The sequence below is a fragment of the Pleurodeles waltl genome, chromosome 11 (assembly GCF_031143425.1).
Source record: "Pleurodeles waltl isolate 20211129_DDA chromosome 11, aPleWal1.hap1.20221129, whole genome shotgun sequence".
NCBI lineage: Eukaryota > Metazoa > Chordata > Amphibia > Caudata > Salamandridae > Pleurodeles > Pleurodeles waltl.
Genome location: NC_090450.1, coordinates 1,002,001,750 through 1,003,155,182, shown reverse-complemented (window position 1 = coordinate 1,003,155,182; position 1,153,433 = coordinate 1,002,001,750). Strand labels below are relative to the sequence as shown.

At 47.2% G+C, this 1,153,433-nt stretch overlaps 2 protein-coding genes across 4 annotated transcripts; both read left to right on the top strand.

Moving 5' to 3' along the window:
• Positions 1-104,487: 104,487 nt before the first annotated feature.
• Positions 104,488-113,298, top strand: RAN (RAN, member RAS oncogene family). Of its 2 annotated transcripts, none has more exons than XM_069215355.1 (7): positions 104,488-104,617; positions 105,253-105,301; positions 105,384-105,468; positions 106,168-106,293; positions 106,541-106,728; positions 112,353-112,523; positions 112,906-113,298. In XM_069215355.1, the coding sequence occupies exons 2-7, from the start codon at positions 105,266-105,268 to the stop codon at positions 112,948-112,950; spliced, it is 651 nt and encodes a 216-aa protein (XP_069071456.1). In that variant the 5' UTR covers positions 104,488-104,617; positions 105,253-105,265; the 3' UTR covers positions 112,951-113,298. The 2 variants fall into 2 exon arrangements, with proteins under 2 accessions (XP_069071456.1, XP_069071457.1); XM_069215356.1 differs by having other exon boundaries at positions 104,616-104,798.
• A 256,774-nt stretch (positions 113,299-370,072) lies between these two features.
• Positions 370,073-1,004,682, top strand: ADGRD1 (adhesion G protein-coupled receptor D1). 2 transcript variants are annotated; one of them, XM_069215353.1, is made up of 26 exons: positions 370,073-370,923; positions 371,023-371,053; positions 413,442-413,528; positions 427,694-427,789; positions 439,592-439,705; positions 446,409-446,612; positions 450,234-450,488; positions 473,563-473,630; positions 478,419-478,574; positions 487,935-487,994; positions 498,526-498,646; positions 542,363-542,467; positions 553,376-553,451; positions 561,979-562,120; positions 793,920-793,993; positions 807,164-807,287; positions 857,896-857,999; positions 867,624-867,735; positions 880,037-880,190; positions 898,874-898,940; positions 916,817-916,883; positions 921,154-921,245; positions 979,922-980,048; positions 988,039-988,080; positions 990,479-990,571; positions 1,001,594-1,004,682. In XM_069215353.1, the coding sequence occupies exons 1-26, from the start codon at positions 370,870-370,872 to the stop codon at positions 1,001,687-1,001,689; spliced, it is 2,721 nt and encodes a 906-aa protein (XP_069071454.1). In that variant the 5' UTR covers positions 370,073-370,869; the 3' UTR covers positions 1,001,690-1,004,682. The 2 variants fall into 2 exon arrangements, with proteins under 2 accessions (XP_069071454.1, XP_069071455.1); XM_069215354.1 differs by lacking the exon at positions 427,694-427,789.
• The last annotated feature ends 148,751 nt before the right edge of the window (positions 1,004,683-1,153,433 follow it).

The window sequence follows — 1,153,433 nt, the reverse complement described above, 5'->3', positions numbered from 1 at the left end:
TCGCTGTTGGCTCTAGGAATGAGCACTTTATCACTGCTGACCAGTGCTAAAGTGCAGGTGCTCTCCCATCTAAAGTTGGTATGATTGGCTTATACCTAATTGGCATATTTAATTTACCTATAAGTCCCTTGTACAGTGGTATCTCTATACCCAGGGCCTGTAAATTAAATACTACTAGTGGGACTGCAGCGCTGCTTGCGCCACCCACTGAAGTAGACTTTCAAACCTGTCTCAGGCCTGCTAGCGCAGGGCCTGTGTGCGCAGTTTTCTGCCACAGGGACCTGGCATCTAAATGTACTTGCCAGGCCCAGAACTCCCCTTTTACTACATGTAAGTCCCCCCTAAGGTACGCCGTAGCTAGCCCTATGGGCAGGGTGCCATGTATGTAGAAAGGCAGGACATGTGCCATATCGCATGGCCTGTCCTAGTAGTGACAAACAGCCTAACTTGGTGTCTCACTTCTGTCAGTGCTGCCTTCTCATAGGATTGCATTAGAAATGCCCTGCCTTATATGTAAGGGGTATTATCTGATTTATGAGGGGTAGCATAGGCGTGTTTGGTATGGTTGTGATGCTGATAATAAATGCTGCTTACTGGTGTGGGTGTATTTTTTATTACTATCACAGAAATGCCACTTCTAGAAAGTGCGCATTTATCTGTGCTTATGACTCTGGTGTTTTGCAGCTTGACTCCAATCCACGTCTGGGCAGAGTGACAGTTGGGGCTTTGTGCATACTTTTCAGACAGCCTGTACACAGGGAGGGTGGAGGTGTCACAGAGGTGCATCTACATACTGAATAGTCTTCCTGGGCTGAGAGAAGGGAGAGGCGGGGCACACCTTCATTTGTAAAGACTGTGCCCTGGCCTCACACAATAGAACCCCCCACTGATGTTTGGAGCCTGTGCTGAAAGGAGAGAGGGGGCACTCCCAGAACCAGTTGTAACTGTCCGGAACCTCCTCTCCCTACCATTGTAAAACACTGTAAGAACTGACTATAAGTACAGTGGAATTTTCCCCACAATTTGGAGACTCTTGGAATCATCTTGGAACTGGACACCAAAGGCTGAAAGGACTCACCAGGAAACGCCATGGACTGCTGCTGCTGTGCTGACCTGTGACCTGCCTGGTCACTGTGAAGGACTTGCCACTTGCTGCCTTTCCCTTGTGCTGGCCTGTAGCTGGGCCCTCCACCTAAGGACCTTGTCTTAAGATTCTGCTCCCCAGGGGCAGGGTGCTGTGGCCCCTGACCCCTGCATCAATTTCTTCACGAGGGGTGCTTCTCCGTGGTTGCGGCTGCCATAGCGCTGATTGCAGCGCGCTTATGGAGCCTTGGGAGCTCGTAGGCTCCTTGCTGCATTGTGCCCCTTTAAATAAGATCACCGCAGCAGCCCGGGAAGCTGGAAGAACACTCGCGCACCGCATCGGGTGCAGGCGAGTGTCTGCTCGGGCCCCAGGAGGGGTCTGATCTTCTTGTGGCTTCACGGCAGGACCAGGGGAAGGCGCGGGAGTGCCCCCTTCCCCCTGGCCTCTGCGTTAGGAGCAGGACGCTTCTTTTCTGCTGTTAGGTAAAACGGGCATTATTGTGCCTCCCCCAGCTTGGTGGAAGGGCCAGTGGAGGCCCGGGGGGCCCCCCAAAGATCACAGGTCCCGTGAGGGGCCTGTCATTAAACAGGAGGGGTTGCGTGGTGCCTCCCTCCTGCCCTAAGTTGTTTTTGCTGGCCTTGGCCCCCCTCGTGAGGGCCGGTTGAGGCCCTGGGGGGCCCTCAGTAATCACGGTCCCCAGAGGGGCCTGTCTATAAAAGAGAGGAGGTGCATGTCGCCCTCCTCTGACCCCAGAGTGTAAGGGAGGCCCCCGTTTTGCGCATAGGAGCGCCGGGGGCCCCATTTTTCGCATTCTAGGCACTGGAGGTGCCTTCATCCAACCAGGTACTGTTTAAAGGACCAATATAGTTGCAATCCAAAGTTCTTTCTACAGACTTTTGTTTGATTCATATATTACCTACCTGCGTTTGATGTTTTTACATATGTGTATGCAAATGTTCCTTTTATGGACATGCTTGCTAATATGTTTTTCTAACTTGCCATATGTTTTCTAATGTTCCTACTATGGGCATTTTATGATATTCTTATGACAAGTGCTGTGATGTAATAACATGTTTTCCTGACTACTGCTTATGTTGCAGAATACTGAGTAACCTGTGTGTTATGTGTGACTACTGCTAGGTTGCAGAGTAACTAATGTGTAACGTTCTGACAACTGCTAAGGTAGCAGGATAGTACTGATATGTGATGTTTGGTCTGATAATTGCCTTGTGTACAATACAGTATATTTTCATATAATCTGGTGTTGTGTTTCCTTTGTGGTGGGGATATTGTGTCACGTGTGTTGTGTGTGTTGTGCAAACGCTTTACACATTGCCTCTGGTTTAAGCCTTACTGCTCGTGCCAAGCTACCAAGGGGGTGAGCAGGGGTTATGTTGGACGTGTAACTCCATTGCCCTGACTAGAGTGGGTAAGTTCTGCCTGGCTGAGGTGCATACCCTAGCCAACCAGAAACCCCATTTCTAACAGTGTTTTATATTGGATTGGGTGTGTGGGAGTGGTATGTGTATGTGTATCAGGTGTGTGTGTTTCGAATTGTCCAATGTGGATGTGTTTTGTAAATGTGTGTGTATTTTGAGGGCGGCGGTGTGTACCGCTAATGGATTACCACGGTTGAAAGACCGCCACGTGGATTCGTAGGTCGTGATAGTGTGGGTGGATTCCTGTTGGCATGACGGTGGAGGTTTTGTTATCGCCATTTTATCACTGACCTTTGGTGTGGCGGACTTGTCTGGTTGTCTGTATTGTGGCGGATTCCGAGCTGTGAGTCGTAATAGCTGTAGCGGAATTCCGCCACCGCAGCAGTGTGTTGAGGGTCTTCTGCACGGCGGTAAGCGGGATTTACCGCCAATGTTGTAATGGGGGCCTCAGTCTGGTTTCAGACCCAAGCACAGCATGGAAACTGCCCTCATCTCTGTTACGGATGACATCTGCATAACTCTGGGCAGAGGAGACACAGTGACCCTGTCCAAAGCATTTGACACAGTCTCCCACCCCATCCTCATCCAGGGCCTACATGATAGTAGAATCTAAAGACATGTACTCTGATGGATCTGCCCATTCCTGACTAGAAGGGCCCAACCAGTCAGCCTGGCACCATGCACCTCGTTCACCCATTTACTCATCTGAGGATTTCTCTAAGGATCCTTCCTGAGCCTCACGCTCTTCAACGTATACATGATCATTCCTTGTCACAACACCAACATCAACATCAACGTCCTCTCTTACGCCAATGAGATACAATACGTTCTCTCCGTCAAGGACAAGATGCCCAGTAACTGGATCAAGTTCAATGCTGCATGACTGAAATTGCCCACTGGATGAAGACCAACTGTTTAAAGCTGAACACCGGCAAGACTGAAATTGGGATCTTTGGGAAGAGCACATCACCATGGGACTCCACCTGGTGGCCAACAGAGCTATGGCTAACACACACTCCTACCAACCACGCCAAGAACCTTGGGATCATCATCAACAGCAACTCAACATGAACGTCAAAGTCAATGCTGAGGAATATTTTTACATGGTTCCCAATCAGCTCCTGCAAAGCTGTCATGCACGCTGTGGTCACAAACAAGTTGGACTACGAGAACACCCTCAATGCAAAATTCATGAGAAGGCTGCAGACCATTAAAAAATCAGTGTCAACCTCCAATGCTGCCCTCAGTCACACCACACCTCCATGAGCTCCACTGGTTCCCCATTCACATCCAAGCACAATTCAAACTCCTCACCTCCACTTTTATAGCACTACATAACACAGGCCCAGCATACCTCAACAATCACATCTACCTTCACAAATCTGACAGGCTCCTCCGCTCAGCCAACCTGCAACTTGCTCAAATCCCATGCTTATAAAAAACCAGATCTGGGGTCAAGCCGTCTCCTACATCACTCCTGAAGTGTGGCGCAAGACCTGCTGCTACACATAAGAGCCTCCACGTCACTTCTTGAATTCCACAAGATGATGAAGATGTGACTTTTCAAGTAGTTCCCATAGGTGTGGCTAGATTCATACCTGCTCAAAGCCAGGATACCCTCCCATGTGATAGTGTGCTCTAAAAACCCTCATAACAAAACATAACATAACATAACTGTAGGAAGCTGGCCTGGTGTGTGGTGAGCACCTATGGTGTTATCACCTTCTACCAGGTCCAGGTATCCCCTATCAGTGAGGTGTAGACAGTGTCTAGGAAGCCAGGGCTCTCTAGAGGTAGCTGTAGATGAGCAGCCAAGACTTATCTAGGAGACATGCAAAGCTTGTGCAAAACCACTACAGTCACACAGCAATCTCACACATGAAAAAACCACACAGTGTGACAAAAATAAAGGTACTTTATTATGGTAACACAATTACTAAAACACTATATAGACAATACTCCACTAGGAGGTGAGTAAACACACTATCATATACACATTAGAAGTCAGTGATTATCATAGAAAGCAATAGCAAACAGTAAAGCAATAGACAATAGTGAAGGCCTTAAGGGGAGATCAAACATATACTAAGTAGGTGGAATGTGAAAGGCAGTCCCCCACCTAAAGAAGTGGAATCTGTAGAGGGGAGCTTTACAGATGATAAAGTAAATGATGCTGATGAGTCTTGCTGGAATATTGCACATTGAATCTGAAGACCCACTCTGGAGGAAAACCCTAAATAGCCCTGAAAGGGGGATTGGTCACCTAGCAGGGTGACCACCTATCAGGAGGGGCTGTGATGTCACCTGCCTGACCTGGCTAATCAGATGCTCCCAGGGGCCTCTGCACACCTTGGATTCAAGATGACAGAATCAAGTGGCCACTTGGAGGAACTCTGGGCACCACCCCTTTCCATTTTCCAGTTTTGCGCCAGAGCAGGAACCAGGGGTCCCTTGACTGGTGCAAACCGGTTTATGCAAGGGAGGGCACCAAATGTGCCTTCAAAGCATACCAGTGTCTTGGGGAGGCTACCCCTCCCAAGCTATATAACACCTTTTTCCAAAGGCAGAGGGTATTGCCTCCCTCTCCCAAAGGAAATCCTTTGTTCTGCCTTCCTCTGCTTGAGCTGGTCAAGCAGAAGGAGAACAGAAACCACTCCTTCCTCTCCGGGAGGACTCAGAGGGTTAGACTCTCGCCCTACACATCCAGACCCACAGGAGTCAACTGCGGAGTCCCCCAAGGATCCTCACTCAGTCCTACACTGTTCAACGTATACATGGGCCCACTCACAGCCATCGTCAGAAGCCACTGTATGAACATCATGTCATATGCCGATGACACACAACTCATGATTTCCCTCACCAAGGACCCAGACAGAGCCAAAAGGAACTTCCACTCAGGAATGTAAGCCGTCGCCACCTGGATTAGAGAAAGCCGCCTCAAGCTCAACTATGACAAGACTGAGCTTTATCATCTTCGGAAATGCCACCTCAGCTTGGGATGACTCCTGGTGGCCCACATCAGCACCCCCCCCGCAACCGTCTGAGCATCATCCTTGACTTCTCCCTATCCATGACCCGCCAGGTAAACTCAGTCGCTTCCTCCTGCTGGCACACACTCCGCAAACTTTGCAAGATCTTGAGATGGATCCCAGCAGACTGCCGCAGGACAGTCATCCACGCTTTAATCACAAGTAAGCTCGACTACGGCAACGACCTCTACACCGGCACCTCAACTAGAAACATCCAAAAACTACAATCCATCCAGAACGCTGCCGCCAGACTCATCCTGGACCTCCCACACTGAGAACGTATCTCTCAACACCTGAGGACCCTCCACTGGCTCCCGATCAAGAAACGTATCACCTTTAAGCTACTCACCCACACGTACAAAGCCATACACAACGCAGGACCAGCCTACCTGAACCACCACGTCTCCTTCCACACCCCTGCCAGATACCTCCGCTCCTCCCAGCTGGCCCTGGCCATCATCCTTCTTATTCGTAAAACCACCGCCGGAGGACAATCTTTCACCTACACTGCAGCAAAGAGCTGGAATAACCACCCCCTGCACCTCAGACAAAGCCCATCACTCACTATCTTCGGGAAGAACCTCAAAACATGGCTCTTCGGATGAGGCCCCCCAACGCCTTGAGGCCTTCAACGGTGAGTAGCCGCGCTTTACAAAAATTGATTGATTGATCTGTGGGGTGGCAGCAGCGCGGGCTGCCCGGAAAGCCCCAGGAGACTGGCAGAAGCAATGCTGGGAGTCCCCTAAGGAGCACCCAGAGTGCATGGAATCATGCAACCAATACGGGCATCAGTATTGGGGTATGATTCTGACATGTTTGATACCAAACACGCCCAGGTTCAGAGTTACTATTATGTAGCTGGACATAGGTAGTGACCTATGGTAGAGGGGTAGAGCCCCCAGAGTGCATGAAATCATACAACCAATACTGCCAATGCTAGAGGCTGGGGCTACAAGGAGCCTGGAGATCCCTTGGAAGAAGAGCCAACAAGCCTTGGCAGCTGCAAGAGTCACAGAGCACAGGGGTTATCTTCCTGCAAGGAGAGGCAAAGACTTGTCACCTCCAAAGTTGGACAGTTGATAGAGGGAACCAAGGGGCCTAATTAAGATCACCAACTGTGTTGCAGGATCCATGCAGAGTTGCAGGAGAGAGGACCCACACAGCCGGTCATCGTTGCAGTTGGTGCCTGCGGATGCAAGGGAGTGACTCCTTCACTCAAAGGGAGATTCCGTCTTGCATCTTGGTGCAGACTGAAGACTTGCCGCCTCAGAGGATGCACAGCTGGGGAAATGTTGCAGTTGCTGAATGAAGCCAGAGAAACAATGTTGCAGAGCAAAGTCGTTGCTGGAGCTGCAGATTGTAGGTTTCTGTGAAGTCCAGTGGTTCCAGTGATCAGAAGTCAAAGTAAATATTGCAGGTGAGTCCTGATGGAGTCTTGCATGTTGAATCTGAGGACCTACCTAAGGAGACACCCTAAATAGCCCCAAAAGGGGGACTGGTCCCCTAGCAAGGTGACCACCTATCAGGAGGGGGCTGTGATGTCACCTGCCTGACCTGGCCTCAGATGTTCCAAACTGGTCGGAGCAAAGCTGGCGATTCTCTAAGGAGCTCCCAGAGTGCATGAAATCCTACAACCAATACTGGCAACAGTATTGGGGTATGATTCTGACATGTTTAATACCAAACATGCCTAGGTTCAGAGTTACTATTATGTAGCTGGACATAGGTAGTGACCTATGTACAGTATACAGCTAAAATGGCTATCCCACATTCTGGAATATGGAGCTGGAGTTCGTGGGGGGCACCTGCAGTGGTGCCCTCACACACAGGTACTTGCGCCCTGCCCTCTGGGCTAGGAGGGCCTGCCGAGGGGTGACACGGTACCTGGTGCAGTGACCTGTAGTAAAAAAAGTGCATGCACCCTTTCATGCAGGCTGCAATGGCAGGCCTGCAGACACACTTTATATGGGCTCCCATAGGTTACATAATACATGCTTCAGCCCAGATGGGACCCCTTGTGCCCCAATGCCTTTGGTACCATATACTAAGGACTTATATGGGGGCACCAGTATGGCAATTGTGGGGTATAAAAAGTTAGAGACAACCAAATCCAAAGGGAGAGAGCACAGTTACTGGGGTCCTGATTAGCAAGATCCCAGTAAACACAGTCAAAACACACTGACATCAGGCAAAAAGTAGGGGTAACCATGCCAAAAAGAGGGTACTTTCCTACACCCTGCTTACCCCATTGGTAGCTTGGCACAATCAGTCAGGCTTATCTCAGAAGCAATGTGTAAAGCATTTGCACCTAACACACAGTAATATAGTGAAAACACTACAAAAGACACCACACCAGTTTTAGAAAAATAGCCAATATTTATTTGTGTAAAACAAGACCAAAACGAGAAAAATCCAAAATATGGTAATAAAGATATGAATTGTGCAAGAACTAAATTAAAAATACAGTTCCTTAAAGCCGATAGCTCTATCTGGGGCTATCATGGTGTTGTGAACAACAAATCCAACAGTTCAGGCCGGCTGTGGCTTCACGGGCCAGCTATGTGTTGGAAAGACCCACAAACAGTACCTTGGAACTGTAGGGCGTCGTGATCTTCACGATGAGATCTGGAGCATGGCGTCGCTGACATCGGCATGCATTGGCGGGCGTCAGTTCTGGAGGTCGGTGCAGGAGTTGTTAGGGCTGTGAAGTCACACGCGTTGCAGTTTAAACTCGCGACTGATGACGAAGTCAGGATCGCTGGGGTTGATGGTGTCAGGGCTGCAGTGCAAAGCAGAACAATGCGACGTGTGGTGCCCACAGGTCAGGGTGCAGACAAGTTGGTGGGACCAGGGCTGCAGTGTGAGGTGGGGCAGTGAAACGTGCAGTATCTCCAGTTCACAGTGCAGGCAGCAGCATTGTCGGTGCTGAAGAGCTGTCGTTCGTAGGCCCAAGGAGGCGGTATGACACGAGGCGGCATCTGTGCGGTGCTCACTGGTCACGGTCCTGACAGGGGCATCTGTTGACGACACTGGAGTTGATGGGGCTGGGGTCGGTTGACCAGGGCTGCAGTGCGGGATGGGACGGTGCTTTGTGTTCCTCACGAGTGGTGTCCACAGGCCACAGTGCAGGCAGCGGTGCCAGTGTCAGCGTACTGCGTCGTCGTCGGGGATACCAAGGCTGAGGTATGAGCAAGGCGATGTGGTATGCGGGGCCACCAGGTCAAGGTGCAAGGGATGGCTTTGTGAGGGCATCAGGTGGCGGCATCGGTGAGACCACGGTTGCGGTGCAAAACAGGGTAGTGCGGCGTGCGGCGTCTCTAGGTCACGGTCCAGGCAGCGGCGTCGGTGATGGCGTTGTGATGGTTTTTCGTCTGTTGCAGCACAAGACACAGTTCCCAGTGCTGTAGGCAGATGAATCTGAAGTTTTTGGTGTCCCTGAGCCAGAAGGCTCTAGCCCAAGCCCTTGAAGAAACATCACAAGCAGGATACACAGCAAAGTCCAAAGGCCAACCCAGCAAACCACACACAGCAAATGGGCAGTACTCCTCCTCCAGCTCTTCTCCTTGGCAGAGGTTCCTATTGATCCAGAAGTGTTCTAAAAGTCTGGGGTTTTGGGTGCATACTGATTTCTGCCTTTGAAGTGGGAAAACTTCAAAGGAAAGTCTCTGTTGTTCACAAGATCCTGCCTTGGCCAGGCTTAGCCCCAGACGCACTCCAGGGGGGTTGGAGACTGCATTGTGTGAGGACATCCACAGCCCTTTCAGGAACTGGTGTCAGCTCCTCCTTCCCCATTCTAGCCCAGGAAGACTCATCAGGATATGCAGGACATTCCTCAGCTCCCTTTGTGTCACTGTCTAGAGGGAATTCACAACCAGATCAACTGTCAGTCTGACCCAGACGTGAATTCCACAGCCAGAGGCACAAAATGCTTAACCAAGAAAATGCCCACTTTCTAAAAGTGGCATTTTCAAACTGAAAATCTAAAAAACAACTCTACCAAACAATGTATTTTTAAATTGTGAGTTCAAAGACCCCAAACCCCACATCTCTATCTGCTCCCAATGGAAAACTGCACTTAAAAGATATTTAAATACAGTCCCCATGTTAACGTACGGGAGATATAGGCCTTACAATTGTGAAAAACGAATTTGGCAGTATTTCACTATCAGGACATGTAAAACATGCCAGTACATATATTACCTTTTAAATACACTGCACCCAGCCCGTGGGGCTACCTAGGTGCCCTAGGGGTGACTTACATGTAGTAAAAGGGAAGGTTTGGGCCTGGCAAGTGGGTACAGTTGCCAGGGAGAATTGGCAGTGCAAGACTGCACACACAGACACTGCAGCTGCAGGTCTGAGACATGTTTACAGTCTACTCATGGGGGTGGAACAATCAGTGCTACAGGACCACTAGTAGCATTTGATATACAGGCCCTGGGCACATCTGGTGCAATTTACTAGGGACTTCCCAGTAAATCAAATATGCCAATCAAGGGTAAACCAATCACCAATACAATTTATACAGGGAGCACTTGCACTTTAGCACTGATCTGCAGTTGTAGAGTTCACAGAGACAATAAACCAGCAATAACAGGTCTGAAAAAAATAGGAGGAAGAAGGCAAAACGTTTGGGGATAACCCTGCAAAAAGGGCCATTTCCAACAATATGCAATTTATTACTTGGAATATTGGTACATAAAGCTCCACCATTCCACACCGTCAATGTATGCTGTCATCATGTGACATTTGCAAAGACAGTGAGCACACCAAAGGCTTTATTCCCTGACACTCTATCTAATTAACCAGTGGTTTCCCCCCACCAACTTCAAACCTGGTCTCCAAGACTTGTTTAATTACACATAATTTGAGGAGCTACTCATTTAGTCAGCTAAGGTCCAGCATGCCACCTCTGCCAACATTCTGTGCAGGGATCGAAACAGACCAGTTGTGAACATGGACTGGCTAAGAGCAGGATTCAACATTCACCAACTAGCATGGAGTTTATAATCTTTCAAAGGGTGTCTCATCTGTCCACTGTCAAAGGCAAAGATGTCTTCATCTAGAGAGAAAGTGGGGTAAATCTTGTCTGCAGAGTGATAAGCAAATCTATAAAAACGCTTTAAGGGCAAATCAGAAAAAGACTCGCCAAGGCTGCTTATTTTACCAAGAAAATCTCAGAAACCAACGACTGTCCCAAGACACTCTGGCCCTCATTCTGACCCTGGCGGTCGGCGGTAATATGGTGGAAAGTACTGGCAGCAGGCTGGCGGTACTTTCCACCATATTATGACATTACCACATCGACCGCCACAGCGGTAACGGCCGCCGGGCTGGAGATATTAATCTCCAGCCCGGCGGCCGTCACTGTACTGCCTGCCGGATAATGGCCCAGCCTACCGCCATAGTTTTTTGTTGCTTAGTTACCGCCACAAAAACCATGGCAGTAGGCACTATCAGTGACAGAGAATCCCTTCCCTGTCACTGATAGAGGTCTTCCCAGCCCCCACCCCGTCCCCAGATTCCTCCCCAAACCCCCTTCCTCTTCAAACCCCCCTTTCATTCACGCCCCTCCCTTCACACACACACACCCATTCCCACATTCATCCACACATGCATACATCCATTCACACACACATCCGCACACAGTTTCATACATACACGCATACACGCAGACACGCATTCACAGAACACAACATACACGCACTCACACATCCATACATGCACACACATTCTACACGGAACACACACCCGCATACACGCACGCACAAACATTCACGCACACCCCCACTCACACACAACACCCCCGGCCCCCTCCCCTGTCGGAGCACCCACTTACCTATGTTTAGGGGGCCCTCCGGCAGGAGACGGGATGGGGCGCTGCTGCCACCACCAGCATCCACCAGGCCGTATTATTTCTCATAGTACAGCTGGCGGCGGTCTAATGGCGTGGTGCTGCTGCTGGCAGCAGTGCCACATTAACGCCATCCGCCGGCATGGCCACTGCTGGATTTCTGCCATCCTTCTAGCGGAAATCTGGCTGTGGTCATAATACGGCGGTTGGCTGGTAGCCCAAACGACAGTCTTTTGGTGGCCGTTGCCGCAGCGGTAGGTGGTTTTTACAACCAATTACATAATGAGGGCCTCTATATGGTAGTGAAGTCACTTGCAGATTCATCAAAACAAACCTCCAATATCTCCCTTTCCCAATCCGAATGCGAGGAAGTAGCTGACTTCTTTATCAATAAAGTTGAGACCATCAGAAACAACTTTTTATCTACCGGAAACACCTATGAACTCATGGATACCCCTCACCTTAATAGCCTAATAAATGTGAGCCTATAGAGCTATCTTATGCACGGCTTACACTATCAACCTTGAAATCTGGATCCCGTTAGATCCTTGCCCCCCTGATATCTTAGGCAAGCTTTCTCAATATAATCTAGAATCAATAGTTCATTTATTAAATCAGTCTCTACTGAAGGGGGAAGTTCCTAGTTGCTGGAAAACAGCCTTGGTCACCCCCTTGCGAAAAAGCCTAATGCCGATTCGCGGGTATGGTCCAGTTATAGGCCCATTTCCCTTCTATCTATATTTTCTAAATCATTAGAAAAACATGTGAGCCTACAATTAGCACAACTTATGGAGCAGCATGGTCTACTCCATCCCTTCTTAATCTGGTTTCAGAGCGGGATACAGCCCTGAATCAGCTTTGCTCAGGGCTCGGGGTCACTGAGTGTTTGAGCCATAAGCTAGATGACGGTGGGGCAGCTGCTTTCATGCTTTTGGACTTAAGTGCTGCCTTTGATACGGTTAACCATGATATCTTACTAAGGAGCCTAGATGGCTTAGGAATCCGACTCAAAGCGCTGGCCTGGATAGAATCTTTATTAAAAGGTCACTCCTTTCAAGTCCATTCAAACCAATCGAGATCAGAGTTGTGTGCTCTAACGTCTGGAGTACCACAATGCTCAATTTTGAGCCCTCTACTCTTCAACCTTTATGTGAGACCATTAGCTAATATATTTTAGAGTTTTGGTTTTACTATCTTTTCCTACGCGGATGATACTCAAATAGTGGTCTCTCTTTCATCTAACAACCAGTCAACTGTGCAGCACTTCCCCTCTGTCTTCAGCAGGTAGCAGACTGCATGTCAGCTAACTCCCCGAAACAGAAAGAGGATAAGACTGAACTACTATTGGTTGGTAAATCCCCTACATTATGGGGCGCACACCTATGGCCAACATCATTGGGTACTCCTCCTCTCCCGGCGGTAAAGAGTCAGGGAGTTTGGCTGCATAAGGAGCTGTCAATGAGGACACAGATAACTAAAGTAGCTGCCACTTGCTTTGGCATTTTGAAATGGCTAGGTAAAATTCTTTACTGTATTCCTTTGATAGCCCAATGCACAGTCGTCCAGGAATTGATTAAATTAAGATTGGACTATGGAACTGTCCTCTACCTCAGTGGGGCAAAAACCTTGTTAAATCATTTGCAAACAGTCAAGAACGCCACAGCTCGTCTCTTGCATCGCCATGTTCAGTTTTCTAGCTCGGCCACTCTACTGAATTCCCTACACTGGCTAGCTGTAGGAAGATGGGTGCATTTCAAAGCACTGTGCTTTATGTTTAAATGCCTCCACAATACTGCCCCCCTGTACTTATGTCCAGAAATCACTTACTATGCACCCCAACGTGCTCTTTGATCTAGTCAACAGAACATAGCTGTCGTCCCAGAGTGGAGAGGGCCTCCCAGGGGGGCTGCTCCTTTCAGGTTCTTGGACATAAGTTATGGAATGATCTTCCGATACGTCTGAAAGAGTGCAAAACTTTTTGGGAATTTCGTAAGCTGCTAAAACCTTGGCTGTTCCCAACGTTATCATCTGGGCAGTTGGTTATATATGTCTGTCATTCTGGGTGAGCGCTGGGAAACCCTATGGGTAGCAATGCACATTATAAATTATGGAATTAGTCAATAATCAATCAATTAATCAATGTTCGAGAGCTGCTTCTGTGGGAGCACAAGAGGTAATTTTCTGAATATACAGTCAATATGTGGGGCTACAATCATTTTGATTAGCTACACTCTACCCCATTAGGATGTTTCAGCATTCATTTCTGTTGTTCATGTACCTCTATGTTTTGTGTCATTTTAGCTTTCAGCTCAATTAAAAGAATGAGTGATTGAGTTTCTTTTGCTCATCATGGTACAAGACAAAACTATGGAATTATAAAACCATGGCCAACCAAAGATGCTCCAGGTTTGGTAAGAATGCTTTACTGTGGTGCAGCAATGACGAAGCAGTTTGAAGACTGTAGCGACAAAAAGATGGAAGATAGAGGAGTGGCCTAGCCAAATGTAGACCATATATTGATTCACTTAGAAATGTAGGTGCTGGTCTAAACTCCTTCAATGATCATTTGCAGCTATGAGTGTCAGTGTAGGATGTCCATGCATAATATTAGCCCTCATATCTTCCCATGTTACTGTAAAACCTACATTAGCATTCTCATAGGTTCTGTCATCTATGGTGTACAATGTTTATTAAACTATATATTATTTTCCTTGCATAGAAAATATATAAACTGGAACTGCGTTGTATTGAAATACATATACAATCATAGGAACATTTTTTATCTTTCTCCCAACAAAGTGAGTTGCGAAGCTTCACATAAGGGCGCATTCACTATTGTACATCCAGAAGTATGCATTAAACAAGTCGGACATAAAACACCCACGGCTAATCTTGGCTTTAATGTTTTCCTTAAGCCAATAGAAATAAAATCTTGACCAAGGCCAGCTCTCTCTCTAGTGTTCTGAACAGATATCCCAACTCAACACGGTTGAAGTCCTTCTGAACGACAAGCGATTGGACTACTTGAGAGATGTGCCACTGCCCAGACTTAGGCACACAGGCAACGGCATGAGATACTGCTGCTTCTGGCTGTGGGCCTGCCTCCATACTCCGCTTGACTCACTCAGAGGGCCCAGATTGCGCGGCCTGCGGGCCCACACATGCCTGTGCACCGAACCTGGATCTGGGCTACTGAATCTGCGGGGGCAGGTCATTCCTGGAGGCCCCTACTCACACCTGCATATTTTGCTTACTTGCATACTGCACCCACAGTTAAAACCCCTGCTTCAACACAGATATAACACCCCTGTGGGTCCTGGAGCTGATTAGGGGGGTCTCCGGAGGGGGAACCTGGCTGTGCATTACACTAGCAACTCTCTGTCAAACCCACCTAGCTGCTGCACTAATGCTGGTAACCTCCCATCTGCCTGTGTCTCTGGACAGTACATCAACCCAAAGACTACAACTGTTCACCCCTCTGCCTGGGGCACAGGAGAGACTCTGTACTGCCTAGCCTAGGTGCCGTTTGAGTAGGTCCACTCTGTTGGTGCTGCTGTTGGGCGTGGCCTTCTCGTGGTCCCCGCTGGTCGTAGCATCCCCAGGGTGTGGCAGGGGTCTGTGAACTCATCCATCAGCCCACTGCTGGGGGACATCAGTAGCTAGCCTTCCTGCTTTTCTGCAATTACATCTTACAAACTTCCATTCCATGCTGTGCAAACTCTTCTCGCTGGGGCCCTGATCTTTCAGCTCCAACCATGGTAAAACACAAGGCACATCATGTCAAGTTGAGCTTCTGGAACAAATATCTAGCCCATCAAATGTACCACAGCTTACCACCGAGACTTCCATTCCCACCCCGGGAGCCTACTGAAGGTGACACACTACAAGATACAGACCTCAAGGAACTACTAATCGAAGTGAAATCCAGCCTCAAGTCAATCGATGTGAAAATAGACATTCTAACCAATAGACTCGACCAGGTCAAGGAACGTGTCGACAAACATGAGGTTTGTTTGTACCTCCTTGAAAACCGTGTTTCTGATGTAGATAATGCCCAAACCGAATCCACAGAACATCTCCTGCAAATGGATAGAATTCTGAACCTCATCAAAATAAAAAATGAAGACTTAAAAGCGAGGTCCAGACAAAAAAATCTTAGGATAGTGGGGGTTCTGGAATCCACGCAGGTAACAAAAATGGAAGATTTTGTGGAAACACTCCTACAAGACCTATTCGGAAAAGACCTATCCCCAGTAATTATGGAGGAGTGTGTTCACCGTTTCCTCGGCACACGGCCCTCACCCAGTGCCCCGGTGTAGGAAAGTACCATCTTGCCTGGCATGTTACCCCCATATTTCACTGTATATATGTTGTTTTAGTGTATGTGTCACTGGGACCCTGCCAGCCAGGGCCCCAGTGCTCATAAGTGTGCCTGACTGTGTTACCTGTGTTATGACTAACTGTCTCACTGAGGCTCTGCTAACCAGAACCTCAGTGGTTATGCTCTCTCTGCTTTCCAAATTGTCACTAACAGGCTAGTGACCAATTTCACCAATTCATATTGGCATACTGGAACACCCTTATAATTCCCTAGTATATGGTACTGAGGTACCCAGGGTATTGGGGTTCCAGGAGATCCCTATGGGCTGCAGCATTTCTTTTGCCACCCATAGGGAGCTCTGACAATTCTTACACAGGCCTGCCACTGCAGCCTGAGTGAAATAACGTCCACGTTATTTCACAGCCATTTTACACTGCACTTAAGTAACTTATAAGTCACCTATATGTCTAACCTTTACCTGGTAAAGGTTAGGTGCAAAGTTACTTAGTGTGTGGGTACCCTGGCACTAGCCAAGGTGCCCCCACATTGTTCAGGGAAAATTCCCCGGACTGTGAGTGCGGGGACACCATTACACGCGTGCACTGTACATAGGTCACTACCTATGTACAGCGTCACAATGGTAACTCCAAACATGGCCATGTAACATGTCTAAGATCATGGAATTGTCACCCCAATGCCATTCTGGCATTGGGGAGACAATTCCATGATCCCCTGAGTCTCTAGCACAAACCTGGGTACTGCCAAACTGCCTTTCCCGGGGTTTCACTGCAGCTGCTGCTGCTGCCAACCCCTCAGACAGGTTTCTGCCCTCCTGAGGTCCAGCCAGGCTTGGCCCAGGAAGGCAGAACAAAGGACTTCCTCAGAGAGAGGGTGTTACACCCTCTCCCTTTGGAAAAAGGTGTCAGGGCTGGGAAGGAGTAGCCTCCCCCAGCCTCTGGAAATGGTTTGATGGGCACAGATGATGCCCATCCCTGCATAAGCCAGTCTACACCGGTTCAGGGATCCCCCAACCCTTCTCTGGTCCTTCAACGTAGGACAAAGGAAAGGGGAGTGACCACTCCCCTGACCTACACCTCCCAGGGGAGGTGCCCAGAGCTCCTCTAGTGTGCTCCAGACCTCTGCCATCTTGGAAACAGAGGTGCTGCTGGCACACTGGACTGCTCTGAGTGGCCAGTGCCAGCAGGTGACGTCAGAGACTCCTTCTGATAGGTTTTTACCTGTGTCGCTAGCCTATCCTCCTTCCTAGGTAGCCAAACCTCCTTTTCTGGCTATTTAGTGTCTCTGCTTTGGGGAATTCTTTAGATAACGAATGAAAGTGCTCATCAGAGTTCCTCTGCATCTCTCTCTTCACCTTCTGCCAAAGGATCGACCGTTGACTGCTCAGGACGCCTGCAAAACCGCAACAAAGTAGCAAAGACGACTACTGCAACCTTGTATCGCAGATCCTGCCGCCTTCTCGACTGTTTTCCTGGTGGTGCATGCTCTGGGGGTAGCCTGCCTCCTCTCTGCACTAGGAGCTCTGAAGAAATCTCCCGTGGGTCTATGGAATCTTCCCCCTGCAACCGCAGGCAACAAAAGACTGCATCACTGGTCCTCTGGGTCCCCTCTCAGCACGACGAGCGCGGTCCCTGGAACTCAGCAACTCTGTCCAAGTGACTCCCACAGTCCAGTGACTCTTCAGTCCAAGTTTGGTGGAGGTAAGTCCTTGCCTTCCCACGCTAGACTGCATTGCTGGGTACTGCGTGATTTGCAGCTGCTCCGGCTCCTGTGCACTCTTCCAGGATTTCCTTTGTGCACAGCCAAGCCTGGGTCCCTGACACTCTAACTTGCAGTGCACAACCTCCTGAGTTGTCCTCTGGCGTCGTGGGACTCCCTTTTGTGTCTTCGGGTGAGCTCCGGTTCACTCCTCTTCCAAGTGCCTGTTCTGGCACTTTTGCGGGTGCTGCCTGCTTCTGTGAGGGCTCCCTGACTTGCTGGGCGCCCCCTCTGTCTTCTCATCCAAATGGCGACATCCTGGTCCCTCCTGGGCCACAGCAGCATCCAAAAACCCTAACCACAACCCTTGCAGCTAGCAAGGCTTGTTTGCGGTCTTTCTGCGTGGGAACACCTCTGCAAGCTTCTTCACGACGTGGGACATCCATCCTCCAAAGGGGAAGTTTCTAGCCCTCTTCGTTCTTGCAGAATCCACAGCTTCTACCATCCAGTGGCAGCTTCTTTGCACCCTCAGCTGGCATTTCCTGGGCATCTGCCCCCTCTCGACTTTGTCGCGACTCTTGGACTTGGTCCCCTTGTTCCACAGGTACTCTTGTCCGGAAATCCACTTTGGTTGCATTGCTGGTGTTGGTCTTCCTTGCAGAATTCCCTTATCACAACTTTGGTGCTCTCTGGGGAATATAGGTGCACTTTACACCTACTTTTCCGGGTCTTCGGGTGGGCTATTTTTCTAACCCTCACTGTTTTCTTACAGTCCCAGCGACCCTCTACAAGCTCACATAGGTTTGGGGTCCATTCGTGGTTCGCATTCCACTTTTGGAGTATATGGTTTGTGTTGCCCCTATACCTATGTGTTCCTATTGCAATCTACTGTAACTTTACATTGCTTGCATTACTTACTTTTGCTATTACTGCATATTTTTGGTATTGTGTACATATATCTTGTGTATATTTGCTATCCTCATACTGAGGGTACTCACTGAGATACTTTGGCATATTGTCATAAAAATAAAGTACCTTTATTTTTAGTATATCTGTGTATTGTGTTTTCTTATGATATTGTGCATATGACACCAGTGGTATAGTAGGAGCTTTGCATGTCTCCTAGTTCAGCCTAAGCTGCTCTGCTATAGCTACCTTCTATCAGCCTAAGCTGCTAGAAACACCTCTTCTACACTAATAAGGGATAACTGGACCTGGTACAGAGTGTAAGTACCCCTTGGTACCCACTACAAGCCAGGCCAGCCTCTTACATTGGTTGTGCAGCGGTGGGATAAGTACTTGCAACTACTTACCACTTTGTCATTTTGTACTTTTCATAAGAGAATAATATACAAAACAAGTTCAGTGTATGTACACCTAACCAAAAGGTTTTGCTGTTCTTCTCTTACACTATCTGCTAAGTGCTGAAAAGTACTCCTAAACTTTCAAAACGTTTCTAAAAAGTTGAAAAAGTTATTTTTCTGTTTCCTTAAAAAGTCCTGAAACTTTTTCTTTCTTTTATCTGTCCCTAAACCTTTTTCTATCATGTCTGATGTAGGAACGTCTCTTAATCTGGTCAGCTCAGCTTATGACCACCTTAACTGGAAGGGTTTAAGGAGTCTTTGCATTGATAGAGGTTTAGGAGTGGGAAAGAATCCCTCTAGAGAATTGTTATCTAACATGCTTATTGAGAATGATAAGGCCTTAGCTGGCACATCCATTGAGAAGTTAGGAGATGGTTCACACTCTGACTCAGGGGCACCCCCAGTAAGAGTGTTCGATGGTGACCTTCCCAACCTGCCCCTTAGCAGACCACCTAGCATAGCTGGTACTAATGTGAGCTCACATCACAGTAGGGATGTTATTCCTGCAGGCCAGGTTGTTAGGGTGCCAGCTGTTAGGGACAGGTCTCCCTCTGTTCATTCACATCATTCTTCTGTGTCAAAGCATGCCCAACCCACCCACCCTGATGACAGATTGTTAGAAAGGGAACTCAATAGATTGAGAGTGGAAGAGTCCAGGCTGAAGCTTAAACAGCAACAGCTGGCTCTAGACAGGGAATATTTAGACTTAGAAAAAGAAAGACAGAGGTTGGGGTTAGGACCCCATGGTGGCAGCAGCAGTATTCCAGATAGTAATCCTGTGAAAGAGCATGATTCTAGGAATCTGCATAAGATAATTCCCCCTTACAAGGAGGGGGATGACATTAACAAGTGGTTTGCTGCACTTGAGAGGGCCTGTGTTGTACAGGGGGTCCCTCAAAGGCAGTGGGCTGCTATCCTATGGCTATCTTTCAGTGGAAAGGGTAGGGATAGGCTCCATACTGTGAAGGAAAGTGATGCCAATAATTTTACAGTTTTGAAGAATGCACTCTTGGATGGATTTGGCTTAACCACTGAACAATACAGGATTGAGTTCAGAGAAACCAGAAAAGAGTCCTCACAAGACTGGGTAGATTTTGTTGACTATTCAGTGAAGGCATTGGAGGGGTGGTTACATGGCAGTAAAGTTTCTGACTATGAAAGCCTGTACAATCTAATCTTGAGAGAGCATATTCTGAATAACTGTGTGTCTGATTTGTTACACCAATATCTAGTGGACTCAGATCTGACCTCTCCCCAAGAATTGGGAAAGAAGGCAGACAAATGGGTTAGAACAAGAGTGAACAGAAAAGTTAATACATGGGGTAACAAGGATGGCAAGAAGAAGGATGGTAAGTCTTCAGACAAGGGTGGGGACAAATCTAAAAATGAGTCTTCATCAGGCCCACAAAAACACTCTGGTGGGGGTGGTGGGTCAAAATCCTCTTCTAATCAAGTAAAGAAACCATGGTGCTATTTATGTAAAGTAAAAGGCCATTGGACAACTGATGCCAGTTGTCCAAAGAAAAGCACCAAGCCTCCCACTACCACAACCCCTACTGCTACACCTAGTGCCCCTAGTAATAGCAGTGGTGGTGGGAGCAAACCTACTAATAGCCAATCCAAGGGAGTAGCTGGGCTCACTTTTGGTAATTTAGTTGGGGTTGGTCTTGTTAGGGAGACCACAGAGGCTGTGCTAGTCTCTGAGGGTGCCATTGATTTGGCCACCTTGGTTGCTTGTCCCCTTAATATGGATAAGTACAAGCAACTTCCCCTAATAAAGGGTGTTGAGGTTCAGGCCTACAGGGACACAGGTGCCAGTATTACCATGGTAATAGAGAAACTGGTACACCCTGAACAACACCTACTTGGTCACCGGTACCAAGTGACAGACGCTCATAACAACACTCTTAGCCACCCCATGGCTGTAGTGAATCTCAACTGGGGGGGGGGGGGGGGTTACTGGTCCAAAGAAAGTTGTGGTTGCCTCAGATTTAACTGTAGACTGTCTACTAGGGAATGATTTAGAGACATCAGCTTGGGCAGAAGTGGAGTTGGAGGCTCATGCAGCAATGCTGGGCATTCCTGGGCATATTTTTGCTTTGACAAGGGCTCAGGCCAAAAAACAAAAAGGACAGGGTGACTTGGATCTTGGAACAATGGACCAAGTGCTCCCTAAAGCTAGGGTTAGTAAGGGTAAATCCCTACCCACTATCCCTCCCTCTACAGATGATTCCACTTCTGAGGAAGAAGAATTTCCCCCCTTTGCCGAACCTTCACCAGAGGAGCTGGAAGCAGACACTGCTGAGCTTTTGGGTGGAGGGGGGCCTGCCAGGGAGGAGCTGAGTGTGGCACAGCAAACCTGTCCCACATTAGAGGGTCTAAGACAGCAAGCTGTCAAACAGCAGAATGGGGATGTCAGTGACTCACATAGAGTATACTGGGAGGACAACCTCTTGTATACAGAGGCAAGGGACCCAAAACCTGGAGCAGCCAGGAGATTGGTCATTCCTCTGCAATACAGAGAGTTCCTCCTAACTCTGGCACACGACATTCCCTTGGCTGGACATTTAGGGCAAATTAAAACATGGGAAAGGCTTGTCCCCCTGTTTCATTGGCCTAGGATGTCAGAGGACACAAAAGACTTTTGTAAGTCCTGTGTGACCTGCCAAGCCAGTGGCAAGACTGGTGGCACACCAAAGGCTCCCCTTATTCCACTGCCTGTGTTTGGGGTTCCCTTTGAAAGGGTAGGGGTCGACATAGTTGGCCCCCTTGGCCCTCCTACTGCTTCAGGCAATAGGTTTATCTTGGTGGTAGTGGACCATGCCACAAGATATCCTGAAGCAATTCCTCTAAGGACCACTACAGCACCTGCAGTGGCAAAAGCCCTCCTGGGAATCTTTTCCAGGGTGGGTTTCCCAAAAGAGGTGGTATCAGACAGGGATAGCAACTTTATGTCTGCATACTTGAAGGCCATGTGGAAGGAATGTGGTGTAACATACAAATTCACCACACCTTATCATCCACAAACAAATGGACTGGTAGAGAGGTTTAATAAAACTCTCAAAGGAATGATAATGGGACTCCCTGAAAAACTCAGGAGGAGATGGGATGTCCTGTTACCTTGCCTCCTTTTTTTACAGGGAGGTACCCCAGAAAGGAGTGGGCTTCAGCCCCTTTGAACTCCTATTTGGGCACCCTGTAAGAGGTCCTCTAACACTTGTAAAGGAGGGTTGGGAACAACCTTTAAAAGCTCCTAAGCAAGACATAGTGGACTATGTACTCGGCGTAAGATCCAGAATGGCTGAGTACATGAAAAAGGCCAGTAAAAACCTTCAGGCCAGCCAAGAGCTCCAAAAGCAATGGCATGACCAGAAGGCTGTTCTGATTCAGTACCAACCAGGACAGAAAGTGTGGGTCTTGGAGCCTGTGGCCCCAAGAGCACTCCAAGACAAATGGAGTGGACCCCACATCATTGTTGAAAAGAAGGGAGAAGTCACCTACTTGGTTGACTTGGGCACTGCCAGGAGTCCCCTTAGGGTGCTCCATGTCAATCGCCTAAAACCCTACTATGACAGGGCTGATCTCACCCTGCTCATGGCAACAGATGAAGGACAGGAAGAAGAGAGTGACCCTCTCCCTGATCTTATCTCTACCACAGAACAAGATGCTCTGGTGGAAGGTGTAGTTTTGGCAGACTGTCTTACTGCTGAGCAGAATGACCACTGCATACATCTCCTGGGTCAGTTTTCTGAACTCTTTTCTACAGTGCCAGGCACCACTTCTTGGTGTGAGCACACTATAGATACTGGAGACAGCATGCCTCTCAAAAGTAAGATCTATAGGCAGCCTGACCATGTCAGAGACTGCATAAAACAAGAGGTTCAGAAAATGCTTGAACTGGGAGTGGTGGAACACTCTGAAAGCCCATGGGCCTCTCCTGTGGCGCTTGTACCTAAACCTCACTCAAAAGATGGGAAAAGAGAGATGAGGTTTTGTGTAGATTACAGAGGTCTCAACCAGGTAACTAAAACTGATGCTCACCCTATACCCAGGGCAGATGAGCTAATAGATACACTGGCATCTGCCAAGTATCTAAGCACCTTTGATTTGACTGCAGGATATTGGCAGATCAAATTATCAGAGGATGCTAAAGCAAAAACTGCATTTTCGACTATTGGAGGGCACTACCAATTCACAGTAATGCCCTTTGGTTTGAAAAATGCACCTGCCACTTTTCAGAGGTTGGTGAATACAGTCCTGCAAGGGTTGGAGGCTTTTAGTGCAGCATATCTAGATGATATAGCTGTCTTTAGCTCCACCTGGGATGATCACCTGGTCCACCTATGGAAAGTTTTGGAGGCCCTGCAAAAGGCAGGCCTCACTATCAAGGCTTCAAAGTGCCAGATAGGGCAGGGGAAAGTGGTTTATCTGGGACACCTTGTAGGGGGAGAACAGATTGCACCACTTCAGGGGAAAATCCAAACTATCATAGATTGGGTTCCCCCTACAACTCAGACCCAGGTGAGAGCCTTCCTAGGCCTCACTGGGTATTACAGGAGGTTCATAAAGAACTATGGCTCCATAGCAGCCCCTCTTAATGACCACACTTCAAAGAAAATGCCTAAAAAGGTATTGTGGACAGCTAGCTGTCAGAAAGCTTTTGAGGAGCTGAAACAGGCCATGTGCACTGCACCTGTCCTAAAAAGCCCATGCTACTCCAAGAAATTAATTGTTCAAACTGATGCATCTGAATTAGGGGTAGGGGCAGTCTTATCACAACTCAATTCTGAGGGCCAGGATCAACCTGTTGCTTTTATCAGCAGGAGTTTGACCCCTAGAGAAAAGCATTGGTCTGCCATAGAGAGGGAGGCCTTTGCTGTGGTCTGGGCACTGGAGAAGTTGAGGCCATACCTGTTTGGCACTCACTTCATTGTTCAGACAGACCACAAACCTCTACTTTGGCTAAAACAAATGAAAGGTGAAAACCCTAAATTGTTGAGGTGGTCCATATCTCTACAGGGAATGGACTATACAGTGGAACATAGACCTGGGAGTAGCCACTCCAATGCAGATGGACTCTCCAGATATTTCCACTTAGACAATGAAGACTCATCAGGTCATGGCTAGTCTTATTGTCCTTCGTTTGGGGGGGGGGGGGGTTGTGTAGAAAAGTACCATCTTGCCTGGCATGTTACCCCCATATTTCACGGTATATATGTTGTTTTAGTGTATGTGTCACTGGAACCCTGCCAGCCAGGACCCCAGTGCTCATAAGTGTGCCCTGTCTGTGTTCCCTGTGTGAGGACTAACTGTCTCACTGAGGCTCTGCTAACCAGAACCTCAGTGGTTATGCTCTCTCTGCTTTCCAAATTGTCACTAACAGGCTAGTGACCAATTTCACCAATTCATAATGGCAAACTGGAACACCCTTATAATTACCTAGTATATGGTATTGAGGTACCCAGGGTATTGGGGTTCCAGGAGATCCCTATGGGCTGCAGCATTTCTTTTGCCACCCATAGGGAGCTCTGACAATTCTTACACAGGCCTGCCACTGCAGCCTGAGTGAAATAACGTCCACGTTATTTCACAGCCATTTACCACTGCACTTAAGTAACTTATAAGTCACCTATATGTCTAACCTTTACCTGGTAAAGGTTGGGTGCTAAGTTACTTAGTGTGTGGGCACCCTGGCAGAAGCCAAGGTGCCCCCACATCGTTCAGGGCAAATTCCCCGGACTTTGTGAGTGCGGGGACACCATTACACGCGTGCACTGTACATAGGTCACTACCTATGTACAGCGTCACAATGGTAACTCCGAACATGGCCATGTAACATGTCTAAGATCATGGAATTCTCACCCCAATGCCATTCTGGCATTGGGGAGACAATTCCATGATCCCCCGAGTCTCTAGCACAGACCCGGGTACTGCCAAACTGCCTTTCCCGGGGTTTCACTGCAGCTGCTGCTGCTGCCAACCCCTCAGACAGGTTTCTGCCCTCCTGGGGTCCAGCCAGGCTTGGCCCAGGAAGGCAGAACAAAGGACTTCCTCAGAGAGAGGGTGTTACACCCTCTCCCTTTGGAAAAAGGTGTCAGGGCTGGGGAGGAGTATCCTCCCCCAGCCTCTGGAAATGCTTTGATGGGCACAGATGATGCCCATCTCTGCATAAGCCAGTTTACACTGGTTCAGGGATCCCCCAGCCCTGCTCTGGCGCAAAACTGGACAAAGGAAAGGGGAGTGACCACTCCCCTGACCTACACCTCCCAGTGGAGGTGCCCAGAGCTCCTCTAGTGTGCTCCAGACCTTTGCCATCTTGGAAACAGAGGTGCTGCTGGCACACTGGACTGCTCTGAGTGGCCAGTGCCAGCAGGTGACGTCAGAGACTCCTTCTGATAGGTTCTTACCTGTGTTGCTAGCCTATCCTCCTTCCTAGGTAGCCAAACCTCCTTTTCTGGCTATTTAGGGTCTCTGCTTTGGGGAATTCTTTAGATAACGAATGCAAGTGCTCATCAGAGTTCCTCTGCATCTCTCTCTTCACCTTCTGCCAAAGGATCGACCGCTGACTGCTCAGGATGCCTGCAAAACCACAACAAAGTAGCAAAGACGACTACTGCAACCTTGTATCGCTGATCCTGCCGCCTTCTCGACTGTTTTCCTGGTGGTGCATGCTCTGGGGGTAGCCTGCCTCCTCTCTGCACTAGGAGCTCTGAAGAAATCTCCCGTGGGTCGACGGAATCTTCCTTCTGCAACCGCAGGCAACAAAAGACTGCATCACCGGTCCTCTGGGTCCCCTCTCAGCACGACGAGCGCGGTCCCTGGAACTCAGCAACTCTGTTCAAGTGACTCCCACAGTCCAGTGACTCTTCAGTCCAAGTTTGGTGGAGGTAAGTCCTTGCCTCCCCACGCTAGACTGCATTGCTGGGTACCACGTGATTTGCAGCTGCTCCGGCTCCTGTGCACTCTTCCAGGATTTCCTTTGTGCACAGCCAAGCCTGGGTCCCTGACACTCTAACCTGCAGTGCACAACCTCCTGAGTTGTCCTCCGGCGTTGTGGGACTCCCTTTTGTGTCTTCGGGTGAGCTCCAGTTCACTCCTCTTCCAAGTGCCTGTTCCGGTACTTCTGCGGGTGCTGCCTGCTTCTGTGAGGGCTCCCTGACTTGCTGGGTGCCCCCTCTGTCTCCTCATCCAAGTGGCGACATCCTGGTCCCTCCTGGGCCACAGCAGCATCCAGAAACCCTAACCGTGACCCTTGCAGTTAGCAAGGCTTGTTTGCGATCTTTCTGCGTGGGAACACCTCTGCAAGCTTCTTCACGACGTGGGACATCCATCCTCCAAAGGGGAAGTTTCTAGCCCTCTTCGTTCTTGCAGAATCCACAGCTTCTACCATCCGGTGGCAGCTTCTTTGCACCCTCAGCTGGCATTTCCTGTGCATCTGCCCCCTCTCGACTTTGTCGCGACTCTTGGACTTGGTCCCCTTGTTCCAAAGGTACTCTTGTCCGGAAATCCACTTTGGTTGCATTGCTGGTTTTGGTCTTCCTTGCAGAATTCCCCTATCACGACTTCGGTGCTCTCTGGGGAATATAGGTGCACTTTACACCTACTTTTCAGGGTCTTGGGGTGGGCTATTTTTCTAACCCTCACTGTTTTCTTACAGTCCCAGTGACCCTCTACAAGCTCACATAGGTTTGGGGTCCATTCGTTGTTCGCATTTCACTTTTGGAGTATATGGTTTGTGTTGCCCCCTATACCTATGTGTTCCTATTGCAATCTACTGTAACTTTACATAACTTGCATTACTTACTTTTGCTATTACTTCATATTTTTGGTATTTTGTACATATATCTTGTGTATATTTGGGATCCTCATACTGAGGGTACTCATTGAGATACTTTTGGCATATTGTCATAAAAATAAAGTACCTTTATTTTTAGTATATCTGTGTATTGTGTTTTCTTATGATATTGTGCATATGACACCAGTGGTATAGTAGGAGCTTTGCATGTCTCCTAGTTCAGCCTAAGCTGCTCTGCTATAGCTACCTTCTATCAGCCTAAGCTGCTAGAAACACCTCTTCTACACTAATAAGGGATAACTGGACCTGGTACAGAGTGTAAGTACCCCTTGGTACCCACTACAAGCCAGGCCAGCCTCTTACACCCGGCCCGCCCCATAATTGCACACCTATTAAATTACCAGGACCACAACACCATTTTACAACTTGCCTGAGATAGGAAACATATTTAACATATTTAACACCAGGGCAATACCCTATCCTTCTACCCTGGCTTCAACATGTCAGTACAGGCCGCTCGTGGCGAATTTCAACCCGCAATGCAAATTCAACAGGAGGAGAAAGTCTTGTATGCAATGTTGAACCTGGCTAAACTAACTGTATCATTTAATGACAAGCTCTACTTCTTCACAGATGCCAAATCTGCTCTCAAATTCACCAAACACATTATTAAGCGCAAGCGCTCACAAACAATGGCCCCATGTGTCACCGGGACTGATCCATTAAGCGACATTGACTAACATTCTCACAACTGGCGGCCTATCTGGCCACAATGCCCCTTAGCAGACAATTCGGGCCACCTGGGTCCTCAATCCCATAAAACTTCTCTCTGTACCATGTTTGTCATACAGTGCCTGCCCGGACTTAGTTCTACAGCTATGTGCACTCAATCAGGGTTCTACCCCTTCGGCCACCTAGCCTAGAAGGACTGGAATGTTTGCACAACCCTCCTTCTGCCTTCAGGGATGAGTCCCAATGTGCTTTTGTTGTTAATGTTTTACGTTTACACGTTTTACGTTTTACGTTTATGTTTTACGTTTACGTTTTTTACATTTTTTTGTTTAATGTGGGGAGGGTGGGGAGGATGTGGGATATTTTGATCTCAACCACATTCTTGGGTTGGTGTGGGTGGTGGGCAGGTTGGGGTTGTTTTCCTACCTGTTTGTAAATGTTATTAGCTTTTTCACCCCCGTAGCTTTTATGGCACCATGCCTGACTTCTTAAGCCGAGTCCCAAGATGGCTGACAACACTTCAACAGATTCTGTTGTTGAAATGTTATCAGCCAATTAGATCTCAGTAGAAGATGAGAATCCTTCGCATCCCTCGATATACAAATTTGTTTTCCCCTTAATTTCTCAGAAACTACTGAACAGAATTACATAAAAACAAAAAAGCACTCTTTCTGGACCAGGACCTACCTCCCTGCCAAATTTGGTATCATTCCATCCAGTAGTTTTTGCGCTATCACTGTTAAAAAATGAAAGTGGAAAACATGTTTTGGGACCCCCCTTTTTTCTTAGCGCCACCATGAACGGATCACTCTGAAACTTTACAGGCAGCAGCTGAGAGTACTGCCAATTTTATTGAGAAAGTTTTTTGAAGATTTGTCAAACGCTGCCAAAGATATAGGCAAGTAAAACACTTTTTGTGTAGAAACGTGGTCCTACCTATAATTACATAGTGGCAACTGCCACTAGGTAATATATATACATAAAAATATATACTAGAAGATGAAGGATCACAAGAAAACAACAGCCAGCCAGGGCAAAAATCTAGATTCCAAAGGATACAATGAGTCACAAGCAAATGAAATATCCAAGAAAGAAGTGACTCAAACAGATGGTCTCACCAAAAAACAAAAATATATTTCCACTATGTTTCGGCTTCCGCCATCTTCAGGTAGTACAAGCTGGTTTGCTCAGTGGCTGCCCATCTGACACTGCTGGATTTTCAAAAAGCATCATGAGTGAAGATTCCAATTGGAATGTGGAATCAGTGCAGTCCTGAGAACTCTTCAGATATGCAGAAATCAAGTGGTATTGTCAGTGATGTTCAGTCCATCTGGATGCAGTGATGTTAAACGGTACATCAAGAAGTTTTCCCTGATGTCCAGTAGTTCTTCCTTTAAGACATGTTCCACAGAGAAAATCTTCAAATATGATGGTAAATGGTCCACAATGTAAGAATGATAGGCTACAAGCTGGTCAAGTTTCTTGTTAATTATTGGTGATTTGTGGTTCCTGAATCGTGTACGGAGGTCATTCACTGTTTGGCAACTTTCTGGTCATGATGGTGATTATACCTTTATGAGGCTTTTGCTTGAGGATGTGTCTGTAGGTATATGATGATAAACAACTACTGTGCAGTATTTTGTTGACCAAACCTCACTTCCATTTAACTGACTCCAATGGCACTCGGTAAATCTCATGAAAGAGGCCTATGTGGACAGATCTGGAGGACCGATATTTTAACATCTTCTTCCTCTGTGTAAAGTAGGAAAGGCTATTAACATTCAAGTATAAGACTGTGAGGAGGCCATCCTATGCCTGCATGTAAGACATGACAAGAAATCCATTTAAAGAAAATATGAGATCACCTTCAAATAGGGTTGAAGGAAGCACCGTCTGTAGCATATATGTCAATCAATCAAATATTTGCAGAGCGCGACTTATCACCCAGGGAGGTCGGTCTCAAGGTGATGAAGGGGGACGCAGGTCAGTCGAAGAGCCAGGTCTTGGAGTCCTTCCTGAACTAAGCCAGCGAGGGGAACTGCCTGAGGTGGAGCGGCAGCGTGTTCCAGGTCTGCGCCGAGAGGTAAGAGAAGGATTTTCCTCCAGCCGTGTTCTTCTGGGTCCTAGGAATGGTGGCACGGGCCAGTTGAGCAGAGTGGAGTTGCTGGGGGGGTGCGTAGAAAGAGAGGCGGTGGTTGAGGTAGGCAGGTCAGATGTTGTGAAGGGCCTTGTGAGCGTGTGTCAGGAGTTTGAAAGTGATGCATTTGTTGATGGGGAGCCAGTGTAAGTCTCTCAGGTGGGCGGAGATGTGGATGTGGCAGGGGATGTCCAGGATGAGTCTGGCCGAGGTGTTCTATATTCTCTGGAGTCTTGCTTGTAGTTTCTTGTTGATGCCGGTATAGAGTGCCCCGGCCGTAGTCGAGTTTGCTGCTGACAAGTGCATGGGTGACTGTTCTCGCGTCGATGGGGATCCACTTGAAAATCTTCTGGCACAGACACGGTGTGCGGAAGCATGAGGATGAGACAGCATTGACTTGGTGGGCCATGGAGAGCCAGGAGTCGAGAATGATGCTGAGGTTGAGTGCATTGTCAGTGGGAGATGGGGCAGTTCCGAGTGCAGTGGGCCACCAGGAGTCATCCCAGGCGGTGGTGCCCAGGATGAGGATCTCCATCTTATATGAGTTGAGCTTGAGGCAGCTGTCTTTCATCCAGTCGGTGACTGCCTTCATTGCATTGTGAAAGTTGCTTTTGGGTGTGTGTCCTCAGCATACAAGACAATGTTGAGCCCATGGTGTCTGACAATCTTGGCGAGCGGGGTCATGTAGACATTGAGGAGGGTGGGACTCAGATGGGAGCCCATGAGTATTCCGCAGTTGGTTTCCATTGGTTTAGAGGTGAAAGGTGGGAGCCTGACTTTCTGGGCCCTGCGGGTGAGGAAGAAGCAGATCCACTTCAGGCCTTAGCCGTGGATGCTGGCTTCATGTAGTCTGGTGCACAAGGTGGTGTGGGAGATGGTGTCAAAAGTGGTGGAGAGGTCGAGGAGGATGGCGGCTGCTGTTTCTCCGTGGTCCAATATGACGCAGATGTCATCATTGGCTGCTAGTAGTGTGGTTTCAGTGCTGTGGTTGCTCCTAAATCCAGATTGAGAGGGATCTAGGATGTGGTTTGTCTTGATGAACTTGGTGAGCTGTGTGCTGAATGCTCTTTAATATTACCTTGGCTGGAAAAGGGAGCAGTGAGATCGGTCTGTAGTTCTTTAGCTCCGTTGGGTCTGTGGAGGGCTTCTTCGGTAGTGGGTTTATCGCTGCGTGTCTCCATTCATCTGGAAGGTGGTAGTCTTTATGGAGCAGCTAACAGTACAGCATAGTTCGGATGTGTTGGGAATGGTCTCTCTGAAGGGTCACCCCAAAACTTTTTTGCCTTCCTCCTTTTATTTTTCCGACCTTATTTTTGCTGGCTTTAGGACTCTGGACACTTCACTGCCAACCAGTGCTAAAGTGCATGTGCTCTCTCCCTAAAGAAATGGTAACATTGGCTCATACCTAATTGGCATATTTGATTTACTAGTAAGTCCCTAGTAAAGTGCACTGGAGGTGCCCGGGGCCTGTAGATTAAATGCTACTAGTGGGACTGCAGCACTGATTGTGCCACTCACATAAGTAGCCCTGTAAACATGTCTCAGGCCTGCCATTGCAAGGCCTGTGTGTGCACTTTCACTGCCACTTCGACTTGGCATTTAAAAGTACTTGCTAAGCCTTAAACTCCCCTTTTTTACATATGTCACCCTAAGGTAAGCCCTAGGTAACCCCTAGGGCAGGGTGCTATGTAGGTAAAAGGAAGGACATGTACATATGTGTTTTATACTGTATATATCCTGGTAGTGGAAAATATCTAAAATTGTTTTCCACTACTGTGAGGCCTGCTCCTTTATTAGGCTGGCACAAGGACTGCCCTCATACACTGTGTAAGTGGTAGATTCTGATCAGAGAGGGGTAAACAGGTCATATTTAGTATGGCCAGAATGGTAATACAAAATCCTGCTGATTGGTGGGGTTGGATTTTATATTACTATTTAGAAATGCCACTTTTAGAAAGTGAGCATTTCTCTGCACTTAAAATCCATCTGTGCTTCACAGCCTGTCTCCAATCGACATCTGGTCTAGGCTGGTTGACAGCTTCCTTGTGCATTTCACTCAGACAACCACAAACACAGGATACTCAGTCACACCTGCACACATCTACATACTGAATGGGTCTTTCTGGGCTGGAAGGGTTGAAGGCCTGACACTTACATTTCAAAGGCTAGTGGCCTGTGGGACTGGGACCCTGGCAGACAGACCTGTACTGAAAGGGGAACTTCTGCACTTCAAAACCACTCTTTCAAGTCTCCCACACTTCAAAGGCATTTTTGGGTATATAAACTGGGTCTCTGGCCCCAGCAAATCAGACACTTCTGGACTGGAACCTGCAACCTGTCAAGAGGAACTACCTGGCTGCCCAAAGGACTCATCTGGACTACTTTGCTGAGAAGGACTGCTGCCCTGCTGTTGCCCTGCTGCCCTTTGACTTTACTGAGAAGTGCTCTCCAAGGGCTTGGATTGAGATTGCCTCCTGTTTTCTGAAGTCTCAGGGCCAAAAAGACTTAGGACCTCATTACAACATTGGTGGTAAAAGCCGCTTACCGCCGTGCAGAAGACCGCCAACACACCGCCGCGGAATACCGCCACAGCCATTATGACCCACAGCTTGGAATCCGCCAAAATCTAGACACCCACACAAGTCCGCCACACCAAAGGTCGGTGATAAACTGGCGATAACAAAACCGACACCGTCACGCCAACAGGAATACGCCCACACTATCACGACCCATGAATCCACGCGGCGGTCTTACAACCACGGTATTCCATTGGCGGTACACACCGCCGCGCTCAAAATACACACACATTTACAAAACACTACCACATTGGACAATTCAAAATACACACACCTGATACACATACACACACCACTCCCACACACCCAATACAATATAAAACACACACCCACATCACCCACAAATCCCAACGACAACAATTGCGACAGAAGGCCAGAGAGAGACACCACCAGAAAGAACAATAGCATCCACAGACACTCAACACCATCACTCACACAACATCCACGCACCTCACACAACACACCTCTAAATATCACCCCATACATCACAACACACACCACCCCACACATCACCCACACCACCCCATGGCACCGCAAAGACACCCCAGGTTCTCTGAGGAGGAGCTCAGGGTCATGGTGGAGGAAATCATCCAGGTAGAGCCACAGCTACTCGGATCACAGGTGCAGCACACCACCATAGCTAGGAAGATGGAGCTATGGTGAAGAATCGTTTACAGGGTCAAAGCAGTGGGACAGCACCCAAGAACTAGGGATGACATCAGGAAGAGGTGGAACGGCCTACGGGGGAAGGTGCGTTCCGTGGTCTCAAGACACCAGATTGCGGTTCAGAGGACTGGCGGCGGACCCCCACCTCCTCCCCCAGAACTCACAACATGGGAGAAGCAGGTCTTGGCTATACTGCATCCTGAGGGCCTCGCAGGAGTAGCTGGAGGAAAGGACTCTGGTAAGTCAAACCTTTAACTACTTCATCCCCCACCCACCTGCATGCTATCACATACCCCCACCCTCGCCCTCACCCCCATCACTCCAACTCCTCACACATGCCCCACTATCACAAACCACACATCCCAAACCCAAGCCCTGCATGTAACACCAAAGCATGGACACCCATCACCAAAGCATGTCCACACCACATACCCATACACCCCCCAAACCATTATCACAGAAGGTCCCACAAGAATGGAAGCACTGGGGTACAGGGTGACCCACCCATTGCACACTATGGCACACACAGATGCAATAATTATGTCTGCACCCCTGCAGGACCCCTACCCAACGTCACTGGACAGGAGGGCCCAGACATGTCCACTCCACCACAGAAGAGGCCCACAGTGATGACAGCAGCTCTGTCCAACTGGATCTAGATGACCAGCCCAGCCCATCTGGGACCTCAGGACAGTCGGTTCCCCTCACACTGGCACAGGCCACTACAGAGCTTCCCCCCTCTGGAAACACCAGCACAGCACCCCTCCAGTGGGCCCATACCTCTGTCCCCAGGACACGTCAAGAAGCAGTGTGTCCACCACTATAGGGAACCCAGGCTAACCCACCACCCCAACAACACCAGGGACCTGGGGTCAGTGGTAGTGGGCACACGGTTCAGGGGACAGAGGCACAGGGAAACAGGGGAACTGGGAGGGCTGCTGTGCGACAGGGGGAGGACAGGCCCAGGGAACCCACTCTCCGCGAGGCCCTCTCCAACATCATGGGAGCCTACCACCATTCCCAGGAGACGATGGCAACGGTACTGGCCAAGTTTCAGGAGACCCAGTGGCTGCTGGAGGAACAGTATTTGGGGTTCAGGGAGGAACTCAAATCCATCAATTCCACCCTGGGCACCATTGTAGGGGTGCTGAAGGAACTCGTCAACACCAGGAGGGACACTGTGGCACAACAAGGGGCCCCTGACACTAGCCTGGACGATGAACTGCCCACCACCTCAGCCGGCGCTAGTGCACACAAGGCACCGCCACAGGACCACGACACCAGCACCCCACCCCCTGCAGATGGAGAACCACCCTGGTCCCTGAGATCCAGGACAAAGACAGAGAACAATGCCAAGACCCCCGCCAAGAAATGAGACCACCCTGATTGTCATCCTTCTGTCCCACTTTGTCACCCTGTCCATACTTAAACTGCCCTACCTACACTCCCTATGCCCCTTTGGACAATACACCTGTGAGACCAATAGACTGGACTCTGCCATAGACATTCCTCCACCATCACCCCTGACCATTTTACAAGCACCTCCACTATTTAGCACTTAAATAAACACCCTTAAATCACAAAACAATCTGGAGTCAGTCTGTGCTTTTGAAAATGTGTATTAGCAATAACTGTGGCAAAATGCTATATCCAATGTAATGTCAACATACCTATGTCACACAGCTCTAGTCCATGCGGAAACAAAGCAGAGGTCACACAGTGGGACCCACATCTGTGAATTTGAAAGGGAAAGTGACAACTGACTGTCTATACACTGGGTGAAAATGACAGACAGATGAGAGGTAGAAGAATTAAATCAGATGTAGCAGGCAGTGTTGTCTTCTTACCTGTGTCTCACTGGAAGTATTGCTGGATCACCGTGTTCCTGTTGTCTATGTCCTCTTCTTCTGCTTCCTTTTCTTCACTGTCCACAGGCTCCACAGCTGCCACAATACCTCCATCTGGACCATCCTCCTGCAGAAAAGGCACCTGTCATCGCAAAGTCAAGTTGTGAAGCATACAGCAGGCCACAATGATCTGGCACACCTTCTTTGGTGAGTAGAATAGGGAACCACCTGTCATATGGAGGCACCGGAACCTGGCATTCAGGAGGCCGAAGGTCCTCTCTATAATCCTCCAAGTCCGCACATGGGCCTCATTGTAGCGTTCCTCTGCCCTTGTCCTGGGATTCCTCACTGGGGTCAGTAGCCATGACAGGTTGGGGTAACCAGACTCACCTGCAAATGGCGAGGGACAACTGTTAGACACACACAAACTCTTAGAGACATCCCCATACCCAGACACCTAGTCACACTGTATTGGGTCCATGTCCTCACCTAATAGCCACACACGGTGCCTCTGGAGTTGCCCCATCACATAAGGGATGCTGCTATTCCGCAGAATGTAAGCGTCATGCACTGAGCCAGGAAATTTGGCATTTACATGGGAGATGTACTGGTCGGCCAAACACACCATCTGCACATTCATCGAATGGTAGCTCTTCCGGTGTCTGTACACCTGTTCACTCCTGCATGGGGGTATCAAGGCCACATGTGTCCCATCAATGGCACCAATGTATTCGGGATATGTCCCAGGGCATAGAAGTCACCTTTCAATGTAGGCAAATCCTCCATCTGAGTGAAACCATGTAGCTGCGCATGTGTTTCAGCAGGGCAGACAACACTCTGGACAACACGTTGGAGGCTGGGACATCCCTGATGCTATGGCCACTGTTTTTTTTAAAAGACCCACTTGGTAGGAAATGGAGTACTGACAGCACCTGCACTAGAGGGGGGATTCCTGTTGGATGGCGGATAGCTGACATCAGGTCTGGCTCCAACTGGGCACAAAGTTCCAGGATTGTGGTATGATCAAGTCTGTAGGTGATAATTACATGTCGCTCCTCCATTGTCGACAGGTACACCAGTGGTCTGTACACCGGAGGATGCTGCCATCTCCTCACCTGCCCCAGCGGACGTCCTCTATGGAGGAGAATAGCGAGCAGAGAGTCAACTAACACTGAGGTAGGTAAACACAACTTTATTGTAAAATGTTTGAAAATCAACATATGGCTGTATTAGTGTTTAAGCAAGGCCTAGATATGTGTGACGCAGTCAAAATTAATGCCATGTGGCCCCCTGAAATGGCAGCTGCCTGACCTGTAATGTGGGACAAGGGGATATGAGGTAACTGCGCTGGTGTTGTACACCGTCGCGGTTGGCGGTCGAAGACCGCGGCGCAATCCTGCATTGGTTAACATTGGACCCTATGGGTCCCAGGAGCCAATGACGATGTACGCCGGCGGTGATGGTACGCACCGCCGCGGACGTCACCGCCATTTTCTCTCTGTTCAATCACTTGATACCTGATCTTCGACAGGAGAGGACCTACACTGCAAGTGCTGCTGTGACCTCAGTCTGGAAGAGACAATGGCTCGTGCGTCTGGGGAAAGGTCCCCTGCCTTCAGCACAGAGGAGTTGGAGAAACTCGTGGATGGGGTCCTCCCCCAGTACACGTTACTCTACAGTCCTCCAGACAAACAGGTGAGTACACTGTGAGCACGCTGTATGGGCAATGCCTGTGTGGAGTGGTGTGGATGGGAGATAGGGGGGGAGAATAAGGCGTGCATGAAACGACGGTGAGTGCATGTGCGTCATGGCAAGGGTAGGGATGCGGGCCAATGACTGTGATGGTGCGGATGGTTATATCTTCTCCTTTTCCCCAGTACTATTCCTGTAGGTTAGCGCCCACCAGAAGAAGGATATTTGGCATGCCATCACCAAGGAAGTCCGGACCCTGGGGGTCCACCACAGACGGAGCACCCACTGCTGGAAAAGATGCGTGGACATTCGCCGCTGGAGCAAGAAGAAGGCGGAGGCCCAGCTGGGGATAGCCTCCCAACGTGGGAGGGGTGCCCGTCGCACCATGACCCCCCTGATGTTCCGGATCCTGGCGGTGGCATATTCGGAGTTGGATGGGTGCTTGAGGGCATCACAGCAGCCACAAAGGGGGGGGGGTACACTCTCATTCTGCTGATTCAGCGCGCATTGTAGGTTTCTGGGTGGGGGAGGTGGGCTGTGGGTTTCCCTAGGCCAGGGCGAGTTTAGTAGGCTAGATCCCTTCTTAAGGCTGGCCCTGTGGCACCCCAACCCCACCTGGGTTCAGAGCCAACTACACCTAGTCAAGCTCCTGTGACTTCCATGTGTGCAGCAATCGAGCATAGACCTTGTAACCCATGTCCCTGTGATTAATTAGGGAACTCTAAGTGCACGGCGTAGTGCAGGGGGCTTCTGTGTCTGTAGTGTCCGCCAACGGTAGCGGTATTGGATGCACTCAACATGTCTTTCTTCTGTCTTTCCCCCCTTTTTTGTGGTCTCCCTGTTCTTGTGTGCATTAGCATCATCAGGCGGAGGAGCTGTGCCACCGGAGCAGGAGGGAGCTGCATCCCACATGGCCCTGGAGGGCGACACTACAGAGTCTGAATTCACCAGTGGGACGGAGGGCGAGGGGAGCTCCACGGCGGGGGCAGGAGCAGAGACCAGCGTCACCGACTCTGATGGGAGCTCCTTTGTGGTGGCGGGCCCCTCTGTGCCCACCGCATCTACAGTTACAGCCGCCACCCCCCCTACCAGCACCACCCTCCCAGCAGCCCCTCAGCGTGTGCCCCGTGGCCGCTCACCTAGGAGGGTGGGCATCTCCTCCGCCCCAGGCACCTCAGCCCCTGCCCCAGTCAGCCCTGCTGCCCTCAGTGAGGAGGCCATTGACCTCCTCAGGTCCTTCACTGTTGGGCAGTCTAACATTTTGAATGCCATCCAGGGTGTAGAGAGGCAGTTGCAACAGACCAATGCATACCTGGAGGGCATTCATTCTGGTGAGGCGACCCTTCAGCGGGCTTTTCAGACTCTGGCCTCAGCACTGATGGCAGCCATTGTCCCTGTCTCTAGCCTCCCCCTCCAACTTCCTCCACCCAGACCCAAACACCTGTACCTCAGACTATCCCAAGCACACCATCAGACCAGCATGCACACACGTCAACACACAAGGGAAGCTCAGGCAAACATAAGCACCACACATCCCACAGGCACTCACGCAAGCATCATACCCATGCAGACATACCAACAGCCACCTCCTCCACTGTGTCCCCTCCTCCTCGTCTCCCTCCTCTCTCCCAGTCTTGTCTCCACTCACACCTGCATGCACTACATCGTCAGCCACTACCTCCATCACCAGCACACCCACCACCACACCCCGCTCACGTGCACTCACCACCCCCACTACCATTCACACATCCCCTGTGTCCTCTCCCAGTGTGTCTGTGAGCCCACCTCCCAAGGTACACAAACGCAGCCACACACCCACCCAACAGCCATCCACCTCACGACAGCCTCCAGCCCATACACCTTCACCCAAAGTCACCAAACGTACACCTCCGACAACCACTACATCTTCCTCCACTCCCAAACCCCCTCCATCTACCCGTCCCAGTGTGTCCCAAAAACTTTTCCTGTCCAACCTTGACCTCTTACCCTCACCTCCCCCACCCCTTCAGTCTCCTAGGGCCCGCCTTTCCAGGTCCCAACCCAGCGCCTCACCCGCAACATCTGCAGGAACAGTGGTGCCAGTAGTAACCGGCTTATGGAGTGCACCAGGCAGCAGGGCAGCCAGTGTGCCAAGGAGCCAGACCACGGACAGTCCCCCACCTCAAAAGCACAAAAAGTTGTCCAGTGCCCGGCGGGAGAGAGGCAAAACATCTTCCACCAAAGCCTCTCCCAGGGGTACAGTTGGGAGTGTGAAGACAGCTGTGCCACCATCCAAGGTGGGGAAGGGGCACAGAAAAACAGGCAAGTCTGCGAAAACCTGCACGGCGGACAAGACCGCAACAAGCACCGCTGCCAAGGACACCGCCGCCACCAGCACCGCTGAACAGGACACCGCCGCCACCAGCACCGCTGAACAGGACACCGCCGCCACAAGCACCGCTGAACAGGACACCGCCGCCACAAGCACCGCTGCCAAGGACACCGCCGCCACAAGCCCCGCTGAACAGGACACTGCCGCCAGCAGCACCGCAGGCCAGTGAGCGCCAAAGCTTCCGACGCTACTGAGGCCGCCACGAGCAGGATGAAGCACTCTGGGCACAAAGCCCCCTCCAGAACCAGTGGAGATTTACATCCACTACCTCTGTCCTTGGCAGGATGAAGCACTCTGGGCACAAAGCCCCCTCCAGAAGCAGTGGAGACTGTTATCCACTTGAGAGACTGTGGCTTTGCACTCCCCAGGATAAAGCAGTGGGCAAACCACCCACTGGAAAGACTTGAGAGACTGTGGCTTTGTACTCCCCAGGATACATCAATGGGCATGGAGCCCCCTCGTGGATCTGGCGTCGTGCACTCAACCAGCTGAGGTGCCCCCCCTTCCCTTCCCCCTGAGGCGCCTGTTGTATTTCTATCTGATGCCCCTGCAGTGTTCTCTCAGTTTTGATCGGGTATTGAGTGTGGGCCTCGCCCATGCATTTTGGGCCCAGTCCACGGACTATGATGGTGGAATACCTTGGACTTGTATTATTGGTGTATATATTTGTTTCTAGTGTAAATATATATATATGTATATATTTTTGATTACTCTATTTGAATAGATTACAAATGTTCGACTCATTTACTTTTGTCCTTGCATTCTTCCAGGGGAGGTTGGGGGTTGTTAATGTAATGTATCAACATGTACTTGTGTGTGTGTTGTAGTGGGTGAGGGTGGGGGTGGGAGTGTTGCGTGTTGCGTGTGTGTGTCACTCTTTTTTCCCTCCCCCCTCCCCTGTGTCATAGGTGCAGTACTCACCATGGTGTTCGCCGCCGTCTTTGTTGTTCCTGGTAGAGAAGCAGGAAGATAAAGGCTGGGAGTATCTGGAGCTCGGGTTCCATGGCGTCCTGATTCCTCGTGGGGTGTGTAGAGGTGAGCGTTTTCCCTTCCAAGTCCTGTTTCCGCCGTGTTTTTGTTCGCGGTGAATCCACCCCGGAAAAGGTGACGGATTGGCCTGTTGTAATACAGTGGGCGGAACATTGTCTTCCGCCTGTCTGTTGGCGGTTACCGCCGCGGTGTTTGTTTTTACCGCCTTGGCGGTCGGAGTATGAAAGTCGCTGTCTATGTTGGCGGTTTCCGCCACGGTCGTGATTCCAATTTTTTTAGCGCCGGACTGTTGGCGGTTTTACCACCGCTTTAACACCGACTGCCAGGGTTGTAATGACCACCTTAATCTCTTCAGGAAACTCATTGTGCGCAAAAAATCGATGCACAGCCTGCAGGAAACTACACATAGCCTGCCTTGCTATGAGAAATTTACGCAAACCAGTCACTTTGTGTACTGAAGAGACAACTGTTGATTTCTAAGATTTAAGACTCTTTTTAAACTTGCAAAAGTAATATATCAACATGTGCTTATTGTATCCTTATCATTTGGACCTTATTTTATCAGCTAAATATCAACAATTTTTCAAAACCTGTGTGGTGTATGTTTGTGGTGTGTATTTTTGTGGTGTTTTCACTGTGTTACTGTATGAGTTATGGCACAAATACTTTACACATTGCCTTCTAAGTTAAGCCTAACTGCTCTGTGCCAAGCTACCAGAGGGTGGGCACATGATAATTTGGATTGTGTTGTGACTTACCTTGACTAGGATAGTGGTCCCTACTTGGACAAAGGTGTATACCTCTGCCAACTAGAGACCCAATGTCTAACAGGATGTGATGGTGGTGCTGGCTCAGTTGAAGATGTGGTGGGGGCATAGGTCCGAGGGTGCCCCGGAGTGGATAGAACTCATGAGCTTCAGGATGTCTTCCAGGGTGAGGACGATCCAGTGGTTCTGGGTCGGCATGCCAGCCCTGGCTGGGCGCTCCAGCCAATCCGAATGCTGCTGTCATGCTGCCAGCAGCATGAACGCAGGGTTCGGATTGGCTGGAGGGCAGGCTGGGAGCCTGGACCTGCAACTGCAGCAGAGGAGCGGTGCGGTGATGGCAGCAATAATGGTAAGTGCTTTTTTTTGTAATTAATTCCCCCACGCACGTGCCGCCCCACCCCTACAAGGCGCCACAAGCCATTCCTGAGCAGCAACAGGTGGTGCTGCGTGGGGGGAGCGATGCAAACAGAGGTTAGTGAAGTCACCCCATCACCGCGCAGCAGCCGCCATTAAGAAGGGGAGGGAGGTGGGAGGGGCCGCTCAGCTGGGATGCGGGAGGGTGGGAAGGAAGTTGCTATGAGGGGGCAGGGCCGATGGGGCACCAACAGCAGGGGTAAACGCAGGAAAAGTGTGAGAAAATGAAAGGAAGGTGGCAAAAAAGGGAAGGAAGTGAAAAAGCAAAAAGGCAGGTAAAGGGAACAAAAAGACAGAAAGGCAGCAGAGAGAAAGACAGAAGGGCCACCACTGGCCACCAGGGAAAAGGCGCAAGCAGGTGCCTGCGGGTGGAAGAGGACCTCGAACACAGTGTGCCAGGCAGGCTCATAGGACGCAGGGCATCTGCAGCAATAGGTGGTGCTTCACAGGGGGAGCGATGCAAACGCTGATGTGAGATATACCAGAAAAGGCAAAGTGTGGCCATCATAAGTGTGAGAGGAGGCCTCTTTTTTAGCCCCCACTTTTTGCCTGATGTTGATGTGTCCTAGAACCTAGAAATTGTAGTGCCCAGGATGCAATCTTAAATATGACTATAAGGCCCTAGTAAATGGGTACCCCGGTACCCAGGGCATGAAATATCAAGAGTAGACCCCTGAGGGCAGCAGCACTGATAGTGCCACCCTCTAGGGCCCTGCACCCAGGTGCACCCAGCTCTGCTATTGCAGGCTGAGTGTACTGGACAAACCTAAAAAGACAAACTCTACATGGCACACTCCCTGTGTGCCCTGTCCACATTACACTGCATATATTATGGTTAAGTCACCCCTCTAGCAGGCCTTCCAGCCCTAAGGCAGGGTGCACCATACTATATGTGAGGACATAATTGCATGAGCAATATGCCCAACTGTGTCCTTGCTAAACCTGGGACATGATGAGTGAACAGAGCAGCCATCTTAAGGACATGTACTGGACACTGGTCAAACACGGGTTCCCCAGCTACATGACGGCCACTCCGTATCCTGGGTTGTTTGGTATCAAACAACTCAGAATATTAAATCCAAACAGGTACCAGTGTTGGATTTAACCCTAAATGACCCAGGGGGCACCTTAGAGGTGCCCCCTGCAAAAGCTAACCCTAACTGGCATAGTTGCTGACTGGTTCCATCCAGCCTGCCACTCTAGATGGCCAATATACAAACCTGGGGGAGAGCCATGGCTCTCTGGTGTGTAAGACAATGCCTTCCTGGGTGGAGGAGCTAACTCCCCCTCCCTCAGGTACATGCAACACCCTGGCGGTGAGCTTCAAAGGGCTACAGCCACTGAAACTCAAGCCTCCAGGCCTGCTGCTAGCAGCAGAGGACTTCCCCCCTTGCAAACCCCCTCTTTTGGCGGGAACAAGGGCAAACCAGACAAAGGGTAGAAGGAGTGGCCTCACTGAGCATGCACCACCCCTGGGGGCTTGCAGGTGAAGTGGACCGTCCATCTAATTTTCCTCCATGTTTGATGGCAGGAAAATATCTAATAGGGTTTAGGTAAGTACCCCTTCCTACAGGAAATAGTCACTGTATTTGGTGTAGCCACCCAAGGGTAAGAGTCCCATTGGACACTACCAGGTTCCCCTAAAACGCCCACTAAATTCAGTATTTACTGGGCTCCCCTAGACCAAGAAATTAGATTCATCTGGAAGAAAAGAAGACAGCTTTAAAGAACCCGACAGGACGAGAACAGAGGACCTGCTGCTCTAGAAGAGCCTTCAAGACTCCTGCTTGCTGCACCAGTGTCCCGACAATCATCGCTGCGGAGGAGATGACCACTGGACTGACCTCAAAAGACTCTGAGGACCTCCAGGCTTTGCAAGTAGCCCGAGAACTCCCTCCTGAGTGGAGGCACCACTCAGGAAACTACAGGAATCTGCAAGGAACCTGCAAAACGGTGAGGTACACTTCACTGACCAGATGATATCTCCTCAACCAGAAATGGCAGCCGGACCCGACGACACACCAATGACAGCCAGGATGTGACCTGCATCTGTGCCCGGTTTGGTGGCACAGCGCCCTCCCGTGGCCGAGTTGTGGCAATACCACAGGTACTGACCAGTGCACGTTGGACATCACCAACAACAGCTCTCCCAGAGCTGCAACTGGACAAGGAGGAAGCCCCAATTGAGGGACTTCAGTGACACCCCGGACCTCCCACCAGAGCACCCGCAACATCATGTGAGACCCCTGGAAGAAGACTCACCTCCAGCTCCAAAGTGTCCCTTTGCACACAGCATCCAAGACCTCCAAAGACGCCCTGCACCTGGCCTCCCTGAGCCTTGTATTGCAGGATTTGCTCTGTGTCCCGGGTCCCCAACCCTTTGCGGCCTCAGATGCCCAAGGGGACCTCCAAGCACCCACCTTAAACTTGCAAACCAGCTCCTTTTCCAAGTAGCCCCTCCAGTTGGCTCTGTGCCTGGGCCAAGAGGTTTTCCAACGCTGCTCCCACCGGAACCAGGAGCCACCCGAAGCCCTCCAGCTCACACACTGTGCCCACCAACCCCTGCCACCTGCAAGAGAAGAGACTAGTAACCCAACTGTGTGATTTTTAATGCTTTTTTAAAGGTGGCTGTGGATTGATTCCAATGGTGCATAATTACGCACAGAAAGACTAACTTTATTAAAACGTCTAAAAGTCAAAACTTAATAAGTACTTAACGTATTCTAAAGATCTTGGTCTTAAAATGTATATAAAAGTCTGAAGCATTTTTATAAAATCTGGCCTTGAGTTATTCGTTAAGTGTGTGTGGTGCATGATTGGATTTGTGAGTACAGCAAATACTTAGCACATCTCCTGGATTAGCGTAACTGCTCTACCAGCTACCTTAAAAATTGGAGCATTAGGTGGTCTAATTTTTACCTCTGGAAACCAATGTGTGGTTGCCCAGACCCTCTGCATAGTGTGCTCAGTTATGCACACTACATAGAGTGCCAGCCTCCTACAATAAGTGAAAAGGAGGACAAAGGGGTGTGGGGAGGGAGAAAGAGGCCAAGAGTGGCAGAAGGCATAATATTAAGTACGGAAATTAATGGTACCATAGTGTAGGTCACATCTTATATATCACACACATTATTTGTGAAGAAGATTAGCAGCTCACACTGTCCCAACTGAAAATTACTGTGATGAACATTGCGGTTACTTATTCAGCAGGTGCTGCTTCTAGGGTAAGCTCAGTGGCAATTCAAGTATTGTTGTCGATAGACATGGTTGGTCAGGTGTGTATAGGTCCAGCTCTAGACATCTCTCTGTCTCTTGCGAGAGTTTCTACAACTTGATTCAGAACTTCTATGCCCAAGCATATATGACAGGGCCTAAAACAGTGTTTGCTGAAAGTATGTTGCTTTCTGATCCAGTTGGATTGTCCTTCTGTTGTTTATGCTGACTTGTGGAGCCTTCCTATCTGTGGATTCCAGGGTGTCTAGGTGTTTCAGATCTTCAAGTTAAGTGTATTCTTGAGAGCTGCTGTTGAGTAACATTGTGGCTGGTTCCATTGGTCCATACTTGATTTACCATTTCTTCAGCCTTGGGTGGAGTCCCGGGAGGGCTTTTCATTATAGGTTGTTGAAAGGGGAACTCCGAAGAGATGAGTATTGTTTAACCTTCAAAGGAAAAAGGCCCATTTCCAATTTGTATTGCCTATTTGTTTAATGGTGTCTGACATAGCAAGCTATTTGTCGGTATAGATTGATGTAGCCTCTGGGCTACACTCAATATGCCCTCAGGAATTCAAGGGTTGCTGAAAAGTCAATACGGATCAACTTTGGCAGGGTGAGAATTCCTTCACTAACCTCTTCCTGCATTTTCTCTGTGGTTCTGTAGATTCTGATGTTGTCACTTCTGGAGGAGTCTTCCAAGTTGGTGATCTATTTATGTAGGTATCAGATATTTTGTCCCCTGTAAGGAGCTGTGTTCATGGGCTCTTCCAGGTCATCCAATCTCTTTTCTGATTTATCTGGCTATTGATGGAAAACCGCAATGCCTGATGTAACGATTTGACCTCAGAAGTCAGTTCCATGAACTTACTTTCCTTAGTCTTTACAAAGGTGCAGCTAGTTGATATTTGCATCATAATTGTATCTAGAATAGTGTCCGATTAGAAGCTGCCTGATTTGCACTGTTGAGAGGCTCAGATAACAGTAGTTATCTAGTTAAGTGCATGGAGGATATTTTCAAAATTGTATTAGATTCATTTCTATGATTGTTTTGCATTGCCACTGGGAGAAGAGATTTGGCTGGTCGTGTCGTGCACAGGTGTGTGCAGGGATGTCTGTATTATCCTAGTGGTTTAAATATTAGTGGTGTAGATAGTTAGGCCTCACAGCCCCAGTAAGGAATGGGAATCGGAAAGGGTAATATGTCCCTTGGAAGTAACTGCTTGATATAGTATTCTTGTGCACTGTGAATCCTCCACTGCCCAAAATACCTAGACCGTTGTTAAAATGCCACTTAAACACAAACAGTGAGGCTATGCAGTGTTTGTAACCGCTGCTATGATGTAAACAAGGTATCTGGGTTGACATTCTGGTGAATAATAGATGACATAGCCAGTTTAAAGCCTCCTCAGATATACCAAGCAATTTGAGAGTGTGTAGCTTTGGAGAGAAGACAACACAGTCCACCCGAGCAACCACCATCTAACCAAAGAACGACAGAGCCACAAGGAGGTTGCAGAACTTTGTGCTGGAGCCATAGTCTTCTGAGTGAATGAAGCACAGTCACTAAATCATGGGAAGCAGAGGTTTTAGTCATAGCGCACCTGTCTAGGACCCATACTCTACGAGGAGGAGAGCCCCACAAAGTTGTGGTAGTGTTCAGCAGTGGAGGTGCAGTCTGTGTCAGCCAGCAAGACATGTCCACTCCTCAGAGTTGTTACCAGCCTCCCCTTGTTCACTCACTTCTTTTGCACGGTTGTGCTTGGTGGGGACTGTGGTCCGTAGAAGGCTGTTTGTCAGGTAAGTTCTCGGGTGCCACTAATTCAGTGGGCGTCCATCAGTAACAGATTGCGGGTCCGTTCGTCTTCACAACATCATGTCAGGCAGGTGTAACTTTTCTGATGTTTCTAGAAGTGGTATCCTCCATGCGATCTTACCAGCCCAGCTTTTCCAAGTCAGAGAAGCGATGCTGAAGTGCTGCCACATGGCTCCAGAGGCCCTGCAGTCATGAGAGAAGGGGATATCACTCCAAAAGTCTGCATTTGCCTCCATCAATATTTGCGGCACTTGGATGCTCCACAGGGTTTGCCAGTCCCAAGCGGGATTGAAAAAACCCAGGTTTGCCATTCTGGTGAAGATGGTGCTTTTCAGCCGTCAGCTTCACAGAACTTCTCTCAAGATGGCCATCTTCTTTGTGACCAGGCAGTTACTGCACTTTTGGGACTTCCATGGCTCAAGTTTTTTCCCCGGACCGCAATGCACCATTACAGAGGCACACAAGTGGGTCCTGGCATTTGATTTGAGGGAAATAAGTTATGTCTGAACTCTGCAACTGTGCACAAGGCCTGCAAGCAACCTGAAAAGTCTCACTGTCACCCCAGCTGAGATATTAAGATAGACACAAACAGTAGATAGATGAGTCTTGTGCATCATACCAGTAGCTACTAAAGTTGCCCTGGGAGTCTCTCCCTTACAGAGAAAGAATTGAAAGCTAAGAAATACAGAGTAACATCAATTGCCTGCTCAGAGCAGACAGGGAAGGTGGTCATACATCTACCCCATCATAATGTAGATTTTTCTGCCACAATATTATTTATTCTCCCCCGTATATCTAATGTTCATGTGACTGCAGATCCATTCATACCCTAACCAAATATAACCTGATAGGACCAGAGTCCACCTGCAGTTTGTAACAAAGAAAAAGTATATCTATACCTTTTAACAGCCCACTGCATGCCAATTCTTGGAAAGGGCCAGATCCTTTGCTCCTGGCTCTCGGTCTTACTACCCGGCAAAGTCTAGGGAAGGAATGTCATTTCTAATGACAAAACTCAGGGCCGCTGGATGAGTACCAGGGTCCATAAGAAGTTGTATGCCAAGGGTGGGCAGGGTCCCCAGCACAAGAACAAGAGGGAGACAAAGATAAAAGTAAGGAGTTCTCAAAAGGGCCCCCAAACTGGTTCCCAGGGTAAGGAAAGCCTGGAGGGAAGTGACACCTAAAGTGTTTCGTCTGTAATCAGGAAGAGCATTTCAGGGGGAGTTCCAAGTGTCCCAAGCAGGCACAGTCCCCCTCCGGTGGGCAGACAGTAGGGGTGGCAATTATAGTGCTTGGGGAGGAGTTGGCCCAAGTTAAATTAACCCCAGCCTCCCTGATTGACGATGAGGTGGTCCTCATGCCTAACAAAACTAAAAAGTACAGGCAGTGGATGACCATCAATGGGAGGTGGATGGAGTTTCTGAGACACACAGGAGCCAGTATGACAATCGATTGCTGTTATCTGGTGTCTGAGGAGCAGGCAATCCTTTATGTGGTCTACCAGGTTGTATCAGTAGACAACAGTGAGTGCCAATGTTGGGCACTCACTGGGGAGGGGGTCTCAGATTGTTTGAGGGTAGATGTGAGCCCATCCATGCTTGTTGACAGTCTGATAGGAAATGACCTGGAGCATACCGCCTGGAACGAGGAGAAGCTCAGTTGCACTTGGTGATGTTAGAATTGCCAGGTCGGGTGTGCATGACCACACGGTCCATTCCCGCCAGAGAGGGTGATCAGAAGGAACTGGAGCCTGAAACAGTGGCCTAGGTGCCTGCCAGGAGGAGAAAGGGCAAGCGGTGCAGGAAACCCACAACGGTCCTGGAGGAGGCTGAGACTGAGGGGAATGCCCCAGAACCTACAGGGGAAAAAGTGGCCAAACTGGGGGACACCTCAGCTGATCCATTGACAGTAGGAAGGAGGCCCCACCAGGGAGGAGTTCTGCGCAGCGCAAAAAACATGCCCCACTGTTGAGTCCGGGGCAGCCCGTATGCTGGTGGTACCTCAGTGTTTCAGAGCCTTTCTACTGGGTCTGGCTCTTGATGTGCCACTGGCAGGTCACTTGGGGCAGGACAGGACCCTTGATAGGCTTGTCACCCACTTTTATTGGCCCCAAATGAGGAAAAACTCAGATGTGTTATGCAAGACTTGTCAAACATGCCAGATGAGTGACAAATCTGGGAAGAGGTGCAAGGCTCCTCTGTAACCATTTCCTGTCGTGAGCACCCCTTTTGAGGGGGGCATTGACAGTGTGGGGCCTCTGGATCCTAAGACAGTCATGGGCATCAGGTTTATCCTGGTCTTGGTGGACCATGCCATCCGGTATCCGAAGGCTATCCCTCTGAGGACAGCGACTGTGCCCACCATGGCCAGGGCACTTATGGGGATCTTTACCCTTGTGGGTTTCCCAAGGAGGTGTTATCTGACCGGGGTACCAATTTCATGCCGTTGTACATGAAAGCCATATGGAAGGCGTGTGGTGTTACTTACAAGTTCACCATGCCCTACCACCCCCAAAGCTAATGGGTTGATTGAAAGGTTCAATTGTAATCTGAAGGGCATGATTATGGGTCTGTCAGAACTCATGAGGCATAAGTGGGGCGTTCTGTTACTGTGCCTGTTGTTTGCCTACAGGAAGGTACCGCAGAAGGGGGTTGGCTTCAGCCCTTTTAAACTTCTGTATGGGCACCCTGTTAGAGATCCTCTCAGTTTGGTGAAAGAGAGCTGGGAGCAATCTCCCAAGAACCCACCCCAGGATGTACTCAGTTACATGCTGGCCTTCAGGAACCAGACACCCAGGTTCCAGAAACTTGCTCAGGAGAATCTGGAAGCTATCCAGGAGGAGATGAAACACTGGAATGACCAGACTACCACTCTTGTTGAGTTTCAGCCTGGCCAGAAAGTGTAGGTGTAGAAGGCTGGCCTGGTTTGTAGTGGGTACCTATGGTACTTACACCTTATACCAGGTCCAGTTATCCCTTATTAGTGAAATGTAGTCAGTGTCTAGAAGCCAGGCTGTCTAGGGGTAGCTGTAACTGAGCACCCAAGGCTTATCTGGGAGACATGCAAAGCTCTTGCAATACCACCCTAGTCACACAGTACTCACACACATGAAAGAAAATACTCAGTGTTAGAAAAATAAAGGTACTTTATTTTTTGTGACACAATGTCAAAAATACCTTACAGACTATACTCCCTTAGGAGGTAAATCCTGTACACTGTATATACACTAGAATGCATAAGTAGCTGTAAAAACAGTTAGAAAACAGTGCAAATAGTGAAAATCACAATAGGTTGCAATGGGTTTAGGGGGAACACAAACCATATACTGTAATAGTGGAAGGCGAACGTCGGTTTCCCACCTAGGCAAGGGTAGTGTGTAGAGGGGTGCTGGGGGTCTAAGAAAACACCAAAGGTAAGTAATAGAACCTACCCCAGAGACCAGGAAAACAGGAGCAAATCACAATAAGTTTCCCAGAACACACAAGAAGTCATGATAGGAGATTATGCAAGATCCAGAAGAGACTGCAAGACACCAACAATGGATTCCTGGACCTGAAGACCTGTGGAAGAAGGGGGCCAAGTCCAAGAAGCACTGAAAAGTCCAGAGAGAACGCTGCTAACCCGGATGAAGGTGCAAAAGAAGAACCACTGGTGAAGAAGAACAGTCAGTACTGCACCCAAGAAGACAGATGCAGGTTCCTGGTTGGTGCAGATGATGTCCCACACCGGAAGAAAGACTGCAGTTTGCGTCACTGGATTCCGCCAACAAGCCTTGGCACATGCAAAGCTCGTGGTTAGCGGAAAATAGCACTGCCCGGGACCAGGAGGGACCTGTGGCCTCTACCCAGGAGGGGGAGGCCGAGGGGGCTCTTAGCAACTTAGAGAGCCCTCAGAAGACCAGGCAGCGTGCACAGGGGTCCCACAGCACGGGGACAATGAAGGTGCAAATGGAGGCCCACATAGCACGACACAAAAGGATCCCACGCCACCGGAGAACCACTCAGGAAGGAGTGCTGGGGGCTGGAGCTGTGCTGTGCATGAAGAACTTCGTGGAAGGTCGCACACAAGCCTTGGCTACTGCAAACAATGCAGTGCATAGGAGTACTGTCTTGTGTGGCGAGGCAAGCTCTTACCTCCACCAAAGTTGGATAGCTGGACCTTAGAACCGTCGGGACAACTTCAGTCTACTACCCGTGTTGCTGGATCCACGCACTTCGTTAGGAGAAGGGACCCACGCCTCCAGTCATCGCTGCAGAGGGGTGCCTGCTGAAGCAGGGAAGTGACTCCTTCACTTCAAGGGAGATTCCTTCAATCTTCTGGTGCAGGCTGAAGACAGGCAGTTCTTGGAGGATGCACGACCTGGAAACAGTTGCTGGCAGAAGCTGAAGATATAGGCCCTCATTCATATGGCCGCTCTGCGGTTAAAAGACCGCTGGGGCCATTTCAACTTTCCTGTTTGGCCGGCGGGCGCTAGCCAAGTTAGCGCCCGCCGGCCCAGCGGGAAAGGGGCCTGCAACACTGAAGCCGGCTCCGAATGGAGCCGGCGGTGTTGCAGGTGTGCGACGGGTGCAGTAGCACCCATCGCGCTTTTCACTGTCTGCTAGGCAGACAGGGAAAAGCAGGCTGGGGCCCTGTTGGGGGGCCCCAGGACACCCGTTCCCGCCATCCTGTTCCTGGCGGCAAAAACCGCCAGAAACAGGGTGGCGGGAAGGGGGTCAGAATCCCCATGGCGGCGCTGCTTGAAGCGCCGCCATGGCGGATTTGGGCAACCGGGGGAAATCCGGCGGGAAACCGCCGGACCCGGTTTTCTGACCGCGGCTTTACCGCCGCGGTCAGAATGGCCCAGGAAGCACCGCCAGCCTGTTGGCAGTGCTTCCGTCACCCGCGGCCCTGGCGGTCTAGGGTCGGAATGAGGGCCATAATGTTGCAGAAGTCGTCATTGCTTCTTTGTTGTTGTTTGTAGAGTTCCTGGAGGGCCCAGATGCAGTTTTGTTGTTAGAAGGTGAAGTAAAGGATGCAGAGGATTCCTGCTGGAGTCTTGCTATCCGAATCAGAGGAGAGACCCTAAATAGCTCTGAAAGGGGGATTGGTCAGCTACACAGGTAAGCACCTATCAGGGGAGAGCTCTGACGTCACCTGCTGGCACTGGCCACTCAGATGCTCCCAGAGTGCCCCACCACCTTGGAATCCAAGATGGCAAAACCCAGGGACACTCTGGAGGAGCTCTGGGCACCACCCTGGGGTGGTGATGGACAAGGGAGTAGTCACTCCCCTTTCCTTTGTCCAGTTATTTCCAAAGGGAGAGGATGTAACACCCCTCTCCTAAAGGAAATGCTTTGTTCCTCCTTCCTGGGATTGAGCTGCTCAAGCAACAGGAGGGCACAAACCTGTCTGTGAGGTGTCAGCAGCTAGGGCTGCCTGGAAAACCTCAGAAGACTGGTATGGCAGTACGGGGGGTCCAATGTGGAGCCCCCAGAGTGCATGGAATTATGCAACCAATACTAGAATTAGTATTGGGGTACAATTCCTAGTTGTGAGACACCTTACATGGCCATATTCGGAGTTACCATTGTGAAGCTGGACATAGGTGTTGACCCATGTCCATTGCACACGTAAAATGGCATCGCCGCTCTCACGAGGGGTGGGAAATGGTCCTGGATGACGTGGGGGCACCTCTGCTAGTGCAGGGGTGACCTCACACACAGGTACTTTGCACCCAGCCTTCAGGGTTGGAAGGCCTGACATATAGGTGACTTATGAGTGACCTAGTGCAGTGAAAATGTCTGTGAAAGGGTGCATGCACCATTTCACACAGGCTGCAATGGCATTCCTGCAGAAGCCTTTGCATGGGTTCCCTATGGGTGGCAAAAGTAATGATGCAGCCCATAGGGATCCCCTGGAACCCCAATGTCCTGGGTACCTAAGTACCAAATACTAGGGACTTATAAGGGGGCACCAGTATGCTAATTTGGGATTAAATACTGGGTTACCAGTATGTAGTGACAAATTTGGGAAAAGAGAGAGCATAAGCACCAGGGTCCTGGTTAGCAGGATCCCAGTGACACAGTTAAACACAGTGATAAAACAGGCCAAAAACCATGAGCACTGGGGTCCTGGCAAGCAGGATCCCAGTGACACAGTCAAACACACTGACAAACAGGCCAAAAATGGGGGTAACCATGCTAGAAAGAGGTTACTTTCTCAAAGTAGGTGATGGCCTGGGTAGAAACCCAAGCTTTCCGAGACCATTGGTCTCGGCCATTTGAGGTCAAGGAGAGTAAGAGTAATGTCACCTACCTGGTGGACATGCAGACTCCTTAGAACCCTTTGAGGAACTGGCATGTGAACCACCTCGAGCCGCACTTCGAGAGGTCTGAGTTGATGCTCTTTGTCATGGATTATGGGGTGGAAGAGGAGTGTGAACCTCTCCCCGGCCACCTGTCTTCCAAAGAGCAGGATGGGTCAGTGGAGGGTGTTAACCTCTCCCCTACTCTGACTCTAGAACACCAGAGGGACTGTCGCCAGTTACTGAGAATGTTTACCTCTATGTTCTCACTCATCCCTGGAATCACCCACTGGTGTACCCATGATATCGACAAAGCGGACAGCCTGCCTGTTAAGCACAAGTCTTACAGGCTGACTGATAGAGTGAGGTACAGCATCAAACAGGAAGTCTCTTAGATGCTGGAGGTAGGGGTTGTTGAGCGCTCCAATAGTCCTTGATTCAGCCCAGTGGTTCTGGCCCTTAAGGCTGCTCTACCCAGTGTCACACCTGAACTGAGGTTCTGTGTTGACTATCGAGGGCTCAATGCCGTCACTCATTGAACAGTTACTAGGTGCCAAGTTCCTCAGCAACTTAGATCTAACACCTGTGTACTGGCAGATTGCCTTGACCGAGGGGGCCAAGGAGAGGTCGGCGTTCTCAATGCCAGAGGGGCATTATCATTTCTGTGTTATGCATTTTGGGTTGAAGAATGCCCCTGCCACATTCCAGAGGATGGTCAACTAGGTTCTAGCTGGGTTGGAGAACTTCTATGCTGTCTACTTAGACGACATTGCTGTCTTCAGCTCCAGCTCAGGGGACCACTTGTACCAACTCCAGGACGTGTTGAGGGCTCTGCAGAGTACAGGCATCACTAGCAAGGCCAGTAGGTGCCAGATAGGGCAGGGGTCTGTGGTGTACTTGGGACACCAGGTATGGAGTGGCTAGGTAGTGCCCCTACAAGCCAAGATTGACACCATTCTGGCTTGGGCACCCACCAAGACCCAGACAGAGGTGAGAGCCTTTTTAGGTCTCACCGGGTACTACAGGAGTTTCATCAAAGGGTATGGCAACACTGTTGCCCCCTTGCCAGAGCTGACTTCCAGGAGGCAGCCCCATCAGGTGATCTGGACAGAGGCATGCCAGACCACTGTTTACACCCTGAAGGAGGCCATGTGCATAGCACCCATGCTCAAGACTCCTAACTGATCAAGGAATTTGTGGTGCAAACAGATGCCTCAGAGCTTGGTGTGGGAACTGTGCTTTCACAGCTAAACAAAGAGGGCCTAGATCAACCTGTAGTCTTCATTAGTAGGAGGTTACTGCCCAGGGAATAGAGGTGGAGCAGAATATAGAAAGGGAAGCTTTTGCTGTGGTCTGGGCAATGAAGAAGCTGAGACCCCACTTGTTTGGGACTCACTTCTGGGTTCAGACAGACCACTGGCCCCTCTGTTGGTTAATACAGATGAGGGGTGAGAATCCTAAACTGTTGATGTGGTCCATTCCCTGTAGGGAGATGGACTTTACGGTGAAACACTACCCTGGAACAGAACACACCAATGCTGATGGTCTTTCCAGGTTCTTCTGCCTTAGTGATGAGAACTCCCAAGAGGTTGGGTAATTCTCCCCACTGTCAGCTGGAGGGTCGGGGTGGGCATGTTAGACCTGTCAGCTTCTGGCTAGGGGTGGGAGGTGAGCTCCGCTCCGCTGGCAGAAATAACAGAGTTTTTGGCACTCCGTGCTCTGCTTGGTGCACGGAGTTCACCCAAAAACTCAACTAGTTTTTAACTCAGTTCACTGAGTTTTTAATCAGCTCCGCGGAGTAGAACTCCATGAACTCTGCACAGGCCTACTTATGGTGTGGTTTCCCCTGTCTTTTTGCTTCTGACCTACTGTTTTGGATCCTGTGGTGAAAGTGCAAGTGCTCTCTGTCTAAACTGTATTGCTATTGGTTTATCTATGACTGGCATATTTGATTTCCTAGTAGGTCCTGAGTATAGTGCCCCATGTGTGCCCAGGGCCTGTAATTCAAATGCTACTAGTGGGCCTGCAGCACTGATTGTGCCACCCACATGAGTAGCCCTGGAAACATGTCTCACACCTACCACTGCAGTGTCTATGTGTGCAGTTTTAAATTGCCATTTCAACCTGGCAAGTGCACCCACTTGCCAGGCCCAAAGAAGCCCCATGAGCAGGGTGCAGTGTATTTAAAAGGTAGGACATAGTGAAACACTGCTAAATTTGTTTTCACTATTGCGATGACTATCTCTCCCATAGGGTAGCATGGGGATTGCCTTGAAATATCTTTTAAGTGTAATTTCCCATTGAGAGCAGATAGAGATATGGAGTTTGCGGTCTCTGAACTCACAATTTAAAAATACAACTTTTGGTGAAGTTGGTTTTTAGATTATAAGTTTGAAAATGCCACTTTTACAAAGTGGGCATTTTGTTGCTTAACCATACTGTGCCTCTGCATGTCTGTGGAATATACGTCTGGGTCAGGATGACAGTTGGGCTGTTTGTGAATTCACTCTAGACAGTCACACAAAGGAAGCTGAGGTGTGCCCTGCATATCCTGGTGGGTCTTCCTGAGCTAGAGTGGGGGGAGGAGCTGACACTTGAACCTGAATAGTTCTGTGCCTGTCCTTCCACAAAGCAGTCGCCAACCTCCTGGAGTATGTCTGGGGCCAGGGCAGGAAAAGCAGGGTCTTGTGCACTACAAAAACTTCTCTTTGAAGTTTGCCTACTTCAAAGGTAGAAATGGATATAAGTACTGGACCTCTGACCCCACATAGAACACTTCTGCACTGAGGACATTCTGCCAGGAAGAACAGCTGGATGCTGTAGAGGGGACTGTCACTCTGCATGTTGTTTTGTTGTGCTGGCCTGCTGCCTGCTGCTTCTGTCCTGGAAGTGAAAGGACTGGACTTTGCTTTTTACTTCCTGCTTTTCAAGGTTCTCCAAGGGCTTGAGTTGAGCTTACCTCCTGTTATTAAGTCTTAGGGACATCATAGACTTAATCTGCCAGCACCTGGGCTCCTCTGCTGAGAGCCCTATCCTGTCAAGTGGTGCCAAATCCAGTTCTGGGCCATTGAAGGAGGTTTTTAGTGTTACAAGAAGAAAATCCATACATCGACTCATTGTGCCATTTTAAACTGATGCATGTGAGAAGGTAGCCTCTTTCTAGCCTTGTTACCCCCACTTTTGGCCTGTTTGTGAGTGTATGCCAGAGTGTTTGTCACTGTTTTCACTGTCTCACTGGGATCCTGATAGCCAGGCCTCAGTGCTCATAGTGAAAACACTATGTTTTCAGTATGTTTGTTATGTGTCACTGGGATCCTGCTGGTCAGGACCCCAGTGCTCATAGGTTTGTGGCCTATATGTATGTGTCACTGGGACCCTGTCACACAGGGCCCCAGTGCTCATAGGTGTGCATGTATATGTTCCCTGTGTGGTGCCTAACTGTCTCACTGAGGCTCTGCTAATCAGAACCTCAGTGGTTATGCTCTCTCATTTCTTTCCAAATTGTCACTAACAGGCTAGTGACCATTTTTACCAATTTACATTGGCTTACTGGAACACCCTTATAATTCCCTAGTATATGGTACTGAGGTACCCAGGGTATTGGGGTTCCAGGAGATCCCTATGGGCTGCAGCATTTCTTTTGCCACCCATAGGGAGCTCTGACAATTCTTACACAGGCCTGCCACTGCAGCCTGAGTGAAATAACGTCCACGTTATTTCACAGCCATTTTACACTGCACTTAAGTAACTTATAAGTCACCTATATGTCTAACCTTTACCTGGTAAAGGTTAGGTGCAAAGTTACTTAGTGTGAGGGCACCCTGGCACTAGCCAAGGTGCCCCCACATTGTTCAGATCCAATTCCCTGAACTTTGTGAGTGCGGGGACACCATTACACGCGTGCACTACATATAGGTCACTACCTATATGTAGCTTCACAATGGTAACTCCGAATATGGCCATGTAACATGTCTATGATCATGGAATTGCCCCCTCTATGCCCTCCTGGCATAGTTGGCACAATCCCATGATCCCAGTGGTCTGTAGCACAGACCCTGGTACTGCCAAACTGCCCTTCCTGGGGTTTCACTGCAGCTGCTGCTGCTGCCAACCCCTCAGACAGGCATCTGCCCTCCTGGGGTCCAGCCAGGCCTGGCCCAGGATGGCAGAACAAAGAACTTCCTCTGAGAGAGGGTGTGACACCCTCTCCCTTTGGAAAATGGTGTGAAGGCAGGGGAGGAGTAGCCTCCCCCAGCCTCTGGAAATGCTTTCTTGGGCACAGATGTGCCCAATTCTGCATAAGCCAGTCTACACCGGTTCAGGGACCCCTTAGCCCCTGCTCTGGCGCAAAACTGGACAAAGGAAAGGGGAGTGACCACTCCCCTGACCTGCACCTCCCCTGGGAGGTGTCCAGAGCTCCTCCAGTGTGCTCCAGACCTCTGCCATCTTGGAAACAGAGGTGCTGCTGGCACACTGGACTGCTCTGAGTGGCCAGTGCCACCAGGTGACGTCAGAGACTCCTGCTGATAGGCTCCTTCAGGTGTTAGTAGCCTTTCCTCTCTCCTAGGTAGCCAAACCCTCTTTTCTGGCTATTTAGGGTCTCTGTCTCTGGGGAAACTTTAGATAACGAATGCATGAGCTCAGCCGAGTTCCTCTGCATCTCCCTCTTCACCTTCTGATAAGGAATCGACCGCTGACCGCGCTGGAAGCCTGCAAACCTGCAACCTAGTAGCAAAGACGACTACTGCAACTCTGTAACGCTGATCCTGCCGCCTTCTCGACTGTTTTCCTGCTTGTGCATGCTGTGGGGGTAGTCTGCCTCCTCTCTGCACCAGAAGCTCCGAAGAAATCTCCCGTGGGTCGACGGAATCTTCCCCCTGCAACCGCAAGCACCAAAAAGCTGCATTACCGATCCCTTGGGTCTCCTCTCAGCACGACGAGCGAGGTCCCTCGAATCCAGCGACACTGTCCAAGTGACCCCCCACAGTCCAGTGACTCTTCAGCCCAAGTTTGGTGGAGGTAAGTCCTTGCCTCACCTCGCTGGGCTGCATTGCTGGGAACCGCGACTTTGCAGCTACTCCGGCCCCTGTGCACTTCCGGCGGAAATCCTTTGTGCACAGCCAAGCCTGGGTCCACGGCACTCTAACCTGCATTGCACGACTTTCTAAGTTGGTCTCCGGCGACGTGGGACTCCTTTGTGCAACTTCGGCAAGCACCGTTTCACGCATCCTCGTAGTGCCTCTTTCTGGCACTTCTCCGGGTGCTACCTGCTTCAGTCAGGGCTCTTTGTCTTGCTCGACGTCCCTTCTCTCTGCAGGTCCAATTTGCGACCTCCTGGTCCCTCCTGGGCCCCAGCAGCATCCAAAAACGCCAAACGCACGATTTGCGTGTAGCAAGGCTTGTTGGCGCCCTTCCGGCGGGAAAACACTTCTGCACGACTCTCCAAGGCGAGAGGGATACGTCCACCAAAGGGGAAGTCTCTAGCCCTTTTCGTTCCTGCAGAAACCTCAGCTTCTTCTGTCCAGTCGAAGCTTCTTTGCACCCGCAGCTGGCATTTCCTGGGCATCTGCCCATCTCCGACTTGCTTGTGACTTTTGGACTTGGTCCCCTTGTTCCACAGGTACCCTAGATTGGAAATCCACAGTTGTTGCATTGCTGGTTTGTGTCTTTCCTGCATTATTCCTCTAACACGACTACTTTGTCCTTAGGGGAACTTTAGTGCACTTTGCACTCACTTTTCAGGGTCTTGGGGAGGGTTATTTTTCTAACTCTCACTATTTTCTAATAGTCCCAGCGACCCTCTACAAGGTCACATAGGTTTGGGGTCCATTCGTGGTTCGCATTCCACTTTTGGAGTATATGGTTTGTGTTGCCCCTATCCCTATGTTTCTCCATTGCATCCTATTGTAACTATACATTGTTTGCACTGTTTTCTAAGACTATACTGCATATTTTTGCTATTGTGTATATATATATCTTGTGTATATTTCCTATCCTCTCCCTGAGGGTACACTCTAAGATACTTTGGCATATTGTCATAAAAATAAAGTACCTTTATTTTTAGTATAACTGTGTATTGTGTTTTCTTATGATATTGTGCATATGACACTAAGTGGTACTGTAGTAGCTTCACACGTCTCCTAGTTCAGCCTAAGCTGCTCTGCTAAGCTACCATTATCTATCAGCCTAAGCTGCTAGACACCCTATACACTAATAAGGGATAACTGGGCCTGGTGCAAGGTGCAAGTACCCCTTGGTACTCACTACAAGCCAGTCCAGCCTCCTACATTGGTTGTGCAGTGGTGGGATAAGTGCTTGAGACTACTTACCACTCTTGTCATTGTACTTTTCATGAGAGAAAAATATACAAAACAAGGTCAGTGTATATACACATAGCCAAAAAGTTTTGCATTTCCTCTTTTCACTCTTTTCTAAGTGCTGAAAAGTACTTCTAAACTTTCAAAAAGTTCTTAAAAGTTTAAAAAGTTTTTTTCTGTCTTTCCAAAAAGTTCTGAAAACTTTTGTCTCTTTCTCTATCACTTTAACTCTCTCTAAAAAATGTCTGGCACAGGCCAAAGTGTTGATCTGTCCAAACTTGCATATGACAACCTTAGCTGGAAAAGAGCAAGGAGTCTCTGTATAGAGAGAGGTTTGAGTGTAGGGAAGAATCCTGCCTTGGAACTGTTAATTAACATGCTTAGAGAACAGGATAAGGCCAGAGGTGGCCCATCTGTTGAAAAAGTACCTAATAGTTCCCAATCTGATTCAGGGACTCCCCCAGGAAAAGATTCAGGAAAGAAACTTCCTAGCCTGCCCATTACTAGACAATCTAGCATAGATGGTAATGATGATGAGCCACACCAAAGAAATAGTGTTGTCTCACATCATAGCAAAAGCATTTATTCTCACCATACTGGTAGTAATGTTTCTGTAAACCAAGCTGTTAAGTTGGCTTCTGTAAGGGACAGGTCTCCTTCTGTTCATTCCCATCATAGCTCTGTTTCTAGAAATGTCCCTCCCACCAACCCTGATGACAGAATGTTAGAGAGGCAACTCAATAAGTTGAGGGTGGAACAAACCAGACTGAAGCTTAAAAAGCAACAGCTGGATTTGGATAGACAGTCTTTTGAATTAGAGAAGGAAAGACAGAAGTTGGGTTTAGATACCCATGGTGGCAGCAGCAGTATTCCCCATAGTCATCCTGCAAAAGAGCATGATTCCAGGAATCTGCACAAGATAGTTCCCCCTTATAAGGAGGGGGATGACATTAACAAGTGGTTTGCTGCACTTGAGAGGGCCTGTGTTGTACAGGATGTCCCTCAAAGGCAGTGGGCTGCTATCCTATGGCTATCATTTAGTGGAAAAGGTAGGGATAGGCTCCTTACTGTGAAAGAAAATGATGCCAATAATTTCCAAGTTCTTAAGAATGCACTCCTGGATGGTTATGGCTTAACCACTGAACAGTACAGGATAAAGTTCAGAGAGACCAAAAAGGAGTCTTCACAAGACTGGGTTGATTTCATTGACCATTCAGTGAAGGCCTTGGAGGGGTGGTTACATGGCAGTAAAGTTACTGATTATGAAAGCCTGTATAACACAATCCTGAGAGAGCATATACTTAATAATTGTGTGTCTGATTTGTTGCACCAGTACCTGGTAGACTCTGATCTGACCTCTCCCCAAGAATTGGGAAAGAAGGCAGACAAATGGGTCAGAACAAGGGTGAACAGAAAAGTTCATACAGGGGGTGACAAAGATGGCAATAAGAAGAAAGATGGTGAAAAATCTCAAGATAAGCATGGGGATAAGGGTAAAACCAAAGATCCCACTTCAAATCTTAAACACTCTTCAGAGGGTGGGGATAAAACAAATTCTTCCTCTTCTTCCCAACCTGCACACATTAAAAAGCCTTGGTGCTTTGTGTGTAAAAATAGAGGCCATAGGCCAGGGGATAAGTCCTGTCCAGGTAAACCCCCTGAGCCTACCACCACTAATACATCAAGCTCTAGTGCCCCTAGCAGTAGTGGTACTAGTGGTGGGACTGCTGGCAACAGTCAAGCAAAGGGTGTAGTTGGGTTCACTTATGGGTCCATAGTGGAAACTGATGTCATCAGTCCCAAGACAGTTTCTGTCACACCTAGTGGCATTGGCCTTGCCACACTGGCTGCTTGTCCCCTTACAATGGATAAGTACAGGCAGACAGTTTCAATAAATGGTGTTGAGGCCTTGGCCTACAGGGACACAGGTGCCAGTTTCACTTTGGTGACTGAAAACCTAGTGCCTCCTGAACAACACATCATTGGACAACAGTATAAGATTATTGATGTCCATAACTCCACTAAGTTTCTTCCCTTAGCTATAATTCAGTTTAGTTGGGGTGGAGTTACTGGCCCTAAGCAGGTGGTGGTATCACCTAGCTTACCTGTAGACTGTCTCTTAGGTAATGACCTAGAGGCCTCAGGTTGGGCTGATGTAGAGTTTTATGCCCATGCAGCCATGCTGGGCATCCCTGAGGAATTGTTCCCTCTCATTTCAAGTGAAATGAAAAAGCAAAGGAGAGAAGGCCTGAAAACTCAGGATCCCTCTCCATCAACAGGTAAAAAGGGTATCACAGTATCCCCTAACCACCCTACCATTCAGGATACTATTCCTGTGGTGGGAGAAACCTCTCCTGGGGTGGCACCTGTTCCAAGGGAATCATCAGCTGCCAAAGCTGAACTCCCTGAGGTGGAAGTACCTCTCTGTGGGATAACTAACATTGGTGAGAAAAACAGCACCATTTTAGTTAACATGGAGCATCCCTCCAACCCTCCCAGAGAAACTTTAGTGCAGAAACCCTGCACTACCTCACAACACTTAGGACAGCATCCCTGCCCTAGTGTGGAACTCATAGGACAGCATCCCTGCCCTGCTCCAACTCAAGAGAAACAGCATCCCTGTTCTCTCTTCCAGCCAGATGGACAAAGTTTTTGCCCAGCTATGGCTTTTCTGAGACTGCATCCCTGTCTGGCATTTCCATCACTACAAATAGGTTCAGTGGACAATTCCCACTGCTCTAAACTAAAACTTACTGATAGAAACTCTGAAAATACATCTTCACATTGTTGCTTAGCTAAAAAACTTCAAACAGGGTGGTTTACATCCCCACCGGGAAGTAACCATATAGTGGATGATAAAGGGAGTAACCAGTCTATTGCAGAGCTACTCTCTACTTATCACCACTTAGACAATAAAGTCTCAACTGGCCAAGGTTAGCCTTATTGTCCTTCGTTTGGGGGGGGTTGTGTGAGAAGGTAGCCTCTTTCTAGCCTTGTTACCCCCACTTTTGGCCTGTTTGTGAGTGTATGCCAGGGTGTTTGTCACTGTTTTCACTGTCTCACTGGGATCCTGATAGCCAGGCCTCAGTGCTCATAGTGAAAACACTATGTTTTCAGTATGTTTGTTATGTGTCACTGGGATCCTGCTGGTCAGGACCCCAGTGCTCATAGGTTTGTGGCCTATATGTATGTGTCACTGGGACCCTGTCACACAGGGCCCCAGTGCTCATAGGTGTGCATGTATATGTTCCCTGTGTGGTGCCTAACTGTCTCACTGAGGCTCTGCTAATCAGAACCTCAGTGGTTATGCTCTCTCATTTCTTTCCAAATTGTCACTAACAGGCTAGTGACCATTTTTACCAATTTACATTGGCTTACTGGAACACCCTTATAATTCCCTAGTATATGGTACTGAGGTACCCAGGGTATTGGGGTTCCAGGAGATCCCTATGGGCTGCAGCATTTCTTTTGCCACCCATAGGGAGCTCTGACAATTCTTACACAGGCCTGCCACTGCAGCCTGAGTGAAATAACGTCCACGTTATTTCACAGCCATTTTACACTGCACTTAAGTAACTTATAAGTCACCTATATGTCTAACCTTTACCTGGTAAAGGTTAGGTGCAAAGTTACTTAGTGTGAGGGCACCCTGGCACTAGCCAAGGTGCCCCCACATTGTTCAGATCCAATTCCCTGAACTTTGTGAGTGCGCGGACACCATTACACGCGTGCACTACATATAGGTCACTACCTATATGTAGCTTCACAATGGTAACTCCGAATATGGCCATGTAACATGTCTATGATCATGGAATTGCGCCCTCTATGCCATCCTGGCATAGTTGGCACAATCCCATGATCCCAGTGGTCTGTAGCACAGACCCTGGTACTGCCAAACTGCCCTTCCTGGGGTTTCACTGCAGCTGCTGCTGCTGCCAACCCCTCAGACAGGCATCTGCCCTCCTGGGGTCCAGCCAGGCCTGGCCCAGGATGGCAGAACAAAGAACTTCCTCTGAGAGAGGGTGTGACACCCTCTCCCTTTGGAAAATGGTGTGAAGGCAGGGGAGGAGTAGCCTCCCCCAGCCTCTGGAAATGCTTTCTTGGGCACAGATGTGCCCAATTCTGCATAAGCCAGTCTACACCGGTTCAGGGACCCCTTAGCCCCTGCTCTGGCGCGAAACTGGACAAAGGAAAGGGGAGTGACCACTCCCCTGACCTGCACCTCCCCTGGGAGGTGTCCAGAGCTCCTCCAGTGTGCTCCAGACCTCTGCCATCTTGGAAACAGAGTGTAGGAAGTTGGCTCTGTATGTGCTATTTCAAAGTAAGGAATAGCATGCACAGAGTCCAAGGGTTCCCCTTAGAGGTAAAATAGTGGTAAAAATAGATAATACTAATGCTCTATTTTGTGGTAGTGTGGTCGAGCAGTAGGCTTATCCAAGGAGTAGTGTTAAGCATTTGTTGGACATACACATAGACAATAAATGAGGTACACACACTCAGAGACAAATCCAGCCAATAGGTTTTTGTATAGAAAAATATATTTTCTTAGTTTATTTTAAGAACCACAGGTTCAAATTCTACTTGTAATATCTCATTCGAAAGGTATTGCAGGTAAGTACTTTAGGAACTTCAAATCATAAAAATTGCATGTATACTTTTCAAGTTATTGACAAATAGCTGTTTTAAAAGTGGGCACTTAGTGCAATTTTCACAGTTCCTAGGGGAGGTAAGTATTTGTTAGTTTTACCAGGTAAGTAAGACACTTACAGGGTTCAGTTCTTGGTCCAAGGTAGCCCACCGTTGGGGGTTCAGAGCAACCCCAAAGTTATCACACCAGCAGCTCAGGGCCGGTCAGGTGCAGAGTTCAAAGTGGTGCCCAAAACACATAGGCTAGAATGGAGAGAAGGGGGTGCCCCGGTTCCGGTCTGCTTGCAGGTAAGTACCCACGTCTTCGGAGGGCAGACCAGGGGGGTTTTGTAGGGCACCGGGGGGGACACAAGCCCACACAGAAATTTCACCCTCAGCAGCGCGGGGGCGGCCGGGTGCAGTGTAGAAACAGGCGTCGGGTTCGCAATGTTAGTCTATGAGAGATCTCGGGATCTCTTCAGCGCTGCAGGCAGGCAAGGGGGGGATTCCTCGGGGAAACCTCCACTTGGGCGAGGGAGAGGGACTCCTGGGGGTCACTTCTCCAGTGAAAGTCCGGTCCTTCAGGTCCTGGGGGCTGCGGGTGCAGGGTCTCTCCCAGGCGTCGGGACTTTAGGTTCAAAGAGTCGCGGTCAGGGGAAGCCTCGGGATTCCCTCTGCAGGCGGCGCTGTGGGGGCTCAGGGGGGACAGGTTTTTGTACTCACAGTCTTAGAGTAGTCCTGGGGTCCCTCCTGAGATGTTGGATCTCCACCAGCCGAGTCGGGGTCGCCGGGTGCAGTGTTGCAAGTCTCACGCTTCTTGCGGGGAGCTTGCAGGGTTCTTTAAAGCTGCTGGAAACAAAGTTGCAGCTTTTCTTGGAGCAGGTCCGCTGTCCTCGGGAGTTTCTTGTCTTTTCGAAGCAGGGGCAGTCCTCAGAGGATGTCGAGGTCGCTGGTCCCTTTGGAAGGCGTCGCTGGAGCAGGATCTTTGGAAGGCAGGAGACAGGCCGGTGAGTTTCTGGAGCCAAGGCAGTAGTCGTCTTCTGGTCTTCCTCTGCAGGGGTTTTCAGCTAGGCAGTCCTTCTTCTTGTAGTTGCAGGAATCTAATTTTCTAGGGTTCAGGGTAGCCCTTTGTAAGGAAATGCCTCCTTGGCATGGTTGCCCCCTGACTTTTTGCCTTTGCTGATGCTATGTTTACAATTGAAAGTGTGCTGAGGCCTGCTAACCAGGCCCCAGCACCAGTGTTCTTTCCCTAACCTGTACTTTTGTATCCACAATTGGCAGACCCTGGCATCCAGATAAGTCCCTTGTAACTGGTACTTCTAGTACCAAGGGCCCTGATGCCAAGGAAGGTCTCTAAGGGCTGCAGCATGTCTTATGCCACCCTGGAGACCCCTCACTCAGCACAGACACACTGCTTGCCAGCTTGTGTGTGCTAGTGAGGACAAAACGAGTAAGTCGGCATGGCACTCCCCTCAGGGTGCCATGCCAGCCTCTCACTGCCTATGCAGTATAGGTAAGCCACCCCTCTAGCAGGCCTTACAGCCCTAAGGCAGGGTGCACTATACCATAGGTGAGGGTACCAGTGCATGAGCATGGTACCCCTACAGTGTCTAAACAAAACCTTAGACATTGTAAGTGCAGGGTAGCCATAAGAGTATATGGTCTGGGAGTCTGTCAAGCACGAACTCCACAGCACCATAATGGCTACACTGAAAACTGGGAAGTTTGGTATCAAACTTCTCAGCACAATAAATGCACACTGATGCCAGTGTACATTTTATTGTAAAATACACCCCAGAGGGCACCTTAGAGGTGCCCCCTGAAACTTAACCGACTATCTGTGTAGGCTGACTAGTTTTAGCAGCCTGCCACAAACCGAGACATGTTGCTGGCCCCATGGGGAGAGTGCCTTTGTCACTCTGAGGCCAGTAACAAAGCCTGCACTGGGTGGAGATACTAACACCTCCCCCAGGCAGGAATTGTCACACCTGGCGGTGAGCCTCAAAGGCTCACCTCCTTTGTGCCAACCCAGCAGGACACTCCAGCTAGTGGAGTTGCCCGCCCCCTCCGGCCAGGCCCCACTTTTGGCGGCAAGGCCGGAGAAAATAATGAGAAAAACAAGGAGGAGTCACTGGCCAGTCAGGACAGCCCCTAAGGTGTCCTGAGCTGAAGTGACTCTAACTTTTAGAAATCCTCCATCTTGCAGATGGAGGATTCCCCCAATAGGGTTAGGATTGTGACCCCCTCCCCTTGGGAGGAGGCACAAAGAGGGTGTACCCACCCTCAGGGCTAGTAGCCATTGGCTACTAACCCCCCAGACCTAAACACGCCCTTAAATTTAGTATTTAAGGGCTACCCTGAACCCTAGAAAATCAGATTCCTGCAACTACAAGAAGAAGGACTGCCTAGCTGAAAACCCCTGCAGAGGAAGACCAGAAGACGACAACTGCCTTGGCTCCAGAAACTCACCGGCCTGTCTCCTGCCTTCCAAAGATCCTGCTCCAGCGACGCCTTCCGAAGGGACCAGCGACCTCGACATCCTCTGAGGACTGCCCCTGCTTCGAAAAGACAAGAAACTCCCGAGGACAGCGGACCTGCTCCAAGAAAAGCTGCAACTTTGTTTCCAGCAGCTTTAAAGAACCCTGCAAGCTCCCCGCAAGAAGCGTGAGACTTGCAACACTGCACCCGGCGACCCCGACTCGGCTGGTGGAGATCCGACACCTCAGGAGGGACCCCAGGACTACTCTGATACTGTGAGTACCAAAACCTGTCCCCCCTGAGCCCCCACAGCGCCGCCTGCAGAGGGAATCCCGAGGCTTCCCCTGACCGCGACTCTTTGCACCTAAAGTCCCGACGCCTGGGAGAGACCCTGCACCCGCAGCCCCCAGGACCTGAAGGACCGGACTTTCACTGGAGAAGTGACCCCCAGGAGTCCCTCTCCCTTGCCCAAGTGGAGGTTTCCCCGAGGAACCCCCCCCTTGCCTGCCTGCAGCGCTGAAGAGATCCCGAGATCTCTCATAGACTAACATTGCAAACCCGACGCTTGTTTCGACACTGCACCCGGCCGCCCCCGCGCTGCTGAGGGTGAAATTTCTGTGTGGACTTGTGTCCCCCCCGGTGCCCTACAAAACCCCCCTGGTCTGCCCTCCGAAGACGCGGGTACTTACCTGCAAGCAGACCGGAACCGGGGCACCCCCTTCTCTCCATTCTAGCCTATGTGTTTTGGGCACCACTTTGAACTCTGCACCTGACCGGCCCTGAGCTGCTGGTGTGGTGACTTTGGGGTGGCTCTGAACCCCCAACGGTGGGCTACCTTGGACCAAGAACTGAACCCTGTAAGTGTCTTACTTACCTGGTAAAACTAACAAAAACTTACCTCCCCTAGGAACTGTGAAAATTGCACTAAGTGTCCACTTTTAAAACAGCTATTTGTGAATAACTTGAAAAGTATACATGCAATTTTGATGATTTGAAGTTCCTAAAGTACTTACCTGCAATACCTTTCGAATGAGATATTACATGTAGAATTTGAACCTGTGGTTCTTAAAATAAACTAAGAAAAGATATTTTTCTATATAAAAACCTATTGGCTGGATTTGTCTCTGAGTGTGTGTACCTCATTTATTGTCTATGTGTATGTACAACAAATGCTTAACACTACTCCTTGGATAAGCCTACTGCTCGACCACACTACCACAAAATAGAGCATTAGTATTATCTATTTTTACCACTATTCTACCTCTAAGGGGAACCCTTGGACTCTGTGCATGCTATTCCTTACTTTGAAATAGCACATACAGAGCCAACTTCCTACATTGGTGGATCAGCGGTGGGGTACAAGACTTTGCATTTGCTGGACTACTCAGCCAATACCTGATCACACGACAAATTCCAAAATTGTCATTAGAAATTCATTTTTGCAATTTGAAATTTTTCTAAATTCTTAAAAGTCCTGCTAGGGCCTTGTGTGTTAAGTCCCTGTTTAGCATTGTCTTTTAGAGTTTAAAAGTTTGTTAAAAGTTTGAAATTAGATTCTAGAAACAGTTTTAGATTCTTTAAAAAGTCTTCCAACTTTTAGCAAAATAATGTCTGATACAGAGATGAATGTGGTGGAACTCGACACCACACCTTACCTCCATCTTAAGATGAGGGAGCTAAGGTCTCTCTGTAATATCAAAAAAATAACCATTGGCTCCAGACCTACCAAAATTCAGCTCCAGGAGCTGTTGGCAGAGTTTGAAAAAGCCAACCCCTCTGATGATGACATCACAGAGGAAGAAATTAGTGACTTGGAGGCCAATGTCCCTCCTCCAGTCCTAAATAGGGAGAACAGGACCCCTCAAGTCCTGTCTCCAACTGTGTTAGTCAGAAATAGTGAGTCCCTCACAGGAGGGTCCCACATTTCTGAAATCACTGAGGATGCTCTCAGTGAAGATGACCTCCTGTTAGCCAGGATGGCCAAAAGATTGGCTTTAGAGAGACAGCTCCTAGCCATAGAAAGGGAAAGACAAGAGATGGGCCTAGGACCCATCAATGGTGGCAGCAATATAAATAGGGTCAGAGATTCTCCTGACATGTTAAAAATCCCCAAAGGGATTGTGACAAAATATGAAGATGGTGATGACATCACCAAATGGTTCACAGCTTTTGAGAGGGCTTGTGTAACCAGAAAAGTGAACAGATCTCACTGGGGTGCTCTCCTTTGGGAAATGTTCACTGGAAAGTGTAGGGATAGACTCCTCACACTCTCTGGAAAAGATGCAGAATCTTATGACCTCATGAAGGGTACCCTGATTGAGGGCTTTGGATTCTCCACTGAGGAGTATAGGATTAGATTCAGGGGGGCTCAAAAATCCTCGAGCCAGACCTGGGTTGACTTTGTAGACTACTCAGTGAAAACACTAGATGGTTGGATTCAAGGCAGTGGTGTAAGTAATTATGATGGGCTGTACAATTTATTTGTGAAAGAACACCTGTTAAGTAATTGTTTCAATGATAAACTGCATCAGCATCTGGTAGACCTAGGACCAATTTCTCCCCAAGAATTGGGAAAGAAGGCGGACCATTGGGTCAAGACAAGGGTGTCCAAGACTTCAACAGGGGGTGACCAAAAGAAAGGGGTCACAAAGACTCCCCAGGGGAAGGGTGATGAGACAACCAAAACTAAAAATAGTAAAGAGTCTTCTACAGGCCCCCAAAAACCTGCACAGGAGGGTGGGCCCAGAGCCTCTTCACAAAACAATGGGTACAAGGGTAAAAACTTTGATCCCAAAAAGGCCTGGTGTCATAGCTGTAAACAGCATGGACACCAAACTGGAGACAAGGCCTGTCCCAAGAAAGGTTCCACTCCAAACTCCCATCCAGGTAACACTGGTATGGCTAGTCTCCAAGTGGGATCAACAGTGTGCCCAGAGCAAATCAGGGTCCACACTGAAGCTACTCTAGTTTCTGAGGGTGGGGTGGATTTAGCCACACTAGCTGTCTGGCCGCCTAACATGCAAAAATACAGACAGCAACTCTTAATTAATGGGACTAGAATAGAGGGCCTGAGGGATACAGGTGCCAGTGTCACCATGGTGACAGAGAAACTGGTTTCCCCTGGCCAATACCTGACTGGAAAAACTTACACAGTCACCAACGCTGACAATCAGAGAAAAGTACATCCCATGGCAATGGTTACTTTAGAATGGGGAGGGGTCAATGGCCTGAAACAGGTGGTGGTCTCCTCAAATATCCCAGTGGACTGTCTGCTTGGAAATGACCTGGAGTCCTCAGCATGGGCTGAGGTAGAACTAAAAACCCATGCAGCAATGCTGGGTATCCCTGAACTGGTGTGTGTGAAAACAAGAGCACAATGCAAGGCACAGGGTGAAAAAGTAGAGCTGGAGTCTGGAAAAATGGCCCAGCCTACCAAGAGAACAGGAAAGTCAGTTGGGAAACCAACTGCAACACAGCAAAAGAAAGGGAACCTCTCTTCTCAGGAAGAAGTTCTGCCCTCTGAGGGAACTGAGCCTTTGGAGCTTGAACCTTACCAGGTTGAGCTCTTGGGCCCAGGGGGACCCTCAAGGGAGGAGCTGTGTAAGGGACAAGAAACCTGTCCCTCTCTTGAAGGCCTTAGGCAGCAAGCTGCTGAAGAGTCCAAAGGCAAGAAAAATGGAACACATAGGGTCTATTGGGAAGATGGACTCCTGTACACTGAGGCCAGAGACCCCAAACCTGGTGCCACTAGGAGAGTGGTAGTGCCTCAGCTGTTCAGAGAGTTCATCCTAACATTGGCCCATGACATTCCCCTTGCTGGACATTTGGGACAAACCAAGACGTGGGAGAGGTTAGTCAACCACTTCTACTGGCCCAATATGTCCAACATGGTTAAAGGAGTTTTGCCTCTCCTGCCCCACCTGTCAAGCCAGTGGTAAGACAGGTGGGCATCCAAAGGCCCCCCTCATTCCACTTCCAGTGGTGGGGGTGCCCTTTGAAAGAGTGGGTGTGGACATAGTTGGTCCACTAGAACCTCCCACAGCCTCAGGAAATATGTATATCCTGGTAGTAGTGGATCATGCTACCAGGTATCCTGAAGCTATTCCCCTTAGGTCGACTACTGCCCCTGCAGTAGCCAAGGCCCTCATTGGTATCTTTACCAGAGTGGGTTTCCCTAAGGAGGTGGTGTCTGACAGAGGTACCAACTTCATGTCAGCATACCTAAAGCACATGTGGAATGAGTGTGGAGTGACTTATAAATTCACTACACCTTACCATCCACAAACTAATGGCTTAGTTGAGAGATTCAACAAGACATTAAAGGGCATGATCATGGGGCTCCCAGAAAAACTCAAAAGGAGATGGGATGTCCTCCTGCCATGTCTGCTTTTCGCTTACAGGGAGGTACCACAGAAGGGAGTAGGGTTCTCACCCTTTGAACTTCTGTTTGGTCATCCTGTAAGGGGACCACTTGCCCTTGTTAAAGAAGGCTGGGAGAGACCTCTCCATGAGCCTAAACAGGACATAGTGGACTATGTACTTGGCCTTCGCTCCAGAATGGCAGAGTACATGGAAAAGGCAACCAAAAACCTTGAGGCCAGCCAACAACTCCAGAAGTTTTGGTATGACCAAAAGGCTGCACTGGTTGAGTTCCAACCAGGGCAGAAAGTCTGGGTTCTGGAGCCTGTGGCTCCCAGGGCACTCCAGGACAAATGGAGTGGCCCTTACCCAGTACTAGAAAGGAAGAGTCAGGTCACCTACCTGGTGGACCTGGGCACAAGCAGGAGCCCCAAGAGGGTGATCCATGTAAACCGCCTTAAGCTCTTCCACGACAGGGCTGATGTCAATCTGTTGATGGTAACAGATGAGGATCAGGAGGCAGAGAGTGAACCTCTCCCTGATCTTCTGTCATCAGACCCAAAAGATGGCACAGTAGATGGAGTGATCTACTCAGACACCCTCTCTGGCCAACAGCAAGCTGATTGTAGGAGAGTCCTGCAACAGTTTCCTGAACTCTTCTCCTTAACCCCTGGTCAGACACACCTGTGTACCCATGATGTGGACACAGGAGACAGCATGCCTGTCAAGAACAAAATCTTTAGACAATCTGACCATGTTAAGGAAAGCATCCAGGTGGAAGTCCACAAGATGCTGGAATTGGGAGTAATTGAGCGCTCTGACAGCCCCTGGGCTAGCCCAGTAGTCTTAGTCCCCAAACCTCACACCAAAGATGGAAAGAAAGAGATGAGGTTTTGTGTGGACTACAGAGGGCTCAATTCTGTCACCAAGACAGATGCCCATCCAATTCCAAGAGCTGATGAGCTCATTGATAAATTAGGTGCTGCCAAATTTCTAAGTACCTTTGACTTGACAGCAGGGTACTGGCAAATAAAAATGGCACCTGGAGCAAAAGAAAAGACAGCATGCTCCACACCTGATGGGCATTATCAGTTTACTGTTATGCCCTTTGGTTTAAAGAATGCCCCTGCCACCTTCCAAAGGTTGGTGAATCAAGTCCTTGCTGGCTTGGAGTCCTTTAGCACAGCTTATCTTGATGATATTGCTGTCTTTAGCTCCACCTGGCAGGATCACCTGGTCCACCTGAGGAAGGTTTTGAAGACTCTGCAATCTGCAGGCCTCTCTATCAAGGCATCCAAATGCCAGATAGGGCAGGGAACTGTGGTTTACTTGGGCCACCTTGTAGGTGGAGGCCAAGTTCAGCCACTCCAACCCAAGATCCAGACTATTCTGGACTGGGTAGCTCCAAAAACCCAGACTCAAGTCAGGGCATTCCTTGGCTTGACTGGGTATTACAGGAGGTTTGTGAAGGGATATGGATCCATTGTGACAGCCCTCACTGAACTAACCTCCAAGCGAATGCCCAAAAAAGTGAACTGGACTGTGGAATGCCAACAGGCCTTTGACACCCTGAAACAGGCAATGTGCTCAGCACCAGTTCTCAAAGCTCCAGATTATTCTAAGCAGTTCATTGTGCAGACTGATGCCTCTGAACATGGGATAGGGGCAGTTTTGTCCCAAACAAATGATGATGGCCTTGACCAGCCTGTTGCTTTCATTAGCAGGAGGTTACTCCCCAGGGAGCAGCGTTGGAGTGCCATTGAGAGGGAGGCCTTTGCTGTGGTTTGGTCCCTGAAGAAGCTGAGACCATACCTCTTTGGGACTCACTTCCTAGTTCAAACTGACCACAGACCTCTCAAATGGCTGATGCAAATGAAAGGTGAAAATCCTAAACTGTTGAGGTGGTCCATCTCCCTACAGGGAATGGACTTTATAGTGGAACACAGACCTGGGACTGCCCATGCCAATGCAGATGGCCTTTCCAGGTTCTTCCACTTAGAAAATGAAGACTCTCTTGGGAAAGGTTAGTCTCATCCTCTTTCGTTTGGGGGGGGGGTTGTGTAAGGAAATGCCTCCTTGGCATGGTTGCCCCCTGACTTTTTGCCTTTGCTGATGCTATGTTTACAATTGAAAGTGTGCTGAGGCCTGCTAACCAGGCCCCAGCACCAGTGTTCTTTCCCTAACCTGTACTTTTGTATCCACAATTGGCAGACCCTGGCATCCAGATAAGTCCCTTGTAACTGGTACTTCTAGTACCAAGGGCCCTGATGCCAAGGAAGGTCTCTAAGGGCTGCAGCATGTCTTATGCCACCCTGGAGACCCCTCACTCAGCACAGACACACTGCTTGCCAGCTTGTGTGTGCTAGTGAGGACAAAACGAGTAAGTCGGCATGGCACTCCCCTCAGGGTGCCATGCCAGCCTCTCACTGCCTATGCAGTATAGGTAAGCCACCCCTCTAGCAGGCCTTACAGCCCTAAGGCAGGGTGCACTATACCATAGGTGAGGGTACCAGTGCATGAGCATGGTACCCCTACAGTGTCTAAACAAAACCTTAGACATTGTAAGTGCAGGGTAGCCATAAGAGTATATGGTCTGGGAGTCTGTCAAGCACGAACTCCACAGCACCATAATGGCTACACTGAAAACTGGGAAGTTTGGTATCAAACTTCTCAGCACAATAAATGCACACTGATGCCAGTGTACATTTTATTGTAAAATACACCCCAGAGGGCACCTTAGAGGTGCCCCCTGAAACTTAACCGACTATCTGTGTAGGCTGACTAGTTTTAGCAGCCTGCCACAAACCGAGACATGTTGCTGGCCCCATGGGGAGAGTGCCTTTGTCACTCTGAGGCCAGTAACAAAGCCTGCACTGGGTGGAGATACTAACACCTCCCCCAGGCAGGAATTGTCACACCTGGCGGTGAGCCTCAAAGGCTCACCTCCTTTGTGCCAACCCAGCAGGACACTCCAGCTAGTGGAGTTGCCCGCCCCCTCCGGCCAGGCCCCACTTTTGGCGGCAAGGCCGGAGAAAATAATGAGAAAAACAAGGAGGAGTCACTGGCCAGTCAGGACAGCCCCTAAGGTGTCCTGAGCTGAAGTGACTCTAACTTTTAGAAATCCTCCATCTTGCAGATGGAGGATTCCCCCAATAGGGTTAGGATTGTGACCCCCTCCCCTTGGGAGGAGGCACAAAGAGGGTGTACCCACCCTCAGGGCTAGTAGCCATTGGCTACTAACCCCCCAGACCTAAACACGCCCTTAAATTTAGTATTTAAGGGCTACCCTGAACCCTAGAAAATCAGATTCCTGCAACTACAAGAAGAAGGACTGCCTAGCTGAAAACCCCTGCAGAGGAAGACCAGAAGACGACAACTGCCTTGGCTCCAGAAACTCACCGGCCTGTCTCCTGCCTTCCAAAGATCCTGCTCCAGCGACGCCTTCCGAAGGGACCAGCGACCTCGACATCCTCTGAGGACTGCCCCTGCTTCGAAAAGACAAGAAACTCCCGAGGACAGCGGACCTGCTCCAAGAAAAGCTGCAACTTTGTTTCCAGCAGCTTTAAAGAACCCTGCAAGCTCCCCGCAAGAAGCGTGAGACTTGCAACACTGCACCCGGCGACCCCGACTCGGCTGGTGGAGATCCGACACCTCAGGAGGGACCCCAGGACTACTCTGATACTGTGAGTACCAAAACCTGTCCCCCCTGAGCCCCCACAGCGCCGCCTGCAGAGGGAATCCCGAGGCTTCCCCTGACCGCGACTCTTTGCACCTAAAGTCCCGACGCCTGGGAGAGACCCTGCACCCGCAGCCCCCAGGACCTGAAGGACCGGACTTTCACTGGAGAAGTGACCCCCAGGAGTCCCTCTCCCTTGCCCAAGTGGAGGTTTCCCCGAGGAACCCCCCCCTTGCCTGCCTGCAGCGCTGAAGAGATCCCGAGATCTCTCATAGACTAACATTGCAAACCCGACGCTTGTTTCGACACTGCACCCGGCCGCCCCCGCGCTGCTGAGGGTGAAATTTCTGTGTGGACTTGTGTCCCCCCCGGTGCCCTACAAAACCCCCCTGGTCTGCCCTCCGAAGACGCGGGTACTTACCTGCAAGCAGACCGGAACCGGGGCACCCCCTTCTCTCCATTCTAGCCTATGTGTTTTGGGCACCACTTTGAACTCTGCACCTGACCGGCCCTGAGCTGCTGGTGTGGTGACTTTGGGGTGGCTCTGAACCCCCAACGGTGGGCTACCTTGGACCAAGAACTGAACCCTGTAAGTGTCTTACTTACCTGGTAAAACTAACAAAAACTTACCTCCCCTAGGAACTGTGAAAATTGCACTAAGTGTCCACTTTTAAAACAGCTATTTGTGAATAACTTGAAAAGTATACATGCAATTTTGATGATTTGAAGTTCCTAAAGTACTTACCTGCAATACCTTTCGAATGAGATATTACATGTAGAATTTGAACCTGTGGTTCTTAAAATAAACTAAGAAAAGATATTTTTCTATATAAAAACCTATTGGCTGGATTTGTCTCTGAGTGTGTGTACCTCATTTATTGTCTATGTGTATGTACAACAAATGCTTAACACTACTCCTTGGATAAGCCTACTGCTCGACCACACTACCACAAAATAGAGCATTAGTATTATCTATTTTTACCACTATTCTACCTCTAAGGGGAACCCTTGGACTCTGTGCATGCTATTCCTTACTTTGAAATAGCACATACAGAGCCAACTTCCTACACCCTTAAATACTAAATTTAAGGGCGTGTTTAGGTCTGGGGGGTTAGTAGCCAATGGCTACTAGCCCTGAGGGTGGGTACACCCTCTTTGTGCCTCCTCCCAAGGGGAGGGGGTCACAATCCTAACCCTATTGGGGGAATCCTCCATCTGCAAGATGGAGGATTTCTAAAAGTCAGAGTCACCTCAGCTCAGGACACCTTAGGGGCTGTCCTGACTGGCCAGTGACTCCTCCTTGTTGCTTTCTTTGTTCCCTCCAGCCTTGCCGCCAAAAGTGGGGGCCGTGGCCGGAGGGGGCGGGCAACTCCACTAAGCTGGAGTGCCCTGCTGGGCTGTGACAAAGGGGTGAGCCTTTGAGGCTCACCGCCAGGTGTCACAGCTCCTGCCTGGGGGAGGTGTTAGCATCTCCACCCAGTGCAGGCTTTGTTACTGGCCTCAGAGTGACAAAGGCACTCTCCCCATGGGGCCAGCAACATGTCTCTAGTGTGGCAGGCTGCTGGAACTAGTCAGCCTACACAGATAGTCGGTTAAGTTTTAGGGGGCACCTCTAAGGTGCCCTCTGTGGTGTATTTTACAATAAAATGTACACTGGCATCAGTGTGCATTTATTGTGCTGAGAAGTTTGATACCAAACTTCCCAGTTTTCAGTGTAGCCATTATGGTGCTGTGGAGTTCGTGTAAAACAGACTCCCAGACCATATACTCTTATGGCTACCCTGCACTTACAATGTCTAAGGTTTTGTTTAGACACTGTAGGGGCACAGTGCTCATGCACTGGTACCCTCACCTATGGTATAGTGCACCCTGCCTTAGGGCTGTAAGGCCTGCTAGAGGGGTGTCTTACCTATACTGCATAGGCAGTGAGAGGCTGGCATGGCACCCTGAGGGGAGTGCCATGTCGACTTACTCATTTTGTTCTCACTAGCACACACAGGCTTGTAAGCAGTGTGTCTGTGCTGAGTGAGGGGTCTCTAGGGTGGCATAAGACATGCTGCAGCCCTTAGAGACCTTTCCTTGGCATCAGGGCCCTTGGTACTAGAAGTACCAGTTTACAAGGGACTTATCTGAATGCCAGGGTGTGCCAATTGTGGATACAATGGTACATTTTAGGTGAAGGAACACTGGTGCTGGGGCCTGGTTAGCAGGGTCCCAGCACACTTCTTAGTCAAGTCAGCATCAGTATCAGGCAAAAGGTGGGGGGGTAACTGCAACAGGGAGCCATTTCTTTACACAAGCCCCCCCCAGCCCACAGGCCAGGAGACTCAGCCCAAGCTGGGAGAGTCTTCCTAGTCTGTCAGGCGAGGAAGAGTAGGAGAAATAGGCTGGTTAGTTGCAGGGCCTACTCTGCCTTACATCCTTCTGTTCAGGTCATTCCCTTTGGGGAACTGACCCACTTCCACAGTGATAGGACCTAGTCTGAATTGCCTCTTGTCTGCCTCTTCAATGTCTCCACCCATTCTTTCTATTTTGGTCTTAGAGGTGTCCACCTCTGCTAACCTTATCTTGGCCAGGGTCACCCCTAGCTTACCCAGAGAGGTTACCCAGAGCTGGAGTAACCCCACCATGACCAATAGGGTCAGGGGGCCTAACTTGCTATTTGGCATGGGGTCAGACCACCATGCTAAGGATAGTGCAGCCATAAAGGCTAACACCCAGCAGAGGCCACTGACAGCTGTCAGTGCCCAGAACCACACCTTTAGCTCTTCACCTAAAAGGGAAGGGGCTAAGTTACAGGCTTCTTTGGGTTCAGGTTGCCTGTCTGCTGTATTGGAGTGGGGGGTTACCACATCTTGTAGTAAACACCCTTCTTCCACTCTTTCTTCTGTTAGCTGAGGAGCCACCCACTCAGGTTTAACAGTTGCCTGACTAGCCAGGACTTCTTGTGGGTCAGGTTGGACTTTATCAGGGCCATTTTTGGAGTTCTCCCCTACTGGAGCAGAATCTCCTTGGCTTGCTGTAACCTTGGCTAAAGGTTGTCCACCCTTCCTACTCTGTTTTCTTTTCTTCTTCTTCTGGGGCCTGCTTGCATTTACTGCAGAGGCAGGACTTCCAGAATCCTTGGGAGAGGACTGGCACTGGACCAGTTCCTCTCTTGGGCTCTGACTAACCTCTGGGTAGTCATTTCCAAGGAGACAATCAAGGGGGAGGTCTGTACTGACTACTACCCTTCTCCAGCTAAGAGTGCCACCCACTTCTATGGGTACTAAAGCCACAGGCCTCTTAGTGACCCTGTCTAGGCTAACTCTTACCCTGGCAGTCTCACCTGGGATGTACTGGTTTGAGAGCACCAGCCTGTCATGCACAATAGTGTGACTGGCACAAGTGTCTCTAAGGGCAGTGGTTGGGATTCCATTCACCAGTAGGTGGTGGAAGTGTCTACTTCCCTCTGGAATCTCCAACTCACCTGTTGGGCCCTGTTTCCAGTTGAAGGCTAGGAAGACCTCCTCATCTGAGGAGTCATCTCCCATGGCTACACTGGTTACCCCTGGAATTTTGTTCTGGGGTTTGTTTTTGGGACAAGAAGTGTCCTTGGTGTGGTGCCCAGACTGTTTACAGTTGTGGCACCATGCCTTAGTGGCATCCCAGTTCTTACCCTGGTACCCACCTTTGTTTTGGGTTGTGTCTTGGGGCCCACCCACCTGTTCTGGTTTTTGGGGGCCTACAGAGGACTCTGTTTCTTTGTTTCTAGTGTCACCCACTTTCTCCTGGGGAGTTTTTGTAACCCCTTTCTTTTGGTCACCCCCAGTGGAAGTTTTGGTTACCCTAGTCTTGACCCAGTGGTCTGCCTTCTTTCCCAATTCTTGGGGAGAAATTGGACCTAGGTCTACCAGATACTGATGCAACTTTTCATTGAAGCAGTTACTTAAAATGTGTTCTTTCATAAACAAATTATAAAGCCCAACATAGTCACACACTTCATTTCCAGTTAACCAACCATCTAGTGTTTTTACTGAGTAGTCTACAAAATCAACCCAGGTCTGGCTCGAGGATTTTTGAGCCCCCCTGAATCTAATTCTATACTCCTCAGTGGAGAATCCAAAGCCCTCAATCAGGGTACCCTTCATGAGGTCATAAGATTCTGCATCTTTTCCAGAGAGTGTGAGGAGTCTATCCCTACACTTTCCAGTGAACATTTCCCAAAGGAGAGCACCCCAGTGAGATCTGTTCACTTTTCTGGTTACACAAGCCCTCTCAAAAGCTGTGAACCATTTGGTGATGTCATCACCATCTTCATATTTTGTTACAATCCCTTTGGGGATTTTTAGGATGTCAGGAGAATCTCTGACCCTATTTAAGTTGCTGCCACCATTGATGGGACCTAGGCCCATCTCTTTTCTTTCCCTTTCTATGGCTAGGAGCTGCTTTTCCAAAGCCAATCTTTTGACCATCCTGGCTAACAGGGGGTCATCTTCACTGAGAGCATCCTCAGTGATTTCAGAAATGCTGGACCCTCCTGTGAGGGAAGCAACATTTCTGACTATCATTTTTGGAGACAGGGCTTGAGAGGCCCTGGTCTCCCTATTTAGGACTGGAAGGGGGGAATTGCCCTCCAAGTCACTAATTTCTTCCTCTGTGAAGTCATCCTCAGAGGGGTTGGCTTTTTCAAACTCTGCCAACAGCTCCTGGAGCTGAATTTTGGTAGGTCTGGAGCCAATGGTTATTTTTTTGATATTACAGAGAGACCTTAGCTCCCTCATCTTAAGATGGAGGTAAGGTGTGGTGTCGAGTTCCACCACATTCATCTCTGTATCAGACATTATTTTGCTAAAAGTTGGAAGACTTTTTAAAGAATCTAAAACTGTTCCTAGAATCTAATTTCAAACTTTTAACAACCTTTTAAACTCTAAAAGACAATGCTAAACAGGGACTTAACACACAAGGCCCTAGCAGGACTTTTAAGAATTTAGAAAAATTTCAAATTGCAAAATTGAATTTCTAATGACAATTTTGGAATTTGTCGTGTGATCAGGTATTGGCTGAGTAGTCCAGCAAATGCAAAGTCTTGTACCCCACCGCTGATCCACCAATGTAGGAAGTTGGCTCTGTATGTGCTATTTCAAAGTAAGGAATAGCATGCACAGAGTCCAAGGGTTCCCCTTAGAGGTAAAATAGTGGTAAAAATAGATAATACTAATGCTCTATTTTGTGGTAGTGTGGTCGAGCAGTAGGCTTATCCAAGGAGTAGTGTTAAGCATTTGTTGGACATACACATAGACAATAAATGAGGTACACACACTCAGAGACAAATCCAGCCAATAGGTTTTTGTATAGAAAAATATATTTTCTTAGTTTATTTTAAGAACCACAGGTTCAAATTCTACTTGTAATATCTCATTCGAAAGGTATTGCAGGTAAGTACTTTAGGAACTTCAAATCATAAAAATTGCATGTATACTTTTCAAGTTATTGACAAATAGCTGTTTTAAAAGTGGGCACTTAGTGCAATTTTCACAGTTCCTAGGGGAGGTAAGTATTTGTTAGTTTTACCAGGTAAGTAAGACACTTACAGGGTTCAGTTCTTGGTCCAAGGTAGCCCACCGTTGGGGGTTCAGAGCAACCCCAAAGTTATCACACCAGCAGCTCAGGGCCAGTCAGGTGCAGAGTTCAAAGTGGTGCCCAAAACACATAGGCTAGAATGGAGAGAAGGGGGTGCCCCGGTTCCGGTCTGCTTGCAGGTAAGTACCCACGTCTTCGGAGGGCAGACCAGGGGGGTTTTGTAGGGCACCGGGGGGGACACAAGCCCACACAGAAATTTCACCCTCAGCAGCGCGGGGGCGGCCGGGTGCAGTGTAGAAACAGGCGTCGGGTTCGCAATGTTAGTCTATGAGAGATCTCGGGATCTCTTCAGCGCTGCAGGCAGGCAAGGGGGGGATTCCTCGGGGAAACCTCCACTTGGGCGAGGGAGAGGGACTCCTGGGGGTCACTTCTCCAGTGAAAGTCCGGTCCTTCAGGTCCTGGGGGCTGCGGGTGCAGGGTCTCTCCCAGGCGTCGGGACTTTAGGTTCAAAGAGTCGCGGTCAGGGGAAGCCTCGGGATTCCCTCTGCAGGCGGCGCTGTGGGGGCTCAGGGGGGACAGGTTTTTGTACTCACAGTCTTAGAGTAGTCCTGGGGTCCCTCCTGAGATGTTGGATCTCCACCAGCCGAGTCGGGGTCGCCGGGTGCAGTGTTGCAAGTCTCACGCTTCTTGCGGGGAGCTTGCAGGGTTCTTTAAAGCTGCTGGAAACAAAGTTGCAGCTTTTCTTGGAGCAGGTCCGCTGTCCTCGGGAGTTTCTTGTCTTTTCGAAGCAGGGGCAGTCCTCAGAGGATGTCGAGGTCGCTGGTCCCTTTGGAAGGCGTCGCTGGAGCAGGATCTTTGGAAGGCAGGAGACAGGCCGGTGAGTTTCTGGAGCCAAGGCAGTAGTCGTCTTCTGGTCTTCCTCTGCAGGGGTTTTCAGCTAGGCAGTCCTTCTTCTTGTAGTTGCAGGAATCTAATTTTCTAGGGTTCAGGGTAGCCCTTAAATACTAAATTTAAGGGCGTGTTTAGGTCTGGGGGGTTAGTAGCCAATGGCTACTAGCCCTGAGGGTGGGTACACCCTCTTTGTGCCTCCTCCCAAGGGGAGGGGGTCACAATCCTAACCCTATTGGGGGAATCCTCCATCTGCAAGATGGAGGATTTCTAAAAGTCAGAGTCACCTCAGCTCAGGACACCTTAGGGGCTGTCCTGACTGGCCAGTGACTCCTCCTTGTTGCTTTCTTTGTTCCCTCCAGCCTTGCCGCCAAAAGTGGGGGCCGTGGCCGGAGGGGGCGGGCAACTCCACTAAGCTGGAGTGCCCTGCTGGGCTGTGACAAAGGGGTGAGCCTTTGAGGCTCACCGCCAGGTGTCACAGCTCCTGCCTGGGGGAGGTGTTAGCATCTCCACCCAGTGCAGGCTTTGTTACTGGCCTCAGAGTGACAAAGGCACTCTCCCCATGGGGCCAGCAACATGTCTCTAGTGTGGCAGGCTGCTGGAACTAGTCAGCCTACACAGATAGTCGGTTAAGTTTTAGGGGGCACCTCTAAGGTGCCCTCTGTGGTGTATTTTACAATAAAATGTACACTGGCATCAGTGTGCATTTATTGTGCTGAGAAGTTTGATACCAAACTTCCCAGTTTTCAGTGTAGCCATTATGGTGCTGTGGAGTTCGTGTAAAACAGACTCCCAGACCATATACTCTTATGGCTACCCTGCACTTACAATGTCTAAGGTTTTGTTTAGACACTGTAGGGGCACAGTGCTCATGCACTGGTACCCTCACCTATGGTATAGTGCACCCTGCCTTAGGGCTGTAAGGCCTGCTAGAGGGGTGTCTTACCTATACTGCATAGGCAGTGAGAGGCTGGCATGGCACCCTGAGGGGAGTGCCATGTCGACTTACTCATTTTGTTCTCACTAGCACACACAGGCTTGTAAGCAGTGTGTCTGTGCTGAGTGAGGGGTCTCTAGGGTGGCATAAGACATGCTGCAGCCCTTAGAGACCTTTCCTTGGCATCAGGGCCCTTGGTACTAGAAGTACCAGTTTACAAGGGACTTATCTGAATGCCAGGGTGTGCCAATTGTGGATACAATGGTACATTTTAGGTGAAGGAACACTGGTGCTGGGGCCTGGTTAGCAGGGTCCCAGCACACTTCTTAGTCAAGTCAGCATCAGTATCAGGCAAAAAGTGGGGGGGTAACTGCAACAGGGAGCCATTTCTTTACACAGAGGTGCTGCTGGCACACTGGACTGCTCTGAGTGGCCAGTGCCACCAGGTGACGTCAGAGACTCCTGCTGATAGGCTCCTTCAGGTGTTAGTAGCCTTTCCTCTCTCCTAGGTAGCCAAACCCTCTTTTCTGGCTATTTAGGGTCTCTGTCTCTGGGGAAACTTTAGATAACGAATGCATGAGCTCAGCCGAGTTCCTCTGCATCTCCCTCTTCACCTTCTGATAAGGAATCGACCGCTGACCGCGCTGGAAGCCTGCAAACCTGCAACATAGTAGCAAAGACGACTACTGCAACTCTGTAACGCTGATCCTGCCGCCTTCTCGACTGTTTTCCTGCTTGTGCATGCTGTGGAGGTAGTCTGCCTCCTCTCTGCACCAGAAGCTCCGAAGAAATCTCCCGTGGGTCGACGGAATCTTCCCCCTGCAACCGCAGGCACCAAAAAGCTGCATTACCGGTCCCTTGGGTCTCCTCTCAGCACGACGAGCGAGGTCCCTCGAATCCAGCGACGCTGTCCAAGTGACCCCCACAGTCCAGTGACTCTTCAGCCCAAGTTTGGTGGAGGTAAGTCCTTGCCTCACCTCGCTGGGCTGCATTGCTGGGAACCGCGACTTTGCAGCTACTCCGGCCCCTGTGCACTTCCGGCGGAAATCCTTTGTGCACAGCCAAGCCTGGGTCCACGGCACTCTAACCTGCATTGCACGACTTTCTAAGTTGGTCTCCGGCGACGTGGGACTCCTTTGTGCAACTTCGGCGAGCACCGTTTCACGCATCCTCGTAGTGCCTGTTTCTGGCACTTCTCCGGGTGCTACCTGCTTCAGTGAGGGCTCTTTGTCTTGCTCGACGTCCCCTCTCTCTGCAGGTCCAATTTGCGACCTGCTGGTCCCTCCTGGGCCCCAGCAGCGTCCAAAAACGCTAAACGCACGATTTGCGTGTAGCAAGGCTTGTTGGCGTCCTTCCGGCGGGAAAACACTTCTGCACGACTCTCCAAGGCGAGAGGGATCCGTCCACCAAAAGGGAAGTCTCTAGCCCTTTTCGTTCCTGCAGAAACCTCAGCTTCTTCTGTCCAGTCGAAGCTTCTTTGCACCCGCAGCTGGCATTTCCTGGGCATCTGCCCATCTCCGACTTGCTTGTGACTTTTGGACTTGGTCCCCTTGTTCCACAGGTACCCTAGATTGGAAATCCACAGTTGTTGCATTGCTGGTTTGTGTCTTTCCTGCATTATTCCTCTAACACGACTACTTTGTCCTTAGGGGAACTTTAGTGCACTTTGCACTCACTTTTCAGGGTCTTGGGGAGGGTTATTTTTCTAACTCTCACTATTTTCTAATAGTCCCAGCGACCCTCTACAAGGTCACATAGGTTTGGGGTCCATTCGTGGTTCGCATTCCACTTTTGGAGTATATGGTTTGTGTTGCCCCTATCCCTATGTTTCTCCATTGCATCCTATTGTAACTATACATTGTTTGCACTGTTTTCTAAGACTATACTGCATATTTTTGCTATTGTGTATATATATCTTGTGTATATTTCCTATCCTCTCCCTGAGGGTACACTCTAAGATACTTTGGCATATTGTCATAAAAATAAAGTACCTTTATTTTTAGTATAACTGTGTATTGTGTTTTCTTATGATATTGTGCATATGACACTAAGTGGTACTGTAGTAGCTTCACACGTCTCCTAGTTCAGCCTAAGCTGCTCTGCTAAGCTACCATTATCTATCAGCCTAAGCTGCTAGACACCCTATACACTAATAAGGGATAACTGGGCCTGGTGCAAGGTGCAAGTACCCCTTGGTACTCACTACAAGCCAGTCCAGCCTCCTACAATGCATCGCTGGAAGGATTAGACGCACACCGGAGCATGGTCCCAGCTTGACTTAATGGCCATGAATTTCAACGCAGGTTCCAGCTTTCCATTGCAGCGCATCAGAAGGACCACCACTGCATGAGTTTAGAGCACCACATCACTGAAGTACGTGACGCACCTCCCTGACTCTGATGCAGCGCCTGCTTCAACACTGTGAGATCAACGCATCACAGCTTGACTTCTGAGGTATCACCGACTCATCATCCCAGGGTGCCATTTTCTTTATTGACACCGCACTGCAGTAAGGAACGGATGCGTCATGCCGCAAACAACGCATCACCTCCCCTGTGGCAGTAAGGAACCAACGCATCACCTCCCCTGCCTAGCAGGAAGGAACCGACGCATCACATCCCCTGCAACAGTCCGGAACCATCTGTGGCTCTTTCGACGCATCACCTCCCCTGCACCCCGCATCGTCTTAGTTTTTGACGCATCTCAAGTACTTTGCCTCAGTCAAGTGCATCATTGATTTCAAGGAACCACAATTGTATTTAATCTTTTTAAAGTGATATCTTTGCTTGTGTATGTTGGATTTTTTATGTTTTGGTCTATTTTACATAGATAAATATTGGCTATTTTTCTAAACTGCTGTGGTGTACTTTTGTGGTGTTTTCACTGTCACTGTATTACTGCCTGTGTGTACAACTACCTTACTCATTGCTTCTCAGATAAGCCTGGCTGCTCGTGCCAACCTACTAAGGGTATGAACAGGGGTTGTTTTAGCTGAGTGGCTCACCTACCCGTACTCGATCGAGAGCCCCTCCTTGGACAGGGTGCAAACCACTGCCAACTAAAGACCCCACTTCTAACAATGAAAGATATTGTGCAGTGCAGTGTGTGTATACTAGATGCATGCACTGGGTATTTGTGTGCCTGTATATGGTACAATACATGAAGGATAACGTGCTGTGCAGTGTGTGAATGGTGAACGTATGTGCTGGATGTATGTGTGCCTGAGAGTGTTACATTTTCTTTTTGTATTTTATACATTTCCTTCCCTTGTTTTCTCCCTGGATCTACCACCCTTCCCCTCAGTCAAGGGGACACCTGCTTTGTCTCGGAGAAGGCGACCAATTAATTTTGCACCCCAAGAAAGCCAAAGAAGCCCCTGGTTTTGACGCCTGGAAAGTCCGAAGGTTCCCCCATTTTGAGGGTGATATAATCGAGGGGTGCCACTGAGAGGGAACCCCTTACCCACTCCAACGCCGTGACCGACCATGAGTCTTGCGCGCGCCCTCACAGCTGTGCTGCTTCTGCTCCATTAAGGTGAGGAAAACGGACAGACCTGGGGACCTGGGCCAGGCTGTGCACAAAGGAATTTTGCAAATAGTGCACAGAGGCCTCAGGAGGTGAAGAAGACGCAGTAAACAGGGGTATCGTTGCTCTCAGGGAAGGCAATGTCTTACCTCCTCCAAATTGCGTCAGCAGGACCTCAGGACAGTCTATGTCGATGGGGTCCCCCTCTGTGTCCTTAGGAGCACGCTCGTCGCTGTGAGAGGAGTCCAAGGGTACCGGTCATCCTCTTAGGAGGTGCTTGCGTGAGCAGGGGAGTGAGATTTCTTCAGTCCTTCTGGTGCAGGTGAAAGACAGGGAGTCCTCAGAGCGTGCACACTGTGGAAACTGTTGCAGTTACTGGCTGGAGCTGAAGTTGCAGAGGAAAAGTATCCCTTGTGGACACTTTGTAGCTGTTACAGCGGTTCCTGGAGCAGGCTGTGGTTGATCCGAGGTCAGAGGATGAAGTAGTTGTTGCAGCGGATCCCTGAAGGAAACTTGCAAGTAGAATCTGAAGAGAACACACAGGAGAGACCCTAAATAGCCCTGAGAGGGAGATTGGCTACCTTATCAGGTATGGCCCTCTCAGGAGAGGTTTCTGACATCACCTGCTGGCACTGGCCACTCAGAGCCCTCCAGAGTGTCGCCACACATTGGAAAGCAAGTTGGCTAAAGTCTTGGACACACTGGAGGAGCTCTGGGCACCACCCCTAGGGTGGTAATGGACTGGGGAGGGGTCACTCCCCTTTCCTTTGTCCAGTTTTGTGCCAGAGCAGGGGACAAGTGGTCCCTGAACAGATGTAGACTGGCTTATGCAAGGAGGGCACCATCTGTGCTATTCAAAGCATTTCCAGAGGCTGGGGGAGGCTACCCCTCCCCCGCGTGTAACACCAATTTCCAAAGGGAGAGGGTGTAACACCCTGCTCTCAGAGGAAATGCTTTGTTCTGCCTTCCTGGGACTGAGTTGCTCAGACCCAAGGAGAGCAGAACCCTGCCTGTGAGGTGGCAGCAGCTGTAGCTGCAGTGCAAGCCTGAGCGAGCTGGTTTGGTAGTACTGGTGGTCCATAGTGGAGCCCCCAGGATGCATGGAATTGGCGCCCCAATACCAAATTTGGAACGGGGGGACAATTCCATGATCTTAGACATGTTACATGACCATATTCTGATTTACCATTGTGAAGCTCTATATAGGTATTGACCTATATGTAGTGCACGTTTGTAATGGCATCCCCGCACTCACAAAGTCCCGGGAGATGGCCCTGAACTATGTGGGGGCACCTTTGCTAGTGCAAGGGTGCCCTCACACTTGGGGCCAGATGTAGGTAGATTCCAATTTGCGACTTGCAAATTGTGAGTCAGAGTGACTCACAATTTGCGAGTCGCAAATTGGAATGTAGGATGGTGTCCCTGACAGCATCTGCGACTCGCAAGGAAGTCGCAAAGGCCCACCTCATTAATATTAATGAGGTGGGTCGCAATTTGCGACCCCCTTGCGAGTGGCGGCATTCACAGGGATGGTGGACTGCTGCGGACAGCAGACCACCATGTCTGTGACTGCTTTTTAATAAAGCAGGGTTTTTTTTTGTAATGCAGCCCGTTTTCCTTACAAAAACGAAAAATGAAACGTTTTCGTTTCATTTTTTCAGAGCAGGCAGTGGTCCATAGGACCAATGCCTGCTCTGAAAAAATGTTTGCATTTCCATTCATAAAGGGGAAGGGGTCCCGTGGGGACCCCTTCCCTTTTGCGAATGGGTTACCACCCATTTCAAATGGGTGCAAACTGCAATTGGTTTGCGACCGCGTTCGCGGTCACAAAGCAATCTGGCATTGCACTGCGACTCGCAGTTAGGAAGGGGAACAGGTTACCGATTCGCATATCGGGTTTTGTGCATTGCAAAGTGCAGTTTACACGTCGCAAACAGCAAAATTAGCTGTTTGCGACGTGCAAACTGTTTCCTACATATGGCCCTTAGTAACTTTGCACCTAGCCTTCAATAAATGAAGGTTAGACATAGAGGTGACTTATAAATTACTTAAGTGCAATAAAAGTGGTTGTGAAAGAGTGTGTGCACTATTCCACACAGGCAGCAATGGCAGTCCTTTGTAAGGGTTTGTCTGAGCTCCCTATGGGTGGCAAAAGAAATGCTGCAGCCCATAAGGATCTCTTGGAACCCCAATGTCCTGGGTACCTAGGTACCATATACTAGGGACTTATAAGGGGGGTCAAGTGTGCCAATTGAGATTGGTAAATGAAGTCGCTGGCCTACAGTGACACATTTAAAAGCAGAGAGAGCATAAGCACTGAGGTTATGATTAGCAGAGCCTCAGTGACACAGTGAAGCAGTATACAGACATACATATTCAGCCATAAACTATGAGCACTGTGGTCCTGCCCAGCAGGATTCCAGTGAGACAGGCAAAAACATACTGACATACAAGTAAAAATGGGGGTAACATGCCAAGGAAGATGGTACTTTCCTACGCATGGTGAACGCATGTACTGGGTGTATGTGTGTCTGTGAGTGCTACAATACATGAAGGATAAAGTGATGTGCAGTGTGTGCATGGTGAACGCATGTGCTTGGTGTGTGTGTGCCTGTGAGTGCTACAGTATATGAAGGATAAAGTGCTGTGCAGTGTGTGCATGGTGAACGCATGTCCTGGGTGGGTGTGTGCCTGTGAGTGCTACAATACATGAAGGATAAAGTGCTGTGCAGTGTGTGCATGGTGAACGCAAGTACTGCCTGTGAGTGCTACAATACATGAAGGATAAAGTGCTGTGCAGTGTGTGCATGGTGAACGCATGTGCTGGGGGTATGTGTGCCTGTGAGTGGTACAATACATGAAGGATGAAGTGTTGTGCAGTGTGTGCATGGTGAACACATGTGCTGGGTGTATGTATGCCTGTGAGTGCTACAATACATGGGAGATGTAGTGCTGTGCAGTGTGTGCATGGTGAACGCATGCGCTGGGTGTATGTGTGCCTGTGAGTGGTACAGTACATGAAGGATAAAGTGTTGTGCAGTGTGTGCATGGTGAACGCCTGTACTGGGTGTATTGGTGCCTGTGAGTGCTACAGTACATGAAGGATAAAGTGCTGTGCAGTGTGTGCATGGTGAACGCATGTACTGCCTGTGAGTGCTACAATACATGAAGGATACAGTGCTGTGCAGTGTGTGCATGGTGAACGCATGTGCTGGGGGTATGTGTGCCTGTGAGTGGTACAATACATGAAGGATAAAGTGTTGTGCAGTGTGTGCATGGTGAACGCATGTGCTGGGTGTATGTATGCCTGTGAGTGCTACAATACATGGGAGATGTAGTGCTGTGCAGTGTGTGCATGATGAACGCATGTGCTGGGTGTATGTGTGCCTGTGAGTGGTACAGTACATGAAGGATAAAGGGGGTCATTCTGACCCTGGCGGCCGGTGGCCGCCAGGGCCACCGACCACGGGAGCACCGCCAACAGGCTGGCGGTGCTCCAGAGGGCATTCTGACCGCGGCGGTTCAGCCGCGGTCAGAAAGGGTAAACCGGCGGTCTCCCGCCGGTTTACCACTGCCCGTTGGAATCCTCCAAGGCGGCGTAGCTTGCTGCGCCGCCGAGGGGATTCTGACACCCCCTACCGCCATCCTGTTCCTGGCGGTTCGCCCGCCAGGAACAGGATGGCGGTAGGGGGTGTCGCGGGGCCCCTGGGGGCCCCTGCAGTGCCCATGCCAATGGCATGGGCACTGCAGGGGCCCCTGTAAGAGGGCCCCGCTTGTATTTCACTGTCTGCTTAGCAGACAGTGAAATATGCGACGGGTGCAGTAGCACCCGTCGCACCTTCCCACTCCGCCGGCTCGATTACGAGCCGGCTTCATCGTGGGAAGGACGTTTTCCCCTGGGCTGGCGGGCGGCCTTTTGGAGGCCGCCCGCCAGCCCAGGGAAAACCTCAAAATACCCACTGCGGTCTTCCGACCGCGGTACGGTATTTTGGCGGCTCCCGCCGGGCGCGCGGTGACCGCGCCCGGCGGGAGTCAGAATGACCCCCAAAGTGTTGTGCAGTGTGTGCATGCTGAACGCCTGTTCTGGGTGTATGTGTGCCTGTGGGTGCTACAGTACAAGAAGGATAAAGTGCTGTGCAGTGTGTGAATGGTGAACGCATGTGCTGGATGTATGTGTGCCTGTGAGTGCTACAATACATGAAGGATAAAGTGTTGCGCAGTGTGTGCATGGTGAACGCATGTGCTGGGTGTGTGTGTGTGCCTGTGAGTGCTACAGTACATGAAGGATAAAGTGTTGTGCAGTGTATGCATGGTGAACGCATGTGCTGGATGTATGTGTGCCTGTGAGTGCTACAATACATGGGAGAAGTAGTGATGTGCAGTGTGTGCATGGTGAACGCATGTACTGGGTGTATGTGTGCCTGGGAGTGCTACAATACATGAAGGATAAAGTGCTGTGCAGTGTGTGCATGGTGCACACCTGTGCTGGATGTATGTGTGCCTGTGAGTGGCACAGTAGATGAAGGATAAAGTGCTGTGCAGTGTGTGCATGGTGAACGCATGTACTGGGTGTATGTGTGCCTGTGAGTGGTACAATACATGGGAGATGCAGTGCTGTGCAGTGTGTGCATGGTGAACGCATGTGCTGGGTGTATGTGTGCCTGTGAGTGCTACAGTACATGAAGGATAAAGTGGTGTGCAGTGTGTGCATGGTGAATGCATGTACTGGGTGTGTGTGTGCGCCTGTCAGTGTTACAGTACATGAAGGATAAAGTGCTGTGCAGTGTGTGCATGGTGAACGCATGTACTGGGTGTGTGTGTGCCTGTGAGTGCTACAATACATGTGTGTGTGCCTGTGAGTGTTACAGTACATGAAGGATAAAGTGCTGAGCAGTGTGTGCATGTGAACGCATGTGCATGGAGAACGCATGTGCTGGATGTGTGTGTGCCTGTGTGTGTGGTACAGTACATGAAGGATAAAGTGCTGTGCAGTGTGTGCATGGTGAATGCATGTGCTGGGTGTGTGTGTGCCTGTGAGTGCTACAATACATGAAGGATAAAGTGCTGTGCAGTGTGTGCATGGTGAACGCATGTGCTGGGGGTATGTGTGCCTGTGACTGGTACAATACATGAAGGATAAAGTGCTGTGCAGTGTGTGCATGGGGTATGTGTGCCTGTGAGTGGTACAATACATGAAGGATAAATTGTTGTGCAGTGTGTGCTTGGTGAACGCATGTACTGCCTGTGAGTGCTACAATACATGAAGGATAAAGTGCTGTGCAGTGTGTGCATGGTGAACGCAAGTACTGCCTGTGAGTGCTACAATACATGAAGGATAAAGTGCTGTGCAGTATGTGCATGGTGAATGCATGTGCTGGGGGTATGTGTATCTGTGAGTGGTACAATACATGAAGGATGAAGTGTTGTGCAGTGTGTGCATGGTGAACACATGTGCTGGGTGTATGTATGCCTGTGAGTGCTACAATACATGGGAGAAGTAGTGCTGTGCAGTGTGTGCATGGTGAATGCATGTACTGGGTGTGTGTGCCTGTGAGTGGTACAGTACATGAAGGATAAAGTGTTGTGCAGTGTGTGCATGGTGAACGCCTGTACTGGGTGTATGTGTGCCTGTGAGTGCTACAGTACATGAAGATAAAGTGCTGTGCAGTGTGTGCACGGTGAACGCATGTACTGCCTGTGAGTGCTACAATACATGAAGGATAAAGTGCTGTGCAGTGTGTGCATGGTGAACGTATGTGCTGGGGGTATGTGTGCCTGTGAGTGGTACAATACATGAAGGATAAAGTGTTGTACAGTGTGTGCATGGTGAACGCATGTGCTGGGTTTATGTATGCCTGTGAGTGCTACAATACATGGGAGATGTAGTGCTGTGCAGTGTGTGCATGGTGAACGTATGTGCTGGGTGTATGTGTGCCTGTGAGTGGTACAGTACATGAAGGATAAAGTGTTGTGCAGTGTGTGCATGGTGAACGCCTGTACTGGGTGTATGTGTGCCTGTGAGTGGTACAGTACAAGAAGGATAAAGTGTTGCGCAGTGTGTGCATGGTGAACGCATGTGCTGGGTGTATGTGTGCCTGTGAGTGCTACAGTACATGAAGGATAAAGTGTTGTGCAGTGTGTGCATGGTGAACGCATGTGCTCGATGTATGTGTGCCTGTGAGTGCTACAATACATGGGAGATGTAGTGCTGTGCAGTGTGTGCATGGTGAACGCATGTACTGGGTGTATGTGTGCCTGTGAGTGCTACAATACATGAAGGATAAAGTGCTGTGCAGTGTGTGCATGGTGCACACCTGTGCTGGATGTATGTGTGTCTGTGAGTGGCACAGTAGATGAAGGATAAAGTGCTGTGCAGTGTGTGCATGGTGAACGCATGTACTGGGTGTATGTGTGCCTGTGAGTGATACAATACATGGGAGATGTAGTGCTGTGCAGTGTGTGCATGGTCAACACATGTGCTGGGTGTATGTGTGCCTGTGAGTGCTACAGTACATGAAGGATAAAGTGCTGTGCAGTGTGTGCATGGTGAACGCATGTACTGGGTGTGTGTGTGCTTGTCAGTGTTACAGTACATGAAGGATAAAGTGCTGTGCAGTGTGTGCATGGTGAACCCATGTACTGGGTGTGTGTGTGCCTGTGAGTGCTACAATACATATGTGTGTGCCTGTGAGTGTTACAGAACATGAAGGATAAAGTGCTGTGCAGTGTGTGCATGGTGAATGCATGTGCATGATGAACGCATGTGCTGGATGTGTGTGTGCCTGTGAGTGGTACAGTACATGAAGGATAAAGTGCTGTGCAGTGTGTGCATGGTGAATGCATGTGCTGGGTGTGTGTGTGCCTGTGAGTGCTACAGTACATGAAGGATAAAGTGCTGTGCAGTTTGTGCATGGTGAACGCATGTACTGGGTGTGTGTGCCTGTTACAGTACATGAAGGATAAAGTGCTGTGCAGTGTGTGCATGGTGAACGCATGTCCGGGGTGTGTGTGTGTGCCTGTGAGTGCTACAATACATGTGTGTGTGCCTGTGAGTGTTACAGTACATGAAGGATAAAGTGCTGTGCAGTGTGTGCACGGTGAACGCATGTACTGGGTGTGTGTGTGCCTGAGTGCTAGATTACATGAAGGATAAAGTGCTGTGCAGTGTGTGCATGGTGAACGCATGTACTGGGTGTATGTGTGCCTGTGAGTGCTACAGTACATGAAGGATAAAGTGCTGTGCAGTGTGTGCATGGTGAACGCCTGTGCTGGATATATGTGTGCCTGTGAGTGGTACAATACATGGGAGATGTAGTGCTGTGAAGTGTGTGCATGGTGAACGCCTGTACTGTGTGTGTGCCTGTGAGTGGTACAGTACATGAAGGATAAAGTGCTGTACAGTGTGTGCATGGTGAACGCATGTGCTGGGTGTATGTGTGCCTGTGAGTGCTACAATGCATGAAGGATAAAGTGCTGTGCAGTGTGTGCATGGTGAACGCATGTGCTGGATGTATGTGTGCCTGTGAGTGGTACAGTACATGGGAGATGTAGTGCTGTGCAGAGTGTGCATGGTGAACGCCTGTACTGCGTGTGTGTGTGCCTGTGAGTGTTACAGTACATGAAGGATAAAGTGCTGTGCAGTGTGTGCATGGTGAACGCCTGTACTGGGTGTGTGTGTGCCTGTGAGTGCTAGAATACATGAAGGATAAAGTGCTGTGCAGTGTGTGCATGGTGAACGCCTGTACTGGGTGTGTGTGTGCCTGTAAGTGGTACAACACATGAAGGATAAAGTGCTGTGCAGTGTGTGCATGATGAACGCATGTACTGGGTGTGTGTGCCTGTAAGTGGTACAACACATGAAGGATAAAGTGCTGTGCAGTGTGTGCATGGTGAACGCCTGTACTGGGTGTATGTGTGCCTGTGAGTGCTACAATACATGAAGGATAAAGTGTTGTGCAGTGTGTGCATGGTGAACGCATGTACTGGGTGTATGTGTGCCTGTGAGTGGTACAATAGATGGGAGATGTAGTGCTGTGCAGTGTGTGCATGGTGAACGCCTGTACTGGGTGTATGTGTGCCTGTGAGTGCTAGAGTACAAGAAGGATAAAGCGCTGTGCAGTGTGTGCATGGTGAACGCATGTGCTGGATGTATGTGTGCCTGTGAGTGGTACAATAGATGGGAGATGTAGTGCTGTGCAGTGTGTGCATGGTGAACGCCTGTACTGGGTGTATGTGTGCCTGTGAGTGGTACAATACATGAAGGATAAAGTGCTGTACAGTGTGTGCATGGTGAACGCATGTGCTGGGTGTATGTGTGCCTGTGAGTGCTACAATGCATGAAGGATAAAGTGCTGTGCAGTGTGTGCATGGTGAACGCATGTGCTGGGTGTATGTGTGCCTGTAAGTGGTACAACACATGAGGGATAAAGTGCTGTGCAGTGTGTGCATGGTGAACGCATGTGCTGGGTGTATGTGTGCCTGTAAGTGGTACAACAAATGAAGGATAAAGTGCTGTGTAGTGTGTGCATGGTGAACGCATGTGCTGGGTGTATGTGTGCCTGTGAGTGCTACAGTACAAGAAGGATAAAGCGCTGTGCAGTGTGTGCATGGTGAACGCATGTACTGGGTGTGTGTGCCTGTTACAGTACATGAAGGATAAAGTGCTGTGCAGTGTGTGCATGGTGAACCCATGTACTGGGTGTGTGTGTGCCTGTGAGTGCTACAATACATATGTGTGTGCCTGTGAGTGTTACAGAACATGAATGATAAAGTGCTGTGCAGTGTGTGCATGGTGAATGCATGTGCATGATGAACGCATGTGCTGGATGTGTGTGTGCCTGTGAGTGGTACAGTACATGAAGGATAAAGTGCTGTGCACTGTGTGCATGGTGAATGCATGTGCTGGGTGTGTGTGTGCCTGTGAGTGCTACAGTACATGAAGGATAAAGTGCTGTGCAGTTTGTGCATGGTGAACGCATGTACTGGGTGTGTGTGCCTGTTACAGTACATGAAGGATAAAGTGCTGTGCAGTGTGTGCATGGTGAACGCATGTCCGGGGTGTGTGTGTGTGCCTGTGAGTGCTACAATACATGTGTGTGTGCCTGTGAGTGTTACAGTACATGAAGGATAAAGTGCTGTGCAGTGTGTGCATGGTGAACGCATGTACTGGGTGTGTGTGTGCCTGAGTGCTAGATTACATGAAGGATAAAGTGCTGTGCAGTGTGTGCATGGTGAACGCATGTACTGGGTGTATGTGTGCCTGTGAGTGCTACAGTACATGAAGGATAAAGTGCTGTGCAGTGTGTGCATGGTGAACGCCTGTGCTGGATATATGTGTGCCTGTGAGTGGTACAATACATGGGAGATGTAGTGCTGTGAAGTGTGTGCATGGTGAACGCCTGTACTGTGTGTGTGTGTGTGCCTGTGAGTGGTACAGTACATGAAGGATAAAGTGCTGTACAGTGTGTGCATGGTGAACGCATGTGCTGGGTGTATGTGTGCCTGTGAGTGCTACAATGCATGAAGGATAAAGTGCTGTGCAGTGTGTGCATGGTGAACGCATGTGCTGGATGTATGTGTGCCTGTGAGTGGTACAGTACATGGGAGATGTAGTGCTGTGCAGAGTGTGCATGGTGAACGCCTGTACTGCGTGTGTGTGTGCCTGTGAGTGTTACAGTACATGAAGGATAAAGTGCTGTGCAGTGTGTGCATGGTGAACGCCTGTACTGGGTGTGTGTGTGCCTGTGAGTGCTAGAATACATGAAGGATGAAGTGCTGTGCAGTGTGTGCATGGTGAACGCCTGTACTGGGTGTGTGTGTGCCTGTAAGTGGTACAACACATGAAGGATAAAGTGCTGTGCAGTGTGTGCATGATGAACGCATGTACTGGGTGTGTGTGCCTGTAAGTGGTACAACACATGAAGGATAAAGTGCTGTGCAGTGTGTGCATGGTGAACGCCTGTACTGGGTGTATGTGTGCCTGTGAGTGCTACAATACATGAAGGATAAAGTGTTGTGCAGTGTGTGCATGGTGAACGCATGTACTGGGTGTATGTGTGCCTGTGAGTGGTACAATAGATGGGAGATGTAGTGCTGTGCAGTGTGTGCATGGTGAACGCCTGTACTGGGTGTATGTGTGCCTGTGAGTGCTAGAGTACAAGAAGGATAAAGCGCTGTGCAGTGTGTGCATGGTGAACGCATGTGCTGGATGTATGTGTGCCTGTGAGTGGTACAATAGATGGGAGATGTAGTGCTGTGCAGTGTGTGCATGGTGAACGCCTGTACTGGGTGTATGTGTGCCTGTGAGTGGTACAATACATGAAGGATAAAGTGCTGTACAGTGTGTGCATGGTGAACGCATGTGCTGGGTGTATGTGTGCCTGTGAGTGCTACAATGCATGAAGGATAAAGTGCTGTGCAGTGTGTGCATGGTGAACGCATGTGCTGGGTGTATGTGTGCCTGTAAGTGGTACAACACATGAGGGATAAAGTGCTGTGCAGTGTGTGCATGGTGAACGCATGTGCTGGGTGTATGTGTGCCTGTAAGTGGTACAACAAATGAAGGATAAAGTGCTGTGTAGTGTGTGCATGGTGAACGCATGTGCTGGGTGTATGTGTGCCTGTGAGTGCTACAGTACAAGAAGGATAAAGCGCTGTGCAGTGTGTGCATGGTGAACGCATGTACTGGGTGTGTGTGCCTGTTACAGTACATGAAGGATAAAGTGCTGTGCAGTGTGTGCATGGTGAACCCATGTACTGGGTGTGTGTGTGCCTGTGAGTGCTACAATACATATGTGTGTGCCTGTGAGTGTTACAGAACATGAATGATAAAGTGCTGTGCAGTGTGTGCATGGTGAATGCATGTGCATGATGAACGCATGTGCTGGATGTGTGTGTGCCTGTGAGTGGTACAGTACATGAAGGATAAAGTGCTGTGCACTGTGTGCATGGTGAATGCATGTGCTGGGTGTGTGTGTGCCTGTGAGTGCTACAGTACATGAAGGATAAAGTGCTGTGCAGTTTGTGCATGGTGAACGCATGTACTGGGTGTGTGTGCCTGTTACAGTACATGAAGGATAAAGTGCTGTGCAGTGTGTGCATGGTGAACGCATGTCCGGGGTGTGTGTGTGTGCCTGTGAGTGCTACAATACATGTGTGTGTGCCTGTGAGTGTTACAGTACATGAAGGATAAAGTGCTGTGCAGTGTGTGCATGGTGAACGCATGTACTGGGTGTGTGTGTGCCTGAGTGCTAGATTACATGAAGGATAAAGTGCTGTGCAGTGTGTGCATGGTGAACGCATGTACTGGGTGTATGTGTGCCTGTGAGTGCTACAGTACATGAAGGATAAAGTGCTGTGCAGTGTGTGCATGGTGAACGCCTGTGCTGGATATATGTGTGCCTGTGAGTGGTACAATACATGGGAGATGTAGTGCTGTGAAGTGTGTGCATGGTGAACGCCTGTACTGTGTGTGTGTGTGTGCCTGTGAGTGGTATAGTACATGAAGGATAAAGTGCTGTACAGTGTGTGCATGGTGAACGCATGTGCTGGGTGTATGTGTGCCTGTGAGTGCTACAATGCATGAAGGATAAAGTGCTGTGCAGTGTGTGCATGGTGAACGCATGTGCTGGATGTATGTGTGCCTGTGAGTGGTACAGTACATGGGAGATGTAGTGCTGTGCAGAGTGTGCATGGTGAACGCCTGTACTGCGTGTGTGTGTGCCTGTGAGTGTTACAGTACATGAAGGATAAAGTGCTGTGCAGTGTGTGCATGGTGAACGCCTGTACTGGGTGTGTGTGTGCCTGTGAGTGCTAGAATACATGAAGGATAAAGTGCTGTGCAGTGTGTGCATGGTGAACGCCTGTACTGGGTGTGTGTGTGCCTGTAAGTGGTACAACACATGAAGGATAAAGTGCTGTGCAGTGTGTGCATGATGAACGCATGTACTGGGTGTGTGTGCCTGTAAGTGGTACAACACATGAAGGATAAAGTGCTGTGCAGTGTGTGCATGGTGAACGCCTGTACTGGGTGTATGTGTGCCTGTGAGTGCTACAATACATGAAGGATAAAGTGTTGTGCAGTGTGTGCATGGTGAACGCATGTACTGGGTGTATGTGTGCCTGTGAGTGGTACAATAGATGGGAGATGTAGTGCTGTGCAGTGTGTGCATGGTGAACGCCTGTACTGGGTGTATGTGTGCCTGTGAGTGCTAGAGTACAAGAAGGATAAAGCGCTGTGCAGTGTGTGCATGGTGAACGCATGTGCTGGGTGTATGTGTGCCTGTGAGTGCTACAATGCATGAAGGATAAAGTGCTGTGCAGTGTGTGCATGGTGAACGCATGTGCTGGGTGTATGTGTGCCTGTAAGTGGTACAACACATGAGGGATAAAGTGCTGTGCAGTGTGTGCATGGTGAACGCATGTGCTGGGTGTATGTGTGCCTGTAAGTGGTACAACACATGAGGGATAAAGTGCTGTGCAGTGTGTGCATGGTGAACGCATGTGCTGGGTGTATGTGTGCCTGTGAGTGCTACAGTATAAGAAGGATAAAGCGCTGTGCAGTGTGTGCATGGTGAACGCATGTACTGGGTGTGTGTGTGCCTGTGAGTGCTACAATACATGTGTGTGTGCCTGTGAGTGTTACAGTACATGAAGGATAAAGTGCTGTGCAGTGTGTGCATGCTTAACGCATGTGCTGGATGTATGTGTGCCAGTGAGTGTTACAGTACATGAAGGATAAAGTGCTGTGCAGTGTGTGCATGGTTAACGCATGTGCTGGATGTATGTGTGCCTGTGAGTGGTACAATACATGAAGGATAAAGTGCTGTACAGTGTGTGCATGGTGAACGCATGTGTGGGTGTATGTGTGCCTGTGAGTGCTACAATGCATGAAGGATAAAGTGCTGTGCAGTGTGTGCATGGTGAACGCATGTGCTGGGTGTATGTGTGCCTGTAAGTGGTACAACACATGAGGGATAAAGTGCTGTGCAGTGTGTGCATGGTGAACGCATGTGCTGGGTGTATGTGTGCCTGTGAGTGCTACAGTATAAGAAGGATAAAGCGCTGTGCAGTGTGTGCATGGTGAACGCATGTACTGGGTGTGTGTGTGCCTATGAGTGCTACAATACATGTGTGTGTGCCTGTGAGTGTTACAGTACATGAAGGATAAAGTGCTGTGCAGTGTGTGCATGGTTAACGCATGTGCTGGATGTATGTGTGCCAGTGAGTGTTACAGTACATGAAGGATAAAGTGCTGTGCAGTGTGTGCATGGTTAACGCATGTGCTGGATGTATGTGTGCCAGTGAGTGTTACAGTACATGAAGGATAAAGTGCTGTGCAGTGTGTGCATGGTGAATGCATGTGCTGGGTGTGTGTGTGCCTGTGAGTGGTACAGTACAAGAAGGATAAAGTGCTGTGCAGTGTGTGCATGGTGAACGCATGTGCTGGATGTATGTGTGCCTGTGAGTGGTACAGTACATGAAGGATAAAGTGCTGTGCAGTGTGTGCATGGTGAACGCCTGTACTGGGTGTATGTGTGCCTGTGAGTGCTACAGTACAAGAAGGATAAAGTGCTGTGCAGTGTGTGCATGGTGAACGCATGTGCTGGATGTATGTGTGCCTGTGAGTGGTACAGTACATGGCAGTACAGAGTGTATGAAATCCAATAGGTTTTTGTACAAAAGACATTCTGAACACACATATTTGAAAGTGCTTTCATACGCTATAAAGATGGAAAACAAGTTTTGGTGAAATAAAATATTTGCCTAAGATCACACAATTTAAAAGGTGAAGTCGCAATTTATCCACGTTTCCTGGTTTCACTTTGTTCCAAACAGCCACCAAATGGTTAGCTATTTGTTTTTCCTTGTGGTAAGGGTTACTTTTCCCTCTGTGCGTGTTTCTGCAGTTTCTATTTAGCGAGAACAGGACCCACAGGTAGTTGGGAAGTTTCTATTACATTACAGAAGACCAGAGGGTCGGCTTTAGCGCCGGTGGCACCCGGTGTGACAATACTTTTTGGTCCCCCTAACACCCATTACCTCCCCCTTATTTTCCCTCACTACCACCAGGCAAAAGAGCCCTTCATCTCCATAGCAGCCCTCTCACATACATTTAGCTTGGTTTAAAGCACTGGTAAAGGCTGGACAATGCTTAATTTGTAAATAAAGAGGTGCTGGTGCTCAAAGCCCTTCTCTTAATCACGAGGCTGCTGTAATTAAATCCACCAGCACTGATTACTGAAGCAGCGTAATCCTGAAGCCATCTCGGGCCTCTTCAATCCATTTACGGCCATTCCCTGCTCCTTCAGCTCACTCTTGCAACTTTCTACTTTCTCCCTTTATGACGCTTTTTAGTTTTCCCTTCCTTCCTCTTTCCCATATGTGTCTTTTGCTCGCAGCAAATGCTTTAGGCATATGAATAAGCCCCGGCCCTCACAAATGGGTGCTCAGCACCGGAAACAAGCACAAATTAAGCACTGAGGCTGGATTTCCTAATAAGGATGTATCTACCCAAACAAACCCTTTACAGCAACATTATAAATGGCTCATAAAAGAATGGGGGGGAAAACATAACGTCCTAACCTAGTTTGCATGCAGCTCTTTGACGACAGTTCTTAATAGTCACTCTTCATAAATGTGGGTTGTATTTTATAGAACTTCGTTACCAAAAGGATCTCTGTGACACACGCAGTAATCCACTGAGCTATCCACATCAAATACAGACCTGTGATCTGCACGGTACGCGGTCTTTGCAGGAGGTATATTACCCCTCTGCGCTACTTTATTGGGATTCAAAACGGCCACCAGACAAAACTCCAAACTTTCTCTCTAGCAGGAACATAATCACAACAGGTATATTTAAATTTGTATTGCTGCCTGAAAACCGGACTCACAAGAAACTCTGCTGCAAATGTTTTTAAATCGTAAGTTGTTATTAAACACAGCACCACGCCTGAGGATAGCGCCCCCCCCCCTCCCGGTCAGCGCCTAGTGCGGCCGCACCAGCCGCCTGCAAGGCCACCATGCACTGTTTTAGCGATGGCCAGGGTAAGTGATTTACCCAAAATCACACGATGTTGATCCGACACCGAGACTCGAACCTAGGGCCAGATGTAGCAAGATATGCTTTTGCGACTCAGAAATTGCGAGTTGGTGCGACTCGCAATTTCCGAGTCGCAAAAGCATATGCAGAATGGTGTCTCAGACACCTTCTGTGAATCGCAAGGGGGTCGTAAAGACCCACCTCATTAACATTAATGAGGTGGGTCGCAATTTGCGACCCCCTTGCTATTCCCTGCACTCACAGGTATGGTGGCCTGCTGGAGACAACAGACATCCATGTCTGTGACTGCTTTTTCAAAAAAGCTGTTTATTTTTTTTGTAATGCAGCCCGTTTTCCTTAAAGGAAAACGAGTTGCATTACAAAAGAAAAAATGAAACCATTTGGTTTCGTTTTTTCAGAGTAGGCAATGGTCCATTGGACCACTGCCTGCTCTGAAAAAATATTTTGGGCGACATTCACAAGGGGAAAGCGGCCCCTTGGGGACCCCTTCACTTTTGCAAATGAGTTAGCACCCACTTGACATGGGTGCTAACTGAAAATTGCTTTGCGACCACGTTCGCGGTCACAAAGCAATTCTGCATTGCGGTGCGAATCGCAAATAGGAAGGGAACACCCCTTCCTATTTGCGAGTCGCATTCCCATTTTGCTAGTCGGTACCGACTCGCAAAATGGGAATGTGTATCGCGATGGCCGTTTTGCATGGCACAAACTGCGAATTTCGCAGTTTGCGCCATGCAAAACGGTTTGTACATCTGGCCCCTAGTTACTCAGTTCTGCAGTCTGCAGCTCTGGCCATAATGCAACACCCAGGCACAGGGAGGAAGGTAGGTACAATGCAAATGAAAGCTCGGCTCATCGTATGGGCTCGAAGTTCCAACAGGACCTCGAGCTGAGCCAGGGCCAGGCTTCAGACTCGAGCCTGCCTCGAGCTTTCAGTAACTCGCCCATCTCTAGTTAGAGGTTAAGGGTACAGTGCACATGGTTAAGGGTACAGAGCATTTCGGTAACTGATTGAGACTTTAAGCTAAAGGGGTTAAGGTTTAAGGGCTTGTGGTTAAACTCCAACAATTGCATTTGTTTAGTATCACAGTTGCAATTCTGTTTACTTTAAGGGGGTGGTACGTGTTTCGGTTATTTTTACCCTTTCTATATGTGAAAATAGTCACAGTAACACAGTAATACTGCGTGTAAATAATTTCAATGAAACAGACTTCAGTTTCAAAGTTAAAAAACAAATTAATCCAATTTCTGAACAAATAAATGTAATTAACAATGTACAACCTATTTGAAACTTAACTAATATAGCTAACCAAGAACAGAAGGAATAGAACAGTGTTTCCTGCCCCTTGTAACCAGCAAAGCATCTCCAGGAGAGGCTGATAATAAAAGATTTTGGGGTGAGCATGGGGGCTCTTCCAAAAAGGCACTTTCTTCATTACCTTGAGAAGCAGAAGATTGCACTGCCACCTGGAAAGTTGGGGAGTGGTGGATGATGCAATGAATGCCCACAAGAAGCTTGCAATTCATCAGGTTCTCCAGAGATGTGATGCAGAGAGGAGAGAGAACTTCTAAAGATTGTGACCCTGGTACAAGAGCAGGAGAGGGGCTCCTTAAAGCCAAGCAGACAGACTCAACCTGAGCTTCACAGGAAGGACAGAATGATGGGAGTTCATTCTTGCAGAGGTTGAGCTTCAGATGGAAAGAAGACCCGTCCAGTGTACTAGTCACCCCAAGGCTCCACGTTAGAGGAGAACCAATTCTGTCACATGGCACTGTGGATGTTCAGTGTGGTGGTAAGAAATGCCCTCAAAGTCAACACTTCTCCCTGGGGCTCTATGTAGATGATATCCACAGCAGAATTCACAACCAAAACCTCCAACTCTCCATAGGTACAGGCTTCTAGTCAGAAGATTCAGGCCCAAGAATGAGCGAAGGTCTCTAGCCCAAAAACAGCTCTAATGACAAGCCGCAGCAAGCAGTCTGACTGTTGTTGATTTTCCTAATTTTAAAAATGTCAGGCACAATTTTAGGAGAGTGAGGAAGAGAGCCTGTGGGCAGAGGACTCATGGGTCTTTGAAGGGCAGAGAAGCCACCGGTGAAGCTGCAGGAGATGCACATCAACAGGTCACTTTTGAGTTCTGTAGAACACAAGCGAACACGCGAGCCCGATGTGCGATGGACTGGTATTCCAGGAACTGGGTGGGAAGCCTGAAAAGGTTTGCTTCCTTCTTACTTCTTGCCCACGCTTACACTTTGGACTTCAAGCAAAGGAAGTATTGGCTTATGGGGCTGGGGAGGCTTCTCGGTCTGCAAAGACCCATGGCTGGTTGAGACAGTCCATGTATGCTTCATTTGTGTTGGTGGTTACAGTGAAGGGGAATCAATCCTCATTTTTACGACTCAGACTTTCACCCAGAGCAAGAGAGAAAAAAACGTACAAAATGAAGAAAGCAAAAGGGAGGCAAAGATAGTAAGACAGCGACGAACAGAGAAAGCAGGGGATGAAAATGCAGATGAAAGATAACACGACAGGAGGTGTAGGGAGGCATGAGGTGGAGTCAAGGCACTCTTGATATTCAGCAATCAAAGATCTGGTTGCCAGCAGTGGTGGGCTGGCAAAAAAACATATGGGCACCTGCACTTATTTTACAAACTATCCACTGGCAAAGTTCTTCAGTACTTTGATGAGGCGGGCTGTGGCATGAAGGACGCCCCTCAGTGTGGCCACCCCTGGCTCAGAGGCACGTGAGGACCTGGGCTCTACTTTCAGCTGTCAGATGAGTGCCAGCTGAGAACATGCAGCCTGGGTCTTCTTCATGTCTTGAAACAGAGGTGGGGATGAGGACTTGATGATGCTTTTTTTGACTCCACCCTCTTCCCTCCTGATTTGGATTTGTCTGTTGTAGTTTGTGATGAGGATGAATTATGTCATTCTTGACACATGATTTATTTGGGGTTAATTTTAATAGGTTTTTAAAGAAACTGTCATTGTCTGACCACGTGTATTACTAGCAGGCGACACTGAGTGAATTAAGATCAAGGTTTTCAATGGAAAGAAGAAAAGGGGGTTGAAAATGTATGCAAAACTAGTTCAGTTTGTACCACACAGCATTTTTGTACTTGGGCAATTTAGAGCTGGGTGAGAATTCAGCAGCAAACATAGCAGCGGGTTGACTGCTGGTAGAAATTATGTGATTGAGTCAGCAGGACGAATCAAAAAAATAATGTAGAATGTAGAAGGAGCCAGAGAAAAGAATGTGGAAAGGAGTAACTGGTTTATATAGAGACTAGAAAGAATGTGTTGAACATTTATAACCAAATTAAATGTCACAAGCACATCTTAGCAGAAAGCTCTAACAGGGAGACTATCACCAGGCTGTGGTTTTCCACTGTGCAGTGTCTCTTTAAGTGGGTTATGTGAGATGATGAGACAGTTCCTGCCTGTGCACAGGTACTGATACTGTATACTTCTGCAATATGAGTTAGTGAGTGCCTGCAGGGTGTGAGCTGTGTATCTACTGTGTGATAATGATAGTGAGTGCCTGTAGTGTGAGAGGTGTGCCTGTACTGTGTGATGATAGTGACTGTAGTGTGAGAGATGTGCCTGTAGGGTGTGAGCTGTGCATGTACTGTGTGAGAATGATAATGAATGCCTGTACTGTGTGAGAATGATAGTGAATGTCTGTACTGTGTGTGATATGTGCCTGTACTGTGTGATAATGATAGTGAGTGCCTGTAGTGTGCTATGTACCTGTACTGTGTGTGATATGTACCTGTACCGAGTGATAATGATAGTGAATGCCTGTAGTGTGCTATGTGCCTGTACTGTGTGTGATATGTACCTGTACTGTGTGATAATGATAGTGAATGCCTGTAGTGTGCTATGTGCCTGTACTGTGTGTGATATGTACCTGTACCGTGTGATAATGATAGTGAGTGCCTGTAGTGTGCTATGTGCCTGTATTGTGTGATAATGATAGTGAATGTCTGTAGTGTTATGTGTGCTTGCACTCTTTAAAGGGGTGATAGTGAGTACCTGGACTGTCTGGACTTCTCAGACTGTGTCTGTGTGGGTTATGTGAGATGATGAGACAGTTCCTGCCTGTGCACATGTACTGATACTGTATACTTCCGCACTGTGAGTGCCTGTAGGGTGTGAACTGTGTATGTACTGTGTGAGAATGATAGTGAATGCCTGTACTGTGTGTGATATGTGCCTGTACTGTGTGATAATGATAGTGAGTGCCTGCAGGGTGTGAGATGTACCTGTACCGTGTGATAATTATAGTGAGTGCCTGTAGTGAGATGTGCCTGTACTGTGTGAGAATGATAGTGAATGCCTGTAGTGTGCTATGTGCCTGTACTGTGTGCGATATGTACCTGTATCGTGTGATAATGATAGTGAATGCCTGTAGTGTGCTATGTGCCTGTACTGTGTGATAATGATAGTGAGTGCCTGTAGTGTGCTATGTGCCTGTACTGTGTGATAATGATAGTGAGTGCCTGTAGTGTGATGATTGCTTGCACTCTTTAAAGGGGTGCTAGTGAGTGGCTGTACTGTATGGACTGCTCAGACTGTGTCTGTGTGGGTTATGTGAGATGATGAGACAGTTCCTCCCTGTGCACAGGTGCTGATACTGTATACTTCCGCACTGTGAGTGCCTGTAGGGTGTGAGATGTGCTGTGTGCCTGTAAGTGAATGTGCCTGCAGTGCGGCAGGGGGGCCTCAAGGCGCTATAGCTGAGCTTGGGCCTGTGACTGCTGAGGCCGCGCCTGTGTGCCTGAGCTTGTGCCACGTCACGTGACCGCACTCTGTGACGACAGACCCCACAGTGACGTCGCTGTCTCTGACTCTGCGCGCGGTAAACTCGTTCGGACTCGCTGGGTCATCCCAGCGGCGCGCATGCGCACTGGCCGCCTCTGTTCCCGCGTCGTGCTTTTATTCTCCCATTCAAAACGCAGCTCCCATTCCGCGCCGGTTGGCGCAGTGACGCACGAGGTCACGTGGGCGCCTGCGCAGTTGGGGTATTTGAACCGCGCTTCCGCCATTTTGCAGCTGCTCAGACTCTTCTGGAAGGTGAGTGCGGGAATCCGCCGCGCATCGGTGCCATCCAACCCCGCGCCCAGCCCCCGGCGCCCGCCCCACGACCCGCAGGTCCCGTGCCACCCACAGGCCCCCTAAGTTCGGCGGGACACGGCTCCCGCGGCCTCGGTTCAGGCCCGTAGACTTGGCGCGCTTTTTGCCCGCCACCCCTGAGGTAACTGCTGTGGTGGGAGTGGACTCGGCCGCTCCCTGAGGTAGGGCCCCGCGAGGCTGGGGGTGGAGGAGGGCCCCCTCGGAGAGGCGAGGGCTCGTCTGTAGCCTACCGGGCTCGCGAGGGAGGTAACCCGGCCTATGAGGAGGGCGCTGCCGGCGGAGCTGCCCGGGCGCTTCCCGTGTCCCAAGGGCGGGGGGTACGTGTTAGTGCTGCGGCCTGTCGGTACCGGAGTATTCCCGACCGTTGGCTTCTCCAGCGGCTCTCGGGAGGCCCTTGGGCCGGTGTGGGCGGTGCTCGTGGGGGGTGGCGGGAAGCCGGGGGTCCTGTTCCCCGGGCGGGAGGGCGCGGCCCGCGAGGCCCCTTCACCGCCCCCCGGGTCCTGTCCCCGGATGGGCGCGATGCTGGTCCGGGGGCGCCTCCTTCCGCACTAACCCCCTCTCTCCTCTCCCCGCAGATCCCCGCACACCATGGCTTCCCAGGGAGACCCGCAGGTCCAGTTCAAGGTAAGAGGCCGCCTGGAGCCCGGTGACTCCCTCCTCCTCCCCGCGGCCGGCCCCGCACTCACTCCCGCCTCTTCTCTTACAGCTCGTCCTGGTCGGCGACGGCGGCACCGGCAAGACCACCTTCGTCAAGCGCCACTTGACCGGCGAGTTCGAGAAGAAATATGTCGGTGGGTGACGGTGTGACTTTGTTTACTTCTAGCACGGCGGCCTCGCTGCCTGGTTGACATAGGGGCCCAGGCTCTGTAGCATCTATGTCTGGAGTTACTGGTGGGTGTGCTTTGTGTGCCTGATGTTGTAACTTGTGCCATTGGTGGGTACATTCCCTATTCTCCCCTGGTAGCTATATGCTGGGTTTGTAGGTACCAATTATATGCCTAACTTTTTATTCTACCATTGGTGTGTGCATTTCCCGCTCTCCAGTAGTATATACTCAATTATAGCTGTGAATGTTTCCTTTGTGTAACTTCACACCCAACCGTTGGTGGGTCCGTTTCCTGTCCTCCAATAGTACCTCTAGTATAGACTTGAATGTTTCTTTTAAATGCCTCACTTTTCTCTGCAGTTTGTGGGTCAATGTCCCTTTCTCCACTAGCGCCAATAATCCTGTATTATGGGTGTGTTGAATGTTTCCTTTGCTTTTAAGTCCAAATAATTACTACTTAGGTCTGGTGCTTTGTCCACAGTACCCTCTCAGATCACCCACAGGAGTAAGTGATGGTGCCACGTGTTAACGCTAGACAAAGATGCGTGAAACCTGCTGTATCCAACCATTCACTATTAAAGGGACTTGCTGGGTTGAACTCTTACCAGGGTTCTCTGCACCTGCTAGCCTAGGCGGTAATGATTGTAATCCTGTTTTATTACAGCAACACTTGGCGTTGAAGTCCACCCTCTGGTTTTCCACACAAACCGAGGACCCATCAAATTCAACGTTTGGGACACCGCCGGGCAGGAGAAATTTGGCGGTCTTCGTGATGGTTATTACATTCAAGGTATTGTGGTTCATTTCTTGAACTTGCCGTTCCTTTTGGTTGAGCTTTAGAGGGTGCCCGCCCGGCATTGCCTGTCCAAGAGCTATTATGTGTACGCTGATCAGACCAGATATTCATTTATATTTTTTTTACGTTACATTTTGCTTTTTGTTTGCACGCGTTTATATAGGCCGGCCATACTATGGCTTATCTCCTGGGGACAGGATGTGTAAATCTGGACTGTAACGCTGTTCTGTTTCCATTTCAGCCCAGTGTGCCATTATCATGTTTGACGTCACATCAAGAGTCACATACAAAAATGTGCCTAATTGGCATCGAGACTTGGTGCGAGTGTGCGAAAATATCCCAATTGTGTTGTGTGGCAACAAAGTGGATATTAAAGACAGGAAAGTGAAGGCAAAGTCTATAGTCTTCCACAGGAAGAAGAACCTCCAGGTATGTTTCTTTATCATTGTACATGGAATCTAAACCAGCCCACATACTTCATGAGCATGTCTAAATTATTTAATTTGGCTGCTGTCCTGCTACGGCGCCCACACTGTAGAACATTATAACATCTGCCCCGTCTACAGGAGACTGGAATCTCAAAGCTGCTTTTTAGGAGCAAATTGCGCATGTCCCTTTTAGTCCTCCTGAATTGATAAGGTGAAGTGTTAATTTCTAATGGCCTCTTGTGTTACGGCTTTCTTCCCCAGAACATCTAGATAAAGTGACAAACGTGAAGCAGTGGATGCTGGCTTTTGCCCCCCTCCCCAAACTAACCTGTATGGAATATTGAATACCTCTTGTTTCACTACACAATTCAGACATGTCAAAGCAAGGGCTTGAGTAACACATTCCCGGAGGGGGTGATCCAGAGGGTGGCCTTGTAAGAACCACTGCATTATGCCCAAAGAGGGACATCGCACAATTATCAGTTCTGTACGTTACATTGGGTGGGGCTGCTCTGCATCCACTGACTTGGTTGAACCAAACTACAGTGTAGCCCAGGAATGTGGTAAAGTGGCCATATACGTGTATGTATAGATAGATATCTATCACATACTACCCTTGATGTCACATCACTTCAGTGAGTGTAAAGTCCCTGGGGTACTAAAGGAAGGCCCTGGGGCTGCAGCGCACATTGCCCCAACCCCAAGGCCCCTCTCACCTAAGTGCACTGAAAGCTGCCTTTGCAGGCTTGATGTCTTGGTGCAGACCCAAACTGAAAACATGATATGGCACACAGCGTGTGTGCTATGTCCCTTTACAATACACTTAATATATGTAAGCCACCCCTCTGGCAGGTCTTCAACCCTAAGGAACAGGGTACTTTTATATTGCATGTAGGGGCATACCTGCAGGAGCAGATATACCCCTGCTATGTCCGTCGATTCCAACACATGGCATTTAAACAATGAAGGCATTTAAACAATGAACATTAGTGTAATAACTCGCAACCAATAGAAGTAGTTGACAAGTTTATTGAACGTACTCCTTGCAAAACACCTCCTCACTTGACAGCTTCTTTTCTCCAACAGCACTCTTCTCACCAACATTCTACGGTGCGCTCCAGGCCGTACCATTAGCTAACATTCTACAGGAGAGCATAGGAGCGCACCATTACACTAGTACAAATGAAATATAAACATAATTGTAAGGATTTTGTCATGTAGGATTTAAGTTAGTTAACTACGTAAACAGTGTTTATATAATAGGTTAATATGCTAAAATACATTGTTTTCTTCTAGTACCATATTTGTTGTTATACCACTCCTGATACTTTGACTCTTCTCTACTCTCGCCAGCACTTCCTCACGCTGAACCAAAACAGGTTCCCCCCCCCCCCAAACAATTGGGGTTTAATTTGGTTCCCGGTTGCCTACCCTTAAGAGACACAAAGGGAGATACTCCTGTGACCAAATTAGGGGTGGTGTGGTATGACCACAACATTTGCTCAATCGCACTCTCTCCCCTGGTTCTCGCGACATGCTAGCTAACTGCAAACACTCTTTGACCATCCTGTTAACCCTCTCCACAAGACCATTAGCCCTCGGGATCTACAGTGCTGACCTGAAATGTTGGATCCCACTGTTTCTTAAAAACTCCGCCATGGCTCCAGAAGTGAACTGCACCCCATTATCTGTCACAATAGTGCTAGGAAAACCTTCTCTGGTAAAGGCTTCTTTCAGAAATGCTATTGCCTCTTGTGGTGTTACATTATGAACAGCTTTTGTCATCACCCAGTGTGTATGATGATCAACTAAAACAAACATGAACCTTGCTCTTGATCCCAAACATGTGAGGGGTCCCAGGATGTCCAACCCTAACTTGTCCCAAGGTTTGGTGGGAACCTCGACGGGAGACAAAGGGGACCTGTGCGTACCCTTAGTTTTATCACTCATTGCGCAAAGGACACACTCGCAAACAGTACTTTCCACCAACCTGTCCATGGTGGGAAACCAGTATGAAGCTTGAAGTTTATTTTTGGTTAAAGAGCTATACGTTTTTCCCACAACACTTTGGGAGGAACGATTCGTTCACCTCTCATAACTAAGTCATTGGCTAATATGTAACTCATCACGCACCTCCCAATACCCCTTGAGTTCCTCATCGATCGGTTGTAGTCTCTCAGGCCACCCACTCGTTGTTTTACTTTTCAAGGCTTGTATAACCTGAGCCTCATTAGTGGCTGTAACCCATTCTTCCTTAGTAATGCCTGATAGCTCTACATAGAGCACTGGTTCAAGGGCTCCTCAGTTTCGTTTTGCCTCTCCTCTCTGGGTAGCCTAGACAGACAATCTGCTATAATATTCCTTTTTCCTGGAACATATTGCATATCAAAATTGAAGGCTTCTAGCCCCATGATCCATTTTGCAATATGTGGTGTGGCATGGTCTTTACCTTTAATGGTGAACAAAAAATGGGTTTGTGGTCCGTCCTAACCAAGAAAGGCAAACCCCACAGAAAAAAACTTGAAGTGGTTAATGGCCCACAAGCATGCCGGCGCGTCTCTCTCAATCGTAGAGTAGTTGAGTTCTGCCTCTCTTAATGACTTGGATGCAAACGCCACGATCCTTTCCTGCCCATCAACACACTGAGATGGTGACACCAAGACCTTTCCCACTAGCATCCATGGTAAGCCATGTTTTCCTAGTGGGATCAAAGTTTCCTAAAGTAGGGCAATGGACTATGGCGTCCTTGACTTGTACGAATGCAACCTGACACATCACTCCACTCAAAAGGTTCATTCTTCTTTAATAATGCTCTCAAGGGGGCCGTGACCGCCTCAAAATTGTGAACAAATTTAGACATAAACTCAGCTAACCCTAAGAACGATCTCAATTCCTCTATGTCCCTTTACAATACACTTACTATATGTAAGCCACCCCTCTGGCAGGTCTTCAACCCTAAGGAACAGGGTACTTTTATATTGCATGTAGGGGCATACCTGCAGGAGCAGATATACCCCGGCTATGTCCGTCGATTCCAACACATGGCATTTAAACAATGAAGGCATTTAAACAATGAACATTAGTGTAACAACTCGCAACCAATAGAAGTAGTTGACAAGTTTATTGAACGTACTCCTTGCAAAACACCTCCTCACATGACAGCTTCTTTTCTCCAACAGCACTCTTCTCACCAACATTCTACGGTGCACTCCAGGCCGTACCATTAGCTAACATTCTACAGGAGAGCATAGGAGCACACCATTACACTAGTACAAATGAAATATAAACATAATTGTAAGGATTTTGTCATGTAGGATTTAGGTTAGTTAACTATATAAAACAGTGTTTATATAATAGGTTAATATGCTAAAATACATAGGTATTCATCATTACAAGAATTAGGTACCACCCTCTACTTTGGAAACGTTTGAGTTTTATGTATTTACTCATGAAACTGCATCATTCTTTCCCTCTGTAGGTTAACAGAGTACTCTTTGGAGTGGGGGTGGGGGCAAGAGAAATCACTTATTTTCTTCAACAGCACAGTATCTTTAATTAGAGAATTGCTTAACTTCACTGTTTTTGTTCAAAGCATACATAAAAGCAACTGGTATTCTAAATTGGCCCCACTTATTCTTTGAGCATGTGTCGTTGATTACCTCTGTTTATAAGTGCCTAACAACTCCTTGATAGCTACTCGTCTGCACTACAACAAATTGTTCTAGAGCTCTTACTGCACATCTTTGAGGGTCCACTGCTCTGCACTGTGATTTTTCTATACAATTCCTACAGATTATGGGTGAATTGGTATAGGGAAACTAGTTTAGTATTATATGGAGGTAAGAGTTAATTTGAGCAGAGGGCGAGTGTTAATTGAATAATGGAGGGGTAGAGGGAAGAATCCAGAGTGGTGATTTGAAACTCAGATGGTTTGGGATGAGTAAAGAGGGGGAAGAGTCTGTAGAAAGAAGTTGGGCAGTTCATGGTAAAATGAGGGTAGGGATGAGTCCTTGGAGAGATGCATTTAGTGGGGCAGTTTGGGAGATCATAGTGAACCGAAGTTCAGGGTGGGGACACTGGAGCTAAGTTTAGGAAAGGTTATTTTGGAGATGATAGTGAAATTAGGCTTGGGGTGAGTGATCAGTAGTTATAGGGAGGGGACAGTAATGCTCTATAGAGTTTCTTAAACATGTTTACCTTTTCCCCACTTATACAGTAGGGCTTGTCCGCAAGGATCACGTGGTATAATCTTGTTTACAAATAAGGCGCAGACAAGGAAAATGAGCTACCCCAGTGAAGTGCTTTCAGGTGAAACTGGCTGCTGTAAAGCTGCTCCGTGATTTACTTAGCAGGCAGTCACCTGCCTGCACTTAAGGGGTGGTACTATGGACCCTCCCCTTTACTCAGTCCACAGCTTCCTCCATTTTGGGGTGCTCGTTATGGTCTCCAGACAATATTGTGAGCGTCACTAGAGGGGTTTTAGGCACTCACCACATGTGAAGAGGCAGGGTTATGTTTTGATAGGCAGAAGTTGTTTCCCCAAAACTGCTTTCCTTAACTAACGTGTTTTTTTTGTGTTTTTTTTTTTTTTGGCTATCTGGCTGAATTTGAACTTTCAAGGGCGTGCACACATGCCATTGAAACTACATAACTTGTTTTTTTCCTGACAGCAACACAGAAGGGTAGAAGCAGTCATTAACCTTAATGGGTGTTTATGTCCCGCTTGATAGTTAACTGGCACTTTACCTTTCAACCTACACCAGTATTTTACAGCTCCCAAAACCTAGTGGCATTACGAGTGCTTGATTTATCTTGAAGCCTTTATTCATTTTTATGTTGAATGGAGGGTTTCTAGTTGCTGATACACACAAGATAAAGTGCTGAAATTTTTCACTCTCCCCAATCACATCTGGGTTAAATCCATCGTTTTGCTGAATGCTACCAGAGTTTGGACCCAGTAATGTATAGATCAGTCTTGAATCTTCTCCCCATGGGGGGCAGTCCAGCCTGAACTGCCAGGTCCTCCTTGGTTCGGGAGCGAGTATCCTGGGACCAGTTTCGGGGGGTCACCCCGAATCGGCCCAGACTAGCTTAAATCCAGTGGTATGGGGAGTAAGGGACCAATGTCTTGGGTATACATGGTCGTCAGAAGCACGATTGGGCGGTGTCTGGGGATCAGTGTTTGAAAAGTTCCACCTTTTTGTGTTGCGAAAATCGCCCTGTGTGGCCAGGGTATTTATACTTAGCCGTGGATCCGTTGCTTGCCTTCCCGCTGTTTTGTTGAAAAGTGCTTTTAATTTAAAGCGCAGCAGAGGTGGAGACTCCTGCTCCAATGTGATTAAATCAACGAGTTGATATATGCTTAAAGTTAACTTCCGAGACCGCATATTAAGAATAAAAGTGTTTTTTCCATCGTGGGGTGCTCGCTAGACCTCTAAGTATATGAAGGATGCTTTAACTGCGGTGCTATGGAGGGCTGTGGCTTGTAGTGATTGCACATCTTGCTACTTGAGCTCTGTAGACTTAGAGGCCGCTATACACGGGGTAAAAGTATCCTAAGTAACACCTAGCGCTGTGACTGCTGTGTTAGATCTACTCTTACTAACTGAATTTCTCCTTTTTCAGTACTACGATATTTCTGCAAAGAGTAATTACAACTTTGAGAAGCCCTTCCTCTGGCTTGCAAGAAAGCTCATCGGCGATCCGAACCTGGAGTTTGTAGCCATGCCCGCTCTTGCGCCCCCTGAAGTCGTCATGGACCCGGCACTGGCAGCACAGTATGAGCAGGATTTACAGGTGAGCGAGTAGAGCCTAGTCTAGGCAGTGGGCGCTATCTTTGGCGGTATAAGTGAGGCTCGAGTCGGGATCCGGCTTTGCACCGACCTGTACCTCTAGCTTAGCTAAACTAAGGCGCCGTTTGATAGCCGGATTGGTGCGCACACCTTAGTAAGTGCTAGGCGTGGATGGCTGGTTGCTGCTGGAGACGAGTGTGGGGGTCCGAAGGCCTCCCTTACGGAGGTATGAGGGGTTCACAGCACGCGCAGCCGTAGTGAAGGTACCAGGGCCTGCGCTTCGGAGCTCTTGACACTGCCTATTATTGGGTACACTTTAGGCTCTTAAATATTTTGTCAATGTACTGAACTGCAATTTCGGTGCGTAATCTATTTCTCTTTCCCAGATCGCCCAGACCACTGCATTACCAGACGAGGATGATGATCTGTGAGCGAGGCTGGAGCCCGGCGTCAGAAGTCTAGTTTTATAGGCAACTGTCCTGTGATGTCGACGGTGCAGCGTGTTTGCCACTTTACTATCTAGCTGAGCAGAACATGTGCTTTCATCTTTGGGATGCGGAAGGAGGTGAATGGGCTTCGGAGTGAATGTGGCAGTAAAAATTAATTCCTTCATATTTTGGACCTGCGTATTTAGCTGTTTTGGACTGCAATTACTTTATCCCTCACGTTTCAAATCTAATTTAAAGACTGCTACAGTCACATCACATTGAGTGGTGAACCCTGTTACTGTCGTTCCCGTTCCTTTTCGTTTAGACCATAATAAAGTTGTATTTCAAATACCCAAGCAAGTCAACTTTTATACCCGGTTGTAACGTGTCACTTTTTTAAGAGACACGCATCGTCAGATCTGTTGCTAGGCACCTTTTTTCATTAAGTCAGTTTGCTATTGTGCCAGCTCAAAGCTACTGAAGCATCAAGAGTGTACATTAGATACTTGAAAACCTTGTGAGAAGCGAAGATGGGTGAGTTTATGAAACTTTAGCCAATTGAATTGCGCTCGTTTTGTTTTTATCACTTGTATGTGGCCGTTTAGACATTACAATTTCGTTTTAAAAGTAGATTGCTGTTCGTCAGTCGTAATGACCAATATGACACTTAATGCACTGGCTCAGCTGACGGCTCTTGGTCCAATATCCTAATTTATTATAAACAGGAATGACGTACTTGAGCCTACAGATGAAGTAGACACTGCAGCTGGTGCTTTACTTTCCCAAACTAAAACGGCACAGTTGCTTATTGACCCTGGTTTATGCTGACGAGCATTCAGATTCTGGAGGTGGCTTGTAAAGCATTAAACCACCAGACAAGTTCTACTCCTGGCACACCCGATGTGCTGGCTTGCTTATTTTGATTGACAAAATGGCTGGTTTCAGTATTGTAAAAGTTGAACATGCAGCAAAAGAATTATTGCGTTATGAATGGCTTACTAACCTGAGGCTTTGCAATGTTGAACGGAATGGACCACACTAAAATTGGTTAATAAAATGTTGGAAAGACAAGTGTATCATTATGTAATTCGAAGCAATACTTTGATGGTTACATCAAGTGATGTCGGGACTCATTTCTGATAACATTGTGCCTTGCACAGAGGCAGGAGCCTCCCTTAACGTGTTTGGTTCAGTATTGGTTTGTGGGGAAGATGTTAACTTCAAATCCGTATCACGGTGGTAACTTGGGGTCAAGTCACCCCTTTGACACCGGCCTTCATGTTTATTTGGGAAGTTTTATCTATCGCGAACATGACCCGCCCGGGTATCAGAGCTATACGCATAAAAAAACTTGTTAAATAAGCAGGGACTCCACAGGCCAAGTACAACTGAACTGTCACGTGGTCTGAGGGGCTGCACAAACCAGGGGGGGTTCAATGCTACTCGCTTCCCAAGTACGTTTTTGTAACCAGTGACGCTTCTCATGCTCAGCTGGTCACGGAAGACGTTGCGCGATAATGCATTCTTCTAACCCAGGTGCATCGTGTAGCAAGCCTTGCAGTTACCAGTCATGCAACTGCCAAAATGGAAAGATGGCTGTGGGAGCGGCGAAAATATTCGCTTATTGGGAATATCTGCAGCATTTGATGCGATTCCGTAGTTCCTACTGGGAACGCGTGTATATTTGGCAACGTCGGATTCTCATGGTTTACGGATAGGTCACTCGACTGGAAATTATTTTTAGGTAGTGGCTTGTGCTAATCAATGGAGGGCGTAGTACTTCCGGTCCTTCGATACACGGTGTTAACGCTGAAAATCTTTTCTGGGTTTACATGCTGTACATTATCTTAACAGAAACCAACGAGAATGTCTGGGAGGCTGATTTATATACTGGCTGACTTGTGCAACTGTCGGGTAAAATCTGACGTGATGAGTCATTGCTGTTTCTCTAGATTTTATGCAAACTCTTGAATCAAGTTCCAAACAAGCAAATGCCTGGTTCAGGGTCTTCTATTTTGCTTCCCACGGAACTTTCTTCCTGATATTTGAATGCTTTCTTTACTAGTATTTTTGCGCGCTTACTCTTGAGGAAAGCTCAAGGAACCTAGGAAGGTTTTTTTTTTTAATATATACACTCCTTGGTGTGGTAATGCACATGCACTTTAGCATTGATTGACAGTGGCAAAGTGCCCAAAGTCCTAAAGGAGGGTTTAAAAAAAAAAAGACTGAGCAAGGCAAGTTTGAGGATATCCCTGCAGAAAGGGCCATTTCCAACACCTATTTGTTTTCCAGACTCCATATGGCTTTTCATAGTCTAGTAGTACACAGGTATCAGATTATTGAACACATTGATTTCTCTGCAGCATCAATACAATTTCCCACCCATTTCTCCTTTAACAGACTACTTACTGTGCTATCTCAGTATAGGCCTGCAGGTAGACTATTTCCTTTTTGAAGCAAATAGCCTAACATGATGCAACAGCCAGATAACCTATCAAGCAGTTAAGATTTGGAGTACCTTGGGGCTCCACTCAGCCCCACATTATTTCACATCTATATGGCACCCTTTGCCACGCTTACTAAATACTTTAGGGATGATTACTCTCAATGTGATGGCACCCAGATACTGTCCCCACCACCCATTCATGCCTGGCAAATGCATTGAGTGGGCTGCTGTAGACATTTGCAATGCTGATAAAACTGATTCTCTTCTGTCTTGTGAAAGTAGTGGGTGTATTTGAATGAAGTTTCTGCTTATTTCAGTAGTGAAAAATCTGTCAGGATTGACCAGCTTCGTTTGGGTTTGTGAAAACCAAAATGTGCATCACGCCTGATTGTGGGCATCGTAGACTGGATCCACTTAATAGACCTCTTTACATAATACACTGACTCTCTAGCATAAGGATCATCCTCAAGTCTGACTCTTATGCATCGTGCCTTCTGTAAACGAGGCCCTCAATATTTTATAGATAGGATACATCAGTACCATTCTTTCGGTCCTCCTTCACCACTGGTGCTCCAAGTTGGAGTGTCTCGCTTCCAGAATGTCAGATGCGGTTGACATTGTTTCCAAGTACTGGCTTGCAAAGAATGGAATGATCTGCATCTTACCTTGAGCATCTCCCAAGAAACCCACTTTAAGAAGGCCTTCATGACTGTTTGCTCTGGTATAAGTGTCATAGCAGTTGTGACCTATATTGGCTTTTGCGCCGCAACACTGTTGGAGTAGCAGACTGATTTATAAATTCCTTTATTCGTGATGGATTCTTATAGCCCACTTGTTAAGAGATGAATTTAATGCTTTGGAAAATTCTGAAGTGGATGCATCACGTCAGCATAATTGCAATGAAAACGGCTGCGATTATTGAGGTTCAAAAGTTGAACAGGGGCAGCACCTAAAGGTCGCACTTAGATTGATCCCTGTTGTCTTCCTTGGAGTGGAAAATTTGTATGTTTTTTTTTTTCTATTTTTTTTTATGGCTCCTATTCAGCCCGATCGGTAATTATTTTGTAAACTCTTAAGCTTCTTTAGGGGGTCAGGTGATTCCTTATAAACTGAATAATAACAAACCTATTCTTGATCAAGAGAATTTAAGTAATTGCTCTTTCCTAATAAGGCACAGACTTGAGGTATGCTAAATGTAAGACTTCGTTTTAAAAGAGCCGTTTATGAAGAAAGTGAGTGTGGGGTGGGTTTTAGCTTGGTCCTCAAGTGAGATTGACCATTAATACGGGAATGATGACTCCTGTTATGATTGATACCACCTTAAGATCGCGCCCTAATATTACCACTTAATCATTACTCTGCTTTCAGACAGCAGATTGAGTTTTTGAGGATGTAAAATCAATTTCTTGCTTCAGCGTCCCAAAGTTACTGAACGAACAAGTGTTTTGAAGCTATTTAATTGGTGGAATTTAAGGATTCTTTAACGTCTGTAGGAAATGTCAAAGAGAATGGCATCCCAATTGAGGTCTGTTAAAGTGTTTTCTCTGTATTAAGATTTTACTGCAAAGCTCTTTAATGACCATTGTAGGTACTTTGATTCCTGCTTCTCTTACAGAATCAATTGTTTTGTTTCCTTAAAATAGACCATTGACTAATCCTAATTCATATAGACCAATCAGTTTATTGACTGCAGATTACAAAACGCATTAGCTAAGAGTCTGATTCAGGACATCTATTTTGCAGCAGTTAAGATCAAAGCGGCTATTATAATGGTAGATGCTGAAAGTGTTTGACCTAGCGAATTGGTAAGCCCTTTACCAGATTCAGAGGACTTCTGGTTTTCTGGTACAGGTTAATGAATTTATATTTAAGGGCAGTAGCTAGAATTTAGTAATGCAACGCAAACCAAATTACGTGCCAAGGTTTCCCTCTATCGCCAGTTTTATTCACTTTTTTAATCGAGCCACTGGCTAACTTTATAGTGAGTTTCAGTTTTCCCTCTTCCAGGTGCTTCTAAGCTAAAACTATTCATGTACAATACTGTTTTATATTTAGCAGCAACGGAAGTGAATATCCAGAGAGCTTTGGACAGTCTTATTATGTTTACTTTAATAGATGGGGACAAGATGAACCATAATAATTATACTTAATGCTACAAAGTTTGATTTTTCTCAAATTAGCCAGTTCTTGAATGGGAAAGTTGGCCTCCATGGACAAAATAGTTGAAAAGAAAAAAAAAAAGACCAGAGGGTTGACTTCACTAGTTCCGCAGATTCTCGCTTGTCTCTACAATACATAAGAATTATTTTTGATTCACTTCACATGTTTTAGCAATACTATCGGGCTTATCGTAAGGGTCTGGGCTACTAAAGGCATTAAACGTACATTTAAGGTAATGGCATCCATTGTATTTTGTTAGCTCCATCAGTAAGACCGTTCTTTGTGAACTAATGCTTAATCGAGCCCAAAGCGCAAGCCTTTGGAGCTAGGGGCGCGATGCAAGGGTAGCTGGTATAGGGCCCCAAACCTAATTTCTTGTGGGCCTCTTAAACTGGGATACTCTGAGGCAAGGACAAATGATTAACAACGGTCTTAACTTGTAGAGGTGAAGTACACTGTGCCCCAGATATCACTTCCATATGATACAGCTGAAATACATTTGAACTGGTAGATTTTGAGCATGACTTTCAGTGGCTTATTACCCAATCATTTGGCATAATAAACTATTGCTGAGATGTTTCTTGGTGGTTATTAAAGGGGACCAGGTTCCTCTGTCATCAAAATGGTCCCCCAGTTAGGGAAACAGCAAATCCCTCCATATTTAAGCATTTTACCTACTAACTCTTTCGTTTATTTGATTTGGGCCCAAAATCCATTATATTGTATTTTTAAGAGTGATAGATGGATTTAGGAATCCCTAAGAGCAACAAATGAACACTAAGTTTGTGAAGCCCATCACTGATCTCTTTTGAGCTGAATTACATGGCAACATTAAGTTAGGTAACAGAGGGATTTTTTTTTTTTTATCCTTGTAAATTATGGGAAGGGTTTCATTAAGGAAAATGTTGATCTAACTTAATTTTTATCAGCTAATTTACTGACTAAGGTAAATAAGAGCTATTTTAACGAGACAAATGTTCTAAAAGTGATAAAGGGTCGGCTTCAACTTAAAAAAACGATAACTTGGATTTGCCCTAGAAATAAGATTAAATATTTAGAAAAATTAAATTGGGTTAGAGTATAGGTTGTCAGATTGACAAGTTTTCTCACTTGCAGATCTGTAGCACTTTTGGGTCACATGAGGACAACTGATTGAGCAGTGGAAGAGATGCTTCTTTAATGCAATATGGATTTTGGTATAAATAATACATTGAAGACCTAGGACAAGAGAGCTCGACAAGGGAGTGAGAACAAGTCCACACTGCCTTAGTTTTGCACAAATTACAAGATTTCTGAGGAGCTATGCTCCAACCTTAAGATGATTTTACCTTCCAACTTTTGAATTGAACTTATTTATATGTGAAATTATCCGTCTATGGGTTTGTGTAGTACTACATAATGAAATGAAAATATAAAAAAGGTAAGGAATCTGCAGTTATAAATGTCTGTCAAAAGAACAAGATACATACTTCTTTCGGTGCATAATCTAACTGCTGAGTCTTCACTGGAATATTCACAAGATGAAGAATCTGAAGTTACAGCACTGTTACTGTTGGTAAGTAGCATGCTTGTTTGGCCCTTTATACTTGTGGCCACTGGAAATATGCGATTGTGCAGCTGGAACTTTTCTCACATAATTATGGATTTGCACATAATCCATCATCTGCTGCATAATCTACAGATTTTAACAAAAAATATTTCTAGCTCAAACAGTTCAAAAGTTGATAACTCAGCAGCATGTGTAGTCGTCCAGTGAAAGGCCCTTTACAGAAGTTGATTGGTCATCTTTCTGGCTTTTGCTGGATTTGGATGCTAAACTGGTACTAAAAAGGTTTAACCTTTACCCAGAAAGTGTTAATTAAAAAAAAAAAAAAAACTCGAAATTTGGTGCATATTTTGCATTTTCATGCCACATTTAGTCAGCAGTGCTCCATAGTCTGGTCCTCACCTGCTGTGCGATACCTTTGCCCTGCTTCTCCCGTATTGAATCTTTCATAGATTCACCTGCTTGATTCTGCCCCTATCTTCATGATGGAGTAATGTGCAAATGATTACAAGTAATCCCTGGAGAATCTTCAAAAGCAATAATAAAATTAAGGGAAATTGTTAACCAATTCATATTGTTTAGTAAGAATCAAAGTTCAGCCAAATGTAATGCAGCTCCCTGAGCAGTCTACCCCTGCAGGGCCACCATAGCTCCGATTTCTAACTGCATGTCGTGTGAGGGAGTCTAAATGAGCTCTGCTCAGTTCTTCAGTGCATCCAGTCAACTTTTGATCTTAATGATTCATATTGGTATATTAAAAAAAAAAAAGGCCATGTAAATCTTGTGGAAAACCAGGATTATTTTCAGGAGATCCACATAAAGAATGACTACTGTTTATAGATAAGCCAAAACAATGTAAACCTTGCTGGACGTTTTCAGCAAAAACCTTAAAAGAGGCAATATTACTTATGACCTCAAAATAAATGAGCAGCAGGAGATCCTCCATCTGATTGTAGGAAGCTGGCTCTTTATATTGAATGTCAATACAGTGTAAAGGGTCCAGGGGTTTCCCCAAAGTGCTCTAGTTTGGAAGTAGTGTGGTCTAGCAGCCTTAACTTAAGAGAGGAGTGCAAGACATCCACAAATACAAACAATAGTCAATAAATGAAACAACTCAAAAAAGGAAATCACACAAATTTATTAAAAATAGCAAGTCTCTATTTGTATAGGCATCAGAGAAACTTAATTCAGTTAAGTAAATGTTTAAATGGGAATTCTTGTCCACTTTAAAAAGTGGACACCGTGCCATTTCTGAGTTCTGTTATGTCCTATGGGAGGAAAACGCATTCTGCAAACAGGTAACTTACAAGACCAATGTCCAGGAGTTAAGGTGAGTAGTGGGAAAGGTCCAAGGCAGCACCAGCAGTACACCACTAGCAGCACAGAGGAGGCTGTGTGCAAAACAGTGTCTGGTGCCCAATGTTTTCAATGAAGATCGGTCACTGAGAAAAGAGGCTGCAGAATGGCCAGGAAGCCAGTCAGACTAAACTAACAGGGCTCAGGCCTCACGATGCATGGGCACAGGTAGGCACCGTTGATCCTTCTGTCCACGACTCGGAGGGGAGGGGGCAGAGCAGATATGGCCTCATATGTAATATAATGCACCTTGCCGTAGCGTTGAGGTACATAAATTGCATGCAGTGTTGGGGGACATGACACACAGGGATGTTACATGTTGAGTTTTCACTTTTATCTGCACCAAGACACGCAGCCTACGATGTCGTGTTCTTGGTGAGGGGGTCACTTAGAGTGGCACAATTAACCATGTCAATAAGAGGCACTTTCCTACACTGAAGATGTAGGCCAGAGTCTATCTTCCCCCACCAGAAAACCCAAGCATGAAGGGGATACCTTATGTGGAGAAACGTTTAGCATGCTTATACATCATTAAAAAAAAAAAGCTGATGCTGAAAAATCAGTGAAATAAGAGGGATTCGATCTCCCTTTAAAAAAAAAAAAAAAAAAATACTGGTACATCTAAACCAGCTTCTCCCTTCAAAGAGTCGTCGTCTTAGAAAACATTGTTGATGACGAACTCACTGTTGAAATTGAGGATAGTGGCAACAATGACCACTTTAATGGCTTTGGACATTCCCATAGCAAAAAAAGGTGCTGTCAATGTTCTTGTCAAAGACAGCGACCACGTCTACTTTGCTGACAAGGCATTCCTGTTGATGAGCATTTTACTGTTGATGCTGAAAATGGCTTTATTCCAGACCTATGAAGTCAACTTCGTTGATGGCAGAGGAATCCTAAATTTTAGTTACACATGACGGTATCCCTATGACCATTGAACAGCATCACACATCCCCAATTAAGATGTCACTGCGCCCACCTTATATATATATCTCTCTACTGGGAGTAGATGATTAAGAGGAAGATAATTAATCTTTGGTCCAGTCCCACAGTTACATGTGAAGTGCCTGGAGAAGGATGATTAAAATAAGGAATCATCCTCTTACTAGGCAGTGGATTTTTTTCTTTTTGAGGTAGACAAGGCTATATGTCTTGTCAATATGAATCTTAGGAATATTATGCTTATGGGGCAGCATATGAGGAACATCCTCCATATCAAAGGGATACAATCAGAGTGCCAATCACAGTTATAACCTCTACATCATATGCCTTTTGACTATTCTAAAAGACTCCCTGAAACAAATGGGCTTGCAGTGACAACTCAACATGCTACCCTGGTATGTCCTGAGACTCTTGGTGCCTCCAGATTGCAACAACTACAATGACAAACCCAGACAAGTCATCCGCCTCAATGAGAGCCTCTGGTATTACCACTGATCATGATTATGTGGAAAGTAATGGAATGGCCCAACTCTAAGATCCCTCAACATCAATCTGTCAGGGCAACACCACCACCCCTACCTACTAGTTACATTCCGGAGGATACCGCAAGATTTCACAAACTTTTAGAGAACTTTTTTTTTTATTAATTATAGGAAAGTGCCCCTTTTGGTATGGTTACCCTTCCACTTTTTGCCTGATATTGATGCTGACTTGACTGAGAGTGTGCTGGGATCCTGCTAACCAGGCCCCAGCACCAGTGTTCTTTCCCAAAAATTGTACTGTTGTTCCCACAATTGGAAGACCCCTGGCACACAATTAAGTCCCTTGTAAAATGTACCCATGGTCGCCCCTCTAGCAGGCCTTACAGCCCTAAGACCGGGTGCAGTATACCACAGGTGAGGGCATAGTTGCATGAGCAATATGCGCCTACAATGTCTAAGCCCATTCTTAGACATTGTATGTGTAGTGTGGCCATACTGAGTATATGGGCTGGGAGTTTGTCATTACAAACTCTACAACTCCATAATGGCTTCACTGAAGTCTGGGAAGTTTGGTATCAAACTTCTCAGCACAATAAACTCACACTGATGCCAGCATTGGATTTATTGAAAAATGCACCCAGAGGGCATCTTAGAGATGCCCCATGTATTTAAGCCAAACTTCTAGTGCAAGACTGATCGGTCTGTCCCAGCCTGCCACTTCCAGACAAGTTCTGACCACAGGGGGTGAGAGCCGTTGTGCTCTCTGTGGCAAGAAACAAAGCCTGCACTCGGTGGAGGTGCTTCACACCTCCACCAAGCCGGAACTGTAACACCTGGCGGTTGGCCTCAAAGGCTCGGGCCTCTTGTTACAGTGCTCCAGGGCACTCCACCTAGTGGAGATGCCTGCTCCCTGACACAGCCCCACATTTGGCAGCATGTCCGGTGTGAAAATTAGGGAAAATAAGGAGGTTGACCACCCCTAAGTTGTCCAGAGCTGAAGTGATCCCCTCCTTGCAAAATCCCCGATCTTGCTTTGGAGGACAGGGACCAGTAGGGTTAGGTCTATGTCCCCTTCCCCAAAGGGAGTGAGCACCAGAAGGGAGTAGTCCCTGAAGTACCCATTGGCTACTGACCCCTGTAACACCCCTAAATCCAGGATTTAAGGGCTCCCCTGAACCTAGCTCGTCAGATTCCTGGCGACCAAAAGAAGGACTGCTAAGCCAACCCCCAGCAGAGAAGACTGAAGACACCAACTGACTTGGGGCCAGCCCTACAGGCCTGTCTCCAGCTACTGAAGCCCTGCAACCAAAAGGTGACGCATGCTGCAGGACCAGCAACCTCTTAAAAGCCTCTAGAGGACTGCCTGTACCCCAGAGGACCAAGATCTCCCGATGACAGCGGCCCTGTCCGGAAGGAAACGCCAGCAAATGACTCCAGAACTGCTCCAGATCTGAGAGTCCTGCCCACTCTGCACCTGAGGCCCACAGCCCGTGTCCAGGTGGCCCAACCGAGTAGAGCTGGTCCCCAAGCGATTCTGATCAAGTGTCTACCCTGGGTTGACTCCTCCTGTCCAGCATGACGACGCCTGCAGCCTAAATCGAGAGGACCCCCTTGACTGCAACAGAACCGGACTAAGATTTACGACGCCAAAAGGTACCCCTGCACGAGCAGCCCCCTAGCCTTAGGGAATCAGACCTTCAGTCCAGCAGGCGGCCCTCCTTGTCCAGCATTTGGTTTCCCGGAACCGACCCCCTGGACTTCACCTGCAGCATCTTTGTGTCCCTCGGGATCCCCATGTAGGAAAGCATTGGGAGCCTGATTCTGTGTTTGCACTCTGCACCTGGCTGCCGCTGAGGGAGTGTGGTGCTCACCTATGCTCCCCCCAACCCCCCAGTGCTCCTCTAAACCCCCCAGGCCTGCCCTCCGCAGATGTGGGTACTTGCCTGCAAGCAGACCTGATTCTGAGTGCCCCCAGTCTCCATAGGAGCACATGTTAAATCAACCTCAACCTCAACTTTGACTTCTGCACCCGGCAGGCCCCGTGTTGCTCCCCAACCTGTAGGCATCCTAACCCCTGGAAACTGGAACTGTGAGTCTTGTACTTCCTTCAAACTGTGCTAACTTTTCTTCCCCCCCAGAACTGTTTCTGAAAATTGCAGTGTCAACTTTTAAAACAGATATTTGCCATTTTCTTGAAAACCATTTAACTTGCCAAATTGAACCAAAGTGTAATTGATACATATGTTGGATATTTACTTGCAAATATACTTACCTGCAAACTGAATCTTGTGGTTCTATAAATAAAGTAACACAATGTATTGCTATATAAAAACAATTGGACTGGAGTTAGTCATGGAGTGTGTGTTTCATTCATTGCCTGTGTGTGTACAACAAATGCTTTGCACTACCCTCTGATAAACCTAATTGCTTGACCACACTTCCACAAAAGAGAGCATTAGTATTATCTACTTTAGCCTCTGGGGAACTCCTGGATGGTGTACACACTATGGCCCTCATTATGACCCTGGCGGTCTTCTGACCATCAGCACACCACCAGGTTGTAATACGGCTGGTGGAGTCCTTCTGGTGGGGCGGGGCCAGTGGTGGAACCGCCCATGTGCCTCTGCCTTCCAGCACGACTACTGCTGGATTGCCACCCAAAATGTGGTGAAAATCCAACAGTACTCGTAATATGGTGGTTGGAACATCGCCAGCACTGGCGGTCTTCTGGTGCCCACGGCTTTGCTGGTCTTTGAAAAAGACCGTCAAAATGAGGGCCTATATCTCATTTTGATATAGTATATACAGGTCCAGCTTCCTACAACTTAAACTACCTTGACCTTCCTATACCGGATTGTTTTTCTGTATGATATTAAGGCCTCAGCCAGGAAGTCCGATAAATCCATTCCCATAGTAGGTCACTTTTGGTAAGAAGGTCTGAAATTTATAAACTCCAGCATCCGTGCCGGCAGTCATTCCTTGCCTTGCCAAAAAGTATATAGTTCTCGAAAATTCCTCTTCATCACTGAGTGAACGTCCTTGTCCAAACTCAGTGGTTATGCAGCCATCACAGAGACAATCTAGAAATCCTTCAACTCCCAGTTCAGCCCTTCTGTTTCAGGAAGGAAGATGCTTAGACAATGTGGGTTAACTGTGCTCAACAATCGCAGCCACAACCATAATAGCAGCTAAAGTGCTAGCCTTTTTTGGGGTAACTACAGATGTGGTCTGATATGGCAGCCTTGCTTGAGTTCTTGCCCAAGGATAAAAAAAATAAAAAATACAGAAATATTGCTGGAAGCTAAAAAGACGTCCTCAGAGATTGTTACTGCAATGGATGTTGCTTCTATAGCCTTTCTAGAAGTGGCTGGTGCAACAGTTCTACGCCAACAGCTGGATGAAGCCAACTTCTTTTCATCCAAAAGTTCAGGCCAAGATTCTCAACTTGACTTTTAATGGTGAAAATCTTCTTGACAAGCATGTGGATGACGGCCTGCAGTCTATAAAAGCTGACACTGACACCGTATGTTCGCTGGGATCGTTATATCACTGCCACTTTCAAAGTTTTCGAGGCAATCGAGAATGAGGTCAGTTTTCCTCCAGAGTTCTTTATCAGCCTTACCGTCCAGCGTAGCAGGGATTTCTGCAACAGTATACACAATGATATAGAGCACCACCAGCTGCATTATTTACAAGAAAACTAGCTCTTAGAAGACGGTCAGGAGGAGTCAAGATGTCCGTGTCAATTTGCAGGCACCAGTCCCCTCTCCACCACCTACAAACACATTGCATCTCTGACTTGAACTCTTCAATACTGGAGACAAAACAAGTTACTTTCCTGTACACTGTGGTTCTCCAGTATTGCTATCTTTCTTAGATACACATGCAACCCTCCCTCTTACCTAGGAAAGCTCACCATCTTTAACTATTTCTATAAAACTGTAATAACACTTATGTTAGAAATTCTGGCAATGGGTGGCCGTGCAGAGGAAGAGTGGTCTGGGGGCTGTGTTCTGGTTGGCTGAACTTTGGTTGTGTGAATTGCCTATTAGTGTCACCTGATTTTACTATTAGTTTCAATTATTCTCTGTGAATCCCTTGTAATAATTACCGTGAGACTCACACTATGACGACAAGGAAGATTTAAGCATGTGAATCTATGAAAGCTATCAATACGGGGAAACCACAGTGTACTGGTAAGTAATTTGTTTTTTCTTCCTTTTTCATACTTGCAACTCGGGGAGTCTCTTCACTCGCCTGGGATATTTATTGAGGGGCAGATACTTAAAGGAGTAGGAAGCAAATCCCACAAAATAGAAAAGTTCCAAAAATTAACATGTTAACTGCAGAGAAAATGAATGGCTCAATCACATGGGCTGTACAGTGACACCTGAACCACTTGGGCATTTGTTGTGGAGTTCAAAGAGTTATCTGATTTTGTAAACCACCTCCAGTCTGCTGCCTTCCAAGTGTTAGATGTGAATGATTTTCAAAACCCTCTTGAAATGTTCTGGGTTTTCCTGATTGAGACTTTATTCACCTTTATGAAATCATAGACCTGTTATAAAATTATTTCAAGAGAATTAAATAATTTCAGTTCTTTATTTGACAAAAGTAAACAACAAAGAATATTCTAAAAATAATTTAGTTTATATCAAATAGGAATTAAAAGCCAATAATATAAATTTATAATAGAGATCAGAGCAGCATATTTATATAAACCATATCTAGACCACAACACAAATCAGGATGGATGGAAACAAAAACTGCTGGATATATCAGACACCTCCTACAATATGGTACATTAGGTATTCAGTCTTAAATCAAACCGTCATTTCAGTCCCGCAATAGCAATTTAGTACATATAAACAACGCATACATTATGTAAATAATAGGAAACGTAAAAATCCCAAAACTTTTAATTATGAATCAGTGATTTATGTAAATAAGCTGCTTTGATATCTTTATGTGTAAAAGTTGTGATTTGAGTATTGGGTGGTTATTTGATGTTTTACTATGTAATCCCTACTCCTAGAGGTATATAGGGTGACCCTGTATAATGAGATATGTCTGTAGTGTGGAGACAATTTGGTTAAATGAGAAATATTTAGCCCCTGAGAAATCCTTATTACAGAAGGTGCGGATCAAGGGGATGTCGCCCTCTGTAATACCAGAGTGCCTGGTAACAGAGGCTGATTTTACTGTATGTTGCCTGTGTTTCAGTTGTGGATGGGTTAATTAAGAATTGTGATTTATCCATGGTTTTGCTTCTTTTAAAGTAGGTCTAATGCCATTACTGGTGTTGTTTAGATGTATTATAATCTGGGTCTGGTTGGAATAGAGGTAGTTTATGACATTGTAGTTCTTTAGCAGCAAAGCAAGCGTCAGTATGCAAATATTAAATTTAGGAGTGGGGCAACAGAGCCATGTGTTACTCCCCAAAGCCTGGTGGGGGGCTGCTTATATATGTAAGGGCAAAGTTGGGCTTGTCAGGATCTGATTGAGATAAAATAATTTAACCATTCTCTTAACTAACTTTAATGTTAGCGTTCAGAATTTCTCAGTTTTCATTCATTGGTTTGTGGTATTGTATTGAATTCCTACTTTTTTTGTTAAACAAAAACATCAAATAGAAGATTCTGTTCTAGTGACCTGCTTCTTTTGATCATATTTGCTGCCACTAAATTGGTTGCCATAAGCGTAAGTAATTTTGCTGTTTCTGGTGTAAGGAAGCCCTGGGATCAAACGTGGAGGTCTGGCTGGAACTTGGACTGGAGAATTTAAAAAAATGGCTATGGTATTGTTTTGAAGAGCACCATTAAACTGTTGTATTTGTCTGCACCAAGGTGTAATGAAAGCTGGTATTCTTGTGCAAGCAATACTCGATGGAGTATTTGTTGTTTAGGCATTAGTGCCGATAGCACAGCATCAATGTGCACTACACTGTTCTTGGTACAAGGCTCTCTTTAATGTACACTCTTCTAGGGGTGCTGACTCTTCTTAGAGTTTTGGTGTTTTTGGGCGATCTACGACTAGCAGGTAGGGACCTTGAAAGAGGCAATGCTGGAGCTCTTCCAGATGATGACAGGTTGCCCTGCTGTGACTTTGGTGGACTTAGAGTAGATCTTGGTCAATGTATAGTCTGACATCACTAACACACCAGTTAGGGTCTCCGGCAGGGCCTCAGTGCAAAATCTTTCAGCACCTACAGGAAAATCATGAGGGCTCTTATGGTAAGGATGACGAAGGGGCTGTTCCCTTTTCTTTATACTGATGATGAACCTTATGAAAACCTCCAGAATGCAAGTGGCCTTCAAACCTGGGCTGAAACAGAGCTGGACTCTACTAGAGCCCACATTGAGGATTGGTCCTCTTTCGCTGTGGCGGGACATAAGGCTGTTGATGTTGTGGGAAATACAACTGCAAACTGTAGAAACTAAGGCTAATCTTCTAACTATAATATTATAACCATGCCCTTCATCCTTTTACTGTCCTTCAGGGAAGCCCTGACAGGCACTCTTAACAGCGGCGTGGAAAAAGTTGTGTTCAGCGCTACTGTTAAGTTATCCCATAGCTAAGCGCCACAGGCTCTCTAGGTAACCCGACTTTTGTAACTCCATATACATTTTACAGGAAAGCCTTATAGTACAGCTTGTGGCCAGAAAAATGAAGCTGAATGCCTTTCCACTGCTCCACTTGATGGAGAATTTCAATGCATTGATATGCTTGGCAATAGAATATTTTTCTCCTCCAGATTCGCTTTATGGTATTTGAATATAGTTCTCCTTTTAGGGAGATACACCCATGGGGCTGAGAAGTTTAAAAATGATTTATGCCAGACAGTCCATGAAGGACAGGATGCAGAAAAGTACATCTTGTATGCCATCCTGTGTGTACTAGAATGGCTGTTTGTCATTATGCTTGGGTGCATGCCACAGCTTTCTCTGGGGGACACGCAGATAGAGAGGTAAAGTAGCGGAGCAGCGGCAGCTCCTTAATGGAGGAGGAGTATCGCCCTCTTCCCCCCCGCTTAAAGCAGCAGATGAAAAATAAAATGATAATACTTTTTTTTAAATCATTTTATTCACTGACAGCCAACATGAGTCTAGAGCAGGGCCATCCTCTTGACAGCGGAGGGAGGAGAAGCTGTGGGCACTTGTAAGTGCGCATGTCAGTTTGGCCAGCTGTCTTAGGCCGGCCAAACAGATATGCTCACTTATATTTCTCTGGGTGGAGAAAAGGCATGTGCTTCCTGTCCCAGAGCGAGCGTCAAACCAGCCCGCTCAGGCCAATCCCGACGCTTCTCTTAAGCTTGTTATTAGCATGAGAGCAGCGTCTGGATTGGGGGGGGGGGGGTGACTCTGAGTGCCTGTGCTGTGTGGCCCATGGACGGCCGGGAGCAGAGGCACACTGAGGTGACCGGCGGCATCAGCGGCAGGTAAGTCCTTTTTCTAATATTATCGCCCCACCACTTTTTTTTTTTTTTGCAGTAGGCGCCACTGTATCATAGACATAGTGAAGGATATGTTAGTTAAATTTAGAGATGTGGGGCCAGATGTATCATCAAGGCCATTTGCGATTCGGAAATAGCGATTTTTAAGAAATCGCTATTTCCGACTCGCAAAGTGCCATGTATCACTTTTGCGAATCGGTAATATCAATTTCTGAAAAATCGCAAATGCTATTACCGATTCGCAAATTGCGATACCGGCCCCATTCGCACCTATGGGCCTGTTGGCCCATATACGCACATTTTTTGCATTTCCAAAATTGCGATTTCTGAAACAGAAATTGCAGTTTTGGAAATGCAAAACCCCAGGGTGCTGGGGGCCTAAGGCCCCCTCTGCTGAACCCCAATTTTTTTTGGGGGGACATGTAAGATGCACACATGCCAAAAGGGCATGTGCGCTTTACATGTACAATTTAAAAATGCATTTTTAAATTTTGCACATGGTTACCACCAAGTTCAACTTGGTGGTAATTAGCGATTCCTAAATGCCAAAATCGCATTTAGGAATTACTTCATACATGTGCTAAGGAATCGCAAATAAGGAATTCTTATTTGCGATTTCTAATTTAGAGAGTCGCAATTTTAAGGAATCGCTATTTTAGCAATTCCTTAAAATTGCGTTCAGAATGTATTTCATACATTCTGAAATGGCATTTTGCATTCACAAACGGGCATTCGCACCATTTGCGAATGCAAAATGCTTTCATACATCTGGCCCGTGGTTCTAATCCTCTCCAGGTTTTCAAGGAGACTTAGTGAGTTCCATCTCAGACTCCACAAACTCATCGTAGGCTTTGAAATGCTTGAAGTGGTACTGGACAGCAAAGCCAGGAATTCGACCTGCTGCTGCAAGGGTCAGGTGCAAGTGGCAGTTTCACTGTAACAGGTATTGCAGATACTATCCCTTTCTGCTACCAGCTATGTTAAAAGATCTGTGAAAAAAACACGAAATGGTTCAGCTCCCCAAAAGGCTTCTGGAATAAATCCCTGTTAGGGATGGGGTCTTTGGTTGGCAGTCAGGTTACCCCCTGTCCAAGCAAGGACCCTCACTCTAGTCAGGATAAGTCACACACAATCAAATTATCCTGTGCCTACCCTCTGGTAGCTTGGCACTGAGCAGTCCGGCTTAATTTAGAAGGCAATGTATAAAGTATTTGTGCAATAAATCATACAATAATACAATATAGCACCACAAAAATACACCACACAGTGTTTAGAAAAATATATAATATTTATCTTGATAAATGCAGATCAAAACGATTAAAATGCAATAAGTATATGTTGAGATATCACTGAAAAGTGATATAAAGTGTCTTAAGTCTTTTAAAAGCAAAGCCTCTTTCAAGCACAAAGTACCTGGTTCGCATGAAAACTCTCCGCAAAAAACTGCAGAGGAGGAGAAGCGTGGAAACAAAGGGGTGTGCGTTGATTTCCTGGGACGCACACAGCGATAGCATGGATTTCTGGCTCTGTCAGGATAAAGTCACAGGGACTGTGTCGATCCGGTGGGCGTTGCAGCGACTTTTCTACCGCACGGCAGGCGCTGCATCGATTCCTCTCTTAAAGTCGGGTTCCCGCTCGGCGGTGCGTCGAATTTTCGGTTGCTACGCTGGCGCTGCGTTGAACTTCTCGTTCTGGTTTGCGTGTGATGAAATTTTCACTCTGGTACAGACTGTGCGTTGTTTCTGGCAGGCTGTGCATCGAATTTCGCCGCACAAGGAGTCCCTCTTGTAGAGATGAAGTCTTTTTGGTCCTGAGACTTCAGGGAACAGGAGGCAAGCTCTATCCAAGCCCTTGGAGAGCACTTCTTCACCACAGCCAGAGAGCATCAAGGCCGTAGGGCAACAGCAAGGCAGCAGTCCTTCACAGAAAGCCGATAGGTGTGAGTCCTTTGAGCAGCCAGGCAGGTCTTCTTGGCAGGCTGCAGGTTCTGGTTCAGGTTCTCTTCTCCAGGAAGTGTCTGAGTTGGTAGGGGCAGAGGCCCTGTTTAAATACCCAAATGTGCCTTTGAAGCAGGGGAGACTTTAAAGAGTGGCTTAGAAGTGCACAAGTCCCCTTTCAGTTCAATCCTGTCTGCCAGGGTCCCAATAGGGGGTGTGCCAGTCCTTTCTGTGAGGGCAGGCTGCTGTCCTTTGACATGCATGTGTCGGGCCCTCCACCCTCCCAGCCCAGGAAGACCCATTCAAAATGCAGATGTATGCAAGTGAGGCTGAGTATCCTCTGTTTCGGAGGTGTCTTGAGTGAATGCACAAGGGAGCTGTCAACTAAACCCAGCCAGACGTGGATTGTAAGGCACAGAAGGATTTAAGTGCAGAGAAATGCTCACTTTCTAAAAGTGGTTTTTCTAAAATAGTATAATTAAATCCTACTTCACCAGTCAGCAGGATTTTGGATCACCATTCTGCCATACTAAATATGACCTTCCTACTCCTTTGAGATCAGCAGTTACCACTCAAACAATGTATGAGGGCAACCCCAATGTTAGCCTATGAAGGGAGCAGGCCTCATAGCAGTGTAAAAACGAATTTAGGAGTGTTACACTACCAGGACATGTAAACTACACAGGTACATGTCCTGCCTTTTGTCTATACAGCACCCTTCCCTATGGGTTACCTAGGGCATACCTTAGGGGTGACTTATATGTAGAAAAAGGGGAGTTTAAGGCTTGGCAAGTACTTTTAAATGTCAAGTCGAAGTGGCAGTGAAACTGCACACACAGGCCTTGCAATGGCAGGCCTGGAGCATGGTTAAGGGACTACTTTATGTGGGTGGCACAATCAGTGCTGCAGGCCCACTAGTAGCATTTAATCTACAGGCCCTGGCACATGTGCACTTTACTGGGGACTTACAAGTAGATTAAATAAACCAATTGGGTATGAGCCAATGTCACCATGTTTTAAGGGAGAGAGCATATGCACTTTAGCACTGGGTAGCAGTAGTAAAGTGTGCAGAGCCCTAAAACCAGAAAAAACAGTGCCAAAAAGTGGAGGGAGGCAGGCAAAAAGTTAGGGGTGACCCCCCTGAGGCTGTCAGGTCAAACAATCCCCAACTAAGTTCATGATGTGTGCCAAGCTGGTAAATACTGAATGTGTATATACATTTCTCAACACAGTGTTGCAGCATGTATGCAGAATTGTATTAAAGGAAAGGACATTCTGAATGCCAGTGTTGTAATCTGTGAGGACCCCTTGGTTGCATTGCGGAAGGAACACTGTCTGTGAGGTGGAGCTGAATTTGACGGCCATCCTGTAATGAGACCATTTCAAACAAAACATTCAGTTCACAGCATTCCCCAACTTCCGGTGTCTCATCAAATATGAAACTGTTCTTTCGATCATGCACATGCTTTTTAAATCATCCTTTCCTCCTAATTATCTTTCTGGGATATAATGTTCTTGAAGCTCATGAATTCTCTGTATTGGTCCATTATTGTGTACTCCTTTATGGAGTAATCTGCACGACACAGGGTGGTTGCTTTTGCCTAGCAGAATGTTCAGTGATGCACAGATGTTGACTCACTCACTTTTTATTTAATGGTTTGATACACTGGTAGTAGAACTCTTTGTGAAAGGGTAGTTCACAGTCATCTGACGAGCATGTTTTGGGGAACACTGAGGGGTGCAGCATGTGTGGGATCACTCATGAGATGTATGCTTCCAAATATGGTAGACGTTACATTGCATAAAGAAAAAAACACCACTGTACCACCTGCATGCATCATGCTGCTGTATTTTTTTTTGCCCCGTTAGCTGCTGTTCTATGGGTGAGCAGATGTAATTGATTGTTGATCTTCCCAGGCTGCATGACTTTCCACATCTTGCCTTCGGTGTGGTGCCTGGTTACTCCCTTAGACACCTAGACCTCTTCAGTGAGGTGGTGCACTTCTCAGATCCCTTGCTTAAAGTTTGGGTCCGCTGTGGACGTGTGGTGCACTACCACTTGATCGGCCTGAAAATATATTGAGCGCTACTTCATATGCTCCAAAGAAAAACTGTTACTGCAAAGGGAGAAAAAAGCTTAGTACAAATGTTTTAACAGAAGTGCAATTTCAAAAACACACAAAAGTCTGTCTAAAGCACTTAAGTGGGAAAAAAAACACAAATTGACTTGAAAAACAATAGAAATGGAAAATAGAAGTCTTTTTAAATGGAACTGAGCAAATATAGGGGGTGATTCTAAGTCTGGCGGGTGGCGGAGGCCGCCGCCAGACTTCCCCCTCCAAAATACCGCTCCGCGGTCGGAAGACCGCTGAGGGTATTCTGGGTTTTGCACTGGGCTGGCGGGCGACCGCCAAAAGGCCGCCCGCCAGCCCAGTGCAATACTACCTTCCCACGAGGACGCCGGCTCCGAATGGAGCCGGCGGAGTGGGAAGGTGCGACGGGTGCAGTGGCACCCGTAGCGAATTTCACTGTCTGCAATGCAGACAGTGAAATTCTTTGTGGGGCCCTCTTATGGGGGCCCCTGCAGTGCCCATGCCATTGGCATGGGCACTGCAGGGGCCCCCAGGGGCCCCACGACAACCCATACCGCCATCCTGTTCCTGGCGGGCGAACCGCCAGGAACAGGATGGCGGTATGGGCTGTCAGAATCCCCATGGCGACGCAGTGAGCTGCGCCGCCATGGAGGATTCAAATGGGCAGCGGAAAACCGGCGGGAGACCGCCGGTTTTCCACTTCTGACTGCGGTCAAACCGCCGCGGTCAGAATGCCCAGCGGGGCACCGCCAGCCTGTTGGCGGTGCCCCCGTCATTTTAGCCCTGGCGGTCTTGGACCGCCAGGGTTAGAATGACCCCCATAGTCTTAAACAGAAGTCAAGCAAAAAAAAACTAACACTTGTTAGATTCCTCTAGGCAAGTTAGAGTCTTCTGTTCACATGTGATGCACTGTCACTGGACTGTCATGCAAATAAAATGTATAATTTCACTCACTCCAAAGAGGAAAGAAGTCACTGTAATCAAAGGGAAAAAAACAGGATTCCAATTTTGAAGACAAATGTGTTTTCAGAAGACCCACAAGTGTGCCTAAAGTACTTTTCAGAATCCCTTTCAGAGGGCCACGGGGACCCATCCATGTTAGTTGAGACCTTTTACTCCTGATGTCCCGGGCCCCGGCTTACTATGGATCCTGAGCAACTAGGCCAAGGACTTCTCCTTTACTTGACTCTCAGTGGTATCATCTGTGGTCAAGCAGTCAAGGCTCCCTCGGAAGGGGAGTTCGGGCTGGAGTGGTAGATACTGTTCAGTGAACACGACTCATAACTCAAAGTACAAACAGTATGAACAATAAATCAATGTCCAGTCAAATACTTCCTTTTATAAGAAAAAGCAGTATTTTATTTGCAACTCTACACATGCAAAAGAATGCAATATTCAGAAGCAACAACACAATCCTCTTTGAGGTCAGCCTCCAGTAGTTATCAGACATACCCTTGTCCCACCTGTCTTCATTGAACGTGTTCGGGGTTTATTACCCATTTAATGGTGGCCACATCCCGTGAATGTTCACTGTTAGGCTGTACTGAAGAGTTTCCCTTTGACTCTTCAGGTGACTCTTCAGGTTTTAGTCAAAAGTGTCTGTGGTCCGCAGTTCTGTTACCAACAAGTCATTTGGGGGACCAACCGGGTAAGTTCATGTCTTAGCTGCTGTCACAGCATGGGAGAATTAATCAATGCAGGGGGTGTCCTCAGCGGAAGCACCTGCTGTGTTTAGAGAAGTCAGGCTGCCGCAGTGCACATAGCAGAACCGAGCTGCGCCACCAGACTTCTCTCAGTTGTCGCAGCAGCTCCCAGTTTGCAAAGACGTGGTAAGTTAAGTTTGCCCTGCAGGGGAGAGAGAAGGTCTGATCCTTTTTCCAACTGGACCCAGGGAGCGTGCATCTTCATCCACAGTGTTCTCTGCAGTCCTCAGTGGTGAGTTGGGGGCAGTTCCCTCACAGTGTGTCCAACCCATCGAATGTAGCCTCAGTCTCTTCTTCAGGCATCGGCCTGGATCTTTTGTCAATGGTGGTACCCACAGTCCCTTCTGACATACGGGGTCACCGGAGTGCGGTGATACAGGCTTAGCAAGACCCACACATCACTCAACACATGGCTCATTCCACAGCAACCCATTCCTGGTATACGGGGGACACTGATCTAACATTACCACGGGCAATGACCCGAATGGTGCACAACCAATGCCTCACAACTCGTACTCTGAATCCTCACGATAAGGCTCCCCACTGGACGTCTTCCCTCCAATGCTCTCCTCTTCCCCACAGAGCGCACTGGTCTTGTCAGGCAGATAGGAGCTGGTGCCGCAGGCTTCAAGGGACATGGTCTTGGTTTCCCTGGGTGATGTCCCCCACCCAACAGGGAGCCTAGCAGGCCTTTGCTCCCAGTATTGGTCACAGGCAGAGGTCTTGCTAAGCATTATCTGGCTGCTTGGCAGAGAACAAAGTTTGGGGTCAACCTTCCCTCCTTATAGTCAGTTTCCAAACATCAAAATGTTATTAAAAGTCTGAGCCTTTGTTTATGTTCGGGTTCTCCTTCTTTTGAAGTGGGCACTTTTCTTTTTCTTATTTCCTCATAAAAGGCTGTCTGCCATAACAGCTGATTGTCCCTCAACCCAATTCATGGGAGTTCACACCTGGATTTTAGCAACAGCGATATGTGCATCAAAAGGGTAATACCACACTTCCAGCCCTATCATTATGATTCCCCTATCAGCCCCATCTCCTTTCCTGACGTGTCCAGACCCCTTCCTTGCATTGAATCAAAGACCAGCCTGTTAAAGTGTAAAGGGAGTCTCTTTCTTTTTCCCTTCAATGTGTGCGTACCACCCACCTCACAGGAATGCAGTAATACACAAATGTGGGAGGGGGACTCCACTGCTCTGTATGTCTACACTAGGCAGGCCTGAGCTCCCCAGAATGGAACCCAGGATCCTCCATGTAATGTACCATTGCAGGCACACTTAGGCCCTCATTAAGACCCCAGCGGTCTTTTGATCGCCAGAGTTAATGTGGCGGTATCACCGCTAACAGGCTGGGGGTGTATACTGCGACATTATGAGTCCAACCCGCCACACCTCCACCCAAACTGCCATGTCGGTATGAACCGCTGGGCCGTAGATGTACATCTCTGATCCGGCGGTCACAGCAGACCGCCGGCACATTATGAGCCGGCTTACTGCCACGGTTTGCGCAGCAGTAGCTCTGCCACGAAAACCATGGTGGTAGATGGCTCCCCTCACCCTCCCTTACACACATAGTGCCCCTACCCCCCCCCCGCATACATGCACACACATACCCACATGCACCACGCATACACCCATTCACTTCCACTTTCAGACATGCATTCACTCGCACTCATCCATACATGAATTCACTCACACTCATCCATACATGCATTCACTCACACTCATCCATACACACATTCACTCACACGCATTCAGGCACGCATTCACTCACGTTCTGACACGCATTCAGGCATGTATCCACACAAACATACTCACATGCATACTCACAGCCATAGAACCACACATACACCACAACACTCACAGATGCATTCACACACGCACACACACATTCATACACACAGACAGACACCACACACAACACCCCCACAACCCCTCCCCTGTCGGACTCCCGACTTACCATGTCCTGCCAGGAGGTCGTCCGGCAGGGAACAGGAAGGGGCACTGCTACTGCAGGCAGAACCCTGCCAGCAGGACACCGCCAGGCTGTATTAATGGTCTTAATACGGCTGGTGGTGTCCTTCTCAAGGGGTGGTTCAGGTGGTAGTACCGCCCAGGCACCTCCGACCGCCAGCATGGATACTGCTGGATTTCCGCCCACAGTGTGGCGGAAAGCTGGCAGGCTTCAGCAGTCTTAAGAAAAAACCGTCAAAGTCATAATGAGGGCCTAAATCTACATTCACAGCACACTTACGGTCCAGCACTGTTACCTCCATGCACCTTATCATTGGTTATGCTTTGTTGATTTGTATAGCACACTAATCCCCGAGAAGGTATCCAGGTGCTTGGGCGGGTGTGTGGTCCCTAAGGTGCTTATAAGAAGAGCCAGGTCTTCAGCTTCTTGTGGAACTCAAACAGTGAGGAAGAGGCTCTGATGTGTTGAGAGAGGTTGTTTCATATCATGGATGCAGTGTAGGAGGATGAGCGGCTTCCAGTTTTGTCTTTGCGTCTGTGGGGAGTGTGTGCGAGTGAGGCTGAGGGTAGGTGTCTAGTGAAAGTGTATGTGGCTGTTCAGGGATTCTGGTCCTGTGTTGTATGGGGCTTTGTATGGGTGTGTGAGACATTTGAATTGGCTGCGCTTGTGAATTGGGAACCAGTGAAGCTTCCTGTGGTGTGGGGTGTATGATTCTTGCAGTGGTGTTCTGGATGGCCTGGAGTCGGTGTAGAGTTGTTTGGAGGTTCAAGGGTAGAGAGTGTTGCTGTAGCCCAGCCTACTGGTGTTGAGTGCTTGTGTTATGGTCCGTCTGGTGTTCTGAGGCAACCATTTGAAAATCTTTCACAGCTTGGGTAGGATGTGGAAGCAGGAGGTGCACACCGCGTTGACTTGGGCAGCCATGTTGAGCTAGTTGTCTAGGATGATCTCAAGTACTGAAGCTTTTCCATACTGTACCGTGATGTGCTATTCACAAGCACTTACTGCCAGCACACATGCTAAGGTGCGCACTGCACAACACTTCACTGTTCAGGTATTCTACTTCATGGAAGCACACATACCCCCAGCACATGCTTTTATTGTGCACGCACTTCAACAGCATAACATATCTCATGGAAAGCATTTCTCACAGGAAGATAAACACCCATTACATGCACTAAGCACACGTGCACTGCACAATACTGCTTTATCCCTGCACTGTACCCTTCCCAGTCACACATACATCTTGTGCAGTCACTTCTCCTGTTTTGTACAGCACTCCACACCTACCTGATGTAGGCCACGGGATGAGTTGAGCACACAGCAGAGGAACTTTTAAAAAGGTGAGTGGGTGTGAAGGCCTTACTCCAGTGACAGGGTAAAAAGGTCCTGTTCACTGCTACTGAACACTACATGCTACCACCACTCTGCTTGTGCTGCCTAATTCCCGGTGAATGCAGCAACCTTTTACCACTACGAGGATTGTACTTTGGGCACGTCCCCCAGTACAAGACAGCAATCCATGACAGGCCTATGTCATGGCACACATTCATTATCCGTGCTTGCCAATGACAAAAGATCAGCACTCTGGAGCCAGACAACAGTACAACAGTACAGATGGGCATTCAGGGCAGGGATGCACATCTCTTACCATGCAGAGGACATTTCCATCCCAACAACTTGCAAATAATTTAAAAAAAAACACAAAACTACTTGAAACTAAATTTCAATGGAAAATATGTCTTTTTAATGGAATTGAGTAAATGTAAACTGAAGTCAACAGCCAAAACGGGAAAACCTGAAACCTTTTGAAATTAAATTGTGATCACAAAGTTTAAATACAAGTCTGGTCCCTTTATGGAAGTTCAAGTCCTCTGGGGAATTGTGCTGCACTGTGACAGAATTCATCTGCAAATATATTGAGTTCTCTTGCTCCAAAAGATTAAAAAATCCATCAGGAAAATATTTTTTGAAAATGCATCAGTCACCTCTAAAGTTCCTGCAACTAAAACAAAATTGATGATACAGTATCAAACAAAAGCATAATAGAAAATAAAATCTTTTCAGGTGGGTGTTGCAAACACAGTTTAGAAACAGACCGGTAAGCTGCAAAGACAAAAACCTGAAACCTTCTGAAACAAAGCGTAATGAGCAAAGTTTAAATACAGGAACCCAAACACAACTCCTTTGCAGTGGACCATTGTCAGATCCTTCAAGGTTAGTTAGGGGCATATTTATACTCTGTTTGCGCCGAAATTGCGTCGTTTTTTTTGACGCAATTTCGACGCAAAACTAACTCCATATTTATACTTTGGCGTTAGACGCGTCTAGCGCCAAAGTCCATGGAGTTAGCGTCATTTTTTAGCGTGGACACTTACTTTGCGTTAATTATATGCAAGGTAGGCGTTCCCGTCTAAAAAATCGACTCCGAGGCATGTGCGTCGGATTTATACTCCCGGGCAAAAATCACTCCCGGGAGTGGGCGGGTCAAAAAAAACCCGCATTAGTGCCGGATTTTAGCACCTGGGTAAGGGCAGGCGTTAAGGGACCTGTGGGCTCAGAATGAGCCCAGAGGTGCCCTCCCCTGCCCCCAGGGACACCCCCTGTCACCCTTGCCCACCCCAGGAGGACACCCAAGGATGGAGGGACCCACCCCAGGGACATTAAGGTAAGTTCAGGTAAGTATTTTTTTTGAATTTTTTTTGTGGCATAGTGGGGCCTGATTTGTGCCCCCCTACATGCCACTATGCCCAATGACCATGCCCAGGGGACAGAAGTCCCCTGGGCATGGCCATTGGGCACGGGGGCATGACTCCTGTCTTTGCTAAGACAGGAGTCATTTAAATGGGGGTTGGGCGTCGTAAAAAAATGGCGCAAATCGGGTTGAGGCGATTTTTTTGCCTCAGCCTGACTTGCACCATTTGTGGACGCCCATACGCCATTTTCCCCCTACGCCGGCGCTGCCTGGTGTACGTCGTTTTTTTTAACGCACACCAGACGGCGCCGGCGGCTAACGCCAGCTAACGTCATTCAATAAATACGGCGCCCGCATGGCACTTCAGAATGGCGTTAGCCGGCGCAAATTTTTTTGGCGCAAAACTGCTCACACGGGCTCCCGCCAGTGTACCGCCGCCCCATTGAATCCTCCGAGGGGATTCCGACCCCCCCTACCGCCATCCAGATCCCGGCGGTCCGACCGCCGGGATCCGGATGGCGGTAGGGGGGGTCGCGGGGCCCCTGGGGGCCCCTGCAGTGCCCATGCCACTGGCATGGGCATTGCAGGGGCCCCCGTAAGAGGGCCCCTAAATGTATTTCACTGTCTGCTGCGCAGACAGTGAAATACGCGACGGGTGCAACTGCACCCGTCGCACAGCTTCCACTCCGCCGGCTCGATTCCGAGCCGGCTTCATCGTGGAAGCCCCTTTCCCGCTGGGCTGGCGGGCGGCCTGAAGGCGACCGCCCGCCAGCCCAGCGGGAAAGTCAGAATTACCGCCGCGGTCTTTCGACCGCGGAACGGTAACCTGACGGCGGGACTTTGGCGGGCGGCCCCCGCCGCCCGCCAAGGTCAGAATGAGGGCCTGAATCTCTTCATTAAATCAGACCACTTCCACATGGTAATACTTCAGGACATGGTTCCCTTATTAAAAAAGGAGGACTACATGTCAACATTGGATCTCAGGGATGCGTATTTCCACATACCCATCCATCCTTCTCACAGAAAATACTTAAGGTTTGTAATGCATGGCGTACACTATCAATTCAAAGTGCTACCGTTTGGAATAACAACAGCCCCAAGGGTATTCACAAAATGCCTAGCAGTAGTAGCCGCTCACATAAGGAGACAGCACATGCACGTATTCCCATATTTAGATGACTGGCTAATAAAAACCAACACTCAACAACAGTGTCTTCTCCACACGCAATACTTTATAGAAACTCTACACAAACTAGGGTTCTCTATAAATTACCAGAAATCACATCTGCAACCATCCCAAATACAACAATATTTGGGAGCAACACTCAACACACAAAGGGCAATTGCCACTCCAAGTCCACAAAGGGTCCAAGCGTTCCAAAATGTAAGATCAAGCATACAGTCAAACCAACACTACCCAGTAAGGTTTGTAATGAAACTTCTAGGCATGATGTCTTCATGCATACCCATTGTCCCAAATGCAAGATTACACATGCGGCCCTTACAACAGTGCCTAGCAAAACAATGGACACAAGCACAGGGTCAACTTCAAGATCTAGTGTTGATAGACCGCCAAACACACTCCTCGCTTCAATGGTGGAACCCTATAAATTTAAACAAAGGGCGGCCATTCCAAGACCCAGTGCCTCAAGCTGTTATCACAACAGATGCTTCCATGATGGGGTGGAGAGCACACCTCAACAAGCACAGCATACAGGGTCAATGGGACAATCAACAAAAACAACTTCACATAAATCATTTGGAACTGCTAGCGGTGTTTCTAGCATTAAAAGCATTTCAACCACTGGTAGCCCACAAACCCATCCTTGTCAAAACCGACAACATGACAACAATGTATTATCTCAACAAACAAGGGGGGACACACTCGTCACAACTGTGTCTCTTAGCACAAAAGATTTGGCATTGGGCAATTCACAATCACATTCGTCTAATAGCACAATACATACCAGGCATTCAGAATCAGTTAGCCGACAATCTCAGTCGAGATCACCAGCAAACTCACGAATGGGAAATTCACCCCCATATCCTACAGGATCACTTCCTCCGCTGGGGAACACCAAACATAGACCTATTTGCAACAAAAGAAAACGCAAAATGCCAAAACTTCGCGTCCAGGTACCCACAACCTCAATCCAAGGGCAATGCACTATGGATCAGTTGGTCAGGGATCTTTGCTTACGCTTTTCCCCCTCTCCCACTCATTCCTTATCTGGTCAACAAACTAAGTCAAAACAAACTCAAACTAATACTCATAGCACCAACCTGGGCTCGCCAACCATGGTACACAACACTGTTGGACTTATCAGTAGTACCCCACATCAAATTACCAAACATACCAGATCTGTTAACACAACACAAACAACAGATCAGACACCCGAATCCAGCATCGCTCAATCTAGCAATCTGGCTCCTGAAGTCTTGGAATTCGGACATTTAAATCTTACACAAGAGTGTATGGAGGTCATTAAACAAGCAAGAAAACCTACAACTAGACATTGTTACGCAAACAAATGGAAAAGATTTGTTTGCTACTGCCACACTAATCAGATTCAACCACTACATGCCTCCACAAAGGACATTGTAAGCTACTTATTACACTTACAAAAGTCTAAGATAGCATTCTCTTCCATTAAAATCCATCTCACTGCAATATCTGCCTATCTGCAGATTACACATACAACATCACTTTTTAGAATCCCAGTCATTAAAGCATTTATGGAGGGACTAAAAAGAATCATACCCCCAAGGACACCACCATTACCTTCGTGGAACCTTAATATTATATTAACATGACTCATGGGCCCACCATTCGAACCCATGTATTCTTGTGAAATGCAATATCTAACTTGGAAAGTAGCCTTTCTAATAGCTATCACATCACTTAGAAGAGTAAGTGAGATACAAGCATTTACTATTCAAGAACCCTTTATACAAATACATAAACATAAAGTGGTTCTCCGTACAAATCCAGAATTCTTACCAAAGGTCATATCACCGTTCCACCTAAACCAAACAGTGGAACTCCCAGTCTTCTTTCCACAACCAGACTCAGTAGCTGAAAGAGCCTTGCATACATTAGACATAAAAAGAGCACTAATGTATTACATTGACAATTGTTTGTAGCCTTCCAAAAACCTCATGCAGGTAATCCTATATCCAAACAAGGCATCGCCAAATGGGTAGTTAAATGTATTCAAACTTGCTATATTAAAGCAAAAAGAGAATTACCTATTACACCAAGAGCACATTCCACTAGGAAAAAAGGCACCACAATGGCTTTTCTTGGGAATATACCTATGACAGAAATTTGTAAGACAGCCACCTGGTCTACGCCTCATACATTTACTAAGCATTACTGTGTAGATGTGTTAGCAACGCAACAAGCCACAGTAGGACAGGCTGCATTAAGAACATTATTTCAGACAACTTCAACTCCTACAGGCTGAACCGCCGCTTTTTGGGGAGATTACTGCTTGGTAGTCTATGCACAGCATGTGTAACTGCAGCTACACATGCCACCGAACGGAAAATGTCACTTACCCAGTGTACATCTGTTCGTGGCATGAGATGCTGCAGATTCACACAGGCAACTATAACTGCAGAATGTCTACGATTTTGTACGAGTAAATTCAGAACCTAACTATAACGTCCATGTAACCTTTGATTTTTTTTTCAGTGAATTTCTAAGGTTTTTTAATACTATTTCCTAACTATAACGTCCTTGTAACATTTGGCTTTTTCAGTGAATTTCTAAGGTTTTAAAAAAAATTGTATTTGCTAACTATAACGTCCCTGTAACCTTTGTTTTTTTCCATGAATTTCTACGTTTTTTTTAACGTATAGTAATTTTAATTACTATGCGTTAATCCAACCCCCCTATAAGCACCCAACCTTGAACCGTGCACTGCCTTCTCCCATGCACTGTAGGGGCTGCCTCAAGGGCTGTCCTGCAGCCAGTGCCTGCGGCCAACCCCCCTAACCACCTAACCCGAAGTTGTGCACAGCCTTTTGCACATGCGCGGCGTAAGTTAGCCGCGGCCTCTGTGGGTTGCGGGGTGGCCATGAGCCCCCCCCTTATTTATTAAATTGAAAGCCCTGGGGAGGTGATGACCCCTGGGGCAGTGGGGGAGGGCACAGGCCCTCCGCATAGATAAAAACTGTAGCCCTGGGGAGGTGGGGTCCCCAGGGCAGTGGGGGGGCAGCGGCCCACCGCACAAAGAAAGTAAAGCTCCAGGAAAGTGGTGGTCCCCGGAGGTGGTGGGAAGGTCGGGAGACTCCCCACAGTAAATTTGTAATGCCCCCGGGACCTGGCCCACCCAGGGGGCTATAAAAAAAACAAACGCGGAGCCTGCACTTTTTTTCTTTTTCTTTTTGCTGCGAATCCGCAAATCTTGCTGCAAAAAAAATAATTAAAACATTTGTTCTTGCTCTGGGGAGGTCCCTCTGGGAACCCCCCCACCAGCGCTAAGGGGTCAGTTTGAAGTGTTGCAGCCAATCAGAGCTGTGCATTTCCCTGAACAGGCTCGTCTTTATTTGCGAATACTTCGCAGCCAGAGATATGTAAATTTGAATTTCCCTAAATTTCTCAAAAACTACTGAATGGATTTACTCCAAATAACCAAAAGCGTGATCTGCGTAACAACAGCTAACTTTCTGCCAAATTTGGTGTAGTTCCATCCAGTGGTTCGGGCTGTAGTCATGTCTAAAAAAGCCTATGGAAACTAACATTGCAAACGCAACCTTTTGTCAGTCCCTTTTTTCTCGGCCCCCACTTGACAGATCATCACAAAACTTTCCATGTGCACCAAGAATAACTGTGATACTTTACTGGGAAAATTTAGTTAAGATTTGTCAAACGGTGCCAAAGATATAGGCAAGTCAAAAAATGTTTTTCCTATGGTTCTGTGCAATTGTTAGCCATCCTAATATGCCGGTATATGGAATGTGTATCATCTAGAGTCAGCAAATGTGAGTAAATATAGATGAAGGCATCAACTAAGGAAACAGTACTGTGTCCGTACGCGGTAAGACCTCCTTCTTCCGCTTCAACCCCCACACACCCGACCTTCCTGTGTAGTAAGTGTCCAATGAAACGCCAGGTAGAGTAGCGATGGTATACCGCCATAATAGCAACTCTAGTGTGTGATAGAACTAATATGAGGTGATGGCATTGTCAGTGGTGGGCCTCTTAATGTTGGATTCTTGAGATCTATTGTGAAACAGGAGTGCCGGGGTGCACTCAGTCTGAGGAGTCATCAGAGTCGTCAATGGTATTCCCTTGAAAATCATCGAGAACCGTGTCCCAGGCCCTTGTGTGTTCTAGGGGACATCTTCCCTGGTGGGCCTCAGGGAGCATAGCCTGTCCTATGCAGCCCATTACAGCAGATCATCTTGCCAACCCTCAATCCAAGGACTTTCAGTGCTTGTCCACATCAGAGTGAGCCTGCGGTTAGCCAACACCAGGGCCAGGTCGATGAAGCGGTTGGAGATCTTATACGTGGCAGGGCAGCGGAAAACACCCAAGAGACAGAATCGGGGGAAGGAGGGAGGGTTTGGTCAGAGTTGTCAGTCAATAACTGTACCACTGTGGTACAGTAGTGGGCAAGGTGGGGGCAGCCCCTTAACATTTGTAGGGTGTCCCCAGGGATGACGTTGTAGCGCGGGCATTCAGGAGTAGTCGGGGGGGAGGGAGTATACACTAAGTTTCAGGGGGGTAAGATATGCTCTGTGTAGAACATAATAATGGATGAATTTAAAACAAGAATAACAGGACATTTTGGGGGACATCATCCATATTAACGTCCAGTCAACGTCAGAGATAGGCGTCCCTAAGCCTTCTTCCCATCTGTCTTGGAATACCACTAGGAGGGGCACATGCATCGTCTCAGCGCTATATAGAGGCCCGAGATCAGGAGATTAGTAATGGACCTGTTGCAGAGATAGCGGCAACTAGGGAGCGATTTGAGTTACATGCCACAGCCGCCCCAGACCTTCTGACTGGCGGTCGTCATGGTGTAGTGTGGTCAGTTTTACGTATTCGTTGCGCTTTAGCTTCAGGCTTTAGGCCTTTGTGCACTTTGCCCTGAATATATTTTATTCATTTGCTGACAGCTTAGAGCCTCTGTGCACTTTGCTCTACATGCTTTTTATTAGGCTTCGTACTGTTATTTTTCGAATAGCCAGTTCTACGGTGTTGTTTTGTTATTCATATCACACTGTTTTGCCTACTTCAGCACTGGAGTTCTCCATAACATATTTACTCTGTGCTTCAGTCAAGGATACAGTCTGGTACATTGCCGATAGACGTGGTAGGAGTTTAGACTTGGCATTTCTGCGTAGGGACATTTTGTGATCACGATGACATGTTAGTTATAAAATCACTTCCTTGTCCCAATATACGCAAGAGGGAGATTCCGACCAGGGAACCACAACTAGACGCTGACTGCCTCGTTGCAGATGCTGAACCAAGATCACAGGTCTTTGCTCAGGTATGAGGGCTGATGTCTCCACAGTGATTCTGACAGGCAAGCTAGAAGCTTAACATGCTGTGCTCTAAATAGAACAAGCAGAGGGAGAGTAGAAACTGTTAGACAATATGATAGCTTTGTTCTTATGTTTTACTCTCCTGGTGACTATTTCAATCCTACTGTGTTGTATCGTTCTGGTTATTGCGGCTCACGCCTTAATATCTAAAATACAGTTGTTTTATTAAAATATTATATAAAACTTATACTGTCTTTGTCATTTGTATATGAGATCATATTGGAAATAAGAGAGTTGGTTTGGATCTGAGTGACCACGACTTCCCTGAGAAGTTCCAAAGATGTCATGCGCTCGGCTGCCAAATCATTCCTTCCTCATGGGAGAAATGAGGCACTGCTAGTTAGCCGGAGCAAAAACCGGATTTAGGGTGACAGAGTTCTTTACACGTGGGTCATACTCAGTCCCTCACACCGTTATCGATTCTGCCGCCTAGAAATCCAGTAGTCTCATTTAGAATAATGAGAGCCCACGCGACATGGCGCCGCCAACGTTTGGTCTGGCTCTGATGTTTAGGTCCGACTGACTCTCTTGGTCTCATATATATTTTGACTCCTCGGTTCCTTATACGGAGACATCCGTGGGGCTGAGGCTTTCCGCCGCCACGGGATAGGTGCTTCCTATTGCTTAGTGGTTGGTTGTTCAAGCTTGAACTTTGAAAGGAAAACCCCGATATTGGTGTGCCTTCTCTGACCTGGAGCTATTTTTTATAAATGGCGAATCCTAATGTAGTGAATATAGCAATCAATATGCGTCAACCGCTCACAGGACATCTGTTGGCACATGGACTGTCGTTCCAGGGGAGTCCAGTCACTTTTGTGGTGGACGCCCATGCAGCATATAGAACGGAACTTTTTTATTCTTGGGTCGGATTTCCAGCAGTGGATGGGGGTACAAATACTTTTCACGAATACACTGTTGCGAATGTCCCTGGACAATACAGGGCTTACGCTTACTTAGAAATACCTCGTTCTTATCAAGAACACCATAATTGGCTTGATGGCGCCCTCCCACACATTCGGGACCTCAGGATAAACATAGAATTTTGACAATGTGTTTGCCGTATGGGATGGTTCCTCCGGTGGACCTTTGTAATACCTGGGGCACAGTGTTTGCCGCGCTCTACACTACGGCACACGGTACACCGACATTAGCTAATTTACCGGACGTGCTTAAACAAATTCAAGATGAATATGGGGCTGCCCCTGCCTTAGATTTGGGCATGCAATTGCTGGGCAATTTTGCCACAGTTTCTTCTATTATTTTGAGTAATCTCAAAGGAGAGGCAGGAGCACTAGCGGTGCGAATGCGTCTTCGGGATGTTCCGCTGCTTAATCAGGAGCGGGAACTTCCGAGAATAATAGCGGAAACATATTCTAGTATTGGTCGAGATAGCCTAGGTGCTAGACCACAGAAACCCCAGTTACAGGGTAAAAATAATAAAGATAATGCTAAACAGCAACAACCTGAGGGTTCAAAAAAGCGCTGGGAAAAGAAACAGCAAACACCTAAAAAAGATGGTGGGCAGTCTCCGCAACCGGAGACCCCCAGAATAAGTATAATCTCCGGAATAGGGATACTTTGAAGACGCCTGATAGATATCAATATACTGATACACGCCAATCTCGTTCCTTTCAGGACTCCTCGGAAAAGAGAAGTGAGAGAGGTGGGCGGTCAGAGCGGAGAACGGAGTACGTGAAACCGAGACAGGATTCACAACGCTTGGCGGAGGTTTCTATTAAACAAGAAGAGAAACCGCTGCAACAAAAACAGCAATTTAAAAAGAAGAAAGTGGCAGCAGTCTCAGTTAGACATGCCGCTCAAGAAGAGAGTTCTCTTGACGAACAAGACATGGGCGTTAGCACTGTTAGACAGCGCGGCAGAGGTCACAATAGTTCGCCGGAGTCTTCTAGAGCATCTGGAGGTGAAAGCAACTGATGACTTCATACAAGTCGAGACGGCGGATATGCGAGTCTCTGATCCTGATAGAGTATATGAAGTGATAAAATCATATGATGTTCTGCTGGCCGAACAGGATTGGCCACCTGACTTTTTTCGCGACTGTCCGGTTGGGGAGGAGGTTATTACACCTTCCTTCTCACCACTTGTTCCGAGAGAACTAACGGAGTCCTATAGTAAATCATGGGCTCTAGCACAGGCTCCTGCCTTGTATAGAAATAACGTGGGGTGGGACAGACAATCACCTTATCACGTAATTCCGATAAAGGGCGAACCTCAGCCACAACCGCAGTATCCTATTAAATTTGAAGCAAGGGCATCGGTTAGGAAAATTCTTACACAATTGGAGTACCAGGGTGTAATTGAGCCCTGTGTCTCGCCGATGAATAATCCCTTATTTCCGGTTGCTAAACCGGACCATTCATATAGGATAGTGGTGGATTATAGACATTTGAATAGTCATACACGCACATATGCAATACAGAATTCACATAGCGCAGCGCTTATGAATAATATAGTGCGTAAAAAATACAAAACTACATTAGATATCTCGAATGGATTTTTCTTCCAGAATATAGCGCCTGAAAGTCGGGACTATACCAGTTTCAGTGCGTTTGGCTCTCAGAAATTTTTTTGTCGTTTGCCTCAGGGGTATAAGAATAGCCCAGGACTGTTTTCGGCTCGTGTAACTGAAATGCTGCACGAGTTCGACCCTGAAGCGTTATCATATGTTGATGACATATATCTGACAGACGATGAGATTCTGCAACATCTAAGGCATGTATCGCGCATTGTTGTGGGGTTTGCTGATATTGGCTATAAGTTTAATTTTAAGAAATCAAAGATTGCCTTCCTCAGCGTAATTTTCCTGGGATATGAGTTGTCGAGTGAGGGCAAGAGCTTAGCGCCACATTTTTTGGAGAAATGTGCTTTATTGCAGCCTCCTAATACGGTTCGGAAGCTCCAGTCATTGTTGGGGTTTCTGAATTTTAGCAGAACTTACATTCCTGATTATGCTACGCGTATAAAACCCTTATACGAATTGATTCGCCCAAATTTTTCGAGTAAATTTTGGACGATTGAGCATACACACATACTACGAGAGTTACAGACTGATCTCTTAGCAGTTAAACACTTACACACACGGGACAATAAGACACATTTAGTCATCAGGGTGATACCTGGGGCTGTTGGGTTTACGGATGTCACCTTTAATGAGGGTGAGACAGTCCCGATTGCATACAAATCCCACTTGTATTCTGCTGCAGAACAACGATTTGCAGAGACTGAGAAAATACTCACTGCAGTACAGATGGCTGTGATTAAAGAAAGACCGCTTGCCCAGGGCCAACGCATTATTGTCGTTTCCCCGATTCCGGACATAGAGGCTGTTACAAAAGCGAGTGTTCCTAATTCGAAAGCTTTACACCCGCGATGGATACAATGGGCTACGTCTTTGACAGCCACTGATGTAGATTATGTATTTGACCCTAAACTGCAGACTCAAGAATTTCTTCAATATGAGATGGAATACCCTGTTCCTGCTGGTACGTTGCCTATTGACCAATATCAAGTGGTCATGTATACCGATGGCTCTGCGCAACCAGCAGTTGGGACTAAACAACAGTATTCTGCTGCATGTGCGGTGGTGAGCGGCACTATGGAGGGGGAAGTGTTCTGCCCCCGACATACTTATACTAAAACCTTGGGAGATTGCACGGCACAGCTGGCTGAGCTCAAAGCTCTATTGTTAGCGTTGGAGCACGCGGATCCGGCGATTTTAACCTTGCTGGTCTGTGACTCCTACTACTGTGTACAGTCTTTTAATAATTATTTACACTATTGGAAGATGAATGGGTTCAGAGATTCTAAAGGCAACACCATTAAACATAAAATGTTGTGGGGTAAGGTTGCGGATCTGAAGGAAACGCTTCCTAACGTCCATGTTGTGCATACACTTGGACACCAGCGCGTTGGAATACACGTTGCTGGGAATACTTTGGCTGATGAAGCCGCGAAATCGGCAGTGGCTGTCGCCACTGTGGCCGCAGTGCCTCGTTCGAGTTTCAAACCAGACACAGAAATTTCCGCTGCCATAAAGGCTACGGCTGATGGTACGCCCTTTCCTAAAGGATTTCCTTCTAAATATAGTTACCGCTTGAATGGTGCGCTGAATGCTACTGTTACAATTCCAGGCATTGGTGTACGTGAAATTCCCAATAAAATTGAGAGACCTCGATTAATTTCTGCAGCACATGAGGGGGTGGCTTCTGCACATGCTGGGGTGGCTGCCACGATTTCACTTTTACAGGCTCGTTACTGGTGGCCTGGTCTCTATAAACAGACGAAGCAATATGTCCTTTGTTGTGACGTTTGTCAACAAATTAAAGCGTCGTCGGCTAGACGCCCGCAGCAGACGCCCCTTCTGATTTCAAATAAACCTTTACAGTGTGTGTACTTGGATGATTGTGGTCCGCTGACACCAGATAGTGCATACAAATATATATTGGTTGCTGTAGATTCGTGCTCCAGATTTGTGTGGGTGTGGCCACAACGCTCGGCTGACGCTCGAACTGTTATTAAAGATTTGCGCATCTTTGTCGATACATTTGCAGTTGCGGCTTTTCATTCGGACCAGGGCCCTGCTTTTGCCTCTAAGGCATTCAGGGACACCATGGCTTCGTTGGGGGTCCAACTCCAATTCTCGTCTCCATTTCATCCCGAGGGAAATTCTGTCGTGGAGCGTTTCAATCGTGAATTAAAACAATCCTTAACGGCCAGGGTTATAGGTACCGGTTGTGGTTGGCTAGCCCACCTATATGGAGTACAGAGAGCACTTAATAACTTGCCTAGTAGGTCACTGGGGGGTCGTACTTCATATGAGTGCCTGTTTGGAACACAAATGTATGTTCCTGATCTAGATGGTCCTGGTGTGGAGGTGGCAGATACGCCCTTTGACATAAATGATCATGTCACTGTTTTGCAGGATTTACAACAATTCCGTGAAGATAACTCTTCTGCCAGTGCTGCCTCCTCAGGAATTAAGGATGAGCCAGTAACACCTACTGGTTGGATACCCAGGATTGGGGATCTAGTGCGTGAAAAGGTCGCAGTTAAAAAAGAATTTGGTCCTTCTTATCGAGCACCTGTCCCTGTGTTGGGGGTAAGCGGCACGAGAACTGTGATTTTACCGCCGCTGCGAGGGGCCAAAGGAAATCGCTTTGTTTCCATTGATAATGTCAAGTTACAACATTTGGCCGATTCTGCACAGCATACCAAGAGGGACACCCAGTAGTTCCGGAATCCCTCTCACTACTGGGGAAGAAGTCCCGCTGCAGGTGATTTTCACCGACACTGTTTCCTCTCCGAGCTTGGGGAGGGTGGATGATGATCTTGCGATTGTTCCACCGACGACGATTAATATGGAATCTTTTGATCAACTTGCTGTACGTTCTACTGATGTTTCTGAACATGTGGTTTATAGCGTGCCAAGGCGAGAGCCTCCATCTGCTTCTTTGTTCACAGTTGCACCTTTTGCTAGAACTGCCTCTGGCTGCTTCAACAACGCTGATACTGATGTGTCCGGCTCCTCGTCCTCGATGTCTTCTGTCCACAGTCCACGTCGGATGCTGGATAGGCTTAAACGCACATATTTTGTTTTTCCTTGGAACTATTTGTGGCTGTTTTTGGCCGTGATGACTTTTTTATTATGGTTGGGATTTGTGGTTACTTTTTTTTCTGATAATACATGGTCATTTTCTTCCTGATCGATCTGACATTGAGCACGTGGAGACTGTGTTAAAACCGCATTTTTCGTCTCATATGGTTCGAAGAGACTTGTCCACAGTAAACATTTCTGCTATACCAATTCCGGATGGGATTGTGTGGGATAAAGTAATGTTTGAGATATATGGTCCCACTGAATTGATTCAAATACCGTATGTCCTCAAATTATCAATGAATGTATTGTTATACCTGGCATTGTTTCTGATGATTGGGATGTGAAGACAGTAGATTCTATGCTAACGGATTTGCAATATTATACTGTCTATGACGATGAAGATGCTTACCAATTTAGAGATAATCATGGTGACATGTTTTGCTACAACTATTATGGACACCACTTTATTCATAAAGCTAGTAGCCCTAAGTCCATATTTAATTATGTGCAATGGGAACATTGCTCGACTCCTCCACAAGGGAGTTCGAAAACGTATTATGATAAATTTGCATATTTTTCTGGGCATGATCAACGAAATGCTAAGTCTTACTATTTTAAAGTTGCACCGTATTCCAATAAGCAAATGTTATTGACCGATACTAAATTACTGTATTCAAATTTGTTTGTATCTAAACTTTCGGTCGAGGGGTATGAATACTGGTTTAAAACTGTTGATTTGAAAAGTGTTTGGGGTTCAAAAAATTGGCAAATTCGAGGCAGGGACACGTTATTTAGAGCATGTATTATCCCTGTGCAGATGATTTTCCTCAATGACACAGTACAACAGACTAGCTGTTTGGGCTTAGCGACAATTAGGGAGTTGACTTTGCCTAGTATACCTGTCCCTTCTAAATTGAAAGATTGGCAGCATTATGTGAATGCTACCTTTAGTGAATTTACACATTGGGTCCAGAATGGTACGCTTAACATTTCATCGTTACATCCAGGCGGGTGGTTAATATGGCCTGTAGACACTAATGTGTGTCATCAACGTTTTGTCACCTCTTCAGGGGGGTTCAGGACTAGTAGGGCAGACCCTCTTTACGTTTCACCAGAACATGCTGATATTATAACTACATACAGTGTGGGGAAGCTTTGTCAGCAATGGTTGAAGTCATCCATGCTGGATGCAGTTAAGTCACATCTCACGTTACTGTCTAATGATACTGATTTACAAGATTTTTTGTCGGGTCCCATAGTACCACGGAAGAAAAGGTTCTTATACGAAGTTTATAATGAGATTTGGAAGCTTTCACAACAAGAGGCTGCAGCCCGGTTGAGGCAGATTGATCAGGAAAACCTGATGCAGACTTTGGGCCTCATTATGACCCTGGCGGGCGGCGGAGGCCGCCCGCCAGGATCCCGCCCTCCAAATTACCGCGCCGCGGTCAAAAGACCGCGGCGGGTATTACGAGTTTTCCCCTGGGCTGGCGGGCGGTTCCAGTTAAACCGCCCGCCAGCCCAGGGGAAAACGACCTTCCCACGAGGATGCCGGCTCGTAATCGAGCCGGCGGAGTGGGAAGGTGCGACGGGTGCTACTGCACCCGTCGCGTATTTCACTGTCTGCCTTGCAGACAGTGAAATACATTTTGGGGCCCTCTTACGGGGGCCCCTGCCGTGCCCATGCCATTGGCATGGGCACGGCAGGGGCCCCCAGGGGCCCCGCGACCCCCCCCTACCGCCATCCTGTTCATGGCGGCTTTCCCGCCATGAACTGGATGGCGGTAGGGGGGGTCAGAATCCTCATGGCTGCGGAGCGCGCTCCGCAGCCATGGAGGATTCCAATGAGCAGCGGAAAGTCAGCGGGAGACCGCTGACTTTCCGCTTCTGACCGCGGCTGAACCGCCGCGGTCAGAATGCTCATTGGAGCACCGCCAGCCTGTCGGCGGTGCTCCCGTGGTCGGTGGCCCTGGCGGCCACCGGCCGCCAGGGTCAGAATGACCCTCTTTGTCTGTTGTTGATAATGGCATGCATACCCTTTCTGACCGTGTTTACACGATTGACAGCATTGTTTCCTCTGCCATTGACATTATTAAATCAGACATGTCTTCTTTATATCATGGGCAGAGTCAGACGCGGTCCATCATGCAGCTGGGTTGGACTCTTCAGACCTTGAAGGCGGGTCGCATTCCATTCCAGCACGTTCGTGCCAGAGAGATCTTTATCTCTTTTAATTTGACTCGTCAGCAACTGATGGCTAAAAAGGAAGCAACATATGTTATGTTGAATATTGAGAAATTAGAGAAACTGCCTTTCACTGTAGCTGAGATTCCGTGAGCTGAGTGGTTGATTCATGGGGTTATTAATTTGCCTATCTCCACTTTGCAATTTACTTCGTGTTTGAAGCACATTCCGGTGGGTAGATATGAACTATTGGGAGACAGTTACATACACGAGGTGTGGGAGCTTCCCTTTCAGTACAGATGTGTTAATGGTTTGAGGGAGGTTTTTCTTAGCGGCAGCGAATGCGAAGCTTCTGTCAGCCATTCAATGGTTTGTAAACAGCTGTCCTTGCACGGGGCGTGTAACGCTTCGATTGCTAACTTAGCTTGTTATCTGAAGGGAGTTCCAGTCCCAGTTATTAAAAACACTTTCCAGGTGCTTTCTAACGGCAGTTACGTTGTTCTTAACAGCGAACGTTGCTGTGGCATGTGTGCCGGAATAGTTTACATCGTCGTTGTCAACAAGGCCGTTACGTGCTGCGGGAATGTGTTGTTTCCCCCCACTCAAATTAGGGAGGTAGCAGACATCTGGCCTCATATTGCTACTTCCAAGGTTGATTTCGACAAGTTGAGTCAGCTAAAAGCTTTATTGTTTAAAAAGCATGTGGCCCTTACATCTGCTAGTGAGACCTACGCACTTCAAGTGGCAAGGTCATCGGCGGAGATACAGTCCCTTTTGAATACTACCTTTCCAAGTCACTTCGGTGAACTTGTGGGACGTATATTTAATGCATCCAGCACTGCTGGTATTGCACATTTTTTAAAAGCCGTTGGTGTTGGTTTTACTCACACCTTCTCTTCCATATTCGGTTTGATACCTTCGGCTATACATTCTATTTTAGGAAGCATTTTTGGGGGTTTCCCGACTACTTTGGCTTTATTGGCTGGAGTTTTGCTGTTGTTGCTATTTTTTCGCAATGGCTGTCCCGTCACGACGAGATCCTGTATTACTACTCCCGTCAGCGCAGCTGTGTCGTGAACGCATGATGCAGCATTTTGGAGCAACACTCCTGGGACATTTGGAGTGTGACTGGTCTCTGTCATTTAGACCAGTTTTGGATTGTGTGCAACCCGTGTTTCGATGCCTTTGTTGCTCGTTTGAACATGCACTGGCTCTCTGCTACCGACAAGGGGAGGGTGTAGTGTGGTCAGTTTTACGTATTCGTTGCGCTTTAGCTTCAGGCTTTAGGCCTTTGTGCACTTTGCCCTGAATATATTTTATTCATTTGCTGACAGCTTAGAGCCTCTGCACTTTGCTCTACATGCTTTTTATTAGGCTTCGTACTGTTATTTTTCGAATAGCCAGTTCTACGGTGTTGTTTTGTTATTCATATCACACTGTTTTGCCTACTTCAGCACTGGAGTTCTCCATAACATATTTACTCTGTGCTTCAGTCAAGGATACAGTCTGGTACATTGCCGATAGACGTGGTAGGAGTTTAGACTTGGCATTCCTGCGTAGGGACATTTTGTGATCACGATGACATGTTAGTTATAAAATCACTTCCTTGTCCCAATACACGCAAGAGGGAGATTCCGACCAGGGAACCACAACTAGACGCTGACTGCCTCGTTGCAGATGCTGAACCAAGATCACAGGTTTTTGCTCAGGTATAAGGGCTGATGTCTCCACAGTGATTCTGACAGGCAAGCTAGAAGCTTAACATGCTGTGCTCTAAATAGAACAAGCAGAGGGAGAGTAGAAACTGTTAGACAATATGATAGCTTTGTTCTTATGTTTTACTCTCCTGGTGACTATTTCAATCCTACTGTGTTGTATCGTTCTGGTTATTGCGGCTCACGCCTTAATATCTAAAATACAGTTGTTTTATTAAAATATTATATAAAACTTATACTGTCTTTGTCATTTGTATATGAGATCATATTGGAAATAAGAGAGTTGGTTTGGATCTGAGTGACCACGACTTCCCTGAGAAGTTCCAAAGATGTCATGCGCTCGGCTGCCAAATCATTCCTTCCTCATGGGAGAAATGAGGCACTGCTAGTTAGCCGGAGCAAAAACCGGATTTAGGGTGACAGAGTTCTTTACACGTGGGTCAGACTCAATCCCTCACACCGTTATCGATCCTGCCGCCTAGAAATCCAGTAGTCTCATTTAGAATAATGAGAGCCCACGCGACAATGGTACCATATAGTAGTAATTGCCCAGTGAAATTATCATAACCTGCGCATAGGTCTTCAAATGGTCGCAGCTCCCCATCTTTATATATCAGGCCTATAGTATTCACTCCTGCTGCCTCCCATTCTAATAGTCGATCCTCTTCCATCCCTTGTACCTGGGTAAGTAACGCCCATAATGATGGTGTTGGTGAATACGGCGACTTTGTGTGTGCCTGTAGTGCTTTCCTCTTATCTAGTTTTTAAGCACTAACATAACACAACAGAAATGCACTTCTGAGGTCAAAGAAGACTTTTATTGTTGTTAATTCTTCCCCAACCACAATATTTATGAATGACGAATTAGTAGCTTTCAAGCCCGCGTTAATCAAACAAAATATATCAGTTTGCAATATACACAGCAGGTTATATTTATAAGATATTGAATGCAAAGCAAAACAAATACTTCACCGTGTGGGAAACTATTTACAGCTTCATCTTTCTAAGGTCTGCAAGCTGATGACCCCCTGTCAGCCGCGAGAAAGAGATTCATCTACCCACACGGGATTGCTGGCAGCTGGCGCCAAGCTCCAGCACGAGGTCCGGCAGATTCGAATCTGAATCTCTGCAGCCTGTTACATTCGTTACAAAGGTGTGCCCCCTCCTCTCAGACCTGGGAAACTGAGCAAGCCTTTTGGAGACTGGCCAGGTCTCCAAGACTACTCCTGTTCCCAAGCTCAAGCGAAGAAAAACAACACCCATGTACTCTCTCTTATCATGTCTAGTCTACTGTGAGAAAAACATCTTGGTTCTCTTGTGCAAAAACACAGCTTGGAAAAATACAGCTTGGATTCTCAACTGCAATGTCTAACTCCACGTTAAAGGCAATAGGCAGTTAACCTAAATATCAAATGCAATGTCATGTTAAAGGCAATAGGCAGCTAACCTAAATATCAAATGCAATGTCTAGTGTCATGTCAAAGCCAATAGGCAGCTGAGCTGAATACAAAATGCAATATATAATATCATGTCAAAGCCAATAGGCAGTTAAGCTGAATATAAAATACAATGTATAATATCATGTCAAAGCCAATAGGCAGCTGAGCTGATCATGTCAAAGCCAATAGGCAGTTAAGCTGAATACAAAATGCAATATATAATATCATGTCAAAGCCCATAGGCAGAATATCTAATAGCATGTCAAAGTCAATAGGCAGCTAAATTGAATACATCATGTCAAAGCCAATAGGAATGCAATGTCAAAGCCAATAGGCGGCTAGACTGGATACAGCATGTCAAAGCCAATAGGCAGAATACAGAATGTAATGACTAATGCAATGTCAAAGCCCATAGGCGGCTAAACTGAATACAGAAAGCAATGGCTAATGCCATGTCAAAGCCCATAGGCTGCTAAACTGAACAAAACATACCATGTGCTACTGGTGAACATTGAGCAGCTAATATGCGCAGTGGTGAAACACAAAGTCATTGGTCAAAACAAACTCCATCAAATGGCAGTACATTCCGCCCTTTGACCAATGAATTTTTGTTTCACATATCTCCTGTTTCAAACAAAAAAAAAAAAAAAACATCAGCACAAAAAAAAAACATTATCAGCAAGTCACATTTGAATGATCAAAACAATCCCTGTAAAGCAATAGAAGTGAATTAACACATTGATTTCATAACCTTTCACATCAGATACATCTAAACAGGAAAGACTGGGCAATTTTTACTCTGTAGCAATTTGATGTGGCATGAGTTCTACTCATGTAAAGATGCACGGTCCACCTGAAAGGTTTGCTGGAAGGTAAGCAAAAGTCAGAGTTCCATACGAGAAGGGAAAAAAAAAAAAAAAAAAAAACACAGCTTAGTTCCAGTGGAAGAATGCAATCAAACAAGTTGAACTTGAACTGAAGGCGCAGTTTGCGCAAAATGGATCCATGGTGCTGGCACTTTACTCAGCCAGGTTCAGGTTGGGGATTCGGTCCCTTCCCCGACCCCACACGCACACACCGGAAGGGGGACCACACAGCACACTCAGGGACAGTGGCGAAACGTGGTAGGATCTGCAAAAGAAACAAGTATGACTTTTCTTGCAAATAACATTTTTCATTTAAACTGCACCCTTTCTCTTTCTTTCCCTGTTTTATAATCAGCAGGACGTTTTTGGGGCCCTTTGTTACATTCGCTGCAGGTTCTGGAGGATCACTTGGGGCTTCAGCCCACACATCAGTACTGAGGTTTTTATCTGCTGCGCCACAGCTTCCCTTTTCTTGCACTGTCAGAAGGGCTGGGGCAGACTCATTCTTTACCAAACCTCCATTCACTGCACTTTTGTCAATTTGGGCCATTCTGTCTCCAATTTGTATGAATGAATCAGATTCTTTTCTAGGTATCAGCATAATTTCGATTTTTCCTTGGTAATTTGCAGCAATCACTCTCCCTAAAACCTGATCAATTTGCCATTTCTGTTCTGGTAACTTTCCTCTCCCCAACTGCTCTGTGACTGCTTGCATGACAGATTGCTTTTGTGCGTGCTGCACAGTTTTTATCAAAACTAGGGGAATGTGCATCTCTCTCATCTCTGCCCACCTGTAAGTGGCTTTTTCTCTCAGCTGTTCACATTTCTGGGGCACCCACTTAGCCATCCCCACTAAGGCAGAATTCTGGGTGAACACTTCTCTCTCTGAATTTTTCTCATTAACATCTGCAAGGTAATTGAACCAGTTAGGTGCTAAAACATTAGCAATGAACCAAAAATCAGCGTAAAAATGACACATCTCACGTAGCTCTTGCTTTAAAATCTGACACACATTATACAACTCCATTCCTTCTCCTGTGCCAGAAAACAACATTTCATTCAATGAATCATTAGTAAAACAAACATGCTTTTTATCTTCAGTAGACACGAATTCAAATGGTGCACACAATTTCATTGGTAACTCCTTTACCTGTGGTACTCTAGCCCTGTCTTGCAAGTACCAGATCCATTGTATGATTCTAGCTAGGGGCACTATTTTCTTTCCTTGTTCTTGAGTTACATGTACATAAGTATTTCCTTCTTGCACTGCGCAGAAACCTAAAGTCTGCATTATTTCATTTGCCAAATCACAAGCGCGCAGCTGCATATAATTTTTCACAGTGACCATATACAAAAGTGTTAGGATTTCACTCAAATGAGGGCTATTCTTTTTCCAAAAATCAAACAAGCTAATGAAACTCGGGGTGTCTTGCTCTAAAATCCTTCGTTTTACTTGTGCATTTTGCAACGGTAACTCGTAAATCACATGCGCTTTCACTGCCAAAAACCCTGGCTCACACGGCTCAAAGCAGCTTGGAGCTGTCTTAACCCCCTCATTACTGGAATGGGAAAAGAAAGATTCTTCTACAACAGCAGTTTTATAACTTTCAGCATTATTTAGAATTATTGTATCCTGGCTAATTTGCTCACGTAAATTCCTATTTTCATGTTCCAACTTCCTACATTTCTCCTGCATTTCTCTGTAAGCAGATAAAGGTATCCAGACCTTTCTGTCATCATTACTTCCAAAAGACACTTTTTCTACATATGTACAACAGAAATTATTTCTCAAAGCAATATCAGGCATTTTAGCTACACATGCATTTTCAAACATGGTCTTCTCAGACATGGTCTGCCGTGCTTCTGTGATTCTCCAAACAGAAAACAATTTCTGTAATTCTCCAAACAAGAAAAACAATTACACTTTTAAAGTGTGCACTTAGAAATCTACCAACTCGTCAACACCCTCTTAATCACCTCTTAATGACCGACCCCACTTCTGGTACCAAGACTACTCCTGTTCCCAAGCTCAAGCGAAGAAAAACAACACCCATGTACTCTCTCTTATCATGTCTAGTCTACTGTGAGAAAAACATCTTGGTTCTCTTGTGCAAAAACACAGCTTGGAAAAATGCAGCTTGGATTCTCAACTGCAATGTCTAACTCCACGTTAAAGGCAATAGGCAGTTAACCTAAATATCAAATGCAATGTCATGTTAAAGGCAATAGGCAGCTAACCTAAATATCAAATGCAATGTCTAGTGTCATGTCAAAGCCAATAGGCAGCTGAGCTGAATACAAAATGCAATATATAATATCATGTCAAAGCCAATAGGCAGTTAAGCTGAATATAAAATACAATGTATAATATCATGTCAAAGCCAATAGGCAGCTGAGCTGATCATGTCAAAGCCAATAGGCAGTTAAGCTGAATACAAAATGCAATATATAATATCATGTCAAAGCCCATAGGCAGAATATCTAATAGCATGTCAAAGTCAATAGGCAGCTAAATTGAATACATTATGTCAAAGCCAATAGGAATGCAATGTCAAAGCCAATAGGCGGCTAGACTGGATACAGCATGTCAAAGCCAATAGGCAGAATACAGAATGTAATGACTAATGTAATGTCAAAGCCCATAGGCGGCTAAACTGAATACAGAAAGCAATGGCTAATGCCATGTCAAAGCCCATAGGCGGCTAAACTGAACAAAACATACCATGTGCTACTGGTGAACATTGAGCAACTAATATGCGCAGTGGTGAAACACAAAGTCATTGGTCAAAACAAACTCCATCAAATGGCAGTACAGTGCCCTACCAAGACCCCGCATCCAGGATGTGCTTATAATATTGAAGTAATAGCTGCCTCCATGTGTGGCCCATCTCATGGCGAGTAAAAGGGTCCAGAGGTCTGTGGGCCAGGAGGTCCAGGCAGTCTGAACAACCCCAGTGCCTCCCTTTCTGGAATCCAACCCATAGACCACTGTAGTTGGGCTGCTAAATAGTACAGGCAAAGTTAGGTGCATTTATCCCGCTATTCATCGTAGTGCGTTGCAGTTTAGTTAAGGCTTTATGGCAGTGACCCTTGAGTCTACTTCGCAGAATGTTTCATGTGGGATCACCAAGGAAAGTACCGCAAACAAATATAGGATGCAGGGTAATGCCACCATCTTAGCCACCGCTATGCGGCCTACAACAGAGAATGGAAGGGTCTTCCAGAATTTCACACTGTGTCGCAGGTCCTAGTGTTTCCTTCCAGTAAGTCAGGGTGAGATCTATAAATCCGCACTCCTAGGTAATGCTCCACCACTGGCTCCCACCTCATGTCGTCCAGGTTCGGAGATCTCTCCGTATTATCACCCATCGGGAGCAAATTTGTTTTAAGCCAGTTTACTTTAAGGCAAGAAGCTTCCCTAAAGGATGATAGGAGATGAGTTGCTTTTGTCATTTCTGAATGAGATCATGAAGGAAGATCGCCATGTCATCAGCATAGAGGGAAATATAATGGATCTCTCCCCGGGCACGTACCCCGGCAAAGGCCAAGCCGCTGCACGCTTTGCATGCCAATGGCTCAACAGCAGTGACAAACAGTAACGGGCAGCCCTGCCTGGTGCCTCTGCCCACCTTACATTGGTAAGAAATTGTGCCTCCATTGTGGCTACAGGTTCAGACTATAACAGTAATGTCGATGCCACAAATCTCTTACCAAGCCCTAGATGACGCATAACTGCTTGAAGAAAACCCCAGTCCAAGCTATCAAAGGCTTTCTCTATATCAACAAACATGCATCCCACCTGTGTTGGGAGTTCCACTCTCTCTCTGAGAAGTGCCCATTGTTGCCGCATATTAAGGGCCATGCAGCGGGCAGGTAGGAAACTAGATAGGTCAGGGTGGACCAGTCTGGTCATATAGGGAAGCAGGCGTTCTGTGAGTATTCCGCTTAGAATTTTATAATCCACAATGAGCATGGATAAGGGCCGTTATGCAATTAGAATTTTATAATTCACTGAGCATGGATGAGAGCCAAAATGCAATTATGTCTGTAGAAGGTTTCCCTGGTTTAAGTAGGGAAACAATGAGGTCTTCACATAGTGTAGGTGAGAGTGCCCCGGCAGCGAGTGCTGTCTTGTATAAGTTTGTTAAGTGGGGGGCATGAAGGTCCGGGTGGTGGAGTAGAACTCCACCAGTATGCCATCCGTCCCTGGGACCTTACTTCGGGCCATGCGGCGGATTTCAGCTAGAAACTCCTCCTCAGTGATATTCCTCCCCAATTACTTCACATCCTCCCATGTTAATCTACCCTGGGGGAGAGTGCTAAGCCATTCTTTTATTCTGTCAGCTGGCGGGGTGGTCGTGCTGCATAGAGCTGGGAGTAGAAATCTGCAAAGGAGATGCCCACGCTGAGGGGCTGCTGGGAGGGCGGTGCTGGTACGGGGGTGGCGGCTGTACTTGTAGCTGGGGTGGTCACAGAGGTGACCGCCACCACCAGGGAGCTTCCATAGGAGGAGGTATCCGAGTCTGTATTGTCCCCTCCAGTCTCCGCCGTAGTGCTCCCTTCGCCCTCCGTCCCACTGGTGCCCTCAGCATCGGTGGACTCTGCCTCCTGGGTCCTGTGGGATGCAGCTCCCTCCGTCGCCTGTGCCTCTGCTCCTCCGCCAGATGATGCTAATGCACAAAACTAGAAAGGGAAGAGAGAGACAAAGGATACACTGGGTCAGTGTCTGCACCAACACCACCGTTGGCGTACACAGCACCCTCACACACAGGAGACAGGCCTACGCACTATGCATTGCACTACCATTGCTATTGCTAGCCACCAAGGCATGAGGAGGAGCACACACCGCCAACTGCAGCACACCTGGGACCCAGACAGCCCTGACCAGTGGTGGATGCTAACAAGCTAGGTAGGCAGTATTTCCCCTTCAGACCCTTAGCCACCAGTGGACCTACACCCTACGCTGCTATGTCTGTCCTGACCTAGGGGCACCCACTGACACCCAACCACCACACAGATACCACCCTTCCAGCCGAAAGCTTCATTTATGGCCACTGTACTCACCCCCTTGTGGCTGCTGTGATGCCCTCAAGCGCCAACCCAGCTCGGGATAGGCCACCACCAGTATGCGGGCCATCAGGGGGGTCAGGGTTTGATGGGCACTCCTTCCTCATTGGGAGGCTAGCCCCAGCTGGGCATCCGCGGTCTTCTGTGCCCAGCATCTCAGGTCCACCCACCATTTCCGACAGTGGTTGCTCCGCCTGCCATAGAGCCCCAGGGTCCGCAGCTCCTTGACGATGGCACGCCATATACCCTTCTTTTGATGGGCGCTGACCTGCAGAGGCAATACAGACAGAGGAACACCATTAGACAAACAGTCCAGCCAGTTAAACAAATGGCCCACCATACCCATTTCCAGCATGTAGGAAAGTCCTCCTTTTTGCCCTGGTCACCCCCACACTTTTTGGACAGGTACTGGTGGTTACTGACGCTTGGCTGTGCCCTGGGTACTGCTTACCAGTCCCAGGGCCAGTGCTCTGTGTAATATGGATATGCAAATTAGGCTAATTATAATTGGCTACGTTAACCTACCTATAAGTCCCTAGTATATGGTAGGGCATGTAGGTTTAGGGACCACAGCACAGGGAGTGCACCCATAGGTGCACTGCTGAGGTGCCCAGTGTCATTTTAAAGTCAGGCCTGCCTTGCTGGCTGCTTTTAAATTAAAGTTATATGCAAATTCGACTTTGGAATTAAAAGTAGTTCCAAAGTCTCAAACTGCCTTATTTTTACATATAAGTCACCCCTAAGATGTGCCCTATGTGCCCCTAGGGCTGGGTGCCATGTAACTATAAGCAGGGACTGGTGAGGTAAAAACAGCCAAATTAGTTTTTCCCTCATTGTAGTAAATGGCCTTTATAGGCTAGAATGGGGAGACTTTATTTTAATTTTTAAAGTCTCCTTAAATGATGCATACCAAGAATTTGGTATCAAATTAATTGTTGTAATAAATCCCACAACTTCCAGTTGGTGGATTTAATATAACTTGTTCAGGTAAAGAGTTTTAAACTTTACCTGAAAAGTTGCCCATTTCAGCCCTGCATTGTTTTTGCTGCTGTGCTCTGATTGGCCAGCTCTAGTAGCTTGGCCAAGCTGCCTTGATGAGGTGTGAAGTGGCCTGGCTTCACACAAAGGAATGTGCCTGTGGGAGGGAATCTCCCCTCAGCAGATGGTGAGGCAGGAAGGGGGAGGGCTGCCAAACTGGTCTTCGAAGGCAGAGAAGGACATTTGGAGCAACCAGCAACAACCCCACATCCTGCAACCCCAGACAACTAGGTGCCCCCTTGATTAGATTAGGAGAGGGCAGGAGAGGGGTGTGTTTATGATTTTTAGCCACACCAGTGGGTGGGCTCAGCCAGATGTAACCTCCAAAAATCAGATTCAGCCATGATGGATTTTTAGAGAATGTTGCCTCCTGGGATTGATTTTTGCCACACTTCCCAGGAAGTGGTCATCACAGGGGGAATGACCCTGCACCTGATTGGAGAACCAGGACCCCCCTGCTTTTCACCCAGGAGCAAGGATAAAACTGGCAGACCTGCACCCACACCTCAGATCCCCATCAGATTCCAACAAGGAAGAACCAAAGGAGAAGAAGGACTGCCCTGCTGGACCCCTGGCCTGCACCTGGAACCTGCACTCAGAAGGACTGCACCAGCTGCACACTTGGGCTTCACCACAAGAAGGACTTTGCCTGGCTTCAACTGGTTCAAGGAGGGACTCCCTGTTTGCTACAGGTGAAAAATTGCTATCCAGAGTCCCCTGCACCAACTCCTGAAGAAAGCGACCAGCTGACCACTGTCCAGTGGCCAAAAAGGAGTTTGCGCCAGGTGCATTCTGGGAGTTGTAGTCCGCACCCCCCAAGGACCATCTCAGAACTTCTGGACCCTTGGGGTGAGCTGTGGCCCCCAAAAGAACCTTAAAAGGACATCTGGGAGAAGCCCCAGAAGTTTGGAGAAGTTTGGACAACTTTTGAAAAAAAGCTCCATAGAGGGACCGACTCGCCACGGCAACTCTAGCCGGCTTGCCTCAACCGCGACCCGGCCTGATTTGCTGGTTCGTCCCGGTAAAGAAAAATCTCCGAAAAAGAGACTAAGGGGGTCATTCTGACCTCGGCGGTAAAAGGCGCTTACCGCCAGTCAGAAGCCCGCCATAACACCGCCGCGGTAAACCGCCACGGTCATTCTGACCCGCAACTTGAAAACCTCCAAAAACCTGACATCCACAAAAGTCCGCCACACCAAAGGTCAGCGAAAAAATGGCGATGACCAAACCTCCACCGTCACGCCAACAGAAATACGCCCATGCCATTACGACCCACGAATCCACGCGGCGGTCTTTCAACCGCGGTATTCTATTGGCGGTACACACACCTCTATAAAAACATCCCCACATTGGTCAATTTGAAACACACACACCTGAGATACATATACACACCACTCCCACACACCCAATACAAAATAAAACACACCCCCACATCACCCACAAACCCCTACGACAACAATTGCGAATCAAGGACAGAGAGAGACAGCACTGCTTAGAGTAGACCATCACACCGAGGCAAATCACAACATCACCCACACAATTACCACGCACAAAACACCATACACCACCACACACATTACACTCCACAACACATACACCACCCCTCACCTCATCCACACCACCCCATGGCACCCCAAAGACACCCCAGGTTCTCTGACGCAGAACTCAGGGTCATGGTGGAGGAAATAGTCCGTGTAGAGCCCCAGCTATTCGGGGCACAGGTGCAGCACACCACAATAGCTAGGTAGATGGAGCTCTGGCAAAGGATAGTGGACAGGGTCAACGCGGTGGGACAGCATCCACGCAATCGGGATGACATCAGGAAGCGATGGAACGACCTACGGGGGAAGGTGCGTTCCATGGTATCAAGGCACAACATTGCGGTGCAGAAGACTGGCGGCGGACCCCCAGATACTCCCCCAGAATTTACAGCATGGGAGGAGGAAGTCTTGCACATCCTGCATCCTGAGGGCCTCGCAGGAGTATCTGGAGGAATGGACTCTGGTAAGTCAAATCTTAACTACTACTTCCCACCCCCACCCCACTTGCATGCCAGCACATACCCCCACCCTCACCCCCACCCCCATCACACCAACTCCTTGCAAAAGGCTCACCATCACAACCCACCCATCCAAACACCAAGCCCTGCATGCGACCACAAAGCATGGACACCCATCACCAAAGCATGGACACCCATCACCAAAGCATGCCCACTGCACACACACATCACCCCCACAAGCCACCCTCACAAAAGCCCCCACAAGGGAATGCCTGCACTTGGGTACACGGACACCCACCCATCACACGAAATGCAACACACAGAAGCTATAACCATACCTTAATACCCCTGCAGGACCCGAACGCCACCACACCGCCACGGAGGGTCCAGAGATGTCCATCCCACCCCCAGATGAGGCCCCCAGCGATGACAGCAGCTCTGTCTCCCTGGAGCCAGACGACCAGCCCGGCCCATCGGGGACCTCTGGACAGTCGGTTCCCCACAGACAGCCACAGGCTACACCAGACCCAACCCCCTCTGGGAACACCAGCACAGCTCCCACCCAGCGGGCCCATGCCTCTGTCTCCAGAACACGTCAATCAGCGGTGTGTCCGCCACTACAGGACACCCAGGTTGACCCACCACCCCAACAACCACAGGGACCTGGGGGCAGTGGTAGTGGGCACACCGTCCAGGGGACAGAGGCCCAGGGAAACAGGGGAACTGGGAGGGCTGCTGTGCGACAGGGGGGGGACAGGCCCAGGGAACCCACTCTCCAAGAGGCCCTCTCCTCCATCATGGGAGCATACCACCACTCCCAGGAGACGATGGCGACGGTACTGGCCAGGTTCCAGGACATCCAGGCACAGCAGGAGGAACGGTACATGGGGTTCAGAGAGGAACTGAGGAACATCGGTTCCGCAATGGGGACCATCGTCCTGGCCCTTAACCAGATAGTCACCACATTGCGGGACCATGTGGCACCACAAAGGGCCCCTGTCACTAGCCAGGACCAGGAACAGGCTACAACATCCGCCGGCGGTAGTGGACAGGAGGCCCCCACACAACGACAGTCCACCAGAACCCCACCTCCTGCTGAAAAAGAACCACCCCGCAAGCGGAACCTGAGATTTCACAAGAAGACAGAGTAGGGTTGCAAGACCCCCGCCAGCATATGATACCCCCTGATGTCATCCCACTGTCCCACATTGTCACCCTGTCCAACCTTGAATTGCCCCTGCTCCATCCTTCCACAGGCATATGGACAATGCACCTGTGCGACTGAGAACTGGACTCTGCCATGGACATTACTCCACCCCCACCCATCCCCGCTTCCCAATCATTTACCTATATGTAGCACTTGAAATAAATCACTCATTGCACTTAAAATAACAGGAGTCTGCTTGTATTTTTCACAAATGTATTACACATAACGGTGCAATTATGTTCAGTAACATTGTGATGACAACATACCAATGTCAATAAGCTTTAGTCCATGGGCAAACAAAGCAGTAGTCACGCAGTCGGTCATACAGCTCTGAAAAGGGAAGGGAAAGTCACAATTAACTTAAAAGGAACTGGGGGGAAACACAGACAGTAGAGACGCAGGGGGCCTTAAGTAAATGTAAATTGGGGTGGCTGTTTCTTACCTGTGTGCTACTGAAAGTATTGTTGTATGACTGTATCTCTGTTGTCCGTGTCGTCCCCGTCGTCTTCCACCTCTTCACTCTCCACAGGCTCCACAGCTGCAACAACACCACCATCTGGACCATCCTCCTGCACAAAAGGCACCTGGCGTCGCAAAGCAAGATTGTGAAGCATACAGCAGGCCACGATGATATGGCACACCTTCTTTGGTGACTACATTAGGGATCCACCAGTCATATGTAGGCACCTAAACCTGGCTTTCAGGAGGCCGAAGGTCCTTTCTATGATCCTCCTAGTCCGCCCATGGGCCTCATTGTACCGTTCCTCTGCCCTGGTCCGGGGATTCCTCACTGGGGTCAATAGCCAGGAGAGGTTGGGGTAACCAGAGTCACCCAATAACCACACACGGTGTCTCTGTAGCTGTTCCATCACGTAAGGGATGCTGCTATTTCTCATAACATATGCGTCATGCACTGACCCAGGGAACTTGGCATTTACATGGGAGATGTACTGGTCTGCCAAACAGACCACCTGGACATTCATCGAATGATAACTTTTTCTGTTTCTGTACACCTGCTCACTTCCACTGGGGGGAACCAAAGCCACATGGGTCCCATCAATGGCACCAATGATGTTGGGGATATGTCCAAGGGCATAGAAATCACCCTTCACTGTAGCCAAATCATCTTCCTCAGGGAAAACAATGTAGCTCCGCATGTATTTCATCAGGGCAGACAACACTCTGGACAAAACCTTAGAAAACATAGGCTGAGACATCCCTGATGACATGGCCACTGTTGTCTGAAAAGACCCACTTGCCAAAAAATGGAGTACTGACAGAACCTGCACCAGAGGGGGAATCCCTGTGGGTTGGCGGATGGGGGACATCAGGTCTGGCTCCAGCTGGGCACACAGTTCATGTATAGTGGCTCTGTCAAGTCGGTATCTAAGTATAACATGTCGTTCTTCCATTGTCGACAGGTCCACCAGCGGTCGGTACACAGGAGGATTTATCCTTCTCCTCGCAAGTCCCAGCGGACGGTGCCTAGGAAGGACAACATGGAGCAGAAAGTCAAGCAAACCACAGGTTCGTTCACACAGCTTGCACAGTAAAAGAATCGCAATGCATTGAAAGGCTTGTTTGAGTGGCAATGCACGGCCTAGGCCTGTGTGACGCAGTTGAAATTATGCCATGTGGGCCCTGGAAATGGCGGCTGCCTGACCTGTGAAGTGTGACAGTGGGATGTGAGGTCAATGCGCTGGCGTGGCACACCGTGGCGGTGGGCGGTCGAAGCCGCATTGGTTAACATTGCACCCTATGGGTTTCATGAGCCAATGACGATGTGCGCCGGTGGTCGTGATACGCACCGCCGCGGTACGCACCGCCGCGGGCGTGGCCGCCATTTTCTATCTGATTAATCACTCGAGACCTGATCATCCACAGGAGAGGACCTATACTGCAAGTGCTGCTGTGACCTCGGTCTGGGAGATACAATGGCTGCTGCGACTGGGGAAAGGGCCCCTGCCTTCACATCTGAGGAATTGGAGAAACTTGTTGATGGGGTCCTCCCCCAGTATGCGCTACTCTACGGTCCTCCAGACCAACAGGTTAGTACACAGGGTGCACGCTGAATGGGCTATGCCTGTGTTGAGTGGGGTGGATGTAAGATGGTGGGGAGGGGAGCGAATGGGGAGTGCAACGCACGACAGATGGGAACATGTGCCACATGGCAAGGTTGGGGAGGGGGGGCCACTCACATCGACCATGCAGAAAAGTGATGATATTTCCTTTCCCACCCTGTACATGTCAAATAGGTCAGCGCCCATCAGAAGATCGACATTTGGCGTGCCATCGCCAAGGACGTCCGGGCCCTGGGGGTCCACAACAGACAGGGCACCCACTGCCGAAAGAGGTGGGAGGACATCCGCCGCGGGACCAGAAAGACCGCCGAGTCTCTGCTGGGGATGGCCTCCCAACGTAGGAGGGGTGCCAGCCGCCAATTGACCCCCCTGATGTCCCGGATCCTGGCGGTGGCCTACCCCGATTTGGATGGGCGCGTGAGGACCTCACAGCAGACACAAGGGGGTGAGTATCAGCACATTCTGCTATCTTTGCGCGCAGTTGAGGTGTCTGGGTTGGGGAGGAGGGCTGTGGGTAACTCAAGGCCAGGGCGCTTTCTGTAGGCTAGTCCCCTCCGTTAGGCATGGCCCTGTGCCCCCGCCCCCGCTCCTCTGTAGGGGGCCAAGTACAGCTATCCATGGGCCTGCATCACCCATGTGTGCATTTGTCGTCCATAGACCTGTAGGCCTAGTCACAAGAACTGAGTAGTGTACCCCGATTGCGCAGCGTAGTGCAGGGGGCTTCTGTGTCTGTCCTCTCCGCCAACGGTGTTGCCAATGCATGCACTCAACCTGTCTTCATTTCTCCCCCCCACCCATTTTCTTTTTCTTCCTGTGCATGTGTGCATTAGCATCATCAGGCGGAGGAGAAGTGGCATCGGCGCACAAGGGAGCTGCATCTCACATGGCCCCGGAGGGCCATGCAACCGACTCCGAGTTCACCAGTGAGACGGAGGGCGAGGGGAGCTCCACAACGGGGATCCGTGGAGACGTCAGCGACACCGACACGTCCTCGGAAGGGAGCTCCCTTGCGGTGGCGGCAACATCCGTGCCCACCGCCACAACAGGTACAGCCGCCACCCAGCGCACCAGCCCCGCCCTCCCAGCAGCCACTCAGCCTTCGCTCCGTGCCTGCTCACCCAGGAAGGTGCGCATCTCCTTCGCCCCAGGCACCTCAGGCCCTGCCCCAGTTACCCCTGCTGCCCTCAGTGAGGAGGTCATTGACCTCCTCCAGACCATCATTGTTGGGCAGTCTACCCTTTTGAATGCCATCCAGGGTGTAGAAAGGGAGGTGCATCGGAGCAATGCATACCTGGAGGGCATTCATTCGGGTCAGGCTGCCCATCAGCGATCGTTCAACGCTCTGGCCTCAGCACTGACGGCAGCCATTGTCCCTGTCTCCAGCCTCCCTCTTCTAACTCCCTCCACCCAGTCCCAGTCTCCTGTTCCTCAGCCTATCCCATCCACACCATCAGACCAGCCTGCACACACCTCAACACCCAAGGGCAGCTCATCCAGACATAAGCACCACAGATCCCACAAGCATTCACACAAGCAACATCCAGATGCAGACATGCCAACAGTCACTACCACCTCTGTGTCCCCCTCCTCCTTGTCTCCCTCCTCCCTCCCTGTGACGTCTCCACTCACACCTGCATGCACACCACCATCAGCCAGTACTTCCATCACCAGCACACCCTCCATTACAGTCAGCACACGTGCAGTCACCACCCCCACTGCCATTTACACGTCCCCTGTGTCCTCTCCCACTGTGTCTGTCACCCCCTCTTCCAAACCACACAAACGCAGGCAGCCACCCACCCAACAGCCATCCACCTCACGACAGCCTCCAGCCCAAGCACCTGCACCCAAAGACAGCACACTTGACTCTCCTACAACCACATCCTCTTCCTCCACTCCCATACCCACTGCACCTACCCTTCCCATTGCTCCTAAAAAACTTTTCCTCTCCAAAATTAACCTCTTTGCATCACCTGACCCACCCCCTCCATCTGGTAAGAGTCCAAAGAGCAACTCAGCCACCACCAGCCCTGCATCTAGTATCACCATAGTGCAGGGCTATTGGAATCCACCAGCTCCTAGGGAAGGAACATTTGCCAGCAGCAAGGGGACAGCCAGCCCACCCCCTGGGAAGAGGACACGAAAAATTAAGGGCCGGCGCGAAAAGACTGAGACGGCTGCCACCAAGGAGAGTGGCCTTGCCCCGTCACCTGCCACATCATCTAAGGGAGGCAAGGGCCAGAGAGCTGCAGCGAAGGAGGGCAAGGGCAGCAGGGCGGAGAAGACATGCAGCAGGCGAGCACACCAGGAGGGCCCCACCAGCCACATACCGGGTGTGACGGACGACACCCACAGGCCCAAGACTCCATCACAGGAGGGCCCCGCTACCGTAAGGTCGGAGGGCGACTAAGCGGGGAGACTTGGCCAGGTCTGGCTCCCTTGAAAGACAGGACAAGCACCGCTGAACAGGGCCCCGCCAAGACAGGCACCGCTGAACAGGGCCCCGCCGTGAAGAGCACCGCTGAACAGGGCCCCGCCAAGACAGGCACCGCTGAACAGGGCCCCGCCGTGAAGAGCACCGCTCCGCTGGGCCCTTCCTGTCAAGCACCGCTCCGCTGGGCCCTTCATCTCAAGCACCGCTCCGCTGGGCACCGCCGTCTCAAGCACCGCTCTGCTGGGCCCTTCATCTCAAGCACCGCTCCGCTGGGCCCTTCCTGTCAAGCACCGCTCCGCTGGGCCCTTCATCTCAAGCACCGCTCCGCTGGGCCCTTCCTGTCAAGCACCGCTCCGCTGGGCACCGCCGTCTCAAGCACCGCTCCGCTGGGCCCTTCATCTCAAGCACCGCTCCGCTGGGCCCTTCCTGTCAAGCACCGCTCCGCTGGGCACCGCCGTCTCAAGCACCGCTCCGCTGGGCCCTTCCTGTCAAGCACCGCTCCGCTGGGCCCTTCCTGTCAAGCACCGCTCCGCTGGGCCCTTCATCTCAAGCACTGCTCCGCTGGGCCCTTCATCTCATGCACCGCTCCGCTGGGCCCTTCATCTCAAGCACCGCTCCGCTGGGCCCTTCCTGTCAAGCACCGCTCCGCTGGGCACCGCCGTCTCAAGCACCGCTGGTCCATTGACAGTGCCGGTTCTGTGTCGAGCAGGTGTTCACGAAGCACTCTGGGCACCATGCCTCCTCCAATACCAGTGGAGTCGGTTATCCATCTGATGGACTGTGGCTTTGCACTCCCCAGGATGGCACAGTGGGCATGGTGGCCCCTTCTTGGATCTGGCGTCGTGGACTCATGTGGCTGTGGTGCCCCCCCTTCCCTTCCCCCTGAGGTGCCTGTAGTTTTATCATCTGATGCCCCTGCAGTGTTCTCTCCAATGGTGTCCGGTCTCCTGTGTGGGCTTTGCCCATGTGTTTGTACACATTGGCCCACGGACTATGGATATTTAACGGACTGTGCAGGACTTATTGACTATGTTTATACTTTGCACTATGTTCATTATTTCTTTTGTATATTTCATATTGCATTTTACCATGACTTCAATGAACCTATTTTATATATAAATTTGAAACTTCATTTTAATTATGTCTTTGCATTATTCCGGGGGGTTTGGGGGGTGTCACTCTGACTTGTTGCTCTGCATTGGTGTGTAGGTATTGGGGGGGTGGGTTGGGGGGGTGGGTGTATCGCGTATGTGTGTGCACGTAACCTTTCCTCCTCCCCCCTCCCCTGTGTCGTAGGTGCAGTACTCACCGTTGTCGTCTGCACCGGTGTTCGTACTCGTGGTAGATGAGCAGGTAGACAAGGGCTGGTAGGATGTTTAATTCGGGTTCCATGCTGTCCAGATTCCTCGTGGAGTGTGTGGAGGTGAGCGTTTTCCCGTTCGTAGTCTGTTTCCGCCGTGTTTTTATCGGCGGGGCTCCCGCCCCGGAAAAGGTGGCGGATTGGTGAGTTGTGATAGGGTGGGCGGTACATTGTCTGCCGCCTGCCTGTTGGCGGTGACCACTGCGCTGTTTGTCGGTCCCGCGGTGGCGGTCGGAGTGTTAAAGTGGCGGTCTGTGTTGGCGGTTCCCGCCAGGGTCAGAATTGCATTTTTTGGACCGCCTGCCTGTTGGCGGGTTGGCCGCCGCTTTATCACCGACCGCCAGGGTTGTAATCACCCCCATAGTCCGAAGGTAAAAAGTTGACCGGGACCTCCCAGCCAGCGTATCCGAGAAGGGCTCCATGGACGTCGGATCAAGATCCAGGTTTACCCCAGTCGAAGGATTTTCACCTCGAAAAAACGACTAAGTCCGAAGGTAAAAATCTCCACCGAGGATTGCAGCATCGCGTATCCGGAGAAGGGCTCCAGGAGGTCGGATTGGACTGGCAGGTTCGTCCGGCTGAAGAAAATCTTCTAAAAAAAGACTAAGGGCCTCATTCTGACCCTGGCGGTCTATGACCGCCAGGGTGGAGGCCGGCTGAAGCACCGCCAACAGGCTGGCGGTGCTTCATTTTGTATTCCGACAGTGGCTGTGAAGCCGCGGTCGCCCAGCCGGGTCCGGCGGTTTCCCACCGGATTTCCCCCGGCTGGGGGAATCCTCCATGGCGGCGCTGCTTGCAGCGCCGCCATGGGGATTCCGACCCCCTTCCCGCCAGCCTGTTTCTGGCGATTTTCACCGCCAGAAACAGGATGGCGGGAACGGGTGTCGTGGGGCCCCTGGGGGCCCCTGCACTGCCCATGCCATTGACATGGGCAGTGCAGGGGCCCCCTAACAGGGCCCCATAAAGATTTTCACTGTCTGCTTAGCGGACAGTGAAAATCGCGACGGGTGCAACTGCGCCCGTCGCACCCCTGCAACTCCGCTGGCTCCATTCAGAGCCGGCTTCATTGTTGCAGGGCCTTTCCCGCTGGGCCGGCAGGCGCCCGCCGGCCCAGCGGGAAAGCCAGAATGGCCTCAGACCGCGGAGCGGCCAAGTGGCGGTTCCCGCCCGGCGGGCGGTGCCCGCCGCCCGCCGAAGTTAGAATGAGGGGCTAAGTGTGAAGGTAACATTTTAACCGAGGCCTCCCGCGGCCTATATCAGGGCAAGGCTCCATCGCGGTCGGCCTGAAACTTTGACTTTGCCCCGGTCGAGGTGCAACCAGATGACCCGACTGGCGCTTTTTGTTTCTAGGCGCTAAAAAAAAAAAAATTTTAAAAAAATTCATATCTCCGGTTCCCCTTATCCGATTTTATTCGTTTTGGTGTCATTTTAAAGATAAAAATATAATCTATTTTTATAAATTGGTTTTGGATTTTTAAACTGTTTCCTGTGTTTTATTTAATTACTGTTTTGTGATATTTGAATGCTTTACACTCTGTCTCCTAAGTTAAGCCTTGACGCTCGTTGCCAAGCTACCAAGGGTGAGCTGGGTTTAATTTACTGACACCTAACTGGACCTTAGTGGAGGTTAGTGGCCTATTGCTAAGTGTAGGTACCTACCTGCCCTTACAAATAACCCATTTTCCAACACAGCACTATTGGCACACACATAGCCCAGCACTCAATGTGTACCCAGCCAGGAGGACATCCCACCCCCTTTACATGATGCCTTCACAAACACCTCCATACATTCATGCCATATGAATCGTGCCCACAGTGTACTCACCTGTTGGTCTGGAGACCTATACAGCAGTCAGTACTGGGGTAGGACCCCATCCACCAGTCTCTCCAACTCCTCCGAAGTGAAGGCTGGGGCCCTTTCCCCAGTCACACGGGCCATGGTAGGTTCCATACACAGGTCACAGCAGCACATGCAGTGTAGGTGTTCTCCTATGGAAGGTCAGGAAACAAGTGAGGAATCAGATAGAAAATGGCGGTCACGTCTGCGGCGGTGCATACCGTCACCACCGGCGTAGATCACCATTGGCCACTGTACCTCATAGGGCCCAATTATAACCAAAGAGGAGTTGCGGCATTACCTCACGTCCACCTGTCCCTCCACACAGGACAGGCGGATGCCATTTCAGGGGAGGGGGGGCAGGCCAATGGATTACTCCTGTGTCACAGGAGAAATAGGCACATACTGGACAAATCACACTGACCCATTACATGTCTACAGATTGCAGACTACTGTTGTGGCTCCATTGTTCAGTTTGCGACAGCCTCCTCACTCTTGTGTCCCAAAGATTCCTACCGCTGAGGATGAATAGGAGTTGGAGTCGTACCCCCGTTTACAGACCCCTTGTGGACCTGGCTACACTGGAGGACAGGCACATATTACTGACCTATAGACTAGACAGGGCCACAATCACAGAGCTGTGTGCCCAATTGGAGCCTGACCTGATATCTGCTCTCCGTCATCCCACTCTTGTGCAAGTTCTATCAGTGCTCCATTTCCTGGCAAGTGGTTCTTTCCAAGTGACCGCGGGCTTGGCAGCAGCAATGTCACAGTCAATGTTCTCAATAGTGCTGACAAGAGTGTTGTCAGCCTTGATAAAACACATGTTCAGCTACATTGCTTTACCCCAGGTGGATGCTTTGGTCACTGTGAAGGCCGAGTTTTATGCAAAAGGACATATCCCCAACATAATTGGGGCAATTGATGGAACACATATTGCATTTGCCCCCCGTCAAAATGTACAGGTGTTAAGGAATTGTAAGAGTTGCCACTCTATGAATGTGCAGATAGTGTGCTTGGCGGACAAGTATATCTCCCACGTCAATGCTAAGTATCCTTAGTCGGTACATGATGCCTTTGTCCTGAGGAATAGCAGCATCCCAAATGTGATGGCCCAACTACAGAGGCACAGGGTGTGGCTAATTGGTGAGCCCTGGTTCCCATTCAGTATATGTTGGTGTATGCCTATGCTGTTGGCCATATAGGATAGTGTGGGGCTAAATGTTGTCCCTCAATATTCGCAGGTGACTCTGGTTACCCAAACCTATCATGGCTGCTGACCCCTTTGAGGAATGCCAGGACAAGGGCAGAAGAACGTTATAATGAGGCACATGGGTGAACCAGAAGGATAATTGAGAGAACCTTTGGCCTCCTGAAGGTCAGGTTCCGGTGCCTCCATCTAACAGTTGGATCCCTGTGCTACTCACCAGAGAAGGTCTGCCAGATAGTGGTGGCATGCTGCATGTTGCACAACCTGGCCCTCAGACGCCATGTACCTTTTCTGCAGGAGTAGGACTCTAGAGATGCCCCTGTGGCAGCAGTGGACCCTGTGAACCCTGTGGACAGTGAAGATGAGGAGGCAGAGGATGAGGACAACAGAACCACTGCAATCCATCAGTACTTCCAATGAGACACAGGTGAGACAGTGTAACTTTACATTTCAATGACTTTGGTCGTATTCTGCGTGGCATTGGCATGCTGGTATTTCCCACTTCTGTGCCCACTTACTGTTCCCTCTGGCTATTCATTTTGCAGATGTTGGTGATTTGACAAATACTCCTATCACAACAGCCAGCTAAAGGTCATTAATTCTATGCTCATTCTATGTACAGTTCATTTGCAATGTTTGTACCTGTTTCAATGAATACAAATTTGAAATACATGACATACTCAAAATGTGTTTATTGAAGTGCTAATATCTAGAGGGGAATGTGCAATGGGATGGGGTGATGATGGGGGAAAGTCCAGGGTATTGTTCTAGTCTGTTTGTAGCACGGGTGCAGTGTCCATGGGAACACAGGAAGGGGAGCAATGGCAGTTCATGGTGGACAGGGTGACAGAGTGGGACACAAGGGGAACAATCAGTATAGTCTCATTTCCTGGTGGGGGTCTTGGCAAGTGTCTCTGGCTTCTGTCTGGGTCGCAGGGAACGTTTACGGGGTGGTTCACCTTCTGCAGGGGGAGGGGTGCTGGTGGCCTGTGAGTCCTGTGGCAAGGCCTCCTGGCCACTAGCGGCAGCAGAAGTGAAAGGCTGTTCAGATGATTGGCTAGTGGCAGGGGCCCGCTGGTGTGCTACTGCCTCCCTCATGATGTTAGCCATGTCTGCTAGCACCCCTGGATGGCGATCAGGCTGTTGTTGATGGCCTGCAAGTCCTCCCTGATCCCCTGGTACTGTCCCTCCTGCAGCCGCCTGTTCTCCTGAACGCTGTCTAGGATCCGGCCCATCGTGTCCTGGGAATGTTGATAGGTTCCCAGTATCTCTGAGAGTGCCTCCTGGGAAGTCGGTTCCCTTGTCATGTCCTCCCCCTGGTGCACAGCAGTCCTCCCAGGGTCCCTGTTGGCCTGTGCCTGTGTCCCCTGAACAGTGTGCCCACTGACACTGACCTCAGGTCCCTGATTGTTTTGGGAGCATGATGTAGCCTGGGGTCCCTGTAGAGGTGGGCACACTGCTGATTGACGTGTCCTGGGGACAGAGGTTTGGTACACTGGGTGGGTGCTGTGGTGGTGTTTCCTGATGGGGGAGGCTGTGTGGTGGTCTGTGAATGGGCCTGTGTGTCCGGCTGTCCAGTGTTCCCTGATGAGCCAGGTAGATTGTCCAGATCCTGAAGTCCCGAGTTACTGTCATCACTGTGGGCCTCTTCTATTGGGGGACTGGACAGTGGTGGCACCTCCTCTCTGGTGACATTGGCTGGGGTACCTATGGGGATGTAAGTGATGTTTTATGCTTCATGTCTGTTAGATTTGTACATCCCTGGCTTCCCCTCTGTGGTTGTTGTTGCCCTGCCACCTTTTACTTGTGTATGTTGGTGTATGGTTGGATTGTTAGTTCTCTATGCTGTGCAGGCTTTAGTGATGAGTGTCCATGCAAGGCTGTGAGGGGTTTCCATGCATTGGTATGGCATGCAGGGCTTGGCATTGGGATTGGTGAGATGTGATGGTGGGGTGTGTGGTATATAGTGGAATGATGGGAGTGAGGGTGATGGTATGTGCTGACATGCAGTTAGGGGGGTGATAATAGTAGAGAGTTGACTTGCCAGAGTCCAGTCCTCCTCCGACTCCGGCCAGGCCCTCAGGATGAATTAATGCCAAGACTTGCTCCTCCCCTGCTGTGAGTTGTGGGGAAGAGGTGGGGGTCCACCGCCAGTCCTCTGTATGGCGAGCTGGTGTCTTGCTGCAATGGAGCATACCTTCCCCTGCAGGTCGTTCTACCTCTTCCTGATGTTGTCCCTTGTTCTGGGGTGCTGTCCCACAGCGTTGACCTTGTCCACAATTCTCTGCCATAGCTCCATCTTCCTGGCTATTGATAGCACCCGTTCTCCAAATAGCTGTGGCTCTACCCGAACAGTTTCCTCCACCATGACCCTTAACTCCTCCTCAGTGAAACGGGGGTGCCTTTGTGGTGCCATGGGTGTTATGTGATGTTTGTTGGTGAGGGTGTGTTGGGTAATGTGTTGGGGTGTGTGAAGTGGGGTGCGTGAGGGATGTATGGGTGTAAGTGGTGTGTGTATGTAGTTGTGTCAGTGGTCTTGGTGTCAGTATATTGGTGCTTATTGGTATTCGTAAAGGGTTGTGGGTGCTGTGGGTGTGTTATAGTGGTGTGGGTGTGGTGTGTGTATGGATGTCAGGTGTGTGTTGGTTGAATTGTCCAATGTGGTGTTGTTTTGTCTGTGGGTGTCCATTGTGAGTGCGGCGGTATGTACCGCCAATGGTTTACCGCCGTTGAATGTCCGCCGTGGTGATTCGTGGGTCATAATGTGGTGGGCGTTGTTCTGTTGGCGTAACGGTGTGAGTTTTGATACCGCCAGTTTATCACTGACCTTTGGTCTGGCAGATTTGTGTCTGTATTCTGTCAGATTTGTGTGTGTGTGTGTCATAATATGATGAATGGATATCCGCCGCCATGGCGGTACGTTGGCGGCCGTCAGCGTGGTGGTAAGCGGGATTTACTGCCAATGTCATAATGAGGTCCAGTGTGTCCAAGAAAAGAGCCTGGGCTGTGTTGGGGGCATAGACATTGACCAGGGAGATATCATTGCCATCTAAACGGCCTGTCAGTACTGAATATCTCCCATCTATATCTACCAGACTATTGGTAAGTTTGAAGGGGACCCCATGTTTCACCCATATTACTGTCCCTCGTTCAAAGGCTGAATAGATGGTGTAAACACCTAAGCCTCGCCACCTCCGGCAGAGTGTGGCGCCCTCTACAGCGTTTGAGTGTTTTTTTGTAGCAAGGCGATATGGATCCCCCTGCGTTTGAGGTATGGCAACACTTTGTATCGCTTGTGCATAATGTGTAGGCCCCTGACATTCCATGTGAGAATTTTATAAGTGTTACGATCACCCACCATTAAGAAGCTGTGAAAGTCCAACCAGCCCAGGGGGGAGAGTGCCACCCTGCAGGAGTCTCTGAGTTGGGCCCGGAAGGGTCGGGGAGAGGAAGGACCAGCCGCAGTGAACAAAACAACTTCAAGAACAATTCAAACTTCCCAACATCCCTTCCCCAGGGCAGTAAGGCAACATCCCCCCATCCAAACTATGGAACTATCACTTAACTGAGTACATAAGCCAGGTTACACCTTTGTGTTAATCGTGGAGTGATGGGAGTGAGATATGAACCCTCCAATAGGGAGTGAGAGCCCCGGTGGTGCACCCCATGCAAGACTCTAATTGGATGTGATAATAACACCTCCCTGGTGTCGAAGACGACTAAACTGTAATAAATCACCTCCACCGCTCCTCCTTGTTTGAAAATAGCACCCGTTCAACAGGTAAAGCATAATGCCAGGGGACTTAGGTAGAAAGGGCCAGGAATAGAGACAAAGCATGGAAAAATACAATCAAGGAGATAAAGGTAGAGGGCCGGGGCTCCAGATTATCAAGTGAGAAGTTTTGCCATCTGTGGGTGACCTCTGGCATTGTCCAGCTGTGTTGCGAGTGTAGAGTGGCATCAGAATCTAAGTCTGCACAAGTTCACCAGATGAGGTCTGTTCCTCAGGTGTGGGACAGTCTGGGCTATGCACTGTGAGTTTAGCAGCCATTTTCACGGCACTCCGATGGTCTTCATGAATTTGTTCAAAGGAAGGGACAGCAGTCTTCCACTGCTTATTCCGTGTTTGTTTCTGGGTTTGCGGGGTCGACCCCGCAGTTCAGGGGACCAATCAAGCCAGGTCCACACTGCTTCTGGTTCCTGGAAGAACTTCATGCCCCGGTCGGTAATGACTCATAGCCTGGCAGGGTAGAGCATGGCTTACTGAATGTTAAGTTCTCAAAGCTTTCGTTTAGCCTCCAAAAATGAGGCTCCTTGTTTTTGGACAGCCACAGTGAAGTCAGGAAATAGCCTTATCTGGCTGTTGTCATTCATGAACTCCACAATGCTCCTGGCACAGTGTCAGATATGATCCCTATCTTTAAAGTGGAGAGGCCACTATGGGCCGGGCGGAGTGCAAGGTGGCAGTGCGCGGGCCACTACTCTGTGTGCCCGCTCAAGTGCAAAACAGGGTGATAAGCCTTCAGGTGCCACTTTTTCCCACAGCCAAGTTTCCTGGAAGTTCACCATATCTCCACCTTCTGCCCGCTTGGACATGCCCACCCGTATATTGTTCCTGCGGGAACGGCCCTCAGCATCTTTGGCTCGGGATTCGAAGACCCGTATGTGACCCAAGACATTGTGCATCTATGTGGAAAGGGCTGCAGTTACAGGTGTCAGTTCTTGCAATGTTTGTTCAGTTGTGGTAATATGTTCCCCTAGTTTGCGGTGATCTGCACAGAGTAGGCCCAGGTCCACCACCACAGTATCAATCTTATGTTCAAAGGAGTCTCTGGTATCCTTAATGGCCATAAGGACAGAATTCAGTTTGTCTTGTGCGGCCAGTGCAGGGTCAGCATGACTTCGGGCACCGTCTATGGATGTAGTAGGTGCTCCCTGGTTCTGAGTCTGGACATCCTTCCCCCAGGCAGTGCGAGGCATGATGAGGAGGTGTGTGAAGCAATAGGAGAGACCAATGTTGCAGTATAGGATGCATTGTTGTTGTGCCCGTTGTAGGGTGGGCTCACCTCCGGGTCTCAAGGGCTTGTCAATGTCACAGTGGGGGTCACTTTTTAGGAGGTGGAGGTGGCGCAACTGGGGGCACAGATAAAGCTGCCATGCACCCACACAATCTACAATACACCTCAGGGGTACCTGGTGTCCGCAAACCCTCATAAGCGCACTGTAGGAAAGTACCATCTTTCTTGGCATTTTACCCCCATTTTTACATGTATGTCAGTATGTTTTTGCTTGTCTCACTGGGATCCTGCTGGTCAGGACCCCAGTGCTCATAGTTTATAGCCTATTGTGTGTGTCTGTATAGTGCTTAACTGTGTCACTAAGGGTCTGCTAATCAGAACCTCAGTGCTTATGCTCTCTCTGCTTTTAAATTAGTCACTATAGGCTAGTAACTTCATTTACCAATTTCAATTGGCACACTGGGACCCCTTATAAGTCGCTAGTATATGGTACCTAGGTACCCAGGGCATTGGGGTTCCAGGAGATCCTTATGGGCTGCAGCATTTCTTTTGCCACCATAAGGAGCTCAGACAAACCCTTTCACAGGACTGCAACCTGCATGAAATAACTCACACGTTATTTCACAACCATTTTCACTGCACTTAAGTAACGTATAAGTCACCTATATGTCTAACCTTCACTTGCTGAAGGTTAGGTGCAAAGTTACTAAGTGTGAGGGCACCCTTGCACGAGCAAAGGTGGCCCCACATAATTCAGGGCCATTTCCCGGGACTTTGTGAGTTCGGGGACGCCATTACATGCATGCACTACATATAGGTCAATACCTATATATAGCTTCACAATGCTAACTCCGAATATGGCAATGTAAGGTGTCTAAGATCATGGAATTGTCCCCTCATTTCAAATCTGGTATTGGGGAGCCAATTCCATGCATCCTGGGGGCTCCACTATGAACCTCCAGTACTGCCAAACCAGCTCTCTGAGACTTGCACTGCAGCTACAGCTGCTGCCACCTCACAGACAGGGTTCTGCCCTCCTGGGGTCTGAGCAGTTCAGTCCCAGGAAGGCAGAACAAAGCATTTCCTTTGGGAGCAGGGTGTTACACCCTCTCCCTTTGGAAATAGGTGTTACAGGCTGGCGAGGGGTAGCCTCCCCAGCCTCTGGAAATGCTTTGAAGGGCATAGATGGTGTCCTCCTTGCGTAAGCCAGTCTACACCGGTTCAGGGACCCCTTGTCCCCTGCTCTGGCACGAAGCTGGACAAAGGAAAGGGGAGTTACCACTCCCCTGTCCATCACCACCCTAGGGGTGGTGCCCAGAGCTCCTCCAGTGTGTCCCAGACTTCAGCCATAATGCTTTGCAAAGTGTGGGAACACTCTGGTGGCCTCTGAGTGGCCAGTGCCAACAGGTGACGTCAGAGACCCCTCCTGAGCCAAACCTGATAAGGTAGCCAATCCCACTCTCAGAGCTATTTAGGGTCTCTCCTGTGGGTTCTCTTCAGATTCTACTTGCAAGTTTCCAGCAGGAATCCTCTGCAACTACTTCATCCTCTGACCTCGGATCAACCGCATCCTGCTCCAGGAACCGCTGTAACAGCAACAATGTATCCACAAGGGATACTTTTCTTCTGCAACTTCAGCTCTAGCCAGCAACTGCAACAGTTTCCATGGTGTGCATGCTCTGAAGACTCTGGCGGTCATTCCTACTTTGGCGGGCGGCGGTCGCCGCCCGCCTGGCGGGAACCGCCAGAAGACCGTACTGCGGTCAAAAGACCGCGGTGGTCATTCTGTCTTTCCCGCTGGGCTGGCGGGCGACCGCCAAAAGGCCGCCCGCCCGCCCGCCCACCCAGCGGGAAAGCACCAGCAACGAGGAAGCCGGCTCCGAATGGAGCCGGCGGAGTTGCTGGTGTGCGACGGGTGCAGTTGCACCCGTCGCGATTTTCAGTGTCTGCCAAGCAGACACTGACAATCAATGTGGGGCCCTGTTAGGGGGCCCCACGACACCCGTTCCCGCCAGCCAGGTTCTGGCGGTGAAAACCGCCAGAACCAGGCTGGCGGGAAGGGGGTCGGAATCCCCATGGCGGCGCTGCTTGCAGCGCCGCCGTGGAGGATTCACAGGGGCAGCGGGAAGCCGGCGGTTCCCTTTTCTGACCGCGGCTTTACCGCCGCGGTCAGAATAGCCCCAGAAGCACCGCCAGCCTGTTGGCGGTGCTTCCTCCGTCCCCTACCCTGGCGGTCTCGGACCGCCAGGGTAGGAATTACCCCCTCTGTGTCTTCACCCTGCGCCAAAACTCGCCTGCATCCAACTTCACGATGTGGGACATCCTTTGCATCACACAGGAACCAGGTGGCATCTTCCTAGGGTGCATTTCTGCAGTCTTTGTCCAACCGGGGTCTCTTCTTTTGCAACCTCTTCTGGGTTGGTAGGGGGTCCTGTCCTTCCTGGAACTTCTTTCGACTTCTGGACTTTGTCTCCTTCTTTTGCAGGTCTTCAGGTCCAGGAACCCACTGTTTGTTGTTTGCAGACTTGGTTGGTTCTTGCAATAAATCCAATCACGAGGTGTAGTGTGTCCTAAGGAAACTTGCAGTACTTTACTCCTGCTTTTCTGGGCTATGGGGTGGGGTAATTCACTTACCTTTACTGTATTCTTACTCTCCCAGCAATTCTGCACACACTACACTTGTCTAGGGGGGAATTCGTGATTCGCATTCCACTTTCTTAATATATGCTTTGTGTTTCCCCTAGACCTATTTTCTCCCATTGCATTCTATAGCATTTCCTATTGTTTGCACTATTCTATGTCTAATTACTTGCCTTATTTTTGTGTCTAGTGTATATATTGTGTATAATACTTACCTCCAGAAGGACTATTGCCTCTAAGATATTTTTGGTACTGTGTCACCCAAATAAACTACCTTTATTTTTGGTAACACTGAGTATTGTCTTTACTTGTGTATAAGTACTGTGTAACTATAAGTGGTATTGCAGGAGCTTTGCATGTCTCCTAGTTCAGCCTAAGCTGCTCTGCTATAGCTACCTCTATCAGCCTACGCTGCTAGAACACTACTACATTTCACTAATAAGGGATAACTGGATCTGGTATAAGGTGTAAGTACCTAAGGTACCCACTACAAACCAGGCCAGCCTCCTACACGCACTGAGCAGCATAGGGGGCTAGGGCCAGGGCAGCCTTGCTCCAGAGCAGGGTGTCTGTGGGCGTGGGTGCATAGTTCAGGGAATAGGTGTCAGAATTCCAGGTAAGGGGCAACTGCCCTTGACTTTCCCCCAGTTTGCTTCAGTGAGGCGTGTGTCTCCCCTCAGCTCTCCCCAAGCCACTCACAGGTGCGCTGATCACAGTCACAGGGGTCTAGGGCCATTGTCGCACACAGGGGCCTTTCATTTGTGTGTCCAGGTGGAGGAGAGCCGCATCAGGGTATGGGCCAGGCTCCGGGCATATCCCACCACAACGGCGAGCACAAGGCACCTCCGCCACCACTCCGAAGTGTTCAGGCCCGCCCATGCTGGAGGCCTATAACTCGGGCCCGATGAGCCAGCACCTTCGGTTGGGTCCGCCGGCGCAAGAACACTCCGATCTGGCCTTCAGGAGGTCTCACCAGGCCCTTAGTGCTCCTGGGGCCAGCCTTTCTCACAGTTGTGTGCAGTCAGGTCCACACTGACGGGTGGACAGTGGCGGCGGCAGGTCGAATCCGGTCAAGTGCGGGCACTTGGGGGGGGGTGGGGAGGTCCTCAGTTAATGCGAGCCAGGATCAGGGATCTCTGACCTTTGGGGGTACACAATGTTGTCAGGATTCAGTCAAGCACAATGGTCCCACCTGGAACTCCAGAGAATGTTTCTCACTCCATCGGCTATGGGCCACGCCCCCCCCAAGCACAAAATATATCTATGGTGGTAAGTAAATACCCTTGCAAGAGTTTGTTCTGCTTTAAATAATTTTATATTAATTTGTCCTGTGCAAACCCTTAGTTCATCTGGTCCTTAGTTTGTGATAATCATGCTAGGCATTCAAATGAGAAAAATAAATTATTCTTATGAGGTACATTGTTAATGCAAGAATTTTTACTCTCCCCCTCACTGTACCAGAGCCCCCCTTGGAATGGAGTGATTGCTCACATTGCCCGTGCTTTAAAATAGCTGCCTGCCGGCCCAGGCATCAGGCCTGATCTCCACTCTTAACAGCCACAATAATCTTTGTACAGCAAATCTTTTTGCATCATCCATTTGCTCAGGGAGTGACATCACTGATTCCCTACCAAAACCGTCTTTATAAGAAGCCTATTCAAGAGGGCTTGGTTTTCCATCATCATCCAGAAAATAACAGTTTCTTTTCTTAGAATTCTAGAACTTGGGGTCCTGGTTTTATACTGGGTTAAATAAGACTACAGATCCCAGAATTCTAAAAAAAAGAAACAGGATTGCCTTGTATGCATCTGGCAAATCTATTTAAACACTTGCATATCTTTTGCACAACACATAGAGCCACATTTATACACTTCCACTAATTTCCACACACTCTCAAACTACAGCAGACTTATTTAAACTCATTCTCATTAACACTTCTCTGCAGGTCTTCAATCATCAGACATCACAGACCTCCTCACCTATCACAAGCTTGACACCTTCTTCATCCTAGAAAGATGGTTCTACTTCACATACTAGAAGTCTTTCTTTCTGCAGGCTAAAGCATCCATTGTGTGGACAATGCACAGTAGAAGGGAGGATGCCTTGCTGTCATTCGTAAGTCCTCCTAGTCCTACACCGAGGCAAGCAATTAATATTCAATCCATGGAGCTGCTGACATGTCATTTCAGTCTTGGGTGACTTAAACCTTCTCAGCCAACACAAGTTAAAAATAAAACAAGACACACCCTCCTCGGCCTCATCGACACAGTCAACGTGGTGCCACATGTCACAACCCACACACTTCAAAAACCACATCCTTGACCTTGTCTTCTCAACAGCACCAAAAATCCAATACAAACCACCCCTACTCCTAGACAGGAAGGACCACTTCACCATTCTTATCTCCCTGCCAAGCATTTTAACAACAAACGAAGGATGACCCAAAAGAGAAGACCAAACCTTATGATCCTTCAAAGATGTCTCCATACACAATCTAATGCTTTAACTCAAAACTCATCCTGTCATCTACATGCTCTTCTACACAACTTCAACAGTTTTCTGCAGAACCATGTGAACCCATGCTCCAATTAAAACTCGCAAATGCAAGTCAAACCCTTCAGCACCCTAATCTAAATGCCTTGCTGGTAATAAACAATCCATCTACAAAAAGGAAAGAAAATGTAATATAAAAAGAACTTGGGCCCATATTTATACTTTTAAATATGGGCCCTGATGTCCTCATAATGAGGTTTCTCCACGCAACACACAAGTAGCTCATCACATCAGCCAAACAAAGTGATATACCAACACCATCAGACCTTCACTGAAGCCCCAACAGAAGCAGATTACTTTTCAAGACAATCAAGAGCTATATCTACCTCCCAGCCCCCGCTGTACCCACCTAGTCCTCCTCCACAGAAAAGTGCAAAGCCATCAACGTCTGACAGCTCATCAACAGCACCAAGCATGCCTCGTCTCCTATGCCCACCCTTTCGTGTAGAATCCCACAATTGTCATCCTTCAAAGCCTTATCTCTTGCAGATCTCGTTGACATACTCAACTCCCTCAAAGCCATTTATGAAGATGTTTTACCACTGTCCCTAATCAAGTCTGGGGATGTTCTCTCCCCCTTACTCACCATTTGCAATGCCTCTATCAATTAAGACATCTTTCCTGAAGCTCTCAAGACAAGCCAGAGCCTCCCACTTCTAAAGAAGTTTACAGTAGACCCTGATCACCTTGCTAGTCACTGGCCCTTGTCTCACCTGCCATTTATCGGCTAGATAATTGATAAAGGAGTCCATGTTCAGCTCCAAAAGCACATTAATGTTAACCATCTTCTGCACAGCTATCAGGCTGGCTTCAGATCATGTTATAGCACAACAGCTGCTATCTTACACATCATAGACAATAGCCTTGTTGACCACAGATGAATGTTACCTCTGTCTTGGGATATGGCTGTACCTCTCACCTGCCTTCGACACAGTCGACCATCCTACCTTCATACACACCCTGGAGTCTTGAATGGGATTCATTGGCAATGTCCTTCACTGGGTCACCTCCTACCTTGCCTAATTACACCTGTTTAAAAAAAAAAAAAGAAAGATATGGATAGTGCACCACTGCACAAAGTCAGTAAAGTCCAGTAACACAACGTTGTCTTTTATCCGTCTTCATTTTTCTTATTACTTTTTCTTGAATAAAAGAGCAATCAGCCAACACGTTTCGTCCTAAACAAAAAGACTTCTTCAGGGCTGAAATGTAACAAAAAAGAATGTATATATCACACCAGGACGGGTAAAACACAGTGAGTACAAACAATTTTAACATATAAAATATGTACAGGACATACAAACACATACAGAAAATCACCTCTAATGCACATACTTATGATCATAAAGAACTCATAATCATAAGAGACAAGGTACACATACTACCAGGAATATTATATATACATATAATCAATAAAGACATATATATTAATATATCACATAACACATACTGCTAATATTTACAAAGACTAAATACAAAAAAACCAAAATACAAAAACCAATTTTTTAAAAAAAAGGATATTATCTACTTAGTTCTAAAGATTTTTATAATATCGCCATCATTCTGTAATTTTTAACAATATATTTATTAAAAAGAAAAAAGAAATACATTTTTTATATATACATAAAAAAGTAAATATGATGTCAGACACGTCATATCTTATATTTGCATGGTCTTTGAATTGATTGTCTTTCCATATTGTTGGAATTAAATGTCCAACCTATTATTACTGAAAAGAATGACAACACTATGTGATATCCCACGGATTGAAAAACAAGTAACATCCAAAGTTATAGACTACCAACACATAAATTTAATATTTTCAGAATTTTCAAAAGATGAAGAATTTAAAAAGAGGTCAACAAACTCCATAGACAAATAGCCCTAAACAAATGGCCAACAAAGCCACCAAAAGGACCCAGGATACCATTTCAAAACAACACCAATGAGAAATTACGCTCTAACAATAATAACCAAAGCTTTATATAAATCAATATGTGAATAAATATATAAATATGGCTATTTCTATTTTACAAAAGACCACAACTCATGGACCATAACCCCGCAAGCCTACAAGTGCTTAAACAAAAAACATATATTTATAAATTTTAACACCACACATATACTAATATGCTATAAATTCGTATTATCACTACAAAACAATCACAATGGGAGAGAAAATTTATAAACATAATACCAAACAGCTTTCAACAGGATGACATTTACAACGATAAGGCATTTGCAGTATATTTAAGTTTAAATGCCTAGTCATCGATAATACTGCCTGAAAGGTCCGTGAGACACGTAAAATTACAATCAAATAGTAGCCGCTTACCCCATAGAGAAAGGGATCAGCCATGTCCGTCCCAGTCGGCAAAGGAAGTAAACCGAGCCCAGTTTGGCATCCACTTTTAAACCCTAGCAATCTTGATAACGAGATTATTTGACACAGGTGGCATACTCATTGCTAAGACGACCATTCTGTAATAAGAATAGTCGCCATCTTAGGTAATTGGATCGGCCATTTTAGAATGGTGTCATCCATTCTATAAACAGATGTATAGGATCCATATAACATTATACGGGCTTAACAAGAATTTTGATAAGGCCCTAAACAATAAAAGAAACTGATAATCTATACTAAACCAGACCCTTGAGGCATTTAAATTACTATATTGACTATTATACGATAAAATAAAGCTACATATCGCATAAATGCGTCGGCCATTTTAAACTGGTGTCATTTATACTGGGAACCATAGAAGCCTAAGGCATTCTTAAAATAAAGCCTTAGGGGGTCATTATGACCCTGGCGGAAGGCGGAGAAGCGGCGGTAAGACCGCCAACAGGCTGGCGGTCTTTTTTTTGGTATTATGACCATGGCGGTTACCGCCATGGTCATCCGCCGGTTCTCCGTTCCGCCCGCCGGGCCGGAGACTTGGGTTTCCAGCCCGGCGGCCGTCACTATACCGCCGGCGGTATTTGGACCCGGCTGACCGCCATGGATTTCATGCGGTTTGAAACCGCCATGAAATCCTTGGCGGTAAGCACTATCAGTGCCAGGGAATTCCTTCACACCTTCGACACCACACCGCCAACAGAACACCGCCACGCCGAATCACAGGACGTGATTCGGTGGGCGGTGTTCTGTTGGCGTGGAGGTGGAGGTGGAGAAACCTCCACTTCCCCGCCGCCCGCCAGTATGGCTGTTGGCGGCTCTCCGTCCGAAAAAGGACGGAGAGCTGCCAACAGTCATAATACGCCGAGTGGAAAACCGCCACCACTGACGGTCTTTAGCACGGCGGTCCCTCAGCGGTCTTTTCAAAAGACCGCCGAGGTCATAATGACCCCCTTAAAGTGTAAAACGTACACGCTATGCCATGTTGTATTAACATGACATAGGAAGAGCCACGAGAAACTGATCATTTTGAAATGGAATGTCAACCATCTTAAAAAGATGTAATCAATAACGTAGATGGTGACAAAACAAGGAAGAATATTGAAAAAACATTATTTGGGCTCGAAGAGGATTTTGATAAAGCCCTACAAGACAAAAAGAGAAAAATAATCTATGATGAAAAGAACACAGGAAACAAAACCATCACTATAGCAACCATAGTGTCATTGCAAGGAGAAAGGCGTCGGCCATTTTAAACCGGTGTCAGGTATACTAAATATATATAAGTTATATGACAATTATGGCCCACCATCAATTAGGGGTGAGTGTCCAATTCAAAAACTCTAAAATTATGAAATTCTAAATAGAATTTAGCCAAAAAGGGGAAAAGATAACAAAGACCTGACTATCGATGCCTATCTAAAGTAGAATAATGGAATTCTTCATCTGTATTGTGGCCCATACTAACGGCGCGTAAGCGGCATATCTATGCTGCCTCTCTGCGCCGCAGGGTCAATTCTCTGTCACCCCCTCTTATATTTGATGGTACCTGTTAGACTTTTCATCCTTGGCGTGGTCTCCTTTAACATTTTGCCTCTGTTCCCCAGGTTGTTGATGTGTGCTGGACTCTGATTTTACTGTTTTTGTTTCTCTGTGCACTTTACCATTGCTAACCAGTGCTAAAGTGCAAGTGCTCCTTTACAAAATGTGTATGTGATTGGTGTATCCATGATTGGCATATTTGATTTACTAGTAAGTCCCTAGTAAAGTGCACTATAGGTGCCAGGGCCTGTAAATCAAATGCTACTAGTGGGCCTGCAGCACTGGTTGTGCCACCCACATAAGTAGCTCTGTAATCATGACTCAGACGTGCCATTGCAGTGTCTGTGTGTGCAGGTTTATCTGTAAATTCGACTTGGCAAGTGTACCCACTTGCCAGGCCTAAACCTTCCCTTTTCTTACATGTAAGACACCCCTAAGGTAGGCCCTAGGTAGCCCCAAGGGCAGGGTGCAGTGTATGGTTAAGGTAGGACATATAGTAATGTGTTTTATATGTCCTGACAGTGAAATATTGCTAAATTCGTTTTTCATTGTTGCAAGGCCTGTCCCTCTCATAGGTTAACATGGGGGCTACCTTTAAATCTGATTAAAGTGTAGATTCCCTTTGGGAGCGGATGGACATGTGGAGTTTGGGGTCTCTGAGCTCACAATTTAAAAATACATCTTTTAGTAAAGTTGATTTTAAGATTGTGTGTTTGAAAATGCCACTTTTAGAAAGTGAGCATTTTCTTGCTTATACCATTTCTGTGACTCTGCCTGTTTGTGGATTCCATGTCTGGGTCAGTTTGACAGTTGGGCTGGTTGCACCTCACACTAGACAGTGACACAAAGGGAGCTGGGGTGTAGCCTGCATATCCTGATGAGCCATCTGTGCTAGGAGGGAGGGGAGGAGTGGTCATTTACACCTGAAAGGGCTGTGCCTGCCCTCACACAATGCAGTCTCCAACCCCCTGGTGAGTGTCTGGGGCCTGGCCTGGGCAAGGCAGGATTTCACAATCCAAAGAGACTTTACTTTGAAGTAGGCCTACTTCAAAGGATAAATTGGGTATAAGAAGGGCACCCAAAACCACAGACTTTAGAAACACTTCTGGAACCAAGAGGAACCTCTGCCTGGAGAAGAGCTGAATAGCTGAGGAAGAAGTGCTGCCCTGCCTGTGACTCTGCTTTGTGGAGCTTTCCTGCAGTGCTGCTTCTGCCAGAGTAAGAGGGCAAAGACTGGACTTTGTGTGCCTTCCATCTTGTGAAGAAATCTCCAAGGGCTTGATTTAGAGCTTGCCTCCTGTTGTTGGAAGTCTCAGGGACAGCAAAGACTTCTCTCTGCCAGCACCTGGAGTCTCTGGAGAGACTCCTGCTCTGACAAGTGGTGCTTATCCAGTCCCTGGGCCCTTGAAAGGAAAGCTGGTGGAAATCCAAGGAAATCGACTTCGGACGACTTCGGACCGACACCGCTGCTGAATCCGGTGACGCCGCCTGCACCCGACGCCGTGGCCTTCGCTGGAACGCAATGCTTTTCGCAGGCCCGACGGCGCTGCAGCCTCGCTGAAGTCCGCAACTCCGTGGAAGTCGCCGCACCACGTCGTGACCGACGCCGCTCGCAGTGCGCGGATTAAACGTTTCGCACAGACGCCACGATCCCCGACTTCGCGCATCGGCTTGTTTTCACTCTTCACCAAAGGTACTGTTCTTGGGGGTCTATGCGACTCCGTGTCCGGCGCCGCTGGTGTCGGCTTGTTGGGAACGACTCCATCACGATGCCGTGTTAACACCTCATCGAAGCATTTTTATTTCTAAGCGCTATTTTTTAGTTTAATCTTTAAAAATTCATAACTTGACTTGTGTATGTTGGATTTTTGTCGTTTTGGTCTTAACCTGACTGTCAACCAAAGACCCCATTTCTAACAGTACCGCATCGATCCCATGGAACCAGATCTTATTGTCATCTGTATATTGTTCCAACATACGCAGTGACAGAGGGTATCTAATGTCTTTATTCTTAATTGCACGGACATGTTCTTGTATACGGAGTTTGAGAGGTCTTATGATGTTGCCAATATACATTTTACCACATCCACATCCTACAATGTAAACAGCATATCTCGTTTTACAGTTGATGAACTGTTTGATTTCATAACTTTTACGAGAATTGTAACAGAACTTTTTGATCTTATCAATACCCAAACTACAGATGTTACACTCATGACATACAAAGAAACCTAGTGGGCCCGTAGGTAGCCATGTAGATGGTTTATTCGTAGCAATATAACTAGGGCACAAATAATCCCTAAGGGTTCTACCCCTTCGATAGATTATCTGAGGTTTTTTGGAGATACAATTATGAATATTAGGTATTTCCAATAGTAAATGCCAATGCTTCCTAATGATCTTATGTATGTCATTGCTTGATGTGGAAAATTGGGTAACAAATCTCACAAAGGTCTGCTCATTTCTTCTTTTATCACTATTGCTATTATTCATTACAAGCGTATTGCTTCTCATTAGTTGTCCTACTCGCTTTTCCGCTTTTGTCAGGATATGTTCTCCATAGCATCGATTTCTGAATCTTTGTTTGACTTTGTCGACATGTGTAGTGAATGTCTTATTGGTGCTACAATTACGTCTTATGCAGACCATTTTTCCAAAGGGGATATTGTTGATCACAGACTTGGGATGGGCACTGCTGGCATGTAGAACACTGTTACATGAGGTAGGCTTTCTAAAGAGAGTGCTCTGTATCTTATTCCCTTGAACATAGAATGTAATGTCAAGAAAGTCAATCTGTTCCTTGCTGTATTGTAGACTGAGTTTGACATTAAAGGGGTTATCATTAAGAAACATGTGATACATCAAAAGTTGCTCAACAGAGCCTTTCCATATAAGTATAATATCAGCTATGTATCTACCCCAAAAAAACAATAGATCAGTCCATTGGGAAGCGTGCTTGCCCCAGGCATGCTCCCTCTCATACATTCATGCACACACCCCCCACACACACACAACACCCTCCACCCACCTCCCACCTCCCCTGTTGGAAACCCGACTTACCTGCATCCAGTGGTTCTTCCGGCAGGGGATGGGACGGGGTGCTGCTACCGCCAGCAGCGCCCGCCAGCAGAACACCGCCAGACCATATTATTTGACATAATAGGGCTGGCGGCGGTCAACTGGCATGGCGCTGCTGGTGGTAGCAGCGCCACCTTAACACCGTCCGCCAGTATGGCCACAGCCGGATTTCTGCCCTTCTTGTGGCGGGAATCCGGCTGTGGGCATATTTTGGCTGACGGATGTTAGCTGCGGCAACGGTCTTTTGGCAGACGTCGCCACGGTGGTAGGCGGCACTTACCACCAATGTTATAATGTGCCCCATAGTCTTTTTCTGCATAATTTCACACCATAGGAATCAATAGAGGATCACATTTAAAAGTTCATATAAAATCATACAGTTGGGTTACCAAGTTCTTCTTTTGCAGGTTGGTCGAGGTCATCAATGGGCATGCTGGGCCAGCAGGAGAAGTTCAGGCGGCTCCCAGTTCTGGCAGGAGCAGCAGGGAAAAGTCTTTGGAGCTGGTGCAGGGCCACTACGGGGGACCACTTGGAAAAGCACTTCACAGGTAAGGTTAAAGGTGAATCTTGAGGGTCCCCTTGGAGTGTCGAGGTTGCAAGGGGTGGGGTACTCTGAGAACACAGCTGGATCTTCGATGCAGGGCACAGGGTGGCTGGGTGCAGAATGAGTTGGTGAGCCAGAAGCTGTGTGCAGGGATGCTCTCAGAAGCAGGAGGTAGGCAAGTTTGAGGGTTGATTGCAGGACAACGGGGGCACTCTGGTGGGAGGTCTGGATTGTTTCTGAAGTCCCTTAACTAGGGCTTTGTTAGAAATGGGGTCTTTGGTTGGCAGTCGGGTTACCCCCTGTCCAAGCAAGGACCCTCATTCTAGTCAGGGTAAGTCACGCACAATCCACATTATCCTGTGCCCACCCTCTGGTAGCTTGACACTGTGCAGTTAGGCTTAACTTAGAAGGCAATGTGTAAAGTATTTGTGCAATAAATCATGCAATAACACAGTAGAACACCACAAAAATACACCACACAGTGTTTAGAAAAACATATAATATTTATCTGATAAGATGCAGGTCAAAACGATTAAGATGCAATAAGTATATGTTGAAATATCACTGTAAGAATGATATAAAGTGTCTTTAGTCTCTTAAAAGCAACAAATGTCTGTTGCAAGCACAAAGTACCTGGTTTGCGTTCAAATTCTCCGCAAGGGACCGCAGAGGAGGAGGTGCGTGGAAAACAGGGCGGTGTGCGTCAATTTTTCCGGCGCACACAGGCGATGCGTCGTTGAGTTTTCATGCAGGGCAGGCTTTGCGTCGATTTCCGTCGCGTAGACTGGGATCCTTTTCGGGTTGCGGGGTTTTCGGACGCCCCGGGGACCATGCGCTGAAATCCAGCTCTTGCAGGACAAAGTCACAGGGGCTGCGTCGATCCTGTGGGCATTGCGTGGAGATTTCTACCGCACGCCAGGTGCTGCATCGATTCCTCTCAGGAAGTCAGGCTGTGTCGTTCAGGTTTGGCTTTGCGTCGATCCAGTGGGCCGTGCGCCAAATTTCCGGTCGCTGTGCTGGCGCTGCGTCAATCTTCTCCTTGCAAAGTCGGGCTGCATCGTTCCGGTTCGGCATGCAGTGATTTTCTCACTGCGATGCAGGCTGTGCATTGTTTCTTGCAGGCTGTGCGTCAATTTTCGCCACACAGGGAGTTCTTCTTGCAGGAATGAACTGTTTTTGGTCCTGAGACTTCAGGGAACAGGAGGCAAGCTCTATCCAAGCCCTGGGAGAGCACTTCTCAGCACAGCCAGAGAGCAGCAAGGCAGCAGGGAAACAGCAAGGCAGCAGTCCTTCTCAGAAAGCCGTTAGGTAAGTCCATTGGGCAGCCAGGCAGTTCTTCTTGGCAGGTTGCAGGTTCTGGTTCAAGGTTTCTTCTCCAGGAAGTGTCTGAGTTAGTAGGGTCAGAGACCCTGCTTAAATACCCAAATGTGCCTTTGAAGTGCACAAGGTCCCTTTTCAGTTCTATCCTGTCTGCCAGGGTCCCAGAAGGGGTAGTGGCAGTCCTTTGTGTGAGGGCAGGCTACTGTCCTTCGACATGTAAGTGTCAGGCCCTCCACCCTCCCAGCCCAGGAAGACCCATTCAATGCAGATGTATGCAAGTGTGTCTGAGCATCCTGTGTTTGGGGTTTGTCTGAGTGAATGCCCAAGGGAGCTGCCAAATGAACCTAGCCAAACGTGGGTTGTAAGGCACAGAAGGATTTAAGTGCAGAGAAATGCTCACTTTCTAAAAGTGGCATTTCTAAAATAGTAATATTAAATCCAACTTCACCAGTCAGTAGGATTTTGTTTTACCATTCTGGCCATACTAAATATGATCTTGTTACTCCTTTCAGATCAGGAGCTACCACTCAAACAGTGTATGAGGATAGCCCTAATGTTAGCCTATGAAAGGAGCAGGCTGCACAGCAGTGTAAAACAAATTTAGGAGTTTTACACTACCAGGACATGTAAACTACACAGGTACATGTCCTGCCTTTTGTCTACACAGCACCCTTCCCTATGGGCTACCTAGGGCATACCTTAGGGGAGAATTATATGTAGAAAAGGGGGCGTTTTAGGCTTGGCAAGTACTTTCAAATGCCAAGTTGAATTGGCAGTGAAACTGCACACACAGGCCTTGCAATGGCAGGCCTGAGACATGGTTAAGGGGCTACTTAAGTGGGTGGCACAATCAGTGCTGCAGGCCCACTAGTAGCATTTAATCTACAGGCCCTGGGCACATATAGTGCACTTTACTAGGGACTTATAAGTAAATTAAATAAGCCAATTGGGTATGATCCAATGTCATGATGTTTTAAAGGAGAGAGCATATGCACTTTAGCACTGGTTAGCAGTGGTAAAGTGCGCAGAGTCTTAAAACAGTGTCCAAAAAGTGGAGGGAGGCAGGCAAGAAGTTAGGGGTGACCACCCTAAGGCTGTCAGGTCTAACATGTGTCCCCCCCAGCTGAAAGTAGGGAGAGCTACCCAACCTCCTGGGAGCTCTCATCGCTAAGGTGGAAGTATCTGGAGAGACCATCAGCGTTGGCGTGGTCAATCCCCGGGCGATCCGCCACCATAAAGTCTATCCCCTGTAGGGAAATGGACCACCTCAAGAGTTTAGGATTCTCGCCCCTCATCTGCATGAGCCATCTGAGGGGCCTTTGGTCTGTCTGAACCCGGAAGTGAGTCCCAAGCAGGTATGGTCTCAGCTTCTTCAGTGCCCAGACCACAGCAAATACTTCTCTCTCAATAGCACTCCACCTCTGTTCCCGTGGTAATAGTCTTCTGCTAATAAAGACTACTGATTGGTCTAGGCCCGCCTCATTTAGCTGTGCTAGAACAGCCCCTATGCCATGCTCTGAAGCATCTGTCTGCACAATACATTTCTGGGAGTAGTCAGGGGCATTGAGCACAGGGGCCGTACACATGGCTTCCTTCAGGAAGTCAAAGGCTTTCTGAGAAGCCTCTGTCCAATTCACCAGCCTAGGTTGCTTTTTGGAAGTACATTCTGTCAAGGGTGACACAATGGTTCCATAGCCCTTGAGAAATCTACGGTAATATCCTGTGAGGCCTAAGAAGGCTCTCACCTCTGTTTGTGTTCTAGGTGGTTGCCAGGCCTTGATAGTTTCAATCTTGGCCTGGAGTGGCTGCACCTTGCCACCATCTACTAGGTGTTCCAAGTACACCATGGAACCCTGTCCAATCAGGCACTTACTGGCCTTGATGGTCAGGCCTGCCTGTTGCAGAGCCTGAAGCACCTCCTTGAGGTGGAGCAGGTGCTCCTCCCAGCTGGAACTATAGACGGCTATGTCGTCTAGGTAGGCTGCGCAGAAAGCATCCTTGCCAGCTAAGAGCCCGTTAACCAACCGTTGGAAGGTAGCGGGCATTTTTCAATTCCAAAGGGCATTACTTTGAACTGGTAATGTCCCTCAGGAGTGGAGAAAGCAGATCTCTCTTGAGCCATTTTTGTCAAGGCGATCTGCCAGTACCCTGACGTGAGGTCAAAGGTACTAAGGAACTTGGCAGCGCCGAGCCTGTCCACAAGCTCATCAGCTCAGTTGAGACCCCCGGTAGTCCACGCAGAACCTAAGTTCTGGCTTGGCACCGGGAGCAGCAGCCTTGGGAACCAACACCACTGGGCTGGAATAGGTACTGCTGGACTTCTCTATCATCCCAAGAGCCAGCATCTTGGAAACCTCATCCTTGATACTGGACCTCACTTTGTCTGACACCCTGTAAATTGTATTCTTCACAGGTGGACTGTCTCCTGTGCCAGTGTCATGGACACACAAGTGTGTGAGTCCAGGAGTGAGGGAGAACAGGGAAGAGAACTGCTCCAACAACTCGTAGCAGTCTCCTCTCTGATCTAGAGTCAGGGAGTCAGAGAGATTGACACTCTCCACTGACCCATTACCTTCTTTGGCAGAGAGGAGGTCTGGGAGAGGGTCACTCTCCTCTTCCATGCCCTCATCTGTCACCCAGGAGCATACTGACCTCAGACCTCTCAAAATGAGGCTTTAGTCAGTTGTGGTGGAGAACCCTCAGGGGGTGTCTAGGGGTCTGGAGGTCCACTAGGTAAGTGGCCTCCCCCTTCCGCTCCTTGATCTCAAATGGACCAGTCCAGCAGTCCTGGAGAGCTCTAGGCTCTACTGGCTCCATCACCCAAACTTTGTCACCAGGTGAGAACTCAACCAGTGGCCTTCCAGTCATACCCCTCCTTCATCACCTCTTGACTGGCCTCGAGGTTACTCTTGGCCTGCTTCCAGAAGCGCTGTGTCTGGTTGTGGAGGCCCAGCATGTAACTGACCACACACTGGGGAGGTTTCTTGGGACCTTTCTCCCATCTCTCTTTCACTATGCTTAGTGGCCCCCTGACAGGGTGACCATAGAGAAGTTCAAAGGGGCTGAACCCCACCCCTTTCTGGGGCACCTCCTATAAGCAAAGAGAAGGCATGGCAAGATGACATCCCACTTACACTCCATGGCCTCAGGTAGGCCAGTGATCATGCCTTTTAGGGTCTTATTGAATCTCTCAACAAGCCCACTGAATTGAGGATAGTAAGGGGTGGTAAACCGGTAGTTTACCCCACACTCATCCCACATGGACTTCATGTACGCTGACATGAAGTTTGTGCCTCTGTCAGACACAACCTCCTTTGGGAACCCCACATGGGTAAATACTCCCATCAGAGCTCTGGTCAACACCAGTGCAGTCACTGTCCTCAGAGGGATTGCCTCTGGGTAGCGGGTGGCATGGCCCACCAAAACCAGGATAAACCTGTTGCCTAAGGCGGTTTTGGTGTCCAGGGCAACAATGACGTAGATGCCCACCCTTTCAAAGGGGGTGCCAACGACGTGGAGTGGGATCAGGGGGGCCTTAAGCCTTTTCCCTGTCTTCCCACTAGCCTGGCAGGTGGGGCAGGCCCTGCAGAAATTATCTGAGGCTACCCGCATTCTAGGCCAATGGAAGTAGGTGACCAGCCTGGCAAAGGTCTTGTCTTGGCCCAAATGTACTGCCAGAGGGGTGTCATGAGCCAGGCACAGTAGGAAGGCCCTGTAACACTGGGGGACCACCAGCACAAGTGCTGCCCCAATGGCTGTAGCCTTAGGCTCACTGTAGAGGAGATAATTCTCCCAGTATATATGGTGATCGCCAGAGGCTTCACCTGCTGCTTGGGCTGAGGCCTGTTGCCTCAGACCCTCAAGAGTGGGGCACTCCTTCTGCACCTTGCAGAATTCCTCCCTGGTTGGCCCACCCTCTACTTGCCAGCCAGCAAGTTCAGGCAGGTTACCCAGGTCGGCAATATCCTCTCCAGTTGGCTCAGGGGCCTCCTCCTCTGGGACCCTGTACACCACTGTGGGAAAATCTGAGGTGGGTGCCCCGTGCCCCATGTCCTTCCTCTGTGCAGCTGTCTGGACCATCGTTCCAGGCTCCAGATGCCCTTGACTCCCTTCCCGGGCACCCATGGACCTTGTGGTCATGCAGACCCACTCAGGCAAACCTAACATCTCCAGGTGGGATCTGAGCTTTACCTCTTTTCAGGCAGTATGCTTAAGATCATTGCTTAACAGACAATCTACAGGCATGGCAGGACTCACAGCTACTTTTAGAGTACTAGAGACCCCCCCCCACTCAAAGGGAACCAGAGCCACCGGTAGGTGACTCGCGATTGTCAGAGACTATGACCTGGTGGAATGTATTAGGGATGATTTGCTCTGCTGACACCAGCTGACCCTTGACAGTAGTCATACTGGCTCCTGTGTCACGCAGAGCCTCCACCCTTTGCCCATCAATGGTGACCCACTGCCTATACTTGGAAGTATTGGCAGGCATGTGGGCTTTTGGCACCATTTCCTTATCTCCCAGGGAGACTAATGACACCTCTATCTACTCCCCAAAGCTAATTGGGACTGTCTCCCCACCAAGCGCTACACTAGCCAACCCAGGTGTCTGCCCTCCAGTGGGCGGCTGTGCCCTCTTGGGACACTGGGAGTCGCCCTTAGAGTGTCCATGCTTGAAGCACTCTAAGCATTTGGGGATACATTTCCCTTGCTTTTTATCAAATGCAGGTTGGGACTGGGTACCACCACCCCCCTGGGAATTGTTTTGGGGACCTTTGGAGAACTCCTTATGTTTAAGATCCCCCCCCTCTTTCTTCTGTTGGGAACCCTGACCACCTTTGTGGGTGTGTCCCCCAGGTACCTTTCTGGACACTCTGTTGCTAACCCAGAGGTCTGCCTCCTCAGCAAGCTTTCTGGGATCAGTTAGCTTACAGTCTACTAAGTGCTGGCACAACTCTGTAAAACAAATACTGAGCATATGTTCTCTCAAAATCAAATCATATAGGCCCTCATTACAAGATTGGCGGTATTGACCGCCTACCGCCACGGCAATGGCCGCCATCATACCGCCGCCGTGGCTACCAGCCGGCAACGCGTATTATGACCGTTGGCGGTATTCCCCCAGAAATCTGGTAGAACACCGCCGACGGTCATGGCGGCGGACGGCTGTAAGGCGGCGCTGCTGACAGCAGCACTGCCACGCCAGCAAAACACCGCCGACCGTATCATGAGCAATGATACGACCTGGTGGTGTTTTGCTGGCGGACGCTGCTGCTGCCAGAAGCGCCGCGGACCGTCTCCAGCCGGAGGACCCCCTGCAAGCAGGTAAGTCGGGTTCTCTGACCGGAGAGGTGGGTGGGGGGTGCTGTGTGTATGTGGTGGGGGGGGTGTATGTTTTGGGATGCATGCATGCGGGTGTGAGTCGCGTTGGATGCATGCTTCAATGAGTGATTGTGAGTGTTGTGTGTTGTTGATGCATGTGTGTGCCAAGCGATGTTGGTGTATGTTGTGGTGTGTTGGTATGTATGTGTGCATGCGTGGGTGGAGGTGGGTATGCGTGTGTGCATGTGTGTATATGGGTGCGTGTGTGGGTGTGTATATGAGCGGGTCGAGGAGGGTGGGGGAGGACTCTGGGGAGGGGGTGGTGGGCGGGGGAGACCCCTATCAGTGCCAGGGAAGGGATTCCCTGGCACTGATAGTGCCTACCGCCTTGGTTTTCGTGGCAGTACAGAAACCACGAAAACCATGGCAGTCGGCCGGGTCGTAATCCCGAGGGTGGGAATGTGACAGCCACCAGGCTGGAGATCGAAGTCTCCAGCCCAGCGGCCGTTACCACCCTGGCGGTCGGTGTGTTAAAGTGGCGGTGTTGAATGGCGGTAACCGCGAGGGTCCAAATTCAATTCTTTTACCGCCGGCCTGTTGGTGGTATTACCGCCGCTTTAACACCGACCGCCAGGGTTGTAATGAGGGCCATAATCCTTGCTGCCCCGCACCCATCCATTCAGTGCCTTATTGGAGAAATCAAAACAGTCTATCCAAGTTTGTGCGGAGAGTTTGGTGCTGTCCCTGAACCTCTGACGGTATTTCTCAGGAGTCAGCCCAGAATTGGCAAGTAAAGCGGCTTTCATGGGTGCATATACATTTTGATCTTGTGTAAGAAGTGTGTCTCTCTCCACTACTGGTACATAAAAACACAAGGCCACCCCCTATTGCTCCTCAGAGACCCCATGAGCCCTTAGTGCATCTTCATAAGCAGCCAACCACTTATCAATGTCATCTCCCACCACATAACTTGGCACTACACTTTTGGGTATACAAACCTTTTTTTACCCAATGGGTCATGCATGTATGCTAGCACCATCACTGCTGGTCTCAGACTGTCTTGCCTTGATATCCAGCTCCTTGAGACTCAGTTCATGAGCCAACAAAAGTTTCTTTTCAGTCAAGGCTCTCTCAGCTGCTGCCTCCGCTCTGTCAGCTTCAATTTTTAACTTTGCCATTTGTAATTGGAACTCTCTCTCCTCCCTCCTTTCCTCTGCGGTCAGGCAATGGACAGAGACACTGCTCCCTAGTTTGGCAGGGGGCACAATCACAGTGGTAACATCCTTCACTAATGGCAAGAAATCCTCTGAGGGGCCATCCTCTGGACCCTCCTCCTCAACCTCCTCCTCTGATTGGGCTTCTGCCCAGGCCCTCAGCACCATTTGGAATTCCTTCTTCCTGGAGGCACCTTGGGTGGGTACTCCCATATCCTTGCAGAACCGTTTCAGTTGTTTAATAGTAAGGGTCTCCAGCATGTCTATGTTAAAATCTTCATCTCCAGCTTGAGACCCAGCCAGAGACATGTTGAGTGAGGATTTAGTTACAAATGTCAGGTAGAAAACGAAATTGCAGAAAAAGATAAAAAATCAAGTTGACCTTCCACTGTGGGTAGGTAGCGAACACTTAGCTATTGTATTTCACTGCACAAATACAAGTCCTATCCTCACCACTGATCACCAATGTTAGTAGTGGGGCCTTTGGTTGGCAGTCAGGTTACCCCCCTGTCCAAGCAAGGACCCTCACTCTAGTCAGGGTAAGTCACACACAATCCAAATTATCCTGTGCCCACCCTCTGGTAGCTTGGCACTGAGCAGTCAGGCTTAACTTAGAAGGCAATGTGTAAAGTATTTGTGCAATAAATCATGCAATAACACAGTAGAACACCACAAAAATACACCACACAGTGTTTAGAAAAATATATAGGCCCTCATTACGACCCTGGCGTTCAGTGATAAAGTGGCGGTAATACCCCCAACAGGCTGGCGGTAACTACTGCCAAATTATGACCATGGCAGAAAGATCTCCGAAGGAAAGCCAATGTATCACACTTACCGCTAGGGCGGAAACAACAGGCACCACGGTGATAGCCACCTACAGCCAGACGGAAGTCAATATTCCACCCACCATATTAAGACCCTGCAACCCGCCACCTTTTCCGGGGTGGTACCAATGACATCAAAAGCCTGGCAGAAGCAGAGCTCAGAAGTGAAAGGACTCACCATTGGAGACACATGGAAGAACCACGCCGCCATGGAACCAGAACTGCATGTTTTTCCAATGATATTCTACGTTCTGCTCCACCACGAACACCAACGCCGGTGAAGACGACGACGGTGAGTACAGCCGCCTAGCACACAAGGGGGGGGGGAAAGAGAGTGACATACACACGTACAACACACACTCCACACACACACACACCATACACACAACCAGATACACTACAAAAACAATTTGAACCCGTAACTCGGCTGAATAATGCAAGGACAAAACGATTTAGCCAAAGTGGTTGTAATAAGATCAACACAGTAGAAATAATAAGTCAGGCAAGATAATAGCTATACACATATTTACAGAAAAAGGGACACAGCCCAGTCCTCAATTTGCGTGGGCCACATGGCCACAGGCTAAAGTCCAAGGCCACGCATGTCACCTGCTTTAACACAGAGAGAAGACTGCAGGGGCATCAGTTGGTAAATAGGCAGGCATCTCAGGGGGACGGGGATGGGGGGGGGCACCTCAGCCGGGAGATGAAACAAGACCACTGGTTCTGGAGGGGGCAACATGCCCTGTGCTTGATCCTGGGGAGTGATGGGCCACAGTCTCTCATGTGGGTGTCTTGCCCACTGGTTCTGGAGGGGGCAACATGCCCTGTGCTCTTTGTCCTGGGGAGTGATGGGCCACAGTCTCTCATGTGGGTGTCTTGCCCACTGGTTCTGGATGGGGCAACATGCCCTGTGCTTGATCCTGGGGAGTGATGGGCCACAGTCTCTCAGGTGGGTGTCTTACCCACTGGTTCTGGAGGGGGCAGCCTGCTCTGTGCTTGATCTTGGGGAGTGATGGGCCACAGTCTCTCAGGTGGGTGTCTTGCCCACTGGTTCTGGAGGGGGCAACATGCCCTGTGCTTGATCCTGGGGAGTGATGGGCCGCAGTCTCTCATGTGGGTGTCTTGCCCACTGGTTATGGAGGGGGCAACATGCCCTGTGCTTGATCCTGGGGAGTGATGGGCCAGAGTCTCTCAGGTGGGTGACTTACCCACTGGTTCTGGAGGGGGCAGGCCGCACAGCAGCCCATGTAGGCAGGATTACATAGGCCCTCATTACAACCCTGGCGGTAAATCCCGCTTACTGACACGCAGAAGACTGCCAACACAGCGCCGTGGCCGCGGAATTTCCGCTACAGCCATTATGACCCACAGCTCGGAATCCACCATAATCCAGACACCCACACAAGTCCGCCACACCAAAGGTCAGTGATAAACTGGTGATAGCAACACCGACACCGTCACGCCAACAAGAATACGCCCACACCATCACGACCCACGAATCAACACGGCTGTCTTTCAACCACAGTAATCCATTGGTGCTACACACCACCGCGCTCAAAATACTCACACATTTAGAAAACACAACCACATTGGACAATTCGAAATACACACACCTGACACACAGACACACACCACTCCCACACACCCAATCCAATATAAAACACACACCCACATCACCCACAAACCCTTACTACCAACATTTCGAAAGAAGGCCAAACCGAGACACCACCAGAAACAACACTAGTATCCACAGACACACAACATCATCACACACACAACATCCACGCACCTCAGACAACAGACAAGAACACATCCCCTCACACATCACAACACACACCACCTCACACATCACCCACACCACATCATGGCACCTCAACGACACCCCAGGTTCTCTGACGAGGAGCTCAGGGTCATGGTGGAGGAAATCGTCCGGGTAGAGCCACAGCTATTCGGAGCACAGGTGCAGAACACCTCCATTGCTAGGAAGATGGAGCTATGGCACAGAATCGTCGACAGGGTCAACGCAGTGGGACAGCATCCAAGAACTAGGGATGACATCAGGAAGAGGTGGAATGACCTACGGGGGAAGGTGCGTTCCGTGGTCTCCAGACACCAGATTGCAGTACAGAGGACTGGCGGTGGACCCCCACCTCTTCCCCAGATCTCACAACATGGGAGGAGCAAGTCTTGGCAATACTGCATCCCGAGGGCCTCGCAGGAGTAGCAGGAGGAATGGACTCTGGTAAGTCAAATCTTAACTATTATTTCCCCCATCCTACCTGCATGCCATCACATACCCCCACCCTCACCCTCACCCCCATCACTCCAACACCTCATATATGTCCCACTATCACAACCCACCCATCCCAACACCAAGCCCTACATGCAACGCCAAAGCATGGACACCCATCACCAAAGCATGTCCACTACAGATACCCACACAGACCCCAAACCAAATATCACACAAGGACCTAGACAAGAATGCAAGTACTGGAGTACAGGGTCACTCACCTGCTGCACACAATGGCACACACAGATGCAATAATCATGCATTCACACCCCTGCAGGACCCCTACTTAACGTCACCGGACAGGAGGTTCCAGATGTATCCAGTCCCTACCACAGAAGAGGCCCACAGTGATGACAGCAGCTCTACTGGATCGAGATGACCAGCCCGGCCCATTAGGGACCTCAGGACAGTCAGTTCCCCTGACACAGTCACAAGCCACCACAGAGCCTCCCCCCTCAGGAATCACCCACCCAGCGGGCCCATCCCTCTGTCCCCAGGACACATCAAGCAGCAGTGTGTCCACCACTACAGGGAACCCAGGCAAATCCACCACCCGAAGAAAATCAGGGACCTGGGTGCAGTGGCAGTGGGCACACAGTTTAGGGGACAGAGGAACAGGAAAACAGGGGAACTGGGAGGACTGCTGTGCGACAGGGGGAGGACAGGCCCAGGGAACCCACTCTCCACGAGGCACTCTCCAGCATCATGGGAGCCTACCATCATTCCCAGGAGACAATGGCAACGGTACTGGCCAAGTTTCAGGAGACCCAGCGGCTGCAGGTGGAATGCTATCTGGGGATCAGGGAGGAACTGAAGTCCATTAACACCACCCTGGTCACCATTGCAGGGGTGCTGCAGGACCTTGTCAACACCAGGAGGGACACTGTGGCACAACAAGGGGCCCCGACACTAGCCTGGATGATGAACAGCCCTCCACCTCCGCCAGCACTAGTGGACAGGAGGCACCACCACAGGACCACGACACCAGCACCCCACCCCCTGCAGATGGAGAGCCACCCCGCAAACGGTCCCTGAGATTCAGGAACAAGACAGAGAATATTGCCAAGAACCCCACCAGGAAATGAGACCCCCCTGAGTGTCATCCTTCTGTCCCACTTTGTCACCCTGTCCATCCTTCAACTGCCATTGCTCCACTTCCTATGCCCCTTTGGACAATGCACCTGTGAAACAAATAGACTGGACTCTGCCATGGACATTCCTCCACCATCACCCCTGCCCATTTTATAACCCACTCCACTTATTTGCGCAGAAATACACACATATCAATCACAAAACAATCTGGAGTCAGTCTGTGCTTTCACAAATGTGTAATTGCAATAACTATGAAATATAGCAATGTCAATTTAATTGTCCACATACCGATGAAACACAGCTGTAGGGCTGGAGGAAATATAGCAGAGGTCACAAAGTGGGACTCACATCTGTTAAGTGGAAAGGCAAAGTGACAAGTCAGGGTCCATACACTGAGTGAAAATGACAGACTTATGATAGGTCAAACAATAGTATGAGATGTGTGAGGCAGGGACATCTTCTTACCTGTGTCTCACTGGAAGTATTGCTGGATAACGTTGTTTCTGTTGTCGATATCCTCTTCTTCTGCCTCCTCTTCTTCACTGTCCACAGGCTCCACAGCTGCCACAAGACCTCCAGTTGGACCATCCTCCTGCAGAAAAGGCACCTGTCATCGCAAAGCCAGGTTGTGCAGCATACAGCAGGCCACGTTGATCTGGCACACCTTCTTTGGTGAGTAGTAGAGAGAACCACCTGTCATATGGAGACACCAGAACCTGGCCTTTAGGAGGCCGAAGGTCAGTTCGATCACCCTCCTAGTTCGCCCATGTGCCTCACTGTAGCGTTCCTCTGCCCTTGTTCTGGGATTTCTCACTGGGGTCAGTAGCCATGACAGGTTGGGGTACCCAGAGTCACCTGCAAATATCAAGGGACAACTGTTAGACATCCTCCAAACATTAGGGAATCTCCCCTACCCAGACAACTATTCACACTGTATAGGGTCCTTGTCCTCACCTATTAGCCATACACGGTGCCTCTGGAGTTGCCCCATCACATAAGGGATGCTGCTATTCCTCAGAATGTAAGCGTCATGCACTGAGCCAGGAAATTTGGCATTCACATTGGAGATGTACTGGTCAGCCAAACACACCATCTGCACATTCATAGAATGATAGCTCTTCCGGTTTCTGTACACCTGTTCACTCCTGTGGGGGGGTACCAAGGCCACATGTGTCCCATCAATGGCACCTATGATGTTGGGGATATGTCCCAGGGCATAGAAGTCACCTTTCACTGTAGGCAAATCCTCCACCTGAGGGAAAACGATGTAGCTGCGCATGTGTTTCAGCAGGGCAGACAGCACTCTGGACAGCACGTTAGAGAACATTGGCTGGGACATCCCTGATGCAATGGCCACTGTTGTTTGAAAAGACCCACTTGACAGGAAATGGAGTACTGACAGGACCTGCACTAGAGGGGGTATCCCTGTGGGATGGCGGATAGCTGACATCAGGTCTGGCTCCAACTGGGCACACAGTTCATGGATTGTTGCACGATCAAGTCTGTAGGTGACTATTACGTGTCTCTCTTCCATTGTCGACAGGTCCACCAGCGGTCTGTACACTGGAGGATGCCGCCATCTCAACACCTGCCCCAGCGGACGTGCCCTAGGGATGAGAACAGCGAGCAGAGAGTCACCCAACACTGAGGTATCACAAAATGTCATTTGCACACATTTATTAATCCGCAATATGCCTGTTACTGTGTGTATGCAAGGCCTAGATAGGTGTGACGCACTTATTATTAATGCCATGTGGCCCCCTGAAATGGCGGCTGCCTGACCTGTAAGGTGGGAAAAGGGTATATGAGGTAACTGCGCTGGTGTTCTACACCGTCGCGGAGGGCGGTCGAAGACCGCGGCGCTCTTCTGCATTGGTTAACATTGGGCCCTATGGGTCCCAGGAGCCAATGACGATGTACGCCGGCGGTGACGGTACGCACTGCTGCGGGCGTGACCGCCATTTTCTGTCTGTTCACTCACTTGATACCTGACCTTCAACAGGAGAGGACCTACACTGCAAGTGCTGCTGTGACCTGTGTCTGTAAGCGACGATGGCTTGAGTGTCTGGGGAAAGGGCCCCTGCCTTCACTTCGGAGGAGTTGGAGAAACTAGTGGATGGGGTCCTCCCCCAGTACACACAACTGTACGGTCCTCCAGACAAACAGGTGAGCACACTGTGAGAATGCTGCATGGGCAATGCCTGTTTGGAGTGGTGTGGATGGAAGATACATGGGGGCGGGGGGGACTGAGGCCTGCATGAGCGGACGGTGAGTGTATGTGCGTCAGGGCAAGGGTGGGAACGTGGGCCAATGAGTATGACGGTCCGAACGGGTAAAGATTGTCCTTTTCCCTTGTACTAGTCCTCTAGGTCAGCGCCCACTAGAAGAAGGATATTTGGCGTGCCATCGCCAAGGACGTCCGGACCCTGGGGGTCCACCACAGGCGGAGCACCCACTGCCGGAAACGATGGGAGGACCTTCGCCGCCAGAGCAAGAAGACGGCGGAGGCCCAGCTGGGGATGGCCTCCCAACGTGGGAGGGGTGCCCGTCGCACCATGACCCCCCTGATGTTCCGGATCCTGGCGGTGGCGTATCTGGAGTTGGATGGGTGCTTGAGGGCATCACAGCAGCCACAAGTTACATTCATCTGACTCTGCGTGCATTACGAGGTGTCTGGGTGGGGGAGGTGGGCAGTGGGTTCCCCTAGGCCAGGGCGAGCTAGGTAGGCAAGGTCCCTTGTGAGGCAGTTTCAGTGGAACCCCAACTCCACTAGTGGTTAGTGTCATCTACACCTAGTCAGGCTCCTGTGATTTCCATGTGTGCAGCAATTGGACTTAGGCCTTGTACCCCATGGGCATGTGAATAAACTAGGAACTATAAGTGCATGGCATAGTGCTGAGGGCTGCTGTGTCTGTAGTGTCCGCCAACGGTAGTGATGTTGCATGCACTGAACATGTCTTTCTTCTGTCTTTCCCCCCCTTTTTGTTTTGTCACCCTGTCCTTGTGTGCAATAGCATCATCAGGTGGAGGAGCAGTGGCACTGGAGCAGGAGGGAGCTGCATCCCACTTGACCCTGGAGGGCAAAACAACAGAGTCTGAAGCCACCAGTGGGACGGAGGGCGAGGGGAGCTCCACGGCGGGGACAGGAGGTGACAGCAGTGACAGAGACTCCTCCTCTGATGGGAGCTCCCTTGCGGTGGCGGGCCCCTCTGTGCCCCCGCATCAACAGGTACAGCCGTCACCCCCCCTACCAGCGCCGCCCTCCCAGCAGCCCCTCAGCGTGTGTCCCGTGCCCGCTCACCCAAGAGGTTGGGCATCTCCTTCGCCCCAGGCACCTCAGGCCCTGCCCCAGTCAGCCCTGCTGCCCTCAGTGAGGAGGCTATTGACCTCCTGAGATCCCTCACTGTTGGGCAGTCTACCATTGTGAATGCCATCCAGGGTGTTGAGAGGCATTTGCAACAAACAAATGCATACCTGGAGGGCATTCATTCTGGCCAGGCAGCCCAACAGAGAGCATTTCAGGCTCTGGCCCCAGCACTGATAGCAGCCATTGTCCCTGTGTCCAGCTTCCCCCCTCCAACCTCCTCCACCCAAACACAATCCCCTGTACCTCAGCCTATCCCAAGCACACCATCAGACCAGCATGCACACCCCTCAACACACAAGAGTGTCTCAGGCAAACATAAGCACCACACATCCCACAGGCACTCACACAAGCATCATACCCATGCAGACATACCAACATCCACTGCCTCCACTGTGTTCCCCTCCTCCACGTCTCCCTCCTCCATCCCAGTCTCATCTCCACTCACACCTGCATGCACTACATCTTCAGCCACTACCTCCATCACCAGCACGCCCATCACCACACACCCCTCACGTGCACTTACCACCCCCACTACCATTCACACATCCCCTGTGTCCTCTCCAAGTGTGTCAGTGAGCCCTCCTCCCAAAGTACACAAACGCAGGCACCCACCCACCCAACAGCCATCCACCTCACACAGCAGCCTCCAACCCATGCACCTTCACCCAAATTCAGCAGACGTACACCTCCTACAACCACTACCTCTTCCTCCACTCCCAAACCCCCTACATCTACCCATTCCAGTGTGTCTAAAAAACTTTTCCTGGCTAATGTTGACCTCTTCCCTACACTTCCCTTCCCGTCCGTCCCCTAGGGCCAGGCTTTCCAGGTCCCAACCCAGCACCTCAGCCACCACAACACCAGCCACAGTGGTGCCAGCAACTGCGGGCTATTCGAGTGTGCCAACCATCAGGGCTGCCAGTGTGCCACGGAGCGAGGGCAAGGACATTCCGCCACCTGCCAAGCTAAACAATTTGCCCACATCCCGGAAGGAGAAGCAGAAAACACCTGCCACCAAGGGGTCAGGGAACACGAAAGGCGATAGTGGCAAGATAGCTGCGCCACCAACAAAGGTGGGGAAGGGCCAGAAACTGAAGGGCAGGTCAGGAGAGGGCATGGTGGCACCGACTGAGGGACCAGTGTCACATCTTCTGTCCACGTCGACGCCAAACTGTATGGCAGAGAAGACCGCCACCTGCACTGCCAGAAAACCCGCCGCAAGCACGGCTGCTACAGAGCCTGCAACCAGCACCGCCGCCACAGACCCCGCAACCAGCACCGCTGCCACAGAGCCCAAAACCAGCACCTCTGCCACAGACCCCGCCACCAGCACCGCTGCCACAGAGCCCGCAACCAGCACTGTTGCCACAGAGCCCTCCACCAGCACTGCTGCCACAGAGCCCGCCACCAGCACCGCTGCCACAGACCCCGCCACCAGCACCGCTGCCACAGAGCCTGCAACCAGCACTGCTGCCACAGAGACCGCCACCAGCACCGCTGCCACGGAGCCCGCCACCAGCACTGCTGCCACAGACCCTGCCACCAGCACTGCTGCCACAGAACCCGCCACCAGCACCGCTGCCACAGAGCCCGCAACCAGCAATGCTTGCACAGAGGCTGCTGCAAGCACCGCTGCCAAAAAAGCCCGCCACAAGCACCGCCGCGACTGACACCTCTGCAAGCACCACCACCGGACCCCGCGACATCCTGAGCCAGTGGCACACCGCAAACATGGCTGCCATCCCCAGTGGTCAGTCGTCCGAGGCTGGTGGTGAGTTCCAGGAGCTTGGGCAGCTTCCATGAAGCATCACTTTCAGTGGAGAAAGGCATCCACTACCTCAGTCCTTGGCAGGATGAAGCACTCTGGGCACCATGCCCCCTCCAGAACTACTGGAGTATCACATCCACTACCTCAGTCCTTGGCAGGATGAAGCACTCTGGGCACCATGCCCCCTCCAGAACCAGTGGAGAAAGGCATCCACTACCTCAGTCCTTGGCAGGATGAAGCACTCTGGGCACAAAGCCCCCTCCAGAACCAGTGGAGAAAGGCATCCACTACCTCAGTCCTTGGCAGGATGAAGCACTCTGGGCACCATGCCCCCTCCAGAACCAGTAGAGAAAAGCATCCACTACTTCAGTCCTTGGCAGGATGAAGCGCTCTGGGCACCATGCCCCCTCCAGAGCCTGTGGAGACTATTATCCACTTGAGAGACTGTGGCGTTGCACTCCCCAGGATGAAGCAGTGGGCAAACCACCCACTGTAAAGACTTGAGAGACTGTGGCTTTGCACTCCCCAGGATGGTACAGTGTGCAAACCACCCACTGTAGAGACTTGAGAGACTGTGGCTTTGCACTCCCCAGGATATAGCAGTGGGCAAACCACCCACTGTAAAGACTTGAGAGACTGTGGCTTTGCACTCCCCAGGATACATCAATGGGCATGGAGCCCCCTCGTGGAGCAGTGGCGTCGTGCGTTCATCTGGCTGAGGTGCCCCCCCTCTCCCTCCCTGTGAGGTGCCTGTGTATTTTCGATCTGATGCCCCTGCAGTGTTCCCTCCGTTTCGATCGGGTATCTTGTGTGGGCCTCGCCCATGCATTTTGGGCCCAGTGGTCCACGGACAATGATTGGTGCACTATCCGGACTTGTGTAGTTGGTGTACATAATTGTATATACTGGATTTTGATTTTTGAAAATGATATTTCCCATCATTACATTCGTTCAAATCATTTGCTTTTGTCCTTGAGTTCTTCTAGGGGGTGGGGGTGGGTGTATATGTAATGTTGCTGCATGTATTTGTGTGTATGGTGTTGTTGGTGAGGGTGAGGGTGGGGGTGTTGCGTGTATGTGTCACTCTCTTTTCCCTCCCCCCTCCCCTGTATTGTAGGTGCAGTACTCACCGTGGTCGTCGCCGCCGTCTTTGGAGCGCCTGATAGAGGAGCAGGAAGTCCATCGCCGGCAGGATCTGCAGTTCTGGCTCCATCACGTCCTGGTTCCTCGTGGGGTGTGGAGAGGTGAGTGTTTTCCCTTCTGTGTACTGTTTCTGCCGTGCTTTTGTTCGCGTTAGTTCCGCCCCGGAAAAGGTGGCGGATAGGCTTCTCGAAATACTGTGGGCGGTACATTGTGTCCCGCCTGTCTGTTGGCGGTTACCGCCGCGGTGTTTGTTGCTACCGCCGTGGCGGTCGGAGTGTTAAAGTGGCTGTCAAAGTTGGCGGTTTCCGCCATGGTCGTATTCCATTTTTTTTTTCTGTTGGCCTGTTGGCAGTATTACCGCCGCTTTAACACCAACCACCAGGGTTGTTATGAGGGCCATAGTGTCCGCCGGAGGTGACGGCTGCACAGTGTTGGTGCTGCTGGTGGGGGGAGGCTCCTGCACATCCCCTGCACCCTCGGACGGATGCACAACCATGGTTGGTGGTGGGGGCTCCGTCACAGTTCCTGGTCCGGGCTCCTTGCCCTTCCTGCCTGCTGGTGCAGGCTCCTTGTTGTTCCTGCCTGCTGTTGCAGGCTTCTTGCTCTTCCTGCCTGCTGGTGCAGGCTCCTTGGCCTTTCGGTTGGCAGGTGCAGGCTCCTTGGCCTTTCGGGTGGCAGGTGCAGGCTCCTTGCCCTTCTTGCCTGCTGGGGCAGGCTCCTTCCCCTTTAGCCTGGCTGGTGCAGGCTCCTTCACCTTCAGTACATGTGGCCTGGATCCCTTTCCACCACGAGTGGGTGCGGTTAGGACTGGGTCCGTGGACTGTGTGGCTGAGGTACTTGGCTGGGTTTGTGATACCCTGGCCATACGTGCAGGACGGGGAGGAGGGGTAGGGAAGAGGTCATTGGTGGATAGGAACAGTTTTTTAGGGACATTGGGGCGGGAAGAGGGAGAAGGAATGGGGAGTAGAGGATGAGGGAGTGGTTGTTGGAGGTGCCTGTCTGCTGCTTTTGGGTGCAGGTGCATGGGCTGTATGCTGTTGTGAGGTGGATGGCTGTTGGGTGTCTGAGTGCTTGCGTTTGTGTACTTTAGGAGGAGGGGGACAGATGTAGTGGGAGAGGACACAGGGGACGTGTGCATGGCTGTTGTGGAGGTGTCTGCCAGTGAGGTGTGTGCTCTGCTTGGTGTGGTGATGATGCTGGTAGTGGATGATGATGTAGTGCATGCAGGTGTGAGTGTAGAGGTGTCTGGGAGGGAGGTGGTGGAGGGGGAGGTGGGGGAGACAGTGGAAATAGTGGATGTTGTTGTGTCTGCAACTTGATGGTGTTTGTGTGAGTGCCTGTGGGATGAAGTGTGGTGCTTGTGTTTGCCTGTGACACTCTTGGGTGTTGTCTTGTGTGCATGCTCGTCTGTATGGGTGCCTGGGATAGGTTGGGGTTGAGGGGAATGGTACTGGGCAGTGGAAGTTGGAGGGGGGACGGTAGAAACAGGGACAATGGCTGCCATCAGAGAGGAGGCCAGAGCCTGAATTGATCTCTGTTGGGCCGCCAATCCAGTGTGAATGCCCTCCGGAATACATTAGATTGTTGCATCTGGGCTGCCAGCCCCTGGATGACATTCACAATGGTTGACTGCCCTACAGAGATGGATCTCGGGAGGTCAGTAGCCTCCTCACTCAGAGCAGCAGGGCTAACTGGGGCAGGGCCTGAGGCGCCTGGGGCGAAGGAGATGCCCACCCTCCTGGGTGAGCGGGCACGGGCAACTCGATAAGGGGCTGCTAGGAGGGCGGTGCTGGTATGGGGGTGGCGGCTGTACCTGTAGCTGGGGTGGTCACAGAAGTGTCCGCCACCACCAGGGAGCTTCCATCGGAGGAGGTATCTGTGTCTGAACCGTCCCCTCCAGTCTCCGCCGTGGTGCTCCCCTCTCCCTCCGTTCCACTGGCGCCCCCACCGTCGGTGGACTCTGCCTCCTGGTTCCTGTAGGATGCAGCTCCCTCCGTCGCCGGTGCTTCTGCTCCTCCGCCAGATGATGCTAATGCACATAAGGACAGGATGACAAAACAAAACAAGGGGGAAAAGAGACAAAGGGTCAATGGCTGCACCAACACCACCGTTGGTGTACACAGCACCCTCACACACAGGGAACAGGCCTACGCAATATGCATTGCACTACCAGAGAAATAGCTTGCCACCAAGGCATGGGGAGGGGCACAGACCGCCAAATGCAGCACACCTGGGACCCACAGAGCCCTGAGCAGTAGTGGATGCCTACGAGCTAGGTAGCAAGATTATCCCCTCAGAACCCTAGCCACCAGGGAACCTACGCTGCGATGTCAGGCCTGGCAATGTCATAATGAGGGCCATAATGAGGGCCATAATATTTATCTGATAAGATGCAGGTTAAAACGATTAAGATGCAGTAAGTATATGTTGAAATATCACTGTAAAAATGATATAAAGGCCCTCATTACAACTTCGGTGGTCTTTTAAAAAGACCGCCGAAGCTGCGGGTGTCCCAATACCGCCAGTGCTGGCGGTATATCTATCTCCCTATTATGACTTTTCCGCTGGGCCAGCGGACGGAAACAGCGTTTCCATCCGCTGGCCCAGCGGAAAAGTCACATCAACATTGCAACCGGGTCATAATAGAGCCGGCGGCAATGTTGATATGCAGCAGGTGCAGCAGCACCCGTCGCACATTTCACTGCCCGAAATTCGGGCACTGAAATGCGCGATGGGGCTGGGGCATCGCAGTGCTGGGCAGTGCTGGGGCCCCCAGGGGCACCCCGAGTCCCCCTTAGCGCCAGCCTTTCCATGGCGGTGTTTACCGCCGTGGACAGGCTGGCGGTTGGGGACTCATAATCCCCAGGGCAGCGGTGCTTGCACCGCTGCCCTGGGGATTATGACTACCAGGCGGCAGCCTGGCGGTATGTTGGAGGGGCAGGTGGTATGGCGGGGCTAATGCGCCACAGTCATAATATGCTGGCGGTACACCAAGGTCGTAATGAGGCCCAAAGTGTGTTTAGTCTCTTAAAAGCAACAAATGTCTCTTGCAAGCACAAAGTTTACCTGGTTTACGTTCAAATTCTCCACAAGGGACCGCAGAGGAGGAGGTGCGTGGAAAACGGGCAGGTGATGCGTTGATGAGTTTTCATGCAGGGCAGGCTTTGCATCAATTTCCGGCGCGTAGACTGGGATCCTTTTCGGGTTCCGGTGTTTTCGGACCCCCCGGGGATGATGCGTTGAAATCCGGCGCTTGCAGGACGAAGTCACAGGTCTGCGTCGATTCCTCTCAGGAAGTCCGGCTGCACCGTTCCGGCTCGGCTTTGCGTCTATCCAGTGGGCTGTGCGTCGAATTTCCAGTCGCTACGCTGGCGCTGCGTCGAGCTTCTCCTTGCGAAGTTGGGCTGCATTGTTCCGGTTCGGCGTGTGGTGATGTTCTCACCGCGATACAGGCTGTGCGTTGTTTCTTGCAGGCTGTGCGTCGATTTTCGCCGCACAGGGAGTTCTTCTGGCAGGAATGAAGTCTTTTTGGTCCTGAGACTTCAGGGAACAGGAGCCAAGCTCTATCCAAGCACTTGGAGAGCACTTATCAGCACAGCCAGAGAGCAGCAGGCTACTGTCCTTTGACATGTAAGTGTCAGGCCCTCCACCCTCCCAGCCCAGGAAGACCCATTCAATATGCAGATGTATGCAAGTGTGGCTGAGCATCCTGTGTTTGGGGTTTGTCTGAGTGAATGCACAAGGGAGCTGTCAACTGAACCTAGCCGGACATGGATTGTAAGGCACAGAAGGATTTAAGTGCAGAGAAATGCTCACTTTCTAAAAGTGGCATTTCTAAAATAGTAATATTAAATCCAACTTCACCAGTCAGTAGGATTTTGTATTACCATTCTGGCCATACTAAATATGACCTTGTTACTCCTTTCAGATCAGGAGCTACCACTCAAACAGCACATGAGGATAGCCCTAATGTTAGCCTATGAAAGGAGCAGGCCTCACAGCTATGTAAAACGAATTTAGGAGTTTTACACTACCAAGACATGTAAACTACACAGGTACATGTCCTGCCTTTGTCTACACCTAGGACCTACCTTAGGGGTGTCTTATATGTAGAAAAGGGGGAGTTTTAGGCTTGGCAAGTACTTTTAAATGCCAAGTCGAATTGGCAGTGAAACTGCACACACAGGCCTTGCAATGGCAGGCCTGAGACATGGTTAAGGGGCTACTTAAGTGGGTTGCACAATCGGTGCTGCAGGCCCACTAGTAGCATTTAATCTACAGGCCCTGGGCACATATAGTGCACTTTACCAGGGACTTATAAGTAAATTAAATAAGACAATTGGGTATGATCCAATGTCATCATGTTTTAAGGGAGAGCGCATATGCACTTTAGCACTAGTTAGCAGTGGTAAAGTGCGTAGAGTCCTAAAACCAGCAAAAACAGTGTCCAAAAAGTGGAGGGAGGCAGGCAAAAAGTTAGGGGTGACCACCCTAAGGCTGTCAGGTCTAACAGGCTTCCTCCTGGTCCATTTACAGTCCCTCGCAGACTGTTTTTTTTGGTGTCTGAAGTTAGGTGACTTATACCCAGGGTATTGTTATGGTTCAGCCGTTAGAGAGTGCAGTGCCACCAAACTTGCACACTGGCAGAGTTTGTCCCCACAGTCTTTGATGTGGAGTTTGGTCTGGCTGCGGCATCCGGTTCTGGAGTTAGTGTCCAGTCATTGAAGTGGACCTCACTGGCTTGCTGGTTCTTTGTGGATTTAGAGTGATACCTTCACTCTGGAGGGAGTTCTCTGGCAATTTGTGAAGTATGGAGGTCCTCTGGGGTTTCTTAGCATGTTTCCAGTTGTCCAGCAGATCCTGAGCGACGAATGGGTGCAGCAGGCAGGGTTTGGCACCTTTTCTTTGATGCAGCAGGCCCACAGTTCTCGTGCCTTGGATCTTCTTGGTGCTGATCTTCTTCTGTCCATTGAATCTGAGTTCTTGGTTTAGGTATGCTCACTAAATACTGTATCGGGTGGGCATTTTATGGGGGAACCTTGTAGAGACCAATGGGTCATCTACCTTAGTGTGGCTACACCCACTTCCTGTGGGCAGGGGTCACTTCCCTACACCTGATTGGCTATTTCCTTCCATCCAAGATGGAGGAAAATGCAATGGAGGTTCCACCCAGCAGGCAGCACTTTAGGGGTGGTGTATGCCAGGTGGGTCCCCTCCTCCTGTCCTTTGTTTGAATGTCCCCGCCGTTCTGGGTTACATCATACACCAGGCAAAAAGTGGGGTCTAACCATGTCAAAAAGAGGCCTTTTCTCACATCCATGGGTAAATTAAAGTCTCCACTGAGGTTAATATTGGCTTCAGGAGGTGGTAGTGCTCCTTTGGAGTTTAATAATGAGCAGAATTCAGGTACATCAACCATTAGGAACATATATATTTATGATATATAATTCTATCTCAGCACAGTCAAGTCTGTAATCAACCATTTACCTTAGTTATCCTGTTCTGAGGCAATTATGGATAAACTCAAATTTGTTTTAAATTAGGGTTATGACTATGATAATGCAAAAGAGCATGTTAGATTGTTGACCTAGCCGCTATGTATTGTTAAGTCTTCTTTTTATCCTATTTTGCTTTCTTCAAGGAATACCAAGTTGCCTTTAAGATTATTGCTATATGCAGATGCTTTCTTTCTTTTCACAGGGTGGTTGAGGCCTTTGATGTTAAGGGAGATTGCTTCAAAATAGTCATATTGTAGCTAAAAACAGACATGATAATCAACCTGGTGCAGGATATTGCTTAACAGCCCTTTTAACCCTTTCGCTGGTAGGCTTCCCCCCAGTGCTGAGCCCTTATTTGGCTATTTGGGGTAGTTCGCCCTTAGGCCTCCATAAGTTTTTGTCCTCATAAGCTATCCACACTAAATTTGCATCCTTTTTTTTAAACATCCTGGGGATTCTAAACATGCCCAGGGTTTGTAGATTCCTCTGGAGAGGGCCAAGAAAATAGGCAAAATATTGAAAACTTTTGAGATTTTTAGAAAAATATTGGGAAAAAGTGCTCTAGATAAATGTGTCTTTTTCCCTAAGAATGGAATCCATGAATGGTTTGCTGTACTAAAGTCATCATCTTCCCAGTTTTCATGAACATGCAGAGCTGAATGAAAAAACGTAATTTAGTACCACAGTTTTGGCAGTTTTCTAAGAGGTAGGCTATTTTCCGTATTTTTGTGCTCTCAACCTACTTCCAGTTTGTGGTGAAAACCAATGTGAAAGCCATGGGTGGTCCAAAAATGCTATAGATTTCTGAAAAGTAGACACAATTCCAAATTCAGCAAGGATTCATATGTGTAGATCCTTCAAGATTTTCCCAAGGAAAATAACTTGAAATAAAGAAAATGTGAAAATCAGTAGGAACTTGCAGTTCCTACATTTTATACGAAATGTTTTTATGTTATATTCAATTGCCATTCCGTGAAAGCATCATTATCAATAATGTATGTATTGAATTGTCATCATGACCCTCTGCTTCACAGAATATGAACATCAGGCATTTTTGTTATGGTGTTGATGACCCAAGTTTGCGCACGCAATCTAAAGCTTAGATACATACCCACATCGGGATGTCTCACGAACAATAACATGAGCCTTATATAAACACTGTGTGAGACCAAGGTCATTAGAGGGGGGTCCACCCAGGATCTTCCAACTATACTGCGCGTCATTTTGCAGCAGACCACAGCCTTTGCTTCTTTAACATCGCTAGATTTGAGGACTAAAGGACGACCTTGTTCCAAGGTAACGGGGGCGCTTCTTATGGACATGGTTTGGGAAGGTTAGGTTAATCATACCTTGCTCTTTTTAGGGTAGACAATACGCTTTTAGGGAGAAGCCTGTGTATTCATGTTTTGTGCAAAATATAAGAATTGTTCATATTCACATCGCTTATTTTCACAATACTGATTTTGCCTGTTGTTATTATCCTAATCATTGCAGCTCATGTATTTTACGGTAGATTGGAGTCTTTTCAATACATATATTGAAAACTTTCCTGCATCTTCTTCTTCACCTGTGTGTGTATAAGAGACTCATTTGTAATGAGAGAAAAGGGTAAGACTTTTTGCACTTCAAATCCCTGAAGGGATTTCAGAGTCCATGCGTCAGGCTGCCAGAAATCACCTTTACTGTTCATGTTTTCGGTGAGGTGCGGCTAGAGAGCCGGGAGGGTTGGACCGACAGTTGCCAACTGTTGTGGGAGTGACTCAGTCGCCTACAATCAGAGGTGCTGCTCCTAATCCAGCAGTCTTGTAGAGATACAAGGGGCCTTATGACATGGCACCACAAACAATGGTGTAGACACTGATTTACGAGTCTCCTGAGTATCTCTGTCTCACACACACTAAAGGTAACCTAAGTACCATTATACTGAGACATCGGTGGCCTTAGGGATGCTCCTCCTCAGCTGATTAGGGAGCACCTATCTAGGCTGTGGGTTGTTCAGGCTTGAATGTCAAAAGGAGTTTTTCTCCGTTGGTGTTCCCTACACTGATACCTCCTTAACGTGGCAAAGGCCATAAACATTCCAGAGAACTGCAGACAAGCACTTACGCTGTTTCTTCTAGCCAAGGGCTTAACAGATGAGTGTGGGGAAGTCAGAGTTGTTGTGTAAGCTCATGAAGCATACCAAATAGATACATTTTACTCTTGAGTCAACTTTTCTGAACTGAATGACAGCTCATCCACATTTCACACTTACAGAATAGCAAATGTACTGCAGCAGTACCGAGCTTATCAACACTTAGAAATACTGTTCTCTTATCAAGAACATCAAAACTGGTTCATTGGTGCCCTTCCACATGTAATACAACCCGTGAGATTGGGTCCTTTAAGCAATGATGGACCAACGTGGCCCACATTTGCCATGTACACATCTCATCCTGATGTGCAGGCTGTGCAGGTAACAGAAATACGCACAGTTTAGAATGAGCTAGTAGCAATATATAGACAATTAATACGGTTTGTAATGCGGACTTTTAACACTGCACCAGCGATGGCTGCTCCAGCTATGCATCAATTGGCAGGTACAGGAATTAATCTTCAAACAGTACATTCAATAGTGGGCAAAGTACCCATGGAGTGGGAACAGATTCTGTTCTGGATAGCACAAAAAACAAATCAGCTGGAATCAGTGTTTCCCCATACGGGACCCCAAGATAAGCATACAATTCTCATTATGTGCGTGCCATTCAGAATGGTTCCCTCAGTAAAGGACTACGCCATTTGGGGTACAGTCTTTCCAAAACCACACATGGTACCCTGACACTTGGCAACTTGCCAGAAGTCTTTAAACAAATTCAAAATGAACTTGGGGCAGCCTCGGACTTGGGGATGAAACTGATGCTTAACTTTGACACAGTCGCCTCAATTATTATAAGCAATATTAAAGGGGAAGCAGCGGCATTGGCCATTCGCCAAGGGCTCCGAGAGGTTCCTCAACAGAACTGTGAGCTGCCAAAGATTATCTCCGAAACCTATACTAGTATAGGTCGGGATACTCTGGGGGCCAGACCAAGTAAACCGCAAATTCAGAGTAACACCCCTGAGGAAGATACTAAAAAAGCACAAGAAGGTCCTAAAAAATGCTGGGATAAACAAAAACAAAACAAAGACAAAAGAAGTGAGAGAGCAGATTCTCTGCACCCGGAGGCTTCTGAACAGAGATATAATCTATAAAATAGGGAAACTTTAACAACACCTGACAGATATGAATATACTGATACACGTCCCTCTTGTTCCTTTAAGGATGCGCTGGAGAAATTAAGTGAGAGAGTGGGCCGGTCTGAACACTGCACGGACTAAACGAAACAGAAAATGGACTCACAAGGCTCCGCAGAAACATATTAAAAAAGAGGATACATCTACCCAACAGAATTTAAATCCCCAATTTAAAAAGAAAAAGGTGGCAGCAATTTCCATTAATCATGACAACAATCTTGAGAACATTGCTGTAGAACAGGACGTGAGCAGTGACTCTGCTGGACAGCAGAGCAGAAGTCACAATCTGTCGCCAGAGTCTTATAGATCATCTGTATGTGACAGCAACTAACAACTTTCTCGTCATAGAGACAGCGGACAGGTGCGTTTCCCCACCTGACAGGGTTTATGAGATAAAAATTCAAATAAAAGGGGACATAGAACACACTATTGAAGTCATCTTCTGGGAAGCACTTAACTGTGATATGTTATTGGCAGAAAGAGACAGGCTACCTGATTTTGTCTGCAAGCTCCCACATGGGGAAGATGTCATTTTGCCTTCTTTCTCAGTCCTAGTTCCAGACGAGGTAAAAGAAGCCTATGCAGCTGACTGGGCTTTAGCTCAGGCTCCCATGCTGTACCGCAACCACGAGGGATGGATAAGGAATCTCCCAACCATGTAATACCACTTAGGTCCACACCACAGCCTCAATCACAGTATCCCATTAAGATTAGGCTAAAGCTCCAGTGAGAGAGATTCTCACACAATTCGAGTACCAGGGTGTAATCGAACCCTGCGTCTCTGCAATGAATAACCTGTTATTCCCTATTGCAAAACCTGACCATTCATATAGAATAGTCTGATTATAGACATTTGAACAGTCAACACGAACAAATGCAATCCAAAATGCACAGAGCAAAGCAATGATTAGCAACATAGGGGGTCATTCCGACTCCCGCCGGCGGCGGTAACCGCACGCCCGGCGGGAGCCGCCGAATGACCGCACCGCGGTCAAATGACCGCGGCGGCCATTCTGGCTTTCCCTCTGGGCTGGCGGGCGACCGCCAGAAGGCCGCCCGCCGGCCCAGCGGGAAAGCGCCTTCAACGAGGAAGCCGGCTCCGAATGGAGCCGGCGAAGTTGAAGGCGTGCGACGGGTGCAGTGGCACCCGTCGCGATTTTCAGTGTCTGCTTGGCAGACACTGAAAATCAATGTGGGGCCCTGTTAGGGGGCCGCTGCAGTGCCCATGCCATTGGCATGGGCACTGCAGGGGCCCCCAGGGGCCCCACGACACCCGTTACCGCCATCTTGTTCCTGGCGGTGAAAGCCGCCAGGAACAGGATGGCGGTAAGGGGGTTGGAATCCCCATGGCGGCGCTGCTTGCAGCGCCGCCGTGGAGAATTCCCTGGGGCAGCGGGAAACCGGCGGGACACCGCCGGTTTCCCGTTTCTGACCGCGGCTGTACCGCCGCGGTCAGAATGCCCATGGAAGCACCGCCAGCCTGTTGCCGGTGCTTCCGCGGTCGTTGGCCCTGGCGGTCGGTGACTGCCAGGGTCAGAATGACCCCCATAGTGCGTAAAAAAATATGAAACAACCTTGGACATTTCCAATGTTTTTTTCTGCCAAAATCTAGCACCTAAAAGTCGGGATCTTAGCACCTTCAGCGCATTAGGCTTGCAGCAGCAATTTTGTCATTTGCCTCAGGGGTATAAGAACAGCTTAGGGTTGTTTTCAGCCAGTATAACATCAATATTACATGATATTGACCCCAAGGCATTGTCCTATGTGGATGATATTTATCTCACAGATGACAACCTCAACATTCATCTTGCCAGCGTTGATCGGATCATTGTTGGATTCGCCACCCAGGGCTATAAATTCAATTTTAAGAAAACAAAAATTGCCTTTCTCAGTGTCCTATTCCTAGGATACGAGTTATCAGATGCAGGCAAGAGCCTAGCCCCGCATTTTCTAGAAAAATGCGCACAACTTCAACCACCAAATAGCATCTAGAAATTACAGTCACTGCTGGGTTTCTTTACCTTTGGCAAAAAATACATACCCAATTATGCACAACGCATAAAACCTCTTTATGACTTAATTTCTCCAGAATTTTCAAACATTGGAAACTTGAACATACACAAGACCTTCAGTAGGACATGCTTGAAGCAAAACATAACACACACGTAACAATAAAACAAACTTGGTCATCAGAATAATCGATGGTGCCACCTGGTTCACCTATGTCACTTTCAATGAGGGTGACACGGTACCCATAGCATACAAATCCCATTTGTATTCAAATGCAGAACAACGTTTTGCACCCACAGAAAAGATACTGACAGCTGTACAGATGGCTGTCATTATAGAGGGGCCACTAGCCCAAAGAAAACGCATTATTGTTGTTACCCTGGTGCCAGCCTTAGAGGCTGTTACCAAGGCAAACATCCCTAATGCTAAAGCATTACATCCACGCTGGACACAATGGGCAACTTCTCTAACTGCAACTGATTTTGATTACATTTTTTACCCAAAATTGCAAACACAAGAATTTCTCCAATATGAGCAGGAGTACCCCGCACCTACCAATATACTACCACTTGATCAATACCAAACTATTATTTACACTGGTTTTTCAGCACAACCAGCAATATACACTAAATATCAATATTCAGCCGCCTGTGCAGCCGTAAGTGGTGTGACAAGGGATGACGTATTTCACCCTCAGAATACCTACCTGCAGACCCTAGGGGACTTCACTGCACAGCTGGCTGAACTTAAGGCTCTAATCTTGGCACTGGAACATACGGATCCAGCAAATCCTACACTAATTGTGTGTGATTCGCATTACTGTGTCCAGTCCTACAATGATTATTTCAATCATTTGCATTTGAACAGGTTCAGGGTTTCCAAAGGGAACACCATTAAACACAGAATGTTGAGGGGGAGGGTAGCGGATCTTAAGGACAGGCTACCAGATGGTCATGTAGTACATACATTGGGCCACCAATGCGTGGGGGTACACGTTGTAGAGAATATTCTGCCTGATGAAGCCACCATATCTGCAGTAGCTACGGCTTCTGTTGCCGCAATGACTCTTTCTCATATGAGGTTGGATAATGAGACACTGGCTGCCGTGAAAGCTTTGGCTCATGGCCAGCCTTTGCCAAAAGCATACCCTGTGAAATACACATGTTCTCCAACCAAGATCAGAGACTAGATCTTATCAAAGAAGCGCATGAGGGCGTTGCTTCTGCTCATGCAGGGGTGACGGCCACCAATTCTCTTCCACAGGAATGCTTTTGGTGGCCAGGTCTATACAAACAGACCAAGCAATATGTCCTTTGTTGTGACATTTGCCAACAAATAAATGGTTCCAACATTAAGTGCCCACCAGAAACATCCCTCTTACTGTCAAACAGACCACTACAGTATGTGTACCTGGGCCATTGTGGTCCTTTATAGCCTGATAGAGCATACAAATACATCTTCGTTGCTGTTGATTCCTGTTCTAGATTCCTGTGGGTATGGCCACAGTGTTCGGCTGACACTCGAACTGTTATTAAAGATTTGCAGGTCTTTATCGGTACATATGCGGTTGCAGCATTCCACTCGGACCAGGGCACTGCTTTTGCCTCTAGGGCATTCAGGGACACCATAAGGATGTGACCACTGGAGGAGGAATCCGAGGATGTTGATATAGATCTGGTCTACCCCGTGGTACTCCCCTTGCCCTCCGGGCCACTGGGTCCCTCTGTGTCAGTGGTGTCTTGACCCCAGGTCCTGTGGCCAAATGCTTCCCCACTCGGCTTGGCCCCATCTCCTTCACCTGCTGTGCTGATGCTGCAAAAGAAAGAGGAATAGGGTCACAACATGGACATGAAAACACTTCAATCACAACTCTGAGAGACAAACCATACGATCATGTCAAGTAGCCCCCGCAAAAAGTGCCAACTAAGTTACACAATCATGTGCCAATACAAACCCATGCATGCCATCTGGAATTACAAAGGTAACACATGAGAAAATCAGTCTCTCAGACAACTGCAATGGCATGAATGAAGTCTAGCAACCACACTAACCATACGACGACTAAGTGACCACTCCACCTTCAAACCTGTGCCACATGCAGCAGACCTCAGTGTATCAGTAGCCAACAAATGGATTCCGTTATGAGGTACTGTACCAATTACACAGACACAGCCTAAGTAAATATCTAATTTGCACTGATATAATACACCGACAATAACAGATGTTGCTAAGGAAACGCAGACTAAACTGGTACAAATGTGCTATACCTGGAGTAGCTGACATGAAAATATCCTTTTCACCATGGACACGTCACAACATTGTACAGCTCCACAAGTAACACCTGCCCAAAAAGAGTCAAGGAGGTAGAAGCAAGGTCTCTTAGACATGCCCCACATGTGGCATTGCAAGGAACAACAATGAAGTCAGGCCCCAAATCTCATGGAGAGATCTCTCCACAATACACACAACAATGAATCTGTAAGGCCCAGGATCGCCCCCACCAATGTCTGACGCCCATCAGAATGACATCATCTGAGTGTGTTCGTAGTAGACAACTGTACCGTGCCGGGAGGAGAGACACAGACCTTGCAATCACTTACAGAAGGACCCCAATTTCTTGTGTGATGAGAAGCGGCATCATTACCTGCATCTCAGGTGTGGCAAGAATGCATCTGTCTGCAGATGAATTCCTGACCTCAAACACATGTGATGCAAACATCACTGCAAGTCAATCCATGATGCATCCCAACAGTCAGGGCACAATGCCCAATCATTACATAGGTGCAGTGCACCTACAAATATGATTCCACATCAAGGGTACATAGGACCTTGAAGTGGATCCACACTCTGGCCCTTCTTGTCATCTTCCTCGTGGCTAATGCAGTTGTACATGACTAATGACATACTATGAGGCATGAATGTATCTGTCAGATGACATATGTTTGTGACACATTCCTGTCTGTAGCACCACAAGAAAAGGACAACCTTTGTAGATGTACCCTTACAACAACAGTATTCCATGCACATATATGTGAGAGACTCCAGACATGATACCATCCACATGGCTAGCACATGCCTAACACAAGTACATAGATCCGTATTGTAAGGGGAATGGAGCACATTCAGAAATGTAGGCACAAGGAATGATGGCCACAGTGATGTCACATCACTCATGACAATGTACAATCCCCACTTACCAAGGAAAAAATAGTTTACTACAGCTGCCAGCAATTAGCCATTTAAGTCATGTCACATGTATGATGGACACCTATGAATCACAGTCTGCAGTAAGGCACCAGCACCCATCATACACATGAGGAAACTTGCTCCTGCATGGCAGATGTCAACCTACACACATCCCCAGACACATGGCTGAGTACAGTGACCCACATCCTACTTTGGCCTGTAACATTTGGGAGTAGTGATCTGTTTGTGAAAACTAACACCCACCAGAGGCGATAATATAGAATATTTGCACATTAAACACAGCCATATGTGCTCCCTGCTGAACTAATGGACTGTGCATTCACCATAGTTCTGACCTAGGTCCCAGGTCCAAAAGGCAGAGCACACCAGTTGGAAACACATGGCCTGTCTACACAAATTAGCTCTCAAATGATCTGTGACACATCCCTCACTGTCAGGGAAAGCAGTCAGACCCTCATTCAATCTCCTGACAAAGGGTCAAGCAGGACTCTGCCTTGTACTCACCCCTTGTGGCTGCTGTGCTGCCCTCAAACGCCCATCCAACTCCGGGTAGGCCACTGCCAAATGCAGGCCTTTGGAGTGGGGGAGGTCATTGTCCAAAGGGCACCCTGTCCACGTTAGGAGGACACCCTCAGCTGGGCCGCAATCTTCTGGGCCCAGCGTCTCAGGACCTCCCCTCTCTTCCGACAGTGGGCGCTCCACCAGCTGTGGAGTCCCAGGGTTCGCACCTTCTTGGTGATGGCTCTCCATATCACCTTCTTCTGATGGGCATTGACCTGCATGAATGCAAAAGACAAGACAGGAAATTATGTCCACATGTCCCATACAAAATGGCTGAGTCACATACATGTCTGTGTGCCAAGCTAAGAACATCCTGTCTTGACCATCCTGCCCACCTGTGGCACATAGCAGTCATTGGACACAAGGACATGGCAACAGACACTCCCCAATAGGCTGCCCTACACACCACCCAGCTCTGGCCCTGCAGTGACTAGGTAGGCCAACTGTAACTTTGTGGGACATGAGTTTGCAACGTGACATTGATGAGAAGCATATATGGAACACATCACACAAAGTGGCAACTGACAGGTAAACCCCTCAGCCAAGAATGCACACAAACCTCCACTACCTCTGAATATCACCCACTGCATACAGTCCCTGCAGGCCACAGCCAGCCTACAAACTGCCCCATCACACTTGGCTCACAATGAAGGGAGTAACATGTTGGGCACACAAAGAATCAAGCCACACATGTGCAGAGGCTGATGCAGGCACATGCTACTCCAGGGGGCAGGGGTCTGTGTGTCTCATCAACATTACAAAACACACTTCCACACGTGTGTCCCCTAAACATAAAATACCTTCTGAAAAACATGGGCATGCATTGTATATGTCCCACTATATGCCCAAACAACAGAGTCAGATATCATGGCTCTTCTGTGAACAACACACTGTTTGCACTAATGCAATGACCAAAATGCAAGGACCTTGCAGAGGACACATCTGAGCTGGATGAAAGAGACAGCAAGGCTGTGGGATCAAGGGAGCTGTAAAGGCTATGTAACACACATTTTCAAAGGTGATAAGAGCACATCGGTCACAGATCACCAGCCTGCCCCAACACCATTTCCAGTCAAGTCAGTGGACAGAGGCTCAAGAAGCTGCATATTGACACTCAGGCATGATGTATCATAACATGCTGTGCAGGGATACAGGGTGTGGGCACAGTGTCACACTTGCATAGCACAAGGTAATCCATACCAGCTCAGTTTTTGACTGCTAGTGTGAGAAACAATACACAGGCCCGGTCTCTGCAGACTGAGAAGACAGACCTACATGAAACGCCACATCCGACACTTAGAGGCATAACAGTGCATCATGTAGCCTACAGCCAACTGCCATGTGGTGTCTATGTGCAGAGCTGAGGGGCATAGTGAGTCATTACCTGGCTTCTTAACAGCAGTTCAACAAGGCCAGATGTGGCCTGAGATTACCGTGCCAACATAGACAGAGGGCAACTTACAAACAACCGACACATACAACATGCATTCCCTCCACCTGCTGTCATGCAATCACATGTGAACACTCATTGATAACATCTTCTGGCTAGAGTTGCCTTGGGATGGCTATTATGACACCTCACCTACTCATGTGCATTGAACACAGGTTGGGTCACGGACCACTCAATACACCCTCACCATATTGTCTCAGGAATCAATACCTGTCACTTGACACAGAAACATGCCCATTGACGCACACTGACAGCACCTACAGGGATTTGACTCCACAATCTGCCAAACCAGGCCAAAATCTAGGCTATCTAAAGGAAATATATGTTGAAGTACTGAGCAAAGGGTGCACATGGGGCACTTACCTGCTCCTCTGGTGCACCATAGAGCTGTTCATACAGGGGTAGGACCACCTCCACGAGCTTCACCAGCTCCTCGGGTGAGAATGCAGGGTGCAGAATGCAGCCCTATCACCTGCTGGATGTGACATGATTGCTCCCAGAGGCGGTACACAGCAGCTCAGGTAGTGGAGGTCTTGCTGGCAACAGTGTCAGGAGTCAAGTGAGGGATTCAGCAGAAGATGTTCATAAATGACATGTATTATGTATTTTGCAAGGGACACATTGAATGACGGCTATACTCTCCTTTTGTCCCACATAGTTACCCTGGGAGGGGAAGGATCAGACAGCCTCCTGTGTACCCTCCACTGGCAGATCTTCAGGTCAGGCCATGGAGGCCAGACATATCATCCCAATCTATCACCTGGATAGGCAGACAATCGTGGATCTTTGTCGTCGGTTGGAGCCAGACCTTATGGCAGCCATCAGCCATCCAAATAGCACACCACCCATCACTCAGGTCATGGCAGTGTTGCACTTCCTGGCAATACATTGGCCCTATCTTCTGGGATGTTACAGCCCATGTTCAGTCTGGTCTTGCAGTATGTATTCTCAGCAGTGTTGAAACACCTGAACAGCTACATCCGGTTTCCTCAACATGAGGATTTGGCCCATGTGAAGGCTGACTTCTATGGAATGACACACATCCCACATGTTGATGATACACATGTAGCCTTGGTTCCACCTCATGGCAATGAACAAGTCTATTGAAACAGGAAGAACTTCCACTCCATCAATGTCCAAGTTGTTTGTTTGGCGGACCTCTACATTTTCCAGGTCTGTGCTCGTTATCTGGGTTCAGCCCATGATGCCTTCATCAAGCGGAACAGTGCTGTTCCACAGCTGATGACACAACTGTACCCAGAGAGGGCCTGGCTGGTTGGTAAGTCACATATGTCATGTGTGTTTGTATGCTACGTCTGCTGCTACTGAAATTATGCTTGGGACTCATGGTTGCACAGATGTCGCATTCCAATACAGGGGACTCTGCATATCCAAGCAGTCCATGGTTGTTGACACCGGTGAGGAACTCAACTACGCCAGGGGAAGTCGTCTTCAATGAGGCTCATGGAAGGACATGGCGTGTCGTGGAGTGGGCTTTGGGGCTCCTGAAAGCCAGATTTCATAGCATTGACAAGACAGGCAGAGCCCTCCTCTACTCACCTGGAATATTGCGTAAGACCATTGTGGCCTGCTGCATGCTCCACAACATTGCCCTGAGGGGAAATATCCCATATATCCCTGATGAGGTGGAGCTGGCAGTGCCACCGGGTGAGCCTCTGGAAATGCCAAGTTGATGATGACAGTGATGAGGATGAAGGTGGAGACTTGTAGCCAGATCTCATCAATCACTGCTTTACTTGAGTGTAAGTATGTGATGCTATGTGATTATCGTGACTGTATGGGGAACTGTATGGGACAGGATGTGTTGAGAAGGGGATCACTGTTTTCAAGAGACAGGGCATCTCATGCTATGCATCATACAGCCAAGATTTGCTGGCTAAGTCAGACTTGAAAATGTGAATCTCTTGTTGATTTTCTTTGTCTGTTTGAGTCACATTGCACTGTCATTGGATCAGCTGAAGGTTCAAATGAGGTTTGGGTCTTATGTATGCCTTTACCTGCCTAACCTCCTATTGAATCATTCTTTGTTCCAGCTGCCCTCACCATGCCATCCTCATGTGGGCTTTTCAGAGTTGTGTGATGGGCAGGTAGCTGATGATGGTCTTACATGTGAAGTGAGCATGGATGCAATGTTGGTCGCAGAGTTTGGGTGTATGAGTCCTATGCCCACTCTGCCTGGACTGTGGGCGGGCAGGAATCTGAGATACACAATAGACTTGTAAGCTGTGGCGTGTTGGTCCAGTGGTCTCGTGTGATCATGTGGCCTTGTATCATGTCATCCTGTGCAATCCATGCCTTCTACCTTCACATTGTGTTGACATCGATCCTGGATGATCTGCAAGTGGCTGACAATGTGTTTCCTCATTGCAGGCTAGTGTGACTGTGCCACACCACTGATATAGGTTTGTGACATTCCACCAGATGCTTGCTCATTGTAATGGGTTCTTGGGTATGGCTGTCCAGTTATTTTTAACAGCCTATGTGCAACAGAGTACAATAAAACGTTTGCTGTCACCATACACTTGTGAGATTGTGTTGCTGGTCATCCTCAGCATGACACTACCTGAGACATCAACCTCTACCCATTACCTTCTTATGTCTTGCTCAAGTGCTTCACATGTGATTAGCATTCAACATTTCCAGCAGTTAAAAAAGAAAGGTCGTAGGCAGTGTTTTACTGACGGGTGTGTTTATTTACATTACTACAGAAATCTATAGTGATACTGGAATAAAACAAAAAGAAGTAAGGTGAAGGTATCAGTCATGGTAGATGCAATCAATAGAGTAGAGGCCGCAACATTTGAAGTCCAAAGTCTAGTGTCCAACTAGCACGGACAATGGGAAAAGTGGTTAAGGAATAGTCAACTGAGTGAATCTGTGGCACCCAAAGGAGTGACGTCAGGAAGTGGTCACTTGCTGGCAGTGGTTAGTGTCTTGTCGTCTGCACCTCCTGGATGCTTGGCTGGACATCACCGCTTGTTGGAGGGTTCAGTAACTACAGAGGCAGGGGTGTTTGAGGCAGGTGCTTCCCCTGGCAGGGCCTCCCTTCCAGTGGCTGGCACTGATGAAAGGCCTGGTGTAGATGCTCCAAAGGAAGGAGTGGGATGTTGTTGTCGATCCCGGCTCACGGTAGTGTTGATGTCCCTCAGCACCCTTGTTAGGGACGCCATGTTGGTATTATGGGCCTCCCACTGTTCACTCATTTCCCGATGGAAATCCCTCTGCAGTTGCTTGATTTCCCTGAGTTCGATAAAGTACTTGGCCCATCACGCCTTGGGAATGTTGATAGGCTCCCAAGACCTGGCTGATAGTATCCTGGCCAGGTGCATCACCAGCAACCTCTTGCCGCTGTGCCACGCTATCCCTCCCACATACCCCACCCCCACATGTCTGCGCCCTTGGTGCAGTCTGCCTCTTTTCACTGGTTCCAGGTCCTTCATTGTCGGAGTTGGCTGGCTGTGACTCAGGAACCTGCATTGGGGGGGGCACGATGTTGGTGACTGTCCTCGGGACACAGGTTTGGGGGCAACTGGCTGCCTGTGATGTACAGGCCACAGGGCTGGGAGAGTTGTGTGGTCAGGCTGAGGCTTACCGGTGTTGTCTGACCAGGTTGCCCAGATGGGCCAGAAATGTCCTCAACGTCCAGCGGTCCAGGAGTGGTGTCCTCACTGAGGGCTTCGTCCATGGGGGTAGTTGAGGTCTCCTCAGTTGTGTCGGTAGTTGCAGTGGCAGTTCGACCTGTTGATGTGAGAGAGACAAGGTTAGTGGTTGTATAGTGACATCTACCTCTAATAGTTGACAGTGACATTGGGCTAAGGCCATGTTCACATTGGATCTGCTGATTTCCCTTATGTGAGAGCTATGCATGACATTGGAGTCACATACCATTTCCAGTTCAGTCACCTAGTCTCAGATTGTTTGGAATTATTAGCTGTTGGAGGGATGGTAATGGACTCATATCTTGCCAGCAGTACATTCAGAACGGAGGCTAGGCAGGATGTTGTTTGAGCCATCTTGAAACCTAGTTGTCTGTGATGCAGGCATTGGCAGTACCTTGGATAAAAAAGTGATAGTTGTCATCCTGTGGTCAGTTTTGTGGATGTGACTAGGGCCAATGCCATACAGATGACACATCTTGGGGCCTCAGATCTGTCTTAGATGATTTTCCAGACATTTTGAGCTGTCCTTTCTGTCTACACTATTTTCATCTTGGCAAAGCATCTCAAGATGGATCTGGGTATGTGGCCACATCAAAGGGTGTACCATGACTTGTATCCTTGTCTCTCCCAGGTTCATTAGTGGGTTGACGGACAGTGGCACAATGTCATATGGACACTGGCCTGGTGTTTGGGGTTGCATGGTCTGGCCCTCCTGGGAGTTATAGTGACGTTACTCACAACACAACTCACAGTTCACATTGTCTGTCCTCTGAGGTGAGTAGACTCCATAGCAAGCATACCAACAAGGATATTTGAACATATGCATAGTGGTCTGGGTCACTGGATTGGGTAGACAGAGTCTTCTGGCCTTAGAAGTAATGTGACCGTCTGTACTACAGGCAGTTGTTCAATGTGACTAATCCAGGTGTGTGCACCTAATGTGTGTATTTCCAGGAAAAGGTATTTTGGCAGGTATACTGTGGACTGCTGGTTGGGTAGACAGTAAGGGATGCGCCTTTGAGTTCTAGCCATTTCTGTCCCTGTATCACACACACTGTAGAGTTGTCATCCTGTCAGGTGAGTACAGTTCAATGAGTGAGCAGAGGGAGAAGGGTGTTTTGTATCAGGTACACTGTGTTGGCCGGTGGTGGGGGTGACACTAGTATTGCCCCCTGGCCTTGGCATTCCTGGCAGTGCCTGACCTACTCCCAGACACTGCAGAGTTGTCCTCCTGTCAGGTGAGTACAATTAAATGGGTGAGCAGAGGGAGAAGGGTGTTTTGTATCCGGGTACACTGTGTTGGCTAGGGAGGAGGGTGACACTAGTATTGACCCCTGGCCTTGGCCTTTCTGTCAGTGCCTGACCTACTCCTCGACACCTTAGAGTTGTCCTCCTGTCAGGTGAGTACAATTAAATGGGTGAGCAGAGGGAGAAGGGTGTTTTGTATCAGGTACACTGTGTTGGCTGGGGAGGAGGGTGACACTAGTATTGACCCCTGGCCTTGGCCTTTCTGTCAGTGCCTGACCTACTCCTAGACACCTTAGAGTTGTCCTCCTGTCAGGTGAGTACAGTTTACGAAGAAATTGTAGAACAAGGTGCTTTTGAGTGTGGTACAATGTTCTGGTTTTTGTTATAGTAGAACAGTGCCTGCTGAGAATTGTGTAGCTGTCATTCCCTGTGCTACACACATTTTACAAAGATGTGGTTCCCCCAGGTAAGTCTAGTTCCGATGTGAGATGGCAGACAGTGGTCTTTGGACAGGAGTGACTGGGCTGGTGAATGGGTTGACAGTGAAGGTGGGCAAAGGTGAGCATTGAGCAGGCATGACAATACATTTGTGTGGCATTTTTATTGTTGTGACTCCACTCCACCAGGTATTCCTGTCAAGCCCTCAGAATGCAGATGGCCAAGACCTTCTCCTCCTAGGATGTGAGTTGTAAGGGAGGAGGGGGGGCACCACCGCCAGTCTTCAGGACTGCAAGCTGGTGCCTGGATGCCATGGAACGGACCCCCCCTGAGGTCATTCCACCTCTTCCTGATGTCGTCCCTTGTGCGCGAGGAGATGCCTACAGAATTCACCCTGTCAATGATCCTTTGCCACAGTTCCATTTTCCTTCCTGTAGTAGTTTGCTGGACATGGGCTCCAAATAATTGTGGCTCTACTCTAATGATTTCATCCACCATGACTCTTAACTCGTCATCAGTAAAACGGAGATTTTTCTGGGGTGACGGTGGTGATGGAAAACAAAACGGGGGGGAATGCTGGGTGCTAAACAGGTGACGGGGAGTAATTAGAGTGGGGAGGTGCAACTTAATATGATGGGTGTGTGTTGAGGATGTGGGATATGTGGTTGTGATAGCTGGAGGGGTACCTAATCTATGATTCAGAATATCTCTTTTTTGTTCTCTCTTGTTGGTTCTTGCTGTGGGAATTGCAAAGGATTGTGGTGTGAAAAGGGGTGTGCTTTATAGTGTGGTTTGCAGGTGTGTTGGGTGTGTGGATGTGTGTCAGCTGTGTTCTTTTCAAATGCATCCAAGGTGGTATAAGTTATCACTGTGGTGACCGTGAACCTCGGCGGTTCGGACTGCTATTGGAAGACCTCCATGGCAGGACCACCATTGAGATTTTTGACTTGTAATACGGTCAGAGGTTGGTTGATGGGCTGGAGGTGCCGGTGGTCGGACCGCCTATTTCCCGCCCGCCAGAGTCCTGGTTGGGTCCGTTTTTTGGCAGGGTTTTGGCAGTCCTGCTTGTGTAACTCATAATACGGCAGTCCATGTGACTGCCAACATGGCGGTCTTTTGGCCTCTGCCAATATGGTGGTCTGGTGGTCCGACCGTCAAACTCGTAATGAGGCCCTAAATCAGGCCCATTGTTAGGGAACTAGGCTTCAGTCACTGTGATGCACAGTCTTTGGGAGGAGAGGGTAAGTGTAACTCTGGAACTAGTAAGAATCAGGAAACAGCCTTTATCAACTAGCCTTTTCCACGCATGCCTTTACCACACATCATTCCCATGCAGGTGCCTTTACCACATATGCCATCACCACGCATAGTATGTATAGGTAACGTATAAATATATATATATGTTTACTGAAAAAAACAAAGGTTACAGGGACGTTATAGTTAGGAAATATAATTTTTTTTTAAACATAGGAGTTCACTTAAAAAACCAAAGGTTACAGGGACCTTATAGTTAGGCTCACATTTTAAACGTACAAAAATCATAGAAACTTCACCAGTTATAGTTTAGAGTAACTATAACTCTTGCCCTAAGGTAACTATAACTCGCGCCCTCGCCATGCACAGATTTTTCAGTACATATATATATATTTACTGAAAAAAACAAAGGTTACAGGAACGTTATAGTTAGGAAATTGAATTTTTTTTAAAACATAGGAGTTCACTTAAAAAACCAGAGGTTACAGGGATGTTATAGTTAGGCTCACATTTTAAACGTACAAAAATCATAGAAATTTCACCAGTTATAGTTGGAGTAACTATAACTCGTGCCCTAAGGTAACTATAACTTGTGCCCTCGCCATGCAGTTTTTTCATCAAAAGTGTTACTGCAAATATTACAGTGATATTATCAATGATGTCATGAGGGCCTTAATTTGTGGGGTAGTTAGCAGTGCATGGCAAGGGCAATATTAAAAGCAAGCATACCTATAACACCAAAAGAATGTTAAAAATACTCTACATAATGTAATCTTTACATTTCATAGGCAATGACTTAGAGCACACAGGTTTTTGTTCTCATGTTTGTTCTCACAGTTCTGATTACACTCTGGCACGTCTTCCGTATTCAAGCTTTTCTTTGCTTGATCAGACTTGGAATCTGGAACTACGATTATTCTGTTCTTATTCCAGACTTTAACAGCCTCCAACACCACCACATGGTCTCTTACTTCTTTTACCCAAACCGGTACATGAAAATCTTGAAGAATCCTTTTATCACATTGTAGGAGTCTGGCCCTCTATGTAGTGTGCAAAACATTATACACTGTGCGGAGGGTCTGGGCAACCACAAGTTGGTCTACAGAGGTAAAAACTAGATCATCTAATGCTCTAATTGTTATGGTAGCTTGCTTGAGCAGTTAGGCTAATCTTGGAGAAGTGCAAAGCATTTGTTGTACTCACAGTATCAATAAATGAGGTCACACACTCAAAAGAATATTTCAAGACCAATTTACAAAAAATACTTCAGATTTTTATAAAAATGTGCACGCCAAGATCATCAAAATTGGGTAAGTACCTTTTAAGTAGGAATTTTCAAATTTTAGAAAATGTTTCAGTCCTGTGTGTAATTACACACCATAGGAATCAATGGAGAAATACTTTAAAATGCATATAAAATCAAGCAATGTGTTTAGCAATGTCTTCTCTTGGTTGTAGGTCGAGGTCAGTGGTGGGCCCTGTGGACCAGCTGGAGAAGTTCGGGTGGCTCGTGGTTTTGGCGGGAGCAGCTGCAGAAAAGTTTTTGGAGCTGGTGCAAGGCCACTGCGTGGGACCTCCTGGAAAAGCACTGCACAGGTGGACTTCAAGGTGAGTCCAGTGGGCCCCTTATGAGTTTTGAGGTTGCAAGGGATGGGGGACCCTTAGGGCAGAGCTGGATCTTCAGTGCAGGGCACAGAGTGGCCGGGTGCAGACCTAATCGGTGAACCAGGAGCTGTGCACAAAGGTGCACTTGGAAGCAGGAGGTGAGCCACTTTGAGGGTCGCTTGCAGGTCAGCAGGGGCACTCTGGTGGAAGGTCTTGGTGTTTCTGAAGTCCCTTGACTTGGGCTTCCTCCTGGTCCTTTTTCAGCCTGGATTGGACTGTCCTTCTAGGTGTCCAATGTTGAGTGAACAGTACCTGTGGCTATTGCACGGTTCAGCCATTGGAGACTGCAGTGCCACTAAACTTGGCCCACTGTTAGGTGTTTTCCTCATGGTCCATCGAATGAAATTTGGTCAATCGGTGGCATCCAGTTCCTTAGTCAGCAGCTGGTCAGTGAACTGGTCTTTTAGTCTTTGTTGCAGGAGAGTTATGCCTTCACTCTGAAGGGAGATCTTCAGCAATTTTCAGAAGAGTCAGAAAAGTGGAGGTCCTCTAGAGTCTGTCTGATGTCCGAACAACCCCTCAGCGGGGATTGTTGGGTCCTGGGTGCAACAGGCAGGATTTGGCACCTTTTTCTTTGTGCAGCAGGAATGCAGTTCTCAAGTCTTCTTTGTTGCTGGTCTTCTTGTGTCCTTGGAATCCGAATCTCTGGTCTAGGGGTGCTCACTAAATACTGTATTTAGTGGGCATTTAGGCGAGTACCTAGTAGTGACCAATGGGTAATCTACCTTAGGGTGGCTACACCTACTAAGTAAGCACTTCCTGTGAGCAGAGGTCACTTCCCTACACCTGATTGGCTGTTTACCTTCCATGCAAGATGAAGGAAAATGAAATGGAGGGGTCATCTTGCATGCAACACCTTAGGGGCGATGCAAGCTGGAGCTGACCACTCCTCCTGTCCTTTGTGTGTTTTGCTGCCTTAGCTCCCACCAAAAGTGGGGTTTGCAACAGGGGCGGTGTTAGACTTGACAGCCTTAGGGTGGTCATCCCCCATCTTTTTGCCTACCTCTCTCCATTTTTCTGACACTGGTTTGGCTGGTTTTAGGACCAATGCTAAAGTGCATGTGCTCTCTTACCTTAAAGATGGTAATATTGGTTCCTACCCAATTGCCATATTTAATTTACCTGTAAGTCCCTAGTAAAGTGCACTACATGTGCTCAGGGCCTATAATTTAAATGCTACTAGTGTGCCTGCAGCACTGGTTGTGCCACCCACATAAGTAGCCCCTTAACCATGTCTCAGGCCTGCTATTGCAAAGTCTGTGTGTGCAGTTTCACTGCCACTTTGATTTGGCATTTAAAACTACTTGCCAAGCCTAGAACTCCCCTTTTTATTCATATAATTCACCCCTAAGGTAGGCCATAGGTAACCCATAGGGCAGGTTTGTGTGTGAGCAAAAGGCAGGATATGTACTTATGTATTTTACATGTCCTGGTAGTGGAAAACTACATAAGGCACGGTGCCATGTGAGTAAAAGGCAGGACATGTACTCATGTGTTTTACGTGTCCTGTTACTGGAAAACTCACAAATTTGTTTACCACTACCGTGAGGCCTGCTCCTCTCATAGTTTAGCATTAGGACTGCCCTCATATACTTTTAAGTGGTAGATTCTGATCTGGAAGGAGTAGCCCTTTCATGTTTAGTATGACCAGAATGGTAATAGAAAATCCTGCTTATTGGTGAAGTTGGATTTAATATTACTATTTTAGAAATGCCACTTTTAGAAAATTGTCATTTCTATACACTTACTGCCATCTGTGCCTTACAGTCCCCAATCCACATCTGGTCTGTCATAATTGGCAGCTCCCCTTGTGCATTCTACCCAGAGAGCTATAAACACAAGAAACTCAGTCACATCTGCATTCATCTGCATGCTCAATCGGTCTCCTGGGATCCTGGCAGACAGGATTGGGCTGAAAGGGGAACTTGTGCACTTCAAAACCACTCTTTGAAGTTTCCTTCACTTCAAAGGCATTTTGAGTATATAGACTAGTCTCTGACCCCCCCAAATCAGATACTTCTGGATCTACACCTTAACTGTCAGAGGGACTGCCTGACTGCCCAAATAACTCATCTGGACTGCTTTGCTGAGAATGACTGCTGACCTGCTTGTTGCCCTCCTGCCTGCTGGCCTCTGACTGTGCTGCAAGGGCTCTGCCCTTTCCAAAAGTTCTCTCCGAAAGGCTTGGATAGAGCTTGTCTCCTGTTCTGAAGTCTCACAGCCAACAAAGGCTTCACCTACTAGCTTCTAGCTAGTTCATCAACTTCAGTGACGCCAAGAACGACTTCAGTACCAGGGTCAAGGCCTGCTCTGGCTCTGTGGTCCTCGCTACATGCAACGACCATGGCCTGCAAGGCAAGTCTGACGTTGCCACAATGCCGCTCATGTCCCGCAGTATTATTGCAACACTGTGAAGTCGAAACATCACCTCTTGACTGACTAGATCCATTGACCCCGCTGGGTCACCCAGAATTGATGCCTCACCACCGATGCCGCATCAGCTCCTCCTGCAACCAAACGGAACCGATGCCTCGCCTCCCCTGTCTCGCAGTACGGAACCAATGCCTCACCTCCCTGGACACCGTAAGGGACTGACGCCGCACCGGCCCCAGCGACGCCTCACCTCCACGACTCCGTGCGACATCTCTGGTTTTTATGTTTCAAAGATACTGTATCTGGGGGTCAGTGTGACTTTGTGACCAGCGCTTGCAGCATTGGACTATTGGAAATGACTCCGTCAAGAATGCCATGATAGCCCAAGTTGAAGCTATTGTATTTCTAAGCGCTCTAGTGGGATTTAGGGGGCCATTATGACCCTGGCGGTAAAAACCGCCTACCGCCACGGCGACGGCCACCAAAAGACCGTCGCCGCGGCTACTAGCTGTCTGCTTGATTATGACCACAGCTGGATTTCCGCCAGAAGGATGGCGGAAATCCGGCTGCGGCCATGCCGGCGGATGGCGGTGAGGTGGCACTGCTACCAGCAGCAGCGCCACGCCAGTAGGCCGCCGTCGGCCGTATTATGAAAATAATACAGCCTGGCGGTGTTCTGCTGGTGGATGCTGCTGCTGGCAGCAGCGCCCCATCCTGTCTCCTGTCGGAGGACCCCCTGACTACAGGTAAATCGGGAGCTCCGACAGGGGAGGGTTTTTTTTTGTGTGTGTGTGTGAGTGTCTGTGTGTATGTCTGTGCACGTGTGTATGGGATTCCCTGACACTGATAGTGCCTACTACTATGGTTTTCGTGGCGGTAAGGATGCCACGAAAACCATGTTGGTAGGCGGGGTCATAATCCTGCAGGCAGGCAAGTGACGGCCGCTGGGCTGGAGAGTGAAGTCTCCAGCCCGGCGGTCGTTACCGCCGTGACGATCAGTGTTGTACATTGGCAGTTTGGATATGGAGAAAAGTACTGCCAGCCTGACCCCCTTAATCTTTAAAAAATCATAACTTTGCTTGTGTACATTGGATTTTCATTGTTCCAACCTTAGTTTATTCAGATAAATATTCTCTATTTTTCTAAATCTGTGTGGTGTGTTTTTGTAGTGATTTGACTGTGTTAGGGTACGAGTTATTACACAAATACTTTTCACATTGCCTCCTAAGTTAAGCCTGCCTGCTCGGTGCCAAGCTACCAGAGGGCGAGCGCAGGATAATTTGGATTGTGTTGTGACTTGCCTTGACTAGGATTGTGGTCCCTACTTGGACAAGGGTGTATACCTCTGCCAACTAGAGACCCAATATCTAACAGGTAGCCATATGCTGCTAGCAGCTTGCTTGGGGTTCGAGTTTCTTCCTGCCTTAGGGCTAGAAGGCCTGCCAGAGGGGTGACTTTCCTATATTGCATGCAGTGTGTAGTGGACAGGGCACACAGGCTGTGCGCCATGTCGAGTTTGCATTTTAGGATTGCACCAGGACACTCATCCTGCAATGGCAGTGCTGGGTGCATCTGAATTCATGGCCCTTGAGGGTGGCACAATCTGTGTTGCTACCCTCAGGGACCTACCTTTAGTACCCCATGCCCTGGGAAACCTAATTACCATTAACTAGGGACCTATAGTGGCAGCTAAAGGGGTTGCCAATTGTGCCAATGCATCACAACAGTTTTGGGAAAGAGATCTGGCCCAGGGAGCCTGGTTAGCTGGGGCCCTGGGCACTAATAACTTTCATACCTCATCAAATACCAGGCAAAAAGTGGGGGCCAACCACGAAAAAGAGGCCTTTTCTAACACACATGTTGGTTTTATTTATTCTCATTTAGTCACCAACCTTGACTGGAATTACTGTACATGATTTACTCACAGTGTTGTACTTCCATTGACCTACAACTCTCACATCCATTACTTGCTCAATTTTGGTAGGCTTTCCTACCCATCCATTCTTTATTCAGCCTCAAACCTTCCCCCCCTTCCTGTTAATATTGAGGGTGGAGACACTCTTGTTCTAATGTGAGGTGTAGTTCCCACAGCCCATAGCATGTTCCACATGGCCACCTTCCAAAGTAAACCATTTAATAATGCCAACTATAATTGATCCTAAATGGTGCCATTAAACCCTTGCAATCCATTAATTCAGGATGATATATAGAAGTTTAGATGTGTTTAATTCATGAAAACTCCAAAAATGTACACATCTCTCTTGATACCAACTGGGTTTAATTATCTGTCACTAATTGGTCTGCATACCCTTCCCGCGGAAATACAGCTTGTAAAAATTATTTAACCACAGTGGCATTTGCACTGTCAGCAAACCTTAGCTGAGGCCACTTAGACATGTAGTCCACAAGAACTAACATGCACTTAGGACTACTACCTAGTTACCCAATGGCCCAGAAATGTCAAATGGCAATTTATTCCATGGCACACTGGGAGACTGAACTGGGGTAATAGGAGCAGGAACAGTTACCTGCGTTTTATCACTCAAAATGCATGCATAACATTCCTTCACACAATATTCAACATCTTTCTCTATCCCTGACCACCAAATATTTTCTCTCACCCTCTGCTTCATAGCACATACGGCAAAATGACCTTTATGGGCAAGGTCTAACACCTTGTTCCTCAAACTCCAAGAAATCAGAAGAAGTTCACACTTGTGCAACAACTCATTCATAATGGAAAACACTTCCAAAACCCTCCAAAAGGGAGCAAAACTAGCATGCATGTCCTTATATGATGTCCAGTGCCCACTTAAATATTTCATGACATCCTGCATTATGGTATTATTCTTCATAGCTTCTGTCTACTCATCTTCTGACAAAGCATTACTCATCATAATATTTATAGAATACAAAAATTCCACTTCATCTTCACAATGATGCTTCTCATCACGTGAGTCTGAAAAAGGAAAACTTGAGAAACAATCTGCAGTGAAACTATGCACTCCTGCAACATATTGTAACTTGTACTGGAACTCCTGTAATCAATAGTGTCATTTGGCAATATGTGGCGTTGCTCTACCCCTATTGCTAGTTCTGAATAAATCTACCAAATGTTTATGTTCTGCATGCAACACATGTTCATTACATGCTATGCTCTGTAGGAGGACCAGGGCCCCCCTGTGCTACTTTATGATGCTTCAAATATGTCACCAAGCAACAGCACATATCTCTTCCGGAAAGTGTATTAACCAGCAGAGCTATCTTACTGGTATACCCTGAAAAGTGCTGGATGCACCTTAATCTATGCTGTACGTGGCTTAACCGCAGTGCATTTATTGGACAGAAGTCCAGGGTAGCCAGGAAAAGAAATGCCAGCTATGAAGACCCAGACCAGTATCACCAGTACCAAAGTGACCCGCAGTGGAAGGACCAACATAGGGATGGTTAGGAGTAAGAGGGCCAGAAACAGCAAGAAAAGCAGAGACAGAACTTGTCCTAGCAGGGCGAGGGCAGGACCAGGGCCATGAACTCCGAGAATAGGAGCAGGGCCTGGAGTAGGAGAGTTTAAATTTTATACCATATCAACACTATTGTTGCCCTTTTAGTTCATTGCAGATAAATTATGATGTCAAAAATATAATGTGTATTATTATCACAGATAAGAATATTGTTTATTAAATATTTTTAATATTATTTATGATTTCATTATGTTTAATATTGTTATAATATGTATCATTGTTTTGTGTCTATTTAGTATATTCTTTGTTTATAAATATTTCTGCTTTTAGTATATTTTATATTATGTACATAGTTTAAGGAGAAGAATGCAGAGAAATATGATGTAAACTATATTTTAAGTACTGTTTTTCTTATGTTTGAAAGTTTTGTATATTTATGATGATGTGAATTTATTTCTAACATTTTAAATGAAATGTATAATACATTAAAGAATAAATTATTTTCATTTATTTATGTATTTAACATATTGAATTATTTTTTGATATTTTGTTAAATTTTTTAAGTTCTTTGTTAAGTTATTTTTTAATACAATGATTGTGTAAATTATATTTTTTGTGTTTTAACTTCCATTTTTGGGTAATTGTGTGAGTGTTTATACTTGATTTAGTAATTTATTTATATTTAATTTGGAATATTGTTTTAATTAATATGTAAAACTTATTTACATGAGAAATGTGAGACATGACAAATTATTATACCTTCATATTTTAATATTCAGAATATATTTGTTATTTTTATATTTTTTTAAATGATAGTTATTTGTCAAATTAACCTTTTTGTTATGAGTAATTATTAAAATTTATGTTATGTTTTCAAATTGCTTACAATTATTTTATAATTATTAGTTTTTTAATTCTTCTCAATTTTAAATGTTCTTTCAAATGAGTGAAAGAGAATTTTGCTTTACACTTTGATTTGTTTTTAAAATGTATGTTTTTTTTTTTTAGTGAATATAATAACTAAAATTAATTTTGTTCATTTTGATTTGCAATATTGAAAAATGTTATTTGCAATGTGTAATTTTAGGAAACATTGTTAACTTTGGAGTTAGTGCTGTAAATGTTAGTTCTTTAACCTGTAATAATTTCCCAATGTAGCTTAGTTTGGAGTGGGAATAGTAAATCTGACGTTCACAAAATTCAACACTTTCCCCATTGTGGTTAGGTTTCGAATGGAAATAATAAATCTTACTTGCCTCCTCTCCAACATTCCCTACTGTGACTAAGTTTTGAAAGGGACTAATAAATATGACTTTCTCAAAGTCCAACACTTTACTCGGACTGGCAGGAACAGTGCTATGAGATAGCACCTGGATCCCTTAAAGGAGCCGAGTGCTATCTCGCAGCACAAATGGGGCTGACCAGCAGCCTCAGAATGCGCACTGTATGCAAAGCAGACAGTGCCCATTCCGATGGTGCTGGGCAGGGGGGCCCTACACTGCCCAAACCATGGGCATGGGCAGTGCTGGGACCCCCCTGTGGCCCTCAGCACACCCTCACCGCCAGAGTTTCCATGTCGGTAAAACCACCATGGAATGGCTGGTGGTGAGGGGAGTTGTGGTCAGCCAGGCAGCGCCGAGTCCAGCACCGCCCGGAGTGAGTGCAACTCTGACCACAGTCATGCCGTCAGGAACCATGTTCCCAGCGGGGACGGCGGTCCCCAGGTGGATCCGCCCACCAGGGTTGTAATTGGGCAGTCGGAGCACCTGGAATGCAGCGATCCGACCATCAATGCGAGTGTGATGGTCCTCAGACCGCCACACACATACTGAGGCTGTTCTTGTTTTGGACTGTGTGGTCACAGTCGACCATTCCTAATCTTTGGTGCAGTAAGATGAATGTGTAATTATTTTCTAGCATTTAGGGCCTCATTATGACTTTGGCAGTCTGCAAGACCACTGCGGTGGCCTCCAAAAGACCGCCATGTTGGCGGACATACAGACCACCGTATTATGAGTTACACAGCCAGGATCGACAAAACCCAGCCAAAATAACAACATCGCCAGGACTCTGGAGGGCGGGAAAGAGATGGTTCCACCACCAGCACCGCCAGCCCGTCACAAATCCCCCAAACCTATTATGACCCACAGATCACAATAGCGGTTCTTCCATGGCAGAAAACCAATGGGGGGTGGAATGCGGCAGTCGGCTGTCACCATAGTAATAAACCACATCACATTGGATAGTTTGAATCCCACACACCTGACACACATCCACACACCCAACACACCTACAAACTGCACTATAAAACACACCCCTTCACACACCATAAACCTTTGCAACCAGAAAACCACACACAGCTAGATAGAGCTCGCACATAAATCTTACAAGCCATAGATTAGGCACCCCTCCACACTTCAAATATCACTCATCCCACACCTGCACAAATTAGTACCCTACATATCAGACACCAACTGTTATCCCCTCACAACACAGCACCCACACCTCATCATTAGTTTTTCAAAACAATTCCTTGTCGTCCTCCATCAACATGTCCCCACAAAAACATCCCCGTTTCACAGATGATGAGTTGAGGGTCATGGTGAACGAAATCATCAGAGTAGAGCCACACCTATTTGGAGCCCAAGCCCAGCAAACTGCTATTGCCAGTTTTTTGTTTGCTTTGGTCAGCCAGTGTTGTTTTTGTATTCATATCATTTGGTTTTTCTTATGATTTACGTAACTTTAGCATTGTTAATGCAGGGAAATAAATGTTTGAACTTTACTAAATTGGTGTGGTGGTTCATGGCCACATTGGTCATGGTGTGTAAATAATTAATGTCTCCATATTCAAATGGTATTTACTTAAATTTGGCTTTGGTTGTTTAATTTTGTTTAGGACGTTATCACACTCCTATCTGAGTCCAAAGATTCACGTCGACCTCTAAGGGTAATTTATGATTACCCTACACGTGTCACCTTATAAAATAAATATATAAAAATATATAAGGCTGGACATGCCCACACCTCCCATCACCTATTGAAATATACTCACCTTGGGGGAACACACACATATGCAGTGTACTGTACTTAGTGTAACCTCACTCATATGGGTAGGTGGAATTGTTAATCCTAATTTGATGGACAGGTCGGTATCCAATTTACACTGTGCAGCTGTCTGGTGACTCAACACTGAACTACAACTAACTGGGACGTAACATGAAAATTAGAAAGCTACACAGCAGACAAGATATGAGTCTATGACCAGACATCCAACTGCCTAGATACTCAAACATTCTGTAGCAAGGTGTATGAGATAGGAATTCCCTGTATCCCATATAGCTGTCCCATAGAATTGAAAGCAGGTGTCAATGTCATATGAGGGGATCAGGCAAAGCCTTTCTGTACATGGCCCAATGCATATCAGCCTGTAACCACATGTTGCATTACAATATGTAACTGTTCCTCTTCTTCAACAGGTCTACTTGACTTTGGGACCATGCTACGAGTGGGCCTGCAGCACTTATTGTGCCACCCACATGAGTAAACCTGTAAACATGACTCAGACCTGCCACTGCAGAGTGTGTGTGCAGTTTTAAACTGCAAATTCTACCTGCCAAGTGTACCCACTTGCCAAGCCCAAACCATCCCTTTTTGTATATTTAAGACACCCCTAAGGTAGAACCTACGTTGCCCCATGGGCCGGGTGCAGTATATGTGAAAGGTGGGATATGTACTGATGTGTTGTACATGTCCTGACAGTGACCGACAAATTCGTTTTTCGGTGTTGCAAGGTCTATCTCTTGCATAGGTTACAATGGGGACTGCCTTTAAATATCTTTTAAGTGCAGTTTCCCATTGGGAGCAGATAGAGATAGGGAATTCATGGTCTCTGAACTCACAATTTGGAAATACATCTTTTGGTAGAGTTGGTTTTTAGATTATCAGTTTGAAAATTCCACTTTCGCCTTTGAGAGCATGAAGACTGGACTTTGCTGTGTTTTCCTGCTTGTGAAGTGTTTCCAAGGGCTTGGACTGAGCTTGCCCCCTCTTCTGAAGTCTCAGGGCAGTCAAAGACTTCCTCTGCCAGCACCCGTTCTCTCTTGCTGAGACTCCTACTCTGTCAAGTGGTGCCTAGTCCAGTCCCTGGGCCTTGAAAGGAGAAGCTGGTGGAACCAAAACTGAAACCCATGCACAGGAGCCATGCAGGAAAAAAATCGATGCAGCATCTGCTTTGCGGCTAAAAAATGCATTCACCACCTACACTGCAGCTGGGAAATTGACACAACACCCGTGTGCGGCTGCCAAAATCGATGCATCATCCACACAGCACAGCTCTTCACCCCTGTGCACCGGAATTTCACACGCATCAGCGCTGGGTGTTAAAATCATTGTGAACCTGCGCGGACCTGAAGTTGCCCATCTGGAAATCAATGCATCACTCTTTTGCAGGTGAGAAAAACTACACATCGCCTACCCGACCAAAGAAGAAATGACGCACAGCCTCATTGGTGAGTAAGGTATCAACGCATCGCTGACTTTTCCAATGCACGCTCGCCCGTGCTGCTTTATCTTTGACGCAAACCAGGTACTTTCTGTAAAGACAACACATCCATTGATTTCTATGGATTAAGACTCTTTTTACTTTAACAATTCACAACTTTGCTTGTGTATCTTGAATTTTTGTAATTTTGGTCTTGTTTGATTTAGATAAATATTGGCTATTTTCTAAACTGGTGTTGTGTCCATTTTGTAGTATTTTCACTTTGTTATTGTGTGTGTTGGTACAAATAATTTACACATTGCCTCTGAGATAAGCCTGACTGCTTATGCCAGGCTACCGAGGGGGCGAGCAGGGGTTGTCCCTTACGCTGACTAGAGTGAGGGTCCCTGCTTGGGCAGAGTGCATACTTCCTTCCAACCAGAGACCCAATTTCTAACAATTATCAAAACAATGAGAAGGTTGAGGGAATGGATTGCACAGGAAGACATGCATTATAGACACAAGACTCCACACACGGCACCATTGGACCCACATACCATGGCAAACAGGTCTATTGTATTAGACAGAACACTGCCTTCCCACTGTCCTGACAGCTTGGGCATGGCACTCAGACACCACCAATAGAATTTCATACAGTACCTGGATTAATTCATGCCCCCTTAACATGTCAGACCTGCTAAACCCACCTGCCACTGACACAAATCAGAAATCTCCACGTGAGGATGACTTGTGAAGAAACTTGGAAAGTAAACATGTAGAACAAAAATCTTAGGCAGGTAATGGTAAACATGACATAGAGATACATGTCTCAAATACAATGGTAACTCTGATTGTGCATTGTGACAAACACTAACAAAGGAAATCACTGTGTTTGTCACACCTCCATTCGCTATTATGCTAGCAATGTACTGCTAAGCAACTAACAACATGTCTGATGGTCATAAAAAGACCCTTCTCAAACATCCCTAACCCCCCAGTACCCTACTGAGTCTATCACTTTACAGAACAACACATACCTTCTGTTTGCTGAAATACCGATTGATGAGATCTGCCCGGATGTATATACCTTCATCCTCATCACTGCCATCCTCTCTTTGCGTTTCTGCATTCTCACCCGGTGGAACTGCTTGGCCCCCCTCATCTGGGATGCATGGGATCTGGCGTCGCAGGGCGAGGTTGTGGAGCTTGCAGCAGGCCACAATGATTTGGCACACTTTGTTGGGCGAGTAGAGGAGGGCTCCACCAGACTTATCAACACTACGGAATCCTGCCTACAGGAGCCCAAAAGTGGCTTCACGACAGGCTGTGTCCTTCCTTGGGCCTTTTTGAAGTGGACTTCCCCTGGCGTGGTTGGGTACCTCACTGGTGTCAACAACCAGGGACAATTTTGGTAGCCAGAATCCTAAATCTTGGACATCTTTACATTTGGCAGCAGACATAGGATACTGAAAAAGAATAGATGTCAGAGCACTCATGCTATCTTAATTAAGAGTTACTAATGTATCAAGTCTTCTTAGTCAATTGATCACAGACTCATGTTCATCTCAGAGTCCAGTTTTATTCACAGTGTTCAAATATCTTCTATAAGTACAGCCAAGTACAGCCAACACGTGTTTCATCCTATGAGAAGTTACTCTCCTAAGGACTTCATCAGGGCTCTCGGAAAAGACTATCAGAGTATAAGAAGGGAATCAATCGCGGAGTCAAATACACCCCGCAACGTCCCAGTTGCAATGTGCAGCATAATGGATACTGATACACATGACATATATGACTTACCGACCAGCCAGGCCCTCTCTGTGTGCTGTCGTGTCATCAGCTGTGGGATAGTGCTTTTCCACATGATGAAGACATCATGGACTGAACCCGGGTACCGTGCACATACTTGGGAAAGGTAGAGGTCCGCCAAACAGGCTACTTGGACATTTATGGAGTGGAAGTTCTTCCTTTTCCAATTCACCTTTTCATTGCCATGTGGGGGAACTAAGGCTACACAGGTCCCATCTATGGCTCACATTACATGTGGGATGTATGACAATCCATAAAAATCAGCCTTCACATAGGCCGAATCCTCACATTGTGGAAATGTGATGTGGCTGTCCAGGTGTTTCAACAGTGCAGACAGTACAGCCTTCAAGACCAGACTGAACATAGTCTGGGACATACCTGTGGTTAGGGCCACTGTGTTTTGGAAGGAGCCTGTGGCCAGGAAGGGCAGCACTGACATGACTTGTACAATGGGTGGTATGCTATTTGGATGACGATCAACATGTAAATGTAAATGCATACCTCAGCTTGTCTCTGTGATATAGACATCTGACCATGTTTTTCAATCAAATGCCACAAAAACTGTATATCTAATTGCCAAGAGAGTGCTGATCGTGCCACTAACTATACTTTACTTTTATTTTGCCAACATGACAACATGTCTCTTCAATCTGACAATTCATACATGTTTGTGTACTGCCAGCACTAAAGACTATGCTGTAGATATGTTTCCCACCTGGTGACATATCAGTAAATTAACTTTTCCTACCAGCTACGGGACTTAAAATGGTGACTGCCTGACCTACTGTACTGGACAATAGGAAACAACCTGTGACCGCTGGCGGAAGTCGTCATGGCGGTAAGCAGATGCTACAGCGGTGGACATTACTATTAGAACATATTGCTGCTTTTGGCGGTCTAGGGCCAATGGTGATGTCCGCGGCTGTGACTGTGTCTTTCGTGGCGGACGTGACAACCATCTCATACTGCATCTCTCACTTGACTCCTGACACTGCTGCCAGCAAGACCTCCATGACCTGAGCTGCTGTGTACCGCCTCTGGGAGCAATCATGCCACGTCCTGCAGGTGATGGGGCCCCTGCCTTCTCACCCAAGGAGCTGGGGAAGCTGATGGAGGAGGTCCTACCCCTGTATGAACAGCTCTATGGTGCACCGGAGGAGAAGGTAAGTGCACCACGTGCACATATGTCTCATTAGCTTTTCTTTTCTTTGATAATCTAAGCAAAGGGTGATGGGCAATGCTCCTGATTCTGTCCTTGAAGTCTTTTGGGTGCTAACGTTGTGCTAGAATGGATGACTTCCTGGGCATTTACTTATGTTTGGTGAGAGAGTTAGCTTCCTGAGCCACTGTGGAGAGTGTGTCATGTATGTTCCCTGACCCACCTTGTGACTGAAGCACATGGCTACTGGAGGTTTAATACCGTACTCTTCCTGAAAATCCCATTTTCATATCAGTATGATGTCTGGTCATGTGTGATTACATGACTGCTGGTGTTATAAATGTATGCTGTCTGCCTGTTTGGAGGACACCTATGTGCTCACTGTATCACTGGAATGGACGTATAAGACAGTCTGTGTTTAGCTTGCTGTACTAAGTTGTATATAACTCTGCCTGTTTTAGTGGGGTACATGTGGACATGACATTCTTTATTGTCTATGTCATCCATGCAGGCCAACGCCCATCAAAAGAAGGGGATTTGATGTGCCATCACCAAGAAAGTGCGGACCCTGGGGGTCCACAACTGGCAGAGCGCCCACTGTCAGAAGAGGTGGGAGGACTTGAGGCGCTGGGCCTGGAAGACCGCAGAGACCCAGCTGTGGATGTCCTCCCAATCGAGGACAGGATGCCTGTCGGAGCCTGACCCCCCCCCAAATGGCTTGTATTTTAACTGCGGTCTACCCTGAATTGAATGGGTGTTTGAAGGCTCCACAGCAGCCTTAAGGGGGTAAATACAGAGATACCACGTTAGCCATTATAGCAGATGATTGAGTGAGGTTATAGAATGTTAGCTCCGTCAAGATGGTAAGTTCAAAGTGTCACAGCTCTCCTATGAACACATCGATGTACAGTAGCCAGGTGTGCACATACAAATGTATTTTGAGACATGTTACTCTATTATATTGTCGCTGTAGTACAATGGCGCATAATGGTGGACATATGACTGTGTCACGTGTGTACCACTATAGAGCTTCTTCTACCCTGGTGATTGTTACTTTCCGCCAACAAGTAAATCCTCCCAATGTCACAATGCTAAGGTGTGCAGGGCCTTGCTCCCTGTCCTCTGCAGTGTCTCAAGATTCATGTCTATGTGCAGTCATAGTTTTCTCGGGTTTGTGAGAAGTCACAGCATCATGTGAGGCTGTGATGTCTGTCTGACATGTCACATGACATACAAGGTTAACATCTTCACACCTGTTGCAAGGTTATCCCTCTTGGCAAGTGAGGGATATATACAGACATTTGTGATGCCTCATCAGAGCAGACAATATGCATGTTGGATACCATTGACGTGTTGCAAATTTTCTATTGACACACATATATAGGTATCAGAGGTAGGAATGTGAGTTCCATGCTAATGTTCTGATAGTAGAAAGTGGCCACACAGCTTTGTCCATAGGCATGCTGTTGTACGTATGATATATAGGCAGACAATGGTAGCCTTTTCACAGTTAGGGCCTGGACAGTTATTTGTCAACATCATGTGTCAATGGAAAGTTTCAGTCATGAATCAACATTGTTATTTGTAATGTGTACCTGCTGTTGCTATGAAGTATATGTCAAATGAGTTCAGCTGTATTGGAACCTCATATTTGCATTGACATCTCCTTGGTGCAGTGTGTCCAGGCTTGCATCATGCTTAGTGTATCAGTCATGTTAGCATCATATATGCTCAGGCTCTAGGATTCCTCCAAAGACAGATGGATGTCAGGCTTGCCATGTTGAATGTGCGGGTAGTGATGTTGTCACTCAGTAAATGGCCTACTGATGGATTAATTACTTAGTTACCTGGGCCTGGTTCTCCCCTCCCTGCACAGTACATACTTCATTTGTTACATACACTTTATTGACAACTTGTGATTGTGTGTGTGACATTGGTCTGAGCTTACTTGACTGAAAATGTTTGTTTTCTGGAGACCAATGTCCTAGATGCCTTGGTCCACATTGTATTATCACTCTTGGTACATCACAATTGATCCATGTGTGTGTGACATATGTTCTGACTCCGAGACCTAAATTTGACATGTGTGACAATTTGAGGTGTTACATGTTGGCATATGTCCATAGTGTATGGTAGTAACTATGTGACATGAAGAGTGTATGGCTTGCTTACACAAGGCTTGCTTGCCTTTACTTTACAACATATGTCATTGGCTGGTACATAACATCAGGGTAAAGTGTTTGTGTGTTAATTATATGTATTGGAATTGTGTAAAAAGCTATATCACATTTCTGAACTTTTGCTTGATTGGTGCCTGACTATGTTGTGCTGAATAGAGAACCTGTATCTCAAGGCACAGTCACGTTGTCATGGTACGGTCCGTGTGATTGGTCACCTTAAATCATGGTATTGTAGGTGTCTGTCAGATAGCTTTGCTGGTGTGTCACAATGTAGATTTTAAGGGACATACATCATATTTTGTTGTGACATGAAGTTGGTGCTATACTGGCACTTCCTGAGGCTGTTAGTAAACAGGATGTTATGGGACTTATGTGTAATCTATGCTGGAAGTATTATCTTGTGAATGTAATGACCCTTCTTCACTATCCATTTTCAGCATCAGCACCAGCAGGCAGAGGAGACGGGGCACAGCCGAGTGGGGAATCTTCTGGCCATAGGCCCGCCAATCATGACACCACCGCCACCGAGGGACCCAGTGGCCCAGAGGGTGGGGGGAGTGCTAAGGGGAAGACCAGATCCACAACATCTTCTTTGGAATCCTCCTCCAGTGGCCACTCCCTAGTGGTGGCGGACCCATCTGGGACCACCCCAGTACCATCTCTGTCCACCACCTCTTGACTCCTGACACTTCTTCTTTGCCACAGACACCTCTGCCTCAACCCCTGTAAGCCCTGCTGCTCTCAGTGAGGAGGCTATTGATCTCCTGAGGTCTCTCTCTGTGGGTCAGATGGCCATTGTGAATGCCATCCAGGGACTGGCAATCCAGATCTGACAGAACAATGCGTTCCTGGAGGGCATTCACCATGGAATCTCTGGCCTACAGAGATCATTTCAGGCTCTGGTCTCCACGCTGACGGCAACCAGTCACCCCGTGTCTATTCTCCCCCCTCCACCTTCCTCTTCCCAGTCCAAATCCCCCTTTATCCCGACCCAGACAAAGCACACAAACTGACAGGCATGCATCCACCTCAACATCCAAGGGTAGTGCAGACAAACATAAGCACCGCAAGACACACCACCGGCATGTACACAGACAACATCCACCTGCAGACACAGCAATAGTCACAACCTGACCTGACACACCCACCACCCTGAGCTTCACAGACATGACACCTGACACACCTGCAGACACCACACCAACATTCAGTGATCCAGCCACCACACCTATCCTACCTGCAGACAGCATCCCAGCAGACCCTCAGACATCCACCCCAGTCACCACACACACAGACACCACAACCATTGAGATGCCTACATGCAGCACATCCACCATACCTGCAGTCACCACTCCAACAGACAGCCACCCACCTACCATGGCATCACCCAGAACCTCCATCCCCCCTCAGCTCAAGACACATAAATACCCTCACTCACCCACCCAACAGACACCCAGCACCCACAAGCACACTTCCCACAAACATGAACCCAAGACATCCACACCAAAAAGGTCAAACAACCAGTCCCTCACCCTCCACACCCAAACTCCCTTCTGATGACCATCCCTGCGTGTCAAAAATGTTTTCCTTTCTGAGTTTAACCTGTTCCCTACTCTCCCCCACCGTGACACCACCAAAAGGTTTCCTTCCCCAAGGCCATCCCTTCTACCTCCAAGGCCTCCCCTACCTGCTAGCACCCATGCCCCTCCCCTACCAAAAAGAAGTCCACCCCTCCCAAAAAGGTCCTACCCCTTCCTAAACCAAAGCCTAAAGACCCCCCAAGCACAACCCACACCCCTAACACCCCCAAGAATCCCTGAGGTGCCTGCCCGGCCCCTTGATGCCCCTGCATGTGGAGGGCACATGGCAGTCATGAGTCAAGTAAGGGCACCATTATGTGCCTTTGGTGCCATTATGTTGAACTATGGACTGGCCTATGGCCTTGGACATTCCTATTAACAGTCATGTTTTAAAATTAAAGTCAACCAAGTTTTGGTCTTTTGGTTATATATTTGTCCTGCATTTCCTTTTCTAGGTTTGAGTTGTTCCTGGCTGTCATTGGTAGTGTGCCTGTATGTGTGTGTGTGTGTGTGTGTGCTGCTTGTACTTCATATATTGTTAGAAGAGTATGTGAGATGGTATGCAGTGCTTTCGTCCCCCAGGGATAGGGCGTGTGTTGTGTGATATATGTTGTTGTCATGCTATTGTGTTGTTTGTTGTGCTGTGTGGCTTTGTGAGTTTTGACTGTTTGGGCCTGTCTGTATTGTGATTGGCTTTATGGTTTCGATGCACTCTGTGTGTGTGTGATATATGTGTTGATTGCTAGGTTGTATGATGGTGTAATTGTGTGTGTTCCATCACAAATATTTGTTCATTGTGTGTGTGTCGAGTCCCTGGCCAGTGTTGGTTGTGAGCGTGTGACATGTGTTTCTATTTGTGAGGTCGGGGTGTTGTTGTGATGTGTTGGTATGTTGTATGGGAATGTGGGAGGTTGGGCCTGTGCCGTGTTGCCGCCCATCACTGTGTGTTATTGATGTGTGGCGTGTGTGTGTTGGCTGCAGTGGGCGTGCTGTGTCTGTGTGGGTGTCTTTGATGCAGTATGTGAGTGTGTGTGTCACTGTTCTGTTACCTGTGAGTGCAGCCCTCACACACCCCCTATGGTATGTTATGTGACTGTACAGATTTTGACAAATTTCAAATGTAACAGGTGAGTGTGTGTACTTAGAGTTGTTGTCATCCTCCTTGATGATGATTCCATAATCTTTCTGCGAGTAGGAGCAGCCGGGTGACATCTAGTTGTGGCTCCATGGCGGCTACGGATGTGTATGGCTTCCTGGAGGTGAGTGTCTCCTTTTATGCTGTTCGTTTCTGCCTGGTGTTCCCTGGTTTTTAGACTGCAGCGGTTATGTTGGTGGTGTGCAACCTCGTAGTGGCTCTGGCAGAAACAAGGTCTCCACCGGACAGTTTAGGCCTCCGTTCAACCGTTTGGTGGTGGTGTGTATGCACCGCCGCCAAACTCATAATTTGGCGATCTTCTCTGCTAGCCTGTTGATGGTCGGACTGCCACCACCAACAAGGCAGTAACAGGAGCGCCAAAGTCATAATGAGGCCCTTAGTATTTGAGGGTGGTGTTAAGACTTACCTAAATTTACTTTTGTTAGGTGATGTAATTTATGTATGCCATTGAATGTTGGAATTTGTATGACTTATGAGTGTTTTGTAGAACTAATAGTTTTTTATATTTAGTGTTTGTATTTTGTATGCATTTTTGTTCAACGTATAAGTGTTTCTAAGGATTTACACAGTTGTACTTTGTTTGTTATTTGGGTTGTGAATATTTTAGTTGGGTTTACATGTATTTAACTTGGATATTGAAGATTATTTTTCTACCTGCACTGGATAAGCGTATTTTTCCTTGTTTTTTATTTGATTGGATAATTTAACAATTTTTCTTTTATCAGGTTTTGGATAGGTTCCCTGGAATCTCCTTGTCAGATTGGGTCTTTCATTTTTGTATGGGTTATATTTATATTTTATGGGATATTTTTAAAGGCCCTTTTTAAGAAATAGTTTTTTTTCGGTCAGTTCATTTTTTTCAAGGACTTCAGTCATGGAATTGTGAGACAAATTTTTGGTTTTCTGTTCTGATACTTTTGTGTGGGAAATGTTCAGTTTTCATGTTATATTATTATGTTGGTCCAATATGTTAGAGTATGTGTGTATGTAACAGAAAAACATATGTGATTTTAAAGATGTGTTTAATTGTTATTGCAAAATTATAATTCCTAATAATGGTGTGTTGTGTATTTATTTACATTTTCAGATTGATACTTAAATAGTGTTTTATTATTATGTATATATATATATATATATATATATATATATATATATATATATATATATATATATATATATATATATATTAGAATGATTTGTATGTTATTTGGGAGGGTTTCATTTATATTGTTGTTTTGTGTGGTGCTTTTAAACTAGGGCACTTGCTATTGAATGTCGAGATGTTAGGCCGTAGTTGTTAGCAAACAATAATACTATGGCCCTTATTATGACCCTGGCGGTGAGTGATAAAGTGGCGGTAATACCGCCAATAGGCTGGTGGTAACTATCACCAAATTATGACCATGGTGGTGATAACTCCCATAGACAGCCAATGTACCACACCAACCGCCAGGGCGGAAACAACACTCACCACAGTGGTAGCTGCCAACAGCCAGGTGGAAGACAAAGTACCACCCACCATATAATGACATAGTAAACACAGTAAACCGCCACCTTTTCCAGGGCGATACCAGTGCCATCAAAAGACTGGCAAAAACACATCACTGAAGAGAACTGATTCACCATCGGAGACACAGGGAAGAAAAATACCGCCATGGAACCCGAACTGCAAGTTTTCCTGATGATCTTCTACGTTATGCTCCACCACGAACACCAACGCCGGCGAAGACGACGACAGTGAGGACAGCTGCCTAGCACACAAGGAAGGGAGGGAGGAAAAAGAGAGTGACACACACATGCACAACACACACCCTACGCACACACACACACCATACACACAACCCGCTGCACCCGAAAAACTATTTGCACCCGATACACAGCAGAATAATGCAAGGACAACAGGAATGCACGAAAGTGAATGTATTAATATCAACAGCAAATAAATGTCCGAATTGTCCATGAAACAGATATATACACATGTACACAAAGGGACACTGCTCAGTCCAATGTTCAAAGGGCCCACATGGCACAGACTAAGGCCCAACTCGAATCCTGACTTCATCCGGATAGAACTCCGCAGGGGCATCAGTTTGCAAGTGGACAGGCACCTCAGGGGGAGGTGGGGCACCTCAGCTTGAGTCGGGAACAAGCCCACTGGTTCTGGAGGGGGCTCCATGGCCACTGCACTGTCCTGGGGAGTGCAAGGCCACAGTCTCTAAGGTGTGTGACTTGCCCACTGGTTCTGGATTGGGCAATTTGCCCATTGCTCTGTCCTGGGGAGTGCAAGGCCACAGTCTCTCAGGTGGGTGACTTGCCCACTGGTTCTGGATGGGCCAACTTGCCCATTGCTCTGTCCTGGGGAGTTCAATGCCACAGTCTCTCAGGTGGGTGACTTTCCCACTGGTTCTGGAGGGGGCAATTTGCCCATTGCTCTGTCCTGGGGAGTGCAAGGCCACAGTCTCTCAGGTGGGTGAGTTGCCCACTGGTTCTGGATGGGGCAACTTGCCCATTGCTCTCTCCTGGGGAGTGCAAGGCCACAGTCTCTCAGGTGGGTGACTTGCCCACTGGTTCTGGAGGGGGCAACTTGCCCATTCCTCTGTCCTTGGGAGTGCAAGGCCACAGTCTCTCAGGTAGGTGAGCTGCCTGCTGGTTCTGGAGGGGGCCCCATGTACTGCAGCTCCTGGAGGGTGGCCTACATGGCATCCACTGGTGGTGATGGCTGCATGTTGGTGGCAGATGGAGGTGCCTCCTGAGCAGCATCTGCAAGTGGTGATGGCCGCAGTGTGGTGGCAGATGGAGGTGCCTCCTGGGCAGCCTCTGGAGGTGGTGATGGCTGCAGTGTGGTGGCAGATGGAGGTGCCTCCTGGGCAGCCTCTGCAGGTGGTGATGGCTGTACTTCCTCAACTGGCGGTGGGGGCCCGTGACCTCTGGTAGTGGTGGAGGTGTCACCCTGACAGCCTCCACTGGATTAGAGGGCTTCATCCCCTCCATGACATGGGGTGTGGCTTCCTTACCTGGCAGGGGTTGATGGCTCCTTTCCCTTCTTGGATGGAGGTGCAGGCTCCTTCCCCTTCTTGCCTGGAGGTACAGGCTCCTTCCCCTTCTTGGATGGAGGTGCAGGCTCCTTCCCCTTCTTTCTTGAAGGTGTGGTGTCCTTCCCACCACGAGTAAGTGGTACCACCACTGTCCCCGTGGACTGTTTGGCTGAGGTGCTGGGCTGAGTCTTTGGGACTCTGCTCTGATGGGCAGGAGGGGGGAGAAGGGGGGAAGAAGTCAATTTGGGCAAGGAAAAGCTTCTTAGGGACGGTGGGACAGAAGGAGGGAGGAGGGATGGGGGTGGAGGTTGAGGGAGTGGCTGTAGGAGGTGTATGTCTGCTAGATTTGGGTGCTGGTGCATGGGCAGTGTGCTGATGTGAGGTGGATGGCTGTGTGAGTGCTTGCGTTTGTGTACTTTAGGAGGGGGAACAGACAGACATGACTGGGAGGGAGGAGGAGGAGGGGGAGACAGTGGAGGCAGTGGATGTTGTGGTGTCTGCAACTGTATGGTGTTTGCACGTGTGCTTGTGGGATGAAGTGTGGTACTTGTGTTTGCCTGTGCCACTCTTGGGTGTTGTCTTGTGTGCATGCCTATCTGTATGTGTTCATGGGATGGGTTGGGGTTGGGGAAAATGGGACTGGGAAGTGGTAGTTGGAGAGGGGACGGTAGAAACAGGGACAACGGCTGCCATCAGAGAGGAGGCCAGAGCCTGAATCGATCTCTGTTGGGCCACCAATCCACTGTGAATGCCCTCCAGGAATGCACTGCATTGCTGCATCTGGGATGCCAGCCCCTGGATCGCATTCACTATGGTTGATTGCCCTACAGAGATAGATCTCAGGAGGTCAATAGCCTCCTCACTCAGGGCAGCAGGGCTCACTGGGGCAGGGCCTGAGGTGCCTGGGGTGAAGGCGATGCCCACCCTCCTGGATGAGCGGGCACTGGCAACCCGCTGAGGGGCTACTGGGAGGGCGGTGCTGGTACGGGGGTGGGGGCTGTACCTGCAGCTGGTGTGGTCACAGAGGTGTCCGTCACCACCAGGGAGCTTCCATCGGAGGAGGTATCTGAGTCTGTGTTGTCACCTCCTGTCTTTGCCGTGGTGCTCCCCTCGCCCTCTGTCCCACTGGTCCCCTTGTCGTCGGTGGACTCTGCCTCCTGGGTCCTGTGGGATGCTAATGCATACAAGGACAGGATGACAGAACAAAAAAGGAAGGGAGAGAAACAAAGGAAACACTGGGTCAATGACTGCACCAACTCCACAGTTGGCATACACAGCACCGTCACACACAGGGAACAGGCTTAAGCACTATGCATTACACTGACAGTGATATGGCTAGATGCTAAGGCAAGATGAGGGCCACACACCGCCAACTGTACCCCTCCTGGGACCCACGATGCTCTGCCTGTAATGGACTGCTAACAAGCTAGGTTACCTATATTTGCTATACACCCATTACTCTAGAGATGACCCATGCTGCAATGTCTGGCCTGGCCCTAGGGGCACCCACTAACTCGCATCCACCACCCGATGCCAAAATCTGTAATGATATCCACTGTACTCACCCCCTTGCGGCTGCTGTGATTCCCTCAAGCACCCATGCAGATGCAGGATGATGGATGATTATATGGACCAGGATGGGAGGAGGACCAGATGCAGGATGATGATGTGGACCAGGATGGGAGGAGGACCAGATGCAGGACCAGGATGGAAGGAGGACCAGATGCAGGATGATGATGTGGGCCATGATGGGAGGAGGACCAGATGCAGGAGGATGATGTGGACCAGGATGGAGAGGAGGACCAGATGCAGGATGATGATGTGGACCATGATGGGAGGAGGACCAGATGCAGGAGGATGATGTGGACCACGATGGAGAGGAGGACCAGATGCAGGATGATGATATGGAGGAGGACCAGATGCAGGATGATGATATGGTCCAGGATGGGAGGAGGACCAGATGCAGGATGATGATGTGGACCGGGATGGAGAGGAGGATGACCAGGAGGAAGAGGGGGCCAGTGTGTTTTGAGGCTTCATGTAAGCCCTTAGTTAGAGAGTCAACGTCTCTTACAAGTGATTATTACTAACTATTCTTCTGCCACACAACAATTAGAGGGCCCCTATTTATTCCAATCCCTTTAAAGGACTATTTAGCCCCCTTAAAATGTTGCCTGTCTGCAACCAATTAAGTAAAGTTCTACAGTTTTATGATCACATTCTCATTGTTGCCATTTTCCTTGGGTTTGTCAAAAACAATGCACAGTCTGACTGCCACTCGCTCTCCGTGTTTCTACCAATTTATGAGATCCCAGAGGTCACTTTCGACTGGGTCTGGTGGCTCAGTGGACTAATGCATCCCCTGGAGAGGCCTGTATTTGACCTCATGGTCACAGGTTCAAATCCCAGCAGGTCTACTCAGCCATTTATCCTTCTGAGGTCGATAACACAAGTACCCTCTGTTATGCAGCACCTTGACACCATTGGGTGATATGTGTGCTTTACAAATACACGTTATGTTTTTCCATTTCCAGCTCTGAGTTGTCTCAGTATGTAAATGACCTTTGCAGAACATTTCAGAGACTTTAGGGAAACATTGGGGCTCCAGGACTGACCCAGCATGTGAAGGATGCCTGAGGAACAGTGCACATTTGTTGGATTGGGAAGCAACAGTTATGACACATCGTACATACTTTGGTGATCAGCATGTTCGTGGCATGTGAGAAATGGTTGTATGTAAAGATATCATATGCAGACACATGGCCTGACATGAATATCATCATGCCTTAAATGTCATTTACAAAAGTATGGTCAAGTTGTTGGTCTAATTTTTATTATAAAATACATTGTGATTACATTTTTGTACACAATATTATGACAAACTTTATTTTGTTATTTTGAAAAATGACATTCTGATGTCAGACCACGGAGAACATATTGGAACACCTTGCACTTGCTTGGTGTTAGAATTACTCCTGTTTGTCTGCGGCCATTGTGGCTGCCATGCACGTTTGCATTCAGGATTGACCCTGCGTTTGAACAGCACCTAAGGGCAGAATACACAGTTTAGGTCCGGCTTAACCATGCATACTAGTAACATATGTGACCATGTCAGTGGCAATGATATTTGCCAGCAGGCAGAACATTAGAAAATATTGTAGCATTATTGTGGTATTTAAGGTTGTATCTGCAACAATATCCCCAGCCCCTTCTCTCCCTAGGCTGACCAAGCTAAACTTAGCAGCGAATAGGGGCCTACTTGAGTTTCATAGATGGTCTGCTCCTCCACACCTCTCCTGAACGATGAAGCAGCGTTCAATGATGGAACAGCAGCAAGTCCTCTTGCCTCTGCATCTTGGCAGCTATGCTGTCCTCGAGCTGGCAGATGAGCTGGTAGAAGGACTCAATGTACCTCCTCCATAGCTCTCCATCTACTAATGGTTCTTTCCTGTTTATATACTCTGGCTGGACTTTGTGCAACACCTTCACAATAAAGAATAATGAAGGCCATTTAGCCTTTCACCTGAGTATATTATTTGAAAAATTGCTTGCTGTTTAAAAACAATAAATAGAAAAGCAATTCAAGTCATGCTACAATGATGCATGAATATATTTGAGCAAGCGGAATTATCAAATTGCAATGAAACAAATACCTTAACAACACTGACATGTTATGCATTTTGGATTTAAGACATTTAGCTAAATAAAATTATGGGTATAATCCGAAAAGGGACTCCTAAAATGATTGCAGGATTGTCCTTTGTCCAACAGATGAACTTAAAAGCACATTTTCAGATGTGCTGAAGTAAAGCATTCTGTATTTTTTCATACCAATCCCAAGGATGTGTAATGTTGACAGTCATAGAAATGAAAAGCAGTGACTGGCAAGGGGATTACTCCATTAAGTAACAATATAAGATACAGCTCTTCTGCTGCAGAAAAAGGAGTTCTCTGGATTTGTTCTATCGATAGAAGAATGTATGGCGCCTCCTTCTTGGATATTGTTATCTGTTGTGAGATGCAATTGTGCAATCAATCAATCAATCAGGGAATTTGTAAAGCGCACTGCTCACCCGTGCGGGTCTCAAGGCACTGAGGGAGGGTGGGAGTTGGCTACTGCTCGAACAGCCAAGTCTTGAGAAGTTTCCTGAAGGTAAGGAGGTCCTTGGTCTGATGCAGGTGGGTAGGAAGAGTGTTCCACGTCTTGGCGGCGAGATGCAAGAATGATCTGCTGCCGGTGGTTGTTCTGTGGATGCGTGGGACGGTGGCGAGGGAAGGTTGGCGGAGCGAAGCTGTCGGGTTGTCGAAGGAAGCCTCAGCAAGGCCTACTAGTGCAAGGAGTTTGCCCTTCTCTGCACAAAGTCCTCAGACAATATAGGAAGAAGTTGGCACAGAAACTGAAATAAAAGACAAAGGGTTCATTACAACCCTGGCGGTACAAGACCGCCAGAGCTGTTATGACGGAAGCACCGCCAACAGGCTGGCGGTGCTTCCCAGGTCATTACGACTGCGGCGTAAGCGCCGCGGTCGCACCGCAGGGGCCGGCGGTTTCCCGCCACAATGGCCCCGGCGGTAGTAATCCGCCAGGGCAGCGCTGCTAGCAGCGCTGCCCAGGGGATTACGAGTCCCCCTACCACCAGCCTTTTCCTGGCGGTTTGAACCGTCAGGAAAAGGCTGGCGTTAAGGGGAGTTGCGGGGCCCCCTGACAGGACCCTGTGCAGCTTTTCAATGTCTGCATAACAGACAGTGAAAAGCGCAATGGGTGCAACTGCACCTGTCGCACGACCGCAACACCGCCGGCTCCATTTGGAGCTGGCTCCTGTGTTGCGCCCGAGATACCCGCCGGCCCAGCGGGGATCTCCAAATGGCTGCGCCGGGGGTGCGGCTGCATTGGCGGCCGCCCGGCGGTCTGATAGCCACCCGCCAAGGTCGTAATGAGGGCCAAAGTTTATTAAACCTCATGAGGTGGTACTACAGTTCAAACAGCACCCTTCGGTAATGTTTGAAGTAGCACACTGAACTAACAGAGCATGGTCCTTTTATACCCACGCAGGGGCTAAAAGAAGGTGGTACAATTATAGAAGCAAGACTTACATATATATAAGGTCATATGGAAATGCACAGTCGACAGGAAGGAGGGGCTAACAGTTTTCAAATACTAGTTGACACATTACTGTCTGTTACTGATTACTAACAGCTGCAGATCTTACTGGGCATGTGCGAAAGTGTGAGATGCTAAATATAACTTGTCACTAGACAGATTTTCAAGAGTAGTTAACAGAAAGGTAGGACAGAGCACATGGCAAGCACATGGCAGAGAAAATGGCTACCATGAATACAAAATGGATTTCGCGAAATGTTCACAATAGTTGCTAAATACAAGATGTCTTCTGCTAATGCTTAATCTAATTGCTACTGACTTACAACAGGGTCGGGGTGTAGAAGGAGAGCCGTCTGTTGAGGTATTCTGGTCCGGTGTTGTTCAGTGCCTTGTGAGCATGGGTGAGGAGTTTGAAGGTGATTCTCTTGTTGACGGGGAGCCAATGCAGGTCTCTCAGGTGGGCTGTGATGTGGCAGTGGGGGGGATGTCCAGGATGAGGCGTGCATAGTAGTTGTGGATGTGTTGCAGTCTTTTCTGGAGCTTGGCCATGGTTCCTGCGTAGAGGGCATTGCCGTAGTCCAGTTTTCTGCTTACGAGGGCTTGGGTGACTGTTCTTCTGGTTTCAGTGGGGATCCATTTGTAGATCTTCTGAAGCATGCGCAGGATGTGGAAGAAGGTGGAGATGGCGTTGACTTGCTGGGTCATAGATAGTGTGGGCTCAAGATTTTTTTAAATTCAGCTCAGAAGGAATTTTCCTTAACTCAGTGGGTAACCTAGGCTGAACTTTGGTAGTCAGAAACCAAAAGGAAAGTCTAGCTCTATGCACCTTAGGGATCTGCAATAAACCAAATGTTTCAGAGTGAACATGCTTTTCCACTGCCAGCCAATGCCGTTTTTTAAGGTGAGAGATGGATTGCGTTTGAGGAACATTCATAATTAATCTTGCAGTTGCGTTTTGAACCAGCGACAACTTTCAAGCCCCAGATATAGGGAATTAGATCATTCATTCTGAAGTGGTTAGTGAGTGCACGTTCGTCCTCTGGGTTTGATGAGGAACCAACTTTACAGTTTTCTTCATCTATCTCAATAAACCTAAGGAAGTGGCAGAAGGAAAGCTCGGTGTTGAATTTGATCCCTAAATTTCTGCCAGTGTTGGACAGAACTGGGGGCTGCTCCAGGCCCGGTGGCCACCAACGGTGATGAGATGTGATATTGCCAAAGAACAATATTTCAGATTTTTCTGATTAGAGCTAGAAGCATTTCGTTTTCTTCCAGTCTCTGAGGCACTCCCTTAAAGTCTCTAAAATCCCTCCATTGATCTTTGGGAGGAAAGTATCAAGTGGGTGTTGTACTCAAGTGAGACCACTTTGAGACCCCAGGACTCGACGATCTTAGCCAGGGGCGCCATGTACACGCTAAACAGCACAGGGCTCAAAGCTGAAAGATGGATGAAAGCGTTAAAGGGAAGGAGGACGAGTGAATGAAGGGATATATAGATGATCAGATCTCTTTATGCATGTATGCATTGGCATTTATATAGCACGGACCTAGCTGGGAAGTAACTGAGCACTTTCCATTATACAGTATAAGTGTTGGGAAACAGTCTACAAAATTGTGCACATAGAGTGAGGTATAGGGAAATACATGTCACACGTTACATTTTTATTACTTTAGGCAGAGAGATTAGGGGCCAGATTATGACATTGGTGGTCCAAGGACCGCCAATTCTGTGATGGCTGTCAGACCACTGCGGTTGCGGCGGCCTGATTGCCACATTATGAGGTTGTCGGGCAGACCTGACAACTTACCACCGTCCCCACCAGGATCCTAGATCCCAACGGGCACCCCTTCTCAGCACCCTGGAAATGCGCGCTATCTGCTGTGCAGACTGTACGCATTTCGAGAGTGCTGGTGCCCCCTGCGTGCGGCAGCATTGCCGCCAGCTCTATTACGAGCCGTTAACAGTGCTGCCGCTACTTTCCCGCTTGGCTGACTGGCGGAAACCTTTGTATCCACCTGTCAAACCCATTGGAAAGTCCTCTGGGGCCAGCGAGGAGGTCACCAGAATGGCGGCGACCACCCTGTCAAGAGTTTGGCAGATGAGTGTTCCCATCCCCCAAACTCATAATCGGGCCTTAGTTTTTTTTGCCCAGAATCACATGATGATGAGCCAAGCGGAGATGTCGGAATTCAAACCCGAGTTCCTAGTTTCTAAGGTCCGCAGCTCTAGCCACTGAGCCGTATTCACTCCGAAGATGTGTTGTGCTTTGCTCGGGCATTGCCATTAGAGGTGTGGCTCAAAGTGGAGGGTGTTTTTATTTTCTGGATATCCCCTTACTCCCACCCCCCCCACCCGGAGCACATACACCTAAGGATGCAGAGGAAGAAATGGATTTCAAGCATTCACGAAGAAGCTGAATTCATCCCAAAATCACTTATGAGTTTTACAGCTCTAAGGCCCTGATTATGTTTTGTGTGGAATATCAGGTGCGGAAAAATCACACCTGATTTTCACTTTACCAGAGAAGAAATCATCCATGGGCCTGGAAAAATCACTTGATTGGAGTATTTCCGGGTCCCACAGAAACAATTTTACTGGGTGCGATTTACTGCGCCTTATCTTCCTGGGTGAGATTTTACTGCACTTTATCTTCCTGGGTGAGATTTACTGCACTTTCTCTCCCTGGGTGTGATTTTACTGCACTTTATCTTCCTGGGTGCGATTTACAGCACCTTATCTTCCTGGGTGCGATTTTACTGCGCTTTAACTTGCTGGGTGTGATTTAACTGCGCTTTATCTTCCTGGGTGAGATTTTACTGCACTTTATCTTCCTGGGTGCGATTTACTGCACTTTAACTTTCTGGGTGAGATTTTACTGCACTTTATCTTCCTGGGTGAGATTTTACTGCACTTTATCTTCCTGGGTGCGATTTACTGCACTTTAACTTCCTGGGTGAGATTTTACTGCTCTTAATCTTCCTGGGTGAGATTTTACTGCACTTTACCTTCCTGGGTGCGATTTTACCGCGCTTTATCTTCCTGGGTGCGATTTACTGAACCTTATCTTCCTGGGTGAGATTTTACTGCGCTTTATCTTCCTGGGTGCGATTTACTGCACTTTAACTTCCTAGGTGAGATTTTACTGCACTTTTTGTTCCTGGGTGAGATTTTTCTGCACTTAATCTTCCTGGGTGCGATTTACTGCACTTTAACGTCCTGGGTGAGATTTTACTGCACTTTATCTTCCTGGGTGCGATTTACTGCACTTTATTTTACTGGGTGAGATTTACTGCACTTTAACTTCCTGGGTGCGATTTTACTGTGCTTTTTCTTCCTGGGTGAGATTTTTCTGCACTTTATCTTCCTGGGTGCGATTTACTGCACTTTAACTTCCTGGGTGAGATTTTACTGCACTTTATCTTCCTGGATGCGATTTACTGCACTTTGGGGGTTATTCTAACTTTGGAGGAGTGTTAATCCGTCCCAAAAGTGACGGTAAAGTGACGGATATACCACCAGCCGTATTACGAGTTCCATAGGATATAATGGACTCGTAATACGGCTGGTGGTAAATCCGTCACTTTTCCGTCACTTTTGGGACGGATTAACACCTCCTCCAAAGTTAGAATAACCCCCTTTATCTTCTTGGGTGAGATTTTACTGCACTTTATCTTCCTGGGTGTGATTTACTGCACTTTAACTTCGTGGGTGAGATTTTACTGTGCTTTGTCCTCCTGGGTGAGATTTTTCTGCACTTTATCTTCCTGGGTGCGATTTACTGCACTTTAACTTCCTGGGTGAGATTTTACTGCACTTTATCTTCCTGGGTGCGATTTACTGCACTTTAGCTTCTTGGGTGAGATTTTACTGCACTTTATCTTCCTGGGTGCGATTTACTGCACTTTAACTTCCTGGGTGCGATTTTACTGCACTTTCACTTCGTGGGTGCAATTTTACTGCACTTTATCTTCCTGGGTGAGATTTTACTGCACTTTATCTTCCTGGGTTCAATTTTACTGCATGTGATTTTTCTGGCAGGTAAAATCACTGTAAATCTGCACGTGCTCAGAACCAGGACGTCAACAGGAAATGGCATATTTATGAACTATGCCATTTCCTGTTTCATATCTCACTGCCAATAAAGAAGAGGATGCTTTGTTGGAGGATTACTAACAGCCCTTTGGTCCCGAAAGCCATCTTCCATTCTTTAACCTCTGGCAGTCATCTTGTGAATTTTTAACCCATTTTAATCCGCAGTTTAATAAAGTCACCAATTTCTCTGATCCCACCATGGAGAACAGCTGCTAAGAGGATCAGAAAGTACAAATTCAACGAGGCAGAACGAAGTGCTTGAGCAGGAGGTCGGAAAAAGGGGGCACGACTAATGGGGCAATTGTTGCCCAAAAGAAGTGCCAAACTGGGTCTAACTTGAGGTACATGTGTCTCAGGTAAAGTCAATGCTGTGTCTGCACAACCCTGGACTTTGCAGGACTGCAAAACATGCTTTCAAGACCTCAAGTATCAGATTGGGTTCCTGCTTTCTAAAGACAGATGGGAGAGCCTGGCCACTGGTGGTGGACCTGCTGCTGAAATAAGTCCAACTCTGGGAGGAGGAGGTGTGCAGTATTATAAACAAACACAATATCATGTATGAGCATCACCTTAAGGCAAAGGGCTGTTAACCAAAGGCCTTCACATCCTGTTGAACTGTAAGTATTGGTAGTTGCAGGCCTTATGCATATTTCAGAATGGATCTTATTAACCAATAAATAGAATAATTATAATTCTGATTTTTTAACTCTTTATTCAGGGAGGCATAACTAATTTCTGAAGTACAAATCCCTTTCTCAGTGAACATTGATTGATCTGCTCCTCAAATTACACTTAACATAAATACATTTCCGGATACAAAAGGCCATTAACAACTACTTCAGGGGCAGGGGCTGCTGGAAGCATCCCAGCCTGTCCTACACCAAACACCAAGAGCATTCTTGAAGGAGCATATAAAGCTACCCCCTTTGTAATATGTGCCCTCAACTCATGACTCAGCCCCCCAACTCAGCCTCCAACCCCCCACATTTAAGGTGAGAAGTCTACATAGTGAGTTTTTTCAATAGATAAGTTAAACTATGTAAATAACACTTTATTGCTGCTTCAAGGCAGCTATTTTACCTTGCACACAATAATTGTGTTGTGTTACATGTGATACATTGAGCTAGATTAATAGATTCAGAGAGGATAATATCTCTACATCAAAAGCATGGGCATTCCTGTTGTAAAAATATCTGCATTATTTTTTAAAGTTTGTCTTGAAGCCTAACTTAAATAATGTTAACTATGCCCCTGCAGAACACACATCTGAGGAAATCACAGAGCAACGCTCTACAAGTAATGCCCCCCTAGCCCCCTTTGCAAAGGGACCCTAAATAAGACCTTGAAAAGCAGCAAGTGGCAGTATTGCTACAGCTCCTCAAACATTGGCAATTCAGCAGCCCACAAAAACTCAATGTTAGCTCACAACCATTCTGCCTACGATGATCAGAAGCAAAATTACACCAAGACGCGCCGGCCCCAGCGGCAGTGGCCACCACAAAAACTCCATCTTGTAGAGGAGTGCATCAGCCACAGTGTCCATTACACAACCACTGTTGTTAGGTCCCCTTCCCCAGAGGGTTGTGGATGAACCCATGGTGAGGGGGCAGAGGAAGGTGAAGATGAGCCAGTCAGAGAAACATATGAAGGGGAGCCATGGAGTGGAGCCCATCCGGTGTGGCAAGAACAGCCCATTTCTGGAAACATTCCAACTCCTGAGACCGCAGCCTCAGTTGGAGATGCTTTAGGCCAGAAATCCAGAGAGCTTCAACGCGGATAAAGCACATTTTGTGTTACAGAAAAAATCACAGGAATCCTCAAAGGCCATCATTGTGATGAGCAATAGGGTGGAGCATATGTGTGGCAAGATGAGTCAAGTGATCAGACTGCGGTGACAACAAAAGAGATTACTGGCATTTTATTGGATAGAGTTGATGTGACGTGAGACTTGTTCAAAGACAATGATTGGTGAACTTTGAAGAACAATGGGCTAATTGATGGGCCATGTGAATCATGACGTTTTTACTGATTTTTACAGATAAATACAGAAAGAAAACAATGTATTTCTTGTCTTTATCTATTTTTATAAGTGGAAAAAAATTGAAAATTGTGTTTTTTGTGAAAAGCTGTCCATGCTGTCTTTCATGAATTCCAGGCAAAAGCTGAGCAGATACACAGGTAGGGAGTTACAAAGCAGGGTGAGATTTCCATAAATGCAGGCATATGTTAACATGTATTTCTAGTATAAAGCTAATATGCACCTATGGGTGTAGTGCTTTGTTATATGTGGCTGCTTAATTTGCTAAAACACCACAGGCTACCGTGTATGGCTGCATGTCTAAGAGTTAAATAAATATGTAAACATAGCATTTTATGACTCCTTTTATTCTCAATTCACAAAATAAATATGGATAAATACCAATCAGATGGCCCAAAAATAAATATGGATAAATATAGACAGAAATATTAAAAAATAGACACCATAAAACTGGGAGCCCTAGTCATGACATGCAGTTAGACAATTCACAAGCATATCGGCACAAGGACCTGCTCAACCATTGTAGTTGGGCAACAAAATCGTATAGTTCAAAATGTGAAGCCACCAGTCCGCTCGCCTCTACAGGGAGGTGGAGTTTGGTGAGTGCCACCGTCCGTCACCCGTAAGCCAGATGAGTTCCCCTAGTAGCTTATCCAGGACTCAAAAATGTTGAAGACAAAGCTAGTGGCAAGTTTGAGTGATAAGTAAAGTGCTTTGTTCACTAGATGCATATACTCGTGCTCTTCAGGAAGGGGCATTGAGACGATTGCCAGGTAGGCAAATCCACCACCCACCACAAGCTCAAGCAGGCACTCACCACCACTACCAACCTCTTCAACACCACCTGAACAGGTGTCCCCTGTCAGGCCTTGTAGAAGGTCTGCCCACATGGCAAAATGGAAGACTCACCTCCTACCAAAAACAGTTCACCCTAGGTTTCCCTACTAAGAGGAATGCCTACATTTTTGAGTCTGGTATTGTGGTACATATATATTGGGTATTAAGATTTTTATTGTTTCCCTTGATTAGGAGTATAGTGTGAAAACACCTTACATTATATATACATATATATATATATATATATATATTTATATATATATATATATATATATATATATAATATTTATATTATAGATAGATAGATAGATAGATAGATAGATAGATACCTTTTAGGATGGAAAAAGAAGCTTCAGACAACTTAATTATTTGTACATTTATTTTATGAAATGTTAACTTCTCAGATATCTAAAATGAACTATTTTCGTTTCGCTTATTGTGTAGGTTTATTTATTAACTTAAAAAATACTTTAAATGTAAACCATGTCAAAGAATTCTCTAATTTAATATTGGTGAAAAAAGTTAAAGATAAATTGTGTTTCCTATTTACATTAAAAAAAATCATACACTAATGTACAAAACACTAGTTTAAAGTTGTTTTTATTGTTAGAAATCTTACTGCAGCTATGATTCGTGTTTACCACTTGCTTTGGGTAGGTGGTAAATTTAAGAGCTATTTCCTCATTAGGGACAGTTATGGATCTGCAGGTTCTAGCAGGATGTCACTCGTCTTTTCCTGACAGTTTTAAGGTTGTTTGTTAACTCACAGGTTGAGTCATGCTCTATAAGCACCTCTCAGTGCTGCTCCGATTGAAAAGTTTCTTCCACAAACTGTGCGAGTCAGCCCACACATTGCTCAAGATGCCACAAACGCCTTGGCTGTGATGTCAGTTATTTATTATGCTACATATGTTCATTTTGTGAGACCCATAAAGATATACTTAGAAAATAAAAACGTCTTCGAGAGGAAAAGGATTCCTTACAACTGGTAATAGCAGTTTGTCTTTTCCACATACAATTTTACCGCACTGAAAAATTGCATACAGGTCTTTCCTATTATTTTTTTTCCATATTTTTTTTATTGCACGTAAAATCACTTGCAAAAAACACATATGGAAAATACCTAATCAGACGGAGCAAATTTAATGCATAAGACCATGTGGTACGTTTACTGCGCCTAACTTGCAATCAGGGTTCAGTGTTGTTTCATTTTTCTTTATTGCGTTATAGATGTGAAATAACACTATACAAAATTATGAACGAAACTGCCAGCATGCAACACCCCCCAAAACTTGAATTGACCAAATGTGGAGGATGATAATGAAATGTGATTAATTAAACCCCTCTGCTGAGGTCTAAATCAGGCCCAAAGATTTTGAGATTTTCACATGGGGATCTCGTTTAGCTTTGTTTGCCTTCAAGATGTGTTATTTGTCTCTTAACCTCTTAGCTGCTGGGCTCCCCCCCCCAGTGCTGAGCCCTTTTTGGCTATTTGGGGTAGTTGGCGCTTAGGCCTTCATAACTTTTTGTCCACATAAGCTATCCATGCCAAATTTACGACCTTTTTTTCCAATATCCTGGGGATTCTAAAGGTACCCAGAGTTTCTGGGTTCCCCTGGAGGAGACCAAGAAATTAGGCAAAATACAACTAAGATTTCGTTTCGAAGAAGGCTTGTGGTTTTTCCCTGAAAATGGCACCAACAAAGGGTTTGCGGTGCTAAAATCACCATCTTCCCGGCTTTCAGGAACAGGCAGCGTTGAATCAGAAACCCACATTTTTCAACACAATTTTGGCATTTTACTGGGACATACTTCATTTTTACTATTTTTGGTGCTTTCATCCTCCTTCCAGTTAGTGACAGGAATGGGTGTGAAACCAACACTGGATCCCGGAAACCTAAGTATTTCTGAAAAGTAGACAAAATTCTGAATTCAACAAGGGGTCATATGTGTAGATCCTACAAGATTTTCCTACAGAAAATAAAAGCTGAAATAAAAAAATATTGAAATTTTTTAAAGCAATATACCGTTACGTATGCTGGACTCTTCTGGTTGCGGGGATATATAGGGCTTGTGGGTTCATCAAGATCCCCAGGTACCCAGAGCCAATAAATGAGCTGCACCTTGCAATGGGTTTTCATTCTATACCGGGTATACAGCAATTCATTTGCTGAAATATAAAGAGTGATAAAGAGTGAAAAATAGGTATCAAGAAAACCTTTGTATTTCCAAAATGGGCATAAGATAAGGTATTGAGAATCAGTGGTTATTTTCCCATCTCTGAATTCCGAGGTGCCCATACTAGCATGTGAATTACAGGCCATTTCTCAAATAGATGTCTTTTTTACACACTGTCTTACATTTGGAAGGGCAAAATGTAGAGAAAGACAAGGGGCAATAACACTTGTTGCGCTATTCTGTGTTCCCCCAAGTCTCCCGATAAAAATGGTACCTCACTTGCGTGGGTAGGCCTATTGCTCGCGACAGGAAAGGCAACATGGACACATCACATTTTTACATTGAAATCTGACGTGGTTTTTGCAAAGTGCCTAGCTGTAGATTTTGGCCTCTAGCTCAGCCGGCACCTAGGGAAGCCTACCAAACCTGTGCATTTTTTAAAACTAGACACCTAGGGGAATCCAGGATGGGCTGACTTGTGGGGCTCTGATCAGGTTCTGTTACCCAGATTCCTTTGCAAACCTCAAAATGGGGCCAAAAAACATTTTTTCCTCACATTTTGGTGACAGACAGTTCTGGAATCTGAGAGGAGCCACAAATTTCCTTCCACCCAGAGTTTCCCTAAGTCTCTCGATAAAAATGATACCTCACTTGTGGGGGTAGGCCTAGTGCCCGCGACAGGAAATGCCCCAAAACACAACGTGGACACATCACATTTTCATAAAGAAAACAGAGCTGTTTTTTGCAAAGTGCCTAGCTGTGGATTTTGGCCTCTAGCTCAGCCGGCACCAAGGGAAACCTAGCACACCTGTGCATTTTTTAAAACTAGACACCTAGGGGAATCCAAGATGGGGTGACTTGTGGGGCTCTGATCAGGTTCTGTTACCCAGAATCCTTTGCAAACCTCAAAATGTGGCCAAAAAACACTTTTTCCTCACATTTCGGTGACAGAAAGTTCTGGAATCTGAGAGGAGCCACGAATTTCCTTCCATACAGCGTTCCCCCAAGTCTCCCAATAAAAATGATACCTCACTTGTGGGGGTAGGCCTAGTGACCGCGACAGGAAATGCCCCAAAACACAACGTGGACACATCACATTTTCACAAAGAAAACAGAGCTGTTTTTTGCAAAGTGCCTAGCTGTGGATTTTGGTCTCTAGCTCAGCCGGCACCTAGGGAAACCTAGCACACCTGTGCATTTCTGAAAACTAGACACCTAGGGGAATCCAAGATGGGGTGACTCGTGGGGCTCTCACCAGGTTCTGTTACCCAGAATCCTTTGCAAACCTCAAAATATGGCCAAAACAACACTTTTTCCTCACATTTCGGTGACAGAAAGTTCTGGAATATGAGAGGAGCCACAAATTTCCTTCCACCCAGCGTTCCCCCAAGTCTCCTGATAAAAATGGTACCTCACTTGTGTGGGTAGCCCTAGTGCCTGCGACAGGAATAGATCACACAACGGTCAATGTTGGTACTTACATGAGGCAACTGTTGACCCTGGGGTGATCCATTCCTTATGCAGGCACTAGGTATAGGCACTCAAGTGGGGTAGTGTTTTTATCAGGACAGGTGAGGAATCACTGGGTGGTAGGAATTTTGTGGATCGCAGCATATTCCTGTAGTTTGTGTGACAGAAATGCAAGAAAAATTGAGTTTTTATTCAACATTTCAGCTTTGCAGGGTATTCTGGGTAAGAAAACTTTGGGGAATCCACACAAGTCACACATCTGTGGACTCCCCCGGATGTCTAGTTTCCAGAAATGTTTGGGTTTAGTATGTTTCCCTATATGGCCGCCGAACCCAGGACCAAAAACACAGGTGCCTGCCTTACAAAACCAGTTTGTTTTGTGATAGATAATTTTGATGTCTCCACAATACAATTTGGGCAGTGGAATTTGGGGCTGAACTAAATTGGGGAGCTCCCAAGAGAGCACCCTCTCTCTGCTTGCCGCCGCATTCACCTGCTCTCTGGGTTGGGCTAACCCACTATTGCCCCGTTGCACAGACTGTGCTTGCGAAGGGACAACAGGACTGCCCTCATTACCTCCCTCACAATTTACTGGGAGGAGTTATCCAATGGGACTCCCCCAACTGAAAAATCACTTCCAGAGTCTGCGCCATTGTCCTATCCCTCAGATGCTGTCTCAGTATCTGATGTCTCAGTCGCTGCTCCTATGTCAGAGCTGTCCTCGATAGCCCGAGTGACGGCATCAGCAGAAGTCATCCATCAAGATGCCATCTCTGCTATTGGCTCAAACTGTTGCTCTAAAACACTAGCCTACGTAGACAGTCACAAAATTGCTGGTGTGTGTGTGTGATATGTGCAATAGTAGAGGCCACCTTACCTGCACTTCATCCCTCAATCAGCACGTTCATTCAAGACACTCAAACACCTTGTCACATACCATTCGTCACAGTCTTTAGCACCTCCTGCGCCCAGTCCAACAATAATTATTGGTGCTCCCACTCCCATGTCCTCCTCCTCGTATTCCCTCATTACCACCCAGCAAAGCGCTCTTCATCTCTCCATAGCCACCCCCCACCCCGCACATACATTTCATTTGTATTATAGCGCAGGAAATGGCTCACTTTACTAATGTACTCAGCTATTTACATAAAATACAGATTTGCTCTTTGCAGTAGGCATATAAACCTTCTGCGCTTCTTTATGGCACTAAAACTGCCACTAGACAAAAGTCTGATCCTTTTGTAGCAGAAACATAATCACAAGACTTACTTGACTTTTTTATTGCTGCCTAAAAGCTACAGTTGAAATGCGTCAGTTGAAGTATGTGCACTGCTTTGAAGACGCAAGCTGCAACTTCAAGACAACTGGTGGCAAATATATATATATGACACATGCGTTGACAAAAGTGATCTCTCTCTCTCTCTCTCTCTCTCTCTCTCTAGATATATATATATATATATATATATATATATATATATATATATATCTATATAGATATATCTATCTACATGGATATATCTATAGATAGATCTCTCTCTCTCTCTCTCTCTCTCTCTCTATATATATATATATATAAATACATATATAGATCTATCTATAGATATATCCATGTAGATAGATATATCTATATATATATATATATATATATATATATATATATATATCTATATATTTTTTGGTAATTGTAGGGTTTCCTTGGGGGCCAAAATGGCCCCCAGGGAAACCCTACAACTACTAAAAAAAGGTATTGCCCCCACAGGGGGTCTCCCTGCCCACGGGTGACCCCCTGTCAATTTCTTTCTTTAAAAAAAAAAAACAATTAGAACCCTGGGGGTGGCGCGATCGCGCACGATCGCGCCCCCCCCCTCAGGGGGCACAAACCTTCAAATAAAAAAATATGGCCGGGGCAGCCTGTTTTCCGAGGGGGGACGACCCCCCCAAGTGAAATCCCTGGTGTCTAGTGCCGTTTCCTGACCATCGAGGGCCAGGAAACGCGTTCAGGAAGGCCCCGTATGAAAGGGGAGAGTCTCCCCTTTCATACGAGGCCTTCCCAAACGTCGGGAAGGCAGTTCGGGGCCGTTTTCCCCATCGGAGCAGGAAGTGACAGTACGGCCTCTTCCTGCTCCGATGGGGAAAACAACAATCTGACATCAGTGCGCCTCGCGTCCTGCTGACGTAACAAAGGAGCGGGTTGGGGGAGACACGGAAGAGCTTCCGTGTCTCCCAGGGGTTTAAAAAATAATAAAAAAATCCTCGGGTGCAATGCACCAGAGGATTTTCTAACCCCCCTCCCTGGTGTCGGTCACTGGTCGTGACCCGCACCAGGGAGGTAGTGTGGGCGTCGGCCAGTGGCCGACGCCCGCACTAAAGGGTTTAAGTACATAACATTGAATGTTAGCATTGGCCCATAGCCTTCAATTTCAACATGTGCTCAATTTGAGCTGTGCTAACTTTGATGCTGGAGTCAAGTTGCACCTGACCGAAGAGTCTCAACTAGGGCAAAACCAGACTTGGGTTACCTGTATTCTGGTTTAGAGAGGACCTAGCTTGGCTGTTTGAGCTGGACTGTTCCTATTGGAGCAGGATCAAGGCTAATGTGCATATGGCTGAGTCTAATCTGAGGTGATATGAGGGGCTCTGAAGAATTGGGTTGTTGGTTGACTGGGGTGTGAGACCTGGTCAAGCAGCAAACACAATCTCTTGCAGGGTGAACCACAAAAAGTCACTAATTTAACCTGTGCTTAACCCTGGGTGGCTAGGCACAAAAAGCAGTGAGGCTAAACTTGGAGGCAATGGGCCTCATTATGACCCTGGCGGTAGAGAACCGCCAGGGCCAACGGGGGCGGGAGCACCGCCGACAGGCCGGCGGTGCTCCCTTGGGCATTCTGACCGCGGCGCTTTGGCCGCGGTCAGAACGGGAAAACCGGCGGTCTCCTGCCGGTTTTCCACTGCCCCTAAGAATCCTCCAAGGCGGCGCAGCTCGCTGCGCCGCCGAGGGGATTCTGACAATCCTTACCGCCATCCTGTTCCTGGCGGCTCGCCCGCCAGGAACAGGATGGCGGTAAGGATTGTCGTGGGGCCCCTGGGGGCCCCTGCAGTGCCCATGCCAATGGCATGGGCACTGCAGGGGCCCCCGTAAGAGGGCCCGCTAGTATTTCACTGTCTGCGTAGCAGACAGTGAAATACGCGACGGGTGCAGTAGCACCCGTCGCACCTTCCCACTCCGCTGGCTCGATTACGAGCCGGCATCCTCGTGGGAAGGGAGTTTTTCCCTGGGCTGGCGGGCGGTCTTTTGGAGACCGCCCGCCAGCCCAGGGAAAAACTCATAATACCCTCCGCGGTCTTCTGACCGCGGAGCGGTATTATGGAGGGCGGCATCCTGGCGGGCGGCATCCTGGCGGGCGGCCTCCGCCGCCCGCCAGGGTCCTAATGAGGCCCAATGTGTTAAGTATTTATGTAGTACATGAAGAGCAACACAGTGACAACACAACACAATAAAGTTCCCAAACAAAGTTAAAAAAATTGAGTATATTTTAATAACTTATTTGACACCAAAACCATCAAAATACAATTAGTAGAAACAGAGTTATGATTTTTAAAATTTAAATAGAAAGAAGAAAAGGTCTATTTTTAGACCCTAGTGTCCTGCTTCTAGAAGTTGAGAGAAGTTTCCAGAAGGGTTATCTGAAGTTCCAGGAGTTTCCTGCCTCCCCTGCCCTGGCTCCTAGCTGTCTGCACTGACAATACAGGGTTGTTAAGCCTATTGTGTGGTAGCGAGCCCAGCCTATTCATGGGTAAGTGGGGCTGTGTTTAGCCCCCCCATCAAGTCAGTTAACTGCCCATTCAGGCCCTTCTAATCCCAGTATTGTCTGACTGTCTGGAGTGAATTCACAAAGTCTCAACTGTCAGTAACACCAAGTCATGTGACCTAAAGCAGGCTGCAGGCACAGAGGGCTAAGGGCAGGAAAATGCCAACTTTCTAAAAGTAGCATTTTCAAACTTGTAATGATAAATACAATTTTACCATTAAAGAGGGTTTATCATTACAAGTTCAGAGATACCAAACATGGCATACCTACCTGTGAAGATGTCTTGTGAACCTGGGCGGTGGTGTAGAATGTGATGGGTTCTGTGAGGTCATAGGTAGAATGTGGGAGGACTTTGTGGAAAAGAAAAGGGAGCTGAAGGAAAGGAGCTCTGCTGGAGATGTCATGTACATAAAATCTGAATAAAGTAAAGAAGTTAAGAAGTTCTGCGTCCTCATCTTTATATTGGCGATGAGGGACCTATCTGCGCAGGGGGCAGATTGATTATAAGGGACATCTCTACCCCTGGAGACATCGTTCTTCAATAATTGCAACAAACGGCATAACAGAAGGCAAGTTCATTTAATTAATATGACTTATCGTGTGACACTGGAAGTATTTGAACCTGAACTATTGGAAGATTAATTCTGGAGCGTCACTTCTGTGAACGCTTGTTTTGAAAGGCGTTAATTTGTTATTGTAACGCGCAGTAAGTGTTTTTGGAGTTATACCCTCTGGAAATACAGATACAGACAATTTCTGGATTAGCAGCGATACTCCTCTGAGCGTTTATTTTACAGACGGAAATACAGATACAGACAATTTCTGGATTAGCAGCGTTACTCCTCTGAACGTTTGTTGGCTTTTGAATCGCGCAGTGAGGTGCGCGAGTGCAGCACAACGTTGTGTGAGAGGCAACAGTGTTAGTCAACACAAGGTTGCCGCACGGTGAAGCGCAGCTTGTAATTTTTAACCACGCGAGGTTGCCGAGTGGTGAAGCACACCTCAACACTTCATAACGCGCATTGTGCGCGAAGCAACTATTTTAAGACAGCGCAACATTGTCATGCGCTGAAATACGAAGTGTAAGCTAGCTGGCAGGGCTTGATAAGTTTGTGGATTATATTTGAATGACATTAAGAGTCACAGTACCTGGAGCAGTGCTGGTTTTCGACGCTGTTCAGCTTCATTACGAAGTACCAGGAACCAGGAAATAGAAATAGAAAGAAGACTGACAGCAATGAATAGGAAGAAAATAACAATAAAAAGAGGACTAGCAGCTTCAAGAGGAAAAAGAAGAAGTTTGTTATGTTAGTTAGTTTTTAAAGCTTGTTTTTATAGCTTATTATATTAATTTATTATTTTATTTCATTATGTTAGTTTTTTGTGTTCAATGTATGTTATTTAGGTAAAAGAGACAATATATAAGAAGATAAATACAGTACAATGGGGGATCAAAGCATGGCATCACCACCCCCTTTTCTTTCAACAACAGGTGAACCTCCTATACCATGGAAACAGTGGAAAAAGATTTTTCTGACCTATATCCTGGCAATTGGGGATAATCGATATAGTCCAGTTAGAAAACAAACTATTCTTTTGCATCATCTGGGGGTTGAAGGGAGGAAAATTTATGAAGGTTTGCCCGAGGTATCTTTAGGGATGGGAGATGGTCAACCTATGAATGTGTTCGATATGTCTATACAAATGTTGGACATTCAATTTTGATATTGGAACGCCACAATTTTTTCTCGAGAATGCAAAGGGATGATGAGGACGTTGCATCATTTGTGGCGGCACTAATGGGGCTGGCACTATCTTGTAGTTTTGAACAATTAACTGACTCATTAATAAGGGATCAAATCGTGAGATGTTCCTATGATAAGAAAATAAAAGAAAAATTGTTGATGAAGGATCCCTCCTTGGAAGAAGCTGTACAGATTGCCAAAAGAATGGAACACGCGGCTGTGTGGTTGCAGGAATTTGATAAGCCGCCTCAAGAAATTAAATACAGTGCCATTGAAGAGATTAAAAATAAGTCCGAGTTAAACAAGACTGTAAGGGATAAAAGGAATATAACAAGTGTAGAGGGAGGAAAAATGAAAAGTGACGAAGCTGGGGGCCAGAGAAAATTTGATTGGAGAGAGAGTAAATGTGATCGGTGTGGAGCCCCGGGACACATTGCATCCAGTAAAATGTGTGCAGCAAGGAATGCCTTATGTAGAAGTTGTGGAAAGAGAGGACATTTTGCAAAAGTGTGCAGGCTCAAGTCTGAGATGGGGTAATAAGAAAATTCAAGAAGTCGATCAAGAAATTCACGATGTGTGTGAGAATGTTCGTGAGTTAATCCTAATGGTAGAAGGAGAATCTGAGGGCTTGGTGTCTGATGTTCAATGTCCAGCTGGTTTAATAATTGGTGAATCGTAAATAAGAGTCGAGAGTACTGATGAGTTGAAAAAACCCACATGCCCAACTGGTGTCTGTCAATGTGCTGATAGACTCAGGGAGCTTGTTCATACTTTTTTCTAAAAAAACGTATGAATCGAAATTGCCGTGTGCACAAAGTTCTCAACTTGATGACCCAGACATAAAGGCGGTGGGTTATGCAGTAAAAGAATAGAAATCCTGGGAATGAAATGGATGACGGTTGCTTTCAAAAATAGGGCTGTTTATGGAAGGGTGTATATTACTGATTATGGGCCGGACTTACTAGGGTGGCATCATCAAAAGGACCTAGGCATAATCTAAAATCCTAATGCAAAGGAACCAGTGATGTTGACTAAAGCGTTCGAAGTAGAAGAAGTTAATGTGGAATTCCAACATGATTTGTTTGAAAAGTATCCTAAGGTATTCTCTACTAAGTTAGGTTTATTGAAAGGCTTTTCGCATAACATTATATTAAAAAAGAATGCTAAACCAGTGGTTCACAAGGTTCGCAACATTCCTTATATGATGAGAGATCCGCTAAAACAAGAGCTAGACAAACTATTGGAAGAGGGTATCATTGAACCTATTGAAGCTTCGGAGTGGTTAGCAGCAATTGTAGTTGCACCAAAGGATGGAGGAAAAATTCGCTTATGCATAGACCATAGGGAATTAAATAAGAACATATGGGTTGATAGACAACCACTTCCTAATATTTTTGAAATGTTAACAATGGAAGGGAAAGGTGAGGTGTTTACTGTCCTGGACATGTCATCTGCATATTATCAAGTTGAGTTACATGAGCAATCTAGACACTTAACATCTTTTGTTACGCCGTTGGGGGTGTTCCGTTACACAAGGATGCCTTTTGGACTAGCCTCGGCATCCTCTGCTTTCCAAAGAGTGATAACGAATATTTTTGGGGATATGAAGCGTGTGCTGTGCTTTCAAGATGATATAATGATTGTAGAAAGGAATGAGGTGGAGCATGACTTATTGTTTGAAGAAGTGATGAGTAGATTGGAGAAGCATGGCTTGACTATAAAAATGGAGAAGTGTTAAATTAGACACCGTGAAGTAACGTATTTGGGCCATGTTGTGAGTGGTAATGGGATTAAACCAAAAAAAAGTATAGTAACTGCAGTAGAGAATGCTCCCGTGCCTTGTAATAAGGAAGAACTGAAATTGTTTTTCAGTCTTGCAGAATATTGCTCAAAGTTTGTAAAGAATTTTTCTGATGTAGTGGAGCCTTTGAGGAGATAATGGAGAAAAATGGAGAATATGGGTGGGATGAACATTGTGAGTGTGCTTTTGGCAACATAAAAAAATGTATTGCGCAGGCACCCACATTAGGACCTTTTGATGTGATAGCGACAACTTATATTACTTCTGATGCTATTAAGGTAGGCATTGGTGCGATGTTTACACAGGTTAAAGACGAGGAGGAGTAGGTAGTAGGATTTGCTTCTAGAAGGTTGCAAGGTGCAGAAATGTCAAATTCAGTCATAGAAAGAGAGGTCTTGGCATGTTGCTGGGGAATCACTCATTTTAAGTTCTATGTGTGGGGTATACCTTTTAAGTTAAGGACAGATCACAAGCCCTTGATGTATATTTTTAAAGATGGAAGGGGTTTGGAAAGAAGTTTTACACCATGTATTTCGAGGTGGTTGTTAACAGTAATGGATTACAATTTTCAGATTGAGTTCTTACGGGGTAAAAAGAATGTGGTGGCGGATTGTTTGTCAAGGATGCCAGTAGAAATAGATGAGGTGGAGGAAATACATTAGTACAAGAGATTGGAGGTGTTTTGGAAAGTGTTGCGATTAGTGTGAAGGAGTGGGAACTTGCTAGAAGAGAAGATTTAATCATGGAGGAGGTTGAGAGGAAAGTTGTGTGTGGATTGAAGGATGAAGATAGATTGAGTGATGGGTTGTCTAATTATTTTAGAGTTAGAGATCAGTTGAGTCTACAAGGTGGCAAGTTGATGAGGAGTGAACAGTTAATTCTGCCAGTTCGTGTTCGTAAGCACATAATTAGCATTGTTCACGTATCCCATTTGGGTAGAGGGAAGATGAAGAGGAAAGTGAGACAATTTTTTTGGTGGCCAGGTATGGATCGAGAGGTAGAGGAGATTGTAAATAATTGTATGGCATGTGCAAATAGTGATAAAACCAAAGTTGTACTGCAACCTCCTTTGAGGATGGTGCAGTTTCCTAGAAAACCTTGGGAGAAATTGGCTATAGATTTCATTGGTCCACTTTCTAGACTTGGTGTGAGGAATAAGTATATAGTAGTATTGGTAGATTATCACTCTAAGTGGTTTATGATCAAAGTAGGAGAGCAAGTGAGTACATTGAATGTTATTGAGTTTTTCAAAGAGGCCTTTGTAGAGGAAGGTATTCCTATGACAATTTTGTCGGATAATGGGGTACAATTTGTTTCTAAAGAAATAACTAGCTACTTAGCTTGGATGGGAATAACTCATGAAAGGGTTGGTTTGTTTCGTTAGCAGACTAATGGCTTAGTGGAGAGAGTGAATCATACTGTGATGGAAAATATTCAATTATCGTTAGCCAATCATCTCCCGTGGATGAGAGAGTTAAAAAGGATGATGTGGGTGCACAGGACGACTCCTCATTCTGTAACAGGGGTGTCACCGTTTGTGTCTCTGAAAGGAAGAGAGCCTGGAGTGAAAGAATGTCCCATTTGGTTGAGGGAAAAAGGAAGGGTGACAGTGGATCGTGAACTTGTAATGGAGAGGGTTGAAAAGAAGCAAACGGGAGCTACTCTGTATTATAATAGGAGAATGGGTATCAAACAGTGCCACATACGTGCAGGTGATTGGGTCGTTATAAAGAAAGGAGGTATTGTTCAAAAAGGAGATAGCAAGTACTCAATACCACTTAGGGTAAAAGAAACCAAGCATAATGTGGTGGTTCTAGAAAATGGGTCGATGTGGAGTTTGGGAAATGTATGTAAGATTAATCGTTAATGCAATGAGCATCCTGTGGTCTGTGTGATGTAGACATTGTCTATGTCGTCTTGTTCGATATTATGAAGTATATGTGTAAAGGAAAATGTATTATTTCATTCAACACTGCAAGGGGGAAGATGTGTGAAGATGTCTTGTGAACCTGGGCGGTGATGTAGAATGTTATGGGTTCTGTGAGGTCATAGGTAGAATGTGGGAGGACTGTGTGGGAAAGAAAAGAAAGGGAGCTGAAGGAAAGGAGCTGTGCTGGAGATGTTATGTACATAAAATCTTAATAAAATAAAGAAGTTAAGAAGTTCTGCGTCCTCATCTTTATACCACCTCTGGTTTAGGAATTACATCTTATTAAATAAAATAAGGAATCCCCAATATTATTATATGGGAGGGGTAGGCCTCACAGTAGTAAAAAAAACTAATTTGGGAGTTTTTCACTACTAGGACATTTAAAACTAAAATGCGCATGTCCTACCTTTTAATTACACACCACCCTGCACGTTGGGCCTCCTAGGGCCTACCTTAGGGATGATGTATATCTAATAAAAAGGGAGTTAAAGGCTCAGAAAGGGGTTTTAAATGCAAGGTCGACATGGCAGTGGGACACTGCCTTCAGTTTGCAGTGGCAGGCCTGGGACAGGTTTTACAGTGCTACTTAAGTGGATCACACAATCAGTGCTGCAGGCCCACTGGTAGCATTTAATTTACAGAACTCTACAAGGGACTTTCATGCACAATAAATATGCCAATCAGGTAAAAATGATGAACTGGGATGAGGTCCCAAGTAATTACCAGTGGCCGAGCTAAATTCAAGCATTCCATCCATCCCGTTTTTGTTTACTTCAATTTGACCATATGGCACTTATCCAGGTAAATAATGACTTTTTCTATATCAAACAACGGCACATTCTTAATCCAGTTATCCAAATAAAGAGGTTTGGATTGTCAGCATCTCTAACTTACACTTCTTCTGGGAGCCTTAGAGACCCTAATATGTTCTAACCTATTTTATTCTTCTTGATTAATGCCCTGCATGCAGGACATTATTTCTTTGCATCAGTACCAGTATTTTCTTTCTCCTACCAGGAGTAGGCTCTCTCATGTATGTTAGTTGGCATCTTCCTCCACGCTGCTCTCATAATTATCTATCTTGTTTTCCAGATTTGTGATTCTTTCCTTCAGCCTATCAACTTCTCTTTCCAGTCTGGAAATCAATTTTTCAATCCTTCCTACAGCCACTGGCCTGGGTGCATTGTGCTAGATTTGACAGTCAGAGGTGACTAATACTTTGCTTTAAATTTCCTCTTCCTCTCATGGGGAACCATATTTTGCTTCTTCCCACGGCCCCCTTCTCCTCCTCCCAAGTGTTACATTCCAAGTATTAACACTGTTTGTGTGGGGATATCGCAGAGGCTGTTTCAGAGTTTAGTTAGATGTGCCTGACTCTAAGATGGCTGCATAGAGGGGTCATCCTATTTTACTTTCCATTACCGGCTACTGCACCAACCCATAATGGCTAACCTGATAGTAAGAGGTGGCTTGGTGTTGTTATGAGTGGCATATGATGCAGGAATGCATGCTGACACTTTGTAAGTTGACAAGACACTTTAGTCAGATTCAGACTGGATGTACAAATAGAAGCATATATAGAGGGGCCCCACCAGGAGCAGATATTAATAGGAGCTTATCGTAGGTCTAACTACCTAGTGGCGGATGACAACTCCGAGACTGGTGGGGCAGGCAAAAGGGTGGTGGGTAGGTGAATGCATGCGCCCTACATCCAAGGCGCTATGAAATAAAACATTAAGCCACTTACCTTGAATGCTGCATGACAACATGACCTCCTCACTCTGGTCCACTTCTCTTGGCCAGGCTCCACCATAGGCCCCAGCCAACTCCCTTAACCACTCCTGTGCCGCTTTCATGCTGTTAACCTGCATGAGAGAAGCACCAGGGTTAGAGGAAGAGACCTCTCAGAACTCCCGAGGGCACTGGAGACCTGTGCTTGCTGTCAACCCAGCTGTCTAACACAGCTGGGTTGGAAGATTTAAAGTGTGCATGTCTGGCTGGCCGTCGCAAGACAGATGGTGAAAGATACATGAGCACTTTAAACTTAAGTGTACAGGCAGCCCACCCCTCCTCCCTGCTGCTGTCACTCAGCAGGCCCTGCCCTGTCTGTCCCTTGGTTCAGGGCAGGTTGATGAAAAATAAAATGGTAATAAATTGACTTTATTGCATTTTTATTTTTCATCTCTGGGTGCATTCTAGTTAGTGGGGGGATGCTCCTTGGCTCTAATGGAGAAGCAGCCCCAGTAAATACCTAGTGGCGGATCCCACAGAACGCCTCTCTCAGTGTTCCATGACCTCATGGGAGAGCATCACCGCAAGTAACCACTCCTATCCTAAATGTGCTGTCTGTCCCTGGTTACCTGGTCTTCCCAGGCCTCCTCCTCACATTCTTGTCACATTCCCTCTCCCTCCCACCGAGTGCTTCTTCTTCTACTTGTGCACACCTTTGCAGCTTTAATCTAAGGCTCATATTTACAAGCAGGCCAGCCATGCTGCTGGTGCATCACTGGCACAGGCTGCTGACCCGTATCTACAAGGTCCCCAGAGCCACTGTGCAAGGCTTTCATTGCCTCATAGATATGGAGTAAGGCAAGGCAGTGCAAGTTGCTGTGTTGCCTTATTTTGCATCAGGAAGGTGTTTCCATGGGCATTGCAGTGGGTGTTCCCATGCAACTTCCATGTTTTTTATGCATTCCCAGATTTGCAAAGTTTTGTAAACCTGGGAATCTGTTAAAAGCCTACGCCACTTCAGGGATGGCATAAGAGTGATGCAACCGGGGGAAATATTTGTATTTCTCTCCGTTTTTTCCTCTTAGTGTGCATTCTGCAGCACACATACAAAGAGGAAATTGTCTCCATTGTTTTTGTGCTGGAAGGTGCCCCTTCCTGCACAAAAACAATCATCCCACAATGCAGGCACCCATGCACCCTGGTGCAAGGGTGCCTATGTTGGCACTTGACAGCAATTTGCATCCTAGCATGGGGGAGGACAGAAATGCGCAATATCTTGTAGGTACTTCACATTTCTGCCCCTTCCTGATGGCTCAGGGTGGTGCAGCAAGGGACTAGCTGCGCTGCCCTGCACCACGGGCCTTGTAAATGTAGCCCAATGTGTTTTTTATTTAAGGAGATGACTCTAAGGTCTGTGATCTGCATCCCTCCTGGTACCCACGGGCCTTGTAAATGTGGCCCAATGTGTTTTACATTCCAGGAGATGACTCCAAGGTCTGTGATCTGCATCCCTCCTGGTACCCATGGGTTTGTGATCGGCATCTCTCCAGGTACTCTTGGGCCTTGTAAATGTGGCCCAATGTGTTTTCCATTCCAGAAGGTGACTCTAAGGTCTGTGATCTGCATCTCTCCTGGTAACAATGGACCTTGTAAATGTGGCCCAATGTGCTTTCCATTCCAGAAGGTGACTCTAAGGTCTGTGATCTGCATCTCACCTGGTTTCCACAGGCCTTGTAAATGTGGCCCAATGTGCTTTCCATTCCAGAAGGTGACTCTAAGGTCTGTGATCTGCATCTCTCCTGGTAACAATGGACCTTGTAAATGTTGCCCAATGTGTTTTCCATTGCAGGAGGTGACTCTAAGGTCTGTGATCTTCATCTCCCCTGGTGCCCATGGACCTTGTAAATGTGGCCCAATGTGTTTTCCATTCCAGAAGGTGACTCTAAGGTCTGTGATCTGCATCTCTCCTGGTAACAATGGACCTTGTAAATGTGGCCCAATGTGCTTTCCATTCCAGAAGGTGACTCTAAGGTCTGTGATATGCATCTCTCTTGGTAACAATGGGCCTTGTATGTGTGGCCCAATGTTTTTTCTATTCCAGGAGGTGACTCTAAGGTCTGTGATCTTCCTCTCCCCTGGTGCCCATGGACCTTGTAAATGTGGCCCAATGTGTTTTCCATCCCTAAGGTCTGTGATCTGCATCTCTCCTGGTACCCATGGGCCTTGTAAATGTGGCCCAATCTGTTTTCCATCCCTAAGGTCTGTGATCTGCATCTCTCCTGGTGCCCACGGGCCTTGTAAATGTGGCCCAATCTGTTTTCCATCCCTAAGGTCTGTGATCTGCATCTCTCCTGGTACCCACGGGCCTTGTAAATGTGGCACAATGTGTTTTTTATTCCAGAAGGTGACTGTAAGGCCTGTGATCTGCATTTCCCCTGGAACCCATGTACTCTTTGAGGATGTCTCCGACCCTGCGTTGCTGTCACCACTGCTCCGCCCCACCGGTTACTTCCTTCCTTTTTGCTGGTTGAAGGCTCTTCTCTGAAGTGCATCCTTAAGTCAAGGCGGTCGAGCTCACGTTCACCACGGCTCCATCCACTCTCCCATAAGGTTCATTCAGGTGCTCACATTGAGCAGGTAACACTTCTTTGTAATTGTATTTGTAAAGCGCTTACTACCTCTGATGAGGCGTCAAAGCGCTTTTTGGCAAGTAGAACGCTACTGCACAACCCAAAAAGGATTAGTGGTGGATTAGTATAGGGAAATACGAGTGCTATGCGATGTTTCTTTTTTGCAGACTGCGGGTACCACTAATTGGCGAAAAAAACAATTGCTGGTCTGACCCATCAAAGCCCCTCACTTAACTGATCTCAAAACTGCAAGGGTATCTCGGTGGGTGTCTTGTCACACCGCCCTCCAATTCTGATTTTCTGGCAGTAAAGAGATAAATGAAGAATTGCAATGATTTATCCACTATCTTTCTAAATTCAGCTTCTTCGGTGGAAGTAAATAATTTGGGGTAATATCGGGGAAATTAAAAATAAACACCGGACCACCAGACCATAAAAGAGGCCAAGAAACAGCCAAGAGACGGTCCACACACTGACCTGCCAGATCAGCACTTTGGGCGCTGCCAAATTGTCCTCCAGGCCAGTCCGACCCTAGTTTCACTCTGCGCCTGTCCTCTGCCTGACTGCGAGCTGCACCTCTCCGAGCAGCGGCATCACCTGCGCTGTCTTACCACCAGTGACCACATGATGGCGCCAATGCTCCACGTAGTCAGATGTCCACTAACCACTAATTATCCACTAATAAGTAGTCACACCCTGGCAGGTCTGGCCCCACTGAAATACGATATTTAACAAAAGGGACGGAGGTTGTAATAACAACCGAGGCGACCCTCTCGGTTTATAACACGGACATGTGAGGGGAATGAGATAACATCAGCGGCCGAGGCTTTTACAGCAACCAGCACTTACGTTTGTGGACTAGATGCGCAGCATTTCAATAGCTGATGTCCAGTGCTTAATTTGTGGAACGATAAGTGCTGGGGCTCTTGTAAGGAGGCCACTGCAGTCCGCACCATGCATTGCCCCCGCCACCACTGCCAAAGTAAGAAGGGATCCAGCTAGTAAGCATTGCACTCCTCCTAGTGTGACCATGCAGACTATTCCAGGCCCACAGGTATTAATTAGCTGCCTGAAGGTATATTTAATTAATAAACAACTGCTGTTGAGCTAGTTGCTAATGTAGACAAACAGCGCCACCATGTGGCAGACTGTCATAGGTGCCGGTGTTGAAAATTGAGTGCAGGTGCCAGCACCGGAATCCACTGCCTCAAATTAAGCACTGCGCTGATGTTTCATCAGGAAAATGTGACCGGTGTAATTGTTTCTTGTAGTCAACAGCGCCCCCTGTTGTCTGCAGCTCAGCGGGTGCTGATAAACAACTTGTTCGATACAGCACAAGGAGGCCTAGTGAACAGTGTCCCATCCCGCAGCCCAGCTTTTGTTGTTGTTCTCTGCTATTGATTTACAGACGCTTTCTCTGCAGAGCTGAAAAACAGTGAAATAATACTTTATTTAGGATTACGTGCTATCGTTATAATCCAGTCACACTGTGCAGTTTTTGTCCTGCTCTATGCAGCTGAAGTGGAGCCCTGTGGGTGGTTGTTTGTCAGTCTTTTCAAAGGACACAGATGCATCAGTGTGGTCATTTGTGCTGCTTGCAAGAACAGAAGTCCCTTTTCAGACAGAAATCTGCTTGAAAAAGGTAAGAAAAAATGTGTTGGATGGTTACGTAAAACCATTCCAAAAACATGCGCCGCGTTCCCAAAAATAAGTCATGAAATACACCATAAAATGACTTCAAACACGCATAAGGTCCTGCGTCCCTTCATTCATTGTTGTTTCCAATCTACTGGCACCCCACTTTCTTATCACATCTGAGAATAATGTTTCTACTGGAAGTAAAACACTTGTCACAACCCAATTTAAACACAAACGAGTTGCACATTTACTATGTGCGGGGATTTACAAACATTTTGCACTGGGTTAGCGTCACAAAAATGACACTAACCAGCGCAAAATGTTTTTTCCCAATTTACTTTCAAGCGCAAAACTTGTTTTGTGCTGGAAAGTACCTTAAAAGTAACACAAAGGAGCGCAAAGCACTGCTTTGCGTTACTTAGCGCCAAGGGGGTGTTACATGGCTAGTACGTGAGTGTTTTCATACATCCACCCATGCCTTTTGATACAAAACTGTATCTACAATAAATAGTAGACAGGGTTTAGCACCATAAGTTAACACTATTTGAAAGCAGGCATTTAAAAGAGAAATGTATTTTCCGAGTTTGCCTGCATGCTGTACTGTGCAGCACGCATACGGGGTACCCTTCCAGTATAAAACCTATGCTGGGCTCACGCACACACCCTTGCACTATGGCTTAAAGGTGTGTGCTTCGCAGACTGCAGCTGAAATCATCACTGGCGCTAGAGAGAGGGGAGGCGAGTGCCAGATCCACAAAGATGTGCCACTCTCCTGCCCCCTCTCTGCCATATTGCTGTGCTGGGTGACAGTTTTGCAAATCTGCTCCCAGGATTTATAAGTCTAGGACACAGCCAAAACCTTCTTTCATAGTTCAGTGACTAACAGAGACATAGGCATCAAAGACTCTGTGACATAAGGGAAATGGCATTTTTCGAGACCATAGAAGGTGCCCGTCCGTCCTGAAAGTCAACCGAGGGGACGCTCTGGGCTCCCCTGGTGAAGAACTGACCACCTCATCTCGAGATCACTGCCTGCCTGGGGGGATCTCTCTGCCCTGAAGGAAGCCACTGCAGTGTGCGCACCATCATTTAGCGCTGGGAGGCCTCCGGATAGCCATGCGCTCTATAAATTTTCATAACATAACATAACAGCTATAGAAGTTACAATTGCAGAGTGCGCACATGTTTAAAGCACCTGCTTTGCAATTTTTTTATTTAGAAAAAACAAGCTCCCAGAGTAGAATTTTGTTTTCTCTGAACAAAAAGTAAATTAATGTCTCTGAAGCCCAGGGAGCTATTTCCATGCAGGTGGGTGCCATTTAATATTTTCACGGTCGTTTCCTCCAGGCCTTACTGACAGGCACAGACAGGGAGAATGAAAGGTGGCAGTTGTGCCCACCAATGTCAGGAGGGCTGTTACTGTGAGCCAGAGGTCCAGTGGCAGATGGACTGCTAAGCCAGGGGTTTCCACTGGTAGAGCCAAAAGAGGCTCTACCAGAGGTATATTCAGGGCCACTGGAATTATGCGGCAGGTGAGAGCTAAATTATGCAGCAGGGTTGAATAAATTATGCTACAAAAAAAGTTATGCAGCATAATGTGGCACATTTTGTTATTGTATTACTTCTTTATTTTGTCATTTTTAAACTTGGTAACACTATCTGGGCATTGGTTGCATCTCATTGAGTACCCGTATAACACCCAAATATAGCAAGAAGCAACAGAAAGGTGACCAGTCCAGGTTTGTAAAGGGCCTTCCACTGTGTGGCAACATGTGTTGCTGCATTTTTTGTAACTTTTGCACTATCTGAGCTAGAAACAACGCTTTTTTATTAAAATCTGTTGTTTATGCAGCAAATGTTGGATTATGTGGCAAATGCAGAAAATCTATAATTATGCAAAAATCGCAGCAGCCGTGCAATCGCATAATTCCAGTGGCCCTGGGTATATTCCATTGGTCCCCTCCACTCTGAATTGAGCCGGGAGCCACAGGTTTAGTGGTTTACATCAGTTTAAATTTTCTTCTCTTTTTGCCAAACCCTAAATAAGGTCCAAAGTGTACATGACCCCTAAACATCTGTTACTGGTAACGTGAGAATTAATGGAAATCAGGGTGTCGCAGGCCAGTAAGGGGCCACCAACAGACCCCGAGCCTTCTCCTGCGTAACTTTCCTCAGCCTCTGGAGAGTAAGGGGATTGGAGGAAAAGCACAAATCAGGGCTTTCGGCCACAGGAGTGAAGGAGTAGCCTGAGCCCAAGTCTTCTTAGATTGGGTGAGAGAGCAGATTTGTTGTAAACATATCTCGCCAGCAAGGGTATAGGCAGAAAATCATAATACCCCCCACTTCGACCAAAGCCTTGATGGCACCAAGCATGTGATGTCACTGCGCCTGAACCTCCCTAGACCGCCTTTGCACTTCCATCCAAGCATCTATCCACACATCCAGTATCTATGCATGCGTCCATCCATACATCTGCCCACCCATGCAGCCATCATTTGACTTACCCACCAACCAATAAAGACTTTCAGCCATCAATTGTTCCTTTTGTCCATTCATTCATTCATTCATTCATCCATCCTTTCAGATTTCCATTTACTATGCCATCCTTTCAACCACCCACCCATCCATCCATTCTTTCAGATTCCCGTTTACTGACATTCTTTCCTCCACACATTCATCCTTTCAGATTTTGATTTACTTTGTCATCCATCCATCCTCTCACATTTCCATTTACTCTGTCACCCTTATATTCACCTACCTACACATCTTTTCACCCACTCATCCATCCATTCTTTCGCTCACTCAACCATCCTTTCCAACCGCCCATTCATCCTTTTGCGCACTCATCCATTCATAATTTCACCCACCCATTCTTCCTTTTACCCACCCATCCAACCTCCTTTCACCCACCCATCCATATTTCACCCACTCACGCATTAATCATTTCATCCACCTATACTTTCACCCACTCACCCATTCATCATTTCATCCACCCATACTTTCACCCACCCATCCATCCATCCTTTTACCTACTCATCCATACTTTCATCCACTCATGCCTCGACTCTCCCATCCTTCTCTCCCTTTGATAGCAACACACCTATCTGTTTTCGTTTAAGTACATTATGCTCTCTTATCAGTCAAGTTGCAGATAGGAGGCCCATAAAAAATCCATTCCCGCTGTAGCTGCTAAAGTGGGGGGTTCACTACGCCCCTGTTATCCTCTGGAGGATCTGGTGGAATATCATGGGAGCGTCAATCATTGATGCTGAGGGTGGAAATATCCTGCTGAATTGGAGCACAGGCCCATTCTACCCTTGCCCCACCCAGAATATGAACTGCTTCCAGAGAGAGGAGATTGGACTCCACCCAGATACCATATCTCTTGTCTCACCCTGATGATTCACATCAGCCTTGGACACCTGGCTGGATTTTTCCAACCAATCGTCTCCTCTTTGAGTCCCTCGTCCTACAGACTCTTCCCTGTTACAACCCAAACAGGGGGGGGGGGGTTAAAGAAATTGAAAGGAGGAGATTGATTGATTTGGGATATTCAGATGAAGTTACCTGCTCAATAGAACAGCCTATGAGACCTTCAACATGAAAGGATTAATCTAGAAAGTGGAAGAAGTTTGAGTAATGGTGTGTGTGAGAAATTGGGAGGTTGGTTGATGGAGGTGAAACCTTACTCAAGCAACAGCCACAATCCTTGTCACTTGAGCCACAAAAAGTCACCAAATAAACCTGTGCTTATCGCTCTGATAGTTTGGCACAAAAGCTGTCAGGCTTAACCTAAAGGTGATGTATATTTATACAACATGGAAACAGCAATAAAGTGAAAACACAGCACAAGACAAATCCCACACATCAAATTAGAAAAACAGAGTACATTTTAATAAACTATTTGAGACCAAGATGACAACAATACAATTAGTAGGACCACAGGTATGCAAGTTTAATGATTTGGAAGAAAAGTAGTGCTTAGAAGCAGAGAAGCACCAATTGCGGTTTTCTGGCCATGCAGGACTGGGTTCAAGTCACAAGTTCAGGCTGACAGCAATGGAGCTGTGGCTGGATACAGGACTGAGTTTAGTCCACTGTCAAAAGTACCTTCGTATCCTGTGGCATCAAGATGTGAAGTTTTGCGTTGGCGTCGAGGAGCTGTCACACAGTGTTAGAAATGGGGTTCCTGTTTGGCTAAGGTAGGTATCGCAGCCAGACAGAGACGACCACTCTAGTCAGGGCAAGTGAGCTACACACCTAAGATAACCCCTGCTCCCCCTCTTGGTAGCTTGGCACGATCAGTCAGGCTTCTCCCTGAGGCAATGTGTAAAGCATTTGCACAACACACACAACATACGTGACACCATAAATACACCACAAAGGGAACTCCACAACAAGTTATATAAAAATAAACTGAATTGCACATAACTCATTAGACCATACACAACACATATCTGTAATACCCGGCTACACAAGCAGTTGTCAGAACATCACACAGGTTACTAGTACTCTGCGAAAGCAAGCAGCAGTCAGGTAAACATAAAGGTTACTAATATTCTGCAACATAAGCAGTAGTCAGGCATCATTATCACCAAAATTGCACGTCATAATAAACACATTATCATGAATGCGAACACATCATCATGCATACACATGGAATGGAACATTCCCTAACTGGCAAGTCACCCTTATCACCAACATAAATGCCCATAGCATGAAAACATTTCCTTAGGGCATATGTCATATATAAGCATTACCTTCCCAACACAGATCAGACAGGCCCTGAAAATATGTCCCATTTTTATTATATCTAGTGCCTCCTTTGTAATGAGAGAAACTTTTGGATGCTTCCACTCACAGAAATGCCTGGAATTTTCTGCCTCCCTGCCTTGGTTTCAGGCTGGCTACAGGTACAAAATGCTAGTGTGAAGTTCTTTGTGTGTGAGCAGGGCCCAACCTATTGAAGTGTAGTGGGGCTGTGAATATCTTTGCCCCCACATCCTGCCTGAGATGTCCAACCTAGTCTTTCTATTTTGTTGCTGTCTGCAAGTAATATATGAAGGGTAACTGCCACTCTCACCTAGTCATGTGACCCAGGAAGAAGCTGCACTGACCAAGAGGTTAGGACAAGAACATGCCAACTTTCTAAAAGTGGCATTTTCAAAATTGTGACTTAAACTCCGACTTTACCATTAAAGAGGAATCTAAATTACAATTCCTTGGACCCCAAACTTGACTGTCCTACTTGCTGCTAATCAAAAGTTAGCACTTATTAAATGTAATAAAGTAACCCAATGTTATCCTCTGGGAGAGGTAGGCTCCATATCAGTGATAAACACATTTGGGAGTTTTTCACTCCCAGGGCATGTAACCCTTAAAAGTACCAGTCCAACTTTTTAATTAAAATGCACCCTTCCCTATGGGCTGTTTAGGGCCTACTGTAGGGGGGACTTATATGTATTAAAAAGGAAGGCTTGGACTGACAAAAGGTTTATTTTGGCAGGTCAAAATGGCAGTATAAAACTGCACACAAAGGCTGTAATGGCAGGTTCGATACATGTTTAAAGGGCTACTTTAGTGGGTGGCACAATGAGTCCTGCATGCCCACTATTAACATTTAATTTACAGGCCCTGGGTACTAACAGTACCACTTTACAAAGGTCCTTGGAATTAAATTAAATGTGCCAATTGGTTGTAAGCCAATTTCACCATGTTTAAAGGAAAAAGCACAAACACTTTAGCACTGGTTAGAAGAAGTGACGTCCACAGAGTCATAAGGCCAACACAAGCAAATTCAACAAAAGTAGAAGGGGTGAAGGCAAAACGTTTGGGGATGACTCTGCAGAGAGGGTAAAGTCTAGCAGTGTGGGGTAACGGGGTTAAGTGTGTCCTCCTACCCCCTACATTAATATTAGACTTTCTAAGGGAATTTGTTTCTAGGCTTGGTTGTTTCCACTTAATGCAGGCAATTGGTTGCTTTTAACCGGTTCTGTGCCACGGACGTAATGGTTACGTCCTGCGGCACAGTGCTGCTGTGCCGAGGACGTAACCATTACGTCCTCGCCACACAGCCCAGAGGCAGTGCTCTCGCTCCCTCTGTGTGCTTCCCCCCACCACCCCAAAGGCAGGGATGGAAGGGGAAGCCGTTCCCCTTCCACCCCCGCCCCCCACCCCCCATAATGACATCAGCGCGCGATCGCGCGCTGACTTCATTACAGGGTGCCCGTCGCACAGGAAGCCATTTGCTTCCTGTTCAGTGAGGGTGGAAGAGGTGAGTTTCTCTTCCCGGTGGGTGGGGGGTTTGCAAAAAGAGGCACCGGGGGAAAGGAAAGGCTTTTCCTTTCCCCCAGTGTCTCTTTGAGCATTCCTGCTGCCCGATCGCATTGCGATCGGGCAGCAGGAATGCCCACTAGACGCCAGGGATTTTTGTTTTGTTTTCTAATGTTTGATTTTACTGTCGGGGAGCGGCCCCTTGGGCAAGGGTCGCTCCCCTTTTGGGGGCAAATAATAAACTGCCATTTCTGCCCCCGTTGGGGGCAGATTGGCCTACTATTTTAGGCTGATCTGCCCCCAAGGGGGGCAGAAACCACTGGAACGCCAGGGATGTTTTTATTTTTGTTTATTTTTGTGTGGGGGGTGCCCCCTTGGGCAAGGGGCGCCCCCCCAAGGGGGCATAGAACTGTTGGCCTTTTCTGCCCCCCTTGGGGGCAGATCGGCCTATTTTTTTTAGGTCCATCTGTCCCCAAGGGGGGCAGAAGCCACTTAGGCACCAGGGATTGTGTGTTTAGTGGATGGGGGGCGGCCCCTTGGGCAAGGGTCGCTCCCCTTTGGGGGGCATGTCTTTTAGGGCCATTTCAGCCCCCCTTGGGGGCAGATAAACCTATTATTTTTAGGCTGATCTGCCCCCAAGGGGGGCAGAAACCACTAGAACGCCAGGGATTTGTAATTTTTTTTAATTTTTGTGGGGGGGCGTCCCCTTGGGCACAGGGCGCCCCCCCCAAGGGGGGCATTGACCTGTTGTCCATTTCTGCCCCCCTTGGGGGGCAAAAGCCACTTAGACACCAGGGATAGTGTGTGTGTGTGTTAGTGGATGGGGGAAGGGACCCTTGGGCAAGGGACGCCCCCCCTTTGGGGGCACATGTACCAACGCCATTTCTGCACCCCTTGGAGACAGATCGGCCTATTATTTGTAGGCTGATCAAACCACTAGAACGCCAGGGATTTTTTTAAATTTGTTTATTTTTGTGTGGGGGCGTCCCCTTGGGCACGGGGCGTCCCCCCAAGGGGGGCATTGACCTGTTGGCCATTTCTGCCCCCCTTGGGGGCAGATGGGCCTATTTTTTTAGGCCCATCTGCCCCCAAGGGGGGCAGAAGCCACTTAGACACCAGGGATAGTGTGTGTGTGTTTGTGGATGGGGGGGCCCTTGGGCAAGGGTCGCCCCCCCTTTGGGGGCACATGTACCAAGGCCATTTCTGCCCCCTTGGGGGCAGATGGGCCTATTTTATTAGGCCTATCTGCCCCAAGGGGGGCAGAAGCCACTTAGGCACCAGGGATAGTGTTGTGTGTGTTTTTTTGTTTTTTTTTGTTTGGGGGCTGTCCCCTTGGGCAAGGGTCGCTCCCAATGGGGACACACTACTAAAGGTATTTTCTGCCCTCCTTGGGGCAGATAGGCCTATTTTTTTAGTAGGCCCATCTGTCCCTATGGCAGAATCCACATAGGCACCAATTTCTAAATGTTTGATGGTGGGGTGTTTGTCAACTGATGAAGTATTTGCATTTGTGATAAAAAATGTTTTTCTCCTTTTTGTTCTAGTTCAAAGCTTTTGCTTTATTTGCTGTGGCTCCTTGTGGTTTTGGTGGTGGTTGACCTGCGGTTTGCATAGTTGCATGTTTTAGGTAAGTAAAAACAATTTACTCCAAAGGAGTATTGTTGCCATGCATGAATGACATGTTTGTAGGGGGTGTACTAAATGCAGGATTGTGTGTGAAATTGTCCTTAGATTTGTGCACAATGATATTTGTTTTGTCTTATTTCTAATTTGCTTTTCTTTCTTTCTTTTTAGTGGGATATCATTGGTGATTGCTGTGTCTGTGCAGAGTAGTTGCTGGTGAATCAAGCTTTTTCAGGCAAGTGAGCGGTATAGTTTTTGAGTTTATAACTCTTACTAATAAAGCTACACTTTGTTACTTATCTTACACAGTGCTGGTTGTTGGTGGTGAATTTGTCCAGTTAATTTTAGTAGGAAAGATCATGACTAGCCGCAGGATGACCGCTCAGCAGGTGGTTGGTATGCTTTTTGAGTCATTGTCTGATCATGATTATGAGACGGACTCTGCATCTGAGGCAGAGGAGGAAGTGAGAGATTCTGGCAGTGATTTTTCTGTTGGAAGGGAATCTTCTGATGATGAAGCCACACTCTGTGCAGATGAAGGGCCTGTTTTAGAGGAGGACACGGATGTGCCATTAGTGCAGCAACCTGGGGCTGAAAGGTTTCCCGTTATAAGACCTGATCTCTGGGTTGCCCCAAACATGGAGCAGCCAGAGTTGCCTGCCTTTACTGGTCTCCCGGGGTGTAGCGCCAATACAGAGAACTTTTTGCCTGTCAATTTCTTTGAGTTATTCATGGATGATGTGTTTTTGGAAGAGATTGTTGAGCAGACTAATTTGTATGCGGAGCAGCATTTGAGGGACAACGCTGCTAGACTTAGGCCACACTCTAGAGCTGCCCAGTGGATTCCCACAAATTTGGTAAAAAAGTTTTTGGGTTTGACTTTTTTGATGGGGTTGATAAGGAAGCCGTCACTGGCTTCTTATTGGTCTACTAGTCCCTTGATGGCAACAGCTATATTTCCTGCGACCATGAGTCGTAATCGGTATTTGCTTCTTCTTAGGATGCTGCATTTTGTTGACAATGCATTAGCCTTGCCACAAGATCACCCAGATTCTGACCGTCTTTTTAAGATTAGGCCTGTCCTTGATCATTTTGTAGATCGGTTTTCGGAGGTCTATGTTCCAGGCAAAGAGATAAGTGTGGACGAGTCTTTGGTCCTCTTCAAGGGTCATTTGGTTTTTAGGCAGTACATTCCTAGCAAAAGGGCACGATGTGGAATTAAATTGTATATGCTGTCTGAAAGTAGTACAGGATATGTGTATAGTTTCCGTGTCTACACTGGTAGGGATTCCAATATTGACCCCCCTGGTTGTCCTCCCACTTTTGGAGCCACTGAGAAAATTGTGTGGGATCTTGGTAGACGACTGTTCAACAAAGGTCACCATTTGTATGGTGATAACTTCTACACTGCAGTGCAGTTGTTCAAGGAATTGATTAGAGTGGATACTGTTGCTTGTGGCACAATTTGTTGTAACCGGAAAGGCTATCCAAGGGAGCTTGTCTGTAAAAAACTTGAGAAGGGACAGTGCAGTGCCTTGCGGAATGATGAGCTGCTAGCTTTGAAATTTTCAGACAAGAGGGATGTCTACATGCTAAGTACCATCCATGATGAGAGTACTTCCCCCGTGACTGTTTGGGGCCAGGTTGCTGAAGTGCGCAGATCTGTGTGCATTTTAGATTATAATAAGCACATGGGAGGTGTAGATAGAGTTGATCAGAGATTGGAACCTTATACTGCTATTCGTAAGTCTTACGTTTGGTATAAGAAGTTAGCAATTCACCTCTTCCACTTAGCAACCTTTAATGCTTTTATTGTGTTTAGGGATAGGTCTCCAGAGTCAAAGATGACATTTGTGAAATTTCAGGAGTCAGTGATAGGGAGCCTTATTGTGGTGGAACAGGCCAGAGTTCCTAGAGAAGCAGTGGTGGAGGATGTGGCTAGATTGAAAGATCGCCACTTTGCTGAGCACATTCCTCCCACACCCAAAAAAGACTTCCCAGCTAAGAAATGTAGAGTGTGTTTTCGAAGAGGTATCCGGAGGGAGACTCGAATGTACTGCCCAGATTGTCCTTCAAAGTCTGGGCTGTGTGCGGGTGGTTGTTTTAAGAATTACCACACCCAGAAGAATTTCTGGGAACAACCATGAGTGTAAACTCATGTCTGTTTTGTATTTTCATGTGTTAAGTTTCATGGTTAGCATTTCTGTCATGTACTTAGTTAGAGCTTTTGTATTTGTAGTTTTGTAATTCTTTCTACTTAGGGGTTCCTCTGTTTAAAAAAAAAAAAATTATGCCTTTGTGTGTGGAGTGGGGCTTGGCTGAGGGTGTACATAGTGTACATATTGACTTGCTGTTGGCTACTGCAACACACTGCCAGCCAAACACCAGTCCACACACTCCCATCAGCTGGTGTGATTGTTGTATCAGGCATGTGGGCGTATGTAAGTGATGGGCCCTTGAGTGGCGCTGTCTGTCGTTGTGAGTGTTGTAATGTGCTGGGCCCGTGGCTGGCGGTGTGAATGGCCTTGTGTGTGTCTCATTTATGAAAGTTGTGTGAATGGACTGTAAAGCGGTTGGTGCCTTGTCGCGGCTTTACAGCTCACGAGCTGTGAGTCATTGGTTCAGTTTTTTGCCTTTCAGTTACTAACAGTGCATTTCATTTTTGTGAAATCTCTTGTTAATAAAATTTGATCCACTGAACCATCACTCACCCTCGTGCCAAATCCAACCAGTATGTGTGGTAAAAATGACAAAACCTGCTCCGCTGTAATCAGGCGTCGCAGCACACCTGTGACACGCTAGGTGCTCCGGGTGGGACCCCGATGATGAAGCATGCCACCAACTTGGTTGGTGGGTGAGGGGTCTTTTTCACATAACCTAAGTGCGTTTCTTTTCACAATTTTAGTGTTTGGCACATCACGGACGTATGTGGACACATCAAAACGATATATTACAAAACTACCTGTGTTTGGGGGGGAGGGGGCACCTATGTTTTGGTCCTTTGGTAGGTTTCAGGGAAACCTACCAAACCCAGATATTTATTTGAATTATGAATGAGGGCCACTGTGGTGATGCTGAAAATTGGATTATCTGCTGCCAAGCTGCGAGGGGCAGGCTCACTCTCAGGGCCGGCTTTAGGGCAGTGCAACCCCTGCGGCTGCACTGGGCGCTGACCAGGAGGGGGTGCTGTTCTGAGCACTAACATGCAAATTAAAACCACCTGCTGCAGAGTTCCTTGTGCGTCCAGCTTTCAGGCAGTAACAAAAAAGTCAAGATAACTCTTGTGATTAATGTTCTTGCTAGAGAGAGAAGGAGTTTTGTCAAGTGCCGTTTTGATGTCACATAACGTAGCACAGAGGGTTAATATGCCTGCTGCAAAGAACAGATCTGTATTTTATGTGGATAGCTGGGTGGATTAGTAATGCCAGCCTACACCAGTGCTATAAGACAAATGAAATGTATGTGAGAGAGGGGGTATGGAGAGATGAGCTGCACTTTTGCCGCGAGGTAGTGAGGGAATGCAAGGAGGAGGTCATGAGTGGGGGGCACCAAAAAAGATTGTCGGACCAGGTGCCACAAGCGCTAAAGCCGGACACCCTTACATTATCGTTACTACAGGATAAGGCATCTGCCTTGTTATTCCATTTCAAAAGCATCCCTTCCTACCAGATGCATACTGCCAGAACGCTGGCCCTGCTTATATTCTGGCATTAATTCAAGCACTTGAAAGGGCTCTGATGAATATTGGGTTTTCAAACCCCTGCCAGGTTCTATTCCACCGGGGCGCTCTCAGCTGCGCCCCAACGTGGGTTAAACACTTAAAAGGCTGCAGTTTTTTCATCTGTTATTGTAAATAAAGTTTTTATTCTGTTAATGGAACAGAGGCGCCTCGTTAAGCCAGCCCATGAGTTATGATAAAAGGGTCTTTTTGGCCAGATGAGATATGGTCCTGGGGGAGCCTCGGAAATGCAGAAAACAGCAGAGGGCCGCGGAGCAGAGATGATTAAATGCACAGAGATGGTAGGTAACTCTGCTTTCAGGCCATTTAAAGTGCAATTCCAGGTAATATGAAAACATTACAGAGTAGCGCTGGCCTGTGATTAGCAGCCATTAGCAGAAAGCGCCTCGTTGAGCGCCGCCGCCTGCTTCCCAGCAGCCTTCGTGTTATTAGCAAGTAGAAGCACGCTGCCCGAGCCTCACCGCGCTTGCCGCATATTTACTCTCAAAGAAGAACAGGCGCAAAGGAATTAAAAGGCGGAACGTGTTGCGAAATGTCCCATTCAAACCCGGGGTGGACCTTGGCCTCAAAACCCTGGCACTGCGGTGTTATTAATATTGTTCATGCTGGAAACTGGGGGGCTTATTTACAAGCCCCGTGCGCTGCTGGTGCGTCATTCTTTATGTGGCTCCGGTGGCGCGGAGTGCAGACCCATGTCTACAAGGCCACGTAAAGCAACTTTGAGTGGCTTTGAATGGCCTCACAGATATGGCGTAAGACCACGCAGTGCAAGTCATGCGCGGCATTACAGTGCGTCAGCGGGGCGATCCGTGGGCGTTGCAGTGGGTATTCCCACAAAATCACCAAAAATGCAGCAGAAGCTTTCACCCATTCTTAGGTCCCTCCTGATTCCTACTTATTACTATCTGTGTGTACCGTACTCTGGAGGGCCTCCCCTTTATGGACGCAAAAGGCTCACCCACTTAATAGAGGCATACGTCTTCATCTGGTAGTCCAACCCACCGGCTTGATACAGTACTAACCAGGGGGTCTCAACCGTAGTCCCAGGGGAGAACTTTCTTTTAACCCTAACCAGCATCATCCCTAACAAAGGAAAATCTTTGGATCAATGTAGAGATAGTTTTATCTTTTTAGCACACTGGTACCCCACTGACAGTAGACACTTTATATGGATCTCCCTGCCCCAGGAGGAGCCAGTTCTCGCCTGGGGCTACGGCTGAGACCCCCTGGTTAGTACTGTCTCAACCTGGCGGGTTGGACTAGGAGATGATGAAGCATGCCTCTATTAAGTGGGTGAGCCTTTTCCATCCATAAAGGGGAGGCCCTCCAGAGTAGGGTACGCACACATAGTAATACGTAGGAATCAGGAGGGACTTAAGAGTGGATGAAAGCTTCTGCCCCATTTTTGGTGATTTTGTGTAAGAGATTAGGAGTGAGTGGGGTCTGGTAAATTAGTTCTCCTACCTCTCATGCAACACCCATGGGTTTTGATGCATTCCCAGATTTACAAGGATCTGTAAACCAGGGAATGTGTCAGAACGGTAACGAGGGGAAATAGCTTTATTTCTCCTTCTTTTTCCATCCTTCTGTGGGCGCTGCATTCTGCAGCACCCATAGAAAGAGGAAATCGCATCTAGGGATTGTTTTTGAGCAGGAAGGTGTCCCTTCCTGCACCAAAACAATCCGGCCAACAACGTAGGCACCCTTGAACCATGGTGACATGGACAGAGATGCATCATATCCCGTAAATACAGTGCATTCCTGTCCTTTCGAACTGGCATAGGCCGGCACAGCAAAAATACCTCTGGCGCTGCCCTACGCCAATTTATTGTAAATATGCCCTTGAATTGTTTCTTTCGTGCTTGATTGCAGGTGATTTTTAGGACAGAGTGAAATTCAAATTACGCTGTGTAAATCACGTAATTCTGTACTACGCTTATTATGCAAAATTCCTAAAATTGCATCATTACACAACATCAGGTAACTATACTGTTGTTTGCTCTGAAATAACTGAGCTTGAGAGTCAGAAAAGCACAAACAATCAGTAATCAAGATGCTGCTGTTAGAAACAGTTGTGTTTTTCACTCTTATTTTTTAGCACAAAATGCTTCTCTCGTCAAACATTAACACAAGGTCGTATTTTTAGCTAAAATACAGCAGTAAATGACATTTCATGTAATTATGCATAATGTTTCCAAAATTTCACTTAATTGCCTTAAAGCAAATTACACAAACTTCACACACTCTTTGTTAATGTGCAGAGCAGAGAAACACAATTCATCAAGTTGAAAGGATGAGTGTTTTTGGGGGGGTATTTATACAGCACAAGCCTAGCCCAATGGCATTAGAACCCTTTACATGAGCACAAGAATATTAGCACATTTATTTTTTTAGGCACACGGAGATTAAGTGGTTTGCCCAGAATCACAAGCTGTTGAGCTGGGTCGAAGATTCAAACCTGGTTTCCCAATTCAAAGGTTGGCATCTCTAACAGCAAGGTCTCATCTCCTTAAGTCACATTTGTTAAGTTTGACATTTGTGGGCTAAACTGTACTAGGCATGGCCCAAGGGGGAGATGGGATTGCCTACCGGCTGATTGGCCACAGGCCCTGCCCTGCGACTAATTCCCCCAGTGCAATCTCTCTTAATCATATTCCCAATTTCACCCTGTTTTACTCACTCTCTCCCTGGCTGTTTCATTGTCATCTCTTCTCCTGTCCACAACTTTCACTCACTGTCGCGTGCTCTCAATGACACACAAAATAAACCACACGTATTGTTCTCTTTTTTTAAACCTTTGAAGTTGGCTCTAAAAACATTTTTTTTTGCTTGTCAGGTTTTATGTGTTTTTACTTTTTTAAGGAAAGCAAAACAAGAATGCTACTTCAACAGTAGGAAAGGAACCAGGTTCTGATATATATATATATATATATATATATATATATATATATATACATACATATTTTTGTCTCCTAGTGAAGAAGTGGTTGACTATCATGATGGAATCACTTATTGCATGGCCTTTCACATCACTGAAGACATCAGTGAATCTAAAAAAGGAAATTAAGGAACAGAAACAGAGAAAGAAGGAGATTGTTTTGGGCACAAGGTCTGGCAGACGCACACGTCACGTGGACAACCCCTGCTGCACATGGCTGAAAGACGTTCCCAGTGGTAGTTACCTGCCCGGTATGAATTGGGGGTGGGTCCCGGCCAACCCACACTGTGTGCAGCCAAAGGCGGTGCAGAGTGAGTGGAAGTCCACTTGCAGAGGGTTTTGCCAAGGGCCTGACTGCAGGCCTGGCCCAGTGAGCATGCTCGGCTGTGCAGGGCCAAAGGTCATGTGCACCTGAGGTTGGACCCCCGGCGTGGTCCATGACTGAAGACCAGACTATGTCGCTATGTCATGGTCTGCATGGCCGAAGACCATGTACAGTTGGGTATGGCTGCCTTCCGCAAGCTGGGCACCGGGCACAGGACACAGGCACAGGCCTCTCTCTGCGGACAGTCCCTGATGCTCATGGCCAATGGCCATGCACAGCAGTGGATGGCCACCCAGCAGGATTTGGGTTCAGAGTGTGGTCAGAAGCCATGGCCTGCAGCCAACCCATGCAGCACATGGAAACGGTGGGTTGTGCACAAGTCAGAAGGTTGTGCATAGAGATGGTTGGTTCTCTCAGCGATCTGGGTGTTGGGTCTGGCTGTAAGTGCATTTGGCAGGTGAATGAAGTGCTTCATGAAAGAAAATATATAAAAATTTCCTCAAAAAGCAGATTTAATTATGGTTCAGAGAATACAAACCTGTAAAAGCCCTGAAATTTGCCTGTTATGTATGGAACATGCGCCCTAACTCCCACCACACCTGGTTTTACTCTTGGCAGGCTTTTTCAGAGTCATTGCTAACGTGGTGTATTGCGCGTGGCTGGCGGCGTGAGTTTCGGCGTATGTCATGTGTGTTGCATTTCATAATGAACCTTTGACTGTATATTTCTCAGAATAAATCTATAATTATATAATGCATGTATGTATGATGAAATGCCTGCACACCGGACTGGCCAATAATGTGTCCCTTCTGGTGCGCAGCCCATTTACTGTATCTGCAGACGAGCTGTACAGCTCACAGCCCAACTGACAGCTCCAAAGTTTTTTTTTTATTCCCACATATTAAGCATTTTAAATCCACTCTAACTTTAAGTGACCAGAGAGTATTTATGGGGTATCAGCAGCCTTGTAATGAAACCCAACAGCTGTGCCGTGGAAGGCGTCTGGCAGGCGGCCCTCCCTCTAATGTTAAATATTTCAGTGATGAACTGTTTGGGCTTTAGAAATCTCCAACTCTTTCCGGCTCTTTATAGAAGGGAATAATTCCAACACAAATACTGTGGAAAGTATAACACAAATTCGTTGTCTTCAGTAATGTGAAATTAATAATGCAGAGGCCGCTAGGTAGCTTCTGCTTTGCAGTCGGTGAATGGCGGCTTTTATCAGCCGAGTGTGCGCGGGATGCGAGAGCTAAGTTCAGTTTGGCTCTCAGTGACCCTTGTTTGTTTTGCTACTCTCTTAATGGTTTTTGTCAGCTTCCTGTTGGACTCCTTCCAGCTTGGGTGTATGAAGCTGTCTCTTCATGTTGAGGGCACATTTTTCAACCTCCCTGGTTATTTGCTCAGCTCTGTTCATGGCACCCCATTTTCCAAGCGCGGGGTGTCCCCCGCATGCACTGCTTCATTTGCAAAATATTAAATTCCAGGGCCCGAGGTATTTCTCATGGATCCACTGCAGGTGCTGCAGTTAACATGTCACTATAAACTTCAGGTTTAAGGTTGAGTTTTATCATTTTTATAACATAAATGAAACAGTTTAGTTTTCCACCAATAAACTTTGCTTCAAAACTACACACACAGCGCCACCATGTGGTAGATTTTCACTATGAGTGCCGACGTTTACAAATAAGTGCTGGTACCGAGCACCGGAAAACACCGATACACAAATTAAGCACTGCCTGCATATGTCTGGTGTCACGTGCTGTGTTGTCCTCTGTTTTGTGTTGACCTGTTGATTTCCGAGGAGTTTCACAAACTTGCGAGTCAACTGAGGGTTATCCCATTAAATTACCACGAGACCCAGGCGCCTTGCCAAGGTCATGCAACATGCACCTCATTTAGGGATTGCCTACTGCCCTCTCTGTCCAGGCTACTAGAGTCGGACAGTGACGGCAGGGTAGCTTGATGTGAAGAAACTGGCCCTTTCCCTGCTCCCTCGGGGGCAGATACCCCTGGCCTCCTCCGAAATGAAGTGTCTTCTCACCAGGTCATTGACCTCCATCATCTGGAACACATATGGAGGCTCTGTGTGCACTTTTCTGCATCGTTGAATTGAGTGTGACGTCTGCTCGCATCTCTAGCTGGGGGCATGCTGGACCTCATGGGGCTCCACCTGTGTGTTTGGTGGCTGGCTGCCCATGAGCCATCTCGGACCATGGAGGCTGCACGGTCCCTTCCTATCCTACCTACTCCAAGACACTCCTTCTACTCGGCGGGGGAGGTTGTTCCTGAATTCTTCAACCAGAGTGCCAGGTCATTCCCAGCCAGTCCCATGCTTCCTGGTGGGACCTTCTTCACAAGAACATGACCCCACCTCTAGGCTGCTAGAATCCACATAGACCAACTCAACTTGGACCAGGAGAGACTGCAGTTTTCCATGGCCATCATGCCCTGATCCAGTACACAACAACACGGAAAAAACAGAATTTCTTTAAGGTAATCCAGAAGCATACATTCTCCTCCTGGCTTTAAATTTTAATTTTCTTTCTTTTTTTCATATGTTGATTTATGATTCTAGATTACCTTAAAGAAACATTGGTTTTCCTGAATTGTTTCTGTTACTGACAGGACTATTTTGTTGAATGCACCGAACGTTACCGAGGTCCTGGGGGTTCACTGGGGTACCCCATTAGATTGTAATGCCTGACCCTGTACTGGTCATGCCCCACAGGATCCCTTGCTGTGCTGCGTTGTGTGAAATAATAGTAAATATGCCCCCGCCCCAGGCATGAAGATTATCCACCTAGCTAGCCAATGAATGGTGCAAATTTGCTAATTATGTGTTCTTATAATGGAATAAGTGTACAATGATGTAATGGTTCAGTTTTAAGAACTAAAACTGATTTTTATGAACTCGATATACAAAAGATGTTCTATGAACTTCTATTTTGGGTATAAAAGAATTGTATAAAGAGTGATACTAAGAGCTGTGGAAGATGTTATATGTTGGGTAAAGTGGCTGAATTTGCACAGCATTGACGAGCTTCCAACAAAAACACCTGGTATCCTAGGTTAGTACTTCTGCCCATTGTTACCTCTTTTCAGGTCAGCACAGGGCATGGGTCGGGATAAGAGGGTATGTGCCTTCTTGTGGAGAAGTTACAGGCCTTGAAACACACTGTTGTACATCGCAGTTTGTGATTTCCTACAGTGGCATAACAAAGGTCCTCGCAGCCCCCCAGTTCCAGGGGGCCCCCTCAGCACAGAAACCTGGCCTGAGAGCTCCTGAGGGAATCCAGAGGAGGGGAGGGGGCTCTCCATGTATCTTGCAGGGGGCTCCCTCAAGTTTTGTTACGCTACTGATTTCCTAATAGCGAATCGCTAAAGTTCGCTATTAGGAAATCACAAACACGCAGTTTCGTACATCTGGCCCTTCATCCTTCAGGATGAGTGTCTGCCTGTGGTGAAGGAAAAGAAGCCAGTTGAAGTGAGAGTACTTGGGAAGCTGCCATTCGACCACGCCTGCTCTAAGGCATGGGGTCACATCATTAAAACTGTGAACATTGTTGAGAGTATGAGATTGAACATATCTTGCAAATATGTCATCCATGAGATTGCAAAGAGGTTGTTGCAGTTTCAATCAAACTGTGGAGATTACAAACATGGCATCAAGACTTCAAAATCTCAACTAAGATTGAAAGCATGTTGTTGGGCTAGCGAATAGATTGCAAACATGTATGTGAGTTTACAACTTTTCGATAAAACTGCAAGCACTTCATTGAGTTTGAGAACATACCATGTAGATTGTAAGTATATTCCTGAGGTTACAACATGCCAATAAATTTGCGAACATGATGTTGAGATTCTAAACATATCAGTCACATTGAGAACATGTCATCACTGAGATTGTAAACATGTAACAGAGATTGAGAACATGTTAAGGAGAGTGTGAACAACTTACTAAGATTGTGAGCATGTCAGTGAGATTGTGAAATCTACTGAGACTGTTAATTTATTCAAGGGAGTGTGACCAGGTGCATCATATTCAAAGCACACTGTTCCATCAATTAATACGTACACCTGTTAGTGGTTCATTTCTCAGAGGCAGTGGAGTGGACACTGATAGGCCATGACCTCTGTGTTGATCTTGCTGTGATGGGAACATTCCCTGGATGGTAAATTGGTGTGTATCCCTGGGGCGAGTGACTGACTGCACGTGAAAATTGGTATCCTGGCTTTTTTTGGGCCCTACGGATGCACTAATCAAGCATTTGTGTGGAGGTCTAGCCTGTCCATGGTGACTCTGAGGTCCAGAATCCATTCTTTGAAGTAGAGGTGTGCACCCAGTGCCCTGTATCCTCAGGTGGGACTACTGTCCATGTTCCCCATTGTAGGCATACAGAGGTCGGGACAGCATAACATGTTTGTGGATTATGGTACTGAACAGACCTTGTTCCTGGTTCAGGGGCAGTGCAGTGCCTACTGGCCTCACTCTTGTTAAGTTGCCTTTATTTGTGACACCCGGACTTTGGCACCACCATCCTGCGTGCATGGTTGTGTATGCCTGAAAGTAAGGCTCTGTGTTGTGGGAAGAGTATAGATGCTGGGCCCAGCGGGTACCATTTTGGATTGCCACTGGTTTGGCATGACACGCGATGAAGGCGGCGTACAATGTCCCCAGACAGCAGACATGCTATCTGCATTCCTGGAGCTGAAGGGTAGTGCCCAGACACAGAAGTGTTGGAGGCTACCATTAGAAATTCTATGAAGATCTGCTAGCAGGGAATTGCTGATGAGTCCTTCATGAGCACTGCCAATGGTTGATGATAGGGGAATGAGGGTGAGCCGGGGATTCTTTTATTAGAGGTAGGTTAATTCTAGACAAGACCTGCCCTTAGGTCTTTCCCAATGTACTCACTTTGGAAGACTGATGAATCCATTGTGCTCATGTTTTTGATATTCTTACTAGGAGCCAGCTTTGTCACTACCTGTTGTGTGGGTAATCACCTTGCACAGAGGATGTGTCCTCACTGCAGCCAGAAAAAGACATTTGAAAACAACACCCCCAAACCAGTCATTTGAGCTTTGACAGCCCTCATCGCATGCACGGATGACATCAGAACCAAAGTCGACAAGGGCGAGACTGTCGCACTCATCCTCCTGGACCTCTCCGCAGCCTTTGACACTGTCTGCCACCAAACACTCCGTACACGCATCCACAACTCTGGGATTCGACACAAAGCCCTAGACTGGCTCACCTCCTTCCTCACCGATAGAACCCAAAAAGTCCGCCTCCCACTCTTCCAATCCACTGCCACCAAAATCATCTGCGGAGTCCCCCAAGGATCCTCCCTCAGCCCCACCCTCTTCAACATTTACAAAACCCCCCTCACCAACATCCTCCAACCACACGGAATCACCATCCTCTCCTACGCAGACGACACCCAACTCATCTTCTCCCTCACCGCAACCCAACTACCGCCAAAACCAACCTCCACACTGCACTCCTTGACACCTCCGCCTGGATGACAGCTAACCACCTCAAGCTCAACTCCAACAAAACTGAGATCATCATTTTCGGGCCCAACAAAACCATATGGGACGACTCCTGGTGGCCCACAGCCCTAGGCCCCGCACCTACCCCTGCAAACCACGCATGCAACCTTGGCATCATCCTGGACCCATCCCACTCCATTACCCAGCAAATCAACGCCGTCACCTCCTCCTGTTTCAACACACTGCGCATGCTGCGAAAAACCTTCAAATGGATTCCCACAGAGACCAGGAAGACCGTCACTCATGCACTAATCAGCAGCAGGCTAGACTACGATAATGCCCTCTACGCCGGCACCACACTCAAGCGCAAACTCCAGAGAACCCAGAACACAGCCGCGCGCCTCATCATGGACCTCCTCACCATGAACACATCTCCTCACCCCTGAAATCCCTTCACTGGCTCCCCATAGACAAAAGGATCACCTTCAAAATCCTCATCCACGCACACAAATCCCTCCACAACACTGGCCCAACCTACCTCAGTAAATTTCCACACTCCCACCCGCCACCTCCGATCAGTCGACATCGCACTCGTCACAGTCCCCCACATCCAACGCACCACCACAGGAGGCAGATCCTTCTCCTACCTCGCCCCCCAGGCCTGGAACTCCCTCCCCACCAACCTCCGCAAGACCCAAGACCTCCTGTTCTTCAGAAAAAACCTCAAGACATGGCTATTCGAACATTGATCTTCCCCCCCCTTCCCCTCACTAGCGCCTTGAGACCCTCACGGGTGAGTAGCAAGCTATATACATTTTTTTGATTGATTGATTGACAGTGAACCAACATTCCCTGTCTGGAAAAGAAGCATAAAGGCGGGACCCAAGCCAGGCCACTTTGGTCTTGACTTTGTGACCAAGGAAGAGAGTACTTACAGAGTATTCAATGAGATACTGTCCTCCAGGGCTGGTATCTGTCTGACAGTCAGTGTCACCTGACTTCACCTGAAGTCTACACAACCTGCTGGAGGGCTGGAGGTCTGCACAGCACTTAGAATCCTGCTTGCTTGCTCATTGAGTGAAGGGGTGTACTTAGCTCTAAAGGAGGGGAGACTGTCCAAAAGTAGAAGCCTGCTGTGTTTCCAGAGCATGGAGCACCCAGAGCAGTGGACCTGTTACTAGGAATGTGCCAACTGGCACAACTCGAGCTGTGAGGGGCCACCTGGCCTCCCTGGGTGGTTCATGTGGAGAACTGCTTGACGTAGTGTTGTTCGGCTTCACAGCTATGTGACCAGAGGGACCTTTTCTGATGCTAGTCCAGAGATGCTGCAAGTCCTGCGAGTCCTGCAGCACGGCCATAGCGGTGGACGTCCACCTTACCTGGAGGCTGCATCTGCCAAAGACGAGGGTCCACTGCCTAGGCCTGCCATGCTGATCTTCCACAGCAACAAGATAGAAGCGGCAGTTTGACGGCTGAGGCGCTGACTGTATAACTGTGAATTGCGCACCACCAAACTTCAAACCAAAGACTGGGGCATATTTACAAGCCCCTGGCGCCACCTTGCACCACCCTAGTGTAATTTTTTCCTTTACGCTAAGGCGGCCTTTCTCCAGCACCGTATTTACAAACTGCCTCAATGCTTGCTTTGCACCACTTTGTAAACCCTTGAGCCACATTATGCCTGCTCCAGACATGACAGATGCAAGGGAAGTGTTCCGACGCAGGGAGGCCCGAAAAAATGGCCCGAAAAAATGGCCCGAAATGTACAACATTTCACTGTGCCTTTTTTGCCATTTTTAACGCCAGCTCAGAGCAGATGTTAAAATAACGCACCCATTTTAATCAATGGGCCTCCCTGTCCTTTGCTGCACTAGTGTAAACATTTATGACGCTAGTGCAGCAAAGCTCCACAATAATGTCAAAAATGTTGATGCTATTGCCCTAACAACTGCCATAGTGTGCTGTATTGTAAAGATGGCGCAACCATGGCGTCGTTAGGTGGGGCAGGGCTGCGCAAGAAAAGTGGCGCATTGGGACCGATGCGCCACTTTCATGTAAATATACCTCACTGTGTATCGGACTCAGAAACCCCATCATGCATGTAGGAAGAGTAAAGTTTACCAGGTTAAACTCTTTTTGCTCAAAATAAATAACATCTAAACTATTAGTTACAGAGCAGAACCGCTGCTCGTCCAAGTCTTATTGTGAGCTCACGCCTGTGCCTGATTCATGCTTGTGACTGTCTCATTGCTGCTAAATTCCCGTAGCTGCTGAGAGAACTGTAGACTGGGCTGGGACCCATGAGCTGCACACCGTACAGCCGATGGCTAACGCCCCAGTTCACTGTGCAATATTTTGTTTTTCTGTATTAGTAAAGTACTTCTCTTTTCAGGAAGACAAGCACTGGGCTGGACAGTGAGTTTTTGTGCCTTGTGGTTGACTATTCAGTTCTGAGGGGGTCATTACGACTCCGGCGGACGTCGGTAATTTGGGGAAAGGTACTGCCAACAGGCTGGCGGTACCTTTTCCCAAATTATGACATTGGCGGTTTGGCTCAAATCAAACCGCCAATGTACCGCTCCATCCGCCAGGGTGGTAACAGCCGCCGGCCTGGAGACTTCAGTCTCCAGCCCGGCAGCCGTCACAATTCCACCCTCGGGATTTTGACCCTGCCTACTGCATAGTTTTTGTGGCAATCTTACTGCCACGAAAACCATGGCGGTAGACACTATCAGTGCCAGGGGATTTCTTCCCTGGCACTGATAGGGGTCTCCCCCTCCTCAGAGTCCTCCCCCACCATCCCGTTTCTGACCCCCTCCTGACCCCCCCGTCATCCACACACCCACAAGCGCACACATACACACTCATACACACACGCATACCCACATCCACCCATGCGTGCACACATACATACCCACACACCGCAACACACACTAACATACATTGCCGCACACATGCATTCACAACAGACACGTACACTCACATTCAGTCATACACGCATGCTTTCCACGCGACTCACACCCGCATGCACGCATACAAAAACAGACACACACCCCCCACACATACACAACACCCCTACATGCACACAACGCCCCCCACCCCCCTCTCCTGTCGGAGAACCTGACTTACCTGCTTGCAGGGGGTCCTCCGGCAGGAGACGGGACGCGGCGCTGCTGCCAGCAGCAGCGTTCGCCAGCGGAACACCGCCAGGCCGTGTCATGGAACATGATACGGTCGGCGGTGTTTTGCTGGCGTGGCGTTGCTGCTGGCAGCAGCGCCATCTTACCGCCGCCGGCCGCCATGATCGTCGACGGAATTCCGCCAGCCTTCTGGCGGAATTCTGCCTGCGGTCATAATGCGGTTGGTGGCTGGTAGCCACAGCCACGGTATGTTGGCTGCTGTTGCCGTGGCGGTAGGCGGCATTTGCTGCCAATTTCATAATGAGGGCCTGAATCTCTATCCTCCCCAAGCCCTTGAGACACCTTTGACTTCTCGCCCTCGCTTGTCAAGTGCCGAAGATGTGTACTTTGTCCAGTTTACACAGACATAGCAGGGGGGGGCCCAGGGCCCAACTGTCCCAGCCACCACTGCCTTGGCCCAGTAGGCCCTGTCTGCCCTGTAAACCCTGAAGAGGGTCTTAGAGACGCCAAATCATTTCATGTGAAAACCAAATAAACTGCCCCTGTGGAGAGGGACAGAGGACATTCCATCATTAATAGTCAGGGGTAGATTCCACCATGGTAGGTCTTTTTACCAAGTGCCAACTTATGACTCACTCAGTTCTTCAGACAGCAAAGGAGCACATGCCTGCCACGTCCAGACTAACACTTCATTACACAGGCTAAATCTTGTAAAAGTCACCCCTTGTGTGTTAAGAGAGTTTCACAACGTTTCTCTATTTCGCAAGTATGAATTTCACATGCTGTTCTCCTTCTGGATAGTGCTCTGAGCAGAAAATGTATCGCAGACAGAGTAAAACTGAGGCTAAGAGACATTTCTTCCTCACAAAGACTCCTGTCAGTACGTTGAGTTACTCTTTTGTACATCTGTTTATTAATTGTGTACATAACATAGCGCAAAGGTACACAACTATACAATGTTGGCGCAAGAAATCAGGAGCCCTCCCACGCAGACACAGCGGTTTGCATCAAGCATTGCGATAAGCAGAGCCATGCACATCTCCACAAATGTGTTATGACCTTGATGGCTAGTAGGAATCAAGAGTCCGGCAGGTACCTCTGTCTCCTAGGGTCCCCCTAACCCTCCATTATTTCCAGCAAAGCAAGCAACTTTCAGGACCAAAGCAGTGGTGATATGCAAGACAGAGGCCAAAGCATCATGTGCCTTTTTTCAATACCTTTTTCTAATGGTGCAATCCCGTATGATGTGGTAAGAAGCCCCCCCAGGGTCGTCACTGTGCATATGCTGAGCAGTTGACCTTACCCATCTTCCAGAGTCTGTCTGGGCTGTCCTGGCTGCCATCTTAGCCTCCTGACATTTGTCGTCTTCTATTTTGCCCACATCCAATTCCCGAGCAGCCCTCACCCCAGACAGGAGATCAGGGGCATCAAACAGAAGGCACCTGAACAATCTGGGCATTGCCTTGCGGCCCAGAGGCTTCGTTATCGATTTGGATTCCGGTAAAAGGTATTTTCGGTTTATACCTAGTGCGTGGCGAAGTTGGAGGTACCTATAGAACTGAGAACTATGTCATTGGAACTTGTGAGGTAGCATCTCCAAAGACCTTATTGTGTTCTCGTATGTCACCCAGTCGAGAAATACAAATTAAGGGCCATATGTACGAACACATTTTCCCATTGACACAGAATGGGAAAAACCCTTTGCTACATCTGGCCCTAAGTCCCATGGATAGCTAGAAGGTAGACAGCACCACCACTCTCTGTACCAGGTATCGACCTCCAGGGGGTGTGGACAGTGAATCACACATCAACACAAGCGTGGGGGTCTTGTGATCTGCAGCAGTGAATATGGAGGCTGACCCCCATATAGCGGGCCTCGGGTCCTAGTTTCTCAGGGGCACCTATCGCTAGTCTCCAGGTAGAGTCGTGCCTGTCCGAATTGCCAGTCTCAGATGGTCCCACCTGGGACGCCCGGTAAGTTGCATTACTTCTGAATGCGGCTTATGCACTCACTGTCAGTTTTCATGCAGGATAATAGCCAGAAGCATTCCATGAAATACGTATACTTTTGTTTATGTGTAAAAATGTTATTTCACCCACCCCAAGAGCAGAGGCAATTAACTGACACTTTCTGAATAGTGTAACGCATGCCCCATTCTACAGTATAGTACTACGCGTATTCTTCACAGACTACATAAGACTCTCTGAACCCCCACATAGAAACAGCCATTATGAGGTGCAGAAGGCCGTTCAAAATCCCGGGCTCTGGTGCCACTGCACCTGCTGCATCATTGGAGGTAAACCCCTGTCTCCTTCCCCTCACCTCCCCACTGCAGCTCGCCTCAGACGTGAGCTAAGGTTGCCACCCATGTTTCCTTTTTACTGACAAGCCCGGAGCTCTGTCTCAGTAGAAAAAGAGGGAAGCTCACAGAAGGCTTTTTTCCTCCCCATCAGTACATGAGTAAAACAGCTAGTATTAAAACAATGCACTATAAAATGTACTCTAGAGATGTCCCACTGACTGATAATCAAAGTAAAGAAAAGTGAAACAAAAAATCCCATTTGCTGACATGCAGGAAGCACTTAACAGTTGCTTTCTCTGTGTCCCCTTTTGCTGTTACTGGGAGGGCAAAGGTCATGTTTGGGTGGGCATGGCCCCCCTGGCCTGAGGAAGGGCAGGGGTCCCCAGGATAAGGCAGGGCGGCAGGTGCACCCCCTCATTGTGGCTCTGGGTGGAAGGCTCCTGAGTTCACACGAGTAAACAAAGCAGCGCCTTGCAGAGAAGCCGCGGCTGAGTCACCCGGGGCTCGATCGAGGCGCTTCACAGGAGGGCACTAATGAACTGTCACTGGCGCGAGGTTATTCCAGGGTCTCTGTGGGGTGGGGAGGAATGTCTGTGTGCAAGGAGGGTGGGGAGAGGGCCTCGGAAACAACATTTATCTCTCTGTGTGAAGGAAACCAGGCTACATAATGGCCCGGTTGGAAAAGTTAATGCATGGAGACATATAACCAGTGGGGGCTGCATCAGCAGGGGCCCTGTCTTAAAATAACACAGGACTTGCAAAATGAAAGATGTAAGAACTACTGAAAATGTCACAATCCTGGGCCTTTTCCACGTCTTTGCATTTTATCTTCTCTTATATTGGTGAAGGGGCAGTGCTTAATTTGTGCTTGTTGTTTCCGGTGCTGAGCACCGGCACTTATGGGGCTTATTCTTCTACCTCAAGCATTTGCTGCGAGCAAAAGACACATATGGGAAAGACGGAGGAAGGGAAAAACGAAAAAGCTTCACAATGGGAGAAAGCTGCAAGAGTGAGCTGAAGGGGCAGGGAGTGGCTGTAAATGGATTGAGTAGCCCAGAGATGGCTCCAGGATTACGCTGCCTCAGTAGTCGGTGCTCACATATTTAAATACAGCAGCCGTGTGCTTCAGAGGAGGGCTTTGGGCTCCGGCACGTTGTTATTTACAAATTAAGCACTGTGAAGGGGGTCTGGACTATGACTCTCTCCTTCAATTTCTTTCAGTCCGAGATCCTAATCCTTTGTAGGTCTTGGACACACAGAGATTTAGCTGTCCACCGGACAGACCTACTGTTTCAATACACAATATAACATTTAGCCCTCATTTACGGGGATTTGGCGTAGGGCGGCGCAAAAGTGAAACGTCAGGAAGGCTCACTGTGGGTGATCTTGTAAGCATGCGGTCCAGCAGCATTGGAAGATGCCCCACTGTAGCTAGGAGTGACCAGGTCCAGCAGCATTGGAAGACGCAGGGGTGGCCACTTGTACACTGGTGCCCCACTGTAGCTAGGGGTGACCAGGTCCAGCAGCATTGGAAGACGCAGGGGTGGCCACTTGTACACTGGTGCCTCACTGTAGCTAGGGGTGACCCAGTCCAGCAGCATTGGAAGACGCAGGGTTAGCCACTTGGACACTGGTGCTCCCCGTAGCTAGGGGTGACCAGGTCCAGCAGCATTGGAAGAGGCAGGGGTGGCCACTTGTACACTGGTGCCTCACTGTAGCTAGGGGTGACCAGGTCCAGCAGCATTGGAAGAGGCAGGGGTGGCCACTTGTACACTGGTGCCCCACTGTAGCTAGGGGTGACCAGGTCCAGCAGCATTGGAAGACGCAGGGGTGGCCACTTGTACACTGGTGCCTCACTGTAGCTAGGGGTGACCCAGTCCAGCAGCATTGGAAGACGCAGGGGTAGCCACTTGGACACTGGTGCTCCCCGTAGCTAGGGGTGACCAGGTCCAGCAGCATTGGAAGATGCTGTGGTGGTCACTTGGACACTGGTGTCCCGCTGTAGCTGGGGGCACGTGGCCCAGCATCATTGGAAGACCCGGGGATGGCCACTTGTACACTGGTGCTCCCCGTAGCTAGGGGTGACCCGGTCCAGCAGTATTGGAAGACACAGGGGTGGCCACTTGTACACTGGTGCTCCCCGTAGCTAGGCGTGACCGGGTCCAGCAGCGCTGGAAGACACAGGGGTGGCCACTTGTACACTGGTGCCTCACTGTAGCTAGGGGGGACCCAGTCCAGCAGCATTGGAAGACGCAGGGGTGGCCACTTGTAAACTGGTGCCCCACTGTAGCTAGGGGGTGACCAGGTCCAGCAGTGCTGGAAGACGCAGGGGTGGCCACTTGTACACTGGTGCCTCACTGTAGCTAGGGGTGACCCAGTCCAGCAGCATTGGAAGACGCAGGGGTAGCCACTTGGACACTGGTGCTCCCCGTAGCTAGGGGTGACCAGGTCCAGCAGCATTGGAAGATGCTGTGGTGGTCACTTGGACACTGGTGTCCCCCTGTAGCTGGGGGCACGTGGCCCAGCATCATTGGAAGACCCGGGGATGGCCACTTGTACACTGGTGCTCCCCGTAGCTAGGGGTGACCCGGTCCAGCAGTATTGGAAGACACAGGGGTGGCCACTTGTACACTGGTGCTCCCCGTAGCTAGGGGTGACCGGTCCAGCAGCGCTGGAAGACACAGGGGTGGCCACTTGTACACTGGTGCCTCACCGTAGCTAGGGGGGACCCAGTCCAGCAGCATTGGAAGACGCAGGGGTGGCCACTTGTAAACTGGTGCCCCACTGTAGCTAGGGGGTGACCAGGTCCAGCAGTGCTGGAAGACGCAGGGGTGGCCACTTGTACACTGGTGCCTCACTGTAGCTAGGGGTGACCCAGTCCAGCAGCATTGGAAGACGCAGGGGTAGCCACTTGGACACTGGTGCTCCCCGTAGCTAGGGGTGACCAGGTCCAGCAGCATTGGAAGAGGCAGGGGTGGTCACTTGGACACTGGTGTCCCCCTGTAGCTGGGGGCACGTGGCCCAGCATCATTGGAAGACCCGGGGATGGCCACTTGTACACTGGTGCTCCCCGTAGCTAGGGGTGACCCGGTCCAGCAGTATTGGAAGACACAGGGGTGGCCACTTGTACACTGGTGCTCCCCGTAGCTAGGCGTGACCGGGTCCAGCAGCGCTGGAAGACACAGGGGTGGCCACTTGTACACTGGTGCCTCACTGTAGCTAGGGGGGACCCAGTCCAGCAGCATTGGAAGACGCAGGGGTGGCCACTTGTAAACTGGTGCCCCACTGTAGCTAGGGGGTGACCAGGTCCAGCAGTGCTGGAAGACGCAGGGGTGGCCACTTGTACACTGGTGCCTCACTGTAGCTAGGGGTGACCCAGTCCAGCAGCATTGGAAGACGCAGGGGTAGCCACTTGGACACTGGTGCTCCCCGTAGCTAGGGGTGACCAGGTCCAGCAGCATTGGAAGATGCTGTGGTGGTCACTTGGACACTGGTGTCCCCCTGTAGCTGGGGGCACGTGGCCCAGCATCATTGGAAGACCCGGGGATGGCCACTTGTATACTGGTGCTCCCCGTAGCTAGGGGTGACCCGGTCCAGCAGTATTGGAAGACACAGGGGTGGCCACTTGTACACTGGTGCTCCCCGTAGCTAGGGGTGACCGGGTCCAGCAGCGCTGGAAGACACAGGGGTGGCCACTTGTACACTGGTGCCTCACCGTAGCTAGGGGGGACCCAGTCCAGCAGCATTGGAAGACGCAGGGGTGGCCACTTGTAAACTGGTGCCCCACTGTAGCTAGGGGGTGACCAGGTCCAGCAGTGCTGGAAGACGCAGGGGTGGCCACTTGTACACTGGTGCCTCACTGTAGCTAGGGGTGACCCAGTCCAGCAGCATTGGAAGACGCAGGGGTAGCCACTTGGACACTGGTGCTCCCCGTAGCTAGGGGTGACCAGGTCCAGCAGCATTGGAAGATGCTGTGGTGGTCACTTGGACACTGGTGTCCCCCTGTAGCTGGGGGCACGTGGCCCAGCATCATTGGAAGACCCGGGGATGGCCACTTGTACACTGGTGCTCCCCGTAGCTAGGGGTGACCCGGTCCAGCAGTATTGGAAGACACAGGGGTGGCCACTTGTACACTGGTGCTCCCCGTAGCTAGGGGTGACCGGGTCCAGCAGCGCTGGAAGACACAGGGGTGGCCACTTGTACACTGGTGCCTCACCGTAGCTAGGGGGGACCCAGTCCAGCAGCATTGGAAGACGCAGGGGTGGCCACCTGTAAACTGGTGCCCCACTGTAGCTAGGGGGTGACCAGGTCCAGCAGTGCTGGAAGACGCAGGGGTGGCCACTTGTACACTGGTGCCTCACTGTAGCTAGGGGTGACCCAGTCCAGCAGCATTGGAAGACGCAGGGGTGCCCGCTTGTACACTGGTGCCTCACTGTTGCTAGGGGTGACCCGGTCCAGCAGCATTGGAAGACGCAGGGGTGGCCGCTTGTACACTGGTACCTCACTGTAGCTAGGGGTGACCCGGTCCAGCAGCGCTGGAAGACACAGGGGTGGCCACTTGTAAACTGGTGCCCCACTGTAGGTAGGGGGTGACCAGGTCCAGCAGCATTGGAAGACGCAGTGGTGGCCAATTGTACACTGGTGCCCCCTGTAGCTAGGGGTGACCCAGGGGCATGGCCAGCCAGAGCCAAAGATGGCTGCTCAGTTGATTGGCTGTCTGTCGAGTTCTCCTTTGCTGACCATCTCAGGGCCCATGGGCATCTGTGTGTCCAAGAGAGCAGTTCTCTTGTTGGGGGAAGATGTGGTGCTGCTTACAGAGCCACAATTGTGGAGTCTAAACCCCTCTCTCTGACAGTGACGCAGGGTACCCCGTTACCTGCTCTCCTGGCCAGCAGATGGTGGTCACCTTGGGCACATCTTCCAGTGGCCTTGGTGGTGGTAGCCAGGCTTGTGCCCCTTCCAGGGGCCATTACTGTCTTCTGTTGGTGGCAGAAGGAGCTGGAGGTGACTGGGGACTTGAGGGGCCCTTGACCCTGGTTATAGGATCCGCGACCAGGCTCCTCCGTGCGCGAGGTCCAGGAATGGTACCTGAAACTCCCATGTGGGTGACTCGTCTTGTTTAATCCGTAAGATTTACCATGTCTGAAAGGAGGAGCTGGAAGTGTCATTCATTGAACCCAAGGGTAGAACCCAGAGAAAGAACCACACAGAAGGGGTGGGGCGGTTCTCAGAGGAAGTCGGACTGACAGCAGGTGACAGCGGCTACTTACGGAGATGTCTATGATTGTGAGACATCTACTGCGGTCTAAGGGGGGGTAGGAACAGAACCAGTCAGGAAGGCCTTGAGAGGTCCCTCTATGTCCCCTAGAAAGTTCAGATCAGGGTGGCCATGATTCTAGGGGTACCGTTGTAGGGTGGAGAGAGACAACTTTGAGAGCAGCCTCGGCACTGCTAGAATATTCTTTTTTTCCTGATCTGATCCCTGACACGACGGCACTGAAGAAGAATTTGCTGGGAAGGAAGTGACAACTAAAGGGGTCACAGCATCCACGAGGCGCACAACTAGGCCCAGGCTGGAGCACCAAGTCACGTGCTTTATGTTCTCTCAGGTGACTCGGCTCAGTGGTTTCTGGGATGTACCAAAGAGCATTCTGGGTAATCACTAAGGATACTGGAGCATCTGCTCCAATCCCAGGCACTGTTGGGTTACTAGGTGCTGGAATGTCACACTTAGGGCAATATTTATGGCCGTGACGCAGCGCAGTGTCTCCTTGCTGTGCACAGGGAGAGGGCAGGAATGTGCCATATTCATCATCATTCGCCGCATGCCTACCTTCCCCCCTGTGCTGGCACCATTTTGGCAGCCTAGCGCCAACGCAGGAACCCTTGCACCATGGTGCAGCAAGAAGGGGCAGCTTTCTGCCAAAAACAATCCCCTGAGGCATATTCCTTTCTGTGTGTGCCACGCCTAGAAAGAGCAAGAAACGAAATAAAGATATGTCCCTCATTACGCCTCACCCGAGGAGGCGTAGCATTTTGGCGCATTCCCGGGTCTATCACGTCATAAATCTGGAAATGCATCAAAATCCATTGCAACTCCCGTGAAACACTTTCCTTGGGCAGAGTCACGCGATGCAGCAAATTGCGCTGCGTTCCTAAACTCCTGATTTATAAAGTCACTCAGGGCCAAGCGAGGGGGCCTTGCGAGGCTTCATAAATCGGACTTTGCGCTTGTGTCGCTCCTGCACCACGTTCCGTGCTCCAGGAGCGACACCTACAGGGCTCATAAATGTGCCCTCGGGCTCCCAAGTTGGTCGGCCCAGAAAGGGGACATTTCCCTCACCCAATGTATTCCCACCGCGGGGATTGAGATTCATCGGGTGCAATAAATAGCACCAGATTACGGCTGTTGCTGAAAAAGGGGCAGAACTAGCAGATGTTTGTGCAGTAAACGCCAAAATGTGCGCGCACATCACCTAGTGGGGTTTCCCATCAGGTTTTAGCACCTGGAGTTGGATACAATGGAGGGTCTGCAGTGCTTATCGCACACATCAGAACTGCAGAGGGGGTTTCATGAAACCTGCTCTCGTCTACCTTCTCATCTACCACGAGTACGAACACCGGCGCAGACGACAACGGTGAGTACTGCACATACGACACACGGGAGGGGGGAGGACGAAAGGTTACGGGCACACACATATGCGACCCCCAACCCCTCAAACTATGTACACACCAATGCAGAGCAACAATGCACAGTGACACCACCCAAACCCCCCTGAAAAATGCAAAGACATAATTAAATTGTGAAGAAAAATTTATATAAAAAATAGACTCTGATATGTATCGGTCAACTATGCAAAATATCCATAACAAAATAATACTATACACACTGCCATGGAGAACCGAGGCAATTAGTCCTCTACATCAAAGTTAAATAGAACAGTCCGTGGGCTACAGTGTAGCGACACAAGGGCAAAGCCCACACAGGAGACCTGAGTCCTTTGGAGAGAACACTGCAGGGGCATCTGATGAAAAAACTACAGGCACCTCAGGGGGAAGGGAAGGGGGGGGGCACCACAGCCACATGAGTCCACGACGCCAGATCCACGAAGGGGCCACCATGCCCACTGTGCCATCCTGGGGAGTGCAAAGCCACAGTCTCTCAAGTCTCTACAGTGGGTGGGTTGCCCACTGTGCCATCCTGGGGAGTGCAAAGCCACAGTCTCTCAAGTCTCTACAGTGGGTGGGTTGCCCACTCTGCCATCCTGGGGAGTGCAAAGCCACAGTCTCTCAAGTCACTACAGTGGGTGGGTTGCCCACTGTGCCATCCTGGGGAGTGCAAAGCCACAGTCCATCAGGTGGATGACAGTCTCCACTGGTCAAGGAGGAGGCATGGTGGGCACAGTGAACCATAAACAGTGCTTGACAGGAAGGGCCCAGCAGAGCGGTGCTTGAGACGGCGGGGCCCAGCGGAGCGGTGCTTGACAGGAAGGGCCCAGCGGAGTGGTGCTTGACAGGAAGGGCCCAGCGGAGCGGTGCTTGAGACGGCGGGGCCCAGCGGAGCGGTGCTTGACAGGAAGGGCCCAGCGGAGCGGTGCTTGAGACGGCGGGGCCCAACGGAGCGGTGCTTGAGACGGCGGGGCCCAGCGGAGCGGTGCTTGACAGGAAGGGCCCAGCGGAGCGGTGCTTGAGACGGCGGGGCCCAGCGGGGAGCGGTGCTTGACAGGAAGGGCCCAGCGGAGCGGTGCTTGAGACGGCGGGGCCCAGCGGAGCGGTGCTTGAGACGGCGGGGCCCAGCGGAGCGGTGCTTGACAGGAAGGGCCCAGCGGAGCGGTGCTTGACAGGAAGGGCCCAGCGGAGCAGTGCTTGAGACGGCGGGGCCCAGCGGAGCGGTGCTTGACAGGAAGGGCCCAGCGGAGCGGTGCTTGACAGGAAGGGCCCAGCGGAGCGGTGCTTGAGACGGCGGGGCCCAGCGGAGCGGTGCTTGACAGGAAGGGCCCAGCGGAGCGGTGCTTGACAGGAAGGGCCCAGCGAAGCGGTGCTTGACAGGAAGGGCCCAGCGGAGCGGTGCTTGAGACGGCGGGGCCCAGCGGAGCGGTGCTTGACAGGAAGGGCCCAGCGGAGAGGTGCTTGAGACGGCGGGGCCCAGCGGAGCGGTGCTTGAGACGGTGGGGCCCAGCGGAGCGGTGCTTGAGACGGCGGGGCCCAGCGGAGCGGTGCTTGACAGGAAGGGCCCAGCGGAGCGGTGCTTGACAGGAAGGGCCCAGCGGAGCGGTGCTTGAGACGGCGGGGCCCAGCGGAGCGGTGCTTGACAGGAAGGGCCCAGCGGAGCGGTGCTTGAGACGGCGGGGCCCAGCGGAGCGGTGCTTGAGACGGCGGGGCCCAGCGGAGCGGTGCTTGACAGGAAGGGCCCAGCGGAGCGGTGCTTGAGACGGCGGGGCCCAGCGATGCAGTGCTTGACAGGAAGGGCCCAGCGGAGCGGTGCTTGAGACGGCGGGGCCCAGCGGAGCGGTGCTTGACAGGAAGGGCCCAGCAGAGCGGTGCTCTTCTGCACGGCGGGCCCTGTTCAGCGGTGCCTATCTTCCTGGCGGGGCCCTGTTCAGCGGTGCTCTTCTGCACAGCGGGCCCTGTTCAGCGGTGCTCTTCTGCACGGCGGGCCCTGTTCAGCGGTGCTCTTCTGCATGGCAGGGCCCTGTTCAGCGGTGCCTATCTTCACGGCGGGCCCTGTTCAGCGGTGCTCTTCTGCACGGCGGGGCCCTGTTCAGCGGTGCCTATCTTCACGGCGGGCCCTGTTCAGCGGTGCTCTTCTGCACGGCGGGCCCTGTTCAGCGGTGCTCTTCTGCACGGCGGGCCCTGTTCAGCGGTGCCTATCTTCACGGCGGGGCCCTGTTCAGCGGTGCCTATCTTCACGGCGGGGCCCTGTTCAGCGGTGCCTATCTTCACGGCGGGCCCTGTTCAGCGGTGCTCTTCTGCACGGCGGGCCCTGTTCAGCGGTGCTCTTCTGCACGGCGGGCTCTGTTCAGCGGTGCTCTTCTGCACGGCGGGCCCTGTTCAGCGGTGCTCTTCTGCACGGCGGGGCCCTGTTCAGCGGTGCCTATCTTCACGGCGGGCCCTGTTCAGCGGTGCTCTTCTGCACGGCGGGCCCTGTTCAGCGGTGCTCTTCTGCACGGCGGGCCCTGTTCAGCGGTGCCTATCTTCACGGCGGGGCCCTGTTCAGCGGTGCCTATCTTCACGGCGGGGCCCTGTTCAGCAGTGCCTATCTTCACGGTGGGCCCTGTTCAGCGGTGCTCTTCTGCACGGCGGGCCCTGTTCAGCGGTGCTCTTCTGCACGGCGGGCCCTGTTCAGCGGTGCTCTTCTGCACGGCGGGGCCCTGTTCAGCGGTGCCTATCTTCACGGCGGGCCCTGTTCAGCGGTGCTCTTCTGCTCGGCGGGGCCCTGTTCAGCAGTGCCTATCTTCACGGCGGGCCCTGTTCAGCGGTGCCTATCTTCCCGGCGGGGCCCTGTTCAGCGGTGCTCTTCTGCACAGCGGGCCCTGTTCAGCGGTGCTCTTCTGCACGGCGGGCCCTGTTCAGCGGTGCTCTTCTGCACGGCAGGGCCCTGTTCAGCGGTGCTCTTGTGCATGGCGGGCCCTGTTCAGCGGTGCTCTTCTGCACGGCGGGGCCCTGTTCAGCGGTGCCTATCTTCACGGCGGGCCCTGTTCAGCAGTGCTCTTCTGCACGGCGGGCCCTGTTCAGCGGTGCCTATCTTCACGGCGGGGCCCTGTTCAGCGGTGCCTATCTTCACGGCGGGGCCCTGTTCAGCGGTGCCTATCTTCACGGCGGGCCCTGTTCAGCGGTGCTCTTCTGCACGGCGGGCCCTGTTCAGCGGTGCCTATCTTCACGGCGGGGCCCTGTTCAGCGGTGCCTATCTTCACGGCGGGGCCCTGTTCAGCGGTGCCTATCTTCACGGCGGGCCCTGTTCAGCGGTGCTCTTCTGCACGGCAGGCCCTGTTCAGCGGTGCTCTTCTGCACGGCGGGCCCTGTTCAGCGGTGCTCTTCTGCACGGCGGTCCCTGTTCAGCGGTGCTCTTCTGCACGGCGGGCCCTGTTCAGCGGTGCCTATCTTCACGGCGGGCCCTGTTCAGCGGTGTACATCCAGTAGGTTCAAGGGAGCCAGACCTGGGCTGGACTCCCTGCTCAGTCGCCCTCCGACCGTGATGTTTCTGGACCCTTCGGTGACGGAGTCCTGGGCCCTTTGGTGTCCTCCTTTACAGCTGGGATGTGGCATGTGGGGCCCACCTGCTCCGCGCTCCTGCTGGCTGACTTCTCCGCCCTGCTGCCCTTACGCTCCTTAGATGGGGCTCTCGGGCCCTTGCCTCCCCTAGATGTTGTGGCTGGTGAAGTGGGCGAACTCTGCTCCTTGGGGCAGCCGTGTCAGTCCTCGCACGGCGGCCCTTGTGTTTCCTGGTCCTCTTGCCGGGGGGGGGGGGCTGGATGTGTCCTTGCTGCTGATGGAGGTGTCACTGCTGGCAAAGGGTGGACTCCAGAACCCATGCACAACAGTGACACCCGAAGCTGGGCTGGTGGTGGCTGTGGTGCTCTTGGGACTCTTTGCAGATGGAGGGGGTAGGTCATCGGAGGGAAAGAGGTCAAGATTAGCCAGGAAAAGTTTTTTAGGGCCAAGGTAAAGGGTAGGAGAAGTGGTGATGGGAGTGGAGGAAGAGGATGTGGTTGTAGGAGAGTCAGGTGTGCTGTCATTGGGTGAAGGTGCAGGTGCTGTAGGCTGTCGTGAGGTGGATGTCTGTTGGGTGGGTGGCTGCCTGCGTTTGTGTGTCTTGGAAGAGGTGGTGACAGACACAGTGGGAGAGGACACAGGGGACGTGTAAATGGCAGTGGGGGTGGTGACTGCACGCGTGCGGACTGTACAGGAGGGTGTGGTGGTGATGGAAGCACTGGCTGATGTTGGTGTGCATGCAGGTGTGAGTGTAGACGTCACAGGGAGGGAGGAGGGAGACGAGGAGGAGGGGGACACAGGGGTGGTAGTGACTGTTGGAATGTCTGCATCTGGGTGTTGCTTGGGTGAGTGTTTGTGGGATCTGTGGTGCTTGTGTCTGGATGAGCTGCCCTTGGGTGTTGAGGTGTGTGCAGGCTGGTCTGATGGTGTGGATGGGATAGGCTGAGGGACAGGAGACAGAGAAAGGGTGAAGGCAGTTAGAAGAGGGAGGCTGGAGACAGGGACAATGGCTGCCGTCAGTGCTGAGGCCAGAGCAGTGAACGATCGTTGATGGGCAGCCTGACCCGAATGAATGCCCTCCAGGTAGGCATTGCTCCGATGCACCTCCCTTTCTACCCCCTGGATGGCATTCAAAAGGGTAGTCTGCCCAACAATGAGCGTCCTCACAAGGTCAATGAGCTCCGCACTGAGGGCAGCAGGGGTGACAGGGGCAGGGGCTGAGGTGCCTGGGGCGAAGGAGACGCCCGCCTTCCTGGGCGAGCGGGCACGGAGCGTAGGCTGAGGGGCTGCAGGGAGGGCGGGGCTGGTGCGCTGGGTGGCGGCTGTACCTGTAGAGGCGGGGGGCACGGATGTTGCCGCCACCGCTAGGGAGCACCCATCCGAGGACGTGTCTGTGTCGCTGCTCTCACCACCGGTCCCCGTTGTGGTGCTCCCCTCGCCCTCCGGCTCACTGGTGCCCTCGGTGTCTGTTCCTGGGCCCACCGGGGCCTTGTGGCTTGCAGCTCCCTCGTGCTCCGATGCCAAATCTCCTCCGCCTGATGATGCTAATGCACACATGCACAAGAAGATGAAGAAGAAGGGTGGGGGGAGAAAAAGAAGACCTGGTTGAGTGCATGCAATGTCAACACCGTTGGCGGAGAGGACAGACACAGGAGCCGCATGCACTAAGCCGCGCATTCGGGGTACACTACTCAGTACTTCTGACTCGGACAACAGGTCAAGAGACGACAAACGCGCACATGTGTGAGGCTGGACCATCAATAGCTGTACTTGTCACCCTACAGAGGTGGGGGCCGGGAGCACAGGGCCATGCCTAAGGGAGAGGACTACACTACAGAAAGCGCCGTGGCCTAATGTCACCCACAACCCTCCTCCCCCACCCAGACGCCTCCACTGCGCAGAAAGATAGCAGAATGTGCTGATACTCACCCCCTTGTGTCTGCTGTGATGCTCTCAAGCGCCCATCCAAATCAGGGTAGGCCACCACCAGGATCCGGGACATCAGGGGGGTCAGGGTACGACTGGCACCCCTCCTAGGTTGGGAGGCCATCCCCAGCAGTGACTCGGCGGTCTTCCTGGTTCCGCGGCGGATGTCCTCCCACCTCTTGCGGCAGTGGGTGCCCCGTCTGACGTGGACCCCCAGGGCCCGGACTTCCTTGGCGATGGCACGCCAAATCTCGACTTTCTGATGGGCGCTGACCTATGTGACATGTACAGGGTGGGAAGGAAACATTAATCAACTTACTGCATGTTAGATGTGATTGGCCCCCCCTCCCCAACCTTGCAATATAGCACATGCTCTCATCTGTCGTGCGTTGCACTCCTCATTCGCCCCCCACCCCACCAACTTACATCCACCCCACTCCACACAGGCATCGCCCATTCCATGTGCACCCGGTGTACTCACCTGTTGGTCTGGAGGACCGTAGAGTAACGCATACTGGGGGAGGACCCCATCCACGAGCTTCTCCAACTCTTCAGACGTGAAGGCAGGGGCCCTTTCCCCAGTCGCAGCAGCCATTGTCTCTTCCAGACCGAGTTCACAGCAGCACTTTCAGTATAGGTCCTTTCCTGTGGATGATCAGGTCTCGAGTGATTAAGCAGATATAAAATGGCGGTCACGCCCGCGGCGGTGCGTACCGCGGTGGTGCGTACCGCGACCGCCGGCGCACATCGTCATTGGCTCCTGAAACCCATAGGCTTCAATGTTATCCAATGCGGCTCCGTATAGCGGTCTTCGACCGCCTACCACCACGGTGTGCTCCGCCAGCGCAGTGACCTCACATCCCATTGTCCCACTTCACAGGTCAGGCAGCCGCCATTTCAAGGGCCCACATGGCATAATTTCTACTGCGACACACAGGCCTAGGCCTTGCATTGCCACACATACACGCCTTTCAATACATAGATAACCGTGTGCTATGCAAGCTGTGGTGAACGTACCAGTGATTAGCTTGACTCTGTGCTCCATGTTGTCCTTCCTAGGCACCGTCCGCTGGGACTTGCGAGGAGAAGGATGAATCCTCGCATGTACCGACCGCTGGTGGACCTGTCGACAATGGAAGAACGCCACATCATACTACGATACCGACTTGACCGTGCCACTATCCATGAACTGTGTGCCCAGCTGGAGCCAGCCCTGATGTCCCCCATCCGCCAACCCACAGGAATTCCCCCTCTGGTGCAGGTGCTGTCAGTCCTCCATTTTCTTGCAAGTGGCTCATTCCAGACAACAGTGGCCATGTCATCTGGAATGTCTCAGCCAATGTTTTCAAAAGTTTTGTCTAGAGTGTTGTCTGCCCTGACGAAACACATGCGGAGTTACATTATATTCACTGAGGAGGTTGATTTGCCCACTGTGAAGGGTGATTTTTATGCCCTTGGACATATTCCCAACATAATTGGTGCCATTGATGGGACCCATGTAGCCTTAGTCCCCCCAAAAGACGATGAGCAGGTGTACAGAAACAGGAAAAGTTACCATTCTATGAACGTCCAGGTGGTCTGTTTGGCTGACCAGTACATCTCCCATGTGAATGCCATGTTCCCTGGTTCAGTGCATGACGCGTATGTGATGCGTAATAGCAGCATCCCTTATGTGATGGAACAGCTACAGAGACAACGTGTGTGGCTAATAGGTGACTCTGGTTACCCCAACCTGCCTTGGCTATTGACCCCAGTGAGGAATCCCCGGACCAGGGCTGAGGAACGGTACAATGAGGCCCATGGGCGAACTAGGAGGATCATAGAAAGGACCTTTGGCCTCCTGAAGGCCAGGTTTAGGTGCCTGCATATGACAGGGGGATCCCTGATGTACTCACCAAAGAAGGTGTGCCAGATCATCGTGGCCTGCTGTATGCTTCACAATCTGGCATTGCGATGTCAGGTGCCTTTCCTGCAGGAGGATGGTCCAGATGGTGGTGTTGAAGCAGCTGTGGAGTCTGTGGAGAGTGAAGAGGAGGAAGACTCAGAGGACGACACAGACAACAGGGACAGAGTTATCCAACAGTATTTTCAGTAGCACACAGGTAAGAATCACACACGCCATTTTAATTTTCCTGAAAGCCTCCTGCATCTCTACTTTGCCTATGACCCCCCAGTTCTTTAAAACTGATGTTTGATTTTCCCTTCCCTTTTCAGTGCTGTATGACCCACTGCGTGACTTCTGCTTGGTTAGCCCACGGACTAATGCTTATTGGTCTCGGTATGTGTTCAGCACAAAGTTAACAGAACATAATTGATCGGTAATGTGTTATACATTTGTAAATAATACAGCCTGACTCCAGCATGATTTCAGTGCATTGAGTGATTTATTTTTGGTGCTAGATAATGGTACATGATATTAACACGGTGATGGGTGGGGGTGGAGTAATGTCCATGGCAGAGTCCAGTTCTCAGTCTCACAGGTGCATTGTCCATATGCCTGTGGAAGGATGGAGCAGGGGCAGTTCAAGGTTGGACAGGGTGGCAATGTGGGACAGTGGGATGACTTCAGGGGGTGTCTCATGCTGGCGGGGGTCTTGACATCCTACTCCGTCTTTTTTTTGGATCTCAGGCTCCTCTTGCGGGGTGGTTGTTCTTCAGCAGTAGGTGGGGTTCTGGTGGCCGGTCGTTGTGGTGGGGCCTCCTGTACACTAGCGCCGGCGGAGGTGGTAGGCTGTTCCTGGTCCGGGCTAGTGACAGGGGCCCTGTGTGGTGCCACATGGTCCCGCAACGTGTCTTCTATCCGGTTGAGGGCCTGGACTATGCTCCCCATAGCGGTAGAGATGTTGGTGAGATGATTGGTGAACCCCATGTAGCGTTCCTCCTGCTGTGCCTGGATCTCCTGGAACCTGGCCAGTACCGTCGCCATCGTCTCTTGGGAGTGGTGGTAGGCTGCCATGATGGTGGTGAGGGCCTCTTGGAGAGTCGGTTCCCTGGGCCTCTCCTCCCCCCCCTGTCGCACAGCAGCCCTCCGAGTTGCCCTGTTTCCCCCGGCCTCTGTCCCCTGGACGGTGTGCCCACTACCACTGCCCCCAGGTCCCTGTTGTTGTTGGGGTGGTGGGTTAGCCAGGGTGCCCTGTAGTGGCAGACACACCGCTGATTGACCTGTCCTAGAGACAGAGGCATGGGCCCGCTGGGTGGGAGCTGTGCTGTTGTTCCCAGAGGGGGTTGGGTCTGCTGTGGCCTGTGTGTGGGGAACCGACTGTCCAGAGGTCCCCGATGGTCCGGGCTGGTCATCAGGTTCCAGGTCGACAGAGCTGCTGTCATCACTGGGGGACTCTTCCGGGGGGGGGATGGACATTTCTGGACCCTCCTGGCCGGTGTGTTGGCGTTCGGGTCCTGCATGGGGTAAGAGAGTATGGTTATTGTTTCTGTGTGTGCTATTGTGTGCGATTTATGGGTGCCCTTGTCCCCCAGTGCTGTCATTCCCTTGGGGGAGGTGTTGTGGGGGTGTTTGGGAGGGGGGGTATGTGCAGTGGTCATGCTTAGGTGATGGGTGTCCATAGTTTGTGGTGGCATGCAGGGGTTGGTGTTGGGTGGGTTGTGCTGGAGAGACATTCTCAGGGAGGATGTGTGATGGGGGGTTGGGGGTGAGGGTGGTGGTGGGGGTTAGCATGCTGGGGGGGGGGGAAGTAGTTGAGATTGTACTTACCAGAGTCCATTCCTCCGTGTACTCCAGCGAGGCCATCAGGATGCAGGATGTTTAGTACCTCTTGCTCCCATGCTGTGAATTCGGGTGGAGTGGGTGGGGGTCCCCTGCCAGTCTTCTGCACTGCGATGTTGTGTCGCAAGACCATCGAGCGCACCTTTCCCCGTAAGTCGTTCCAGCGTTTGCGGATGTCGTCTCGATTTCTGGGATGCTGTCCCACCGCGTTTACCCTGTCCACGATCCGCTGCCATAGCTCCGCCTTCCTGGCTATAGTGGTGTGCTGCACCTGTGAGCCGAAGAACTGGGGTTCAACTCTTATGATTTCCTCCACCATGACCCGGAGTTCTTGGTCCGAAAAGCGTGGGTGCCTTTGGGGTGCCATGGGGTGGTGTGGATGAGGTGTGGGGTGGTGTATATGGTGAAGAGTGTGTTGGTGTGTGGTGCTTTGTGCTTCTATGTGGTGTGTGTGATGGTGTAGTGTGCCTCTGTGTGATGTAGCTCTCTATTCTGTGATGTGTCTCTCTCTCCTTCGTCTCTGATCTTCGGCCGTAGGGGTTTGTGGGTGATGTGGGTGTGTGTTTTATAGTTGATTGGATGTGTGGGAGTGTTGTTTGTATGTGTGTCAGGTGTGTGTATTTCAAATTGTCCAATGTGGCTGTGTTTTGGAGCTGTGTGTGTATTTTGACCGCGGCGGTGTGTACCGCCAATGGAATACCGCGGTTGAAAGACCGCCGCGTGGATTCGTGGGTCAGAATGGCATGGGCGTGTTTGTGTTGGCGTGGCGGTGGAGGTTTGGTCATCTCCAGTTTTCCGCGGCCCGCTGATGAGGCGGCCTTCCTTGGATGTCGGGTTTTTGGCGGATTCACAGTTGGTGGTCAGAATGACCGTGGCGGTTTACCGCGGCCGCGGCGGTAGTATGGCGGAGTTCTGACCGGCGGTAAGGGCCTTTTACCGCCGAGGTCAGAATGACCCCCTTTATGTCCATGGAGACACTTTACATGCATGGAGACACTTTACGTGCATGGACATACTTTACATGCGTGGAGACACTTTACGTGCATGGAGACACTTTACGTGCATGGAGACACTTTACATGCATGCATACACCTTGTGAGCATGAAGACACTTTACGCACATGGACATATTTTACATGCATGGAGACACTTTATGTGCATGGAGACACTTTACATGCATGAACATATTTTACATGCATGGAGACACTTTCTGTGCACGGAAACACTGTACATGCAAGGAGACACTTTATAAGAATGGAGACACTACATGCATGTACATTCTTTGGATACATGGAGACACTTTGTGAGCATGAAGACACTTTATGTGCATGGACATATTTTACATGCATAGACATACTTTACATGCGTGGAGACACTTTATGTGCATGGAGACACTTTACATGGATGGAGGCACTTTATGTGCGTGGAGACACCTCACGTACATGGACACACTTTACGTCCATGGAGACACTTTACATGCATGGACACACTTTATGTGCATGGACACACTTCACATGAGACACTTTACATGCATGGAGACACTTTACGTCCATGGAGACACTTTACATGCATGGAGACACTTTACGTGCATGGACATACTTTACATGCGTGGAGACACTTTACGTGCATGGAGACACTTGGAGACACTTTACATGCTTGGACACACTTTAAGTGCATTGAGACACTTTATGTGCATGGAGACACTTCACATGCATGGAGACACTTTACGTGCATGGACATACTTTACGTGCGTGGAGACACTTTATGAGCATGGAGGCACTCTACGTGCATTGAGACACTTTGCCTGCGTGGAAACACTTTGTGTGTATGGAGGCAACTTATGTGCATGGAGACATTTAGGGGGCATTTTTACAAACCCCATAGCACCAGTGGTGGTGCTGTGCATTACGCATATTTACGAGGCGGCGCAAAGCCACTTTTTGTGGCTTAACGCCACCATGTAAAAATGTCCCCTCAGAAGCAGTTTTCTGCTGCAAAGGGGCGTGCAATGGGTGTTGCTGTGGAGGTTCCACAGCATCACCCGTTGCTTTTGACACTGCCCCACATTTACAAGAATCTGTATATCTGTGGCATCGCCAATGCTTTAGCATGGCGCAACAAGGAGAAATGCTTTTAGTTCTCCTCGTTTCTGCTTTTTCTATGTGTGCTGCATTCTGGAGCACACATGGAAAGAGCAAAACCACCATGAAAGATTGTTCCTTCCTGCATAAAAACAATCATTCAAAAATGACATTTGGTACTTCTATGTGTGCTGCTTTCTGCAGATCATAGATTGTATATGTGCAGGAAGGGACACCTTCCTGCACATAAACAATCTATCCCTTCAACGAGACACCCTTTCACTATGGTGCAGGGATGCCTGGGTTGGCGCTAGGCAGCTAAATTAGGCACCGGCGCGGGGGGAAACGCAGGAGTGCACAATATTCCTGTAAATACGGTACATCCCTGCATTTCAATACGGACGCAGTGCGTTGCTGCTGATTTGGGCGCAGCACAGTGCTGCGCCAGTTCATTGTAAATCTGGCCCCTAATGTGTGTGGAGACACTTTACGTGATTAGAATCACTTTGTGTGGATGGAGACACTATGGGCCAGATTTACAAGGCCCTAGCGCCTTCTTGCGCCACACTAGCGTAATTTTTCTTTACGCTAATGTCGCTTAAGGAGGCAATTTTTGCTGTGCCATATTTACAAAGTGGCGCAATACCTGCACTGCATCACATTGCGACGCTTTGCTCCACATTATACCTGCACCAGGCATAATGTAAGCAAGGGAGGCGTTCCGGCATTAGGAGGCCCACACAAATGGCACGGCGAAATCTACAAGATTTCACTGTGCTGTTTTTGGCGTAATGTTTAACGCCTGCTCGAAGCAGGTGTTAAAGTGACACACTCATTTTAATCAATGGATCTCCTTGGACTTTGCTGCACTAGCGTCAAAATTATTGATGCTAGTTCAGCAAAGTGCCATAATAGCGTCAAAAATGTTGACGCTATTGGCCTAACATGTAATTTTACATGTAAGGCCTAATGTTGTAAAAACGGTGCACCCATGGTGTCATTAGGTGGGGCAGGGGCGACGCAAGAAAACTGGTGCATCAGCACTGATGCACCAGTTTCCTGTAAATATGCCCCTTTGGGCGCATGGAGACAACTTATGTGCATGCAGACACTTTATGTGTAGGACATTTTACGTATCTAGAATCACTTTAACTGCATGGAGACACATTACACACGTGGAGACACCTTACGCGCCAGGCGACACTTTAAGCGCATGGCAACACTTTACCTGCGTGGAGACACTTTACATGCATGGAGACACTTCACGTGCATGGAGACACTTCACGCGCATGGCAACACTTTACCTTTGTACATTACAGGTAATTTTACATACATGGAGACACTTTACATGCATGGAGACACTTTAAGTGCATGGAGACTCCTTACGTGCAAGGAGACACTTTACGTGAATGGAGACACCTTACGTGCATGGAGACACTGTACGTGTGTGGAGACACTTTATGTGCGTGGAGACACATTGCGTGACATGGAAACACTTTACCTGCATGGAGACACCTTACATGCATGAAGACAGTTTACATGCGTGGAAACACTTTGCATGCATGGAGACACCTCACGTGCATTGAGACACTTTCAGTGTATGGAGACACTTTGCCCGCATGGAGAACCTTTACGTCCATGGAAACATTTTACATGCATGGAGATACTTTGCCTGCATGGAAACACTTTATGTGCATGGAGACTCCTCCCCAAATGGAGACACTTATGTGCGTGGAGACACCTTACGTACATGGAGAAACTTTACGTGCAAGGGGACACTCTACGTGCATGGAGACACTTAATGTGCGTGGAGGCACTTCACGTACATGGACACTCTTTATGTGCGTGGAGACACTTTACATGCATGGAGACACTTTACGTGCATGGAGACACCTTACATGCATGGAGACACTTTACATGCGTGGAGACACTTTACATGCGTGGAGACACTTTACGTTTGTGGAGACACGTTTTGTGCATGGAGACACTTTACATGCATGGAGACACTTTACCTGAATGGAGACACGTCCCGTGCATGGAGACACCTTAAGTGCATGGAGACACTTTATGTGCATGGAGACACTTTACGTGCGTGAAGACACCTTACATGCATGGAGACACTTTGCCTGAATGGAGACACGTCACATGCATGGAGACACGTCACATGCATGGAGACACTTTATGTGCGTGGAGACACTTTACATGCATGGAGACACTTTACATGCATGGAGACACCTTACATGCATGGAGACAGTTTAAGTGTGTGAAGACACTTTATTTACATTGTGGTGCCGTAGCACCACTGGTGGCGCTGTGCATTACGCATATTTACGAGGCGGCGCGAAGCCACTTTTTGTGGCTTAACGCCGCCATGTAAATATGTCCCCTCAGAAGCAGTTTTCTGCTGCAAAGGGGCGTGCAATGGGTGTTGCTGTGGGAATTCCACAGCATCACCCGTTGCTTTTGACACTGCCCCATATTTACAAGAATCTGTATATCTGTGGCAGCGCCAATGCTTTAGCATGGTGCAACAAGGAGAAATGCTTTTATTTCTCCTGGTTTCTGCTTTTTCTATGTGTGCTGCATTCTGGAGCACACATAGAAAGAGCAAAACCACCATGAAAGATTATTCCTTCCTGCATATAAACAATCATTCAAAAATGACATTTGGTACTTCTATGTGTGCTGCTTTCTGCAGATTATAGATTGTATATGTGCAGGAAGGCACACCTTCCTGCACATAAACAATCTATCCCTTCAACGAGACACCCTTTCACTATGGTGCAGGGATGCCTGGGTTGGCGCTAGGCAGCTAAATTAGGCACTGGCGCGGGGGGAAACGCAGGAGTGCACAATATTCCTGTAAATACGGTACATCCCTGCATTTCAATACGGATGCAGTGCGTTGCTGCTGATTTTGGCGCAGCACAGTGCTGCGCCAGTTCATTGTAAATCTGGCCCCTAATGTGTGTGGAGACACTTTACGTGATTAGAATCACTTTGTGTGCATGGAGACACTATGGGCCAGATTTACAAGGCCCTAGCATCTTCTTGCGCCACACTAGCATAATTTTTCTTTTACGCTAATGTCGCTCAAGGAGGCAATTTTTGCTGTGCCATATTTACAAAGTTGCGCAATACCTGCACTGCATCACTTTGCGACGCTTTGCACCACATTATACCTGCACCAGGCATAATGTATGCAAGGGAGGCGTTCTGGCGTTAGGAGGCCCGCACAAATGGCACGGCGAAATCTACAAGAGTTCACTGTGCTGTTTTTGGCGTCATGTTTAAGGCCTGCTCGAAGCAGGTGTTAAAGTGACGCACTCATTTTAATCAATGGATCTCCTTGCACTTTGCTGCACTAGCGTCAAAATTATTGATGCTAGTGCAGCAAAGTGCCATAATAGCGTCAAAAATGTTGACACTATTGGCCTAACATGTAATTTTACATGTAAGGCCTAATATTGTAAAAACGGTGCACCCATGGTGTCATTAGGTGGGGCAGGGGCGACGCAAGAAAACTGGTGCATCAGCACTGATGCACCAGTTTCCTGTAAATATGCCCCTTTGGGCGCATGGAGACAACTTATGTGCATGGAGACACTTTGGGGGTCATTCTGACCCTGGCGGTAAAATCCGCCAGGGCCAACGACCGCGGGAGCACCGCCAACAGGCTGGCGGTGCTCCCATGGGCATTCTGACCGCGGCAGTACAGCCGCGGTCAGAAACGGAAAACCGGCGGTGTACCGCCGGTTTCCCGCTGCCCTGGGGAATCCTCCATGGCGGCACAGCTTGCTGTGCCGCCATGGGGATTCCGACCCCCATACCGCCATCCTGTTCCTGGCGGTTTTGGCCGCCGGGAACAGAATGGCGGTATGGGGTGCCGTGGGGCCCCTGGCCCCATGCCAATGGCATGGGCACTGCAGGGGCCCCTGTAACAGGGCCCCACAAAGATTTTCAGTGTCTGCCATGCAGACACTGAAAATCGCGACGGGTGGAACTGCACCCGTCGCACCCCTTCCACTCCGCCGGCTCCATTCGGAGCCGGCATCCTCATGATAGGGTGTTTCCCGCTGGGCTGGCGGGCGGCCTTCTGGCGGTCGCCCGCCAGCCCAGCAGGAAACCCAGAATACCCGCGGCGGTCTTTTGACCGTGCAGCGGTATTCTGGCGGTCCCAGCCAGGCCGGCGGCTTCCGCCTGGGGATTCCGACACCCCATACCGCCATCCTGTTCCTGGCGGTTCGCCGGGGTCAGAACAGGAAAACCGGCGGTCTCCCGCCGGTTTTCCGATGCCCTCAGGAATCTCATGGGGATTCCGACACCCCATACCGCCATCCTGTTCCTGGCGGTTCGCCCGCCAGGAACAGGATGGCGGTATGGGGTGTCGTGGGGCCCCTGGGAGCCCCTGCAGTGCCCATGCCAATGGCATGGGCACTGCAGGGGCACCCGTAAGAGGGCCCCACAAAGAATTTCAGTGTCTGCTCAGCAGACACTGAAATTCGCGACGGGTGCAACTGCACCCGTCGCACCTTCCCACTCCGCCGGCTCCATTCGGAGCCGGCTTCCTCGTGGGAAGGGGTTTCCCGCTGGGCTGGCGGGCGGCCTTCTGGCGGTCGCCCGCCAGCCCAGCGGGAAAGCCAGAATGGCCTCCGCGGTCTTTCGACCGCGGAGCGGCCATATGGCGGTTCCCTCCAGGCGGGCGGCTCCCACCGCCCGCCGGGGTCTGAATGACCCCCTTTATGTGCGTGGAGACACACTGCGTGACATGGAGACACTTTACCTGCATGGAGACACCTTACATGCATGAAGACACTTTACATGCGTGGAAACACTTTGCATGCATGGAGACACCTCACGTGTATGGAGACGCTTTCAGTGTATGGAGACACTTTGCCCGCATGGAGAACCTGTACGTCCATGGAAACATTTTACATGCATGGAGATACTTTGCCTGCATGGAAACACTTTATGTGCATGGAGACTCCTCCCCAAATGGAGACACTTATGTGCGTGGAGACACCTTACGTACATGGAGAAACTTTACGTGCAAGGGGACACTCTAAGTGCATGGAGACACTTAATGTGCGTGGAGGCACCTCACGTACATGGACACTCTTTATGTGCGTGGAGACACTTTACATGCATGGAGACACTTTACATGCATGGAGACACCTTACATGCATGGAGACACTTTACATGTGTGGAGACACTTTATATGCATGGAGACACTTTACGTTTGTGGAGACACGTTATGTGCATGGAGACACTTTGCCTGAATGGAGACACGTCACGTGCATGGAGACACTTTGGTGGTCATTCCAACCCTGGCGGTCCATAACCGCCGGGTTGGAGGACCGCGGGAGCACCGCCGACAGGCCGGCGGTGCTCCAATGGGCATTCCGACCGCGGCGGTAAAGCCGCGGTCGGACCGGCAACACTGGCGGGCTCCCGCCAGTGTACCACCGCCCATTGGAATCCTCCAAGGCGGCGCAGCTAGCTGCGCCGCCGAGGGGATTCCGACCCCCCCTACCGCCATCCAGTTCCCGGCGGTTCTCCCGCCGGGAACCGGATGGCGGTAGGGGGGGTCGCGGGGCCCCTGAAGGCGGCCGCCCGCCAGCCCAGCGGGAAAGTCAGAATTACCGCCGCGGTCTTTCGACCGCGGAACGGTAACCTGACGGCGGGACTTTGGCGGGCGGCCTCCGCCGCCCGCCAAGGTCCGAATGAGGGCCTTTATGTGCATGGAGACATTTTACGTGCGTGGAGACACCTTACATGCATGGAGACACTTTGCCTGAATGGAGACACGTCACATGCATGGAGACACCTTAAGTGCATGGAGACACTTTATGTGCGTGGAGACACTTTACATGCATGGAGACACCTTACATGCATGGAGACAGTTTAAGTGTGTGAAGACACTTTGGGGGTTATTCCAACTTTGGAGGAGGTGGTAATCCGTCCCAAATGTGACGGATTTACCACCAGCCGTATTACGAGTTCCATAGGATATAATGGACTCGTAATACGGCTGGTGGTATATCCGTCACTTTACCGTCACTTTTGGGACGGATTACCACTTCCTCCAAAGTTGGAATAACCCCCTTTATGTGTGTGGAGACACCTCACGTACATGGACACTCTTTACGTGCGTGGAGACACTTTACATGAATGGAGACACTTTACATTTATGGAGACACTTTATGTGCGTGGAGACACCTTACGTGCATGAGGACACCTTACGTGCATGAGGACATCTTACGTGCACGGGGACACATTACATGCATGGGGACACTTTACATGCATGGAGACACTTTACGTGCAGGGACATACTTTACATGCATGGAGACACTTTACGAGCATGGAGACACTTTACGTGCATCGAGACAGTTTACGTGCATGGAGACACTTTATGTGCATAGAGACACTTTATGTGCATGGAGACAGTTTACGTGCATGGCGACAGTTTACGTGCATGGAGACACTTTATGTGCATGGAGACAGTTTACGTGCATGGCGACAGTTTACGTGCATGGAGACACTTTGTCCGCATGGAGACACTTTATGTGCAGGGAAATACTTTACATGCATGCAGACTCTTTACATGCATGGAGACATTTTACGTGCATAGAGACACTTTGCCCGCATGGAGACACTCTACGTACATAAAGACACTTTACGTGCATGGAGACACTGTGCCCGCATGGAGACACTTTGGCCACATGGAGACACTCTACCTGCATGAAGATACTTGACATACACGGAGACACTTTACTCACATGGAGACACTTTAAGTACATGGAGACACTCTACGTGCATGGAGACACTTTGCCTGAATGGAGACACGTCACGTGAATGGAGACACCTCACGTACGTGGACACTCTTTACGTGCGTGGTGACACTTTACATGCATGGAGACACTTTACATGCGTGGAGACAGTTTACATTTGTGGAGACACTTTATGTGCGTGGAGACACACTTAACATGCACAAGGACACTTTACATGCATAGAGACACTTTACATGCATGGAGACACTTTACGTGCAGGGACATACTTTACATGTATGGATGCTTTATGTGCACCGAGACACTTAACGAGCATGGAGACACTTTACGAGCATGGAGACACTTTATGTGCATAGAGACAGTTTATGTGCGTGGAGACAGTTTACGTGCATGGAGACACTTTACGTGCATAGAGACACTTTATGTGCATGAAGACAGTTTACGTGCATGGCAACACTTTATCCGCATGGAGACACTTTATGTGCAGGGAAATACTTTACATGCCTGGAGACTCTTTACATGCATGGAGACACTTTACGTGCATGGAGACACTTTGCCCGCATGGAGACACTCTACGTACATAAAGACACTTTACGTGCATGGAGACACTGTGCCCTCATGGAGACACTTTGCCCACATGAGGACAATCTACGTGCATGAAGATACTTGACATGCACGGAGACACTTTGGGCGCATGGAGGCACTTTACTCACATGGAGACACTTTAAGTACATGTAGACACTCTACGTGCATGGAGACACTTTATGTGTGTGGAGACACTCTACGTGCATGGAAACACTCTATGTGTGGGGAGACGCTTTAAGTGCATGGAGACACTTTGCCTGAATGGAGACACTCTACTTGCATAGAGACACTCTACGTGCATGGAGACACTTTATGTGTGTGGAGACACTTTACGTGTATACAGACACTATACATGCATGGAGACATGAGACAATTTACGTGTGTTGAGACACTTTACATGCATGGAGACACATTACGTGCATGGAGACATGAGGCACTCTCAGTGTGTGGAGACACTTTACTTGCATAGAGACACTTTATGTGCATGGAGACACTTTATGTGCATAGAGACACTTTACGTGCATGGAGACATGAGGCACTCTAGGTGTGTGGAGACACTACATGCATAGAGACATTTTACGTGGAAGGAGACACTTTACATGCTTGGAGACACTCTACGTGCATGAAGACAATTTACATGCATGGAGACACTTTACGTGCATGGACACATGAGGCACTCTAGGTTCATGGAGACACTTTACATGCATGGAGACACTTTACGTGCATGAAGACACGTTCCTTGCATGGAGACACTTTACGTGCATGGAGACATGAGGCACTCTAGGTGTGTGGAGACACTTTACGTGCATGGAGACACTTTACTTGCATGGAGACACTTTACGTGCATGGAGACACTTTACGCGCAAGAAGACACTTTACATGCATGGAGACACTTTACGTGCATGGGGACATGAGGCACTCTAGGTGCATGGAGACACTTTAATTGCATGGAGACACTCTACGTACATAAAGACACTTTACGTGCAAGGAGACACTGTGCCCTCATGGAGACACTTTGCCCACATGAGGACAATCTACGTGCATGAAGATACTTGACATGCACGGAGACACTTTGGGCGCATGGAGTCACTTTACTCACATGGAGACACTTTAAGTACATGGAGACACTCTACGTGCATGGAGACACTTTATGTGTGTGGAGACACTCTACGTGCATGGAAACACTCTACGTGTGGGGAGACGCTTTAAGTGCATGGAGACACTTTGCCTGAATGGAGACACTCTATGTGCATAGAGACACTTTACGTGCATAGAGACACTTTACGTGCATAGAGACACTTTATGTGCATGGAGACATGAGTCACTCTAGGTGTGTGGAGACACTACATGCATAGAGACATTTTACACAGAAGGAGACACTTTACATGCATGGAGACACTTTACGTGCATGGAGACATGAGGCACTCTAGGTGCATGGAGACACTTTACATGCATGGAGACACTTTACGTGCATGAAGACACTTTACGTGCGTGAAGGCACTTTACGTGCATGGTGACATGAGGCACTCTAGGTGTGTGGAGACACTTTACGTGCATGGAGACACTTTACGTGCATGGAGACATGAGGCACTCTAGGTGCATGGAGACACTTTACTTGCATGGAGACAGTACATGCACAGAGACACTTTACGTGCATGGAGACATGAGGCACTCTAGGTGTGTGGAGACACTTTACGTGCATGGAGACACTTTACGTGCATGAAGACACTTTACGTGCATGGAGACATGAGGCACTCTAGGTGCATGGAGACACTTTACTTGCATGGAGACAGTACATGCACAGAGACACTTTACGTGCATGGAGACATGAAGCACTCTAGGTGTGTGGAGACAGTCCATGCATAGATACACTTTACGTGCATGGCGACGCTTGCCTCGCAGGGGTGCACTACACACAAGTGCGGCCTGGGGCAGAGAGTTGGCCGCACATATTGGAGGTTTCGTCCATGCGGGCTCTCTTTTATTACAGGCTTTAGTTTCTTTTAAAGATATCATTATGACTGGACATCGAGTTTATTGATGTTGATCGCAGTGTCATTCTGTATCTGCCCGATCTCGCGAGCCTCTTACACCAAAGATTGCCTGCTCGTGGCCACTGACAGCCCCACCCCCTCCACAACATGTGATGCAACAGTCATAGCCATGGATCTAGGAGACCTGACATCTACTCATGACTTTACCACGTCACCGACATCCTCTGGTAATAAGCACAGTGTTATAAATCTCAGCAGGGCCCCAGCTCGGTGCCATTCCACTATCAAGGGCAGTCCCCGGGCCTTGCCCTCAGAATGCCACTAGCCCTACTGTGGTCTAGTGGGCAAGTTGGAAAGTACAACTGTGGGGGCAGGGATTCCAATCCTGGCCCCCATATCACCCTGGGACACCCAGCACACAGCCTCACACTGTGGTTGTAAAGTCCCAAGCCTGGAGCAGCCGGCCCCGCATTGCAGTATCCCTCTCCAAGATCAAACTGTGTGCTCTTGGGTGACTCATCAACTCCCTGTGCCTTTGTTACCCATGTGCCGATGAGAGACAGCTTTGATAGAGGCACAATGCAGGAAGCAGGCCTCGTGTTCCATGATGGGCGCCCCCTCCCCCAGCACAGTAGTTATTCACACATGATGGTGGTTTTATGATATCTTCATTCCTGAATAGCTACAGTTCCCTGATAATGACAACTGTTCTCACCCCCACTGTACTCGATTCATGAAGCACCATGACATATTATTTAATTACTAATTCTGTCTCTGCTTTTAGGTCATAGAAAGATGTGTGTAAAGAAATGGCCCCCTGTTGCAGTTACCCCCCACTTTTTGCCTGATACTGATGCTGACTTGACTGAGAAGTGTGCTGGGACCCTGCTAACCAGGCCCCAGCACCAGTGTTCTTTCACCTAAAATGGACCATTGTTTCCACAATTGGCACACCCTGGCATCCAGATAAGTCCCTTGTAACTGGTACTTCTAGTACCAAGGGCCCTGATGCCAAGAAAGGTCTCTAAGGGCTGCAGCATGTCTTATGCCACCCTAGAGACCCCTCACTCAGCACAGCCACACTGCTTACCAGCTTGTGTGTGCTAGTGAGAACAAAATGAGTAAGTCGACATGGCACTCCCCTCAGGGTGCCATGCCAGCCTCTCACTGCCTATGCAGTATAGATAAGACACCCCTCTAGCAGGCCTTACAGCCCTAAGGCAGGGTGCACTATACCATAGGTGAGGGTACCAGTGCATGAGCACTGTACCCCTACAGTGTCTAAGCAAAACCTTAGACATTGTAAGTGCAGGGTAGCCATAAGAGTATATGGTCTGGGAGTCTGTTTTACACGAACTCCACAGCACCCTAATGGCTACACTGAAAACTGGGAAGTTTGGTATCAAACTTCTCAGCACAATAAATGCACACTGATGCCAGTGTACATTTTATTGTAAAATACCCCACAGAGGGCACCTTAGAGGTGCCCCCTGAAACTTAACCCACTATCTGTGTAGGCTGACTAGTTCCAGCAGCCTGCCACACTAGAGACATGTTGCTGGCCCCATGGGGAGAGTGCCTTTGTCACTCTGAGGCCAGTAACAAAGCCTGCACTGGGTGGAGATGCTAACACCTCCCCCAGGCAGGAGCTGTAACACCTGGCGGTGAGCCTCAAAGGCTCACCCCTTTGTCACAGCCCAGCAGGGCACTCCAGCTTAGTGGAGTTGCCCGCCCCCTCCGGCCACGGCCCCCACTTTTGGCGGCAAGGCTGGAGGGAACAAAGAAAGCAACAAGGAGGAGTCACTGGCCAGTCAGGACAGCCCCTAAGGTGTCCTGAGCTGAGGTGACTCTGACTTTTAGAAATCCTCCATCTTGCAGATGGAGGATTCCCCAAATAGGGATAGGAATGTGACCCCCTCCCCTTGGGAGGAGGCACAAAGAGGGTGTACCCAACCTCAGGGCTAGTAGCCATTGGCTACTAACCCCCCAGACCTAAACACGCCCTTAAATTTAGTATTTAAGGGCTTCCCTGAACCTAAAGATTTAGATTCCTGCAACAACAAGAAGAAGGACTGCCTAGCTGAAAACCCCTGCAGAGGAAGACCAGAAGACAACAACTGCCTTGGCTCCAGAAACTCACCGGCCTGTCTCCTGCCTTCCAAAGAACTCTGCTCCAGCGACGCCTTCCAAAGGGACCAGCGACCTCTGCATCCTCTGAGGACTGCCCTGCTTCGACGACGACAAGAAACTCCCGAGGACAGCGGACCTGCTCCAAAAAGACTGCAACTTTGTTTCAAGAAGCAGCTTTAAAGAACTCTGCAACTCCCCGCAAGAAGCGTGAGACTTGCAACACTGCACCCGGCGACCCCGACTCGGCTGGTGGAGAACCAACACCTCAGGGAGGACCCCCGGACTACTCTACGACTGTGAGTACCAAAACCTGTCCCCCCTGAGTCCCCACAGCGCCGCCTGCAGAGGGAATCCCGAGGCTTTCCCTGACCGCGACTCTCTGAAACCTAAGTCCCGACGCCTGGAAAAGACCCTGCACCCGCAGCCCCCAGGACCTGAAGGACCGGACTTTCACTGCAGAAGTGACCCCCAGGAGTCCCTCCCCGTTGCCCAAGTGGAGGTTTCCCCGAGGAAGCCCCCCCTTGCCTGCCTGCAGCGCTGAAGAGATCCCTTGATCTCTCATTGACTTACATTGCGAACCCGACGCTTGTTCTAACACTGCACCCGGCTGCCCCCGCGCCGCTGAGGGTGAAATTTCTGTGTGGGCTTGTGTCCCCCCCGGTGCCCTACAAAACCCCCCTGGTCTGCCCTCCGAAGACGCGGGTACTTACCTGCAAGCAGACCGGAACCGGGGCACCCCCTTCTCTCCATTATAGCCTATGCGTTTTGGGCACCACTTTGAACTCTGCACCTGACCGGCACTGAGCTGCTGGTGTGGTAACTTTGGGGTTGCTCTGAACCCCCAACGGTGGGCTACCTTGGACCAAGAACTGAACCCTGTAAGTGTCTTACTTACCTGGTAAAACTAACAAAAACTTACCTCCCCCAGGAACTGTGAAAATTGCACTGTGTCCACTTTTAAAATAGCTATTTGTGAATAACTTGAAAAGTATACATGCAATTGAAATGATTCAAAGTTCCTAATGTACTTACCTGCAATACCTTTCAAACAAGATATTACATGTTAAATTTGAACCTGTGGTTCTTAAAATAAACTAAGAAAAGATATTTTTCTATAACAAAACCTATTGGCTGGATTTGTCTCTGAGTGTGTGTACCTCATTTATTGTCTATGTGTATGTACAACAAATGCTTAACACTACTCCTTGGATAAGCCTACTGCTCGACCACACTACCACAAAATAGAGCATTAGTATTATCTATTTTTACCACTATTTTACCTCTAAGGGGAACCCTTGGACTCTGTGCATGCTATTCCTTACTTTGAAATAGCACATACAGAGCCAACTTCCTACATTGGTGGATCAGCGGTGGGGTACAAGACTTTGCATTTGCTGGACTACTCAGCCAATACCTGATCACACGACAAATTCCAAAATTGTCATTAGAAATTGATTTTTGCAATTTGAAAAGTTTTCTAAATTCTTAAAAGTCCTGCTAGGGCCTTGTGTTAGTCCCTGTTAGCATTTCTTTTAGAGTTTAAAAGTTTGTTAAAAGTTTGAATTAGATTCTAGAACCAGTTTTAGATTCTTAAAAAGTATTCCAACTTTTAGAAGCAAAATGTCTAGCACAGATGTGACTGTGGTGGAACTCGACACCACACCTTACCTCCATCTTAAGATGAGGGAGCTAAGGTCACTCTGTAAAATAAAGAAAATAACAATGGGCCCCAGACCTTCCAAACTACAGCTCCAGGAGCTGTTGGCAGAGTTTGCAAAGGCCAACCCCTCTGAGGATGGCAACACAGAGGATGAAGATAGTGACTTGGAGGACAATTCCCCCCTACCAGTCCTATTTAGGGAGAACAGGGTCTCTCAAACCCTGACTCCAAAAATAGTAGTCAGAAATGCTGGCTCCCTCACAGGAGGGTCCAGCCTCTCTGAAATCACTGAAGGTAACTCCAGTGAAGAGGACATCCAGTTAGCCAGGATGGCCAAAAGATTGGCTTTGGAAAGACAGATCCTAGCCATAGAAAGGGAAAGACAAGAGATGGGCCTAGGACCCATCAATGGTGGCAGCAACATAAATAGGGTCAGAGATTCTCCTGACATGTTGAAAATCCCCAAAGGGATTGTAACAAAATATGAAGATGGTGATGACATCACCAAATGGTTCACAGCTTTTGAGAGGGCTTGTGTAACCAGAAAAGTGAACAAATCTCACTGGGGTGCTCTCCTTTGGGAAATGTTCACAGGAAAGTGTAGGGATAGACTCCTCACACTCTCTAAAAAAGATGCAGAATCTTATGACCTCATGAAGGGTACCCTGATTGAGGGCTTTGGATTCTCCACTGAGGAGTATAGAATTAGATTCAGGGGGGCTCAAAAATCCTCGAGCCAGACCTGGGTTGATTATGTTGGCTACTCAGTGAAAACACTGGATGGTTGGGTAACTGGAAATGAAGTGTATGACTATGTTGGGCTTTATAATTTGTTTATGAAAGAACACATTTTAAGTAACTGCTTCAATGAAAAGTTGCATCAGTATCTGGTAGACCTAGGTCCAATTTCTCCCCAAGAATTGGGAAAGAAGGCAGACCACTGGGTCAAGACTAGGGTAACCAAAACTTCCACTGGGGGTGACCAAAAGAAAGGGGTTACAAAGCCTCCCCAGGAGCAAGTGGGTGACACTAGAAACAAAGAAAAAGAGTCCCCTGTAGGCCCCCAAAAACCAGACCAGGGGTGTGGGCCCAGAGACACAACCCAAAACAAAGGTGGGTACCAGGGTAAGAGCTGGGATGCCACTAAGGCATGGTGCCATAACTGTAAACAGACAGGGCACCACACCAAGGACACTTCTTGTCCCAAAAACAAACCCCCTAGCAAAATCCCAGGGGTGACCAGTGTAGCCATTGGGGATGACTCCTCAGATGAGGAGGTCTTCATAGCCTTCAACTGGAAAAAGGGCCCAACAGGTGAGTTGGAGATTCCAGAGGGAAGTAGACACTTCCACCACCTACAGGTGAATGGAATCCCAGCCACTGCCCTGAGAGACACTTGTGCCAGTCACACTATTGTGCATGACAGGCTGGTGCTCTCAAACCAGTACATCCCAGGTGAGATGGCCAGAGTAAGAGTTAGCCCAGACAGGGTCACTAATAGGCCTGTGGCTTTTGTGCCCATAGAAGTGGGTGGAACTTTTAGCTGGAGAAGGGTGGTAGTCAGTACAGACCTCCCCCTTGATTGTCTCCTTGGAAATGACTACCCAGAGGTTAGTCAGAGCCTAAGAGAAGAACTGGTCCAGGGCCAGTCCTCTCCCAAGGATTCTGGAGTGCCTACCTCTGCAGGAAATGCAAGTAGGCCCCAGAAGAAAAAGAAAAGGAAACAGAGTAGGAAAGGTGGACAACCTTTAGCCAAGGTTCCAGCAAGCCAAGGAGATTCTGCTCCAGTAGGGGAGAACTCCAAAAGTGGCTCTGATAAAGTCCAACCTGACCCACAAGAAGTCCTGACTAGTCAGGCAACTGTTAAGCCTGAGTGGGTGGCTCCTCAGCTAACAGAAGAAAGAGTGGAAGAAGGGTGTTTACTACAAGATGTGGTAACCCCCCACTCTAATGCAGCAGACAGGCACCCTGAACCCAAAGAAGCCTGTAACTTAGCCCCTTCCCTTGTAGGTGAAGAGCTAAAGGTGTGGTTCTGGGCACTGACAGCTGTCAGTGGCCTCTGCTGGGTGTTAGCCTTTATGGCTGCACTATCCTTGGCATGGTGGTCTGACCCCATGCCAAATAACAAGTTAGGCCCCCTGACCCTGTTGGTCATGGTGGGGTTACTCCAGCTCTGGGTAACCTCTTTGGGTAAGCTAGGGGTGACCCTGGCTAAGATAAGATTAGCAGAGGTGGATACGTCTGACCTCAAAATAGAGAGAATGGGTAAAGACATAAAAAGCACAGACAAGAGGCAGTTCAGACTAGGTCCTATCACTGTGGAAGTGGGTCAGTTCCCCAGAGGGAATGACCTGAACAGGAGGATGTAAGGCAGAGTAGGCCCTGCAACAAACCAGCCTATTTCCTCTACTCTTCCTCACCTGACAGACTAGGAAGACTCTCCCAGCTTTGGCTGAGTCTCCTGGCCTGTGGGCTGGGGGGGGCTTGTGTAAAGAAATGGCTCCCTGTTGCAGTTACCCCCCACTTTTTGCCTGATACTGATGCTGACTTGACTGAGAAGTGTGCTGGGACCCTGCTAACCAGGCCCCAGCACCAGTGTTCTTTCACCTAAAATGGACCATTGTTTCCACAATTGGCACACCCTGGCATCCAGATAAGTCCCTTGTAACTGGTACCTCTGGTACCAAGGGCCCTGATGCCAGGGAAGGTCTCTAAGGGCTGCAGCATGTATTATGCCACCCTAGAGACCCCTCACTCAGCACAGACCCACTGCTTACCAGCTTGTGTGTGCTAGTGAGAACAAAATGAGTAAGTCGACATGGCACTCCCCTCAGGGTGCCATGCCAGCCTCTCACTGCCTATGCAGTATAGATAAGACACCCCTCTAGCAGGCCTTACAGCCCTAAGGCAGGGTGCACTATACCATAGGTGAGGGTACCAGTGCATGAGCATGGTACCCCTACAGTGTCTAAACAAAACCTTAGACATTGTAAGTGCAGGGTAGCCATAAGAGTATATGGTCTGGGAGTTTGTCAAACACGAACTCCACAGCACCATAATGGCTACACTGAAAACTGGGAAGTTTGGTATCAAACTTCTCAGCACAATAAATGCACACTGATGCCAGTGTACATTTTATTGCAAAATACACCCCAGAGGGCACCTTAGAGGTGCCCCCTGAAACTTAACCGACTGTCTGTGTAGGCTGACTAGTTCCAGCAGCCTGCCACACTAGAGACATGTTGCTGGCCCCATGGGGAGAGTGCCTTTGTCACTCTGAGGCCAGTAACAAAGCCTGCACTGGGTGGAGATGCTAACACCTCCCCCAGGCAGGAGCTGTGACACCTGGCGGTGAGCCTCAAAGGCTCACCCCTTTGTCACAGCCCAGCAGGGCACTCCAGCTTAGTGGAGTTGCCCGCCCCCTCCGGCCACGGCCCCCACTTTTGGCGGCAAGGTTGGAGGGAACAAAGAAAGTAACAAGGAGGAGTCACTGGCCAGTCAGGACAGCCCCTAAGGTGTCCTGAGCTGAGGTGACTCTAACTTTTGGAAATCCTCCATCTTGCAGATGGAGGATTCCCCCAATAGGGTTAGGATTGTGACCCCCTCCCCTTGGGAGGAGGCACAAAGAGGGTGTACCCACCCTCAGGGCTAGTAGCCATTGGCTACTAACCCCCCAGACCTAAACACGCCCTTAAATTTAGTATTTAAGGGCTACCCTGAACCCTAGAAGATTAGATTCCTGCAACAACAAGAAGAAGGACTGCCCAGCTGAAAACCCCTGCAGAGGAAGACCAGAAGACAACAACTGCCTTGGCTCCAGAAACTCACCGGCCTGTCTCCTGCCTTCCAAAGAACTCTGCTCCAGCGACGCCTTCCAAAGGGACCAGCGACCTCTGAATCCTCTGAGGACTGCCCTGCTTCGACGACGACAAGAAACTCCCGAGGACAGCGGACCTGCTCCAAAAAGACTGCAACTTTGTTTCAAGAAGCAGCTTTAAAGAACTCTGCAACTCCCCGCAAGAAGCGTGAGACTTGCAACACTGCACCCGGCGACCCCGACTCGGCTGGTGGAGAACCAACACCTCAGGAAGGACCCCCGGACTACTCTACGACTGTGAGTACCAAAACCTGTCCCCCCTGAGTCCCCACAGCGCCGCCTGCAGAGGGAATCCCGAGGCTTTCCCTGACCGCGACTCTCTGAAACCTAAGTCCCGACGCCTGGAAAAGACCCTGCACCCGCAGCCCCCAGGACCTGAAGGACCGGACTTTCACTGCAGAAGTGACCCCCAGGAGTCCCTCCCCCTTGCCCAAGTGGAGGTTTCCCCGAGGAAGCCCCCCCTTGCCTGCCTGCAGCGCTGAAGAGATCCCTTGATCTCTCATTGACTTACATTGCGAACCCGCCGCTTGTTCTAACACTGCACCCGGCTGCCCCCGCGCCGCTGAGGGTGAAATTTCTGTGTGGGCTTGTGTGTCCCCCGGTGCCCTACAAAACCCCCCTGGTCTGCCCTCCGAAGACGCGGGTACTTACCTGCAAGCAGACCGGAACCGGGGCACCCCCTTCTCTCCATTATAGCCTATGCGTTTTGGGCACCACTTTGAACTCTGCACCTGACCGGCCCTGAGCTGCTGGAGTGGTAACTTTGGGGTTGCTCTGAACCCCCAACGGTGGGCTACCTTGGACCAAGAACTGAACCCTGTAAGTGTCTTACTTACCTGGTAAAACTAACAAAAACTTACCTCCCCCAGGAACTGTGAAAATTGCACTGTGTCCACTTTTAAAATAGCTATTTGTGAATAACTTGAAAAGTATACATGCAATTGAAATGATTCAAAGTTCCTAATGTACTTACCTGCAATACCTTTCAAACAAGATATTACATGTTAAATTTGAACCTGTGGTTCTTAAAATAAACTAAGAAAATATATTTTTCTATAACAAAACCTATTGGCTGGATTTGTCTCTGAGTGTGTGTACCTCATTTATTGTCTATGTGTATGTACAACAAATGCTTAACACTACTCCTTGGATAAGCCTACTGCTCGACCACACTACCACAAAATAGAGCATTAGTATTATCTATTTTTACCACTATTTTACCTCTAAGGGGAACCCTTGGACTCTGTGCATGCTATTCCTTACTTTGAAATAGCACATACAGAGCCAACTTCCTACAATGTGCCAAACTATAATAACATCTCAGGGAGGAGAAATCTCAGGCACCTCAGGCAGCAGAAATCCCTGAAGTCACAGAGTTACATTAAGCTTTTCGCCTGAATAATGAAATCATTGAAACTAATTACTCTGTTCCGGAGGGCGCCTCGGAGATGGGCTTGCCATTAGTTCAGTCTGGCTAATTAATTACTAGAGGCTGCATCAGAGATATTGAGGCCTATCCCAGGCTGGGCAGGATCTATCCGTGTCAGAGAGTGAAGAAGGCAGGTAGTTACCTTTTCCTCTCACTGAAAACCTTGGCCTTGGGTTCGAAAACTGGCTTTGACCACAAGGGATGTGCAAGGGGGCTCGCACTTTCTTTGTTGACACGTTACACTAGTTGTCTATAACTTTGGTCAAACACTTAGAGATGAGATCCATGTCCATTTCTAACGTCGAGTTCCTGTAACTATCGTATTTTGTGACATAGCTCAGTGGGTTAGCACGTCTGCTGAAGAGATCCGAGTTTAACCAGCAGCTAATTACCCTTCCTCTTTATGAAGCGGCAATATTCATCATCACATTCATCCATGGCTTTGGAAACATGCACTGGCTTTGGAAACATTTGGAAACATGCACTGGCTTTGGAAACATGCATTGGCTTTGGAAACATTTGGAAACATGCACTGGCTTTGGAAACATGCATTGGCTTTGGAAACAAGCACTGGCTTTGGAAACATGCATTGGCTTTGGAAACATTTGGAAACATGCACTGGCTTTGGAAACATTTGGAAACATGCACGGGCTTTGGAAACATGCACTGGCTTTGGAAACATGCACTGGCTTTGGAAACATGCACGGGCTTTGGAAACATCCACTGGCTTTGGAAACATGCGCTGGCTTTGGAAACATTTGGAAACATGCACTGGCTTTGGAAACATTTGGAAACATGCACTGGCTTTAGAAACATGCACTGGCTCTGGAAACATGCACTGGCTTTGGAAACATGCACTGGCTTTGGAAACATGCACTGGCTTTGGAAACATTTGGAAGCATGCACTGGCTTTGGAAACATTTGGAAACATGCACTGGCTTTGGAAACATCTGGAAACATGCACTGGCTTTGGAAACATTTGGAAACATGCACTGGCTTTGGAAACATGCACTGGCTTTGGAAACATTTGGAAGCATGCACTGGCTTTGGAAACATTTGGAAACATGCACTGGCTTTGGAAACATTTGGAAACATGCACTGGCTTTGGAAACATTTGTAAACATGCACTGGCTTTGGAAACATTTGGAAACATGCACTGGCTTTGGAAACATACACTGGCTCTGGAAACAAGCACTGGCTTTGGAAACATGCACTGGCTTTGGAAACATTTGGAAACATGCACTGGCTTTGGAAACATTTGGTAACATGCACTGGCTTTGGAAACATACACTGGCTCTGGAAACAAGCACTGGCTTTGGAAACATGCACGGGCTTTGGAAACATCCACTGGCTTTGGAAACATGCGCTGGCTTTGGAAACATTTGGTAACATGCACTGGCTTTGGAAACATACACTGGCTCTGGAAACAAGCACTGGCTTTGGAAACATGCACTGGCTTTGGAAACATTTGGAAACATGCACTGGCTTTGGAAACATTTGGAAACATGCACTGGCTTTGGAAACATGCACTGGCTTTGGAAACATTTGGAAACATGCACTGGCTTTGGAAACATTTGGTAACGTGCACTGGCTTTGGAAACATACACTGGCTCTGGAAACAAGCACTGGCTTTGGAAACATACACTGGCTCTGGAAACAAGCACTGGCTTTGGAAACATGCACTGGCTTTGGAAACATTTGGAAACATACACTGGCTCTGGAAACAAGCACTGGCTTTGGAAACATGCACTGGCTTTGGAAACATTTGGAAACATGCACTGGCTTTGGAAACATTTGGAAACATGCACTGGCTTTTGGAACCATTTGGAAACATGCACTGGCTTTGGAAACATTTGGAAACATGCACGGGCTTTGGAAACATTTGGAAACATGCACTGGCTTTGGAAACATGCACTGGCTTTGGAAACATTTGGAAGCATGCACTGGCTTTGGAAACATTTGGAAACATGCACTGGCTTTGGAAACATTTGGAAACATGCATTGGCTTTGGAAACATTTGTAAACATGCACTGGCTTTGGAAACATGCACTGGCTTTGGAAACATTTGGAAGCATGCACTGGCTTTGGAAACATTTGTAAACATGCACTGGCTTTGGAAACATTTGGAAACATGCATTGGCTTTGGAAACATTTGTAAACATGCACTGGCTTTGGAAACATTTGGAAACATGCACTGGCTTTGGAAACATACACTGGCTCTGGAAACAAGCACTGGCTTTGGAAACATGCACTGGCTTTGGAAACATTTGGAAACATGCACTGGCTTTGGAAACATTTGGTAACATGCACTGGCTTTGGAAACATACACTGGCTCTGGAAACAAGCACTGGCTTTGGAAACATGCACGGGCTTTGGAAACATCCACTGGCTTTGGAAACATGCGCTGGCTTTGGAAACATTTGGTAACATGCACTGGCTTTGGAAACATACACTGGCTCTGGAAACAAGCACTGGCTTTGGAAACATGCACTGGCTTTGGAAACATTTGGAAACATGCACTGGCTTTGGAAACATTTGGAAACATGCACTGGCTTTGGAAACATGCACTGGCTTTGGAAACATTTGGAAACATGCACTGGCTTTGGAAACATTTGGTAACGTGCACTGGCTTTGGAAACATACACTGGCTCTGGAAACAAGCACTGGCTTTGGAAACATTTGGAAACATACACTGGCTCTGGAAACAAGCACTGGCTTTGGAAACATGCACTGGCTTTGGAAACATTTGGAAACATGCACTGGCTTTGGAAACATTTGGAAACATGCACGGGCTTTGGAAACATTTGGAAACATGCACTGGCTCTGGAAACATTTGAGACTGTTGTTAAAATATCACAGAAGCAAGTGCAATGTAACTGGTGAAAAGGCTCTTCCCATATCCGTACTGTACTCTTTGCAAAGTTTCTGGCACTCTAAGGGTGAACATAGCTTTATAGATTGGGCCGATGGTGTTTTGCATTTGAAAATGTATGTTTGTTAGTAAGTATTATTTCCACAGCCCTAACCTAGCCAAAAGGCAGCGGAGCGCTGTATAGGGTCAAAGGCAAGGAACAGTCAGTGAGTAATTGGAGAGGGGCTGGTCATGGGACTGTTACTGCTTTGGTGTTGTATTGTCCTTTAAAGAGACCCGTCTCCATCTCTTTCTAAAATTGGGGCAGTCCCAACGCTATTCCGGATCCTTAGTTCCTAGATGGAAAGACCTGCTGCCTTTTTTCCTTCTTTCATACACTTCTTAGGCTGTAGGATGATGGGTCCGGGCTGCGGGTGTGCCAAGAGCCTCCAGAGATGGTAAGCGTGTCTGCAAAATAAGAGGGGTACTGGTCGTGGGGCCTGGAGGTGCCACCTTTAAATCGGGCACTAGCTAGCACATAGGAATGACTCCTGGACACTCCATAACGAAAGGGTTAAAAGTTTCAAACCGACCCTCCCTACACACTTTGGGCATGTCCCAGATAGCAAAGGACTTGGCCACATTAAATTTGGGGTCTAAGACCTCGGCATGCGTGGGTAATCCAGGTGCCTGTGGACATGTAACACTAAAATCCACTTTGAGACAGCCACTGTGCCCACAACAAACCAAGAGATGGAGATCTGGTTGAACAAAGGCAAGGCTCTTCAGTAACCAGACAGTGGACACATAAAAACTGACTTGGCATCCTGTTTCCTTCCGTTCAAGTGTGCCTCACGTGTTATATGTAAAAACCAGTCCGGTAAGACAAGAGCAGGGTTCTTCAGCAACCAGCTAGTAGATACAAAAGAATTGTCTTGGCATCCTGTTCTCTCCCTATCAAGTGTTAGATACAGCTCAGCAGTTGTGCCACGCAGGATTTGACACCGTGATGTCAAGAGGTGGCCTACATATTCTGACAAGCTTGGAGGAGTCACCGCTGGCCTTTTCGGCTGGCCCATTATTTGCTCCTGGGAGGCACTTCACACCTTTTCACAATTCAAAGGCTAATCATTGGCCACGATAGTGGGTGGCACAATAGGTGTTGCAGTCCACTAGTGGCATTTAACATCCAGGCCCTGGGTGCATTTTGTACCAAATACTAGGGATGTACAGGCAAGAGAAATATACCAGTTAGGAGTATGCCAAATGTCTGCCAAGTTAAAAGTGTTTACACAGGTACTTTACCACTGGTTAGCAGGGTTACAGTGCACAGATTTCTAAATTCAGCAAAAATATAGTGTCCAACGTAAAGTGGATATTCTGAGTGGACCACAGAGAGAAGGGAGTTTCCTACACTGTCATCCATGAGTAGAACCGCAGACGGCTGCAGGTAGAGTTTGAAGTCAACCGGACAATATGTGTCTCTGTTGGACAACGCAGGTGATAGAGGTCATTTCAGACATGGCGGTGCCCGTGTGAACAAATGTATGCCTTTAGGAAAGGCAAGATGACAAACACTGAAGGACACTGACACTGAATCCCATTCGCGACCCTAGGGTGTAGATGTGAGTGGGTCACTGACTGTGTCAAACGCAGCTGAGCAAAGCTGACAAAGGATTTGGAGGCTCTTGAGAGTAACACAAACTATTTATTGAGAGTTTATTGTCGCAAACCAAACATTGAAAGTCAGCACTCCATTTGTAATTTATCAGTTCAATAGCAATCAGTTTGTCTAACAATAAGTTAATCATCCAACTGACCATCTTTGGAAGCCCCACAGCCAATGTGGCTCGCCGCGTTGAGGGGTGGGTCATTCACGTTCTAGAATACGGCTATTATACAGTCAATCACAAGCAAAGCCAAAAACCCTGAAGCTTAAATAATGTGCATGTCCAAGCTGAAGGGTATCTTGGGGCTGAAAGAACAGATGTTATGTTAAAAGATGAAAGGCAGAGTTGACATGCCAGGATTCAAACCTGTGACCATGAGGTCCAAGCAGATCAAACTCTGACCATCATTTCTACATCTCCCTACGTCCCCTGTGGCATTCTGCATTGTCAGACATTGTGACCAGTTCTGTTTAACATCTCCCTGACACCTTTTACAAGGGCCCCAGTGATACAGGAGGGTCTTGTGTGCTGATGATGCACAGGTACATAGTAAACAGGAAGTCAACCATAGCAACTCCAAGAAAGCATCTCACTGTCTGTCTCAAACTCCCCAGTGGATGCAGGATGACTGGTTGTGATGTACTCTCATGGCTGCTGATGGCCCCTTGTCCTGTCCTGCTCTCTCATGGCCAGAGTCTCCGGGCGGTCCCCAACAAGCACTGGTAAAAGCCTACAGTTTGGTTGTTCTGTTCGTCCTTACAGCGGCATTTACTATCTGCTCTTTACCAGCTCGCTCGTCTCTCATAACCTCCTCAACCTCCCTTTCACACCTTTGTCTTTGTTTTCCTCTTGCGGTCTCTTTTTCCCTCTCTCTTTTCTCTCTTCTTATCTTACTTTTAACTCTATTCCTATCTCTCCGTCTCTCTTTTTCTTCCTAGTACACTCACTCTCTCTCTCTGTCTCTCACTTCCCCGAGCTCACTCTTTCCCTCTCTCTCTCTCTTTCTTTCATTCTCTCACTCTTTGTCTCTCTCTACCTTTCTCTCTCTCCTCTTTCCCTCTCTCGCTCTCTCTCTCAATACTCACTCTCCCATTTCACTCTTCATTCTCTCTCTCTCTCTCTCTCTCTCTCTCTCTCTCTCTCTCTCTATCTATCTATATATATATGTATATATATATATATATACACACATATATATAAATATCTACACACACACACACATATGTATACATACATGTCTATATACATATCTCCCCTGCTCTTGGGTCTGCCCCATCTAGGTGTCCCACTGATCTGAACCATATTAGTGCATACATTCGATTTAAAAAGTTATAAGGACTCACATTTTGAAATTAAAGTGTGGCCGATATTTGAAAACAAATCTTAAAAAAAGAATTCAGAGTAATAGTAATCAAAGAAATAGCTTTGGACGTCTAAGGTTTAGGGTTGTAAGGGTAATTTAGGCTTAGAAAATCGTTAGTGACACTTTCCAGGTAAAACAGCTTCTGGTAAGAGCTTGACAGTTACAAGGAAATCATCTGGAAACCCAAGGCACTTCCAAAAAACACATTTGAAAAAATATTTCTGAAAATTGGGAACCATTGCAAACAAACGTGTTTCTATCAATAGTATAAATCAAATCTACATTGAGCTCAGCCTCACATGCAGCACCATGGAGCACAACCACTGTCAGGGCCTATTTATGGGGCTCCAAATGGAAACTCTGACTTCAGGGCAGACTTTGTCATGTGAGTAATTACAAACAATACATCAGGTCATAAAAGATAAGCTGACATCACTTGACTAGTAACACTAACTAAAAAGACAGTTCAGCCGTAAAGTTTGAAACATGTAACATCCACTGGTCTGTGCTCCTTATTAGGTAAGACACACAGAAGGGAAGAACTGGAAGAATTGTACAAAGTAGCCAGGAGAGACTTCTGTACCAGAAGAGCATAGATGTCATGACACAATGAGTGTGACTCAAAAACTATTGTGCTGTTTCTCTCAGCTTGGGCAGCACAGCAGGGCAGCTGGTCTGTGGTGTCCTAAACGAAAGAATCCCTCAGATGCAAAGAGATTATACATAGAAGGTTTCCTTGCCAAACCCAGAAGCACAGCTCACATCTACACTCTGTGCCTGCCGATAAACTGTTATAAGTATCCACAGAGGGCAAATGTTTATTTATTTTGTGGACTTTTGAAAATTTGTATCTGGCAGCCACAGCTATTACTGTAGTCTAGTAGCCCAACATGGCGGCCATACCGGCCATTAAAGGCCCGCTCCAGCGTTAAAGGCATGAGCCGAAGGCGAGGGCCTTTAACAAGGGTACTGGCCTTTAAACGCCGGTATAGCCCGCTACTGCAGGTTATAAGGCTATTAGAACATTCTGGCCCTCATTCTGACCCTGGCGGATTGAATCCGCCAGGGCCGAGGGCAGCGAATGCACCGCCAACAGGCTGGCGGTGCATTCATGGGCATTCTGACCGCGGCGGTAACGCCGCGGTCAGAAACGGGAAACCAGCGGTCTCCCGCCGGTTTCCCGCTGCCCATGGGAATCCTCCATGGCGGCGCAGCAAGCTGCGCCGCCATGGGGATTCCGACCCCCTTCCCGCCAGCCTGGTTCTGGCGGTTTACACCGCCAGAACCTGGCTGGCGGGAACGGGTGTCGTGGGGCCCCTGGGGGCCCCTGCAGTGCCCATGCCAATGGCATGGGCACTGCAGGGGCCCCCTAACAGGGCCCCACATTGCTTTTCAGTGTCTGCTTAGCAGACACTGAAAAGCGCAACGGGTGCCACAGCACCCGTCGCACACCTTCCACTCCGCCGGCTCCATTCGGAGCCGGCATCCTCGTGGAAGGCGCTTTCCCGCTGGGCCGGCGGGCGATCTTTTCAGATCGCCCGCCGGCCCAGCGGGAAAGTTGAAATGCCCCCCGCGGTCTTCTGACCGCTGGGCGGTGTTTGGGCGGTTTCCACCAGGCGGGCGGCGTCCGCCGCCCGTCCGGGTCGGAATGAGGCCCTCTGTCTCTAGAGGGCAGAATGCTGTAATTAGTAAAACAAAGGCCTCAGCACCCGAGGGGGTTGAAATTCCCCCGGCCTCAGTGAGGCCTTTGTTCACAGCTGATACTGCGAAAGAAAAACATTGCAATGTTGGCGCTCCGCGCTTTTACGGGACATTAGAAGCCCCCAGCTACTGCATGGTTTCCACTGGAGCTCTCAACATTCCAATGTTCTAATAAAATATATTCAATATGGAAAAAAGACAAGTATGAGAGCAGGTCGCAGTCAATAATTAAAAAGTGAGTTTGTAACTCGTCCCCTATATAGATGTCCTTAACTTTACTGAAAAAAATCTGATCAATTTCTCAACAATAACTAAAAAAAAAAAAAAAGGGTAATCCACGTCAACTATACATCCCTGATATATCACATGTTTTATTTCATTCAGCATTCCATCAGAGCATTTGATTTCATGCAACATAGCACAGTGCATATTGTGGGTGTCTGGGAGAGTTCAGATTGTGGGTGGCTGTTTATCACCCACATGCCTGAAAGCTCTGGAGCTGAGGCTGAAGGCAGGGTGAATTTCTCACAGTTCATGTCAGCCGGGTCTAAGGGTGTTTAGAATACTTGCTCATCCATTCCTTGGACTCTGCAGAGCGCACAGAGCAATGGTCACGTGCTTTGTCATTCTGTGGGAAAGTGTTTGCTGAAGGTACCCTGCTGGCAGAATATTAACAGGGCGAAATTAAAACAAACTGCTGTGCTTACAGGAGAGTAGGGCATTGTTGGTGTGTGGGATTGATGGAGAAGTCAAGGAGATGCGAAAAAAAAGTATGAGCAGTAGGAGAGAGTGAAAAGAGGGTGCTGAACAGAAAAGAGATGAGGTGTGAGATATCCAAATAGAGGTTTTCAGAAAGATGTGGGGAGAAGAGGAGATTGAGGGCCTCATTTTGAGTTTGGAGGAGGCAGAGTCCGCCCGCCAAACTCTTTAGGACGAAAAACCACCACTCCGTTTTTCTGCCTGCTGACCCTATTATGAGTTTCCTACTGGGCCAGCTGACGGAAACAGTGTTTGTGCCTGCTGGCCCAGCGCGAAAAAGGCCGCAACATTGACGCCGGCTCGTAATCGAGCTGGCGGCAATGTTGCAGTGTGTTGGGTGCAACAGCACCCATTCCGCTTTTCACTGCCTGTAATTCAGGCAGTGATAAGTGCAACGGGGCTGTCCATGGGGCCCTGGCACCCTGTCTCTGCCAGTCTTTGCATGGGGGTGGAAACGCCATGCAAAAGCCGGCAGAGAGGGGACTCGTAATCCCCAGAGCAGTGCTGCCCTGGTGGATTAAGACTGCCGACACCGCCAGGCTTTCAACTGGCTGCAACCTGGCGGTGCCGGCAGTCAGACTGTGGTGGCTTCGCCACGGTTATAATGTGTAGGCTGGACCGCTGCTTTGGCGGTGGTCTGACCGCCACCGCGAGGCTGGTGGTCCCAGGACTGGTAGACTCATAATAAGGGCCCAAGTGTGCAACAGGGATACTGTGAAGGAGAGATGAGAGTGACTGAGACACTTATAAGCTCTTTATCCCTCCCACAGCTCTTACAAATGTTTAATTCACACACTCATATTTTTAGTTTTAGTTATTCACAACAAATCCATTATTGTTTCCTACTTTGTTGACACTGGGTGCTACGGCCGATTCCCAAAGGCATTTATGAGTACAAGAAGTGATCCACCTGTCGTACACTCTCATGGACTCCTACACACCTTTTAGAACTGGCCTCAAAACATCTAAAATGGAAATGAAATGAAAACATTGAGAAAATATTCATGTACAATTTGTATACATAGAAAGTACTACGGGCCTGATGTACAAAAATGCTATTTTGTATTTCTTAAATAGCGACTTCATAGAAATTGCTATTTAAAAAATGTAAAATGCAAAGTGGGAATCACTATTAGGAAATTTGTATTAAGAAATCCCATTGCATTTTAGTCAATGAGCTGGTTTTGAATTTCCTAAATAGCGATTTCTTATTAAGAAATCGCTATTTAGGAAATGCAAAACCAGAGATGATAAAGGGCAAAAGGCCCCCCTTAGTGTATCCTAAAAATAGGGGTGCACTTGTAGAGTGCACACATATGCCTAAGGGGCATGTGTGCGCCCTATTGCAATTCAAAAAAGCACCTTAAGGAGCTTTTTTTTTACATTGCACCTGGTTACCACAGACTTCAAGTCAGTGGTAATTGCATCTCCTCAATGCCCAAGTCGCATTTAGGAAATGGTTTGTGCATCAGAATAGGATTCACGAATAGGAAATTCCTATTTGTGAATTCTTAAAGGCCTTTGTACATAAGAAATGGCTGTTTTGCATTTCTTACCGGCCCGAAATACTGATTCAGACCGTTAAGAAATGCAAAAGGACTTTAAACATCTGGCCCAATGTCCATTTTGCACTTGTTCTAATAGGAAGTCTGGGTGATTTGGAGCTGGTTCACTCAGGTGTGTAAGAGTGCGCTAAGGAGTCCTCTGTAGTACCACTTCCCGTACTCATAAATGCTTCTGTGACTAGCCCCCGGTGAGCTTAAAGATGCATCTAGTGGAGTAGGACGAAATGTAGATGAAATCTTCAAGTGAAGCCCCGATGCTGCTCCAGTTTAGTAGAGAGTTAAAGACCCACCTCTTTAAAGAGCACTACACCACAACGCATTCAGCGTGCACAACCCAGCATCTTCTCCTAGTGCTCGATGACTTTATGCATGCCTTTGACCATGCGCAACGCTCCGGTGCCTTCTGGCTAGGTTTATATATATACTTAAAAACATCCATATATATACATGAAGCAGCTGGTCTTCAGCAGTACTTAATTTGTAAAAGAAAGTAGTACCAGGGCCTTTACCACATGGCGCCTGCAGCTTGCACCACCCATTGCCCCTGTCACAGCTGCAAAGGTTATTCCAGGCTACCCAAAGCTATAAGAATGTTGTGGGTGGCAGGCGTTGTTCATTTTTATTATATATTGAATTATTAAACACTGTTGTTGTGCCCATTTCAAAATTAGACAGACAGCGCCACCCTGTGGAGGACTATCTTTAGTGCTGGTGTTGAGAATTAACCGCTGGTGCTGACAACAGGAAACTGCCACCTCAAGTTAAGCACTGGTCTTCAGGTATTCAGGCCCCAATTCCAAGTATTGAATGGCTCTATCCATAACGCAAAGGGATGGTCCTTTTTTAAAATATTTGGAGCTCACAATTATCATGTGTACTCCCAGCACAGCAAAAGTGGAAATAACTTTCTTATAGGGAATAAATGACAATGATCATGTTCTCCAATGAGCATACCAATTTGAGAGCTGCAAAACAATAATTCTCAGACATGCTTGTGGTCTTCACATGCTTGTGTGTCTGCAAGAACTGAAACCTTGATAACATAATAAGAAGTGGTGTTACTAAGCCTTCCACATCAACCTAAATGGACTTCTATGCTGAATTGCATATGTGAGTTGCAAAACTAAACATTGTAATCATGTAGTATAGAGGAAATAGGAAGGTTAGGCCATTGTTCACCAGCCTTTGGAAGAGTGAAAATCCATTTGGCTGAACTTCATAGTTAACCAGTGTTATTTTTGTTTCAGCAGACTAGAGTTTACAGGGTAGAGGGGGAAATGGTGGAGACCAAGCAAGTTCCCCACCCTCAGATATATCACCACGTTTTCCTTAAACTACACATAGAGTGAATGTTGCCTCCACCCACAGGAGCATTACCCTCTCACTTCATACTTATTGGCTATTTAGGGCATCATTACACCCTCCAGGGATTGCTTCCATGGGAATGCAAGAGGGAGTAATTTACATCTGAAGATTGCACCTGCCATTCTGTGTGTCATGATTATTTATTTCCTATATGCATTCTCTACAGAAAGGGATCATTTGTTGCTGTTTTTCCCAGCACTGGCAAGGCCAGGAAAGCAGGCTTTAATATGATAAACAGCATTTGTTCATGCAACACATGTAAACAGCATTTGTAAATACCTATGTTTATATGTGTTGGCACTTTAAACCAGACCTTTTGCCTTTGTCAACACTTATTTGTACACCCTTCCAGAAACAAAGTACTGAATACAGAGGCTGGATTCAGCAAAGCCTGGGGCAAATTTACGAGCCCCATTGTGTCACATTGGCACCACACAACGTGCTATTGCGTGGTGCAAAAGTGACGCAAGCCCTAAGTCAAAGTTATGAAGCTACGCAAAGCCACATTGCGTGGCTTTGAGTGGCCTCATACATAATGAGTAACACAATGCAACACAAGTCACTGCCTTCTCCTTACTCTGTGCCAGGGGGCATTCCTTGGATGTTGTGGTGGGATTTTCCATGCATCAACGCATGGATTTTGACATTGCCCCTGATTTACTAAATGACATAAATCTGGGGAAGCACCAAAACCTTACGCCTCCCCAGGGGTAGCGTAATGAGGAGAAATGTTTTTACGTCTCCTTGTTTTTTCCTCTTCCCATGTCTAATGCATCCTGCAGCACACATAGAAAGAGGAGAACACCTCTCGGGATTTTTTTTTTTACAGGAAGGTGCACTTTCATGCACAAAAAAAATCCTGCATGCAATGCTGGCACCCTAACACCAAGGTGCACGAGTGGCTGCGTTGGCGCTAGGCACCAAATTGTGCACCGGCGCTGGGTGCAAGGACAGGAATGCACTGTATCTTGTAAATATGGTGCATTCCTGCCCCTTTCAAGCTGGTGTAGGGCAGCGTTGCAGAAAGACTTGCGGCACTGCCCTAGGACAGTTTTTCGTAAACGTGTCCCCCGTGTGTGATTGGCCAGTGATGCGAGCTCTCCTTGTAAAGCCCATCACCAGCGGCAACGTAAGGCGGGTGGAGGCCTAAGGTGGAAGAAGATGTTGCTGCCGTGCCAGGAGCTTCCAGAGGAAGAGCAGAAGAAGGTCATGACAGAAAGCCAATGCCACTGGATCACCAGGATTGGGAGGAATGCCAGCTGGACATGCCACAGTAGACTGTCCCCATAACAATGATGGCACCATCATTCTTAACAGGAAAACTGCAGATGAAAGCTGGTTCTTGGCCATGAAGGGGCATGAAAAAAGTGCCCTAAGGAAATCTCCTTTGGTGGTCCAAATGTATATTGTTTCACTACTCTCCCAGTTCTGATTTTTTTTAACAAATCTCCTAGTGTGAGATGTTTTACCCTGCTTGAAAGAATATTCAGAAAAAAAATAATAATAATGTATTGCTAAAAAACAAAAAAATAACAGCAATACTCAGACGCTTTTCTTCCTTTTTAGGGTCGAGCCTGCGTCGCATGCGCTTGTGCATGCGTTTCGCTTGCGAGGCGCTTTAGTAGATAGAAAAGGGCTTGAAGCCCCGTCCATGTTATGTGGGTGTCTTTCATTGGTTCGTGGGCTTGCCTTTCAAAACTGGCTTGCTTTCATTAGTGGAAGGCACGCATACGTCATGCCTTTTCTGGTGGTGGCCCTCTTCGAGCGCAGCAAACAAGTACTGAAAACATGCAAGGCTCGCTGTTTCCTGTCAGGTTGTGGACTACTTTTCATCTTTTTTTCTAACTGCATGCCGTCTTAAACTGTCCGTACGAGTGAACTGTAGCAGCATGATCATTCTGTTTTTTTTTCTCCATTTAATGTGTCAAGAAAAGTCCGGTTGGGAGTTTACAACTGCTAATAGCTGTAACTCAGAGAAATGCGAGACCCTATTGCATTGTAAATGCTTGTTTATTTTGTTATACTTTCTGACTTTAAGAATGAAGCTCTGCGGTGATGTGATCCCCCAACTTGCTGTGAATGTCCTTCAGCAGAATGCCATGTGCAATGTACTGTGATACCATGGGCGGAGGGTATGGCCAGAGGTCATGTCCTGTACTCAGAGCCCTCTGCTTAGTGCAGAAGGGCATACACCGTGCACTCAAGTGTTATAGGATCTGGTTGTAGAGTGTAGCCAGAGGTCACGTCCTGTACTCAGGCTTCACTGCTTAGTGCAGAAGGGTATACACTGTGCACTCAAGAGTTATAGAAACTGGTTGTAGAGTGTGGCCAGAGGCCATGTCCTGTACTCAGGCTTCACTGCTTAGTGCAGAAGGGCATACACTGCGGACTCAAGTGTTATAGAAACTGGTTGCAGAGTACGGCCAGAGGCCACGCCCTGCTGCAGGACCCCACGGTACATGGCTAAAAAGTATATACAACGGATTCTGGGAAGGGGTAGAATTGGTGGGCTCAGGGCATGACCAGAAGGCCTTGTGACCAAAGCCTGCTGCTATGGGCAAAAAGCCATGCACATGATGTTTTGATGGTTGTGCAATGGGCATGCCACCGAATGCCACGACACAGCCAAAAACATTGATCAGAGGCTTTTTGTTTTGGCTAAGGGCAAACATATATAGTTGTGAAATCCAAATTAATCCATGAAAGATCCATGTTAAATTGAAGTTATAGCTTTGGTCAGAAGAATAAATGGTGTTTTATTAAAAAAACACAAACTCCCCTAAAAAAACTGAGATTCTCCAGTTACGGTACGCACACTAAACATGATTCCCCCATCGTATCATTTGTGACATCACTGGTAAAAAAAATCACATTTTACATCACCACTGACATAATTGATGACGTTCCTAAAGCAACTCAAATGAATGATAACTTGCTGCCTGTTGGATTAAACTCAGATCAATCATTTGGTAGAACTGAGCATGTCTGGGGAAAAGAACTGGAACTCGGCCATTCCCTGCATTGATCGGAAAGGATGTTGGGGCCAGAGACTCTGTTGTAGTGCCTAGAAGTGTCAGGGGAACTCCTTGTAACACTGGTTCCATTGGACTTATTTAAGCAACTTTCACACTCAGTATTCCCCTGGTAAGAGCTAACCCTTATGTATATTTAGACACATTAACAATAAGGGATATGAGCCCAGCCACTCGTTACCAGTGACCCGGCCTTTTCGAATCCGATACTATGGGAAACAGGGGCGGTGAGTGTTACCTATTACAAGTTGTGCCCTTTAAAATGGGGAATAAGTTGTGCATTTGGGTGCCCAAGGTTTTGCTGCTTTGCACACCAAAATTCACACATACCCGCATTTCAGTGCTTAATTTGTGCTTGTTGTTTCCTGTGCTGAGCACCGGTACTTCTTTTTGAGGGCCGGCACTTATTCTTCGGCCTCAAGCATTTGCTGCGAGCAAAAGACACATATGGGAAAGATGGAGGAAGGGAAAAATGAAAAAGCGTCACAAAGGGAGAAAGTAGAAAGCTGCAAGGATGAGCATAAGGGGCAGGGAGAGGCTGTAAATGGATTGAAGAGACCCAAGATTGCTTCAGGATTACTCTGCCTCGGTATTCCATGTTCGCACATTTAATTGCAGCAGCTGCATGTTTATGAGGAGGGCTTTGGGCACCGGCACCTTTTTATTTACAAATTAAGCACTGCAGCATTTACCGGGCATTTAGTCTCCTGGTCATATTCAGCAGGTGTGAAACTTTTGAGGCCTTTAACAGCTCTCACAAACCTTGTAATTCTCCTTCTTGTACAAACAGTATTTTCCACAGGGATGGGAGAAGAATAGGTCACTCTGATGGATTTGGTGTATTTATAAATCAGAGCACTTCGTGTACAGCTGGTCATAGTGCAGCCGGCGTAGCACTAAAAAGTGAACATTTACGAAGCTAAACATATAGCACAGAGTTGCACAAATAGGCTGTCACATCATTAATAACCCATCAGTCCTCATCCTCGGCTCCACCCCCTCTGCGTGGGACGACTCCTGGTGGCCTGCCACACTGGGAACCGCACGACACCCACCGATCGCGCACACAACCTGGGGTTCATCCTGGACTCATCGCTATCAATGACCCAGCAAGTCTACGCTGTCTCTTCCTCCTGTTCCAACACCCTCCGCATGCTTCGGAAGATCTACAAATGGATCCCCACTGAAACCAGAAGGACGGTCACTCAAGCCCTCGTAAGCAGCAAACTGGACTATGGCAACGCCCTCTATGCAGGAACCACGGCCAAGCTCCAGAAAAGACTGCAACGCATACAGAACGCCTCCGGGCGCCTCATCCTGGACATCCCCCGCCACAGCCCCATCACAACCAACCTGAGAGACCTGCACTGGCTCCCCGTCAACAAGAGAATCACGTTCAAGCTCCTCACCCACGCTCACAAACCACTGCACAACACCGGACCAGAATACCTCAACAGACGGCTCTCCTTCTACAAGCCGGCCCAACAGCTTCGCTCAGCCGACCTTGCCCTCGCAACCGTCCCATGCATCCACAGAACAACCGCTGGTGGCAGATCGTTCTCCCACCTCGCCGCCAAGACGTGGAACACTCTTCTGATCCACCAGCGACAGACACAGGACCTACTTACCTTCAGGAGACACCTCAATACCTGGCTGTTCAATCAGTAGCAGCCCCCCATCAGCGCCTTGAGACCCTCATGGGTGAGTAGTGCACTTTACAAATGATTTGATTGATTGATTGATCACTGTCATTGTCAGGTTTCCATATTTGAACAAATCGAGTTGCAAACCAAGGTATGTTGTTGATGTTTCGACCCTATGTTCACTCAATAGGTCTTATCAGGACATGTGTCATCTACCTACAAACCTCCCATAGATGGAAACCTGGTAACGAGGATAATGATAATTGGGGAGAGGATGTGTGACATCTAGAGCTACCGACTTTGGAGCTGAGGAACCAAGTTCCAGCCTCAGCGTCGGCTCAACATTCTGTGATTTTGGGAAAATCACTTAATCTCCCGTGGATATTTAAGAAATTAATGTGTCCTTGTGTAATGTAACCGGTGCTCATGTCAAGCGCTCCAAGAGCTTTGGTTAGAGTTTGAGCTCTATTAAACTGGAAAAAATAGACTGATGGGGAGACTATGGCCTGATTTACAACTTGCCAGACGGGTTACCTGATTGCGGATATCCCGTACGCCGATCTAAATCCCATGGAATATAATGTGATTTATATTTCAGAAGACGGGATATCCGTCACCGTAGTGGCAGAGTAACCCGTCTGCGAGTTCCAAATCAGGCCCTAAATATTAAGTGCTCTGTTCCACTAGTACCATACATGTTTTAAGAGAGGCTTGTTGATGTCTTTAGATATATATGGATTAGCGCATGCCATGGGGAATACTGAGTGTGTAAACCTAGTTTAGACAAGCCCCCTGGGGCCATAGTTACAAGACATTCTGTTGATATACACTAGGCCCAAGTGGACATGTAGAGATGTTGGTGTTTGTTTACACAATCGAAGTGTCGGGTGCAGAGTCTGGCCTGCACTCTGACCCTAAACTGTGCAGGAAAGGAGGCTGCCATGCTCGTGGGTTCTAGGAGAAGGTGATGGCTTTCAGCCTGGCCCTTCACCCAACAGTCATACTTAGTAGGATGAAGGTGCAGGGTCTGGCCTTCACCCTAGCTCTGCATAAAGTGGGGAGGGACGCAGACCCCATAGCTTTCTTTAGCCCTGTTTAGTTTGTTCTTGGCTCAAGGTCTTGCCTTCAGGCCGGCCCTCCACTGTACAAAGCCTACTGAAGCCATGTTCAGAGGGCTCTGGGGGCTGGGGGCAATGGCTAGGCCCTGCATTCAAAGCCTTCACTCCAAAAGCTTATTGGCATAATCTTCGGACTTGACCTTACTCATGTCCCAGCCAACTGGTCACCTTGTCGCTCCTGTGCCCAGGACAGTGGGATGCTCTGAGACTCAGGGACATCTTAAGGATTTTGGGGGCCCTGGGCCAAACTATTTTAGGGGGCCCTGTTCGGAACAGCTTTGAATGTATGATCCAGTTTCGGCTCTTTCAAGCCTGTTTGGCCAGGTGATTGACAAATGGACAGAGACATTCGTCTGAATTCTAAATGTGTTTACAACTAATAATCAGGGACAGCGGTGAGTGTTTTCAATATTGTAACACAGCAGCATTTCACTCATATTATTGCAAATAATCTCTGTGACACCTCTCATGCCTCCTACCTGAGGCCCTGTTTTGATGTAAAAGAAACATTTTACGGATGTTGCATGAAACATAAAACAATTTGCTGCAAAATGTCTGTAATAGACTCTCACACATCACCCACATTAAAAATAAATTACAGGTAAACGGTATTTAAAACAATCTGTTTAAGAATCATTGAAGGTCTCCGGGGCAAGACTCTCATGAGAACAGAGCAGGCTCTATCAGGGCCCCCCTGAAAGGCTGGGGCCGGGGCCAGGGCCCTCTCTGCCCAGGGCCCACTCTGCCAGGCCTTCAAACCTCTCTTCTGAGACTGACCCCAGTGATGCCCTGAGTCTGCCACGTGAACCCCGGCAGCGGCTGCTTGGAGCGGATACCAAGCAGCCAGTGCTCCGTGCCCGGTGGCAGCAGCCGGCACAGTGGGCTAAAGCTGGAGTCAGCCCCGGTCCAGCGACCCTTTGCAGGTGGGAGAAGCTTGCTGACCAGGAGACCGCGGCAGGGAGGCTCGGAGAGGGATGGCCATCTGGGGAAGCCCTGGGTGTATTCTTAAGAGAGAATGGTTGGTGGGTGGCAATGTGCTGGTTTCCAGTTGGGTTTCTAACCGGTCAACGAGTAAAACTGCAAATGCAGGCCAGCCAATGGAGACTCTCATCTCATTAAGTGATGGGGTCACTGATGGGCATTTCTCCCAGCTATGGTCAGAGAGTGTGACAGACGTGGTGTGGCTGGGTTTGCCCTTCTGGAAATAGTAGACGGACTCTGCCCACAACTCCTGCCCCGCAGAACTGCCCTGGAACCAGCAGCCCCATGTATGTTTGGAAACATGTGGCTTCATCAGTTGTCGGCCACATTTTCAGTACAGGAAGCGTCTGGATACTCATAGCGCTTGCTTGAACCTCACAGCGCTAGCTTGATTGTTTGCTTGGCACAGCTCTGCCAAGTTTCCCAGGTCCGTGTGTGATGTGCTGCTCCAGTCCAGCTTTTCCCTTTGAATTCTGGGACTTGAAGTTTTATTTAATTCTATTATAAAACAAGATCACAAGTATCAGAATTCAAAAGAAAAGACGTGGATTGGAGGAGCACATCGCGTGTGCACTTGGGAAACCTGGCAGCTACACAAGCGCTGTTCTAAAGCAATTCCTAGGGCTGATTGGGGCGCCTAGAGGGTGCACTGTCACCAAGTTGTTTCATCCAAAAATCAACCAACCGAGAGAAGCTGGGGGTGGGCAGGATTTTCTTACAGAGGAATGGAGACTTATCAGCAAATCGCATAATAAGCCCATATTATATGGGGGGAGTTGGAGTCACCCGCCCTGCTGTAGCGCGCAGACCGCACAGGAGAAGGGGAAGTGTCCGCAGCGCTTTGGCGCAGGACACACCTCCGAGGGACGCCGGACTAAAGCCTCCACCCTGGGCGGCGGAGTTAGGACCCAGTCAGGGGCGGGATGTGAGGTGGGGAGGAGGGGACCAGTTTAGGGTGGGAGAGCTGGCTTCGTCCACCAGAGGTTCGGGGTGCACGTGAGGGAGAGGAGGAGAGCGCGTGGGGTGCCACGGAGGGGTCCAGGATCACCAGCAGTCTGCAAACTTCCAACTAACTTTGGAGTCCGTCCCATCACTGAGCGCAAACTGAGACCCCATGGGACGCGTCCGGGGGCGTCTCGGACAGCGGCAAGTTTAACAGTCTGGAGTTTGTGTCACTCTGTAGGACCCACCACTGGACACTAACGGAGCCCACCACAGGCCCACGAAACACCGAGGAGCGAAGAAAGGGAGTGAGAGCAATGACATGTTATAATCATTCACCGAGCACTGAAACCACACAGGGACGACCGGAGGTTAACTTTGGGGGGCTCAGTCCAATGGAGACCGCGTGTCCTGGAGTGTAACTGCTGGTTTTACGCATTTCTTTGATTTTAAATTTTTATTTACTTTTTAAGTAAGTTATTAGTGGACTCCTACTTCTGGATTAACCTGGAGTTTCCTGGTCCAGAGCTTGGCCAGTCCGTCTGGCGCTAAACACAGTCATTTAACACGGATTTTACGCGGAGGGACCCCCGTCCCAAGGGAGGACCCCAGAGTGGCCCTGTGATCCAGCTAAGGTGTCGGCTGGCGACTCGCAGGATGGACAAACTGTTATTTCTGCAGTGCTGTTTCTTCAGCCCGCTATTATATCAGGTAACCAAACTCAAGGCGCTTTTTTTCTATCGTGTGGCAGCATGAGTTTCCAAGCACATTTTTTCCCCATTCTCAACGCGTTTTCTCTTCTGTGCGCAGGTGCAGGGGATCACCGCCCGCGACCACCCAGGTGAGAGGGGTCTGTTTATTTCTAATCACTTCTGTATTGTTCCACTAATAGTTTCTATGCGTGTTCTGATACTGCATCAAGCGCCTCGAATGGTTAATATGTGGGAGTCACAGCGCTATAAACAGCAATTAAACGTAAATATAAACATGCTTAGGGTACTCGGTGCTAATTTGTAAAAGTGTAACTGCAAGGGCCCAAAGTTTTGTCTGCGCTTTTGAAAGTCAGGGACTCCGCATTACAAGAAAGTCCCCCGGAACCTGCGTCTTGGCGCTGCGTTCCCTGTTATTCCCTCGTGAATGGCCCAGGGTTTCTTGGTACAATGTGGACTGGGAAAACAACTGGGCGTGAAGTGTTTGCCACAAGTTGTGAACTTATCCGACTGACTGGGCCCCCTGTTAATTCTAGCGCCGACTGACAGGATCAAAATGTGACTCCGATCCGATGATCTGCACCTGGCAGGGCCGAGTCAGCCTGTCATGGTTTTGAAGTCGATAAGCCGAGCGCCCTTGGGTTGTAGCAGCAGCGATCACGCAGAACCCCAGGAGACAAATTGTTTTGATTTGCGCGTTTTATTTAATGCGACCAGAGGCGCTTAGAAGCTGATGTCTGCTCATGAGATCGGTGCTTTGTTGGTCCGGTTAGGATATGTCCCGGCCTTTTCTTGTGTTCTGCTGAAGGAGCTGGGCCTGTTGCATTCAGTTCGAGCTGATCTCGGCATTAGCATACAGGCTGATGGTCGCAAAATACCAGTTTTCTGAGCAGATCGATCTTTGTAACCTGTTGTGGGTGCTTCCTATCTTTGGTCCTGATGGACCCGCTGGCAATTAATTCACCCTTGGGGTCGAAACGTCAACAATATTTTATTGTGGACTGTACTTAAAAAAAAAAAAAAAAATTGTCAATTTAAGACATGCAAATAATGGACGCTGTATTACTGTGAGCACTGAATGAGTGACCAGCCACAGTTCAATGTGTCTATATTTGTAAATATTCACGGATGCACTTTTTCACTGCGCGAGGAGCACCTCAGTTTACGAATGTTGTATTTACCTTGGACAATATCCGTGGACTCAGTTCCTAATGTGTATTTTTGCTAATAAGAACATATATATATATATATATATATATATATATATATATATATTAACATATTTAAATAACTGGATTTATTTCAATTACTTTTTGAGGTATATTGAAATGTTTAAATAAGTAAGGAATTGAAGGGCACATGTATTTATACAGTAGTCTGGAGGTACTCTACTGTTTGGTGGGTGAATGTTTGACACGGAAGTCAAGGTTGACACATCCCCCGCAGGGGCTGTTTTGTTTCTAAATTATAGAAAACGAGGCACTACTTTTAAACTTGGCTTTGGCAGGTGAGTCTAAAAATCTGCGATTGTGGACAAATCACTTGCTTGCCATGTGCCTCAAATTGTAAATATAAAAAAAAAAAAAAAAAAAAAAAAAAAAAAACAGACAACTGTTGACTTTACTGTCGAGTACAGATTCAAGGGTTTATATCTTGTGGCCAAAATATCGGTGTACAATATCGTGTCTAGTACACTGTCAGTAGTACAGTGGTAAATACAGATTTACTATCCACACCTACGTCCCTTCATGGCATGGTGGCAACGGACATGATGGGTGAACATTTTTGTAGGTCATTTAATTCACAATCCAGCCATATAAAACACCGATCCCAAGGCATGTTCACATCTCCTGCCCATCACATCCGGGAGTCTGTAATTCAGTCTCCCCTGACAACCCGTGTTCTCCGCATGGCATGTTAAAAATGCTCACCTCAAAGCCCACCGCTTCTTCTGGGCGCTTGATCTGCGCCTTATAAAACATTGCTCATTTATGCGGCTTGTAGTTATGCGGCATGGACTGGAGTCGCCCGTTCTCTTTATAACTTTGTGTATGTGGTCCTGAGTGCCTTCTCTCACAGGCAGGGCCCTGGCTGCGGGTAGAAACACTTTGAAATCTTTTGATTTCGCACATTATTTTTTTTATAAAGAGCCCCCCTTTTCCATATCACCTGGCCGCACATCCGTCTCCGTGCACATAAGACCAGATCTGCCAGCCCAGCCTCCCCTGGCACCGACCCACTCACCACAGACCTCAGGGTGGCGACTGAAGGACAGACTAACCGCGCTCTCCCGTGCCCTGTACTTTTCTTCTAAAAACGGGCCTTCTTATAGGTTATAAATAGCGCCGCCACATCAAGGCGCTCTCCGGACGGAGTGGCCCATCCAGCATCTACTGGGAGATGTCACTTGCGAGGCTGCGGTCTCTCAAAGGCCAGTACTGACCCCGCAGCCCAGCTGGCGCTTAAGAGACACCGCGTGCCGTGAGACTGACTCTCACCAGCCCTGGCGGCCTCTCAGGAACAAGGTCTGACTTAGAGACGGGGGCAACTCAAAATCCTTCAAATCCAGGATGTCCTGCAGGGTGACTGTTTCTTGCAGAAATCGCAGATTGTTCTGTTATCACTCAGATGTAAGTGACCCTCTGCCTGACGTGAGACTGACTCCACCCCAGCCCTAACAGACTTGTTCTGTTATCACTCAGATGTAAGTGACCCTCTGTCTGACGTGAGACTGACTCCACCCCAGCCCTAACAGACTTGTTCTGTTATCACTCAGAAGTAAGTGACCCTCTGCCTGAATGAGACTGACTGCCCCAGGCCTCACAGACTTGTTCTGTTATCACTCACATGTAAGTGACCCTCTGCCTGACGAGAGACTGACTCCGCCCCAGGCCGAACAGACTTGTTCTGTTATCACTCAGATGTAAGTGACCCTCTGCCTGAATGAGACTGACTCTGCCCCAGGCCTAACAGACTTGTTCTGTTATCACTCAGATGTGAGTGACCCTTTGCCTGAATGAGACTGACTGCCCAGCCCTAACAGACTTGTTCTGTTATCACTCCGATGTAAGTGACCCTTTGCCTGAATGAGACTGACTCTGCCCCAGCCCTAACAGACTTGTTCTGTTATCACTCAGATGTAAGTGACACTCTGCCTGACGTGAGACTGACTCCGCCCCAGCCCTAACAGACTTGTTCTGTTATCACTCAGATGTGAGTGACCCTCTGCCTGAGTGAGACTGACTCTGCCCCGGGCCTCACAGACTTCAAGGCACTAGCCTGACAGGTGACAGACTCTGTCAGCCTCACGGTTGTTCAGAGCCTCTGAGTGACCCGCTCTGTCCCGACAGGATGAAACTTTATTAGTGTCAACTCCTATCCTGGTGGTTATCGATTGGTCTTCTAATCTATTGATCCATTAATGACTTTGTTTGCCCCCCCCCCCCCCCCAGGTGGACTGGAAGATCAGGGGCCTCCTGGAGGGTATAGTGCTGTGCAGGACTCAACAGCACATCAGTAAACAGACCGAGCAAGAACAACCTCTCTCTTCTTATAGCTCCTAAAATGAGCTGTATGGTTTCTAGGCACATCTAGCGCAGTTAAAGTGAGTGTATCTTCACCCAGAACTGAAGCAACCGACGTGAACATATGTTACTGCCCATTTACAAGATACTAAAACCCCCTTTTGGACGTGGGTGGAGTTGTTCTGAAAATTCTGCGGGTGTCCTGTTTCACCCCATTTCCACCTGGGGTAGTGACCTCTGGTGACGTGTTTGTTCCGGCGCTATCAGTGCTGTGGTGATCAGCAGTTAGTAGCGCTTCATGCCACAGCGCCTCTTAGTGGCGCTAAACCCCTGGGGCGCTATAATGATGGGCCAGTGCAGAGTCCCGGGCTCGTTTTTGTGCTCCTGCAGTGTGTAAAGTGAATTCATGTAACCCAGAGATCATCCTTTTAGGCAGCACAGCTCAGAAACTGAAAGAAGCAAATCCTGCTCACTGTTTGAAACCCTTTCCCATAGAAATATGGGATTAAATTAATGAATTTTGCACACTATGAATTCATAAAGCAGGTAAATTAGCTCTGCGCAGACCCTGCGCAACTCATCATGATAGGGCCCTGGGTGGGTATCCTAGGGCCTGATTCAGATCTCGGGGGATGGGTTACTGCGTCACAGATATCCCGTCTGCTGAAATCTAAATCATTAAGGAAATGATGGGATATATATTTTGCGCGCAAGATATTTATCATTGTTGTCCGAGTAACCCGTCTGCCAAAATCTAAATCAGGCCATACGTCTGGAATATCTCCAGTTTCTTCATAAAACTGCAAGTAGAAAATAGTAAATCTCCTCCCGTAATTTCTATGTTTACTTTTAGTAAATCTGAAAGAATCAGTGTAGTAAATCCGAAAACATATCCCAATGTGTAAAATTTACACATACAGAGGCGGATTTATCATGACTGCGTGCCGCTGCAAACTCACACGAAGTGATGCAAAGCCTTCCTTAAATTTTTATTTTTTTGTGCTTGAAAGTTGCCCTTAAATTAGCAGAAATAGGGCTTTGCGTACATATTTTTTAGTTTGTGTAATTAAATGGGTGTCTCTTGGGCTTTCCAACACTACGACCCGAGCTTTGTGACGCAAACTCGGATTTACAAAGATTGTCAGACCAGGCTCTGTAGGTGAATGGATAGTGGTTCCTAATCCAATAATCTCAACAAAAAATATTTGGAGCTGAGTGGCAATTTTAACTAAAATATACAGTAAAAACGAGAGACTGAGTGGGTGCCAGTCACAAACATCCTCTGTGCTCTCAAGTTTGATGAATGTGGTTACTGTGCATATCATTTTAAAACAGAACAGCAGGAACTGTTAAATTCTACAACACACTGTTATGGGTCCGCGTGCGAGTCTGCGCTTGGCTGATCCTGCCAGCAGCATATGCTTGTCTCATAGATTAAGCCGTGCACCTGTAAGTACACACGGCCGGTACAGTGAAACTGTGAATGGATCATTAAATCTGTTATGGTTCCTTCGATTACTCCAAGTTGCACATGTACCCATTGCAGTGTGTAATACAATTTAATGGGGCTTGATGTTCTTTGTTACATGATACGCACAAACACCACTTTCAGCACGTGTGTTACACTTAGAGTGCACAAGCACATTTTTCACTAACACCCATATTGTTGCTCATTTATACTGTATATTAAAATTGGCTCTCGGCTTCAATTAGAGTTTTTTGAGATTATTTGAGTAGGGACCTCTATTCATTTACTTACCCAAGGTCCTAATCTTTGTCAGGGATCCCTCATATGCTCGTAACAACCTGGCTTAGTGTAAAAAGTAACACATCTTTCTAATGTAAACCCATTAAAGTACTAGAAGTCCAGTCTAAAATGAATCTGCCAGTCATTTAGTCCAACTACATTAAAGTGTTAGCTATTTAGTCTAATATCGTTAAAGTGCTAGCAACCAGTTAAACCTATTTGAAGTTCCAGCAGTGCCGTCTAATGGCTTTAAAGTGCCAACAACCTCACTGCATTGCTAGAAGCTCAATCTAAGCTCAATGAAGTGCTAGCAGTTCAATCTAACTAAGTGCTAACTGCGGGAAGTAAAGTGCTGGCAGTTCCGCCTAATCTCATTAAAGTGCTAATACTTTACTTTAACTTTGTGAAAATACTACCCGTCAAGTTTACACTCAATAAAGTGCCAGCAGTTCAATCTAACCTCATTGAAGTGCTTGCAGTGCAGCCTACCCTCATTAATGTGCCAGCACTTCAGTCTAATCACATTAAGCTGATGGCAGCCAAGTGCAATCTCTTTAACCAATCACGTCCATCCTCATGAAAATAGTAGCAGCATCATTTAATCTCTTCGAAACACCAGCCGCCTAAGACCCTCTTATTAAAGTACCAATAGTTGATATCTAAGTTTATTTAGCCTTTAGCTTTCCAATATTTGCATATATTGAATCATGGAAAATGGAAAACATATGTTAGCATCAAACTGGAAACATGTCTTGTCTAGGATGATAATAAAATACCTAATAATAGTTCTGGGGAGCACTTGAAATAAATCACTGACCCAGTGTATAGTTGGACGTTACATCAAGATCCGACTGACGCACTTTCCTTGAGATCCAGTTTAGAAAGATTTTAAGTTAGTAAATGTCTGGGGAAAGCAGGTCACTTATCCTGGCCCAGGGAGAGGTTACTATGCTGTGCATCATTTAAGTTAGATTTAATATGGAAGAGAAGAAGAAGAGACTCGTGGAACGCAGATGGAGAGACAACATGCCCCGTGGGTCACACAGAATACAATGGGATGGATGGAATGCCTGTATTAGACTCAGCCACTGGCAATTAGTCAGCCATTAGCAAATCAGTCGTGCCTTGCTCCGATAGGAACAGCCCAGCCCGAACTGTCAGACCAGGTTTGAATAGTGGTGCCTAATCCAAATAGCTGAACCAAAAATATTTGGAGTCGAGTGGCAATTCTAAACAAAATATGCAGTAAAAATGAAAGACAAAGTGGGTGCTTGTCACCAACATCCTCGGTGTTGTGTTAAGTGTGATACACACGTGTGATGAACGCGATCACTGTGCGTATCATTTAACAAAGAACAGCTGAGTCTGTTCAATTTGAATACACAATGTTATGTGCCACGTGTGAGTCTGAATAATCAAAATTGACACCTGGTTGATCCTGCAGTAGCATATGTTGGCCTCCAAGATTAAGCAGTGCACCTGTAAGTACACACAGCCGGTACAGTGAAACTGTGAATGGCTCATTTATTCAGTTAGTATTTATACACGCTCCCACAAAAGTGTGTATTGGAATTTAACGGGCCTTGCTGTTCCTTGTTCTGTGAAAAGCACACAGATCACCTTCAGCACATGTATATCACACTTAAGAGATCACCAAGCATATCTTTCATTTTTCACCAACACTCACTTTGTCGCTTATTTTTATTGTAAATTAAAATTGCCAATCTGCTTCGAATAGAGTTTTTTGAGATTATGGGAGATTGGGGATTATTGTCCTCGGTGAACCGGGACACAAGCAACTCAGCACCGATTTGGCTTCTTCGGTCGGGTGCAGCTTGGTTCCAGTGGCACGGTGTGCATGGATCCCACATCTGGTCATATCTGTTGCACTAAGGGTGTTGCACTCAAGTAACAAATTAGTGATGGGTTAAATGGGTATATGAATCTCAGCCACTGGTATTTATTTAGGCAACACCCCAGTTAATTGTTTTTTGCGCACCATGCCGTATCAGTTGAGACCCAGCCGTATGCAAATCATCCTTGATTCTGGTTCAATGGGAACAGTCCACCACAAATTGATTATCCAAGGCCAGTAACTTCCCATCTGCTAATGACTCCCTTCTGTGCATTTGCCCTGAGGGTCAGTTTAACTAATCCTTTCAGGTAATGTTTTTTTACACCATGAGCCCGTCTCCACCTTACACCCTCAGTTTGAGACATTTCACACACATCACCATCTGTGGTTGGAGGAAAATGGATGTGTGATACTGCCAAAAGTAAAAACACCCTCATTTACTAGACCCATTTGGTCAGGTTTTGGGTTAGTGCGCATTTCTATAATATACTTTCTCCTCTTCACCTCCAGATGCTTTAACTCAGTGCTAAGTTTGTAAAAGATTAAGCGTTTGATTTAGAACTTGGCGGACGGTTTATTCCGTCACAACGGTGATGGATATCCTATCTGCCGAAATATAAATCCCATAGGACATAGTGGGATTTCGGCCGAATAGATATCTGTCACATTTGTGATAGAGTAACCTGTCCACGGAGTTCTAAATCGGGCCTTAAATGATTTTGCCCAAAGCTCTGCTCAGAAGCCTATGACTGATTGCAATAAAATGTCAGCAAACCCAATACTGGGCTGCATAGTTTTGAATCCACCTTGTGCCTCTTTAATCCACTACCAGACACTCCCTGCCCCTTCATCTCTCTCTTGCAGGTTTGTGCTTTCTCCCTTTATAACTTTTTTCTGACTTTTTCTTCCTCATTCTTTCTGATTTGTTTGTTTTTACCTTTCTTGCTCTCTGTAAATCTCTGATCTCTGAGCTGGTGGTTGGCCCCAATGGGAACCACCAGCTCAAATTAATCATTGTTCTATCTCATGAAAAAAGGTTGCAGTCTAGTCTAACTTTGTCGAAATACTAGCTGTCCAATTTCAAGTCAAGAAAGTGCTAGCACTTTATTCTTAGTGAACTTTAAAGTTCTAGCTTTTTGGGCAAACCCTAGTAAACAGCAGTAGAGTGGTGCCCCTTTAACATGCTAGCACTCCTGTGTAACTGATGAGTGTTTGCAGTACAGTCTGACCTCTTTAAAGTGCTTGAGCCCAAATTCTTCTCCTTGTCCCACACCATCTTTCTCAGTACATGTATGGAATTTAACCCTGCACAGTCATGAACAAGTGTGTAGTTATTCCATCAGAACCCTAGTTTACATACGTAGGCATCACTTACATGGCTGTTGTAGAACACGTATTTGTAGCCTGCCCATCACTAGTCAGGGTCCTGCAATCACACAAGGGCTTCACATGGTGCAAACAAGTGAGCCCATGTAAAACACAATTGCCAAAGCCAATAGGTCTGACATACTATGGGTCCCTTCTGTTAACAATGCTTTAATGAGTAAAAGACTTTAATGTGTGATGATTCAGTTTACGTTTGTGATGTAAAATAGACTCATGCGTTGCAATGAAGCTCTCCATAGGAGGCAGAATGATATACCAAAAATGCCATTTGCGTGATGGGAAAATTGAAATCGTGCTCCGGGTGGGTCCAAAGCCCATTCTTTGTATATTTTAAAGACTTGATAGCAGTAGGTGACCTTGGCAGCTAAGCTGTGAAGCTAGACCTAAACATTGCAGGAAAAGTGATACCTAAGGGTTGGGTCACAGTGCAAAGACCAACAGAGGTTAGATCATAGCCATATACTTAAAACTGGAGAAAAGAGCGAGGGACCGAGAATAATTTACTTACCTCCTGACAATGTTTTGAGACCCATCCAAAAGAGAAATTGAAAAGGTTTTCAAAAAGTAGGCTGGAAACCTGCAACAGTCACAGCTTCCCAGGTTACTTCTTTAAGCGGAATGCCTAAAAGTCTTTAAGTTACACACCTGTGATGGAGTAAACCTGAGGTGCAGATTTTATGGCTTTTTAAACACCTGGCGAAAGTAGTTTAAAAACAAGTCCCCATTCCCGCCACATGAACCCTTGATTCAGGTTCACACCTTAAAAACCCCACATTTGATTTAAAAAACAAATTCCAGCGCCCTTAAAATCAAGGTTTTATGAGCTTTACACAATACAATGATCCTGGACTGATGTGTTACGTGGGTGCACCAGAGGAATATTTGCTTTTTCAGAGTTGTTTTTGCTAAAGCTCATTTGTTCTAAAGACTTTAATTATATACTGACAATCTCTATAGACTGCGGTGCTCTCTACTGCAGCCTTTGTAGGTTGCACTTAACACAGCTTTATGGAAGACACATGGGTACTAATCCTTTAAAACAGACCTAGTGGACTTTGGCTCTTCTCGAAGAGGTACATCTCTGCCACCTCATGCTGGTGGGTCCTCGGTGTACCAGCCTAACTGTTATTCAGTCTTGCATTGCTATGCATGAGGGCTTCTTACATTCCGGAAGGGCGTTTCTGTTTTGGTTTTCCCTTCACTGGTCTTCTTTCAATGTTTTATTTGGGAATCAGAATGCTGGACAGACCTATAGGTTTCTCCTTTTCTTGTTTCCCTGCAGCTTTCTTGTACCTTGTCTTGTCTGTGTGGTCTCTTCCTCTTGGGGCATCATTTGCTGCTGTTTTTTGCGCGGGCTTTTTGACTTCAGGTACTTTTCGACGTAGCCTTGCTGTATGTCGACCTTTATTGAACTAATTTTCTATTCCAAGTCTTTTTTCAACACCGCCTTGTTCTGTATTATTTTTTCTACTTGGTGTTTTCTATTGCAGGTCTTTTTGCTGCAGTGTTTTCACGAGTTACACATTCATCATTATAATGAAAGCACAAGAAGAAAAAATGAGCTACGCCCTCCTCAGTTACAATTTGATTTTTTTTTAAGTAGCTTTGTGTATAGTGCTTAAGTGTTGCTTCTTTAGGCGCATTTGCTGGGTTGAGTTCTTAGTTCCTGTGGTTTTGTCAGTCAGCTCTTCTCACCTTTGGTGACTCAGGGTGATGGCTGGAATGTCTTGGGCCTGTCTTTGGTGATCCTACTTGGTGTTGTGTAATTGCCTTGTTCTTGAGTGCCTTCTCGCCATAGGAGATGTATGTTCTCACAGTTGGTAGTGTTGACGAGGACTAGCATGACTTCAAGTTGGTGGGCCTGCTTGATGTGGTATTTTCTTGTTCTTTGCTGCCTGCGCTTCCAACGGTCCGGTGTCCTCCGCTAGTAGGGTTGATGAGGGCTAGCATGTCTCCGGTCTGTCTTTGATGGTCCTGGTTGGTGCTGTTGTATTTCCTTATTTTTGGGTGACCTCCGGTTCCAATGGTCAGATGTCCTCAGCTGGTAGTGTTGACGAGGACTAGCATGTCTCCGGTTTGTCTTTGGTAGTCCTGCTTGGTGTTGTGTGGCATTTCCTTGTTCTTGTGTGCTCTCCAGTTCCAGTAGTCAGATGTCCTCATGGCTGGTAGTGATGATGAGCACAGAATATCTCTGGTCTGTGTTTTGTGGTCCTACTTGTTGTTGTGTGGTATTTCCTTGTCCTTGGGTGACCTCCAGTTGTAATGGTCGGATGTCCTCATGGCTGGTAGTGTTGATGAGCACTAGAATATATCTGGTCTGTGTTTTGTGTCCTATTTGGTGTTGTGTACTGTTGGACCTGGCTTTTTGACAGGGACATCCCCAAACGTTTTGCCTCCTTCCTCCTATTTTTTCTGACCTGTTGTTGTTGGCTTTTGACCTCTGGGCACTTTACCACTGCTAACCAGTGCTAAAGTGCATATGCTCTCTGTGTAAATTGTACTACTGATTGGTTTATCCATGATTGACTATTTAATTTACTTGTAAGTCCCTGGTAGAGTGCACTACATGTGCCTAGGGCAGGTAGATTAAATGCTACTAGTGGGCCTGCAGCACTGGTTGTGCCACCCACTTCAGTAGCCCCTTAACCCTGTCTCAGGCCTGCCATTGCAAGGCCTGTGTGTGCAGTTCACTGCCACTTCGACTTGGCATTTAAAAGTACTTGCCAAGCCTAGAACTCCCCTTTTACTACATATAAGTCATCCCTAATGTGTGCCCTAGGTAACCCCTAGAGCAGGGTGCTGTGTAGGTAAAAGGAAGGACATGTACCTGTGTAGTTATATGTCCTGGTAGTGTAAAACTCCTAAATTCGTTTTTACACTACTGTGAGGCCTGCTCCTTTCATAGGCTAACATTGGGGCTGCCCTCATACACTGTTGAAGTGGCAGCTGCTGATCTGAAAGGAGCAGGAAGGTCATATTTAGTATGGCCAGAATGGTAATACAAAATCCTGCTGACTGGTGAAGTCGGATTTAATATTACTATTCTAGAAATGCCACTTTTAGAAAGTGAGCATTTCTTTGCACTAAAATCTTGTTGTGCCCTTCAATCCACGTCTGGCTAGGTTTAGTTGACAGCTCCTTGTGCATTCACTCAGACACACCCCAAACACAGGGTACTCAGCCTCACTTACATACATCTGCATTTTGAATGGGTCTTCCTGGGCTGGGAGGGTGGAGGGCCTGCCCTCACACAAAGGACTGCCACACCCCCTACTGGGACTCTGGCAGACAGGATTGAGCTGAAAGGGGGCTTGGTGCATTTCTGAGACACTCTTTGAAGTCACCCCCACTTCAAAGGCACAACTTAGTATAAAACAGGGCCTCTGCCCTACCTCATCAGACACTTGCTGGAGAAGAAACCTGAACCAGAAACTACATCCTGCCAAGAAGAACTGCCTGGCTGCTCAAAGGACTCACCTGTCTGCTTTTCTACAAAGGACTGCTGCCTTGCTGTTGGCCTGCTGCCTTGCTGAACTCTTGTCTGGCTGTAAAAGTGCTCTCCAAGGGCTTGGATAGAGCTTGCCTCCTGTTCCATGAAGTCTCGGGACCAAAAAGACTTCTCTCTTCCTCTTGGACGCTCCGTGCGCCGAACTTTTCGACGCACAGCTTGTTCCGCGGCAAGAAAAACGCCGCACACCGACGCTGATCGACGCGACGTCTTCGGGACGACCGAAACTTTGACGCACGGCCTCGCAAGGACAACGCCGCCCGACTCCGCAGGAGAAATCGACGCAACGCCTGCTGTGAGATCAAAACTTTGACGCACGGCCTCGCAAGGACAACGCCGCCCGACTCCGCAGGAGAAATCGACGCGACGCCTGCCGTGAGATCGAAACTTTGACGCGCAGCCCCGCAGAACGACGCGCAGCGGGAAAACAAGCAGGAAAATCCACGCACAGACCCGGGACATCTGGTACTCCCCGCAAACCACAGTAAGACACTGTCCGCGCGCCGGAAAACGACGCCCGACTCCCCGCGTGGAAAATAACGACGCAAATCCGTGTGTGCTGAGGAGAAATCGACGCACACATCAGTTTTCCACGCACCTCTTCTCCTGTGGCCCTCTGAGGAGATTTTCCACCAGAAACCAGGTACTTTGTGTTTGAAAGAGACTTTGTTTACTTTCTAAAGACTTAAGACACTTTCTATCACTTTTCAGTGATATCTTTACAAATTCGTATTGCAACTTTGATCGTTTTGACCTGAAGATACCCAGATAAATATTATATATTTTTCTAAACACTGTGTGGTGTATTTTTGTGGTGTTATGCTATGGTGTTGTATGATTTATTGCACAAATGCTTTACACATTGCTTTCTAAGTTAAGCCTGACTGCTCGTGCCAAGCTACCGGAGGGTGAGCACAGGCTGATTTTGGATTGTGTGTGACTTACCCTGACTAGAGTGAGGGTTCTTGCTTGGACAGAGGGCAACCTGACTGCCAACCAAAAAAACCATTTCTAACATGTACTATTTCCATATTCTTGGGTGACCCCCAGTTCTAGTGTCATCGTGGTTGGTAGTGCTGACGAGCATTAGAATATCTCCGGTCTGTCTTTGGTGGTCCTGCTTGGTGTTGTGTGGCATTTCTTTGTTCTTGTGTTCTCTCCAGTTCCAGTGGTCGGATGTCCTCATGGCTGGTAGTGTTGATGAGCACTAGAATATATCTGGTCTGTGTTTTGTGGTCCTATTTGGTGTTGTGTGCTATTTCCATATTCTTGGGTGACCTCCGATTCCAGTGGTCAGATGTCATTGTGGTTGGTAGTGATGATGAGCACAGAATATCTCCGGTCTGTCTTTGGTAGTCCTACTTGGTGGTGTGTGGTATTTCCTTATTTTTGGGTGACCTCCGGTTCCAATGGTCCGATGACATCGTGGTTGGTAGTGTTGACGAGGGCTAGCATGTCTCCTGTCTGCCTTTGGTGGTCCTCCTTGGTGTTGTGTAGTATTTCCATATTCTTGGGTGACCTCCAGTTCCAGTGGTCAGATGTCATCGTGGTTGGTAGTGTTGACGAGGGCTAGCATGTCTCCTGTCTGTCTTTGGGGGTCCTGCTTGGTGTTGTGTGGTATTTCCATATTCTTGGGTGACCCCCGGTTCCAGTGGTCAGATGTCATCGTGGTTGGTAGTGTTGACTAGGGCTAGCATGTCTCTTGTCTGTCTTTGGTGGTCCTGCTTGGTGGTATTGTGTGGTTTTTCCTTATTTTTGGGTGACCTCCGGTTCCAGTGGTCAGATGTCCTCACAGTTGGTATTCTTGGGTAGGAGCCTCTGCTCTTTCTTCGGTGGCGCTGCTTACTAGTGTGGCGTCTAGAACTTATTTAGGTTGTACTGTACCCTCAAGGCACGTGGCATTATGATAGATGAGCTCAGTGTTTTATCCTACACAGATGCTACTACTAATAGTTGGCTTATCCTTATTGTTGGAGTTTTCTAAGTGCTTTGGATTGTAAGGGTCTGGGCCCTTCATCATCCGTGTTGAATTTACGTAGTCGGTATACAGCGTGGAGTTGCTACAACTCATGGCTTCATTTCATAAAGACTTGGGAAGATGAGGGATGGATGTGTAGTTTGGATGACTGCTATAAACCCCCCAAACACACTGCACTAGAGAAGATCTTACCCAAGGTGGGCAAGTGTGCATGGCCTACAGCTGACCCATGGTGGCTTGGACCAACGTGCTTCCAGTGGGCAGTCCAAGGGGCAGGCTCACAGAGGGAGGAGTCCTTAAGGCAGTGTGTTTACAATCTGCCCAATTTCCCAGGCATCTAGACTACTACACGGTGTGGTATAGGCCCCAGTACTTCTCTTCATAAGAAAGGTGCCTGGGCCCACATTTTTGTAACCCTCCTAGACAAGTCCCACCACCAGCAGCACGGCTCCTGTGATCTGCCCATTACACATACTTTTCGGTTCACTTTATCTCGAGATTCTATGTGTTTCTTCTACCTGTGTACTAAACTCAGAGACATTGTCATTATTTCATTCTATGGCTCTGGTGGTTTCCTCGCAATTATGGATTTGCCGCTTTTGCCATATAATCCATCATCGTCTGCATAATCTGCAGATTTTAACAAATAAAATTGTTTTAGCTCGAACTGATCAAAAGTTACTAAAAACGTGGAGACATGTTCCTGTCCAGTGGAAGGCCCTTCGTGCAGGATAACTGGTCATCTAGTGACTTACTGCTGTTAAACTAACACTAACAATGTGAAATCCTTGCCCAGTAAGTGTTATCATGTGTAAAAATTATAAAATAATGAATGCAATCACAAAATGTTCCGCATTACGCCACATAAGTTGCCTTTTCTTGCCACATAACTTAGTCAACCCTGCCGCATAATTCCAGTGCCCTGATTATACCGACCCAATAGAAAGCGTTTACTTCTGTTACATTTTTAATTGGCTGGTCTGTCCCACGGTCCTAGCGCTGCACTCTGGCCTTTTTTTTTTTTAGAGCTCATAGAAGCGAGTGGGCGCTATCCTGGCCACTTTCCGGCCGAGGCAGGACGTGAGTTATTCCTTTCACTCTGCGGCAACAGGACGGCTGTGTACTTCCTTTTCAGGAATCATTGACAGGAGATAAACTATCATTTTAAGGTCGGCATAACGGTGACGTTCTACTCTTGCATATTTAAAAACAATATTTAAATTGTGCTTTTAAAGTACATTTCCATTGATATTAGCTTCACAAAGATAAGTTTGAGGGGTAGAACAGACGTCAGCGCCTACCACAGGGCACGTGAAACACACGCACGTGGGCATCACCAGCACGGCTTGTCGTCTCAGGGACACGAACATTTCTGGGCCACCAGAGACACCATCCCCATCTGTAAATGTCGCAGCATAAACGCTGCCATTCAGGAACGATCTGCCAGGAGGAATAAAAACCATGATCATAAACCACGGTGCTGGATATTTCATACTCGTTAGGCTCTCAAGGTTTCTCACAATACAGGGTCTCCGCGTCCTTCAACCTACACTCTATGTAAGAACAAAGAACACATGGGCCGGCCGCACACTGCAGGTGTCTCTTAAATGATGTATTACATACTCGTTAGGTTCTGAAGGTTTCTCACAATACAAGGGTCTCTTAAATGATGCAATTACATACTCGTAGGCTCTCAAGGTTTCTCACAATACAGGGTCTCTCAGCGTCCTTCAACCTACACCACGTATAAGAAGACAAGCATGGGCCAGGCCGCACACTCCAAGTGTTTCTTAAATGATGTATTACATACTCGTTAGGTTCTCAGGGTTTCTCACAATACAAGGGTCTCTCTGCATCTTTGGGGAGAGGATGTCATGTAAAGACCAGAGCTGCCGACTTTGGAGCTGGGGAACCAGGTTAGAGTCTTGGCAACAACTTCATGTGATCCTGGGTAATCACTTAACCTCCCCAAGCCTAGCAAAAATTAAATGACTTGTGTAATGTAACTGGTGCTCATGTAAAGTAGTCCAGTACCTTCGGGTCGAGTTTGCACTATATAAAAACCGGAAAAAAAAGAAAACAACGTACATCATTTGTACTGAGATAAGATACATAGATTAGTCTGCACACTGCAGGTGTCTCTTGAATGCTCTATCCATTAACACAGCATCCACATCCCTGCAAAGGAAAGAAAAAACATTTATTCAAATGGAGAAGAAGGAAAAGAAGACCACATTTGACAACATTAGAACTCCAGCTTGCTTAGAAATAAAACATTCTGTGTCACAAAGAAGATGGAACTCGTTTTGGAAAACAGGCATCTTTGAGTATTATAAAACCTAAATATGAATAAACCTAATATCTCTCTACAATAGCATAAACGCGACTAGACAGACGTTAATGTCCTGGAAATGCAATAGATTTATTATCAAATCCTATCCTCTGGTGATTCTCGGAATCACCACAAATCACAATAAACGAATTGAATCCTTCCATTATGCGGATATATTATTATTTTTTTTGCAGCCTGTCTAGGCTCCTCCAACCCACTGAGTTTGCAGTCCATATTTTCTTGGACGCCCGGCATCTCAATGTCATCTCGCTCGCTCCTTCCCTCTCTCATTGTGGACAGATTCCCCCCCCCCCCCCCCCCTGCAGTCAGTTTGACCCACTCTTTGCGGAAATTATTTTGATCGAATATTTAAAAAAATAAAAAAAAAGCATATCACACATATCAAAAGAATTGGTATTGGTGTTAGTATGGTCCAAGGATTCCTTCTCCAAGGGTACCAAGCCACTCGCCAATTTATTGAAAATCCTCTCCCTGTTGTTCCACAAACTCCTTCATCCTCTGAATCCTTCACCTTGAGCGAGATTCGTCATCTCCATCATGAACCTATTAAGCTGGTTACTTGTATCGGGCACAAGAGTGCCATATTGCTGAAGATGAAACATGTAACCGGCTCTGTCGCTTTAGGTGACAAGAAGCCTAAAGAAAGCATATTTTGTGACACCTCAGCTTGTATGGCGTGAGCGCTCTGCTTCCTACTGTTAAAGCGCCAGCCATGTATGTAACTGAATGATCTACAACAGTAGACAGCTTTGTGATCTTTAAATCACTTAAAACCACAACTACAGAAGGCATTATAGCTCAAATTATATATCCTACCACTTGTAAGGCACTACAATGAGCTTTTTGAGGAATTTTTACACTCATCATTTATCTCATCTACATGATATAGCTTAGGAAACACTAAAGTTACCAACTCCCTACCCAATATGGCGGAACTTGACAACAGGCATTCTTTCTACACACATAATAAACTCCTCCAACCATTGGTTTCTTCCCCGACAGAGCTGCCTCACTGACGCTGAACCCTTGTGTACAATCGCTGTAACCGACCATCTCTGGCCTTTAAATCTGAACTTTGACTGGAGTTTTTAACTTTTGATTTTGTTTTTAAAATGAGCACCACAATGTAGCTCCAGAGAAACTGAGAGACCATACTGAGGGATCAGTTCCCTCAATAATAATTTTGCAGCGGAGAAACTGTCAGAGCGTCTGTTATGGTGTGCTTCAACCCAACAGAAAAGACAGAGTATTACCAGAGTGTAATGAAGTCTATTAAAATGCCCATCAGTAATAAAGTCCAAATTCATGTGATTAGATGGACTATCGGACTTCCCTATGTGAGTCATGGTCACAGCTGGTCTCCTACCTGCCACGCATTCACAGCAATGACACGACAATAAGGATTGCACCAATAATTTAGAAGGGGCAGTCATTGTGTCCCTGCCTGTGTGTGTTTGTGTAACCATGCAAGGGTCTGCCCACCAGGGAAAGCGTAACCTCAGGTGGAGCGGGTCTCCCATCCTTTGAATCCCAACTCTCACTCTGATCCTTTGCACATTCAGCCCTCACCCACTTTTCCTTCTCAATTCACTCCATTCTGGAACTCTCTCAATTCTTCAAGAGCGCACAACCTGGTTTTTCATCTGCATGGCAGTTTCCTGAAGTAACAAGATCACATCCACTCCTGTAGGCTGCAGATTTTATGACTGATATCTCTCTGGGCACTGACATGGCATCTAACAAATCCAAGAAATTCCCTCCATTCCTGATAGGAGAACTAAAGAAAGTTAGGACACTTGTCTGTGATCACAACTGTCCAAAGTCGTGGACCACACCAAAACCATAGTGACTAGAGGTTAGCTAATACGAGGCCTATATAAAGTCTATTTTGCAGTGCCATAGCTAAATGATGATGCTCAAATGATTGGAAACGCAGCATGCTCTAGTCAACGCAATTCAGCCACCTGTGTGGAACTTAGATTGGACGAATGGGAAGTTTCCACAACACCGTCTATGGTGCAAACAGCGCTTGCTGCTTTCAAAATTCCAGGTCTATCTTTTACACAAGAGCTGTCCACACACAAAGTAAGGTCAGGCTCTTCCAGTGGAACATCTCGAAAGCCAGGTCTTCTCTTGATGCACAACTCGTGAACATGAAGGCGGTCATGGTGAACATCATTACTTTCTGGAGCACTCTCTGAAAGGGGCAAGATCTCGACTGAATGTGACACCATCACAGGAAGTGGGTGCTCCATTACTACACCGTTGGATGTGAGCACCCACAGTGGTAACAGCTTTGAGACACCCGGAAAGCGCCCCTGCCACTGGAATGAGTTTGGCAGAGAAAAAAAGCCAGACAGTTTTGCTTCTCCATTGGTCTGAGTTATTTTTTCCTTCCAGATGTCAGCATTTCACTATCAACCATCTCCAGTGGTCTGACTGAACACAGATAGCGCACATCCTTCTCTCCATGGCATGATATTTTTCTAGCACTATATTTGGAACTCAGTCTTTTGGCGCTATACCCACCAGGCAGGAGTTTATCATAAAACACACACGGTATTCCCAGATCCCTGCATCACATGCTTTGGTCTTCTCTGTTTTGTGCTGAACATTTTGATATTGTCCAGAATAGAAACGAGTGGGCAAAAAATACCAGCTGGAGTTAGACCTCTTTGTTCAACTTAATGCCACTTTGCCCAATATGATGGCAACAGCATACATCATTTCTTTTAGCATTTGGGTGGACAAACATATCATAAGGTGCACGTTGAGCTGTGTGTGTTGGGGGGCTGTTGGGGGGCTGCAGAGCCACGCCTACCAAAAGAACAGACACCAACCTGATTGACCATGGTTTGGTGTCTGCGTGGAAGCATGCAGGGTATTATGAGGGGATCACAGTAAGCAAACAGAGGGCACACTGTGAGTCAGGGAGGGTGGAGGAGCCGAGATTCAAAGACACTCTCCCTGCTGGGGGAATTAAGGCATCACTGCACAAGCTAACTTCAGGATCCTGGGGAGGGGGTGCATGGCAAGCAGGGGGCACAGAGGAGCTGTGCACTGGCACCGTGGCACCCTGGTAAAATGCAAGAATCATTGGTGAGGCCAATGGGTAAGACCTCAAGACTTTTAACATGTATTTTTGACCATCTGATGGAAAAAAAAATATACACAATGCAAATAGATCAAATGAAGGGAGTGGCCAGCTCCCCAAGCACACCTGCCTTGGTGCTGAAGGGCACTCTATTTCAGGCAGCTGTGCACATGCAATGAGGGAGAAAGGCCATCTCTGACAGTGCAAGGCAGCCAGTTGACAAAGTGGGACACTCCTAGCCCCATGTAATGGGTGAAACCCAAATGTGAGTGACACTAGAAGGGAAGAATAAAGAGGGCTGACCCAAACCCCTGTAGATGTGTGTGTGTGTGTGTGTGTGTGTGTGTATATACTATTATTACTATGATTTATTTTGGAAAATACAAGACTGGTCAGATAACATTATTTATCTGTAGGTCCAGCCCCAAAAAATATACTTACCTAGTTAAGAAAAGTTTTTAAGTTTACCCCCCTGCAGTCATATTCTACCCTTGCTTGTTTCTTTGAAAGCGCTCCCAGTCAGCTCTACAGGGTAAAGAGGTACAGTGACGTACCGACCACTTACATGGTGGGAAAGCCGATGCATCACCTGCATGTAGTGCCTCGAAGGGAGTCTGAGCAGGAGTACTGAATGCAGGAGATGCGGCAGGCAGACAAGGTAGAGAACAGCAAGCGCAGCGCCTCCACCAGGTGGGACTACTTCTGCATCGTCACGTGACTCACTGATGGCAATAGATCCATGTGTCCTGAAGTATGTGCTGTGCCCCAGCGCCAGCAAACACCAGCACAAATCAAGCGCTGCCCACAACAATGCACCATCATCTTAATGTTTGCTTTACTGGAATAACACCCTGTTGGGTCAATAATACACAAACTGTGGAGCCTCAGAAGTCAGACACCACCACCAGCTTCGTCATTGTGAGGAGTCTCCTCGCCGGCCTTTGAATGTCTGAGGTGAGTGAGGGTGAGAAATCAAAGCTCACTCCTGGAGCGTGATGTACCTTTAAGAACATTGAAACAAATATCAGTTGAGTGCCTAGGCAGTGTTATGACAAAATATAAGGGGCGTTTACCTACAAATAGTATTATAAACGAGCATATTTTCAAGAAGGGGGGGTGTGACAGCCCCCAAATAAATGCATTCTTGGCTTAGTAGTTGGATCTGCGGCCCTGATTCGGGTCATTGCTGGTTTTTCCTGTTGTCCTAATTTCAGTAAGAGGTTTTAACTTGTTCATTTTTTTGCATCAGGAGCTTAATTATATATATAGCAACTGTTTTACCAAAAAAGTAGCGAATCCGCACCTATAGAAGTGCTCCTTGAGAGGATGGAAATGTACCACTTTCTGGACACATACTTTGGCAGCAGTGGGCTTGAAGCTGCGCCAGTCCCTGGTTTCCAGGCACACTACTGGCAATCACACACGCAAATGTTGATGGAAAAAATGCTTGGAAATGGTGTAATTGCTGGTGGTCACTCGGCATAGCGCTCCAAACCATCGTTTTTCACCCTCTGTGCCACTCTAAACAAAGGTCCTGATTTTAGGTGTGGTAGATAAAGATGGGCAGGATGGAGGAGAACTTTGTCTGTCAGCCTGCCTTTTCTTTGCCCAGCAAATTTAGAGGTGTACAGCAGCCATGTGGACATCTAATACATTGGCAGGAAGGGTAATCATTGCAGTTCCTTTCGGCGTATAAAAAGTTTGGTGGGCGGCTGGATGTCCGGCCATTGAACTTTTCCAAAGGTTTTTATTTTTGAAAAATAAACTCCTATAGCTGTAGTTTGTTTTTGAAAAATAAAAAAAGTAATGAGCCCCCACGCCAAGGGAGTGTTCTCCCATGGTGTGGTGGTAATTTTTCTTTTTTTGTTTTACCGCGTCTCACCACCAGGATATACCTGACAGGGACAGACAGTTAAGAAACAAAAACCCATCCAACCTTCCAGTCTAAATAAGGGGTGGGGGGTCTGATGGCTTGGGACTGCCTCTATGCTGTCTGGCTGTCGGAGATAGATTTACACTTGTGGCGTCAACACTGCAGTTACAATCAGGCCGGGGTCCTTGTGACCCAAAATTGGGCAGGTGGACCTTAAATTTGGTGCACAGAGCACTCCATCACCATTGTGTCTGAATATCCTGTCCACAAAGTTCTAAATCGGACCTAGAAACCCAGTTAATGCAGATTAGTGCTGACCCTGCTCCTCATAAGAACCAGCCCCCCCTTCCCTCCTCCAAACCTTGATCTTGTCACCCATTCACCCTGATGTCCACTTTTTTTTTAAGCTGGGAAATTAGAGATCCACGCCCCTTGAATCTGATTAAGTGACACTCCGGTAATAAAATACATTTATTTACGCAATCATTTACATTTCTAGCAAGTTTTGTACTCTGGGACAACCTGACTCTTCTGTGGTTGCAGCTTGATACATCTCTCACACTCAGTGCTTAATATGTAAATAAAAAGGTGCTGGTGCTCAAAGCCCTCCCCAAACACACGCTGCTGCAATTAAATGTGCGAACACAGAATACTCAGGAAGCGTAATCCTGAAGCCATCTCGGGCCTCCTCAATCCATGTACAGCCCATCCCTGCCACTTCAACTCACTCTTGCAGCTTTCTACTTTCTCCCTTTGTGACGCTTTTTTGTTTTTCTCTTCCTCAGTCTTTCCCATATGTGTCTTTTGCTCGCAGCAAAAGGTTGAGGCAGAAGGATAAGTGCCGGCCCTCAAGAATAAGTGCTCAGCACCGGAAAACTAGCACAAATTAAGCACTGCTCACACTGGTAAAGCAAGGAGAGCACGGTGTTCAGGCTGTTAGGCGCTTGATCTAGGCGCTGTGTGTAGTCTGAGTGCATCAGAAGGTTCAGGCTGGTATTTGACTTTGTGTTATGGTGCCAGATGCTTTTTCTGCATGTCCCGATTCTACACTGCAAGGATGTCTCTCACTGCCCGGGGACAGTGTGGATGTGTCTGACTGATGCGTCTCCCAACACTGGACACACGTGCCTCCTGTCCTCCGGGACATGGGGCACTCCGCGGATTGGAGTCACCAGAAAGAGGAGATGATAGCGATTAACAATGGTTTTTTAAAGCGCCAAATACCGGGGAGGAGGGTGTCTTGCACCAGCAGAGGAATGAAAGACTGAGGCTGACTAAAGGCCTCATTTGGAGTTTGGTGGATGGGTTACGGTGTCCCAAAGGTGACAGATATTCTGTCCGCCGTATTACAATCCCATTATATCCTATGGAAATCATAACACAGTGGACGGGATATCCCTCACGTTTGTGACAGAGTAACCCATCCGCCAAAGACCAAATCAGGCCCCCCATGTCTGAGGTAAGGGATGAGAGGAAAGATACTCAGTAGAGAGTAGAGGTGACTTGAGAACATTTCGAAATTTAGCAAGATTGTTTTCATGGCGGAGTTGAAGACTGAGTGCAATCAGGCTGACAGCAGAGGGAATGCTCGACCCCCAACCTCCCCCCATGCGGACCTTTCCAGTCATTGGGGTTTGAGGTGGGAGGAGGAGGGACCGGCTGGTGCACAGTGAGAGGGCAGCGAAGTGAGGTAGTTACTCCGAGTTGCACCACGAAGGGCTCTGTGGCGGAGATCAGATTGCCCAGATCTGCTCCTCTTCTGGAGGCCAAGGCCACGTTGGTGACGTCATTTCCTGGCAGCCCGCCAGTGTCCACTGGAAATCCAGGGTCCTGATAAATGGGGAACTGCAGCAGCGTAATGCAGATTGGGCCTACACAAAGGTTCCCTGGCTGTCCATGAAAGGAACGCCATGAGCCTTCTCATGGTTTTCAGGAAAATGAAACACGTTTCGGTGACTTTGTTTATGTGGCGCTCAAAAGTAAGTTTTTCGCTGACAATGATGCCCAAAGTGTGGGCAGCGGTCGCTAGTGAGGGGGTGTTATACCAAAGGCCTCTGGCAACCAAGTAGGAGACCAGATCAGAGAACTTCTAAAAATAGAAAATTTGAGTTTGTCTGCATTCAGCCAGGGAGAATTTAAATGTATCCATCTTGCTACTGCACACAAGTATTTTTCCTCCTGTTTTTGAAAGACAGACGGGTTAAAAAAAAAATCACGTGGTTCTCATTTGCAAACACATCCTCTGGACCAGCAATGCCTGACAAAACTTCCAAAAAAAGGCGAAGCAATGGCAGCTGCCCTGTGTCAGACTTTCATGACCTTCTCAGATACCTTCTAGGAAACCCTCTTCGGAAAGGAATGTCCTAATCTTGCTACAACTTCGATTCAGAACAGACTTCAGTTTAAAGGGGACACCTGGTAGACTTGACCCGCCAACAGAGCAGTGCTTAATTTGTGCTTGTTGTTTCCGGTGCGGAGCACCAGCATTTATTTTTGAGGGCCAGCACTTCTATTTCTGCCTCAAGCATTTACTGTGAGCAAAAGACATCTATGGCAAAGATGGAGGAAGAGAGAGTCACAAAGGGAGAAAGCAGAAAGCTGCAAGAGTGAGCTGAAAGGGCAGGGAATGGCTGTACATGGATTGAAGAGGCCCAAGACGGCTTCAGGATTCTCTCCCTCAGTATTCTGTGTTTGCACATTTAATTGCAGCAGCCGCCTGTTTAATAGGAATGCTTTGGGCAACCGGCAAGTTTTTATCTACAAATTAAGCACTGCCCCAGACTTACAATTCTACCCTATGTCAACTCATAATGACACTTGAAATGTATATGCTTGAACCGGCCAAATGTCCATGTACCAATTCTGGAGTGATTGCTTCCCAAGGAAAGATTTTTTTTTTTTTCATTGTCCTGAAGATTTTAGAGAACACTTCACAGCTGAATTTTGATTAAAAAAAATGAGCTCTACATTTGTGAATTACATGTATGTACAGGGCTGGCTTTAATGCTGGTGGCGCCTGGTACGACAATAGGATTCCCTCACTACCACCCTCCAACTGTGCCCCTCATCTCGCCATACCCCTCTCTCAAATGCATTTCATTTGTTTTATAATACTATTCATAGCAGTGTAGGGTTTCAGAGCACTTAACATGACGCACACATTATAAAGAGCCAACGAATCATACATGTGTAAATCAATCTATAGAACATGTTATATCAAACAGTGAGAATTACAAGGTGTAGGAGCCACATGTCACTAATGAAGCACAAACTCAGGATTTAAAAGATACCACAGTGGATGGCCTTACTAATAATGTAATTCGACCCAAATGAACCCTTTTTGCAATGTTAGGATAACGGAAGACTGGGGGAAAACATCTCTTTCTCAGCTATACCATGGAGTTTGCATGCAGCTCTCTGGTGACAGTTAGTTTGTCACTGTGCTATATTAGGATTGTAACTTATGAACTGCACAAAAGGATCTCCGTGACAAAAGCAGTAACCCACCAAGCTACCTACAGAAAATACAGTTCTGTGATCTGCATGGTAGACATTCTTTGCAGAATGTATATTAACCCACTAGACAAAACTTTGGTCTCTCTCCAGCAAGAATATTAATCCACTTTATCTTGACATTTTTATTGTTGTCTGAAACATTCTGGACACAAACGGAACTCTACAACAAGTGCTTTTTAAACCCCCTGTTATTCCTCAGACAGGCTCTCCCCAAGGTCAGCACCAGGTGCAGCTGCACCGGTCACACTGCCCCCCTAGAGCCAGCCCTGTGTATGTATGTGGTGTTTGTACAGCGTGAACCCAGCCAAAGACAGCGGAGCGCTGTACGGGGGCGAGGGCACAGACGCCATCGATGAGGGATAAAAGAGGTGGCTGAATTCTAAGGGCAGAGGGGGACTGTTCCTGCATCGTGTGTAGTGTTCTTTCCCAGCCTCCAGAAAAAGCAAGTACTTCCAGGAAGCCAGATTGCTGTGCATGTTAAGCACTCCCGCTGCATTTGAGGATTGCAGGACGGAGGGTTAGATGTAGATGCAATTACAACCCCGGACCACCGAGGCCACTGCAGCGCCCCTGAACTGCTCTAGCTGCCTGTGTCCATCGAGGGGACCAACAAAGCATTTGGTCAGACTGGGACACTGTTTGTTAAAACTGAAGGACATGCACACCTAGGGTGAATAACGGAGATTATAGTTCCGGACATCTTAGTTCGAAGCATGCTGACGGCTCATTACTTTCAGCCGGTTCTTTATGAACCACAAGGTTTGCGGTGATATTCATTGCACTGCAGATTAGAGCACTGGAATGTTGAGAGCTCCATTGAAGACAATAGATTGGAACATTGAAATGTTGAGAGCTCCATTGCATACAATGGAGTGGAACATTAGAATGTTGAGAGCTCCATTGAATACAATGGAGTGGAACATTGGAATGTTGAGAGCTCCATTGAAGACAATAGATTCGAATCCATTCATTCAAATACTTTATTCGGTTCAAAAGAACCATAAGAGAGACAATCAATTGCATACATAATTCTCATAAATACAATAAATAACAGTATAAAAAGCAGATTACAGAATTTAATAACAGTTTTGAATACGAAAAGCAGCATATATAAAATGTAACAGCGCCTGTATTATCCCTTCACTTCCCAGATTATGTAAATAAGGATAGGCAAAGTGGCTAGTCCTAATGCCTGTAGGCAAGACTACAGGACGTAAAAACCTTCTCCTGGGCACAATGTATAAATTACAGAAAAGGGCAAAGTGCAAAGTGCTTTGGGGCGATTTACGATCGCAATAGCATGGCGGAAGTTTCCTAAACCAGTGCCTTGAGTGGGAAATGCTAATAAATAGTGTATAGTCTTCTGACGTAGTCTAGTAAGTAAAAACGTATGCTGCTCAGAGGAAATAATGTTAAGATATAACTTGGGGCGTAATGGCTGTAGCAGCGGCCTCTCCAGATCCCCGGCTGTGTCGTTAACTAACTTCAAGTAGTAAATAGAATTGACATATTTCAGTCAAGGTATATCCATCGACCGAGTCAGTGACAGACAATCCATAATCACTGATCTACACAGATGGGCTTTGGGATTTAGCTAGACTTTTAGCCCAAGCAATACAGGTTGCAATCGTATATGGTCGGCTGTACCCCTCAGGCCTACTTCATCATGACAAAACACTGCCGGGGTAGATTGTGGGACTGCTAACAGCCTTCTTAAGAATTTGTTTTCAACTACCTGGAGACTCGTACAATCAGTGTAGCCCCACACCCCGGCTCCGAACAATGCAATAGAAAAACATTTGCTTTTAAAAAGTCAGCATTTCCTTCATTGGTTTATGCCCCAGCTTCTTTGAGAATCTAAAAAGAACATCTATGGGTCTTTGAAACTGCAAGACACAAACACTAATTAAAAATTTCCGATTAAAATCAACATCAGTTGGAACCCTAAAGTAAGTAAAATTAGGAACCTTAAGTATTTCTGCACCTTACAGAACACATTTTTTGCTTTTTGTTAACTCTGGGCCACTCTTCATCACAAATGACTTGGTTCTGTTAATTTTAAGACCAAGGTTTCCCATAAACAAATTGAAAGTATTTAATAAGGATTGAAGGTTGTTTGCTGTCCTTGAATTAAGGACAGCATCGTCCGCATAAAGCAGAACTGGGAGTTAATAAGTGGCAGGTCCTTCCCCATAATGCATAAACAAGTTTTCCAGGCCGTTTATATAAAGAAGGAAAAGAAAGGGGGCCAACACACATCCCTGTCTGACCCCCTTTAAGGAAGAGAATTATTCCGTAAGATCGCCCTCGTGACTGATGCGGACCTGTGCAGGAGTCCAGGCATAAAGCCTGCTGAGTAAGGAGATTTTGTCTTTGTCCATCCTATGTTTGACATAACAGTCCACAGTTTGGATCTGTCGACTGTGTCAAAGGCACAGGACAGATCCTTAAAGGTTAAGTGTACACAGCCTTTTTGTGGCCTGGTGTATTTTTGTACTATCGGAGTCAGGTTAAGAGTCTGCTCAACTGTGCCGAGCTCTGGTCGAAACCCATACTGTACCTTTGATAAACAATTGGTCTCCATGGCCCATTTTTCCAATTTACTTAATACCACTCGGCCTAAGATCTTAACCAAACTATCTAAAAGGGAGATGGGGCGATAACATTGTGGGTCACCCTGTCCCCCTTCTTAAAAATAGGCACGACAATCACCTCTCTCTGGGTATCTACTAATGGTCTCGTAGTAGCAGGTCTTGAAACGTTAGTAAGTAATGGTCCCCAGAATTCTGGCAGGGTTTTATGTACATCAGCTGGGATACTGTCCGAGCCAGGTGTTTTGTCAAAAGGGCAATGTTGGATAGCCTGTATTACGTTAGATACTTCCATTGAATTGCAAAAGGCTGTACCTAGAGAGACGTTTCTTCCCACCATGGGGCCATTCATTTTTTCCTGGGGGACTTTACTCTCTGTTTTAAAGATTTCAGAAAAGGGTTTCAACCCATACTTGAGCTGGGGCGCTGACTGTGTATCCATTACAGTTTTATCCCCCTCCTCCAGTGGGGCGGAGTTGACCACTTGCCAGAAAGCCTTCACATCTTTACTATTGCTTGTTTCAATAAGCTCAACCCAGGCATTCTCCCTTAATTCATTCTTCCTGGCAGCAAGAGTGGCCTTATATATCCTTCTTGCTACTTTAATAGTGTGATGATTGCGTGGGACAGAGCTAATTGTCTTCGTTAGGTCTTTGAGGGCGGACGTGCATGCATGGGTAAACCAGCGAGGGCCTCTGTCTGTATTAATACTTGGACGCTGAAGCTTGCCTGCCATATAACTTGTCAAGGCAGAAAATGCCTCAATAATTTTATTTGCGGGGGTGTGCTCCCCCCCCAATGCGATCATGACCTCTTTCTTCTTACTCGTCATCAAATCTCTATGAAAGCTGTATTTATAAAAAATGTTCCCACTTAATGGCCGGACCTTTCTGGTCATTAAGTTTCAACACTGGCTGCTGTACCTCCGCGCCAAAGCCCTCATCCAAACCCATTCTAGTTTCTAGAATTAGGGGGATGTGGTCACCCATGCAAGTTAACATCACCCTAAACTTCCCAACAAAGGGGATAAGGTCTTTAGAATAAGCAATAAAATCAATTGTAGAGTGAGCACCTCCCCCCCCCCATAAACTTAGCGACCCCCTTAGTCTCCGGAGTTGGAAAAAACAAAGAATAGGCCACCATCATTCGGCTGAGCCCGTTCCCATCAATGGAATGTTTGAAATGCTGCACAGGGCGATCGTATTCATCAGAGAACCCACAACAATCTAAAAATTCGGGTTCACACAGGTGGGCATTACAATCTCCAGCCCAGATTAGCATAAGGTCCTTCTTACTTCCATTCAATGCCTTATGCCCCTAGTCTCAAGACTGTCAATCACCCTAGTGTCTGACAAATCAAGACGTTATTCTAGTAGTTAATCAACAACACGTCATGCGGCTCAGTTAGTTTCAGAAGAAGAACCAAGTAATGTGGTGTTATATCGATGACACGTACATCTACCTCCTTTGTGAGTACAGATACAAATGTGACCAAGCCCCCCTTGGCCATTCCCAAGGGAGACTTAATTGCAGGAACACAATAGGTGGTAAAACCATTAATATGAGGGGGGTCTATGAGCCAAGTCTCTTGACAGCAAATATATGAATCTTGGCCCACAAGCTTTAGCCAGTCGGGATTGCCCAGTTTGGTCTTTAATCCCGCCACATTCCATGAAATAATCCCCGGAATTGCAACAGCAGATGCATTTGATGTTCCGGGGGACTGCAGGTTGAATAAATGTGGCTTATCTGTCTCCGGGTCTCCTCCGGGCACTTCCAGTGAGTGATGGTCAGTCTAATTGCTCCAAAAAATTCAAAGGCTCGAAGCTATTGGATAGAGGCAGAGGGCTATTAGGAAAATTGGATTTAGGGGGCCAACAAGGTGTCTGCTTATCTAGATTGGTAAAACAAGGTGGCTGAACCTGAGGGCAACTGCTATTAAAATATGTCAATCGTTGCACTCTGATAGATCCTAAATCCAGTGTTGGTGTTTAAAAAATGGTAGTGCAAAGCGCTGACTAGCTGCGAGTTCCTAAAATTAATAACAATGCAATCCCCTGCTTAAACCAATCCATGGTACCCTTCTCACAGTTAGAATTTCTCTGGAAAGATCTGATTTCCAGCCCGAAAGCTTCCCAACCCAATACATGACCTTGTTTAACAATGACGTGTGAGTCTCAGTGTGCGAAGAATCTAATCTAGGTACATTTTACAGAATTAAAATATATGGGGCACATGCCAGAGAAATCCTCAGGTATGAAGTTTGGGCATTTGGAGACACAGGGAAGATGGCCTGTGTAGGGCCCTTGCGGACCATGGGTCTTCCACCCTCTGCTGATAGGCAAATTCTTTTGTATGTCCTTTAATTACAGGACTCGGGGTTCTTGAGGTAGGTCCCTGCACATGATTTATCTTTGATCTATGGGGGACAGTTGAGGATGGAAAATATGTGAGCTTAATGGATTCAGGCTGGGATTTGTCCCCCAACAGAGGTAACAAGTCTCACGTTTTCCCTGCCACTAATAGGGCATTGACTTTCCCTTTTAACAATTCCACTTTTTTTTAAAACGAAAGAGCTCAATTGCCTTATGTCAGTAAAATAATTATCAAACTGGGTAAGTTGATTACCAGGGATAGTAGGTGGCTTCTTATTAACAACACGTTCATGAGTGGCCTTTTTAAATGTCTTTGATTGAGGCCTTCCCTTTCCACTCTATCTCTGTTAAATCCCTGCCAGGTAAAATTGTGGGCTTTAGGCAGGGCGAAACTAGGCCTGGAGGGGAGCTTATAATATTAGGGGGGCCTAGTTGCCTAGTCCTTTTCAAATGGGGACTATCAGTGACTGTAAGGGAAATAGGCTCAATCAATAACTCCTGGTCCAGAGCAACACAAGGATTCCTTGGTTTGGCCATAAAGGTCTTTGCAGGAGGGAATGCCTCTCCTTTCTCACTTTGGCCACTTCTCTAAAGTTGGTCCCAAGCTGGCTTCTACCCTCCCTATCTCAGATTCAATTGCACCCATCACAGAGGTTAGGTAACTAGTTATCAGTTTCGGCCCGGAATCCCCAGATCGCACGTCTGCCACCCCATGGGCGCCTTTGCGTTTCCCCATCATATCTTCTGTCAAACAGGTGGGACGTACTGCAAAATGAATATAGATTGAACAATATCAGCACATAACCTACCAAATGACCAAGGGAAGGCTCTTGGCCCGGTCTTCACCCAGGCGTGCGTCCCACGCAGCGGGGAAGAAGCCTGATTTAAGAAGCGATGGTGGCCTCCTGCTGCAAGTGGGCCTGGGAGTAGTAGTTCTGAGGCCCCCGGCCCTGCCGATATGAGTGTCCCACGCAGCGGGGAAGAAGTCTGATTAAATGTGCCACCAGGCGCGAAGGAAGAAGCGAGGGTGGCCTCCTGCCGCAAGTGGGCCTGGGAGTAGTAGTTCTGAGGCCCCCCGCCCTGCCGATATGAGTGTCCCACGCAGCGGGGAAGAAGTCTGATTAAATGTGCCACCAGGCGCGAAGGAAGAAGCGAGGGTGGCCTCCTGCCGCAAGTGGGCCTGGGAGTAGTAGTTCTGAGGCCCCCGGCCCTGCCGATATGAGTGTCCCACGCAGCGGGGAAGAAGTCTGATTAAATGTGCCACCAGGTGGGAAGGAAGAAGCGATGGTGGCCTCCTGCTGCAAGTGGGCCTGGGAGTTGTGGTTCTGAGGCCCCAGCACTTCTGAGTGTCCTGTGGGACTCATCGGTTCATCTTGGGGTGTTGTCTCATGGATCTCGACATCAAGTGGCTCGTTGAGTTGCACTTAGCAATTATCAAGCTGCTGATCTTCAGAAACATCACTGCCATGGATATCTGAGGCTTTGTCTCTCAGGAGTCATGGCCCTTCCTCACACACAACAGTGGTAATGATAACCAAATCACACTCTGGGCACTCGCATGGTTCCCGGGGCTGTAACATTAGTTCAAGCTGCCTGTCTCACCCAGTCCGTGGTTTGAACATTGGAATGTTTAGAGCTCCATTGAAGACAATGGATTAGAACATCAAAGACAATGGAGTGCTCCGGGCTTCTAATGACTGGTATAAGCCCGGAGCTCCAGCATTCCAATGTTTGACTTCCTGTTTCTTCCTTTTTAATTTAGAACATTTTACTCTCACTGTGTGGAATGTTCTAATAGTCTTATAGCCCTTCTGCCTTAAGCTATACTGCGTGTTAAAAGCCCTCACCCTCGTTAAAGGATCTAGCCTGTGGCTCAGGCCTATAACGTGTGTTCAGGGCCCTTTACAACTGGTATAGCCCTCCGCAGCGGGCCATAAGGCTATAGTATGTTTGTATATTTGTACTCTCCCGCTCCATCAGGGCCTGTGGTGCTATATACGTTCAATGCCCTTCAAAGGACAATTTATACTTTGTTTTTTCCTAAGAAAAGCAGTCGCCATTTATGGTTTTGCCAAAGTGTTTAAATTAAAAAAAAAAAAAACATTTTGTAGTTCATGAACGACTTGTCTTGTAAGGTGTTCTCCCAACATATCATAGAAAAAAACACACTTTGATACAAGAATATTGTGATGAAAATGTCGTCAAGTCAAAGATGTTGTGGGACAGAAAATAGAGGCCGAAATATCCTTTAAGTTTCTTCATTTAATGAATGAATAGTTATTTTAGTTATTTGTTTTTATTAATTGAACATTTTATTTATCAAATTTCTAAATCAATGTATGTATTGTTTTAATTGTTTTATTTAATGATTTAATTGTAATGCTTAATTTTTATGCTGTTTTGATTAATTTCTGATTGATGGTACGTGTTCTTTTGGGTAATAGCAAGGGAAGTGTATTACATTTTTTAATATTTTCTGTTTTATTTGTAAACATTTTTTTTATTTAATGTGTTTTTAATAAATATATATTTTTATTTTTCATATGTGGAATTGTTTAATTTTGATTTTCATTTAAATAGTTGCATAAAGTTTTGCACTTTCCCTGATTTTGCTTACGCTGAGGTGGATATAATAAATCGGACCATTACAAAGCCCAGTATTTTCCCAAATGTTATGCAGAAAGGAGTCGGAATAGTAATCCAGCCCCTCCAGAGTCCAACATTTTCCCTGCGGTTCCTCGCAATGAAGCTGGAAAAGTAAATTTGACTATTTTAAAGTCCAACCCTTTCAGTACTATTGTTTAGTTAGCTAGTTAGCACTGTTAATATTTATTTTTAATTGTTAGATTACTAATAAAAATCATACATTTTGTATCACTGTTTTGACTTGCTTTTGCTTTAATTTTATATTTTAATAACATTTGATGTTTTGTTTTTTTTGTTTTGTTTTTGACTATTAATCATTTTAATGCAATAGGTTTAAGTATTTGCATACTGCGTTCATTTTTTATGTTTGTGTGTGTGTGTGTGTATATGTATGTGTGTGTATATATATATATATATATATATATATATATATGGCAGGGAACTCTGGGTAGTTCCCATGTTTTGTTGGAGAGAAGCTCCTCTACAGAGCACACTACAATGCCACTGACTCTCTGAATCTGTTTGCCTCATATCTGTTTTACTAGCAGAGTTTTTAAGCATAGGATTAGCACAGAGCCATCCATGTCGAGCTAGAAAGTGGCTAAGTGTCTTGCCAATTTTACAGCGAAGTCTTTACGTATAGGATTAGCTAGGGTCATCCGTGCTGTGCTGAACACTTGCAGGAGTCTTTCACCATCTAGTCACAGTATTACAGCTTTGGCTCAGTAAAATACCATCTAAGCCAACCCGGAATGAATAGAAGTCACCCCTGGTGCATTTTTCACTCTTATTCGAACTCATCATAGAGGTATAGCTTTTTCCAGACACATGGGAGGATCGGGTTGAGCCAAAGCATTACCCTTTCCGGCTGAGAGTGCTGCATCATGCAGGAAAGGAGGCACTCTAATATGGCAGGTGAGTTTATATGGTTTTGTGTGAGTGAATTCAGAACCTTACTACAACGTCACTGTAACCTTTGTTTTTTCAGTGAATATATATATATATATATATATATATATGTGTGTGTATTTAGTTTAAATTTTAAAAATATTTCCATTTTTAAATTTAAACATTTCAGATACATTACATATGATGCTATATATCAGTGGTTCCCAACCTTTTGACTTCTGTGGACCCCCCCCACTGAGTCATTACTGAAAGCTAGAGATCTAATTTGTTAATATTTGTTAATATTTGTTAATGTTCTAAGCAGTCACGGACCCTCCCCCCCCCCCCCCCCGAGAAGGCTTCACAGACCCCCCGGGGTCCTCGGACCACAGGTTGGGAACCATTGCTATATATAATTATATTGAAATATCTTTATCTTTTTTTGTGACTATATTCTGGTTCTCAATAGGTTTTTTTCAATATTTTTGTGGTTTGCATACAAAGTATGCAAACTCAGTATTTTCGTTCTCGATATTTTTGATGTGATATTTGTGAATTGTGATATTTCTATCCCTGATATTTTGTCATACATCTGCCTTGTATATTTTGGCATGTTTTGATAGAATATATGGTATTGTATGGCAAAACTGTCTGGACCGATGTGGTCAGCGTTTGACAGTTTCGTGTGGTAGATTTTATCAGTAAGGAGTTTCTTACTTATGAACACTGTGAAAGCTTTAGATTCAATGTCCCATATTTTGAACTTCAACTTTAAGAAATATTTTCTAATTAATTTAATGTAATGAGCTGTTTTTTAAGTTGAAATATTAATACGATTGTTTGGTTCAACAATATAATGGTGCTAGAATTATGCTTCTACTAAAAAAAAATCTAATTCCTTCATAACAAGGTATATTTTTTTAAGTTTTAATAACTTTTTACTAAATTGTTTCTAGTTTTGTGTAGAGTTCCAACTATTGAGGGTTTCCATACATGAGGACGGCTGGTAGCTTAGTTGTGTGGCCAGAGTTGTGGTTTTAACTTGATGGCGATCAGAGAAATATTGTTTTTTCTGTCACATACTCCTTGTTTTCTTTTATTGAAACTTAATTACCTCTTCCCTCTTTTCTCTTTCCCTAAGTTCAAGCTAGCTCTTCTACCCCATCACACATGTACTCTGCCATATATCTTAGTACCTTTATCCTGATGTGGACGGTAGCGCCTCTTTTCCCACCCTGTAGCCTAGTATCGATACCCCAAACTGTACCCTAGTAGGTATTCCTCTGTCTGTAATCTTGTTCACACAGCCATCCCTCTAGCCCCACTTACATCAGTGTCTCTTACTTACCTTTCGCTTATTACCAACTCCATCCCACTCTATGCTCTTGTGTGACGTCTCGCCCTTCTACAGCGCTCCTGCCCCTTATTCTACTTTCTGGAGTATGTTTGCCTAATACCTTCACATTTTTCAAGGAAATGTTTTCCTTCATTTTGGAAATTCACCAAAATGCAGTTTCATCAGCCTGAGGTCATTTGGCTGGTGTTCTCCATTGAGTTTTTACTCTGTGATGAGGTCACTCTCTGACATGTGGTCCACTCACTGGGGTGCTTTGCCAAAGCAAACAGATGACAATTGGTAAGTGAGGCAAGAGGAGGCTTTCAAAGCAGCCCCTAAAGCACTTTATTTCCTAACACTTAGGACTGAGTCATAAATCAAGTATTTAGAAACACTCTGTCCAGTAAAGTATCATAGTGTGTACATAGGATCTAATTACTGGTAGATTACCACATCTTGCTAAAGTAACTTCGGAGGGACTGTTTGTAGTTTTATTTGGAATTTTATAAAACTCTAATTGTGACATCAAAAACCAATATATTCCAGAAGACTTTCCTAGGTGTATGTCAAATTTCATCAGATTGTGCTTCTACTTACTGCTCTATTTAATGGGCCATTCGCAGTTTCACAGCACCGGCCATGTGCACATACATGTGCATGGCTTTTTAAAAAAAAAACTAAAACTTTATCCATTTTATTTGCATGAAAAGAACAAAGAAGCGACAAGTCTTAAACATAAAACATTCAACACTCACAAAGCACATGGAGAAGTATAATGGGGGAAACAGCAAGGGGGTGGAAATGAAAAAAGAAGAAAACGAGAAAAAGGAGTCCACAATCCCAAAAGCAGACAGTGGATAGCAAGTGGTGTATCCCTCTCATTTCGAGGGACACAGACTGGACAATGAGAGAGCCTGTCCATGGGGCATGCTCAGTTGCACTAAGATGTTATTCCGCATCTTCACGTGCCGCTGCGTGTTCTGTTGTTAGCAGATAGTCTCTAAGCGGCTTCCAGATATCCTTGGGTGTGGAAGGTATCGGCTGCAGGGAAGCAGAGAGCTCAGAATTTGTATCGCAGTATGACACATCCCGTAGCCAAGCAGATATAGTAGGGAGCACATTTCCCCCTCAGTGGAGTGCCACTTGCCTTTTGGCTAAAAGCAGTGCAATGGCTGTGAAGCGTCTTAGTCCGGGAGATAACGGCTTGATGTGCCCTAATAAGGCCATCAGTGGATCCAGATCAAGTGTTTGCTCAAGCATAAGAGACAGTGTACCATAGATCCCCTCCAAGTATGATATGATCGTCACACAGTTCTAAGTTAGCAAAGTTTGCCTGCTCTGCTCTACACTTGGGGGCAATGATTGGGTCTAGTAGGGTCAAGTTTGGCTAGGACCTTGGGGGTTGTGTATGTTCTGTGTAAAAACTTAGTGTAAAAGCTTGTGATGGTGATTATTAGAAACAAGTTTGGTTTGAGTGCAACAATAATACAGGTCTTATCCAGGATCTCTCCACACCGACTGGTCGCATCTGTAGAGAAGTGCGAGGGAGCCTAGATAGAGGGTGGCAGCCATCTGGGGTAGCGATCGCTAATGTAAGTGGAGGGAAATCTGGAGGTTCCTCAGAGTATGCCGGTAAGGTGTTGCGGAGGGTACTATGTAAATAGTGGAATATAAACCCATCTATAGGAGTTGAGCGTCCCTCGCCTGTCATAGTGGAGCTGGGCTTGAGGGTGCCATTGACGAATAAGTCACCAACCCGTAGGTTACGAGCGGAAAGGGATCGTTGCACCAGATGTTCTTGAGTAAGATGAAGCCAAGGGTTGTTAATAAGGGGTATTTGTGGGGAGTATAGGATTTGTCCACGTAAATAGCTTAAACGTTTGGACCAGGCCCAGAAAGTGGAAGATAACCTCTGTATTTCAGCAGGGTTCTGAGGTAGAAAACGCTGCCGTAGAGAAGAAAGGGGAGAGTTTGGCACCTGAGCCCACTCAGGTTTGAGATACAGCAGTCTAGCATTCAGGTGGCACCAGTAATGTGCAAAATGCCATTGGGCCACTAAATAGTATAACTGTAGGTCAGGGACCCCAAAAACCCTACAGCCATAGGGGACTGTCACTGTGTCCCATCAAATTCGGGTTGGCCACCAGCACATATCAGCCGGGTGAGTAGCCCTCTCAATGTCTCAAAAAAACTATTGGTCAAGGTGATAGGTATATTTAAAAACAGATAAAGAAATCGTGGTGGAGCCACCATTTTAATGATGGCTATACATTGTTGGTGGCAACTTAATTTTGGCCGTGAGCTTGTCTTCAGCTGGGCCATCGTTATGCTGTATGACCTCCGTTCTGTCCCTCTGAATGTATATGCCCAGATATTTGGGAGAGTCCGCACATCATTGTCTCTGCGTGGTGTCATGGCCTCCGAAAGAGGAAATATCTCAGATTTATTCCAGTTAATAGTTAGACCAGAAAAGGTTCCAGAACTCATCACCTCTCAAGCGAGAGGGTGAAGATTAGTGTGTGGGGGGTTCGCACACAAACAGCAGCACATCATCTGCACACAGAGACACCAATAACATGCTGGAGGGGAATCCAAGGCCCCTCTCCAGGTGTCGTTCCTCTAGATGTCTGACCAGAGGGTCCATGGCACCGATTAATAGCAGGGGTGAGAGTGGGCAACCCTGCCTGGTGCCTCTCATTAAAGAAAAGGGTTCAGAGAGTGTGCCATTTACCTGAAGACAGGCAGGGTGGGGTCTTATAAATCAACATAATAAGTTTTCTGAAGCCATTTGGAGTTCCTGATTTGGTTAGCGAGGCAGGAAGGAAGGGCCATTCAAGAGAATCAAATGCTTTTTCAGCATCTTAAAGCTCACCTGCTGCAGGAATAGAGGAGGAGATCTGGTTAATGACCGAAAAATTAATTGAAGGTTAATTGAGGTGGAACAGTGTGGAATATACCCGGTTCCATCAACAGAGCGAGGCGTATAGTATGGCTGCACAGTCCCAGTATTGGTAGCAAACTATTAAATTATAGCATCTCGGACTTCCTTGCGGAAAACGTCATTAAGGAGGGCATTACCGGGAAAACGCCTGTATCGCAATAGAGTGGTGCAGGGTACAAGTAATGTGGTTGTGATGGGGTGTAATTGGAGAGCATGCGAGGTAAGTGGGTGACTTCAGCAAGCGACAACAGCGCTCCGTGGGAAACGTATCAATAAACAATACGGATCAAAACATCATGTGGGGCAGAGTGAAATATATAGTCTCTCTCCTTTGGGTGTCAAGAGCGCCACGCATCAGTGATCTGGAAGGTATCGGAGTTCTGCAGGGGCCCTATAGTGTGGCTTAGTTATTGAAGTGGAGCCGGTGGAGTCTACGCTAGGAGCACGTGACGTTAAAGTCTCCACCCATTAGTACATAATCAGCCGGGTGGCGATTAATCAGAGCGGAGAGTTCATAAACTCAGGGGTATCAGTGTTCGGTGCATACACATTCACTAGTAACATGGATTTACCAGCTAGCCTCCCCATTACCAGTAGGTAACGCCACTCGGGGTCCAAAACACACCCTTACAACAGAAACAGTACACTGTGTATTAGAATACTGACTACATGCGAATGTGAGCTGTAGTGAGAACAATAGTGCTTAGAGCCCCATTGAGAAGGACAAGTGCAGTCCGTGTGCCGTGATAAGTGTCTCTTCAGTAAATACGGCTACGCAGGGTTAAGTCTCAACCTGGGGATTTGGTGCAGCAACAGTAGCAGAACCAGAAGGTGATAATCGTCCTGGCGCGGCTCCACCAATTCCATGTTGCTTGCAAAAGCTGACCGCATCTGCTGGGGTACTAAACCCACAGGGTCTGATTTAGAGTATGCCAGAGGGGTTACTCCATCACAAACGTGACCGATATCCCGTCCGCTGTATTACCTACTCCATAGTCTATTATGGGATTGTAACATGGTAGATGGGGTATCCGTCGCGTTTGTGATGGAGTAACTCCCTCCACCAAACTCTAAATCAGACCCATAATGTCGACCATCCATTCTCCACTTGAAGACACACCGGGTAGAGCATACCATAATCGATGCCTCACTTCTGAACCGTGCTTTTAAATCGGTGAATTTATGCCGTGCATCCTGGACTAGTTGAGTGTAATTTACGAACAGTGACAGCATGGCGCCCTGATACAGCAGTGGACTCTTCTCCCGAGCAAGGTGAAGGGCTTTGTCCTGTTCTTTGGAAGTGAGAAGTCTGGTCATGATCAGCCATGGTGGTGCCCCAGGTATAGGTCATGGCCCAAGCGGTCCGTGTGCTTTCTCAACAACAAAGGTATCAGTGAAGAAGTCTCTGCCAAAAAGTTCTACCAAGAGTTTTAAAAAAAATAGCTCCATAAAACCAGTGTTGTTGGTCTCTGCTAGCTCAGTGATCCGCATATTACTGTGGCAGGACCTCGCTTCCAAATATTCATTTTTTTGCAGCAGTTGTTTTAACGATTCACTCAACTCTTTCAAGGTTTTTCAATACCTCTGCACTCCTGTCTTCAATCTCTGAGATCCTGTGTTCTACCCCATCAATTCTGGTAGTGTGGCCGTCGAGGCATCCATGCGATCCAGTTGGTTAGTCAATGCATCAAATCTTGTGTCTATGGCCTTGAAGCCAGCTCGCATTTCGGCCATATTTGCAGCAATGTCCTCAAGAGGGGGGATCATTGTCTGCCTCGCAAGGGGGTTCCCCAGCAGCAGAAGGAGAGGGCTGTTGTTGCATGGTCTGCACTGCATCAAAGGTGAGCTGTCTCTGCTTATGATCTCCTTGGCCTATTTTGACTGCACAGGCTTCATACGTCTAGGTGAGAGAGGGAGGCAGGCAATTTTTGTGGTGCAGATGAACCCTCATAGTGCCGCCTCATAAGCTGGTAAAGAAGGAATACAATGGGCACAAGGCGCAAAGTATGGTGTCAAACTTAGGAGCGAAACCACCGCAGAGGCACAATCAATGAGTCCGAGCCAAGTTGCAATACCTTATATTTCAGCTATATGTTCAATAGGTCCAGAAAGAGGCAAGGGTACCAGTCCATCAGTGTATGGGGAGACCATGAGGTCAGCTCAATCAATCCATGTAACCGGCACATAAGGAAATGTAGTCACTGCATCAGGCACAAAAGAAGGTGGAGCCGGGAGCGGCATGTAATACAGGGCCAGGGGATGACTAGTCCAGCCCGGGCTTCAGGCAGGAGGTGAAAATAATCAATGGAGGGAGCGGGTCTGGCCTCTCATCTGCCCCGGGCCCAAGCGGTGACTCACCACTCTTCAGCATCGGCACTGAAAGAGGCCACCAAGGACTCCAGCGCGGGTGGCCCTCCACAGTCTAAGCCACCACGAAGCAGTAAGTACCAAAAGCCAGGTGGCAGTAGTAAGTGTACTCGCAATTTGTAGAGACCCGATATTTCCCTACGAACACCATATCGTTATTGTGGATTTGGATATTGTCGGCACTGGATGTTTTGTTCGAGGATTACAGATATAACGCCGTTCGTTACTGGACTAGAGCCCTGAAGAAGTCATTTGGGGTGATTGCCCGGAGACGAAACACGTGTTGGCTGTGTGCCCATTAACCATATCAACGGAATACTGGAGGATTTGTTTATTCGATTACCTGTATGTGATGCATCCCACTGAGGAAATTTCATTACTTATTTGAACCTGGAGCATTCGAGAATAAATTCACAAGGACTGGATAATACCAAGGAACTATATATGTGCTTATTTATGGACTTTCAGCAACTTTACTTATGGGATTTTATATGCTGACGGTTATGTTTCTTACTTGTTCTTTATGAATCTAGTGACTTGTACAGCATGATGAGTGCCACACACTTGTTCTCACAGGTGGCAGCAAGGATCGCAGGCAGGTCCAGGATCAGAGGTGCTGAGCTGGTGGCACCTCTCCGAGTGCGACGCCAGGCCTCCGGTCAGGGGAGCTCTCCAGTACAGCGGGAGGCTGCACCACTGTCTCGGCTGTATCGGCGTTGCACCAGCACTGCGGCGGCGGTGCAGGCAACAGCAGTCAGTGTACCCAGCCTCTTTGCATAAGGGAGGCAGAATCAGGCACTGCTCTGGTTGAATAATGCGTAGCGGGAGATTGGGGAATCCCTGCTAGTAATATATGCCGGGGGCAGCAGGATGCGGACAGTGCTGTCCGGAGCTGTAGTGCCTGAACTGAGGGCCTGATTTAGATTTCAGCAGACTGGTTAGTCCGTCACTATAGTGATGGAGTGCCCCATCCGCCGAAATCAAAATCAGTCCCTGAATCTTGAGGGATGCGGTGAGCTTCAGGAAGTGGTGGACAACTAAGGTTTCAATCTGCACTAAACAGCAGATGGAAGCTCCTCTGTAACGATGAATGAGGTGGCATCAACTGCTTTGATGGACATCGGGGGCCTTGGTTTCAGGGGGGTCTAGTTGTGCCTACCTCAGGACGCAGAGCATTTTTAGGGCAGCTAAAGGGGTTCCTGAGGTTCTGAGACGAGTCAACAATCTGGAGGAACAGAATGACTGAGGAAGGGAATGAGTGTCAGAAGGTGTTGATGGAGGAGGAGGAAATGGTTTCGCACTGATACAAGCTAGGTGATATTTCATGCCATAAATTATCTGTCCCCAAAGTGCATCTAAATATTTTGCAATTTCCATGAATCTATAAACTATGGTGAGAAAAAAAAACCATGTAATTGACACCTGTGAACTCAATCCTTACAGAGGATTCCGTTCATCATCATCTAGTTCTGCAAAGGTGGCTGTTCAAGTCTGTTTGATCTCCTAAGTAGGTCTGCACACTGCTGTAAAGTGCAGGCCCAGGGCTGGCTCGAGGGATGCATTAAGACGTCTTCTGATAGGCAGGAATAGCTTAGAGCCTCAGCAGTAGTTGGTTTCCCTTAGCTCAGTTTATCAGGAGTCCATGCGCTTTCAAGGGGTCGCCTAAAAGTGACCACTGCATCCCCCCTTAGCCAGGTTTCTGCTCTGGAGGGGACCCCTCTCCTTTTTAGGACACTCCACACCCAGCAGCCATGTTCCTCAGCCCATGGACATGGCCTCCATGGACATAAAAGGCAGCAGAGACATTCAAGTCAATGGAAGTGGTTGTTTTGTGACTAATGTTGGCCTGAACACAGCATCACGTGATAGAAGGGCCATCAAAGGGGGTGGTCGGCCGGGGCATTATTTCCCATGGGCTGCATTCTTTTCAGGGCCACACACCTGCCCTGCAAGGCTGCCCTGTTCATTAATGATGAGGCTTAACAATGCATACCATCATCTGGCTTCACCTGCAGGGATAACGTTTATTTCAATTCTTTGACGATAGTTTTTTTTTAACTTAGAAACGGGTACTCATTGCATGTGGGGCCACACAAGAACTTTTTGACCAAGGCTCCGCAAAAACGCCAGACCTGCCTGCATATTAGTAAATCAGCTAAAGTGAAACGTCTACACCCTTAGGAAATCCTGAGATGTCTCAGCAGATCACACTAGACATTGAACCATAAAAACTAAATACCAATTTCAACTTTGCTATAAGATTCTCTAAACTATGTTAAATGTTTGTTTAATATGTATTCACTATATATAGATGTCCAACCTGTCTTAGATGGTCGCGGCCACGCTATTCCAAAGCGCTGGTCACCTCTATGTAGATCTATATGTGCAACCTGTGTTCAATGTATATCTCTCCTGTATATTAAATATCACCAGCCTGTGCTAGTGTTGATCTCTTCATTGTATTAGGTGTGTGTTTCCACCTTGTGTTACTATGTGAGTGCTGATGACATCTGGCTCACGGACCTCTGTCTCCCCCTCCAGGGTTCCAGGTTCTGGCGTCGGCTTCTCACTACTGGCCTCTGGAGCTGGTGGACGGCATCCAGGAGATCCCGGCCACGGAAAGAGCAGGTCAAGGCAATGGCAGTGATGGAAAGATGTGTGGCTGCGAGTGGTGGGGGCTTCAGGCCGGAGCCCCTAGGACCAGTGAACCTGGGCAAGGAAGGAAGGGACACTGATCTCCCAGAAAGGGGTTCAAGAGCTCTGTCGGGCCTGGCACTGGACCACTCCACTAGACGGGGACGCAAGGGGTCTGACAACCATGGGGCAGAAGATCCAGGCAGGGAAGCAAGGGGTCTGAGAGCCCTGGGACAGAGCATCCAGGCAAGAATCAAGGGACCTGACAGACCTGGCACTGCGTGCCTGGTCTGGGACGCAAGGGGTCTGACAACCTTGGCACTGGACGCCTAGAGGGGGAGGGAGGCAAGGGGTCTGCAGCCATATAGAAATAGGGGGGAAAAAGCAAGGGGCCTGACAGCCTAGACAGAGAATCAAGAGCTCAGACAGACCTGGCACAGAACATCCAGACCTGGCACTGGACACCTAGACAGGGAAGCAAGGGATCTGACATCCCTGACACAGAACATCCAGGCAGGGAATCAAGGGCTCTCATACACTTGGCACTAGACTGGACAGGAAAGCAAGGGGTTTGCCAAACCTGGCACAGAACATCCAGACAGGAATCAAGTGGCCTGACAGACCTGACACTGGATGCCTAGACAGGGAAGCAAAGGGCTTGATAGCCCTGGCACAGACCACTGTGAGAGAGAAACAAGACACCTGACAGCCTTTCCACTGTACGCCTAGGCACGGAAGCAAGGGGCCTAACAGCCTTGGCAGGGAAGCAAGGGGCCTGGCATCCCTGTCATAGAACAGGCAGGGAAACAAGAGCTCTGACAGACCTGGCACTGGACGCCTAGACGGGGAAGCAAAGGATCTGAAGGCTCTGTCATACTCTTTTTCTCTGCTCTGCTCAGTAGCACTGAAGCATCCTCCCTTGGCACCGGTGCAACTTCCTGTCTTTGCCACCCTTCTCTGGCACTGGTTCTGCCCCATCTCTGATAGCTCTCTCTAGAGCTGATGCCACCACCAAGCCCTGGCATCCCTCCCTAGCTCTGAAACTCCTGCACGCACACTGGTATCGCACCCTTTCTTTGGGACCCCCATGTAGCCCCTACACTTGAGATGGTTGGCACTACTCCCTTAATACCCCCCTCCCCCCAAGCTTGGTATACCACTCTTGGCCCTTACAACCGTCCTTGTCTCTGGAAGCCAGGGTACCATTGGCCCCGATGGAGGCTGGAAAGCTCCCCAGGCCCTGCACTGCCAGGCCACTACCAAGGAATGAGGTGTAGTGGGCCTCTCACCCTCTGAGCACTGGTGCCACTACACCTACTGCACACCTGATAGCTAGGCCTCTGGACACCCTCTGTACTACATGCGCCCCTCCTTCGCCCTGGCATCGCCCGTACCTTCGGTAGCCCTCCTTCGCCCTGGCATCACCCGTACCTTCGGTACCCCCCTTCGCCCTGGCATCACCCGTACCTTCGGTACCCCTCCTTCGCCCTGGCATCACCCGTACCTTCGGTACCCCTCCTTCGCCCTGGCACCACCCGTACCTTCGGTACCCCTCCTTTGCCCTGGCATCGCCCGTCCCTTCGGTACCCCTCCTTTGCCCTGGCATCGCCCATACATTCGGTGCCCCCCCTTCGCCCTGGCATCACCCGTACCTTTGGTACACCTCCTTTTCCCTGGCATCGCCCGTACCTTCGGTACCCCTCCTTTGCCCTGGCATCACCCGTACCTTTGGTACAACTCCTTCGCCCTGGCATCGCCCGTACCTTCGGTACCCCTCCTTCGCCCTGGCATTGCCCGTACCTTCGGTACCCCTCCTTCGCCCTGGCATCGCCCGTACCTTCGGTACCCCTCCTTCGTCCTGGCATCGCCCGTACCTTTGGTACCCCTCATTACCTCTAGCATCACCTGTACCTTCGGTACCCCTCCTTCGCTCTAGCATCGTCCGTACCTTCGGTACCCCTCGTTCCCCCTGGCATCGTCCGTACCTTCGGTACCCCTCGTTCGCCCTGGCATCGTCCGTACCTTCGGTACCCCTCGTTCGCCCTGGCATCGCCCGTACCTTTGGTACCCCTCCTTCGCCCTGGCATTGCCCGTACCTTCGGTACCCCTCCTTCGCCCTGGCATCGCCCGTACCTTCGGTACCCCTCCTTCGTCCTGGCATCGCCCGTACCTTTGGTACCCCTCATTACCTCTAGCATCACCTGTACCTTCGGTACCCCTCCTTCGCTCTAGCATCGTCCGTACCTTCGGTACCCCTCGTTCCCCCTGGCATCGTCCGTACCTTCGGTACCCCTCGTTCGCCCTGGCATCGTCCGTACCTTCGGTACCCCTCGTTCGCCCTGGCATCGCCCGTACCTTTGGTACCCCTCCTTCATTCTAGCATCGCCCGTACCTTCGGTACCCCTCCTTCACCCGTACCTTTGGTACCCCTCCTTCCCTCTAGCATCGCCCGTACCTTCGGCACCCCTCCTTACCTCTAGCATCACCTTTACCTTCTGTACCCCTCCTTAGCTCTAGCATCACCCATACCTTCAGTGCCCTAGCATCGCCTGTACCTTCGGTACCCTTCCTTCACCCTGGCATCGCCCGTACCTTCGGTACCCCTCCTTACCTCTAGCATCACCTGTACCTTCGTTACCCCTCTCCTTACCTCTAGCATCACCTGTACCTTCGGTACCCCTCCTTCACCCTGGCATCGCCCGTCCCTTCGGTAACCCTCCTTTGCCCTGGCATCGCCCGTCCCTTCGGTAACCCTCCTTTGCCCTGGCATCGCCCGTCCCTTCGGTAACCCTCCTTTGCCCTGGCATCGCCCGTCCCTTCGGTAACCCTCCTTTGCCCTGGCATCGCCCGTCCCTTCTGTAACCCTCCTTTGCCCTGGCATCGCCCGTCCCTTCTGTAACCCTCCTTTGCCCTGGCATCGCCCGTCCCTTCGGTAACCCTCCTTTGCCCTGGCATCGCCTGTACCTTCGGTGCCCCCCCTTTCTCCCTTGCATCCCCCGTACCTTCGGTACCCCTCCTTTGCCCTGGCATCACCTGTACCTTTGGTACCCCTCCTTTTGCCCTGGCATCACCCGTACCTTTGGTACCCCTCCTTCACCCTGGCATCGCCTGTACCTTCGGTACCCCTCCTTCGCCCTGGCATCGCCCGTACCTTCGGTACCCCTCCTTACCTCTAGCATCACCTGTACCTTCGGTACCCCTCCTTACCTCTAGCATCGCCCGTACCTTCGGTACCCCTCCTTCGCTCTAGCATCGCCCGTACCTTCTGTACCCCTCCTTCGTCCTGGCATCGCCCGTACCTTCTGTACCCCTCCTTCGTCCTGGCATCGCCCATACCTTCCGTACCCCTCCTTTGCCCTGGCACCACCCGTACCTTCGGCACACCTCGTTTGCCCTGGCATCGCCCGTCCCTTCGGTAACCTTCCTTTGCCCTGGCATCGCCCGTACCTTCGGTGCCCCCCCCTTCGCATCCCCCGTACCTTTGGTACCCCTCCTTTGCCCTGGCATCCCCCGTACCTTTGGTACCCCTCCTTTGCCCTGGCATCCCCTGTACCTTCGGTACCCCTCCTTTGCCCTGGCATCACCCGTACCTTCGGTAACACCTCCTTCGCCCTGGCATCGCCCGTACCTTCGGTAACACCTCCTTCGCCCTGACATCGCCTGTACCTTCGGTACCCCTCCTTCGCTCTAGCATCGCCTGTACCTTCGGTACCCCTCCTTCGCTCTGGCATCGCCTGTACCTTCGGTACCCCTCCTTCGCTCTAGCATCGCCCATACCTTCGGTACCCCCCCCTTTGCCCTGGCATTGTCCGTACCTTCGGTACCCCCCCTTTGCCCTGGCATCGCCCGTACCTTCGGTACCCCCCCTTTGCCCTGGCATCGCCCGTACCTTCGGTACCCCTCCTTAACTCTAGCATCACCTTTACCTTCCGTATCCCTCCTTACCTCTAGCATCACCTGTACCTTCGGTACCCCTCCTTAGCTCTAGCATCACCCATACCTTCAGTGCCCTAGCATCGCCTGTACCTTCGGTACCCCTCCTTTTCCCTGGCATCGCCCGTACCATCGGTACCCCTCCTTACCTCTAGCATCACCTGTACCTTCGGTACCCCTCCTTCACCCTGGCATCGCCCGTACCTTTGGTACCCCTCCTTTGCCCTGGCATCGCCTGTACCTTCGGTACCCCTCCTTACCTCTAGCATCACATGTACCTTCGGTACCCCTCCTTCGCCCTGGCATCGCCCCTACCTTCCGTACCCCTCCTTACCTCTAGCATCACCTGTACCTTTGGTACCCCTCCTTCGCCCTGGCATCGCTAGTACCTTCGGTACCCCTCCTTACCTCTAGCATCACCCGTACCTACGGTACCCCTCCTTACCTCTAGCATCACCTGTACCTTCGGTACTCCTCCTTCACCCTGGCATCCCCCGTACCTTCGGTACCCCTCCTTCGCCCTGGCATCACCTGTACCTTTGGTACCCCTCCTTACCTCTAGCATTGCCCGTACGTTCGGTACCCCTCCTTTGCCCTGGCATCGCCTGTACCTTCGGTACCCCTCCTTACCTCTAGCATCACCTGTACCTTCGGTACCCCTCCTTAGCTCTAGCATCACCCATACCTTCAGTGCCCTAGCATCGCCTGTACCTTCGGTACCCCTCCTTCGCCCTGGCATCGCCCGTACCTTTGGTACCTCTCCTTCGCTCTAGCATCGCCCGTACTTTCGGTACCCCTACTTACCTCTAGCATCACCTGTACCTTCGGTACCCCTCCTTACCTCTAGCATCACCCGTACCTTCGGTGCCCTACCATCCCCGTACCTTCGGTACCCCTCCTTCGCCCTGGCATCGCCCGTACCTTTGGTACCCCTCCTTACCTCTAGCATCACCTGTACCTTCGGTACCCCTCCTTGACCCTGGCATCGCCCGTACCTTCGGTACCCCTCCTTCGCCCTGGCATCACCTGTACCTTTGGTACCCCTCCTTACCTCTAGCATCACCTGTACCTTCGGTACCCTTCCTTCGCCCTGGCATTGTCCGTACCTTCGGTACCCCTCCTTCGCCCTGTCATTGTCCGTACCTTCGGTACCCCTCCTTCGCCCTGGCATCACCCGTACCTTTGGTACCCCTCCTTCGCCCTGGCATTTCCCGTACCTTTGGTACCCCTCCTTCGCCCTGGCATCACCTGTACCTTTGGTACCCCTCCTTACCTCTAGCATCACCTGTACCTTCGGTACCCCTCCTTCGCCCTGGCATTGTCCGTACCTTCGGTACCCCTCCTTCGCGCTGGCATCACCCGGACCTTCGGTACCCCTCCTTACCTCTGTTCTGCGCCACATTCCACCACCGCTCCCTGCCTCCAACGCCTCCTTTACCATTGGCCCCCCGAACTGTGGAACCACTCCTGTCTCCTGCGTTACTCCTTACATATGGCGCCACCTGCAACCTTTGGCCTCCACACCACCTCTGGCACCCCCCCACCTCTGGGACCCTCCCTACCTCTGGCACCCCTCCCTACCTCTGGCACCCCCCACCTCTGGGAAACGCCCTACCTCAGGCACCCTCTGTACCTCTGGCACCCCCTACCTCTGGCACCCCTCCCTACCTCTGGCACCCCCCCACCTCTGGGAAACGCCCTACCTCAGGCACCCTCTGTACCTCTGGCACCCCTACCTCTGGTACTACTCCCTACCTCTGGCACCCCTCCCTACCTCTGGCACCCCTCCCTACCTCTGGCACCCCTCCCTACCTCTGGCACCCCTCCCTACCTCTGGCACCCCTCCATTTCTCTGGCACCCCTCCATATCTCTGGCACCCTCCCTACCCCTGGCACCCTCCCTACCTCTGGCACCCTCTGTACGTCTGACACTGCTCCCTACCTCTGGCACCGCTCCTTACCTCTGGCACCGCTCCTTACCTCTGGCACCGCTCCTTACCTCTGGCACCGCTCCTTACCTCTGGCACCGCTCCTTACCTCTGGCACTGCTCCCTACCTCTGCCTGTCTCCCTACCTCTCCCTGCCTCTGCCTACCTCCCTACCTCTGCCTGCCTTCCCTCGCTACCCCTGCCTGCCTTCTCTCCCTACCTCTGCCTTCCCTTCCTCCCCATCTCTGGCTGCCTCCCTACCTCTGGCACCCCTCCCTACCTCTGCCTGCCCTGCCTCCATACCTTTCCCTCCCTCCCTCCCCATCTGTGGCTGCCTCCCTACCTCTGCCTTCTCTCCCTACCTCTGCCTTCCCTCCCTTCCGATCTCTGCCTCCCCTCTCTCCCTCCCCATCTCTGCCTGCCTCCCTACCTCTGGCACCCCTCCCTACCTCTGCCTGCCCTGCCTCCATACCTTTCCCTCCCTCCCTCCCCATCTGTGGCTGCCTCCCTACCTCTGCCTTCTCTCCCTACCTCTGCCTTCCCTCCCTTCCCATCTCTGCCTCCCCTCTCTCCCTCCCCATCTCTGCCTGCCTCCCTACCTCTGGCTGCTTCCCTACCTCTGCCTGCCTCCCTACCTCTGCCGTCCTTCCCTCCCTCCCCATCTCTGCCTTCCCTCCCTTCCTCTGCCTGCCTTCCCTCCCTTCCTCTGCCTGCCTTCCCTCCCTTCCTCTGCCTGCCTTCCCTCCCTTCCTCTGCCTGCCTTCCCTCCCTTCCTCTGCCTGCCTTCCCTCCCTACCTCTGCCTGCCTCCCTACCTCTGCCTTCCCTCCCTTCCCATCACTGCCTCCCCTCCCTCCCTACCTCTGGCACCCCTTCCTACCCATCACTGCCTCCCCTCCCTCCCTACCTCTGCCTGCCTCCCTACCTCTGCCTTCCCTCCCTTCCCATCACTGCCTCCCCTCCCTCCCTACCCATCACTGCCTACCCTCCCTCCCTACCTCTGGCACCCCTCCCTACCTCTGGCACCCCTCCTACCTCTGGCTGCTTCCCTGCCTCTGCCTGCCTCCCTACCTCTGCCGTCCTTCCCTCCCTTCCCATCTCTGCCTGCCTCCCTACCTCTGCCTCCCTACCTCTGCCTGCCTCCCTACCTCTGGACTCCCCGCGGTTCTGATTTTCACACCTGGGCAGCGAAGGACGTGTCTGCTGCTTCTCAGAACTCGGATAGCTTTGCATTTCAAAGCCCTTCTCTTCCCGGCAGGTTTTAAAACCAGACACAAGTCTCAGTGGCACGGGGACACTTTGCCCTCGTCCTTTTTTAGAAATAAGATGTCTAGTGTCTTTGATGGGCGGGGTGGGGGGGGGGGGGGGGGGGGGGGGGCAGCAGGCCCACAGGATGTCTGATGTTCAGATCCTCTGCAGATCTCTGCTCCCGAGTGCACTGAAGATGTGGGCGATGGAGACGACAGGACATTTGACGGAAGATTTGAGGAACGATATTTCATTTTTTGTGATTCTACAACATTCTTTCTTTGTCTTTCCTTTTTCGTTGCCTTCTTTTTCTCCCTGTCCATAGGTTGAATTCTTTTTTCCTCTTTTCATCCCGCTCTGTTTCGCTTTCTCTGTCTCCTTCCCAACCGTGTCCAAAACTTTACAAGTTCCCTGATGCTACGCTCTTGTTCTCCCCAGGAGTTTTGGGGCCTCTGAATGTATCACAGGCTTACAGGTACCTTTTCTGTGGTTCTTCTGGGGGGAGGGGTGGCGGGATACTGTGTCCACCCTGCAGGTTTGTGACGTCAGCACTCCGGTTCCTGTCCCTATAGATTGTCCATACTTGTGACCTCTCCCCATGGCTTGAGCTCCAGTTCTCATGGTGACATGTTCTGTGTAGTCCTTCTGTGATCTCTAACCTGTGACCTCTCACCCTGTCTGTACTTGGGGTTTTCACACTGAGCACATCTCCTGCTGCTCTGTTCTTCCTGGTTAGTACCAGATACTGTTCTGCTTTATTCTCTGCCTGTCTGTGGTCCCCAGTGGGTCTCATGTTTTCATTCGACAGATTCAAGTTCGCTGTTTCCAGCTTCTTATGTTTTTGGGGTTGGTCGTGTCTCTCTTCTGATTGCCAGGATTATTTTTCCAAGGTGGTTTGAAGGTCACCTTCTAAAGGTTGCAGCATTTCTTATGATAAACATTTTCTTCCATATCTCTGGAAGTGCATCAGAGATGTTAGTCTATTTTGTGACTATTGTGACCTCTCATCTCTGTTGTGCAGTCATTCCTGGGAGCTTTCCCCTCCACCTTGAGCGCCTTGTTGAACACCAAGTGCATGTTGGGTGGAATTCCCACTTGTTGTAATTTTTTGGTGTTAGTGGTCACATCAATTAGCGAGCACTTGCACGGGCTTCTTATTGTGGCCTTTCATGGCTCGGGTTTGTTGTCCAGTCTCCTGAAGTTCACCTTTCGACCTGAAATCTAAAGTTAGACACCAGGTCTACAGCTGGACTTCAGGTCTAAAGTTGGACTTGAGGCCTAGGTTTACCTTTGTGAATCAGGCCCTCTAGTCTTTTATTCCCGCAGCAGCTTGCTTGGATTGGCTCAGTAACTGTTCCTTTTGTCTTCCTGCCCGTACTCTCATGAAGCCTGTCCCTCTTTAGTCCCTGTTAAGGTCTTTCCATTCGTATTTCCTTTTGAGTTTTGTGTTGGATTCTTGATGCTTTGTGGCCTGCGTTATCTCTGTTCTATTTTACAGGGTGACTTGCTTGTGGACAGACTGATGGGTGAGTGGGTGATGGTGAAAGCCTTGACAGGAGGTGGGGGTAAGTTAGCGATTGACCAGACATTCCTGCTGTTGTGTACATGGCAGGAGTATGTCGCGTGTCCCAGCGAGTCCCCTCCATCATTAAGAGTGCGGAGTCCAAGTTTTTTGCATGTGTGTTTGTGGCTGTTTGTTTTGCGGTCTGGGGGTGTTGTTTCTTCGTTGGTAGTGTTAGGGCGGCTTGTAGTGTTCAACAGGATGCATTATTATCAGTTTGTGTGGATATAGGTAATTTTGTTGCCTTTTCCCGCGTTAAGGTCACCTGATATTAGTATGGTCCCTTCGGTTTGGAAGAAAAGTGTTATTTTCACAGTGGGATGCAAAAAGCGTAGACGTAAATATCTGCCTATTGAACTAGCACCACATTCGCAAATTTAATCCGTGTATGGCTGTTGTCTGTTTTTGCTGGCGTTAGTTGTCAGGCTGCCTCACTTTTGTACTAAATGTTTATGGATCCTAATTATATTGCTCATTTATATTTGTGGTTTTTTTCAGGGTTCTTTTATTTCTACCTTTGAGCCTTGCATTGACTCGCCAGTTTCTGTCACGTTGTTGCTGGAAGATCCAGACACTGTGGGTTGGTCCACATGCGGCTGTTGGTGGTGGTCCTTGGGTGACTGACTGTTGGTCCACATGCAGCTGTTGGTGGTGGTCCTTGGGTGACTGACTGACTGGTCCACATGCGGCTGTTGGTGGTGGTCCTTGGGTGAATGACTGTTGGTCCACATGCGGCTGTTGGTGGTGGTCCTTGGGTGACTGACTGTTGGTCCACATGCGGCTGTTGGTGGTGGTCCTTGCATGACTGACTGTTGGTCCACATGCGGCTGTTGGTGGTGGTCCTTGGGTGACTGACTGTTGGTCCACATGCGGCTGTTGGTGGTGGTCCTTGGGTGACTGACTGTTGGTCCACATGCGGCTGTTGGTGGTGGTCCTTGGGTGACTGACTGTTGGTCCACATGAGGCTGTTGGTCCTTGGGTGACTGACTGTTGGTCCACATGCGGCTGTTGGTGGTGGTCCTTGGATGACTGACTGTTGGTCCACATGCGGCTGTTGGTGGTGGTCCTTGGATTACTGACTGTTGGTCCACATGAGGCTGTTGGTGGTGGTCCTTGGGTGACTGACTGTTGGTCCACATGCAGTTGTTGGTGGTGGTCCTTGGGTGACTGACTGTTGGTCCACATGCAGCTGTTGGTGGTGGTCCTTGGGTGACTGACTGTTGGTCCACATGTGGCTGTTGGTGGTGGTCCTTGGATGACTGACTGTTGGTCCACATGAGGCTGTTGGTCCTTGGGTGACTGACTGTTGGACCACAAGCGGCTGTTGGTGGTGGTCCTTGGGTGACTGACTGTTGGTCCACATGCAGCTGTTGGTGGTGATCCTTGGGTGACTGACTGTTGGTCCACATGTGGCTGTTGGTCCTTGGGTGACTGACTGTTGGTCCACATGTGGCTGTTGGTGGTGGTCCTTGGATGACTGACTGTTGGTCCACATGCAGCTGTTGGTGGTGATCCTTGGGTGACTGACTGTTGGTCCACATGCGGCTGTTGGTGGTGGTCCTTGGGTGACTGACTGTTGGTCCACATGCGGCTGTTGGTGGTGGTCGTCCTTGGGTGACTGACTGTTGGTCCACATGCGGCTGTTGGTGGTGATCCTTGGGTGACTGACTGTTGGTCCACATGCAGCTGTTGGTCCTTGGGTGACTGACTGTTGGTCCACATGCGGCTGTTGGTGGTGGTCCTTGTGTGACTGACTGTTGGTCCACATGCGGCTGTTGGTCCTTGGGTGACTGACTGTCTCACTGAGTTTGTGTGACCTTGTTGTTGATTCTCTTGCGACCCCATTCATGTTTGCATCCCCCTGCCTGTGTGCTCGATCCTTCCATCGTGTCCAGCCATCGCCAGTTTGGTGTGAGGTTTTTATCTTTGTATTTCTGATCTAATGTTGTGTTTGGATTGCAGTATGTTTTTATTGCATATGTATTTTTGGGTCTGTAATGACGTGAAGTTGCAGGTCTCGCCTGGTTCTTCTCTGTATCTTCTTGGTGATATTTTGCTTTGGTTATGACCCTGCCTCAGTTCTCCTCTTAAACTGACACTTCTATGAATGAATGTGTGGTTTCTCGTTTCCTTAGTGGTGTTTCTTCGGTGCCTGTGTGCTGAAGGCGTTCTTGGGGTTTGGTAGCCTGTGACTATATCTTTGTTAGTATGATGGCTCTCGTCGGCTGTTTTTCCTCTGTGGCTTTTCAGTGTCCTCTTGGGTATGGTTAGTTCAGCATCCTTCGGGCGCTCCAAGGCCCATGTCACTCCGGCGGGCAGTGCCCAGTGCATCTCCCTGGAACCGAGATGCTTGTGGTATTCACCAGGCCTCCTGCGGCTTTGGTGATGCTGTTTTCATGCCTGGCTGATGACCTGTTTTGGCTTTGGAGGTGGCGTGCTTTGTGTTTCAGTGCTTCGACACAGCATACAAGAAACCCACTGTCCAGGCACTTCCAGATAAGATCTTTTAATGGTCCCATGTCCCACCCGCTCAACTTGTTTGCTGTTTCCATCCTGTTGGACAGACTCAGGTTTAGTGCTGCTGTCTGGGAGGTGCAGTTACTTGAAGCGCTACGTGGGAATAATTGTGGATGGTTGCAAGGCGCTTAAAACTGGAGACTGCAGGATAGCATGCAATGGACGAGTAGATCTATCTATCTATCTATCTATCTAGTCTCCCACTCACCCATGTCTCGCTCCATCATTATATTTCTCTCATATGCTCCGTCGCTCCCCTCTCTCCATCACTTTCTCTGCTCCCTGCGCCTCCCCCACCCTCTCTTTATCTTTCTTTCTCTCTCTCTCGCCCTCACTCCCTCTTTCTCACCCCCTTCCTTCTCTCACTTGATTTCCCTCTATGTAATTGTCTGTCTCATTTCTGTGGGAATTTCTCATTCTGTTTCTTAAATGTGGTAAATAGTTGTTTTTGGTTCTATTTACTGTTTCTGCATTGGCCAGACCATGTGTTTGTTTTCTTCATGTATTTCACTCCATTAGTCTCAGATGCCATGATTTTTTTGTCTGCATGCATCATTCATTGGTGGTTTGTTGCATTTGTGGCGCCATAATCCCTCGGCTGACGCTGCAGGCAGGGAAGCGAGGGGTCCTTGAGGACAGACTGACTGCTGGACCAGTGACACATGCCGGCCGTCCTTGGGGTGGGCTCTGAAGGTCACAGAGGACAATACCAGTGCTGTCCCTGCTCAGGGGTCTGGGGGGGGGGGGTGTTATGTCTCAGCCAAGCTCCCAAATGGCACCACAGGAGAGTCGAAGAAAGGGGTGGGGATGGAATTATCATACCACAGGAGCTCATTCATGTAGGACAGAGGTCTTCACACTTAGTAGTACTGCGCCCCCACCACTGGAAAAATATCATTGACCCCACCCTTACAAATTTTTCACAATTATTCTATTAAATTGGCAATGTTTAAATATGTCCACAGGTATTTAAACATTGCAGCAAAGTTCTGTTAATGTCTAAAAAATTGCAAACAAATACATGATGTCAAAGATACTATTCAGGTCAGGCAGGCCTTAAGTGTAAAAATATTCACAATGTGATTATTGGAAGGGGGGGGATTTTGAAGAGTATTTGGAGTCTCTTCCCTTTTGGCACATACTGCCAGCTTGGATATAAATGACTAAACATGTCAGTGATGGCCCTTTACAGAGCGGTTTACTGCTGTTCATTTTTTTCATCTTAAAACAAAGCCCTGTTATCTGCATAATCCTTCTTTTGGCCAGAGCCTGCCCCGTGCCCAACCCCCTGGGATCACTTGGGGTCCCCTAGGGAGGCCCGACCCCCAGTTTGAACGCTTCAGGCTCTCGGCTGTGAGCAGAACTGGAAACCAAACTCATCCCTGGCGAAAATCCTAAATAAGCCTCTCAGCGCCAGAGGGCGGGGCTCAAATGGTGGCCCGCCCCCGGGGGCTGTAGTTCACCTGCTCTGAAAGTGTCCCCTAGCCCGCAGGCTACTAGGAAAGAGCCAGACGTGCAGAATATCCAGCCCGGCCTAGGCTGGGAGAACTTCCTAGCTGGTGAATCATTCCAGACTTTTTAATGTGCAATGTATCCCCCCGCCCACTTCACCCCGCCCCCAAATGTTGAAGGTGGTCTCTGTGGCTTGAGAGTACTCTTGCAGTTCCCTTAGTTCAGTGTAGTCTCACACTATATTTGTCACAAGAACGGCCACTGTAGACAACGACCTTAAGGAGCCCCCGCAAGAGGCCACCATGGGGGGTGCCAGATTGCAACAAATTGCTTGGAAAACTTCTCGTTGCCAATCAGGGGGGGTGAACCCAAATGTGAATTATCTGCTGGGGGCCTGCAGCACAGCAGTAAATAAGCCATTACCTGCTGGGGGCCTGCAGCACAGCAGTAAATAAGCCATTACTTGCACCTGTGACAGACTCTACCTGTGTTAACATCACCTGATGAACACTTCATTCAGGTTTTTCAAAAGCATGAAATAAAAAGAAACCAAGCTTAAGCATTCATTCTTTCAACGATCAGCACCCCTGCTGTGAGCATCTAACCTTCACGTCTGAAGTGTACTGACGCCCCTGCTGGGCACCTGGTCTGCAAGGACGCCATAGCCCTGGCACGAAAAGCTCTGCCGAGGCCATCTCTACAAGGAATTACCTCCAGCTGACCCTTATAAAGGGCCCCTTCTAGTCAAGGTTGTGCTTCACCCCTGCCCCCCACTGGCCTCTTCAGTTGGTCAAGGCAGCAAGGCTTCTCCCACTATCCAGGGCCTCATCCCGGACCTTAAGGAGAACATCAACCAGCAAAGTGCTGGCTCTCGCAAACATCTCGCCCAAAAAGGGCGTGAAGGGTCTGCGTGATGTCCAGGTGAAGCCTCCATCCGAAGGTTGTGCAGTTCTCATATTAGCTAATAATGGAAGCAGGACATACCCAGCGAGGAGCTCTACACTGAAATGCGATAGTGACATGCCAACAGAATAAGGAGTTAAATATCTTGGATATGTTTGACATCAGTTGTGTGAACTGACCTGACTAAGAATATAAATATATGTGCAAGAAGCAAACCCAAGCATAAAATGGAACTAAATGCTGTTAATGGGGGATGGGCTGAGTTGAGACGCAACACACCCTTGTCCATAGGTCAATGAAAGTACATGTCTGAGAATTCGCAGGTCATCCCTCAGGCGTGAGGGTCAGTTCTGCTAGTAACCCCTCAAAACCTCCTATAGAAGGGCAGGAATCATTGCTGACCCTGCATATTGGGGTTTCTGGTGGTGGACAGGTGCCCAGCTCCTAGTTCTAGGGTTCCTCTACGGGGCACACCCCAAGTGATAAACGCATGTGTCATTGGTGAGAGTCCCTCTTCTGAAGCCCCGGCTTCTTTGACTACATCTTCTCGCTGGGAGATTTGGCCGCCCCCATGTCTTGTTTTGTGTTTGTTGATCATTCTCTTTTTGTTCCACTCAGCTCTCAGAATCCACAACTTCACTGTGCTCCCTTCCCATAACTCTTCTTCTCTGCACTCCAATGACTCTGCCTACTCTAACCTCTCTGCGACAGTAGGTGAGGAACCTTCCTGATGTGCCTAGACTGTGTCTTGGAAGCGCTGCCCGCGCGCGATTGGCTCTCATGGGAGGAGAAACTGTCAATGAGGGGGCGGGTGGAGGTTGGAAACATTTCTAGTTCTGATTCACAACATATGTAACATCTGTGACTGATTATTTATACATATATGCTGTTTATTTGCATTTTAAATGTTGATAATTGACAAACTTATAATTTACTCTCTGCCGTGCTTGCATCTAAGGGCCTGATTTAGATCTTGGCGGGATTGGAGCTGTCGCAGCGGTTTCAAGTACTCCGTCCAGCTGACGGAGTTCCGACCGCTGTATTTAGAGGTTCTCCGTCAAGGGGGCGGACCGCTATGCCGGCTGATAGTACTCCGTCGCTGTCAAGCTGGTGGGTTACAGCCAAACATATTTAGATGTCCCCAGTGCACTGGTGGCGTCACAGCGGCGGTTTACCAACAGAGGGGTGGGGGAGAGGGGTGTCCCATTGCATATGTGCGTTGATGTAGGTGTGTTTTATGTGATATATGAAACACTAATTCTACTTACATGTATGTTGGTGCAGGGGTCCCCAGTGATGGTGTACCCCTTTGTGTACATGTACCATGCTTTCCTCACCTTCCTGTCTGGCGACGACGGGTCAGGGTCCTTCAAGGTCAAGTAGCAGCAGCAACGACCGGACTCCTCAGTCGGGCTGTAGTCTAAAAGATGAGTGGAACAGGGTGAAAATGTGGGGTTTTGTCCCCTTTTCTGTCCAATCCCCCAGCTTTTGTTTGGGGGTATCCCTGCCACAGTCGGCTGAGCGGGAAGGCACATGAAAATTTTCCCACCAGTAACTGGTTGAGGTCCCGCTGCTGCTTCCTATTGAGCCGTTGATGCGGATTTAAAAAACTGACGTAGTAGGCAGGACTAAGGCGGTTTATTGTCCATGGTCCTCCCAACATCTGAATACAGCGAGCGGACCACCAAGCCCATGGCGGGAAATCCGACGAAAAAGCATCTGCAGGACCAGTACCGCCAAGATCTAAATCTGACCCTAAGTTAGGCCATGCCACTTCATGGAAAGTGAGTCTGAGATCCTTCCTGGATTGTAGAACCTGGAGGTTTATGAACATAGCTTGAGGTTCACGCAGCCCTGCTACTAGGGTCTAGGCGGGGGCAGATGCGTGTGAAGTGTTGGGTGTCAGTCAACCTCTCTGAGGCTTGAGCAGCCAATCAGAGGTTTCAGAATTGAGCCATATTCCGGCAAGTTTGAATGCAGTGAGCGAGGATTCACCACGTTGTGGACGTTCCTGGCATTTCCTGGATTCCGTACATTGTATTTCACTGAAAGGCAGTCAGAAAAGGTTAGTAGAGTTAATTAAACCTTAAATTTTTGCATCTGCTCTAAAGGGGTGTGTCCACAGCAGGATTGCTGAAATGAAAGATGGGTTTCTGGTTCTTCAACTTCTTGTGGTTAGCAAGTGACTCCTAATCCCGAAGACCACCCAATTTCACAAAGTATGTCACAAGAACAATAATTGTACATAAGAATTATAAGTATTAATACATAATAAATAAAATGATAGGTACCTTATAAGAATGGTGTAACCAGTCTCAGGTTGTATACAGAGTGAAATGCATCCATGCATACTCCTATGTGTTAACACTCTCTGGGCAGAGGTTTAATCCCACAAGTAGCAATTCATCCCTTAAAAGCAGTAACCGGCATAAACACGGTGACTGTCGCTGCATGGAAAAGTGTCCGCCACTGCACCGCAGCTTGTATAGCAGCGTCTCTAGTAACTATTAATCCGTGTGAATATTGTTTCCCATGTACAAGTCTACAAAGTATGGTGAAGAGGATGGGTTTTGGGGCAAGTGGGACAAATCTATATTGACGCTGGAAATGCACCGGTGGCAGAATTGCATAATTCCACTGACCCGGAGGTATCACTGATTCATGGCAGAGTAGTGGGCAGTGACATTGCCAGCCGATCGGCCCTTATGTAATGAATCTTGTTTGCCAAGAGCAGACCCAATCACCTGCCTGTCCCACATCCCAGCATCCCGTGCATCAGGAGCCACTATGCTCAGTATTTTGAGACCTGTGTATGTGTACAGCCTCAGGCATGCATAAGTTGCAATGAGCAGATAGGTAGACTGAATGCATAGCTTTGCAAGCGATAGTGCATGGATGCTTCCCTCCATGTGCAATGGTAGTTATTTCATGAGCACATAGTACTGCCGCAGAAGGGGTTGTGGGCAAGAGGGCAGAAAACGTAATTGTCTTGCAACAGCTTTCTAAAGGCAGGCTCTGGATTTGTAGAAACTAGTTTTTAGTAGCACTCAGTCCCTTTTCAGAGATCATGACTTATCAGTAGCCTATAAGTAGGGTAAATTCTACAAAACATCTTTATTCTAATCATTTCAGGCTTGACCAATCTGTTTAAAATACGCAGTGTGAGTTGATTTTCTCATTTTGGCTCAGTGAGAGGATTGGGATAGCTCTGCCCCCGCCATCCCCTAATCGCTGTGAAGTTTGACTCTGGCGCTCAGTGCTTCGTCTTGGCCCCGCCCCGGTGCCCCAGAACTTCCAGTCCTGTTGCACCTCTGGCAGTAAATAGCAAGTTAAACTCCTGGGAGCATATTTATGACCTGCTTAGCGTCGCTCTAGCGCCTTGCCACAAGGTGCAAGAGCAACGCAAACCGTAAGTCGGATTTTTGAAGCCACGCGGAGCCACTTTGTGTGGCTTTGAGCGCTTCACAAATCTGGAGTAAGGTAGTGCAAGTCACTGCGTTGTCTTACTCTGCACTAGGAGGGCCTTCCATGGGCAGTGCGTGGGTGATCCATGCATTCGGATGCATTTTTAGACGTACAAGAACTTGTAAACCCGGGGATGCAGCAAAACGTCACACCTCCCCAAGGGAGGCGTAACGCGGAGAAATATCTCTATTCTCCATGTTTCTTTGTCTTTCTGCGTGTGCTGCATTCCGCAGCACACATAGAGAGATGCGTGTGCCGCAGAGTATTGTTTTTGTGCAGGAATGTGTCCCTTCTTGCAGACAAACAGTCCTGCATGCCATGCAGGCATGCTTCACCACGGTGCGAGGGTGCCTGTGCTGGCACTAAGCTGCCCATTGTGCGCCAGCGCAGGGGGGGAAGGCAGGAATGCCCCGTATGCCTTAAACGGGGTGCAGTCCTGCCCTTTCCCTGTCATGCAGTGCAGTGCAGTGCATTGCAGCAAGGGGGCGTGCTGCACTGCAGACTTTCTGATAAATATGCCCCTTGGTCTTGGAAACCTGCTTCAGACAGGTCCCGGTGTTGGCCTTGATTACACAACTCATTCAGTGTTTGTTGTTTGTTTTACAGAAAAGGAAGTATCTTTTATTAGAGGGGACGGCGGAGGGAGGCTCAGGGACCATAAAAACAAATGTGTGGGTGAAATGCCATAAACCCGGACGTTGTGCGTCCCTGGGCGCGCGAGGAGCGTCGGCACGTGCACACACATGGTCCTGGTTTGTTGGCATCATGGCGCCCTCCACAAACGGTGCACAGTCAGGAAGGCAGATAGTGACTACCACTGTAACTCGCCTTTTCCGAAGGCACCACTTGAAATCAGGACCTGGCTTCCTTTTTACACCTTTTTGACTTTTAATGCGAATGAAACGTGATTTCCACATGACTAGCCCTATTGATAATCTACCCCGAACCTGACCTTCAGTCTCAAACAGCCCAGCTATTCATTCCTCTCGAACCTAAAGCCACCCCAAGTGATTCCATGTCGAACAGATCCGGTTTGCCCAGGGTTAGCTGTAACAACCAGTTCAACATCCTGTGATTCTGGGCAGATCACTTTATCTCAAATGTTTGCTCAAGTAAAGCGCTACAAAGCCCGGGGGCCAAGCTTGCGCTATGTCAAAACTGCAAACACAAAAAATTTAATGAAAACCATGTAATGCGTCAACTTCTTTTTTGTTGCATTGTAAGATTTGGGAAGGCATCCGACATGCATCTATAAATCCCACTCACAAAGGCATTTTGGAGTACGAAAGTCGTATTCGTGGGGTACTCTTTTACTGACATCCAGTGCTGAAATGTAGGGGGATCTCGCCAGATCCCAGTTATTGCAGCTATTTCTTGCTGGATCTCGGATCAGGACGAGCCAGCGAAACGTGCTGAATTTGTCCTGGTGTCATTTTCTGACACCAGGACACACATCAGCATCGCCCACAGGTTGTTTACATTCCCTTCGGAGCAGCAACCTGCAGCCAGTAAGGAGGCTTCCTTACCTACAGCGCCAGCGGGCCCCAAAACAAAGGCCTGACCATCCGCCATCTTCTTTCTTTGGTATAACACTGGATGTTAGCCGGGCGGTGACAGAGGCCCTTCCAGCCCCTGCGGTGTGAGGACCCCCAGGATTCCCCCATATTGGAGAAAGCCCCATCAGCCCCTAGTGATGTGAGTGTGGGGGGGCCCTTCAGCATTTCTTGCAGGGGTCCCTCCTCATGCTTGTTACGCACTGATGTTAGCTATCTGGAGCGGACCATCTAGATGCCAAGGAAACAAATGTCCCACAGCTTCTTCTCACTTCTCAAACATTAAGGAGAAACTAGAGTTGGTGATGGGTTTCTACCTTGGTTCAACTCCCCTTATAAGAGGTGTGCTTGTACTGTAAGAATGCAAGATTTATCTGTATGTAGGTTTAATTTCACAAATGTAAATGGCACCAACTTTTTTAAAATAATAATTCTATAGCGCCACTCATCCCAGTGTAGGGTGCCAGAGAGCTTTAAATCACACACAGGCACAGTATGTGTGTAAATCAACATACAGGAAATGTTACACAGGACAGTAAGGGTTAAGACTAATAATGTCTACAGGTATGGATGATATGTGATTCCTACACCTTATATACACCTTATATGTTAAGAGCGAATGGTCGGGGGAAACAGAAAGTCGGGATATAAAACCTAACACAGTGATTGTGTTTGACAGTATTATTAAGACTTTATTAATTCCCAGAGGAGCCCTTCTTTGCAATCTCAGAATAACAACAGATTGAGACAAAAAACAAGGGTCTAAACTCATGACTTACAGTTTGCTTGCAGCTCCTTGATGCCAGTAAATAGATCTCTGTCCTATATTAGAAGGCTTGCAACTTATGAACTGGAAGTAACAAAATAATCTTGGTGTCAAAAACAGTAGCCCGGGTACCTATATAAAAAAAAATAAAAAAAAAAGAATCTGTGATCTGCATTTTACACAATGTGGTTTGCAGCGGGCGCATTAACCCTCTATGCTACTTTGCATCAAAACTGACTGAACAAAACACAGAACTCTGCCAGAACTGTGTTAACCACTAGAGTTTTGTGACCACTATTATAATCCCCCTGAAACGTGCTGGGCATGCAAAGGTATCTGCAGCAGGTGCCTTAACCCTGTCAGAGATTTTAAAACGCACCCTCTTCGTGACCAATTAATGAATATAGAAAAGATTTACCGTCACAACAACCCTTGTTGCCAACGTCTATGTGGCAGATTTTTTTAAATATAAATGTATTTGTTGACTCTCCTTTTCAAGCTCCGCCCCTCGTGACTCCACCCACTTTCCTTTGCCACATATTGACCCCTAATTTACGGATTTCCAGGGTAAACTTTCCAGTTCCAGCACTGCTTACTTCCAGTCACAAAAACACATCTCCAATGGCGCTAACATTCATATGCAGTTAGTATGAACAGAAAGGACTCTGCTCGCCCTTTTACTAGCATGGATTTGGACACTCTCAAACGATTCACCCGCGCATGTCAGAGTATGTAAACGTATACTCCTGTAGCACTACTTCCTGTACTCATAAATGCTTTGTTCGATCCGCCCTTGCGTCTCCTTTAGTAAGGACAGCCTCTCAAGAGCACAAGATAAACACCACAGGATGCAGGTTCTGAGGTTGAGTGGAGGGATAGGATTGGTCTCTATTGAGGGTCTGTCGCATGTCACTTGCATGCCTGAGGCGTGACTCACTCGGCTTCCTGTCCTCGAAGTCTTTGAGAGAGGTGCCATGCACACTATTGAGTCTTCCACAGCTCCACTTGTCTTTGGGATCTGTGGAGGTGCGCGGGGAAACAGCACTTACAACGCAGTCGGAACTGCGCATGTCATTACAATGCAAGCTTAACCACACATTGGTGTTTACAACACATGTCTTTACCACGCAAACTTAACCACACATTGGTGTTTACAACTCATGTCTTTACCACGCATTTTTTAACCTCAAATTTGCCTTTAGCATACATGCCTTTACAACGAAAATGTAAGTATTCGCGCGCGCGCGCGTGTGTGTGTGTGTGTGTGTGTGTGTGTGTGTGTGTGTATGTATGTGTATATATATGTGTAATGGCAAGGGCGTTTTTAGAGTTTTAGGTGAGTAAAGGTTTTCGGGTGGCAAGTGTGTTTTTAGGGTGAATATGGGTTTTTGGGTGGCAAGGGTGTTTTTAGGATTTATGTATACATTTAGAGTTTATACCTACCTGTAAAACTTTTACCACGCACATGGCTTTACCATGCATGCCTTTATCATGAAAATCTGCATATTTACCGGTAAATATAAACCCTTTCTGTAATATATATAAATGTAATACTTACATTTTCGTGGTACAGGCATGCGTGGCTTAATTGTGGTAAAGATGCATGCATTGATTTGTAAAGGACGCGTTGTAAAGGCATGCATGCTAAATGCATGCGTGGTTTCATCATACAACCTGCGCGCGCCTCTGTCCACCATCATCGGAGCGCTCCGACACAACACCGTCTCCACGGAAATGTGGACCACTGGCTTATGTCTGTTCTTGGCAGAGACAAGACAACACTGTTGATAATGAACTGCATGTGACCTCATCACCTGTCATGTTCACTTATCTGGTTTATAAAACATTTGCTTAGTTCTTGCTGAGAACGATGGGTATATGAGACCTGGGATTACACCCGGTGACCGCTATGAAGACGAGGACTCCATAAAACAACGCAATGTGTCCTGTCAGACCACATCATTGTGGTGACGCGGCCCAGAGACGCGCTCTCATAGCCTCGCCCATAAAGTGAAGGACAGACCCATGTGTCCTGTTTCCAACTCACAAATATTAGCATTAAAATGTGTCGGCGCCTAGAAGCTAAGCCAGGTTTCTTGAAAGTGTGCGTCTAATTAATAATCACACAGGAGTGTTGCACGTTAGCACAAGCGCAATGATTACATTGCAGAACCTGGTATCTTGAAGAAGTTTGCACTTTTGGGCTGGTCGTTCACCTGCCCACGAAGTCCCACAGGGCTCCCCCTCCTCTGTCAACTCAAAGCTTCTGGCAAAGGGTCCCAGGGCTGGTACTCCTGACCATAGCTGGCGTCCCACATAGTAGGTATCTGCCTAGTGTTTTATAGCGCACGAAGACCCAGAGGGGTCCCTCTCCTCCGACATCTCAAAGCTTCTGGCCAAGGGTCCCAGGGCTGGTACTCCCCGCCGTAGCTGGCGTCCCACATAGTAGGTATCTGCCTAGCGTTTTATAGTGCACAAAGTCCCAGAGGGGCCTGCCTCCTCCATCTCAAAGCTTCTGGCAAAGGGTCCCAGGGCTGGTGGTACTCACCGTATCTGGCGTCCTGCGCAGTAGGTATCTGGCTAGCTTTTTATAGCGCACGAAGTCCCAGAGGGGCCTGCCTCCGCCATCTCAAAGCTTCTGGCCAAGGGTCCCAGGGCTGGTACTCCCCACTGTAGCTGGCGTCCCACATAGTAGGTATCTGCCTAGCGTTTTATAGTGCATGAAGTCCCAGAGGGGTCCCTCTCCTCCGTCATCTCAAAGCTTCTGGCAAAGGGTCCCAGGGCTGGTGGTCCTCACCGTAGCTGGCATCCCACATAGTAGGTATCTGCCTAGTGTTTTATAGCGCACGAAGACCCAGAGGGGTCCCTCTCCTCCGACATCTCAAAGCTTCTGGCCAAGAGTCCCAGGGCTGGTACTCCTCACCGTAGCTGGCGTCCCACATAGTAGGTATCTGCCTAGCGTTTTATAGCGCACGAAGTCCCAGAGGGGCCTGCCTCCTCCATCTCAAAGCTTCTGGCAAAGGGTCCCAGGGCTGGTGGTACTCACCGTAGCTGGCATCCCACATAGTAGGTATCTGCCTAGCGTTTTATAGCGCACGAAGTTCCAGAGGGGCCTGCCTCCTCCATCATCTCAAAGCTTCTGGCAAAGGGTCCCAGGGCTGGTGGTACTCACCGTAGCTGGTGCCCCACATAGTAGGTATCTGCCTAGCGTTTTATAGCGCACGAAGTCCCAGAGGGGCCTGCCTCCTCCATCTCAAAGCTTCTGGCAAAGGGTCCCAGGGCTGGTGGTACTCACCGTAGCTGGCATCCCACATAGTAGGTATCTGCCTAGCGTTTTATAGCGCACGAAGTCCCAGAGGGGCCTGCCTCCTCCATCATCTCAAAGCTTCTGGCAAAGGGTCCCAGGGCTGGTGGTACTCACCGTAGCTGGTGCCCCACATAGTAGGTATCTGCCTAGCGTTTTATAGCGCACAAAGTCCCAGAGGGGCCTGCCTCCTCCATCATCTCAAAGCTTCTGGCCAAGGGTCCCAGGGCTGGTACTCCCCGCCGTAGCTGGCGTCCCACATAGTAGGTATCTGCCTAGTGTTTTATAGCGCACGAAGACCCAGAGGGGTCCCTCTCCTCCGACATCTCAAAGCTTCTGGCCAAGGGTCCCAGGGCTGGTACTCCCCGCCGTAGCTGGCGTCCCACATAGTAGGTATCTGCCTAGTGTTTTATAGCGCACGAAGACCCAGAGGGGTCCCTCTCCTCCGACATCTCAAAGCTTCTGGCCAAGGGTCCCAGGGCTGGTACTCCCCGCCGTAGCTGGCGTCCCACATAGTAGGTATCTGCCTAGTGTTTTATAGCGCACGAAGACCCAGAGGGGTCCCTCTCCTCCGACATCTCAAAGCTTCTGGCCAAGGGTCCCAGGGCTGGTACTCCCCGCCGTAGCTGGCGTCCCACATAGTAGGTATCTGCCTAGTGTTTTATAGCGCACGAAGACCCAGAGGGGTCCCTCTCCTCCGACATCTCAAAGCTTCTGGCCAAGGGTCCCAGGGCTGGTACTCCCCGCCGTAGCTGGCGTCCCACATAGTAGGTATCTGCCTAGCGTTTTATAGCGCACGAAGTCCCAGAGGGGCCTGCCTCCTCCATCATCTCAAAGCTTCTGGCAAAGGGTCCCAGGGCTGGTGGTCCTCACCGTAGCTGGTGCCCCACATAGTAGGTATCTGCCTAGCGTTTTATAGTGCACGAAGTCCCAGAGGGGCCTGCCTCCTCCGTCATCTCAAAGCTTCTGGCAAAGGGTCCCAGGGCTGGTGGTCCTCACCGTAGCTGGTGCCCCACATAGTAGGTATCTGCCTAGCGTTTTATAGCGCACGAAGACCCAGAGGGGCCTGCCTCCTCCGTCATCTCAAAGCTTCTGGCAAAGGGTCCCAGGGCTGGTGGTCCTCACCGTAGCTGGTGCCCCACATAGTAGGTATCTGCCTAGCGTTTTATAGCGCACGAAGACCCAGAGGGGCCTGCCTCCTCCGTCATCTCAAAGCTTCTGGCAAAGGGTCCCAGGGCTGGTGGTCCTCACCGTAGCTGGTGCCCCACATAGTAGGTATCTGCCTAGCGTTTTATAGCGCACGAAGACCCAGAGGGGCCTGCCTCCTCCGTCATCTCAAAGCTTCTGGCAAAGGGTCCCAGGGCTGGTGGTACTCACCGTAGCTGGTGCCCCACATAGTAGGTATCTGCCTAGTGTTTTATAGCGCACGAAGACCCAGAGGGGTCCCTCTCCTCCGACATCTCAAAGCTTCTGGCCAAGGGTCCCAGGGCTGGTACGCCCCACCGTAGCTGGCGTCCCACATAGTAGGTATCTGCCTAGTGTTTTATAGCGCACGAAGACCCAGAGGGGTCCCTCTCCTCCGACATCTCAAAGCTTCTGGCCAAGGGTCCCAGGGCTGGTGGTACTCACCGTAGCTGGCGTCCCACATAGTAGGTATCTGCCTAGTGTTTTATAGCGCACGAAGACCCAGAGGGGTCCCTCTCCTCCGACATCTCAAAGCTTCTGGCCAAGGGTCCCAGGGCTGGTACGCCCCACTGTAGCTGGCGTCCCACATATTAGGTATCTGGCTAGCGTTTTATAGCGCACGAAGTCCCAGAGGGGCCTGCCTCCTCCATCATCTCAAAGCTTCTGGCAAAGGGTCCAAGGGCTCGAAGTCCCCACCGTGTAGCTGGCGTCCCACATGGAAGAATTAATCCTTATTATCCTTACTCGGTGTGCGTCCTGCGTGTCCCAAAGTCCATCCACACCCAATGTGCCATTCTTTATAGGGGAGCAGTGTCACCTAGTCACTATACTCTGTGGGCCAAGTGTTGTGGCCATACTCGCTGGGTGTGCTATAACCTCAATGAGGATACTCAGTATGTGCGTCCCGAAGCCTATGATCAATGTGGATGCAGTGGGTTCTGAAGTTCAACGTATGATCTCTTAGTGCCATGAAGAGGCCGTACTCGATACACGTGTAGTGTTGCCTGAAGGCCACACTCACGGCTAGTGTTAATACTCAACATGGAAGTGTTAATCCGCAGTACGTGTACTCATTCTGCCTGCAGTAATTGCCAAGTGTCCATGTTCTGCTTGGGGTCTGCCGGAATCTACACTCATTGTAGGTGTAATGTTGTTTTGACTGGTCACCGTACTCCAGGTGCGTGTTTTGTGTCCTGACATCTGCATGTGCTGTGTCTACCATAACCCCTAGTAAACCCACTGAAAGTATGCTAGTTTGTGTTTTTTCCCAAGTTGTGGCGGACAGCGCACACCTAGCGCCCTTGATTCACATGTGGCCAAGGTCCTACATTAGCGAGGTGTCGTTATTATTAAAGGGTTCATACAGCACAACAGCTACTCCAGGAGTCTCCCAGCGCTAACAGTAAACGTCTGGTCTCTATAAATATAGGTATCAAAAGACAAACACAAAGTGCAAAGTAAAATGTCCTCTGTGGCCCGTAGTTGTGGTGGGAGAGCCTTCCACTCCTTGGCATCCCAACAGGACAAAGAGATGCCCCCATGTTTCCCTTCCAAACCGAGGGATGACCAACAGAGAACTGGAAGACTGAGGTGATCTAACCGGGTGATGCGGAATAAACCTGTTGGATACGTAGATAGCTCAGCGAATAAGAAGTAAGCCTTTGAACCCGCCTTCTTCCGCCACAGGTGAGGAGTGAAGATGTCTGAAGGATGGATGAACGGGAGCTCACCTGGGAGGCGCAGCAGAAGTGGACCTCAAGCGTTCTGCACCAGCTGCAATCTCCTCAGGGGGAGTTGGCATGGTCCATCCTAGAAGTGATCACAGAAGGATTGGCCAATCAGTGTAGACCTGTTCAGGGTCGGCCATCTTGGAATGTCTGCTGCAGGCCCCGGCCCGGCTGCGCGCAAACAGCTCCAGGGCATTAATGGCAATAAGGGCCCGGGGGGCGTGCCCACCTGTGGGCTCAGGGATGTCCGGATGGGCCCTCCTGGCAGCATGTCCTAAGCTGCTTGGGATCACGCCGTGGATACCCGGAACACTGTTTTCATTCGGCAGCCTAAATGCTAAATGCTTTGTTATTCCATGTATTTGCAGCGCGTGCCTGAGGTTGTCACATGTTTGTAGTAAACAGCGCCTTGCTTGATGATATGAAACGAAGACATTACATTCTTCACAGCTGAAGTCTCTGTTTTATGTTTAACTCGTTAAATGATGCGCTTCTGACACTTTCTCTCGTCTCCAGACATCGTGGAGGGGATGGTCAGCCACGGCTTGTACCTCACAGTCAAGCCTTTCATTTACTTCGGAAGTTACAGGAACTCGTGCCTCACCAACCTGAGCGTGTGCGGGCCCGGAGGTCAGTATGTGCCCCCCGTCCCCTCCTCGTGTTCCTCGTCCAGATCTCCAGGTCCTCGTCCTCTCTCACGTCCTCCATCCTCTCTCTTTATATTCTCTCTCTCTCTCTCCTCGTGTTCCTCGTCTCTTCCAGATCTCCAGGTCCTCGTCCTCTCTCACGTCCTCCATCCTCTCTCTTTATATTCTCTCTCTCTCTCTCCTCGTGTTCCTCGTCTCTTCTAGATCTCCAGGTCCTCGTTCTCTCACATCCCCCATCCTGTCTCTTTATATTCTCTCTCTCTCTCTCCTCGTGTTCCTCGTCTCTTCCAGATCTCCAGGTCCTCGTCCTCTCTCACGTCCTCCATCCTCTCTCTTTATATTCTCTCTCTCTCTCTCCTCGTGTTCCTCGTCTCTTCTAGATCTCCAGGTCCTCGTCCTCTCTCACGTCCTCCATCCTGTCTCTTTATATTCTCTCTCTCTCTCTCCTCGTGTTCCTTGTCTCTTCCAGATCTCCAGGTCCTCGTCCTCTCTCACGTCCTCCATCCTCTCTCTTTATATTCTCTCTCTCTCTCTCCTCGTGTTCCTCGTCTCTTCCAGATCTCCAGGTCCTCGTCCTCTCTCACGTCCTCCATCCTCTCTCTTTATATTCTCTCTCTCTCTCTCCTCGTGTTCCTCGTCTCTTCTAGATCTCCAGGTCCTCGTTCTCTCACATCCCCCATCCTGTCTCTTTATATTCTCTCTCTCTCTCTCCTCGTGTTCCTCGTCTCTTCCAGATCTCCAGGTCCTCGTCCTCTCTCACGTCCTCCATCCTCTCTCTTTATATTCTCTCTCTCTCTCTCCTCGTGTTCCTCGTCTCTTCCAGATCTCCAGGTCCTCGTCCTCTCTCACGTCCTCCATCCTCTCTCTTTATATTCTCTCTCTCTCTCTCCTCGTGTTCCTCGTCTCTTCTAGATCTCCAGGTCCTCGTTCTCTCACATCCCCCATCCTGTCTCTTTATATTCTCTCTCTCTCTCTCCTCGTGTTCCTCGTCTCTTCCAGATCTCCAGGTCCTCGTCCTCTCTCACGTCCTCCATCCTCTCTCTTTATATTCTCTCTCTCTCTCTCCTCGTGTTCCTCGTCTCTTCCAGATCTCCAGGTCCTCGTCCTCTCTCACGTCCTCCATCCTCTCTCTTTATATTCTCTCTCTCTCTCTCCTCGTGTTCCTCGTCTCTTCCAGATCTCCAGGTCCTCGTTCTCTCACATCCCCCATCCTGTCTCTTTATATTCTCTCTCTCTCTCTCCTCGTGTTCCTTGTCTCTTTCAGTCTCCCTTCTCTCTCGCTTCCTTCCCTCTCTCTCACATCCCCCATCCTGTCTCTTTATATTCTCTCTCTCTCTCTCCTCGTGTTCCTTGTCTCTTCCAGATCTCCAGGTCCTCGTCCTCTCTCACGTCCTCCATCCTCTCTCTTTATATTCTCTCTCTCTCTCTCTCTCCTCGTGTTCCTCGTCTCTTCTAGATCTCCAGGTCCTCGTCCTCTCTCACGTCCTCCATCCTCTCTCTTTATATTCTCTCTCTCTCTCTCCTCGTGTTCCTCGTCTCTTCCAGATCTCCAGGTCCTCGTTCTCTCACATCCCCCATCCTGTCTCTTTATATTCTCTCTCTCTCTCTCCTCGTGTTCCTCGTCTCTTCTAGATCTCCAGGTCCTCGTTCTCTCACATCCCCCATCCTGTCTCTTTATATTCTCTCTCTCTCTCTCTCTCTCTCCTCGTGTTCCTCGTCTCTTCTAGATCTCCAGGTCCTCGTTCTCTCACATCCCCCATCCTGTCTCTTTATATTCTCTCTCTCCCTCTCCTCGCGTTCCTCGTCTCTTCCAGATCTCCAGGTCCTCGTCCTCTCTCACGTCCTCCATCCTGTCTCTTTATATTCCATCTCTCTCTCTCTCTCCTCGTGTTCCTCGTCTCTTCTAGATCTCCAGGTCCTCGTCCTCTCTCACGTCCTCCATTCTCTCTCTTTAGATTCTCTCTCTCCCTCTCCTCGTGTTCCTCGTCTCTTCCAGATCTCCAGGTCCTCGTCCTCTCTCACGTCCTCCATCCTCTCTCTTTATATTCTCTCTCTCTCTCTCTCCTCGTGTACCTCGTCTCTTCTAGATCTCCAGGTCCTCGTCCTCTCTCACGTCCTCCATCCTCTCTCTTTATATTCTCTCTCTCTCTCTCCTCGTGTTCCTCGTCTCTTATAGATCTCCAGGTCCTCGTCCTCTCTCACGTCCTCCATCCTCTCTCTTTATATTCTCTCTCTCTCTCTCCTCGTGTTCCTCGTCTCTTCCAGATCTCCAGGTCCTCGTCCTCTCTCACGTCCTCCATCCTCTCTCTTTATATTCTCTCTCTCCCTCTCCTCGTGTTCCTCGTCTCTTCCAGATCTCCAGGTCCTCGTCCTCTCTCACGTCCTCCATCCTCTCTCTTTATATTCTCTCTCTCTCTCTCCTCGTGTTCCTCGTCTCTTCCAGATCTCCAGGTCCTCGTCCTCTCTCACGTCCTCCATCCTCTCTCTTTATATTCTCTCTCTCTCTCTCCTCGTGTTCCTCGTCTCTTCTAGATCTCCAGGTCCTCGTCCTCTCACATCCCCCATCCTGTCTCTTTATATTCTCTCTCTCTCTCTCCTCGTGTTCCTCGTCTCTTCTAGATCTCCAGGTCCTCGTTCTCTCACATCCCCCATCCTGTCTCTTTATATTCTCTCTCTCTCTCTCCTCGTGTTCCTCGTCTCTTCTAGATCTCCAGGTCCTCGTTCTCTCACATCCCCCATCCTGTCTCTTTATATTCTCTCTCTCTCTCTCCTCGTGTTCCTCGTCTCTTCTAGATCTCCAGGTCCTCGTCCTCTCTCACGTCCCCCATCCTGTCTCTTTATATTCTCTCTCTCTCTCTCCTCGTGTTCCTCGTCTCTTCTAGATCTCCAGGTCCTCGTTCTCTCACATCCCCCATCCTGTCTCTTTATATTCCATCTCTCTCTCTCTCCTCGTGTTCCTCGTCTCTTCTAGATCTCCAGGTCCTCGTCCTCTCACATCCCCCATCCTGTCTCTTTATATTCCATCTCTCTCTCTCTCCTCGTGTTCCTCGTCTCTTCCAGATCTCCAGGTCCTCGTTCTCTCACATCCCCCATCCTGTCTCTTTATATTCCATCTCTCTCTCTCTCTCCTCGTGTTCCTCGTCTCTTCTAGATCTCCAGGTCCTCGTCCTCTCACATCCCCCATCCTGTCTCTTTATATTCCATCTCTCTCTCTCTCTCCTCGTGTTCCTCGTCTCTTCTAGATCTCCAGGTCCTCGTCCTCTCACATCCCCCATCCTGTCTCTTTATATTCTCTCTCTCTCTCTCCTCGTGTTCCTTGTCTCTTTCAGTCTCCCTTCTCTCTCTCGCTTCCTTCCCTCTCTCTCACATCCCCCTCCTCTCTCTTTATATTCCATCTCTCTCTCTCTCCACATTTCCTCGCTGTCCCCTCCCCGTGTTCCTTGTCTCCTTAGTTCTCCTAGTCTCCTTTCTCTATCGCTTCCTTCCCTCTCTCTCACACCCCCTCCTCTCTCTTTATCTCTCTCTCTCACACATTTCCTCGCTGTCGCCCCCTCACTTTTCCTCTCGTCTTTTTTTCTTCACAAGTTGGTGTTCCTTTCATCCCAGCTGAGTTTTGAAGTTTTGCCGCTTTGTGTCTGTGTTCAGAGTTGAGGAGAGGGGGCGGAAAGGGGCGTGGACGTGTCAGGGTTCAGGGGGAGGAAGAGGTTATTTTTTGAAATCAGACATGAAACCCCTCTTTCCGGATGGATGAAGCAGCATTGCTGTGGACCCCCCCTCCCCCACCCCCCCCCCGGTGTGTTGTGAAGGGCCGGTACATTATATAACTTTCAGGAGTAAAGATCCGTTGCAATGGCTGGACATTAAATATAAATGACACCCCACCACCAACTTCCTGGTGGTCGGACCTGCGCCATTTTAGCAATTGCTTAGCGTGGTCCGCCAAGGTCTATTTTCAAACAGTTTTGTGAAGAGGATAAAAAACATAAGGGGTGGATGATGTGTTTTCTCATTTTAGCTCCACAGGAAAGTTTGTTCACAGCAGAAGCACAAATTGCTGAGCAGATGAACCCCAAACTTGGCATCACATTGTTATGTGGGAAAAGCTTCTAGGCTGTCGGCAAACACATCTGATCCTTCCTGGGGTGCAAGGGCCATCACATCTTCTCTCCTGAGAAAGGCTTTGCCAAAAGTTTTTACCTAGAGTGTTCAATCCAACTCTGGGCCTGGTTTAGAGTTTAGCGGACGGGTTACCCGCCACAAATGTGACGGATTTCCCGTCCAGCGTATTGCTATCCCATTATATTCTACGGAAATCGTAATAAGGCAGACGGGATAACCGTCACGTTTGTGACAGAAGACAGGATTAATAGGCGTGGCCCGGCACACGCTGGCCTTCCGCCTAATCCCGTATTAAAACCTATGATTGACTTATTTTGGTTGCTGCTCTAAAACGCTCGTATGAGGGTAGGGCCAACTGCCCCTCTTATTTGGGATGACTATTAGATACGTTTGAGTGTGACCTCTAGGTTTTCATGTTGATCCTTATAGATATATATTTAATTATCATTCCATATAGTAATTTCAGACAATTCATTTAGGTTCCAAAACTAATTTGTAGCATAAACAGTTCATTGATGCAAGCAAGTGGTATCGCCACATGACATTACAAGGGTTGATGAATCCAATGCGAGAAAGTCATATTCCATCGTAACATAGCATAGCCAACGTGTGTTTCACCCTATCGTGGCCTGCAGGCCTAGGGTTTTCTTAAGGCTTTATATGCATGTATAAGTAAATGTGTATCACTCCAAATAGGTCAGTAGCAACATATACATTAAGAACAAAATCCCAGGCTTAAACTGTTATTGGAAATGGTGGCCCGCGGTCCCTGTTGATCCGGCACGCTCATGTTTGTGATGGAGTAACACACCTTTCAAACTCTAACTCAGGACCTACGTTTTTTTAAAATTGCTATTTAATTGCATAGGACAGTTGATGGACCAGGACTAAGGGTGTGATTTAAGGGATTAGCTAAGTACATATTTCAGGTGCCACCAGTCCATATCTGCAATCAAACTGGGGGCCTCATTTACAAGAATCTGACACATCTACATTGATGCGTCAGCTTTCTTGTACTTCCAGCACATCCCCTAACGACGCCATGAATGCCCAATCTTTGCAATACAGAGCTCCATGGTGCACTTTTTCACAGATGCGTCAAATTCTGACACATGTGTTGGTGCTAAACTCACACATTCCTGGAGTAGCGGCATAAAAATGACGCTACTCCATCAATGCGAGGAGGCTCCCGTTGGAAAAGACCTGCATCAATTTTACGCATGCTCTGAGCAGGCAGTAACATTCTGATGCAGTGAAGTCACAGTGAATTTTACATTTCACTGCATCACTCTGCGTCAGCTCTGTGTGGCTTTTTCCCATGGGAACGCCTACCTTCCACACATTTTAGCTGGCATAGGTATAATATGATGCAGGGATCAACAAACTGATGCATTGGGCCCAATGCGTCAGAACAGTATAGTGCACTGCTAGCGCCACCGCAACGGCACACAAAATGACGCAGCGTTGGCGCAGAGGGCTTGTAAATGAGGCCCTAAGTTGATTTATCCTGATGGTGTGCCGACATCTTTCTGGACACGGCTATAGAATGGTACTTGTGTAGGACGCAACGCCTGACAGAAGTCACGCACCTGGTATTGAAGGGGCAGAGCACCACTTAAACCAGTCTGGTGCTAGAAGTATATATGTTTATATAGACACACACATACATGAGTGCGTATGCATGCATGTGAGTATCTTTGTGAAAGTGTGTGTGCTTGTGCAGTAACTATATATATATATATATATATATATATATATATATATATATATATATTTTACTTGTGCATATTTATGTATGTATGCATGTGTTTGTGTGTACACATTTGTGTAGGCCTGTGAGTATTTGTAGGAGTACCTGTGTTTAGTATTATTCTTTTGTCAGTATTTTGGTCCTCTGTATTTACGCCATGACATTTTGGCACATCATACTCTGACACACAAGTGACGCAGCAGCAGTGCTACTGGAAGCAGATGCGTGAAGGAAAGGCCACACCTGTACATTGGGAATTACAGCAAATCAAACCTTTTCAGATGCAGAACAAGCCTAGAGCAGAGGACAGATAGATTAACACATTCTACTGAGTAATCAGGAGGATTCAAAGGTAGTTACTCGCTTAGTGTGGGTAGGTATTAGGGTTGGGTGCAGGACAACAGACAGCAGCTCATTGGCAGTACCACACAATGCAAGGACTTTGGGAATAATGCGGAACAATCAAAGGCGGTAATCCCAAAAGGCAATGCCAGGTAACGCTCCAAGGTCAGCTCAGGAACTCTAATGCAAACATAACCTACTTCGATTATGTCACAAATACATGTGTTTTTGTCATTAATCTCTTTGATTTATTTTTCTCAATTTTTCTTGAGACATTCCTGTTGCTCTTCTGACATTCTCTTGAAAGATTGGAGGTATTTTGAAGATACTGTGAATGCACAATTCCTCTAAACTCAGACTGCTGTTGGGAGAAACTTAAATACTCTGTGCTTCGAGTGTGCATACTGTTCCCAGGGCCTGGGTAGCTCGCACGCCTTCCTTGCCAGTAACTTCCCCCCTTGTTTCTTCTCGCCAGGTGTAACGTTCTCCTTCTTTTGGAAGATGGAGGAGAAGCCCCGCCAAGAACCCATGAAGCAGCCACAGTCGCGACACTCGCTGGCGTCCGGTGAGAAGCTGATGTCCAGCAGCTTCCAGGTATACTCGGATGAGCAGAAGGGCTACGTGGAAATGTACACCAGTGAGAACTCGCGGAGCTGGAAGGCGAGCATTAGCCCTCCAGGTGTGTCCTTCTTGTGCCAACATGTTGTGGTGATTCTCTCAATTTATTCAGCAGTCACCAAAGCCATAAGAGTTCTGGAATGGAGTTGGGAGATTACGCTTTAAAGGCAAAATCATTACATTTGCCAAAACAGGGAGCACAAGAAATGTGGTATCACCATTAAATCGACAGATCACCTCCTACGTAGAAATCAAGAGACTTAGCATTTTGTGGAAAAAAGAAAAAATGAACACACTCCAATTACCATGTTCCTTTCCAACAGAGCCAAGCACAAGAAAAGATGGGTTAACAGCATTAACACCAATATCTCCACCACAACAGAGTGGTCTTAAACCACTAACACCCCCTAATTATGGAGGTCACGCTCAGTAGATTTCCTAAGTCTCAACAGGAAAAACATTATTTTCCTAGAAAAGAAAAGCTGCCAGGTGTTTATCCCCCCTCACCACTGAGTTGTGCTCATGGACAGGAGTGTTAACAACCCAGCTCCCCCCCCCCCCCCACACACACACAACTACATGATTGTTTAATAAACACCCTTAGTCTGCACATTACATCAAAACGATTGATAATGGATCATATTTTATGACTGTCTCAGCACTAATATACACAGTGTGACAAAGATTAGATATGCTGCAATCATATTTCATCACACATCCCTAATCAATTAGTCTAATCACTACCTATATTATAAATAGTTGTCTAACAACCTAGGTGTATTAGTTTATTTGTACAGGAAAAGTTATGTAAAGCTTTCCCTCATACCTCTCATGCCATCAGACCGGAAGCTGGAACTCCACAAAGAAACATCCTTCTAGCAGTCAGTCTTTGTGTCTAGCCCCATCCCAAACACCTGCATCTTCCACACCTCACTTATTCAAGGGGCTCCATGGAACGGGAGGGGTCAGTTCACGCTCCGCTTCTGTTTTGCGGCACTGGACAGTGAAGGACACGAAGCGTACTCTTACCATATGTTGGTCCTTCCTTCTAAATGGAACTTGCAACATTGGTGATCCTTCTAGCCACATTTAGGCTTCAGTGATCATTAAAAAGCTTCTTTCCACGCCCTGTTAATATGAGCCTTACAGTGCAGGACATTCTTGCACATACTTAATTATGCACAGCTCCTAGTTTGCAGTATTTATATGGCTCTAATTAGAAAACAGGCAGGTCTTTTATTTACACCAGTGGTTCTTAACTTATGGTCCAGAGATCCCTGGGTGTAAGTGGTGCCTATGCGTAGGGTCCGTGACAACTTAAAAAATTAAGTAATATTAAAAGATTAGCAAACTATATATAAGTAAAGAAGTACAATATAACATTAAACGTTTTAAAACATTCTGTAAATGTAATGTAATTTGAAATTGGAGGCTAAAAATTAAGTTGGTATCCTCAGATTGGTTTGTGAGAGCAGTGCACGTGCATCACACAGAAAACAGCATGAATGATGGGTGTCCTCAACTGAATTAAGAAAAGCTCCAACCTACCAATTACATTTTTTTTTAAACATTTGTTTGTGAATCAGATAAAATATTTAATCATTTATGTAAATGTTCATCATTTATGTATGTTTTTGATGAGTGCTTGTTTCTGTATTTTGTTGAATTGTTTTGTGGTTCAAATCATTGAAATAGCTTAGGAGGCGGTCTCCGGCTCCCAATAAGGACATGGTGGGCATACCCGGATTCCAATAATGATTCAGTGGGGGTCCCCAGATTCCAGTATTAAGTGAGGGTCGTCAGAAGATTAAGAACCACTGATGTAGACCTTATACTTCCATCATGCACATCAATAAACGTACTGCACAAATAGCAACCATGCTACATACAGCAAGGCATGTGTTGTAAAACCTAAAAAGTCATGCCACAGCCACATGTCATACTCATGCAAAGAACATGACACTTGGCAATATAAAGATGTCATTGTGCTGATCTCCAACAGGGCTGCACAAAACTATAATGTTCAACTCGTACAGCAAGCAATACAGAAACCACAACCCACCAGACCAGCCTCTGCAAAGGAATGCAACAATACTGCCCTGTCAAGCAACTTACTAAAACCCCAAAAACCTACCTAAAACTCACATACCCAACAGACCATAGCAGACCAGTGTTTCCCAAACTGTAGATTGTAACAGAGTCGATTTTTGGTGGGTCTTGGAAGTCTGAGCAATAAATAAAGATGCCTTTAAATTCTGTGTTTATCTAGTCACATTTGTGGAGCTTTAATGACCGAGGTCAAATGTCAATCTGTCTTCTGAAAAGTTGCTGCTTATTCATTTAACAGTGGGATTGGTGTTTACTTTTCTTTCTCTGGCTGCAAATTGAGAGGAGTTTTTAAAGTGAATTACGTGACAATCTTAGGATGTCGTTTTGTTGCAACACACAGAATAATGTAAATATCTGTAAATGAACTAAATGCATTCAGCAGTAAGGAAAGCAAAAATGAAGCACATTTTTTGTAAATCTGTTGTGTGCTGGATATTGAGCTGTTTGTAGGATCAAAACAAGATCACTTTAATTGGTGATGCACCAATGATAAATAGTCACAGAAACCCCATTCCCACACATTATCATTTGAGTGCTGTACGCTATATAGTTTTATCAGTAAAACTCCGCGTCCGTGCAAGGTTATTGACCGTTTCAATGGAAATGCTGTCTGTAAATGACCATGCGAAGTTCAGTTACATTAAAAAATCACCTCTCCTCATGTCCACTAAAGGGAGGTGAGTTACGAACGTTTGCTCTAAAAAGTGGACCTTGGTTCTAAAAAGTTTGGGGACCACTGCATTAGCCCAGTCATCTCACACCCTGAAGCTCACGCAAGAGCACTGGGCGCTAGAAAGTTGGCAATGTGATGCTCGAACAATAAGACTGACACCGCAAACACACAGGGTTACCACAAGAAAGTATGGGGTTCACCAATAATGTAGAGCTCTGTACACAGGGACTATCCTTGACCTCGTTGGGTTCAGAGACTGCGTGGTGTGGGTGCTGTAACAGGAGTATGGGGGTGATTACCTTTACGGACTAGGTGGTCTCACACACTATATAGTACCATGCTTCATCATTTGACCACCTAGCCCCACCCAGGTAGGACAGTACCACCTGGGCGGACTCAACCTCACTGTTAAAGGAACGGGAGGGAGTGCGTAAATACATTTTATCTGGAGATAATGGGATCCAGCTAAGCTAGGGGGATATAAAAGCACCTAAGCAGTTGCCTGTGTGTAGTCTACACTTTAATAATGGCAAACGTAGTGGACATAAGATACACATTGCTGGGTTCTCAGGAATCTGCACCCATCAAGGAATTGCTTTAGAGACATGCAAAATATTTTACTTATGGAGAGAGTGAAATTCTTCAGGAAAGAGTGATGAGCTCGCCGGTCCAGAAACAACTGACCCTGCTGAGTGACTAACATCTGATCCAAAAGACAAAAACTTAAAATTGGAAAGCAGCAAAACTCTTAACCTTGAAAAGGCATAGCACAGAAAATACCAAAAAATGTTTGAACAAGGTACACCAGGCTTATATTTTATATTGACATCTGTATGGCATTTGCTGGAGGGAGCCAGAATGCTAGGCGGACTTACAGGGTTGATTTCCTCTCCTCCACAGGGACAGACTGGACCCATGTTCTCTTCACCTGGACCTTAGACAAGGGACTGAAGATTTATGTCAATGGCACCTTGAAGACCAGCGACCCAAGCGGCAAAGAGTCCCAGAGCTACGGGGACCCTAAGTCCAGCCTGGTGGTGGCCACCAGCGAGGACCAGGCTGGGCGCCATGTAAATGGGGCCTTCGATGAATTTATCATCTGGGAACGAGCTCTGACTCCTGAAGAGATACAACTGTATTTTACGGCTGCTACAGGTGAGATGAAATAAAGTACATGTAGAAGGTGTGTGTGACGCAACAACTTCACATGGTCGATTGCCTTTTATATGAACGATGTTTATTGATAATGTCAAATAGCCTATCCTTTGTTTAACATTTCACTAACATTTTCACCAGTAACTTGCTGAAAGAAAGACCCTCTTTTCCTTACAAGACTATCATCAAATGTATATCCCAGGTGGTCCCTCTGCCACCAGGATATGTTAACCTCATGGTACTCACCTGAGAGCAAAAACACAAATTAAAGGTCTCCAAAAGGAATGCTCAACCCTCCAGAATGTTCTCCTGATAAACTTGTGAGTTCTGACCATTTGACGGGTTGCACGGAAAAGGTAGGTTTGAGCAGTTGGCAGAAAGTCCCTAAAGATGAACAGTGTCTGAGGATAACTTTTTTTTTTTAATCAAGGTTTTGACAGGGAAGAATTGTGGGATAGTGTTTTAATTAAAATAAACTGTTTGTGTAATTGGGAATTAATTAGAATGATTGCTTTTTAGTGTATCGAATAATCTTCAAACTGGGTCTCGGTTTCAAACGTTACTTACCCTTATACAAGGTCATTTTTATACAAATATTTCGATCTGCCTTGCATTCTGAGTACCCAGACGCCAGGCCCGATGGCAACTGTTGCACAACAACCATTGAGCCGGCAGGTTCCTCAGTACTCTGGGCATATTTACAATCTTTTGGTGCAGTGCAGTGCCGCTAGCCTTCTTGCTGTGCTGCCCTGCGCCAAAAGAAAAGGGCAGGAATGCGCCATATCATCAGATACTTGGCTGTCCTCTTCCACAGTGCTGACATGCGCCAACGCAGGCATTGTGCAAGGGAATCTGCATTGTAGGGATGATTGTAATGCAGGAAGGGAGACCTTCCTGCACAAAAGCAATACACGGAGGTGATTTCCTCTCTCCTCTTATATGTGCTGCAGAATGCAGCACACACAGAAAGAGGAAAAACAAGGAGACATACTGTTATTTATCCTTGTTGCACCTCCCTTAGTCCCAGATTTACAAGATTTCATCAACCTGAAGATGTGTGAAAAGCCTACGCCTCCCCAGGAGAGGCGTAGGCTTTTCGCACGTCTTCTGGTTTATGAAATCTTGTAAATCTGGAACTGTGTCAAATGCCATGGATGTTACGTCGAAACACCCACCGTTAACGCCCATGGCAAATCTCCCTGAAGCAGGGTGAGGCAACGCAGCGACTTGCACTGTGCTGCCTAACAACACATCCATGTAGGGTGGCTTTATGTGGCCTTGTGGATATGGCTCTGCAGTGTGCCATTAAAAGTGATGCACCAGCAGCCCAGGGGGCTTGTTAACAAGCCCCTCCGTTCCGGGGACTGGAGAGGTCTGAAGGCCCGACATGAGGGCCATACACTCCTGGTGCAGGATTGTAGTGCCACGGGGCCACCAGTGGCATGGAGGCCTTACTCTGGTCTTGTCTCTTGACAATAGGATCTGGCGCTACATTAATGGTGGATTGGCTAACAGACAATTTCCTTCCAGGCTGCTGTTCCTAAAAGTTTCATAGGGATGGGGCAGATGAAAGTAATTTTTTTTTGGGAAAGTTCCTTGTTTCTTTTCTGCACACCTGTGTTTAACGTTTTTTCGCTCTAGCCTGTTGCCTAGCCCCATGCGCACACTGCTTTTTTAAAAGATACCCCTTTTCACCTTTACAAATGACCGTGCATGTTGTTCTTATAAGACCTTGTATAGGAAGCCATGTGTTGGCTGCATAGTCCTCTGTCTTTCTCGTTCAGGGGGTGGATTTGGAGAGACAAGGGTGGTGATGAGAGACAGGCGAGCTCTGTGCATGGCTGGGAGGCAGGGTCCCGCCATCTTACATTCTATCTGTATGGTCCTCGGAGATAGACGTCATCAAGGACATCTTAAGGATTTTTGGGGGGCCTGGGCCAAACATATTTTGGGGGCCACTGTTTGGAAAAGCTTAGAATCTGTGATCACATTTCAGCGTTTGTATGCCCACTAAGATCAGGTCGCTGGACAGGGCACTGGTCCAAATTCTAATTGGGCTTCCATCGAATATTCAGGGACAGTGATGTACTCTTTCAATATTGTAATATAGAAGCTGCTCAGTAATATTACTGAAAATAATCTGTGTGACCCACCTAGATTTGTGTATGGATGTTGTATGGTTTTGCAAAAACATGAACTGTCTGAAACAGACTCCCACAGGTTGGTTTACAGAAAAATGGTATTTAAAACAATCTATGTTTTAAATCGGTCAAGGTCATCCGAGCAGGGACTGTGTAAAGAACAGAGCAGGCTCCACGAGGGCCCCCCTCAAAGGCTGGGGCCCTGCTCATGCCTTAATACGTCTCTGGATGTGATGACAAACCATATAACCAGCGCAGGAAGTGCGTCACTCTGTCATAAATGTAAGCGTGGGAGACATGGGGTTTATTAAGATTGGTTTAGGTATCTCGTCCGATAATAAACTAGTTTATTGATGCTTGACCACCTGCCTGGAGAGAACCTCATTATCACTGAAGCAGAGACAAAGGCTTCTGGACATGCTTTAGAAAAGAGTTTGTGCCTTCCAGACACCTGTGGGCAGAGGTATCTCCTCTCTGAGCTGACCTTCTGCCTCCAGCCCTTGTCCCCAGGTCTGTGCGAAACTGCTTCCTTCCTTCTGGGTCCCACGTGACATTTAAAACTCATCATCTGAAAGGAGCCAGCCTGCCTGACGAGCCTGCTCCTAGAAGCCTGGGCTCTGAGGAGCTGAGAAGAGCCAACCTGCTGGGAGATGCTCCCCTGCTGGGAGATGCTCCCCTGCTGGGAGATGCTCCCCTGCTGGGAGATGCTGTCTTGCTGGAAGATGTTTCTCTGCTCGAAGGACCCGCTCCTAGAAGTCTGGACAGTGAGGAGCTGAGAAGAGCCCCCCTGCTGGGAGATCCCCCCCCCCCCCATGCAAGATGCCCCCCTGCTGGGAGATGCCCCCCTGCTGGGAGATCCCCTCCCCCCCTCCCCCCCCCCCCGACGGAAGATGCTCCCCTGCTGGGAGATGTCCCCCTGCTAGAAGGATCTTGCTCTGAGGAGCCTGGTCAGAGAGCTGGGTTCGGTGTGACAAGCCTCGAAGAAACCTGCAGAGGATAGAAGGAGTCACGACTGCAGCCAGGGCCGGGTGGTTCCTCTTGGGGTCCCCTGTCCCACATCACGCCAAGGAGGGGGCCCCTTTCACCCCACAGCCCTGCACACAGATCCCATCCCACAGCCTTGGTCAGGTATTCGGTCTCCGACAAACCAATATCTTGAAGCGCCCAGTAAGGCTGGAGCTGCGCATCTTAAGGATTTTGGGGCCCCTGGTCCAGTCGTGTTTTGGGGCCCCTGCTTTCATCAGCTTTGAATTTCTGATCCAGTATCCGCTCTTTCATGCGTCCTTTGGCCAGCTCACTGACCGCGCAAAGACACCCTGGTCAAAATTCAAAATATGTTTATAGCTAATATTCAGGGGTACTGAGGAGTTTTCAGTATTGTAACGCAGCAGCAGCTCAGTAACATTACTTAACATAATGTCTGTGAACGCCTCCCATTTATCATACGTAAGGTCCTGTTTTGATCTAAAAAACGTTTTGTTGGATGTTGCATAAAACATAAACACAACATTTCTCTGCAAAATGTCTGTAATCGACTCCCACAAATCACCCACATAACAAAATAAATTAAAGGAAAACGGTATTTAAAAGAAACTGTTTAAGAATTATTCAAGCTCAACATGGCTAGACTCTCTGCAGAAGAGAGCTGGCTCTATCAGGGGCCCCTGAAAGGCTGGGCCCTGGGCTGGAGCCCACATTGCCCAGGCCTTGAAACGCCTCTGGAGGCAGAGGCTGTCACCTGACACCCTTGGACTGGTCAGGGGCCCCTGAAAGGCCGGCGGGGCTGCCACGAGTCAGTCACACGCAGTGAAGCTGGTGTCTGAGTCGGGGTGCCTGACACCTGAAGGGGGGGCGCTTCTGCAGTATGTTTGAAAATTCTCCTTTTTCACTAGAAGCCACCGCACCTGTGGCCAACATCTGCACCTGTTGGGATATGTCTTCCTGGACCATCGGGGGGCGTAAAGCACTAATGTCCCGCCACGAGCAGCTTGAAATATTCCTTCATTTGGGCAGGCATTTGCAGGCGGGAGTTGGAGGGGAGGCGCCGATTAGAGACGCCAGAGATCATCGGGACCGCACGTTTCTCTGAATAACTCATTTACCAGTTGACCGATTACCTTCGTTATCTCAGCTCTGCACGGGATGAAATATTGCACGAGGAATGTAAATGTTTTTCCAGTCTGTTTTTGTAGCGCCGAAGTGCACAAGGCAACTATTGGCAAAAAAACGTCAGCTTGTTCCTTGACAACAGGCGGCTGATGGATGGAAAATAGACACCCCACAGTTTAAAGCTGTTTAACTCTCATTGGTATCGGCGACCTTCTTTAATGCAGTGACGTCAAACCCATATGTGACGTCAACGTGACAAGCAGCTCGAAGTGCGAGGCTTCTCGTGAACAGCGCCTCTTAGTGTGATGTTACTGCAGTGAGGGTGTCTCCTAGTGTGGTTTGACTACATTAAACTTGGCTTTTGTGTGACGTCACTGCACTAAGGCCAGCCCCTAGTGTGATGTGCAGTAAGGGCGGCTCCTAGTGTGATGTCACTGCAGTAGGGTGTCAAGTCACTGCAGTAAGGTCAGGCTGCTGTATGATGTCACTGCATTAAGGTCAGCCCCCTTGTGTGATGTAACTGCATTAAGGTCAGCCTCCTAGTGTGATGTCACTGCAGTAAGTTCAGCCCCTAGTGTGATGTCACTGCAGTAGGGTGTGATGTCACTGCAGTAAGGGTGTCTCCTAGCGTGATGTCACTGCAGTGAGGGTGTCTCCTATTGTGATGTCACTGCAGTGCAGGTGTCTCCTACCGTGATGTCACTGCAGTAAGGTCAACCCCTACCGTGATGTCACTGCAGTAAGCGTCGCTCCTAGTATGATGTCACTGCAGTAGGGTGTGATGTCACTGGAATAAGGCCATCCCCTAGTGTGATGCATTACAGTAAGTGTGGCTCCTAGTGTGATGTCACTGCAGTGAGGGTGCATCCTATTGTGATGTCACTGCAGTAAAGGAGCTCCTAGTGTGATGTCACTGCAGTAAGGTCAGCCCCTACTGTGAAGTCACTGCAGTAAGCGTCGCTCCTAGTATGATGTCACTGCAGTAGGGTGTGATGTCACTGGAGTAAGGCCATCCCCTAGTGTGATGCATTGCAGTAAGTGTGGCTCCTAGTGTGATGTCACTGCAGTAAAGGAGCTCCTAGTGTGATGTCACTGCAGTAAGTGTGGCTCCTAGTGTAATGTCACTACATTAAACTTAGCTCTTGTGTGATGTCACTACAGTAATGGCGGCTCCTTGTGTGATGTCACTACAGTAATGGCGGCTCCTTGTGTGATGTCACTGCAGTAAGGGCAGCTCCTAGTATGATGCCACTGCAGTAAGCGTGGCTCTTAGTGTGATGTCACTGCAGTAGGGTGTGATGTCACTGCAGTAAGGTTAGCGTGCAGTATGATGTCAGTGCAGTAAGGTAAGCCCCAAGTGTGATGTCACTGCAGTAGGGTGGGATGTCACTGCAGTAAGGTCAGCCCCTAGTGTGATGTCACTGCAGTAAGCGTGGTTCCTAGTGTGATGTCAGTGCAGTGATGTCAGCCTGCAGTGTGATGTCACTGCAGTAAGTGTGGCTCTTAGTGTGATGTCACTGCAGTAAGGTCAGCCTGCTGTGTGATGTCACTGCAGTAAGGTCAGCCTGCTGTGTGATGTCACTGCAGTAACGTCAGCCTGCTGTGTGATGTCAGTGCAGTAAGGTCACCCCGAGTGTGATGTCACTGCAGTAAGGTCAGCCCCCTTGTGTGATGTCACTGCATTAAGGTCAGCCCCCTAGTGTGATGTTATTGCAGTAAGGGTGGCCGCTAGTGACATGTCACTGCAGTAAGGTCAGCCCCATAGTGTGATGTCACTGTAGTAAGGTCAGCCCGTAGTTTGATGTCACTGCAGTAAAGGAGCTCCTAGTATGTCACTGCAGTCGGAGGTTCTCCTATTGTGATGTGACTGCATTAATCTTAGCACTGGTGTGATGTCACTACAGTAAGGGCGGCGCCTAGTGTGATGTCACTGCAGTAGGGTGTGATGTCACTGCAGTAAGGTCACTGTGCAGTATGTCAGTCCAGTAAGGTCAGCCCGAGTGTGATGTCACTGCAGTAAGCGTGGCTCTTAGTGTGATGTCACTGCAGTAGGGTGTGATGTCACTGCAGTAAGGTTAGCGTGCAGAATGATGTCAGTGCAGTAAAGTAAGCCCCGAGTGTGATGTCACTGCAGTAGGGTGGGATGTCACTGCAGTAAGGTCAGCCACTAGTGTGATGTCACTGCAGTAAGCGTGGTTCCTAGTGTGATGTCAGTGCAGTGATGTCAGCCTGCAGTGTGATGTCACTGCAGTAAGTGTGGCTCTTAGTGTGATGTCACTGCAGTAAGGTCAGCCTGCTGTGTGATGTCACTGCAGTAACATCAGCCTGCTGTGTGATGTCAGTGCAGTAAGGTCAGCCCCGAGTGTGATGTCACTGCATTAAGATCAGCCCCCTAGTGTGATGTCATTGCAGTAAGGGGGGCCCTTAGTGACATGTCACTGCAGTAAGGTCAGCCCCTAGTGTGATGTCACTGCATTAAGGTCAGCCCCCTAGTGTGATGTCATTGCAGTAAGGGTGGCCTCTAGTGACATGTCACTGCAGTAAGGTCAGCCCCCTAGTGTGATGTCACTGTAGTAAGGTCAGCCCGTAGTTTGATGTCACTGCAGTAAAGGAGCTCCTAGTATGTCACTGCAGTCAGATGTTCTCCTGTTGTGATGTGACTGCATTAATCTTAGCACTGGTGTGATGTCACTACAGTAAGGGCGGCGCCTAGTGTGATGTCACTGCAGTAAGGTCACCGTGCAGTATGTCAGTCCAGTAAGGTCAACCCGAGTGTGATGTCACTGCAGTAGGGTGTGATGTCACTGCAGTAAGGTCATCCCATAGTGTGATGTCAGTGCAGTAAGGTCATCCCCCAGAGTGATGTCAGTGCAGTAGGGTCAGTCCCCTAGTGTGATGTCACTGCATTAAGGTCAGCCCCCTAGTGTGATGTCATTGCAGTAAGGGTGGCCTCTAGTGACATGTCACTGCAGTAAGGTCAGCCCCTAGTGTGAGGTCACTGCAGTAAAGTCATCCCGTAGTGTGATGTCATTGCAGTAGTGTTTGATGTCACTGCAGTAACGTCAGCCCCCTAGTGTGATGTAATTGCAGTAAGCGTGGTCCCTAGTGTGATGTCAGAGCAGTAATGTCAGCCTGCAATGTGATGTCACTGCAGTAAGTGTGGCTCCTATTGTGATGTCACCACAGAAAGCGTGGCTCCTAGTATGATGTCAGGGCAGTAAATGAGCTCCTAGTGTGATGTCACTGCAGTGAGGGTGTCTAGTGTGATGTGACTCCATTAAACTTATCTCTTGTGTGATGTCACTACACAAAGGCCAGCCCCTAGTGTGATGTCACTGCATTAAGGCCACCCTGCGGTATGATGTCATTGTAGTAAGGCCAGCCTGCAGTGTGCTGTTAGTAGGGCTGTTTGGGAGACCATGGTAGTAGACTGAAGTTTGGGTGAGCTAGATGTGGAAGAGGAGGGAAGAGCTTAGGCAGGGTTATTTTGGAGATGAAAGTAGTAGAATGGCTTTGGGATGAGTCAGAGTAGGGATGGAGGATAGATTGATAGAGACATGACATATGGTGATGGGTAGGCAAGGTAAAGCTTACGAGAGAGTACATTTATATTGTTTTTTTTTTATTGGTAATTTTATTTTTATATGTATATACTTTTTTTGATCATTATTTTTCTTTTTCTTTTATTCATTATTGATATTTTTGTTTTACTTTAACTTATTTATCATTTGATTTTTTTTATAGGTTTTATTTTATTGTTATTACATTGTTTCTCTAGTACAGAAGGACTAGAGTGATAAATAGATATGTAAATACATAAAAAGGGAATATATGTTCAAGGAATATAATAATAATGGGTATAATGATATGAGAAGAAACGTAGTATTGTATAAACACAGACTTTCAAGATTTGTAATATTTGAGGTTAATTAATAAATGTACTTTCCCAACATTTAATTATCTTTCCTCAATTTTTGAATAGGGAAATGCTTATGATAATAAAACATTTTATCAGTGTGATATAAAAACAAGAGCAGGGATTCATAAGTATCTAATATAACAACTTATCTAGGAGCTATGCAATGACCTATGATCATGTTCAGCATTGAATAACACACACACATATGTGTATATACGCACTCACATATACATACACACATTCATACACACACACACTCATATATTTAACCGTGAGTAAATATACATTTGTTAAACAGGTTTAAAGAGTATATGTGTGATTTATTGTTATGACATAGTAGCGATACATATTTCCTAAAGAACTATCTATATCTCGAATATACACATAATCAGATTATAAATATTTATCAACATAGGCATATGCATTCCATTGCTGTTTGAATATGGTGGTTATGAAGGAAAGAGACAACTCTGGAGTATTCTTCTGAAGACAAGAGAGTTATCAGTGGCTCTTATAGTTGGGGGTAATGAATTCCATAGTTTGGCTGCTTGAACGGAGAAGGATGTACCACCTAATGTCTTTTTGTTGTGTGGTGGTGTTCTAAGGCGGGGTGCCAATCTTGAGCGGAGGTTTTTTTGTTGAATGTATTTGGTTATTTTGTTTCTGATTAAAAAGGGGTCCTGTTCCATGTCTAGCTTTGTGGGTGATACAAAGCAGCTTGAAGGTGCATCTTCTGGCAACAGGTAACCAGTGTAGTTCTCTCAAGGCAGGGGAGATGTGGGCTTGTGGCTTTACATGTAATAGTAGCCTGGCAGCGGAGGTCTGAATACGTTGTAGTTTTTTCATGGTAGGTAGAGATGATGCATGGTAGAGGCCATTGGCGTAATCTAGTGTATGCAGTACAAGAGAGATAGTAGCCTGGACCTTGTGTGGAAATCCGAGTTGGGGGAAGATGCGTCACAAAGTCTTTAAGGTGATGAAGCTTGATCGTGCTAATTTGTCCACTTGGGCATTCATTGTTAACTTGGGAGTCCATGGTAATTCCAAGGTTTTTAACTTCCTCGGATAATTGAGGAGGTGGTCCGAGATCGTCAGGCCAGGTGCACAGTGGGTAATAATTTTTCCAGCCACCACATGTGAGTTTACTGTTTTGGAAGCTTTTAGTTTGAGACGGCTCCAAGTCATCCACTGATCAATGGCTCTGAGGCAACTAAAAAAGAGTTTTCAATGTCTTTGGGGCTTTCCGATTTAGGTAGTATTTGTGTGTCATCTGCATAGTTGTAGCATGTGAGTTGAAAATCATTGATCAGTTCTGGTGAATGACATCATGTAGATGTTGACAAGCAAAGGTGAGATGATTGATCCTTGGGGGGGCTCCTGCTTTTGTGAGGTACGGTTTGGACGCGAAGGGGGGAGAATAGATAATGTTATGTTTTGAAGGTAGGATGTAATCCAGTCGAGAGCAGTCCCTTCTATGCCGGCTTCGTGGAGTCTGTGAATTAGGGTATCATGGTCAACCGTATCAAAGGCAGCCGAGAGGTCCAAGAGAAGTAGTGCAGCAACTCCATTGTGACCGACTGTGTTTTTAAGATCATCCCAGATTGCTATGAGTGCTAATTCATTGCCTCTTCCTGGGCAGAATCCAGTTTGGTAGTCTGAAAGTATGGAATTGTCTTCACTGAATTGTGACATCTGGGCGAATGCTGCTCTTTCTTTCAGTTTGCCCAGGAAATGTCAATTTGTGGTTGGTCTGTAGTAGTTTGGGTTCTGCGGGTCTAGGTTTGTTTTCTTTAATAATGGACATATGTATGCCTTTTTCAGGTCTTCAGGAAATGTTCCTGTAGTTAAAGAGCGTAGGAGGCTGGCCTGGTTTGTAGTGGGTACCCAAGGTACTTACACCTTATACCAGGTCCAGTTATCCCTTATTAGTGAAATGTAGCTGTAGACAGAGCAGCCAAAGCTGAACAAGGAGACATGCAAAGCTCTTGCAATTCCACTGTAGTCACACAGTACTCACACATAAGAAAGACAATACTCAGTGTTACCAAAATAAAGGTACTTTATTTTAGTGACACAGGCCAAAAATATCTTAGAGGCTATACTCCCTTAGGAGGTAAGTATTATACCCAAAATATACACTAGTAACCAAAATTAGGTAAGTAAACAGTTATAAAATAGTGCAAACAGTGAAAATCACCTTAGGCTATAATGTGCCTAGGGGCAACACAAACCACATACTAAAATAGTGGAATGCGAAAGTCGGTTTCCCACCTTGGCAAGAGTGGTGTGTAGAGGGGTGCTGGGAGTGTAAGAAAACACCAAAGGTAAGTAAAGTACCCACCCTAGAGCACAAAAAAAGGAGTAAAATACAGCAATTTTCCTCAGAACACACTAGGAGTCGCGGTAAAAAATTATGCAAAAACCAAGCAAGACACCAACAATGGATTCCTGGACCTGAAGACCTGTGGAGAGAGGAGACCAAGAACAGCTGAAGAGTCCAGGAGTAACAGGAGCCCCTGCTAACCCAGTTGAAGGTGCAAAAGTGGATTCTACGGCGGGGAGAAAAAGTCAGAAATGCACCAAAGAAGACAGCTGCAAGTTCCTGCTTGGTGCAAGAGATGTCCCACGTTGAGTTGTTGGATGCAGGTTGGTTTTTGTCGTTGGATTCCACCGACAAGCCTTGGCTCACGCAAATGTCACGGAAAAGGCACTACCTGGGCCCAGGAGGCACCTGGGGCCCTCAACTCAAACTAAGGAGACAGAGGAGGCTCTCAGCACTTCAGAGAGCCCTCAGAAGGCCAGGCAGCACCCACAGAAGTCCCAGGGCACCGGGACAAAGGAGTTACAATCACGGTCGTAGCAGCCCCACACAAAGGGATCCCATGCCACCGGAGAACAACTCAGGGAGCTGAGCATCGCAAGAAAGAGTGCTGGGTACCTGGGCTACGCTGTGCATGAAGGATTTCTGGAAGGAGAGCACAGAAGCCCTAGGAGCTGCAAAACACAGGGTGCACAGGGGGTACTGTCTGGCTCGGGGAGGCAAGCCCTTTCCTCCACCAAATTTGGACAGCTGGCCCTTTGGACAGTCAGGATCACTTCAGTCCACCACCTGTGTTCCAGGGCTCACGCTCGTCGACAGGAGAGGAGTCCCAGAGTACCGGGTGTTGCTGCAGAGAGATGTCTGCTGAAGCAGGGAAGTGACTCCGTCACTCCACTGGAGATTCCTTCGGTCCTTCTGGTGCAGGATGAAGACTGGCAGGCCTTAGAGCGTGCACAATCTGGAAACTGATGCAGTTGCTGGCAGGAGCTGAAGTACAGAGTTGCAGTAGCCTTCTTCGATACTTTGTTGCTGTTGTAGAGTTCCTAAAGCAGTTCTGTGGTTGATCCAATGATAGAAGGTGAAGCAGAGGTTGCAGAGGAGTCCTGTCCTGCTGGAGTCTTGTAAAACCGAATGTGAGGAAACACCCAGAGGAGAGACCCTAAATAGCCCTGAAAGGGGGATTGGTCACCTAACCAGGTAAGCACCTATCAGGAGGGGTCTCTGACATCACCTGCTGGCACTGGCCACTAAGATGCTCCCAGAGTTCCCTGACCATCCTGAAAACAAGACGGCAGAACCTAGGGACACTGGAGGAGCTCTGGGCACCACTCCTGGGGTGGTGATGGACAGGAGAGTGGTCACTCCCCCTTCCTTTGTCCAGTTTCACACCAGAGCAGGGACTGGGGGTCCCTGAACTGGTGTAGACTGGAGTATGCAATGAGGGCACCATTTGTGCCCTTCAAAGCATTTCCAGGGGCTCTGGGAGGATACCCCTCCCATGCCTGTAACACCTATTTCCAAAGGGAGAGGGTGTAACACCCAGCTCTCAGAGGAAATGCTTTGTTCTGCTTTCCTGGGATTGGGCTGGCCAAGCCCCAGGAAGGCAGAAGCCTGTCTGTGCGGTGGCAGCAGCTGTGGTTGCTGTGAAAACCTCAGAAGATTGGTGTGGCAATACTTGGGGGTCCATGGTGAAGCCCCCAGGGTGCATGGAATTGCCCCCCCCATACCAGAATCAGATTGGGGGTACAATTTCTCAATCCTAGACACCTCACATGGCCATATTCGGGGTTACCATTGTGAAGCTACATATATGTGTTGACCTATATGTAGTGCACACTTATTATGGTGTCGCCCCACTCATGAAGTCCAGGAAATTGGTCCTGGACAAACCGGGGGCACCTCTGCTAGTGCAAGGGTGCACTCACACACAGGTACTATGCACCTAGCCTTTAGGAACTGAAGGTTAGACAGATAGGTGACTTGTAAGTTACCTGGTGCAGTAAAAATGGCTGTGAAATAGTGCTTACACTATTTCACCCAGGCTGCAGTGGCAGTTCTGTGTAAGAATTGTCTGAGCTTCCTATGGGTGGCAAAAGAGATGCTGCAGCTCATAAGGATCTCCTGGAACCCAAATGCCCTGGGTACCCAGATACCATATACTAGAGACTTATAAGGGGGGTCCAATATGCCAATTTGAGTGGAGTACTGTGTTACCAGTATGTAAGTACAAATTTGGAACCAGAGAGAGCATAAGCACTGGAGTTCTGGTCAGCAGGACTCCAGTGACACAGTCAAGCATACTGACAAAACAGTAAAATATACTGACATATAGGCCACAGACTATGAGCACTGGGGTCCTGACTAGCCCGAACCCAGTGAAACAGTAAGAACACACTGACAAACAGGCCATAATTGGGGGTAACCATGCTAGAAGAAAGCCATCTTCCTACAAAGAGTTGCTGATGATTGTTCTTGAAGATGTGTGGTGGACAAGGGTCAGAGGGGCTACCGGAAGGCCTGCTTGCTTTGACCAATTCCATAAATTCACCTTGTGATATTTGTTTGAAGGAGTGCAGAGGCTGGGTTGGTTTATTCTTAGAGGGGATCTTAGGAAAGGGGTTGGTGCTGATGGTTTTCATCTGCCTTGGTTGTGTAATGGGTTGCCAGTTTGTTTGTGAAATCTTGAGTAGTGGGATGACTTCCTTCCATGCATTTAGGTTTTCGAAATTCATTGAGAATTTTATAAAATTCTTTAGATGCAAATTTAGCATTTAGAATTTTGTCTGAGTAGTACCTTTTTTTAGCTTTTTTAATTGATGATTTTTATATTCTGTTAAGTTTGTGTAGCTGCAGTTTGTCTTGAATGTTGTTTGTTTTGAGCCAGGTCCACTGCAACCTTCTGATTTGTTGCTTTATCTTTTTAACTTTTGTGTTTCTCCAAGGTGTTGGTTTTCTTTTGTCCTATTTAGTTTTTATAGGTGGTATTAGGATATCAAAAGCTTCCTGTAGCTACTCATAAAGTTTTACAACAGAATTAATTGTTTCTAGTTTTGTGATGGCTTCTAGTTGTGTTTCTAAGTCATCAAAACTGAGTTTGCCCCATGGTCGATAGGTGCATGTATGTAGTTGTGGGATGTGTTGATTTGTGGTGTTTTATGTCAGATAGTTATCAAATGGTGGTCTGACATGTGACTGGCGTGATTCTTTGAACAGTAGCTAGTTCAGGCTTAGCAAAAATGACATTTAGGAGGTATGCAGCAATGCGTGTGGGACTGTGTACAATCTGATGTAGGTTCAATGCGACTAGGCCAGTGGTGATAACTTTTGGATGGGGCATATTGTGTTTGTCAAACCAAATGTTTAGATCCCCAAGAATGCCTAGATTGGAGTATAGTGTAATAAGGTTTAAGACTGTATCTAGAAAAGTACAGGGAGTGCAGAATTATTAGGCAAGTAGTATTTTTGAGGATTAATTTTATTATTGAACAACAACCATGTTCTCAATGAACCCAAAAAACTCATTAATATCAAAGCTGAATATTTTTGGAAGTAGTTTGTAGTTTGTTTTTAGTTTTAGCTATGTTAGGGGGATATCTGTGTGTGCAGGTGACTATTACTGTGCATAATTATTAGGCAACTTAACAAAAATAAATATATACCCATTTCAATTATTTATTATTACCAGTGAAACCAATATAACATCTCAACATTCACAAATATACATTTCTGACATTCAAAAACAAAACAAAAACAAATCAGTGACCAATATAGCTACCTTTCTTTGCAAGGACACTCAAAAGCCTGCCATCCATGGATTCTGTCAGTGTTTTGATCTGTTCACCATCAACATTGCGTGCAGCAGCAACCACAGCCTCCCAGACACTGTTCAGAGAGGTGTACTGTTTTCCCTCCTTGTAAATCTCACATTTGATGATGGACCACAGGTTCTCAATGGGGTTCAGATCAGGTGAACAAGGAGGCCATGTCATTAGATTTCCTTCTTTTATACCCTTTCTTGCCAGCCACGCTGTGGAGTACTTGGACGCGTGTGATGGAGCATTGTCCTGCATGAAAATCATGTTTTTCTTGAAGGATGCAGACTTCTTCCTGTACCACTGCTTGAAGAAGGTGTCTTCCAGGAACTGGCAGTAGGACTGGGAGTTGAGCTTGACTCCATCCTCAACCCGAAAAGGCCCCACAAGCTCATCTTTGATGATACCAGCCCAAACCAGTACTCCACCTCCACCTTGCTGGCGTCTGAGTCGGACTGGAGCTCTCTGCCCTTTACCAATCCAGCCACGGGCCCATCCATCTGGCCCATCAAGACTCACTCTCATTTCATCAGTCCATAAAACCTTAGAAAAATCAGTCTTGAGATATTTCTTGGCCCAGTCTTGACGTTTCAGCTTGTGTGTCTTGTTCAGTGGTGGTCGTCTTTCAACCTTTCTTGGCCATGTCTCTGAGTATTGCACACCTTGTGCTTTTGGGCACTCCAGTGATGTTGCAGCTCTGAAATATGGCCAAACTGGTGGCAAGTGGCATCGTGGCAGCTGCACGCTTGACTTTTCTCAGTTCATGGGCAGTTATTTTGCGCCTTGGTTTTTCCACACGCTTCTTGCGACCCTGTTGACTATTTTGAATGAAACGCTTGATTGTTCGATGATCACGCTTCAGAAGCTTTGCAATTTTAAGAGTGCTGCATCCCTCTGCAAGATATCTCACTATTTTTGACTTTTCTGAGCCTGTCAAGTCCTTCTTTTGACCCATTTTGCCAAAGGAAAGGAAGTTGCCTAATAATTATGCACACCTGATATAGGGTGTTGATGTCATTAGACCACACCCCTTCTCATTACAGAGATGCACATCACCTAATATGCTTAATTGGTAGTAGGCTTACGAGCCTATACAGCTTGGAGTAAGACAACATGCATAAAGAGGATGATGTGGTCAAAATACTCATTTGCCTAATAATTCTGCACTCCCTGTATCTGGAAATTTCGAGTTGTTAGGTGGCGGTCTGTAAAGGAGGAGAAAGTTACAGGAGGAACTTGGAGTAGGGTGGCATCTGGTGAGGAGGGCTTCACAACCTTGTATGGAAATGTTGCCTGTTTTACTGAGATGTTGCTTGTTTGAATATAATAGGTAGTCCACCAGTAAGTTTGGCCTGCAGTGTGATGTCACTGCAGTAAGCTTGGCTCCTAGTATTATGTCAGGGCAGTAAAGGAGCTCCTAGTGTGATGTCACGGCAGTGAGGGTGTCTAGTTAGATGTGACTGCATTAAACTTGGCACTTGTGTGATGCCACAGTAAGGGCAGTGCCTAGTGTGATGTTACTGCAGTAAGATCAGCCTGCAGTGTGATGTCACTGCAGTAAGGTTACCCTTCAGGTCTGCCTGAGGTGTGATGTCCCTGCAGTAAGAGGGCTCCTACTGTGAAGTCACTAGCTCTTGTGTGATATCATTGCAGTAAGTTCAGCGCGAGGTGTGATGTCACTTCAGTAAGGAACTCCTACTGTGAAGTCACTTCAGTAAGGGCAGCTTCTAGATTGATTCACTACCTCTTGTGCGAGGTCACTGCAGTGACTCAGCTTCTAGTGTGATGTCCCTGCAGTAAGAGGGCTCCTACTGTGAAGTCACTTGTGTGATGTCATTGCAGTAGGTTCAGCCTGTAGTGTGACCTCGCTGCAGTGAGTCAGCTTCTACTGTGATGCCACTGCAGTAAGTGCAGCGCCTACTGTGAAGTCACTAGCTCTTGTACCATGTCAGTGCAGTAAGTTCAGCCCGAGGTGCGATGTCACTGCAGTACGATTAGCCTGTAATTTGACGTCACTGCAGTAAAGTCAGCCTGCAGTGTGATGTCAGTACAGTAAGTTCATCTTGCAGTGTGGTCAGTGCAGTATGCTCAGCTTGCAGTGTGATGTCAGTGTAGTACTGCAGCTCCTACTGTGAAGTCACTAGCTCTTGTACCATGTCAGTGCAGTAAATTCAGCCCGAGGTGCGATGTCACTGCAGTAAGGATGGCTCCTAGTGTTACATCACTGCAGTACATTCAGCCTGCAGTGTGATGTAACTGTGGTAAGGTAAGCCTGCAGTATGATGTCACTGCAGTAAGTGCAGCTCCTACTGTGAAGTCACTAGCACTTTTGCGATGTCACTGTTGTAAATTCGGCCTGTAATCTGACGTCACTGTTGTAAATTTAGCCTGTAATCTGACGTCACTTCAATAAATTCAGCTTGCAGTGTGGTCGGTGCAGTATGTTCAGCTTGCAGTGTGATGTCAGTGCAGTATGTTCAGCCTGTAGTGTGATGTCACTGCAGTACGTTTAGCCTGTAATTTGACGTCACTGCAGTAAGGTCAGCCTGCAGTGTGATCAGTGCAGTATGTTCAGCTTGCAGTGTGATGTCAGTGAAGTACTGCAGCTCCTACTGTGAAGTCACTATCTGTTGTGCATTGTCACTTCCGTAGGTTCAGCCCATAGTGTGATGTCACTGCAGTAAGGTCACCCTGCAGTGTCTGATGTCACTGCAGTTAGGGGGCTCCTACTGTGAAGACACTAGCTCATGTGCAATGTCACTGCAGTCAGTTCAGCCCGCAGTGCAATGTCTCTACAGAAAGGTCAGTCTCTAGTGTGATGTCACTGCAGTAAGGGCAGTGCCCCTTGTGTGATGTCACTGCAGTAAGGGACTCCTACTTTGAAGTCACTGCAGTACGTGCAGCTCCTACTGTGACGCCACTAGCTCTTGTGCAATGGCACTGCAGTCAGTTCAGCCCGGAATCTGTCGTTACTGCGGTGTGATGTCACTGCAGTGCGATCAGCCTACTCTGTGATGTCACTGCAGGAAGGTCAGCCCGTTGTGTGATGTCTCTGCAGAAAGGTCAGCCTGCATTTTGATGTTGCTGCAGTAAGTTCAGCCTGCAGTGTGATGTTACTGCAGAAAGGTCAGTCTCTAGTGTGATGTCACTGCAGTAAGGGCAGTGCCCCTTGTGAACTTAATGCATTAAAGATAGTTTTTGAGTGATGTCATTGCAGTTAAGGTGTCTCCTTTGTGAAGTCACTGTGTTAAACTTAGCTCTTGTGTGATGTCACTGCAGTAAGGGCAGCTCCTGTTATGAAGTCACTAGCTCTCTGCAATGTCAGTGCAGTAGGCTCAGTCTGATGTCACTGCAATGAGTGCAGCTCCTAATGTGATGTCACTGCAGTAACTGCAGCTACCCCAGTGAATATAATGCATTAAAGATTGCTCTTGCTCTGCAGTAAGAACAGCTTCTGGTGGGATGTCACTGCAATGTGTGCAGCTCTTAGAATATAATTCAAGTAAGGTCAACATTCAGTGTGATTTCACTGTACTGCATGCTTCTCTCATGCTGATATCATTCAGAGAAGGTCACCTTCCATGATGGTGTCACTGTAGTAATTGCAGGTCTCATTGTGATGTCACCCATCTGCCCCCCTTGTGTAAGAACTGGGCAAAGGTGTTGTTGCTGCCCAGCTGCATGAGACAATTGTAAGCAACCCCCTCCCAGAGCACCGGTCATGAGTCGGACCCCAGTGACTTACAGAGACAGTAAGCATCCAAGAGGCCTCAATGGTACTCTGATCTGTGACCTCCATCTTCTCATCCTACTGGGTCAGGCTGCATCCTTCTAGACTGCAGAAGACCGAATGGGCCTCACAGCTCAATAGGTCGATGTGGGGTCCTGTAGGTCTAAGCCCATCCTGCCTCCAGTGTATCGCCCAAGAATTCATCTTCTCACCAGTGATCTTCATACTCTACATGGAGCTCCTCTGAGTCCTCCTGAGTAACCAGGACATTACAATCCACCAGTACATGGAAGATACTTATCTCTAGCTGACCGGTCATGACACTGAGGACCTGCGGGACTGCTCATTTCAATCCACTCCTTTAAATCCAAGTCCTACCTCCGACTGAGTATCTGTTCATTCCTGTGAAAGCTCCATCAAACTGGCTCTTCATTACTAATCTTGATGACCTCATGCTGCATCCGTCGACAATGCTAGGTCTTTGTGCTACTGACGTACAACACAACCTTATTTTCATGACTAAAAACTTGCATGGGTGCATGTGACTCGCACCATATTACACGGGAACGCATAAAAAAATGTAAAAAACTATTAGCATTCACTAGCCATGCTCTGTAAAATTAAGTTCTTCCTAGTCAGTCAATCAATCAATTATCAGATTGTAAAGCGCTGCTTATCACCCTGGGTGGTATCTAGGTGAGGGTTGTTGCTATGAGTCAGTAGCTGCTCCTCAAAGAGCCTTGTCTTGAGCTTTCTCCTGAAGTCGAGGCGTGTGTCTGAGGTGCATAGGTGGGGGAGGAGGAAGTTCCAGATCTTGGCAGCAAAGTAGGAGAAGGAGCACCCTCCGCGGAGGCTGCGTCGAACTCTCAGGACATGGGCAAGAGTTGTTTAACTGAGTTCCCCGGTTGGCTGTTGGAAGGAGAGTATGTGGTTGATTAGATAAGTTCCGATGTTATGGAGGGCTTTCTATGTGATGGTGAAAACCTTGAATTTGCACTTCTTGCGCAGAGACAACCAGTGGAGACCTATGTGGTGGAGGGTGATGTGGGTCAGTCAGGGTGAGTCTCACTGCTGGGTTTTCTAGAGACGGTGGAGAAGCTATGCGGGGAGTCAGACCTAGGGGGCATTTCCATAGTCTAGTCTGCTGGTGATGATTGCTTGAGTGACTGTCTTTCTGGTTTCGATGGGGATACATCTGAAGATCGTCCCTAGCATGTGGAGGTTGTGGAAGATGGAGGAGGCCAGTGCGTTTATCTGCTGTTTGAAGGTGAGATTGCTGTCAATAATGATGCTGAGATTGCGGGCATGGTCAGTCTGGGTTGTCTGAGCGTGGGGGGTCACCAAGAGTCGTCCAAAGGTGAGGGGTTGCTTTCGTAGATGTTCACCTCAGTCTTGTCCGTGTTCAGTTTCAAGGAGTTGTATTTCATTCAATTGACGACGTGTCCTGGTGTTGCTGAAGTTGACACTGGGGGTGGCGTAGTCTTTGGATAAGGAGAGATTGAGTGGGTGTAGTCAACGTATGAGATGATGTTGAGTCCATGGGAATGAACAATCTTGGCCAACGGCATCACATAGATGTTGAAAGGGGGGCTGAGAGAGGATCCCTGGGGGATGCTGCATATATTGGTTTCAGTTCCAGAACTGGCTCCTCCCCTCTGCGCTGCGCCCTTAGCGCTTCCTCCTGCTTGGTCCTGCTCCTGCTCGGCCCTGTTGTTGTTTATCTAGTGGAAGCAGGTTTCCCATCTTTGAAGCACTCCTGCTGAACCCCAAGGCACTCTTCACCCTTAGAAGAGAGTCCTCTGTGTAATGCGGCCTAACTCATCAAAGGACGTCAGTCATGGGACAAAATCACACAAATCCTCAGAGATCTGAATCCTGCTGTTTGCACTGATATCCGACACCAGGTGCCTCTCCGACAAGACAGTCAAATTTGGCATCGAATTATACCTGGTGCCAAGATTAGGAGCTCCTGTGGTACACTCATGACATGCAGCATCGGCCTGACAAACCAAAAATAAAATCTCCATGGTAAGCATGTCATGCAGCAGTAGCATGACCTCAAAGAATACAACCTCTGATTGTATGCAGTGGTATGCATCAGCATAATCACCAAAAATAAGAGCTCGGGTGGCAACTGTATGCCACGGAGCGGCAGCATGACTACCAAAAATAAGAACTACGGTAGAATGCATATGGAACGCAGCATGACCACCAAGAACGAAGCCTTCAGTGATACGAGCATGATGTGCAGCAGCAGCATGACCACCAAGAATAAGACCTCCTATGCTACATGGATAACTTGGAGCATCAGAATCACAACTAAAAATAACACCTCTAGTGTTATGCAAATGACGAGCAGTAGCAGCATCATCACCAAACATATGACCTCCAGTGAAATGCGGAGGATGGACAGTGGCAGCATCACCACCAAGAATAAGACCTCCAGTGATATGCCGATGACATGCAGCATCAGCATCACCACCAAGAGTAAGACCTCCAGTGATATGCGGATGACCTACAGCATCAGCACCACCACCAAGAATAAGACCTCCAGTGATATGTAGATGACATGCAGCATCACCACCAAGAATAAGACCTACAATGATACGCGGATGACGAGCAGCAGCATCACCACCAAGAATAAGACCTCCAGTGATATGCCGATGACATGCAGCAGCAGCATCACCACCAAGAATAAGACTTCCAGTGATACGCAGATGACGAGCAGCAGCATCACCACCAAGAATAAGATTTCCAGTGATACATGGATGACGAGCAGCAGCATCACCACCAAGAATAAGATTTCCAGTGATATGCTGATGACATTTAGCATCAAGAATAAGACCTCCAGTGATACGTGGATGACATTCAGCATCAAGAATAAGACCTCCAGTGATATGCCGATGACAAATACAGCATCACCACCAAGAATAAGAGTTCCAGTGATACGCCGGTGACGAGCAGCAGCATCACCACCAAGAATAAGACCGCTAGTGATACGCGGATTACGAGCAGTAGCAGCATGACCAGCCTGAAGGCTGTGAAACATAGAGAGGAGAGGGTGAGGCACTAAGCACTGTTGTTTTGGGAACCTGGTTTGGTATACTGATGGTAATGGAAGAAGGACAATAGCAATAGACCGCACACATAACCTGTACCCTGGAAGCAACACGCTACATATATGCGTGCACTACTATGACAACCACCGAAGCAACCCATATACTTTGGGAGGATATTCACCAACACTGATACTGCAAATATTTGATTCTTAATACAATCTTAAACAAATGAATGTTGACAAAATTTGCAGACCTCTTTCCAGTACAAAAGTCCTTCATGTACCGAACCTATTAAAAATGTCAAAATCAGATACTGTACGGAAGGATCTACGATAAACAATGGCGCCCTGGGAAGTAAAGTGATCACCCGGTGAAAGTAGGTCCAGTGATAGAAGAAAATTGAAAGGTGATCATGAAGTGGGTAAGAGACAATAAGATGGTCCCTTGCAGGGCTAATACATTGAGGCCCATACTTATCAAGGTTTTGCTTCACCCTTGCGCCACTCAACGGTGAGCCAAGGTAACGCAAAACCTAATTCGCATTTATGAAGCCACTCAAGGCCACCTTGCGTGGTCCTTCTTGGCTTGATAGCTCTAGAGCAACGTAATGCAGCTCAAATTGTTGTCTTGTGTTAGTCTGCCCCATGGAGGTGTTCCTTGGGTGGAGGATGGGTGTTTTTATGCATCCACCCATGGATTTTGGCGCATTCCTAGACTTCTTGTTAGTGGTACACCTGGGACTGCATCAAAATCCTACGCCTACCGAGGTGAGACGCAGCGAGGAGAAATCTTTTTATTTCTTTTCGTTACTCCTTTCAATGTGCACTGCATTCAGCAGCACGCATAGAAAGAGGAAAGTGCCTCTAAGGATTGTTTGTGTGCAGGAAGGGTTCCCTCCTGCACAAAAACAATCCTGCTTGCAACAGAGGCACCCTTGCACCATGGTGCAAAGGGGCTGCATTGGCGGTAGGCTGCCAAAAGTGCGCCAGAACTAGGAAAGGACAGGAATGCGCATATGATGGTAAATATGGTGCATTCTTGCCCTTTCCCTTTTACGCAGCACTGCACGGTGGCGTGTTGCGCTGCGTGAACAATTGATAAAACTTCCCCAAGTGGTTAGGCATAACAGTGGAAAAATCCATCCACCTCCCGCTAGCTGCTGGTTGACCCCCTTCTTAGTAAATGGTCCTTTTACCCCGTAATGTAATTTACGCATGCAGATTAATGCTGTGCAGACACTGGAGACTTGATAGCAATTTATACTTGTATGACAAGGGATTCAACAGTAAGAAAGGATAAGGTCAGTAGGAAACCCTTGCTTATCATTGCCCTAATAATCTCAAAATAAATAGTTCAAGGGAACAACTACCAACATTGTGATCCATTCTCCTCTGGTTAGGAAATCACCCTGTGGTCACTGTGGGCTCGATTCACAAAGGCAAACTTAGACTTTTGGTCTAAGTTTAGGCCAACAGTCTAAGTTTATGGCTTTGGGAATTCACAAAGGGCGTTTACGCGCACTATCTTTGGCACTATCTTTAGATCTGTAGTCGGGGCGGATCTCCGCCCCGAGTGTGGACCTAAAGACACTACTCGTAAATGCCCTTTGTGAATTCCCAAAGTCGAAAACGTATATTTTTGGTCCAAGTTTAGAACAAAAGCCTAAGTTTACCTTTGTGAATCAGGCCCATTGTTCTATAGTGTTTAGTACACTGGGCGCCATGTCCCTAATGTGCCAACATGTTTTACTATAGAAAGACTGACTCTTCCCCAACCCTGTGGAGCCACGATGTGTGGAGAAAGACAGATCTACTAAAAGCAAACCCTTTCCTGAGTAAGAGTGGATGCCACACCAAGGAGGGAGCAGAGGCGGCTTGCATCTTACATCACACGACTCGACGGCTTTGTGTGGTTTCATTTTCTTCAGTGTTCATTTCCCAGGGACTCAGTTATAAGTGAATAACATAGCGCTTTGTCCTTGCAGGTGAAGCCGATGTCTCATCTACGGTGCCGCCCTCAGCCAACGTGATGAGCACTAGCAGAAGCCCCACGGTAAGATGTTGGATTTGGACAACCCCTGCTTGGGATGACCATGAGTGAAGCCCCTCCCCCTGCACACCCTCTGACCCCAGCACAGAAATGGGGTTTAAGCCCGGGCTAATGTCCAAGACTGCGAAATTAATGCCCAGCGCTGGGAAATTAACCTGACCGAGTTCATATATGTTGGCAGAATGACATTCTGAGATACTTTTCACATTCTGGACAAATGAGGGATTTTTCTGTAGCATCTTGAAGGTATGCGCACTAGAACCTGCGTGTTTCTGGGCGGATTCTAAACAGGAAGTACGTAATCGATGGGAGGCGTTAAGGTGTGGTAAACGGAAAGTATGATGTAACGCACAGTACGTTAGTGTATGCCGATGAATAAAGTAACGTTTGAACGCAGCTCCCATGTGGCGTCGTTCATGTGTATCCTCCAGGGATGGGGAAGCCGCTACAGTTTCCTTTTCGGATTTACCCACTTTTCATATTTAACACCTTTCAGATTTGTTATCAAATAATTTTATTAGTATCCAAATTGGAAAGACCGCAAAAGGTCTGTCACTTATGGCTAAATTTTTAAAAAATGATCTCAGGGCAAGGGAGTCAATCTATTAATTTAACTTCCCAGGTCTGATATCCCGGAAGTTACTGATAAGGCATAGTCGGGTGGATTTGCTGCTCACTATATCGGAGGCGTCCATAAGGGTGTAGACGTGAAGCAAAGTTCTGCAGAACTTGTACTTATATTTTAGGGATCTTGTGACATATATCAGCCTTTATTGACCTTGAGTCACTGAGTTAGGAACTGGTCTCTAGTGAGCCATAGGCATCACCACACTTAACAATTATAATTAATTTGTGTGTATGGTCACCTTACCATAGTGCGGGGTAAGTAGCCAGCCCACATTATCCATTGCCTGCCTTCACTGTGAGTAACTGCATTTCCACTTGTGTGTTTTCCCCTAAAAAGTACTCAATTTTAGTGCCAGAGCTGGTGGACCAATCATTACTTTAATCTCAAAGTTTTTTTTAAATGTATTTTTGTGGTAGGTCATCTTTCACTAAATTGTTTGCAAATATATGCATTCCCCATGCAGACGGCGGGATTCTCACTTCATTACTTCTAAATGTATAATGTATTTTGCATATGTTTTCAAAAATAAATCTAGAAACAAAAATGTCCAGTCTTGACGGCCAGAGCTACTGACTTTGTCAAAACCTGCTCGTGTTGTAGGGAAGAAAGCCCAGCGATGCTTGTTTAATGTACGTTTTTTAAATGGTGATCTAATTGAGTGTAGATATAAACTGAATTCTTCCATTTATATTGCAAATACAGGGAGTGCAGAATTATTAGGCAAGTTGTATTTTTGAGGATTAATTTTATTATTGAACAACAACCATGTTCTCAATGAACCCAAAAAACTCATTAATATCAAAACTGAATATTTTTGGAAGTAGTTTTTAGTTTGTTTTTAGTTTTAGCTATGTTAGGGGGATATCTGTGTGTGCAGGTGACTATCACTGTGCATAATTATTAGGCAACTTAACAAAAAAAAATATATACCCATTTCAATTATTTATCATTACCAGTGAAACCAATATAACATCTCAACATTCACAAATATACATTTCTGACATTCAAAAACAAAACAAAAACAAATCAGTGACCAATATAGCCACCTTTCTTTGCAAGGACACTCAAAAGCCTGCCATCCATGGATTCTGTCAGTGTTTTGATCTGTTCACCATCAACATTGCGTGCAGCAGCAACCACAGCCTCCCAGACACTGTTCAGAGAGGTGTACTGTTTTCCCTCCTTGTAAATCTCACATTTGATGATGGACCACAGGTTCTCAATGGGGTTCAGATCAGGTGAACAAGGAGGCCATGTCATTAGATTTCCTTCTTTTATACCCTTTCTTGCCAGCCACGCTGTGGAGTACTTGGACGCGTGTGATGGAGCATTGTCCTGCATGAAAATCATGTTTTTCTTGAAGGATGCAGACTTCTTCCTGTACCACTGCTTGAAGAAGGTGTCTTCCAGGAACTGGCAGTAGGACTGGGAGTTGAGCTTGACTCCATCCTCAACCCGAAAAGGCCCCACAAGCTCATCTTTGATGATACCAGCCCAAACCAGTACTCCACCTCCACCTTGCTGGCGTCTGAGTCGGACTGGAGCTCTCTGCCCTTTACCAATCCAGCCACGGGCCCATCCATCTGGCCCATCAAGACTCACTCTCATTTCATCAGTCCATAAAACCTTAGAAAAATCAGTCTTGAGATATTTCTTGGCCCAGTCTTGACGTTTCAGCTTGTGTGTCTTGTTCAGTGGTGGTCGTCTTTCAGCCTTTCTTACCTTGGCCATGTCTCTGAGTATTGCACACCTTGTGCTTTTGGGCACTCCAGTGATGTTGCAGCTCTGAAATATGGCCAAACTGGTGGCAAGTGGCATCGTGGCAGCTGCACGCTTGACTTTTCTCAGTTCATGGGCAGTTATTTTGCGCCTTGGTTTTTCCACACGCTTCTTGCGACCCTGTTGACTATTTTGAATGAAACGCTTGATTGTTCGATGATCACGCTTCAGAAGCTTTGCAATTTTAAGAGTGCTGCATCCCTCTGCAAGATATCTCACTATTTTTGACTTTTCTGAGCCTGTCAAGTCCTTCTTTTGACCCATTTTGCCAAAGGAAAGGAAGTTGCCTAATAATTATGCACACCTGATATAGGGTGTTGATGTCATTAGACCACACCCCTTCTCATTACAGAGATGCACATCACATAATATGCTTAATTGGTAGTAGGCTTTCGAGCCTATACAGCTTGGAGTAAGACAACATGCATAAAGAGGATGATGTGGTCAAAATACTCATTTGCCTAATAATTCTGCACTCCCTGTATGTATTTATCAGTATTTGAATTTTCAGTTAAAGATACAATGAAGATATTTAAACAGAAAAATAATACGTATGGCTTCAGAGGTCAGGGTGACGGAGCCCAGAGGTGTGAGAAATGTGTTAAAGTGACTTCTTTGCAACCTTTTTTTAAACTTCACTATACCAAATTAACGGAGTTTGAGTTGAAAAAATAGAGGGGCAAAGAAATCCAGCAAAATGTTGGTTTTGCAGGAGAAAAAAACTCAAATTTACATAGTTTCATGGTGAACCTCACAAAATTTTTATCTTGTGGAAATGATCGACCCCAAGAGTGTTGTGAAAGAAACTTTGCAACTTTGTGAAAGAGCGAAATTTGCTACCTACGTAAAAACTCACCAAGGGATTCAAATTTCACTTACACGTAATATACTGAACTGGGTTCATAGTTTACCTCGTGTTGTTTTGCTTTTTCAAATTTAAATAGCTGAAATAATGACAGCAATGGGAATTTTAGCAAATCAGTAAGAACTTAAATTTGCAAGGCACTGAACACTCAAGCACGTGGACTCCCCTTACTTAGAGAAACTATTTACCTACGTGCTTCGCATAGTGACCCCTCATCAGAGAATGGTGTCCAGTTAAGCAGCCTCATCTGTAGTATTGCGTCCTGTTTATAAGGTCTCAACTGGAATTTTGTGCTCAGCTCTTAGGAAATTATCTGGGACAGCGAGCAGACCTTCGGGGTTCTCGTTTATTCCGTCTATTCTTGAGGCTTCATCCGGAGTTTAGGGCCCAGATCTCCTCCACAGTGCCCAATTTTAGATGTCTCAATTGGTGTATTGTCTCCATTTCTGGAGGCCTCCAGAACCTTAAATCCTGAACTAAGTTTTGTGAGCGGTTCTGGAGACCTCACTATAGGGGTGTGTCCAGATTTCAGCTCCTCAGCTGAGTTTATTGTGTCTGTTTTTGGAGTCCAGTTCTCTGTCTCAAATTGAATATTGGGTCCACCCCTTAAATCCTATGGTGCAGTATTTTGCTGTTTCTCCAGGCCTCCCCGAGTATTGTTTCCAGGTCTCACCTGCATTATTGAATTAAGTCCTGTAATGTAATATTTCTGGGTTAGTGTACACAATTCTGGAAGCCACATCAGTGTGTCCTGTAGGTCATGTGTTTCAGTCCGGCAGGGTAATGGCTGTCTTTCATTCACCGGGAGGTAGGTAAATTGAGTATGAATTGGATAGTAATAAGGCTTCTTATTTACAGCGCTTAGAGCTGAGGTTCTAACTGCTATACCAAATGTAAATCATTTCCTTCAGGCGAAGACCCCCATCTGAAGCATTTTGTCCTCTTCTTGAGACCACTCCTGTAGTATTCACTCCAGTAATAGAGGCCACAATTAAAAATTAAATAGTTTGCAGACAGTGCAGAAGTTAGGGCCACAGTCTTGTAAGGTTCAAACTCCTGCTCGGAGATGCCCACACGTTCTGTACTCTCCCTCTGTCTTCTTTACTCCACTGTCAACTTTCTAGAAGGGGGTAAACTGAAAACAAGAGCCTCTGAGTTCAGTGAAAGAGACATATGGAGCGGGGGTAAGGACTGGACCATAGGGCAGGGGTGAAGCTGTGAGTGATGGTGGTGTTGGGCACATGGGGACAGGCTGGTACTGGTGAATATAGGAACGCATAAGGAGACATAAAGGAAGGGCAGTGAATGCACAGACCATTCCCCAGAAAGAGTGTTGGATGTAAAATGAAGTGAACACAAAGCGGCCTGAGGCAGACCATTGAGAGCAGCTCTGCAGGATAAACCTGAGTGAAGGAAAGTTGTGGACCGTATGATGGGTGAGGAGGCAGGGCGAGCGGGGGCAGGCGTGGTGGTCTTTGAAGTTCATGGCTGACATGTCTTTATGTGCTCCATCTCCTAGGTGGCCACCAATGCCTACCACCCCATCATCATCAACCTGACGGTGGAGCGAGGGGCCTTCCTGTACCCAGGGCCGATGCCGGGGTACCTGGGGAACATGTCGCTCAACTTACCCAAGATACCCCTGAGCGGACAGATTGCTGCCAACCTCACCACGGTACGTGTGTACACCCCCCTGAGTATCCGGGAGTGGTGGGGGGTGATGGCCCATGCATGGGTGAGGATAAGGTGGTCTGAGTGTACCAGAACCACAGTGGGAGGGCAGAGGCCTAGTGCCTGAAGTGCTTCATACTCCAGGGTTGGAATTTCATGGGCAGCAAAGGAGCAGGACCAGAGGCCATGGAAACACAAAACTTGAGCCCTGGCAGTGCCAGTCACTGAAGAGTTGTTCACAAGTCAGGCACAGTACAGGTAGCACAAATCAAGATGGTGTTAGAAATATCTGAGGCACAACCTTACATGGAGAGAAGAGGCTGTTGCCTTAATCATAAACTCAAATCTTGCACTAATGCTACACGTGTTGTACCAGTGCTGTCATGGTGGTGAAAAAAAGTCCTGTCCTGTAACTGTCCTCCGTGTTAGGGAAGCTTGCATCGCTGCTGCAGCATCTCTGTGCTTGTGATGGAGAGCACTCCTGCCTTCTGTCCTGTAACTGTCCTCAGTGTTAGGGAAGCTTGCATCGCTGCTGCAACATCTCTGTGCTTGTGATGGAGAGCACTCCTGCCTTCTGTCCTGTAACTGTCCTTAGTGTTAGTGAAGCTTGTCACCTGTCCTGTAACTGTCCTCAGTGTTAGGGAAGCTTGCATCGCTGCTGCACATGTAGTGCTTGATCTGTGCTTTTGATGGAGAACACTCCTGCCTCCTGTCCTGTAACTGTCCTTAGTGTTAGTGAAGCTTGTCACCTGTCCTGTAACTGTCCTCAGTGTTAGGGAAGCTTGCATCGCTGCTGCACATGTAGTGCATGATCTGTGCTTTTGATGGAGAGCACTCCTGCCTTCTGTCCTGTAACTGTCCTTAGTGTTAGTGAAGCTTGTCACCTGTCCTGTAACTGTCCTCAGTGTTAGGGAAGCTTGCATCGCTGCTGCAACATCTCTGTGCTTGTGAGGGAGAGCACTCCTGCCTTCTGTCCTGTAACTGTCTGTAGTGTTAGTGAAGCTTCTCACCTGTCCTGTAACTGTCGTTAGTGTTAGTGAAGCTTCTCACCTGTCCTGTAACTGTCCCCAGTGTTAGTGAAGCTTCTCACCTGTCCTGTAACTGTCCTCAGTGTTAGGGAAGCTTGCATTGCTGCTGCAGCATCTCTGTGCTTGTGAGGGAGAGCACTCCTGCCTTCTGTCCTGTAACTGTCCTTAGTGTTAGTGAAGCTTGTCACCTGTCCTGTAACTGTCCTCAGTGTTAGGGAAGCTTGCATCGCTGCTGCAGCATCTCTGTGCTTGTGAGGGAGAGCACTCCTGCCTTCTGTCCTGTAACTGTCTGTAGTGTTAGTGAAGCTTCTCACCTGTCCTGTAACTGTCGTTAGTGTTAGTGAAGCTTCTCACCTGTCCTGTAACTGTCCCCAGTGTTAGTGAAGCTTCTCACCTGTCCTGTAACTGTCCTCAGTGTTAGGGAAGCTTGCATTGCTGCTGCAGCATCTCTGTGCTTGTGATGGAGAGCACTCCTGCCTTCTGTCCTGTAACTGTCCTCAGTGTTAGGGAAGCTTGCATTGCTGCTGCAGCATCTCTGTGCTTGTGATGGAGAGCACTCCTGCCTTCTGTCCTGTAACTGTCCTCAGTGTTAGGGAAGCTTGCATCGCTGCTGCAGCATCTCTGTGCTTGTGATGGAGAGCAGTCCGGCCTTCTGTCCTGTAACTGTCCTCAGTGTTAGGGAAGCTTGCATCGCTGCTGCAACATCTCTGTGCTTGTGACGGAGAGCACTCCTGACTTCTGTCCTGTAACTGTCCTTAGTGTTAGTGAAGCTTGTCACCTGTCCTGTAACTGTCCTCAGTGTTAGGGAAGCTTGCATTGCTGCTGCAGCATCTCTGTGCTTGTGATGGAGAGCACTCCTGCCTTCTGTCCTGTAAATGTCCTTGGTGTTAGTGAAGCTTGCATCGCTGCTGCAGCATCTCTGTGCTTGTGATGGAGAGCACTCCTGCCTTCTGTCCTGTAACTGTCCTCCGTGTTAGGGAAGCTTGCATCGCTGCTGCAACATCTCTGTGCTTGTGACGGAGAGCACTCCTGCCTTCTGTCCTGTAACTGTCCTTAGTGTTAGTGAAGCTTGTCACCTGTCCTGTAACTGTCCTCAGTGTTAGGGAAGCTTGCATCGCTGCTGCAACATCTCTGTGCTTATGATGGAGAGCACTCCTGCCTTCTGTCCTGTAACTGTCTGTAGTGTTAGTGAAGCTTCTCACCTGTCCTGTAACTGTCCTTAGTGTTAGTGAAGCTTCTCACCTGTCCTGTAACTGTCCCCAGTGTTAGTGAAGCTTCTCACCTGTCCTGTAACTGTCCTCAGTGTAAGTGAAGCTTCTCACCTGTCCTTTAACTGTCCTTAGTGTTAGTGAAGCTTCTCACCTGTCCTGTAACTGTCCTCAGTGTTAGTGAAGCTTCTCACCTGTCCTGTAACTGTCCCCAGTGTTAGTGAAGCTTCTCACCTGTCCAGTAACTATCCTCAGTGATAGGGAAGCTTGCATCGCTGCTGCAGCATCTCTGTGCTTGCGATGGAGAGCACTCCTGCCTTCTGTCCTGTAACTGTCCTTAGTGTTAGTGAAGCTTGTCACCTGTCCTGTAACTGTCCTCCGTGTTAGGGAAGCTTGCATCGCTGCTGCACATGTAGGGCATGATCTGTGCTTTTGAAGGAAAATACTCCTGCCTCCTGTCCTGTAACTGTCCTTAGTGTTAGTGAAGCTTGTCACCTGTCCAGTTACTATCCTCAGTGATAGGGAAGCTTGCATCGCTGCTGCAGCATCTCTGTGCTTGTGATGGAGAGCACTCCTGCCTTCTGTCCTGTAACTGTCCTTAGTGTTAGTGAAGCTTGTCACCTGTCCTGTAACTGTCCTCAGTGTTAGGGAAGCTTGCATCGCTGCTGCACATGTAGTGCATGATCTGTGCTTTTGATGGAGAGCACTCCTGCCTTCTGTCCTGTAACTGTCCTTAGTGTTAGTGAAGCTTGTCACCTGTCCTGTAACTGTCCTCAGTGTTAGGGAAGCTTGCATCGCTGCTGCAACATCTCTGTGCTTGTGATGGAGAGCACTCCTGCCTTCTGTCCTGTAACTGTCCTCAGTGTTAGGGAAGCTTGCATCGCTGTTGCAGCATCTCTGTGCTTGTGAGGGAGAGCACTCCTGCCTTCTGTCCTGTAACTGTCCTTGGTGTTAGTGAAGTTTGTCACCCGTGCTGTAACTGTCCTTGGTGTTAGTGAAGCTTGTCACCTGTCCTGTAACTGTCCTCAGTGTTAGGGAAGCTTGCATCACTGCTGCAGCATCTCTGTGCTTGTGATGGAGAGCACTCCTGCATTCTGTCCTGTAAATGTCCTTGGTGTTAGTGAAGCTTGCATCGCTGCTGCAGCATCTCTGTGCTTGTGATGGCGAGCACTCCTGCCTTCTGTCCTGTAACTGCTCTCAGTGTTAGGGAAGCTTGCATCGCTGTTGCAGCATCTCTGTGCTTGTGAGAGAGAGCACTCCTGCCTTCTGTCCTGTAACTGTCCTTGGTGTTAGTGAAGCTTGCATCGCTGTTGCAGCATCTCTGTGCTTGTGATGGAGAGCACTCCTGCCTTCTGTCCTGTAACTGTCCTTAGTGTTAGTGAAGCTTGTCACCCGTGCTGTAACTGTCCTTGATGTTAGTGAAGCGTGTCACCTGTCCTGTAACTGTCCTCAGTGTTAGGGAAGCTTGCATCACTGCTGCAGCATCCCTGTGCTTGTGATGGAGAGCACTCCTGCCTTCTGTCCTGTAACTGTCCTCAGTGTTAGGGAAGCTTGCATCGCTGCTGCAGCATCTCTGTGCTTGTGATGGAGAGCACTTCTGCCTTCTGTCCTGTAACTGTCTGTAGTGTTAGTGAAGCTTCTCACCTGTCCTGTAACTGTCCTCAGTGTTAGGGAAGCTTGCATTGCTGCTGCAGCATCTCTGTGCTTGTGATGGAGAGCACTCCTGCCTTCTGTCCTGTAACTGTCCTCAGTGTTAGGGAAGCTTGCATCGCTGCTGCAGCATCTCTGTGCTTGTGATGGAGAGCAGTCCGGCCTTCTGTCCTGTAACTGCTCTCAGTGATAGGGAAGCTTGCATCGCTGCTGCAGCATCCCTGTGCTTGTGAGGGAGAGCACTCCTGCCTTCTGTCCTGTAACTGTCCTTAGTGTTAGTGAAGCTTGTCACCTGTCCTGTAACTGTCCTTAGTGTTAGTGAAGTTTGTCACCTGTCCTGTAACTGTCCTCAGTGTTAGGGAAGCTTGCATCGCTGTTGCAGCATCTCTGTGCTTGTGAGGGAGAGCACTCCTGCCTTCTGTCCTGTAACTGTCCTCAGTGTTAGGGAAGCTTGCATCGCTGCTGCAACATCTCTGTGCTTGTGATGGAGAGCACTCCTGCCTTCTGTCCTGTAACTGTCCTCAGTGTTAGGGAAGCTTGCATCGCTGTTGCAGCATCTCTGTGCTTGTGAGGGAGAGCACTCCTGCCTTCTGTCCTGTAACTGTCCTTGGTGTTAGTGAAGTTTGTCACCCGTGCTGTAACTGTCCTTGGTGTTAGTGAAGCTTGTCACCTGTCCTGTAACTGTCCTCAGTGTTAGGGAAGCTTGCATCACTGCTGCAGCATCTCTGTGCTTGTGATGGAGAGCACTCCTGCATTCTGTCCTGTAAATGTCCTTGGTGTTAGTGAAGCTTGCATCGCTGCTGCAGCATCTCTGTGCTTGTGATGGCGAGCACTCCTGCCTTCTGTCCTGTAACTGCTCTCAGTGTTAGGGAAGCTTGCATCGCTGTTGCAGCATCTCTGTGCTTGTGAGAGAGAGCACTCCTGCCTTCTGTCCTGTAACTGTCCTTGGTGTTAGTGAAGCTTGCATCGCTGTTGCAGCATCTCTGTGCTTGTGATGGAGAGCACTCCTGCCTTCTGTCCTGTAACTGTCCTTAGTGTTAGTGAAGCTTGTCACCCGTGCTGTAACTGTCCTTGATGTTAGTGAAGCGTGTCACCTGTCCTGTAACTGTCCTCAGTGTTAGGGAAGCTTGCATCACTGCTGCAGCATCCCTGTGCTTGTGATGGAGAGCACTCCTGCCTTCTGTCCTGTAACTGTCCTTGGTGTTAGTGAAGCTTGCATCGCTGCTGCAACATCTCTGTGCTTGTGAGGGAGAGAACTCCTGCCTTCTGTCCTGTAACTGTCCTTAGTGTTAGTGAAGCTTGTCACCTGTCCTGTAACTGTCCTCCGTGTTAGGGAAGCTTGCATCGCTGCTGCACATGTAGGGCATGATCTGTGCTTTTGATGGAGAATACTCCTGCCTCCTGTCCTGTAACTGTCCTTAGTGTTAGTGAAGCTTGCCACCTGTCCAGTTACTATCCTCAGTGATAGGGAAGCTTGCATTGCTGCTGCAGCATCTCTGTGCTTGTGATGGAGAGCACTTCTGCCTTCTGTCCTGTAACTGTCTGTAGTGTTAGTGAAGCTTCTCACCTGTCCTGTAACTGTCCTCAGTGTTAGGGAAGCTTGCATTGCTGCTGCAGCATCTCTGTGCTTGTGATGGAGAGCACTCCTGCCTTCTGTCCTGTAACTGTCCTCAGTGTTAGGGAAGCTTGCATCGCTGCTGCAGCATCTCTGTGCTTGTGATGGAGAGCACTCCTGCCTTCTGTCCTGTAACTGTCCTCAGTGTTAGGGAAGCTTGCATCGCTGCTGCAGCATCTCTGTGCTTGTGATGGAGAGCAGTCCGGCCTTCTGTCCTGTAACTGCTCTCAGTGATAGGGAAGCTTGCATCGCTGCTGCAGCATCCCTGTGCTTGTGAGGGAGAGCACTCCTGCCTTCTGTCCTGTAACTGTCCTTAGTGTTAGTGAAGCTTGTCACCTGTCCTGTAACTGTCCTTAGTGTTAGTGAAGTTTGTCACCTGTCCTGTAACTGTCCTCAGTGTTAGGGAAGCTTGCATCGCTGTTGCAGCATCTCTGTGCTTGTGAGGGAGAGCACTCCTGCCTTCTGTCCTGTAACTGTCCTCAGTGTTAGGGAAGCTTGCATCGCTGCTGCAACATCTCTGTGCTTGTGATGGAGAGCACTCCTGCCTTCTGTCCTGTAACTGTCCTCAGTGTTAGGGAAGCTTGCATCGCTGTTGCAGCATCTCTGTGCTTGTGAGGGAGAGCACTCCTGCCTTCTGTCCTGTAACTGTCCTTGGTGTTAGTGAAGTTTGTCACCCGTGCTGTAACTGTCCTTGGTGTTAGTGAAGCTTGTCACCTGTCCTGTAACTGTCCTCAGTGTTAGGGAAGCTTGCATCACTGCTGCAGCATCTCTGTGCTTGTGATGGAGAGCACTCCTGCATTCTGTCCTGTAAATGTCCTTGGTGTTAGTGAAGCTTGCATCGCTGCTGCAGCATCTCTGTGCTTGTGATGGCGAGCACTCCTGCCTTCTGTCCAGTAACTGCTCTCAGTGTTAGGGAAGCTTGCATCGCTGTTGCAGCATCTCTGTGCTTGTGAGAGAGAGCACTCCTGCCTTCTGTCCTGTAACTGTCCTTGGTGTTAGTGAAGCTTGCATCGCTGTTGCAGCATCTCTGTGCTTGTGATGGAGAGCACTCCTGCGTTCTGTCCTGTAACTGTCCTTAGTGTTAGTGAAGCTTGTCACCCATGCTGTAACTGTCCTTGATGTTAGTGAAGCGTGTCACCTGTCCTGTAACTGTCCTCAGTGTTAGGGAAGCTTGCATCACTGCTGCAGCATCCCTGTGCTTGTGATGGAGAGCACTCCTGCCTTCTGTCCTGTAACTGTCCTTGGTGTTAGTGAAGCTTGCATCGCTGCTGCAACATCTCTGTGCTTGTGATGGAGAGCACTCCTGCCTTCTGTCCTGTAACTGTCCTTGGTGTTAGTGAAGCTTGCATCGCTGTTGCAGCATCTCTGTGCTTGTGATGGAGAGCACTCCTGCCTTCTGTCCTGTAACTGTCCTCAGTGATAGGGAAGCTTGCATCGCTGCTGCAGCATCTCTGTGCTTGTGATGGAGAGCACTCCTGCCTTCTGTCCTGTAACTGTCCTCAGTGTTAGGGAAGCTTGCATCGCTGTTGCAGCATCTCTGTGCTTGTGATGGAGAGCACTCCTGCCTTCTGTCCTGTAACTGTCCTTAGTGTTAGTGAAGCTTGTCACCTGTCTTGTAACTGTCCTCAGTGTTAGGGAAGCTTGCATCACTTCTGCAGGATCCCTGTGCTTGTGATGGAGAGCACTCCTGCCTTCTGTCCTGTAACTGTCCTTGGTGTTAGTGAAGCTTGCATCGCTGCTGCAACATCTCTGTGCTTGTGATGGAGAGCACTCCTGCCTTCTGTCCTGTAACTGTCCTTGGTGTTAGTGAAGCTTGCATCGCTGTTGCAGCATCTCTGTGCTTGTGAGGGAGAGCACTCCTGCCATCTGTCCTGTAACTGTCCTTGGTGTTAGTGAAGCTTGCATCGCTGTTGCAGCATCTCTGTGCTTGTGAGGGAGAGCACTCCTGCCTTCTGTCCTGTAACTGTCCTCAGTGTTGGGGAAGCTTGCATTGCTGCTGCAACATCTCTGTGCTTGTGATGGAGAGCACTCCTGCCTTCTGTCCTGTAACTGTCCTTAGTGTTAGTGAAGCTTGTCACCTGTCCTGTAACTGTCCTTAGTGTTAGTGAAGTTTGTCACCTGTCCTGTAACTGTCCTCAGTGTTAGGGAAGCTTGCATCGCTGTTGCAGCATCTCTGTGCTTGTGAGGGAGAGCACTCCTGCCTTCTGTCCTGTAACTGTCCTCAGTGTTAGGGAAGCTTGCATCGCTGCTGCAGCATCCCTGTGCTTGTGAGGGAGAGCACTCCTGCCTTCTGTCCTGTAACTGTCCTTAGTGTTAGTGAAGCTTGTCACCCGTGCTGTAACTGTCCTCGGTGTTAGTGAACTTTGCATCGCTGCTGCAACATCTCTGTGCTTGTGAGGGAGAGCACTCCTGCTTTCTGTCCTGTAACTGTCCTTGGTGTTAGTGAAGCTTATCACCTGTCCTGTAACTGTCCTCAGTGTTAGGGAAGCTTGCATCGCTGCTGCAACATCTCTGTGCTTGTGATGGAGAGCACTCCTGCCTTCTGTCCTGTAACTGTCCTTGGTGTTAGTGAAGCTTGCATCGCTGTTGCAGCATCTCTGTGCTTGTGATAGAGAGCACTCCTGCCTTCTGTCCTGTAACTGTCCTTAGTGTTAGTGAAGCTTGTCACCTGTCCTGTAACTGTCCTCAGTGTTAGGGAAGCTTCTCACCTGTCCTGTAACTGTCCCCAGTGTTAGTGAAGCTTCTCACCTTTCCAGTAACTATCCTCAGTGATAGGGAAGCTTGCATCGCTGCTGCAGCATCTCTGTGCTTGTGATGGAGAGCACTCCTGCCTTCTGTCCTGTAACTGTCCTCAGTGTTAGGGAAGCTTACATCGCTGCTGCAACATCTCTGTGCTTGTGATGGAGAGTACTCCTGCCTTCTGTCCTGTAACTGTCCTTAGTGTTAGGGAAGCTTGTCACCTGTCCTGTAACTGTCCTTAGTGTTAGGGAAGCTTGTCACCTGTCCTGTAACTGTCCTTAGTGTTAGGGAAGCTTGTCACCTGTCCTGTAACTGTCCTTAGTGTTAGGGAAGCTTGTCACCTGTGCTGTAACTGCCCTCAGTGTTAGGGAAGCTTGTCACCTGTGCTGTAACTGTCCTCAGTGTTAGGGAAGCTTGTCACCTGTGCTGTAACTGTCCTCAGTGTTAGGGAAGCTTGTTACTTGTCCCATAACTGTCATTAGTGTTAGGGAAGCGTGTTACCTGTCCTGTAACTATCCTTAGTGCTAGAGGAAGCTTGTCACCTGTCCTGTAACTGTCCTTAGTTTTAGGGAAGCATGCCACCTGTCCTGTAACTATCCTTAGTGTTAGGGGAAGCTTGCCACCTGTGCTATAACTGTCATTAGTGTTAGGGAAGCTTGTCACCTGTCCTGTAACTATCCTTAGTGCTAGGGGAAGCTTGCCACCTGTGCTGTAACTGTCATTAGTGTTAGGGAAGCTTGTCACCTGTCCTGTAACTATCCTTAGTGCTAGGGGAAGCTTGTCACCTGTCCTGTAACTGTCCTTAGTGTTAGGGAAGCTTGTTACCTGTGCTGTAACTGTCCTCAGTGTTAGGGAAGCTTGTCACCTGTGCTGTAACTGTCCTTAGTGTTAGGGAAGCTTGTCACCTGTGCTGTAACTGACAATAGTTTTAGGGGAAGCTTGCAGCACTGGCGCTCGTGGAGTGAATGTTCTGTTTCTGTTGTTGTGATGAAGAACACTCCTGCTTTCTGCCCTGTGACTGCCCTAGGTGTCAGGGATGCTATCTGAGCGGTGCAGTCAGGGGGGAGCAGGGGATAAGCTAGAGCCTGAAAGGACTTCTTGGTGACGTTGTGCCTTGTGTCTAGGTGTTCCTCGAGACCGTGGGAGAGGTGCTCGGGATGGCGGACTGGGCCGACTTGTCACAGGTAAGATCAGGAGATAAACTTTTACCAAACTTTACCTTATGATGCCACAGTCAGCAGATGATGATGTAACCTGGCAGAAGGTGTAAACATTAATGCTGTGAACACTTATGGGCCAGAATGGGGCAGCGTGTCGCCTATGGTCAGTGTGGGGGTCCTAACTGATTCCTAAAATCATGTGAGATTTTAGAAAATTCTTTCTTTTTTTGGATACGATGGAGCTCTCTTCTGTTCTCCTAGAGGTTATATCATCATGAGGCCTTCATCTTTACTGCATTGAACATGTGCAGGTGGTTGGACAGGTGTTTTTGGTGCGTGCTCCAGCCCGGGTTCCTCGTCACTGGGGTTGCCCTTGTGAAGGTTTGCGCGGGTTGGGCCGCCAGCTGCCCCTTCACCTGTCCGGTGATCTGGATTTCGGTGCTTCATCTGGGGCTTTAAGCGCTATGTGAGATACAATTACAGTGTAAATCTGAAACCCGTCTTTAATGGAACTTCTGCCGAAAAAAAGGAATCTGCCCCCCCCTCTCTTCAAAGCACCAACTGTCCAAAGGCGCACTAAAGCCAGACTCTCCCTTCCAGACCCGCTCTCCACCATCACCGAGCGTCCTATTTCCTTTTGTTTTCCATTGTGAATCTCCTTCCTTCCCCTTCCTGTCTCCTCTGCCATTGCCCCCTCTCCAGCCGTCATCCTTGTCTTAACACCTACCCACGCCTGATCGTCTTCCCATTCTCCACTGTGCTCACTGAGGGAGCATAGTTATCAATAGTGCAGCAGGTGCAGTGGCACCGGGGCCCTCTGAACTCCAGTTATGGCTCTGTGAAACTACCCAGCTTGCTTGCACCGCAGCCTGGGGCACCCTTCTTTGGACCCTGGGAGGAACGACTAAGCAATGGTGGTAACTGGACAGGACCAGTGAGCAATGGGAGAGCCCCACTTAGCCCCTAAACATGCCATCCTGCTTTACCAATGTGGTCATGCCACCTCCAGGATCATGGTTTGAGGGTCATATGGGGCCAAGGCCAACATGGGGAAGTCCAAGAAACTGAAATGGAGTAAAACACAAAAATACCAAAATATTCCCTCAGTGGGGGCCTGATTTAGAACTCGGAGGACAGGTTAGTCCCTCACAAGGATGACATATGTCCATTAAGTCCTATGGGATTTAGATTATGGTGGACGGGGTATCCATCACCATTGTGTTGGAGTAACCCATCCGCTGAGTTCTAAATCAGGCCGTAAGCCTCATGAAACAGAACTAGGGCCCTCGACAACACTGCAGCAGGTGTAAACTAAATTTACAGTTTTGAGCTCAAACTGTGGAAGAGTCCAGTTGAACCGGGGCCCCTGCTGCCTTTAAACCTAACTGGTGGTGTTTTATTGATACAGTTGTGTTTTCTTGTTGATGTCACAGCAGTGACCACATCCTCAGTCCTTTAACAACTGCAAACAATCCAAGCCTTCTCCTCTGTCAGTGTGTTTAGGGGTTATGCTACAGTTTCCAGCCCCCTTCCCTCGCCCACGATCATTTCCCTTCCCCACCCCACCCCAGTATCAAATACTCTTTTTATGATCACATAACACACATGAGGACCTCAGCACATGGCAGCCAGATGACTGCTGAGCCCAGGAATGTCTACCATCAGGCGCCTGCTGCTGATCGACAGAGATTGTTTCTCAATAAAGACTATGGCTTCAAGATGGCGTTAAATATCAAAGGGGGCCCTAGCAGGTGGGTGTTTTAGAAGGTTAATAAAATGAGCTAAAAATAGAGAGTTCAAGCAAAGAATTCAGATGAACGTGATCACTGCAGCAGAAGGCCACGTGGTGTACGTGACAGCCCATCTATAGGGGCAGAAATGATGGGGTTTCTTGGTACCAGAGGAGGGAAAGAGACTACGGAAATTACATTAAAAGTTTCAGGAAACAACATATAACTTTGGCTTGGGGAAATCAGACTCTGTGCAGTCAATGCTGTTAGTTGAGTTAGGCCTTTTTCGACTCCCTTTTCCTTCCCTGAGGGGCTGCAAGTGACCATATGTTCCTGGGGCTGCCTTGGGCCTTTGCAGAAAGTAACAAGCATTGACAAAGCCAATTGTTTTGGCTTTTGTGTAGTGAACAGTTTTTAGTGTTGAGAGTGGCTTCTTCCCATAGCCACACTGACACCTCAGAACCAGACTTCTTGCACTGGGATGAAATGCTGGGACAGTTCCCTGATGATGAAACGTGGGGACAGGTGAACTATTCAAAAATATTTGTGGGAACAACATTTAGAGAGGAAGCAGTACTTTGTAAGGTACAGATGAGGATAAATGAGTAAGGTCTGTGAGTGAGGGACACCGCAGAGCTATGAGTGAAGTGTGGGTCAGTACTCCTAAGAGTGCCCCTTGAGGTGATGGTGCCTGTGCCCAGGAGGTACCAGTGAGTGGTACATAAACCTGGGAGGACTTTTGGCAGCATTTCCAGCAACCCCACAGACAAAGCTTCTCTCTGCTGATGAAGGGCTGAACCCAGAAACACGTGTCCAGAGATTTACAGCACTTGCTGCACCTACTAAGGTGAAAAACTAGAGTTTACTTTAAGGATATATAACAAACTTGTACTGCATTTACCATAATGCACTGGGGCTGACTGCATGCTGGAGTGTGAGGCAGGGTGCTCCCCTTTTCTATTTTGGCAATCTGACAAATATTGGGGAAAATGGAGGGTTCAGATTTACTATTCTAACTCCATTCTAACAAACATTAGAGAAAGTGTACACATTGAGACAGTCAGATTGAGTACATTCAGATGAGTGCCTGTTAAAAGTATCCATAATAAATTATATCAGACGTATACATAAAAACTTTAAAAAGTATTTTGTAATTAAAGATCTAAAAAATGGATAAAATCATCACTAAAAAATTTGAACTTTTTGCAAGTATATCAGAACTGTAAAGAATGTTCAGTTTTTCATATACATCATTGTAAGAATCCAAAGTATCCCTCAAACTCCCCTTATAACACACAAACATTTAAGAAAGGTAATAGAATTGGTCATGATAATGACAATTTTTTACCACAAAAATTATAATTTCTAATGTGTATATTAAATTAAATACAGTGTAGTATTATAAATGTGACTTAAAAACCCAAATATAATATAATTATTAAAAAGAAAAAGACCTTGAAAATGTCACAAAATTTTCCAATCCCACAAATTTTGCTGAAGTGACAAAAAAATTAGGCCAGATGCAGAAAGGACAAACTATATTTTGACTCTGGGTGTGCCGTCGAAGGGTTTTGGCACCAAGCATGGTGAGTGTGTGAGGGTAAGGAGATACGTGACAGTTGTAGGGTACATCCTAAGGGGTCCATGGTGCATGAATGTGTCTCTGAGCCTGAGGTGAAGGAATCAGGAGATGTGAGGGCAGAGGTGTGGGGTACAGCTGCAGTAGCGTTGAGGGTCTCTGGAGAGGTCGGGGAGAGATGAAGGGGGGTTGAGGAGCTCTGGGGAAAAATGTTACCAGCGAGGGTTACTTCTGGAGGCAGCGGAAGAGGTTAACTGGAAATCAGGACCCAGGCCTGGAAGCACCAGGCATTCTCCAGAGATGTTCTACAACTGTTAGGATGGCCAGCATTATCTGGTTTACTGTTTAGGTGAATGGGCTTGTTTTTGTATCACATGTCACCATTGCCTTAGGATGATTGAGGCCTGTAGGTGCACCCCAATGTAAGTACAGTGCAGTAGAGCAAGGGCTTCTGTACTGGGGTCAGAGACAGCAGGCAGAGACTTTCACTCTGCCTCAGAGCACCCTGGCTGGGTGCTCCGTCCAATACTTACGCTGCTTTCATGCTGCCAGCATGAAAGCAGGGTTGGGATTGGACGCAGGGCAGGCTGGGAACCTGTGTCTGCAGTCCAGTCGAGGAGTGGATCCAAGCGACGAGGCTCGGGATAAAAGGTAAGTTAAAAGAAATATATATATATATTATATAAAACAAAATTGTTGTGCCTCCCTGCGCGTCGCCCTGTCCCTTTTCTCTCCCGTGAGCCTCCACTGCATCCGCATGGATGTGGGTATGCATGCATCAGTGACATCAGCATGGAATGCTGTGTACATTGTGGGTATGCACGCAGGAATTATGTAATGATGGAATGCTATGTGACTTTAATGGGAATACACACGAGTGACAGCATGGAATGCTGGGTAACTTGTGGGTATGCACGAAGAAATGACATCAGCATGCAATGCTGTGTAACATGTACATGCACGCATGTATGACAGCATGGAAAGCTGGGTAACTTGTGTGTATGCCCGCATGTATGAAAGCATGGGTAACTTGTGGGTATGCACACAGGAATTACATCATCATGGTAAGCTGTTTAACTTGTGGCTATGAATGGCTCAATGACGTCAGCATAGAATGCTGTGTAAAAACATGCAGGAATTACATGCAGGAATTACATCATGATCGACTGCCATGTGACATTAATGGGAATACATGCATGAATGACCGCATGGAATGCTGTGTGACAGTGAAGATGCATGTAGGAGTGACGTCAGGATAGAATGCTGTGTAACTTATAGGTATGCACGCATGTATGACCGCATGGAATGCTCTATAACTTGTGGGTATGCACACAGGAATGACAGCATGGAATGCTGTATAACTTGGGGGTATGCATGCATCAGGGAAATCAGCATGGAATGCTGTGTAACTTATGGGAATGCAAGCATCAGTGACATCAGCATGGAATGCTGTGTAACTTGTGGGAATGCAAGCAGGAATTACATTGTGATGTAATGCTATGTGACATTAATGGGAATACACGCAAGAATGACGGCATGGAATGCTGTGTGACAGTGGAGATGCATGTAGGAGTGACGTCAGCATGGAATGCTGTGTAACATATTGGTATGCATGCATGCATGACAGCATGGAATGCTCTATAACTTGTGAGTATGCACACAGGAATGACAGCATGGAATGCTGTGTAACTTGGGGGTATGCATGCATCAGGGACATCAGCATGGAATGCTGTGTAACTTATGGGAATGCAAGCATCAGTGACATCAGCATGGAATGCTGTGTAACTTGTGGGAATGCAAGCAGGAATTACATTGTGATGTAATGCTATGTGACATTAATGGGAATACACGCATGAATGACGGCATGGAATGCTGTGTGACAGTGGAGATGCATGTAGGAGTGACGTCAGGATGGAATGCTGTGTAACATATTGGTATGCATGCATGACAGCATGGAATGCTCTAACTTGTGAGTATGCACACAGGAATGACAGCATGGAATGCTGTGTAACTTGGGGGTATGCATGCATCAGTGACATCAGCATGGAATGCTGTGTAACTTGTGGGAATGCAAGCAGGAATTACATTGTGATGTAATGCTATGTGACATTAATGGAAATACATGCATGAATGACGGCATGGAATGCTGTGTGACAGTGGGGATGAATGTAGGAGTGATGTCCGGATGGAATGCTGTGTAACAGTGGGAATGCACATAAAAGTGATGTCATGATTGAATGTTGTGGAACGGTGGGAATGCATGTACAAGTCAGCTCAGCATGGAATGCTGGGTGACATTAGTGGGAATGACTCACAAGTGACATCAGCATGGGATGCTGGGTGACCTTAGTGGAAATGTGTGCACGAGTGACATCAGCACAGAATGCTGGGTGACATTAGAATGCATGCACAAGTGACATCAGGGAGGAATACTGTGTGGCTATTGGGAATGCACGCAGGCATGACAGGGTGGAATGTTATGTGACATTGAAGGGAATACACGCATGAATGACAGCATGCAATGGTGCGTGACATTGGTAGGTTTGCATGCAGAGTGACATCAGCAAGGAATGTGCGAATGGCTATGATGTCACTGGAATGTGAAATGATGCTGACATCATACATGACTCTGCTCGCGAGCATCTCTAGGTGCAATGGGCCAAGGGGCAGCTGGGTGCTTTGGTGGCATGAGATATGTAGCGCTACAGATGCCCACTCATATCAGAGTTCATCAACCTGCTTTGATCTCGGAAGCAGAACGAGGTGTCCAGGTCACCCCCTTTTTAGGGGGTAGAGAGTTGCCACCCTTGCCCAATCTTTGCGGTATCCTCACAACGCTTGTCCTATAAAGACTCCTTCCTTTTATGACATTAAAATGTGTTACAGCTTTGGGATGCTTTTAAAGCAGCAGCGTGAGGATTCACAAGAAGATTTGTTTCACAAAATAAATAATCTGTGAAGGCTCGATCGAATCAATTACTCGATAAAATTAAAATACTTGAGTATAGTTACCATCACTCTAAAGACGAGATCTCCTTGAAGCATCTTATTGATGTTAAATTCACTTTTAATAGATTAACTTCAAATGCCGCCTATATTTATTAAAAAGCAGTGCTTGATGTTAGGGGGGCCAAAGTAAAACAAGAAAATTATTGGCAAACTACTTGAAAATCAAACAAGATAGAACCAGGATAGAAATTTAAAGGACCATTGGTGGAACTACTCTTTTTTTAAAGACATGGCTATTTAAGGTGAATTTGTTAATTTCTATACAAATCTTTACTCCCCAGAGTCACAACTCTGGCACTCAGATCGGGCCAGCTATTTTCAATCCCTTCCACCCTCTCAATCCAGACATATCGACTTTGGCTCCTAAGGTACAGATAGTTTATTATCAGAAATCGCCCGGGCAGTCTGTCATACAAAGAGGGATAGCCCCTGGATCTGATGGTTTTACTATCAAATTCTATAGTCACTTTGCAAAATTCCTTCTTCCCATACTTTCACTTTTGTTTAACTCCTTCATCAACAGTGGTATTTCTCAAAGCTCCTTCCAAGACGCCATGATTTGTTTAATTCTGAGAGATAATAAGGATCTCTTGCGGTGTAGAAACGATTGTCCCATTTCCAGAGTTAACAAAGACTACAACATTTTTGCAAAAATGTTATCACTGTGTATTGATCCTATATTATCTGATCTCATAGGTCCAGAACAATTTGGTTTTGTTAAAGGCAGACTGGTCTCTGACAGTAAGGCATCCACACTGGACCATTCTATAGCTGCTATTGCTTTGGGTGCAGAAAACGTTTTAGATAGGATCAGTTGGGATTTTATGTTTTGTGCACTAAAATGGATTGTTTTCCTCCCAAACGCATTGCTTTAATATCCTTGTTATGTACAGGTCCTGATGCTGCAATTTTTGTCAGTGGTGTCTGATTACGTTCCCTTGTTTAGAGGTGTACGCCAAAGATGCCCGTATCTCCTCATTTGTTTGTTATTGCGCTGAAATCCTTTTTAACCAAAGTTAGACACGACCCACACATCTTTGGATTAAAAACTGAGGCACAACAAATTAATCTCTCAGTTTATGCTGGTGACGTCCTTCTGTATTGCTTTAACCCTACCGACTCCTTTCCCGGACCTCGTCACTCCTTTCTCCCAAGCGTCAGGTTAACTGGCTCAATAATGATAACTCAGAAATTCTACCTCTAAATGTTGTATGTAATAAGCAACTTTTTGCTCATAATGGTTTTCTACCTCTAAATGTTGTATGTAATAAGCAACTTTTTGCTCATAATGGTTTTGCCTGGCAACCCACAAAAATTACATATTTAGGGCTATGGTTTTCACACACTATTAAATATGCTCTTAAATTCAACTTCGATTATATTACTAAGACCCTAAATGATAATATCACCCGATGGCACCTATTATATCTTTAGTGGTGGGGCAGGATCGATTCTATCAAAATGACGCTCACTCCTCTGATTTTATATATTATCTCTATGATTCCTATTCTTATTCCTGATTATTATTTTAAAAGAATAGATTCCCTTTTATCAAAATTTCATTGGGAAGGCAAATGACCTTGCATAGCTCTATCAATTTTAAAAAGAGACACATCTGAAGGAGGCCTCAAATTTCCCAACTTTAAGAAATATCATTTTGCTTTCTCTTTAAAGCAATCTGCTCGATGGCTTTCTCCGGACCACTCCTTGCATCCTCCTTTATGGATATTATTAGAAAAATCCCATTTCCCCTTTCGAATTCAAGGAAGTTTTCGCTTTCACTTTCACAACTAATCTCTCTCAAATACGTACTCTACTTGGTACCCATTCTAATAACATTTTTAAGCATCTTTTACCCTCTACCTATTCCTTGGTGGCCACTTTTTAACAACAATCTGTTTCGCACAATAAATCCCTCCAAATTAACAGCCTTTCTATATATTGGAAAAAATGGGGAGCTAAAAGGTTGTGCTGGATATCGCATTTTTTTTTTAAGGATGATAAGATCCTCTCCTTTTCTGATCTCCAATCTTAATTTTCTCTCCAATTCACTGCTTGAACACAATATGAACTTTTGTGTACCTCCCTCACTCATTAAATTTCCATACTACCTCATAAAGCCTCCATTCCCCAGCTATTCATTTCCCTTTATTAGGTACTAACCCTTCAGCTTCTAGTATTTGTAAGTCAATGCATGTAACTCATGATGGAGCCAAATCAAAGATTGAGTTATTTTTGGAGAAGGATTTCATGGAATGTTGGTCCGCTGCTCTATGGGATAAGCTATGGCTTAAACTTCATAAATCCACTTCAGCTGCAAATACTACACAGACCTCCTTTTTTGTTTACCACAGTTTATTATTGACTCCCATGACCCTGAAATCCTTTTCTCCAACTTCAAGCTCCTCCTTTTGGTCCTGTTCATGCTCAAATGCTGATTTGAAACATATGTTGTTCGAATGTTGTCTCATTTTCCAGTTTTGAAAACTGGTATGGCAGCACATTAATAACATTTTCAAGGTTAATATTCTGATTAAGTAATGTTTTCCTGGGCAGTCTAGCTCCTCAGTGGCCTCACATAACTCCAAGTTATAAGTTTATTAGAGTTATTATTAGCTGTTGCTTTCCATGTAATACCATCTAATTGGAAACAAGTTCATAATGTCCCTTTTTGATCTTGGTGGAAAGCTATATGTTTCCCCCACAGATTGTATCGTACCCATGGTCCTCATTTACAAGAATCTGACGCATCGCCATTGATGCGTCCGATTTCTTGCAGTTCCCGCACATCACCTAACAACATCATAGATGCTCTTTATTTACAATTCAGAGCTCCATGGCGCATGTTTTCCCAGATGTGTCCGAAATTCAAATGCACCTGTTGGGACAAAACACACGCATTGCTGAAGTAGCATTGTTAAAGTGATGCAACTCCAGCAATATGAGGAGTCTTCAATAGGAAAAAGCCCTGCGTCAATTTTAACGCCTGCTCCAAGCTGGTGGTAAAATATTGACGCAGTGAAGTCTGAGAATGATGCAGTAAAATGTTGTAAATTTCACTGCATGAGTTCTGCGTGGCTTTTCCCGTGGGAACGCCTACCCTGCATACATTTTACCTGGTGCAGGTATAATGTGATGCAGGGCTTTACAAACTGAGGCATTGGGCCCAAAGCATCAGTTTGTAAGTATGGAGCAGTGTAGTGCACTGCTAGTGTCACTGCAGCGTGAAAACATTATGCATCGGTGGTGCAGAGGGCTTTGTAAATGAGGCCCCATGTCTCTCCTATATCGTTGGCTATAAGGAGAGATCTGTTATGGCTTCCCATGGCTGTTTATTTATTCTGCCTCTAGTTCACGTGTAAATAATGCCATTACTGTGTCTGCTGAGGTAAGGAAGACTCCTTGAACTCATGTATCAGCCTAGTCATATTTATATTATTAAATTCTTATACAGTGTTACAAATGTGTATAAGAAATATGTACTTTTCTCTTTTACACAAGGACTATAGTTTCTTATTATTGATTTATTTTCAACTATGTTGCATAGTTGTATATATTCTTATTCCGTCACTTTCTACCCCCTTATGCACCTCATACATTTTATACAACTTTATACAGCATAACATGTATTTTTCTCATTTTTCCTATCTGTAGTTTAATAGGTTCTACTTGGTATGTATTTTATATTATACTTATTACATCTGCTTTATTTGGCTATCTTTGCTTATGTAAATTTGCTGTTCATTGTTCTAATTAAACTCAAACTAAAAAGAATTGTGTTAGGGCTAGTGTGCCACCATCTGCACCACTGACTGCCAGGGCACTGACACCTCAGAAGGGCGTTAGTCAAGCGGGTGGAAGGGGGAGGAGTGAGCCAAGGCTGTCTCTGTGGGATCTGAAGGTGCAGAACTGCCCATCACTTATGATCATCAAGTGGTTTATGACCCACATAGGGACTGATCTATGGGGCACTGACATTCAGTGGCAGGCCCTGGCTTCTACAAAGGTTATTGGGCTGGAATGTGACTGACTCAGTCCCAGCCCTACTGGAAATCGTTCAACTCCACATATGTCCACCCACCCGTGATATTCTTCCATGAAGGTATGTCCTGGCCATTGACTGGAGGGAGGGTCTCTTTCGCTGCCCACCGGGCACCCCGGGCTGGTTTTAAATGTCTTTTCATGCCAGTAGTGCCCTGCCATGTGCCTCATTCAACACCTACTCTTTTCTCACCAGACTCAGCCGATGGTCGGAGGAGTGATCGACACCGTCGACAAGGTCATGACCCACATGGTGAACAGCGTGAAGGACACCACAACATCCCTCGTGAAAATCGAGGGCACATCATCTGTGGCAGGTAGGATTCATCTTCTGGAAACATGGTATCTTTATTTGGAGTTGTTTAGTGCTTGGTCTGCCATTATCATTCAACCCGCTATATTACTCAGCAGAAATGCACACCGTGTTTATAACTCTGGTCTCGGGTCTGGGACATCTTGAGCATTTTGGGGGCTTGGGGCCGAAAGTATTTTGGGGGAGACCTGATCAGAACAGCTTTGAATTTATGATCCATTTTTCTCTCTTTCAAGCCCTCTTTGTTAAGTTACTGAGAGTGCACCGGGACAGTCCTCCAAATTCTAAATTTGTTACATCTATTAGTGATAGTGACGTGTGTTTTCAAGATTGTAACAGAGCAGAAGCTCACTAATAGTGCAAATAATCTGTGTTTCACCCTCCCATTTCTCATAGGTGAGGTCTTGTTTTGATCTAAAAAAAGATATATATATATATATATAAAAAACAGTGGCAGTCCCCGCTGTATAGTTATGACCTAGTTATCATATGAATAGCTTTTGTTTGGTTTGCTAATAACTTTGGTGCAGTTTGACAAATCTTCAAGAAACTTACCCAAAAAACAAAGGGCCTGATTTAGAGGTTGGCAGACGGGTTACTCCATCACCAATGTGACAGATATGCCGTCCGCTGTATTACGATGCTATTATATCCGATGGAAATCTTAATGTGATGAACAGGATAGCCGCCATGTTTGTGATGGAGTCATCCCTCCACCGACATCGAAATCAGGCCCCTGCATCTTAAATCTTGGACAGGGCAGCTTGAGGGATCCTGAGCACTGACCAGAGCATGGGGGACTTTCACCTTCAGGAGCTTTCAAGGTTAAAAACCGAGGGCTGTATTTAAATATAAAGCTGTCCATGGGGACCAGGTGTGCAGGGGCCCTCCCAGACTGCAGTCTGCTGCCTGTGTTGAGGGCTGATGGCTGCTATGACCCAGTGAGGGCAGCTGGACAAAAACATTTAATTTAGCTTAATTTTAGGGCCACCTAATTGGTAATTGTGAACCACGTCTCCATGTCTCTGAAGCTCGGTGGGGCTTCACTGGGCCCAGGATGCTCAAAAGGTCCAGTTCAAGGCGCTTTGTTGATGCACCCGGGCTTCCATGGGTGTTTTTTTTAAACTTTGGAATCCTTCCCCTTTCCCACTAGCAGCTTGCGCTCTGAACAGCACGAAGTATTAGCATTTTCCGTATTAAAAGCTGGAATGCTTTGGGGAAGGGCATACTCAGGACTTGTACCTCACCTTTGGAATCATTTACCGAGTTCCCTTCATCAGACCAAGAATCATGGAGCTTTTCTGAAAACATTAAAGACAGTTTCACTAATCTTTGTGACTTGCTGATGGCTCTCGCAGTGGTAGTGCCACGATGCCTTGGGTCAATGTGCACTTAAAAAGCGCTTGAGTCACTCACGCTAAAATAATTCCATTTTAGGAATACTGTGCACATAAAAATGCCCCATCCGCTTGTGAATACTGTGCACCTATCCACTCACAGCCCACTTGGGAATACTGTGCACGTAACCACGCCCCATCCATTTATGAAAACTGTGGACTAAGCTAAACACAGCTCACTTGGGAATACTGTGCACATCAAAACGCCCCGTCCGTTTGTGAAAACTGTGGACTAAGCTAAACACAGCTCACTTGGGAATACTGTGCACATAACCACGCCCCATCCGTTTGTGAAAACTGTGGACTAAGCTAAATACAGCTCACTTGTGAATACTGTGCACCTATCCACTCACAGCTCACTTGTGAATACTGTGCACATAACCAGGCCCCATCCATTTGTGAATACTGCGCACCTGTCCACTCATAGCCCACTTGTGAATACTGTGCTATCCACTCACAGCTCACTTGTGAATACTGTGCACATAACCACGCCCCATCCATTTGTGAATACTGCACACCTGTCCACTCATAGCCCACTTGTCAATACTGTGCACATAACCACGCCCCATCCATTTGTGAAAACTGTGCACTAAGCTAAACACAGCTCACTTGTGAATACTGTGCACATATCCACTTACAGCCCACTTGTGAATACTGTGCCCATGAACACAATCCATCCATTTGTGAATACTGTGCACCTATCCACTCACAGCTCACTTGTGAGTACTGTGAACATAACCATGCCCCATCCATTTGTGAATACTATGCACCTATCCACTCACAGCTCACTTGTGAATACTGTGCACATAACCACGCCCCATCCGTTTGTGAATACTGTGCACCTATCCACTCACAGCTCCTTTGTGAATACTGTGCACATAACCACACCCCCTCCATTTGTGAAAACTGTGCACTAAGCTAAACACAGCTCACTTGGGAATACTGTGCACCTATCCACTCACAGCCCACTTGTGAATACTGTGCCCATAAACATGATCCATCCATTTGTGAATACTGTGCACATATCCACTCACAGCCCACTTGTGAATACTGTGCCCATAAACACAATCCATCCATTTGTGAATACTGTGCACCTATCCACTCACAGCTCACTTGAGTACTGTGCACATAACCATGCCCCATCCATTTGTGAATACTATGCACCTATTCACTCACAGCTCCCTTGTGAATACTGTGCACATAACCACGCCCCATCCATTTGTGAAAACTGTGCACTAAGCTAAACACAGCTCACTTGGGAATACTGTGCACCTATCCACTCACAGTCCACTTGTGAATACTGTGCCCATAAACACGATCCATCCATTTGTGAATACTGTGCACCTATCCACTCACAGCTCACTTGTGAGTACTGTGCACATACCATGCCTCATCCATTTGTGAATACTGTGCACTAAGCTAAACACAGCTCACTTGTGAATACTGTGCACATAACCACTCACAGCCCACTTGTGAATACTGTGCCCATAAACACAATCCACCCATTTGTGAACACTGTGCACCTGTCCACTCACAGCTCCCTTGTGAATACTGTACACATAACTACGCCCCATCCATTTGTGAATACTGTGCACCTATCCACTCACAGCTCCCTTGTGAATACTGTGCACATAACCACGCCCCATCCATTTGTGAATATTGTGCACCTGTCCACTCACACCTCACTTGTGAATACTGTGCACATAACCACACCCCCATCCACTTGTGAATACTGTGCACCTATCCACTCACAGCTCACTTGTGAATACTGTGCACATAACCACACCCCATCCACTTGTGAATACTGTGCATCTATCCAATCACAGCTCACTTGTGAATACTGTGCACATAACCACGCCCCATCCATTTGTGAATACTGCACACCTGTCCACTCATAGCCCACTTGTGAATACCGTGCACAAAACCACGCCGCATCCGTTTGTGAATACTGTGCATCTATGCACTCACAGCTCACTTGTGAGTACTGTACACATAAACACGATCCATCCATTTGTGAAAACTGTGCACCTATCCACTCACAGCTCACTTGTGAGTACTGTGCACATAACCATGCCCCATCCATCTGTGAATACTATGCACCTATCCACTCACAGCTCACTTGTGAATACTGTGCACATATCCACTCACAGCCCACTTGTGAATACTGTGCCCATAAACACAATCCATCCATTTGTGAATACTGTGCACCTATCCACTCACAGCTCACTTGTGAGTACTGTGCACATAACCATGCCCCATCCAATTGTGAATACTATGCACCTATCCACTCACAGCTCACTTGTGAATACTGTGCACATAACCACGCCCCATCCGTTTGTGAATACTGTGCACCTATCCACTCACAGCTTCCTTGTGAATACTGTGCACATAACCACGCCCCATCCATTTGTGAAAACTGTGCACTAAGCTAAACACAGCTCACTTGGGAATACTGTGCACCTATCCACTCACAGCCCACTTGTGAATACTGTGCCCATAAACACGATCCATCCATTTGTGAATACTGTGCACCTATCCACTCACAGCTCACTTGTGAGTACTGTGCACATAACCATGCCCCATCCATTTGTGAATACTGTGCACCTATCCACTCACAGCTCACTTGTGAATACTGTGCACATAACCACACCCCCATCCACTTGTGAATACTGTGCACCTATCCACTCACTTGTGAATACTGTGCACATAAACACGATCCATCCATTTGTGAAAACTGTGCACCTATCCACTCACAGCTCACTTGTGAGTACTGTGACCATAACCACGCCCCATCCATTTGTGAATACTGTGCACCTATCCACTCACAGCTCAGTTGTGAATACTGTGCACATAACCACGCCCCATCCATTTGTGAAAACTGTGCACTAAGCTAAACACAGCCCACTTGTAAATACTGTGCACCTATCCACACACAGCTCAGTTGTGAATACTGTGCACACAACCACCCCCATCCATTTGTGAAAACTGTGCACCTATCCACTCACAGCTCACTTGTGAATACTGTGCACATAACCACGCCCCATCCATTTGTGAAAAATATGCACTAAGCTAAACACAGCTCACTTGGGAATACTGTGTACATAACCACGCCCCATCCATTTGTGAAAACTGTGCACTAAGCTAAACACAGCTCACTTGTGAATACTGTGCACATAAACACGATCCATCCGTTTGTGAATACTGTGCAGCTGTCCACACACAGCTCAGTTGTGAATACTGTGCACATAAACGCGATCCATCAGTTTGTGAATATTGTGCCTCTATCTACACACAACTCGTTTGTGAACACTGTACACATAAACATGCACGATCCATTTATGGATACTGTGGACATAAACATACCCCATCTATTTGTAAATACTGTGTACATATCCATACACAGCTCATTTGTGAATACCGTGCACTTATCCACACACAGCTCCTTTGTGAATACTGTACACATAAACACACCCCATACATTTGTGAATACTGTGCATCTATCTACACACAACTCAGTTGTGAATACTGTGCACATAACCACGTTCCATCCATTTGTGAAAACTGTGCACTAAGCTAAATACAGCTCACTTGTGAATACTGTGCACATAACCACGCCCCATCCATTTGTGAAAACTGTGCACTAAGCTAAACACTGCTCACTTGTGAATACTGTGCACATAAACACGATCCATCCGTTTGTGAATACTGTGCAGCTGTCCACACACAGCTCACTTGTGAATACGGTGCACATAAACACGATCCATCCGTTTGTGAATATAGTGCCTCTATCTACACACAACTCGTTTGTGAACAATGTACACATAAACATGCACGATCCATTTATGGATACTGTGGACATAAACATACCCCATCTATTTGTAAATACTGTGTACATATCCATACACAGCTCATTTGTGAATACCGTGCACTTATCCACACACACAGCTCCTTTGTGAATACTGTACACATAAACACACCTCATACATTTGTGAATACTGTGCATCTATCTACACACAACTCGCTTGTGAATACTGTGCACATAAACATTCACGATCCATTTATGGATACCGTGCACATACACACACCCTATTAATTTCTGAATATTGTGTGTGAACTCATCCACTAACCGCTCACTTGTGAATACTGAGCACATAAACGCCCCCATCCATTTATGGATACTGTGCACATAACCACACCCTAGCCATGCTTGGACTCTGTGCCCACTCACACCCGTGCTCAACTTACCAGTGCATTCTATAGGCTTATCCATACAGGCTTCATTAATGTGCACTGTGCCCGGAGCAATGCACACGAGGTACTGACTACGGTTCCGTTAACAACACCAATGCTTTGGAACTATCAGCGCTGGTATCACCCGCATCCTTTGTGTCAGTTTATTGAGGTGAGCGACATCTTGCGGCGTGGAGCAGAAATGGCACCTACAGGTCACAGTCTCTCGTGATTTAGCTAGTGAACCACGCGCAGCCCTGTGAAAACCCCATGGACCGCAGAATCTACCACTGTGTAAAGATTTGCAAAGCCTGAGGCCAACGTGATAGTTTACAATTTCCCCCACCCCCTCCCGGGGTAGCCAGTAGTCACATTTAAGGCCTATGAGTTGTAATGTGGCCGTCTAATATCACTTTAATATAGCGCCTTGAGTGTGCCTCGTGACCCCGGGGCGCTTTAAACTCTACGTCTTCGGACTCCTTCCTTCTCGACCTCAGAACAAAGCTCTGCTACCTCTTGTCGATGTCACCGGAGGGTGTTGGGGGGCCTCCTAGCAGGGGCTGACGCTGCTGACGGGGTCTACAATTCCCGGGAATACCTATTTTGGGGAGAAATATGACGCTCCTGAAATGAGATTTACGAGCCAGGCCCGGGCTGGGCGAACCTTGCAGGTTTTGCATAAACATCGGGAGACATAAATATTTAGTGCGAGTTACATTAAATTAATCCGAGAGGGAGCCGAGCATCCCGGCTGCATGCACAGCCGCCTCTTCCGAAGGTACCGCTGCACTGGTTGCCATGACGACCTCCTCAGCCTCCTCTCATCATCAGACGCGCAGGGGAAGCGCTGGGGATGTCAGAAGTGATAATGTGAGCTCTGCAGGCCGACGCATGAACAGGGGGCGCAACAAACCCTCAAAAATGTGCTCCGTACTTTATCCTTCCCAGCTCTATTTCGTTCATTATATTGGTTCCGAAGCTGTTTTCTTCCACTGTCTCGATTCTCGCTTTTTTTTTGTGGCTTTGGGATAGGAAACGTTTTCATCTTTGTGGTTTCAAATGTTTCCTGTTCATTAGAGCCACTAAAGAGTAACTGTGTGTGTGTGTGTGTGTGTGTGTGTGTGTAATGTGTGTGTGTGTATATATATATGTGTGTATATATATATATATGTGTATATATATATATATATATAAATATATATGTGTATATATATATATATATATATTATTTTATTTTATTTTTTCACTGTAAAAACAAAGATTACAGGGACTTTACAGCTAGGAAATAGAATTTATAAAAACCCCATAAAGTTAAAAAAAAAAAAAGGTTACTGGGACGTTATAGTTAGGCTCACATATTAAACGTACAAAACCATAGTAATTCACCTGTAATAGTTAGTTATCTTAAGTAACTATAACTCACATCCTAAGGTAACTAAAACTCACGCCCACACCAGGCACAGTTATTTTGTCAAAAAGTTTACCGCAAATATTACATTGATATTGTCAATGATGTTATCAATGATGTCGTAAGTGCTGTAATTTGTGGGGTAATTAGCAGTGCATTGCGAGGGCGCGAGTTAAAGTTGCCTTAGGGCAAGGGGAGGGCAATGCACGGGCTCCATCTCCCAAGCCTCAAATGGGGTGAAGACCCCGTTCCTCGGGCTGGTATTACAATAATGGGAAGGAGCTTCGCCCAGACCCCTCCCTGAGCTGTGGTTTCGCCCTGGGGATCTCTCACTGGGGCTGACTCCATCAGTCAGCATTGTCTCGGGGACACTGTGGTTTCCCTGCACGCAAGAGCGTGGGGAGGGAAGTCTAATGTACTCCCACACAGTGGGAGCAAAGGAAGAGCTGTTCCCACGCGATGGGAGCAATGCTGACTCCCCCTGCAGCCCGGATGGGTGCAAGCAGGGCATGGCGGTGCTGCTGAGGCCTTGAGATAACAGGTCTGCTTATATATGTTTGTATGCTGACCCCTTCATTAAGCCAACAGGCACCCCTTTTATGGCGTGGGCTTGACATTATGGATGGTAATAAAATATTCGTTTACATTAAAAAAAAAAAAACGTAAAATTAACTTAAAAAAACAATGATTGAAGTGACGTTATGGTTATGTTAATATCTTATTTTGCATTACAAAAACTTCAGAAATTAATTGAAGTAAACAGAGGTTAAAGGGATGTTATAGTTAGGTGAAAACATCAGTTAAAACATACCATTTTAAACTAACAAAACCACTGAAAATCACTACGTCTAGTTATCTCTAGTAACTATAACTCATTTCCTAAAGTAACTATACCTTCTATAACTTGTACCAATAATTATGACCCAGATTTCATCACTCATGACGTGTTCTATGACATCATTGATAACATCAATGCACCATCTGAAATTACATCATTGATGACAGCACTGTGCATGGCTGGGGCACATGATGGTAACGCGCTGTCCAAATAAAGTACTTTACATGTGTCAACAAGTGCCAGTAATTCCAATGGAAGTGTTGAATAACTTCTATGAAGTGCCAGGACTGTCTCCTGAGAGTACATACGGCCCTACTGAGGAGTGTCAGTACTGTCCAATGAAAGTATATACAGCTCTACTGAGGAATGCTAACACTGTCCATTGAAGGTATATACATCCCCACTGAGGAGTGCCAGTGATGTCCACTGAAAGTGTATACAGCCCACGGAGGAGTGCCAGTACTGTCCAATGAAAATATATACTGCCCTACTGAAGTGTGCCAGTACTGTCCAATGAAAGTATATACAGCCCTGCTGAGGAGTGCCAGTACTGTCCAATGAAAGTATATACAGCCCTACTGAGGAGTGCCAGTATTGTCCAATGAAAATATATACTGCCTTACTCAGAAGTGCCAGTACTGTCCAATGAAAGTATATACTGCTGTACTGAGGAATGCTAACACTGTCCATTGAAGGTATATACATCCCCACTGAGGAGTGCCAGTACTATCCAATGAAAGTATATACAGCCCACGGAGGAGTGCCAGTACTGTCAAATGAAAGTACATACAGCTGTACTGAGGAGGGCTAATACTGTCCAAATGAAGGTATATAATCCCCACTGAGGACTGCCAGTACTGTCCAATGAAAGTATATACAGCCCTACCAAGGAGTGCCGGTACTGTCCAATGAAAGTATATACGGCCCTACTGAGGAGTGCCAGTACTGTCCAATGAAAGTATATACAGCCCTACCAAGGAGTGCCGGTACTGTCCAATGAAAGTATATACGGCCCTACTGAGGAGTGCTAATACTGTCCAATGAAAGTATATACGGCCCTACTGAGGAGTGCCAGTACTGTCCAATGAAAGTATATACGGCCCTACTGAGGAGTGCCAGTACTGTCTCCTGAAAGTATATACACCATATTGAGGAGTACCAGTACTGTCCAATGAAAGTATATACGGCCCTACTGAGGAGTGCCAGTACTGTCTCCTGAAAGTATATACACCATATTGAGGAGTACCAGTACTGTCCAATGAAAGTATGTACAGTCCTACTGAGTAGTGCCAGGACTGTCCAATGAAAGCATAGACAGTCCCACTGATGAGTGCCAGAACTGTATGGTATAACCGGTTCATCAGTGAGGTGCAGCTTGGATACTACGGCACTGTAAGCAAAGGACGCAGAATCAGTCACACCTAAGACATCGCAATGAAATGACGAAAGGTGGTGGGTGGAGTGCTTGCAGAAGTCTCAGCCACTGACTATTACATTGACCACATTCCAGTTTATCGTTTTTTTGTCCACTTTGCTAGTCCCAATAAAGAGACGCCATATTTGGCTCCGTCTTGGTCCTGCTCCAATTGAAAAAGCCCACCCTGTCCTGCCAGGAACAGGGGGAAACCCCAGAATGGGGTTTTAGGTGGTAGCCAGGGGTAGTGAGGTCTGCCCCCAGGTGGTTTGGGGAAATGAGGTGCAGTCAGTTGGGACTGACCCTTCAAAGGATATCCTGGGTGTTTTGGGCTACATGGGAGCCCAAGGTAGCCAAGTTTGCATATATGTAGGCTATTGTTGGACTTCTATCCCACCATTTGGGGGATTGGTGTCCCGGTGGCTGACGACTCAATTAGTGTAGGTTTACATTTTTCCCTCCCTCCCACCCCTTAGTCCTATTTTGTTTGGGTTACATCATTCCTTATGGCAAGTACATACTGGTTGCCTGTTTTCTGTGGGACAGGTGCACATAGAGGGTTTCTTGCTGTATGTAGTTGTCGCTTGAGACAGGTGTGTAGCTGTGGCATGGAAAGTTTTTACGGAATGTTGCAGAACGTTATGTGAACTTTACATTGATAAACAAGCAATGGGGGGATAAACAAAAAAGTTTTGGTTAAGGGGTAGTTCATTAGAGGTTAGTTATTTAGAGCTAAGATTTATAGTTTGAGATTGAAAGAGTATGTAAAAAGTTGGACATCAGGATAGAACTATGAGCGGCCTAGTGGGGAGGGGTTTTTGTGGGTGGTAGGATAGTTGGGATTCAGGGGTAGGTTTTGGTAGTAAGTTAATTGTTAGTGAGGAGTTAGTTTTATAAGGCCATTGGCCCAGGTTTTTGATTGTTAATGTGTACCTCTTTCAATAAAAGAGGCCTTTTCCACGCTTCAAAAAGGGTCCGTTTTTGTCAGCACCCTATTTTGCAATGCGTTCAGCCTTGTTGCAGAGAGCAAACCCTTCGTAAGTAGAGATGCCACTCATGGGGCTTGAAGCACTGGTGAAAAGGAAAACTGGACTGTTTACTAGATTCAGACTATGGCCCTCATTATGAGTGCAGCGGTCTTTTCTGAAGATCGCTGTGGCTGCCGGAAGACCGCCAGTGCTGGCGGTCTTCGAACTGCCATGTTATGACTGCCAGTGGAAATCTGCACTGTCAGAAGTCAGATATCTAGCAGCATTCATCACGGTAGTCGACAACGCTTAGGCAGTTCCACTGCCGGCACTGCCATGCCAGAAAAAAGACCACCCACAGAATTACAATCAGTAATTCTGTGTGGCAGTCTTTTTGTGGCACGGTGGTGGGAGTGGCGGGTCCCGTATCCTCAATGGAGAAGCGCCTCGTCGGACGAGGTAAGTGTTGTCCGCAAGGACGTGTGTGTGTATGCGTGTCATGAATGTGGGGGGAGTGATTGTGTGTGTGCGTGTGTCTGTGTGTAAATGTGGGGATGTGTGTGTGTATGCATGTGGAAGAGGGTAGGGGTGTGTGCATGGGTGAATGAGTAAGGGGGTGTGAGTTAGTGCATGTGCAGGTGCGTGTATGTTAGAATGTGTATATGGTGTGTGTGTGTGTGTGTGTGTGTGTGTGTGAGAGTGAAAATGCTGGTGGTGTTCAGAGTCGAAATAACCTCGCCATTTATTCGACTCCTGCAAGGCTGGAGGTTGAAACCTCCAGCCCTGGTGGGCCGAGGTAAAGTGGCAGGACGGGCGGGGACGCAGCAGTTTGGCAGTGGCCAAACCGCTGCAGTCGTAATATGATGGTCTGCACCGCTGGTCCTGCGTCAGTGAGATCGCCGCCACGGCCTCCGGGGTCCTAATGAGGGCCTATATGTTGAAGACTGACAGCACATACTGCTGCTGCATCCGAGATTAATGGAGTGTTAAACTTCTTATCTACCTTAAAGCGCCCACTGCTAGCTGTCACTCATTCAATGAATTATTCAGTCAGAGGACACGGTTTATTGGTGGGAGCTGCATTCTCCGCACTTTGGCCTTATTTTCCGGGAAGCACTAGAATGAGTGATGAATTACCACACACCTTTTAAGATAGAGGAGCGAATGAGCTAGGATCACAAGTATCTTTTTATTACTCTCTGTTCTTTGATTTGTCACACTTTAACTTCCTGAATTTCCTGCCTATCAGGCCTAGTACTTTTCAGTGTTTCCCAGATATGAGTTCCCTGAGGGTCATGGAACATGTGGGTGTAAAGGAAACCAGTTTGTGATGTCCCTCTAGGATTGGATTCCTTGTGTGTGTTTGTATGCATGCACAGGATAGTGGTTTGTGTGTGTGATGTCTTTGTTCTGTTGGATTCGTTGTGTGTTTGTACGCATGCACAGGAGGGTGATTTGAGTGTATGTGATGTCTCTGGTTAATTGGATTCCCTGTGTACATTTGAGGGAGCAGGTTCTCGTTACCGCTTCTCTTGCGACAGTCCTCCTATCCAGCTTGCCCTGCAGTCCGATGCCCTGTGTTTGCAACCCCTGCTCGCTATCTGCTCCTTTCTCCACGTTCTTCTGCTTTTTCTGCTCCTTTTTCTTCAATTCTATTTCACCTTTTCCTTTTTTCTCTTCCTGCAGTTTCTCTATTCCCACCTTATCCCTCCTCCCACCATTTCCCTCCTCATACCACCCTTCATGGTGCCCTCCTCCCAGGACCTACTTAATGGAGGACATGCAGCGGGCACGCAACTGGTGCATCAAAGGCTACACTTGGACCACACTCAGCGCCAGGACCCCTACCCTCTCGCCAACCACCTCTACATCGTCAAGGAGCTTCTGGTCCTTGACCCCGGACACTGCAGCAACATCTGCTACACTTCCTCCCCGTGATCAACCAACGGACCTTTCACCTGCCGCTATTGGCACTTGTCCTGCAACACAGGGCTGCCAGCTTGTACTGGATCCCTCACCCTTCCTCCCAGAAGACCACAAACAACCCAGAACTGCTCCACTGCATCCTGCTCAATGCCAGATCTCTTTGCAAGCATGCCACGCAAATCTGGGACACCATCACCACCCTCTCCCCTGATGTTGCCTTTATCACTGAAACATGGCTCACCCCACCTCAAACCCCTTACATTGCCATTGAAATACCCAGTGGAAACAAGATGATGCACCACAACCCTACCAACAAACACAGTGGGAGAATCGCCATGATCTTTAAGGAAACCATTCAATGCATCGCCACCAATGATGACCCAACACCTCTTGTGGAACAGCTTAACTTCCAGCTACAGACCGACACGCCAAGACCATGATATGAGGTACCCTCGTATACATACCCTCTGGGACCCCAACCTGCTTTCTGCAACACCATTGCCAACCTCCTTGCTCCCCTAGCCATCGACTCTCACCACTATACCCTACTCGGCAACTTCAGTTTTCAGGTCAACGACCCAATGACGCCAACTCCACCTCTCACCTGGAAAACCTGAACAACATCTGCCTCAGCCAAAGGGTCATCGAACCCAGCACAAGGCCGGACACACACTTGACTCTATTTTCAGCTCCAGTGAAAGAATCTAATTCAACCACTTGACAGAACTCACCTGGACCGACCAACCAATCATTCACTTCACCATCTCTGATGTTCAGCACACCACTCCAAAGCATCATAGCTTCTCCCACCGCAGCTGGGGCAAGGTAACAGAGACACAGTAGACTCAGGCCCTCAGTGCCATCCAACCCAAAGCTTCATCCGACCTCAATCAGGCCAGACAAAACTTCTTCATATGTATCACCAAATGCACTGACGGAGTCTCCCAGATGAAACCAAAAACCAACAAGACCTCAAAACAAGTCAGCTGGTACACCCCAGAGCTCGGTATCAGCGAACACACCTGTTACCAACTCATGAAACAATGATGCCCCTCAAGGAACACCTCTTACAGAACCACTTACAAAGAAGCCCTCAGCAACTCTCACCAAGGAAGCCAAGAGAAAAGCCATCACAGTCTGCATCGACACAGCACCCAACCACATGATAGAACTCTTCATAATAGTCAATAAATTCTCCAACCCAGCAGCCATGGAGGACACCATCCACCCCTCTCAAGATCTCTGTGACACCCTCTCAGACTACTTCCACAACAAGATTGCCACCATCTACAACGACTTTGATCCCCAACCTGCAGCTCTCAACCTCAGCAACCTCACCCTAGCAGCACACCCCAGCTGAATGACTGCCACTTGGCCCCTGAACACCTCTCAGATCACCTCGGCCATCATGTCATCCATTAACTCCTGGGCACCCACCAACCCCTGCCCTCAACGTCTTATCAACCTCGGCACTGACTCTATCAGCATCATCCATACCGCCATCACCACAGCAACCTTCCCATGTAGCTGGAAACATGCAGAGGTCAGACCCCCACCTAAGGAAACCCTCCACTGACCCTAGTGAACTCAAAAACTATTGCCTGATCTCACTTCTCCCCTACCCGGCCAAAGTACTTGAGAAGGCCATCAACAAACAGCTGACTGAATACTTGGAAGAAAATCACTTACTTGATGCCACCCAATCAGGATTCCGTGCAAATAACAGCACTGATACTGCCCTGCTCACTGCCACAAACATCAGAACCCTCCTCGACTCCAGCGAGATGGTGGCCCTGATCGTCCTCGACCTCTGCTGCTTTCAACACTGTTTCCCAAAACACCCTCATCAACAGAATCTACAACATTAGCATTCAAAACACCCTCAAGTGGATTGCCTCCTTCCTGATATCTGGCAGCCTCCCTTGACCTCCAAACCCAAGCACATCTTATGCGGTGTACCCCAAGGATCATTCCTTAGCCCCACCTTGTTTAACACCTACATGACCCCCCTCGTAGATATCGTCCGATCCCATGTCTTCAATGTAATTTCTTATGCAGATGACATTAAACTCATACTGTTACTCACTGAAGAGCCCCCACCCCCAAACCAGAATCAACTTCTGCAAAGCCATGACCAACGTATCCAAATGGATGAGATGCAACTGCTTTAAACTCAACTCTGACAAGATAGAAGTTCTGATCTTCTGGAAGAACAGCTCCATAAGTGACCACAGCTGGTGGCCAGCAGAGCTCAGACAAACACCCACGGACGAAGCTCACAAACTAGGCACCATCCTCGACAATGAACTGACCATGGAATGACAAATCCATGCAGTCGCCTCCTTCTTCTTCTATACACTTCGTACGCTCCACAGAATCTTCAGATGGATCCCAGTTTACTCCAGAAAGACCATCACTCAGGCCCTTGTCACCAGCCGCCTTGACTATGGCAATGTTCTCTACGCCGGCATCTCCACCCAGATCCTCAAAAGACTCCAGACCATACAAAATGCAGCAGCCAGACTCTTCTTATACCTCCCCAAACGAACCCACATCATCCCCACCTCAGAAACCCCCGCTGGCTCCCCATGCAGAAAAGATGCCAGTTTAAGATCTTCACACAAGACTACAAAGCTCTGCATGATCAAGGCTCCGCCTACATCGATCATCGACTGAACTACCTACCCGTAAGAGACACATACTCCTCCTCATTAGCCCATGGACACAAGCCCCGCATTTCTCGCACCTGCAGCAGGGGTCACTATTTCTCCCACATTAGCACTAAGACCTGGAACAATCTACCCCTCCATCTTTGTACAGCACCCTCCTTGCCAGATTTCAGGAAGAAACTCAAGACCTGGCTCTTCGACACAGATGTTGCACCCACGGCGCCCAGATACTCCTAGGGGTGACAGTGATGCGCAATACAACTACAAATTGATTGATTGTATGTATGTGCAGAAGATTGGTTTATGTGTGTGCATGTGTGATGTCTTTGTTTGATTGTATACTTATGTATGTTTGTATGCTTGTGCAGGAGGGTGGTTTGTGTGATGTCTCTCTTCAAATGGATTCCTTGTATATGTACGCATGTGGAAGAAGGTAGTTTGTGTGTGTATGCATATGAAGTCTGTTTTCGATTGGACTGCTTGTGTGTTTGTATACATGGGAGGAGGTTTATATATGTGTGTGTGTGTGATGCTTAGTTTGATTGGATTCCTTGTGTATATTTGTATGCATGGGCAAATGGGTGGTTTGTGTGTGCATGTGTGATGGCTATGTTCGGTTGGATTACTTATGTATGTTTGTATGCATGTGCAGGAGAGTGGTTTGTGTGTGTGACATCTCCTTTCGATTGGATTCCTTGTTATGTTTGTACCCGTGCAGAAGAGGGTGGTTTATATATATGTGTATGTGTGTGTATGATGTCTGTTCATTTGAATCCCTTATGTATGGTTGTATACAAGAGCAGGTCGGTGGTTTGTGGGTGTGTGTGTATGATGTATGTTAATTTGCCTTCCTTGTGTATGTTTGTACCCATGCAGAGGAGGGTGGTTTTTGTGTGTGTGTATGTCTGTTCATTTGAATTCCTTATGTATGGTTATATACATGCGCAGGAGGGTGGTTTGTGGGTGTGTGTTTGATGTATGTTAATTTGCCTTCCTTGTGTATGTTTGTTCCCATGCAGAGGAGGGTGGGTTTTGTGTGTGTGTGTATGATGTCTGCTCATTTGAATTCCTTATGTATGGTTGGTTGTATACATGAGCAGGAGGGTGGTTTGTGTGTGTGTTTCATGTATGTTAATTTGCCTTCCTTGTGTATGTTTGTTCCCATGCAGAGGAGGGTGGGTTTTGTGTGTGTGTATGATGTCTGCTCATTTGAATTCCTTATGTATGGTTGGTTGTATACATGAGCAGGAGGGTGGTTTGTGTGTGTGTTTGATGTATGTTAATTTGCCTTCCTTGTGTATGTTTGTTCCCATGCAGAGGAGGGTGGGTTTTGTGTGTGTGTATGATGTCTGCTCATTTGAATTCCTTATGTATGGTTGTATACATGAGCAGGAGGGTGGTTTGTGTGTGTGTATGATGTATGTTCATTTGCCTTCCTTGTGTATGTTTGTTCCCATGCAGAGGAGGATGTTTTTTGTGTGTGTGTGTGTGTGTGTGTGTGTGTATGATGTCTGTTCATTTGAATTCCTTGTGTATGATTGTATACATGAGCAGGAGGGTGGTTTGTGGGTGTGTATGTGTATGATGTATGTTCATTTGCCTTCCTTGTGTATGTTTGTTCCCATGCAGAGGAGGATGGTTTTTGTGTGTGTGTATGATGTCTGCTTATTTGAATTCCTTATATATGGTTGTATACATGCACAGGCGGGTGGTTTGTGGGTGTGTGTGTGATGTCTCTGTTGAACTGGATTCCCTGTGTTTGTTTGCATGCGCAGGAGGGTGTGTGATATCCTGTCATTTGGTTTCTTCTGTATTACTTTGAAGCTGTATAGGATGATTTTCTTTAGGGGTCAGTCCTTTGAGAGACCTGGGTGTGGTTCTCTAGAAAGGGAGTAAACTGTTTAACTCAGATTGGAGAACCGACCCTTCCCACAGAAGACTCTCTGTAGATTTTAGCATAAAGGTATTTTGTCATTATTTACAGGGTGATTTGTATCCCCCTCCCCTCTCTCTCCCTACTTCTGCAGGTCTCTGTCCTTTTCTCTCTCATCACTTTCACAAGGCCCTTCCTTGACCTTATCGCACCTCCATCCTGCTACTGTAAACTTTTTACGAATTCCTTCCTGGAGTCTTCCACATGTTTTGCTATTTTTTACTGTTCTTTTACAGAAATTGTCTAGTTAAAGTTCTATTACAAAATGTGATCCAATGCAAATTAAAAAACGAAAATAACAGAAGGCGCTTTTTTTTTTTTTTTTTTTTTTTTTTTGTGTGTGTAGCTTTATTTATAAGGGCACTGGCCTCTCGTCTGTCTTTACATTTGAGAGTATGGTGGCATTTGAACTTTCATACTACCTATCACATTGGACTTTAAGCAAATTGCAATATTCATAATTAGCACGAACCCTCATGTTTAACACACCAGGCGGGAGGGTAGCTAGGATGATGCTAGTTTTCTTGTCTTTAATAAAATCACAATTCTCTTTTTACCGCTACCTTTCAGAATCGGCATTTTATGGTCAGACAAGAGACTAACTTTGTGCATTTTCAAAGTTTTTAAAAGCAAAGCCTGTCTTCTGCTCCACAGGTTTAGAATAACATGTATTAAATACCATAGCATTCGACCAATCCCCTGCCTTCATGGCATCTTCCAAACCACCCTCAGCACAGAAAACCTTATCAGCCATAGACCATATAATTGGATGAGCCCTAAACCTAAATTCTTTAGGAGAGTTTTAGTAACAAAAACCAAGACTCCAACAATCTCAAGACCTTCCTTATTAAACTTTGGGCTTTATCAAGAGTGGAAAACATTGCTACATATTTTCCAAGGGATCTACCATCCTTTCCCCAAACAAGAGACCACTTTCCTCCTCTCTGTACTTTTTCTTGGCCAAATTGACCAGTTTTGGACTTATCCTTCAAAGTACTGCCTTCCATCTCTCTGCATTAAGACCAGCATTGGTGTTACCTAAAAAACCTATCTCTTTCTGGCACCGCCTTCTTGGTAGTATCAGATGTAATTACTCTCCTTTGATATGTGACTGTTTACCAAGTCAAAGATACAGATGAGCAGGCCTCAAACATCTAAAAGTTTATCTTCCCATTGTTTCAGGAAACATTGCAATCCTTTTCTTTGATCTCTTGCTAGATAAAAAAAAAAGATTTATCACTAGCTCTGGATCCAATTTTGTAGTCATAGACTTCTTACCTTTAATCACAAAGCATGAACATTCTGCCTTCATCACACCTCCCTCTTCCTTTTCCAAAAGTCTTCTAATCCCTTAGTGGATAAATTCCGGAACTTGATCCCATGGCCACACTGCTAAACTGTGGTAATACCTTATATCGTTTGGATTAAGCAAAGACCGTCACAAAATGATCTTTTATAAATGTCAGCATCTATGACTTTACTACCTCAGTATAACCAAATTCATTCCAGAATTCTTCCGAGTTCAAATCTAAAACATATTCATCCACTTCTGAATTCAAAGCTCCCTGAGAAGTCTCATCTTGAGCATCGTTGTCCGGCCTTCTTTGTGTCGCTTTGGACATCCTTCTCAAGTGAGTTGTTAAAGACTGTGGGTCTGATTTTAGATCTCGGCAGATGAGTTACTACCTCACAACAGTGATGGATATCCCGTCCGCCGAAATATAAATCCCACTGTATCCTATTTTTTAGCAGACAGGATAGGGGTCACCTTTGTGATGGAGTAATTTGTCTGCCAAACTCTAAATCAGGCCCTGGCCGCTTTTCCCCTGAACCATCTCGATCATCCAGATCTTTCTTCTTTCTTGAGCACTTTCTCCCAGAAACCTTCTGTAACGCATCCTCGCTGCCTCATAAGGACCAGAACTCCTCACCTTCTGAATTAACCTCCTTTTTCACTTTCAAAAAGGGTCTTTAACACACCTTGTACTGATTCTTTCACCACTAATGGATTGATTCGTTCATTTCCTCCTGTACCCCTTTTCCAGAAATAAGACAACTGTCCTCCAACATGTTGGTACTTGCTCTTGAGACCACAGCTAACAAATAAATGAACAATGTCGATAATGTGGGTACGTACCATGAAAAACTGGCCAAGACAATATATCATAATATTTAAATATTACTGTGTAAACTCTTTCCTGCTCCCTTTAAACCCAAAAACTGTACCTCCTACGGGCACAGCTGACCACGATCAACTGTACATGATTACCTACTTTTAGGGGAAAAAATGATGCACCCGCGTATCTCTCCTAATCGAAATGGCGCCAGTGGCTTTCTTTGTGGTGCTCGCCCGACTCATAGCGACAAGTGTATTGCAGCGTATGGCCTTGCGCGCTCCCTACTCAAGAAGGGCCATGCACCACCAACCGCTATCCCGTAAAATCATATTTACATCTTCATCTTAAAGAACTACATGTTAAAATCCCACATAAACCTTTAATAAATTCAATCTACAACCGTTCCTGAATCTGCAGTCTTTTTACTGAAATGGTGTTTTGAAAACTTAATTAACTAGCCATAATGCAGCATAATGAAAACAACCACTTCAGTGGAGAGGTGTGGCACAATGGTTAGAGCAGCAAACCCTGATCCAGAGATCTAGCCCAGGACCAGGGTTCAATTCCCGTCTCGGCAGGTCTTGGGCTCAATTCCCTTGGACCAGATAATTCTCGCTTTCGTGCCTAATCTAATGGGTCCCACTCTGTAACTCTAGGCAATAGCTTGCTTAATCTCCACAACAGCCCTGACAGCGCTTGGATGCCTGGCCTCACCCTGGTGGTTACCCAGGAGTGGGTGCTTTACAGGGAAAGGCCAGGAGGGGTTCCCCAGCGGTATGCGTACAGCGCCTTGAGACCCTAACGGGTGAGTAGTGCCCTATACAAGTGCAAAGTTTTACCCTAGAATGTCTTAGAAACCCATTAAGTTGGCGTTTTACATAACATCCCAAAAAATATACAGTCTTTCAACATGAATCATTACCTTTAAATTGCTGCCGTGAAGTAAATAAAGGAAAGTATGCATAATGCTAGTCTCCTGTCTTGCCATAACATTTTAATTCCGCCCAACCCTAAATAGCTTAACACTGCCAACAAACTTCAGAATTATTTTCATGGAGAAATGATTCTCATTTAGGAATTTGCCAAGGACCGGACCCACTCCATATCTCTCAGGCTTCCAGGGCAGATGTGTGAAGGCTCCAGCCGGTACACTATCCGCATACTTGGGCAATACATTCCATGAGAGTGCATTATCAGACTGATAAGGCCTGCTTTGGGCATGGCTCTGAGTCAGACCACGAGGGCCACGTTCAGGGGCTTTCTGTTATAAATCCAGAAGAAAATCAATGGCACTCTGCATATTCAGAGGGGTGTTAATTACTTGTACTGCAAAAAGACGTCTGTTCGAATCAATAGTTAATCTAAAAAGAACTGAACACAACATTTTGAAATTGTTTTCAATTCATGAAAAGAACCTTTTTGTGTAAAACACATCTGCTAACTATTTTTTCCTATTGTAGAAAATGATTTAGGATGCGGAGTTTGGCCAAAGTGTTTTCTGTGGCCGTGTGTGGGTATGAGTACTAGCTCTGCATGCACGCACTGTGTGATCTTCAGAACGCCTGTGAGCAGTGCGTGAAATGGAGAAATAGAAGTGCAGGTACTCTGTAGCAGAGTACCTGCTTGCTTCTGAGAAGTGCCGGTACTCTCCAATTAAAAGTATTACGTTTTTCCCAAGAAGAGAAGGTACTCTCCCTCTCAAAATAAAAAACTGCTGGTACTCAGTACCGGACAGTACCGGCCCATTTAAAGCACTGCCTGTAAACTTTCCTCCAGCTCCTGTTGGCTGTAGGAGCACTTAGAAGCAATGGCGGTTCGCGGGAGGTAATTGGGGCGGCACAGCACGTGGCGGGAGGGTGGGCGTCGAAGGAAAACACAAAATATATCAATTAAAAAAAATACAAAACAAAAAATGCTGCTTACCTGTCTTTGCTGCGCCGTGTCGCTCCTCAGTCCTCGACTCCAGTGCACGCACAGGCTCCCAGCCTGCCCTTCGTCCAATCTGAACGCTGCTTTCAATGTTGCTGGCAGCATGAAAGCAGCATTAGGATTGGACAAAGGGTCCAGCCAGTGTGCTCCGAGGCAGAGTGAAAGTCTCTGCCTGCTGTCTCCACGTGCTTGTCACGGGAAACGTCTGGACTCCGTTGACAACGCAAGCGTAACCACACTTGCATGAACAACAACTCCCTTTTTCTCTGCCTTCACCACGCATGTTCTGAACAACGTATATGCATTGTTAAGGCAGAGAAAGAGAGTAGATCGGGAGAGGACGCAGACAATAAGTGGGTCTGGGGCACGGTTGGGTGATTGAAGTAATTTTGTTTTTAGGGGTGGTGGTAGAGGGGTCGGGGTAGTTTTGTTTTGGGGGTGGGGGTCGGGGTATTTTTGTTTTTAGAGGCAAGGTGAGGGGTCAGGATGGTTTTGTTTTTAGGGGTGGGGTTTGGTTGCGTGGCAGGGTACTTTGGTTTTTAGGGATGGCGGGGGATGGGGATAGTTTTGTTTTTAGGGGTGAGTGGTCGGGGTAGTTTTGTTTTTAGGGCAGGGCTTTGGGGTTATGGTAGTTTGGTTTTTAGGGTGGGGTGTGGGGGTCGGGGTAGTTTGGATTTTAAGGTGGGGTGGGGGGCAGGGTAGTTTGGTTTTTAGGGGCAGGGGTCAGGGTAATTTTGTTTGTAGGGGTGGGGTAGTTTTGTTTTTAGGGGCAGGGATGGGGGGTCAGGGTAGGTTTTAGGGCTTAGGGTGGGCAGGGGGTATCGGGTTAGTTTTCTTTTTTAGTGTCACGACTCACGTGCTGCTTGCGTCTGGAATTTGCAGATCTAGTGGCGTGGATCTTCGATGTTCGGCTTTGGCCCAAAAAGGGGCGACTCTTTCTGGTAGCCACGGTGCTGTAGGTGATGGAGACGCCAAGAACAGACCGTGGCCTTCAGAAAATAGCGCCAGAGGGAAAGAAACCCTTAGAACAAAAGGGGAAAAAACCTCTAAACAGGAGGACTCCTGAAAAACAAGAACAAAAAGCAGGAATCAAAAAGAGCAAAATTCAGGAAACACAGAGCGATGAAATCCAGAACCAAAAAGGCGAGGAAATCAGGAGCGAAGACACTATCTGAGCAGAAAGTGTTGCAGCGCAAGGAAATGAAGAAAACACAGCCCTTATATACCAAAAGACAGGAAGTGACCCACAGGAAGTAAAAGGACACCATATTAGACAGGGAGAGGTACATAGAACAAAACAGAATAGAAACCATAGAGAATAGGGAACAATGAATGCTGGGAAGAGAAAGGTATCCTGGGAAGGGAAGAAGACATAAAAAAAGTACAACAAAAAGACCCCAGAAAGAAGAAAAGAAAGAGGACAAGAAGGAAGAAAGAAGAACAGGTAAGGGGGTCAGGAGACCCCAGCAAGGCGGTGGAAAACGACAGAGCGAGGCCCCATGCAATGCCTGTGGCCTCAAAGTGCATGAAAGGCTGGGGGCGCGCTGTGTTTTAGAAACGCGCTGTGCGGCCCCAGCCGAACGCCCGGCTTGTGCCGAACATTCGGCTCGCGCCGCACCACGCACCGCGACAGTAGGTCCCCCTCCCGAAGGTCCAGGTTTGAGAGGAAATAAACGGTGAAAGCGTTGAATCAGGAGAGGAGCGTGAACAGAAGATGCATCTTCCCAAGAGCATTCACTGAGAGGATAACCCTTCCAATGAATCAGATATTGAAGCCGTCTGTGAAATAGACGAGAGTCACAGATTTCTTGTACCTCATATTCAGGAACATCGTTCACCAACACAGGAGGAGGACAAGGAAACTGACGAGAGAAAGGGTCAGGTACGTAAGGTTTGAGCTGGGAAACATGAAAGACGGGATGAATCTTCCAAGTATGAGGTAAGCGAAGACGGACAGTGACAGGATTGATCAGCTGAAGAATACGGAAAGGTCCGTAGTAACGAGGTGTGAACTTGTTCAGAGAAAGACGTGAGGGTAGGAATTTGGATGAGAGCCAGACTTTATCTTGCGGGTGATAGTCTGGAGTGGTTCCACGTTTCTTGTCTGCAGCCTTCTTCATATATCTTTTGGTTTGTAACAGATTGGATCGAATTAGTCTATGGATCTGTAAAAGTCGTTTGGAGAGGTGAGTAATAGCGGGCAAAGGAGAGGTGGATGGAGGAGAAGTAGGAAAGGAGGTAGGATGAAAACCATAAGAGCAGAAAAAAGGAGTGACCTTGGAAGCACTGTGGACAGTATTATTGTAGGAAAATTCAGCAATAGGGAGATAAGTGTTCCAGTTGCTTTGGGTTGAATTGCAAAAACAGCGAAGGTATTGCTCTAGTCCTTGGTTCAGACGCTCGGTCTGTCCATTGGTCTGTGGATGGAACCCCGATGACAGGGCTCTGTTGATATTGAGTGTCTTACAGAAATACCTCCAAAACCGGGAAATGTATTGGGGTCCTCTATCAGATATAATGGTATGTGGAAGTCCATGAAGGCGGAAGATATGATCAATAAATATCTGGCTTAGTTCTTGAGATGTAGGCAGCCTTTTTAGGGCAGTGAAATGAGCCATCTTAGTAAAGGAATCCACAGTGACCATGATAACCCGGTTTCCTGCTGAAGGTGGGAGCGAACACATGAAATCGGTAGAGATGGTGTGCCATGGAGCTGGCGGAACAGGCAAGGGCTGTAGCAATCCTGCAGGTCTGGTACGGGGAATCTTGACTTGAGCACAAATAGGACAAGCCTGAACATATCTTTCAACATCCTGCTTCCAGGTAGGCCACCAGAAAAACCGTGAGAGAAGTTCTTGTGTGGCCTTGATGCCTCTATGACCAGCCACCGGTGAATCATGGCACATTTGTAATGCTTTTTCTTTCACTCTGTCAGTAGGGAGGAATATCAAGTTCTGATAATAATGGAATCCTTGTCTCTTATTCAACAAAGTTCTTAGGTTCTCTACTTCGTGGTCCGATAGTTTGGTGTATTCCAGTTGTACTTCCTCCAGAAAAGATTGAGCCACTCCAATGATCTTACTAGGTTCCAGTAGATACTGAGATGGGGAAGGAGTACAATCTGGATAACGACGAGACAGAGCATCAGCCAGAATATTTTGAGATCCGGGAATATAGGTGACGTAAAAATCATACTGACTGAAGAAAAAGGCCCAACGAGCCTGGCGACTATTCTGGCACACAAAATTTCGTAAACATTGTAGGTTACGGTGGTCTGTTCTAACCTCAAAAGGCTCTTTGGAACCCATCAGAAACTGTCTCCACTCTAGGCAGGCTGTTTTCAAAGCCAATAATTCCCGTTCAAGTACAGAGTAATGTTGTTCTGCTGTAGAGAGGATATGAGACAAATAGAAAACAGGATGTTCAAGACCATCATCCTCTTGTTGTTGGAGTAAGACAGCTCCGATGGCTCTTTCAGAAGCGTCGGTGACAACAATAAATTGTTTGTTGGTATCTGGATGCCGTAAGATGGGAGCTTGTGTGAAAGCTTTCTTTAAACCTTGAAAGGCTGTTTCAGCCGCCTCAGTCCAGATAAACCCTTTCGTTAAATTCTCCTTCTTTAAGGTATGTGTTATGTGGCTAGTTTGTTTTGCAAAGTCCAATATAAACTGCCGATAAAAGTTTGCTAATCCTAAAAAACATTGTGCTTCTTTAATAGAAGAAGGAGAAGGCCAGTCTAGAATCGCTTGTACTTTTTCTTGGTCCATAGCTATGCCGGTGGAACTTAAATTATAACCCAGGTATTTTACCTCCGTCTTGTCGAACTCACATTTTTCTGGTTTGCAAAATAGTTGATGTGCCCGGAGTCTTTGAAGGACTTGTTTCACATGGGACGAATGGAGTTCAGGATCTCTGGAATAAATCAGAATATCATCTAGGTAAATGACCACTGTCTGGTTCAGAAGGTCAGAAAACACCGAATCTATAAATCTCTGGAAGATTGCGGGGGCATTAGTGAGACCAAACGGCATAACTCTGTATTCAAAGTGACCAAATGGGGTCCTGAAAGCTGTCTTCCACTCATCTCCTTCTTTTATGCGTAAAAGGTGATAGGCTCCTCGCAGATCAAGTTTAGTAAAACGTTGAGCCCCTCAAACTGCTTCTAGAATGTCCCTGATGAGAGGCAAAGGATAACGGTCTTTAATGGTTATCTTATTCAGACCTCTAAAGTCCAGGCAAGGACGAAGATCCTTTGTCTTCTTGGGTACAAAAAAGAGAGGAGCCCCGGCCGGAGAAGATGAGGGAACTATAAGACCACTCTGGACATTGTCATCCAGATATTCTTTTAGAACTTCTTTTTCAGGTTCCGTGAGGGAATACATCCTCCCAAAAGGAACGATTGTGCCAGGTTCTAAGGGAATAGCACAATCGTAGTCTCGATGTGGAGGTAACACAGGCTTGGATGGTTTTTGGAACACATCTTGAAACTCCAAATAGTGTTCAGGGACTCCTTGGACTGTATTAATGGAAGAACCAGTAATACTTTCAGTGACTATAGATCTTTTCGGTGACCAATACTTGTCGGAAGCAAAACAGTTTTCATGACAAAATTGCGAAGACAAGGAAACTGTCCGGGTTACCCAGTTCACATATGGATTATGTCTGATGAACCACGGAATTCCAAGAATAATGGTATGGTTGGGGGACGTGATAAGATCAAAAGAGATGTGTTCTTGATGGTTTCCGATCTGTAAACTTAACATCAGGGTAGTGGTGTCCACTGGACCAGAGGATAATAAGGATCCATCCACGGTGTGCACCTGTTCGGGAACTTCTTTAGATTGTGTAGGAACTTGGCGAGTAGCAGCCCACGTCTGGTCCATGTATATTCCACTAGCACCACAATCTAGTAATGCCATAGTCTCTTCTTGACGACCGTCAGGAAGTTGCAACAAGACAGGAAAAATGAACAAGGAGGTTGTATTGTCATTAAAGGAGCTGATGGAAGGTATAGCTGTAGATCCCGTCCCCTCCCTTCTTACAGAGGACGGGAAGTGGCGTTTCCCGATGGCCTGGGCGGACGTACAGGACAGTTTCGAATTATGTGACCAGCAGAACCACAGTACAGGCACAACCCTTTCTTGCTTCTGTCTTCTCGCTCGCTGGCGGAGAGCGGACCTCGGGTAGTATCTACCTGCATGGGTTCCCCTTCGACGTCTCTAGCAGGAGGGCGAGGTTCCTCAGAACGCTGCAGACCAGCTCGTGAGGTACTTGGCTGGGAGAACCCTCTACTCCTTCTCTTCTCCAATCTCCGTCCTGAAGACGATATTCGATGGACAGTGCTTGATCCATCAGGCCACGAAGATCTTCCACTCTGGTAGAATGTACTAGTTCATCCTTTATTTCTTCTTTGAGTCCTCTGCGAAATAACGTTACCAGAGTACGTTCCACCCAAGTGGTCTCTGCTGCTAGCTGACAAAAACGGGTTATATATTGCAGAACATCTTGTGAGCCTTGGTGAATGTCGCATAAGGCTTCTTCTGCAGAGGCTTCCAATCCAGGTCGACTGAACATTTGTTTGAAGCGACTCACAAAGGTGGAATAGTCCGACAAAACTGGGTCATTGGATGACACCATCGGGGTTGCCCAGGCCAAGGCTGGACCGGATAAGGCACTGATGAGATAACCCACCTTGGTCCTGTCGTGGGAGAATTGGGTTGGTCGGAAGGCGAAGTACACCGTTAATGCATCCAGGAACTCACGAAGCTTGGTTGGTTCGCCGGAGAAACGAGGGGTAGAAGCGGAGATAGTCGGAACATCACTAGTGAGGAGAGCCAAAGCCTGTCGTAACGCAGCATTTTCATTGCGTAGTTGTTGCAATTCCTGAGCTTGTTGCTGAATCGTGGTCAAAAGAGATTGATCAGAATCTGCAGCAGCCGCCACTGTATTATCCATGGTGTTTGAGGACGTCGGAATGGTTGGGCGCTGCAATCTGTCACGACTCACGTGCTGCTTGCGTCTGGAATTTGCAGATCTAGTGGCGTGGATCTTCGATGTTCGGCTTTGGCCCAAAAAGGGGCGACTCTTTCTGGTAGCCACGGTGCTGTAGGTGATGGAGACGCCAAGAACAGACCGTGGCCTTCAGAAAATAGCGCCAGAGGGAAAAAAAACCGTAGAACAAAAGGGGAAAAAAACCTCTAAACAGGAGGACTCCTGAAAAACAAGAACAAAAAGCAGGAATCAAAAAGAGCAAAATTCAGGAAACACAGAGCGATGAAATCCAGAACCAAAAAGGCGAGGAAATCAGGAGCGAAGACACTATCTGAGCAGAAAGTGTTGCAGCGCAAGGAAATGAAGAAAACACAGCCCTTATATACCAAAAGACAGGAAGTGACCCACAGGAAGTAAAAGGACACCATATTAGACAGGGAGAGGTACATAGAACAAAACAGAATAGAAACCATAGAGAATAGGGAACAATGAATGCTGGGAAGAGAAAGGTAACCTGGGAAGGGAAGAAGACATAAAAAAAGTACAACAAAAAGACCCCAGAAAGAAGAAAAGAAAGAGGACAAGAAGGAAGAAAGAAGAACAGGTAAGGGGGTCAGGAGACCCCAGCAAGGCGGTGGAAAACGACAGAGCGAGGCCCCATGCAATGCCTGGGGCCTCAAAGTGCATGAAAGGCTGGGGGCGCGCCGCTTTTTAGAAACGCGCTGTGCGGCCCCAGCCGAACGCCCGGCTTGTGCCGAACATTCGGTTCGCGCCGCACCACGCGGCGCGACATTTAGAGGCTGCGATGAGGGATCGGTGTAGTTTTGTTTTTAGGGGTGGGGGTTTGGGGTAGTTTTTTTTTTTTAAGACGGGCGGGAGTTTGGGGTAGTTTTGATTTTTAGGGCGGGTGGGGGAGTTTTTTTTTTTTTTTAGGATGGGGAAGGTTTTTGCTTTGGGGAAGGTTTTAAGGCTTGGGGTGGGTTGGGGTATTGGGGTAATTTTGTTTTTAGGGGCAGGGTTTGAGGGGTCCGGGTAGTACTGTTTTTACGGTGGGTGGGGGGTCGGCGTAGTTATGTTTTTTGGGGCGAGTAGGGGGTGGCATGCTAGAACCATGCATGCTGTTCCCACTCATGCCTTTACTATGCATGCTTTTACAACAAAAAATCGTTGTAAAGGCATTAGTGGTAACAACGCGGTCGTTGTTCCAACCGCGTTGTTCAGGCATGCGTGGTTCGTGCATTAGGTGTTCCATCATACAATCGATACAATCCTTGGCCCGCACCTTTTACAAGAAAACGATAATAAACACAGTTTAGTATTGCTTTGTTGTAAAAGTTTTTGCTGCTCAGCAGCTGCTGGTGGGGTGGGGGATGACGCTCCTCCACCGCCATAGCGGAATAGCTGCTCCTAACTAGCAGTTTAAAATATGAGATCACATGTGCTTCCTAGTGGCCTTGAATGCAGGACACTACTATTCGCAAAGTGCAGCTAAGTCCCCCTTTTTTCCTGAGCTCCCTAGTGCTAACAGTGGCTGAGCAGTCAAGCCTCATTCAGGCAGATGATTCGAAGGTGGCTGCTAGAGCGCAAGTCTAGTCTATATTCCTGAGGCTGGTCCTCTAAGGAGCATGTGATATCCCCTCAATTAGGCATCCAACAAGCAAATATATTTGACTCCGCAGAGTTCCACGGACTTACAAGAAAACTCTGCAGAGTTCTGCCAGCGGGTGGAAATAAACATGTTTCGCTGCTTGCACTGTGATTTAGCACCGGGAGAGTGTTCCGTATGGAAAAAACAGCACGAATAGCACCATGCAGTCAGTGGCGGCTCCTCCGTTTGGGCAAAGGAGCGTCGCCCCCCGCCGGCAGCAGCAGCTGCAAAACGTTTTAAAGAAAACAATAATAAACTATGTTTACTATTGTTTTCTTTGAAAGGGGTGGGGCCACGGGGGTGACGTGCACCGAGGGGGGGAGTGCTCACCCCCCCCTTCCCAGCAGATTTGTGTTTGGCCGCCATCTCAGGCCCACCAAACACACATGCGCAGTAGGCTCTCTCCAGCCCAGCAACATAGTTGTCGGGATGGAGAGAGCCTGCACAGGCTCCCAGTCTGCCTGGGAGCGCCCTGGGTGGGTGCTCCTAGCCAATCCTGACTGTAAGTGTTTTTTTTTTTTTATTACATTTAATGTTTATTCCCTCCTGCCTCCCCGACCCTTAAGTGAGCCGCTGCTGCATGCAGTACGCTAGAGGGCGCAGCGACTTGAGTTGAGTTTGCTGCAGCTTGAGTAGATTTTTTACTCCAGTGGCAGCCTTCTGACTGCGAACACTTGTGGCCACCCATGTGTGTTGTAAAATCTCACTACATGCCCTCCTAGCGACCAAAAATTACGCTAGGGGACACTAAAAGCTCGCCAATTTACCATTGTGGATTGCACACAAAAAAATATTCCGCCTTCGGCCATTGGCGTAATTTGGGTGGAACTCCTCATTTCAAGAGTAAGTCGCCAAAATTACGCCAATTCCACAGATGGAAAGGAATATTTCGCCCACCCAAAATTCTTACCACACATTCAGATGAAAGGCAGAGGTCTCTTAGTGATAACTTTATGGAGTTTGCACAAAGATTTAGCAGGCAATACCACGGGTAATCGACACAAAAAATGTTCTGTTAGACCAAACCAATCATGCAGTTCTCCAGCAGTGCTGGAAATGTGGTTGCTCCATTGTGGCCACTTTGGGTAACCCACTAGCTAGCCAGGGCTTACCCCTTGACAAATAAGCACTTAGAACTGGCACCTGGGCAATATGTTGGGGGAGAGGCCAACAGATGAAAAACAAACATGGGGATCTTTAAGAGAAAATAAAAAAAAAGTCAGGTTGGGCAGAAAAGACATTGGTCCTGCACGAGTGTTTTGTAAAGGATTACATGGGTACTTTATAGAGGAAATTACCAAAATCAAAGACAGCATTTCCAAAAGACGCAGCTACAATTTATCATTATGGGCAGACAGAAGTCTCGCTATCGTACACACATTGTCTCAAATTAAGGAAGATCTATTTCTCTTCCTGATCACCATTGGACCCATGCTGCCTGTGTATCCTAAAAATGAATGTTGCCTAAAATCTTAAGCCCCTGGTGTTCCTTACTGAATTAATCCTTTCTTAAGGGCATAGTCCTTAACTCATTGAAAGATGCAATCATTATTCCCCTGTTACACAATCCGGGTGAAGACCCCTCACTCATGTAGATTTACCACCCAATCTCCCTTTTGATATTTCCTTTTCAGCTTCTAGAAGCTCATGTAGCACCACAGCATGTCACCATCTACAAACAACCAACTTCCTTGATCCTCTTCAAGCTGACTTCTTCTGTCCAGCACATAGCACTGAATCTGTCCTACTTTCAGTAGTTGACCATATGTGCTGTGATGGGGCAAAGAACAAACCAGTATTGGTCCTGCTGGACTTATCTGCAGCTTTCCAATAGGCTGATCATGATTTACTGATCAGCAGTGTGGAAGGTGCTGGCCTACAAGCCCTGCTCCTGACTGGATTAAACATTCTTGGACAACCGTACTCTGACTGTCTGCAAGGGGCTCCTTTAGATCACTGCAGTACAAATGAATTGTGGGGTCCCACAGGGGTATTCATGGCTCTTTGGCCTCTCCTGAAACTTTTCAGAATATTATGTGCTATCTCTGGGAATGGATGAGAACAATTATCGTAAACTTAATGTGGAAAAAGTGATATTGAACAACAAAACTTGTCTCTGGATTCAGCTATATTGGCCTTACAATATGGACCTCTCAGCCATTCACAAAACAGAGGCTAAAAGTCTAGGAGTCAATATAGATGGAGAGTTATCAATAAAATCCCAAATCGGAGCAGTAATTTCTTCTTGAGTTTTAATGTTCTGGAAGATCAAGCAGGTTGCCATGGCTCTTACTAAGGAAGCTTTAAAGCCAGCAATCATGGCCTTAGTTTACCACAGAGTGGGATATGAAAATTCAACTTGCATTGGCCTTCTGAAGACTCTGCTCCCTAGACTACAGAGCATTCAAATTCAAGCAGCCAGAGAGATCTCCAGAAACTCCCACGTTACACCACTGTTCATGGCCTACATTGGTTGCCTTTACAAAAGAGAATAAGATTGTAAATTTGCTGCCTTTCCTTTAAGGCTCTCTCAGGCTTCTGCCCTCAGATCACAACTAAAAGAATTTAAAAGTACACTCCTACCAAGAGCTTCGCTTCTCATCATCTAATCTACTACACCCAGATTCAGGAAAAAAGGCAGGGGAAGGTACCATACAAACACCCTCTACCTGGAGCTCCCTGCTGTCATTTCTACAACTGCAACCTGACCTTAGATCTTTCACAATATACCTGAAGACGAATCAGAGCTCCTCAGCCCCTTTAGCAGTGCCAGTTTGATGTTTGTGTGATATTTGCCCCAAGTGCCAAGAAACCGCTGGTGAAAGTCTGATTCATAAAATGTATTAATATAACATTTCACACCCAACTGTGAATACTCTTCCTTATAATGTCAGTTTGTGTCTCCGCCATATTGTTGTTTTTTTTTAACAGGAGAACAGAAGATACTGTGCAATGGGCATTGATAAAAGTAAACTTTTTTTATTGGGAATATTTTCATAAATATGTCCTGATGAAGTCCCACTGAGATGTTGATTTCCAAGTCGAAACACCGCTTTGAGACATTTGAACAGTCTTAGAATGAAGCCTTAACAAACAATAAGCTGAAATAGTGCCAACATCAATGTCTAATGATTAATTCCACTGCTATGAGGTATACTCTCATGCGTTGAGTGAGACTGGAATGAGAGTGTAGTGTGTATTTGTTTATCTTTCGGTCCACTGGGATATGTGGTGAGATCATTATTTTTTAAAATGTAATTGTATTCCTCAATGTACTTTGGAAAGGTACGTTCAAGAAATAGAAATAATAAGTGATTGACACTTAAGCTGTGTCTTAAATATTAGTTGAAGATTCACAGACTGGTTGCATTCCATTTTGTTGTATGAGTGTTGTCAAAGTTGTGTTTCACTTTACTATCAGCGAGAGATAAAAATCTTGAAATATATGACTGAATGGTCCTCAGATTATTATAGAAATTCTCCTCTGGGTACTGAAGTAACCCATCAGGCCAAGTTACTATGAAAATTGTATTACACTTGCTTTTATTTATTTATTTTCTTGGTTGACAGTTTACAAAATTGACCATCTCATCTGCTGGACTTGTGGACTGGGGGTGAAACTGTGGCGGTGAAACTCCAAGACACCTTGGATTCCACTTATCTGCCAAAAAGTTAGGTTAATTTAGTGAGTGGGCAGTGGATCTCTTTGAGCTGGTCTGAGATAAGTACCGAAGAACTGTCATCACTCCTTACTCACTCGTCCACTCTGAGAATAAAACAACAGGAATTTACCCTGTGATAACTAGCCTTTCTTGGTCTCTCACTAACTGTTAAGATAGCTCAGCAGTTAAATGATCCTGCAGCAAGGCTCCTATAAATCCCATGTTTAATGTATGACAGGGCTAACACAGGCTCTCATACTTCCAAAGTTCACAGTATGATTATGACTCAGTTGGCAAACTAACACATATATTTGTGTATTGAAAACTGAGGGATGCTGTGGTAAGCTACATATAAAGAAACATTGCATATTTATGTAGCAAAGCCTGATAAGACTGTTGCTTTTTAGGCAATATTAAAGTCCCCAAGAATATATTCAGTGCAAGCAAAGTTCAAAGTTCTCAGATTATTGGCTAGTTGATGTTGATTAGAAGGTGATGCGTATTGCCCAGGCACCACTGAAGCACTGGGATATATCAACCTTATTGTGCCCACTTGTACAGATAATCACTGTTAGTTGTAAACTGAAAACAAGCAGAGACTGAGGGTCTTATTAGAGCTTGGTGGACGAGATGCTTTGTCACAAACATGGCGGATGCTCCACCTGCCGTATCACAACTGCATTATAGTTTATGGCCCTTGCAAAAATGCGGGTTGGATATCCTCCACGTTTTGACTGAGTATCCCATCCAACATTCTCTAGAAAAGGCCCTGAGAGGTTTTGTCCTGGCGCACCCTCTTTTAACCTGTGGCTAAGGAGTGATCTAAGCAAGTCCCACACCTTGCCATGAAGCGACCTTCCCTGCCTGTCCTCCCTCCCATGTGTCCTGTTGCATGATCTGAGAACTTGTCTGCCTGGATATGTCCACCGATGGGCAGATGACCACATCCGAACTAAATGCAAACTTACAAGAATTGGTCCATCACAATTATGATACTTCAAATCCCTCAGGGGTCTAAACATGTAATGCGGATCATGAGAAGGATGGGGTTCCGAGCTTGGAAGAAAAGGCACGTGGAGAGAACAAAAAAAGAGAGTGTGATTGAGAAACGGACTCAGGCACAAAGTTCTCAGAAGTGTTGCTTCCTCAGAAATATCCTTGGTGTTGGACAGTTCAGCAGCAGTGAGAGTTCAGAGATCCCCACACACCATACAAGGAGGAGGAATTGCAGGTGGTGGTGTGTGCGTTTCTCCAAACTATGAATGGGCCAACATTTGATCCCCTTAACATAGTTCCAAATATTTGGTATGACCTTGGTGAAGTTTATGGCTATGTTCAAACAGATCAGGCTTCTGCTTTGGTGGCAATGGCAGCTCACCCACTGGATTCTCTTGGAGAAGTTGAAGGGGGAAAGACAGCATGTTGTTACTTAGTGGACTTGATCTGGAGACCCTGTACAAGAGGGGTTGGCTCGGGCTTCATTCCGAAAGGAAGCCATAAATGTCAAGGTGTTTTGCACATTCGTAAAAAAGCTTGCTTCTTCTCCTTGACAGCCTCTCCTCCGTCAGGGTGAGACCCTCTCCATTCCCCCTTGAAGAGGCAGGCAGGCTTCTAGAGGCGAGACAGAAGCTCAACTCTAGCAAGTTGTGCAGCCTTCAGGTGTTGTTCTTTCACCTCATCATGCAGACACCAGTCCTGGTTACAAAGCAGTGCTTCGTCTGTTCTCCAGAGCACTCCCTGTTTGATGGCATGTGTTGCTGTAGCTACACATGCTCTGCATGCTTCCTCCATCTAGGGTTGGGTCCAGAAGGTTGCAAATAGTTTTTGTTTGAAAAGTCTTTCGAGTCACGAGGTAGAGTGACTTCTCCTCTTACTTGTGATGTGCATGGTCCTGGACTCCATCATCAGATTGTTTTCCTGCAGGTGGGTGTGAATGGAGTGTAGTGTAAAAATATGCAAGAAAAATTGACCATGCGTGCAAATGTATATTAAAACACTAAAATGACTACAGGTGTCCGGTTAGGTGGGTGAGCACATGTGAATCTACAGCCCTACATGCCACAATCAGATGCTTATCGGGTAAGTAATATTTACCGTTTGATGGCATGTGTGGCTGTAGATTCACACCCTCTGCATAGAATGTAAAGCAGTGTCACCCAAGAGGCGGTGGCTGACCTGTGGGTGTTACAATACTTTGAAAAGAGTACGTAGCACGGTCTGACCTACATCGGCTTGCTGCCATGTTGGAATGTCCACACAATCATGTTTAGTGAATGAGTGGGATGTTGACCATGTAGATGCCTTATAAATGTGACCTATGGGTATGTTACCAGAAATGTCATAGATGCACCTTTTTATCTCTTGAGTGTGCTCTAGAGGTAACAGCAAGTAACCTGTTGACTTTTGCATGGAAAGTTTGGATACATTTAACGATCCATCCTACTATACTTGATTTAGTAACAGGGTTACCTTTGAGGTGGAGAGAAAGCTCTACGTGCCACAAACAGATGCTTACTGGGTAAGTAACATTTTCCTTCAGGGTCATGAAGAACTTGGAACTGGAAACCGTGGGGTGGTTTGGTTCCCACTTTTATGCACATTTTCCACACAGGGGGTGTGTATCCAGTGTCTTAAGGTTTCAGCACTAGTTCGGGGAGGTTCTCTTTCAAATGTAATTTTCTGGCTGTTCCTCAGACACAGCGTTTGTGCAAGGTGATGGTTCTCGCAGAAGGTAGCAATGGGGATAGCACAGAGCAAGAGCAGCTAACGAGCGAATACACACTTGACACCCACATGGAATGTCAGTGCATGGTTCTGGGCCTCACACAACAGGGAAACTTCATATGAGTGTGGTGAGAGGACTCGCCTCTTCTTGACACTGAGCCAAAGTTCTGTTTAAACTACTGATTCGCAAAATCTCCATACATTGAAAGCACCCCTTTCACCCAGGGCATAGATAGAAGTCCAGCAGCCATTATGAAGGCATGATCTGTGTGTCCCTCCAGGTCACAGAGCAGGTTTTGGACCTTGCATTACCAGGGACAGGCTTACGCCTCTGCTCATATGGTAGATGTGCCTAATGCCAGGGCCAAAATGATCAGGATCCCAGTTTCACGTGTAGTTGGGCACTCCAGGTCAGGGGTAGGGTACACGCTCGTTTGCAATGAAGGGGACGTTCCGGGCTGACTAGAGATTCACCTTTGCTGTATTAGGAGTTTGGAAAGGAGACACATATTAGTGCATGCGTCACGCGGGTCCATGTGAAGCCGCCTGCTTGTTACAAGCTGTCTTATGATGTGTGTGAACTTTCTCAGGAGCCCTGGGGCAGTGCGAGGTTACTGGGCTCAAACTGTAACAAAGGGCGCCTTCTACCTGTGGTGTCCTGCGCTTATACTGCTCTTTCTCTGAAAACTGTGCACCGAGTACAAGTCTTTTGTTCTGGGCCCTCAAGGAAGTGAGGTTTTGCAGTCTGAGACTTACTCAGTCAATCAATCAATCACAAAAATGTGAAGAGGGCGCTACTCACCCGTGAGGGTCTCAAGGTGCTGAGAAGTAGGTGGTGAGGGGTAGAGAGTTAGACCTCAATCAACCCTGTAGCTGTTTCTTATTCAGCATCGCTTTTACCCAACAAGATAAAGCGATTTAATGACCAGTAAATATTACATATGGAAATGCAGAGGACAAAAAGTAGACAATTATCTGGGAGCCAAACAAACCACCTTCAGGCTGCCCCTGATGCCTACAAGGTAGTGTTACAAAAACATGTAAAACTATGAAAGCAGCACAAGACGTCTAGGGTACAATTTCCCCCAAAGCTACATGTACAACAATAATTTGGCCAAAGTGAGGTTGTCTTTAAGCTAGCTTTTTTTTTTTGTTTGTTAGCTATCCTGGTGTCCCCAAATAAAGAGGCCACCATATGGTGCATTGGGAGTGAAATAAGAGCCGCTGAATGTGTGTGATTTTTCTTTTTTTCTTTTCAGGGCCAAGAAGTTCCATCTGATTCTGGTCTCCATTCTCTTCCTATCAACTGGAGATCATTGTGCTCACATTGTGCATGTTGAGGTGGCTTTCTGTGGCGCATGCTACAGGGGACCAAGGTCACCAGGTCGTATCACAAAACTAAGCAGTTTAGGTCCTTCTCTTGGGTTGCAACATGCCAACCTCTGGTTTTACTGCACAGCTTCTCAAAGCCCTCTTCCTGTAGGAAGCCTTTATTTTGGACAAAGGTACCTCCAGAAGCACATTCACACCTCCAGCAATCAGTGGGCAACCCCCACTCCTCCAGCAATCAGTGGCCAACCCCCACTCCTCCAGCAATCAGTGGACACCCCCACTCCTCCAGCAATCAGTGGACACCCCCACTCCTCCAGCAATCAGTGGACACCCCGACTCCTCCAGCAATCAGTGGGATTTTTCCTCCAAGGTGGTTCAAGGGCACATTCCTCCAGCTGGTTGCAGAACTTCCAGGACTCCTTCCTCAAATGTGGCAAGGGTACTTATGTGTCAAAAGCCCCGACCCTGGAGCTCCACTGGTGAGGGACCCAAAGCACTGGTCGAGGAGAAATCCTGGCGCATTGACTGGGGGTGTTCTGCCTAGAATTATAATCAAGTGTCAGATATTGTGGGTTCCACTGGCAATTCCTGTTTTCTTATTTGTTTTCTCTGTGACTGCTCAAGAGACAGTATTTGTTCTGTGGTGGTGGAGGTCAGAGCTCCCTATCAGAGAGACCCAAAACAAAGGCACACCAGAGAGAGGGAGAGGCTTAATCACTCAGTAACCTGTTGGGGTAACACCTCTTAGAAAGAACGGCATAGAAATGGGGGGAAGGACGCCACTTCCACTTCCAACGGGCCCCCATGGCACCCTTCACGCACTGCAACCTGGTCCATTTCAAAGGACTTCAGAAATTCTTTGAAGCCCTTCAATTCACTAATTGCTGTCTGGAAGGCAACCTCCACCTTGTGTACCATGCACACATAGGAGATCAAAGCTGGATTCCAGGGTTGTAGCAGTCAAATACAGCACAGTTCCTTGCAGGTCCATCACTATGCACATAATTGTGTGAATCACACTGATGAAACAAAAGACCTTGGGCCGCATCATACAAAGTGCCCCGGAGGCGCAACGGGCATGTGTGCCTGCTTTGCGTACCCCCGGGGCACGTTGGTATTACAGAAAGGGCTGCAGATGCTATTGAAGCCCCTTCTGTAATACAGATAGCGCCGGCACACACATAGTGGCAGCACCATCACCAGAGGGGGCGTGGCCTCATGCAAATGAGGGAATCCCTTTGCCTCAGCGCCCGTGCCGTATTATAGACGCAGGTGCAGAGGCAAAGAAGCTGTCAGGAGGCGCACTGATAGTGCGTCCCCTGATAGCTGCCCTCTGGAGGGGGGGAAAGGGGTGCTATGGACCCCCCAGGCATCCCCTTGCAGGCGGGTGCAGTCACTCACTGCAAATGTCTGCAAGAGGATCTCTAATCCCCCTTAAAAGTGCAGGCGGGTTGCCATCTGCACAATGAAACACTGAGCGGCTGCTTCACTTGACTGTGTTTACCTGGGGGCAGCAAGGGTACGCAGCTGCCCTGGGTGCCATGCATTCAGTGTAAGAGGGTGCATTTTCGCTAATTATGCCCAGCGCACGTGTTTTAAGGCGGGAGGTCGCACAAACAGAGAAAGCGCTCCCTGTGTGTAATAGAGCCCCTGGTTGCTTTGGACCAACAGACCATTCGTAACAGGAGAGAGCAGTAAGTAACTCCCATGTGCAGGCACCTGTAGAGGGGCCTGTCCTGCAGCTATAATCAGTTACTGCCACCACTTATAACCCTCTACTAGGCAATGAGCTGACGACATTCACTCAAGGAGAGGTGTTTCCCAGAAAGGAAAATTCTGCCTCACATTCCATTTCTATGTAGCTCCTCGATTTATACTCATAAATGTTGTGTTTACTGAGGCCAAATAAATCAGAAATACTCAGAGACTTGCTACATGGGGAACTCAGGGCACGGGCACATACCCTTTAGAACCGTGCCAGGCCCCTTCCCGCTCCAGTATGTTTTGACACAGCCTTGGCATATTACCTAATATAAAGTGTCATCATGACATTTTTGCAGTCTGTCAATTGTTTTGTCCGTGTCATCTAAGGTGACGTCCTGGTAGACTTGGAGATCAGAAGGTCTAACAGGACATGATCTTAGAGCACAAAATTGTCTTGAGGGCTTCTCTGTGTGCCAATCAACAACTTACTGTCTACTACATGCACATAACAAGCATTGGCAAAGCCAATAGTTCTCACCTATGTGAGTGCTATTTGCTTTGCCAATGTCTTTTAGCCATGAGGTGCCGAAGTGTGGCTGCTGTGCAGCATGGCTAAACGTTAGTGGCGTAGAGTAGAGTAGAGTAGAGTAGAGTGGAATGGAATGGAGTAGACTAGACATGACTGGAGTGGTGTAGAATGGCATAGAGTAGAGGGGCATAGAGTGTTGTGGTGTCGTAGAGTGGCACTGTGTGGAGTGGTGTAAAGTGGAATGACACAGTGGCATGGCGTAGAGTAGAGGGAGTAGTGTAGAGTGGAATATCACAGGGAAGTAGAGTGGCGTGGCATAGGGTACAGTGATGTATAGTGGCATAGAGTGAGGCGACGTGAGGTACAATGGCATGGAGTTGTGGCGTAGAGTGGAATGGAGTGGCACAGAGTGGAGTAGTGAATAAAAAGTAGGGAGAAGCATGAAGCCGAAGGAACAAAGACGGGGAAGAACACTTACTTGGTCCATGCTCCAGAGAGGAGCTAACGCAAGAGAGGAAGGGAAGCCTACAGGAGCTTTGCAAATAAGAGTGACAACAATGAACACAGCTCCTGGTGTGCTGTGAGCGGATTGTAACCCCACTGAGTTGCAAACAAAATGTCTTGCAGCACAGCGCATGCTCTGTGCAGCTGAGACATAACAAGGGGGGTGTTCACCTATGCAAAGCCTGCACTGTTTGCATACCTCGCTCTCCCTTTTTACTAACAGTGTGTTACTAGGGTGCCAAAGCACAACTGATAACTGGGGAAAATCTCAAAAGCGTCAAGGTGTTTTCACTCAATTCACGTATTGATCTAAATGACTAACATATACTGTATCCTGGTGGAGTTTAGCATGGCATGGTGCACTGTAGCAATGGAAAGCATAGCATAGTGTACAGTAGCGTAGTGTACTATAGTGTTGGGTAGTATAGCATAATTCACTGTATTGCTGGTAAACATAGCATAGTGTACCGTTGTAGGAGGCTGGCCTGGCTTGTAGTGGGTACCAGAGGTACTTACACCTTACACCAGGTCCAGTTATCCCTTATTAGTGAAGTAGTAGTGTTCTAGCAGCTTAGGCTGATAGAGGCAGCTATAGCAGAGCAGCTTAGGCTGAACTAGGAGACATGCAAAGCTCCTACTATACCACTTATAGCTACACAGTACTTATACACGAGTAAAGACAATACTCAGTGTTACCAAAAATAAAGGTAGTTTATTTGGGTGACAGTACCAAAAATATCTTAGAGACAATACTCCTTCTGGAGGTAAGTATTATACACAATATATACACTAAACACCAAAATTAGACAAGTAAATAGTCCGAGAACAATGCAAACATTAGGAACTCTTATAGAATGCAATGGGAGTAAATAAGTCTAGGGGCAACACAAACCATATACTAAAAAAGTGTAATGTGAATCATGAAATCCCCCTAGACAAGATTAGTGTGAATCGCTGGGAGACTAAGAATACAGTAAAGGTAAGTAAATTACCCCACCCCAGAGCCCAGAAAAGCAGGAGTAAAGTACTGCAAGTTTCCTTAGGACACACTATGCCTCGTTTTTGGGATTTTGCAGCAGCCAACCAAGTCTGCAAAGAACAACTGCTGGATTATTGTACATGAAGACCTGCAAAGGAAGGGGACCAAGTCCAGAAGTTGAAAGAAGTTCCAGGAAGGACAGGAGCCCCTACCAACCCAGAAGAGGGTGCAAAAGAAGAGTCCCCAGTTAGTTGAAGACTGCAGAAATGCACCCTAGGAAGATGCCGGTGGGTTCCTGCATGATGAAAAAGATGTCCCATGACGTGAAGATCGTTGCAGTTGAGATTTTGTGTTGGAAGTCGCCAACAAGCCTTGGCTACGAGCAAAGTGCGTTTTGTGTCAAAATGGCACTGGATGGACCCAGGAGGGGACTCTCTGCACTTTAGAGAGCCCTCAGGATGCCAGCCAGCACACCCAGGAGTTGCAGGATCCAGGTTCAAAGGAGGTGCTAAACATGGTTGATGCAGCACAACAAAAGAAGGTCCCACGCCGCCGGAGAACAACTCAGTGAGTTGAGCGTCACAGGATGGAGTGCTGGGGACCTTGGCGCAGGCTGTGCATGAAGGAATTTTGCAAGGAGTGTTTAGAGGCCTGAGGAGGTGAGGAAGACACAGTACACAGAGGTACTATCGCTCTCGGGGAAGGCAAGGTCGTACCTCCTACAAATTGTGTCAGCAGGACCTCAGGATAGTCTATGTCGAAGATGTCCACCCTCTGTGTCTTTAGGAGCATGCTCGTTGCCGTGAGAGGAGTCCCAGGGTACCGGTCTCTTCCTTGGAAGGTGCCTGCTTGGAGCAGGGGAGTGACTCTGTCACTCCACGGGAGATTTCTTCTGTCCCTCTGGTGCAGGAGGAAGACAGGGAGTCCCCAGAGCGTGCACACTGTGGAAACTGTTGCAGTTGCTGACTTGGAGCTGAAGTTGCTGAAGAAAAGTGTCTCTTGTAGACACTTTGTTGCAGTTACAGCGTTTCTTGGAGCAGGCTGCGGTTGATCCAAGCTCAGAAGAGTCTGAAATTGTTGCAGAGGATTCCTGAAGGAAACTTACAAGCAGAATCTGAAGAGAACCCACAGGAGAAACTCTAAATAGCCCTGAGAGGGGGATTGGCTACCTTATCAGGTATGGACCTATCAGGAGGGGTGTCTAACGTCACCTGCTGGCACTGACCACTCAGAGCCCTCCAGAGTGCCCCACACCTTGCAAAGCAAGATGGATGAAGTCGGGGACACACTGGAAGAGCTCTGGGCACCACAGCTGGAGTGGTGATGGACAGGGGAGTGGTCACTCCCCTTTCCTTTGTCCAGTTTCCCACCAGAGCAGGGAAGAAGGGGTCCCTGAACCGGTCTAGGCTTGTTTATGCAAGGAAGGCACCATCTGTGCCCTTCAAAGTACTTCCAGAGGCTGGGGGAGGCTGCCCCTTCCTAGCCTGTTACACCTATTTCCAAAGGGAGAGGGTGTAACACCTGCTCTCAGAGGAAATGCTTTGTTCTGCCTTCCTGGGACTGGGCTGCCCAGACCCCAGGTGGGCAGAACCCTGTCTGAGAGGTGGCAGCAGTGGTAGCTGCAGTGCAAGCCTCAGAGAGCTGGTTTGGCAGTAGTTGGAGCGCATGGTGGATTCCCCAGGATGCATGGAATTGGCTCCCCAATACCAGATTTGGAATGGGGGGGGACAATTCCATGATCTTAGACATGTTGCATGGCCATATTTGGATATTTGGAGTTACCATTGTGAAGCTACGTATAGGTATTGACATATATGTAGTGCACGCGTGTAATGGTGTCCCCGCACTCACAAAGTCCGGGGAATTTGCCCTGAACAAGGTGGGGGCACCTTTACTAGTGCAAGGGTGCCCTCACACTTAGTAACTTTGCACCTAACCTTCAGCAAGTGAGGATTAGACATATAGGTGACTTATAAGTTACTTAAGTGCAGTGTAAAAGGGCTGTGAAATAATGTGTGTGTTATTTCACGCAGGCTGCAGTGGCAGTCCTATGTAAGAATTGTCTGAGCTGCCTATGGGTGGTAAAAAAAATGCTGCAGCCCATAGGGATCTCCTGGAACCCAAATACCCTAAGTACCTAGGTACCATATACTAGGGACGTATAAGGGGGTTCCAGTGTGCCATTTGAAATTGGTAACTGTAGTCACTGGCCTATAGTGACAAATGCAAAGGCAGAGAGAGCATGAGCACTGAGGTTCTGGTTAGCAGAGCCTCAGTGACACAGTTAGGCACTACACAGGCATACACATTAGGCCACAAACTATGAGCACTGGGGTCGTGGCTAGCAGGGTCCCAGTGAGACAGGCAAAACCCACTGACACATACTCACAAACAGGCCACAAGTGGGGGTAACCATGCAAGAAAGAGGCTACTTTCCTACACCCGTAGCATAGCATAGTGTACTGTAGCTTTCGGTATCGTAGCATAGTGCACTATAGCGTAGAGTAGCATAGTGAACTCTGGCGCTGCGCGGCATATCATGGTGTACTGTAGTATTGGGTAGTATAGCATAGGGTACTATAGAGCCGAGAACCATAGCATGGTGTACTGTAGTGCTGTGAAGTGTAGCATGGTGTCCTGTAATGCTGTGAAGTGTAGCATGTTGTACTGTAGTGTTGGGTAGTATAGCATGAGTACTATAGTGCTGATTAGCATAGTGAACTCTGGCGCTGCACAGCATATCCTGGTGTACTGTGGCATTGGTTAGCGTAGTGTACTATAGAGCCGAGAACCATAGCATGGTGTACTGTGGTGCTGTGAAGTGTAGCAGGTTGTACTGTAGTGTTGGGTAGTATAGCATAGAGTACTATAGTGTTGAGTAGCATAGTGAACTCTGGCACTGCGCAGCATATCATGTTGTACTGTAGCATTGGGTAGCTTAGCATAGTGTACTACAGAGCAGGTAACCATAGCATGTTGTACTGTAGTGCTGTGAAGCGTAGCACATTGTACTGTAGCACTGTGAAGCATAGCTTGTTGTACTGTAACGCTGTGAAGTGTAGCATGTTGCACTGTAGTATTGGGCAGCATAGCATATAGTACTATAGGGTTGGGTAGCATAGCACAGTGCGCTGCAGTACTGGGAAGTGCAGCATAGATAGTGCCCAGTAGTGCTGTGTATTACTGTAGATCTGGGTATCATGCTGTGGTGAGGCACTGTGTGGGGTATCGTGGAGTACTGTAGCATTGGTTAGAGTACCATGGTGTACTATAATTTTCAGTTTTTACTGATTACAGATAATACAGACAGAAAACAAGGTGTTTCCTGTCTGTATTTATTTGTAAAAGTGGAAAAATACTTAAAATTGTGCTTCTAATGAGTGACTCTCCATGCTATCTGTTGTGAGTTCCAAGATAACATATAAGCAGTTAGATAGCACGGGGAGTTAAAAAACAGATTACGATATCTCTAGATACAGGCATATGTTGAAGCACATTTGTAGTAAATTGCGAATATTCACCTGTAGTGTAGTGTTTTGCTATATTTGGCTGCTCAATTTGCTAAAACGCGACAGGCATCAAAGTATGAGAGCATGTTTATCAGTTAACTAAATGAGAAAATATACCATTTTTACTTCACTTATTCACAAACCACAAAAATATGAACAAATACTAATAAGATGGCCAAAAAATAAACATGGATAAGTACAGATGGAAATGATAAAAAAGGTATTTTTATTAATTCAGTGTTTACCCTGTTTGGCTCACTACAGAGTTATTAAACCTCTCCTTTCCTCTCTCTTGTCCCCACCTCACAGACTTCTCCATGGTGAAGGTGCCGCCCTCATACACTTTGTCCAACTACCGCTTTCCGTCCCTCGGCCGGAACTACATTTCTATTCCTGGAGAAGCCTTCCGCAAATGTAAGTCGAAACTTCGTTAAACAAAGGTATCAGTGCGCGAGTGTTTCTCCCCTAGCACTGTGTACCCTGTGGGGGGCCCAAAGAAGTCAGTCAGTGTGAAGTACAGGTTGTAAGGACCGAGATATGAAGGGACTCGTTGTAAAGTACAGGTTGTAAGGACTGAGATATGAAGGGACTCAGTGTAAAGTAGAGGTTGTAAGGAGTGAGATATGAATAGGAGTCAGTGTAAAGTACAGGTTGTAAGAGGTGGGATATGAAGGGAGTCAGTGTGAAGTACAGGTTATAAGGGGTGTGAAATGAAAGGAGTGAGTGTGAAGTACAGCTTGTAAGGAGTGTGATATGAAGGGAGTCAGTGTAAAGTACAGGTTGTAAGGGGTGTGATATGAAGGGAGTCAGTGTAAAGTGCAGGTTGTAAGGGGGTGTGATATGAAGGGAGTCGGTGTAAAGTGCAGGTTGTAAGGGGTGTGATATGAAGGGAGTCGGTGTAAAGTACAGGTTGTAAGGGGTGTGATATGAAGGGAGTCAGTGTAAAGTGCAGGTTGTAAGGGGGTGTGATATGAAGGGAGTCGGTGTAAAGTGCAGGTTGTAAGGGGTGTGAAATGAAGGGAGTCAGTGTAAAGTGCAGGTTGTAAGGGGTGTGAAATGAAGGGAGTCGGTGTAAAGTGCAGGTTGTAAGGGGTGTGAAATGAAGGGAGTCGGTGTAAAGTGCAGGTTGTAAGGGGTGTGATATGAAGGGAGTCGGTGTAAAGTGCAGGTTGTAAGGGGTGTGAAATGAAGGGAGTCGGTGTAAAGTGCAGGTTGTAGGGGGTGTGATATGAAGGGAGTCGGTGTAAAGTGCAGGTTGTAAGGGGTGTGAAATGAAGGGAGTCGGTGTAAAGTGCAGGTTGTAGGGGGTGTGATATGAAGGGAGTCGGTGTAAAGTGCAGGTTGTAAGGGGTGTGATATGAAGGGAGTCAGTGTAAAGTACAGGTTGTAAGGGGTGTGATATGAAGGGAGTCAGTGTAAAGTGCAGGTTGTAAGGGGTGTGATATGAAGGGAGTCAGTGTAAAGTACAGGTTGTAAGGGGTGTGATATGAAGGGAGTCAGTGTAAAGTGCAGGTTGTAGGGGGTGTGATATGAAGGGAGTCGGTGTAAAGTGCAGGTTGTAGGGGGTGTGAAATGAAGGGAGTCGGTGTAAAGTGCAGGTTGTAAGGGGTGTGATATGAAGGGAGTCGGTGTAAAGTGCAGGTTGTAAGGGGTGTGAAATGAAGGGAGTCAGTGTAAAGTGCAGGTTGTAAGGGGTGTGAAATATGAAGGGAGTCGGTGTAAAGTGCAGGTTGTAAGGGGTGTGATATGAAGGGAGTGAGTGTAAAGTACAGGTTGTAAGGGGTGTGAAATGAAGGGAGTGAGTGTAAAGTACAGGTTGTAAGGGGTGTGAAATGAAGGGAGTGAGTGTAAAGTACAGGTTGTAAGGGGTGTGAAATGAAGGGAGTGAGTGTAAAGTACAGGTTGTAAGGGGTGTGAAATGAAGGGAGTCAGTGTAAAGTGCAGGTTGTAAGGGGTGTGAAATGAAGGGAGTCGGTGTAAAGTGCAGGTTGTAAGGGGTGTGATATGAAGGGAGTGAGTGTAAAGTGCAGGTTGTAAGGGGTGTGAAATATGAAGGGAGTTAGTGTAAAGTACAGGTTGTAAGGGGTGTGAAATGAAGGGAGTCAGTGTAAAGTGCAGGTTGTAAGGGGTGTGAAATGAAAGGAGTGAGTGTGAAGTACAGCTTGTAAGGAGTGTGATATGAAGGGAGTCAGTGTAAAGTACAGGTTGTAAGGGGTGTGAAATATGAAGGGAGTCGGTGTAAAGTGCAGGTTGTAGGGGGTGTGATATGAAGGGAGTCAGTGTAAAGTGCAGGTTGTAGGGGGTGTGATATGAAGGGAGTCGGTGTAAAGTGCAGGTTGTAGGGGGTGTGATATGAAGGGAGTCGGTGTAAAGTGCAGGTTGTAAGGGGTGTGAAATGAAGGGAGTCGGTGTAAAGTACAGGTTGTAAGGGGTGTGAAATATGAAGGGAGTCGGTGTAAAGTACAGGTTGTAAGGGGTGTGAAATATGAAGGGAGTCGGTGTAAAGTACAGGTTGTAAGGGGTGTGAAATGAAGGGAGTCGGTGTAAAGTGCAGGTTGTAAGGGGTGTGATATGAAGGGAGTGAGTGTAAAGTGCAGGTTGTAAGGGGTGTGAAATATGAAGGGAGTGAGTGTAAAGTACAGGTTGTAAGGGGTGTGAAATGAAGGGAGTCAGTGTAAAGTACAGGTTGTAAGGGGGGTGAAATGAAGGGAGTCGGTGTAAAGTGCAGGTTGTAAGGGGTGTGAAATGAAGGGAGTCGGTGTAAAGTGCAGGTTGTAAGGGGTGTGAAATGAAGGGAGTGAGTGTAAAGTGCAGGTTGTAAGGGGTGTGAAATGAAGGGAGTCAGTGTAAAGTACAGGTTGTAAGGGGTGTGAAATATGAAGGGAGTGAGTGTAAAGTACAGGTTGTAAGGGGTGTGAAATGAAGGGAGTGAGTGTAAAGTACAGGTTGTAAGGGGTGTGAAATATGAAGGGAGTGAGTGTAAAGTACAGGTTGTAAGGGGTGTGAAATGAAGGGAGTGAGTGTAAAGTACAGGTTGTAAGGGGTGTGAAATGAAGGAAGTGAGTGTAATGAACAGGTTGTAAGGGGTGTGATATGAAGGGAGTCAGTGTAAAGTACAGGTTGTAAGGGGTGTGAAATGAAGGGAGTGAGTGTAAAGTGCAGGTTGTAAGGGGTGTGAAATGAAGGGAGTCAGTGTAAAGTACAGGTTGTAAGGGGTGTGAAATGAAGGGAGTCAGTGTAAAGTACAGGTTGTAAGGGGTGAGATATGAAGGGAGTTGAGTATACAATGTGAGGGGTGTGGTATGGAGCTGGCACATTAATTATTTTGCTCACCACGCCACCACAGTTTCGACCCAGCCATATGCAAATCAGTCCCCCATAGGAACAGTCCAGCCTCAACTGCCAGGTCATGTCCTCCCAGGACCGGAACCAAGCATGCTGGGACCGGTTTCGGGGTACGACCCCTCATGAGTCAGGCTAGCTTGAATCCAGTGGCATAGTGAGCTCGGGACCCACGTGGGAAGGGGATGCCCAGACGTGGCTCCAGATTCAAGCTAGCCTTGCTGATGAGGGGTGATACCCCAAAACCGGTCCCAGGATGCTTGTTTCATGTAAAAGGACTACCATCACGTCCGCAGAAGCACTATACATGGCAGTTCTCTACTACATGAGGTAGGAACTTGTAAACGGGGCAGGATGACTGCTGCTGGGCTGATGAGGGCTAGGGTGCAGCCTAGCTGCTGGGCCACCGGTCCACCCATCTCGTGGTGCGGCCTCAGCCGTGGCTGCTTGATCTGCGGATAAGTCACTCTAGTTCAACTGAAGTGACATTTCTCTGTGTATTGTTGGTTTCCTGGGTTTTATTCCTGTGACCATAGCTTGTGACAGGTTAGAGTACTGTCCAGTTTTACCAACTCACTGCATGTTGTTTCCTTGGTTTGGTTCCTTGTGACTGGTTAGAGTATCTTGTGTCTGATTCTGTGAACTCAAGGTATTTTGTTCTTTCCTTGGTTCTGTTTCCTTGAACTCATCTAGGGATGGACCACGGTATCTGGTTCTGTGAACTCATAGCCTGCTGTTCTTTCCTTGGTCCGGTTGCCTTGAACTCATCTTGCGACGGGTCATGGTATCTGCTTCCGGTTCTGTGAACTCATAGCCTGCTGTTCTTTCCTTGGTTCTGTTCCCTTGAGCTCATCTTGTGACGGGTCACGGTATCTGGTTCTGTGAACTCATAGCCTGCTGTTCTTTCCTTGGTTTGGTTCCCTTGAACTCATCTTGTGACAGGTCACGGTATCCGGTTCCGGTTCTGTGAACTCATAGCCTGCTGTTCTTCCCTTGGTTCGGTTCCCTTGAACTCATCTTGTGACAGGTCACGGTATCCGGTTCCGGTTCTGTGGACTCATAGCCTACTGTTCTTTCCTTGGTGGGGTTCCCTTGAACTCATCTTGTGATGGGTCACGGTATCTGGTTCTGTGAACTCATAGCCTGCTGATCTTTCCTTGGTCCGGTTGCCTTGAACTCATCTTGCGACGGGTCACGGTAACTGGTTCCGGGTCTGTGAACTCATAGCCTGCTGTTCTTTCCTTGGTTCGGTTCCCTTAAACTCATCTTGCGACGGGTCACGGTATCTGGTTCCGGCTCTGTGAACTCATAGCCTGCTGTTCTTTCCTTGGTTCGGTTCCCTTGAGCTCATCTTGTGATGGGTCACGGTCTCTGGTTCTGTGAACTCATAGCCTGCTGTTCTTTCCTTGGTTCGGTTCCCTTGAGCTCATCTTGTGATGGGTCAGGGTATCTGGTTCCGGCTCTGTGAACTCATAGCCTGCTGTTCTTTCCTTGGTTCGGTTCCCTTGAGCTCATCTTTTGAGGGGTCAGGGTATCTGGTTCCGGTTCTGTGAACTCATAGCCTGCTGTTCTTTCCTTGGTCCGGTTGCCTTGAACTCATCTTGCGACGGGTCACGGTAACTGGTTCCGGTTCTGTGAACTCATAGCCTGCTGTTCTTTCCTTGGGTCGGTTCCCTTGAACTCATCTTGTGATGGGTCACGGTATCCGGTTCCGGTTCTGTGAACTCATAGCCTGCTGTTCTTTCCTTGGTTTAGTTCCCTTGAACTCATCTTGGGATGGACCACGGTATCCGGTTCCGGTTCTGTGAACTCATAGCCTGCTGTTCTTTCCTTGGTTCGGTTCCCTTGAAGTCATCTTGTGACGGGTCAGGGTATCTGGTTCCGGTTCTGTTAACTCATAGCCTGCTGTTCTTCCCTTGGGTTGTTCCCTTGAACTCATCTTGTGATTGGTCACGGTATCTGGTTCTGGTTCTGGTTCTGTGAACCCATAGCCTGCTGTTCTTTCCTTGGTTTAGTTCCCTTGAACTCATCTTGGGATGGACCACGGTATCTGGTTCCGGTTCTGTGAACTCATAGCCTGCTGTTCTTTCCTTGGGTCGGTTCCCTTGAACTCATCTTGTGATGGGTCACGGTATCAGGTTCCGGTTCTGTGAACTCATAGCCTGCTTTTCTTCCCTTGGGTTGTTCCATTGAACTCATCTTGTGATGGGTCACAGTATCTGGTTCCGGTTCTGTGAACTCATAGCCTGCTGATCTTTCCTTGGTTCTGCTCCCTTGAGCTCATCTTGTGACGGGTCACGGTATCCGGTTCTGTGAACTCATAGCCTGCTGTTCTTTCCTTGGTTCGGTTCCCTTGAACTCATCTTGTGATGGGTCACGGTATCTGGTTCTGGTTCTGTGAACACATAGCCTGCTGTTCTTTCCTTGGTTCGGTTCCCTTGAACTCATCTTGTGATGGGTCACGGTATCTGGGTCCGGCTCTGTGAACTCATAGCCTGCTGTTCTTTCCTTGGTTCGGTTCCTTTGAACTTATCTTGTGATTGGTCACGGTATCTGGTTCTGGTTCTGTGAACTCATAGCCTGCTGTTCTTTCCTTGGTTTAGTTCCCTTGAACTCATCTTGTGATGGACCACGGTATCTGGTTCCGGTTCTGTGAACTCATAGCCTGCTGTTCTTTCCTTGGTTCGGTTCCCTTGAACTCATCTTGTGATGGACCACGGTATCTGGTTCCGGTTCTGTGAACTCATAGCGCGCTGTTCTTTCCTTGGTTCGGTTCCCTTGAACTCATCTTGTGATGGACCACGGTATCTGGTTCCGGTTCTGTGAACTCATAGCGCGCTGTTCTTTCCTTGGTTCGGTTCCCTTGAACTCATCTTGTGATGGACCACGGTATCTGGTTCCGGTTCTGTGAACTCATAGCGCGCTGTTCTTTCCTTGGTTCGGTTCCCTTGAACTTATCTTGTGATTGGTCACGGTGTCTGGTTCTGGTTCTGTGAACTCATAGCCTGCTGTTCTTTCCTTGGTTCGGTTCCCTTGAACTCATCTTGTGATGGACCACGGTATCTGGTTCCGGTTCTGTGAACTCATAGCCTGCTGTTCTTTCCTTGGTTCGGTTCCCTTGAACTTATCTTGTGATTGGTCACGGTATCCGGTTCCGGTTCTGTGAACTCATAGCGCGCTGTTCTTTCCTTGGTTCGGTTCCCTTGAACTCATCTTGTGATGGACCACGGTATCTGGTTCCGGTTCTGTGAACTCATAGCCTGCTTTTCTTCCCTTGGGTTGTTCCCTTGAACTCATCTTGTGATGGGTCACAGTATCTGGTTCCGGTTCTGTGAACTCATAGCCTGCTGATCTTTCCTTGGTTCTGCTCCCTTGAGCTCATCTTGTGACGGGTCACGGTATCCGGTTCTGTGAACTCATAGCCTACTGTTCTTTCCTTGGTCTGGTTGCCTTGAACTCATCTTGCGACGGGTCACGGTAACTGGTTCCGGTTCTGTGAACTCATAGCCTGCTGTTCTTTCCTTGGTGGGGTTCCCTTGAACTCATCTTGTGATGGGTCACGGTATCCGGTTCCGGTTCTGTGAACTCATAGCCTGCTGTTCTTTCCTTGGTTCGGTTCCCTTGAACTCATCTTGTGATGGGTCACGGTATCTGGTTCCGGCTCTGTGAACTCATAGCCTGCTGTTCTTTCCTTGGTTCGGTTCCCTTGAACTTATCTTGTGATTGGTCACGGTATCTGGTTCTGGTTCTGTGAACTCATAGCGCGCTGTTCTTTCCTTTGTTCGTTCCTTTGAACTCATCTTGTGACCGGCCATGGTGTCTGGTTCCGGTTCTGTGAACTCATAGCCTGCTGTTCATTCCTTGGTTCTGCTCCCTTGAGCTCATCTTGTGACAGGTCATGGTATCTGGGGGTCCAGTTCTGGGAACTCAGTGCTTTGCCCTTTTCTTACTTCGGTTCCCCTGAACTCACTTTGTGACCGGTTAGAGTATACCCTGACTCCCTAGGCCTGGTGTCACACAATTTTATTTTTTTAATTTTACATTTTTGCCACAAAATTGCAGAAGATCCGCAAATCCACCCTAAAAAAAAAAACAAAAAACGAGTACAGCTTTCCGTGCGCTGCTGCATCACTCTAGCTCCTGTCTTCTCCTTGCTTTACCCCCTTTTTGTGCTGCCTTCTTCTTGCTTTTCCCTTGTTCTCACTGCTTTCTCCTTGCTTTTTCCCCTATTTTCTTTATGTGCCCGCTCCATGCTGTTTCCCTTGTTTTCACTGCCTTCTCCTTGCTTTTTTCCCATTGTTTCAATGCTTTCTCTCTGATTTTCACTTGTTCTCACTGCCTTCTACTTTTAATTGTTTTTTGAGTGCTGCCTTTTTGTTTTCCCCTCATCTTCACTGCTTTCCCCTTGCTTTTTCCTCCACTTTTTGTGGGCCTTCCCCTTGATGTTCGCCATTTTCACGGCTTTCTCCGGGACCTGCAAGTGCCTGGATACCCTGCCGGTGATTAGCAGCACTTTACAAATTCTGCTTGATAGTTGTCTGGTTCTGTCACCTCGTGGTGTTTTGCTTGTTACTTGGTTCAGTCCCTGGTGACGGGTTACAGTATCTGGTGTCTGGTTCTGTGAATAGGTCGTGTTTTGCTCGTTCCTTGGTTCGGTTCATTGTGACGGGTTACAGTATCTGGTGTCTGGTTCTGTGTACTGGTGGTGCTTTGCTCCTTCCTTTGTTCGGTTCCTTGTGACAGGTTAGAGTATCTGGTGCCTGGTTCTCTGAACTCGTGGTGTTTGCTCTTTCCTTGGTTCGGTTCATTGTGACGGGTTACAGTATCCGGTGTCTGGTTCTGTGACCTTGTGGTGCTTTGCTCGTTCCTTTTTTCAGTTCCTTGTGACGGGTTACAGTATCCGGTGTCTGGTCTGTGAACTCACGGCCTGTTATTCATTTCTTGGGTCTGGTTCCCACCACCTCCCACCTAGTGATGTGTTTGTGTATCTGTTGTCCACATCCCTGCACCCACGGGTCCATTGTTGTGCAGGGTCCCTCCTCCCTGAACCTGGGCCTCGTGACGGGCTTGAGTACGTGGAGTCCGCTCATGGGACCCCTCGTGGCCCGAGACTGTGCCATGGCCCAGGGCGCGCGCCCTCTCAGCAGGTCTGAGGGTACGTGGTTCATGTGTGAGGTCAGCAGGGGTGACCCCACTCGTGAGCACCCCACGGTCTGGGGTCAAGGCCCAGACACTGTCTCTCTGCTCGTGGTCTGTGGGAACCTCACGTGCAATCCCAGACACTGACCCTTCATTCGTCAGAGGTACCCGGAAGGCGGATACAATAATATGTTGTATGTGGAGGAAAAGGCAGACCCGTGTGGCCAGAGTAACCTCTTCATTCTGACTCCTGGTGAAGAGCCCATGTCACACAGAGGTGTGTCCCGTCACACAGAGGTGTGTCCTGTCACACAGAGGTGTGTCCTGTCACACAGAGGTATGTTCCATCACACAGAGGTGTGTCCTGTCACACAGTAGTGTGTCCTGTCACATAGACGTGTGTACCATCACACAGAGGTGTGCCCCATCACACAGAGGTGTGTCCTGTCACACAGAGGTGTGTCCTGTCACGCAGAGGTGTGTCCAGTCACGCAGAGGTGTGTCCTATCACACGGAGGTGTGTGTTATCACACAGTGACATATGCTATCACACAGTGCTATGTTCTATCCCACAGTAGTGTGTCCTATCACACACACACACACGTCCTATCACACAGACGTATCTCCCATCACACAGAGTTGTGTCCAGTCACACAGAGGTATTTTCCATCACACAGAGGTGTGTCCTGTCACATAGACGTGTGTACCATCACACAGAGGTGTGTCCTGTTCCACAGTGGTGTCTCCTGTCACATAGACGATCCCATCACACAGAGGTGTGTCCTGTTACACAGTGGTGTGTCCTGTCACATTGACGTGTGTCCCATCACACAGACGTATGTTCCATCACACAGAGGTGTGCCCCATCACATAGACGCATGTTCCATTACACAGAGGTGTGTCCAGTCACGCAGAGGTGTGTCCAGTCACGCAGAGGTGTGTCCAGTCACGCAGAGGTGTGTCCTATCACAGGGAGGTGTGTATTATCACACAGTGACATATGCTATCACACAGTGGTGTGTTCCATCACACAGTGGTGTGTTCCATCACACAGTGGTGTGTTCCATCACACAGTGGTGTGTTCCATCACACAGTGGTGTGTTCCATCACACAGTGGTGTGTTCCATCACACAGTGGTGTGTTCCATCACACAGTGGTGTGTTCCATCACACAGTGGTAACTCACATTACAGAGTGCTCCAACAAACCAGGGTCACACACCGTGCGCTCTTAGACGCCCCTTCAGTGCGTGGAGTTTAGAGTTAAGTGTTGTACAAACATTTTTCCACTCATGAAAGTTTTCATGGTTTCTGATTTTCACTGTTGGCCTCTTTCGTGAGGTTTCACACTTTCCTTTGCGAGTGCAATGTTTTTTTTCAGTTGTTGTGTGTGCCCCCAAAGCTGTACCAGACGTTATCAGGTATTACATGTGATTCCATAAGAGTCCCCCAAGAAATGAGGAATTCCCAGACGAATTTGCTATTCTGGCGTTGATTCTACTGCTTGTTTCCTATTTCCTCCTGTATCTCATCCAAATACACTTCTGAGCCCTCCCCTCCCCCCCCCCCCGTTCCCCTCTCCCTTCCTCCTTATCTCCTCCGCGACATCCCTTTCCATTGCTGGTCCTTCTCCCTCCTGGGCCCCTGAGGTCCCGTCCCAATGCTGGTCCTTCTCCCTCCTGGGCCCCTGGCCCCCCCAGGGTCTCTTCTCACTGCTTGTGTCTTCTCCGTCCTGGGCCCTTGGTCCCTGAGGTCCCGTCCCAATGCTGGGCCTTCTCCCTCCTGGGCCCCTGGCCCCCCCAGGGTCTCTTCTCACTGCTTGTGTCTTCTCCGTCCTGGGCCCTTGGCCCCTGAGGTCCCATCCCAATGCTGGGCCTTCTCCCTCCTGGGCCCCTGGCCCCCCCAGGGTCTCTTCTCACTGCTTGTGTCTTCTCCGTCCTGGGCCCTTGGTCCCTGAGGTCCCGTCCCAATGCTGGGCCTTCTCCCTCCTGTGCCCCTGGCCCCCCCAGGGTCTCTTCTCACTGCTTGTGTCTTCTCCGTCCTGGGCCCTTGGTCCCTGAGGTCCCATCCCAATGCTGGGCCTTCTCCCTCCTGGGCCCCTGGCCCCCCCAGGGTCTCTTCTCACTGCTTGTGTCTTCTCCGTCCTGGGCCCTTGGCCCCTGAGGTCCCGTCCCAATGCTGGTCCTTCTCCCTCCTGGGCCCCTGGCCCCCCCAGGGTCTCTTCTCACTGCTTGTGTCTTCTCCGTCCTGGGCCCTTGGCCCCTGAGGTCCCGTCCCAATGCTGGGCCTTCTCCCTCCTGGGCCCCTGGCCCCCCCAGGGTCTCTTCTCACTGCTTGTGTCTTCTCCGTCCTGGGCCCTTGGCCCCTGAGGTCCCATCCCAATGCTGGGCCTTCTCCCTCCTGGGCCCCTGGCCCCCCCAGGGTCTCTTCTCACTGCTTGTGTCTTCTCCGTCCTGGGCCCTTGGTCCCTGAGGTCCCATCCCAATGCTGGGCCTTCTCCCTCCTGGGCCCTGGCCCCTAGGGTCCCTTCTCACTGCTTTTACCTTCTCCCTGCTGGTCCCTTGGCCCCTGAGGTCCCTTCTCACTACTGGTCCCTTCTAGAAACGTGGCCCCCTGAGGTCCCATCTCCCCACAAGACCCCTCTTCCCCCGCTGCTGGTGCTTCTCCCTCAAGGTCTCTCCTTCCCTCTATCCCCACCCCTCGAGGTCCCCTCCTCTCGCCTCTGAACCCTCCATCCCTCTTAGAGGGCAGGGGCCACATCTGGCCCGAGCCTGACACCTGAAGTGACTCGCCATGTGTGATCTTGGCACTGACCAGTAACCTCTCTGTTGATTCTTTCCCAGCTCGGACAACCATCGTGGGGCTCCTCTATCACAAAATGCACGAGTACTATCGCGACATCAATCCCAGCGACACCAGGTGAGTGTCACACAGGTTCTGTCTCTATGTCGGGGGCTGGGCCTTCATCCTTCCAAACAGACCAGAGCATCCTCCAAACCTTCGCATCACAAACTCCGAACCTTCCAAAGGAATCTCAAAACTTTACTCTTCTGAAGACATTGTTCAAAATAACCCTCCCCGCCAGGCTCCTGACCAGGCGCCCCCTCACATTTATTGTCCTAACCCTGTTACACGACTCCCTCTCTCGATATAACTCCGCAACTTAAGTTAAACTAATTTAAGTTATCTTGTTTTTAACTCTATAAATACTAGGGTCGATTCAAGAAGGTAAACTGAGACCAAGTTAGACTTATTCTGGTCTAAACTTAGATTTTTGGTCCAAGTTTACCTTTGTGAATCGGGCCCCATGTATTTATCTGTGTAACCTGAATCTCCTTAACTTCTCGAAATGCTTAACCTGTGATTAATAGGTAACTTGTAACTAAGTAACTATCGTCATGAGTAACTGTCTCCCCCTAGAGCGTTACTCTGAACCTCTCTTGTAACGCGCTTTGCTCAGCACTAGATGGGACTCCGCTCCATCTGACTCCGAGAGAGACGCTATTTCCATGCCGGTTTTCCCAGGGGCATGAACACTGGACACTTTTTTTTTTAGGCAGTAAGTTTGCCCAGAAAAATCACATGAAGTTTTCAGCAGCATTGTCGTCTTAAGGATTTCTGGGGCCTTGGGCCAGACATATTTTGGGGACCCATGTTTGTAACTATACTGCTCATGTTGTCTTTCCAGGGCCCCCCAAAACCCCTAGGATGCCACTGGGCAAAGAAAGACTCGGGGTAGAGAGGAGAGAGGCTGAGATATGGGAATAGACAGAGGTCAACCAGACAAACAGAAAGTCATAGCTGCCAAGTTTCCCAGGTTCATGCTTGATATGCTGCTTTTGTCCTGTCTTTTTTCTTTGAATTCTGGGACTTGTAGTCCTTTTTTATAGAGCAAAATAACACTACAAGTCACAAAATTCAAAAGAAAACTGGGACTGATGCAGCACATCATACATGGAACTGGAAAACTTGGCAAGGCTGAGGAAGTTCACCTTCTCGGGGGACCCGTTGGAAGGTGGGACCCTGCGCAATCGCCCACATTGACCATGTCCTAAAACGCCTCTGCGCTGCAGCCAAGTGTCACCCCCCCTTGGTTTTCATGCGTGGAGCGCACACAATGCCCCCCTGCCAGATCTTGCCTTTTGGTATCATTTCCTACCTACCACGACCCCCATATCATGGCTGCCAAGTTTCCTAGGTCCATGCGTGATGTGCTGCTATAGTCCAGTTTTTTTCCTTTGAACTCTGGGACTTGCAGTCCTCTTGTATAATGGAATAAATAAAACTACGAGTCCCAGAATTCAAAGGAAAAACCTGGACTGGAGCAGCACATCACACTTGGACCTGGGAAGCTTGGCAGGGCTGTTACCCCTCCACCACTCCTCCCTTCAGCAGCACACATTTACCATCTTCTAAGAGTAACTGGAATTGTAATTGCATTTGTATAGCAATTACTACTCCTGATGACGCTTTGAAGCACTTTAGGTGATAAATGTTTGAGGTTAAACTCCATGGAATGGGAATGCGCCCGTACCGAGCACCCATGATGAGGGCTTCCAGGCGCTATAGGTTGTGCCTGACATGGAGCAGGATCTGAAAGTGGTGCATCAAATTGATGTCTGCCACACTAGATTCACATACAGGCTTTCGTACTGGCCACCGTGTGGCTATCTAGTGGAGCACTACAGTAGACCAAGGGGGTTTAGGGTTGTTCAAGATCACACTGTGTGGCAATGGACAGCTAGGGCAGGAGGCCTGAAGAAGATATTTAAACTCCCTACCTGCGCCCCAAGGTGATTGTAGGCCCAGCAGGCAGTGGGGCTGGGCTGCTCCTTTGTTCATCTGAGGAATCCTGTTGTCCGTGTTCTCGAACCTTCATTTATACTTTAAATTAAAATCTAAGTAGTCATCACTGTGATGTGCCTGACCTTAATGACAGAAGCTTGCATACCTGGGACATACATAAGCTGCTGTCCCTGGGACATTCACTACCCCATCCCATGCTATTCTTGTACTGTATGTGTGGCAAGGTCATGTTTAGTCTGCCTGCACTGCACCTACTGTGTGAGGGAAGCTTGCATCCCTGGTGCCTGGCTGCCCCTGAGCCGTTCACTCCGCCATCCCATGCTATTCTTGTTCTATGTGTGAGGGAAGCTTCTGTTGCTTCTGCCTGTGCTGCACCTAGTGTGTGAGGGAAGCTTGCACCTGTGCTGCCCCTGAGACGTTCACTCCGCCATCCCATGCTATTTTTGTACCGTATGTGTGGCAAGGTCATGTTTAGTCTGCCTGCACTGCACCTACTGTGTGAGGGAAGCTTGCATCCCTGGTGCCGGTGCTGTTCCTAGGACGTTCACTCCGCCATCCCATGCTATTCTTGTACCGTATGTGTGGCAAGGTCATGTTTAGTCTGCCTGCACTGCACCTACTGTGTGAGGGAAGCTTGCATCCCTGGTGCCTGGCTGCCCCTGAGCCGTTCACTCCGCCATCCCATGCTATTCTTGTTCTGTGTGTGAGGGAAGCTTCTGTTGCATCTGCCTGCGCTGCACCAACTGTGTGAGGGAAGCTCGAACCCCTGCTGCCTGTGCCGCCCCTGGGACGTTCACTGCTCATGCTATTCTTGTTCTGTATGTGTGGGAAGGTCCTGTTGTGTCTTCCTGACCTGTACCTACTGTGTGAGGGAAGCTTGCATTCTTGCTGCCTGTGCTGTCTTTGAGATGTGCACTACTCCTGCCCATTCTATACTTGTTCTGTGTGTGAGGGAAGGTCCTGTTGTGCCTGCCTGTGCTGCACATGTTGTGTGAAAGAACCTTGCATCCCTGCTGCCTGTGCTGCACCTGTTGTGTGAGAGAAGCTCACACCCCTGTAACTTGTGCTTTCCCTGATAAGTACAGTACTCCATCCCATGCTATACTTGTTGCGTGTGTGAAGGAAGGCCCTGTTGCGTATGCCTGTGCTGCACCTGTTGTGTTAGAAAAGCTTGCACCCCTGCTGCTTGTGCTGCCCCTGGGACGTTCAATACTCCTGCCCGTGCTATTCTTGTTCTGTATGTGAGGCAAGGTCACATTGCATCTGCCTGTGCTGCACCTACTGTGTGAGGGAAGCTTGCACCTCTGCTGCCTATGCTGTTCACTACTCCACCCAATGCTATACTTGTTCTGTGTGTAAGGGAAGTTCCTATTGCATCTGCCTGTGCTGCACCTACTGTGTGAGAGAAGCTTGCACCCCTGTTACTTGTGCTGTCCCTGATACGTACACTACTCCATCCCATGCTATACTTGTTCTGTATGTGAAGAAAGGTTCTGTTGTGTCTGCCTGCGCAGCATCTGTTGTGTGAGGGAAGCTTGCACTTCAGTCGCTGTTCTGCACAAGTTTTATGTCTGGGGAAGTGTTCAATGCTCCTGCCTGCTGCACCTGCCCCGTGTGTGGTGACAACGGTCACCTCTACTATCTGTACTGTACATGACCCTCTCTGTGAGGATACCTTGCAATATGCGTGAGTGACAGGTACGCTGTTCATGCTCACTAGTTCTGTGTGGGCGAGAGTATTCATGGTGAGGGAACATTGGCCCACTGTTGTCTCTGCTATACCTGTGTCTGTGTGCAGCAAGCTTGCACTGCTTTTGCCTGTGAGGCGCTTGTTTTTGTGAGGGAGGGGTCCTTACCCTGCTGCTCTTGTACGTTCTATGTGTGAGAGAAGCTTGACCTGCTGCTCCCTGTGCTGTTCTTGTTCTGTTTGTGTGAGAAGCTTGTCCTGCTGCTCTCTGTGCTTGTTCTGTGCGTGAGGGATCCTATCCCAACTTCTCTCTTTGCAGTGCTTGTTCTGTTTGTGAGGGGTCCTTGCCCTGCTGCTCTCTGTGCTTGTTCTGTGTGAGAGAAGCTTGCCTTGCGGCTCTCTGTGCTTGTTCTGTGTGTGAGGGATCCTATCCCAACTTCTCTGCTTTGCTTGTTCTGCGTGTGAGGGATCCTTACCCTGCTGCTTTCTGTGCTGTGCTTGTTCTGTGTGTGAGAGAAGCTTGCCCTGCTGCTCTCTGTGCTGTGCTTGTTCTGCGTGTGAGGGATCCTTACCATGCTGCACAATGTGCTGTGCTTTTCTGTGTGTGAGGGATCCTTACCATGCTGCACAATGTGCTGTGCTTTTCTGTGTGTGAGGGATCCTTACCATGCTGCACAATGTGCTGTGCTTATTCGGTGTATGAGAGAAGCTTGCCCCACTGCTCTCTGTGATGTTTGTTCTGTGTGTGAGTGAAGCTTGCCCTGCTGCTCTATGTGTGAGGGCACCTTGCTTTGCTACTTCTAGTGTTGTGCTTGTGTGTATGAGAGAAGATTGTCCTGCTGCTCTCTGTGTTGTACTTGTGTGTGAGAGAGAAGCTTGCCCTCCTGCTCTATGTGCTGTGCTTGTTCTGTGTGCGAGAGAAGCTTGCCCTGTTGCTTTGTCCTGTGCCTATTCTGTGTGTGAGAAACTTGCCCTGCTGTTCCCTTTGCTTGTTCTGTGTGAGAGAAGCTTGCCCTTCTGCCCCTGTGCTGTGCTTATTTTGTGTGTGAGAGAAGCTTTCCATGCTGCTCTGTGCTGTGCTTGTTCTGTGTAAGAGAAGCTTGTCCTGCTGCTCTGTCCTGTGCTTGTTCTGTGTGTGTGTGTGTGACATATTGTAATACAATGTGCCATTTTCTGATTCACAGGATCTGCTATACAGACCCACCCCTCCACACAGACCCCTCCTTGCCCCCTGTGGGTGGTACCTCTCACCCCGGGGACACTGCTCCTGCTGCACAGACCCTTCACCTGCACAATCAGACCCTCTCCACCATGTGTCTGTGCTACCTCTCACACTGGGATCACTTCACCTGCACACACAGACCCCCTCCACCCTGCGTCTACCTCCCACCCTGGTGATAATTACTTCTGCTGTACGGACCCTTCTCCTGCACACACAGACCCCCTCCACCCTCTGTGTGGTACCTCTCACCCTGGGGATCCATGCTCCTGCTGTACAGACCCTCCACCTCCACCCACAACCACCATGTGTGTGTTCTACCTCTCACACTGAGGGCCACCGCTCCTGCTGTACAGACCCTTCCCCTGTACACACAGACGCCATCCACCCTGTGTGTGTGTGTGCTACCTCTCACCCTAGGTGTCCATGTTTCAGTTGTACAGACCTTTCTTCTGCACACACAGACCCCTCTACCCTGTGTGCGGTGCCTCTCACCCTGGGGGTCACTGCTCCTGCTGTACAGACCCTTCCCCTGCACACACAGACCCCCTCCACCCTGTGTGTGTGCTACCTCTCACCCTGGGGATCACTCCTCCGGTTGTACAGACCCTTCCCCGGTGATCACTGCACCCGCTGTACACACCCTTCTCTCACTTGTGTCACACACTGTCGAGGGTCGCACCCTGACACTGCTCCTGTGAACCCGATAAAGCCTACAGGACACTTTTATCTCATTTTACTCAGTGCCAACACAGTCGTTAGCTGCCACACCCTGCACGTCACACCCCCTTTAATTGTACGATGGGGTGCACAGTGGTGTGATCTCACTGGCGCTTTGAGCTGCGGGGCGGGGGGTTCCCCCACCGATCACGCAACCACCGTGTGGAGGAAACGGGAAAAGCGGAACCTCTGCGCGATATGGAATATTTATTGCTCTTATAAAATAGGCTGCGCGTGAGTGATGAGGCCTCGGGAATCTAGGAGGGGGGTTTATGGGGCCCGTGACGTCAGAGGCGGTGATAACTAACCTGCCGAGAGAGTCAGCTGAGCCTGGCTCTGGGGCCCGGTGTGGAAGTGACTCAGAGTCAAAGAGGTAGTGTTGGAGCGCCTAGAAGCCACCAGGACCCTAGGGCGCAGTGTTCTCTACCCGCGTCTGGCACCTGCTGCTGACACTGGTTGAACACCCACCTGGGCTGCTGGGTACCTGCTGAGCTTGAATAACCTGGAACCCCCCCATGGAGCATCTCTCCAAGGTCCTACCCAAGTGACGTCAAGAAATCCTGGCTGTAGGCAGGGGTGTTAGTGGTGCTGCCCCCCTCTAAATGTATGTTGTGATACATTGTTGAGTACAGATGCTTACACACACACACACACACAACCACCCACCACCATCCCATCCACCATCCCATCCACTATCACTAAATGATGTGTTTCCTCTAACTCTGCACCCCTACGAGTCCCCATTACTCTCTTTCCAGTGCCCCTTAAGCACCTGCTCATTGTATAATATATTTTAACATTATGGGGGATATTCACTGAGATTTTGTGCCATTTTTGCATCAGAGAATTGAGGCAAATAGACTCCATCTTTTTTCCCCAATTTACTTTTCAGCTCCGATCTCGTTTTGTGCTGGAAATTCGTTTGAAAGTATTGCAAAGAGGCACTGCTTTGCTGTACTTAGCGCCGAGGTAGCGTTCCCATGTGATCACGCATTTAAAAAAAATAATAATAATAATTTATCCAGAGTTTTGCATCAAAAAATAACACTCATTTCAAATAGGCACCAACAAGAAGAAATACTTTAATTTCTCCTTTCGTTTCTGAGTGTCTGTGTACTGCACCGTGCAGCACACATACAAAGTGTGAAAAGTTCTAAAGTTAGTCTAAGCGTTGTGTTTTGTAGTGGAAGGGTGCTAGGCTCACACAGGCACCCTAGCGCTATGGTGCAAAGGTTTGGGAGTGGCACAGCTACCTGAATGTGTGCTGGCAGGGGACCAAAGAGCCATATCTCTGTAAATATGGTGCTCTCCTGCTCTCTCCTTCTCATGCAGTGCAACATTTTTGCCAGCTCCGTGCAAATTTGGTTAAAAGTCCACTATGTGCCAGCATGATTGTTGGGAAAGTTGAAGCTCACACCCCTCAATTTTACAGATCAACCTACGCCCGTGGTTGTAGGATGTGTGCACTCCTCAGAATGGCAGTGATAGCTGCCATTCAGCCGTAGGACCTGGCCACGCCCCTCAATCTGCCATTGCCTGTGTCCCATCATAGCGCCTGGTTTCACCCAAATATGGAAACATAAGTCTGAAGAAGAACCCCTCCTGGCCCTTTTTATACCATGAAAACCAAACGAACATCTTTTCATGACCCACTGTTTCCATGGTTTCACTCATCTGGGGCTCTGGCACTTTCATCTATTAACTCAAATAATCAAATACAACTCGGTGTTACTGAGTGGGATTATAAAAAGGCCTGTGATTTACGCATAAAACCATGGTGACATCTGTGGCTGCAAGTGCTGCATAAAATGTGATGCCAACACCTGGTGGCCCACTGCCCTAGGCCCCGCACCCACCCCCGCAACCTATGCACGCAACCTCGGCATCATGCTCGGCCCCTCCCTCTCCATGACAAAGCAAATCAATGCTCTAACCTCCTCCTGCTTCCACACACTCCGCACTCTCAAAAAATCCTGCAAATGGATTCCCCCAGAGACCAGGAAGACAGTCACCCATGCACTCATCAGCAGCAGAATGGACTACGGTAACGCCCTCTATGCCGGCACCACACTCAAACTCAAACGCAAACTCCAGAGAATCCCGAACACAGCTGCATGCCTCGTCCTTGGCCTCCCCCACCACGAACGAATCTCACCACACCTCAAATCCCTTCACTGGCTCCCCATAGACAAGAGAATCACATTCAAGATCCTCATCCACGCACACAAATCCCTCCACAAAACCAGCTCAACCTACCTCAATGAAAGAGTTAACTTCCACACTCCCACACGCAACCTCCGATCAGCCGACCTCACCCTAGCCACAGTCCCCCGCATCCAGCACACCACCACAGGAGGCAGGTCTTTCTCCTACCTCGCCCCCAAAACCTGGAACTCCCTCCCCACGACCTTCGCAAAACCAAAAACCTACTGGTCTTCAGAAAGAACCTCAAGACATGGCTGTTCGATCAATGACCCTCCCTGCCCCCCAGTTCCCCCGCCCCCAGCACCTTGAGACCCTCACAGGTGAGTAGCGCGCTCTACAATTTTTTTTTATTGATTGATTGAACATACATTCTGAATATGGCCTGGCGCACGTATAAAATGATGCTTCTGCCCTTTATCCAAGAAGCCCATTCATGTGGAAGTTGTACCCTTATGAGGACTTAGAAAGTGTTTTCCTGTAGGATGCATTACCACCGTTTTCAGTCTGTTCCTATAATATGTATCTTGGTGACATGATTGTCTGTGCATGTAAGGCTGGGTGAGTGTTGGGCTTGCCTTTGAAAGGCTTGTAGTGCTGGGTCAAAGCCAGACACATGCTTTCATGACACAACTTACCCTTCCACTGCCCTATCAGCCAGTAAGGGCCAGCTCCCCCTCTCAAATCTCTTCGATTTTCCCATTGGACAGTTAGTTAGCCGCTCACTGGTGGCGATGTCTAACTCGCATTAACTGTATTTGACCGGTTCAGATGCACCCCCGTCACTCACTCCTCATATTGTCCCATTTCAGGATTGCGGGGGCTTGGGAATACAAGGACCACGCGATCATTGCCACCAGCCACCTCATCTCCTTGAAGGTGGACCCTCGGCCAACCCTGTCTCAGAACGTCTCGGGGACTCCGGTGGTCACCATACATCTGGCCCACGTCTTGGTAAGTACCGCGCGTACGCGTGAGAGCTAGTACCGTGCAGCTTGGTGTACAGACGTGTGACTATGATGTTTTACCTTTACCGGCCTCCCTGAGGCACAGGGCGCTTGGGTAATATTCACATTTCTCTATAAACCTACATGACTTCTTAGAAATGTTGAAAATCCGCTCCAGTGGCGGCCATTTTGTTTGGCTCCAGGCACTTCCTCTGTGGCTTTCTTCTTCAACCTGAGTGACTGCCAAATACTAATCCCAGCCTGACAGCTGTTTTACACACTGTGTCTATTTAATGCTGGCAGATGATGTATTATTGATCAGCAAGCAAACAGGAAGTGATACCAACAACAGGTTATTAATTTTTAACGCTGCCTCGATTGATCGCACACTGAGTATGTCAGACCGCTTGTGCATTTTTTTCGATTGTTGACTTTCTGATTCATTGTTTGCCATCTGTGAGGACACAAGCTGATGACTGGATAGGCTTTCAGTCTTGTTCATAGGGTGCTGCTGTAATGAGCTTTGCCTTATGTGCAACTGTGTGTGCAGTACATCCTTTGTCAGGGGAGTTCTGGGGGGGCGGGAGGGGCTCATGCAGGGAGGACACCAGGTATATCGTTGTTGAATCCTGTGTGATACAAAGTGCTGACATGGGGTTTTGGCTGTGATTTTTTTTTTCAAGTACTAAAAATTGTTTTAAACAAATTGCAGGCAAATGAGCACACTTCTGACCCTTGTAAACTCTGTCCCCTCGACAGATTTGTGTGAACTCAAAATTAATCTGAAAATGCTGTGTGTTTGCCAAGTGTTGTGCAGATCTGTGAAAGTACGCCAAAGTTATTAGCAAATCAATTCGTTTTTAGCCCCCCCTCCACACTTTTAATTTGCAGTGCACCTCATTTCTGTATATCAGTATATCCTGTGATTCCTGCTCTGGGATAACTTGTTCACAAATTACAACATTTTGTGCAGATTAATTGCACCTGAAAGTGCCCCTCCCCCCTTGTTGGGCCTGTACAGAACTCGTCACACCAGCAGAATAGCTGCCCATCATCTGTGACTGGTGTATACCACGGTACCAGGATCAATAGCTACTCATTGCTTCTGACTGATATCTACTGACATTTTACAGTTGAGGTCATGTTCATTTCTCATTGGTATCAATATATTATTTCTAATTGCTCTGTAATAACGAGCGCTGCTTATCTGCTGATAACTTCTGCCTTGTATGTACTGTTGCCTGATAGATTTCCACCAATCATGTTTATTACATTCTTCCCCTTAAAAGTTAATCTCATTAATATTTAACAGTCACCTCTGTGAGCTATCTGTTAATTCATTTGCGAGCCTGGGGCCACTGGCAATTGCTTTATTGTTTGTAAACGAACAGATGATATTAACAACAGATTCCGCGTTCCTATCTATGTCTGGAAAAGTGGTTATATTGGAGGGAAGATATTCAGATGCAGCTTTGAATGAATTAATGAGATAACGCGATCGACCAATGAACTGGTCTTTTTCAAACGGGACAATTTCTCAGCACCTTTCTCTTGATATTTGGGACCACGGGTTGAGGTTTTCTTTGTATCGTAGACTGATGTATAAAAAAAAGTTTGAATGGAATTTCATTAAATAAGAAAAGGGCCAATTGGTTTATAAAGGTCACCAGAACCCCAAGATGGCAATATAGAGGCATATTACACATTACTAGTTATGCATTTTTAGGGTTGAGCCTGCCTAGCATTCGCTTGCGCATGCATATCACTTGTGAGACGCTGTAGTAGTTAGAAAAGGGCTCGGAGCCCCGTTCATGTCACGTCAGTGTCTTTCATTGGTTCGTGGGCTTGCCTGTTAAAATCTGCTTGCTTTCATTAGTGAATTGCATGCATACGTCATGCCTTTTCCGGTGGCTAGCCCTCCTCGAGCGCATCGACCAAGTACTGAAAACATACGAGGCTGCTGTTTTCCGTCCAGTTTTGTGGACTACTTTTTATCTTTTGTTCGCAGCACGATCTCGCTTGGCAGAAGTTGAGCGCTTTCCACGACATCGACCCTGTTACATAGTTAATTGCACTTTTGCCGGTTACGTAGATAATTGAGCTTTTGCCAATAGGTTTAATTAAAAGTAAACTGTAGCTGCGCGATCGCGCTGTTTTTTCCCATTCAATGTGGCAAGAAAAGTCCGGTTGGGAGTTTACAACTGCTAATAGCTCTAACTCGGAGAAATGCGAGACCTGTTGCATTGCAAATGCTTGTTTCTCATGACATGATTTATAGATTGAGATCAGTACTCTATACGCAAATAAGGAGCATTTCAGAGTCATCCGATAATGGGCTACTATTTAAAATGTGTTTTATGCAACAACGTGTATGATAATGAGTCAAAGTTTATATGCAAAGTGAACTGTAAAGAAATTGAAAACGTGCTCTAAAATGTGCTTTTCTTTTGTGAAACATAGACACTAAAAATAATTTAACAAAACATAGCATGGAAATAAAGTGCAATGTGGGACAGGGTCCCTTTTTGCGAACAGGGTGCTGCGTTTACAAGATTTATTTTCACACATGTGGGGACTCGTTGATAGGTGCTTGCAGCAATGAGGGTCCTGCAAGGATGAACTTCAGAGATGTGCTGGTCATTGCTCTGAGAGAAGCACGGCCATTGGGAAAGCACTTTTTTATCGGCACCAAATAGAAGAAATCGCTTGTTGTGGTCCAGTTTGTGTGATGTATCTCAGTTGGTCCCGGTTGATACTTTTCATTCTTGTATTTGTTGGAATAAGAATTCACAAACCTGTATTATGTGTAAACCAACTAAGTCAACAATTCCGTAGTCTCACTGTATACTGGATGTCAAATATGATGGTAACTGGGGATCCATAATATTGTTATGAGCAAATTTATAGCGAGGCCCCTATGGCAGTCTTAGGCGCATAAACAGCTAACTCCACGGCTATAGCTGCTATGGTTCTCTGCTAGTATATAAGCCGCACTGCAGTATAATTAACAATGTATTTTTCCTTCTGTTTCATATCTTTTCATCAACCTTTTCTTACTTATTTCCTGTTATCCCACTTCTTCTTTACTCACTACGATCAGGAATGAATTGAACTATCTATAGCTATGAGTGAGTATCGAATTGAACTGATCTCAGACACAACGATTAATTTGGGGTGAAAGTGTTGTGTAGCCGTTAGGTGGGCAAGCAGGCGGTATGGTTTATTGTACTCAGATGAATTATCTTTCCCTCTACAATATGCTCCTTTTTGATTTAAAAATAAAAAAAAAATAAGATGAAATGCTGCGTTAACAATCCATTTAACTTTATTTGTTTATGGAAGTCACATATCCTGAAAATTAATTCATGACTGAATTTGGAGCAATAAGTCAAAGTTATCTTTTCTATAAAACACGGCTAAAAACTACTACAGATATTCAATAAGAAGTCTTCTCAACATAAATATATGTTTATATTCACTCAACAAGAGGCAAAGTACTGTTATGGTGATATGCTCACATGAGATAAGTACTAAGGTTTAGAAAATAAAAAAAATACTGATATACGCTAGAAAAATGCAAGTCATAGTTAAGTGAACTAACAATCACTTGCACCCTTCATGCACTGCTTATTATCTGACAAATTCTACCACTCAGAACATGTTAAATGACATCATTCATCATTTACTCCATAAACTCTTACATCATTTCAAAAAAAGAAAATTGTTACTAAACGCCTCTAGTCATACGCAGCACAGAGTCGTTATTTGTACATGTTTGTGCGTAGAGTAGAAGTAGTGTAATTTCTGGGGAGTTTTTAATGGAAGCTAAGATCTTTTTGCCATACGTAACTGTAACGTCACTTTAATCTTTGTTTTTATCACTCACTCTCTGTGTGTTTTTGATTATACTCAAAGTTGAGCGTACACCCAGTCCCAGTGGCGTAGCGTGGGTTGTCAGCACCCGGGGCAAGGCAAGTAATTTGCGCCCCCTAACCCGTGGATTTTAGCACTCGCGAGCGCGCCCCCCCCAGATGTTGCGCCCGGTGCGGCCGGCCCCCCCTGCACCCCCCACGCTACGCCACTGCCCAGCCCCCTTGTGCTGCCTGAAGCCAACCCCCCTGCTGACGAGTCATTGCCATTTGTGCAGCCAACATCTCTAAGTTTAGGATTAGCTAATGGCTTCCATGAGGAGCTGAAAAATTGCCAGAACCTCTTACCCATCTTTCCAGTGTCCTACTGCAGTTCATCACAGTCCTCTTATATACAATTAGAGCCCTAAAATTCTGCACTTGTGACAAAAGTGATGGGCACCTGAATGCCATCTTGATGGAATCAAAGCTATAAAACTGAAAGCATTTCCTTTAGAACTGAGCAAAATGAGGGGGTTTATTTTGTCTTAGAAATGATGGCTACTGGTCTAGAAAGTTAACATGAGGACACCTCAACCATGTCAATTAAACATTTTGAAATGCAGAGAGAAACGTACTTTCAACACCAGCAGCTGCTGTCACTAAAGTCCCTACGGATCAACTACAGCGTCACCATAGAATTCTAATGAACATCTAAAGCACTGACATTCATGTATTTATGACAAAAGTGTGGCACACATCAACCCCATCTTGTTGGATACAAAGCTGTAAAACTGAAAGGATTTTTTTTTTTTACAGAGGATACCTCAGTAATTGAACAGAATGGGAGGTTGCTTTTAGTCATAGAAATTATGGTTAGTGCTCTAGAAAGCTACAATGAGGCCATAATTTCCAGGAGTTATCACGTATTTTCCATCCTTTTCAATACATGCTGACATGCAGAGTGAAACCTGTACTTGCTGCACCAGCAGCCGTTCGTTAGTTAAGGCCCTAGGAACCAACTGCAGCGCCTCCACTGAGTCCTAATGAACAACTAGAGCGCTAACATTTTGTATTCAAGCAAAAGCGGGGTTCTACTAAACAGCAATTTCTTGGGCTAGGAGCTATTGAATTTAAAGCCTTTCGTGAAGAGAAAACTGAACTAAACGAGCTTTCAGATGTGAATGTGCACATGAAAGCAGCAGGGTAGAAATGTGAGTGGAAGTGTGGGGTTTTATTAATTTGGGACATTATATATATATATATTCTATATTCTTAAAAAAAAAATGGGGATCAAGGTGAATTGAAACCGCACCTTCTTCCTTTATTGTATATATGCAATTTATGGCACTTTTCGGTGCACGGGTCGTGAGGGCCAACCCCCTAGACCTCAAATAGCCATGGGCTCATAACATTGAAAAGGAGACCCAGCACAGCCATTGATATCCACAAAATTATCACATTTCTTCAAAAATCACATAATTCAATAGAGTTCTTATGAAAACTTTGTGTTCTTTATTTATCCACAATGACAATATCTAATCCATCATAGCCAACGCATTTCGTCCAAACGGACTTCTTCAGGGCTCACAATTGCAGTATGTAACGCGCTCCACGGCAGAACGCCCATGCACGACTCACATGGGATGGTATTCTGGTAAGCAGGTACTGACTAGGCTGAGTCTGTGTCACACCTAGGTGAAGTACTGAGGAGGATTCTCAGATTTGCGTGTCTGTGTGTGTGTGTGGTGGGGGGTTAGTAGGATAGGTCGTTTCAAGCTCCAGGAGAAAGAACAACCACTGGCTCTGGTTCTACTTGTGTGGGGGATATCGGTAAGTAGGCTGAGCGGATTTGTCTGATGGGTGTGTGAAAATTGATCTGATTGTTGAGGTCGGTAGGGCAGTGCTTTGTATGGGTGTGTAAGGAGTTTTAAGAGTGCATGTTTGTGGATGGGGAACCAGCAAAGATCTTTGAGGTGCGTGGTGATGTGAGCGCAGGGAGGCAGTCTCACTTTGGATGGCCTGAATTCTTCTGATCAGTTGGGGTTGATTATGACAAGAGAGTCCTGCTGTAGTCCAGTTTCCTGGGGGACAGGTCTGTCTATGTTGACCGGTAGCCACCTGAAGATTTATTTGTTTTTTTTGCAGGATATTTAAGCAGGAGTTGGTGACTGCATTCACTTGTTGGTCATGGTGAGCTGGTTGTCAAGTGCTATGCCGATGCCCTTAGCTTGGGTCGCTGAGTTCCGTAGACCATAAGACAGAGTTCCATAGTGATGTGTCTTCGCTGAAGAGTGCTGTTTACGTTTCCTCTGTGTTGAGTAATACATAGTTGTTTTTCATCAATCTGGTGACTTTCAACATTCCAGAAATGAAGCCGGTCCTGGAGCCAGGTGTGTTGTCAGAGAAGGAGAGGATGAGATCGGTGTCTTTTGCATAGGACATGACACTGATGTGATGGGAACCCATCATGCCGGCGAGAGGAGCCATGAAGGTGTGGAAGAGCGTAATCTTTGGGCATCTCTGCAGGTGAAGCTGGTGGTGCCTGATTGACTGGTTGTGGTCTCTTAGGAAGGAGCGGATGCAGCACAGGTCGTGACTGTATGCCAGCTTTGTGAAGGAGTTGAATGAGGACAGGGTGTGAAACTGTGTCAAATGAGGTGACTATGTCTAGTAAGATGACGGCAGCAGTGTCTTCCCTGTCCTTGATCAGGTGGATGCCATCTGTGGTGACAATGAGTGCCAGTGTTTTCATGTTAATAAAAACTGTGGGAAGCATGCATAAATACCACATAAAACCATTTTACCCTGCTTTAAAGTAATCAACATGGGGTCACTCACAATAGATCTTCAGCCTTTGTAGTCACACAAAAAATAAAACATGCTAATGACTTAAACACTATTGCAAAACACTTAGCTGTAGCCTGACCCAACCAAACAGAAAATCACTAAAAACTTGTGCAGATCCTTTTTAATTTTTACAGCAACTTCAAGTTAGGCTGAGCCAGTGGGCTGAGCCCTACATGGTCCAGGGGGGTCAGGGTGTCCCCATCCTGCCCCCTTTACCTTATTTTTATAGTCTCCATATCCTGAAATGGTGCCTGCAACATTTCTCTTTCTGTTGCGGCCACCCAATCCTGTGGAAGGTCACAGGAGCCTTTCACTCCCACGCATGCAAGGCAGCTGATGGTAAAAAAAAGTTCCCTCTGCCAATCAGATTGCATCATTATTTGAAGTTGCATGATTGCTGGACCCTTGCGAGCCTCCTGTAAACCCAACCATCCAGATTTACAATGTTTTTGAACATAAATTACTCAAAAGCATCTCGCATTTGCTCGAGTTAGAGCTATTAGCGTTGTAAACTCCTAACCAGACTTTTCTTGCCACACAAATAGAAAGAAAAAAAATTAGCACGATTGCGCTATGTAAAACGCAGAGCGATCGTGCTGAAATTGAAAACAAAAAACTGAGCGCGATCGTGCTATTCAAAACCCAGCGCAATCGTGCTGCGTGGAAAATAAAATGATAAAGTAGTACCGAAACCAGGCTGAAAAACATTGAGCCTCGTAAGTTTTCAGTAGTTGGCCGATGCGCTCGAGGAGGGCTAAACACCGGAAAAGGCATGACGTATGAATGCCTTTCACGAATGAAAACAAGCAGATTTTAAAAAGGCACGCCCACAAACCAATGGAAGTGACAGGAGTGACATGGGTGTGGTTACAACCCCAAAGGGAGATTACAACAGGGATGGAGCGCTTGTGGGCTCAACCCTAAAACACAATCTTTCTTGACATAGCTATCTGCCAAATTTGGTGTAATTCGGTTCAGCTGCTTTCGCAGTATCACTGTTCAATTTTTCAATGGAAAATTGGATGGGGAAATTGCGGTATGCCCCCCCCCCCCCCAAACCCCCCCAATTATCTTAGCTGCCACTTCACGGATTGCCCCAACACTTTCCATGAAGAAGTTGAGGTCGATGACTTTTTCTTTGGGAAGTTTTTTGAATATTTGTCAAACTGGGGTCGCAGGTGTGTCAGGCCTCAAACCTCCCCCCTGAAAGTGTAAAAGTGCAAAGTCCTGCGTGGGACTAGAAGACCAAAAAAATATATAAAAAGGAATAATGAATTAGCTTCACAAGCCGCTTACTTATTATTCACTACTCCAGCAAGGAGTGCCCCATAATGCACTGCAAGGGATTTTTAAATATATATTGTTTGATGATGGTGGTGCCCATACAAGGGGCAGTGGTACACCCAGGATTTAGTTTTAATGTTGTGGAGGCTGCAGGCCTTCCAGCAATTTTTTTTTTTAACTCGCAGTAAGTTTCCTGGGTCATTGAATCTATGACCCCGGGAGAGCTTACCATTAATTAACGGTCCGAATGGGAGTTGTATGCTCTTCTGCAGGGACCCTTGGTGGTTGGTTCTATGGATGCAATATGTGGAAGTATTACCTCACATGTTACATCACACATGAAATGGTCTATGATGTCATTGATTACATCACTGCAGCATCTAACATTACATCGTTATAGTTACTGGAGCCATAACTGGTGAATATCAGTGGTTTTAAAATGTTATATTTTACATGACATTTTCACAAAACTATAACATTCCTCTAGCATTTGTTTTTTCAGTGAATATAGATGGATAGATAGACAGATCGATGGATGGATAGATAGATAGATAGAAATCAATCAATAGGAACTTAAGGAAATCTAACAGTTGCCTCTGAGTTTTGATTAACCATGTCTGATGTCTATGAATTACGTGTCGTTGGTTTATATCAATCACTTCTTTTTTACATTTAGTAATCACTTCTCTGCCTTCATTATTTTGCGCAGGTTTTACTCTTATCACTAATCTTATTCTGCCCTTTGGTTGTCGCCATCATCATATAATTTTACACGAGTATGCGTTCTTCTCATTTCACCACTGGTGTAACTGAGCGATAGCGGGCACTCTCTTTTGGTGTAAAACTTACAGGTCTATGTTGTGTCTGCAAGTTAACTAGTGATATAAGCGCACATATGAAAATTAACAATTGGGACAGTTACCACCAAAGAGTAAGGGGAGAGGATGTGACATTATGGACAGAGCTGACAGCTTTGGAACTGGGGAACCTGGTTTGAGTTTCAGCAGCAGCTCGACATCCTGTGATCCTGGGCAAATCACTAAGGGCCTGATTTAGAGTTTGGCGGGTTACTCTGTCACGGCGGTGACGGATATCTGGTCTGCCGAAATTTGAATCTCATTTCATCCTATGGGACCTACATTTCAGCGGACAGGATATCCATCACTGTGGTTACAGAGAGTCCCGTCCGCTAAACTATCAATCAGCCCTTAATCTCCACGAGCCGTGAAAATGGGCGCGTCCTCGTGTAATGCAACTGGTGCTCATGTAAAGTGCTCCAGTACCTTTGGGTTGAGTTTGCGCTATATAAAACTGCCAAAAACTGAATAAACAGATGCTGCAGCACAGTTGGTAATGAGTCCCTCTAGAATCAGTCTTACTCACTCTAGAATCACTCTGAAACACTCTAGAATCACTCTTGAAGCCGAGAATCATAACATCACATCCTAGATGCTCTTATATATCACTTACAACTACCTCTGGGCCCATGGGCCCTGTTACCTCCAAGGGACCAGGGAACCATGTACACCTGAAGAGCCAATGACATGCAGGCTGTTGCCACACACAAAACCTGAGAGTATGTTGAACCCAGTGCACGTAGGAACACACAAACCATCTCCAGTGCCATGAGGCCATGCTAGGGACAGATGGGCGCTATATAAATGATGCATTGCTATGACAGCCCCCCGTTGATCTATATTAATCACACCTGCCTCCTCGCCAGATCACGTTTTGTGGGTACCGCTCACTGCATTCTGCGCCTTCATCCTGGCTGCGGTCTGGGCGGGGCCTGCGGGCCTGCGCTGACCTCAGTGGGTGGGGATGTTGGGGTTTGCCTCGGCCTGGAGTCTTTATCACAGGCCTACCGCTGAACAGGGCACCGTCAAATCAAGCACCGCTGAACAGGGCACCGCTAAATCAAGCACCGCTAGCCCATGAGCGGCAGGGGCACTGACGCAACTGGGACCGTCACGGGGTGAGTGATGCACTCTGGGCACCAGTCCCCCTCTAGAACCAGTGGAGACATGCATCCACTACCTCTGTCCTTCACTGGATGAAGCACTCTGGGCACCAGTCCCCCTCTAGAACCAGTGGAGACATGCATCCACTACCTCTGTCCTTCACAGGATGAAGCACTCTGGGCACCAGTCCCCCTCCAGAACCAGTGGAGACTGTTATCCACTTGAGAGACTGTGGCTTTGCACTCCCCAGGATAATGCAGTGGGCAAACCACCCACTTGAGAGACTTGAGAGACTATGGCTTTGCACTCCCCAGGATTGAACAGTGGGCAAACCACCCACTGTAGAGACTTGAGAGACTGTGGCTTTGCTCTCCCCAGGATTGAACAGTGGGCATTGAGCCCCCTCGTGGATCTGGCATCGTGCACTCATCCGGCTGAGGTGCCCCCCCTTCCCTTCCCCCTGAGGTGCCTGTTGTATTTCTGTCTGATGCCCCTGCAGTGTTCTCTCTGTTTTGATCTGGTATCGAGTGTGGGCCTCGCCCATGCATGCGCAGTTCAAAAATGAATTAAAAAAATAAAATAAAAACTTAGCTCGCTCCTCTCCTCCGTCTCACAACAGGCAGTCACAGGCTCCCAGCTTGCCCTGCGGCCAATCCTGATACTGCTCAGAGCAACATCAGGATTGGCTGGAAGTGCCCTGGCTTGGCGCTCCTAGGCAGACTGGGAGCATGTGCAGGCTCTCTCCAGCCCATCCCGAGACGGACGGCCAAACACACAGGCGCTCTGAGGGGAGTACACAGTGGACTCCCCTCAGTGCTCCTCACCCCCGTGGCCCCGCCCCTTCCACCACAAAGGGATATTAAACCTAGTTCATACCCTCTACTTGTGACCTGACTGTGTGTACATCTGGCCTCAAATTATTTTATGTCTCCTCATTTTCTGAGATATAAACTCTCCAATTGGTGCCACACTACCCCCCCCCCGATGAAAAAAACTTTACTGGTTACCAGTGGCCCAAAGAACAATCTTCAAGACAGACTGCATCACCCATAAAGTTCTCAACAACAAATGTCCGGCTTTCATTTCTTCACAAATTTAGAAATACACTCCTATCTGCGCTCTGTGCTCTTCACATTTAAACTTTGTGGGTCCCCAAATTTAACAAGAAGAGGACTGGGGGAGCCAGTATCTCAGTTTTTGCACCTAACGTGTGGAATTCCCTCCCCCAGGATCTTAGACTTGCCACCTGTTATCAAAAGTTCAAGAAATTGCTGAAAACCTGGTTATTCACTCTGACATCTAATTAAACGTTCAGCTTCAGCACCATCCTCACCGTTCCGTCCTCCGCACCATTAAACCGATTGGTGAACGAGCGCTTTACAAATCACGCTAACATAACAACACCACAACCTCCCCTTCCTCCTCCCCCCCACCCCAGATGGGCTGGGGACTAGACCTGAGGGGTGAGAGGTCCGAAAGCTCTGGAAGCCCCAAGGGCTGGGGGAGGAGTCTCTCCTACTTTAGGGGACTGTAGATGTTCCTGTATTAGCGCAGAGAGACCGAGAGTGGTGGTGGTGGAGGTGGTGGTGGTTGTTGCGGTGGTGGTTGCTGCACACATGCTCTGGGGTAGGAAGGAACGCTGGCGGCCCTCACCGGGCAGCACCTGCAGCCTATACTGCACTTGTTTTTACAGCAGTGGTCTTCAAACGTTCTAATGCTGCGCCCCGTGTGGAAAAACAAATATTGGGGCCATCCTCCAAATTTTTCAAAATTATTCTATTGTCAATGTTTAAATATGTCTACACTTATTTAAACATTGTAGATAGGTTCTGTTTTTTTTTTTAATGCAATCAAATACTTTTGCCAAACCTACAATCCAGGTGAGGCAGGTAAACATATTCACAGTGTGATTATTAGAAGTGGGGGTGGTGTGGGGGTTTTGAAAGAGTATCTGGAGTCCCTTCCCTTTTGACACACACTCCCAACTTGGATATAAATGACAAAACATGGGTGGTGGCCCATGACAGAGCGGTTCACTGCCTCTCATGTTTTTCAGCTTAAAACAAAGCCCTGTTATCAGCATAATGCTACTTTTGGCCAGAGCCTGGCGCCTTTCCCCCCTGCACTCCGCTTCGGGTTATTTGAGACCCCTAGCCCCCCCAAACCCAGTTTGAAGACCCCTGTTTCAGAGACGGTAGCCCAAGTTGGTTGCCTCTGGCTTGCAGGGCTCTCTCTCCATCTGGAAATCTATGGAGGAGCATCTGTGACTTGTGTTTGACAGTCGGATCTCAGAAACCTGGTCAGTATGGGGTGCAGTGCTTTGAAAAGTAAAGTGAGCTCTGAGACCAGGCTGCAGTGAGGTGATACACGAGGCTTTTATGATTGGGAATCTGGGAGACAGTTTACGCTTTTGGGAGCTGGTTTTGCTTGGTTCCTTTTTGTTTTTAAGCTCTTAGGTTGCTCAATGTTGGAATAAATGGGGCTATATAATGTGTTTTTAGGAGTCCAACTAGTTGGCCAGTAGAGTGGTGTCATTTGTCCCTGATCGGAGGGTGGACTGAGTATCCACCATGGCCTGCCTCGACGAGGGGTGGATTATTCTAAAGGAGGGTTGGTAGTGCACTCCCTTGACGAATTAATCCATCTGAGTTTGGAATCACCCATTGGCTAAGAAAGATGCAGGCTTGGCCGAGAGAGGATGGAAGGCCATGAGAACTGGACATAACTGAACACCTGGTCCTTGTAGTTACAGAACTTCTTCCAGGGAGGCCTTGATATCTCTCTCTCTCTCTCACATCCACTCTTGTTAAGTGAGAGGCATTTGGTGATGCTGGCTCTGTTCCCGAGCCCGCCTTCATTCTCTCAGGCATTTCGATGTCAATTGATCCTCAATTTGACCAATTTGTTGTCAATTTTGCCCAGCTAGTGCCTCTGTGCCTGCACTGCTACGTGCAGCGCTATATTGCTCCTGTGTTAGGTTTACACTTTTGAAATATGAAACCAATAACAAGTGTTCATTCACCTGTATTTCTCCAGATCTGTAATGAGGAAATGGTTGTAATAGTAGTATCAACATTTATATAGCTCTTCCTACCCACCTTGGGGTGCCGAAGCACATTTCTGGATGGGTAGCTCCCTACAACATGGCTGAGGTCTTTGGTTGGCAGGATATTAGCTGTATCCTATGTGGGAGGTGTTTTGGTGTGGTGCGTGACTGACCAGAGCGATGCTTTTACCTTGTCTTGGCATGTAGCGCCTAGTGATCTTATGGAGGGCGATATGTGAGCGTTAGATGTGGACGGGGTTATCCTTTAAATGGCCTTTTACTAGATGAACCGGACGTTCCCACGTTGCATCTCTAGCGATTATAGACCACATTTTTAGGTCGAGCTCGCAAGCGCTTTGATCTGTTACAAGTATTGTGGGCTTTTAACCATGTCGACCTCACGCCCAGTACTTTCATTCGTTCGTGGACTTGCCTTTCAAAAATCACTTGCTGTCATTGGTAATTGCTTTGCTTTTGTCATGCCTTGCAGACTGCCCTGTTACATGGATTATTGCACGATTGCCAATATACTTCAGAGTGGGTGAACAATTATTTTTTTTGGCTCTCCCCTTTGTCCTGCATGGTGGCCATGGCGCTCACAGCGTGAACAGGCACGACAGCATGAACTTGATCTGTGGTATTGGAGCGCTGGTAGAGTAATTTCTTGTGGCTCTCCCCTTAAAACACTTGAAATTGGTAAGTGTTTTACATAAAATAAAAATCCTCAAAGTGAAAGCAGCTCAAGGGAGAGTCAATACTACAATATTCACTGCACTCGGGAAAACTCAACCCATGATGCTTTGCAAGCATTCTTTTTCATAACATTTTTGCTCATAACTCAACCTGTGGTGGTTCTAGGACAATGGGACCACCACCAAAATGTCAACAACAATGTGCTCTTTTTGTCTACATCATCTTTGGGTCCCCACACTAGGTTATTGGGGGCCCCAAAATAACCCCCATCCTCCCCACCATTCAGTGCCTGTTTAACCTTTCACATGGCTGGGACTTTTGTTTTATAGCTGAGAGTAGTTTGTGTTTTAAGGGCATTGTTTGTAATATCATTGTTATAGGCCTGTTAGTCCTGAATATGTGTAATATACTATGCTCTCTAGAAGCTAAGTATATGGTTGCATTGCATTACTTTCTGTACATTTTTGTGTTGTTATGCTCTCAAGGAGCTAACTATACAGTTACATGACCATGTTTCTTGCAAATGCTAGTTTCATTGTGGGATCCTCTAGGGGCTGTTCTAAGCATTACAGTCATATCAACATATTTAAATATTTGTGGCAGGGAAACTCAGCCTGTGGTGGTCCTAGGACAATGGGACCTCCTTCAAAACATCAGCCACAGTGTGCTTGTTCTGTCTACATTATCGCTTGGTCCCCACACTGTTAGTGGGGACTACAAAATATTAACCCTATCACCATTCATTATCTTTTTAAGCTCTCTCATGGCTGGAAATTTACTTTTACAGCTGAGAAAAGTTATGTTTTATTGGCCTTGATTGTAATATCATTGCAATAGTCCTGCTAGCCTTGAAAATGTGTAGTTCACTATGTCCTCTAGGGGCTAAAGATACAGTCACATTGCATTGCTTTCTCCTATTCTTTTTTTACGTAGTTATGCGCTCTAAGGGCTGACTGTATTGTTACATGACCATGTTTCTTCTAAATGCTATTTTTAGTGTGGTGTCCTCTAGGGGCTGTTCTGAGCATTGCAGTCAACATTCTATAATATTTGCTGGCACAAAAACTCACCTCATAATGCTTGCAGGGCATTACTTTTACAAAACATTTTTGCTCATAACTCTGCTTGTGGTGATCCTAGGACAATGGCACCACCTTCAAAACGCTCTTTCTGTCTACATCATCTCTGGGTCCCCACACATGCTTAGTTGGGACCCCAAAATAATAACCACTCCCACCATTCAGTGTCTTTTAAGCTTTCTTATGGCTACAACTTTTGTTTTGAAGCTGACAGAAATTTTCTTTTAAAGGCATTGTTTTTAATATGTCTGCATTAGGCCTGCTGGCCCTAAAATGCGCTCTTGTGGCTAAGTATATGGTTACACGGCAATATTTCTCCTGTATTTTTTCATGCACTTGTCCCCTCTTGATGCTAACATTATGGTTACATGACCATGTTTCTTACAAATTATATTTTTGTTACAGTGCCCTCTAGGTGCTGTTTTGAGCATTACAGTCTAATGCCAAAAGTTTGTGATAAAGTTTTATATGATAATTGTATATGTTTTAATAATCTCTCCTTATTACAATTATGACCATAATTCAGGCCAATTTAACATCCGTATTACACTATGACTGTTTGAACACTCATGATATGTTTAGGTGACCCTTCTAGTTTATTTTTCTCGTTACACCTCTGTGGCTGTCTTGTGTCTTTTTGGGGGGAATTGTGTTAGCCCAGGGTTCTGCAAAGTCGGTCCTGGAGAGCCGGGTCCATGCCAGATTTTTAGCATATCCACATTTAGAAAAATGTAGATTTCTGAAACTTATTTTTTCTAAATGTGGATATGCTAAAAATCTGACATGGACCAGGCTCTCCAGGACTGACTTTGCAGAACCCTGTGTTAGCCAACCAGCAACTCTGATGGTGAAAGTGGTATTCTTTTGGAATGAGCAGGGCAGATTTAAATTAGGGTGCTAAATGGCAACATTTTCCATTTTTGCTGCAGACATAGGAAGCAGGTAAATGGAAGTGTTTTAGTTAGATGCAGGGCCACTAGGATTACATGGCAGGAAAAGATGAAAGAATGAGGAAGGGTTGACCAATTTATGTGGCAAGAAAAGTCCAGCTATTAATTTACAATGCCATTCGCTCTAACTCTAGCAAATGTGAGACCTATTGCATTACAAATGCTTATTTAATTCTGTTTTTTTCACGATGCATTAGGACTGTGCAGAAATAAATGGAACAGATGGTGTTACCCAGTATGGAAACATGAACAAACTGGAGAAAAGGACGAGGCAGGGGTAACCCTGATAAAGGGAACTCCTGGATCCCAGTGTTTTCCTAATCTGTGTTGGCCACGGTGTATTCAGCTGTCTGGCTTTCTTCTGTCAGGGTGCGTGAGGGTAAAGTCAGAGGTATTGGAGCCAAGATTTTATGGCCATCATTACAAGGTTTCCACCCCTCTCTCAGCGTCTGAACCGTAATTGGCCGTGATGCAGTGGAGTTGTTAGTTTCAAGCTGCTGTTAGGGTTTTCTGTTAACTCTTGCTCAGTTTTGTGACTGGCTAAGGACCTGATTTAGAGTTTTGTGGATGGGGTCACTCCATCACAAACGTGACTGATATGTCATTCACCATATTACGAGCCCATTATATCCTATGGAAATCGTAATACAGCGGACGGGATATCTGTCACGTTTGTGATGGAGTAACCCGTCCACCAAACTCCAAATCAGGCACTAAGTCTTTGATGTCTGGATTGTGCATATTGGAAGGGGTTTGACATTGTCTACATTTTGTGTCTGCTTTACGCAGGTTGGTTATGCGTCTGTCACAGTCTCCATCTTTGTAGTCTGAAATGGGAAGGCCAGAAACAGACCTGTAATTTTTTTGCTTTTGCCTCGGACAGGTTGGATCGGATGACTGGTTGGTACCTGCATTAGACAGGTTAGGCGTTGGTCTGTAATTTGCAAAGTTTTTGGGTTCTGTATCGGGCACACTGATATAGGGCTGCTGTTCTAGCCTTTCAGTTTTGCATTGGCAGGTTGGATGTGGGTTTAAAAGTGGCTGTATCTTTGGTGTGTCCATTGGGTAGTATAGATACAGGCTTGTAGTGACTTTGTCTTTGGGGTCTGCATTGATCAGATTTATGTCTGTAATTGGTTGAGTGATTGGTTTGCATGAATTTGTAATTGGCTACGTGTTTGGTTTCTGCATCGGGCAGTATTGATCGAATCCCGTAGTTGTTGAGGCTTTGATGTCTGCATGGAAGAGGTTAGATGTAGGTATGTTGTTCCACTGAAAAAAGTGCATAATTTACTTTTTGGTAAAGTTTATTCCCAATACAGTAGGTCAGAGTTGGTTATGGTGATCAAATCAGTTGGTTCTCTGGGATAATTCACTCCAAATGCATTAGGTCTGGTACTTTCATTGTAAAAAGTTACAACAATGGAAGCAGGCTTGACGTGTTTATTTTTCCTGAGAAAAGATATTGAGGGGCATATTTATACTCCGGTTGCGCCGGAATTGCGTCGTTTTTTTTTAATGCAATTCCGAAGCAAAACGAACTCCATATTTATACTTTGGCGTTAGACGCGTCTAGCGCCAAAGTCCATGGAGTTTGCGTCCTTTTTTAGCGTGGACACCTACTTTGCGTTAATTATATGCAAGGTAGGCGTTCCCGTCTAAAAAAGTGACTCCGCGGCATGTGCGCCGTATTTACACTCCCGGGCAAAATTCACGCCCGGGAGTGGGCGGGTCAAAAAAAATGACGTACGGCCGCTTTTGTGCCGTTTTTTAGCGCCTGCAAAAGGCAGGCGTTAAGGGACCTGTGGGCTCTGAAGGAGCCCAGAGGTGCCCTCCCATGGCCCCAGGGACCACCCCTGTCACCCTTGCCCACCCCAGGAGGACACCCAAGGCTGGAGGGACCCATCCCAGGGACATTAAGGTAAGTTCAGGTAAGTCATTTTTTTTATTTTATTTTTTGTGGCATAGGGGGGCCTGATTTGTGCCCCCCTACATGCCACTATGCCCAATGACCATGCCCAGGGGACAGAAGTCCCCTGGGCATGGCCATTGGGCAAGGGGGCATGACTCCTGTCTTTGCTAAGACAGGAGTCATTTCTATGGGGGTTGGGAGTGAAAAAAAATTACGCAAATCGGGTTGAGGCGAAAAATTTGCCTCAGCCTGACTTGCCCCATTTTTTCACGCCCAAGCCCCATATCCCCCTACGCCGGCGCTGCCTGGTGTACGTCGTTTTTTCAACGCACACCAGGCAGCGCCGGCGGCTAACGTCATTGATCAAATACGGCGCCCGCATGGCGCTTCAGAATGGCGTTGGCCGGCGCTAATTTTTTTGACGCAAAACTGGGTTAGCGCAGGTTTGCGTCAAGAAGTATAAATATGGGCCTTAATCCAATAGTCCTTCACAGGTGATTGTCATTACATTGTTTTAAAACCTGTAGACAAGGATTTTGTTAAAGGGAATATCACAGATTAATAAAACAGGTCAGAGTTTTTCTTACTTCCCCTGGCAAACCTTGGTCATAGAAGATTTGCTCAATGAGAGTCCATGTTAGGCCTTTTTTAGAATGGAAAACATATTTGTAATTTAATGTCTGTATGAGTGATGTCTGCCTTGTGGGAAAGCTTATGAAAAGCATATTGTTAAAACCAAAAGGCTTTTAGGTTGGATTCTTTTTACACTGCGTTAAGTCTGTGGACCGTATTTCTTTTAGATAGAATATCAAAGCTACCAATAGTACTCAGGGGCTTTGGTGTACCTGCCCCATCTGAGGAACCCTGGTGAAAGACAATTTGCTCTGTTGGCCCTCTCTGGAAGAGCTTGTATGGTGTTTTGCTAAGGCTAATTTTGTACATATGTGTAGTTCTAGGACTCTAGACATAATGATAAGGCAATGAAAAGAGACATAGGTGTGTTGGTTCATTGCAAAACGTTAGGACAGTAATAGGACTGAATCATTATTTTTTTAATAGCCCAGCTGCTTCACAGAACACTGAGCCCCTCACTTGGCACTCATTTTCATCTACAGTATACCACATACCATGTGGCCCCTGCTTCTGATCCAAACCGCCATCTTGGAATGGTATTTTCCATAGTGCAACTATGTTTTACCAGTTGCAGATTGGCAGAACATTTTGAAGCATCTCATGGGTGATCTTGGATCAGTGCAGCAGCGATGCACTTTACCTAATACCATTCCAAGATGGCCACCAGGTGCGATGTCTCAGGAGCAAGCATTTTGGAATGGTATTGTACATAGTGCATCATTGTTTCACTGTTCTAAAATGGACAGCTCATTGCATCTAAACATGGCTGTTATGTAGCAAATAATAAAAAAACACTGATTCACCCTGCAAAATACTATTCCAAGATGGCCGTACACGGATATGTTTATTGTTTTGCTTATCTTTTATTGCAAGAATATGTATTGCATAGGCGATGGCAGACTTGTTTTACCTGTTTCTTTTATCTTGCACTTGTCTGTGTTGTGTATTTGTGTGTGTGTTGCATTTGTGTATGTGTTGAGTGGATGAATGAAAGAATCAGTGTGTGGATGAATGTACGCATGAGTGACAGAGTGCACTTGTTAAGAGTTACTAAGCGAAAATTTACCAATGACTGAAGAGCCATTTTTAGTTATAAGCCAGACCTATTGGTATTGTCAGTGTCTGTTTTACGTTAGAAGCCGTACAAATTGTGATGAATTGGAAAGAGCAGCACAAGTCATTCCTCCTAACTGTGATACAAGGTCAAATGTGTCAAGTTGTTTTTTTATTGCTTTTTAATAAAGTCCGAAATAAAACTATTACAGAACTTTTAAAAAAATGAAGCGTGGCACAGCTCAGCCCTCGACTCCTTATAGCTGGAGAAGACGTGTCGGCGCCGACAGGGCCTGCTCGGAGACCCGGAAGTACTTACCTAAGTAGGACGTGTACTTATGGAGTACTTCGCCCGCCTGAGTCCCGGGGCGTGAAAGGCACGTGCTCTGCATCAGGCGCCGGAGTCAGGCCGCACCAGGGGGGATGCCAGAACCGTGATTAAATACATTCCAAGTACCCTGTGAGCAGACGCACCCTCCAAGATTGTATCAAATTATAATTTTATTGGGATTTCATGGGTGCGGCTCTGGACAGACCGAGAACTCTCGTAAATGGTTGCCAGGGTCAAATGTCAAACCTGTCCTTTTTCATAGCCTAGAAATCTGTCGGGAACAGATGCTAATTGCAAATAAATTGAATGTTCGTGAACTGTACGATGGTTTCACATTGTGTGCCCAGCTCTGGGTTTATTTAGTAAACATTAAACCTGAGTGGACAGAGCAGCGTGTGCTGACACCAGGACAGAAGTGGACATGGTAACGACGGGCCAGAGTCCATCAGCAGTTGATAGGGCTGGGGCCGTGACAGTCACACGTCAGGAATGACCCAGTCCACTAACTTTTGAACATGGCAAGTGTCACACGTTTCCTAGCCTGCATGTTGTGCATGAGCCAAGATTTGAGATTTTCCACGATTCAAGGGAGTTGAAGTGGAAATTTTGAGGCATGTTGGGATGGCTCCCAGGTCTAGGAGAGGCCTCCCAAGCAATCAGGGCACTCCATTCTTTCCAAAATGTTTCTAGCAAGTTCGAGGTCACCACCAGGGCCCATCGGTGGACATTGGCAGCCTCTTATGACTCTGGAGCGCTATTGCAGGGCAATGCACACTGCAACCACACACTATCTCAATGTACGTTTTAGATTTTTAGATCAGTTATATTAGAAAAGATTTCATTTTAGCTGTAGTTTTACAAACTTTTATGAAGCATTTAAGATTTTTATTTTTGAGTTCCTGTGTAGAGTCAGCTTGTACCTGACTGCTTGCGAAAAACCTCTTGAGAACCATGCCAAAGATTTGTAGTGAACTTAGAGACCGCCCATTGCTTACCATTGGTTGGCTTTACTGTCACTCTCATTTGCTTGATTTTTATTAGCTAGATTCAGGGAGAAGGAACTGGATGGAGACATGGTAGGCTTTAGGTTTAGGGGATGTGATTGGATGGAGACGAGGTAGGGTTGAGGTTCAGGGAGATGGGATTGGACAGAGATGTGGTAGGCTTTAGGTTTCAGGAGATGGGATTGGTCTGAGATGAGATAGCCTTGAGGTTCAGGGAGGTGGGATTGGACAGAGATGAGGTAGGGTTGAGGTTCAGGGAGATGGGATTGGATGGAGATGAGATGGGCTTGAGGTTCAGGGAGATGTGATTGGACGGAGATGAGATAGGCTTGAGGTTGACAGAGATGAGACAGGCTTGAGGTTCAGGGAGATGGGATTGGGCGAAGATGAGGTAGGATTGAGGTTCAGGGAGATGGGATTGGATGTAGATGAGATAGGCTTGAGGTTCAGGGAGATGGGATTGGACGTAGATGAGATAGGCTTGAAGTTGACAGAGATGGGATTGGAGGGTTGCCTCTGTTGTGCAGTAGTGAGAATCGTTTCCTTCTAACCAAAAGGCATTAAAGCAGCCTTTTGTTAAACCTCGAGACTTGTGAAACTTGTTTGATTAATAAAAAACAACATTTGCGAAGTTGGGAACGGACAGCATTGATTGTGTGATCCTCAGCAGCTCACCTTGCTGCTTTGTCCACAGTCCTGTTATTTCCCATCTGGCCTGGAGCACCTAGAAATAGCAGCACCTCCTTCCTAGCTAGGTGAACTGAGCTAGGTTGACTTGGGAAATAGGCCACACCAGTTACAGTGCTTAGAAACTGTAGACGTGAGCTAAGAAGTGCTATGTCAAACGTGTTTATTATTAAACCTATGCTTGATGGACCTCGCTGTTTCTTTCTATTGACTATTTTAAGTTATCCCCAGTGCTCACTGGTATATCCTGTCGATCAAATCCAGGCTCCTTGGCCCAGTGTGTTTCACCGATGGGGCTCAGAGAGGTTTTAAGGCATGGGCAAAGTGGGCTCTGGCCCAGGGCGCCAGCCTTTCTGGGGCCCCTGATAGAACTCACTCTCTTCTGCAGAGAGTCTTGCCCTGGTGACCTTGAATCACTTTAAGTAGATTGTTTTAAATACCGTTTTTCTTTCATTTATATTTTAATGTGAGTGATGTGTGAAAGTCTGTTAGAGACGTTCTGTAGGGAAATGTTGTGTTTGTTTCATGCAACATCCATAAAAAAGTTTCTTTAGAATCAAAAGAGGACTTCACATATAAAAAAGGGGAGGGTATCCCGGAGATTATTTGCAGTAATATCAGTGCGCTTGTGCTGTTACAATGTTAAAAGGTCACTGTCCCTGAATATTAGATGTGAACACATTCAGAATGTGGACGTGTCCGTGACCTGACCAGAAGGCATGAAAGAGCTGATATTTGATCAAAAATTCAAAGCTGTTCTAAATGGGGGCCCCCAAAATATGCCTGGCCAAGGGCCCCCAAATCCTTACGATGTCACTGATGGGGCACACGCTTCTCCACCAAAAAGGCTGCCTGGGTTGCACTACTGCAGACCTGGCAAAAATAACAATGCAGCTGAGAGATGACCGAGGCCTGGTCCTTGGGACGTGGCTCGTGCCTGGGGCATTAGCACAACACCACTTGATACACAGGCCTTGCCTTCGGAGCTTTGCTTTCATTTATTAAAGTATCCGGTCCAAGGGCCACGTAAACATTCCACGAGGAACTTGGAAAACCCGGCCGCTTGTTGGCGCTATGTGTGACATTCGTTGTGTGTGTGTGAATTATGTTACTAATTAAAAGTGTTGAGCCTAGTCCCCTGGCGGCTAAATTCCTCAAACGTGGGCAAGATTCCTTCAGAGGCTGCGCAATAGTGTGTACCGAGCGACTGCATGGCAGGGATATTGTGCAGACTGTGTACTGGCTTCTGTGCGCTGCATGTTACTGACCACACGCACCTGTAGGCAGAACCTAGTGTGAGCCCCACTTCCTTTTCTGGAAATAGTGTGGCTGAAGCTCAGCACAAGCTTCCTCATACAGACCACTCGTGCAAAGGCACAAGTGTCACTGAGGCTTAGTGAAAGATTCCTCATAAGACAAGTGCAAAGGCACAAGTGTCACTGAGGCTCAGTACAAGATTCCTCATAAGACAACAAGTGCAAAGGCACAAGTGTGTCCGAGGCTCAGTACAAGCTTCCTCGTGCAGAACTCTACTGCAAAGGCACAAGTGTGGTTGAGACTCAGAACAAGCTTCCTCGTGCAGAACTCTAGTGTAAAGGCACAAGTGTGGCTGAGGATCAGAACAAGCTTCCTCGTGCAGAACTCTAGTGCAAAGGCACAAGTGTGGCTGAGGCTCAGTACAAGCTTCCTCATGCGTAACACTAGTGCAAAGGCACAAGTGTGGCTGAAGCTCAGTAAAAGGTTCTGTATGCTCCACATTAGTGCAAGGGCACAAGTGTGGCTGAGGCTCAGAACAAGCTTCCTTGTGCAGAACTCTAGTGCAAAGACACAAGTGTGGCTGAGGCTCAGAACAAGCTTCCTCATACAGACCACTAGGGCAAAGGCACAAGTGTCACTGAGGCTCAGTACAAGATTCCTCATACAGACAACAAGTGCAAAGGCACAAGTGTGGCTGAAACTCAGTACAAGCTTCCTTGTGCAGAACTCTAGTGCAAAGGCACAAGTGTGGCCGAGGCTCAGTACAAGCTTCCTCATGCGTAACACTAGTGCAAAGGCACAAGTGTGGCTGAGGGTCAGTAAAAGGTTCTGTGTGCTCCATATTAGTGTAAAGGCACAAGTGTGACTGAGGCCCAGAACAAGCTTCCTTGTGCAGAACTCTAGTGCAAAGGCGCAAGTGTGGCTGAGGCTCAGTACAAGCTTCCTCATGCAGAACTCTAGTGCAAAGGCACAAGTGTGGCTGAGGCTCAGTACAAACTTCCTCATGCAGAACTCTAGTGCAAAGGTACAAGCGTGGCTGAGGCTCAGAAAAAGGTTCTGTATGCTCCACATTAGTGCAAAGGCACAAGTGTGGCTGAGGCTCAGTACAAGCTTCCTCATGCAGAACTCTAGTGCAAAGGCACAAGTGTGGCTGAGGCTCAGAAAAAGGTTCTGTATGCTCCACATTAGTACAAAGGCACAAGTGTGGCTGAGGCTCAGTACAAGCTTCCTCGAGCAGAACTCTAGTGCAAAGGCACAAGTGTGGCTGATGCTTAGTACAAGATTCTTCATCTGGAACACCAGTGCGGCTGAGGCTCAGTACAAGGTTCTGCATGATCCACACTAGTGGAAAGGCACAAGTATCACTGAGACTCAGTGCAAGCTTCCTCATGCTGAACAGTAGTGCAAAGCTGCAAGTGTGGCTGAGGCTTAGTGCTGAGTGCTCCACACTACTGCATAGGGACCAGTGTCGCTGAGGCTCAATGCAAGCTTTGTCATGTGTAACACTAGTGCAAAGGCACACGTGTCACTGAGGCTCAGTACAAGCTTTGTCATGTGGAACAACCAGTGAAAAGGTGCAAGAGTGGCTGAGTATCAGTGCAATCTTACTTTTGTGGAACACTAGTGTAGAGGCACAAGTGTCTCTGAGGTTCAGTACAAGATTCTGTATGCTACACACTAGTACAAACCCCATGTTTTTTCAGGTACAAGCAGGGGTGTAACGTAGACCCCCACAGCCCTGTGGTGCAGCCCTCCACAAGACCCTGAAGCCCTCGGAGGACCCTCTGTTCAGCTGAATGCTTATGAATATTCTTACGATGCGGGTAACTGAAGGCCCCCTCTTCACTTTCTGCAGGGTGGGGTTGGGCGTTGTTTTGTGTTGCACCACTGAGTACCATTGTTGCTGAAGCTCAGTTCAAACTTCCTCATGCGAAGCACAAGTGCAAAAGCACAAGCGTCACTGAGGCTCAGTACAAGTTTCCTCATACTGAACACTAGTGCAAAGGTACAAGTGTCACTTAAGCACAGTACAAGCTTCCTCATAAAGGCCACTAGTGCAAAGTCACAAGTGTCACTGAGGCTTAGTTCAAGCTTTCACATGTGGAATGCTAGTGCAAAGACACAAGTGTCGCTGAGGCTCAGTACAGGCTTCCTCATATGTAACACTAGTGCAAAGGCACACGTGTCGCTGAGGCTCAGTACAGGCTTCCTCATATGTAACACTAGTGCAAAGGCACAAGTGTCACTGAGGCTTAGTTCAAGCTTTCACATGTGGAATGTTAGTGCAAAGGCACAAGTGTTGTTGAGGCTCAGTACAAGATTATGTATGCTCCACGCTTGTGTGAACCCCACATCTTTTTGAGGCACAAGTGTTGCTGAGGCTCAGTAGAAACTTGTGTACCTTGCACCATAATAGATACTGAATATCCTCTACAAGTATCGCTGAGGCTGAGTTTAGGCGTCCACATGTTACACACTAGTGCACACCTCGTGTTCTCTTCAGGTACAAGTGTCGCTTAGTCTCAGTATGAACGCCCTTCGATGGCGCACAAGTGCACAACTCTACGTCCTCTGCAGACATGAGTGTCACTGGAGCTCACTATAGGCTTGTGTGTGCTGCACACGAGTGCCTTCCATTCTATAAATTCTCTGCAGGCAAAAGTATTGCTTAGACTTAGAGAAAATATCCTTACACTGTTCACACCACACATTCTCTGCAGGTCAAGATATCACTCATGTTTAGGGCAAACTCCCCGACACTGTGCATCAAGGGCCACCAGAAGTGTTCTGAAGTCACGAGTGTCACTCAGACTCCGCGTACACCTGTGTGCACCAGCCCTTCTAACCAGAGCCCCATCCCTACTCAGTGTATAGTGATGGCGACTAGTGTGGCTCAATCTTCTGTGTGCTGGATCACTAGTCAGCAGTGTAAGCTTCCTCTTGCTGCGCACTAGTGCTACCCAAGCCCCCTCTACAGGGCAGAGCATCTGCCACTCCCGGGGCACTTGCGTCTCTTTACTGTTCAGCAGGTTCCACCTCTTTCGCTCTAAAGTAAAAAAAAAAGCAACAAAAAAACACCCAGACCTATACTAATCACTAGTGTGCACCAGTGCTGTCCTGCAGACAGGAGCTTCATCCTTACCCTTTTCAAGCTTCCACATACTGATCACTATTGTTCACCAATCCTATCCTCGGTCAGGAGCAATAACCAGACTCTGTGCAAGCTTGCTTATGTGGATCACTGTTGCACCAGTCCTACTCCGCAGAAAGGAGCATCCCTCAAAGTGTGTGAAGGTTTCCACATACTGATCACTATGGTGCACCAATCCTACCCTATGACTGGAGCATTTCGAAGACTGTGCAGGTTTCCATATATTGATCATTGCAGGCCTAGGTCACTAGTCCGCTCGCTGTGCAAGGTTCCTCTTCATGTTCACTAGTGGGGCCAAGCCTTCCCTGGAAGAGCCCTGTCCAGTCCTTGTGCAAGCTTCCATATATTGATCATTGCAGGCCTAGGTCACTAGTCCGCTTGCTGTGCAAGGTTCCATATATTGATCTTTGCAGTGCTAAGTCACTAGTCAGCTGGCTGTGCAAGGTTCTTCTTCATGTTCACTAGTGGGGTCAAGCCTCCTCTGGATGAGCCTCGTCCATTTCTTGTGCAAGCTTCCATATATTGATCATTGCAGGCCTAGGTCACTAGTCTGCTTGCTGTGCAAGGTTCCTCTTCAGGTTCACTAGTGGGTTCACTAGTGGGTTCACTAGTGTCAATTCCTCGTGCAAGCTTCCATAAATTAATCATTGCAGGCCTAGGTCGCTAGTCCACTTGCAGTTCAAGGCTGATCTTCAGGTTCACTAGTGGGGTCACTAGTGTCCATTCCTTGTGCAAGCTTCGATATATTGATCATTGTAGGCCTAGGTCACTAGTCCGCTTGCTGTGCAAGGCTCCTCCTCTGGTTCACTAGTGGGGTCACTAGTGTCCAGTCCTTGTGCAAGTTTCCATATATTGATCATTGCAGGACTAGGTCACTGGTCCGCTTGCTGTGCAAGGTTGCTCTTAAGGTTCACTAGTAGGGTCACTAGTGTCAATTCCTTGTGCAAACTTCAATATATTGATCATTGCAGGCCTAGGTCACTAGTCCGCTTGCTGTGCAAGGTTGCTCTTCAGGTTCAGTAGTAGGGTCACTAGTGTCCATTCCTTGTGCAAGCTTCCATATATTGATCATTGCAGGCCTAGGTCACTAGTCCGCTTGCTGTGCAAGGCTCCATATATTAATGGTCAAGCCTCCTCTGGATGAGCCTCGTGCATTCCTTGTGCAAGCTTCCTAATGCTGTTCACAAAGCCCCTCTTTGTCCAAGTGACCATAATGTGTGAGCCTGATCCTCCCTTGATGGATGGAGGGGTATTATCCACCCAGGACAATAGGTACAAACAATATTTCAAATAAATTGTCTGAAAATCCACGGGTTTTACGGGTAACTGAGGCAGTTCTGAGGGTTGGCTAAAAACACCCCAATAAGTTCGGGTCTGTTCTTCCATTATTTAAACCCGGAGCACTCTTTCCCCAGGAGATTAACTGTTTTTAGTCTTTCTGTCCCTCCCTGTCCATCCCAAATTATGCGGCAGGGCTGAGTGAACTATGCAGCAATAAAGGACCCTTACTACCGCCTCCTGCTTGGTCTTACTGCCTCCTTTTCCTTCGTATCTCTTCACTCTCCACCTCCCCCCATCTCTGCCCTTGAGTTCTGTTTCCAGGGTTGCGCACCAACGTCAAACAGACTCGTCACCAAGGGCCCCCTGGAGTTTGGTTCGGTGGGGCCACCGCCATGGATCCGGATTCCCTCATGCTATCCAGAGGTCAGAGCCAGGTATTCCGCTCCTCTGGCGGGGCCGGCGGGAACCTCCGACTGACAGACCTTCTGTCCAAGGGTGGTCAGAACATCTGCCGTTTTTAGGACGGTCATCCTGACATGCATTTTCCTGTTCAGGGCTGCCAGGGAAAGCCTTTGAGTACCAAACAGGAAGCAAAAGAAATCAGAGTTTGTTACTGGAAAACAAAAAGCTTTGGCAAACTAGTGCCTTGAAATAGGTCGGGTCCTTCAGGAGAACCACAGCGGAAGCACATATATCCACAACTTCCTGCAGGGATCTTTAAAGATGGCGGAGGTCAGAGGGCAAGGGGGAAATGGGCGCATAGTGTTTCTTGCTCGGCCAGAAGCAAACGACCATGCCCTCATTGAGGCTGTCATCATTTAAGGGCCACCAGGGTCAAAGTGGTGACCGTGACCTCTTAACTTCACCTTTGCAACCCCAGGCTTCTTACTTGAGAAACCTGGGGCTGAATGACAGAAAGTGTCCCAGGATTGCAACAAGCATGGCAGTGCTTAATTTGAAAATAAAAGTGTGCCGGTGCCCAAAGCTCTCCTATGGAACACACGGCTGCTGGAATTAAATGTGTGAGCACAGGATACAGAGGCAGCGTAATCCTGAAGCCATCTCGGGCCTCTTCAATCCATTTACAGCCACTCCCTGCCCCTCCAGCTCACTCTTGCAGCTTTCTCTCTTTGTGAAGCTTTTTCTTTTTTCTCTTCCTCCATCTTTCCCATATGTGTCTTTAGGTCGCAGTAAATGCTTGAGGCAAAAAAATAAGTGGCGTCCCTCAAATAAGTGCTGGTCCCCTGCACCGAAAACCACTGGCTCAAATTAAGCATTGGAGCATGTGCGCCACTTTGCGTGTCACCGGGGCTCTTTGATATTACAGAAGTAGCCGCAGATGCTTGTGAGGCCCCTTCTTTAATATAGATAGCGCTGGCGCACACTCATCTCAAGCCTCATCCTGTTACTATAAACTCCCAATTAACACTTCTGGATTCTTTCTCCTCTGTCCCTCCATTACTCCAGTCAGTCCAACTAACAAACTCACATATCCTCTGCTCAAAATAACTCATAAAATACTAAAACTGCACTCATATTTCCCTATACTAATCCACCACTAATTCCTCTTGGGTTCCGGACTAGCGTGCTACTTGCCGAAAAGCACTTCGACCCCTCGTCAGGGGTAGTAAGCGCTATATAAATACTATTACAATTACATGTAATGCCAGTGCTAGCTCGAGCACGTCTCCTCATTTGCATGGGGGTGTGGTCCCATGCAAATGAGGGAATTTCTTTGCCTCTTCACCCGCGCCGTATTATGAACGCAGGCGCTGAGGCAAAGAAGCTGTAAGGAGGTGCAGATGAAAGTGGGTCCCATAAACCCCCCCAGACATCCCCTTGCAGGTCGGTGCGGTGACTGCAGAAAGCGGTGAGGGGCTCCGAGACTCCATAAATTACAGATTTGTAGAGGCTTTGGGTTGCTGGGGGGCCCATTGGAGACCTACATGACACCTCGGTCTAGATACAATTAGGTAAGTGGGTTGGGCATGGAACTGTCACACCAATTAGTACAGACAGATGAGAAAGGCATTGGTGCAGTTAGGTTGTAGGAGGCTTTGTGCCCATTTATGAAAGGGTGCCAAGTGCATGCAAGTGTGTGAGGGGGCGCATGTGCATGTAGGTGAGTTGGGGCTCACTGCATGTGAAAAAACTCTGCGGCGCACAGAGGTGACGGAGGCCATGTGCAATCAGGCCAGGGAGGGATTGGTGTGTACAAGTAAGCAGCAATTATTTGCACACAGCTAACATGGGGTACGTGGATGAGTATGAAGGGAAGGGGGTTAGATATACAGAGGTGAATGGAACCTACGTTCCCCTAGCTGAGAGTGGGGTTAGGTGCTCACGGGCTGGATGGCACGAGGTGAGAGGGGCTGGTGGGGCAGGTGATCCCAGGAATACCAATATGTACATTTTAAGTCTGAGTAGGGGAGGCGGCTCAGTGCAAACAGGTGACAGAGGCTAGGTGAACACGGGTGAGAGCAAGTAAAATATAGCCCTGAGGGTAAGCCTGCATAGGTGAGGGAATCCTATGCGCACACAGGTCACTCATGTAGTTTGAAAATGGACATGATATATTCACATGAGAAGGGAATTAAGCACAGACAGGTGAGATGTGGGTAGGTGCACGCAGGTAGGATCTACAAGGTGCCAGAGAGCTAGGTATACACGAGGGAGAGATGCATAGGAGCGCACAAGTGAGATGCGGCTCGGTGCACAGAGATTTACAATAGCAATGTACTCCCTTGAGTGAAATCTATTACTAAAGTGCCAAGTCCCAATCCAGTTTGTGCAATGTGAGTGGCTAACAAAATTAGCGCATATTATGGCTGGAGACAAGGCAAAGTGGCGGGCGGAGGGAACAAAACAAAAGCAAAAAAAAAATATATATAAAAATTACATGACACTGCCGCTCTCCTGCTCTCCTCTGCTGCAGGCACAGACTCCCAGCCTGCTAAGTGGCCAATCCTGGCGCTGCTCAGAGCAGCGTTACGATTGGATGGAGTGCCCTGACTTGGCGCTCCCAAACAGACTGGGAGCCGTTGCCTGCTCTCTCCACTCGTCAACACAGTGCTGGGTTGGAGAGAGCTCAGTGCGCATGTGTGTTTGGCTGGCCTGAGAACTGCGGGGAGTGCACCCACTCCCCTCCACAGCTGTCATCCCCGCCCATTTATAAATGAAAACAGTAATGAACATTATTGTTGTCGTTTTATTTTAAAAGGTTTGCAGCTGCTGCTGCTGCCGTGGGGCGACGCTCCTCTGCCATAGCAAAAGAGCCGCTACTGAAAGAATGAGTATAATGAATGAATCCCTTCTCTACGTTTTCATTGAGATGCGGTTCGAGAATCTCATCTACATTGATGGTGAGGGATAGATTCTACAATGTGGAATTGGTTTATTATGGAATTAAGTCTATTCTGCAGTAACTTTCCTGATGAGTGAGCAATGAATCTGCTCTTTTTTTCATAAATACATCTTTATCTTCCTGGTAAGGAGCGGGAATGACACTTTCGTCTACCAGAGATGTTTTCTTTGGGTGTAAGAATATTATTGGCTACTGCAAAACAGAATACGGATTCTGTCTTCTCTTGTGGGAGCTGCTGGAGTCCATGTTCTTTGCTGCGTCTTGAACCAGGCTGGAGTTGAGCACACCGACAACCAAGGCTGCGTAGTCCTTTTCTTTAAAAAAAAAAAAAAAAAACTTATTTTTAGTGAACATAAAGGGTACAAAATCATGGCAGTACAATATATTGCATTCATTACAGTATCACCATACAGTAGCTCAAATTGTAGCTATATCATCCTGGCAACCAGCAACCGTGGCGCTTTTACAGACGAAGCCATTATTCATTCCAACCCAGGCAACCCCCCCCCCCTTCATGTTCCCATTCTCTCTAATGCCTCCCCTATGTGCCTGACAGATTCAAGCCACAGTGGGCCATTTACGCCCCCCATACCCTCTCCCACTTTTTAGGGCATCCCCTCCCCTTGTAAATCACCCTCTTCGCGCCTTGGCAACAATCTAGGTCCCTTTCGCAGTCGATCAGTCCAGGAGCCTCCTGCCTACCCCAAGCCTTCACTATATTTGCTTTGCAATTCCAATGGCTAGTTTCAGCCAGATCCCCAGATACTTTGGCCACGGACCTCCCACTGGACCCCCAACAATAATACCCTCGTCTCCATGGGGATCTGTAGCGCCTCGAGGTGGGACATCACCCAGGATAGTTTAGACCTGTATCTTACCCGGGGGCAGCCCCATAAGATATGAAAGAATGGGCCTTCCTCAGAGCAGCCCCTCAGGCACAGCAGTGAGTCCAATCTCCCTATTGTGTGTAGAAGGCTACGTAAACGATGTAGTATTCAAAGTTGCACCAATCGGAAGCGAGCTAAGGCTGCTTAGTCCTGAGTTCACCTCAGACCTCTTAAGTCCATAGCCGGACACTCTCCCCTTTTATCTCACTCTTGCAGGTTCCTGCTTTCTGTCTGATAATCGTTTAACTTATGATATCTTCCTCCTTTCCTGTTTGTGTGTTTTTGCCACTCTTGCTCTCCGGAAGTGTCTGATGAGGAAACATAACTGGCATTTCCCAAAAATGAGTGATGGTGGCCCCCACCATTAACCACCAGCTCATCTTAAGCACTAGAAAGACCCAAAACAAAGACACAAAAGGAGGAGGAGAGGCTCCCCCACTTAACAGCCACTCAGTCTGTTGAGGACAGCACATCAAGGGAACAATGGAGCAGGCCGGGGCTGCAGGATTCCTCTACACTTCACAAGGCCCTCTCCTCTGCAATCCACAACCATGCCACTGCAAAGGAACTCAGCAATGCTTTGGAGGAGCTCTGCAATTCACAATGCTGACCCGTGCTCTCTCCAATATCCTCCTTATGCACCACCTTGGGTCAGAAAATCAAAATGGATTCCCTGGTTGTCACCAGGGCCTAGTTTGTAACCTAATCAGTGATGGTCTACAAATATTCAGGGTTGCTGAGTACCAAGGCTCCATAGTCTTGGTTCCACCTCATTCCTCTTTCATCCACCACCATACATTCCTTTATCTCGCTCTTGCAGGTTGTTTTTCTTCCCTGCATTCTCCCTTTGTCACTTCTATGGAATTATTATGCATTTGGTTGCCTGGTCTTCAATTGTGTGTAGCTGGTGAGATTATAAATTTTAAGACCTATTGACAATGAACTCTCATTATTTTAACAACTCTTGGTGGTTCTGAATAATTGGCATATTTTTCACTACCACCCTCGAGTGAACCAATATTACTGTATTTGATGTAGTACTATTCTCATGGTTCTTAGGGCTACGCAGTCTGTCCCTTTAGATGTTGCCTACAAGGTGCTGTGATAGGATAAACGGGGCCTGCCTGCTGTGATTCATAATGGATCATCATTTCTAGGTTGTAAGGTGATGATCTGGACTGGAATATCTCCACAGAGCACTCAAACTCAGGGCCCTGTGACTACTTGAAAGGACCTTGTGGGTTTCCCTCTTTAAAATAATACAAAAAAACATAGGGCCTGATTCTAACTTTGGAGGACGGTGTTAAACCGTCCCAAAAGTGGCGGATATACCACCTACCGTATTACGAGTTCCATAGGATATAATGGACTCGTAATACGGTAAGTGGTATATCCGCCACTTTTGGGACGGTTTAACACCGTCCTCCAAAGTTAGAATCAGGCCCATAGTACCTTCAACTGGTTGACACTTAGAAACTGTGACCCAGTGCTTAATTTGAGCCGGTGGTTTCCGGTGTTTGGCACCTGCATTTTATTTGTCAACACTGGCTGTTATAACAACCTGCCACATAGTGGCGCTGTTTCCGTAATTTTATAAGGAACACAGCAACAGTTGTTTGTTAATTAAATATACATTAAATTCACTAATACCTGCTACCCAAAGATATAAGAATAGCGTGGTGGCATACGTATTTAAAGTGATAATTATCAGACTTGTATGAGTGTGATGGTTAGTTGTGATGGTGCTGTCGTTAGCAGGGCTTGCATGGGTAATTGGTGGTGCACGTTGCAGTTACCTCCCAACAATAGTGCTGCGTCTGCATTTGGTGGACTCACCCAATGGGTTGAAGTGTGAGAATGCTAATGCACCAGGCTGGGATTACTCCCCACAGTCGCTGGGTGCGACGACTTACATCTCGACCGCGGGGTGGGCTGTGCATGTTGTGTGGGTGGACCTTGTGTGCTGGCTCGTGGAAGAATCCCTTGTGAAAATTCTCCGAACTGTGAGCAGTGAGGCCCAAGCACAGCCTCTTCACAACTGGAGCTGGCACTGTCCACCGCATCCAGCTCTGCACGCTTGTACGCAGTGGTGTGGCAAAACTTTAGCCCCCCCCTTGCAAAGTCATTGGAGAGGCTCCCCCTCTCTGGAGCCTGTCAGTGTACTGTGTTGAGGGAGCCCCTGGAGCTCGGGGGCCCACCGCACTGTAGGTGCTAATGTTACGCCACTGCTTGTACGCACCAGACTCAACAGCAGCAACATCAGCTGGGCTGGGACGGAGTCAGCATAGCCTAGGTTGCTGAGCCATGATAAGGCCAGAGACCACCAAAATCAATGCTGTAAGGCCTCCCTCCCCCGCGCTACCCCCTTTACGCGGGCGGACAGGTCCAACCTACAGATAAAGACGATCAAGGACAGAAAGGTACTGTGAAAGGGGAAGGCACCTAGTGGGGAGGGGAAACATTGCACCAGGACTGAGCTACCCTCAACTTGGGGGAAAAGGGAGCATCACGCAAACATTACATAGGAGGCCAAACTTCTACCCCTGGCATTGTGGACCCTTCTTTACCTGCCCCAGTGAGGAAGCCTAGGGGCATCCACAGTACAGTAATTATTATCTGATAACTGTGCACCACACCCTGATGACTATATACACAGGTATGTGTTGAAATAAAGTACTCTTCTAAGTAAAAGCACCAGCTGAACCCTGATTTATAGTTGGTGGGAGTTTTATTGAGTTCCGAGTCTAACCCCACACCACCTCCTTGAGTAGGCCTTAGTATGCTCAGCTTCTCTGCCCAAGGGTTGTACTTGGTGCTCGGTTTTGGGCTGAGTTGTAGGGTAAATCGCCAGGAGACTAGTCAGTATTTCACACTGTGCAGAAGGCCACCTTGCTGCGCTGTGTGAAACGGAAAGGGCAGAAATGCGCCTTATTTAACATGATACGGCGCATTCCCGTCATTTTCTTGCGATGATGCACAATGTGCTGCCTTGCACCAACACAGGCGCTCTTGCACCATGAGGCACGGGTGCCTGCATTGCAGGGAGGACTGTTTTTGTGCAGGAACGGGCACCTTCCTGCCCAAACAGAACCCCCTGAGGCATACTCCTGATTCTAAGTGTGCTGCAGAATGCACGCTTAGAGGATAAAGATATTCCTCCTTGTTGCGCCTCTGGTGGGGAGGCGTAGGATTTTGACCTATTCTCAGGTTTAGCAGTTCTGGTAAATATGGGAATGTGCCAAAATCCATGGGTGGATGCGTGGTAACACCCACCCTCCCCCGATGGCACGCCTGCAGCAGAGGAATGCACGGCAGCGACTTGGGTACTCCAGATTTATCACGCCACGCAGGGCCACATAGCCGAGGTGCCACCTAACAATCCGAGAGCAGTGACCCCCTCTCTGTCCTGCGACTCCCATAAAAATTCCCACTGACCGAAATAAAATAGCTGTGTCTGGTACCATGGCGACTTCAGTGCGCGCTGGTTCATTCACTCTGCGATTTACTGCCTCTCTCTCTAGTGCCACGGGCGGTTGTAAGGACTTCTAGCCCCTGTGGAGGACAGAGCGACAGACACACCAAATAATACATCGCAGTGGTGCATTTGAGACACCGCGGGGCAAACAATTCAATGCAAGACTGTGGTTTATTTCCAAGGACGGCGCGTGTGTGGCCGGGCCCCCTCCATCCTCCGCCCATCAGGTCGCTTCATCGTGGGGGCCTTTGCTACATCAGCCTGAAAAAAGTATAATTGACTGGTAGCTCCCGCGGTGCCAGACAATTATGGCGGGAAAAAATGGCTGGTAATTTCAGAATCAGTACGAAGCCCGTCCTTTGTCACATAAATTAAATGTCATTTTCAACGACAAACCGACCCATGGAAGCCCGGAGTACATCTGTCTCGCGTGCTCAGACCTCTCTGGGGTTACGTCGATCTACCCAAGCCATTATTGGGACGTGTGTAGCACCCTCAAGATGGAGCACTTTGCCCTTACTCTGAGGAGTAAGGGCCTTTGATGATGAAGGCTGAGATGTGCATTGCAAATCAGTGTTTTAAATGGAAATGTCGAAGTGCAGGTACTCAGTCTTCTGAGTATGTGTTTGCTCTTGAGAAGGGCTGGTACTCTCCTATTAGATGTATTGCATCAGTGATGAGAAGTGCAGGTACTCTCCCATTAGATGTACTGCAGCAGAGATGAGAAGTGCTGATATTCTCCCATTAGATGCATTGCAGCAGAGCTGAGAAGTCCAGGAACTCTCCCATTAGATGTATTGCATCAGTGCTGAGAAGTGCTGGTACTCTCCCATTAGATGTACTGCAGCAGAGATGAGAAGTGCTGATATTCTCCCATTAGATGCATTGCAGCAGAGCTGAGAAGTCCAGGAACTCTCCCATTAGATGTATTGCAGCAGTGCTGAGAAGTGCTGGTACTCTCCCATTAGATGTATTGCAGCAGAGATGAGAAGTGCTGATATTCTCATATTAGATGCATTGCAGCAGAGCTGAGAAGTCCAGGAACTCTCCCATTAGATGTATTGCAGCAGTGCTGAGAAGTGCTGGTACTCTCCCTTTAGATGTACTGCAGCAGTGCTGAGAAGTGCAGGTACTCTCCCATTAAATGTACTGCAGCAGTACTGAGAAGTGCAGGTACTCTCCCATTAAATGTACTGCAGCGGTCCTGAGAAGTGCAGGAACTCTCCCATTAAATGTACTGCAGCAGTACTGAGAAGTGCAGGTACTCTCCCATTAAATGTACTGCAGCAGTACTGAGAAGTGCAGGTACTCTCCCATTAAATGTACTGCAGCGGTCCTGAGAAGTGCAGGAACTCTCCCATTAAATGTACTGCAGCAGCACTGAGAAGTGCAGGTACTCTCCCATTAAATGTACTGCAGCGGTCCTGAGAAGTGCAGGAACTCTTCCATTACATGTGCTGCAAAAGTGCTGAGAAGTGCAGGTACTCTCCCATTAAATGTGCTGCAGCAGTGCTGAGAAGTGCAGGTACTCTCCTATTAAATGTACTGCAGCAGTGCTGAGAAGTGCCGGTACTGTCCCTTCCAAATTAAAGAAGTGCAGGTACTCAGTACTGCAGAGTACTTGCCCATTTAAAGCACTGTTGCTAGTGAATATTCAAGATGGCTGACAACCCTGCTAGCACTCACAACGCCCACTGAGCTAGAATACTGCTCACGAGGATGTACCAAGGTGGCCAGGTGTGCTGGCCTAAGGCAGGTTGTTTCTCTAAACCTATAACCTCTTCTCAAACCCACCAACCAGTTGGTGAAATGTGAATGTCTGCTTAGGCTGGCCTGCTTCCTCTTGGGAATGTTTACAGTCACATCCTCCAAGCACAGGGATTTTGTGCTCATGACTACTTCAATATAATTTTTACGCTTTTAAGTTTCCACACACAGTTTCAGAAATACTACACAAGTGGTACAAGATCCAGATTTTTGAACATGTGGTCCAAGTTTAAAATAACCTGAACAAATGGATGTCAATCTTGGATTTCTGACATCTGCAGCATCAATGTTGCCACGAAAGCGGAACGAGCTAGAGGCAGAAATTGTTTCTAGAAAGAGTTGTTTTCAAACAGGGGTGTGCAGTGATGACAATCGCACCATTGGGTTAGGGTAACTGTCTTCTGTTGTCTGATGGGCCAACGGGGTCGTACAGGCAAAGTCGGACTCCGGTACTGGACTCCACAGGACACAAAACACTGATGTAGGTGGATACCCATACGGTACCGGAGCACAGGAGGAGTATATATGTATACAATAGGGGTCATTGCAACCAGCCTGGATTCCATGCTACATTTAGAGGAAAGAGTGCATTTGGGGTTAGAAGAAGGCAAGGCTTGCTGCCCGGGCCTCGTATAAAACTGCGCCCGGCTGCATGTGCAGGTGGTACCACTCCAGGTAAGATGGCAGATCATAGTCCCAGGGGTTCTACCCCATCAAGCCCACTTGGTAATGTGGTCCTGTGGATCGGTCAAGAGAGCCTTAATCTGATTGGTCGGATGATGAGGTATCTCCACATGTGGACTAAGCAAGGCTTCTCTTGCCCCGACAGGGTCAAAGGTCTCACTGCGTGAGGATCATTCCCATGCAGAACACAACCTCATGGGACGGAGTGCCAGGAACATGAGGCACAGAGGTGCAGTCATCAGTGGTGATCATTCAAGAGTGAACGCTCAAGTCTAGTGGTTGGCGAGGAGACTATCCAAGCAGCCAAGGTCTTCTCACTCAGGGGCACTGTGAGCCGTGGGGTGGTGTCTCAGGCGGACCCCGCTGACCCTTGGGGTGAAGTACAGGGCCACATCGTCGGAGGAGGAGCCCAGGCAGATGGCCTGCATGTCTCTTGTGGCTTCTGCAGCAAGAGGCGAGGAAGCGTCGGGTCTGGTGAGGTACATGGTCGCAGGTCCTCTCTACGAGGAGCTCTCGCAGCAGAAGGTAGGCACAGGCTTCTAGGCACATTGCTTGGAGCTGCAATCAGAAGACTTTCTGCAGATAACCTCTTTAGAGAGCGAGACATAAACTCCGCAAGAGCCCACCTCAAAAGCCGAAAGGGATCCGAAGTGTTGCCTGCACCAGTCAATATGTATTGGCCACTTTAACTGTGAAGTGCATCTTTTAAGTCGCTAGCCAGGTGGCTGGGTAATGGCTTCCATGCACGCACACAGATGCACACACAAAGCAAAGCACTGGTACAACCTTTATCTTGCAGCCGACCAGTACCTTTTTTCTCTATGTGGACTGAAGATTCACCTAGATATCCGCCCACCTCAAACATATGGGAAAGCAGTACTGAGTCCAAAAATGGTAGAATGGAAGGGTATAAAATGGCAGTGCAGCTCCCTACAGAGCCCCACAGTTTAACCAGGCACAATGCACTTGATATGCGCTATCACAAAATGCTTTCTACATTGACAACTACTACCAGATGTCCTGAAACCAGGGGACTAAACACTGGATTCAGAGAGGAACACAGCATCCCTCCTGCTGTAGGTCATCTCTGCAGCCTACTGGTTTCTGTGAGTCAGTGGTCAGTCATGGCCTCTGGGCCAGACCACTGTCCAATCCACAGACATACAAATCTGGAAATGTTGAGGTAGAACATCTAGAAGGTATGTGCCCACACAGCTGTGGCCAGTATCTCTGGGAAACAGAGGGGCTAATCTATCTGATAGGTAAAATACTTGATTAATATCTTACGCACATCACGGAGTTGTCAGCTCCTGAGTTTGTGGATGTGCCGGAGACCCCTGCAACCCGGAGTCTCTACGTCAACAGCAAAAAGAACTTGCTATCTGCGATAGGAATGCTGGGAAGAAAGGAAGGGGAACTAGAAAGAGTTGTGAACACCAAAGTGGACTCTGTTCTGGGACCTCAGCAATGCTCTCGGGTGGTACCTCACAGGCGGTTGTTGATGGAGTTTGCAGAGTTGACATAGCTACACGACAGGAAGGGATCGATGAATCTAATGCAGGAGGAAGGAGGCCGGCAACAGAGACACAAAGAGGAGGCTGACTGGTCTCAACAGCGGGTTTGGCTCTAAGCATGGGACACTATGGACAACTCACCGGTCCAACACGTAGGAGTAAATTGGAAGAAACAACGCACAATACTGTAGAACAAAGGGTTAATCAGTAGTAAGGGACTGGAACATAAAGATAACCAAACAGAAGGAAAAGAACAAACATCAGGGAATGACTGGAGTGTGAACTGAGTACTGAAAAGACAATGCTATAAATCATTGCCTTACAGCTGCAGGAGTCCTCATATGTCTTACATAGGACTCCACCTCCAACAGGACCCTGGGAATGGGCCTTCAGTTATCTCTCTAATGTTCACCATCTTCTAGGATGTCAATGACCCTTTTTCTGTCTCCTCCAGCTTTTCAGAGAAGGTTGAGTGGTGTTTCTGCCCCAAGCCTTAATCCTGAGAGTACCTCTGGTCTAGGCCTAAATATCATCCCGTAGCCCATGGTAAGAATGAACCAGACCTTTTAAAGCATTTAAACAAATAAAGTGAAGTTACTTCAGTCAAATTTTGATTCACCCTTGGTACAATTAGTCATCTGCAAAAGTTTCATTTCAGTTTTTGACTAAATGGCATTTTGTATAAGATCAACACATTTGAAGGTGCCCATCTAAATTGCATCCATCCTTTGGCAGGACAGCAATTTAAAACTAGACAGCAGTACACTCGGTTCCCTGACATTCAGTGTGTGCTCCTGTGCTTCCTAAACCGCCCCCGTGAGCATTCACAGGTGGATGGGAAGTGGTAATTCCCCCCATTTTTAGTAGATTGGGATGTCCCGGCCAGAAATGTCAACAAGAAATATAAGCTTGGCTTAGGGTAAATTTCCTCCCAGTTCCAAACTACATGTGTGATACCATGGGGGATATTAAATCCTGAATTACTGATGCAATGGTGTGTGGAAAAAGTTTTCTTCCGTAGGCGGGATATTTCTGAAATCCACCCCCCGAAGGGTTCCGCGCCCCATGCCAAGATATGCTTCCGCACTACACTCCCCAAGGCCTTGTAAAGTCTAAGAATGTGTGGCCAGTTTCCGAAACACAAAACAAGATCAATTTTTCAGAACACAAGAAAAATGCTATTTGCTGAAGTGAATGAACCTATTTGGGATGCATTCTGATCCAGACTATGGCATGTGTGGGTGACAGTAACATTAAAAGGGATGTCCCTCTTGATTATGTTTGTCCTACGTCTGTTTCTGTTGCAACGTGCACCATGATCCACAGAAGGCTAAGTGCCATATTGGAAACTGAAAAACAGGACAGGTCAATTTCCACAAATTTGCTAAATAAATAATGCACAATAAAGAATTTGCTCCGAGGCAGAACAGGGAGCAAACCGATTCAAATGAATGTGCTGTGTTATGATAAGGGATGGGGAAAATATACTTTCCTTACAATTTAAATGCAATTTTTTTTTTAAAAAGACAATGCATTAAAAGGGTATTTGCTGACTGATATTTTGTTTTCAAGGGATCTGCGGCTCATTTAAAGTGATATACAGTGTAATCCTAGCGCGGCTGATAACCTTTTAATACAAAATGATGATAAACTACGTTTATTATCGTTTTGTATTAAAAGGGGCGGGGCATTGCCGGTGACGAGCACTGAGGGGAGTGCACAGAGCACTCCCCTCAGTGAGCATGTATGTTTGGCCGGCCCAAGATGGTGTTGCCGGGCTGGAGAGAGCAGGCACAGGTTCCCAGTCTTCCGGGGAGCGCACTGGCTGGGCACTCCCAGCCAATCCTGACACTGCTCTGAGCAGCGTCAGGATTGGCCGCAGGGCAGGCTGGCGGCCTGTGCCTGCAGCCTGGGGTGACGACAGAGGAGTGGAGCGGCGCGGAATTAATGAAATTTTTAATTATTTTATTCCCCCCCCGCGCCACTCTGTCCCTTTTCTCTCCCACAAGCCGCCACAAGGGTAATAAAGATCCACATTACATATGGTTCCCCAATCACTTTAGTCCGATTTCTTCTCTGCCAAAAACCTTTCTTCCCGGGATTCCATCATCTAGTTGTCAGTTCTAATATTTCTGGTATCATAGGGGATTGGGGAAAACTTTGTGAAATGTGAAACGGACAGACCCCCTTGTTTCAATATTCTAGCAAGCGGGACAGAAATTTGTTGTTTTCATTATGCGCTAACACACGCCAACATTTTACAATAGGGAAGTGGACGTTTTTTAAAAGAAAAAAATCAGGAGAACGTATTTTCTGCATTGACTTAGATTGAAGGTGAAGCAATTTTAGGTGGGAGACAGCTAAAATAAAGCCATTTTTGGCTTAAAATATCAGTTGCCACCTGTCGGAATCAAGTGTATTGGCATATATGCACTTCATTGCCACCCCTTGATTTCCCTCCTGCATGGGACCCACTGTCCTTGCCCTGCAGTCTTCTTGAATCACAGTCTCTTTCCAGGAAGTGAGCAGGTATGTCAGTCAACTTGACTGACTACCCTCTGACCAATCAGATTAGCCGAAAGGCAAAAGCCAGTTCTGTTCGCCTACTTGCCAGTCAGATTGTGTGAGATTTCAGGCTGCTTTACCCAGTCTAATTGGCCACTCTGTGGCCAATCAGATTGGTCTATATATTTTGACACTTCTGAATGACTCTTGGGCTGCCAATCAGACCTGGTATAATCTTCTGCGCTAGCATTGTACCACAGGAAGGTTGTGTGGCGTGTGCTCTGTGGTGTAGGCACAGGGTGGGCCGTGAAGGCCCTTGCATGTGACAAGAATCTTGTATTTACATAGTAGCATCCTAACCCCTGCACATGAATATGGCATGAAATCAATTACTCTGGCTATTATGCCATCCTTTAACTAGATCAAGGTGTTCGCCGTTAAACAGAACATAATTTTAAGAAATCCGCCATGCAAGTTAAAGGGAGAGGGCGAGAAATCAAGAATGTTTTATATACTTTGGCTGAACTCCCACAATAACACTGTCAGGAGTACTTTTCAAATTCCTTTAAAAATGTTCATGTTTCACTCCTTAGAAGGTGGGCCAAAGCCAAGAATAACTCTGAGGAGGTGTTATGGGTGGTGCAAGGCTACACCATTTTATTTCAAAATTAAATACAGCTAGAAAATAAAGATTGTAAGTTCTACATCAAACTTGTACAAATGAAAATGTATTGGCTACTGGTGACAAATACAGGCCAAAAAATAGAGTACAAGTACTGTAGGTGACTGTACCAGCACAACTACTCAAATCTACATCACACACCTACAAGCATGATCAGTCACAATCTACAGATCAACTGATTGCTTGATGACAATGCAGACTCTTCCAGGCCACCTAAGCTATAGTAGCATGGGTGGCAGGTATTCTGCATTTTAATTTATAATTAATTGTTAAACACACTTGTGCTCATCTCAGAATTAGACAGATAGTGCCACCATGTGGTGGACTATCATTAGTGCTGGTGTTGAGAATTAAGTGGTGGTGCCAAGCACTGGCTCAAATTAAGCATGTTCAACAATCATAACATTTCTATAAAACAATCACTTACAACCTCAGTATGACATCATACCTAATAACTTCACAGAAGCTCACTCAACTGCCACTCCAAGATAGGCAAAAAACTAACTTTTAGTGGTGTAAGAGATAGCAACAATATCTAATATACAAGATCTATTCCCAGATGATTTCAAAGATTACATTTCCATTAAAAACAATATTAATTTAAAAATCACGCAAAAATATTGGCCCCCACAGCACAAACTTAACTCACAATAACAAACCAAATAACTAAAAAAAATGTTTCTTTAAGAAAAAAAAAACAATTCAAAGGGAGAAACACATAGGACATCACAAATTATGTCTAAATCAAATGTTTGTTAATCAAACTCTTTCTCCAAGATCCTGTGAAGCATTTTTAGAGTATCTTCATCTAATCATGTTATGCATTTTACGAAATCAGTCCTTCCAGGCGTCAACATGTTTTGGTGGTAACTGTGGATATAACCACGTTCTTCAGGACATAAACAAATATTCTCCCACACATTAAATAACACGAACGTCTGTAGTAAAAATATATATACACACAATCAATATATTAATCTTACAATTAAAATATTTTCTCTAAAACCTACATATCTTTTAGATCATCAATAAATGAAACTAAGTCAATATATATATATATATATATATATATATATATATATATACACACACACATACACACACATATTTATATATACAGCTAGGAAAAAAATATATATGCACCCTATCTAAACCCCAAAACATCCTGCCACAATAAAAACTTAGTTTAAAACTAAATTAAATTGATAAAGTCATATCCATCTCTCAGGGAGACGACCTCAAACAGATGACCAACCATAAACAACAGTACATCTTAAGCACTCGGGTAATCCATTAGTTTACACCACACCAATTAATTTGTGCTCACTTCAGGTAGGGTCACATGCTACTATCCCCCCAAACTATATCATTAAGGTATATGCTTCCATAAACGTACAATCCTCTCTCTTGTCTAACAAACCTCACATCTCTCCTATGGGGGCTTTTCCATCCAAACCATCATTGGCCTTAAGAAACAACTTTCCCCCAAAAGTTTAATTCTTCTAAGACTATATTTCACTATGTAGTGACTCCAAGAAATGGTTTATCAAACAAGTGTTCGGGACTATGCTTAGCCCTGATCCTTTTTAAATTGTCTTTATCTTTGAAAAGTAGGCAGAGTACAACAGATTTTTATTTAAATTTCTTACATGATCTAACTTGTCTCTAACAAGACCCTTACATTCCATCCCAGCGCGAGAGCCTCAAGGCTCACCTTTTTAAAGGTTGGTTATTCACTTAACGTAAATGTAAATGTAAATTAGCACTTGTATAGCGCACTACTCACCCGTTAGGGTCTCAAGGCGCTGTACTCATACCGCTGTGGAACCCCTCCTGGCTTTTCCCTGTGAGGCGCCCACTCCTGGGCACCCCCAGGGTGAAGCCAGGCATCCAAGCGCTGTTGGGGCCGTTGTGGAGATTAAGCAAGCTATTGCCCAGAGTGGGACCCATTAATTAGATGAGGCACCGAGGCGAGAATTATCTGGTCCAAGGGAATTGAGCCCAAGACCTGCCGAAGCGGGACTTGAACCCTGGTCTTGAGCCAGATCTCTGCTTCAGGGTCTGCCGCTCTAACCATTGTGCCACATTTAACAAGGTTCAACAGATCAACTCCAGATAATCTTCCCTTGCTTCCACTTAAAGACACCTCCCTCTTCAATCCTGGTAAGTGTGGTTACAGTCACTTATTCTAGTTTATTGTCTATAAATGGGAGAGACCAATCATGAATCCGGGCAGTTTCTCTCTTCATCATGTCAAATTCAGCACTGTCTGTTTCTGGAAAAACAGACTGACGTACTAAGCAGACAACCCACGTGAGGTCTGTGGCAGTTATATATAAAATCCCCTCAAAATGGTACGTTTGGGTGGGACGTGGGTTTGCCCCAAGATGGTGCAGCTCGGTTGACGTGCAGACTTCCCCTAGATGGCATCTGTGAAGGTCTGTAAAGGGGCGTGGTCAGTGGCTTTCGCATGGCTGAGGAGAGGCATGCTTAAGGGTCAGGCTGGGGACATTGGGTTGTGCCAGATGTGGGAATGAGCACCTGTCAATTTTAGCTTAATAAACGGTTTGCTCCATACTTATCTGTCATCTGATTTAAATATTCATGTTTACCACATCTCAGAGATGTCCGTGACCCTGGGAGTGCGTTTCAAACAGGTATATTCTGTATCACACAGTTGATTGTATGCCCAGTGGGCCTGGTCTTGTCTCTGCATGCACATGGCTCCTGCAGGGAAGGCTCTGTTGGCTGGAGTGAAGGCCTTACAGAAAAGAACCACAGTGTGGACATTCCTACAGGCCCTGTAGGTGGGGTGGGCGCAAGGGAAAGAATAAAGAATTGTGGGGAGACTTTAAAGATAGACCTCTTGGGGGGAGTTCTTGACATGCATGTCCCTGCAGTCTGGGGCTCACCGAGGGTCAGAAGATCCATACTGGAGAAGTGGGGTGCACCTTGAGGGCACCACACACACTGCGGATCAGAAGATCTATACGGGGGAAGGGGTGGACACCTTGAGGCCACCATGCACACCGAGGACAGAAGATCTATACTGGAGAAGTGGGGTGCACCTTGAAGACACCACACACAGCGGATCAGAAGATCTATACGGGGGAAGGGGTGGGCACTCTTAGGGCACCACACACACCGAGATTTAGAAGATCTATACTGGGGAAGTGGGGGGCACCTTGAGGCCACCATGCACACTGAGGTCAGAAGAACTATACTGGGGAAAGGGGTGGGCACTTGAGGGCACCACGTATACCAAGATTCAGAAGATCTATACTGGGGAAGTGGGGGGCATCTTGAGGGCACCACGCACACCAAGGGTCAGAAGATCTATACAGGGGAAGGGGGGCACCCTTAGGGCACCACGCACACCAAGGGTCAGAAGATATATACTGGGGAAGTGTTTGGCACCTTGAGGGCACTACACACCAAGGGTCAGAAGATCTGTACTGAGGAAGTGGGGGCATCTTCAGGGCACCACACAGACCAACAGTCAGAATATCCATACTGGGGAAGGGGGCACCTTGAAGGCACAATGCACACCGAGGGTCAGAAGATCTATACTGGGGAAGTGGAGGGGCACCTTGAATGCACAACAAACATGAGGGTCAGAAGATCGATACTGGGGAAAGGGGGGCACATTGAGGGCACCATGCACACCAAGGGTCAGTTGATCTATACTGGGGAAGTGGGGGTCACCTTACTGGCACCACGCACACCGAGGGTCAGAAGATCTATACTGGGGAAGGGGGCACATTGAGGGCACCACGCACACCAAGGGTCAGAAGATCTATGCTGGGGAAGTGGGGGAGGGGTCACCTTGAAGGCACCACACACGAGGGTCAGAAGATCTATACTGGGGAAGGGGGCACATTGAGGGCACCACGCACACTGAGGGTCAAAAGACCTATACTGGGGAAGGGGTGGACACCTTGAGGCCACCATGCACACTGAGGTCAGAAGATCTATACTGGGGAAATGGGTGGGCACCTTGAGGGCACCACGCACACCGAGGGTCAGAAGATCTATACTGGGAAAGTGGGGTGGGGGGGCACCTTGAAGGCACCACACACAAGAGGGTCAGAAGATCTATACTGGGGAGGGGGGGGCACATTGAGGGCACCACGCACACCAAGGGTCAGAAGATCTATACTGGGGAAGTGGGGGGCACCTTGAGGGCACCATGCACACCAAGGGTCAGAAGATCTATACTGGGGAAGGAGGGGGCACCATGCACACTGAGGGTCAGAAGATCTATGCTAGGGAAGTGGGGGGCACCTTGAGAGCACCACGCACACCAAGGGTCAGAAGATCTATACTGGGGAAGTGGGGGGGGTCACCTTCAGGACACCACACACACACACACACACACACACACAAGGGTCAGAAGATCTATACTGGGGAAGCGGGGTCACCTTGAGGGTACCACAAACCAAGGGTCAGAAGATCTATACTGGAAAAGGGGGGACACCTTGTGGGCACCACGCACACCGAGGGTCAGACGATCTTTACTGGGGAAGTGGGGGAACCTTGAGGGCACCACGCACTGATATGAGATCTTCAACAAGGAAGAGAGGACGTCTAAGGGTGATGGGGTGGCAAGATTGGCAGGAAATGACACAAGATGTGATGTGTGAATCTCGTCCGTCTGTCTTTCTGCCCCTCATCCCACCTCCATTCATTCCTTCTGTCCCGCCTTGCATCCTGGTTTTGTTTCTTTTCCTTTCCCTTTTCTGTTTTCTCTTGTTTCTGTTATTTCTTTTTGTCCCTTTTCCAATTTTTCCTTTTCTCGTTTATCCTTTCTTGTTTTTCTTTTCTCTTGTTCTTTTTCTTTTCCCTTTTCACTTGTTTTTTCTTGTTTCTTTATTTTTTCTCATTTCTTTTGATTTTCTTTTTCTCCTTTATTTCCCTATCTTTACTTTTTATAGTTACTTTTTCTATTATCTCTTGTACCTTTTGTTTTTCCCTTTTCATCTTTTCCTTTCCTCATGTTCTTCTCACTTTTCCTTTTATGTATTCATTTCTTTTTGCGTTTTCTCTTTTGTTTAGTTCCTTTGGACTATTTTTTCCTTTTGTCTTTTTTCTTTTCCCCGTTTCTCCTATTTTTCCTTTCTTCTCTTCTCTTTTCTTATTCATTTTCTTTTTTCTTTTTTTTCTTTTCCGTCATTTTCTCATGTTTCTTTTCTTGTTAGGCTCCTTTTCTCTTTCCCTTTTCTATTTCCTTTTCTCTTTTCCTTTCTGTTTGTAATTTTCGATCCTCTTGTGTTTTTTTATTTTTCCTTATCTCGTCTCTCTTATCCTCTGTCTTTCTCATTTTCTCTAATGTAGACTCACGTGTCACCTAATGCGGAGCGTGGTCTGTGTTCTCACCCAGACCACATGCAGCGCTATACTAGACATGTCCAACGGGCCACCTCCTAAGACAGTGGTCCAATATAAACAGATTAGGTCCCAAGCTTTCAGTAAGGACTCAGTTGGGGGTCCCCGGAGTGCTTTGGTGAGTACCGCTTGTTCACCACTGGTGTGCCGCGCAGTGCTTTGGTGAGTACCGCTTGCTCACCACTGTTGTGCCGCGCAGTGCTTTGGTGAGTACCGCTTGTTCACCACTGTTGTGCCGCGCAGTGCTTTGGTGAGTTCCGCTTGTTCACCACTGTTGTGCCGCGCAGTGCTTTGGTGAGTACCGCTTGCTCACCACTGTTGTGCCGCGCAGTGCTTTGGTGAGTACCGCTTGCTCACCACTGGTGTGCCGCGCAGTGCTTTGGTGAGTACCGCTTGCTCACCACTGGTGTGCCGCGCAGTGCTTTGGTGAGTACCGCTTGTTCACCACTGTTGTGCCGCGCAGTGCTTTGGTGAGTACCGCTTGCTCACCACTGTTGTGCCGTGCAGTGCTTTGGTGAGTACCGCTTGTTCACCACTGTGGTGCCGCGCAGTGCTTTGGTGAGTTCTGCTTCTTCACCACTGGTGTGCCGGGCAGTGCTTTGGTGAGTTCCGCTTGTTCACCACGGGTGTGCCGCGCAGTGCTTTGGTGAGTTCTGCTTCTTCACCACTGGTGTGCCGGGCAGTGCTTTGGTGAGTTCCGCTTGTTCACCACGGGTGTGCCGCGCAGTGCTTTGGTGAGTACCGCTTGTTCACCACTGGTGTGCCGCGCAGTGCTTTGGTGAGTACCGCTTGCTCACCACTGTTGTGCCGCGCAGTGCTTTGGTGAGTACCGCTTGCTCACCACTGTTGTGCCGCGCAGTGCTTTGGTGAGTACCGCTTGCTCACCACTGTTGTGCCGCGCAGTGCTTTGGTGAGTACCGCTTGCTCACCACTGTTGTGCCGCGCAGTGCTTTGGTGAGTACCGCTTGTTCACCACTGTTGTGCCGCGCAGTGCTTTGGTGAGTTCCGCTTGTTCACCACTGTTGTGCCGCGCAGTGCTTTGGTGAGTACCGCTTGCTCACCACTGTTGTGCCGCGCAGTGCTTTGGTGAGTACCGCTTGCTCACCACTGGTGTGCCGCGCAGTGCTTTGGTGAGTACCGCTTGCTCACCACTGGTGTGCCGCGCAGTGCTTTGGTGAGTACCGCTTGTTCACCACTGTTGTGCCGCGCAGTGCTTTGGTGAGTACCGCTTGCTCACCACTGTTGTGCCGTGCAGTGCTTTGGTGAGTACCGCTTGTTCACCACTGTGGTGCCGCGCAGTGCTTTGGTGAGTTCTGCTTCTTCACCACTGGTGTGCCGGGCAGTGCTTTGGTGAGTTCCGCTTGTTCACCACGGGTGTGCCGCGCAGTGCTTTGGTGAGTACCGCTTGTTCACCACTGGTGTGCCGCGCAGTGCTTTGGTGAGTACCGCTTGCTCACCACTGTTGTGCCGCGCAGTGCTTTGGTGAGTACCGCTTGCTCACCACTGTTGTGCCGCGCAGTGCTTTGGTGAGTACCGCTTGCTCACCACTGTTGTGCCGCGCAGTGCTTTGGTGAGTACCGCTTGCTCACCACTGTTGTGCCGCGCAGTGCTTTGGTGAGTACCGCTTGTTCACCACTGTTGTGCCGCGCAGTGCTTTGGTGAGTTCCGCTTGTTCACCACTGTTGTGCCGCGCAGTGCTTTGGTGAGTACCGCTTGCTCACCACTGTTGTGCCGCGCAGTGCTTTGGTGAGTACCGCTTGCTCACCACTGGTGTGCCGCGCAGTGCTTTGGTGAGTACCGCTTGCTCACCACTGGTGTGCCGCGCAGTGCTTTGGTGAGTACCGCTTGTTCACCACTGTTGTGCCGCGCAGTGCTTTGGTGAGTACCGCTTGCTCACCACTGTTGTGCCGTGCAGTGCTTTGGTGAGTACCGCTTGTTCACCACTGGTGTGTCGGGCCTTGGGTACCGCTGCACTGGTACCCTGCTCAGGCAGTCCAGGCTTACTCAGGGGGTGATGAGATTACAGTGTTGGGCAAAGACGGCGCATAGTCTGAGCCGGCCCCATCACTCCCACATCCTTCCTCCAATGTGCAACCCAGCGCCTGTCCCAAGATAGCATAGGAGCATCATTCTGGTCTCTCATCCAGGACAGCCCAGGCCAATCACGGGGGGAAGAGGCTTCCCCCCAAACACTCCACCACTGAGTATCCTGATATCCACCTAATGTCATTCCACAGTGGCTTATCGGAATCACAATACAACGTCCCTCGCGGAGTTTTAGAGAGGAGCAGACCATGCCTTACTCGTCTCTCACTCACAGATCACATTCAGTTGTTCGTCGACTGACTCCCCCCTCAGGTAACCTTTCTCACCCGATTACCTCATTTCTGATACCTGACTTTTGGGGGTGTCGTCAAACGACAGAATGTGGCGACAGTCGCATCCACCTGACCACCCCAGTTCCTTCTTCCTCTGTTCATGGGCCAGTCGAAGGGTAGGCTATCTCGTGACTGACTCTGACCCGACCCTAGTCTCCTCCCGGGGGCGACGGCCTATCAGGAAGTCTCAAGCACCCCATATGTCAGTGCACCATTACTATACCGTCGCCAGAGGAAGAGACTGTGGCCCTCATTCTGACCTTGGCGGGCGGCGGAGGCCGCCCGCCAAAGTCCCGCCGTCAGGTTACCGTTCCGCGGTCGAAAGACCGCGGCGGTAATTCTGACTTTCCCGCTGGGCTGGCGGGCGGTCTCCTTCAGACCGCCAGCCAGCCCAGCGGGAAAGAGGCTTCCACGATGAAGCCGGCTCGGAATCGAGCCGGCGGAGTGGAAGCTGTGCGACGGGTGCAGTTGCACCCGTCGCGTATTTCACTGTCTGCGCAGCAGACAGTGAAATACATTTAGGGGACCTCTTACGGGGGGCCCTGCAATGCCCATGCCAGTGGCATGGGCACTGCAGGGGCCCCCAGGGGCCCCGCGACCCCCCCTACCGCCATCCGGATCTCGGCGGTCCGACCGCCGGGATCTGGATGGCGGTAGGGGGGGTCAGAATCCCCGCGGCGGTGCAGCAAGCTGCGCCGCCGCGGAGGATTCAATGGGGCCGCGGTACACTGGCGGGACCCCGCCAGTGGTGCCGGTCCGACCGCGGCTTTACCGCCGCGGTCGGAATCCCCATTGAAGCACCGCCGGCTTGTCGGCGGTGCTCCCGCGGTCCTCCGCCCTGGCGGTCAAAGACCGCCAGGGTCAGAATGAGGGCCTGTGTCCCGTGGCTGCTGTTTGAACTATCAATGAGGGTCCAGTCAGCCCATCAGACTTCTTGGCCCCGGTGCCATTGCACCTGCTGCACCAATAGAAGCCCCGCCCCAGCTCTGTTCACTGCAAGCGCACTACACAGAAGGAAACAACCTGAGGAATGTTCCCACAGTTAGTGAGTGATTTCTCCAGTTTCTGGAAAACATTAAAAAGAAATGAAGCGTCTCATGAAAGCGGGAGAACAGACAGGATCCGCCCTCGGAGGCCACGAACTCCCGCCAAATGTGCTCACACGTTTACTCAGCCGGGCCGGGAGCCCCCACAGAGAACAAGAAGAGGACTGACATACAGTGGCTGCTTGAAAAGATGCTCGAGTCTGAGAGCCTAAAGCACGGCCCACCCACACGGGCTTCCAGGCGCTAGGAAGGACGCAGCAGCGCTCCTGGCACTGCCTGTGGGGCCCCGAGGCCCAACTACTGAGTCTCACCAGTGACTGGCGGGCCCCTGCTTCCGCTTCACACGTGGGGTCTAGCGCACACTTCCGGGTCTGCTTCATTGGTATTTCGCCCTCTGCAGCTTTCAGATGACCTCCGTCTTTACTTATTGTTCATAGTCCAGTCCACTCAGTGCTTAATTTGTAAATAAGCCCTTCTCTTAAACACGCGGCTGCTGCATTTAAATGTGCCAGCACATAATACTGAGGCAGCGTAATCCTGGATCAATCAGGCCTTTTTAATCCATTTACAGCCACTCCCTGCCCCTTCAGCTCCAGTGGTGGCTGGCAGCTTTAGGAGGGAGGGGAGCGGGAAGCACACACACACACACACATTCTTTCACACACAGACAAGCACGCACGCACATCCATTAACAACACTCATAACATTCAAACATGCACGCATGCACCAAACATTAATTTTAAAAGATCACACACACTCATTCTTTCACATACATGCACACCCATCAACAACAGTCATAACACTCAAACATGTACGCGCGCACCAAACATTCAATTTCAAACATCACACACATACACACACACACTTACGTTCAGCCTCCAGGTCCCAGGAGGGTTGGGACTGCTGCCTTCCCTCATTGGCTGACCTTGTGTAGGCCAATGAGGGAAGGCAGCAGTCCCAGCCTCGTCACAGAGTGGGTTGGGGTCAGTAAGACTTCTGACCCCACCTCACTCTGTGACGAAGTGTCACTGATTGACGCTCGCCCTGGGCGCTTGAGGGCTTAAACCTGAAGCGCCCAGGTCTAAATCAATGTGTGATGCTTCCCTCATCACCCGGGGAGGGCCTCGAGGCACCTTTGCTGAGCCGAGGAGGTCACGCCCATAGGAGCTGTGACCTCCTCAGCCCAGCAAAGTTCAGCTCAGGCACCCAGGAGTGTGTGCAAATCGCGCATGTCTGCTCCTGGCTGCCTGACCTCCACATGGAGAGTGTCTGTCAGGCTGACCTTTGTTCAGCCTGACAGACACTCTTCATGAGGGGCAAAAGGTGGGGGGGCGTGGCCCCTTCGCCCTAAAGGAGGGGCCGCCACTGTTCAGCTCACTTTAGAAGCTTTCTGCCTTTGTGATGCTTTTTTGTTTTTCTCTCTTTCTGTCTTTCCCATATGTGTCTTTTGCTCGCAGCAAATGCTTGAGGCAGAAAAATAAGCAGCGGCCCTCAAGCACAAATTAAGCACTGCGTCCACTGTTGCTTCACACACTTATGTCCTGCTCTGCCCTTGCACCGACTCCTGTTCCTGCACCCACTCCTGCACCCACTCCTGCTCCGCCCCTACACCCACTACTGTTCCTGCACCCACTCCGGGTCCGCCCCTGCACCCACTCCTGTTCCTGCACCCACTCCTGCTCCTGCACCCACTCCTGTTCCTGCACCCACTCCTGCACCAACTCCTGTTCCTGCACCCACTCCTGTTCCGCCCCTGCACCCACTTTTGCTCCTGCACCCACACCCACTCCTGCACCCACTCCTCTTCCTGCACCCACTCCTGTTCCTGCACCCCCTCCACCCACTCCTGCACCTGCAACCACTCCTGCACCCGCTCCACCCACTCCTGCACCCACTTCTGCTCCGCCCCTGCACCCACTCCTGCACCCGCTCCACCCACTCCTGCACCCACTCCTGCTCTGCTCCTGCACCCACTCCTGCTCTGCTCCTGCACCCACTCCAGCTCCTGCACCCACTCCTGCTCCTGCACCCACTCCTGTTCCGCTCCTGCACCCACTCCTGTTCCTGCACCCACTCCTGCTCCTACTCCTGCACCCACTCCTGCACCCCCTCCTGCTCCGCCCCTGCACCCACTCCTGTTCTGCTCTTGCACCCACTCCAGCACCCACTCCTGTTCTGCTCCTGCACCCACTCATGCTCCCGCACCCACTCCTGTTCGGCTCCTGCACCCAATCCTGCTCCTGCACCCACTCCTGTTCCTGCACCCACTCCTGCACCCACTCCTGCTCTGCTCCTGCACCCACTCCTGCTCTGCTCCTGCACCCACTCCTGCTCCGCTCCTGCACCCACTCCTGCTCCGCTCCTGCACCCACTCCTGTTTTGCTCCTGCACCCACTCCTGTTCCTGCACCCACTCCTGCTCTGCTCCTGCACCCACTCCTGTTCCTGCACCCACTCCTGCTCTGCTCCTGCACCCACTCCTGTTCCGCTCCTGCACCCACTCCTGTTCCGCTCCTGCACCCACTCCTGTTCCGCTCCTGCACCCACTCCTGTTCCGCTCCTGCACCCAATCCTGCTCCTGCACCCAATCCTGCTCCTGCACCCACTCCTGTTCCTGCTCCACTCCTGCACCCACTCCTGCTCCGCTCCTGCACCCACTCCTGCTCCGCTCCTGCACCCACTCCTGCTCCGCTCCTGCACCCACTCCTGCTCCGCTCCTGCACCCACTCCTGTTCTGCTCCTGCACCCACTCCTGTTCCTGCACCCACTCCTGCTCTGCTCCTGCACCCACTCCTGTTCCTGCACCCACTCCTGCTCTGCTCCTGCACCCACTCCTGTTCTGCTCCTGCACCCACTCCTGTTCTGCTCCTGCACCCACTCCTGTTCCGCTCCTGCACCCACTCCTGTTCCGCTCCTGCACCCACTCCTGTTCTGCTCCTGCACCCACTCCTGCTCCTGCATCCACTCCTGTTCCTGCACCCACTCCTGTTCTGCTCCTGCACCCACTCCTGCTCCTGCATCCACTCCTGTTCCTGCACCCACTCCTGCTCTGCTCCTGCACCCACTCCTGCACCCACTCCTGCACCACCTCTGCACCTACTCCTGTTCTGCTCCTGCACCCACTCCAGCTCCTGCACCCACTCCTGTTCTGCTCCTGCACCCACTCCTGCACCCACTTCTGCACCCACTCCTGTTCTGCTCCTGCACCCACTCCTGCACCCACTCCTGCACCCACTCCTGCACCCACTCCTGTTCCGCTCCTGCACCCACTCCTGTTCCGCTCCTGCACCCACTCCTGTTCCTGCACCCACTCCTGTTCCTGCACCCACTCCTGCTCCCACTCCTGTTCCGCCCCTGCACCCACTCCTGCTCTGCTCCTGCACCCACTCCTGCTCTGCTCCTGCACCCACTCCAGCTCTGCTCCTGCACCCACTCCAGCTCCTGCACCCACTCCTGTTCCGCTCCTGCACCCACTCCTGTTCCGCTCCTGCACCCACTCCTGCTCTGCTCCTGCACCCACTCCTGCTCCTTCACCCACTCCTGTTCGTGCACCCACTCCTGCTCCTTCACCCACTCCTGCTCCTGCACCCACTCCAGTTCCGCTCCTGCACCCACTCCAGTTCCGCTCCTGCACCCACTCCTGTTCCGCTCCTGCACCCACTACTGCACCTGCTTTGCCCCTGCACCCACTCCTGCTCCTGCACCCACTCCTGTTCCACTCCCGCACCCAGAGACTCACCAATAAAGACATTCTTGGCTTGGTAGTTGGATCTGGGAGCCCTGACTTGGGTTTGCTATGTTTGTGTCATTTTTGTTCCTTGTTCACCAAGAATAAGAGACAAAGCCTTGACCTTTAATGTAAAATACGAGAGGGACCGAGATATGTATCTGGTGCCTGAGTTTCAAAATGAGAAGCCAAATAGCCTGGAATCAGTACCGGCTTTCCTGCATGTCCATTTGCGCAGTACTTGGCCCACATTTTATTTCACACAGCCTCCTCTTTTCTTTATTATCACACATGAGAACATTCTTTAGGTTACTTGAGTTCAGGATGTGCCTTGGAGAAGCACCTCTGATGTTTGATTTAATAGACTACGATGTTCCTCCATCTGTAATAAGATTCGGGCCACATTTAGGGCTCACAAGACCACTGATTTGCTTTTAGTGCACTAATGGTATTGCCCATGGCGGGGAAGGGGGAGCCATTAATGTTTTTAAGTTCTTGCTTAAAAACTGTTACATTCTTGGTAGGCGTTTGATGTGTTAATGAATGTCGGTCTACACAGTGATATAACCTGATGTACTAAGGTGAAACACTTCCGCACGCTAAAGGAGTACACTTGTTTTGAAGTGTATAGCATATTTTTTCATTATATTTGTTGCCCGACGTAAATGCCCTTAGGATGTGGCGTAACGACATGAGCTGCTGTCTGCGGAGCTGGGAACCAGGTTTAAGTCTTGGCTCACCATCCTGTTGTTCTGGGCAAATCACTTAATCACCCCGTGCCTAAACCTAAAACTCAGCGCCTTGAGACCATCACATGAGATTTGCTGCGCTTTGCAAATCCTGGATTTCTTTATTTTCATGGTTTGTCTTGTGCATGGACTCTTAGAGTCAAGCCTTGGCTTTGCTCTGGCTTGACTTGCCCGATTAATTTGCTGATGCGTCCACCTCTATTTGCAACTTGGCCTGAGCACATGGGGCCCTCAGCCATTTGATAAAAGGATTTGTAAAAATCAAGGGCTGGAAACATGGAGCCCTGCCTACAGTTGGCTATTTGACAACTCTGCCATCAAGGCTTCTTGCAGCAGAGATGAAGACGAGTGTGAGCACTGAAAATACATTTAAAATAAACGATCTCAGGGCAAGGACTCCAGGACTTTGTGTTGCCCGTGACTGAAGTAATGAGTTTCCATAGTGACCTAGCATGCCCAGGTGGGACGTGCAGGGGCTGAGCTTCTATGTAAATGTTTGGTGTGTGACACCCCTCTCCTTCAAAGCATTCTTAGCTGGGTAGTTGGGTCTGGGGCCCTAAGTCAGATTTGCTATGGCTGTGCAAGTTTTTCTCATCATTATTTCGCTAAGAGCTTTTTTGGGGGGAGTAAAAACTTAAATGTAAATAGTGACTGGTTTGCAAAAAAAAAGTAAATCTGCTACCATAGAAGTACTCCTTGAATGGGTGAAAATTTACTATGTTTTGGAATTTACAAACATTGGCAGTAGTAGGCTTGGAAGGCTGCACCAGTCTCGGATTTCCAGGCACACCACTGGAAATCACTCACCCAAAAGGTGATGGGATACATACTTGCAATCTGACACTTGGGGTAACATTCCAAACCCATCTTTTTCTACTACTGTGGCACTATAGAGGCTTTCCTCATGCAAATCAGTACCGACCCTGTTCCTTATAGAAACAGTTTATCCTCAACCTTGAACATATCAGGTCTCCACTCTTCAGCTCAAGAGTCCAAAAATCCAAACCCCAAAAATAGATAAAATCCTAAACAGAATGTACACTGATGGACCAAACATTGGGCCTGATTTAGAGTTTTGGGGGATGGGGTTACCCCGTCACAAACATGACAGATATCCTCTCCGTCACGTTACAAGTCCATTATATCCTATGGCTATCATAATACAGCAGACGGGATATCCGTCACATTTGTGATGGAGTAACCCATCCCCCAAACTCTAAACCGGGCCTATAGTCTAAACTTATATATTTAACAATTGTGATCCAGGAAACTTGGAAGTAGAATGTAATGTCTGATGACAAGAACAAAGGTATTGGATACATACAGAACCCAACATAAAATACAAAGAATAAACACATTTAGATCAAGGCTGTCCATTGTAGTCCTGCTGTAGTTTTCCTTGATGGATCAGCTTTAGGATTTTATTTGGATGCTTCTTCAGTTTGAGTTTTTAAGTTAGGTGAATGGTAATTTTGGAAAGGAAAGCACTACTACTTTCTGCACAATAATGGCCTGCTTGAAAGGTCTCCAAGCAGGAACAGGGAAGGAAGAGATTTGTCGTTCTCAGCCCATGAATTTCAGGTCTGTACAAAACACACGTCATCGCGTCTTTTTTATATGATAGCAAGTTGTTTCAGACATACCCAAGAGAGGAGTTGCTGTAACATGTTTGTAGCACGATGGACTTCGCATTCAGGATTTGCAAGGAATAGAGATGTCTTTGTCACAGGGAGGGAGGGAACACGCCAACAAACTTCTATGGCAGTCGGGCCAGAGCTGAGCCAGGGGCGAGGCTCGGATCTAACCGCCAGAGAAGCAGCCACACCATGGAAAGAACTGTGTCCGAACATCCAACAAATGCAAGGCCGGACTGGCCGGACCGGGTTCGGGTGTTTCTCCAGGAGGCTGTAATGGTGCGGGGTCTCTTTTGTTACTGGAGTCCGATTCTGTGTCAGTGAAGCACCTTTAAAGGCATGCGCTGCTGATTCCTTGCATATCCAGCAGTTTTCAGACAATAATGCAAGTGTCAAGTTAACTCTGGCAAAATAATATACCTGATGGAGTTTTGGTTTTTGGCAGTTTTGACTCATCTAAGGTAGCTCAGAGGGTTGATGTGCCTGCTGCAAAGAAGGTGTACCATACAGATCACAGAACAGTATTTTATGTGCACAGCTCAGTGGGTCACTGCTTTTGTCACAGAGATCATTTTGTTACTGTGCAGTTCACAAGTTGCAATTGTAATCTAGCGCAGTGAGGCATGAACTGCCATCAAAGAGCTGCGTGCAAACTGCATAGTACAGTTAAGAAAGTTATGTGTTTTTTTCCCAGTCTTTCATTATTGTAATGCAGCTAAAAATGATTTGTGTAAAAATAAATTCTTATTATTAAAGTCAACCATAACCACTGGGTTACATTCAGAATCTCGAGTCTGTGCTTCTCCAGGCCAAGTACTTAAAAAAAAATGCCTACCAGTATGGATGACATGTGAATCGTACACCTTGTAGTCCCCTTTGTCTTATGTAACATTTTCAAAATATATTGATTTACACATATATGAATTCAGGTCTAAAGTTAGACTTCAGGTATAAAGTTAGACTTCAGCTCTACAGTCAGACTTTAGGTCTAAAGTTAGACTTCAGCTCTACAGTCAGACTTTAGGTATAAAGTTAGACTTCAGGTATAAAGTTAGACTTTAGGTCTAGAGTCAGACTTTAGGTCTAGAGTCAGACTTTAGGTCTAAAGTTAGACTTTAGGTCTAAAGTTAGACTTCAGGTATAAAGTTAGACTTCAGGTCTACAGTCAGACGTTAGGTCTACAGTCAGACGTTAGGTCTACAGTCAGACGTTAGGTCTACAGTCAGACGTCAGGTCTACAGTCAGACTTTAGGTCTACATTCAGACTTTAGGTCTACATTCAGACTTCAGGTCTAAAGTTAGACTCCAGGTCTTAAGTTAGATTTCAGGTCTAAGTTTACCTTTATGAATCGGATCCTGAATGTGGACGTGCAAATGCTCTGTCTTCAAACTGGTATGTCAGTGAAAAAGGTTCAAGAAAAAAAGCAAACTGTAGTGATCAGGCGCTATAGGGGTAAAAGGGCTTCAGACACATATCTACCTGCTGCACCTCTGCAAGTTACATGGGCCGGGTTGATGCTGCTGGTTTGGCCTCCTAGTCCCAGTACAAGTGCCAATCACTCTACACTTAAAGAAACTTTCAACTGGCAGCAAAAACATGGATTTGCTTTACCCCAAAAATAAACAACAGTAATTGTTTAATTGGAACAAAAATCTTAGTTGTGTTTTTTTTTTTTTAGTACTTTTAGGCTTTTCATCACACACTGTTTAAATGTTAAGAGATAAAACATATGTTGCATTGTTCCCTTAAGGTAAGTAAATGTTTGTTGCAGCTTCTTATAGTGCTTCGTGGCATACTTGTGCCGGTTTAAAGTGCTGCTAAGAACAGATTTAAATTTTAGCCAATTTAATGGAATCTGCCTTGAGGACGTTAAACCTTGTGGCCTGAAGACACTGCTTGTTTCAGCAGTGAGCATTTAATTTGCTGTTCTGTCAGTCTTTCTAACTAATGCACATGATGTGTATTCATGTAGATGTGGATATGTGGACATTAGAGATGGACGAGCCACTGACGCCTTCAGTCCTCTTGGAACCTCAGACCCCAATGTTTCTGAGCTTTAGTGTGGCGTCAGTGTTCCAACCACGCTCAAACCACATATGTCAGAAATTAAAGACACAGCATTAACTGTTTAATGCAATCAGGGGAGAGAAAAAAATATCAATATAGTGGCTGAATTGTACAATGTGAAACTAGGAAATCTGTGATCAATCCCAGTTTCCCATATGACAAAATTGTGTGATCCTTGCCAAATATTTAATTTCACTATGTCAACCTTCTGATAAAGGTGTTCAGGATGTGCACTGCACAAAAGGATCTCTTGTGTTTGGTTGTTTGAGTATCATGTCCTCCATGTATAATATGAGTGACGGACAAATTCAGGGTGCACATGACAACTGATTTGCCTCTTGGTTTACTAGTGACATTGTCCAGGCGGGCATGAACGTTTCTAAGTTTATGTTTAAAACTATCACTTGAAATAAATACTTCTCAATGCAGTGATATCATCTTTTGTGCTAAAAAGAAATGCTCAGCATGTTAAAGAAATACACTTTTTACATTTGGAAGATGCCATTTCATACGCTTACTTGTTTGCTGCCTGCACGGTTTACATGTTGAACTCTCTCATGGCTTGCTTCATGTATGGGCTCTTTGACTCAAGTCAGACCCTTACCTCTGCATTGTCTTGGCTCTTGGTTAGCATGGCGGCTCACCCGTCTTTGCTGGTATATCTGCCAGTATTGCACCTTTGTCAGGCTTCTGGTGCTGTCACGAGGGTGTGGTTTGATTTCCAGCAGGGGCTGTAAGCCGCTGGGCAGTTGTCCAGAGGGTGTGGTTTGATTTCCCGCAGGGGCTATAAGGCACTGGGCAGTTGTCCAGAGGGTGTGGTTTGATTTCCAGCAGGGGGCTGTAAGCCACTGGGCAGTTGTCCAGAGGGTGTGGTTTGATTTCCAGCAGGGGCTGTTAGCCGCTGGGCAGTTGTCCAGAGGGTATGGTTTGATTTCCCGCAGGGGCTATAAGGCACTGGGCAGTTGTCCAAAGGGTGTGGTTTTATTTCCAGCAGGGGGCTGTAAGCCACTGGGCAGTTGTCCAGAGGGTGTGGTTTTATTTCCAGCAGGGGCTGTACAGCACTGGGCAGTTGTCCAGGGGGTGTGGTTTTATTTCCCGCAGGGGCTGTAAGCCGCTGGGCAGTTGTCCAGAGGGTGTGGTTTTATTTCCAGCACGGACTGTAAGCCGCTGGGCAGTTGTCCAGAGGGTGTGGTTTTATTTCCTGCAGGGGCTATAAGGCACTGGGCAGTTGTCCAGAGGGTGTGGTTTGATTTCCAGCAGGGGGCTGTAAGCCACTGGGCAGTTGTCCAGAGGGTGTGGTTTGATTTCCCGCAGGGGCTGTAAGCCGCTGGGCAGTTGTCCAGAGGGTGTGGTTTGATTTCCGGCAGGGGCTGTAAGCCACTGGGCAGTTGTCCAAAGAGTGTGGTTTTATTTCCGGCAGGGGCTGTAAGCCGCTGGGCAGTTGTCCAGAGGGTGTGGTTTGATTTCCGGCAGGGGCTGTAAGCCGCTGGGCAGTTGTCCACAGGGTGTGGTTTGATTTCCCGCAGGGGCTATAAGGCACTGGGCAGTTGTCCAGAGGGTGTGGTTTGATTTCCAGCAGGGGGCTGTAAGCCACTGGGCAGTGGTCCAGAGGGTGTGGTTTGATTTCCGGCAGGGCTGTAAGCCGCTGGGCAGTTGTCCAGAGGGTGTGGTTTTATTTCCCGCAGGGGCTGTAAACCGCTGGGCAGTTGTCCAGAGGGTGTGGTTTGATTTCCCGCAGGGGCTGTAAGCTGCTGGGCAGTTGTCCAGAGGGTGTGGTTTTATTTCCAGCAGGGGCTGTAAGCCGCTGGGCAGTTGTCCAGAGGGTGTGGTTTGATTTCCCGCAGGGGCTATAAGCCACTGGGCAGTTGTCCAGAGGGTGTGGTTTGATTTCCAGCAGGGGCTGTAAGCCGTTGGGCAGTTGTCAAGAGGGTGTGGTTTGATTTCCAGCAGGGGCTGTAAGCCACTGGGCAGTTGTCCAGAGGGTGTGGTTTTATTTCCAGCAGGGGCTGTAAACCACTGGGCAGTTGTCGAGAGGGTGTGGTTTTATTTCCAGCAGGGGGCTGTAAGGTACTGGGCAGTTGTCCAGAGGTTGTGGTTTGATTTCCAGTAGGGGCTGTATGGCACTGGGCAGTTTTCAAGAGGGTGTGGTTTGATTTCCAGCAGGGGCTGCAAGCCACTGGGCAGTTGTCCAGAGGGTGTGGTTTGATTTCCAGCAGGGGCTGTACGGCACTGGGCAGTTGTCAAGAGGGTGTGGTTTGATTTCCAGCAGGGGCTGTACGGCACTGGGCAGTTGCTAAGAGGGCGTGGTTTGATTATCCGCAGGGGCTGTAAGGCACTGGGCAGTTGTCCAGAGGGTGTGGTTTTATTTCCAGCAGGGGCTGTAAGCCGCTGGGCAGTTGTCCAGAGGGTGTGGTTTGATTTCCAGCAGCGGCTGTATGGCACTGGGCAGTTGTCAAGAGGGTGTGGTTTTATTTCCAGCAGGGGCTGTAAGGTACTGGGCAGTTGTCCAGATGGTGTGGTTTGATTTCCAGCAGGGGCTGTATGGCACTGGGCAGTTGTCAAGAGGGTGTGGTTTGATTTCCAGCAGGGGCTGCAAGCCACTGGGCAGTTGTCCAGAGGGTGTGGTTTTATTTCCAGCAGGGGCTGTATGGCACTGGGCAGTTGCTAAGAGGGCGTGGTTTGATTATCCGCAGGAGCTGTAAGGCACTGGGCAGTTGTCCAGAGGGTGTGGTTTTATTTCCAGCAGGGGCTGTACGGCACTGGGCAGTTGTCAAGAGGGTGTGGTTTTATTTCCAGCAGGGGCTGTAAGCCACTGGGCAGTTGTCCAGAGGGTGTGGTTTGATTTCCAGCAGGGGCTGTACGGCACTGGGCAGTTGTCCAGAGGGTGTGGTTTTATTTCCAGCAGGGGCTGTAAGCCGCTGGGCAGTTGTCCAGAGGGTGCGGTTTGATTTCCAGCAGGGGCTGTATGGCACTGGGCAGTTGTCAAGAGGGTGTGGTTTGATGTCCAGCAGGGGCTGTAAGCCGCCGGGCAGTTGTCAAGAGGGCGTGGTTTGATTTCCAGCAGGGGCTGTAAGCCACCGGGCACTTGTCCAGAGGGTGTGGTTTTATTTCCAGCAGGGGCTGTAAGGCACTGGGCACTTGTCCAGAGGGTGTGGTTTGATTTCCAGCAGGGGGCTGTAAGCCACTGGGCAGTTGTCCAGGGGGTGTGTTTTTATTTTCCGCAGGGGCTGTGAGCCGCTGGGCAGTTGTCAAGAGGGTGTGGTTTGATTTCCAGCAGGGGCTGTAAGCCACTGGGCAGTTGTCCAGAGGGCGTGGTTTTATTTCCAGAAGGGGCTGTAAGCCGCTGGGCAGTTGTCCGGAGGGCGTTGTTTGATTTCCGGCAGGGGCTGTAAGGCACTGGGCAGTTGTCCAGAGGGTGTGGTTTTATTTCCAGAAGGGGCTGTAAGCCGCTGGGCAGTTGTCCGGAGGGCGTTGTTTGATTTCCGGCAGGGGCTGTAAGGCACTGGGCAGTTGTTCAGAGGGTGTGGTTTTATTTCCAGCAGGGGCTGTACGGCACTGGGCAGTTGTCCAGGGGGTGTGGTTTTATTTTCCGCAGGGGCTGTGAGCCGCTGGGCAGTTGTCAAGAGGGTGTGGTTTGATTTCCAGCAGGGGCTGTAAGCCACTGGGCAGTTGTCCAGAGGGCGTGGTTTTATTTCAAGCAGGGGCTGTACGGCACTGGGCAGTTGCCCAGAGGGTGTGGTTTTATTTCCAGCAGGGGCTGTACGGCACTGGGCAGTTGCTAAGAGGGTGTGGCTTGATTATCCGCAGGGGCTGTACGGCACTGGGCAGTTGTCAAGAGGGTGTGGTTTGATTTCCAGCAGGGGCTGTAAGCCACTTGGCAGTTGTCCAGAGGGCGTGGTTTGATTTCCAGCAGGGGCTGTACGGCACTGGGCACTTGTCCAGAGGGTGTGGTTTGATTTCCAGCAAGGGCTGTAAGCCACTGGGCAGTTGTCCGGAGGGTGTTGTGTGATTTCCGGCAGGGGCTGTAAGGCACTGGGCAGTTGTCCAGAGGGTGTGGTTTTATTTCCAACAGGGGCTGTAAGCCGTTGGGCAGTTGTCCGGAGGGCGTTGTTTGATTTCCGGCAGGGGCTGTAAGGCACTGGGCACTTGTCCAGAGGGTGTGGTTTTATTTCCAGCAAGGGCTGTAAGCCACTGGGCAGTTGTCCGGAGGGTGTTGTGTTATTTCCGGCAGGGGCTGTAAGGCACTGGGCAGTTGTTCAGAGGGTGTGGTTTTATTTCCAGCAGGGGCTGTATGGCACTGGGCAGTTGTCCAGGGGGTGTGGTTTTATTTCCGGCAGGGGCTGTAAGGCACTGGGCAGTTGTCCAGAGGGTGTGGTTTTATTTCCGGCAGGGGCTGTAAGCCGCTGGGCAGTTGTCCAGAGGGCGTGGTTTTATTTCCAGCAGGGGCTGTAAGCTGCCGGGCACTTGTCCAGAGGGTGTTGTTTGATTTCCAGCAGGGGCTGTACGGCACTGGTCAGTTGTCCAGAGGGTGTGGCTTTATTTCCAGCAGGGGCTGTACGGCACCTGGCAGTTGCTAAGAGGGTGTGGTTTGATTATCCGCAGGGGCTGTACGGCACTGGGCAGTTGTCAAGAGGGTGTGGTTTGATTTCCAGCAGGGGCTGTAAGCCACTTGGCAGTTGTCCAGAGGGTGTGGTTTGATTATCCGCAGGGGCTGTACGGCACTGGGCACTTGTCCAGAGGGTGTGGTTTGATTCCCAGCAAGGGCTGTAAGCCACTGGGCAGTTGTCCGGAGGGTGTTGTGTGATTTCCGGCAGGGGCTGTAAGGCACTGGGCAGTTGTCCAGAGGGTGTGGTTTTATTTCCATCAGGGGCTGTAAGCCGTTGGGCAGTTGTCCGGAGGGCGTTGTTTGATTTCCGGCAGGGGCTGTAAGGCACTGGGCAGTTGTTCAGAGGGTGTGGTTTTATTTCCAGCAGGGGCTGTATGGCACTGGGCAGTTGTCCAGGGGGTGTGGTTTTTTTTCCGGCAGGGGCTGTAAGGCACTGGGCAGTTGTCCAGAGGGTGTGGTTTTATTTCCGGCAGGGGCTGTAAGCTGCCGGGCACTTGTCCAGAGGGTGTTGTTTGATTTCCAGCAGGGGCTGTACGGCACTGGTCAGTTGTCCAGAGGGTGTGGCTTTATTTCCAGCAGGGGCTGTAAGGCACTGGGCAGTTGTCCGGAGGGCGTTGTTTGATTTCCGGCAGGGGCTGTAAGCCACTGGGCAGTAGGGTAATGTATGACAGCAAATATACCATGTTTAGAGCGGTCGGTTTATCATACATTTTACGGTCTGGCCTGACGGCGTAGCTCTTGCCGACAATTATATGAGAATCACCAGGAGAGGGGCTTTGGCTCTGGCCAATGTCGGGAGCCAGGAGTACATGTTTCGGTTAAGCAGAAGTTGTGTGCTTCCTCAAAAAAGTGCTTGCCCTCCACACAGCTGTGATCATTCTGTTTATCCATGTGCTGGAAGTTGAACTTTCAGGGGCACACACATTGTAATGCTACTAAGGTGTCTTAGAGAACTAGATTAATTTAGGGTGTATTTCCCTAGCAGCAGCACAGATGGGATTCGGACAGACATTAACCTACACGGATTTTTAGGTCTCCCTTGACCGTGCAACTGTTATCTGACCTTTTAGCCCACACCGCTGTTTTTCTACAGTTCTTTGCTTTGCCACAAGTACATATCCATTCCCATGCTATCAAATTATAATGCTTAACATGAACATACAACAGTCTTTTAAAGCTGGACCTATTGCCATTGCCAATGCTTGTTTCAGTTTCAGGCATGCTAGAGAAAACATAATTGTCTGGATCAGCATACCAAAGAAATATCCTCACACTATGGCGGAAAACTCCCAGTAAGCCAACTTCATTTCTTTCTGTTTCTTCATAATCAGTACATTAGGAGTTTGTTTTTGATAAACAAAAGCTTCTTTGAGTGGATGCATTAAACATGTCATCCACACAGCAAAGCTTTAGTGCGTTCAGCAGCACCCCGGCAGCTCAGTAAAGGCACGGGCATCTCCCTTCCTAGCAGACCTATTAATATGGGCACCGTCCGCCATTGCAAAATGGGGCCCTAGGGCACACGTCTTAATTACAGTGCATCAAAACCTTCTCCAGCATGTCCATCATAAGACAGAGTGCAAGTATGAATGAATGAATGAGTGAATGACTATTTCAAAAGCATTATCTTGCCATTATTGGAGAACAAAGCAATGAAAAATCAGAGCCAAAATTAGGAGTTACCATAAAAGATCCAGGAGCCTGATGTACGTAGCTTTGGGTTTGTGATTTCCTAATAGCGATGTTTGCGAAGCGCTATTAGGGAATTACAACTAGCTATGTAAAGCAGTATGTTTCACACTGTTTGCGATTCCCAGCGGGTCGCAATTGACCTACCTCATTAATATTCAGGAGTTAGGTCGCAATTTGCAACCCATTGGGAAGTGCTAAAACACAGGGATGGTCGACTGCTGGGCACAGTAGACCACCACGTCTGTGTATGCTTTTAAATAAAGCAATGTCTTTTTTAAAAATGCAACCCATTTTCTAAAGGAAACGGGATGCATTTTAAAAGCATAAATTAAAAGTTTTCTTTTCATTTTTTAAGAGTAGCCAGTGGTCCATGGGACGACCATTCATAAAGGGGATGGGTTACTACCAAATTGAATTTGACGGTAAAAAACAAATGTTTTGTGACCTCACTTCGGTCACGAAACATTCATACATACCGCTGCGAGTCGCTATTAGGAAGGCATGCCCTTAACTCATCCCTTCCCAATAGTGAATCACTAATCACAAAATAGGGTTTGGTACGTAAGAAAATGCTTTTTTTCTGGTCGCAAATGGGCCAATTCTGTGAACCGGGCTGTTTTCGAGCTGCAAATGTTTTGTACATCTGACCCCGGTTTTCAAAGCTTTCTTAAATGCCAGATGGTTGAGTATAAATCTGATGGAAGAGGGTGTTCCAGGCTTTAGCTGCCAAAAAAGAAAACAATCTGTCACCGAGTTTGGAATTTTTGATACAATGAATTAGCAAAAGGTTAGAAGAGGAAGAACACAAGGATCGAGAAGATTTGTTCCTCCTAAAAATTGAGCTAATAAAAGTCCTGTCCTACGAAAAACTTTAGGATGGATGCAGAGAGATTTGAATCTTTGGGCCTGATTTAGGTCTTGGCAGGCGAGGTTATTCTGACACAAACGTGATGGCTATCCCATCCGCCATATTACAATTCCAGCATATCCTATGGAAATTCGAATGCGGAGGACGGAATAACTGTCAGGTTTGTGACCGAGTGACCCGTCCTCCAAGATCTAAACCAGGCCCTGGGATAGGGAGCCGATGCAATGTACACATTGAACCCACGATGGTGATGTCGCGTTGTGGGGAGTCAGTCAAGCCAACTGTTGACTACGGAGAGGGATGCATGCATTGAGCCCTAATATACATAATAGAGCAGAGTTTGATTTAATGCATTCTGGTTGCATGAGAAAAACTGGATACCGGTCACTGGGCGAGCACCATATACTGAAGGAGATTGATTGTACCTTCTTTTGAAAATGATTATTGAGCAATAACAAAAGGGTTCTTGGTCACTTGTTCACCAACAGTCCTGATTAAACCCACGATTCTGAGGCTGAAACACGACCATTTATTCCTTTGGTGGATCCAACAGAGGATGAACACTCAAAATATTTTTTTCTGTTGGCAAAGCACAAAATTTGCTAAAAAGAGACTTTATTTGTACCTTTCCCTTGCTGGCTTCGAGTGAAGTATGGACATTTGATGTGCATTCATAAACACTACTTAATGTTTACAAACATTGTGGTTGGTACAGGCAAGAAATGACTGCACATTATGTAGATGCTTTTTGTAATCATCTGTCAATTTGTTTCTAAATATTCATTTTGTCCATTTGTGTTTGTTTATATGTAATTTTATGATTCCATATTATTAAAACAGCCTATAAGCAGAATGTAAAATAAATTCACATCGGCTTGTGTACAAAGAGATGTGGTATTTGGCAGTTACTTCATTATCTTTGGCCTTACACAGTTTAATTTTATAAAATGCTAACGAATACATGTTGGTTTGCACTTGTGAGTTAGTACTATAGATGGATTCCTGAGTTTCCCATTTTTTTAAGGTCAGATGCACATGCCTAGGCAGGATTAAAATAAGATGGGAATTCTAATTCTGTGGTATTTGCAGTCTTTTGAGCAAGTAATTTGGCAGACTGAAGCATGTTGCATTAATATAGACCGGTTTGGACAAGGCAAGCTCCGTGCCTGAAAATTTGAGGCAAGAGGTATTAAAACGTTAAAGTTTGCAGACCTGCTCTTGATGTCACTAAACAGGAAACACATTTCTTTATTATCTGGATCAAGAAATATAGGGCCTGATTTAGAACTCAACGGATGGGTTACTCCCTCACAACAGTGACGGATATCCTGTCTGCCTGTTATTTTAATCCCATAGATTATAATGAGATTTAGATTCGGTGGTGGGGATATCCATCACCGTTGTGACGGGGTTACCCGTCCCGACGAGTTCTAAATCAGGCCCATAGTCTGGTGTTGGAGGTATCTATTAGAAGAGGAGGGAGCCCTAAAGAAGGTGGTCACCATGACCTTAGACCAAAGAGAGGAAGCATTGTTGGTTCTAAAGTAGATAATTCCAGTTGTCTCACCGTTCAACTTCAAATGCTTTTAGTACATTGAGGAGGACGCGTAGGGATAAAAAGCTTGTTGAATACGCATCAGATCTGCATGTGGATGACATTTATTATCAGATGGGAATCATCTGCATAAGTATAATGGATTAAATCATCATCATCTTTAATGTGATGGGGAGAAGAATTAAGTAGATATTGAAAAGGAAAAGACTTGGGGGGCTGATGTATCAATGCGTTTTACCACTGACGCAGAATGGGTAAAAACCAACTGATACATCAGGCCCTTAGACCAGCGTCCTGAGTAACTTCTTCAGCTAGCTGTAAGGAATACACCACTGATGGTGAAGTTCTTGGAGAGGTTTTACAGAAGAGAGAGGCCTGTAAGGAATACATTGCAAATGGTGAAGTTCTTGGAGAGGTTTTACAGAACACGGGGGCCAGTAAAGAATACACTGCAAAAGGTGAGGTTCTTGGAGAGGTTTTACAGAAGACGGGGGCCAGTATGGAATACACTGCAAAAGATAAAGTTCCTGGAGAGGTTTTACAGAAGAGAGAGGCCTGTAATGAATACACTGCAAATGGTGAAGTTCCTGTAGAGGTTTTATGGAAGAGAGAGAGGCCTTTATGAAATACACTGCAAATGGTGAAGCTTTTGAAGATGTTTTACGGAAGAGAGAGGCCTTTAAGGAATACACAGCAATCAGTAATGTTCTTGGAGAGATTTTACAGAAGATAGGGGGCCAGTAAGTATTACACTGCAAATGGTGCAGTTCGTGAAAAGATTTTACAGAAGACGAGGGGGCTGTATGAAGTACATTGCAAATGGTGACATTCTTGGAGTCGTTTTACAGAAGACAGGGCCAATAAGGAATCCACTGCTATTGATGAAGTTCTCAGAGAAGTTTCACAGAAGACAGGGGAGCTGTAAGGAATACATTGCAAATGGTGAAGTTCTTGTATAGGTTTTACAGAAGACAAGGGTAACATAAGGAATACACTGTAAATTGGGACATTCCTGAGAAGGTTTTACAGAAGATAGAGCAGGTGTAAAGAATGCACCACAAATGGTGAAGTTCCTGTGGAGGTTGTACAGAAGGCAGGGGGCCAGTAAGGAATAAACTGCTAATGGGGAAGTTCTCAGAGAGGTTTACATAAGAAGGGGGCAGTAAGGAATACACTGCAAATAGTGAAGTGTTTACAGAGGTTTTAAATAAAACAGGGGGTGTAAGGAATACACTGCTAATTGTGAAGTTCTCTGAGATTTTGCAGAAGACTGGGGGCCAGTAAGGAAAACACTGCAAATGGTGAAATTATTGGAGAGTTTTTAAAGAAGACGGGAGCCAGTGAGGAATACACTGCAAATGGTGAAGTTCTTGGAGAGGTTTTGCAGAACACGGGCCAGTAAGGAATACACTGCAAATGGTGAAGTTCTTGGAGAGGTTTTACAGAAGACAAGGGGAATGGAAGGAATACACTGTAAATTGTGAAGTTCTTTGGGGAGGTTCTACGGAAGACAGGGTCCAGTAAGGAATATGCTGCAAACGGTGAAGTTCTTGGAGTAGTTTTACAGAAGACAGGGGGCCTGTAAGGAATACACTGCAAGTGGTGAAGTCCTTGGAGAGGTTTTACGGAAGACAGGGGGCCTGTAAGGAATACACCGCAAGTGGTGAAGTCCTTGGAGAGGTTTTACGGAAGACAGGGGGCCTGTAAGGAATACACCGCAAGTGGTGAAGTCCTTGGAGAGGTTTTACGGAAGACAGGGGGCCTGTAAGGAATACACCGCAAGTGGTGAAGTCCTTGGAGAGGTTTTACGGAAGACAAGGGGGCTGTAAGGAATACACAGCAAATGATAAAGTTCTTGGGGAGGTTTTACAGAAGACAGGGAGCCTGTAAGGACTACCCTGGAAATGCTGAAGCTCAGTTTTGCTCAGTTGGTATGCAAACCTCTGTTACGAAGTATATGAGTTAACGTCACTCTACATGTGTGAATCACTCTGAGGTACTGTTAAACATAACTCAACATGAAGAATCTGCCATGATTTGTGTGCAGCCCGCACTGCTGGGTGACCTCGAATTGATGGCGACAGTGGGGGAGAACCTTCAGGCACATCAGATCTTCTCAATCTCTGCGCATGTTGATGAGCTGAAGGGCTCCTGTGGCTTGGATGACCCCAGGTTGCGTCGTCCTTGTTGTGGTTAGTATGCCATACACGGGTGGGCTGCAGGGGTGTGAAGTAGCGGGGTGTGAGGCTGAGGTTTGGGTGAGAAGACAGCACCTTCTGCTGCTTGCCAAGGTTTGTCAGTGTGAAGAAGCCATTGGTTGGTGGATCCAGGTTGAAGTGGTCAACGGGCGACCAGGAGCAGGTACAGAGAGGGCATGATGGGGCTGGCATTGGGGGATGGAGACTTAAGATGCCAATGCATCACATGACCTGCGGGCAGCCTGAGACCTGGGGCAGGACAACACTTAGACAATGATGTGAGAGGACTTGGGTCAGGGTGTCAGCATCAGGGATGAAACTGAATGACCTAAACACCTTCATTACTGCTTCCGGGCACGTGCCATCTACTGAGCTGGTGCCACGTAAGGCCACTGCAGGCGGCTGCCTTACGGTGGGGAGCTTCTACCATACTTATCTAGGGGACATCATAGGATAGTAGTGGGTTCACTAGTGAGTGCTTAAATAGGCGCTATACTACGCCTTCTGAGGTGCATCATCTGTGGGCAGTGCAGAACGGAGCAGATCGACGTATTTTTGGAGGGAGAAGGGATTCTGCCATTCCTTCACTAAACAAGTCCCAGTGGCTGCCAGTGAGCAGAGTACAAGATGCTCTGTCCCAGTGCAGGCAGGGATTTATGGAATGTGTCGTGCCTTAACGAGGAAGCGCTCACTGCACACGGGCACACCGTCCGCGATCAGGTGAATGTTTGTATCGCATGTTCTTGAGTTCATACAAAGAACCGGGGTTCATTGTTCGGGCCCCTCGGGGCAGTAAGAGATTCTCTGCTCCGATTCACTTCCAACAGAAACCGAAGAGTAACTTGCTCGGCTGATGAGACCTGTTCCCACTGCACCACATGGACGTGTGTGCTGTTATTAAATAACCGAGCTTCTCTGCAAGATGGTGCAATTCAATGGGTTATGGGTCCACACAAGTTTATTAGAATTAAGAAGGTGAATACCTTAAACACACACACAACGAAGTGACTGTGTAACACGGGGTCTCCCCAAGAGAAAGGATTTATTTTTGAAAAACCCACACAACAAAGTGACTCTGTGACACGGGGTCTCCCCAAGGGAAAGCATTTTAGTGTGAAAGAGCAGAGCCCAGGATCACACGGAGCGAGAGCTGACCCGTGCTACCGTTAGCACTGTTTTCATTCGGGGTCTCTGGATACTTATAACGTTTCATGGGTGTTGCGTAATTCTTATGTTTTATGTGTCATATTTCTTTAATTTAAGGTGGGGTGTATTCATATCTTGTTCATATGTCCTGTAGTTGGCATGTTCCTAAAGTGTGACGTCATGTAGATCGTAGATCAGTGGTTCTCAACCTTTTGACTCCTATGCACCCCCACTTAATCATTCTTGGAACCCAGAGACCCCCAATGAATCACTATTGGAATCTAGGGACCCCCACTGAGTCATTCCTTGAAGCGGGAGACCCCCGCCTAAGCATTTTCAATGATTTGAACTGCAAAACAATACACAACAAGCATTTGCAATGCAACAGGTCTCGCATTTCTCCGAGTTAGAGCTATTAGCAGTTGTAAACTCCCAACCGGACTTTTCTTGCCACATTGAATGGGAAAAAACAGTGCGATCGCGCAGCTACAGTTTACTTTTAATTAAACCTATTGGCAAAAGCTCAATTATCTACGTAACCGGCAAAAGTGCAATTAACTATGTAACAGGGTCGATGATGTGCAAAGCGCTCAACTTCTGCCAAGCGAGATCGTGCTGCGAACAAAAGATAAAAAGTAGTCCACAAACCAGATGGAAAACAGCGAGCCTGGCATGTTTTCAGTACTTGGTCACTGCGCTCGAGGAGGGCTATCCACCAGAAAAGGCATGACGTATGCGTGCCTTCCTCTAATGAAAGCAAGCAGATTTTAACAGGCAAGCCCACGAACCAATGAAAGACACTGATGTGACGTGGACGGGGCTCCGAACCCTTTTCTAACTCCTAAAGCATCTTGCAAGCGAAACGCATGCGCCGCAGGCTCAACCCTAAATATGAAGAAACAAGCATTTATCAAGCAAGTACACAAAATATTTAACCATGTATTTAAGTCACAAAGAAATATTTTAAAAAATCAAAAAAAAATTATAAGAAGGTTGGACGTTTTCAAAATTCAGCCAAGGCCACTAGTTCTACAATCTGCATTCTGGTTTTAAATATGACATACCCTTTACTAATCTGCTAATATTATTTAATTTTCTAAGCAGTCGTGGACCCCCTGAGTAGCCTTTGCGGACCCCCGGGGTCCTCAGACCACATGTTGGGAGCCACTGTTGTAGACTGTGTGGTTCTCCTGCTGCTGTCTGCCCCAGGAGGAGTATGTTGTGTGTTCGATTAGTAAACTTGCTGAAAGAGAATCTGTCCTATTATGAGCTTGACAGATACCACTATTCTCAGTTTAGTGGCAGGTCGGTACCTCCAAGGTACCACTGCATCTAAGGCAGACAGTCAGGTGGGGCCCGACATGACTGACTCTGCCCAGCCCTTTTGACATGTCTGAGGCCCTGGCCGGTCTGAGAGACTCTACATGGCTGCACGGGCAGGGCCAGACTGGGAAGGCAAAGCAGTCCTGGCAATTTTTTTCTGACCAGCCCCGGGGGTGGGGTGTGCTAGGGGGTGCGCAAGCCGAGCTTGCTGCTGTTTTTGTTACTAATAGCAGATATTGCAAAACTGGCCCCAGTCGCAAAACCGGCCCCCACTGCTGCACAAACGGCCACACCCCTTCCAGCCGAGCGCTAAAATGCCCAATGCCCGCTACGGCCAGTCCGGCCCTGTGCATCAGTTGGGTATCAGAGCTGATGTACTGTGTTGAACACTTGCAACAAAGTCCCCCGCCCCCTGACATACCACAGTCCAGCAATCAGCCCGACGGCCAATCCCAAGGGTTTCCACCCAAAATCCAGATCTGAAACAGCAGGCTGGCGGAGACAGATCGTCCATGGCTGACACCCAACAGTTGCTCCATGTGTCAATCAGGAATGTGATTTTATGTGCAGTCGAGTAGGGAGGAGGCTCTCTGAAGTAATGCATGGAACGTGCAATCCCCCCAGGTTTTGTGCAAGCTGCAAGGAAATCTCACGCCCAGATGGCTAATTACTGGCAAAGCGGTTTCTGATGAATTCCTCATTTGTGTGTCAAGAACAGGACCATAGCACTTAAAGTGCTGGACGGGCTGGGTCTCGCTGCCAACTTCCTTTACCTGCTGGTTTCCAAGTTCACACCAGTGGGTTCATTGATGACATCAGGCTCCCCGACTGCGGTTTGAAGCCTCCTCGAGTGGTTAAAGTGATGTCAAACGAGGCCCAAGGACTTATGCCCTAGTGCCTTTCTGATGATGGCAGCTGAGGGACCAGTGTTTGTTCCTCTGGGTAGTGAAGACACCTTATCAGTTTAGTCCTGTGGCTGCCTTGTGTTTTTGATGATTCAAAGCTGATTCTATTCTACTCTATTCTATTCGTGAAGCGCATAGCTACTCAACAGGCCTGCCAGCGCTAATGTCCAACCGGCTCTGATCCAACACTTTATCTGAGTACATGGGTCCCCACGGTTAGACCAGATCATGAAAAGCCAAACTTTCAGCAATTTTCTGAAAGTGGGTTCTTGGTCCATTTGGCACAGCCTAATCGGCAAGGAATTCTCTAACTTAGAAGCCAAGTAAGGAAAGGAGTTCCCTCCCCATCTCACTCTACAAATTCTAGGAACAGTCATGAGTCGTGGGTTTACTGACCTCAGGGCCTTACCGGGTGTGTAGGGATGCTCCAAGGATTGCAGTAACCAAGGGCCTTTTTGTGATAGTCCTCTGAACAATGCAGAGGGCCTTGGACGGCACCTTTTGTTCAGTCGGAATGGTACTGACTGATCTCTAGGAATATTTAGAAGGAGGAGAGCAGCTCCATTTTGAATTCCCTGTAGCATCTTAATTACATATTGAAAGAAACCCAGGTAGAGGCGTGATATCACCGGGGCCTGTACGATGAGCCTTCTGGAAGGGAAAGAGAGAAGAGCTGGTGTTTTTCTAAGAATTGTGAGTAACTCCAAGCAACTGGCTGAGAGCTTCCTTGCTTGGAATTTCATGGTGAGTGTTTGTCTAAATAACCACAAATGAGGGGCCAAGGGGGATTTAGAGACCTGCAGGTCTACACCCCCAACTTTTATATCTTACACACAAACACCTGGGTCTGAGGAAAGTTTGAAAGATTTAGAAGAACCTTGCTGAACAGAAGTGTTCCTTTTTAGGATTAATTCCCTCGCCCACCAGAGGTGGCATGCTTCATCACTGGGATTCTCTTCGCACCGTGACAGTGGATCACGGTGCGAGCTACAAGTCCTGCTGTAAGAAGGAGGAGGTCTTCGGATGTTTTAAGACATTTGGTAGAAGTCCGTCGGTGGACTAGCAGATGGGGCGGCTCGCAGAGCTTGCTTGTTTAAAACTGACTTCAGAGCAGGAGTCCAACTTATTTTCAAGCGTGCCTAGATCAGGATTAAAAAGGAGAGTATGGACACTGTGGTGGTCAACTGACCCTGCTTCCGTGTGTCACTAGTTACAGGCCAACATGTTTCGGCCAAGTAGACCTTCAAAAGAGGTGTAATGGCATTCATCAGGACCTTTATGTGATGAATAAAGTTGCACAAGTATCGGCAAATGTGCAATTATCTATGTAACAGGGTCTGTGTCCAAGGCGGTAACGAAACCTCTCTAAGGAGGGACACACGTAAACCATTTATTAAATATTAAAAAGGATTTATGAAAGGCAGGCACAAGAATGAGTGAAAGTGATGGGCGTGCGTTGGGCGTGGTTAAAAGCCCACAGCACTTACAACAGGTCAAATCGCTTGCGTGCTCTACCGAAAAGGGCAGAGCTGAGTGAGGAGCCCAGAGGTACTCCACATTTCAAAGGGGACACATTCCAATAGCATGTTTAATCTAACACTTGAAAGCTCCTAACCTCAAGAAATGACTTGGGCCATTTTAACGCGCACATTAGCGAGTCTCTGATAAGGACTGCATGAGCTACAGTGTAGAATGCAGCACTAAGATCTGAAAGCACGACTGGTCCAGGAGCATCCTTGGTCCAGGAGCATCCTTGGTCCAGGAGCATCTTAAGTAGTGCTAATTCCACAATCAGTGCCTCTTCAGTGATGTGCTGTGGCCTGAAACCCGTGTGAGTGGGGTGGAGAATCTTGTTGTGCATGTGACACAGGGGACACAGAAGGCCTGCAAATCAGACCTTTTTTTCAATTATAGGGAGCAGGCAAGCATCCAAAATTCTATTTTTCCTTGTCCGCAGACTAGCACTTCTTGGCTATCGAGGAAGGCACTAATACCAGCCGCAAAGAGTGGCTGGCCCGACACATGTGAAAGGACACTTTATCGACCCGACCTCTAGCAACATCTGGAATTTGCAGGTACTAAAACCCTTGCCAGTAATCTGGTCAGACCATTAGCTAATACCAATCACTCTGTGCAACCATCTATCTATAAATATGTATCCGCCAGCTATATGAGCCAAATATTTAATCACAATGACTGGCACCTTGATCGGGAATATGACCTCTAAAAAGGCTCTGAATTATATGTGAAGGGATGGCTTGTGATGCTGCAGTAAGCTACCTGCAGACAGTGCCACTGGAATTATGTGGCAGTAGGGGGCAGAATTATGCGGCAGGGGTCACGCAATCATATTGTGAGAAAAGGCAAACGTACTGCGATTAAGAATTACCATTATCCATTAAAAACAGCTCTGCAGTACAGTATTTAATATTTATTGAGTATGTGTCTCACTAGGGAGTGCTTTAGAATTCAAGTCCCATTATCTTAAAATAGATGTGACGTGGGTGCAATCTGTACCTTGCTGTAATATCAGGAGGTTTGAGAACAAGTCTTTTTTGATGTGAAAATGTTTTTCTGTTAATAGCAAAACAAAAAACACATGATAAGGCATCATTGAGCATTCTCCCCAAGGCTCACACTTTAAATCATATTTCATTAATGTTCTTGTTTCCTGCCGCAGAAAATGTTAATAACATTTTGTCAATAGGAGCTAGAGGCAGTTTTCTGTTGTAATCTGCTTCATTTAACATCACACGTTGGATTATGCGGTGAATGTGGCGGAACCATATTTGCATTGCAAAAGGCGCGGCACTCGCGTTGTCCCAGAGGCCCTGGATATTATAGGATCGTCTCACGCGCCGAGTAATGTTTTTCCTGCTGTAACGAGCATGATGTTCACTTCTTTTCCAGTTTTTTAGGGTCGAGCCTGCGTCGCATGCGCTTGCGCATGCGTTTCACTAAGCGAGACGCTTTAGTAATTAAAAAGGGTTCGGAGCCCTGTCCACGTCACGTCAGTGTTTGTCATTGGTTCGTGGGCTTGCCTGTTAGAATCTGCTTGATTTCATTGGTGGAAGGCACGCATACGTCATGCCTTTCCGGTGGCTAGCCCTCCTCGAGCGCATCGACAAGTACAGAAAACATACGAGGCTGCTGTTTTCTGTCGGCTCGTGGACTACTTTTTATCTATTTTCACAGCGCGATCTCGCTTGGCAGAAGTCGAGCGCTTTACATAATATCGACCCTGTTTCACAGTTAATTGCACTTTTTCCGGTTATGTACATAAATGCACTTTTGCCGATAGGTTTCATTACCAGTGAAAAGTCGGGTTAGGAGTTTACAACGCTATCAGCTCTAACACGAGCAAACGCGAGACCCGTTGCATTGCAAATGCTTGTTTTTTTTTTGCTCCTACAAAAAATGCCCTCTTGATGTTATTAATAGAAAATCAAAAAAATAGGGACAGGTGGCCTCATTCCCAGTGATCCAGAATTCCTGATGACCTGTCCCCGTTGGGAATTAAAGCTCACAAAAACACTGTGGCGCTGTGGTCTTTCCGCGGATCTTTTGACTCATGTAAACAGAAAAGATCTCCGGGGTAAAGTGCAGAGGAGAATGGGGAATTACCAGGTGGAATATTAATTCCCAGTCACTCCTGATTACTCCGTTCATTCCCAGAACTCAACCCATATTCCTGCTTAATGCTGGAAACTGCAGGTGAAGGGACCCCGATAACGTTAAAAGCGGGGGTGCAGTATCATCAGCCCACAATTCGGGACACGTGCAGTGATGCGCATTATGCGGTGACTTTCTCGCTCTGCACCGACTCATCTGGTTTCCACAGTTTATCTTCCATTCCCTGGGGCCCGTCTGCCCGCACCCGTCCTTGCAATGAAATGCAATTTCATTTCTAACTTTCCCTTACAAGCGGCGAAGTTTCTTTCAAAACTTAAATAGCCGGAGAAAAGTTCCAATAAAAACAGGTGTGTGGGCCAGAAATGTCTGCGAGATGTACTTTCAAAGGGAGAATAACCAGAAAAGCTTTCTGCAAGAAAATTCAGTAGGAAAATTCTGTATAATTTTGACGAGAAAACTCTCCTGCAAATGAAGTTTGGAAAGGTTGAGGAGCTCGGCAGAATGCGCGAGGTGTGAACTTGCTGCCCTGCTTCGAGGCAAAGTTTAACTCCATCGACATTCTCTGCCCCCCCTCCTGCACAGTGTTCTCTTGGGCCAAAACCTGCCTTTTTTTCGGAATCTCTTTTAAGTTTAGGAATTATCCTCTGCTAAACTCGGCGCTGAAACTGAACACAGAAAACCAGTTTCAACGTCACTATAATCTGTTCAATATTAAAGAAAAAACAGTATTGCGCGTCTTTTAATTAAATGTCTCTGTGGTGACTGGAATATGTCGTTTCGCCCTGTCACCGTGCACACAGAATCTCCTAGGACTTCCGCAAGCACGAGCCGGAAGTGCACATCACTAGTGGTGCATGAGACAACAGAGAGAGGCTTCAAGTGCACTGCATGCTGACCCCCGATGACCCGGAAGCACACAGTAACAAGGGGGGGGCGGGTGGAGGTGACCCTGAGCACTGGTACTCTGGCTGCTAGACTGGCGTCACAGTTCGACCTGGGCGGAACTCGTGGAGTTTCACTCCGCGGAATTCCGCGGAGTTCCATAAAACTCAGCGAGAGTCCGTGGAGTTCCGCATGCGGTGGACTTTCGGTACGTTGTGCTGCTCGCTCTGATTTGGGGTGCTGGAAGCTTGTCCCGTGCTGTAAAACCAGTGTGAATGACACAAGGCAGCGCCAGAGGGCGCTGCTTCTACCTGCCTCTCGAGTAGATTTTCGGCTCGAGTGGCAGCTTTCTCAACGCGAGCAGTAGTAACCTGCCGCAACCACTCGCGTTGAGAAATCGCACCAGGAGATGTTCTAGCATTGGAATCACCCTAGGGGATGCACATTTTTGCTCGCCAACTTGTAGTTAGCGAGCCGCGCATGAGAAGAAACTCTGCCACGCAGCTGTTGGCGGAGATTTGCTGGAACTCCAAGCGGAACGCGGAGTGGGGAAAACTAAAAAAAACAAAATAATTTTATGCCAACCCCTAATCAAAATACAGAAGACTCATGATGGTGATAGAATGGAAGACGCAGTCATATGCAAAAAGACGTAGAGAAGCACACATGAGTATATCACATCATCTGATGAAAGGCATCACCAGCAGCTGCAGAAGACATGCTCTAAGGGGGGTGTTTTGTGCTTCAGGTAGGACACAGCTGCTCCCTGGAGCTTTGTTACTGACATCTGAGAAACAACGGTTTCTTCACCTTGATAGGTCTGATAAAACAAAGGGCTTTTCTATTACATGAGTGATCATCGCACCAAGGAACTGTCTCAAACTTTCATCTTTGGTCTCCAAAACTTCCTCCAGGCCCCTGAGTGGAGAACTGGGAAGGTGACATTCGAAAACTGCTGAAGGACGTTAGATCTGAGGGTGGATGTTGGACAGCATACTTTCATCTGTAGCTCCTTGAGGCCCATCCTACTTAGGAACTCTTGTCTTCCAGACTTTAGGCACCACATCTGGTCCAGTTTCTTCATCTCGACCTAGGATTGCATAAAGGAGTCCTGCTGACCACCATGAGTTCCAAGTACGGCTCTGGGAGAACTTCACAGCAAAGCCTTCAGTTAGTCAACAACGCTCTTCCTCAAACATGAGGCAAGTTTTAGAAACTGGAGCAGGAATATGCTTGGCAGGCGTGTGATATTGCGATAAAAAATCAAAACGTGCTCTCGCCAGGGTGATACTTTTATTACGCGAACGCATATTTTAGGTTCCTTGCTTTTATGATAGAGTTCTTCCTCAGGGAGATTAACTTTATCTGAAACAGCTCATTCTTTCAGATGAAAGAGCAAACATTCCATTTTTGCAGTATTTGGAGGGAAATAAAAAGTGAGAAGAAAACTGAAATGGGGAAACTTAATTTCTGTGCAAGCTTTCAGTTGTCAGTGAGGAGTAATTGTAGAGAAGTTCCAGTACATGTTGCCAGTACTTAATTTGCAAGCAATAATTGTGAGGGCCCCAGTATATACCTCAGAATACTTGTACCATCTACTGTCCATGCCAACATTGACCGACGCCAGTCCTGATAAACTCTACTGACCATCACACCCTGACAATGTGACAGCTTGGAATATTCAATTCACCCCAAGCTGGCACCCTGGTCAAACTGCATTATTATTTTTGTTATACTGCTGATGTTCTCTATTTAAAAATAGATATACAGCACCACCATGTGGTGTGATGTTATAAAATATGCTGGTGTTATTTAAAAAAAACAAAAAGCATCAGTGCTGGTGCTGAGCCCCGGGAAACCCTGGCACAAATTAAGCACTGCATGCTGCCCTACTTCCAGCCCCATGTGCTCTTCCTAGCAGGGAAAGAGAAATCTCTTGTTAATGTAGCAACTAGAGGGACACGCGTTATATTCACATACATGCATTTCTCAGGCCTTTATAGTAGAAGCGAAAGAGAGAGTTTCTTCAGGGAATAAGACAGACATCTGAATGAATTTACACTGTGCAGTGGAAATAAAGACTGAATAAGACAAAACGAAAGTAGGGAAAGTGGTAATTTCTGAATTTTGCTTTCAGATGTCACTCTGACCTTTGAACTGTAAAACAGAGCAGGTGGTCTGCACACTTCGGAATTTCCTCCCTCCCTCACCTTGTTAGCAAGAAATAAATCTTGGAGTTACAGCACTAGCTTTCATCTTGGGAGCTACCTGAAAGATGGGGTGCATTTCTGAACGTCCATACATTGTTTGTTTATTTATCTTTTTTTTTTTTTTAGATGAGCTGTTTTCAGTCGCATCCAACCTGAAAGGAACTAGGGCCCACATGTACGAAATTCAGGTTTTGCGAGTCGCAAAACCGGATGTACAACAGAGTCAATGACACTGTTTGCGAATCCCAATGGGGTCGCAAATGCCCACTGCATGAATATTCATGGGGTAGATCACAATTTGTGACCCCATTGGGAATAGCCTCCGTCATAGGGATGGTGGCCTGCTGGGGACAGCAGGCCATCATGTCTGTGACTGCTTTTAAATAAAGCAGTTATTTTTTCTCAATGTGGCCCGTTTTCCTTAAAGGAAAACAAGATGCATTTCAAATACAAAAAATGAAAAGTTTTCTTTTCATTTTTTCAGAACAGGCAGTGGTCCATAGGCCATAGGTACTTGTAAGGCTTAACATTATTTCCTTTTGGCACTAGATGTGTTGAGAATGATGGTGGTTGGTGGCACACGGCAGGAGTAATTCTACATTCTTACTCTCAGGGAAGCAGGTATTTCTTGAACTATGGCAGATGTTGTTTTTTCCTTTCTGGTTAACCATGGCCCATCCCTTTGCCTGCCACATGTTTGTTTCAGCAGCCTTGGTTTCTTTTGCCAAGTATCACATACTCAGCCTCGCCACCACTGTTGTTTAATGTGTCCACCAGCCCTCTGACACACCCGATTGGCTTGGTGGTACAACCCTCACGTATGGAAACAACACGGCTTCAAGCTCGCTAGCCAATCATAGGGATTGCTCAGCGGACATTCAATCCTGGATGAGTAACAAATCTCACAAAGTTAATGGGTGCAAAGCTGAACTTTAGTTAATGGGTAAAACCGTTGGCAGACCTCCACCTGGCCTCTAATGTTGGGTTTCAGTCCCACACCCTACATTGATGACAACTTGATTGATGACAACATGCCTTTAAATGATCAAATTAATTCTGTTATATCATGTTCTCGTGGACTTCCAATGCAGGGAAGTTGTGCCATGTATCCCTGAGACCTTTAATTAAAAGGACATCAGTGCATGTCTCATATGGACATCACCTGGACCGCCCTGGCTTCTGCGAGGGAGGGGCCACAGTTAACTCTCTGCCCCATGCATCCAATCTTCAGGGACTAGATGAGATCCTTGTTAAGCAACGAATCCTTAAGTAGCCTAGACCCAGCGCCTGGATGCCCTTTGGGTTATTAGTGCGCTATAAAAATTCGGATGATTAATTGATTGAGTATGACTGCTTTCATTCTTTGCTTTACTGATGCAGGCTCCTAGAAGCAGGCTGAGATCCACAGGCGTGCAATCTTTGCACTACTCAGGCCAAAAATAGGGAGAAACCATCACAGTAATCTTTGAAAGATGTAGTCAGGGACACTGAGTAGTCATGCACTATATAGGAACTTCTTATTCATTCATTCATTCAGTCAACACTCCATTAGGAATACCCTCACTACATCTCACCGCTGTTGCTTTCTAGTGTTTATTTAATGGCCACTGATTTGTTATTCCCCATCCTGTCAGCTGCCTCCAGGTATTCCTTTAGTGCCACAATGTTCTCTGAGTGACCGAGCACTTTAAACATAAATAAATGCATTTGTGTAGAATGAGCCATGTTAAAACGACACATAGCACATGCTAGTCGGTGCAGTATTCCAATACACGCGTGCAGCATGCATGTAATACTGTTATGTTGTTGCTTCGTAGTCCTCAGATGTAATCAGTACATATTTTGACCTTTTAATAGTAAGTAAAGCTTTGCTTCTAGGTCTGGTCTAGAGACCGCTTTAAATATTTTGCTTGCTTCATGTAGTAAAAAAAAATATCATAAACAAAAATCACATGCCCATATACCTATGTAGAGGGACATAGGGTAAGTCCTCTTCATCCATTGGTCCATTTGGCTGGATCAACCTGTTGCTTCCACCTATTACAGCTTACAACGAGAGGGAATGGGCCAGCCCAGGTCAGCTGCTTTCAGTGACAACATTATCCTGTTCACATGTGCACATCCACCTAAAAAGAGGTCCACTTCAGTACCAGAGCTCGTGCACCAATATTTTATTTTGCCAGTGCTTTTTTATTTCTATTCTTTGTCATTTTTCTTTTTACGTTTCCTTGTATTTAGAGTTTAGGCTTCAGCCAATTGAAAGTTAGATATACATAGAGAACTTATAATTTCCTTTTGGCCAGTAAGTATCATATTATCGAATTATGCATATTAAAACTTAAGGTTTTCTCTACCTGTTCCAGTAGCATCTGCTTGGACCAAGGCGTCCATAGGGTTGTTGTTAGACTTGACATCCTTGGTGTGGTGTCCCCTAACATTTTTCCTCTGTTCCCCAGGTTGTTGATGTGTGTTGGACTCTGTTTTTGTTACTCTGGGCACTTTACCACTGCTGTCCAGTGCTAAAGTGCAAGTGCTCCTGTATAAAAATGTGTATGTAATTGGTTTATCCATGATTGGCATATTTGATTTACTGGTAAGTCCCTAGTACAGTGCACTAGAGGTGCCCAGGGCCTGTAAATCAAATGCTACTAGTGGGCCTGCAGCACTGGTTGTGCCACCCACATTAGTAGCTCTGTAAACATGGCTCAGACCTGGCACTGCAGTGTCTGTATGTGCAGTTTTAACTGCCAGTTCGACTTGGAAAGGGTACCCACTTCCCAGGCCCAAACCTTCCCTTTTTACACATGTAAGACACCCCTAAGGTAGGCACTAGATAGCCCCATGGGCAGGGTGCAGTGTATGTTTAGGGTAGGACACATACATCTCTTAGTAAAGTTGATTTTTAGATTGTGTGTTTGAAAATGCCACTTTTAGAAAGTAGGCATTTTCTTGCATAATCCATTTCTGTGACTCTGCCTGTTTGTGGATTCCCTGTCGGGTCAGTTTGACAGTTGGGCTGGTTGCACCTCACACTAGACAGTGACACAAAGGGAGCTGGGGTGCAGCCTGCATATCCTGATGAGCCATCTGTGCTAGGAGGGAGGGGAGGAGTGGTCACTCGCACCTGAAAGGGCTGTGCCTGCCCTCACACAATGCAGTCACCAACCCCCTGGTGTGTGTCTGAGGCCTGGCCTGGGCAAGGCAGGATTTCACAAACAAGTGAGACTTTCCTTTGAAGTAAGCCTACTTCAAAGGCAGAACTGGGTATAAGAAGAGCACCCAAACCCACAGACTTTAGACCACTTCTGGACATCGAGAGGAACCTCAGCCTGGAGAAGAGCTGAAGAGCTGAGGAGAAGTGCTGCCCTGCTTGAGACTGTGCTATGTGGAGCTACCCTGCAGTTGCTGCTTCTGCCTGGTGAAAGGGGACAAAGACTAGACTTTGTTGTGCATTCCTGCTTGAGAAGAATCTCCAAGGGCTTGAACTGAGCTTGCCTCCTGTTGTTGAAGTCTCAGGGCCATCAAAGACTCACCCTGCCAGCACCTGGACTCTCTGCTTAGACTCCTGCCCTGCCAAGTGGTGCCTTATCCAGTTCCTGGGGCCTTGACAGGTGAAGCTGGCAGACCAAGTTTGAAAATCCACACACCGACCACCGTGCAGGGAAATTTCCGACGCAACCTCCGAGACGGGGCTGATGAAACGACGCGCTTGCCGGCTCCGTGGCTGAAATCGACGCACTGCTTGCAGCTTTGCTGGAAGAATGACGCTCGTGGCTGGAGAAACGACGCACTGCATCGCTAACGGAGGCTTGTAACATCGAAACCCACACAGCGCGGTTTTGCTAACACTGTGCAGCAGGTATTTCGATGCAAACCTTGCTGTGCACAGAAAAATTACGCAACACCTGCCCGGACCAGAGTGCTGCCCGGATCGACACATCGCTCTCCTGCGGAGAGGAAAACCAACGCATGCTGACCCAACTGTAGAAGGAGAAACGATGCATGATCCCGCTTCCAGGTGAGAAATCGTCGCACCGCTTACCTTTTTCGATGCACACTTGCCCATGCGTGTTATTTTGACGCTACCCAGTACTTTTCAACACTAACAGTGTTTTACCTGTTTACAAAACGATTTAAGACTGTTTTGCTTTTAAAATTAATAACTTGACTTGTGTATGTTGGTCTTTTGTAATTTTGGTCTTGTTTTGTTTATATAAATATTGTCTATTTTTCTAAGCCTGTGTTGTTGTTTTGTAGTGTTTTCATTAAGTTACTGTGTGTGTTGGTACAAATACTTTACACCTAGATCTCTGAAGTTAAGCCTGCCTGCTCGTGCTAAGCTACCAAGGGGGTGAGCGGGTGTTAGCTGAGGGTGATTCTCCTCTACCCTCACTAGAGTGAGGGTCCCTGCTTTAGACAGGGGGTAACCTGACTGCCAACCAAAGACCTCATTTCTAACAGTTGTAATAAAATCATATGTAATGGTTATGATTTTTGAAATGCATTTTTTTTTTATTGTTATTATGGCTTTCAATTTTAAGCAGCAGCATTTTGTTCTTCTTTTTATTGTTGCAGAGCGCGTTAGCAATAAAAAAGGAACTTTTGCATTAGCTTACTTCATGGGTAGACCTTTTGGGTTTGCCAATGGTTGTTTACCAGTGTTAATACATTGTCGTTAGTTCGCATTCTTAATCACTGTATATTTACAATCTACAGCCTCGAGGTTTCAAGGTTATATGCAGCACTGGCTTGCCCTTGAAGTTAAGCTTTGTGCAATGTCACGTCCTCTGCGTTCACTGATGGTTGAGGGTTTAAATCTCGTCACTTCCCGCGTCCCAGTCCCTTTGGAGACCCCGATGCCAGGTGGGCTTGATAGTGAGGTGTGTTTTCAATATTGTTGCATAGCAGCAGCTCACTAGTTTACTGCAGATAATCTCTGTGACACCCCCCATTGCTCATATATGAAGTCCTGCGTTGATCTAAAATGAACTTTTTTTAATGGATGTTGCATGATACATAAACACAACATTTCTCTATAGTATGAGCGAATTAGACTCTCACACATCACCCAAATTAAAAAATAAATTGAAGGAAAACGGTATTTAAAACAATCTCCTTCAGAATTATTCAAGATCACCAGGGCAAGAGTCCCTGCAGAACAGAGCTGGCCCTAAAAGGGGCCCCCTTGGAAGACGGGGGCCCTGGGCCAGAGCCCCCTTTGCCCATGCCTTGAAACGTCTCTGAGGTGTGCTGCTTCGGTGGGCTCTTGCCCGCGGGGTGAGCTGGTGCCCGCCAGGGTGGGCGCACCCTCTGTGCCCCCGGACCATGGTTCAGCCACGATAATGACACTGCCCGGTGCCAGCAGCTTTTAATAACTCACGGTGGGAAGGCAGTCCTGAAATGATAGCTCTTCGATGCCAGCCTGGCCTCTGTAATCAGATGCGCTCCAAAAATAAGTGTTTACATAACACGGGCAGAGGGCAGCCGCCTTTTCTTGCCCTGGGTGCCTGGTTACAAGTTCCCCGACGCGTTGCGCTTCCCACGGTCGCTTCGCCGCGGCTGCAGGTCTGTCTGCCAACCTCTCACCGGGCCAGGGGGACAGACTGAGGGGCTGTGCCAATCCCTGGCCTTCTCTGGGCCTCAGAGGAACTCAAATCGGTTTAGTTCACGCCGACTGACAGTCAAGTTTGGCCATCTTCAGTGGCCACTTTTACTTATATGTGGCTTTACCAGACATTAGAGCTGGGGTGAGGGTTGCTGGGCTGTGACCACGGCCACTGGAATTATGCGGGAGAGAGCCAAATTATGCGGAGGGTTGAGTAAAGTATGAGGCAAGAAAAGGCAAATTATGGGGCACATTTTGTGATAGTATTACTTCATTATTTTTACACTTGTTAGCATCCAAATATAGCAATGAGCTACAGAGAGGTGACCAGTTAACCTTTCAAAGGGTCTTCTACTGACGACGTGTGTTGCAGCGTTTTTACTAACTTTTGAACAGTTTGAGCTAGAAAATATTTTTTTGTTAAAATTTGCAGATTATGCGGTAGATGATAGATTATGTGGCAAATGCAGCAAATATACAATGGTGCAAAAAACGCCGCCGCCGCACAATCCCATAATTCCAGTGGCCCTGGGTATGACTCACCACCCCAGGGTCAAAGTGCTTTGGGATGTCATTTCTAGGTCACAGCTGGGATAGTACTTAAATAATGCAGACGTGCCCCTTCTTGGGAGGGAGGGGGCAGCGCATCTGGGCAGTTAGAAGTAGGCATCACGTATATGGTGCGGGAGAATAGAGGTAAAAAAGGGACAAAGACATTGGGACCTACATGCATTACCACCAGCAGAGAGAGTAAGTGGACACATTAGGAGCTTTGAGGTTGTGGGCCCAGCAAACAACTGTCAGAAGAGGTTGGCTTTCTACCACCTCATATAGTGAGGTTTCTTCACTACTAGCATCTCTTAGAGGTCAGTGGGGCTGAGGGGAGGTCAGTCGCACTGCAGGCGCGCATCCACACTCCTCTTCCCAGGGATATTTTCAGTGGCTGTGGTGTTGCACCTCTGACAGTGTAGTAGGGGCCTTCTCTGTCGGTGGCCTTGTGTTTGGGAGACACCAAGGAATTTGGTAAGTTTATTTTATGGCTGGTCGCACGAGGAAAGCTGGACTGTTGTGACAGATCTTGTTTTGCACACTAAAGTGTATTGCCATTTTCAAAAAAAGTTGGCGCAACTTACTCATTACTACATGGTTTCATCAGCCTGAGTTTCCCAATACCATCGGTACTGGAGCTGAGTTACTAGGGGTGGGTGTAACTCGCATATTTTGCTGTAGCGTAATTTCCTGAAATTACTGCGACAATATGTGGAGGAGCGTAACCCAGAATTTAGAGCTGTTTTTCTTAAAGGAAATGGACCCACAGATGCATTTTCCGCTAAGGAAATAGCGCTAAATGCAACAGAACACGAACAGCAGCCGCGGCTCGCACTCACTTAGTTTATTGTTCATGCACTCCTGCGGGAGGATTTTGTGCCAAATTACTCCTATTTAAGCAAATGGCTGCAGTTATGTAATTTTCTGTAATTTCGCGTCAAAAGAGTAGCTTGAAATTACAGCAATTACTCCGATTACAACTGCGAAGATCAAATTGTGCCCTGGTACAGACATTGCCAGCATTTAGGAATGAATCATTGGCAGTGTGTATTCATTAGGTGACCCAGATATCCCTCCCTCACTGCGCTCCTCAGTGCGAACACGTAGTCATATATCTTGATAGGCCTGAACCTGAGAAGGTCTGGACGGGCTGGGGAGAAGTCAGTCCTTAGCCTCTGACTAAGCACAGACCACACCGGCCTTTCGGAGGTGAACCTGTGACCACACCGGCCCAATCCCTGTTGACTTTCAGAGGAAATATCCATATTTCACTCCAGTCCAGTCCAGACTGTGAGGGGTGGGCATTTAATGCAATATACTGGCTTTCGCATTACCCTGACCAAACTTTAAACTAAACACCAATGTGAGAGAAGGCATGTATGTTTTTTTATACCTAACTAAACTGCACAAACCAAATCAACTTGCTACCTAAACCAGATTATTTAAGCCATTTTGGTTGGTTGGTTCCAGCGACGGCTGCCGCAAATCACAAGGGGAGGGCTGGGGGGAAGGCACGAGAGGAGAAAATAAAAAATAAGAGAAGAAATTAAACTTACCTTCAGGGATGCCACAACATCGTTCGTCGCTCCTCTTTCGTCGATGTGGTATCACCAGCACAGGCTCCCTAGCAATTTTGGTGCAGATTACACGCTAAACATAGCATGTAAGCAGCATCGGGATTGGTTTGAGCAAAAACTTAAGTACGCAAGTGTGTTTTGCCGGCCTCAGGCGGCCGGCCAAACTCACATGCGCACTTACGTGCACTCGCCCCTCCTCCCCCTCCCACCTCCACCCCTCCCTGCTCGCTGACCCAGAAGCAGAAAAATAAAACAATAGAAAACTGTTGTATTTTTCTGTTTCTGGCTCTGCCAGTGGCGCGGCGCTCCTTCGCCATAGCAAAGGAGCTGCCACTGGTTGGCTCTTTACCAATCAACACTGGTCGCTGTGTTTAAGCCATTCTCATAGGTTGCTGGGAGGCCAGTCAAAATGGACAGTGTGACTCAGATGCATCAGGCCATTGTGTGATCAGCAGAGCACATGCTCTGTCTAGATTATCTGTGTCTGGGGATTACTTTAGATCAAGTCGAATTATACAATTTTGCTTGTGAATACCACCTTCCCTGGCGTAGGAAGGAAATCTACAGTGAAACTGCATTCCTAAATTCCAAGTCACCAATCTTTTTGGAGTTATTCATGTAGCCAAAAAGCATTAGAACACTTTACACGGGCACCAAACTAAATTATACAAAGTCACATATGTTTGCTATATGCTTATGTTCAATATTAACGTGAGCTAATGTTATATATTTATTTTAAACATAGAACAGGAAAAAACATCACTATTAATACAATCTCGAATTAAAACTTTAGTAATCTAAATATTAAAACTTTGTTTAAATTAAAAAATAAATTCACATTTAAAGTAAAATAAATGTTATTATGCATTCATAATAATTAAAACTGACTTACAGAGTTAATGTTTAAGTTTTAATAAAAAATGTTTTATTTAAAAATGGAAAAATATTTTGCAATTAAAAAAATAAATATTCATTATTTTTAGGTGTTTTTATTTGCATAACATATTCATTTATATATTTGCTTTTTTAAGTAATTTAATGTATTTTACCAATACTTCCTACAGGGTATTATTTTATGTCCATATCTCCATTATTTTCTATGCGAGGGTGTTGCAGTATCAGTGGTTTGCCATGTATGGAGTTGAACTTACTACTGTTTCTTTTTGGCAGCGGCAACTTGTGCTCAAAATGTGGCTCCACCCCCCTTTTCAGGGGGTGGAGATGTGCACGTCTATCATTTGAGTAACTTTACACTTGGATTTTGTGAACAGCCAAAGATTGTGTAGTTACACAAAATTGTAACAGTAAATTCCACTTGTAAATTACTCATAAGTGTAAGTTACCTTAGTGAATAACCCCAGAGTCCCTTCTAGTTAATGAAACCTCTTCTTGCCACAGTCCCTCTGCATCAGCGACCTATAGATAATATACTTTTATAAGATCGACCATCATGTCTGCACTCTGGAACTATTGACACATCCGATGGGGGTTTTAACAACCTGCCCTCCTTCCCATTATCACAGTCAGTAGTGCCAGCTTCTCTGTCCTTTTATCATCTGAGTCAATAGTACCCGCTCCTGCCAGCAGACTGACCTCTCTATGATTCTGTCATCTGAGTCAATAGTACCTGCTCCTGCCAGCAGACAGACCTCTATGATTCTATCATTGGAGTCAATAGTACCTGCTCCTGCCAGCAGACAGACCTCTATGATTCTATCATTGGAGTCAATAGTACCTGCTCCTGCCAGCAGACAGACCTCTCTGTGATTCTATCATCTGAGTCAATAGTACCCGCTCCTGCCAGCAGACAGACCTCTCTATGATTCTATCATCTGAATCAATAGCACTTGCTTCTGCCAGCAGACAGACCTCTCTATGATTCTATCATCTGAGTCAATAGTACCCGCTCCTGCCAGCAGACTGACCTCTCTATGATTCTGTCATCTGAGTCAATAGTACCCGCTCCAGCCAGCAGACAGACCTCTCTATGATTCTGTCATCTGAGTCAATAGTACCCGCTCCAGCCAGCAGACAGACCTCTCTATGATCCTATCATCTGAGTCAATAGTACCCGCTCCTGCCAGCAGACAGACCTCTCTATGATTCTATCATCTGAGTCAATAGTACCCGCTCCTGCCAGCAGACTGACCTCTCTATGATTCTATCATCTGAGTCAGTAGTACCTGCTCCTGCCAGCAGACTGACCTCTCTATGATTCTATCATCTGAGTCAATAGTACACACTCCTGCCAGCAGAGAGACCTCTCTATGATTCTATCATCTGAGTCAATAGCACCCTCTGCAGCCAGCAGACAGACCTCTCTATGATTCTATCATCTGAGTCAATAGTACCCGCTCCTGCCAGCAGACAGACCTCTCTATGATTCTATCATCTGAGTCAATAGTACCCGCTCCTGCCAGCAGACAGACCTCTCTATGATTCTATCATCTGAGTCAATAGTACACGCTCCTGCCAGCAGACAGACCTCTCTATGATTCTATCATCTGAGTCAATAGCACTTGCTCCTGCCAGCAGACAGATCTCTCTATGATTCTATCATCCGAGTCAATAGTACCCGCTCCTGCCAGCAGACAGGCCTCTCTATGAATCTTTCATATGATTCAATAGCATTCTCTGCTGTCAGCAGAGGATAAGAAAGACAAGGCTGTGCTGTAGAAGTCATAGTAGTGCTTTATTCCAGGACCCGAACCAAGAGCAGAGCAGAGACAGTTGTGCTCTCCTACTCCCGATCTGCTCTTCCCACAACGCTCTCCATTGGAATCCCAAAACGTCATCCTCACGGCACAGCGTGCACACACCAGCATCACACCTCTCGTCATACAATGGAATTATAATAACCCAGTGATACTCAAAGTACGGCCCGGGGGCCACATGTGGCCCTCTTAACCTTTACTTGTGGCCCCCTGGTTTACAGCAGCACTGAGCTCAACTGAGCACTAACAAAACGATGTCAAATAAACCGACAAGCTTTATTTAAAGGTTGATTGAACTTAACGAAAGGAAGTAACTAGGGTGCCCTGCACCGCTTAACTTTAGAATTACTTTCATTTTTAAAGGCGTCTTGCAGTGTAAAAGGATGATAGTCTGTTCACAATTCAGAAAGTGTATTTCATTAACATGCAGAATTGTTTCACCTTAATACAGAAGATTATATCAGTGCATTGAGAAGTATTTTGAGAGTGGTAGTTTTCAAATCCACCCTTACAACAATGTCAATAGTGAACTAAGAGGCCAGTGAGTTGTTGCGTGCAACCTTTGGGTGGCCTGTGTTCCTATCATACATAAACTATACTATACTTTATCAAATGAAACACAGGAGAAGTTTTTGTACAGCACAAATCCTGAAGTCATGCTTTAGGACTCTGGGCACTTTACCACTGCTAATCAGTGCTAATGTGCATGTGCTCTCTCCCCTACAACTTGGCATGATTGGCTTACACCTGATTGGCACATTTAATTTACCTATAAGTCCCTTGTACTGTGGTATCCCCTATACTCAGGGCCATGTGGTGTATCCCCAGCAGTGCACGGAGCTTCCAAACGACCAGAAGCGCAGGTTGTCGACATCCTCACCAGAATCTCCACACCACCCTGGACTTGTGCACCACCTATAGATTCACTCAGATCACCATCTTCAAGTCCACCAACCAACCCTTGCCCCCTTGTGTAGTTGGATAGTTTGGTAAAATACCAAATATCACCATCGCTCAATCTAGCAGAATTAGTGAGCAATTCCACTACTTGGAAAGGCCCTACTGCGGCCCTTCCTTTTTATGCGTGGTTCCTTAACTATGACCCACACCTTCAGCTTAATTTCTTTCACTCCGTGTTTTAAATCATACAGGTTCCTATATCATCCCTTCTCTTTCCTTTTTCTAATGACCACTTATTGAGAAATTTATTTTTCATCTGCGCTGAGTTATCTTTAATTCAAGGGTCTGTACCTCTTAATATCTTGAACTGAATATACTCTGTTCCTGTAGGTGAAGTGTGGTAAGCCCACAACAATTTCTTGATTTCTAATCTCCATTTCTTCCAATTCCCTATCACTGGGCGGATATTACCCATGATAAATCTGTCGAAGCGTTCCACTGCACCATTACCCGCAGGATAATAGAGATGTATGTTTCCAAGTGTTTCTATTCCCGGACAAAAATTATTAAAATATGGTTGACTTAAATTGATTACCATTGTTACTCACAATTATTTAGGAATTAAATTACCTACAAACACTTAATCTAAAAACTTGGCCACTGCTTCTGAATCAAATTTCCTTTAAGTACATAATTAAGATCATTTAATGAAAAGATCCATCTGGACTATCACATAACTTGATGCACCGTTCATGCCTACTATGGGTCCTGATATCTGTATGGCTAAGTCCTCTCACAGTCCCTCAGTAAACTTGCTTGGAATCAAAGGGGGTGTAAAAGTAACCGTGGTTTTGTCCGCCCGTGCACATTCATCACAATTCCTCACCATCCTTTCAGTCTGTATGTCTACTGCAGGCCACCAGTACTGCATTTTAATTCTCTTCTTATTCTTTATAATATTACTACATGACCTTCATGATTCATTTCCAAAATTATCTTCCTCAACGACAAGGGAGGAATTACCCTCCCATCAAAGAACTATCATCTTCCTGAGAAAGATCATTATGAATCTTCCAATAATGTTCAACTTCACTACTCATTTGCTTTGAGGGGCCATCCATTTATTGGAGAACCACAAATTTTGATTACAGGATCAGATTTCTACCCCGCGATCCATTCATCTATGGATATACCTCCATATTCCATTTTATCAACCACAGCAACATTATCCTCATCACATTCCTCAAACGTAACGTGGTCCAGATTGTAGTGGTGCCCTACAAAAAAAATTAAAACCAACAAGGTGATGGATGGAATGCTTGAATTAATCTCAGCCACTGGCAATCACTCGGGCGCCCAATCCATAGTTTTTTTGCCCACCATGCCCCTTAGTTTGCACCCGGCCAGGGTCAATGATTTGCATACAGCTGGGTCCGAACGTGTGTTCCAGTTCAGTGCACGATGCCACAGTGCTTTGAGGTCAAACTCCAGCCGCATCACCTGATCACCTGTCACTCAAACCAAAAATAGCATTGACATCACAACTGATCATATCCCATCCACTGTGGCCCACACTGAGGCTGCAGCTAACTGATCTCACATGCAGAATTCACACATTTGATGCTTCCTACCCAGCTTGCATCACATCGTGTGGGTTACGCTGACAGTCGTGCAGACGTACATCACTCAGGAGGATACAGAAATTCTGCCAGAAAATAAGAAGCATTGGCAAAGCCAGTTTGTCTCTCATACACGACCTATGGCTTTGTCAATGTTTTTAGGCATGTTGCACAGCAGAGTGCCTGCAGTGCAGCTGGGATGAAAGTTTTTTTTTTTTTAATTTGTTTTATTTTCTGGTGAGGGGGCCGGGTGGGAAGCATCTTCACTCTCCAAGTTGGACATTTTACCTCACTCCGGAATGGATCCCCACCTGCCGTCCCACCAGCAGTTAGAAATAAAATGCTGTGACGTGGCCAGCAAGGTCATTATGCTTAAAAAAAAGGATGCTGTGCAAATGGGCTTGCTGTGCAACATGGTTAAAACATTGACAAAGCCAATAGCTCATGTAGGTGAGACATACTGGCTTTGCAAATGCTTGTTTCCTGTAGCTGCCTTCTCAACCATTTCACTGCTAATTAGAAGGGCCATTAGAGCTCCCAATAAAACTGATCACGTTATAAAAATACATGTTGCCAACTCCTGTTCAGACGTTTTCCAATGCTGTCTAAAAGGGCCTGTGCCCTTCAGTAATGAAGTTCACTCAAATCCTGACCAACGTTAGCACTTTCTGTTTTTGGTGTCACATCAACACCGACCTGCATGGATCAAGATTGATCCAGTTTGCTGCATGCTCAAAAGTGCATGCACTTGTACACTGGAGCTAGGCTGCACTGGTGGGTCTAACTCCAGTACTGCATGCATGACTTTGCCACTCCTCGGCTAACTGTGCTAGGCTACCCCTTACTTAAGTGTCACATTCTCACCTGCTGCGTATCACTGGCACCAGGTTCACTGCCCTGGTGAACCTTACAACAATAGTGGCCACCGGTATCGATAACATGCGTCCTACGCGATGGTGCCTGCACTAACTATCCAATGCATGCCCAACTCTGCTTGTGCATGAATAGCCTGTCCCTGCAGTGCATGCCCAAGTTTCACTACAATGACACCCTGTCTGCACGGGTGCCAGGTTGACTGTGCCACCCCCTGCGCGGGCCTGCCCCTTACTGCGGTGTCACGCTTGCATCTGAAGCGCAGGTTGACTGTGCCACCCCCTGCGCGGGCCTGCCCCTTACTGCAGTGTCACGCTTGCATCTGAAGCGCTATGTATCACTACAGTAGTGATTTATCAGTAAACTGAGTGTCCTGGTGAAACATACATCACCAGTACCAACTGGCTCTGATACCATGCGTTTGATGCAGTGATGCCCGTGCTAATCCATCCAATGTCCAACTGTGCATGGTGTGTGCACCCGACTGCGCATGTCCTACTTATTTGGTTGCATACCCGACTGCTTTCACCACTTATCATGATGCAGGGACAACTGAGTCTTTGCTACACACCACAGAGCTTGCCTGACTGAACTTACACTACTCATCTATGGTAGTTGTACGACTGCACCTGCATTACTGATGCGGCGCAAGGGTGACTGTACCTACACTACTTACCTGGTGCATGCCTGTCTGTACTTGCCTGCTTACCCATGGTGTGTGCAAATTGTGCATGAAGTACTTGTGCACAATGCATGGCTGACTGTGCTTGCACTACTTATCCATTGTGTGCGAGCGACTGTGTTTGCACTTTTTGTGCATGACGTGTGGCAGACTGTGACTGTGGTACCCAGCCATGGTGCACGATGGACTGGCTTGCACTATTTCTCCATGGCGTATGGCTGATTGAGACTGGAGTACAAGTCCATAGAGTATGACTGACTGTGCATACACTACTTTTTCATGATGTGAGCCTGTCTGACTGTGGTACATGTCTATAGTGCATGACTGACTGTCTGTACACTACTTTTCCATGGTGGGTGACTGGTACGTGTCCGTAGTGCATAACTGACTGCTCTTGTGCTACTTTCCCATGGTGTGGAGTTGATTGAGACTGTGGTACACATCCTGAGTGCATAACTAACTGCACTTGCACTACTTTTTCCATGGTATGTGGCTGATGGAGCCTGTGGTACATGGCTATGGTGCATGATGGACTACACTTGGACTACTTTTCCATGGTGCGTGGCTGGGTGACTCTGTGGTACGTAGCTAGGGTGCACGATGGACCACACTTGCACTAGTTTCCATGGTGTGTGTCTGACTGTGGTACGCGTCCATAGTGCATGACTGACTGTGGGTATACTATTTATCTATGACGTGTGGCTGATTGAGACTGTGGTCCGTAGCTATGGTGCACGAAGGACTACATTGCACTAGTTTTCCATGGTGCATGGCTGATTGAGCATGTGGTGCGAAGCTATGGTGCACAATGGACTACACTTGCAATACTTTTCCTGATGCGTGGCTGGCTGAGTCTGTGGTACGTAGCTATAATGCACAATGAACTACACTTGCACTACTTTTCCATGGTGCGTGGCTGGTTGAGTCTGTGGTACGTAGCTATAACGCACAATGGAGTACACTTGCACTACTTTTCCATGGTGCGTGGCTGGTTGAGTCTGTGGTACGTAGCAATGGTGCACGAAGGACTACATTGCACTAGTTCTCCATGGTGCATGGCTGATTGAGCCTGTGGTACATAGCTTTGGTGCACGATGGACTACACTTGCACTACTTTTCATGATGCGTGGCTGGTTGAGTCTGTGGTACGTAGCTATAATGCACAAAGGACTACACTTGCACTACTTTTCCACGATGCGTGGCTGGTTGAGTCTGTGGTACGTAGCTATAATGCACAATGGAGTACACTTGCACTACTTTTCCATGGTGCATGGCTGGGTGACTCTGTGGTACGTGGCTAGGGTGCACGATGGACCACACTTGCACTAGTTTCCATGGTGTGTGTCTGACTGTGGTACGCGCCCATAGTGCATGACTGACTGTGGGTATACTATTTATCTATGACGTGTGGCTGATTGAGACTGTGGTCCGTAGCTATGGTGCACGAAGGACTACATTGCACTAGTTTTCCATGGTGCATGGCTGATTGAGCATGTGGTGCGAAGCTATGGTGCACGATGGACTACACTTGCAATACTTTTCATGATGCGTGGCTGGCTGAGTCTGTGGTACGTAGCTATAATGCACAATGGAGTACACTTGCACTACTTTTCCATGGTGCGTGGCTGGTTGAGTCTGTTGTACGTAGCAGTGGTGCACGAAGGACTACATTGCACTAGTTCTCCATGGTGCATGGCTGATTGAGCCTGTGGTACATAGCTTTGGTGCACGATGGACTACACTTGCACTACTTTTCATGGTGCGTGGCTGGTTGACTCTGTGGTACATAGCTATGGTGCACGATGGACTACACTTGGACTACTTTTCCATGGTGCGTGGCTGGTTGACTCTGTGGTACGTAGCAATAATGCACAATGGACTACACTTGCACTAATTTTCCATGGTATGTGGTTGATAGAGCCTTTGGTACGTAGCTATAATGCACAATGGACTATGCTTGCACTACTTTTCCATGGTGCGTGGCTGGTTGACTCTGTGGTACGTAGCTATAATGCACAATGGACTACACTTGCACTACTTTTCCATGGTATGTGGTTGATAGAGCCTTTGGTACGTAGCTATAATGCACAATGGACTATGCTTGCACTACTTTTCCATGGTGCGTGGCTGGTTGAGTCTGTGGTACGTAGCTATGGTGCATGAAGGACTACATTGCACTAGTTGTCCATGGTGCATGGCTGATTGAGCCTGTGGTGCGTAGCTTTGGTGCACGATGGACTACACTTGCACTACTTTTCCATGGTGTGTGGCTGATTGAGTCTGTGGTACGTAGCTATGGTGCATGAAGGACTACATTGCACTAGTTGTCCATGGTGCATGGCTGATTGAGCCTGTGGTGCGTAGCTTTGGTGCCCAATGGACTACACTTGCACTACTTTTCCATGGTGCGTGGCTGGTTGATTCTGTGGTACGTAGCTATGGTGCACGATGGAGTACACTTGCACTACTTTTCATGGTGCGTGGCTGGTTGACTCTGTGGTACGTAGCTATGGTGCACGATGGACTACACTTGCACTACTTTTCCATGGTGCGTGGCTGGTTGACTCTGTGGTACGTAGCTATAATGCACAATGGACTACACTTGCACTACTTTTCCATGGTATGTGGTTGATAGAGCCTTTGGTACATAGCTATAATGCACAATGGACTACACTTGCACTACTTTTCCATGGTATGTGGTTGATAGAGCCTTTGGTACGTAGCTATAATGCACAATGGACTACGCTTGCACTACTTTTCCATGGTGCGTGGCTGGTTGAGTCTGTGGTACGTAGCTATGGTGCATGAAGGACTACATTGCACTAGTTGTCCATGGTGCATGGCTGATTGAGCCTGTGGTGCGTAGCTTTGGTGCACAATGGACTACACTTGCACTACTTTTCATGGTGCGTGGCTGGTTGACTCTGTGGTACGTAGCTATAATGCACAATGGACTACACTTGCACTACTTTTCCATGGTATGTGGTTGATAGAGCCTTTGGTACGTAGCTATAATGCACAATGGACTATGCTTGCACTACTTTTCATGGTGCGTGGCTGGTTGACTCTGTGGTACGTAGCTATGGTGCACGATGGACTACACTTGCACTACTTTTCCATGGTGCGTGGCTGGTTGACTCTGTGGTACGTAGCTATAATGCACAATGGACTACACTTGCACTACTTTTCCATGGTATGTGGTTGATAGAGCCTTTGGTACGTAGCTATAATGCACAATGGACTACGCTTGCACTACTTTTCCATGGTGCGTGGCTGGTTGAGTCTGTGGTACGTAGCTATGGTGCATGAAGGACTACATTGCACTAGTTGTTCATGGTGCATGGCTGATTGAGCCTGTGGTGCGTAGCTTTGGTGCACAATGGACTACACTTGCACTACTTTTCATGGTGCGTGGCTGGTTGACTCTGTGGTACGTAGCTATAATGCACAATGGACTACGCTTGCACTACTTTTCCATGGTGCGTGGTTGGTTGAGTCTGTGGTACGTAGCTATGATGCATGAAGGACTACATTGCACTAGTTGTCCATGGTGCATGGCTGATTGAGCCTGTGGTGCGTAGCTTTGGTGCACAATGGACTACACTTGCACTACTTTTCATGGTGCGTGGCTGGTTGACTCTGTGGTACGTAGCTATAATGCACAATGGACTACGCTTGCACTACTTTTCCATGGTGCGTGGGTGGTTGAGTCTGTGGTACATAGCTATGGTGCATGAAGGACTACATTGCACTAGTTGTCCATGGTGCATGGCTGATTGAGCCTGTGGTGCGTAGCTTTGGTGTACAATGGACTACACTTGCACTACTTTTCCATGGTGCGTGGCTGGTTGACTCTGTGGTACGTAGCTATGGTGCATGAAGGACTACATTGCACTAGTTGTCCATGGTGCATGGCTGATTGAGCCTGTGGTGCATAGCTTTGGTGCACAATGGACTACGCTTGCACTACTTTTCCATGGTGCGTGGCTGGTTGAGTCTGTGGTACGTAGCTATAATGCACAATGGAGTACACTTGCACTACTTTCCATGGTGCGTGGCTGGTTGAGTCTGTGGTACGTAGCTATGGTGCACGAAGGACTACATTGCACTAGTTGTCGATGGTGCGTGGCTGATTGAACCTGTGGTACGTAGCTTTGGTGCGCGAAGGACTACACTTGCACTACTTTTCCATGATGCGTGGCTGGTTGAGTCTGTGGTACGTAGCTATAATGCACAATGGAGTACACTTGCACTACTTTTCCATGGTGCGTGGCTTGGTGACTCTGTGGTACGTAGCTAGGGTGCACGATGACCACACTTGCACTAGTTTCCATGGTGTGTGTCTGACTGTGGTACGCGTCCATAGTGCATGACTGGCTGTGGGTATACTATTTATCTATGACGTGTGGCTGATTGAGACTGTGGTCCGTAGCTATGGTGCACGAAGGACTACATTGCACTAGTTTTCCATGGTGCATGGCTGATTGAGCATGTGGTGCGAAGCTATGGTGCACGATGGACTACACTTGCACTACTTTTCATGATGCGTGGCTGGTTGAGTCTGTGGTACGTAGCTATAATGCACAAAGGACTACACTTGCACTACTTTTCCATGATGCGTGGCTGGTTGAGTCTGTGGTACGTAGCTATAATGCACAATGGAGTACACTTGCACTACTTTTCCATGGTGCGTGGCTGGTTGAGTCTGTGGTACGTAGCAGTGGTGCACGAAGGACTACATTGCACTAGTTCTCCATGGTGCATGGCTGATTGAGCCTGTGGTACATAGCTTTGGTGCACGATGGACTACACTTGCACTACTTTTCATGATGCGTGGCTGGTTGACTCTGTGGTACGTAGCTATAATGCAGAATGGACTACACTTGCCCTACTTTTCCATGGTGCGTGGCTGGTTGAGTCTGTGGTACGTAGCTATGGTGCATGAAGGACTACATTGCACTAGTTGTCCATGGTGCATGGCTGATTGAGCCTATGGTGCGTAGCTTTGGTGCACAATGGACTACACTTGCACTACTTTTCATGGTGCGTGGCTGGTTGACTCTGTGGTATATAGCTATGGTGCACGATGAACTACACTTGCACTACTTTTCCATGGTATGTGGTTGATAGAGCCTTTGGTACGTAGCTATAATGCACAATGGACTATGCTTGCACTACTTTTCCATGGTGCGTGGCTGGTTGACTCTGTGGTACGTAGCTATAATGCACAATGGACTACACTTGCACTACTTTTCCATGGTATGTGTTTGATAGAGCCTTTGGTACGTAGCTATAATGCACAATGGACTATGCTTGCACTACTTTTCCATGGTGCGTGGCTGGTTGAGTCTGTGGTACGTAGCTATGGTGCATGAAGGACTACATTGCACTAGTTGTCCATGGTGCATGGCTGATTGAGCCTGTGGTGCGTAGATTTGGTGCAGAATAGACTACACTTGCACTACTTTTCCATGGTGCGTGGCTGGTTGACTCTGTGGTACGTAGCTATAATGCACAATGGACAACACTTGCACTACTTTTCCATGGTATGTGGTTGATAGAGCCTTTGGTACGTAGCTATAATGCACAATGGACTATGCTTGCACTACTTTTCCATGGTGCGTGGCTGGTTGAGTCTGTGGTACGTAGCTATGGTGCATGAAGGACTACATTGCACTAGTTGTCCATGGTGCATGGCTGATTGAGCCTGTGGTGCGTAGCTTTGGTGCACGATGGACTACACTTGCACTACTTTTCCATGGTGTGTGGCTGATTGAGTCTGTGGTACGTAGCTATGGTGCATGAAGGACTACATTGCACTGGTTGTCCATGGTGCATGGCTGATTGAGCCTGTGGTGCGTAGCTTTGGTGCCCAATGGACTACACTTGCACTACTTTTCCATGGTGCGTGGCTGGTTGACTCTGTGGTACGTAGCTATGGTGCACGATGGAGTACACTTGCACTACTTTTCATGGTGCGTGGCTGGTTGACTCTGTGGTACGTAGCTATGGTGCACGATGGACTACACTTGCACTACTTTTCCATGGTATGTGGCTGATAGAGCCTGTGGTACATAGCTATAATGCACAATGGACTACACTTGCACTACTTTTCCATGGTATGTGGTTGATAGAGCCTTTGGTACGTAGCTATAATGCACAATGGACTACGCTTGCACTACTTTTCCATGGTGCGTGGCTGGTTGAGTCTGTGGTACGTAGCTATAATGCACAATGGACTACACTTGCACTACTTTTCCATGGTATGTGGTTGATAGAGCCTTTGGTACGTAGCTATAATGCACAATGGACTACGCTTGCACTACGTTTCCATGGTGCGTGGCTGGTTGAGTCTGTGGTACGTAGCTATGGTGCATGAAGGACTACATTGCACTAGTTGTTCATGGTGCATGGCTGATTGAGCCTGTGGTGCGTAGCTTTGGTGCACAATGGACTACACTTGCACTACTTTTCATGGTGCGTGGCTGGTTGACTCTGTGGTACGTAGCTATAATGCACAATGGACTACGCTTGCACTACTTTTCCATGGTGCGTGGGTGGTTGAGTCTGTGGTACATAGCTATGGTGCATGAAGGACTACATTGCACTAGTTGTCCATGGTGCATGGCTGATTGAGCCTGTGGTGCGTAGCTTTGGTGCACAATGGACTACACTTGCTCTACTTTTCCATGGTGCGTGGCTGGTTGAGTCTGTGGTAGGTAGCTATAATGCACAATGGAGTACACTTGCACTACTTTCCATGGTGCGTGGCTGGTTGAGTCTGTGGTACGTAGCTATGGTGCACCAAGGACTACATTGCACTAGTTGTCCATGGTGCGTGGCTGATTGAGCCTGTGGTACGTAGCTTTGGTGCACAATAGACTACACTTGCACTACTTTTCATGGTGCGTGGCTGGTTGACTCTGTGGTACGTAGCTTTGGTGCACAATGGACTACGCTTGCACTACTTTTCCATGGTGCGTGGCTGGTTGAGTCTGTGGTACGTAGCTATAATGCACAATGGAGTACACTTGCACTACTTTCCATGGTGCGTGGCTGGTTGAGTCTGTGGTACGTAGCTATGGTGCACGAAGGACTACATTGCACTAGTTGTCCATGGTGCGTGGCTGATTGAGCCTGTGGTACGTAGCTTTGGTGCACAAAGGACTACACTTGCACTACTTTTCATGGTGCGTGGCTGGTTGACTCTGTGGTACGTAGCTATGGTGCACGATGGACTACACTTGCACTACTTTTCCATGGTGCGTGGCTGGTTGAGTCTGTGGTACGTAGCTATGGTGCATGAAGGACTACATTGCACTAGTTGTTCATGGTGCATGGCTGATTGAGCCTGTGGTGCGTAGCTTTGGTGCACAATGGACTACACTTGCACTACTTTTCATGGTGCGTGGCTGTTTGACTCTGTGGTACGTAGCTATAATGCACAATGGACTACGCTTGCACTACTTTTCCATGGTGCGTGGGTGGTTGAGTCTGTGGTACATAGCTATGGTGCATGAAGGACTACATTGCACTAGTTGTCCATGGTGCATGGCTGATTGAGCCTGTGGTGCGTAGCTTTGGTGCACAATGGACTACATTTGCTCTACTTTTCCATGGTGCGTGGCTGGTTGACTCTGTGGTACGTAGCTATGGTGCATGAAGGACTACATTGCACTAGTTGTCCATGGTGCATGGCTAATTGAGCCTGTGGTGCATAGCTTTGGTGCACAATGGACTACGCTTGCACTACTTTTCCATGGTGCGTGGCTAGTTGAGTCTGTGGTACGTAGCTATAATGCACAATGGAGTACACTTGCACTACTTTCCATGGTGCGTGGCTGGTTGACTCTGTGGTACGTAGCTATGGTGCACAATGGAGTACACTTGCACTACTTTCCATGGTGCGTGGCTGGTTGAGTCTGTGGTACGTAGCTATGGTGCACGAAGGACTACATTGCACTAGTTGTCGATGGTGCGTGGCTGATTGAGCCTGTGGTACGTAGCTTTGGTGCACGAAGGACTACACTTGCACTACTTTTCATGGTGCGTGGCTGGTTGACTCTGTGGTACGTAGCTATAATGCACAATGGACTACGCTTGCACTACTTTTCCATGGTGCGTGGCTGGTTGAGTCTGTGGTACGTAGCTATGGTGCACGATGGACTACACTTGCACTACTTTTCATGGTGCGTGGCTGGTTGACTCTGTGGTACGTAGCTATGGTGCACGATGGACTACACTTGCACTACTTTTCATGGTGCGTGGCTGGTTGACTCTGTGGTACGTAGCTATGGTGCACGATGGACTACGTTTGCACTACTTTCCATGGCGTGTGGCTGACTGTGACTGCAGGACGTATCCATGCAGCAGGCCCGCCTGCACTGACACACGCCGGACCGTGCACGCCCTCAGGCCTGATGAGTGTGGGCAGCTGCAGTGTGTGTGACCACATAATGGGCCTGATTTAGAATTTGTGGCGGAAATCCTGTCTGCTTTATTACAAGTGCATTATAGGCTGCCCTGCCAAGTCTCCCAGGCCCATGTGTGATGTGCAGCTGCAGTATATTTTTTTTCTTTCAGTTATGGGTCTTATACGGTTGTTTATTGCGGTAGAAAAGATGATTACAAGCCGCAGAATTTAAAATTTAAAAAAAAAAAAAACCTGTATTGGAGCACAACATCACGCATGGACCTGGGAAAGTAGGCAGCTAGGTATATCCGACGGGTCTTGTAGTACGACCGCCACGTTTGTGATCGAGTACCCATCTGCCAAACTCTAAATCAGGACCAATGTGTGGAAGGTCCTGCAATGTTCTGATCTGAAGAATCCATCCTAAGCTGAAATGATTTCATGTTAATATTTAAAAACGCTTTCATCCAGTTCTGTTTGCGGCAGGCTCTTAGTGGTGAGCGTCTTCTTGTTTAAAACATCTGGACTTGGGGGGTCTTCCTCTTCTTTCGCATGCCCCCTCAAACTGGCAGTGCCAGCCTCTGGATGGTGTGTGGACCTAACCACTCTCTAGGAAATAAGGAACATGAGCACAAAACCAAAGCCAATTTCCTTAAAGGACTCTGTATTGTACCTGCTGAAAAGGGGTCGATGTCAGGGTCGACAGCTTCAACATGCAGCAAGATCTGCCCTTTCAGCAAAGCTAGCATTGCATTCTGGGACTTGTAGTTCCAGTTTGAGCCTACAAATCTCACAATGCAAAGCGATGTCACGCTCCCTCGCAAACTCCCATATCTGAACCTTTCTGAACAATTTATCTTTAAAATGCAACATACAAAAACGTGTCACACTGCATGAAATCAATACCGTCAGCAAATAATGACTCTTAACCAGTGCCTAATTTGTGAATAAAAGAGTGCTGGTGCCAACGCTCTGCTCACAAGCCAGGAGGCTGGTCTTAGATCTACCTCGTGCCTTTTTAATCCACTTCCAGAAACTATGGGTTCCTTGTGTGTCCTGCAGTTTTCAGGCAAGAGTAAAAATGTCACGATAACTCTGGTGAATAACTTCCTGCTGGAGCAAGAGCTGGGGTTCTGCCTTATGACTCATCATAAATTAGGACCAAGGGTTAGTACGCCTGCTGGTGTACCATGCAGATCACAGAACTGTAGTTTAAGTGGCTAGCTCAGTGGGTTACTGCTCTTGTACAGACAACCTTATGTTCATAAGTCACAATCCTGAACTTTGAACTGTCATCAAAGAGCTGCATGCAAACAGCATGGCATAGGTTAGAAAGCCATGTCCCCCAACCTCCCAATCTTCCGTTATTCTAATGTTGCTAAAAATGTTTTTTGGGGGTAGAAATATATTCTTATTTCTAAGGTCAACCACAACCACAGTGGTACATTGTAAATCCTGAGTTTGTGCTTCTACAGAACAAACCCTCTTTACTAGACACTGCCTAGCAGTATGGATGACGTGTGACTCCTACACGTCATAATACACATGCATGCTTCATTGTCTCTGTATGAGTGATGTAAAGTGCTCTGACACCCTACACTGGTACGAGTAGCGCTATGAAACAAATTAAATGCATGTGAGAGAGGAGCTATGGAGAGATGGGGGGCACTGGTGGAGGGTGCTAGTGAGGGAATCCACGCAGGAGGTCATTGGGAGGGGGGGGCACAAAAAAAGCGTGTTGCCCCAACGGCGCTTAGGCCACCCTTGTGGGTTGTGCCCAGATAACCCATTGTGCATCTACAATAGATCCGCAGCCTCTAGACTTTTCTATTCTGTGCGTTCGATATGTGTTTGAGCATTTTTTTTTTTTATTTACATAAAATAATAAGCCGATAAGAGGATTTTCAATATAAATAATAACATAATAATAATAATAAAAAATACATTTCACCAAAACCCCCGGCCAGATAAATCTATTAGATTAATGCAAATTGCAATTATTGGTAGAAATCGAATTTCAAGCCTGACCTTCCTCTGCTCTCCTGAAACAAGATATTGTGAGATCGGAAGCGAGAGTTCAGAGGACGGGGGCTGGATGGAGCGCCCTCCTGGTGGACAGGTTATAGAAATAAAGGCCACCCTGACAACCTTTATGGTAGTGATGTTTTGCATCTCCCACACACATCTTACATGGTTTGTAAAGATGATCAGTGGGCGCTACACAGCATGGCTTGTGGCAGTTTGTAAACCTTAAGGCTTGGCATCAGTTATTTGGATGTTTAGGAGTATTCGAAGATTGCCTGCGTCTGTGACGTAAATTCTGCATGTGTGACGTAGGGCCTGCATGTGTGACGTAAGGCCTGCGTGTGTCACCTAACGTTTCCTCTTGTCGCAGGGACATACTACGCAAAGGTGGCTATCTGGAGGGCAGAGGCCCCCCGAGTGTACACAGGGTTTGGTTTGCTCATTCTGCAGCATGAGAGGAACCTGAGCAGGTGTCAGAAATCCTGCCAGGTTCTCCAGGCCATATGATACCAGGAGAAGTGTGGCACAATGGTTAGAGCAGCAGACCCTGATGCAGAGATCTGGTCTGGGACCAGGGTTCAATTCCCACCTTGGTGGGTCTTGGGCTCAATTCCCTTAGACCAGATAATTCTCGCCTCTGTGCCTAATCTAATTAATGGGTCCCACTCTATAACTCTGGGCAATAGCTTGCTTAATCTCCACAACGGCCCTCACAGAGCTTGGATGCTTGGCTTCACCCTGGTGATGTCCAGGAGTGGGCACCTCACAGGGAAAAGACAGGAGGGGTTCCACAGTGGTATGTGTACAGCACCTTGAGACCCTAACGGGTGAGTAGTATGCTATACAAGTGCAAAATTTACAGTTTTTTTTTAACCACGCGTAATTATACATTGCTGCTGTGTAGTCATTGTGTCAGGCCCTAGTGCAAGGAACCAAATGGGCTCCTCGGCTGCTGTGATAATCCAGCAATAATCAGAGTTCACTGGGCCCCCTAGCCCCGGTGCCACTGCACCTGCTGCACCAACTGAATGTGCGCCCTTGAATCTGTTACCTGAAGATCACTGAGATCTCAGCAGTAATCGATAAGCCCTCTGAGCTGTCTTACCGTCTGTGCAGGGATTTAATTGGCTCCCATCCAGGAGCCTGACATGTAATGAAAGCTCTGTGTTTCACGCTCCGTGGGCACTCGGATAAGACCGAAATAGCTGTGTTTTAGTAACCGAGGAGGCGGTAGTGGGTCTCTTGTTTGCAGCCTCCCGTTCAGTACTGCTGGCCCTGTCTGCTGGTGAACTCTCGGCCCTTGTCTGCTGGTGAACTCTGGCTGGTACAGCTGCTGCCCTTGTCTGCTGGTGAACTCTCAGCCCTTGTCTGATGGGGAACTCTGGCTGGTACATCTGCTGGCCCTTGTCTGCTGGTGAACTCTCGGCCCCTGTCTGCTGGTGAACTCTGGCTGGTACAGCTGCTGCCCTTGACTGCTGGGGAACTCTGGCTGGTACAGCTGCTGGCCCTTGTCTGCTGGTGAACTCTCGGCCCCTGTCTGCTGGTGAACTCTGGCTGGTACAGCTGCTGCCCTTGACTGCTGGTGAACTCTCGCTGGTACAGCTGCTGCCCTTGTCTGCTGGTGAACCCTCGGCCCTTGTCTGTTGGTGTACTCTGGCTGGTACAGCTGCTGCCCTTGTCTGCTGGTGAACTCTCGGCCCTTGTCTGCTGGTGAGCTCTGGCTGGTGAACTCTCGGCCCTTGTCTGCTGGTGAACTCTCGGCCTTTGTCTGCTGGTGAACTCTGGCTGGTACAGCTGCTGCCCTTGTGTGCTGGTGAACTCTCGCTGGTACAGCTGCTGCCCTTGTCTGCTGGTGAACTCTCGGCCCTTGTCTGCTGATGAACTCTCGGCCCTTGTCTGCTGGTGAAGTCTGGCTGGTACAGCTGCTGCCCTTGTGTGCTGGTGAACTCTCGCTGGTACAGCTGCTGCCCTTGTCTGCTGGTGAACTCTCGGCCCTTGTCTGCTGATGAACTCTCGGCCCTTGTCTGCTGGTGAAGTCTGGCTGGTACAGCTGCTGCCCTTGTCTGCTGGTGAACTCTCGGCCCTTGTCTGCTGGTGAACTCTCGGCCCTTGTCTGCTGGTGAACTCTCGGCCCTTGTCTGCTGGTGAACTCTCGGCCCTTGTCTGCTGGTGAACTCTCAGCCCTTGTCTGCTGGTGAACTCTGGCTGGTAGAGCTGCTGCCCTTGTCTGCTGGTGAACTCTCGGCCCTTGTCTGCTGGTGAACTCTCGGCCCTTGTCTGCTGGTGAACTCTCAGCCCTCGTCTGCTGGTGAACTCTGGCTGGTACAGCTGCTGCCCTTGTCTGTTGGTGAAGTCTGGCTGGTACAGCTGCTGCCCTTGTCTGCTGGTGAACTCTCGGCCCTTGTCTGCTGGTGAAGTCTGGCTGGTACAGCTGCTGCCCTTGTCTGCTGGTGAACTCTCGCTGGTACAGCTACTGACCAGCTGTTAGGGTGCTGTCATGTCTCCTTCTCACGTCCGCCACCTCGCTCATTTATAAAACTGGTTCCCTCCAGGGGATCTAAAACTCTTTTTTTTAACTCTCTACAGCAGAGTGACATTTCACTGTAAGGCCCTCAAGCTCTTGTACATTTCCCATAAAAGAAAATCCACCTGTATGGGCTTCCTGATGCACTCTATATACCAGGCGTTGCCTAGAATAATGCACATTTCTAATAGCAAATGTACTCATTACCTCCCGGTGCCGGCTCTCGAAGTGACCGGGGTCGTACAGGGAGTTTGTGTCCGTTCTTCCATTCACACCCCCGCTCCCCCCAACGCTGCACTTTGCATTTACAGAAGGGGCTGCAAACGCTTGCGTGGGCCGCATTCGGCCTCCCCACGATCTCAAGGGACATGGCCTCGTGCAAATGAGGGAGGACATGGCCTCGTGCAAATGAGGGAGGACATGGCCTCGTGCAAATGAGGGAGGACATGGCCTCGTGCAAATGAGGGAGGACATGGCCTCATGTAAATGAGGGAACCTCTTTCCCTCTGAGCCTGTCTTGTTGTACCGACAGGGGTGCAGGGCATATAGGGCCCTGAGAGCTGCACTGACTGTGACCTCCAACCCGGCCGAGGCTGCGGGGAACCACATCTTCAGTAAGTTACCCACAGTTTCCCAACTGGGTGACGTTAAACAATCATGAAACACCCACATAAAAGAGGGCAGTTACTGGGGAGAAGCAGGGACCAGCATCCCTGATAGACCCTACTCTGGGCCGCCTCTTTCACTGTGTTTAGGGGTACTCGGGGTGCACTCCTTTCAGGGCCTTTACTACAGCATCCAGCGCCTCTCCGGCTCCCAGCTTTTCGAGTCCACAAGGAAGAACCTAACACACAGGACAGACTTTCCAAGCCACGCAGATGAAATCTGCTCCAACGATGATATAACAGTGGGCCTGAGAGCTACAAAACACAAACAGAACAGCAGAAGGCGCCCCCTTGCACATGTGCTCTTTTGTGCAGCAAATGCAATCACCAAAACAAGAAGTCAGTGGATGACCTCAGTCACCAGGCACCCTGGCCACTAAATGCAAACTTGTTGAAAGAGGAATCGATCGCTTTGAAATGTAATATTCTTGGTTTTGGCTGTGTACATTGTCAGTCGGTCAAAGGCGATCTGGTGTTTTGGACCTAAAAATGACACCAGTCAAGAGTGCACCTTCGGTGCCAGAAGGGGATTACACTGTGACACTAGTATTTATTATGTATAAGGTTCCTGGTTTTCGTTTTTTACAGCTCAGTACCAAGGGAAAACCATTAATTACATTGTTTCTGTTTATTTTTAAATATGAATCGGCATGTAAAATAGTTTTTAGAGTGATTTTCAGTGCTGTGTCTTATGAATGCCAGGCCAATAGCTGTGAGTATTGACAGGCCGGGGAGTTAACAGTGGGAAGGTTTGCCAATGGAGCTTAAACAGCTGAAGATGTGGTTGTATTTGCAATAGAGGCTGCTGCCAGGAAGGGGTAGGGGGTGGGGGCAGCGCGCGGAGCGATGGAGGGTGTGGGGGGCAGCATGCGCAGCGGGGGGGCAATAAAAAAAAATTACTTAGCTGCTGCCTCCGTGTTCCGCCGCTGCAGCCTCCTCGGTTTCTCTTGTCTTCTTCCTCCCTCCCCACCCAATCCCAGCGCTTCTCTCATGCTGTTACCAGTGTGAGAGAAGCACCGGGATTGGTCTGGGCGGGCAGAAATGCCGCTCATGGAGGAAGTAAGACACTGCGGTTGGTCTTCACCTCGCTGTGCAACACAGCCGGTGGAGAGTGCTAAGTGCGCATGTCAGCTTGTCTGGCCTGAGATGGCCAGCCAAACTGACATGCGCACTTAGAAGCGCACCACCACCTCTCCCCCCAAACCCTACTGACGTGGAGAATGCTGTCCTCACCCCAACCTAAGAAAGCCGAAAAATGAAGTGATAGTAAAATACTTTCATTTGCACTTTATTTTCTGCTTTTAGCAGTGGGGCGACGCTACCCCCGCCACAGTGGAGGGTCCGCCCCTGTGTGTTTATGTTACAATGCTCATGTTTTCAAATGAGTGTGTAGCTGTATCTTATGCAGATACGGTATTAAAAGCCACCAGGCATTCAAGTAAGAGTGTACATTTATTGGTTAACTAAATGCAGAAATATACTAGTGATAGTTTCATTTTTTTCACAAAACATAAAATATATATGGCTAAACACCAATGAATTATACAAAAAAATGGATTTAAATACACACTAAAATGTAAACAAAAAAAACAGGAAATCATTAAGCTCCAATTGTAAATGCAATTGCAACACACAGAAGTGTGTTTGCATCAAAGCTCTTTGAGGCGGACAAGAGTGCATTGTATTCTGCTTGGAAGCCTGAATGTGGGGTGTTGTATCCAGTTGTGGAGGCCACATCTGGAGTGCTATTTACATTTGCAAAGGCCACATCAAGAGTACTGTGTCTCCATACAGGAGGCCATATCCGGATTACTGTGTCCTGTTCTGGGGTCTGAATATGGAGATCTGTCCAGTTGTGAAGAGCAGACCTCGAATACTGTATCCAACTTTGGAGGTCACACCAGGGGTATTGTGTCTCATTTTGGAGGCCACTTATGGGCATGTTATCCATTTCTGGGGGCACATATGAAGCATTGTGTCTAGTTATAAGGGATGCGCTGGGAACATTGTGCACAGTCAAAAGTCACATCTGGAATATTGTGTCGAGTTTGAAGGTCACATCTGGAATATTGTGTCCAGACCACACGCCACATCAGGGGTACTGTATCCAGTTCTGAGATAGACAAGTTGTACAGGGCCCTGTTTTCACACTAACCAAGAGCCCAGCTATATAAGCCACTGCCCCCCCTGGAGGGCATTGCTTTGGAGGGAGGGTGCGGGTGCCAGGCACCCCGAGGATACATTGCCCCTCAATGTGGCCGGGTCCACGATATTCGACTTCAGATCTGTCCTTCTCTGACCCACACTCCCCAGTGCAGATGCAAACTGTCAGAGTACGCACCTGTGCTTGGGAAGGAGGGAACACTTTCACTATAACTGGCACACTGCCCTCTGCAGCGGGTGGGCAGAACATGACACAGTCAAGGACAGTGCACACAATATCAAATATGGCGCCAGGCATCCTTTCAGGAGCCAGATTGCCATGTTTCCTACATTTCTGTTTTTTCTTTGATTCCAGTGATGAGAAGCAATTCAACAATCTCCTTGAGTAAAAAACTGTAAACCTTCGCACTTTTATAGTGCACTACTCACACGTTAGGGTCTCAAGGCGCTGTACGCATACCGCTGTCGAACCCCTCCTGGCTTTTCCCTGTGAGGCACCCACTCCTGGACAGCCCCAGGGTGAAGCCAGGCATCCAAGCGCTGTGAGGGCCAAAGCATTATGTTTAGTGCTGGGGCTGCCTCTGGAATATTGTGCTTTCTTCTGAAGGCCACATCTGCAGTGTTGTGTCCAGTTCTGAAGGATGCATCCACAGTTTCCTATCCACACATCTGGAATATTGGATCTGGAATATTGTGTCCAGTTCTGAAGGCCACATATGAAGTATTATGTACAGTTCCGGGGCATGAATCTGCAATATTGTGTTTTGTTTTGGACGCCACATATGGATTATTTTGTCCAATTCTAAAGACACAGATACAATATTGCATCCAGTTTTTGTGGCCAAATCTGGAATATTGTATCCAGTTTTGGAAACAAATCTGGAGCATTGTGTTCAGTTCTGAAGGCCACATCTGGAGTATTGTGTCCAATTCTGAAGGCCACATCTGGAGTATTGTTTCCAATTCTGAAGGCCACATCTGGAGTATTGTGTTCAATTCTGAAGGCCACATCTGGAGTAATGTGTCCAATACTAAAGGATGCAGCAACAATTTTGTATCCAGTTTTTAAGGTCCCATCAGTAGTATTTTCTGAATGGATAAACCCCCGAAATATTGTAAAACTGAAGGTGTAAGGCTGTACGTCAGGGAATCATCTTCCTTGAACTGACCTAGGCAACTCGAAGGAAAAACACCTAAAATATAAATTAAAACAAAATATGGCAAACTCATACTTCCAAAGTGACACGAAGCCCTGAAATGTTATGAAGTGGAAGATATAGGGAACCAAAATTATCACTCATTTATTTCCACTGTTCCCTCCCTGTGTAAATCTTGATTCGTTCTAGCACAGCTGGTGACAGGACTACTTGTAATGTTATCACAAACTCTCATTTATAGACTTCTAGGAATCCGTCTTATGTTGCAATGCAAGCTGCTGGAACGCTGCCTAATTGGTGAGGGAAGCGCTTAAACCATCAAAGGACACACGAGGCGCTCTTAGACACTCCCGGGCCTTGCAGGACCCATATGAAACCACATAAGTGAATAGACAGAGGATTGATTTGGACTCCGAAAGTAGGAAACCCTGCCTTTTTGGACCAAGTTGGCTTGGAAACAGAAAGGACTTTGCCATAACTGTCCCGGTGACTGTTGTGACATCATCACAGTTCAGACTGTTGTGACATCATCACAGTTCATTCTGTCGTCATCATGTCTAGCGCTGCGTCACCTCCGCGTCCAGGCCTGCGATGCAGCGCTTAGCATAGCGCCTCGTGGGCAGAAAAGAGTCACACACATACAGCAGGCGGCTGCCTCTGCCTACAGATGTGTTCACTTAGGACGCAGCTGGCTCGCCTTCCGCCCATAGGGACCGGGGGGGCTGGGGAGGGGCTGAGGAGTAATTGGAGACCTTCGGGGGGCTCCCGGCCAGCTCCGCAGCTGCCAGTAAGTGAGGGCTCCGGCGTCTGCTGAGATAAAGCCCACACCCTCTCGAGGAATTCAGCAGAAATGCCACATCCCCGGGGCCTTTGTCCAAGCTTCGCAGCGCTTTCTGGCTTCGCGCACATTGGATTATAAAACCTGGGTCGCGTTTCTGGAGTGGGAATGAGCGCCTTTTTTCCCCCCGTTAGCCAACAGCGTCCACGGGGCGCTATGACTGCTCATTAGTTTTATCAGTTCTGGAAATCTAATCACACCTTAATATCCAATACATGTTAATTTCTAATAACTGGTTTTACACAGCACGTTAAACTAGCATCCCACTTACTCAAAGGTAGCAAAGTTCATGTCATAAAAATGTGAAGTTTGTTTCTTTTGTAAAACTGTTCTTGCAGGTCACCCAGACCCGAAAAAAAACTTTTTCTGCGGGAGCCTCTTCCTACAAAATTTATTGGCGAGAGAATTGTACCAAAACGTACAAACTGACATTTTAAAAGCATTTTTTTTTTTTACACGGCGGTAACTTTTCGAAGTGACATATTTACAAAACTTAACCAAGATGTCAACTTTCGCAATGTCGCACAACCCTACTTCTGGAGCGAGGACACCTGCAGCGAAGTGTGCGTAACTGAGGTGACAGTGGACTCCGGAGCTCCCAAGATTTAAGACCGAATCAGGTGGACTGCAATAAAAGTTTTATTTGGTTTAATGTGGTCTTAAAACGCCTTTCTCGACTTAAACATCCTTCAGACCATCAGGGATAGTTTACAAAGGGGTTCCTTGGCTTATGAGGGGCTCGAGACTTTTTCTCCAACTTAAGACAGTTTGGAAACATTTTTCCAAAATTCAAGGTGGTCTTAGACTATTTTAGTGAATCAGTGCTGTGTGACCCGGCCTAGCAATGATGTCGGACTGTATTCGATCTTTAAAATTCCTTAGGAAGTTGGGTCCTGCCCAAGCCATACCCTCTCTATACAGCAGTGTAGAGTACACTGCCTCTAGGTGCTAATTTGGAGGTGCAATTGTCGTATTTGGCTGCCAAATGCTTGTCCAGTGTAACCATGTTTTTAATAATCACAAACCCCGTGACTATGCTGGGTGTGAGTTTCTCATGACTGTATTAGAATTTCTAGTCCACCAGTTCCGAATGGTTTGTACCGCATCTGATTGCTGTGGTCTGCGGTTAATATTTTAGTGTTCCAGAAGCTTCTAGGCACTATTCAGCAAATGTCAAATCCGATCAAAAGAGGTTACTTGTCACTAAGTGAAAAGGATTTCAGCTGCTTCCTGAACTGGAAGGATGATATTTCAGTGTGAAGGAGAAGAGAATAGTGTGCCTAGATTTTACAGCTGCCACACGGGGTGTGATCCTGGGCACAATTAATTGTTGATGAGTAGAATGGAAGGCGCAAGGGCGGGGGGGGGGTATAAAAAGAGAACTGGTGAAAAGGTTTGTGAGTTATCACCTTGGCCTTGAATGAAATTCGGCCACAGGGGGCTTTACGGGGACTGCTAGACAAATGACATTGCCATAGTGCAGTCTTGTCAGGACTGGGTACTTCTAACCGGAACGTGAATACACTTACTGAAAGAAAGTGAGTTACTGGTTGAAGGGTGTACAGCCCTCGTCAAGCAGCAACCACAGTTCTTCTCAGGGAGAAGGCACAAGTCTAATTAACCTCTGCTCAATCCTCGGGTAGATTGGCACAGAGCTTAACTCCGAGGAAATGTGCAAATTATTTGTGCAACACTTCAAACATTAACACAGGGAACACACATAACAAAAGGAGCCCACAATAGTTTACACAAATAAAGTATTTTTAAATAAATAAAACAAGACCAAAATGAGAAAAATCTAACCAGTAAAACTGGAGATAGTCAACTTTAAAAATGTTGGTAAAAATAACACCAAAAAGCTTAGAGCACCAACCTTGGATATCTGGTCATGCCGGAGAAAGTCACAAGTTCAGACAGACCGCAACAGAGTGCGGGCTGACTACAGGGACTCAGGCTCGCTGAACAAAAGGGCCTTCTATCTTAGTTGCGGAGCGTTGCGAATCTCTGAGTCGAAGATGTCTCGCACAGCCGAAGCGATGTGTGGGTTCAGAGAGGAGGAAAGGCTGTCCGAGGTTCTGCATCGTTATTGAGGACCCCATCGACGAGGGCTTGGGATGCGAAATCCGGCATCAAGGATGCGTTGTACAGTCAGGGTGATGAGTCGGTCCCGAGAAGCTACAAGGGTGCAATGCGTAGTCTATTGTGGTTGTCAAGGCTTCTGTCAATAAGGGATGTAAGAGCCGGCCCTGAGGATGCGCTGCTCACTGGTGGTTACCATGAGTTGACGGGTTATGATGCGATGCATGTCGTTCCTTCGGTTCTTATCCATGCAGCAGCGACGAAGTGTCAGTTCTGCCCAGGGTTGCACTGCACAGCAGAGGAGATGTACTGGTTATGCTGGATCCACAGAGGTTGGCAGAGCACTTTAGGCTCTCTTCTAAGGACTCAGGACTGGGGTGGCATCACTTGGCAAGGTAGACTAACAGATGGCAAAGTCCAGGTGCTGGGTTTAAGGTAGCTGGAGCCTTTTGTCCCTGAGGCTCAAGTCAGGAGGCCAGCCAGCTAGCCCTTGGGGTTACTTTGGGGTCCTGGGTTGGACAGATGCAGGTCCAGTCCTCAGCACAGCAGTCGAGCTCAGTAGCAGTCCTTTCAGCAGCACAGCAGTCTTTCATGGAAGACTATCCTCAAATCCAGACTGGTACTGAAGAGTGGGTGTCTGAGGCCCAGAATTTATACCCAGTTGTGCCTCTGAAATGGGAGAAGCTTCTAGAAGTTTCCCTTTGAAGTCCCAAGGTATCCTGCCTTCCCTGTCCTAGCTCCAGACCAACTGCAGGGGGTATGCAGCTTTTTGTGTGGAGGCAGGACACAGCCTAATCAATTGTAAATAAAGCTGGACTCCGCTCCGCCCTCTCATCCTGCCAGTGATGGCCCATCTAGGCACATCTAAGCTCCCTATTGTGTGTGAAAATTACAGAAAGCCCAACTGTCAGCTACATCTATTTATGTGACCCAGAGATAGGCTACAGACACTAAACGGTTAAGGCATAAAAATGCCAATGTTCTAAAAGCGCATTTCCAAACCTGTAATTTAAAAACCAACTTCATCACATGTCAGGATTTTTTATTACAATTTTGAAGATACCAAACATGAACTGGTTACCTGCTCCCATTTGGAAATTACAGCTTATTAAATGAAATAAGATAACTCTAATGTTATTCTCTGGGAGAGGTAGTTCTTCCAGTAGTGAAAAATGAATTTAAGAGTTTCTCACTACCAAGATATGTACAACTTAAAAGTACATGTCCAGCTTTTATGGGCTGTCCAGGGCCTACCATCGGATGAATTATACATATTAAAAAGAAAGGTGTAGGCCTAGTGAAAGGTTTATTTTTCCAGGTCAAAATGGCAGTGTAAAACTGCACACACAGGCAGCCATGGAAGGCCTGAGACATGTTTACAGGGCTACCTCTCCCCTAGGATAACATTGGGCTACCTCATTACATTTATTAAGGAATAACTTTAATTGGGGAGCAAGTCGAACTATAATTTAAAGCCTTCTTCAATAGTGAAGTCGAGTTTTAAGTCACAATTCTGAAAGTGCCACTTTTAGAAAGTTGGCATTTTCTTGTCCTAACCATTTGCTGCCCAGAGCCTGAATTCGGGCCACAGGAGTCTCTGTCAGCTGATCGTTGTGCATTGCTCCCAGCCAGTGAGACATCGAGGGGATAGGTGCTGGCAGGATGGGCAATCTCTGACTTGACGAGGGGGTAGGAGCTGGCACCTACCAAACAGGCACATCATAAGGCTCAGCCTAAGCACACTCACAATAGTGGCATAACAAAGGCCCCTGCGGTGCAGCAGTGGGGCTCTGAGCTCCAGGGGACCCCCTCATCACAGTACACTTCTGACTGGGTGCAGAGGGAAAGGCTCCTGACTGGGTGCAGAGGGGAAGGGTCCCCCTCAGGGGACTTTGCAGGGGGGCCTCCTCAAGTTTCGTTATGCCACTGACTCACAAAGGGGTTTGACACTACTCAATTGTGCCCCAAGAGAAGCTGGGGCCAGGGCAGGGAGGCAGGACATTCTGGGGATGGAAACCTTGAGAATATTTTCATACTTCAAAGGTGGCACAAGGTATGAATCTTGGACCCTCAGACCCAGCTCTTCAGTCCACCTTTATACCAGTGGAAGTGTCAGAATGACTGCTGTGCTGCTCTGCTACCTGACCAAGACGTGCTGGACCTGCATCTTGAACCCAGGAGAGTTTTTCACTCCCAGGACACGTAAAACTTTAAAGTACACAGGCAACGTTTTAAATACATTGCACACTGCCATATGGGCTGTGTATGACCTACCCTAGGGCTAATATGCATACAAAAGGAAAGTTTAGGCCTGGCAAAGTTTTTTTTTTTTTTTTGCCAGGTCGAAATAACAATTTAAAACTGCACACACAGACTGGCAGACCGGAGGCATGCTTAAAAGGCTACTTAAGTGGGTGGCACCATTAAGTGCTGCAGGCCCACGGATAGCGTAGGGCTTGGTACTCATAGCACCATTTTACTAGGGAATTATAAGTAAATTAAATGTGCTAATACCATGTCTACGGGAGAGAGCGTAAGCACTTTAGCACTGGTTAGCAGTGGTAAAATGCGCAGAGCCCTAAGGCCAGGAGAAGCAAAGTCTGCAAAAACAGGAGGATAGAAAGCAAAAACGTGGATGAAGCCACATCACGGATGTCGGGTCCAACAAGCAGTGTTGCCAATTGTAGTAATGTTAATATTTACAGCAGCAGTACTTGAAGTATTTGTAATATTAGTGGCACTTAGAATAATACTGCTAGCAGTAGGACCCACAGTAATACTGATGTTAGTATTAATGCACATGGTCTTATTTTTGGAACCACTAGGAGACCATCAAAGAACCTTCTCGTTGCTTAATTTGTAATAAAGTAAAGCTCCAGAAGGCCAGCAAAGGTTTGCTTATGTGTCGGATTGCAATGATTTTTAAATGCATTTTGATATGTGGAAGTTTTTAAAAACACTTCATGAAATGATGGAAGGAGAGAATTGATTGATTGTGATTGATTGGTTGTTTTTATGTATTACTGTTTAAATTGCCAAAAATGGCACAAATCAAACTGAAATAGTCTTGAATGTGTATTAACAATGGATGAGCATTAGAAATGGTAAAAGTAGCAGCATGAAAATCAACCCTACTAGTAGGAAGGTGTAGAACTACTCCAAGGTCAGGAAGCATTCAATAGGGATCTTCATATTGATTTGGTAACAATTTTCATGCCCCCTTTTGAAAAGACAATAAAAAGAGACACTATGGCACAGATTCGAAAATACTGGACCCCAAATGTTCAATGTATTTTTAAGTGAGAAGATAGTAGATGAAACTGAATTGAAGAGAGCGGTTGCAGATTAATTTGTAGTATATATCCGTGGAAAAGCAGGGGTCCCAAATCCATGGTGTCTGTACAAGCTAGCCCAAGAGATACCACATTCACTGCAGTTTTGTGAGGACAATTAATTTCACTTTAAACTAGTGTTTAGCGGGTAATTGTCTTTTGTTTAAAACATCAAATGTGGTCAATTTAGTCGCAGACATCTCCGACATGTATTACTAATACTGTAGTAACTCCAATCACCTTCCCATATTACTAATGTTATAGCAGATACTCCGGTGACCTCCCTATATTACTAATGTTATAGAAGATACTCCGGTGGCTTCAGTATATTACTAATGTTATAGAAGATGCTCCAGTAACCTCCCTGTATTACTAATGTTATAGTAGTTACCCCACTGGCCTCCCTATGTTACTAATGTAGCAGATACTCCAGTGGTCTTCCTATATTACTAATGTTATAGAAGATGCTCTAGTGACCTCCCTGTATTACTAATGTTATAGTAGTTACTCCACTGAACTCCCTATATTACTAATATAATAGCAGACGCTCCGGTGGCCTCAGTATATTACTGGTATAGAAGATACTCCAGTGACCTCCCTATATTACTAATGTTATAGTAGTTACTCAGGTGACCTCCTTATATCACTAATGTAATAGCAGATACTCCGGTGGCCTCCCTGTATTACTAATGTTATAACAGATACTCCACTGGCCTCCCTATATTACTAATGTTAAAGTACTTGCTCCACTGGCCTCCCTCTATTACTAATGTTATAAAAGATACTCTAGCGGCCTCCTATATTACTAATGCTATAGCAGATACTCCACTCGCCTCCCTATATTACTAATGTTATAGAAGATTCTCTGGCGGCCTCCCTATGTTACTAATGTTATAGCAGGTACTCCAGTGGTCTCCCCATGTTACTAAAGTTATAACAGATACTCCAGCGGCCTCCCTATATTACTGTTATAGCAGTTACTTCCCTGGCCTCCCTGTGTTACTAATATTATAGCAGATGTTCCACAGGCCTCCCTATATTACTTTTATAGTAGTTACTCCACTGGCCTCCCTACATTACTAATGTTATAGCAGACACTCCACTGTCCTCCCTATGTTACTAATGGTAGAGAAGATACTCCACTGGCCTCCCTATGTTACTAATGTTATAGCAGATACTCCAGCAGCCTCCCTATATTACAAATGTTATAGCATGTACTCTAGCGGCCTCCTTTTCTTGCTAATGTTATAGCAGATACTCCACTGGGCTCCCTATATTACTAATCTTATGGCAGGTACTCCAGTGGCCTCCCTTTATTACTAATGTTATAGCAGGTACTCCACTGGCCTCCCAATATTACTAATCTTATGGCAGGTACTCCAGTGGCCTCCCTTTATTACTAATGTTATAGCAGGTACTCCACTGACCTCCCTATGTTACTAATGTTATAGCAGATACTCCAGCGGCCTCACTATATTACAAATGTTATAGCAGGTACTCTAGCGGCCTCCTTTTCTTGCTAATGTTATAGCAGATACTCCACTGGCCTCCCCATATTACTAATCTTATGGCAGGTACTCCAGTGGCCTCCCTTTATTACTAATGTTATAGCAGGTACTCCACTGGCTTCCCCATATTACTAATGTTATAGCCAATGCTCCAGCGGCCTCCCTATTTTATTAATGTTATAACAGTTACTGCAGATGCCTCCATATAATACTAATGTTATAGCAGATACTCTGACGGCCTCCCTATAGTACTAATGTTTTGGCAGATACTCCAGTGGTCTCCCTATATTAGTAATGTTATAGCAGATACTGCACTGGCCTCCCTATATTACTAATGTTGTAGAAGATACTCTGGCGGCCTCCCTACATTACTAATGTTATAGCAGTTACTCCACTGGCCTCCCTATATTACTAATGTTATAGCGGATACCCCAGTGGCCTCCCTATATTAGTAATGTTATAGCAGATACTCCAGCGGCCTCCCTTGATTACTAATTTTGTAGTAACTCCACCGGCCTCCCTATACTACTACTGTCATAACAAATACTCTGGTGTCCTCCCTATGTTACTAATGTTATAGCAGATAGTCCAGTGTCCTCCCTATATTACTAATGTTATATCAGATACTCCTCTGGACTCCCTATGTGACTAATGTTAGAGCAGATACTCCTGTGGCTCCCTATATTACTAATGTTATAGCAGATACTCTGGCAGCCTCCCTATATTCCCAATGTTCTAGCAGATACTTCAGTGGCCTCCCTAGATGACTAATGTTAAAGCAGATACTCCAACGCCCTCCCTATATTAGTAATGTTATAACAGATAATTCACTGGCCTCCCTATATTACTAATGTTAAAGCCAATACTCCAGTGGCCTCCCTATATTACTAATGTTAAAGCCGATACTCCAGTGGCCTCCCTGTATTATTAATGTTATAACAGTTACTGCGGATGCCTCCCTATAATACTAATGTTATAGCAGATACTCTGGCATCCTCCCTATAGTACTAATGTTTTGGCAGATACTCCAGTGGCCTCCCTATATTACTAATGCTATAGAAGATACTCTGGCAGCCTCCCTACATTACTAATGTTATAGCAGTTACTCCACTGGCCTCCCTACATAACTAATGTTATAGCAGTTACTCCCCTGGCCTCCCTACATTACTAATGTTATAGCAGATACTCCAGCCGCCTCCTATATTAGTAATGTTATAACAAATACTCCAGTGGCCTCCCTATATTATTAATGTTATAACAGATACCCCACTGCCCTCCCTATATTACCAATGTTATAGCAGATAGTCCAGTGTCCTCCCTATATTACTAATGTTATATCAGATACTCCTCTGGACTCCCTATGTGACTAATGTTAGAGCAGATACTCCAGTGCCCTCCCTATATTACTAATGTTATAGCAGATACTTCAGTGGCCTCCCTAGATGACAAATGTTAAAGCAGGTACTCCAACTCCCTCCCTATATTAGTAATGTTATAACAGATAATTCACTGGCCTCCCTATATTACTAATGTTAAAGCTGATACTCCAGAGGCCTCCCTGTATTATTAATGTTATAACAGTTACTGCGGATGCCTCCCTATAATACTAATGTTATAGCAGATACTCTGGCATCCTCCCTATCATACTAATGTTTTGGCAGATACTGCACTGGCCTCCCTATATTAGTAATGTTATAGAAAATACTCTGGCGGCCTCCCTACATTACTAATGTTATAGCAGTTACTCCATGGGCCTCCCTATATAACTAATGTTATAGCAGTTACTCCCCTGGCCTCCCTACATTACTAATGTTATAGCAGATACTCCAGCCGCCTCCTATATTAGTAATGCTATAACAAATACTCCAGTGGCCTCCCTATATTATTAATGTTATAGCAGATACCCCACTGCCCTGCCTATATTACTAATGTTATAGCAGATACTCCACTGGACTCCCTATGTTACTAATGTTAGAGAAGATATTCCAGTGGCCTCCCTACATTACAAATGTTATAGCAGATACTCCAGTGGCCTCCTATATTAGTAATGTTATAACAGATGCTCCACTGGCCTCCCTTTATTACTAATGGTATAGCAGATATTCTGGTGGACTCCTTTCATTACTAATGTTCTGTCAGATACTCCACTGGCCTCCCTATATTACTAATGTTCTATCAGATACTCTACTGGCCTCCCTATATTACTAATGTTATAGTAGTTACTCCACTGGCCTCCCTAAGTGACTAATTTTATAGCGGATGCTCCAGTGGCCTCCCTATATTACTAATGTTATAGCAGATACTCCAGCGGCCTCCCTATGTTACTAATTTTATAGCAGATACTCCACTGGCTTCCCTATATTACTGATGTTATAGTAGTTACTCCACTGGCCTCCCTATGTTGGTAATGTTATAGTAGTTACTCCAGTGGCCTCCCTGCTTTACTGTTATAGCAAATGCTCCACTGGCCTCCCTATGTTACTAATGTTAAAGCAGATACTCCAGTAGCCTTCCTATATTACAAATGTTACAGCAGATACTCCAGTGGTTTCTCTATATTACTAATGTTACAACACATACTCCAATGGCCTCCCTATATTACTAATGTTATAGCAGATACTCCGTAGGCCTCCCTATATTGCTAATGTTATAATAGATACTCCACTGGCCTCCCTATATTTCTAATGTTATAGCAGATATTCCGATGACCTTCCTATCTTACTAATGTTATAGCAGATACTCCAGCTGCCTCCCTTTATCACTAGTGTTATGGCAGATACTCCGGTGACCTCTCAATATTACTATTGTTATAGCAGATACCCCACTGCCCTCCCTATATTACTAATGTTATAGCAGATACTCCACTGGACTCCCTATGTTACTAATGTTACAGCAGATATTCCAGTGGCCTCCCTACATTACAACTGTTATAGCAGATACTCCAGTGGCCTTCTATATTAGTAATGTTATAACAGATACTCCACTGGCCTCCCTTTATTACTAATGGTATAGCAGATATTCTGGTGGACTCCCTTCATTACTAATGTTCTATCAGATACTCCACTGGCCTCCCTATATTACTAATGTTCTATCAGATACTCCACTGGCCTCCCTATATTACTAATGTTATAGTAGTTACTCCACTGGTCTCCCTAAGTGACTAATTTTATAGCAGATGCTCCAGTGGCCTCCCTATATTACTAATGTTATAGCAGATACCCCAGTAGCCTCCCTATATGATAAATGTTAAAGCAGATATTCCAACACCCTCCCTATATTACTAATGTTATAGCAGGGACTCCAGTGGTCTCCCTATGTTACTAATGTTATAGATGATACTCCGTTGTCCTCCCTATGTTACCAATGTTATAGCAGATACTCCGGCGGCCTCTGTATATTAGTAATATTATAGCAGATACTCCAGCAGCCTACCTATATTACTTATGTTATAGCAGATACTCCAGTGACCTCCCTATATTACTAATGTTATAGCAGATACTAATGTTATAGTAGATACTCCAACGGCCTCACTATCTTACTAATGTTATAGCAGATATTCCTGCTTCCTCCTTATATTACTAATGTTATAGCAGATACTCCAGTATCCAGCAGCCTCCCTATATTACTCATGTTATAACAGATACTTCACTGGCCTCTGTATATTGCTAATGTTATAGCAGATACTCCAGTGGCCTCCCTGTGTTACTAATGTTATGGCAGACACTCCGGAGGCCTCCCTATCTTACTAATGTTATAGCAGATACTCCAGCAGCATCCCTATATTACTCATGTTATAACAGATACTTCACTGGCCTCCGTTTATTGCTAATGTTATAGCAGATACTCCAGTGGCCTCCCTGTGTTACTAATCCTATGGCAGACACCCCAGAGGCCTCCCTATCTTACTAATGTTATAGAAGATACTCCAGCGGCATCCCTATATTACTCATGTTATAACAGAGACTTCACTGGCCTCCATATATTGCTAATGTTATAGCAGATACTCCAGTGGCCTCCCTGTGTTACTAATTTTATAGCAGATACTCCAGTGGTCTCACTATACTACTACTGTTATAGCAGTTACTCCATTGGCCTCCATATATCACTAATGTTATAGCATATACTCCGGTGGCCTCCTATATTACTAATTTTATAGCAGATACTCCACTGGCCTCAATATATTACTAATTTTGTAGTGACTCCAATCACCTCCCTACATTAATAATGTTATAGCAGGCACTCCAGTGGCCACCCTATATTACTAATGTTATAGCAGATACTCCTGCGGCCTCCCTGTATTATTAATTTTATAGCAGATACTCCAGTGGCCTCCCTATATTACTAATGTTAAATAGATACTCCAGTGGCTTCCCTGTGTTACTAATGTTATAGCAGATACTTCACTTGCCTCCCTATATTACTAATGTTATAGTAGTTACTCCACTGGCCTCCCTATGTTACTAATGTAGCAGATACTCCAGTGGTCTCCCTATATTACTAATGTTATAGCAGATACTCCGGTGGCCTCCCTATATTACTAATGTTATAGCAGATACTTCACTGGCCTCCCTATATTTCTAAAGTTGTAGTAACTCCAATTACCTCCCTACATTACTAATGTTATAACAGATACTCTGGTGGCCTCCCTATATTACTAATGTTATAGCAGGTACTCCAGTGGTCTCCCCGTGTTACTAAAGTTATATCAGATACTCCAGCGGCCTCCCTATATTACTGTTGTAGCAGTTACTTCCCTCGCCTCCCTATATTACTAATGTTATAGCAGGTACTCCACTGGTCTCCCTATGTTACTATTGTTATAGCAGATACTCCAGCAGCCTCCCTTTATTACTAAAGTTATCGCAGATACTCCACTGGCCTCCCTATGTTACTAATGTTATGGTAGTTACTCCACTCACTTCCATATAGTTCTAATGTTATAGTTACTCACTCTACTCACTTTGCTATATTACTAATGATGTAGGAATTACTCCTCTGGCCTCCCCGTGTTACTAATGTTGTGGTAGTTACTTTGCTGGCCACACATATTACTAATAATATAGTAGTTACTCTGCTGACCTCACTATATTAGTAAGGTTATAGTAGTTACTCCACTGGCCTCTATATTAACAAGGTTATTGTAGTTACTCCTCTGACCGCAGCATATTATTAAGGCTATAACAGTTTCTCCACTCCCATTTCTTTATTACTAATGTTGTAGTAATTTCCCTGCTGACCTCACCATGTTACTAAGGTGATAGTAGCTACTCTTCCGGCCTCAGTATGTTACTAAGGTTATAGTAGTTTCTCCGCTGACCTCACAATATTACCAAGGTTATGGCAGTTACTCCGCTAGCCTCACTATGGCCCTCATTATAACAGTGGCAGTAAAAAACGTCGCCGTGGCTACCAGCCGTCCGCTGTATTATGACCACACCCAGATTTCCGCCAGAAGGATGGTGAAAATCCAGCTGTGTCCATACTGGAGGATGGTGGTAAGGTGGTGGTGCTGCTGCCAGCAGCGCCACGCCAGTAGACCACCGCCAACCGTATCATGACAAATAATATGGCCTGGTGGTGCTTTGCTGGCGGACACTACTGTGGCAGCAGCGCCCCATCCCGTCTCCTGCCAGAGGGCCCCCTGACAACAGGTAAGTCGGGTGCTCTGACAGGGGAGGGGGGGTGTTGTGTGTGTGTGTATGTCTGTGCGTGTATGCAGATGTGTGTTGTATGTGTTTGCATGTATGGATGTGTGAGTGCATGTATGTTGTGTTGTGTGAATGCGTGTGTGCTTGTATGTAAGTGTGTGTTGATGTGTGTGTGAATGGATTTATGCATGCATGGTTGAATGTGGGAATGGGTGTGTGTATGTGTGTGTGCGTCTGAATGAAGGTGCGTGTGTGAAGGAGGGGTCTGGAGAGGAAGGAGGGGTGGGGGAAACCTGTGGAGGTGGAGAGGGCGGGGAAGACCCCTATCAGTGACAGGGAAGGGATTCCCTGTCATTGATAGTGCCTACCACCATGGTTTTCGTGGCGGTAAGGTTGCCATGAAAACCATGGCTGCAGGCAGGGTCATAATCCCGCAGACGGGCAGGTGACGGCTGCCGGGCTGGACAGTGAAGTCTCCAGCCCGGCGGTCGTTACCGCTGTCGGGGTCGGTGTGGAATGTCTTAATATGGAGGAAAGTACCGCCAGCCTATTGGCAGTACTTTTCTCCATATTAACGCTGTCCACCGGGGTCATAATGAGGGCCTATGTTACTACGTAAGGTTATAGTAGTTTCTCTGCTGACCTCACCATATTACCAAGGTTATAGTTATTGTTCCGCTGGTCTCACTATGTTACTAAAGTTATAGTAGTTTCTCCGCTGACCTTACCATATTAGAAGTGGTCTGTTGGGTGGAGTTTGGTCTAGGTGTTGCATCCATTTCCTTGATCAGCAGCTGGTCAGTGAAGTGGCGTCACTGCTTCTTTGGTTCCTTGTTGCAGTAGAGTGATGCCTTCACTCTGAGGGTTGTAGAGTCAGTGCAATGTCTAAGCAATCCCTCAGCAGTGATTGTCGAGTCCTGGACATAGCAGGCAGAGTTTGGTGCCTTTTCTTGGTGCAGCAGGACTTCTGTTCTCGAGCCTTGGGTCTTCTCAGTTGCTGGTCTTCTTTTGTCCTTGGAATCTAATTTCTTGGTCTAGTGATGCCTACTAAATACTGTTTTTAGTGGGCGTTAAAGGGAGTACCTGGTAGTGACCAATGGGTCATCTACCTAGGGTGGTTACACCCAGTAAGTGACCACTTCCTGTAGGCAGAGGTCACTTCCCTAAACCTGATTGGCTATTTTCCTTCCATGCAAAATGGAGGAAAATAAAATGAAGAGGTCACCCCGCATGCAACACCTTAGGGGTGGTGCAAGCTGGGAATGACCCCTCCTCCTATCCTTTGTGTGGTTTCCTGCTGCTGCTCCTGCTGAAAGTGGGGGTTTGCAACAGGGGCAGCCATCTGCTGCTAGCAGCAGACTTGGGGCCGAGTTTCATGGGTGGTAAACCCTTTGAAGCTCGCTAGCAGAGCAGTGCACATTCCTGACAGAGGGAGTGTTTGCACCTCCACCCAGGAAGGGCTTTGCTCTGGGTCTCAGAGAGCAGGATCTCTTACCCCAGGATCCCAGAATCTTGTCTGGTGATGGTATCCTGGTTGTGATTGGCCAGCAACCATGCCAAGGTAGTTAGCTTTTGCAGGGGGCACCTCGAAGGTGACCCAGGGGTACATTTTGTAATCAATCCAACACTGGTACCAGTTTGAATTTATCATTCTGAGTTGTTTGATACCAAACAACCCAGGGTTCAGAGTAGCCATCATGTAGCTGTGAAACTCATACTTACCAGTGTCCAGCACATGTATTAAAATTGCTGCCCTATTCACTTACTATGTCTCAAGTTTGGCAAGGTCACAGTAGGGGCATATATTGCTTATTCATCTGTGTCCACACATACAGTATAGTACACCCTGACTTAGGGCTGGAAGACCTGCCAGAGGGGTGACTTACCTATATTTTATGCAGTGTATAGTGGTCACGGCACACAGGCTGTGTGCCATGTCGGGTTTGCATTTCAGGATTGCACTAGGACACTCAGCCTGCAGTGGCAGTGGTGGGTGCATCTGGATGCATGGCCCTTGAGGGTGACACAATCTGTGCTGCTGCCCTCAGGGGCCTACCCTTAGCGCACATGCCCTGGGTACCTAAGTACCATTTTCTAGGGACCTATAGTGGCAGCTAAAGGTGTTGCCAATTGTGCCAATGCATGACAACAGTTTTAGCGAAAGAGATCTGGCCCAGGGAATCTGGCTAGCAGGGGCCCTGGGCACTAATAACTTTGAGACTACATCAAACACCAGGCAAAAAGTGGGGGGCCAACCATGACAAAGAGGCCTTTTCTCACACTCACCATTTTACCAAATGTATAGTAGTTACTCTGCTGGCCTGTATATTACCAAGGTTATAGTAGTTACTCCACTGGCCTCACTATGTTACTAAAATTATAGTAATTACTCCACCCAGCAGGTGGATCCGTGCAGCGTGCGTGAATCGGTTCTAGAGCCACAGGAACGCCTGACGGAAGGTGCCCCTGATCTTCATAGGCGTTCAAGGTCTACGCTGCATCAGTAATCCATGTTGATGCTGGCAGTTTCTTTAGGCATGTGACATTTTCCTACAAACATAACATTTTCCTGTAAATGAGGTTTTCATCTGTCTTATAATTAGAAACTTCACTGATGCAGTTGTAAAAATGAGCCGCCTACCCACATCAACAAGCAGAGACAAGTCCAGACAGTTTTGGCTACGGTTACTGAGCAAACCCAGGCCCTAGACCCATGGGTGGTGAGCTGTTTGAGTAAGTGAAGTGAGTACTCTGGAGTCCACTGATCTTCTGTCTGTTAGCCCGTTTATGACACTGAGTGCCCAGAATGAGGGATGGACCTGGTCCATGGTGGTCTTTGGGCCCATGCCTTGTCCCAGAGGCTGTGGCCCCGGTGAGGTAAGGGAACACGTTCTGGCTCTTGCATTGCATTGCCATCTCCCCTGGCACCTTACTCATATTTGTAAACATGGAGCACATCTGTAATTCTCTAGCAGGCCACTGGCTCATGGACAGTATGACTTCATCGGAAGGAGTTGGCCAATGTTACCTTGCATTCGGAAAGAGCTTCAGACTTCTCTTAATGTAAATATATGCCTCCCCAGCAAGACATTTGGCTTATTATTTCTGTTGTAAGTGTTTATACTGGCACATGCACATGCTTTGGGACTGTGCATAACAGAGAGACCTACAGGAATCCCAGAATGTGGAGCAAAGGGGCGAGTCCAGCTCCTTATACTGGAGGCGCAAAACCAGGGTGGTCAGTCTGGGGTGTTAATGAGGAACAGGCGGTGAGGGTGTGATCCAGAGACCTTTGATGTGAAAGAAGAACCATCAACCAGCCTAGTCTGTCCATGGGCTACACGTTGTAGTTACTGGCTTTACTCTTCAGTGGGCTCTATGGCCCCATTACCACGTCAGATCTGTCTGCTTCAGTGTAGCTTTTGTGTTTTTCTCTACGTGGGGTGGTGGTGCTGTCCTGGGGTGATATCCAGAAGTTTCCTGACAGGCCAGTGCGTCTAGATGGCCAGCAGAACTGGGTGAAAGACGCTCACGGCTATGTGTGCCTGCCTATGTCCCCAATGAGCAGTAGATGGCAAGAGAAACAGGTCCTGATTCACAAAGGTTTATACGATTTTTTGCAATTCGCAAAATAACTTTATGAGTAGTAGCTTTACGACTGCCTATCTTTTTATGTGTCGAGCCTTCACTACGAGTATGGATACTCCGCACTCATAAAGATGCTACTGGAAAGATTCCTTTGTGAATTGCAGAACATTGTAAACTTACAATCCCTTTGTGAATCAGGCCCTCAAAGTACACAACACGCCAGAACCTAGTTTTACACATGAGTCTCAATTTTCTTGGTGATTACCTCAGAGCGACCCCAGTTTAGATACTCACACACTTTGGAGACGATGTAAATGTAAATTAGCACTTGTATAGCGCACTACTCACCCGTTAGGGTCTCAAGGCGCTGTACTCATACCGCTATGGAACCCCTCCTGGCTTTTCCCTGTGAGGCGCCCACTCCTGAGCTCCCCCAGGGTGAAGCCAGGCATCCAAGCGCTGTTGGGGCCGTTGTGGAGATTAAGCAAGGTATTGCCCAGAGTTGCAGAGTGGGACCCATGAATTAGATTAGGCACCGAGGCGAGAATTATCTGGTGAGGGGGAATTGAGCCCAAGACCTGCAGAAGCGGGACTTGAACCCTGGTCTTGAGCCAGATCTCTGCCTCAGGGTCTGCCGCTCTAACCATTGAGCCACACCTCTCCACACGGTGGACGATGATCCATTTGAGTCTTGAAATCCTGATCCATGGCGTGGGACAACTGGTGTGACTATGCCTCTGACCCTTAACTCTGGAAGACATGTTTTAAATCTCTTTTCACATTCCACGGTCAATGCTAAAAGACTGAAATTGGGGTGCTCACTGATTAATCTGGGTGCCTGGATCTAGATATTGGGGTAGTTTGCAAGATCACTTTCTTTAAACTATAAACTTCGCACTTGTATAGCGCACTACTCACCTGTTAGGGTCTCAAGGCGCTGTACACATGCCGCTGTGGAATCCCTCCTGGCTTTTCCCTTTGAGGTGCCCCCTCCTGGGTACCCCCAGGGTGAAGCCAGGCATCCAAGCACTGTCTGTGCCGTTGTGGAGATTAAGCAAGCTATTGCCCAGAGTTACAGAGTGGGACCCATTAATTAGATGAGGCACGGAGGCGAGAATTATCTGGTCCAAGGGAATTGAGCCCAAGACCTGCCGAGGCAGGAACTGAACCCTGGTCCCAGGCCAGATCTCTACATCAGGGTCTGCCACTCTAACCATTGTGCCACACTTCTCCACTATGGCAGGACAAGGACATCTCAACCCTTCCAGGTCCAGATTTGATCATTGAACATCGACTAATCCTGCTATAAAACCAGAGTTGATTCAATAGTCGGAGCAGTGAAAGAATTGGTTCACGCAGACCCCTAACTATATCTCATAAAATGTTTTGAAGGATTACCTTGCTCGTGTCACAAGACCAAATACAAAATCTTACTTGAGGGCTCTTTGGTCAATGCAGTTTTTCCTGTGGTTAGTGCAGTAGAAAGTCTCACAGTTGGCTCTATGGAAAGTCTCTAATTCCAAAATTAGACACATCCTTCTAAGGGTTGGTTGGGTTTGATCACGCCACCATCTTTACTGCGGACAGGGTTCATACTCACTCTGCCATCCTTGTTGGGGGTGTTAAGATCAGTCACCTCCATCTTGACATGGATGAATTCCAATCCATTAATTATTAGTTTGTTTCTGCCATTACAAAGAGGAAATAGCCATGTGCAAAGTAGTCCTTTTTCTTTTTTTTACTTTTTAGGTGAGCCCATTGGCTGCAATTTACTCTGGGAAGCTTCTATCTGAAAATGGTTTCTCACAGTGGCATAACGAAACTTCAGGGCCCCCCTTTCAAAGTACATGGAGGGGTCCCCCTCCGGACTCACTCCAAAGCACTCAGGCCAGGGTACCGTGCTGAAGAGGCCCCCTTGAGCTCAACCTCGCCCCCCGTCCGCAGGGGCTTCGAGTGCCTTTGTTACGCCACCATTTTCTCACACGCATTTTTTATATTAAGTGCTCTAAGGTGGGTGTCTGTCATCTTGGAATAGTAATTAAATATGGCGGCTGAGTCATGACGTATACATGTGTGTGCATTGCACACATACGTCATCACACTGGGGTCGCAGGCGCGTCATGACGCATACATGCACATGCGGGCACATACATCATCACGCATTTTTTTTTCCTTTACTGAAGTTGTTCTGCCCAGAGCCTGGATTTATGGTTGTGACAGCTTCCCATGTTGGAGGACACAAGCCACATCTTCTTGGAAGCCGTCCAGGGGTGTGCACGTGCACTACTGACCAGTTCTGGGAGAATGGCTTCCAGCTGCAGGAATGAACTCTGTCCTGACTCCCTGTTTCCACCTAAACATCTGCATAGTTACTTGACAGATTCTTCGACATCTGGAAATGTCCACCACTGAGCAGCACAGGCCTGCAGGCACCGCTCTCCCCTTTGCTGCTCAGATGATGCGGTCCCTGGCAAAGGCCGGTCTGGAAAGGTTTAAATAGGACCTCTTACCCCAAGTGCCAGGAGTTCCCACTTAAGGAGCATCTCCACCAGATTCCGAAGCGCTTGCTGTGACCTCAGCTGCACTTTCTTATTTCAAACAAAACATTGTTTTGTACTTTGTTTTAACAAGATCATCTCTCTACCATGAAAACTGCCTCTACCATGGGGTGTCCTAGCAACAGGCAATACCTCAATATGACATTTTTATCTGGTGAAAGGGGGCATTACAACTACAAATGCTCTTGTGTCTGGAGCTTTGCAAATCTTGGCACTGTTCAGTAGAACCCCTTGTTGAAGAGAAGTAAAGTTTTTATTCAAACATTCACTTCTAACGTGCTCAGTTCTGCCCAACCCAAGCATGTTACATGTTCATGCCCTGAAGAGCAGGGCTGGTTTGTTCTTATTGAATCATAGAAACCAGGAGTGAACACGTTCCTCCATTTTTGAGCACGCATGACATCTGCCCACCGCCTGTGCGCTATCTGCCCGTCCCTACGCCCCTGTGTGCTATCTGCCCATCCCAAAACCAGTGTGCGCTATCTGCCCGTCCCAAAACCAGTGTGCGCTATCTGCCGGTCCTTGAGCCCCTGCGTGCTATCTGCCGGTCACTGAGCCCCTGCGTGCTATCTGCCCGTCCCTGAGCCCCTGCGTGCTATCTGCCCGTCCCTGAGCCCCTGCGTGCTATCTGCCCGTCCCTGAGCCCCTGCGTGCTATCTGCCGGTCCCTGAGCCCCTGCGTGCGGTCTTCCCGTCCCTGAGCCCCTGCGCGCTATCTGCCGGTCACTGAGCCCCTGCGTGCTATCTGCCCGTCCCTGAGCCCCTGCGTGCTATCTGCCCGTCCCTGAGCCCCTGCGTGCTATCTGCCCGTCCCTGAGCCCCTGCGTGCTATCTGCCGGTCCCTGAGCCCCTGCGTGCTATCTGCCGGTCCCTGAGCCCCTGCGTGCTATCTGCCGGTCCCTGAGCCCCTGCGCGCTATCTGCCGGTCCCTGAGCCCCTGCGCGCTATCTGCCCGTCCCTGAGCCCCTGCGCGCTATCTGCCCGTCCCTGAGCCCCTGCGCGCTATCTGCCCGTCCCTGAGCCCCTGCGCGCTATCTGCCCGTCCCTGAGCCCCTGCGCGCTATCTGCCCGTCCCTGAGCCCCTGCGCGCTATCTGCCGGTCCTTGAGCCCCTGCGCGCTACCTGCCGGTCCCTGAGCCCCTGCGCGCTACCTATCTGCCTTTGAGCCCCTGCGCGCTATCTGCCGGTCCCTGAGCCCCTGCGCGCTATCTGCCGGTCCCTGAGCCCCTGCGCGCTATCTGCCGGTCCCTGAGCCCCTGCGCGCTATCTGCCCGTCCCTGAGCCCCTGCGCGCTATCTGCCCGTCCCTGAGCCCCTGCGCGCTATCTGCCCGTCCCTGAGCCCCTGCGCGCTATCTGCCGGTCCCTGAGCCCCTGCGCGCTGTCTGCCGGTCCCTGAGCCCCTGCGCGCTACCTGCCGGTCCCTGAGCCCCTGCGCGCTACCTGCCGGTCCCTGAGCCCCTGCGCGCTACCTGCCGGTCCCTGAGCCCCTGCGCGCTACCTGCCGGTCCCTGAGCCCCTGCGCGCTACCTGCCGGTCCCTGAGCCCCTGCGCGCTACCTGCCGGTCCCTGAGCCCCTGCGCGCTACCTATCTGCCTTTGAGCCCCTGCGCGCTATCTGCCCGTCCCTGAGCCCCTGCGTGCTATCTGCCCGTCCCTGAGCCCCTGCATGCTATCTGCCAATCGGTAAGCCTCTCGGTGCTATCTGCCCGTCCCCAAGCCCCAGGTTGCCATCTGCCCATCTCCTGTGTGCTATCTGCCCGTCCCTAAGCCCCTGGGTGCTATCTGCCCGTCCTAAAACCAGTGTGCGCGTTCTTCCCATCCTTATGCCCCTGTGTGCTATCTGCCCTTGCGTGCTGTCTGCCGGTCCCTGAGCCCCTGCGTGCTATCTGCCCGTTCATGAGCCCCTGCGTACTATCTGCCCGTTCATGAGCCCCTGCGTACTATCTGCCCATCCCTAAGCCCCTGTGTGCTATCTGCCCAGCTCTAAGCCCCTGCGTGCTGTCTGCCCGTCCCTAAGCCCCTGCTTGCTATCTGCTCGTCCCTGAGCCCCTGCGTGCTATCTGCCCGTCCCTGAGCCCCTGCGTGCTATCTGCCGGTCCCTGAGCCCCTGCGTGCTATCTGCCCGTCCCTGAGCCCCTGCGTGCTATCTGCCCGTCCCTGAGCCCCTGCGTGCTATCTGCCGGTCCCTGAGCCCCTGCGTGCTATCTGCCGGTCCCTGAGCCCCTGCGCGCTATCTGCCCGTCCCTGAGCCCCTGCGCGCTATCTGCCCGTCCCTGAGCCCCTGCGCGCTATCTGCCCGTCCCTGAGCCCCTGCGCGCTATCTGCCCGTCCCTGAGCCCCTGCGCGCTATCTGCCCGTCCCTGAGCCCCTGCGCGCTACCTATCTGCCTTTGAGCCCCTGCGCGCTATCTGCCGGTCCCTGAGCCCCTGCGCGCTACCTGCCGGTCCCTGAGCCCCTGCGCGCTACCTGCCGGTCCCTGAGCCCCTGCGCGCTACCTATCTGCCTTTGAGCCCCTGCGCGCTATCTGCCGGTCCCTGAGCCCCTGCGCGCTATCTGCCGGTCCCTGAGCCCCTGCGCGCTATCTGCCGGTCCCTGAGCCCCTGCGCGCTATCTGCCGGTCCCTGAGCCCCTGCGCGCTATCTGCCCGTCCCTGAGCCCCTGCGCGCTATCTGCCGGTCCCTGAGCCCCTGCGCGCTATCTGCCGGTCGCTGAGCCCCTGCGCGCTACCTGCCGGTCCCTGAGCCCCTGCGCGCTACCTGCCGGTCCCTGAGCCCCTGCGCGCTACCTATCTGCCTTTGAGCCCCTGCGCGCTATCTGCCCGTCCCTGAGCCCCTGCGCGCTATCTGCCCGTCCCTGAGCCCCTGCGTGCTATCTGCCCGTCCCTGAGCCCCTGCATGCTATCTGCCAATCGGTAAGCCTCTCGGTGCTATCTGCCCGTCCCCAAGCCCCAGGTTGCCATCTGCCCATCTCCTGTGTGCTATCTGCCCGTCCCTAAGCCCCTGGGTGCTATCTGCCCGTCCTAAAACCAGTGTGCGCGTTCTTCCCATCCTTATGCCCCTGTGTGCTATCTGCCCTTGCGTGCTGTCTGCCGGTCCCTGAGCCCCTGCGTGCTGTCTGCCGGTCCCTGAGCCCCTGCGTGCTATCTGCCCGTTCATGAGCCCCTGCGTACTATCTGCCCGTTCATGAGCCCCTGCGTACTATCTGCCCATCCCTAAGCCCCTGTGTGCTATCTGCCCAGCTCTAAGCCCCTGCGTGCTGTCTGCCCGTCCCTAAGCCCCTGCTTGCTATCTGCTCGTCCCTAAGCCCCTGCGTGCTATCTGTTTATCCCTAAGCCCCTGCATGCCGTCTGCCCAGCCCTAAGCCCCTGCGTGCCGTCTGCCCATCCCTAAGCCCCTGCGTGCCGTCTGCCCGTCCCTAAACCCCTGCGTGCTATCTGCCCATCCCTAAGCCCCTGCGTGCTGTCTGCCCATCCCTAAGCCCCTGCGTGCTGTCTGCCCATCCCTAAGCCCCTCCGTGCTGTCTGCCCATCCCTAAGCCCCTGCGTGCTGTCTGCCCATCCCTAAGCCCCTGCGTGCTGTCTGCCCATCCCTAAGCCCCTGCGTGCTGTCTGCCCATCCCTAAGCCCCTGCGTGCTGTCTGCCCATCCCTAAGCCCCTGTGTGCTGTCTGCCCATCCCTAAGCCCCTCCGTGCTGTCTGCCCGCACCCTAAGCCCCTGTGCGCTGTCTGCCCGTCCCTAAGCCCCTGCGCGCTATCTGCCCAGCCCTGATTTCCTGCATGCTGTCTGCCCGTCCCTGAGCCCCTGCGCGCTATCTGCCAGTCCCTGAGCCCCTCCGTGCTATCTGCCCAGCCCTGATTTCCTGCATGCTGTCTGCCCGTCCCTGAGCCCCTCCGTGCTATCTGCCCGCACCCTAAGCCCCTGTGCGCTGTCTGCCCGTCCCTAAGCCCCTGTGTGCTGTCTGCCCGTCCCTAAGCCCCTGTGTGCTGTCTGCCCGTCCCTAAGCCCCTGTGCGCTATCTGCCCAGCCCTGATTTCCTGCATGCTGTCTGTCCGTCCCTAAGCCCCTGCGTGCGGTCTTCCCGTCCCTGAGCCCCTGCGTGCGGTCTGCCCGTCCCTGAGCCCCTGCGTGCGGTCTGCCCGTCCCTGAGCCCCTGCGTGCGGTCTTCCCGTCCCTGAGCCCCTGCGTGCGGTCTGCCCGTCCCTGAGCCCCTGCGTGCGGTCTGACCGTCCCTAAGCCCCTGTGCGCTGCCTGGCCAGCTCTGATTTCCTGCGTGCTATCTGCTCGTCCCCAAACCACTGTGTGCTGTCTGCCTGTCCCTAAGATCCTGAGTGCTACCTGCCCAGCCCTAAGCCCCTACGTGCTGTCTGCCCATCCCTATCTGCCCAGCCCTGAGCTCCTGCATGCTACCCTCCCATTCCTAAGCCCCTGCGAGCTATCCGCCCATTCCTAGGTTCCTTAGTGCTATGTGCCCATCCATAAGCCCCTGTGTGCTCTCTGCCCGTCCCTAAGCCCCTGCTTACTGTCTGCCCATCCCTGGGGCTGTATACTCTCTGCCCATCCTTAGACGAGTGTACTATCTGCTTACCCTTGAGCTTGTATACTATCTGCCCATCCCTAGGCGAGTGTACTATATGCTCACCCCTAGGCCTGTATACTCTCTGCCTATCCCTAGCCGAGTGTACTATCTGCCCATCCCTAGACAAGTTTACTAGCTGCTCATTCCTGAGCCTGTATATGCTCTCTGCCCATCTCTAGATGAGTGTACTATCTGCCTTCCCAGGGGCTGTTTACTCTCTGCCCATCCCTAGACAGGTGTACTATCTATTCACCCCAGAGCCTGTATACTCTCTGCCCATTCCTAGACGAGTGTACTATCTGCTCACCCCTGAGCCTGTATACTCTCTGCCCATCCAAAGATGAGTGTACTATCTCCTCTCCCCTGAGCCTGTATACTCTCTGCCCATCCCTAGGCGAGTGTACTATATGCTCACCCCTAGGCCTGTATACTCTCTGCCTATCCCTAGCCGAGTGTACTATCTGCCCATCCCTAGACAAGTTTACTAGCTGCTCATTCCTGAGCCTGTATATGCTCTCTGCCCATCTCTAGATGAGTGTACTATCTGCCTTCCCAGGGGCTGTTTACTCTCTGCCCATCCCTAGACAGGTGTACTATCTATTCACCCCAGAGCCTGTATACTCTCTGCCCATTCCTAGACGAGTGTACTATCTGCTCACCCCTGAGCCTGTATACTCTCTGCCCATCCAAAGATGAGTGTACTATCTCCTCTCCCCTGAGCCTGTATACTCTCTGCCCATCCCTAGGCGAGTGTACTATATGCTCACCCCTAGGCCTGTATACTCTCTGCCTATCCGTAGCCGAGTGTACTATCTGCCCATCCCTAGACAAGTTTACTAGCTGCTCATTCCTGAGCCTGTATATGCTCTCTGCCCATCTCTAGATGAGTGTACTATCTGCCTTCCCAGGGGCTGTTTACTCTCTGCCCATCCCTAGACAGGTGTACTATCTATTCACCCCAGAGCCTGTATACTCTCTGCCCATTCCTAGACGAGTGTACTATCTGCTCTCCCCAAGCCTGTGTACTCTCCGCCTATCCCTAGACGAGTGTACTATCTGCTCATCCCTGGGGCTGTATACTCTCTGCCCATCCTTAGACGAGTGTACTATCTGCTCACCCCTGAGCCTGTATACTCTCTGCTCATCTCTAGATGTGTACTATCTGCTCACCCCTGAGCTTGTATGCTCTCTGCCCATCCCTAGGCGATTGTACTATCTGCCCATCCCTGGGGCTGTATACTCTCTGCCCATCCTTGGACGAGTGTACTATCTGCTCACCCCTGAGCCTGTACACTCTCTGCCTAGCCCTAGACGAGTGTACTATCTGCTCTCCCCTGAGGCTGTGTACTCTCTGCCTATCCTAGATGAGTGTACTATCTGCTCACCCCAGAGCCTGTATACTCTCTGCACATCCCTAGACGAGTGTACTATCTGCTCACTCCTGAGCCTGTATACTCTCTGCCCATCCCTAGGCGATTGTACTATCTGCCCATCCATGGGGCTGTATACTCTCTGCTTATCCCTAGATGAGTGTACTATCTGCTCACCCCTGAGCCTGTATACTCTCTGCCCATCCCCAGATGAGTGTACTATCTGCTCACCCCAGAGCCTGTATACTCTCTGCACATCCCTAGACGAGTGTACTATCTGCTCACACATGAGCCTGTATACTCTCTGCCTATCCCTAGACGAGTGTACTATCTGCTCACTCCTGAGCGTGTATACTCTCTGCCCATCCCTAGGCGATTGTACTATCTGCCCATCCATGGGGCTGTATACTCTCTGCTTATCCCTAGATGAGTGTACTATCTGCTCACCCCTGAGCCTGCATACTATCTGCCCATCCCTAGACAAGTGTACTATCTGCTCTATCCTGAGCCTCTGTACTCTCTGCCTATCCCTAGACACGTTTACTAGCTGCTCATTCCTGAGCCTGTACGCTCTCTGCCCATATCTAGACGAGTGTGCTATCTCCTCTCCCCTGAGCCTGTATACTCTCTGCCCATCCCTAGACGAGTGTACTATCTGCTCTCCCCTGAGCCTGTGTACTCTCTGCCCATCCCTAGACAAGTTTACTAGCTGCTCATTCCTGAGACTGTACGCTCTCTGCCCATATCTAGACGAGTGTGCTATCTCCTCTCCCCTGAGCCTGTATACTCTCTGCCCATCCCTAGACGAGTGTACTATCTGCTCTCCCCTGAGCCTGTATACTCTCTGCCCATCCCTAGACGAGTGTACTATCTGCTCTCCCCTGAGCCTGTGTACTCTCTGCCTATCCCTAGATAAGTTTACTAGATGCTGATTCCCAAGCCTGTATGCTCTCTGCCCATCTCTAGACAAGCATACTATCTCCTCTCCCCTGAGCCTGTATACTCTCTGCCCATCCCTAGACGAGTGTACTATCTGCTCACCCCTGACCTTGTATTCTATATGCCCATCCCTAGACAAGTGTACTATCTGCTCACCCCTGAGCTTGTATACTCTCTGCCCATCCCTAGACGATTGTACTATCTGCTCACCCCTGAACCTGTATACTCTCTGCCCATCTCTAGATGTGTACTATCTGCTCACCCCTGAGCCTGTATACTCTCTGCCCATCCCCAGATGAGTGTACTATCTACTCACCCCTGAGCCTGCATACTCTCTGCCCATCCCTAGACGAGTGTACTATCTGCTCGTCCCCGAGCCTGTGTACTCTCTGCCTATCCCTAGACAAGTTTACTATCTGCTCACCCCTGAGCCTCTATGCTCTCTGCCCATCCATGAGTCTATGTAGTGTCTACTTAACCCTGAGCATTGCCTGCATGTTATATGCCCCCTCCTGAACCAGTGTACTAGAGTGCATCCTAAATGCAATCCTAACCCTGTGTACCATGTGTCCGTCAGTAAGCGTATGAACTGTCTGTTCATCCCTGAGCCTGGCTGTCCCTGAGCTTCATGCTTCCTGCCCCTATCTGAGCTCTAGAACTGTCTGGCCATGCCTGAAGCTGTGCACCATCTGATCATCCCCGATCCTGTCTGGGATCTGTCCCTTCCGGAGCCTGTGTTGGCATGGATAGTCCCTGGCATGGTTATGGAAATAGGGACTGTTGGTTCAGTTTATGGTGCTCTCTCTTCAGAGAGCAGAATGTGGTCCTTGGAGAATGTAATTCAAAATCCTTTTCTCTGCCTTGTGGTGCTCCCCAGGGGTCATCACTGAGCCCCACACTTTTTAATATTTACATGGAGCCCTTAGCACAGCTGATTGTCTCCTTTGGCTTTGCTACAGTGTCTTACGCGGACCACACTCAGATTGTGGTGTCGATTATAAGCGTCTCTGATCGGCTCACCAGATGCATGGGGGGCAATTGCTAGCTGGATGAGTGGTGATGGCTGTAGGAGGCTGGACTGGCTTGTAGTGAGTACCAAGGGGTACTTGCACCTTGCACCAGGCCCAGTTATCCCTTATTAGTGTATAGGGTGTCTAGCAGCTTAGGCTGATAGATAATGGTAGCTTAGCAAAGCAGCTCAGGCTGAACTAGGAGACGTGTGAAGCTACTACAGTACCACTTAGTGTCATATGCACAATATCATAAGAAAACACAATACACAGTTATACTAAAAATAAAGGTACTTTATTTTTATGACAATATGCCAAAGTATCTTAGAGTGTACCCTCAGTGAGAGGATAGGAAATATACACAAGATATATATACACAATAGCAAAAATATGCAGTATAGTCTTAGAAAACAGTGCAAACAATGTATAATTACAATAGGATGCAATGGGGAAACATAGGGATAGGGGCAACACAAACCATATACTCCAAAAGTGGAATGTGAACCACGAATGGACCCCAAACCTATGTGACCTTGTAGAGGGTCGCTGGGACTATTAGAAAATAGTGAGAGTTAGAAAAATAACCCTCCCCAAGACCCTGAAAAGTGAGTGCAAAGTGCACCAAAGTTCCCCTAAGGACAAAATAGTCGTGTTAGAGGGAGAATGCAAGGAAAACACAAATCAGCAATGCAACAACGATGGATTCCTGTCTGAAGGTACCTGTGGAACAAGGGGACCAAGTCCAAAAGTCACAAGCAGCTCGGAGATGGGCAGATGCCCAAGAAATGCCAGCGGTTGGTGCAAAGAAGCTCTTACTAGGCTGAAGAACTGTGAATACTGCAGGAACGACAAGGGCTAGAGACTTCCCCTTTGGAGGATGGATCCCCCACGCCTTGGAGAGTCGTGCAGAAGTGTTTTCCCGCCGGATGGACGCCAACAAGCCTTGCTACACGCAAATCTTGCGTTTGGCGTTTTTGGACGCTGCTGGGGCCCAGGAGGGACCAGAAGGTCGCAAATTGGACCTGCAGAGAGAGGGGACGTCGAGCAAGACAAAGAGCCCTCACTGAAGCAGGTAGCACCCGGAGAAGTGCCAGAAACAGGCACTACGAGGATGCGTGAAACGGTGCTCGCCGAAGTTGCACAAAGGAGTCCCACGTCGCCGGAGACCAACTTAGAAAGTCGTGCAATGCAGGTTAGAGTGCCGTGGACCCAGGCTTGGCTGTGCACACAGGATTTCCGCCGGAAGTGCACAGGGGCCGGAGAAGCTTGCAAAGTCGCGGTTCCCAGCAATGCAGCCCAGCGAGGTGAGGCAAGGACTTACCTCCACCAAACTTGGGCTGAAGAGTCACTGGACTGTGGGGGTCACTTGGACGGTGTCGCTGGATTCGAGGGACCTCGCTCGTCGTGCTGAGAGGAGACCCAAGGGACCGGAGATGCAGCTTTTTGGTGCCTGCGGTTGCAGGGGGAAGATTCCGTCGACCCACGGGAGATTTCTTCGGAGCTTCTGGTGCAGAGAGGAGGCAGACTACCCCCACAGCATGCACAAGCAGGAAAACAGTCGAGAAGGCGGCAGGATCAGCGTTACAGAGTTGCAGTAGTCGTCTTTGCTACTATGTTGCAGGTTTGCAGGCTTCCAGCGCGGTCAGCGGTCGATTCCTTATCAGAAGGTGAAGAGGGAGATGCAGAGGAACTCGGCTGAGCTCATGCATTCGTTATCTCAAGTTTCCCCAGAGACAGAGACCCTAAATAGCCAGAAAAGAGGGTTTGGCTACCTAGGAGAGAGGAAAGGCTACTAACACCTGAAGGAGCCTATTACAAGGAGTCTCTGACGTCACCTGGTGGCACTGGCCACTCAGAGCAGTCCAGTGTGCCAGCAGCACCTCTGTTTCCAAGATGGCAGAGGTCTGGAGCACACTGGAGGAGCTCTGGACACCTCCCAGGGGAGGTGCAGGTCAGGGGAGTGGTCACTCCCCTTTCCTTTGTCCAGTTTCGCACCAGAGCAGGGGCTAAGGGGTCCCTGAACCGGTGTAGACTGGCTTATGCAGAATTGGGCACCTCTGTGCCCAACAAAGCATTTCCAGAGGCTGGGGGAGGCTACTCCTCCCCTGCCTTCACACCATTTTCCAAAGGGAGAGGGTGTCACACCCTCTCTCAGAGGAAGTTCTTTGTTCTGCCATCCTGGGCCAGGCCTGGCTGGACCCCAGGAGGGCAGATGCCTGTCTGAGGGGTTGGCAGCAGCAGCAGCTGCAGAGAAACCCCAGGAAGGGCAGTCTGGCAGTACCAGGGTCTGTGCTACAGACCACTGGGATTATGGAATTGTACCAACAATGCCAGGATGGCATAGAGGGGGCAATTCCATGATCATAGACATGTTACATGGCCATATTCGGAGTTACCATGGTGAAGCTACATATAGGTAGTGACCTATATGTAGTGCACGCGTGTAATGGTGTCCCCGTACTCACAAAGTTCAGTGAATTGGCTCTGAACAATGTGGGGGCACCTTGGCTAGTGCCAGGGTGCCCTCACACTAAGTAACTTTGCACCTAACCTTTACCAGGTAAAGGTTAGACATATAGGTGACTTATAAGTTACTTAAGTGCAGTGTAAAATGGCTGTGGAATAACGTGGACGTTATTTCACTCAGGCTGCAGTGGCAGGCCTGTGTAAGAATTGTCAGAGCTCCCTATGGGTGGCAAAAGAAATGCTGCAGCCCATAGGGATCTCCTGGAACCCCAATACCCTGGGTACCTCAGTACCATATACTAGGGGATTATAAGGGTGTTCCAGTAAGCCAATGTAAATTGGTAAAAATGGTCACTAGCCTGTCAGTGACAATTTGGAAAGAAATGAGAGAGCATAACCACTGAGGTTCTGATTAGCAGAGCCTCAGTGAGACAGTTAGTCACTACACAGGTAACACATACAGGCACACTTATGAGCACTGGGGCCCTGGGTTACCAGGGTCCCAGTGACACATACAACTAAAACAACATATATACAGTGAAAAATGGGGGTAACATGCCAGGCAAGATGGTACTTTCCTACACAACCCCCCCCCAAACGAAGGACAATAAGACTAGCCATTACCTGATGAGTCTTCATTGTCTAAGTGGAAATATCTGGAGAGTCCATCTGCATTGGAGTGGCTACTCCCAGGTCTATGTTCCACTGTATAGTCCATTCCCTGTAGGGATATGGACCACCTCAACAATTTAGGATTTTCACCTTTCATTTGTTTTAGCCAAAGTAGAGGTTTGTGGTCTGTCTGAACAATGAAGTGAGTGCCAAACAGGTATGGCCTCAACTTCTTCAGAGCCCAGACCACAGCAAAGGCCTCCCTCTCAATGGCAGACCAACGCTTTTCTCTAGGGGTCAACCTTCTACTAATAAAAGCAACAGGTTGATCCTGGCCCTCAGAATTAAGTTGTGATAGGACTGCCCCTACTCCTAATTCAGATGCATCAGTTTGGACATAGAATTTTTTAGAGTAACAAGGGCTTTTCAGGACAGGTGCAGAGCACATGGCCTGCTTCAGCTCCTCAAAAGCTTTCTGACAGTTTGCTGTCCATAATACCTTTTTAGGCATTTTCTTGGATGTGAGGTCATTAAGAGGGGCTGCAATGGAGCCATAGTTCTTAATGAACCTCCTGTAATACCCAGTGAGGCCTAGGAAGGCTCTCACCTGAGTCTGAGTGGTAGGGGGAATCCAATCAATAATAGTTTGGATTTTCCCCTGTAGTGGTGCAATCTGTTCCCCACCAACAAGGTGTCCCAGATAAACCACCTTACCCTGCCCTATCTGGCACTTTGAAGCCTTGATAGTGAGGCCTGCCTTTTGCAGGGCCTCCAAAACTTTCCAAAGGTGGACCAGGTGATCATCCCAGCTGGAGCTAAAGACAGCTATATCATCCAAATATGCTGCACTGAAAGCTTCCAGCCCTTGCAGGACTGTGTTCACCAACCTCTGAAAAGTGGCAGGTGCATTTTTCAAACCAAAAGGCATTACAGTAAACTGGTAATGTCCTCCAATGGTAGAAAATGCAGTCTTAGGTTTAGCATCTTCTGACATTTTGATCTGCCAATACCCTGCAGTCAAATCAAAAGTGCTTAGATACTTGGCAGATGCCAGTGTATCTATTAGCTCATCTGCCCTGGGTATAGGGTGAGCATCTGTTTTGGTTACCAAGTTGAGACCTCTATAGTCTACACAAAACCTCATTTCCTTCTTTCCATCTTTAGAATTGGGTTTTGGTACCAGTACCACAGGAGAAGCCCATGGACTGTCAGAGTGCTCAACCACTCCTAGTTCCAACATTTTCTGAACTTCTTGCTTTATGCAGTCCCTGACATGGTCAGGCTGCCTATAGATCTTACTTTTGACAGGTAAACTGTCTCCAGTATCTATAGTGTGCTCACACCAAGAAGTGGTGCCTGGCACAATGGAGAAGAGTTCTGAAAATTGTCCTAGGAGATTTATGCAATTATCTTTCTGCTCAGCAGTAAGACAATCAGCCAAAACTACCCCTTCCACAAGAGCATCTTGTTCTGTGGAAGAGAAGAGATCAGGTAGAGGATCACTGTCTTCTTCCTGTCCCTCATCTGTTGCCATGAGCAGGGTGAGATCAGCCCTGTCATAGTAGGGTTTCAGGCGGTTGACATGGAGCACCCTAAGGGGACTCCTGGCAGTGCCTAAGTCAACCAAGTAGGTGACTTCACCCTTCTTTTCAACAATTGTGTGTGGACCACTCCATTTATCTTGGAGTGCTCTTGGGGCCACAGGCTCCAAGACCCACACTTTCTGCCCTGGTTGGTACTGAACCAAAACAGCCTTCTGATCATGCCATTGCTTCTGGAGCTCTTGGCTGGCCTGAAGGTTTTTACTGGCCTTTTTCATGTACTCAGCCATCCTTGATCTGAGGCCAAGTACATAATCCACAATATCCTGCTTAGGAGCTTTTAAAGGTTGTTCCCAACCCTCCTTTACAAGTGTGAGTGGACCCCTAACAGGGTGTCCAAAAAGAAGTTCAAAGGGGCTGAAGCCCACTCCTTTCTGGGGTACCTCCCTGTAGGCAAAAAGGAGGCATGGTAGAAGGATATCCCATCTCCTGCGGAGTTTTTCAGGGAGTCCCATAATCATGCCTTTGAGAGTTTTATTAAATCTCTCCACCAGTCCATTTGTTTGTGGATGATAGGGTGTTGTGAACTTGTAAGTTACACCACACTCCTTCCACATGGCCTTTAAGTATGCAGACATGAAATTGCTTCCTCTGTCTGATACTACTTCCTTTGGGAAGCCCACCCTGGAAAATATTCCCAGGAGGGCCTTTGCCACTGCAGGAGCTGTAGTGGTCCTTAAAGGAATTGCTTCAGGATACCTTGTGGCATGGTCCACTACCACTAAGATAAACCTATTGCCTGAAGCAGTAGGAGGGTCAAGGGGGCCAACTATGTCAACCCCTACCCTTTCAAAGGGAACCCCAACCACAGGCAGTGGGATAAGGGGTGCCTTTGGAGTGCCACCTGTCTTGCCACTGGCTTGACAGGTTTCACAGGACTTACAAAATTCTTTTGTGTCCTCCGACATCCTAGGCCAATGAAACAGTGGTACCAATCTGTCCCAAGTTTTCATTTGACCCAGGTGCCCAGCTAAGGGAATGTCATGTGCCAGTGTTAGGAGGAACTTTCTGTACTCCTGAGGAATCACTAATCTCCTGGCAGCTCCAGGTTTAGGATCCCTATGCTCAGTGTACAAGAGGTTGTCCTCCCAGTAAACTCTGTGTGAGTCACTGACATCCCCATTAGCCTGTTTGACAGCTTGCTGTCTGAGACCCTCTAATGTGGGACAGGTTTGCTGTGCCACACTCAGCTCCTCTCTGGCAGGCCCCCCTTCACCCAAAAGCTCAGCAGTGTCTGCTTCCAGCTCCTCTGGTGTAGGTTCTGCACAGGGAGGGAATTCTTCTTCCTCAGAAGTAGAATCCACTGTAGAGGGAGGGATAGTAGGAAGTGGTTTGCTTCTACTAGCCCTAGCTTTAGGGAGCACTTGGTCCATTGTTCCAGGATCCAAGCTTCCCTGTCCTTTTTGCTTTTTGGCCTGAGCCCTTGTCAAAGCAAAAATATGCCCTGGGATGCCCAGCATTGCTGCATGGGCCTCCAACTCCACATCTGACCAAGCTGATGTCTCCAAATCGTTCCCTAATAGACAGTCTACAGGTAAATCTGAAGCTACCACAACTTTCTTTGGACCAGATACCCCCCCCCAGTTGAGATTTACAACAGCCATGGGGTGGCTTTGTGTTATGTTGTGAGCATCGGTTACTTGGTACTGGTGTCCAAGTATGTGTTGTTCAGGGTGCACCAGTTTCTCAATCACCATTGTGACACTGGCACCTGTGTCCCTGTAGGCCTGGACCTCAACACCATTTATTAGGGTTAGTTGCTTGTACTTCTCCAAGTTATGGGGGCAAGCAACCAAAGTGGCTAAGTCAATAGCCCCTTCAGAGACTAAAGTAGCCTCTGTGGTCTCCCTAATCAGACCAACCCCAACTAAATTACCAAAAGTGAGCCCAGCTACTCCCTTGGATTGGCTATTAGTAGGTTTGCTCCCACCACCACTGCTATTAGTAGGGACACTAGTGTAGCAGTAGGGGTTGTAGTGGTAGGAGCTGTGGTGCCTTTCTTTGGACAACTGGGATCTGTTGTCCAATGGCCTTTTATCTTACATAAATAGCACCATGGTTTCTTTTCCTTGTTCTGATTAGAGGAGGGTTTGGGCCCACCACCCCCACCAGAGTGTTTTTGTGGGCCTGATGAAGACTCATTTTTAGATTTGTCCCCACCCTTGTCAGAAGACTTACCATCCTTCTTTTTGTTGCCATCTTTGTCACCCCCTGTATGAACTTTTCTGTTCACTCTTGTTCTGACCCATTTGTCTGCCTTCTTTCCCAATTCTTGGGGAGAGGTCAGATCAGAGTCCACCAAGTACTGGTGCAACAAATCAGACACACAATTATTAAGAATATGCTCTCTCAGGATTAAGTTATACAGGCTGTCATAATCAGTAACTTTACTGCCATGTAACCACCCCTCCAAGGCCTTCACTGCCTGGTCAATGAAATCAACCCAGTCTTGTGAAGACTCCTTTTTGGTATCTCTGAACTTGATCCTGTACTGTTCAGTGGTTAAGCCATAACCATTCAGGAGTGCATTCTTAAGAACTTGGAAATTGTTAGCATCATTTTCTTTTACAGTAAGGAGCCTATCCCTACCTTTTCCAGTAAATGATAGCCATAGGATAGCAGCCCACTGCCTTTGAGGGACATCCTGTACAGCACAGGCCCTCTCAAGTGCAGCAAACCACTTGTTAATGTCATCCCCCTCCTTGTAAGGGGGAACTATCTTATGCAGATTCCTGGAATCATGCTCTTTTGCAGGATGACTATGGGGAATACTGCTGCTGCCACCATGGGTATCTAAACCCATTTTCTGTCTTTCCCTCTCTATTTCTAAAGACTGTCTATCCAAATCCAGCTGTTGCTTCTTGAGCTTCAGTCTGGTTTGCTCCACTCTCAATCTATTGAGCTCCCTTTCCAACAATCTGTCATCAGGGTGGGTGGGAGGGACATTTCTAGATACAGAGGTATGATGGGAATGAACAGAAGGAGACCTGTCCCTTACAGAGGGCACCCTAACAGCTTGGCTACCAGTATAATGTGAGAGCACATCATCAGTATGATGTGATTCAACCTCTGTACCAACTATGCTAGACTGTCTAGTAATGGGCAGGCTGAGAAGTTTCTTTCCTGAACCTTTTCCTGGGGGAGTCCCTGGATCAGATTGAGAACCATTAGCTACTTTTTCTACAGATTGGGCACTTATGGCCTTATCCTGTACTCTAAGCATATTAATTAACAGTTCTAAAGAAGGATTCTTCCCTACACTCAAACCTCTCTCTATGCAGAGACTCCTTGCTCCTTTCCAGCTAAGGTGATCATATGCAAGTTTGGACAGTTCAACTTTTTGGCCTGTGCCAGACATTTTTTAGAGAGAGTTAAAGTGATAGACAAAGAGAAAAAAAAGTTTTCAGAACTTTTTGGAAAGATAGAAAAAAAACTTTTTAAACTTTTAAGAACTTTTTGAAAGTTTAGAAGTACTTTTCAGCACTTAGAAAAGAGTGAAAAGAGGAAATGCAAAACTTTTTGGCTATGTGTATATACACTGACCTTGTTTTGTATATTTTTCTCTTATGAAAAGTACAATGACAAGAGTGGTAAGTAGTCTCAAAGCACTTATCCCACCACTGCACAACCAATGTAGGAGGCTGGACTGGCTTGTAGTGAGTACCAAGGGGTACTTGCACCTTGCACCAGGCCCAGTTATCCCTTATTAGTGTATAGGGTGTCTAGCAGCTTAGGCTGATAGATAATGGTAGCTTAGCAAAGCAGCTCAGGCTGAACTAGGAGACGTGTGAAGCTACTACAGTACCACTTAGTGTCATATGCACAATATCATAAGAAAACACAATACACAGTTATACTAAAAATAAAGGTACTTTATTTTTATGACAATATGCCAAAGTATCTTAGAGTGTACCCTCAGTGAGAGGATAGGAAATATACACAAGATATATATACACAATAGCAAAAATATGCAGTATAGTCTTAGAAAACAGTGCAAACAATGTATAATTACAATAGGATGCAATGGGGAAACATAGGGATAGGGGCAACACAAACCATATACTCCAAAAGTGGAATGTGAACCACGAATGGACCCCAAACCTATGTGACCTTGTAGAGGGTCGCTGGGACTATTAGAAAATAGTGAGAGTTAGAAAAATAACCCTCCCCAAGACCCTGAAAAGTGAGTGCAAAGTGCACCAAAGTTCCCCTAAGGACAAAATAGTCGTGTTAGAGGGAGAATGCAAGGAAAACACAAATCAGCAATGCAACAACGATGGATTCCTGTCTGAAGGTACCTGTGGAACAAGGGGACCAAGTCCAAAAGTCACAAGCAGCTCGGAGATGGGCAGATGCCCAAGAAATGCCAGCGGTTGGTGCAAAGAAGCTCTTACTAGGCTGAAGAACTGTGAATACTGCAGGAACGACAAGGGCTAGAGACTTCCCCTTTGGAGGATGGATCCCCCACGCCTTGGAGAGTCGTGCAGAAGTGTTTTCCCGCCGGATGGACGCCAACAAGCCTTGCTACACGCAAATCGTGCGTTTGGCGTTTTTGGACGCTGCTGGGGCCCAGGAGGGACCAGAAGGTCGCAAATTGGACCTGCAGAGAGAGGGGACGTCGAGCAAGACAAAGAGCCCTCACTGAAGCAGGTAGCACCCGGAGAAGTGCCAGAAACAGGCACTACGAGGATGCGTGAAACGGTGCTCGCCGAAGTTGCACAAAGGAGTCCCACGTCGCCGGAGACCAACTTAGAAAGTCGTGCAATGCAGGTTAGAGTGCCGTGGACCCAGGCTTGGCTGTGCACACAGGATTTCCGCCGGAAGTGCACAGGGGCCGGAGAAGCTTGCAAAGTCGCGGTTCCCAGCAATGCAGCCCAGCGAGGTGAGGCAAGGACTTACCTCCACCAAACTTGGGCTGAAGAGTCACTGGACTGTGGGGGTCACTTGGACGGTGTCGCTGGATTCGAGGGACCTCGCTCGTCGTGCTGAGAGGAGACCCAAGGGACCGGAGATGCAGCTTTTTGGTGCCTGCGGTTGCAGGGGGAAGATTCCGTCGACCCACGGGAGATTTCTTCGGAGCTTCTGGTGCAGAGAGGAGGCAGACTACCCCCACAGCATGCACAAGCAGGAAAACAGTCGAGAAGGCGGCAGGATCAGCGTTACAGAGTTGCAGTAGTCGTCTTTGCTACTATGTTGCAGGTTTGCAGGCTTCCAGCGCGGTCAGCGGTCGATTCCTTATCAGAAGGTGAAGAGGGAGATGCAGAGGAACTCGGCTGAGCTCATGCATTCGTTATCTCAAGTTTCCCCAGAGACAGAGACCCTAAATAGCCAGAAAAGAGGGTTTGGCTACCTAGGAGAGAGGAAAGGCTACTAACACCTGAAGGAGCCTATTACAAGGAGTCTCTGACGTCACCTGGTGGCACTGGCCACTCAGAGCAGTCCAGTGTGCCAGCAGCACCTCTGTTTCCAAGATGGCAGAGGTCTGGAGCACACTGGAGGAGCTCTGGACACCTCCCAAGGGAGGTGCAGGTCAGGGGAGTGGTCACTCCCCTTTCCTTTGTCCAGTTTCGCGCCAGAGCAGGGGCTAAGGGGTCCCTGAACCGGTGTAGACTGGCTTATGCAGAATTGGGCACCTCTGTGCCCAACAAAGCATTTCCAGAGGCTGGGGGAGGCTACTCCTCCCCTGCCTTCACACCATTTTCCAAAGGGAGAGGGTGTCACACCCTCTCTCAGAGGAAGTTCTTTGTTCTGCCATCCTGGGCCAGGCCTGGCTGGACCCCAGGAGGGCAGATGCCTGTCTGAGGGGTTGGCAGCAGCAGCAGCTGCAGAGAAACCCCAGGAAGGGCAGTCTGGCAGTACCAGGGTCTGTGCTACAGACCACTGGGATTATGGAATTGTACCAACAATGCCAGGATGGCATAGAGGGGGCAATTCCATGATCATAGACATGTTACATGGCCATATTCGGAGTTACCATGGTGAAGCTACATATAGGTAGTGACCTATATGTAGTGCACGCGTGTAATGGTGTCCCCGTACTCACAAAGTTCAGTGAATTGGCTCTGAACAATGTGGGGGCACCTTGGCTAGTGCCAGGGTGCCCTCACACTAAGTAACTTTGCACCTAACCTTTACCAGGTAAAGGTTAGACATATAGGTGACTTATAAGTTACTTAAGTGCAGTGTAAAATGGCTGTGGAATAACGTGGACGTTATTTCACTCAGGCTGCAGTGGCAGGCCTGTGTAAGAATTGTCAGAGCTCCCTATGGGTGGCAAAAGAAATGCTGCAGCCCATAGGGATCTCCTGGAACCCCAATACCCTGGGTACCTCAGTACCATATACTAGGGGATTATAAGGGTGTTCCAGTAAGCCAATGTAAATTGGTAAAAATGGTCACTAGCCTGTCCGTGACAATTTGGAAAGAAATGAGAGAGCATAACCACTGAGGTTCTGATTAGCAGAGCCTCAGTGAGACAGTTAGTCACTACACAGGTAACACATACAGGCACACTTATGAGCACTGGGGCCCTGGGTTACCAGGGTCCCAGTGACACATACAACTAAAACAACATATATACAGTGAAAAATGGGGGTAACATGCCAGGCAAGATGGTACTTTCCTACAATGGCCTGAAGAAGAATTCCAGAAAAACGGAAGTCCTCCTCTTTGGAAAGTAACCCCCCTTCTGGAATCAATCCTGGTGGTCTCAGGCTCCGAGACCCCCCCGCCAATATCCAAAGTTAGAAACCTCAAGCTAATCTTTGACGCTGAGCTATTTTTTATGGATCAGATCAATAGACTGACCTCATCTTGTTTCTCCTTTCTGATAGCACTAAGAAAGGGCTTGCCTTCTATTGCCTTTGATTCGCAGAAATCGGTTGTCATTGCACTAGTATTATCCAGGTTAGATTACTGTAATGCCCAATATCTGAGCATCAAACAATGCTCTCTAAATAAGCTTCAAACACTGCAGAATGCAGCCGGCCACCTTCCTAAGAAGATACCAAAGTTCACATCTGTCTCGGTTTCCAGTCAAGAGTGGCCTTCACGGCTCATAAGGCTCTGCCCGGTCTTGGACCAGAATACTTGAAAAGGAAAATTGTGTGGTACATCCCAGACTGTTACGATCCGCAGCCTCAAAATCAGTTTTTGTTACTAAGATTAAGAAAGCTTTGTGGGGGGCAGAAGCTTTATCCGCTGCTCTTGCCAACTTTGCAATAGAATGCCTGTGCCCCTCAAATGTCAGTCTAATATGGCAAGTTTCTGAAACACTTGAAAACCTGGCTGTTCTGTTCTTCTCTTCAGAATTTTTCTTCCCCTTTCGGTGGTCTCTAAGGTTTAGCAAAATGTTGAATGCTACGGCCAAGACGCCTAAGGGCATTCCTGCACCCTAGAAATTTAAACCAAGTAAAATGAATGTGAAACTCTGCCCTGAGTGCCCCAATTGTAATGATGTCTGGATCCCTGTGCCTGATTTTTGTAGTCATAGGCAAACACAGATCGTGCATGTGCATCATGACATAGGCCAATCTCGTGGACTGCGTTCTTTTTGGACTGGGTGGGGTGATCAAAGAGCTACCCTCATAGTGGTGAAAGGCTACGGTCTTTGCCAGGAGTTAAGCTTTATGAGCATGATGGTGGCAGCATAACTTGAAGCAATCAGTAGAGGTGAGCAGGATTTTTTACCTGCGTCCCTGGGGTGAGGTCCACAGGCTCGGTTATTTACAATTCCACTGTGGTGTGCTTAACTCATCCTTGGCCTACACTGGTCTGATGAGTAGGGCTGCGCAGTGCATGTGTGTTATGTATGTGCTGGGTGTGTGTGTGCCTGGGAATAGTACAGTACGTGAATGCTGTAGTGCTTTGCAGTGCATGCATGTTATATGCATGTGCTGAGTCTGTGTGCCTGTGAATGGCACAATACATGGAAGACTCCAGGTTCAATTTTCAGAGACCCAGCGCTGACCACAGCAGCATGAGAAAGTAGAGGACAGATTTGCATATTGCTGCATTCCCGTGAGCTGGGTTTGACACTCGGTAGGAAGGGAGAGACAGACTCTTCAGTGCACTTCAAAGGGTGCTCTTTGATTAAGAGAGAGGTGACTGGAAAGGTGTCTGGGCCCATCTCAGGAAAGAGATAGGACTGATAAGAGAATCATAAAGAGTAGAGCTGGGGCCTCGCGGTAATCTTTCGATACACATTTCACTGTGGCTGAATCCAGGTGTGAACTCCTAGTCACTCCGGTGGCCTTAATTGTGGAACTACCAGCTTTGGAGTTGCTCCTAGGTCGGTCTGCTTTCTGGAAGAAGGGCAGGGCAGAGAAGAGGGCACTTTGAAAGGAAGCAGATCCCCCAACCTGAACTTTAAAGACCCAGACTCTAAATCACATGGGATGTCTTGAAATGGACCATAAGAAGGGGAGTTTGATGCCACCAAACGTGTCTACTGTCAAGCAGCCAGACGGGCTGAGCAAAAAGAAGCTCTGCAGGACTTCTGCCTGTGAGCAGGGTTGGAAGCCAAGGTCTGCCAGACTCCCAGGTGGCTGAGTGGGCATCACCAGGGAAACCAAGACCGCCTACCTTGGAGCACCAGCGCCCTCCTGCTTACAAAGAACAGTGTGCTTTGTGAGGAAGAGGAGAACAGTGGAAGCAGCGAGCTCCAGTGGGGGATCCTGGGGATTGGATCCCTGTACCCAGGAGGGAGAAGGCAGCTGCTGCAGTGATGGGGTCATTGTGCTTGTGCAGAGAAAAGTTGGTGATTTTCATTTGCCATTTTCCCAACACACTGACAATTAAAGATGGCCAGTGGGTGGGTGGGCACATTTTGTTTCGCTCTGGGGTCTAACTGACCAAAGAACAGCTCTGGCAACGAAGCATAGCAACAACGGGGGAATCATGGCCATAAACCTGTGAGAGGGCACGGACAGTACCCCCACTCTTCATCTGATGAGTCCCCCAACGCCCTCTTATATTCCTTGATAGTCTTTGCTAATTTCCTTTCCACATTCGGTTGCTAATTGTAAAGCAACAATTTCCCTCCCTGACGCACCCCTTCGTCTCTCTTCTAACGGCCCAGGGAGCGCCTGTCCTCATCAAGGAACAGTTAGAAGAGGACTATTGGAACCGAGAGCCGACCAAGAGATTGTTCAGGTTTCTCTCCTCATTGAATCTGCTCTCAGTGCTTCCAGGCAGCAGATGTTTGTGTTTTCACTGTCACGCGTTGGCTCTTTTGTCCGGACGCTGCTCTTGTGGGTGTTCGTGGCCAAGACAGCTGTGAGGAAGTCAGTCCGGCCAGCTCTGGCCTGGGCATCGGCAGGTTGGGCTCATGCAGACTGCTTCCTGTGCTCCATGAGGGCATCGCCCCTGTGCCTACAAGGACTTCCACAGCCGTAGCACACCCCTCCCCCAAACAAAAGTGCTTCATGCAGACTACTTCCTGTAGCTGATATAATTTCCTGTGTGCCTTCAAGAACCACCCCAGTCACAGGAAGCCACCCCCCCAAAGGTGCTTCATGTAACCTGCTTCCTGTGCTTCATGAGGGCATCAACCCCATGTCTGCAAGAACCCAGTCACAGGAAGCCCCTCCCCCAAACAAAGGTGCTTCATGCAGACCACTTCCTGTAGCTGATATCATGTCCTGTGTGTCTTCAAGAACCTCCCCAGTCACAGGAAGCTCATTGTTGGACCTGGCCCTTTTTGCAGGGTCATCCCCAAACTTTTTGCCTCCTTCCTCCTATTTTTTCTGACCTGTTTTGTTGGCTTTAGGACTCTGGGCACTTTACCAATGCTAACCAGTGCTAAAGTGCATATGCTCTCTGTGTAAATTGTACTGTTGATTAGTTTATCCATGATTGGCATATTTGATTTACTAGCAAGTCCCTAGTAAAGTGCACTAGAGGTGCCCAGGGCCTGTAAATCAAATGCTACTTGTGGGCCTGCAGCACTGGTCGTGCCATCCACATAAGTAGCCCTGTAATCATGTCTCAGACCTGCCACTGCGGTGTCTGTGTGTGCAGTTTTGAACTGTAAATTCGACTTGGCAAGTGTACCCACTTGCCAGGAGCTAACCCTTCCCTTTTCCTACATGTAAGACACCCCTAAGGTAGGCTCTATGTAGCCCCATGGACAAGGTGTAGTGTATGGTTAAGGTAGGACATATACTAATGTGTTTTATATGTCCTGACAGTGAAATACTGCGAAATTTGGTTTTCACTGTTGCAAGGCCTAGCTCTCTCATAGGTTAATCTGGGGGCTGCCTTTAAACAAGATTGAAGCGTAGATTCCCTTTGGGAGCAGATAGACATGTGGAGTTTGGGATCTCTAAACTCACAATTTAAAAATACTTATTTTAGTAAAGTTGGTTTTAAGATTGTGTGTTTGAAAATGCCACTTGTAGAAAATAGGCGTTTTCTTGCTTAAACCATTCTGTGACACTGCCTGTTTGTGGATTCCCTGTCTGGGTCAGTTTGACAGTTCGGCTGGTTGCACCTCACACTAGACAATGACACAAAAGGAGCTGGGGTGTAGCCTGCATGTCCTGATGAGCCATCTGTGCTAGTATGGAGGGGACGAGGGGTCACTTATACCTGAAAGGGCTGTGCCTGCCCCCACACAATGCAGTCTCCAACCCCCTGGAGTGTGTCTGATGTCTGGTTGGGCAAGGCAGGATTTCACAAACAAGTGAGACTTTCCTTTGAAGTAGGCCTACTTCAAAGGCCAAAATGAGTATAAGAAGAGCACCCAAAAGCACAGACTTCAGACACTTCTTGGGGTAGACACTCTACCTCGCAGACACTTCTGGACAAGAAACCTGCTGGTGAAGAACCCCTTAATCAGACCCTGCAACCTGCCAAGAAGAACTGCCTGGCTTCCCAAAGGACTCACCTGGACTGCTTTCCTGAGAGGGACTGCTGTCTTGCTGTTGCCCTGCTGCCTTGCTGCTCTCTTTCTGCGCTGAGAACTGCTCTCCAAGGGCTTGGATAAAGCTATTCCCTGAAGTCTCAGGACCAAAAAGACTTCACTCCTGCAACTGAACTCCTTGTGCAGCGAAAATTTGACGCACAGCCTGCTAAAAACAATGCCCAGCCTGCATCGCGGTGAAAAATTCACTGCACGCTAAACCGGAACGACGCAGCCCAACTTCGCAACGAGAAGATCGACGCAGCGCCAGCGTATCGACCGGAACTTTGACACACGGCCCACTGGATCGATGCACAGCCGACCCAGAACGATGCTGCCCACCTTCCAGAGAGAAATCGACGCAGTACCTGCCGTGCGGGAGAAATTTCCACACAACGCCCACCGGATCGACGCAGCACCTGTGACTCGCTCCGCAAGCCCAGGATTCCACACATCGTCCCCCGGGCGTCCGAAAATGCCGCAACTTGAAGATGACCCAAGTCCCCATGCCGGAAATCGACGCAAAGTCTTCCCCTGTGTGAAAAATAATGATGCAAGTCTGTGTGCGAAGGGGCGAAACTGACGCACACCTCCCCGTTTTCCACGCATCGCCTCCTCTGCAGTCCCATGTGGAAATTTTGAACGCAAACCAGGTACTTTGTGCTTGCCAGAGACATTTGTTTTTTAAAAGAAAAAAGACACTTTATATCACTTTTACAGTGCTATGTCAACATATACTTATTGCATTTTAATCATATTGCCCTGCATTCATCCAGATAAACATTATATATTTTTCTAAACAATGTGGGGTATATTTTGTGATGCAATACTGTGTTATTGCATGATTTATTGCACAAATACTTTACACATTGCCTTCTAAGTTAAGCCTGACTGCTCAGTGCCAAGCTACCAGAGGGTGGGCGCAGGATACTTTGGATTGTGTGTGACTTATCCTGACTAGAGTGAGGGTCCTTGCTTGGACAGGGGGTAACCTGACTGTCAACCAAAGACCCCATTTCTAACACCCATCCACCAAACAAAGGTGCTTCATGTAAACCGCTTCCTGTGCTTCATGAGGGCATCACCCCTGTGCCTGCAAGGACCGCCCCAGTCGTATCAAGCCCCTCCCCAAAACAAAGGTGCTTCAAGGAGACCACTTCCTGTAGCTGATACCATGTCCTGTGTGCCTTCAAGAACCACCCCAGTCACAGGAAGCACCTCCACCAAACAAAGGTGCTTCATGCAGACTACTTCCTCTAACTGATATCACGTCCTGTGTGCCTTCAAGAACCGCCCCAGTCACAGGAAGGACCCTCCTCTCCCCCTGGAAGATGCTTCATGTAAACTGCTTCCTGTAGCAGAGATCACATCCTGTATGCCTTTAAGAACCGCACCAGTCAGTGGCATATTGAAACATGATAGGGCCCCTGGGGCCCCTGTGCAAAGTACATGGAAGGGGCCACCCTCCCCGATGCCACTGACCCCAGTCACATCAAGGGGCCCCCCACCTCCAATGGAAGATGCTTCATGTAAACTGCTTCCTGTAGCAGAGATCACATCCTGTATGCCTTTAAGAATCGCACCAGTCAGTGGCATAATGAAACACGATAGGGCCCCTGGGGCCCCTGTGCAAAGTACATGGAAGGGGCCACCCTCCCCGATGCCACTGACCCCAGTCACATCAAGGGGCCCCCCACCTCCAATGGAAGATGCTTCAATTAAACTGCTTCCTGTAGCCGAGATCACATCCTGTGTGCCTTTGAGAACCGCACCAGTCAGTGGCATAATGAAACATGATAGGGCCCCTGGGGCCCCCATGCAAAGTACATGGAAGGACCACCCTCCCCGGACACCACTGACCCCATTCACATCAAGGGGCCCCCCACCTCCAATGGAAGATGCTTCAATTAAACTGCTTCCTGTAGCCGAGATCACATCCTGTGTGCCTTTGAGAACCGCACCAGTCAGTGGCATAATGAAACATGATAGGGCGCCTGGGGCCCCCATGCAAAGTACATGGAAGGGACCACCCTCCCCGGACACCACTGACCCCATTCACATCATGGGCCCCCCACCTCCAATGGAAGATGCTTCATGTAAACTGCTTCCTGTAGCCGAGATCACATCCTGTGTGCCTTTGAGAACCGCACCAGTCAGTGGCATAATGAAACATGATAGGGCCCCTGGGGCCCCCATGCAAAGTACATGGAAGGGACCACCCTCCCCGGACACCACTGACCCCATTCACATCATGGGCCCCCCACCTCCAATGGAAAATGCTTCATGTAAACTGCTTCCTGTAGCAGAGATCACATCCTGTGTACCTTTGAGAACCGCACCAGTCAGTGGCATATTGAAACATGATAGGGCCCCTGGGGCCCCCATGCAAAGTACATGGAAGGGGCCACCCTCCCCGATGCCACTGACCCCATTCACATCATGGGCCCCCCACCTCCAATGGAAGATGCTTCATGTAAACTCCTTCCTGTGGCAGAGAGAATCGCCCTTGCATACATTCCAACATTTTAGAAAACACAAGTGGGAGATTTTAGAAAATAATAGGGAGAACGGATTTCCCCGAATGACTTCTACATAAGCAGAGCTCAATTTCAGGCGGGAGGCAGACAAAATAAGCCTTTCATAGCTCAAAAAATTGGCAGTCTCCCATCTGAATCAGGTCTACAAGGGTTTTTTGGCTTCCTCAGAGAGTTGGGTGCAGGGAACCTTGGATGTTGTGTAAGATAAAAAAAAAAATCACTGAAAAAAGAAGGGTAAAAGTGAAGTTATGGTTCACTTTGGTTATAACACCTCAATATGTCTTTAAAAAAACCTCAAAAATTCACCTAAAAAACACTGAAATGTGTAAGTTATGCTAAGGAGCAGAACTCATAACTTACACAGCAGCCATGCATCCCATGCAGCCGTGCACCCCATGCAGCCATGCACCCCATGCAGCCGTGCACCCCATGCAGCCGAGCACCCCATTCAGCCATGCATCCTATGCAGCCGTGCACCCCATGCAGCCATGCACCCCATGCAGCCGTGAACCCCATGAATACCATATCATACTCACCAAAGGCAAGGTTTGTGATCTCACGATATTTATACCAATAAACAACACGTAAAAGCAAAATATTACTAAACATCAGATACTCAGCCTAATTAATTATATTACGTTCATAGTCATCTCTGTCAAAGCAGAAAGGGTAATGTGATATGCAGTGGCATCTCTAAGATGATGTGGAATGTATGTAAGTGCATCTGTGTTATTAATGGATTGTGCAAGGTTAGCGACCCCGGCAAAGACCCCTTGCCCTTTCAGTCTGCCCATTCCATGCTGGGAGCGATGACCCCAGGCCCATCCAGTCTGCCTATTCCACTTCAAGATCCCCAGGCCCATCCAGTCTGACCATTTGCTGCTGGTCCTGTCCACCAGACCCGACCCATCTAGAGTACTCACCTCACTCCATATGACCCAGGCTCATCCAGTCTGCCTATTCCAGTTCAAGCCCACTCCACCGCTGCTGGTAATGTCCACCAGACCCGACCCATCTAGAGTATTCAATCCACTCCAGGTGGCCCAGACCCACCCAATCTGCCAGTTCGATACGGGTAATGACTTCCAGACCCATGTGGCCTACCAGTCTTACTCCAGGAGTCCTAAGCCTGTCCAGTTTACCCTTTCCGTGCAGGTAATGCCCCCAGCACCATTCAGTCTGCAAGTCTACTCCAGAAGACTGAGGCCCATCAAGTCTGCTCATTTGTTGTAGCTAATTTCGCATGGATCATCCAGGTTGCCCTTTCGATACAGATCAAGACTTCCGGACTTATGATGCCTGGCAGTTTTACTCCAGGGCCCCCAAGCCAGTCCAGTTTACCCTTTCATTGGAGGTAATGGCTCCCAGCACCATTCAGTGTTCAATTCCACTTGAAAAGACTTAAGTCCATCTAGTCTGCTCATCTGTTGCAGGTAATTTCACACGAAGCGTCAGGTTTGCCCATTCGACACAGGAAGCAACTTTCAGATCCATATTATATTTTAATTCTGCTCCTAGAGCCCCAGGGACATCCAGTCTGCCCATTCGATGAATGCCATGACCTCCACATTCATACTGTTTACCCTTTCCACCCCAGTACCCCAGGCCCGTCCAGTCTACCTGTTTGATGCAGGTAATTTCCCCAGGGTCATCTAGTCATCCCGTTCGTTGCAGGTAAAGACCTTCAGACCCATAGTGTCTACAGACTCAACTCCAGGAGCCACAGGCCCATCCAAGCTGCCAGTCGGATGAAGGTAATGACATTCAGTCCCACGCTGCCTGCCCAGTCCGCTCCAGGTTCCCTCTACCCAGCCACTCTGCCCATTCTACTCCAGGATCCTGCTACCTATTTAATCTGCCCATTCTACTCCAGGATCCCCAGAGGGAGATTCCAGCCAGGTGACCACGACTGTATAAAGATTGCTGAATGCTTCGCTACAGCTGCTTATGCAGAATTCAGGCCCTTGCTCAGGTATGGGGGATGATGACAGGCTCCCAGGGGAACCTGAAGGGCAGAACTAGAGCTTAACATGCCGTGTGTGATGATGGTAATTACCCCAGAGATTTCCAAAGCTGCCCATTCGATGGAGGAACTTGACCTCCAGGCCCACAGTGTCTACAGATTACACTCCAAGATCCCCAGGCCCATCCAAACTACACATTTAATGAAGATAATTACCCCAGGCCCATCCAAACTACCCATTTAATGAAGATAATTACCCCAGGCCTATCCAAGCTACCTATTTGATGAAGGAACTTGACCTCCAGACTCATGGTGTCAACTGATTCTAGTTCAGGAGCCCTAGGCACATAAGTCTGCCTATTACATGATGATAATATCCCCAATCCAATTTGGTCTGACCATTCTGTGCCAAGAGCCCTAGGCCCTTTATCCGGCCAATGGCATGCTGGTCATGTCTCTCAGCCCCATGCAGTCTGCACTTTAAATTAAGGTAATAACTTGAGGTGGGCGAGCCAACACATTGACTGGGAGAGCTGTGCAAAGGATCTGACTTGGCTCTAAGAGTCTACGCACCAGCCGAGCTCTGAAAATGTTTCTCATGTAACTTGTGCAAAAAACATAATGTAAAACAATGGTAAAGTCTCTCGGAGAATAAAAACAACTGTACATCTTTAACATGCTGAAGCAGTCGTTTCATCTTAGTACCAGAGGTTAAATCACTCCTTTGAGAGGCATTTAATAAAAGTGATAGCTTTTAAACATGAACTTAAAAACATTCACCACCATTAGTGAACTAAAAGGCTAGTCTGCTGTCATGTGCCTCCTTTATGTGGCCTGGATTTTTATTATACACAAAGCAATATTATAGGCTATTAAATCAAACATGAAATATTTTTGTACAGCACACATCCGGAACTCACACATTTCACATTGCTCTTAATATAAAGCGCTTTGTGCAAATTCTTGTGCAAATTCAAATTCCTACAGCGCTCTACAATTAATCTTCAGTTCCAACCGAGGGTGACATAAATATTCAATACATTTCAATATTGTGAAGCACATTAGGCTCCACAAGGGAGACAGTCAGTAGGTCAAACCAGGAAGGTTCCTTAAAGGATTAGCAAAGTTACAAACACAAATCATCAAATCAGGTACTGATTCATAATTAATACATGAATGTGTTAGTCAATATACTCCAAGCAATTCAAAAGTCATATAAGCAAAGGCAAACTATTCTTAAGTTGTCTCAAAAGAAAGATTAGGTAAAATCAGTTCTCCAATGAAGAACCTACTCTGTTAGGAAAGAGTCTGCAAGTCATAAAGGCATCTGGAAAGAATCTGCTCTAAGGTAAGGTACACCTACCTTGCATTAGCTTAAATCACACAATTCTAGTATTCTATACATGGTCCCCATACAATGAACCAATCCGCTTACAGCACACACTGATACTATAAATTAATGATTCTCTGAAGGTACTACCCAATGAGGCTACTCTAAACTTCCTTCAAACTAACAGTTGGTCCAAGCTGCATTCTGCAAGTGCATCACAACAGCTTGTTAGCACATTCTACAAAGATTGCATGAAAGGAAACCTTTCACAGGAGACCAGAACACCAAGGGCCCCTTGAGATCATATATGTGGAGTCGAGTTCTGGGACAAAAAGACACACTGGGAAGGCAAGATGGGCAGACATTAGGCATTTTTAAAAACAGAGGCTATATTAGCTATGGACAATATAAACCGGAAAAATACACTCTGAGCATATTTGCTTGTTAAATGTTAATATCGATATGAATATAAGCATTCCAAATTTGAAAACATTGTCATCGCCCACACATGTGATAATGGAGAAAAAGGGGGCTTTGTAATTAAAATATTTGCCTGGGATAATGCAGTTTGGTCAAGCAGGGAAACACAGGATCCCAGTTTTTTCTAATTTCCCATTGGTCAATTCAGCCGCTAGAATTGTATCTCCATCTCTGTCTGTTGCCTGACATTACAGCGTGGGAGGTCCGCAGAAGCCACGTGTAGGCTCGGCTTGCCTTCGGCTTGTGGCAGTGGTCGAAGCGGGTGGGATCGGAGGGGCACAACCTGTCCATACTTTTATGATTTATGAAATACCCTTCCCCTACTTTTTGTAAACAGACAACCGTCCCGGGCGGTTAATTCCGACAGTCTAAGTGTTTCATCTGAAGTGACATTCAGTGAGTGTTCTGTGAAACCGAAGGTGGGCAGACAGGTAAACAAGCCTTCCTGCCAGGGTGCCTGCTGCCTAAAAGAAATGTGAATGTGTGCTACGAGTTAATCTGCAAATGTAAAGGATGCTTTGGAGCCGGTTCTGGCTTTAATTGATGGAATCGCTCGAAGCTTTGTGATGACAAAGATTTATTCTTTTGGAACGGTAAAGCAAAGAGTTACCAAAGAGTTACCAACTGGGCTGTGAACTGCTACCCTGGTGACTTTGAAAGTGATCTGACATTGTGCGTGCATTATGTACAGCCTAAAACAATTTGCCACTAATTAATCTCATTATCTGCACCGCCTCCTTTATCTCAGAGTTCTAATTAAAGGGGGGAGTGGGACTGATCATAACCATGAATAGAGTGGATCTGAGTATTACTCCAGGTGAGCAGCGGTTTTATCGATGATCTCACATTAAAGCTGGACATTATCTATTGCTGTGAGGGAGTCTGGGCTTTATCGGTTATGCGAGGTCATGACACTCATAGCTCTGGACTCTGACGTTTGTGCTATTAATTGGATTTATATTGCTCATACTACACCTGGAAGTGTTCAAGGGACAGTAATGTAAAAATATGCATTACATACACTCTGGGTATTTCCAGAATCTATATTTTGGAAGCACCATTTTATGTTAAACATTTTGCACATTTTGTAGCAGTTTATCTTATACTGTGTGTAATGCAAGATTGAAATAATGACTTACATATTCACAGTTTTTCCTGTCACAGGCTGTGACCGAGTACCTCTTTTGTCCACTGCACCAACCAAGATTTAATTCTGTGGCTCTTTGGTTGTACACAGACCTCTACAGTGCGTGAACTAATAGCGGTTTCATATTGTACTACAGTGCATTTCCCAAAGAGTAACAACTTTATTTTTCATTTAAGCTGCATGTTATTTTATATGTAGCTACCTGGCGGTGAAAGACCAAACAAAAACTTACAGAATATTTTATTTTCTTAGCCACAACTTTGACCCCACCCCCCGCTGACCCTGTCCCCACTGCATGCAGCATCACAGTTCCCATGCTTTTTTTTTATGCACTTCGATCACTTCTTGTGGGTTCAAGAGGACCTCGAACTCAACCAGGCATCAGACGCGAACCTTCAGTGCCTCGTCCACCTCTAGTAATGATCTGCAACCCAAACTAACTACCCACTCCATGCCAGTCTTCCAGGATCCCCAGTGCCCATTCCAAGCTGGTAATGTCCCCCGGGCACAGCTAATCCATCCTTTCCACTCCAGGATCCGCAGGCCCATCCAGACAGCACATTTGATGAGGATGATCACCTCAGGTCCCATATTGTCTCCCCGTTCCAGTCCAGGATTCCCAATCCCAACCTACTCTACACATTCTGTGCTGGTATAGCCCCACACAAACTGTTATGAGAGTGGGGTATCCCAGATTTCCTCAAAATCTGGGCAATCAAGACAATTATAAACGCACACTATTTCTGTTGGATTGAAGCTTCACTGGAACTATGGAGCTCTCATTACCGCTTGAGCTGCCCCTACTATTGAGGAGCTTTCTTAACCCTGATAACATCTACATCTTGATGTATTTGAGTCTTGATTTACCCTCCCCAAATTTTGCCATGTAAGCCCTGTTTATGTTGTTAATTATTGGGTACTTGTACTATGGCAACTGCATTCGCCCTTCTGCCTTTATCAATCTGCAGGGTGTCTCCGATATTCCTTTGTCCTGAAGAAGTACTAGTATCAAATTAATGGACTATTTATAGACCCAAACATTGATGCATAACCATATTCATGCCTAGATATGTTGTTTTGTAATTTGACAAACCTTTGGAACTGCTTATAGTTTGTCTAGTATACTACTGAAGGGACACTAGGCTGTGGCATATTCTAACTTGTTTGAATTTTGTGCATCTTATGTTCACTTTCCCCTCACGAGCACTGGGCTGCTGCACAAACTATTGTGTTTTGAGACACCTTTTTGTCAGTATTGTTGATAATTGATGTGATAATACACCTTCCATTTTCAATGACCATTTAATTTGTGTGTTTTGTGTATTTTCATTAATTGCATACAAAGAGTGCCTTTTCTTAGCCGCTTTTTATACTTTAAATATCTCATGAAAAGCTTCACTCTGAGAGAATCAGTTAGTGTTTATAATGCCCCTTAGGCATATCCAGTCTACCTATTACACTCCAGGCACTGGAGTAGCAAAGGATCCCGCAGCCCCAGCTGTGCGGGGGAGGCACCTGAGCTCCAGGGGGCCCCCTCAGCACATCACCTGGCCCGGGTGAGTCCGGAATGGGGCCCCCCTCCATGTTCTTTGCGTGGGGGAACCCTCCAATTTTGTTACGACACTGACTCCAGGATCATAAGGCCCATCCAGTCTGCCCATACCAAGCTGGTAATGTCCCCTACACAACATAAAAAGGGCCCACTCCATGTAGATGAGGACCTTGGACCCATCCAGTCAGTCCGTTTAGTGCAGATAAAGACCCCGGAACACACACATTGGTCACGATAACCACATCTTTTGCAGTTGGCTACCATTCTAGTGAGTGATTGTGGTTTCTCAGAAGGTACATAATTATATGTAACATATGGGGGATAGAACATTGGAATGTTGAGCGCTCCATTGGTGACAGTGGAGCGGCAGCAGACTATGTGCACTGGTATAGGCCCCCTGCTCTCAACATTTCAATGTCCAAATACCCCGCCCCTGCCTTTTGGAATACATTAATTAGGCAGCGGCGGTGCAAGAGAACCCACGCAGCCTTCAGCCTTCCTTCCTCCTGCAGCTCAGTGTTTCTAGGGCTTCAGATGGAGGAAAGGGTGAATGCTGCTCAGCTCCCGGGTCTCCTGGGTTGTCTGGTCGACAAAAAGAAGTTCAGCCAAGTGGGGTAGAACCAGGGGCTGAGTTCAGCCCCCTTCCGCAGCTCTTGCTGTGAATGCTCAACAGCTAAGAGCACTGCAGGCTGCTGTTAGCAGAACATTCACAGCACAAGCTATGAACAAAGGCTTCGGAGCCGTGGTGGTCTCAAAACCCTCGGGCTCCCTCCGAGAGTCCTTTGTTTTTCTAATTAAAACTTTCTGCTGTCATTGGGCGAAATGTTCTAATAGCTTTATAGCTCGCCATAGCTGGGCTTATAGTGGCCATTAAAGGCCCTCCCCTTGGGCCTTTAAAGCTGGAGCAGGCCTTTAATGACCAGTATAACCTGCTATGGGCTAAACAGCTATATTAAATGTATCAATCTCTCTCATTAATGCCCGGCTCAGCTACAGGCGTTGTCCGTGAATGAGGGAACACAAAGCATTGTCTTAAGAAAGCTCTTCAATGTGAACCCATAGGGTGAGCCGGGTCTGACATCTTCAGTAGATCTTTATCTGTATGATTAATAACAAACATTACACGATTCTCTAATTCTGTATACTAAAAGCATTAGAAGCATAGCTTGCATGAAAAGAGCTTATATGTTAAAACATACATATTCAAAATATGCAAATCAGAGCATGCGTATCCTGCATGGGTAACTTACATAAAAAGAGCATACATAGTAAGTGCTGTCTTGCTTTCTCACAGTACAAATTATAAGCACATTCCATGGCCCCACTGATTGAAAGTTGCACTGTAAAGTGCTGGCACTTCTGACCATACCCTGTTAGAGGTAGAAATGCCTGTTGCAGTGCCTAGGACTACATATGACGCAAACCAGAGTCCGGTCCATACGGGGCATGTGCAACCAGGGACAGACTTCGTGGAAAAAAAGGCAGGCAGCCAGGAATGCCTGATAGAGGCATCAGTCCAGGTGGGCTAAATTGTTCAGAGTTCTCTCAAACACCTGCATGAATTTCATGAACCTCCCTGTCAGGATAGGATGTTCAGTGGTGGGACAGACATCTAGGGCAGGTCTGCAGGAGTGAATGAGCAATGGTCTGTCATCAACTCCCCTATGGATAATATAGAACTTCAAAATAGTTTGTAGAAGCTAAGACTGACCCATAATCCTCTGCAGAGCCCGAAGGTTCTCATAGCTTGTGCAAGACAAGGGAGGAACCACTTCTCACTCTGCAAGTTAAGTTGAGTTCTCAGGGACATCTGAAGGATTTTGGGGGCCCTGGGCCAAACGTATTGTGGGGGCCCCATTCGGATCAGCTTTGAATTTACAATCCAATTTCAGCTGTTTCGTGCCCTCTTTGGACAGGTTTCTGACAGTGCATAGGCACTGTGGTCCAAATTCTAAATCTGTTTCCATCTAATATTCAGGGATGGTGACCTGTGTTTCCAATATTGTAACAGCAGCAGCTCACTAATATTACTGCAAATAATCTCTGTGACACCCTTCCATTTCTCTTATGTGAGGTCCTGTTTTGATCTAAAAGAATGTTTCTATTGCTGTTGCATGAAACGTAAACACATTTCTCTGCTAAATGTCTGTAATAGACTCTCTCATATCACCCACAGGGAAACAGTATTTATAAAAATCTGCTTAAGAATTATTCAAAGTCATCAGGGAAAGACTCTCTGCAGAACAGAGCTGGCTCTCTCAGGGGCCCCCTGAAAAGCTGGGACCCTGGGCCAGAGCCCACTTTGCCCAGGCCTTAAAACGTTTCTGTGAGTTGGCGGTCATGGAGAGGAAAGCTCCTCCCACAGACACTCCAAAATGGCCGACATCATGCAGTCAGCAGAGGGGTTTTTCGTTTTGGCGGGAAGAGGCAAGTCCAGGACCCTGCCTGCCATGTCTGCACGGCTGAGTTATTTCTAATCTATTTTATTACTGTTCCCGTCCTAAGCCTCATCTTTCTCACTTCTAGATCCTTCTGTACAAATTGTGCCGTCGGTTGTATAGAGCCTCATAAAAACCTAGAGCATTTGTCACGTGCGAATTCAACCTTTTCACATTCTTGCCGTGCCAAAGCATACACGCCAATAGACCAGATTCAGGCGGGAGACTCCCGAATGCTTTAAGCTAAAAATAGCTTTATTTTGACTGCCTCCCCATAAAAGTGCCTCTTGTTCAATAGAAGTCGATGGGAGAAATACATTATCTGGATTATTTTTTTTAAACTTCCCACTTTCCTCTTCTAAAATGTTGGCATGTATTCCAAAGGTCAGCAGACTTTCATGCTACTGGTCTTCCAGACTTGTTAACTTTCTAAAACCAATCGAGTAGGCGGAGACGATAATGCCAGATTTATTTAATATCGGTGATACATTTCCTACACATTTTTTTAATGACTTTCTGACCAGGTAGATACTTGAAAGCTCACGCTGACTTTGTCCAGTACATCTTTTCACATTTCATGTGGCCCTTGATGTCGAGTACAGTTTTATTTTGAGCATTAGCTGTGATATGTAGCTGCCTCAATCTTCACACGTTCCTGTGTCGGAAGTTTAAGCCCTCCTAACATACACATCACATGGATAACGAGAGATGTCTAACAGAGATCAGAACTGCTGCTATGTACATATAGACAATGATGTCTGCACACACAAGTTGACCTGAATTCCAAGAAGTGAAAGTTGTTCCAGAGGAACCGGTGGAAAGGGGCTGTCAACAAGGGCAGAAGCCAATGGGAACACGCAGGTAGGCGGTGTCTACCCGCTATTTTCACAGGGAGGACACGTCCATCCTGTTAAGAAGTTGGGCCCAGTGAAGTAAGTTGAACTTATCCCATGTAATTTTCAGACACCAGGACACATTCAGCAGAGTGACTGCTTTCTGCCAAGGAAAAAAAGTGCAGGTGTTTGGGGGCTTTTTTAACTGTCCCTCCAGCTGGGCCCCAGACCAGAGACGTTTTAAGGCATAGGCAAAGTGGCCTCTGGCCCAGGGCCCCAGCCTTAGAGGGGGGGCCCTTGATAGAGCCTGCTCCATTCTGCAGAGTTTTGCCCTGATGATCTTGAATAATTATTAAACAGGTTTTTAATTACGGTTTTCCTGTACTTTATTTTTACAGTGGGTGATCTGTGACAGTCTATTACAGACGTTTTGCAGAGAAATGTATTTGTTTCATGTAACATCCATCAAAAAGTTGCTTTTACACCACAACAGGACCTCATAAATGAGAAATGGGAGCTGTCACAGAGATTATTTGCAGTAATATTGGTGAGCTGCTGCTGTGTTACAATGTTGAAACACACATCACATTACATGTAAACACATTTAGAATTTGGACCAGTGTGCCTGTGACTGTCAGTGACCTGCCCAAGGAGGGCCTGAAAGAGCTGAAACGGGATCATAAATTCAAAACTGTTCCCAACAGCAGCCCCCAAACTATGCTTGGCTCAGGGCCCCCAGAATCCTTAGGGTGTCCCTGCGCCAGCAAAAGGGCTGATTTAAAACCCACCAGTTCTCCTTTGTGCAGGCACAATCCTTCCTGGGAGCCAGCTGCAGCCACACACCTAGGTGTCCGAGCAGTGGTGTGATATCACTTCACAAGCACTTAAGGGAAGCTACGATTTGGAAGCAAGCTTTTGACGTTGTTCGATCGCCACAAATAACCATTTAAATACCCAATGTATTTTTTAAGTCTTTTATAAATGGCACTTGCTCTGATGCTACGTGACGTCACTCGCAGTGATGTCACGCGCAGTGATGGAACACGCTGGGATGCCACTTGCGCACTATCTAACTCAGTGCCCCCACCTCTGTTTTTAGGACTTGTGCCCTGCTGTCAATGTTTGCGTCCGCCCTACAGAGCCACAACAAAAAGTAACAGTAGTCAACTGAGGGTCTCTCATGGGGAATTGCACATTGTGTGGGAGCTGCTCTTCTCTGTGTTGTCTCACAATATGTGGAGGACCAACCGGATCCACAAACAATTGTTTGGCACAGCCTCACACACCCACTGGGTGCCATGCTTCATCAATGGCCATGCCACATTCACCAGAGAAACTTCTAGTGGCGAGTGGGCTCGCAGTGGTCGTGGAGTGAACTTTATGTACAATTCTTAGGCAGACTGACAAAGAGCCCTCACATCCTGTTCATACTCAGTACAGAAAAACATAAGGCTTTTGAGCGTGAATGAAATGCGACTGACCCCTCCTCAGTCCGACTGGTCATCCTGAATCACATATCTGTGGACAGAGATATAAAGGCGTCCAAATGGTGGTTGAGAAGGGATGGAGTCAGTCAGTTGGGTGTTGCCCAACAGGTGACTGACTCTGCCCTAGCCCTGCAGGCATTTCAGAGGCCTCAGCCTAGGGCAGGGGTCGAAGTGGGTGGGATCTGAGGGGCACAACACCCCCACTTTTTTTTGCTGAAGGAATAACTGCTCCCCTAGTTTTTGTGATGGTTAATTCTGAGACTTGAAATGCTTTAGCAGAAGTGAAAGGCAGGGAGTCTCCTGTGCTGTGAAACCGAGGGAGGGGCAGAGAGATCAACAAGCCTTCTTGCCGAGGGGCCTTCTGTGTGAAAGAAATGTAAATGTGCAAAACTGGTCAATCTGCAAATGTAAATGTGTTTGGAAGCCAGTATTGGCTGCAATTGATGGAATCACTTGAAGCTTCCTGGTGACACAGATTTATTTTTTTTAAAGGTACTGCAGGTTAGTTACCAGCTGAGCTGTGAGTGTTTGCTTTAAAGGACAGTTATAGAAACATTTGCACTATGTGCAGTCTGAGTATTATTAATATCTTACTTTTGGAAGCACTTTTTTTATCCAAAACATGTTTGCGCATTTTCTATGAGTGTAATGCAAATTTAAAATAATTACTTTACATATTCACTGTGCTTTCCGTCATAGACTGGGACATCGTAGCACTAAACATACCAACCAGGATTCAATCAGCCGCGGCTCCTCCGCTATGGCAGAGTGTCGCTCCCCCGCCAGCAGCAGCAAAACTTTAAAAATAAAACAATAATAAACTGTTTATTATTGTTTTCTTTTTATAGGGACGGGGCCATGGGAGATGACAGGCAGGGAGGGGGAGTGGTGCGCACTCCCCTCAGTGCGCATGTGTGTTTGGCCGGCTGTCTCAGGACAGCCAAACACACCTGCGCAGTGAGCTGTCTCCAGCCTGAGCTGTGTTGCCGTGATGGAGACAGAAGGCACAGGCTCCCAGTCTGCCTGGGAGAGTAAAGCCAGAGAGCTCAGGCCAGTCCTGATGTGGCTCTCATGCTTCCAACAGCATGAAAGCAGAGTTAGGATTGGTCGCAGGGCAGGCTGGGAGCCTTTGCCTGCCTGCATGAGAGAACTGAAGAATGGCAGTACGGCAATGCAAGGGGGATCAAGGTCCCAACCCCCTTTACCACCACCCCTCAGCCCCTTTGCCCCGCCACCAGCCGCGACTGGATTCAATACAGTGAATCTTTGGCTACACACACACAGACCTCTGCAGTGCATTAACTAGCAGAGGTGTCATTGTGTAGAATGGTACATTTCCCATTGGTTAACTTGTCACATTTCTTTTTCGTTTAAGCCAGTGGTTCCCAACCTGTGGTGCGGGGACCCCGGGGGGTCCGGGAAGCCTCCTCAGGGGGTCTGCGACTACTTGGAAAATTAAATAATATTAATAGATTATGTCCCCAGCTTTCAGTAATGACTCGGGGGGGGGGGGGGTCCCCGGATTCCAATAATGATTCAGTGGGGATCCCTGTGTTCCAGTAATGATAAAGGGGGGGTCCACGAAAGTCAAAAGGTTGGGAACTGGTTTAAGCTGTGCCTCATATGTAGGTGAAAGGTGGAAAAAAGTTGCAGGATATTTTGTTTTTTCAGTAACTCCTTTGACTCCACCTCCACGCTCACTCACTCACCCCAGCCCCTGTGCGCACAGCATCAGTTCCCATACGTTTGTTGAATGCACCTGGACCACTGGCCTAGGGGAGAGGATGTGGCGTTCTGTCACCTCTGGGGTTGGGAAATCCGAGTCAAGTCCCGGCGTCGGCTCAGCATCCTGTGATTCTGAGCACATCACTTCATCTCCCCTTGCCTTACACAGCAGTGTGTGACCTTGTGCAATGTCACTGGTGCTTATGTAGAGCGTTGCAATACCTTCGGGTCCAGTTCGGCGACACAGAGGACAAAACTGCACAACGAGCAGAGATTAGATGAGTTCCTGGAGCCCGACCTCCTCGGGGGACCCGGACTGCAGAATTCGCCCACCCATGCCTCAGTCTTGGCTGTCCAGCAGGGGTCCCGCTGCCACAGGACCCATGACCCTGTGACCTCTGCTATAGGATGAATAGGAATGTTCCGGTAACATAAATGTTTGCAGAGGCATCTTATTTGTCTGCGTGTTGCCAAGCACCGGCACAAAGCAAGGGTTTAATGACTCGCTTTACAAGCAGCTCGTAAAAACGTTTTGACACCAGACACCGTTTTTATCACCGACGGCGCCAATAAACCGTGATGAGACGTGTGAGCGTCAGCACCGGGCTTTGTGCACCTGGTTGCCAAGAGATCAAAAATAAACGTGGTAAATTCGGTGACGCAGCCAGAGTGGCCCCCACAGCTGGTGAAAAACAGCAAGGTTTAAGGGGTGGGGGGGCTTATCTCCGCACGCCATGCTGGCAGCGGCCTGGGGGTTTCTGCTACAAATCAGGCTTTCATGAACCCATGCAATGGGATTGAGGCAGGACTACAACTCCCAGCATGCATTATTAGGATATCACATGACAGCGCAGGGCTGGGCCCTGCTGAGTGCTACATTTCTACATTACTGTCTTGAGCGTCAGTCGCAAATATATTACCGAACTCGGGTATAAATAGGGCAATTACGTTAGAGACTTCAGCGGCCGTGCAGCGGGTTCAGTGGTGACCGAGGTGCTCTCAGTGTAGCGCATTCCACATCAACCGAATCCACCCGCTGCATTCAAGTGCCTAGAGTCGAAACACTGCACAAAAAACTCACTGATTAACATACCGACTCGCCGATGTATTCACCCGTTTACTTTTCACTGGTTAATTAATTCACCCATTCACTGATTCGCTTATCCGCAGATTCATTCACTCATTGAAGTTTTAACTCTCGGACTGAATGTTATTCGTTGCCTCACTGAATCTCACTCATTCACTCAGTCATTCGTGCACTCAGTGTCACTCTTAATCAGTGATTCACTCACCGATGTATTCACTGAATATGTGAGTCAGTCACTGATTCCTTGCCTCGCTTATGCGCATTCACGGATTTGCTCACTCACTCTCGTCCTCACTCACTCACCTTCGGCCTCCAGTGAGAAAAGCTGCCGGGCAGGACACGTGCAGTAATGACTGAACCCCCAGGTATTGGACGTGTTCTAATAGAAATCTATTCCTTCTGGAAGCATTGCAAAGTCAACAGTGTCCCAAACTGTTCCCCGGCCTCATATACTCCTTCTTCGGTGGTTTTTTTTTACAAATAGTTCATTTACAATTTGTTACAGACATTTTACAAGCCAGGTTATGTTGATTTTCACAAAACGGTTACTACAGATTTGCTTCGATTGCAGACATTTTAAATAGCACATAATTACTTCACAAATCTGCTTCTTTTTAAAATGATCAGCAACAGACTCCGATTGCTTGATTAGCCAAAAGAAGCAAAGTTACTGAAAAGCGTAAGAGTAAATTACTCATGTAAGTTACTCCAAGTGTAAGTTAGGTTTGCGAACATCCTCATTAATAGATAAATGTCTAAAGTGGAAGGGGGCAGGACAGACAAGAGGGCGCCCACATACTCTGCCTGCCTCAGAGGTACCACACACATCCCTGCAGCCTCAGGGTGCTGGGGTCCCTCTGCCCCCCGCCCCCCAGATCCCTGACCCAAGGCCCTACTCCGGGTGGCAGGCACTGACGTCAGGCCAAGACCTCGCTGTCATTAAACGCAACCGATCAACTATACACTTATGTACAAACAGTGTAAACTAAGGTCTGTGAGCCGAGTCTAACAAAGATATGAATGTATTGCTTTAAGGCCCCTCCCACAGCCAGATCTCTCCTTCCATCTCCGAAATGACCAGTCCACAACTAGCTAATTTCTCAGAACCTTTCAGTTTTAACTTCCTACAAATAGTCCAAGTTAGGTGTGCGCGAATTCGCGTAATTTCGCGTAATTTTTTGAGAAACCCCCTCGAAACTTTCGCAGAATTAAGCAACACTACACTATAACAGCAAAGTGAGATTTGCTGTCATCTCATGTTAAATTTACACATCCGTGAACATGTCTCAACATAACGGCAGGAGACTGGTTTCAGCACAAAGTGTCTCGCGGTGGGACATTTATTTACGCACCAATCGTCCGCTGGTATTTCGCGAGACCTTTATGTGTCTTTAGGTTAAAAAAGTACACAAAATCACCTATCCCGAAATTCAGGAATTCCGCTAACATAATAACAATTTCGCCAGGCCTACTAACGTTCCCCACATTTCTATCTTAACAACTAGAAGTAAGCATTTGCATTGCAACGGGTCTCGCATATGCTCGAATTAGAGCTATTAGCGTTGTAAACTCCTAACTGGACTTTTTTTGCCACTTAAATTGAAAATGAAAAGTAAAACAGTTTCATGTAAGCGAGCCGATTCAAAGCGCCACGGCCGCGAATAAGAGACTCACAAAAAAGGAAAAAGAAGTTCGCTTGCAGTCAAACGTATCAGCAAACGTGCAATTATCCATGAAACAGGGTCGGTGTCCAAGGCGGTAACAAAACCGCCCCAAGGAGGGACAAACGTAAAGCATTTACCAATGATAGCAAAGGATTTTTGAAGGGTAAGCCCATGAACGAGTGATAGTGATGGGCGGGAGGTGGGCGTGGATAAAAGCCCAAATAGATAACATGCCGGAAAAGCATCGCTTGCGCGCTGCTATGCTCGACCTAAAAAACAAAATCCATAATTTGTACCTCACCTAAAACATAGCCCTTTACACACAAAAACAGTCTTACGGTAAAACAAGATAAGAAAATGAAAAAAACACAAATAATATTTTCCACCTATTACAGTAATATTTGTTGACATTGTACCTTTCTCCTGATGTAGAATATTTTTTTTGACTCCTAGCATAGAATAGACACATTCAGATATGAAAATTCCATCGAACCCTACAGTTGCTGAAGTATAAAGTAATTTCTACATGGTCCCAGCGCAGTCTCCTGTTCTGTCCCCTATCATTTCTTGCATTACCAGCATCAGGCCCAGTCCCTGTCTCCTACAGCACGCCGATGATTCTAGGACGTTACCCCAATGATCTTTCCCCTAGTCTTTCCCAAAAAGTCCTTTCCAACTCCACATACACTCCTAGACTTCTCTTCTCTTAGGTCTCACCTCTCCAGCTCAGAACTTCCCAGCAGGGTTCACTGAATCCTCAGCGACTCAGTAGACACACCGGGGTAATAAGTTCTGTATAAAATACCATAATGAATAAGTGCTATATAATAATACCACAATACAATGAATTTCCTCATTAACACTCGACAGCCACCTATGGATGCCACACTTTTCACACCCACACCATCCCACCCACGTGTAGTGGAGGAGGGTGTATGTGGGGGCACACACATGTGCACCAGGGTATGCCCCACCAGGTGGTACAGGAGCAGCAGAGTCAATGTTTTTTGTGAACCTGTCATGAACATGGAGTCTTCTCATGGCATTTCTGACCTTCATCCTGCCAAGATCCTGGGTGGGATTGTTTTCAGAGCAGCTTGCAAGCGTTACGTTAAGAGGAATACCTTTAAATCAGACACATTGATCACATCTGGCATTGCTGTAATTGTGCTTGGGGCTGTTCCTCAGGTACAAATACTTCATGAAGCAATGGTCCATGGCTCATAGTCAGCGGAGTCTCTAATTACACTTCTGAATTGCAATTCTGAACTTAAATGAGGATGCTTCTTAGGCCCTTGTCATGGGTGCCACCTTTGACCAGTTTTGGCTTTTTACCCCACTTTTCAGCAATGAAGAACACGTGCACAATGAAACCACACTTCCAGAATGCAACCTGGTTTAGGCTGAAACGTCAGGCTGACTAAATGAATCCACCCAATCAAGACAGAATTGCTGTAATTTGCCAAGAACAGCAAACAAATAGCAGTACAAACCAGTTTCAATGACATGAACCTTGACAAGTTCGAACCACAACGTTCCCTAAACTCCATGTCACTTGGATTCACCTTGGAAACTGCCCTCACGCTCAAGGAAAGCACTTCCAAACAAGTATTAGCAATGGGTCTCACCTTTGCGAGAGATATTGGCTTTGCCAATGTGTTGAAACCATATTGTACACTGCTCAGCATGGCAAAAAGTTAGTGGCATAGAGGAGAGTGGTGTGGAGTGTTGTAGAGTGGATTGGCATAAAGTGTTTGTGGAGTGGCATAGAGTGTCAAGGAGTGGCATGGAGTTGTGTAGTGTGTCATTGAGGGAGTGGAGTAGAGTGGAAGGGAGCAGAGTGGAGTAGTGTGTCGTACAGTGGAGTGGCATACAGTGGAGTAGAGTGTCATAGAATGGAGTGGCATAGAGTGTCGTGGATTGGTGTAGTGTTAACTGGCGTAGAGTGGAGCAGAGTAGAGCGGAGTGGCTTAGAGTGGAGTGGTGTGGGGTGAATGAAGTAGAGTGGAGGGGGTAGAGTGTCATGGAATGGCATAGAGAGTCATAGGATGGAGTGTCGTGGAGTGGTGTAGTGTTAACTGGTGTAGAGTGGAGCAGAGTGGAGTGGCTTAGAGTGGAGTGGTGTGGAGTGAATGACGTATAGTGGAGGGGTAGAGTGTCATGGAATGGAGTGGCATGGAGTGTTGTGGAGTGGTGTAGTGTTAACTGGCGTAGAGTGGAGCAGAGTAGAGCGGAGTGGCTTAGAGTGGAGTGGTGTGGAGTGAATGAAGTAGAGTGGAGGGGGAAGAGTCATGGAATGGAGTGGCATAGAGTGTTGTGGAGTGGTGTAGTGTTAACTGGCGTAGAGTGGAGCAGGTTAGAGCGGAGTGGCTTAGAGTGGAGTGGTGTGGAGTGAATGAAGTAGAGTGGAGGGGGTAGAGTGTCATGGAATGGCAGAAAGAGTCATAGAATGGAGTGGCATAGAGTGTCGTTGAGTGTCATGGAGTAGTGTAGTGTTAACTGGCGTAGAGTGGAGTAGAGCAGAGTGGCTTAGAGTGGAGTTGAGTGGTGTGGAGTGAATGAAGTAGAGTGGAGGGGGTAGAGTGTCATGGAATGGCAGAGAGAGTCATATAATGGAGTGGCATAGAGTTGAATACAATGTTATGGAGTAGTGTGGAGTGGCGTCAAGTGAAGTAACATGGCATAGAACAAATTGTGTAGAATGGAGTAGCGTGTTGCAGAGTGGCGTAGACTGTCATAGAGTGGAATGGCATGGAGTGAAGTAGAATGTCGTAGAGCAGAGTGTCATAGAGCGGAGTGTTGTAGAGTTGATGGTCATAGAGTGGAGGGTCGTAGAGTGGAATGGATTTGCATAGAGTGAAGTAGAGTAGAGTGGAGTGTCGTGGAGTGGAATAGAGTAGCGTGAAGTGAAGTAGTGTGTCGTAGAGTGGAGTAAAGTGGAGTGTCATGGAGTGGAGCATATTAGAGTGGCGTAGGTTGGAGTAAAGTATCATAGAATGGAGTGACTTAGAGTGAATCAGAGTTTCGTAGAGCAGGGTGGAGTATCATGACAAAGTGGCATGTTGTAGAGTACAGTGGAGTGGCATGTCATAGAGTGGCGTGTTAAGTGGAGTGACGTGGAATGGAATGGTGTGTTGGATAGTGTCATAGAATGGAGGGACATACAGTGGAGTAGAGAGGCGATGCGTAGTATAGAGAATGCATGATGTGGTAGCGCACTGCCTTTACAGACAACCTATTTTCAATAGAAATGACCAGTACAATTGCACAGACATGCAGTTTTACTAATAAAACTTTACAGTGCACAGACAAAAATGTGTGGAAATTGCATCACCTAGTTTAATTATTTGTTTTGATCGTATTCAAATATATGTTTCCAACACACTGCAGAATTTCAAGAAAAACGTGCTTTATTTGTGCTTTTCTAATTCTGATATATTCTGAAATGTCTGCACAGTTGATTTAGGTACATTTACATTTTGTTGTGTGCTAGAAAGAAAGTCTTTGCTTTCACAGCAAGATTGTCACATAAATCGTCTTGCTCTGAAGTCAAAGAATGAAAAGTAAATACCAAGCTGCATTGAAAGACAGAGCCTGACATTTGACCTCTGCATCTGACTGCACAGCAAATGTGACAAGATAAAAATGAGGTTTAAAGGCCTGTTAACAGAAAGTGAGCAGTTGCGGAAGAATATAGTAAATAGGGTATGCTCCACGGGTAGAAAGGATTTAAGCTGGACAGCCTAAAACAAATAAAGCCAGGAAATAGAAAGCGTGGGTGGAAGGCATTTTCATGGACGCTTTCAGAATGTCACCAAGAAGTCCTTAACAAACCAGACAGCTGTGCTCTAAAAGTGCTAAGACGACCTGGAAAAGGCTCTCTCAAAAAAAAAAAAAAAAAAAAAAAGACAAGAAAAAGCAAAGGCAAATTGTTTCCTGCAGAAAATGACTTCAGAGCTGCTATTCAAGCCCTTCTACTCTTGCATCTGGATGGTGGTAGTACCCTAATGAATCTCCTCCTAGAGTCCACGTGGGCACCTCTTAAGGGCATCCTACACGTTTTAGCATGTCTCATTCAGAACTTGAAGACGTATGATCACATCAGCCCCATCCTCAAGGAGCTCCGTTGGCTCACTATGCCGGCCCGCACCATCATGAAAACCATCTGCATCATTTACAAAGCCATCACGACCAGACCACCCCTTCCCTGCTTACCCTGCAGACAAGCTCACCATCTCTGCTGGCTCTCAGCACTCCCAGAGTTAGGGCACCTTCCATCAGGCTGCAGAATAAGCAGTGTGAAAAGAGAAAAAAGCCAACAGTCCTTTTCCATCTATGCACCCAGGATGTGGAACAACATTGCGCTGTCCATCCGGACCACCCCAAAGGCACTCACATTTAGCAAAGAGTTGAAGGTGCGCCTATCTAAAGAACACTGCATCACAGGGCAATAAGAGCTCCCACACCAGCCGCCTCTCCTAACACTGATTGCATGTCTGCTCGTGTTTGCACCTGTGCTGACCTGCACTGCCCTTTGGCTAGGTGTGTGCTGCAGAAATGCCATATTTGACACACTTGGCAGCAAAGGGAGTTGTGTTTACAGTTGATAACCTCTAGTGACCACTGTCCCTTAGGGCTCTCTGGTCTCTCCTTCCAGTTGTCTGGGTTCTGCATAGTGACCTGTGCGTCTGCGCTTTCGGCCTTGATTAATTGCTAACAGCTAAGTTGATTAGTTGCACAACCCCATGTTGTATGAGCCTAAAAAAGTACTATTTTTATTCACAAAAAGTGTATTTATGGATTGGCTCCCACATGGAGGCAGCACCACCAGGCTACAATAGCAGAAGTGAGCAGATCTCCTCACTGGAGCAGAGGGTGGACATTCCAGGCCAGTGGTGTCTGCAGGAGAAGGATGCTCACTCAGGTGATAATGTGGGGTTACTCACAAACTGATGGAAGGCGTGTTTCTACATGTGCTCCTGTCAAGGGCAGGTGAGGTTTGTTTCTTGGGCGGCCTAAGGAGGAAAAAAACACAACAATTGCTGAGGTGTTGAGGGAGTATTTTCTTGACAGCAAATCATATTTTCACCGAGAGAAATATAAGAAAACATTTTAAAGTGTAAATTAAAAGCGCGCTGCTTAGCCTATACACATGCGTAAAGGTACACCCTCTTCTTTTTGCGCGTATGATGCTCAGTCATGTGGGTGTCCCTGGAAATCTGAGACTCTCACAACCTCTCAACCCCCCCCCCCCCCAAAAAAAATACATTTGCTCCAAACGCCATATTAAACCTAGAGAAAGAACAAATTGCCAAGAGCTGGGACTCTTGTGCGCATGCGCGTCTGACGCAGATGGTGAGCACCCCGGGTGTCTCTCCTTGCGACTGAGGACGTCCCCTTCTTTCAGCTGTCTCTTATCAGACATGAGCTCAGCCCCTCATCTTAAACATGAGACATTCCTGTTCTGCACATGTCCTTCTAATCAGAGGGAATGCCGAGCGAACTATCCAAGGAAAACAGAGCCGGAAGGATCCCTTCATCTCTTGTAATAATAAGCTAGACAGCACAATTTGGATGGGAGCAAACAATTTTTTTTCCAGGGTATTTTTCTGTCCCGTTCAAAGCACTTTCGTGTGATGAGCAGCTGTTAACAGAATGGTCCAAGAGCACACTGTGTGCAGAGCGAACAGGAAGTGCTGAGATTAATAACAACAACTTTTTTATCTGCTAGAGCAGTGTACAAAAGGGGTGAGGACAACGGCACCCTGTGTGTGTGTTATGCTATGTAAAGTTACGTTATGTTATACAGATTTTATAGAGGGCACCATCACCTGGGAGAGTATCCTGGCACTGAACAGGTGTGAGTCTAGCCAAACCTAGGACCCAGTGGGATTATTCGAAAAGCCAGGTCTTCGGGTTCTTGCAGAATTCGAGATGTGAGTAGGAGGCTCTTATGTGTAGCGGCAGGCCGGCCCACTCTTTAGGAGCGACGTAGGAGAACGCTCGACCACCGGGCCTGGTTTTCCATAAGTGCGGGATCTGTGCTAGTAGCAGTTCGGAGGAACGGAGGATCAGGAAGGTTTGTGAAAGCAGAAGCAATTGTTGAGATATGCTGGGCCAGTGTCATGTAGTGCCTTGAACGTGTGGGTGAGGAGTTTGAATTGTGCTTGTTTGTGTATGGGGAGCCATTGATGCTCCTTCAAGTGTGATGTGAGTGTTGTGTGGGAGGTTCAAAGTGATTATGGCCACTGAGTTCTGCATTGTCTGCAAACTTCTGGTGAGTTTTCTATTGATTCATGCTTGAAGGGTGTTCCCGTACTCCACCTCCCTGGTGACCAGGGCGTGATTGAGAGCCCTTCGAAAACCTTCCTCAGCATCTTCAGGTTGTGGAAACATGAGGCAGTGACGGCATTGACTTGGGCAGTCACGCTGAGTTTGTTTTTGATGACAATCCCGAAGTTTTTGGTGGGTGTCAGTCCTAGCTCTGTTGGCCAGCAGGTGGAGTACCACAGTGAACTGCTCTTCCTGAAGATCACAGTTTTAGTCCTTGTAGGAGGCTGGACTGGCTTGTAGTGAGTACCTAGGGGTACTTGCACCTTGCACCAGGCCCAGTTATCCCTTATTAGTGTATAGGGTGTCTAGCAGCTTAGGCTGATAGATAATGGTAGCTTAGCAGAGCAGCTTAGGCTGAACTAGGAGACGTGTGAAGCTACTACAGTACCACAAGTGTCATATGCACAATGTCATAAGAAAACACAATACACAGTTATACTAAAAATAAAGGTACTTTATTTTTATGACAATATGCCAAAGTATCTTAGAGTGTACCCTCAGTGAGAGGATAGGAAATATACACAAGATATATATACACAATAGCAAAAATATGCAGTATAGTCTTAGAAAACAGAGCAAACAATGTATAGTTACAATAGGATGCAATGGGGAAACATAGGGATAGGGGCAACACAAACCATATACTCCAAAAGTGGAATGCGAACCACGAATGGACCCCAAACCTATGTGACCTTGTAGAGGGTCGCTGGGACTATTAGAAAATAGTGAGAGTTAGAAAAATAACCCTCCCCAAGACCCTGAAAAGTGAGTGCAAAGTGCACTAAAGTTCCCCTAAGGACAAAGAAGTCGTGTTAGAGGAATAATGCAGGAAAGACACAAACCAACAATGCAACAACTGTGGATTTCCAATCTAGGGTACCTGTGGAACAAGGGGACCAAGTCCAAAAGTCACAAGCAAGTCGGAGATGGGCAGATGCCCAGGAAATGCCAGCTGCGGGTGCAAAGAAGCTTCTACTGGACAGAAGAAGCTGAGGTTTCTGCAGGAACGAAAAGGGCTAGAGACTTCCCCTTTAGTGGACGGATCCCTCTCGCCGTGGAGAGTCGTGCAGAAGTGTTTTCCCGCCGAAAGAATGCCAACAAGCCTTGCTAGCTGCAAATCGTGCAGTTAGCGTTTTTGGATGCTGCTGTGGCCCTGGAGGCACCAGGAGGTTGCAAATTGGACCAGGAGAGAGAGGGGACGTCGAGCAAGACAAAGAGCCCTCTCAGCAGCAGGTAGCACCCAGAGAAGTGCCAGAAACAGGCACTACGAGGATGCGTGAAACGGTGCTCACCCGAAGTCGCACAAAGAAGTCCCACGTCGCCGGAGAACAACTTAGGAGGTCGTGCAATGCAGGTTAGAGTGCCGTGGACCCAGGCTGGACTGTGCACAAAGGATTTCCGCCGGAAGTGCACGGAGGCCGGAGTAGCTGCAAAAGTCGCAGTTCCCAGCAATGCAGTCTAGCGAGGTGAGGCAAGGACTTACCTCCACCAAACTTGGACTGAAGAGTCACTGGACTGTGGGGGCCACTTGGACAGAGTTGCTGGATTCGAGGGACCTCGCTCATCGTGCTGAGAGGAGACCCAAGGGACCGGTAATGCAGCTTTTTGGTGCCTGCGGTTGCAGGGGGAAGATTCAGTCGACCCACGGGAGATTTCTTCGGAGCTTCTGGTGCAGAGAGGAGGCAGACTACCCCCACAGCATGCACAAACAGGAAAACAGTCGAGAAGGCGGCAGGATCAGCGTTACAGAGTTGCAGTAGTCGTCTTAGCTACTTTGTTGCAGTTTTGCAGGCTTCCAGCGCGGTCAGCAGTCGATTCCTTATCAGAAGGTGAAGAGAGAGATGCAGAGGAACTCGGCTGAGCTCTTGCATTCGTTATCTAAAGTTTCCCCAGAGACAGAGACCCTAAATAGCCAGAAAAGAGGGTTTGGCTACCTAGGAGAGAGGATAGGCTAGCAACACCTGAAGGAGCCTATCACAAGGAGTCTCTGACGTCACCTGGTGGCACTGGCCACTCAGAGCCGTCCAGTGTGCCAGCAGCACCTCTGTTTCCAAGATGGCAGAGGTCTGGAGCACACTGGAGGAGCTCTGGACCTCTGACCCTGGTTCTCAGGCAGGTCGCTCCCCTCACCGCCTCACAGCCTCCAGCGTGACCGCTCTCGCTCCTGTGCCCTGTGCTCCTGTGCCCTGACTGCCTTCCCGCCTCCAGTGACCTAGCGCCAGCGCCCTCTTCGTTGTGCCCGAGTGCCTGTGTCCGCTCTTTCTTCTGTACCCCGAGTGCCTGTGCCCCTGGTATTGTTCCACTGTATTGTATTGTTTTTACCTTGCTTGCCCTTACCGTGTTCTTCTCTCTTCCAGCCTCGTCGCGTCACCCCATCGCCGCCCGTTCGTTTCCCGCCGCTACACTCCGGTAGCTCTGCCCCCTTGCTCCCCATTGGCCGCCCCGCTCCCACCTCCCAGCTGCTCCTCCCTCCCTCTTCCCCTCATATGGAGGCCGCGCAGCGGCTGCGCAGCGGCCGCGCCAAAGGCGTGCCAAAGGCAAGCCCGTCTGCGCCCCTCCGCGCCTGGACCGCGCCCAGCGCCAGATCCCCTGGCCCCCACCGCTGCGAGCCTACACGCCGGACCTACGAAGCCGCCACCCTCATCGCACTCAACACCGGCCGGATCCCCGGGTGCTGCCGTGCCGCCCCAAGACGCACCCACGGACCCTTCACCTGCCAATCCTGCAAGTTCTCCTGCATCCAGACCCGCACCGCGCCCGCTAAACCAAGCACCAACAGCAACCACCTGAAGTGCATCCTGCTTAACACCCGCTCCATCCACAGACACGCCGTGGAACTCTGGAACCTGCTCGACACCACATCTCCAGACGTCGCCTTCCTCACAGAAACCTGGATGAACGCCTCCTCAGCGCCCGACATCGCCATCGCCATCCCGGACGGATACAAGATCACCCGGAGGGACCGCATCAACCAGACAGGAGGAGGCATCGCCATTGTCCACAAGAACACCATCCGCATCACGACCAACTCCGACGACACCCTCACAGCTGCTGAACATCTCCACTTCCAGATTCACACCGACCCCAAGACCACACTCAGAGGCACCCTCATCTATAGACCCCCAGGACCCCGCACACAATTCAGCGAAGACATCGCAGACTTCATCAGCCCTCACGCCCTCTCCTCCGCCGACTACATCCTCCTAGGGGACCTCAACTTCCACCTGGAGAACAACAACGACAACAACACCACCACCCTGCTGGACAACCTCGCCAACCTCGGACTCAAGCAACTGGTGAACACCCCCACCCACTACGCCGGACACACGCTTGACCCAGTCTTCTCCTCCAGCAAGTACATCTCCTTCAGCCACTCCACCGGACTCCACTGGACAGACCACAGCTGCGTCCACTTCAGCTTCAGAAAAACCACGACTCACCACCACCCACAACAGGCTCCACGCAGGAGCTGGAACAAGATCACCGCCGACCAGCTCTCCACATCACTGAGCCAGAACCCTCCCGCCAGCTCAGCGGACCCCAACCAAGCAGCCAACAACCTTACACAGTGGATCACCAACTGCGCTGACAACCTCGCACCTCTGAAAACCCATCCCATCAGGCCCAACAGCAAGAAAGTCTCCTGGTTCAACAACGACCTCAAGAACTCCAAGAAGAACTGCCGCACCCTCGAGAGAGCCTGGCGAAAAAACCCGACTACAGACAACATGACCGCCCTCAAGTACGCGTCCCGTAAACACCACCAGCTGATCCACACCACCAAGAAGACAGCATTCAAAGAACGACTAGACAACAACGCACACAACAGCAAGGAACTCTTCAGCATCGTCAAAGAGCTCTCCAACCCCAGCGCCGGAAACAACGACATCACCCCCTCACAAGACCTCTGCGACTCACTCGCCTCGTTCTTTCACCGCAAGATCGCCGACATACACAACAGCTTCGGCGCACAGACCACGCACCCAACCACCAAACAGACGCCCCCCAACACCACCCTCCGCGCCTGGACCCCGGTCAGAACCGAAGACACCATCCATACGATGAACACTATCCATTCCGGATCACCAACCGACCCATGCCCCCACCACGTCTTCAACAAGGCCGACTCCGTCATCGCACCCCATCTCCGGGACATCATCAATTGCTCCTTCAACACCGCCACCTACCCGGAGAGCTGGAAGCATGCCGAACTCAGCGCCCTCCTGAAGAAACCATCAGCAGACCCCACCGACCTCAAGAACTACCGCCCCATCTCGCTCCTCCCGTTTCCTGCCAAAGTCATCGAGAAGACCGTCAACAGACAGCTGGCCGCCTTCCTCGAGACTAATGGATCCCTCGACCACTCACAGTCCGGCTTCCGAGCCAACCACAGCACCGAGACCGCCCTCATCGCAGCCACTGACGACATCCGAGCCCTGCTCGACAATGGGGAAACAGCGGCCCTCATCCTCCTGGACCTCTCTGCAGCGTTCGACGCGGTCTGCCACCGCACCCTAGTGCAGCGCCTCAGCAACATCGGAATTCAAGAGAAGGCTCTAGAGTGGATCATCTCGTTCCTCACCGGAAGAACCCAGAGAGTCCGCCTCCCCCCGTTCAGATCCGAGGCCACTGAAGTCATCTGCGGCGTACCACAAGGATCTTCACTCAGCCCCACCCTCTTCAACGTCTACATGAGCCCCCTCGCAGCCATCGCACGCCATCACAACCTCAACATCATCTCCTACGCCGACGACACTCAGCTGATCCTCTCCCTCACCAACGACCCAGCCACCGCCAGAACCAACCTGCACGAAGGGATGAAAGACGTAGCCGAGTGGATGATGAACAGCCGCCTGAAACTAAACTCAGACAAGACGGAAGTCCTCATCCTTGGATCATCACCATCTGCCTGGGACGACTCCTGGTGGCCCCCTGCCCTGGGCAGTGCACCCAAACCAACAGACCACGCACGCAACCTGGGCTTCATCCTGGACTCCTCCCTCTCGATGACCAGACAAGTCAACGCCGTCTCTTCATCATGCTTCAACATCTTACGCATGCTCCGAAAGATCTTCCGATGGATCCCCACCGAAACCAGGAAGACGGTCACCCAGGCACTCGTCACCAGCCGACTGGACTACGGTAACACCCTCTACACCGGAACCACGGTCAAACTACAGAAAAGACTCCAACGCATCCAGAACGCCTCCGCACGCCTCATCCTTGACGTCCCCCGACACAGCCACATCTCCGGACACCTGAGAGACTTGCACTGGCTCCCCGTCAGCAAGAGAATCACGTTCCGCCTCCTCACCCACGCACACAAGGCCCTCCACGACCTGGGCCCCAGGTACCTCAACAACCGCCTGACCTTCTACACTCCCAACCGCCAGCTACGATCGACCAGCCACGCCCTCGCCGCCGTGCCACGCATTAGAAAAGCCACCATGGGAGGAAGATCCTTCTCCTACCTGACAGCCAAGACTTGGAACTCCCTCCCCATCCACCTCCGTCTGACCCACGACCACCTCTCCTTCAGGAAGCAACTCAAGACCTGGCTGTTTGAGCAGTAGCGGTCCCCCCTCCCCCCCAGCGCCTTGAGAGCCTCCGGGTGAGTAGCGCGCTATACACATTTTTTTTGATTGATTGATTGATTGATTGGACACCTCCCAGGGGAGGTGCAGGTCAGGGGAGTGGTCACTCCCCTTTCCTTTGTCCAGTTTCGCGCCAGAGCAGGGCTAAGGGGTCCCCTGAACCGGTGTAGACTGGCTTATGCAGAACTGGGCACATCTGTGCCCAACAAAGCATTTCCAGAGGCTGGGGGAGGCTACTCCTCCCCTGCCTTCACACCATTTTCCAAAGGGAGAGGGTGTCACACCCTCTCTCAGAGGAAGTTCTTTGTTCTGCCATATTGGGCCAGGCCTGGCTGGACCCCAGGAGGGCAGATGCCTGTCTGAGGGGTTGGCAGCAGCAGCAGCTGCAGTGAAACCCCAGGAAGGGCAGTTTGGCAGTCCCAGGGTCTGTGCTACAGACCACTGGGATCATGGGATTGTGCCAACTATGCCAGGATGGCATAGAGGGGGCAATTCCATGATCATAGACATGTTACATGGCCATATTCGGAGTTACCATTGTGAAGCTACATATAGGTAGTGACCTATATGTAGTGCACGCGTGTAATGGTGTCCCCGCACTCACAAAGTTCAGGGAATTGGCTCTGAACCATGTGGAGGCACCTTGGCTAGTGCCAGGGTGCCCTCACACTAAGTAACTTTGCACCTAACCTTTACCAGGTAAAGGTTAGACATATAGGTGACTTATAAGTTACTTAAGTGCAGTGTAAAATGGCTGTGAAATAACGTGGACGTTATTTCACTCAGGCTGCAGTGGCAGGCCTGTGTAAGAATTGTCAGAGCTCCCTATGGGTGGCAAAAGAAATGCTGCAGCCCATAGGGATCTCCTGGTACCCCAATACCCTGGGTACCTCAGTACCATATACTAGGGAATTATAAGGGTGTTCCAGTAAGCCAATGTAAATTGGTAAAATGGTCACTAGCCTGTTAGTGACAATTTGAAAGAAATGAGAGAGCATAACCACTGAGGTTCTGATTAGCAGAGCCTCAGTGAGACAGTTAGGCACTACACAGGGAACACATACATATAGGCCACAAACTTATGAGCACTGGGGTCCTGACTAGCAGGGTCCCTGTGACACATAACAAACATACTGAAAACATAGGGTTTTCACTATGAGCACTGGGCCCTGGCTAGCAGGATCCCAGTGAGACAGTGAAAACACCCTGGCATACACTCACAAACAGGCCAAAAGTGGGGGTAACAAGGCTAGAAAGAGGCTACTTTCTCACAGTCCTTGTCTGTGTTCAGCTTCCGACAGATGTTCTTCAGCCAGTTAGCAGTTTCATAATGCACCATATGCATGCTTCTATAATCAATCAGGTGTCATTTGTGTGGCGTTTAAGACGTGGAGGCCTTCCAGTGCACATGCAGGTGTTCTCCAGCATGTTCAGAGCTGCTAAAACACAAGCATGGCTTCTGATGTACCACACTCAGGCTTCTAACAGATGTGTAGGCCTTTTACTGCACATGGAGGGTTTCTCCAGCAGGTCAAGTGCTTCTAAAACACAAGTATGGCCTCCAATGCACCACATTCAGGTCTCTAAGAGATGGACAGGTCTTTGATAACAGATACAGTGCATGTACTGCAGGTGCAGGGCTAACTGTGCTGGCCTTCTACAGAATGTGCCGGCTCTGTGGTGTTGGCCCTTGGTGGCCGAGCTTTGTCAGATATACACACGTGCCTCTGTGATCTGCTCCAGACTACTGCTTGTGCACTGTAGGTCTGTTTTTGTTACTTTTGTCATCAACGCTGGCCTCCAGAGGGCATACATTGTCATTACATTGTGCCTGGTGCACACTACACCCATCATCAGCTTTAATCAAAAACAACCATAACAATTCAACATTACTGGCCACATCCTGGTTTAGCATAGAATGTCTTCCAGAGATGGCTGTGGATGGCTTCTCAGTTTCTACTTGCCATGCTTCACTACCATGGGTGCTTCAGTGTGAGGACAGATGTTAGGGTCTCCTCTGCATGTGGTCGGAGCGTTACTCTCAGGTACTGCTGCTCAAGGTCTGGCTTGGTATTATCTCACCCTTTCCTTCCCATCCAAGGTCCTCATCTTGCAGTTACCTCTGGGGTGTATCCTTGACTCGGGGTATCTTGAAAAGCGGGTCATCCTGGTCACTGTCGATTGAGTTTGCTTGGCTATCACCATGGCTGCATGCATGGCCACCACTTGCCATGGGGTATAGTCAGTGTTCAGAACTTCTTTTTTTGGTGATCTGTCATGTACAAATGCCCAGACACCCTTCCTGTGATTGGTTGTTTGATCTTCACACCCTGCTAGCATTCATGCTCTTTTGTGTATGTTTCCACTCTGCTTACTGTGTCCGTTTCAGCATGGGTCAGCAGAGGGCCGGCTGCGATCATGTCTGCCAATGAGCTCCAAAACAAGATGTGCTGGAGCACAGTTTGTCCTACATTTAGGAGGGACTTGGTATGCTCCTTTCAGCTGGGAATTGTCTTCTCGGTGTTGGTCTGCTAGCCTGTCCCTAGTTTGATGGTCTTGTTCAATCTTTTGACTTCATTATTAGCTTACAACCATCTTGGGCTCATCTTCTGTTTTCTGATACTCAGCTCAAGCATCTTTGATTTGAACTGAACCCATGAACAGGAGGCATATTGTGCACTTTTATTCACTCTGAGATGCCATAAATTGAAAAAACCTTTTCTAGTTTAGGGTTTACCTACTCGAATGAGGCTGTGCTTATGATCTCCGCTAGTGGACAAAAAGCATCAGTGAGAATTAGCAGCTGCTTCCCATCAGGGAGGGTGCAGAAGTCTTCACTGATGATGATCCATGGACTGATTCTGGCCTCTTCAGTGATCACTGGAGTTGGCCAGTCCAGGCTGCTTGTAGCCTGACACATCATTCACCTTACAATTATGTATTCAATGTGCTTGTCCATGCCAGAGTACCACAATGTTTCACATATTTGTGCCTTAGCCTTGACAGTACCCTGGTGGCCTTGGTATGCTAAGTGGACCATTCAGTCTCACAAGGGAATGGAGGCAACTGCTTAAGGTTCTCTCAGCAGTAACCTTGAGTCGAGGTAGAGTTGAGTTTGTCCTGCACCATCCGTGAAGCCATCAGGGTGTTTTGGTTATCTGGATCTCTGTCCACACACTTGGCCTACCTGCATCAGTTGTAGGCCAATATCTTCTGCAGTGACATCCATGAGTTTCTGCTGGACCATCACTTTCCAGCATGCCGGTCTCACCACCGTGTTTGAGATCTTCTGTACCAGCCTGTGGCTTGGGCACTTGATGTCCCGTGAACCATGGGAGAAAGCAGGTTTGTTACAATTACATTGGTACGACAGGCTATTGTAACTGAGAAGTCTGCTTTTTGTTTGTGGTGGGGTTAAGTGAGATGTCCCAAAAACAAGAGAATTGAGGGTTTATTATCTGTGCTAACTTTAAATTCATGTCCATACACGTAGCCTTGGAAATGTGTGCATCCCCAACATATGGCCCGGCCTCTTTTTCAGTATGTAAGTATCGGGTTCTGTGATTGAGTGGGCACTGATCACAAATGCCACTGTGACCATGTGTCGGCAACCATTCATAGACCCATAGGGTTGTCATCTTCTACCAGTTTGGTTTTCAGACTGGGGTCACCATTCCTAGACCCACAGGGTTGTCACTATTAGATTGGGGTCAAAGTAGCTCATTGCTGTCTCAAAAGGACAGCATCTTTGGTCTTCACAAATGTTGCCTGGTGTTCTGCATTCCACAACCACAGAGTTTTTTTCTTCATCAGGCTTCTAAAAAGATCTGTAAAGGTAGCCAGGTTGGGGGATCAACCTTACGGAGTAGATGGTCACCTTTAAGATGTTTTTCACTTAGATGTCATTTTGAGGTGCCTTGACTTTTTCGATTTCAGAGGGGAAACAGTCTTTACAAAGCAATTTTTACATTGCGGTACATTTACAACGCATTTATTACCACACAATTTTTTTTACCACTTATAGGCCTTTACCATGCATGCCTTTACCACTCATTAAAGGTAAGTATGGGGTTGGGGGAGGGGTGAGTCTTCCCACAAAAAAGATAAACATATATTTATTCAAACTTACCTTACTAATACTTACCTTATCTAGACTAATAGTGTGTGGTAATAGCATGTGAGGTAAAAACATATGCTTACTAACAAAATGCAGGGTAAATTATGCGTTGTAGTTGCCTGTGATGTTTTTACCTGCGTTACTTCCATCATACAACCGTTTCTGAGGTTTTTTGGGGGTCCATGATAACACCTTATCTAGAGAATACGCAGAGGTAGCTTTGAATTTTGTCAGTCAATAAAACACATTTTTGGCTATGAAGGGTGAGGCCACAGTCAGATATCCCTTGAAAGGTTGTCATCAGCCTCCGCTGATGTTCTTGGATCGACTCGGTGTGGATGAGGATGCCATTGCTAACATTATTGCTTCGTATAACTAGATATGGAGAAACCCTTCATTCAGGTCCAGTTTGGAGAACCCTTGCATCCTGTTTAGGTCTACATGCGACGGACTATGTGTCCTCGTCACCAATGTGGTGTTGGGCGTGCATGATGAGCTGCATTAGAGGGCATGAGGATTGCCAGGAACAAAATGCACAAGTTTGCCTCTGCCCCCTGCTCTGGACTGCAGATCATGCACTGTAGAGTCCCTTTTATTAGTTCTGTCAGTCTCACCAGGCTTCTATAGCAGTGGTACCCCTGAGGTGGAGGCCACCTACATCCCAGTAAAGGAGACCACGCTTGTTTGTTTGAAAGAGTAAAGGCTGCAGCTTATTGGCTGCTTTCACTCACAAGCCATCCTTCCAATTACCTTTGCTTTGCATTGAAATAGAAGATAGCCTTGTAGCACCTGATATACACACAACACATCGAAGAAAGGTGCAGGCCTCTTTTACACACCAGGACGTCTGGGAGATGTGCAGGGCTTGTTCCCCATGGGGAAGGCTTCCTGTGCAGGTCTTCTATTGCACATGCTGGGCGCCAGAGAGACATGCAGGTCTTATAGCAAACATGCAGGGGTTCTGAGAGGCATGCAGGCTTTCTACCGCACATGCAGGGGCAGCCATGCAGGTCTTCTAACTCACATGCTGGGCCTCTGAGAGACATACAGGTCTTGTAGCAAACATGCAGGGGTTCTGAGAGGCATGCAGGCTTTCTACCGCACATGCAGGGGCAGCCATGCAGGTCTTCTAACAAACATGCTAGGCCTCTGAGTGACGTACAGGTCTTATAGCAAACATGCAGGGGTTCTGAGAGGCATGCAGGCTTTCTACCGCACATGCAGGGGCAGCCATGCAGGTCTTCTAACACACATGCTGGGCCTCTGAGTGACATACAGGTCTTGTAGCAAACATGCAGGGGTTCTTAGAGGCATGCAGTCTTTCCACCGCACATGCAGGGGCAGCCATGCAGGTCTTCTAACACACATGCTGGGCCTCTGAGTGACATAAAGTTCTTATAGCAAACATGCAGGGGTTCTGAGAGGCATGCAGGCTTTCTACCGCACATGCAGGGGCAGCCATGCAGGTCTTCTAACACACATGCTGGGCCTCTGAGTGACATACAGGTCTTGTAGCAAACATGCAGGGGTTCTTAGAGGCATGCAGTCTTTCCACCGCACATGCAGGGGCAGCCATGCAGGTCTTCTAACACACATGCTGGGCCTCTGAGTGACATAAAGTTCTTATAGCAAACATGCAGGGGTTCTGAGAGGCATGCAGGCTTTCTACCGTACATGCAGGGGCAGCCATGCAGGCCTTCTAACACACTTGCTTCTGAAATACTTGCAGGCCTTAAGACACACAGGAAGGGATTCCTGTCTAAGCCTTTTTTTGCAGATACTGGGTTTCTGATAGACCTCTGGTGCTTGTAGTAAACATGCTAGACTTCTGTCAGACATACAGGCCATTGAATCCCTACGTTGGTCTTCTGATGTCTGACTTGCACACATCTGCAAGACTTCTAAGAGACATCCAGGCCTTCTAATAGACGTCCTTGTCTCCCAAGAGACATGCTGGCTTTAAACTGATACATGCAGGCCTTCTACTGCACGTGCAGGCTCATCTGAAGGAAGTGCAAGCCTTCTATGGCACATGAAGGACTTCTGAGAGTCATGCGTGTGCTCTAATACACTACAATACAATTTATAAAGTGCATAGCTGCCTCCGAAGAAGCGTCCTGGCGCTAGCAGCGAGCAAAATGTCCAGTAATACAAAGTAGAAATAACGAAACAAAAATTAAATAAAAACTCTAATGAAAGTGCAGTGCTGATAATAGATCCACAGACACATTGACGTATGCCCTTATAGAGGTCTTCAGAGCTCTGCAGGCCTTCTAATAAACGTATGGGCAGGGCCACTGGGATTGTGCGGCTGCGGCGATTTTTGCATAAATAGAGATTTGCCGCTTTTGCCACACAATCCATCATCTGCCGCATAATCTGCAGATTTTAAGAAAAAAAACTTGTTTCTAGCTCAAACGGTTCAAAAGTTACTAAAATGCAGTGACGTGTTGTTGCGCGGTGGAAGGCCCTTTGCAAAGCTGGACTGGTCCCCTTTCTGTTGCTAATTGTTATATTTGGGTATTAAATTGTTAGTAATGAAGTGTAACCAAGGCCCAGACAGTGTTACCAAGTTTTAAAATGACCAAATAACGATGTATTGCTACACTAAAATGTGCTGCGTAATGCCGCATAACTTACCTTTTCTTGGCACATAATTTACTCAACCCTGCCACATAATTTAGCCCTCTTCTGCCACATAATTCCAGCGGCTCTGCCTATGGGTCATATCAGCTTTTCACATGCGGGCCTGTATCCTCTTTAAAAAATGTGGATGGGGTCTGAGAGATTTGTAGGTTTTCTTTGACATGTGCAAAACATTTAGACGAGCAGGGAAGTGACCAAGCAGAACATTAATAAAATGTCAAGCCAAGAGTCAGGCCTGGCTCCAAAATCCATAACATTAGCCAAGCCATCAACATATTTGGCATGCAAATCAGTTTTGGACTGGCTTTTTGGGCAGTCTGGCGTTGCCACATGGCGAGCTTGAAAGGGCCAGTATGTGGTACCCGAACGCTTGCCCATTCTAGCTGGCACATCTGGCAATGCCAATCCAACACTTGAAATGACACAATAAAAGTCATGTAAACTATGAGAAAGACTTCAAAATTCAAAAAGTGTATTTCTTCAACACACAGAATTATTCCACTTTGGTGGATTAGACTGCATCACTGCACCGAATGACACTTATTAGAAGTGATAGTTTCTAAACATGAACTTAGAAGCATTCATGGCCCTACCCCTTTCACCCTGATAATTATGTCATTATTGAACCAAGTCAGTTGCCTGTGTACCCTAAATGTGTCCTCAGGTGGAATTATACATCTGTAACATTATAGGCTATTAAAACACGTACAGGAGATTGTTTTGGTACAGTGCAAATCCTGTACTGATGTATTTCAAGGTGCGCTGAAATCAAAACAAAAACATTTATAAAGCGCGCTACTCACCCGTGAGGGTCTCAAGGCGCTAGGGGGAGGGGGTTACTGCTGCTCGAAGAGCCAGGTCTTGAGTTGCCTCCGGAATGCGAGGTGGTCCTGGGTGGTCCTGAGGTTGGTGGGGAGGGAATTCCATGTCTTGGCCACCAGGTAGGAGAAGGATTTCCCACCTGCCGTGGTGCGGCGGATGCGAGGGACGGCGGCGAGTGCGAGGTTGGCGGAGCGAAGTTGACGGGTGGGCGTATAGAAACTGAGGCGACGGTTGAGGTATTCGGGTCCCTTGTTGTGGAGGGCTTTGTGTGCGTGGGTGAGGAGCCGGAAGGTGATCCTTTTGTTGACGGGAAGCCAGTGCAGGTGTCTCAGGTGGGCAGAGATGTGGCTGTTGCGGGGTATGTCGAGGCGGGCGGAGGCGTTATGAATTCGCTGCAGACGTTGAAATGTATCAATAAAGGAAAAGAAGACACAATGAAATAAGGTATTTGTCCAGGGTCACACAGTTTGGTTAAGTGGGAACGCCAGGACTGCGTCCAGGTTTCCTGGCTTCACATTGTGCAGTTCAACCACTAAGTCGATAACCGTTTCTACATGTTAAATCAGGTTGAAATAAAAATACTTTTTGGAAAAAAATACATAGTTAAGGAAAGGCAGGGTATTCTGTTTTAGTGCTGGCAGGCCTGGCTTGAGCATTGGCGACGCCTGGTATGACCACCTTCACCACAGATTCCTTAAGTACCACACTTTAACAGTGCTCTCAAGTCTCCATAAACACTCTCTCTCAGATGCACTGAATTCGTTTTGTAGCGCCACTCATTAGTGTAGCGTGTCAGAGCACTTTACATCACAAACACATTATACGGAGGCAAACCAATCATCTGTGCGTAAGTCAGTGTATAGGAAATGTTACATAAGACAGAGGACTACGAGGTGTAGGAGTCACGTCATCCAGATTACTAGGCTGTGGAAATGTTACATAAGACAGAGGACTACGAGGTGTAGGAGTCACGTCATCCATACTAGTAGGCTGTGGAAATGTTACATAAGACAGAGGACTACGAGGTGTAGGAGTCACGTCATCCAGATTACTAGGCTGTGGAAATGTTACATAAGACAGAGGACTACGAGGTGTAGGAGTCACGTCATCCATACTAGTAGGCTGTGGAAATGTTACATAAGACAGAGGACTACGAGGTGTAGGAGTCACGTCATCCATACTAGTAGGCTGTGGAAATGTTACATAAGACAGAGGACTACGAGGTGTAGGAGTCACGTCATCCAGATTACTAGGCTGTGGAAATGTTACATAAGACAGAGGACTACGAGGTGTAGGAGTCACGTCATCCATACTAGTAGGCTGTATAGTTTCAGTGCTTGACCTGGAGAAGCACAAACTCTGAATGTAAAAAGTACAACCATAGTTGGGGGTTGTCTTTGCTAATAAGAATTGATTTCTACCTAAATGAACCCCTTTTGCAACATTAGGATAATAAAGACTGGGGAAAAAATCAAAACGCTCTAATCTGTACCTTGCAGTTTCCACACAGCTTCTTGATGACAGTTTCTATCTTATAAACTGCAAGTAACTAAAGCATTTCTCAAACACAATCAGTAACCCACTGACCTATTTACATTACATGCACTTTGTGATCTGCGCGGCACGCGTTCTTTGCAGCAGGCATATTAACCCTCTGCGCTAACTTATGATGAGTTAGAACTTCCACCAGACAAAACTCCTTCCAGGAGGTCCATTAATCACCGGAGTTACCTTGACATTTTCATTGTTGAAAATTGCTGAGAGCAAGGAAGGCGGCAGCAGGTGCTTTTAAAACCATAATAGGCGCCCCCACCTGAAGTTAATGCCTGGTGCGGTGGCACCGGTCGCACCACCCTAGAGCTGGCTCTGAATGCTGGCACTGAAAGATCAAACCAGGCACAAGCCTGAAGCCTGGTTCAGCTCCAGGTCCTCTTAGTACCTTGAGCTCACGACGAGACCCAGTTGTGTAACAAAGTCCCTCGCAGCCCCCGCGGTCTGGGGGGGAGGGGCAGGGAAAGCTCCAGGGGGCCTCCTCAGCACAGTAGAGTGTGCACAGAGGGCAGGCCCCTGACTGGGTCCAGGGGAGGAGGGGGACCCCCTTCAGTTTGGTTACACCTCTGATAAGCACTACTTTCATCTGAGTTCATGCCTCCCCCCTCTACCCAGGATATGATGTTATGGGCAGAGCTGCTGGTTGCAGAACCAGGTTTGAGCATCAGCCTGGGCTCAACATCCTGTGATTCTGGGCAAATCACTTTCTCTCCCCTCCTATAAATAATGCACGTGACATTGTATGTTGTAAATGGTGCCCATGTGAAGTGGTCAGCCTTCCGGTTGAGTTTGTGCTATGTTTAGGAAGTGCAATAAGAGGTCAAAACAAAGCCTTAACACGAGGAAAGAGTAATAGATGCCCATTTACTGTCTGATTTGTACGAAGTGAAACCACAAAATAGCTTACATTTTGTGATCTTAGGCCAATATTCTATTTCACCAAAATTCTTTTTGCTTCAGTATTGCGCATGAAAGCACTTTCAAATAAGTGAGTTCAGACCACCAGTTAAACAAATCTATCACTTTTAATAAGTGCTTCTCAGTACAGTACCTCATTAATGTCAAAGCTTCCACATGTTAAGGAAAAACATTTTTTTTTTAATTTTGAAGAGACTTTATCACATTTTATGTAGTTGCTTGCATGACTTAGTTAGCAAATATTTTCAGGGCTCGGCTCGTGCAACGGCTCTAAGATCCGAGCCAGACCCTGGGCTCGGCTCCGGCTCGGCTCTCCCTGTTAATTTGTTTGCTCGCCCGCCTCTACCAGCGCTTTCTGTGACTAAACGAAGAGTGCGCTTTGAGGAGCGACTCAACACCGCCAGTGAAAGGATTTACACACATCAACCAATCAATTTACTGGGAAAACTGACGCTGTTTGCACAACAGCTGTCGAGTGCAAAAAACACGCTTTCACTAAGAGCCGTCACTGCTCATTGGGGAACGTGGACAGGGGGTGAGATTTCTGACCATTAAACCATGTAGACCAGAGGTCTTCAAACTGGGAACGTCCCCACTCCTCACCCCCCAGGGGGCCTTCGGTGATGAGGGGTCACGCTCTGGCCAATAAAGGCACTATACAGATAACAGGGCTTTGTTTTAAGAAAAAAAGAGCAAATGAGCACCAGTGAACACTGTGTAATGGGCCATCACTGACATCTTTTGCCATGTATATCCTGGTATCCTGGCTAGGAACGTGTGCCAAAGGGGAAGGGGCTTCAAGTATTCATCAAACCTCCCCTCCCCCTTTTCTGATAATCGCACTGTAAATACCTTTACACTTTTGTAAGGCCTGGCTGACCAGAATAGTATGTTTGGCATTCATGTATTTGCTTGCGATTCTAAAAGGGGTAACCAAACGTAACTGCAATGTTTAAATATGTTTAGAGATAGTTAAACAATTTAAAAGAATAATAGTGAAAAATTCTGGGGAGGGTGATGATTTTTATTTTTGTACACTGGGGGGGGGGGGGGGGGGTGCGGCATTAAAAAGTTTGAAGACTACTCCAGTAGAATGGTGTGGAAGAACTCGGAGAAGAATCATTTGCTCACCAGCACTTTCACAGCACTTTCACAGCACTCTACAGGCATTTCACTATCAACCCATCTGCAAAACGAACCTACATCGCTGACCACCCCCCCACCAATCCCTGCCGCGCTGCTCGCCTGGTGCGAGAGGTGAAATGTGTGGCTCGGAGCAGAAGCCACATAAAAGCTCAGCTTGTTATGGGTTTGAGAGCCCCAGAGACCCAAATAATTAATGGAGGGCCAACAAGAAATGGTATGGATAAGTACACTTTGCACCACATTTCCTCATGTGGAAATGTGCCACTGTTGCATTTACCGCATGTGGGGATAGGAATATTACACTTCTGTGCTCCCTAAGAGGCGGAAATGTAATCCAAATATACACAGAAACCTACAGACGCAAACTGTCACCTTATGTAGCTGGGACCGAACTGAGTTGGCACGGTGTGCAAAGTAGCAACGGACTGGCATGCGGCCCGAGTGATTACCAGTGGCTGAGGTTAATTCAAGCGTTCCACCCATCACTGTTTTGTATATTTAGTATGTCGCCCTAAGTGGGCCGGGTACACCCAGGCGTGGGTGCTGTGCTCACTGTGTCACTGGAACCAAGCTGTACCCGGCTGATGAGCCCATAACTAGAGCGAAACCGGTCCTGGGTTCTTTGTGTTACCGTTCAGGGAGGATCTGGCTTTTGATGTTTGAGCACAAAGATGTCCAATGGTGCTGCACCAAGATCACAAGTTATTTTACGAGGCACGGATGTGACGTCAGCCGTGACGCCGTTTCCTGCACATCTGCCAGTGGTGTTTTTTGCACCTGACCTCATTCTTTAAGTTAGCTTCTCCTTTCATTCCGAAATGAAGCATGAAGTCCTTTCAAAAACATGTTAATTCTCTTCACAGCGACCCAGTTTTCGGAGAAAAGCGGCGGCTGTGGTTCTGGTGCCTTGACGCAGCTTGTGTTCGAATGACTTCAGTGCTGCGAAACCCCCCATGGTGCTTTTCAGCCTTTAACCTTAGAATTAATTTGGGGGGGCATGAATAGGGAGAGAGGTGGGTACTCTTGTTCAGTTCTGAAAGAAAACACAACCCGCTCAGACCTTCTCTGGCCCAGGGGTCTTTAATACTTTGGCATGGCCGGCTTTAGCGCTGGTGGCACCTGGTGTGACAAGGTTTGTTGAATCCCCCCCACCCAATGACCACCTGTGCACGGATTCCCTCACTACCACCCTTTAACAGTGCCACTCGATACTCCATAACCACAACCAATCATACGTGTGTAAATCAATCTATAGAAAATGTTACTTAGGACAGAGGACTACAAGGTGTAGGAATCACATGTCGTCCATACATGTAGGCATAATAGTTTAACAGTGCTTGGCCTGGAGAAGAATAACTCAGATTTTAAAAAGTACCACCAAGGTTGGGGGTTCTCTTTAATAAAAGCATTGATAACTAGCCAAATGAACACTTTTTGCAACATTAGGATAATAGAAGACTGGAAAAAATCATAACGCTCTAATCTATACCTTGCAGTTTTCCTGCAGCTCTTTGATGGCATTTATTAGCTCAAGTTCTATATTAGGATTTTCAGTTATAAACTCCAAGTGACAAAATGATCTCTCTGACCGACTGACCTGTTTATATTATCTAAACCTTGTGATCTGCATGGTACACATTTTTTTGCAGCAGGTATATTGATCCTCTGCGCTACCTCGTGATGAGACAAAGCTCCCACCAGACAAAACTCCATCTCTCTCTAGGAAGGAAATAAACCTCCTTGTTTAAAAGTTGCTGGAGGCAAGGAAAGTGGCAGCAGCAGCAGAAGGTGCTTTTAAAACCACAATATACTAGCAAACACAACCCCTCGCCACAAACACCCCCAGTCAGCACCCGGTGCAGTGGCACCGGTTGCACCGTCTGATAGCAAGTCCTGAGCATTGCTTAGTATGGTCAGGGAGCAGAGAGTGTTGACGAAGATGTTTCCAGGCGCTAGGTACCTGTACCAGATTCCTCGAACCATGTGAGACCACAACTCATTTCAGCGTAGGCTTGGAGCACACGGTAGCACAGGATGCCCGTGCTCCTGATTCACAAAGGGAACTTGTGCATCTCCTGGTTAATGCACAGCTCACTCGGGAAACACGTGAGTACCTCCTAAGACACGGTAGTTACAGCAGATAGCAGTCTGTCCTCTGGTACAGTACCAGCCGCTGCTGGTCCTCAGCCTGTGACTGGGAGAGTCACAAGAGGTCTGCCACATGCGGCTGAGAGAGCTGCAGCAGCCCAGTTATGAAGCATGGAGAGCTGCAGCATACCAGTTATGAATCATGCAGAGTTGCAGCAGCCCAGTTATGAATCATGGAGAGCTGCAGCAGACCAGTTATGAATCATGGAGGTTTGCAGCAGCCCAGTTATGAAGCATGGAGAGCTGCAGCAGACCAGTTATGAAGCATGGAGGGTTGCAGCAGCCCAGTTATGAAGCATGGAGAGCTGCAGCACACCAGTTATGAAGCATGGAGGGTTGCAGCAGACCAGTTATGAAGCATGGAGAGCTGCAGCAGACCAGTTATGAAGCATGGAGGGTTGCAGCAGCGCAGTTATGAAGCATGGAGAGCTGCAGCAGACCAGTTATGAAGCATGGGGGGTTGCAGCAGACCAGTTATGAAGCATGGAGAGCTGCAGCAGACCAGTTATGAAGCATAGAGGGTTGCAGCAGGTCAGGCACAATGAACTGTGAACTGCAACAGGTAAGTCACAGGCACATGCAACTGTGAAACTGTCAGCAGGACACTCACATGCAGCTGGGAAAATTACAGCAGACCAGATATGAAGCATTGGGAGTTGCAGCAGGCCATACATGTGCAACTGTGAGAATTGCAGCAGGTGAGAATCATGCAGCTGGGTGAGTAGCGACTAGATAGACATATGGGTCTGGGAGAGTTGCAATAGGTCAGACGCATGCAGCTGCATTGTTGCAAAAGTTCAGATACTTGCAATTATGTGGATTGCAGAGGTTCTGAACTGTGCAGCTGTGATTGAGTTCTTTGAAGAATTTTGCTGAGGAGTTCTGTCTTATGGCAGATGATATGGGAAGTGAAGAGAAATGCACTGATACAGTGACAGAGTGTGCGGTGAATCATACTGCAACAGTTCTGAATGGGGCTTTTAGAAAGAAAAATTGAGGAGCTGTTTGGATGGAGGACGAGAGAAGACACATTATCAAGCGTTGGCCAATCCTAAGAGTAGTGGAAGACGGTGTGGCACCATTTGCGCATGCATCAGAGGAATGAATTTGTGATGATAGATTAGTGAGATGTCTTACTAGTCTAACTAGTACCTTCGAGGATGCAGAAAATGATTTGGGAGTGGCTCATGAAGGTCTCATTGGTAGTTGTGCAATGAAATGTAATGTTTGTGATGATTTTGGTGGCCAGCGGTAAACAAAGCAGTTTAGTCTTTTATAAGGGATTGAAATATGTGGATAGTAGGCGATAAGAAACAAGTCACAAGTTACACAGGTGGAAATACTAATGTCTCCATGGAACTAAGTCATTTTAGATATTTCAGGACTATCTGGTGTTATGAGAGAGACTCCAAAGTTTGTCATAGTGGTGGCTGATTAAATGTCTCAAGATGACTTGGAGTGAGGTTAGTTAGAATGTGATCACTACATTGAAATTGTGTATTGAATTCTGAAGGCTACACGGATGAAATGTCAAGGATGATGGTACTTGACTTGTGTAGAAGGATATGGAGGAATATCTGGCTGCTGGACTCCTAGAAAACACACTTTATCACCTAAGAGGTAATGGGCTAGAGGAATGAGTAAATTTAGGTTATTAGGGAACAGCTACAATTGTCTTTGGTTAATTGAAGAAGGTGGAAGAAGACCTTAAGAGACATGTTCTGGGATGTGAATACAACATTGCACATAAGTACATATGTGGCCCCCTTTTCCTTGCTGAGAGGTGGGTTAACTCAGTCCTGAGTGAATAGGAATTGAGAGAAGGTGAACGAGGGCAAGTTGACAAATATGGTGGATGTACGTGAAGACATACAGGGAAAGCTTAAGGAAGTCAGCAACAGTGCAAGAGTGGTGAAAGTGTGTGTCGGGGACCTGTTGACAGTCAAGAAGGTTGGTCTTGTAAGAAGAGGTTATTCATGCTTCTCTGCCCCAGTACATGCAGCAGATGTGCGCGAGCATGCAGTTGTGTTGAGTGATGAGAGAATTTGAAACAGAGGCAAGTTGTTGGTGACTCCATGGGACATGTTGGGTTATGCATGTGATTGACTGGGAGTAAAAGCCTGGTGTGTGGAGGATTAAACAAGACCATAGGTAGAATGTATTCATCACAAAAGGTGAAGAATCCAAGTATCTAGAAGATTATGTGATAGGGTAATTGCACATTTTTTGGCGGGGTTGTTACATTGTTTCAGTAGACAGCTAGTGTACATAGTTTTGCTTTTCTTTTGGGAGGGGTATATGTGGGATTTCACAGAGAGAGACAGTAAATATTGGAATGTCATTAGTGGAAGGGGTTTATAGTTTCAAGTTTATTCTATAGATTGATACAGACCTCGACTGATCTCAACAATCCTAAAATAATGCACAATACAAAACAAAATAATTAAATGTTACCAACATTTCCTTCAATTAGCGATCCATAAAAGATCAATACAAAAACCTAGTTAAAAAATCTTCAGAAAAGTCTTAAAAGTTTAAAAAGTTTAAAATGCGCACATTCATTCAGAGGAGACATTACAAAATACAATAAAATCACCAATAGCTGTTAAATTATATCTACAGTAAAAGGGATTTTAAAAGTGTCTACGGAGTTGAAAAAGAGGTGGACAGAAAAAAACATGGTGCAAATCTTGGATGCCTCCGTTGCAAAGTTGGGTCACTAAAGGATTTTTTCCCTGCTCAGCCCACTTACCAGTAAGGGATTCCAAAGGAAGGTTTCCAAACCCTACTATAAGTATTAATCTTCTTGCACTATAGTCTAAAGATCTGAACAGGTGTCTTTGGGTCCTACCACGGGATAGGATACTAGGTTTAGAAAAGAATGATACATTTTTATTCCAGTACAGTATTCACCATCTATTTCAAAGCTCAGTACTGATACAGCATATTTAAGACATATTCGCAACGGTCAAGGAGACGAAGAATCGAGGAATAATATAGTACGGTCAAATTGTATATTCACTACTGTCATTCCCATGTCGTGCTAAGGATGATACCTGTTTTAAATCTTGAAATGATACTTTTTCTGTGTGTATTGTAATTGCTTAGGAAAGGTGCTTATAAAGCCAAATTCAAGGCGTAAAGCCTGAACTGGTGTCACAGAACCTACTAAACAACATTTCTTAAGAATTGTTTCTTCATAGAAGTTCAAACAAGACCATTTAGATACATATTGGTGTATACTCAGTGCTTAATTTGTGACAGAGAGAGTGCCAGTGCCCTAAGGTCATATCGTTTACCAATCTAATAACGGTGATTACAGTTGTATGTCTCATCTTTCTAATAACCACAGCACATGCTTCCTATACTAGAATACGATAATTTCAATAAATGTTTTGAAAATGCTTTTTCATATATTTTTTGTATTTACCTTGGGCATGCAAGAGTGACCAAACAAAAGGCTTTGATCTGTCTCCACGGATACCTTGAGAATCAGAGTTTTGTGTTCGAGGTTGCGAATATTATCTTTACCGTGGTCAGTTTAGGGATTGGATATGGTACTGCGAGCTATTCGAGACTCGCCAACACCTCCCGGTGACCTATAAGAACTTAGGGCCTGATTTATTGTTTGGCGGATGGGGTTACCCCATCACAAATGTGACAGATATCCGTGTGCCGTATTACAATTCCATTTCATCCTATGGAAATAGTAAAACAGTGGACAGGATATCTGTCATATTTGTGATGGAGTAACCCATCCGCCAAATTCTAAATCATTCCCTGAGTCTCTGTATTGCAAAGTTCGTATTGGTCTAATACACAGTCCTGCTATGTTTGTAGGAACTGTATATCATGCTCGGAAGAAGGTGGCCGGTGCAATTAAACATCGGCACGCCTTATACCAAGACTGGTAGGCTTTAATTCAATGCCGGACTCTCCCTGCCTCTTTCTTTGCACTTGCAGTATCGTGGTTTCTGTTTGTGACGGTTTGTCTATCTTTTTATTTGTCTGTCTTTCCGATCTGTGTGTTCCCCCCCCTTGCACTCTGCAAATATCTTGTATGGGAAAAAATAAGTGCAGGTACCCAAAAATAAGTGCCGTCACCCCCAGTGGCAACCACTGGCTCAAATTAAGCACCATATATACTCTGAGGCATAACTTGGAGTAGGTGGAATTTTTACTTTATAAATTCCTATTAGATGTGGGAAATTATTATTCCACAGGGAAGTATATAATTTAAGTGCCAGTGCATGTCCTAAGGCATTACTCCCATTTAAAAAAAAAAATGTTTTTAGTTTATAGTCATAGTTTATAATTTATAGCTTCATTATGGTCTATGTGGGCACTGGGGATTTTTATGTTTGATTGCCAGGGGCAGTTGCATCTGGCGATGGAGAACTGTTGGTGTAACTACAACTACACTAGTAAATAATCTTACCATGAAGAACAACAGAGTGTGCTTCTTTTAGGAGAGTTATCACAGGCCCTACTTTGTGTGGGAGTGTCACAGCCAACCCTTCTTTTATGGCCTTTCAGGCACCAGAGTCTGGGAGATGTAAAGCAATTTCTTCTTAGTCGGAGAGTTAAAAGGATCCTAGTTTCTAGACTGTGAAGGTTCCACAAGTTCCACGTGCACGACTGGGAGAACAACTCTTAAGAGATCATTTAAACACTTCAGCAGGCTGGCCGCAAATCCACAAAGACTGGATGGTCTTATTTAGAGTTCGGTGCCCTCCCCCCCACCCACCCTGTTGGGGATTTTCACCAAACACGCAATGCCAGTTGGGCGGCCATGTCATGGTAGCCCAGTCGCTGTTTTTTACTTTTCAGGAACAAGCTGGGGTTTCTTTCCGAAATGCAAACATTAAGGGCTGTATGTGCACAGCATTTTTGCAGTCAGAAGTTGTGTTTGCGATTCGGTATTTCAAAGGGGCATGTTTAGGGCATCTCTTCCAAATACAGATTCTGAATTGGTATATAAATGTTTTGCAACAAAATTACGATTGCAAAACATTCATATTTTACTGACTCCTTGAAAGAGGTGGTAAGCCATTCGCAAATTGAAAGTGGTTCTCAAGGGGCCCCTCCCTTTCTGAGAATGGAAAAAAACATTTAAGAGCAGGCAGTGGTCCCACACGCCAATACCTACTCATAAAAATGAAAGTTCTAAATTTCATTTTTTTCTTTTTAAATGCTTTGTACCCACTGCAGGAAAATTTTGAACTTAGTGATTCCCAAACCTACCCTGGCTAGTGCTTCAAAGATGGCCTACTGTTCTTTCACCCACTTAAAGTCTCTTAACACAAAAGAAAATGAAACCTTTCTCCCTCACTGGAATTAAAGTTAGAGTATTATCACCAGGGCCGGCTTCAGCGCTGGTGGTACCCAGTGCAACAATCTTTTTTAGTGCTCCCCGTACCCTCCTATTACCACCTCCTCGGATTCCCTCACTACCACCTGGTAAAAGTGCCCTCATCTCTCCAAATTTCCCTCTCTCACTTACATTTCATTTAAAGTGCTGGTAAAGGCTAGTTTTACTAATCCTCTCAGCTATCCACATAAGATACAGATCCGTTCTTTGCAGCATGCACATTAACCCTCTATGCTACGCTACTTTATGACAAGTCAAAACTGCCACTAGACAAAGACATGCTCTCTCTCTAGCAGGAATATTAATCACAGGAGTTATCTTGACATTTTGATTGCTATCTGAAAGCTGGATGCACAAGGAACACTGCAGCAGGTGCTTTTAAATCGTAATTCATTGCTCGAAAGATCACCCCCCCGCCCCCCCGAGGGTCAATGTCACCCCCGTTACCTCCCCCACCCAACTCCAGGTAAGTGCACTGCCCTAAAGCCAGCCCTGATTATCGCTAGCATCCCTGGTGAGGGAAGCCTTGGTCCTGGTGACAGATCAAGACACACCTCCAGGACCTGGGTCCTGCTGACAGCTCATTAAACTGCTGCAAATTCATTTAAATAAAGAGAAACGTCTCTGTCTTTGTGGATTTAGAAACAACGCAACATCATCTTTACTTGTCCCTAAAACGGAGAACTGCTTCCGGGTGAGTGCACGAAACACAGGCATTGTAAACAGAGCAGCTGATGGCTGAGCTTCAGAGGCGTGACGCTGTAGAAGGCGATGTGGCCTAATGCAAAAAGTAAACAACATATGTGAGTGGTCCAGGGTCATAGGTCGTGGATCAGAAGGCGTCAGTCCTAGCACAATATGAAACTAGGATGCGCACTCGACAAACCGGACTGAAAATCATTACATGTCTGAGTCAATGCAATTGTGACCCATTTTCACTGTAAATTATTAATGTTTGACTCACTCCATGTGTGAATCACTACAGACCCAATTCATTACCCGAATCTTTGCAAGTGCAAACTCATTACGCATCTGACTCGTTGTAGGCATTACATAAGCAACTTATTACAGCGGCAAACTCATTACGCATCTGACTCGTTGTAGGCATTACATAAGCAACTTATTACAGCGGCAAACTCATTACGCATCTGCCTCATTACAGTTGTGACTTATTGCATCTGCTACTTATTACAGGTGCCTCATTACAGTTGCGACTTATTGCCTCTGCTACTTATTACAGGTGCGCGTTGTTACACCTGTACCCCCAAAGAGAGCTCATAGTGAACAAGCATTTGCAATACAATGGGTCTCGCGTTTGCTTGAGTTAGAGCTATTAGCGTTGTAAATTCCTAACTGCACTTTTCTTGCCACATAAATTGAAAATGTAAAGTAAAACAGTTGACATAAGCCAGTGATTCAAAGCGCCACGGCTGCCATGAGTGTGAGTGCGAAGGAGAGACACAAAAGGAAAAAGAAGTTCGCTTGCCGCCAAACATATCGGCAAACGTGCAATTAGCCATGTAACAGGGTCGGTCCCCAAGGCGGTAACAAAACTTCCCCAGGGCGGGACAAACGTAAAGCATTTATCAATGTCCTCAAAGGATGTCTGAAAGGTAAGCCCACGAATGAGTGGAAGTGATGGGCATGAGGTGGGCGTGGTTAAAAGCCCAAATAAATACCAACACATCAGAAAATCAGCGCTTGCACACTGCTATGCTCGACCTAAAAATGAAACGATACACAGCAATGGGGTTGTAATGAATTTTCATTGGATTTCTGCTTTCAATTCTATTGTAAAAGTGTCTGGAACAGAAGTACCTCTGATGCTCTCTCTTTTAGCTTCATCAGGAGCCTGGATGCCCTCTCGGCTGATTAGCTGCGCTCTACAAATCGACTGATTGATTGACTGATCAGGTCCTGGCCTGGTGGGCTCCTGATTTCAAGACCTGGCAATGAGATGCAGATTTGGATAACTAATAATGTGCCAATGTCTGGTTGGCCCCCCATCCCTGAAGTTCTCTTTCCTGCTCTGGTTAATTTGTCTTGTGCGCAGTGCCCTATTTTTTTGGGATCAGTTCCTTCCAGTGCCAGGCTTTTAAAGTGCAGTACCATGCCTTTAATGTGCAGTTCCAGGCCTTTAAAGTGCAGTTGCCAGGATTGTGGTTCACAGGACCCCTCCTTTCATATGTAATCCCTTGTCTTGAGTGTGGAGTTCCAAATGCTATTATGCTTGTTGCACCCTTTGACTACATGTCACTCAGGTGCCATAGTGACCCGGGGGGTGGGTGGGGGGTGCTAGGGTATGCTCATAGCCTCAGGAATGAGAATAGTTGTACTGCAAATGAAACGTACGGGCTGTGTGAGGCCATTATAACATTGGGGGGGGGGAGGAGAGGAGAGGAGAGGAGAGGAGAGGAGAGAGAGAGAGAGAGAGAGAGAGAGAGAGAGAGAGAGAGAGAAAAATAAAAAAAAGCACCCCTAGCCTTCAGTATTCACAGTCACCATAAATGCACACAACTGGCCACATTCTGTCCAGCACCCTATCACCTTCGGAAGTCATCTTCAGTGCACACAACTAGCCGCATTCTATCCAGCACTCCTCACCTTCAGTAGACACAATCATCATCAATGCACACAACACCCAGCCACATTCTGTCCAGTACCCCTCACCTTCAGTAGTCAGTCACCAGCAATGCACACAACTAGCCACATTATGTCCACCCCCCACCTTCAGAAGTCACCATCAATGCACACAACTAGCCACATTCTCCGCAGGGCCCCATCACCTTCAGAAGCCGCAGTCACAATCAATGCACACAAATAGCCACATTCTCTGCAGCACCCCATCACCTTCAGGAGTCACAGTCTCCATCAATGCACACAACTAACCACATTCTCCGCAGCGCCCCATCCCCTTCAGAAGCCAGCGTCACCATCAATGCAGACAACACCCATCCACATTCACTGCAGTGCCCCATCACCTTCAGAAGCCGCAGTCACCATCAATGCACACAACTAGCCACATTCTCCGTAGGGCCCCATCACCTTCAGAAGCCACCGTCACCATCAGTGCAGATAACACCCATCCACATTCACTGCAGTGCCCCATCGCCTTCAGAAGCCACAGACGCCATCAATGCACACAACTAGCCACATTCTCCGTAGGGCCCCATCACCTTCAGAAGCCACCGTCACCATCAGTGCAGATAACACCCATCCACATTCACTGCAGTGCCCCATCGCCTTCAGAAGCCACAGACGCCATCAATGCACACAACTACTAGTCACATTCTCTGCAGTGCAACATCACCTTCAGAAGCCGCAGTCACCATCAATGCACACAACTACTAGCCACATTCTCCGCAGGGCCCCATCACCTTCAGAAGCCGCAATCATCAACAATCCCATTGCCAAAGACTACCCTCATCGGAATGATTATGTGTTATTAGGAAAAATAAGAGTATGGAAATTAAACAATAACCTTCCAACAACAAATTAATTCTGGATCTAATTACCTGACCCCCAGAGAAGTAACAAGAAGAAAACAGCTGCTCTCCATTTAGTGATCTTCTAATCAAATGATTACGTAATGCAGTAAGCGATGCACAATCTTTTATTAATCTCATTGCAGCATCAACTGAGTTTTTTGTAGTTTTGTCATCCTCTTGCCAACTCTAAAAGTTTCCTTCTACATAAATATTTTACTTTGTAGTGTTGAAAAGCAGTTTGGAAGTAGTTACTGACAAAATGCGTGTGTTAACACTGTTATTTTCTATGGGATAAATAAAAAGTTTAAAAAGAAAATATTTTGTGGTAAGGCACAAACCATCTGGACTACTGCCCCAAAAGTACGACAAACAGAATTGGTTTGCTGGATACTATCCATGGTTTGCTGTGCTGCAGAATGCTCACGCTTCAATCATTTCTCAATGACCAATTCCCAAAAGTCGCTATGCACTTATCCAAATAATGTTTTAGCAGATATATTGTAGGTTACCATAGCATTCAACTTAATCAAAAAGGCAATATTAGGAGCACAGCCGGTAGATGTTTGTCACCAGAGATGGTATTTCTTTCTGTGCCTATGTATGGCTAGCACTCTACTTAGACCCATGTGTGATTCAATTTATGGAATCCTCTCCAAAGCCCATAAGAGACACACAGGACGTTCACAACCAGTTGTACAACAACCCTTTGGTCCAATGAGTAACATCATGTCAAAAGATATGTCAAAGGCTGTTGCTAGACCTGGCAGCTCTTGTCGTGGTTTCCAATGTCTCTTTGCTTCTGACCTCCAGTTTGTGATCCTGTGCTGAATGTTGTTTTTCTTAGCTTTGGGACTCTGGGCACTTAACCACTGCTGACCAGTGCTAGAGTGCAAGTGCTTCCTGTCTAAATTGTACTGGTGATTGGTTCATCCATGACGTGGCACAACCAGTGCTGCAGGACCACTAGTAGCTTTGGATTTACACGCCCTGGGCACCTCTAGTGCACATTACTAGGGACTTACTAGTAAATCAAATATGCCAATCACGGATAACCAGTTACCAATATCATTTAGACAGAGAGCACTTGCACTTTAGCACTGGTTAGCAGTAGTAAAGTGCCCAGAGTATTAAAACCAGAAAAAATGAATTACAGCACAGGGTCCAATAAATGGGAGGTCAGAAGAAATAAAGTACAGGGAAACCATGCCAAGAGCTGCCAGGTCTAACACTGTAGTAACAAAGTGATTTCCAAATATAACTTAGACTGTGGCGATCAAAGAAAAATACATGATGCTGTAACACTCAACCCTGTGCCAACACATACCGTAAAGCTGCCATTACGCTTTGCTAGTGTCCTGGACACCAGTCCCAGTGCACAAATGATGCTCTAAACATTGTCAGCTGCTAAATGTTAGAACAATTTAAGGGGATATTACTCACCCATCCAAGCATTACGCATGGTTGAGCTTTGACACTGTCCATATTCCTGGCTCAGGCCTGTGCAGAAATTAAAGTTTGCACTTCATAAGTATTTTCCAAGTGTATCCTGATGTCAAAACATTACAGTGGTTAAAAAAATGCTGAAATCTAATCATCTGCGAAGTGCGATAACTATTTTTGTGTTTTTATAACCGAATACAAGTAAAAATAATTAAATAATTCTGGCTAGTCATTCAAAATTAAGATGACAATTAAGACATTTTTTTTTTGGACACCATAGAAACGGGTTTAGGTTATTGATAAACAAATCCATCAGTAATTATTTGAAATGCAACACCTTGAAAATAAAAAAAATGGGATAGCGACGGGCAAAAGAAACTCATAGTTCAGATAATGAATCGCACTGAATGCCTGACTTAGATCATGGCGGAGGGAAATACTCCATCACAAATGTGACGGGTATCCCATCTGCTCTGTTACGTTCCCATGATATTCTTTGGAGATTGTAATAAGGTGGCTGGGATTTTCATCACGTTGTGACAGAGGAACCCCATCCCCCAAAATCTAAATCAGGCTGAGTTCCTTTACACAAGGCAGTGGCTCATTGACAAAGTACAGATAAAAAGTTACAAATTTCTATTGGAGAGTAGAGATATGTCTTGCTATTCTTATGTTTCCTTGTTTTATATATAGGATTTTCTTTTTATTTAAGTGAAGCATGTAGCCATTGGGTTACTTCTGAGCGCTAGCATTGGTTAATCAGGTACACAGAGCAAAGAAATTGGTGACTGATGGAGTCTGAGCCACCGGCCGTTATGTTCTTCTGCGATAACCAATGTTTAATTGACAAGAACTCTAAATAGTTGGATTTCCAAGAGTTTCCTGAATTGCACATGCCTGGCTAGCGAGCTCAGGTTGAGGGTATTACACTTTCTTCCTTGGATTGCCAAGGGTTTGTCTTCTCTTGTAGGTCTGTAGATTGATCAGAGAGCAGTGGCTGAGCTGTGGCCAACTTCTGAATCCTGCAGCCTCTTGTGTTCCCTGTCAAAACCGTCCCTTATTTATTTCATACCTTCTGAAAAAATGTGAAGTATTGGTCTTTCTTACTTTACAGTTGAACTAGAATCCTACACCTGGGATACTGAAGATCTAAATATATGTACTCCACAAAGTTGCAATTCAGATACAGTGGCCTTCTGGTTCAAAATGGTGAACGTAGGGTGAATATGTACATATGACTGCAGCACATGGCATATGCAGCTCTCTCCTGTTGCTTTTTGATTAATGCCAACATACCTGGAATTGCTTCTCAAGGTGACCATCCTATTCTTAACTTCAAACTCACTCAGGCTGATTTTCACCATAAACAAACTAGTAAATTGCTTGTAGTCTTTCTTTAATGTCAAGAATTTTCAATTCTATTAAGGACATGGAGGCGAGGATTATCTTTACTGAGAAATGACAGCAGCCAATCAACATTAAACATACAAAAAAATTACATATCCCAACATTCCCAGTAGTTCATATCCTGCCCAATCCCAGGCCTGCTCTCTATATGGGAGACATCTGGAACAACGATGCCGGAATGACGACAACATTGTTAACGCAAGCAGAACCACGCTAGCGTTAACAACGACTCCCTTTTTCTCTGCTTTAACCACGCATGTGCTGAACAACGCACATGCGTTGTTAAGGCAGAGAAAAAGGGAGAGTGCATTGGGAGAAAACGCAGTCAGGTAAGTGGGGCTAGGGCAGGGTTAGGGAGATAGTTTTTAGGGGTGGGGAGTTAGGGTAGTTTGTTTTTTTAGGGGCGGGGGCGATCGGGGTAGTTCTGGTTTTTAGGAGCACGGGGATCGGGGTAGTTCTTTTTCAAGGGGTGGGGGGTTGGGGTAGTTTTGTTTTGGGGGTTGGGGCAGGGTAGTTCGGTTGTGAAGGGGTCGGGGTAGTTTGGTTTTTGGGGGTGGGGGATCGGGGTACTTTTGATTTTAGCGTGGGGGTTGGGGTAATTTTGTTTTTAGGGGTGGGTGGGGGGCGATTGTTTTTAGGGTGATTGGGAGAGGTCAGGGAAGGGTTTAGGGCTAAGGGTGGGTGGAAGGTATCCAGGGTTGTTTTGTTTTAGGGGTGGGGTACTTCTGGGCCTTAAGGCAGGTGAGGGGTCGCATGCTAGAACCACACATGCCGTTTCCAGACATACCTTTACAACAAAAAATAGTTGTAAAGGCATTCGTGGTAACAACGCTGTCATTGTTCCGACCCCTTTGTTCAGGCATGAGTGGTTCCAGCATTCATTGTGCCATCATACATTCCTCCATATAAATGTCTCTGTCTCTATAGTCCACCCTCTTTCTTTGCAATAAAAGAACATGACAACCTGATCTCCACGAGCTGGATTCTCAAAAGTCCCAATGAGGAACAAAAAACTGAAGCCATCAGCTAAACGCTGGCGCGACCATCTTGTCCTTATGCGTACTCCTGATATATCAAGCACCTTTATTGTTTGATTCTCCCAATTAAAGGAAAAGGTGGTAATAAACTGGCAATGACAATGAAAACATGGGTGGGTACGAAAAAACAAGTACGTGAGAAAATATATCATATATGTAAATCGTACTGTATCACACATATCGCAGTAAAACAATTGTTTAGAAAATATAATAACAGTACTAAGGGCGGGATAATCCTCGCCTCCGTGTCCTTCATAGAATCGAAAATTCTTGATGTGAAAGATATTTTTTTTAATTCTATGTCAGGACTGGAGGCTTCAGATTAAGCGGGTTCAAGGTTGATGCACCACAACAGATGCCACAACAATAGGTTTATGATAAAAAAAACTTAAACTTTGTGTCAGAAGACCAATCTGCAGCAGCTGCAATATCTTCTAAATGAGAGCCATCACAAGGGACTTGGATGCCATGGCGCTGTGCACTGAATGTGCTCCAAAAGCACTGGTATCTATACCAGCCTGTCCTAGCAACCATTTGACCCATCTGGGCAAAGTGGCGATGATACCGGAGAAAATCAACTTTGTAATGCAATGAGTAATTGCCCCCGAGTATCTTTACGAAGTTCCCGAGTGCAATCTTCATAAGCCTTTAAAAATTTTACAACACACAATATTTGACAACGGTGAAAAGCTGGATAAGAAATACCCTTAGTTGCAGCATTTGTACTTCTGGAAATAGGGAAAGAAACTCCAGAAGGAGTAAATGCTCTACCTGCTAAAACAAGGATGCATACATCAGACACATGTCGACATGAAATAAGACATAAAAGCACAGTAAGCTTGGCTGACAATTGCTTATGAGATAGATGTTCATCACATGGCCAGGTTTTGAGAAAACGCAGAACAATATCAACGTCCCATAATGTTGTATATCTAGGATGAGGGGGCTTGACCATACGAATACCCCGCAACAGCTTACAAATCAAAGGATGCTCACCCACGGGCTTACCCTTCATATGGGGGTGTCCTGCAGAGAAAGCCGATCTGAAATTATTAATGGTCCTATACGCTAAACCCTGGGAAGCTAAATCTGAAAGGAAATTGGTGATCATACTAACGTGGGCCCACAAGGGATCAACAATGCGTTCACTGCACCAACCCGCCCATTGTCTCCAGGAGGCTTCATATCTCTTATGGGTGGAAGGAGCTCAGGATTGGGATAAGAAGAACACAGGGCCTCATTACGACCTTGGCGGCCGGCGGTAAGCTGGAGGTAACACCACCAACAGGCTGGCGGTGTTCCGCCAGCTATTATAACTGTGGTGCATTAGCCACGGCCATACAGCCGGCCCCTCCAACATACCGCCAGGCTTCTGCCATTATAAGTGTGCCCTACATATAGGTCAATACATATATTTAGCTTCACAATGGTAACCCCGAATACGGCCATATGAGGTGTCTAACAACTGGGAATTGTACACCAATACTTAGTCTTGTATGGGGGGCCACTTCCATGCACCCTGGGGGCTCCACCATGGACCTCCAGTACTGCTATACCAGCCTTCTGAGGTTTCCACTGCAGCCCCAGCTGCTGCAACCTCACAGACAGGCTTTTGCCCTCCTGGGACTTGGGCAGCCCAATCTAAGGAAGGCAGAACAAAGCATTTCCTTTGGGGCAGGGGTGTTACACCATCTCCCTTTGGAAATAGGTGTTACAGGCATGGGAAGGGTTTCCTCCCAGAGCCTCTGGAAGTGCTTTGAAGGGCACAGATGTGCCCTCCTTGCATAAACCAGTCTACACCGGTTCAGGGACACCCAGTCCCTGCTCTGGTGCGAAAATGGAAAAGGAAAGGGGAGTGACCACTCCCCTGTCCATTACCACCCCAGGTGTGGTGCCCAGAGCTCCTCTAGAGTGTCTCTGGGTTTTGCCATATTGGATTCCAAGGTGGTAGGATACACTTGGGAGCATCTAAGTGGCCAGTGCCAGCAGGTGACGTCAGAGACCCCTCCTGATAGGTCCATGCCTGGTTAGGTGACCAATCCCCCTCTGAGGGCTATTTAGGGTCTTTCCTGTGGGTATTTCCTCAGATTCGGATTGCAAGACTCCAGCAGGAATCCTCTACATCCTTTGCTTCACCTTCTACTGTCGAGTCAACAGCAGAACTGCTCCAGGAACTCTATGACTTGCAACAAAGTATCCAAGGTGACTACTGCTACTAACTCCAGCTCCTGCCAGCAACTGCAACAATTTTCATTGTGCAAGCTATGAGGACTGCCTGTCTTCCTCCTGCACCAGAAGAACTGAAGGAATCTCCTGTGGAGTGACAGAGTCACTTCCCTGCTTCAGCAGGCACCTCTCTGCAGCGGCGACCGGTACTCTGGGTCCCCTCTCCTGATGACGAGCATGGATCCTGAAACCCAGGTGGTGGACTAAATCAACCCTGACTGTCCAAAGGTCCAGCTGTCCAAATTTGGTGGAGGTAAGAGCTTGGCTCCCTGTGCCAGGCAGTATACCTGAGCACCACATGTTTTGCAGCTCCTAGGGCTTCTGTGTGCTTCTCCAAGAAATCATTTGTGCACACCCTAGCCCAGGTCCCCATACACTCTATCCTGCAATGCTCAGCTCCCTGAGTTGTTCTCTGGTGGTGTGGGATCCCTTTGTGTAGTGCTGTGATGGCTTCCATTTGCAACTCCTTTGCCCCCATGTTCTGGGACTCCTGTTGATGCTGCCTGAATCTCTTAGAGCTCTATGAAGTGCTGAGAGCTCCTTCTGTCTCCTCATCCTGAGTTGAGACCCCCAGGTCCCTCCTGGGCCCGGGCAGCACCTTTTCCTGCCAAACATGTTTCTTGCATGAGCCAAGGCTTGTTGGCAGAATCCAGCAACGAAAACCAGCCTGCATCCATCTACTGGACGTGGGACATCTTCTGCCCCAAGCAGGAACCCGCAGCTGTCTTCTTTGGTGCATCTCTGAATTTTTCTTCCAACAGGAGGTTTCACTTTTGCACCTTCATCTGGGTTAGCAGGGGCTCCTGTTCTCCCTGGACTCTTCAGCAGTTCATGGACTTTGACTCCAAGTACCTTTATTGTTGGTAACACTGAGTATTGCCTTTCATGTGTGTGAGTACCGTGTGACTACAGTGGTTTTGAAGAGCTTTGCATGTCTCCTAGTTCAGCCTTGGCTGCTCTGCCTACAGCTACCTCTAGAGAGCCTGGCTTCTAGGCACTGCCTACATTTCACTAATAAGGGATAACTGGACCTGGTTTAAGGTGTAAGTACCAGTACAAACCAGGCCAGCCTCGTACATTGAAATGGGTCCCATTCAGGCTACTGGGACAATGCCCAGTTCAGAAGACTGGCTCTCTCTATCCAATGTCTCAGAGGGGGGTCAGCCCATCAACTCTCTCTCCCCAAATCTCTCCAGGGTTGAATAAAAGGATTTAAGGCCTTTATCAGAGCCTGGTTAACAGAGTCCTGCACATGGTGACCCAGGGCCAGTACTAATCTCTCCTCCATTCGATGTTCACAGGGCACTTATGCCTCTTCTTGATAGTATTCGTCCTCTTCTGCATAAAACGCCATGTTAGAAATAACAAGAGGATTTAAAAAAGAGGGGGGGGGGAGAAATTGGCCCCAGCAGGTCAGCAGAGGAGAAACTCCTTATCAAATGAGAGACAAATCTCTCAGAGTGGCCAAGTTCAAGGTGGAGGGAGCACTTGCTTTATTATCTCACTAGGGAAAAGCCCTTTATCGTTTTTGCGCCCCGCTGGGCATTTTGGGGGATGACAATTTGGAGAAAAACGAAGCACAGCACCCGAGCCAGTCTCCGAAGGGAAAAAACACCCTCGGAGATCGTCTTGTGCATGCGCGGTTGTTGAAATAGAGAGAGGACTATCCTCTCGATCCAGCACTTGCTTGGCTTCCACCGGAGGCCAAATACACACAAAAGCAAGCCGGAGCGCCCACGCGGGTGCTCCGATGCAAAAACAAGTCATAGAAACGCCGGTGCCTGCCGCAGCCGATCCAAATTTAAATGGAAAAATGGATCGGTCGACGCGCGACGAAGTGTGTAAACAAGAGGAAATCCCCAGCGAGGTGCGGTTCAAACCCCACTCCCCGGCCGTCTGATAAACGAACAATGAGATATAATCATTACATAAGAAAAATAGGAATGTAAGGTAGTTATCTCTGGCTGCAAGCAGCAAAGAAAGAGGACGGACTATAGAGACAGAGACATCTATATGGAGAGCAGGCCTGGGATTGGGCAGGATATGTCCTACTGGGAATGTTGAGATAAACATACAAGTGTTTTTTGTATATTTAATGTTAATTGACTTCTGTCATTTTCTCAGTAAAGAAAGAGAAAGCATAATCCGAAGCCTGTGGTCCTGGCATAGAATCAAGAACCACGTGGTGAAGTCGATTCCTGCAATGAACTAACTTCTAACAAATGTTTACAGCTTGAACACATCTTGGTGATAGGTTTTTTAAAAGGCGAATGTCCTACTATGACTTTGCAGCTCATTCATATGTCAAACAAGTGCTAGCAATCAGCACACTGCATTCCAAAAATAGCAGTGGCCTTACATAGAAAAGCACACTGGATTGTACAGTTTAGAAACCATCAGATAACATTAATGTTTTTTTAACTCCAGGGCAGCTGAAGTAACATTACGTCTCTTCAAAATTATTTAGAGGGGTTTGCGATTTTAATTTTTCTCTCAAATATGGGTTCTCGATTCTACACTGCCCAAAGAAATAATAAACTTTAAAGTAACCCCAAAGGATCATGGGACAGCCTGCAAGAAACCAACATTGGGACACAACCCTAACATCTGTAAAGTGAATTCTCCTCACAAGTGGGAATCTTTCAAACAATTAACAGGTGTCATTTTCTCTGTCACATTTTTAAAGTTCACAATATAGGTCCCTCTGCATCTCAGGCAAAAAGGCCTGGAGATATGGTACAACCTCATATTTATTCAAAGTTGATGAGATAATGTCAGCTGCTCCGTAAAAAGGGCATTTTTATCAATCAATCAGTCAGGGAATTTGTAAAGCGTACTACTCACCCGTGAGGGTCTCAAGGTGCTGGGGGGTCCTCCCCCCCCCTTTATGAGTTGCTATGGCGCAAAGGTGCCTGGGTGCTGCCTTGCATGAGATTTTGACTCCCGTTTCCAAGGCTGGACTGGCCAGCCTAGCAAGCGGGCCATCCTCCGGGAGGCTGGAGTTTCAGGAGGTCGGTTTTGACACTTGGGGGCCAGAGTGTTGGTGCCGGTTACGCTGAGCGCAATGTCCATAAGGCAAAACAGGCTTTAGATCAGGTGTCTTCAAACTGGGGGCCCTCAAGTGATCCCGGGGGGCGCCAGGCTCTGACCAAAAGAAGCATTATGCAGATAACAGAGCTTTGTTTTAAGCAGAAAACTATTTTTTGCATTTAAAAAAAAGGTAACCGAAGGTAACTGCAATGTTTAAATAAGTCTAGACATCTTTGAACATTTCCAACTTAAAAGATTAATTGTGAAAAATTCTGAGAAGGGGGTGATTTTTTTCCACTGGAGGGGTGCAGCATTAAAAAGTTGAAAACCACTGCTTTAGATGGTGTCTCAGCCTGAGGCCCCCTTGCTGCTAAAATAAATAAATACCACTCATCTAAATACCGCCCATCTAAATACCGCCCATCTAAATACCACCCATTTGTTGGTGTTTAAGGAGTCTTCAAGCGCCTGGACATGGCGCGGAACAGGGCTGTAAACAAAATGGCATCTATTCACTTGGGAGATGGTTTTTCTGCCTCTGTTTACTTCAGTATCAGTCATGACTCATTAATGCGGTCCTAGAACACATTTAAAAGTACTTTGAATTTATATTTGCTGTTTGAAGTATGCACAAAAAGCCTAAAATAACCAGCTTTGTGAGATTCTGCTTATTTCTTTCTGTACCGGCCAGACATCAAATACTGGCGGTGCGGGTACAAATCCAGACCCCATTCTGCCGGTGGCTGACGCGTCGGGGCTCACTCACTTGGTGCAAATGGGGGCTGAATTTATCACTTTTGTGGCGCTGTTTTAAGTTCCCAATCCGTCCCTGCCAGTTTCCCCTCCAGTACAAACTTCAGTGGATGGACAGTTGTCCAAAGCTGCAAAAATGTGTAATTTCACATCCTAAAGAATGGAATGCTGCGCAGTATTCGGGCTGTACCATGTTTGAATCGGTGTTAGGTTTCCATTCAGCGCATCTGACGCTTTTTAAATACATCTGGGTTTCCACGTGAGCATAAGGGTGTTCGTAATTGTATTTTATATAGCGCTTGCTATCCCTGACGAGGCGTCAAAATGCTGTTCCCGCCCTTTTAGTCCACTTTTCCAAATAAAGGCAGCGTGGTGCCTCGTGATGCTGCGCGATTCCAGCACACAATAGTGTTTGTGACACCATTGAGTTGTGTAACAATATACGTCGGTTACTCGGAAACCTTCTAAGTGAATGTGTACTTTAGGGGTGCACGTTGTGTGAGATGCTCTGCAGAGCTGCTCCCTGAGAAGATCCGGTTAGTTCTGTCCATCCTACACCTGAGTGGAAGGCAGGTGGTGATACTAACAAGAGACCACTCACAGAGGACAATGTTAGCATCACTGGCCACATCCTTGTTGAATCCCGGCTCCATCACTTGACTTAATGTGTGAACCTCTGCGGAGCAGTCATGGATTCATACACCTGAGGCCTCGAGTATGGCCTGTTTCACAGCTGCTGTTGTGCATCTAAGTTCAATTTAATTTAGATTGTGTACAGTGTAAGTGATCACTACCATGGTATCATGGCAAATTCTGACAGAGCGCCCTCAGAGTGCATGAAAAAATCACGTGGTGGACCTAAAATGGAATTTTACATTGAAACGAGTATTTCTGAATGCGGAAAAACCATCAGTGTGGTGAAATATCTCTCTTCACAAGTTTCAGGATTCTGGACATTCATGGGTGGGCACATGGCCCAAACTTTTTACTATTCACAAATGTGCAAGTTTACTCATGGGATAGATACTGACAGAACACAAGTCCTAAAAAGAAGTGGGGGCCTAAAAACGTTGGGCGCTATACAACAGACATCATGGCGCATGACAACGGAGCTCGTGACATCACACATATCATCACAGGTTGTGACAGAGGAAGTGGCATCACAACCCCTGACCTCACAGGAAGTGACATCAGATCTTAAGACCAATCAAGATCTATCATGAGTACATTTAAGTGAGTTACGAGATTTAAAAATGAGATTTTGCATCGAGGTTGTGCTAACAAAGTGATGCAACCCAAACCAAAATCTGGGCCTCAGTTAATACATTTATTTTTCCAAACTATGCCAGGAAGAAATTGACACCAAGGTGAACCATGGTGTAGTTGTATTTAAATTGCTATTTGTGTAAACGATGGGACAGAACATCTGAACTTCTTAGGTGCGTGCATGTCTGGTATATAGATTAGCTGAATAAATCGAAGCCAGGCCTCTCTGAAATACCTGTGAAGTAATAACACGCTGTTTCCTTTTCTTATCCCTCTTTGGGGTTTGCATCAGGGTGCCAGGCACCACGTAGCTCCCTTCCTTGCTACTCCACCAAAAGGAGGGCTGATGGCCCCTTAAATCAACCTTTGTTGTGGGCCGGGCTGGAATTTTAAAAACATAACAAATTTCCCTCACATTGCTGCTCGGATAGAAAGAAGACAACATGCAGCCTCTGATGAATGTGTCTTGGTGTCTGAAAATTGCACCAGTTCAGCATATTTCAACGGGGCCCCAACTTTTTGGCAGGAGTGACGTGTCCACCATGTAAAAAAACAGTGTATGGATGCCGTCTACCCTCACGTACACCCCCCTTCACTCCGGCTTGTGCCCTGAATACTGGTAATTTCATTCCTTAGATACCCTTGGTAGTCTGATCATGTCAAAGGCAGGCAGAAGTGTAGTTCTAGGCTGGAAATAAAAAAGAGGTTAAGTTCATATTCTGGGTGTAAAGGAAGGGATTTCTCTAAGGGAAAATCTATTCTAAATTGTGAAACAAAAGTTAGGCGTGGACAAGTACTTTATCACCACATTTGTGGATGTAGAATTTTTCCAACTGGTGTAGAAGTTACACATTGCAATAGTCCAGGAAATCTAATGCTGTATATTTCCTGGTGCACTCCAGGAATCTTTTGTGCATCCCTGTAAACCAAATATTTGTACAAAATTTAGAAATAATCCCTTTTAACTGGGGGCTTTGTGAATGTAGCACATAGAATCTATTGTAGAGGCGCCCAGCATTAGTCCAGGAGGGCCAGATTATGAATAAAACGGACTATGCAAAGGAATTCAGTTTAGTTTAATTGTATGTACATTTATCGATGTGTTTAAATCCTGAAAACCTGGCAGGGATCGGTCACGGACACTAGGATTGGGTGATAAATTCTGCTCTGCCAGCTGAGTTGGCAGAATTTTTGCCACTCCGCTTTACACTTATAAGGTGGAATTCTGGCCAAATTCTGCCATCCGCCACCAGTGCTTAATTTGTGCTTGTTGTTTCCGGTGCTGACCACCAGCACTTATTTTTGAGGGCCGGGGCTTATTCTTCTTCCTCAAGCATTTGCTGTGAGCAAAAGACACATTTTGGAAAGGCGGAGGAAGAGAAAATGGAAAAAGCGTCACAAAAGGGAGAAAGCAGAAAGCTGCCAGAGTCAGCTGAAGGGGCAGGAAGTGGCTGTAAATGGATTAAAGCGGCCCGAGATGGCTTCAGGATTACGCTGCCCCAGTATTTCGTGCTCGCACATTTAAATGCAGCAGCGTGTTCAAGAGGAGGGCTTTGGATACCGGCACGTTTTTATTTACAAATTAAGCACTGTCCGCCACATGCCAGAGTTTTTTCTCGCTTGCAGCTCGCCCAAGAGTAAGTTGGCGAGTGAAGTTTGCCCTCCCATAGCAGGTTTTTTTTAGTCACTGGGACTGCACCCCGCAAGATGTCTGCAACACAGGCAGTCGTGACCCTTCCACTCGTGTGGCAGCAAAATCAGCTTGAGAAGCAGTGCCCTCTGGCACGCCATGTGGTGCTGCTCACGCCGATTGTTCATCACAGAACAAGCTCCTGGCACTAAAAATCAGTGTGAGCAACAGGATGTGTATATTTCCACCCGTGCAGACTCTCGCAGAGTTTTCAAGTAACTGTGGAATTCGGCGGAATGAAATTCCACAAATTCCGCCCACCCTATATGGACACCCCTGACTGGAGCACTATTGTCCCGACTGACTACTTGATGTAGGACTACTGGCTTTCATGCAGTAGGGTGAATAGCGCCGATAACTTAGGCATTGCAAAGAGCGCTATAAAAGTCATTGCTGCTGGCTCTGAGCACGTTGCGCTTTGTTGCCTTCTGGCTAGGCTTGTACTATAGAAATACCATATGCATCCATACATAAATATATATATATATATATATATATATATATATATATATATATATATATATACACACACATGCATTCGACCTCTGGAGTACAGGCGGCCGACCAGGACACAATATCAGTGCCAAGATCCCGGCTTCCACTAAATCCCAGCACCTGGGAAATTGATCTTGGATCCCAGCTGCATCTTCTAATAATCCTTAGTTTTATTTGAATACCTAATAAAACCCCATTATTTTCACTGCGCAATCTGAACCTTCTCCAGGAACAAATTAAATGGATATTTGTCTATTGCAATAAAAATATCTAGAAATCCAAAGCTGGCCTCATTTTGATTTTGGCACACATCATTTTATTCACTCCTTAACTGATTGATAACTGCTCAGAAATTGGAAGAAGGCTTCAGGCGTTCCTGCTACACTCTCCAAGCAGATCACAGGCTGGGGAGGACAGGCTGTCCTGAAACTGAACTAGTACAATATGTTCCTCTTGAATATTTAGGACAGGACCACTAGCTCACAGCCCCTTCAATGCTCTCCTATCAGTGCATTCCTGGTGCTTGTCCTGCAGACAATCTTGTAGAATGTAAGAAATGTCATGAGAATTATATGGCAATGGAGGTGCAAATTATGTGGAAGGATTTATGAATTATGCGTCAAGACAATTTACACGATGTGTGGGGGTAAAAGTAGATTTTGGTTTAACGCCAAAATCTTCATCCAGAAGAAAGTGAAACCTTGTCTCGTGGAAACAATCTCAGAACAGTTCAAGGTTTACCCCCTCAGACTTGGTACATGCAATGCCCTCCTCTGCATCTCCCTGGCAGTAGACTATCCTCCGGAATACATCCTGCACCCTGCTGCATGCCTCATCAAAGGTCTGAAGAAGTTTGACCACATCACCCCAACATGAAGGAACTATGCTGAATCCCGCATCAAGTCATATCACTTTTAAGGTCCACTGCATCACATACAAAGCACCAGAATAGGCACCTGGGAGAGATATTAGGTGGACATTGGCCCAGCAGCAACGGATACATCTCCAGAAATGGAACCACAAAGTGCAGAAGGAGAAAACCAGAAGACAAGGTCCTCTCCATCTACACTCAAAGGACCTGCAGGTCCATCTCCATCAACATTAGAACTGCCTCAACCCTGCTCCAATCCAGGAGGGAGCTGAGAACTCATCCCTTAAGTGAACTCTGCTTCTCCACACCATCAGGTCCACCACCTGTGGGCAGCCGTCTTCAGTCTGCGTGATCCTGAGGAGTGCTGCCAGGCTCCTGCCCTTGTTGAGAAGTCTGTTGTTTTCTAGGACTACACTCTGCAATTATTTATACTTGAATAGAGACATACCTGCACAGCACCTTCCGTGACACTACCTTTGCTGCTATTTAAAACCCAGGCTGCTTCCAAGAGACTATGAGCATCTGTGGGATTCACTCAATAGTTTGAGTGTGGCGATTGCATAGGAGTTGTGTACTTCCACATATTGGGAGTTGCAATAATCATGTGACCCCCATAACAAGACTAAGGGTGGACCAAGCATTCTTCACTCATCTGCACTAACGGAAGAGTATAAGTATAGAGCACATGTAGGCATTCTAGAGCACATTCCGGAACCCTTGTAGATGTTCTAGAGCAAATTCCAGAGCACATGTAGGCTCTCGAGCAAATTCAAAGGCACACGTAAGTTCTTTTAAGCAAATTCCAGAACACATCCAGGCACTATGGAGCAAATTCCAGAGCACCTATGGGGGCTGTGGAGGAAATTCCAGAGCACATGTCGATGTTCTAGAGCAAATTCCAGGGCACATGTAGGCTATCAGGAGAACATTCCAGAACACCTATAGGGGCTCTAGAGGAAATTCCAGAGCACATGTAGACGTTCTAGAGCAAATTCCCGAGCACATGTAAGCTCTCTCAAGCAAAGTCCAGAGCACATCCAGGCATTATAAAGCAAATTCTTGTCGAGCGCTGCACGCATAACGTGGCAGCCTCTTTAAGGTGGAACCTGTTGCCTTTAAGGTTACGCACTGCACCATGATGACTGTTCATCATCAGCTCCCCTTGCCCCTGTATTCACCTGTGTGGAGGCGTTGTCCTCCTTCCATCTCGTTTCCTCCAAGCGCGTGGCGTCTTCTCACGGTGGATTCTTGTTCTCCATTGTAGTCAGTGGGTTCCTTTTCTTCCGTGCCACTTTCCGCTGACAAAAAAACAGAAAAAGACAAGACAGAGACATTATTCAAGGGGTAACCTTTACAGATTGGTAACATTTACAGTTTATACTAAAAACAATGAAGGAATACTTATCTGAAGGAATCCTCTCGTAAAAGACTGGTGAAGTCAACCATTATTTAATGCTTTTGTTTCTACCTAATGACAGAAAAGACATTTATTACTATTTTGCAGCAGAGTTTGTTACACATATATCAAGGACTCTCATTAAGGTTGCCATTTGTACTTGTTTATATATTATTTACTGCACAGTGACTTTTAGTTAGACTAATGACATGCTTTGTTTATGATTTCAGCAGATGAAAGACTATTAGGCCTAAGAAACATTGTTTGAACTCTGACCCATTATAAGGGATATATGTCTGATTACCTAGGTGTGTAAAGCATATATACTATGAGTAGATGCTAGCATGAAATGTTATTTGCTCACCAATACCTGTGGAATTAACAGTCTTGAATGGTTTTAGAAGTATTGCATAGCCAACTCAGCCTACCGGAACCAGCACCTAAAAGAAAGGGAAGAAGGGACATTAGGTAAATCAAGCGTAGATTACTTAAAATTGGGAAGAAGTTAAACTGAGTATTCTAGATACTAAAGGTTGTCCTTGTGTTTACAGTAACCTACAAAGACACCAGACATCGCACAGTGGCAGTCTGGTCTGGTCCTGGTCAACGTTCGTCCCTTTATCCTGGTGGGGCAGGCGTGACTTCTTTTGGAGTCCGTTTGATTCATAAGGAAGTTGGGAACCACATTGTGTCCATTTTACTCCAACGGAAAGGTACAAGCCTGACAATTCCACAGCACATATAGGTGCTCTAGAGCAAATTCCAGAGCACATATAGGTGTCTAGAGCAAATTCCAGAGCACATATAGGTGTCTAGAGCAAATTCTAGAGCACATATAGGTGCCTAGAGCAAATTGCAGAGCACATGTAGGCTCTAAAGACCACGAAGGCATTTAGAGCAAATTCCAGAACACATGTAGGCACTATAGAGCAGATTTCAAAGCTATATAGGAGCTCAAGAGCAAATTCCAGAGCATAAGTAGGCACAAACTATATCCCAGAGAATATGTAGGCACTATAGAGCAAATTCCAGAGCCATATAGGAGCTCAAGAGCAAATTCCAGAGCATAAGTAGGCACAAACTATATCCCAGATAATATGTAGGCACTATAGAGAAAATTCCAGAGCCATATAGGAGCTCGAGCAAATTCAGAGCATAAGTAGGCACAAACTATATCCCAGAGAAAATGTAGGCACTATAGAGAAAATTCCAGAGCCATATAGGAGCTCAAGAGCAAATTCCAGAGCATAGGTAGGCACAAACTATATCCCAGAGATGATGTAGGCACTATAGAGCAAATTCCAGAGCCATATAGGAGCTCAAGAGCAAATTCCAGAGCATAAGTAGGCACATACTATATAGCACATGTAGGTGCTCCAGACTGTGTTCTATTTGAGACTGCGATCGCACACCCGCTGGAAGATGGATCACAATAGGGTCACCGGGGAAGGTGACCCATGCGGTGTGGACCTTGCTGTCATACTGATGCTCCCGGCTCAGGTTCCGCACAAGATTCTCATAAACCCATGGACCTGCCTTACCACCCTTCAGGTACCCTGGCGGTATCAGGAGCGTTCATTCAGTACCTCACTTCATACTGTACAGAGTGAACGAAGCATCACTTTAAAGACTAGTTGATGTTCTGAGAAGGTACTGTGATGAGCTCACCTCTTCGAAAAGCAGTGAAGACTGAAGGGTGTGAATGGGAACAGCCCCCTGTTGGCTTCTCCAACGAGTAGCTCCTCCTGGTAGCTCTCCAGCTAGCTGAAAGTAGCTCTCCTATGTGCAGCCTAGTCAACTAAATTAGAAGCCTGTGCTCGGTTGAATAAATATATGTATTTCAAAACTGAAAAGCATATATTTGAGATGAAAATGTGCATATTTTCAAAAATCATAGGCTGATATGTGGAGAAAAATGGTTGAATTTCCAACATGTATTTAAGGCTGATATTTGAGTGAAAAAAGCAAGCGGTATTGGGGACATTTATTACCAATATTATACTAAGATCAACTTGTTGCCAGGGGCATTGCATCTTTGGCTGTTCTGAATTACCCACGTAGAGGCATTCCACACTGACAAAGCATTATTACATTACTGCCAGCCACACATGCCCGATACAATGAGGTGATCACTGCTGGTCATCTTTGCATATGGTGACCACTAATGTAATCTTGTCTAATGTGGTAACTATGATGATGTTTGTAGCTCGGTAGAATTTTTATAGACCATAAGTAGCTCTCATTGCAGAAAAGGTTGGAGGCCCCTGATGTACACAATCATGCTGACAATGGTGCTACATTTGGACAGATGTAAAGAAACACTTTGAAAAACAGAACACATATCTCCCTGGTCTTTTGTTGAGCTGCCTCAAGGGGTGCAGTCTTTCTAAAACCTCAGTTCTGACAGCTCTTTACAAACCCTCTCCCACCAACCTGATGTCTTTCAAAGTTCATCACTTGCTTTCATTTCCAATCCACATGTCAGGGGAGGAGTATTCATGGTAGTTTATGTGATACCCTTTAATTCATGATTATATCTGCTATCTACGCATCACTTACTACTCATAGGGTCATGTGTCTCATTATTGGAGTATAAGTGACCTCACTCCCTGACTTTGAAACCTGGTAGGGCTGGCTCAGCCCTTCACCCATCTGGGTTTGAGTAACTGAGCTCCATTAAAGTGTTATTTATTGTGCTACAAAACTGTATTTGGCAGCGTAGGTAGTCCCTCAAAAATGAGCCTCTTTACTGTACTTTGTTGTCTTCCAAATTCCTTGAAAAGAGGGATTCTTTTTTGTCTCTACGTGGGAGACTTAATTAAACATTAGTCATGTTTTCCCTGGTCCAACTCGTGACTTGGCCCAGGAGGGAGGAATTCAGTGCTTAATTTGTGCTGGTGGTTTCAGGTGCTTAGCACCAGCACTTATTTAACGGGGCCGGGGCCATTGAATTTTTCTCCCCTGTGCGATGGGCCCAAAAATTATAAAAAATATATCAACCTACCTGTCCTCCTCCTTCAGTTCATATACCTGTTCTGCAACCCAGAGGCATTGTCTGCATTTCATGATGCATTCAGAACACTTTCAGTTTGCTCTGTCCCCCTTTTCCTGTCGGTGGATTAAAGTGGCCTGAGGTGGATTTAAGACCACACAGTGTGGTAGTTGGCGTGCAGGTGCCACCGCCGGTTTCTGAGCAGCGCTTTGAGCAACGGCACTTATTATTCTACAAATTAAGCACTGGAGGAGTTGGATGAGTGGGGTTTGGATCAACACACCTCAAAGGTCCAAGGAGACGGGAGCTTTTCACGGCTGATGCTGATCTGTGGGGCAGCAACAGGGGCACAGGGTAGCCTCAACCTCTTTTATGCCTCTTCTTCCCTGCCTAGGATGTACAGGCATCCCCACTGCTTAATTTCTAAAAATGAGCACCTGTGCCCAAGGCTTTGCTCAGAAGCCCACAGCTAGAGGTATCAAATGTTGGCACACAAATGCATAGTCTTGAAACTACCTTATGCCTGTTTAACACTCTAGCAGTTACACCCTGCCCCTCTTTCTCACTCTTGCATGTTCCTGCTTTCTCCCTTTATTACAGTTTTTCCATCTTCTCCTTCCTCCTCCTTTCCACCGTGTGCTTTTCCATCTCTTGCTGACAGTCAATGTCTAATGAGGACACATATGTGCCAATCCACAAGAAGGACTGCCGGTGGGCCCCACTAGCAATCACCAGCTCAAATTAGGCACTGGGCATCCCAGCTTTAGCAGGACAGTCCCTGTTTTTTACCATCTGCCACAGCAAGTTTCAGTAAGTTTAGCACATGTCCCGGTTCTCAGAGAGCTGACTGAGCACAGAGGGAGGCAAGTTTTCATAAGTTTCAATGCAGGTTTAGTTAGCATCCCTTAGCAGAAAGACATTTAATTAACACAAAGTGGAAATATTATGTTTGCCCTCTTAACACTTTATTGTAGGCCCGGGCAGAGTTTGCGGAGTTCCATGAAGTGGAAAAAAAAACCTCTGGTCCTCAAGCGGCGTAGTGCATTAGATCTTGCCGTTCGCGCTGATTTTTAGCACCAGGTGTTTGTCCCTCGTTAAAAAATCCGTGCAAACGGCACCATGCACAGTGCAAGAGGGAGCTTCTTCTTTTCTGCCGCTCGAGTAGATTGACCACTCGAGCTGCAACTTCCTCAAAGTGAACGAATTTCTCAACGTGGACAGTAGCCACCATCCGCAACCATCTGCATTGAGAATTCACATTGGGAGTTGGTGACTTTCCTCACCAACTTAACATTGGCAAACGTGAATGAGGAAAAAAACTCTGCTTCACTGAGCTTTTTGGAACTCCGTTCTCTACACAGAGTGCGGAGTAGGAAGAACGCAGCAAACTCCGTGAGCGGAGTTCATCGCCCACCCCTACTTTATTATCTATTTTTTATATATTGATGAGCGCTGTCAATTACATCATTCCATGCCCCTCGGTTCTGATATCGGGGAACGTCCTGTATTTGTGTTTTAATAAACGGTCACCCTGCGCCTGCCATGAGTACCGGTATTCTCAGGTGCAAGGAGAACTTCTAATTTGGTGTTTTGGTCTGGTGATTTATGACCAATCTAAAGTGGTGGTTAAAGGAAGGCATTTACAAAGTGCTTCTCTGGAGGCTTCCACAGTGCACAATTACTTGGGTTGGTGCACTTCAAACAACTTGAAGAGGGACATTTAGGGGGTCATTACAATCCTGGCGGTCAAAGACCGCCACGGCTGTTCCGACGGAAGCACCGCCAACAGGCTGGCGGTGCTTCCCATGGCATTACAACCGTGGCGGAAGCACAGTTGGCATACTGCCGGGACTTGCGGTTTACCGCCACTTCAGTCCAGCGGTTTTAATCCGCCAGGGCAGCGCTGCCCAGGGGATTACGAATCCCCTACCGCCAATCTTTTCCTGGCAGTTTGAACCGCCAGGAAAAGGCTGGCGGTACGGGGAGTTGAGGGGCCCCTGGGGGCCCCTGCACTGCCCATGCCACTGGCATGGGCAGTGCAGGGGCCCCCTGACACGGCCCTGTGCAGCTTTTCACTGTCTGCTATGCAGAAAGTGAAAAGTGAGATGGGTGCAACTCCATTTGGAGCCTGCTCCTGTGCTGCGGCCGTTATCCCCGCTGGGCCTGCGGACGGAAACCAGGTTTCCGCCCGCCAGCCCAGTGGGGATCTCAAAATGACCGCAGCTGGAGTGCGGCGGCCGCCCGTCAAGGTTGTAATGAGGGCCTTAGTCTTTTAATTGGTTACTTTGAGCAGTCTTGCATAGACAAGATGGGAATTGATGGTTGGCTGCTTCACTAGTTGTTTTACTTCTGGGCAGAGCATCGAGTGAAAGCATCAGAAGAGACCGAGGACATGGCTGGAGGAACAAAGTAATAATATAATTTGAGCACTGAATGTTGTGGGTGAGCAATGCCCATGGCTATGGTTTTGAGATTGTGGACGTGTAATGGCTTTTTGCTGGATTGGACTATATCACCTGCGCACCATCGAAAGCCAATTAAAACAGTATTCTTGGATTGAAATTGCATTTATATAGTGCTTAGTACCTCTGACAAGGAGTTGAAGCTCTTTACAATGAGTTCCTTGAAGTGGTTCAGTTTAAAGAAACATTGTCATCCATGTTTATTTATGTAGCAGGTAGCCTTCCAGGTTGTGATAAGTGGGCAGAGGTAAAGGCTGAAGATGGTACATAGGGGAATCTTTGGTGCCGCTGTACGTGACCAGACTGGTTCAGATACAAAATTCCTAGTTTCTTTTGTTGGGTCAACTAAGATCTGACATTCTTTTCCATGTATCTGTTCTCCTTTGCGGTACTGTAGAATTTAAACATTTTCTCTGATTCTGCAACTAATTACATTCAGGTCATTAAATCACAATGCTGGGCTGACCTAATTACTCTGCTGGCCAGCTGGAGGATCAAATAGGGCCATTACCAATAATTACGCCTGCTCCAGGGAGAGGGGAGTGTGGGCACTGTATGTGTTAATACATTTTTTTCACACTGCACCTGCCTGGGACGCGTCAACCCCATAAAATCAAAGGAGGGCAGCCAGATCGCAGGAGGCAGTCACGGGGGAGGAGGGGACACCTGCTGTTTCAGATTTTGGAGAGATGAGATCAGGCAGCTGTGGGGAAGGGTGTAGACTCTAAGAGATGGTCTTTCAAGAGACCACTTAGTGGACCATCTTGGATATTCCCATACTGCTGTGCAGGATGTTTGGTGCTGGCGTGCAATGATGATGTGTCACCACAGGATTGGACAGAGGTGCCTAGTTTCTGGGATTTACATTATAATTAAAAACCTTGCACAAAGGAGAGACGTTTGAGAAAAATCTGTCCCGGAAGTGCTGAAGGAATGCCCAGCCGCAGGAGAAGGCACCGGACCCCTACTGCAAAGATGGACTCAAGGACTTCTGATTTCAATTGGCACCCAAGGATTAGGATTTGTTTTTCCAGGACCTGTGGCTCAGGTTCTGTTACACCCTGTGGGGGACAGCAGACAGATGACCGTTGTGGGACCCCTGGAGGGTTCCCCTGGATCATCTGTGAACTGGTCCCCCAGAAGAGAAACCTTCAGATGGACGCCTTCCACTGACAATGGTGCTCCGCAAGTGGCCAAAGGAGGCTGTGGAACTTGGAGGGTGGAGGCAGGGAGGAGGCACTCTGACTTCAGGTCCTGGGGTGAGCTGCTGAGGAATACCCAGGAGAGGTGCTAAGCTCTGTGACAGGAGACAGGTCCTTTGCAGGAGGTAGAGTAGAAAAAGCATGCTCCTACAGAAATATAGAAGTGCAGTCTGGAGGCCTGAGGAAATCACTTCTGTTGGCTAAGGATAGCCACCAGTAGCAAAACAACACTCCCCCTATCAAAGATGGCCCAATGGGGCCCAGAAACACTCAGAAAGGTGTGAGGAGCATTTCACGGGTAGGGCCAAAGGCCCTGGGGGTTGATGCAACACAAAATTGGATATGGGGTGTGCATAGAGTCCCTTGCCCAGTGAAGTTGTTTTCCCTTTGGAAAGCCTCAGACTGTGACTAACGCAGTGAGACAAAAGAAACCTCTGTCAAGCTCCAGGTTGCAAAACATCCCCCCTGCTCAAATCCCTCCCCAACCTGTACCATGTCTGGAGGGGGTGGGTGCACCAACAACAGACTTATCACCTTCATTCAGTGTATACAGGCCTTGTACAGCTGTAAAACAGCTCTGCATCATCTGTGGAGCCAGCAAGGACCACAGGAGTGAGGGGCATCACTGTTGTCTCAACATATAACCATTGCGAGTGACTGATTAGGCTCTGACTCCTGCAGTCAAAAAAATGCACTAAAGAAGCTCATTTACATAAATATAAAGGAAAAAGAAGGCTTGTTGTTGGGAGAAGGAGAGTCCGAAACCTCTGGCATGCTAAAAACAAATACATGTGGTATCTTTTAGTTCCCTAAGAAGGTCCAGAGCACCACCAACATCAAACAAAGTGTTTGTGGGTCTACCAGGAGTGCGGCAGTACCCACAAGAACATCCCTTAAAGTTTCCCAAAGGTTGCCACAAGTCTCACAGGAAGTTACATTGATGACCCCAGGAGAAGGTTGTTTTATTCCAAGCACTTCTGGAGCTTGGTGGTATTGCTTAAGGGTCTTGGAGTGGAAGAATCACTATTGGTGGGCCGGCAGGACGTTCGAAGTTGAAAAAAGACTTGTGCTGATAGTTTGTTGAAATTGAAATGACTATAGACAATGACAAAGTTAACAATGAGCTATTGTATATATTAAGGAGAGTCTTGGAAAGACATTATCAACAATGACAAATCAACAGCGCATCATTACATGCATTAAACGATTTATTGACAATGACAAAGTTAGCAGTGATTTATTACATGCACTAAATAATATCATTGTAAGATAGAACCATCTTTATTTTAACTGGTGATAGGCTTTCTGGTTTAATTAATGTGGTGACACCGTGACAAAGCCAGTTGGTCAGCCTTTTGATAATGACACCACATGCTTTTGTGCCTAGTTTGGGGGTAATGTGGTTATCAGGATTAGGGCTCACTAGGGGTGTGAACTGTTAGGAGGGTGTTACCATAGGTAATTCCATCTGCCATTGTGCACTTAGTTGTAAATTAATTTATAAATATTTGAAAATTATTTTGCAATAGTGAATAATGTTGTTTTTGCATACTTGTGGTCTGAAGGTGGTAGCCCAGACCACATCCTCTGTGTAGGCCTTGAACTGCTCTGCCTCACTACTCTGACAGAGTCAAGTGCTACAACAGGCTACTTGGCTCTCCATCGATTTAGGGTTGTGGACTTATTGTTTGTGAAGGATCCACATCCTGAACAACTAATCAACTGTTTTACAGTGTGCCAGCACCTATTTTGTACAAGAATCATGTACTGTCCGTTCTGAAGGACTGGGGCCTCTATGTCCAGGTGTGTCCATATGTATGCCATGCCAAAGGCAAATCCTCTCCATTCTGTGGGACTAGTGCACTTGAGTCTACGTTCTGATGGATTGTTGCCCCTAGGTCCAATGTACCAACATCTATGCCCTGACAAACTCAACTCGTGTCAACTCTATGGAATTTGTGCCCAGGCGTGCCAATATGTCTCCCAAGACAAAGTCTGCTGCTTTCCATTCGTGGGACTTGTGCCTGGGCACGCCAACACCTGATCCATATTAAACTTGAGACTACAATTTGGTAGTAATGGTCTCCTCCATGACCAAGTGTGCCAGTACAAAAGGCATGTTAGACTCAAGGGTTGCCAATTCTCCTTGTGAACTGGTATGCCTCTATATGTCCCATACCAGACTCAGTTCTTGTCCATTGATTTGAGTTGGTACTCATGTGCTCAGGTCTGCCAATACAAATTCTGTGCCCGAATCAGGTCTTGCACATTGGATTGCATTGGTGCCCATGTACCAAAGCATGTTATCACGTGGCGTATGCCAGACTTAAGTGTTGCTTTTATGCAGAAATGGTCCTATTGATAACGTTTGCCAGTACGTATTCCACACTAGACTGTAGTTGGCCATTTCTGCATTAATGGTGCCCTTATGACGAGATGTTCCAGGACCTATTTCATGCTAGAATCTGGTCTTGCACATTAGGTTGCCCATGAACGCAGGTGTGTCAGCATGTGGTCCTTACTTGACTCTCAAGTCTTGCCAGTTCTGCACAGTGGTCCTCCTGTGACCCGGTGTTCCATAATCAGTACTTGCAACTGGGTTGGACTGGTGCCCTCAGGCCCTGGTTTGCTAGAATTTCTTCCATACCAGACTCAAGTCTTGCCTATTCCATAGTTTAGCATGCCTGTGAAACAAAACTGTACCTGTTTTTGATCATATAGCTCTTGTACGGTCCTCTCTAACTGAGTGCATCCTTTGTACTTTTCAGACCCAGAGGCTGCATCGAGCCGAAGCGAACGAGAGCACCCACATCTTCCTGTACTGTGCCTTTCTGGACTTCAGGTGCGTGTGACATATAGATGCCTCAGGTGTGAGACATGTACAGAGAATCAGTGGACCCTATAGCTTCCTGTACTGTGCCTTTCTGGACTTCAGGTGCGTGTGACATATAGATGCCTCAGGTGTGAGACATGTACAGAGAATCAGTGGACCCTATAGCTTCCTGTACTGTGCCTTTCTGGACTTCAGGTGTGTGTGACATATAGAAGCCTCAAGTGTGCGACATGTACAGAGAATCATTGCACCCTATAGCTTCCTGTACTGTGCGTTTCTGGACTTCAGGTGCGTGTGACATATAGATGCCTCAGGTGTGAGACGTACAGAGAATCAGCGGACCCTATAGTTTCCTGTACTGCGCTTTTCTGGACTTCAGGTGTGTGTGACATATAGAAGCCTCAGGTGTGTGACATGTACAGAGAATCATTGGACCCTATAGCTTCCTGTACTGTGCTTTTCTGGACTTGAGGTGCGTGTGACTTATGGACTCCTCAGGTGCATGAGATGTACAGACAAGCAGCTGACCCTATAGCTTTCTGTCCTGTGCCTTTCTGGACTTCAGGTGTGTGTGTGTGAGTATATACACCTCAGGTGCCCGAGATGTACAGAGAAGTGGTTAACCCTATAGCGTTCTGTACTGTGCCTTTCTTTTCTTCAGGTGCGTGTGACATTTAGACACCTCAGGTTTGTGAGATGTACGGAGAAGCAGTTGACCCTATAGCTTTCTGTACTGGACCTTTCTGAACTTCAGGTGCATGTGAGATATAGATGCCTAAGTTGCCTGAGATGTACAGAGAAGCTGTGGTCCCTATAGCTTTCTGTACTATGCTATTCTAGACTTCAGGTGCTTGAGATGTATAGAGAATGGGTGGGTTCTGTGTGCTTCTTGTTCTGTTGCCTTTCTTGACTTCAGGTGTGTGACATTTGATTACCTGAGGTGCGTGTAACATAGAGATTTCAGGTATGTGACACATATAGAGGCTTCAGGTGTGTGTGAGACGTATAGAAACAACAGGTGTGTGTTCCATACAGAGACTTCAGGTAAATGTTACATATAGAGATTTCAAGTGTGCGTGACATCTGAAGACTTCAGGTATATGTAACATATACAGACTGAAGGTATGTGTGACATAAAGAGACATTTGGTGTTTGTGACGCATACAGATTCCAGGTGTGTATAATATATAGAGACTGTAGGTAAGTGTGACATACGGACACTTCAGGTGTGTGTGAGGCATATGGAGACTTCAGGTGTTTGTGACATATAGGCATGTCAAATGCATAAGTAGAACAGAGAAGTGTTGGGCTTTGCATGTTTTCATCTCTGGACTTCAGGTGTGTGTAACATGTTGGGACTTAGGTGTGTCCGACATACATAGACCTCAGTGAGTGTGACATAAACTTTAGGTGCATCGTATGTCTAGATTTCAAGTGTGTGACATAAAGAATATCAGACTCATGAGATATCTAGAGAAACTGTGGGCCTCTGTAAGAAACTAGGTTACTGGTTTGTGGGGGTAAAATGCTACTCAAGCAGCAACCATAATCCTTGCCACCCTGAAATCACAAGCTAACCCCAAATTAACCTGTACTTAGCTCTCTGGTAGCTTGGCACGGAGTAGCCAGGCTTAACTTACTGGCAATGTGTAAAGTATTTATGCAGCACTACTTCAAACGGTAATAAAGTGTAAACACAAAGCAAGAAATAAAAAGACCAAAATGACAAAAATCCAAATAGTAGAAATGGAGATATGCAATTTCAAAGATTTCAGTGAATATAGTGCCAAAAAGCATAACGCACCAACTGTGGCTATCTGGTCGTGCCTCACTGGGACAAAGTCACAAGTTCAGGCAAATCATGGGCCAGCTATGGAGGCCCAGTTAGGCTATCTGAGCAAGAGTACCTTGAATTCTGGTCGCAGAATGTTGCGAGGTCCCATGTTGAGAATACATCACAAAGCCAAGGCGATGTCATGGTCGAGGTAAATTGCACAGCTATGGTCTGAAGAAGCAGCAGGGCTTATGATGCGAGGTTCTGCATCATTGTCGAGGAGGCTGTCAGCAAGGGAGCTTGCAATGTTAATCCCTGTGTCGAGGATGCATCCTGCACTGGCTGGTTCTGAAGAAACTACAGGGCTTGCGATGCAGAGTCCTGCATCATCATCATCATCGGAGATATCATTGATGAGGGGCATGCGATGGGAGGGCCTGCATCTGGAATGCATCATGCAGCAGTGGTTCTGATGAGGCTGTGAGGGTGATGTAAAGTCCTGGAGCTGAGAAAGGATCTACACTGCAGACACAATGCGTCGGTTCTGCTCAGAGTTGTGCTGCACAACAGAGGAGATGCGTCAGTTCTGCTGGGTCCCCAGAAGGGTTGGCAGAGCACTTTCAGGTCCTATTCCAAGGGTCAAGTACTGGGGTGGCACCACTTGGCAGGGTAGGACTCGCAAGTGCAGAGTCCAGGAGCTGTTTACAAGAGACTAGCCCTTGGAGTCACTCTGGCAGACCTGGGTACTGGTTGTAGAGCTCGTCCTTCTCGTTCAGGCCAGAGGACAGTATGGCAGCAGAGCGTCAGTCCTTCAGGGCAGCAGTCCGGCAGAGTGACAGTCCTTTCAGCAGCAAGGCAGCCCTTCTTCCTACAGAGTTTTCCATAGGACCAGAAGTGTACTGAAGAGTTGGTGTCTGAGGTTGAATATTTATACGTGGTGCCTTCTTTGAAGTGGGAGAAGTTCCTAGAGGTTTCCCGCCTCCCCTGCCGTGGCTCCAGACTAACTACTGGGGGTGTGCAGCCCTTTGTGTGAAAGCAGGACACAGCCTATTCAGGTGTAAAAGGGGCTGTGCACAGCTCTGTCACCTGTCCTGCCAGCAATGGCCCACCTAGGCACACTTAAGCTCTCTATTATGTGTGGCTGTCTTGGAGGAATACAAATAGACTAACTGACAACTACACCAAGTCATGTGACCCAGAGACAGGCTGGAGGCTTAGGCAAGAAGATGCCAACTTTCTAAAATTGACATTTTTGAAATTGTAATCTAAATTCTGACTTCACCATAAAAGTAGATTTGTCATTACAATTCCAAGTACATCAATCTTGAAGTGTTTATCTGCTCCCATTGGGAAGCTATCCTTATGAAATCTAATAAGGTAACCCCAATGTTATCCTATAAAAGAGGTAGGCCTGGCAATAGCGGAAAACACATTTAAGAGATTTCCCCTACCAGGACATGCAAAACTTAAATACACTGCTGTCGCGCCGCCATGTGCATCTCGAGCCGAACATTCGGCTCGGCACACGGCCACAAGACGCGCCGCGCCCCTAGACTACTCTGCATTCTCTGAGGCCCCAAATTAGGCATGGGGCCTCATTTTCCTTTCCTTCACCGCGCTTGCAGGCAGGTCTGACCCCCCCACTCACCTGTTCTTTTCTTTTCTGCTTTTTCTGGCTATCTGGTTGTGCCTTCCTTTATGTTTCTTCTTCCTTCCCATATCTCCCTTCTTTTCCCAACATTCCTTGTTCCCTGCTCTCTATGGCTCCTAGTTCATTCTATTCTATGTATCTTTTCCCTATCTAAGATGGTGTCCTTGTACTTCCTGTTGGTCGCTTCCTGTTTGTAGGTATTTAAGGGCTGTGATTCTTTCTCTCCTTGCGCTGCAACACTTTCTGTTCGGATGGTGTCTTCGCTCCTGTTTCTTTGCCTTCCTGTGCAGATTCTCGTCGGTTCAGTGCATTTCCTGTATTTTTGCCTCTGTTGATTCCTGTTCTTTTGTTCCTGTTTCAGGAATCTATCTGTTTGGAGGCTTTTTTCCCCTTTTCAGTTTTTTTTCCCCTCTGGCGCTATTTCTGAAGGGCATGGTCTGTTCTTGGTGTTTCCATTGCCTACAGCACCGTGGCTACCAGAAAGAGTCACCCCTACCTGGGCAAAGGCCGAACATTCAAGACCCACGCCACTCGATCTGCGGATTCCAGGTGTAAGCAGCACGTGAGTCGTGCCAGATTGCAGCTCCAAATTCTCCCGACGTCATCTAACACCATGGATGATACAGTGGCGGCTGCTGCAGATCCTGATCAATCTCTTCTGGCAACTATTCAGCAACAGGCTCAGGAACTACAACAATTACGTAATGAGAATGCTGCTTTATGACAGGCTTTGGCTTTCCGCAGTGGCGATGTTCCGACTGTCTCCACCTCTACTCCTTGTTTCTCCGGTGAACCAACAAAACTGCGTGAATTCCTAGATGCATTAACTGTGTATTTCGCCTTCCGACCTACCCAATTCTCCCACGACAGGACAAAGGTGGGATATCTTATCAGTGCATTATCCGGTCCTGCCTTGGCCTGGGCAACCCTTATGGTATCATCCAATGACTCGGTATTGTCGGACTATTCCGCCTTCGTGAATCGGTTTAAACAAATGTTTAGTCGTCCAGGATTGGAGGCCTCTGCGGAAGAAGCCTTATGTGACATCCAACAAGGCTCACAAGATGTCCTTCAATATATCACTCGCTTTTGACAGCTAGTGGCGGAGACCACCTGGGTGGAACGAACTCTGGTGACTTTATTCCGTAGAGGACTTAAAGAAGAAATAAAAGATGAGTTAGTACACTCCACCCGAGTTGAAGATCATCGTGGTCTGATGGATCAAGCACTTTCCATCGAATACCGTCTCCAAGAACGACAATTGGAGAAGAGAAAGAGTAGAGGATCTTCCCAGCCAAGCACTTCACGGTTTTTTTTTGCATCGTTCCGAGGAACCTCGTCTCCTGCCAGAGACATAGAGGGTGAACCTATGCAAGTGGATACCACTCGAGGCCCACTTTCCGTTAGCGAGCGGGAAGACAGACTTAAGAAAGGATTGTGCATGTATTGTGGTGCTGCTGGCCACATGCTTCGTACCTGCCCCGTTCGTCCTCAAAGGCCATCGGGAAACGCCACTTCCCGTCCTCGGGATCATCGGCAATACCTTCCATCAATTCATTCAAGGACAATGCCACTACTTTGTTCATGTTACCTGTGATGTTACAGCTACCTGATGGCCATCAAGAAAGAACAATGGCTTTACTTGATTGTGGTGCTAGTGGCATATACATGGATAAGACTTGGGCCACTAATCAACAAATACCAACATGACCCAAAGAAATTCCAGAACAAGTGCACACAGTGGATGGATCCTTAATATCCTCTGGTCCAGCCGATACTACTACCCTGACACTAAGTTTACAATTTGTAAACCACCAAGAACACATCTCCTTTGATCTCATATCATCCCCCAACCATACTATCATTTTAGGAATTCCGTGGCTCATAAGACATAACCCTTATGTGAATCGGGAAACCTGTACTATTTCCTTGTCCTCACAGTTTTGTCATGAGAACTGCTTTGCTTCAGACACATATTGGTCACCTAAGAGATTGATGCCTACTGACATTACTACCGGATGTTCCATCAATACAGTCCAAGGAGTCCCTGAACACTATTTAGAATTTCAAGATGTGTTCCAAAAACCATCCAGACCTGTGTTACCCCCACATCGAGATTACGATTGTACTATTCCCTTGGAACCTGGAACTGTTGTGCCCTTTGGGAGGATGTATTCACTCACAGAACCCGAAAGGAAAGTTCTAAAGGAGTATCCGGAAGAAAACTTACAGAGCGGTCTTATTGTACCATTGTCCTCTCCGGCACGGGCTCCCCTCTTTTTTGTACCCAAGAAGACGAAGGATCTTCGTCCTTGCCTGGATTTTCGAGGCCTAAATAAGATAACTATAAAAGACCGTTATCCTTTGCCCCTCATCAAGGATATATTAGAGGCAGTCAGAGGGGCTCAACGATTTACCAAACTGGATCTACGGGGAGCCTACCACCTTTTACGTATTAAAGAAGGAGACGAGTGGAAGACCGCTTTCAGGACCCCATTTGGTCACTATGAGTACAGAGTTATACCTTTTGGTCTAACTAATGCCCCCTCCATTTTCCAAAGATTTATGGACTCTGTGTTTTCTGATCTTTTGAACCAAACGGTTGTCATCTACTTAGACGATATCCTTATTTATTCGAGACGTCCTGAACTGCATTCCTCTCACGTGAAACAAGTCCTCCAAAGACTCCGGGAACATCAACTATCTTGTAAACCAGAAAAGTGTGAGTTTTACAAGATTGAAGTCAAATATCTGGGTCATCATTTAAGTCCCACTGGCATAGCTATGGACCAAGAAAAGGTAAAAGCCATCCTAGATTGGCCTTCTCCTTCTTCTATTAAGGAAACGCAATGTTTTCTAGGATTGGCTAATTTTTATCGGCAGTTTATCTTAGACTTTGCAAAACAAACCAGCCACATAACTCAAACATTAAAGAAGGAAAATTTAAAGAAAGGCTTTGTTTGGACTAGGGCGGCTGAAACAGATTTTCAAGGTCTAAAGAAGGCTTTCACTCAAGCTCCTATATTGAGACACCCAGATACCAACAAACAATTTATTGTTGTTACCGATGCTTCCGAAAGAGCCATCGGAGCTGTCTTACTCCAACAACAAGAAGATGACGGTCTTGAACATCCTGTTTTCTATTTGTCCCATGTACTCTCTGCGTCGTAACAACATTACTCAGTACTAGAAAGGGAGTTATTAGCTCTGAAAACAGCCGGCCTAGAGTGGAGGCAGTTTCTTATGGGTTCCAAGGAGCCTTTCGAGGTGAGAACAGACCATCGTAATCTACAATGTTTACGTAATTTTGTATGCAAGAATAGTCGTCAGGCTCGTTGGGCTATTTTCTTCAGTCAGTATGATTTTCCTATATTCCTGGATCCCAAAACATTCTGGCTGATGCTCTGTCTCGCCGTTATCCAGATTTTACTCCAACCCCATCACAGTATCCACTTGAGCCTAGTAAGATCATCGGAGTAGCTCAGTCTTTCCTGGATGAGGTACAACTGGAATATTCCAACCTGTCTGATCAAGAATTAGAGAAATTAAACCCCCTTATAAGTAAAAGGCAAGGATATTATTATTATCAGAACCTGTTGTTCCTCCCTACTAAAGGAGTAAGAGAAAAAGCACTACAAATGTGCCATGATTCGCCGGTTGCTGGTCATAGAGGCATCAAGGCCACACAGGAACTTTTCTAGCGATCTTTCTGGTGGCCTACCTGGAAGTCGGATGTCGAAAGATACGTTCAGGGTTGTCCCATATGTGCTCAAGTTAAGATTCCCTGTACCAGACCTGCAGGATTACTACAACCATTACCTGTTCCACCAGCTCCCTGGCACACCATTTCTACTGATTTCATGTGTTCGCTCCCTCCATCTGTAGGAAACCGGGTTATCATGGTCACAATAGATTCCTTTACTAAGATGGCTCACTTCACTGCCCTGAAAAAGTTACCTACGTCCCAAGAACTAAGTCAGATATTTATCCATCATATTTTCCGTCTCCATGGACTTCCACATAAGATTGAATCTGACAGAGGACCTCAGTACATCTCCCGGTTTTGGAAACATTTTTGCAGGACACTGAATATCAATATAGCACTATGATCGGGTTTCCATCCTAAAACCAATGGACAGACTGAGCGTCTTAACCAAGGATTAGAGCAGTACCTTTGCTGTTTTTGTAATTCTACCCAAAGCAACTGGAACACTTACCTTCCTATCGCTGAATTCCCCTACAATAATACTTTCCATAGTGCCTCCAAGGTCATTCCTTTTTTTATGTTCTTATGGCTATCATCCTACCTCTTTTCCTACTACTCCTCAGTCTACCTCTCCTCTGCCTGCTGTTGCTTCTTTTTCCAGACGACTTCCACAGATCCATAGATTGATTCGATCTAACTTGTTGAACACCAAGAGATATATGAAGAAAATAGCACACAAGAAACGTAGGGACGTTCCAAAATATCACCTTCATGATAAAGTCTGGCTTTCATCAAAATTCTTGCCTTTACACCTTTCTCAGAATAAGTTCACACCTCGTTACTATGGTCCTTTCCGTATCCTTTAGCTGATTAATCCTGTCACTGTCCGTCTTCACTTGCCTCGTAACTGGAAAATTCCTCCGGTCTTTCATGTTTCCCAGCTCAAACCTTACGTACCTGATCCTTACTCTCGTCAGTTTCCTTGTCCTCCTCCTGTGTTAGTGGACGATGTACCTGAATATGAGGTACAAGAAACTTGTGACTCTCGTATCTTTCACAAACGTCTTCAGTATCTGATTCATTGAAAGGGTTATCCTCTCAGTGAATGCTCTTGGGAAGATGCATCTTCTGTTCACACACCTCTTCTGATTCGCCATTTTCACCGCTTGTTTTCTCACAAACCTGGACCTTCGGGGGGGGACCTACTGTTGCGCCGCCACGTGCGTCTCGAGCCGAACATTCGGCTCAGGACGCGGCCACAAGACGCGCCGCGCCCCTAGACTACTTTGCATTCTCCGAGGCCCCAAATCTGGCATGGGGCCTTGTTTTCCTTTCCTTCACCGCGCTTGCAGGCAGGTCTGACCCCCCCACTCACCTGTTCTTTTCTTTTCTGCTTTTTTTGGCTATCTGGTTGTGCCTTCCTTTATGTTTTTTCTTCCTTCCCATATCTCCCTTCTTTTCCCAACATTCCATGTTCCCTGCTCTCTATGGTTCCTAGTTCATTCTATTCTATGTATCTTTTCCCTATCTAAGATGGTGTCCTTGTACTTCTTGTCGGTCGCTTCCTGTTTGTAGGTATTTAAGGGCTGTGATTCTTTCTTTCCTTGCGCTGCAACACTTTCTGTTCGGATGGTGTCTTTGCTCCTGTTTCTTTGCCTTCCTGTGCAGATTCTCGTCGGTTCAGTGCATTTCCTGTATTTTTGCCCCTGTTGATTCCTGTTCTTTTGTTCCTGTTTCAGGAATCTATCTGTTTGGAGGTTTTTTTCCTCTTTTCAGGTTTTTTTCCCCTCTGGCGCTATTTCTGAAGGGCACGGTCTGTTCTTGGCGTTTCTATTGCCTACAGCACCGTGGCTACCAGAAAGAGTCGCCCCTACCTGGGCCAAGGCCGAACATTCAAGACCCACGCCACTCGATCTGTGGATTCCAGGCGTAAGCAGCACGTGAGTCGTGACAACTGCACCCTGCCCTATGAACTGTTCAGGGCCCACCCTAGAGGTAACTTATGTGTATTAAAGAGTAAGGTTTGGGCCTGGCAAAAGGTTTATTTTGTCAGGTTGACATGATAGTTTACAATTACACACACAGGCTGTAATGCCAGGCCTGAAACATGTTTAAAAGGCTACTTAATAGGTGGTAGAATAAATGCTAGAGGCCCACTAGTAGCATTTAATTTACAGGTCGTGGGTACCGATAGTACCACTTTACTAGGTATTTATGGGTAAATTAAATAGGCAAATTGGGGATAAATCACTGTTACCATGTTTTAAGGAGTGCACACACACACTTTTGTACCTGTCAGCAGTGGTAAAGTGTGCAAAGTCCTAGGGCCAATAAAAATAAGTTCAGAAAAAATCTGGAGAAGTAAGGCAAAAGGTTTGAGAAATTGGGTTATTGGTTGAAGGAGGGCTAAAGCCTACTCAGGCAACGACCACAGTCCTTGTGAGGATGAACCACAAAACGTCACTAAATTAACCTGTGCTTTACCCTCTGGTAGCTTGGCACAAAAGTAATCAGGCTTAATTGACAATGTGTAAAGTAATTATGCAGTTCTCAAACAGTAATTAAGTAAAAACACAACACGAGAAAAAATGTACACCAATTTAAAAACAAATAGAGTATAATTTAATAAATTAGTTGACCCCAAAACTACAAAACTCCTGTCAGTAGAACTGGAGATATGCATTCTCAAAGATTTAAGACCAGTGTAGCGCTTAAAAGTAAAAAAGCGCCATTCCCAGTTATCTTGTTGTGCGAGACTCGGTGAAAATCGCAAACGTTCAGGTGGACATCGATTGAGCTGCATACAGGGACCAAGTTAATCCAACTGAAAGATTCACGTTCCTAAAGTCTGGTGCAAAGAGTCTAGTTTGAAAAGTCCAAGTCGAGCAAGGAGAGCATTGCTGATGGTTATCACTGTAGTGCGATGATCAGACTGAGCGTTGCAAGGGGGTCACCGCTGTTGCATGAAAATTCTCTCCGCATCACAGACACTCACTGCTGGAGCTTTGAACTGGCAGTCACCATGGGCTGTCCATGCAGTAGTGTGAAGTGCAGATCTCGCTTTGCTGGTTGGTGCTGGTGGTCATTGTTGCACGAAGAGTCTGGTTCCCCAGAGCTTCGCGTGGCTAGTTGGCGCGGGTGGTGAGATCTTGGTGCAAAGAGCCCAAAACTTTAGGATTCTCCTTTTCTTCCAGGAGGAGGTCAACTCGTGCCAAACAAGGGTCCACGACCTGGAAGCCACTTCTTTGAGATCAGGAACTCACTCAGCTGAGGCCAGCAGAGCTCAGTTGTCCCAGGCAGGTCCAGTGCAGCAGAATTGGATCTGGGGTGTTATTCTAGGATGAGCTTCTATTAAAGATCACTGGAGGAGAAGATATGGGATTGGATCTGGGGTGTTATTCTAGGATGAGCTTCTATTAAAGATCACTGGAGGAGAAGATATGGGATTGGATCTGGGGTGTTATTGTAGGATAAGCTTCTATTAAAGATCACTGGAGGAGAAGATATGGGATTGGATCTGGGGTGTTATTCTAGGATGAGCTTCTATTAAAGATCACTGGAGGAGAAGATATGGGATTGGATCTGGGGTGTTATTCTAGGATGAGCTTCTATTAAAGATCACTGGAGGAGAAGATATGGGATTGGATCTGGGGTGTTATTCTTGGATGAGCTTCTATTAAAGATCACTGGAGGAGAAGATATGGGATTGGATCTGGGGTCTTATCTTGCAGTGCAGTCCTATTAGAGATCACTGAATGAGCTGGTATGGGATTGATCTAGGGTCTTACGCTATGGTGTGATCCATTAGAGATCACTAGAGGAACCTGTACAGATTTGGATTTGGGTTATTTGCTATGATGCGCTTCCATTTGAGATCACTGAAGGAGCAGACACGGCATTCGATCTGGGATCTTATCCTCCAGTGCGGTTCTATTAGAGATCACTGAAGGAACCTGTACAGGATTGGATCTGGGGTCTTTTCCTATGATGCAGTTCCTTTCGCGATCACTGGAGGTGCCCGTACAGGATTGGATCTTGGGTCTTATCCTATGTTGTGGGTCCATTAGAGGTCATTGGAGGAACCCATGCAGGATTGGATCTGGGGTCTTCTCCTGTGATGTGATTACATTAGAAACCACTGCAGGAGCAGATACAGGATTAGATCTGGGGGTCTTATCCTATGGTGTGGTTCTATTAGAGACCACTGGAGGAACCTATGCAGGATTGGTTCTGGAGTCTTATCCTATGGTGTGCTTCCATTAAAGATCACTAGCCTGTGTGGGATGGATCGGATGGGGGGTCTCTTATTCTGTGATGTGGTTCCCTTAGAAATCATTGGAAGAACCAGTATGGGATTTAATCTGGGGTCTTATCCTACGGTGGGGTTCGATTAGAGATCACTGAAGGAGCCTGTGTGGATTGGATCCGGGGTCCTATCCTTCAGTGAGGATCCATTAGAGATCGCTGGAGGAACCCATATGGGATTAGATATGGGGTCCTTTAAAAATCACTGGAAAAACCCACACCCTAATAAACAAGGGCTTGATTGAGTCAGCTAGAGCAGTTTCCCCAGGTGGGACACTGCCCTGCTTGACTATAGCTAGGGCTCCTAGATTCACAACATTTATTTTTTTACATTTCCGTCAGTATTTATCCAATTTTATTTCTTCATGACATGTTTCAATGATATGGGCACCCACAGATGATAAATCAATGAACTCACATGAAAACATGCACACTTTAGTATTAACCTTGTGCATATCTACTGTTGTTTAAGGCTCATGCCTAGAATTCCTTTCTTTTTTCACCCTCTTACCTGTCAATCCACACAGCTAAAAGCCTGGCAGTCATGACTGACAACATATAGTATCACTTAACAACCCAATTTCGTTTTTTCTCCACATTTGAAAATAAATAAAACCAGGAAAATAAATGGTTTTCTGTCTGTATTTATCTGCAAAAATCAGTAAAATCAGAAAACAGGGAGCCTTAATTATGACTGAGTGGCATCCCATCACCCAATTTCTGCAGATATGGAAACACAACAGGATTTTACCAGATAGTAATTCTTGGGGATTCTGTACAATTTTAGGCTTGGTAAATTTGGGTCTGCAAGTTATTCCCCATTCTGTGGGAATTAACTCATCATAGACGTAAACATGCAGAGCTATTTGTTGGAAATGGCAATTCTGACCACCTGTAATATCCACACGTTTACTCCTAATTACAATTGGGGCTCTAGCGTACAGGTAGATATTGTTGCTTGGCGAAGTTCTCGTCTGTTTTGGTGAATGTGTGTTTTAATATGGGCCACTGAAATTATGAAGCTGGGGAAGATCAAATTATGAGGCAGGGTTGACTAATTTTGGCGCAAGAAAATTCAAGTTATTCAGTGTAATGCCGCACATTTTGTGCATTTTGTGATAGTATTACTTCATTATTTGGTAATTCTTACTACACATTTTAAAACTGTCTGGGCAAAGTTTTCATGTCATTAGTGCCACTTTCACACTTCAACAGAACAATAAGCAACACATAGAGGACTAGTAAACCTTTGAAAGGGGGCTTCTATTGTGCAGTAACTTTATATGTTTAGTAACTTTTGATCAGTTTGAGATAGAAACTATTTTTTGTTAAGATCTGTAGATTATACAGCAGATGATAAATTATGTGGCAAGTGTGGAAAACCAATAATTACACAGAAAACGCTACAGCTGCAAAATTGCGTTTTTCCAGTGGGTCTGATTTTAATTAAGGACGTAGGATGATTTTAGAATTCCTGAAGAAGTTTAAATTTATTTTTAAATATCTTATTATAGTTGTATTTAAGCGAGTTTAATAACGGTGTTATAGGTTTGTAAGTTTTTATTTCGAACTGAATAAATATTTACTCAGTGGAAAGGAGGGGTTGCTCATTAAGGTAACTGACACTTTGCACAGGAAGTGCCTAGAAAGGCAACTGCTGAAAATAATTCAAATCTCTTGTTTCTCCTAAGTTTGTGTTAATGTAAGATCATTAATGGTCCCTCCATTGCTTTCCCTCCCCAGCTCCACACCTCCTGTCTGGTCCAATGAAGGCTGTAAGCGCACCGATGGGAACCTCAACTACTCCATCTGCCGTTGCAACCATCTCACCAACTTTGCTATCCTCATGCAGGTGGTACCCCTGAAGGTAAGGGCTAACTCCCAGGTGGGCTGCTGGAGATGAGTTCAAGCCTGGCAGCGAGATTGTGTAAATGAAGTGGAAATCAGACACCCCACCAGTTCATGCAATGTCCTCCATGTTTGATGAAGCACCATCTATTGAATGTTGCACTTTATATCCCAAAGTAAGAGGCAAGGAATGCCTTTTTTATCAATTGCTTTGATGACAGAGCTGGGACAGAGGCATTGGCCAATTCATCTACCTAATTTTATACAGCCTGTGTCCAACTAATGGGTGTAGGTGTTTACAAAACATGTGCTCCTTATGCATCATAGGTGTGTAGAGGTATTGAACATGGTATAAATATTTTTACTCTGGGGAAAAACTCTGTGAAGGTGTCAGTTGATGACTTGAGTCCAGTATACTCCACAAAGGTTCTGCAGAAAAAGTTTTCAACAGGGCAAAGATTCTACATAGTAAATACTAAGTACTGGAAGCAGCCTTGAGTATTTAGACAGAATCATCTCAGCATGACAATTTCTTCATAAGATAGAAGACTGTGTGCATCAGGTACAAACCTATGTACATGTGATTGATTAGCTTCAGAAGATGGGCGATCTCCACCACAGTTTAAAGGCTGCAGGTAGTATGATCTTTAGCGCCTTCAGACCTTGGCTATATTAATGTAGGTTCAGTGACTGTCAGGAGTTTTGATACAGGTAAAAGGTGTCCGTAGTAGTTTGTAACAGGAGCTGAGTATCTGGAGCAACTAGGTCTTCTCTGAACAGTTGTATACAGATTGAACAACGGGTGCTGTAACGGTTACCCGTCTATCAGTGGTTGATTGGTAATGTGAACTAAGCTACCTATGAAGTATAGGGTCAATGTTGCACATAACACAAGCTTGCTACACCTAAAGGATTTGTATTTGTGATGACATTAATGATACTTCATAATATCCTGAGCTATTTTGTACTTAATTTCAGACCGCTAATGCCGTTCTCATTTATAGAGTAATATGTGCAAAAGAAGTCTGGATGACATCATCAGTGATGTCAGTGATGTCATTAATTATGTCATTTGAGGTATCGCCAGTGATGTCATAAATGATGTCACAGAAAATGTAATGAGTGATGTAATATGTGAGGTGCATGGTGGAGGAACAATTCATAGTTAGTTCTGCTAACTAGAACTGGTGAATTTGTGTGATTTGTTTTCTTCCTTTTTTTTAGTTTAAAACATTATGTTGTCACCAACACATTCACCTCCCTATAAAGTCACTTTAACCTTTGTTTTTTTCAGTGAATCTATCTATATCTATAAATCTATTTCTAAATCTGTATTTTGGACAGGGCACTAAGTGATGCTCTGTCACCTGGAAATAACCACCTTCTGAGTCCACGCTGCCCTCAGACCCCACAGTGTGAGTGTAACAGAGAGAAGGGGGGCGGGCTGCAGAGGATTCACCACAGCTCTGTCTGAGCAGCTCACTGACTGACACTTCATTGGACACTAAGCGCTGTCAGACTCCAGCACCACCCACACATCCCTCATTGCGGATCGGAGCTATTGCCGTCTGATGTGGCTGTCAGGAGCTCTGAGAATAATTACAGATACAGCAGGAGTGTGAACCCCCACGCAGGGAAATAAGGGGTACTGTGTGGTGAAGACCAGGCTGCTGCAACACTGACACTCAAGGACTGAGCAGCCCAGAAATCAGTTTCTAATGAAGTCAGTCACTTGAGTGACATGCTAACCGTCTTCCGAACTTGGGGAGAAGGGAAGAGGGTGTCCAGATTAGGAGGGACAGTCCAAGGTGCTGCGGTGGAGTCTTGCGGACAAAACCAAGATTCTAGTTTTTTCTGTTGCTTTTCTCTTCTGTCCACCATTGGTTCTTGAAAGGGGGCATCAGCATTGGAGGTAAGCAAAGTCCAGCACTGCTCATGCCCCTAGCGCTAGAATATCACAGGGTCGTGAAAAAGCGATCACAAGGACAGTCCCAAGGAAGCACCAGTTTTAGTGACGTTAAAATTACTGAGATACAGAAAATTATAGACCCCTGAAATATTGCTCCCTGAGCTCCAAAGGCCATATTACACAAAGTGCCACGGGGGCCCAACAGGCCATTCTGCCCTTCTTTTGCAGACATGGGGATCTTCCCTGTTACAGGCATGGCCTCCTTCGGATGCTTGTGCTGCCCCTTCTGTAATACAGATCTTGTTGGTGCCCGTTATTTGCCCACACAGCCCTCTCTTTGCAGAAGGACTGATCCCCCATGCAAAGGGGAGAATGCCTCTGCCCCTCGCCTGTACTGTGTTACACATGTGGGTACAAGAACTAGAGTCGCCAGGGAGCAATGATTTATGCCACGTAGGAGGGTGCATAGTCAGTCACCACCCAAAGGCGCCCCTTGGGAGAGGGTACACATGGTCGAAGCCATCTGCTTTCAGGGGGGTGAAGTCACACACTCCATGTCTGTACGACAACCTCCAGTGCTTAATTTGTAAATGAATGAGTGCTGGTGCCCAAAACTCTGCTGGAAGTCAGGACGTCCAATACCAAGATTGTAGTGTCTTGAATCCACCTCATGCCTCTTTCATCCACTGCCAGACACACCCTGCCTCTTAGTTATACCCGAGCAGGTCCTTGCTTTCTCCACTTGTGAAGGTTTTTCCAACTTTCTCTTCCTCTGTGTTTCCACTGTGTGTATTTCCCCACTTGCTCTTGGTAACCGTCTGATGCTGAAAAATAAGTTCCTGTCCCCAATAATTAGTGCTGTTGGGGCCCATTGGCAACCCGGCTCAAATTAAGCATAGTCGATCTCTCTCATCCGTGTGAAATACAGACCAAGTCTACTGTCAGTGAAAGGCAGGTGTTTGAAATCACACCACGCTCTCTCTCTGCTGGACTAGTTGTAGTCTTGAGTTCACTGTGACCTAAAAGTTTCAGCGTCATCACCCAACACATTTCAGAAGAAATCACAGCTTAGAACCTTCACCCCAGATTGTAGCAACACAATCCCAGAACCCCCAAGATATATTCTATAGCACCACAACTGTTGAGCATTGGAAGGAGAAAGCCCAGAGGGACAACCGTGGATACCACTGCTGTTATTATTTTTGTTATCATTCTACATTTCATTAATTCATGACCTCATGCACATTATTTTGACCTCAACTTCAGTGACGTTGCGCATTAACACAGTGAACAGAACACTAGGGGTGCACATGATGGAGGGAGAGAGAAAATAAACCGGACACTGCTAAGGTACAATGCTCATTAGGGGTGGGCAGAACTCTCTGCATTTCACTCGACGGAATTCTGCAGAATAACATAAAAACGGTGTGGGATTCCAAGGATTTCTGCCCGTGGACAGAAAATATGCAGGTGGCACTGATCGCTCTGCAATTTAGTGCTGGTAGCGTGAGCAGTGCTGAAAAATCAACGCCAACGGCACCATCCATTGTGCAAGAACGCAGGGCCATTCGACTTGATTTTGCTACCACTTGAATAGAAAATCTACTTGAGCAACAGCAAATTTACTCAAACAGTCCTCTGACCGCGACCAGCCATGTTTGACAATCGTGCTAGGGGATGCCAAGATTTGCTCGCATTTTCTGGAACCTCATGAGGAAAAATATCTGACAATTCCACGTGTGGAATGAAACATTCTGCCAACCCCTACTGCTTATCTGCTTCGTTACTCAATGTCTTTATTTATTGACTTATCGACTTAAGTTGTTGTTTTATGTCATAATCGCATGCCATCTTGCAACCCCCTACAGGGCTTTACTTTACAAGAATAAGCCCCACTAAGTGTTCTTATGATGTGCTGATTCAAATGCATTAGTCTTGATGAGTTAGACGCTCCCTGCTGGTATCTGTATGTTGTAAATAGGAATCTCTGCTGGGCAGAATTAGCCTCCCTCCTTTCAAGGTTGGTAAATCGGAACTACTGTATTGGATGTTTACAGTCCTTTCTGACAGCAGAAGAGTGCTATGAAGTATTACATAATAAACAAGGGCAGAATTTTGGCCTGGGCTTTTGTGGCTTGTTTGACAGCTATACTCCTCACGGCCACTCTGCAGTCTAAGGCTCGGTGCCATGGGACTGGTGCCCTTATACTTCGGCCAGGATGAGTGTGCCCTCCAGCAGGGATTTCTTCTATCATTACCCCATTTGGTACGTCTTGTGCGTTCTGTTGTGGTACCTCTTGTGGCATCGATTCTGCTATCTCTTATGGTACCTTTCTATTCTCTTGTGGTATTGCTTCTTCTACCTCTTGTGGTACCTATTGTGGTATCTTTACTGCTACCTGTTGTGGTACCTTTTGTGGTATCTCTTCTGCTACCTCCAGTGGTATCTCTTGTGGTATCTCTTCTGGTACCTTTCATTGTATCTCTTCTGCTACCTCTTGTGCTACATTTTGTGGTATCTCTTCTGCTACCTCTAGTGGTACCTTTTCTGCTATCTCTTACAGTACCTCTCATCTTATCTCTCCTGCTACCTCTTGTGGTACTGCTTCTGCTACATCCTGTGGTATTTCTTGTGGTAGCTCTTGTGGGCTCTCTTGTGCTACCTCTAGTGGTTTTGTCTGTGGTACCTCTTGTATTTCTTGTGGTGCCACAAGTGTTTTTTCTTCTGGTATCTCTTGTGAACAAATCTTCTGGTACCTCCGGTGGTTTCCCTTGTGGTATCTCTTGTGCCTATTTCTTGTGCTACCTCTAGTGTTTACTTTTGTGGTATCTTTTGTAGTATTTCTTGTGGTACTTGTAATACCTTAAATGTTTTGTGGTATCTCTTCTGCCCAACTATTGTGGTACCTCTAGAAATGTATCTTGTGATATCTTGTTTGCCCACCTCTTGTGGTACCGCATGATATTTCTTTTGTGGTACCTCTTGTAGTATTTCTGTGCTGCTCGTGGTACCTCTAGTGGTTTCTCTTGTGGTATGTCTTGTGCCCGCCTCTTGTGGTACTTCTAGTGGTTTCTTTTGTGGTATATCTTCTTGTACCTCCTATGGTATCTCTTTCACCTCTTGTAGTATCTCATGTGGTACCTCTTAAAGTACTTCTTGTAGTACGTCTTGTGGGATCTCTTGTAGTTCCTCTTGTCGTACCTTTAGTGGTTTCTCTTGTGGTGTCTCTTGTGGTATCCCTTGTGATACCGCTGGTGGTTTCTCTTGTGGTACTGCATGTGGTACATCTTGTAGTGCCTCTTATACCTCTTGCAGTATCTCTTCTACCTATTGTAACATCTCATATGGTATCTCTTGGCATACTTCTAGTAGTACCTCTTGTGTCTCCTCTTGTGTTCCTTTAGTGGTTTCTCTTGTGGTATCACATGTGGTACTTCTTGTGGTAGCTATTTTGGGATTCCTTGTAGTACCTCTTGCAGTATTTCTTCTACCTCTTGTAGTACCCCTTGTGGTACCTCTAGTAGTTTCTCTTGTGGTATTACATGTAGTACATCTTATGGTACCTCTTGTAGCACCTCTTGAGGTATCTCTTCGACCTCTTGTAGTATCCTATGTGGTACCTCTTGAAGTACTTCTTTAGGATCTCTTGTAGTTCCTCTTGTGGTACCTCTACTGATTTCTTGTGTTGGATCTCTTGTTCCTAGCTCTTATGGTACCTCTTGTGGTATCTCTTGCAGTACCCCTGGTGATGTCTCGTGGTATCTCTTGTTCTTACCTCTTATGGTAGATTTTGTGGTATCTCTTGTGGTCCCTCAAGTGATTTTCTGTGCAGTATTTCTTGTGCCTACCTCTTATGGTACCTCTTGTAGTATCTCATGTGGTACCTCTTGAAGTATTTCTTGTAGTACCTCCTGTGGGATCTCTTATAGTACCTCTTGTGGTACCTCTTGTGATTTCTCTTGTGTGTCACATATAGTACATCTTATGGTACCTCTTGTAGTACCTCGTGGTATCTCTTCTACCACTTGTAGTATCCCATGTGGTACCTCTTATAGTACTTCTTGTGGGATCTCTTGTAGTTCTTCTTGTTGTACCTCTATTGATTTCCCATGTGGTATATTTTGTTCCTACCTCTTATAGTATCTCTTGTGGTATCTCTTGCCATACCTCTTGTGGTACCGCTAGTGGTTTCTTTTGTGGTACCTCTTGTAGTATTTCTTGTGGTACTTGTGGTACCTCTACTGGTTTCTCTTGTGCTATTGCATGTGATACATCTTGTGGTACACCTTTTGGTACCTCTAGTGATTTCTTGTGTGGTATCTCTTGTTCCTACCTCTTATGGTACCTCGTGTGGTACATCTTGTGGTCTCTGTCGCACACATTTCAGGAATCTGCCGATGTTCAGGTGTTTGGCTCACACTGTGGAGTAGGTTCAGAGCGTCCCGGAGCCTCGGGCCCTGAACTGTGGGGCCCCTACAATGTGCTTTGGCCCCTCCACCCACAGCTGGCAGGATGCCTGCTTGTATCTCTTCGTGTATGTGCCCTCATGAGGCTTTGTTGCTTCTGCAGAGCCTTGTCTTGCTCATAAAACATGGCATAGTGGGCACACCTGCGTGGCAGAGCTGGGATTTGTTAGAATCTAGGGCTAGGCTTACAGGTCACAAAGGTGGAAATTCAGAGGATAAAGTGGGTACCTCTACATGGGCTGTGAGGTCAGTACTGCCTCAACCTCACCAGGAGAGGGAGTGCAACCCCCATGTAGGATTGCTAGTTTCTGCTAGTCTCAGAACTAGAGGGCTTTGGATGAATAGTTTTATGCATGGGGCACAGCACGTTTATCTTGCATTCCACCGGTCACCCCTGTGGAATATCTCTCCCTGGTGCACAGACAAGGGACCAGCTTTTGCCGATTGAAATATGGAAAAGGTTGTCTCGACTACTGAATTTCTTTAGAAGAGGCCAGCTTAAATAAAATAATTAAGGACAAAGCCAATTGGCCTTGTCTTTATAGTTCAAGTGCCAAGCAACTGGCTTTGCCAAAGCTTGTTAGTAAAGCTTTGTCTTTTTTTTTTAAGTAAAAGGATGAAACATTTCAAAATACTGGAGGAACACCAAAAGCATGTCTAGGGTATCGCAAAACTGAACATTGAATTCAATATTTTCAGGCTTTATAAACAACATGCTTTGTTAATTAAATAGTTTTCATGCAGAAAATTCGGAATAGAACTTAAAAAGCCTACGGCACATGATTCAGCTTAAAGAAAAGTTGCGGCAACTTGAAAAAACATGACAGCTAATTGAAACCCTCAATAAGGAAATGCCAGGAAAACACTTTCCAAGGTCCAGTGTCCTTTACTCATGACTCTGAACTGAAACGTGCCATTTGGCCCTCTGCAGTAGCGAAGGGGGCAGATTTCTCAGGAGAAGGGGTATCTCCTTTTCAGAGGTCAGGGCAGCAGGCTGGCCCCTCCCCAGAGCCATAGACGTTGCCTCTGTGTGCCCAGGCGTGGCTTTTGGATGCAATATGTGGAACACGGGAGATAAAACCAACCTGGTAAAGTCTGACATTTAATCAAATGCCACAATGTGTCCAGTTGATGTGTTCTTTACATACCCCTTGAAAATTGCAAGTCGCAATGGTCAACCAAATTCGTTTGTAGATACGAAAAGGCATTTTGTGATTGTAAATGGCGCGAGTGTGCAAATCGGGCCCCTTGGTGAACGGAAAAAAAGCTTTGTTCAGCCGGCCCAAAGTGTGACTTGAAGTGCACAGCTTTGAATGTGGAAAGAACCTCTTGGTTCCGGCTTCCGCCTGAGTCAGCTCACGCGTGTCCTGCACTTAATGGTAACCAGGGGGGTAGCTTGGTCAGTAAGTTTTTTGGGCGGGGGGGCTGGAATTCAGATTTTCCAACAAACTGGCATATAATGTTTAAATACATTATACAACAATTAGGACGCATGAGAAGGGCAGTGGAAAGGTGACGAATGCAGATAAGGGGTACTAAGAGAGAAAACACAATATTTTGTAAAATAACCAATATTTTTGTGGACTTGCAAAGCAGAGAGTGAGATTGCGTGTGTTTTTGTGTATATGTGTGTAAAAATACCTGCTGAAATCCGACTGACATCTCACAATGTCCGACTGAATACACCTGTTCCATTCCATTTATCAGAAAATAGATTTCATTGGGGGGGGTGACACCCCAAGCACCAGCCCTGAAGCCACGCCCCTGAACTGGTAAAGTACACTTTACCTTAATTATTTCAGAGCCCCGGAGAGCTCTGAGCCGGTGACTCTGTAAGGTGGAGGGGGCGTTCAATTCTCCGCTCCACCAGAGGGGGGCAGCAAAGGGTGACGCTTTAGTCCTTGCATATACGACCCATTAAGTGAGGGGAAGGGGGATGAAACCCCAAAGACAAAAACTAATGCAAAAAAAAAACATTTTTGCGCTACAGGGGGCTGTGTGGCCCCTGCACAGGGGCCCCGGCTCCCAGCAGCACCGGCTCCCAGCAGCACCTGTATGATTCATGAAACAGGGGCGTCACGCGGGCCCCTTCCTGAAGCCCCTGTGATGCTATGACCCTCCAGGCGGCTCCCAGTCTTTCAAGGGTCCCCCCAATCGTCCCAAGAGCACTGAACAGATTTTTTAAATGGGAGATTTCGGGGCCCCTCGCCACATTTTACAGGGGGCGTCATTTTGCGTCGTACCCCTGTACTGAAGCTCGAGGGAGACCCCAGTTGAAGAAATGAGGGCGCCCCTCCTCAATGGCCACTTGTGTTTCTTGTCCAGAGATATTACAATCTCAGGGATTGTGGTGTGTGCAGGGACAGGCCCGACAACACCCCACACTCTTACAAGACGGTTGTCTTATGGGCAACAACTGCATTTAGTAATTAAACAAAAGCCTCCGAGTCGTGTTGCTGGCGTCAGTGGCCCAATAATTCACTCCAGCGAGGATGCGCCGCGTGTTCTGGCCGGGATTTAAAGCCCAAAGTTGGAGCCTGTCCTGTGTTCTCTCACGTGTCCACCCACTCCCCGTAGTGACCGGACCAGCATCCCGAGGGCTGGACATCTGCCAGCCCCCAGCAGACCTCGGGGGCTCCTGGGCCAGGCTGGCCCGGCTCCTCTCCCCAGAACAAGGGTTATTTTGGGATTCCCCGGAGCCCCTCCAGGCACGAGGATCTTTCGTAAGAGAATAGTGAGAGGTGGTCACTGCCCTTCCACAACTGTTGGACTGTTGTGCAGGCAACACGTCGAGGTAAACAATAGGCCAGGCAACACCTCCCCCAAACCATCGTCTGCTAGTGCGGCAGGGCAGGCGCGCGACCCACTGGGGTCATCCCCAGGGCTGGCTTCAGGGCGCTGCCCAGGCGCACGACCCACTGCGCTCATCCCCAGGGCTGGCTTCAGGGCGCTGCGGCAGCGCCTAGCCCTGACTTTGGTGGAGGGGGGGCTGTGTTTAAAAATAACTTATGGCTTTAAAAGCACTAAACTTCCTTGTGCATCCAGCAGTTTTCAGGCAACAATAAAATGTCAAGTTAACACTAAGTAATGTTACTACTGGTGAGAGATTGGAGTTTGTCTAGTGGCAGTTTTTACTAATTCTGAGAGCACAGAGGGTTAATGTGCCTGCTGTAAAGAACGTATACCATGCAGATAACAGAATAGAGTGTAAGTGAACTATGAGTAGCGCTTCAAAACAAGCATTTGCAATGCAATCGGTCTTGCGTTTGCTTGACTTAGAGCTATTAGCGTTGTAAATTCCTAACTGGACTCTTCTTGCCACATAAATTGAAAATGGAAAGTAAAACTGTTGACATAAGCAAGTCAATTTAAAGCGCAATGACCGCAAGAGTTATTGGCTCCCTGCATGAATGTCTAGAAAGGATCGCAGCTGGGATGAAAGGCAATCGAAACCAGAGGAGGGGCCCTAACACGCTGTAACAGGAGGAAGTGTGACATAGGGGGTTATTCTAACTTTGGAGGAGTGTTAATCCGTCCCAAAAGTGACGGTAAAGTGACGGATATACCACCAGCCGTATTACGAGTTCCATAGGATATAATGGACTCGTAATACGGCTGGTGGTAAATCCGTCACTTTTCCGTCACTTTTGGGACGGATTAACACCTCCTCCAAAGTTAGAATAACCCCCATAGTGTGATGGCCAACAAAAATGTTCACTTGGTGAAATCGCCTAGGAGCAGGTACGACCGTCCTTTAGGGCAGAGGGGCCATGCACCCCCCCACCTTTTGCCCCTCATGAAGAGTGTCTGTCAGGCTGAACAAAGGTCAGCCTGACAGACACTCTTCATGTTCAGGTCAGGCAGCCTGGAGCAGACATGCGCGATTTGCGCAGACTCCTGGCTGCCTGAGCTGAACTTTGCTGGGCTGAGGAGGTCACAGCTCCTAAGGGTGAGACCTCCTCAGCTCAGCAAAGGTGCCTTGAGGCCCCCCCCCCTGGGTGATGAGGAAAGCGTCACCCATTGACTTCGACCTGGGTGCTTTAGGTTAAAGCCCTGAAGTGCCCAGAGCGAGTGTCAATCAGTGACACTTCGTCACAGAGTGGGGTGGGGACTGCTGCCTTCCCTCACAGGCTGACCTAAGGTCAGCCAGCCAATGAGGGAAGGCAGCAGTCCCAACCCTCCTGGGACCTCCGAGGCTGAAGGTAAGTGTGTGTGTGATCTTTTAAAAAAAAATGTTTGGTGCATGCGTGCATGTTTGAATGTTATGAGTGTTGTTAGTGGTTGTGCGCATGTATGTGTGATTGTGAAAGAATGTGTGTGTGTGTGTGATCTTTTAAAATGAATGTTTGGTGCGTGTGTGTGTGAAAGAATGTGTGTGTGATCTTTTAAAATGAATGTTTGGTGCGTGTGTGTGTGAAAGAATGAGTGTGTGTGTGTGCTTCCCGCCCGCCCACTCCCTCCCTCCTAAAGCTGCCAGCCGCACTGCCTGGGAGGGAACTCAGCACACATAGGAGGGACATTTCCCAAAATGCACCAATAAAAATGAAGCATTTAAAACAAGTACAACACTGAATGAATTGCAAGATTGGGTGCGGTTAAAAGCCCACAGAGAGATTACAACAGGCCAGAGCGCTAGCACGCTCGACCCTGAAAATGAAATGCATGTCAGAGAGGGGCAATGGAGAGATGTGGGGCACTGTTGGAGGGTGGTAGAGAGGGAATTTTTGGAGAAGGAGGTCATGGAGGTGCACGAAAAAATAATAGACTGTTGCACCGGGCACTACGAGCACTAAAGCCGTCTCTGTTCACACCAATGCTAGTGGTGCTTGCGCAGGCTGTCTCTTTATATTGGCCACCCTGAAACCATTTCTTACTGTCTCTGACAGGCCTCACCTCTCCCTTCCGTAAGTATAAGAAGCTTTGTTCTGTAGGTCGACATCCTCACAGCGCACACTCAGGCATTGAGCCAAGTCACGTGTGCGCTTTAGGGACATGAAGGTGATGGATTGAAGGTATAACCGGGGGTCTCTGGAGTGTTGTGCGTGACTAATAGGTGCACAGCCCAAGCAGAGCATCGTACATCAAAGATAGCTTTTACTGTAATCCCCTCAGAGGAAACACAGCCTGAGAAGATGAGACAGAGATAAACCTGCCCTGGGTACCAGTGCGCAGGCATCAGTCGTGTCCTTGGAGGGCTTGTGGGAGAAAGGCCCCAGACTCGTGCCCTAACGCAACTATAACTCATGCCCAACCATGCAGTTTTTTTCCTCAAAATTTTTACTGGAAATATGATATTGATATTATCAATGATGTTATCAAAGATGTCATGAGTGGCATAATTTGTGGGATAAATAGCAGGGCATGACGAGGGCACAAGTTATAGTTACCTTAGGGCAAGAGCAGGGCTGGCTTTAGGGTGGTGCGAGTGGTGCGGCCGCACCAGGTGCTGACCTCAGGGGGGCGCTTTGTTTAGCAATAACTTATGAAACTTGCAATTTGAAAGCACCTTCTGAAAAGTTTCTTGTGCGTCCAGCCTTCAGGAAGCAATTAAAATGTCAAGATTCCTCTTGTTATTAATGTTCTTGCTAGAGAGAGAGAGAGATCCAAGGTTTGTCCAGCGGCAGCTTTGACTCACCATAAAGTAGCATAGAGGGTTAATATGCCTGCTGCAAAGAACAGAATTATATATTGTGTGGATAGCTGAGTGGATTAGTAAAGCCAGCCTTTACAAGTGCTTTAAAACAAATGAATGTATGTGAAAAGGGGGCTATGGAGAGATGAATGGGGCATTTGCCCGGTGGTAGTGAGGTGTCTTTGGAAGTGTCATGGGGTGGGGGGGTGCTAAAAAATAGACTGTCGCACAGAGCGCCACCAACTCTAAAGCCGGCCCTGGGCACGAGTTATAGTCACTTCAGGTAACTCTAACTATAGCTGGTGAATTTGAATGGATTTGTACATTTAAAATGTGAGCCTAACTATAAAGTTCCTGTAACCTTTGTTTTTTTCAGTGAATTTCAGTTTTTTTTTATGTACAGTAATTTTTGTCACTATACATTAATTCAACCACCGTCACGCATGGCCAGGCCCTGAGGCCTCCCTCCTATAAGCACCCAACGTTGCACCGTGCACGGCCTTCACCTGTACGCAGCAGAGGTTACCCGTAAGCGCTGGCCTGCAGCCAGACCCTGCGGCCAACCCCCCTAACCACCCAACCCCATGCTGTGCAAGGCCCTTTGGCTGCAGCCTCTCTGGGTGTCAGAATATATGTGAGAAGGTGTATCTGGGTGTGAGAGTGGCCATGAGAGCGTCTGTCTGGGTGTGAGTGTGCATACATTAGTGTTTTAGTGGATGAGTCAGTGTGTGCGCAGGTCAGTGAGTGGGTGTATGTGGCTGTCAGTGGATCTGTGAGTGGGTGCGTGAGTGTCTGAGTGGGTCTGTGAGTGGGTGCGTGAGTGTCTGAGCGGATCTGTAAGTGTGTGCATGAGTGTCTGAGTGGGTCTGTGAGTGTGTGCTTGAGTGTCTGAGTGGGTCTGTGAGTGTGTGCGTGAGTGTCTGAGTGGGTCTGTGAGTGGGTGCGTGAGTGTCTGAGCAGATCTGTGAGTGTGTGCGTGAGTGTCTGAGTGGGTCTGTGAGTGGGTGCGTGTTTGGGTGCACGAGTGGGAGAAAATGACTGAAAGAGAGACAGAGAGAGGGAAAGAGAAAGCCTAAAAAAAAAAGGGAAGTGAATCCAGCTGGACTCGAACCCTGAATGCTGAGTGTGAAGGTCTTTGACCTTCACACTGAGATATGGCTTTCTTTTTTTGTCCCAATTTTTTTTAGCCCTTTATGGGCTATCTGGGACCGGTAGGGAGCCTTCAAGGGCTCCCTAGTGGTCCTTACATATTTTTATTTTATTTTTTATTTTTATTTAAACCAAACACCCTTTACGGGCTTTCTGGCATGGTGCCATTGCTTCAGCAAGCACAGAGCTGCTTTAAGAGAAGCTCCGTGCTTGCTGAAGCATTTCATCCTCGTGCAGGGGACAGAGATGAAAGCTTCAGTTTTTGACAGTGGGATCTGCTTTACAGATCCCCTGTCAAAAACCGAAGTGTTTGCTGTGACTTGTCTGCAGCTGCAAAGCTGCAGCCATGCAACAGTAAACAGCTATGTTACGGGGGTGGGCACCCTGGGACATAGCAAGAGCCGGCCCTGGGGGGTGGTGGTTCCTAGGGACTTCTATGGCTCCTTGAGGGGAGCCCCGTTGCCCCACTCCAACAATCATAGCCCCGGGGAGGTGGTGGTCCCAGGGGCTAAAGGGGGTCCAAACGCACCCGCTTCACTATTTGTTTATGCATGCTCCGCGGAGGTGGTGATTCCCGAGGCAGCGGAGGGGCCACACGGCCCCAGCACTAAATACTACTAAAGGCCCGGGGAGGTGGTAGTCTCCGGGGTGGGGGGAAGGGCCGGGAGCTCCCCCCTTTATTATTTCATATAGCCCTGGGGAGGTGGCGATTCCCAGGGCGGTGGGAAGCCTCAGAGAGGTGGTGATGCTGAGGGGGAGGCCGATGGGCCTCACCTAGGCCTAAAACAAATGTTGTCCGGGGGAGTTGGAGATCGCTGGGGCGAGGGGGGGGCGTTTTTTGCAATAAGGAGAGATTAATGAAACATATACAATTATCATATAAGCCCAATATAAAACGTTATCAGAAATAAACATTTGGCATTAGACTGTAATGCTCAGAACAGCCCCTAGAGGACACCACAATGAAATAAGCATTTGTAAGAAACATGGTTATGTAACCATATAATTAGCACCTAGAGGGCATAACCATATGAAAATAGAGCTGCGTTGTGGAATTCTGTTTTGTTAGTAAAGCATTTATCAATTATAAGTGCTTTTGGAAAAGCTATAGAGCATGAAGGGGAGAGCTAAAAGAAATGACTCTGATTAGGTAACAGTGTGAACAATGTCACCAGCGCTCCAATACCGCTGATGGTGCAGTTAACCCTGTTCACACTGTGAGGGCCATGGCTGCCATGGAACATGAAGGGGAGAGAGAAAAGAAAAAATAGTTCACCCACGCTGAAATATATGGGCAATCGTGCAATTATCCATGTAACTGGGTCAGTCTGCAAGGCAGTAACAAAACCGCCCCAAGGTGGAACAAACGTAAAGCAATTACCAATGACATCAAGGGATTTTTGAAAGGTTAGCTCACAAACAAGTGAAAGTGATGGGCGTGGTTAAAAGCCTACAATACTTACAACAGAAAAAATAAATATTAAAGAGATTGGCAGCGGGTTCAAAATGAAAATGCACCTATCCCTATCACCAACTTGTATATAGTCCTTGTAAACAAACACAAAAAGCAGATATTTATGATTCGATGTGTGCACAGATCACAGTACCTGCCGCCAAGGTACTAACTCAAGAGAGATACAATAATAGATATTTTGAACGTGCACCACTTAGAATAGAAAAATTAAGTCCAGTTAGTCCGTATCATCGCAAGAACATCTTCTCTTTATTACAATTTTCTTGTATATAAAAACAAAACAGCCAACGCGTTTCTTCCTTAACAAAGGACTTCTTCAGGGCTTATGTATAAGTAGTACTTAATATCTCCTCACATACTGGTAATTTTAGGTCATAGATGTCGGAAAGAACCTGCCGGTCCCGTACGGAGTGCATACAAAACGTTTTCATGCACTCCGTACGAGACCTGCAGTTCTTTTGGCTACATTGGGCGCCCTCACCGCATTACATCTCTGTTTACTATTTTGGCATCGGGTACTTACAACAGGTCAAAGCTCTTGCGCACTCGGCCTAATGAATACAAAAGGCAGCAAATGTAATCTCATAAGAACAATTACCCTTCGAACACCGCGATGCAAATCCTGCTTCAATATGTTTGTGGAATTCTTCCCTACAAAAGGAGCAGATGCATGTTCTATGTAATGACATGGAAACGTTTGTGTGGGGTTCCTGTGGTTGCCTAGTCACTTGGGTTAACAAGATATGGTTAATGCCAACGTTAGAAAGTTCCAGAGAATGAATGCATTTCAGGTCAGACCTGTGGTTAAGACCATGTTAAGGCATTGACAGGGGAGAGTGCATCCCTCGTTCAAAGAAGGCGTATGGAGCGCATCAAATTCTAGTTGTTGAAGCAATAAAGAGGCTAAGAAGGTACATTTTAATGCCCATGTGTTCGTGCAGAAATGAAGGGGATGCAGTTAGTTTTAATTTACCTTCCTAGTCCCAGTCAGCTGCATGAGTCCAGGAGAACTACCCATGCCCAATTCCTTATATTAAGCAAGAGATTTAAGGTAAATATATCCATCTCCATATCAATTCTGTTTATTTTGTAAGAGTTATTACTCAAGACTCATTGTACTGCATCCCTATAAATGAATGTATATACTTCATGCAGATATAACAAGAATAAGCGTACGTCAGCCCATATACTAAGGGTCTCATGATTTCGCGCCCAGCAGCCACATGGGGTAGCACAGAGTCTTCAATTGAATAGGATCTAATAGTATCAGAGGGCAGGAAGTGGATATTGTCAGAATCATGCGACCGTGACCTATTGTATTAGGCAAAAAAGTAATTACTGGAAATCCTTGCAAAATATGTCGACCATTTCCTGAAACCCATAGAGGAAGCTACCTCCACTTAAGGTAAGGATATCCCCTGTATATTAACCTGCTAAAACTTTTACTACAGCAAAAAAGTATTAATGACAGTAACATCCCATTAGCTGTATTCCTTTGGATTCTTGAGACTTTCCTCAATTGCAGACACATCAACAAATGGTCCAAACATATTTCACTACACCATGTATGTAAGTCCGCCTCCCACCGTCCCTGTCAGAAGCCTCCAGAATCATCTGTGGCGTTCCCCTAAGGATCTTCGCTCAGTCCCACGCTCTTCAACGTTTACGTGGCCCCCTCACCAACATCGCACGAACCCACCACATCAACATAGTTTTCTACGTAGACGACACTCAGCTCATCCTCTCCCTCACTAGAGACCATACAACTGCAAAGAACAACCTCCACAACGGACTTCACGCCATCGCCAGCTGGATGGAATCAAGCCACCTCAAGTTAAACACAGACAAGGCAGAAATCCTCATCTTTGGCACCAAGCCCTCTTCTTGGAATGACTCCTGGTGGCCCACCTCACTAGGAACCACGCCCTCACCCACCACCCACACATGCAACCTAGGTTTCATCTTGGACTCCACACTCAGCATGACTCAGCAGGTCAATGCCATCTTCTCTTCCTGCTACAACACTCTCCGCATGCTCCGCAAAATCTTCAAGTGGATTCCCGTCAAAACCAGGAAAACTGTCACCCACGCCCTGGTCGGCAGCCGATTGGACTACGGAAACACCCTATATGCAGGAATAACAACCAAACTCCTAACAAAGCTGCAAAGAATCCAGAACGCATCTGCCTGCCTCATTCTGGACATCCCACGCCGCAACCACATTTCCCTCCACCTCAGAGACCTTCACTGGCTACCAGTATCAAAGAGGATCACCTTCATACTCCTCATCCACGCACACAAGGCCCTCCACGACACATGCCCAGCCTACCTCAACGACAGACTCACCTTCCACGTCCCCACCCGCAATCTTCGCTCCGCCAGCCTCGCCTCCATCCCCCGCATCCGCCGCACCACCGCCCGGAGAAAGATCCTTCTCTCACCTAGCCGCCAAGACCTGGAACTCCCTACTGCTCCACCTTCACCAGACCCGAGACCTCTTGACATTCAGGAAACCCCTCAAGACATGGCTCTACGACCAGTAGCCCCCGCGCTTTGAGACTCTGAAAGGTGATTAGTGCGCTCTATAAATCCTTGATTGGTTGACTGATTGAGTTGTTTTAACAAACGTGTATTACTGTATGAACAGCAACACTTCTAGTAAACCCCCCCAAAAAACAGCATGGGGTCTACCTTCGCCCCTTGTGTCGCAAACATATATGTGGCCCTCTTCGAGGATGCTACGTATGTGATATCAAGAACCCAAAATCCCAATGATTAGGCTGTGACAGCACTGTGGAAGGGTATCTTACTCTGGTGCAGCACAATGGATCAACCCAAAATTTAGAATACTGGGTTCCAATAAAGAATCTTATTCTCAATCTCAACATGCACATGGGACACTTTCAAGTACACTTCTTAGACCTGGGGATCAGAGAAAAGAAAAACAAATGGTTGAGATATCTCTTCATTAAGACAACAAACCATAATACTGCATTCCATTCCACTAGCTCAGCCATAAACATCACCTCTATAGAGGACAGTCCCTCTATTTGAGGAGAAACTGCATTGACAGGGATGAATATGCAACTGATGTATGAAACTGAAAGAATCTGGAGGACAGAATTAATAAAATATAGGGCAACGCTGATTAGCAGCCAGGGTTGTTGTGCTACATTGCTTAAGGAGAGAGAGCATTCAAGACAAATAATCCCTTCTCTCTTGGCCTGTGCTGGTGCAAACTGGCTAACACCATGCACAAACCTTTTCACCATGGTGCCAAGGTGTGTGTGGATGTCTAGAATGGGTTTTGGACTTGAAGTATATTCTTTCAGTACAAAATACTTTACATTACAGCACACATGCAATGTGTGAACGGATTGGAGGTATGCAAATATATCTCCAACTTTTCACCTGCCTTGAAAGGCATAATTTGTTTGATGCAAAGCCCGGTCTGACAATTTTAGTAGATAGCGTAGTGTGTCAAAAAACTTGGGGGCATGTTTTGGCAAAGTCGCATCCATGTAATGCCCCATTTACACAAAGTGGCACAGAGGAGTTCTGAGAGCTATTTGCACTAAAAAGGGCACTTTTCCAGTGCAAAAAGTGTTGCCCTGAAAGTAAACAACTTGTCAAGACATTTTGCTTCTTTTTAACACTTTGTGTGACTTTTCAGTGGTGCAAAGTCTTGGCAAGTCTGCCCCTGGAAGTCCACGCGATTTGACCAGAGAGCTAAATGCAGGCATGGTATGGACACCTTGATCACCAGTTGATCTGCAGATCTACAGTGAAGGCGACTGATAAACTGTGACATGTGTTTAGGTAGAACATCTTTAGGCTTTTTACAAAATATCCACCTCTAATTCTTCTGAGTGCCCACTCAAAGCTCATTCCTGTCTGTTTATTTTTAAATATACAGCAGGTAAGCAATGATAAAAACATGAATTTGTATAGTACGTTTTAGGTATTCGCATCATTTTTTGCCACAAGCACACACATGCACACACACACAATCAATCAATCAGGATTCTTTATCGAGCTAATCTCCCATTTGGGTCTCAAGGCACTGGGGGGTTCTGCAGCTCAGTCGAATCATTGGATGGCTGGTTCAGTCGTAGAGCCAGGTCTTGAGATCCTTTCTGAATTGAGGCAGAAAAGAAGATTGTCTGAGATGAAGAGGAAGAGAGTTCCAGGTCTTAGCAGCGAGGTAGGAGAAGGATCTTCCTCTGGCTGTGGTCTTGAGTATCCGGGGGATGGTGACCAGGGCCAGGTGAGCAGAGCAAAGTTGTCTGGTGGGTGTCTGGAAGGCGAGGCGGTGGTTGAGGTATGCAGGTCTGATATTGTGGAGGGCCTTGTAGGCGTGTGTGAGGAGCTTGAAGGTAATTCTTTAGTTAATTGGGAGCCAGTGGAGATGTCTCAGGTGCCCGGAGTTGTGGTTGTGGTGAGGGATGTCCAGGATAAGTCTAGCAGCAACATTCTGGATTCTTTGCATCTTCTTTTGGAGCTTCAGGGTGGTGCCTGCGTGGAGTGGGTTGCCGTAGTCGAGCTTGCTGCTGACAAGTGCCTGGGTAACTGTTCTTCTGGATTAGACGGGGATCCACTTGAAGATCTTTCACACCAGGTGGAGCGTGTGGAAGCATGAGGACGAGATGACATTGATTTGGTGGTTCATAGAGGACGAGGAGTCCAGGATGATGCAGAGGTTGCGTGCGTGGCAGCTGGTGTGGGGAGGCTCTGAGTGCTGCGGGCCACTAGGAGTCGTCCCAAGCAGAGGTGGTGGTAACCAAAAGGAGGACTTCTGTCTTGTCGGAGTTGAGCTTGAGGAAGCTGACTTTCATGCAGGCGGCGACTGCATTCATCCCATTGTGGAAGTTGTTCTTCGTGACTGTAGGTTCGTCTGTGAGAAAGAGGATCAGCATAGTGTCGTCAGCGTAGGAGATGATATTGAGTCAGTGGTTTCTGATGATGTCTGCTAGCGGGTCCATGTAGATGTTGAAGAGGATGGGGCTCAAGGAGGAGCCTTGGGGGATGCCGCAGCTGACCTCTGTAAGCTCAGATGTGAACAGTGTGAGCCTGACTCTCTGGGTTTGGTTGAAGAGGAAAGAAAGGATCCATTCCAGTGCCTTGCCATGGATGCCAGCGTCGTGCGGCCTTGCGCAGAGATTGTGGTGGGAGATGGTGTCAAAGGTGGCAGAGAGGTCAAGGAGGATGACGGCTGTGTTTTCACCTCGGTTGAGGAGATTGCGGATGCAGTCTGTTGCAGCGAGGAGAGCAGTCTCCATGCTGTTGTTGCTTCTAAAGCCAGATTGGAAAGGGTCCAGGATGTGGTTGGTCTCGATGAATTTGGTGAGTTGGGCATTGATGGCTTTCTCAATTACTTTGACCCGGAAGCTATGTCTGTAGTTCTTGAGGTGCATATGATCTCCGGGGGATTTCTTCAGCAGGTGGTTGATCTCTGCATGTTTCCAGTCTTCATGGAAGGTGGCGGTCTCGATGGAGCAGTTGATGGTGCGGAAGAGCTCAGGGGCGATGTGGTGCTGGCTCGGATGAAGATGTGGTGGGGGCAGGGTCTGAAGGAGCTCCAGAGTGGACAGTTTTCATGATCTGTAGGGTGTAGTCGGTGGTGAGGGTGGTTCAGTTGGTCAGGGTCGGCTGGGATCCGGAACCTTTGGGTGCAGTGGTTGTGGGTGGGGCTGGTGGGTCCTGTGTTGTGAAGCGGTCATAGATGTTGGAGACCTTGTGGTGGATGAAGGTGGCGAGGCTGTCGCTGAGGGCTTGGGATGGGGGAACGTCCGTGGTGTCAGTGCTGGTTTGATGAATTCTTTGATCACGGTGAAGAGTTCTTTGCTGTTGTGTGCATTGGTGTTGATTCATTCTCGTATGGCAGTTTATTTGTGGCTCTAATGAGGCTGTGGTGTGATGTGACAGCTGATTTGAGGGCTGCATGGTCTTCCGGGGTCTTGCTGCATCTCCATCTTCTCTCAAGTCATTTACAGGTGCGTCTGGACTCTTGGTGGGCAGGGGAGAACCAGCTGGCTTTCTCAGTGGTCTGTTTGCACACACACACACAAGCACACTCTCTTTCTCTCGCTCCCCCCACCCCCGTCAAAATGGCTGGAGAATTAGCTTGTTTCTGAGAGCCGAAGTGGACTATTCCGGCATCATGATGTATTGTTCTTCAAAGAGGTGTGTCGTCAGCTTTTTATTAAATTAAAACATTGCGGGGGCGGTCCTGGTGGATACTGGGGTGGTGTTCTAGATTTGAAGTGCATAGAAGTAGAAAATCTGTTTCAACAATACACCAGCCTCTCTCTCTCTCTCTGTCTCGTCTCTCATTCTCTCTGTCTCGTCTCTCCTTCTCTCTTTCTCTTTGTCTCGTCTCTCCCTCTCTGTTTCTCTCTGTGTCATCTCTCCCTGTCTCCTTTTCTCTCTCTCTCAATATATATCCTTCTCTCTCTCTCTCTCTCTCTCTCTCTATATATATATATTTTTTTTTCTCTTCTCTCGCTCACTCACTATCTCTCTCTCTCTCTCTCTCTCTCTCTATATATATATATATATATATATATATATATATTTGAAAAACAAAAAACAAAAAGGCTCAGAAAAGGCACCGCGCTCCAATTACCGGTGCTACTGCTGAGGCGAGCCAACCCAAAACAATGTTTTTAATCAAAAATTAGCAGTGCACTCCATTAGGGGTGATAATTCTCACGTTTATTTCAAGTTCAAGCTGGAAAAATAAAACGAACGACGCGTTTCGACCGTCTGGTCTTTTTCGAGTTTGTTTTATTTTTCCAGCTTGAACTTGAAATAAACGTGAGAATTATCACCCCTAATGGAGTGCACTGCTAATTTTTGATAAAAAAAAAAAAAAAAAATATATATATATATATATATATATATATATATACCCTCTCTCTATAACTCTCTCCTCTCTTTCTCACTCTCTCTCCTCTCCCTCCTTCTCTCTCTTATCTCCCCGTCTCCTTCTCTATCTCCCTCCTTCTCTCTCTAAATATATATATCTATATATATCTCCACCCTCGCCCACTGCAGAGGCGTTTGTTGTGCAAGAGGGTCTGGGCCTCTCATGCAAAGAGTGCATCATGGCTTTGGGTCCACCCCTCACAGTGCAGGACTGCTGCAGTAGTGTGACCAAAGGTGACCAAGGATATATGGAGATGGGGCACGAGTCCCATCTACCACACCCCAGACACGTCAGTGATCAGGACCAGCTTGCAGTGCTTTGTAGGGGTGGTCGGTGAACGGGGATTAATTAAATTACCTGCATTGTCGCTGCTGCTGCCACTGCCACTCCTCGGCTGCAAGCACAGGCTCCCAGCCTGCCCTGCTGCCAATCCTGACGCTGCTCAGAGCACGCCCCCGGCCAGGGTGCTCACAGGCAGACTGGGAGCCTGTGCCTGCTCTCTGCAGCCCGGCAACACAGTGCAAGGCTGGAGAGAGCCTTGTGCGCATGTGTGTTTGGCCGGCCTGAGATACCTTTATGTCCATGAATACCCATGGATACCTTTATGTCCATGGATACCTTTATGTCCATGAATACCTTTATGTCCATGAATACCTTTATGTCCAAGGATACCTACATCCAGGATACCTTTATCCCAAGAATACCTTTATGTCCTGGATACATTTATGTCCAGGACACCTCTAAAGCTAGGAAACCTTTTTGTCCAGGATACCTTTATGTCCAAGGATGTCAATATGTCTAGATACCTTTATCCAGGATTCCTTTATATCCAGGATACCTTAATGTTCATGGATAGCTTAATGTCTAGGATGTCTTTATATTTAGGATACCGTTATATCCAGGATACCTTTATGTCTAGGATGCCTTTATGCCCAGGATACCTTTATGCCCAGGATACCTTTATGCCTAGGATACCCCTATGCCTATGGACACCTTTATGTTTATGGATACCTTTATGTCTAGGATAACTCTATGTCCATGGATACCTTTATATCCAGTATACCTTCATGTCTAGGATACCTTTATGTCTAGTATAGTTTTATGTCCAGGATGTCTTTATGTCCAGAATACCTTTATATCCAGGATACCTTTATGTCTAGAATGTCTTTACGTCTAGGATACCTTTACGTCCAGGATACCTTTATATCTAGGATAACTCTATGTCCATGGATACCTTTATATCCAGTATACCTTCATGTCTAGGATACCTTTATGTCTAGTATAGTTTTATGTCCAGGATGTCTTTATGTCCAGAATACCTTTATATCCAGGATACCTTTATGTCTAGGATGTCTTTACGTCTAGGATACCTTTACGTCCAGGATACCTTTATATCTAGGATACCTTTATGTCTAGGATGTCTCTATATCTAGGCTACATTTATGTCTAGGACACCTTTATGTCTAGGATACCTTTATATCCAGGATACCTTTATGCCTAGTATGCCTTTATGTCTAGGATGTCTAGGATACCTGTATGTCCACGGATACCTTAATGTTCAAGGATATCAATATGTCTAGATATCTTTATCCAGGATTCCTTTATGTTCATGGATACCTTTATTCCCAGGATGCCTTTATGTCTATATATATACGTTTATGTCCAGGATACCTTTATTCCCAGGATACCTTTATGTTTATATATACCTTTATGTCCAGGATACCTTTATGTCCAGAATACCTTTATGTCCAGGACACCTTTATGTCCATGGATACCTTTACATCCAGCTTATGTGTTTTTTTATTTTTTTTATTGAGGATACCTTTATGTCCATGGATACCTTTATGTCCATGGATACCTTTATATCCAGTATACCATTATGTTCAGGATACCTTTAAGTCCAGGACACCTTTAAGCCAAGGACACCTTTAAGCCAAGGACACCTTTACATCCAGAACACTTTAAGCCAAGGACACCTTTAAGCCAAGGACACCTTTACGTCCAGAACACTTTAAGCCAAGGACACCTTTAAGCCAAGGACACATTTAAGCCAAGGACACCTTTATGGTGTTAATTAGATGGTGTAGCTCAGGGGTTTCCAATGGTATCAAATTCAATCTAATTTCAAATTGTTTGTATTTCTCCCCCAGAAAATGAAGCAAGTTCCTTGCATCATTTTTCTGAGGGACTAACATGGAGTGCAATAGGTTGAGAGTGCTGCTACTGATCTATAATTCTGAATGCTTCTGTGTCCATGGTGCCTGGTTCTGCAAGTCAGATTAAAAATACTTATTTTTATTTTTCATCATTTACATGTGTTCTTTATAAATTTTGCATTGGTTTAGGTATTTGAAATTAAGAGAAACATAATCAGTTTTCTCCCATTTCCGTGTGTATTGGCATGTTTGCAATTTTAGTTAACCTAATTCTGTAGTGAACCGGGATCTTGACTGAGAGTAGCCCTTTCCTTGCCTTTTATTAGTGAAATTGTGAGGTAGAGTATCTTAGCCAACTGCAGAGGCAATTCACGAAAACATTGCATTCTGCATTCACCACATACTTGCATTTGAAATTAAAGTCTGAGGACACCTAGGAGTCTCCCAATCGAGGGTCAATGAAGTCTCAACACAGAGAACTTCTAAAGGGATCCCCTTATTTTGAAAGCAATGCCATCACCCATTTGTTGTGTCATGTTTCATCATGGAGCTTAGACAGGTAGCAAGCTATAGGCAATCCTTAGGGCTCCAGAAAAGCACACAATTAAAGCTGTCTAAAGAGATACCCAATCAATTTGACTTTATTCATGGGTTCCTTAAAATCAGATAAAAAATAGATGGTCTCATGTCCTCAGACTTTAATTTCTACCATCAACTAGTCTATGTTAACATGATTTGGCCATTATTTTCACCCAAAAGAAGGTCATCGGTCCGGTCTCCTTCAGGACTCGCAGATCTCCATTCAGATCGCACTGTGGAATACCTCTTTAGTGTAATTGACAAGTACCGTTAGTGACATCAGGAATTTTAAAAAAAGATACTTACAGTGTGTTTTGCATGATGTCAATTTTTTCAAAGATCAAGGGCCTGATGTATCAAGAATCCATTTTGCGATTCTCTAATAGCGGTTTTTAAGAAATCGCTATTTCAGAGTCGCAAAATTGTATCATATTTGCGATTAGGTAATAGCGATTCCCTAAAAATCGCAAATGCTGTTACCAAATCGGAAATAGCGACTCTGACCCCATGCGCACCTATGTGCCTGTCGGCCCACATTTGCAAATTTGTTGCATTTCCCAAATTGTGAATTCCTAACTGGAATTTGCAATTTCGGAAATGCACACCCCAGTTTGCTGGGGGCCTAAGGCCCCCTCTGCTGCACCCCAAAAATTATTTTAGGACATGTAAGGCGCACACATGCCAAAGGGGCATGTGTGTGTTACATGTCAATTTTAAAAATGCATTTTTAATGCATTTTTTAAATTTGCACATGGTTACCACCAAATTGTATTTGGTGGTAATTGTAATTCCTTAAAGCCCAATTCGCATTAAGGAAAAGCTTGATACATGTGCTTAAGAAATCGCAAGTAAGGATTCCTTATTTGCGATTTCTTATTTGGAGAATCTCAATTTGCGAGTCTCTAAACGGGGTCGCGATTTTAAGGAATTGCTATTTTAGCGATTCCTTAAAATTGCATGGCGAATGCCTTGCATACATAATAAAAGGCATTTTTGTATTCGCAAACGGCCATTCATAATTTTGCATAACAAGCATAATGTGAAATACCCAAAATGATGCCAACTACACCAGCATCCAGAGACAGCCTTTGCTCAGATGGGGCCCTGGGCTAGAGTAAATTTAACACCCCTCCTGATCTTTGTCCCCCTCCCTTTTTCTATCTAGCTCCTCCCACTGGGGATCCTGGTGGGGGCATGTTAACACATATTTGCCGCTCGACCCCCTACTTTAAGCACCAACTCAGTTGCTAAACTGGAGATGACAGTCCGTGGGAGGGGACGAGGGAGAAAGGAAGTCGGAGGTGCGAGTACACAGCCTGCACCCCAGAGGAAATTAAGTGAACGGCAACCTGGAGTGAAAGCATTATTCTGGGCAGCTCGGGAGGTGAGCTATGGGTGCACCCCTATAACGGCAGGCACCCCGCTCGCCCCTGCCGGAAGCCAGCCCTGCCAGCATCATTTACATTTTGGCCAATCTACTTTCAAGTAATGGGTCGAGATGGTGTGATCATCTGTATCAAAGGCAGCCGAGAGGACCAAAACTATCACTGATGCCGTAGGCACCTCTTGTCCTAGAGCCTAGAGTGTGTTTTGGAAATGTGAGGAGTGCATGTCTTGTTCTAATAAACCCTTTGGCAAGTGTGGGGCCATGGACTTCATAACACTGGTCTTACTACCAGGAGTGCTGTCTCAGAGCCTCTCGTGGGATGGGAGTCTAGTTGGCGTTCATCTAGAACTTTCTTTTCCTCCCTGTAATCACAGAGATTTGTGGCCACTGACTTTTCTAAACCTTTACCCAACAGGGGAGACGTGTGATGAAGTTATAGTTTAAAGCCATTCCTGGGTCCAGGGTGACTTTCTTTAGGGAGATGTAATGCCACTTGGTCTGGCCTGGTGGATGGCTTCTGAAGCCAATAGCACTTATAAAACTTCTGGGGAAAGTCTGAGAAGTTGGAATAAAGTGTTGCCAGATACATGTTGGACAGGGATCTAGAGGCGGGTCAGCATGGACGTCAATTCACCTAAATGCCAAGGGTAGCGGAAGTGACGTTATATACCATTTTATCTTTACTTTCACACACACACTTTTACACAAGAACGGTCTCACCCGCAAGCATGCACACAAGATACACCTAAAAGTGTTTTTTACTTAGCTCGGCTACCAAGTAGGGTCATATTCCAGCTAACTGTACTCCATTTGTATTACACTAATAGCGAATAATATATTAGTCACTATTACTCTTATTAAAAAAGCAGATTGAAAACACGGAAGTGGAGCCCCAAACAATGCCCATAAGGACGAGCTGCCCTGTGCTCCTGGCAGTGAATTTGCTGCCTCTGAGGCCAGGAGTCGCAGAGGCAGTGACAGGGGTCGCAAGGGACAAGCCAGGGGTCGCAGCTGCAACCCCTGGCGACACCTAAATGGCGTCCATACAGCATGGCCCTTAAAGCTGTTTGTCCAGTGGTCTAAAAGTTTCCTGTTTACAGACAACCAGCTTGGGGTTGGGCTGTAAGGCTTAAGCTGCCTTAATATCCTTAATATCATCATCCATATCCTGGGTTTGGAATAGAAAAGCTAGACAGCATGTCATTAAATCCATGAGCAGTGGTATATGCTTTGTATTTAGGAATATGGAACGAATTAAGGACAGAAAATATCTTTTTCAAAGCGTTCCTGCTTCTTCCATCTCCTTTCCGAACAGATCTGACGGCTTTGAAAATAGTTGCTTGATGCAATTTGCTTAAGTAAAATGGTGACAAAGCAGCCCTCTTTGCAATAGCATCTCCGCCATCCTACTCCTTGTCGTGTCCTTAGTTTTAATACAAATGGCTCTTCATTGAACCACAGATTCCTAGAACAGATGGCCAAGACACGTGACGTCATGGGTCGTAGCTCTGCAAAGTGTCCCTTAAGAAGACGTCACAAGGAGAAGGCAGAGGGATCATATGCCTCAAGCCTCATACTTTCCAGGGCCTCAAGCTGCCTCATCAAAAGTTATTTATAAATGGTTTAATAAAAGCAAGCCAGCCATCTACAGTAATAAAAGAGGCAGCTTACATAACTTCGCCACTAGATGGCAGGAGCTGCCTTGTTTTCCCTTTCCCTGGAGCACATATTTCCATTACATACAAACCTGTAGTTCTGGCATCAGGCAAAAACGAAAGAAGCCTCCAGAGGGCCCTGCATCGCGTTTGTACCCTGGAATTCGCAAACACTTCTCAGCAAGCCGAGGCAAGGGTTGGGTAAGTTTGCTGAACTCGTACAGATTGAAGTGTCGTTGGTTCAAACAGGTGACCTGTAGCACAACTATCGCCGTCCACCAGACCCTGCGAAGGCCCAGCAGCCACAGGGAAAACATTTCAGTTCTGACGATTCCCTCAGGTGAGTGTTTTCTTTTCTCTTTCGAGTTGCACTGCAGGTAAAGTGCTGCTCACAGCAACCACACCTTTAAAACAAAGTCTTTGTCAAGTGAAGCACTAACCGTGACTAGCAGCAAGGATGCACTTTCTCAAGTGAAGCACTTACAGTGGCTAGCAACAAGGATGGCGCTATCTCAACTGAAGCACTTACCGTGGCTAGCAACAAGGATGCACTTTCTCAAGTGAAGCACTTACCGTGGCTAGCAACAAGGATGGCACTTTCTCAACTGAAGCACTTACCGTGGCTAGCAACAAGGATGGCGCTTTCTCAACTGAAGCACTTACAGTGGCTAGCAACAAGGATGGCACTTTCTCAAGTGAAGCACTTACAGTGGCTAGCAACAAGGATGGCGCTTTCTCAACTGAAGCACTTACAGTGACTAGCAGCAAGGATGGCACTTTCTCAAGTGAAGCACTTACCGTGGCTAGCAGCAAGGATGGCACTTTCTCAAGTGAAGCACTTACCGTGGCAAGCAGCAAGGATGGCAGTTTCTCAACTGAAGCAAGTACAGTGGCTAGCAACAAGGATGGCGCTTTTTCAACTGAAGCACTTACCATGGCTAGCAACAAGGATGGCACTTTCTCAAGTGAAGCACTTACCGTGACTAGCAGCAAGGATGGCACTTTCTCAGCTGAAGCACTTACAATGGGTAGCAGCAAGGATGGTGCTTTCTCAGCTGAAGCACTTACAATGGCTAGCAACAAGGATGCACTTTCTCAACTGAAGCAGTTACAATGGTAGCAGCAAGGATGGTGCTTTCTCAGCTGAAGCACTTACAATGGCTAGCAACAAGGATGCACTTTCTCAACTGAAGCACTTACAGTGGCAAGCAACAAGGATGGCACTTTCTCAAGTGAAGCACTCACCGTGGCTAGCAGCAAGGATGGCGCTTTCTCAGCTGAAGCACTTACAATGGGTAGCGGTAAGGATGGTGCTTTCTCAGCTGAAGCACTTACAATGGCTAACAGCAAGGATGGCGCTTTCTCAGCTGAAGCACTTACAATGGGTAGCAGCAAGGATGGCGCTTTCTCAGCTGAAGCACTTACAATGGCTAGCAGCAAGGATGGCGTTTTCTCAACTGAAGCACTTACAATGGGTAGCAGCAAGGATGGCGCTTTCTCAACTGAAGCACTTACAATGGCTAGCAGCAAGGATGGTGCTTTCTCAACTGAAGCACTTACAATGGCTAGCAGCAAGGATGGTGCTTTCTCAACTGAAGCACTTTTGATGGCTAGCAACAAGGATGGCACTTTTTCAACTGAAGCAGTTAGAATGACTAGCGACAAGGATGACACCTTCTCAAGTGATGCACTTACAGTGGCTAGCAACAAGGATGGCACTTAATCAGATGAATGACTTACAATGGCTAGCAGGATGGCACCTTTGCAGCAGAAGCACTAAAGAGGAGCCTTGTCACGTCAATGTAAGCTTGAGGGTTTGCGGAAAGATAGCGGCACAAGCCAACTGCTGTCAATGTCTTCATGTTCATTTTCAGTTTATTTCTATTGCGCTTAAACCTAAGCGCTATACCGAGTAATAAAGCAATTAGCATATACAATACATAAAAATGAAAAAGGTAATGCACAAAAAGACAACTCAGCTATGCAGAAGGGAACTAAGGGCCAGATGTACGTAGCCTTTTGCGCCTCGCAAACTGCGAAAAATGCCGTTTGCGAGGCTCAAAAGGCCTCACGCGATGCAGAAACACATTTTGCGAGTCGGTACCGACTCGCAAAATGTGTTTCAGACTCGCAAATAGGAAGGGGTGTTCCCTTCCTATTTGCGAGTCACACCGCGATGTAGAGTTGATTTGTGACCGCGAAAGCGGTCGCAAATCAACTCGCAGTTACCATCCACTTGAAGTGGATGGTAACTCATTCGCAAACGGGAAGGGGTCCCCATGGGACCCCTTCCCCTTTGTAAATGCAAACAAAATTATTTTTTCAGAGCAGGCAGTGGTCCTATGGACCACTGCCTGCTCTGAAAAAAACCAAAACAAAAAGGTTTCGGTATTTTTTCTATTTGCAGCTAGTTTTCCTTTAAGGAAAACGGGCTGCAAAGAGAAAAAAAAACCTGCTTTATTGAAAAGTAGTCTCGGACATGGTGGTCTGCTGTCTCCAGCAGGCCACCATCCCCGCGAGTGCCTAGACTCGCTATGGGGTCGCAAACTGTGACCCACCTCATTAATATTTATGAGGTGGGTCTTTGCGACCCCATAGAGAGTTCCAGAAGGTGTCTGAGACACCTTTCTGCATCGCGAATTGCGAGTTGCAAGTTGCGAGTCGCTTTGACTCGCAAATTGCAAGTCGCAATTTGGGACTTACCTACATCTGGCCCTTCAAGCTGCCAGGGAGCTCATCAAAGATGATAATTTTTGGGGGGAGGACCAGAAGCTAATCAAAGAGGGTGCAGAACACACAGTGAAAGGAGGAGGGTTACACAATTTAGGAGCAAGCAGAGAGAAGGTTTCTAAGTAGGAAGTGACACAAGTGGGCAGAGAGTGTGGCATACACAACAGTGACAAGGAGGGAACACTGGGCTGGGGACACATTTAAAAACCTCAAATAAAACAAGCATTGGCATAGCCAATAGGTCTCACCTTTGGGACCTCATAAGTATTTAGCCATGCGACACATTATCCTGGGTGCTACAACATCTACTATTTTTAATGTGGAAGCTTTGATACTGTTAGGCAGAGAGTAAAAGAATAAGGAAAGAAACAAGGAGAAGAGGAGGGAATATAACAAGCCGGTAAACAGCTCTTAACCGGACACGACCGGATCTATGTGTCCAAATAAAACATAAGAAATGTTTGTTAAAACACCAAGTTTTCAGTAAACCTACAATGGCTCGATTTGGGGTGAAACATGAACTGAGAGGCTGCATGCCCCACATTGCTTGGGTGCATCTGTGGAAAGAGACCCGTGTTCGAAAGGCATGATTCCAGCTTTAGGGACCATAAGGAAGAATGATTGGAGGATCTGTTCGGGCAAACTTTGCGGCCAACAGCTCGGGAATCTTCTAGTATATTCACGTATGCACGACACCTGCTTCTTTGAAGGATGCCTGCTACAAACCAATTCTCTAAGCTTGGTCATCAAAAACTAACAAAGCTGCCATAGAAGGAAAGCTTATTGCGAAAGCACGTTTACCGGGCTCGAGTCGTGACTGGATGCATCCTTGTGATGACTCAAACTACCGGAGAACACCAGGTGCACATTGGGGTTGGGGAGGGGTGTGGTGTGGGGCGTGGTGTGGGGCGTGGCGTGGTGTGGGGCGTGGTGTGGGGCGTGGTGTGGGGCGTGGTGTGGGGCGTGGCGTGGTGTGGGGCAGCAGGGCAGAGAAGTGCTGGGTGGGACCAGAAAGGAAGTGTTACAAGCAAAACATTTAAAATAAATGCAAAGAATCTTAAATCACAGCTCGAGCAGCATAGAAGTGACCGCGGCCAATAACACGGAGAAGTGGTAGGTGGGAGGGGAAAGAAGACACATGGACAACATTTTTTAGTAGCGACTGCGAACACAAGCACCACAAGAAACAGTTTTAAAAAATAAAATCCTAAATCACAGCGCACACATATCAATAACAAATAGAACGACAGGCAGGAGGTGGTGGGGAGGGGGGTGGTGCCACGCAGGAAGATTAAGTGAATTGCAAGCAGGAAGAGGTGCTGACACGAGCAGGAAACACAGTGATGGGTGGGAGGTGGTGAGGGACGGCACCGCGAGTCAAGACAAAAACAACACTGAGACGTGGTAGGTGGGAGGAGAAAGAAGAAACTCGTGCAACATTTGACTGAAAACACGTGCCATGAGAAAAACACTTAAAAGATATATTTAAAAAAAATCCTAAATCACAGCTTGAACATATGAATAACAAGTATAAAGAAGGGTGGGTGGTGCCGCACAACGAGATTAAGTGAATTGCAAGCAGCGACAGGTGCAGACACAAAGACAGGTGCAGATATAAAGGTTTCCTGGACATAAAAGTATCCTGGATAAAGGTTCGCCTGGACATAGGCACCTGGACACGTAGCTTGCCACTTGCCTGTGGCTTCCAGTTTCTGCTTGTTCCAGACTGATCCAGTGACACCGCACCTGCTTGGGTTTTCCCCACTCACCGTTCTTCCTGCCAACTGAACCACTGTCCACCCCAGGACCTACTTAATGCAGGCCGCAGTGCGACTGCGCAGGGGACGCGTGAAGCAGGCGCGCTGCTGGCACACCGAAGGCATGCCAAAGGCAAGCCCGTCTGCACCTGTTAGCGCCTGGACTGTACCCAGCGCCACAACACCTGGCCCTCCTTCCAGCCAAAGATACACCATTGCCATGCTCTATGCCCTTTACCCCACATACCTCAACAAACACTGCCATGCGCTGACCCACTCTTCACATTAGGACCTTTCACCGGCACCCGCTGCCACAACACACACACCAGCCTACCGACCAGCCCCACCCTGAACACATCACAGACACCACCTGAACAAAAACACCAGCTCTCATGCACCCTTCTCACCACATGTTCACTATGCAAGCATTCTACCAAGTTATGGGACCTCATCCCCACCCTCACACCCGACATCGTCTTCATCCTTCAGAACTGGCTCAACCTTACATTCGCCCCAGACATAGCCACAGTGATCCCCGATGGATATAAAATCACTCACCAGGACGCACCAACAAGCCGGGCGATGGATCAGCCATCATCCACAAAGAGATCATACAGTGCACCACCATGACCGACAAAAACACCACACCCATGAGGCATCTCAGCTTAAAGCCCCACATGGACAACAAAACAACCATCAGAGTCACCCTTGCATACCGACCCTCAGGCCTGTGCTCCAGCTTCTGCAACACCAGTGCAGACTTCATTGGGCTCCTAGCCCTAGACTCCAAGGACTCCATCTTCCTCTGGAACCTACATTTCCACATCATCAACACCAACGACTACACCGCATACCTCCTCGATAGTATGAGCAGCCTCGTTTTGACCCAGATCATCCATGACCCTACACACACACTGCAGGACATATGCTGGACATTTTCAGCTCCAGCCACCGCGTCAAATACAGCCAAGTCACAGAACTCACATGAACTGATTACTCCATCATCCACTTCAGCATCTCCAGCCCTCTCACTTTCACTCCCAAAATGACAAGCACCCCCCCCCCCCATTGGAGGTGAAACAAAATCTCAGAGACCAGCTGGGCGGACACAGTCAACACCTCCAACCCCGCTACCGCCACCAATCTCGAACAGGGAGTGAAAAACTTTAACACCTGGATCACCAATTGCGGCAACAGCATCATCCCCATCAAGAGCAACATCCAGAGAAAATCCTCCATAAAGGCCAGCTGGTGGACCCAAGAACTCAGAACAGCGAAACGAGACCGCTGGAGAGTAGATGGCGCACCAGCAAAGATACCTCTGACAGAGCAGCCTTCAAGACCTCGCTCACGCTCTGCCACCACCTGCTGAGGGCAACCAAGAAGACACATCAAAACCTGAACCAGCAACACCAAGGAATTTGTCAACATCGTTAAAGAACTCTCCAACCCGACTGCCAGCAAAAACAACATCACACCCTCACAGGAGCTGTGCAACAACTTCAGCCACTTCTTCCACCACAAGATTGCAACCATTTACAGAAACTTCGAACCCCAACCCACACCTATGGACTTCCTTGACAGATACACCACCACTGTAACCAACACGAACCACACGCTGACCACCTGGAACATCCTATCCACCCAGAACATTACCTCCACCACTCGGGAGCTCCCACAGACCCATGACTGCACCACTTCTTCAACCTTGGAAACCAAAGGACCAGCCAGGAACCCACCACCCTGCTCAACACCTCTATCGCCACTGCAACATTTCCCGACACCTGGAAACATGGCAAAATCAGACAACTACTCCAAAAACCCTTGGCCGACCCCAGCAAGCACAAAAACTATTGGCAAATCTCCCTGCTCCCATTCCCAGCGAAGGTTCTGGAAAAGATCAAGAAGCAACTCATGACATACCTGGATCAGACCCAGTTACTCAACGCCTCCCAATCCGGCTTCTGCAGCAATCACAGCACCTAAACTGCCCTGATCCCAGTGAGTGATGACATCCAAACCCTCCTTAATCGAGGAGAAACAGCAGCTCTGATTCTCCTCAACTTTTTGACAGCCTTCAACACCGGATCCCACCACATGCTGATCGAAAGACTCCACCACATCGGTATATAAGGGAATGCGCTCAGATGGATCACCTCCTTTCTCACTGGCAGAACCCAGAGGATCCACCTCCCACCTTTCAGCTCCAAACCCAAGGAGGTCACCTGCAGTATCCCTCAGGGTTCATTCCTCAGTCCCACGCTATTCAACGCATATATGACCCCACTGGCCATCATCATCAGATCCCACGGTCTCAACATAATTTCCTACTCAGACGACACCCAGCTCATCCTCTCACTCACTGATGACCCCTCCACCACCAGAACAAAGTTCCACAGATGCATGACAAGCGTCGCTGATTGGATGAAGAACAACTGCCTGCAGCTGAACACAGATAAGACAGAAGTACTGATCTTTGGCAACAGCAGCAACACATAGAATGACTCCTGTTGGCCATCAGACCAAAGACCCGCAGCCACTCCCTCCGACCACATCAGAAACTTCGGAATCACAGTTGAAAATAAGGTCACCATGAAATCACAGATCAATGCCTTCTCCTCCTCCTGATTTCTCACTTTGCACATGCTACATAAGATATTCAGGTGGCTACCCCTACACACGAGACGCACCGTGATACAGGTCTCCACATCTCCAGCCAACTGGACTATGGCAACACCCTCTATGTAAGAATTGCTGCACATCTCCGACAAAGACTTCAGATCATACAGAATGCTGCAGCTATACTTATCCTCTGTCTTCCCCAATGAACACACATCGACCACACCTCAGGCAACTCCACTAGCTCCCCATACAGAGCAGATGCCAATTCAAGATGCTGAGCCATGCACACAAGGCTTTACACAACACAGGATCTGCGTACGTTAACCACCGCCTGAACTACCACCAACCGTCGAGAACACTATGCTCTGCCTCCCTTTCGCTTGCCTACACTCCCCGCATCTACTAAAGCAGAAGTGGAGGACGCTTCTTCTCTCACCTCACAGCAAAAACCTAGAACAGCCTCTCCATGCAACACCGGACCATCACCTCACTTCCGGAATTCCAAAGGACCCTCAAGACCTGGCTGTTGGCATAAGCCTCTGGGACCTGCAAGGATCTGTATACCTTATTGGGTGATTAGCCACCGTTTATAAATCCTGATTGATTGATTGATAAAGGTATCCATGGACATAAAGGATCCTGGACATAAAGTATCCTGAACATAAAGGTATCCTGGACATTAAGGTATGCTGGGCATAAAGGCACACTGGATACAGAGATTACCTTGGCTATAAATGTATACATAAAGGTGGCATTGGATTGGTAACACCTGATTCGACAAGAGAGGTAGCAAAAAACATTTCTCCTTCCTCTTCCCCCGATGATACCTGTACTGGTAACTGGATTAAAACTGTGATTAATACTCTGTTCAATAACTTTGTGACTATCTTTAATTTCTCCTCTCAAACAGGGATAGCACTTACTCACTGAAAACAGACAATTGTGAAACCTCTATTAAAAAGACCCTCTTAATAATCTAGAAATAATAACTATAAACCTATATTCTTACTCCAGTTTTTCATGGAAAGTACTAGGAAAATTTACCTCGAGTCATCTCTGTAGCTTCCTCCCTAGCCTGGGTACTGAAAAATGAACACACCACACATGAAGCTTGTCCCTACATGCCTTTATTCTTCTGCGTGCAAGCGCAAACTCAACATTCTAAACATGACATCTACTCACCACACCTTGCCACTTATGTCACAGTTCTACGGAGTCCATCAGGAACCAAAAGAGTCCCATCGTTGCTAACTCACAAGACACTACAATCTCCAGGTCACAAAGACATAAGGCTCTCTTCTGCCCAAGTAAAGGAGTGAAATTCGTTGTTGTGTCGGATGTTTTATGAAGGATGGTTAATAGCAGTGGTATCTTGGCACCTGTTTTTCTTAATCTCTCTCCAGCATGCAATACCATTGGCCATGCCATAGTACTTACCAGATTTATTGATATAGGATTTTCAGAATCGACTGTTGAATAAGCCTGGGTGAAATTTGTATAATTTCCTTTGCAAAAATTACTTAAAATGCCAAAATAATTCCACAGAATTATGAATTATTAAGCAAAATGTCGGTCTGACATTTCGCAGTATTTTTTTTAGAGCAGAAGGCTTTCTCACATCCATATTTAGATGCAAGGACACATTTCACAGTAACAAAAAGTGCAAAATCACATGTGCCTTACGCAACAGTCAATCGTGTTCTGTTCATTTGCGTTGTTCCCGTGTTCTCACATTAGAATTTTTACCCGAACAAAATCTCAATTATCCATTGTGGCATAATGGCAGAACCTTGGGTATTTCATATAACAGCGGTAATGTGAAATATTAGAAATTACCTGGAATCACAAAAGAATGAACAACATTTCACATGGGCCTTACTCTTTAATGGTTAATATATTTCCTTAAAGATTGGCAACACATTATGACCTTTCCTCCATAACACTCAGAACCCAAGATGCCCAGCTGCAGTGTGCCGTAGGGATCTATATCGCCCTCCATTGTGTTTAACATTTATATCCCTCCCATGCCCAAGTTATTCAATCAATGGGACCCCTTCTATATATATACATGGTTGACACAGCGTTGATCTTAGTATTAACAAACAAAAAAGTGCACACCAGCTCCTCCAGGCATGTATGGTGGATTGGCTGCAGTTAGGTTACACAATTATGGATTGCTAATAATTGTCTAAAAGTAAATCCATCCAAAATGGTAATGCTGTTTACTACGTAGCGCCAAGAAGCTTCGGTGAACATGTGCTCTGCAAATAAAACCCATAGACCATTACATGGATCACAGCAAAACTATGTGAGGTTATGTGGAATTATGTGAGGAGCAAAACCTGGCATTTACCACTATTTTCTTGGTGCAAAATGTACCCTTACATCCAAAATAGACCAGGTGATAAATGTTGTGCTAAGACAACAGCACTAAATGCAGCAGAACATGAACAGCACAAGCCAGCAGATGCCCGACTTGGTCCATTCATTGTTCCTGAGCTCCTGCAGAAGGCTTTTACCCCAAATAACTCTTAATTACACAGGAGGACGCAATCATGTAATTTTTAGTAATTTTGTGTCACAAGAATAACGCATAATTACCAAAATTATTTCATCATAATTAATACTACTCCCAGGCCTGTGAAATAAATCTATCTATCTATCTATCTATCTATCTATCTATCTATCTATCTATCTATCTATCTATCTATCTATCTATCTATCTATCTATCTATCTATCTATCTATCTATCTGCCTGCCTGCCTGCCTGCCTGCCTGCCTGCCTGCCTGCCTGCCTGCCTGCCTGATTGATTGATTATAAATGTTGGTCAAGGTGCAATATTCACTAGAATAGCATCAATCATGCTGTATTGATATGCCGTAAAACAACCTGCCAACCATGAGCTGAAGGATGTCAACATGGACAATACATCAGAGAGGTCCTGGACAACAGGGTCTGCTGTCAGCAGCAGTCCAACCTCTGGCATCACCTGCCCTACACTTAGATTATTAAGAATTAATAAAACATAAGAAAGGTGTATGAGAGCAGAGCAGGGGAGCTTTAGAAGCATGATGAGTCAACAGACAGCTGTCAAATGAAGAAATCATTATCTGTCTTGTATTAAAGAAGCATCATGAGAGGTCATTTAAAATGACCCCTCCACTGCTCCAAGCCAGAATTAGTAAAGCAACGAGGCCTGGTTTCACAAAAGAATCAACTTCGCTGATTTATACAAACACTTTCTTTGGGTGGAAACTGGACTCTGAAACTTTTTTTTCCCATTTCTCTAAAAATGTGTCACTCTTTTTTCAAAATATGCTTATGAAGGTTTAACACATCATGTGCATGTGTAGCTCATCTCATTGTGGTGCACAATGCCATGCATAGTCACATATAGAGTACATACATTTAATTTTCATCCCATACACTATTTCTAATTTCATGCCAAGCTTACACGTTATTATCTTTCGGGTCAGCAGCACCGTTTCTCACCTGCGAATATAAATATTGCCTAGTCTTCTTTCGTACCTCGTGAACTCAGTGTCTTATCATTGCATTCATGTTGCATATCAGTTTCAGCGTTTGCGTCTTTACAGACCGCCCATGAGCACCGTCCATCTGCCAATCTCCATTCCAATAGATCTTTCACCCATAGCACCTATTCAGGCCTCTTTGCCCACTTCCAGTGAGTCTCTATTCTTCAATGTCCTAGGATCAATACTGGGGCAATAAATGTATATTGCATTCCTTTCCCCTTCTGGTTTTTATGCAGCCTCAGTATATACTGTTTAATGTCTGTATCTATCATTGAGTCTCTCTCACAACCCTTTCTCAATACATGGTGACCACTGAACACATCCATACCATGGGCATAGGATGCCCTCCTGGGGCGGCTCGAACTTCCTCCAGGGTATATTTTGCTGATCGTTGTTGCCATATATACTCTTTCTGGCACTATGGCCCTCATTCTGACCTTGGCGGGCGGCGGAGGCCGCCCGCCAAAGTCCCGCCGTCAGATTACCGTTCCGCGGTCGAAAGACCGCGGCGGTAATTCTGACTTTCCCGTTGGGCTGGCGGGCGGTCGCCTTCAGACCGCCCGCCAGCCCAGCGGGAAAGAGGCTTCCACGATGAAGCCGGCTCGGAATCGAGCCGGCGGAGTGGAAGCTGTGCGACGGGTGCAGTTGCACCCGTCGCGTATTTCACTGTCTGCGCAGCAGACAGTGAAATACATGTAGGGGCCCTCTTACGGGGGCCCCTGCAATGCCCATGCCAGTGGCATGGGCACTGCAGGGGCCCCCAGGGGCCCCGCGACCCCCCCTACCGCCATCCGGATCCCAGCGGTCGGACCGCCGGGATCTGGATGGCGGTAGGGGGGGTCGGAATCCCCGCGGCGGTGCAGCAAGCTGCGCCGCCGTGGAGGATTCAATGGGGCGGCGGTACACTGGCGGGAGCCCGCCAGTGGTGCCGGTCCGACCGCGGCTTTACCGCCGCGGTCGGAATCCCCATTGGAGCACCGCCGGCCTGTCGGCGGTGCTCCCGCGGTCCTCCGCCCTGGCGGTCAAAGACCGCCAGGGTCAGAATGAGGGCCATTATCTCCAGTCTGGCATACAATAGAAAGTGTCCTCCAAGTGTATAAAAAATCAATCAATCAATCAATTAATAACTTGTAAAGTGCGACTTATCACCCATAGGGTGTCAAGGCGCTGTCGTGGGCGTGTTCATCACTCGAAGAACCAGGTCTTGAGGTCCTTCCTGAACTGCTTCAGTGAGGAGGTCTGTCTGTGGTTGATTGGTAGCGTGAGCCATGTCCGGGCTGCGAGGTAAGAGAAGGATCTGCCTTCGGCTGTGCCCTTCCTGAGTCTGGGGATAAGGAGTAAGGGTGAGTTGGGTGGATAGGAGTTGCCTGGTGGGGGTGTAGATGGTCAGTCAGGTCCGATGTTGTGAAGTGCCTTGTAGGTGTGGTCAGTAACTTGAAAGTGATGCGTTTGTCGCCCAGGAGCAAGTTAAGGTCTCTGAGGTGGGTGGAGATGTGGCTGTGGCGGAGGATGTCTAGGATGAGTCTGGCTGCTGTGTTCTGGATTCTCTGTAGTCTTGCTTGTTGTTTCTTTGTGACGCCGGTGTAGAGGGTGTTGCCATAGCCAAGTTTGCTGCTGACAAGAGTGTGAGTGACTGTTCTTCTGGTCCCGGTGGGGATCCACTTGAAAATATTCCGCAGGAGACGCAGAGTGTAGATGCATGACGATGAGACGGAGCTGACTTGGTGGTCATGGAAAGCGTGGAGTGCAGGATGATGCCCAGGTTGCATGTGTGGTTGGTGAGGGTGGGGGCGTTTCCTGGGGTGGAAGGCCACCAGGAGTTGTCCCAGGCGTAGGGGGTGGGGTCGAGAAGGAGGATCACTGTCTTGTTCGTGTTGAGTTTGAGGCAGCTGGGTTCCATCCAGGCAGCGACTGCTCTCATTCCGTTGTGGAATTTTCTCTTAGCTGTTGATGGGTCGTCGGTCAGGCAGAGAATCAATTGGGTATCATCGGCGTGGGAGACAATGTTTAGGACATGCTGTCTGTCACGATCAAAAAGGAGCTTAACCTCAGTAAATGTACAGAACAACTCTCCTGCACATACGTCTCCCAAAGTTACATACCTGATCTTATCTCTCCCGCTGCTGTAGCCTCTAGGAGCAGTTGTCTAAATTATTTAAGGCCCATCACAAAACCTGTTCCACAAACTGGGCGATTGTAGTGCTCACTGAGTAAGCCAGTCCCACAACTGTGCTATGCGTTTTATTAGTTAAGGCTTCTTATCTGCTGCCCAGATGATGAAAGTCTTGCATACTGTAGGTCTACACTGTCACAACAGCCTTTGAGTAGCCTCTTACCTGTTGCACATGTGTGCCCATTACTGCGGCAGGCAGTGCATCTGTGAGACATGTAGTAAGCTCACACCTCAGAAACCCTTGTTCCCCCTTATTCATGTGGCAGAAAGGTTTGGGTACTCAACTTTTGCTGGACTTCCATGTTATGGGACATCCTTTAGCAAGCAATGTTGATCTTTGGAGGCTTATCTCAAGAGGGTGCACTATCTTTCTGTTGAATGGAAGTGGGTCTATTTTTAGCCTGTTCGATTTGCAGTTTCTCGTGTTGTAGCATTTTCTGATGGATACTTCCAACTGCAGATTCCTTTCACTTTTGCATTCCTCCAATATCTTTTCCTGCAACAGGTCCCCACGCTAGCAGGTGGTGCCATCAGACACCATGGCACATCCACCCTGTTTCTGCGAGTGACAACATGGAGCTGGATATAGGCATCACCGCTGCATGTGTATGTCAGTTTCTTTTTTTCATGTCCTACAGATTCACACAATGTGTGCTTATTTTCCAAGTGTTGGACCTGGCTTTTTGACAGGGTCATCCCCAAACTTTTTGCCTTCCTCCTTTTCTTTTTCTGACCTCATTTTTGCTGGTTTTTAGACTCTGCGCACTTTACCACTGCTAACCAGTGCTAAAGTGCATATGCTCTCTCCCTTAAAATATGGTAACCTTGAATCATACCTGATTGGACTATTAATTTACTTATAAGTCCCTAGTAAGGTGCACTTTATGTGCATAGGGCTGGTAAATTAAATGCTACTAGTGGGCCAGCAGCACTGGTTGTGCCACCCACTTAAGTAGCCCCTTTTCCTTGTCTCAGGCCTGCCATTGCAAGGCCTGTGTGTGCAGTTTCACTGCCACCTCGACTTGGCATTTAAAAGTACTTGCCAAGCCTAGAACTCCCCTTTTTCTACATATAAGTCACCCTTAATGTGTGCCCTAGGTAACCCCTAGAGCAGGGTGCTGTGTAGGTAAAAGGCAGGACATGTACCTCTGTAGTTATATGTCCTGGTAGTGTAAAACTCCTAAATTCGTTTTTACACTACTGTGAGGCCTGCTCCCTTCATAGGCTAACATTGGGGCTGCCCTCATACACTGTTGAAGAGGCAGCTGCTGATCTGAAAGGAGCAGGAAGGTCATATTTAGTATGGCCAGAATGGTAATACAAAATCCTGCTGACTGGTGAAGTCGGATTTAATATTACTATTCTAGAAATGCCACTTTTAGAAAGTGAGCATTTCTTTGCACTTAAATCCTTCTGTGCCTTACAATCCACGTCTGGCTGGGCTTGGTTGACAGCTCCTTGTGCATTCACTCAGACACACCCCAAACACAGGGTACTCAGCCTCACTTGCATACATCTGCATTTTGAATGGGTCTTCCTGAGCTGGGAGGGTGGAGGGCCTGCTCTCACACAAAGGACTGCCACACCCCCTACTGGGACCCTGGCAGACAGGATTGAACTGAAAGGGGACCTGGTGCACTTCTTAACCACTCTTTGAAGTCTCCCCCACTTCAAAGGCACATTTGGGTATAAAACAGGGCCTCTGCCATACCTCATCAGACACTTGCTGGAGAAGAAACCTGAACCAGAAACCACATCCTGCCAAGAAGAACTGCCTGGCTGCTCAAAGGACTCACCTGTCTGCTTTCTACAAAGGACTGCTGCCTTGCTGTTGCCCTGCTGCCTTGCTGAACTCTTGTCTGGCTGTGAAAGTGCTCTCCAAGGGCTTGGATAGAGCTTGCCTCCTGTTCCCTGAAGTCTCAGGACCAAAAAGACTTCTCTTTTTCACTTGGACACTCCGTGCGCCAAAAATTTCGACGCACAGCTAGTTCCGCGGCGAGAAAAACGCCGCACACCGACGCTGATCGACGCAACGCTCTTGGGACGACCGAAAATCCGACGCACGGCTTCGCAAGGACAACGCCGCCCGACCTCTAGAGGAGAAATCGACGCGACGCCTGCCGTGAGATCGTAATTTCAACGCGCAGCCCCGCAGACCGACGTCTAGAGGAGAAATCAACGCAACGCCCGCCGTGAGATCGTAATTTCGACGCGCAGCCCCGCAGACCGACGCGCAGCCGGAGAACAAGCAGGAAAATCCACGCACAGACCCGGGACATCTGGTAATCCCGCGATCCACAGAAAGAGACTCCGCGTGCCGGAAAACGACGCACGACTTCCCCGCGTGGAAAATAACGACGCAAGTCCGTGTGTGCTGGGGAGAAATCGACGCACACACCCTTTTTCCACGCACCTCTTCTTCTGTGGCCCTCTGAGGAGATTTTTCCACTCTAAATCAGGTACTTGTGCTTGAAAGAGACTTTGTTTATATTCTAAAGACTTAAGACACTTTATATCACTTTTTAGTGATATCTCTACAATTTCCCATTGCAACTTTATTCTTTTTGACCTACAATTATCCTGATAAATATTATATATTTTTCTAAACACTGTGTGGTGTATTTTTGTGGTGCTATATGGTGGTATGGTATGATTTATTGCACAAATACTTTACACATTGCCTTCTAAGTTAAGCCTGACTGCTCGTGCCAAGCTACCAGAGGGTGGGCACAGGATAATCTTGGATTGTGTGTGACTTACTCTGACTAGAGTGAGGGCTTTTGCTTGGACAGGGGGTAACCTGACTGCCAACCAAAAACCCCATTTCTAACACCAAGCATGACCGAAATCCTGCGAAAAGTGCTCGCTGGTGAATCCTGTACATCATCGAACACAAGAAGTGATGTCGGTTAAGCTTGAAGTCTCGTGTCTGCTTCCTACTCAAATCTCAGCTGTGATCCAAGTCACCATCCTTGGGTAAATCCAAGATCTATTGAAAACACAAGTCTCAAATGTACACAAAAAATCCAAGTTAGACTCCTTCTGCTCCATGCAGAGGTTGACGAGTCACGTTCTAAGGATTCAACTTCACTTTCCTTGCACCCTTTCCTCAATTCAAGCTAAAAATGTGCTATCACACTAAGCAGCAGGTAGAAGACTTCAAAGAAATTCTATAACTTTTCTGGATCCCTGGAGCGCCTTTGGGGCCCCACAGATCCTCTGGAGCCTCCAGTTGGACTTCCACTGCGGGGGCCTCTGTAAATCTGACCGAACTCTCTAGGTCTGTACCCAGCCTCCTCCTGGCACCAGGCTGCACTTCACACCTTTGCTGAACAACACACCTGGTCTAGCCACTTCAGCAGCAGTCTTTGCTATACAGGTGCCAGTTCAGTAACTGACCCCAGATTCAGATCCACAGCTGAGCTTAACTAGATCTCGACCGATGTCACACTGAGAAATCATCAAAGCCCAGTCCTAATCTCCTCTATCATGCCCTCCTTCCCTTGCAGCAGTTTTACAGATGGATGGAGGCAAGGTTTTGATCAATTCTGACATTTATAGGTCATTCAGCATGCTCTCCATAATGAATATGACATCTAGGAGGTGGACAACTTTATCCCCCTCACTACACTGATGCTGGCCTATTTGTGGGCATGGAAAATCCTGGTGGCCTTGACACCTCTCCTGTGAATGTGTTGGACTTGCCATTTGGTCCAGCTACTGACATGGTGGTTTTCAAAGTTGCAGCGGTGCTAAACCGACTGTCCTAGAGACTAAAGCAAATTTGGCAGCCAGGTCCTTCAAACATTGCTTCCCTGGCAGAGGCATTGAGGATGGCTGGCTCTAAGCCTTGTTTAACAACACCAGTGAGACAACCTAGTGCCAGGTGTCATAGGCATGCCCCAGGTTGTCCTGATCTTCCTGACACAACATCTAATTCTGGAAAGAGAACACATATTCTGTTGACCATATGATGGGTACTAGTGGTGTGGTCCAGCACCATACCTGGAGGTGTGTGATGATATTTTTTCAGTGGCATGCAGGTGACCCTGATGGTTATGCCTTTTGATTGATTGGTCTAAGCTTTTCAGAGAAAAGGTACACTTAGGGCCTGATTTTCATCTTGGCGGTAATGGTCCCACCGTCGAGTTTTCGATGAAAACCCGTCTGCCGCCACGACAGTCCACCCACTGCATTTTGATGTTGGCCGTCCCATAGACTTTTATTCACCTAAGTCCCGCAAACTCCACCAAGCATTCCCATCCACTACGATGGCACTATAGGAAAGTGTGGCTGACTGTGGGACTCCAGCCACATTTACCGCTGAGCAGATTTGGGTGTGCCTTCCCGCCAAGCAAAAAGTAGTGGTCTGACCTCCACATCTGAGTCGGTAGATTGGGGGAAAGGGCATGAAAACTCATCTTTTCTACTGATTCAACTTTTGTTTCCGTCTGAACACCACTGGACAGGACCCACCATTGCTGGTGCAACAGGACCATGGAGAAAACACAATGTCGCTGGACACAAAGGTAGGCAACGAGCATTGGTTTAGTGTATTAGGGGAGTCACTGCACATGAACACGGGGCCACTACAGGCATGTAAATGTCAGTAATTTTTTTTAAATTACTGTGACATGCATATGTCGGGCACACGCTTGGGTGAGACACGGATGGGGACACAATGGTACACAACACATATCGAACACGGACACAACTGTCATTATGGTGCCAGTATTCATTGCCAAATGAGTGCTGGCACCACAATAACGGTACATTTACACTTGTCAATTGTGTGATGTGTGCACATTGCAAGGGGACTTGTACCTGTTATGTTGCGCATTGAGCTTTGTGTGTGAGTCAGTACCTGTATGTGTGAGTGTGATTCTATAGGCTGGGTGAGGTTAAGGGAGGTGTGGTGGGTGATGTGATTTTGTCAGTATGTGTGCCCCTTCCATTTGGCGTAGACATTGTGTATGTTGTGTTGTGTTGTTATGTGCAACATTCCAGTGGATGTTGTGTGGTGTTCACTGTTGTAATGAGTGTAGTTATGGTTGTGTGTGTTTGTGTAGTTGAGTGTGTGATTGTGTTGTGTGTGGGTGGAGTGTCACTAGTGTGTGTGTGTTGTGTGAGTGATGTTCATGTATGTGTGTTTGTGGAATGTACGTTTTGTATTGTGGTGCAATGGCAATAGATATTGGTGCGTATGTGGTGTATTGTGTGTGAGGCAAGGGGGTGCATATGTGAAGGGTAGAGTGTATGTGTGTGACTTACTTACATTCCGCAGCCACTGGCACTGTACGATGTCCTCCTTCCGTCAGGTAACAGCCTACAGTACACCACCTGTACAGCTATAATATCTAAGGGCGAGATGTAGGAAGGCTTTTGCGCCTCGCAAACGGCGAAAAACGCCGTTTGCGAGGCACAAAAGCCCTTACACAATGCAGAATCACATTTTGCGAGTCGGTACCGACTCGCAAAATGTGATTCCGACTCGCAAATAGGAAGGGGTGTTCCCTTCCTATTTGTGACCGCATCACGATGTACAGTTGCTTTGTGACCGCGAAAGCGGTCGCAAACCAACTCACAGTTACCATCCACTCAAAGTGGATGGTAACTCATTCGCAAAAGGGAAAGGGTCCCCATGGGACCCCTTCCCCTTTGTGAATGCTCACAAAAATATTTTTTTAGAGCAGGCAGTGGTCCTATGGACCACTGCCTACTCCGAAAAAAACGAAATAAAAAGGTTTCAGTATTTTTTCTATTTGCAGCTCATTTTCCTTTATTTAAAAGCAGTCACGGACATGGTGGTCTGCTGTCTCCAGCAGGCCACCATCCCCGTGAGTGCCTAGACTCGCTATGGGGTCGCAAACTGCGACCCACCTCATAAATATTCATGAGGTGGGTCTTTGCGACCCCATAGCGAGTCGCAGAAGGTGTCTGAGACACCTTTCTGCATTTCCTTTTGCGAGTTGCAAATTGCGAGTCGCTGGGACTCGCAATTTGCAACTCGCAAAAGGAAACCTACCTACATCTGGCCCTAAATGTGGCCAACGGGCACCTGCCTGCCTGATTGCTAAGAAGGGCGCTCTATCCTGGCGGTCTTCGGCTCAGCCACAATACATCAAAATATTGTGGACGGAACACCATCGACTTGACGGTCACCTCGGGTCTGCCCTGATGCGGCTTGACGGTAACACCATCAAGATCTAAACTAAATGAGGCCCTTCATTTTGAAAGGCTTCAAAGATAGCAGAGCACTCTGATTCCCCCTCTCTGGGTCATCTGCAGCCATTACAGGGCAAGGTTCATTTTTGTCTGCTGGCAATTGCCTCAGACTGGTGGGGGCTTGCAGGTTGTTCACAACCTTCTGTTTCCGTCTACTCCAAAATCTGATCATCCTGTTTTTACTCAGACTTTCTCAGATCATGCCGCGATTCTCTTACAAGAAGTAAAGACACTTTTTGCCTCAGGGGTGATAGAGAGCCCCAGAGACTGAGAGGGGCATAGGGTGCTACTCCAGGTACTTTCTGATGCCCAAGAAGGATGGTGGGTTGCAACTTATCCTACATCTTTGGTTTCTAAATACTCTTCTTTGGATGGACAAATTCAAAATGCTGTTTCTGGCCCAGGTCCTCTGTGACCTACTCCAAGGGTATTAGATAGTGTCCTTGAACTTGTAGGATGTCCACAGCCATGTGCCCAGCCATGTGCCCATCCTGAGGACTCACAGATGTTTCCCTGTGATTCACTGCAAGGTTGGAAGGCTTTCAGTTCACTGTCCTGCCTTCCGACCTCAGCAGAGTGTTCACATAGGTGATGGCAGTGATTTCTACTTAGCTTCACAGGTCTGGAGTTTACATATTCCTTTACCTTGACGACACGCAGGTGAGAGCACGCTCACCGCAGTCATTCACAGATCACCTACTGATGACAATTTCAATGCTGTCTTCCCTGGAGTTCTACATCCATGAGCTAAAATCCCACCTTTGGCTAGTGCAGACGATTCCTTTCATAGGGGCTGGTCTGGAAACGGTGGCCTTCAAAGCCTTTCTGTCCTCGCAGGGAGTCCAGGTCATTCAGGGTATGATCCTGATGTTTCACTGCTACTCCTGGGCAGTTGATGGGTTTGGGGCCTTTTAGTCTCCTGGCCTCCTGCATCCTGCAGATGATGCATGCCCTTTGGCACATGCGGGTTCTGATTATGGAACCTTCACCATCTTTGGCCTTGGCATTGAGGGCGTCTCCAGGACAACATCTGAGTTTCAGGTGAGTCAGACCAGAACCTTCATTGGTGCTGATGAATGTACCCTGACTAACCCTGGGTGGAATCTTAATTACATGAGCCGCATTGGAGAAATTTGGGGACCCAGCATTACTCTCGTAACGCGAAGTTCCCACCACAATCTGCCAATCACTGCTTGATGGAATTTTTTCTCATTTGAGCAACACAATGACAACAGGAACAATGCAACACCTGACAATGCAAGACCTCATAATGCAAGTTGGCGAGTGAGATTTGGTGTCCTCCAGTCACTAGAGTGTTTCTGGTGAGATTTTACAAATGTGGTCATTTTTAGTAGGTATTCTACGTGAACAGACAGTTCAAGTGGTTTCTTTTATCTCAAATACATTTTTAATTTTTACATTATTTTTTTAACAGAGTAAAATTGTTTATGTTCAGAGGCCAGTCACTGCTCTGAAGGAATCATCCAGGGACTGACCTGTGAACACAAACGAGGCCTCTGTGTTACTTTACTCACCAGCAGCAGGCAAGGGGGCCAAACATCTTCCGGCCCAGGGCACTATTCAAGCAAAGACTGTCTCTGTCCTCTTGTTATATATTAATGTTCTGCAATCGAAAAACGTTTGGTCGCAAAACATAAATATTTTACCACCAACTCAAAGGAGGTGATAACCCATTCTCAAACAGGAACAAGTCCTCAGTGGACCCCTTCCCCCTTGTGAATGTTTACAAAATAATTTTTAGGAGTCTACCGCATTCCATGGGACCACTACTCACTCAAACAAAATGTTTGTAAAAACGTTTTTATTTTTTTTAAACATATCCCCTTTATCTTTTTGGAAAATGTGCTCCATTTTAAAGAACAAAAAGATTGCTTTATTGAAAAGCAATTGCACACATGGTGTGCTGACCACAAGAGGCCACCATCCCAGTGATTGTGGCCAATCGTGGTGCGTTGCAGTTTGTGACCTACCTCATTCATATTAATCAGGTAGGTCAAATTGTGACCTGCTACGATTTTGTATTTTGTGATCCAACCTATTAGTACATATATCAGTTTGCAAAATACAAATGTATTTGTTAAAAAGAGGTGTGCAATTGCAACCCCTATTACCAAATGCATTCTTTGTACACAAGACCTGATGAATACTAAGTGAATAGTGAATCCTAAGGTCGGTATTTAAGACATTGGGCTCATACCACCAGGAGCGGCTCGTGGTGCGAGGAAGAGGTGGGGCCGCACGTGGCTAGAAAAAAAAAGTTATTAAAAAAAAACCTTTACCTGACTCCCCACCTCTGCCGTCACCACTGCGCCGCTCCTCTGCCTCCACTGCAGTGGCAGGCACAGGCTCCCAGGCTGCCCTGAGGCCAATCCGAACACTGCTGTCATACTGGGGGCATTAGCCAGAGCACCAAGCTAGGGCGCTCTGATGCAGAGTGGGAGCCTCTGCCTGCTGTCTCCAACCCGGCGACACAGTGCTGGGTTAGAGAGAGCCCAGTGCGCATGTTTGTTTGGTCAGCCTGAGCCGGCCGACACATGCACACTGAGGGGAGTGCTGTGCACTCCCCCTCCTTGCTCGTCATTGCCCATGGTCCCACCCCTTTTATTGGCATAGGGCAGCACCTCAAGTCTTCTTGCTGTGCTGCCCTATGCCAATGTAAAAGGGCAGAAATGCACCATATTTATGAAATACGGTGCAGTCCTCTCCTTTCCGTCTGAGCTGGTGCACAAATTGCTGCCTAGCGCTAACAAAGGCACCCGTGTGTCCTGGTACTAGGGCGTGCCTGCATTGAGGTCAGGATTGTTTTCATGCAGGAAGGGGTACCTTCCTGCACAAAACCATCTTGAGAGGAATTTTCCTCTTTCCTTGTGTACTGCAGAATGCAGCACACATGGAAAGAGGAAAAAGAAGGAAAAATATAAATCTTTCTGCTAATTACGCCTGCTCTTGAGAGTTGTAGAGGTTTGTGCTGTTCCAGGTTTACTTGATTAAGTATATCAGGGGTAGCGTCAACATCCATGGGTGTTGTGTGGGAAACCCCACTGCAATGCCCATTGAGCGCTCCCCGGTGCAGAGATAGGCAACGCAGCGACTTGCGCTGCTTTGTCTTACTCCATCTATGAGGCCATTCAGTGCCACACAAAGGGGGTCATTCTAACATTGGCGGGCGGCGACGGGAACCACCAAGCGGCCGCCATGCGGCCGCAATACCGCGGCCCCCATTCCAACATTCCCGCTGGGCCGGCGGGCGCTAACCATGTTAGCGCCTGCCGGCCCAGCGGGAATGAGGCCGCAACACAGGAGCCGGCTCCTAATGAAGCCGGCGGTGTTGCGGCGGTGCGACGGGTGCAGTTGCACCCGTCACGCTTTTCCCTGTCTGCCATGCAGACAGTGAAAAGCAGGCCGGGGCCCTGTTAGGGGGCCCCTGCACTGCCCATGCCAGTGGCATGGGCAGTGCAGGGGCCCCCAGGGGCCCCAGGACACCCCTTACCGCCAGACTCTTCCTGGCAGTGTAAACCGCCAGAAACAGGCTGGCGGTAAGGGGGTCATAATCCCCAGGGCAGCGCTGCTTGCAGCGCTGCCCTGGCGGATTATCACCGCCTGGGGAAAATCGGCGGGACACCGCCGTCCCCGGCGGTGCGACCGCGGCTTTACCGCCGCGGCCAGAATGGGAAATGAAGCACCGCCAGCCTCTTGGCGGTGCTTCCGTCAATCTTGCCCTGGCGGTCCAAGACCGCCAGGGTCAGAATGACCCCCAAAGTGTCTTTGCGTAGCCTCCCACATATGTTTGAGAGGTTTGCACCTCCGGGTAGTGAAAAAAAGTGACCCTCATGCGGTGCAAGCCTCTCTTAAATATGTCCCTAAGTGTGCATGAAAGTGCACGGTGAAAAAGGTTAAATATATGTAATTGACTCACACCCCCATCACAACCTGGTGGTCTCTGTAATCTTCTGTCTATTTCACAGTCTCTCTCTCATACACACCTTCACACACCCACCCCAACCTACTCTCTCCCTAAATTGTTTAAAATGGCACACTGAGCATTGATAGCATTGTAATGAAGCGTGCAGCCGAAGATGCAGCTGCCCTCTGCACCCGACAGGCACTCTGGCGGTCTTCATGGCGCTATCTGCTGTCGGCACTACTACCCGTGCGTTCATCCGTGTTTGGTTACAGCTCCTGTATGCCCTGTCACAGACTGCGTTTTCTCTTCTCTTCATGTACAGATCACCAAGGACCACCAGGTGGCGCTGTCGGCCATCAGTTACGTGGGCTGCTCTCTGTCCATTGCCTGCCTGGCAGTGACGCTGGTCACCTTCGCAATTCTGTCGTGAGTATTTCTAACCCGAAGAAGACATTGTGCTAAAAGTTGAAAAGATGTTTGTTTGTTTGCTGCCCACGCTGGCGCAGGTGCACAGAGTCAGAAACTCTGTCAAAGCCCTCAAGCCCCCATCTCATTACATTCTTCAGAGACATCTCCAGGAGCCGGCAGCTGCGACCAAAATAAATGTGTTTTTTTAGGGAACAAGCCCATCTCTGAGTCGTGTGTATAAAAGACTACGGGCCTCTTTTGTTTGCCTGTTTCTATCTGAATGGGATTATGCGATAAATTCATATAAAGAACCACCGCTCCCCCTCAATTACCTTCCTTTAGGGTTGAACTGGGACGAAAAACGAGAGCGGTGAACAAAACAAAAAATACTCCAGACTGGAGGCTTTTTACACTGAGTAACAAAGATGCATGACGCTCCGTCAGTACACGGTGTAACAAGGAGGCATGTTGTGCCACTGATGCAGAAGGGGTCAGTTCACTGAGTAACAAGGAGGTGTGATGTGTTACTAATGAAGAAGAGGTCAGTGCACCGAGTAACAAGGAGGCATGATGTGCCACTGATGCAGAAGGTTTCAGTTCACTGAGTAACAAGTAGGTGTAATGTGTTACTAATAGAATGGAGGTTAGTACACTGGATAACGAGCATGCATGATGCTCCACTGATGCAGAGTGCATCAGGGCTTGGAGAAACAAGGAGTCATGATGTGCCACTGATGCAGAGTGCGCCAGGACATGGGGGGTCATTCTGACCCTGGCGGCCGGTGACCGCCAGGGTCACCGACCACGGGAGCACCGCCAACAGGCTGGCGGTGCTCCCTCGAGCATTGTGACCGCGGCGGTTCAGCCGTGGTCAGAAGCGGAAAGTCGGCGGTCTCCCGCCGACTTTCCGCTGCTCGGGGGAATCCTCCATGGCGGCGGAGCGCGCTCCGCCGCCATGGGGATTCTGACACCCCCTACCGCCATCCTGTTCCTGGCGGGTCTCCCGCCAGGAACAGGATGGCGGTAGGGGCTGCCGCGGGGCCCCTGGGGGCCCCTGCAGTGCCCATGCCAATGGCATGGGCACTGCAGGGGCCCCCGTAAGAGGGCCCGGCATAGTATTTCAGTGTCTGCAAAGCAGACACTGAAATACGCGACGGGTGCAGCTGCACCCGTCGCACCCCTGCAACTCCGCCGGCTCCATTCGGAGCCGGCATCCTCGTTGCAGGGGCATTTCCGCTGGGCCGGCGGGCGCTCTTTTGGAGAGCGCCCGCCGGCCCAGCGGAAATGTGAGAATGGCTGCCGCGGTCTTTTGACCGCGGTGCGGTCATTCGGCGGCGGGACCTTGGCAGACGGCCTCCGCCGTCCGCCAAGGTCTGAATCAGGCCCATGGTGTTACAAGGAGGCATGATGTGCCACAGATGCAGAGTGCATCAGGACACGGTGTAACACGGAGGCATGGGGTGTCACTGATGCAGAAGGGGTCAGTTCATGGTGTAACAAGGAGGCATGATGTGCCACTGATGCAGAGAGCATCAGGACATGGTATAACAAGGAGGCGCGATGTGCCACTGATGCAGAGTGCGGTGACATGGTGTAACAAGGAGGCGTGATGTGCCACTGATGCAGAGTGCGTCAGGACATGGTATAACAAGGAGGCGCGATGTGCCACTGATGCAGAGTGCGGTGACATGGTGTAACAAGAAGGCGTGATGTGCCACTGATGCAGAGTGAGTCAGGACCTGGTGTAACAAGGCAAGGGTGACCGGTGGGTTCGAGGTCCACATGGCTCTGCACGCTGCAGGAGAATCTTTGTTATGGCTCTACTCATTTGTGTTGAGAGGATGGAGGGTAACAATATTAACATGGATCTAGAATCTGCCTGTAGGAGGGGGCGAGCGGAGAGTAACCCAATGTGGGCGGTGCTGCATGCATAACGAGTCATCGTGTAAATTAATTTACTTTCTTGAAATCCACATAGGGGCTGGGAAGTTGTAATAAATAATGCCATGCTGGGATCGCAGCAGATGGACAGAAGTGGGGCGTGAATCATACAGTCTTTGTCTTCTGATATTACATCTGCAGTCTTTTGGGAGAGAGGAAAGTACTATGACACTCATTGATTGATTGGTTACCAATGAAGAGCAGAGTATGAGAAACAGGTCTTTACTTATGGATGAATTGTTAGGGAATAATGTATGTAGAACAAGATAATGTGAAATTTTACTGGTGAGGTAGGGATTAGTACACTCAAGAACAAGAAACCAGAATGCGCTATCAATGCAGATCAGATGAAATGAATAATGACAACTAGATCACTGACTGTGAGTGGTAGGACCGCTGAGGGTTGTGTTCCTCAAGTTATGTCTTGAGACACATCTTTGATCTGCTTTTAAGAGGCTCGATCGAGTTTCTACCAGCAGGAAACCTTCTTTTTTGTTTCGCCTTGCGAGCTCCTACCAGCAGGGAACCTTCTTTTTTGTTTTGCCTTTAGCCACAAGCTGGACATTATCCAGCTTGCAATCTTTTGTTCCTGGTTTAAGACATGCTTCAACCGAGGTTGTTAGATCATGCAACATTTAGGCAATTAGCAATACCCTTACGAAGGGCCCCTGCCCGGCAAAGTTGAGTGTTTGCACTGCGGCTACCCTGCAGGTGGCAGTGGCGTTGCACTGTTGACTGGCCTGTGCTCTCTACTCACTGAAATTGCTGAATAGGATTCTCTTTAAATCAGACTGGTTCCTAGATCCCACTTCTGACACCAGTTTTTAATCATGAGTGCTGCAGCTCCCATTTTGCTCGGAGACATTTAAGTTCATTCTGGTGTTTATTACTGAAGGGGCGGCTGGCACCAGAGTGGCGGCTTCGAAATTGTGTGAGGGGCAGGAGATTGACCAAGGCTTGCTGCAGCATTACCTGCTAATAACACACACAAACCTGGGTTAAGACTGTAATTACAGTTCAGTCCCCGCAAGGACGAGGGAAGCTTGACGAATAAACCTCTTCATCGTCCACTTGTCAAAGCTTTTCTTTCGGAATATGGGTAATACAGAGCAGTAATATCTGACAGAGGGAGTTATATACTGGATAAAATATCCCCAAGTGTAAGTGGTAAACATATTGAAAGTATCTGTGGTGTTCAAGACCACACAGAGGCTCCACAAAAGAGATGTTCCTTGCAGTAGTTGGGTATTTAATTGCACAATTGTTCATATTCTGTATATAAGAATAAAAGGCATATAAAAATAAAAATATCCAACCTCCATGTGCATTCCTCGAAAGCATAGTATGATGTGCTTAGAAATTAGTTTACAAATACCAAGTGAGATATTTTAAACTCATGCTACAATAGAAGCCAAGCAATTATTGTTTGTTGGCAAAAGTTTCTGCTGAGCTGTTTTTCAAATTAAATAGCAGAAATCATGTTGTTTCTGTCAAAGTGTAACCATTCTTTTTCACCTGGAAAAAAGAACAATCATGCTGGGTAAAAACAGAGAAAAAAGGTATCATAAGGAAACAAAAAGTTGTAGGAGGGACTCACAGAGCCTTTGGCTCATGCTGCTGTGCGGTTTTGCAACATCGACCCCTCCCATGAGACAGCGAAATCAATTAAGTGCTCGCAATCTTACTTTTTATTTTGGAAATGTAATCGAGTCGACTCATGGCTGAGAATCTCAGCAGGGAAAGAAAAGCTAATGGACCTCTGGGCAGCAGGCAGCCTGCCTGTCAGCCACTTTTTAGAGGCAATGTACTACTAATTGATTGTAATAAATTGTTATAAGTGAGTTGTTGCAGGTGGGGTCTTACATCAGAGCTCACTGGTAATAAGAAAATAAGAGACCATACTTTGTTGTAAGTTTAGATCCTCACAGGAATTACATGGGTGTAATCTCTAGACGAGTGCCTTCCATGGTGGTAATATCTTACACTTCTTGTGGCACATATCACACTTTCAATGTGACACATGCTGTGATGGGTGTGGTATTTGAATTAACAGGTAGAGTGTTTTATCTACTAGGTGTGAAAGTTCCTGTTTCAGGCGTAGCTTTTATTGTGTTGTTTGCATGTGTTCTCTAGTGGATGTGCACTTGTAATGTCAGGTGCATTACTTTATGTAGCACATTGCTTCAGTAAACACAGACACCATGTAAACATTTCAGTCTTCCATAGTAACAGCAGAACATTGAAGGTGTGTCACGTCAACAAATGCCAGAACCTCTTGGACTGAGGTCTGCATTCCCTGGTGCCCACTGTGGGTTTGCCTTCTCCACCACCCAAAGTTTACTGGCACGTCGAAAGTGACAATGCTTTAATTGTGATTCCTTCTTCCACGTAGATTGTATTGTAGTTGCATTTACATAGGTTTTCTTCTCCCTGGCAGGGTGCTGAAGCTCACTAGCGGATGGGTAATGCTGTGCTGCACAGGTGGTAGCGCGGTGCTCCATGGGTGTGCGTGGTTGGCTGTGGGTCTCTGGCCATCATGTTTAATGCTGACACTTGTCTGACACCACACCAGGGTTGTGCTGTGTATTCTTGCCACTATGATATTTCATTGGGGTAAAAGGGCTGAGAGATGGGATGCTTCGCTTGTAGAGGTATTATGGATGGAAAATGGTGTGTGACTGCGGTCTGCCTTCTGTGGCGCCTTAGTGATGTGCATGTATATTAGAAACGGCTCATATAGGGCCTGATTTTAACCGTTTCAGTTTGCAAGGTTGGAGGGAGCAGTTATTTGTCATCCATCCCCTCCTAGTGATAAGTCACTTTGGGCCTGATCGCCGCCCGCCATGCGGTTACCGCCAAATGACCGCACCGCGGTCACAAGACCGCGGCGGCCATTCTGGCTTTCCCGCTGTGCTGGCGGGCGACCGCCAAAAGGCCGCCCGCCAGCACAGCGGGAAAGACCCAGCAACGATGAAGCCGGCTCCGAATGGAGCCGGCGGAGTTGCTGGAGTGCGACGGGTGCAGTAGCACCCGTCGCGAATTTCAGTGTCTGCTAGGCAGACACTGAAATTCTTTTTGGGGCCCTCTTACGGGGGCCCCGCGGCACCCCCTACCGCCATCCTGTTCCTGGCGGGAGACCCGCCAGGAACAGGATGGCGGTAGGGGGTGTCAGAATCCCCATGGCGGGGGATTCTGCAGGGCAGTGGGAAACCGGCGGGAGACCGCCGGTTTCCCGCATCTGACCGCGGCCGAACCGCCGCGGTCAGAATGCCCTGCGGGGCACCGCCGGTCTGTCGGCGGTGCTCCCGCCGACCCTGGCCCCAGCGGTCAGAGACCGCCGGGGTCAGAATGACCCCCTTTGTCTGTTGATGGTGAAACCCTAAATCAGCAGATTGGGAAGAGACACATCTTCACTCCTTCCTCAGTTCAAGGTCATCGTGGAGGTTTCTTGTCTTCGCAGTGAGATAATTTGAAAGCTTTGCTGGTTGTTTGGAGAATGTGTTGTTCGGAGATGTGTATATTCCTTTATGGAGCGATGGGCAGCTGAGCTACTTTTGTACACTAGCAGAACCTCTTCTGTGAATATCTGTGCAGCTTTATTTGGATCAAAGATAGGCCCTTGCCCAAGATGGCCCCTTGGGTGATGGAGATAGGCATGATAACTGCATGCCTGGAAATAGCCAGTGAAGTGCTTCTCAGGCAGGTTAGATGTACCAGTTGTCTTCCTGTTGTGCTGAGGCACTAAAAGTAAGGAACGGTCAAGTAAATTTGCCTAGTCAATTAAAGACATGATCATGGTATTGGTAGCTGGAGCATCTGGGGGAAGTTGGAATGGAGAAAGATTGACAAAAAAGTTTGCTTCAGATACAAAGCTCTTCTAGTGCCTTAATTCAGACAATTAGCAATACCCTTTAGAAAGGGTATTCGCCAGCCTGTTCATGGCAGTAAACACCGCCATGGAAAGGCTGGCAGAATGGGAGACTCGGGGGGAGGGGCCCTGCACTGCCCTGCCCCTGCATTTGGCATGGGCAGTGCAGGAGCCCCCATGCACAGCTCCATCGCGCATTCCACTGCACTTACAGGCAGTGGAATGCGTGATGGGTGCTGCTGCAACCGCTGCACCGCCACATTGCAGCCGGCTCCATTAGGAGCCAGCTGCAATGTTAAGGCCCTGTTCCCTGCTGGGCCAGCGGGTGGAAACACTGTTTCCGCCCGCCAGCCCAGTGGGGAAGCCATAATAGGGCCGGCGAGGTTCAGGCCCCACAAGCAGCCTGATGGCGGTATGGCACTGGCAGGCGGGCTCCGCCGCCCGCCAATGTCATAATGAGGGACTTTAACTCATGCCTTTGCCATGCACAGTTTTTGTCTTCAATAATTTGAGTTCTAATATTTCATTTATATTTTTAATGACGTTATAGAAGTTGTCATGAGTGCTGTGATATCTGGGGTAATTAGCAGTGCATGCTACTTACCCCACATATTAGAGCACGCATGACATCTTTTATAACATCACTGATAATATCACTGCAACATTTTCTGTAAAATTATTCATAAAAAAGTTTGCATGGCAGAGGTGGGAGTTATAATTACCTTAGGGCACAAATAATAGTTACTTAAAATAACTCTCACTTTAGCAGGTGAATTTCTTAAGTTCTGTACATTTAAAATGTACGCCTAACTAAACGTCCCTGTAACCTTTGTTTTTTAAGTGAATTTCTATGTTTTTTTAATTCTATTTCCAAACTATAACGTCCCTGTAACCTTTGGTTTTGTTCAGTGAATATATATGTGTGTATGTATAGTCAAGGTACACACATGTGGAATAAGGAAAAGTACATCCACACTTAGCATTATACACTTACCTTACACTTTTGGTTGTTGATATTATGGCCTTGTCATTTTGCACGCCAGTATTTTGGGATTCTGAGTCCTGACATACAACCGCTGTAATTAGGTTTATCTCGTTTTTACACACAGTGGCCAAGAGATACAACAGGCTACACCCCAATTCATAACAAAGCCCCACATCTGCTTCAATGCATTATTTTTGGCACAATTCTTCACATGGTGTAGTCTCTTGAAGTGTCTGTTCGTGGAGCTACAAGGGAACCGCTCAAGGGTGACCGTGCTGCATGGTACCCATCACACAGTTGTAGGGTCGCTGCTCACGGGCAGAGGCACAAGCCAACATCTGGGCCAGATGCGTGAAATAGGCAGCGGCTGGTGTGGACACAGGGGCTGCATGATGGTGCCAGCTGTTCAGGAGAAACAAGAGAAGATTTTTTCAGATGCAGGGACCCAGTATACATGCTCGCACCATCATCAGACACAGAAGGTTGGCAATGCAGTGTGTAGCACATGAGCTCACACATCTGGCGCAGACGAACCAGTGGAGATGCTGGGTGCAGCGCACAGGCCCACATGATCATAGGGTGCCGCAGCAGAGGAAGTTTGGCACGACTTCTGCTCCTTGCCTTTCTCTGCACTGGTGCACAGGGTTCCACTGGGTATTGCAAGAGTCAGATCCTCAAGCAGTTAGCCCACACCCTTGAGAGGAACCAATGAACTTAGGTTCTCATTTAGAATTTGAGGGGGTTACTCAGACTCAAACATGACAGATATCCCGTCCTCCGTATTTGGATCCCATTATAGCCTACGGAGATTGTAACACAGCGGCAAGATAACCTGTCCGCCAAACACGAAATCAGGCCCTTAGATTGCATTCTTTTCATTTTTCCACATATCCATGAGATCCAGTTTCAGGCTACACTGTCACTCTGAGTTTTCAGTAGAAACTCACTCCAGTAGCACCAAGCATATCAAGCAGGTGTAGTGTAAACAGCCTGGGTTCACTGTAAGAGGTGTGCAGTTTTGCCTTTTGGCTTCGTCAGATGTTGCACTGTCTGGATCACAGGCTGAACTGCCATAAATGGTTTGGGTCCAGGCCCGGTGCAATCACCGGTGTTTCCTAACTCCAAGATGATGATTCAGGTCAGGCAACGTACTTCGATTTGCATTCTGGAAGAAGTGGGGACATGTAAGGAGCAGTAGAAGGAGCATACAGGGAAGAAGGGGGACAGCACACACCCAGGAGGAACCCCAACATACCCCACCTCACATGTATCCAAATACTGAGGGGAGTGTCGGGGCCTCATCATGTATTACTGCACACATTTACCAGGACTGGCCAATAGGCAGCCTCCCCTCTTGATTTGAGGTAAAACGTCTGTATCCCAGTACTAGAATCAGCCTCCACCAACCGTTCATAATGTCATGCGCCTTGAGACCCTCATGGGTGAGTAGTGCGCTTTACAAATTTCTGATTCATTGATTGATTGATGGCAGAATCATGTAGGCGGTGGCCACCCATGTTAAAAAAAGTACCACATTGGGTGGCTCCTAATCACCCAAGTCCAGTACCCTGTTGGTGCGTAACATGCCAACATCAGTTCCACCACATCTAGGGGGACTCATGCAGGGTCTGCCAGAATGATAACATGAGGAGCATCTTGCCACTTGAATACACATCCAGAAACGTGCAAAGCAGCACTGCCTCAGGGTATATCCCAGGTTGATGACATAAGTGAAGGTACTTTTCTTCCAGGGTGTTGCAGATCTGAGTCAACACCACTCATGCAATCAGATTTCCTAAGAACTATCCATTGGTGTTTGCTCTACAGCTGGCTGAGCCTGCTGGATGCAATACTTTTTTTGTAGGGTGTGACAGGTTTTGCAGATGATGTATGAAGCATGACACTGTGTATCACTGTGATGATACCTGTGGTGAATCTGATCCGCCTTATAAGACCTGACTTAATATTGTAGAGGGTTTGTCACTTTCTGTGGCAGGGGTGATGCTTGACACCTCATATAATAAGTAATCTAATTTGTAAAACATGACACTTCTTATAAGTATTGCTTTTATTGTAGTGGGCTTGACAGTTCCTGTAGTAAACATGGCACTTTCTGTAGCAGAAGTCACTGTTCCTCTGCTGTTGGTGACATAGGTTTGAAGAAATGTAATATGGCGGACGTGAGACAGTTTGTAGAACGTGTACGCTTCAGGTAGTGGACAGGCCACTTCTCATTTAGGGGTATTATTTCATGTGATGAATATATCAGATCATGCCGCAGATGTGATATTTCTTCTGTGTTTGCAGCCTTTGTGATAATCCATGTACTAGCAGTACCACTTCCTTAGAATTTCCTTAGCGGATGCGTGATAATGGCAGTAATGAGTGTGGCAATTATTGTAGCGGATAGGACACTTCCTGTGGACCGTGGACTTATACCTGAAGGTGGTGTGATGCATGTTGTAGTAGATATGACTAATAGCATTTGTGGCACTTTCTCTTAGATATGACACTTCATGTGGCAAGTGTGGCATTTCCTGCAGCAGATGGGGCTGTCACTGTGCTAAATGTGAATGTGACACTTTTTGTGAAAGTTGTGACTGTAGAGTGATACACTTCCTGTGGTTGATGTGACTATTTTAGGGAAGGATGTGTTAGGATGACTATGACTCTTTCTTTGATGGTAGTGACACTTCCTGTGGTGGATGTCACACTTCCTGTGGCGGGGGGTGTCACTTCCTGTTGTGGGTATATAATTTCCTGTCACAGGTGTGTTATTTTATTGCTGCAGACAAGATACTTCCTGTAGCAGCCCTGCTTTACTAATGCACTTCTTCTCTCTCTCCAGCTCTGTCAGCACGATGAGGAACCAGCGGTACCACATCCATGCCAACCTATCTTTTGCCATCCTTGTGGCACAGATCCTGCTCCTCATCAGTTTCCACTTTGATACAGGGACAGTGAGTACCAGGAGTGGGGCAAATGTGACACCGTGTGTCAGGGGAGATGGGGTTACTCCAGCGCTTGAGGCATCCTGGGGAGGAGTACATAATAAGGTCAGGGGGCGTGTGTAATGAAGTCAAGGCTATTACCACCACTAAGTGAGGTAGGCTAGTCTGAGGGGAAAGTAAGAGTTTTCTAGAGGAGCTGCCGCATCTGAAATGTGGGTAAGAGAGGAGGGACAGTGGCATTGCAGTGATACCGTGGGCCCAAATGCGGCAAAGTATATACTTGCTTTCCCCCAATTAGTTAGTAAACCTACCATTATAGGGGTGCAATAGACCTCTCACAACTCAGGGCACATGTTAGAGCATATACTGCACTCATGAGAGATACTTTGCTGGGAACAGCGAGCCAGTCACCGAATCAAGCTTCATCCACAATGCCACCCCAGAGGCACCAGCCTGTCAGGAATCCTGTTCTGTGCTGAACCTGATTACTTAGGCCTTCCAGAGTCAGAGCTTGTGTGATCTCCCATTTCTCTTTAAACATGTACTAGGTTGTTGGCACTAGCGGTGAAAGTAGGGGTAACAAGACAAGTTTCTTGGGGGGAGGTGACTAAAACAGTGAGAATAAGGCCACCAAAGCTCACAGTGCAGAGACGAGGTCTACTCCAAATGCCCTTGTGTTTTTGTATGGGTTTCCCCCTGCCTTGGGGCCTTGTGTGTGGTGTGTGTGGGTGAGTGTGTTGCTACTAAATTTTCAGAGTTTCTGGAGCAGGCAAGCAGTTGTTTTGGCTCCAGTCAAGGCAAGTAGAGTAGGGGAGAGGTAAGCAGAATCATGCAATACGTGTAATACCAGTAGCATACCTTTAACATAGCACTCATACATAATCTGGAACAAGGTAAAACAATTGGAAAGAGGTGTATCCCCTGCAGTTGTAAAGAGTGGTTACGCAGATAAATGAATGTGGGTATGCGCACTTCCAGTACAAAGCACAGAACGGTCTCTAGACAGGCCCACCACCAAGAGCACATTTTCACAGTAGGGTTGTTAGCTCTTCATGGTGGAGCACATGGTGGGTGTGAGGTCCGGTGCGGCTGGTGGTGATAGGAGCAGGGCTTGGGACCCTGCATTAAACACAAAAGATATAAGGAGGTATGGCCACACTGAAGTTGCAGATGAAAAGCAATGCAGACAGAACCCTTAACCATGAGCTAGCGAGATACTAAGAGTTTTGTCTAGGTCAGTGGATTGAGGTCTATCAGTTTTGGAAGTTGATTGTATTACATTTACCTGAGGAGCCGCAGATGAGGATATGGTTTGGTGGACAGCACCACACAATCTCTCTGGTGTGATAGTATTAGCTGGCATTGAAATAGCCTGCAGAGGGGGTGGTGAGGACCATACATTTTTGGTGGCCCCAGAGCTGTAGCCAACCAGAGTCAGAATTGGTGCAGGGAGAGCTTCAGGTAGGTTGCAGTTAAGGAGGATGTGGGCTCCCCTCTGCAGAAAGTGAGGATAACTATGGATAGACTTAAATGAGCCTGTACAGGGCTCCGCTCACTTATGGCTAGGTTTGCGCTATTGAAATACCACATACATTATATTTGCAAAGATATCTCATAGATTACAATACTTAATATACACACTAAGCCACATTTGCTACCAGTGAATAGAGCGGGTTCTGTTGTCAGTGCCTAGTCCTGCGTCAGTTTCCTCTGTTGCGTGTGGCATACGAGCACCTAAACCCACAATGAGAAGGTTGGACTACAACTATAGTGATATAGTTTTGTGATCACTCCAAAAGTATCAACCGGGAACTGAAGGGGGATCTCTTGAGATCCCACAGAGGATTGAAAATGCACTAAAATCTGTGTCTTATATGAGTGGAAGTCCACACTCAAAAGTGATCCCACAGTGTGCTAAAAGCAAACACCAGCATGATTCTATGGTGAGATAAGACAACTGCACCGTATTCCCTCAGTGAGTGGCCTAAGGATATGTGTTAGTGTTTTTCCACAGTGAAGCCAAGGCATGCTCCTACAGTTTTCTTGGTTTGGTTACAACATACTATACCATAATTCACATTGTGAGTGGGACGTCTCCTCCAGTGTCCTCTGCTGGTGGGCCCATGAGGTGCTTGAGTGTGGTCAATTGAGGTTTCCATAGTAAGTTGATTTTGTCCTCAAATGTGAATCCATATTTGCTCTAAAATAAAATCCTTCAGGATTCCATGCTGGTCTGAAAATACACCCCAACGTAATTCCACTGTGAGCTCAAGGCATACTGTGGCAGAATTTCACAGTTGGTTGGTCATATATTCCACTACGTCTCCACATTGGTTTTCCACACTTGCTCCTGCATTCTACTGGATAGGGATTAACACAGAAACTACTTTACGGTGAGGTATATTTGTTGGCTCTCAATAAGTCCCAGTATAGCAGGACGAAATTTGCTGTCTGATTGAGGACGAGCATACCTGCTGCACGTGAAGTTCTATACTGCGTAAAGCATGATTTTTTTTAAATAATTCACATATGAGAAACATTAAACTTGCCTTCTTCAACTTTTTAATGAGTTTTCTCACACATGTAGAATGTGGAGATGTATTTCAGTAGATTCCACAGAATTACTCCATCATGACTGCTTGGTGGGTTGATAATGTACTCCAGTATGATTCTATGGAGGGATGAGCTCATACTGCAACTTGATTCTACCAAAGGCTTAAGACGTGGTGCAGTGCCATTCCATGGTCACTGAACATATTTTTGTAGGTGCTATCATATTGGGTTGAGGAAGCGCTTCCGTGAGCTTTCATTCTGGGTTTAAGATTTCTCCAAAGTTGTTGCACGATTTGCAGAAGACACATTACACCGCGATTCCACAATGTGAGCCACAAATACTGCAGCAAGACTCCATGATGGGTCGAAAATACACTCTGTGATTCCACTGTATGTCGAAGACATGCTTCCTGGTGGGGCTTATACGGTTGTGAATTTGGGTTCAGCTCCTATTTAATGAAGCATCTCAGCCACTGAATCAGGCGCAACTGATCCAAATGGAACCTGAGTTAAACGACTCCTCACTGAGAGAAGAATAGGAGAATAAATGCCTCTCGTAGACCACATGAAAGGTCTGTTCCTACAAGTTGACTGTAGAAGGATGTCACAGGGTTAAAGACCTGTTCTACGTGATTTCATAGATGGTTGAATATTTCCTTCAATTGTGATCTCATGGTAAATTGACAATGCTTCTACGTGATTCCACTGGATCTGGAAGACGAGCATCAGTGTGATTCCACAATGCACAGAAAATACTGAATTCAAGGCTGTACAGCATTTTATTTTATTTAGCTAATTATTTTTCTGTTTACACAGTCCTCTCCAGAAAACTCTGCTGGTTTGGGAAATGCAAGGAGCCCACAGCCTGGGCCATATTTCAGCTCTTGGAGAAAGGGTTATACAGTACATCTTCAGTTCAATGAAAACCTTTCTGGTTTCAGAAAAGAAAAAAAACAGCTTTAAGAGATAAAAGCAGCCTCAGACAAAACTAAAATGGTATACAGCCTTGAATTCACAGGAAACAAACACACAGTTGCATTTCCTCTTCTCTGTCTTCGTCCAGCACATGCAATTAGAAGGCTGTACTCAGTGAAATCGAAGGCAGGCCTCTCTTATAACTCTGACTGGCTGATGCCAACCAATCAGTGTGAAGGAGTGTAGGAAGTTGCCTCTGTATATACTATCTCAAAGTAAGAGATAGTGTGCATTGAGTCCAAGGGTTCCCCTTAGAGGTAAGATAGTGGCAAAATTAGATAATTCTAATGCTCTATTTTGTGGTAATGAGGTCAAGCAGTAGGCTTATCAGAGTGTAGTGTTAAGCATTTGTTGTACACACACAGGCAATAAATGAGGAACACACACTCAAAGACTTAACTCCAGGCCAATAGTTTTTATATAGAAAATTATATTTTCTTAATTTATTTTAGAACCACAAGATTCAAGATTTGAAGTAAATACATAAAATGCATGGTACTCCACATAAGTAAGCAAGGAACTTTGAATTCGAGCAGTAACATACACCGTTTTAGTTAAAATGGCAATAAGCTATTTTAAAAGTGGACACAGTGCAAAAACCAACAGTTCCTGGGGGAGGTAAGTATTGGCTAGTTTTTCAGGTAAATAAGGCACTTACAAGTTCAAGTTCCTGGGCATAGGCAGCCCACCGTTGGGGGTTCAAGGCAACCCCAAAGTCACCGCACCAGCAACACAGGGCTGGTCAGGTTCAGAGTTCAAAGGAGGGCCCAAAACACATAGGCTCCTATGAAGAACAGGGGTGCTCTGGTTCCAGTCTGCCAACAGGTAAGTACCTGCGTCTTCGGAGGGCAGACCCAGGGGGGTTTTGTAGAGCACTGGGGGACACACAAGTAGGCACACAAAACACACCCTCAGCGGCACAGGGGAGGCCGGGTTCAGTGTGCAAAGCAGGCGTTGCGTTTTCAGTAGGGATCAATGGAGGGACCCGGGGGTTACTCTAGCGGTGCAGGCAGGACACAGGTGGGCTTCTCGGGCCAGCCACTGACTGGGCTAGGCAGAGAGTCGGCTGATGGTCACTCCTGCTCTGGAGTTCGGTTCCTTCTGGTCCTGGGGGCTACGGGTGCAGTGCTTGGTCCAGGCGTCGGGTTCTTTGTTCCAGGCAGTCGCTGTCAGGGTGAGCCTCTGGATTCCCTCTGCATGCGTCGCTGTGAGGTTCCAGCGGGGTCGTCTCGTGTTACTCACAAGGTCGCAGTCGCCAGGGAGTCCTCCCTGTAGTGTTGGTTCTCTGGAGCTCGAGCCTGGGGCGTCGGGTGCAGAGTGTGAAGTCTCACGCTTCCGGCGGGAAGAGTGAGTTCTTTAAAAGTTGCAAGAAAGTTGCAAAGTTGTTGCTGTTTGTTAACAGTGCCGCTGTTCTCTGGAGTTTCTTGGTCCTTCGGGTTCAGGGCAGTCCTATGAGGCTTCAGAGGTCGCTGGTCCCTGTCAAATGCGCCACTGTGCAGGTTCTTTGAGTCTGGAGACAGGCCGGTATGGCTTGGGCTAAGTCAGTTGTCGTCTCTGCAGGGCTTTCAGGTCAGCAGTCCTTCTTCTTTGTGTAGGTTGCAGGAATCTAATTTCCTGGGTTCTGGGTCTCCCCTAAATACTGAATTTAGGGGTGTATTTAGGTCAGGAGGGCAGTAGCCAATGGCTACTGTCCCGGAGGGTGGCTACACCCTCTTTGTGCCTCCTCCCTGTGGGGAGGGGGGCACATCCCTAATCCTATTGGAAGAATCCTCCAATCTCAAGATGGAGGATTTCTAAAGGCAGGGCTCACCTCAGCTCAGGACACCTTAGGGCCTGTCCTGACTGGTGGGTGATTCCTCCTTATTTTTCTCATTATCCTCTCCTGCCTTGCTGCCAAAAGTGGGGGCAGTGGCTGGAGGGGCGGGCATCTCCACTAACTGGGATGCCTGGGGTGCTGTAATAAAAGGCATGAGCCTTTGAGGCTCACCGCCAGGTGTTACAGTTCCTGCAGGGGAGGTGAGAAGCACCTCCACCCAGTGCAGGCTTTGTTTCTGTCCCCAGAGAGCACAAAGGCTCTCACCCCAGGGGAGCAGAAACTCATCTCAGTGGCAGGCTGGCACTGACCAGTCAGTCCTGCACTGAAGGATTGGGTAAATTACAGGGGCCATCTTCTAAGATGCCATCTGTGTGCATTTTGTAATACATCCAACACTGGCATCAGTGTGGGTTTATTATTGTGAGAAGTTTGATACCAAGCTTCCCAGTATCCAGTGTAGCCATTATGGAGCTGTGGAGTTCGTTTTGACAAACTCCCAGACCATATACTTAGTATGGCCACACTGTACTTACAATGTCTAAGAATAGACTTAGACACTGTAGGGGCATATTGCTCATGCAGCTATGCCCTCACCTGCTGTATAGTGCACCCTGCCTTAGGGCTGTAAGGCCTGCTAGAGGGGTGACTTACCAAGCCACAGGCAGTATTTTGTGGGCATGGCATCCTGAGGGGGATGCCATGTCGAATTTGTCTTTTTCTCCCCACCAACACATACAATCTGCTATGGCACAGGGCCCTTGGTACCACTGGTACCTTTTACAAGGGACTTATCTGTGTGCCAGGGGTGTGCCAATTGTGGAAACAATGGTAAATGTTTAGTGAAAGAACACTGGTGCTGGGGTCTGGTTAGCAGGGTGCCAGCACACTTCTCAGTCAAATCAGCATCAATACCAGGCAAAAAGTGGGGGGTAACTGCAACAGGGAGCCATTTTCCTACAAGGTGTGTTTCACAAATCTGAAAATGTGTTGGTATGACTGAGGGATAAGGAATGAGGAGTAGGGATGATGGATGAGGAGTAAGGATGATGGCTGAGTTATGAGAAGTAGGAATGATGGAAGGTGAATGAGAAGTAGGGATGAGATGCAGGGATGAGAAGTAGGGATAATGGAAGAGAAGTGGGGATGATGGAAGAGAAGTGGGGATGACAGAAGATAAGTAGGGATGATGGATGAGGTATTAGAAATAGGAATGATGGAAGATGGATGAGAAGTATGGATGAGAAGCAGGGATGAGGTATGATAATTCGGAATGATGGAAGATGGATGAGAAGTAGGGATGATGAAAGAGAAGTAGGGATGAGAAACAGGGATGAGGGATAAGAAGTAGGGATGATGGAAGAGAAGTAAGGATGATGGATGAGAAGTAGTGATGATGGATGAGAAGTAGGGGTAGTGGATGAATAGTAGGGATGAGAAGTAGAGATGATGGATGAGAAGTAGAGATCACCCATGCACTCATCAGCAGCAGACTAGAGTACGGTAACACCCTCTATGCCGGCACCATACTCAAGCTCAAATGCAAACTCCAGAGAATCCAGAACACAGCTGCACGCCTCGTCCTTGGCCTCCCCCGCCACAAACGAATCTCACCACACCTCAAATCCCTTCACTGGCTCCCCATAGACAAGAGAATCACTTTCAAGATCCTCATCCACGAACACAAATCCCTCCACAACACCGGCCCGACCCACCTCAACGAAAGAGTGAACTTCCACGCTCCCACCCTCAACCTCCGATCAGCTGACCTCACACTAGCTACAGTCCCCCGCAGCCAACGAACCACCACAGGAGGCAGGGCCTTCTCTTACTTCGCCCCCACAACCTGGAACTCCCTCCCCACCATCCTACGCAAAACCAAAGACCTCCTACTCTTCAGAAAAAAACTGAAGACATGGTTGTTCGAACAGTAATCCCTCCTTACCCCCCCTCCCCCACAAGCGTCTGGAGACCCTCACGGGTGAGTAGCGCGCTCTATAAATTTTTTGATTAATTGATTGTATAACAGATGAAATAGATGAGAAGTAGAGATGATGTATGATGGATGAGAAGTAGAGTTGATGTATGATGGATGAGCAGTAGAGATGATGAATGAGAAGTAGGGATGGTGGAATTGAAATAGGGATGGTGGAAGAGAAGCAGGGATGATGGAAGAGAACTAAGGATGATGGATGAGAAGTAGGGGTGATGGATGAATATTAGGGATGAGAAGTAGGGATGATGGATGAGAAGTTGGGATGATGTATGGTGGATTAGAAATAGGGATTATGGCTGAGAAGTAAGAATGATGTATGATGGATGAGAAGTAGGGATGATGTGTGATGGATGAGACGTAGGGATGATGGAAAGAAAGGAGGGATGATGGAAGAGAAGCAGGGATGTTGGAAGTGAAGCAGGGATGTGAGACAACAGGGCTGATTGCAGAGGCCCCCTAACTTTTTGCCCCCATTTTTCACTTTTTGTTGGTGTTTTCCTGACTCTGATGGTGTCCTGGGTTCTGCTAACCAGTCCCAGGGCCTGTGCTCTGTGTAAAATCAGTATGAAAATTAGGCTAATTATAATTGGCTAAGTCAACCTACCTATACGTCCCTAGTATATGGTAGGGCATGTAGGTTTAGGGACCCCAGCATAGGTAGTGCATCCATTGGTACACTGCTGAGATGCCCAGTGTCATTTTAAAGGCAGGCCTGCCTTGCTGGGTGCTTTTAAATTAAAGTTACATGCAAATTCGACTTTGGAATTAAAAGTAGTTCCAAAGCCTTAAACTACCTTATTTTTACATATAAGTCACCCCTAAGTTCCCTATGTGCTCTTATGGCTGGGTGCCATGTAACTATAAGCAGGGACCTCATAAAAATGGTTTTATAAGCCCTGGTGAGGTAAAACAGCCAAATTCGTTTTCCCTCATTGTTGTGAATGGCCTTCATAGGCTAGAATGGGGAGACTTTATTTTAATTTTAAAAGTCCCCTTAAGTAACAGATACCACAAGTTTGGTATCAAATTAATTGTTATAATAAATCCCACAACTTCCAGTTGTGGGATTTAATATAACTTGTTCAGGTAAGGAGTTTTAAACTTTACCTGAGAAGTTGCCAACTTCAGCCCTGCAGTATGTTTGCTGCTTTGCTCTGATTGGCCATCCTCTGGCAGCCTGGCCAGTCTGCCTTGATGAGATGTGAAGTGGCCTGGCTCAACACAAAGAGATGTGCCTGGGGGAGGAGATTTTCCCTCAGCAGATGGGGAAGCAGGAAGGGGGAGGGCTGCCAAACTGGTCTTCAAAGGCAGGGAACGACATTTGGAGCAACCCAGTAACACCCTCACATCCTGCAAATCCAGACAATTAGGTGCCCCCTTCATTAGATTAGAAGAGGACAGGAGAGGGGTGTATTTATGATTTTTACCCATAGCAGTGGGTGAGCTCAGCCAGATGTAACCTCCAAAAACCACTTTCAGCCATGATGGATTTTTGAGGAATGTTGCTCCCTGGGATTGATTTTTGCCACACTTCCCAGGAAATGGTCATCACAGGGGGAAGTACCCTGCCCCTGGTTGGAGAACTAGGACCCCCCTGTTTTTCACCCAGGAGCAAGGATAAAACTGGCAGACCTGCACCCACACCTCAGTTCCCTACGAGATCCCTATCAGATTCCAAAAAGGAAGAACTACAGAAGAAGAAGGACTTCCCTACTGGACCACTGCACCTGGTCACTGCATTCTGGAGGACTGCACCAGCTGCACGCTTGGGCTTCACCACAAGAAGGACTTTGCCTGGCTTCAACTGGTTCAAGGAGGGACTCCCTGTTTGCTAGTGAAACTTGCCAACCAGAGTCCCCTGCACCAACTCCAGAAGAAACTAACCAGCTGACCACTGTCCAGTGGCCAAAAAGGAGTTTGCGCCAGGTGCATTCTGGGAGTTGTAGTCCGCAGCCTCAAGGAGCTTCGCAGAGCTTCTGGAACCTTAGGGTGAACTGTGGACCTCAAAAGAACCTTAAAAGAACATCTGGAAGAATATCCAGAAGTTTGGAGAACTTTTGGAAAAAAGCTCCATAGAGGGACGACCCACCACAGCAACTCTAGCCGGCTTGCCTGAACCGCGACCCGGCCTGACTTGCAGGACTTGCAGGTTCTTCCCGGTGAAGAAAACCTCCCAAAAAGTGACTAAGTCCTAACGTAGGAAGTTGACCTGGACCTCCCAGGCAGTGTGTCCGAAGAGGGCTCCAAGGACGTCGGATCAAGATTCAGGTTTGCCCCGGACGAAGGATTTTCACCTTGAAAAAACAACTAAGTCTGAAGGTAAAAATCTCCACCCAGGGCTCCCGCGACACATATCCGAGGAAGACTTCCTGGAGTGTGGATTGGACTGGCAGGTTCGTCCTGCTGAAGAAAATCTCCAGAAAAACGACTAAGTCCTAAGGTAAACTTTTGACCGAGGCCTCCCGCCAGCTGTTGCTGAGCCGGGCTCCATTGCGGTCGGCCTTAAACTTTGACTTTGCCCCGGTCGAGGTCCGACCAGATGTCCAGTTTGGCACCCTTTGTTTCTATGTGCAAGAAAGCATTAATTCTTTAAAAATTAATATCTCCGGTTCCCCTTATCCAATTTTATTCGTTTTGGTGTCATTTTAAACTGTTATTTAATTACTGTTTTATGATATTTGAATGCTTTACGCTTTGTCTCCTAAGTCAAGCCTTGTCAGTCGTTGCCAAGCTACCAAGGGTTGAGCTAGGTTTAATTTACTGAGACCTAACTGGACCTAAGTGGAGGTTAGTGGCCGATTGCTAAGTGTAGGTATTTACCTGCCCTAACCAATAACCCATTTTCCAACAAAGGATGATGGAAGAGAAGCAGGGATGATAAATGAGAAGCAGGGACGAGAAGCAGGGAGGAGGAGTGAGGAATGAGGATGTCCCAGAATGGATGCTATACCCACACCTGCTCCTTGGCCTAGCCAATTCCCGGGCGTGTGCACAGCCCACAACAGCAGACCTGTTTTGTCTGCTTAAGCAGTAGTGTGCTTCGTTGCGACTCATCTACCAGAAGCTGCCAATTAAGTTTAAACGAGAGGGGCACGGTTGGTGAACTGCGAGAGTGAAAATGAAAGGAAAGTATAAAAGAACACAAAGAGGGCGGTGCCTGGCTTAATAAACAATTTGCTTGTGAAGCTTCATTTTAAAAGCCTTGCTACAATTTGGAATGTCGGTTTCTATTCTCTTATTATATTTAATAATAGAACACCATAAGCAAGTTACAAAGTGGAATAGAAATAGCGCGAGGGCGTGTGAGGAGGTGAATAGTAAAGCTGATCTATGACTATTTCAGTTTAAAAAAAATAATTAAACACCATAACCAATCTACAAAATGGAACAGAAACAGCACAAGGGCAGGTGAGGAGGTGAATGATAAAGTTGATCTGCAAAGGAAAAGAAGCAACAGGGTTGGGGCAGGTGGGAGGAGCCAGAGTGAGTGAAAAACAAGCACTTCCAACTACCAAGGGGAGGGTGTGGTAAAGCGCAACAGGGCCAGTGCAGGGTCTCCATTTTAGTTCCCACACTTCAACTTAGCGTTCCTTTCTGATGGTGGCTTTTAGATCTTTTTGTCACTGAGAAATCACTGTACATGCGGCTTACTTCTCATAAGTGTACCTGCCTTGTGTTCTGAACACTCCATCCAAAGCTAGGCATAGAACACAATGCCCTAGGATTATGATTGTCCATTGGAGATAGCTTTTCACTTGCAGACATCATCACATCGGTTATACACCTCTGACACAGTGCGATGTGAGCAGTGCTTTCATTATAAAAACTGCCTCTGTGCTACATTCGGCAGAGGAGCATCTCTGCTAGGATGGCCCTGGAAGGCGGGGCGCTATGGCCAAGATGCAGCCCTGCTGACTCTAACCTCTATCTTGCAAGGTACGATAGCCTGCACTAACCTAGACGGGCCTCCCGGGAAATCTTGCCTAGGTATGGGGGGTCAAGCTATCCATATTGATCTGACAGAGGGTACTCCCACTGCACTCTTGGAAGTGTAGGAGGTAGCAGATAAGAGTATAACAACCCAGTAACATTACCGTGGTTGATTTGTTTATCTTTTCACTATTTACATAAGGGTGGTCACCTTGCTTTGTTTCATTTGCCTAACAATGACAGCACATACGTTTTGTACAAGAATATGATTATTGCAATAAATATTTCGAGTCTTTCTTGTGTATGCAGAGTGACAAGGAAAGGGCAGATCTGTTTCCAGGATTTCCTTGGGAATCTGAGTAGTCATGTTCAAGGTTGTACCCTGGAATGTTTAGGGGTTCAGATGTGGCACTGTGAGCTCTGTAGGAATTGTGTCAATATTTCCTGATCAGACAGTTGGACTGAGTCCTTTATACCCTGACGTGTATGTTGATCTGATACATAGTCCTACTTAATTCGTAGTAACCATCTAACATTGGTGGTCCTGACATATGCAGGTGGGCCCAGGGCCTCCCTGGAGTAGTACCCAACTCAAGAATTGTGGATGAGGAGAGAATCCTGGAGTTTGACTGACTGGAGGGAACTCAGTGCCATCCGCCATACCCTGAAAGTATCTGCACGTTTTTGGAAGGTTTGGAAGTCCAAGTCCAGACATCATAGCGACATAAACTTGTTTGCACGTTAGTCACAATTTTGTCCGCTTCATGAATAGTTTTCAAGTCCTGGCATCAATGTAAATTCTATTTAGGTGTGTTTGTGCTTGCTGTTTGAAAGCAGACAAGTGTAAGAGTGTCTGTTCTCTGTTACTTGTTGCTGAATCAATCTTTTGAACAGGGATTTGGAGGAGTATATGAGGGAGCATGCTTGTAGGTGGCCTTGAAGCATCTTACATCACATATGCACTCCTGCACTCAGCAGACATATAGAGTATTGTAAGTAAAGTGTCCAGAGTATAATTTAACTGGTGTATTTCCTGCTTGCAGATTCCATGCAAAGTCTTGGCTATTCTCCTACATTTCTTCTTCCTGAGTGCTTTCGCCTGGATGCTGGTGGAAGGACTGCACCTCTACAGTATGGTCATCAAAGTCTTCGGGTCAGAGGAAAGCAAGCATCTCTACTACTATGGCATTGGCTGGGGTAAGGGTAGAAGTGTTCTGTGTGTCTTCTCTGGTATGAAATGATATGCTTATGTGTCCTCCAGAGCATCCTTTACTCTGTCTTGATGTGTTCAGTGATCGCACTAGAACCAGGACGTCTGCACTACTGGTGGCAAAGGGCCCGATGTGCAGGCCTCATGGACCAACATCTGCACTCTTTATAAATATATGTTAATGTTGTGATCTGTCCACTACATCAAGATAGATCAACATTGCTGGGAGAGTATGTAGAGATGCACAGCGCAGGTCCATTCTGGAGTATGAGTGCTATACTCTTCATGGCCACTAAATGTCACTGATGCATCATTGTCTTGATGCTCCATAAACGACTACAGTCAGTGTTGAACTGTGCCTGGCCACAGGGGTCACTTATGCTCCACAAGCCAAGATCATTATATGTGGATGAAGTTTGGGCTGGGTTGGTCACTGAAAAGGAGCCACACACTCTGGAAAAGTAGGAACACCAATGTTATTCATCCATCAACATCAGCCGCCTGGCAGCTACTGTCCATTAGAATCCTCCTCCTCAACGGTGTCCCACGCAGGGAACTTACCCAGCAATCCACTCAGCCTTCAGTGTTCACATCACATCACTCACCAAAATAGCATACTGACTGACCACATGAACAACTTCTTTGCTGGACGACTGGAATTATGCAGCAGAGAAGAACTAAATTATGCAGCAGGGTTGACATAATTAGCCAGCAAGAAAAGGCAAATTATACAGCCTAATACTTCACATTTTATGACAGTATATCATCATTATTTTGTGTTTTTTACACATACTAACAGTCTATATGCAAAGATTTCACTTCATTAATACCAACTTCACAGGCAGCTACAGTAATAAACAACTGAAAGATAGCCAGTCAACCTGTACAAAGGACTTTCAATTGTGCTGTAACACGTGTCCCATGTTTCTGCATAGGCGCTGAAAGTAGTGGTGCGGGGTGGGAGGAGATACTGCAGCACCCCAAAATAACCATGCTGGAGTTCAGGAGGTGAATGACCAATAAAGATACCATTATACTTTGCTTTTCTCATGCCACATCTGCTGTGAGTTCAAAGATAGAAGTCAAATATCAACAAAGTTTAACATGGAGATTTGTGTTTACTTTTTGTTCTCTGACTACAAAATGAGAGGATTATTTAAAGTGAACTATGAGGCAGTCTTGCTGTGGCACAGAAAATTAGAAAGGACACGCTGTAGGATGTCACTTTTTTAACATAACAAATTGTAAATACCTCTAAATGTACTGTACAAATATTTAAATATATATATCAGTACTTAAGAAAACACAAAGCATTTTTTGTAAGTCTGAAGTGTGACGGAAACAAAGATTTGTAATCAATAGCGTAGCAAGAATACCTTGCGCCTTGGGGCAAGCAAGACAATGGTCTCTTTGACTGATAGACTGATATGTACCAGTAAAATACAGCACTGTTAGGGTTTTATGGGCCCTCAGGGATCTGGCCCCATCAACGGTAGGCCTGGGCGGAGTTCGCGGAGTAGCGGAACTGCGTTAAGAGACCAAAAAACTCAGCCACACTATGCAGAGCTCCACAAGTGGCGGGTGCTTGTCCCGCGCTGAAAAATCAGCACGAACGGCACCGCACACAGTTCTTTTCTGCCGCTCAGTAGATGTTCTACTCTAGCAGCAACTTCCGCGGAGGGTATTGATCGTCTGCAACTACCTGCGTTGAGAAATCTCGCTAGGAGGTGGTGATTTTCCTCGTTCGCGCTCGACACGAACAGGAAAAAAAACTTCACCTCCCTCTGCTATTTGGAGTTTTTCAGAACTCCGCACTCTAAGTGGAGTGGGAAAAACTGTGTAAACTCGTGAGCGGAGCAGAGTTCACCTCCCACCTGTGGTCAAAGGGTGCTACGCCCCTATTTTTAACAGGATCAAGACACTTTACTGAGTGATGTGCAAGTGATAGTTTGTCAATGAAACCCGATTCCACACTTTGTTGTTTGTGAACTATGTAGGTTTATCAGTAAAACAACGTCTTTGAAAATGGACTGGCCATATCAAAGGGAAATGGGCTGTCCGTAAATGTCAGTCCGCTACCACACTACGCATTAGTAATATATGTGGACAGATTATGCCAAAATGCAACACCGGCTACGTACCACACCCTTACCACTCTCATGCATCATGAGCGGGCGTGCCTCGCTGCCTACACTTGTTCTTTGTGTGACATTTGGCTTTTTCACAACCCACGTGACTTCAGTGATGTAACATTGACGGCAGCTCCCTGACTCTGAAGATTGTTCCAGCACCGCTGCGTATTTAGTAAATTTTGATCCGATTGAGCTTGAAACAAGTTTTTTTTGTTAAAATCTGCACATAATGCAGCAGATGATGGATTAAGTGACAAATGCGGCAAGTCCATGAATGCAGAATCTTATGCTTACAATAATTCTACTGGCCCTGGATATGGTGAATTAAGCTGTTACTTGACATCCAATTTTTACAAACTAGCTATTCCCTTCGCTAAATTAAAAAAAGAATCAAATGCATCTGTGCAGATAACCTAAGCAGAGAGGCCAAGGATACAATGTGCCTGGATTCTGAGTTTCCCATCCCTCTGGTACGTGGCACGAGGCGGGCTATCGCTCACGCAGATAACTTCAGTCTTGGACACTTTCTCAACAGCACCTTTCATGTGTTCCAAAGTCTTGTAGCTTAGGTTGTAGCATATACTTTCCAAACAATTCTCTCACACGTACATGTGGGGGGACCACTTTTGTACTAGAATGGCCCTCTTTATTTGGACTTAAATATGTTTCTTTTAAAAAGAAGTCGTTTTGCCCTTGTAGGTCTCCAAACCAAGATGTCCATTAAGCCTTTGCTTAGACCCATCTTTGGGGTGATTTCCACACAGGGGCGGCTCCTTCGCTATGACGAAGGAGCACTGCCCACCTGGCTGAGCCAGGAGCAAAACACATAAAACAGTAGTTTACTGCTGTTTTGTTTTTGTGCTGCTGGCTCAGCCAGCAGTGCGGGAGTGAAGGGCCTGGGCCATGGGAGGGGGGAGGAGGAATGAAGTGCACCTAAGTGCGCATGTGCGTGTGGCTGGCCATCTTCAACACAGCCGGGCTGGAGAAACTGCACATACCACAGGGCTGTGTCTGAGGGGCTGGTCAAGCCGCTTAGACCAAACCTGGTGCTGCTTTCATGCTAGGTGTAGCATGAAAGCAGCACCAGGATTGCTGGGGAGGCTGTGCTTGTGCCCCAGTGAATGCTGGGACACCACATCCAGGCAAGAGGAGCGCAAGGTGGCAGGAGACAGTGGCATCGTGGTGGAGGTAAGTTTATTTTTTTATTATTTTCACCCCCTACTCTGTCTCCATTTCCCCCACCCACCTCTCCCTTTGAGAATTGCGGCAGCTGCTACTGTCTCCACTGTGCATTGTGGGTAATATGGGACACAGCTTCATCTAGAGCTGTGGGCTCTATTAGAGCCATAGGTGGTGGCAGGAGTTGCCTTTCTCTTTCTTTGGTGCTGAGGGAGCAGCTGATGCTGCCACCTAGAAGGTCTTATCAGAAACAGTGGGAATATAATGTAACCTCATTTCCTCCTTGACCTCAGACTCTGGGAACTTTTGTCACAAAACACCAGTCCCAACTCTGATGTTGGCTACTGGTGGTTCTCTCTCTGGTTGTTGATAGACGATGTGCATAAATGGCAGACATCTTGGAATGGTAAGCTACAATTTTATACTTTACTCTTCCAACATGGCCGACGGCTAAGTTATAATGATAAAATTAAAATAATATTGTGTGCACAAAAAAGACAGCAAACAGCCCAGTAGCACATTTGGGTTGCTGGGCCTGGGGGAAAATAAACACATAAAAAGCATTGGCAAAGACAAGAGGGTGCTACTTGCCTATTAAAGTTGAGACTTATTGCCATTTTAATCCACAAAGTGCATGTCAAGAAACGTAACATATATAACTACTGTTCGTTCAGTAAGTATCCCTACAATATTGCCAAAAAGTTAAAACCACAGATCTATAAAAAAATGTGTGTTAAATCCAGGAGATTCTGCCAAATCTTTCGATGATCACTTAAAATATATAATTTAAAAGAACACAGAAAGAGAAGGCAGCATAGAAGGGACACATTACTGAGTGAAAAGTCCAGTACACTGACATAATTGTGGGTAATTAAAAAAAAAAAAAAAAAACTTTTATTAGTATGCACATTCCCCGTGGATTCATTTTGAAATGCATAAAGCGCAATCATAAAACTAACCCAGGCTGATAAATTGTGCCCATTTTTCGTAATAATTATAATTCATTTGCAGGCTTGACCAGCAGCAAAATGGGCATTACGCTGTATGACTTTTCGCTGTCCTTTCATTTTTAGTTATTTTGGTTGGTAGCAGTTATTTTCCGGTAATGAGGGGTTAGCAATGGCAAGTAAATGAGTCCGCAAGCGGAGGGGATAATTTTGCAACAGGCTGCGCCATATTTCGCAGTTATGTTTGCAAGGAGAGATCATTAGGGCCTGGCTGCACAGTGGGCCGTGCAGGGCCGCACAAAGGAAACCCATAAAGGCACCTGGAACACAGCATTTTCATTTTTTTTTTTTTTTCTTCATTTTCTGCGCTAATTTCTTACTTTAACTTTTTGTCCTTAAAGGATCTGTTAGCCGTTCTTGTATAAAGGCAGCCAGCGACATGTCTGTCACTTCGAAAAACCTTTCCTTCGAAAAACCTTTCCTTCGACATGGCCATCCTCACGGCCTGCAGTGACCACCTGTAGCAGATTCACTCTTCTGAGGGCGACGAAGAGGCGTAAGGGCGTGAGCTGCCATCCTTGGAGCGGGGAAACTGGGTTTGAGTTTCTACATCGGCTCAACATCCTCTCATAATGGGCAAATGACTTGATCTTCCCGTGCCTACAATTCAGTCCCTTGAGAACCTCATGGGTGATTTGTCGCACTTTGCAAATCATTGATTGATTCATTGGAGCTGGGGAACTAGGTTTGAGTCTCGACGTCGGCTCAGCATCCTGTGATTCTGGGAAAATCACGTAATCTCCCAGTGCCTATAATTCAGCACCTCGAGACTATCATGGGTGATTTGCTGCACTTTACAAATCATTGATTGATTGATTCCTACTTCTACTAGCCACAGAAAGTTGGCACGAGAGCCATGTTGAGGTCATAAGTCGTTTACACAGGTATACTGCTGTAAAAGTTACACCGATGCAATGGTCTGTCTTTGTGACAAGGGTGTACTGCTTCCTTGGTAAAGCTTTGAACCCCCTATCTGGGTTTGTGGTGTTTGGCCCAGCTTAGCTTGCACCTGCTAATTCTCTGAATGACCCTTCTCAATATGTTCGTCTATTCAGAGTTTACTGCCTGAAGTTCCCAAATCAAGATGGAGTTAAGTCTTTTCTTGTGATGTCAGTTTCTGTTTGACCCATGTATAAGGAGACATTCGTAAGTGGTGCATGCATCACAATGCATTTGTCGCTGTTTGATGTACTGTTACACCACGCACCCCTCACATATGTTTATTGAGGTTAGCTTTGTTTCGCAGAACAAACTACCGATGCAGAGCCAATGAGTCCATTCATGAAAACTGATTCACCCTAGTGGATCCTTCTGACCCAGCGGTGTGTGAGATCAGTCACAGCCCACATCTGATCCATGACATAAGAATTAAGCAGCTTTTTCCCTTGCACCAGAGGCTAACTTCTTTGTCACTGCCAATGGCCTTAGTCTTCTCCTGGTCTGGTGTTTCGTCCAATCTAGAAGTAATCGACTTTGTGATTCTATGCATTTACTTTACTAGTGATTACAAATTCTCTAGCTGCTGTTCTGGAAGCTTCTCATCTTCATTTGCGGTAAGATCAGGGTTGTTCTCGGGACCCTGGAAGTGCTGGTGCATTGATAAAACTTTCACTGGAGTGCCCATGCAGTCACAGGTCATGGCCCTAGTACATCCTTCCCTGGTACAGGTCATCTAGGGAAGGGTTGAATTACCAAGAGACTGCCTTCAAAGGCCATGGAAGCCCACCTCAGATCTTCCTTTAAGCCCAAGGCCCACACCGCATTAAGTACACCAAAGAGATCTGGTGTAATTTTTTATCTCATACTTTGCACCATCATAGTGATCTGTCTCAGGAGAAAGACATACCTCATCCTTACCCCAAAGCTTTGAACCCCTGTTAACCATTTCACACTCTAAGAAGCATTGTCTTTCATCTATTTCGTGGTGGATGCCTGCTCCTCAGCCCTCTGCTTGCCCTCAATTATTTTAGGACTGGCATGTCTGCAGTTTGGTATAGGCCCCCAACATAGAAACAAAACTCTCTTCCTTCATGGGATGTGGTCTTCCCCTGTGGTGGGTCTGTTTGGTTTCTCATTGGTAACTCTGCAACAATAGGAAAGGTGTCTTGGCCGTCCTACTCTAGAATGAGCCGTCTCCTCTCTTTAGCTAATGTTCCAGTCTGGTACCCTTAGACGCACAATGTCTCTACGGTGTTTTTTTTAAGCTTTTCTAGATAGTGTGTGTCTGCGGCTGCAGGGACTCTAACTACTGTTTATATGAAAAAGAACCTCTTAAGTGATCTGTGAAGGCTTACAGAGGTTTTTGACAAGCTTATTGTCGGTATGCACTATTTGTCATTCCTACAAAAGACATCAGAAAATAAGTTATGTGTCACTCCAGCCTAACTAAGAAACTGAATCTTGGGGGCTCCCGAGAGCCCTCAACTGTTCTTTTTCCATCTGAAGTACTTACAGTCCAAGAGAAGAAAGAAAACACAGACCACTCTATCTTCTCCGTGAGTCCCACAGTTGCCCAAGACAGGGTCTTACACCAGCATCCTCTGTTCCTGGGAGTTGTCGTATTAGCTCTTAGATCAAGCCTCATCACGGCCTCGTACATTGAGGAACACTGACTTCTTGGCATTTGAGTGGGAAGTGCATTAAAGTGCATTGTAATAATGCCATCATACATGGTCTGAGGATGATGAAGAAGGCTCACACAGGCAGCACAGAGCTGAAGTTTATTTCCTTTTATTCTCAAAGACTGGATCGCAGTTCTCCATGGAAAGTGTTTTTCTCTCTCTGTGAACAGCACCAGACCCCTACTCTGTTTAAACAAATCATGTTACAGCCAATTAAATTCTCTCTGCAGGGTGACTGGAGTCTTGAAAGTGTGCTCTGAACCACCTCTCCATCACTTTCCTTTTCTATAAGGAAAAAAGATTATCAAGGCAGAGCCGGGCACATGCACCATTCTCTGCAGGAATGACCGCTGACACCGCTGCCCCAGAGAATATTGAGGCATGGGATCTTCCATGGATCAGCAGATTCAGATCTCTGTTTTCTAGTCTGGTTGTGGAAGAATCTAGATGTGTTTGGATTGGTCCTAGCTATCAACCAATTTCTTCAGACATTTAGACGCACTGTTTGTCAATCTGAGAACACCAGCTAGAGTACCAACTCTACCTCAGACGTCTGGCAAAAAACAAAAGTCTTAACCTGGTCCTGAAGCCTGATTGTTTTTATCAGAAGGGACTGGTAACTCCGCTTCAGTTAATCCTGATCTTTACAGTTCAGTACATAATACTCAGGTTTTCATGACAGACGGCCACACTGCACCCACACACAAGACTACGAACAGCCAAGCACCACCCCAGTGCATCCTGCTATGCACCAACTCCTTATGCAAACAGGCCATGGAAATCTGGGACACCATCACCACCCATGACCCAGATGTCGCCTTAATCACAGAAACATGGCTAAATCCCTCCTCAAATCCTAACATTGCCACTCATAATGGCTACAAGATGATACACCAATACCGCACCAACAAACATGGTGGGGGCAGCGCTCTCATCTTCAGGGAAACCATCCATTGCACCATCACCAATGACAACCCAATGCCCCTCAAGGAGCACCTCAATTTCTGACTCCAGACCAATGCCAACACCATGATGCGAGACACCCTCATATACAGACCTCTAGGACCAATGCCAGCCTTGAGCACTGCCTGCCGCACCAACCAACTAAACCCCTGGACCCCCACCAACGACAAAGAAATCGGCAAAACCATGAACTCCATCCACTCAGGCTCCCCAACAGACCCTTGCCCCCACCACATTTCCAACAAGGCCAGCCAAACCATCGCTCCCCAGTTCTGTGCCGTCATCAACAGTTACTTCGACACCGCAACCTTCCCAGACGTTGGGAAGCACGCCGAAGTCAACGCTCTTCTCAAAAAACCCAAAGCACACCCGTAAGACCTCACAAACTACTGACCCATTTCTCTTCTCCCCTTCCGCGCTAAGGTCGCTGAGAAGATAGTAAACGCACAACTGTCTCGCTTCTTAGAAGAAAACAACATACTCGACGCCTCTCAGTCTGGATTCCGCAAGAACCACAGCACTGAGACTTCCCTCATCACATAATTACAATGGAAAGTGACCAAGAATGTCTTTGACTGCCTAAGTGGTCTTGACTGACTTGGTTTCTTTCAGTGATCGCCCATTCTGCCCGACTCAATGCTCTTTTTTTAATCCTTATTTGTTGTCTTTGTCCTGAAGTTCCTGACTTTTCCTCCATGGATCCTCCTTTTTCCCCCATGGATCTTCCCTCAGCCCCACCCTCTTCAACATCTACATGGCTCCTCTCGCCAAAATCGTCCACCCCCATGGCATCACCATCATTTCATACGCCGACGACACCCAGCTCATCATCATCCTCACCAGGAACCCAGCCACCACCAGGATTAACCTACACGCCGGACTCCTCAGCATCGCCAAATGAATTACAGCAAGCCACCTCAAATTAAACCCAAACAAAACAGAGATCATCCTCTTCGGCCCCAAACAAGACAGCATGGAACGACTCCTGGTGACCCACCACCCTCGGACCACCCCCAACACCCACGCACGCAACCTTGGCATCGTTCTGGACTCATCTCTCTCCATGACCCAGCAAATCAATGCCATTTCATCCTCCTGCTTCAACACCCTATGCATGCTACACAAGACTTTCAAATGGATTCCTTTAGAAACAAGAAGAACAGTCACCGACGCCCTCATTAGCAGCAGACTGGACTATGGCAACGCCCCCTACGCAGGGACCACAGCCAAGCTTCAAAGAAAACTCCAGCGAATCCAGAACGCAGCCGCACGTCTCATCCTCAACCTCCCTCACCACAAACACATATCCACCCATCTCAGATCCCTACACTGGCTGCCCATCAACAAAAGGATCATTTTCAAAGTCCTCATCCACGTTCACAAAGCCCTCCATGACACTGGACTGGCCTACCTCAATGAATGAGTAAACTTCCACATACCAACTCGACAGCTTCGCTCCGCCAACCTCGACCTCGCCCTCGCTACAGTCCCCCGGATCCAACGCACCACCTCTGGCAGCAGATCCTTCTCCCACCTCGCCACCAAGACCTGGAACTCCCTCCCCACCAACCTACACAAGACCCATGACCTCCTAACCTTCAGAAAGCAGCTCAAAATGTGGCCTTTCGAGCAGTAACCTCCCCCCAGCGCCTTGAGACCCTACCGGGTGAGTAGTGCGCTTAAGAAATTATACGATTGATTGATTGATCGCCACCACATTGTCCCCCCGCCATCGACTCCTTCCACTACATCCTACACAGCGATCTCAATTTCCACCTTAACAACCCCAATGTCACTGACTCCACTTTCCTCGTAGAGAACCTCAGTAACCTCAGCCTCACCCAACTCGTCACCAAACCCATCCACAAAGCCGGACACTCACTGGACGCCATCTTCACGTCCAGCAACAGAATCAATTTCATCCACATCACTGAACTCACCTGGACCGACCACGTCATCGTCCACTTTACAATCTCCAATTGCCAGTATACCACCTCCAAGAACCTCAGCCCTTCCACCGAAGCTGGGGCAAGGTAACCAAGAACCTATGAGCACAGGCCCTAGGCACCGCACAACCCCAGGCCACAGCAGACCTCAACCAGGCCGTCCAAAACTTCACCACCTGGATCATCAAATCCTCTGACAGAGGCGCCCGCTGAAAACAGCTAAAACCAAAAACACCTCCATGTCATCGAGAGGGTACACTCCGGAGCTCAAAAACTCCAACTGCCACTGACTCGAGAAACAATGGCATATGATCAAGGACCCCTCCTACAGAGCCGCCTACAAGGCAGCCCTCAACAACTACCACCACTGCATCAAGGCCACTAAAAGAGCAGCAATCACTGTCCTCATCAACACCACAGTCAACCACACGAGCAAACTCTTCAGAATCATCAAGGACTTCTCTAACCAGATAGCCACGGAGACCACCATCCACCCATCCCAGGAACTCTGCAATGCCCTCTCAGACTACTTCCACAGCAAGATCACCACCATATCCAACAATTTCGACCCCCAACCCTCCACCTCCAGCCTAGACAACATCTCTCAAGCTGCGAATACCAGCCAAATTGATAACCTTCTGGTCTCCGATTACCACACACACCACCACAGCCATCATATTATCCTTTCACTCCGGGGCACCTACAGACCCCCTGCCCTCACTGGCTTTTCAACCTCAGAGCCAACACTATTAGCGTGGAACTAACCTGCATCCTCAACATCCCCATTTCCGTGGCAACGGATGAATGGAAGCTCACAGAGGTCAGAACCCTCCTAAAGTCACCCTCCGCCAAGCCGATCTCTGTGCTCCCCTTCTCAGCCAAAGTGCTTAAGAAAGCCATCAACCAACAGCTCACTGACTCTCTTGAATAAAACCACATTCTCAATCAGAATTCTGGGGCAACCACAGCATGGAGACTGCACTGTTCACCACCATGGGTGACATCAAGATCCTCCTTGACCAAGGAGAGTCGGCAGCTCAGATCTTTCTGGACCTCTCCGCAGCATTCAATACAGTCTCCCACTGCTCTCTCCACAACAGACTACACAACATAGGTATTCAATAAAACACCCTTAAATGGGTTGCCTCTTTCCTCTGAAGCTGCATGCAGAGCATCTGCCTTCCTCCCTTCACTTCTGCACCCAAGAACATCACCTGTAGTGTACCCAAAGCATCCTCCTTCAGTCCAACCCTGTTCAACATCTACTTGACCCATTCACAGACATTGTCAGATCCTACAGACTCAATATAGTCTCCTACACCGACGACACTCACCTAATACTTTCAGTCACCGAAGACCCCCACAATGCCAAAGCCAACTTCTGCAATGCCATGACTGAGGTAGCAACATGGATGAAAAACAGCTGCCTCAAACTAAACACCGACAAAATGGAAGTCATGATTTTCGGGAAGAACACCTCCATATGGTACCACAGCTGGTGGCCAGCAGAACTCGACCAATGCCCTCTCCATCCGACCGTGCACAAAACCTTGGCATCATCCTCGACTGCTAACTATCTGTGAATCAGCAAGTAAACTCTGTCGCCTCCTTATGCTTCTATGACCTTCATATGCACCTCCAAATCTTCAAATGGATGCCTATCGACACCAGAAAGCTAGACACTGACACCCTGGTCACCAGCCGCCTCGACTATGGCAACGCTCTCAACACGGATTGTCCTCCCAGCTACATAAGACTCGAGACGCTACAGACCACCGCAGCCAGACTCATCTTCAACTTCCCCAATTGCTCAAGCATCACCGCACACCTTAGGAACCTACACTGGCTCCCCGTCCAGAAGAGATGCCAATTCAAAGTCCTCACACTCGCATGCAAGGCTCTCCACAACCTAGGGCCGTCCTACATCAACCTTCGACTGAGTTCATACATCCCAGCAAGACAGCTACGCTGTGCCTCGCTCAATATTGCATACGCTCCCCGCATCCATCGCAGCTGCTGCGGAGGTCGCTCCTTCTCTTACACCGTAGCCAAGTCCGGGAGCAGCCTGGCCGTCCACCTCTGAACATCTCCTTCGCTGTCGAACTTCAGAGGGAGACTCAAGACGTGGCTTTTTGACTGGGACACTGCACCCTCAGCAACCAGATACCCTAAGGGGTGATAGTGCTGCGCTTTACAAATGCTATGATGGATTGACAGATGTCACTTACCACACTGACCCTTGAGGTCCTGATGCTGCCTACAATGTCTCCCAGCCTTTCCTCACCGCTGATGGGGGTCTTGGTATCCGCGTGTGAGAAATCCTTTTATTTGTAGAAATCAACCACGTGACTGGACTTTCAATGGACTTCATGTTTCCATGCTAGATCTGTTTATATATTGTTTTATATTTATTTTAAGTAATGATTTCATCCGATAAACAGTGGTGTGAAAAGATTTTTTTTTTTCTCCACTGGCTAATTTTTCAACCCTCTTCCTGCCTTCACCTTTGCCGTCGAACTTGTTCTTATGAACTGCAAGGTCATTTTCACTGCAGAAATCAGTTTCCTCTGTGATCAAGTGAAGCATGTTCTCTGCAAGTTTAGGAACTGTTTTCTGCACAGCATATTTTATGCAGAACCATTTTGTTAATGTTCAGTTTGGATAAATGTGACTAAATTGACGAAAAAGTAATGATTTTCATGTAAATATTGAGAGCAATAGATTTTTCAACTTTCTCGAAGTCCTAGTGCTTTCCATAGACCTCCTGAAGATTGTAAAAGAAAAAAGAATAATTTAATTTGAAACTGCGTGAATTGCCAAGGTTTTCGCCGAGAGATGCAGCGACCGTCTGACCATCGCTTCCTGGGGAGAGACTGTCTGAGAGCAGGACATTCTGTACACGTCTGATTTCAGAATCAACCAGGAGGTTACTCCAGTGTGCTTCCCAAGACATTACTTTAATTAAAGTACGGAAATATCTTGGTACTGTGTGTTTCCACCGAAAACACTGAGATGCATTTACCACAAATCAGACGATGCTGACAGCCACATGTTCAGCGAGGTCGGCACAGCGGAGCCTGTCAGGAGTGCAGGGAGTCAGGCGGGCTCTCCATCTAATGAAACATTCCTCATGGAAATTATACTTTCATGGAGTGCAAGTCTTAAAATAAAGTTATTGTTTCATCATAAAGTTTATCAAATACCGGCTCATCTGTTAATCAGTTTAGTTTGTTATTTAATAAACAGTAGTGAACAATATTCTGACATGTGTTTAGATTAATCAGACTAGAAAACATTCCTTTGAAAAATTTGAAAACCATTTTTAAAATACGTTTTTGTTTGCTTACTTTTTAAGATAGTAAAATGCTGTTTAAACATTTCTGAAAATTACTTTTATATGTGTAAAGAGCAGGTATGTTCTGGACAATGAAGACAAAAACACATTATCTGTTTGTCTTTTGGTCATGATTACTTTTATCGCATAGTTCTCCAGTCCTCAGTTTTTGCCACGTGCAGACCCTGCAACAAGAAATCGAGAAATATCTCCTTTACTTCATGTAATCATACTCAGTTTATTGGCCGTAGAAGGATAAAAGGCTGAGTTTGCCTTGCCAGGATCCGTACTCACGACGCTTGGACCACACCTGCCAGGAGCAAGTGTTTTAACTCACTGTGCCACCTCGCCAGCTACAACAATTATGCCAATGATTAAAACGTGCAGTTGTTTGAGATTTATGTATATGAATGTCTGAGTGGAGCTTGACGTCAGGAGGGGGCGCGGGGGTGGGGGGCGCCTCCCAGAGTCCCCTCCTTTTAGCCCAGTGAGGGGGCGGCATCTGCCGGGATGACAGGCGGGATGTGATATTTGTGAGATGCATTTACCACAAATCAGACGATGCTGACAGCCACATGTTCAGCGAGGTCGGCACAGCGGAGCCTGTCAGGAGTGCGGGGAGTGATGGATAATTAAAGATGGAGGCAGCTGGTTCAGTTACAAGCAGGAGGCATCCTGCAATAAGGATCTGCTGCTTGGCAGCCCTTCTGTTCAGGTGTGGAGGGGAAGCCTCAGGTGTGTCCCTTCATCCTGCCTCCCAGCACTGCTCACTTGTACAGGAGGGGGCTTGTCTCGGTTAGGGCACTTCTACCGAGGTCATTGTCCAAGGTCATCTTAGTGTCAGACCTTAACCAGGAAAAAGATTGATGATCCGTTCAGTTACCTTTATCATCCCTCCTCGATCTCTTACCAGTAATTTTTAGTAGTGAATTCCTGGCACCTGACCCCCTCCAGGTCCCGGAGGCTCCTCCTTGGTGTTTACAGTTAATCACAGTTCTTAACCTCTTGACCTTTGTGGTCCCCCACTGAATCATTACTGGAATCCTGAGATCCTCACAGAGTCATTATTGGAAGCTTGTCCCCCCTCCCCCCAAGCAATTTCTATGATTTGGCCTTCAAAACAACACACAATTTTTTTTACAAAAAGATTATACCAAAGAAAGGTGGAGGATGTCGCAGAGCCGACAGAGCTGCCGACTTAGGAGCGGTGCAACCAGGTTCAAGTCTCGGCGTCTGCTCAACATCCTGTGACTCTGGACAAATCACTTTGGGCCTGAGATCTTGGAGGACGAGTTACTCGTCACCGTGGTGACGGACATCCCGTCCGCTGAAATATAAATCTAATTATGTCCTGTTGGATTTAGATTTCAGCGGATGGGATATCCATCACCGTTGAGATGGAGTAACCTGTCCAGCAATATCTATATCAGGCCCTTAATCTCTCCAGCCCGACATAAAAAATGAATGTATAGTGTAAGTGATTCTCATGTAAAGCGCTACAATACCTTCGACTCTATTTTGCACTATATAAAACTACAAAAAAATCTCAAATATTGAAATGTATTTTGTGTAATTCACATTAAATTATAAAAAATGTTTTCAAATATTCAAAATAGCTTCTTTATTTGTATATCTGTTATATATTTGTATCCATTTTAATAGATTCATTTTAATATTCGTAAAACAGTTGTCTCATAAACCCCCAGTGGTTCTCGGACCACAAGTTAAAAACCACTGGTCTAGGCCCATTATAGTATCCTCCCAGTGAATTATGAGTAGGGCTTCTGGGTTTTATGATATTCATTTTTTAAACATTTCCATCTATATTTATCCATATTTATTTTTTGCCCAACTAATTTGTATTTATCCATATTTATTTTGTGTTTTGAGAGTCAAAGGAGTCATAAAATGGTACATTTCCACATTTATTGAACTGACAAGCATACACTCCTACTTTGATTCCTGTCGCGTGTTAGCAAACTACGCAACCAAATATAACAAAACACTGCACCCACAGATAAATATGAGCATTATATACAAATATATGCAAAGATATGCCTGCATATGACTACTGGTAAAGTTAGATTTTTTGTCTAAGTTAGACTTTTGATCTAAACTTAGACCAAAAGTTTAATTTTACTGCTAGGAAAGATAGACTTTCGGTCTAAACTTAGGCTTCAGGTCTAAATGTAGACTTTTGGCGTATGTTTACCTTTGTGACTCGGGCCCCATATTTTTCACTTACCTGTACCTGCCTACCTCTTCAGTACTGTGTTACCCAACAATGCCTATTTTCATCCAATCCCTTCACTGCATAAACACCTCAGGAAATCCTGGCACCACCCCACCCACAGAACTTCATGCACAAACACAGAGGCCTGGTACCAGAATATCATAGTTAGATTGGTGCCGGACATAGACAGCAGACCCTAAATATTGTTCCGCAAAATATTGCCTCATTAGACTTAACAGAAACTCTAGACCCAACTGGAATTATACTTTCCTGAATGATATTTAGGACACAATATTTATGTTTGACCATCTGTTTGACTATTATAGTGACACACGTCCTTCCCAGTCTGGGATAAACAGAAGAGACGCATGGTTTTCTGTCCTAACCTGTCTCAGACTCGATAATCTGCTCCAGTGGATCCTGCACGATCGTTGAGAATTTCATGGCACTATGGACCCTCCCACGGGACCTCATGATGACCACGTTTTATGGATCCCTGTCCTCCCTACATCAGCTTGCCTTACGAACTGCATTTAACAATCTTCTCAAAACCCCTTCTAAACTTATTAAATCTTTTATGCTGATGTGTTGTTCTTCAAATAATTACAATGGAAAGTGACCAAGAATGTCTTCAACTGCCTAAGTGGTCTTGTCCGACTTGGTTTCTTTCAGAAATCACCCATTCTGTCTGACTTGATGCTCTTTTTTGAATCCTTATTTGTCCTCGTTGTCCTGAAGTTCTTGACTTTCCTGTGTTGAGCCCTCTTGGTAGTAAATAAAGGTGCATGCCTTACGCTGCTCTTTAATACCTTCACTTACTGCCTGTTCACCAGCCCTCCCGCCTCCGGTCCATGCTGGTTCCTTAAGTGGACAGTGACAGTATGTAAAAGAATATTGGAAGAGTTCACCACCAAGCAAGTGGAGGGTTGCAGTGTGTTTCAGAACCACCCCTGCATGTGTTTTCACTTTTCTGTGTCATTACCAATTTCCTAAGTCATTGCTGAAGGTGGGATTGAACCTTTTTGTAATCCTGGCCCTTTTCCATTTCCCCTTTATTCATTTTCCATTCTGCAAATTCCCATTGCAGTGACTCATTCCTGCTACAGAAGTCTTTTATGTCACAATACTGATGGCAAGAACATCAACCTGCACAAAGGTTGACTCTACAATATGCACCTCTTATCCACAAGCCCACTCCCATCAGTTTGAGGTCTCGCCTCCTCCATGCTAGTTCACTTCTCCATCCCACACGACCACATTGCTCCCCTAACAACATTTCTGACCCAGTTGATAACTCTTCCAGGCTGCAAAGAATGTACATACTAGAGAACACCGACTCCCTACTTTAAGTTGATGATTCTCCTTTAGAAAACATTTAACTTGCACTATCCCAAACCAGCTCACCATTACAAATCACCTTGTGGACACTAGATCACACAGACCACCTGTGAATGCCTTGCACATCCTTTGCACCAGTGAACAGCACTTCTACAGTCCATAACTCCTCTGCACTATGGAACCTTCCTACCATTGTGTCTTACCTCCCAGTAGTACAGCACACCTACTCTGCTACATTACACCTCTCCTGTCCACAACATCTTGGTTCTGCCACACTACTCCACAATTTTCTGCCACCAGTTAACAGTTAGTAGGGACCTACACCGGACAGGATCTTTGTTCTTCTAATCACACCCCTGTGGGGTCCTAGTGGGAAACAACACAAAAAACTGTGACTCTGTGTCTATGGAGGGCTTCAGTGAGCTTCGCCCATCTGACATTGGATGGAGGAACATCCAAGGCAGCAATAGTCCCGCCCTAACTGCCCCTTCCATGGCAAAACATTGATTGAGGCGTTGTTAGGAGAGCATTACATAACTAAATTCAGAAGGCAGAACTTCTTAGAGGTAGTTATCAGATCGAGGGGAACAGGTTCTGAAGCCAGACTGGTGCAAGTGTGCCTCACACTCTACCTGGATCAACATTCTGCTTCTCAGATCCCAGACTGTGCATCTCGAAAGCTGGGGGCATTGCCACTGGACCACTTCTTAAATTGTTTAAAAAAAAACACAAAAACAGAAGTGTCATTGCCCAAGGTACTTCATGAAGGAGGGGCGGCCTGGATGAGATTTTTTTAATTATAATGTTTATTACATTTAAAAAATATATCTTTTGATGTGCTCTCCTGCAAAATAGACCGACAGTGCCACAATGTGGTGCTGTCAAGTAGGTGCCGTTGTTGGCAAATAAATGCAGGTTCCCGGCACCAAAAAAACTCCGGCACAAATCGAGCACTGCCCCAAACTCACCTGGCATTTACATTGATAGCAAACCACGGAACTGTCAGTAAGTGGTGTGTGATGGAAACCCAGGGCCAGATTTATCAAGGGCGTGTGTTGACCCTGTGTCATGCAATGCTGACGGAAAGCCCTTATGTGAGATTTACCAAGCCACGCAAAGCCACCTTGCGAGACTCTGCGTGACTTGGTAAATCTAAAGTAATGCAAGGCATCGCACGTCCCTGCTTTGCATAACTCTATGTTGGGAAAGAGCTATATGGGTGGAGAGCTGGTGTTCCCATGCATCCATGCGTGTATTTTGGTGCATTCCCAGATTTACTAGCACTAGAAAGCCTGGGAAAGTGTCAAAATGCGAAGTCTCCCCGGGAAGGTGCAACAATAAAATATCCTAATTTCTCCTCTTTTTTCCTCTGTCGACGTGTACTGCATTCTGCAGCACTCTTAGAAAGAGTAAAATGCCTCTGAGGATTTTTTTTGTGCAGGAAGCTGGCCTTTTCTGCTCAAAAGCAATCCGGTCTATAATGCGGGCACCCTTACACCATGGCGCAAGGGTGCCTGAGTTGGTGCTCAGCAGCCACAAGTGCGCCAACAGACAGAGAGAGCAGCATAAGTTAGCAAATCTGGAGCATTCCTAACCTCTCCTCCTGATGCAGTGCATCAAGTTGTCTTGCTGCGTTGCGTTGCCTCATATCTTGATAAATCTGGCCCCAGGTCACCTATGCCTGCGATCTCCCACCCACTGCATGCTCACTCATTTTGAGGTAGAATATCTCAGACAGTGAGTATTTTAACAGCAGCAATTTCACTGTTCACTGGTGCGGACGCGAGTGCCACCGAGTGATGGGAATAAGTATTACAAATATGATGGGACTGCCACAGAAATCAGTGATGAAGTCTGCCATTTCAAGGTTTCTGACTGGTACTCACTTACTGGTGTCTCCATCTTCCTGCCTTTCAGGGTCGCCGCTGGTGATTTGTGTGGTGTCAGTCACTTCGGCCCTGGATAGCTATGGAGAAGGCGGGAAGTAAGTATCGGAGAATTTCAGTAAGTCATTCTAGAATCTCATTTCCTGTTTTCTGGCACACCATGCAAAACATGTTTAAAGATGAACAAAAATGTGATTATCTGGATCAGGGAAAAAACTTCAGCCAAGCAGAAGATTTGAGCATATTCCATATGTTGTTATATTACATTGTGTGGTGTTATATAGTTGTGCTGTGTTGTTGTGTCTCTCCTTTGCCCAGGTGGGACCAGCTGTCTTTTATTTGAAGACTGAAGTCCACTGTTTGCAGGGTCTTTTATAGAGGAATCCCAACAAGCTTCAGATCCCGGCACCACCCCAATGCCCTTGTGAGAATGCCAGAGGGATGCGATCAGATCCGTTGGCCCCGGCGAAGGACCCTTATGTTTGTGTCTGTGCCTTGGACGCTGGGCTCTCGCTAGCAGCAAAGAGATGTTTGGTGTTATGGGATTTCCACCAGGGAACTAAGCCATCTGTTGGGATTGCAGTATCCTGCATCCAACTCCAGCCACTCAAGCAAGTGAAGTCAGTTTGCTGTGTGTTCACATTTGATGTGCTTCCCTGCTCAAGGGACTTTCGCTTGCGTGTGTACCTTAGCACTCTCTTCTGTCCGAGTTCGTAGAGTTTTCCGCTTACACTTTGGATTCTGGTATCAGATGTTGATACCTAAGAGTAAAGGCCTTATTTGGCGGACAGACTACTCTGCCCACAATGTGCAGAAGTCTGTCTACCATATTACAAGTGCATTTTACTCAAGGGCGTGCTGTGTCCGCTGCGTATTGATGGAGTAACCTGTCTGCTAAACTCTAAACAGCAAACATATAGAGTGAATTTCTAAAATGTGCAAACAATATTATGCTTTGGAAGTGAAAGGCGTGGAGGCCGGCGTACATTTGTTGCATCATCTGAACTTTAAGCCATGGAAATAACAGTGACAACTCCCAGATCTTATTTGGCATAGATTTTTACAATGTCACATAATTCATTTTATGTTATTTGTTTGAGTGAAATGGTTGCCTTTCCCAGGGATACAGGCAGCTAAATGACTTTGATAATAATGCATGCTGGTTGTGGGGTTCCTTACCAACCTTGCGACCTTTCCAACAACTGTGTAAGTTGCTTAGTGGAATTATGTGGTCCAGGGGTGGGGGGATGAGACCACCCCTGAAACCCCTGCTAGGAGTAAAGATGACAACATTCAAAGGGTGATGTGCTCACTCATAGGAGATTGCTCTGTGGGTAGCCGCTGCCCCAATGTGTTCTTTTCATGGTGTTATCGCTCAAGTAGCCTGGTACAGCGTGTACAAATGTCCCAGTGTCGGCCTCATCGCTAATGTCAATTTCTTCTTAAGTAATTGTATCCATGCCTTAGTACCTCCCTGTTCTGTGCCCATATGGGCATGTCCCAGAGTTGTTGTAGGCCTGTTCAAGTGTCACTATGGTCCAGTCTCTATGATAGGACACTAATCCTGGAGTTTGGTATCTCTGCTCAGTGTTACTGGAATAAGGATTTCTCTCTCTTGGATTAAACCTGTAACACTCTAGCATCAGAGACAATGTTATCCATGGATCACAGTGTTACAGACAGCAGCTGAAAGCCAGAAACTGCTTTCTGTCAACCTGGTGACAGCAGAGTATCTGATGGATTAGTTCTTTTGCACGTTACAGAGCATTCACCTTTCAGAAATAAAAAGCCTAAATGTTACCAGAATGTGATCTCCACCCCGTGTGTGGACCTAAAGGTAGTATTGGTACATGCCCTTTGTGAATTCGCAAAGTCATAAACGTAGACGGTTGATCTAATTTGAGAGGAAACATCTAAGTTTACCTTTGTGAATTGGACCCTGAGTGTGGATGTAAAGAGAATACTCGTAAATGCCTTTTGTGAATTCCCAAAGTCGTAAATGTAGAACTTTGGTCTAAGTTTAGACCAAACGTCTAAGTTTACCTTTGTGAATCGTGTCCGTGGTCTGCGCATGTCAGTGTGGTGCAGCTGCAGTGAAATAAATATATATGTGTCGCTCCCTTTTTTCTTCGATTCGTATGCCTAAGAAACAAAAGGCCTCCGGAGGTTAATGGTCACCTGCTTTTTAAACATATATGATCCCCCATAAAAGGGTTCATTCCCGATTTTTGTTAGTGAGATCAACCTCTCAGTGTTTTACTTCACCCACAATTTTAGGCAAGAGATTGAGAGGTTTGTATGTATGGTGTAAAGATTTGGTTATCAGTAACACAAATATACACCTGTTTTCAGACATCCATAATCTACATTTAAATTACTCATGAAAACAATACATATCCTATGTGAAAGCCAGCTGGGGCTTCATGTTTCAGACAAGACGGAGGCTCAGACAAGACGGAGGTCCTCATCCTCGGACAATCCCCTTCCGCCTGGGACGACTCCTGGTGGCCCACGGCTCTGGGCACCGCACCAACCCCCTCGGATCACGCACACAACCTCGGATTCATCCTGGACCCCCTCCTCACAATGACCAAGCAAGTCAACGCCGTCTCGTCATCATGCTTCAACACCCTACGCATGCTCCGAAAAATCTTCCGATGGATCCCCGCCGAAACCAGAAAGACAGTTACCCATGCCCTCGTCACAAGCCGTCTGGACTACGGAAACACCCTATACGCAGGGACCACCGCAAAGCTACAGAAACGTCTTCAACGCATACAGAACGCCTCCGCACGCCTCATCCTCGACATCCCTCGCCACAGCCACATATCCGCCCACCTGAAACACCTACACTGGCTCCCCGTCAACAAGAGAATCACCTTCAGGCTCCTCACCTGTGCACACAAAGCACTCCACAACATGGGCCCCGAATACCTCAACAGCCGCCTCTCGTTCTACACGCCCACCCGTCAGCTCCACTCAGCGAGCCTCGCCCTCGCCACCGTACCACACATCCGCAGAACCACAGCCGGAGGAAGATCGTTCACCTACCTGGAAGCCAAAGCATGGAACTCCCTCCCTGCACACCTAAGAACTACCCAGGACCATCTCACCTTCAGGAAGCTCCTCAAGACTTGGCTTTTCGAGCAACAGTAACCCCCCCTCTCCAGCGCCTTGAGACCCTAGCGGGTGAGTAGCGCGCTCTATAAATGCATTGATTGATTGATTGATTGGTTATGTAGTTTATGACAGCTCAAAAGTAATACTTCTCTGAAATGAAAAGCACTGCACATGTCAGTGGTGACCCAGCTAGCACTGGAGGAACGTGCTGCAGCTGATTGTCGTAGGAGTGATGGTTTCATGGAATTATCAGAGACTAAAAGGAATACATAGAGAGACTCTGGAGAGACTCCCAATATATTCCTGCTACACTCATATCCATCAACAGACAATACCTTGGCGAGATGGGCGGGGAGAAACTGAAGGAGGTATTCCACTGATTCCCGGATTCACTCAACTGGTGGCCTCCGGAGCTCAGTATGCCTCCTGGTACATCCTCTTGCCTGAGAAACCAGGGCTTCAAATTTGATACCGCCTTGTCTTTTGAAGTCCAGGTCGAAGCGGTCTCGGCTAGCTTCTTTGCAACGATGAAGGCCCTCAGGGGGATGCTGCACCTGCTTCAGGTAGCTGCCCGGAAGACCATTGTACATGCTTTGGGTACTTCAGAATTAGACTATGGGTTTGCCTGCTCTGTCTGCATATCATTCAAAATGCAGCTGCCCGTCTTACCCCTAAAGTGCCAACACGCCAGTCAGTGTCTGCCTAGCTATGCCAGCTACACTGGCTTCCTATTTTTAGCCGCATCAGATTCAAGACTTTATTTTTTGCCTACAGAGCCCTAGAGCGGAAGGGTCCTTCTAACTTAGGTGTGGACTCAAGGCCTGGAGGTGTAACTCCTTAAAACTCTGGCATACTCTGAGGAGTCCACAAGGCTGGACAAGTTGGAAAATCCTTTGCATTCTTAATGGCGAAACTTAGCTCCCTGTTTTGCACCGTCTGAAACTACCTGCAGAAAAATTCTGAAGATGTAGTTTTTTTATGCTTAGGCTGGTTCTCCAGGGGTGTTTTGGTTTTTTGTCTGTGGTCCTGCAGCTGGCGCTGGGACGCGTCCTCTGAAGAAGCTGTGTGCTTTCTAAATGCCTATTGTATTTTATTGTATTCAGATTTATTTGACCTGATACCCATTACCTGATGGTGGAGAGGGTCCTGGTCAGTGGTTACCTAATTGCAAGGGGTCCTTTCAAAGTACAGGGAGAGTTCTTCACCCTTAAACCTAAGGATGCTCTCTGGTAAGCCTTTGTCCAGAGACCCAGAATTCGGCGCAGCTCATTAATTCAACAATGTGGCTTCAATCTCTTTTTAAAAATAATTAAATCATACTTCCTGGTCTGCTCTCTGTCTTGGGCCCAGAACGGATGGTGGATTCACTGGAAATTTAATTAGCAGAACCTGCTTTAGGTAGAATTTGAACAACATAAGGTCAGTACTGTCTTACAGAAGCCAGAGCCTATTTAACTTTCTTTTTCCAGCACGGGCACATTTGGGGTACACCTCCGCTTCTGCGTTTCGTGCCTAACACCATTCAAAACGTTTCAAAGCACAATTACCTTCTGTAACTTTGTGCAACTTAAGAAATAGTTTCTTTTTTGAGGTTGCTACTAAGTTGCAGTTGCAAGAAACGAGAACCCATTGTTATGTCTATCCTCAACAAACAGCCATTTTGTTTCTACCCACTCGATTCCTCAGCGGGCCTTGTGTCATTGCGTCAAGCGGTGTCTCTGGAACCATCGCTGAAGACTAAGAGAGGCGTCTACAGGCTGCATCCTACATACATTCTTTAAAACAATATATTCTTGCTTACTACTGTCAGATCATTGTCCTCATGTTGGTGCATTCTGCAGGAACAATTGTTGAAATGTGTCTGGAAAATTAAAATATGTTTTTGAAGTTTAAGTTACTTTGGTTGAGAACAATATTGTTTATCTTGTTTCTGACCATTGAAAGGGGTACCAACCCCAGGCAGAGAGAGATCCATAACTGCAGTAAATGTGAACCCAAGTGATCAGTTAAGTTTATACACAACCACCGTGGCTTTCACTAGTGACTGCGTGTCCTGCAGTCGTGAGTGGCGTGAAGCTGCGGTGAGTCCATGTGTGAGGTTTGACAGATTCCCTTCTGGCCCTGCTAGTCTTCAATATGTCTGCTTAAAATAGAGGGGTCAAAGGATTTCTTCTGCGTGTGCCATGGATGGTGATGCCTATGGTCCTTTACTGTCCACGTGTCCTTGATTCAGCCTCCTCAGGGCCTTTGAGAGCGTTCGTCTTCTATTTCACTCTAGGAGGGCAGTGGTACCCTGGCCAGGCCATTCAAGCACCTGTTTACTGGGTGAGGTGATGTAGATGAGATGTTTGATGTCATAGGTCATAGTCACACACAAAGTTAGAGCCAACTTTATGAGAATTTGGTGCAGGGCAGCACAGCAAGTCATCTTGCTGCACTGCTCTGTGTCAAAAGGAGAGGGCGGGAATGCACTGTCTCTATGCGATACTGCGCATTCCAACTGCGCTGGTGCCATTTTTGGCTGGTGCAAGGGTATGCAGTATCAGCAGGATTGCTTTTGTGCAGGAAGGGGGCATCTTCCTGCACAAAAACACTCCTAGGGGGGCTTTTTCTTCTTTCTATGTGTGATGCAGAAGGAGCATAGAAAGAGGAAAAATTTATAGAAATGAAGATATTTCTCATTGCTATGCCTCCCCTGGGACGCGCAGGGTTTTGACACTTCCTCAGGTTTACAGACGCTTGTAAATCTGGGGATGCATTGAAATCCATGGTTATTGCGTGGGAACACCCACCACAACGCACATGGAACGCCTCCCTGGCGCAGAGTAAGGGAACGCAGTGAAGCAATTAGAGAAGCTGTCCCTGTGTTCACTAAATTTCACAATTCTTGCAATTCTGCCTCATTGTTGTCAGTCCCTTTACACTGGGGAGCAATGAAAGTCTGCAGCAGGGAGCTACAGGCCAAGTGCCTCACAGTCCCCTTTCAACTATGACCCCATGCTCTATAATATGGCCTACAGGAAGTGTATGGAGTCTTGTTTCTAAGGCCGCTTTGACTGGTACATGTTGAGTAGAATAGTTGTAAATGCCACCCAAACATAAACCCAATGTGCCTTTCACGCAGTGCTGGTTTGCACACTGCTCCTTCACACGTGGAATACACTTGTAGATGTTGCACCCCTATCCCAGGATAACTGCTCTTGAGCACCACCGCACCACCTCTCAGACTGAAATAACACACGCCACCCGTGCAACTCAGTGACATCGAGTAAGATGGGATACCTGTGGCATCAGCCATGAAAGCACAAAAGACCTGAAAGCCACACCGCCTTTGCACCTGGAAGCACCAAGATAAAGTGATGGACCACCTTGAGGTGAAGGCCTCCGACGTTGACAGCAATCGAAGCCTACAGCAGGAACTAAAGATATCCCCAGACCCTGTCACCAAGGCACTGCCTCAAAGAGCCTCACGACCTAGTGTCATTAATTACCAAGCACCCTACAAGGACTCAGGAAGTAAACATCACAGCCACTGTGGACATCACCAGGTGCCACCAGCACCATAGGTACTGATAACAAGTAGACTGTGGACACAAAGGGAACAAGGTAGGTAGCAGTGGGAAGTTGGCCAAATGTACCAACAATAAAACACATGTGCCTCAGCAGGAGAACACGCACTGCTTGATAACATATCTTTATTTGTATAACTTTCAAGTTCTGTATAAAGGAAAGCATACCCAAGAGAATTTGGTGTGCCACTCCAAAGAGAAGCAACACAGTCTACTGGACAGTACATGGAGACAAACATACACTCTTACATGCAACACCTATAGAGAGCAGTGTTTCTGGCACACATAAGCAAAGCACATAATCACATCACTAAACATCGACAGCGACATGCAGCATAAGAAATCTGTGCTCATGGTAGTCCAAAATAACACACCCTCATGCCACCTATGGTGCCAGTTCACAAGAGCGGAGGCGGCTAGGACACACCCCACTGAAGTTACACACTCAGACACCATGTTAGCTACACGGCCCTGGTCTTACCCACAGTGCTTAATTTGAGCCGGTGGTTGTCGGTGGGGGGCAGCAACACTTATTTTTGGGGACCGTTCCTGAGGCCAACAGAGGGGAAAAAACACAACAAAAAGACAGAGAAAGAGAAATACAGAAAATCCATCACCAAGGGAGAAAGCAGAAACCTGTAAGAGTGAGATAATGGGGCAGTGAGTGCCTGGTGGCAAACTTAAGAGGCCTGAGTTTGATTCAGGACTGCGCACCCTTGCTTTTCATGCTCCGACATTTTATAGTGCCAGCCGCAGGCGTCTGAGCAGCGCTTTGGGCACTGACACTTTTTATTTTACAAATAAACCACTGGGTTCCCATCATTGCATAGGTCCTTTGAGGCAGAATTGTTGCCCACTTCCCTGACCCAGATTTTCATCTGTATCCATCACGCTGTCCCACCAGCTCAGTGTATCTTAACTAGATTCTTCTGAGCAGAAACAAGGGTAACCACCTGCTGCCCGGCAAATTCTGCCATGTGTCACTGTGCATGTGAACTCTCTCCCTCTAACATTATGCAGAGTACCTCAGGCATTACTCTGTCCTCTGTGCTGAGGTTGCATGTACCATGGCTTGGGGACAAGCTTTCCTTTGGAGCATACGTCATATGTCCCACCCAAACCAATGTTGGATGAGGAAGGGAGAATAAAGGGTGCCATTTTGAATTTTGGGATCTCGAAGCTGATTGGTTGTAGATGTGACAATACAGAATGTCTGGTGAGGCATAAACTGGCAATGGGACATTAGAGCAATGCCGTTAATGGACAATTGTAGATCGGAGAGTCACAGTGGCTGGCTAGGAATGTGCAAAATGCAAACCCCACGGATGTTGCAGCTATAAAAGATGCGGAGTACGCTTGCATCAACATGTCCTACATCATCAACCCAGCAGAGAACTGGATGCAGTAAAAATGAGCAGTTTGGCATGAATCACAAATTTTAGGAGTCTGTGAAATTCATGTCATTTGCTTTCCCTTAATTACATGAAAATTTGGCAAAAGTAAGTGAAATTACGCATAAATAACAGAAAGCAAATTCTTCATTCTGCAGTGTGGCGTGAAATGCCTTATTGCATCATTTTATGGCACAAGGATACATATAAACAAAAGCACAGTGAACAATGGCAGTTTGCATTCTGTTGATTTTGTGCGTTTGCAAAAAGTTTTACTGAAAACAGCGCATTCGTGGACATTTTTTACTGTGAATGGTACGTAATTACACAAAGTGGCGCTATGGCGTAACTTCAGGAAACTTGTATGACGCACCATGCAATGAGCACCTAGACAATATGATAGATAGACACTGTGCTTTCAGTGCAAAACCTAAGTGTAATGATGCTGGAGGAGAAGCAGTATGTTATGTGCCCAGTTATGAGTCAGGATAAGTGGTATCTTCAGCTGACGTCTGCGGAAGGACTCAGTTTTATAGGCTGGAGAAATCAATTGAAGTCTGAGCTGTGGCTGCATCCACTTGGGCCCCTCCTACAGGGCAGAGAGACCACAGTCTGCTCCCCTTTGCCTGCTTACAGCCACTCCTTCTTCATGATCTCCTGTCCAAGTCCAGCCCGACAACCCTCTACAGCCCTCAATTCCCTTTTACCACCTGCACATAGCAGGCCATAAATGGGATGCAGAAAATGACCTGATAATTTCCCATTTCGGGAACAAAGACTTGACATTGCACAGTGGTAGGGGTGCAATACCCATTCGGAACCTGTGGTTTGAGACCCATAATTTCAGCACCCCCTGCACCATGCAACTTGTAACTGAGATGTATGTGCGAGAAGCATTTTGGGGTCAAATCACAGGGGCAGAACCTTGTATTGTTTGGTACATTTCTCAGATGGAATAGCCTCTCATATTTTTGAGCCCCCAAGAACTTCCTACACTCTTCATATGTCTATTCTGCCTCTGCCAATTCTATTGGAGAAGGCATCTCTTGTGCAGTGGCTAGACCATGTTTACAGGCTGGTGGCCATGATTCTCCATCTTGTGTGTAGGCGCCCACTCCTGTTGACTTACCTAGTCTTTTCCTACCTGTCTGAAAAGTCCTGTATCCACATCACCTATTCTTGTCCTCCCACACCATTCTGATACTGGTTGTAATGCTCATGGGAGAGTATCTATCAATCAATCAGGATTTGTAAAGCCTGGTTAATCACCCGACAGGATATCCAGGTGCTCACTGGTCCCATAGGCTCGTTTGAACAGCCAGGTCTAGAGGGCCTTTCAGAATTCTAGAAGTGAGGTGATGGTCCAGAGTTGCGTGGGGAGGCTGCACAAAAAACATGGAAAAGAACAAGGAGAAAGCAGTGAGGAACTAGGGAAAAGCAAGGAGAAGGTGCAAAATGGGGGGGAAACCAAAGAGAGAGCAGTGAAAATGAAGGAAAAGCAAGCAGAAGGCACACAAAAACAGGGAAAAAGCAAGAAGAAAGCAGTGAAAATCTAGGGAAAAGCAAAGAGAAGGTGCAAAAATGGGGGAAAACCAAGGAGAGAGCTGTGAAAATGAAGGAAAAGCAAGCAGAAGGCACACAAAAACAGGGAAAAGCAGTGAAAACGAGGGACAAGCAAGGAGGAGAAGGCCCACAAAAATGGAGGAAAATGCAAAGACAAGACGGGAGCAAAAGCGATGAAGCAGCACGGGGAGAGCTGGGCCAGAGCATGGTGATACGACTAAGGTATCTAAGTTCGGTGGCAGGACGGGCATGCATGGTTGTGTCTCTTGTGGTATAATCTGCACTCTTTTAATATATCCTAGAGGCGTGTGTTACCACAACTATGTATGTGTCACACTGGAGGGTCTGAGTAGTGATGGCTCCACTGATTGGCCTCACTCTTAGAATGACAATATGTACAGACTAAGACGAATTCTATGGGGAAGGTTGTAAAATCAGGAACCTCTGTATCTTTGTTTTGGGTGTTTCACTTCTGGAGAAGTGTATGGGTGAGCTTGATGTGATGCGCTGCATGGTATAGGAGGGTATCTGTTTTGGGTCGAGTTATTGCTTACAGATATACCAGTTGTTTTTCTAGTCACTCTAGAGTGAAGCAAAAGAACATTGCAATAGAATGCAGACACTTTTTTTTCCATGTGGCATGCACTGTGATAAATCTTCTTGGGCACGATGTGGCTTCATGTAGCAGCTTGGTGATAGCTTTGGTGAGTCAGATCCCTGTACTCACCTCTGGTCTGAATCGTCACAAAGTGTTTTTATCTGCATGAACCTTCATTTACCATGGTCTAGCCTCATTCCCCAGGTCTTGAATGGAGTATGTAGACTTGCACGTCAATTACATCAACCCTTCTTGTTGGTTATAGAGTTGGTGTTGTGTGTCCATAGCATTATGACAGTCACTTTTTTTAATCAGCTGGGTTGGAGCTGGTGTCTGTGTTTCATGCGAATTGTGTTTCTCTGTGTGTTAACCTGTGACTTCATTGGCAGTGGTTGAAATGTTGCAGGTGTTTCCATTTAGGGGAGCACTGCTCCTTTGATTTGTGCAGTCACTTGTCTGTAATTTTCTTTTGTCTTTTAGTATTTGAATTGCTCTGAAAAACAAATTATATTCACATATCTCTCTGTCTGCTCTCCCACTTTCATAGTGAATATTCTTGTGGATATTTATGGTCAGGCATACTTGTCACATGACTTCCATTTTTCTGGTATGAATATATGAGTGGTCGCCAGGAGGTTGCATTTATTAGTTGGTTTCTTTTGTCTGCTGGATCATCGGCTTCACTTTTCTTGATGCTCATGGCGCACAAGTTTGCGTATCTCCATTGGATGGAGCCTCCAGTTTGGGTCAGCAAAGACTTTCTCACTGGCACCATATGTCCTTCTCACTGGCACCTTCTGTCCTTTTGCAGTTGTTTGCTGTGCATGATTACAGTGGATGGTGAAACCGATTGGCCAGGTGATTGCATTTTCTGATGGTTGTGGTTTTGCTTGATTGGAGACCCTCTGTCTCTCAGGAAGGAAGAACTTTTCCTTCTGTTGTCTTTAGTCTGAGTTCATAGGTGTAACTTAAAAAGGCCTTTTTATGTGCTTGAGATAATGGTTGACTATAGGTCATGCATGTTGTATTATTATTAGTAGTAGTAGTGTTGTTGATGTTTTTATTATTTTTATTGTAGTTGATGATGTTTTGTTATTGTTATTATTATTGCCGATGATAATATTTTTGTTATCTATTGTTATTATTATTATTGTTGGTGTTGCTGTTATTATTATTGATGATGTTGATGTGTTTATTATTGTTGTCGTTTGTTGTTGCTGTTATTATTATTGTTATTATTATTATTGATGATGTTGATGCGTTTATTATTGTTGTCATTTGTTGTTGCTGTTATTATTATTGTTATTATTATTATTATTGATGATGTTGACGAGCTTAATATTATTGTTGTTTGTTGTTGCTGTTATTATTGTTATTATCATTGATGATGTTGATGTGTTTATTATTGTTGTCGTTTGTTGTTGCTGTTATTATTTTTATTATTATTATTATTGATGATGTTGATGTGTTTATTATTGTTGTCGTTTGTTGTTGCTGTTATTATTGTTATTATTATTATTGATGATGTTGATGTGTTTATTATTGTTGTTGTTTGTTGTTGCTGTTATCTTTATTGTTATTATTATTATTGATGATGTTGATGTGTTTATTGTTGTTGTTTGTTGCTGTTATTATTATTATTGTTATTATTGTTGATGATGTTGATGTGTTTATTATTGTTGTTGTTTGTTGTTGCTGTTATTATTATTATTGTTATTATTATTGATGTTGATGTGTTTATTATTGTTGTCGTTTGTTGTTGCTGTTATTATTATTGTTATTATTATTGATGATGTTGATGTGTTTATTATTGTTGTCGTTTGTTGTTGCTGTTATTATTATTGTTATTATTATTATTGATGATGTTGATGTGTTTATTATTGCTGTTGTTTGTTGTTGCTGTTATTATTATTGTTATTATTGTTGATGATGTTGATGTGTTTATTATTGTTGTTGTTTGTTGTTGCTGTTATTATTATTCCAGTGGTGCTAGTTTGTGTTTGAATTATTTGCCCAGTTTGGAAACATACCTAGTAGCTCTGAGGTTTTAATATGCTTTGGATTTGCTTCATTATAATTCATTCCATTTTTGCAGAGTTGCGATAGATGTCTAAAAGTCAATAATATTTGATTGTTGTACAGGACGCAATATTACCTTTTTTGTGCATAGGGGACTGCAAAGAGGCTGCTTTACGTGGGTAGTTTCTTCTTCCGAATGCCGTTCTCTGTCGAGACCTGCTGTAGATGAGTTCTGTGGGCAGCTGTGTGCAGCCTCCACACAATGCCTTTATTAAATATTTATTCACTCCTGTCGTGCTCTCACCCCTTCTCTCCAACACAGCCCTGAAACTCACTCTGTACTGAGCTCCTGATCATATCTCTCACTAGAAAATACCAGAAAATATGGTCTGTACAACAGAGGGCAATGCAAAATAGCAACAACCAAAGATTAGAGTACAATGTAATAACAAATGCTGCAATGTGCAGTAAGACAACGTACTAAAGAGCAATAAAAGCTACTAAAATCAAAAACAGCAACATAGTACAATACAAGACAGGGAAGTCAAATACTATGAAACATAAAACAAGACAAAACAGTATATGGCAGGAATATACAGAGCAACAATGACAGTTCCGGGCAAACAAAACAGCACAATACATAGCAAGACAAGGTATTGTAGTACAATACAACAGAGTTCAGTATTGTACAATACAATATGATTCAAAGAAGAACAATATGAGGAACATTAATCCAGTACAATAAACATATGTTATTTCAGCACCAACATACTCCTCTAGGTGAAAGAGCACTTTATAAATACACTTTATTTTATATTGCAATATGATGCAAAACAGCATACAATGTAAGGCAAGAAAATCCAATAAAAACAAACAGACAATACAATTCATTGCACTGAAATACTATAAAACATGAGATAAAACTATACATTGTATATGGGACAAAGTACCCCTCCATACATTATAAAAATGTTTCAAGTTGCCGAGGAGTTTCATGACTCTGTAAGGAATGAAGGCTAAAGACATGTTTCTTTAGAGGGTGATGGAACCCAAGCCTGTTTTGCAATATCCTTTGAACTTATGGCGGAGGGTATATTATTCCTTATAATAGATGGTCACACCATCACTTTCCTACAAACACCTTGCCCCTTCATATGAAAGCTATAGGATAGATGCAGCCATGCCGGATCTGGTGGCTTAGTGGACTAATGTGTCTACTGTAGGGGCCTGTGTTCAACCTCATGGTCACAGGTTCAAATCCGGGAGGGTCCACTTACCCTTTTATCCTTCTCAGGTAGTTTAAGTGAGAGCCTTTGATTTGAGTAACAATAAACAGCTGTTATTTCAGGGCCAAGATACCCTTCAGGGTGAACATGTGCTTTACAAATACACATGATATTATGGAGAATACAAGCAGAAACTGTAGTTCAAAATTAAACACAGCAGACAGCAGTTGGTAATTTGGTGCAAAAACATATTAGAGTGAAGTTAATGTAAATCAGAATAAAAAAAGCTGTAGCTCAGAATGAATAGTACTATGCAGATATATGTTTTACTGTAATAAACGTTCTGTATAAAATAAACATGCTGATCATTGTTCATTTTATAAAACCAGATCATGAGAACAAAAGGTCATGGTCTGCCTTTCAGCTTGGCTGCTGGCAGCAGGCATTGTGACATCACAACCGAGCTGCAATATGAGCAGCTGCATTTTCTTATTACAGGTGACTAAAGGTGTCGCAAGTCGACTGTAATAATGAAACCAGAGACAACTTTGTATTTTATCACAGACGTCGATGTAGTATAATAAATTAGCATTTAAAAAAGTGCAAAGCAAGACAAGGTTTTTGAAATACAATGCTATAGGATGTAAGGTCAGGCGGTACAGTGCATTGATATACTGTTCAATGCAAGATAATGCATTACAGTGTAATACAATATTTAGTGTTATAAACGACATCAGAAGGTCATAAGGTAAAATGAAAAACTTTAGACAATCCAAGACTGTACAGTAAAGCACAGCATGAAACACGACCGTGCATTGATCCCTTTCCTTATCTATCTATCTATCTATCTATCTATCTATCTATCTATCTATCTATCTATCTATCTATCTATCTATCTATCTATCTATCTATCTATCCTGCCTGCGTATATATCTATCTACCTATCTGTCTGTCTGTCTATCTGTCTAGTCTATCTTTCCTGCCTGCGTATCTATCTATCTATCTATCTATCTATCTATCTATCTATCTATCTATCTATCTATCTATCTATCTATCTATCTATCTTTCTATGTGCTCCAGACATAAGAAAGTTAGAGAACGAGCAGGAGGCAGGACATGGTGGACAGAGAAGCGAAGGCAAAATGTAGATATGAGAACAATGGAGGAAGAGACAGAATATCTAGATTAAGAGAAGTTTTGGTGGAGAGAAGCGAAAGAGGAAGAAGATGAGGACACGTGAGAGACTTAAGAAGATGGGAGGGAGTAAAGAAGATGTAATGAGGGCAGAGTTACAGAGGGCTGGAGAAAGGGGGGAGAGAGGAAAAGACAAGTAAAACAATAAACGTCGAGACCTGTAGCTATCATTAGTGCAAGAGGTGCAGTGACACCCGGGCCCCAGGATGCAAAGGGGCACACTACACCGATTATTGTGGTAATTTATTACTGATGTGGGGTTCTGGGGTCCATTTTCCTTCTTTTCTTGCATTAGGACCTATGTCACTCCTGGTACACATCTGTTTATAAATAATTCATTCAATTCAATTTAGTAATTTTTTATAGGCAAAGGATATGAGTTTGCAGGTGTACATCTCAGGCTATTTTAGTCTCTTTAGAAAGTATTAAAACTAAACCTCTTTGACTCAGATACACAATGAGGAAGGAAATGAGCTAACCCGGTGTTTTATGGAACACAATGATGCCCTCCATTTATGGAGAACTTTCAAGGAGTGAATCCTCCCCCCATCTGAAGTAACCCTCTCCAATGAATACAAAGTTATAGTTATTCAAAATCTGAACACATGCTTAGTAGTAATCTGTACATCTTCGCCAGTGCCGCCAAGTATTTTTGTGGGCAAAAAGCAAAAATGGAAAGGTACTGCTAAATCATCAAACCATCAAAGACTGGTCCAGGAAGAGGGCGCAGATCAGCATCAGTAGAGAGAATGTCTTTCCACGGTAGATCCTTAGTAAACCCAAGATTAGAAATCTTTGCTATAATGTGGAACACTTCTTTTAATATATATGGGGACTAAATTAGCAATTTTTATCTAAAATAACTGCTCAGGCTTTTTGTTCTCCCTGAGTATGTCTTTAACCATTCAAATCTAGTTCTTAATTGATACAACCTAATTGATTAAAGTAACTATTAAATGTTCACATTTCCTATATTATCTTTTATTATTTCTATATTATGTTCTAACACATTTTTTTTCTTTTTTCCTACTCACCTACTGTTTAAATATTTTTTATATTCTTTATTTCTTTTAAAAGTAGTTACGTTGAATATGAATGCATTGTGTACTGACCCGGTAGCTGTTTACTTATGTTGATGATTTTTATCTATGTCTTTTTGTTAAATGTACCTTTTTATTTGCAAAAAAACAAACCAGGTTTACCAAACTTGCTGAGATTCACAAGTTTCTCATTCCTTACTGTCATTGTCTTCTCATTTTACTTTTGCTCTCCTCCCTCTCCTTTGCTTTGTTTCCTCTGTCTTTTGTGAAGATTTTAGCAAAGCCTTCCACATGGCTTATCCAAAGGAACTTCTCACCAGGAGTGTGTTAGTGCTAATTGTGCATGAACAACATTTAAGATTCATCTTTGAGACAGGAATTGGCCCACAGTTTTTGATATTGTATTGGTATGTTCAGTCCTATCTCTTCCCAGCTAATCACCTCTTCCTTCTGGAAACCTGGAAGGTCTCCATGTTTATTCTACATTGAGGCACAAGGGACTGATCCAAGGGCCAGGTGCCTGTCTTTATAGGGTCATTACAAGTATACCTTAAAAGACAAGTCTGACTGAATTCAGTGATCTCTGATGTCAACATGCCTAGAATTCAGTGGATATTCAGGTGCCTGGTACACTCCGTCAGCTCTGCGTGCTCAGGGGAACGCAGCATTAATCACAATGCAGACCTATAACTCTGATCCAAGAGTAGCTTTGGGACTCAGTCAGCCACAGGCCAGGGCTAAAGTTTGTTAGAGTCCCCTCTAGATTTGGAGTGTCCCTAGTCTGCTAAACTCATAGTTTGCCTGCTTCATTTAAAAGTGGTTGAAGTGACAGATTTCCAGCAGTGGGTGCCTTCGCGCTGTGCGGATCCCCGACAGAATATCAGAAACAAAAATATCATGTGGACAAAATATTGTGTCAAAAATACAGAGGATCAAAATATGGAGAAGGTTAGTGCAAATAGATAAGTATAGATTTACTATTCTTACCTCCACGTCCAGGTACCTTGAAGATATGTATATCATCCAGGTAGGTATATGTGGAGTTACATATGGAAAAACTTTGCTTACCTATAAAAACGTACCTTTGTTTCTGCCTAAACATGCGCTGTGCTCATGCATCACAGGGCTGTCAGTCAACGTTTGGCAGAAGGCCGACACTATTTAGGCAGGGCCTTCCGGTGTATAATTATTTCCAGTTCAGAATTACAAGAAAAAGCCTGGCAGTCCTAAACAAGAACAACAACAGAACTTCCAGCTTGTCAGGGCCATTGTGAGTTTGGTATTGAAAACCCCAAACTTTCCAGAGGGCCCAAAACAAGCATAGTGCCTGTTCAGCAAAGGCCTCTCCCTTCAGTGCAGCTGACACACAGGTGGTTTCACTGAAGGCCATGTAGTGGGGGAGATCTCTGACTGTGGTGGGCAGTAATCTGCAATGGGACTTCAGGAAAGCCTCTACTGACCGGAAGAGTCAATGGCTCTGCACTGTGGTCTAAGTGTCTGTGCCGTGGCCACATCAGCCTGGCTTGTCACTGACTGTGCATTAACTTCCAGTATTGCAGGGGCACAAATCTACACCTTTGAAGGCTGGGTGGATTGTGCCGGACTCATCCACAAGTTAAGCCTGTGCTGATAATAGATCAGTGTGGTTTAAGATGAGTCAGTCACAAGACATCCAAGTACTTCTGATTAGCCTATGTCTGTATTAGCAGGTCACAGGTGAGCAATTTGACTTTGAAAATACAATTGGTCTGTGTGAGAGTCACCCAAATGCCAAGCATGTGCTCCTGTCATTCCATAAGAAATCATGGAAAGTCAGGTGGGTGTGACTTCTTTATTGTTCAAATGAAGTGGCCATGCCCCAGCAGAGGTCAGCTAAGAAATAAGTAAGTGAAATCATCTGGAAGAAACAACAAGCCCCCTCAGAGCTTGGTTCTTCTGTCCCTGGTTTGTCACATAGAAGGGCCCACTGTCACCTTGACCAATTCAAAGATTGCATTTATTTCCCTAAAACTGTGGGTGATTTTTAAACAAAGTTAAGGTGGCTCCTACTACCACTCTCTTTTGGGCTCCTTGTGCCCCAGCTGACCTGACTGCATTCACAGTCTGATAGAAGCCAAAGGGCAGATGTGGGTGATGGAGTGCAGGTCAGGCCAGCTACATGCATCCGCCTATGGTCTGCATTCAAAGTCAGTCTCTTGTTTGGGTGCATTATGAAGGCTGCATAATTTTAATTCTGTATTTTTCCCTCCTGTAGTTGCTGGCTGTCGCTCGAAAAAGGACAAATTTGGGCATTTGTGGCTCCTGCGCTGTTTGTGATTGTGGTACGTACACCCTTACGTGCAGTATTTGACGTGCACGCTTTCACCATGGGCGAGAAGGGGGTGGGGGACATACATGAATATAACAAACTCACTATTGTCTGTGCGATTAGGCGTACAACGAAGAGTGTATCTGAGAAAAGTATCTTGTGTACCTGTGAGACTCGTTACCAGGAACCTAAGTGAGTCAAACCTGAGGCAGGTATGTGAGACATCCCCCACCCACCCTCTGATCATAGATCACATGGAACAGCATCTGAAAAGAAAGCCGATTGCCTAGTTGGCGGATACCTTGGAAAGCACCCCAGTATCTGACGTGGGACCACACTGGGCTGTACAAGGGAACGTGCCCCAGTGTCTGATTGAGTTTAAACAGTGTTTATGACCTGGTTGGGAACTACATATGGGTGTACTAAGGACAGGACCTTTAATGTCTGATTTGAGGGGACAATGGTAAAGGGACTGTCATGGAAAGCACCCTTCTTCAAGCTGTGACTGCCAGGAAAAGTCAGTACATAAGTTGTTTTTCAACAGTTTGCCTGGCTGACCCTGTGAAAGGTTTGCCTGTGCCTGGGCAGTGCAGAAGGTCCTGTGAACAGAAACCTCCATTTTCCTAACGCAAGACCTTCTAGTGAAGTTATAGTTTTGAAAGCCACTTTTGTTTCATGTTTGCTTATCTCAACTCAGGTGTCTTTAACTCCCATGTGCAGTTTAATCAGGAAAATTGGAAGCTGATTTTTTAAAAGTTTTTTTAAATTGTTTAATAATCAAACATTCATAAAGAGCAACATCAAACATATGTAAAATGTTAGGGATTTTCTCATCATACCTGTCTTTCAATTAGTTCTCCTGTAAGTTTTATGAAATGACGGAGAAAACTATTATGCCTACAGAGCCTCCTGTGTCGAGTGGGCCCTCGGTGCATTGCAGTGCCTTTCTTCATGCTCTGAACTCAAAGAGTGATTTTTACTTGAACTAAGCAGTTTTTGCTATGTAATTGGGAAACAATTTGATTGAGAATTTGAATCAGAAACACCCTCTAGACCAGTGGTTCTGAACCTGTGGCCCAGAGATCTCTGGGGGGTCTGCAAAGCCTACTCGGGTGGACCCCAACCGCTCAGAAAATTGAATAATAATAGCAGATTATTAAAGTGTATATAAATAAAGAAGCAAAATGTAAAAAAAAAATTAAGCATTCTGTAAATGTGAAGGAATTTGAAATTGCAGTATAAAAATTAGGGGCCTGATTTAGAGTTTGGGGGATGGGTTACTTCGTCACAAAGTGATAGATATCCTGTCCGCCGTATTACAAGTTCTATAGGCTATAATGGAATTGTGAAACACCGGGATATCCGTCACGTTTGTGATGGAGTAACCCCGTCTTTCAAACTCTAAATCAGGCCCTAAGTTAGTATCATCAGATTGATTTGTGGGATCAGTGCAAGTACATCAAACAGACTATAGTATGAATGATTAATGGCCTCTGAGCTTATAAAAGCTCTACCCTTCCCATTAAATTTATATTTTTATATTTGTTTGTGAATTCAATGATATATTTCATCATTTGTGTATTTGTTGAATGCTTGTTTCTGTATTTTTGACCAGTTTTGTGGTTCAAATCATCTAAAATTCTTAGGACACGGTCTCCGGCTTCCAGTAATGACTCAGTGGGTGTCCCCATATGCCAATGCTGATTCAGTAGGGGTCCCCAAGTTTCAGTAATGATTGAGTGTGGGTCCACTGAAGTCAAAAGGTTAAAAGACACTGCTCTACACTATTACCGCTTGTTAAATCTACACCAGACTTTCTAGGAGCAAAATCAGATCCAAGAATAGTTTTTAAAGGCTTTGAGATGATTTGTAAAATGGGTCCCAAGTTATAAAAGTGATCAAAAACATGTTTTTATAAGGACCTACTGACTCCAAATTCTGCCTATGATTCTTTCATACATATAGGTTGAAAGGAAATCCCAGACTTTTCTCTGATTTGAATTCTTTGCACGTACCATTTTCCTTTGTGCAACTTTATGTTCTTCCCTCCTTGCGACTGGTGGCTTTGAAGCTCTCTGCTCTTTCCATGGAGCTAACCTTAGGGTTCTTTTTAAGATGTCTTTTGTGAAAATAAGAATAGATTTTTTTTTTATTTGAAAGGATTAGGCCATTATCATTGTCACCCTGCTCCCCTTTCTTTGACTTTGAGCCACCTGCCACGTCTTTCTTCCTGAGGCCAGTGTCCACCCTAGCCCTCCCCTGAATTAAATGCAACTCCAATAATAGCCGTTCTTTTTCTTAGCCTGACTCTGCGGCTGTTACTGTAGAGATTTGGAACCCAGCTCATCCTTGTAAAGGATATTGCTACTCGGCCTTCACCTACCAGCGACATTCATTGTCGAATGATGCTGACCCTATCTTCATCTGCTTTTCTGGTAGCCAGAGTTCATCTTATAAGGACAGAGGACAATGCACCCTTTTATTGGCTCACACAGCGTTGACTTACTGGAAATCTTGGCTTTCTCAGGTGATTAGTGGTGATCATTTTAGACAGGGTGTTGTCCTTCTCTACAGGGGATGGTCAAGAAGTGATGGTGGGATGAGTATGCCCCTTCTCTTATTCTGCAGAAAGTTGAGATGGTGCTGCCAACATTATAAACAACTCCAAAAATCGAAAGCCAATAAAATCACTATAATTCAGGTTCTGCAATCAGTAGCAAAAAGCTTTACATGAACAGATTATTTATTTACATTCACATGGCAGTGCAAAGTCTCTCTCCTTGGGTGGCAGTTTTATGTCTTGGTGCAGAGTGTCTCTCCTATTGAGTAGGAATTGCACACATGGACCACTGCCTCCCTCATTTGGTGCCAAAGCCATACCTTAGAGTAAAGTCTCATTCAGTGAGTACGAGTCTTATTTGGTGCACGTCTTATGCCTTGTTTCACAGATTGTCTCACTGATCAGAACTGTCCACCTAGGAGCACAGTCTTACTCAATGGATAAGCGTCCCACACCTTGTTCACTGTCTCCTTCACTGGGAAGGAAGCTCACTTCTTGGGGGCAGCCTCACCCTTGGACATTCTCCACTGTCCCGTTGTCTGGTACCATGGAAATTGGTCCAAAACCTCTGTAATCTCACTCCAGTCGACTCATGGCCATTAAAACTATGCACAGACCTTTTCTAAGACATGGCTGACCATTAATTTAGTTTTTTTAGTGTTGAGGCTTGAAGTACGTAATGGGCTACGGGTAGGTTTGCAAAAGACACCTCAACTTGAAGTGGGCAACTAAATAAAGTGCGGTTTGTGCTGAGAAGATACACCTAACTACAACTCTGTATAGTATCCTGGTCCAGACATGAGAAGTCCTGAACACACAGAATGAGGGAAATGGAAGGATTAATCGTCAGTGGAGAAACATAGAGTGGACACACAGAAGACATCAGGAGAAAAACCAACCTATGACTGTTGACTTGTGGCTGGTGACATTTTTGAGGCATTCATGTGAGTAATGGTGAGTCCACTGAACTTTGACTGCAGAGTGGACACCAAAGGCTGCCACTGGGTTGTCTGTCTGGTGGAGACTGTAATCACTTGTTAAACGTGTTTGTCAGCTGAGAGGGCTTCTTATGAATAAGCTTATTTTCTGAGCATCCTGTCGCCAGCATCAAAGCATCTGAAAAGGACATGCCAGACATCGCTCCATATAGGCAGCCTCACAATGGGAAATTGAGTCATTGTCTGTTCCAGCACTTACAGGATGGTTCTTCCACACTTACCATAAAGCGTTTAACTTGCTCAATACCAAGACAGCAAGCACATGGGCTCTGGGCTAACCTCAAGAAGAGGCCAGCTCTAGGAAGCATTTGCCAGATGGCCAAATCCACATTATAATACAATGGGCTGGAAAAGATGCTATGTTTCTTATTTTGCCTAAAACCGTCTTTAAAAAAAAAAAAAAAAGTTTTAGCCAAAATCTTTTTATGACTGCACCATGAGGTGCACTTGTACTGCTGTATTGATGCAATCAGGCAGAATGGTTTAAATTCAGAGGTTTGCAGGTGATTTTCTGACAGGCTGGTGCCATTAAAGCTTTGGTACAGCTGGGGAATGGATACGTATATGTGAGATAAGTTACTCTTTACTGGGACAACTAGAGTTTCAGGACCAACATACTTTTGAGAAATCTCCAAGTTTCTCTACTGGTACCTCCTCTTCAGCCTTAACTCCTGATGCAGTGTGGTCTTATCTCTCTTAACCCTATCCGTGTGCTTTACTTGTAGGTGAACATTGGTATTCTGATTGCAGTGACGAGAATCATCTCACGGATTAGCACAGACAACTACAAGATTCACGGTGATGCCAACGCCTTCAAGTAAGTTGGACCATCTACGATGCACCAAGGGACAGAAAGTAAATAAATAAAATTCCCATGGTGAAGTGAGGGGAATATTTGGAGATCATGTGCAGTTTGTTGTAAATTATGTGCTTTTTTTCTGCATATTGGCTGAATAATTCAGGGTGATTGAGGGGACTAGATGTGTTAGGCATTTTTGAAAGGCTGAGCTCACTAAGTGCATCAGGTGTTCCAGATGTTTTTGTTTGGGAGATGGTGCTTTGGTGCTACTGCTGAGATTTGGGGTGATGTCCTGTGATTGCACCCATTTGTACTCCTCACTAGAGTCTTTTGGCCATGCTGGTCACCAAATTGGCACCTTCCTACCCCTTTTTGGAGGAGAAGCCACTGGTGATGGTTCATCAAGCTGGAGATGGGAGGGTTTTCTCATTCTGTCTTCATGGTGGCAGTCCTCTAGTCTTCTGTTCGTCTTTTCCCAAAATTCCACAGAGAGCCTTATCTTCCACTCTGGGCTCGAATGAGCACATCCCCAATGGGGAATTATCTGGGAGTCGGAGGAAGCTCCTTGTCACTGAGTTTCGGTCCTTTAATTGTGTTTGACATAGTGATCCATTCTGGGAGAAATGGTCCTGATGTGACCACGTTGGTCAGGTAGGTCTGTCATATTGTGGTGTTTTTTGGAGGCAGTCGTGGGTTGGGTGTTCTTGATGACAATCATGGTAACTCAAACAGATGAGAAATAGAGGTTTGCACCTCATTACTCTGCTTTCTTCTGCCGTGTTCATCTGGCGAGTACTTACATTGATTGCAACATAATCAAGCCTTTTATTACAATTTGCATTTATGGTATTTTACATAGCACAGTCATAGGCAAACGTATTATTTCCCATTTGTAATTGACTACATAAAATGAAGGCAAAATGATGTAAACATGCCAAATCATCACAAATGCAAATCGATTATTTTGTGTTATATTTTAGAGCGAAATGTGTCTGTTCTTCAATTTGTGGTGCGAGGACACCTTTAAACAAATTCACCACAAACAGCCACTTGTGCTCTGTTGTTTCTGTGCATTTGTAGTAAACTTTTACCATGAATTGTGCATTTGCTGTAATTCTTTGCTGCTATCAGTGCGTAATAATGAAAAGTGGCCCAATGCCGTTATTCAAACATAACATGAAAATCCTGAAGTTAAGCAAATTATACCAGCATAATTTAAATGTTGTCCAGGCCTAGTAAATATTTGATTGTTCAATTTTATTCTGGCAATTGGGAGGGCACATAGGAGCTGGTTCCACTGTAGCACAGCCTTGCCCAGCTCCATTCTTTGAAGCATTACTTTTACTAAAGGGCCTTTCAATGGAAATAAAGACATTGGTAGCGCCAAGAGATACAACCGTTGCTTTTATATCAGGATTGTACTGCTGAACAACGTTCTCAGATTATCAGATGTCGACCTTATCAGTATAAAACCGTATTGGTCAGGCAGGACCAGTCCATGGACCAGGGACTGTAACCTTATTATTTACATCACAATAAGAGAGTAGGTGGTACATTCACCACATATCCTGCAAGATAAAACAAACACAAAGACATGCGATGATGGTGCAAATAGTGTAGTTGTTATGTCCTGGTAGTGTAATACTCCTAAATTTGTTTTCCACTATTGTGAGGGCTGCTCCTTTCATAGGCTAACATTAGGGCTACCCTCATATACTGTTTGAGTGCTAGATTCTGATCTGAAAGGGGTAAACATGTCATATTTAGTATGGCCAGAATGGTAATAGAAAATCCTGCCTTATGGTGAAGTTGGATTTAGTATTGCTATTCTAGTAATGCCACTTTTAGTAAGTGAGCATTTCTCTGCACTTAAATCGTTCTGTGCCTTACAATCCACATCTGGCTGGGTTAGTTGACTGCTCCCTTGAGCATTTCCATCAGACAACCCCAAACACAGGGTGCTCAGTCACACCTGCACACATCTGCATACTGAATGAGTCTTCCTGGGCTGGGAGGGTGGAGGGCCTGACACTTACATGTCAAAGGACAGTGGCCTTCCCTCACACCATGGACTGCCAAAACTTCCAATTGGGACCCTGGTAGACAGGATGGAACTGAAAGGGGACCTTGTGCTCTTCTAAGCCACTCTTTGATGTCTCTGCCACTTCAAAGGCACATTGGGGATATAAACTGGGTCCCTGGCCCTAGCAACTCAGACACTTCTTGACAAGATACCTCCTGGGAAAGAAACTCTGAACCAGAACCTGCAACCTGCTAAGAGAAGCTGCCTGGCTGCCCAAAGGACTCACCTGACAGCTTTTCTGTAAAGGACTGCTGCCTTGCTGTTGCCCTGCTGCCTTGCTGCCCTCTAGCTCTGTTGAGAAGTGCTCTCCAAGGGATTGGATTGAGTTTGTCAGGGCCAAAAAGACTTCATCTCTGCAAAGAACTCCTTGTGTGGCGAAAATCGATGCACAGCCTGCCGGAATTGACGCACGGCCTGCCCTGCAGTGAGAAATCACACAGCCCGCTCCCCGAGTGGAGATCGACGCAGCACCAGCATTGCGACCGGACTTTGATGCACAGGCCACCAGATCAACGCATCGTCGAACCGGAATGACGCAGCCCGACTTCCTGCAAGAGGAATCAATGCAGCACCTGCCGTGCAACAGAAATTTCCCTACATCGCCCTCCAGATTGACGCAGCTCTTGTGACTTCGTCCTGCACGCCCAGGATTTCTCTGCATCGTCCCTGGGCGTCCGAATATCCTGCAACCTGACGAGGATCCAAACCTGTGCGCCGGAAATTGACGCAAAGCCCTTGCTGTGTGGAAAAGCATTGACTTATCGTCTGTGTGCCCCTGGAGAAACTGACGCACCCTTTCCCATTTTCCACACATCTCCTCCTCTGCGGTCTCGTGCACATAATTTAGACGGAAAGCAGGGACTTTTTGCTTGCAGAAGACACTTGTTGCTTTTTAAGAACTTAAACCTCATCTTATTATAAAAGTGAGATTTCAACTTGTACTTATCAAATCTTGATCATTATGACCTTAATCTACTCAGATAAATATTCTATATTTTCCAAACCTGTGTGGTGTATTTTTGTGGTGCTTATACTGTGTTATTGCCTTATTTATTGCACACATACTTTACACATTGCCTTCTAAGTTAAGCCTGACTGCTCAGTGCCAAGCTACCAGAGGCTGGGCACAGGATAATTTGGACTATGTGTGACTTACCCTGGCTAGAGTGAGTGTCCTTGCTTGGACAGGGGGTGACATGACTTCCAACCAAAGACCAAATTTCTAACAGGCATTTATTTCTAATTAATCGCTTTTGCTTTGGAGAGCTTTACAGGGCGTCCAGCTTGATGCTGGCTCCTTGCACCCCCCATCTCTTTGTTGATTTCACAGTTTTACATAGTGCATCCTGGCACTGGCTGAGGCAGCATTCCTCACTGCTGTAAAGAAAAAGAAAAGAAAAACAAGGAAAGACAAGAAACAGCTCAGAAAAGGAAACACAGAGCAATTGACCTTTACCCAACCACTATATTAAGGATTACCGTTGGGCACCCAGAGCAAGGGACAGACAAGTCTTCAGGTTCTTGCAACTGGCTTCATTCGTGGTGAGCTGGATATGCCAAGAATTATCTCTAACATGCCAACTGGAGCATCTTACCTTGGGTGCCACCATAAGCCAGAATTATATTGAGTATACTTTGGCCAAAGACGGACTTTCAATCATAAACCAGATAAGCAAACATACTCTTTCTTACTCAACCTCTCTCGTTCATACTCACTCCCTCTCACATTCGCTCTTGCCCCTCACATACTCTAACTCACGTTCTCTCACTTACTCATACATACTCACTGATACTCTCTCCCACTCCCTGTAACTCACACACAAAGATACTCATACTCTCTGGTTCTCACTCTAAATCCCAAATAGACTTGCACTACTCATCTTTTCACACGTACTGACCTGTGGCACCGGCACCCGCATCCTCACTGATAGCTAAACCTCTAACTCACTTTCACTCCCTCTCACTATCTCGAGTATTGCACGCCTTGTAACACACTCGCACTGCTTCACTCGCACCTTTCATTTATGCATACGTCCTCCAAAACTCAGATTCTCACTTGCTTTTACTCTCATTGACACTTTCTCACACACACACACACACACACACACACACACACACACATTCTCTCTCTCTCTCTCTCTCTCTCTCTCTCTCTCTCTCTCTCTCTCTCTCACTCAATCTAATTCACTCAAACACTCACAAACACACTCAAAAACACAGCCACATGCACAGAAAAATAACTTTTTGGTTATCTTGCTTCCTTCACTGGTAACTCAGTCACCATGGCAGCAGCAGGAATTTAGTGCTGGACGGTGGAACCAGCAAGCCATGATTCCCAACAAGGAGCCAGACAGAGCAGCAAGGCTGTATTTTAAAAGTGGTGGCCACCTCTGTCCCTCTCCCACCTTTTTGATCGGACTGGAAACACAGCCCCTTCAGAAGCTCTGGCAGTGATGGGGATCCTGCCCCTGCTGCTGTGTGCCTCTTCTCACTGGCCTCTGAGATGCACCATTTAGCAGATGCACTGTGCTGCCTGAGGCATGTGCTGTATGTCTGCTAAATAAAAAAGGAAAAAAGGAGTGTACCTGTCTGGGGAGACTGTAGTTGAACCCCACTCCTCACATGTGCAATCTGGACAGCCATCTACAGAGTGCCTTGCTTTTTGGATCACTGTTCAGCCCCCTTTGCTCCATCCTCCTCTCATCAGGAGCCTAGAAAAGAGGCTGACATGCATGACCTCTGCACTGGCAGTGTTTAGGGAAGTTGTGTTTTCATGAACACTGTTCAGTTAAATAATTAGCAGTATGGCAGGGCACTAAGTGAATCCTCAAAGGAGGCAGGGCTCTGCCCTGAAGCCTCTAATAAAGAACCACCGCTGGTAAAAGTGCTCCAGTTACTTGCACCTGACCTCAGCACTTCATAGGCCTCCCAGCAGGTAACAAGAACCCTTTTTGAGGGAAGAATGAGACATGCCATTTGTGTGTGAAAAAGGGCCGCTGTATTTGGAAACAAGCTGAGCTCACAGAGTATCAGCCTTCTGCTTAGACATGCGCATTAGTTGTCGTTGTCATCGTACTAGCAGCTGAATTCAAATCCCCCAGTCCCCTGAACATTACCCCCTTTAGAGAGTTACACCTCCCTTTTATTTACACCAAACCACAAATATTTCTTAACCTACACCTCCTAATCATATTCCTTAAGCCTAAATCTCAAACTATGGGCCTGATTTAGAAGTCGATGGACGGGTTACTCCTTCACAATGGCGCCGGATATCCCGTCTGCTGAAATCGAAATCCCATTATAGACTATGGGAATTAGATTTCGGCGGATGTTGTTGTTGTGACAGAGTAACCCATCTGCCGAGTTCTAAATCAGGCCTTTTGTCTTTCCAGCCTGCCCTCACCAGGCAAATCTGTCTCAGTGTTTCTTCTTCTGTAAAGTTCCTTTCCCCCACTTCTCTGCTCCTGCCCCTGCCCAGATCACCCCCTTTCTACTTACTTCCAATAACAACAGTGCTTCCATACAACACTTAACACGGAAAACCCTCTGCTTCCAGTCTCATCTTAAAAGATTATCTTAAAGATGGGAGGTGAAGCAGACATCATGTGTCTCTGCTCCCTCCCTTGTCTTCCCCAAAATACCCCGCAAGGAGAAGGTGGGTCTTCCACAACAAAGGGTGCTGACCTATTTTGCAACAGAAGGTGAACCACATGAGCAGGATAGCTTGAAGGGTTGAGCGCCGTTGGCAGTGATATCTGAGGTTCTCTCAATGGCAATACTAACTCGACCTTTCAAACTTCTGCTACCAAACTAATGCTAGCCAGTGCAATAAGCAATAATGTTATCTTTTATTTAGGTATCAAGATAGTGTTTACTTTGTGGCTTTAGCTGTATAAATAATTATTATTATTGTAATTTTTACAGGAGTAGAGATATAAATTTGATGTCTGACTTCTAATTCCATATTCCACACTTGTCTGCCTAGCTGATGTTTTTTGCACTTTGTTTTCATTGACACTTTGAAGCATGGAAGTTATTATTGACACATTACACATTGTAGTCTCTAGGAATTTAATAGTATCTGATATTTAACTTGGCTTGCTGATATCATTCATTGCTCACATATGCTGCTAGTACAGCAATTTTGAGTAAATTTCAGCCCTTCTTGTCAGAGCCTCACAGACCCACAACCTCTTCCACCGCCCGCTCATTCTTTGTCTCTCGCTTGCGCTGTCCCCTCCTGTCGTGAAGATAAAGCCTCATTACCCAGAGCTCCCAAGAAAGTGCCAGCACTTATTGATCCCTTTGTCACTGTCCTCTCAGAAATGGCTCACTGGCTGAGAAGAAGCAGTAGCTGTAAATGTGAGTTATCAAGGCCATCCAAGGGGAAAAGGGACTATCACAGGAAGATTAGAACCTTACTCTGGATTTTAATGCACCACCCTTTCAGCTCAATCAGTCGCATTGTGCCCTGGAGCTCTGTGCATCGTATGGGCTCCTGGGGAATCGTACCAACAGAGAAACAGGTTGTCACTTCATGGAACATGTAGATAGCAGTTTACAGAATAATACCATTGTGGGTCACATTGCGGAGAGAGGAGGCTATTAGTTCAAGCGAGGTAAAGTTGAGGAAGGTAGGCACTCATCTGTGAAAATAAATATGACATTGCATGGTCTGTTGAGAGGTGTTTGTCAGATAGGCTCAAAAGGTACCAAGATTCAATCTGTTGGAATCCAGGATTAGGAGGTCATGTGACACTCCCGACATCTTCAGAGGTGATGATACTACCCTGCTGTTTGGCAACAAAGGTACTCTCCATCATGCTCCTTTGACACGGGAAAGTCTGATATCCCTTCTTACTGTTTGGAAGTGTTGAGACTCTCCCTCAGTCTCCTCGGAGGTAATGAATCCCCCCAAGGGTTCCTGAAAGTGTTGAAACTCACTCTTTTGGGCATGCTAGAGGTGAGGCGAGTCCCCTGCTGGCTCTTTGGAGGTGCTGAGACTCCCTCTCTGGCTGTTTGGAAGTTCTGAGACACTCCCTTAGTCTCATCGGAGGTGAAGTCCCACCCTAAGTGCCCTTGGAAGGGACAAACCCCACTTTCCTGGCAATATTGGAGGTGCAGTGACTGTCTCTCAGGCTGTTTTGAAATGCTGAGACACTTCCTTAGTCTCCCTGCAGGTGATGACTCTCCCTAAGTGTCCTTGGAAGTGATGAAACACTCTCCTGGGCATGTTGGAGGTGAGACGACTCTCCCTCAGGTTGTTTGGAAATGTTGAGACACTTCCTTAGTCTGCTAGGAGGTGACAACCCTCCTGAAGCAATCTTGGATGTAAGGCGTCTCAGCCTCTGGGGCTCTTTGGAGGTGATGACTCTTCATAAAGGTCCTTGGAGGAAAGTGATGTGGCTCTCCCTTGGGCTCTTTGAAGGTATGAACATTTCCTCTCTGGGTGTGTGGAAGTGTATTTGGGAGTGATGAAACACTCTCTTGGGCATGTTTGTGGTGAGGTGACTCTCCCTCAGGCTGTTTGGAAGTGTTGACACTTCCTGAGTCTCCTTTGAGGTGACAACTCTCCTGAAATGTCCTTGTAAGTAATGAGTCTCAGCCTTCTGGGCTCTTTGGTGGTGATGACTCTCTATATAGGTCTCTGGAAGTGATGTGATGCTCCTTGGAGGCAATGTGATATCCTCTCTTGCTGTTTAAAAATGTTGAGGCACTCCTTTAGCCTCTCTGGAGGTGATGACACATCCTAAGTGTCCTTAGAAGTGATGAACCTCACTCTCCTGGCAATGTTGGAGGTGATGACCCCCCATAAAGGTTCTTGGAGGTGGAGAAATACACCCTCCTGGGCTCTGAGATGATGTGGCCTCCACGGGGGCTTTTTGAAGGTATCTGTTTTCCACTCTACTCCACTCAACGCCCTCCAGTACTGCACTCTGTCACCCCACTCCATGCCACTCTATGCCACTCTATTTAACACTATGCCACTCCATTTTACAGCACTCTACTCCACTCTCTGCCATTCCACTCACCTACTCTACTCAGCTCTATGGCAAACTACTCCACTCTACGTCACTGTACTCTACAATACTCTACTCCACTCAATATCCTCTATGCCACTCCACTCTGCTCTACACCACTCCACAACACTCTATGCCACTCAACTTTACGACATGTTACTCCACTCTACGCCCTTCCCCTCTATGCCACTTATTGTCATTTCTGAATGGTAGAATGCCCTAATAATCACTTTTTCATCTTTTGAGAATACCCTTAAAAACACCATATTAACGTTTGTGATTGGTCAAACGTCCTACAAAGCAGTATATTATCTTTTGCGAATGGTACAATATTTTAAAATTGACCACACTATCTTTTGAGAATGGTAGACTGTCCTAACAAAATACCATATTATCTTTTCAAATAGGAGAATGTCCTAAAAATCACCATATTATCTATTGCTTAAGGTACAGTGTTCGAAGAATCATTATGTTACAATTTGCATATTGTACAATGCCCTAACAATGACCATATTTTGTGTATGCTAACATGACGTAAAAATCACCATGGGCCAGAAGTACAGGTTTTAAACAGACTGACTGGCAGAATCTGCCCCATTGAGAAAGCAAAAAAGGCTTTTTAGATGTACAGAGCTGTTTTTGCGGTTCGGTAACCTATTACTGAATCACAAATTGGGTTGTGATTCGGTATTAGGAAGGGGCATGTGTAGGGCGTTCTTTCCCAATACCAAATCACAGTGGTATGTGTGAATGTTTTGTGGCTGAAATGTGGTTGCAAAACATTCACATTATACGTCCTACTTCAAGTAGGTGGTAACCCATTCGCAAATGAGAAGGTGTCCCCAAGAGACCCTTCTCCTTTGTGAATGTTTGTAAAAACATTTTTTAAGTATAGACAGTGGTCCGTGGGAAAAGAAAACTTTTCATTATTTTTTTGAAAGCGCATCCCGTTTTCTTCTAATGAAAACTGACTGTATTTGTTTTTTAAATGCTTTATTTAAAAGCAATCACAGATGTTGGTCTGCTGGCACGTCCCAGTGATTTTAGCGATTCCCAATCGTTTGCAAACCGAGACCTACCGCATTAATATTTATGAGGTAGGTCTGTTTGTGACCTCCTGGGAATAGTAAAGTGTGGCAAACACACATTTGTATATTGGTGTTTGCGAATACCAAATAGCGAATCGCAAAAAATAGCTGTCTGGTAATTACAAATAATTACCTTTGTTCGTGTGGACCCATATATAGGTTTTGCTTATGGTACAGTCTTCTAAAAACCATCACACAATATTCACATTAGCTTTAAGTGGGAGCACATCAGTGGTGAAATCAGTGGCACCGTCAAATAAAGGGTGAGTCTCGGACCCTGGAAGAGAAACCCCCTTATTTGTGCAGGAAGGGGGGCAGACATTCTGCAGCAGTGGAATTCCACCCGGAGTTTTGATAGAAAGCTCAGGAGGGGGGGGGGGTCATTTATTCGGTTATTCATCCGCTGCCTGGAGCAGTAACCCTCAGCCCTCCTCCTTTTAGCTTCCCTCCTTTTGTCTTGACGGTATTGTCGCCCCTTGTTATCCCGCCGCACCCCGGGGAAGAATACCAGAGAAGAAAAGAGTCCATAATTACCTGGAACATTATGAATCATCAGAGAATAAATGAAGCTTAATTCTGAGAAAAGGAGCAGCTTCTGGTGACTGCCTGTTGGTGCAGCTGTGAATTCACAGCAGTCACCAGCCTCTCTGCTGCATCCGCCTTGCTGGGATGATAACACATGTGCTACAGAAAGGAAGAATTCATCTCTCACACAGCTGAGCAATATATGTCATGGCTAAAAAAAATATGATTTAACAGTGAACCACCGCCTTAAGCTGGCAGGGTGGCTCAGTGAGCTGCACACTTTCCGCAGAAGCATGCTGTGACTGGCAAGTTGTACATTCAGATCCTAGTGTGACTGACTCAGCCTTCCATCCTTACAAGGCTGGCAAATTGAGTGCAATTGATGTGGGTAATATTAACAACTGTTATCTACATTGGCAAGTTGTACCTTCAGTTCCTAGTGTGACTGACTCAGCCTTCCATCCTTACAAGGCTGGCAAATTGAATGCAATTGATGCGGGTAATATTAACAACTGTTCAATACAGTGCTTTAAATGAGCAGCTACTATCCGGTACTCAGTACCTGCGCCTCGTGAACTTGAAAGGGGGCACACCTGCACTCCTCAGCACTGCTCCAATGCTTTTAATGGTAGAGTACTGGCACTTCTCAGCAGCAAGGAGTACCTGCACTTGTATATTCCTATTTCAAACACTCCTTATATACAACCCTTGGAAACAATAGGAGAAATGTGGTATGGAACGGAATGTAAAAGTAAGTTATCATTAATCTTCAGCCAAGATGCTCAAGTCTTAAGACAACAGGAAAAGTAACATATGGCACATTATAAGTGCTACACAAGAAAAGCGCAATGCTGTTTGTAATAGTTCTATGTGCTACTAAGAGGCTGGCAAATCAGTTCTTCCTTAGTAAGATGGTCTCTTTAGTAAGATGGCCTCCTTAGTAAGATGGTCTCCTTAGTAAGATGGCCTCCTTAGTAAGATGGCCTCCTTAGTAAGATGGTGTCCTTAGTAAGATGGCCTCCTTAGTAAGATGGTGTTCTTAGTAAGATGGCCTCCTAAGTAAGATGGTGTCCTTAGTTAGATGGTTTCCTTAGTAAGGTGGTCTCCTTAGTAAGATGGCCCCCTCAACCAAGCTTTTGATAAAAGCTAGGAGTGATGCGAGGATTCTCAGCGCACCAGTCTTTCATCTGGAGTTACCGTATGCGAAAAGGACATTTTCTGGGCCCTTTGCACTTAAAAGCTCATCTGCTGAAGCTGAGGGGGGAATCCCACCAAGCATGTGTCCGTAAAATGGCCGCCTCATCACTGGAATGTCACAAGAAGGACAAGACAGGGAAACATGGTAGATCTAAAGATGAGTCCTCTGGTACAAAATGTTTTATAGCAAGCCCTCCATAGAATGGAGTGATCCCACCCAGTACTGGACTTCCACTGATCCCAAGGAGATGCCACTGCTCCCGCTACTAAGTTCCCAGACACTATGTAGGCCACCAATTTACTTTAGCAAGCTAGGTATCTTTAGGGCCATCCTTAGAGGTTCCTGAACATAGTTCTGTAGTTCCTTGATGGCGCCTAATCTTGGCGCTTAGGATTCTGAGCCAAGCTCTATTCACAGCACCCATCTGGCCCTTCTGCTACACCTAACTTTAGCCCAATGTATCTGCGTTTGCTGTAGACAGGAACAGATATCCATTTGCTAGAAGAATGTTGGTCTCTGTCCATAATTCTCATCACACCGCCCTCTGTTGCGTAGCATGTTTTGACATGTGCTGTTCTTTGTTGCACCAGACTGAGCCTGCAAGCATGTCCTTCGGATGTGCACTTTCCTAGACGAACTTGCTGAGGAGTTCCTAACTTTTAGTGGACTTTTCCTGTTTTGGCTCTGGACATCTTGGGCCAAATGTAATAACAAGTGGTGCACCACAGAAAGCAAAGTTCCAGTGCTGTGTTGCATCACCTAAAGAGATCCAAACTGCATCACATCTTCAAAGGAACGGCGCAGTACTGCTCTCTCCATGCACTGGTGGACTTTGTGCTCTTATGCAGCAACGCAGGAACCCATGCGCCATATTGCAAGGTGCCTGCACTGTGGTCAGAATAGGAGTACCACCTTCCTGCACAAAGCTAAAAACAGAGGAAATAATGAACAGAAATAAATATATTTATCCTTTTTGCACCTCAGGGGGGTGCGGGATTTTGACACAAATTCATGTCTACAAATATTTGTACATACAGGTTTGCGTTAAATTCCGTTGGTGGATGCACAGTAAAAACTCATGCTCCACACTTGGAACACCTCCCTGATGTAAAGTAATGCAAGGCCAGCGCTATGCACTGCATTGCATTACGTTTATTTTTTTTTATTTAAAGCAACTCACATAGCCATTTGTGATGCTTTGTAAAAAAAAAAAAAAGATTTTGCATCTGATCCACATTTAACCCCTTCCCCGCCGTGGAAGTAATGGTTACGTCCGTGGCTGCGCCACTCAGGTGCCACGGATGTAACCATTACATCCTGGTACCGGCCCTTGGGGGAAGCGCTAGCGCTACCCCCGAGGGCCCCCTCCCCACACCTCCAGGGCAGGGCTGGAAGGGGAATCGCTTCCCCTTCCACTCACGACCTCCCCCAGTGATGTCTGATGATGTCAGCACACGATCATGTGCTAACCTCATCAGAGGTGGCCTCTCATCGTGCTAGAAGCATGCTTCAAGTGCGATGCGGGAAGAGAAATGCTGAGCATTTCTCTTCCGCTCGGGATGAGGGGGCCGGCAGAGGCATGAAAGGAAAGGAACGGCATTTCCTCTCCTTTCATGTTCCTGCAAGCATTTCAGAAATGCTCACTAGACACCAGGGATTTTTTTTTTTTTTTTAAGGTAATTGTCAAAAGGGGAGCGGCCCCCTGGGCATGGGCCGCTCCCCAGGGGACGACATAATTTTTAGGCCAGATCGGTCTAATATAATTAGGCCGATCTGCCCCCGGGGGGGACAGAAAACCCCTAGACACCAGAGATAAGGGCAAAGGCCGCTCCCCAGGGGACCAGATTATGTTTAGGCCATTTCTGCTCCCATGGGGGCAGATCAGCCTATTTTTAGAAGGCCCATCTGCAAAGCCCACCAGAGACCAGGGAAGATTTTTTTTTCAAAATAAGAGGTTGGTGGGGATGGCCATACCCCCACCCCACATAAATGGGGCCAAAGTGGTACAATTACCCCAGATCCACACCCGGGGGGCAGAAAGTCTACTAGATGCCAGGGAATAAAAATAAAAAAATAGTGGGGTGGTGGCTACCAGTATGGGCCTGGTTATGCCCCCACCCCAACTGAAGGGGTAACAGTCTTTCAGCTCTCCCCCCACACACTAAAACATCTTATCCCACGGCAAGAGGACATTTGATTATTTTGGGTTTTGGTTTTACATTTGGCCATGAGAGCTTGGTAATTCTCAAAATCGTTCCACTTGGAATGGTGAGGGCTGCACTTTTTTTTACTTTGGGACGCTTCCATGTAGAAAAATCCACAAGACCTAGACACATCTGAAAACTAAACATCTAGTTGATTCCAGGGTGGTGTGCTTCACATGCACCCCGCACCATTTTCTTACCCACAATGCCCTGCAAACCTCCAACTTTGCTGGAAATCACACATTTTTCCCACACTTTTGTGATGGAACCTTCCTGAATCTGCAGGAATCCACAAATTCCTACCACCCAGCATTGTCTCCTCCATACCGATAAAAAATCTGCTGCACTTGTCAGCCTAAAAATGTTTTTTTTTCAAACTGCCCTTTTGGACCCGCTTTGGTTCCCCCTCAATTTTGACATGTTTTTCGCGCTTCCCTGTCACAGGCACTTGGCCGACCTACACAAGTGAGGTATCATTTTTACCGGGAGACTGAGGGGATCGTTGGGTGGAAGGGAAATTGTCCCGGTGCGATGATCTCACACAGAAACGTGGGAAAAATTTGTTTTTTTTAGCTAAATTTGAGGTTTGCTGAGAATTCTGAGTAAGAAAACATTGGGGGATCCACGCAAGTCACACCTCCCTGGACTACCTTGGGTGTCCAGTTTTCAGAAATGTCTGGGTTTGGTAGGTTTCCTGTTGTAAGTAGGGCACATAAGGAATATGTTCTCAACCTGATTCACCTTCTCAATAGATCTAAATAAGATTGTTTATACATGGACATTAATCCTTAATTATATTTATGTTATTATGTTCTATTATCATATTTAGTAGAAGTAAATATCTTATAGTGTAACTGAAATACTGTATATAGTTAACAATGGTATGCTCCGGTCCCCTTAGAATGTAAGAGCAAATGGACTGGCTGGGAGCTAACCTTGGAATGTTGGTGAAGAGTCAGAGGCTGGTGGTGACTTGAGGAGTTCGTGGAATAAAGTTCTTACTTCTAAGTTGTTGTTTATTGAATGATTACAACAACTATATTTGGCGACGAGGGTGGGATGCTGTGCAGGGGACAGCTGAACTTCTCACCCCTGATGTCAGTGCTGTCATCGACCTTTGCCTTGTCATGGTGATTACTGAGTAGAAAAGAGGTCGCAAGTGCCAGATCTCTTTGTTGTGGTGATCCCTGTTGAAGTGTCCAGAGTGCGACAATAGTACGGTTGAACAGGACGGTGGTGAAGTAATTGGATCTTATTCACTCAACACAGATGGAAGACGGATTTGAACCGCTCTTACCAGAAAGTAACTTGGTGTGAGTTGAGTCTTGTATCGGGCGGAAGACCTTGTGTTTTTGGATCGGAAGGATACCGATCGCAACGGAGTGCTGGCGGGAGCGGCTGAGACCACGGAAGACGTTGAGGTGGAAGCAGCCTGTACGTGACGAGAATCGTCGTGTGGCTGTGGAGTGGGAGGCGACCGATCACTACGGAGCGCCAGCAGGAATCGCGGAAACCACAAGGTTATTGTCTGAGATTACTTCGAGACGAAGGGAGCGTAGCCAGTAAACTGACAGGAAGTATTGTTTAGAGACGGTCTAGTCTACAGAAAGTGGCGTGAATATGCGGCGCGAAAGGGCGGAGGCAATAAATATTCAGTGCAGTAGGAGACATATTTTCACGCTACCGCCGCAATCTTACAGCTGTACAGTTGATGGGAGACGATGAGAGAAGCCAACCAAGACTGAATATATATTCTTAAAACGGACATCGGAAATTAACCCTGGGTTACAGTAAGGAACATTGTGTGAATATACAGGAAGTCTGTCTTTATTGTAAACATATTTTCAACAATATTCTGAGGAAAATACATAAAGTATAGTGAATAAGTGACGGCCATAAAATTTTGTAATTGTACTTGTGTAGCAAAGTTAGAAGTATTGTGTGCTAGTAACAAATATCAACTCTAATTATTATTCTGTAAGGGGATTAAATCCAATACAAAATGGCTGTTGCTAGCATGTCTCAACCGCCACCGTTCCTGGATGAAGTTGGGGAACTAAACTTGTTGTGGAAGGATTGGATCAAGTTATTTGAATCCTATCTGATAGCTATTGGTGGGGAAACATTTTCATCAACAAGGAAGCAGCATATCCTCCCACATAATCTGGGGATACAGGGGCGGAAAATTTATGAAAATTTAGCAGACCCAGAGGAGGAAGAAGAAGAGGATGGGGAAGAACTTGATGAATACGAAAAAACAGTTAAGAAATTAGAGGGAAATGTTGGACAAAAAATTAATGTTGTTCTGGAGAGGCATACATTTTTTTCTAGGGCACAAGGTAAGGAGGAAAAGGTGTCAAATTACATAGCATGTTTGAAGGGACTTGCTGCTACCTGTGATTTTGGAAATCTCGAAGATTCATTGATCAGAGACCAGTTGGTCAGCTGCACTAATAACAACAAAGTTCAGGAGAAATTATTAATTCTGAACCCTGCTTTAAAGGAAGCTATTGAAATTGCCAAGGGAATAGAGCACACAGTAGAGTGCATGAGATTAATGAAAAATACTTACAGAATAAAAATACTACTATTACTGATGAGGTAAAAAGAGGTCAAAATTAGTCCCAAACAAGATTTAAAAGAAGTGAAACTTGAGGAAGGAAGTAAAAATCAGGAAGCGTTACATAAGAAAAATAACTCCGAAAACACAAGGAGTAGATGCTATAGGTGTGGCAATAATAGACATCTTGCAAATAACCCTGAGTGCCCTGCTAGAAATTGTGTATGCAGGAAATGTGGGGCCAGGGGACATTATGCAAGAGTGTGCAAAAATGATAAAAGCGAGTTTGGGGGGAAGAAAGCTGTACACAAAGTAGAAGACAATTTGGAGTATCGGGATAAGTTTGTGTTACAAGTGAAAGGCTGCAATGAAACAAAAAGCACAAACGAGACATACCCTTTGTGCGACATCATCTTAGATGGTGAGAGGGTAAGGGTGTTAGCTGATTCATGTTCACCGTTTACGTTCATAGATTATAGCATCTCTGAAAGTTGTTTCAAGGAAAAAGGATACACGTTGTTACCAGCCGATATATCCCCGGGTGGATACAATAATGATCCAATACCTCTGAAGGCAATGTTAAATATGCATTTTACATTAAAAAATAGACAGACTAGTGGTAAAGTTTACTTTACTAATAAAGGGTCGAATCTTCTAGAATGGAAGCATCAAAAGGAGTTGGGCATACGGTTGGACCCTAATTTAGAAGAACCTGTACTCGTAGTAAATAATTCAAGTGAGGATTATGCTCTATGTAGGGAGTTCCCTGAAATTTTTAATAATAGATTATGCTGATTGATTGACTATCAGCACAAAATCATTCTTAAGGAATGAAGCAGTGCCGGTTTCTCACAAAGTAAGACCTAGTCCTTTCCTCATGCGAGAGCCATTAAAGCAAGAATTAAGCAGATTGGAACAATTGGGGGTAATTGAACCCATTGAGAACTCATTATGGCTAGCCCCCATTGTAGTAGCTAGGAAGCCAGGAGGTAAAGGCATAAGCATATGCGTTAACTTAAGAGATTTAAACACCTGTATTTGGGTAGAAAGGTTTCCCCTACCCAGAATTAATGAGATGTTAAGTACCATGGGCCCGGCTCAAGTTTTTAGCGTTATTGACCTTTCCTCAGCATACCATCAGGTTGAATTACATCCTTCTTCACGATCACTTACCTCCTTTATTACGCCATTTGGTGCTTTCAGATATTGCCGAATGCCGTTTGGACTAGCGTCTGCAGCCGCTGTGTTTCAATGCATTATGCAAAGTATCTTGAAAGGAATTGACCATGTCTTATGCTTTCAGGATGACATGTTAATCTAAGGTAATACTGTAGAAGAACATGATAATACCCTGAAAAGAGTTTTCAGAGTGTTGAGTTGGGCTGGTATGACAATCAAGAAAGAAAAATGCTGTTTTGGAGTGGAGTCGGTAGAATACCTGGGGCATAAAATTACGAAAGAAGGGATCCAACCTAAATATGACCTAATAAAGGCAATAAAAGAAGCCCTACCCCCTACAAATAAACAAGAACTCAAATCTTTCTTGGGCCTAGCCGAATACATGGCACAATTTGTGCAGAACTTTGCTATGGTCACTGTTCCCATGAGAAAACTTCTGAAGAAGGATGTACCATTTATTTGGAATATAGAATGCCAGCAGGCATTTGACAAGATCAAAGAGGCAATAGTTCAATCTCCTCATTTAGGAAAGTTTGACTCCAAGTTAAAAACTTGGGTGACTGCAGATGCCAGTTGTCAAGGGTTGGGAGCAACATTGTCTCAAAGAATTGATGGTCAAGATAGGATTATAGCATTCGCTTCCAGAGCTTTAAATGAAGCAGAGGGGAGATACTCAACCATTGAAAGAGAAACCCTGGCTTGCTATTGGGCAGTAAATCATTTCAATTTTTTCTTGTGGGGCTTACCATTCACAATCAAAACTGACCATAAACCTTTAGTCAGTATATTTACCAATCAGGGTAGTGAGAGGGCTACTCCACGAATAGCCAAGTGGATGATGGATCTTGAGAATTATAATTGTAACGTATTGTATGTTCCTGGTAGCAAAAATGCTATTGCTGACTACCTATCTAGATCCATGAAACGTGAAATGGAAGGAATGGATAAGCAAGAGTGTATGAAGGAAGTACTAACACAAGAACCTGTACTAAAAGTGGAACTAGCAAGTCTCAGTAAGGAGGAATGGGTAAGTGAGACTTAGAGGGATGGTGTACTAAACCTACTAAAAGAAAATATTATCAATGGGTGGCCTAGAAATTTGAGAGATGTGGAGGAAGATCTAAAAGGATATTGGGACGTCAGATTAGAGCTTCACATTTGTGATGAATTAGTCATGAGAGGAGAAAGGGTCGTACCCCCTGGCAAGCTATGGAGTAAATTAATTGAGTTAGCGCATGAAGGTCACCTGGGGAGAAGTATGACGAAAAACAAACTGCGAGCTACATACTGGTTCCCCAAGATGGATGGTTTAGTGGAAAACTTGGTTAGAGAATGTACAGTGTGTGCTATGAGTGATAAGATTAATGTAACAAGGAAGGCCTCGTTGTCACTTATATGTGTTCCAATAAAACCATGGAACAAACTAGGGCTGGACATTTTGGGTCCAATAAATCACCTGAGTGGCAAAGGCCGTTACATTCTTGTTTTGATTGATTATCAGTCACATTGGACAATGTTTAAAATAGTAAACCAAGTAACAACGACAGATGTTATTAACTTCCGAATTGAAGCCTTCATGAAAGAAGGAGTACCCAGTACATTAGTAACAGACAATGGGGTAGAGTTCACTTCCGATGCTATGAGAGAATTCCTAAAAACTTGGGGCATCCATCACTTCAGGACTGCCTTATACAATCCTAAGGCAAATGGTTTGGTCGAACGAATGAATAGAATGTTTAAAGAGTGCATTCAGAGGGCAAGAATGTCGAATGCATCATGTGAGGAACATGTAGCTACTGGTATATCTCCTTTCCAATCCTTAAAGGGAAGACATCCTAGTACCAAACTCAATCCTAACTGGTTGAAAGGGTGAGAGCAAGTGTATGTGCAAAGAGAAGAGCCCGTTGAATGTGTGAGACGCAAACAAGAAAAGTACAGAAAGTGGTATAATGACATATTTGGTACCAAGGACAGGTCATGGCAGGTAGGACAATTGGTGAAGGTTAAACTTCCAGATCGCATACTAAATGAGAGCAGTAAATTCTCTGAACCACTCAGGATTAAAGAAATATATAAAAATGTTATCAAATTAGAAGATGGTAGGTACTGGAGCATGGACCGTATCGTACATCATCAAGAGAAGAAGAATGATTGCAAAGACAATTCAACAGTCAAGAACGAAATTGGGAATCCAGCAAACTGGAAGGAACGTGATGTAAGGGTCAGAAGGAGCCCTGCATGGCACAAAGACTTTATTTTTGCTCATAAAGGAAGGGAGATATGTTGTAAGTAGGGCACATAAGGAATACGTGCTCAACCTGATTCACCTTCTCAATAGATCTAAATAAGATTGTTTATACATGGACATTAATCCTTAATTATATTTATGTTATGTTCTATTATCATATTTAGTAGTAGTAAATATCTTATAGTGCAAGTGAAATACTGTATATAGTTAACAATGGTATACTCCGGTCCCCTTAGAATGTAAGAGCAAATGGACTGGCTGGGAGCTAACCTTGGAATGTTGGTGAAGAGTCAGAGGCTGGTGGTGACTTGAGGAGTTCGTGGAATAAAGTTCTTACATCTAAGTTGTTGTTTATTGAATGATTACAACATTTCCCTAGATGGCTGCTGAGCCCAGGACCAAAAACGTAGGTGCCCTCCACAAAAACAGGTAGTTTTGTAATTGATAATTTTGATGTGTCTAGATAGTGTTTTGGGGCATTTCCTGTCACGAGCACCAGGCCTACCAACACAAGTGAGCTACCATTTTTATCAGGAGACTTGGGGAAATGCTGGGTGGAAGGAAATTTGTGGCCCTTCTCAGATTCCAGAACTTTCTGTCACCGAAATGTGAGGAAAAAGTGTTTTTTTGGCCAAATTTTGAGGTTTGCAAAGGATTCTGGGTAGCAGACAATGGAGAGCCCCACAAGTCACCCCATCTTGGATTCCCCTAGGTGTCTATTTTTCACAAATCTGCAGGTTTGGTAGGTTTCCCCAGGTGCCGGCTGAGCTAGAGGCCAAAACCTACAGGTAGGCACTTTGTAAAAAACGTGTCAGATTTCAATGTACAAATGTGATGTGTCCATGTTGTGTTTCCTGTTTCGAGCATTAGGCCTACCCACACAAGTGAGGTACCATTTTTATCGGGAGACTTGGGGGAACACAGAATAGCAAAACAAGTGTTATTGCCCCTTGACTTTCTCTACATTACTTCTTCCCAAAAATAAGATAGTGTGTAAAAAAAGACGTCTATTTGAGAAATGCCCTGTAATTCACATGCTAGTATGGGAACCCCGGAATTCAGAGATCTTCAAATAACCACTGCTTCTCAACACCTTATCTTGTGCCCATTTTGGAAATACAAAGGTTTACTTGATACCTATTTTTCACTCTTTATATTTCAGCAAATGAATTGCTGTATATCTGGTATGGAATGAAAGCCCATTGCAAGGTGCAGTTCATTTTTTGGCTCTGCGTACTTAGGGTTCTTGATGAACCTACAAGTCCTATATATCCTGGCAACCAGAAAAGTCCAGCAGGCGCAACGGTATATTGCTTTGAAAAATCTGACATCGCTGAAAAATGGCTGGGTTTTTTCACCTCAATTTCAATAGTTTTTTATTTCAGCTGTTATTTTCTGTGGGAAACCCTTATAGGATCTACACATATTGCCCCTTGTTGAATTTAGAATTGTGTCTACTTTACAGAAATGTTTAACTTTCTGGGATTCAGCATTGGTTTCGCACCCATTTCTGTCACTGGAAGGAGGCTGAAAGCACCAAAAATAGTAAAAATGGGGTAATTCCCAGTAAAATGCCAAATATTGTGTTGAAAAATTTGGTTTTCTGATTCAAGTCTGCCTGGCCCTGAAAGCTGGGAATATGGTGATTTTAGACCCTTTGTTGATGCAATTTTCAGGGAAAAAAACACAAGCCTTCTTTTGGAGACCTTTTTTCCAATTTTTTGAAGAAAAAAAATACATTTTCGCTGTATTTTGGCTAATTTCTTGGTCTCCTTCAGGGGGACCCACAAAGTCTGGGTACCTCTAGAATCCCTAGAATGATAGGAAAAAAGGACACAAATTTGGCGTGGGTAGCTTATGTGGACAAAAAGTTATGAGGGCCTAAGCGCAAACTGCCCCAAACAACTAAAAAAAGGCCTGGCACCTGAGGGGGAAAAGGCCTGGCAGAGAAGGGGTTAAAACAAAAAGTAAAGGAAACCTGATAAAAAAACCTTTGTAAATCTCGGCTCTGGTATTTCAGCCCCTCCTGTGGCTGCAGCTGACTGAAGTCTCTGCCACATGCACTCCATAAAGAGGACTTGCGTCTTTATTTTCTAGAATGCCAGAACTGCCACCCATGCAAGACAGCTACATGTGCACGTTTCCTATAAAGCTGTCAAAAGTACACACATGGGTTGTGTTGATGGGCAACTGGAACCACATTAAATGGCCTGGCCACATCACAGTTCCAACCCACCTATGGGCAGGCACTTGGTTAAAATGTGTGGCACAGATGCCCGGCTTTCATGCATAGGACTTGATTGATATTTCCTACCTGGAAGATGCATGGGACCACAATCACATTCTGTAATTCTACCATCTGGTAAAAAAGGTTGAGCTGCATAACTCTGAGTTTTTTAGGTATCTCCAACCCCGTCACACCCCTGACACATACTAAAAGGGCCTGGAGGCGGTGCCAGACCACAATACAAACAAACTAAGTTAACAGTAGACCTGCTGGGTCACAAAGGACTATCAAGGCTGTAGAGATCCCTCCTTTTAAATGCTCAAGATCACAAGAGTTGCAAGCAAGCGGGCTTTGGGAAACATTGTTGACGCTGAATAGGAGGGTGCTAGGATGGCCACATGAATTCTGCTAATTTCCTCCAATCTAAGATTAATCCAATTTAATTATATTCACAGGATTTACTACAGTTCTGATAAACTCTGGAAAACTGTGCATGCATATGCTGTAGTAAACCTGATGGGACCTGGTACCATATGATTTGGGAATGCTCCTTCATACTAGTTTACTGTCAAGGAGCCCATAACTCCTTAGTGGGAATACTACACACCTGTACTGCCATGGACCCTAAGGTAGTATTGATGGAAAGCATGGAGGCTTGGACAGACTCCTGGAGTCATAGCGCAGGCATTGGAATCTTGGTGGCTAAAAGGGATATTATCTGACGTTGGAGGTGTGCTGACCCATTGCCACTGAGGGCTTGCTCCAGAGCCATGGTTTATTTTGCTATTGCTGAGAGGGAGGTTTACAAATGGAGGGGATGTGAACACAAGCATCAGAGGTTGTGGGGCTCATGGTCTTCCAGACACAAAGACATTGGACAAATGAACTGCATGAGATGCTTTTATAAGCCCCAGTATCATTCCCATTGAAATAAATTGGGTATCTGGTTGAGGTTGAGGGTAGTGAAAAACTACTCAAACAGCAACCACAGTCCTTGTAAGGGTGATGTCACAAGGAAACCCTAAATTAACCTGTGCACAACCCTCTGGTGGATTGCACAGAGCAGTCAGGCTTAAACCAGAGATAATGTGTATAGTATTTGTGCAACACTTCAAACAGTAACAACATGAAAATGTCACACACGAAGGATCCCACATCAAATTAGAAAAATAGAGTACATTTTAATAAATACAACAAGACCAAAAACAACAAAAATCCAGTCAGTATAAATGGAAATGTGCAAGTTTAAAGATTTCAATTAAAATAGAGCCAAAAAGCACAAAGTGCTAACTCTGTATGTCTGGTCGCGCCAAGACCACAATGGTGCATGGACCAGTTAAAGGGGCTCAGCTGAACAAAAGTACTTTAAATCCTGGTTGAGAAGAGTTGCAGAGTCATGCGTTAAGGATGCATCACGCAGTCGTAATGATGCGAGGTCCTGGTCGGAGATGCATCTCGCAGCATCGGTTCCGAGGAGGTGTGGGGCTGCGATGTGAGGTCCGGCGTTGACGTCGTGGACGACCTTCCGTCCTGATTTGAGGATGCGTCGCATACTGGCTAGTTCTGATGAAGCCGCAGGGCTTGTACAGCAGACTCCTGCGTCATCTGCGAGGCTGCCGTCGCCAACAGGCTTGTGATGTGTGGGCTTGCGCTGCTGGATGTGCCGTGCTATAGCTGGTTCCAATGAGGCTGTGAGGGCGATGCAAAGTCCTTGCGTCAGGAAAGCCCAGTCAGAAGTGGCAATGCATTGGTTGTGTTTGGGGTTGTGCAGCGCAGCAGAGGAGATGCGTAGGTTCTGCTGGATGCACAGATGGGATGGCACAGCACCTTCAGGCCCTCTTCCAAGGGTCCAGGACTGGGATGTCACCACATGGCACAGTGCTCACAGTTGCAGAGCCCCAGGTGCTAGTTATAATAGACTAGCCCTTGGAGTTACTCTGGTGGTCTAGATTACATGTTAAAGGTCCAGTCCTTTTTACCCAAGCAGTAGTGCGTCATGGCAGCAGTCCTGAAAAGTGGGAGTCTTTTCAGGAGCACAGCCTTCAGCACAGCAGTCCTTCCTGGCAGAGTCTTCCCCAGGTCCAGAAGGGTTGAAGTCCTGTTATCTGAGGTCCAATATTTATAACGTCTGGAGGATTTCCTTTGAACTGATCAGATTTCCTGCCTCCCCTGGCTCCAGACTAACTACAGGGGTATGCAATCCTTTTGTGAAGGCATGACACAGCCTAATCAAGTGTAAGTGGGACTATGCCTAACTTCTCCTCCCATCCTGCCAGTGATGGCCCATCAAGGCACATCTAAGCCCTCCATTGTGTGTATCTGTCTATGAGGAAAACACAAAGACCATCTGCCAACCACACCCTATCATGTGGACCAGAAACAGGCTGCAAGCACTAAATGATTAATCCACACGTATAAAGTGGTTGCAGGATTGAGCTTTCCGGGAATTAGGGATAATTCTTGGATTAAGGATAGTTGTATATTTTGTAAACAAAACAAAAAAATGCTTAAAATGCTACTCCATTGTGCAGAGTTACATTTGTATATGGCAATTGGGATACCATTCAGGCCCGGAGCCCTAGACAAGTGCCTGTGGGTCAGTTTCTTTGGATGCTGTGTGAGCTTGGGCAAAGAACATATTAAGAGTGTAACCTCCTTAAACCTTCACAAGACGTACAGTTGGTCTGGAGAACACCCATTGGATTATTTTATGCGAGCTAAGAAGTTTCCATCCACACTGACACTCTGTGCAGGCCGGCAGTGGTCAGTGCCTGCTTAAGGATTTTGGGGGCCTAGGGCAAGGCATATTTTGGAGCACCTGTACAGAACAACGTTGGATTTTTTACTTGTTGTTTGCCAATCATGTGCTACACTTTCAGTAAAACGGTCACACAGTTAAACTATCTCTTGCCTGGGGCTCAAAAATTCCTAACACAACACGAAGTAGAAACAGGGTCAGAAGTAGAGGAAGCCAGAGAAAGATGTACAGAGGTTAAAATAGGGAAATTGGTGAGAAGGGGGAAATTACACTTTCCCAGGGAGCCTCTTTCAAGGAGGGTGCCCTCGGCAATTGCCCACTTTCCCATGCCCTGAATCGGCTCTGGCAGTTTTTTTTTTTATAAACCATTTTTATTAGTTTTAATAGAACAGCGTGAAAACGCCACAGGTCATTAGTACAATTAGTACAGTAGGAGAACGAATTGCACAGATCCAGAGCATAACATACTGGTGTACATACAGGACCCATTGCGGAGGTCGAATACACTACGCGCATCCACCCTATGATAAAGCAATGTCCCCTGATCCATCCACCCCTGTCCCTATCCAGCTCCCCCACACCCTTGTATACTTAGCTGGGCAGCCCCTTGCTTCGTAAACCAGCTGCTCTTGCTGAGCGCACCAGTCCACCCCTCGACGTCACCTCGCGAACGCGAGGGCCGTTGCCAACTTCCACTTCGCTGCAATGTCTCTCTTGGCGACCAAGCAGGCCGTCCCCACAAATGCCCGATGCGCTCTGTTGGAGCCCACCCCTTCAAGCACACTGAGTAGAATAGGCAGCGGCGCAACCTCACCCTCCACCTGTATGACTCCTGAAATCTCTTTTACCACCGTCCGCTAGTAAGTGGCTATATGGGGACAAGTCCATACCATATGAAAAAAGTCTTCACTGGGGCTTGCACAATGAGGACACTCCCCCTGAGGCCGGTGGCCCGCTCTATGCAGCCTGTCAGGTGTAAGGTATGCCGTATGGAGAAAGTAGGCCTGTACCACTCAGAGACGGGAGATCATGGTCAGTGACCACGGGGCCATCAACGTGTCTCTCCATTCCCCATCTTCCATCGGTTCCACCCACCGCTCCCATCGTTCTCGGAGCTTATCAAGTGTTTGGGCTGTGTTAGTGACTTACGAGTGGTAGATCTGCGACACCCCCCTTTACCCAGAGCGTCCATCATGATCTTGGCCTCTACAGGCTAAATTCAGGGAGAAGCGACCCTGCCCAGATGTGCACCTGCAAGGCGCATCTGTGTTGCAGATACTTGTGAAACTGGGACTGGTTAAGCTCGAACTGTTGCTGAAGCTCCTGAAACAACCCCATGTGCGAGCCCGCGGCTCTGGCAGTTTTAATGTACCAATGAAGTTTTTACCAATACACTTCTCTAGTCACAGTTTGTCTAATGAAACTATAGAATGTGGCGGCAGGCAGGTTCAGCAATTTATGGGGTGCTTAACTATGCCCCGGGTTCAGTTCTCTGCCTTCTTGCTAATTTTAGGGTTTGTTTGATCACAAACCGTGCGGTTCTCAAAATCACAGGGCTTGAAACAATATAGGGACATTTCCTAATCTACCATAACACTTCTGGGATTCAGAAAATAGTTAAAGCATTTAGGAATTTGAAAATGTGTGCACTTTCCCTCCCCACTCTTGAAAGGGCAGAAGCCGTGCCCTACAGGATCAAATGGATGTCCTTTCCAGTGCAGAAAGGGGTTTTAGATGAATTTGTGAATATCTACAGATGTTCACATTTATGAGCTGTCACAAACTCCCCAGCTGAAGGAAAAGTTACTTACCTCCATTTAGTTGCTACGTAAAATCCCTAACCTTATAAGGACCCTCCAGAAGCAAGGCTTCATCTGGAAGCCCCCCACCCCAAGTAGTGTTTCTTCAGTGTCGCCAGGTGGTCCATGCAGCTTCAGCAGCATCTCTGCCCTTCAAATGTGACAACATTGGAGTATGGTGCATGCCAACAGTGCACTGGTGCAAGTTCATGCTTCCTTTTGGGTACCTAGGCAAGACGTACAGAGACAGCGACAATTTCAGGACATACCATGTTTGCTTACCTTGCTATCTTTTTCAATCTCCGCACTCTGTCATAGTGGAAGAGGGAAGGCGGAGAGAAATCTGCAGGGATATCATGTATTTGTCAGAAATATTGTTACTGAAGGTAATTAGCTTTTCTTCTGAAGGATGCATCTTCCTGCAGTGAGTGAGTCACAGAGCAATATCTTGTGTGAGATGGCATTGAGTGGTGCTGATTATTCAAGAACAATCAAGCAACCCAGCTCAGGGAAAGTATCCATCACTGGGTGCTTGAGCCTTGAGGCAGATGCTTGGAAACTTATGTAATGATGACCATGTTGCCTCCCATCATATGTTAGTCACCGGAACACCTCTGGCCCTAGTTGAGTCAGCCTGAATGCCCTCCAGAGGCTTGTTTCTTAGCCAAGGCATAGCACATCCTGAAATTATGCATTTTGTCACAATCTTGATTTTTTGTTTCCGGCGAAGCCCAGAAAGAGCTAAATGCCCACCCTGTTCCGTCGAGTGTGGGTGGTGTGAGCAGATCTTGTATACCTGGCCTGCACTCTTCCTCTTTGGTGGGATGAGTAGGCGGGGCACTTGTGAAATGTGAATGTCACTTTTGGCATAAAAGATAGACAGATACAGAAAACCATTTTATCTGGTAGAATACCCTGCTTGGTGATCAAACTGAAGTTGCCTGAACTTCAATGAGGATAAGGGGTGGATTAATTCTAAAAAAAGAACACAAGTTGTAAAGGTGAGAAGTCGAAATGGACAGATGCACATTAGCTCACATGGAAGTGGCATGGGAGAAGAAAGAAAAGCTTCAGGTTCCTCTGAGGAACAATAATCAGAGTGGGTGAAACCTTTCAGAAAATGTTGAACGAGTGGCTGCCTAGACAAGGATAGCTGGTCAAGAAGGCACATCAAGATGAATAGAGCATCCAAGTTGCCTTTTCCAGTAGCCACAAGAGACAGTGTGATCTGGATCCCATCAGAAAGGTCTGACTGAAAAGGGTTTAAGCTATCTGACTTGCAACCGTGAACACATCTGTTCCCATTTCATAAACAGATGGATTTTGAAGCATATTTCCTGGTTGCCAAGATGGTGCATGTGACTTCAGATTATAGCAAAAGGATTATAGCTGGCACCACTCAGTCTTCATGCTTGCAGCCTCGGTTTATGGGCACTATTCTGCAGAGCGATGCTCCCTGGGTAGGAGTGGGACATAACCAGCCATACCTCTGCATTGAGGGCCAGCAGGACTCAGCTCCAGACAACATCTTGAACTTGTCTGATTAATGTCGAAAAGGTTAAAAAAACATAGGTGGAGGATGGGTCACAGACCTCCGTTCACCTTGGAAACCAAGAGGTAAAAGCGATATAATCCTGTGTGCCTTTCATCCTCTGTGGCCATGCTGCTCAGGAGGGTAGAAACTCCCACCTGCTAAATCAAAGCATGTGTGGGAGATAATGTTGTAGTGAAAAGAGGCTGGTCCAGTAGGAGGGATTAGAAGGGTAGGGCATAGACTTGCAAATTGGCTGGATGGCCCAGAAATCAATTGTGATTGTCTACAAGCTGGAAACAAATGTGCGACACTGCCCCTACTGGCAGATGGTGACTTAAGGAGGACAGGAGCATCAGACCGGTGCTGATGCAGCAAAGCCAATAGAAGATGGTGGAGACTGGCTTTGTTGCTGGTGATGACATCCTCTCGATCCAGATCATTTCATTGCTTCAAAGCCTTGTTGCTAGCTTCACCCTATGTACAAACCAGACGCATTCACGCATGCTTACATAGATTCACCCCTTCCCAAAAGGAGGGTACATCTGTTGTGATGTTTGGATCAGCTTCGAGGGTTGGCACTGCTTGGAGTGCTGTGCCCTAGAACAGCCTTGAAATTTACCAACCTATTTTGCAATGCCACTCTGGGGAGTTTAAGCCCCATGAGCGAGTGTAGCATTTCAGGGTGGAGTCGCCTTCTAACCAAATATGACAGTTTACGGGTGACAGCTGTATCCATGGAGTAAACCAGGGCGTCTTCAGAATCAAGGCCTCATCTCAGAATTTGTTTGGAAGCACCCAAACCATTGTTGACCAGATTAGAGAAGGGCTTTTCCATGTGGCTCAAAAGACTTTTAACAGTAGGTTTTGAAGGCTCCCACACAACATGGTTATAGTGATTTAGAAGGCTCATGTCATTTGCTGTGCAGAGGGAAAGGCTGTGAGAAGCAAAGACATGTTGCCTCATAGAGTCCAGGGTTTTAGACTCTTTGTCTGGAGGAACCAGGGGGAAACCATTTCAAATAATTTTTGCAGAAGATGCTTGGAGTACCAGACATTCCTGTGATCAAAAGGGAGCTGGTCTGTGTTGCCCACCTTTTGACTTGCTATTGCTGTGAACTGCTACACCTCAGAAGGATTTTTCTTAAGCAGACAAGACCAGATGTAATATTGCCTTGTTTAAAGGCAGACAATACAAAACTGCAGAGAGGGACTGCAGGACTACAAAACCTTGGTGTTAGAAATTTGGTTTCTGGTTGGCAGAGGTATGCACTATTTCCAAGCAGGAAACACAATCCTAGTCAGGGTAAGGCAGATACACATCATAAATTAACCTCTTCTCACACTCTGGTAGCTTGGCACAGAGCAGTCAGGCTTAACTTATGAGGCAATATGTAAAGAATGTGTGCAACCCCTCAAGCAGTAAAACAGTGAAAACACAACACTACACTACGTCTGGTTAGAAAAATAGAGATTCATTTTCCAAGTAAAACAAGATCAAAATGACAATCATCCAATAAGTAAAATTTGAGATATTAATTTTTAAAGATTAAAATACAATATAATGCTTAAAAGCATAAAGCAAGAACCAGGGCTATCTGGTTACACTAGACCGAGGTAAATTCAAAGGTTCGGCCAACTGTGATGGAGTATGGGTCTGATACAGTCCCAGGTAAGTCCTGATGATGTTTTACCTTCTCAAAAGTTGAGCCAAGATTCCCATTCGCAAGGAAAAAGAAAAAGCTTGTTGAGAGCAAGTAGAGCGTCTCTGACGGTGTTCCACGGACACGAAGAGTCGGACAGGCATCACGGCCGGCTGGGCTGCAGCCTCACGGTTGCGAACGGCGATGCTTGCTGTGCGAAGAGACAAACTTATGGCAGCTCGCACTGATTCTTTATGCGAGCACCATGGTTCTGGTGCGAGCAGCCTCATTTGTTGTCACGAAGAGCCCAAAAACTAGATTTCAAGAGCCATAAAAACCACTTTCAAGGGCACCGGACTGGAGGGGTGCCTCTTGGGGGTCATGTACTGATTGAAGATGAGTCCAGGAGCTGTAGCTGGAGAGTTGGAAGTCTTTTGTACCCGTAAGACTTCAGAAAACAGGAAGCAAGCCAGCAAGCTCTTGGAGTCACACTGGTGCAGAGATGCAGAGAGGCAGGTTGATTCCTTCTCATTCCCAGGCAAGAGAGCATCCAGCAGCAGGTCGGAATAGCAAAGCAGGAGTCCAGCAGAATAGCCACTCAGCAGAGTGGCAGCCCTTGTGCTTCATCCTTGCAGGGTTTCCACAGTTCCAGAAGTGTATTGAGTTGGTGGTGTCAGAGGTGCATTCATTATACTATATCTAGTTGCGCCTCTGAAGTAGGGGAGACTTCAAAGAAAGGTCGTTGAAGTGCATAGAGGTCCTCCCTTCCTGTCCTAGCTCCAGACTCTCTACAGGGTTTTATGCAGCCCTTTGTGTGGGATCAGGTCACAGCCTATTCAGGTGTAAGTGTCCGTTCCTCCCTCCCATCCTGCCCGGGAAGGCCCATCGGGCTGTGGATGGCCCTGGAGTCACACCTAAGCTCCCTTTGTGTGTAGCTGTCTAGAGAGAATGCACAAGCCAAGCTTTCACCCACCCCAGACGTGTACTGGAGACGGGCAGTAGGCACCAAACGGCTAAAGGAAGAAAATGCCAACTTTCTAAAAGTCAAACACGATAAAGTTCACCTTAACTGACGCTAGTTAACAACTCAGTTGATTTAGTGGCCACAAAATGTAAATTAGTGTGCCCACATTTTTTTTTTTTATATTTGTCATCAAAAATGTTTTAAACAATTTTTAACACGTCATAAACTCTGGAGCACTAAACCAGTTGTGAAAACTCTACAACTTTTTAAACCACCTCTATATTAAACATGTGTCCGCAGTGCTTCTTTTTAGAAACACAAATAGTTGCAACATAAATTTAAAAAACATACAAAAAAATCAGAATATTGAAAGCGAGTCTATAATGTCCCAGTTCCCAATCTGGATATTAAAGGAGTGAAAGCTTGTCACATTTATTTGTACTCCTAAGAAACACCATACATGGGAGTTGGAGAAACTGCATTTAATGGGCTTGCGAACGGGGATCCCGGATACTAATTTCTTGGAGAGACCCAGGTTGGAAACTTACTTATTTTTCAGAATGCACTTATGCCTTCTATTACTTTGTTGAGGGTTTTAAATTGTGCTGCTGAAAAAAAAAAAAAAAATGCCACGACTGAATATGATGTCATTCTTCACTGAAAATGCCATATGGAGCTGACGTCGCTGTTAATTAAAAGACTTAGTTGAACTCATGGAAATGAAACTGTTGCCTTTTCTTTCTGTGGTTGTCCTACCGTCGTGCACCAAGGAACAGGTGGCTTTTGTGAGAACAAAACACATTAACATGTCCATTGCTTCAGTGCTTTTGAATTGAAGTCACAATGTCACACTCGGTTATTTTTCGCTACAATGTAGCGTGTGGAAGATACTTATTTTTTTGTTTGACAACAGTGCTTAATTTGTGCAAGAAACCACGACAAAAAAAAGTGCCAGGGCCCTCGTCAGGGGACCACTTCAGCTCCCCTAACCCCCCCATTGCCCCTACCAGGGTTGCCAATGACAGCACAAACACACCTACTAACCCTCACTCTCCTACAAGTGTGAGAATTCAGAGTATTCCAGGCCACCAAAGCTATTACAATGGCGTGCGCGGGAATTGGTCATTTTCAATGTATGTTGCATTTATACACAACTGTTGCGCTCATCTCTGAAGAAAAGAAACAGCGCCACCATGTGGAAGGCTGCCATAGGTGCTGGCGCTGGCAATTAAGTGCCAGTGCCTAGCACCGGAAACCACTGTCTCAAATTAAGCACCTTGGGGCCAAAGAAATCTGGTTTAATACAACTGCATTTAAAGGGGCCCTAAGGGGCCATGGTGTTTCACTTGTGGGCTTGTTTATGCGAAGAGAAAAGCACCGGTCTCATTCATCGAGACAGTCATATAAATATTGCTTAAAATATTTTATGTTATCCGCGGATTCTTAATTTTATGAGGATTTGTGAAAAGTGGTGATTAATCGTTTTCCCGGTTAAACCTCTAATCTCTGATTTAGGTCTTTTGTTGCTTGTCTCCACTTGCATGGCAATTTAAGAAATATATGGCTTTTTTTTCTGTTGCGAACCAGTTATTGAAATCTCATGCTCCATTGCTGGGGCATTATGGATATCGCAGTGCGATTGTGGCAGCCACACTCCAGGCCGTTCTAACAAGTGACCCTATAACCGTTGCTGAGGCATTGTGGGGTTTGTAGTGCTGATCTCTCAGGACTTTCTAGCATGTGTCAAAGAATACTTTTATTTTTTTAGAGATTTTGCTGCTCTGTCGTGTCATTCAGCCCATAGGTCTCAGTGTTGAATGACAAGATTAAAGGGCCCCCTTTTTGGGTCAAACTCCGTTCTAATTCTCTGCCTCTTGCATCCGGTTGAGTGGCCACTAGGACCCTCCACATAAAATCAATTTCCATGTGTTTTGTTTTTCCGCAAAGTGATTGACAAGTGATGCTGTATTAACTTTGTGGTGAATCCAGATTTGTGCTGTGTGGTCCTTTGTCCTACTACTTGGTTTACTTATCCTATATACAATTTTTTACAAAGGAAAATTATTCCACGGACAACATTTTATGTCTTCCAGTTGGAAAAGACGGTGTGTTGCCATTTAATGTTTTTGAGTTGGAAGTTAGAGCCTTCCAGTGTTTGATCTTAAACCACACAAGTGCCACATTTATGGTGACTCTTTAGAGGAGTAAGATTTCTATGCTGAATTACTTCTGGCCGAGGCTAGAGGAATGTATGCCCATATTATCTGTTTGCCAACACTGGTATTCTTAAGTGCAAACAAGGGGCGCTCAAAGGAACTGCCCGATTTAAAAATTAAATGGCAAATTTGCATGGTGGTTTTTTAAAATTGTTTGTTTGGGGACAAAAAGTAGAGACACAAATGAGTCGTCAAATGAGTGTTTTTCTTTTTTCTCTAAAAGGGTTTCTCGTGGGGTGAACACCGCTCATTTCGTTGAATTTTTTAGTAACTGCTGAGGGTAGCCCCTTTCTTTGAGTTTTTTTAAGCAGAGTGGCAGCATAGTGAAAGTAATCTTTTTTTCTGTGAACTGTTGCGTTGGATTCATAAAAAATGCCCATACAGCAAGTTATCTCTCAAGCTTCTTGGATAAAAGTTGGGATAATGCAAAGCTTTGTTCCTGTCAGCTGGCTTTTGATGCAATGTTGTTATTATCTGTCTTTCTATGCCTATGATTTTGACATCCAAAAATGTGATTGACTTCTTGCTTTTAGTCATGCTGAACTTAATATCAGGAGGTCTGCTGTTTAGCCAGTTGTAAAACTGATCAAGGGAATCTTCGTCTCCCGTCAATATACATAGAATGTCATCTATGTATCAAAGCTGACTTGTGACTTGATTCCCAAAGGGGTTGTTGTTGTAGACAAATATTTCCTCAAATTGAGCTGCCAGCTCTGGGGCAAAAGAACATCCCATTGCAGTCCCTGATTTGAACGAAGGAATCATCTTCAAATTTTATATAATTTCTCCTTTAGGCCAGTGGTGTCAAGTCAATGATGAACAGAGTAGGGTCACAGTGCGGTCTTGTTCTTGTTTCCAGGTGTATTTCAATGGTTTAGAGGCCATCCTCTTGGGGAATTTGAGTAAAAAGCAAAACACCATCAATGGTTGCCAGCCATCAACGGTTGCCAGCCATTGTGTTTCAGGATTATAAACCAAGCCCTCTCAGTTTTCTGTGGAATTAACACTCTTTTGGATCAAAGTAGCTTTCTAAAAGTGGCATTTGCAGAATTGAAATTTAAAATGTGACTTCACCATAAGTTGTGATTTTAAATTGTGAGTTCAGAGACAGCAAACGTGACAAACATTTCTCTTCCAGATTGGAAATTACATTTATAAGATGTAATAAGGTAATCTCAAATTTGTCCTATGGGAGAGGTAGGTCTTGCAGTAGTGAAAAACACATTTTTGAGTTTTTCACTATCACAGCATGCAAAACATAAAAGGTACATGTTGTGCCTTTTACATACATTGCAACATACCCTGTGGGGTCTACCTTAGGGCTTTCTTATATGTATTGAAAAGGGAAGATTTAGGGCTGGCAAGAGGTTTACCTTGCCAGGTCGAAGTAGCAGTCTAAACTGCACACACAGGCTCTGCAATGGCACACCAGAGTCACAGATCAGGGGCTACTTAAGTGGGTGGTACAAACAGTGCTGCAGGCCTACTAGTAGAATTTAATTTACAGGCCCTGGGCACATGTAGTGCACTTTGCTAGGGACTTAAAAGTAAATTAAATATGCTAATTGGGTATAAGCCAATGTTACTATGTTTTAGGGGAGGGAGGACAAGCACTTTAGCACTGGTTTACAGTGGTAAAGCGCATAGAGTCCTATAGCTAACAAAAATGAGGTCAGAAAATGGAGCAGGGCAGGCAAGAATGTTGGGGAGAAGACCACCCTAAGGATACCAGGTCTAACACTCGGGCAAAATGTTCCATTTTGCATCTGCAGACAGTAAGGCTAACTCCATTGTTTCTTCTGCTTTTTATACCCCCTAGTGAACAAAGAGGCATCTTCTGCAGGAGGCCTTTGGGGGTAAGGGACATCTCTTTCTAGATAGGTATCCAAACCACAGATGCCTTTTCTAAGTCAAGATATAGGCCAGAATCCGTGTTGTATGTACTAAGAAGGATATCAGCCTCTGTGTCATCATCTTCTGTGCAGCCACAATCCTTGTCAAGCATCGCAAGTCCATCAGAGTTGGATCCAAATAGCTCTTCCAGCTGGGCAAATCTCTGGATACTAGGAAGACGTAGCACCAAAGATTAATTATCAAATTTATGTATAAAATGTATTTTGGCCCTCGGATGATGTCCGCTAACATGAAGGGCTTCCACATTGGTGATGAAAGTCCCTCTGAAGTTGCCATCTGTGTTGGAGACAGAGCCAAGCACATGAGGGACGACATCCTGAAGGGTGCTGAGTCTTGGTCTGTGCCAAGGCTAGAGACTGTAGGGTCATTCATTCACAGGGGGGAGACTCGGCAAGCTCTCATGAGTGGGCACGCCTGTGGGGGTGGCCCAGAGGTCAATGAACTTGTCTTGAGTAAGCTCAGACGGCTGGAATGTTGCAGCCTACATGTGGTAAACCGATGGAGTCTGAATTACAGCTTCATGTTTGTCAATGTCTGAATTGGCTTCAATGATCAAATCAAATCATTAAGATTTATAAAGCGCGCTACTCACCCGTGCGGGTCTCAAGGCGCTAGGGGAAAGAGGGGGTTACTGCTGCTCGAAAAGCCAGGTCTTTAGGAGTCTCTGGAAAGCGGAGTGGTCCTGGGTGGTCCTGAGGCTGGTGGGGAGGGAGTTCCAGGTCCTGGCCGCAAGGAAGGAGAAAGATCTCCCACCCGCCGTGGAGAGGCGGATGCGAGGGACGGAAGCGAGTGCGAGGCCAGAGGAACGGAGGAGGCGGGTGGGGACGTAGAAGCTGAGGCGTCGGTTGAGGTATTCTGGTCCCTTGTCGTGGAGGGCTTTGTGTGCGTGGGTGAGAAGTCGAAAGGTGATCCTTTTGCTGACTGGGAGCCAATGCAGGTGTCTCAGGTGTGCGGAGATGTGGCTGTTGCGGGGTACGTCGAGGATGAGGCGGGCCGAGGCGTTTTGAATGCGTTGCAGGCGATTTTGGAGTTTGGCTGTGGTTCCAGCGTAGAGGGTGTTGCCGTAGTCCAGGTGGCTCGTGACGAGGGCGTGGGTCACGGTTTTTCTAGTGTCGGCGGGGATCCAGTGGAAGATCTTGCGGAGCATGCCGAGGGTGAGGAAGCAGGCGGAGGACACGGCGTTGACTTGCTTGGTCATGGTGAGAAGAGGGTCCAAGATGAAGCCGAGGTTGCGGGCGTGGTCTGCGGGGGGCGGTGCGGTGCCGAGGGCCGTGGGCCACCAGGAGTCGTCCCAGGCGGACGGGGTGTTGCCAAGGATGAGGACTTCCATTTTTTCAAAGTTCAGCTTTAGGTGGCTGAGCCTCTTCCAATCTGCGACGTCCTTCATACCCTCTTGTAGGTTGGTCTTGGCTCTGGCGGGGTCCTTAGTGAGGGAGAGTATAAGTTGGGTGTCGTCGGCGTAGGAGGTGATGATGATGTCGTGCTTGCGTACGATGTTGGCGAGGGGGCTCATGTAGACATTGAAGAGTGTCGGGCTGAGTGATGAGCCTTGGGGTACGCCGCAGATGATCTCGTGGGTACTGAGCGAAACGGAGGGAGGTAAACTCTTTGGGAACGGTTTGAGAGGAAGGAGGCGATCCAGTCCAGGGCCTGGCCTTGGATCCCGGTGGAGCGGAGGCGGGTGATTAGGGTGCGGTGACAGACGGTGTCGAAGGCAGCCGAAAGGTCGAGGAGAATGAGGGCGACTGTTTCACCGTTGTCCATCAGGGTTCTGATGTCGTCTGTGACTGAGATGAGGGCGGTTTCCGTGCTGTGGTTGGTTCGGAATCCGGTTTGTGAAGGGTCGAGCAGGTTGTTGTTTTCCAGGAAGGTGGTCAGCTGTTTGTTGACGGTCTTCTCTATTACCTTGGCTGGGAAAGGCAGGAGAGAGATGGGGCGGAAGTTTTTCAGGTCGCTCGGGTCAGCCGTAGGTTTCTTTAGTAGGGCGTTGACTTCGGCGTGTTTCCAGCATTCGGGGAAGGTAGCAGAAGAAAAAGAAGAGTTGATGACGGCCTGGAGGTGCGGGGCGATGATGAGGAAGAGCCCAGCTTTGGTGACCGCCAAAGACACTATGAACTGTCCCAGGAATGAGACCATTTTCTCAAGAAGAGTTTTTTTCCGTCCGATGGCATTTTTGTTTTTTGTGGGGCAATCTTACAGGAGATTATTCCCTTTCAGGGTACTTGCTTGAAGGAAATGAAGAAAGCTGCAGTGTATCCTGGAAGGATTTGGTCACATCGGCCTCCTTCTCCCTGATGGCTTTTGGTTCATCAATTAACAGGAGTCCCAGGACCAGGAAGAGGAAAGCCAGACATGCAGATGTCCATTGCGTTTGAGAAGGACCTTTTGTGTGCCACCTACAAGAGCGTTTAAATCCTAATGTCCTAGGAGGAGACATGTAACCTGTTCTTGAATTGAAAAACACTCTGTAGTAGTTGTATGTTTATTGCACCTCTTATGCAAGAATTCAGTTATGGGCAAGTATAATTAATCACAAAAGTTATAGTTGGTACTTATACGGCATCATGTACCCTAGTACCCGGGGTACTGATGACAGTAGGCCAAGGTCCACTGTGTAAATTAACAAAATGAAGATACCATAGCACACAAGTATAGAAGTCAAAAAGTAAGAGAGAAAGTCCATCACATAGAATTCTGTTGGACGTATTTTTAACACAATAGTTTTATTGAGTCGTAGGAAACTCTGTGCTCTCCAGTACAAGTCACATCACAATAACAGCCAGCCGACACTTGTTTCATAACGGTAAGTGACTTTTCCAAGGCTAATGTAAACCACGTTGAGTAACGAATCTGAGTAGAAAAAGGCAAGTCTTCAAGTAAACGTTTACCTGATGAAAAGTTATTCTATGGCCCAAGTACATTTAGAATGGGCCACATGGATCAAGATTGAAGATTTAGTGGCCCAGTAGAAGTTTCTATTTTAGAGTTTATAGTAGAAAACTGCTTAAGCTACCACCAGCATTAGGTATATGCTACAAGTCCTCAAACTAGTTTACGTCATATGGCCTCCAATGTACATGCTAAACTAGGTGCGCAAAGCATGATAAGCTCACACCTCTCGTTATTTGAACGACCGATGCAACCACATCCAGTTGTAAGCTCTGTCGAATCTCTGAGAAGTTGAGAAACAGGAAATTACATCAGCATATTGGGTGGTACTCTGATATTGTCACAGCTAATGGGTGGAGTCCGAGCTAAAGCTGCTTGGTGCCATCTGGTGATTCTTGTAAACTGTTGCTGGCAAAATATTTTCTGATGGTCTGGCGGCTGAAGAATAATCTTTAAGTGAGAAATCTGTGGGAGAATGTACACTTAAAATCTGTTACTTGCTCATTTAAATGTGATTTATGTACGCACCTATGTTTGAGAATAGGTATTTCACAGAAACCCGTGTTGCTAATCAGGGCCGGCTTTATGGCTGGTGCTGCCCGGTGCGACAATATTTATTGGCACCACCCCCAACCATGACCACCTCCGTGGATTCCTTCACTATCACCCGGCAAAAGTACCCCTCATCTCTTCATAGCCCCTCTCTCACTTATATTTCATTTGTTTTATAGCACTGGTATAGGCTGGGTTTACTAAGCCAGTCAGTTCTCCACATAAAATACAGATCTGTGCTTTGCAGCAGGCATATTAACCCTCTGTGCTACTTTATGGTGAGTCAAAACTGACACTAGACAAATCTCCATCTCTCTCTCTGGCAGGAACATCACTCACAAGATTTATCTTGACATTTTTATTGGTGGCTGAAAGCAGGACACACAAGGAACCCTGCAGCAGGTGCCTTTAAAAGGCAAGGTACTGCTAAACACAGCCCCCATGTGATGTCAACGCCCCCCTTTCAAGTTAGCGCCCAGTGCGGCCGCACCAGTCACACTGCCCTGAAGGCCCTGTGGCTAATCCAAGTTTCTGGTGCAGCGCCCCCTGCTGGCCCAGCTTGACTTCCAGCGCCTGTTTTTCTCTTTCACCTGACACACTGTGGAAGCCTCCTGCTCGGGGGCTGAGATCTAATTTACAAGCGTACGTAATCCCCTCTCTTTGAAACCCATCAGCGAACTATCCGCGCAAAAAGAAAAAAAAATATTGAGAAATAATGTAAATCAGAATAAAACATCTGTACGGAATAGTGAAAAATGATTTATATGGAAAGAGCTCTGTAAACAAGATTCTCTGGCGAGTAATGCATCAGTGAATTTCTAGTGTATTCGCATTCCTTGTAATGCTGGAATGTATTTTGGAAAACACCTGCTCCCCTTAAGTCCTGTATTTTTTGGCGTCTATAAATGTTCCAGTTATGCTGTTTACTCGTTTTGTTTATTGTTTGGGGAGCTCCACCAGAGATGCTTTCTTTAACAGCGAAGCCTTTTAAACATTCATCACCCACAATGCCTTGCGTTGGCATTTCATGCTCGGCAGTGCCAGGAATTGGGTAAACCATGATGATTCAAAACCTGTCCTTGGGGAGCTCGGTTATCCCCTGTCCCAAACTCAAAATCCCAAACCCTGTCCGCATCTCCTGCAGAATAAAAGCACAGTAATTATGTGGTGCCTCGCCAGAAAGTAATTCGTGTAAATCGAGCATTCCTAAAGTGTTTGGGCTTTGAGATGTCTCTGGCTTGGGATGGTGAACAGTAAGAATGGATTAAAAGGTGCGTCTGGAGCATCCCTTCTACCTGAATGCTAAAATGGATGTCATTTAGGGGTCCCAGGGGTCAGGTCACAGCTGTGACCCCGGGCTTGTCCCTTGAGACATCTGTCACTGCCTTTGCGACCCCTGGCTCCAGAGGTGGTACAATTACTGCCAAGAATACAAGGTAAACATTAAATTAATGAGCACAGCTTACATTTTGCAGCTGCCACTGGGACCAGGGCATTCAATTCAGAGGTGCAATGCATACTATTCCGATTAAATGCAAAAATAATGAAAAAAAACAGATTTAAAAAAAGGTGTTGCATGTTTAATTATTGAGAATACATGGGAAGTGTGCTTTGGAATAAAATCGTCACCTCTGTGCTTCACACGAGTGATAGTTCTCTACAAAAAAGCATAAATCAAAATGGATTTAAATTAGCCTTTTAAATTCATTACGGAGCCTCAGCAGTGCCAATTACTATCGAGTCATCTGGGTTACGGTGATGTGACATCACTTCCTTAGAAGAGACAAGGTGGAATGTCACGGTACTTCCTGTGATGTCATTGAGATGCAAGAATGTATGAAGTCTCTTGCACCAGCATTTTGGTGAATTAACGTCCATGAATATTAACTCTTTACTTCACCCAATCAAATGTCATGCATGAGAAATATGTGCTTACGCCTAAGGGTGGGCGGTGAATTCCGCTCACAGAGTTTGCAGAGTTTTTTCCACTCTGTGCTCCGCTTAAAGTGCGGAGTTGCGAAAAACTCTGCATAGTGGAGTTTTTTTCCTCATTTGAGCTCACCAACGTTAAGTTAGCAACCATGAGTAAGGAAAATCTTACTCCAGACTGCCTCCCAGGGAGATTTCTCAAATCAGGCGGTTGCATATTGTTGCTGCCGCTTGCGTTGAGAAACCTTCAGTTCGCGTTGAGGATTGTGGATTGTTGCTGCCCCTTGTGTTGAGAAACCTTCAGTTCGCGTTGAGGATTGCGGATTGTTGCTACCGCTTGCGTTGAGAAACCTTCAGTTCGCATTGAGGAAGCTGCTGCTCGAGTAGAAAATCTACTCGAGTGGAAGAAAAGCGCCCTTTTGCACCGTTTGCACTGATTTTACAGCGCAGGGCAAACACCCGGTGCTAAAAATCAGTGCAAGGGCACAATCTATCTCACTCCGCCACTTGCAGAGCTCCACGTAGTGCAGTAGAGGTTTTTCATCACTTGGCAGAGTTCCGCATAACAGAACTCCGTGTACTCCGCCCAGGCCTAATGTCTTGTTCTGAAGTACTTACCAGGTCATTTAGCTCCTTGCATCTTCTTGCAGTAGCCGCAAGAGCCCGAAACACCAAACTCACACAAGCCTCCAAGTCACATCTGCGACCAACCCCCTCACACCTAGGAATATTGTTGGGGTGCACTCCTGGCAAAAAGTCCAACTATTCCGATCACATGGCCTCCTGGTTCACCTGTTGCGGACAACACCACTTTTTCATCATATGGGATCAATAGGGAATCACAATACTTGTGCTAAAGTGTTGTGCATTGTTATATTTGTAGAGCATGAGCAGAACCTTGGCTGGCCTCACAAGTTAATGATGCAGTTCTGTTTGAAATTCTAAAAGTCTGTTTTTCTTTAGGAGCAAGCTCTTGGTGTAGGAGGCCAGAGTTTGGGTGAGATGGCATCAACCATGGTAATGTTGAGATCCTGCTGGGTTGAGACAGGCTTCTAGGGAGAGTGGAAACGCGAGGCATGTTGAATGAGACATAACCTCCTCAAATGGTTTTCTGGGGTTGACCCTCCTCCCATCCGTGTGTACTAGGGGCTTTGGAGTTGAAGTGTTGGCTGTTAGTGCAGAGCTACTAGAGTTGACATGGTCATGATTTGATTCCTGAGTCTTCTGGAGATGACACACGCTTCATGACAACTCTTCTTTGGTACATGCGTTCTACACATTGCAAATCACTGTCCTGCACATCTCATGAATATTCAAACAGTATACCCCTAGTATGTGTACTGTGAATCAGCCAAGTGTGGTCGGTCACACCTTTTTCGATACACCAGCTTGGTGGCTGGCACTAAAGATTGTTCCCACTTGTGACCCCACAAGCCTCCCACTTGAGAGGTGATCCACAATTTGAAACCTTGTGAAGTATGCAACGCTAAAGTGTCAGTGTGACTGAATACCAGGTATCCTTAGTGAGGGTGCCGCCTGACACATGAAGACCAGCCTGGTGATCCCTTGAGATACTTCCTAAATTCATTTCCTTTATTGGGGCCTCTGCTCCACCTACCTGTTGAGAACAGGTGACATTTCTCCACTCACATCTCATAGCTCCATCCCCCATAAAACTAGGTCAACACAGTGGATCAGTTGTGCGCAGTTCTTTAATAAGCAGTTAACATCACATTCAATTCTCTTGCTTGTGTCATCTGAGTTGTTATTAAACTTTGTACTGTCTCCCTTGAATGAGCTTAACTTTTTTTTTAAGTTATCTTCCTTGGAGCTTTCTTCCTTCCAAGATCCCTAGCTTTGATCTGGATTTTGTGTGTGAAAAAAGACACATTCTCTGTACATAACAACTTCTGTTTTCTGTTTGCTTATATCTCCTTTGCAGATGGTGTCACTCTCAGACAGTGTACAATTGTCCATTGTGTCACAACTGATGGCCCTTTATCCTAGCTGCAACAGTCAATTTTCCCTATAAGCCGGGGACTCCACGCTATTCATTGCTAGCCAATAAGATAAATGGGGTGCAGTGACTGCACCCAGCTGTAGGTGGCACTGCAGGAACACATGCGCACATCAGCTCATTCTTTCTGCTGCCAATGGTCTCACCTATGGTTTAGTTGGAACTCCCAGTGGGTGAAGCACTAGCACAGACTCAGCCCCCTTGCTGCACAAGTGCAATGTTTGTTTCCAAACTCTGTATCAGCAAAACTATATGTTCAATGGCATGTGTCGCTCCTAATACATATGTTGTACATGGTCTATCTTCTCTGCTGGAATCAAGTCACAGCAGATAACGACTTGTGATCAGATGTGGCATATAACGAACACAAGAACAACATGCGTGCAAGGTACACAGATAGCACACAAGAGTGTGGGCCCTTTCCCACCCTCTGAAATCTGGCACAGAATACAAACTCAAATCTGCGACAAACCTGTCAGGCACAGCGGGTTCACTCCAAATCTTGCCCATGCACAGGCACTTTCCTGGGCATCTCCTGAGGACATGCAGTGGAATGGATGAAGTCGGGTACAGGGAAATCTGGGCTACAGGGAGACCAAAGCATTCGCCAACAGCCCAGAGTCTGCTAAAGGCCTCTAGCACCGGGGAGAGTTAGCCACTGATAGGCCGGAGGTAACGGGCCTGCGTCTGTCACTTTACAGGTGTTGGTGTTTCTTGAAGGGAAGCTGGACTGGGGAAGACCTAAGGCCTGATTTAGATTTTGGTGGTCGGGTTACTCTGTCACAGCGGTGATGGATATCCCGTCCGCTGAAATCTAAGGGCCATATGTATGAACACATTTTCCCATTGACACAGAATGGGAAAAACCCTTTGCTACATCTGGCCCTAAGTCCTATAGGATAAAATGACATTTATATTTAATTGTACAGGATATCCGTATTGAAGGTGTAACCTGTCCGCTGAGTTCTAAATGAGCCCCTTAGTTATTTGCAGTGCTTAATTTGAGCTGTTACTCTTGTTAAGCAAAATTGCGGAAATTTTGCTATTATGTGACATTACTTAAATACACATCTTGCCCCATAAAAAGTGGTTGCTAACATCGTATGTTATAAAAATGTACTGCAAGCAGACAGGAGCAGTGCAAACATGATGCAAGTGGCTGTTGTTCAAGATGCCTTTTTTGCACTAATTGTTTAGTGTGAAATGCACTGTTGCATCCAAAAATGTCACAGGGGTGCATTTTATGCTAAAATGCAGCTCTAAGTGGCAGTTCTCTGTTTCATGTTATTACACATAATTATGCCAACATTTCAAGTAATTACGCAAAAGCAAATTACTCAAATTTTGCACACCCCTAATGTAAAGGAGTTACTCACTTGCAGTTGCATGTTTCTGAAAAGCCAGCATGGCTAGGGGACCAGTCAACAAAATGAAGGGTTCCTGTGGCTATGAAAGACCGTGGAGTAGAGTGAGACATTCCTTTGCAGATGGCAGGCCGTCCAGGACGACATGGTAAACCGCCACATTTGAGGATGACACTGAAGGGGTACATTTTAATAGTTTTAAAACCATTCCAAGATGGCCACCTGTGTGAGCTCATGTGTGCAAGCTTGACAGTAGGGGTGGGCAGAATTTGCGGAGTTTGAGCCCATGAATCATGTGGAATTACATTAAAATTCTGACATATGCCGCTGAATTCTGCGATGGGCCTTGACACTATTTTTCCGTGCAAAATGCACCCTCATGCAAAAAAATGGATGTGAGGGTGCATTTTGCCTAAGAAAATAGTGCAGCCAAATCCCACTCGGCGACTTTACATACTCCTCAGAGATTTTAATCACTGCAAAGGATGCAAGGGCGCTGAGTGTTTTTCATTGGTTTATAAATTTTAGAAACCATTGCATAATTTTTAGCGGTGACATTTTAATTTATCAGTAATTCTGTGTTGCAAGAGTACTGTGGAATTACCAAAATTCCTCCGATTCCACAGACGAAATTGAAAATTCCGCAAAGGCCTACATAGCAGTCTTCTTGGAATAATTTTGCTTAAAGGAAAAAAAACATTCTAGCGCGTGTGTGCTCATGGTGGCCAGCTTGGCACCCTTTTTTTTTTTTTAAAGTCTTAAGCACAACTATGTCATCATGGCAGCCCTGTGTTTGCACACCTGGCAACCGTATGAAAAAAAAAAAACATGGTCAAAGCCAATAGTTTTGCGCCCTGAGGAGTTTTGTATATTTTTACTGTTAATTTCTAAACTAAACACAAATTCACATCAGTGGTTAGGGAATAATAGAAAACAATCTAGGTTTGATTGGACGAGGGAGCGTTTTCTCACAGTAGCTACTTGAATATCAACTGACCAAGCAGATGCTTCTAAAAGGCTTGACGTGCCTCAGGTGAAGCAACGCCCTTCCATTATACATTAAATCCAGGTGCCCTTGTATAATGCATGTGTGTGTATTTCACCTGAGAGTTTGCCGCCATCTATGCAAGAAACGCCTTCATTATGTTTGAAACATGCTGCGCCTCTGATGCAGAAGTGGAAGAGGTCTCCTATATGTGATGCTGATGTTGTCATGGAAACGCCAGGCAGATTTATTTTCCAAAGATGCTTCTTCCATGTCCTTAGTGCACCCTCAGAGTCTATTCCTTTATATGAAAAATAGAAAATAAAATCGGTTGAAAGTTCTTAAATTTCAGCTGTCGAATTGCAAAGAATGGATTTCTACCACCTGGCTGACATGCTGCCCGGGAGGAGGAGGGGGCGTGGGACATTAAAAGCGTTTTTTGCAGACAGCTCCCACGCAGTTACCACGCGCTGTAGGTCTTCAGGTGCGGTTTTTGGAGACACTTTTAGGCCCATATTTATACTTTTTTTTGCGCAGCATTTGTGTGTTTTTTAATGTATAAGCGGCGCAAACTTGCAAAATATAATTGTATTTTCTACGTTTGCGCTGCTTTTGCGTCACAAAATGGGATGCAAAAAAAGTATGAATATGGACCCTAGTTTCTCACGAATTTTCACACCTGAGAGTGCGACGTGGTAACTCCAGTTTGAACCCTGAAATACTACTTTGTGGTGTTACTGTGTGGCTGTTTCTTAGCGGTTAGAAGCTGTTTGCTTTGTGTGTAGTGTGGTCTCGGCTGTGTTGCTGGACTTGAAACTGAATAATCATGGATTTACTTTCTGCTTCTGCACTTAATCAACCATTGAATAATAGTTTGAATTTTAGAAAGTCACTTAATTTCCCTGCCTGTATCTCACATTGTAAGTACCTGTAATGTGGTGAAAATTAGTGGTGTGCAGGGAGCTCTGCTCCTCTGGCTGAGCTAACGGAGTTAGTCCAAATGTCCGTAAGTCCAAAAACCCCGCTAGCCCCGCCAGTGGAACGGAGCTCATCCGGTGCGTGCTGAAGCCCAGTTATGGGCTGCAGTGCGCACCGGAGCACAGAAGGAAGGCAGTGGCTGCAGAGAGATGCTCGTCGCCATCTGACGAGGAGGAGAGCAGGACGCCCTGGGAGACCCAGGTAAGTCCTCATCTCTTTAGTTGTCGTTGTTTATGCACATTGGCGCACAAACAAGGACTGATAGGACAGCTTTTGCTGCCTTTTGAGGCCTCTCGTGCACTGGCCTGTCCCATGTGCAGCGAAAGAGAGCTGCCGTTTCAGGTAGTTAACTTCAGTGCCAGGGAATAATATGGCAATGTGTGCTTTTTTTGAGACAAAAACAACACTTTTGCCTTTAGCTAATGTTTTGCTTTAGATTGATGAGGTCCCAACAGTTCCCCATACAAAAAAGTTTTTAAAAAAACCATGACAAAACAAGAATTACCAAAAGGCTGGTGGTCAATGCCAGTCCTATTGGCTTTTTCAATGCTTGTTGAAATGTCTAGATTTGGGTTTAGGACCCAGGTCTTTATTCCACAGACAAGCGCATCACTACTAGATCTCTCACAGAACTGGCACCGCCTGATACCAGCATCAGTGTCTGCTTGCTCCATCAAAGGAGAGGTACAGGTGGGCAGTGCAAGCTTCCCCCTTTTAGAGAACTGGCAACATTCTGGCAGCAGCCTCGTAGGAAATTAAAGGAGAGGGACAGGTAGAGTAGCAGCAATGCAAGCTTGCCTCGTTCACAGAACTGGCACTGCATGACAGCAGCATCAGGGCAAGTGTCCGGTACTCACAGAACTGGCACCATTCGGACAGTAGCATCAGTGCAAGCTTGCCTCGCTCACTGAACTGGCACTGCATGACAGCAGCATCAGCGCAAGTGTCCGGTACTCACAGAATTGGCACCACCCGACAGCAGGAGCAGTGCAAGCTTCCTCCCTCAAAGGAGAGGTAGAGCAGCATCAGTGCAAGCTTCCTCCCTCAAAGGAGAGGTACGGGTAGAGCTGCATCAGTGCAAGCTTCGCTCTCTCATAGAACTAGCACCACTTGACAGCAGGAGCAGTGCAAGCTTCCTCCCTCAAAGGAGAGGTAGAGCAGCATCAGTGCAAGCTTCCTCCCTCAAGGTAGAGGTACGGGTAGAGCTGCATCAGTGCAAGCTTTGCTCTCTCATAGAACTAGCACCACTTGACATCAGTGGAAGCTTTCGCCCTTAAAGGAGAGGTATGGTGTTGTAAAGTTATTTTAGTGAGCTTTTGATGGGGACGTTATTTTAGCCACCGACTTGCGCCCTTTAGCCTAATAATTTATTGTATTAATTTTAATTTCTGAGCAGAAGCTTAATTCTGCTGTGATGTTTTATTTCTTTTATCTCTTACACTTTTAGCCTAGGAACTGTTTTCATTGTTCTTAAAAGAACATTTTAGTTCTGTGCTCTGCTCATGGCTGTACCCGATATTGTTGTCAGTACAAAGTGTAACACCACAGTCTTTGCCACTTCATGAGAAACATAGATATTCCTACGTTAGGGCAGTTTTCTCAGAACACCAGCTGTTTCATTATAAAGCATCCCTCTGCCCCCTATACATTAGAGGGAAGTCCCAGCCAGAAGCTGTCTTCTGAGACTTGATGTCTTTGCCGCCTACACGGGAGGGGACTCTCAGTAGACCAACAGCCCTCTTCGTTACTACCATATTCAGGTATGAGGGATGGTGTCTTCCTAGGGATCCTGAAGGGCGGATTAGGGCTAACACTGCTGTGCTCTAGTATACAACTTTAATGGTGTAGGTAGGAATTCTGACACTCAGCATTCTGATGCTATTGTGGGACTTTTCTTCTGTTTCACTTTGCTTGTCACCGCATTGCTATTATTATGTTTTATCATCCTAATCACTGCAGTACATGCCATCTCATCTAGAACGCAGTTGATTCAAATAAGTGTATTTAACCAATTCTTTCTTCTATTTGTCTTTGCATGTATGAAACAAATGTAACTGAGAGAAAAGGATGAGATCTGTTAGGCCACGGTTTCCCTGAGAAATCAGATTGTCATGCGCACCGCTGACACAAATCATTGCCACTTTGAGGTGCTGGTGAGGCACTGCTAGCTGGCTGGAAGGGTTAGGCCAACATTTGTCACACGGTGTGAAATTGCACTCAGTTCCCCACAACTTGGCGGTGCTTCCGCCGGAATCCAGCAGTCTCATTGATACAATGAGAGTCAATATGACAATGGGTTGAGCAGCAGTGCAGGCTTCCCTCTCTCATAGAACTGGCCCCACATGAGAGCAGCAGTGCAAGCTTCCTCCTTCAAAGAAGAGGTATGAGTTGAGCAGCATCAGTGCAAGCTCCTCTCCATCACAGAACTGGCAACATAGTGACAGCAGCCATGCAAACGTCCCTCTCTCTGAGAACTGGCCCATCTCTGGCAGCAGCATCACTGCAAGCTTCCTCCCTCAAGCCAGAGGTACCGGTTGAGCAGCAACAGTGCAAGCTTCCGTCTCTCACAGAACTGGCACCATTCTGGCTGCAGCATCAGTGCAAGTGCCCTCCCTCAAAGGAAAGGTAGAGAAGCAGCAGTGCAAGCTTCCCTCTCTCACAGAACTGACACCACCTGACAGCATCATCAGTGCAAGCTTCTTCCCTCAAGCAAGAGGTACCGGTTGAGCAGCAGCAGTGCAAGCTTCCCTCGCTCACAAAACTGGTACCACCTGATAGCAGGACCAGTGCAAGTCTCCTCCCTCAAAGGAGAGGTACTGGTTGAGCAGCAGCCGTGCAAGCTTCCTTCCTCATGGGAGAGGTACCGGTTGAGCAGCAGCAGTGCAAGCTTCCTTCCTCGTGGGAGAGGTACCGGTTGAGCAGCAGCAGTGCAAGCTTCCCTCTCTCACAGAACTGGCACCACCTCATAGCAGGACCAGTGCAAGTGTCCTCCCTCAAAGGAGAGGTATAGGTAGAGCAGCATCAGTGCAAGCTTCCTCCCTCAAGCGAGAGATACCGGTTGAGCAGCAGAAGTGCAAGCTTCCCTCTCTCACACAACTGGCACCATTCTGGCAGCAGCATCAGTGAAAGTGCCCTCCCTCAAAGGAAAGGTAGAGAAGCAGCAGTGCAAGCTTCCCTCTCTCACAGAACTGGCACCACCTGACAGCATCATCAGTTCAAGCTTCCTCCCTCAAAGGAGAGGTACCGGTTGAGCAGCAGCAGTGCAAGCTTCTTCCCTCAGGCGAGAGGTACCGGTTGGGCAGAAGCAGTGCAAGCTTCCCTCTCTCACAGAACTGGCACCACCTGATAGCAGGACCAGTGCAAGTGTCCTCCCTCAAAGGAGAGGTATAGGTTGGGCAGCATCAGTGCAAGCTTCCTTCCTCGAGGGAGAGGTAAGGGTAGAGCAACAGGAGTGCAGGCTTCCCACTCTCATAGAACTGGCACCACTTGACATCATCAGTGCAAGCTTCCTCCCTCAAAGGAGAGGTACCGGTTGAGCAGCAGCAGTGCAAGCTTCCTTCCTCGTGGGAGAGGTAAGGGTAGAGCAACAGCAGTGCAAGCTTACCTCTCTCATAGAACTGGCACCACTTGACATCATCAGTGCAAGCTTCTCTCCATCACTGAACATTTATAAATTGGGCAACATGAGTACTGGCTTTGCTTTGTAGCAGAATAGATAAACCATAGCAGCAGCAAAACATGGTTTTGCCCTTTTTCCCCTTCCACAAAAAGCAGCAGTGGTACAAGAGTCTCCTCACAGCAGCAGCAGTTCAAGCTTCTAAGATCGCACTACATGTACATTTATGGCATTTGTGGCTTGTAGGTTAAACACAGATCTCTTGAAAAGGTGCTTAATGCGCCCAGATCAGAGCACAGATGAATGAGTGAGTATGATGCTAGTGCAGTCACCACTCTTCCGTGCTGTGACTCACATCCAGGCCTCTTGCTTTCACTTTAAATGAGGTCAGCGATGCTAATGTCATATTGTAACGTCCTGCTGCTGTCACTTACTGTACATAGCTGTCAAGTTTCCCAGGTCTGTGCATGATGTGCTGCTCCAGTCCAGATTTTGTCCTTTGAATTCTGGGACTTGTAGTCCTTTGTTATAATAGAATAAATACAACCAGTCCAACACTTGCTTTCCCTCCTACACTGCTGTTACTAGGCGCTATAACGGGCTCTTGCTGCATCCTCTTCCACACACCCTAACATCCCTGGCACTCGGATGCCTTTTACCCTCACTTTATCACCTCCCGTCCCTCGAATGCAGTTTTAGTTTTTGACTTTCTTTCAGTCACACAGACACACACCTGCAAGCATCATTGTCTGAATTACTCTCCCTATAGTCAGCTCAAGGACTGAATGATAATATTCCTAACTGTGTTACACTTGGTGAAAACAAAGGTGGGTTCCACAGTTACACAATATCTCCTTGCGGGGTTTGCTGATGGTGTCTGATAAATGTCCTTTGCACGGCGGTAGACTTAAACCAGTGATTTTATGATTAAATATCTGGATTTAGTAGTTGAAAACAAAATAAGACATTGTGACTACTTATAAAATGCTGGACTGTGTGTTGATTTGTTGGGTTTTCCAGGCACTGAAAGCAGCCGTAGCACCTGCTTAGGTCAGTTATTTGAAGCAGCCCTGGCACTTCCTAGGTAGGTGCTCTCAAGCCTGGCACCCTCGGTGCCAACCTCTTGCAGAAGGGTGTGCAGTGGGCACGCTCTGTGCTCCTGGTGATTCCAGCCTGTGTTGCGCCTGCTCATATTACTGAGACCTGCCTGTGGCAGGTGGGCAGGTGGGCACATATCCCAACCAAGAGTCATTTCACCAGGCAGGAGGCAGGTGGAAGCCATTTTGAGCTTCAGATCTGCTCAGCAATTTAAGAGACAGCCAAGTGCAGACAGCAGGCGAGAAACGTTCCCATATTTAAGAAAAGGTAGCGATTCAGAGCTGGTGCACCACTCTTTCTGCCCCCACATCATGGTTGCACCGTATTTATAATACGGTGCACCATGGCGGTCGTTAGCACAATAGCATCAAATTGTTTACATTATTGTGGTGCTTTGCTACACTAGAGACAAAAATGTTGACGCTAGTGTAGCAAAGTGCAAGAGGCTCATTGATTTCTATGGAAGCGTCATTTCAATGCCTGTTCTGGGCAGGCGTTAAAAATGACGCCAAAAATGGCGCAGTGAAATCTGTTAAATTTCACTGCACCGTTTTTGCGGGCCTCCTAGCGGTGGAACTCCCCCTTGCATACATTACGTCTGGCGCAGGCATAATGTGGTGCAAGGGTTTACAAAGTGGCACAAAGCATGCATTGCACCACTTTGTAAATATAGTATGTGGAACAAGGAACTTTAGCGCCGCCTTAACATCAAGAAAATGATACTATGTTGGCGCTAGGGGACCTTAAATATGCTGCGTTCCTTACAAGTCAATGCACATGAAATGCTGAGGGCGGGGTACTATGCCTCGGTTATGGATAGGGCTGAGACAGGGCAGGTCACGTGACCTCTGGCTACCCCAGCCCTACTAGCCTATGGTATGTGCCACATGTCAGCAACATTAATAAACATTCTTACAACATGCCAATCAAACGGTTAGGCACACTTTGCCCAAAATGTAACCACTTCAGATTTTACACTTCGCCCACGAATATATGGGGCATTTCTTCTTGGATAGTTTGGGTCTCATCTACCACAGAGCTACCTGTGCACACATGCCTGGCTGTACATGCTTGCACAGGCGTTTGTACGTGTGTTCCATTTGTAACCTGCTTAGACCCTGTTACCCAGCTGCACAGCTGTCCGGACTCGAAGTGCCACCTTACCCTACAGCTACCCTACAGAGGGATCCAGTGCCCACTACTCCCTCTAATGCAGAAATGTCATGTAGATGCCATCGCATCCGAGATCCCCCTGGTGAAGCAAGGAGTGCAAAGTGTCAGAGGTGGGACTTCTCCACAGAACTAAGAGATCTGAGATTTTTTTTAAATCCTGGCTCCCTTCTTGATCAAATAGTGTGATCCTGAGCAAATCTGTGCACTTTCGGTGCTTCAGTTCTCTTCTGTGATAAAACTGGGAGTAGGTGTGCCTTTCTTTATAACAAGTATTAAACACTCATTCTGGAGGGGCTGCCCTGCCTTGGTCCTGCGGCTTATGCATAAGGTCTTCCAAATCACTTCCAAGCACTGCAAGTAGACAGGGTAGATCATTTATAAGTGGTAAAATTAAAAAATATAATGTTTTAATGGAGCACTTTTTGTCGGTCACTTTTGTTAATGGAAGAACTCAAGCGTGACACATGGCTCTTTGAGCCAGTGCGTGAATGGGGCTCACACAAGGAGGCCAGTGGCTAAAATGGATCCACCCACACCTTGTTTCTTCACCTAATAAGTTTGTTCTGTGTTTTGAATTTGCATGAGGTCTGAGCCGACAACTAAAACTGCCTCTAGCCAGACCTAAATAAAAACAAGCGATCGATGCAAAGGAGCTACCAAGCCCTGTCTGCATATTCCATCTTTCAGTTGTATCATTTGTATCAGTGTTTCAAAGACAAGCTTGACGAAGGGTGGTTAGACCTTATCAGGGGCCACACTCAAGGAGCTGTGACAAACTTGTGAGAGCCCATGTACCGTGATGGTGACTGTACCCTATGATGGTGTGACGCAGCTCACGTTGTACCACGCTTGGAGACCTCACATACTTTAATGGATATGTTACCCCATGAGTGGCCAACACACAAGGCTGCAGGCCCGGTGTGACGCAGCTCACGTTGTACCACGCTTGGAGACCTCACATACTTTAATGGATATGTTACCCCATGAGTGGCCAACACACAAGGCTGCAGGCCCTTTCTGCAAGAGGTTGACGCACAATGATTTGTGCCAGACTTGGTATTTACTAAATTTACCTTTGTGAATAGTTCTCACTGGATTTCTATAGGTAGTCTTGTCTCCAATCTCCTCTATTTAGTGTTGTTCACCACCCTCTAGCCACGTGAATGCATGAAATACACTTCCACGATTTGGGGAACCTCTGTCCATCTTCCATCATGTGCCATACTAAAACCAGGTGGAAAAAGAACAGATGAAGGACAGAATGTAAAAAAAACGGCGAACATTTACCCACAGTCAGAAATCTGGGCTTAAGTCCATCATTTTCTTGCTTGCCATATCATTCCAATTTGGACCCAGCCATATTCAAATCAGTCTTGACCCTGTTTCCCATGGGAACAGTCCAGCCCGAACTGCCAGGCCAGGTCCTCCCTGGACCGGAAACAAGCATCCTGGGACCGGTTTCAGGGTATCACCCCTCATCAGCCAGGCTAGCTTGAATCTGGTGGCTTGGCAAGCATGGGACCCATGTCTGGGCATAGCCGTCCCACTTAGGATGACAAATGCAAAAAGAACAGATGATGGATGGAATGCTGATCAATGTCAAACATTCACCCATGTCATAGAACCAAGGGCATACTGAATGATCCCTTTTCCACAGTACTGAGACTCATGCAACATACAGAATCCTACAACTATACATGTGCTGCACAATCACTGCCCTACATGCACTTGACATGTACATGGGGTGCTACTAAATGTTCTGAGTTCACATAACAGCAGCACTTTAACATGAGAGGAGCCAATAGGGGCTCCTCTCTGTAACACAAAGAAAAAGATCTGGGGTACACTGCCATCATCGCTTTACATGATACACCCAGGACAGGGACACTCTGCAGGGTCAAAACGACAGGGCCAGGACTTCACATTGTCAGGGACAGGCTGTAAATGTTTCAGGCTCATTCTCTGCTGGTACAGGACTGTTTGTCGACAGCTGTTACCTCTCATCATTAGAGTTTCAACAGTAGCACATTTTCTTAAAGGTATGTGGGGTGGAGCGCCGTGGAGAAGAATATTTTAGGCGCTGCACCTTTTTAAGCACAGTTATTTTGTAAATATAGGGTGGCCCCTTACATACACCTCTGTGCAGCTTTTTCTCACAGCCTAAGGTGCATCATGGCAGGGCCAATAAGGGCTGTTCATGCTGTCCGGGTGGGTAACTACTGGTGGTCCTCTGGGTACCCAGCAGCAGAGTGCAGGGACCTCTAAGCCACCAGGGGGCACCATGGAGAGGGAGTGGCCTCTCAAGTGGGCAGGGGCCTATAAAGTAAAAGGGGTCCCCTGCAGCAGGTTTAGTCATTAACATTCCTTCTACCTGGGGGTATTGAAGTAACAAATAGGGCGCCCCTCGAAAACCCACTCCCCCAGCCTTGACTGTCTGTCTCCTTCATTACTGGTGAAACCCTCAGGCAGAGAGAGGCTGCCAGGGAGGGCTGGTGTACGAAAAACAAAAACAAACCTTTCTGTGGCAAACTCAGTGGACTTGTTTCACCTCATTAACTGGTGTGATATTACCATTTTAGGTAATATCATCAGTGCAGGGGTGGGGGCTTTGTCTAAACGTTCTTTCTCCCTCCCCCCCCCCCCCCCTTGCCATTTAGAAGCTCCTGGTATGAGTGTTCAAGGACAGGTGGGCGCTGTACTCCGAGTAGAGAACAGCGTGGGAGCTCACCTTTAGAATATGACTGCTTCGCCCACGAAACCCGCCTATTGTTCCCAAAACCGTGTCTTACAAGGTTCAGGAGGCAGAGGTCTGATGAATCCAAGTGTAAAACTTTAAGTGAAGTTACTGGTTCTTTCTCGGGAGGCAGAGCTCTGATGAACCCAAGTGTAAAACTTCAAGTGAAGTTACTGGTTCGTTTTCGGGAGGCAGAGCTCTGATGATACAAAGTGTAAAACTTTAAGTGAAGTTACTGGTTCCTTCTCAGGATGCAGAGCTCTGATTAATCCAAGTGTAAAACTTTAAGTGAAGTTACTGGTTCCTTCTCAGGATGCAGAGTTCTGATGAATACAAGTGTAAAACTTTAAGTGAAGTTACTGGTTCTTTCTCAGGAGGCAGAGCTCTGATCAATCCAAGTGTAGAACTTTAAGTGAAGTTACTGGTTCTTTCTCAGGAGGCAGAGCTCTGATGAATCCAAGTATAAAACTTTAAGTGAAGTTACTGCTTCTTTCACTGTTGACATTTTCTACCCAGTGCTTTTAATGGGCAGGTACTGGCCAATACTGAGTATCTGAACTTCTTCAATTTGAAAATGGAGAGTACCTGCACTTCTCAGCTCTGCTGTAATATATTTAATGGAGGTGTACTAGTACTTCTCTGGAGCAAACAGGCACTCTAAAGAGTGAGTACCTGTACTTCTATATTTCCATTTAAAGCACTGATTATCCCATGAACTGAACGTGAAGCGAAATGGTCGTGGGCAGCAGGCATGTATATATTTACAATTTTCAGGCACAGGACGGTTAAGTGATTTGCCAAGAAACACATGATTTCCAGACAAATGCTGAAGCCGGGATTCGAACACAGATTTGCAGACACTAATATCAGCTGATATGGGGCATATTTATGTAGGAGTTACGTCACACTTGCAGCATGCAACGGGGCGCAAGAGTGACGCAACTCTTCAGTTTGATTTTTCAAGCCACGCAAAGCCATCTTGGATGTCTTGATAATTCCAGAGTAACGCAACGCGGCGCAGCGCAAATCACTGCGTTGCGTTACTCTGCCCCCGGGGCCTGTTCCATATGTGGAGCGTTGATGTTCCCACACTTCCACCCCTTGATTTTGGTGCATTCCCAGGTTTACCATCAGTTGTAAATCTGTCAAAACGCTACGCCGCCCCAGGTGAGGCATAGTGAGTAGAAATATGTTTACTTCTAAAGAGGAAAACTCCTCTGTGGATTGTTTTTGTGCAGGGTGCCTTTGTTGGCGCTAGGCAGTACATTGTGCGCCAGAGCTGTGAAATGACAGGAAGGCGTCATGCATTAAGTACTGCGCATTCTTGTTTTTTTATGTCGCGCAGCAAGGTGACTTCCTGCACTGTGTGATAATTTCATAAACATGCCCCTCAGTCTCTATAACACATCTCAGTTTTAGCCAGTAGTGTGTTGGCGCTATTTTCTTCTCTCAAAACTGTAAAGTGCTCAGTTTTTGGATCCGGGTTCTTCTGTGAGTCCTAAAGGACGATGACCCGGAAACAGAGATAAACCAGGTCGGATGAGGATTACCCCAGGCAAGATTCAAGGTCAGAACCCTGAAGGTTTAAGTTAGTTAGTTTAAATCAAAATATCTATAAATATGCAGTCTGCCGGTGACCCATAAGTCTAAGGTGTCTGGGTCCTGCCAGTAAAGCGGGGGCTAACTTTGTAGGTTCCTATTATTTTATTTCCTAAGTGTATCATTGTTGGTCTAAATGTGGACCACACATGTCACATGCGTGTTCTCTAAGGAGCACCTTGCTGCTTGAGCCGCATCACCAAAGGCCAGGCAAAAACGTCTCCTGGAAACCAATTTACTTTTTCGACCTGATTGGTTGACTTTGCTGGGGTGCATTTCATGTCAAAACCGAGGGTTCAGCCTAACACTCATATTACCTCCTCATCTCAGACTTCTTCACTCTCAACCCTGAGAGCCTGAGCTTGGAGAATCCAACAACTTTCATTAGTTGTGAGAACTTGAATAACTTCCCTGAGCATCTCAGAATATCTTCAGCCTGAGTCTCTTTGAGAACATCACCTGGTGGAGTAAGACATCTTTCATCTAACGTCAGAACTCTGAAATCCTCACATGGGGGAACTCAAGAGGCTCTGATCCAAGAATAAAACACTTATGGTGTTAGAAATATAATAAAATGAAATCATGTTTGCTGGTGTCTCTGCCCCTCTTGTTTTGTTTCAAACATGTTTAGTATGTCCATCTTATTTTTCATAACCCTGTTGCTCTTTCACATTTTATTAATGTGTAGACACTTCTTTTTAGATGTGGTATCTTTCATTGTACTCACTTTAAGATGAACTGCATCAAATTGTGGACGCATCAGATCCTACTCCTATCACATCCAGATGTTCCTTTGCTAAACTGGTAACCAAAAGTAAGGTACAACAATATTTGGCACTAAACACCCCAAATTTGTTGCAGAAATACTTTTTGATTAGGATGGGCACGTAAACACACTTGAAGGTAAAGTGTCCTGAGTGCATCCCCAACCTCTGTCATGCGCTTTTTCCATCTAGATGAAATGGTGCAGGCAGAAGCTGGCAGCATCAAAGCACATCTTCAACCTTAGCAACAACATTCACAAAGCTCCTTAGTGGGTTTATCCTCGAGGATCATCACAGTCCTAAGACACACCTGTTGTCGGCGTACCTCCTGAGAGGGGGGAGAGAACTGCGGACCAGTTCATCCTTCTGAATATGTGATTGGGGTTCTATCCACCATTTTGAGTGAAGTCTCCACCTGCCCCTCCCCTCCTCCATCACAAGTATCTTGATGAACCAGGTAGCTTTGGAAGTTGGATCTTAAGGGGCCGATTTATGAGCATTGTTGCGCAGCACAGCAAGTTACCTTGGAAAAGGGCAGGAACATGCTGTGATTAAAAGAATACGGTGCGTTCCTGCCTTTTCCTCTGTGCTGGCTCCCTTTTCGCTGCAAAGCCCCAAAGCAGGCACCCTTGGACCACGGTGCAAGAGTGCCTGCGTTGCATGCAGGATTGTTTTTGTGCAGGATGGGACACCTTCCTGCACAAAAACAATCCTTGGGAGTTTTTTTCCTCTATCTGTGTGCGCTGCAGAAAGTAAATAAAGATATTTCTCCTCGTTAGGCCTCCCTTGAGACAGTGTATCTTTTAGGCGTCTGCCAGTTCTGAACAACCATGGAATCAATTCCCAAGGCAGAGTAAGGACAACGTAATTTGAGCTGTGTTGCTTTACTCCAGATTTATAGAGGCACTCAGGGCCATGCAAAGTGGACTTGCATGGCTTCATAAATCTCATTTTTCAGTTGCATCGTCATGTACTGTGTTGCGTGGTGCAAGCATGATGCAAATGGCCTCATAAATAGGCCCCTTAGTTTCTTCTTGGACCCAACAAAGCAGGTGGTGTAAGGCCTATTGTAGATTTCATAACAACAAGAAGCAGAAACACTGAGTAGTTGATCTGGTGTAAATTGTTCACATGTGGCCATCTAAATATTGTTTCTGGTCTTTACACCTTTGAAGATGGATATTATCACATATCTGTTCACCGATGAAAGTTGTCTGCTTTGTGGTCATATATAGAGCTTTTCAATTTGCAGGACCACCATTCATGGTCATGTCTGCTCTTAGAGTACTCGCCAACGTAATAGCAGCTCATCTGCACCGAAAACAAGTCACGGACTTTCTGTTCCTGACTATTGGTTGAAAACAGGAAACAGTTACGGTTGTGGGATATAGGGATCATATACATATTGTCAGCTGCTAACCAAAGCCTTGTTAAGGACATGACCGATAGTGTCATTTCTGTTACCTCTCTCAGTGAAGAAAGGTCATCAAAGCATAGCCTCTCAAACTTCCAGCAGGAGGTTTGAGCATTTCTAAGTCTGGATGGGGAACGCACCTTTCCTGTTGGGACAGAAGATCCAAACTTCAAGGAATGTTTTCATGATGGATCCAGGCTTGGATCTCCCCAGCGTGTAAACCAAGTCAGCCTACACCTCTCTTGGACTGGCAGTGCTGACGCGGCCCTGCTGAATGACCCTGGGGAGAACAGAAAGGAGCAAAAAGGCATAATGAAGGGAGAATGGTAATCCTGGCCAAGTGTGGCTCGCAGAGAGTCCACTAATACAACTCCAGAAATCAGTAAATTGCACAGGTTAAGTTTGAGCTGGTGGGGTATGGTCAACTCTTGGAGCTTCTGAGTTGACAAACATGTCCTCTCAGTCTGTAAGATCGAGTCCTCTCTTGTTGTTCGTTGGCTTCATCATGAGCAAAAGCTTCTAGGCTCACATTGCCTACTTCTGCCCACCTCTGCCCTTGTCTACCTACTTCTGCCCACTTCTGCCTACTTCTGCCCACGTGTGCCCACTTCTGCATATGTCTGCCTACTTCTGCATATGTCTGCCTACTTCTGCCTACGCCTGCCCTTGTCTGCCTACTTCTTCCTACTTCTGCCCACGTCTGCCCATGTCTGCCTACCTCTTCCCACGTCTGCCCACTTCTGCATATGTCTGCCTACTTCTGCCTACGCCTGCCCATGTCTGCATACTTCTGCCCATGTCTGCCTACTTCTGCTCACCTGTGCCTACTTCTGCCCACATCCGCCTACTTCTGCCCACGTCTGTGCATGTCTGCCTACTTTTGCCCACATCTGCCTATTTCTGCCCACGTCTGCTCTACTTCTGCTCACTTCTGCCTAGGAATGTGCTGTCACTCAGGTGTATGTTTTCGTGCTCCAGACCCATTGCTAGAGAATTGCATTTGAAGGATTATTGGAGCCCGTATCTTTTTGAAGACAATGCATATTATAATATGATCTCGATAAAATACAAAAACTGTGCTAATTTTTTTTTAAATTGTGTTTATCCTTACACTTTCTTCTTAAAACTCACATTAGTTTTAATACCCAAAGCATGCCCATACAGATCATATTTTGTTTCTCAAGCCCACCTTCTTTCTAAAGTTAACATTTTAGCTTGAAAGATATCTTCTGTTTGTTCCGAATATTTGGTGTCAATCTTGTGCCTGTTCAAAGCTTTTTAAATCTTATTTTTACCTTTGTGTTCAGTTTTTCCTTTTAGGACACGTCATCTCGTACTATCCTTTTATTCTCGTCTCTGTAATGCTTACATCTGGTTTCTCCCTATTTGTATTCCTCACACCCTCTCTGCTTTGGCCTCCCCCAGGTTGACTGCGAAGGCTGTGGCGGTTCTGCTTCCAATTCTGGGCAGTTCCTGGGTCTTTGGGGTGCTGGCTGTCAATGAGCGGACCATCGTCTTCCAGTACATGTTCGCCATTTTTAACTCCTTGCAGGTGAGTCCACGTCCTGAGTGTCAAGAGGTACTGTGCCCTGATGCCCTGAGGGTTTGAGCAATGTGCCATGCACTATTCACTAGTGGCCAGGTCCTGGTGCCATGAAGCCCATCAAAGGAGCAGAAGAAACCACATTGCTTTGCAGACAAGGGCTGAGTAAAACTATTGTTTCTGGTTCACTACAGCTTAGATGATATTGGAGCAAACAATGCCTCAGTGATAGTGTATCACTGCATGGAGAATGTGTGAGTGAAGGCACCAGGCACTGCACACCGAGGGGCTTGGTGATATTCCTGCATTCTGGGCACCCATCACAGTGGAGAAACGTCCTAAACAACGTGTTGAAAACAATGCGGATGTTTCCTACACAAGCGGAACAACGCTTGCTGGAACAACGCATGCCTTTTTCTCTGCCTTAACCACGCATGTGCGAAACTACTCATATACGTAGGCAGAGAAAAAGGCAGGGAGCTCGGGAGAGGACTCGCTGAGGTAAAAGGGGCTGGGGCAGGGCTGGGGGGTAATTTTTAGGGTGGTTTAAGGGCTTATCGGGCTTTTTTTTTTCTAAGGGTGGGGAGACTTGGGGAAGTTTCCTTTTAGGGCATAGGGTGGGGGCGGGGTAGTTCATTTTTTAGGGTCCGGGGAAGGTTTAAGGAAGGTCTGGAGGAGAGGAGGAAAGATCGGAAGAGGACACAGTGAGGTAAGTGGGGTTGGATTTAGTTTTTTTGTTTACAGGGTAGTTTATTTTTTAGGGGTGTGGGGTTGAGGTCATTTTTCTTTTTTAAGGCTTAGGGTGGGTGGGGGTTGGGGTAGTTTACTTATTAGGGGTGGGGGAAGGTTTTAGGGCTCAGGGCGGGGGGGTGTCTGGGTAGTTTAGTTTTTAGGGGCAGGGGTGTGGGTGTCAGGGTAGTTTTATTTTGGGCTTAGGGTGGTTGGGGGTCGGGGTAGTTTAGGGGTGAGGGTAGTTTTGGGCCTCAGGGCAGGTGGGGGGTTGTAAGACAGAACCACGCATGCCGTTTCCACATATACGTTTACTAAGTATGCTTTTACAACAAAATTAATTGCAAAGGCATGCATGGTAAAGGCATGTGTGGAAAGGATGCTGTTGTGGGTCTGACCGCGTTGTTAAGGCTTTTGCTGTTCTGGTATGCGTGGTTCTGTCATACAACCATCACAGTGACATGCACTGGGCCACTAGTAGTCCAACCAAAGCCCCATGTCCTAACCACCGAGGGCTAAATAACCGTGCTTCACTCGGCACATTCAGACTCAGTGTTTGTATAATGCACTGCACAGTGATAGACGTGATGCTCAGACCATGCACTGAACACTCAGGAGGTCTAGGCCACTGTCATACTCATTCATGCAATTGATGATAGCGCAATGCACTGAGGGGGAGATTTATCAACACTTTGCAAAGGGTTTGCATCACTTAAGCACAAAATGTTGCATTAGGAAGAACTTCCCTATGCAAATCATGATTTGTGTTTTAAAATTGTCTAAATTAACGCAAAGTTATGCGCCACTTTGCATCAAGTGGGTGCTCCATGGCTGGCGCTTGGCCATTTCTTTGCAACCAACCATGGGTTTTGATGCAAGCCCCTATTTAATGACATTGGTAGATAGGAAATTGCTTCAAAAATGGGCACCTTCTTGAGGCAAGCATAAAGTTTGAGCACACATGCAAAGTTGGAAAAGTATTAACTCACAGTTTGTACAGGAAGGGTCCCTTCCAAGTTACAAAACCTATGCTTGACAGAACGCACACAACTGTGCACTGTGCTGCAATGGTGTCTGCATTGTCACGTGGCAGCCACTAGTGCTCCAGCACATGGGAAGAGAGAGGAAACAGTGTCATATCGTGGTAGATTTGGCACCATTTTTGTCTTTCACATTGGCACAATGGGGCATCTTTTGTTGCTGCACTGCGTTAGTGGTAAGCCTGACCTTGAATATTCATTGGCATGGTGCACATCTACAAGCAGAACTACAAGGGCACGAGTGCACCAGCTGACCCATGGGCACCCTCTCTCTCACACACACGTGTATGAGGTTTGTTTTTTGCCCATTAAATTTACAGCATTCCTGGTTTTTGCTATTGCTGCAGTTTGTAACGGTTTTCCTTACCATACCAAGATCATTTTCATGCTAATCAAACAAACCCAAGCCAAACTCGATCCACAGACCATGAGATGCGCTAATTACATATTTTTGTTGTTATTCAATGCAGGTAAGCGCATGAAGAATTATTCTCTGCATGTTTAGTGAATGTCCATCTTTTCTGTGTAGAATGACATTTGAAGGAGAAGAACAAATGCGCCTGTTAGAATATGTAAATTTAACTTATATGTAAAAATGGCTTACAAGAAGTTCACAAAATGTGAACTTGCTCTCAATTGTGTTTTTACCAATTCCTACCTTTGCATGGGGCCTTTTGGTGTTCTGCTCACAGATAACAACATCAAGATTAATCAACATGCCAATGATACACTACTCTTCTTGAAAGTCTGCTCTCCTTTAGACATTGAGGGCCAGATGTAGTAAGCCGTTTGCATGTCGCAAACTGCAAAAATCGCAGTTTGCGGCATGCAAACGGCCGAACGCGATGCACATTCACAAATTGCGAGTCGGTACCGACTCGCAATTTGTGAATGCGACTCGCAAATAGGAAGGGGTGTTCCCTTCCTATTTGCGATTTGCACCGCAATTCAGAGTTGCTTTGTGACCGCGAATGCGGTCGCAAAGCAACTCGCACTTACCACCAGTGTCACACTGGTGGTAACTCATTCGCAAAAGAGAAGGGGTCCGTTTGTGAATGTCGAAAAAAATATTTTTTCAGAGCAGGCAGTGGTCCTGAAAAAAACGAAACCAAATGGTTTCGGTATTTGCTTTCATTTTGCAACTCGTTTTCCTTTAAGGAAAACGGGCTGCAAAATGAAAAAAAAAAAATGCTTTATTTAAAAAGCAGTCACAGACATGGTGGTCTGCTGACTACAGCAGGCCACCATCCCTGTGAGTGCAGGGACTCGCTATGGGGTCGCAAAATGCGACCCACCTCATGAATATTGATGAGGTGGGTCTTTGCAACCCCATAGCGAGTCGCAGAAGGTGTCTGAGACACCATTCTGCATCTGATTTTGCGACTTGCAAATTGCGAGTCGCTGGGACTCACAATTTGCAAGTTGCAAAATCGTTTTTTGCTACATCTGGCCCTGAATGCCTCAGACACTTCCATGCACATCATCAGGCTTGGATGTCCAGCGCCTACATAAAAAACCCACAAAGACAGGATTCCTTTAATGTGCCAAGAACCACTAACAAGATACAGTACCAACAAGAACGTTAGCGGCTTCAACCCCCAACTCTCACCTTTGTACAACTTTCACAACTTTGTACCAGTCCTGTCTTCTAAAGAAAGTCAAACTGTTTCTTCCAGAAAGAGACTTCAGAACTGCTGTCGAAGCCCTTGTACTCCTGGATGTGGATGGTGGTAATGCCCTGCTCCATGGCCTCTGAGACTCCACACTAGTACCCAGTAGGGGCACCCTACACACGGCACCACTTCTCTTCCAGGACCTGAAGAAATATATTCACATCACCCCCATCCTGAAGAAATTCCATTATGTCCCCTTACCGGTCCACACCATCTTCAAAATCAGCAGCATCATTTACAAAGCTATTAAGACCAGCACTCCTGCTTATCATGCAGACAATCTCTGCCTCTGGTGGTTCTAGGCACACCCGCAGCCAGGCACCATCAGACTGCAGACTGAGAAGTGTAAAAAAACAAGCAAAAAACAAGACAATTCAGCAGCCCTTTTCTATCTATGCATCTGGGACCTGGAACAACGTCCCTGTATCCATCCAGTCTGCCCCAAACATGCTCTAGTTTAAGAAAAAGTTGAATATCCACCTCTTTAAAAAACACTACTTCACAATGCATTAACCTTTCACAATTCAGCTTTCTCTCTTATTTCTCATTGACTTTAATCTTAACTTTGACCATGTACAGTCCTCCGCTGCCTTTTGGTCCAATACATACTATAGAAATACTATACACATACATAGTTACCCCATGCTAGTCTAATATCAGGCATAGAGAAATCCTACAACAGAAGCTGGGTTCCCTATGCATTCCATGGCTGGGATGCCTTGGAACGGCAGGACAAACTCACGAAATGGAAAACATGAGTATTAAAAACCTTTTTTCTGACTCTGTTCCACTTTGATAACATTTGGAGATTTAAGCCCTGACTTAGATCTTGGTGGTGTTAACTGCCAATTCGCTCTGGCAGTGTACCCGAAATCACTATCAAGTTGAACGTGTTCCACCTGCTGGTTTTAGATGTATTGCGTCTGATCCGAAGACTGCCACAATGGAATGCTCTTCATAGCGGCCAGGCTGGCGGGTTCCCGCCGACCATATTTAGATGTAAAAGTCTCGCAGGCAGGTACGGCTGGTGAATTGTTGACAGAGGGAGGCTGCCACTGGACTCGATGGACATCGGACAATGGCAGTGGCTATGGAATAGAGGTACATTTCTCTCACACACACACACTATACCTTAGCCATATGTGTCCACCTGCAGAGCACAACACACCATATACACACCATTATCCCTTCCTATTCCAACACCACACCACACCTACATGCCAAAAGCACACATTGCCGTACATCCATGACACAATACACACACCATGGACTCTGCACCCAAACACAACACAACCACAAACACCAATACAACTACAGACTCATCTACACAATCACACATATGCACAACTACACAAATCACAATGACTACCAGACACAACACTCACTGGAATGGTGCACTCATCAACACAACACCGAACCACACATACACAACATCAGACCCATATGCAAGTGGTACACATACTGACACAAAGACATCATCCACTCCAGCTCCAATTACCTCAACCAGCCAATCGAACCGCATTCATATATTGACTTACATACACTACATGAAGCACAACATCACAGGTACAGGCACCCATGCAATGTGCACACATGAACACAGTTGACAAGTATGATTGCACCCTCATTGTGGTGCCAGCATTCATTTGGAAATGAATACTGACATCAAAATGACAGGTGTGTATGTGTGCAACATGTGTCTTGTAGCAGTGTGTCCCCATCCATGTCTGACCCAAATGTGTTCCTGACATATGCATGTCACAGTAATAAAAAAAAAGTATATTGTGACATGTATGACTGCAGTTGTCCCAAGCATATATGCGGTGCCCGCACAACGTACACAGGCAAGGTGGGTTGCCTCCTTTCAAGTCCGGCAGTGGGGGGGTGGGGTGGGACAGGAAGGAGTGTGTGCTTTCTCAGTGGTCGAGTGGCAGCAGCGATGGAAGTTCTTGTCCAGTCCAGTCCAGTTAAAAATGGAAGTGGAATCAGGGAAAAAATGTACGTTTTGACTTAATTTCCCCCCAATCTGCCAACTTGGGTGTGGAGTTCAGAACACCACGGTTGGCTTGGCGGTGAGGCACATCCAAATCTGCACAGCGGTAAAGGTTGCTGGAGTCCTGCCGCCAGCCACTAATTCCTATGGCGCTGTTGACGCGGGTGACGTTTCTTTACTGAGACGGCAGGACTAATACGGGCTTTCGCCTATGGGACTGCCAACATCTAAATCTGGTGGGCGGACCGCCAATGTGGTGGACAGGTTTTCAGTCAGAAAACCAACGGCGGGACCTGTTACCACCAAGATGTAAATCAGACCCTTAGTCTTGTCAAGGGCAGTGGTACATTTCTTTCCAGGGTGTGGATGGGAGCACTTCTAAAATTGATACGGGTATAGTGAAAGGAGTCCTCATGGAGGGAAGAAAATCATTATATCAAAAATCATAATTGTACAGATACAATAGCATCACTCCTTACAACTGTTGTAAGTTATGTAACATTACTGATGAAAAACCTATTTTCATGGATGTAGTAAGGAATTCTCTGAACTTTATGAGGACTATTTTTAAAAAAGTTTGTGAATGTTTATTTCTAGAAGTCTGCAACAGTTAATGGACATTATCTAATAGAGGCTTCTAGTTGCAGATTTCTTACCTTAGAATTTCCCCAAGGTGGCAGACTGGATCCGGAGATTTTTCTTCAAGCAATACACTTGCGCGTCAGCAGGTGGTGTTGGTCAACTCCACGGGCGTGCCGGTCAACTCCGCGGGCATCGTTGGCATGGTGGTCGCTGTTATGATGTCGGGAGTATTATATAGACACCACCCTCGTGCAGTGACGTCAGTTCTTTTCTTTCCGCGCCACGCACTGATCCGGAGAAGAGCTGCCCTGGCTATTTTTTGGCTGAATTTAACCGTTTAGTCAAGTTTTTTTGTGAAACTGTCTTTCTGGTTGCTATCACCTCTGCTCGTAGGGTGAGTGAGCTTCAGGCCCTTTCCTCAAAACCTCCATACTTATCTGTGCACCCTGACAAAGTAGTGTTGTGCACTAGGGCTTCCTTCCTTCCTAAGGTGGTTACACCCTTTCATGTAGGCCAGTCCATCACTCTGCCTACTTTCTATGCAACCCCACATCTTTTCCATTAGGAGGAGAGACTCCACCATCTGGACCCAAAAAGAGCATTGGCGTTCTACCTCAATCGTACTAAGGATTTCCAGGTGGACGATCAACTCTTCATTGGAAATGTGGGTGCGAAAAAAGGGAAGACGGTGCAAAAGCGTACCATCTCTTGATGGGTGCTTCTTTGCATCAAAATGTGCTACGCCTTGGCCAAGAAGAAACCCCCTGAGGGCTTGCGTGCTCATTTTACCAGAGCTCCTTCCACTGCGTTAGCATGCGAAGTTCCTGTCCTGGATATCTGCCAGGAAGCTACGTGGACGTCCCTGCACACGTTTGCTAAGCACTACTGCCTGGACAGTCAGGTCCGTCTGGATGGCTATTTTGGTCGTTCGGTCCTGCAGGACTTCCTAGTATGATCTTGGTTCACAGCCCACCACTGAGGATGGCATTGCTTGGGTATCTATTCAAAGGCAAGGAATCTGCAACTAGAAGTCTCTCTCAGATGTACAAGTTACTTACCTTCGGTAATGAAATATCTGGTAGAGACATATTCTAGTTGCAGATTCCTTACCGCCCACTGATTTCTAGGGACAGGAATTCCCCCTTTCAGGTCCTTAGCACTGGCGCACCAATCTCAGTGTTGTTAGCGGCTCTGCGCTTTGGTGTGGAAAGTCGTTACAGAGTCGTGTGGAATTTGGAGCTCTCCAAATTCCAGTGCTAGAAATCTCCTTAAACAATGGAGCAATTAATTATTTTAAACTAATTACCTGTAAGTCCTAGCAAAAGTTAGAGCATGGGAAATTATTATTGCCCTCACCACACCACAATAATGGCTTGGGCCTATTTTACGGGTTCATGATCATTAAAAACCGGTATAGATGCTAGCAGTGGGCTATACTCTTGAAGGTGCTATGGTTAAATGAAGTTTCTCCTATAAATGCAGAGGAAAGAAAATAAGCATTGGTTGATTTCTGTGACGGAAAAGGATGTCTATAGCCTGGAACTGAAAGCATAGGTTTTATAAAGCCTAAGATTACAATTGTGCAATCCAGAGCAGATGAACTATTTCCCATTCTAGTCCAACTTTGAAGGATCATAAGGCCTTATGTAGAGTTTGGCGATTGAAGGACATCTGCCAAAAATTGGCGGATGTCCCGTCTGCTCTATATAGAGTGCATGGAGGCCCAGTATACTCTAAATAGGGCAGACAGACCAACGTCCACTTTTTTGGGCAGGTCTCCACATTTGCCAAACTCTAATTAAGATAGTTTTTGGATTTGGTTATTGAATGAATTAATAAATTAAGCTGATTTCCATTTTGCTTATTATAAATATGTCAAAACATTTGTAATTTTATGTTATTTCCTTCATCCTTTAATGAATCTTTTCTTGCTAAGATTGTTCAGTGATATTATGTTTACTTGGCTGGTTCTTTTCTTTCAGGGATTCTTCATCTTCCTCTTTCATTGTCTTTTGAATTCAGAGGTAGGTTTTGCTGCTGAAACGTGGCATTTTCAATGGGAAATAATTGCTCTAAAAGTCAAATAAAATGTTGACATTTAAATCATCCCCGGAGACCGGTTAGTCTCTATTAGCCTTCAACTACTTTACAGCTCTTACAAGTTAACTCACTTCCTTCTCTCCACACATACTTTCTTAGACCACTCCCTCTACACTTGGTCACACCCCGTTGCATTAGGCTACCGCCCTGTCTGCTCGATTACTCCCTCTCCCACCCGACCATATCTTCTTTACAGACCACGCCCAATGTCTATTAGACTGATTGTCCTGCACCAGAACTCATTTTCTTCATTTGGCCCCATCTCATTTTTCAGACTAACCCTTATTCACTAAACCACATTTCCTACAAAAGACCATTCTTTCTTCTACTGAACCACAGATTATTTTCTAAACTACACATGTAATCCAGTAGAGGACAAATCTGTTCTACTACATCATACCTACTCTACTAGAACATGCCTCCACCTGACCACACCTCCACTAAACTACACCTGCTCTACTAGATCTCACCACCTGCACTGGATCACATCTTCTTCACTAGACAACACCTACTGCCCTGGACCACGCCTCCTGCACTAGATAACTCCTCCTTTACTACCCCACACCTCCACTAAATCACATCTCTTGCAATAGACCACATCCCCTCCACTAGACAACACTCCTCACTAGATCACACCCCCTCTAATTGACCATGCCTCCACCTGACCACACCACCTCCACTAGACAACACCTGCAGCACTAATACACACCTCCTACACCATAGAACTTCTCTGCTACCAGACATCACCTGCAGTAGACCACGCCTCCTGCACTCCACAACTCCTCTACTAGACCACAGTTCCACTAGATCACACTTCCTGCATTAGACAACACCTCACACTTTCAGCATAAGATCATATCTCCTCTGCTAGACAACACTTGCTCCAGGAGATCATGCCTCATCTACTAGGCCATAACTCATCCACTAAACCATACTTCCTGCACTAGACTACTCCTCTGCCACTCCTTCTCCTCTAGATAACACCTGCACCACTGACTCACACTTTCCCCACTGCAACACAATTCCTTCACTGGAATGGCTCTCGTTTACTGGACCAATTATTCATACTAGACCAGTGGTTCTTAACCTCTTGAGTTATGTGGACCCCTACTTAGTCATTACTGGTACCCGGGGACTTCCACTGAATCCATTTGGTATCCAGGGATCCCTCCTTAGTGTTTACTGGAAGCCGAGGACCCTACTGCCTGAGTATTTTCATTTATTGAACAACAAAAAACTAGACAAAAAACATAGAAACAAGCATTGTTTGATTTGAATGGAAAGGTTTGAGCTTTTTTAAATTCAATTGAAGCCACTCATAATCTATATTATATCCTATTTGATCCACTTGCTTTGCTCCCATAAATCATTCTAAGGATACTAACTTAATTTTTAGCCTCCAATTACAAATGCCTCTAAATTTACAAAATGTTTTACATTTTGCCTCTTTATTTATAAACACTTTATTAATCTATTATTATTATTTAACTCTCTAAGCAGTCACAGACCCCCAAGTAGGTTCCGGAAACCCCTAGGCTTACCTGGACTACAGGTTAAGAACCACTGTACTATTCCTCATCCGAAACCTATCAGACCTTTACTAGACCAAACCACCTGCAGTAGGCCACACCTGCTCGTCCAGACAGCATCTCCTCCCCAGATCACACCATATCCTGCAGTAGACCACAGAACATCTGTTAGATCAAACTTCCTTTTCTAAACCACACCTCCTCCTCTAGAACACACGTGCATGACTAGACCATAATGTGTCAAATAGATATCACCTGCTGCACTAGATCACATGTCCTCCACTAGTGGGCCACAACTCATTCACTGGGCCATTTCTGTAGAATATTCCTTTGGCCAACTGCACCTCTACCTCACCTAAAGTCTTCAAATGCACCGCAGATCCTCCACTTGACAGGATCACACCTCTCCACTATGCTAACCCCCTTCAATTAGACCCAGCACCCTGCAAAATGTCACTTCCTTCACTGAACACTATCTCTTACTTGACTGCACCTTTTTCACTTAGATCCCACCAAAAGATGAGGCCCCACCTTCCTCACAATGGATCATGAACAAATACTTTCGCTACTAGGTCACATCCTCTCCAATCAGCTCTGCCCCTTGATTAGACCTGAGCACTTCCAGTTGAGGTCTCTTCCAGTAGCCCACACCCTCATCCTGTAAGCCACCCTGCCTTCAACATGAATACACCTGCCCTGATAGACCACCTCTCCCACCCTGTCAATCATGGCACAACTATAATCTGCCAATACGGACAAAGGTTGACAGGCCTCATTGTGTTCTCCTCTACAGGTGAGAGCAGCATTCAAGCATAAGACCAAGGTCTGGTCTCTCACCAGCAGTTCCATCCGCAACATCAACGTGAAACCATTCAACTCTGATGTGGTAGGTGCAACATTCACCCAACTCTTGTTGAGATGCTAAGGGTGAGGGTAATCAGGGGTCTCCAACGAGTAGCTCTCCTGTGTGTAGCACAGCCTACAAAAACTGAAATGTTTATTTTTTAAAACAAACAGGTAAAATTGTATGATGTGGTAGGTATTAAAATTCTAATACAAGTCGTAGCTCTAGATAATTTTCACCAACATAAGTAGCTTTTACTAGATGTATGGACAGAAAATAATGATGTAGCTTCATCTCAGAGTTTAAAGGACCTATGATTGTGTAGTTTTGCTGATGAATTGTTAAGGCCTGGAGGCACTAGAGAATGAAATGAACGCAGCTAGTCTGTATGTCAGTGTGTCCCAGGAATAACAGCAAATGTGTCTGAACAATGTTTGTCACCAGGAAAATGAAGAGGGTGATGGGAGCAGCTCAAGAATTTTCAAGACTTAACCAGGAGTCACGGGTGTGATACTGTTTGCCAAATTCAACTGATACTTCTTTTGAAGGAATCAGTCATTGTTTTTTACTTTTAACTCTGTGTGCTCTTCTACACTCCTTCCAACACGTAAGTGAATGTGTAATATTAAAATGCTGAATGTTATTTCTTCAGTTTCAGAAGTTACACAAAAAATAAGGGATCTGATTATCCAAGATATTGTGGGACTTTACAAATCCCTTTGTTAGCACCTAGACAATTGAAACACAACTTTACATGTTCATATAATTTTCAAGATTTCCAACAAATGCACCAAAAATATTAATCTGATCTGAGCACTACTGTCGCAGTTTTTGCGACCAACGACAATAAAGTCATTCTTTGTCCTCCAGTTACTCCAGGTGGACAACATCTCATTCTCTAGTGATGGGTATATGTCATCACTGCAACCAACCTAGGCATCATGGCGTCTTCCTGTTTACATTGGATGCCATCTTAGCATCGTTCTCCTTGAGTCCAAGGGACAGTTGTAGCAAAGGGTTTTACCCATTTTGTGTCTATGGGAAAATGTGTTCGTACATATGGCCCCAAATGTTTTAAAACAGAATGTCCACCGAGCTTCACTCTGTTCTAATCTTCTTTGCAGATCACCTCAAAGTAGTGGTCATGTTATCAGCTCACATGGTTAACACTTTAATTGTGATACATAATGCTGTTTTTTTATATGTATTCTTCCTTCTTTATATTTTCCTCTCTGGTCGGATGAATGATGATCTGGGAGCACAACTTGGTGTTTTGAAACATGAATCTTTTATAGATTCACACTCTGTAGAAACTCTACAACCTTGTGTATATAACTTACATGTTTCTTAAGTTACTGTTTTGGGGTGTTGACCATGAGTGGGGGTGTCAAACCAGATCCCTTTGTCATCCACAACCCCAAACGCCTTGCACCGCAGACACTTTCTTTTTCAGCCAACAGGTTTGGGCTGAATGAATATTACTCCAGGACATTAGTGATAAAGTTTGGGAGCCGCAGATGCAGGATGAATCTGGCAGCTATTTCAAAGGTGCAACAAATTATGGATTAGAAACTATAAGAAGAGAGTAAACGAACTGAAAGCAGCGCTCTGAGCAGATGTTGAACCTTACATATACGTGTGATTGTTCAGAATGTGTTCAGCCCGCTGATGAACCGGAGCATTGATCAGAAAAGCATGGTTTGCCTGCCCCGAGGGGGGTTCAGAGATACAGCGAAAAGCAGAAAAGGGTCATCAATCTAGAAATATAGGGTGGGGGAGCTCTTGGTAGATGCCCCAAAGGGAGCTGAAACACACTTGCACGTCCATGTGTAAGACATAAATGCACCCCTGTGTACACACACACCGCCAAGTCATGGCTAAATCACCGTGCCAGAAATGTTTGTCTGGCAAAAACTAGAAAACTTAGCACAGCGTAATATCGATAACATTTAAAATATTGAAGAACACAAATTTATATCGTAGAAAGAAAACATATTTGGGGCAGCACAATTGATGTATAAATCAAGCGTTATGTGAGCTCTACTGGCACCAAATATACCCCCAACAGCAAACTCCAATAAAGCAGATAATTGGTATTCATTTTACCTGAAACACCGGCATGACCTGAGCGATAGCTCTGCTATCTGTACACTTTACCTGCAAGATCCGTGTGGCCTGAGCGAAAGCTCTGCTTCTTTACACCCTGCCTGTGAGACCTCTGTGATCTCAGTGATACCTCTGCACTCTTTACACCCTGCCTGTGAGACCTCTGTGATCTCAGTGATAGCTCTGCTGTCTTTACACCCAGCCTGTGAGGCCTCTGTGACCTGAGCGATAGCGCTGCTCCCCTTACACCCTGCCTGTGAGACCTCTGTTACCTCAGTGATACCGCTGCACTCTTTACAACCTGCCTGTGAGACCTCTGTGATCTCAGTGATACCTCTGCTGTCTTTACACCCTGCCTGTGAGACCTCTGTGAACTCAGTGATAGCTCTCCCGTCTTTACACCCTGCCTGTGAGACTTCTGTGATCTCAGTGATAGCTCTGCTGTCTTTACACCCTGCCTGTGAGACCTCTGTGATCTCAGTGATAGCTCTGCTGTCTTTACACCCTGCCTGTGAGACCTCTGTGATCTCAGTGATAGCTCTGCTGTCTTTACACCCTGCCTGTGAGACCTCAGTGATAGCTCTGCGCTCTTTACACCCTGCCTGTGAGACCTCTGTGATCTCAGTGATAGCTCTGCTGTCTTTACACCCAGCCTGTGAGGCCTCTGTGACCTGAGCAATAGCGCTGCTCCCCTTACACCCTGCCTGTGAGACCTCTGTTACCTCAGTGATACCTCTGCACTCTTTACAACCTGCCAGTGAGACCTCTGTGATCTCAGTGATAGCTCTGCTGTCTTTACACCTAGCCTGTGAGGCCTCTGTGACCTGAGCGATAGCGCTGCTCCCCTTACACCCTGCCTGTGAGACCTCTGTTACCTCAGTGATACCTCTGCACTCTTTACAACCTGCCTGTGAGACCTCTGTGATCTCAGTGATATCTCTGCTGTCTTTATACCCTGCATGTGAGATCTCTGTGATCTCAGTGATAGCTCTGCTGTCTTTACACCTTGCTTGTGAGACCTCTGTGAACTCAGTGATAGCTCTCCCGTCTTTACACCCTGCCTGGGAGACCTCTGTGATCTCAGTGATAGCTCTGCTGTCTTTACACCTTGCTTGTGAGACCACTGTGAACTCAGTGATAGCTCTCCCGTCTTTACACCCTGCCTGTGAGACCTCTGTGATCAGTGATAGCTCTGCAATCTTTACACCCTGCCTGTGAGACCTCTGTGAACTCAGTGATAGCTCTGCTATCTTTACACCCTGCCTGTGAGACTTCTGTGATCTCAGTGATATCTCTGCGCTCTTTACACCCTGCCTGTGAGACCTCTGTGAACTCAGTGATAGCTCTGCGCTCTTTACACCCTGCCTGTGAGACATCTGTGATCAGTGATCGCTCTGCTGCCTTTACACCCTGCCTGTGAGACCTCTGTGATCTCAGTGATACCTCTGCAATCTTTACACCCTGCCTGTGAGACCTCTGTGAACTCAGTGATAGCTCTGCTATCTTTACACCCTGCCTGTGAGACCTCTGTGATCAGTGATAGCTCTGCAATCTTTACACCCTGCCTGTGAGACATCTGTGATCAGTGATAGCTCTGCAATCTTTACACCCTGCCTGTGAGACCTCTGTGAACTCAGTGATAGCTCTGCTATCTTTACACCCTGCCTGTGAGACTTCTGTGATCTCAGTGATATCTCTGCGCTCTTTACACCCTGCCTGTGAGACATCTGTGATAGCTCTACGCTCTTTACCCCCGCCTGTGAGACCTCTGTGACCTTAGCGTAAGCTCTGTGCTCTTTAGTCCCTGCCTGTGAGACCTCTGTGAACTCAGTGATAGCTCTGCTGTCTTTACATCCTGCCTGTGAGAACTCTGTGCACTGAGCGATAGCTCTCCACTCTTTACATCCTGCCTGTGAGACCTCTGTGCTCTGAGCGATAGTTCTGCGCTCTTTACCCCCGCCTGTGAGACCTCAGTGCTCTGAGTGATAGTTCTGCGCTCTTTATGCCCTGCCTATGAGACCTCTGTGTTCTGAGCGATAACTCTGCGCTCTTTACACCCTGCCTGTGAGACCTCTGTGACCCAAGTGATAGCTCTGCGCTCTTTACCCCCGCCTGTGAGACCTCTGTGGCCTCAGTGATAGCTCTACTCTCTTTAAACCCTGCCTGTGCGACCTCTGTGACCTGAGCGATAGCTTTGCCCGCCTTGCACCCTGCCTGTGAGACCTCTGTGACCTCAGCGGTAGCTCTGCTCTGTTTACATCCTGGCTGTGAGACCTCTCCGACCTCAGCAATAGCTCTGTGCTCTTTATACGCTGCCTGTGAGGCCTCTGTGACCCAGGAGATAGCTCTTTGCTCTTTACACCCTGCCTGTGAGACCTCTGTGACCTGAGAGATAGCTCTGTGCTCTTTACACCCTGCCTGTGAGACCTCTGTGCACTGAGAGATAGCTCTGTGCTCTTTACACCCTTCCTGTGGAACCTCTGTGACCTGAGAGATAGCTCTGTGCTCTTTACCCCCTGCCTGTGAGACCTCTGTGACCTCAGCGATAGCTCTGCGCTCTTTACACCCTGCCTGTGAGACCTCTGTTACCTCAGCAATACCTCTGTGCTCTTTACACCCTGCATGTGAGACCTCTGTGGCTTCAGTAATAGCTCTGCTGTCTTTACAACCCTGCCTGTGAGACCTCTCCGACCTTAGCAAAAACTCTGTGCTCTTTAAACGCTGCCTGTGAGACCTCTGTGATCTCAGTGATAGCTCTGCTGTCTTTATACACTGCCTGTAAGACCTCCGTTACCCCAGCGATAACTCTGCACTCTTTACCCCCGCCTGTAAGACCTCTGTGATCTCAGTGATAGCTCTGCTATCTTTATACCCTGCCTGTGAGACCTCTGTGATTTCAGTGATAGTTCTGCTGTCTTTTCATCCCGCCTGTGAGACTTCTGTGATCTCTGCGATGGCTCTGCTCCCCTTAACCCTGCCTGTGAGACCTCTGTGACCTGAGAGATAGCTCTGTGCTCTTTACACCTTGCCTGTGAGACCTCTGTGACCTCAGCAATAGCTCTGTGCTTTTTACACCCTGCATGTGAGACCTCTGTGGCCTCAGTGATAGCTCTGCTGTCACTACACCCTGCCTGTGAGGCCTCTGTGACCTGAACGATAACTCTGCTCCCCTTACACCCTGCCTGTGAGACCACTGTTACCTCAGTGATAATTCTGCACTCTTTACACCTTGCCTGTGAGACCTCTGTGATCTCAGTGATAGCTCTACTCTCTTTACACCCCACCTGTGAGACCTCTGTGACCTGAGTGATAGCTTTGCTCCTCTTATACCCTGCATGTGAGACCTCTGTGACCTCAGCGATTGCTATGAGCTCTTTACACTCCCTGCCTGTGAGACCTCTGTGATCTCAGTGATACCTCTGCACTCTTTACAACCTGCCTGTGAAATCTCTGTGATCTCAGTGATAGCTCTCCTGTCTGTACACCCTGCCTGTGAGACCTCTGTAACCGCAGCGATAGCTCTGCTCCCCTTACACTCCGCCTGTGAGACCTTTGTGATCTCAGTGATAGCTCTGTGCTCTTTACACCCCACCTGTGAGACCTCTGTGATAGCTCTCCTGGCTTTACACCCCACCTGTGAGACCTCTGTGACCTGAGCGATAGCTTTGCTCCCCTTACACCCTGCCTGTGAGACCTCTGTGAGCTTCTCTTGGGCTTTCAGGACTTGTACTTTCGGGTACTCCTCATGCTATCCCACAGGTGTTTCCTCCAGTTTGTGGTGGGGTTGGAACACTGTCAATATGTGATCCTACTGTTTGCCTCACCTCAGGCCCTTGGGTAAATAAGAAGTTGATGGTGGTGGTTGCGGCCCATCTTTGCAAGTTGGGGATACATGCTTTCCCATTCCTCAACAACTGGCTGCTGGAAGCGGGCTTGCTGCAGTCAGTTGTGGACCACCTACAAACAACTGTCCCCCTTCTGTCAGAGCTGAAATCCCCTCCGCAGCCAACACACAGAATTCCCTTCAAAGGGGCCACCCTGGACACAGTGGTGTGCACAGGTTTTCCACTGCTGAGGCGAGACCAAGCTATGATGAGCAGGTTCCAGAGGACACAGTTGTGTGGCTTCTTGACCTGTTGGCCTTATGCACCCTGCTGGACCCCCGCCCCATTCATATAGGTGGACCCTGAAGTTGAACCTCTGCCATCATTTGGCCCAGCACTGGGACTGCCTCACAGATACCTATTTTTCAGAAGATGGAGAGGCCCTTCAGAGGCGGCTGTTGGGTACCAATCTGACATGCAAGAGATCGTACTGTCTACCCCAATGTTAGTTCACAGTAGTGATGGATGCATTGTCTCGGGATTGGAGGTGGTCATTTAGGAGAGGTGGAGATAAGGGCCTTTGGTCCCGGCCAGGGCAGAGGCAGTGTATTATCCTGTTTGAGCTTCGTGCTATTCAGTTGGCTCTGACCATCTTCCGTCCTTCCATCAAATGGAGGCCAGTACAGATCTTTACGAACAACACAACTGCCATGTGGTATATCAACAAACAAGGTGGTGTGGAGGTGCTGTGGCACTAGAAGGTGTCAGATCTCCAAGATTTTTTTATTGTGGCCACCCATTGGCAAGCAAACTAAATGCCAGGGCAGATGTGCTCAGCAGGTGTCATCTGGTGGGCAACGAGTGGCGTTTTCACCCAGCATTAGTTTAAGGTATCTACGTTTTTAGCCTTTCTAAATTTACCTTTCCAAATCCCACAGTTTCATGTATATATTCCCCCTGCAGCCTTTATCATGCCTCAGTGGGACTCTAATTTGGTCCTCACGCTCTAGACGTGCATGCCTTTCGGGCCTATGCACAGTTACGTCCGCGTGCTGCATGAGTGAGCTACAGTCATGTCACCAACTCAGTCCTGCAGCACTTCCTAGTATAAATCCACTCTTCAGACGCTCCACCTTTTGGGACCTTTTAGACACTTTATTTAATGAGGTTCCTAACTTTAATGTAATTTTAGTACCTGAGCCACAGCTTCCAGGGGTAAGGCCAGGGTTCCTCATTGAAATCTGCCTTTTCTGCTAGACACTGGCTCCTTGCTTAATTTGAGGCGATGGCTTCTGGCACTAGGCACCTGTACTTTGTCAACACCGGCTCTTATGACAGCCTGCCATATGGTGGCACTGTTTGACTTATTTATTTTTCTTGAAAATTAAGCACTGCACTGGCTAGATTAGTGATGCAAATGTATCCATTGCTTTCCCCTAGTTAAGCTGGTACATTACAGTCTGCTAGAAGCGGTTCCATGATGTTTTCCCTCCCAGACAAATGTGTGACTACATGTTCTTTGACAATGACCTGAAAAATATGGGAAATGGGTTGTCTGTCTTATCTCAGGTATGGTAGGAGAGGGCTAAAATCCATGTCATTGCATTTTTAATTGGACCTTCCCGTGCAATAATGTTTATCTGTCCATCTGCTGAACCTCGCCACATGCTGGAATCATGAGAATAATAATTCTCTGAAACACTTTTTATGGGTGCATCTCTCCAGGACATATTTGACGAATGTGTTTCAGTGTTTCATCACTGTCTATGGTTAGCTTAAAGTGGCACAGTCATGGATGATTGTACATTTCAGCCTGGTCTATTCAAATGGGGAAAACCAGGCCAGTGCGGGAGAATGAGCAAAGCAGTTGTTACAGGTAAATAACTGGATATTTTTGCTTTGCAGCACTAGAAATGTGGAAGCCAGTCAAATAAACTTTACATTCCAGGGCATTACCTCCACTACAAATTCACTAAGGAAGCAACTTAGACATTTCAGTTGTTCTGTATTTACCAAAGTCCTTGTTATAAAATAGATCACAAAAGTCTGAAAGTGCAAATGTGGTATCCTGATGTTTGATTGGAGGCAGAGCAGTAATAGTTTCCGGTGTTTGTGTATGAACAGGCCTGAAGTCTGCAGTTTGAGTTCATAGAAGGATGCAGAAAAACGTACCACTCTTGACAGAGGCACCTTGAGTTCATAGAAGGATCCAGAAACACAAACAGCTCTTAACTGAGGCACTTTGAATTCATGGAAGGATCCAGAAACACAAACAGCTCTTAACAGAGGCACTTTTTGTTCATAGAAGGATCCAGAAACACAAACAGCTCTTAACAGGGGCATTTTGAGTCCATGGAAGGATACAGAAACACAAACCGCTCTTAACAGAGGCACTTTTTGTTCATAGGAGGACCCAGAAACACAAACAGCTCTTAACAAAGGCACTTTGAGTTCATAGAAAGATCCAGAAACACAAAACAATCTTAAGAGAGACACTTTGAGTTCATATAATCATCCAGAAACACAAACAACTCTTAACAGAGGCACTTTGAGTTCATAGAAAGATCCAGAAACACAAACAAGTCTTAACAGAGGCACTTTGAGTATATAGAAGAATCCAGAAACACAAACGGCTCTTAACAGAGGCACTTTGAGTTCATAGAAGGATCCAGAAACTCAAACAGCTCTTAACAGAGGCACTTTGAGTTCATATAATCATCCAGAAACACAAACAACTCTTAAAAGAGGCACTTTGAGTTCATAGAAGGATCCAGAAACACAAACAAGTCTTAACAGAGGCACCTTGAGTACATAGAAGGATCCAGAAACACAAACGGCTCTTAACAGAGGCACTTTGAGTTCATAGAAGTATCCAGAAACACAAACAGCTCTTAACAGAGGCACTTTGAGTTCATAGAAGGATCCAGAAACACAAACAGCTTTTAACAGAGGCACTCTGAGTTCATATAAGGATCCAGAAACACAAACAATTCTTAACAGATGCACTTTGAGTTCATAGAAGGATCCAGAAACACAAACAGCTCTTAACAGAGGCACTTTGAGTTCATAGAAAGAGCCAGAAACACAAACCACTCTTAAGAGAGACACTTTGAGTTCATATAATCATCCAGAAACACAGGCAACTCTTAACAGTGGCACTTTGAGTTCATATAATCATCCAGAAACACAAACAGCTCTTAACAGAGGCACTTTGAGTTCATATCATCATCCATAAACACAAACAACTCTTAACTGAGGCACTTTGAGTTCATAGAAGGATCCAGAAACACAAACAAGTCTTAACAGAGGCACTTTGAGTACATAGAAGAATCCAGAAACACAAACGGCTCTTAACTTTGAGTTCATAGAAGGATCCAGAAACACAAACAAGTCTTAACAGAGGCACCTTGAGTACATAGAAGGATCCAGAAACACAAACAGCTCTTAACAAAGGCACTTTGAGTTCATAGAAAGATCCAGAAACACAAACAACTCTTAACTGAGGCATTTTGAGTTCATAGAAGGATCCAGAAACACAAACAAGTCTTAACAGAGGCACCTTGAGTACATAGAAGGATCCAGAAACACAAACAGCTCTTAACAAAGGCACTTTGAGTTCATAGAAAGATCCAGAAACACAAAACAATCTTAAGAGAGACACTTTGAGTTCATATAATCATCCAGAAACACAAACAACTCTTAACAGAGGCACTTTGAGTTCATAGAAAGATCCAGAAACACAAACAAGTCTTAACAGAGGCACTTTGAGTATATAGAAGAATCCAGAAACACAAACGGCTCTTAACAGAGGCACTTTGAGTTCATAGAAGGATCCAGAAACTCAAACAGCTCTTAACAGAGGCACTTTGAGTTCATATAATCATCCAGAAACACAAACAACTCTTAAAAGAGGCACTTTGAGTTCATAGAAGGATCCAGAAACACAAACAAGTCTTAACAGAGGCACCTTGAGTACATAGAAGGATCCAGAAACACAAACGGCTCTTAACAGAGGCACTTTGAGTTCATAGAAGTATCCAGAAACACAAACAGCTCTTAACAGAGGCACTTTGAGTTCATAGAAGGATCCAGAAACACAAACAGCTTTTAACAGAGGCACTCTGAGTTCATATAAGGATCCAGAAACACAAACAATTCTTAACAGATGCACTTTGAGTTCATAGAAGGATCCAGAAACACAAACAGCTCTTAACAGAGGCACTTTGAGTTCATAGAAAGAGCCAGAAACACAAACCACTCTTAAGAGAGACACTTTGAGTTCATATAATCATCCAGAAACACAGGCAACTCTTAACAGTGGCACTTTGAGTTCATATAATCATCCAGAAACACAAACAGCTCTTAACAGAGGCACTTTGAGTTCATATCATCATCCATAAACACAAACAACTCTTAACTGAGGCACTTTGAGTTCATAGAAGGATCCAGAAACACAAACAAGTCTTAACAGAGGCACTTTGAGTACATAGAAGAATCCAGAAACACAAACGGCTCTTAACAGAGGCACTTTGAGTTCATAGAAGGATCCAGAAACCCAAACGGCTCTTAACAGAGGCACTTTGAGTTCATAAAAGTATCCAGAAACACAAACAGCTCTTAACAGAGGCACTTTGAGTTCATAGAAGGATCCAGAAACACAAACGGCTCTTAACAGAGGCACTTTGAGTTCATAGAGGGATCCAGAAACACAAACAGCTCTTAACAGAGGCACTTTGAGTTCATAGAAGGATCCAGAAACACAAACAGCTTTTAACAGAGGCACTCTGAGTTCATATAAGGATCCAGAAACACAAACAATTCTTAACAGTGGCACTTTGAGTTCACAGAAGGATCCTGAAACACAAACAACTCTTAACAGAGGCACTTTGAGTTCATAGAAGGATCCTGAAACACAAACAACTCTTAACAGAGGCACTTTGAGTTCATAGAAGGATCAGGAAGCGCACAATCTCTAAACAGAGGAACTTTGAGTTTCCACCATTGACTGGTACAGGCCATATCTAGCTTTCAGTAGGCTTTTCAGTGATGCACATCACCTGATGAAATTGCAAATTGAAATAAGAAAAGTGAAATAAGAAGAACTAATGTCAATTTAATGTCTGTTTTTTTGTAGATGAATGGGAACAAACCAGGAGTTACCAACACCAAGATTAACACCTGGGACAAAAGTACCAATTCGGCTCACAGGATCGACTTATCAGCAGTCTGACTGCATTATGCCTCTGGCATCCCTGACAAACTGCAGCAGTGATGCCATTTGCCCTCTGGACCATTACAGTGCCAGTCAGTGCAGCACACCTCGTCGCTGCCTGCGTGAACCCCAACTTACCACGTTCCCTCCTGCGACTACTGTTGGGCTCATCGTTGGGCTCGGCCTCTTCCATTAACCCACAACTCCTGCAGAGGAGGACAAAGTCTCCATTCACCATCTGTGTCAGGGGCTGAGAATACATATTCTGGTTCCAACATGGTGGGTGGCAGCACTGCCCTTTCACACACTGAGGAGGGTTCCACCGCCTGAACCCAGCATGCATCAGCATGAAAGACCGACTTTTAAAGCACTTTATAAATTCACATCAATAACACCAAAGAGAGAAAAAATTGAATACTACCAAGGCAAATCTAGACCCAACCAAAGCCCAGCATTTCATGGTTAGTCTTTATTTAGGAAAAGATGTTCCTATATTTAGTACAGCATCAGGACCAATATTGTGAATGATGGTAAATGGACGAAACAAGATCTCAGACATATACATTTACGTGCAAGACCCTCATGCTAAGTGTGCTTCACTTGATGACTTTCAGAGCTGAGAAGAAGCAGAGATACACTCTCATATGGTACAACATATTCATCTGGTACTTACCTACTATGTATGTAGTTAACCTTCTAAGATAAGTAAGCCTGGGTCGTGAATGCCACCACCCCAGAGACAAAGAGACCGACAGATACTCCGATGACACTGAGGAGGGTGTCAGGCTCTGATGCAAAGGTTCACCGCAGTCCCCGAGTGTTGTCTGCCTGCAGCAAGTAAATAAAAAACACTGCCATATCTCTGATGCCAGACTGCATCAGGTTAATATCTCCTTCCTGGCAACAAAGGGCATTTGACACTGTGCCATTGTCGTGCACTGGAAAGGGCATCTGACACAGTGCCATTGTCATGCAGTAGAAAGGGCATCTAACATGGTGCCATTGTTATGCACTATCTCCCATCTCCGCCAGCCTTTTGCTAAAGATGACAGTTTCTTATCTGCTGTCAACAAGACTTGTTAGTGTGTCTGAATCTTACCTCTGTATGCAACGACTGTCATACCACATCGCCGCCTCTGCCGGTGGATAAGGGATGCTCAAAACCTGGCATGGCGCCTCCTTCACTCCTGCCTGAGCCCAGCTGAGGGCTCCTTTGTGATGTTTCACAAGACCTCCTGTCCCTTTAGCAAAGCCAGTCTCTGGAGTAATATGCAATGTTGTGAATTTTGTGTTACGCGAAGATCATAAATTATACCACTTTTACGCGCCATTTGCTGTAAGAATTAACAGGAAAGCGTGCCATTTGGGTTAAAAAAAAAATACCACAAATGGACGGGAACAACAGAACTTGAACTACAGGGGTTTGCAGTGGTTTTATTTAAATGAGTCTTTACGTCAAAAAATGATACAAGGTCACATTGTGCCCTGAAATATAGTACAAAATGATTTATTTGCAATTCACATAATTTTGTGCAATTTTGCTGGCATTTAGCATGGAGGAAGGGTCAGGACAGACACATGCCAGACATTGCTATTATCATGGTTCCCAATTAGGTCAGTACCACAGTATCTTGGACGAAATATCTTCCTACCAGAATATCATCACATAAGTACTGACTACCAAAACGTTGTGTAGATAATGATATATGGGTAAATATGGTTTTAGTTTACTCAGGGCCACTGGAATTATGTAGTTATGTGGTTGCAGCATATTCTGCATAATTATAACTTCACCACATTTGCCACATAATCCATCATCTATTGGTTAATCCGCAAATGTCAATGGAAAAAAAATCATTTGTAACTCAAAAGGACCAAAGTTAATATAAACACTGCGACTTTTTGCGATGTAGTGAAAAACCTTTTGCAAAGACTGACTGGTCTTCTTTCAGTTTTTGTATTGATATATTTCAATGTTAAACTGGCACTAATGAGGTAAAACCTTTTCTCGGACAGTGTTAACTTGTGTAAAAATTCCAAAATAATTAAAGATTACTATCACAAAATGTGCATCATTACACTGCATATTTTGCTGATTATTCCCACATAATTTAGTAAACCATGCTGCTTAATTTGGCCTTCCCCTGCCGCATAATTTCAGGGGCCCTGATTATGCTTCACTCCACATATGTACCTTGACGACATATATCTTGAAGATATGTAGATGTGGAGCTGAGAATAATAAATCCATACTTAAAAGTACACACTTAGCTTCAGTATAGTTTGGTTGTCGATATTATGACCACAATTTTTTTGTAGAACGATATTTCTGTCCTCAAATATTGAGACGTACAGCCCTTTCAGTGTCATAACCCTTTGGCACCTTGTTTTCAAGCACAGAAGTGGTGGAACTTTCACATTAACTTTAAAAATGTGAATATTGTTTGTGTGGTTTGGAGTTTATTTTTTATTTTTTAATCTGTTTTCTCTTGATTAATTGTTGGTAAAACAAACTGCTTGTTTGATTGTATGGCACTGCAAAAACAAATGACGTGCAAGAACTAATGCAGTGAGTAGTCTAGCCATGAAATGACACAAATAGGCCACCGTAGGCACCAGGTAAACAAATGCCCAGTAGAGGCTGCTGCAGGGCATGATTGGCCATTGACAAGCAAACGGGACACTGGGGCAAGATGGCATCTTTCACATCTGGTTGAAATATTTATTTTTGTTTTTCAATGGAGCTATGTGCTCTGCTTCTGTTGAGCATTTTAGTTTTCAACTGTGACATTGGAGAAGGATTAAGACTTCCAAAGCTGAGTTATTTACTGTGAGCATCTGCATTGTGTGTAAAAATAAAAAAAGGACACACCTATTCCTCTCATTGCATGGTCTGACTTCCAGACTATGGACGCCGCCTGCCTGCAGTGTGTGTAGGGTGATTTAATGTGAAGTGTCTATTGTACGTTGGACAAACCTGCTATTAAATGGCGCTTGGCACAGACCATGAACTGGGTGTAATTCTTTATTTATCCGGGCTGTGGCGGCAGAGAGCAGAATTTAACATGGACTCCAAGGTTTGATTCTCCTCTACTTTTAAATGACTTGTACCTTACCTACTTGAGATTACTCCCGAATTTTGCAAAGTTAGATGAGTAAACTCCGAGGGCCCAAAATATTCTAAAATGTCCCCTTTTCCTCCCTCTTTAAATAGCGGTTAATTATTTTCCTTCTGCTTGCAGTTCTAGCTTCTGGTGCCTGCACCTTTTACCTCCAAAGCTGCAATGGCTTGTGCGGCTTCGGACTCTTGGCTGTTTTACAAACTTCTCCAACGAGTAGCTTGTGAGCTACTGGTAGCTCTCCAGTTACCTGCATGTAGCTCGCCTGTGTGCAACCTAACTTGCTAAATTCGAAGCTTGTGCTTGGTTGATTTAATATATGTATAGCAAAATTTAAAAGCCCTCATTTGAGATACAAATGTGTGTATTTTTACAACTCATAAGCTGATGTGTGGAGAAAAATTGTTGAATTTCCCAAGCTGGGGCCAGGGGCATTGCAACTATAGCTGTTCTGTATTACTCATGTAGAGGCATTCCCCTGTGACAAAGTATTCATACATTACTGCTACCAACACATGCCCGATGCAATGAGGTGATCACCGCTGGTCATCTTAACCTATGGTGGCCACTGATGTAATCTTGTCTGAACTGGCAACTATTGCATCTCTAATAATATTAGTAGTTGGGAGGATTTTCATAGGACATAAGTAGCTTGTTACAGAAAAGTTTGGAGACCCCTGCTGTAAGGCATGTCCTTTGAATGCGGGGTGTGTAGTCATGTGACTTGGGTCACATGACCTATTCCTGTCAGCTTTGAAACTCGTGAAAGCTCACCCGTGCACAGATGTACTTTACAACATTGACCAGCTGTTCCGGATTTGGAACAGTTTAAGACGGCTTGCGACTGTGCATAGGTTCTCTGCTGGGGTGCAAATTAAGTCCAACAAATGACTGATACCATTCATCAGATGGATAAAAGCAGGAGAATTGATCCCCGAGTACTCCGCCGAGGACTCTTCCACAATAGAGTTCTAATCTTAGATGCAGAGTTTTCTGAGAAATTTCAGCGGCTGCTCCTCCGCTACGGGGGAAGGGGAGTTTCGCCTCCCCGACAGCGTCAGCAGCTTCAAATCTTTTACAATAAAACAATAATAAACTATGTCTTATAATCGTTTTATTATGAAAAAGGTGGAGCCATGTGGCCTGACAAGGCCAGAGGGAGAGTGCACAGCACTCCCCTCAGTACGCATGTGTGTTTGACCGACCGTCGCCACTTGCCGCCCGCTCCCCCCCGCAAGCCGCAATCGAGTACTTTACTCACAACAATGTGGGTATAACCTCCTTGATGTACAAATTCTTCGTAACATTAGCCTTAGCCACTAATGTCCATCAATATATTAGTATTTCATATCTAGGAAAAACAACCAAATAGAAATGAAGGCTTCAAAAATAAAGAAATATTGTGTTAAACCATGTCACTACACATTATTGCTATAGTCACAAGAATCCAGCTGGAGGTCAAGGTGCTTCCTTGTGTAGCATTAGGAACACTGTGACCAGGAATAATATAATAGTAATAGTAATATAGCGACACCTGTAATATGGGGATATTATGTGGCTTGATAAATCTGACTTTAGTGAGGTTTCGTCCCTGTGACGCCTCATTTGGTGCAAAGGCGACGCAACACTATCTTAAATAAATAAGGGCCCGGTATGGAAGGTTCCCCGAAGCAGGAAGAATTCATCTTTGTGGCATTGATATAAAAAACATCTAAATTCACCAATTGGACTGGGTTGTTCATAAACAGCATTATTCTATCTTTTTTCCTCCTGAAAGTTACTAAAATATGGATTTTATATACTTAAGTAGAAATTGAGAAACCCAGAAAGGCAGTGTCAGTCCGCTTTGAACTCTTGCCAGTTCCATAGGTGGTATGCCTCCCACACGTTATGCATGTATGTGTTGTGTGCCCTAAGGCAGTGGTTCCCAACCTTTTGACTTCTGTGGAACCCCATTTTATCACTACTGGAACCCGGGAACCCCCACTGAATCATAATTTGAATCCGGGGACCCCCCACTGAATCATTACTCAAAGCTGGGGACCTAATCTGTTAATATTATTTAACTTTCTAAGCAGTTGCGGACCCCCTGAGGAGGCTTCGTGGACCCCCATCGGTCCCCGGAACACAGGTTGGGAACCATTGCCCTAAGGGACATTGTTGCAACTGCAGCCCTGGTGCATGTTTGCTGTGTGACACCTGAATTTTACGCTTCTGGTGTAATTTCCTCACCTCTTTTCTGTTGCCTTACTTGAATGTCCTGCATGCCAACTGGGGTAGCCACCTATTTTCAATGTTTATGGACCTGACTACAAGCATGGGGAGGTGTTTAGCATCCTGATAGTCCCAGAGTTCAAATATGTTAGTATATTTACTTGAAAATGGGGGAACTCTGTAAAAATGGCTATTTTTTGTTGTAGAATCTGGTGCAGCCAAAAGCTTTCTTATGTTCTGACAGGCCTTCTCTGTCAACAAAACCATTTCTGAAGGTTTCATTATTTCAACAACATTCTGACATCAGAACAAGAACAAAGGTAATCAGTCGACTATGCAGACAACATCCAGGCCATGGTTGATTTGGGAATATCTTTGACCATCCTGGAGCACTGTAGCTGGCCTCTCTGACCTTCGTGACTGTATGAAACCAACTCCTCCTCTGTTTAATGGTGTTAAAACATGGCACAGTTCTGTGCTCCCAATATATTCCAAAGACTCCTGGAATTCTTCTGGCCTTCTTTTTCCGCTGGCCACAGTGCTATAACCCCTTTAAAAAGTGGAAGTCTCTGAAAACTCTACTTTTCCCTGATCTTACAACTCATTTATTTTCTTAGGAGAATACCTGTGGGAGGGTATAGAAAAAAGTGAATACAAATTATTATTCTTTACAAAAATATTAAGAATATTTTAACGTGAAATATAAAAGTAAAATAATTGTATAACCTATAACTAATAAAACGTATTGCAGCACATTGTTTCATCAAATTAAACTTGTATTACATACATATTGATTGTGAATATATCATTAAGATTTATAAAATATGACCACCAGATCATTATTTTTATTTAATATGCTGTATATTTTGTTTAAATGATATTTAAATAATTAAACTGATTTTTATTTGTAAATAAATGTTTAAAGGTTTAATTATATTTTAATTAAGTTTACTGTTAAGTTAAATAATAAATAATAAAAATAAAATATTACTAAAGAATCGAAAGGAGTAAGCAGTGGCAAAACCAATAGGTTTAGCATTTGTACTTCACACTACTGTATCTGGTTTGCTTGTTTGTGCACTGGAAGACAACTGCAGACAAAAGCATCTGAGCACTGGGTGCTACAGATTAAAAGGGTTTCTTGCTTTTCTGTAGCATCCATTTTGCTAAACTAACTCGAACTAACTGCCCAGTGTCGCTCCACCACTTGCTGAGTGACTATAAACAATGAGTCCATCCGCGCATGTTAAACAGCAATGGCATATGTAGAACACCAAAGTCCTGAATCACAAAAGGTGTCTACACTCATGACGGAGGCCCCGCAGTCGTGGGGGAGTTTCCGGACTCAGGGCGAACCTCCGGCACTGGGGGCGGAATCTCCGCGATGAGAATTTTGATTGCAGAGATTCCGCTCCAAGTGCAGAGACTCCTCCATGACCGCAGGGCCTCCGCCACGAGTGCCGAGGCCCTTTGTGAATCAGGCCCCGATTGCGGAAACTCCCTCATGACTGCGGAGCCTCTGCCACGAGTGCCGAGGCCCTTTGTGAATCAGGCCCCGATTGCGGAAACTCCCTCATGACTGTGGAGCCTCCGCCACGAATGCCGAGGCCCTTTGTGAATCAGGCCCCGATTGCGGAAACTCCCTCATGACTGCGGAGCCTCCGCCACGAGTGCCGAGGCCCTTTGTGAATCAGGCCCCGATTGCGGAGACTCCCTCATGACTGCGGAGCCTCCGCCACGAGTGCCGAGGCCCTTTGTGAATCAGGTCCGAGTGCGGAAACTCCCTCATGACTGCGGAGCCTCCGCCACGAGTGCCGAGGCCCTTTGTGAATCAGGCCCCGATTGCGGAAACTCCCTCATGACTGCGGAGCCTCCGCCACGAGTGCCGAGGCCCTTTGTGAATCAGGCCCCGGTTGCGGAAACTCCCTCATGACTGCGGAGCCTCCGCCACGAGTGCCGAGGCCCTTTGTGAATCAGGCCCCGATTGCGGAAACTCCCTCATGACTGCGGAGCCTCCGCCACGAGTGCCGAGACCCTTTGTGAATCAGGCCCCGATTGCGGAGACTCCCTCATGACTGCGGAGCCTTCGCCACGAGTGCCGAGGCCCTTTGTGAATCAGGCCTGAGTGCGGAAACTCCCTCATGACTGCGGAGCCTCTGCCACGAGTGCCGAGGCCCTTTGTGAATCAGGCCCCGATTGCGGAAACTCCCTCATGACTGCGGAGCCTCCGCCACGAGTGCCGAGGCCCTTTGTGAATCAGGCCCCGATTGCGGAGACTCCCTCATGACTGCGGAGCCTCCGCCACGAGTGCCGAGGCCCTTTGTGAATCAGGCCCCGATTGTGGAGACTCCCTCATGACTGCGGAGCCTCCGCCACGAGTGCCGAGGCCCTTTGTGAATCAGGCCCCGATTGCGGAAACTCCCTCATGACTGCGGAGCCTCCGCCACGAGTGCCGAGGCCCTTTGTGAATCAGGCCCCGATTGCGGAAACTCGCTCATGACTGCGGAGCCTCCGCCACGAGTGCCGAGGCCCTTTGTGAATCAGGCCCCGATTGCGGAGACTCCCTCATGACTGCGGAGCCTCCGCCACGAGTGCCGAGGCCCTTTGTGAATCAGGCCTGAGTGCGTAAACTCCCTCATGACTGCGGAGCCTCTGCCACGAGTGCCGAGGCCCTTTGTGAATCAGGCCCCGATTGCGGAAACTCCCTCATGACTGCGGAACCTCCGCCACGAGTGCCGAGGCCCTTTGTGAATCAGGCCCCGATTGCGGAGACTCCCTCATGACTGCGGAGCCTCCGCCACGAGTGCCGAGGCCCTTTGTGAATCAGGCCTGAGTGCGTAAACTCCCTCATGACTGCGGAGCCTCTGCCACGAGTGCCGAGGCCCTTTGTGAATCAGGCCCCGATTGCGGAAACTCCCTCATGACTGCGGAACCTCCGCCACGAGTGCCGAGGCCCTTTGTGAATCAGGCCCCGATTGCGGAAACTCCCTCATGACTGCGGAGCCTCCGCCTCGAGTGCCGAGGCCCTTTGTGAATCAGGCCCCGATTGCGGAGACTCCCTCATGACTGCGGAGCCTCCGCCATGAGTGCCGAGGCCCTTTGTGAATCAGGTCCGAGTGCGGAAACTCCCTCATGACTGCGGAGCCTCCGCCACGAGTGCCGAGGCGCTTTGTGAATCAGGCCCCGATTGCAGAAACTCCCTCATGACTGCGGAGCCTCCGCCACGAGTGCCGAGGCCCTTTGTGAATCAGGTCCGAGTGCGGAGACTCCCTCATGACTGCGAGGCCTCCGCCACGAGTGCCGAGGCCCTTTGTGAATCAGGCCCCGAGTGCGGAGACTCCCTCATGACTGCGGAGCCTCCACCACGAGTGCCGAGGCCCTTTGTGAATCAGGTCCGAGTGCGGAAACTCCCTCATGACTGCGGAGCTTCCGCCCATGAGCGCCGATGCCCTTTGTGAATCAGGCCCCGAGTGCAGACTCCCTCACGACCGCAGGGCCTCCGCCATGAGTGACAAGGCCCTTTGTGAATCAGGCCTGAGTGCAGAGACTCCCTCACGACCGCAGGGCCTCCGCCATGAGTGCCGAGGCCCTTTGTGAATCAGGCCTGAGTGCCGAGACTCCCCTATGATCGCGGGGCCTCCGCCACGAGTTCAGATGCCCTTTGTAAATCAGGCCAGAGTGCCAGGCTGATGACATATCCCAAAAAACAAAAAGAACAAAAAAAGGAGGAAATGCAATGAAACTAGATATTGTCCTTGACTATATGATATTGTTAATGAGAAAATATCTTATCTGAGGCAGCAGTCTAATTATTCGTACTGGAGGGCAATGCATGTGCTGTGGGAAATGCCATAATGACATCCACCAGGGAACAGAGAAGAGGAGGAGCGGGGAAGAGTTAACAGAGGAGAGGAGTGGGATCTAGTAATGCTAAAAGAGAAGGTGAAGGGAAGCAGATGAAGTAAGGGTACATATGTTGAGAACAATATGGCAGTACCCATTTAAGCCTACTATATTGTGTTATGTTTCTTTGTAGAGAATTCTATGACCTGGGAGCGCATCCTGACCCTGAGCTGGTGTAAGTCTAGCCTTGCAAAATGCTGGTGGGGGCTATTCCTAAAGCCCTTTTCTCAGCTTCTTCCAGAACTCAGGCTGTGAGGACGAGGCTCTGATGTGTAGTGGCAGGTCTTCCCCACTCACTAGGAGCAAAGTGGAAGGCCTGACCTGTGGCTCCGGTTCTGTGCATGCGTGGGATGTGTGCTAGGAGGAGTCGGGCTGAGTAGAGGTGAAGGCTTGTGAAGAGAAAAGTGACTGCTAAGAAAGGCAGGGGGCGTGTTTTGTTGTGCTCTGAAGGTGTCAGGCAGTAGTTTGAACTGCTCATGCTCGTGTATTGGGAGCCAGCAGAGATAAAGGACCTCATTACGAGTTTGGCGGTCTTCAGCTCGCCAGACTCATGGTGGCGGTCAGGACCACCGGTGTTGCGGCGGTCCGACTGCCACATTAAAACCATAGTGGTCAGACCACCAAGGACCTGCCAGCAACACCACAATCCATGATCCCGACGGCCTGGCGGTGGCAGAGAACGTAATCCGCCAGGGCAGTGCTGCCCTGCGGATTATGACCTTGTCCTTGTCCTAGTCTGCATGCCACTAGGTGGTGATGAGGTGTTCTTGCTGAAGAACACAACTACTGTCTCTCGTGTTAAGGCCAATATAGTTGGACTTCATCGAGGTGCCGACTTCGATCATGCAGGCGGTGAACTTGTTCCGGGTGTTAGGAGTCTTGTCCAATAGGGAGGATATGATATTAATGTCATCAGCATAGGAGATCAATGTCGCGGGCACAGATGATGCTGGCTAGAGAGATCATATATGTGTTGAAGATGGTCGGGCAGAAAGGCAAGCCATACTCTACTTCACAGAGTAGGTTACGAGCACCCACAGAGTAAGAGGGTAGGCTGACTGCTTGAGTCCTGTCAGGAAAGGAGCAGATCCATTGGATGGCGGCCCTTGAAATCCAATCTCATGTAGGTGCTAGATGAGTGGCGTGAGAGGCTGAATAGGAGTGGTGGAGATAAGTGCCACTTGTGGCCTTCCACCCAGTAGTGAAACAAAACTTGAGGGGGGCACCCTGCAAAATACATGGAAGGAACGCCCCCTTGCTCCAGTCAGGATCTGCTGCCCGTGCACAGTGCCAGAAGGGGCCGCCTGGAGTGCGGGGTCCACCTGCACCGCGGGAGGCTGTGGGAGCTATTGTTATACCACTGCCTCCACCCCAAAAGAATTGCTGTGTTTGCACAATGAGTGGTTTGAGACCCAGGGCTTTGCACATCAGGCCATGCAGCTATCCCTCCATCACCTTGTTCTCAGTCTGGTAGCCTAGCACTCAGGTGGAGGCCCCACAAATGACCCTCATTAACGTGCAGTGAACACTTCTGATCCTGTAACTTCCCTGATCCTGCTAAACGCAGCCAGTGGGAAGAGAGTGTTTTGCTTGAGTGAATCAGGTCACTTGCTGTCACAGGCAACTCCTGCCAAGCATGAGATGCTGTGGTTTATTTTTATCACTCTATGTCACAGGGGGCCTTCCAATCATAGCTGCACACCAGGCTAACACTTAATGATGAAGGCAGCCTGGTCTGATTTCAAAGAAACATCTTTGTAAACAATTAGCCTTCCTTCCAGTTTTGTCTCAGTCCAGGCCTTTTACAGGTTGTTCAGCTCTGTGTGGTGCAGACATCAGCCATGTGCACTGTCTCTTCCTTGTGCTCATGAAATACTTCCAATTAAATGTAATTAACATCTTCTCATCTTCCTCCACACAGTTCTCACCTATTGAGTCACAACCTCCCCTGGGACTGGTGCGAATGGATGTTTCTCACTTTTGTATGTTCCCTTTTTTTTTAAAAGCAAGCATTGGCAAAGCCACTTGGTCTATTTGAAAAATAAAAGCGCATCTTGATAGATTGACTCGTTTGTTTGAGTTGTGTGAATAAATGAGTGGGTGAATGTGACATGACAATGACACAACAGTTAAATGGATGGGTAAGTGATGCCGGGCCTGATTCGGAAAGGTAAACTTAGCCCTGAAGTCTAGGTTTAGAGCTGAAGTATAACTTTAGACCTGAAGTCTAAGTTTAGACCTGAAGTTGAAGTTAAAACCTGAAGTTTAAGTTTAGACTTCAGGTTTGAGTTTAACTTTGTGAATCAGGCCCGAAGTTTATCATTGCTGCATGAGTGCGTAGATGGATGAATGAGCACATGGGAGAAAGGTTGAGTAATATGAACCAGAATGTTCTCAGCCTACCTCTTACTTCTGTGTAATGCAACCACACTGAAACTGCTGTGAAAATTCTATCAAGGCTACACAAAAAATCAGTTCTGTTCACCCACTCCTGCATCTCCAGGAATCATATTGTTGACGGTGCATTGTTTGATGATGTCATCTGGGGTTTGAGATGTATTGCGACATCATTCACCGATTGGTCCATTTAGAAGAAGAGACCATTTACTCAGCACTCAGGTTTGTGTATGCATTTCAGATTGAACTACAGAGATGCTCGCTACATCTGACATTGGCTGCCTCACCAGCAGCGCTCTCCTATCTACATAGGAAGGCAGATTTATCTATCTGTTTGTCTGTCTTTCTGTCTATTTATCTAGCAGCACTCCCAAAACATGTCTTCAATAGGCTGAAATGGCTTTTAATAACAGGATACTGCAGTCTGCTCTTGAGGTTCTCAGCCAACACTAGAAAAATCACATCTGGAAGAGAACAGCTTCGCCTTGTGACCAAAAACAGTGAGCCGCTTCCGTTTTATATTCAGAGCGGCCACACCACAGGGCACATCACCTATCTGCACAGAAGTGCATTTCCCATCGTTCATCTGCACACCCCGTACCAGTTCCTGCACGCCTCCAACTCCCAGAACCTACTTAATGGCAGCCACAGTACAGATGAGCAGAGGATGCATGCAGAGGGTGTACCACTGGCATGCCAAAGGCGAGCCCGTCTGCACCTGGATCACGCTCAGCATAAGGAACCTAGGTCCTCCTCCTACCCAGGGCTACCTTGCTGCACACCTCCACAGTCTCATCCCCACCCATCACTCCCCTCACTGCTGCCCTGCAGCACCACACAACCCGGGGGAGCGTTCACAAGGGCCTCCCGCAAGTTTTTATGAGCTCTCCCACACCGTACTGCAAACACTCCCACACCAACAGCACCCAGCAGCACACTCACTCATACTTACACAAACCAGCCACCGCTCACACTCAAACAGACTAACCACCACCCATGCAACATGCCACACTCGCATGGATGATCCTCAACACCCATTCACTCACCATTCATAGCGCCTACTGCACAACAGTGCTCTGGACCTGCTCTTCCTCATGGAAACATGGCTAACCCCACAGCTGCACTGGACATCACTACAGTGATCCTTGCCAGCTAGATGATAGCCAGGCAAGACTGTCAGCACTAGTCCGGTGGCAAAGATGCCATTGTATTCAAAGACACCCACAGGGACACCCCTACCAGCTACATGGAACATCTCATGTTCAATTTATGCATCAAAGCCAAATTCTTCCTGGGTGGTTACCTCATTTACAGATCACCAGGACAGTGCACCACTTTCACCAGTGACATCACAGATCTTCAATGGCAGCACCTTCATCCTCTTCAGATACTTTAACTTCACCTAGAAGACTACACTGACCCTGACTCTACAGCCCTTCTGGAAAAACTTGAAAAGCTCTGCCTGACGCAGCACGTTACCTAACCCACTCACACCACAGAAAACCTATTAACCTGATTTTCTCCCCTATCAGCAACATCCCAGTCAATAAGCCAGCAACTATGACCTGGCCAGACCATGCCCTCATGTGTTTCAGCACATCCTTCCCGCACCACCACAGACCTATCAACCTTGGACCTGGCCAGACCATGCCCTCCTGACTTTCAGCATACCCTTCCCGTCACACCACAGACCTATCACCATCGGACCTGGCCAGACCATGCCCTCTTGAGTTTCAGTATACCCTTCTCGTCCCACCACAGACCTATCACCATCAAACCTGGGCAGACCATGCCCTCATGAGTTTCAGCATACCCTTCCCATACCACCACAGACCTATCACCATCGGACCTAGGCAGACCATGCCCTAATGAGTTTAAGCATACCCTTCCCATACCACCACAGACCTATCACCATCGTACCTGGCCAGACCATGCCCTCATGATTTTCAGCATACCCTCTCCGTACCACCACAGACCTATCACCATCGGACTTGGCCAGACCATGCCCTCATGAGTTTCGGCATACCCTTCCTGTACCACTACAGACCTATCCCCATCGAACCTGGCCAGACCATGCCCTCATGGGTTTCAGCATACCTATCCCGTACCACCACAGACCTATCAAAATCGGACCTGGGCAGACCATGCCCTCACGGGTTTCGGCATACCCTTCCCATCCCACCACAGACCTATCAACCTCGGACCTGGCCAGAACATGCCCTCATGAGTTTCGCCAGACCCTTCCCGTCCCACCACAGACCCATCAACCTCAGACCTGGCCAGACCATGCCCTCATGAGTTTCGGCACACCCTTGCCGTCCCACCACAGACCTATCACCATCAGACCTGCCCGCTGCAGATGGGAATATATCACAGAAGAGGATTGGGCTTTCACCCTCTCCGAACACCAGCCTGAGCACACCGATCACTTGCCAAAGCCACCAAGAACCTGAACAGCTGTATCACTGAATGCGCCGACACCCTGGCTTGCATCAAGCACAACTCTCAGATAATGACATCTTCAAATCCAAATAAAGACACTTTCATCAACAGGTACGAAACACAAAGCGCACAGCTCTTGCTGACCGTATTGACGCCGGCACAAACAGCAGCAAAGAAATCTTCACCATAATCAAAGACTTCACCGCACCTCCTGCCACCTCCAGCAACCTCATCGCCTCACAAGACCACTGTAACGAGCTCTAAGAATTCTTATGAAACAAAATCACCTCCATATAAAACACTGCATGCTTCCCCTGTTAGCAAAAAAAGCAGCAGGTAACCTGGCTGCTTCTGCAGCTAAAGTCTCAATCAATTTTTCCAGCCTGAAAAATCATGAGGTTATTTCACACCCGGTAAACCCAAGGCCAGAAAAAACTAACCAGGAGTAATCAAGTGAAGCAAACATAATTATATGTGAGCGTGTGTTAAATTTGCTTTCCTTCACTACTGTTGGGTTTTAGAAATAAACTTTTTAAAATACATTTGCCGTTTCTCAGTGCTATTTTGAGTATGTGATTAATTTACCGAAGAGGGTTTGGAGTTCTGTTGTGACCCCGAACTCATCTAGTGGAGCAGATTGTGATCAGAAAGCACTTCCTAAGCAGTAGTGCTCAGTGGGTTGTGTACTGGTTGCAGTCCAACTGGATTTAAATTGGTGCATTTAACTAGGCCCTTGGACCTACTGCATTTTTTGTTGTTGTGTTAAAGTAAATCCTAATCAAGAATTTATTTCTACAGAACATAAAGCCCACATGTAGGTCCTTTCCTGATTGTGGGACTCATGGATAATTTATTCTGCCCAATTCTGCTTTTTATGACAGGACAATATGAAGCGTAGATGCTGGCCGAGCTATGGCGGATGGCCACTAGTCATTGCTCTTGGATGTCTGAGCCAGCCGTGTCTCTCTCCTTGGAAACTCAGCAGTTTCACCTCCTCTAAATGAGTCGGCAACCGTGGGGCTTGGTGGCGTAGCAAAGGCCCCTGCAGCCCCAGAGGGTTGGGGGGGGGGGGGGGGCGGGCTAAGGTCCAGGGAGCCCCCTCGGCCCAGTACCCTGGCCTGAGAGATCCTGACTGAGTCCGGGGAGGGGAGGTAGATTCCATGTTGCTTGCGGGGGGGGGGGGGGGGGGGGGGGGGGCTTAAGGTTTGTAACGCTATTGGTGGGGCCAGCAGAAGCCCCACCTATTTATGACACAGCTCTGACTCCACCAGATTCTAAATGAGGACTGAGGTGTTAAAGCATAAACACAATGATGTTATGAACTCAAGATGATTTCATATTGATGGCCCTGCTTCTGAGAAGGTGCATCCGGGAGGTGCCACTCCCTGACACCGGTAGGCATTGATTTGTTTCTACAACCGAGGGAGAACTGAATGTCAAACGAGCTGCATCAGTGGATAACAAAGGCAGGTGGGACCCCAGTGGCTGCATTCACACTCGAGCATCGCTTCCTTCGAAGCCCCAGACACTTGCACTAGGAGCCTGTTATCCTGGAAGAAGTGTTCATCTTTAGTGTTTCTTCTCTGTTTACTAGCCCAGCGCAAGTAGGGGAAGGGGGAGGGGGATGAGCATGAATCACCCTGCCCAGCTGTTTTTTCTGAAATCCTGAATAGTACCCGGGTACCTTCAGGGGGCGGAAGGGATTATTCGAACGAGAGACATATTTACATTTTCTACAGTTTACCGAACAGTTACAAAATTAAGTTAAAACTGTGTTTGAAAAAAATACAAATATTGTATAAATATATAAAAGTAATGTATAGTCATTTCATTTCACCAAATTCACAGTGGTTGTGATCACTCCTAGCATCACAGCGCGAGGAGGTGCGTTGCGCGAGTGTGGGTAAGTGCAGTGCACGAGCCAGCACTTTCCGAGAGGTGTTTTTGCCAAACTACAAAAGAAAATGCAATGCATCCAAAAGGCCTCCACCCGACTCATCCTTGACGTCCCACGCCGCAACCACATCTCAGCCCATCTCAAAGAACTACACTGGCTACCCGTATCGAAGAGGATCACCTTCAACCTACTCACCCACACACACAAAGCCCTCCACAACACAGGTCCGGCCTACCTCAACGTCAGACTCACCTTCCACACCCCCAGCCGCCAGCTCCGCTCCGCCAGCCTCACTCTCGCCTCCATCCCCCGCATTCACCGCACCACCTCTGGAGGAAGATCCTTCTCTCACCTCGCCACCCCTACCGCTCCACCTACGCCAGACCCAGGACCTCCTGACTTTCAGGAAACGCCTCAAGACATGGCTATTTGACCAGTAGCTTCCCCCACCCAGCGCCTTAAACCCTGACGGGTGAGTAGCGCGCTTCATAAATTGTTTGATTGATTGATTGATTTGCTAAATAGGCAGCACTTTTTAAAGCACATTTCAGCAGTTGCAGTGCTGGAGAGCCCACAAGTTCAGAGACAGTGGTGAAAGGTGTGCTTCTGAAATGACCCAACACTTTACAACGTGCCAAGTGACTTCATTACACCACAAAGCAAATACCTTTAGGTGCCCATCAATTGTGTATTTACTCAGTAAAAACATTTTTTTTGTAAATGATGGGTAGAATACTTGAATGAATCACAGCCACTGGTACTTACTCAGGGCTGTATTTGGGTCAATCGCTGTATTTCCCAACTTGCAACTGATGGCAGAAATCAGCCATACCCAGATCAGACTCGGTCTTGCTGCAGGGGGAAGGGTCCACCCTGACCTGCCTGGACAGGTTTCCTCTAGACAGGAACATAGGCCCCCTCTGCCGTGATCCAGTCTAGTTTCAACCTTTGTTGGGCTTCCTCAGTGAAATGCAGTTTGAGCCCAGGTCTCCTTAAGCACAGGATGCAAGTCTAGTCGTAACTGTCACAGGTGGGCAGTGCTTAATTTGTAAATAAATAGATGCCAGGGCCCTCGTCTGGGGGCCACTGCGGCTCGCACCGCCCACTGCCCCTACCAGCGCTGCCAGTGACAGAACCAACACAACTACTAACCATTAGGCTCCTACAAGTGAGACAATCTAGACTATTCCAGGCCCCTCAGGCAATAGAAATGCTTTGGGGGTTGCAGGTATCAGTCGTTTTTAATATATAATGAATTAATAACTAACGGTTATGTTAATCTCTAAACTAGACAGCGCCACAATGTGGCAGACTGTCATAAGTGCTAGTGTTGGCAATTCAGTGCCGATGCCGAGCACTGGAAACCACCAGCTCAAATTAAGCATTGCAACTAGGGAATCTTGCCGAGAAAAAACAAACCTGCTGGGTGGAATGTTTGAACTCATCTCATCCACTGATAATGTCTTGGTCCGCATACCAGTTCATATTTATTGCCCAATAGGCCACTCAGTGCAGAGAAAAGTCATATGCAAATTACATGCTCCTGCTCCAATAGCAATAGACCAGTTAAAACTGGTGGGTCTGGTCTCTTCTTGACAGTTACAGAAGCAACCACAGACCACCTTTGACCTTGTCGGCCACCTCAGTAAGATGTAGTTTGAGATCTTCTGAATTATGAGCAGTGGATATCTGGGTAAACATTTTACACTTTTGTCTCACTTACACAATGATGGGTAGAATGCTTGAATTCGTTTTAGCCACTAGGGGTTCTTCTGCACACAATCCAGTCCCTCATGTTTTGACCTTTGTATCACTACAGACAAAAACCAGTCATATGCAAATCAGATTTAGTCCTATTCCAGTAGGAACAGTCCAGCCCTCTTCAACTCAGACCAGGGTCTCACAGCAGCAGAGGTAGGTGTTGCTTCCCCAGTGTTCAGACAGGTTCTCAGCTCACAAGGACATTTATCTCATGTCCCTTAGGTGTCAGCAACAGCAGGCTTTTCTCCCTCAGTCTTACTATATGGTGCCTCTATTCAAGTCATTTCCTCTCTACTGCTGTGTAAAACTCAATGCAGTTGAAATCTGAACTTGGGTAACAGGCTCACTGGGCCTGCTTGCATTAGAAAACAAGGGCAGCTTGGGACCAAGACAACTGGACACTCTAATTTAAAGTTTCACCAAAACCTTTGGAAGGACAAATCACCATAAACTTCATTTCACAGTAGGATTTGTTTATCTTAAAGTAAACCATCTTCCCAAATGGTGTATACTCACTCTGTATTTCTTGGGGAATGCAGGTACCCTGTAACATCTGTTATGTGTATATCAGGCCCTGATGTCCTCCAGCCATCCATTAGGTGTGGTTAGAAAGCTTCTAACTTCTTGCCACTTCTAGACACAGGATGTGGAGTATGGTAAGGCAGCCTTCCTCTTTGTGCAGATGCTGCAGTAGCCACACCCCTGGGCGTGGTCCTTTGATCTGGTGTTTCTTTTTTTTAAAATTGTTTTATTAAGAATATAGGGTGATACATAATATATAGAAATATACTTTCAAAGCATTTTTTTTTACAACAGGTGGTTCCATAATAGATATATAAACTTATACAATCTCACAGATGTTCTGGCTAATTGGTTAAATGATTATGAATAAACTTTTAAGAGAGAGTATGTAGAGGAGAGAGGGGAGCAAGGAGGAAGGTTAATCATGGGGTAAGAAAAAGATAGAGGTGTCTTGTAAAGTAAGAGATAGGAGAAGAAGGTTGGGGAGAGGATTGATAAGTGCATAAATGGATAAATGGATAAATGAATAAGGAGACTGTTAGACTTTTCATCCTGGGCGTGGTCTCCCTTAACTTTTTGCCTCTGTTCCCCAGGTTGTTGATGTGTGCTGGACTCTGATTTTGCTGTTTTTGTTACTCTGGGCACTTTACCACTGCTAACCAGTGCTAAAGTGCAAGTGCTCCTGTTTAAATTGTATGTAAGTGGTTCATCCATGATTGGCATATTTGAATTACTAGTAAGTCCCTAGTAATGTGCACTAGAGGTGCCAGGGCCTGTAAATCAAATGCTACTAGTGGGCCTGCAGCACTGGTTGTGCCACCCACATAAGTAGCTCTGTAATCATGTCTCAAGACCTGCCCCTGCAGTGTCTATATGTGTATTTTTACACTGTAAATTCGACTTGGCAAGTGTACCCACTTGCCAGGCCTAAACCTTCCCTTCCCTTACATGTAAGGCACCCCTAAGGTAGGCCCTAGGTAGCCCCAAGGGCAGGGTGCAGTGTATGGATAAGGTAGGACATATAGTAATGTGGTTTATATGTCCTGACAGTGAAATACTGCCAATTTCGTTTTCACTGTTGCAAGGTCTGTCTCTCTCTCATAGGATAATATGGGGGCTACCTTTAAATATGATTAAAGTGTAGATTCCCCTAGAGAGTAGATGGACATGTGGAGTTTGGGATCCCTGAACTCACAATTTAAAAATACATCTTTTAGTAAAGTTGATTTTAAGATTGTGCGTTTGGAAATGCCACTTTTAGAAAGTGAGCATTTTCTTGCTTAAACCATTCTGTGACTCTGCCTGGTTTGTGGATTCCCTGTCTGGGTCAGTTTGACAGTTGGGTTGTTTTTCACCTCACACCAGACAGTGACACAAAGGGAGCTGGGGTGTGATCTGCATTTCCTGATTAGCCATCTCTGCTAGGAGGGAGGGGTGGAGTGGTCACTCTCATCTGAAAGGACTGTGCCTGCCTCTGACAATGCTGTCTCCAGCCCCCTGGTGTGTGTCTGAGGCCTTGCCTGGGCAAGGCAGGATTTCACAAGAAGGTGTGAGTCCCCTTTGAAGAAAGGTGACTTCAAAGACTAAAATGGGTATAAGAAGGGCACCCAAACTTACAAACTTTAGAAACACTTCTGGAATCAAGGGGAACCTCTGCCTGGAGAAGAGCTGATCGCTGAGGAACAAGTGCTGCCCTGCCTGTGACTGTGCTTTGTGGAGCTTTCCTGCAGTGCTGCTTCTGCCAGAGTAAGAGGGCAAAGACTGGACTTTGTGTGCCTTCCATCTTGAAGAAGAAATCTCCAAGGGCTTGATGTAGAGCTTGCCTCCTGTTGTTGAAGTCTCAGGGATAGCAAAGACTTCTTCCTGCCAGCACCTGGAGTCTCTGGAGAGACCCCTACTCTGCTCTGTGGTGCCCTTCCAGTTCCTGGGACCCTGAAAGGAGAGGCTGGCAGCCTAAGGACAAAAATACACGCACCGAGCACCGTGCGGAGAAAAGATCGACGCGAATCCGATCGCGGCTGAGAAAACGGCGCGACGCCGGTTCCGCAGCTGAGAAACGACGCCGCAGGAAACGCGACCGAAAAACCGACGCCCGGAGCAGGAGAAACGACGCGCAGCATCGCTGACGGAGGCTGAGAGATCGCACCCTGCGCCGCGGGACTTTCGGATCGTCGTGTGGCTGGCTTTTTCAACGCGCACCGCCGTGCCGAGTTGTTTTCGACGCACACAGCCGTGCAGGGTTACTTTCGACGCACACCGCCCGTGCGGGGTTATTTTTGACGCAAACCAGGTACATTTTCACGCTAGCAGCGCTAGTGTGGTGTTACAACTACCTAAAGACTCTTTTTATTTTAAACCTTTAAAAAATCATAACTTGACTTGTGTATGTTGGATTTTTGTCGTTTTGGTCTTGTTTTGTCTAGATAAATATTTCCTATTTTTCTAAACTGGTGTTGTGTCATTTTGTAGTGTTTTCATTAAGTTACTGTGTGTGTTGGTACAAATACTTTACGCCCAGCACTCCGAGGTTAAGCCTACTGCTCTGCCAAGCTACCAAGGGGGTAAGCAGGGGTTAGCTGAGGGTGATTCTCTTTTATCCTAACTAGAGTGAGGGTCCTTGCTTGAACAGGGGGTAACCTGACTGTCAACCAGAGACCCCATTTCTAACATTGGTGACCAGCGGTCGGGATTTGGACTTGTATTTGTACTTGACATACAGTAATTAAGTGTACACTACTGTTTTGATCTCAGACCACTACGTGACCACATACTACTAGTCTTGTGATTTTAGTTTTTTCTACTTGGACTGTTTTTCTCTGCATTCAGTTTCTTTTTTTTTTCGCTGATCCCGTGATTGACTTTTCTGGAACTTCATTTGAGAACTTGCTTTTCTGTTTTTGGAACTGTGCATATTTTTTTTAACCTCTCATCATGTCTCAGTCTGGAGATGCCCTAGCTGAAGCTGCTTTTGACTTGGAGAAATTGGAGAGCTACAAAGTGGCTCAGTTGAAGCAGTTTTGTAGTAATGTTGGCTGTCCCATTAAGAGCTCATCCAAGAAGGATGAGCTGCAAAAGGCGCTGAGGGCCTGGGTGACAGCCAAAGCAGCTGAGGGGCACACAGATGAGGAGCCAGAGGGGGAAGAGGAGTTGCAAGTCACTCACACTGATGTAGTGGGTGGGCCTGCTATGTCTCAGGGGAGAATCTCCAGGGCAGGTAGCAGTGTGTCCTCCAAGAGTCTGACACCTGGAGAGTTACAGGACAGACAGGCAGAGAGGGAGTACCAGTTGGAGCTGAAAAAGCTCAGTCTAGAGATGGAACAGAGGAAGCTGGCCCTTGAGGAAAGGAAGATAAACATGGCTCATGAGCTCAGTTTAAAAGAGATTGATCAGAGGAGTCAGTCCAGTAGGGATGGTGGCAGCAATTCTACAGTGCAGCCTGAGAGAAGGGTACACATCCCAAAAGACCTTGTGAGGGATTATAAGAGGGAGGATGATATCTACTTGTGGTTCAAGGGTTATGAGTCAGCTCTCCACATGAACCTGGTCCCTGAAGCTCATTGGGGGGCAGCCCTGTGGAAGCATTTTGAGGCAGAGGGGAGGGACACACTGACGGCCTTAGGGGATGCTCAGAGTCTCACCTACCCTGCCATGAAGGAGGCCTTACTTACCAGGTATGGTCTCACCCCTGAGCAGTACAAGGAGAAGTTTAGATCCTACAAGAGAAAGGAATCCCAAACATGGTTGGAATGTGTTGATTCTTGTTGCAGGTCACTGGATGGTTGGGTGAAGGGCAGTAAGGTAAACACGTATGAGGGGCTTTACAATTTAATTGCTTGGGAGCACTTGTACAGTTTATGTTTTCCAGAGCTGCGCCAGCACCTCATTGACAGCAAGCTGACTGACCCCAGGAAGCTTGCACAGGAAGCGGACCGCTGGGAGAGCACCAGGGTCCAAAAGAGGTATGGGGGAGACCACGCCAAGGGTGGGCAGGGTCCCTCTCAGAAGAAAGGGGGGGGTAAGGGCAAACAGGATGAGTTCTCTAAAGGGCCCCAAACTGATTCCCAGGGTAAGGATTCCCAACCCCCCAGTGAAAAGAAGCCATGGTTCTCCAAAGGGAAGCCAATGGCAGGTGGTCCCCTACGTAAGTGCTATTCATGTGACCAGGTGGGTCATGTGAGGGGGGACCCCAAATGCCCCAAAAGTACACCGGCACCCACTGGTGCACCGTCCCAGGGTTTGGCCAGTGTAGCGCTTGGGGAGGAGTTGGTTTCAGGTGGGTGGGAACCAGCAGAAATGACCCTTGTCTCACTAGGGGACAGTGAGATGGTCCAGAGAAACCTAGTGCCTGATAACACTAAGAAGTACAGGCAATGGGTGACCATCAATGGACAGAGGGTGGAGGCTCTAAGAGACACAGGAGCCAGTGTGACTACAGTGAGGAGTCACCTGGTGTCTGAAGAGCAGATTGATCCCCGGGTACTTCACCAAGTAGTTGCAGTAGACAATTCTGAGCGCCTCTGCAGAGTGGCGCAGGTTCCCTTTGAATGGGGGGGGGTCTCAGGTTCCTGGAAAGTAGCTGTGAGTCCAACCATGCCTGTTGATTGTTTGCTAGGCAACGACCTGGAAGATTCCCCTTGGAAGGAGGTGGAACACAGGTCTCACTTGGAGATGTTGGGTCTGCCTGGGTGGGTATGCGTATCCACCCGGTCTATGGCAGCCAATCAGGGTAGTCAAGAGCCCCTGGAGCCTGAAACAGTGGCCCAGGGGACCGCCAAGAAGAGGAAAGGCAGGAGGCGCGGGAAACCCGCCCCAGAAGTTCCCACGGTCCGGGAGGAGGCAGAGCCTGAGGGTGATGCCCCGGAACCTACAGGGGAACAGGTGGCTGAACTGGGGGAGGTCCCTGAGCTGTCGCAGTGGCAGCAGGAGGGGGGGACCCACCAGGGAAGTATTCTGCACAGCGCAGAAGGAATGCCCTACTCTTGAGGGACTGCGGCAGCAGGCTGCAGCCCAGGCGGCTGGCGGGGCGCCAGGTACTCACCTGATTTATTGGGAGGATGGCCTCCTGTATAGTGAGCCTAAGGTTCCTGAGCCGGGGTCAGCTCGTATGCTGGTGGTACCCCAGGACTTCAGAACCTTCCTACTGGGTTTGGCTCATGATGTGCCTTTGGCAGGACATCTAGGGCAGGACAAGACCTATAAGAGGCTTGTCTCCCACTTTTACTGGCCCTTGATGAACAAGCAGTCAGCTGCTTATTGTAGATCTTGTCAGACTTGTCAGGCAAGTGGCAAGAGTGGGGGGAAATGCAAAGCTCCCCTCCAACCTTTACCGGTAGTCAGTACTCCCTTTGAAAGGGTAGGAATTGACATTGTGGGGCCTCTGGATCCCAAGACAGCCATGGGCAACAGGTTCATCCTGGTCTTGGTGGACCATGCCACACGGTACCCAGAAGCTATTCCTCTAAGGACGGTCACCGCCCCCGTGGTGGGACGTGCCTTGATGGGGGTTTTTACCCGCATGGGGTTCCCCAAGGAGGTAGTATCTGATAGGGGTACAAACTTCATATCCACTTATATGAAGTCTCTGTGGAAGGTGTGTGGGGTAACCTACAAGTTCACCACCCCTTACCACCCCCAAAGTAATGGTCTGGTTGAGAGATTCAACCGCACCTTGAAAGGCATGATTCAGGGCCTGTCAGAGCCCTTGAGGCGTAAGTGGGACGTCCTCTTGCCATGCCTTCTGTTCGCTTACAGGGAGGTGCCTCAAAAGGGACTTGGCTTTAGCCCCTTTGAGCTCATCTATGGCCACCCTGTGAGGGGACCGCTCAGTCTGGTGAAGGAGGCTTTGGAGAAAGCTCCTAGTAAACCACCCCAGGATGTATTTAGCTACATGCTGGCACTAAGAAACCAGACTGCCCGCTTCAGGAGTCTCGCTCAGGAGAACCTGGAAGCAAGCCAGGAGGACATGAAACGGTGGTACGACCAGAATGCCACTCTGGTTGAGTTTCAGCCTGGACAAAAAGTGTGGGTCATGGCACCAGTGGAGCCTAGGGCTCTCCAAGATAAGTGGACTGGGCCTTTTGAGGTGGTGGAAAGAAAGAGCGAGGTCACCTATCTGGTAGACTTGCAATCCCCCAGGAACCCCTTGAGGGTCCTACATGTCAACCGCCTCAAACCACACTTTGAGCGAACTGAGCTATCCATGCTCCTAGCGACAGATGACGGGGTGGAGGAAGAGAGTGAGCCTCTTCCTGACCTCCTGTCTGCAGGAGAGAAAGATGGGTCTGTGGAGGGAGTGATCCTCTCCCCCTCCCTGACTGAGGAACAGCAGAGGGACTGTCGCCACGTGCTGGGACAGTTCGCCTCACTGTTTTCCCTGATCCCAGGAGTCACACACCTGTGCACACATGATGTGGACACTGGGGACAGTACACCTGTTAAACATAAGGTTTACAGGGTGACTGACAGGGTGAGGGCTTGCATTAAGGAGGAAGTCTCCAAAATGTTAGCCCTCAGGGTTATTGAGCACTCCAGCAGTCCTTGGGCCAGCCCAGTGGTCTTGGTCCCAAAGGCTGCTGCTCCTGGTGCCACTCCAGAACTTAGGTTCTGTGTGGACTACCGGGGTCTCAATGCGGTCAGCAAGACTGACGCACACCCCATCCCCCGAGCTGATGAGCTCATTGATCGGTTAGGAGCTGCCAAGTACCTCAGTACGTTTGATTTAACATCTGGGTACTGGCAGATTGCCTTAACTGAAGGGGCAAAGGAGAGGTCAGCATTCTCTACCCCCGATGGGCACTTCCACTTCAATGTGATGCCCTTTGGGATGAAGAATGCCCCTGCCACCTTTCAGAGGTTGGTCAACCAGGTGTTGGCAGGACTGGATGAGTTCAGTGCCGCCTACCTGGATGACATTGCTGTGTTTAGTTCCACATGGGAGGAACACCTGCAACACCTCTGGAGAGTGTTAGAGGCCCTGCAGAAGGCAGGCCTCACTATTAAGGCGAGCAAGTGCCAAATAGGGCAGGGTTCTGTTGTGTACTTAGGACACCAGGTGGGGAGTGGCCAGGTGGCACCCCTACAGCCTAAGATTGACACGATTCTGGCTTGGGAGCCTCCCAAGACCCAGACTGAAGTGAGAGCCTTTTTAGGTCTCACAGGATACTATCGGAGGTTCGTTAAGGGATATGGTACCATTGTTACCCCCTTAACTGAGTTGACTTCTAAGAAGCAACCCAAGAAAGTGATCTGGACAGAGGCTTGCCAGAACGCTTTTGATGCCCTGAAGGCTGCCATGTGCACAGCACCTGTGCTGAAGGCACCTGACTACTCCACGGAGTTTGTTGTACAGACAGACGCCTCAGAGCATGGTATTGGAGCAGTACTCTCACAGCTGAATGAAGAGGGCCTAGATCAACCCGTAGCCTTCATTAGCAGGAGGTTACTACCCAGGGAACGTAGGTGGAGTGCCATAGAACGTGAAGCGTTTGCTGTGGTCTGGGCACCGAAGAAGCTAAGACCCTACTTGTTTGGGACTCACTTCCGAGTTCAGACCGACCACAGACCCCTCAGATGGTTAATGCAGAAGAGGGGTGAGAACCCAAAACTGTTGAGGTGGTCCATTTCCCTACAGGGGATGGACTTTACGGTGGAACATCGACCCGGTACAGAGCACGCCAATGCTGATGGTCTGTCCAGGTTCTTCCGCCTTAGTGATGAGAACTCCCATGAGGTTGGGTAGTTGCTCCCCACTTTTAGCTGGGGGGGACACGTGTTAGACTTTTCATCCTGGGCGTGGTCTCCCTTAACTTTTTGCCTCTGTTCCCCAGGTTGTTGATGTGTGCTGGACTCTGATTTTGCTGTTTTTGTTACTCTGGGCACTTTACCACTGCTAACCAGTGCTAAAGTGCAAGTGCTCCTGTTTAAATTGTATGTAAGTGGTTCATCCATGATTGGCATATTTGAATTACTAGTAAGTCCCTAGTAATGTGCACTAGAGGTGCCAGGGCCTGTAAATCAAATGCTACTAGTGGGCCTGCAGCACTGGTTGTGCCACCCACATAAGTAGCTCTGTAATCATGTCTCAAGACCTGCCCCTGCAGTGTCTATATGTGTATTTTTACACTGTAAATTCGACTTGGCAAGTGTACCCACTTGCCAGGCCTAAACCTTCCCTTTCCTTACATGTAAGGCACCCCTAAGGTAGGCCCTAGGTAGCCCCAAGGGCAGGGTGCAGTGTATGGATAAGGTAGGACATATAGTAATGTGGTTTATATGTCCTGACAGTGAAATACTGCCAATTTCGTTTTCACTGTTGCAAGGTCTGTCTCTCTCTCATAGGATAATATGGGGGCTACCTTTAAATATGATTAAAGTGTAGATTCCTCTAGAGAGTAGATGGACATGTGGAGTTTGGGATCCCTGAACTCACAATTTAAAAATACATCTTTTAGTAAAGTTGATTTTAAGATTGTGCGTTTGGAAATGCCACTTTTAGAAAGTGAGCATTTTCTTGCTTAAACCATTCTGTGACTCTGCCTGGTTTGTGGATTCCCTGTCTGGGTCAGTTTGACAGTTGGGTTGTTTTTCACCTCACACCAGACAGTGACACAAAGGGAGCTGGGGTGTGATCTGCATTTCCTGATTAGCCATCTCTGCTAGGAGGGAGGGGTGGAGTGGTCACTCTCATCTGAAAGGACTGTGCCTGCCTCTGACAATGCTGTCTCCAGCCCCCTGGTGTGTGTCTGAGGCCTTGCCTGGGCAAGGCAGGATTTCACAAGAAGGTGTGAGTCCCCTTTGAAGAAAGGTGACTTCAAAGACTAAAATGGGTATAAGAAGGGCACCCAAACTTACAAACTTTAGAAACACTTCTGGAATCAAGGGGAACCTCTGCCTGGAGAAGAGCTGATCGCTGAGGAACAAGTGCTGCCCTGCCTGTGACTGTGCTTTGTGGAGCTTTCCTGCAGTGCTGCTTCTGCCAGAGTAAGAGGGCAAAGACTGGACTTTGTGTGCCTTCCATCTTGAAGAAGAAATCTCCAAGGGCTTGATGTAGAGCTTGCCTCCTGTTGTTGAAGTCTCAGGGATAGCAAAGACTTCTTCCTGCCAGCACCTGGAGTCTCTGGAGAGACCCCTACTCTGCTCTGTGGTGCCCTTCCAGTTCCTGGGACCCTGAAAGGAGAGGCTGGCAGCCTAAGGACAAAAATACACGCACCGAGCACCGTGCGGAGAAAAGATCGACGCGAATCCGATCGCGGCTGAGAAAACGGCGCGACGCCGGTTCCGCAGCTGAGAAACGACGCCGCAGGAAACGCGACCGAAAAACCGACGCCCGGAGCAGGAGAAACGACGCGCAGCATCGCTGACGGAGGCTGAGAGATCGCACCCTGCGCCGCGGGACTTTCGGATCGTCGTGTGGCTGGCTTTTTCAACGCGCACCGCCGTGCCGAGTTGTTTTCGACGCACACAGCCGTGCAGGGTTACTTTCGACGCACACCGCCCGTGCGGGGTTATTTTTGACGCAAACCAGGTACATTTTCACGCTAGCAGCGCTAGTGTGGTGTTACAACTACCTAAAGACTCTTTTTATTTTAAACCTTTAAAAAATCATAACTTGACTTGTGTATGTTGGATTTTTGTCGTTTTGGTCTTGTTTTGTCTAGATAAATATTTCCTATTTTTCTAAACTGGTGTTGTGTCATTTTGTAGTGTTTTCATTAAGTTACTGTGTGTGTTGGTACAAATACTTTACGCCCAGCACTCCGAGGTTAAGCCTACTGCTCTGCCAAGCTACCAAGGGGGTAAGCAGGGGTTAGCTGAGGGTGATTCTCTTTTATCCTAACTAGAGTGAGGGTCCTTGCTTGAACAGGGGGTAACCTGACTGTCAACCAGAGACCCCATTTCTAACAGAGACCAAGCGCCCTGCAGCTAGACTGACAGGACTAGAGTCTGAGTTGTTCCATTATTCCCCATCTAATGTGAATTGTCGCGTGGAAATGGACAGTGTAGCAATTGTTATGATACGAGGCAAAGTGGAGGTAAACCTGAGGAGAGGTAGCACCAGGAAAGGAGGGAACAAAAATTGTCCATGGAGGCATGCAAGTTCAAAAAATGGGTTTGTTTAAAGAATGGGTTCTTCTTATATATGTTAAGTTATCAGACACTAGTCGGATGAGAGGGCAAGGAGAGGTGTCTGATTGCTCAGCCCGAGGTCCAGAGCGTTTGTCAAGGCGGGAGATCTAGGGACTAGAAGAAAAGGAAAAGAGAGAAAGGGGGAGAGAAGATAAATGGGAATAGGGGGAGAGCAGGAGGGGGGAGGGAAAATGAAAGGTTCTGAGAGGGCGGTTGATGCTCATCGACCGTTGACCATCCGCCAGCTGCTTCATGGTCTTGTCAGGTAGGGGCACCAGACTTCCGCGAATAGCGCCGCTTGATCCTGCAGGTTATAAATTACTCGCTCGTGGGTGGCTGTTTGGAACAAGGCTATCATCCATTCTGTCGGTGTAGGGGCAATACTGGACCTCCAGTGCCGGAGTATGCATATTTTGGCTGTGGCAATTGCCGTATGAAGTAACCTTTTATGGGCTCATGATAGGGAAGGGTACGGCGTGTATCGTGTAAAAGAATAAGTGATGGCGGAGTCGGACTTGGTATCTGTATGAAGTCTATCAGGGCGTGGCGTACCGTCGGGCAATGACATTGGATATGAAGTAAATTGCAATGGGGTTCTATGCATCTCCAACATTTTGTGTGCGGCATCAAGCCTGCCCCGAAAAGTTTAACGGGGGTCCAGTACCATTCTTGAAGAACTTTAAATAGACAAAATTTCAGGCAGGCTTCGCGGACTCCCCTGACAAGGGCTTCTAGTATGTCCGACCATTCTTCTTCCGGATAGGCAATCTCAAGTCGGTCCTGCCATTTTAAGTGCAGCCGTTCAAGAAGAGGCTGCGAATAGAGATGGTTTGTTAGCTCTGCATATAGACCAGCCATAACGCCTCTGTGTCGGCCCCATTTCTGGAGATAGGTGACAATGGGTGCGGTTTTAAGCGTCCACGTGGGGTTCCTAATGCTCTACGCATACAATGCTTAAGCTGCATATTCCGCCACTCTTGATTACTGCGGATGCCGAACTCTTCGTGGAGAGAGGCGAAGGTTCTAAAGCTATTTCCGTCTATGAGATGAGATATATTATGGATACCTGCCTCGAGCCATTGGGGCCATCTGAGAAGATTTCCCCCTATTTTTATGCTTTTATTCCCTGCTATAGGAGCCTGGGCATGCAGAAAAGGGTGTACACCAAGCAAGCGGTGGGCTCTGCTCCATGCTGTGTTTGTGGCCATGAGAATGGGGTTAGATAAGGGGGGGTGATCAGCGTGTATCCCTCCCATCTCTGTATACTGTCCTCTTAGAAGTTTCTCTGTGGTTACCCATTGCGGTGGGTCTGGTGTATCTGGGAGTGTGTACGCTAGCTGTGACAGTTGAAGGCTAATGAGTATTGTTCTACTGAGGGTAGGCCTAAGCCTCCCTAGGGTCGTCATGCCAGAATTGTTGCAGGTTTCAACCTTAGGCGTAAGGAACCCCAGACGAAGGTCTTCATGGATGCATCAATCAAGCGGAGCAAGGAGAGGGGTACCAGTAAATGGAGCATGCCTAATACATATGTAAAGCGTGGCAGGGTAACCATTCTGACCGCCTGTGTCCTGCCCCACATGGACAGGCCTAATAGTGACCACTTGGCAAAGTCCTGCTTCATTCTGGATACAAGGGGGGTCTAGGTTGTCCCTGATCATGTGTTCCAGGCCTCGGTTAATAAACATTCCTAGGTATTTAAAGCAGGTTGGGGTCCATTTAAATGGGAGACCATGTATTGCAGCTCTCGTCGTTACGCGGGATAGTGGTAGTGCTTTGCTTTTGTCCCAGTTTACCCGATATCCGGATAAGGGTGCGAAGCCCTCTATGGTAGAGAGCAGTGCTGGCAGGGAGGTTTCTAGGTCGGACAGGGTTAACAAAATGTCATCTGCGTAGAGATAAATTTTGGATAAGCCCCCGGTTATATGGATACCTTTTATCTGTTGGGAGTTCCGTATGGTAGCTGCCAGGGGTTCCATGGCCAATATGAATAGGAGCTGTGACAGGGGGCAGCCCTGGCGTGTGCCTCTTCCGATAGGGAATGGATCTGATAAAAAGCCCCCACAATTAACGTGTGCCGTGGTATGGTCATACAATAGACGTACTTTGGAAATAAATTGTTCTCCGAGGCCAAAGTGCTTCATGGTAGTAAACAGATAGGACCATTTGATGCGATTGAATGCTTTCTCCGCATCTAGAGATAGGGCTAGGGCTTCTTCAGGTAATTGTAGAGGTTCCAGTAGTGTATGGCAAATAGTACGCATATGGTTTCTGGAGGTGCGACCTGGTACGAACCCCACCTGGGCATTGTGGATCAAAGACGGTGTCACCTTACGTAGGCGTGCTGCTAGGACACTGGCTAGGAGTTTAACATCTTCGTTCGGAAGGGAGATAGGACGATAGCTGCCACAGAGAAGGGGATCCCTCCCTTGCTTAGGCAGGACAACAATCGTGGCCTCGTTGGACAAAGCGCCCAGGGAGACTTCCTGACATGCTTCCGTTAGTGCTTCGTGTACTGCAGTGATTGCCTCTTCCCCGGCCCATTTATAAAATTCCGCAGGGAATCCGTCCTCTCCCGGAGATTTATGGTAAGGGAGGTTTGTTATGACTTGCGTTATTTCTTCCCTGCTTATATCGCCGTCCAGGAGGGCTCTACCTGACTCCAACAAACGAGGTAGGTTAGCCGCGTTAAGGAATGCCTCCGTCTGTGTCTGATCAGTCGCTGTTTCAGGGGTATAGAGATGTCGGTAGTACATGGCAAATTCGTTCACAATGTCTTGCGGGCGGGTCAGTACTGCTCCTGAGGAAGATGTTATTGCCGGGATGGCAGAGGCAGCCTCTCTTTGTCGGAGCTGAGCCGCTATGAGACGTCCTGCTTTCTCTCCTTGTTCGTAATGGCAGCCGCGTAATTTTTGCAGTGCATATTCCGCCTGAGATGTATAGAGTTCATTGTGTGCCATTCGGGCCTGTTCTGAGGAACAGCGCAGCCTAGGAGATGGTTGGGCAGTATATTGTTTAGTGAGGTTCTGAATTGTGGTTTCTAAGGTAGTTTGGCGGGCTATTCTGTCCCTATTGGCTAATGCTGTGTCTCGCATCATATTCCCTCTCAGGGTCGCCTTTGCCGCTGCCCATAGAAACCCTTTAGAGGTCACAGTACCCATGTTCTCGGTCATGTATGTGGACACGTGGGCTCTTAATTGCTCCTTCCCTTGGGGGGAGCGGTATCTGTGTACAGCGAGGCGCCATGGATTTCGGCCGGGGTGGGGAATAAACCTACCTGGACCAGGAATAGTATTGGGGAGTGGTCTGAGAGACCACTGTCTAGGATACAGGTGTCTAGCATGTGAGGGATTACAGTGTGTGATACCAAGAAATAGTCCAGGCGCGATTGGGTGCCATGGACAGAAGATAGAAAAGTATATTCCTTATCTTTCGGGTGTTGTATTCTCCAGCAGTCAACTAGACCGACATCCGTAGTTAGGTCCGTCAGAAGTGCCCTGTCATGTTTGTTGCCTACATCTATGGGGCCTGTCCTGTCCAGTATGGCGTCTTGGGCGAGATTCCAGTCTCCCCCGATTATATAACGGGTAGTTCCGATTTCTGTCAGGAGGCGATTTAGTTGTAGGAGGAATGGGCGTTTTGAGCCGGTTGGTGCATAAACAGAGCCCACGCATAAGAAGGTATTCCCTAGTTTTAGTTTGGCAAATATATATTTTCCTGCCGCATCGTTCCATGTTTTAATGATTGTGATTGGAAGGGATTTACGCGTTAGTATCGCCACCCCGCATTTGCGGGGCGCGCTGTTTCCAGGCTCTTGGTTCACTGGGCAGCAGCTGAAAGCAACCTTCCCTACCCAGTCCTGTTTAAGTTTACTGGATTCCAGAATGTCAAGGTGGGTTTCCTGGATCAGGGCCATATCTGCTCTTTTGGATTGAAGAAAGGACAATATCTTTTTCCGTTTAACATAACTCGTCATGCCATGTACGTTCCAGGAGAGAACCCGTAATAGTCGTGTCGCTTGGGAGACGTTCCCTGACATTCTGGGTGGTTGTGTAGAATCACACCAGTTCCGGGGATGGCGTTGGCGGGGGGGCTACCTCAGCTGTTAGAGTGGGGGTTATGTTTGTTATGGTGCAATGGCTTGTGGGGGGGGGGCAGCTGGCGGAGGCCGGGAGTGCTCTCTAGAAACGGGGGAGAGAGGGAGGCAGGAGTAAATGAAGAGAGAACAGAGTAGATAGAGGAAGAGCCGGGGGGGGGGATGTAGAGGAAAAAGGAGAAAAGAAAATAGAAAAAAAAGAAAAGAAAAGCAAAGAGAAGGAAGGGGAGTGTAAAGATCGATATATATATCAAGATTAATAAAATGACGAGAAGGGGTGCTGAAAGAGGAAATAAGGAAGAGAGGGATGGGGAAGCTAGGAGTCCAGCCTCCTTAATTAGATCTGTAAACGGCGGGTCCGGTTCCTCTCGGAACTCTCGTGCCGTCGGGGTGGTCCTTGCCAGGGAGGCGAGGGGGGGGCAACAGGCAGCCAGCTGTCGATATGACAATGACGAGGAGAGGTGGAGGGTTCATGACTGTGTATGGAGACGGGTCTATTCGACGATGAATGATGACAATTGTGGTGTTTATGTAACTAAAGTGTTTACCGGTTTGAGATAGAGGGTAGTTGCCGCGCCTGGATGATACTGTCATGAGGTATTATTGATTGTGCAGGAGAGTTGGTAGGAAAGGAGGGGGAGGAGGTTGATGCAGATTGATGCTTGATGCGTGATGCTTGATGCATGATGGTGCAGGGGGTGGGGAGTATGTTGTGGGATTGTAAGGTAGTATTGTAAGGTAAGGACAGAGTAAATGGAAAGAAGAAGATAGACAGGTGGGGGAGGTTGGAGCGGGGGAGGGAGGGCGGGAGGGGTGGGCGGGGTGATATAGTTCTAGTACAGGTGAAGGTACATAGAGGTGTAGATATAGTACATCCTGAATACTTCTTTTCATCTATAACGTCGCTTTATCACATACTACAACATTTCTGTAACCAGTTAATTCTAATAACATAATATGTCCTAATGCCTTATCACACTAGGTGTCAGTCTATTTATCGCAGGGTAGGTAATGAGGGCTGCCGAGCCCTAGGCTATGCGAGGGCAATGTGTGTCTTTCTCCATTATAAATACCTTGTTATGTATTATTACATAATACTATAAGGTGGAATGTATTCAGATATTGTCAGTTTACTAGTTTAACATGTAATACCATCATGATCGTCCTGTCCTGTATGGGGATTACGTGTGTCGGCGATAATTAGTCTGGGGACAGGTGCGTGTGTTCGGTGGGGGTAATTAACAATTTATGTTGTGATATCGTAGTATAGTACATTATATTATATTATATTATATTATATTATATTAGAAGGGGTACTAGTGTACATTGGGTCGTGTTGTGTTGTGTATCCCAGGGTTTGGGTTAGTTTACCATTGTTTGACCTTATCTCGGCCCCTGGGATAACTATGGAGGTTAATTAGTTCTGGTATTGGCGTTAATCTTATGTGTTGTACGTTGGGGCAGGTTTAGGTTGTACTGTATTGCTTGCTGCTATGTGTATTCTGTAGTACGGTAGAAGAGTGTCTGTTTCTATAATAGTTATTTGATGACCCTTGTGCAACATTGTAAAGCCAGGTCTTGACTCTTATGCAGCTTACGGGAGTCGGTGAAATCTAGTCCATGCATTGGTGTGTGTACTCTGTCTTACACTAAAAACAAATTACGATTTACTTGATAGTTTCACATTATAAGGCCTCATATCGCATTATGGAGAACATGGGCTTATTAATCGCTGAACTTTAACAACGACACCAACAACCTTAGACAGTTATGGGAAAAATACACATATATGATCTGAGTAGGTGCTCATCTGTCCTCGGGGTCGGTGGCGGCTGTATTTCGATTTTCAAGCAATTGTCTCTTATATACACCACATCGCGTCGCCTTCTCAAGAAGATGCAGTCGTTGGTTTTAAAGAGGAGCGGGATTTGTCTCTTTCCGATAGCTGAGTGTGGGTTGCTACGGCATGTAAGACCTGACCCCTGTCATCATGCGATCTGGCTAGTCTCTCCATGTCTCTGCCTCTTTGACTGGCATTAGTGTCATATAGGGCTGCATTCGCTTTCTCCTTTCCTGAGGGGAAGGTTCCGTTACCTTCATTGTCCTCTGCGATATCGTGCGGGTGGTTTGTGCTAGTGGAGTCCATAGGTTGAGATTGGAAGGAGTCAAGGAAGAGTCTCAATTCTTCGGGATTGTAAAAGTCCTTGGATACTCCGTTTTTGGTAACCCACATTCTTGCAGGGTCGAAGAGCCCATATTTCATCTCCAGTTGGCGAAGCCGGGGTCGTAAGGCTAAAAAGGCCTTTCTGCGTTCATTGGTCTCTTTGGAATAGTCGGCAGTTATTCGGATGTCATGCTGATCTACTTGGAAAGGACCATGGCTGCGCGCCGCGTGAAGTATTTGACGGGTTTGGTTATGCCGTAGCAGGCATGCGATGATTGGTCGGGCCTTGAGGAGTTGTCAGAGCGTTTTGGGCCTACTCTATGTGCCCGTTGGAATTCTAGCGGGGGGTCGAAGTCCAATGAGGGCAGTTTTGAGAGGGTGGAGCTCAAAAAGGCCTGCATATCTGTGCCTTCTTCATTTTCCGGGATCCCAAGTAGGCGAATGTTATCTCTCCGATTTCTGTCCTCCACGTCCGTTAGTTTACTCCTAAGATAGAGGAGGTCTTGTTCTCGGTCCTGAGACGTGGTAGCCTGCGCTTCTAGTGATCCCATGCATTGTTCCAGTCCCGTCACTCTAGATTGGAAGCCTGCAATGTCAGATCGCATGGATTTGGTCTCCAGTGTTAGTGAAGTTATAGAGGCATCCATAGCCTCTATGCGGCGACTGACAGTGGTGATTTCCTGTAGTATCTGTTCCATAGTTGTGGAGTGGTCTTTGTCAGACATCGTGGTAGGCTCGGTTAGAGATGGCAATATGTGAGGGCCTGTCGTTGTAGGGGTTAGGCGTTTGTGATGGAGCGCTTCTGAAAATAATAGCTGTCGTGCTGGTTTGCTGGCGGGTTTACGATTCGGTTTGCTACCGGGCATCGCCTTAGCTCTCCTCCTTCCTCCTCCCCTGTTCTTCCCCTCTCTCCTTCTTCTTTGTTGGTATTGTCTGCTTTGTGGGATGGGAGGAGGGGGGGTTGAGCTCAATATCCCAGTGGAGGGTTATAGGAGGGTGGTACAGCATCTCTCATCGTTGGGAGCCGCTGGTTACAGGCCCTCAAACTCGTATTTACAGGTTCTCCTGGCGCGGGTCAGGAGCACGGCAGCTGTAGAAGGGGTTAGCGCCGGGTATGGTAGTTTCTCCGGCTGTCTCCGCGCCCCCGCCGCCCCCCCCCCGGAATCACCGCGGCACGGAACTCGCACTCTAGGCGGCCATCTTGCTTCGTGGCCCGGCCACGCCCTCTTGATCTGGTGTCTCATCTCTTGGGGCACAGGGCTGACTTTCCAGAAAGAACTTCATCTATGAAATAACAAAAAGCTTCTGTTGTGCAACATGAAGATGATTTTAATCCAAAATCAGACACATAACCATGGCTTAGAATGGTCACTCCATAGAGAGGGATGAAAGAAAGGACAACAGCTCAAGGGGGCTTGCAAGGAATGGAAGACAGGGCACTTCTGATTACCACTGAGCCTGTGGAGCACTGTGTGGTGTCAGGTGCTCCTGTGTCCACCCATGAGGGTCCTATCACCCCCTCCAGCCACACTTTTGTGTTTCTCCGAGTAAACGATGTATTCTGTGCCTCCAAGCCACCAGTGTCCAACCCTCATTTTGTGCACTTTTTTCAGACACTGAAAAATGTTGAAAAATATGTCTTTTTCTTTTAAAGTCTTATCATACATCTTATGGCATTTATTTACTGATTTAAATCTGTGGATGTCTGTGGTTGTACTTTGGCTCTTATGGCTGCCAGACCCTTGGCTCATCTCTCATCAAGACTGTTCATGTCTTCCCAGAAAAGTGATGTGTCCTACGTCATTGTGTTTGTGTGTGTAATTACACTAATAATAGCGTCTCATACAGCGCACAGTTCCTACTGGATTGTTTAATATCACTTAATAATATTCCATTATTATGCCTGGGGTTGCATCACTCTTGCACAACGCAACACGGTGCATGCACGATTCAAGCCCAAAATGCAATATATCATGCCACGCAAGGCCATCATGCGTGGTCCTAAGTGGCTGATAAATCTGGAGTTACGCACTGCAAATCACTGCATTGCCTTACTCTGCCTCAATGAGGCATTCCATGGAAGTTGCATGGGTGTTCTCGCGCAATTCCCATGGATTTTGACACATTCCCAGATTTACCAGAAGTGTAGACCTGGGGATGCACCAAAATACTACGTCTTCGCAGGTGAGCCGTAACAAAGAGCAATAGCTTTATTTTTACTTGTTACTTCCTCTTTCTAAGTGCGCTGCACTCTGTAGTGCACATTGAAAGAGGAAAATGCCTCAAGGGATTTTTTTTTTTGTTGTGCAGGAAGGTGACTCTTGCTGCACAAAACAATCCTCCTTACAATGCAGGCACCAACCATGGTGCAAGGATACCTGCGTTGGTGCTAGGCAGCCAAAACGGCACCAACGCAGTGAAAAAGGTAAGAATGCACCATATTCTTTCAAATATACATTCCTGCCCTTTGCCTGTTACGCAGCGTAGCAAGGTGACGTGCTGCGATGCGTGACTTTGCCATAATTATGACCCTAAGTGTTTATTACAACCCTGAAGAGCCCACTTTATCTCAGCCTTGCATTAATGGAAACTTAAGTTGAAGGTTGGCTAAGACAGTAAGGCCCAGATTTAAGAGGGCCTATTGCCACTTTTGTGCCGTCTTAGCATTATTTTTTTAATGCTAACACGGCGCTAAGGTAGCCTTTTCCCCGCGCCATATTTACAAAGTGGCGCAATGCATGCATTCAGCCACTTTGTAACACTTTGCGCTATATTATGCGTGTGGCAGGCATAATGTATGCAAATGGGGAATTCCCCCGTTAGGGGGCCCGAAAAAATAGCACAAAGAAATCTAAGAGATTTCTTTGTGTAACTTTTTTCTGCATTTTTAACGTCTGCTCAGAGCAGGTGATAAAGGGGGCACACCATTGTTTACAATGAACCCCAATGTACTTTTCAGGCGCTAACCATGAACAGTAGATCAGTAGCATCAGAAATTCTGACACTATTGCCGCCTACCCCGTTGCATGGTGCGCCGTATCATAGATACGGCGCACACGTGGTGGCGGTAGGGTGTGCTAAGAGAGTTGCGCAGCACTGGGAGCAGTGCCACTTTCCTTAAATCTGCCCCTCAGTGACTGAATCGGAGGTTGTCCGATGGGTTACTCCTAAATCGTGACGCAGACCCTGTTCACTGTATTACAAGCTGCATAGGATATAATGTGCTTATATGATGGTGGTCGGGATATCTGTCTATTTACGATGGTGTAACACATGTGCCAAAATCTAATCAGGCCATAAAGTCTTATTATTAGTGTTGTGTCGTACGTGATAAATATTGCACTCAATAATTTCCAAGAGAGACTTTTCTGTCTTTTTGGAGAATGACAGGCTAATCCCACAGTCTTCATGTTCAGGCCTTTTATCTCTGTTAAATTCCTGCGGGTTTGGCCTCCTGATATTTAACAAAGGATGCCAACTTGACCATATCTGGTAGTTCCCAGGTGTGATACATCAGGCATTGCTTGTAACTGCGATTCCGGTGCAAACAACATAAGGGGCCGTAGGTACAAAAGCTTTTTCCCATAGACACAGAATGGGTAAAATCCTTTGGTACATCTGGCCCCTGTTTTCTTAGGGATCGCAATTGAACGCACCACCTGCAATCAGGCCATTTAGATTCTGACCAGTGGCGTAACAAAGGCCCCTGCAGTCCCCGTGGTGAGCCCTCTAGGCTTTCCCTTAGCACAGTACCCTGTGCACAGGCGGCAGGTCCCTGACTGCCTCCAGAGGGGAGGTAACTTAGCAGGGGTGGCACCCCAAGTTTTGTTACGACACTGAGTCTGACGAACGGCCTGTTGGTCTGCTAGGTGGCAGAGGGGGGCATGAGGTCTTTGCCACCCTAGCGGAGGACCAGCCTTCCTATTGGATGACCCCTCCTGCCTTGTGGGGATCAGTGGACGCCATGTTTACAGAGCCCGCTCTGCAACCTTTTTGTTTAGGAAAAAAAATATATATATATTCTAAAGCGGGAATTCGTTTTCAGAAAACAAAAAATAAAAAATTAATTCCTGGAGGCACAGGGAGCTTTCTCTCTGCATCTTTCATATCCTCGTCCATCATTCTTCGCGTGGCAGACGTGGGCAAGGAAACTCAGTCACAGTCACTCCCCTCTCAGTAGAGTTGGGCAAGCGTCGCCTGTGCCAGAGAGGGTGACACACGAACATCAGTTCACCAGGAGGCCTTGGGAAGTGGAAGAGACCTCATTTGAACTTCACGTTCACGCACACACACGTGTACACATACTTGCACAATCACACATACACACGCTCTCCATCACACAAACACAGTCTCACCAGCACGCATGCGCACAAAATACATTTAAAGCGTTCTTACTCACCTCAGCTGCTAGGGAGGGTCATATTTCAGTGGAGTGTACTCCATTTTTACTACACCAACAGTGAATAATATCTTGCTATTCACTATTAGTGTAATAAAAATTTACAAAAAAAGGAGAGTGGAGCCCCACTCCATAAGTTCGAGCTGCCGCAGTGTTTTTGGTACTGATTTTGCAACATCTGAGGCCAGAGGTCGCAAATGCAGTGCCAGGGGTCGCAAGGGACATGCCAGAGGTCGCAAATGCAGTGCCAGGAGTCCCAAGGAGCGTGCCAGAGGTCGCAAGGCCGGTGCCGGGAGTCTGGCAAGGGGCGTGCCAGAAGTCGCATGGGGCGTGCCAGGGGTTGCAGCTGCGACCCTTGGCGATCCCTAAATGACATCACAGTCATTGGAGCCAGCTCAAGCTCCACCTCTTTGGAGCCCACCATAACCAGGACACTCATATGTGGCTCCTGAGCCATAATGCACCAGAAGGCACTCTAGTTTTACTCAGCCACACACAGTGGTTGAAGGAGATGGATGGAATCCTACGATAAGGTTCTTGTCCAAGGGCCAGTGGTTGGACTACTCCTCATGGACACTAAATAGGATGGTTCCACTCACCAGGAGTTGTAGTGGGCAGATAGTGTCTACAGTTTTGAAGTTCTACCCTGGTCTCTCACGGCTACTAAATAAGATGTGGCCTGGGTCCACTTCCCAAATGTTCTGGGGGACAGGGAGTTTCTGTCCTTCTCTAGTTCTACGTTGCTCTTTCACGGATACTAAATAAAATGTGGCCTGGGTCCACCTGCAAGGAGTTCTGGGGGGCAGGGAGGGCCCACACTTCTGAAGTTATAGTCTGTTCTCTCACAGCTACTAAATAAGATGAGACCCTTGTCCACCATCCACGGGCTCTGGGTGGCAGGAAGTTTCTGTCCTTCTGCAGTCCTTGTCTGGTCTCTCATAGCTGGTAAATAGGATGTGGCCACTCACCAAGAGTTCTAGTGGGCAGGCATTTTCACCTCAAGCACAGGGGAAACAGGAGGCAGCTACTCTACAGCGTCCGGAATTAGCAGCACCTGGCCACCCTCTGCGGGAAAGAGGGGGGAGAAACCCCTGGGTGACCCAGCATCACTTGTGGTGGAAGAGAAGTGAGCTGAGAGGGCCTTGCTTGGCACACCCCTAGCAGCAGGTCTGGACCCCTCAAGGACCTGGAGGAAGCACTCACACATGCAAAGAATTACACTGTATTGAAATGAAAAAGAGAACCATTTAGCACAGTAGAATAAAGGGAGGGAGAATTCACAACTTCTAGGTTTCAATAACCCACGTTAAATGTTGTACATTTCAGCAGGTTTATGGTACCTGTGGGTGCCCAGCCTGTATCCTAAGACTGGCACCGCCGTCAGTGCACTGGACACAGCCCTGCCAGGGCTCTTCCAGCACTGATAATCCCTGTGGCAGCCATCGCAGAGCCCTCAGGGGTCCGCGGGCACAGACACCACCGGCTGCGAGACCTCCGCTGCACTTCCGGTGTCTGGACCACGAGTCCAACCTGCTCTTGTGCACTCTCAGGAAATAAGGAAAGAAAGACAAGATGGTATCACTTTCATATTAAACCTTATCTACTCACCAGCCATGACACAGGCACCCAGCAAATGATCCCCAGGGGCTGATACAATGTATCTCACAGCTGGGGGCTTCTCCAGGGCATCAGGCCCTGATTACAAGAGAGCCTGGAAATTTACCGCCACCTATTAAATACAGGTGCGGCTCCTCTGTTTAGGTGGAGGAGCGTCACCCCCTGCCAGCAGCAACCGCTGCAAATCCTTTTACAAAAAAAGGATAATAAACCATGTTTATTATCCTTTCTGTGTAAAAGGGGCGGGGCATTGGGGTAGACAAGCAGAGGGGAGTGCACTGTGCTCAATGATGAGCATTTAAACACCATTAGGAGTAACAAACTGATTTTTTTGCATTCATTTTCCATTGGTTTTACTCAATTTGTCCTGGATTTTGAAAACTCACACACCTCTTCGTTAAATTCATTTCCATCCATCCATCCACTCACAACCCTCATCTCGACATCCTTCATCACCAAATCATTCTCTCTTGCGGTATTCCACTCTTTTGCTTTTATTGTCAATTGTCCTATTGTCCATCTACTACTTCTTCCTCTCTGATAAACACCTCCTCAATAACTTCTTCAACTCCTACTGGAATTCTTGACAAATAATCTGCTACCACATTTTTTCATCCTTTCATGAACTCCATCTCAAAGTCACATTCCATTAATGATAACAACCACCTTGAAATGCACTCCCTTCCAAGCCTCTTCCCCTCTGAAAATATGTTAAGAGTTTGTAGTCAGTTTTCACTCTGAAAGGTATACCCCACACATAAAACCCAAAGTGGTTAATTCCCCATTGTTGGACTTTTTTGCTTATGCAGGGTCATCCCCAATCTTTTTGCCTCCTGCCTCCTATTTTTTCTGACCTGTTGCTGTTGGCTTTTGAACTCTGAGCACTTTACCACTGCTAACCAGTGCTAAAGTGCATTTGCTCTCCGTGTAAATTGTATGTAATTGGTTTATCCATGAATGGCCTATTTGATTTACTAGTAAGTCCCTAGTAAGGTGCACTAGAGGTGCCAGGGAGTGTAAATCAAATGCTACTAGTGGTCCTGCAGTACTGGTTGTGCCACCCACACAAGTAACCCTGTAATCATGTCTCAGACCTGCCACTACAGTGTCTGTAAGTGTATTTCTACACTGTAAATTCGACTTGGCAAGTGTACCCACTTGCCAGGCCTAAACCTTCCCTTTTCTTACATGTAAGGCACCCCTAAGGTAGGCCCTAGGTAGCCCCAAGGGCAGGGTGCAGTGTATGGATAAGGTAGGACATATAGGGGGTTATTCTAACTTTGGAGGAGGTGTTAATCCGTCCCAAAAGTGACGGAAAAGTGACGGATTTACCACCAGCCGTATTACGAGTCCATTATATCCTATGGAACTCGTAATACGGCTGGTGGTATATCCGTCACTTTACCGTCACTTTTGGGACGGATTAACACTCCTCCAAAGTTAGAATAACCCCCATAGTAATGTGGTTTATATGTCCTGACAGTGAAATACTGCCAATTTCGTTTTTCACTGTTGCAAGGCCTGTCTCTCTCATAGGATAGTATGGGGGCTACCTTTAAATATGATTAAAGTGTAGATTCCCCTAGAGAGTAGATGGACATGTGGAGTTTGGGGTCCCTGAACTCACAATTAAAAAATACATCTTTTAGTAAAGTTGATTTTAAGATTGTGCGTTTGAAAATTCCACTTTTAGAAAGTGAGCATTTGCTTGCTTAAACCATTCTGTGACTCTGCCTTGTTTGTGGATTCCCTGTCTGGGTCAGTTTGACAGTTGGGTTGTTTTTCACCTCGCACTAGACAGTGACACAAAGGGGGCTGGGGTGTAACCTGCATTTCCTGATTAGCCATCTCTTCTAGGAAGGAGGGGTGGAGTGGTCACTCTCATTTGAAAGGACTGTGCCTGCCTCTGACAATGCCGGCTCCAACCCCCTGCTGTGTGTCTGAGGCCTTGCCTGGGCAAGGCAGGATTTCACAAGTAGGTGTGAGTCCCCTTTGAAGAAATGTGACTTCAAAGACTAAAATGGGTATAAGAAGGGCACCCAAATCTACAGACTTTAGAAACACTTCTGGAACCAAGAGGAACCTCTGCCTGGAGAAGAGCTGATAGCTGAGGAAGAAGTGCTGCCCTGCCTGTGACTGTGCTTTGTGGAGCTTTCCTGCAGTGCTGCTTCTGCCAGAGTAAGAGGGCAAAGACTGGACTTTGTGTGCCTTCCATCTTGTGAAGAAATCTCCAAGGGCTTGATTTAGAGCTTGCCTCCTGTTGTTTGAAGTCTCAGGGACAGCAAAGACTTCTCTCTGCCTGCACCTGGGGTCTCTGGAGAGACTCCTGCTCTGACAAGTGGTGCTTATCCAGTCCCTGGGCCCTTGAAAGGAAAGCTGGTAGAAATCCAAGGAAATCGACTTCGGACGACTCCGGACCGACGCCGCTGCTGAATCCGGTGACGCCGCCTGCACCGATGCCGTGACCTTTGCTGGGACGCGACGCTCTTCGCAGGCCCAACGCCGCTGCAGCCCCGCTGAAGTCCGCGACTCCGTAGAAGTCGCCGCACCACGTCGTGACCGACGCCGCTCGAAGTGCACGGATTCAACGTTTCGCACAGACGCCGCGATCCACGACTTCGCGCATTGGCTTGTTTTCACTCTTCACCAAAGGTACTGTACTTGGGGGTCTACACGACTCCCTGTCCGGCGCCGCTGGTGTCGGCTTGTTGGGAACGACTCCGTCACGACGCCGTGTTAACATCTCATCAAAGCATTTTTGTTTCTAAGCGCTATTTTTGGAGTTTAATCTTTAAACATTCATAACTTGACTTGTGTATGTTGGATTTTTGTCGTTTTGGTCTTGTTTTGTTTAGATAAATATTTCCTATTTTTCTAAACTGGTGTTGTGTCATTTTGCAGTGATTTCATTGAGTTACTGTGTGTGTTGGTACAAATACTTTACACCTAGCACTCTGAGGTTAAGCCTACTGCTCTGCCAAGCTACCAAGGGGGTAAGCAAGGGTTAGCTGAGGGTGATTCTCTTTTACCCTGACTAGAGTGAGGGTTCTTGCTTGAACAGGGGGTAACCTGACTGTCAACCAAAGACCCCATTTCTAACACCCATCAACAGGCTAGTGCTTCTCTTTCTATCACAGAATATGTGGTTTCTGCTCCCTGCAATCTCCAAGATTCAAAACCAACCACAAACTCTATATCATCCTTAAATTGCATTAGTACTGCACCAATTCCTATATTACTGGCATCTGTTGTAATATATGTCCTTCGTGTAACATCAAAATGTCCCAATTTAGGAGCATGAACAATGCTCTCCTTTATCTTCTCAAATGCACATTCCTTCCCTCATTCAAACTCTTTACCTTTCTTCATCAATTCTCTCAAAGGCTCTACAACCCTTGGAAAATTCCTTACAAATATTGAGCAATATTCTGCAAGTCCAAGAAATTATTTTATCTCCTTTTTGTTATTCAACCATAGCAATTTCTCTATTGCTGTTTTAATACCTTTCTTTGGTTTTATTCCTTTACCATTTATTAAATGCCCCAGATATGTTACTTCTTTCTTTCTAATCTGACATTTTTGTTCCTTAATTGTCAGTCAATATTTTTGCGATATTTGTATGACTTCTTCAAATAATTGGTCATGTTCACTTACAGACTCACCTACAATGATTATATCGTCAGGAAGCATAACACTTGAGACATATCTCCACAAACGTTTTTCATTATTTTTTTTGCTACCTCTGAGGCTGAAGCAAGCCTAAAATACATTCTTTTATAATGAAAATCCCTTAACGGAGTAACAAATGACGTTAGGTGTGTAGACTATACATGTGGAATAACCTGATAATACACAGCTGACATATCCAAGAGACTAATGATAATTCCTTTGCCTTTCATAGTTAGCATTTTGGATATATTAGGAAGCGGCTGTCTATCCACCCAAATGTTTTATTAAGATTACTGAGGTCTATGCATAGACAAATCTTTCCTCCTTCTTTTGGTGCTATGACAATCGGCGCCAATCATTCAGAGGCCTCAATGGGCTCAGTAATTTGTTGTTGCAGTAGTTTATCTCATTTCTGTTTCAAAGGCTCCCTCATCATGTTAGGATTGTTCTGTGTTTTATGGACAACCGAATTTGCACCCTTGTCTAAAATTATCTTGTGGGAAAAACCCTTCAGTAGACCCAACTCATCTGAAAATACTTTCGGATACTTTTCCATTAAACTGTATTGAGCTTCCTCATCTACCATTTGTACTTCACACCTTTGTGCCAATATCACTGGTTCCCAAGCATTGGGAACAATCATTAATCCCAAATCTTTCTGATGATGCCATTCTAATAAGTCTTATCCATAGTCAGTAATACATATTCTTCCATAGGTAGCTTTTCCCTTAAATTTGATAGGCATCCACTTCATCCATAGAATTTCTATTCTTCTAGCATAACTGAGAGCTTTTATATCTGGTTTGCACAACTGAGAATCTTCAACATGTCTCAACTTGCTTTCATACGTCGCTTTGGATATGAGAATAAATAAGCTTCCTGGTGAGTCTACTAATATTCTTATGGACATATTATCCAGACATATTTGACAATGTGGCTTTTCCAACTTGTCAGTGCTTTCTATTTTCATACCGTGTGCTTCTGTCTCCATTTCACTTACTTTCTTTTTGTACTTTCTAGAATGCTCCAATTCTTCATTGATCTTTAAAATTACCTCTAGAATACTTTCACAGCTGCTATGAATTTGTTGATCAATTACCTGAATCTTTTGACCATCCCTACTTTCAATTTTTTGTTTTGCATACTTTTGCAATTCCTTTTGTCATCTCATCTTCACACATACATATCCCCAGAGTAAGGTATTTTTTTTATTGATCTGCACTCAGGTATTAGTTGACCATGACTCTCCATATACCATCATTTGTGATTCATTTTTATTCGTATTGAGAAGTGTGTTTCTAGAAGAGCTGGAAGTCAAAACCTTTAGTTATGGTACCATACCATGAATATGATCTGATTCTTTATTCCCTTCATTCAATTTAAAGACAATAGCATGTTAGGGAAATGTATGCAGCTAAGAAGGGACAATGATTATTAAGACTGTGTCACCAGGGTAGTCCTGGCATGACTTTGAGACCAGAATTAGGTATTCCAATCTTGTATTTCCACTTCAAAACAAGAGTTACATATTTGGAAACAAGCAATTTAAAGGTGTATTGAGAAAAGAGTTGGGTTTTATAACATAGTTCATGCATCAAATCAAACCTATAGAGAATGTTATTCCAGTGAAGCAAAGTCTTAGGATTGTCTAGCTAAGTATTAGACAACAACTGACTTCATACCTGTAAGAGATGTGCAATTATGACATTATTCAGCTAACAGATTCTTCAGAGTGGGGCTCTCCATTCTTTTTGCTGAAAAAAGAGGAAGCTTGCAGCTCTGTCCTGATTTAAGTCAGCCAGGCAAATCCTAGCGGATTGAAATCAATATCCCAAAATTCAAGACATGCTTGCTGCAATGGAGGAGGACAATGCCTTTCTATTCCCTATCTTCGGCCTGCATGCATTCATATTCAGTTATGGGTATATGAGCCATTTTGTGAGCCATTTTGTGAGCCTCATTGTGCATTCTGTTATTTACATTTAGTCTGGCTTAATGCTCATCTGTGTTCTAAATATTGATGGCTAATCTTTTTGGCAATATGGAGGGGATCGCAGCATTTAAAGATGATACATTTATTTGAATATCCACACTTCAAGAGCAAAACATTAGATCCAATTAATTACTAAGGGTGGGAAGAATTGACAGAGTTTGATTCCACAGAATTACATTAAAAATCCGTAAGATTCAGCAGAATTCCATGACAGTGCAGAATGGGCATTTGACCCTATTTTCTTATAGCAAAATGCATTCTCATGTCCAAAAATGGATGCATGGATGTATTTTTCACTGAGAAATAGAGCAGTCCAATGCCACTCAGCACCCATACATACTCTACAGTGATTACCGCAGAGTATGCAAGGGCACTAAGCTGTATGCACTGCAGTGGTTTCCAAATAGGGCTGCAAGAGGGAGCAGTCTCTCTATGTTTAAAGATCACTGCAGTTTAAACTTTAATTTGTAGTGATTTTTAAACATAGAGGGACTGCTGCCTCTTGGGGCCCTGTTAAGAAACAATTTACTATATATATTAATTTCACAGGTGGAGAGGCAGAATTTATCAGTATTCAATGTTTCACGAGTAACACTTAATTACCAAATTCCTCCGATTCTGTGGACAGGATTAAAAACTCCTCCCAGGCCTACTAATTATCTTTGAAGTTACAAGGCATTAGACTAACACTACAAATGGACAACTGTAAATTACTGTGTAGTAGTTAGATCACTGCATTGCTGGTGGTGAATTAAACCCAAAGAATCACTTCTTAAACTGATCAAAGATACCCCTGTACCTTTTATGCCTTGCTGATTAGGAACTGTGAGTCTTTGTGGACCCCGTTGAATGAGGACTGGAAACAAGAGTTTTCTCAGACCCCACTCAGTTGCCTTCGGCAGCAGGATCTGTGGATTGCACGTGAATCCTAGAAATACTGGTAACAACCACAGCCTCTGGGGAAAACTGTTACAGTTACCTCCAAGAGAAACTCCTAGTTCTTAAGGCCAAATCTCTATGGTATATTTGTAAGGTCTGGGACATCTAGTGGTTGGAGGACAAAACACCATTATTGTCAGTAACAGGAAGCATAATTTTATTTTGTATGTCTTGCAAATGCGAGATGGTGGTGTTCTGTTTCCTGGGTCATTAAAAGAGGTTTCAGCACTGGTTTCCAATACAAGGGGTCAAAGTCTGATTCTCCATGCATCTTGGCATTCAAGTATCTGTCTTCATCACATTCTTCACCCACTGCATCTCATTCCCTTGTTTCTGCTATCCATTCTCTGTTTACAATTCTTGTGAGGATTTTGCCTAGTCTTTTTCTCTTAGTTTAGTTAGAATTATTGTCTGGAGTTTGCTTTTTATTTTTTTCTATTTTTCCTTCCACATTTTTCAGACGTTTTGTTTTCTTGCAACTTGTTTGTTTTTCCTCTTTTAGATAGCTCTAGGTTGCATCTGCCATCTAGTGCAACTTTCTTGGTGCCTTGCTTGGTGTTGCTAAAATAATTCACAACACGTTTGAAGTCTAGCATGCGTATAATGCCAAAATACCAAGCAGCATTGCAAATAATAAAAAGACAATTATCATTTTATCTGTCCTGAGCTCTCACTCAATATGGCTAGTTGGAACATGTAATGTTAACTGCATGCACATTTGAATGTTTTTCATAAATATTTTTCCTCAATACATGTTTATGGAGCATAAATAAGTGGCAGAAACGTGTTACTTTTAGCAAAACTTATCCACTAAGCAGGGAGCACGATCCTCTCGCGCAGAAAATGTGAGACGTCCTTGAAACGAGGTTCAATACATGAACACACTGCTGATTTCATTAAGGATATTGGCCACCTAGGTCTGGAGGTGACGCACGGTGCAGGCACAAGCAAGCTGAAGCTTCCAGTCAGTGAGGGAGAGATTGCACCTCATCTCTCTAGTCTTTCTTCGAAGAGTCTTAGACCACTTCTAGCTAAAATGGAAAAAAGATATTATTTTGTCAGGGCATGATTGAAACATGTTGGTGGAGTTTCCAGTTCTTTTTCTTCCTTAATCTTATTAACCCCAAAGAATAAACAACTGGGTCAGCAAAGTTAGATGGAGATGTATGCCCGCTCAACAGCTGGACATACAGGAATAAATGATGCAAAAAATATGAGTGGCTCCTGGCATCTCAAATGCCTTATGAAATTGTGGTATTAAAAATATTGTATGATCTATTTAATGGTTGTCAGACATTCAATTGGACGTCTAGAATTTATTTGTTAGATGCAAAGCGACAGGATGCGCGGTCCAGTATTCATGGAAGGGATGATTTCCAGTCTCAGTTCAGTCACTCAGTACTGTGTGATCTTTTGCAACCCCAATTCACCGCCCTCCACCTCAGTGCTTGTCTGCGAAGTGGATGTTGCCAGTAAAGTCTATCCAGCCGGGAAGGCAGCACCACTGCACATCGAAGCAGGTCTGTGTGACTGAAAATGGATTGTCACATAAGAGCAATCAGGTTGGGTTATTCACAGCAAATCTGACAATTTTACTTTGGATTCGCCTACAAAGGTTTTGCACTTTGGTTCATTATTTCGTTTGGCTCCAGCAACCCACTTGGGGTAAAATGAAAAAATTGCAGGACCACTACAACCAGCATGCACTGCTCACTTGAGAGGCCCACTGGGGCGGACTGGTATTTAAAGAGACTAATCAGGTGCCTGTAATTAGACAAGCTGAAGCCATGCCGGTCTTTTCAGTAAGAAAGAAATGCCTGGAACACCTCCAGCACTGGCTGCACCTACGAGGGTGAAACACTTTTATATTTTTCTCTGCTGAAGAAAGGATTGAACTAGAAACAAGTGTCCAGAGATGATTTTATAACCTGGAATAATGAAACTGCTTAAAGAATTCACTGTGAGTTGCTGGCTTTGCTTTTTCTTCCCGTTTATATAACCTGTTGGGAGTGCGCTTTCACATGAGGACAACTTCGTTTTTGATATATACATGTGTGTATATATATATATATATATATATATATATATATATATATATATCCATGTGTGTGTATATATATATATATATATATATATATTTATATATGTATATATATATATATATGTGTATATATATATATATGTAAGTATATATATATGTGTATATACATACACATATATATATATGTATATATATATGTAAGTATATATATATGCGTATATATATATACACATATATATAATATATGTGTATATATATACACATATATATATAAATATATATATATACACATGGATATATATACATATACACCCAGGGCCTGTAAATGAAGTGCTTCTAATGGGTAACAACACTAGTTGTGCCACCAAAGCATGATTTTAAAACATGTCTCAGGCCTTCCAGTGCAGCCTGTACTGCAGTTTTAAACTGCCATGTTGACCTGACAAAATAACCCTCTTGCAGGTCTAAACTCTCCCATTTAATACATGTAGGTTATCTCTAAGGTAAACCCTAAATGCTTATAGGACAGGATGCATTGTATTTGAAAAATATGATGGTATGACGAGTAAGTATAGAAACACTTTAACACACCAATTTAAAACAAGTGCTTAAAGGCACAGCTCACTCCTTCAGTTCTGGTTCTATTTCTGGAGAGGGCTTGGCAACATCTGGCCATGGATATCATGAAACCTTACCATATTCTTAGACTAGACTGTACATTCATGATTGTGTTGGTAAATTATTTCTCTGAATGGGTGTAATGGAAATGTTTTAGGGAATTCAATATGGAGAGCATCTTGAGGTTCTGTGCTTCTTGGGAGAAGGTTTTCGCATTTCTATTGTCACAAGGGAGACATAGAGGTGATGTACATTAATACACAACTTTATAGTCTCTCAACAGTAATGGTCCGGCCAAACGAGGTGACAGCCTTCAGTCTCAGGAAATTCAGATGGCTGTACCCAAAGGGATTTGTTTTAAAACTTTTATTCAAGAGAACATGTCGGCCTAGCATCATGCACCATATTCAACCACAGGTTTTTGCCTTTTGAAATGCTGAAGAAGCGTATTCCTTGTCCTAATGTGTGTCCGCTTGGTTATTCCAATTTCACTTAATCCATATCGATTCCAAAAATGTAAAAAAGTGAAAGGAAATCTAATATCCAAACAGCAGAAGAAAATGTCCTGGATGTATTTAAGGAAAAATTTCAGAGGAGCTCCTTCTATTGATAAATGTGATTGGGTTAAAAAAAAAAAAAAAGATATATCATATCAAAGATGTCTTCCTCTTGGAAAGTGATTTTTGAAGAAACATCATCAGTGAACCAAGATAATGGGTATTAGTAAAATCTCAACAGAAAGTGAAATGTATCCAATTTGTTCTTAAAACCAATGATTCACATATTCACAACTTGACAAGGATTTTCAGGAATTGAGAAGAGCTCTGTTGTAGTTCCAAAATGACTGCTCATGTAAAACATCTAAATAACTAATTTTGAAATTTGCTTTGTTAGTTTTCTGAATCTAATATTTTTAGTTCTTGTATTAATTGTGTCTCTCTTAAAAGGTATACACGGAACGTGTTTCTTCCTTTCATTTCCTCCTGCCTTGTGCTCTCTCCTGTCTCATGTTCTCTCTTCATGTACTCTTTTCTTTCTTCTTTGTTCCTCATGACTCGTGCGGTACCTCCCGCCACCTTTTCTTGCAACCTTTCTTCCATGGGATCTTAGGGAGAACAGCTGATGCCGGGGTTCTAGGTGCGCTACATCTTGGGGTGTGAGTGGGGGTGTTCACCTCAATAAATCCATTGACTCCAATCCTGTCTCAGTAAATTTCATTAAAGACATACTCATCAACCTTGCATACTCATTTATGACAGACTAGGGAATACAAACCACCAGTACTTCCTAAACGAAAATGTGTAAATTAGCGGTGATAATTTTGTTGTCTCAGCAAAGTAAATACATTCAGAAACACATATTGGGTATGAAGCTCCAGGCTGAGGCCTATATATATGGGCTTTGTGGCACAGGGCAGTGCAGCATGTCACCTCGGTGAGCTGCCCTGCACCACAGGGAAAGGGCAGGAATGCGGCGTATTTATCCAGTAGGGAGCCTTCCTGCACTTTCCCCCTGTGCTGGCACCCTTTTGGCAGCATAGCCCCAACACAGGCACCCTTGCGCCATGGTGGAAGGGTGTGTCTGTTGTAAGGAGGATTGTTTTATGCAGGAATGGGCACACAAGCAACACCCATGGAAATGCCTCCCTGGTACAAAGTAATGCAATGTAGCGATTTGCGCTGTGTTACACCACTCAAAATGTATGGAGCAACGCAGAGCCATGCAAGTGGGCCTTGCGTGGCTGCATAAATGTCACTTAAGGTTTGTGTTGCTCTCGCAACACGTTACATGGTGCAAGAGTGATGCAAACCACGCCATAAATATGGCCCTTAATCTGCATTCTAACAAAAGGACTATTTGATGCACCATTACCGAACCCTATTGGGAACACAAACAGACTGTGTAACCACCACCAAAATGATGTGCAGCCCATCAAAGGAGACGGACCCATATTCCACCCACACTAGGTTTCGAATTGTATTTTTTAAAGAATTGATAGCCAATAAAGCTGCCTGTAGTCAGACCTAAATATTAAACATGTGTGGGAGGGACGTGAAGCTGTATAAGAGGGTTGCTTTGTTAATTCTCGCTGATCTAGGTTTATTATGTAAAAGGCAGAAATGCAAGTGGCAAACACAGGGTGGCTTTAAAACTTTGAAAAGGGAAGTTTGTTCTCTAAAATCTCATCACTCCATGTTTCGAAGCACCACCCCTCAGCAGCATGAAGCGATGACTAGATAGGGCCTTCAACACTTAAACACATAATATGACTCAAGGGTATGTTTGCTGCATAGCATATAATGAGGTATCTTAGAACTATTGACACACAAGACATTTATTGTTATCCAGCTCGATTGACTGACCCCGGAATGATGAAGGTGTGAGTGGATCTCCTCGGGTGGAACAAAGGTTCTGCAGTGGATGCCTTAATCCACTGAGTGAACAGTCCATACATATATGTATACAGAATATTTCATTCTTGCCATCTTTGCAGGAGGTATGGAGTGAGGATGGGATGGCAGCATGATTAACCAAGCATCGTGGGAAAAGCAGCACAGACACACTCTCAAAGCATGTGACAGACACAAAAGAACAGCAGAAATAATCTACAACAAACAGGCAATACCCTCAATTGCCTACAGAGTTAGAGTAGCCGGGATCACAGACCAGCAGTTTACAGAACAGTCCAGCACATATCCTAGCAGCGCCTGGAGCAGCCAAGCACACATCCCAGCAGTTCCTGGAGTAGGCAGGCACACATCCCAGCAGTTCATACTGCAGGCAGGCAGGCACACACCCAGCAGATCCTGGTGTAGGCAGGCACACATCCCAGCAGTTCCTGGAGCAGCCAAGCACACATCCCAGCAGTTCCTGAAGTAGGCAAGCACACATCCCAGCAGTTCATGCTGCAGGCAGGAAGGCACACATCCCAGCAGTTCCTGGAGTAGGCAGGTACACATCCCAGCAGGTCTTGGAGCAGCCAAAAACATCCCAGCAGTTCCTGAAGCAGGCACACATCCTAGCATTTCATGCTGCAGGCAGTCAGGCACACATCCCAGCAGTTCCTGGAGTAGGCAGGCACACATCCCAGCAGTTCCTGGAGCAGCCAAGCACACATCCCAGTAGTTCCTGGAGTAGGCAGGTACACATCCTAGCAGGTCTTGGAGCAGCCAAAAACATCCCAGCAGTTCCTGAAGCAGGCACACATCCTAGCATTTCATGCTGCAGGCAGTCAGGCACACATCCCAGCAGTTCCTGGAGTAGGCAGGCACACATCCCAGCAGTTCCTGGAGCAGCCAAGCACACATCCCAGTAGTTCCTGGAGTAGGCAGGTACACATCCTAGCAGGTCTTGGAGCAGCCAAAAAACATCCCAGCAGTTCCTCGAGCAGGCACACATCCCAGCAGTAGTTGGAGTAGGCAGACACACGTCCCAGCAGTTCCTGGAGCATGCAGCCACGCATTCGAGCAGCTCATAGTGCAGGCAAGCACACATCCCAGCAGTTCATAGCACAGCAGGCCAGACTGATAGTCAATCAGTTCACAGAGGTAGAGGTTCTAAAAACACATCCCAGGAGTTCCTGGAGCAGCCAAGCACACATCCTAGCAGTTCCTGAAGCGGGCACACATCCCAGCAGTTCACAGTGCAAGCAGGCAGGCAGACATCCCAGCAGTTCCTGGAGCAGGCACACATCCAAGCAGTTCCTGGAGCAGTCAAGCACACATCCCAGCAGTTCCTGGAGCAGGCAGGCACAGACCACAACAGTTCATAGTGCAGTCCGGCACACATTACAGCAATTCATAGTTGAGGCAGGCAGACACACACGCCAGACTTCCTGGAGTATGCAGGCACACATTCCAGTGGTTCATGGAGTAGGCAGGCACCCATCTCAGCAGTTCCTGGAGCAGCCAGGCACACATCCCAGCAGTTCTTGGAGCAGGAAGGCACACATCCCAGCAGTTAATAGCACAGCAGGCCAGACTCATAGTTCATCAGTCCACAGAGATAGAGGTTTTAGAAACACATCCATGCAGTTGCTGGAGCAGGCAGGCACCCATCCCAGCAGTTCCTGGAGTAGGCAGGCACACATCCCAGCAGTTTCTGGAGCAGACAGACACACATCAATCACAGCAGTTCCTGGAGTAGACAGGCATACATGCCAGCAGTTCCTGGAGCAGCCAAGCACACATCCCAGTAGTTCCTGGAGTAGGCAGGTACACATCCTAGCAGGTCTTGGAGCAGCCAAAAAACATCCCAGCAGTTCCTGGAGCAGGCACACATCCCAGCAGTACATGCTGCAGGCAGGCAGATACACATCCTAGCAGTAGTTGGAGTAGGCAGGCACACGTCCCAGCAGTTCCTGGAGCATGCAGCCATGCATTCGAGCAGTTCATAGTGCAGGCAAGCACACATCCCAGCAGTTCATAGCACAGCAGGCCAGACTCATAGTCAATCAGTTCACAGAGGTAGAGGTTCTAAAAACACATCCCATGAGTTCCTGAAGCAGCCAAGCACACATCCCAGCAGTTCCTGAAGCGGGCACACATCCCAGCAGTTCACAGTGCAAGCAGGCAGGCAGACATCCCAGCAGTTCCCGGAGCAGGCACACATCCAAGCAGTTCCTGGAGCAGTCAAGTACACATCCCAGCAGTTCCTTGAGTTGGCAAGCACACATCCCAGCAGTTCCTGGAGCAGCCAAGCACACATCCCAGCAGTTCCTGGAGCAGGCAGGCACACACCACAACAGTTCATAGTGCAGTCCGGCAGACATTAGAGCAATTCATAGTTGAGGCAGGCAGACACACACCCCAGACTTCCTGGAGTATGCAGGCACACATTCCAGTGGTTCAGGGAGTAGGCAGGCACCCATCTCAGCAGTTCCTGGAGCAGCCAGGCACACATCCCAGCAGTTCTTGGAGCAGGAAGGCACACATCCCAGCAGTTAATAGCACAGCAGGCCAGTCTCATAGTTCATCAGTTCACAGAGATAGAGGTTTTAGAAACACATCCATGTAGTTGCTGGAGCAGGCAGGCACACATTCCATCAGTTCCTGGAGTAGGCAGGCACACATCCCAGCAGTTTCTGGAGCAGACAGGCACATATCAATCACAGCAGTTCCTAGAGTAGACAGGCATACATGTCAGCAGTTCCTGGAGCAGCCAAGCACACATCCCAGCAGTTCCTGGAGCGGGCAGGCACACATCCCAGCAGTTCATAGTGCAGGCAGGCACACATCTAAGCAGTTCAAAGCACAGAAGGCCAGACTCATAGTCCATCAGTTCACAGAGGTAGAGGTTCTAGAAACACATCTCAGCAGTCCCTGGAGCAGGCAGGCACACATCTGTTAGAAATTGGTTCTCTGGTTGGCAGTCAGTTTGCACTCTGTCCAAGTAGGGACCCTCACTGTAGTAAGGGCAATGGAGGTACACACTTAAGATAAGCCCTGCTCACCCCCTTGGTAGCTTGACACAAGCAGTCAGGCTTATCTCAAAAGCAATGTGTAAAGTATTTCTACCAAAATGCACAGTAATATAATGATGAAAATACCACGAAATAGACACCACACCAGTTTAGAAAAATAGCCAATATTTATCTAAATTAAACAAGATCAAAATGACAAAAATCTAACATACACAAGTAAAGTTATGAGTTTTTAAATGAAAAAGAGTCTTACTCCATAGAAAACATTGAATGCGTTGATGTAACACAAAGTACACGGTTTGTGTAAAAAATGAAGCCGCACGGGTGAGCGTGCGTTGGAAAAGTCAGCGATGCGTCAATTCCTTACTCGCAAGTGTGCCCGTGCGTCATTTCTTCTCCGGTCGGGTAGGCAATGCGTGTTTTTCTCTTCTCAAGAGATTGATGCGTTGATTTCCGGACAGTCATCTCCAATCCGGGCAGGTTCACGTTGATTTTAGACATCCAGTAATGATGCGTGCGAAATCTGGCCGCACGGTGATGAAGAACCATGCTGCGTGGGATTGTGTTGATTTCAGCAGCCAGAAGCGGGTGTTGTCATTTCTCCAGCCACAATGCAGGTGATGCATCAATTTCCCAGCCGTGATGAAGGTGGTACATCGATTTCTCAGCCGCAATGCAGGTGGTGTATTGTTTTTACAGCCATGTTGTAGGTGGGGCATCACATTTCTCCTCTCACGTCTCCTGTGTGTGGGTTTCCGCTTTGGTTCTACCAGCTTCACCTTTCAAGGGCCTTATGACAGGATAGGGCACCACTTGGCAGGGTAGAAGTCTCAGCAGAGAGTCCAGGTGCTGGAAGAGGAAGTCTTCGATGGCCCTGAGACTTCAAAAAAGGAGGCAAGCTCAGTCCAAGCCCTTGTAGACACTTCACAATCAGAAATTTGCCACAAAGTCCAGTGTTTGTCCTCTTTCAGGCAGAAGCAGCAACTGCAGGCCAATCTAGAAAAGCACAGTCACAGGCAAAGGGGTGGTACTCCTCCCCTATCTCTTCAGATCTTCTCCTTGGCAGAGGTTCTTCTTGAGTCCAGAAGTAATCTACAAATTGGGGGGTTTGGGTCCACTACTTATACCCCTTTCTGCCTTTGAAGTTGGCAATTTTTAAAGGAAAGTCTCTGTTGTTCAGAAGATCCTGCCTTTCCCAGGCCTGGCTCCAAACAGACACCAGGGGGTTGGAGACTGCATTGTGTGAGGGCAGGCACAGCCCATTCAGGTGTAAGTGTCAGCTCCTCCCTCCACTCTAGCCCAGATGATGCATCAGGGTATGCAGGCTACACCCCAGGTCCCTTTGTGTCATTGTCTAGTGGAGATTCAAAAACAGCCCAACTGTCAGTTTGACCCAGACAGGGACCACGCAAACATGCAGGGATACAGAATGGTTTAAGCAAGAAAATGCCCACTTTCTAACAGTGGCATTTTCAAACTGACAATCTAAAAAACAACTTTACCAAAAGATGTTTTTTTAAATTGTGAGCTCAGAGACCCCAAACTCCAAATCTCCATCTGCTCCCAAAGGGAATCTCACTTCAAACATATTTAAATGCAGCCCCCATGCTAACGTATGAGATAGGCCTTGTAACAGTGAAAAACGAATTTGGCAGTATTTCACTGTCAGGACATGTAAAACACATCAGTACATGTCCTACCTTGAACATACACTGCACCCTGTCCATGGGGCAACCTAGGGCCTACCTTAGGGGTGCCTTACGTGTATAAAAAAAGAAAGGTTTGGGCCTTGCAAGTGGGTACACTTTCCAGATTGAATGGGTAGTGCAAGACTGCACACACAGACACTGCAGTGACAGGTCTGAGACATATTCACAGGACTACTCATGTGGGTGGCACAATCAGTGCTGTAGACCCACTAGTAGCATTTGATTTACAGGCCCTGGGCACCTCTAATGCACTTTCCTAGTGACTTACTAATAAATCAAATATGCCAATCCTGAATAAACCAATCACTAATACAATTTAGACAGAGAGTATATGCACTTTAGCCCTGGTTAGCAGTGGTAAAGTGTCCAGAGTCCAAAAGCCAACAAAACTGGTGAGAACAAATAGGAAGGAGGCAAAATGTTTGGGGATGACCCTGCAAAAAGGGCCAGGTCCAACAACATCCCAGCAGTTCCTGGAGCAGGTGCACATCCCAGCAGTTCCTAGAATAGGCGAGCACACATCCCAGCAATTCATGAAGCAGGCAGACACACATCCCAGCAGTTCTTGGAGCAGGCAGGCACACATCCCAGCAGTTCCTGGAGTAGGCAGGCACACATCCCAGCAGTTCATAGCACAGAAGTCCAGACTCATAGTCCATCAGTTCACAGAGGTAGAGGTTCTAGAAACACACCCCAGGAGATCAGAGGCAGCACAGCTATACATGCGTTGTAGTAAGTCACAGAACAAGAAGGCATGCCTGCCAGTCTGCAGCAGTCATAGGCAGAGCAGCCAGGCACATATCCCTGCTGGTCACAAAGGTGTGGCATGCAGGGAGGCATCCAAGGCACTCACCAACCAAACTTGAGGGGGAGCCTGCAAAGTACAAGCAAGGGTTCCACCATCCCCAGACCCAGTCAGGAGCTCTCAGGCAAGGGGCCAGACCCAGTCATTGTATTGTGCTGAGGGGGGCCTGGAGCTCACCCCCCGCATTGCATAGGCTTTGGGGACTGATGTTACGCCACTGGCATTCACACATGTAGGCCAAGTAGGACTTCACTGGGACTGGGTCATGAGAGAAAGGGACAGCTTGGGCAGGGAGGAGAACTCAGAGTGTGTGGAGGAAGTAGGGAGGAAATGGAACTGCTGTGAAGGTGCATAGGTGAAACAGTGGGGTGAAAGCACTTCCTTGAAGATCAGGGGCTGTATGTGCCAAGACCACCTCCTTGTTGCCACCGGAGCATCAGGCTGGTTCCAGTGTAGAATGGCTCTGGGGACAAACACAATGGAATGGAATTCAACTCTGAGTATTTACCAGGGAGTGAGATTAATTTAAGCATTTCCACCTATCATTGGTTTGTTTTTCTAAGTGAGCTGCCCTAAGTGCAACAGATTTACCCACCCTTTTGTCCTGTGCTCACTGTGGCATAGGATTTAAACTGCATCTCATCTGAAGTAGGCCTGGGGGAAAAGTTTGTAATTTTCTTTGTTGAAATTCTGAAAATGACCCATAAATGTATGCTAAATTAGGCATAGCTATATGAAATTCTACAAAGTGCTACTGTGGCATTTTGTGCTTTTGTTTAGCTCAAAATGCACCCTCATGTAAACTTTGGGTGCAAGGACTCATTGCACACTAAAAGAAAACTGTGGAAAATCGTATGTGATGCCAACAAGTCATTCGCCTTATTTTCTTTCACATGTTCCAGTTTTCCTGCGATATTGGTTTTACCTGAATAGCATATCATTTACATGTGGTATAATCTCAGGCATTTTGTGTAGTAAGTGTAATACAAAATGCTGGTAATTACACAAGATTACACCAGATTAAGCACACTTTCACCAGGGTCTACTTGTTCCTGTCAGGGGTGGACATGGCATCTACATCAGGGCTGTTCCTATTGGAACAGGCACAACTCTGATTTGTTTATGGCGAGTTCCTCTATAGAGTGGCATAATACCCAAAAACAATGTAATTGTGGCGTCTTATGGATGCCAAGAAGGGCCCACGCCAAGGTCAATATATGAAAGCTCTTTAATGTACCTTAGCCATCAATCTCCAAGTCTCAACTGACTCGTCTATGAACTTCCCAACATTCCTCCTCTTAGGAGGACATTTCCAGTGTGAGGTGTTCCAACTGAGAACCCTTACTGGGTCATCCCACAGTAATAGCATGCAGTCCCAGTAATTACCGGCAGCTGAGATTAATTCAAGCATTCCCCCAGCCAGTGTCAGAAGGACCATCAGCCCTTCATACCAGGTTGAGGGCTCTGAACCACCGGCCAACATGCTTGTTAGGCTCATTACTGCCCTGGTGTTCCTTGCTTCCTGAACTCCACTTGGTCAGAGTGATGGGTGCCGGCCTAATGAGCCAACACTACATACATCTCCCTCACGCAGCAAGTGCCAGGAAAAGTTGCAGAGTCAATCCCTGATTTTATGTCAAGACAGGAGGTTAGCATTATGCATTAACCTTTTATTTACTTCTTCTGAGCAGCAAACCATTTAAAGTAACCAATGGAACCTTAACAACATCACATTCCCGTGTGGAATTCTGCTCTTGCCAGTCATGGCTGGCCTAGTGTTGCCGCACCCACTTATCCTGGGCACGGTAACAGTGGACCAAATTTTACCGGCCTGGGTATTCTGGCCAGTTAAATCTCTTTAGGCTTTGGAGACAACAGGTTCTTTATCCATCCCCTTTTGACATCTTCCTATAGCAAGGGGGAGCATGCCATGCTCACCCAGCCAGGGCACATTTTTCCTTCCCCTCCCCTATTCTCCCAGTCGCCCCTCAATTCTGCGCTGCACAGAAGCCCCTACTACCATTTACCATGTGCTCAGAGCTGGTGCTAAATGGGGGCCTTAAACTCCTCAGAGCTGGGAAAGGTGCGCAGAATTCCACATGGAAATATTGTGACAAAGTTATTCCCCATTCAGAGAAGCCTAAATAGAAATTGCAGGATACTGGCAGGGTGTTACTGCTTGGTACTGGTAATCACGGGTGCAGAGTTTGCACCCTGCCAGTGCTGCACAACACATCATCAGGGCCTAAGGTTCATATCCTCTGCCGAGCACCACAACTGCAGAGGTTTCAGGGTAGTGATGCGTACATCACTTCTGCAGCCTTGAGGTGAAGTGTTCTGTAGAAAAGGGATTTGGAAGAGCACACATGAATGTGGCGGTCATCTTGAAATTGAATATCTTGGAGTAGTAATACTGTTCAAAGATGGCTGCCACATCAAACAACAGTTCAGGGTCAACAGCATGAATGCCAGCACCAGCTTCACTGCAGGACGCATCTAGTAGACTGGGGGAACTGCTTAGATGTACTAGAGGTCTCCTGTAGGGCACCCTCTTCTTTCTCAAAGAGAATCTGATTTTGCAGTCAGTAAGTTAAAAAAATAAAAATCTGCAAAAAAGTCTTATGTCATCATTGACACTCCCTCCTTCCCATGGCTGTGGTGTGGGTTGGTCCAAAAAGTGATGGAGAGTTCAAATAATCAAGCAGTGGCTGAAGACTATTTATCCAAAACCCTTCTACTTATGTTTGTATTTAGGTGCTGTTTGTATTACTAAAACCTACCCAAAATGCAGCAGAGCTTTATACGGTATTAAAATGGGATACAATCAACAAGCGATAAGTGAGGTAGCTATGCTCTGAGAGCAAAAGGGGGCTGTAACTGCATCATGCTGTAGCATTCTTTAAAGGGATGCATCTGTCAAACATTTTCTGATGTGCAATTTTGGTGACAGTTTTAATGATGCATATAGTAGTAACTGGTGAATTAATAATGTTGCACTTGAAACAATTTGATTAATTTATTGTTATTCCACATTTTCCTGTGAGACACCATTTATTTAAAATGGATGCAGGTTTTGGTGTTTAACTCATCTTGCGCCGGTCATTCTCCCTCCCAATGATTGATCCGCTGCAAGTCATCTCTCCCCCCAGTCATCACAGAGCATAACATGTTATGACGTAAAAAGGGGCAATTGTATTCAAAAGCATGTATTGTGAATTAAGTTTTCCATCATGTACCTAATTTATCATTTTGAAGGATTTCTGCTGGAGGTTTTGATGCTGGTGTGCAAAAGTACATAATTCTATGAGCTATTGTTTGAGAAACATTTCATAATATTTTGTGTATCTCCGGAGTGCAGTTGCTGTAAGCAAGCAGGAGATTTCTCTTACCTTACGAAATGGGTTTGTGTTTGAAAACTTTATAAATGGTGTGGTTGTTTTTAATTTGCCAATGAGACCTTGCCATGATCTTGCCATGGTGAATTTGCAGCTTTTAAAATTGCTTTGCATAAATTGTGTAGAAAAGTCCCAGGTTGTGAAGGTTCATGGGAGACTTTTCATTTTCCTCCCAAGACTCTGTCCAATTATTGAGACTTTTCCACTCTTAGGATGCTGTCAGTACTCTTTATGAGTTTGACATTTACATTCTGTTTAGATTTATTTTCTTAAATAGGGATTTGTGCTATGTTTTGAGATTCTTTATGGCTGATTTCTGTATTCTTATAGATCCTTCCTATTAATGATTCTGTAATAAATCTATTTTCCCTATTTTTATTTAGAACTCAGTTATTAGAAGATTCTAGTTTTATTCTGACTTAAGAAGGTGGAGTTTGTAAGGCAATTGAAGCATAGAGGTGTTGTACTTACATACCAGACTAAAAGGGAACAATTGGTTCTCTCATTACTGACATCTAAAACTCAGTTATTAAGAGATTCTAGTTGTATTTTTACTTTAAATCTGGTAAAAATTAGTGTTTCATGGAAGGGGAGGGTAGTCTCTTACTGTAAGATCACTCAGAGATCTGAAGCTGAACTGCCTAAGTACAAATCAGCGTGTATAAAATATTAGGTTTCACATAATTATTGGGGTTTGGATCTCACAAATCTTCAGGCCTTTATTAAATTGGATTAGGATTGAGATTTTCCTGATGGATACAGATATGTTGTCCCAGCTCCTTGGTGGTCCTGACGGATACAGGGATGTTGTTTGAGATTCCGGTTGCATAGATTGAGAAGCTTTTCTCTTGGTTTTCTCTCTTTTTTAAAATATTGTCACTTTTGTGCCTCCAGTCTGATGCTGTTCTGGGTGTGGGTGTACCCAGAGCCACTGTAGATGGTCAGTTTGTCAGCAAGATGTCTGTGAGTGCAGCTCTTGACAGGTTTGTAAATACTGCATGTGGTTTTGACGATAGTGAGGGGCTGTGTATTTATTTTGCTTCATTGTGTTCAGTAATGATAGGCACCTAAGCTGTCTCCCAGCGCTTAATTCGTTAAAACAAATTAAGGGGGTCATTACGACCCCGGGGGTCGGTGCAATAGTGGAGGTATTACCGCCAAGAGGCTGGCTGTACATACCTCCAAGTCAACACCCCGACCGCCTCGGCGGTAACGACTTCTAGGCTGGACTGCCAATGCCTGTAAAAACAATACGTACCTGCTAGCTTCACTACTGAGGAATTCTTATGAAGAAACAAAAATGTGCACAGGACGCCACCATGTGGTTGATAAACCTGCTGGTGATGAGCATCAGCAAACACTGGCACAAATTAAGCACTGGTTGTCTCTATCCAGACGCAAAACAAATACTCTATTGATAAAACAGTGCCCTGGGATTAGGGTGGGGCCGCTCGTTGATGAGTTGTGGCAGAGCCAGTCGAGTCATCTCAAATGTACCTAAAATGTGCCTTACTCTGCAGAAGTACTGCTGGTACTGGCCTGACTGGCATCCTCCTCACTGCCCTCAATTTCCAGTGATTTCAGGCGTCTTATTAGGGGCATTTCAAACCTTTTAGTTAAACAACTTAATAAACAAATAAAAGATCGTTTTTATACCACAAAAGGATATTTGGAAGTAACCTGAATGTAACTGGAAATGGAAGACCCATGGATGATTGACCCAAAACCAGTGACTTCCTCTATAACATTCACTATAACCAGTAACTCCTCGAGGCACTTTACGCTACAGCATCTGGACTAGACTGCACAAGAAGAAATAAGCAGATTTAAATTAGTGCTGGATTAAACCCTGTGGAGGCTCATAGGCAGTCGAATTTTTGGGCACTATCTCAAAATTATCTCCTAATACATATTTCATTTTACCAACCAAAAATTTTAATAAACCAGATTTATTACACAAAACTAAACATTACTCATTAAAAGTTTGTAAACATTTTTTTACAAACTGACAGCTGACATAAGATGAGCTTTTAAGAGACAAAGGCCCAGATTTCAGACGCTCTATCGCCACATTAGCGTCATTATTTTTACGCTAATTTGGCGTTAGGCTTCCAAAATCACCACTCCATATTCACAAAGTGGCGCAATGCATGCATTGCACCCCTTTGCGACCCTTTGCGCCACATTATGCATGTGCCATGCATAATGTATGCAAAGGGTGCATTCCCCCTTTGGGGTGGTCACAAAAATGGCGCAGTGGAATCTGAGTGGCCCAGATTTAAGAAGCTCTGGTGCCACATTAGTGTCATTTTTTAGGCTAATGTGGCATTCGGCTTCAGAAAGCGCCATGCCATATTACCAAAGTGGCGCAATGCATGCATTGCACCACTGTGCAACCCTTTGCACCACATCATGCATGCGTCAAGCATGATGTATGCAAAGGGGGCGGTCTCCCGTTAGGGGGAACTGCAAAAACAGCACAGCGGAATCTAAGAGATTCTACTGCACCATTTTAAACAGCATTTATTCAAATGGGCCTCTATGTACTTTGCAGGACTAGCGCCCAACGTTTTCATGCTAGTCCTGCGAAGTACATCAATAGCGTAAAAATCGTCGATGCTATTGCCCCTACCCTGACCATGGTGCGCCGTATCTTAAATACGGTGCACACATAGTGGCGGTAGCGGGGGCGGTAGAAAGTGGCGCTGCAGTGGGTGCAGCATTACCTTTCCTAAATATGCCCCACACCGCTATCTGATGTCAATGGTTGATGTACTTTAAGTTGCCAATGGGTACATTACATTACTACAGTGTTTTCTCTATAGAGTCTTTAATGTAATGTTTTTGTTTCTTTGAGATGATTCAATTTTTTCTATCTTTTAGAAACAATTTAAGAAAGCTTGGTTGTAATTTTCTTCCAAGATCAAATCAATATTGTTTTGATCCGTTGCCGCGGGGCCCCTGACAGGAGTGGGCCCCACGAGGCCGGTGCCCACTGTGCCTGGTTTAAATGAACACAGCAGGTAGCAGGTGACGCGCCGGCGCGAGGCGCGGGCTGTGGTGATGCTTTCACGGCTAATGATTCCTGAGTATGAGATGCATCCGTTCCAGGGCACTGCTCATCTAATGATGCAGGTGGAAATGAAATGTAGACTGAATAAAATATTTCTAATCAGGGGAAGAGAGTGTGCTGCAAAGGCCTCGCGCTTGCCTATTTGGTGTAAAAAGCATCTTCCCCCAGGGATCATACTGTTAGGGCACAATTCACACAAATCTCTCATTGTATCCTCATTATGTCGCAGAACATTACTCTACCTGCCCGGTCAGCTCAGCGGGTTGCGCTGTGGCTGCCATTAGCTTTCACAGAGTTGGCAGGGTGCAGCCTAGAGCTGTTAGACGCACATTATCCCAATATGAGGCCCTGTTTCATTGGCCCCCTTCCTGCTCGAGCACATGGGGCTCTTCACTAACTACAGAAACTGCTGAACCCGATAACTGAATAAAGGATGGTGAAAGTGACATTACAAGACCTTGGCCTATTGATGACCTCACAGGAAGTGACATCCCTAGCTCCTTGACTTCTTCATGACCTCACAGGAAGTGGCATCACAAACCCTTTGACGACTTCACAGGAAGTGACATCACAATCACTTTGACCTTTTGATGACATCACAGGAAGTGACTTCGCAGGTTCGTTGATCCAATTACATCAGAGGAAATGACATCATATAATCGCTGGCTTGCTGTCAGTGTGCTGAGTCACTATATTCTGGACAGGTGTACTTTGTATGCAAATCTGGCCAATTAGTTGGTATGAAGCAACATCCCATGTGCATGACATGAATGCTTTCAACTACCTTTATTTGGGCATGTGACCCTCGTTTTGCCACTTCTGCACCACACTTTTACTCACAAAGTGTGTTCCTCCCTGTGGCCTTCAATGAAACATTCTCCGTGCCAGAGCTTTTCAATAATAAATTCAAGCTGGACTAAATCCAGAATTATTGGTGCGCTCGCTGCAGCTCAGAGCCACGCGCAACACAACAGTCCAAGTACTTGACATATTGTCCAGATGGAAAAAATGCAAAATACTGTAAATAAATAAGCACACGATAGTCAGGGACAAACACTTTGTATTCAGCTTGCAGCATTTTATTGAGGATTAAAAAAACTGGGAAGCATTGTGGGCTTCTAAACAGCCCTTTGTGCCACAGTGCAGGGAGCCTGCATGTGAAATGAGTCATAATTCTTAAAGCACACAATGTGACTCCCTAAGCAAAACATATTAGCATCTAAGTTAAACTCATTTACTTTATTATAATTGCAACACAATAAAGCAGTCTTGATCTATCCCAGTGCATTTGATTTATAAGTAAATGACATGTCAATATTTGCAACAGAGGCACTGGTACACCAGGCAGACTGAAAGCTGTGCCTGGTGCCAGGCAAGGCAGTGATTGGGCCCATAATGTAGTGTTGCAGACTTAATAATGGAAAACAAAGGACAGAGCACCCAACACTCAGTTTTAATTAGCAATGAAAAAGCAAATCAAATTAAAGAATTTGGCTGGGAATTCTTGGCTTTCCCAGGTAAGGCTTCCTCTGCTGTGACTCGGTGTGTGCAGGTGGGGTCTTGTTATCACCTGAGCTTCAGAAATAGGAGGGATTTACTGAAATGTCAGCAACAGCCTGCACAACTGCTAAGCATTTACAGTTTATAAACCACTATTTGTGTTCTATAAAACACGTTGGCCCTCATTTATGGGGATTTGGCGTAGGGCAGTGCAGCACGTCACCTTGATGCGCTGCCTCACGCCAACGTGAAAGGGGAGGACTGTGCCATATTTATGCAATACGTTCCTGTCCCTTTCCCCTGCGCTGGCGACATTTCAGCAGCCTCGCACCAACAAAGGTACCCTTGCACCCGTGTTGTCGGCAGATCGTTTAAGAGGCACCTTCCTGCACAGAAACAATCCATAAAGGATGCAGAATAGCACACAGAGAAAGAGGGAACACCGAGGAGAAATAAATATATTTTTGAATCATTCCCGGGTTAACAAGTCCTTGTAAATCTGGGGCAGCGTCAAAACCCATGGGGGTTACATGGGAACACCCACTGCAACTCCTATGAAACGCCCCCCTTGCTCAGAGTGAGGCAACACATTGATTTGTGCTGCTTTGCCTTACTTAAGATTTATGAGGCCACTCAAATCCATGCAATGTGGGTTTGCATGGCTTCATGAAACCGACTCAGAGCCTTGAATCACAAATGTACATCTCTGCGTGGTGCAAATGTGATGCAAGGCTCTCATTAATATGCCCCTTGGTGTCACACTATGATGAGCTTTCCATGTGCAACAGCTCTCTCGCTGTATCATGTGCATGGTAGAGCTATACCACAACCAGTGGTGGTCCCGAGTATAACTCAAGAAAATAGGGCCCTAAGCACTACAGTGCAGCAATATTCATGGCTCTGGGGCTTCTCTCGCCTCTGGGGCCCAGAGCCGCTGCACCTATTGCACCATTGATAGCTATGTCTCCGAAGCCCAATCAGGTTGTTTCTCCAGCCCTGTCCTCTCTTTCTGGTGATGGAGAAAGAGTTATTTAGTTCGCTTCTTCGTCTATCAGACTGCCTTGCTGAGAAACGACTGCAAGAAGTATCCTTGACCCCGAGAGAGCCATGCTTGTTTTCTGTTGCCTCCTTGTGATCTTTAATGCAGAGGTCCCAAGGGGAATCACAGGGGTTGTAAAGGGCAACCCAGGGGCCTCACTCCTGGCATTCCCTAAATGTCGTTCATTAAAGGCGTTGGATGGAGAACAAGGTGGTAGTGTATCCACACTCTCAAACTGCACCCTGGGAGAGGGACACTCAGCCCAAGCTCAGTCTGTGCGTGGTCAGACACAGGACTTTGTACCACAGAAATGCTCATAACACAACATGACACAACGCAGTACAACACAGCACACCATACCATCCCTACCCTACCCTACCATACGCAGCATCCTTGATTGACAATCTGGTTCTGGACGGTGCAACTAAGGTACATGACAGGTCCACGTACAGGAAACATTCAGTGAGCTGCAGTGTAAATGAGCTGCAGGTTCACTGAGCGGCATGTTTGGTGAGCTGCAAGTTCCGTGAGCAGCAGTTTCAGTGAGCTACATTTTCAGTGAGCTGCAGGTGTTGCGTAGGGTCTCATTATCCTAATGAGACTACTGGATTCGGGCAGCAGAATCACCTGTACTGCAGGGGACTGAGTCTGATCCCGCACCATGTGACACCTGTCGGCCTAATCCAGGTTTGTTCTGGCTAACTAGCATTGCCTCATCTCCAACCAAGAGCAGGGATTATTGGGCAACCGGGCACATGACATAAATGACTCCTCAGGGAAATCGTGGTCACTCAGATCTCATCCATTTCTCTCAAGTACATTAGTCTCACGTATGCAAGGACAATCAGAGTCACAGTATAGTTCAATAAGGTTTTATTGAAGTAACTGCATCTTGAATAATAAGGCATGTATTGCAATAACTAGGACGATGGAGCACAATAAGATTAAAATTGTGACAAGGAGAGTAAAACACAAGAATAACGCTACCATTGTGTCACTAAGGATGGTAGAGATAATTCCTACCTAAACTATGTTAGAGCACAGCATGTTAAGCTCTAATTCTGCCTTTCAGGTTCCCCTGGGAAGACATCATCCCTCATACCTGAGCAAGAGGCCTGTAGTCTATATAAGCAGCTGGAGAGAAGCAATCAGCATACAGTCGTAGTCATCTGGCTGGAATCTCACTCTAACGTACTTGGGTTTAAGAAGTGTTTTTATAATAAAACATCTGATGTTCCAAGAAAAGACCCCTACGTAAGAGTGTGTATGTTTCTGTGATTATTAGAGTCTAAGCGTACCACTTTTGCCGGCAACCTATCTCACTGCAGCTTTGAGAAAGCACAGAGTGAAAGAAATGTCTTGTTTAAGAACTCAGTGCTGGCCCAGGCAAAGAACAACTAGATAGAGAAACTAAAACAAGACCGCAAATGTGGCTAATGTTAAAATAATATAACAAAGCTGAATAAAATATATCTAGGTTCAAGTGCACAACCGCAGGTCTAGTTTGCTAAAATAACATGTATTAAACTATAGCTAAAAGGGCTACACAACACAGGGTTCAGTGAGCTGCATTGTCAATGAGCTGCAGGGTTCAGGGAGCTGCATGTTTGGTGAGCTGCAGGGTTCAGTGAGTCGCAGGTTCAGTGACCTGCAGTTTCAGTGAGAGGCAGAGTTCAGTGAGCTGCAGTTTCACTGAGCATCAGGGTTCCGTGAGCTGCATGTTTGGTGAGCTGCAGGGTTCAGTGAGCTGCACGGTGCAGTGAGCTGCCTGGTTCAGTGAGCTGCAGGTTAAGGTTGCTGCAGGTTTAGTGAGATGCATTGTTCAGTGAGCTGCAGCGTTCAGTGAGCTACAGGTTCAGTAAGCTACAGTGTTCAGTAGCTGCAGGTTCAGTGATCTGCAGGTTCTCCAAGCTGCAGGTTCAGCTTGTTGCAGGTTCAGTGAGCTGTAGGTTCAGTGGGCTGCAGCGTCCAGTGAGCCGCAAAGTCCAGTGAACTGCAGTTTCAGTGAGCTTCAGGGTTCAGTGAGCTGCAGGTTCCCTGAGCTGCAGGGTTCAGTGAGCTACAGGGATCAGTGAGCTGCAAGTTACCCAAGCTGCAGGGTTCAATGAGCTGCAGGGTTCAGTGAGCTGCAGGTTCAACAAGTTGCAGGTTCAGTGAGCTGCAGGTTCATTGAGTTGCAGAATCAGTGAGCAGCAGGGTTCAGTGAGCTACAGTTTCAGAGAGCTGCAGGTCCAAAGAGCTGCAGTGTTCAGTAGCTGTAGGGTTCAGTGAGCCACAGAGTCCAGTGAACTGCAGTTTCAGTGAGCTGCAGGGTTCCGTGAGCTGCATGTTCCCTGAGCTGCAGGGTTCAGTGAGCTGTGGGGTTCAGTGAGCTGCAGATTCACGGAGCTGTAAATTCAGTGAGTTGCAAGTTCAGTGAGCTGCAGTTTCAATAAGTTGCAGGTTCATTGAGCTGCAGGTTCATTGAATTGCAGGTTCAGTGAGCTGCAGGATTCAGTGAGCTACAGGTTCAGAGAGCTGCAGGTTCAATGAGCTGCAGTGTTCAGTAGCAGTAGGGCTCAGAGAGCTGCAGGGTCCCTGATCTGTAGGTTCAGTGAGTGACAGGTTCAGTTGGTGGCAGGTTCAGTAAGCTGCAGGATCAGTGAGCTGCAGGGTCGATGAAGTGCAGATTCAGAGAGCTGCAGGTTCCCTGGCCTGTAGGTTTAGTGAGCTACAGGATTCAGAGAGCTGTAGGGTTGGTGAGGTGCAGATTCAGTGAGCTGCAGGTTCCCTGAGCTGTAGGGTTCAGTCAGCTACAAGGTTTAGTGAGCAAAAATGTTCAGAGAGGTGTAGGGTTCAGTGAGCTGCAAGGTTCAGTGAGTGGCAGGGTTCCATGGTCTGCATGTTTGGTGAGCTTCAGGGTTCAGTGTCCTGCAGGTTCAGTGTGCTGTAAGTTCAGTGAGTTGCAGGGTTCAGTGAGGTGCATATTCAGTGAGCTGTAGGGTTCAATGAGCAGCAGGTTCAGTGTGATTCAGGTTCAGTGAGGTGCAGATTCAGTGAGCTGCAGGATCTGTTAGCTACAGTTTCAGTGACCTGCAGATTAATTGAGCTGCAGGTTTAGAAAGCTGCAAGAGTCAGTGAGCTGCAGGATTCAGTGAACAGCAGGTTCAGAGAGCTGCATTGCAGCACTTAGTTCTACACATACATTTTGTAAATTGGGCATATATAGTAAATGCATCCTTGTCCAGTCAGGCTGGGTAAAGGTTCCCGGGACAGCAGCGTCTCTGCCTCCATGCAGTGGCTCGAGCTGTGCTATACAGAGGCTGCTCTGGGGGGAACAGAGGCACAGCATGAAGAAGAGATGGGGGTTGTTATTTCCCTTTTGTGGGCAGCACTTATCCTCATCCAGTCCAACACCATTCTCACTTCATGGAGAAATGTTCACAAACATTAAAGGTGACACTAACTTAGGTTTACAGATAATGTTTACATCTGCTTATCATATTTCAAACACACCAGTTCTTCATGTGAGAAGGAAAATTGTACATGAAAAAAGGCCCCCATGGCCCAATCAGCAGGACTTCATTTTACAATGGACAGCCAGTAGGCAGCTCCCCTTGGAACAGATGACCCCCCCAAAACTACAAACTTGCCTCCACCAGCCAGGGTTGAGTTAACGTGCCTAAGACGGGGGTGTCACCTTAGGATAAAGGGTGGAGAGGCCAATAGGGATGTCCCCTCTCAGAGGTCACCCCAAGGCCACTCACTCTCATGGATAAAGAGAAAATATGGGGGGGGGGACGCTTGGTGCACAGTTTATTGGGGAGTGCTGCACCTGAGACACCCCCCTTCATACCTACTGGGGCCTCATGTTACTAACAAAGCTCTGTTTGAAAATGAAAATCCCTAAATGGCTGCAAGCAGAGAAGCTCATTCATGCTGCTGTATTGGGGTCCCTGGCCTCCTAATTAATTCTCTGTTCAGAGAAATGCAGGGACAAGGCATGAAAATCCATTAGTCTTTCTGATGTGAAATCTGATGGAAAGGAGTTGTTAATTGAGGCCTCAGTTCACTGACTTCTGGTGATTGACTGTTTGCAGAAGCCTCCACAGATGAGCCATGTCTGCTCCAGGGGTGGGAGAAGGATCGTGTCTGCAGAGGAGGCTGGCAAGGAAGCGCCTTAAACTCTGGCATCAGGGCGCTTTCTCCCACACAGGGGCTGCTTGAATAACCCCACTGCAGTACATTCGCCGACTGAGGGAAAATAATTATATGTGCAAGTTAGGAAAAGTGTGTGTATCAATGTTTGTTTTCCTAGTCTATTATTTCAATTTATGCATTTGATTCCTAGGCGCGCACAACATCAAAGTAATGTGAGTGTTAGCAAAATGCATGGACTGACAGGTGCAAATACTTCTAATATTTTACGTTATTCAATATTATATTAAGTTATGTTTGAAGTCATATCTCTGGCTAGGAAACGTTCAGTAATGTCTAGTTTTCACTATGTAGTTCAACTCTGTGTGCAATATTTTAATATTGTATACATTAAAGGCATTGGTGGTCATTACAACCTCGGCGGCCTTTTAACAAGACCGCCGAGGGACCACCTTGCGGAAGACCTCCAGTAGTGGCGGCTTGCCGCTCGGCGTATTATGACTGTTGGCTGCTCTCTGTCCTTTTTACGACAGGGAGCCGCCAACAGCCATACTGGCGGGCGGCGGGGAAGTGGAGGTTGCTCCACCTCCACCGCCACGCCAACAGAACACCGCACAGCGAATCACGTCCTATGATTCGGCATGGCGGTGTTCTGTTGGCGGTGTGGTGTCGGCGGAGCAGCCCCCATGGCTCCCGTCCCCTCCTGGAGGATCGACGGACAAGGTAAGTCGATCATCCGTTAGGGGAGGGGGATGTTGTGTGTTGTGTGGGTGCATGGGGGTGTGCGTCTGTGTATGTAGAGGGGGGTGTGAGTGCGTGTATGATTGCGGGTGTGTTGCGTGTGTTGGGAATGAGTGCGTGTATGTCTGTATGTATGTCTGTATGGATGTGTGCGTGTATGTCTGTATATGTGTGTGCGTGTCTGATGAAGTGTGTGGATGTAGACATGTATGTTGGTGTGTGTGCGTGTATGTGTGTTGGTGGTGCCTGCGTGCGTGTTGTGTGAGTTATGTGATGTTCGGGGTCGGGGTGGGAAGGGGGGGCCTGCCACCTTTGGGGGGTGGCAGGGGTGGTGGGGGGTGTAGGGGAGTGAGTCGGGGTGGGGGGTGGGGGAGACCCCTATCAGTGACAGGGAATGAATTCCCTGGCACTGATAGGGCTTACCGCCATGGATTTCATGGTGGTTCCTACCGCTGGAAATCCACAGCGGTAAGCCGGGTCGAAATACCGGCGGCGGTATTGTGACGGCCGCCGGGCTGGAGACCCATGTCTCCAGCCCAGCGGTCGTCTCCGCTCTGGCGGGCGGAACGGTGAAGCGACGGATAATAATAAAATCATAATAATCAAAAAAAGACCGCCAGCCTGTTGCCGGTCTTACCGCCGCTTTAACACCGTCCGCCAGGGTTGTAATGACCCCATTATCTTTTAAGAGTACAGAACTGACCTGATATTGACTTATTTTTCCTGTTCCTCAAGTATTAACTTTGTTCTGTCTCTAAATCTAGACCATCTCCTTAAGTAAGGCTTGGAATTCCTGACCCTGTGACCTTGGTAGTCAAGTGCTAATGGGGAGAACTTGGTCAACCATTTGGAGCACAACAGTGTGAGGCTCCGGGACACCAGGTGTAACTAAGCTCAGTTGTTACAATAGGGGCCCAGTAATGCCTGACCGCCCTGGGACCCTACAAAAGGTCTCTCGCTTTAGGTTGTGTAATGGTATAGGATATTTTATGTTGTTATGCAGTGTTATCTTATGTTATGTTGTGGTATGTTGTGTTATGTTATGCTGAGTTATGTTATCTTATGTTATTTTATGTTATGTTATGCAATGTTATGTTACTTTAACCTAATGTTATGTTGCATTATGTTACATCATGCTATGTTATGTTATGCTATCATATGTTATGTTGTCTTATGTTATGTTACATCATGTTATGGTATGTTGTATTATGCAATGTTATGTTATGCTATGTTACGTTATCCTATGTTATGTTGTGTTATGTTACATTATGTTACATTATGTTGCAGCATGTTATGTTGTGTTATGCTATGTTATGTTATCCTATGTTATGTTGTGTTATGTTATGCTGTATTATGCTATGTTATGTTACTTTGTCCTATGTTATGTTGTGTTATGTTACATCATGTTATATTATGTTATGTTGCGTTATGTTATGTCATGTTATGCTATGCTGTATTATGCTATGTTATGTTATGCTGTGTTATGTTACGTTATGTTACATCATGTTATGTTATGCTATGCTGTAATATGCTATGTTATGTTATGTTGTGTTATGTTATGCTATGTTATGTTATCCTATGTTATGTTGTGTTATGTTAAGCTGTATTATTTTATGTTATGATACTTTATCCTATGTTATGTTGTGTTATGTTACATCATGTTATGTTGTGTTATGTTAAATCTTTATGTTATACTGTATTATGCTATGTTATGTTATTTTATGTTATGCTATGCTATGTTATGTTATTTTGTGTTATGTTACATCATGTTATGTCATGTTGTGCTGTATTATGCTATGTTGTGTTATGTTGTGTTATGTTATGCTATGTTATGTTGTGTTATGTTATGCTGTATTATGCTATGTTATGTTACTTTATCCTATGTTATGTTGTGTTATGTTACATCATCTTATGTTGTTATGTTGTGTTATGTTAGGTCATGTTATGTTATGCTGTATTATGCTATGGTATGTTGTGTGTTACGTTATGTTACATCATGTTATTTTATGTTATGCTGTAATATGCTATGTGATGTTATGTTATTGTATGTTATGTTGTGTGTTACGTTATGTTACTTCATGTTATGTTATGCTGTATTATGCTATGTTATGTTACGTTATGCTATGTTCTGTTATGTTATCCTATTCTATGTTGTGTGTTACATTATGTTACGTTATGTTACATCATGTTATGTTATGATGTATTATCTATGTTATGTTACTTTATCCTATGTTATGTTGTGTTATGTTACGTCATGTTATTTTATGTAGTGTTATGTTATGTTACGTCATGTTATGTTATGTTATCCTATGTTATTTTGTGTTATGTTACATCATATTATGTTATGGTGTATTATGTTGTATTATGTTATGTTGTGTTATGTTATGCTATGCTATATTATGTTATGTTATCTTATGTTATGTTGTGTTATGTTATGCTGTATTATGCTATGTTATGTTACTTTATCCTGTGTTATGTTGTGTTATGTTACGTCATGTTATGTTACGTCATGTTATGTTGTGTTATGTTACATCATGTTATGTTATGTTATTGTATGTTATGTTGTGTGTTACGTTATGTTACATCATGTTATGTTATGCTGTATTATGCTATGCTATTTTATGTTGTGTTATGCTGTGTTATGCTATGTTATGTTATGTTGTGTTATGTTTTGCTGTGTTATGGTAAAGTGAGTGATAAGATGATATATTCATAAAAGCCTGAGTGCAAGAAGAGTAAAACGCAGATGATGCCGGCTCATGACTCAAGGAGTCACTGGTAACTGTGTGTTCTGCTAGCCTGAGCTTGAATCTTGACAAGACCACCTCAGCTGTCATCTCTCCGTCTCTCCTACAGACACATACCCTCCTAAAATAACGCAGTTAGGTATTCTTGTTATCAGACAGCAAGCGCCCGGATACCCTATTTGGTGATTAGCCGTGCTTTATAAATCCTGATTGATTGACAGCCTCTTAGACAGCTGCTTGATAATTCCCTTATAACAGCAACTGATCCTGGTATCTGCAAACATGGAAGGTGTTCCCTTTATTAAAGAAGTCCAATCCTGGCACCGCAAATCTCAGTCATGAAAGACTGATCTCCGTGCTGTCTTTGCTGAGTAGACTCAATAATGATATTTGGGTTTTCATAGAAAAGAATAACATAGTTGACTCTACTCGGTCAGGCTTTAAGCCCGGGTAAATAAGGTAGACACCCAAAAATTCTTTACTGGCCATCACTGAAGATCTGAGATCCCTCCTAGATCAAGGTTTACCGCAGCTCTAGTTCTTTGGGACCTGTCGGCAGCCTGTGATTCTGCCTCTCACTCCATTCTTTTATAGAAACCTAAGGAGGTGGGCTTGTGTGACGTAGCTGTACCATGGTTGACCTCTTTTCTAACTGGGAGAACACAGTCACTTTCTCTCACCCCATTATTTTGACTCAAAGACCCCATAATTAGGTGTACCTCCAGGCCCAGCACTGAGCCCCCTCTTAATTAGCATACGTATGGCTCCTCCGGATTCACTTGTCAAGTCCCTTGGCTTCCAGACCATCTCATATGCAAGTGATACACAATTAATCATCTTCATCTGTGATGATGTGGAACCACACACACCTCTTTCCAATTCTGTATGTCAGAGGCAGACACCTGGAGGAACAGTAGCTGTATTACAATGTTCCAGCGAGAAAACACAGACATTACTGATGGTTCTAGCAAGTCTCTATGGTGCAACCACTGGTGGCTTGCAGAACTTTCTCTCTGCCAGTACTCGCCACAAGTGCCAGGAACCAGGGCTTCTGGTTGGCCACTAATCTCTCTCTTGAGCACCACGTCCTCCTTCTCTCCTTTAGCATCCTGTTTTATCATTCTTAGAAATGCAAGAACATTCTCTATCTTCTTCCCGACGCATCTAGAACAACTGTAGAACACTGCAACTTTGGGGTAGGATTATTGAAATTCTCTATATTAGATCTTCCTGAGCACAGAAAGCAACATCTGCAGAGAATTCAGAACTCGGGGGCCTGACTGGTCTGGAAACTCCCTCCTGTTTCCAGTGAACCTAGAGATCTGACCTGGCTTCCAGGGAAGAAAAGATGCTTCTTTGAACACGAGGGGCATATTTGTGATGCAACAGTGGCACGAGCCCCCCAACCATGTCTTTAGGCCATGCAAAACCATTTTGTGTGGATTTCAGTGGCCTCGTGGATATGGAGTAAGGGACGGCAGTGCAAGTCGCTGTATCGCCTTGCTCTGTGCCAGGGGGCGTTCCATGGGCATTGCGGTGGGTTTTCCCACACACCACCCATGGATTTTGATGCTGCCCCAGATTTAATTAATCATTTAAACCTGAAGCAGGGCCTAAACCTTATGTCTCCCCAGGGGAGGCTCAATATATCCCAAAATATCATCATCTCTCCCCGTTATTTCCTCTGTCTCTGTGCGCGGCATTCTGCAGTCTGCTATTTTCTGAACCATCAATAATACTGGACCCAAATACCAAAATTCCAGGATCCAGCGCTATGTACTAGTAATAGTAAGAAACTTCAGATCTGCGGACCTAGACTACTCGCCATTCCCAGATCCCCAGCGGAGAGGTTGGGAGGATGGGCCTTCTCCCTTCTGCCATTCAGATTCTGGATTTAATTTCTTCTTTGCTTGCAATCTCAGGAAGAAAAAAAAAAGGATTTTCGCAAGGAACAACAGACCTGGATATTCCAGAACTATTCTTGGTTCTAGAGTTCTTCTATGATAAGGAACAACAGACCTGGATATTCCAGAACTATTCTTGGTTCTAGAATTCTTCTATGATAAGAAACTACAGACCTGGATATTCCAGAACTATTCTTGGTTCTAGAGTTCTTCTATGATAAGGAACAACAGACCTGGATATTCCAGAACTATTCTTGGCTCTAGAATTCTTCTATGATAAGAAACTACAGACCTGGATATTCCAGAACTATTCTTGGCTCTAGAGTTCTTCTATGATAAGGAACAACAAACCTGGATATTCCAGAACTATTCTTGGTTTTAGAATTCTTCTATGATAAGGAACAACAGACCTGGATATTCCAGAACTATTCTTGGTTCCAGAATTCTTCTATGAACTCTGTCCGGGTGGGAATGAGCTTTGTAAATGTTTTTTTTCGTATCATTTTATCTCTCAATCATCTTAGTCTATACTGACTGCTGTTACAGTAATAGCAACTGTTATTTACAGTGCTTAGAAACAGCACAAACTACATTGGTAAGCGCTATATAAAACTATTATGTGATTGATGGGTAAGGAATCAGAGGATCTGGATTTTGTCTCTGGCATGGCAGGTCCAATCCCATTCCACATGCCTGAGAGAAGAGCTTGAAAAGGACCGAATGAACAATCCTCCCTTGATGTACCTTGAGGCTTTCGACAGCCACAGAAGTGTTTATTCAGAGGACCTGGGTGCAGCTCAGACAGGCAGGTGGCATGTGCTGCACTCTATTTTGTTGTGGCTGAAACAAGCTGGTAGCACATGCCACCTGCCTGTCTGATCTCCAACTGCTCCTTCGCTCTCTTGAGAAACAAATTAAAAGAGAGCACTTTTCACCTGCTCTGCCAGTGGAAGCTCAGACTCTTTCTTAGTCTCCCCCTCTCACTTCAAGTATCTTTCTCTCAGTCTCTGTTTCTCTCTCAGAGTCTCTCTCTCTCAGACCTTGTCTCTCTCATTCCCCTCTGCCCCGCCTCATCTCATTGCTCCCTTCTACAATGGATGGTTGAACAAGGCTCCTTTCATTTGTACCTTTTCTTCCTCGGGACACAGAAAAAAGGATAAGTACATGCATTAAAGACTAGTAATATCTGTTACTTACAGCACTTGGAAAGTTCTGAAGTATGGTATTTAGCGCTATGGAAAACATGCCTACCAGCCTGTCTCTGGTGCCTGGCATCCTGCCTCTGGTGCCTGGTACCCTGTCACTGGTGCCTGGCAGTCTGTCTCTGGTGCCTGGCAGCCTGTCTCTGGTGCATGAAACCCTGTCTCTAGTGCCTGGCGTCCTGTCTCTGGTGCCTGGTACCTTGTCTCTGGTGCCTGGCACCCTGTCTCTAGGGCCTGGCAGCCTGTCTCTGGTGCATGGAACCCTGACTCTGGTGCCTGGCATCATGTCTCTGGTTCCTGGAACCCTGCCTCTGGTGCCTGGAACCATGTCTCAGATGACTGGCATACTGTCTCTGGTGCCTGGTACCCTGTCTCTGGTGCCTGGAACCATGTCTCTAGTGACTGGCATCCTGTCTCTGGTGCCTGGTACCCTGTATCTAGTGCCTGGTACCCTGTCTCCGGTGCCTCACTTCCTGTCTTTGGTGCCTGGTCCTTGTCTCTGGTGCGTGGTATCTGGTCTCTAATGCCTGGTACCCTGTCTGTAGTGCCTGGCATCCAGTCTCTGGTGAACCCGGCATCCTGTCTTTAGTGCCTGGCATCTTTCCTCTGGTGCCTGACATCCCGTCTCTTGTGCCTGGCACCCTGTCTCTAGTGCCTGGCGTCCTGTTTCTGGTTCCTGGCTTCCTGTCTCTGGTAACTGGCACCCTATCTCCGGTGCCTGGCTTCCTGTCTCTGGTGCATGGAACCTGTCACTGGTGCCTGGCTTCCCGTGCCAGGTGACTGGCATCCTGACTCTGTTGCATAGAACCCTATCTCTGGTGTATGAAACCCTGTCTCAACTGCCTGCCATCTTGTCTCTGGTGTCTGGTACCCTATCTCTAGTGCCTGGCATCCTGTCTCTGGTGCCTGGCACCATGTCTCAGCTGCCTGGCTTTCTGTCTGGTGCATGGAACCCTGTCCCCGTCTCTGGTGCCTGGAACCTTGTCTCTGGTGCCTTGCATCCTGTCTCTGGTGCATGGAACCCTGTCTCTGGTGCCTGGCACCATGTCTCTAGGGCATGGAACTGTATGCATGGTGCATGGAACCCTGTCTCTGGTGCCTGGCTTCCTGTCTCTGGTGACTGGCATCTTGTCTCTGTTTCCTAACTTCCTGTCTCTTGTGCCTGGCACCCTGTCTCCGGTGCCTGGCACCCTGACTCTGGTGCCTGGCATACTGTCTCTGGTGCCTGGTACCCTGTCTCTGGTGCATGGAACCCTGTCTCTAGTGCCTGGCATCCTGTCTCTGGTACCTTGCATCCTGCCTCTGATGCCTGGCACCCCGTCTCTGGTGCCTAGAACCTTGTCTCTGGTGCCTGCCATCTTGTCTCTGGTGCCTGGCATCTTGTCTCTGGTGCCTTGCATCCTGTCTCTGGTGCATGGAACCCTGCCTCTGGTGTCTGGCACCCTGTCTCTGGAGCCTGGTACCCTGACTCTGGTGCCTGGCTTTCTGTTTCTGGTTCCTCACTTCCTGTCTCCTGTGTCTGGCACCCTGTCTCCGGTGCCTGCCACCCTGACTCGGGTGCCTGGCATCCTGTCTCTGGTGCCTGGCATCCTGTCTTTGGTGCCTGGCACCCTGTCTTTGGTGCCTGGAACCTTGTCTCTGGTGCCTGGCACCCTGTCTCTAGTGCCTGGCATACTGTCTCTAATGCCTGACATACTATGCCTAGTGCCTGGTACCATGTCTCTTTTGCCTAGTACCCTGTCTCTGGAGCCTCGTACCCTGACTCTGGTGCCTGGCTTTCTGTTTCTGGTTCCTCACTTCCTGTCTCCTGTGTCTGGCACCCTGTCACCGGTGCCTGGCACCCTGACTCTGGTGCCTAGCATCCTGTCTCTGGTGCCTGGCATCCTGCCTCTGGTGCCTGGCACCCCGTCTTTGGTGCATGGAACCTTGTCTCTGGTGCCTGGCACCCTGTCTCTAGTGCCTGGCATACTGCCTCTAATGCCTGGCATACTGTGCCTAGTGCCTGGTACCATGACTCTGGTGCCTAGTACCCTGTCTCTAGTGCCTGGAAGCCTTTCTCTGGAGCCTTGTTTCCTGTCTCTAATGCCTGTCACTCTGTCTTTGGTGCCTGGTACTCTCTCTCTAAGCCTGGCATCCTGTCACTGGTGCCATTGTGAGAGGAGGAATAGGTGCTGCACTGCTGAGTGAGCAGGTTCCTGGCTTGATGAGCAAGCGTCACTTTAAGGGGCCCCTTCAGAGGGGAGGACGCATCTGGACACAAGTGTATTCCCTGCAGTGAGGTCCATGCACATGAAGAACAGGAGATACATACAAGCGTGTTAACCTGCAGGGAGCGTCTTAGCCTGCAGGCAGGTCTTTTCCACTGAAGGACAGTATGTGAACACAAGTGTCTGAACCTGCAGGGAGGTCCTTAGCCTGCAGGGAGGGCCAGTCATATGAAGTACAGTAGATGAATCTGAGGATCTAAGCCTGGATGGGGTTCCTTGGCCTGCAGGGAGGTCCATTCAGCTGAAAGACAGCGGATGCGAACAAGCGTCTTAGCCTGCAGGGAGGTCCATTTAACTGAAGGACAGTAGATGAACACAAGCGTTTTAGTCTGCAGGGAGGTCCTTAGCCTGCAGGGAGGTCCATTCAGCTGAAAGACAGTAGAAGAATACACGGGTCTTAGCCTGCAGGGAGGGCCATTCATATGAAAGACAGTAGAAGAATACACAGGTTTTAGCCTGCAGGGAGGTCCTTATCCTGCAGGGAGGCCCATTCATATGAAAGACAGTAGAAGAATGCAAGGGTCTTAGCCTGCAGGGAGGTCCTTAGCCTGCAGGGAGGCCCATTCAACTGAAGGACAGCAGATGAACACAAGCGTTTTATCCTGCAGGGAGGTCCATTCATATGAAGGACAGCAAATGAACACGTGTCTGAGCCTGCAGGGAGGTCCATAGCCTGCAGGGAGTGACATTCATATGAAGTACAGTAGCTGAATCTGAGGATCTAAGCCTGCAGGGGGCTCCTTTGGTTGCAGGGAGGTCTATTCAGCTGAAAGACAGCGGATGCAAACAAACGTTTTAGCCTGCAGGGAGGTCCATTTAGCTGAAGGACAGTAGATGAACACAAGCGTTTTAGTCTGCAGGGAGGTCCTTAGCCTGCAGGGAGGTCTATTGAGCTGAAGGAAAGCCGAAGAACATAAGTTCCCTCCCTGCAGGGAGGCCCATTTTATATGAAAGACAGGAGATGAACACAAGTGTGTTCCCTGCAGTGAGGTCCATGCATATGAAGGATAGGAGATGTATGCAAGTGCCTTAGCCTGCAGGGAGGTCCTTAGCTTGCAGGGAGGTCCATTCAGCTGAAGGACCGTAGATGAATACAATGGTCCTAGCCTGCAGGGAGGTCCTTAGCCTGCAGGGAGGTTCAGTCATATAAAGGACAGTAGATGAATGCAAGGGTCTTAGTCTGCAGGGAGGTCCTAATCCTACAGGGAGGTCCATTTATATTCAAGACAGTAGATTAATGCAAGGATCTTAGTCTGCAGGGAGGTCTTTATCCTGAAGGGAGGTTCAGTCATATGAAGGACAGTAGATGAATACAAGGGCCCTAGCCTGCAGGGAGTTCCTTAGCCTGCCGGGAAGTCCTTAACCTGCAGCGAGGTTCAGTCATATGAAGGACAGTAGATGAATACAAGGGCCTTAGCCTGCAGGGAGGTCAATTATATTCAAGACAGTAGATGAATGCAAGGATCTTAGTCTGCAGGGGGGTCCTTATCCTGCAGGAAGGTTCAGTCTTATAAAGGACAGTAGATGAATGCAAGAGCCAAAGTCTGCAGGGAGGTCCTTAGCCTGCAAGGAGGTCCATTCAGCTGAAAGACAGTAGAAGAATACACGGGTCTTAGCCTGCAGGGAGGGCCATTCATATGAAAGACAGTAGAAGAATACACAGGTTTTAGCCTGCAGGGAGGTCCTTATCCTGAAGGGAGGTTCAGTCATATGAAGGACAGTAGATGAATACAAGGTTCTTAGCCTGCAGGGAGGTCCTTTGCCTGCAGTGAGGGCCTTAGCCTGCAGGGAGGCCCATTCAACTGAAGGACAGCAGATGAACACAAGCGTTTTATCCTGCAGGGAGGTCCATTGAGCTGAAGGACCGTAGATGAATACAATGGTCTTAGCCTACAGGAAGGTCCTTAGCCATGCAGGGAGTTTCAGTCATATAAAGGACAGTAGATGAATGCAATGGTCTTGGTCTGCAGGGAGGTCCTTATCCTGCAGGGAGGTCCATTTATATTCAAGACAGTAGATGAATGAAAGAGTCTTAGTCTGCAGGGAGTTCCTTAGCCTGCAGGGAGATCCTTAACCTGCAGCGAGGTTCAGTCATATGAAGGACAGTAGATGAATACAAGGGCCTTAGCCTGCAAGGAGGTCCATTTATATTCAAGACAGTATCTGAATGGATGGATCTTAGTCTGCAGGGAGGTCCTTATCCTGCAGGGAGGTTCAGTCATATAAAGGACAGTAGATGAATGCAAGAGTCCTAGTCTGCAGGGAGGTCCTTAGCCTGCAAGGAGGCCCATTCATATGAAAGACAGTAGAAGAATGCAAGGGTCTTAGCCTGCAGGGAGGTCCTTAGCCTGCAGTGAGGGCCTTAGCCTGCAGGGAGATCCATTCAACCGAAGGACAGCAGATGAACACAAGCGTTGTATCCTGCAGGGAGGTCCATTCATATGTAGGACATCAGATGAACACAAGCGTTTTATCCTGCAGGGAGTTCCTTAGCCTGCAGTGAGGGCATTAGCCTGCAGGGAGATCCATTCATATGTAGGACATCAGATGAACACAAGTGTCTTAGCCTGCAGGGAGGTCTATTCATATGAAGGACAGAATTATGAATACAAGGGTCTTAGTCTGCAGGAAGGTCCTTTGCCAGGGAAGTCCTTAGGCTGCAGGGAGGCCCATTCAGCAGAAGGACAGCAGGTGAATGCAAGGGTCGTAACCTGCAGGGAGGTCCTTAGTCTGCAGGAAGGTCCTTAGCCAGGGAGGTCCTTAGCCTGCAGGGAGGCCCATTCAGCTGAAGGACAGCAGATGAACACAAGTTCCTTCCCTGCAGGGAAGCCCACTTAGAGGAGGGGCGTCAGAGACAGCAGCATTTCTTTGTACCTGAAGTATGGTCGGTTCAAGGATGGGGTGGTGCAGGGGTTGTTGTTTTCGCCTCTGGCTCCACCATAGAAAGCCATGGAGGATGATGTTACTTTCGTTTTTAGAGTCTGGCTACAGGCAACTTTTGTTGTCTATTGATGAGTACTAATGTTATGTATTATCCACAAAGGTCACTGCAACCATGGAACCGTCCCAGATATACTCACTGGCTTTGCATCACAGATTTCTAATGCACTGAAGCAATTCTTAGACTTCACATGCATGGAGTAATCATGTCACCCTGTGCCCTCAGACATGCATTCAGAATGCAAGTCATGCGCTTCGGCATTTGCAAATGCTTGTTTGATTGATGTATATTCCTTTCTTCCACATATTAACAACATTTGTAAGTATTATATTCCTATTTTAACAATGCCAAGCGTTATGCTTATTGCATTCCAGGATCAATATGAGCTTCATAGCATTGACAAGGCCACAAAACACTCACTCAAAGTGCGTCTATCTTACTCACATTTTTTTATTGATAATATTACAACTTAGGACTTTACATTATTTGTATTATTTGGACGTTGAAAGCATCTCTTTGTGATTTCCTGGGTTGTACATCTGCCTTAAAGGCTGCAGCTCCTTTATACACACCTTGTCTGCTGCCCCCTTCGTCTGTTTTTTTTTCCCCAGAGGTGAAGAATTCCTTCTTGAGGTCCATCTTGTAGCCCCCCATTGAAATATGGATAAAACGTTATTGTTGAATATATCATAATACTTTATAAGTTAGGGGCCATAATGATCATTAATGCATGCAACGCAGCACAACACCTTGCAGCGCTGGTCTGCGTGAAAGGGAGAGGTATGCATCAAGATATACCACATTCCTGCTCTCTGCCCGTGCTGGCACACAAACTGCTGCCTAGCGCCAACAAAGACACGTCCGAACCCCAGACTAAGAAGATGGCGGCTGGGGCGATAGTTTAGCGCTCTAGTTCATCCTCAGGCTGGATGGAGTTTCTGTCCATTTCACTCCCAATTCCAGGTAAGCTCTAGCTCACCCGCACAAGAATGTGTGCAGTTCATTCACTCACTCAAGCATACGTAGCTGACCCAGTACATATACTTCTGACGCTGTGTACTCTATCCACTCAAGCATACATTACTGCCCTGTGTACTGTATACACTCAAGCATACACTACTGACCCTGTGTATAAACTACAGACCCTGTGTACTGTATACACTCAAGCATACACAACTGACCATGTGTATACACTACTGACCTTGTGTACTGTATATACTGAAGCATACACTACTGCCCTGTGTAATGCATACACTCAAGCATACACTACTGACCCTGTGTATACACTACAGACCTTGTGTACTGTATACACTCAAGCATACACATCTGACCATGTGTATACACTACTGACCTTGTGTACTGTATATAATGAAGCATACACTACTGCCCTGTGTAATGCATACAGTCAAGCATACACTACTGACCCTGTGTATACACTACAGACCCTGTGTACTGTATACACTCAAGCATACACAACTGACCATCTGTATACACTACTGACCTTGTGTACTGTATATAATGAAGCATACACTACTGCCCTGTGTAATGCATACACTCAAGCATACACTACTGACCCTTTGTATACATTACTCCCCTGTGTACTGTATACACTCAAGCATACACAACTGACCATGTGTATACATTACTGCCCTGTGTACTGTATACACTCAAGCATACACTACTGACCTTTTGTATACATTACTCCCCTGTGTGCTGTATACACTCAAGCATACACTACTGACCCTTTGTATACATTACTGCCCTGTGTAATGTATACACTCAAGCATACACTACTGACCCTGTGTATACACTACAGATCCTGTGTACTGTATACACTCAAGCATACACAACTGACCATGTGTATACACTACTGACCTTGTGTACTGTATACAATGAAGCATACACTACTGCCCTGTGTAATGCATACACTCAAGCATACACTACTGACCCTGTGTATACACTACAGACCTTGTGTACTGTATACACTCAAGCATTCACTACTGACCATGTGTACTGTGTACACTCAAGCATACACTACTGACCCTGTGTATACACTACAGACCCTGTGTACTGTATACACTCAAGCATACACTACTGACCCTGTGTATACACTACAGACCCTGTGTACTGTATACACTCAAGCATACACTACTGACCATGTGTACTGTGTACACTCAAGCAAACACTACTGACCATGTGTATACACTACTGACCTTGTGTACTGTATACAATGAAGCATACACTACTGCCCTGTGTAATGCATACACTCAAGCATACACTACTGACCCTGTGTATACACTACAGACCCTGTGTACTGTATACACTCAAGCATACACAACTGACCATGTGTATACACTACTGACCTTGTGTACTGTATACAATGAAGCATACACTACTGCCCTGTGTAATGCATACACTCAAGCATACACTACTCACCCTGTGTATACACTACAGACCCTGTGTACTGTATACACTCAAGCATACACTACTGACCCTGTGTATACACTACAGACCCTGTGTAATGCATACAGTCAAGCATACACTACTGACCCTGTGTATACACTACAGACCCTGTGTACTGTATACACTCAAGCATACACAACTGACCATCTGTATACACTACTGACCTTGTGTACTGTATATAATGAAGCATACACTACTGCCCTGTGTAATGCATACACTCAAGCATACACTACTGACCCTTTGTATACATTACTCCCCTGTGTACTGTATACACTCAAGCATACACAACTGACCATGTGTATACATTACTGCCCTGTGTACTGTATACACTCAAGCATACACTACTGACCTTTTGTATACATTACTCCCCTGTGTGCTGTATACACTCAAGCATACACTACTGACCCTTTGTATACATTACTGCCCTGTGTAATGTATACACTCAAGCATACACTACTGACCCTGTGTATACACTACAGATCCTGTGTACTGTATACACTCAAGCATACACAACTGACCATGTGTATACACTACTGACCTTGTGTACTGTATACAATGAAGCATACACTACTGCCCTGTGTAATGCATACACTCAAGCATACACTACTGACCCTGTGTATACACTACAGACCTTGTGTACTGTATACACTCAAGCATTCACTACTGACCATGTGTACTGTGTACACTCAAGCATACACTACTGACCCTGTGTATACACTACAGACCCTGTGTACTGTATACACTCAAGCATACACTACTGACCCTGTGTATACACTACAGACCCTGTGTACTGTATACACTCAAGCATACACTACTGACCATGTGTACTGTGTACACTCAAGCAAACACTACTGACCATGTGTATACACTACTGACCTTGTGTACTGTATACAATGAAGCATACACTACTGCCCTGTGTAATGCATACACTCAAGCATACACTACTGACCCTGTGTATACACTACAGACCCTGTGTACTGTATACACTCAAGCATACACAACTGACCATGTGTATACACTACTGACCTTGTGTACTGTATACAATGAAGCATACACTACTGCCCTGTGTAATGCATACACTCAAGCATACACTACTCACCCTGTGTATACACTACAGACCCTGTGTACTGTATACACTCAAGCATACACTACTGACCCTGTGTATACACTACAGACCCTGTGTACTGTATACACTCAAGCATACACTACTGACCATGTGTACTGTGTACACTCAAGCAAACACTACTGACCATGTGTATACACTACTGACCTTGTGTACTGTATACAATGAAGCATACACTACTGCCCTGTGTAATGCATACACTCAAGCATACACTACTGACCCTGTGTATACACTACAGACCCTGTGTACTGTATACACTCAAGCATACACTACTGACCATGTGTATACACTACTGACCTTGTGTACTGTATACAATGAAGCATACACTACTGCCCTGTGTATACACTACAGACCCTGTGTACTGTATACACTCATGCATACACTACTGACCATGTGTACTGTGTACACTCAAGCATACACTACTGACCCTGTGTATACACTACAGACCCTGTGTACTGTGTACACTCAAGCATACACTACTGACCCTGTGTATACACTACAGACCCTGTGTACTGTATACACTCAAGCATACACAACTGACCATGTGTATACACTACTGACCTTGTGTACTGTATACAATGAAGCATACACTACTGCCCTGTGTATACACTACAGACCCTGTGTACTGTATACACTCATGCATACACTACTGACCATGTGTATACACTACAGACCTTGTGTACTGTATACACTCAAGCATACACTACAGACCTTGTGTACTGAATACACTCAAGCATACACAACTGACCATGTGTATACACTACTGACCTTGTGTACTGTATATAATGAAGCATACACTACTGCCCTGTGTAATGCATACACTCAAGCATACACTACTGACCCTGTGTATACACTACAGACCATGTGTACTGTATACACTCAAGCATACACTACTGACCCTGTCTATATACTACAGACCCTGTGTAAGGTATACACTCAAGCATGAACTACTGACCCTGTCCATACACTACAGACACTGTGTGCTGTATACACTCAAGCATACACAACTGACCATGTGTATACACTACTGACCTTGTGTACTGTATACAATGAAGCATACACTACTGACCCTGTGTATACACTACAGACCTTGTGTACTGTATACACTCAAGCATACACTACTGACCATGTGTACTGTGTACACTCAAGCATACACTACTGACCCTGTGTATACACTACAGACCCTGTGTACTGTATACACTCAAGCATACACTACTGACCATGTGTAATGCATACACTCAAGCATACACTACTGACCCTGTGTATACACTACAGGCCCTGTGTACTGTATACACTCAAGCATACACTACTGACTGTTTGTATACACTACTGCCCTGTGTAATGCATACACTCATACATACACTACTGACCCTGTGTAATGCATACACTCAAGCATACACTACTGACCCTGTGTATACACTACAGACCCTGTGTACTGTATAAACTCAAGCATACACAACTGACCATGTGTATACACTACTGACCTTGTGTACTGTATACAATGAAGCATACACTACTGCCCTGTGTCATGCATACACTCAAACATACACTACTGACCCTGTGTATACACTACAGACCCTGTGTACTGTATACACTCAAGCATACACTACTGACCCTGTCTATATACTACAGACCCTGTGTAAGGTATACACTCAAGCATGAACTACTGACCCTGTCCATACACTACAGACACTGTGTGCTGTATACACTCAAGCACACACCACTGACCCTGTGTATACACTACAGAACATGTGTACTGTACACACTCAAACATACACCACTGACCATGTGTATACACTACTGACCTTGTGTACTGTATACAATGAAGCATACATTCCTGCCCTGTGTACTGTATGCACTCAAGCATACACGACTGACCCTGTGTATACACTACAGACCTTGTGTACTGTATACACTCAAGCATACACAACTGACCATGTGTATACACTACTGACCTTGTGTACTGTATACAATGAAGCATACACTACTGCCCTGTGTATACACTACAGACCCTGTGTACTGTATACACTCAAGCATACACAACTGACCATGTGTATACACTACTGACCTTGTGTACTGTATACAATGAAGCATACACTACTGCCCTGTGTAATGCATACACTCAAGCATACACTACTGACCCTGTGTATACACTACAGACCCTGTGTACTGTATACACTCAAGCATACACAACTGACCATGTGTATACACTACTGACCTTGTGTACTGTATACAATGAAGCATACACTACTGCCTTGTGTAATGCATACACTCAAGCATACACTACTGACCCTGTGTATACACTACAGACCCTGTGTACTGTATACACTCAAGCATACACTACTGACCCTGTCTCTATACTACAGACCCTGTGTAAGGTATACACTCAAGCATGAACTACTTACCCTGTCCATACACTACAGACACTGTGTGCTGTATACACTCAAGCACACACTACTGACCCTGTGTATACACTACAGAACCTGTGTACTGTACACACTCAAGCATACACCACTGACCCTGTGTATACACTACAGACCCTGTGTACTGTGTACACTCAAGCACACACTACTGACCCTGTGTACTGTTTACACTCAAGCAAACACTACTGACCACGTGTACTGTATGCACTCAAGCATGCACTGCTAACTGTGTGTATTGTACACACTCATACATTATTGTCAGTGTGTACTGTTTATAATCAAACAAATACTATTGAAAGTGCAATGTTTACAGTCAGGCAGACACCACTGACAGTGTGTACTGTGTACACTCAAGCATACGCTCTTGACCCAGTGTATACACTACCGACTCTTTGTACTGTACACTACTGGCCGTTTGTATACACAACAGCATCTGTGTATTGTATATCCTCAATCATACACTGCTGACCCTATTCATATTCTTCTTACCCTGTGTAATGTATACTCTCAAGCATAGTGTACTACTTGCACTCAAGCACGCACTACTGACAGTGTGAACTGTACACACAATCATACATTTCTGCCATTGTGCACTGTTTATACTCAAGCAAATATTACTGACAGTGTACTGTATACTCTCAAGCATACACTAAGGACAGTGGGTACTGTTCACACTCAAGCATACACTACTGACAATGTGTACTATTTACACTAAAGCAAACACTACTGACAGTGTGTACTGTATGCACTCAAGCATGCACTACTAACTGTGTGTACTGTATACACTCAAAATATACTACTGACAGTGTGTAATGTTTACACATATGTATACACTACTGACAGTGTGTACTGCGTATACTCAAGCAAAGACTAATGACAGTGTACTGTACACAGTCAAGCAACCACTACTGACAATCTGTACATTTTACACTAAAGAACACACTACTGAGTGTGTACTGTTTACACAGAAAAATACACTACTGAAAGTGTGTACTGTTACACTCAAGAATACATTACTGATAGTGTACTGCTTATATCAAGCAAACACTACTGACATTGTGTACTTCTCACAGTGACTCATACATTACTGCCAGTGTGTACTGTTTACTCTCAAGCAAACGCTACTGACAGTGTGTACTATATACATTCAAGCAAACACTTCCAACTGTGTGTTCTGTTTACACTCAAGCATACACCACAGACAGTGTGTACTGTTTGAACTCACGCATACACCACTGACAGTGTAATATATACAATCAAGCATAGACTCTTGACAGTGTATTTTATATACACTCATGCATACATTACTGCCAGTGTGGACTGTTTACACTCAAGCAAACACTACTGACAGTGTACTGTATACTCCTAGCATACACTAAGGTCAGTGTGTACTGTTTATATTCAAGCATACACTACTGACCATACATACTGTACATAGTCAGTCATACACTACTGGCAATGGGTTCTGTTTACACTCAAGAATGAATTAATTACAGTGTGTACTGTTTACACTCAAGCAAACTAATGAAAGTGTACTGTAAACTCTAAAGAATACACTAAGGACAGTATGTACTGTTTATACTCAAGCAAACACTATAGGCATTGTTGCTGTTTACTCTCAAACACTATTGTCAGTGTGTACTGTACACACTCAAGCATACACTACTGACAGTAAGTACTCTACACACTCAAGCATACACTACTGCCAGTGTGCAATGTTTATTCACAAGGAAACACTACTGACAGTGTGTACTATCTACACCCAAGCATACACTAATGACAGTGTGCACTGTACACACTAAAGTATGGAGTAATGTCAGTATGTACTGTGTATACGTAAACAAGCACTAGTTACATTGTACTGTATACACTCAAGCATACACTACTGACAGTAAGTACTCAACACACTCAAGCATACACTACTGCCAGTGTGCAATGTTTAGGATCAAATCTTTTTATTGATTTCTTGATTGAAACATATGAACATATACAGTACGGAACATCGTAGCATGGTAAATAAGATGCACCACAGTGACACAAAAAAAAACAATTTGGCATACAGAAGCCCGTCCACTGAATCCCTGTTCTATGCCACAAGGGGACCTCCCCGCCAGACTTCTCCTTGCGACCAAATGAACAGGTGGCCAACACACAAAAATCTATAGAGCTGCGAGCTCCAAACATGATAAACAAGACATACAAATAACTAATAAAACACCAACAGTGCTTCCCCCCTAGAGGCCACATCTTCCCCCATCTCTCCATTCCCCGCTACGCCTCCCCCCGTTGCCCCCCCAAAAATCCCCCAATGCGAGCACTCTCCCAGAGGGTCAAGTCAGCCCTAAAACTCTCAGATAAGCCGGGCATGTCAACTCAGTATATTCTGTGGATAAGATCTGGAGGAACGGTCTCCACAGCATGTCCAGGTCACCCACCCGCTGCTGAGAGGCCAGAGTAAGCTTCTCTATTGCCAGAATAAACCACAGCTTCTGGAGCCAGGACACATATGTCGGTACCCTATCTGTGCCCCACAAAGCTAGAATCAGCTGCAGGGCCGCACTGAGGGCCAGGTCCATCTGCCGCCCCCTTAGCGATCGCAGGGGAGGGGTGAGGGGATTGGGCAAGCCCAACAGGATGTACGATGAAAATCTAGGTATCTTGGTATAAAACGCTGTATCAATACCGTCTATAATGCTCTCCCAATATCTATGGAGCTTGGGGCAATGCCAGAGTAGATGCACCAGTGTACCCATGCCACCGCACTCCCTCCAACAGAGGCCAGACTTGGTAGGGTCCCATGCGTGTATCCTTGCTGGGGTGTAGTACCAGTAAGAGGCCACCTTATATGCTGTCTCCGTTCCCACTGCATTAGACGCAGAATGATGTATTCTATAAAATATACTGTCCCATTCCTCGTCTGATAGCTCCCTCCCCAGCTCCCTCTCCCATCTCAACTGTCCCTTAGACTTAGGCGGACGCCCCCCCCTCCTGCAGAAACCTATAGAGGTCTGAAATTACTCGCCTATCATCCTTCTTCATCAGCAGCCATTTCTCAAACGGCATGAGCGGCCTATCTATTAATGCTCTATTAGCCGACATCAAGGCCCAGTGCCGGACCTGATAGTACAACCTATCCGCCTCTGTCAAGCCATATGTCTTCTTCATCTGGTTGAAGGGAATAACTCCTTGCTCATCAAAAAGGCTCCCCACCCGCTTACAGCCCCCTTCATACCAACATCGCAAGCCTTCCACGTGTAACCCAGGCTCAAAGTCAGGATTCGCGCCTCTGGGAGTCATCGGAGTTGGAAACGACGTGAGCCCCGACCGACAAGCCACCGTGTCCCACACACGTAACGTTGCTCCCATGACCGGGGAAGAGTAGAGACCCCCCGCCCTGTGCCGCAGACGGAGCCAAGGCTCCTTCCAAATTTGAGAGCCCACCACCGCCTGATCCATAAAGCACCAATGTTTCTCAGTAAGTGGGCGACTCCACTCTAAAAGAAAACGCAACTGTGTCGCCTGAAAATATCACAAAAGGCAGGGAACCGCCAGCCCTCCTTCCCCCTTAAGGCGGTACAAAACCCGTCACGGATGGCGCGCCGATTTACCCTCCCAGACAAATCTCAGAACCGCCGATTGAAGAGTCGCTATCACCCGAGGTGGCGGAGTCAGGGAAAGCGCCTGAAACACATAAAGTATACGCGGCAAGACTGTCATCTTCACCGCCGCCACCCTGCCTAGCCAGGACAATTTAAGTCTCCCCAAGACTCCAGGTCCCGCTGCACTTCACGAACTAACTTCGCGTAGTTCAAGCTCGCCGTCTTTGCAGCGGAAGTCACCAGGTCTACTCCCAGATAGGAAAGCCGTGAGGTCGACCAAAGGAAGGGATATCGGGCTCTCAAGTCTTCCTCATGTTCTGAGCTTACAAACAAACTAAGGACCTGGGACTTGTGCATATTCACCTGGAATCCAGAGACCCTGCTAAACTCAGCAAGTATATCCATAAGCGCAGGCAACAAAGTTGCGGGCTCCGCCAGGGTAAAGATCACATCATCTGCATACAAGGTAATGAGATGATGATCACCTCCGAACTTCACGCCGGAAACCAGGGGGCTATCTTGCAGCCGCTGCTCCAAGGGCTCTATATATAGCGCAAACAAGAGAGGAGGGAGCGGGCACCCCTGTCGAGTCCCTCGTCTGATAGGGAACGGCAAAGAAAGCGTACCGTTAAGCCGGACCGCAGCCATAGGAGACTTATATATACATCGGATCCACGACCGAAAACCGGGGCCTAATCCAAAACGCTTCAACACCCTAAAGAGATACGGCCAATGTACCCTATCGAACGCCTTCTCCGCATCAATAGAGAGGAAAAGTGCCTCCCTGCGAGATCGACCAGTTTTATCTAACAAATGAAGATGCCGCTTCGTATTGTCACTGCATTGTCGGTGCAGTATAAAACCTGCCTGATCTGGATCAACAAGACCCGGCATATAGAAATTAAGGTGATGGGCGAGTATCCCTGTGAATATCTTGGCATCTATATTCAGGAGAGAAATCGGCCCATACGAAGGGCACTCTTCTGGGTGCTTCCCCGGCTTATGTATAACTGCAATGGTAACGTCCAACATACTGGGCACCAGGGCTCCCGACGTCCGAAAGGAGTTGAAGAGCCGTACCAAAAGCGGCGCGAGTTCCGCACAAAAGGTCTTATAAAAAAGTGCTGTAAAACCATCAGGGCCAGGGGAGTTCCCAACCATTAGGTGTGAAATCGCTGATATAACCTCTTCCACCCTTATAGGCTGGTCCAAGGAAGACGCCTCCCTTTCACAAGGGGGGTAATCGCCGTGCCCTCCAGAAATATATCCGGAGCCACACTGCCCCGATCATCCGCCGCGTATAACCCCCGGTAAAACTCTGCATACGCCTCTGCAATCTGATCACTCGTTCTCGCCTCCCCTCCTGAAGGGGAACGGACTAATTTTATTGTCAACGCTGCGCGTTGTGCTCGCAACCGATGCGCCAGAATCTTCCCACACCTATTACTCCCAATGTAGTATGTATGCTTAATACGCGCTATTGCATACTCCGCCCTGTCCCAATCTAGCCGTTTCAGCTGTTGCCGTTCCTTCTCCAACTCCTGCCATATTCTAGGCACACCCGTGGACTTATGGGAGCGCTCCAGTACCGCCACCTTCCGTTCCAGCTCCTCCCTCATCTCTCTCCTTGCTTTATTATCTCTAGCTGACAGCGACATGGCCTCCCCCCTCAACACCGCCTTCAAAGCCTCCCACAGAGTCTCCAGACAGGTGCTCCCATCGTCATTAAAACTAAGATATTCCGTGATCGCACGCCGGAGCGACTCCACCTTTGCCCCGCTCTGCAGCAACGAATCCCTAAAGCGCCATCCCGGAGTGCCCCCCCGGCCCACGTCCATAGTGACCTCTACAGTAATAGGAGCATGATCTGTCAAAGCTCGAGGCTCAATCGTGGTCTCCTGAACTCGGGAGATGAACTCCTGTGAGGCCAGAAAAAGGTCGATCCGTGCATACGTCTTAGTCGCCGCTGAGTAAAAGGAATAATCCCTACGCGTAGGGTGCCCCTTCCGCCACACATCCTCCAAACCACACTCGGCCATCCACTGATGCCCCGCAGCTGTCAACGCCCCAGTCTACCCAAAGCAGTGACCCGATCAATCCAGCTCATTATCCATCACCAAGTTAAAGTCCCCTCCCACCAAAATGGCACCATCTGGCGAGTTAAGCATTGGAGAAACAGCCTGTCTCAAAAAGGTTTCCTGCTGGGCATTAGGGGCATACAAGGAAGCAATAATAAAGAAGAAGGCCCCCACTTTTATTCTAAGAGCCAGAAACCTACCCTGCACCTCATGTATTTTTGCCACCACTTCCCCAGAGAAGGACCTCGAAAGCAGTATAGCTACCCCAGTGTGTTTCGTGGAGGCTGAAGACCAGAATTGCCTAGGGAACCACTTTGAGCGCATGCGATATGTGTCCTTATGTAATAAATGCGTCTCCTGTAGCAAACAAATATGACTCCCAGACTTCTTGAGACCCGACAGGATAGCCAACCTCTTAGTTGGACTGTTAAGCCCGCGGACATTCAAGCTAAGACATTTAATAGCCATGCATCATAAAGGGAAGAACGCACAGGAGGAGAGGAGCCCCGCGGGAGAACCAAAGCCCAGAGCAGGAACAACATGGCCAAACCGGTAAGACACCCAGTAAACAGACTCCCAGGGAAGCACACCAACGTACAACCATAATGCACAACAGGTGCTGACAACATAAAAGTCCTCTCGTAATCATCTCCAAAGAGGTACAGTCTCAACAGGGCAGTAGAACCACACAAGTTTGTCAAGCAAAGTCCAACGGCTCCACCGCCCAGACCCCTCTCAAACGGCTGTTAGGCCTGAAGTAATGCGACCCCCAGAAATCAGCCATCCCCGGCCACCCATCCCTTTAAGCACTGGTCCCAGCGGCTACGCTACTCAATGCCGACTGCCGTTCCGACATCTGCTCCAATGTGGTAGGGCGCTGCTGCTTCCTCCTTCTCTCCTTTCGCCGCCAGCATGGTCGGTCCCCGCCAGCCGGACCCTCACTCACGCCAGCATCCTGGCTATCACCCTCCAGGCGCAGAATCCGGTTCTCCTCTGATATTGACTTTACTTGCCGAAGCTGATCCTCCCATCGGAAGACAAGGCGGAACGGGTGACCCCAAGAATAAGGCACATCATGCGCTCGCAAATGCTCTGTAATGGGCTTGAATTCTCGGCGCCGCTGCAAAGTCCGTAGTGACAAGTCCTGAAATAACTGGAGCGTGTGCCCAAGAAATTGGACCTGCGGAAGATTACGGGCCCATTGCAATATGCTTTCTTTAAGCCTGTAGCTGTGGACACATGCTAGAATATCTGGCGGACGGTCCCCAGCCCCACTAGCGCGGCCCACTCGATAAACTCTATCTAGCGTGATCTCCCAGGACTCCTCTAGGCCGAGAACCGAGCGGAACAGCGCCACCACAAAGTCTCCAATGTCCTCCTTCTCAGCCCCAATCGGCACTCCTCGGATGCGAATATTATGCCTTCTTGACCGGTTCTCAAGGTCCTCGACCGCAATCTGAAGGAGATCCTGCTGCTCCCGCAGGCGTATAAGCTCCTGCTGCATGCCTGCCACCTCCTCACCCCGGGAGATCTCACCATCTTCAACCTGAGCCACCCGCTCACCCAGGGACGCGACCTTCACTCGCAGCTCCTTCACCTCTTGAGAAATGTCCCTACGGAGTTCCTGCAAGTCACTCCGGAGCGAGTTGAACAAGGAGGTAAGGAAGCCCTTCGTAACAGGAGCCCCCTCATCCTCCTCCATCTCCCCCGTACCTCTGCAGACTTCGCCGCTGGTAGCCCGTCAGCTGCTCCGCCCAGCGCCGGGCGGGCTCCTGTCAGCATCTCTCTCACTGACCGATCCCGCTTGGGCTTGGAGGTCGCCATCACTCCCGGCCTCCTACTGCGACCGCCCAATCACCCCAGCAGGGGCTTCCTTGCGTTGTCTCCGGGGGACCAGGCCACCCCAGGCCTCGTGTTTCTGCCAGTAGCCACTGACCTCTCCACTCCCAAGCTTTTGAGGCCCCACGCCACTCAGCTGCTTTCTTTTGCTCCACCTAGGGCCACCGCAGGCCGACCGCACCGCCGAATAGTAGCCCAGCCCCGCGCCACCGCAGGCCGCACCACACCTGCACCAGAGCCACCCAGGAGCGCCCGGCTCGTCCGTCGCCTCAACCTGAGACCCTGCCCTCCAGAAGGGCCAAACGAGACGGTCACTTCGGCCCCTAGGGGCCCCAGGCTCTCACCTCCGCACCAGGCCCCTCGCGCGGCCACCACCGCATCGCAGCACCGCAGCGCCCTCCTGGGCCACTGCTGCGTCCCCCCCGAGCGTCCCACAGACCGCCGGGGCTAGGACTCGCCACGTGGCCCGCTCCTCCTCTTACTGCACGTGCCGTCAACAGGCATGGGCCTAGGCTGCGCGGCCGCGCACCTCTGCCCTCCGCCGCTCCGGGCCTCATCGATCCCTCGTGGCCCCCACAGCTTCACAGCACCGACCACTGCTCCAGGGGGCCTCAGGGCATCCAAAATGTGGGGTCGCAAGGCGATCACAAAGGCCTGGGCAGCGGAGCTCGAACAAACTCGTCCGCTCACGCCGCCATCTTGGCCATGCCCCCTGTGTGCAATGTTTATTCTCAAGAAACACTACTGACAGTGTGTACTATATACACCCAATCATACACTACTGCCAGTGTGCACTGTACACACTAAAGTATAGAGTAATGTCAGTATGTGCTGTGTATACTTAAGCAAGCACTAGTTACATTGTACTGTATACACTCAAGCATACACTACTGACCGTGTGCACTGTTCATACTCAAACATACACCACTGACAGTGTACTGTTTACATTTGAGCAAACACTACTGACAGTGTGTACTGTTTACACTCAAGCAAACACTACTGCAAGTGTAATGTATACACTCAAGCATACACTACCAACAGTAAATACATCACTGACAGTGTGTACTGTTTACACTCAAACACACCACTGACAGTGTGTACTTTTTACACTGAAGCAAACACTACTGACAGTATACTGTATGAACTCAAGCATACACTACTGACAGTGTGTAGTGCTTACACTGAAGCATACACCACTGATAGTGTGCACTGTTAACACTTACACAAACACTGCTGACAGTATACTGTATGAACTCAATCATACACTACTGACAGTGTGCACTGTTTACACTCAAGCATACACTACTGACAGTGTGTAGTGTTTACACTCAAGCATACACCACTGCTAGTGTATAATGTTTACATGTAAGCAAACACCACTGACAGTGTGTATTGTTTACACTCAAGCATATATTACTGCCAGGTTGTACTGTTTATACTGAAGCAAACACTACTTACATTATACTGTATGAACTCAAGCTTACACTACTGACAGTGTGTATTGTTTACACTCAAGAAAACATGACTGCAAGTGTAATGTATACACTCAAGCATACACTACTAACAGTGTGTCCTGTATACGCTCATGAATACACCACTGACAGTGTGTACTTTTTACACTCAAGCACACCACTGATAGTGTGTACTGTTTACACTCACGCTTACACATCTGATTGAGTGTAATGTTCACACTCCAGCACACACTACTGACAGTGTGTTCTGAGTATACTCAAGCATACACCACTGATAGTGTACACTGTTTACACTTAAGCTTACATCTCTGACAGTGTATACTGTTTATCCTCAAGCAAACACTACCAACAGTGTAATGTATACGCTCAAGCATACACTACTGACAGTGTGTTTTGTATACGCTCATGCATACACTACTGACTGTGTGTACTGTTTACACTCAAGCAAATACTACTGAAAGTGTGTACTGCAAATACTATGGATAGAACTTGACACTAGGATTAGGCCAGCAGATATTCACAGATATATATCAGCAGAGTGGTAAGAGAAACAAAATACAAATGAGAAGAACGCCGACATACTCATAACTTTGTAAGTACTCTAAATAATGATGGAAGCATTTCTAACATTTAAGTGAACGTGTAATTTATACCTGAAGGAGGCAGACATAAGTGGTGCAATAAGTGTGAAAAACTGCAGAAAATAATATTCAAATCATAGAGTGGGTGTAGAAATGGAAGGTATGTAATGTGACAGCACAGCCTTGAGTAGATGAACAGTGTGTCACACTTTACCTTTTTCTCTTCACCAGTACAAACAAGCTGCAATGGGAATGTGCCTGTGCTTGATGAGGGGTCCCTTAGTGTGGAACAATACATGCTGCAGCCGTTAGGGAGCCTTCCTGGTCACAGAGCCCTTGGTACCACTGGTACCTTTTATAAGGGACTTAGCTGTGTGCCAGGGTGTGTCAAGTGTGGGAACAATTATACAGTTTTAGGGAAATGGCAATTTAAAACTGCACGCACAGCCTCTGCAGTGGCAGGCCTGAGCCAATCAGTGCTGCAGGCCCATTATTAGCACTTGATTTACAGGCCCTGGGCACACATAGTGCAATTTACTAGGAACTTACCAGTAAATCAGATATACCAATCATGGAGAGTCCATTTTAGACACAGAGCTTATGTACTTTAGCACTCATCAGCAGTGAAAAAGTGCACATAGTCCTAAAACTAGCAAAAACAAACTTCTGCACACATTCAAAACAGGAGGTCAGAAAGCAAAAAAGTCAGGGGAAACTAAAATGTCCTCTTCTTCACAAGACATTGTCGTCTTCTTGATTAATTATGAATCTATTTATTTGAGTTAAATGCATATTCAGCCAGCCCAGGGATCATGCCATCACCAAATGCTGTTTTCCCTTTACATTCCATCCTCACATTCTAATTTTCATGGCAGCATGCTACCATAACAACCATGCCCATATATACAAACTTACAATATACAACATATCTCACTTATCCATATTAACAAAACAAACAATAAATATATATATAACTGTTATTGTATATAACATATTCTATGAATAACTATGTACATAACACACATTACTAATATTAAATTATCACAATGCATTTTGTGCATTGTCTATTTTAAATATCATCCATAAATCTTCCAGAATTTTCCTTTCCATCTTACTTCTACGAATAGTTTCATTGTCATAATTCAATTTTCTCCATTTTGTAGTTCCTTGTTTCCCTTTCAAAAACTGAGCTACCTCTATGTTGCTACACTTCACAACATTCCTTAAATTCCACCTCTTGCCATCATCGGACACAACAGAATACTTAATTACCGCTTGAATCTTCTTGGGATCAGACCATTTTGATTCAACTTTCCTATAATCCTGAAAGCTCCTTACCTTTACTACATCACCAACTTTAAATTGTACATTTTCACTGTCTATACCAACCATTTCCTTTGAACAATATTTTTGCTGTTCCCTGACTGCACACTCCCTCACCTTATCAACCCTTACCATTTTTTCCTTGTTCATCCAAGCTGGTACTGTCGCGTGGGCTCTCATTATTCTAAATGAGACTACTGGATCTCTAGGCAGCAGGATCGATAACGGTGTGGGGGACTGAGTCTGACCCACATGTAAAGAACTCTGTCACCCTAAATCCGGTTTTTGCTCCGGCTAACTAGCAGTGCCTTATTTCTCCCATTTGGAAGGAATAATTCGGCAGCCGAGCGCATGACATCTTTGGAACTTCTCAGGGAAGTCGTGGTTACTCAGATCCAAACCAACTCTCTTATTTACAATATGATCTCATATACAAATGACAAAGACAGTATAAGTTTTAATAAAACGACTGTATTTTAGATATTAAGGCGTGAGCCGCAATAACCAGAACGATACAACACAGTAGGATTGAAATAGTCACCAGGAGAGTAAAACATAAGAACAAAGCTATCATATTGTCTAACAGTTTCTACTCTCCCTCTGCTTGTTCTATTTAGAGCACAGCATGTTTAAGCTTCTAGCTTGCCTATTAGAATCACTGTGGAGACATCAGCCCTCATACCTGAGCAAAGACCTGTGATCTTGGTTCAGCATCTGCAACGAGGCAGTCAGCGTCTAGTTGTGGTTCCCTGGTCGGAATCTCCCTCTTGCGTGTATTGGGACAAGGAAGTGATTTTATAACTAACATGTCATCGTGATCACAAAATGTCCCTACGCAGGAATGCCAAGTCTAAACTCCTACCACGTCTATCGGCAATGTACCAGACTGTATCCTTGACTGAAGCACAGAGTAAATATGTTATGGAGAACTCCAGTGCTGAAGTAGGCAAAACAGTGTGATATGAATAAAAAACAACACCGTAGAACTGGCTATTTGAAAAATAACAGTACGATGCCTAATAAAAAGCATTTAGAGCAAAGTGCACAGAGGCTCTAAGCTGTCAGCAAATGAATAAAATATATTCAGGGCAAAGTGCACAAAGGCCTAAAGCCTGAAGCTAAAGTGCAATGAATACGTAAAACTAACCACACTGTCAGCAAATGAATAAAATATATTCAGGGCAAAGTGCACAAAGGCCTAAAGCCTGAAGCTAAAGCGCAATGAATACGTAAAACTAACCACACTACAGTACAGTTCAGTACAGCTACAGTACGAGATGTTCTACCTCTCAACAGTACAAATGGATTTTCATCAGCTAATGACTGTGGTGTAGTATAATTCCAAACCATTTTCTTTATTTTTTCCTTTCAATCTAATTTGCTTTTCATTGATAGGTGTACGTTTTCTCCTAATACTTGGTTTGTAATTGTTTTGGACCCAACAACCTGTCACCACGTCTTAATATCCCAATAATACATGATAATTCTGACCATACAAATTTGTAATTATCAATTTCATCCATTTTGTTCCATTCCAATTTCCAATGACTTGGCAACATACCCATTATTTTCTGACGTACTTCATCTTTCTCTACCTCAGACTTCCATTCTTGTTCGGAAATTGCCTTAAGACTTTCATTCTCTGCATCCGCTACTAAAATTTCTTCCTCTTCTTCATGAAATGTTTTTTCTAAGGGACAACATGATAAAATGTCAGCATTGACATTCTTGATGCCAGGTATGTATTTCACAGTGAACGTGAATCTGAATAACCATTTTGCAATGCGTGGGGTAGCCTTTCCCGCACCTGTGGTTGTAAATACATCAATTAATGGACTGTGGTACATCCATAATTCAAAATCAGTGCCCCATACAAAATTTCTAAAATGTTGTATGCCCCACCAACATGCTATAGTTTCTTTTTCAATTGTAGAATAATTGAATTCTGCACCTTTCAATGTTCTTGATGCAAATGCAATTACTCTCTTGTGACTATTTCCATTTCTCTGCATGAGAACAGCACCTAAACCATGCATACTCACATCAGTTGCAATAATTGATGTATCACCTGGTTTATATGGCGCTAGTGCTCCCGCATTAATAATACAATTTTTAATTTCATTGAAAGCATTTTCACATTCTACTGACCATTCAAATTTACACCCTTTTTTCATTAATTTCCTCAAAAGGTTTGGCTTTATCTGCAAAATGGTCAACAAATTTAGCATAAAATTTAGCCAATCCTAAAAATTATCGTAATTGATCTTTAGCCATAGGACTTGGAGCCATTTCGATAGCTTCTACCATTTTATACTTAGGTTTAATACCCATTATTCCACTTCTTGAACTGCAATTTTACATTGGCCCAACTCAACTGTTAAACCAGCTTAATCTAAAACAGTTAATACTTTGTGTAAAGTTCCACCATGATCTTGTTTGTCTGTACTCCATACCAAAACATCATCTTGGAAGAATTTTACTTGTTTAAAATCTGCCAACAACTTTTGCACCACTCACTGGAAAACAGCTGAAGCAGATGTCAAGCCGAACGGCGTTCTTTTAAAACGGAATGCCCCTTCCAGTGTGACAAATGACGTTAAATGACGAGAACTTTTCTGCAACATAATTTGATGATTTGCATTTGACAAATCAATAGTTGAGAAATATCGTCTTTCAGTCACACCTGACAACAGTTCTGCCATGTTAGGCAAAAGATGACGATCAATCCATATACAATTATTTAAGGGCCAGATGTATGAAAGGTTTATACCCATTCTATGTCTATGGGAAAATGTGTTCATACTTATGGCCCCAAGTCCCTCAAGTCTACACACATCCTTATTTTTCCATTAGGTTTTCGTACTATAACAATTTGACTTAACCAATCTGACAACTCAATAGCTTCAATTATGTTGTGTTTACATAATCTTTCTAACTCCTCTTTCAATGAACTCCTCAACATCAAGGGAACACTTCTCACCATTGTGAACTACTGGTGTAACATTTTCCTTCAATATAATTATATGCACAAAATTATTTAAACAACCTAAATCTCTACTAAACAATTTGGGAAATTTCCGTGCCCACATAGCCATGTCACCAGTAGCAGTTACCAATACTTGATCTTCCTCATTTGGATCCAATTTTATGTGCAGGGCACGTTGATCCCTCCAGTCTAACAACAACTTTCCTTTGTCAACTACATAAATCACACATATGGCACTTCTATCCTTAAACAATACTTTGGTCTCAAAACATCCAATAATTAGTATTCTACCACCCCCATACCCTTCTGGTTGTATATATTTCCTGTAGTTTTACGTCTCTCAGTTCATGACATGTTTTTTTGATGATGAATGTATAAGGAAAACAAGAATCTGCCCACATACATATATCCTTCCCAAATATATTTACATGGCACTTTGGAGGATGATATTCTGCATTATACGATTCCAACTTTAATATATCCTCTACTCCCTGCACCATTACCACATCCACATCTTCCGCTGAATCTGAGTTTTTCTGTGAATAAGATTTCTTAGCTCTTTTTCGATCACATGCACTCACACAGTTTACCTTACTCATACTTCCTTCACTCTTACAAACCCTGGTGAAATGACCTATTCTTTTACACTTGTGGCATTTTACTTTCATTGCCGGGCAATTACTGGCTGATGCATGATGCTTTATACTACCACACAGATAACACAATTTGTTACGATTTTCATTTACTACATGTTTTTTTCCTTACTCTTTGAATTTATTTCCAAATCCTATCTCTTTTATTTTGCAAACACTGTCACGATTTTTCAATTCTTCCACATACTTAGATGTACTCTCCACTCTTTTAGCCACGCCAGTAGCTTTTTCCAATTTTGGTTCCTTCATGTCTAGTAACTTCTCTTGAATGTTTACATTATTTATTCGATTAATCAACTGGTCTTGTATAATTTCTTCTTGTAAACTTTTAAACTTACAAGTAACAGGTAAGTTACGTAACACAGCCATATATTGATCAATAGATTCATTCACACCTTCTGCATTAGAAAAAAATGTATGTCTCTCCACCACTACACTTACTTTCTGACCAAAATGTTCCTCTAAAGCTTTCATTGCTTTATCATATTCATCATCCAATTCCTCTTCCATATCTGAATTATCGTCCCCAACTTGCTCTGCATTTTTAATCTTTAAAGCCCTTCTATATTCAACCCCAAAATTATGTTTTAACATCACTAACTTTCTTTTTGCTGTAAAAGCACAACCATCAATTGCTTCCAAATACATTTCAAATGCTTCACGCCAATCCCCCCATTGCATTATCGGATCCCCAGGACTCTCTAAAAATGTAGGTGGTGGCAAAAACGACTGCATTTTTGTTATACGTAACACAAATTTGTAATAATACTTAATTCCTGCAAAACAAAATACTAATTTTATAATAATAGATGTTAACTTTAAAATAATAAATTAACATAAATAAAGTTGTCACCATTGTCTAATGCCTTCTTTCTCCTTCATTCATGAAGAATATAAAGTCCTCTTTCCACTTCTATGAGTCTTTGACCGGTGCTATAGTCCTTCTTCACATTTTATGCCGTTCGTCGAGTGAGTAACATTTCCATACAAGACCATACTTGCCAAATAGCGACGTAACCAGATCTAAAAGTGGTAAATACCAAGGTCATTCTGTGTTTCCTGTGTTCTTCTCCACTCTTCCACCTTAGAATGCTGTGATATTAATATTGCAGCTACATGCCTCATGCTTCCTAGTCACACGTGCGGTAGACGTTTGACCTTCTGATCCCTATGTTGAGTTTACGTGCTTAACGCCTCCTGTTTCCACTCACTGTAAAATGTAAGTGATAATAACTCACAGTTTGCCCATTATATCCACAGACAGTATCTTGGATTCTATAAGTCCTTCCCTTAATCCAGTACGGAACACTGCTCACTTACATTTGAAGCACAGCGAACATCAAGAAATTAAAAAAAAAAAAAAAATCTCCATGTATAACTGCACTGTAACACAGCCATGCCAAACCTTCTTCACCACGTAGATTCCAAAATCGATGCAGTAAATTGGTAGCCTTCGGCCGCTCTCGATGAAAACAGTGAGCCGGTAAAAGCAAGTTTTCCAAGGTTGCTTGGTCTTCCTGTCTTAAAAAAAAAAAAGATTCCATCCTCGTCACCACTAAAACTTCCTCTTCTTCAGAATAATTCGAAGTCTTCTTGATTAATTATGAATCTATTTATTTGAGTTAAATGCATATACAGCCAGCACAGGGATCATGCCATCACCAAATGCTGTTTTCCCTTTACATCCACTCCCCACATTCTAATTGTCATGGCAGCATGCTACCATAACAACCATGCCCATAATACAAACTTACAATATACAACAGAAACCATGCCAAAAGATGCCATGTCTAACAATTGCCTTCCTAGTTCATGCCATGACCTAAACTAGCAACGACCCACAAGTCTCTGAGCAGATGCTCAGCCCTCTGAACTATCTTTTAGGCCTACTGTTCGAAATGGGGTTTTTGGTTGGCAGTCAGGTTACCCTCTGTCCAAGCAAGAACCCTCACTCTAGTCAGGGTAAGTCACACACAATCCAAATTATCCTGTGCCCACCCTCTGGTAGCTTGGCACGAGCAGTCAGGCTTAACTTAGAAGGCAATTTGTAAAGCGTTTGTGCAATAAATCATACAATAACACAATATAGCACCACAAAAATACACCACACAGTGTTTAGAAAAATATATAATATTTATCTGGGTAATTGCATGTCAAAACGATCAAAGATGCAATATGAATTTGTAAAGATATCACTGAAAAGTGATATAAAGTGTCTTAAGTCTTTAAAAAGTAAACAAGGTCTCTTTCACGCACAAAGTACCTGGTTAGGAATGGAAAATCTCCGCAGAGGGCCGCAGAAGAGGAGATGCGTGGAAAAATGGTGTGTGCATCGGTTGCGCCCCTTCACACACGGACTTGCGACGTTATTTTTCACTCGGGGAAGATGTGTGTCGTTTTCCGGCACGCGGACCGTCTCCTTCTATGGATCGCAGGATTACCAGATGTCCCAGGGTCTGTGCGTGGATTCTTCGGCTTGTTTTCCGGCTGCGCGTCGTTCCACGAGGCAGTGCGTGGAATTTTCTTTTTCACAGTAGGCGTCGCGTCGATTTCCCCTCTGGAAGTCGGGCGGCGTTGTCCATGCGAGGCCGTGCGTCGAAGTTCCGGTCGCCCCGTAGGCATCGCGTCGAGCAGCATCGGTGTGCGCCGAGTTTCTCGTCGCAGAGCAAGCTGTGCATCGATTTTTTCGGCGCACAAAGAGTCCAAATGAAAAAGAGAAGTCTTTTTGGTCCTGAGACTTCAGGGAACAGGAGGCAAGCTCTATCCAAGCCCTTGGAGAGCACTTTTAGAGCCAGACAAGAGTTCAGCAAGGCAGCAGGCCAACAGCAAGGCAGCAGTCCTTTGTAGAAAGCAGACAGGTGAGTCCTTTGAGCAGCCAGGCAGTTCTTCTTGGCAGGATGTAGTTTCTGGTTCAGGTTTCTTCTCCAGCAAGTGTCTGAGGTGGTAGGGCAGAGGCCCTGTTTTATACCCAAATGTGCCTTTGAAGTGGGGGAGACTTCAAAGAGTGGCTAAGAAGTGCACCAGGTCCCCTTTCAGTTCAATCCTGTCTGCCAGTGTCCCAGTTGGGGGGCGTGGCAGTCCTTTGTGTGAGAGCAGGCCCTCCACTCTCCCAGCCCAGGAAGACCCATTCAAAATGCAGATGTATGCAAGTGAGGCTGAGTACCCTGTGTTTGGGGTGTGTCTGAGTGAATGCACAAGGAGCTGTCAACTAAACCTAGCCAGACGTGGATTGTAAGGCACAGAAGGATTTAAGTGCAGAGAAATGCTCACTTTCTAAAAGTGGCATTTCTAAAATAGTAATATTAAATCCAACTTCACCAGTCAGCAGGACTTTGTATTACCATTCTGGCCATACTAAATATGACCTTCCTACGCCCTTCAGATCAGCAGCTACCACTTCAACAATGTATGAGGGCAGCCCCAATGTTAGCCTATGAAGGGAGCAGGCCTCACAGTAGTGTAAAAACGAATTTAGGAGTTTTACACTACTAGGACATGTAAACTACACAGGTACATGTCCTGCCTTTCACCCACACAGCACCCTGCCCTAGGGGTTACCTAGGGCACCCATTGGAGGTGACTTATATGTAGGAAAAGGGGAGGTTTAGGCTTGGCAAGTACTTTTAAATGCCAAGTCGAGGTGACAGTAAAACTGCACACACAGGCCTTGCAATGGCAGGCCTGAGACAAGGTAAAGGGGCTACTTAAGTGGGTGGCACAATCAGTGCTGCAGGTCCACTAGTAGCATTTAATCTACAGGCCCTAGGCACATATAGTGCACATTACTAGGGACTTATAAGTAGATTAAATAGTCCAATTGGGTATGATCCCAAGTTACCATGTTTAAAGGGAGAGAGCATATGCACTTTAGCACTGGATAGCAGTGGTAAAGTGCGCAGAGTCTAAAAACCAGCAAAAATGAGGTCAGAAAAAGAGAAGGAGGAAGGCAAAAAGTCTGGGGATAACCCTGCAGAAGGGCCATTTCCAACACCTACCAATAGTGCAAGACAAAACAACCATTTGTAACATCTCAGCTATGTAATATGCACTGATATTTTTCAAAAAAGCTCATTCTCAAATACACCTGTGCTAATCTGTCTCCTACTTTGGCCTTCTGAGAAGTGTACCATGTACAGAGCACAACTATATCATAAAGTAAACATCTGCACATCTTAAATAAAACCTTTACCAAACCTGTAACAAGCTTCCTTACAACACATAAAATCCTCTTCTATCATGATATGAACAGTCTTCTAATCTACTTGTGCTGACAGACATACAACCTGTACACTTCAAGAAGAGATAAAAGACACCCACTTCCTAACCAAAAACACAGCTCAATTTGCATAGAATGTGAGGCACTGGGGTGTGTTTTGGGTTTCAAAATCTGCATTATCACACCTAACAGGAAACAGCTCGACTTTTCCCCCAAGCATTAATTGAACCATAGGTGCCATCTTTTGAAAAGTGGGAAATATACTGCAATAAGGGTGCTTGTATTGTCTTTGCTTCCATCTATCACTGTTACATTAGGTCAAAGTAACATATAGTTAGCGTTTATAACACTTAGAAACAGCAAAATTGTGAAATGCAAAACTGTGTAAAACTAAGTTATAATTATAACAGCAACACTATTCTCATCATAACAATGGTCTTGCTAATCAGAAATCAAAACGTCCATCTTTCATAGGCTACAGGCACAAGAGTATGGCATTAACAGATTCTTTTAGAGAAGACAGAGTACTCTGATGGGCAGTCATTATAGTGTTAATGTATGTAGGTTGCAGCTATTTTGTTTCAGAGGAAAAGGAAGGTCTAAGTCACAAAGTGGAGTCTTAAACTTTAGGAATGAAAGGAATACACCCCCTACCCCCAGGCCTCCAAACACATGTTGGTGGCACTTGAGAACACTATGTAAAGCAACATTCAACGAGACAGAGGGCTGAAAACAATGTTTGCCACAATGCGGGCACACAATTTAATAGGCAGTCATGGAAGATATATTAAAAAAATAAACTCTCTTGTGACAGTTTGTGCTTAGAATGTTAAACTGCAAATTGTCAATTTCTTTGTAATGTACCAATAACCCATGATTATGCATTAGGAATTCCAGAGTGACTGTGATGAACAAACGTTAAGATTTTTGGATAAATTATATGTTTGGTAATTTTATAAGTAAGTTATATGATGAGTTAGGTGTTTAGCTTCATATGGAACTCAAGAAGGGCAGAAGAAGCTCTGATGTGTTGAGGGAGGTCATTCCATGTCTTGTGTGCAATGTAGAAGAATGAGCATCCTCCAGTTTTGTCTTGTGTTTGGATGATGTTTGTGAGCAGTGCCATATATATGTTGAAAAGGGTGAGGCTGAGGGATGTTCCCTGTGGGACTCCTCTTATCAATTTCTTGGTATCTGATGTGAAAGGTAGCAACCAGACCCTTTGGTGTCTTCCCGGTGGAAGGAACAGATCCATTTGAGAGCAGAACCTTGTATACCAATCTCGTTGAGTCTTTTGATAATGGTGTTATGGGAGACAGTGTTGATGGCCACAGAGAGGTTGTGCAGGTTAAGGGCCACTCTTTCTCCTCAGTCCAGCATGATTAAAATGTCATCTGTGTTTATGATGAGTGCTGCTTCAGTCCTGTGGTTCTTTCTGAATCCTGATTGAGTGTTGTCTAGAAGACCATGTAGTTCGAGGTGGGCTGTGAGTTGCTTGTTTATGACCTTCTCAATCACTTTGGCTGGATAGCAAAGCAGGGAGATAGTTCGGACGTTGCTCAGCTGATTCAGGTCTGCTGTGGGCTTCTTTAGGAGGGTGTTAATTTTTTCAAGTTTCCATTCATCTGGGAAAATGTTGGACGTGAGAGAGGTGTTGGTGATGTGAGTCAGGGTGGTACTGATTGGTGATGTTCCCAGGTTGTAGATGTGGTGGGGGCATGGGTTGTGGCCACTGGGTTGATAGTCCGCATGATTGCAGCTGTGTGATTTCTGGTGTGGGTTGTCCAGTCAGTCAGGTGGCTGCCTAGGTTGGTGGTGGGTAGGTTAGCAATGAGTTCTATAGGGTTGGGTTGGTGTGAGAAGTTGCTGTAGATATTTGCCATTTAGGTTGGGAGGCAGCAATGTTGATGACAGTGGCTGAGGGTGAGGCGAAATCCTTAATGATCAAGAAGATCTCCTTGCAACTGTTGGAGCTTCCTTCGATGTGGCCCACTAGTGCTTTTTTCTTGGTGTCTCTTATTTGCTGGTAATCATGTCTGGGTGCAGCCTTGTAGGTAGGTCTGTCGGTGCTGTCCTGACTGGCTGTCCATTTCCTCTCTAGCTGTTTACAATGTTGTTTGGTGTCTCAGAGGTCTTCTGTGTACCAGCTGACCTGCTTGCATGATGTACAATGCTTGTTTGGTTTGATGGGTGTGAAGGAGTTCTTGATCCAGTTGTTGAAGTTGTTGATGTGCTTGATGAGTTTGGGGCAGGGAAGTATCTTGCTATCAAAGGTAGCAAGAGACATAGGTGGTCATTCTGACCTCGGCGGTAAAAGGCGCCTACCGCCGTTCAGAAATCCTCCATAATCCCGCCGCGGTCGCGGAAACCCGCCACGGTCATTCTGACCCGCAGAAGGCAAACCTCCGAAAATCCGACCGCCACAACAGACCGCCAGACCAGCGGTCGGCGGAAAGGTGGAGGTGACAAAACCTCCACCGTCACGCCAACAGAAATACGCCCATGCCATTACGACCCACGAATCCACGCGGCGGTCATTCAAACGCGGTATTCCATTGGCGGGACACACCGCCGCGGTCAGAATACACACAAACGAACAAAACTCAGCCACATTGGACGATTTGAATCCCACACACCTGATACACATACACACACCACTCCCACACACACAATACAATATAAAACACCCACCCACATCACCCACAAACCCCTACGCTAAAAAATTCGTAAAGAAGGCAAGAGCGAGACACCAGCATCCAAAAAATAACGGCCACAGCCACTCAACACCATCACCCACACACTATCCACACACAAAACAACACACACCACCACACTCAACTCACTTAAATACACATACTCCACCCCACACATCATACACACCACCCCATGGCACCCCAAAGACAACCCCGCTTCACAGACGAAGAACTCAGGGTCATGGTGGAGGAAATAGTTCGGGTAGAGCCCCAGCTGTTCGGCACACAGATACAATACACCAGCATTGCCCGGAGCTATGGCAGAGGATTGTCGACAGGGTGAACGCAGTGGGACAGCACCCCAGAAATCGGGAAGACATCAGGAAGCGATGGAACGACCTACGGGGAAGGTGCGTTCCATGGTATCCAGGCACAACATCGCCGTGCAGAAGACTGGCGGAGGACCCCCACCTCAACCCCGACAATTCACATCATGGGAGGAGGAAGTCTTGAACATCCTGCATCCTGACGGCCTCGCAGGAGTCGGCGGAGGAATGGATACTGGTAAGTTGAAGCTTCAATACTGCTTCCCCCCCACCTGCATGCCAAATCAGACCCCAACCCTCACCCCCATCCTCGAACCCCACCCTCACCCCCACCCCCATCCTCACCCCCACCACCATCCTCACATCCACCACCATCCTCACCCCCACCCCCAGCACACCTATTCCCCGCCAATGTCTCACCATCACAACCCACACATCCCGAAACCTAGGCCTGCATGCGTCCACTAAGCATGGACACCCATCACCAAAGCATGCCCAATGCATATACACATCCCCCCCACAAGCCACCCTCACCAAAGCCCCCACACACGAATGCCAGCACTTGGGGACACGAGAACCCACAGATACACCCATATGCCACACATTGAAACTATAACCATACCTCTATACCCCTGCAGGACCCGACCGTCAACACACCGCGGTGGAGGGGCCAGAATTCTCCACACCCCCCACCCAAGAGGCCGTCAGCGATGACAGCAGCTCTGTCGACCTGGACACCGATGACCAGCCCGGACCATCGGGGACCTCTGGACAGTCGGTTCCCCTCACACAGGCCCAGGCCACTACAGACCCAAACCCCTCTGGGAACACCAGCACAGCTCCCACCCAGCGGGCCCATGCCTCTGTCTCCAGGGCGCGTCAATCTGCGGTGTGTCTACCACTACAGGGCACCCAGGATAACCCACCACCCCAACAACAACAGGGACCTGGGGGCAGTGTTAGTGGGCACACCGGCCAGGGGGCAGAGGCCCAGGGAAACAGGGGAACTCGGAGGGCAGCTGTGCGACAGGGGGGGGAGGAGAGGCCCAGGGAACCCACTCTCCACGAGGTCCTCACCACCATCATGGGAGCATACAACCGCTCCCAGGAGACGATGGCGACGGTACTGGCCCGGTTCCAGGAGATCCAGGTACTGCAGGAGGAACACTATCGGGGGTACAGGGAGGACATCAGAGCCATCAACACCACCCTGGTTACCATGGTAGGGCTGCTGCAGGACCTCGTCAACAACAGGGCGGACACTGAACAACACCCAAGGGCCCCTGCCACTAGCCTGGACCAAGAACAGCCAACCACCTCCGCCGGCGCTAGTGGACAGGAGGCCCCCGCACAGCAGCAGCCCACCAGACCCCCACCTCCTGCAGGAGAAGAACCACCCCGCAAGAGGGCCCTGAGATCTCGCAAGAAGACAGAGTAGGATGTCAAGACCCCCGCCAGCAATGGATACCACCTGATGTCATCCCACTGTCCCACATTGTCACCCTGTCCATCCTTGAACTGCCCATGCTCCATCTCTCCACAGGCCTCTGGACAATGCACCTGTGTGACTGTTACTCTGGACTCTGCCATGGACATTCCTTCACCATAGCCCCCACCCACTTGAAACCACCCATCCCATTTTGAGCACTTAAATAAACACCTATTTTGCACCAAAATATCTGGAGTCTGGCTGTGATTTCAATAGATTGTAATTGACATGACAGTGCAAATATGTCCTTGTACATGGTGAAGTCAACAAACAGCTGCCACAAAGCTGTAGTCCATGGGGAAACGAAGCACAGGACTCGTAGTGGGGACCCCAGATCTGAAATAGGGAGGGAAAAGCCAAAACTCAGTCATCATACACTGGGGAAAATAGACAGGCAGCAGAGATGCTGGAGAGTAGTTAACATTTACTAAATTATCTTTGAAATGTTACCTGTGTCCTATTGGAAGTACTGTTCAATGATTCTGTCCCTGTTGTCTGTTTCAGCCCCGTCGTCTTCCTCCTCGTCACTCTCCTCAGGTTCCACCGCTGCCACAACACCACCGTCTCGACCATCCTCCTGCAGGAAAGGCACCTGGCGGCGCAAAGCCAGGTTGTGAAGCATGCAGCAGGCCACGATGATGTGACACACCTTCTTAGGTGAGTACATTAGGGATCCACCTGTCATATGCAGGCACCTAAACCTGGCCTTTAGGAGGCCAAAGGTGCGTTCGATCACCCTCCTAGTACGCCCATGGGCCTCATTGTACCGTTCCTCTGCCCTGGTCCGGGGATTCCTTACTGGGGTCAGTAGCCACGACAGGTTGGGGTACCCAGAGTCCCCCACTAGCCATACACGGTGTCTCTGTAGCTGTTCCATCACGTAAGGGATGCTGCTATTCCTGAGGATGTAGGCGTCATGCACTGACCCTGGGAATTTGGCATTTACATGCGAGATGTACTGGTCAGCCAAACACACCACCTGGATGTTCATTGAATGGTAATTTTTTCTGTTCCTGTACACCTGCTCCCTGTCTCTTGGGGGAACCAAAGCCACATGGGTCCCATCAATGGCACCAATTACGTTGGGAATATGTCCAAGGGCGTAGAAATCACCCTTCACTGTAGCCAATTCGCCCACCTCAGGGAAAATGATGTAGCTCCTCACGGATTTCATCAGGGCAGACAACACTCTGGATAACACCTTCGAAAACATGGGCTGAGACATCCCAGAAGCAATTCCCACGGTTGTCTGAAATGACCCACTTGCCAAGAAATGGAGTACTGACATGACCTGCACCAGAGGGGGAATCCCTGTGGGTTGGCGGATGGGGGACATCAGGTCGGGCTCCAGCTGGGCACACAGTTCATGGATAGTGGCACGGTTAAGACGGTAGGTCAGGATAATGTGGCGTTCTTCCATTGTCGACAGGTCCACCAGCGGTCGGTACACGGGAGGATTCATCCGTCTCCTCGCCCAACCCAGCGGACGGTGCCTAGGAAGGACAACATGGAGCACACAGTCAAGCAACCCACAGGTACGTACTCACAGCTAGCACAGTATACGATTCTCTATGCAGTGAATGGCGTGTCTGAGTGGCTATGCAAGGCCTAGGCCTGTGTGACGCAGTTGAAATTGGGCCATGTGGGCCCTGGAAATGGCGGCTGCCTGACCTGTGAAGTGTGACAATGGGATGTGAGGTCAATGCGCTGGCGTGGCACACCGCGGCGGGCGGCGGGCGAAGACCGCGGCGCAACGCCGCATTGGTTAACATTGAAGCCTATGGGTTTCAGGAGCCAATGGCGAAGGGCGCCGGCGGTGGCGGGACGCACCGCCGCGGTACGCACCGCCGCGGACGTCACCGCCATTTTCTATCTACTTATCCACTTGCGACTTGAACTTTCACAGGAGAGGACCTATACTGCAAGTGTTGCTGTGACCTCGGTCTGGAAGGGACAATGGCTGCTGCGCCTGGGGAAAGGGCCCCTGCCTTCACTGGAGAGGAGTTGGAGAAACTTGTGGATGGGGTCCTCCCCCAGTATGCGCTACTCTACGGTCCTCCAGACCAACAAGTGAGTTTAATTCAATATGGATTTGGGGCCACTGGCTGGCTTGGGGGCCTGGCGGGGGGCCTGGCGGGGATGGGGGGCATGTTGGGCCTGGCGGGGGGCCTGGCGGGGATGGGGGGCATGTTGGGCCTGGCGGGGGGCATGGCGGGGGGCCTGGCGGGGATGGGGGGCATGTTGGGCCTGGCGGGGGGCATGGCGGGGGGCCTGGCGGGGATGGGGGGCATGTTGGGCCTGGCGGGGGGCCTGGCGGGGATGGGGGGCATGTTGGGCCTGGCGGGGGTCCTGGCGGGGGGCCTGGCGGGGATGGGGGGCATGTTGGGCCTGGCGGGGGTCCTGGCGGGGGGCCTGGCGGGGATGGGGGGCATGTTGGGCCTGGCGGGGGGCATGGCGGGGGGCCTGGCGGGGATGGGGGGCATGTTGGGCCTGGCGGGGGGCATGGCGGGGGGCCTGGCGGGGATGGGGGGCGTTGGGCCACTGGAAAGGAAAATGCTGACAAACTTGAACGTGGTATTTCTCCCTCCCTGTACGTGTCACATAGGTCCGCGCCCATGAGAAGATCGGGATTTGGCGTGACATCGCCAAGGAAGTCCGGACCCTGGGGGTCCACCATCGACGGGGCACCCACTGCCGCAAGAGGTGGGAGGACATCCGCCGCGGGACCAAGAAGACCGCCGAGTCTCTGCTGGGGATGGCCTCCCAACGTAGGCGGGGTGCCTGCCGTCAACTGAGCCCCCTGATGTTCCGGATCCTGGCGGTGGCCTACCCTGAATTGGATGGGCGCGTGAGGGCAGCACAGCAGACACAAGGGGGTGAGTCCAAGCATTATCTACTCTGTTGTCGCGCAGTGGAGGTGTCTGGTTGGGGGAGGAGGGCTGGGGGTCCCCCTAGGCCAGGGCGATATCTGTAGGCTGGGCACCCCCGTAAGCCCCTGTGTCCCCAGCCACCACCCTCAGTAGTTTGTCAGTACAGCCATCCCTGGGCCGTGTCATCCATGGGTGCAGTTGTCAACTCTAGGCGTGTAGGGCATGTTCCACGGAATGCGTAGCGGACCCCAAGTGCGCAACTTAGTGCAGGGGGCATCTGTGTCTGTCATGTCCGCTAACTGTACCGGAGATCCATGTACTCAATATCCCTTTATTTCTCTCTCCCCCCCCCTTTTTGTTTGTCTTTCTGTGCTTGTGTGCATCAGCATCATCAGGCGGAGGAGAAGTGGCATCGGGGCAGGAGGGAGCTGCATCTCACATGGCCCAGGAGGGCCATGCCACAGAGTCAGACTGGACCAGTGAGACGGAGGGCGAGGGGAGCTCCACGACGGGGACGACTGGACCCTGCAGCGACACGGACACGTCCTCGGAAGGGGGCTCCCTTGCGGGGGTGGCACCATCCGTGCCCCCCGCCATTACAGGTACAGCCGCCACCCAGCGCACCATCTCCGCCCTCCCAGCAGCCCCTCAGCGTTCGCCCCGTGCCCGCTCTGCCAGGAAGCCGGGCATCTCCTTCGCCCCAGGCACCTCAGGCCCTGCCCCTGTTACCCCCGCTGCCCTCAGTGAGGAGGTCATTGACCTCCTCCGAACGCTCATTGTTGGGCAGACTACCCTTTTGAATGCCATCCAGGGGGTGGAGAGGGAGGTTCATCGCAGCAATGCGTACCTGGAGGGCATTCATTCGGGTCAGGCTGCCCATCAGCGATCGTTCCAGGCTCTGGCCTCAGCACTGACGGCAGCCATTGTCCCTGTCTCCTGCCTGCCTCTACTAACTCCCTCCTCCCAGTCTCCTGTTCCTCTGCCTGTCCCACCCACACCATCAGACCAGCCTGCACACACCTCAACACCCAAGAGAAGCTCATCCAAACATAAGCACCACAGATCACGCAGACATTCACACACGCAACATTCCGATGCAGACATGCCAACAGTCACTACCACCTCTGTGACCCCCACCTCCTCGTCTCCCTCCTCCCTCCCTGTGACGTCTACACTCACACCTCCATTCACCTCACCATCAGCCAGTGTTTCCATCACCAGCACACCCTCCACTCCAGTCCGCACACGTGCAGTCACCACCCCCACTGCCATTTACACGTCCCCTGTGTCCTCTCCCACTGTGTCTGTCACCCCCTCTTCCACACCACACAAACGCAGCCACCCACCCACCCAACAGCCATCCACCTCACGACAGCCTATCCCTCCTGCACCTGCACCCAAAGACAGCAAACGTGACTCACCTACAACCACATCCTCTCCCTCCACTCCCATTCCCACTGTACCTCCCACTCTCCATTGTCCCAAGAAGCTCTTCCTCGCCACTACTAACTTCTTTCCTGACCCTGAGCCCCCCCCTCCTTCTCGTCGGGGTAAGAAGAGCACCTCAGCCACCACCAGCCCTGCAGCCCCCTTGACAAGGGTGCAGGGGTATTGGAGCCCGCCAGCCCGCATGTCTGGATCTTCGCCCAGCAGCAAGGGGACAGCCAGCCCACCCCCTGGGAAGAGGAGCAGAAGGCGGAAGGGGCGCCGCAGGAGCCCGCCTTCTACATCCCCCCCGGACACCACCCAGAGACAGTCACCAGCCACAGCTCCAAAGGGAGGAAAGGGCCACAGGCCCACGACTAAGGAGGGCAAGGGCAGCAAGTCGGAGAGGTCAGGCAGCAGGCCTGCTGCCCAGGAGGAGCCCACAACCCCCATAGCCGCTGCCCCGGGAGGAACCGGCACAGCTGCCCCGGGAGAGCCCACCACCCCCATAGCCGCTGCCCAGGGAGGACCCAGCCCAGCTGGGCAGGAGGGCCCCACCACCCACAGCCCAGGTGGGCAGTGAAGGAGCACCATCCCCGCTGCCCAGGAGGGCACCACCAGGCAATTAGCAGTTGGCCATAGACCGTCCTCCGTCTCAAGAACCGCTGAACTGGGCCCTTCAGGGCAAGGACCGCTGAACTGGGCCCCGCCGTCTCAAGAACCGCTGAACTGGGCCCTTCAAGGCAAGGACCGCTGAACTGGGCCCCGCCGTCTCAAGAACCGCTGAACTGGGCCCTTCAAGGCAAGGACCGCTGAACTGGGCCCCGCCGTCTCAAGAACCGCTGAACTGGGCCCTTCAAGGCAAGGAGCGCTGAACTGGGCCCCGCCGTCTCAAGAACCGCTGAACTGGGCCCTTCAGGGCAAGGACCGCTGAACTGGGCCCCGCCGTCTCAAGAACCGCTGAACTGGGCCCCGCCGTCTCAAGCACCGCTCCGCTGGGCCCCGCCGTCTCACGCACCGCTCCGCTGGGCCCCGCCGTCTCAAGAACCGCTTAACTGGGCCCTTCAGGGCAAGGACCGCTGAACTGGGCCCCGCCATCTCAAGCACCGCTCCGCTGGGCCCCGCCGTCTCAAGAACCGCTCCGCTGGGCCCCACCGTCTCAAGCACCGCTCCGCTGGGCCCCGCCGTCTCAAGAACCGCTCCGCTGGGCCCCGCCGTCTCACGCACCGCTCCGCTGGGCCCCGCCGTCTCAAGAACCGCTGAACTGGGCCCCGCCGTCTCAGGAACCGCTGAACTGGGCCCTTCAAGGCAAGAACCGCTGGCCCTTTGGCAGACGTGGCAGGGCAGGATCTATCTCGGGCAGGGCTGCAGGATGTCCTCTGGCCAACTTGCCTCCTCCAGTGGCAGTGGGGTCTGTTATGGACTGTATGGACTGTGGCTTTGCTCTCCCCAGGATGGCCCAGTGGGCAGGCCACCCACTGTATGGACTGTATGGACTGTGGCTTTGCTCTCCCCAGGATGGCCCAGTGGGCAGGCCACCCACTGTATGGACTGTTTGGACTGTGGCTTTGCTCTCCCCAGGATGGCCCAGTGGGCAGGCCACCCACTGTATGGACTGTATGGACTGTGGCTTTGCTCTCCCCAGGATGGCCCAGTGGGCAGGCCACCCACTGTATGGACTGTTTGGACTGTGGCTTTGCTCTCCCCAGGATGGCCCAGTGGGCAGGCCACCCACTGTATGGACTGTATGGACTGTGGCTTTGCTCTCCCCAGGATGGCCCAGTGGGCAGGCCACCCACTGTATGGACTGTATGGACTGTGGCTTTGCTCTCCCCAGGATGGCCCAGTGGGCAGGCCACCCACTGTATGGACTGTATGGACTGTGGCTTTGCTCTCCCCAGGATGGCCCAGTGGGCAGGCCACCCACTGTATGGACTGTTTGGACTGTGGCTTTGCTCTCCCCAGGATGGCCCAGTGGGCAGGCCACCCACTGTATGGACTGTATGGACTGTGGCTTTGCTCTCCCCAGGATGGCCCAGTGGGCAGGCCACCCACTGTATGGACTGTTTGGACTGTGGCTTTGCTCTCCCCAGGATGGCCCAGTGGGCAGGCCACCCACTGTATGGACTGTTTGGACTGTGGCTTTGCTCTCCCCAGGATGGCCCAGTGGGCAGGCCACCCACTGTATGGACTGTATGGACTGTGGCTTTGCTCTCCCCAGGATGGCCCAGTGGGCAGGCCACCCACTGTATGGACTGTTTGGACTGTGGCTTTGCTCTCCCCAGGATGGCCCAGTGGGCAGGCCACCCACTGTATGGACTGTTTGGACTGTGGCTTTGCTCTCCCCAGGATGGCCCAGTGGTCATGGAGTCCCCTCGTGGATCTGGCGTCGTGTACTCAAGTGGCTGAGGTGCCCCCCCTTCCCTTCCCCCTGAGGTGCCTGTCCTATTTTCTTTCTGATGCCCCTGCAGTGTTCTCTCCGTGGAGTTCTTGTCGTGGGACTGGGCCTTGCCCCTTTGCACAGGACCCCTGTGATCCACGGACAGTGGTTGGACTACATTTAGTAGCTGTATATATTTTGTACATAGTTTATTTATTTATTGGGATTACTGGTGTACATATTTCAATATATCTGCCCGTTTATGATCTCTTCTTTTGGTCTTTGCATTATTTCGGAGGGGGGTGGTTTGTGGGTTGTGACAGTGATCTGTGGGAATGCATTGATGTGTGTGTTGTAGTGGGTGTGGGTGGGTGGGTGTGTGCCGGTAATCTTTTCCCTCCCCTGTGTCGTAGGTGCAGTACTCACCGATGTCTTCCGCGCCGCCGGGCGTGCTCCTGGTATATGAGCAGGAATAGGAGTGCGGGGATGACCTGCAACTCTGGTTCCATACTGCCGGAATCTCGCGTGGAGTGCGTAGTGGTGAGCGTTTTCCCGTTCGTAGTCTGTTTCCGCCGTGTTCTTATCGGCGGTGCTCCCGCCCCGGAAAAGGTGGCAGATTGGTGGGTCGTAATAGGGTGGGCGGTACATTGTCTGCTGCCTGGCTGTTGGCGGGAACCGCCGCGCTGTTTGTTTGTACCGCTGTGGCGGGCGGAGTGTTAAGTTGGCGGGCTGTGTTGGCGGTTCCCGCCAGGGTCAGAATTGCATATTTTAGACCGCCGGCCTGTTGGCGGCTTGGCCGCCGCTTTATCACCGACCGCCAGGGTCAGAATGAGGGCCATAGAATGATAGAGACGGACAGAGACGCGGAAAAATTGTTCCGGTTGATAAATGCTAACCATCTTTCTGGAGCCCATAATGAATCATGTAGGGCCCGGCTTAAGAAGCCCCTCATTACAGTCTCAAATTAGATTTTGCTTACTCTGTTTAACCATTTCATAACACAGGAAACCTTCCCAGCTGTTTGAGAAACTGCAGTGGTTAACCACTGCTAAAGAATTTATCTCTCAATCAACATGATCTCAATACGTTTAGCCATATTTTGTTACTCACATACATAGGCAAACTGCTGAAAACTAGTGCTATCCAACACTAGAAGCTTGCAGATACAAACATCTTATTAAATGATCATCAAAGCAGTTCTTACTTAGTCACAGCATGGAACTGGTGAATCTGTCACAACACTCGCTAACCTTGAATCAGTTTCTCATTGGCAACAAAGCTGAAATGCATTTTCTTCTCTATTTGTCAGTCAACTTCAATGACATCAATCATAACAACCCATTTACCCACCCCAAAACACTTTATGCACTGTATGAGGTTAGAATCTTCTACGGAAATGTCAATATAATACAAAAGGATGAAATACCAGTTTGGCTCATATGGGATTTCAAACTACTGGACACATATACAGCCACATTTACAAGGCTCTATCGCCACCAGAGAGTCACTTTTTGCACCACTCCGGTGGCAGTATCCACCGATCCATATTTACAAGGAGGTGTAACACCACTGTTTGTGGCATTACGCCTCCTTGTAAATATGGACACTTCCGACGCAGTTTTCTGCATCAGAGGGGCATGCAATGGGTGTTGCAGTGGGCGTTCCATCACAAAACCCATTGCTTTTGGTGCTGCTCCAGATGTACAAGAAATTGTAACTCTGTGGCAGTGCCAAAAAACTGAAGCCATGCCAGGGGTGGCGTTAGCATGCCAAAACAAGGAGTAATGCTTCTGCAGCACACATAGAAGAAGCAAAATGTCATGAATGGTTGTTTATGTGCAGGAAGGTGTCCCTTGCTGCACATAAACAATCATTCCGAAATGACACTGTGGTACTTCTATGTGTGCTCCATTTTGCAGCACACATAAAAGTGCCAGATGGCCATTGTAGATTGTTTAGCCGGGACTGGTGGCTTAGTGGACTAATCCCTCCACTGTAGGGGACTGTGTTTGACCTCATGGTCACAGGTTGAAATCCTGGTGGGTCCATTCAGCCTTTTATCCCATTTAAGAGGTCGATAAAATGAGTACAATTGAGTTGGGTCACAATAAACATCTGTTAGTCAGCACCAAGAGGCCTACGGGTGAATGTGTGCTTTACAAATACACATGTTATGTTATGTGCAGGAAGGGACACTTTCCTGCACATAAACAATCTACCCCTCAACGCAGACACCCTTGCACTATGGTGCAACGAAGGCCTGCATTGGCGCAGGCAGCTAAATTCAGTGCCAGCGCGGGGGAACACCAGGGTGCACCATATTCCTCTAAATACGGCGCATCCCTGCATTTCAAAAGTGCCGCAGCGCGGCGCTGCTAATTTTGGCACAGAACCACACTGCGCCACTTTTTCATAAATCTGGTCCATAGTTTGTTTTAGATTTCTGTAGTGGACACACACCCGCTCGAGCATTCCTTTCGGTTCTGAATAACAAGCACTTTACAATGACATCTTAAAAGTTCATTTGCACCCACGCTACAGCCATACAAACAGGGCACTGGAATTATGTGGACCTGCGGTTGCGTTGGTTTTGACATAGCCATCTGCTGCATAATCTGCACATTTTGACAAAAAAATGTGTTTCTAGCTCAAACAGATCAAATGTTTTCGCTTTCTTGAGCACTTGAACGCTCTTTGCAAACGTTGACAGGTCATCTTTCAGTTGCTTATTTCTGTATTTGGGTATTAAATTGGAACTAAATCGCTGACGTCGTTTCCCAGGAAGTGCTGATAGGTGTAAAAATGTCAAAATAAAAAAAGTCTTACTATTAAAAAAATAGCTGCACATTATGCCACATAATTTGCCCTTTTGGCCACATAAAATAGTCACCTCGTCACATAATTTGGTTCTCCTCTGCTGCATAATTTCAGCGGTCATTCTTATACACTATTTGAAAACCAGTTAACAGCAAATATACTCTTTATAAAATGTCACCTTCCCAATGTGACTGAGGCCCATATTTATACTTTTTGACGCTAAACTGCGCTAACGCAGTTTAGCGTCAAAAAGTTTTGCGCCGGCTAACGCCATTCTGAAGCGCCATGCGGGCGCCGTATTTATTGAATGGCGTTAGCCGGCGCAAGCAGACCGGCGCTGCCTGGTGTGCGCGAGAAAAACCACGTACACCAGGCAGCGCCGGCGTAGGGGGAAAATGGCGCATGGGCGTCTTAAAATGGGGCAAGTCAGGTTACGTCGAAAAAATCGTCGTAACCTGACTTGCGCCATTTATTTTCGACGCCCATCCCCCATCAACATGACTCCTATCATTGTAAAGATAGGAGTCATGCCCCCTTGCCCAATGGCCATGCCCAGGGGACTTCTGTCCCCTGGGCATGGTCATTGGGCATAGTGGCATGTAGGGGGGCACAAATCAGGCCCCCCTATGCCAAAAAAAATTATGAAAAAAAAATAAAAAAATACTTACCTGAATGTCCCTGGGGTGGGTCCCTCCAGCCTTGGGTGTCCTCCTGGGGTGGGCAAGGGTGGCAGGGGGGGACCCTGGGGGCAGGGGAGGGCACTCTGGGCTCATTTTGAGCCCACTTGTCCCTTAACGCCATGCCTGACCCAGGCGTTAAAAAGCGGCGCAAATGCGCCGTTTTTAGCCACGCCCACTCCCGGGCGTCTCTTTTGCCTGGGAGTATAAATACCACGTAAAGGCCTGGGAGTCATTTTTTAGACGGGAACGCCTCCCTTGCATATCATTATCGCAAGGAAGGGGTTCACGCTAAAAAATGACGCACATTCCGGGAACTTTGGCGCTATTCGCCTCTAACGCCATAGTATAAATATGGCGTTAGTTGGCGTTAGTTTAGCGTCGAATTTGCGTCGAAAAAAACGACGCAAATTCGGCGCAAACAGAGTATAAATACGGCCCTGAATATTTAAAAAACCATGTTTGAAAGAGTGAAATTCCATTTCAGTGTGAAATGTTTAGAAGTGAGATCGTGGCATATTCCATCTGACTTGAAGGTGTTTGCAAACGATGCAATGGAAGAACTATTCTGAGCTTGTGATGGAGTCTGATGCCTCTGTCACGGTCACTGAGTGCAAACCCCGGATGTAGCTGCAGCACGAGCAAGAGGAATACTTTATTGAATTACTAAAAAAACTCGGGTGCAGCAGTAATGTGCGGATAGCATTTTCTGATTTCCCCTCGTAAATTTTACCTGTTGCCTTATTTTTCCAAGTCAAACAAACACTATAAGCTGTAGCCTGAAATCAGACTGACACTCTGGCCCATACTTATACTCGGTTGGCGCTGAATTGGCATAATTTATTTTACGCTAATTCAGAGCAAATCTAACTCCATATTTATACTTTGGCGCTAGATACGTCTAGCGCCAAAGTTATGCAGTTAACGTTGTTTTTTGGACGTGAAAACCTGTCTTGCGTTAATGAGATGCAGGGTAGGCGTTCCCGTCCAGAAAAGTACGATGTGGCCTTTACGCCATATTTATCCCCCTGTGCTAAAATCCAGTTTTAGCCCCATTCTGCCTGGCCCCGTAGGCTTCAGTCAGTCACTCATTCTGCTTCTCTGTAAAAAGGTGCATTCTTCCCAGCTGGGCCCTTCCACCAGGTTGAGTGATTAACTTCTTTCGTTTACCGCAGACTCGCCTATTTTCCTGGTAATGGCTCTTTTGTTATGCGCGAAGGAACCTGCCTCAAGATCCCTTGCAAGCCTTTTCACAAACTCAGCGGGTGGATTTTGCTTACAGGAGGCTAAAAATACAGTCAATACTTACATATAATCAAACAGGATCGAAAAAAGATCCGTTATTGCACATCTTTTTTCATTTTAACGTCTTATATTGTGAATTTTAAAATACGGGTCAGTGAGAAATGAACATAGAAAAAAAACAGGCACTCTACAGTTCAGGATGGCTATTTACAAATGACATCGATGTTTTCTTAAATTCCTTTGTAGCTTTTGAAAAACTGCACCTTCATACAGAACAAGTATACTCTGTTCCTGGGCGGGCCTCATCAGTGCTTATGTTCTGTAGTTTGTTTGAAAGATGTATAGTCCTGTGGTTGTTCCTATTTCACTTTATGGTGGACCCCGTAGAACTCATAAATTCCTTGGTGTTTTGACTTTTCAAACCTGTGTCCTCCCTGTGTGTAACACCTACACTTATGTATGTGAATTGGTATCACCAATTGGAAAGGACTTTAACCCCTTATAAGTCATCAGTAAATTGTGCCAGTGGTACCCAGGGCATGGGAGTTAAAGGGATCATCAGGGCCTGATACACTGATTGTGCCACCCTGAGTCACCCAAACAAAAAGAAATCAGCAGTCCTGCCCATGCAGACAGCAGCAGCAGTGCAAACTGCTGTATCCCAACTTTGCCTTCGGCATGAGTAGCAAAGTCATTACACTATTTTTCAATAATGTCAGGCACCCCTAAGGTAGGCCTCCTGACTCCAGGAGGCAGGGTGCTTTATATTAAAGATGTGGGCGTATAAGTGAAAGCTTATATGGCCCTATAGTAGCCTCCTTTTATGAGGGGCAACTATAAGTGATCAGTGGGGCCTTGAATAAGATGGGCCAACTCATAGGCATCTCAAGGTTGACCCACTGAACTATGTCATGTTTGGTATCAAACATCTTGTCTTATTAAACCTGATTTGTTCACCATGTGACATGCACCCAGGGGTTGCCCACCTGGTCGCCCCAGCCTTTTCTGAGCCCTGGCAGACAGCCAGCTTTGGGGTATGATCACTCTCAGGAGTCAGAAACAAAGGTCTGCCTGGGAAGGAGGTGGCAGGATGGCTAGTGAAGTGGCACATCCAGGCAGTGGCCTTCAAAGGCTTCACCGCCTCTGATATGCAAGCAGGCTACCTCCCTCAAGAGGATACAGCCCTCCCCCTGCCACAGGAACATTTGCACCCGGGCAGGTGGGAAAATTAGATAGTCATGAGATGTACACGTCAGAAGGCTAGCCACACCCCTAAGGTGGACTACTTGGTCTGTACAGCTGAGGATGAGTTCAGCCATTTTAGAAGTGGCAGAATAGAGGCTTCTGGGTTGAAAAGGTGCCACACTACACCTGATGCGGTCACCTCAGGGGCGGATTAGCCATGAGGTCCAGTAGTCAATTGGGCACTACCCTCCATACCCCTAAAACTCTAAGTCATGGATTTAAGGGGCATCCCTGGCACCAGAACCTCAAAGCTGATGAACATGCAAAAGGACAACAAGAAGAGACCTGTGCTTGCGGCAACAGGATCTGTACAAACCAAAGGTGTCATAACGTGTACCTGTGACAATGCTTCTGAACTGTACTGCCATGACACGTCCTGGATCAGAGACCGGATCCAAAAGGAGAGGAAACCACTCTGCAACTCAAAGGCAGCTACAGAACTCCCAGGGACTACAGACACTATTCTCCTTCAGCCCACAGGTAAAAATCACACTCCCGGTCCAAAGAATCACCAGCTATTGAGCTCACCAAGGGAGCGTCCAAAAGTAAATGGTCAAGTGCATTGTGGGAGATGTAGTCCTGACCTCCACAGAGTTTCAGACAGTTACCCCACTTCCCCATACTCAGGCATGTCAAAGTACTAAACATACATTTGCTGCAACCAAGGCTTGTTGGTGGCTTGTCCAGCTACTACCTACTGAATTCGATGCTCTGTCTCAAGAGTACTCCGAGACATCTTCAACCCATCACCCAAGTGGCCCCGCTGTTGACATTTATCACCCCTTTCCTCACCAGCAGCGTCCAAGCTGCAAATTCAGCACCCGCTGATCTCTCGTTAAGCACCATGGACAGCCAGAGCACATCTGCAGTCGGGCAGTACGATTCAGGTAAAAATATACTGACTGTCCCGACCTGGTCTTAGGGCCAGCCTCACCTTAACCATTTGTGGGTTCCCATAAACGTGAACCGCAAGTGGCAATTTGCCACAAGTACATTTCCCCATTGACCACAACATTAAAGTTTTGCAAGAGTAAAATTCACTGATGCATTGTTGCTTTAAAAATGCATACTCATCTACTTGCCTTTATTTTGTTGTCTACATTTATATCAAAATCTGCTCTATTTGTGTACATTGGTGTCAGACTTCTTTAGAATTATGTCAGTTACTTATCATCCATGTTGGTGCTCTGAAATGCTTAGCTCATGTTTCTCTAGTAAAGCCTGGCTGCTCTGTGCCACACTAATAGGACTGAGCTGGGGATTTATTAGTGTGAATCCAAAGGGTCTTATTTGAGGCATTGTGAGGGTATTATATAGAGAAGCCTAGCCAGCGTCACTGCATAATACCCCATTTTCTAACAACCCCATATAATGAAACTCCTATACCAATCATTCAGGTAATTAAGTACTAACATGAATAAAAGTGGATGCAGTGACCCTGCCTCATGAACATTCCCTATCTTAATGAAATCTCCTTGCCAGTCCTGACCCTTGCTTTAGGTATGTACTAGGCTGATCAAGCTTATGTAGTACTGACCAGCGCCTCAAATAGATATATTGCATTCAACTAAATCCAAAGCTTTTCCAGTATCTAAAAAGATAGATGGTTACCCCTTCCTACGCAACTTAAGAAATGTTGTACATCGGCCAGTTGCCTCAAACTATTAATCATGCTACTGTGATTCCTGACCAGGTTGACCACTATTTTTTCTCAGAGAAGCCTAATTGTGTCTCCTTACTGAGCAATTTTGTGTTAACACTGAGGGTCATCAGTGATCTATAAAGCCTATAAACTACCAGGAGTGATTTACTCATTTTGGGGCAGATTTAAGGTAAGGAAAGATGCGCTGCACTCAATGCAGAGCCACTTTCCTTGCACCCCTTAGCGCCCTCGTATTTAAAATAGGGTGCACCATGGTGCAGGGTAGGGGACAATAGTGTCATTTTTTTAAAGCTATTGGTGTACTCTGCAGATGTAGCACCATAATGTTGGCATTACTCCTGCAGAGTACAAAGGGGCCCCTTATAAATAAGGGTGCGCCCCCTTTTAACGCCTGCTCTGAGCAGGCATTAAAAGTGACAGAAAAAATGGCGCAAGGAAAGCTGTTAAATTTCCTTACACAATGTTTTCAGCCCCCCCCTAATGGGGGAACGCCCCCTTGCATACATTATGCCTGGTGCAGGCATAATGTGGCTCAAGGGTTTACAAAGTGGTGCAATGCATGTATTGCACCACTTTGTAAATATGGCGCGAGGAAAATAGCACTTTAGCACCGCCTTAGCATAAAAAAATGACGCTAGGGGCTCTCAAATCTGCCCCTTAGTATGTAATGCAGTACAGCAACCACAGCACCATCAACTGCCTCTTCCCCAGTTCTGGCACTCATTCAGGCTGCCTAGCACAGTGTCTAGCATAATATGATGTGATGTCTAGCATACATTTTATACTGGACGGATGCCCTTCCATTAAAACATACCATGCTTAGACTTACTGCAACCATTTTCTCACATTGGGCCCGTATTATACATTATTATATAGCACCTTCCTTGAGGAGTTAGGTTAGGTGAATGAGTTTCCCAGTGTTACCAGATAGGGCTTTACATCAAATCCAAGGTGCTCTCATGGGTTTACCCATGTACCACCCTTACCGCAAAGTAGCGAACAGCACAATTTGAGTTAATTTTAAGGATACGTTTGAAATTGGGAGACAACCCTCCTCAGGGCAACATCATGTCATCTGTCCAATAGCATGGATAAAGCATCCAACACTTTGTTTACTCTCTTTAATGCACCACTAACCTGTTCCTAATCCAGGAATATAACTTAATACCTTGTTCATCCATGATAGATCCTGGATCATCCTAACCTAATTCTTTTTTGGGGTGATTGGTGAAAATACAGTGTTTGAAAAGTCAGGAAAGCCCTAAATATGGCCAATTGAGTGTCATTTCTTACTTTCTTTCAATACATTTAGAGAAACTGAAGAGCTAAGCATAGTGAACCTATAATTACCCCTCATGGGGTCCTCCTCGTCCCAGTCCTAACAAATGAGTCTTGTCCTCCACCGACAGTATTAACACTGAAAGTCCTTCTTTTTTTTTTTTTTTTTATAAAATGGTTCCTCCCCCCTGCCTCGTCCTGTTTTGTTTCCTGTCCCAAGCAGGTTCGCTGATGGTCCTTCCCGTCGTGCTCTTCTATCTGTGAGTACATTTCCATTGTGGATTTATGTTTTTGTAATGCCTTTTTCTTACCTTGTTATTCCGTGCTGCGGGAGCGCACAGTGTTTTTTTCTTGTCTCGCTCCGAAGTGCTCCCTGTGCATGTGCGGAGCGAGGGCCGATTGGCGGCTTCCTCTTATTTTCGCATTTCTTTGGTTGGGAGTCATTGGGGCATTTTTTTTGTGGCATTCAGTCTTGCGAGGCAAGATTTGGTTGCCATGGTGACCCTATTTATACGGAAGTACGGGCGCTGCTGTAGCGCGTCGTGTTACTTCCACCTTGGTGTACTTGCCTTCCCGCTGTTATGGCTAAGGAAGTGGACAAGCGTCTCTATTCACAGGTTCCTGTGCAGGACGACGTTGAGGAAATCCTGCATATTTCTAGGGATGATTTGCATTCCTTGGTGAAAGAGGCGGTTTATGCTGCCTTGTTGGAGAAATACTTTCCTGCTAAGCGCCAAAGGTTGTATGATGAGCCTATTGATCAGGAGGACTGTAGAGGTTGCTATATCCAGTCTGATCACGTTAAGAGTTGTCACATATTCGTGCTCAGTTGGGTTTTCCTGCTCAGCAGGTGGCTGAGGTGGACTTTTTGTCGCAGTACAGTGCATCTCCTTCTGACTGTTTGCCCTTCCATGAGGTTATTCACAATCTCCTGCTTAGGGAGTGGAGTGACATTAATTAATCGGCTATCCCTCGCTCTCTTCATAAGAGGTATCGCTTGGAGGGCTTTGAGGATAAGTTCCCTCAGCTCCCTAAAGTTAATACAATTTTGGCTTCTATATCCTCTTCTTTTGCTTTGGCTTCTGAAGATGCTGTCCTCTGAGGCGACGGATAAAAAGGTGGAGTCTGCCTTGAAGCATGCTTATGATGCCTCTAATTATGGAATCCGCACTAATGCATATGCTGCGTATGCTACGAAGGCTCTTCTAAACGACTTCCATGCATTGTTTCATTGTCTCCAGGCTCATCATGATCCTTCGGACTTGTTGGGCAATATGGAACTTTTGTCTCAGTTTTTGTCTGATGCCATGTTTGATAGTCTTAGGGCCTCCACTGCTGCAGTGGGTGCTTCGATTGCAGGTCGGCACTCCTTGTGGTTGAAATCCTGGCGGTTAGAATCTGGCCAGCGTTCCCTCATTTGTAAGCTGCATTTCTTGGGGCAGAAGCTGTTTGGTCCTGAACTCAATGACATGGTGGAGAAGGTGGCTGAGGAGAAGAAGATTCCATGTCCTTTTAAACAGGGCATGGATAAAAAGCAAGGCTTTTTTTAAATGTGGTGCTTTTCAGTCCACGGAGCGTCGCCCCTTTCGTGGAAGGGCCCATGGTCGGGGGCCGCCTTTTACAATAAATCCCAGCCTTCTTCCTCCGGTACCTCTTCTGGTCAGCAGCACAAGTGACTATATGGCAGAGGGGGGTCGCCTCAGGCCTTTTCTTCCTCAATGGAAGCAAGTCATCTCCGATGCCTGGGTCCTTTCTGTGGTGGAACGTGGTTATCAGATGTGGTTCAAAGATGTCATTCCTCCTCCTCGGTTTTGGCTTACTCCTTCTCCAAAGTCTCCAGAACTGTGTTGCAGTCTCCATGTGGGCATAGAGTTGCTGTTGTTAAAACCGACAATTGTTCCAGTTCCGGATTTGCAAAGGGGTTTGGGATTTTACTCGACTTCGTTTTTGGTCCCAAAGCCGGATGGTTCCTTTCAGCCCATCCTCAACCTCTGGGCTATGAACAAGTTTCTGCTTGTGGAACATTTCAGGATGGTGTCTCTTCCTTCAATCATTCCTCTTCTCATGAAGGTAGATTTCTTGGCCATTCTGGACCTTCAGGATGCTTACTTTCACATCCAGATCCATGTGAAGAGTCAGCCATTCCTGAGGTTCACGGTCTTCGACCAGCACTTTCAGTTTCAGGTCCTCCCTTTCGGCTTGGCCACTTCGCCCAGAGTGTTCACGAAGGTATTATCCCCTTTTGTTGCTTTCTTGCATTTGCAGGGTGTTGTTCTTTATCCTTATTTGGATGATAGGTTACTTTCTGCTTCATCTCTTTTCAAGGCTCAGCCTCATGTGGAGTTGGTGTTGCTGCTGGGAATCTTCCAAAGTCTCACCTTGTTCCCTCCCAGTTGAACATGTTCATCGGCGCTCGCTTGGAGACTCGGCTGGGTGCTGCATTCCGAACCAGAAGACAGGATTCTTTCTCCTCAATTGTCAGTGTCAGACTTGTTGACTCATTCATGCAGTTCTGCAAAGTGCTGGTTGAGGGTGCAGGGCCTGTTGGCAGCCTCCACTGCAGTGGTCGTCTGGGCGCGGTTTCATTTGAAGCTGATTGTGACTCACATTCTCGCTCACTGGGATCCCTGCGCCAAAGACTACAAAGTTCTGATTCCTCTTTCAGAGCAGGTGACTCGTGCCCTGTCCTGGTGGTTGGTCAGGGACAATCTGTTGAGGGGTGTCCTTTTCCAGTTTCCTCCCCCTGTTCTCTTGACAACGGATGCCAGCGAATGGGGTTGAGGTGCGGTTCTGGGTCACCTAGAGAGAAGCGCCCCTTGGTCTCCTAGCGAGAGCCGGCAGTCCTCGAATTGGGAATTGGAGGGAACTCATGGCAGTGGTGCAGGATCTCCTTGCTTTTCAGCCTCATTTACTGGGTCAGAATGTGGTAGTCCGGACTGACAACCAGGTGGCCAGGGCTTACCTTAACAGACAGAGGGTACGAGGTACGGGTCCCTCACTCAGGTTCCATCCTAAATTTCTGCTTGGTCAGAGACTCATTTTCTCCTTCTAAAAGCGGTATACATCGAGGGGGAGATTAATTATTGGGTGGATGGTCTCAGTTGGAACCTTCCGTCCTCTGTGATGTTTCACCTGGCCTGGCCTTTGTTTCTCTTGATTTGCTGGAGGCTCGGGTTCTCTGGCTGGATCTGTTTGCATCCCTGCACAATGCCCATTGCCATCAGTGTTGCACTGAACTTTCTTCTCCACTGGCCTGGCGGTGGATGCTCTGTCCTTCCCTTGGCCACCAGGGCTACTTTATACTTTTCCCACGATTCCTCTCCTGCCCGGGTTCTGCAGAAGATCAGGGTGGAACACTCTCATGTGCTCCTCATTGCTCCTTTCTGGCCTTGCCGTCACTGTTTTCCTATCCTGCTTTCTCTGGCATGGGGGCGTTTTCTGGTTCTCCCTCACCAGCTCTCTCCCCTTCATCTTCCTCTCCTGTCGGGCTGTTTGGCGTCCCGGTTACGTCTGACGGCCTGACTCTTGAACAGTTAGGTTTGGTTCCGTTGGGCTGTTCTTCTCAGGTTGCTTTGGAAAATTCAGTCTTCCAGGAAGCAGTCTAGTTTGAAGTCTTATAACAAGCACTGGAGGTCTTTTTCCTCCTGGTGCGAGTCTCATTCTGTGGACCCTGCTGTTGTGGCTCCTTTTCGGAACCTGGACTTTTTATGGGATGGTTTCTTGAAGGAGTTGGCCCCCAGCACTCTGTCTGCTCAGTGGGCTGCTATTCGCGCTTGTCGCTCTTTTTCTGGTGACTTGTCTTCCTCGTCTCCCCTGGTGTTACACTTGCACCGTAGTTTCAGGTTGCAGCGTCCTTCTGTCCGTCGGTTGATTCCTTCATGGGAATTATCCATTGTCCTGAGAAGTCTGCAGGAAGCTCCTTTTGAGCCTTTGGAAGAGGCTGATTTGCTTTGGCTTTCGGCTAAGGTGGTTTTCCTGGTGGCCATTACTTCGGCTAGGCGTTTGGGTGAGTTGGGTGCTCTCATGGCAGTCTTTCCCTACCTGAAATTCTTCCCAGATCGGGTTTTGCTCCGGTTGGATCCTAGGTTTGTTCCTAAGATTTCTTCGTCATTTCATTTTTCTCAGGAGGTGGTTTTGCCTGTTTTTTCTGATTCCTCTTCCTGTTTGTGGCTTGTGGTTCGATCTCCAAGGGTTCTAAGGTTTCCACACAGACTCTGAGTAGGTGGGTCAGGTAGGCTATTGCCCATGCTTATGTTGCTGTGGGGGAAGCTCTTCCTGCTGACATCCAAGGGAGGTCAACTCTGGCAGTTTCCACTTCCTGGGAGGAGACTGTGGGGGTTTCCCTTTTGGAGATTTGCAGGGCGACCACTTGGTCGTCCCCTCTTACGTTCCTAACTCATTACTGTCTTTCTGTGTGTGAAGATCTTGATGGTCTTTTTGGGTCAGCAGTTTTGTCTACTGCTACTAAGTAATTCTGTTTTGCTCATTAAACACATTTGCTAGTGTCACTTTGTTGAATCCATGTTTTCTTTCTGCTTGGTTACTTCCTCTTTTGTTAGGACTGGGACGGGGAGGACACCATGAGGGGTCATGTTCCGTTACTTATCGGTAATATTCACTATCCCAGTTAGACTATTCTAGGTGTCATCCTGACTGTGGCCTGATTTATAATTTGAGAGATTGGGTTGCTCCATCACCAACATGTTGGATATCCCATCCTGTGTATAATGATTCCATTGTATCCTATGGAACTTGCAATACGGCGGATGGGATATCCGTCACTTTTGTGAGTGAGTAACCCATCCGCCAAATTCTTAATCAGGCCAGGGCGTCCCCATCTGTCTTTTAAGTTGTTTGCAGTGGTATTTCGTGAGCCTGAGCTCTTCTGTGTTCCAGCTTTCTTGCGGTCTGGTTCTACTGGCTTTGTTGGTTTTGAGAGTTTCCTGGGTATTTGCGCAATGAGTGATCCAGGCATTGAAGTAGGAGATAGATATAGGGGGTTGTTCTTATGTTGAGGCTGGTGGTGTAGGAGTTCAGAGAGTAGAATGTTTCTGAGATTTTGTGATGGTGTTTCTACAGTGGTATGACATGGCTGTGCTGAAGTTGATGAGGGCGTGGACAGACCAGGTGATTGGTGTGGGCTTGTCTACTGTGAGTTTGCTGAAGCTGGTGAAACTGGGGTCTAATGGTTGTATTACAGCATATGTGTGGCGGTTCACTCACTGGGAAGGAATGAGGCTGGACAGGTCCTCAAGGAGATTGGCCTTGTTGAGATCGATGAGGTCCTCCAGTTGGTAGTTAACATCACCAAGGAGAATCAAGGTCCTTGAGTTGAACATCAGTGTGGTGACAAAGTTTACGATGGTGCCACTAAAGTTGGCACATGGTCAATGTAGGAAGTTGGCTCTGGATATACTATCTCAAAGTGAGAGGTAGTGTGCACAGAGTCCAAGGGTTCCCCTTAGAGATTGATAGTGGCAAAATTAGATAATACTAATGCTCTATTTTGTGGTAGTGTGGTTGGGCAGTAGGCTTTTCAGAGGGTAGTGTTAAGCATTTGTTGTACACACACAGGCAATAAATGAGAACACACACTCAAAGACTTAACTCCAGGCCAATAGGTTTTTATATAGAAAAATACATTTTCATAATTTATTTTTCGATCCATAAGATTCAAATTTTAGGTAAGTACATACATTGTAAGGTACTTCACACAGGTAAGTATAGAACTTTGATTTAAAACAGTAGTACACACAGTTTTGGTTAAAGTGGCAATAAGCTATTTCAAAAGTGGACTCAGTGCAAAAAATCAACAGTTCCTGGGAAAGGTAAGTATTGGTTAGTTTTTCAGGTAAGTAAAGCACTTACAAGTTCATTCTCCTGAGCATAGGCAGCCCACCGTTGGGGGTTCAAGGCAACCCCAAATCCAACACACCAGCAACACAGGGCCGGTCAGGTGCAAAGGTCAAAGGAGGGCCCAAAACACATAGGCGCCTATGAGAACAGGGGTGCTCTGGTTCCAGTCTCCTAGCAGGTAAGTACCTGCGTCCTCGGGGAGCAGACCAGGGGGGTTTTGTAGAGCACTAGGGACACACACACAAGCACACAAAACACACTCTCAGCAGCACAGGGGCGGTCGCATGCAGTGTGCAAAGTAGGTGTTGGGTTTGTCGTAGAAAACAATGGGGTCACTCTGGTGATGCAGGCAGGGCACAGGGGGGCTTCTCGGGCCAGCCACCGACTGGGCTAGGATGAGGGCGCTGGTCACTCCTGCACTGGTATGTGGTTCATCTCTGTCCTGGGGGCTGCGGGTGCAGTGCTGGTCCAGGCGTCGGGTTCCTTTGTTACCAGGAGGTCGTGGTCAGGGGGAGCCTCTGGATCCTCCCTGCAGGCGTCACTGTGGGGGTGCAGGGAGGTCGACTCAGGGTGTCCATGTCGTTGGAGTTGCCTGGGAGTCCTCTCTGCGGTGTTGGTTTCTCCAAACTCAAGCGGGGGGCATAGGGTGCAGAGTGTGAAGACTCACGCTTCTGACGGGAAGTTGGAGTCTCTTTAAAGTTGCTTGTTTGGTGTTTCTGGACAGAGCCACTGTCCTCGGGAGGTTCTAGGTCCTTTAGGTGCAGGTCAGTCCTCTGAGTCCTCAGAGGTCACCCGTCCCGCTGGATACGTCGCTGTACAGGTTCTTTGAGTCTGGAGACAGGCCGGTAGGGCTGGGGCCAATTCAGTTGTTGTCTTCGCCATCTATGCTGGGATTTCAGGTCAGCAGTCCTTCTTCTATCTTCAGGTTGCAGGAATCTGATTTCCTGTGTTCAGGGTTGCCCCTAAATACTAAATTTAGGGGTGTGTTTAGGTCTGGGGGCAGTAGCCAATGGCTACTGTCCTTGAGGGTGGCTACACCCTCCTTGTGCCTCCTCCCTGAGGAGAGTGGAGCACATCCCTATTCCTATTGGGGGAATCCTACAAAACCAAGATAGAGGATTTCTTAAGGCAGGGGTCACCTCAGCTCAGGACACCTTAGGGGCTGTCCTGACTGGTGGGTGACTCCTCCTTGTTTTTCTCATTATCTCCTCCGGACTTGCTGCCAAAAGTGGGGGCTGTGTCCGGAGGGGCGGGCATCTCCACTAGCTGGGATGCCCTGGGGCGCTGTAACAACAGGCATGAGCCTTTGAGGCTCACCGCCAGGTGTTACAGTTCCTGCAGGGGGAGGTGAGAAGCACCTCCACCCAGTGCAGGCTTTGTTCCTTGCCACAGAGTGACAAAGGCACTCACCCCATGTGGCCAGAAACTCATCTGGTTGTGGCAGCCTGGCAGGAACTGGTCAGCCTAACATTAGGAGTCAGACTGGCATAAAGGGGGCATCTCTAAGATGCCCTCTGTGTGCATTTGCATCAGTGTGGATTTATTGTGCTGAGAAGTTTGATACCAAACTTCCCAGAATTCAGTGTAGCCATTATGGAACTGTGGGGTTCGTAATTGACAAACTCCCAGACCATATACTCTTTATGGCTACCCTGCACTTACAATGTCTAAGGTTTGGCTTAGACACTGTAGGGGCATAGTGCCCATGCACTTATGCTCTCACCTGTGGTATAGTGCACCCTGCTTTGGGGCTGTAAGGCCTGCTTGAGGAGTGACTTACCTAAGCCACAGGCAGTGGGATGTGGGCATGGCACCCTGATGGGAGTGCCATGTCGACTTAGTCATTTTCTCCCCACCAGCACACACAAGCTGTGAAGCAGTGTGCATGCGCTGAGTGAGGGGTCCCTAGGGTGGCATAATACATGCTGCAGCCCTTAGAGACCTTCCCTGGCCACAGGACTCTTGGTACCATGGGTTCCAGTTACAAGGGGCTTATCTGTGTGCCAGGGCTGTGCCGATTGTGGGAACAAAGGTACAGTTTAGGGAAAGAACACTGGTGTTGGGGCCTGGTTAGCAGGATCCCAGCACACTTTCAATCATAACTAGCATCAACAAAAGACAAAAAGTTAGGGGGTAACCATGCCAAGGGAGACATTTCCCTACACACACCCCAAATGAAAGAGTATGAGACTAACCTTTCCCAAGAGAGTCTTCATTTTCTAAGTGGAAGAACCTGGAAAGGCCATCAGCATTGGCATGTGCAGTCCCAGGTCTGTGTTCCACTACAATGGCCATTCCCTGTAGGGATATGGACCCCCTCAAAAGATTAGGGTTCTCTCCTTTCATTTGCATCAGACATCTGAGAGGTCTGTGGTCAGTCTGAACTGTGAAGTGAGCACCAGACAGGTACCAAACCACAGCAAAGGCCTCCCTCTCAATGGCACTCCAACGCTGCTCCCTGGGGAGTAACCTCTTGCTAATAAAAGCAACAGGCTGGTCAAGGCCATCATCATTGGTTTGGGAGAGAACTGCTCCTATCCCATGCTCAGAGGCATCAGTCTGCACAATGAACTGCTTTGAATAATCTGGAGCTTTCAAAACTGGTGCTGAACACATAGCTTCTTTCAGGATGTCAAAGGCCTTTTGACAGTCCAAGGTCCAGTTAATTTTTCTGGGCATTTTCTTGGAGGTAAGTTCTGTGAGGGGTGTTACTATGGATCCATATCCCTTCACAAATCTCGTATAGTACCCAGTCAAGCCAAGGAGTGCCCTGACTTGAGTCTGGGTTTTAGGAGCTTCTCATCCAGAATAGTCTGGATCTTGGGTTGGAGTGGCTGAACTTGGCCTCCACCTACAAGGTGTCCCAAGTAAACCACAGTACCCTGCCCTATCTGACATTTAGATGCCTTGATAGAGAGGCCTGCTGCTTGCAGGGCCTGCAAAACCTTCTTCAGGTGTACCAGGTGATCCTGCCAGTTGGAGCTAAAGACAGCAATATCATTTAGATGTGCTGCACTAAATGACTCCAGCCAGCAAGGACTTGATTCAACAACCTTTGAAAGGTGGCAGGGGCATTCTTTTAGCCAAAGGGCATAACAGTAAACTTATAATGCCCATCAGGTGTAGAGAATGCTGTCTTTTGTTTTGATCCAGGTGCCATTTTGATTTGCCAGTACCCTGCTGTCAAGTCAAAGGTACTTAAGAATTTGGCTGCACCTAATTTGTCTATTAGTTCATCTGCCCTTGGAATGGGGTGAGCATCTGTCTTGGTGACAGAGTTGAACCATCTGTGGTCCACTCAAAACCTCATCTCTCTCTTTCCATCTTTGGTGTGAGGTTTGGGGACCAAGACCACTGGGCTAGCCCAGGGACTGTCAGAGTGCTCTATCTCTCCCAACTCCAACATCTTGTGGACTTCCACTTTGATGCTTTCTTTGACTTGGTCAGACTGTCTGAATATTTTATTCTTGACAGGTAAACTGTTTCCTGTGTCCACATCATGGGTACACAGGTGTGTCTGACAAGGGGTCAAGGAAAAGAGCTCAGCAAACTGCTGGAGGACCTTCCTGCAGTCAGCTTGCTGTTGGCCGGAGAGGGTGTATGAGTAGACAACTCCATCTACTGAGCCATCTCTAGGGTCAGTGGAGAGGAGGTCAGGGAGAGGTTCACTCTCTGCTTCCTGATCCTCATCAGTAACCATTAACATGTTTACATCTGCCCTGTCATGATAGAGTTTAAGGCGGTTAACATGGATCATCCTCTTGGGGGTCCTGCTAGTGCCCAGGTCCACCAAGTAGGTGACCTGACTCTGATTTTCTAGCACTGGGTAAGGGTCACTCCATCTGTCTTGGAGTGCCCTGGGAGCCACAGGCTCCAGAACCCAGACTTTGTGCCCTGGCTGAAACTCAACCATAGCAGCCTTTTGGTCACACCAAAACCTCTGAAGTTGTTGGCTGGCCTCAGGTTTTTTGCTTGCCTTTTCCATGTACTCTGCCATCCTAGAGCGGAGGCCTAGTACATAGTCCACTACATCTTGTTTAGGCTCATGGAGAGGTCTCTCCCAGCCTTCCTTAACAAGTGTCAGTGGTCCCCTTACAAGATGGCCAAACAGAAGCTCAACGGGGGAAAATCCTACTCCTTTCTGTGGCACCTCTCTGTAGGCGAAAAGCAGGCATGGCAAGAGGACATCCCATCTCCTTTTGAATTTTTCAGGGAGCCCCATGATCATGCCCTTCAATGTCTTGTTAAACCTTTCTAAAAGACCATTGGTTTGTGGATGGTATGGTGTGGTGAACTTGTACGTCACCCCACACTCATTCCACATGTGTTTTAGGTAAGCTGTCATGAAGTTGGTACCTCTATCAGAAACCACCTCCTTAGGAAATCCCACTCTGGTAAAAATACCTATGAGAGCTTTAGCTACTGCAGGAGCAGTAGTGGACCTAAGGGGAATTGCCTCACGGTACCTGGTAGCATGATCCACTACTACCAGTATATATTGGTTCCCTGATGCTGTGGGAGGTTCAAGTGGACACACTATGGTGGTCATTATGAACACCGTGGAAACAACCGCCGTGTTCATGCTGGCAGTTTTCCCCGCTGCTGCATCCCCTGCGGCCCCACCCCCAGCCCTCTCATTCGTCAAGCCCTCCCTCCTCCCAGCTGCCACTCCCACCCTCCCCTCCTTTTATGGCAGCTGTGGCGCGGCCGCGCCGCTGGTGCGCTGAAGGCGTGACAAAGGCAAGCCCGTTCGCGCCAAGACCGCGCCCAGTGCCAGTCCCCCTGGTCCTCTCAGACACACCTACTCCCCCCTCACCCTCCACTCTCTCAACCCAGGCCCCCGCCCCACATGCACCCCTTCTAGCCACACACACACTCATGGCCCCTTCACCTGCCACACCTGTCACTTCTCCTGCTCCTCATCCCTCACACCACACACCAACCATAGCGACCCCACCTTCAACAAACACAACACCCCCAACGCAAGACTCACCCGCCCTGCCCCGCCAACCAACCCGCTGCACACCAGCCCACAATCTGAACACACCCCGCAACAACACGCTTACACACAACACCAACGCCACCCACCACAACCACCTCAACTGCCTGCTCCTCAACATCCGCTCCCTTCCATAGAACTCTGGGACCTCATCACATCACACTCACCTGACATTGCCTTCCTCACAGAAACCTGGACCAACCCCTCCTCAGAACCCGACATAGCCATTGCCTCCCCCAAGGGATACAAACTCCAACGCAAAGACCACCTCAACAGGCTAGGCGGTAGCATCGCCATCCTACACAGAGACACCATCAAAGTCACCACCAGCTCCCAAGACACTATCGACAACACAGAACACATGCACTTCCTAATCCACATTAACAACAACTCCACCCTCAGAGGTACACTAATCTACAGACCACTAGGACCACGCCCCGCCTTCTGCGATACCATCACCGACAGCATCAGCTTGCACGCCCTCACCTCCACAGACTACATCATCCTCTGTGATTTCAACTTTCACTTAGAAAACCTACAAGACCACAACACTACCTACCTCATAGACAACCTCACCAACCTCGGACTCAAACAACTGGTCACCGCACCCACCCACTCAGCAAGACACACGCTCAACGCAATTTTCACCGCAAGCCGACACATAGCCTACACCCACACCACCGAACTCCTCTGGACTGACCACCACTGCGTCCACTTTTCCTTCACCAAACCCCCCACACACTACCATCAACACACCACACCCTACTGCATGTGGGACAAGATCCCCACAGAACGACTAAACTCCCAACTGCCCCATAAGCCCCACGCCAACGACCCCAACACAGGAGCACACAACCTCTCCAAATGGATCACTTCCTGCGCAGACACGCTAGCCCCCCTCAGAAAACACATCGCCACCCGCAACATCAAGAATGCCCCATGGTTCACCCCTGAACTCCAAGACTCCAAGCGCAAATGCCGCCAAGCTGAGAAAATGTGGCGACTAGAACCTTCCACAACCAACTTCTCCACCCTCAAAACCACTATTCGCACCCAGCACCAACTCATATGCACCGCCAAAAGAGATCACTATAAGATACGCCTTGACAACAACTCTCAAAACAGCAAAGAACTCTTCACCATCATCAATGAACTTGCCAAACCCAAAGCCAGCAACATAGACCCCACACACACACAGCCCCTATGTGATGCCATTTCCAACCACTTCCTCCACAAAATCCTGGACATCCACAACAGCTTCATACCACACACACCCACCACACACACCCCTCACTCACCCAACCCAAACCCCACTCACGACCCCCCCACCACACTCTCCACCTGGACCCCCACCACACATGAAGAAATCAAAAAAACCATGAACTCCATCCACTCTGGTTCCCCCTCCGACCCCTGCCCACATCGCATCTACAACAAAGCTAGCCCAACCATCGCCCCCATACTCTACAACATAATCAACTCCTCTTTCGACTCTGCTACCTACCCAGACCCCTGGAAGCACGCGGAAATCACCGCTCTCCTAAAAAAAATACAAGCCGACCCGGAAATCCTCTCCAACTACCGCCCCATCTCCCTCCTCCCTTTCCCCGCCAAGGTTGCAGAGAAATTAGTCAACGCCTGCCTATCCCACTTCTTCGAAGCAAACAACACTCTTGACCCCTCACAATCCGGGTTCCGCAAAAACCACAGCACGGAAACCGCCCTCATCGCATGCACTGATGACATCAGGACCAAAGTCGACAAAGGCGAGACCGTCGCACTCATCCTCCTAGACCTCTCTGCAGCCTTTGACACTGTCTGCCATCACACACTCCGCACAGGCCTCCACAACATAGGAATCCACCACAGACTGGCTCACCTCCTTCCTCACCGACCGGACCCAGAGGGTCCGCCTCCCACTCTTCCATTCCAACACTACCAAGATCACCTACGGAGTCCCCCAAGGGTCCTCCCTCAGCCCCACACTCTTCAACATCTACATGATCCCCCTAGCCAACATCCTCCGAGCACACGGAATCACTATCCTCTCCTATGCAGATGACACCAAACTCATCCTCTCCCTCACCTACAACCCCACCACCGCTAAAACCAACCTACACGCTGCTCTCCTCAACACCACCAACTGGATGACCACTAACCACCTCAAGCTCAACTCAAACAAAACCGAGATCATCATCTTTGGCCCCAAAAAAAACACATGGGACGACTCCTGGTGGCCCACCGCCCTAGGCCCCGCACCCACCCCCGCAAACCACGCACGCAACCTCTGCATCATCCTTGACCCCTCCCTCTCCATGACACAGCAAATCAGTGCTCTAACCTCCTCCTGCTTCCACACACTCCACACTCGAACTCAAACGCAAACTCCAGAGAAACCAGAACACAGCCGCACGCCTCGTCCTTGGCCTCCCCCGCCACGAACGAATCTCACCACACCTCAAATCCCTTCACTGGCTCCCCATAGACAAGAGAATCACATTCAAGATCCTCATCCACGCACACAAATTCCTCCACAACACCGGCCCAACCTACCTCAACGAAAGAGTGAACTTCCACACTCCCAAACGCAACCTCCGATCAGCCGACCTCGCCCTAGCCACAGTCCCCCGCAACCAACGCACCACCACAGGAGGCAGGTCCTTCTCCTACCTCGCCCCAAAAACCTGGAACTCCCTCCCCACCGACCTTCGCAAAACCAAAGACCTCCTGGTCTTTAGAAAGAACCTCAAGACATGATTGTTCGATAAGTGACCCTCCCTGCCCCTCCTTGATTCCCCCCCCCCCCCCAGCACCCTGAGACCCTCACGGGTGAGTAGTGCGCTCTACAATTTATTTTGATTGATTGATTGATTGATTGCTCCAGTTGCCTCAAGAAAGAGGCACAAATTTTACATATGATATTGTCTTGCCCTGTTATAATGTTTTTTGTCAGAATGTTACCTCAGGTATCTCTACAGTCACAGCATCAATTATACCCTGTGACCCCACAATATGTCTCCACTCGGGGTAGTAACAAAAGCTACAAAACAACTTAGGGGGTTTCAAGACTTGGCCCTAATCTTAGCGAAACAATGTATTGCTATGACTTGGAGGCTGCACGGGCAACCTCAAACATCATATGGCAAAAAGGACATAATTCGATGGGCCACGGCAGACATTAACCAACACGTAGTGAGCTTTCAGACCGAAGTTTTGGATACTTTGTGTCTTTTATTTGTCTTTATATGAGGGATGTACAGTAAGGAGTGAGGGGATGTGTGAGAGACGAAACACAGTTTGTTTTAGATATATACAAAATGTCTTTGTTCATATTGTGGTTAATGGTACTCAGATACAAGATGGTTGTATTTTCAACAAAGAACACGTCATGTTAACACAATTAATTGTGATATTAATATTGGCACTACCTACAAAATATATCTACAAAATACATGTAAATCCTAATGATTATATGATTGTACCAATGTATCACCTTCTTCTTTATGAAAAATCAATAAATATATATGTATATATGTATCTTGTTGCAGATTTGCTATCTGTGAATATGTGCAGAGCAGTCATAGTTTAGCTTATCATGGGATAATAATGCATGGATTAGTTACTTGTAATCTTCATGTAATCTTCAGTGATTTTAGCCACCACATTCTGACCTTTTAGAAATTGCTGTGAGGGAACCGTGCTCTGGGAAAAAGGCTGTACTTTGTGGTTTTGCCCTGATGCAAAATTGCTGCACAACTCTGAGTTCTCGTGGTCAGAATGAGGGATAATATGTAGAATCAGAATTATCACCCTAGATTTACACACTTTCTTCCTCTTTATTGGCAGTTTCTCTATATACATATTGGCAGGTACTACCTGACAATCCTTGAACAAGGAAAACACAAAGGCATGTTCAATTGGGATATAACTGAAAATATCAGGAAGAGATGCAATATCTGTCCCAAATTTCAGTATTATCCTGCAAATCAGATTGTGGACTGAAGCTGTAATCCTTCTCACCACTGTCACTACTAATGAATAGTCTCCCACCACCAACACAGAAAATTGATTACAAATGATGTCAGTATAAGGTACATCCAACAGTCTCATGAATTGTCCAAGCCTCCACCGACGTCCAAATAACCCAGGGTTGCCCAGGTTACTTACGAGGAATTGTCATTTCTTCATCTCTTTTCCCTCTGTAGTGTTTTGAGACTGGGTGAGCTGGGACCCTCGTGGTTCTGAGCAGACTTAGAAGAGAGATTTCGGCCCATATTTATACTTTTTGACGCTAAACTGCGCTAACGCAGTTTAGCGTCAAAAATTTTTGCGCCGTCTAACGCCATTCTGAAGCGCCATGCGGGCGCCGTATTTATGGAATGGCGTTAGCCGGCGCAAGCAGACCGGCGCTGCCTGGTTTGCGTGGAAAAAAACCACGTACACCAGACAGCGCCGGCGTAGGGGGAAAATGGCGTATGGGCGTCTTAAAATGGGGCAAGTCAGGTTACGTCGAAAAAATCGTCGTAACCCGACTTGCGCCATTTTTTTCCGACGCCCATCCCCCATCAACATGACTCCTATCATTGTAAAGATAGGAGTCATGCCCCCTTGCCCAATGGCCATGCCCAGGGGACTTCTGTCCCCTGGGCATGGTCATTGGGCATAGTGGCATGTAGGGGGGCACAAATCAGGCCCCCCTATGCCACAAAAAAAAATTGAAAAATAAAAAAAATTATACTTACCTGAACTTACCTGTACTTCACTGGGATGGGTCCCTCCATCCTTGGGTGTCCTCCTGGGGTGGGCAGGGGTGGCAGGGGGGGTCCCTGGGGGCAGGGGAGGGCACTGTGGGCTCATTTTGAGCCCACTTGTCCCTTAACGCCATCCCTGACCCAGGCGTTAAAAAGCGGCGCAAATGCGCCGTTTTTGGCCACGCCCACTCCCGGGCGTCAGTTTTGCCCGGGAGTATAAATACCATGTAAAGGCCTGGGAGTCATTTTTTAAGACGGGAACGCCTCCCTTGCATCTCATTAACGCAAGGAAGGGGTTCACGCTAAAAAATGACGCTCACTCCGGGCACTTTGGCGCCCGAAGCGTCTAACGCCATAGTATAAATATGGCGTTAGTTGGCGTTAGTTTAGCGTCGAATTTGCGTCGAAAAAAACGACGCAAATTCGGCGCAACCAGAGTATAAATACGGCCCTTCGTATTCTACTGGGAGGTGTTAAGGTGTGGTTATTAATGGTTATGACGTAATCATTGATTTTAGTGGGTGTGATTGTATGCTGAGTAACAAAGGCGTCAAACCAAGAGCTCTGGGTGTGGCGTAGTCTTTGCATGCCTCTGGGCAGGGGAGAACGCTACACCCTCCTTTTATATGGTGCTTAAATATGAAATGGTTCATCCAATAGAGAATGCTCACTTGACTCAGGTGATTGACAGAAAAACTGATGAAAGAAATTTCAATAATGATTGTGGCTCAAAGCGAAACTTGAATCTCACTACATTGTTAACTCCCATCATCAGGATAATAACACCTTTTGTAGATAATTCATTCCTCAATTCCTGCTACAATCATGCTAACATCAAGAAACCTATCACAGACTTTGGCATCATTTCCAACTACTAGCCTATTTCAAGCATTTCCTGTGTTGCAAAGGCTGTTACTCAATAATCAACTAGGGAGCAACTCTTCAGTACCTGGACAATGCATGTGTCTTAAATGAATTGGACTTTTTTGCTTGATTGGACACCATTGACCACAAGGTGTTCTATAAGATTTAGAACGGTATACATTGGAGTGTAGACTGAGATGAAATATTTTGATTCCACACAGAGGATAATACTGTACATTTCTGTCCTTTGCTGACGATGACATAAATAGAAACTAGGTAGGAGGAGTGAGGGGATGAAGCAGTGGATATTAGGCACTAAGAGAGGTCACAGCTAGGGAGGAATTTTGAGACAAAACAAAGAACATGGAGTTGGTAACAGAGAGACAATGTGCATAAGGGGTGAGTAGCAGGCAGTGTAGGTGGCAACGGGGGCTACGGGGAGGAGAGATGAAGGACACATTGCTAGAGAACACAAGAATAAGTGAGAGGTGAAAAGTTAAGAGAAGTGAGAAGGCAGAGGGGGTAGGTGGGGAGAGAAAGATTACATAGTATTCGCATTATGGGGAAGCAGTGAGTAATGGAGCGAGCTCAGGAAGCAAGGGGTGGAGAGTTGACAGGAAGAGGGCTAGTGAGCCATAAGGGAAATATATTTCTGCAATGTGAGCATGAAGATGGGAACTTTGTGACCATATGGAGACTTTTCATCTGGTGTAAATCATCATTGGGCTGTATCCAGCTGCAGCAGTATAGACCTTTAACAAGTCAGAGCGATCCATCGATCTCTGGATACTTTGAGAGTCTATATGAGTGTTAGAAATGGGGTCTTTGGTTGACAGTCAGGTTACCCCCTGTTCAAGCAAGGACCCTCACTCTAGTCAGGGTAAAAGAGAATCACCCTCAGCTAACCCCTGCTTACCCCCTTGGTAGCTTGGTAGAGCAGTAGGCTTAACCTCAGAGTGCTAGGTGTAAAGTATTTGTACCAACACACACAGTAACTTAATGAAAACACTACAAAATGACACAACACCGGTTTAGAAAAATAGGAAATATTTATCTAAACAAAACAAGACCAAAACGACAAAAATCCGACATACACAAGTCAAGTTATGAATTTTTAGAGATTAAACTAAAAAATAGCGCTTAGAAACAAAAATGGTTCGAGGAGATGTTAACACGGCGTTGTGACGGAGTCGTTCCCAACAAGCCGACACCAGCGGCGCCGGACACGGAGTCGTGTAGACCCCCAAGTACAGTACCTTTGGTGAAGAGTGAAAACAAGCCGATGCGCGAAGTCGGGAATCGCGGCGTCTGTGCGAAACGTTGAATCCGTGCACTTCGAGCGGCGTCGGTCACGACGTGGTGCGGCGACTTCCACGGAGTAGCGGACTTCAGCGGGGCTACTGCGGCGTCGGGCCTGCGAAGAGCGTCGCGTTCCAGCGAAGGTCACGGCGTCAGGTGCAGGTGGCGTTACCGGATTCAGCAGCGGCGTCGGTCCGAAGTCGTCCGAAGTCGATTTCCTTGGATTCCACCAGCTTTCCTTTCAATGGCCCAGGGACTGGATAGGGCACCACTTGTCAGAGCAGGAGTCTCTCCAGAGACTCCAGGTGCTGGCAGAGAGAAGTCTTTGCTGTCCCTGAGACTTCAAACAACAGGAGGCAAGCTCTAACTCAAGCCCTTGGAGATTTCTTCACAAGATGGAAGGCACACAAAGTCCAGTCTTTGCCCTCTTACTCTGGCAGAAGCAGCACTGCAGGAAAGCTCCACAAAGCACAGTCACAGGCAGGGCAGCACTTCTTCCTCAGCTATCAGCTCTTCTCCAGGCAGAGGTTCCTCTTGGTTCCAGAAGTGTTTCTAAAGTCTGTAGATTTGGGTGCCCTTCTTATACCCATTTTAGTCTTTGAAGTCACCTTTCTTCAAAGGGGACTCACACCTACTTGTGAAATCCTGCCTTGCCCAGGCAAGTCATCAGACACACAGCAGGGGGTTGGAGCCGGCATTGTCAGAGGCAGGCACAGTCCTTTCAGATGAGAGTGACCACTCCACCCCTCCCTCCTAGCAGAGATGGCTAATCAGGAAATGCAGGTTACACCCCAGCCCCCTTTGTGTCACTGTCTGGTGTGAGGTGAAAAACAACCCAACTGTCAAACTGACCGAGACAGGGAATCCACAAACACGGCAGAGTCACAGAATGGTTTAAGCAAGAAAATGCTCACTTTCTAAAAGTGGCATTTTCAAACGCACAATCTTAAAATCAACTTTACTAAAAGATGTATTTTTAAATTGTGAGTTCAGGGACCCCAAACGCCACATGTCCATCTACTCTCTAGGGGAATCTACACTTTAATCATATTTAAAGGTAGCCCCCATGTTATCCTATGAGAGAGACAGGCCTTGCAACAGTGAAAAACGAAGTTGACAGTATTTCACTGTCAGGACATATAAACCACATTACTATATGTCCTACCTTATCCATACACTGCACCCTGCCCTTGGGGCTACCTAGGGCCTACCTTAGGGGTGCCTTACATGTAAGAAAAGGGAAGGTTTTGGCCTGGCAAGTCGGTACACTTGCCAAGTCGAATTTACAGAGTAAAAATACACACACAGACACTGCAGTGGCAGGTGTGAGACATGATTACAGGGTTACTTGTGTGGGTGGCACAACCAGTGCTGCAGGCCCACTAGTAACATTTGATTTACAGGCCCTGGGCACCTCTAGTGCACTTTACTAGGGACTTAACAGTAAAACAAATATGCCAATCATGGAGAACCAATTACGTACACATTTTAAACAGGAGCACTTGCACTTTAGCACTGGTTAGCAGTGGTAAAGTGCCCAGAGTAACAAAAACAATAAAATCAGAGTCCAGCACCCATCAACAACCTGGGGAACAGAGGCAAAAAGTTAAGGGAGACCACGCCAAGGATGAAAAGTCTAACACGTGTCCCCCCCAGCTAAAAGTGGGGAGGAACTACCCAACCTCATGGGAGTTCTCATCACTAAGGCAGAAGAACCTGGACAGACCATCAGCATTGGCGTGCTCTGTACCAGGACGATGTTCCACCGTAAAGTCCATCCCCTGTAGGGAAATGGACCACCTCAACAGTTTTGGATTCTCCCCCCTCATCTGCATTAACCATCTGAGGGGCCTGTGGTCGGTCTGAACTCGGAAGTGAGCCCCAAACAAGTAGGGTCTTAGCTTCTTCAGTGCCCAGACCACAGCAAACGATTTGCGTTCTATGGCACTCCACCTACGTTCCCTGGGTAGTAACCTCCTGCTAATGAAGGCTACGGGTTGATCTAGGCCCTCTTCATTAAGCTGTGAGAGTACTGCTCCAATGCCATGCTCTGAGGCGTCTGTTTGCACAACAAACTCCTTGGAGTAGTCAGGTGCCTGCAGCACAGGTGCTGTGCACATGGCAGCCTTCAGGGCATCAAAAGCGTTCTGGCAAGCCTCTGTCCAGATCTCTTTCTTGGGTTGCTTCTTAGAAGTCAACTCCGTTAAGGGGGTAACAATGGTACCATATCCCTTAACAAACCTCCTGTAATATCCTGTGAGACCTAAAAAGGCTCTCACTTCAGTCTGGGTCTTGGGAGGCTCCCAAGCCAGAATCGTGTCAATCTTAGGCTGTAGGGGTGCCACCTGGCCACTCCCCACCTGGTGTCCTAAGTACACCACAGAACCCTGCCCTATTTGGCACTTGCTCGCCTTAATAGTGAGGCCTGCCTTCTGCAGGGCCTCTAACACTCTCCAGAGGTGTTGCAGGTGTTCCTCCCATGTGGAACTAAACACAGCAATGTCATCCAGGTAGGCGGCACTGAACTCATCCAGTCCTGCCAACACCTGGTTGACCAACCTCTGAAAGGTGGCAGGGGCATTCTTCATCCCAAAGGGCATCACATTGAAGTGGAAGTGCCCATCTGGGGTAGAGAATGCTGACCTCTCCTTTGCCCCCTCAGTTAAGGCAATCTGCCAGTATCCAGATGTTAAATCAAACGTACTGAGGTACTTGGCAGCTCCTAACCGATCAATGAGCTCATCAGCTCGGGGGATGGGGTGTGCGTCAGTCTTGCTGACCGCATTGAGACCCCGGTAGTCCACACAGAACCTTAGTTCTGGAGTGGCACCAGGAGCAGCAGCCTTTGGGACGAAGACCACTGGGCTGGTCCAAGGACTGCTGGAGTGCTCAATAACCCCTAGGGTTAACATTTTGGAGACTTCCTCCTTAATGCAAGCCCTGACCCTGTCAGTCACCCTGTAAACCTGATGTTTAACAGGTGTACTGTCCCAGTGTCCACATCATGTGTGCACAGGTGTGTGACTCCTGGGATCAGGGAAAACAGCGAGGCGAACTGTCCCAGCACGTGGCGACAGACCCTCTGCTGTTCCTCAGTCAGGGAGGGGGAGAGGATCACTCCCTCCACAGACCCATCTTTCTCTCCTGCAGACAGGAGGTCAGGAAGAGGCTCACTCTCTTCCTCCACCCCGTCATCTGTCGCTAGGAGCATGGATAGCTCAGTTCGCTCAAAGTGTGGTTTGAGGCGGTTGACATGTAGGACCCTCAAAGGGTTTCTGGGGGATTGCAAGTCTACCAGATAGGTGACCTCGCTCTTTCTTTCCACCACCTCAAAAGGCCCAGTCCACTTATCTTGGAGAGCCCTAGGCTCCACTGGTGCCATGACCCACACTTTTTGTCCAGGCTGAAACTCAACCAGAGTGGCATTCTGGTCGTACCACCGTTTCATATCCTCCTGGCTTGCTTCCAGGTTCTCCTGAGCGAGACTCCTGAAGCGGGCAGTCTGGTTTCTTAGTGCCAGCATGTAGCTAAATACATCCTGGGGTGGTTTACTAGGAGCTTTCCCCAAAGCATCCTTCACCAGACTGAGTGGTCCCCTCACAGGGTGGCCATAGATGAGCTCAAAGGGGCTAAAGCCAAGTCCCTTTTGAGGCACCTCCCTGTAAGCAAACAGAAGGCATGGCAAGAGAACGTCCCACTTACTGTCGCGCCGCGCGGTGCGGCGCGAGCCGAGAGCTCGACTTCGACCGGGCGTTCGGCTCGGGCCGCGCACCGCGTTATTAAGACGCGGCGCGCCCCCAGCCTCTCCTGCGCGTTTCGAGGCCCCAGATTTGCTTGGGGCCTCGTTCTTCCTTCTGCCTTTCACTGTCCCAGGGGTCTCTGAACCCTCTTACCTGTTTTTCTTCGTTTCTTTGTCCTTTCTTCTGTTTGCAGTCTGTTGTGTGCCTTTCTTTATGTCTTTTCCTCCTTCCCAGATTCCTGTGCTTTCCCAGCATTCCTTGTTCCCTATTCTCTATGGTTCCTCTACTATTCTGTTCTATATATTGTTTCCCTATCTAAGATGGTGTCCTTTTACTTCCTGTGGGTCACTTCCTGTTTGTTGGTATATAAGGGCTGTGTTTTTCCTCTTTCCTTGCGCTGCAACACTTTCTGCTCAGTTGGTGTCTTCGCTCCTGATTTCCTTGCCTTTTGGTTTTGGACTCAGCATTCTGTATTTTCTGATTTTTGCTCCTTTTGGATTCCTGTTTGTTGTTCTTGTTTTTCTCCAGGACTTTTCCTGTTTGGAGGTTTTTCCCCTTGGAAGGGGTTTTTCCCTCTGGCGCTACTTTCTGAAGGGCACGGTCTGTTCTTGGTGTCTCCATTGCCTACAGCACCGTGGCTACCAGAAAGAGTCGCCCCTTTTTGGGCCAAAGCCGAACATTGAAGATTCACGCCACCCGATCTGCAAATTCCAGGCGCAAGCAGCACGTGAGTCGTGACAGATTGCAGCGCCTAACCATTCCGACGTCCTCAAACACCATGGATAATACAGTGGCGGCTGCTGCAGATCCAGAGCAATCTCTGTTAACCACGATTCAGCAACAAGCCCAGGAGTTGCAACAACTACGTAATGAAAATGCTGCGTTACGACAGGCTTTGGCCCTCCGCACCAGTGATGTTCCGACAATCTCCGCTTCTACCCCTTGTTTCTCTGGTGAACCAACCAAGCTTCGCGAGTTCTTGGATGCTTTAACGGTGTATTTCGCCTTCCGACCTACTCAATTCTCCCACGACAGGACCAAGGTGGGTTATCTTATCAGTGCCTTATCCGGCCCAGCCTTGGCCTGGGCAACCCCGATGGTGTCCTCCGACGACCCTGTATTGTCAGACTATTCCGCCTTTGTGAGTCGCTTCAAACAAATGTTTAGCCGTCCTGGATTGGAAGCCTCCGCTGAAGAAGCCTTGTGCGACATCCAACAAGGCTCCCAAGACGTCCTGCAATATATAACCCGTTTTCGTCAGCTGGCGGCAGAGACCACTTGGGTGGAACGTACTCTGGTAACATTATTTCGTAGAGGACTCAAAGAAGAAATAAAGGATGAACTAGTGCATTCTACCAGAGCGGAAGATCTTCGTGGCCTGATGGATCAAGCACTGTCCATCGAATATCGTCTTCGGGAACGGAGATCGGAAAAGAAAAGGAGTAGAGGGTTTACCCAACCAAGTAGCTCCCGTGCATACCTGCAGCGTTCCGAGGAACCTCGCACTCCTGCTAGAGACATCGAAGGGGAACCCATGCAGGTGGATACTACCCGAGGTCCGCTCTCTGCTAGTGAACGAGAAGACAGACGCAAGAGAGGGTTGTGCCTGTATTGTGGTTCTGCTGGTCACATACTCCGTACCTGTCCAGTACGTCCGTCCAGACCTTCGGGAAACGCCACCTCCCGTCCTCTGTAAGAAGGGAGAGGACGGGATCTACAGCTATACCTTCCATCAGCTCCTTTAATGACAATACAACTGCCTTGTTCATCTTTCCTGTCCTGTTACAACTTCCTGACGGTCGTCAAGAAAAGACTATGGCATTACTAGACTGTGGTGCTAGTGGTATATACATGGACAAGACATGGGCTGCTGCTAACCTAGTTCCTACTCAAGCAAAAGAAGTACCCGAACAGGTACACACTGTGGATGGATCTTTGATATCCTCTGGTCCTGTAGACACCACTACCCTGATGTTAAGTCTACAGGTGGGAAACCATCAAGAACACATCTCCTTCGATCTTATTACGTCCCCTAACCATACCATCATTCTTGGAATTCCGTGGCTCATTAGACATAACCCATATATAAATTGGGTTACCCGGACAGTCTCTTTGTCTTCGCAATTTTGTCACGAGAACTGTTTTACTTCCGACAAGTATTGGTCTCCGAAAAGATCCTTAGCTACTGAAGGTGCCACTGGTATGTCCATTAATACGGTCCAAGGGGTCCCAGACCACTATTTGGAGTTTCAGGATATTTTCCAAAAACCGTCAAAACCTGTGCTACCTCCACATCGAGAATATGATTGTGCAATTCCATTAGAACCCGGCACAATTGTTCCTTTTGGGAGGATGTACTCCCTCACGGAACCCGAAAGGGAAGTTCTAAAGGAGTATCTGGACGAAAATATACAGAGTGGTCTTATTGTTCCATCGTCGTCTCCGGCTGGGGCCCCTCTCTTTTTTGTGCCCAAGAAGACTAAGGATCTTCGTCCGTGCCTGGATTTTCGAGGTCTGAATAAAATCACCATTAAAGATCGTTATCCTTTGCCTCTCATCAGGGACATACTGGAAGCAATCAGAGGGGCCCAACG

Bases quoted from the DNA above. Each gene is read 5' to 3' on its own strand.
- RAN (XM_069215355.1), top strand. From the start codon at position 105,266: ATGGCTTCCCAGGGAGACCCGCAGGTCCAGTTCAAG. The intron at 105,302-105,383 runs GTAAGAGGCCGC...CTTCTCTTACAG, and splicing joins ACCCGCAGGTCCAGTTCAAG to CTCGTCCTGGTCGGCGACGG. The intron at 112,524-112,905 runs GTGAGCGAGTAG...TCTCTTTCCCAG, and splicing joins AGTATGAGCAGGATTTACAG to ATCGCCCAGACCACTGCATT.
- ADGRD1 (XM_069215353.1), top strand. From the start codon at position 370,870: ATGGACAAACTGTTATTTCTGCAGTGCTGTTTCTTCAGCCCGCTATTA. The intron at 427,790-439,591 runs GTGAGGAACCTT...TCTCGTCTCCAG, and splicing joins TAACCTCTCTGCGACAGTAG to ACATCGTGGAGGGGATGGTC. The intron at 473,631-478,418 runs GTAAGATGTTGG...TCCATCTCCTAG, and splicing joins GCACTAGCAGAAGCCCCACG to GTGGCCACCAATGCCTACCA.